The following is a 1,094,688-nucleotide window of genomic DNA, read 5'->3' on the forward strand; positions in this document are numbered from 1 at the left end:
TTTTAATTATCCATAAACATTCGCTTTTGAAATTCAATGAAAAATTTTACTTTGTATCAAACGTTCAAAGTAACACTTTCACAATATCCTTTACCATTCGCGAATTCTTTAAAATTCCCTTTAACGTGCGCGTTATAATTTTTCGTTGTGGAGAATTCCTTTATGAGAAAGAAACGAATCATCTATTTTCCATTACAAGAAAGAAACGAGTTGTTTTAGCATTGTTTCGGGCAAGCTGCAATTTTGTTCTCATTTAACGGTTCTTTGTTTAATTTTAACGAAACGTAACTATGATATATTTTTATAAATTTCGAAGAACGAATTCTGCACCCAAATCATATTATTTTAAATTAGGTTCATCACTATGATGACAATAACTATGGGAAAAAGAGATTGTGTAATATCAGAAATTCAGATAATGTTAAACTATTTAGTTAAAAGATACGCTTTTGTGTAAAAAAAACAATTCTTTCAGGTTTAAAAAATCGTATAAAGCTTTTATAGTACAAAAAATATTATTTTTATAGTATAAGGGTGTGATAACATACATTTCCTAACTTTCTGTTCAAGATGTTTATTTTTGCATATGCAAAAATAAGAAACCATAAAATTTATTTTATTACATAAAAATTAGTTTAACTTGACTTACGGCTTCTCGTAACTCAGGTATATGGTTATGTCGATGGTTTGTAAAATTAATGTTGAAGAATGTCCTAAAATTATTCCCATAATTTTAGGTTCATACTCTAAATTAAATTCTGAGGCTCAATTAATGTCACGTAAGTCGAGAATCCCAATAATCTCAAATTTTAAATTTTTTAACTAAATTGAATATGACACTCATTATTGTTATTGACAATATTTTGATATTTATTCAAAATCTGTAATTGTCCTACTAGTGAACGTAAAATGTGTCCATACAAATACAAGTATCTTAGGAATAATATAAGTAAATTATAAAGTAAAAATAAGAATCATCTCAAGGGGAGTAATTATTTTTATCACCCCCCCCCCCTCTCCTTTAATATTTTTTAATCCCAAAAAACACAAAATTTTCAAATTCAGGTTGCAGCATTTTGTCAAATCTGTATCATGGCATTACAGCTTCTATGAACCAAATTTAGTTACCATTTTGAAAAATAATATTACCACAAAATGTCTTATTAAAATTATTTGATAATAATATGTGAATATTTCCCAATGTAATAATAATGTATTTAAAATTAAAAATTGTATACTAATATACATTTAAAATTGCAAACTTTATACATGGTCACAATTTTGGTCATGAATTCATTTTTTTTATATCGTTACATTTGCCATAAATGTAGCTCGATATTACTAATATAATATTTTATTAAAAGTGCCACTAATAAAAAAATAGTTTATAAATAAATTTACAATTTTTATTCGCATGTTTTAATTTTATATTTACAAAACAACACGCATTGATGTTCAATAATTTTAGGCACAACAACAACGACATGGCAACACTCAGAGCTGTCACTTTGCACATCTGATTCGCCCGACAGAGGCGTTCCTCTGCCGATATTTATGTCAATACCAAATTTAATGTAAGCATTTGGTGTTAAATGTATTTATTTACAATTTAACATTACATATACACAATTTAAACCTATTAACAAAACTCGACATTGATTTTAAAAACCTTCAAAACCATTTGCGTAATATTATTTCTGAATCTAACGATGACAAATCAAATTTACACCTCTACGAAACCATTCGAACGTTTGTGAAAAAATTAACACCAATATTCAGCAATGTCAATCGATTGCATCTCAATTGGCCTTTGGCCAATGCAGTTTGAAAATTAATTAATAATACTCTATGTATAGAATCATAATTTATATAATTGCAGTGACTGATCGAAATGGCTTCCACGATGCAGTTAGAGTTTACACAAGCCATGACCGACTTCAAAACGATGTTTCCAGAGATGGACGACGATGTTATTGAAGCAGTCTTAAGGGCTAATATGGGAGCAGTAGATGCGACAATCGATCAACTATTAGCCATGAGTACCGACAATCAAAATGAAAAGTTGAGGAATGAAATTGAGAAGGGGGAAACTGGCAATGGCGTTGTTAAACGACCTGCGGTTCAAACGATGGCTTCCACTGCAGTCAGTAACTCATCTGTGTCTAGGTATATATCAATAGATTGTTCAAATAGCACATTTTTAACGTATAACAAATTTAATACTTTTGCGATTTATATTTTCAGTGATAATATACCTTTAAAAGTAAAACATGGATGGAAACCTCCAATGATTGGATCTCTACCTGCAAATTTTTTAAAATTACCTTCAACCGCTCTAGATTTATCTGAAAATCCAGATCTTGAAGACGAACGAATCGCACTGTTTTTACAAAACGAAGAATTTATGGCAGAACTGCGGTGGAATCAAGACTTTTTATGCGCTCTCGACAAAGAACAAGGAAAGAATGAATCTAAAAAAGGAAATGAGGATGAAGCTGATTTTAAAGACCGACTTAAAAACATGGGAAAGAGTCAGTCCATTGTATTTTACTATATTATTATAAATTTCATGTTATTAATATTTATCCTAAATTTTAGTGTCAAAAAAGAAGTTTTCGCAATTGACAAGGGTGTTCACCTGGCAGGGTAGCAAGAAAAGTAACACCACTGGAGGACTACTACAAGAAGAACACAGCGATGACGAAGAACGACCGACTCGATCTCAGTCCAGCGGTCAAAAGTAAACCGATCGACAATCGATATTTTTACATATTTACCATTAGAACCTGACGACTCGTGGCAAACTAATGAGTATTCGATAGGCAGTGCTTCAGTTAGTTAAACTAACATACAAATTTAGACGTTGCCATTAATAGGATTAATTTTAGTCAATAAGTAAAAGATACTCTTATTGTGATTTTTTTATATGTCTAGTCAAAAAGAATTGTGAAAAAAATGTTTTTATTTAATTTTCGATTCGGGGGTAATCGTGCAATATAATAATAATACAAAAACAAACCAATGAACAAAAATGCCTTATAATACATACTCGTGTATGTAGGTACAATCGTATAGCGCGCAATTTGCAATAATAGCTCTAATAAATCTCGTTTAGAATCAATCAAAAACAAAAATCTCTTTAGTAATAAACTATAATAGTTATCCTTTTTTATAAAAATATATACATTATTTTATATTAATTTATTATAAATATTTTATTTTGTTATTATTTAAAATATTTAAAGATTAATATTATATATAATTGTATATTTATTAATATATTTTACTATTTATTAAAACCATTAACTTATTATATGTTTAATAGATTATTTTTTTCACTCTCGTGTACCTGTTTTTCATTCCTAAAACATTATTTATTGAATCTCGATGTTTTAAAAAAAAACATATGTTTAATATCTTCTTTCAGAATGTGATCATATTTATTTAATTTATGCTTACCTGTGTATTATACTTTTGTATCTTGAGTTATTAATAAATTTATTACAAAAATTCCAAGCTTTTAATTCGATTAAATACTCATATTTAATTAAATACTAATAAAGATCAGTTATTAAATTAAAGGGTTAACTAAATGTTGACAGTACAATGTTAAAATGTGTTGTTATACACCAGGCATTATTAAATGACAAGGTATTGTCACTAAGGTCAATGGCTGCCTTACTGGCCATTTGTCAAAAAGTAACAGACTATTTATAATTAACTAACCATATACGAAGATGAAGTAAAATCGCCGAGTAACAGCGAATAAATGTCTCATTTCAGGATCATCGTCCAAGATTTTTATATATGCATTTCCACAAAGGGGATACAACAATCAGGGCCGGCAATACAGGTGACCGCCTGGGCCGCTAGTCTTATGGGGCACTGTGATTATCAAACAATATTGTTAAATAATATAATCTGATATTATTTGCCGCACTGACATGCTGACCTAAGCGATTCGCTGTAAAGCAACAAAAACATGCATTTATTATTTTTATTTGATGCAAATTCAAGAGGGTGAAAGCCACGAAGTCGGGCTGTTGAAAAACAGTGTGGAGAGGAGAACACCAACGGCGATCCTATATAGATTAAGTACGTTATTAAACTATTAAACTTCATATATACCGGGCATTGATTGACTAGGTACGCTGTTCCATATTTTTTAACTTCATATAAATCGAGCATCATCAACTGTTCGCCGGTTAGATTAGGTTCGCTATCCCATTTTTTAAACTTCATATAAATCGAACATTCACCGGTTACAATCATATTTTTCTTCCAACTTCCATCCTGGAGTCTTCCAACTCTGATGAAGGCGGAAACACTCTTCTTGGAAGATGTTGTAGAGCTCCTGATTGTTTCGTATACGCCACTCGTTGCTCTCGTATATAGCGCCATATACCCTGCAAAGCACTTTCCTCTCGAATATGTCAAGCAGCCTTTCGGCAGCCCTGGTAAGTGTCCAGCTCTCTAAATCGTATGTCAGAACTGTGGTCTGATCAGCGTTTTGTAGAGCAATATTTTTGTATGACGAGATAGTGTCTGCGATTTGATTTGTTTTATTAGGGTGAAATAGCATTTATTCGCTGACACTACACATCTCTTGATCTCCTTGCTGACATTGTTTGTAGCTGTTAACAGGATTTCGAGGTATGTGAAGTCACACACCCAAAAGTGTACTCGTTCATTTCGAGATTTTCAGGATAGGCATAACCGACAAGTATTTTGCTTCTATTTCATTGATCTTAAACCCCATTTTCAGATTCAATGGCGTTAAAGGCTTCTATTAGTGCCTGTTTTGATCTCGCCACTATATCTATCTCATCAGCGCATATTACTGCCGGTTATATACAGTAAGGCATCTCATACTATCATCCTTAACCCACCCCTCCTTCTGTGGTTGTCACTGCACTGCAATGTTACTGTGGTCTTGCTCTGTTTATTTTAACCACTTGCCTGAGTTAATTTTATAATATTAGCATGTATGTTGGAAATTAGATATTTTTCTAATTCGCTGTGGACTTGATCTGTGAGATAAACCAATCTCTCAAAAAAATACAATAATATTATAAAAGGTTTTGCTACGCATTTTTTACAAAAACGCATATACGTATTAAAAACAAAGTTATTTTGGTATAGTATAATTTTCATAAAATTGACACATATTAAATGGAATTAAATTACTAAACATTCACAAGAGTATGATCACTGTGTAAAGTTAAATTAAGTTTTTTCATATACATACATATAAGTGAAAAAACATTTTTTTTATATAAATTATCCATTCGACCAAAACGCAAAAAAAAACATCGTTAATCACTATAAATAAAGTCGACCGATTGATAGTGCAATAGGAAACACTTGTTTATACAAATGACTCGAGTACAAAGACTGTACCGTGTCATCGATGCGACAAACTACAACATTGACTTTAATTTAATATACGTTAAAAAACATTTTGGACAAATGTTATGCTAAAAAATACATTTCACGACTAGTTTTCCATCTAAAGAAATGCGAGAAAACGAGTCGTTCTTTTCCGAAAAGTAAAAAGAACGTCAGATCTAAACATTTATACACAAATCCATAAATGTATAGTTTGAAAGTTAATTCGTTAACTTTAAAAAATATCAATATAAAAATTAAATTTGATAAATAATTTTTTGTAATAGTTTTTAGTTTTAACCCTGATCTTTGTGCAAACAATAATAATACACTAACATTATAATATATATATATACACAAGCTATAAGAATCCCACTAGACATTAATGTGTATTGTAATTTATGTAATAAGTTAGCTATCTTAATTCTATCAATTTGAACTAAAACACCAACATTGATACTTGTTAATAATTTTAATTACATACAAGGTTCAAAAAACAGTCGAATGATGTTCTTTAACAATAATCAATTTACAATATTGAGAAAGATTTGGAATGTTTCAATAGTGGGACGATTTCGTTGAAATACATGTATATACCAATTAGACTGCTGGAGTATTATTGGCGTTGGCGACTGGCGGGGCCGGAGCGGGTTGCACAACGGGAACGTTAGGTTCCAGCAAATGAGCGGTGGCCATTTGGTAAGAAGGCGGCGGTGCTTGCTTGAGCGCTTCCTCATAATCCGGCAGCGGAGCTAGAGCTGGACCTGGTGTCGGAGAAGAGCCAGAGAGTCGAACACGTTGACTGTCGCTAATCGTAGGCGTATAGGGCAGCAGAGATCGTAGAGCGTGTTGACGCATAGTCAGATATTTGTAACAGCGCCAAACCATGTTGATACAGTAAGCCTGAAAAATATAAATTTGTAGTATCTCATTACATATAAGAGGAATTCTCCATTTAAGAAAATTTCTAGATCAAGGAAATATATTTTAAAAATTTCAAAAAGCTGCCTTGAAAATGTCTATTTTAATTATTGAAAATGGATCTAAGAACAACCAGAAATATGTTTTTAAGACCAAGGATAAGCATAGTGTGGTATAATACATTTAACACATTCAACATCAGACAAAGCACGAACTAGTCAGAGTAATCACCAACTCTCAGATGAAAATGTCGATAATATTGATTTTCATTGTTAGTGTTTAAATCACCTTCGAGTAGTACTTCATTCAAAAATTCGACAACTTTACCGTATGTGTTCAACAATGCAGATGTGACTCTTTACACTAAGCAGATGGCAGCGTGACAGCTAATGATTTAACAAGTTTCATAAAAAACGACTCGCCACGTAATTACGGAAAAATAAAGTAACTACTCCAAAATCATCAACTTTTCTTAATTCTTCATCGGTAACAATTTGTATTATAATCAAGACTTGCATCACAGCAAATATAATTTATTTTACCTTCATCATCATGCAACCGATGAATGCCAACATGACCGTCAATGTCAGTTTATTCGGCGAGAGCTGCAAGAGTTGCGAACGCCACGGAATATGTCTTGATTCAGCAACGAGACGATGAAGCGAACGTAAGTAGCACAGATATCCAGTTGCAGTAAGCCTGTCGATAAAACGATAAAAACAATACCATTTAATATATGCATAAACAAAGGAAAATTTCATGCCGATCGTTATAATTACGTAGTAATGGCGAAATCGAAGAGTTGGAGGCAAAAGAATGGCAAGAGATGGGTCGGCTTTCCTTTGACGGCTCCATAAATAAGCATGACGTTGATCGTCAACGTACAAAAGGTGACAAGGGCACCCATATCGACATCATCTAAAACATTTATAATATAAATAGAGACAGTGTGAAATTTAATCATATAAAGTAAGTGATATTAGAAGCACTAACGATATATGAGCGAGTGCGGGCGGTGATTTGTGTAGGGATGAGCTGGAAGGTCTACATTGCTCAATGGCGTTGGTAATGGCGCCGGGGGCTCTTCACCGAGCGGCGTCAACGTGGTTTCGCCCTGCAGTCTTTTCAGCAGTTCAGGTTCTTGCATAATCATCGCCAATACAACCAAAGCGGCGATGTGTAGCAGCTGTAATGTGTAATAACACAAAAGTTAGATGTGTAGCAGCCTGTAATAGCTTACGTGATATTCTACAGGCTCTTCATAACTGAGGACTAATTTAGTCACACCAGAATAGCAAAGAATAATATTTTTCACTTTTCCTGTTTCTACAACTTTATGTGAAAGAATTTTAGCCATTTATTAGCAAATTAATTAGGAATTATATAGGTTCCATTGTCGGACAAAAACAAAGTACAAAATTTGATAAAATATAATATTAATTAAGATGACGTAATCAATGAATAATATGAAAAGAAAGCCAAAAAAATGAAATATTAATTAATTTTATTTATACTTGTAAATAACCTTGTAATTTCCGCATACACAAAAGCTTTTCTTCGACAATAAATTGTTACATAATAATTTTCTCAAAAAAAATTTAACGCATAAATAAAACCTTGCACACTTGACGCTGTGCTTAAGGAATGCAGGTGTAGAATGACACCACTAATGTCAACATCGGTGTCATTTTACAGCTTCAAGTTGTCTTTATTACCATACTTTATTTTTATACATACTCATAACAATAACGACAAAAGATTCCGAATCTTTAAAAGTACTTGTGGGCCTCAACACATAATTTTTTAGCTTTTCAAATATTGAAAAACTTAAAAAGTAAAAAAATGCAATTTATGATTTTGCGCATATTTTGTCTGCTCAAGTCGGATAGACTATGGCGATGTGATAAATAAAATACTCACCATGTGCCACAATCCGAGGATTATTGTACCATTGCGGACGTGTAGACAGCCACAACAACGCCATTCGCCATGCTCGGAGCCCAATTTGGGGCGTAATCTCAACATTTTCGACGAGTGCGTCCTCTAGGACGATATCTGAAAAAATACAATATATTTATTAATCAATAAGTTGAAAATGCTATATATAAGTGTCGCTAGGCCGAGCGCATGAATTATTTAAACTAGCACATAGCATATTATATGAATCATGTACAGCCCGTCCAAGATATGAACGACCATCGTCATAGTACTGGTGAGAGAATTTAATAGGGTGACCATGTGAAATTACAAGTGCAATTAATTTTTACTTTTTTAATTTTATTTGTTGAGGAAAATGTAAAATAACACTTGCTTACTTATTTTGCTTATTTGTATACATATTTAACTCAAAAACATGACAGCACTCACCAAAATATTATTTAAGACGTATACCAATGGCGGCAACTTTGGCGCAAAATAATAAAGGCGAGCGAAAATGGCCCGATTTTATGACCCGTCATAAAATCACAAACAAACGTCAGGACAAATTTTTACAAAAAATACGGTTAACCATCAGGTGCGGGTATAAGCGCAGAGACATCTAAAACATAATTTATGGGTTGTACGGAACAGAATGTAAATATTTAATAATATATGTAAACAAAGAACAATAACATCGCGAACGTGTTTGAGCGCGAAACATTATAGTTTTTAATGCAATTTCCAACGCATGGTCACCCTACTTTAAAAACATCCCTGATTTAGTATTGGTAACGTTCTCATATCGGTGTAAAAAAATTCGTGGAAAACTGTAGATGTGTGCATGAATGCGTACACGCACCCTTATTTACAATACAACGACGATGGTCGTTAACATCTTGGACAGACTATACATGAGTAAGTCAAATGACTCAATCTCGTAATTTATTAAACAAAAAAGATAAATGTAACAACATATTTTTTTACGTAATCTCCATGGCAATAATTACAAAATTTTAAGGACTAAAAAAGTATACGAATACTCTAGAACAGCGCTGTCCACAGGCGGCCCACAAACCAATTCATATTTTTGAATGAAAAAAATCACCTAAGACATTCGTGTTTTTTATGGATGATGGTAAGAGCTTAAAAAAGGGTCTCCTCAGATTAATAAATTAACGATAGTTTCACTATTCTTTCGGTGTTTGTTAACAGTAGTCGTAACAATGATGCTATTCAGTTTTTAGTTTTGATATTTTCAACCTTAAATCAACAATAGCAGTGGAGAGAAAATAATCTGTTAAACCATATTATGCTTCATGAGTTTTAACTTGGTGATAATAGATATAACAGTAGCAGATAAAATCACCTGTAATGCAATGGGCAGGAATGCCATTAAATTTAAAGTGTCAAATGTGGTTCTAAAAATTTCGTTCTTGGAATTTTGATATTGAATATCTATGTAAATCTATGGTAGTCCTTAAGGGTTATTAGTGAGGATTTAGGGCTGCCATCAAAGCGGATCTGAGATTTAACGGTACATAAGCTAACATAAAAGTTTAATGTGTCGCCTGCATCAGTTCAGACATTTAAGTAATTAGAAAAGATGTCAATGTATCTCATAAATTATCTGAGGAAAAACTAACGCAGCGTATCTCAATTTGCCAATCATTGATGATTCGAGAACAGAAAGATTTATTTCAGTCATATTGTTAGTGGAGATGAAAAGTGGACCTTTTATTTTAACACACAACATAAAAAGCAGTGGTTGTACGCTAATCAACCCCCAATTCCAGCCCCGAGAACAGAATTACACCTCAATAAGATAACGTTATGCATTTGGTGGGATTTGAAGGGCATATAATTAATAATGAAAATTGGATTATGGGCAAACAATGACGACAGATACATAGTGTGCTCAACTAATTCGTTTAAAAGCGACTCTTACTCTTTGATGTAATTCGCCCTCATATATCGAAGAAATTGATAGAAAAAATCAATGGATTTTCTTGGGAACTCATTTCTCACCCACCTTATTCTTCAGACATTGCTCCAAACGACTATCATCTATTTAGATCCCTGCAACAGATTTAGGGATACAAAAACAGATATAAAAAACGACATTAAAGAATTAATTGCTTCCAAAATACATTATTTTTCGAATCAGATATAAAAAAAATTGATTAACATGTGGAGAATAATCATAGAAAAAGATGGAGAACACATAATTCAATAAAATAATTACGGGTTTATTTACTCATTTAACACATTGTTAGCAGAACAGGTAAAATTACCAATTTTTTCACTTTTTGCTGGTGTGTGAGATCCATAAAAATACGTTTTTTGTTGACTGGTGGTGGAAGTCGGGTAATGTATTTATACGGGTTATTTTACGACAATTTCATTGTTCTCCATTAGATCACAGTTCACACTACACAAAGCACTTCCATATTTTTTTGTATATGATTAATTAATTAATAAAAATCAATATAGTCTCAGTGATATTTTTTTGTTCAATTAATGAACTATTCTTTTATTTGACATGGTCAAAACCATGAAACAGATCGTATTTATGCCAGATTTTTAATAGTCTGCTTTTGTACTGCAACTCTTTAAAAACCTTTATTTTGTACGTGGATAGGATGGTTCATTGACATGGGGTTGGTAGAAAGGATTTTTTTACCCCACTTGTCGCATTGTATTAGTTTACTTGACTATAAATAGTTCTTTAATGGATATTTAGAGTTTCAAAACATAGTATATGGTGAGCTTGGAATTTAAAATTTTATAAAATTATATTAGATACGATTTTTGTGCACGCAACACCTCAATTTTTACCAGCGCAATGTGTTAACCTGCACTTTAAAAAAGGCGACTTATAGAATTTTAAGACGATTTAAGATATGTACTTAATGAGAATAATATCGAATTTTGAAGATCGAACTAAGCACTTACTTGACAAAATGTGGAAAATAAGACCACTTAAAAAATTCACGATCAATTAAAATCCATTTATCAATGAATTCACGGTAAAATATTATTAAAAACATTCATACAAAGTTTATATGAGTCCCATTTATCAACGCTAGCGGATACTTAAATCAACTATGATGCACATGTAAGTGTAAACGGAGTGCACTCAATAGGGCAAGCGAATCATCACGAGTCATTTTGTGCCGTATATGTAGCGGATGTTGTAATGATTCAATGTGCAGAAAGTGATTATGCGGATTTAGAGAGTGAAATTTTGATATCAAAGAAGCATCTCGCTCCGGACGAACTGTCACTGTAGACATTGATAAAATCAAGACCATAATTGATAATGACCGTCATTTGATGATACGTGAGATTGTTCGAGCATCAAACATTACTGACGCTTCTGTTTGGAGACATTTACGAAAGCTCAGGATGATCAAGAAGCTCGATACTTGGGTGCCGCATATATTGAGCGATAAAAAAATAGCGGGCCGAATCTCTACTAGTGAACTTTTACTTAAATGCTAAGGGAGTTTTATCTGAAACAATCGAGTGCAACAAACTCTACCAAAAAATACACATTCACTTTAACATTTATACATTGGATGTAAATAAATAAAGATAAGTATGTAAATATATATATATATATATATATATATATATATATATATATATATTACTACATATAGAAAACTTAAAATTATAATTTTACTAGCACCTGCCAGATAGTAAATATTTTAAACGGTAAAAATATATATCTACTAGTGAAAATGTATTTCAATATGATTACTGAAATAACATATTTTAAAAAATATTTTCGGGATAAATTTGAGACTGTTTTTTCTAGATTTTCATTTAGGAACATTCACATGGAACTGAATGTATTATTTATTTTGCTGCATTAAATCCAGTTGTCAAATTATCGATAATACAATATATAAAAACATTATATTTATAAAAATCAGCTGGTGCTGTTGTTGATTTTTCGTAATTTCTTTGCTTCTTCCTTGGGTATTCGATCTGAATTTTAAGATCGAATACTTAAATTTACTGCTACTAATTTACATTCGTTGAATATTTTCTCTCATGTCTAATATTTTTTAAACATTGAAAAAGCAATAGTCAACAATAATTTGCAAACAAATTTTAACACAAACGGAGCCGCGTTAAAAAAGTACAACCTGTCCCTTTGAATAATAACGTTTATTGTTATAGTACTACCTAGAAAGTGGGTGCTTCTGAAGGCAATGTTCCGCTCCTTTTCTTTATTGTATATATAAAAAGGGTTGAAACAACTTATATCTGAAATACATCAGTACACAGATCTCAAAAAAAAGTAGTTTAGTTGAGATTCATTATTTGAGGTCAGTTTTTACTTTTTTTATAAATATATTTCTGCTATGATTTTTACCAGTCAGGCCCCTCAAGGAAAACGTGCAATTGAAAAGGAAAATTTGTCCCCCCTCGGCAGGCCTGAGCATACCTGCCGATTGGATATTTATATTATTATAATATAATATAGAAGCACAAAAGAATGCACTTCACCAAAAGGGACCGATACATATGCCGACAAAGTCTGTGAAAGTGTTTCTGAATTACAGTGCCCAGTGATAGCGTTGCCAAATCTCCAGCTGTTTGAACAATAGTTGAAGTATCACATTGGCCAGACAATCGAGAGTAGGAAAGAGCGAAGTAAGGGCGATTATAGTGTACTCGCAACACTTTCACTTTGCTACTACTTTGTTTCGGGCTTGGGATTCACGAGAGTTCAGCCCAACTTGCAACTCGCACAAAGCCGAGTCAATCCTGATTCACCCAATCTTGGAAATGACTCAGAGACTACTACGAGAGCAACATGTATATATACTAATATAAAACAACTTTGTATTGTATAAAAACAAACGTGCAACTATATTAGTATATACACTCGGTTAGATTGTATGTAACGCCGCTGCCAATTTAGAGAACAATAGAGCAGTGTTTTGAATTTTTATCGCACTTTTATGGTTTTCAGTTGACTGAATCAACTGAAAACGTGTCTTAAGTAGTGAGTTGGTTTGGGGGACGGGTGGGGGATGGGGGGGTCCAACACAATGGCCCTCTAGAAAGCTATAACAATAAAACAACGGAGTGCTCAAAATAGCTACACAAAATAACATAATACATTGTATCGATTTGAAAATGGGTTTTGTTTCAATTGTTTACATCTTTTGTTTTTGTTTAATATTATATGTATAGTGACAGGTGTATATTATTAGTTTCAATAACCTGCAATGCAATTAATAATAATAAATAAAATAGTATTAAATTACACCATATATTTCCAGCTGACGAAAAAGTATGCGCACTTATGACTAATGTGATTTAGATTATGCATTCAGTTTGTCGATTGTTTATTAGAAGAAGCGTCTATGTACGCGAACGCGAGTGACGTTAAAAGATAAGCAAAGCGTAATGATTATCTTTGAAGTATACAGTATACGCAAAAGGCGGAAGGGCGAAGACGCGGGGGCGCGAAAGAAAACGATCACGCCCGGCGACCGATAGCGTCAAAAACAGTATTAAAACGTAAAACGTTACCTTAGCGAACCGCAGAGTACACACACAGTATGTGTCGCAGTGGAGCACGATCTAATGGCACCGTCTCTGGCTCACGCATGCGCACAATCGATCAGCCGCTCAGTGTGACCAGCGTTGCGGTTAAATGCTTACAGTGCAAATTATTATTTTATACTTTTTCATGCCTATATTTTTTAATACTGAATCTAGCTCTATTGCTTTTTCCACATATTTTTCCACTGTATATTTTTTTCTTAAATAAAATATTTTATTTAATTTAAAAAACAGAATCCATAGATAAGACAGTAATAGCATCGTAAAAGCAGTGATGTGCTGCTATAGATTCGCACCGGTTGGATAGAACCAGTTGCTAAAATAATTTTAGTTCTTAGAGCCGGTTCTTAAAACAAGAAACTAGAAACAATAAGTAAAAATAAAATGTGTAACTATGAAAATAAGTATCAGGAGATGTAGTATTTGTTATTATGTCCAGCTAAATGTATAGATTTGTGGCGACTGGCTGAATATATTTGCATTTATTAACAGGCATACATAGCCATTGCTGAAACGAGTGCTCACTAAAACCTGAAATATATAATGGAAGATTTTCCGTCTTTTTTTTCTGATGATCTTTTCTTACTTTTGCGAACCGTCACATTTCCTCCCGCGAACAATGGCTGAATGATGCTTTTTGTATTTGGTGAAAGAAACAATATCTTTACATTGCTATGTTCTAAATGCAGATGACGTGGTGCATTGTTGAAAATGTATACAACTTTAAAATCAAAAGCTTTCTGCTTCATATATATTTCTACCTCTGATAGGAAGCAATTTTTTAACCATAGTTACGTTTTACATATATATCCCGAAAAATATATGTATTTAAAAAAAATTGCATTAAAAAACCGCATAACTTGGAAATTGCACAAAGAAAGGGTGGAATGTAAACGTTTTAATGTATTAAAATATTGTAAGTCTGACTGAACAACTGCTGTATTTATGTAATTTATAAGCACAAATACAGTATTTTAAATATTTTTTATGAAATATAATTATCAGAATCTTCAGCAGTTTCTTTAGTGTCATAGTATTTTGATTACCTACTGGGTGTTTTCCTATCAAAATTATTTGAATAAGGTACATTATTTTTATAAAAACAATTTAAATATTTAAATAGTAATTTGCCGACGAGATGGTGGCAGGTGGCAATTAGATACAGATTGAACCGGTACAGTAGTGTTTTTATTGACGATTAAAGTTGTTTATATAGACAATGCGCGGATCAGCTGGCCGGACCCGCAACCGGCCATTGCGAGTTCCACCAGGCTTGCCACTCGAGAGAAAAAACCTTCAAGCCAGTGCTGCCCAAGTGTCGCTAAGTTTTGGCTATTCTATATGTTAATATAAATAGGCTCCAACAGTAACAATTAGGCAACAAACTCAAAGTTCTAAATCTACAATATTTTTTAAAAGTACCAAAATTGATGAAAATATTTAAAAGTGCCACAGTGGCCGCAGGTAAAATGAAGATAAATGAAAATACTGTACTACGTTTACACTTCCAATATAATTTCTGGAATCAAATACAATATGACGCTTTTAAAAGTAAATATGATTGTTCGTTCGTAAAAGATTAAAAAAAAATTAAATACATTTATTTTGCAAAAAAATATTTCTTTCGATACTTTGACGACGGGATGTGACGGTGGCAATTAGACACAGATTGAGCCGCTGCAATAGTATGATTTTATTGAAGTATATAAGAAGTTACATGTTTGTTTATAAAAATAGCGGAGCGCGGGACCGCAACCATGCAAGAGCGCTGGAGGCTACCAGTCGAGAGAATCTGTCACGCCAGTGCTACCAGAGTGCCGCCAAGTTTTGGCTATAACGACATCTAAATGAAAATATATAAATATAAATAGGCCCCTACAATACTTACAATATTAGAAGACTTCATATTTAAAAAGAGTGGCAAAATTCTAGTACAAAATCATCGGGTAAAAACAAAACCGGTCGCCAGCCCACATTAAGAAAGGAAATTAACGAGCACTTTATATCAAAAGTACATGAAATTGCTGCCAAATTGAAAATGATTCAAAAAGTAATGCTATTGGTAGTGCTAAGTCATCGACAAAATGATCGATATAACGTGCAAAGTATTTAATACGGTGTAAAGTTTGCCGAAAATAAATCGAAAATTTTCTGACATGAAAGATTTCAATTGAATATTTGCAATTTTTTTTAACAGGTTTACAACTATTTTGTAAAATTGTTGAAAAACTTTGTATTATCATCGATGAAGAATTAACCATTTCTAGTAAGTAAGTAATCTGTACTGATGTATTTTTTGTCCAACTGTATTTGTGAATTTGGTGGAGTTGAAAACTCAACATTCGAAACAGAGGCGTAGCTATGGGGGAGGGGGGATATTACTTGCTTGGAGGGCGGCATATTTTATAAATTGTATATTAAATTATTTGTAAAATTAAGTAATTGTGAATTATTTAAATTTATTATTTATTAGATCCTGGTAGAAATCCATCATTTTATTATTAATATAAAAATTATACACATGTATTTTTAATTTCTAGTTTCGTTTATTTAAGTATAAATAACAAATAATTAAGTATATTTTTATTATAATACATAATTTGTTTGCTAATTCAATAATTAATATTTTTGTGTTTTCTACTCTAATTATATATTGATTTTGTCGTGTTTTATACTATTTAATATATGGAATTTTATTGTAATATTTAAAATAATTATAATGATAATTTGACAATTCGTTTTTTTATTACATTTTTATTGTATTATAAAACACCTTGTTTAAATAAAAAAACAAATATTACATAGAAGAATAAATAATATGCGTATATAATAATATGTGAAGGGTATGTAGTGTAATTGGGAAGTAAGGCAAAAAAGGCCATCTGTTTCAGATTTTCTAGGTTACAGATTTTTAGGAAGGTCAGATTTTTTTTTTAAAAATGTATGGGGGCGGCGGCAATTTTAAGGATCGCCTCGGGCAGCACATACCCTTGCAATGCTGCTGATTCGAAAACAATTCACGATGTTTTACTAAATACAATTTTTAAATTTAGACTTTTAAATCTGATTTTTTACTATTGCAAACAAATATTTCGATTATTATTTAGCTTCATTCCTGTATAAAATTTTGCTTTTATAAAAATATAATAATATAATTGTTTATGGTCTAATAAAAATGGTTTTGGGTCGTAAAAGTTTGTGTTATTAAGTTGCCAACAGTGATCCGTATCAACATCGTACTGTTGTCAAATGCACGTCGAGGATGTAACCTTTAGGAAGTTTTATTGATAATCTCTTATTTTTATAAATTAAATTATCCTAAAAATGACAGACCCACTACTCGCAGTAATTTGAATACATTTTAATATATTTCGGTTGTAGCCTGTATGAATTTACATTGCAAATTACAATTCTAGGGCGTTGCCTGCGGCGAGATTCTTGAATCTTTAGAAAATCTAATGGCAGAGTTCTTTTCGCCAGCTACGGGAAACGAGAGAAAGAGGGAGATTGAGGACATGTTAAAGTCATTCGATAAACAACAGAATTCGTGGAAGTACTGTTTGTACTTTATTAAACAATCAGACAATCAATACGTTTCCATGTTCGGATTGAGTACGATAGAAGTGAGTATTGTGCGAAAAACGGTATTACGAACGGTTCATTATCAAATTGTACAATTTTTATTTTACAGAATATCATCAATCGGAGATGGGGTACTTTGTCGCTTTCCGAAAAGGACGAATTGAGGGTTTGCTTGTGGGAATGTTATACGAACAGCTTTCCAAAGTCGCCTTCTTTCATACGTAACAAATTAGCTAAACTAATCGTTGATATAGCCAAATTCGCTTGGCCCGCTACTTACCCGACTTTTTTCAATGAAATACTCGAGGTATATATTTGATTTGAATATTATGCATTAACGATCATATAATGTTCAAATTGATAATTCAGCTATTGAATAACGGCGGTGCGACTCCAATTTTGGGCTTAATATTAATACAAGCGTTCGCCGAAGGGATGAGTAACGAGAGTTCGTTGTCTTTGTTATATCAAGAGAGACGCCAAGAGCTTAATCAATTGTTATCGCAATGTGTTCCCCAATTATTTGTTATTTTAATAGGTATACGTTTCTGTGATGAATAATTGATTTTATATTTATTAAAAATATATTTATACAATAAAATCTATTTGCAGATATACTGAATAAATATGCATTAGACCAATCGTTGGATAAAACCTACCCAAATCCACCGCCGACGCCTGAACGAGGTCCTGGTAGTTCTGTCGGCGTAAATGCAATAGGTTTTCCAGATTTACTAATTTCATCGCAAAACAAAACTAGGTTAATTATTGATATATACATATGTAAGTCGTGCCAAAAGTTTTTAGACATTCAAAACAATGTATTTCGAACATACAAAATAACACCTGCCTCCACTGTGACAATGCACCAGCTCACACCACAGCATGCATTTAACTTTTTGTCTTATCAGTTTTATTATGTAGATCTAGCACCAGAATCATATGATTCTTAAAGATATTGAAATCTTAGCAAAACCAAAACTCTCCTCAACCATAAAGAAATGTAGTATTTTTGTTATGATAATAACCAATATCAATTAACTGTAATACTTATTTTTTAATAATCAACTATATCTAAAGACTTTTGGGATGTCTTATATACATAATCCTATTATACTTACTGTTGCACAAAAAAGTGACTAACAGATTATGTAAATAATTATAATAAATTTATAATTTATTGCACATATCAGGTATGACAATCAGGAGCATCGCGAAGAATGCATCAAAATGAGCATGACTGCATTGCAGAATTTATTTTCCTGCTTACCACAAACTTCAACCTTGCCTTCTACGATATTACCGTCGCTTTTTCACTGGGCCAGCATCGCTTCGCTGACTGATGTCTGTCTAAAATGATAAATCTCTTTTATAATATGTGCTTTTTTTATATTAATTTTGTATATTTTAGTTTAGCGAAGATGTCTGCGTTGTTGCTATGAGCGTGGTGAATGAAATACTCTATCAGAGACGCGCGACTGGCGGAAGCAATGTAATGTCACGATTGGTACAAGAAACTTTTAAATTATTGCATCACATCACTTCGCCGCCTCAGTCACCGATTGTTAAAAATCTATCTCAAGTGTAATTATTATATGTTTATTATTATACTAGTATCATTCATATTCAAAAAATACTAACGAAACGCTTTTAAAAATTTATACTAAAAATTTCACATTTTCTTCATTATAATAAAGCCCAAAACTCAGGTTTAATTTTATTTAATATGTACAGATGTTTCTGTATTACGTGCTTATTCTTAATAATCGTGCAGACTTTTTTAAAAGTCAACGTAGATAAAAAATAAATTTTTGGCATTGAAGATGACGTTACAATGCAATACAATGGCATTGAATCAATTCTAATAATTAAGTTTTAATCGATCATTCAATTGATATCATTGAGCAATGACCCCGGAACCCACTTTGTATTTAATGAAATATAAATACTGTTCATTAGATAAATAATTAATGAATAACATTGAACAGACCCAAATAATAATATTTAGAAATCATTTTCAGATATGTTGATAAAATTTCTGAATATCTACAGTTGTTCATATCTATGTACTTCAAAAAGCTGGACACAGAGTTAGAATTTGATCCGATGGAATTTCTCCTTCTACTTTTCCATTTCACATTCCAGGTGAATTAAGATTTTCAATATTTTTTTACAATTAAGTGACATCATTTATTTTATATTTAAAATCATCAGGTACCAATGTGTTCGAGTTTTATCAATTGCTTAGATATATGGTTGTATCTCATCGATGGCTTTAAACCTCAAGATGCCATGAGGTAAATTTAATTCGATTCTTCATAAAATTCTAACTTTTTAATTCTGTCAAATTATTCCAGATTTTCAGAAGCTTTGCTCGGCTTAGTGAGCAACATTATGAATAAGATACAATTTCAACACAACAGTTCTCAACTCGAACAACTAGATAACGAGTCGACAAACGATGATGTAGAATTTATATATATATATATATTATTTATACTTATACTTCGTAGATTTTTGTGCTATTTTATGGATTTTTATACTTTTCAGGGTGAAACTGAATGGCAAGTTTTTCTTCGAAACTGCATAGAATCCATTGCTAAAGTCGCTGAAATGGCACCTCTGCATATGTTTAAATTAATTGTACGTATTTTTATTGCTTTAAAATTTTGCTTATTTAGTAATGTATTTCTTAAACTATATTTCAGCAAAATATATGGTATGGACTGGCAGAATCTCATGATAATGGTACTGCAACTGAGCGCATTTTATTCGATCTAACGTCGCTAACCCAATTGCTGGGAAGATTGGCTCCTACGTTATTCCAAGGTTAGGACATATTTTAGGGATGTAAAGTGATTTTGATTCAAATCCTTTTAGGACAGTACTAAAAGAGAGTGGATAATGTGCACAATAGTCTGTAATCTACTGTCAGTTTTAGCCTTAATACTAAATTGTTTAGCTATTTCAGTACATTATATAAATACCTCCATTTAATTCATCTACAGTAATAATTGTATAAAAGATTTCTCTAAATATAACAAATTTGAACAGAAAATCTGCTTTAAAAGGCATTAGAAAAACTACCTAATTAATGAGATATTTGTTTATTTCAGACAAAGAAGAAAATAATATCGACCAATGTATCTATCAGGCAAACGTATTTCTAGAACAAATAATGAAGGTGTTGCATCATGCTAATAATGTATATTTGAACAGTGCACAATCACGATCGAAAGCACAAGCCAATGCCTACATACAAGTGTAAGTTTTAAATAATTCGATTGCTTGTTTTATCTATACAGTAAAAAAGAGTGACTAAAGAAACTAAAAGGTATTTTTTTGGTAAAAGCGATTGCCATTCCCATTAAAATGGTAATATAATATAACAATATAAATAGGTTAGAATAGTTTTTTAATTTAAAATCGGTCTCAATGAATTTGGAGAGTTTTGAAATGAGTTTCTTGATTCCAACGTCATATAATCCTTAAGCCCGCTCTATACTACTGCACCCAACGTGCACAGTTTCCCTAAACTATCTTTGAGTAACTATTTCATAAAAAATAGTTTTGGATACTTAATGATTAATTAACGCCTATCAAATCGAATTTTTCTACAAGTTTTGAGTGAGTTCATCAGTGACAATGGATGGTTTTCCATTCCTTTTTTACTTTACTTAATTCACGACACAATTTTTCCTGTCTATAACAACAGAAACTAGTTAGCGATGAAGTGGTAAAAAAAATGCTTCTATTCTTACCTTCCAAATATCCCTTGCTTTTTTCAAAAGTTCTTCATTAAAAGATAAAAAATTCATTACTTTGTTTTTCTTTGCAGATATGCCGGTGTTTTAGCATGCTTGGGAAGCTGGGCACACTATATGCCTCGGTGTCAGATACCAGTATCTACAGTTCCAACACTGCTTCAAATAGGTGCCTCTATTCTCCTTAATAAAAACGAACAGATGGTAAATAATTATTATAATCGATTATTTATTGATTCAATTGATCACAATAATTATGGTTTATAATTTTACAGAATTTTCCCATGCTCAGTCACGCAGCCGCTCATATGATCTTGAGTATCGTAGTATCAATAAGACCATCGAATCCTTTGCAACTTGTAGACGACTTGTATTTACAAGCTCAATGTTCGCTGGCCCATCTGCAATCTAAGGTCGGTGTTAATATATATTTTTTAAATATAAAAAATAAAAAAAAATACTGTGATACAAATCAAATCAGAAACCTTTCAATTTGACGGGTGCCATAAATCTAGTGTTAAATGATCAGCTATTATATAATTAAAAAATAGCTATTATAGAATAAAAAATAGTGTATGAATATTTATTAATATCCTATTTCAATCAATGCAATTTTTTCACTTTGTGTCCTGTTAATATATAAATTAAATAACTTACCTTAAAAAGTTTACCTTTCCTTACCATGTGAGAAATATTCGTATGAACAATCGCCATGTGAGCGATCGATTTGTGACTAATTTTCGCATGACCAGTTGCCATGTGAGCAATAGTCCATTCCCCATTTTTTTTATATCAACTATACCTAATATTGAAATTAAAAAGCATCTACATACATTCCGAGAAAAAAAATAAAACATCACACTCAGATAAAATATTTCATTAAAGCATACTGAAAATTTTCACTTCCTAACGAAATCCACGTGGAATGGGTAATTACAATTAGTGAGGATGAATCCTCATCTCCACTCTGTGATAGTCCCTCAGTCATCAAGAAATCTGCCTTCAAGTAATGAGGATGTTTGCCTGGTAGTAGAGATAGTATGCAAGGCACTTACAAGAGTGAGAAACTATTTGGAACCCGAACGGATAAAAATCAGTCTGTTACAATGTTAATTTTTTACTCATTATCTTTGCAAACTTATCAGATTCCTCATAGAGATGAGCTGCTGTGAACTGTTTACCTTTTAGTATTGGAAAGTACAAAATACAATCGTTTTCTGAATCTTTATTGCTGATAGTTTTTCTATTACCTAGATGAAAATAAACTGGCTAGTGATTTCTAGTTAAAACTTTATAATTACATTTGGAATTAGAAATTCTCTACATTTTAACAATAATAGGCCAAATTCTCTAGAATGCCTCAATAATCCCTCGTTGATTCGCGTTCTATAAACCAATTTTGAAACAGGATCCTTAATTTGTAACCCTTATGAGGCCAAATATTATTTCATGATTGTAAAAATCCGGAAAATATATACTTCTATATGAGGGAGTTTTGTTATTATCATTTTCTGTATCTCAGACCCCTTTTTTAGATTTGGATATCTATAAACTAACTTTGCAACATAAAATAAAATACTTGTTGCAATTAAGTTTTGAGATTTTCTCTAATAATATCTGAATTTGAAGTAATGCATTATTTAAATACTAGATATAATTTAATAAACTAAATGCTTTATTAGGTATTCTTAATATGTTATTTAAAATTTTTCATGACCTTCACAGACAGCAGGTGTTGTGAGACAAGCGCTGTGCATGATGATCTTGGAGTGCCCCATGGATGAAGGAGGCGGTAACGTAGACATCAAAAGACAGGTTGCATGCGCATCGCTGATAGAAGCGTGGTGCTCGCCGCTCTTGTCCGCATCCAATGGACCACCTAGTCGGCGACTGGCGTGCTTGCCTGCTCTGACCCAAGTGCTCAATTATTTCAGCGATCATCCAACACATACAAAAAAGCTCTTGGCAAACGCCATTGAGGTTCGTATCAGATCTAGCATAAAATATGTCTCATCATCCGTGTGAAATTTATTTTTAAATTCCGTTTTAGCGGCCTGTGCAAGCGGCTTTAGAAATATTTCAAAATTGCTATCACGAAATCGATTACAAAGACGTTAACGTGGCTCCGTTGGTGTTAGATTTATTTTTGGCGCTGTTGCACTCGCTGCATCAACAGTTGGGCAACACATTCATAAGAAATTCAACTCATTTATTCCTTGAAGTTGCGAAGAGGTGAATGCGATATTTTACTGTTTAAAAAATATCTTGTTATCGAGTTTGTATCCCTTTCAATAATTGATAATGTATTTTTTAACATAGGAAAGAGCAAGGCGCTCTACAGCAACTGTTGAAAGTTTTAAAAGCTGCTGTTGAAGGGGGAGCGTTATCAAACTCGTTGGCGCTGGAAGAAGTATTGTCGATGACTATAGAACATATTTTGCCAGTCACACAATCCAACACCGTAGATATTGATATTGTATATGCATTGTTTGAATTATTCGGAAGGTTAGTGCTTATAATAATATTCTTTCAAATTATATGTAATATTATAATACTATGAAGATACCAAGATACATTAATTATATCATTAACGGTAAGAATGTGTTATTAGTTAATAATTTATATTTCATTTTTAGTATACTGTTAAATAAATGGCAACATTTTTATTCATCATGTGTGAGACAAGGATGGTCGCCGGTCGCACCTGATGGATCCAGCGACGGCGCAAAAGCGAATCACCTATCGCACTTTCGAGCTATAATGTTTGCCTTCTCGGAAACGATGCTAACGGACAATATCGAAGTAGTCAGACTTAATTTGAGAACAATCGACTGTTTAAATATTAGATATAAATTATATTCTAAGGTATGAAGAAATAGTATAAATATAATATATTATTATTGGTATAAATATAACATTATTTTTTTAATATTGAAACTTCAGATAGTGTTTCGGCAAGAGTTGCTTCCACACATGTTGGGAATTCTGATTAAACTTCTCATATATAGAACAGCAGTAGGAACACTCTTACAAGAGGAAGTTTGCACAACGTGTCAAAATTTGGCTGCTGTTGATTTTCCTGTATATTTTGATTCATTTTTACCGACATTTTTGACAACAATACCGCAGTTATCGCCGATGGAAATTCAACAACTTTTAAATGCACCGAAAGATACGGTACAACATTTGTTTTTAATAGATCTCTCACTGATTAATTAATCTTAATATGTATATATTTTTAGGATTTACCAACATTCACTCAAAATTTGTTGAGGCTAACTAGTAATATACGGTGCTATCAAGCAGCCAAGGAACCGGCATAATATATAATCATGCTTAGTCATAGTTTATTGCATTTATAAGTCAACAAAAAAAACTGGCTTGTAATATTTATACTTATGTATTAATAAAAAAAATTATAAAGACAGAAATTTTTATATCACCAATGAGCTTGATAATCTTCGGCTACTTTAACCACAAAGTTCAAATGAGATGCATACAGTAGCAGGTCTTTGCCGACATCCACCCATTTAGCTTCTGTAGCATCATCTCCCGCTTTTAATTCAAAATTTCCCAGAATTTCGCCAGTAACATCGTGGAAACTAAACACTGATGTTTCCATCCACGCATTATCTGTATTCCTTGGATCGTCGACGATTTCGCTACATACTGCAACTCCTTTTTTAAAGAATTCCATTACTTCCGATACAATTATTCCTTAAACATATAAATTGATGAGTTAAAAACTAAATCATTATTTATATAAGTAAATATTAACTACATTATGAACGTGTGTATTAATTACTTTTAGGATCTGCTAACGAATTGGTCGCTTCTTCCATAAACTCTCTGACAGCAGTTTTAAATGGTTCCTCTCCGGCATCCACCATACCTCCGGGAAGTGCCCATATTTTATTGTCACGTCTTCGAATTACAACCAGCTCCAAAATAGGCCTATTACATATGATATTTATGTATTGAGTTATACTTATCAAAAATCAGTTCTTACAAATATTATTACAAATTTGATGAAGCGTTTTTCATGACGTTGCCTAAACTGTCTCTTTTCCAGCGTGTTACGATTGGATCAGCAGCGTGGTTAGGTCCCCAATGTCCCAATAAACCTCGGCCTTTAATCCCCGTACGACCAAGAGGATACAACGGAAAGCCATCTTTGTTAATCGTATAAGTTCCTGAGAAGCTCATTCGATTGAAAGGGCCGTCTATACTGTTCCATTTAAAATTACCTTCTCCTAAAAAAATAATATTTTAAATAAGCTATCATAATAAGCGACGAGGTGTCAAATGAAAACTTATTCAATACACTAATCTATTGTTCTCTAAATAGACTTCACTGTTACGTATTGTTTTAATATTAGCCGACATGTAGCAGTATGAGTCAGGTATGCGACATGAAAGTGCAGCAGTAGCTTGAAATTACTGCTGCACTTACAACATGCACCAAAGTTTAGCAATGAAGTAGCATTCTTCATTGAATTACAATTTTACAAAGTGTTTACAACAGTTGATTTTTGTAGAATTTTGAAGCAGAAGGCGACTTCTTCCTACTACTAGAAATGAAACCTGATATCGCTACAACCAAGAGAGCTAGCAAAGAACAGTCATACTTCCTCACCAAATCTGATGAAATTCCACACAAATTATTAAGGTGACCAATCGTCCTCCATCAGTCCTTCTTTTATAAGTGCTGTCCTCCCTCGATAAATGTCCTAAATGTCCTCCTATTCAATATTTGAAGACTAATCTGTAAATTTTTGTACTCGATCGATGCCGAGGTTTTATTAATTCATTATCATATTATTGAAGGCGCAACGAGCAGCAAAATTTCAATCTCATTTATCATTCGTAGTCGAGGTGTGAACTGGCACGTTTCAGCCATTTTCGATCTGACTTTTTTGTAATTTTGATAAAATAAAAAATATTCAAAGGCAATCACGTACTATGTACAATATTATTTACAATATTTATTTATTTATTTAGATTAAATTAAGATCTTCGTGACCTAACAGGTTACCCGAATACGTCACGATGGTCGAAAACAATAATTGTATTATTTCAATACACAAAAAAAAATACATGTATACATAATTAAAATAATACACAAAAAATAATAAAATATCAAAATTAAATGATACGAACTGGATCAGGTCCTCGTAGCTAACATTAAATAGGTCAATGTGTAATGCCAGCGTATTAAGGAGCCGGATGGCCACAGCCATAGGCAAGTGCAGACTTCCTATCAAAAGAGGAAGCGATCGTGATTCTCGAAGATGTTCTGGAACCCAAAACTGGAATTCCTCATTGTCAACAGCAGCCTTCAATAATTTGAAGAAATGCTTAGCGACATACAACTTTCTGCGAGAACTCAGCGAATCGTATTCCAACGCTTCTAAAAGAAAGGCGCTGGAATACAAGAACGGATAATAAGCAAATATTTTTTTGTAAAGGTATCTTAAAAACCTTTTTTGAATTTTGCTGAAAGTAATTCAAGACATATATTATCTATGAATAATTATTTCAAACAATTTAGCAGGAGCTGACAACACTGCGACTGGTCTATAGTTATTTATATACAATTTGTCACCCTTTTTATGAGTAGGGGTGACTTTTGTGCCTTTCCATAGATCAGGAAATGTCTTGAAAATTAGATCAAAAATACGTTTTAGATGAACAGCGACACTGACTTCGCAACCCTTCAAAATGAAATCAGACCCAAAAGAACGCACTGTCTTCAATTTATTAAAGCCATATTTAAGATCTGAGCGCTGTTTCTTTGATGGTCAGTACTGAAGACCAAGAACAAGAAAAAAGAAGTGGCTGAGCAGAAGGCGAAAAATATTATTCTAAAACAGAATGAAAATATTGCGCAAAACCGTCATCAATATTTTGTGAACCAACCAATGTTTTATCGTCGAATTTCATCACTTTCGGCATCAACTGAGTAGCGCGTTTAGTGTTAATGAATTTCCAGAATACTTTGGGATCATTATTTGTTTTTGGCAACTTTTGTAATAATTGCGATGACAGGAAATTATCAAACACTTTATGCGCGTTCTTAATGAACAAAATTCCTAGAGAGCAGAAGGATGTCCCGATCTCTTCCATATCTTATGGAAGGCGTGCTTTCTTTTTAGCAATGAAATTATGTCAGGAGAAAACCTTATAGGATATGACACTCGAGGGTGCTTTCAAGTAAAGTGCTAATCGAATGCACTGTAGAGCATCTCATAGAAAGCCATTAGGGAAGATTTGACATCAACGCACTCGCCCACATCCAAACGACCATCCGAATACACTCCGATCGTTCACGCATTCCACTTCATTCGTAATTATGCTATTTTTATTTACATTTAAATTATCATATATTATAATTATCTTCCGTCACCAATGTGAATTCGCTCTTAATTACTGTGCAATTACTTACATTTGTATAAATTAAATCTAATTTGTCACCAAAATTATTGTTGACACAATTTATTTGATTTAAATTAAAAATATTACTTATTAAACTTATGTCAATATTGGTGCCAATGTTCGTAGTCGTTAAAATCGTAAAAAATTAAAAATATAAATAAATTTATAAATAGTGTTTTTTGTTACCCAAATATTGATTTTTATTGTTGTCAAAATTTGTTGCAACATGTATTTTCTCTCCTTTAATGTAGTAAGATACACTAGAAAACATTTTTTTATTTAAAATTTAAAGCTCTATATTTTATTTTTAAGTTTTCATTTAAGGGATTGAAAAATAAAAAAAAAAGGAACACCATTTCAACGATCAATTGAAAAAGGAATTTCCATTCCTCATATTAAAGAAAGATACATTTGCAGATGAGAATTTAGTATTGTAGATGGGGGGCAGAAGAGCTTTAACAAAACACTTGACCATAAGCAATCATTAGATGTATCAGCTTCCAGTTGTAAAGATAACAGTTAGCTGTAATGGAACGAACATTTGCATTTCATACCATAATTCACAATCAAAGTTTTCGTAGTACGGATTGTACAACTAAATTATTGAAAAAGTTACACAAATGCGAGGTTATTATTAAATCAGTATTTAAAAATTACTGTGATAAAATACTTGGAAACTGCAGCATTTGTAACGGGTTTATCTGATGCATCATCTCATAATGAAAGTTAATTGTATCCAATACTAGTAGATAATTGAATGGTACCAAGGGCATTCAATTTGGATTTGGAGCACTATTACCAGCGTGTTTGTCACATCTTTGGACTGTTCAGAGAAGAGGTGTTCTCAAAAGATTTTTTCAAGAGATGTCTACATACTAACTAAATGCTGAAATCATGGTCTTTTCCACCTTTTCCGTTCAACATTTTTTGAGATAAACAATATTTAAGGTTTTCATTTGACACCCTTGTGCATTAAGAATTAGTACCAATCTGTGGATCAGCCCAAAGTTTGCCTTGTAAGCGTTGCGATTCAAAGTACGGAGGATCGTATTCCGGAAAGTCAACACTCCAAGACTTTTTATCTTCAGGCACGATACATCTGCGCACCTTTGACGTTAAATAGATAGATCTCGCCATTATTCCGCCATACATTTCGAGCGATTGCGTAAAAAGTGTACTGCAAAAAACGTTATCTGAGATTATTGACCAAACAAATCGAACCAATAATACATGTATTAATATATATAGGTTGTCTATACCAGGCATGGCGAACCTTTTTGGGTTTGCGTGCCAAAAATCCTCAAATATTATTCCTCGATTGTGTGGCGTTCCCAAGGAGTAAAAAAAATACTAAGATAGAAAAAAGAAATAATTAATTATTTTTTTAAAACGATTGTCGTTTATTTTAATAAACATTTGTTAATTAATAAAATGAATTTAATCAAGATTTTAATTTTTTAAATTTCAAATTAAAAAATATTTTTGAACTTGGAAATCGTTCGCGTGCAATCCAAATTCTCAAACGTGCCACCTCGGGCACGCGTACCCTAGGTTCGCCATGCCTGGTCTATACCATCACAAAAACTTAAGTTTATTACCATTACCACCATTTTTTATTTATTTTCAGTTAATATATTTGTTAATTTAAATTGCATATATGTAATGGTATAAATAAAAATACAATAATTACTTATCAGTGTTGAAGCAATGAATAACACACAACCCCAGAACTAAGCGAAATTTGTGACACATTTTAACAAAATTGAATGCAGTGCTGCCAGCACTAATAAAAATATTGTTCTGATATTAGATGTGAATTTTTAATGAAAATTAAATTCGGATTTCATCACTTCAAACGTAAGACAAAGGTTAGCATACACTTAATCGTATTTTAATTTACGGAATATGTGATTATTGCGAATGAGACACGAGACCACGAGTTGATCGTTACATTGAGGATTACATTTTACAAAGGGGATATATATAAATAGATATATATGTATAAGCCTGGGTGTGGACCACTGCCGGGAAATATGTACTTAATTATAATCACATACTATTTGTTAAATTTCATTCTAAAATATAACTTACGAAAAACTGATTCAAAATAAAGATATAGGTTCTTACGACAAAGTTAAAATCAGACGCGTACGGTGAGATACATTCCATTTCGTTCGCTCGCGTGTTAGGTGAAAAGAGTGAGTGAGCGTGCGGAACGCATGTAACGCGCGCCCTTATCTTTCACTAGCTCTCATTACTAAACACGCAAGCGAGCGAAAGAAAAATGCATCTCTCCAGACGCAGAGAATGCATCAAAGCGGACGCGAGACGACGCGTCCGAATGCCCGTAAGATTGCCAGTGGAGAGAATAACCGTCACGCCAGTGCTACTCAAGTGCCGGCAAGTTTTGGCCATAACAAATCTAGGCTCCCACATATCCATTCTTAAATATAAAATTGCAAATATTATTATATCTAACAAAAATTAAAAAAATCTTTCACTTATCAAGAGAGAAGTTCTTGGTGCGTTTATAAATACAGCTAAAGTCGAATATTATAATCACGGATAATGTTATCAATCGGTTGTTGTTATCATAATTTTACATTTTGCCTTCTACTTAGTCTTGGTCTTCAGCACTGACCATCATGGAAACTAAGAGCTCAAATCTTAAAAATGAATTTGAGAAGTTGAAAACGTGACGTTATTCTAGACCTGATTTGGTTCCCGATTTTTTGTCCTTTGAACGAAAATTTTTAAAAAGACATTTTTTTTGAGCCCCTAATTTTTCCTCCTCAAACAAAATATTTTCGGAGATGATCTTTGGACAACATTTTTGAAATGACCTTTTTTAGCTCCCTTGGCAATTTGTCCTCAAACAAAAATTTCCGTGACCTTTTTTTAGCTCTCGTAGCAATCTGTCCTCCTTAAACCTCTTTAAACAAAAAATCCGAGATAGCTTTTAAACAAACATTGCCCAAATGACATGATTTTAGCTCCCACAGCAATAATGAGTTTTATTTTTAATGTTTTTCTTTGATATTTTTAAAATCTGATCACCTTACGTTCATATATTATATTATCTACAATGTGATGACTAGATAGTAGATACAAGGAAAACAACATAATAAATACACCTCCCAATTATTAAACCGTTTTTCGTCAACTGTTAGTAAGGTTCATCCTCCGAAATATAATATTACGTGTGCTTCTCAGGTCCGATGTGTGGGAAATAATAATATAGACATGCAAAACGGCATCACCTGTATTCGGTGATGCCGTTTTGCATGTTAGCCGCTGCAGAAGATAGATTTATTATATAGTTAGCATTTTACATATAATAGCTTACTAAAAGCTTATAATTACGCGCCGATCGACACATCCTTCCGTCTCCGAAAAGAATAGTGATGCCGGAGACCATCAGTAGCTAAATCGCGACGGTCTATCCGTCCAGGTCATCTCTCGTGGCGACCTAGGAAGGAGGTCTGGCCTGTATGCAGGCGCGAAAGTCAGGCTAGGTAATATTCGATCGCTCATGGGCCGAAACTCCTGAGTCTGATGCGACCGCGGGAGGAGGGCGTGGGCCCAAGGACCTTCCATGTCCTTCCGTTGCGTCGGCAAACGTGCAAATTTCCGCTAAATAAACGTTGAAATAAATTGCCACCCCCACAATTTGAAAATAATTTTTAGCTAATATTTTGATTGTTAGTAAATCAAAATTTTACTAAATAAGTGTATGAAAACTACTAAAAACCGATAGATAGCTAATTGCTATGATTTTGTGTTGCATGTCTAATTCGTACTGGTACTATGTGTATTAAATATTTGTGCCAATTTATATGACAAAAAAGCAGCATTTTGAATCACTTTCATAATTAATATTTATGTGTGAAAATAAATACAAATGTAAATAATAAATCATTTATTTAATAGTATCTCTTCTGAATTACAAATATTTACAGTGAGTTCCAATGTTTCATATTTATTGAATATAGACAAAAATAGTCTTTTATGTACAATTGGAAAATAAAACAATTTGTATTATTACATATAAACAAACTGAAATATCGCATTAATTAACAACTATAATATAAAAGACACAGCTTATGTATGTATCACCATATAAATAAAATATATAAATAAGAATAAAAGAGGGCATACATTTATTTACATTTGATTCAGATTTTGATGGACTCACTGCTTGTTTTTTTAATAAATTACAATTTTAAAGAAATAATTAAACAATATGGCTTTAATAAGACAGTGGCGTTTTGTTATCATTCAGTATAGTTGAATAAAATAACTCAGCCTCTGTCACTTGTAATAACAAACTTAAAATCATGTGTAATAAACGTCAACTCACAAAAATAATGTACACAATTAAAAAATATATTTATACTCTTCCTTACATTTTAATAATAAAAATATTTTTGCCCGGGAACAAAATCAAAGCGTTTAAGTTCAAACAGGCACATGTCACGATATATCTATACATCATTTCGTTATAAAGTACATAATATATGCGTATATAATATTTAGAAATAAACAATAGTAATACTTAATTTAAAAATATATTTATAAATATATATAAATATATATGCAATAATCAAAATTTTAAATTTCTTACATACAAACATATCACTCTTTTCAACTTCGCTTATTTATATTGTCACAATACGTAATCACTTTGCTCTGCCGGCAAACACAGCACAACTTTATCGTCTACGCACAAGTGATTAATCTTCATTTTCCCGAGCCGACGACGGCCTCGTCCATCAGCTCGTCGTCGGTGATACACGGGGAGTTAGAGTGCGGCGAAATTATGACTAAGGGAGACTGAGCCGGAGATTTTACTATGTGTACGGAGAGAGAAGGCGCTGTGGCGTGGGGCGGAGTATGCCTTCTCGGATTTCCGCCGCCCGTTCCCATGTTCAACGCCCTTTCGGGAACCGATGTTAATTTATTCTTCATGTCGTTGCTTTTAGAAGTAGAACACGACGAAAAGTCCAACAACATGTCCGTGTCGTGTGACGATTTGTCAGTCATATTCGATTCGGACGAATGACCCTTTCTCGATGTTTCGTCTGTAGATTTCATCTGGGGCATTGTAAACGTCTTAATGGATCCAATCTCCATATGTTTCACAGTTTGATTTATAGTCTCGGCGCTACACACAGATATGTTCGGGAATGTTTTAGGACTGGTTTCGGATTGTAAAGGATTCAATCTTCCGTCAAGAGCCTTCGCATCTTTCGAACTTTCGGACAGTTTAGATATGTTTCCGAATATAAAACTGGAGGTTTGCATGTCGCTGGAATCGGACGATTTAGAAGACATCAAAAGCGGTAAGGGATTCGTTTGATGTTTAGGACTCGTAGAACTGAGATTAATGGAGGATTTAGAACTAGACGAAATTAAAGAATGCGATTTCTGAATTTGATCAGACATTTTTGCATTGGCAAGATGTTGAAATGGATACTTGGAGCTTGGAACCATATAGTCCAAAAGGTCGTTGGATACGTTCCTATTGGATGCGTCGCTTTGCGAAGCGGAAGAAAGAGAAATGTTTTTATCAGAGTTTAAAGAATTTTTCAGTTTGTTTTCGTCAGAGATCATTCGTGCGGATAATTTTGGTATTTGATATTTACTAGTATCTAAGGATTTAATAAGCCCTTCTACGATAAAATTTTGCTCTTTCCCGTGCTGAGATGACAGCTTGAAGCCTTTATCTCCATCTTCGTCCCTCAAGGGAGCCGGACTTAGTCTTTTCTCGTTACTTTTACTAGATGAAAAAATAGATTTATCACTATTAATACTCGACATTGAACTACTCTTGTTCGAACGCGATTTTTCTCTATCCCTATTTATCTTAGAAGTATCGGACATGGACATTTTTGGCGATCCGCTCGATTTTGAAGAACTTTTCGACACGGTGGTCCCTGATAAAGAACTCGAATTAGATTTAGAAAACGTTATTTTAGAACTTCCACCTAACATATTTGCCGAATTCGATTTATTATTATTGCTACTAGTGCTAGAGCAACTTTGCGATATGCTTCCCATGTTAGAATTAAATAACATACTAGATTTAGACGATTGCAACGCCTGGGTTTTTTTGGACGCCGGTCCGCTGATTACGCCCGGTTTTAAACCTGTGTGCGTTTTAGGCGAACCAGTTCCGCTGACGGAATGAGTACTAGTGGATTGTTTCGTACTGGAGCCCGAACTACTGGATCCTAAATTTGAACCGGCACTAAAACTAGAAGATTTCAAAGGCCCCGAACTAACGCTGGTTTCTTTAGTTCTCGTTTTGTTTATGGTAATTTTCATTCCGTCGGAGCTGGGTTTAACCATATATTCTTGAGTTTTATTTTCGCTTATTTTTAAACTGCTACTCGTGTTGCTAGTTTTGGAATCGGCGATTCTATTGGAACTCGAACTCGTTCGATCTTTACTACTACCGCTACTACTACTACTACCGGATGAAGACGTTTTTCCTCCGATGTCCAACTCTGAACCGCAATGTTGAGCCGATTTCAACTTATCGATTACGGCGCTCAAAGAACCCTTTCTATTTCGCACTTGATTGGAAGTGGTCGTTTTGCCGAGATCTACGATCGGCGACACCATACTTTCGTTCGCACCCAATAGCGGCTGATCCGTCAAAGTAACCGAAAGATCGAGCTGTTTTAATTTTACGCTCGACGATTTCAACTTTGGACTACTACTCCCAGAACTGCTCGAATATGACAAAGTTCCCGATTTACGTTCTTTATCTTTAGAATTACCGCTCGACGTCGAACTGTCTTTGGACGTTTTGGTTAATTTCGACATGTCGTAACTGCTACAGCCGGATTTTCCCGAAGGAGAACCGCTAGCCGCGGACTTGAGCGTGGACATGCTCGGCTTTCCCGAACTAGTGGAAGTTGAATTGTGTTTTGGCGAAGATATTCCGTGGTTTTTTGGACTAGAATACCCCGCGAGTGTGTGTTTAGGACTGCACTGGACCGGGGAATGTCTGGGACTACTGTGGTGACCGGAAGAGCCAGTTGGCTTTCCCATACTCTTCGCACTGCTAGGACTTCCGGAAGTCGTTTTAGTGATTGAAACGGATCTACCGTGCGTCGGACTTGGACTAAACTTTCGCATCAGAGTATTGGGAGACGAAGATCTCATAGAAACGGGAGAATGCGATCTGTCCGTAGGTTTGATACTGACCGAAACCGGTTTAGTTAGCGGATCTTGTTTCGGCGGCAACTTGTCCGGCGGACCCATAGTATCTTCCTTTCGTTTTTTCTTTTTTTTATCTTTACTTCTGTCGCTACTGCTAGTTCGGGACAATTTGCTAGAACTAGATTTCTTTTCGCTTCGGTGCCTATCGTCTCCGGACTTAGACTGAGAAGAAGGAATGGGAATTATGGTGAGAGAGCTGGACAAGGGAGTTTGTTGACTCGAAGTTATGGGAATAATTTCGATTCCTGGCCTTTTATCTAATCCCATGCCGGTCAAGGCCGACGAGAAATTGGGCGACGCACTCGGACTAGAGATTGACGGATTGGAAGTTATAGGCGTGATGCTAACCGACGGTGGCATAAAGCCGGCTCCTTCTAATTCCATTAGCAGCGAAGAGCTGTTTATTTTATTGCTGCGATGCTCTCGACTTTCGCGAGATTTTTGCTTATGTTTTTTAGATTCAAATGTGGATGTGGTGTTAGATGTTCTGAAGAAGAAAAAAGTAATATTTTTAAGTATTTATTAATAACTTGATATAAATATTACTACGTACGTTACTAATTAAACATATGAGATCATATAAAAATGCGAGTTAACATCAATATTCCCACATATAACAATATGTAATAATGAATGCGCACGATTGCAGTGTGCCGATGCTCGATGTGAAAATTAATAGTTAAACATAAAAACCGATTAACCTGTACAAATTCTCAACAAATCAACTTTTCAGAATATAATATACATCGAGACATATGGAAAGTATATTTACAATTCAATAATAGTACAAAAAATATATAATTATTATAACCGATATTTCTAAAATCACATTGATAAGACTACTTTTAGCACTAGTTAGTGACTTTTTAGTATTAAAAATATGAACATTTACAGCATAGCTAAACACGCCTTATATGTTAAACGACCATAAAACGGGCCATACTCGGTAACCAGTAACGATTATTATAAAATTTCCATATATCATTTGGAAGACATATTTTGTGCTAGACTATCTTTTGTGATTGAATACAAGAATTTGTCAGGATGAACACGACGGAAGAACTACATACCAAATATTGAGACGAACAAAATCTCGGGACACATTTTAAACTGCTTCACATTGTTACGATATTGGGTGATATTCGGAGCGATTCAAGTTATACAGTATTTAAAAATATTTTACTTGTTTATTCAAAAAGCAGTTTTAAATGTGTTCTTTCTATATTTTACCACACACACGCGTTTTAATTAATAAAAAAAAGGATTCCAACTCTCCCAAATTATTGGTTAGCTAGTTAATAAAAATGAATATATTTTAGCAACAGACATGCACAATCTAAAATGTACATAAATATACATTAATTTGACAATTTAGAATTTCCAATACAAAAAATACTTTCACATTTAGTTAAAAAAATATTTATATGACTAGAAATAGTCTCTTCGTCGATATTAACCACAAATATAAAGCATTGTGCATGTTTGCTCAAATTAAATAATTAGACAGTATATTTAGATGGCACCAAATATCACATTGTTGTATGAAAATGAGTTATTAAAACGTCGTTAATTATTTGATGTTAATGAAACAAAAAAGTAAAACAAAAACAAACACTCACCGTATTATATCGTCCATTTCCTGAAGATCGTTATTATCACCGTCTCCTGAATTTTCAAACTCTGAACAACTAGTTTTAACATCGTTGGACGAGCCTCCGATCAACTCGGCGGGGTCCAGCCCCGAAAGCTCCAGATCCGAAACGAACCCTGTGTGCGACGAAGGAGAAGGCTGCGCTTCTTCGTCTTCATCGTTGGAACTGTCGGACTGTATTATAGTATCGTCCTCTTCGACTTCGGAGTCGCCGCCGCTGTCCGAGTCGCTTGAAGAGCTCTCTACAAAAACGTTGTACATGACTTGCGGCTTGCTCTTTTTGCTCGCATTCCCCGAACTACTGTATTCCGATTTTCTCTTTTTTGAAACTTTCTTTTCCTCGTAAGGCGCAGGCTGTTGAGAGCTTAGATTCTGACAGTTTTGCATGTTGTTGCCGTTGCCGATAATCGAGGCTAAATTTCCATCTTGGTTGTTGAACAGTTGCAAATTTTGATGAGACTCGTTAATAAAGTTATCTAAAAATTTAAATTATACTGTTTAATATTGTTCTCGGAACGCTGCAGCATAATATGTGACCATTAATTACTTTGATTCGAATGAGGGGTATAATGTGGGCGCGGAGAGGTCGGTGGCCCATCGTTGTCTATCCCCCCCGCGCCCCCACTAAAACCCGGCCTAGAATCCCGTTCCCAACGTGCGAGAAGAGCTCGAATTGTCAACGGCACAGAAAGTGTGCACTGCAACACTCGCGCCAGATACTCCTCGTACACTTCGTTGTTGCCGCTGCCTCCTTGCACCGAAACACGAGGCGAACTTCCTCCCTCGGGCAATTCTATCTCTATCGTTGCCATTCCGCACTCGCCAGGTTGTTCTAACGAAACGGTTATGTGCTGCCAAGACAACGCACTCATTTCGATCATGATTGATGATTCTAAATCTGTAAATTGTGTATGAATTACTATAAATTGGTTACTGGACGAGATTTCTGCCACAAAGATAAGAAAACTCGATTCACATGTATAATTATATGCTGATTTTAGTTGTATAATTTTTTTCAATATGGTAACCATATTTCATGTTGATAGATGAAAAAATAAGGAGAAAAAATTTCATACTAATAGTACCAAGTCTTTTAGACATTTAGAGATACTATAGAAGATAATTGAAATATTCCTGAAAAAGATATCTTCCATTACGATTTGAGAAGGATGTCATTATACTTTTAATAAATTATTATGAAGAATAGACACCCATTACGTCCTAAGACTGAAGGCGTTTCGATATTTTGTTTTGTTGATAAATTTGTGACAATACAATAATTTCTTTATTTATAACACTTTACGGTCGATTACGCGACGATATTCGCACAACCGTTCAACTTTAATACTGTTGGCAGCGAAACATGTTGATACATGGTTTTATGTTTTAATCAGTTTCTTAGGCATAATACCAATAACAATAACCTTCATCAATGACTCCTAACCGGTGGTTTGCGTAGGTCCATGTATTGGCAGTAAACCTCAGATTAGGGATTAATGAATAAGTTCGAAGGCCATAAGTAATAAAAAAGGAACTCGAATTTCATCTAGTCATAAAAGAGATAAAATTGAACGGATGGACGGAAACACAATAGTAATATAAATTATAAACAATAACGAAATTTTCTTGAAAATTTGCCTTTTTATGTACATTGTTGACCAATAAGAGCGAAGTACTTGCAGATCTGTATTAAAAGATTTTTTACCGACTTTGAAATTATAATTATTTTGTTTTGTGATTGTTACAAAATGAATGAAAGAGAAGAAAAATTGTTAGAAGAAACTTCTGTAGATCATCTTTTGCAACCTTATAGAGTTGAAGAAGATGATTAATGATAACAGTGATTCTGAAGAAGATTTTGGACAGAAGTCAACGTAAGTGCAAGACCATACGTTTATTACTTTCAAAGCATCTTCAAAAGAAGATATTCCTGATACAATATTGGACTGGTCAAAATATAATCCTCCAGGAAGTTTAAAATATTTTGAAGGTGTGCCAGTTTATTCGTGATAATTTGTTAGACAATATCAGAGGAGACAAACCGATATTGGGAGAAGTCACCGTAAATACGTAACTTCGGCTCACTCGTGAAAATGGAGAGATTTATAGTCCCGGAATTTAAAAAATGGTTAGTATTACTATTAATTATGGCAATAGTTTGAAAAAATACCAATCCTGGAATAGAATAAGTTTTTACAAGTGCGTATTTTTAATGTAGTTGAATGTGCGTCTTTCATTGTATTTGTTTGTCTGTTATATTGTGCAAATATCAAACAAAATGTCAATGTTGCACGGTTGGGTGCCGTGCGAATATCACCACGTATATTAACCATAAGGTGTTAAAAATTATTTAAATACATTTTTATTTTTTTGGTACACGATTCACAGTTTAATGGTAACTGATTTCATCATTACAAATATTTAATATATGGGATATATTCATAGAAAAAATCTGTCACCACAGCCTTGAAACGAAATTATTTTTTACCTCTGGAATTTTGTTCATTGATTTTTTTTAAACTATAAAATTAATAACATCTTTGGCTAAAGCGCTAAACGAATACTTTACAGTAAATATGCAGTTTAACGTGTGATTTTGTTATATGAATTTGAAATGACGAAATGCACAAATTTGTGCATCTGTTATTTAATGTGTTAATATCATACATGAGCATTTCATTTAAATATGAGGTGGCGAGACAAGTTTTAACAGTGTAATGCTGCCTTGTACGACAACATTCAATGAGCAGAAAATTGTGAAACGGGTTGAAAATGACCAATTTTTAAAAACAAAATCGAAATCTAAGAAAACAATAACTAATATGACAAAAAATAATCATATGGCTTAAGTCTGTGTGTAATTTAATACATATGTGACGACCGTTTGGTACCTACAAGAGAAATAACGACATTTCTTAGAACCAAATTTTAAACTGCTTTCCAATAGTTTATAAAACTGCTTTAAAAAAAATATAAAGCAGAATTCGGATTTTATAAGAAAGAAAAAGCATTAGGCCTGCGCCCCTTTTTGGACTCAACCGTAGATGGCCCAACACCAAGCTTTCGACTTTGACCGATGCCAACATTAAAGGCATTCCCATCTTGATAGTGCCGTCTTTAGAGCTGCAACCACGGAGTGAGACTTTTCTTAGAAGGTAAGTCAGGAATTTGCGCCACCTCATTCTTCTAAGGACGACACCATCATGCACCCTGCTGACAACTCTAGATGGCGAATCGTCGAGGATCTGCGCCCCCAGATAATGTGCTCCGTAAACCATGTCCCAAGTGGCGTTTTTTAATATGTTTAACTAGTGCTTCCCTTTTGTGGGCTTTATATATTATGATAATTTTTCAATTAAATAAATAAATCCATCTGCAACCTAAGATTCCGAAACATCTAATCTTTGTGGCAAAAATCTGCAAACTTGCACAGGACTATTTGAACAAAACTTCTAAATTAAATACCTTGTTTACTATTAAGACGTACACAACTAGCGACTAGCGTGTTAAAGAGAGCTTGTTGTCGAAGACATGCAATTAAAGCTGGCACTTGACGGGGATGCGTAAACGGTATAGACTCCACTATGCAACCGTCTAATCCGTTTGTTTCAGTAAGAAAATAACATTGACACTGGTCCGGTAAATTCTGAAAAAAAAACTTATTAAAACTCTCTATTAACATGTCAATTCAACACTTATGAATCTTTGAATCATCACAATGGTTCTTAAGAGATACTAATTAAAATCAAAGCACACTTACAACAAACAGTCCTTTATTAAAATTAATTTCAGTCATTGCCACATGTTGCACTACGAGCGAGAGCAACGGACGCGTTCCGGTGAGTGGCGCAGTCGGATTCGGCGACATCGCAGGACTCGCTTCCGATTCTCCGGCAGCTGTCATTATCTTTAATAGGGCTCCACAAATGGGCATTGGTTGTGATAATTTTAATATAAACCGAGCCGGTAGCGTAGCGCTATTATTATTTCCTAACTGAGCGTAGACCGGACCGCTAGAACAGTATTAAATAATATATATAAAATTAACCATCAATTCGCCTACCGTATATAAACACTGTTATATAAAGTTTGTAATACTTGTTCGTTTGAAGACGCTGCGGTAATGAGACCAGCGGCGCGAGCTGAAGTCGATGAGCGGGAGCCGTCTCTAGCAACACGAGTGCAGAGAGTCCCACTCCTTTGAACAGAGCCTCGGTCGAGAGCGCTCCTCCGGGAAGTTTGGCAATTTCGTACGGCGATATGAAATAAGTCAATCGCATCGCGTGTCCGCCTCTTCTCTTGTGAACGAGTCCGATCGGACTTTTATGGACTTGCGCCCAAGGGTCTTTGAAGCACGCCTGCAGCTGGGAGAGCGTTCCGAGATCGGTCTCTAGCGCCGTCAGCGCACTGAACGCTTTGCACTTCACATTCTTTTGAGCGTTCAACTGATACACAGCTGTTAAGCCTTCTAATTGGGCAGTGAAATCTGCAAAATCGCCTCGACTGATACAAGACACTAATTCTTCGCAAGATTGCTGCTCGTTCTGCAAAATAATAACATATATTGTAAAATGAAGAACGTCTTCATTTGCAAGCGGATGAAATTACCTTTCCTTCGTGATGTATCTTTACATCTTTCACCGCTCCGCTCGGCTCTAAGATTATTTCTAAATAAAACATATCCGACGATATAAATAAATCTACTCCCGAAGCACCGACCATAAATTTCAGTCTGTAAAATTAAGGATAAAAGTAAATCGACAGCTTTATTTAACAAATATACACTGCCGCACAAAATTTTAATACCAAATAACAATTATTAACGAGTTGTATTAGTCTTAAGCATTTGGGCGGTAGTATTTAATTGAGATAAATTGAAGACTTACCCTAATTGACGAGAAAGGCATTCCAGTCGTTCCACTAAACTTTGTAAAGAGCACACTTTAATACGGTGCTGTAGACTATCGAGACACTTTTGTAAAATGGTTCTGTCCGTACTGTCTAATGCCCACCTTTTATCCTGTAAAAGTCAAGTATAATAATATAGCATTATTTTTAAACACTTTATACAGTGGACCAACGTTGGCACAAAATTCCTTATAACATTCTTCAAAAATTGCCTTTTATTTGTTTTACTTAAAATTACTATATACTGATCCCGTTGTTTTGATGTAATTTTAAGATTTCCAGATTGAGGTTTATCACAATTTAGTCCTGTATTTTTAAATATTTTAATAGCTTCCTGCACTGTGGTCTTAGAAATATTTCATTTTTAGTCAATGTATCGCCGAGTTCTGTTGTCCTGGTGAAGAGTGACAATCGCAGCTCTTTTTATAAATTATTTTTCCGCCCCATTGTAGCAAGAGATTTTAATTTTTAACGTTCGCAAAACTAACAAGTATAAGCAGTTTAACACATTGTTGTCGGGTGATTTCGCGCATTGTCTTAAGCCTGGCGCGGGCCATTTTTTAGCAGCCGCGGAATTAATCGGAAACGAAGAATTTCCGCGTTTTTTTTCGGAAACTCGCCATAACTTTTATACTATACAATATAAAATTATGAAATTTTAAACCCAGACTTACCATAAACAGTACTATCAAATAAAGAAGAAACATGGAGGTTGACACTTTTATATTCACTGGAAACTTGCGTTTATTTTGCACATAAAAGTACTATAAAAATGTATGTAATAAAAAATTGAATTAAACACTAAATAAAACTAAAATATGTCACAATTTGTTTTTATGAATAGTTTTTCAACGTATGATATCTCTAAAAACACGTACCTCTGTGTAGAGGTATGTCAAAAGGTACATATCCACACTTTTGGTCCAATCATCAATAATCAGATAAATTATCCACACAAATTCATCGTCAGATTTCTTTTCATCGGGTGAAAACATTTCGGGGTGTAAAACTATTTTTTAGACAACCGAACGACCGAACATTTACGCGTAACTGTAATGATGTATTTTTTTTATAACAAGTCACAGGTGTCGCAATGACCGTTGCTTGTTATCTACCCTAGGTCAAGTTTCATTGGAATTTGTTTTGTTTTCTCACTCCCGACCATCCCTTCTTTTAAATCAGGTAGAAAGTAATTCCTCGAAGCATCTTGAATAGATTTGTGACATAATGGAAGATATTTGGGATAACAGGAATTTTTTATAGTTCGTTATTTAACTTTTTGTACGGTATAAAAAATCAATATCAAAATTAGTACAATACATTTGGTGGAATTGTAATAAATGCGATGACGAATAAAATAATGTCTTTATTGAATATCAAAGCAGTGATATCTAGCTGCTGACAACAAAAAAAAAATGCAGTTCAAATTACACGGATAAACACGTGAGCCGACTTCTAGCAACAGACTACAAAAAACGGATTTTTACGGGTCCCGCAATCCAGCAGCAGTTCTGCAAAAACGGAAAAATCCGTGTCCCGACAACAATGTGTTAATAGTAACGAGTTCAATAAGATGAAACTAAATGAAAAAAAAGGAACGAAAATTCTCCAGACTGTGATTTGTATAGTTTCAAATGTACAGATTAGTCACGCTTGTCTCTTTTATGACCCTCTGCATAGAATAGAAAGGGCAAGTCTAAAAATATATGCCAAAATATTATTATGGCAAATAAAGAAAATAGTCGATTCTTTGATTAGATAACAAGATTTTTAATAGTTAAAAGAAATAAAGGTGGATTCGTGACTATGAACATCTGGTCTTAAGCTTTTGACCGGTAGTGTATATCTCCAGATACTTCATTCTGTAATAGAATAGTATTCGATTTCACAAAGATAGGTCGAAACTGTGTCACAGTTTGGAACGCACAAACATGTACTGGAGTTCAGAAGGTTTAAGTCGGGAGCTCCATATTAAGGTAAGCCCTCAGTTCGTAGTTGCATAAGGCATATGAGATAATTGGTCAATGTGCAAGTAAAAATGTATCTAGCTGAGTATCAGATTGTGACACAGTGCGCGAACCAATGCTCTGTTTGACTTGTCAACCGTGGTTAGTTGAGACCTAATGCAAAGTTACTAATAGTCTACCGGCATTACTAGTACATAAAATAACAATGCGCAAACTCAACGAGTCATATTGGAAAAATATTGATATTCTTTCTTATCTTAGGAATTTCTTTTATATGCGTTTTTAATTTTAAGGAATTTCAACACAAACCCCAGCATTTTTGATGCCTTATATATTGACCGAGTGAGTTTTAAAATTAAAGATCTTTAGCGAAGAATTCTAGTCTTGCTTTTTAGAATGTTAAATGATTTACTGAAGCCTATCTCCACAATAAATTCGAATCATCTCGTAGAGATGAAGTATCAGCGATTGCTCTAATCAATTGAAATATTTTAAATTGTCAACATATAATAAAAAGTCTAAATGAATAATTGCTGTGTTTACGTAAAAACAGAAATGGACGATACTTAAATCCTTTCAGCACTTCAGAGCATATCGTAAACAACAAATTATTGATGATTATTGGAATAATTAGGAAAAATGTCGTTAGTTCATTGGAAAACATTGATTTTTATGATTGTATAGTATACTTTATCAAAAGCGTCATCTATGATTTTACACGCTTTATAAATGTCATTTTATTTATTCATTTTTTGTAACAGGGTAAGCCCAATCAACACCTAGAAATAAGTGGCGGAAAGCACCAAACTGAAATCAGTCTGTAAGTTAGTGATATTATTACAGTTTAAAATCAATAGATGTCACTATGCAAGACCTAGATCTATTTTATTTTAATTATTCATCCATGAGATTAGAAAAACGTAATCTATGATTATCGATTGGAATTATACTTATATAATAATCACTAATTTTGATCTCCCAGACATGATCTGAAGAATTACGAAACTTATTATGGCTGAGATCTACCGTAAAGCTAGGATGAGCTGGAAAAAAACACGCCAGGGCTCGTTAATTGAAAGAGTTTTATTATTGCTACATTCACTCACCCAAGAAAAAGTTTGTGCATCAGGATGTAAAATCATGTTTTCCAACCTACTACCCCTATTTCAGACAATTACAAAATAAAGAGTTTGGTTGATTTTTCGCTTCTATTTGCAACGTTTTATAAAAACGGTATTTATAAATTAGCATCTTATTGGAAAAAAATAGGAGAGAGTGAAGATGATTATCTTAATAAAATAAAACTTTTTCTGAATGTTTCTGCATTCGTACGTTAAAATCATTGTTCGATTTTTATTCTACGAACATAAGACATATTTTTAGTATTTATTTGGTGAGATTTTATGATTTTAGCTTTTGTGAATTGGTGCAAAAGTGTTTGTGTTTAAATTCGCGTTGCTGATTAACAATGAGAAATTGCTATTGCTCACAGTGATTGGAAATATATCTATAGGTCAGCAGTTATTTAAAATTGTATTATCTTTATTTATTATTGAGTAACTGCTTTATGTATGAAATCTGGGCCATATGATAAACATGGTTTTAATTATCTAGAACCGTAAATTAAAAACGTCATGTATTCAATCTAAGAGTGTCAAGTCAACATCTGCTTTTAAACGAAATGACTCATTAAAAATGCAACGACAATTTTGGAGAATTAGCTGACTCGACTGCTTTTGTCGAAATGAAAGTATATATTATATAAAAAATGTGTATATACGCTATGCGTATGCGAAGAATGAGAATTTACCAGCATCGTCATTCTGACAGCTTTGGACGTCTCCGCCAAGCTCTTGTACTGCGAGTTTTTGGTGCGCAGCTTCTCCATGAGCAGCTCCATCTGGAAGCGGTCCACGGGAGCGGCGGCGGGCGCGGGCGCCGGCGCCGGGGGCGGAGGCGCGGCCGCCGGGAGCGCCGAGGGCGCAGGCAACGCGCACCCGTTCATGGTCAACGCCGCCGCGGCCGCCGCGGCCGACACAACCGACGGATCTAATCGATACTTTTGCGGCCATACACTCAACTTGACATATAGACTACACGCTAACTAAACAGCGCTAAATCGGTTAGCTATTTAACGAGTCTTTAAACGGCGACACCAAAAATATATTATTTAAGCCCACGCTGGAACCGAAAAATTGCCTCGCCTGGGATAATATATAATAAAATAAGAAATCGCACAACTATATATTTACAATGAATCTTAAAATCACATAATGATGATGATTTTAGGATATTTTTTTTCATAAAATGTGCTACTGAGAAGATACGAAATCGAGAATAAAATTTCATTATGTAAATTAACATAATACAGTGAAATCTCTTTGTAACGAATATTGAAATAACGAAATTCCCAGTATAACGAATCTTCAATTTGTCTCTGAAAAACTTTCAAAATGTTTTCATTGTAACGAAGACTGATCTCAGTATAACGAAATATTTTGATCCGAATTTAAAAATGGCGTTACATCTTGACACAATATTTCTCTGAATTCAGTTCGTTCTTGACATGGTGTGTTCACAAGCGACATTTAAAGTGTTTCGCCAACCAATATTTTTTTAATAAATTTGATTGTGCTACTTTCAGTATCCTTAAAAATGGACAAAAACTGTTCTGTCACGAAAGGGGAACCAATATCCATATTGTTCTTATACTTGTTTTAATAATGCTCGTGGACAAAAAAACATTTTAGCAACAATATATTATTAGAAACGGGAGGAAAACATTTAAGATAATTTCAACAAGTTCATAATATTCTGCTTCAACGTGTATTCAAAAAGAGACTAGTAATATCACGGTTTTGAAAAATATTTTCGATCCTTCATCAGCAGTTAAATCCAATAGTTAATTTTCCAACGTGATAATCAAATATTTCAATAAATGGCTTCGAATTCATTCAAATTTAACACGAGCATCGTATTATCTTGAAAATTAAAACTCGAAACGGTTGGTAATTCGATCAAGGGTTCAGTAATGACTTTTCGTATAGATGGGACATTAAGCGCTGCTGTTAAGTTTTGAAACATTTCTTAACAATTTTTAGACACTACTCTTTCATATTTCTAACTTTCATTTACGCTCATCGATCTTATCAACTATTGTTGAGAACAAAGCTTTCAAAAATCATTCCTTGCATGAATGCGTCGAATTCATTTAAGCTGACAAATATACATATGTCCTGACCAGGGCCGTAGAAAGATATTGCCAAAAGAATATTTGCTAAGGGCGAGAAAACCTGAGGGGAGTAAGGAACGTGAAGTAAAACTTTCATACAACGAAAGATACAATATAAACAATACATTTATTAATAGTTTCGTTTAATGCTTAGACTTGAAAGGAACTTTAGTGGATATACATTCACGCAGGTCATTTTTTAAGCTGTGGATTTTAAGTTCAGTAATACAGCATAAATAGGTTTACCATAATTATGAAGCTCTAAGCTGGGACAGCTAAAATAATCACCACAGACATTTTTGTTTGAAATGAATCAATGAATAATATCAAAAGAAGTAGTCGGAATACAGTTCTTGTGTACTGCTAGTTTCACAGGGCATCATACGACATCTATGTCTTCCTTAACCTCGAAATTCACAAATTTTCTGTTATGTAGTTAAACTTGCCAGATCAAGTTATTTCTTGCTTATAGCCTATAAGTGAAATATTGGAATCATATAGGATTTTTTTACTTTGTTTTTACCAGAAGAAAAAAAAAATGATGATATCTTATATCATGACCGTAAATAACATACACAATTATTAATAGTACATATAATATATTTTTTATTACATATATATTTAATAAAAGAATAACATTCATATTAATAACTATCACTAATTATCAAATAATCATAACAATCACATAAAATTTACTTCTTCTTGAAAATATTTTGTAAATTCATCGCTGGCTTAGAATGTTGAAACATTTGAGTGACACGCCTTCCGACAGATTCGGAATTAGCCAGAAGCGCTGGTAGAGAATGTCCATGACCGGTACTGTGGGCACCGGCGCCAATGTGTTGTTCGCTTGAGGACATCTTATGGATGAGAGATTCGATTGCTAATTTGTGCTCGGATAACATATGTTGAGACATATTCTCTAAATTCCTACAAATTCCCAAAAAATTAAATATCAGCAATATTACATGTCTATATAAATGTATGTTTATACCTTAAAGCTGGAAGTAAATTGTTTTCTACGAATTGGTCAGAAAGATTAGCGTGTGTGGCTAATTGTAAACCAGGAATGAGCTCAACCAACAATCCATTTATAGCTGCGATATTATCGGTATTTAAAATCGGAGAATAGCATAACATAATCAAGTTTGGCAGTACTGAAATTAAACATAATATTAAAGTATATTTAAAATAGTCAGTATTTTTTGTATTAAGGACAAACCTTTGTTGCAGTTTTTATTTTCATTTTTAATTATATTGAAGAACGTCTTTGCAAGACATGTAGTGGAGAGAGCACCAAGACTGCCACTTGTTTTCTCCTCAATGACTAAACCCTCAAGAGTGACCCAGCATTTATCTTGTGCACCAGAAGACAGTTTAGGTTTTGATATTATTTCGCCTAGTGACTTTATTGCATTACATTTTACAGCCCTGTATGTTATAAATAAATTTCAAAAATCAAGAGATAATATAGAATAAATAAATAAATGTTTTAAACACGTACACAGAAGAGTCGCTAACCAAAGTGACGATAGCTGGCACAATGCTAGAATTCAGCACATCTTCATCCAAAGTGGAATATTTAACCAAATAATGGAATAAACTCGCTACAAAAGCGCGAACTTGATCACTCGAATGAACAACACCTGAAATTACATATATAATTAAGTTCTCTTTAAAGTATAGGTGTATTTAATGAAAAATTACATTGCCACATAGCTGAGAGAGCGGCGTTCAAAAGATCAGATTTCATGTTTGAGTACCTCACAATCGGAATACCGATAAATTGCGGTGATATGGAACACATTCCGAAGCATATTGACCATCTAATGAAAAATCAATAGCAAATAAGAAATTTAATTACGATTATAATATATTAGCTCAAGAAAGAAACAAAATAAATTAGAAAAGAGCCTTTTGGTGAGCAAGGCAAAAATAATATATTTTTTAAAGTTGAGAAATCACTATATGTGATGTTAATATAAGAAATTTTATATTTTCTTAACAAAAGTAGTCTTTATTGACTCATTTATATATAGATTTTAATACCTATTGATAGCGCTGATAACGGAATCTTGCTCGTTGTTCCGTGTCGTTGACAGTATTCCTAAATATATGCTAATTAAAACTAAATTAAATCTGTTTCTGACGTCCGATTTTATAATCATTTGCTCGATGGTATTTAATTCGTCTTCGATCAAAGTTCTCAATATGTTGTTAGTAAACGTAGCACCGAAAACTTTACAAATTGTCTCAAAAAGATCCATGTAAGCGTAAACTATATTCTCGTCGACCGAATGATCGTTTTTGATCGAATCCATGATTCTTTTTAACCTAAAAGTGTAAACAGATTAATATTATCATAGTAAAATGTAATTAAAATTGCCTTACCAGTTGTTTATAAACCAATCTTTTTCATTCCACGTCATATCTTCATCAGATTCTAATATATTATAAAACGCTTGTATCAATTTAGATGGATTTTGAAACTCTTTCTTAAGAATATACTTGGGATTATGGAAAGGCTTATTAGACAAGTATTCCGATAACCATTTATCACAATCGTCACTGTCAATACTGTCCGATTTGGTGGCTCTGATTATTTCCACATTGGTCACGTATAGTAGAACGAATAAAACGATCGAATTGAGTATTTTCAGAGTGATGATGATATCTTCATTTTTATTTGGGTTAGTAAACAATCTATCGAGTTTGTCTAATAAATGAGGTAAGAGATCACTATGAAAGTTGCCTAAAAGGAATAAAATAATTAATATTAAATTCAATATCATTGAGTGATACGATTGTTTACCATTCAGTAGTGTACTCCTTGCTAGTACGGGGGCTAGAGCTTCTATGCAAATATTTGACAAATTTTTATCACTGTCGTAAGCCAAATTGAAGAATATACTTTCTAGTTGAGAATATTTGGAGACAGAAGCGGTAGGACATATTATTAACATTCCTAAAAGTCCTTGTTTACGAATTGTATTATCGCTAGCATCGCACATTGAAAGTACCATACTGAGTAATAAGGAGTTAACCAGATCCAACTAAAAATAGCAATGCATAAATATAATGATTTTAGTTCGTAGATATTTAAAAAAAATATTTACCGATATATAAGGCGCCAACGCGACTGATGCTTCAGCACCAAGCATACGCTTTTCAACTGATTTACTATTCAACATTTCCCAAAAATAGCCAAGTAAATCACTGTCTAAACCACAATTAGCTTCAGTGTTCCATTGAAGTAACAGAACTAAGCCTGAAATGTTTAAAAAAAATACATAATGTAAATACATAGCTTAAACTAGATTTTTCATTAAAGTGACAGCATACCTGAAATAATCAATGATCGATCCTCTTTCTCCATTTTTTTCTTGAATGTAAGTAATAGTTGTATCAGTTTGTCTCGTTGCGTTTGATCAGGATGTAAGAATATTGTACAAATTAATAATGAGATGACTTCGTCTCGTTTCACCAACAATATGTTTGGAATGATCTATATAAGAAGAACTGTTTAATATCATTAAATAATAAATAAAGAGAGGTTTTTTTACTTTTGGTAGAGCTGATGAAACGACGCCTACAAATTGCTGAAGTGATACAGGTCGATTCATCGAAGGAATATCTTTGAGAAAGACATTTTCTTTAGTGTATTCAACATCACAAAATTTCAAGAGTGCCTCTTTGTAGTCAGCATGAAGATCACTAATAAAAAATATTTAGTTTCATACAGTACACAGACAATATTGTCGTTATATTATAACTAGTATCATACTTGTTGAAAAATCAACGGATAGTACATAAATGTAGTGTAAAATTAAAAAAATATTTATGTTACAGATTAAATTTAAAAATTAATAATGTAAACTTAAAAAATTAGGAACTGCTTGAATATTGTTGTATTTTATAAAATCAGTGTGACATTATTTATACATATATGTATGTAAAGATATCAAAATAACCAATATATTTATTTAAATAAGCTTGAAATTATTTATAAAATATATTTAATAATTGTTACATATAATAATCCAATACCTATTGATCCAAGCTTCACTTTTTCCATCGTTAGATAGCTGATCGACATCAGAAGATTTATGTAGTCTCATACATTTATCTTTTTCCCAATCTAAATCTTGTTGATCGTTGAAACTGATTGTATCGTCTAATGTTGTTATACTCGATTTGCCTTTTGATGATGCATAACGTAAAGATTTAGGTGAGCCTGTTACGTGATCCTCCAACATTACAGGAGGTTCATATGAGCTTAAATTTGAGTCATCTTTGTTAGAACTAAAATTAAAAACATACATTAACAAAAAGCAATATTAAAATTTATATACCAACTAAACAATGGCAAACCTTCCGTTCTTATCATTGTCGATCATTTCAAATTGATCAGGCGTTAAACTATTTGTTGAAACACTACTACTATAATAATTCTGAGTAGCCGTTTGCGGCAAAGGCTGCATTTCTCCTTCCATGTTGTCGTCGCTAGTAAAGTTGAGATTTGGCGATTGAATTATTTCTGTTGATTGATCTTCTCTGTTATAGAGAGTGGTTTCGGAACTCGGCACGTCCGACGTAGGACTCATCAATGAGTTTAAGCTTGCTATCGCAGCATCGTACAACTTTTGATAATTTACTTTATCAGTTTCCAGTGCTAATATCTGTTTTTTTAAGAAAGCTATTTCTTCCTGCTGTGGAAAGTATATATTGTTATTATAATTAAAATAACTAATATGACTTATGTGTCATTATCGCATAAATTTAAATTAGATAATTTTTTTGGCATTTCTTAGATACAATTATTAGCTATAAGATTGTAACATTAATTAAAAAAAATATCAAAAATTTATCGAGATATTTGATAATTAACACATTAAATTTGCATTTGTTAAAATGTGTACTAGATTATCTTGTCGGTGTCCATTTTTTTGTATAGTAATTATCAAATTTGACTAAAGTTAAACAACTTCTGATCATATAATTATGTAAACTGTTTTCTGGAATGAAGATAATTACATTAGTGACAGCTTCAGCGACTAGTATAGTATAATGGTTAGGATTTAGATTATTCTTTTGACATGAATAAAATAAAAAATAAAAGTTAAGATTGCTCTGGTTCTGATATAAAATATTGGGTTTATTGATGTGATTTTTTTTAGAAATAAATTATTAATAGTCCTATAAAACTATATCAATTAAGTCATATTCTGAGCTTTCGAAAAATATATATATATATATACCTCATTTAAATAGACGGTTTCAGTACTTGGTGATATTTTTTCAGTAGACGGAAGTGTATCTTCTACTTCCGAATTATCTGTTTGTATTTCTTTGTGACAGGTGCTCTTTGAAGAACGATCAGTAACTTCTCCTCTGTATATAGAAACGAGTCCAGCAGGTCTTGGTATGTTTAATCCGACGTCATCCCAACACTCAAAATCCTCAAATAGAACATATATTTTTGTCAAAACATATTAAACAAAGATTGCGCAATAATTTATATATATATATATATATATATATCATATATATATATATATCATTTCATAAATAGTATTTTATATATATATATATATATATATATATATATATATATATATATATATATATATATATATATATATATATATATATATATATATATATATATATATATATATATATATATATATATATATATATATATATATATATATATATATATATATATATATATATATATATATATATATATATATATATATATATATATATATATATATATATATATATATATATATATATATATATATATATATATATATATATATATATATATATATATATATATATATATATATATATATATATATATATATATATATATATATATATATATATATATATATATATATATATATATATATATATATATATATATATATATATATATATATATATATATATATATATATATATATATATATATATATATATATATATATATATATATATATATATATATATATATATATATATATATATATATATATATATATATATATATATATATATATATATATATATATATATATATATATATATATATATATATATATATATATATATATATATATATATATATATATATATATATATATATATATATATATAAAATACTATTTATGAAATGATATACTTCTTTTATAAAAAACACCACTCTATAATATTTTAAGTAAAAATTATAATGATGTACAAAAAATGTAATTAAAGTATAAAAATATATAAGTATTTACGAGACTTTATAGGAACAAGTATTTAATCGTTCATACTTGATCAGGTACTTCGTCCGAAAATGTAATCGATGTTAATTTACAATCTTGCTGCAGAAGGTATTCATAAATGAGGAAATTGAGAGCTCGTTTTTCATGCGGTTTGATAGGATCGTCGTTTGTGATCCTGTCAACGGAACTAGTGTCGCATTCTAAAACACCAACAATATATTAAAATTATATCAGAATATAACATTTCTATTAAAACATACCAGTCGCTCGAGTCAAGTTGGCGCGCAGCGAGTTAATAGTCTCCTTAGCCTTTCTGAGTTCGAATTCCAAAACGGCCACATCGTCGGTTCGTTCGCTGTCTTCGGAGAGGCGAGTCAAATCTAACGAGTCGAGGGTGGCCTGACTGGGACAGCGCACTGGAATCGAAGCAGATATCGATTAGCGACAAACTGACGACACGTTAGGCATAAGAGAAAGGCACGGTACCGATCGAAGGAGACGGTCGTTCGAAGTTGGCCGGATTGGAAAAAAACTCTCTGAGCTGAGGCTCCTCCTTGCCCAGCTCGACGAGCTCAGTGTGCAACTCGAGAGCCGTGAGCAGCAGTCGCTCTTGGAGCAGACGAGCCGCCACGGCAGAATACCAGGCGCCAGAATCGGACGAACACATCCTACCTATACATCACAACAACGCCTGACGTTTCGGCAGAATGTTGCCATAGTGAACGTCGTTCGACGACGACATCGATAACATATGGCAAATTTTTCCAATAAAACGTCAAAATATAAAGTTATAAATACAACAATATGAAATTTTACATAAAAATATAACACAAATTAATTTTTTTGGACCTATCCACAAAATCAATATAATATTAAGCAATATTATTGTTCATTTATATGTTTTTAATCAATGTAACTATTTTATCGTTATTAGGAAAGATATGTATCTAAAATTCAATGAAAATATTGTGTTGGAATCTTTAAGAGAGGTCCGGTAGGAGAGGATCAAAGCGTGCAATTGCACGCTCTTATCACAATGCTAGGCAAGAATGTTAGAATTTTAGCAAACATTAAAACTCATTGTACGATTCATCGAGAGGCACTCACGGTTTCACTAGTTACCTAAATGTAGCGCTTTGCGATACTATCAAAATCATGAATATCATTAAGAATCGTGTCCTTAGCAGTCATTTGTTTTTAAACCTTTACAAAGATTTTTAATGAGTACAATTTTGCTAACTAAAATATGTTTTTTAGAGAAATGGTGTTTTACCAATTTAACAATGTATTGCTTACAAAAATTCTAATTTTTTATATGTTGTGAAGTCGTTAAAGAGATTATTTAATTAAAATTTTTTTGGGCTAGCTAATAAATTGATATAATAAAAAAATATTTTATAGAATATAATTAGTTGTAAATTATTTTTTTGCTACATAAATGGCTAAATGCAAATTAATTAGATTAATTGTAGGCGTTTCGTTATTATAATAAAATTATTTTTACTATATGCTTTTATTTCGATGCTAATGTTTATAGCCAAATTGTATAAATAAAAAAGGCATATCGTCGTCGACTATGGTCGTCGTAGGAAGTGTTAGGTCCGCGTCGTGTGAAGTTCGTTGCGGTATGTCCTGTCAGGGGTCCCCGCATTCGGATAACGCCATGGACGATTACGAGCTGGACGATGACGACTACGACGATTTGGACGACTACCGGGAGCACGAAGACTTGCCGCCGGCTGTTACGCCCGACAGCGACGAAGGTGATGCTCTCCGTTGCTTTGCCGCCGTTTTCTTTCGCGTCAACATTTCAAACGTTGCGTCTTTGCGGCGTCGCTTTTTAGATGTTGCTCATCAGAGCGATTACTCAACGTCGCGTTGAGGCGATAGCCGATAGGCAATTTTGCACATGGGCTTAATCTAGTTTTATTTCAAAGTCGGATATTTTAACCCCAAAACAAGTACCGATGGCTTATTGACAAATTTAGATGTTACAAAAATAAAACATATTTTGATCATTTTTGCGTCAAATGGTGATTTTTAATCCCATTTGACGCAATCTTAAATATTTCCTTCAAAATAGCTTTTTATTTTTTTTTTATATTTTTCGGGAAGTTATATGTGTCCATGTGGACCAGTGACCCTGATCGAATGATTTGATTACAATTTAACGGCGCGTACCAATAAACCACTAAATGGTGATTGCTATCTTTCACATTACCATATTTTACTTCTATGATACTAGTTTGTTGAAGTCATTGTATTGCGTATGACTGCATGTACGTGACTAATTCGTTCCGAGTCGAAAAGTCCATTGAATTTTTAATAATAGATTCTACATTATTTTATAATAAAGTTAAAAAGTACTGTAGATATAGAATATCGTGATTTATAATTTTTTCTCATTTTGCACTCTTAACTAAAGTAAAAGATAATTTCAAAGTCCAAATCTTTCCACTCACATATAATATATATTTACAGATACCTTAATTGTTAAAATAATATTAAATACATATAAATTGAAATTGTTGTTATGCAGATCAACAAAGGATTTTTTAAAAGTTAATCGTCTAATGTTATCTAGAATATAACTAGTTTTAATTAAATCTTGATTTTTTAAAAGACCATATGTTATAAAGTAGATATCAGTAACAATTTTGAATAATTAAACTTTTATAGAAATAAAAAAATCACTTATATTCTGTGATGGATGGTTTGTTGCAATAAATAAATTAAGATTTCTACAAGCAATATTAATTGAATTTTTATGATAAAGATGTGATAATAAATAATTTTAAAATATATATTTAGTTAATGCAAATATATATGTACTTAATATTAATAGTATATTATTATATTGATAATACATTTAAATATAAAAATCGCTTGAAAAATACAATAGAATAAAAGTAATTCCAAAAATTAATGGTTAATAACACATAACTGATAGGTCAGATAGTCCCTAACCATTATGTTCGCTGAGGGTTGTCCATGTGACAGGTAGAATCTAACTGTTTGCCCTCTTATGTTTAAAGATGGGTCCTGTAGTATATATCCGCAAAAAATAAGCTTATTGTGCTGCTATCTATGGAACGATTTTGTATTATATGAAAAATATATTACGGCTTTATTTTTTCTCTTGAATAGTTGTCAAAGCATATTTTAATACACACACACACAAGGAGATCATAGAATGACATAAATTTTTTTCAGCGTAACAGACCTAAAAATTATATAATCAATTTAAGTTGCTATTTAGCTGTTATAATCCACCAACCACTGAAGCTTAAGATGCCATTAAACCAATTTTGTACCAATACAAGTCAAAGCTTTTGAGCGTTTTTTTTTTTATTCTCTATTTAGCTCTAAAGCACACGTTACAGATATACGTTCGATATACTCATCATTACTCCTGTTTATATTTTGAGCAAATTTATGAAAATGAAAATCATTACTATATTTTTTATATTTATTAATAAATCAGAGTATATCGAATGTATATATTTATGTATTGTGTGCTTTAGGTATAATAGTAGGGGCGTAAACCCAAACATGCCATCTCAGTTATGAATAATGATAAAATGGATCGAACTGACTGTGTTAACGCAAATAAGGTATAGACCAATTTGACCGTTTGGTCCAAATCCGCCTCACTAATGTACATATCCTCTAATGTAGCATGAATATGTATCTATAAACGAAACCATTGTGGCTGCTTCCCAATGACCACAAACAATCTCAAAAAAGATTTCAAAATTATAAATTATTTCTTGGGCAAAATAAAGCCTATTGAATCGACAAGTTCAATATATTGTTTAGTGATACAAATGGTTTTAGTTACGGTAATTAATGTTAATGGTCTCGAAAGTCTGTCATGATCATTATTTATGTGTTCTAATTTGACAATTTCTATTAAGGTTTTATTCATAAATCACCATTATTCAATTAACGCCTTACAATAGCATCATGTGTTGCTTTTGACACCCGATAATTGTTCAGGATTACGATCTTGAGCTTCAAAACCAGCCAATTCGTTCTCTATTTTCATTATCACCTTATTTATGTTGTTTAGTATTTTATACTTATCTTTTATCCATTGAAACACATTTACTATTGTTTGTCATGATTATAATTGGTTTATAATGGATACAAAGCTTTACAAACATGATAATGATTTCATACAATAGTAGGAATTCGCTTTACTCGAAACTTAGTTATCTAAGTTTCTATATAGGTTTATAAATATATTGATTCATATAGTGGTCACTAACCAATTAGCACAGTCAAAATACTATGATACACCATTGTGTTATATTAAAGTTTATCTTATTTTATTTTATGTAGATACGGAAGAAGCTAGCGAAACCGATATGGGCAACCGTGAAGAACCTCTCGAAATGAAAGAACAGTGGGTATATTTTGATAGTGTATATTTGTAAAGTACATAATGAATAATAAAATATTTTTTCATACCGATTAAAAGAATGTATCAAGACAAATTGGCCAATTTAAGGATGCAACTGCAGCAACTGAGAGAAAATTCACATCCTGAATACATCAGAAGATTACGCAGATTAGAGCAGCAATACAATGAACGGAAGCGACTCAATTTAATTCAGCGAGACTATTTATTCGAATGTATAGAGCAGGATTATATATTAGAAAAAAAGGCAGCAGCTAAAGAGTTCGAAGAAAAAAAGATAGAGCTGAAGGAGAATTTAATAGCTGATTTCGAAGATAAGAAAAAGCATATAGAAAACGAAAAGCACAATATGGAGCTGAACGGCGACTCTATGGAGGTAAATTATCCGGTGTCAAGGGTGTCAATATATTATTAATAATTTGATTTAATCGACTATTTAAATATAATAGGTGAAACCAGCCATGACGAGAAAATTAAGACGGCGTCCGAACGAACCTGCTCCCGTCCCAGATAAGAGAAGAAAACCTCTGTCTACGACTCTTACTTATTTATTAGAAGAACGAGAGATTGATAGTGATTTAAGACAAATAGCCAGAGCGAGACCTCCAACGATCAGTCAGCCCCGTAAACATCACGGATCGCCTAACTCGCCTTTGTCGCAATCAATGGAATCTAGTTTATGTACGTGTTTGTGTTTATCCAATTATCTCAACATTTTTATTAATAACAAGTACAATTTTAGGTAGCAATTCTGAAAACCGAGCGGTATCTCCAACTACAGAAGTGCGCGTAGAAGATGGTAAATTGTTATATGAACGTCGATGGTTTCACCGAGGGCAGAGCATATTCGTCGAAGGTGTAGATTATTCACGTTTTCCGGCTCACATCTCTTCGATTGGAACCGATAGTGTTAGTTTATCTTTTAAATTAATCTACATTTGTATGCATCGTATTAATAATAACATTTTATTTATAGATTTGGGTCAAGAAAGCTGTTGTAGACGGATTCAAAGTAAAAATATACACAGCACAATTAGCTAAAGGTCAAATAACAATCAAGAGAAGAGCGTCGTGAAAGATCTCAGTAAACAATAGAACTGACTGTACCTGTTATGTAATTATTTTTAGTCGCGATTAAATTAAAGAAATATGTAAGCTATTCTCGATATTGTAAACAGAAATGTGAGTTGTATTGAGAGTTTCCTTTGCAAGACTTATGGTAGGTATATAAATTGATATAGAGAGGCACACTTGCCGAATGACACGGTTTTGTAAATGGCTCCTCTATGAGTTATATTCATCGGCAAGTTGGGCTCTTACTACTATTGTATATATATCTTAAACTATTGAGAGCATTCTCAGAAGACTTACGATTAGTAGTCTCATGCGAATATATAGAATTACTTTTATGAAAGGTACTATTTGTTTTAAAGAAAATAGAATCAATCGTTCGAATATCACACAAGTATTACACAACATATTTTATTTTTTCGTCTTTGTTCTCAATTCTCGACGAACAGTAAGTTCGTTTGAGATATACTGTGATTAGTCTAAAAATGACATAATTATAGTATGACTATTTACATTTTTAAGAAATCGATTTGCCATATACATATTAATTTATTATTTAAAATTATTATATAATATGAAAATTTTAGGCTTTCTTTATTCACAATGTGACTTAAACCTTTGTAAATATATGTATTTAAGTTGTATTTCAACAATTTAATAATTTATTTAACATGTTCAGAGTATTCAAAAATAATATTTAATTAAACAGATATTTATACACAGTTGAAATGATATATTAAAATAAAGATGTTTTAGTTTCAATGGTATTTATTTTAAATATTGGTTATTTGAAGTATTAGAAATGCATATGCAGTGGTAAAACTGGGAACAGCTAAATAATTCCATGATCAATGTGCATTTATGTGATATTTGAAAAAATCAATTATAAATTTCTTATTATTTTTTTAAATCACTTTTTTGTATATTTTCGATATAAATAAAGAATATATTTTATTTATAAGTATCAAATTGCTTACGAGTGGTATCTATTTTAAAAATCTAGATAATATATCACTTTTTAATGTTTACCATTAGAAAAATATTGTAAAGTGTATATTGATTGAATAATGTAAATATTGTCTATATTTTTTAAGTTTTATGGTTGTAATAGTGTCATAAAAATAACATCTGGAATGAGAATATTTATTTGAAGTTGCAAAATAAAAATATGCAAATTATTGAGATTTTTTTTCAACACAAACCTGCTTAAAAGTCAATGTATAAATGCAGATAAAAAATGTTTCCAATTAAATTTGTGTGTGATTTTTTCACCATGCAGATTATAACAATGGTAAATAGAAAAATGCGAGTGGATAATTTTGATCTATATTTTTTACACTAGGAAATGTCGAATACCGTTAATACAACCAAAAGATTTAATCGTCATTCTTATTATAGATGACATTTTATATCCTTGAAAAGTTGTTATGAAAGGCATTTTGTGTCCATGATAATTATTAAATAATAATTTAAAATTGTTTTATAACAATATAGCTATTTATAGGTGATAATAATTATCAAAATACATATACTATAAAATGTACTTGAGCCGAGTGAAATATTGAAAGAACATAAATGAACATTTAGCGTAAATGATTGAAATATACCACAAGAATCAGGTAGATTTATGTGTGTGGAAGTTTTTTATTTGTTTAATAGATAGAGTTGGATAAATCACGCTGACTAATCACTTGACCAAGATTTTTGCAAGACATTTATTTTATTAAAATCCACATAAAATAAATTTATTCGCCAGATGATTTTATTTTATTTTTTAAATCTGTTGATTCATGCATATGTAAATCAAAATTTTGTTTTTAATAAGATAAGTTCATTATCCGACTTATTCACTGTCTGGAATTATTTCAAGAATCATACGAGGAAAATTGAGGCTTATAAAATATAATTTATTCATTAAAAATTCGAATCATTTAGTTCAGCTGCGTCATATTTTCTTCTGAATTTTCGTACATAATAGAATGTAATTTTATACTTAAAAATATTGAAAACACAAAAAACATATTGTTTGTAAAACTGTTTTTTAGATTTTTTTTATAATTTGCTTGGCAATATTTTTCCCTCTTTTTCAGCGATTTACTTCATAACGAGGCTTTATCTCTTATCATATTATGTAAATATATTCGTGATTTGGTTTTTGGTTAGTTCTTGAATCTATTTATTGGGATGGTTTTCTTTTTAAACAAATCATCATATTTTTGTATATTGCTGACTGCAGTTAAGCCTTATTTGTATAAAGGTTTTGATAGAAGTAAGTAAGTCATTTTATATATAAAAATAATGATCCATTTATTCAAGGTACTCCCATTTAGACTAAATTTACAGTTAAATACTTTAAACAAAATAAATAAAAATCTATATCTTTAGAAAACTACAAAAAACAAAAATTGTATATTGCAATTGCCCCTTTTCCGAGTTAACATTTTATTCTTAGTACTTATTTTTTTTTCTTTTTAGCGAACAGAAAAAAGTCGCTAAAGCTAGATCTATGTATATAATGAAGGGATATATAACACATCGTATGTAAGCTGGTGCATTGTAATGTGGAAGCAGCGGTATTATTTTGGATATTTTAATTTCAACACAAACCTGCTTAAAAGTCAATGTATAAATGCAGATAAAAAATGTTTCCACACAATGATGATTTTCACTAAAACGCTCGGGTTAATAATTATAGTTAATCCGCCGGTATAATAAAATAATTGTATGTAAAAAAACAGTATCTCTAGAAACATAAATTATATTTCTCTTGGGTTTTAAAAGAAATTGAAAATCAAAGCACGAATGTTTCGACTTAACAACTTCGCGGTTATCAAGCATTAACATAGCATCGAGCGTTCGAAAAACTCATTTCATTGATGAACCATTTTTGTGTGTCAATGTAGCTGAATATTTTGTTATCAAATTTATAAATCCAATTAAAACAAATGTACTTAGGTCTACCAGTAGTGGTGCTGTTATAAATAATAATAAGGCACACTAATTTTAAAATTCTAAGTGTCTTCGATAGATTTTTGCTACTACGCGTTATTAATATTTTAATTATGGCTGTCATTCAGTGTCGAACTATACAAAACGCGATGTTAACATTTATTTATTTAATTAAAATAATATTATATAATATTCAATGAGAAATTCATCTCGTTTACGAAGTATGGACTCCGCCTTTTTATAGTTTTTTTTTTTAAATATTTAACACATTGACACATGTTTTTTTTAAATGTACATTTTTTATTGCTTATGTTTTTTACTCGTTATTCATTTTTCAAAAACAAAAGCGTAATAATATAACACCAGTAAATATGTTAGTAGTAACTAAAACATCGTATTGGTGATTCAATAAATATTATATGTGACGGTGACTTGAGTGTTGTTTCGGGTGGTGGTTTGCGTTCAATTGAGTTCTGAAGACGGTCCTTTTTATCCGAATTGAAATTCTGATTGTGTGATGATATCTATTGTTATTTGCTCTGATAATTTCTGCCTCCTTGACACGGTTTTTTCATGAGTTTCCTTTTCTTGTTGACCCGGTGTTTTTCCTTCGAGCTAATTATAATTTTGTAACAAATTAACTTAAAGAGTTTTTCAGAATACGAGATTTTTTGGTGTATTTTTTAGTCCTCACAAATGTAAGAGCCTTTTTCATGATAAGTCGTCTGGATAAAAATCACCCAAATAAAAAAACAATATCTTTTTGAAACTAGCAAAGTTATTGAAAAACTACCTTTACCTTTTTAAACACCCAAATGGATGAGTCAAACGTCCGTAATTTTAATTTTATGATTTGGTATTCCTATTCTCACCAAGCTTTATAGACGATTGATCTTATAGCTTTGCGACATAATATTGACAATGAGAGATGCACTCAGGCGGTCATTTAATTTATATATTTTTTTATAATCAATGAAATACATCAAATGTTTGATTAATAAAAAATATCCGATGATATCCTTAAATTTTAAGTTGGATCAACCTTTATTACGTACATAATGTTGTTATGCATATAATACTTATTTTATTTTTAAAGTTGCCTTGCATAGAAGTCATATCTAATTGCGTATTCCATCCGCTAGTTTTATCAAACAGTCAGTCAAACAAAAGGGAAAATTTTGAGAGATATTTTAAATACGTGATATAATCATTTTTCCAATTGAAATATAATTATTTAAGCATTTTCGGCATTTACATTTTAGTATATAGACTTCAAAATTGTATCTACACTTGACATATAGACAAAAAACACGCGAGCGGAATTTTAATTTAAGATTACACAAAAAGAAGTCAAAGAGTCTGATATCGGTTTCGGCAGTGGAAAACGTGACCTTTGAAACCGGAGGGATCAGCGAGGGCTGCTGAGCTGTTCTGGAGCTTAGTTGGCTGCCGTCGCCGTCGTGGTGCGTCAGTCCTCGCCAACACCTCGGCCAGGACGAACCGTATCAGCCAGTCGGTGAACATTTTCGTTTATTCGTATTCAACGCGCGGCAAGGACGAAAAAGGACCGACCCACTGACACGCTTGATTTCGTTTTCACGCGCGTGTTTCATGCAGTGAAAGCATTTTCCGGCGAAAAACGACGCAAGGGAAAGCTCAAGGTATGTTTATCAGAACGACATATTATTTTGTCTTTCTTGTGCTATGAAAATATTCTTTATAGTGAGATTTTCAGGAAAATGGAAAGGCAAAAGTTCGAAAACCCTATTTGAAATAAATTGTTATTCCAGACGATTTAAAAAAAATTATAAATAAATTAAATGGTTGCAAAAGCTCGAAAAAATGACATAAAAAAAGAAATCTTCAAAATAAAAATCAAAATGATTTTGTACTTTTTTGCTTAGTAATAACATATACACAATTAATAAATATATTATTGAATAATATTGTACACATTCTGAGTAAAGCAGATATTTTAGTTTCAATCCATCCAAAATGTATTTACATATTATTTAAAACTAATTTTTGCATCTCTTAAAATATTTGGTTTCATGCACATATCAAACTGTAAAATGAAAGACGATCTATTAATTTTATTCGGGGGTTTTTAATCTTTGGAGAATTACAATTTTAGTTTTAATCACTGACGTACTGCATACGGTATTTTAAAGAAAAACAGTATTTTTTCCTTAAAAACTTGAATTTAAAAAAATGTGTGAGGTTAATGTGTGTTATGCATGAATAACTATCTATTTTTCAAAATAATATGATTAAAAATCAAAACACATTATACAATGGCCGAATTAGTTACTACATGACAACCATCAATGAGTTCAAAACGATCACCTAATTGCTCACAAATAGCTTTGTTAGTATCTGTTTTATGATTCTTTCTCTCAAATTGTTATTTACTTTAATTACCGTTCGTGCCTTCCATCTTACACAATACTACTAAAATTAGGGTAAATTATGGCAATTAAGTAATATTTTTAAATATGTTTAATTTCAACAAAATATATGTTACTTAAAGTGTGTTTGTATGTTTGTACACCATTATCTCGAGAACGAGCTGTTTCTTATTTTATGCGTTTATTATATGGTTAGAATAAGTAATGGAAAAAGTTATAGTACATAAAAAATATTGCACTAATATTTGAGATTTTTTTTAGAATTTTTTTTATGGCTACGGTGCCAGTAATGGCCAAATGTATTATCAGTAGAAGTATATGTCTAACTAATATAAAAATTTTAACTTACTTTTGATACTGACATTTTCAAGTAATTTTGCGCATATACGTTTTATCGCAGGTCAATGGCATTCACGATGATTAGTTGTTTTGGCCGAGATTGGATGCTAACTATCCCATTAATGATTCTGAAAAACGTAAACACCTGTGCCGATTACATGACAAAATCTTTAACTGAATACGGCGATAAGAAATTACGTAGAAAACCCTAATAGCTAAAAATAAATAATGCTTTTCGTCTGCTTGTTTTTGAATAACCGGATGGAATTAGTTTTAGAATATTTAAGGTATCTAATAAGTCATTAATATTTTATTTTCTCATTAATATCTCTGTTCCGCCATGTTCACATTCGCCGCAAATTAATAATCACAATCATGCTTTTAAGCGATATTAACACATTTGCAATAAGTGGCAATAAATTAGATAATGTCAGTTGCCCAAAAAAGGACCACAAATTATACTCGTTTTCTTGCATAAATATCAAGCAATTGTTCGACGCGACAAGAATTTATCGAGACGGGAGCGTTATAAACGAGTTTTCATTATATCAAAATATTTGCATGTTTGTATATATAGATATTACTGTATTAAAAGTTTTTCAGTATTTATTTAAGGTGTGTTATCTGGACTATAGATTAGCATATAATATATTATAATCCAGATAAACGTGTGGCACTAATATTTTTGGGCGTGAAATGCCAGTTTTTATTTTAGGGTGAACAGTTTTAATATTAAAAATTAAAAATATTATGAAAATAAATTATTCATAAATATTTTAATAAATTCTATAAAGATCCATAGTTTTGTCAGTAGAAAACTCTTTTTGAAAATATTACTATAGGTTTCGATTTTTCACATTTATTTATTTTTAATCTCATTGAAATAAACAGTTATATTTATATTAACCATGTCCATAAACGGCATCATTCATATAAGATGGATTCACATACAATTTTTACATCATCGTAAAAATTAGATTTATACCCATATAAAAGCTAATTCGATAAAAATTCCAGTATCTAGGCTGGTTTTTATATTGACATTTTATTACAAGTTCATTCATAATTTTTTCATTTGATCTTGAAAAATTCACGTTTTACTCTTATGTACCTGACCTAGATATAGATATTTTATTTTGTTAACTGATTATTGTGCAACAATTTTAAGTCAGTCCATGTACAGTTTGTTTAATTATTGTAATACATAGTATGTCTCCGTAGCCTTGCATGCGCCTGAAGGATCTAGTCATCTCCTAAAATCGGGTTGAACTTTGGATTCCTAACGTAGTAATTGGCCCTAAAGTGATGTGAAGAGAGAAGCGGCTGATATCTAGGTCTTCTCACATGGCTTCGATTTCAGATGAACTCTCACGTGTCCAAGTCATGTTGGAGTTCTTGATGAAGCTTTGTAAGCAAATTTGTAATGCATGTATCGTATAAACTTGGCCAGCATAGAATAAGTGCTCGTGCTCGCTCATTTTACGCTGTGACATTTTCTGTTGTGTGACCGTTAAAGATTAAATAGGCAACCTTGTGACCTGTCATTTTGCATTCCTATGTATCTAGTATCAATACAATATAAAAAAATAGTACCTGCAGCAGTTTCCGGTTGATACGTGTAAGATGCACGATGGCACTTGTCGGACAAGGGTCTAGCAACATGCCGCCGCATCATAAATATAATTTTGTTTATGGCGCTTTTAACGTGTAAGGCAAATTTTATTTGAATAGGCCGTACACCACAAGTTGTTATGTTTGTGTATTTCGCTTGTAACACAAAGTTCTAAGATACTGCATTTACAAACAGCTATTTGAATTAAATAAATCAATTAGAACATCTAGATATTTTTTTAAACGGACTAAAATTAGTGAGTCGTGTTTTTGAAAAGCAAAAAATTACTAACTTTAGCATATTTTCTTAGCTTTTGCAAATATGGGTTAACAGTTTCAAGTTTCGTGGCAAAGTAACCTAATGACTAATCTAGTCCTAGTTCATTAAAAATATATTCATTTATAAATTCACACCGTGATAAATCAGTAACTAAACTGATAATAAAATATCAATAATTAAAGATTGTTTCTCGTTCTGCTTCAATAATCTGGTTCGATCTCGTTAGCTGAAATATAGGAGAAAAATCTTGTTTTATAAGCAGGTGATTGAACTTGGATCGTTAGTGAATTTTTATTTAATCATTCGGCACACCGGTTTGACCGGCTGTGACACGAGCCGATCGAATTTTGGCTTACATTATTCATTGTGTTTAACCGGTCCACCGACAATGTGTTATTTGCAGATATTTCCGAATAAAGTCCGTTAACTCAAAGATATACCGGAAAATTGTGTTAAATTTATAGTAAAAGATGTTTGACACACATACATAATATAAATAAACACAGTAGTTCATAAATATTGATCCTTGGAATATGATAAAGTTCAAAGTTGATAGAGAATATTATAAATGTGTATTCAAAAACACATAATCAACACATTTTAGATTGATTATTTACTGACAAATACGCGCTCATAAACTCAAGTCATTCGCTCTTAAGAGGGCAACAATTATCAGATTTATAAATTTGAGACACGTCAGTTCGCTTTTGAATATATGCAAGACTCAGTTCAAAACTTGATTCGAATCATTTATTTAAAATATCTTTTAAATATCAAGTATATGCCATTAATGAAGTTTTTTGGACTTAAAATATGGTTTTGGGAAGCTCAAATACAACTCGTCACTTAAAATCATATACAGATTCATGGAAATGTATGAAAATCATTCGGTTCGCAAAAAGAGTAACAAATCTTCTATCGAAAACTTTAGAACAGTCGAGTTATCATGCGCTTATAGCGCTCACCTTCGTTTTTCTGAAACAAGTAATGCCCAATGACGCCGCCTGACCACAATACGCACCAAACAATCACTTTTTAGGCATGTTATACTCTCTCGTGAATCATATAATGATTTTTCTTGTACCATATGCAGCAATTTTGATTATTTTACATACCCAGTGAAGTGTAAATGTGCCTAATCAGAGAATAAGATTTTCATTGAAAATCAACATCAACTATCTGGGCTTCAGTTCTTGTGTTATCTGAATTTTATACGGATGTAGGTGCAAGTTCAAATGCAAAATGCGCCATAAAGAGCCACAAGAAAATTCCAAAAGCTGCAAACGTCGATGAATCGACAATTCCGGGTCTTCAGTCACATTTTTACTTACAGCAGCAATATTTTCGGCTGAACGGACGCAACGATAATGTACAAGCCTAACCCTATATCCAACGCTTCTAGTCTCATCAAATTTTTCACTACGTCACGAATTTTTTACTCAGTAGTTCGATGAAATTAACTATAATCTTCCTGTAAATTTCGATACACAGTTCGTATAGTATTGAACGATTTTAAGCGATCTATTTCGTAAATATGTTAATGCATACTAACATTTGCCACTTAGAACACGCGTGATTATTGACAGTTCTCTGATTTACAGTGCTGCCAACATAGGAAACTTGGGTAAACTGTATGATATTTTTTATACTGGGATTTTTTCTTAAGCTCAGATTTTTAGAAACAACTTTATACATATATAGTGTACTTTGAGATAAGTTATCTTATTCTGTACACAATAGTTCAGAATAAAATTCAGAATTATTTCGACACATGTTTTTATTGAGTTCGTCCTTAATATTCTTAATGTCTCATATGATCCAATTAAATTGTTGTTTACGATAACTAGTGAATATATTAGAAATTTTCTTGTTTAAGAAGCTTTTCTAGATATAATTTTCTGCACGTTATTTATATTATTCTTACCCAATCGATTCTTAATCATTAACAATAATTGAAAATTCCAAAAGGATACCGTCAATGTTTTTTGGCCTGTAGACTGTAATTAGCATATTAATGCGTCGAAATTCATATCCGACATTTGATTAAATCGGTTTAAAAAAAGACGATTGTGACAAAAAGTTCAACCACGACCGTCTGTGTTTTTATATGCATATCATTTAATTTATTATGCTTTTAAAATATAACTGCTATTTAAATTGACAATAAAATATCAAATATAAGGATGTGCAAATAAAATATGTGGGCACATAAAAAGATTTACGAAATCAGTGATTGATTGATAGAATCGTTTTTTTATCGTAAAAATGTTATCAATGCGAATGTCAATCGTAAAAGAATGCACATTAGAGAAACATTCAAAACACGCATGGTCATTCTTATTAAATTCAATCTTACATTACTTTTACGTAAAAGGGATGAATTAATGTTTGCTAAGAACTGTGTTTTTCAAGCTGTGGTTCGCAATGGCAAATCAGATTTTCTTTGTCTCATAATTATATGAAACATATTTTATTTTATTAGGATTAATTGTACCTTTATTTAAAATATTTTTGGAACATATATGATGATTGATGACAATATAATAATATAACACTTACATATTAACTACTTTTTATTTTAGAATTAACCAGTGAATCATTTGTAGATTCTTAGAATGATATAATGATCTATTGTCTGAAATTAATAAGGAAAGTCACAGGAAAGCGTTCCATTCTCGCTAATGTAATATTATAATACTTAGTATATCGTTTATATAAATGCGATATGATATGACAATCTCTTCAAGGCAAAAAATACATTAATATGTATTTAACGGTATTCTTTTCGGACATATACAAAAGCATGTTCTATTCTTATTTTCGGAATGCCATTGACATGTATATTTAATTTCTTAAGAAGAACACATAAGGTGGTGCATATGTATTAACAGTATGCTTTAAATGGCATTTTTATCAATGAAGTAAAAATGTTTAAATACATATTGAGTATTTGTTAGTTAATGATATAATGATAACATTTGGTGTACATTGTATGTTGAAAACAGAAAGAATGATTCATTAATTATAAATTAGGCAATGTTTTCCTTTACATAGTGACGATGCAAAGAAAAATGTGTTGTTGTTTTATAGCTTTAATAAAATGCATGAGTGAACATGACTACAGAATTATCTTATCTCTATTGTATGTTATAAATTTTGCAATCACCTCAAATCATTCCATATATTTAGAATTTTGTATTGAAATAACAAAAATGGTATCATGTAAATATATTTGAATACTACTTACTGGTAAACTTTTTACAAGCTAATTAATATTGTTAAGTTATTTTAAGTATTTGGTTAACAGATTATTTGTCAGTATATGGAAGGATGTGATGATCTTGTTTGTGATGTTAAATGTCAAGGAGGAGTCCCTTCTGGTTAATCTTGAACTTCAAAATGAAGCATTGTTGTGAGACCGGATCAACAAGATTGCTCAAAATGATCTCTGGAATTTCCTTAAAGTCGAGCTGATATCTCATTATACCTATTAAACGAATCGATCACGTTACCGTAATAAATTAAATCGCTGTCAATATTTAATAATAGTTGATATAAATGATGTAGGCAAAACTTATTAAAAATCTAAATTGTTTTCACGGACCAGCTTTTTTAAAATCATACGATTTGTAATAAGAATAATCCGGTCAACTTTTTATTTTTTGTGACAGAGAACAGTTCCGAATTATTCGTTTAAATGTCAATGACCATGAAATTGCTGGCAAAATCATCTGCATACGATTTGGTATTTGACATGCGTATGTGACGATTATGCAAGGCGTTTGGTTATTCAATCGAAATGATGAAAATCATGAATTGGCAAAGTTGTCACGTGTCATGGTCACAGTTTATAGGTCGAATCGATATTATTTTAAATTATTAGACAAACATAATATTTTATGATAAATTGTCTTTAACTATATTTTAACTTAAAATAAAATTCGATTTAATTTGTTCTATACAAACGATATAAAATCGATTTTTCTATGAAGAGTCACAATATTTAATTAAATAATTAATAATTTTAGAGAGTTAAATATATTATAAATATAGAATCATAGATGATGTAACAAGATTTATGGTAGCGAAATAAAAAAGTAAAAAGCTCGTCGATTGTTATTTTGAACGAGTTTATCCGTGACAGTGGATAGACATCCATTACTTTCTTAAGTGCAGATGTTACTTCTTCCTGCTTCAAATTCATGACATTTTCAATAATTAATCTATTTGTAACGTAATTAACTTATACTACTCTTACATATAAATTAAGTTAGTTCTCATATATGCACAAAATTTGGTGGCGATTTTCTCACGTTACTGATAATCTAATAAACAAAATTGTCCTGTAACATTGCCATTACTCTCAGCATGATTCTTAAAAATCAATATTTCGTAAATGTCTATAACCCTACTGTTGTTTTTTGTGGGCGTGTAAAAAAATGGTAATAACGATGCCGTTTTCAGAAAATATGATAATGAACCTTGTTCTCTTTGGGCGCATTACAATACTTGACCGTTGGGGCAATGGCCGCTTGATGATATCATCAATAATATTTTAGCGATTTTACAAAATTTTACTCAATTTTACGATGAAAAAATCATCTTATGATTTTTTCACATTGTAGGCATATTAATTCTGAATCTTGTGCTGTAACTAATCAGGTGCAACTTAATATATATAACAATCACCTAAAATCAATAACATGCATAAAGCACGAGATAATGATCATTAAATTTTTCAAAGAATGAGCCAAAATTTTAGCATAGAACATATGATGTGAATTCTACGACTGTTTGGCTAAAAAGGTATATGATTCCATAGAATATTTGCGCTACAAGTAATGACTACTAAAAAAGGCAGTTTGTGCAAATTTCACGACGCCAATGCTCACTGTACAATAGTTTTTGTTGCTTCAGTGCACATATGTTTTGCTTAAATGGAATCTCTTGGGAGTTAAATTATTAACTAGCAGTTAGTCTTCTGCAAAAATATTACTCACGAATACACATAAAGTGAATTGTTTAACGTATTATATTTGCGCTAATTTAAATATGATAAAGAGTACAAGCATTTTAATTCTAGATATGGAAAAACTTTTGATTTTATACACTATACAAATGTATGATCCTTGATGATCTGTTATAATATAAATAATGAACATTCATTACCATGCAAAACCCCAGCTAGTGTTCCTCATGGAAGATTCCAATGCCCGTTTCTCTTCATTATACACGATAGATTATCTATTTACAGTGTCTATAAAACCATATTAACGAGTGTTTTCAGTCATAAACCAATCGCATAATTACCAGTGGAAATTTAAAATTAATCAGAATTAAACAGAATAAATTATATTTATGAAACGCATACAAGATTTGTTACTACCTTTCCAAACAGGGTATCCAAACTTGGTTTTATAAAGCTTGCCGTCATTGGGGCCCATACAAAAATTAATTTTCAAAAAAAAATAATAAACCAGAGGTATTTCTACATATACTCCGCTAACAGGTTCAGATAAACTTTTTTTTTAAAGAAAAACACATAAATTTCAGTATATCTTTGTTTTCTCTTATTAATGGAACATTTGATGAATGTCATTTTTTATAAAAAATAATATCAATTAAATGGTCACCTATGGATCTTTTGCAGCGGCCGATCTTTCCGATGTAATTTTCCATGACTTTTTGAACATTTCGGGCAGTATCTCGGCTATAACTTACCGGTTGTTGGTTTTTAAGTACTCAAATATTTCAGGTTTATCGGCGTAGACACGATTCTTAGCGTAACCCTACAAAAAAATCCAACGGCGTTAAATCGCATCTTGGGGGCCACTTGACGTCAATACATTTCAAGATAGGCACAAGCCAATAATCAACTCTTGGGGAATTATAGCAATCTCAAGGGAGTCACAAAGCTCGTAATCGTATTGATGTTGTGAATAGAGGTGATTTTTGTATGTCGCTGAAAAGATTACAACCAGATATCAGTAAACTTGCTAGTTTGCATGAGATTCAGGAATCATTTTCAACTTTTATTATATTATTTATTATATTCTTAAAATGAATATATTATGTAAATGTAAAAGATAAATATTTTGTAATTCTAAAATAAACTGCTTAACTTTTAATATGTACTCGAGCAACTATTGTAGGGGCAGGGGAGGATAAAAAAAATAGTAAACTCAACCTTTCTGCTTTAAAGCATAGTTTCCTAAACATTTCCAGCTTTTCAAAGACAACTTTCTATGATGATGTAAAACTTTATATATTATATATCTTGATAACTATATCGCAAAGCTCTTTGAAAAAACACGTATGTAGGGAGATTTTAGACATTGGAAAACTAGTACCTTAGATTTGACAATTTTGTTTAAGTTGATAAAAATACAAAATAAGTAATAAATCCAAGTTAACTCAAAATATAATATAATTTTATAGTGTTTTTTTCTTTTTGTTCCAGATGGGACTTTTATACAACACAAACTCATTGTGTTGGATAATTTTAAAATGGTTTTTTATCTCACAGGTAACTTATATACATTTATTTCTTATTACTTAAATTTAAAAAAATATCAGGAAACATGTATATAATAATAATAAAAATATGATATTGGATCATGAAATCATTTCAGATACTATCGAACGAGCATTGCATGCAAGTTGAAGGACATGGCCGACTTATGGATCCTCCTGCAAGGAACGCGATGTGGAGATTCGGTTTCCCAAATCCCGTGAATTATAATGATAACGAACTATTTTGTGGTGGATACGCGGGTATTTGCATATATTTAAATTATAGGTTAAACATCTATAGGTTTATATATTGACTCACCATTTTCATGGCAGTGCAGTGGGAAACGAACAAAGGAAAATGTGGAATATGCGGAGATGCTGTGAATATGCCTGAGCCGAGACCTCACGAAGCTGGTGGACAGTACGCAAAAGGGATTATAGCCAGAAGATACAGTGTTGGACAGGTGCTGTAAATAACTTGTATATTTATTATGAGAACTGATATATCGTTTTTCAGTCACATTTTTAAACAAACGTCTTCATGGTAACTGAATTTCGCTTATGAGCGTGTGATTTAGATTAAAATGATTTAGGGGGATTATAACTAAACCAAATAATATATATGCAGTCAAATTAAGTATTATCTAACGATTTTTTGCGACTATCTTATATTGATTGGAAGCACTGTTGAATATTAGTCAAATATTCAACAGTGCTTCCAATATTTTCTGACCATTGCCCAATATAACATACTAGACATGCAATATTTCCTTGTCGGTTTATTTCCACACAATTCAGAATCAACTCGTGTCCTTTAAAATGATGTACGTATTTTTTACTTTTTATGTTTAAGAGGATTTTTAGTCGCATTCTAAGTATTGCATTACTTGCTCTTTTCGACTTCTGTTTGAATTTTAATAGTAAAAAAATATATGTATGTGATTTCAGGTAATAGATATCGAAGTAGAACTAACGGCGAATCATTGGGGAAGATTCGACATTAAAATATGCCCCAACAACAATCCAACCACCGAGGCCACCCAAGAATGTTTTAATAAGTAGGCTAAAACAAAAAATAAACTAGTTCCTCGTAATTACATATTTCATTTTGACCGATTATTTTAGGAATCCGTTGATCGTATCTGATACTGGCGACCAGAGTTTTTTCATTCCGCTAGACAGCGACAAAAAAGCGATATTCCGCTATAAAGTTCGGCTACCTTCGTACATGACTTGCTCTCAGTGTGTCGTCCAATGGACCTATTACACAGGTGTTAACATGGTAAACTTCACTGGATTGATTCGGAATTGTTTTACATATGATTAAATTGCAGGAAACATGTGGGGCCTTTGCGAAAACGGAACGGAGGCCGTCGGTTGCGGTAAGGCTGAGACTTTCAGAAATTGTGCCGATATCAGTATCGTTACCAACACCGGAGGTCTTCCACCATCTGCTGTAGAATCAGACAATCCGTTCTTGCTGTACTACAGAGATTTCCGCGCACCTCCATCGAATAACATCTTTCCACTTGTTGTCAGGTATTATACAATCACTAGTGTTAGCTCATTATCAACGAAAATCTAATATAATTGATAGTAGAAGTCAATGTAAAATTGCTAATATATTATTAGCGAAATATATTAAAGTACACAAAATCAGATCCAGATTAAGTCTTAGAAAAGAATAGAAAATGTCACTTAATACCGACCGATATCGCTTCTTCCAGTTATTTCTAATTGTAACACGTACTACTCAAAAATGTTGTCCTCCTATTTTCCTTATTTTTTCCTCCTTGAATAAAATGTCAGAAGTGACTTTTTTTAGCTCTCACAGTATCCTTAAGTAAAAAAAAATTTCCGAAATGACCTTTTTCCAGTCCTAGTAGCAATATATCCTCCTCTAACAAAAAAAATCGAGATGACTTTTTTATTTTTAGTTTCCTTCTTTGATATTTTTATAATCTGGTGACCTTATTAATACAAGCATAATAATTTTATAAATATAAGAGTCGATCCGTTATTGATAACGTTCAATTAAGAAGTCATACTATGCCTATATTACCACAAAATAGCTTGCCATGACCTTGGACTCGTAGTTACAATGGAGCGAAAACGTGAAAACTAAACGTAAAGAACAGAACTGTATATAAATTATAAACCTATGATTTACTAACTAGTACTAAAACGTATCTGGACATATTGGACATATTATACCTAGTTATGGGATGTGCGAGGAAAATATATATTGCAGCTTTCTTTTAATTTTTAAACAAAGTGTTACATTGTGTGGGTAAAGCGACATGAGATAAATATATACTATAGAATAGATGAAAGAATTATGTTGGTACTTTTATAAGTTTTAGATGTCTCATGTCCCGGAACTTTATTATTAGATTTTTAAACTATGATGTTTACAATCTTTAAAAAGTTACAAAACTTAACTATACTAAACCATAATTTTCTATGTAAATTAATTTAAATGTATTTAAAAAATGTGAAATAAACAGAAAATTTAGAAGGGAGAGGGGTACTTAAATAGTTCGTTCTCGAGCGCAAGCTATCCTAGTTACGCCTCTGTATGCTTTAGCATAAGAATATTACTATTTACAGTTGCTACATAATATACATATATTTGGGTTATTATTTTTATGTTTTTTTTTATTTAAAGGGATCAAGTATGTGTGCCAACTCCATTCTATCGAGCAATACCTGGAATGGGAGATTGGTGTCAAACGAATTGTCTCAGTTATCCACCGAATTGCCCACAGTATATGTGTCACTGCCCGTAATTATACAAACATATAAACATTGATATATCTGAAAAGTGTGGTAATAATTCACAATGTATGTTAATTTTAGACAAGAATGCGAAGCTATCGGAGAGCTGGAAAACCGCGAGGGAGCAGACGTATATTGCCAAGATGCTTGCATTGTATATCCTACCCGCTGTCCTGCAAACAGATGTCGCTGCTTCTAAATATAACTATTTTGTTACATATTTTGGACACTAAATTTTTTTAGATAATAAGATGTAATGAAATAAAATCAGTTCCTATGAATTTTTCTATATTTTCAAGCAATTTAGTGTATTTTTAAATTATTTACTGCACAACCTATTAATGATTAAAAATATAAAATTAAAAGTATGTTTTATTTCATGGCCGAAAGTTTTGATGTTACGGCCAATAATTTAAGATCGATCGAACGTCATTCAAAGATAGTGGATTGCGCAAGTAAACATGGAGGCCGATAGTCAATTTTCGTATTCTAACAATCAGTTCGGAGATAATTTGCTTTCTAGTGGTGTTAACAGTAACGAGCCTGCCATTTTGACTGGAGCTGATGCAGTTTCTCCTTTACCAGATGGTGAGACTATATATATACATATGTTTATGTGTTAACATTAAATTATAATATTCGGAAAATATTGTCAGTACCTCATAGATATTTCGATAATTTTCCATAGTTTTCAAGCAGCCTAACAACATATTTACTTGTTGCGTAGATGAATAGATTAGGAAGATATTGCCTTATCTTTTACATTTTATTAATATGAATCATTAGCTATACCGGTGAATATTAGTTTCTAGGTTTTGATAGAAATATTGCAGAGGATTTATTGCGCACTTTCGACCATGCAGCAAAAACATGCAGTTTCTTTGACTATCACCAGAAGACCACAAAACCACACAAGTCATTTTTATAAAATATTATGATCACGATAACTGATGTAGTTTTAATTAACTTTTATAAGAATATAATCTTGTAAGTATTTTGGTTCAATTAATTAGTTAGCGTGTTTAAATTGAAACTATTTATATACGGTAATAAAAAATAATTAAATAAAGAGTTAAGAAATCTTCTGTAGCAAATAATAAAAAATAAATATATTTTTAATTTAAAAAGTATTTTTATGCAAACAGATATTTACTTGATTCTTGCGGCCAGTTCTGGGAGGATTTTTTTTATCGATCTAGAATTATTTATAATTTAAATATTTTTGTTTATAAGTGTTTATGTTTAACTATGATTAAAGAAATATAGAAGACGGGCTTTTAGTTCCATCGTTCTTGTATCTCGATCAGTTATTATAATCAGTGGCGTAGCTATGGGGGGGGGGGGGGGCATATTCGCGATGGGATCTTCTAGTGTGGTTCTCAACCCTGAATGCAATAAAATATATATATCCATGAATAGCAAGAGCTTAACAATAACCAATTAATGGGAGGGGGGAGGGGCCAATTTTAAAGATCGCCCCAGGCGGCACATACCATAGTTACACCACTGATTATAATCCTTGTTGAAGAAATTGATTATAATTTGATGGATGAATATACGCATTAGTGCCACCTATTGATGTAGCTTATAATTTTATCAGTTTTGATATTCATGTTATAAATGGCTTTACTGTTCTTGCAAGGGAAATAAATTGTTAACTTATTATATATTATATAAAATCTCCAAAAATATAATTTTAGGGCATCTTAACAAGTGAATATAGACCCCTTATATTTAGCTAGGCTGCCTTGTTAGGGTATATGCGGTAGGTTTAAATTGAGATGTACAATCTTTTTTTGAAAACCTGCGTTGCTTTACATTTCTTTAGTCATCAACTTTAAAACCTTTGAAAATTCGTATGATACGACTATAAATTGTGAATTGATAATCTTTGTGTAACACTAAAATGGCTTATACAACTAATACACGTAATCTACACTATTTTGTTGTTACTAACATTTTCTATTTTATAGATCCTAACAACTCTAACAAACCTGAATCTAATACAGTAGTGCCATTCTTACACACACCGTTCGGATTCCAAAATGCACACGACTATTTTTCTAATAGAAGTGGCATAGTAGAATCCGCAATTCAAGAATGCATTTCAACATTAGTATTTCCCAGCGAAGATGGTTCCGTTGTCGGATCGTGGTTGCTCACAGAGTTTGTTTATTAATAAAATTTGGTTCTTTAATCGAAATTCTGGTTTATGAAATTATCAATTAATTGCAGGATAAGTTTGTGGGACAGCGAAAAGGAACGCATCGTGATATTGACGAAAAAGGCAATTATGATCATCAAGTATGATTTCATTGCCATGAAGAAGATGGAGTTCAAAAGAGTCATTTTACCAGAAGTCGATACAATCGTAATAGGGAACTTGGTTTATCCAAAATCATCGTTGGTTCCGTAAGTATAGAACGATATGAGTTACTTGCGTATTACATAAATTTTGCGAAATATTCACGTTAGACATGCTTAGGCGTATCAACGGAATAACTAATGGAATAACAAGCGTTGTTCGCGAATACGTAGTAGATCGTAATACACGACCCGCTAATTCTTCAGCAAAGACGCATCAAACACAAGAGAACGAATCGAAATTAGGACCTTTTAATATGAAATATTTTGAATCTAGGTATATGATACTATTTTAGATCTATGCACGTGTTGTTTTTAGAACGTTTTGCTTGTGATTTTATTTTAAACTATTTTAATTATGATATTTTCTTTATATTTAGTTTTCACACAATCATTCGATAAATATATAATTCAATTTGGATAGAACATACTAATAGTCCAGTCAAATAAGGGTTTAACCTCGGAATGAAAGATAACAAGCTGAAATTTTGCACACACCTTTGTTTTGACGTTCTAAAGATAGGGTGAAAAGTCTCATATGATATCGTGTCTGCTAATCAAGATATTAAAGGTCAAAGGTCATAAAAATTGTTTTTTTGCAAATATCTCGCCTCCTTTGCGCCGCATGTCATTAGATGTTTCACAAAACTTATAGAAAATAAAATTTTCTACAAGTTTGTCATAAATTATTTCTTCGTATGGTTAATGGTTTTCGAGATATAGCGCGGGGAGTGGGAAGCGCGCATCCGTTTATAGGATAACGCTATGTAAACTACGGAGCCAGAGTTACCTGCACATTCTTCCACAGTTTCATAGGAAACATCGCAAATTGTTATCTGCTGAATGAACCCATCTAAAGCATTATAACTTTCAATCTCCATATCTTCAAAAATCATCATCGATAATGCAAAAAGTAATAGCGTATGGCCTTGGATACTTCTTGCAAAAGCGTGACCATCCAACAATTTGTCGACAGAATTCGAAGCATAAATTGTACTGGGAGCTTCCTTGATTCCGCTTCCATTCATTATATACCCTATGAATCTGAGTTAGCATCTGAAGCTGCTACGATTTCACGTGCTTTTATGTACAACGGCTGATCAAAAGTTATTAAGCATGTTCTTTGTTCATGTTTCTTGGCAGTGTTTATAGCACACTGTAATGTGGTGTAAATTATGTCCATATTACTCGCAGGATGATGAATAAAAGTAAGAAACAGAATCCGAGAAGTTACAAAGTTCTCATTGTTTTTTGTAAGTTGTTCAATAAATCCATTCCACCCTGGCAACGGTGAGATATTTTTCCACTTTCCGTACATCCACAACAAATCAACTACATTAAATATTTGTTCGGTTAGTTCTACATCATTAAACTTTTGAACTTGAATCTCTTGCTCAATCCGGGTACGACATGATTTTCATACACTAGAAGGGGTATATGTGATAGTGCTGCTAACTCCTTTGCACTTGGTTTTGATGTAAATTTCTTTATGCGGTCATCGGATATAACTTCAGATTTTGGAGTTATTATTTTTATCATTCCCATTATATAAACAGTATTATAGCCATCAAGAGTATAAATATTTTTCTGCATTATCCGCTGCATACTGTACTAAGGCACTTGACTCTGATGGTTGATTACGAGGCTGTGGGTGATAAACAGCTGAAATTTAACATTTTACAGTATCACTATATGAAGCGAAAAAACCTAAACTTGACAAAACATCCAAAAGTCTTTTTGGATGTTTGGCCTATCTGTATTTCTTCTATGAAGAAATACAGATAGGCCTATTAATAACTGCGAAGAAAAGGACCGTTTTCGAATGGAAGTCATTATAGCATGACTTATAGCTGTGTACTTCGTTTTAAAATGCCCCGTCTTTCCTTTTCTGTTCTTTATAATAACTTCTTGCAGAAAATGTAATAAAGTTTTCGGAATTTCTTCATTAATATTTTACTCGGGGGCGGATAAGACTTGGTCTCAACAACAGAAGATCGAATATCTTCTCTAATACTCGCCGCAGCAGCTTCCACTATCCGCAAGTGTTCTTCTTCCGAAGTGCCTTTTTTATTTTCATACCAAGCTATGGATAAAATTTAAGCTTGAGCATCGCGAAAAGAAAAAATAGGGAATGATCCAATCTTCGTTGTAATTATAATATCAGTTAAATATTTTTCTTTTTGTTTGGAAATGATTTTCTTATCATCTGGTACATACTCCGTAAGGACATCTCTCAATTCTTTCAATTTTTTCGCACAAATTTCTTGTCGAGCAATATTTTATTCTTAATTCCTAATAATACAATGAAGAAAGTAATAAAATTATGGTTCAAACGACTTGCCGAGACCACTTTTTTCACGATTGTTTACTTTTTCAAAGCTTATACCAAGTTAAGCAGGTAGAAATACTCGCTGGATTCTATAAACGGATGTACGCCTCCCACTCTTCACGCTATATCTCAAAAACGGTTAATGATACAAAACAAATATTGTAACCAAACTTGTAGAAAATTTTATGCTTTACAAGTTTTGCAAAGCATCTAATGACGTGCGACGCATAAAACGCGAGATATTTGCAAAAAAACAAATTTTGTGACCTTTGACCTTTGACCTTTGATATCTTGATTAGCAGACACGATATTTTATGAGACTTTTCACCCTGTCCTTAGAACATCAAAACGAAGGTCTGTGCAAAATTTCAGCTTGTTATTTTTCATTCCGAGGTTTAGCCTTTATTTCGCCTTATTTGACTGGACTATAAGTGTTATATTGCTTCAAGATTAAAATGAAAACAAATATACGTGACTCCTAGAATCAATATCTGACATGTCTCGGTTGTTTACTTTTGAGTATAATGCAAACTTCATTTTTTTTGTTTGGATCTTACATCATTATATATCAAATTTAATGAAATAATTCAATATTTTTTTGAATAAAATCGAGATAACAATCAGTGGCGTCACAGAAACAATGAAATTATATAAACTAATGGGGTTCAAGTGACTTTGTGCATATATAATACAAAAATACAAAATTAACCGCTTCACCCTTCCATCAAGATAAAATAATTATTTTTGCAACATTTTTTTTATTTAAAACAATGTCAAATAGTGACAAAGGACACAAAGCGACTGCTTGAAACAATCGCCAGTAATTTTTTTCTAGATTTTGATAGAAATACTAAATTTTGTCTCAGTGTCTCACACAGTAACTTCTATTTCGTTGAACTTTTTTGTTTATGAATGAGAGACCCCGAAACTTGAAATCACATATAAAATCTACCCGATTATTGCTCATTATTTGCTATGCTAAATATATTTATTGTAAAAAATATAAAGTTTCACAACTAAATTTAGTTAAAAACGCTGTTATATATTATATCACTTTTATGATTGATGTTGTAAATTTTACACTAAAAAATGATAGAATAAAATAAAATTGTAATAACAAAATTTGAACAATTTAATAACGCTTACCTATTATATTTTTCGGTACAGCATGCTGTTATTTTTTTTAGACATTCATAGCTTTTCATAATTATTATTTAGTGCTTGGAAATTTAATGTTATTTGAATGGTATTATTAATTATTATAATTTACTTTATAATGCTTATACGCAAAGTTTAAACATGTGCCTTATGGATAGTCATAAAATAGAAATATGTTAAACAATATTTTTTAATAATATTATATACATGTATATATTATATTCATTACCTTAGTAGATAATTAAAAATATATTTTACAATTAAGGATTTTTTAAGAAATTAATGTTATGAAAAAACATAAATGTAATATTTAAAATTCAATACAATAAACTAACGTATTTTTATTTTTTCTAAAGTAGACCTGCAGTTGTCTAGTTTTAAAAAAAATTAAAAATGAGCCCTGTTTATTTTATTGACATTGTTGCATTAGCTATTAGAGCAAAGGTTCACATATATTATATTTATTTATTTATACTAAACACATTAAAGTTTTTAAAAAATAGATTGTTACAGCAAAAGTAGCACTAGAGTTTAATATTAAACAGTAAAAAGCTGTCTGGAATATGCAGTCAACAATATAGTTATAATGCACAGGCAAAGCATTTCATTGAAATTTAATATAATCCATTGATCATATGTATTAATTTTAGTTATTTTTTATCAAACTATTTATAACTTAATTATCTTTAATCATACTTGAAACATTTTAGAGAGCGTAACATGAACGGCGTAAGAGTTATGTGGAACCGTGGACAACAATTGAACTTTTTGAAGAAATGGAATCCGTTCGATAATGACATACCTTTCAACACGTTTACATTTCATCCCTTATATTTTCACAAAGGTATGCCGATTGATGAAAAGAAGGAATTTAAGTTTATACCTATATATGAAATATATATTAATATTTTCAGAAAGCGAAGATAACACCTCCAAGGATTTGTACGATGTTGAAAACTTTTCGAAGGCTGTTGTCGAGACAGTGGAAGAGGTGCAAAATAACGAAACTCCTTGTGTAATCCATCATGCGCCTATACTTTTACAATGCTATGTAGGTCTCGTTTCGCTCATGCATAACAAGACGTCATTGGGCTTTTTTAAAGTCCGCGGAAAATTCAGCTTTTAAATAACATCTTTATATGACTAAAAATCTATATAGAAACCTTCTTTTATCTTTACTGTGATGTATACTTAATTACATATTATCAATGTTTATAAATATTACATATTTAAATTATTCAAATTATATTTCGCCTCTATATATATATATATTTAAATAAATAATAAAACATTATTATACGTTGATCTGATTTACCACATGTCTAAATCATTTAACCATTCTTTTGGAAATGGAGCTTTCTTATTTTCCCAAAAGTCTTTATTTTCCCAAGGTTGAGTTTGCGTCAAAGCTTTTTGTGGTATTTTACTACATTCGAACAAATCATCTTCTTCAAAGGAATGGAATGTTTCGGTATTTATATGTTTATTGCAATCTTGAGTAATTTGATCGTTGTCTGATTGAGTTGATCTTTTTTTCGCAATTTTATTTTCCTTATTAGCCTGCACAGGGCAAGCTGATTTTGGCTTTTTAGATTTCTTTGAATTATTATTATTAGTATCATTCAAATAAGAGTTAACTGTTTCCTTACAGTTTTGCATTGGTAGCTTTTTCAATTTGGCATTTGATGTTTGTTTATTTTTAGTGCAAGGACGACCTGGTTTTGCTTTCTAAAATTATAATAAAAATAATAAAATGTTAAAATACTATGAGTATATACTGATTGTATTATATCAACCTGTTGATTGTTTTTAGCAATCTTTTTTATCTGGAAGTCGATGTCCTTTAACATGCAGTATTGATATTTACTCCAATTTAGGATGCTTTCACACAATTTTTTACATTCCTCAACCATTTGATGAACATTTTTCACCTGAAACAAGTATTTTTATATGTACTATATTACAGTAAAAACATAATATATTAAATTTAACTTTTAAACTTAGGTCATCATCTTCAATGCTTTGCTTTTTGGATTTTTCGTGTTTTTTTTGAGGCTGAAGTTCATCAATCACTGTGTTTTTATTCATGATTTGAGATATTCTTTTCGATCTTCTTAAATCAGTATTTGATATACATTTTTTAGAACGTTTTCTCGATTTTATACCTTCAATATCTGAAGCAGATTTTTGAGAAAGCATTGCTGATTTTCCTATCTCTTTACTCAGGGTAGACATTTGTGAGAGTTTTGTTGATTTTTTCAGTATTCCTATAAATTAAATAGTATTTTTATTAATATATAAATAACACTGAACTAAGGCAAGCGACTTTTGTGCAATTGAATACGTAATACAAACGTAGGTCAAATAAAAATCTTGTAAAAATAAATTATAAAAGGTACGAAAGAACTTCATTTCTCTACCTAATTTTCATAACTTTTAATAATAGTTTTGCTTTGTAAATTAAAAAAAGATCTTCACTTCTTTGGACCTGAACTGTTTACTTCCACCGTCTATTAAAGCGATCCAAAAATAAGAAACGAGTGTATGAGATTTAAAAAATAAGTAATTACTACCAGTGTAAGTAATTTAGAAAGAAATAGTCGTTGCCATGGTCTTTGCGAATGTAGTCGTTTAGATATATTTTCCAGTTCTGAGTTTCGCAGTCATCTCTAATTTGTTAATTGATATTATTACAAAACAGTTAAAAGGCGACCTAAGTATTAATAGATTAGCTGTTTTACCTGGCTTTTTATTATTTTTCGTTCGAGTTTGCGATTCGAAAATAACATCCTGAGAATTAATTCCTTCGAGGCTTTTGTATACAGTGACGCCAGATAAAAAGTCATGACATTCGACATCTTCTTCGTTTTGCGACGCTTCATTTTTGTCCATATCGTAAGTATTTAACAAAAATACATAAATTACAAACATTAATAAATTTTTTGATTGTCAATCTTCATTTGTAGCATAGTGCAAAAAGTGACAATAAATAATCAAAATATTTTAACATATAGATATTTCGTTTACCTTCAAACAGACTACAAAACGTAGCTTCAGAATCATAGTACAAATGGTCATCGGCCATCGATGTTTCAAATTTAAACACTGAGCCTTTAACTGAAACTATAAGCCTTCATATGGCAGAGTTACCAGACGTAAAAATAAAAAATGATATATCTATTAATATTCTCACTCAAATTTATTGTTCTTATTTATTATTATTAATTATCCTTATTTTTATATTTTAAATTTAAGACAAATAAAAACAACGAAATTTAGATTTGATAATATTTTAAATAAATTGTAGAGAAAAATATTTGGTTAATAATAAAAATATTTTTTGAATACCTGTAGTATATTATTACATATGTTCATTAGTTCAGACCGTCATCAACTGAATAATTTATTCATTTATAATGAAAAAACGCATTACATGGATGCGCATGAACTTGCAGATCAGCTGCAGGGACGTCAATCGAAATATTAAAAAAAACAACCTTTCACTAGCCAATTTTTGCTCCCCCAACCCTCTAGAATGTGCGGAAAATTCTCGGATTATCCATCAAATAAAATCTATAAAAAAAAACATTTTCGAATCCATACCGAATTTTTTTATGATTTTAGTTTTACCAGTGAAAATATATTTTATCTGGCAGGTGTTAGTAAATTATATGAATCCAACTTTTGCATACGTAGTAATATAAACATTTACATATTTATCGTTATTTATTTACATGCAAAGTATAAATGTTACAATGAATGTGTATTTTTCAGTGAAGTCATATTTTCAATAGTGAAGTCCAAATACATTAGTACCAGTAGATATATATATATTATTTCTACTAGAAAAAATATAATTTAACTAATATATGCTGCTATGAAACTTAATTTGACAGTTGCGAAACCTACATTTTTTGTTCAAACCTAGACTTAGCATACACGAATTAACCAAGCCAACTTGACCTAATAAGAGTCCTAAGACTAATTATAGTTTTAAAACTTTCATTGGGTAAAGTCCAAAATACAAACTCAGCCAACTAAACTCTCAGGGGGGAAATAAGCGACAGAAGAAGTACAGATAGGCGTCGCATATCAGATATTGCTCCATAGTTTGTTTACACTTCGATATACCACTATGTTTTAAAAATATGATAGCTGTTCTTATCGATTTTACTAAAATCCTTCGGCAAAAAGAATAAAATCGTGTCGGCGCCGTTGCAATAGGAATGAATTCGTTACTAAGCTTTACCATTAAACTGTTTTATTTTTAACAATATTACCATATTTCAATATTGATGCAACATTATTTATTACGAGTTATTTGAATAGTCTTATAAAATAAATTAAAATAAACTAAATTTAGTTTTAATCCACTTTTTATTTGAATAAAATATTATGTACGAATTAAAAAAAATGCTATATGGTGATTTTGTTTTCTATAATATATGCATATTAACAAGTACCCTTTTATGGTGCTCCATTTTTATGTTTTTATCTTTATATATATTCATAGAAAAAATACTTATTATATTATTTACGCTTAGTTTAGTACATTGGATAAATTACTTATGTCGAATGAATCATAAAATAATAATGCACAATACATACTACAAAGCAGTAATCTGGAAAGCAATCATGAAATTGTCTTCAAGAAACAAGTTCGCAAAGTATGCGCGCAAATAGTGATTCTTTGAGAGATCCACCTAAGAAACCATGAAATATGGATTTTAATGATCCTATTTAATAAAATCATTAAAATAAGCACTGGGCAAAGTGATTAAAATAATTATCAGTTTGTAAAATATAACGTTATGGCCAAATGTCACATTTGACAGTTGTGTCAATACCAACCACGGTGCCTCGTTATGTTTATTAGGATTAGGATGTTATAAATGATTTCGTTTAATTGCACATTTCGCGTTTTAAATTTTGGATCAAAGGATCTGCACAGACTATGCGCGCCATTACTTATTGGTGCGGGTTTGTGGCAGGAGTTGCACTCGCACTTCTGACGATCGACTGGAGATGGGACTGCGGGTCGATCGTTTCGGTAACTCCGGCGATTCCGGCGCCCCGAGATGACGATTACGAGCGATGGTTCCGGTCGCAGGGCCTACATCGGAGGCCTATGTCGGCCGACGAACGGCGTTATGGCGCAGGCGACGGTGCTCGGCGGACGGAAGCGGCGGAGCTGCGACGCCGCGTGACTTTAGCATGCGTCGTGTCGGCTACCAGCGAGGCGAAGAGTCGAGCGCTGGCCGACACGTGGGCCCTGTCGTGCGATCGACTGCTGACGTACGATGGACGTCGCCCACAGATGGGCAGTAACGTTAACAAATCTCTGTCGTCGTTTTCTGCTTTATGTTCGGCCGCGCGTCGCGCTTATGCTGCTTCGCCACCTTCCGCCTGGGTGCTGTTTGTACGCGACGACACCTTTTGCGTACCCGAGAACTTACGTCGACTGGTAGCATCGCTGGATGCGACTCTTCCTTGGTATCTAGGTCATGCCGTCGAACTATGGGGGGTGGACTATAATGCAGCTGGCGCAGGCTTCGTACTCAGTCGGGGAGCACTGAACCTTTTAATGAAAGCTTTTCCCGATGATTCCGCTTGCCAAAAAGGCGGCAAATACTTCAAGCAGGAAGACTATTATTTAGGTATTTGACTAAAGCTTAACCTTAACTGTGAGTAATATTTAAAATTCAATTGTACACTAAAAATAAAACTTTTTCACATTTTTTACTTGTTTACATAAAATAGCATTTAAAGTGTTATCTATTTCTATGTAAATTTTAGATATAAAATACTCAATGTGATCAGATTTTAATTTTATTTTTTCCCCTGCACTTTTCTGAAATTTTACAAAATACCAGTGAAGATTAGAGAAATATATAAATCAACAATAAAAATATGTTTTTCTGAATCCAACTAGATTATTTGGCATTTATCATTCCAAAATTTATGGTTCGGCGATTTTTCTGGATACAAATTTTGCAGACAGGAACTTTCTCGACACTGATTTTTTCGGACAAAAAATATTTAATACTTTATTAAAAAAAATTAAGGTAAACATTTGGATTGTTGAATTTTACTACGAAGTTTAATGTAGCAATTAAATCCAATGAATTTATATTTTTACTTTGGGAAAAAACGTTTTATCAGTTTTTAAAAATATGTTGTTGCTATTTTGATTATTTTTATAACATTTTTAACTAGTTGTCTATAGAAAAACGGACAAAAAAATGTTAAATAAAGAATGATGGGACTTTTTGGCGGTGACCTTTATGAAAATAAATGTCAAATTTCAGATGTGATCTTATAAGACGAGGCTTTGCATTAGCTGTATGAAAAAAATGACAAAAATTTGTTCCAGCACGGAAAGTTTATACCACTCAGGAACCGGTTGTCACTAACAATCATCACGGAGCATGTTGAATTGATTATAAATTATTAAGTCGAAAATTCACCTCGTAATCTGAGACAATGCTTATAATATACTTAGCACATTGTTGACCTCATTGCTATGAGTTTTGTTGCTCATATAATTCAGATGACAAAACACTGTCACATGGAAAAAATAAATTAAAAATTACAAGGTTTTTTAATGTAAAATAATCTTCATCTTATCACATTAATTATTTTTGATGCAATTTACGATCAAATGTTTAAATGCCGATGATCAAACTTGTTTGAGGAAAATGTGGAAAACTGTTATTTTTAACACACTGTATAAGAATTTTAAATATAGTATTAAGTGCAAACACCTGAAACTGAATGTTTCTGTCAGTCTCTAACTAAAATATTGACATTATTAAATAATGCTATTTTGTTTTAGGAAAGCATCTCCAAAAGCTCGGAATACGTCCCATTGACACTAGAGATGAATATGGGGATTCCGTCTTTCTCGGTTTTGATTTAGATAAAATGATGTTTCCTGATGCGGTACGACGCTTTTCTAATTATTACACTCGTGCCGTATATCCCGTAAAATGTTGTAGCTATAGAACCGTCGCATTTCCAGTTAGTTCTTATGTTAATTTTTTTCAAATACAATTTCAACATTATCTAAAATCAATAATCTATTACAGGTTTCGAGTCATACAGAAATGTACAAGTATTATTATATGATATACACTGTGCAAATATTTCTACGAGGATCGCTGGGCAACGGACCTGCGCCGACGCTCGAACCCGAGGAGTTCGTTTGGAAGAATTTTCTCCGCGAAGCTGGTGCGCCTTTGAATTTAACGTCGAAAGAATACGAAAAGACTTGGTATGTTCGATTCGAAAACGCTACTGCATTCCCAGGATTCGAGAGAAGAAATTATAAAGATTCAGACGAGTTCGCCGACATTCCGCTTAGGGACTTCAATTTGACCGATATACCGAATCTGTTGGCCGACATGCTGTTCAATTATTCATCTTATAAATTATAGTGACTAGTCGCCAAGCGAATCAAAAGAACAATTATATTGTCTTCCAATGAACTCTCCGTCCAAAAAATGTGATTTGTACGATGCAAAACACTCGTGAAAAGATCAGTGAAAATCTACTAAAATGGAATATTAAAATGTGTATTACTAAAATATAATTTTGATATGATTATATTTATACTAATGAACACTATTTTGCAAACTTGGTTTGATGATTAACGATAATGTGTATTTACTTAATTTTTTATAGAATTATTAATTTTATAGTATTGTATGCTTGTGATAATTTTAAAGTATATATGTACTATTTTATATGGACTGATTATGCCATAATTTCATAGTATGAAAACGATATTTTATAAACAATATGGGTAACTATTTATATACATTAAAAATATATATATATATATATATATAATATATCAGAGTTAATTATGAGTGTTATACAATCTTTTGCAATAGGTAGTAATCCTGTTGAAGATTTACTTAAAAATATGTACTTATATTTTTTTAGATAATTTATGAGAATATATTTAAGTAGCTAAAAATTAGCTTCTTAAAACAAATGTATATGCCATTAGCTGTTCTATATGAAACTGCAATGCAGGTTAATCTTATGAATGTATATTTGTCACATCTTGAAGAAATCAAATATTTTGTGGCAGCCTAATTATGTTTATAATTTTTTTGTAGTTTTTATTATATATATTTATATATATTATATAAAATATTGTTATTTTTATACTATTTTAATAAAATATTATACCAAAATCATTTTTGAATTGTTTGTTATCACATATACTACAAATGTACATATGCATATATACGCGGTGGTAAAAAACAAACTTTTTCATTTAATTTTAATCTAATTGTTGCTATAAAAGAATATTGAATAGGATGACTTTTTCGACAAATGCAATATTTCTCTAATATTTAAGCGAGGGGCTATAAAAACATTCGAAAATATTCTAATTAAGCTCTTTCTATAGATGTATAGTTCAAATGTAATAGGACCAGTTAAAAAAATACCACGGAAAAATTTATTATACTTTTAAAAAGCTTTGGTTGTAAAAATTGGTAAGGTAAAACATTAAATGAAAGCTTATTTTAAGACAATTTTATTGGTTCTATTTTTCAAATGGCCACCGTGCTCACTACAATGGTGCCATGGTTTAAAAGTCAATAGAAATCGATAGAAACTACTTTAATAATTATTGCTTTTTACAGCAAGAGTTGATGAAATATAACCAGTCAAAAAAATAAACCCATTAAAAAAATTATCGTTTTTTTAGGCACACTGTATGAATAAACATTTATTATTATCACTGCATCCTTGATTCGAATCATGCAGCATTATTGCGCAACTGAAAATATGCGCTTTTAATTGTTCTTTATCAACACCTGATTCCACAGTAAACACCCACACAGTGTGGAACCGCAGTCTTCCTGTTCTCATGATTTTTCAATGGTTAATTGGATGCACAATCCGCTGGACCAAAATGCTTCCTAAAGTTTAAAATATGAATTTAATTAATTAAATTATATATATTCAAGCAGAGAATTTGTGAAATTATGAGCTGCAAAACATTTTATATCTGTGCTTAAGGAAGTGATAAAAAAGCTCCCAGAATCGATGAATTTATTTTCTAATGAACATAAAAACAAAGCACAGGAATTGACTGGACAAGTGTTCTTATGGGATTCGAACGGTGTATTAGTTACCTGGGCAATCATGCTAGTTAAAAATTTGTATAAATAAAGTTGTACCCAAATTTATGAAATGTAATCTGCTTCGTTCAAATGAGGAATAAATAAAAGTCATAAAATGGTTCGTTAGGGTATCAATTTTTAGATCCTAGTATACATTCGAGTTGCGGACATACCAAGAAACATTTTCTATATTCTGCTACATTGGAGTACAAAGTGAACATATTTAATTGTATTAACCATAAAATAAATTTATTGTTTAACACGTACCTATCTGGAATTATCGTCCAAGAATTGGTTTCCCATTCATTTTACCATCATTTATGTATGTCTTTGTAGGAGAATTAATAATACAGTCAGAGTAAATAGAGCATCAAGATTTAGCATTCTTTACCATCATGGGCTGAATGCATTCTAAAAATACATAATACAGTTGAAAATAATTATATATGTACATTTTTACATTACTTTTTAAAACTGATTTTTTCTAATCAATATATACGTCATTAAAAATAAATATTTGTTACAGTTACTTATGTTTTAGTGTTATGCATGTTTTTAATTACTCAATAAATAATTATTATGTTGTATATTATAAATGTAAAAAATATAAATTTAGTTTTGAACGTTTCATCATTTGATGTGAACCTGAAAATTAAATTAACTTGACTAAATTTTTTTCATTTTAAAATCTGTTCCAATCGAGATTGCAACCATTGGCATCATGAAGTTATGACTGATAATGTGATCAAATGATTGTCTCTTATTGTTAAATTTAACTATTCTTAGGATATGTTTGAATTTTAAGTATTTTTATTATTGTTTTAATTCAATAAATCTTTAATTACAAAATTTTCTGAGATATCGATAAAATAGTATTGCTAGAATAATTCAAAAGTTTATTAACAAAGGATAATTTATGTATAGTAATATTAGCACATATAAACTTTTATTGTAAGCGAATTAAAATAATAATAGAAACACTACCATATTAGCTAATTACTTCTTGCAGTAAACTGACTAAATATAATTAACAAAATGGACAAATATTATATTTCTAGTTTGCGGCATAATTAGTTGTTAATAATATAAATAAAAATATTAAAACCTTTGAGAATGTTTCCTGGAGCCGAAACACGGTGGCAATTAGTGAAATATTGATATGTTACGTTATAATAGCAACGATTCGGGCACAAACCGCACATTCAGACCCTGACCACAGATTCCGCAAGGATGGCGTAATTAGGTTGAGAATAATCATGGAAGTCAAGCTATTGAAGAAGTTATTTATTATTTATATTACGTGTTTTCGTAACATAATTGCTGAACCCGAACCGTACAATTATGAACAATATGGAGCGCTTCCAGCGTAATAAACACATTTTTTTAGATAGAGTAAATTTTAACATGTACATGAATATACATAGTTATATTAACAGGCAAACTGATTTTGGTGCGCCGCAATATCAACATCAAGCATGGAATATGTATCCTGTGAACAGTGGCTATACAAAAACCGGAGGGGTAAAATCACCGACAAAGTAGGTTTTATACAACATTTAATTTATATACACTTTGCGATGTTTTTAATATTTTTTCAAAAAAAAATAGGACTGCTAGTAAATATGTCCATACAGATTATGGAAATATGTATGGTAACCATTATTCGCCACCACCTGGACATATGGAAACTGTTGGCGAAGGTTTGTAAATTTTATATTTTATGTTAATGTTAAAGGAGCAATTCTTAAATTTTCAAAAACGATTATTAACTGTTTGTGCTGTTATTTTACTATTTTCTCAAAGCTAATTTCTGAATAACGGGCAAGGACAAATATTGCTACACCATTTTTTATAGTTTGTTTTTAATAAAAAAAAATATTATTAACTTTTAATATTAACTATCTTAATATATAATTTTATATATACTTTTGTTATTTTTAAATTCAATATAGAAATTCCAGTATTGAATTTTTTAATGATGATAATAAATATATAAATAAAAAGTAGAAAAAAAAATATATATAAATATATTAATGAACATGGATTTAAACTAAACATATTGAGATATATTAAATATTTAAAATATACACAGAAAATTTCTAAAAATATCAACAAAAAATATGCAAAACTGACAAATATTTATTTTATATAAAATCTAATCTTAGAAATAGCAAAGTTAAGTTCCCATTTCAATGTACAATGTACATTGGAAAGTTTTCTTCTTACAAAATATTTAGTTAAGGATTTTTTTTATATATAATAAAAAGTTACTCAATAATTTATTAAGACTTCAAGTTAAAAAAGCTAAAAATCATAGATTTAATTTGTAATATGTTAGAAGTTACAAGATTTTATAAAAAATGATATTACAGCCTTATTGTTATTGGTCGCTATTTCATTAGTAAGTTTATAAGTTTTCTTGACACCACTGGTTGTAATATCAATTGTTATTCATCTTTGTTTGGGTAAAATAAGGCGAATTCAGCCACATTTACTTCATTTTAAACAAAATCAAGTAAACATATAGATATTATTTATATTGACAAGAAAGAGACAATCTAAACTTCTAATTTAAAAACTTGAGTCCTGCAAAATTGTAACTTAGTTTTAACTATATAATATATTTTTCAGGATGCGGTAAACCCCCGATAGTGAAAAACGGAAAATCTGTATGCTCGACATACTTAGGCTGTCGTATTTCATGTTTCGATAATTATCAGTTCCCCAATAAGAACACATACATGCTGGTAAAATGCCGTGATGGAGAATGGGAAACGGACTCTTGGCCAACGATACCAGATTGCGAACGTACGAAGCATTGAATTGATTTCACATTTGATTAAATTAGATTTGTAATCATTATATTTCAACTTTCATAGCAATTTGCATGCCAATGTGCCAGAACAACGGAATATGCGTCGCTCCTAGCCAATGTAATTGTCCTGAGAATTTCAGCGGTCCTCAGTGTCAGTATGAGAAAAAACCGTGCCTAAATAATCCTCCGCTGCCGAAAAACAGCCGAAGAGTCTGTTCACCATCGTGAGTAAAACTTAATTTTTATAAATTTACAGTTGTTTAATCATTAAAGTACATTTACATATAAAATATGGACTTTTATCTCATATTAGATCTATCAAGTGGATAATATTAAAATAACAATATTTTAAACCAGTAATTATGATTAGATATAATGATCCTTTTAACTGTATATAACTAAAAATAGTTCATGATATTTTGTATTAACTACATATATGTAAACTTGATCAATCTCAAAGCCCAAACACCCTTTTTTGTTTTAATATAAAACTATTTTTTCTGTCTTGATGGTAGTGTCTGAATTTTGAAGTTTTCACTTAAGTGTTACGAAATTGTTCAAGGATGGGGGAGGTTATGATGGACTGTATTTGTCTTAATGTTCTACAGTGTAACTAAGCAAAATTTAAAATTAATAGAATTTATTATAATACAAATTTATATCAGTTGTGGGAGTTTATAAAGGTGGTTTTATGCTTAAATAATATACACTGTAATAAAAGACGAATAACTTATGAGATGATATAATATTTTAGATTTAGAATGTAAAATATGGAAGTTGAAACTAAAGTATGGGATATTTCTTTAAAATCTGATATATATTTTCAAAACGAAATTTGAATTAATATGTAGGTATTGTTAGTTTGGTTTGAATTATGAATAAAAATATTTTTTTAATAATGCAGGAGCTGCACAATAACCTGCGCTCAGGGATATAAATTCCCAGACAACTCATCAACGGCGAACCTCGTATGTAAAGAAGGAAATTGGATGCCGACTAGGACGGACCTTGTAGTGATTCCAGACTGCCAACCTACATGCGAACCGGGGTGTTTAAATGGCGGGATGTGCATGTCCTTCAACTACTGTCAATGTCCACAAAAATTCAGAGGATCTCAATGCCAATATTGTAAAAAATATTTTATTTTAAAATTACATTTAATTAGCAATGTTACATATAAATATTTGATATTGAACAGCCACGGATGCTTGCGCTGCGAGTAAATTGGGCTTCAACGGAGGTTATAATTGCTCGGGTAATGCCGAAGGACTAAGTTGCAGTCTTTCGTGTCCACCGGGAATCAAGTTATCATCACCACCCTTATCGGCCTATATTTGTTTGTACTCTGAAGGCCAATTCGGTCCGCAGCCAATTCCTCAGTGTGTATATGGTAAGATATTGATTTGATTAGATAGAGAGAATATTGTTTTTGCCTACGTTCAAATGCCCCATTGAGTGGCACTTATGTAAGTGAGTGAATTATTGTTTGGTAGTTGTATGTAAATTTAACCAGATGAATTGTTATATAAATATACTTTTTTTAAATTCATATTATATTTCATTAGGTATGAATACCGTAGTAAATTTGGGTGAGCCTATGCATACAAAATATGATTCAAAAAATTCTTCATGGTCCCCGAATGATGTACACGGTGGACTCGTTCAAGGTCGTCATCCATCCATGGTAAGTTATTAAATAATATTTGAACTAAGAAATAAAAAAAATTATAAATATATGATGATGAATCAAATGAAAACCTTGAATATTTTATTTATCGCAATTTATGGAACAAAAAGGTATAAAAGGATATATTTTTTATCCATAGTCTTCACTGCCCTCAAAAGCTTTAATAGTACATGCAGGGCTTGCCTGAGGGACAGGCTGCACAGGCGTGAAAAATCATTATCTTTCCTACACAATGCAAGAAACCAATTTGTGCTGCTGACCATTGAAGGCGCACTATCCGTTGTAATAGATATGAGTTTTCGTGTAGGTAATTTTTATGATATTATGAAGCGTTTAAAAACGTTATAAATATCTTCATCATTGCCTGTTCCTAATTCGAATTGCCACCCGTTGGTCACTATTTAAATTATATATAATACTGTTACTTTACAGAATTATATAGGTGTTTTAATGATTTTCATTTGACTCACCCTTGTATATACATATGTATTTGTGTATCAAATTATGATTAATTCATACTTTATATTTAAGGATTCAAAATTAATAGAAAATGAAATTGCTCATGGAATTCCTAATGAGTATATGAGAAACAGAAAAACATTTGTCGAAACAGTAAAACCAAAACCTGCAATTTGTTTTACATGGGGTGGAGTCCATTACAAAACTTTTGATGGTAAAGTCTACAGGTAATACTTATATCAATGAAAATATAACTAAAATGAATATAATAAACTTATATTTAATTACTTTAGTTACAATTCCGGATGTCGTCATGTATTAGTACGAGACGGTAGAGACAACACTTTCAGTTTAACTGTTCAAAATATTGGAATCGGTAGACGAGTTACATTATTTTTACAAGATAAAGAGTATACAATTGAACCAGCAAGTAAGTTCTTAAAAATCATACAAAATAAATCGTACATTGGTAATAAAAAGTAATAAATTGGTTTTAAATACAAAAGAGGATGGCGGAGTCATTTTTAAAAGCACAAAAAGATTTCTTCCAATACCAGCACAATTGACAGGATTGAGAGTAGAAATGGCTGGTCATATGATACAGATGACTTTGGAAACATTGGGAGTCAGATTAAAATGGGATAAACTGGTATTTTTTTATGGATGGCATATCTTATATTTTATGGAAATATTTCTAATTATTTTTTAAATAATATTTTAGCAATTCGTTCAAGTGGACGTTGCCGAATCGATGTGGAATAAAACTGAAGGTCTTTGCGGAAGGAACGATGGTAATATTAACAACGATGTGATGACAAAAGATGGAAATGTGCCTAAAACAATGACAACACTCTTTGATAGCTGGCAGATAAATAAAATTGGCGGTTAGATTTGCAAATGGTTGTAAAATAACTTTAGTGATAGAATGTTACTTTATAATACATTTTTTTAGATGACTTTTGTGAAAATAATCCAAGAGAGCAGCATGCGTGCTTGATTCAAGATAAAAACACCGCCAAAAAAGCTGAACATTTTTGTAGTTATCTCTTGAGCAAACCAAGCTTTAAAGATTGTAGCAAGGTATGTAATAATAAATAATATTTTTAAAGAGACCTTAAAATGGGTAATAAAAAATAATATTATAATGTATGGTGACGTCGGTTTGATGAGCCGATATGCTTATCAAACTTGCCTGCAGGATGAAACGGAGTGTTGCTATAGTGCATTGCTCTTATTGAGTTTGCTATATTGATATACTAAGCTAAGTGTTCCATAAGAGCAACGTTTGATATGATCCTCGACATAACTACAACCATAATGAAGATTTACAAATTTCCTTTGACTCTAATCTTTCTATACAACATATAATATTCAATGTATAGTATGCAATATAACTATACATTATAATAAGAGTATGTTATATTTTTTAGATTATGGACATCTCTCTACTATATGAATCTTGCAGATGGGACTATTGTGGGTGTATACAGAAATGTATGTAAGAATGCACTTTATGCACAATTATTATTAAACATATTAATAAAACATTACTATTTAGCACGTGAAACATGTGGATGTGACAGTTTGGCAGTTTATGCTAATCAATGTGTTGCACAAGGAGTTGTTTCTTTAAAAAATTGGCGCGATGAAGATACATGCAGTTAGTAATCTTTATTTATATACTATACTAGCAACGACAATGGTTCAGTTTTGATTAAAATTAAAAATATGTAGCAAAAAAGTGTTTTCTCAGGGGCCTTATAATATAATTCAAGAACTTTATTGTATGTTAAAGACTTTATGGAAGGATTAAAATCTTTTATGAAATCAAAGGGATTAGTACATAGAAAATAATAACTAGAATCGTAAGAATATAAAAGTTTTGTGGTAAAAACAGTTTTAGTAGACACATAAAAATGTATAAATAAAGAAATCGGAAGTTCAGTGATACATAATATTACTAGATGTCTATTTCCTATGAATACTAATAAACTCAAGATAATTTGATCTGTGATATTATTATTACTTTTAAATATAGAAATGGAGTGCAGCGGAGGAATGATGTATCAATGGTGTGGACCTCCTACACAAATAGCTTGCGGGAGTGCTTCTGCAATTCTTGAAGATAACACATTGAGCGGAAAATCTTCTTGTACAGAGGGTTGCTTTTGTTCTACGGGAACTTTGTATCATAACGGCACTTGTGTCACTAAAGACCAGTGCCCCTGTAGACTCAGAGGAAAAGAATTTCCAGCGGGAAGCAGCGTTCCGAAAGAATGCAATACTTGGTAATGCAACTTTTTATTTCTGAGCTCAAACTTTAAATTTAATTGTGTTTTTATGACTAATTAATTACAGCACATGTCAAAATGGAGAGTGGGTTTGCACTCAAGCTGCATGTGGTGCTAGGTGTTCGTCGATAGGAGATCCTCATTATCAAACCTTTGATGGTAAAAGGTTTAACTTTATGGGAAAATGTTCTTATACTCTGGTGAAAGGACCAAACTTTAGTATTGAAGCTGAAAATGTTGCTTGTTCTGGATCAATATCTGAGGTAGATTAAATGTTTAGCTTTTTGTTGTAGTATGATAAATTGTAGGGATATATAAATATCTGTTTTATTAGGCAATGAATCTTCCATCATCTGGAAATACATGGGAAAATCCCTCTTGTACAAAATCTCTAACAATTAAAACCGATTCTATAATTGTATTGAAACAAGGGAGAGTGGTAGTTGCCGATGGAAAAGAAATTGAAAAGTTACCTGTAAAATATTATGGAATCAAGATAAGCATTGTTTCTTCATTGTTTATGAAAGGTATTTATTTATTATTAGTTTTTATTTTATAATTTATATTATTAATTAATTTCTATTATTTAGTTGAATTGCCAAATGGAATTGAAATATGGTGGGATGGCATGACAAGAGCTTATATCGATGCACCGGCTTCTTTCCAAGGAAAAACAATGGTAATTTGTGTTAATACCTTTTTAGACTTAAATAGATAAGTAAGATAAATGTGTTGAATTTCTGTTATATGATCAAGAATATTCATTACAGAGAATAATTTAATTTATTTATTGTATAAATGTTATAAAAATTTTAGGGTCTTTGTGGAACATTTAATTCTAATCAAAAGGACGATTTCTTCACACCGGAAGGTGACATTGAACAATCAGTGATACCTTTTGCAAATAAATGGAAGACCAAAGAGCGTTGTGAAGATCTTTTAGACAAACAAACCAATCATCCTTGCGAAACAAATGTACATAATAAGCTTACAGCTGAAAAGTTATGCCAAAAGCTCAAAAGCCAGCTCTTTGAAGGTTTATTTTTTATTTAATAAATTATTAATAAATATCAAGCACATTATTAAGACTGATATACATTTTAGAGTGCCATTGGCATGTGGACGTAGAACCGTTTTATGAAGATTGTCTCTATGACGTTTGCTCTTGCGAGGGACCAATTGATAAATGCTTGTGTCCGATACTTGGAGCATATGCGACTGAGTGTTCTCGCTCTGATGTTCAAATTCAATGGAGATACAACGTCAAAGAATGCGGTTTATACTATTTTTTAATGCTATCCAAAAAAATATGAATGTTTAGTTAATTTTATAATGATTATAGAGGTACATTGCACTGGAGGGCAAATATATCAAGTATGCGGAGACTCTTGCGCGAGGAGCTGCTATGATATATCTGGCGTGTATGAGGACTTGGCGGCTGTTCAGGATGAGGCCAAGTGTCGACCTAGTTGTGTAGAAGGATGCAATTGCCCTGAAGGTCAAACGCTAGATGAGTCCGGTGAATGTATTCCAATTGCCAGCTGTCCTTGTAAATATGCCGGTTTAGACTTTATGTCGCAGTATAAGGAAGTGAGACCAGGAAGGAAGGAACAAGAGCTATGGTATGATATATTATTTTTATTCATTATGGATTTATTATAATAGATAAAGCCTAGATATAAATTTTAATATTTGTAGTGTGTGTGCTGGAGCGAGATGGGAATGCAAGCCGGCCACTAAAGATGAGATAAAATTGTATCCAAGAGCTACCGATATCAAAGAAAGATGTAATTATATGTATAATGAAGTGTTTACAACATGTGAACCAGAACCTATAACTTGCAAGGTATTTTATGCTTTTGCATATTAATAAAATATGTGTAAATAAACATGTACAGTGGAATCTCGAAAAAAAAAATACTATCATTAATTTATGTAGTATGTATTTATCATTTTAATTGCCAATAATCAATTTAAATCTTTTCCATTGAAATGGATTATTGGTATTTAAATTCATTAATTTGAAAAAAATTGATTTGACATGCAATTAATTTGAAATACGAGCTCCATCACGTAACAAATTAACCTTGTAAGTCAAGGCACCACTGATTATTAAATTATTTTTAATACAGAATATGCACGAGCCAGCTCTTAAAACATCACCAGTAAATTGCCGACCTGGTTGCAAATGCATGAATGGATACGTTTTAGACAGTATAACTAAGAAATGTATTACACCAAAAGAATGTCCTTGTCATCACGGTGGTAGAAGTTATCACGACGGTCAAAAGATGCAAGAGGAATGCAATACTTGGTGATTAAATCAATATTATGATTACACTGTTATATTATAAGATTTCGTCCACTAAATATAAGATCAGCCAAATTATTAATTGGTTTCTTTCTTACAAGATCTCATTTTTTTGATCTTTTATACATAAATCTAAATTTAAAAAGAGAAAAATTGTTGTACAATGTTGTTAATAATATGATGAAGTTCAATTTTTTTATATTAAAATTATATTTCAGTGAATGCAAAGGTGGAACATGGACATGCGAAAAGAGACAATGCGCTGGAGTATGTAGTTCTTGGGGAGACTCACATTTCCGTACGTTTGATGGTAGAAGATATGACTTCCAAGGAGTATGTACATATTTGTTTGCCAAAGGATGCCTCGACAGTCAAAATGATGGCTTCAGTATTGAAATTCAGGTAAGAATAATATCTTCTTATGTATGAAAAATTAGGTATGATCATTTTTGTGATTTCATTATTATATTTGAAACATAAAAAACAAATATGTAAAAGCAATCTTTTAAAACGTATCAATTTTATAATAATTTAATTTTTAAGTTATGAGTTATTTATAAAGATATTAGGCTAAGCCTATTCAGATGAAAAGAGCCAATGAGCCAAACCGTTTGGTCACATAATCGGCCAATAATGAAGTTTGGTTATTTCCATTATGCCACTGGTTTTCATCTTGTTTTTTTATTTTCGTTTATTTTGAAATATGATAACATCTTATAAAGTCCGTTTTATTCTCATACACATACATAGATTATTATAAAATAAAGATATCTTCAAATATGTAACTAATATCTAAGAACAACCAATCAAACACAATAAATTATATGTGGACATTTTTTGTGTAGACTTTTATCATCAAACATATAAAAATATATAAATATTTTCTGACAATGTACAATGTTTTACTTAAATTCAACATAATAAATTACTCAAATAATTATTATAGAATGAAGTGTGCGGTTCTTCTGGTGTAACTTGCTCCAAATCTATAACGCTCAAAGTCGGAGCTGCACCGTCAGTGGAAGTAGTAACTTTCACTAAGAACAAACCTTTGCCTAATGGAAAAGATTTGAAGAGGTAATATACTTCATAAGTATTTTATATTATAGCCCATTATTATAATTAATTTTTTTCAGAATCAAAATAAGAATTGCGGGTTTGTTTGTATTTGCCGAAGTTGAATCTTTGGGAATTGTTTTGCAATGGGATAAAGGCACGAGAGTTTATTTCAAAGCAAACCCAAGTTGGAAAGGAAGGGTGAGATTTTTTATAATTACCTATTAAATTATAGTTGTAACTAAATATATTTTAATAGGTCAAAGGACTTTGCGGTAATTATGACGAAAACGAATCTAACGATTTCCAAACTCCTTCCGGTGGATTAGCGGAGGCTACTCCTCAGCTGTTTGGAGATTCTTGGAAGTTAGAGTCGCATTGCCCCATGACGAGAGAAATTCAGGTTTGTATTAATATAATAATTACAAATCAATCAGTGAGTCTTAATGTCGAATAATTTAGGATACTTGTCACTTACATCCCGAACGAAAAATTTGGGCAGCGTTAAAATGCGGCATATTGAAACAATTCCCGTTCGCGGCTTGTCATTCTGAAATACCTCCTGATGAATTTGTACATCGATGTGAGCGCGATACTTGCGCTTGTAACATGGGAGGAGATTGTGAATGTTTATGTACAGCGTTAGCAGCATACGTACACGAATGTGCCGCTAGAGGTGTTGCTATTAAATGGCGATCCCAAGAACTTTGCCGTGAGTGTTCAAGATATAATATTAATATAAATTAATCGCACAAACTTTAATCATGTAACTTTAATATAGCTATGCAATGCGATGAAACTTGCACCAATTACAGTCCATGCATGTCCACTTGTCCTGTAGAGACTTGTGAAAATACCATCAAGTATTCACAGCTTGTATCGACTTGTTCTCAAGAGACTTGTATAGAAGGTATTTGAACATAAATGTAATTAATTGCGTTGTATATTATTAATAATTAACAATTTAATTATTCAATAGGCTGTGAAAGAAAAAAATCTTGTCAAACTGGTCAGGTGTATAGCAACGATACTTTAGAAGTATGCGTTCTAAGGAAGCATTGTTTACCAACTTGTATGGAAATGCCCGATGGAAGTGTTATTCACGAAGGAGAAGTAATAGAAGAGGACGAATGCCATTCTTGCCACTGTTCTCGCGGTGAAAAAATATGTAACGGTCAACCGTGCAGTACAACTCAAGTAAATAGAGAAGTTGCTTTTTGCGTTATGTGCAGAATAATATTTCCTTAAATCGTTTCAGATGCCTACAACTACCAAAGTAGAACTCATGGAACAGAAAGCTGTATGTAAAACTGGATGGACAGAATGGATCAATAATGTGAAACCATCTAAAAAAGATATACAAGTTACTAAAACAACCAAGCCTTATTCGGTAGAAATTGAAACCATTCCTTCACTTTTTGAACTGGTATGAAACTTTTATATATTTAGTAAGATGACAATTTAAATGATCAATATTAAAGATATTTGTTCCATAAAACGAATTGTTTGTGCATTGCTGTTAGACAGATTAGGTGCGAGCGAGCAGTAGCGAGCAAGCATTGTTCAGAACAGTGAACACTTTATGAATAATTCTCTGCAACGAATCCTTTTCTGAAGAAAAAATCCGAAGATTTTCCTTACATAAATGCACAAACAATTCGTTTTATGTAACAAAGTACTTATTTAAATGCATATATCTCTTAAAATAATTCCCTGTTAAATCGCACCCATTGAGTAATCATAAAAATAGCCTGATTGATATGAAGAAGATTGTAATTCTTCTTTTGTAGCAATAGAAACGTTTCATAATATTCTTGAACAAGATTAGTAGAAGATAGATTGAAATGAAATATTAAAGTTCTGTTATGTACTATTACTAGTGTACTAAATGTCTTTAACTGTTAAAATATCAAATTATCGACATATCTATTATAATATCAAATTAAAAGTTCATGAAGCTCTTATTTCGCTTAGTAAAAAGTCATTTTATTTCGCGATTAAACAAGAAGCTCCAACGTTTACTCTACAGCTTTGTGATTGGTCATTTCACATGCTACTCCTAATTTAGTATGACATAATACGTAATTGAAACATAGAAACTTAATTAGTAAATCAATATGTTATCAAATGATCTCAGCAAAATAATTTATGTAGTTATAAGTCATACATATACGTAAATGATATAAATATGTATAAATGCAATAAGAAAATATTATATTTGTTTGTTTATAGTCAAACAGACCAATAAAACAATTTATTTATTTTCTAGCACAAACTAAATGGTCCTTATTGTAAGCTGGAAAAGATGGTCGATATTGAATGTCGAACTACTATTGGTCATAAAACGGCAAAAAGCACAGGATTAGAAGCTGAATGTAGTCTCGAAAAAGGATTATTCTGCCGTCAACCACAGTCGTCTGCACCATGTCCTGACTTTGAAATTAGAGTTAAATGTCAATGTGGTATGATTTAATATATATTTACTCATAAATGCATAGCTACATATTATAATACAAATTTATTTGTAGAGCTGGAAATTGTAAAGCCAAACTATGATGAATTTGTATGCGACGAATTTACGTCAAGCTTTCCACATCCTACTAATTGTTCTAAATATTTTGAATGCGCACCTGGTATGGGAACTCCTGAACATCCAGACTTGGTGGAAAAGTCTTGTCCGCCATTGACTATGTTCAATCCACATACTACAGAGTGCGATTGGGCTAGAAATATAATCGAAATTAAACCTGAATGTATGGCAGAAAAAACGACGACGGAAATATATGAGTTTGTTACTAAGATTCAAACAGAAAAAATGAAACATTTAGAATCTCTTCATGTTACAACTAAGAAACCGGAACAATTTGATGAATCAAGTGAGATGTGTACTGATCCAACTCGTCCGTTCTATCCACATCCATTCAATTGCTCTTTGTTCTACCATTGTGCTACCGGAATGGGTCCACCGGAACATCGTAATATGGTATTAAAATATTGTGATGGACAGCAAATGTTTAATCCGCACATTATGAACTGTGATTGGCCGGTATCGGTCATAGCAATAAAACCGGAATGTGGAGGTAAGTTTTACATAATCGTCATACAATGATGGATTGCTAATATTTAATTTACTGACAAAGACCATTCTTACAAGTCAATATAAACTTAAATAGTTCATCATCATTACTTATAGATATAATATATGTTTATTTCAGCTGCTGAAAAACTTTTAATAACTACAACTCAGAGCCCGGTCACTAATATAGTAAATAATCTATGTCTTCAAAATATGCGCCCAAATTATCCACACGAAGAGGATTGTAGAAAGTTTTATCAATGTGCGCCTGGAATGGGTCCACCGCAGTATCCAGACGTGGTTTTAAAATCATGCAATTCTCCTGAGTTATATAATCCATTCACTATGGTTTGCGATTGGCCTTCAGCTGTATATGCTATAAGACCTGAGTGTGATAAATGTACAATATATATTTGGTTTTGTGAAGTATTTTTCATGTTATTGTTCTTTAAAGATTTACAAATTAACATATGTTTTCAGTGAAACATCCAACAGTTGGTTCTGCGATTAAATTTGTGGGACCAAATGGTAATATCACATTTATATTTTTATCAGAGACAGTCTTGGGGTAGTAAAAACTTCATAACATATATTCGGTATTGTTAAGTTAATACTTTAATATAAAACTTTTAAACAGTACGATAGATTGGCTTATATCAGTCCCGGCATTTTTCTTCACTGTTACTTACAAATTCTCAATCATCTCCCTTTATGTTGGTTTTATTGTGAAACTAAATTATATAATGTAATCATGATAAGTAGTTGTTGACACAAAAATAGTTTTTGAACTTCTTTAGTTACTGCAGCTCTCCAGCCTGTCTCTGTTTTATATATCTTACTAAAATATTAACAACTTTCTATAATGAAATTTTTACTTTAGTTACAAAACACGAAGATTGTGATATAGGCAAAGTATGGTCAGATTGTGCCGTCGACTGTAATAAAGTTTGTCTTTTCTATGATTCTTACCTCAAGCAAAATGGAAAATGTACCAATGGAGAGGTACACAAAGTTTCTAGTATTATATTATTATCACTACTTTATCAACTATTTTTTTTAAATATAGAGTTGTATACCTGGATGCGTGGACGAAGCGATATATGTAAAAAAATGTGATAAAGAGTATTTTTGGAGAGATGCCAAAACATGCGTTCAATTACACGATTGTACGTGCCGTTCTCATAACGGAAAACCAGTCAAAGTTATTATTATTTAATATGTGTTTATATTATTATAAAAGTATTGAATAATACAAGTGCTAATTATTTTTAGCCTGGAGAAGTTTATAGAGAGTCTGATTGTGAACTTTGTCAATGCATTAATAATCATTACGTCTGCGATAAATCATCGTGTGCCGAAGAGACGATATTCCAATCAACAACAATACCGAGTGAAGATGATAATGAATTAATTGATAGAGGATATGGATCCAGAGTACCTGCAACGGTATCACCGCCACCCGAATGTCATCCTGATAGGTATGAAGTAAATTTAATAATATTTATGAATCAACCAAACCGTTGACTGTGGTGACCGAGTACGTGTGGAGAAGAGTACGATTGAACAGGGAACTATTTTAAGAGAAATGTGCATTTAAATAAATACTTTGCTTCATAAAACGAATTGTTTGTGTAAAAATAAATCTTGTTGCCAATTTATATTATCCTATTTTTAAATATATTCGTTGCATAGAGCTATTCATGGGGTGTTCACTGTTCTTACCAGTACTCGCTCGCACCAAATCTGTCCAAGAGTTAAATGAGAAACTTGTTATAGCTAACTAATTCTTGTCGCATTATGGCCAACGACACCCTATATATTTATTTAATGCTCACTTCTTATCATTGTAATGCACAAAAAATTCGTTTAATGGAACAAGTGTTTTATATATCGCGCATTTAAATTATACTCTCGCGAATACACATGGCATGCGTATATGATGTCAACAATAATTTCTAACACAGTATCATATCAATATTAGAAATTCAATTCAAAAATGTTTTTCAACATTTTGTCAAAGACGATTTTTTTAAATACTGTGTAATTTTATGCATAAATAATTATTGTTTTGTTATTTTATTATATCACATTTAACAATACTAATGAATATTCTCGTATTTACATTAAAGATACACAAACGTATTGTGGGACGATGTTCCCATGGGAGATCAAGCATTCACTGCTAGTAGTTCTCTTAGTTCTGCATACTTGCCTCATTTCTCGAAATTAAATGGCAAAATGTCTGAAGTTTCAGGTATGTTCGCATGTTTATTAATTTATGTTACGTTCGATATTGATATTTTATTAATTTTATTTATAGGCGGAAGTTGGAAGCCTAAAGTAACTGACACCAAGCAATTTATTCAGGTAAAACTGGATAGAAAGGAACCCATATATGGTGTGATAATGCAAGGCAATCCTTTATTCGATCATTTTGTGACCAGCTATAAAGTACTGTACAGCGAGAATGGACACCATTTCGGCGTAGTCACAACGGAAGAGGGCCTGCCACAAGTACGACCATATTATTATCAGTTTAATTAATATTTATATATTGTTTTTTCTCTTCTGACCAGCGCTTGCTTTTTATGAAGGATCTTTGGGTATATACCTCTGATTTTATATTTACTCAAAATTAATATACTTTTTCCAATAAGAAACAAGCCTTTTTAGATCCTCCTATGTGCTCTATTTATATACTTTTTATCTTTCACTTCTTTAAAATATTAAACATGATTTTATAAGGTAATCAGCCGAATTAGAAGGATGTGAAAGTAATTCCTTTCACTTTAACAGTAAGGGGCAACCGTGAACTTTACTAGTCGTATATTAATAAAAATTTATCATATCGGTCCACTAAGCAGATTGGAATAGCACAGAGCCAGCCTTAGCAAGCGCTCTTAGCAGGTATGTGATTTGAGGCGACAGGTGAAGGTATTTGCCCCCCCCCCCCTTGGCTAGAAAAATGCATGTCTTTTAATGAAATACTATGAATATTAATGAAAACGAAATATCAAAATAAACAACCACCGACTAACGAACTTTTGCACCCTGAAAAAGGAAAAATAAAAGTCCCTGATTCTAAATCAGAAATTATTGCGTTATCCCTTAAAGAAAATTAAAAAAAAAACAATCTCGAATCTATTCTGTTTTTTTTTAAATATACCATTTCAGTAAAATCATATCGAAATACATATTGATCGTTATGTATATATATTTACCAGTGAAAATATAATTTATCTGGCAGGTGCTAGTAAAATTATAAAATTTTAACTTTTTCATACATAGTAATACATTTATATATTTATCATTAATTATTTACATGTGATGTATAAATGTTATAGTGAATGTGTATTTTTTAACATTAAATTTAAGTTATATTTTCTAGTACTAGCAAAAACATAATTTAACCGATAAGTGCTAAAATGCTACTCTAAAATGTCTAAAAAACTTAATTTGACAGTTGCGAAACGTCCATTGGCTGTTCAAACCCAAACCTAATGAAAGTTCTAAAACTATATAGCTAAAAACACTTTTGTGGCTTTTTACGGCACCAAAAATAGTTAAAGGATAGAACATAGAGCGCAAAAGTTTGCTTTAATAATTAATTATGTAGCAACTTTGTATCGCACTAAACATTAATTGATGATAATAATAATGCAATTAAAACATCTTTTATTAAAGCATATGTTTTGTAAAAAACGATAAATTTTGTAGAAAATTGTAAAAAAGACTTTAATTACACGTTATAATAAAGTTAAGTTTTTGTGGCAGAAAGACAATATAAAAGAATTGTAAAGACGAAACTAGTAAAAAACATTAATATTTAATGATTTTTACTAGTTTCACTATTGTATTTAGGTTAAAATTAAATAGACGTATCATATCTGTATTATTGTAGGCATCACACTTCATTCTCATTTACTGCATTACCTATTTACTTTTAGTAACAAATTATTTAATTTATATTTTTATCTTACTAGATTTTCCGAGGTCCGGTCAATAATAAAACTCCATTAAAGCAAATGTTTGATGTGCCAATAGAAGCTAATTACATTAAAATCGTTCCTTTAACTTGGCACGATGAAATCGCTATAAGGTACGAGTTGATTGGATGCAGCGAGGTCGAAACTACAACAGTAACTAAGCCGATTAGAAAAAAGACGACTAGACCAAAGCACTTCAAAAAAAAACTTTCCCCTGCTAAGGTTTCATATAATATTTTTACTTGTGCTAAGTATATACTGTTTACATTATTATAATTTTTATTGATTATGTGCTTAGTATGAAGCATCTGAGTGCATGGAGCCAATTGGAATCGATCAAGTGGAGTATCCATTACATTTGGTTTCAGTGAGCTCCCAGAAACCAGGATATACAACCAAAAATATTAAAATGTCTGCAGGAAATGCATGGCAACCTATAATAAATTCTCCTGAGCAATGGATAATGGTATATATAAATATTTTATGTACAGAATATAATCAATGATATTTATTTATTTTTATTTATATTGTTATAGTTTGATTTAACTGGACCACGAATATTGACCGGTATCGTAACTAAGGGTAGCCCTCTAGGTTGGGTGACCGCATATTCAGTTCAATATTCTAAAGATGATATTCACTGGAGTCCAATAATGGACGAAAACATGCAAGAAATAGTCTTTCCGGGAAATTATAATTCTAATGGAAATATCACCAATAATTTTCCGAAACCGGTGCACGGTAGATATATCAAAGTCAAACCAAAAATGTGGCATAACAACATACAAATGAAAATTGAACTACTCGGATGTTATGAACCTTTCGATTACGATGGTAATTTATACGTTTGCTTATTAATGGTATTATGTATGTTTTCTAGGTAATATATTATTATTATTAGTATTATAATGTAGTATGTATATATGTACACATAAGGAGCGGGCGGTGAAATACTTTCATTTTCGATCGCTCGCGTGTTAAGTAACGAGAGTGAATGTGAGAGTGAATTAACATATGTATCATATTAATAACAATTATTTTTTAGTGGTTTCTACGACTGAGTTGGACTTTACTGCTGAAGCTGATGGTGAAGAGTTTGACTGCAATATTTGTAAAGGATTAGATAAACCTATTCACGAATGCGATTGTGATTATCCTATGGCATATAATGGTTTCAAATGTGTATCCAGTGCTGAATGTCCATGTGTAGTCGGACATATGTCGTACGTGTGTAATATATGTTATATAATATGTTATTGATTATAAACGAGTAATTAACATTCTAGTTATCCTGTTGGAGCGATTTATAAAAAAGAAGATTGTCAAGAATGCATTTGTCAATTAGGAGGGGCACCGCTTTGTAATAAACAAAAATGTCCTCCGTGTAAATCGGTAAGTAATATATGGATTACTTTTAATTGTGTTTATAATTCAAATAATGTATTTATTAGGGCTTGGTAATTAATATAACTTCGGATTGTACTTGTGATTGTGTACCATGTCCATATAAACATCGTATCTGTCCTACAACTCAAATTTGCATTCCTGAGTCAGCATGGTGCGACGGACTTGAAGATTGCCCTGACGATGAAATTGACTGTATCGAAAGAGAAACTACTACTGCTTTAGCTGAAGGTATTAGCGAAAACGGAACTTAAGATTTGACTTCATCAACGTTAATATATCATGATTTTTATTAGTTAAAGAAAAGCAGTGTCCTGTTCCATCTTGTCAAATAGGATATAAAGTTGTTCCTAAAAAGAGCACTAATAAATTAGGATCAATGAGGGAAGACGTAGCTTCAGACTCCATTTTTGCTCAGCCTACAATAATGCCGAAAAAAAGTTACATGAAATACTACAGAGGAGGCGTTAAAGGCGGTACAAAAGGAGGTACCAAAGGAGGTATGTAAATCTATATATACTACATCAACCTGTTAAAAAATAAATTAAAGGAAAGATTTCTATAAATTGATTAATATACATAATTAAATTTATAAAGTATAGATTATTAGTAAGAGTGAGTAATGAAAAGTATGTAATATATAAAAACATATTAAATTTTTTGGCGCTCAGGGTCATAATTTGATAGCGGAAGGCGGGGTTCAACAATCATCGTTCGTAGACTCAGGGATAGTGTTTCTGATTTGACAATGTTTTCCATTTCTCGATAAACGACAAGTTTATCTGAATTTGGATATATAAAAAATATATGTAATATACAGTGTCTATTTATGCTATTACTTTTTACTGATTTCTGATTTTTTTGTTGATTTCCTTTACAAAAATTTTGGCATGTAAATTAATTAAAAATTAAGTGAAAAATATTTCTATATTTATTATTTTAATCATATTTTCAGGAGTTAAGTCTACACCTTCTGCAAAAATGGAATTACCAAGAAAAGCTTTGGGTAATACACCGATAGCAGCTAAAGATGCCGTTAAAGAATGTGTTCAATGGCGATGTGTATCGACACGTCCACCCCCTATTTTAAAACCTGGAGAGAAAAAAACAAGTCAGCCTCCGTGTCCTGCTCCAAAATGTCCACCAGAATATGTCATGAAATTGGATAACGTCGAATTAGACGAGTACGACTGTCCAAAGTAAGATTTTAAAGATTTTGTATTTTATTTTATTTATTATTTCTGGCACTACAATTTACAAATCCGCAATTTATGATGTATTAAATATGTATGTTTGAAATATCTTGTATTATATTTTTGTAGGTATGCTTGTGCACCTCCAGCTCGTCGAGACGTAGTTTGTAACGTGACCAGTCGAACATTCAATACATTTGACGGTACGGAATATCAGTATGACATTTGCAATCACATATTAGCAAGAGACGCCGAAAATAACGAATGGGACGTGACCGGTAATAAAATTCACGTTTCAATACTTAATTTATATCTTATTTAGAAAATTAATAACAAATTTTATTTTTAGTGCAAAAAAATTGTACTAAACACGTTTGCGTGCACGAGCTGCTCATATCGCAGAACAACGATCAAGTGAGATTCAGACCCGATTTGACCATCGAATACAACGGATATTATTACACAGTAGACCAAACCAAGAAAATAGGCTTCCAAACCAACACGTTTGCGATATCCAAATTGGGAAATACTCTATTCTTTGTTTCTACAGAGTATGGTTTTTGGGTGATGTACGATAATAAGGGTAACGCTAAAATAGGGGTGAGTTTTTATTTTGGTGTTTCTTAATAAGTATGTCAAATGTGATATTGAGTAAGTTTTTTTAAATGAAGGTGGCTGGAAAATTATATGGTAAAGTTGACGGATTGTGTGGATTTTATAACGGAAAACAAGAAGACGATCGACGTAAACCTGACGGATCACAAGCACTGTCCACTGAGAGTTTCGGAGATAGCTGGAATCACAAAGACAGTACTATAGAATGCGAAGCACATACTTGTCCTATTCGCTTGCAAAATCAAGCTTGGGATATATGTAAAGCTATTAGGTAAATCTTATATAAAAAGTATAGCATTAGTATAAGGAATTCATTTAAATAACATATTGTTTGTATTCTAGTCACAAGATATTCACTCCTTGCATGTCAGTCATGGATTACGAAAAAGTACGAGCGAGGTGCTTAGAAGAAGTTTGCAATTGTTTACAAACAGAGAGTGAAAAGACTAAATTTGACCAAATGACTAAAGATGAAGTTTGCTTATGTAATTCACTACAGACTTTGGTGACAGATTGCTTGGCTGCAGATAAATCTATCGACATACGAGGATGGCGAGCTATACACAGTTGTTGTAAGTTCCATCTGATTAACGGGAGGGATATCCATTTTGTTTATTTATGAATAAACAAACTTCTTACAATATTTAGTTATATACATATATATATTAAAATAAGATTAATAATTTGAAGCAGCGTTTCTCAAACTTTTAATTAGCATGTACCAATTCAACTTGAGTTCCGGTAAAGGTTTGTTAAATATAAAAATGGTGGAAAAATCATATCTAGAAACACTAAATTTTTGTAAGTATCGTAAGTAAGTAGTGTAGAAATTTAAGTCACGTAATAAAAAAGGACCAAAAATATGCATAAGGGCTTTTACTGAAACAAAACTTTTACCCCGTTATCAACACTGTACAATGTTTTGGTCAGTGAAAGGTTTATTTGATTTTTTAATGGTAAAGGTATTTAATGCAATTATTTCTAAAAAAAATTATCTTAGCTAATTATCTTCTGCTAAATCATGCTTTATATATATACATATATTTATTGATTTTTTCTTTCAAACAGCTGCTGACTGTACTGCGCCTTTGGTGCACAACGATTGCTTTAGAAGCCGATGTGAATTGTCTTGTGAAAATTTGAAAGAAGAAGATCCGTGCCCAACAACACCAGGCGTTTGCTTCTCTGGTTGTTTCTGTCCAGAAGGTTACGTTCGAAATGGAGACGAATGCACACCGCCCTTGTACTGCGACGATTGTAAGTCTTTCTAATACTCTTTGTAATTTATTCAAAACTATGATTAAAAATGAATTTTTTATGTTACAGGCATATGTGAGATGTTGGGTAAACCTCAACTGGTTACATTTGATAAGCAGAATTTCACTTTTGACGGAAAATGTGCTTATGCTCTTGTGAGAGATCTTCCCGTTAACAATAAGCGTAAATTTGAAGTTTACGTTGGTTATGATGAATGTCTTTTAGATTCCAAAGATGTTTGCGCTAAATTCGTTCATATAATACACGAGTCTCGTACTATTCATATAAAGAAAAACTTTAAAGAGGTAAGTCATATTAAATATCTTATAAAAATAGTAACTTTCATCTCAAGAAGTACTTTAGAAATTTTTCTCCCAATCTCAGCAAAACCATTCATTAACTGTTATAAAATAATTCGATGATATTTTAAGAACACAACACTGATTCATGTGTAACTCTGTCCTTAAACTTTATTGTCACACATTGAGCTTTATTTAACATTCTGATTCGAATAAACTAAATAATGTTTTATTGACACAACAATTTTAGTTATTACTTGTAAATTATTGAAGGAATGATTTTGATTTAACATATGTATTTAAAAACGTTTATTTTTTAGTTTGAAGTGCTTATCAACGGAATTAAAGTAGAAAATTATCCATTTTTAAATGAATGGATATTAATACAAAAACCAGGAGGCGAAGATCTATATATAGTATTTCCGTTTACTTATTTGGGGGTTTGTATTTATTAATTTTCTTAAGATTAGAATTGAATTTAGGCTAAATTAAATTTATACATTTCAGATAAATATACAATATCGAAACATGGTCATGAGTGTTACGGTACCGTCAAAGCTCTACTCTGGTAAAATTGAAGGACTATGTGGCAATTGCGATGGAAAAGAATCAAACGATTTAGGTCCCACCAAAGATCCAGTTGACTACGCCAAATCATTAAGAGCACCTGCTATAGTAATGAACACTTTAGATATGGATGAGAAAACTTGCATAGAAAAACCCAAAGAAGAATGCTGGCCCTTACCTCCGAATCAAGATCCGTGTATGAAGATTATGGACGAGAACATATTTGGAAAAGTGAGTTTGTAAGTGAAAGATATAAACAATGGATAGTGTATTAACATTTTTGTTATTAGTGTCATCCAGTTGTTGATCCAGAACCTTATTTGTTATCATGCCAGCGAGGGTTATGCTCCAAGGCGAAGCAAAAGGAAGTCTGTTTGAATATTGAAGCGTATACACGTGAATGTAGACGTGCCGGTATGTGCCTTGATTGGAGACAGGAAGATTTCTGCCCATATCATTGGTAAGATTTATAATAAACTTAAAATAAAAGAAAGTTAGACTAATAGTATTAAAATAATTTCAGTGATAAGAATCTAGTGTATAATTCTTGCGGAGCAGATTGTCAGTTAACGTGCGAAACTTACGACAAAATGAAAGAATTGTGTACTTTGAATAGTACAGAGGGTTGCTTCTGTCCAGGAGGAAAGGTAGATATTATAAAAAGTAAAATACAAATTAAAAACAATAATATTTTTTTTTTATTTCATAGATTTTAAATAACGGAGAGTGTATTGATCATAATAAATGTTTGCCATGTGACTCGGAAGGTCATTATGTGGGAGACACTTGGAAAAAAGATGAATGTACTAAATGCTCATGTGCAATGAAAGGCGGTGTTACTTGTGTAACTCAAGCGTGCTCTAAGGGATTGACTTGCAACGAAGGCTATAAATCGCACGAGCTAACAAAGATAGACGGACAGTGCTGCTCTGAATTCATTTGCGGTATAATTTTTTGCATAATATTTTAAAATAAATATAGCTAACTAACAAAACTATTTTAAACACATAGTTCCAGAAGCGCTTAAACCTCCAGCACATTGTGACGAACCGGCCAAGATAAATTGCGGATATGGGCAAACAATGAAATTAGAAACGATGGCCAATAAATGTTCACAATTTATATGCAGTAAATACACATTTTTAATAAGTTAATTATCAATATGTGTATTAATGTTGTCCTTTTATATTTTTAGAATGCATACCAGCTGAAGAATGTGAACCAGTCGATCCTAAGAGTGAATTTGAATTATTGGAACCTGGTTTTGAGAAGAATATCAATAAATCTGGTTGTTGTCCGCTTGTGGATTATATTTGCAAACCTGAAAAATGTCCTGTAAAACCAAAATGTCCCAAATTTTATGTTCCAACGTCGACTAAAATGCCTAAAGATTGCTGTTTCAAATATTCTTGTGGTGAGTATTAATTAAGCTTTTATTTAAGGATGTATACAAAGTAACTAAAATATTATATTTATTTAATAGAACCGCCTAAAGATAAGTGCTTGCATGATATGGAGTATGAAGGAACTATTACTGGAGGTGAATTGAAGAAAGCAAGCGTTGAAACTGTTCTAAAAGACGTAATATATTTATTTTAATAATATGCTAATATTAAGGTTATTCTTAGTTTTGGGCAATACTCGAAAACTTAGCAACTGCTCGATGATTTTGTTGTATTTTACAAAATTGGAGTGAGTAAAATTAACACATTAACATTTTTATCTCGTAATTTATTGATCAAAAAAGGTATCATGTTATTAAATATGAAATGTACGATTTCACAAACAATATTTTACAAAGTTCGAAACAAGAAGCAGTATAAATAATGAAAGTATTCTCGTCAAGAGTTTTGACATCTATTGAGATAATCTAAGCAAACTAGTGTTTAAAGAAGCATGGAGAGCAAATGATGATTAAATCGCAACGAGCGTTATTCGCAGCTTGTTGAGAATTGAATATTTTGCCGTGCAAGAAATGATCCAATGACACGAAGAAATGGTAGTTAGTGTAAAGTCTGTTAAATACGGTGGGTGATAGAGAGCTTTCAAGTCACACTCCTGGAGTTTGACCAGATTTGTTTGTGGAACATGTGGTCAAGCGTTGTTTTGAAAAATAATTATCCTGTCTCTATTGACTGATCTTGGTTGCTCCAATTAGTAGCAGTAAACATTCACCGCAATCAATTTATCATGTTTAATGGAGCAGTAGTGCATAATATACATGTAACTATACGAGGTAGAAATGGTTTGTTTTTTCCATGACAGTAAAGAATTGTTGGAATAGTAACATCAAACAATTTTGCTAGCTCACATGTGGTTTGAAAGCTTATAACTCATCATTGTCCATCTTGGTATTGAATCGCCCATGTAGCCCATGCTCAAGATTTGTTGGACCTGAACCTCTTACCTCCCATACTTCTTTGAACGGTTAAAAAATATTGCATAGCAGTTCAAAACTCTTAAGGAGCAGATTTTGAATTGTCAAAACCATCGAAAGAGCAGTATGGGGTCAAGCATTGTTATGCTGCAACAAAACACATCTTCTTAAAAGTCCACATCGATTTTAATGGATTACAAGTCGAAGACCCTAGTGCTCTAAATTTCGTTCCTCGTTCATTCCAAAAGATAAAGCAGCATAATCTTTTCCATAGATAAAATACAACGATTCTTCCCAGAATACCATTACCTTTTGCTTTAAAGTTTCTGATAGGCATCGATATTTCGTTCTTTCAATTCTAAAATCAACTGGTGTGGTATCTAGCTTGCAGACAGTGTATGCAACTGCAGAACATCATAGACGATGTGGTGTGTTGATCCATGATCCATATTACAAGGTGCTTTTCCTTCGCGAAGCCTTCTACTGCTGCAGTGATCGAAAATAATCTGTTACAGAAATCTTCTCGTACACTTGCTAGAGTGATAGAAGTGTATCACCATACTAAACTATCATTTGTCAATATTACTCAAAAATCTACTACTAATGATAAAGCTTTGCTCCACTTTTTAGTATATACTTAAATTGCAACGCTACTGTCTATCATTTTATTGTTGCAATGTATAATACATATTTGTATATTTAAAGATTGGAGCAATTTGGCAAGATGGACCATGTCGTACGTGTAATTGTAAGAAATCTGGAAGCGGAAATAATACTAAAACGCAAGCAACTTGTTCTGTCATGCAATGTTCTGAAATAACTAAATCGAAAGATTTTGAAATTGAATCAATTGGTGCTCCTTTCACATGTTGTTCGCAGCCTAAATATACTGCTTGTAAACACAAAGGCAAAACGTATAAGGTAATATTAAAATTAAATATATTTATATATGCAATATTTGCTCAATTATCTTTATATGAAAATTGAAAGGTCGGAGACGCTTGGATTGCTGACGAAAACGCTTGTGAATCGTACACATGCTCTAAAAAAGGCGATGGAACTCTTGAAAAATTAAAGACTCTCAAGAAATGCACAACAGATTGCAATAAGGTAATTCAATTTGTGTAGTCTTCAATGTGTAGCCTTTGATTAATTTAAATTTGATGTATTCATAGGGTTGGGAATATATACCGTCAAGTAATGCAAAGCACACTTGCTGTGGTGAGTGTGTCCCTAAAGCATGTGTCATTCATGATGTTGAATATAAAGTTGACGAAGAATGGGTTTCTGATGACTATTGTACAAAATATAAATGCGTTCAAAGTAATAAGACTGTAAGTACATTTAACAAATAATTATATATACATATATATTTTATACTTATTACTATGGATAAATTTTTCTACAGAACTGTTTTTATTTTTTAAAAATTAATATATAACTTGGTGGTGTGTAAATCATTTTATTGCTTTATAAATATTTCAAGGTTCAAATTCAAAGCAAAGAAGTTGCGTGTACACCAATTTCGAAGAGTATGAAAGAAGATTATCAATTAGAAGAAATTATTATTGAAGGATCTTGTTGTAAGAAAATTAGCCCGATTGCGTGCAAAGTAAATGGTGAAATATATAAGGTTGTTATATTTATCTTTGTTTTATTTTAATTAGATTTTAACAATGTTATCTTCATCTTGATTAAAATATATTTATAGGAAGGTTCAACATGGAAATCTACAGATGGAGATCCATGCAAGAATGTAACTTGCATGAAAGATGACGAAGGAAAGCTTATCAAATCTGAAAGTGTAGAATCATGCAATATGGATTGCGCTTTAGGTTGGCAATATGTGCCTTCCAGTGATCCTCATACGTGTTGCGGTCAATGCGTTCAAACCGGATGTGTCGTCGATAATGTTATATACCAACCAAGTAATACTCGTTTCAATTTTTATTTTATTTTATCAGTAAGGAATTGATCTAAATATGTTTTATAGATCAAAAGTGGTATTCGGCTGATAATTGTACATTGTTCAACTGCGACAAGCTGTCTGATCAACTACTGGTTTCTGGAAGTCAAGAATCATGTCCTGATGTATCAGGGTGTAATCCAAATGATATTTATCAGAAAGGCTGTTGTAAACACTGCAATGTCACTTCATTATCTCATAGTAAGCTTGATTTAATAAATTATTAGCTGTCGGTATTTAGATTTATTGACTTTTGTCTATTGCTTTACGTTAATCATTTTTGTTTCAAGGTGTTTGTATATCTGAAGATATGCCGTTGAAGGATACCATTGGAATAATTCAACATACGAGGCAATTACCACTCGGCTTATGCACGAATATAAAACCAATACGAGGATTTAAACGTTGTAAAGGCGCATGCTTGTCAGGCACCTCATATAATAAAGGTACTGCTATTAACTACATATATCATTTAATAATAAAAAATAATATAATAACTTACAAATTCTTGTAGATACTTTGATTCATGACGTTGACTGTAAATGTTGTCAACCGATCAAAAATGATCAGGTTATCGTTGAAACTGTTTGCCAAAACGGTTTTATCATTCCCAAAGCTGTGGGGGTACCCTTGTCTTGTTCATGTACTGCGTGTTCTTCGCAATTAAACGTGAAATCACAGTACACAAAATCAGCTAGAAAAACCGGAATTAAAACATCGGCAAGGTTCGGAGGAGATACGATAAATGACGATGTTGAAGTATTTAACTTGATGACTCCCGAGCCTCTAACATGATTTATGTATATTTGATAACACATATTAATATTAAGTTTATATTATGTAATATGCTTTAACTTTATTTTTTAATAAAATATGTACTATTTGCATTTATTATTTGTATTTTATTTAATCAAAAGTACCTAATAAAACAAGATTAATATTACAAGAAATAATTTATTAATAAAAAAACATTTTAAATATACAATTTATCACATTAAATCATGTTTTTTCTATTTCACTTTCTTGTTCATTCACTGTCTGTTCTGTGCTTTCATCAGATTTTTGTTTTTTCACAAGCTCAACAAGATGTTTGTAACGTAGCATACATTCTTCCTGTAATTAAGTATAATTTACAGTTTTTTTAAGGAATTATATAATATAGTAAGATTACCTTTGTTTTTTCAGGAACACATTTAGCAATCTTATCCCATCTATCTGACGATCCACCTCGGGGATATTTCGCCAATGCCGTTTCTAATGCTTTCTGTTGTAATTGGCTCCAAGCTGAATCGCTTACATTAGAATTTACGGTAGTTTTTCCACCTTTGGTTTTAACCTATTAAAGAATAAATATAGATAAATGATTTTCTATAAACAAATTAACATGATTAGGCAGACACTTAAATCAATAAATTATTGTTGATTTTTTTAAGAATTTAGGAGTGCCACATTTGAAGAATTTTTCGAAGCATTTCATATGTGACATCCATCCTGAAGAAATTGCTTCTTAAAGCAAGAATTTTACTGTACATATTTATAAGGTTTGAAATGAAATAATTGGTTCTAATCCACCAAAAATTATAATATACGAGGCGTTGAAAATAAATAGGTGGCAATTCAACGAGATGTTATATTTTTACTATTTTATAATACTATTCTGAATTTTTTAATATATACAATGAAAAAGTCAAGAGATCCAGTCTTCAATTACACCCTGCTTTGTAGTGTGCGAACGTCGCCGTTTATTTTCATAGGTACAAAGTTTTAAATTATTCGATCGATACTCGGATAGTTCCGATTGGTGCCAGTCTGGCTGAACTTTCGTGTTTAAAATCAGAAGCAAAGTGGTAGAAAAGTCAAGTTCTGACAAGTGGAAGTTTCTGACGGAAGTGAGTTGTGTATGACCTGTTTGTGTGTATATAATCTTTTAGAATTAATATAAGTTTTTTGCCCTTCCTACTTTCAACCGTCTGGATTTGTTTTATCTACAAAAATTGTCTACTAAATATCTAGTTAAAAAATTTGCATAGCGAGTATTATTTAAAATCAGAAAATCTGTCAATGCAACAGGTACTTTTAAGTATGTAAGGTAACATTGCATCGTATTATACAGTGCATTTAAGTTTGCCACCTCTCCGGTTTTGAGCCGGAAACTTCGGGTTTTAGTAAGTTGTGACTGGTTTCCGGGTTTCACAGCTACTTCTCTGAATTACGTAGTAAACTTTCCTCATTTTATTGATATTATCTACTAAATATCTAGTAAAAAAATTGCACATTGAATATTACTCAAAATCAGTCAATTTGGCAATGCAACAGGTACTTTTAAGTATCTAAGTACCTGTTGCACATTCCAAATCAAATTTAATATTGGAAATTCTTTATTCCACAATTGTAAAAAAATCCATTGTAGGAGAAAAAAATCCAAGACAATTGTTGAAAACGTATTGGCACCTGAATCTATTCAATCGGTTTTTGATGAACTTGGGAGTCAATAACAGCAAAAAATCCCTTTTCCATAGCGAATGATGCATTCAACAAAGGCAATTATTTTTTTCTGATCGCAGTTTAATATTTTCGCCTAGAGAAAGGAATTCAGAATAAGAGCATTGACTTTTTAGAGGCAATTGCCACAAATTTATTACTGTCTTGAAAAATGCAAACTCGACATATAAAATGCAAATTCTTATTCTGAAGATAATGCATCTGCTAATTATTGTAAGAAGCAATCTATATATCTTCTTTCTCTGCAATCTGTCTCAAGCGAGGTCAATAAGCAGATTTTATGTTAAACTGAATTGGCTCATGGGGGGAGAAGCTCGCAAGCTATTTCCCGTAATCAACTATCTACCAAAGCTTGTGTGCTATTTTTCAAATCTTGTTGCAATAAAATATAGAAATAATTATGTAAAAATACATCAAATTAACTCACTCCCTAAATTAGTATTAATTAACTCACTACTCAAAGGGTTAAACCCATGAGTTTAGTCTAATCTAATCTTACCATCTACCAAGTGGTTTGAAATGATAAATCAATATTGAATTCTTCCAGAAAATAATGACGCAAAAAACTGTTAAAAAAAAATTTCAACCTTTTTTGATGTTTCCAAACCAGGAATTTCTTCAGATGATTGTTCGGATCCTGGTACTCGATAACAATTATCTTTTAATTTAGCAGCCATATGTGTTACTTCACCAACATTCCTTCCCATTGCTTCAGCTATGATATCCCATCTACCAGATGTACCACCTGGATATTTTTTTACTAATCTGATTAGTTCAGATAGATCATCATCAGTCCATAGTCCACCGCTTACGATCGGCTACAATTAAAGTCCATTTTTAATTTGAAATAAAACTATGTCTAAAATAAATAGTAAAACCTTTTTTTCAACTGGTTTTTCTGGTTCTTCAACAGGTTCTAATAAACAATTGATATCATCTTGTGTTTTCTCAGGAGGAACAAAACCTAATCTTCGGCGTCTTAAACTGCGTGATTCCTTTTCTTTCAATTCTTCTTCTTCCAGCAACTGCTTCTCTTTTTCAAACCTTAACCTTTATTGTTGATAAAAAAATACAATATAATAAAGACTTATTAAAATTTAATTGGTTATTAAATAAATTATAATACCTTTCTTCCTCTTCCCTCAACTTTTGCTTACTTCTCTCAGAATAATAATACAAAATAAACTTTATTGCTGAAGGAAAACCCAGGACGATGGCTATTATTAAGCGCACAATTTGAAACGGAAGCGTATCTTTTACACTCGGCGTCGGGATCTCTGCTAATATATCCATTATTTCGGTATTACCGGAAGTAGTGCCTCTTACAGATTTCTTTTGCATTCTTTTAAGTTTACTACCTAATATTTGTTCCTAAAGTAGTATTAAAATATTAAATCAATTATAAATAAAAACATTTGTATATAGTAGCAATTCTCAACCAGTAGCACTAAATCAAGTATTTAAAAAACAACACTCTTTTTAACTTTCAAATTCACCACTCATTATTTCAAATAGCTATACTTTTTTAATGCTATTTTGTATTAGCAATTATTTTAAATGTTTTTTTCTTTAAAGTTAAATGAGTAAAAATCGTTTTATGGTAATTAATAATAAGTGATATTTTTTTAATTTTAATATTATTTGTTAAATTTCTATTAAAAAACCAAAATCATAAAAGTTACCTATTTTTTGTGCAATATCTATTTTATGCAATATATTCGTTTTGATAGTGCGCAATACTTAAAAGATTAAGAACCACTGACAAATACTCATATATTATAATTATATATACTCACTGTGCAATATCGTTTTTCAGCATATGCTGCCCATCCAACTATGTATTGCCCAATAGATATTATAATAAATAATATGATTGACATCTCTATGAGACCCATTTTACGAACATGTCTATAGTAATAGACAGCTGAACGCCAATTTGGAAGACCGTTTTTCAGTACTTCATTGTATCTAAAGTTATGAATGTTATTGATTAATTTTTAAATGGCATTTATATAAATTATTTTGAATGCCTACTTTTCACGTTTCCCGGGATCTTTTAAGACATTATAAACCGAAACTAAATTACGAAATTGAACGTCAGCATCTGGCGAATCGTTCTTATCGGGATGTAACTTCAGTGTTAAGTTTCTATAAGCCCCGCGAAGCTCAGCTGTAGTAGCGTCCTAACAATTCATATCATGGCTAATTAATTTTATTACTTACGTATTTTAAAACATCCAATTTATACTGACATATGTAACGCCCATAAGAGCATAAAAATTTTGATCAACTTCTTCCACGACATCGAACACTTCGAGATCGTCATTATCCCACGCTCGTGCGGTATTAATAAATATAATTAATATTACTAATAAATAAGTTCTCATATCGAGATACATTTTAAAATTATACTAAATATCCTACACAATTTTGAGGTTATGTTTGTGAAACGTCAGGCAACTGGACGTGTCAATTGTGTTTGGCCATAACAATCTAGTTATGCGAACTAATGTCATTTTTTTTCTACAGCCAACACTTTCACTTTTTGTTTTATTTTATTTATTTCTGTAAGAAATATCGTCGCGGTTGAATAATTTAACGTGAAAAATAAAGTATATTCCACGGTTAATTTATTTGTGTGAGAATCAAAATCAGCATTTAATAAATAAAATTTCCATATCAGTAAAACATTTAGCTTTAATGTACAAATATGTATATATAGAGACTAGTAGTAACAAATAAACATATAAATCATTTACCTTACAATCAGAGACAATGCTGCTAGTGTATGTATGGAAAAATCCATTACTCACTTCACTGTTATGGGACGTGTGGTACATTGTTTTCTATCTGCTTTTTTAAAAACTAGCTCTATACTTTAAACTTTAAAGTATTGCGTATTGCTATATAAAAGGTAGGTGTGTAGCATTTATTTGCCAATACGTAATGTAATAAAAGTTGCAAGTCAAACTTGTTCCAATCTAAAATGCAATTTAGCACTACAAGCCGTATCTTAGAATATTTATTTAAACAAATAATTAGATATTTAAAAAAAATATTGAAAAACACCACCACATAACCTAAAATGTTTTTATGAAGCAACATGCATCAACGCACCGGTGGTGACCAACTAGAGAAAACTCACAAAAACGTCAGTACTTGCTATGCAAATGACATGTGTAATACATAAAAATACAACTGGTAATGATAAGGTATAAACATATTTAAAAAATCATTAAACCATAGTAATATTGATAAGAATAGCTATCATATTTTTAAATATCCAAATGCAGACAATCATAAAGCAATATGAGAGATGCGACGTCTGTCTATTCTTCTTTTTCTTCTGCTTAGATGGCTTGGTTTGTATTTTGGACTTGCCCTAATAAAAGTTCTATAACTATAATTAGTTGTAGAGCTTTCATTAGGTTAGGTTTGGGTTAGAACAATTAATGGACAATGTTAAATTAAGTTTCATATACATTTTAGAGCAGCATCTAATTTCACTAGCTCCTATCAGTTAAACTATATTCTCACTAGTAAAAATATATACCTACTGGTAAAAGTGTATTTGTACTTCACTTTGAAAAATATAACTTTACTGAAAAATACACATCGCATGTAAATAAATAATTATAAGTATGTATATTTTTCCATACATAGCTTTGAAGAAGTTGAAATCTTATTATTTGACTAGCGCCTGCCAGATAAATTATATTTTTTATGGTAAATATATATATCTACCGTTGAAAATGTATTCCAATATGATTTCTATGAAATAACACATTTAAAAAAAGATTTAGATTAAAATATATACGGATAGAGTTAAGACTGTTTATTTAGATTTTCTTTGAAAGATAATCCGAGAATTTCTGGTTTAGAATTAGGAACGTCACTTTAGCTATTTTAGGGGGGGGGGGGTAAAAGTTGGCTAGTCAGTAGTCGTTTTTTTAATTATTTAAAATTCATTAAATGACATGTAATTTTCTGACCAAATTCAAAGAGGTTAAATACCCCCCCCCCCCATGACGTACCTAAACTCTGACATCGACTTTATAGCCCTGAACTGAAGATTACAGCTCATATAAAAATCGATTACATAGGCGAGTCTGGATATGTAAAATATGTGCAGTAATATTAATTTTGAAATATAATTACAGTTTTGAGCATTTCGCTTTGTTATAAGTATCACAAAACATACGCGTGGGCATTGCTAACTAATAATATTTTGAATATGTTGATGACCGGAAAGTGTTTCAGAGCATTAGTAGAAATGTGAATTCGCTTTGTATAGAGAAGGATCAGAAGTCACCGTGTAATTGCTTTACTTTCTGGTGTCGGCTAGTGTTACATCTTTCCGTTTTTTAGATTTTTTTTATTTTGGTAAACGTCTGTGCGTAATTGCTTACTCTTCCGAGTATAAGACATCAAAACAAAATTGATCGGTATATATTATATATATGTCATTTAAATTAGCATTGGGTGGATGTCAACATTAATTTAATGAATTACAATATTATAGTAATGACCAATAGAGAATCCCCCCCCTCCCCACTATTTAAAAATAATACTTAATTCATCCATAAATTAGGTCAGTAAAGTATCACGCAATGAACGCGATAATATATTAATTTTATTCGCAAAAAACAGCAAACGTGCAGTGTTTACATGGCGCAAAAATCAATCCAGATTTTCCGACCAATGCGGAAAATGCATTTGCGGGAAAAGTACTGAACCACCCTCGATGTTGGCCGCGCATGCGCACATAACTCCGCGTAAATGGTGCCTCAAAATAGAAACAATGCTAGATACGACTGATAATACTCTAGCTGTAGATAACTATGAAGAGCTTAATCCATTGGATGTGCGTCGTCGGGTCATCCTTCACGTTTCCCGTTGAGGTGAGCTTTCGTTTTTCACATTTTCGCTTCATTTTTTGCAACGCCATTGACGTAGCGCCGCATTCCTTTCATTGTGTCCGTCTCTATTGTCTCGTCGCTCAATTTCGCGATTGCTCTATTCGATTTCGAACACTTTTTATGTCATGAAAACGATTGTTTCTTTCGCATTTTTCACCAGTAGTTGGTATATGTATAAAAATACTACCCGATTCCAACGTCTTAATATGGATCAGTAGGTTCGCATATTATAGAATATGTTTACGTGCTAAAACAAATTTACTCATATTTAATTATTATAATAATAATCATATAGCTCACAGCAAAGGCAGTGTAAACTCATTTCGATAGTCAAGGTTCAAAAACTGCCATAAAAAATATTAATACATATTATGTATGTATATTTATGGACCAATTAATTGCAATATGTGAGATGAATTGCAACTTAATCATGTAATGACTAAATTTTCTGATTTTCAGTTTATATGTCTCTTTAACGTTATAAATTGAACTCTATTTATCAGGTTACATTCCTAGGTGTTTAAATGGTTACGAATTATAAACATATATAGTATGACATAGATTGATATAAATTATAAGATGCTGGTTTATTACCACTTTAACTAATAAATGTATAAGAGAAAAAATAAACATAAATTTGAATTAGCACCTAACTGGTTGAAATGAAAGTTTTAGCACTGAAACTTTCAGATCGTTGGGCAAGCTTTTCAACCTCGCGGGTCACATTTGACCTTTAGCGAGCCGCATGTATAAATTATAGATTTATAAATCTTAGAGTTTGAAAATCTACGTCTTAGACATTTTTTACATAAATAAGCCGACTCAATTTAGTGTAAAACAGTGAACACATAAATTTCAAGGAATGAGCCAAATAATTATTTAACCCACTAATGTTTATTCAAGACTAGTGCTTGGGCATTTTATTTTTATATTAAAATTTGAGTTTAGTATTATCTTAACCTTTAGATAAGTGTGTTAGTATGTTCTCATGAGATATTTTTGTCGTAATAACAGTGTTGTTAATCGTTGGGGTAAATTATATGTTATGATATTTCTATATATGGATTATTTGTTTGTTTTGTATTAGTTTAGAAAAAATATTACTACTAGTGTTACTGTAAGTTTATAAATTATACTGTATGTATCTCTCTTTATTTGTTCAGTTACATGTTAAGTTATTTCAACAAGTATTTAACGCTCGCTATTGACTATATGGCATTATCCTGTCCATGCATGAGTTAAAATATTACTGCTTGTATTTTATTTTAGTTATTTTGTAATAAATGTTTTGGCAATTTAAAGTATGATGTATATTTATGTGTCACAAAATTTCTTATCAACGTCTCTACTAATTTTTTATATCACACGAATCATTTTATATGTTTTGCCATTGAATTTCAATAGTATCCAATATTGAAAAAAAATAAAGACACTGAGGCAAGAATATGTGAAATCAGCAAATGAAGAACAGGTTAGCGGATTTTTTAGCTTTGTAGATTTGCGCTAGCTTTTAATAAAAAAAATAATTCAAGGGGAGAAAAAAAATTGTAAATGAAAATGTGAAAAAATTAACTTTGAATTAATCATGAACTTATTAGCATCAGAATATTTTTTTTTGGTAATATCAAATATGCTATTTTCAATTTAAGGAATTGTTCAATTGTCCAACCTTTACATACAATAATCTTTAGAATTAACCACTGTTTTCTATTAAAAAATCGACAAAATGTACAATAAAGATAAAAATAACTTATCCATTTTAACGTTTAAATAACCTCTCATCATCATAAAATCTACAAATAAGTCAATTTAGAAATGTATGTACAATATGTATATTGCTTGCAACTACATGTATGTGAATAATATTTATTTATTATTTTATTAATTTATTTAGCTCATATAGCTAATTGTGTATACACCAAATAAATTTAATCAAAACATACATATAAACATAAATAGAATAAAAAAGAAGACATAATGTAACTAATATTATAATTTATTTCTTAATTCACGAAGGTGTTTCTTAACTCCATTGAGGAAACCCACTACATTTTTATTTTCTTAGATTGTTCTAGGAATATTATTATACAAATTCAAACCTCTGTACATTATTCCCCTGGCCGTACTCGTTTTCTTATATCTAACTATCCTTAAATTATATATATTACTAGTATGCAGTTTTTAATTAAAATCGTGGACAAAATCATTACTTAAGATATATGCATCGAAAAATCATTACGTGATTTTATTACTGAAAATTTTTGTTGACAAATATTCTCTTTATAATGTATGCGAAATATCAATATCCATAATTTACTAATTTATTTATACATATATAGTTGAATTTTCATAATTCATTCAAAACTGTAATATGAATGGAAGTATAGTGAGTTTTGACACTCGATGACTCATATCTATCATAACATATAGCCACTAGTAATATAAGGGAGTACAAAGTAAACATTGAATCGTTCATGTCAATAATAACTGTTATTATCGTTCGCTGAAATTATCAAGGTGTTATTTCATTAAAAGTGTCAATTACTACTGCAGTATTAATTCCAAAGGATTGGACGTAAGCATAAACAACCAATAAAGTAAATTTTAAATATTATGTATTTTTTGTCGATTATTGGTATATTTTTTTTATTAATTATTCAACATATTTTAATTTATTATAAAAATAAATTTCCTCTGTTATGCTAATAACTTTAAAAATAAATAGCACTTTCTAAATTTTTATGTTTTTATATAAAATATTTTTTTTATTATTATTTAATATTTTTTTTTATAAATTATATTTAGTCAGTTTAGGATTGTACCGAACGTATGATCTTAATTTCGTATTTACAAAGAAAGCGAGCATATTATGTAACATTCTAAAAGTGAAAGGGCGTAGAATGTTTTAGCATTTGCAACTATCGATCGATGGCATGAGGATGGCCCCTAGTAGATGCCTCTCGATTTTCTCCCCCAGTGGGTTGCCCCGAAACGCACGCGACGTCCAGACGCCTTCTTTTATAGCGCCAGGGGTAGCAAACCGAAGGCGTATCAATTACGCAGTACAACCATTTTTTGCAGCAAATATAAGATGATTCGATAAATTTACACGTTGATATCGGATGTTTATTATTTTTTTTCAATAAAATCATATTTTTGATATTAACATTATTTTTTTGTTGTGATACATCAATATTATGTAATCAAAAGCACAAAAGTTTTTTTTTAAAGTCAACGCATATTACTGATGAGTTCCGCCAATATTAGCCAATGCTCAAATTCAAATTCAAAAGTTTACAGAATTAAAATTATAATAATCTTATCTATATAGATATCTCTAAATGCCCCACAACTAAATAAAATATTCGAGTTTCAAAAAAATAAATGAATTAGTGAAAACAACAAAACAATACAACAACTTTATAAATTTATTGCATTAATCTTCATCACTCGAAACACATCTACTATCCTTTTCAATGTACTCTACTGTATTATTGGCTGATGGAAAATTGACAGGATCTTGAAGGTATTTTGTTAAGCCGTATTTAATTAATGAATAGGTCCATCGTATGCTCGCAAAAAAAATTATTGTAGTGGGAAGCTCAGTATTCTCACCTACATGATTAATATAAGAACTTCCTTTCGCCATTACTATTCTAATTAACTCTCATTTAACATACGTTTTTTTTTATTAGTTATATTAATGGAAGAACTTTCCATTATAAAATGTAAGATGTTCAAAAATCACCAAATCACTCAAATGGCGATCTGCAACTAATGTATTTTTCAAATGCAACTGGTCAGATATTATTTATGTAATAAATTAATGTAATGTAATAAATTAGTATATCCTAATTACCAGAGCAATGTAATAAATTAGTATCTCCTCAATATTTAAGAAAACGAAATATTGTTTATGTAAAAGAAACATGACATGCACTCACAGATTAGAGAATATCTGTTTTGTGTATACACGTGATGCGTTCGCTCTTGTGTTTTGCGGCGTATTTTTAACATAAGCTGCTCAATTTTCCAGTGTAAAAAAGGTTCGTTAAGGGCCGACAGTTTCTAGAATTATACATAAATATATCATCTCACTTTATTTTCTTCTTAATTACACTCCTTTGTCCGTGACCATCTCACATTTAGCAAAAACTAGGAATATAATAATTTTTATATGAAATATTTTATTGATTATTTTAACATTTTTAAATTTCAAGAAAAAATACATAAATAAATTATCATATAAAGTTTTAAATTTATATGTGCATTTTTAGTCAGTTTAATGTAAAGAGCCACCAATGTTCAGGACATTGGTAGTATTTTATACAAAATGTTTGGAGATTGGTTGATATTTTTACCTTTATGTTTTTGTGAAAATGGTGGTTTTACAATTTTTCCTTAATTGATTTAGTAGCGAATGCCCAGCACTATGCATTTTGACAACAAAAGCAAATTTCTAAAAAGAGGACAGTGCCACTTTTTAACTTAAATCACTGGTAGGAAAACTTGTAGGTAACAGCTAAATTTTAAATTTTATAGTAGGCTACCAACCTACTAAATTATTTATGTTTTAACACTCGATTGGTCGTGCTCTTGATACTCTAAAGGTAAAGATAAAAAAGTACACCTTCATGTATTTTTTATAATCTCTCATATAGTAACATTGTTTTTTTCCAAATGCAGTCAAAATAACTTAAAAGTATACTCAAAAATAAAACAAATAATTATACGTAAAAAAATAATTGTACGAACTTTTATAATATTGTCCTTAGACGCAGTTCGGCTGAATTAGTCAAGTCGCACTTGCACGGATCTTGAAGAGCAAATCTTTACAAAGTGAAAAATAGGCCCATAGCTATCATTATTTTTTCGTTAGTTATAAAACTTAATGAGGCCTATGACGATAAAATGCGCAAAATTCCACTTGACTTTGTAACGCTTCTGTTTCAAAGGATTGAAATACCGTAAAGTATTTCATTATTAGTTTTGTATATACATATATAATGTTGCATCCGTGCTCTGTATGTTACTTAATAATTAACAACGTAAAAAATAATTAAATTAAAATAGCGTTACAACGGGGTAAACACAATCAATAACTACTAAGTAAGTACATAGTAAGACATCAGACTAAAATTAGTTTATAAATCAGTGACATCGATTTTATTAATTACAAAGTCACAATCACTAGATATTACAATGCACGACCTAGCTCGATTTTATTTTAATTATACGTGAAATTAAGTAAATCTATTCTGATGGGTCGAGATTATAACTATGTTTTAATACACTATTGCTTAATTTTTTTTATATATATAAGAGGCAAGTAAACGCTTAAATTGTTTCCACTCACTGTACAATAAATAACTACTGAACTGGAAATCAAGTATAAGAAGCACTCGATAAACTCAACATGTTTATTATTCATAATACACAGCATACCATAACTAACCCTGAAATATATTTTAGCTGAAACAATTCGGGACTGCGCAATATTTACTATTAACCCATACATGTTTACTACATCGCCTTGGTTCTACTGGCACAGTTTCCGTTTTCATACTTACATACAAATTACATACACACATTTAGAATATCCTCTTGGGAAAAACACAATTCCAATAATATCCTTTTTCGTTCGCCCCCATTCGCTCTCTGAACTCGAACCCTACCGGATATGTTCAACATCTTCAGCTTTCGCGATAGAAAAACTTGTACATGTTTGAAATTTTCGGCGGAAAGGTAAAATATTAGTTGTTGTAATAAATGCAGATAATTAATTAACATTCTTTTAGGTATCGAGCAAAGTTTGCACCGGCGGGTACCACTGTTCACCGCCGCATGAATGCTGCACCCAGGGCTGTTGCCTCTACGTGCCGTCATCCGGTTACAATCCGCACAATGTCGAGAATCAATACGTGCTCAATCCGACGATCAAATATTATTTATGGTGAGTGTGCGAATTGAGGGTAATCGATGGATAAACATTCATGCGCTTTCTTCACGTTTTAGGCTGGCGTTGCTGATATTCGTGTTGATAGTGGGACTAGTGTGGGTTTGTAAAGCTCGAGGTGGATGGAGAGGCTGGCTGAGGAGCTGCAACTGTCGAGGGGTCTGCTTCGGAGGCCCACCGGCTTCAGAGCCGGATAGCGCCGGCAGCTGCTATTACCCCCCACAATACAGCAGATGCGGCTCCCTATGTCGCCCCGGAGCGCAGCCTCCCCCTCCGCCTTACAATGAGGTAGGTATATATTATAAGCAATGACATATTAACTGCGGGTACTGCAGTTGAATTCGATTAAAATTGCTTATTTTATTTAATAGGTCGCTTCAAAGCCTGATTTATATCCCATGGTTATATACTTGGGAGCAGACAAAAGCGACGGAGATTACATGGTACAATACTTCAAGAATTACATCGTCAGACCGCCAGGTATTTTTTTTGTAATATTGTACAATAACTGTTTAATCAAAACTCGGCTTCATTTTACAACCCTGATGAAAAAGTTGTGTTTCGTATAATAAATTTGAATATAGAAATTAGTCAGGCTTATGTTACACTGTATATTTAGGTAAATATCTCAAAGAAAGATCATGTTAACTGACATTTTTGTTGAAAAGAATTATAATATTTAATAAATATTTCAACATTTTTTTTACTAAAAGTCCTACTGTGGACCAGAGCTGCTACATCGAAGTAAGAATAAATCTTGGGTCCGAAAAGTCAGTTGACTATAACCTAAATTTGCAGCTTTTATGTTGTTTCAACCTGTTAAAAATATAAGATTTTTAATCTTTATTTATTATTGTTCATAAAGGGTATTCTTTCAAAATTTGTTTTGATTGTGGAAAAGTGTATTATAATATTGAGAGTGGGATTCAAGATGTTTCTGTATTTTTTAGTAGTAGTAAAGGCAGCAAACAATAATTTGCCTATTGAGTATTATTATTTAATGATATTTTTCTTTAACGTCAAACTAAAAACCTTTCGGTTTTATATTACTATGGAAAAGATTGAAAACAACAGTTATTCTTATGGCAACTGACATTGAAAGACACAAAAGACACACATATATATTGAAACATTCCCAATTTCAGTAAAGGAATGTTTAATTTTGGATATATGTCCATTATATTTTCAACACCCAACGTCCATATTACAATTTTCGCAATCAAAGGTGTTTTTTTGTAGTGATTATATTAATATTTTTTCCCTAAGGGGAAAGAGAAACATAAGAAATTTAGTAAATATATCTGCAAAATATCAAATTGATTCAAACATTTAACATTTCTGAATCGATTTACAGATAAAACAAATCCATTGTCAATATATTTAACATGTGTTATTTAATTGTTGAAGTAATATCGAGCCAAAAATCAATATAATATTTGCAGCATTAATTGTGTCAAATTGTGGAAAAGTCTTAAAATAAATTTATACTTAATTAATAAAGCTTCTACAATATCATAATTTATATGTGAAACTTAGATATTTTTTAATTTTCTTACAAGATTTCTCATTAAACGTACAATGAACAACTCATGGTTTTATTAATGAATGCGCCTCTTTAATACATATATAATATATCATAAATATAGGTGGTGTTGAAACAGTCCTAACAATATAAATGCCAAACAGCTCAGGCTCAGATTGTCGTGACGTCATGAACGCCAGGCAAGTAAGAAACGTCAATGGAGATGAGTCTAGCAATATATATGTGTGCATAACATTAAATTAAAATTAGGATTTTTTTAATAGTTGTAGTGTATGTTACAATGACTGTGTATTATCAGCAAAGGTATATTTTCAGTAAAATCGTATCCAAATGTATCATCGGTAGATATATATTTATACTAGCAAAAATATAATTTACCTTATGCGCTAGTGAAAGTATATGCTTTTCATTGAATCTCAATTTGACAGTTGCGAAACGTCCATTTGTCGGTAAAATTCGGACTTAACCTAAACTAATTAACCAAACACAATTTGAAACAATGAAAGTTCTATGAAAGAACTGACATTTGCCTGAAAAAATAATCAGTATTAATTAAAAAAACAATAAGATTATTTTTTCGCCATTTCCTTCATGACAGAAAACAACTTCTTTTCCTTACTCTAGTGGTAGATTTTTTTGAGCCGAATATCTTAATATACCATGGAAAGGAATATTAAATTTATTTTATAAATAAAAAAATTTACTTATTGAAGTGGTGAGATTCGATTTATATCTAAAACAATTTTTCTTATAAATTATCAATTGTTGAACTCCAATATTCAACTCTTAAAAAGTGAAATGGCAACTGTTTATTTGTTGACGCTTCAGGCTTCATTGGAAGAGAAAGTCTTTAGACTGAATAATAAGAAGTATATTTGTTACTTGACCTATAACTTTCGTTTTGGACTATGATTAGGTACATCGAATCATTATATGAAAGTTTGATTAAAAACTCGAAAAGTTATTTAAAACAAAAATACGATATCTTCATTTATATGTAAAATTACGCGTACACTAAAAATATGTAACACCAAAAAAACATTTGTTGATGACAAATCATCAAAATTATGTCTTGCGTTTTACAATTAAAATTTTAGTGCATATAAAATATGAGAATTTAAACAAAAAATGCTTATTTATTTTCTTCTATAATATATTCTATTGATAATAAAAACATATTTTTTTGGTTTGGTGTAGCTGATGAGCGATTTTTTTATATCACTGATGATGGTAAGTCAAGTGAAAACGTTTTTTTTCATCATTTTGTGCTCTTTGTGCAATCCAAATATATTCAAATTACTGTTGATGAGTACTAGTGAGTATGGCTGATTTTACTTAGCAGACATCTATACATCTTTCTATACATTTCGAAGTCAACTGGTCCTTGTAGTACTTTGTGGAACCACAGAGTATCATGGATGATGTGATATGATAATCCATGACTCATGTCTAGGAGTGGGGCTATTTCAATTTTACTCCATTTTATAATCGACTGCTATAGAATGGGTAAGAAGTGTCTGCTATAGAACTCGCTCTGTTTTGTAATTCATAGTCCACTCGTACCTTTGCTAAGGGAACAGACATGCATCATCATACGGAACTTGAATTCCTTTACCACTACATGTTACAAATACTGCAGATATTTTATGCTACTGCTTTGCTTTCGTTGTATGTCTGTTTCCTTTTGCCACCTGTCGGCTACTATTTTATTGTATAGTAGTTGATTTATCATGGAGTTCACTGGTTTGTTTTGTAATTTTGTATATTATGGTTATCGTATAATTGTAGCAATGTAAAGAAAAAATATTTGAATTGTAATTAAACATAATAAAATGAATACGTGTTTTTAATTAATATTTATATACAAGTTATGAAAATTCACGTGGAAAAACATGTATTATACATGTCACGTGTGAAAACATTCATAGCAGACAGAATTTTGTAGGGCTTCTTTATATATAATTGGATGAAATATTCAGTATATATATAAAACAAACTTTTCATTCGATTCTTTTTAAGCAATTCTTTTGAGTGAGTGCCAGTGATACTTAATTAGAAAATGGATCCAATAAAAAATGTTGTCAAAAAACACGAGGGTGTTGTGTGTCTTATGAAATTAAATATTACTCAAGTACTTAATTAATGTAATACATATGTGAGAATGCAGGCGATTATCATTCATTTTTTATTTTTTCAGGCTCTCTATCAGCGGCGAGTACTGCCGACTCTCTCAGCTCCAGTTTCTTATGCAACACAGCAAATGAAGTAAGAATAATGCACACACGTATAATATAAATATATTAATTTTGGATAAATATAAACATAATTCACAGGCAAATTCGATCATCCCACCTCCGTACTCGTGCGCGGGAGCTATGGAGTGGTCCTGTGCGCCAGCCTCCTCAGCCCAAAGACAAGCATTGCTACGATCAATTTCATCAGTAACATGCCATGAAGACGATCAACCTGTATCGCGTAGAAACCTCCAACATTCGAATAGTGTTCAAATAAGGACTTCAGATAATGACAATTCAGAATCTATAACACACAACAATTTTCATAATTGTCAAATTGCACAAACATCGGGCAACAGTCATCGCGTCATGCCGACCAGAGTGCATTCTATGTCTTCGGTGTCAAACAATCCGCATGCTGAAAAATCAATAATATACTCTTCTGCGAGGATATATTCCGAAGAAACGAATGGCACGACAAGCAGCTCCAATCGCCAGTATTTGAACATGTGGGATTACAATACGGACAGTCGATCTACAAATTCAAACACGTACAACATCAACGATAACTACTCACCTAAAAGAGTATCTCCTAGGTTACAAAAATATTTAAAGAGTATATCTAGCGAATCGCTCGAGGAAAACAATCAATCAGAGATTTATACGAATTATGCGGATCAAGAGTCTCCACCGCTCTCTCCCAACAAATCTAACCTGAACACAAATAACATCACAACAAATTATCACGGAAATCATAGCAAAGATAAACCGTCGCCTTCCTGCGTCAACGAAGTCAAACGTTGCAACGTTGATAGAAAAGGTAGAGAGTATTCATTTTTGGGTAACACTTGCGAAAGGAACACGTCTATAGGCAACTTGAATAGTTTAGAAGAAAACCAAATCTGTTCATTTTTCTCCCATTCGGTCGCAGAAGCCACAACCAACGATAATATATCGAGCGATTATAGCATTTTTACAAAAAACTTAAACAACTTTGGCTCAAAAGAAGAAATATCCAGAATGTACAGCGTAGGAAATTCGATGACGGGTTCTGAAATCAGTAGTTTGGCTAATTTAGGCACTCCTGATTCGCCCCCTCGCGCAACCAGTCCCACCTCGGAAATAAAAGAGCTACTCGACAAAATACAACAATTGCCTAATCAAGCATCCGACGAAAACGCCGAAGAATCGTTCTTCATATCCGATATAAATAAAACTAAGCGATACTTTAGCAAAGCCAGGAAGAACAGTTTATACATGCCGCTTAATCTAGTGCCAAACTCTAAGACGTTTCATCCTGGAAAGGTATCGCCGACATCGAGCTCATGTTTTATGCGACAGTTTTCGAGGAAAGGATGGTTGTCTAGATCAGCTCCTACAACGCCGAGCGGCAATGGAATGGTTCCGAATATTCTATCGATTCCACAACGAAATTCAACTACTACGACAGGTCGAACTTTAAAGTTGAGCAAAGGCAGTTTACGCAGTCAACCGGATGAGAGCCCTCTTCTGACGGAACAAGATACGTTCGCTGACGAGACGGAAAACTAAACTATTGTATTGTGTAAAAATATAACTAAAGAACTGTAGTGCGAAATGGTAGAGTAGAAACATTCAATCATTGTGCCCATTCTAAATAATCAAATAAGGACCATTGTCGTGAAGCCTTAAAATAAAAATATATGTATACATAAGTGTTATAATTTGTAAGCAGATGTGTTTTTGATTATTATTTTATGTCATATAATAAAATAGAGAAGTATTAAATTTTATAATAACGGTAACTTAATTGTAAAGTTAAAATATATGTTTTTGGTAAATATGATTGATTGTTTTAAAGGTATTTATGATATTAGAGGTTTCGATACGAAACTTATGCATTATTTTTAAATACTGCTTACTACTAAACATTTAAAGATGAAACAATATAAGCTTTTGGTAAATGTAGTTTATTCATAAATAATATAAATGGTTGCTCAATTTAGAGTGAAATTGTATTTTTTCTCAAAGAAAACAGCTTTTAAAAATGATGATTTATATGATAATGGTTCACATAAATTATTTTCACTAAATAATATATGAAATACAGAAACATTTTTAAGAACTATATGTCTATTATTTTTTTCTGCCTTACAAGTTAATTACATTATACAAGATATTTGCCACAAGGTGAGATATTCAAAATTCTCTATTGCTTCAATAAAATATGCTAAAATGTATTTAATTGCATTTACATTATTGATTATGACTATTATTTCTAATTATTTACTATTATTTACTAAAATGTAGGTATTAGTCATTACAAATTTGTACTTAGTAGTTTATTATTATGAAATTATGATTTCTGTTACTGCGGCAAAATAGAGATACCTATGTCGCAATAAGTTTTTCGTGGTGATGTCTATTTTTACATTAGAATCTATTTTAACAGAAAAATATTTAATATCTTTAAAGTTAGGTTTTTGGCTAATGTAATAAAATGTATGTTTAACAATTGCTAAAAATATTTCTTGATTTTCTAGTGTAAAACTGTTTAATATTTTGTACTCTATATCCCATAAAATCTTCAATAGACAATAAAAATCCTAATATTGTAAAAACATAAGCACAATTTTCGGAGTGACTATAACACCATTAATAAATATGAAGTATAAAAATTAATCACATAACTTAATTCAGCATGAAATTTTAGATACAAATTAAGTTATCTCGTCATTGTGGCAGAAATAAAGTCCAAATATGCTGTACAGTGTTTTTAATTCTATTTATTTTTAGAATACTTTCAGGCGGGTAAACTATTATTTAACTGACTCGTCTGCGATTTAGCTATTTCGTCCTTAAACTTAGCGATTGTTTCTTTAGCCAATTTCAGTTTGTCTTTAAGTTCTGTTATTTCATTTTGTACTTTTCCTTTTACTTGTATGATCTTTTGAAGGGTTTGTTCTTTTTTTTCGTCAACTAAAAAACAAATATAATCAGATGAAGATTACACAAACAAAGCAATTAAAACTTACAATTCGTATCATGAGTCCAAGCACCGTGAGTAATAGGTTTGCATGACATTAATAATTGCTGCATCATTTGAGAAGGTTCTTGAAACACTATTTCTTCATAGCTCTCGGAAACCAATCCCTTTTTGCCACCGCTCGCAGCTGAAGTGTTCCCCTCGACGATAGGCGATTGAAATAATTTCAGTATATGGTACATAGTCGTCTTAATTAAACACAAAAATAAAATAGTTGAATCTATTAAATATGTAATTTCAAAAACAAATAATATATATACCGGTCTCTCGTTGGAGTCGTGAAAGTATATTTTTATAACAATTTCAAACTCTCCCCACCCCGTTTCTGTGATTTCATAAGGTGGCTTTGTCACAATTCGATTTGGATTCGCATAGCTTTCGTGCAGTTTAAAGTGAACTTTTTTAACATAGTTTGACATATCTTCATTCTCATATGGCTTCACATATACTGTCCATTGATGCGTGTGTCCGTCTTCTTCTCGCTTTTTTCCGAAATATCGTGCTATGTTACCGTAAACAATCGGTTTTACGATTGTGAGTCCCTAAAAATATTTTATGTTGTAAATAAATGTAAGCAAATATGATGGATTAAATATTTTAAAATACACACTTTAACTCTACCAGTAGAATCTGGCCCGAAATCATTCAATTGACTCATGTTTAATGTAAAATATGTATATAATAAAGAACGCAAACAATTCCAAACACTGACAAACGTCAAACGTCTTGCTAGTTTTTTTATGGTTTGGTCTTAACAACACATTTAACATCAAATAAAAATAATATTTATTTATCTTTATAACGATAATAAAAATACCTTTAAAATAAAATACTATTTTTAATTATATTTAAGTATAAAAACAACATTGGAAATAAAATTAAAACATTTTTTACCTCTTTATCGTGAGTAGGGTAAAACTAAACATTATTTTTTTTATTAATTAAAGCATTATATACCTATGTAGTTTATTATAATATATTATTATACTGAAATTAAATGAAAATCAGCTCTTTCCAAATAGTACTTCACGTAAATCCATAAAATTCAATTAAAACAGACTGGGGCACCAATCTAAGGGTGGCGGTTTGGTGAATATTGTAAATAAAAGATCCTGCATTAATAAATTTAAAATAATAATTTTAATTTTTTGCACTTCATAATAAATTAATTTAAAGTATACATGCTAATTAAAAAATACTTTTTTAGCGACAAGATGGTGACGGGTGGCATTTACACATAAATTGAGCCACTGCAGTAGTAATTTATTGTGATATGAAGTTGTTTACGTGGTTTACAAAATACGGGGCGGGCGGCAAATCTCGAAGATGTGTTACCCAAGTGACGCCATGTTTTGGCCATAACAAAATCTATATGCTGTCTTTTTCCGAAAATAAGACATCCTCCGAAAATAAGCCCTAGCGTGATTTTCAGGAGTTTTTGGAATATAAGCCCTCCCCCGAAAATGTGGCGATTATTGCTAGTGCTACACTATTTATATTTTCTCATTTGTAACACCGATTACAAAAAGTACAAAAAGGGTATTGTGAAGGACTCCTGGGACGTAAATTTTGTAAGAGAAGATGTTGGATCTCCATATGGTTTGAAAATGGCGAGTAGACTACGATAACTTGTGACAATTGATGGCCCAGGGAAATGAGAAGAAACGCAAGGTAGGATCAGGTCGACAATCGTTATTTTCTGAGCTGGAAGAAAGCATCTGGGGGTTCCTCATCAATTCAAAGCAGCGGCTCAATCTGTTTAATTACCGCCCGTCATCTCCCGTCGCACAAAGAAACTACTCATTAAATTGCCCTCATATATAAGGAGTAGCTTCTCATATGTAGAAAGAAATATAAAATAATTCTTTGTGTATTAGTGATTGCGAAACATTGATGGAGGTTGATTTTTAGAATAAAAGTAAAATCAACATATATTTTTTTTGTTTATTTGATTTAATATCAAGCATTAATTATATTGCGAGTAATACATGAATTTTACATTTTGCGAAATATACTTTTTTAATTCATCAAATCTCGGCAATAAAGTTGATGTTCCAGCATTTTTAAAAACACTTTATATTTTTTACTATGATAATCCTTGGTGTTTATATCTGGCTGTACAACTATTGCTTCTCCGCCCATGTTGCGTATTGCACTTTCGACATTTTGATAATATTTAGCTCCACATGCTCCTAATATAGAAGATCCGAGAAGAACTGACTCCTTTTCTTTTGGACACAACACCGGAAGACCAACGACATCAGATTGTATTTGAACATAAAGTTTATTCTGCGACAATCCACCACATATCAATATACATTCGAAACTTTCATAGCCTGCTGTTTTTAAATGCTCGATAATATGCTTAGTACCATACTGTAAAATACAACAAAAAAATGTTAATATTAACATACTGTCACTGTGTAATAAATATGACATAAATGAGATGTTAATGCAATTGGATATAATCTTTTTATCATCTAAAATAGCGCTGTCACACTTTTCTTAATCTGCAGGCCATTTTTTCTTTTGCAAAGATTTTGTCTTTGCTGTTGGAAGCTAAAAAAAGGTCACCTCCAACATTTTTGTTTGTATACCCTATGCCTGTGTTTAATGTCTGAGATCACCTTTTTTTAGCTGATTTTTTTAAATTTAATTTTAAAAACATGGCTGCAAAAAAAGGTCATATGCTGCCAGTTGGACAGTGCTAATCTAAAATATAACCTATTAAAAAAAAGAAACCCAATATTTAGTGGTGTTTTAAAGGCTGAAAAAGAAAACATTCAGAAGGAAATGAGTTGAAAACATTCAGAAGGAAATAAGTTAAAAACAAGCAGGTTAAGTTTCTGTTTTCTGTAAAAATCTGGCCAATTGCATTGTACGGAAGATTACAAACCGGAGAAGAGAAAGAGTAAATACCACAGTCTATGTGACATGATCATATTTAATATAAAGCAACAATTTTATACATACAGATAATCCTTGTAACACAGCCAAATATAGTAACGCAAGATTCTCCTCATCATTTGTTAAAGTTAATCCACTTATCATTCCAAGTAAATTTGGATCTCCTATTGGAGATCTATTTCCATGAAAATCAGGCCATACATGGAGCTTCTTTGTTAAGTAACAATTGTTAGATAAGCCTTTATCATGTGTGTGTTTCGCAATAAATTGATTTAGATATTCTTGCACTAGCCTGTAATTCAATATGTTTGTATTAGGAATCATAAACTAACAAGGGGAATGAAAACCTTTATAATATTATAAACTTACATTCCTTTAGAGCATTTGGATTTAATTGCCGATGCTGCAGGATGGTTATTTATTATGTGCTCGATCAATATTCCTGAAGCACTTTGCCCGGCTTCATTCAACCACAATCCAGGAACCATCGCACTGTAATAGGGTCCCCAAATTCCCGATGCAAATATCTGAGATTTATTAACAGCCATATGGCAAGTTGACGTTCCACATATTAAACTAAGACGAGACTCTATTTCGTTGGAAACGTTCTTTGCTATGCATCCCAACATTCCCAGTCCACCAGCATGTGCATCAATTATCGACGTTCCAACAGCCGTACCTTCCAATAGCCCCAATTCTTCAGCAGCCAGTTTCGATAAGCCTTTACCACAAGGAGCGCCAGGAGGTAAAATTTCATTTCCAATTCTATTATAACGATCATCAACAAGATCATACAAATCGATCTGTTTCAAAAAATCACTGTTCCAATGCATATTTTCTGCATTTTCCGCTTCATAGTTCCATTTGCATACGACCGAACATAAAGATCTACTTTGTGAATCCGTAGCTCTCCACGTTAAATAATCAGGCAAGTCAAACAACAATCCTATCTTTTGCCAAATATCTCCCAAGTTTCTCTTGAGCCATAAAAGTTTAGGCATTTGCATTTCGAGAGAAACTTTCCCACCGACGTACTTTAAAACTGAATGCTCTGTTTTATTTATAAAGTCTGCTTCTGATTTCGCTCTGTGATCCATCCATAATATAATATTCTGATCATCATTTTTAGTAGTGCTAACAGAGAGTGGTTTATATTCTTTTGATAGAACAACTAAAGAACAAGTTGCATCAAAACCGATACCTTTTATAAGGCACGGTGCATATCCATCGATTACATCCTAAAATAATACAAAAATATTAACAATTAAATACAGTATTACAATAAAGATAAGATATTTACTTTCACAGCTGATCTGCACGCATTCCATATATCATCAGATGATTGCTCGTAATGATCGGTGCAGGGAGTCCATGTTTTTATACTTTTAACGGACGTTTTTAGAATCTTTCCTTTGTCAGTTACTAATGCAGCTCTTGCGCTTCCAGTTCCAACATCAATTCCAATAAACAACGATTCAAAAGATTCCATACTTGAATGTTACTATAGTTAACAGGTTAACGGTAAACGATTGACTGTTAAAAACTGTTGTGAGAAATAACACTTGTCATTAATATTTTACTTAAATGTTTACATTCAGTCTCTTATCGGTCAATAAAGTGTTATCAAGAGTACTGTTTACTGTATCCATTACGGTAAACATGACATTTTTTAAGATAACATTCTTTCATTTATAATTAGCTAGTGGACTTACATATTTATGTATATTATAAATAATTTATCATTACCTATTTTAATATTTTTAATTACAACTAAGATAAAAAAGTCGATAAAGATGGAACATAAACTTTTTCGTAATACAAAACGTCAAACAGTGTTGCCAGATTGTTGTACAGCAGGAAAAAGTTTTTCATGATATTTCAAATTTCTGTAAAAGTGCTGCCATTCAATATTTTTAATATGTTTTGTAGCTACCTATATTAAAAAATTTCAATATTAAAAAATTCAAAGTTATTTTTTATTTACTTCACTATATTTTAAAAAATCCATCTTTTTTAATAATAATGTACTATTTTATAACAAAAAAAATATTACGACTGCTACTGCTACCTGTCAGCCATTTATCAAACTACACGTAATACTGCAAAACAAGAACAATAGTGCGATATTTTAATATTCTTTGGTCCAAGCAGCGTAAAGAGAAGTATTAAAATATGTTGTTCTTAAATTTATGGTATAGAAAACACTTTTAAATATGTATGCAGCCCCGGTCGGCAAGATTTTTTCTCTTTCGCTCGCTCGCGTGTTATGTGACAAGAGTGAGTGAGAGCGTGCAACTGCACGCTCTTATCTCTCACTCTTAAAAATTTAAAAGGGAAAATATTTCACCGATCAGGCCTATTTGTATGTATACCGTAAGAATTTCACATGATAAGTAAGGCAATGCCCTTGGGCGAAAATCTAGAAAGGTGGGCATTTTATAGCAGAATATATATATTTTCAAGAAACTACTTTAAGAATGATTGGTAACCAATGAACTGCTATTGCCGTTAGATACACTAAGTTATCATGTATTTTTATTAATTTAGTGTAACAAATAGTGCATCTTAAAGTTCTTATTTAGGTTCTTAGATATTTTTATTATTCATAAAAGACAATATATTTTGCTAATGGCATATAAACAAATTCTAGAGCAATTTTAAAATTTAAGTTGATATAAATATCAACTGATGCTCTTATAATAAATTTAAAACAGCTTGGTTTAAAGCGCAAGAAAATAAAATGATTTATGAAAGTCGTGACTGCCTTCATATTGTGACGAAAACAATTCGACCCATAGTGGTATCTGGCGTGGGCCATTCATAAGTGTGTATTAGTTGAATTTTTACGATTGTGATTCACATATATCTTTTTTGTAGGTCGAATAACCAGAATTATCACTATTATTACTAAATGTTTAGACATTTTTTTCGTTTATCAGTACCAGAAACTTATTGCCATAACACTTTTTGTCACTAAAAAAAATTAAAATATACCTTGGCGCCGCAGTCAAACTTTAATAGGGGGCGCTAGAAATGTTCTAAAGGAATATAGGATCTTATCGTTTATATTCATTTATGCCAGGCACGCCACCCATACTGTCATTAGCAGATATAATACAAAAGAGGTTATAAAAGCAAGACGTGCGTACAATTAATTAAATTTTAATTGACGTCATGTAGACCTAGAGATAAATTAACATGTTATCCCATTAAGCGAACAAAATATTATATACGGAGTTATACTATTATTCTTAAAAATGATTCTCTGTGTATTTTAAAACAAATAAACTTTGAACTAATTGTACAATTAAATAGGCAAACTATAATATATGTATATGTGCAAAAGATATATTCGAAAAGTTACAAAGCCTAAAATATATTTTAATATTAGAATTGACTATGCTATTTTTAAGACACACCTTTCTTTCATTTCAAACAGTCAACATAAACGCGGATCCTAGCGGAAACGGCAGTGTTGTAAACCGTGTAAAAACCACCGTTTTACTGGCTTTATATGTTTACTTTCCAAATATCCTTTGTATATCATGTGTACAAATAATAATATTATATCTCGCTTGGAATCAACAGTGGGCTGATTCAGTTTTGCGAAAATAATTATGGTTTTACCTATATATTATTTAATATTTGTGTACAATATAACATGAATTGGTTTGCAGTATATTATGTTATACCTATGTACCCATGTATCTAATGAAATTACGCTTGATACAGCCCGCCTATATCTATGATATTACGTTCTGTCTATTTCGTTAAAAAGAAAAGCTTTTTTCTCAAAAAACCTTTAAACTAATCTTTTTATCTGCTAAACCAGAATACGAGTACCTATGTAAGATTTATCTATACACATAATTGGTAATACCTATATATTGCACTTTATTAATTTAGATATTAAATTTAATACGAATGTGGAGAATGTTATAAAGCAATACCATTGTTTTGCAGTAAGATGACGTAGAAAACGGAAAGAATTTTTAATATATCTTTTAATATATAAAGAACAAACAATTTTAATATAGAAACGTGCGTTATAAATGCACTGGGAATGCACAATTATCATCGTTCTATATACCACTATATACAATAGATAATATATGTACTGATATTTTATTTACAGTTTTTCTTAATAATCACTATGGTAAAACATTATAAAAAATGATTAACATTTACTTTTGTAAATATTCAAGATAATATTATTAACTTCCAAAAAGATTGAATTATTTCAACACGAATTAGTATTTAATTTCCTTATATAAAATGAGCTTAAGAGCTAAATTTGTGGGATTATTATTTATTAATATAGTTAATAAATCAATAATCGATTGGTCAATGATGCAGACAAGTTGATCTTCCAAAGATATATGAGGATTGAATCGTGGATATTGAAACACTACGTTAAAAATTGTACATTTTATTATATATAAAAAAAATATAATAAATAACAATTTTCATTTGAATCATAATTTTGTAATATGCTCCAATAAATATTTGTGTCTACAACATTGTGAGCCAATCGATTTTAGCAAGGATGAACTAGAATTACTTCGACGAAAATAAAAAAAACACCTGCACCTGAATATGAACGCCATATTGTGATTGAAAGCGTTCATGCATGAAAGTCGCAGTGAAATCGTATTATTAATTACAAAAATAAAAGATATACCTGCAAGATAATCCAAATATATAGTATAATACATATGTAAATACAAAATATTTTCCATTCCTGGAGAAGTGAGTCGGTTGGTCTCGATAAATATGTATCAAGGATTCCTTCCGTTCAATAATAAAGTTCATTATCTGGAAAATGCTGGTTGGACGTAGCAGAAAATGAGGTATTATATAACATATACAGATGCAATATGTACTTGTTGATTCAGTAGACAACTCAATTGGAATCTCTTGCTTATTGGCAGACCACTTATTGGTTCCGGGCACACGCTACGAATGACCCATTATCGCATCGTTTTGCACTTGCAATTAATTAATATCGACATTTAATTTATATTAAAATAGATTTTATTTAACAAAAATATTTTAAGTCTTTTTATTCGCGCAGATAATGTAATACATTACATATTGTAAATTACATTAATTAATAATCATATAATTAGTCAATTTTCTATAAATTCTAGTGACAACAAAAACGGATTATATTTTATGTAATATAAAAAATCCCCTGCAAAAGTTATAATAGAAGGTAAACAGGATTTGGGTTGACTTTTTAACAAAATAATAACGTGACAAAGAAAAGCAATATTGATATTTTGTGCCTACGGTTACATAATATTTATATTTTCTTCTCTTTGAAGAAATGTGATATGATTACATAGTTACCATTATGTAAATAGGAAAATTAAAGGTTATTGAAGCGGGCATAATAATCTGTGTTATACATCTGTAAAGCCTTAGAGAATTATATAAGTGGCGTTTCCAAATTAACTATTATATGATATTTAATTTTTAAGTTAATTTTCTTATTTATATACTAGCAGGAAAATTACACCTAATTTCTGCCTTTATGTAATTTTTCGGAGAACGTTTATTTAATCCTCTTTCTTGATAAATGAAATTAGATTCCATGTATATAATATTTCGTCAGTTATATATAAACAGATATTCCTTTAATAGTAGTTACTGTTCTTCCATCATTAACACTTGATGTCTTGAGGATAATAGTTGAAGTAAATTCCATTCAAACCCAATCTTTATTATTTATTTATTAGGCTCTGATATTTGAGATTTTCACCAGAATTTCGATACTGCTTACGACTTCCAAAGACGATTTTCGTGAAGCATGTGCATGTATTTATGGAAATTTGATGTAGCGTTTCTCTGTGAGCTGTGCAATATATATTTTTATCACATTCAGCTCAAGCTATTTGGTAAACGCATTGTGTTTCGTTTTTTTAGACGGTCTTTTCCATTGGGAAACATCAATCCTTGTTTATTTTTCAGTAAAAAACACATGATAATCAGATCGAAGATAGAGCGACAGTCGATCGTGATCATGGCGTTGATATACCTAACGAAACGTCGTCGGTCAAAAAAGATTTTCATAAAATATTTTTGTTATATTTCTATTTAATATGTTCTTCATGACATACTATAGTTTCTTAAAAATGCCTCGATATCAGGTTTTTGACGATTTGTTACATTTTCATACAATATGTGACTTGATTAACAACCGATGTTTGAGATAAAATATATTTTACGCCTTTTTGGTACAATATTTGCGTTCAACTGTGCGACGTATGGAAACGTTAATCCGTTAATAATTAATAATAATAACCATGCACATAACGAATTGGGATTGTAAATATTATACTAGCATGTAAATTTTCTTCGTTGGATTTATGAACGGCCGGAAATATTAAGCGGAATAAAAAATGCCAGACGCAATTTCCGTTGAAATAAAATCGCTCCTGCTATCGTTTTGCCATTAAAATGCGATGAAAGCGCGAAAGCTCGTGTTTGTGACACGAACTCATTTTGCAATATTTTAAAACGGCTTTAAACGTATCAAAAACGGCAAATTGATAGTTCAAACGTGTGTGTGAATAGTTACACATACTAGTATTTACTTTTGTTATGTTTTTTCAGTCTTATATTATATCTTACATATATTTCCAAAATCATATTTGGTTTATATAATTAGTCATCCATTAGACAAGAAAACAAGATAATGCATTATTAATCACAGTTAATTAATCATATCAGTATAATGCAAAAACATGTACATATATATTGTAATATATCATTTTTTTATATATTTATATAGTATATATATATATATATATATAAATATTTCTTTCAATTTAACGATTGGATTAGGAATGACAAGGGCTTGTTGTGTTAGCCTGAATTTCAAAATCGTATTCTATTATTCCTATTATAATTGAGGAACTAATCACATTACTTATGTAAATATTACTTCAATACGTCAATAATTACGTGAAAACAATAATATTAAAATTAAAATACAAATATCAAATATCAGAAAATTAAATATTTTTTGTAGTGTATCGTGGTTCTAGTTCGTACGGTGCCAATAAGTAAATTTAATTTGAATTTACTGGATTGTTAGTGCCGGTGGACACTTTTTTTAGAAAGCATTTTTGATCTGGTTCCGAAAATGATGTTATCTCATTTGCGTAGTAAAAGGTCGCCACAGAATCATTTATTGCATTATACTTGTAAATTGCTTGATATTTGAACAATATTCAGAATTTTTATATTGAATATACTCTGGCTATAAACTATTTATCTAATTATTAGATAAAAAATAGATTCTAATATAATCACTTACACTATATGAAAATTGATTTATTATAGTTATTGAAAATTAATTTATTAAACAAAAAACTAAAATAGGTAAAAATCAAATTGTTCTTATTTTCGAACATTATTCATATTCTAATTCTTGACAAGTATTCAAATATTAATTGTACATAAATCAAGTTACTCGAACACATATGCAATTTTAAATAGGGTAACATTATTATCGATTAAACACAGTTGTAATGAAAAAATAGTTACCATCTTTGCTTAGATAAAATTTGCATAAGATAGTAAAGAAAACAGGAGGTTAATTGCTTTTACCTTTTGAATCGAAGCTTTCGGATTTGGTGATGTGGCTAAGTGTCACATATATTATATTGGTCCTTCGAAAAACCTGGGATGAATAAAATATGAGACATATTAAAAAACAATCGCATTTGGGTTTAACTCCACCTCTATCACCCTCTTTAGTGAAAGCTTGTTTTAAGATCCCGCGTTGAGCAACTGTTTGATAATTACAAAGGGTAATTCAAAGCCTTCAAAAGTATGCATGGCTATTGTGCAATTCTGAGTGTTATATTATTGGACAAAACTATTGTTTTGACGATTTCTAACTGCCATTTTTATAACCAATTATATTTATGCTATAATTATTGATCTATGAACTGAGTTAGTAATTATTAGAGAGTTTTTATACCTAGTTTGTATTAATTAATTATCAAGTGATTAAATGTTGCTAAATTAGTAAAGGCTAAGAAAACCTAATTTATAATGATCGATCGGAGTAATAATTATATAGTAATCACTAATTCTGATCTCTCAGACAAGATAGAAATTGATAATATATAATATATTACTTGTAGAGCGTCAAAAAAATGGTAGAACATTGTGCGAATTAATAATAAAGACAACATACGGTCATGGGCGCTAACACCCACCAAACGAGCACCGCAGCAGAGAGGGATCAACCTCCAATATACTGTCGCTGCCACACAAATCAGAACTTGAAGGATCTTCCACGGACATCATCCCTGCGCCAGCTTCTCCACCACCTCTCGAAGAATTACGATCTCGTCGATCATCTCGCCCAGTCTGTAACAATATGCAATATAATCTAACAAAATTCTCACTATTTTTCACATGCGTCTTACTGGCTGCGAAGTCACACTCCTCAGGGTAAGAATCTCTAAAGTCCTAAAAACTTATAAGCTTCAAATAAACCTACGCATTATTCTACACGCGGTGGATCAGATATATTAGATATTGCTATCTCATTCGTCTTAGACCACTTTAATCAAATTTAACAATATAGCTCTAAAATACTGTAGAACTATTTTCTTCATTACGTTGATGAATCTCTTCTAGAACTCGACAGGTTAAACAATGAAATATATATATCAACGGTGAAAATAGTTTGGTAACAAATGCTATCAAACAATCTATTGAACGATGCACAATTGAAAATAAAATAATTAAAATAGATCCCATACCAAATGGTCTAATAAAAATTAAATATAAAAAAAAAACGCCTGTGGCAAAATTACCGTAAAAATTAAAATAGCCATTGCTATGCATAATAATCAATATTGGGAAAATAAACTTAACGACTCAAACCTAGAGGACAATTTACTGTGGAAATATTACGTCGCGAACCCTCAAAAATATAAAAAAATCATCACAAAATATTGTTTTCACCGTTGAAGAAAAAGATGAAGCTATTGCAGAGAGTCTACAAAATTTTTCAATAGATTCTTTAAAATACTTCTACCTATTTCCATTGATTACTTTCTAAATATTATAAATTTGTCACTTGCTTGTCTATATTTTCCATCGGCGTGGGAGCAAGCAGAAGTGATGTTATTCGAAAAACGGATACAGACCCTACACTTCCTTCAAGGTATCAACCTATAAGCTTACTGCCCATCGCGAGTAAAATCTACGAAAAAATAATTGAAAATATAGTACAGTTTTTCAGACGTTCTCATTCCGCCACGGATCAAATACATTGAGTTGTGAATTATACCAGAATTGACAGATAAATGTCGACAGGAGCAGTGTTTTTAGACATTGCTTAAGCTTTCGATCATAATTTTTTCCAGCGGTAGTGAATTGTTGAATTTGTTTTGGAAAATTGTATGTGCTCCGTATATTTAGGGGTAGAAGTTCAAATCTAAAACTAAGCAGCTACAAAATCTGAGTCGTTGGATATGAGAAATAGTGAAACCATAACGTTACTAATGTCTAATTAAATATGTATGCAATGTAAAGTGTTTCTAAATTTGTATATTGATTTTGCGAATACCTCTAGTATATGTTAAAAATATATTTTGCTGATGTTAGATAAAGTTAAACGAACCAAAGAACATTCACCATCCTGAAATTCTTCAACTATAACCAATTCTTCTCCACGTATTTTTTATAAAAATAACGACAAAGAAATATCATAATTTTATGAATCATACGTTATAAATGTAAGTATTGTTTTCTTGGTGTGATAAAATAAATTGCACATTACTTATAATATACGTGACCGCACCTTAAGAAAAATACACGAAGCTATTTTAATCTTAATAATTATTAAACACATCTAAGAAAATAAATACAAATGGAGTAGTGCTAGACAAGGTGACACTATACTAAAACTGGTAAGCTTTTATAACTGTCGTTGAAAGCTTAATTAAACAATTAAAACAGTCTTATTGCGAAGTTTTCTTCTCTTTGTTTCTTCAACGGCAAATTTACACATAAATATATGGATTCGGATATTGAAATTTGCATAACAATTTTCTTATGTTTATTAATTTGCGATTTACGTCATATTCGTACAAATGCTCTGATCTGAGTTTTAGGCACCCAATGTAAAATTTCATCAATGAGATTCATTAATATGATATAGTATATATCTGATAAATAATAATTAATAATATGAAGGTTTATCATAAATTGACGTGAATTGCTAATATCGTATTCGAGTGCATCTCGCTTATGGCAGATAATGGATTATCCAGTAGCAGCTAAGGTTTCAGATTGCGTCACATGACACTCTGAATACTCTAAATAAAAGTTTTGATACTATCTATAAATTGTATGTCAACAATAGATAAGTTAATAAGTAAGCTTTTAACCTAAAATAAATATTCGTGTAAACAAATCCAGAATTTATATGACACGTTTATTATTGTATTAATTGGCAATAATTTTTATATTCTAAACGGTCGTTTAACCAATAAAAATAACAAGACCCCCTTCTGAGAATTGTTTAACGGCGAACATTTAGTTTATTGTTATCGTAAAATATATCCAATTTATATGCAATCAATTGATTTTATTTCACCAGAAGATAAACCACTTAACTAATAAAGCATGACTGTTTTAAATGCATATTGAAAATTTAAAACCTATCCGCATACTTAATAGAACAGTAATGAATTAATGATGCAATTTGTAAATTATACCAAAACCAACAAGTTTTTTATGTTCCCTGTGAGTTTTTAAGTTGTTTCATAAAATTATAAAAGTTTAACATTTTACACAAGAGGGTGTATTTAATTATGTATTTCAGATTTGCATGTAAAATACAATATATTTACATCGTACTGCCGTATGTTATGGCTGTGTCAATTCAAATGAGATATCTGGTCGGTTTGATAGGAATTTTCGATTCAAATCTTATTGGAAATTGTTGTCCAGCATTTACGGTTCGCTGGGTGACCTCTCGAGGACCTACGTTGATTGAAAAAAAAAATTAGCAAGGAAAGCCCACGTAACATTTTCCAGCAAATATGTTCGATTGGTCAAAGGGATTTAACCGATAGGTAATGTAATATAAAAAAATAAATAGATTATACCAGAAACTCTTACCTCAAACGAACTATTAATTTTATTGGATTTTTTTATTACAAGACCGTAAAATATATGAAAAGCTACGCCTAATTTATCTAAAATAAACATCCTAAAATTTCCAATAATAACAATTATATAATAAATATCGAAGGTCATCGATTTACGGTTAGTATAGGGAGTAGTAGAAATACTATATTATTTTCAAAATACTACTGTGTTCGAATTCTATACACTATATGTATTTATGCATTAGTATTCACCGCTAATTATATATCTGAAATCAAAATATATAACTTGAAAGGTTAGTCCAAAGATAGAAAATGTATATTGCTTAAATTTTTAACGGATTTATGCAACACGTTACTTATCTTTTTGCGATGTGAGGGCTTGCGTATCGTGCCTTTTCTTTTTCGCATCTCGTTTACCGACGTTTTGACCACCAATGTTGGGGTCATCATCTAGGATGTAATCGTAATCTCAGCCACCCCAGACTTCAGCTGCGTCATTGAATTGATGTTATGTTTGTTTGTTGCTTAGGGAACAACAAGTGCATTTATTTTCGAATTAGTTTGTTTAAATTAATTGTTATTTATTTAGTTTAGCTTGATTTAAGGCTGGTAACCGAGTATGCGGTTTTAAGCCAACATTTATTTTGGATAGGAAATATCCGGTTATTATATACTGTTATTCTTAAATATATTATTTATTTAGTTAATATTTTTTAATTAACAAAAAAGCGGTTTTTCATTGCATAGTTCCATGATAATTTTTTTTATTATATTCGACATGAGAAAAGAAATATTTTATAAAAGATGTGCTTAAAAATATAATAGAAATTCTTCCTAAAATATAATAGTAAAATAATTTTTCTATTGCTTTTTCACACAGAGGATAATTTAACTAGTATTTTGTTTTAATTTTTTTTCAATAAGGTCTAAATCAGTGAACACATTTATTCACACATTCATTTGCGCGTGCTAGAGCCAAGTCACAAGAATAAAGTCGTATAAGTCGCACGAAAATACGATTGTGTATTGTTTTTGTTTCTACCTGCGCTGCAATAACGGTTATTATCAGGAAACAGCAGCGTATCGGCATACTTTGGAGAGCTTAGCAGAGGTCGATAACAATTTTACATCTATGATATATTATTTAATTAAAAACATTTAAAAAATTATTAAAATATTTTTGCTATATAGTGATCCAAATACATACATATATTATATATAAATTTACATACATAGAATACATATTACAAAAAATTTACATTGAAAATATACATATTTTTAAATACAAATAATTACATTTAAAAAATAAAAATTTAAAAAAAAATCATGATTTGGTTGGAATAAAAAAATATTATTTTTTTAGTCATATATTTATGAAAATCCACTAAAACAAACAATTAAAGCGTTCTGGTCTTGGGTAGAAGCTTCGATGTTGATGATTTGTGAAAGACGTTTGTACAGCGAACTGTACACAGTAACCCTTATGAATATCTCCTTCTGGAAGGCGTCAATGCTTGTCCTTGAGCGCGTATCCTGGAGGTGATTGCTCGTACAGGAAGCGAGGCGTAAGTTCGAGTTCGAAGGAATCCGTTCAGCGAAGATGTTCTTGAAGTGAAGAAGTAGTCCGAGATCGAAGGTGACCTCACTTACAGGACTTAGCGGATCTAGACCCAAACACCATCCCCAAAAACAAAACGCCCACAAGCTATCCTAACCTGCCAACTACCAAACACATCTCCACCCATTACCTCAAATCTACTTCAATCACAATTTTAATTTAACAATTATCAATAATCATATAGCCTAAAATACCAGGAACATCAAAAAACATCAGCTCATTTCAAGGTTTTTTGTCTGTGTCACATCCAGATATAAAAATAAATATTTCGTCCCATTTCGCACAAAATAAATAAAGAAATATATACATGTAATAGCACAGTAACTGGTTGTCAATTCATAACAGTATGGGTTTGTTAGTTACAGCGTCCGTTTGTTTTGGATAAAAAGTGGAAGATGTGACGCTCACTGGTCTAAATTTTTTTATGCCAATAATTTGATTTTTGGAAATTTTTGACATACTTTATCGTCTTTTGAAACTTTAGCAATGAAGCAAAATGGTACTATAAAATATATTTTAAACTATTATTTTTATAAACAAATTTGTACATAGTATACATTTATTTTAAAGTAATGTTTTTGATACTTAATACTTCACAATTATAAAAAGCTAATTTTATTTTATTTTTTAAATAGTTTCTTAGAAAACTACGAATTTTGCACCAACAAAAGGTAATAATTTTTAATTTTAACTTAACTTATAAAACAATACCAAAAAAAAAAAATCGTTTAAACCAAGTTTTTAATTTGTAAAAACGGTCTTAATAATATTTTAAAGCATATTCTATACATTCAAACTAGTTTTAAAACACCGTATTCATCTGTTATTAAACATTTATGTTATTATCCATTAACATCATCGAAGCATTTGCTTTATCATAAAATTATCATATCAATTGAACGAATATTCGATTATTTTTATTAATTTACTATGCAAATATTCGTTTATACTATCTCAAATATAATCTGTTTTTTTTTTCAGAATGAAACAATTTGTATACTTCAGCAACACAGGTAGCCGTTTTTTCTCTCATGAGCTTTCATGCTCCTATGTTTTGTTTCAAAAACTTTGTGTTTTTTACTATAATTATTATACTTTTGTTTTTAGTTGACCGACAAACAATCGCAAATCGTATACATATAAAGCAATAAAAGCGATATATAAAAAATATATTTGCAGAAAATTCTATATCCGCTGTAAATTTGCTTTTGACATTCTTGGAAATACGTCCCAGATCAAAAAGTATGTATAATAATAAATTAAGCATTTTCCTTTTGATTTACAAAAATGCACTATTATCAAAAACAGAACACTGCTGCAAAGTTGCATCTATTGGTTATAAATTATATTACACATAATAATTTATAATTAGTTTTATATATGTATGTAACAGAATTCTAGACTTTAAGACTGGTGGTTAATACATACTTATAGGTATTCATTATGTATGATGACTTACCCAGTTGGTACAGATTTACTCCGTTGTAACAACGGAAAAAATATCTTTTGTTTTATATTTAAAATTAATTAATTTTTTTGAGCTAATGGATTTTAATGTTACTAATAGAAAATACTATTAGAAAAAGTATTAATGAGAGCAAGGCATGGAAAAATCAATGAAAATGTTTCATAAACCTAAAGAAATAATACCAAAAAACTTAGTAGCCGACGGGAAGTTATTTTTTAATCAATGAATTACAGTTAAAAAAGGTTAACATATTTTTTATTAGTTAGTTAAAAAAGTTAACATGTATAAACACTACTATGTATATCGTATTACTGTATATATCATTATCGATGATTTTTCATTTTAAATAAAAATTTCGATATTAATAATCAGTTTTATAAAAACCGATGCGGTTTAAATTAGTTTATTAAATATATATATCATATAGTCCCACTTTTGTGGAAAATATGTTGTTGTATAGTGTACTTATAAAATCTCGACAAACTGTTGAAATCGAATAAGATTTGTTACCTAAAAGTAAAGCTTGGATTCGCCTGATTTATACTACACAAATGCATTTTTAAATAAAACTTTAAATTTATTTGCAAACTTGCATTCATATTCAAGGCATCAAGCGATTGGTTTTTACAAAATTAATTTATACAATTCATGCGGGTGAAACGTGTCGACTTTTCCCAACAACTTTATACATAAATGTATAAAAGGGCACAAAAATCCCATGCAGGTATTCGTAGATTTAAAAATATTTTTATTTATTTATACCATAATTTGATAGCAAACTAACCAATCATTATTATATTAATTGGTCGCGATTCAATATCCAGTGCTGCGTAATTAACAATTATTTTGCTTAATCATAGTCAATTAATTCAGTCAATACTCTTTAGATTATAGTTGCTTCTAAATTAACCATGTGATTATTAAACTATTCGTTGACGACTAAGCCACCTTGTAATCACCCTAATCACACCCGTAGTATTAGCCTTTTTGTATACAATACATATGAAAAACTGCGGGCTTAATTAAATTAAAAAAAGACATTATATAAAACACAGTTAAAAATATTGTAGTTAAACGTTGAAGAATTTTAACGAGATAGTAATTAACCGATTATCGAACGTGGAACGCTGCTAAGCGCCGTAATAATGTTTTTAATGGCTCATTTTTCTTTTAATTATGTTTGTCCGTAAACACTAATATTTTTAATGATAAAAGGTATAGTTTCGATAAATATTTACTCTGCAAAATAATGAGTTAAAAATCAACACTGTATTGAATGTATTTTATATTTTTTTTATGAATATTATATGTTATATAATACATTTAATTTTTAGCGACCGTACCTTTAATAATAAAGAATTACTGTAATCAAAGCTTGGATCATTATAATCATCATAAAAACACAACAGTAATGCGTAATTACTCGTTCCTAAAAAATAGACAGTAATCAATCATACAGATGATCTTCGTGCATAATAACGGGCTATATATTAAGTATGCCTTTTCGGGTAGATAAATCTTTAAGGGTTGGCTTGATAGCGTTTTAATTAAATTTGTGACTTCTTTCTTCTTGAACTCAAATGTGGTTTTCATTGTGATTTCAAATTGATTTTGCCTCTTAAAGGCAAACGATTTTAATCGTCCGAGCAATTCCTTTGATTATTTCGTATTTATGTGAAATTGTACATGTCCTTGTTTCTCCTCAATTTATAATACATCTTAAAAGCAATATTTACCTATTTAATTTAATTTTAATTGAAATATCGTCTTAATAGTATTTTTTTCAATATATCTTCTCTCCGATGTCTAACGAACTAATTATCTCAATAAAAAAAGGGTTCACTGGTGAATTATTTATAAAATCTGATTTTAATTGTATAATTTAATTTTAAGTATTATAACATATACCACTTCTAAAAGTAAAAAAATATATTATTTGATATTGATGTAATGAAACAGGTGGTGTAATTCAATGATCTTACTTTAGTAATTGACAATTTTAAACGACTGTTAATATTTTCAACAAATTTTAAGTCAACTAACCTAATCTCCATATTGATATTACGAAATATTAGATTCTGTATTGATAACTAGTATCCCATTTATCATTGTCACACTAAATTTATTCTACGATTTATTTAGTAAAAAAATATATTTCTATTACCACTGAATTTAATTTTGATTTTTAGCACTTCAATAAAATATAATGTCATTAAATTTTCAATATAATGGATTTTCGTTAACTTTTATGTTGTACTATAAATATTTTAATTTTTATTTAGTCTTAAAATATATAATATTAGTAACTATTATAAAGTTACTGAGTTCAAGATAAATATTTACGAGGTATGATGATAATATAATGACACTTTTGCTACTACGGTCTGTGATTAGAGATATTCATCATGTTTCTATTCGAATATATTCGTAAAGTTATGAAGAATTATAAAATAAATTTTAAATAATATATACAGCTTTTTACACACATACTTGTATGTTGTATGTTAAAAGTAGCAAGACTAAATAACTTTAAATAAGTTTGTAGTTTTATTTTAATTGTTCATGCTGCCGAAAAGACTCATTTGTTGCTGTTCATGTGGACTTGCAGCAAATGCAACACAAAAAGTATTTCATATATTTTTTTAAACAGATTTATAAATAAACATTATTCGTATTGATTTCATACTGCATATTATGAACTCAATAATATACGTAGTTTCTAGAATTTCGGCAATTATAAAGTGATTATTTTGCATTCGACTGCTTGTTTAATGGCTTAGGGCTAAAATAAAATAAATAACTTAAAGATCAGAAAATTAATTTTGCTTTGCTAATCTGTGTTTTTTCAGTTAATGCAATATTCATTTAGAATTTTTTTTTAATCTCAACATTTCACAAATAATAAAGTATCGAATAGGTAAAAATGGGCAAATATATTCGATAATGTACTCAAAAATTTGGATTGCTGACTGTAAAATTTGGATTGTAAATTGTTAGTCATATTACGCATAATTTTTGATAGACAATCAAGTATTTATAACGAATTTTGTCACGCTTGGCGATTTCTTAATTTTTAAAATTATGATATAAAGAATTTTCATTTAATTTTGCATATTTATTTTTAAATGTAATACTGTTTTAAGATATGATTTTAATGAGGATGTTTATAAATACTACAAATATTTCCACGACGTTGGAATTGCATATAGGACGGAATAGCGTAGTCCGTAACGTCTCAGACTAGTTATTCTGAGGTTGCGGGTTCGATCCCCGGCAGCGCCACTCGATTTTTTTATCTTTAAAAATGCGCTATTATTAAGAAAAACATCTATTGATTATAATTTATATAGCGCATAATAATTTATAATTAATAATATAGATCTCACCGATTCCCAGACTTTCTGTCTAATGGTTAATACTTGCTTCATTATGCCTGATTATATATAATGCCCGTTGTAACGCATTGGGCTCACGCCTGTTAGATTACAACTGGAAGATTTAACACTTACTTACTTTATAAAATCACATTTATCTATTTTAAAATAATATCAAAATAAAAGAAAACTGTAGCTCAAATATTTGTATCTATATGTATACTCTAATTATACTACTTATGTCATTATTTAAATAATTGCTCGTATACAAAGACACTTCATATTTTATCATCCATTACAATTTTTTTTTAAATATTAACTTTCTAACGAACTAATTACTAGGTGTAAGTCTATTAATAGTTAGATTTAATCACTTGATAAATATCATATTATAAAATAATAAATTTAAATTATGTTTAGAGTAAAATATTTTTTTTGTAAAATGCATAGTCCAGTTACTGTATTTTTGTTAGTCCTGTGTATATCAGTAGTTTTTACACCTTGACGAGTGGGTGGCAGGCACACGGGGTGGATGTAGGCTGTGGGTGGTATGGATTGTGATAGCGGGTATATAAACGGCCCAAGTCTTAACAGAGCTCACTTGCGTGTTCCGTTCTGGTTGCAGCACTTCGAGAGAACACCGATTAAAACAAAAGTGGGTATAAGCTTTCATATATATTATTATATACATGTATGTCCATATTAAAAATATAGGGCAGACTTGTAAATGTGTCGTGTTAAATATCGAAACGTGTCGATAAAACGCAATTTACTTCCTTTATAAGATATATATATAATATATTTATTTTTTGAGTTATATATAAAGTTGAAATACGTAAAAGTTATATCCCATTCGATACTAATCGCGTATGTATTATTAACGCCAAACTTTTACGAGTATATTTTGATTTTGAGATTTTTTGATACTTTTATTTTTATACCTCGCAATTGTTCCCATATTCACAATTTTATTGTGGGAAATATACACAATTTGAGAATACAAATAATTAATAAAAGGTCACAATAAATCCCTCTGAAATTTTGAAAACAAGATTCAACCCTTATCGTTATGGTTCACCGCTTATATGACGAATTTCAGACATTCGCCATAAATTATTCAAATACAATACATGAGGGTTGTTTCTAAATATCAAAAGACGAAAAAATATGCGTAAATTATTTAGTATGTATTCCAGAAGGACTCAAATTGAATATTTCATTATCACCTGATATGTCTCATTTTGTATTTTATTTATTATTATTTAACTTAATTAAAGCAATACTTTTTATATGAAAGAATCATTCGTTTTATATTTTAATTTTCTAGTTTAAATCTTTATTTTTCTTAATTGCTTTTCTCTATAAAATATTAGTAGCGATAGACTATATTTTTTACTTGAAAATAAATTAAAACCACACATATAAAATATCAAATATTTAAGGTACTTTCATCAATGGTATTTTCTCTTATTATAAAAAAATATACGTAAAAATATGTTTTTATGAATTATTCGATAAAATGATATTTGTTTTTGATAATTTTAAAATATTTTTTAATATTTATCTAAGCTTCTGAATCTCGAATAAATAAATATAATCAAGTCAAGAATACTGATTTTAATTATTTTCCGTATTTCAGAAATATAAATATTTTAATTTATTGTTATAAAAAATATTATATTCTGATTTTAAAATACATAAAGTTGTAGAAGAATAAATATATTACTTTCAATAAGTAGAAGTAATATTTTTCCGTTCTATCTATTTTTTTAAGCTTTTAATAGATTTTATAAATGTCGATAGAAATATTAATTAAAACAGAATCACAAAAAAAAAACAATAATTTAAATGTAATATCTTTGATAGTTTCACCTCTTTTCAATATTGCTCTCACACAATAAATAATCGTCAAAATTTGTGTGATAAAAATATAGTTATAAAAATATTTTTGTATAACGACATAACGGCATTTTAATATTTTAACTACATTTACATAATTATATGCAATGTTATCACAGTTTCATAAGCTATGCTATTTATGTTAATTATGCGTCTAATGCAACTTCAGTCCACGTATAAGCTTTATAAAGTTACTAATTATACTTAAAGTTCCCTTTTAACTCTATAATACGAATATCAGTTGTTATACACTACACTTTCTCGTTAACAGAGCAACTATCCAAAATGAGGTCCGCGGCTTTGTTCTACGTAGTCATCTCGGTCGCAGCTTTGATGACCCTAACAGAAGCTATGCCTGCCAGAGTAAGTAAAATATTTTTAATTAATTAAATAAAACAATCTCACTAAAATATCATGTAGTACATAGACTTGTTTTACTCATTTTTAGTAGCTCGCAGTTAAACAACTCGTTTGAACACGTTAAACTTTAAAAGCATTAATAAAATTATACATTTACAGTAGCTTTAACGTAACAAAATATTTTTATTATTAAATATTCACTATACATATAATTAAATTAAATAAAATATTAATCATGATTTATTGACATTAACTACTTACTTATAATCGTATATAAAATTCTAAATAATTGGTAGGATAACTACTAAGCTCTTTTCTATACTAATAACTTAAAGTTAAACTTATTTATATGTATGTATTATATTTCCTTTTTCAGTAAATGTAATACATAAAGGTTTTCATTATAAGTATAATTTATATATGTATATATTTTATTTTATTATATATACGTGAAAAATAAAATAAAATCACCACTTTGCGGTACACTTTGTTTAGTCGTCAAGTCAAGCAATATTTAACTGAATTTTATATAATGTTATAAATATATAAATATCTACTACTTGTATAATAATTTATCTATTCATTAAAATAACAATTTCCTGCCTTTTTGCAAAATAATCTCATTTTCGTATATTATGTATATAATATATATTTTTGAAAACTCTTTTGATACAGTAAAACCGAGTGCTCAGCTAAAATTTGATGAAAAAACAATTTCACACCCGGTTACTGCTATTATTAAAAAAAGCGTTATAATCCAGATAATATCTACTTATAGTATGCGTAAACCACGGTACAACAAGTTGCAATAAGTCTAGAAATCCTCAACCACAACCGCCCCTTACTCGATTTCTGTAGTTTTGCAGATTTAAGCTTTTCTATTATTAGTATGTTTGTAATATTTTCCACTTTGTATATATTAACAGGACCGGACTTTTCCCCCGGCTTTATATCGAAGGGCTGTCAGGTTAATCTCCTTGTTCTCTTTGGATTAATTTTCAATATGTCGCTTAAAATATATTTTCCTAATTTGTAGACGTACGAAAGTTGCACCGATCCACCAGTCGTTTGATATAATTTTTCATTTATATTTTAACTATCACTGCCGGCAAGCGCTAGTATACCAACAACACGGGCTTCGTCCGCGTCGTTCTACTATCACCACTCCCATGCCTTTCAAAAGCGGTGACAAAATACCTCGATTTCAAAATCAAAAACCGACTTTCAAAAGGCATTCCGCAAAGTTTATCATGAGCTACTTCTTAGAAAGTTACGCAACTACGTTTTTTAGAACGCCTTTTGGTTTTTTTATCGCTGCCGTCAATATGTGAACTATGGCAATCATCACTTCAATGAATATTTCGCTCATCGTGGAGTCCTCTGCTCTTTATTACCGACATACATGCGAAAATTAATTAATATATGCTGATGAGCTGAAAGTGTTTCAGAGTATTCGCATAAATTCGGATTCACTCTCTTTACAGAAAGATCTGAATTCGCTGTGGAAGTGGTCGATTGATAAACGACTACCTTTAGCTTACGTTGTCACATTTTCCAGCTTAAGCAAAGGTGTTTTAAGCAGAAATATTTATATTGATGTCTTATGAGTGACGTGCAAAATTTTCTATGCACATCATGATAAGGCGTCAAGGATGCTCGGCTTCGTTATGCGGAGCGCGTGTCGCTAAAATACTTTTTGTTGATCCGCGCTCTGTACGATACGCTAGTTCATAGCGTCATCGAATATGGCTCTATTGTCTGGAGCGAAGTACTTGTTGTTGTTGAAGAGAATTCAAAGAAAATTTCTAATATATCTCTACAAGAGAGAGAGCGAATCGTATCCATATTTATATCCTAGGTTTAGTTAGGAGCGTTTGGAATACAATTTATTGCATTCTCGGTACAACGTCCTTGTAAGAATTTTGTGATAAATAAAAAGGGATAATATTTTCATGTACAGATATTTGAAGAACCTATTTTAAGCATGTTCTATTCAAACTGAGTCGGTTGCAATAATTGGCAACCAGATCAGCGTTGCATGCGCAAGGTTACTGCATATACAAAGCATAAAGTACCATCGAGCTCCTCAATTGGTTAGCATATAGCAGGGAAAATCCTTTTATCTTAAAGACTCTTTGCATATGTTTTGTATTTGATGATTGAATCTATTATCTGCTGGAAATAGGACACCCTAATCGGTTACCACTTCTATGCGTTGAAGCACCTTGTAATCCATTTCATAATATTATGTAGAGTTTTAGTTTTAGAATAGCTTATATATATCTTATTTTTTTATTCTAAACATATCAAAATTAAAGTTTGATGTAATCCTAAATGTAATCAATTTAAATTAATACTTAGCTCATTGGCGAAAAGTGAGAATTTGGAATTGTGTGGAATTAATTTGTTCCTATCATTAATCAACATAAGATTAATTCTTCTCCTTTTTTTGAGGTCATATGTACTAAAATCATGCTTGTAGTAAGTCACTAATTGTTTCTTTCTTGGTTATATCAAACAAGATAATGTTTTGTTATTATCTAAAAATCTCTTACTTTATTTTTATTTTTTTATTATTCGTGTCATCTGCATATCTTTATCCTCTGATCGAAACAGCGCAGAGCTTTTAATTCTTGTTTACCTTACTTTTAATTTGTTCTTACAGATTTAAAATTAAATAGGAATATATATCTGGCGGTCACGTTTTCGCACGAAGAAAGTGATCTGGCTTAATAGATGTAGCATTTGTATTAATATGTTAATTATATTGCGAGAAGCAAATCAAATACTATTTCAGATTATTATATATCAGCCACTATGAATTATGTTAGCAATAAAAATAATGTGTTTTATTTTATTTTTATTCATAATTAATCAATTCCGTTTTCTGGGTTTCCGCTTAATAATGAAAGGACTCGGGTCCTTTGACATTCGAATTTCGGGTCCCTTCGGCGTTGAATAATACTGCAGGCGCCATTAATATTAATACCTTTGTCAATACGCGGTAGGCGTGGTCCAATTCGACTTCGAGTACATCACGTCAAACGTTCATGTTTTATTAACCGGGTGCGAGTATTAAACAATTGGACAAACACTGAACGCTTCGCGTTATTTCGACAAACATCGGCGACAATGTTGATTTTGTCGATTGTTTGAAGGAAAGCTAATTATTAATTTGGACGGGGGATCAACTTAATGCCACCGAGGACATCAAAAGAAATTTCCTCACTTTTTAAATTACTAATAATCGATCACAGTCAAGTCAATTATTTAATTAAAATGTCAAGCGCAGAAACACCTTCTGTCATTTAATGTTAAAAATAATACTGCCTCTAAAAATAAAATAAAATACTTTTGTGAAACAATAGATTTATAGTTATTATGTAAATCAATATTTTTAATATAGCCGTAGATGGATCTGATCTAAGATAAAATATGGGCGTACTGTTCGAAAATCGTGATGAAGTCTTCTTGTTTCTACTCAAATAAGCGATTTCCAAGGCTTACAAAAACTTACATAATGACTAATATAACGCTACGTTTTCAAGTTTCGTATTTAACTTATTTGTTTCTCATTTGCTCGTTTCAATATGATGTTTGCTTGTTTATAATATATCGATAAAACTAACTATTAAACTAATTACTTCAAAATTTTGTTTGTAGATTTTGACATACATGTTAAACCAATTAAAATATATGTTTATAGTAGATATATCATATTAATAAATTAATCTTCAGACAAATTGACAGACGTTTGCGTTACAACAAGGTGAACACAATCAACAACTAAATGGATTTAAATCAAAGTCAAATCAGTGACATATATTTAATTCATTTTAATATTTTATTATAGCTTATAATCAAAAAATGTCACTACGTACAACCTAGCTCGATTTTATTTTAATTATTCATCTCTGAGATTAGTATAATCTATAAAAACTTAATCTCTGATATTCGATCAAAATTATAATTCTATAATAATCACTAATTTCGATCTTGAAATTGAAGTAATATGATATTTGAACCCAAGTCTTTTAGGTATTAGTCGATCTTTATATTTTAAAGTAAATTGTTTATTGTGAGTTAATTAAAGTAAATGTAATACGAATATTTTTATTTATATAATAACAAATATAAATTGTGGTATTTTAAATAAAAATTACAACAATAGTTTATAAATAAATATTTATTGATAAAAAAAAATCTATTTATTAAAAATTGAAGTCAAAGCACTATTTAATTTGACACAGTAGTCTTTTGAAGTAAGGAACAACTTTAAGATCTCAGTTGCCGCTGTCAATATGTGAGCTATGCTAGATGAGTATTTCGCTCTTTCTGGAGTACCACAGGGATCCAATCTGGGTCCTCTGTTTTTAACTCTGAAATTATTAACTCGGAATATTTTATATAAGTGTAAGTGGTTGACCTGAAAATCTTTCAAAGTCTAGAGTCATCCTTTTTACAAAAATATCTGAAGTCACTGTGGAGGTGGTCGAACGACAATCGACTAATTTTCAGCATCACATTGCCACATTTTTCAGATACCCTTGTCCGGCGGGCTCTCTTACAGCTTAGGCATATCTCGGATTCGTTATGCGGAGTGCATGTCACTTTAATAATTTATTGCGTTCTGTACGATGCGCTAGTTTGCAGTGTCCTCGAATATGGCTCATTTGTCTGGAATCCAAGTGAAGCGGAGTACTTTTATGAGATGTCTAAATTTCTGAGATATCTCTATAAGTGGGAGTACGGGTTATTTGTAATCTAATGCCTATTTGCGTTGGAATACAATATTGCACTCTTGGTGTAACGTGTATGTAGAAATATTCAGCACTTTTTAGTGTTGACAACCCTTAATTAATGCTCGGTGACTTTCAGCTCGCGATTGCGTTCCTTATTCTTACATGTTGCAGCCAGAACGTTAGAGCTTAAAAACACTTATTTTTCACGAGCCATCCAGCAATGAAGTTTTCAGCGATAGTTATGAGGAGCTGGTAAAAAATTAATTTATGTGTACAATATAACTGTTTATTTATTATTTAATTTAACTAGTATAGTTTTTGCTATGATCTAAAAACATGTTCTTGCTTATCTATTATGTTAGGTTTTTTACCAAATGCTTTTTAAATCTTAATAAGCTTTTATAAAGCGTATAAAAAAGTTTCAATGAAATTGATAACGTAGAATTTGCGAAAATTTTGTGAAATATAATACGTTCGCTTTTACCCTTTGTTTTAAAATAAAATAATTAAAAATAAATATCTATAATTTATTTGCGATTATGTCGGTATATAAAACTTTTTTTACAAAAATATATTCATTAAACCGCACAGTTAGATTATTTTATAAAGGTGATCGTACCTCAGGAATAATTATTACATTCATAATTTAACATTCATCAAACAAAATTTTAAGTGTAGCTTTAAAACTTTACAACGCAAAACAGAGCCGGTTGAATATTAAGCTTCGAAAAGCTCTCGATTGCCATTTCGATCGTGATTAAAATTAAATATTAAACCGCAAAACGATTCCCTACTCCGACGCAGTTTTAATGGATTTTTACGAGTGCCCGAATGGATAAATAAGATGGACTTTTAATTAACCGTCTCGAAAGCTCGCTTCGAGAGCTTCGGTCAATTTAAGCTCTGTCAGGTGAACTCGGCAAATATCCCCCTTTCGAACCGTCTTTGATGCGGACAGCCAGCATTACGTTTTTCAGTTAAACGATAACGCATTACGTGAGCAAGCTTTTGTAAAACGGCAAAATGGGTTAATTAAAGCTTTATGTCATTCTATGGACGTTTTTAAAAATATTATTTAATATAAAATCCAAACGCGGAACGTAAATCCGAAAGCGCTTAAGTGTTACTCAAATAACCTTGACTAATTACATTTTTCGACATGTAGGATGTGTTTTTATTTTACATCTTGTTTTCAGTTAGACCCATATTTGTAATGTAAATGAATATGGTTGACACGAATGTAAGGAGCAATAAATTTTGCCGTATAAATAATAATGAATGTCATATTTTACATAATATGTTATAATGAAAAATAAATTTTATATATGAGAGAATTGTAAGTCATTCATTACATGTTTTTTTAAATACATATATGTAGATATAATGTTTATCTTTCTTTATCCACAGGAAGAAATCGCTCGACTCCTGAATGAGCTACGGGAATCGCGATATGAAGATTACGGTAAATATTATGAGACATATTTCTTCTTAAGAAAACAACTTAGTAAATGAATTTTCATTCGTCTATTAAAATTATTTTATAATTATGTACATTATAATCATTTTACATATATATATACTGTGTGTGTAAATATTTCATAATCAAATGTTTGTCAAATTTATTGTTTGTACAATATCCCAATTGTGTATCGTCAGTTTTATTAATATCGATTCGTTATACTAACAACTGTATATTTCAATTAGATTAATATGTGTGAATATACTCGTGGGTATTAATCGTTCGCTTTACTTTTATTCGGTTGCATCAGGATTTTCCGGATGAAATGCGTCACTCAAAATAATTAAATTATCATTTTAATCACGGAGTAGAATAAAACCTGTATAACTATATATGCAAAATACTTATTGAAAATCGAAAGCCGTCAGTCTATTATTCGAATTCAGTATTTAAGCTATGGAAATGAATCGAATTTAACAAAAGACACGTACCGTTCCCGGCGAACTGTTTCGCTTTCAAAGATATATATATTTCCAAGAATCTTTCCATAATGTATTTATAATATCAACACAATAAAACCAAACGATTAAGCTCAAGTTTATCTGGCCGTTTGTAATATGGCCAAATCGCCTTTGAAATGTCGCGAATTCGAGTCGAATTTCAATTATTATTTAACTGAAGAGAAACAGTTAATCTTAATACATTATATGAGAAGTGAACTTTAAGAAGTTTTAATGTAAAAATATATATTTTAGTTAAACTCTTTAAAACAATGCAGTGTCGCCAGACGCTCTATAATTCTCAATTCAAGCCTCGTATACAATTTCTCTCGTTTTCCCTTATAATCAAGAAGAATTTCCATTAAAAACTTCATCGGTCCTTAAATTCTTGAGAAGACGTGATTCGCACACGTGCTGAGCGGGTTAAAACAAAATACCTAAACAAAGGTAAAGCCTTTGCAAAAATTGCTAAATCACACTTAATCTGTATTCGGACGGTGGTCAAGATTGGTTTTTTGGGTGTTGGGTATTTTGTAAATGTGTATTCTAGTTATATGTTTCGTGTTTCGAAAAGGTAAGTGTATTTTATTATTGTGTCGTTAATTATATATGTAATCGTATATACGTACTAATCACATAAAATAAGTTAATGTTTATAACTTATCCGATCACAATGATTGCAATAATTTATAAATAAAGGTTTCAGCAAATTTATTTTATGCATATCTAATAATCATATTATTTAATTGTATCAACATTTTATAGCAACAATGGTTCATGTACGAGCAGATTGAATAAGACATGAATAGTTTAATATCACTATTGCTTTTAATTTTGCATTATTGATAGTCGATTTAGAATAAATGGTAACATAGTTTTTTTTTATTAATATCTTATAAGCATATATGATGATTTTTATTACTAACCTTTTAGATTAGTTCATAATATATTATTTAGTATAATCATTGGTGGATGGACGCTTTTTAATTCACAATCATTTCTGGATTAATTAATAATCTAAAACTTTAATATATTTCATCGTAATATTCACTGTATATTTATTTGAGTAAAATTTTTGAAACCCTTCACGTAACATAATATTAAGTTCAAGTTTATCCCGAAAATTTCATTTAAGGTTTCAGCTATATACATTAATTGGTAAATATATTTGATAATTCACTGCTTTATTTATGCATAGAGGATATTTCCTGCACACGACTACTTATCATCATACCTTTCATCACATGAAAGGATCGCAATATGAAAGTGTCACAGCGGGGCTTTCGGTTCACCTTGTCATAGAAATTCATCTAAATGTTTTTTGTACGTTTATGTCACCTGCATTCATATTCTTTGGTGCAGTACGCTTAAACTAGCATGGTTCCGAGTACAACATTAATTATTCTGTCTAAATTGTTATTTCAGGACCGGCTGTAAACCAGAATTATAGGAGTTATCAAAAAGCAAACGGGGCCGCACAGGAGTACATAGTAGATCCGATCGGAGGCGGAAATGTGGTCAGAAACTTGGATCAATTGGGGGGTGGTAATTTGGTCAGAAACTTGGATCATCTAGGAGGAGGAAATTTGGTTCGAAATTTGGATCAGATCGGTGGTGGAAATTTGATCAGGAATTTAGATCAATTGGGAGGTGGTAATCTAGTACGCAACTTGGATCAATTAGGGGGTGGTAATTTAGTTCGGAGCTTGGACCCAATCGGAGGTGGAAATCTGGTCAGAAATTTAGATCAGTTGGGAGGTGGAAATCTAGTCCGGAATTTGGATCAAATAGGAGGTGGTAATCTAGTTCGGAATTTGGATCAATTAGGAGGTGGAAATTTGGTTAGGAATTTGGATGGAATCGGAGGAGGGAATATACCGAAACAGAATTTAGATGGAATCGGAGGTGGAAATATACCAATAAGACACTTGGATACAATCGGAGGTGGAAATATACCTAAAAGGATACATATGTTGCGCGGAGGTAATTTTGCCCGCAATTTAGATCAATTGGGAGGAGGTAATTTGATCAGGAATTTGGATCAATTAGGCGGTGGAAATCTGATTCGCTCGATTGAAAGCGGTAGTTCAAGACTAAAGAGCCACAACATATTCTAAACATCCTTAACGAGAAGAGTGACTCAGACAATAAATTGGCCTATAAATATTATTAAAAAAAAAACATATATATTATACATAAAAGGATCTCATCGTTACTGTAATAATGATATAAATATAAGAAATGTTCATCGATTCATATGAATAAACTATAACATCAATTTCTTTTTTATTCAATTAACATATTTTTCAGCCGAATAATCGTCGTTTACTTTATATTTTATAATGCTTTGTTAAATAAACCAGTTTCAGCTTCACGTGAAAAACAATTAGTGCATTTCGTTGATGAACAGCTAATTAAGTTCATTAAATGCGGATTAAGTTGCGCTGACATAATGATCAATCAACGTGGTAAAAAACGTTTACTTCTGTGTATGTAAAATAAATGTTTTATATAACAATTGTGTATTGGTTATAGAATCAAACTCAAACCTCTTATGTAAAATCCACGCTCTTACAAAAGCGAAAATTTTAAATAACTTAAATGCGAAGGAACCGAAGCTATTTTATTTTTCGCCATTGTTTGATAAGCACAGATCAAAGTAGCTTTAGAAATGAAAAAACATATATATGTAGATACGGACAAAAGTATAAATTGTCTGACGAAACTTATGTCAATATAAAAACGTACACGGAACAATTTATTATGATTATTTGAATTGACTAAGAATTCGTGAAGCTGAACAATGAAAGAATTTTGATCTAAGCTATTTTAAATGTATTATGAAATTTTAAGAATTATTTTACCTTTATAAATTGTTTTTCTTATATTATTAATACTATTAATCAATTGATAAAAGTAATAGTTTATCGCCATTTATAATAATTGCTTAATATTTTTTTGAAAACTAAAAGCAAATAACTATGTTTTAACTACAACTTGACAATTGTATACATAGGTTATTATTATTAATTATGAAAACAATTATCTTACAAATGGATCATTCAAAAAAATATTTATTACAGATTATGTTTTCCATATTTTGATTAACTTAAATCGATATATGTTTAACGATTGACGAACAATAAAAATGTATATTGCTTAATACAATTCGACAATAATTGCTTTGTAAAAAAGACAAATCACAGCTATATCTACCATTTTTATAAATCTTATTTATTGTTTATCATTTATTTAGCAATTAATTTCTTAGAACATTGAATAATTAATAATAAAAATTCTCTGGTCGCACTAGAACTTTTTGGTATATAATATTTTTTTTTAATTATGCAGTAATATAATGTAAATTGTAGAATTCAATAGAACATATAAAAATCCATTCATTTTACATAATTAAATTTAAAAATACTATTTTAATCCTAAATATTTAATAATTGTTATAATATTGTTGTGTTTTATTAAGCCAGACAGTAAAAATAAAATAATCTGTATATATTTAGTCATTTTCATATTAAAAAAATTGATTTATTGAATACATTTTAAGAATACATGCATTGCAAAAAGTTTAAATATCTGCCTAATGTCTTCCATATTTTTATTCTCTTGTGTTTATTGTAATTCTTTCGTTTTAACATGACAGGATTTAGTCAAATGCGATACAACCGAGTAAACACAATCAACAACTACTAACAATATATATCACAGATTGAAATCAGTGATATATATTGTATTAAATATACACTATTATTACAGCTTACATTCAATAAATGCACCACCTCGATTTTATAATATTAATTCAGTCGCGAGATTCTGAATATTTTAAAAACCTAATCTGCGAAGATCGATCGTGATTATAATTATATATTATACTAATCAGATACAATTGAAATCAATTCGTATAAAATCAAATAAAATCATACTAATTTTTTCCAACCATTACTCTGATTTACATTAGCCATATTATATTATAGTAAATCGACTAGCGTAATTTTAGTATGTTACGTTTGTAGATTTATAAAGACAAAAGTATAAAATCCTTTAAATTATATGACATATAATACAATACAACAATATGTTTATTGTGATATTACAGAAACAAAAATATTTTTTTGGGTCGCTTCTACAATATATTTAATAGTAAACTTATTAATATACTCTTTATAACATAACAATAATATTACTATTAGTATTCCACTTAACATTTAAAAGCAATGTATTGATATTTTGATTAGAATATCCAGGGTTAGTTTTCCCGAAAAACATGGAGCAATTCATGTTAGACTCAAATATTTTATATCTTGAGATGTTTCGTAAGTATTGTCAGTAAAAATGACTCAAACAATAAATAAATCAATTAATTAATCATAATTTTAACCATCAAACAGGTCATAACGCCCGCAATCTAGATGCTCTCGGCGGTGGAAATCTTCTCAGGGAAATCAGCCCAATGAATGCAAACTACTTGAGGTAATTAAATTTTCTACATCATATTAAACACAGAATATCATGGTAAATTCATCATCGAAAGGAATCGACAATATGTTTATTATACTTCACTACCCAACCGGAAAAGCTTTTGGGTACTGTATTAAAAGCGACGGCAGAGGACGTTGTTTATGTTGTATAAACGTATTTGGGGGACAGTATTTTTTTATATACACACAACCTGACATTTAAGATAAAACGCGTAATAGAGAAGAACTAGCCCAGTATTAAACACGGTTATTAACTTACCCTTTTTGACCATGCTCTTTTCTTAATAAGATTTTACCCTTATTATATTTTATATTGGGCTAGACTTAATCTACAAATAAATCTAATATTTCATTTTAAATAATATAAATGTTAAATATATCTATGTTCCATTTCTATTAAAGTTTATCTATTTGATCACACATGTTTAATATTATTATTTAGCTTTGGACAATACAACTAGATTGCGGATTTGTAGCGGTAATGAAAAACTGTAGTTGAATAGGTTTTTTGCTGCCGCACACTTTGTAGAATGAAAGCTTGATCAAAAGCATATTGTAGGATTTTATTTTAATTGAAACTTTTCAACGTTTTTTAATCAGCGGCATCCTTTGTTAGTAAAAGTTGATATTTGTAAAATCATATATTATACGACATGAATACATTATGTTGAGGGAAAAGGTCCTCTAATCATCTTTCGCAGCAAGACATCGAAACCTAACTCGTGTTCACTTCAGTTGCAGTGAACTAATCCATTTATATTTAATAGTAAACATATTATATTTTTAATTATTTAATAGTTAACATATGATATTATATTATATATTATATTTAATAGTATCTATACTTTAATAAATGCATTATTGTATGTATTATATTTATAATACGTTCTCTCTAATGCAGTAGTGCTTATAGTATACAGGATTATACTTAAACTAGTTAGCAAGAACATTTAATTTCTCTAATAATACACATATAAAATGATAAAAATAATCGATCGGACAACTTTACTTACTGACATTATACCATATTTATAAAATTTATACAATATTAAATTTATTTCAAAAACACTAAATACAGTGACTCAAAGTACATACCCAAGCGTATTCAATTGCTCTACATGCATACATAACCAGTATTCTTTATTTATTTAATATTTATATTTTACAGAAAATATTGCTAAAAGGTAGTTAACTTATTATTATTACCATGCGAGATAGTTCAAAAGCTCATTTAAAGCATAAGACTATAACACTGATTGTAAAACAGTTTAACTCGCAATTCAATTGGTTTAGCTCGTTTATTTTTTCATCAATTTGATTTTGATTTGAATAGTAGTAAAATATTTATATGATAGGCGAACCTATATGTAACAGTTGTAGAGACAGCATAATAGGGAATGGATTATATAAATATTTTAGGATAATGTTTTAGGGAATATATTATTGTATACATATATTATTTGCTCACATATTTTATTTCTTCTAAGAAACTTAAATCAATGATAGATCAAGAAAAGATCCAACCACATTAAAAATTGGCTCCACTTCCAATTCCAACACTTTGTGAAAGCTTATATTTATTAGGTGACCGTCCAATAACTACAAAGGATAGTTCAAACAATACTTATTAAATTCAATGTTATTAAGGTTAATAGTGTCTGAACCCAAGTTTCAAGTTATTTTTTTTGTATAATGCATAGGTTTTTAGTTATAAAATATTATTACTGTACAACAACTTTCAGTCACGTACAATTTGCGTATCATTATTTATACGTGATGTTCTCGTAGCCTTGTTTGCTTCGTAATCCAGTAATTTTTAAAACTGGTGTCTATGTCGATGTATCTTTAGTCGGGGATTTTTTTGTTTTTACCAGAAACGAATTCTAAATGGACGTAAATTGTACGTGTTATGTTTTTGCTTATATATGCTTGTTCTAACTGGATGAGGTTCCCTGTTGTCCGAATCACGACGGCCAATTACGAAAATTTGGGGGTGTAATTGAATTTCTTTTATTCCGTCTGCTTTCCTATTAGAATATTGACGTCACTGTTACAGTTTAAATATTTAAAGATCTGGCAGCCTCGCACTTGTCATATCGCGTTTAATCTACTACGTTTGTCACTGTAATACAATAGCATTTGTATTTGTAAAGGTCCGAACGACCGTTGAATAATGCTTTTTGCTAGTCTCTTGCACTTGTCGGTGGTGAATTGCGCTTTTAACGCGAATTGCGACAAGTTTTTCTCACAGTCAACGCGTAAATTTCAATAGGTGTATTATACCTAACCGATAGTCACCACGTTACTTTCTAGATGAGTTTCAAAACCTATGAAGAAGAGGGGTTTTATAGATTTTGTGTTAATTTATGGCTTGTCAACTGCAAAATACCCATATTCATCAATTTTAATTAAAAATGTTCTTGCACCCTTATAAAAAATAAATTTGACTATAGTACACAAATTTTTATATAATAGTTACATAAACCGGTCAACAAATCGGTCTGATAAAAATAAAAATAGCTGGTTATTATTTTTTACATATTTTTTATTCTTCAGGAGATTGGCATACGGACATGGCTTGTTCGGCGGCTATTCATCCCCATTGGCCTACTATTCTCAAACATCAGGAGACAAGAACGAAGAGAAGAAAAGTGGGGAAACGATAAACTTCGACGAACTGGACCATTCCAACATGGAGCATTTCGTGAAACGCTTTGCACCATAAACACTTTCAAATAAAACCATCAACATTACATACATTAAATAGATTCAAATAGATACGGCTCTAAAAAAAATGTCTTAAACCTTGTAAATTGCCAATATGCTCCCCTCTATTTATTTATCCAAAATAAAGTGTATTTTTAGAACTAAGTTATAAACTTATTGTGAAATTTTGACATTCCTTGTATGATATTTTATTGTCTAAATGTTAACAAAGTCTTGAATGTATTGATGTTATTGCATGATTTTACTTAAATGTTACAATTATTCTATTCAATAAAATTGCAATCGTACTTGTGGATTTTTTATTTGTTTCCTAAAAACTGTTCAACAGATTTCATAATATAATATAAAGTTATAATAACAATGCTCGGTTTATGCATGAATCATTAATGGAGACCATCCTGTGGGAAATCTTAAACTTTGGGAAACTTTGTTTATGTGTCTGGAGTCAAGAAACATCGTTAAAAAACTAAAAAAGATTTTATCTTGATCACATTAAATAATCAACTGTTATTTTATTTATTTAATTGTCACCATTAAACCTGTTCTGGTAATAATTGGATTTATTTCAAGCCATCCTGTACGACTTTGTGAACTTGCGTTTTGAGAATTTATTTTAACTTTTTTTTTTGTACAATTGTTATGACATTTATTATTATTAATGTTCATATCGCTTACATCACATTTTCGATACGTTTCAAAACAAGTCTTACTTTCAACTTCCGACTTAACGTTATTTTCATCTAAAGGAATGTCTTGCAGATCCAAAATAGAATCGTCTTTTTCACATTCACTGTTTAATATATTCGATAAGTCGAAATCTATCGTCAAGTTACAATCATGACTTAATAATGTACTATCGGTTCCGTCTTCACTCTTTGCAATATCAAATTTGTGTTTCGACTTTATATCCTTTACACGTTTGTACATCTTCGCCTCCAGCTTGATTTTGTTGAAAGCTTCTTGCATGCTAGATTTGTAATTATTCAACATTTCATCATAGGAATATTTATTTTTCTCGTCCGAGAAAAATGTGTTTAAAAATTCGCTTGAAATGTTAAGTCCGTCGTTTAATAATTTACGCCTTGATTTCTGAAATTTCCGTTCATGTTTGGGTGCATTTTTCAATTCTTCAACGCTCATTTTCCTATTAAAATATAATAAATAAATTTTATACACAATAATAAAAATATAAAATAAAAAACTCAAACCTAATTTTAATTAACTCATTGCTTCATTCTTGACATAATATAAATTATTAATATTTTCTGTCAAAAGAAAAATCTTTATTGTTTTGTTTGATTTTTTAAATTATTTTCTAGTTAATATCGTTATTACATAACGTTTTCTTATCGAATTTTAATAAAATAATATCAAGGTAAAAAGTGCAATAAACCATACAAATAATCCTAAGAGCATTATCCGCCGGATAATAAATTCAATAAGCATCTACTGCAGCGGCCAGATCTGTGTATAATTGCCATCCGTCCGGCAAAATATCATACTAATTAAGGTGGCTTCCATAAGTTATTAAGCCAGACTTCTGTTTGGTTCACTGTCACAATTCAGCTAACATCTCCCCCCTAAACCTATGACATAATTTATATAAACCGCCTAATTTTAGAATTAAAGAACCAGTTCACTAGCAGTTACAACCCTAACCCTGTCGACTTTCATTTCAATATTGGCTGTCAAAATCAACGCAAAACTATTTGTGGTACCAGCATCACTAAACAATTTAAGGAAACGAATAAGGGATCACGCTCCACGTACCTGAGAAATATTATCATGGAGTGTGCAACTTGTAGTTCAAAGTACTTTCTTCATAACAATAAAAGAAAATAATTTTACCCCTAAGAGGGGCGAATGTCATGAACCAGATATACTGCATAATTTAATGACTTCATTATAGATTTTTTTACTAATATTCAATCTAGATTCATCAGCATTTGCCAGAAACTAAGTTAATAAGCAAACTCGGAAAAAAATTCGACACAAAATTATCTGCAGGGAAAAATTATGCTGCCTGTTTTAAAACGAAGAGTGGGAAGCACTGTACATACATTAAACCGTACAATAATCTGCGTGTAATCAGATTTAATAAAAATGACTTGTACGATGTAAATTCGAGTGCTTGAACTTACATCGTACTAGCCAAATCTCGCTCCTAGTGATTTTTATATATTTAGGCCGCTCAAAGTGGCGGCGACGGTTGGAAAGAGGTTTAGATCCGATGAATAAATGCAACATATAGCGGCGCTACATGTTGTGCTTTACAGTAGCGCACACAACCAAAAGATATTTTTCCTGTTCAGCCAGCATGTCAACGTGTATCTCTAGAATAATTTTACTTGTCCATAATAAATATATGAAGACCACCTTAGAACAAGAAAAATAGGTTTAGTAATACTTTTGTGAAAAATATGTTACAATCAGAACAATGAAAGTAAGTCGGAACTTTCTGGAACGCCGTTTCGATGAAAAAATATTACGTTTTTTAATTTAAAATGACGGCACTTATACCATTTTTTTATGTCTGCTAAAATGATACGAAATTTTAAATGTAATGGAGCATTTCTGCCTGATTTTTCTGAAAGAGTGCTTTCGAACGATCTGATTTTAAAATAGCCTGAAATTAACTTGAAATTTGATTTTCTTATTTCATAAAATTGTCAATTAATAACTTGTTTTTTTTATATTTATTTATTAAACTTACATTTTAAATGTTAAATAGCTACGATTATATATTTTAATTAGTTTTATTTATTTTTGAATATTTTTTCCCCCATTTAAGTATCATGTTTTTTCGTTACTGGCAACACAGTTAAAAACTGTCATTTCTATCTTGGTTTGGTTATGTTTTTAAAATACTGCTACGAAATCATTGAAAACAATGGTTAGAGTTAAACACAGGTAATTAATGAACAATTATTGCTTTATAAAGAAACTATATTTCAACGTCATGTTGATTTTCATAGGTACATTGTTTTGGAGATCGTCGCTCCAGGAAAATCACAAAACGCCCAATTGAATATAAAATCCTACTTTCTATACGAGAGTATCATAAAAAAATTGCAACAACTCCACGGTGATTATGGCGTGGCGCTCGTTAAAAGCGGATTTATGGCTAAATATTGTAACGAGATCACCAAAATTGCTATTCTAAAATCAAGACACGTCTCGTATAGAATTTTGGCCAGTTGCTTGCCGTTTGTTGATGAGATTGAAGGCAAAGAGGTAGCCTTGAACACATTATATGTAGGCGCGACGTTGAAACATTGTTTTAAATTTGTTAAAAATCATCAAATGAAACGACTGACGGAAACTTATGCGAGGCTGCGATCCGAGGAAGAGAAAACTAAATTCGAAAATGCAGTATTAGATTTCAATTCAGTCTTCGACGATGTTAGCTAATATTTATGTTTCGAAATTCATTTATAATTTATTTTAATAAATTGCTTTAGTGATAAAGCAAATACTATATAACAATTGTTTATCAATAATTTTGTGTACACAAGAAATATATAGTTATTCATATGTATAAACATTTTTTTCGCCTTTTATTTTAGCGTATTCATTGATCACAGCAACATAACTAATATATTTTACCATATTATATTCAATCAAAATTATGAAATGATTCTTGATTCTTGTACAATAATTAATCTTAAAAATATATTAACCAGTTGATTAATATGCTGATTCTAAAAATACTAAAAATATGATAGCGGTTATGCCCACTTCTGTTGAAAAACAGCGACATATTATACAAGTGATAACCACTAGTTTCCAAATATTCGTTATTTTCTATTTGAGTATTGAGTCGTACGAATAAAAATTTAAATATATTCATATGGTTATGAAGAATCAAAAAATACAATGTTATTAATGAATACAAGTTCTACACTATGTTAACAATAAAAGTATAAATACTATTTTAATTTTAACATCATAGAGCAATAAATCCTTTTTTCAAGTTTCATTTTAATTGTTCCTGCTGGGGAAAGACTCGCTCAGATGTTGTTGATGTGGACGTTATTGTCAGCAATGTGTTGTATAGAATGTCTAATCTTCCCTTTAATAAATGCATCTAAATATAGTATATAATATCGTTTTTCCATTATTTAAGTTTTCGAATGTGGGTATAGGCTTCTCTACGATTGATAAAATTAGAGTGAATCTTATGCCTGCACTACACTCTCTGGAAGTTAGCCAAGGACCGAGAATATAGTGGGTTACTTCGGTCGAGTTCGGTTCTGCCCGCTCTAAAAGCTCTCGGAAATTATCCGAGGCTACCGAGAACGGGAGGTAAAGTGCGGGTAATTCAGTCGACTTGGCCAGCTTCGAGCGCTTCCGAACATTGTCAGTAAACGGACCGAAATCAAAGGAACCGAAGTCGGAGCTGCTCTTTCGAGCGCGAGCGGTGAGATACTTCCCCTTTCGCTCTCTCACGTGTTAAGTGATGAGAGTGAGAGATATAACGATATGGTGTTTCGCAAACTGAGGTAGAATGAGTAACTAGGTTCAATTTCAGTATGCGCATAGGCGTCCTATGGTCAACACGCATGTCGAGCACTGCATCGTGGTCACGTGCTCAAGTTATAATACCACATGCTTATCGGGGACTTCAACAGACTCTTACTGACATCTTTGATTATTTTAGGGCACCAAAAGGGATTAATTATGTTTTTGATAGTGTATTCTTTTAACAGATATCGTTATTATATTTTTTTTCATATAAAATTAAATAATTAAAAAATAATTAGTGGTACTTGATTTTGTTAAAAAAAATCGTTTCGAATATCCTTATCTATTTTCCTAGATCGGTTTATATAAATGTCACACCATAACGAATTCTCATTTAGAATCGATTGTGACAAATTCTAGGATAGGATTCTAGGATCACACATGCGGTGTTCGTATTCTGAAGTATCATTTTTATGCCTTATGGTATTTTGCAAAAGCCGACAAAGATTTTGCGTAAATTGAATATTTATGACCGAAAAGTTTTCATTGATATTGTATTGGTGAGTGGCCCACACAAACTTTTATAATTATCAGTAGCGTAATTTTAATAATGACAATTTAAAATTGTGCTTATAAGGCACTTTTTTCGATTGTACGTGACAGAAGCCGCCGTCCGGACGTCATTCACGCCGCGAAGCGCGCGGGCATATGAAATTTGCGATAGTGTGGTCGCCTACTCGAAGTCGTAGATCTCGGCCGACTTCAGTTGTAATTTCGGTGCGGACAACTTCCAGAGAGTGTAGTGCATGCATTAGATAGTGATAAATTTGTAATTTTAGATACAAAATATATAAATTGTTTTTGTTCTAATTACTTAAACTTAAAAAAAGTATTAAATTATTACTTCAGACATACTTAATATAAAAATTATTTGTATCGATTTTGGAATAGCCATTAAGACCGCAGCTGCATAATAGCAACCCAGAAATATGAGTAATTTTTGGAATTTCTTAAATTACATTTTTTTTATTACGTTGTATGCCACCTTTGTTGTTATAAATAACAAGATAAGATTATTAATTTTTTACTTATTCAACAAGAAGTAAAGCTGTTTAAAAATTTGATTGCTTGTAAAAAAATTCAAGCATCCAAAATTTTGTAGAAATTAAATAAATAAGCTTGGAAAAAATAGAGTACTATAATAAAGGCTTTAAAATTGAATAAATAAAACTATAGGAAAAAATCTCTTAAAATATATATTAAGACTTTTGCATCAACTTAAGATAATTGATTGTTTTGAGAATAAAAGCATATAAATTATGATTCATGTTTTATTTGTATATATAAAAAACATCAACAGCAAAAATATTTACAAATATATTTGTATTTAATTGGATGAAAATTAAATTCAATTTCTGAATTAATCAGATATATTATGTATCATTTTTAAGACCCAATAATGATGTTGAATAATATGTAAAAAGTGTTTTGAACTAAATAAATTATTACAGGAAATCAAATTATATAAAAAATATGAAATATTTTTAGGAGTAATTTGTACAATGTTATGCCATGTTGTTAGATTCAAAATATAATCATCACATGACTTTCAAATCTGAATATTTTATTCGGATAATATTTATTTTTACATAAATATTTATAAATGTGATTTTTTGATTACCAAATTTCTCTAAAAAATTCATAAGGATAAATTTTCTATTACATTAATACAATAACCGTGAAAGTTCTTAACTTTGGTTTTATTGTGAAATTTTCACAAACATAATACATGTGCATATACTGATATACATATGTACAGGAATACCCTGTTAATTCAAACACCGAGGGACGGATATTTGTAAAAACATTGTTTTACTAAATGCAAATTCATAGTAGAACATCTAAATTTATTTAATAGCTTCTTTTTTTTGATATTGACTTTTCGCTAACCAACTCAAATTACGAATTTGATACAAAAATTATTATTTGAAACCAAAAATAAATAAATATTTAATTTACTGTGTTTGATTTAACGTGGGTTAACTGTATTAGTATTTTACTTTTATAAATAAAAATCCATAAATATTTGGATTAAAAACAAAAATAAATTTGATAGTTTATAAATTACGACTTAAGTCGTGCAAGCTGCGCTACAATATCATCATCAGCACTTGCTGAAGCGCCGACTTTTCCCTTGACAGTGGAGGGAGCCTCAGCCATCTAGAAGAACAAAAATAATTAGAACAAACTCAAATTAAAATGAAGTAAATATATTTATACCTTTCCACTAATTTCGATTCCAATTTCATCGAGCACTTTCGACATCACATCGTTAGCTTCTGATTCTTCATCAGAGTCTGCCATAATATCGTCCAAAGTGTCAGATACTGAAAAATGATACGATTAATTAAAATTATAAAGACAATAGCGAATATATAAATAAAAGCTTACTCATTTCATCGGTCATTTCCATTTTGGCGTTTTCCATTTGGAATTTCTTCATGTCGCCAGCTAACTTGGCAGGATTGACTAATTTGTTCATATCAGTCATTGTTTTTGTAGTGGTCTTCATGGCACCTGTTATTGCAATATTGGCGCCTATAACTTTGTTTTGCAAGTTTACACTGCTGATCTATAATATATAAAAATCAATACTGTAGAACTCAATTTATATGTTGTATTGCACACTAATTATATTTCTATTACTTTTATTTCAATGAAGTCTTGCATATATATGCATATATATATATATATGTATAATATTTTATTGTATTACATTGTCCATTAAAAAGTGTCAGTTTGAACAAAGGTATGTAAATAAACCCTCGAGAGAAATTGTCAAATTTAGATCACCCAAAAATGATATAAACTTACACAAACGCTCCTCTACTAACGAATGAATTACGTTCCGAACGGCCGTTCATATCATGAAATGTTCGTAAGTCAAACACAAACACAACAAAAATCTAATAATAATAACTACTTTAATGCTGATTTATTAACTTTGAAATTGGTATAAAAGGTTTGAGGTGATGGAGGAGAGGGGAGATTGTGGAGGAGGGTCGTCAACGTTTACGTCAGCAATTTCTTCTTCATCAAGAATTTCTTGTTCTTAACCCTTTAGGTGCGATAGAACGATATATCGTTTTGACACTTTATTCCTCTTAAGTGAGGCGAAATGATATATAGTTATATGAATATATAGTGAGGCGGAATGATATATAAAATACGTCTCATATTACCAATCAGTACAAAACTTGCTCACCACATTGAAAACAAGTGTCCCTGTCTTGGACATTTGAAATATTGACAATTACTTGTTTTTTATGTTTTTTTTTCATCGAAATATCGGCGGGATCCACTAACTAATAATTTTAGCGATTTAAACCATAAAAATATAAACGGACTAGAAGGTTAGCAAGAGCAGATACAATTTCTGCCCTGCACTTTAACTACAAAACAATCAAATCTGTTCTTAAAATCAGTAAAGACGTTAATGAAAAACTGATAACAAAATCCGCCACTGTTGATCATAGGTATTAACTAATAATGAAGCACTGATCCTATTTCTATAAATTGAGAATATGTCAGAGTACCACAAAAATGGAAAGAAAAATTATTGGCCACAGGTGTCCATATGTTACTAAATACATTCTTTCACCATTTTACCTTAAATATAATAAAAAAAAAATTAATGGATATATGTAGGTCTGTATATGTATGAAATAATAAATATCACCACTTTATTTTTTCATGGATTATTAACTTTTCTCACAATGTTTTTTTTAAAAACACATGCTAAACCTTTTTTGGTTAAGGGAGCACATCTCACAGGTATAGCAAGTACAAAAAAATAGGATGTTGCCACTATGATGCTGTGCGGCGTTAATAGCAGCCAAATTCCATACTAAGCGAAATTGGCGTGCAGAACAAAATTGTATCATTGAAGGTTCGTTAGTAGAGGAGTATCTGTAATGACTGCAGCACACTTTCGAAAACCAAAAATATCAATCACTACAACAAGTATTCCTATCTTATAAACATGAGGTAAAACAATACATATTGTCTTAATCAACGAATAGTTATTTGTTTTTCTTTGTCATTGGAAAGCGACCACAATGGTTTCGTTAAGGTCACCCTGGATCATAAAAAATGTACTAACCCTTTCACTGCGGCTGATATTTTTACACGCCATTTCGAAATTTGTTAATATGTGGGGGGGCACCTATTCATGCCATATTTTTTTACATATTATGGTTCAATAAATTCAAGTGATTTACAGCCTTAAAATATACTAAATAACCATATTATACGGCTCAAAGGTTTATGGCACTTTTAGGTGCCCAATGAGTACTGACGATTTTCTTAATGACTTCTTGGAAGCCATCTGCGGTGAAAAGGTTAATAGTGATTCAGATCCGATGATTAGTAATACTAAGATTAAAATTATTCATTTTTAAATTACAAAAAGTTTAATTTACGTTATATTTGTTGTACATTTACTAAAAAATATGTTTTAATCGCAATAATCTTACTTTACTGTTAGCTGCGTATATTCTCGTCTTTTGTTTTCTTAGCTGTACCAATTGCTTAGCGAGCAATTTACATCCTTCCCTGTTACCCTCTTTAGCTAATTTCTTTATTTCCAATTCCTTTTAAGAAAAAAAATTATCAAATTAATGCAAATTTAAAATAATACAATAGCAAATATTACGATTTTCATCTCTTCTTTTTCCAATGTTTGTTTATCCCTTTCCATGTCTCTACCTGCGCGTCTCAATATTTTATCATTTTCTCTTTGTTGCTCTGAAAATGCAATTAATTGAATCGTTCAATATTGTATTATAAATTTAGTAATTAAAAAAGATCTGAATTGAAACGTTCAACAAATAATATTTTAATATTATCACCTCGATTTATATATCAGTTAACAATTGTACATATATGTTTTGGCGTTCGGTTTTTTTCTACACTTACCTTTGACAGTTGGTTTTTTCTTAAAGAAATCCATGACTATAATCGAAATTGAAACCAGTCGATTACTGAGCTGTCAGACAATGAGTCAGATGAGCTGTCAGTGTCATGTTTAAAATTCCACAAAAAATGTTGCCAGTGCTAGAAAAACGTTTCTTATGAAAAAACCCCTTAGAAAATTTTTAGATAGGACTATTAAATCATTTTAATACTAATAATTATAAGGTTTGAATAATATCACTAATAGTTTTATTAAAAATAGTAATTATTGTAAATACAATATTCAATAAGAAACCTCTAAAATATATAATAATACATTTAAATCTTGTTTTAATAGTATATCAGTACCTTCGTGAAAATTAATCATCGCTTAGGGTGCCAGTCTTAAAGCAAGGAATTGACATTTAATTGATTACACGAAAAGCAAGGTGATTCCAAATTTTCCCCTAACAGCTGTCACTGAGATGTATTATGGACTAGCGGACTCTGCAACGCTTCCCTATTGCTAAATTTCTGTATACATATATGTATGTATTCGTTTATTCAATTAAAATCACAGGAATTGAGCTGTGCGAAATAACTCATTTTTTCTATTTCATTGCTGTTTTTCTTCTTCTTCAGCTTTAGCGCCATCTGGACATTTTACGTACACAATAAAATGTACAATATCAATACAATGATAATTTTATTTGAATTTTTTTTTCGTTGTGAGGAGAGGAAATCTTCGAAAGACTTCACCAGCGTCCAGATTGCTGGTGATTGTGCCGGATTCCGCTGCTTGCAGCGACCTACCGGCTAAAGCCTTTCCCCAGCCCTCTCCTGGACGGCCGGTACTATCTTCCGATATGGCACGTCAGCTAATTTTATTTGAATTAAATAAATTGTAATTAATGAATTATTTACTTTCGAGGTCATTGCAATGTTCTGGGATATACAATATTTTTTGGTGATTTCATTTGAGGCATATACAAGCAAATTGCTTCGTTTTCCTACACGGGAGCATGCAGTAAAACCTAATTGTGTGAACTTGGCTGTGAATTGTAATTTGTTCGCTATCCATTACCGTGTCAACGGATTTGGATTTTTAACTTAAACGTTGTGGAACTAATTTGCGAATATACATACACCACATGACTTTTATATACATACATCAATATCAAGATAAAGATATAGACAATAAAGAATAACAAAAATATTTTTAATAAATAATTGTAATTAAAAATATAAGCATATGGATTAGCTAGAAACTAAAATTAGGGGAAATGTAATTAATTTAATGATAGTATTAAATGCTTTACAGTCAGAAATACTTTTAAAATTCCATAAATATACATAAATGTTTCGGTAAATGGAGATAGTGCTAATTTAACCATTGCTTATTATATTTAAGAAACTTAGTATGAATGTGTACGAGTGAACTAGAAAGTTCCGAAACGGTACGTGCTAGGCAGCGGATTCTTTTCAACAATATAAGATACACAGCAAGCAGTGACATCAGAGTTTATTGCAACAGTTTTACGTGGTGAACGGAAATCGATGAATAATAGTTACAGTTAACAAAATATCCTTATTTTTGCATATGAGTTATGGATCAGACACCTGATCGCCCACAAAATGTCACTGCAAAGTGTAACTGCAGAATTATAATAACGATATATTGATGCTTGAGATATATTGTTGCATGCGCTTGAAGCAGATGGTGGTGATTTTCTAGAAATAATTATACATATAAAAGAAACCTGGGTCAACACCCTCACGAGAAAGGAATGTCATATGTGGAAAAGATTATGCTGACTCTTTTGGGCTGCATAAGGTGCAATTACATATTCAGATTACACTGTTACCAGTACGGTATGCGCAGATGTCATCAATAATCATAGTCTACTTGCAATCGTATCAAAACAATATGAATTATAGGTACAGGTTTTTGTTGCAAGACGACAATCCTCAGTCTCATACTGTCTGTTTAACGCTTGCATTTAAAATGTATTCGCCAAACTTCGCCCCCACTGATTTCGCCATATTTAAACCCTTCAAAGAAGCGATGGTTGGAAAGAGGTTAAGGTCTGACGAAGAGATGCAACGAACAGTGCATGAGTGGCTGCGCATTTACCTAAAATATTTTTTCTAAAGATATCTAGTTATGTTCACAGCGCTACGTAAATTAACGACGGAATGGTGACGGGTGACAATTAGACATAAACAATTAGAAGTTGTTTACATAGTAGAATATAATATACAGGGCGCGAGCGGGGCGAGGGTTGCCAGGCGAGAGAAATACCGTCACGCGAGTGTTACTAGAGCGCCGCCAAGTTTTGGCCATAACAAAAATCTATATGAAAATATATATATTATTATTATTTACATTTAAGAACAACATCAGAGTGCTATGTGACTAAATACAGCTGTGTGCCTCTTGAGCCACAGCGGTAGTGGAATGTGACGCCACGTGAGGTTTTACACCGGTTACGATGCAATACCATACAACGTTTACCGCTTATGAATGACTAAAAATACTGGACAAGTATTATGAGAGAAAGGTTAACTAAACACAGAAAACTTTTAATTTTTAATTATATATTCATATACTAAGATCATATTTCATTTAAGCGTAGCAATAAATCACTTATGGTTCTGAAAATTCTATATCATATAGAATTTGCAGAATTTTTATTCGAGCTAAAGAATTTTTTTGAGGACAAAGTCGTTTGATAGTAGGTACTAAACTTAAGCAGAAATATTCATTATCATATTTTTTTTCTAATGTCATATTTATAATTTTCTTTTCTGTATTTTCTTCAGAAATTCTTTTCCGCTTGCGTCTCATTGCCATTGTTATTCTGCGGTGTTTTGCATTTTCTACTGGCTGATCTTGTTGTTTAGCTTGTTCCAATTTCAGTGGATCTGCTTCATCAATCACTGCAAATATTTCACTTTCCACAGAAGTCTCTCCAATTTTTTCAGGACAACTACAACATTGTTCTGGTTGGTCTAGGTCCGATAGGTTTTCCGCAGACTCTTTAAATTCTATATGTGGAATCAAAAAATCTAACTGGCTGTAGAATGGCCAGGATTTTCTTTTTCCTACAGTCGATCTGTTGGGACTGCTTAAAAGTTTATAGTGTTTTATAAACACGTCCCTTAAAGACCTCCAGCGTTTTTTACAGAGATCAACATCTGAAAACAAAAAACAATCATTATTTTAAAATATCACAACTATTATAAAGACGCGAGAAATTCAGAAATTATCACATACTTTGTAGAGCATTAAACAGTTTCCCTGCTGTATTCTCTAATAAATAAAACATGAGGAAGGATAATATAAATTATAGGAGAAGTAGTATATCAACGAGAGAAAGTCTAGCTGTGACATTAAGGTAAGGTTTTGAATTAATATTAATATATATCCATTTTATCTTTATTCGTTACTTGAAGAAATAGGAAGCTAAATTTTTTTAATAATTTATAAAAAAATGAAAAAAAAAACGTAAACCAACACATACTTTTTTATTAACACATATTATATAATCATATATCATTTTCGTTTTCTGAATATATGACGGGTGTGAACATATTATTGGTTGTTAAATAAATACTAGTTCGTACAACTGCTAATTTTTAATCGAGCTAGGATATTTTTTTTGAAAGGCTTTTTAAAGTTGCTACTAAGCTTAATCAAAAAATTTCATTATTGTCAGATTTTTGAGTTTTTGTGGATATTTAAAATCTTTTGCTCAGTATCCTCCACGTTTTTTTTTGCCATTTACGCTTTATAGCATGGTTTGTCTTTCTGCGAGGATCTGCATCTTCTTGGTGTGGTTCTTCTACTGGTTGATCTGATTGCATCGTGTGGTCTATTTGTTTTAATGGTATTGGTTGATTTTCTATTTGGATTTCATGATCACCAGAGTTCAACTTCTATAAACAAATTCATATCATTAAGTAGATCAACCATCGTAGAGCTCTATAAATAATCAGACAACAGTCCATGAGATACTCGATGAAATCTGCAGTGCCATAAAATAAATTGTGCAGCCATATTATCTTCCAATAATCCAGTTGCTGATGATTTTATGCAAAAGTAGCAAATGCCCAATTGTGTGTGGGGGGAGGGGGGGCTCTTGATGGAAAACATATAATCATTTTTACACCCAAAAATTCAGGATCTCTTTATTAAAACTATAAAAAATCTTTAGTTAGTGCTAAATATAACTACATACTTAATGTTTATGCTTATGGAAATAACAGTGATGTAGGAATATTTGCAAACTGCCCATTTGTAAAATTGTGGTTGCAAAATAGTAGTGTTCATACTAATAGATCAGTCACTACAAGCATAGGAAAGTAACTTAAAACTTCCTCTAGTCTCTACTGATTGTAGTAGATTAGGCATTTCCGCTGAAACATAATATTTTACACCATTTTCCTGGTAACAACCTTACGCAATAACAAATATTTAATTCTACTTTTATCGCCTGTCTAGAGCAAAAAGAGTCGTTAAAAATACTCCATATTTATAATAAGTCCATATTTGGCGAATTTGTTAAAAATAATCTTATTAATAATACTATCTTGTTTATTTTCTTGACAGAGATCAGACCTCAACTGAACCTTGATTGCAAAAACAACAACCATTATAGTCCCTTTAAAATATTTGTACAATAAAAAAGTGAAAACATACCTTCATTATTAATGTTTAAATCCATTATGTGTCTGCGCCTTCAACGCGATCAACTGAGAATTAAAATTCATACGTTGCGGTGACCATCCGTCATGGCAACGTATAATATCGCATCGGATTGACGGGACGTATTAAGTATGTAAACAAGAAACAACATACACAGGCAGGGTTGCCGAGAGAAAAATCAAGCCCCAGTGCTTATTGTTGTTGCCCCCCCCCCCCCCGTTAAACTGAATATATTATTTAAAGACTCGCAAATCATAGTTCGCACACTTGGGCGTTTTGGTAATTAACGTCATTGCATCATTTTACAAAGAAACCTAAATTTTGCAAAACATTTTTTATCTGAAATCATTTATTTCAATAATATAAATAATTTTACAAAGATACTATATATAATAAGACAGAACGTTTATAATTTTTTCCTTAAATTATAAACGTCTTATATTATTTTTTTTATTAAATTAAGCTAATAACTAATTGTTAACATGAAAAAGTAACATGTATATTATATATAATTAGTATGTCTGTAAAATTATTTATATTATTGAAATAAACTTTTTTTTTAAAAAAAAGTGATCCCAAGCAAATTTTTGAAAAATAGTAAAAAAAAAATTTTTATTTAAAACCTTAGGCAGTTTTCGCATATACTACATATATGACAAAAACATCTGGCATTAAAAGGATTTTAATATTTATTTTATTCATATAAAAAAATAAAATCTATCGATTGATCGTCTCAGTTTTTTTGGCTTCATAAAAAAATATTCGGGCCTCGGTTATTTACATCGGCTGGTCTTCTCGTCGGGCCCAAGTTAACATGCGATGACGCATCGTACGCTGACGTACTCAGTTTGTTTTACACTTAACCTTAACACGCAGCGTGTGTATTAGTAGCGAGATAAGAATACATTTAGTAGACATGGTCCTTGAAACTCTCACGTTACGACTTAGTTCTAAATCAATGCAAGATAATACTTATTGACCTAATGCGATTTAATACCTTTGCATATTAATCTGAATATGATAATTTTCTTTTACTTACTGCATTCAACAGCAGTGGCCACTTCAGTCCACAACCTATCCCTCTTGTTTGTTTGTTTATAAGAGTTTAGGCTTTTGTCATAAAGAGCAGGCCTCACATGAACCTTGAATGAAAAAAATTATGATGGACCATGTAAAACATTTATACAATAGAAAATTGAGAAACCTACCTCAACTATCAATTTTTTTTCATCTATATCCATCGTATCGTATATGTCTGCGTCGCGATGCGATTGACCGTTTACTGAAGATAGAAACAAGCAGAGTACGTTGTCAAACGACGCGTCATCGTATGCCGACGCACAGTTTCATGTGGGCGGGAGGCATATGGACAGTGGTGTAGTGATAAAAAAATAAGTCCCGGATCGCTACATCCCTTTGAGGTGATCAATAAGATTTCAGTTTATGTGAACCCAAAGAGCATTACCCTGGTTATTTTGTTTGTTACGTTGTACACAGTTTGGTTGTGCAGTGTGTTGTTTATTAAATATGTCGTTGGTGACCAATAAATGAAGCTTAAAAAGCTTTGAACCGATCTTTTAATTAAGGTGACCAGATTTTTAAAATATCGAAGGAGGATATTAGAAATAAAAGGCCATCTCGGAGAAAGACATAGAAGGACAAATTGCTATGGGCAGAGCCGGCGCTTAGAAACACGGGACCTGAGGCAAGAATCAGGTGCACGAACCCCCTCCAAAAAATGTTTGTAAAAATTAGTACATGATGATTTATAAATGTGTTTTTTTATTTAATTTTATAATAAAATAGCGTTTTTCCAATATTATACATTTTGCGCAACCCGGAACTTGAGATTAAAGACAAAAAATGTGAAAATTCATACTTATTTATCTTTGGAACGAGCCGCCCCTATCGATTATATGCGTAGCTCCACTTGGTGGGAAGTTTCGTGTTTCCCAAATCCAAACCGAAGTAAAAGAAAGGTTTGGTTCTAACTTGTGTGGATTCTGATGTATTCGGGATGAATGTGTTTTTAGTACGCTATTTTCAGACTTATGTACACTTTTTGAGATCGTGTATTGTAAGTAGGAGGCAAAGAATTGTGAAGTTCTGTCAAGAGGAAATTCCTGATCGTATAGGTATTTTTCGGTTGAATGTGTTGCGAGTACAATTCATTCACGCTTATACACTATTTTAGTGAAAGGGGAGGTGTTTCGCACTTCTTACTCTCGACTGTATGGCCAATGCGATGCTTCAGAACAGACTGTTATTGTCCGTTACACATCTAAATAATTATTTGCGTTACGACTAATATTTAAAAATATTTTATAATGTTGTAACTTGAGCACTTATAGACGCATTCCATCGCATTATATTGACAGTGCATTGATTTGCTTTGGTTAATTTAAAAAAATCAAATGTGGGTTGTCCTAATCCACCCAAATAAGCAATCAGCACGTGCACGTTTAGTGTAAGAATAGCAAATTATTCAGTTAAGAAATTACATTTATAATGCTTTTAACAAGTAATAGTGACAAATTAAGTCTAACGCTCAAGTGGTGGTCCCGATATAGCGATGTTTCATTCTGCTGCATATAAGTGCGGTGACCATTTTAAGCTACTGATGTGTCTTAATGTTGCATGCATTTAACCTTGCTGCCAATATACATAACAATTGGAAATAACTTTTGGAGTAAAACAGCTATTTAAGCGTAAAATGTTCAAAAATTTCGTTTTACGTGGAAAATGTTACATTATATTTTCGTAAAATGTTTTTGTTTTTATAAATTATTGAACAATGAATTGTTGATCATTGCGCTGATCATCAAGCTAATTACCTTCCTATCCGAAGTTATCGAGTCATACAACACTTTATTAGTAAAATATTGATAATAACTGGACAAAATATACATGTTTTCTTAAATAATAATAATAAGCAATTTATGGTAAGATATCCAAAAATCCCTTTTTCAACATGCGTCCCATTGATTAAAATAAAGGTTGAGTGCGATCCACGAATCTGTAAGGATCATCGACCTCGTTTGTAAAAATATATTAATGATTCGAAACCAATCTAAATCGTTGTGATACTCAAATTCTAACTAATTAGTCCCAAAAGTTTACTGACCATTATATTAAAAACGAAGAACAAGCTATAATTAAAAATATATCATAGTTATATAAAATAAAAATTAGTTGAATAATAATAAAGTCAATGTTTTTTAGAAATGACTTTTCATTATGTAAAAGTATTGAAAGAAAAATAACGAATTCCACGAAGAAAATCATGTTCAAGGGAATTTACAAATTGAAAATAAATTCAAGGTTCCTAGAAACTTGACCTTCGTCATGCGCAAGGCTAATATACTATGTTGACATTGTAACTAATAAAAGAGTTCTGTCACCTTTCTTTTACCCTTTAAATAACGATCGCGTTGTAATTAATGGTTACGCGTTTAAAGTTGCATTATTTATATTTCACCTAGAATCACAAAATTAATCTTTTCATAAACGAAAGCAGTACAGTTTGAAACTTGATACATATCACACACTTGCTCTAGTTGCTGCAAAAAATATTTAGTACTCCAGCAGTCTAGCATAATGAACTTGAACGAAGCGCCATGGAATTGGACAGAAGAAGATTTACCAAACTCTGTCATAGTCGATGATGGAGCATCGGACTTCTTGAAACAAGAGCTGAATTTTATCAAATCTAATGGAAATATTGATACAAAATTAACCAGAGAGGCTGGACGCGTACAAAGATCGCGTCTTTCTTCGGCGGATGGAAGCGCTTGCGAGGTTCATGATCAATTTTATCGAGATCATAAACTGCTGCTGGTGTTGTTTAGAGCTTTAGCTGTAATGCCCATTACTAGATCTTCTCCAGGTAAATATTTTAATTGGATTATACTTTTGGAGCATTCCTCGCATACTAGATATTATGCAGAACGGAAAAATTTAGGGAGTTGCTAAGATACTAACCTGGCTAGCGACACCTTGCAGACCGGCTCAATGCTACTAACCTACCGTATTTAGACAATTATTTCAGTACTGTGTCTATTCTTTACCATTTTCTAATATTTTATGTAGAACAAACAACAATTCTAGACGCCAATGGCTATATTCATTGACTTAAATCAATTATATATTTCAGGCACGATGACGTTCCGTTGGAATTCTTCCGCAACCATCTACGCAATATTATTTTACATAGTGGCAACTGTCGTGGTGATGGTCGTCGGTTATCACCGTCTTATGATTTTAGCGACGACTAAAAAATTTGATGATTACATTTACGCAGTCATATTTATCGTTTTTTTGGTACCTCATTTTTTGGTACCATTCGTGGGATGGGGGGTGGCTCATAAGGTAGCTGTTTATAAAACAGCTTGGGGCAAATTTCAAGTAAATCATATACATATGTATAATTGAATTATTAAATAATAAAAATTCTATTCAATATTGTATTATATATTGTGTTAATTTCAGTTGCGCTACTATCGAGTCACTGGAGAGTCTTTGCAGTTTCCACGTCTAAAAATGCTTATAGTTGTGATAAGTGCCGGTTGTTTGGTCTGTGCCATCATGTTTCTATTGGCGCTTTCTGCTCTCATGGAAGGCTTTTATCTTTGGCACACTATAGCATATTATCACATTATAACAATAATCAACATGAATGCCGCTTTGTGGTTTATAAACTGTCGGGGAATCAGAGTAGCTGCTGATAGTCTTTCAGATTGCTTCAAAAGGGTAATATATTCAATATGTTATAGCATTTTCATAAAATAATACAAACAAACTTACAGGACGTAGAAGTGGAATGTACCGCTTCAATGGTATCACACTACAGGTTTTTATGGTTAAACTTGAGTGAACTTTTGCAGTCACTAGGGCTCGCTTATGCGAGAACATACTCTACTTATTGTCTTTTCATGTAATAAATTAATATACAAAATAATATGTATGTATAGTAACGTATATATTTGAATATGATATTTTTAGGTTGATAAATATAACCGTTTCCGTGTACGGTGCTCTTTCTGAAATAGTCGATCACGGGTTTGAGTTTAGTTTCAAACAATTAGGATTGTTCGTAGATACAGTTTATTGCTCGATACTATTTTACATTTTTTGCGATATATCTCACAAGACAACATTAAGGGTTTGTATCGTATTTTTATTGACCATATTAAACCATAATAAATTTAAAAATCATATTTTTTATTAAAGATCGCACAAGGCGTACAAGATACTTTACTTGCTATTGATATGCTGTCTATTGATCTACCAACTCAAAAAGAGGTAATATTATGGTTTTTTCAAATAATGTGAATAATAAATTTATAAATTTGCAATTTTAGGTTGATCACTTCATTCAAGCTATTGAAATGAATCCAGCTATTGTGAGCTTGAAAGGATATGCTAATGTAAATAGAGAATTATTGACATCGGTAAGATTTATAAGAACAAAATGTAATATAGTTAGCTTACACAATTACTGTTATTCTATTTTAATTTTAGGCAATCACTACAGTGGCGATATATCTTATAGTTTTACTTCAATTCAAGATATCACTGCCAAAAGAAAGTCAGTAATACAGAGGATAATTATCTTCAGAATATAAAGTATTAACAAAGAATGGATTAAAATATTTTATACTGACAACAAAACTTTATCACTTATTACAATGGTTACCGTCAAGTAGATCAGCAATGTTTAATTCTTATAAAGCTTTGTACACTCGAGTTTGCTTGAAATTTGTTTTCTAAATAAATTATTATATTTTTAGAATAGTTGATTTTTTTAAGATTCGTTACCCATATATTTAAAAACTTTTTAATATTAGATTTATTTGAAATTGTTTTTAATAAATATTATATAATTCAATACGAGATGCAACTACTTCTAAATATATATATACACACACACATATTCACTCTTAGAAGAAAACTAAAAATCGATTCGGTCTAATTATACATCAATGATTCTGTAGCGACAGTTCGTCAAACAATACGTATCTTGGAACCAGTTTAAAACAGGGTTTGAGAGGAATATAATAGGAAAGCGTGATAAGACATTTATAAAAAAATATTAATTGTTGGCTTATCACACTGTGGTGTTATGGCCAAGACGGTGTAGGAGCGACGCGCACGTGGACGGGAGTTCAGTTGGTCGGAGACCGCGGGAGTGAGAGGTCCCGTTACAAGCTATTTCGGCAGCCGTGTAATGGCGGGCGAGATAAGATTCGTGGACGTTGTGAAGCCGTTTGACGGCGAGGGCGACGTGAACGCGTGGTTCACGAAGCTGGAGATGGCCGCGAAGCTGCGCGGCGTGCTGGACATCGCGCCGATCGTGCCGCTGTTCCTGGAAGGACGCGCGAGCGTCGTCTACGCCCAAGCGGTCGAAGGTGTGCGAACGGATGCCACGCAACTGAAGGCTACCCTGGTCAAGGCGTTCGGATTGGAACCGCTTGACGCATATAGGAAGGTGCAGGGGATGCGGTGGGACGGGGAACCGCCCGAAGTGTTCATGGAGGAGCTTCGGCGCACGGCCGCGAACGCCGGAATCACGGACGGGGCGTTCCTGATGCGGCATTTTCTGTTCGGGTTGCCCGCCGAGGTAGCGAACGCCATCCGAGTTCGCGACCCCGACTGGAAACTGTCGACGGCGGAGCTGATCAACGCGACGAGACCGTTGCTGAGGAGTACGTCTAGGGATCCTCGTCGCGAGGGGCCGCCTTCGGGTTTCCGCGGCGATATCGTTGAGAGCGCCAACGTGGCGGCGGTGGTAGCGTCGCGAAGCAAGCCGGGACGCGACGTTGCCGGCGGGCAGGCGCGGCGAGCGAGCTTACGGTGTTACCGGTGCGGCGGACCGCACATGGCCCGAGTGTGCGGGGACGCAGATAAGGCGCAGTCGACCGCTGAAGTGATCCGGTGTTGGCGTTGCGGAGAGGAAGGCCACGTCTCGAGAGGTTGCAAGAAGCCGGGAAACGGGCTGCGGGGGGCTGGTGCGTCGGCGGCCTCTTCGGTGCGGGAATAGCGGCGTTGCCGATCGTTGACGCAATTGTCGGTCGACGGCGAGTGCGGGCGCTCATAGACACTGGGTGTTCGCGAAGTGTGATGCGCGCGGGACTCTGTCGGGCGACGACGCAGGGCGATGTGTCAATCATTGCGGTGGACGGTTCCCGGGTTAAGTGCGTTGGGACAGTGCGAACGGATACACAGGTGCTCGGAAGAAGTGTTCGTACGTCGTACCTAATAATCAGCGAATTGTTTGCGGGGGCAGACGTGGTGCTGGGGATGGACGTTATCGCGTCGCTAGGAGGAGTGACCATCGACCGGGACGGCGTACAAGCGCTTGAAGGAAGGGATCGGCGATCGGCGGGGCAGTTCTGGGAGGACCGCCCGAGAGGGAGACAAATATCCGCAGCCGCAGTGACGTCTCAGAGGGCGATAATTCAAGACGGCGATTTCGAAGCGGAGTTTGACGGCGACGCGTGGACCATCAAGTGGGAGTGGAAGGACGGGCCGGCGCTGCTGAGAAACAAGGTGCCGAACTATGGAAGCACTGACCGACCGGAGCTGCGGGAGCAGTTCGACGCTGAGGTGAGGAGATGGATCGACGATGGCCTGCTGCAACCGTGGAGAGGGCAAGAAGGCGGAGTTCTGCCGCTTATGGCCGTGGCGCAGCCTAATAAGGGCAAAGTGCGACCGGTTCTGGACTACCGCGAATTGAACGCCACGGTGAAGTGCAACCCTGGGATGGACGCGCCGGCGTGCGACGAGACGCTCCGGAAATGGAGGCGTATGAAAGGGCCGTTGCAGCTGATCGATCTTCAAGCGGCGTATTTGCAGGTGCGCGTTCACAAAGATCTGTGGAAGCACCAGCTCGTACGATTTAGAGGGCGCACCTACTGCCTAACAAGGCTCGGTTTTGGGCTAAGCAGCGCACCAAAAATTATGTCGAAGATCGTAGAATACGTGCTGGCGCAAGACCCAGATGTGCGTCGGGGAACGGACAGCTACATCGACGACATAATTGTCGACGAGAGCGTCGTGAAGGTCTGCAAAGTTGAGGCGCTTCTTAGTGCGTACGGCCTTAAGGCCAAACCTACCGAGAGCCTGGAAGGAGGGCGAGCGCTGGGACTCCGCATCGAGAGAGACAGAAGCGGACGGCTGCAGTTCAGGCGGGGAAACGCAGTGCCAGATGTAGAGGGAGGACCTTCAATGACCAGACGAGAACTGTTCTCTATATGCGGAAGGCTGGTTGGCCACTACCCAGTAGGCAACTGGCTACGAGTGGCGTGTAGCTACGTTAAAAGAGCGTGCGAAGGGGAGGCCTGGGAAGACGCGATCGGCAAGAGGGCATATCGTATGCTTGGCGAGATTGTGGAGCGCGTGCGTAAGGAGGACCCGGTGCGAGGACCGTGGGGCGTAGTGAACACGGCCTACGCCAAAATTTGGTGTGACGCAAGCTCCATTGCGTTTGGCGTCGCGCTTGAAGTAGGTGGAGAAATCGTCGAAGACGCAGCATGGTTGAGGAAGCCGACTGACGCGAGCCACATTAACGTTGCGGAGTTAGACGCGGTCGTGAGAGGCGTAAATCTCGCCATAAAATGGGAAGTCCAGCGACTGGACATCATGACAGATTCCGCAACCGTTGTGAGTTGGCTGCGGTCGGCCTGCGGAGCGGGATCGAGAGCGAAAGCATCCGGCGCAGCGGAGATGCTGGTGAAGAGACGTTTAGGCGTGCTGCGAGAGCTCTTCGACGAGTACGAATTAAAAGTGACCGTCTACCACGTCGCATCAGAGAAAAACAAAGCGGATGCACTGACGCGCGTGAAGAAGAGCTGGATAGAGAGAGCGAGCGAGACAGTCTGTGCTGCCTCTGTTAAGGATCTGCACGAGCTGCACCACTTCGGCGTAGATCGCAGCCTTCAACTTGCCCGGATGGTGGACCGCACTATAACGCGCCGAGAAGTGGAGAAGTGTGTGCGTGAATGCGCTAGATGCCGCATGATCGATCCTCATCCGGTCACACACGAACCTGGAGCGCTCAACGTGAACGAAAATTGGACGAGGCTGGCAGTCGACGTGACGCACTACGAGGGTCGTCGCTTCTTGACGATCGTGGACTGCGGTCCGTCCAGATTCGGCATTTGGAGAGAACTTCGATCGGAGTGCGCGACGGAGATAGTGCAGCACCTTGAAGAAATATTCTTGGAGAGGGGCCCCCCACGGGAGCTGCTGATGGACAACGGTACGTCGTTCAGATCAGAGAAGATGGCGGTCATGTGCGAGAAGTGGAATGCACGGCGTCTTTTCAGAGCGGCGTACCGACCGCAGGGAAACGGCATCGTAGAGAGGCACCATAGGACGATAAAGAGGACGGCAGCTAGGAGCAAGATATCTCCACTCCAGGCCGTCTTCTGGTACAATATAGCAGCTAGAGATGCGGCGGAGGAGGACTCTACCCCAGCGAGGCTGCTACACAAGTACGAATGGAGACACCCCTTAGCACCAAGGCCCGAGCCATCCCCAGTGCAATCACCTTTCACGGTGGGCGAGAGAGTCCTGATTAAGCCTACGCGCCCGTCGTGCACGGAAGAGTGGACTTCAGGGTACGTGACGGACATCGCATCGCGGAACAATGTAGTTGTCGATGGCGTACCGCGGCACGTATTAGACCTGAGACGGGCTCCACCGGAAGACACTAACACGACCCGAGGATCCTGGCTGCAGTGGAGCGCGCCGTTCCAACCCGAATCCGAGCAACCGGCAATGGAAGATCCAGCAGCGGAGTCCACGGCGCAGTCCGAGAAGACAGAGACCACCGCTCGACCAGCGAGGAGTCGAAGACGCCCACACCGCTTGGAAGACTTCGTGATGTAGACATCAGGAGGGCGTGTGGTGTTATGGCCAAGACGGTGTAGGAGCGACGCGCACGTGGACGGGAGTTCAGTTGGTCGGAGACCGCGGGAGTGAGAGGTCCCGTTACACACACATATCGATTCACCCTACTATTGCCAGGCGCTAGGGATAGCAACAGCTGTAAGTCACGTCGGTCAGTCAATCTTGGGTCGTCTAACATACAGAAATAATAGCGTAGTCCATTATAGTATTGTCCTGACACCAAATTTAAACTCTAGGTTGTTATAAAATCCCAGTTGAAGACTTTGCCTTATTTAAAATATTCTCTGTAACAATAGTATACTACGTCGTCTTCTCAATAACGACGAATAATGTGCTTCACAACTGTCCCTCATCCCAAAGGTTTTATTAGTGTTTTAGTAGTAATTTTATGTATATAATGTAATGTTTTGCGTAGCCTAGTTGTTTATTTATTTATTATAGCCAAAACTAGACGGCGCGCTGGTAACACTGGCGGGAAGGTGGCACAAGGCAGCGCATTCTTTGGCGGTTACTCTTCTATATCATACATTAAACATGTAACTAAATGTAATTATTCAGTAAATAATACTGCAGCGGCTCAATATGTGTGCAATTGCCACCCGTCACCATCCGTTCGCCAAATGTCAATTATTTTCTAATGATTGTGTTGTATTCAATTTTATAATGGCTTGAATAGCGTATGCTTCGGCAAACCTAAGATACTCACAATTTGTCCCCTAAATCTACATATAGCTTTTCAGCGATTACTAAGCACTGTCTATTTTTTTACATGTTTAGAGTCAGCCTTATGTTATTCAATGTCTTATACATTTTTTTTTTATTTTCTATCCCTCATTTTTTAATTAGGGTGCCAGTTTACCACATGCTGGAGGCCCGTCACACAAGTATGGGAGAGTAATACGAAATTTTTACAAGGAGCAGGGACTCTCAGGGGTAGGCAGCAGAGATAGTGTTGACATCCCTAGCGAAGTTGTCAAAGTCCTTCTAGACGCACTGGTGCTCCTGGAGGGTGGTAAATCCGGTACTGGGTATATTTGTCTAGGGTAGATTTGGGTTTGAACATTTTATATAATAAGGTGGTTTTTGAGCGTAGCACCGTGCTAAGTAACAAATACTTTTATTTATATTTATCTGAGATACAAAAACATCATTATATATCTAGTAAGGTACTTCTAAAATAAAAAGATTCATAGTATAACTCCCATTAAAAAAATACCATTTCGGAGTTTTTTGTTCATTTTGGTATGCTGAAAAAGCTAAGTAAAGTCCTTTCGGAAATTTTGCGAAGCCAGGACCGATGTACGTATGGTTGGCCAAATAGTCACGTTATTTAAAAAAAAAAATAATAATTCCGCTATGGTCGACAATTTGTCGTATTTGGACCAGACGAAGGTTATAACTAAAACGTTTGTTCGACGCTTACAATGTTGTCTGTCAAAACTGGTATATTGAATTTTTATCAATGAAACAATAAATATTTCCTTTGAATATTACACTCCATCTTTGCAGAAATTGACATGGGAATCGACAAAGAAACGTTCGCTTCCGTTGACACAATTCATTATAAAGCCGAAGTAATGAAACGTAACATATGTATATATAACACTGTTAAACGTAATCTAAAATAAGTGTCCTTTTTTAAGCTCTCAACTGTAAAATGCGAATACGAAGCTATCGAAGATACATACATAGACAACGTAGATGACATGTTCGAAACAGGTTAAACATACTTAATAATACAGCATAGTGACACATTTTGATATGTATTTGAATTGTTAAGTATTATATGATTTCAGAAATGCACGATGTCAAAGATATACTTAAGACGAATACTACCGAGATGAACGTTTTATCTCAACAAATTGACAATGTCATCAAAGTAATAGTCCAATAATTTCAGAATTCCTGTGTATATATCTATACTTAAATTTAGCTAACTAATAAAAATTTAATTTTAGAAACCAGAAAGAGATAAATGTACCAACGTTAAACGTATGAATTGTGATTTGTTTATAAATGAGTGTAACAAATGTGGAAAGGCATTCAAAACTAAAAGACACCTTACAAAACATATGCAAACTCATCGGGATGTTTGTGATTTTAAATGTGAAAAATGTGAAAAGGCATTTAAAACTAAAAGATATCTTACAATACATTTAAAAACTCATAGCGATGTTCGTGATTTTAAATGTGAAAAATGTGAAAAACCATTCAAAACCAAATATTCGCTTTCAATACATATGATAAATCATAGTGACGACTACGACTATCAATGTAAAAAATGTGGTAAAGCATTCAAAATCAAAAACACACTTTCAAGGCATATGATTACTCATAGTGATGTACGTGAGTTTGAATGTGAAAAATGTGGAAAAGCATTCAAATGTAAATTTGGACTTACTAGTCATATGCTATCCCATAGCGATATACGTGGCTTTAAATGTGAAAAATGTGAAAAAACGTTTAAACATAGAAAAACCCTTTCAGAGCATATGATAACCCATATTGATGTTTGTGATTTTGAATGTGAAAAATGTGGAAAAGCATTTAAATCAAAATCAAATCTTTTATTACATATACGAAGTCATAGCGCTGTTTCTGACTTTAAATGTGAAACATGTGGAAAAGCGTTCGAAAGTAAATACAGACTTTCGATGCATATGGTTATTCACAGCGATATTCGTAATTTTAAATGTAATAAATGTGAAAAAGCATTCAAATTTAAATCCACACTTTCAACCCATATGGCAACTCATCGTGATGTTTGCGATTTTGAATGTAAAAAATGTGGAAGAGCATTCAAAGTCAGAAGTGCACTTTTAAGACATATGATAACTCACAGAGATGTTTGTGACTTTGAATGTGAAAAATGTAGAAAAACATTCAAATCAAAAAGTGTTCTTTCACGACATATGCAAATTCATATTGATGTTTGTGATTTTAAATGTGAAAAATGTGGAAAAACATTTCAATCAAAATCCAATTTTTTATCACATATGATTAATCATAGCGATGTTTGTTACTTTATATGTGAAAAATGTGGAAAAGCGTTATATAGTAAATATAGACTTGCAATGCATATGGTAATTCATAGCGATGTTTATGACTTTAAATGTGATAAATGTGAAAAAGCATTCAAATGGAAATCTACACTTGCAACGCACATGTTAACTCATAGTGATGTTCGCAATTTTAAATGTGATAAATGTGGAAAAGCATTTAAATTGAAATCCACACGTGCAACGCATATGTTAACACATAGCGATGTTTGTGACTTTCAATGTAAAAAATGTGGTAAAGCATTCAAATCAAAATATATTCTTTTAACACATATACAAACTCATATTGATGTTTGTGAATTCAAGTGTGAAAAATGTGGTAAAGCATTTAAAACCCAAATAACATTTTCAATGCATATGATGACTCATAATAATGTTCTTAACTGAATGTAAAAATCCCATTTTTCACGACATGTTTATACAAAATAGGTCTGTGGAGTTGGAAACGCGGTCGCATAGTTATGGCATTTTAGGTGGATCTAAAGTAATAAAAAATTGACTAACTCTGACTCCATATTATTTTCTTACATTTTTATTTAATGTAACTATTTAAATTATGAAAATATTGCTTAATGTGTATAATGTGTATTTTTTATTAAATTGATTTGTTTGAATTCGAATGTACTTAATTGTTTATTAGAACCTGTCATTATAAATAAGTCAATAGACATGATTTATGTAGATATTTTATTATAAAAAAATTGAGAATTTCGCCGGGCAAGGGGATCTGGAAAATGTAACACTTGGCGTTGCTGAAAGAAAGTCGATTGTCACAATAGCTCCAGGTCTTTCTGTAAAGAGAATGAACCTGAATTTGTGCGAATACTCTAAAACACACACACAAGCAATGGTGTTCCTAGAATATTGTGCGCCAGAGGATGTATTACACAAATGCCGCCCTCCCCCTTCTTTTTTATTCAATAAATCTCAAATTCATTAAATTTTAATATGAATTTAAATGAAATTCAAAATAACAACTTAAAAGAATTAGGTTCTGCATAAACATTTTAATTTTATAAAATTGTAATCAGGATATTTTAAATAAAAAAACAATAATTTAAAAAAATATATTAATTAGGTCAGTATTTAAATGCGTAATTCTACAAGGAAGTACACAATACCTAAATAAAATACAGATGGTAAGCGATACAAAAGAGTGCAAATTAGAAAAAAAAAATTACGATTGTAATAATACACGAGGCTTCAGAAAAAAACATTGAAGAGAAGTAAATAGTTATTGACACAAAAAATTATGTAATTGACATATAAATTATAAATTAATACAAAAATCCAACTATATGTCAAGAAAGATCAAGATGAAATATAAAAGAATAACTAATAAAAATTAATATGAATATGTAAAATAACATTTTAATGCACTTTTTAAATAAAAAATTGAATGCCCCAGGTCTATATAATCGGTCATGCCTGGGTTAAATATATTATAGAGGCATTGACTGTAAGACCGCCTAATCCTAATTTATGTACTAGACTGGCGTGCCAGACTTTAGTCATAAAGTCTACATTGGAGGACTCGATAGCAGATCTTCCCCACTACAAAGAGGAAACTTATCGGTCTATAATCAGATGTCATGATATTACCCATATTTGTTTTACAGATTTACACTACTTATACCTCTTTTTATTTCTGTGGAAAATATCTTAAAGTTAATATAGCAATAATAAATTAACTAGGTGTAAAATAAATATAAAGCGTGTCTATTTTATGCTCGATATATTTATCATGCTCGACAATTCGTCGTATTTTGACCAAGGGTTAGTTAAAATCTATAAATTTGCTGCTACAATGACGTCTATCAAAACCGGTATAATTCCTTTTATTATTTTATTTATTTTGATCGCAATTAACGATTTTATTGAGAGATTTTGTTCGACACATTATATCATTTGTTCGTGAAAACCATTTACTTTATTAATATCAGTTATAAATGGAACCTATTGTTCTTCAAACCGTTATTTTTTTCATTTCAATTTTCGTTTCGGTTCAATAAATAAAATTTATCAGTTCGGTTTCGGTAAAATGTTTTTATTTATATTAAATATTTATTTCTACCAAAATTTAAAACATTTTATTCTTTATTTTATAATAAGCATACTACATGTATTGATAAAATAACATAATATAAATAATAATAAAAATACATTGTTCTTTATGTAACAATGTCCGTCACCCTTCCATGTGGCGCTTTTTTCAATTAATTTAATTACCAAATAAAAAAATACTTATTAAATACAAAATTTGTATATTTATGATTATTTTTATAAAAAAAGTCCGTCATTTTTGTTTTGTTATAGCTAGTAATTAATAAATAATTTGCAGTATAATAATTAGAACTAGAAGTATATAATATATGATAATAAATAATTTATTAAACGAAACGGTGAACGGACTATTGTTCACATGACAACTGGTGACACGAACATTGGTCACAAGGCAACTTTTCACAGCGAAAATTGCTCACACGATAATTGGTCACAAATCAATCGTTCACAAGGCATATCATACGGAACATTACTCACACGATTTAAAGAAAGGTGAATGTTATAAGACAAGTTATTAAATTTCAATTTATTCATTACTATTGAATATCTTTTTAAATCTCAATATGCAAGATTAAATTAATTCATAATTATAATAACGATAAATAGGATGGTTATATAGTATTATTTTAATATCTTTTTGAAATATTTTGGATTTTATATGGATATAGATATGTTTTTTATAGATTAGTTTAATATGTATATTATTTTAAATTAATTTAACATATCTTGCCATTCTTTTTTCTTTACGATATTTTAAAATGTTTGCCCCTTCATTTCTTTATTTATTTAGAAATTGATACATTATTATTTAGCCAAGAAATTTTAATTGTAAAACTGGATAAAATGATTAGAAAAATATTGTATGAATATTTATTTATATTAATCAATTGATTTTTTTTATTTTGTGTCCTGTTAATATTGAATTTAAATAACTTCTTTTACAACACTAACCTTAATTATTATATCAAATAATTAGAAATTTCCTTAAATTATTCTTTTATCTTTGCAGAAGTTGACATGGAAATCGACAAAGAAATATTTGCTTCCGTCGAGGTAACAAAACGTAACTTGTAACACTGTTAATGCATGTAAATTTAAATTGTGTTTTCCATATAAGTTACCAACTGTAAAACGCGAATATGATGCCAGTGAAGATACATGCGTAGATGACATGTTCGAAATAGGTTAAATATACTTAATAATACAAAATTGTGGCATATTTTGATATGTATTTGAATTATTAATTATTATATTATTTCAGAAATGTTCGATATCAAAGATATACTTAAGGCGAATACTACCAAGGTGAACGTTTTATCTCAACAAATTGACAATGTCATCAAAGTAATAGTCCAATATTTTTAAAATTCTTATATATATATATATACACTTGGTACTCTTTTTATGCGGTAGATACGTTCCACAGGAAAACGCATAAAAAAAATCGCACAAAAAAAGACTAGGCACACGTATAAAAATAAAGGATACGTTCCATAATTTTTTAAAACCGCATAAAACTAAATCAATGAGTTACAATATACTGAAAATCGCATAAAAAAGGTTTATTGAATTTCAGTAAAATAGTTAGTCTTACCATATTCCTTTTAAAATGTTTATTCACATTTTTATAAAAACGTTAACAATCATAGAAAAGTTTTTTAAATTTTAGAAAAATATCCCTTCTAAATTTAAATATAAAAATTTTACAAAAAAAGTTTTTTTTTTACATTTTTTCTTTAGAATTATCGTCGCTATATGAGTGTTCGGCATAATTTGCGAACTGGTTTGAAATCACTTTTATCGCCAGAAGAGATAGTCAGCGTATCAGATCTATGTCCTTCTTCACAAGTAAAATTAGCCACAACTTCGCATGTTGATTTTTTCCCTTTGACAACATAATCAGTGATTAAACTTTGCGATGGTTTTGCTCATTTTTTGTACAATTAATGCATAAAAGAGTACCGAGTGTATATATATCAATACTTAAATTTAGTTAACAAATATAAATTTAATTTTAGAAATCAGAAAGAGAAAAATGCACCAATGTTAAACGTATGCGATATGAGTTTTCTGTAAATAAATGTGATACTTGTAAAATGGCATTTAAAACTAAAAAATATCTAACAAAACATATGCAAACTCATCTGAATTTTAATGATTTTAAATGTGAAAAATGTGAAAAGGCATTCAAAACTAAAAGATATCTTACAACACATATGAAAACTCACAACGATGCTCGTGTTTTTATATGTAATAAATGTGGAAAAACATTTAAATATAAAAGAAACCTTTCAGAGCATATGAAAACTCATTCTTATGTTTGTGATTTTAAATGTGAAAAATGTGGAACAAAGTTTAGATATAAAAGAAACCTTTCAGAGCATATGAAATCTAATATTAACGTTTGTGACTTTAAATGTGAAAAATGTGGAAAAGCGTTTAAATCAAAATCCATTCTTTTATTTCATATGCAAAAACATGGCGATGTTTCTGACTTCAAATGTGAAAATTGTGGAAAAGCATTCAGAACTAAAACAATACTTTCAAGGCATATGATAACCCATAGTGACGTTCGTAACTTTGAATGTGAAACATGTGGAAAAGCTTTTAAAAGCAAATGTGTGCTCTCAACTCATATGTTAACTCATAGCTATGTACGTGACTTTAAATGTAAAAAATGTGCAAAAGCGTTTAAATCAAAATCTATTCTTTTGTTTCATATGCAAAGTCATAGCGATATTTCTGACTTCAAATGTGAAATATGTGGAAAAGCATTCAAAATGAAAAAAATACTTATAGCACATATGATAACTCATAGTGATGTTCGTGATTTTAAATGTGAAAAATGTGGAAAAGCATTTAAAACAAAATCCATTCTTTTATTACATATGCAAAGTCATAGCGAAGTTTCTGACTTCAAATGTGAGAAATGTGGAAAAGCATTTAAAATGAAAAAAATACTTTCAGCGCATATGTTAACTCATAGTAACATTCGTAACTTTGAATGTGAAAGATGTGGTAAAGCTTTCAAAAGCAAATACAGTCTTTCAACTCATATGATAACTCATAGCCATGTACGTGACTTTAAATGTGAAAAGTGTTCAAAAACGTTTAAATATAAAGGAACTCTTTCAGAGCATATGATAACTCATAGCGATGCTCGTGACTTTAAGTGTGATAAATGTGGAAAAGCATTTAAATCTAAATCTGTTATTTCACTACATATGCAAACTCATAGTAATGATCGTAACTTTGATTGTAAAATATGTAGAAAAGCGTTCAAATCAAAATCCGTTCTTTCATTGCATATGCAAAGTCATAGTAATGTTTCTGTCTTCAAATGTGATAAATGTGGAAAAGCATTTAAAATGAAAAAATTGCTTTCATCGCATATTATAACTCATAGTGACGTTCGTAACTTCGAATGTCAAAAATGTGGAAAAGCTTTCAAAAGAAAATGCGAGCTTTCAACTCATATGATAACTCATAGCTATGTATATAACTTTAAATGTGAAAAATGTGGAAAAGCGTTTAAATTAAAATCCATTCTTTTATTACATATGCGAATACATAACGATGTTTCTGATTTTAAATGTGAAAAATGTGGAAAAGCATTCAAAATGAAAAAATTACTTTCAGCGCATATGACGACTCATCTTTACGTTCGTAAGTTTGAATGTGAAAAATGTGGAAAAGCTTTCAAAACCAAATACAGTCTTTCAGCTCATATGGCAACTCATATGTATGTACGTGACTTTTAAAGTGTAAAATATTGAAATGCATTTCAATCAAAATCCATGTTTTTAATACATATGATTAATTATAGCAATGTTTCTCACTTTATATGTGAAAAAAGTGATAAAGCGTTCGAAAGTAAATATACTTATTCATAGCGATGTTTGCGACTAAGGATTACAATACTGGTAATACCGGTATTGGGGCAAAACTTGACACTCAGTATGTGGGTATTACAAAGTAAAATACTAATAGTATCAATAATATTTTTTAATTTCTTTTTATCGTTCTTTGTAGGATATGGATGAGGTGTCAACATATATTTCAATTATTTACTTAAACTGGTAAAACACCATGTAAACAACTTCATAAATCGTCAATAAAGTACTACTGCAACGGCTCAATCTGTGTCTAATTGCCACCCGTCACCTCCCGTCGCCAAAATGACAATTCCGGTATTATTGTAATCACTATTTGTGACTAGAATCCACACTTGCGACGCACATAGTGACGGTCGCAATTTTAAATGTGGTAAAGCATTCAAATCAAAATATATTCTTTTAACACATACACAAACTCATATCGATGTTTGTGAATTCAAGTGTGAAAAATATAGAAAGGCATTTAAAACACAAATAACATTTTCAATGTATACCGTGACCCAATTATTTTTATTATGAAGATATTGCCTAATTCATATTCATTAACATATATTAATATGTTAATGAATATGAATTAGTTAAATGTTTCAATTTTTATTTTTGAATTATTTAATTAAATTCTTCATTCTTTTAATCTAAAAGCCGGGCAAGAGAAACTGGAAAATGAGGCAATGTGACACTTCGTTGCTGAAATGTATTCGATTGTCGATCTACCACTTCCACGGCGACTTCATGTCTTTCTGCAAAGAGTGAATCCGAATTTGTACGAATACTCGGAAACACTTTCAAGTCATCAACATATAAATATTCCAAGTCATTAATTGCCACATGTATGTCATTAAAAAATGAGCAGAAAATCTAGATAGGATCCCCGTAGTACCCCAAATGAACGAAATACTCATCGGAGCGACCGTAATATATATTCTATAGCAAGGCGACGTAGAAGGATGTCAGGAGAATTATTCATTAATAGAGAACTTTCAGTAGAGAACAGAATCATACGTGTTATGAAAAATTTTATTGACCGATTGCAATCGGCGCCAGTCGACCACACGCTGGAGCTCGCCGTTAACAGCGTGGGAGAGTGAGGGACCTCTTTTAAGCTTGAAAGCCCCCAGGCTCTTAAGAGGAAGCAAACTTTGTGAACACCTAACCGAGGTAGCGTCCTTTGGACTATCAATGATGAGCAAAGCACTGCATTTCAAACCAGCAGGCTAATAAGGGACCAGGAGTCGAAACTGGAACTGAGGAATCACGAAAGTGATGTTCAAGGATGAAGCATAGAAATGCAGGAGCATAATTGCAGGTGATCAGGAGAGCGTTTCCCAAAACACTCGGGAGAAACACTACTGAGACTCTAACAAATAACGTAGTACTACGGGGAGTGGTTCCCGCTCGTCTAGCCCTAAAAAGCTGGATGCCACCCATTGGGTTGGACTCGTAGGTAGGGCTCTATTACTGGTAACGGCAGTGGTTTAAACAATGGATAATGTAGTAACACTCTCTAACCGATTGCAACCTAAAGTATTAATACAATTTTCAAGACTTAGGTGAGCTGCGCATTTGGCAGCTTGGCTGCCACAGCCATAAAAAACAGAAACAGCGCCTAGAAATGTACTGGCTGCCTGAAGTGGGCCACGCACTAGGCAGCTACATCTACTCTGGCTGCCATAACTGTAGCGTCCGCCACTGGCTGCTCTCAACCGGAAAACAACAGACAGCGCAAAAAACGAATTGGGCTCTCTGGGTAAACCGAAGATTGTCAAGCTCGGTCATTTATTTATTTTAAAAATGACAATGAATTATAAATACAACATTTTTGTCCCCAAGCGTATACTACTCTAGCTACGGCACTGTAAGAAAGAGAGAGAGAGAGAGAGAGAGATTAAAATAATATTGCTTTAAAATTAAATATATAATTAAATACAAAACACATTATCTTATAAATTACATAAAATTAAACTATAACGCGAAGTAAAAAGTTAAAATATTAATACTTTGAATCATATTTTGTAATTTACTGTATTTATAAATAAGTAAATACCTTTCTAATTATAGAAAAATTAAATGTTTTCGTTCACTACCCAAATAAAATAATCACGACTGAAAAATAAAATGAATATGCATAAGTAAATAATGTTTTAATACACTTATTAAGTTCCCAGGTCTATATAGCTGGCCTTATCTGGGTTAGATATGCTATAGAGCAGAGGTCCCTAAACTTTTTTGTCTCGTAGACCACTTGCCATGTTTTTCGGTTTTGGGTAGACCCCCTGCTTGCTTGATATTGATTTTTTGCAAATTCATCAACTTCAAATGTGTTTTTGACAGCTGTTATCGTGCTACTCACTTTGAAAGATTTCTACTATTTGTGTATGTGGATTATTCCATTCATTGAAAGCCAAAAATAAAGTCACCCACATTTACATCTCATGGATCCCCAATTTTATTTTTCACTGACATGACCCCTTGCAGGTCGTCGTCGACCCCTAGGGGTCGATATAGACCACTTTGAAAATCACGGTGGTATATGATTATGTGCAGGCTTTTACAAGTTCAAAATGTATTGCGACCACAAAGTCAATGCCTACATCCTACAACTTACACAATTTTATAAACATGTATAATATTTTTTTTACTTCATAGGTACTTTTATAAATAATGTATATGTCTTTATTTTATAAGATTATAATGTAAGTAGATAAGTACTATCAGTGGTTGTTGAGATCCACTTCAGTGGACCCCCAACTTTTTTTTCGCTGACGTAGACCCCTTGCAGGTTATCATAGACCCCTGGGGGTCGATATAGACCACTTTGGGAATCACTGCTATAGAGCATGGTTTCTCAAACTATGTTCCGCGGAACACTAGTGTTCCGCGGATGCAAAATAGGTGTTCCGCGGAGCCTAAATAAATATTTCACATAAATTTGGAGTAAATTAAAAAAATTGTCAGTCGTGCTGATACATGAAAATTGTTCATAAATCTGATAAAAAAGGTTAAAAATATGTGCCAAATATTCAACATTGGTGTGTATATGAAGGGAAAAGTTTCATAAGTCGGTGTTGTTTTTTTTAACTTTAAAATTTGATTGAATTTAAACAATATTTTTTTGTTAATTAATCACACGATATTAGTGCTTGTTATGCGAATTTTATTTATGTGATTTCACTTTTACGCAATTTTTTTAGTGCCACGAATGCCACTTTTTACACGATTAATTCATGCAACTTCACTTGTACGTGATTTTTCAATCTTGGGATCCAATCTGTCAAACTTACAAAAGGTTATGGGAGCCGAATTTAGATGTGTTATGGCCAAAACTGGTCGACGCTAGAGTGGCATTGCGTGGCGTGTTTTCTCTCTACCGGCAGGCTTGTAAGGGTTTGGACGCGTGCCGTCGCGCGTCCGCCCCATTCTAACCATGTTAACACCGTTAACCGTTAAAAAAAATATACTACTGCAGCGGCTCAATCTGTGTCTCATTGCCACCCGTCATCACAGTCCCTAAACTGTTGACGCCGACGTGATCCTGAGCACACATATGGAGTCAGACGCAAAATGGCAGACACAGACGCCGCTCTGCAGTATAAAAAGCCGAGCCGCTGCAAACCCACTTGCTGCCACCCCGCCGGAGCTTTCCTGGATCCGGACTCGAGCTGGCGGACCACTAAGACGATGGGCCTGCGCCTCCGACCATGAGCCGCCATCGTCAGCCGCCGCCCACCGCCGTCACCAACCGTCCCTAAAAGTGATTCCCAAAGTGGTCTATATCGACCCCCAGGGGTCTATGATAACCTGCAAGGGGTCTACCTCAGCGAAAAAAAATTTGGGGGTCCATGAAATAAAAATGGGGGTCCACTGAAGTGGATCTCAACAACCACTGATAGTACCTATCTACTTACATTATATTCTTATAAAATAAAGACATATACATTATTTATAAAAGTACCTATGAAGTAAAAAAAATATTATATATGTTTATAAAATTGTGTAAGTTCTAGGATGTAGGCATTCGCTTTGTGGTCGCAATACATTTTGAACTTGTAAAAACCTGCACATAATGATATACCACCGTGATTCTCAAAGTGGTCTATATCGACCCCTAGGGGTCGACGACGACCTGCAAGAGGTCCATGTCAGTGAAAAATAAAATTGGGGATCCATGAGATGTAAATGTGGGTGACTTTATTTTTGGCTTTCAATGAATGGAATAATCCACATACACACAGGGCCGGCCCTAGGTTATTTGGCGGTCCAGGCAAAAACTAAATTTGCGCCCGCCTCCCCCTCCCCCCTCTATTAATACTTGATGAGCGCAAAAATATAATTCAAATTAAAGTAATACTATATTATATTTGTCACCATGCTTTTTTTGCGATTGTGGATATTTAAAAATTTATAATTTATTTTTTGTTATGATTTTTTACGTGTGAAATAATTTAAAGAGTACACAGTAGTGTATAAAAAACTAATACCAGATTATATTCTTAAACAATATTGTTTGATAATTTTAAGTGAATATTGCGCCTTTATTTGGTATCACGGCGCCCCACAACATTTAGCGCCCCAGGCGATCGCCTGTACTGCCTGTCCCTCGGGCCAGCTCTGCATACACAGATAGTAGAAATCTTTTAAAGTGAGTAGCACGATAACAGCTGTCAAAAACACATTTGAAGTTGATGAATTTGCAAAAAATCAATATCAAGCAAGCAGGGGGTCTACCCAAAACCGAAAAACATGGCAAGTGGTCTACGAGACAAATTATTTAGGGACCTCTGGTTTATATGCTAGGTTGGTTGCTAGAATTCGTAAAAAGCCATTGACATATTGAAAATGATTACACATGTTGAGAGTTTCGACAATAGTCCTCAGTTGTTTTTGTTTACCACTTTTACACTATTTGAGTAAAGCCAGTGATGCACTGCCAGAATGGTGCTTTGCAGATCTCTCCCACTACAAAGAGGAGACTTATCAATCTACAATCGGATGTCAAGGTGCGACCCATATTTGTCTTAAAGATTCGCACTATTTATACCTCCTTTTATTTTTGCGAAAAATATCTTAAATATGGCTATTTAAACCTGAAGCGTTTCTAATTTACCCATTTTTTCGCTATGCACGATGTCATTATATGACCCATATTTGTTTTACAGATTTTCACTACTTATGCCTCTCTTTATTTCTGTGGAAAATGTCTTAAAGTTAATATGGCAATAATAAATTAACTAGGTGTAAAATAAATATAAAGCGTGTCTATTTTATGCTCGATATATTTATCATGCTCGACAATTCGTCGTATTTTGACCAAAAGTTAGTGAAAATCTATAAATTTGCTGTCACAATGACGTCTATCAAAACGGGTATAATTCCTTTTATTATTTTATTTATTTTAATCGCAATTAATGATTTAATTGAGAGATTTTGCTTGAACCATTATATAATTTGTTTGTGAAAACCATTTACGTTAATAATATCAGTTAGAAACGGAACCTATTGTTCGTCAAACTCTTATTTTTTTCATTTCCGTTTCTGTTTCGGTTCAAATAAAAAAAAAATATCAATTCGGTTTCGGTTTTTCGTTCCGGAAAAAATAACGCTTTAAATATTTATTTCTACCATAATTTAGAACATTTTATTCTATATTTTGTAATAAGCGTAGTACATGTATTGATGCAATAATATAATAAAAATACATGGTTCTCTAAGTAACAATGACCATCACTAATGGTTCCAGATAAAAATATTTTGTATTAGTTTGTTTATGTTTATTAATACTTTTAGTATTCGATTGAATGTGTATTATTTTCATTTTGTCGTGTAGATACTTATTTTTAAAACATGTAGGTACTATATTTTTGAGGAAATAATACAATTTGTGATTTTTTTCTTATTTTGATCAATTGATTTTTCATATTGTGTCTTGTTGATTTTAAACTAAAATATCTCAATATTCAATATTAAATTAACTAATAAGATGGTTATATAGTATTATTTTATTATCTTTTTGAGATATTTTGGATTTTGTATATTTATTAATATGTTTTTTATAGATTAATTTAACATGTATATTATTTTAAATTAATTTTATATGTCTTGACGTTCTTTTTTCTTTACAATATCTTGTTTGCCCTTTTATTTCTTTATTTTTTACTTTATGTCCTGTGAATATTGAATTTAAATAACTTCTTTTACAACACTAACCTTAATTATTATATCAAATAATTAGAAATTTCCTTAAATTATTCTTTTATCATTGCAGAAGTTAACATGGAAATCGACAAAGAAATATTTGCTGCCATCGAGGTAACAAAACGTAACTTGTAACACTGTTAATGCATGTAAACTTAAATTGTGTTTTCTTTATAAGTTCCCAACTGTAAAACGCGAATATGATGCCAGTGAAGATATATGCGTAGAAGACATGTTCGAAATAGGTTAAATATACTTAATAATTCAACATTGTGGCATATTTTGATATGTATTTGAATTATTAATTATTATATGATTTCAGAAATGTTCGATATCAAAGATATACTTAAGGCGAATTCTACCGAGGTGAAAGTTTTATCTCAACAAACTTACAATGTCATCAAAGTAATTGTCCAATATTTTCAAAATTCTTATGTATATATCAATACTAAATTTATTTAACTAATAAAAATTTAATTTTAGAAATCAGAAAGAGAAAAATGCACCAGTGTTAAAAGTATGCATTGTGATTTTTCTATAAATGAGTGTAATAAATGTGGAAAGGCATTCAAAACTAAAAGATATCTTACAAAACATATGGAAACTCATCGAGATATTTGTGATTTTGGATGTGAAAAATGTGAAAAGGCATTTAAAACTAAAAGATATCTTACATTACATTTGAAAACTCATTGCGAAACCCGTGATTTTAAATGTGAAATATGTGAAAAAGAATTCAAAATGAAAAAATTACTTTTAGGACATATGATAACTCATAGTAATGTTCGTAACTTTGAATGTGTAAGATGTGGAAAAGCTTTTAAAAGCAAAGGCGTGCTTTCAGATCATATGATAACCCATAGCTATTTACGTGAATTTAAATGTGATAAATGTGGAAAAATGTTTAAATCAAAATCTATTCTTTTATGTCATATGCAAAGTCATAGCGATGTTTCTGATTTCAAATGTGAAAAATGTGGAAAAGCATTCAAAATGAAAAAAATACTTTCAAATCATATGATAACTCATAGTAACGTTCGTAACTTTGAATGTGAAAGATGTGGAAAAGTTTTCAAAACCAAATACTGTCTTTCAACTCACATGATAACTCATAGCAATGTTTGCAACTTTAAATGTGATAAATGTGGAAAAGCATTCAAAATGAAAAGCCTACTTTTAGCACATACGATAACTCATAGTAATGTTTGTAACTTTGAATGTGTAAGATGTGGAAAAGCTTTTAAAAGCAAAGGCGTGCTTTCAAAGCATATGATAACCCATAGGTATTTATGTGACACGTAACTTTAAAAAATATGTAAAAGCGTTAAAATTAAAATCCATTCCTTTATTACATATGTGAATACATACCGATGTCTCTTACTTTAAATGTGAAAATGTTTAAAAACATTCAAAATGAAAAATTACTTTCAGTGCATATGATAACTCATCTTTATGTTCGTAAGTTTGAATGTGAAAAATGTGGAAAAGCTTTCAAAACCAAATACAATCTTTAAGCTTAAATGATAACTCAAATCTATGTACACTTAACCCTTTTTTACACGATTTTTAAATAACACGGTCTAAAACAAAAAATGAATATATATTTTACACGAATTATTTGCTCTAGTACGATTCCCAGAAACAATTATATTTCATATTTTCAATTTCGTGCGTTATTGCGTCCTGATGTTCGAACGGCATCGCATTGCATAATTAAAAATAATGAAGATTTCATGTGAAAATCAGTAATTTCTGGATCAAAAGTTAGTCCCAAAAAATCATTGTATAGTCGAAATGTTATCTTAGAGAAAATGGAAAAACTCTTACTATTGTAATTTTTTCCTTAATTAAAATAGGCACGTATAATATTTTAATAAAAATATTTTTATAATTTATTTATTTGGTTTTTATTATTACATTTTTTACATGATTTTCCTTACTACAATATTGCTATTTTTTAAATAACCCGGTTGACCAAGGCGCTCACGACCGACCCACGCGGAGTTTTTAAAACGTTAAAGGCCTTTCCGAACAGAGAGCGAAGCGAAGGCGTGGCGAGGCGTTTTTATTTTGTTATACACCTAATCCTTCGAGTCTCATCACACAGAAAGCAAACGCGAAGCGTTCCGATGCGTTTTTATTTTGTAATATATCGAGTCCTTCGAGTTTCGTCACACAGAAAGCGAACGCGAAGCATTCCGAGGCATTTTCACTGCGTTTTCGCGGCGAAGCGAAGGCGTGACGATATTTTATTTTTGACTGTTTTATTATTAAAAAATAAGAAAAAGGGTAAAGCATTTGGGTACACGACATAAATAAAACCCGGGAAGACTATGGAGAGTATCATAGGCTGCATAATTGAATCTTATGAATGAGACTCGAAGGACTCGGTGTATTACAAAATAAAAACGCCTCGCCATGCCTTCACTTCGCTCTCTGTTTGGATAGGCCTTAAAGGCCTTTCCAAACAGAGAGCGAAGCGAAGGCGAACCGAATCGTGAGCAATGCGAAGACGTCACACTAAACGCGTGGACATAGAGAAGTGAAGGCGTGGCGAAAGCGAGAGATATTTTATTTTTGACTGTTTTATTATCAAAAAATAAGAAAAATAGCAAAGAATTTGGGTGAGAGTATCATAGGCTACGTAATTGAATCTTATGAAGACCGATTTTACACTTATTTTCGTATGTTTAACGAATAGTTTGTAAAAAAATACAACCGGCACGCTTCGCGTCTCGCGTTCGCTGTGTGTCTGTCGTCTTCCATATAAAGTCATATAATACTACTGAAGCGGTCGTGGGGTTACGCTTCTGTATTGTAGTTATCAGCAGTCCGGTTGACGATCTGTGATAGGACGTTTGTACAGCGAACTGTACAAAGTGGCCCTTATGAAATCGTCCGGTACGTTCTTGACACGTGTTGACTGGGATCCTTCGACAGTCGTCGATATTAAACCTCGAGCGCGTGTCCTGGAGATGGTTGCTCGAACAGGAGGCGAGGTGTAGAATCCGTGTAGTCCAGTGAGTGTTGCAGTGTCAGAAGTCCTGAGTAGAATGTGTAAAGTGAGCCATTTGGTACCTCCTTATAATCCCGGTCGGGTGTGCAACAGTATCCCCACTCCGCGCGTTGCTTGCGGTGTGGTTGTACAACGCCACATAGTTCGGGCGCGCGGCTCAGCGGGACAATCACTTTCACTTTATGCTGCGTCACGGACGGTCGTCTCGGGGTCCCCATACTACTATCGCGCTCACGCTCCGCTTCGCTTTCGCGTTTCGCTTCGTCATGGGTTTGTCGAGGCGTTAAGTTCGCCGCGAAAACGCCTCGGAACGCTTCGCGTTCGCGTTCTGTGTGACGAGACTCGATGGACTCGGTATATTACAAAATAAAAACGCTTCGCTTCGGTCTCTGTTTGGAAAGGCCTTAAAATGTCACAAAACTGTGTCCGACCGGTGTCAAACTTGGAGCTCTGCTTCGCTCATGATTAATTAATTACTAGTAAAAAATAGCGACGAAAAAAACTACAAATTTTTGAATACCCAAAATCGCGAAAAAGTATCGTGTCAAATATAATATTAGATTTATTTAATTTCAATTATATTTTTGCACTCATGTAATGAGTTTTTTAAAGTATTAATAGGAGGGAACGGGGCGCAAATTTAGTTTCTGCCTGTGGCCTCACCAAATAAACTAAACCCGGCCCTGATGCCATAACATATAATAATAGGGCGACGTAGATGGATGCCGGGAGTATTCAATAATAAAGAACTTTCGGTAGAGTAAAAACGTACCTGAACAATTGCAACAAAAAATATTAACACAATTTTCAAGACTTAAGGCTGATTTACACGATGCCACAAGAAGAGACTTATCGGTCTATAATCGGATGTTATGATGCGACGCAAAATTTGTCTTACAGGTTCGCACTATTTGTACCTCCTTCTATTTCTGTTGCAAATATCTTCGAGTTATGGAAAATATCTTAGATATGGCTATATAAATCTGAAGCTTTTCTAATTTACACATTTTTTGCCATGCTCGACAATTCGTCGTACTTTGACCAAATGTTAGTTAAAACCTATAAATTTGATGTCTACAATGACGTCTATCAAAACCGGTACAATCCGTTTCATTGTTTTATTTTTTCTGATCGCAATTAACGATTTAATTGAAAGATTTTGCTTGACAGATAATATAAATTGTTAATGAAAACCATTTACTTTAATAGTATCAGTTAGAAAGGGAACCTACTGTTTTTTCCAGGGCTTCGAACCCTTATTTCATATTATTAAACTTATTTTGTAATAAGCATAGTACATGAATTGATACAATAATATAATATAAATAATACAAATACATTGTTTTCTATGTAACAATGTCCATCACTAACGATGTTAGTAAATATTTGTTGATTTGTCAACAATATCCGTCATTAACGCTACCAGTCCGGTACATCTGGTCACTGTAGCCATACATAACAATTTTGTACTAGACATTTCCTTTAATAATTCCTACATCTTTGCAGAAATTGCCATGGAAACCGATGAAGAAATATTTGCTACTAATGACACGATTTATTGTGATGTCGAGGTAATGAAACGTAACATGTAACACTGTTAATGCATGTAAACTTAGATTTTGTTTTCTTTTAAGTTCCCTCCTGTAAAACACGAATACGATGCCATTGAAGATACATACGTAGATGACATGTTCGAAATAGGTTAAACATACTTAATAATACAGCATAGTGACACATTTTGATATGTATTTGAATTATTAAGTATTATATGATTTCAGAAATGTTCGATGTCAAAGATATACTTAAGACGAATACTATCGAGATGAACGTTTTATCTCAACAAATTGACAATGTCATCAAAGTAATAGTCCAATAATTTCAGAATTCTTGTGAATATATCAATACTTAAATTTAGCTAACTAATAAAAATTTAATTTTAGAAACCGGAAAGAGAAAAATGCACCAGTGTTAAAAGTATGCTTTGTGATTTTTCTATAAATGAGTGTAATAAATGTGGAAAGGCATTCAAAACTAAAAGACATCTTACAAAACATATGCAAACTCATCGAGATAATTGTGATTTTAGATGTGAAAAATGTGAAAAGGCATTTAAAACTAAAAGATATCTTACAATACATTTGAAAACTCATAGCGAAGTCCGTGATTTTAAATGTGTAAAATGTGAAAAACCATTCAAAACCAAAAATTCACTTAAAATACATATGATAAATCATAGCGATGATTATGACTATCGATGTAAAAAATGTGAAAAAGCATTCAATAACAAAAACACGCTTTCAAAGCATATGATAATTCATAGAGATGTTCGTGACTTTGAATGTGAAAAATGTGGAAAGGCATTCAAATGTAAATTTGGACTTTCGAGTCATATGCTATCCCATAGCGATGTACGTGGCTTTAAGTGTGAAAAATGTAAAAAAACGTTCAAACATAGAAAAATCCTTTCAGAGCATATGATAACTCATAGCGATGCTCGTGACTTTGAATGTGAAAAATGTGGAAAAGCATTCAAATCTAAATCTGTTTTTTCACTACATATGCAAACTCATAGCAATGTTCGTAACTTAGAATGTGAAAAATGTGGAAAAGCATTCAAAAATAAAAGAATACTTATAGGGCATATGATAACACATAGCGAGGTTTGCGAATTTGAATGTGAACAATGTGGAAAAGCATTTAAAAGTAAAAAAATACTTTCAGTGCATATGAAAAGTCATAGCAATGTTTGCAACTTTGAATGTGATAAATGTGGAAAAACCTTCAAATCAAAATCTGTTCTCATACAACATATGCAAATTCATATTAATGTTCGTAAATTTAAATGTGAAAAATGTGGAAATACATTCAAAAGTCAAAAATCACTTTCAATGCATATAATAACTCATACTAATGTTCGTGCTTTTAAATGTAAAAAATGTAAAAAAAACTATAAAGTAAATTACCTTCTTTCACGACATATGCGAACTCATCACAGTGATGTACTTTAAACAAAAAAAAGGCAATGTCAATACTCATAGCGATTTTCGTGATGTTGAATATGAAAATGCATTCATATACCATATGTAAGTTTCATATCGTCATCTTTAACAAAATTGCTGACAAACATGAAACTATCTATAGAAGATATGATTTGTTAACCCTTTCCGCTCGTAAGGTGCGTGAGACGCACCAGCGCTTGGCTCTATATTACTCGTAGGGTGAGTCAGGCGCACCATTTCAATTAATGAAATATAACATCGATTTTTGGGTATTTCCTGTGCATGTTTTGAATGGCGTTTTTACAGTGTTGTAGACAAGAGTTTCAAGAAGCATATCTTATCAAAAAAATATAATTTTTACTTGAATCAAGCCGGGAAAAGCTCATTTATCGCGATAACTCGGGGTTTTTTTTATGACTAAATTTAAATGCAGATGTGCCCTAGATTTCTCCCGAAGGCAATGGTTGGCGATCGTCCTTCGGTAGACTTTTATTGCCTATTGTGTTTTCGATAATGTCTCGGGTGTCCATAATTTGTGTCTAAGTAAGACTATAGTGATTAATAATTTTGTTTTAATTACTTATTTTTTCATTTTTTTAAATTTTATTGTGAAATTATTTTTTTAAATTTTATTGTAAAAAAAACAGTGCTATCGCTGGATATAGTGATTGTAGTGATAATATGTTTTGTAATGATAGTGATAGGGAGGATTTTATGTTTGATTTTTCATCTTCCAATGGTGATAGTAAAGAAAGTAACGTCGAAATTAGGCCTGTTGCTTTGAATCGAAGATGGAATACAGGCAATTAAAATAATAGCGAGGAAGAAACGGTACCTCAAACAAATCGCACCACATCAGAAAATTGGAGAATAATAACTAGTAATGACAATGTACCTTATAAATAGCAATATTTCCACCAAGAGATAAATGTCCTGGGCCCCAAGTTCCCACAAACTGTATACAACCTATTGATTATTTTCAATTGTTTTGCACTGATGAGTTGGTATACCAATAGAACTTGGGAATATACGAAAAATTAAAAAATAATATTTTTCCATATTTGTTTCATTAATTTATAATAAATCAACATCCCACATATTATTAAACGTAGTGCCCATTTCGTACATCACTTTGTTTATTTTTATATAAAAATATGCTATTTAAGCATTATTAGCTCGAATATATAAAATCACAAACAAATATGTACCATAAAGCTACTCATTAAGAGTTTTGTCTATTTTTAATTAAGAAATATATAAAATAATATGACATTAACTGCAACGTTTCACTTGACCTTCGATGGGACGTATTTTAGTTTTTAAAAATATACCTAACATCAGTTTATATAAACATAGATATACCTTGTGGATTTTTTAATTGTTGTAAAACGGTACAATTTTGTATTTCTGCAAGCGATGTAAGCTTTCTTCGTTCGCATGTAGATATATCTAAAACTGAGCGGCATGTCTTTGTTATTTATGTATATTTATTTATTTATGGTTAAAACATTTTTTGGTCCCATAAATATTTTAAAACGGGTCGTCGCCCTATTGTGTTAATTTATTGTTATGGATTGTCAACCAATGGTACTTGAGAGAACAAAAAAAAATTAAAGTGTAATTTAGAGAAATGCAAGTATTTGTTCTGATTTTTTCGTTTTTGGTATTAGTTTATTCATATTTATGCTCTACATATATAATTTTAATTTTTAAAAATAATTTAACATTTTTAATTTTCCCGAGCTGGCGACATACCTAGTACGAATACGATTACGAGTGCAAAGGCTAATTATAACCATTAAGGTTGCGCAAACAATACGCCATCGGGCGACAAAAGAAAGCACCGTTAATATTCAACCCTTTGTATTATTTAAATATTTTGATGCATAAAGCATTCTAGTTATATTTGGGGTTTAGTGAAAAACAATAATAAATATTTCCCCCTCCCCTATTCATAACGAGATTTGTAAATCGCGAACATGAGCATCTGACGGAATAATAGTAATGTATATTGAAGGTGTGGCGAGAACACTAATAGGTCCACATACAAAAAGGGCAATTATCTCATTGTTAATGACTGTGACCAAAAACGTTCATTCATTGACAATGAGACGAATAGCATGGCACAAGAGAGATTTCTTTTAACCACACAACACGAGTCGTTAAGAGAATCTCTTTGTGACAAAATGGACCCAATAAATTACCACATTGCAAACCCTTTCCAAAGAATTCGAAATTCTGGACAAGCAAAATGCACATCCGATTTCTCGAGTCCTACGAAGTGACTGCAGCAATTGGCTAGAAGATCGCGATTGGCCAGCAAGCGTGCAACCCCTAAAGGATATAAGCCCAGACTCCGATGAGGAGGGGGCAGACGGTCGGAGACAGCAGAGAGAGAGACTTCTGGAACTCCCGAACTACCAGCCGCTCGAAGAGTCATACCTGACACTCGCCGCACACAGCCACAAGAGCCCGGAGCATCAACTACGGCCATCACCACCTTCACAGCAGTTGGGAGAAACGGCACGCTGTTAATCGTCCATTTGTCACATGTAAATATAACTTAATAAAAAGTCCATCTAGATTCATACAAGTCTCATTGGCTGCGAGGTCAACCACCCCTAGGGCTACGCCCCCTAAAAAGGTTTTAAGAAATGTTGATTTCCAACAATCTGGATGGGAGTGAAAATGACATTTTATAGAAAGAGGAAGATATTGATCGTCAACACATCGAGTAGTAATCATTCAAGCGACACAAATAATTAAAGTATCTGAATAAAAAACTCAATAGTTTATATAACAATTTTTATTTAGTATTTAAAATTTTCCTTTCAAAACAGTTTTGAATATATAGGTGGCGATATATTTAGGCTAATAAGCTATATTTAATTATATCATTAGCGCTGGGTGTTAATTATCTTCCATCACTAATGCGAAGTCTCTTAAATAAAAACATTTTCCACACGATATAATCTGATTCTGTCTGAATCTTTTGGAAAAACGCATCATTGACGTTCTTGGGCTGATTTGGCAGAAAGTAAAACACGCAAAGATGTTCTCTGACAGCATTGGGATGATCCAAGCTTACGAATGGTCACAAGAACACCTTCACCTGCTATGTCGATCTCTCTCAAACGCATTGTATCGAAGTTCAGTTAGCCAAGTTTCCGAAAGACATAATTTATTTAATATTTAGTTATTTCTTTTGTTTCTTAGATGGTTTCGTCCCCTTTGCAGGCTTTTCAACTTGGTCCCATGGCATCCGATGCGAAGACAACTTGTAACGTTTCATAGCAGATTTACGCATCGTTCTAATCTTGGAAACCGATGCTAAGCCCCTTCTTTGAAGAGAAGTAAACTGTTCTGCTAGACCTCCTCCTGAAAATAAAATACAGTGAGTAATCAATTAAATGAGCGATAATATAATAATTAATATAAATTACAACTTACCTTGAGGCTTCAAATTCCTTAAGTTTCCAGAGATATCTTCGACTGGGTACAATTGAGGTTCCGGCTCAGTAAACGGCCTGGATGAGATTTGTGGAAGTTTCACCTCTGTGGCTTTCTTTATTGTACGTTTCAACTTTTTCATGCTCTCCTCCCCCTCTTTGATCACAATTGACTTTTGTAAAAATCTTAATTTGTATATATCGGACAATTTCTTCTTCTCTACTGCTTTCTCTTTGGCTTTACCCAACATCTCTCTGTGTTCTCTTATGTGCCTCTTAGTCTTCAAATCTTTCTTTTTGTTTCGAACCGGCGGGTTGATCGGTACATACTCTCCGTCGTTTTCTTCGATATTTTCTTGCAAGTGTTGCTTGAAATCGGCTTCTTTTTCTTTCTCTAACTGTTCGGGCGTGATCTTCCTAAACATTTTAGACGTAACTCGATTTAAATGTTGTTCTTCTTTCATGACCTTCAATTCGTTCTTGACTACTTCTTCTAATAATCCTTGATGCTCCTACAATATAAAATATATTTAAATGTCACACGTCCTTATGTATTTAATTAAATATAAATAAACACCTTAAATGAAGGATTATAACTGATGCCCGGATGTGGAGTGTTGACAGCCATTGCTTTAGTTTCCTTTTGGGGAGGTCTCTTTGCGTCGACTTTTAATTTATTACAATACAATGACTCATAACTCAACCATTCGCTAGTCGGATTCTTTCGATTAACTTCTAAAAATGATATATTCACATAATACTATTAAATCATATCTATTATATCATGCAAATTTATTACCTGTCGTGTTCCACAAATCTTTAGTAAACTCTGATCTACACTTTTTTCTTTCTTCTTTTTCAGCTCTAGCTCTCGCTCTGTTTTCTTTCACGCTTATGACTTTTTTAGTGACTTTTTTAAAGTTTTTCTTGACCGTTTGTTCGCTGAGTTTGACCGGTTTAACGTGATTTCTTTTCTTTAACGGATCGGATACTTTGGAGGTGTTTACGAGACTTTGAAAGCATCTCGGTCCTTCGCGCAGTAATCTCTCATTTCGTTGCTGTCTCGTCAAATGCCTTATCCGTACGTCTTTCTTGTCTAACTCTTCTTTCGAAAGCGGCTTTGTGTCGAGCGTGAACAGTTCGTGATCAGCCTTCTTCGAAAAGTCGGTGCTGAAATTTAAATTTTGAAAATAACCATAAAACACATCTAATCCATAACGAATAATAAAAATCCGCATACCCGAGACGTTCTTGGAGTCGCTGGTCTTCCAGAAACGAATCTACGTCTCCAACGTCTACCTCTCTCCATGATCGTTTGTCTCGTTTAGATTTGCCCATGACAGCGATGCGCTACGCACGTGGGGAACAATTTAAAGTGTTGCCATAGTTAAGAATACGAATAATATTTTTTAAATTAAATTCAAGCGATAAAAGCAATATGTATTCGAAAAGTATATTCATGCAATCCTTAATGCGAGCGTATTGTAAAAAACAGCAGTTCCAAGAAATTTAAGCAGTTAATTAATTCATAAAATCACCAAAAATCGATTATTTACTGCCACTTATAACAAAAAGCAATCTCCATTTTTTTGAATATAAGTTAACGTGTACATAATATTTTAGTTACGCAAGTGCTCTGCGAGTTTTTATCAAATATTAAATCAATTCTAAAAATACAAAAATTAACACTTTTTTCTTAAAATAACTTAAATAGTATATTCTTAAAACATACATTACAATAATAGTTTTAAAGTGAACAGTATACCACAAAACGTTACACCGGTTACTCCGACCAAGGCGAGAAAGAGAGAGAGACAGGTGATTACATGAAAGCAAAACATTTTGAAAAATTCAAATTTAAAGTTATTTTATTTGACAGTTTATATTTTACATTTGATTATAATAAATTATTTTAGTTACTATTAAAAAATATTACGTCATTATTAGAAATATAGTTTTGGTTAAATCAGTAATAATTCAGTGCCCACAATTCATTCATTTCATGTAATTGTTTAAATTATTATAATTACTTACCAGATAGAAATAGATGAATTAAATCTTAGAAGTAGATATCTCATATACGTTTAATAATATTATTTTTTTAAATGTGTTTGCGAACATCATTTCTCGTTTTATTGTTATTTTTTTGTAATGGCAACACTAGGCTAACGTGGCAGCTGTCGACGCGACGCGACGTCACCTCCCCTCTCCCCGCACGTTACTATACTCGTGCGGTCTGTCGGCTTCAAGTTGCGTTACAGTTTTGTACTGAATTATAACTGGTAAGTACTCTATTTCTTAACATAATATCATCAGAGACGAGCCATATTTCGTTTCTAATTAGTTCTTATTAAAAACCATTCTGTTTTCATAAATAAAAACACCTTTCTAATATTTCACATAAAATTTATATTTTTAGTTCGAAATGAAGTCGTTGTTAGGAATTGTTCTATTCCTTTTCGTGTATTCGTGTCGCGCCGAAGATGAAGTCACAAAGGCCCGTCTATTGGTATCGAAGCAAATATTAAACAAATATCTAGTCGAAGATATGGACGTCGTAGTCAAATACACGCTCTACAATGTTGGAAATACCGCCGCTGTTGACGTTCAGCTCATCGATAACGGCTTCCATCCGGAAGCGTTTGAACTCGTCGGGGGAGAATTGTCAGCTGTCATCGATAGGATCCCGCCTCAGACCAACGTCTCTCACGTCGTTACTCTTCGGCCAAAGAAATACGGATATTACAACTTCTCAGCCGCTGACGTTACATACAAAGCGTCCGAATCAGCACCTGAGGTATTAAATTGCTCATTAATTATATAACGTGGAGAAAGTCTAATAATATATAATGATTTCAGTATCAAATTGCTGTAAGCAGCGAGCCCGGCGAAGGTGCTATTGTCGCCTTCAGAGATTACGATAGGAAGTTCTCATCGCATATTTTAGATTGGGCCGCGTTCGCTCTGATGACGTTGCCCTCTTTAGCTATACCCTTCGGATTGTGGTATTCATCCAAGAGCAAATACGAAAAGTTGGGTAAATCGAAGAAGGCCCAATAAAAACACTTATTTTTATTTATTGTTATTAACAAACTATTGTGAATTCATTCATGCGTACATTCAAATTGTGCAATCGGTTTGAATATATTATTTTTGCCGATTGCATTCGACATCTTTGTTTTCTCATTCTAACAACATCATGTTAGGTTAATAAAATATTTTTTATTTATAAATTTTTGTTTTAATTGCATCTTGACACTTGATTCAAATTTACAAAACATATTGTTTTGTGGTGTGGGGTCAAAATAGTGTACCGACTACAATGACAGACCATCTGCTTAACGAGGGTACATTCTTCAGTGAATTTAATTCTAACCTCAAAAAACTCCTTTTTTATAAATAGAATTTCGTTGCATAGTGGCACTTTGATTGATTTGAAGAGTCAAGCAGTTACCTCAAGATGCAGTAATATTCATAAATAACAAATCAAATACATACATATTTTCTTAAACTTACACCTATTTACATTTGACTGAATTAACTTGTATACAACTCGCATGTAACTTTCCTGCTTCACTATCGCACAATTTAACTAAATCTTATTAATATAGAATTTTCACATATGTATATATTTAAAAATGCGCAAATTGACCAAAATCTTTACATGATATTTTTTTTAGTAATTATATGAAAGTGATTAAAACTATGGCGATAATCAGTATTGTTTTTATCAGACTTTCCTTAAAAAATTCTAATAGATTCACAGCCTGACAATGCAGTCTACATAAATATCGTCTTTCTTTTCTAGTCTACTTACTATTTATTTTTTAAGACACAATTAATTTTCTGTATGTATTCAATAATGTTATTCTCAAAGGATTTGTTGCTGCTGTTGTATGACCTTTTTTATTATAGTGCAAATATGTTTTACATTTCTTATTTATGAAAATGTATTGCAAATTTTTATTGGGTGCTAATTAACAGGTAATTATTTTGAGCATATATAATACTTTTCAGTAAATACTTTGTTCCATATAACGAATTGTTTGTGCATTAATGTAAGAGCATTCTTCAGAAAAGGATTCGTCACTATATCTGTCCAGTAGAAATGCATAAACAATTCGTTTTATGGAACTGTGAGGGGTCTTCTTCGTATACTCGAGCAGTAAATCACCATAACCACAATAATAACAAGAATGAACGCGACAATGGTATAATATAAGCAAAGACACACTGAACGCACCACCACAACGACCCTCGTAATGTCCATAGGAAAAAACAATCCTTTGGATGTGAATGAATAATATTCAATCCTTTGCATTATTTGACCTTGGAAATGTCCATTTAGCAAATTTCATTTTAAAGACGTCGACATATTTCGTTGGTCGAATATACGAATGCAACAATTGGTTGAATGATCTCTATATGATAGTGACTCGCTGGAGACCTCCCCAACCAATTATACAAACAGCCGGTCACCAAGGAACGATAAGACTGCAGAGCGGCACGCTGCGAGACAGGCATCGAGAGACCGCAGAACGACACTCGCAAATGAAAATGATATATTTGAAGCAAACAAATTAAAAACTCATTTGATTGCCTTTTCATTTACTTGTTGACACGACTTTAAATATTCTTGATATTCCAATAACTAAATTTTTCAATGTAGTGGTTGGTATATTAGCCCATTCACTCTAGTCCTTCCCATAAGATTTTTTGGGAATCTAGTGAGTGCTGGTGAATTATCTGACCAAGTTCATCTCATAAAAGCCTAGTTAGATTTAAATCTGGTGATTGGGTTGGCCAAATCATATTTATCAATATTTTTTTATTCGTAGAAATCTTCTGCACAATTTATAAAAGTGTTTGGGATTGTTATCCAGTTGGAAAATAAAACCTGACCTGTTTAAATGTCTTAATTTTTTTATGATAAATAATAGTTTAAAATTATTTTTAAATCATGTCTATTTTCACAAGATTTTCAATTCCCACTGCTGAGAAACAACCCCACACCATAAATCATCCCCCAATTTGCTTTATAGTTGGCACAATTCAGTTAGAACCTTTTTCGCCCCATTGTAGTAAGAGGTTTTTATTTTTAATGCCTGCAAAATCAAAGCGTGTAAACAGTACAATTGTCAGGGGTGGCTTGTCTTTAAGAGCCGCAAGGGTCAGGCCCCCTTCAATAATTAGAAAGAATTATTCAAAATAATTTAGATTAGATATATATTTTTTCTGAATTTATGCGTTGAAAAACTTTAATTAATAAAAACTTATTATGTTTTGTCACCAAATGTATAAAACATACTATGATTAGTTTGCAAAAAATAAAAATATTTTTTTTGACCCTGGTTCCACCTGTTTCTTTTGTCACCAGCTCCACTGTCAATAGTAATATATCCAATAAGATGAAACTAAATAAAATAAGGGAACAAAAATTCTCAAGATTGTGATTTGTATAGTTTTGAATGCACATAGAAAACAATTTTAAGAGTTGACTCTCGCCATCGCATATTTAACTGCTGGACCGGATTAATCACACTTGTGCATTTTACGATGCTCTGCATAGAATAAGAAAGGGTGAGTCTAAAAAAACACATGCCATAGTTTTATTATGGCAAATGAAGAAAAGAGCATTCTTTAAGTGATTAACAATATTTTTAAAAGTTAATAGAAATAAGAGTGGATTTGTGACTATGAGTATTATAGAAGGTTTGTCAAGAAAATCACTTTATTAAAATCTAGAGATCAAATTTTAGTTCTAAATGAATTAACTACATGTATATCCTACAATATATCACAAAAATATAATGAGAAGTATTTTGTCAGAGTCATTATTATAGTATTAGTATTAAAAATGAGTTTTTTATAAACAGTCTATATTAATAAAATACGACACTCGTGTAGTTAATAAAGATTTAAGATTAGATTATTTTCAATGGGCAATAAATATAGAAATTAAATAGGAACTATATAAAATTATCTTTGGAGCAATATTCTCTAGAAATTTACACATAAACAGCAATAAAATAAATAACACAGCATTACAATTTTTACAAATTTATTTTCAGGAATGGTTAATAAAATATAAACATGTCATAAAAATAGAAATGTGTATTATATAGAAAAGCAGTGTCATAATATAACATACAAGTGTTAAATACAATACATTTTCGTTCGTAATATATGCATAAATAAAACAATCCATTTATTAAATAATTACATTGCTATAAATTCTTATATACTTTAAATTAAATAATACGTGCGTTTTTTTAAAATACACAAAAGAGGTAACCCAAATAATGTAACACATTGATAAATAAATTCATATTGCACTAAATTTTGATTGCACATACTCCTCACCATTGAATATTTTAGCTTTCAATTGTATACATACATAAAACTTTGGCGTTTTAAATAATAATACAAATATGTATATATCTCATGTTTTTACCATGTAAAGTAAGAAATTAAAAAATGTTTTGATTTGATAAGTACAAGCAAGCAGCTAAGTGTAAACTAAATAACTATTTGGCTGCTATGCTATGATATGCATATTGCAACAATCGTTTTTATTACCCTTTTATATGAAGATTAGAATTTTATGAAAAGGTATAATATAACAAAAACGATTATAATTGGTTACTTTTGCGTAGCTGTTCATTGATATATTGTGGAGTGGCAGTTGAAGAGTTAAGTTATATTTATCTTGTTTAATTTTGTATTTATGTGTTTTTTAAACTGTAATGACAACAAATATTAAAATATTACAACGAGATTCTGATTTTGTGCTAATTTTAAACTCATTATGTACTATGCTAAAATAATCTCAGTCATTACAAAAGATGTTACAGTATTGTTTCCGCATGACAATCTTAAATTTATAACATTATATTTTTTTGTCTTTTTGATTTATATTATATAAAAAAAATCTAAAATAAACACCAAAAAACTAACAATAATCACTGCATATAACAAGATTTTTGTCACAAATATAAAATAGCTCAATTTATAGTTATTCATTAATATAAATAACATATTGATTTTTTAGAAAAAAACATGAAAAAATTGTACAACTAAAATCATTGCGTAGTTTATTTATTAATTGAGTTACCTTATATTTGTGGCAAAATAGTGTAGAATTATTTCACAGTGTAATTCATACTATTATTTTACATTATAACATTATATTAAGGAACCCAACTATATATCACAGAGAGACAATACAATAATTTATATTTATTATTAAAGTTTTGTAATAATTGTATTTTATGGTATGAATCTATAAGTATTCACATTTTCGCTCCAAATGAACATGGTTTTATATGCAACAAATTTAAGTAAAAAAGCTCCAATAAAAATATTTTTACCACTAAACTTGGGTAAAAGAATCTGTCAGGTACGTGTATTTATCACAATTCGATATTTTTATCATAAGAAGCTTTCGAAATAAATCAAATCAGCGTTCAATTTTTAACCATAATCAAATGAATGATTACATTATACATAATATACACATTTCGTATTTTTCTGTTGTAGATTGAACCATGTAGTTTGAAGACGAATGTGTTAAATATCTCTATATGACAAAAAATCATAATTAGGAGTAAAATTAGAGCTAGTGTTACATTTGTTGTCATAAAAATAATATTAGTTAAATATCTTAATAAATTAAAATAATAAAGTATAGCAAATATACATATTAGAACAGGTATAAGGTTTATTTTAAAACTAATATTACTAATAACTTGGTTAATAACATTGACGAATTCGGAACAAAATATTTTGTATATATTATACAAACATCATTATATAGACATTTTAAAATGAAAATTAATTTGATACATTGTATTGCAATTTAGAAAAAAAATATATCTCCTATTGGATTAAAGTAAAAATAAAGTGATTAAAGCTGTACTATATTATTTACTGCATCAAAAATGATATCACCAGAATTGGCAGTACCGTAATCTGGTACAATTTTTAAGGTCACATTATTTACAGCTTCGTAACTGGGGTCGCCGGAAGTTGCAGCACCGTAATCCGGAACAGTCTTAAGCGCTATATTATTTGCCTGTTTCAAAACAGGCGCGATATATTCTAAACGGAGGGCGGATTCTTGAGTGGGCACTGGCGGCGAACAGCTAGGAAAGGGGCTTAGCATCAAGAGCATTCCGAAAGTGACCAGAGTGAACAGTATCAACACTATTGTCCTCGGGTCCATGCCGCCTCTGAGTCCCGCCAACGCCGCCATGCTGATGTGAAGAAGCAATATCGATACCCTGACCATGCGAACGGCCATCGCGTGTATCTTTCCTCCGTCGACGCCGCTCATATCGCTGACTTTATACGCGAAGTAAAGGTTGTGTTTATCGTTGAAGTGTTTAAGAAGCAAATAGACTAAACCGAACGGCGTTATCAACGGACAGGCTAAACTATAAACGATAGTTATCGTAAAGACTACCAATGTCCAGGCGTAATGCACTCCGAACGGAAACTCAAAAAGGATAACTTTCTTAATGTATGATTTTTCAGCTTCGGATTTAATGCTGAGCATGTAGAAAGCGAACAAGCTCAGTTCGGAAAATCTGATCAATTCTAAAGCGGTACCGATGAAGGCGGACGTGATTATGTAATTTACGAAGAAAGCACCTTTATCGGGAAGGAAGATACATTCCCATCTGTACGTACCGTTGTCTTGTTGGAGCGTCCATTCGAAGAACGCTTGAGCGCTGGTCAATCCCAACGATGGCAAAATTAAAGTCATCAACAGTAAAAAGCAAAACGTTTTGACCATTATAGAATAGGTGAGTTTGGAACGTGTCCAATGTGATAGCAACTGATCGGAATACGATACGATTACGGGCAACATAGCAGCCATTGTCCATAAAATGAGAGTCGGTAAGAATTCTGATATTACAGGACTTATCTTGTTAATTACGTTCCCCTTGTCCATATAGAATGCATCTATCATATTGACGATGATAGCGGGCGTCGTTAAAAAGAACAATATGATAAATAAAACGATGTTGAGGAAGAAGGCTTTGAAATACCAAACTCCCGGCTCGATGGATAAGTTTTCCCAAAATATATCAGTAGGAACAGGCGCATTGTCCATGCCCCACTGTCGGCGGGTTCCGGGTTTAAAATTAGCAATGACGTGTTGAACTTCTTGATTGGAAGAAAGAGTGACGAAAGCTAGAGGTAATGGTTCGCAGAAAGCAATCGTTTTTTGCCTCACTATTCTATCCGAATACTTCTTTTCTTTATCTGTGTAATACTTGAGAGCGTCCACTTTCTCTCCGAAGGGCTTAGCTCTCAATAATACCGGCTTTCCTGTTTTCCTCAAATGTTCTTCGCAATATATTTTAGCGTTGGACGCCATTTGGCGTTTATCATCTAGCTTCATCAATTCTTTTATGTCGTAAGCGAGCTGAGTGTCTTGTTCGTTGATGCTAATTTCAGGAAACTTCTCTTTCAAATAACTATTGATCGTGTCAATGTTTCTGTCCAATTTAGAAATATTCGTGATCAAAAGAGTTCTAGTGGCGTAATCGGGCAGTGGTTTTCTGCCAGTGCTTCGTCTCATCAGCAGTATCGTAAGCGGCAGAAAAGAAAAACCAATAAAGGCGTGCACCCATAACCACGGCGAATTAGCTCTTAGATTAGCGATAGTAGTGTGTCCGAATGTTTTATTGTCTCCTTCCAGATCAGAATGAAAATTGATTGGTAAAATGATGCAGATCGATAGCAACATTACGGTGAACATGAGCGTTATGAGATGGCGTTGAAACGACAGATAATGGACGGCGTCAGGTCCACATCGCGCTTTTATCTGCTCCCTTGATAACTTGAATACGGCAGGAATCCAAGAACAGTTTTGGGAGTCGATGAACGTGAGAGAGTCGGGAGCCTCTTCGGAAGCTGGCGTATTGGGCTCGTCAGTAGCGTTACAGAATAGCTCCGTCCATCTGTTGGTCTTTTGGACCAATGCGAGGCGTCCATAGTTCCAGGCGCTCCTTCTGAGAATGCTGAACAGTAACAGTAAACAAAGCCAAGCGATGACGTTCAGAGCCAAAGTTTCCGGTATACCCTCATAGACGTTGGTGATTAGGACGGTGGTGTTGTGTTTTATCAAGCAATTGTCCACACCCGGCGTTGTGTTGCCGCTTTGAAAGAATACCTTCTCGAGCAACTCCATTGCGCAGCTGCAGCTGTCACAACACGCCGCGTCAGCTGGATAATATTTGGTCTTAACGCAATTTTTACCGAGCTGTCATACAGTATCTCTCTATTACACGTGCTTTTTAAAAATCAACATTAAGGTAGTATTTAAACAAATAAAAAAAATCACCTTATTTTTTTCTTATCCCTAATTTATAATTAACTGTTTATATAGTATTTTTATAATATTGTGCAATATTGTGTAATATTATCGATTTAAAATTTAATTTATTATTTATAATTTTCTATATAGTATATTGTTTACGTAATTATTCTAATTATTATTGTTTTTGTAATATTCTATAAAGTATATTGTTTACGCAATTATTACAATATATAGATGACCGGCGCAAGATGCAGTACTGGCCGTTGCGAGTCCGCCAAAGTTCGCTGAGAAAATCAACGTCACGTCAGTGTTACCAGAGAGCTGCCAAATCTTAGCCACAATAAAACCTTAGTAAATACATATATAAATGCCCCCTCCCCCCACACTTATTTATTTATTAGGTCAGCATTAAAATTCGTAACTATACGTTACTTGTATACAATAATAAAATAAAAAATAACGATCGTAATAATATACAAGGCATCAGAAAAAAAACAAAGCATAAAAGAAAGTAAATAGCCAGTGAAAAAATATATTGTCATCGATACATAAATTACAAATTGATTAATACAAAAATCCAGCTATATGCCAAGATAGATCAAGGTTAAATAACTAAATAAATTCAGATAAAAAAAAACAAAAAGTACATACCAAAAAAACTTTAAAAACTATGTGTGTAAAACACCAGTTAAAAAATATATGAAGGTAAGCATCTGTGACCATAATTGAGAATGTCAGGAATTTAAAAAAAATCACAACAATAAAAGGAAGGCTAAAAATATTATACCAATAACAATAAGAAATAAGACATAAAGATATTATGGATTTATAAATGGGATAAAACAATGAAAAAATATTAAACTAATTAAAAAATATGAAAATTTGACATACTATTAATTTGGAAAGTTTTCAATTATAGTTTAAAAAATCTTATAGATAGAATTTTTGATTTCACCGTAGCAAATTTGCTGAAAGACTGCAATCGCCAAAATAATTTGGAGAGAAGTGCGTAAATTCGAAAGTAAATCATCTTCATATGCAACAATAAAATAACATTGGACAGCCGGGCATAATGTCGTATCTTCCCGAAACGATACAATGTTTACCCGTTTATATATGTTGTCGTGTAGTTTGCTATATTATATAGCTCATTACATATTTCACAAAATCCAGTTTCAATCTTGGTTTAATAAAAGTAAAAAATAAAATATTTTCTTAAACAAACAAATAATACAAGTACTGCTGACATCATTTTATGCAAAAGGGTTTTGGGAGTAGACTTTTCTACCAAAACATAAATATATCGAGGAAAAGTTGTAAGCTACAGGTTATCTGTTGCCGAAATGATAGCGGCAAGTTATTTCATGATAGGAGAGATGTACTAAGAAGATTGTCAGAGCACTTTAGTGAAATACTGAATACTTATGATGATATTACAATAATAATTATGAAGTCGATGACCGCGGAAGTGATCTGCATACTCAGTCTGCACTAGAACGCAAATGACAAGAAACCTTTTCTGATGAACCAGCTATGGCAGAAGATAACGAAGCCATATGAAGTTAAAAAATAACAAGCCAGGTACAAATGAAATACCTGCCGAACCGCTGAAACACGGCGGTAATGAACTGTTCCAATATACACGACAGAATTGTAAAAATATGGAAAAATGAAGTACTACCGGATGAATGGAATATGGGAGTGATTTGTTCAATCCACAGGAAGGGTGATCTTCTTAAATGGGAAAATTACAGAGAAATCATCCTTTTAAATTTGGAATACAAAATACTCTCAAATATACTGTGTAAGAGGATACTCGCATATTCCAACCTCGTAATAGGCTGGAGAGTATCGAACGTATCGAACGACTGACTTAAACTAATATTATACATTTTTAATAACGTATAAAAAAACAGCTGTTGAATGAATCAGCCGCAATGATTTTGATAAGATAAACGGAACACATTTGAATAATCGATAAAAATAATATCAAACTGATTTAAGCTCTAAATGTAGTGTTGAGTTGTAGAATCACTTTGCTTCGTGTAGCGGTAATAAAAATGTCATAATAATGAAAATACGGTAGTATAAATTTAATACCTATGTACAAGTAAACACTAAAACTTATTGCTTACTTTTACATAAAGTAATAATGTCGTGGTAGTCATGTCAAATCAAAAATGATTTTGTATTGCCGTTTCGACTTCTAAATTTGCATAACTGCGTTTGGTATTGATGATTTACTCTCGTTCCAGACTTTTAAACTTGACTTATTTCATATAAATATACATGACATATACATTATCGATATTTAAACATAAAATAATAATAAAAAAATGGTATCGTGCTAAACTGATTTCTCACTCTGCAGCTTGCTTCCAAGCTTTCTACGATAAGGAAAATCACAATAATCATTTTTAAGCTTAATAAATAATAAAGACAATTTAACTCTGTTTATTTTTTAACTACATTATATTCACTTTTTTAATTTTACAGAAAAAAGTTTCAAAAGAAATATAATAATTACTATTACCATATTTCTTCATGTCGCAAAAATAGTACAAAATATTCATTTAAATAGATATCTTAATAATATAAGAATAATTTAAATTCTAAATAAAAATTATATAAAGATACATAAAGATATTTATGTGTAAGGTTAGTTGAAATAGCACTTAAAACTATATTTATTGAGAAATGTGTTTTGTCTCTCTTTAATGAATAATAGTATATTCAAATATTTGTGTAAATAATTGTAAAAATTCAACACAAATAGCAGGTTATGAATATTTTTATAGACTTTTTTTAACTTTTGCTACCTACTTTATTTAAGATTTCTTAAATAATTTAATTATATTCATTTTTAAATCACATTATAACAATCATTAAGAAGTTCATTTAAAACCCTCAATAAACAACTAAAATAAAAGTCTCTTCTTGACGAATTTCTTTCTTTGTATAGGTTTTATTATGATATCATACATTTACATAAATAAATATAAAAAATCTATAATAACTTATTATACATTCTCACAATATTTCGTTTATAAATTTGAAACATTTTTGCTCTTTAGTTTTAACTAATGTATATTACTAGCATTAAATCTTATATAAGATGTAATGACACAACATTCACTATCGCAGTTTTATCTACAGACTGTGGCGTTTTCAGGTATCCAGTTGATTGTCCAGTGATTATGTTTTGCAAGAAAAGAAAGTTGTATAACAAATTTACGAAAATTTATTATTATAATTCTGTAAGGACATATTTCATAATAAATATTGTAATTTGTGCGCAAATAGAATAAGAGACGCGTCATATTCAACAAAACAAATCCTGTTTTTATTGCATTATCATTATCTATCTATTGTAGAAGTTGTAACCTTGCTAGCTGGCAATTTTATGTTGTTGATTTATCTCAATTGAAAATAAGCGATTATTTTTGCAGCTATAACATTTAGTTTGTTTTTACAAGTATATGTTCAAAATACTTAGTTTTTAAACTATTTGCAATATTATATTCTTGACAAGTATTTTCACATTTAAATATATAGCAACAATTCAAAACATTTTGTTCTGATAACAAAGCTACGAAGCTGTAAAATATATTTGGGATTAACTATTTTACTTTTTACCTCAAAATATAATTTATTAGTTATTTCTTAATATTAAAGTAAAATTATATGTTCTTTTTATATATCGATGTAAACATCATATTATATGTGTGACCTATTAATAACTTCATTTTATCAATTATTTGATATCGTTGGTTGCAAAACATGCTAAATAATTAAACATTTTATTTTATGAGTATCATTTCATATCATAATCTATAAATTAACAAGCATATTTTGATTAGTTAATTGCATCGGTGACCGTTTATGAAAAACAAGACAATTAATTTATTTATGTATATAAACATATATGCTAATTTTTAACTCAAATATGTTTATAAAACTAAGAATTATGACCTGACAGGTTATCTCAATGCGTCACGATGGACTATATATTTATTTGTTTATTTGGAACCTGAAATTTACACATATGCTTCATACTCATACGTATCTGTATAAATGTATAATATTCTTACTACATACACAAGAAAATGTTAAATAATACTAAAAAAATGATTTACCCAAAAATATGACTTGTACCTGTTCCTCCTCTTTATTGCTGAAGAAATTCTTGTATCTGGTGTCTCTAAAATTCAGATATTTTAAATTGTTTATTTTTTGGTGCACATTATTTTTATTAAAAACATAATATATAAGTAAACCTATTCAAATTAAACCTTTATTAAAATTATTCAAGAGCTGTTTTATTATTGACTTTGATAATTTTTTTATTGGATTTACATAAAAAATTATATATAGAAAATGGGATTTCTTTTGTATACAATAACAATATAAATTAAAAAAGCAATAACATTACTGATGCAGACTTCAATACAATAAAATATGGACTAAACAAAATAATCTAAGCACTCATTTCATGACACGTATATACATAATTAGCTTGTGAGTTTGAATAATCAAAATATCAGTGGAGAGGAGAATTATCAGTGGTGTAGTGGGTCCAGAACGTCGTTCGTATTTGTAATAAGATATGTTAAAATTTCTTTGAGTTGAATGGAATAATTACAGACAGCATCATTTTAAACATCATACTGCATAGCCCAATTACAACCCAGCTACAACGCAACAAATTTTTTTTACCTACAGTGAATAAACATTACATACATATATAAAAAACTTGTTACATTTTTTATTTAGGTGGGTTTCATAAATTATCTCACAGGTTTTTCGTATATTTTTAACCCACCTCTCTCCATACGTCACAGAACCAAAATTATTTTGATTTACAAAAGCAACAATATTATAGGTAGTACAATATATTTATTTGTCTGGAAACGATGTTACTGAATAATTTATTCAACAAGTTTTATATAATAATTAATTTATTTTTTAATAAAAAAATAATTTAAATTAAATTAGGACCATCGTAACCTAACAGGTTACCCCAATGCATAATGATAGTCGTAAACATTAATTGTATTATTTCAATACACAAGAAAATATATATAATTAAAATACAAAAAAATACATATAAAAAAGCAAACAAAAAAAAATAAAATATCAAAATTAAATGAACAAACCAGACCAGCTCTTTGTAGTTGACATTAAACAGGTCAATGTGTAGTGCCAGAAAGATGATACTACACATTGAGTCGGATGGCACAATCATAGGCGGCGACGGTCCCTGGGTGCTCACACCCGCTTCCTCAGGTCGCGTGTAAGCCGAATTCGACTCATTGGCGACTCTAGCACTTGAGCACATGCTTTCCATCGACAGGGATGATGGTCCGCTTCCAGTTTCAACCTGCGTTGTCCCGATGGAGGACCGCGGTCAGTATCCTGGTCCGAAGCTACTAATAGAGGATAAAGGATGCGAATAATTGACGGATCGTCAAAGTGAAAAGCGTTCCTTATAACAAAGCGGAGCATTTTGGTGTGCATTTGTCACAGACGTCGTGTATGTATAGATAAAACCTCTACTTGCTCCCAAAAGTGATTCTGAGATCTTTAGTGAATGTTTCTCTAGTCAAAATGTTTCCACTGAGATTGTAGAAATAAACTGATAGCGAACGGGATCGAGAAAATGACACAGTATGGCACTTACCGACACTAAAGGGCAGACGGTTAACGGAAGCCCATCTCCATAAAGAGTCTAAGTCACTCTGAAGAAAGAAGTCCGCAACAGATGGAATGCATTTATACAATCTTAAATCATCTGCGTACAGAAGAAAACTTGAATTTGTTATTGCTGAATTTATGTAATGTAACGGGACCTCTCACTCCCGCGGTCTCCGACCAACTGAACTCCCGTCCACGTGCGCGTCGCTCCTACACCGTCTTGGCCATAACACCACACGCCCTCCTGATGTCTACATCACGAAGTCTTCCAAGCGGTGTGGGCGTCTTCGACTCCTCGCTGGTCGAGCGGTGGTCTCTGTCTTCTCGGACTGCGCCGTGGACTCCGCTTCTGGATCTTCCATTGCCGGTTGCTCGGATTCGGGTTGGAACGGCGCGCTCCACTGCAGCCAGGATCCTCGGGTCGTGTTAGTGTCTTCCGGTGGAGCCCGTCTCAGGTCTAATACGTGCCGCGGTACGCCATCGACAACTACATTGTTCCGCGATGCGATGTCCGTCACGTACCCTGAAGTCCACTCTTCCGTGCACGACGGGCGCGTAGGCTTGATCAGGACTCTCTCGCCCACCGTGAAAGGTGATTGCACTGGGGATGGCTCGGGCCTTGGTGCTAAGGGGTGTCTCCATTCGTACTTGTGTAGCAGCCTCGCTGGGGTAGAGTCCTCCTCCGCCGCATCTCTAGCTGCTATATTGTACCAGAAGACGGCCTGGAGTGGAGATATCTTGCTCCTAGCTGCCGTCCTCTTTATCGTCCTATGGTGCCTCTCTACGATGCCGTTTCCCTGCGGTCGGTACGCCGCTCTGAAAAGACGCCGTGCATTCCACTTCTCGCACATGACCGCCGTCTTCTCTGATCTGAACGACGTACCGTTGTCCATCAGCAGCTCCCGTGGGGGGCCCCTCTCCAAGAATATTTCTTCAAGGTGCTGCACTATCTCCGTCGCGCACTCTGATCGGAGTTCTCTCCAAATGCCGAACCTGGACGGACCGCAGTCCACGATCGTCAAGAAGCGACGACCCTCGTAGTGCGTCACGTCGACTGCCAGCCTCGTCCAATTTTCGTTCACGTTGAGCGCTCCAGGTTCGTGTGTGACCGGATGAGGATCGATCATGCGGCATCTAGCGCATTCACGCACACACTTCTCCACTTCTCGGCGCGTTATAGTGCGGTCCACCATCCGGGCAAGTTGAAGGCTGCGATCTACGCCGAAGTGGTGCAGCTCGTGCAGATCCTTAACAGAGGCAGCACAGACCGTCTCGCTCACTCTCTCTATCCAGCTCTTCTTCACGCGCGTCAGCGCATCCGCTTTGTTTTTCTCTGATGCGACGTGGTAGATGGTCACTTTTAATCCGTACTCGTCGAAGAGCTCTCGCAGCACGCCTATTCGTCTCTTCACCAGCATCTCCGCTGCGCCGGATGCTTTCGCTCTCGATCCCGCTCCGCAGGCCGACCGCAGCCAACTCACAACGGTTGCGGAATCTGTCATGATGTCCAGTCGCTGGACTTCCCATTTTATGGCGAGATTTACGCCTCTCACGACCGCGTCTAACTCCGCAACGTTAATGTGGCTCGCGTCAGTCGGCTTCCTCAACCATGATGCGTCTTCGACGATTTCTCCACCTACTTCAAGCGCGACGCCAAACGCAATGGAACTTGCGTCACACCAAATTTTGGCGTAGGCCATGTTCACTACGCCCCACGGTCCTCGCACCGGGTCCTCCTTACGCACGCGCTCCACAATCTCGCCAAGCATACGATATGCCCTCTTGCCGATCGCGTCTTCCCAGGCCTCCCCTTCGCACGCTCTTTTAACGTAGCTACACGCCACTCGTAGCCAGTTACCTACTGGGTAGTGGCCAACCAGCCTTCCGCATATAGAGAACAATTCTCGTCTGGTCATTGAAGGTCCTCCCTCTACATCTGGCACTGCGTTTCCCCGCCTGAACTGCAGCCGTCCGCTTCTGTCTCTCTCGATGCGGAGTCCCAGCGCTCGCCCTCCTTCCAGGCTCTCGGTAGGTTTGGCCTTAAGGCCGTACGCACTAAGAAGCGCCTCAACTTTGCAGACCTTCACGACGCTCTCGTCGACAATTATGTCGTCGATGTAGCTATCCGTTCCCCGACGCACATCTGGGTCTTGCGCCAGCACGTATTCTACGATCTTCGACATAATTTTTGGTGCGCTGCTTAGCCCAAAACCGAGCCTTGTTAGGCAGTAGGTGCGCCCTCTAAATCGTACGAGCTGGTGCTTCCAGAGGTCTTTGTGAACGCGCACCTGCAAATACGCCGCTTGAAGATCGATCAGCTGCAACGGCCCTTTCATACGCCTCCATTTCCGGAGCGTCTCGTCGCACGCCGGCGCGTCCATCCCAGGGTTGCACTTCACCGTGGCGTTCAATTCGCGGTAGTCCAGAACCGGTCGCACTTTGCCCTTATTAGGCTGCGCCACGGCCATAAGCGGCAGAACTCCGCCTTCTTGCCCTCTCCACGGTTGCAGCAGGCCATCGTCGATCCATCTCCTCACCTCAGCGTCGAACTGCTCCCGCAGCTCCGGTCGGTCAGTGCTTCCATAGTTCGGCACCTTGTTTCTCAGCAGTGCCGGCCCGTCCTTCCACTCCCACTTGATGGTCCACGCGTCACCGTCAAACTCCGCTTCGAAATCGCCGTCTTGAATTATCGCCCTCTGAGACGTCACTGCGGCTGCGGATATTTGTCTCCCTCTCGGGCGGTCCTCCCAGAACTGCCCCGCCGATCGCCGATCCCTTCCTTCAAGCACTTGTACGCCGTCCCGGTCGATGGTCACTCCTCCTAGCGACGCGATAACGTCCATCCCCAGCACCACGTCTGCCCCCGCAAACAATTCGCTGATTATTAGGTACGACGTACGAACACTTCTTCCGAGCACCTGTGTATCCGTTCGCACTGTCCCAACGCACTTAACCCGGGAACCGTCCACCGCAATGATTGACACATCGCCCTGCGTCGTCGCCCGACAGAGTCCCGCGCGCATCACACTTCGCGAACACCCAGTGTCTATGAGCGCCCGCACTCGCCGTCGACCGACAATTGCGTCAACGATCGGCAACGCCGCTATTCCCGCACCGAAGAGGCCGCCGACGCACCAGCCCCCCGCAGCCCGTTTCCCGGCTTCTTGCAACCTCTCGAGACGTGGCCTTCCTCTCCGCAACGCCAACACCGGATCACTTCAGCGGTCGACTGCACCTTATCTGCGTCCCCGCACACTCGGGCCATGTGCGGTCCGCCGCACCGGTAACACCGTAAGCTCGCTCGCCGCGCCTGCCCGCCGGCAACGTCGCGTCCCGGCTTGCTTCGCGACGCTACCACCGCCGCCACGTTGGCGCTCTCAACGATATCGCCGCGGAAACCCGAAGGCGGCCCCTCGCGATGAGGATCCCTAGACGTACTCCTCAGCAACGGTCTCGTCGCGTTGATCAGCTCCGCCGTCGACAGTTTCCAGTCGGGGTCGCGAACTCGGATGGCGTTCGCTACCTCGGCGGGCAACCCGAACAGAAAATGCCGCATCAGGAACGCCCCGTCCGTGATTCCGGCGTTCGCGGCCGTGCGCCGAAGCTCCTCCATGAACACTTCGGGCGGTTCCCCGTCCCACCGCATCCCCTGCAACTTCCTATATGCGTCAAGCGGTTCCAATCCGAACGCCTTGACCAGGGTAGCCTTCAGTTGCGTGGCATCCGTTCGCACACCTTCGACCGCTTGGGCGTAGACGACGCTCGCGCGTCCTTCCAGGAACAGCGGCACGATCGGCGCGATGTCCAGCACGCCGCGCAGCTTCGCGGCCATCTCCAGCTTCGTGAACCACGCGTTCACGTCCCCCTCGCCGTCAAACGGCTTCACAACGTCCACGAATCTTATCTCGCCCGCCATGACACGGCTGCCGAAATAGCTTGTAACGGGACCTCTCACTCCCGCGGTCTCCGACCAACTGAACTCCCGTCCACGTGCGCGTCGCTCCTACACCGTCTTGGCCATAACACCACATGTAATTAATAAATAACATTAAGAGCAGAGGGTCCAGAACCTCCGTAGAAGTGGAATATTATTTCAACAATCACAGGTTACAAACTGTATATGATCGCTCAAATAACTCGAAAGTAACCAAACTAAAGCATCCGAGCAAAAACAATAAAATATGTACTCGATATTCATGAGCATATATTGTAAATAAATCCCCCGCTGACACATTGGAGCTTGGTGAATTATACATTATAGTTATGTTTTAAGAAAAGTGTTTTTTAAAAAAAATCAATAAATAAAAATAAATTAGGCTTAAAATTTATAATATCACATTTTTTAAAATATCTCTTTAAGCTTCCTTAAACCAGTGACATAATTTATGGAAGCTGCATTAGGAAAATTAAAGCATATTACATAATATTTACTTTTAATTTTTCTATGGTAAAAAATAATACTTCAAAAAATAGTATTTATTTATTATTATAACGCATGTATGAAATACATTATATTAGATTTAATTATTGAAAAAAATAGATCATGCTCATTTTTTTTGCTGTTAATGCCACGGATCAGCAGGCCGAGTTGCCAAAAGCCTTCAGTCGCCGCCGAACGGTTGCGCATGTTAGTTGCTGTTTGGGCCATGGCGCTCCCTTCTTCAGTGGAGGTGCCTGAGAGCCTTTTCCAGCATGTAAGTTTGTGAAATCTTATTCAATCGCGTTTTACAGCCATTCGTCTGGTTTTTAAAGCCACTTGCCACTGTTTTGCGTTCGAACTAGTACCAAATTTCAAGTTTGAATTATCCGTCCGTTGTAAAAGCGACCATGGACATCAATCCGTAGTTATTTTCCAATAATTTAAATGTGGGTGAGCGCCTATAGGGATTATAGCGTCAACATGGAGGTCTCAGAGTAGTCAATATTTGAATTTTCGAAGCGATATTTCTGATACGGACAACGCGATAAAGCGCCTTTAGTTTTTCGCACTTTCAAGCTGTTGCGACGCACGTACTTCCTTTTGTTTTCCTTTCGTGCTTGTTTCGTTTTATCACTGTTTTATCACTAAATCTCATCTGTGCTCCCAATGATTCATTTCATGCATGTGTTCAATGTAGAAGGGGTTAAGGGGGTTGAATTACACTTATATTAAATCATTTTTTTTAAACAAATAATCAGATGACTCATAAAGAAATGACAGTTTTTGATACATTTTTGAGCTAATGAACTTTGATGATGACTCATGTATGGAATTCTCAAACGATTGCAGCATTAAAATATGTACTCATATTCAATAATAGTATTCATTGTTATACATAATATATAAATATATATAATTTCAACACTGTTACGTGATTTCTTAACGTATGGTGTTCTTTAAACTAAAATTTTTTCTTAAAAATGTCTTTTGTTTTTGTTTGACCATTAAAACTCAAGCTTAGTTATTGTTGACAATTTCTATATCAAGCAACTGGAAATTGTCAACATTTGTTTTGTGTTTGTAAATGTAAGTATAGATAACCATCCCGACCAAAAAGAGCTTTCACGCACAGAGAAAAAGAGAAAAAGCTATAAATAGTATAGTATAGGCGTCCCTCCCTTAACAATTCCCCTTCATGACCCCTTTTCGTGCTTTATTTTCAATTGTTTTTCGCTAATTTCAAAGTTTACCCATCTCCATACATAATGAGAAGAATAACTTATCCATGAACATTAACATGATGTACATTTATTTTGAGATAATGGCTAAATAATATCAAGCGTCCTTTCAAAAATATTTTAGTCTATAAATCAGACAGAAATTGTTCTTTATTAATATTATATAATCCCGTTGGAATATACTGCTCTAAATACTATAGACATTTAGTCGCCGATAGTGAGATTCCTAGTAATTTATTAAAAGAAGGATATGGAACAAAATTAAAATGAAGGAAAAAATTACTAAATTAAATTATAATTAATAAGATATATTAAATGGACCTCGAGTTCTGGTCTTTGACCGTAGATCTCCCCACTTCTTGGTGACTCTATGCAGGGGCGCCGAGAGCGGTCACGGGCTCTGGTAAAACAATGATTCCGAGCCTCATGACAAAAATGGCATTTTATATGTTTTTTAACATCATAATATAATTTCTTGAATATATAATAATAGGTACGAGTTAATACCTTATGCTACAAATAAATATAAAAATTAGCCACCGTTGCGACATATTTTCTGAAATCATATTTTATGCCAAATATTTTAATTAGGCATTAAAAATTATTAAAACATTTACTTATAATAAGTAGTGTTTTCTTTGCTGCTCAGTGTTGCCATATAGTGAATTTCCAGTCCAGGTCAAAAGCAATAAAATCGTGCCATTGCGGTGGAAACGCTCGATTATCAAGCGATTACGAGAATCGAATAAAGCACGTCTAAACCTAATTTTGATCAATATGAGAGCTCAAAAAATTATTATCGTGCCGTCGCAGTGGGAACGCTCGTTACCAAGAGTAAATTCAGTTTGAAAATACTTTGATCAGCCCTCTTATATAAAAAGTCCATAGTAATATCGGTAAGAATAGCTATCATATTTTTAAAACATAGTTTAATATCGAATTGCAGACAAACTATAGAGCAATATGGGAAATGCAATGTCTGTCTGTACTTATTCTTCTGCTTATTTTCCCCTGAGAGATAAGTTGGCTTAGTTTGTGTTTTGGACTTGACCTAATAAAAGCTTAAAACTATAATTAGTTTTACAATTTTCATTAGCTTAGATTTGGGTTTGAACAGCAAATGGACGTTTCACAGCTGTCAAATTATGTTTCAGAGACATTTTAGAGTAGCATATTAGCGCCTATCAGTCAAGTTATATTTTCGATAGTAAAAAAATATATCTACTGGTGAAAATGTATTTGGACTTAACTAGTGAAAATATAACTTTACCAAAAAATACACATTCACTGTAACATTTATACACCAGATGTAAATAAATAATGATAAGTAAGTAATTATACATATTACTAAATATAAAAAGTTGAAATCATATAATTTTACTGGTACATGCTAGATCATGGTTTCCCAAACTATGTTCCCAAACGGATCCAAAATAGGTGTTCCACGGAGCATAAATAGATATTTCACAAAAATTTAGAGTAAATTAAAAAGAATGAACATATTCTACTTCATAATGAAAGGCGAGCGACGGTTAAACTTAATTGAGGTTTATGACGTCAAGAGAAGGCGAAGATGTTAGTACCTAGAAGTTGGGTACAGCAAAATAAGCTAATTGTTCCGCCAAAATTTTCGGATTTGCGAAGTGTTCCGTCGCTGAAAAAGTTTGGGAAGCCCTGTGCTAGATAATTTATATTTTCACTGGTGTAAATGTGTTCCGATATGATTTTACTGAAGGGACATATTTTAAAATATATATTTTCGGTATAGATTCGAGACGGTTTTTTCTAGATTTTCTTTTAACATGAAACTGAATGTATTATTTATTTATTTATTTTGCTGCATTAAATCCAATTGTCAGATTACCGATAGTACAATCTATAAAAACATTAAATTTATATAATTCAGCTGGTGCTGTTGTTGATTTTTCGTTTTTCTTTGCTTTTTCCTTATGTATTCGATCTGAAAATTCAGATCGGATACCTAAATTTATTACTACTAATTTACATTCGTTGAATATTTCCTCTCGTGTCTAATATTTTTTTTAACGTTCAAAAAGCAACAAAGTCAACAATAATTTGCAAAACAAATTTTAACACAAACGGCGCCCCATCAAAAAACTTCAATCTGTCCCTTTGAATAATAATGTATATTGTGAAAATACTACCTAGAAAGTGAGTTCTTTTGAAGGCAATGTTCCGCCCCTCTTATTTCTTGTATGTATAAAAAGGGCTGAAGGAACTTATACCTGTAAACATTAGTACATACATCTCAAACAATTTCAGATTCATTATTCGAGTTCGATTTTTACTTTTTTTATGAATATATTATTGCTATGATTTTTTCTAGAGTCGGGCCCCTCAAGGAGAACGGGCTCTGGAAATTTGTCCCCTCCCCTCTTGGCAAGCGTGGCCCTATGCTCAATCTATCGCCGAGAGAAAAATCGGGCTTATTGTTGCTGCACACCCCTCAATACATATGTGACATTTACATGCACAATTATGCGTTTTCTTGTATAAACTAAAATGAAAACCAAAATATGTAAATGAAAACAGTTTCATATTTTTTCACTGTGATCCATGGAGAATTGTAAAGTCATAAACCAATTTCGAATAAAATTTTCGTAATACTTTCATTAAATGATCCGGGCTCCAAAAGAGCGCATACCTCGGTTGTGGTCCATACGTATACATTTACCACTTTGTATTTCAAAACAGAATGACTAAATTTTCAAATATTTGAAAAGCAAGACGTGTTTGTTTAAGGACTTGAGTGTCGTGTTAAAAGAATTGGCACATTCTATGATTCACCGTTCGTGTTTCACGTGAAGGATCTTTCCCTAAATAGTCGTACCATTTAAATAAAGTCGTTTTTAAGATTTTTATATGAACAATTGGAAATAGTCAATATTTTTATATTCCAGAGAGTTGTAGGTTATAACTTTGTGATAGCTGTGTTGTCAGCCTTTTAGCGTCATCATTCTGAGTGACATATTGATTATGCTTGAAAGACAGATCTTTTGATGTTATATTGCCACTGTAAAGGGATCTATGTAATTTTTGTCTTGTGTTTGTAAATGTAAATAAAAAGATTCAGCTATAAAAGATATATAAAATCTCAAAGGAAAAGTGCTTTCACGCACGGAGAAAAATATTAATAAAGCTCAAAACAGTAGTTGCCATTATGGTTCATAAACAAGACATATCTTAATGTCTAATGAGAAATTTGTTATCAATAGACTGAAATTTCAATATAAAACACGAGTCCCCATATAGTTTAAAATACTTACCCTTGTCGCATATTATTGTCGTAAGATGTGGATGTTTCTTTTTAAACAACTTTTAAAAATTATTACTTTGGTGTTACAGTAGTCTTCTTTGAAGATGATATGTATAGCTAGTTTCATTTAAATTTGACTCAATTAATTAATTACATAACATTTATAGATGAGTAGATAATTGATCTGTAAAATATTTTTCAGGTCGAGCAAAGTCTGAGTAACGGAGTCAGCTGTAACATGCTAATCGAAATAGCGTACAGCAACGATCCCAACATATACTGGATTGGAAAAGTTACAATGGTTTGCGGACACCTGCTGCGCATTTGTTACTTAGGCTCCAGCACAGACTTCTGGATCGACGTTACCAAAACTACAGTCCACAGCTTGGGCTGGTGCGCCCAATCGGGCGAGTTGCTTCATCCTCCGAAAGAGATAGAGAAGTTGACTCAAGACTTGATAAAAACGCTGCAAGAGATGATACAGAAACACACAACAGTGCCGGAAGATATATTGATGTGCAATGCACTGCCAGAGAGTGACAGGATTAAACCGGACATGAAGATGGAAGTACAGAGTGCCACCGATCCGTATAAATTTTGGATTGCGTCGGTAAGTTTTTGTTAGGATTGGATACAATTTCATAAAGCCGAGAACTTAAAAACAATAGGTAATTCGTTTATCTATATATAATCATTGTTGGAATGTTAACATTTTACAATAATAGGATTTAGTGAGAGTTTTAAAAAAGTTAATCTATTCAAAGTGCATTAAAATATCAAAAGCAGAACCAAAAATATGGATTTATTTTGGTTAATATAAATATATTCTATTGGTAATTAATTATTTTAAAACAAAGAATTATATTTTTTCTAGAGTTTTCTTTTTAAATTGCTAACTTATTTGCAAATAATATACTTGAAAACATTGCAGTTTTTACAGACTGCTTATTATTTTGAGAATGACATTACATTGTTAACAAGGCTAATAGGCATCTTATATGTAGTCAATAAAAAGCTTATTTGTAATCCTCAAAAAGTTTAGTGCAAATGATGGATAATTTTTTTACGTTAAATGGAGCTGCATTCAGGTTTGCTAGGTCTTATTTTAAACAATTGTTATAGCTATAATGTATAGGAATCTGTAAGGTGTGAATGAAGTTTTTTTAAATAATCGTTATTTATTTTTCTTCAGGTGATTGAAAATTATGGAGGTCGACTATTATTGAGGTATGCCGGTTCAGAAGATCCTGCAAATGATTTTTGGTTGTTTTATACTAACAATCGCATACATGAAATCGGATATACATATAGCATGGGCCAACCCTATGAAATGGTATATCCGAATAAAGAAAAGAGTTCAAGCGATTTGCTGAATGAGATTAATTTGATTCTTACAAAAAAAGACAATGCTCCTCATTATCCTAAATCTGTAATTCCGGTGAGTATTTAATTGATAATGTAATAAATTACTTGCTAATATTAAATTATTGTTATTTTACAGTACGAGTCCATTCTAATCAACCATAATCTTGAAGTCGGTATGAAATTAGAAGCCGTCAATCCCGCTAATATGTTTGACGTTTGTCCTGCGACGGTCATTAAACTTTATAATAATACTAAGTTCTTAGTCACGATCGATCATATTAATGGGTATGACGAAGATAACAACTCATGGTTGTGCGATTCTTCGCATCCGTACATATTTCAAGTCGGATGGGCGAAGGCCAACAATGTAAAGATGTGCAAACCTTCGAGTTGGACGATTAAAGACGACTTCAGCTGGGATAAATATTTGCCATACCAAAGCATTAATCTTAATAAAGAGACGAGTTTTGTGCAGTTGCCTTCCGCTGATGATTTAGGCTTTAAAATCGGCATGAAGTTAGAAGCGATCGATCCGATGGATCCGTCTAAAATTTGCTCTGGATATATTCGAAGGGTTGCTCAACACTTGTTGTTAGTCAATCTCGAGGTGACCAATACCGTACATTGGTTCAGTTCCAACAGCCCGAACATTTTCCCCGTTGGTTGGTGTGCAAGCAATGACTATAAATTAACAGAACCATATGTTAAAATTGAATCGCCTATTGAAATTGAGCAATGTAAGAAGCAAGTCAATCATTTTACAATGCTTAGCGAAGATTCACCGCGCGTCAGCATCTATTTCAACTATAGATGCTATTCCGGACCGTTTATAAGCAAAAACAAACTTTCTCAGCTTCCTAAGATGGTCGGGCCAGGGCTTGTTGGACTGGTGATGCGCGAAGTTTTGAATAAGATTATATCGGTCGCGTACAAGCCTGGCCGATTATTGGACGATTTGAAATATGAAGGAAAGCCTCAGCCTGGTTTGAAGCTTGAATTGTTTAAGGCAAAGTAAGTCGTCTAGGGTACAGTATTCAAAAATCATAATTTAATTCTGTTCCTGTTTTTTCCAGATTACAAAAGGTGAAGGATGCCCTAATCAGAGTCGTTGAAAATTATGATGAAGTTGCTGACTTTTGCAAGGAGATATGCTCAAAGTTGCAAGCATGTCCGCATCTTTTTGGTCCAACGCAAGTTGTGGATCAGTGCCCTGAACAATGTTCCATGGTTAACAAAGCGAAATTCCGTATGTGATTTATTAGGCTTTATTTATTTATTTTTTTATAATGATTTTTTAATATTACTTTTATTTAGTTGTGATTTTATTTAAATATACTATTATAGTGTAATATTTTAGAAAATTATAGTTATATGCGATTTTTCGTAGTGTGTAAAATTTCGAGAGTAGTTATTAAGAAAAGATTTTTCGAATAACTGAAGTTTAGGTTTTATAGGTCTTGAAACTAAGGCACTTCTTTGTAGAATTGAACATAATTCCACCATTTTATATGCTACTTCTATTAAAGGTTAAAGAGCAGATAATCTTTCTTATCAATCTTAACCTTATAGAGTGATATGTTTTAATTAAAATGCATTAGCTCATGTTTTGGTTTAATTTATAAATTATTACATCACTAGTTATAATTTCACATAAAGAGTACTCCAAATTTACACAAGATAGCTTTTAACTTCTGTTTACTTATATGTAGAGCTCTAGACTCAGAACTTGTCCGATTGCGTGTGTGTGAGTCACAGGGTGTTTGATGAATGTCTTACATTTTGTTATTCATTTATTTTCTAATATTATTTTTTTGTAGCATTTATTTTTAAATATTAAATGAAACAGATTTTCAATGGACTGTTTTTTTGTTGCAATTATGTTCAAAGCATTTTTTATACCTGGATAGGGATGGTTTATTGACATGTGGCTGGCGGAAGGGATTTTTTTTGTCTTACTTGTCGCATTGTGATAGTTTTACTAAGCTAATATCAATGGTTCTTCCATAGATCTTTAGAATTTGTAAACTTGGTATGTATATGGGGAATTTAGAATTTAAAATTTTATTAAATTATATTAAATACTTTAGAAATTATGACGATTTTAAAATGTATTAAATACGTGAATGACAACCTTGAGTTGCATTTCGGCAGACATTACTCCATTCGTTGGCAGTTATGATATTTATTTTTTCTTCCACTAGTTTTTTTACTGAATCTATTGTCATTTTATCAATAATTACCGATTTGCTAGTATCGTCCATCTTTTTAAAATATGTATATACGTTTAAAGCCATTTCTTTAGTTTGTCCCGATAATGCTCTTCCTTGCCCTAATTTGCTGTATTCCGACATCTCAATACTTGATAAACACCGTGTACTCAACAGACGACAGCTTTGCTCTGTGCCAATTGCCTATTGACTCACACCCATTCTACCTAACACCAACAGGCGCGTATGGTGAGATACATTCCCTTTCGCTCGCTCGCGTGTTAAGTGACGAGAGTGTGTGAGCGATAAGGGGATACGGTCCGAATGCCTTATCTCTCACTCACTCTAGTCACTTAACACGCGAGCGAGCGATAGGGAAAGTATTTCGCCGCTACCGCTTGATCCTAAACCATCCCTATGTTATCGCCGTCCACTAAAAAGTCTTTACGTCAAAAATTATTTTACAGGGTCCAATCAGTGCAGATTAGTATACATATTTACTCACACTATTGCAATAGGACAAGTTCCATGTCTAGAGCTATACAGTCCGTCCAACATGTAAACGTTCATCGACACAGTATTGGTGAGAAATATAATAGGGTGACCATGTGAAATTACATGTTCAATTAATTTTTCTTTTTTTTTAATTTAATTTGTTGAGGAAAATGTAAAATATCACTTTCTTACTTATTTTATTTATTTATATACATATTTAACTCAAAAACATGATAGCAGTTTTGGAATACCTCTCCAGGTTGAATATCTGTTTAATATAATATTTAAAAAAATACCAATAGAATATTACAGTAATTATTTTATTGAAAACAAAATTACACAACATGACAATAATTAATAATAAAAATATAACACATTATAATTTTCAATTCAATTTCCATCATATGGTCACCCTACCTTTAAAACAGCCCTGATTTAGTATTGGTAACATTCTCCTATCGGTGTAAACAAATTCGTGAAAAACTGTATATGTATGCATGCATGCGTACACGCATCCTTATTTCCAACACAACGATGATGAGCATTAACATCTTGGATGGACTATATATACATATATATTTTTATTTCTCTTCAATATCAGATGCAACTTGAAAAATTAAAACCTTTACTTAAATAGAGGGCGAGTAAAAAGAAAACCTTAAATATTTTTTATATAGTAAATTATCACCTGAAAAAGTACAAAATGAGATAATTTTTGTGTCAGTGTTTAACACTAGATTTACTGCACCCGTCAAATGGACGTGTTTCTGATTTGATATGTATCAGTATTTTTTCTGTTTTTTTTTTACAGCTTTTTATATTTAAACAATGCAAATATATTAACACTTTTCATTTTCGATAACATCTTATTTTTGAAAATCTGGTTGCTATAAACCTATTTTTAATGACACCCGTCAAATTTATGGGCTTATACCCGTAAACCTAGTGTTAATACAATTCTTGAAAGGCCTGCTACATTACTTCGTCAGACTTTAAAAGTGAGGCTATTAAATTCACAGTTAGTTGATGATTTTTCTTCACAATGCCTTCAATTAATTTACGTACTGCTGTAAAACTCAAACCATTTTGGAACTTTTGAAGCGGCAGACATGTATCACCATACTAAACTTTTATATATCGACGAATTTAAATGAATTTACATTTTAAGTACTCAAAAATCATCAATAATAATCAAATGATTTACTTTGGTGCATATTGCATTCCTGATTCGTACTGCTACACTTCAAACTATCTAATACTAACTGTATGTGCCAATTTACAGAACAACATAACATTGTTTTGAATTTAAATCATACTTTTTAAGGTTGTTTAAATTTTAATATGACTCGCCCTCCTATGTGTATAAAAATATTATTTAATTAGCACTGAAAAGTCATATTATGTAATTATTGTCATGTTGAATCATATTATGTAAGTATAAGTCAAAATCATAATATTTAGATAATTTTGTACTAATCTATTAACCAAAATATGGTATCTTTTAATTACATATCACAAGTCATACGGAGTCATAGTGTTTTGTCTTAGTTTAGTTATCATTTAAAGGCATTAAATATATTAGTTACATCACTAATTTTGTGATTTAAACTGATGTTTTAAAAACTTTTGGGTATTTCTTTTAAGCTTTTTAGGTTCTCATTTCTGTTTTTTCCTTGTATCTTATTTATTTATTTAATTTTTTTAATATGATTTAATTTCTTTTGTTTATGATTTATTACAAAAGTTTATTTTATAATGCATCCTCAGTGTTGAATTTTAATATTAAATAATTTAGTTTACCGTAATGTGATTTGTTGTTTTGTAGAAAATGCATTATCAAAGAAACGTAATAAATTAAAACGAAGAAATGCTAAAGCGAATGTAACCAAATGTTTGAATGCAGGCAAAAAGAAGAAAAAGCGTATGCACTTCATGACGATTCGAGCACAGGAACGTCGCGCAGCAATGGAGACTCCTGATAAAGAAGGTAACGAATCCGGAAATGAGAGCGAGCCGAGTCTACCTTCAACTCCGCTGCATTCAGAAAGTGGAACACGTCCCAATTCGCCCGATAGCAATTCTGATCCTGTCAAGAAGCGAACTAGGAAACGCGTGACTCGCTCAAACATACCGCCGCTAGAAATGAAGACCAGGGGAGCGAAGCTGCCTAATTTTGCATTGCAAATGAAAGAAAACCACTGGGATAAGAAGGACGTTGAAACTATATACAACAAAAGTTATGTCGTACCTCGGAAACAATATTCCGACGATAGTGAATCGGATATCAACAGCGGAAGTTGTAACTCACTAGATACCAAAAATAACGGAGACTTGGATAAGATATTTGACGTTTCTGATAGTGAAGAGCCCGAATTAAAGAAGTTGAGGGTTACTCCTTTGCATGAAGCCCTTCCGATGGAGAATAAGACTTTCAGCTTCAGTGACACATCTACTTCGAATCAGTCATTTAATCGCAGTAGCTCACCATTACCGGCTGATCCCTCAAAATGGAGCCAAAACGAACTGTATAACTATCTCATAAAGTACGAAAACTTTGAAGACGTTGCTCAGAAGCTCTATGATGAAGAAATCGATGGAGCTGCCTTTTTAATGCTAAATATTCAAACAATCAATGAATATTTAAAAATTAAACAAGAACCAGCTCTTCGCCTTTGCAAGTGCTTGAGTCAGCTGAAATGGGCTTATTTTTCGCAAAGATCTGAAATTGACAGTAAATTGTGACTCTAAAATTAACGGGTGTTATATTTTTGCCGGTTTCATGAAATGAAACTTACTTGCTTTGCATTTACCATTAAATATGAATTTTTGTGATATCGTATATAATTATAAAATATGCGTTTATATTTCCATATGAAGTATTTCATAAACCAAAGTTATTATTAATTTTTATTTATTATTAAATTTGGGATGATTTACTAATATGTTATTTCATTTTATGGTTGTTTATTGGTTTGCGTTGTCTACGTCTAAAGGTAATCGAAATTTTTGCCATAAACCTGTGATAGTTTTTAAGAATTAGGTTTACACGGTATTAATTAAATTGATAAATATCTAATGTATACCATTGATAGTTTAATATTGTAAGACTGATGTTTCATGAATTTAATACTTTCTTTCTTGGACGCGATTGAAGTCTAATTCTAATTTAAATCAATGTTATAACACATCTCATACATACTCCCAAGAGTGTTTGTATGTTGAAGATTTTATATGTTTGACGATCAATGTGAAGGATTAATCCTGTCAATATCATTGCACATTTCATCAAATATCAACCATAAAGATATTTAACTGTTTACTATTCATTGTGACAGAATGTGGATATGTCGGTCATACGTATAACCGTAATATTGCAATACTTTTTATTATGTATGTTTATAATGTGATGTTCTTGTTTTTTTTGTTCAGTTCCTTTTTAATGAATTTTTTATTACTTGATGAATTTTGCTCATGTTCAATTATTATTGATCATTCCTTTTGTTACTTATTAATTAACTATGTTTGATTGTCGAAATAGTTTTTGACAAATTAATTATGAATTTTGCACATTAATGTATGTAGTTATTTGTGTTGATGCTTATTAAATGTATTTATTCATATATATTTATATATAATTAAATACATATGTTATTCTAATAAAAGTATGTTTAAGATATTCATTGTTATATTTTTTTAACATTACAATATTAAATTCCAAAAAAATTATACATATAATATTCTTAAAATTATTCAACAGGTGGGGACATTTCCCCCCCCCTTAAATTGGCCAGAAAAATTCATGGAATTTAATTAAATACATGGCATTTAAGTAAATATTTTTTTAAATATGTCATTTTAATGAAATATTATCGGAATATATATTTTTACCAGTGAAAATATAATTTATTTAGCAAGTGCTAGTAAAATTATATGATTTTAAATCATTTAAATACTTATAATTATTTATTTACATGTGATGTAAAAATGTTACAGTGAATGTGTATTTTTCAGTAAAGTTATGTTTTTACTAGTGAAGTCCAAATACATTTTCGCCAGCAGATATATATTTTTACTAGCGAAAACATAATTTAACTGCTAATATGTTACTTTTCGCATATTACACTATGATTTATTTGCACTTGGAAATTACCCTATGTTTTAAAAATATGGTAACTATCCTTCTGATATAAGAATTTTGATCAAAGTATATTCAAACAGAATTTTAGTGAAGTCAGAGCGCAAAAACAACTATCACTTCTCAGCAGTCAAAAATTCACGTCAAAAGCAATAAAATCGGCAACGAGCGTTCCCACTGCGACGGCGTCGGCATGAATTTATTGCTTTTGAATTCTGAGAAGGGATAATTGTTTTTTGCGCTCTCCTATTGGGAAACTTCGGTTTAGATGTGCTTCATTCGATTCGTAATATTGTTATAAAAACCGATCGTTTCCACTGAAATGGCACGATTTTATTGCTTTTGACATGGACTAAACGGGGACCCCTTTGAATTTAACCAGAAAAATGCATGACATTTAATGAAATACTGTGAATTATAATGAAATAGAAATATTAATAAAAACGAACACTGAATGGACAACTTTTGCTTCCCCCTTCTCCCAGAAAAAAAGGACGTCCCTGACATTCGGCGTGAACAGTAATTCGTTTTAACATTTAATTATGAAATAATGAAGAAAACAGTTTTGATAAGGTAGAGAATATATAAAAACAAAGATCATGTTACACCACATCAGCGAAAGTTGCACAATGGCTACACTTAGTTCCAGCTCATGGGTAAGTAACCATATGGACATTCTTAGAAACACTTATGTAAATAACAGTTTTCACCAATGCTCACCTACAAACATGAAGTTTATTCATATTATTTAAGATGCACAAATTTAATAATCAAGTAACTCTAGGTCCTTAACTTAAAAATAGTTATACGTAATCTTGAGTTTATTAATTATTTAAAATAATTAATTGATGTATTTTAAAGAAAAAATATATTCCCTTTATTTATACTATCTATTATTTTATCTTTTTTATTTCTTCTTGTACATGATTTTTAAAATATGTACATTAATGTATTTTTAATTGTGTATTAAACTAAAAATTGTTACTTTTGAAATAAATTTAAAGGTTCTAAAAAAAATTGTAAGTACTAATTGAATTTTTTCTACAATTTTTTATAAAATTGTAGAAAAATATATTTAATTATTGAATTATTATTTTCACATTCTAGGGAAAGAGCCATAAAGTAAATATAGTTGCAAGCTATAAATTGTAGGGAAGTAAAATGATTTGTTACAGTCAGTGTTGCCAGATATTCTAATAAGAGCATCCATTGCATATTACCTGTACCTCAACTGTTTATATAATGGTGTCACTAAATACTAAAATTCTTAGTCTAAGTTATAAAAAAATAAAATAAAGAAAATTGAGATTTATTGATTGAAATTTAATATCAAATAATATTAATTTGTGACAGTTAGAGCTAAGTATGTTATCAAAAAATCGGAAACAAAAAACATATGTATAAAGAACGTCTCTAGAACCAAGAATAAATTGAGTAGAATTAGTGCTTTTAAACGTGAGTTTTTTTGTGGAATAAGAGTAAGAATCAGAGATTAATTAAATCTAAGAGGGAGATGAAGTCATAACTATTTATCGAGTACCAATATTATATTGCAATTGAAATGCTCATTGCCACGCCTGGCTTGTGAAATAACAAAGTAGACTTTGTCAATAGAGACGCGTGAAAGCCAATGAAAGACAATAAGCCATTATGGCCGATTACCTTTAATGATAACCTTTGTTAAGAATAGAATAATAACTAAACGATCGCACAAAATACTAGTTGGCTGCCAGAGGCATACCAAAGACAGTAGACTTCTTCCATGCCGATGATATGTTAAAATAAAATATAATATTAAAATAAATAATTTTTAAACATAAAAAATATAAGTAAAGTTATCATACCCTCCGTTACTTTATCAAGATGTACCTAATATAATTATTTATAATATAAAACTGGTTTTCATCTAATTTAATATATTAATATTCTGACAGATGTCACCATGTGCCACGTGCTACGTGCTACCTTGAGATATATTATTTTGTTCAAAGATATTCTACATAATTTTCTTGGAAAAATGGTTGTACATTATAATAAAATTAATAAATTTAATTGCCACGAGCGTTAATTAATCGCCGAGAAATCTTTTGTGCTGTTATCCTTCATCTCGGCTGGAATTTAAATGACCAAATGATAAAAAGGAGATATACAATACCTGTAATTTTTCTTTTCCTTCAGGAATCGTCTCAAAGGGTTGTTTACTTAGCGTATATTAAACACTCGTGCCCCGTTCAAGTTCAAGGTTCTTTTGATCCCCTCGGTTTAATTAGCTGGCGGGTCAACGAATTCCGTGTACTGGGAAATATGTTTGTTTGTACGAAAATCTTTATGAGGTAAGGCTTGACTTTTTACGAACATGTTTACCATTTACATATTTTTATGTTTAATAATTTTTGCTTGCTTTTCAGTACAAAAATTGTGAAACAGAAGATAAATCTAATTATTATATCATCATATAATTAAAATTTATATTTTTTTTAATGCAACATATCGTAATATAAAATACAAATCTTATTATTAAAGTAAAATAATAATATAAGGGATCAATAATATAATATGTTGACAAGTTAAAGAATATACGCACACAAAAAAGCGTTAGACTAATATATTTTTTAAAGACATATTATCGTCCAAAGCTATTTAAATAACTTATTTTGGAGATGAAGCTGCACAAAAAATAAATTACTTTTATTTAAAATTTGTTTGTTCGGAAATTTAACAGCACCTTCCATAAACTAGAATACCGTTTCTCATAGTCAGTTGTAAAACAGACAAAAATATATTTATTTATAACGTGTGGTATACGGTTTACATACACGACGGTGTATATTACGCGGTACAGAACCGGACTATATACACTCGACTCCACTACACATCGACGCTCGGACTATTAATTCGCTCCAAAAACTTCTTCGATATATGGACCTTTTCACTACGTACTTATGCCTCGCCTCCTGTTTGAGCCATCACCTACAGGTCAGGACTTCTAGAAGGAGTTATCCACTTAATTTTTTTAAATGTTACAGTGTTTAAACGTTATCGTATACATCTGAAAGTATTTATAAAATGTATTAAGTTTATTTCATAAAAAAGTCTTGCTGTAAACCCAAGATTATTTAGCATTTTATGCCAAGAGATGCATAGATATAATCTTTTTCTTTATGACAAAAACAAATCTTTCTTTCCACTTAAGTAATGAAAAATGTATTTTATTTCATATTCGACGATTTTTTAAATAAAGTAAGTGAATTGCTTTTTTCTTTATTTCAATTCCGAATGATGATCAAGTTTCCCCACAAAAGCTTTCTTTATGGTAAAACTCATTGATTCACAAACATTTTTTTTATAAAACGTTAATTTCAATAATATAATTAATTTTATAAACAATACATGTTAGTGCATACATACATTTTATAAACAATACATACAAGATAGTGTATTTCCTGTATTGCCTGAAAATTACAACGTAAAAAATTAGAAAAAAATGTCAATTGTTCAGAATGTCTTTCATAAAATGTAGCATTCTTTAAAACTATTGAAACAAAAAAATAATGGGAAATGAATTAAGTATAATTTTTGACTGCCAAATGATATGGAATTGTTTATAAATCATATTGGAAAGGTCCATAACATTTAAATAAGGTATAATTTTTACTTTTAATGATATTGGTGCTTCTCAATTGTGGAATGAATATTATTATCCTGATACAGTGGCGTAGCTAGGGTATGTGCCACCCAGGGCGATCCCCCGCCTCAGCATTTCATAAAATAATAAATTGGTTATTATTAAGCTTTTGTTATTCGTGGATTATATATGCTTTAGTGCATTCAGGGTTTAGAACCATACTAGACGATCCCATCGCGAATATGCCGCCCCCAAGCAAGTGCCGCCCGGGGCGGCCCGCCCCCTCCGCCCCCCCATAGGTACGCCACTGTCCTGATATCATAAAGCGTTGGGAAGCGTACGTCTGGCAGCTGAGGCCTTGAGATGGTAATTTATTAAAGGATGAAGGCATTTTAGAATTTTTGTCAAATGAACTAAAAAGTTTGAAGAGTGAGATTAATTCCAAATTATTAATTATTATATATATTATGACCTGTTTCAAAAAATTATCTGTAAATATTATATATCATCTAGATTTTGACAATTATTGTGTCGGTGTAGGGACGATTGATCAGAGCATTTCTTTTCAAGGAGCCATGAAGGAATCGATTAATAAGTTTCTTGAGGAACCTTGAGAAAAAACTTCTAATTCGAAAACACTAAAGGCCGAATTTTCCATGTACGAGTCAGCAAACGAAAAACAAAAAATTTGGATTTTGAAAAGTATTCTACCCACTTCGTTACCCAGCGAAAGAGTATTTTCTATTTCAAGAAATTTTGTAATGAAATTTAGAACATCCCTCAGTGATCGATCAGTGGATGTTTCGTATTTTATGAGTCACAGAATATTTCTTGAAGAGGAAAACAAATAAAATTGAAAAAATACGAATTTTAGTTAATTAATTTATATTTATTTATTGGTTTTCAATAAATTTCACATTTGTAGTATAATTTTTATATTAAATATATTGAATTAAAAAAGTCTTGTATTATTCGATATTTTATTTTAATTTTTCGATTTTTTAAAAACCGGGTGCTATGAAATATTGAGATTTGAAAACCGGTTTCTGTATAAGCCCTAACACTCACAACATTTTTTTGAGTTTTTAATATATTTGAATTGAATGCTTACAACATTGAATCCCTGGTTCTCAAGATTATTTTGTTATTGTTTTCTTAAATCCTGACATTCAAGGATTCAGAAATGGGCAATGTAGAAATCGCTGTAATTGAAAATTTGCTTCGAAATTGCAATTCCTGCTCTTCGTTCGTGATTCCGTGTCGCCTCTTTTATTTGTCTATTGTTTCACTCTCGACGATCGCTTTTATTATCGCTATTGTGTCCACAGTGTTTATTCTTCGCCGCCTTGGACATAATTTAATCGTGCCGAATCCCCTTTCCGGCGGTCCCCGACGGTGGTAGAGGCCCCCGCGGCTTTTATCCCCCTTGACCCGCCCGCGGAGCCTCCATAACCTTATAAACTCGCAAGTTATAAATTCGACCGTGTCGCCGAACCGTAAATTTGTTCGATCGGGATTCGAAAGCTCACGCGTTCTACGATCGGGCCTTAATTAAGGGGGTATTAATTTCAGTTTTACGGTGACCCGTTTAATTATGCGCGGCCGTAAAATGAGAAGCGTTTCGTTTATGCGCGCAATTAAATCAGTATCGGATTACTACACGAGTTGTATCTGAAAAGCAGGACGAAATTTGTGAAATAGCTTAAATGTAAAGGATACCGTTTTGTGATTTATCGATCGAGGTTTTTCAAATTCAGCTTTTGATCATGGGAAGTATTTAAAGCGTTCCAAAAAAAATATTGGACATGAAAAAAATACTTCTCATTTGATGAGCATTTTTTACGCGATTTCTCATTATAAATTTTACGTGATTTATCCAAATAAAACCTCCAAAATTCATCCGATAAAAAGCCCGATATGGATCCTACAATTCCGATTAGCTATCCCTCCATTAGTTTATTACCGTCACTTATTGAAATATTTAGAAACAAATTCTTATGTGTAAAAAAATTCTGGGGAATAAAATAATTAACGAATTATTTTAATATTCCGCAAAAATCACTCGACAACACATGGTATGACAGTTTGAATCTTAAACTATACAAATACAAAACACTCGACTATCTTGTATTCTTAAAATGCTCATACCTTAGAAGTAGAAGCTATGTTGTCTCACTATAACCATAATGAACAATTGATACCGTGTGAAATTACAGCTCAAGTTCCTGAAGGAAGTTTGCTCGGGCCATTTCTCTTTGTCTTGTATGTCGATGAACGCCACAGCTTCCACTTTGAACTAACACAATCATCTCTTCGCTCTAAGAGCATCTTTGCTGAACGAAATCTTTCAATCTTGGACTTACGCCTCGCTTCCTGTACGAACAATCACCTCCAGCACACGCACTCAAGGACAAGCACTGACGCCTTCCAGCAGAAGATATTCATAAGGTCACTTTGTACAGTTTGCTGTACAAACGTCCTACACAAATAATCAACCAACACAACCGTAAAATGGAAATCTAAATCAAGAAACGTAGAATGGAAATCTAGCGTTTAATTTCTGGTTTATACAGGTGATAAATCAGACAGCTGTCAAAATCACGCTAGTTCAAAGTATCAAATGTTAGTTTGCAATAACACATTTACGAAATGGATCGCTTAACCACCGCTTAATGCGTTAAAATTGTTCAATTGTACTACAGAAATAACAATTTTGTACGAAATGTGTATCGGAATTTATGGTTAATTTCAATATCCTACTGAGCAAACAATTCGTAATGTAGTATATAAAAATAAAGACAACAGAAGCGTTGAAGATAGGGTAAGGTATGTGCATTATCGTGGCGCTTGTTAAGCCGATAATATTGCTGCTGTAAATGAAAGTGTGCCCGAAGACCTGGAATTGTCGATTCGTCGGTGTTCGCAGCTTTTAGGATTTTTTTATGGCTCCCTTTGGCGCTTTTTGCATCTACACCCGTAGTAGAGAGCATGTACAAACAAAAAAATTAGGTAGATTGGGTGTTAGAGCAGCAGGAAATTTATGCTGATTTTTCAAAGATTATAGTTTTCTCTGATGAGGCACATTTCCACCTATCTGGGTATATTAATAATCAAAATTGACGCATATGGGACGAGGAGAACCCTCATGTAATTTACGAGAGAGCAATACATGCTGTTTGGTGCGCATTGTGGTCAGGCGGCGTCATCGGACCTTACTAAATATAAAGCTCGTGTCTACGTCGACAAATCCGAAACGTTGAGAGCACCTAAAAACAAAGATCCGCAAATTTATAGCTGAGATACCGCCCGAAATGTACGAAAAAGTCTTCAAAAATTACATCAAAATGGTCCAGTGGTAGCCATTTAATTGATATTATTTTTTATATTTAATGAAATACGTCAAATGTTTAAATAATATAAAAATCATAAGATATCAGTATTTTTTTTTAAATTCGGAAATTGAAGTTATATCACCTTTTACATGGATTTCAAGCTTAAATTTAATTAACACGTTTTGGAACTCTGCTCTAAAGGGTTTGCTACCACCGCGGCCCTTTGACCGATATTTGTTAAAGATTGCGCTGACCGCAAAAAATATAATCTTTATGTAGAAACAATAATAGCCTTCAAATACCAACAATCAAAGAACATTTGGATATTCTAAAAAAAAAATCCGCGTATCGGAGACTAAAAACAAGACGGTATTCAATATATTATACATACGTTTAAATCATGTATTTAGAGAGATTGAACATATTATAGACGCACATATATTAAGCTTTATATACATAATATATGAAAATATAGATACTAATTTATAACAAACGTAGCTAGGTAACAATAATATTGGTGATAAATAAAGATTTGTTTTGCTTATTTATTTTTGTTTCAGTTTCAAATTTCAATCAACGTAAATTAAAAATTCCTGACAATTCGATCTTCGGTAAAAGTTTATTACATCTGGTGTTTACCGTTTTATTTATGAGAATATCGTAATTAAGTGGTGCCCAAATTCTACAAATAAGTAGTAGTAATTAAAAAAAAATATTTTTGATATGTATGTATATTATTAAAAAATCATAAGTATGTATATTATTAAAAAAAATCTAAATTTAATTTGATTGATTTCCGTGAAAATTCGAGGCGATAAATTGAAAATTACGGCCTTGTAAAGCAATCCATCGGATGCTGTATTCAAATATTCATAATTCTTTGAAATATTGTCATATGCGTTAGCTTGAAAAACACTGAGAAATTAGGTAGAAATTAACAATGGTAATTTCAACATATTAAAAAACTTTTTGCACAGAAATTTTAATGAATAATATATCACAATAATTTATTAGGTTAGTTTTAGTTTAAGTAGTCTGTGGTGTATTAATTTAATATATACTCACATACAACTTTTAGAATATATTTGTCTGACTTTAGAATATTATAATATAAATGTGTTAGTTTGATCTACGGTTCTGCATATATAATATGTATTTAAGAGTTAAATTTAATAATGTCAGTGATAATGCTACTAAAGATAGTAAATAACTGAAAAATATTATCAAAATCTTTATATGTAAATAACGAATTTAACTCTATTGTAAAATAAATTAATTTTTTTAAGAAATGAAAAATGCAGAGAAATCAGAAACACTAGTCACGGAATCAATCCAATTCGCATCTTGCACATGCAATAGAATTCTTGGAAAAAAGATACTGTAACCTACCTACCCTTGTCAACATATGTTCGCATTAGAGCGTGCATAAATTGTCTTTCCTTGGTTTGATATCATTAATAATTTAATGCGATCAATAATGTAGGCGCTTATGTCAATTACTGAAATTGGCCGTAATTCATATCGTATTATGGTTGCGTCGACATTAGGTCAATTAGGCATATTCATTTTGTCACGAATAAAATAAAAAATAAAAATAATTCAAGAAAACAACCTTCACAATTTAGCGTTCGAGCGGCAAAACTACGCCTGCGAGAAACCCACCTCGGCTGTAATAAACTTTAATGTGTTTTCTTGACTGGTATCCCCTTTTACTCACACCAGCCGTAGGTGCGGCGTCTACCCTGGCTTTTATCTGTACACGCGTATACCTACTTTAATTCCCGTTAATTCCAAATGAGATTGCACTAAAATCGACCAGTATAATACACATTATTCATAATCAATTATAAGTATGTAATATAAACTAAAACGAAGAGAATATACAGTAACAAGGTATATAAAAAAATATGAAAGCATATTGAGTTCAAGAAGGTTAGAAGCACTCGGAATGTGAATAGATATATGAGAATCTCTCAGGTGGATAAAATCTCGACACATAAAGAAATATACAGACACACTGAATATATGGTAAAATAGGGATAATACAACCTAAAAGAATATCAAGTGTTGCAATTCATGGTCTAAGAATCTATCAAGTAAGGTATTATTTTAACATTGTTTGAGTGTGTTATAAAATATATATTTTATGAATAAGCATATTATACATTTATTAAGCAATATATTTACTTATCATATATAGATGTTTATAATCCTGCAGAATCTTTCAATTTTTATATCACATGTATTATGCAATGTTTGGCAACAGCCTTGGCCACTTTAGTATGGTACCGCGATTATAATTCAGACTTTACGAGGGTTGTTCAACTTGCTTATGTACACATGTCTCTTTTGCGTCCTAAAAAATATATTTGACGCATATCCTGAAAATCACACTTGAATAATATAAACTTATTAACATAGTAATAACACTGACCTAAATAATTTCTCCTTGCACTGTTGAAATAACTGACTCAAGTAAATTGTCAGATTTTGAAAAAAATTATGTAAAATTTCACCCTTAAATGTTAAATCTATGATTTCAATTTGTCGCTTAAAACTTCGTTTTCTGATGTACGAAAGTCACCACTATCTACAAAAAGGATGATTAATCGTGTATTGAAAACTCTTGTCGCCGTTCTTTCGGTACAAGCTAAGTTGTTTGATTATTCACAGATATATCCACAGTGTGTCGGCAAGCGCTAGTAGAGCAACAACACGGGTTTCGTCGGTGTCGTTCCACGTCTATTAACCTCTTGTGCCTTACGAAGGCGGTGACAAAAAACCACCAGGCCGATGTAGTCTATACGGAGCTGAAAAAGCATTCTAAAATTTTATTTACCTAATTTACTTTGGTTTTTCGGACGTTCATGCTAAGATTTTTTGAGTTATTTAAGTCGCTACCGTCAGCATGTGAGCTATAGCAATCATCGCTCCAATGAGTATTTCGCTCATCTGGAGTACCCCAGCGATCCAATCAAGGTCCATTGCTCTTTTTGCTCTTTATTAACGACACATACAGCAATGAATACCACGAAATATTTATTATATGCTGATGATCTGAAAATGTTTCAGAGTACTCGCACAAATTTAGATTCACTCTCTATACAGAGAGACCTGGAGTCGCTGTAGAGGGGATCGATCAACAATCGAGTACCTTTAAGTGTCATGTAGTCACATTTTTCAAATCCCCTTGCTCGGTAGGCATTTTTACAGCCTAGGTGAAGGTTTTTTTTTAAGCAGAAATACTTTTGAATATTACTTTAAAGTGAAATTCGGACAGGGATAGAGATTTCCTACATACATCTTTGATGCCTCCTGAACATTCTTTAAGTCTCGTTAACCACTGTCTTGATTTAACCTATTTTATTTACATTGAAGGAGCACTCATAAGATCAACTGTGTCACCAATTTTGAAAATTTTTTTACGGAAGATTTTGAAAACAGAGCATTAAAAATTCTGTATTTAAACCAAAAATTTGGCTCCTCAAAATTTAACTCTTCATAACTTAATTCAAAAGCAGCCTCTTTATTTCATAGAGCATAAATTTAAGGAAATTAAAAATATCAAAGAAGCACTACAATTAAATAGCTTTATTAATATTAGCAATAGAAAGATAAAAATATACCAAAAAGTGTATGTAGATAAAAGGTATTTCACATTTACCATATGTTTGAAGGATTTCAGAAAATATAGGGCGAGTATTTTCCAAAGAAGGACAATTTTTAAATCTAAAAATAAAATAGGAACAAATCTACCGAATACAAAAGACAAAACTAATAACAAATCAAAAGGAGTAATCTGTAGGGATCACACAAAGGCCCTCGTTTGTGAGGATCTTATTCTTGAATCTCGCGTTAAAGTTTTTGACCAAAATAAGGATAAACTAGACAATAGTGCAATCACATAAAGACCCTCGTTATGACTCTCGTTACCACTAGAACTAAAAGGTTCCCACTTAAATACCACGTAAGGATTCTCCGGTGCATTGAATGAATATTTATTTGTTACAAAACGGTCATGAGAAACAATATATCACCGGAAGATAAATAATACCGTAAGACCACAATATTTCCGTTACACAATTCAATTTTGGATATGTCACTTTCTAAAGGCGTATACTAAATTCGTTGTTCTTAGAAGCGAGTGAAACGATTGGCTGAATGATCACTGAATGATTGTGATTGGTCAGCAAGCTTTGCAGGCTGGTCACCAGGGAGGACCTGACAGACACTCGAAGATACTAGCAGACGCCCGCCCGCCCGTGGACAATATTTTTTTTTTTTTTATTTAATTTATTAACGTAATTCCGCATGAGTATAAGATTACTCATTCTACGGTTACATTTTATTACAGTTTTATAAAAATAAAAACTTATACATTAGAAAGTATTTAAGCTCTTATCAAAATAATAAGTACAACAAATTATAAGAATGTACATACACATATACATACATCCATACATATGCATATTTACATATAAATATACAAACATAAACATATACACACATTTTTTTTTTTTTTTTATTTTTTTATTTTTTTTTTTTTTTTTAAAGTTCGATGAATTTTTTTAAAAAGTAATTTTTAATTTCTTTAAAGTTATTTCTGATTGATATAGGTAAATCATTATATGTTTTAAAAGCTATATATTTTAAAGAATTTGTTCCAAACTTTACTGAAAATGGTTGAGGGATGTGTAGATCATATGCAGATCTAATTTCATAATTGTGTTGTTCTTTTCTAATTTTAAATTTAGTATTTATAATTGATTTTCCCTCTAACATTTTTTTTGTTAACATCATTAATTCATATTTTGGAAGGATAGTTATAGGTAAAATTTTTGTTTTTATATATATGTCTTTAGTGTGAGTGTCAAACGGTAAATTCAATAAATTTTTTATGGCACTATTTTGAATCACCTGAAGTGATTTTATTTTAAACTTACTTGTAAACCCCCAGACGCAAGACATATATGTTAGATGACTATGAATGTGTGAAAAATAAATGCTTAATCTAGTTTTATATGATAAAATATTTTGAAACCTGTATAAAATTTTTGACATTGGTAAAATTTTTTTTATTATATAATCAATATGATTATAAAAATTTAAATTTTTATCTAACAGCAGACCTAAGAATCTTATATTATCACTTTTTGTAATTAGAGAGTTATTTACATTAAGAGAAATATTAAAATCATCATTAAATATCATATAATTTGTTTTTTTTTCATTAATTGTTAATTTGTTTAGTCTCATCCATTCATTAATATGGATCAAATCATTCTGCATGTTGTTTTGCATGTCTTTATATGTTTTAGAGTTATATATTAACACTGTATCATCAGCATACAGTTGAATCCTTCCTGTAAGTTTACATATAGTTAAATCATTAATGTACAAATTAAATAGTAATGGACCTAAAATAGAACCCTGTGGAATTCCACACTTGACCACCTCGTATTCACTTTGGATACCATTTATTACTACTACTTGTTGTCTATTATTTAAATAGCTTCTTAATAAATTTAGTGTTGGTCCAACTATTCCAATATGGTTTAATTTCTTTAATAATATGTTATGATCTACTGTATCAAAAGCTTTTTTTAAATCTATAAATATTGCTGAAGTTTTATTTTTATCATTAAGGTGTTGTTGTATTTCATTAATTAAATCAAAAGCAGCGTATTTTGTATTGGATTTGCTTCTAAATCCATATTGTAAATGAGATAAAAAATGTATACTTTTTAAAAATTCATTAATTCTATTAGCTATAATTGATTAAAATATTTTTGATATGATTGGTAGAATAGATATAGGGCGATAATTATTAGTGTTATTTTTATCATCTTCTTTATATATTGGAAATATTTTTGCAATTTTTAGGGACTCAGGGAATCTTTCCTCTTTTAAACATTTATTGAATAATTTTGTTAATATCGGAGCAATAAGACTGTTAATTGATTTAATTGTTTTGACTGTAATACCCTCAATACCAGGTGCTGAGTTATTTTTTAATTTGTTTGTATACATTATGACTTCTTCTAATTTAATTTTGTGAAAATAAATAGATCTGTCAACTTGAGCCATACTTGTGATAGTGTTTATGTCATCATTGTTAATTTTAATTAGATCTGATAAAAATGTTCCAATTAAGATGAAATGTTTATTAAATTCATTGGCTATTCTTTTTTTATCTATAGTTAATTCTCCATCAATTTTTAAGGTAACATTTTTTTCATTCTTTGTTTCTGAAGTATTTTTTATAATTGTTTTAATATTTTTCCATATTTTAAATTGATTATTATTATCATTACTAAATATTTTATTATAATATTCTACTTTTAATTTTCTTCTATAAGCAGTTACAACATTTCTAGCTAGATTTTTTTTTTGGGCTAAGATAATACTTGGTTGTAACTTCCATTTGTGATGACAAATATTTCTATTTTTGATTAGGTTATTTAAATGTTCATTAAACCATGGAACGTTTGCTAATTCTTTGTTATCTGAACTTTTGTTAGCGATTTTGTATTTACTTTTGTTTGTAGCAATTTTAATTTTATCTATAAAATTATTGAAATCTTCATTTACGTTTTCTAATAATTTAAATTTAGAAGATTTTATTATGTTATAAAGTTGTCTATATTTAATTATATAATTCTCTTTAATTGGTACTCTATTATTTGATATATTTTTCATGTTATTTATGCATTCTATAAGTAGTAGATTATGATCACTTATAGAATTATTTATATTATAAATTTTTCCTATTATATGGTTATGGACGCTCACATACTGAGAGAACCGCAGCAGCGAGGGAGCAACCTCTGCTATACTGTCGCTGCCACACCAATCAGAACTCTAAGGATCTTCTATGGACATCATCCCAGCGCCAGTTTCTCCACCACTGCTCGGAGAAAATGATACCTGGGAATCATAATTGCGTTAAAATTTACATTGGTCCGACAAATTGTTGGATTTTCCAAAGAAAAATAGAATATAGAGACACAATAAAATGCCAATTTTGGAAAACCACACCTTTAATGAAAATCAGCATATAAATTTTTATATAAACAACTAAGACTATAGGCAAAATTAAAAACTCAATTGTAAAAAATTATAAGGCAGCAATTAAAATCAAAATTCAAAGAAAAATAGCACTAAATAAAAGAGACGACGCGAATGTTATTTCGTATACTTGGTTACTGGTTACCAAGCTAAATTATATTTTAACAAAATTCATACAAATATAAATTTATTTCAACAAAATAATTCGAAAATCAATAAACTTGTTGTTTCCTTAGTAACAAACAAACAGAAAAATAACAAAGCAGCGGCGGCTGAAATAAAGTCAAAATTGCGCCCAAGATGATGACCCCAACATCGGTGGTTGAAACGTCAGCAAACGAGATGCGAGTAAGAAAAGGCGTGATACGAAACCTCTTACATCTCAAAAAGCTAAGTAACGTTCTGTATAAATTAGGTAAAAACTTGACCAACAAAACAAAACCCCACGTTATGAAATTATTATTAAAGCATTTCACTATACAGTAATAAATACTTTCTCGCTAATATTAATTATTGAAAAATATTACATTTCCTGTCTTATAAATGACTGTATATATACCGGTAACAAATTATATTACAAATATCGATTTATATCGATACTTGACGAGTGTCAAGGCTGAATATGTGAGCGTATAAATAATACACAAATGAGATTGCAAAGAAAAATTGTAATACTATTCAATATCGCAGTTAATTAATATTTGGGAGGCGATTTGTAATTAATGTTATACGATGAGTTACATTAATATGTATTAACTTAATATGTTTTATTAAACAAGTGTTGTTTACTATCTAAATGATAGGTGGTGGCTTAGTAAATTAATAAGGCATCTTAATTTGTGGTAAACGTGTGTATGCAGATGTAATCTGTATATAAGATGTTGTGACGGAGTGTCGAATATTATATCTTAAGCTTGAGCTATAGAAATATGGTCAAATACATATATTTTATAAACATGTATGTAGAATGTATCTTGCGACTAACTTCATGGATTATTTAAGATGCTGGGTGTTTATTATTTTAATATTTTACATATGTACCTTTGTACAATTCTACAACAGCAGCCGTGAATCGGCCCTGCCTGCATATATTGAAAATAGAAGAGGAAATCCGTTGGCGGGTAAACAAATTATTTGCATTCAATATGCAAATTCGAATTGGCCTCTTCGGCTTCCCTTTGAAGTTGCCTTGCATTTTCCATTTGATCCGGGCAATCTCCGTTCCGTTCTATTACATCGAACATTCCAAAGGTACATACGTTGACGTTTGATGCGCAGAGCGAAACGTATCTGTGTTAAAAAAGAGAGTAGTTTTTACTAAACACAATATGAACCGAGTTCCCCAGAGATAAAATTAATTCAAAGAGTGATTTGTGATTTTTGACCTAGTTAAATAAATATAAAAATCTCTAAGCAAGTTTTGCAATGATTTTTAAACGCAGAAAACAGAAAACTAAGGGCTTAAAAAAAATATAACATCTAACACTCTGCAAAGGTCAGTTGTCTCGATGGATTCTGTTGTGCTTTAAGCAAAATAAATAATAGAACATTTTATTGTCATTTCCTTTTGAAATATTAAACTTATTAGAATATTTACCATGAACTCAATTTCACCCACATTTTTGTTGTGTAAGTCCTTAGATGAAGTAATTCAAGACTGGTGAATAAAATATTTTTTATTCACCGGTACTGCCATATTCTTTGTAATTCTGGCCATGGCGTATATTCACAGCCTCTTGTATTACACACATATATTTTTATAAAATATCTATGTATTGTATTTTAAATACTAGTTTATTTTTATTTTCTACTGTATTTATAAGTTGTTTGTTATATTTGAAAATTAGAGATTAGATACAAGTATTCCAGTAAACGGAAATATAGTCAATACTGCGTCCTTTCCAAATTTATAGGGATTACTGTAAATAAGTATGTATAATTAATGCTACAAAATAAAATAATAAAGCACTCACTAAAATTAAGAAAAATAAAAAAAACACTGAAATTAGTTGTATACACAAGCAGGGCCGCAGAAAGCGAACCCGTTTACCCAACTAAGTGTAATATTTTATAAGGTTCAGAAAGCAATAAAATCAACAATAATTTACAAACAAATAAGCCGTATCAAAAAATTACACTCTGTTCTTTTGATTGATAATGCTAATTGTTAAAATACTTCCTAGAAAGTGGGCGATTTTGAAGGCAATGTTCCACTCCTTTTATTAATTTTAGTTTGTATAAAAAAGGCAAAAGAAACTTATACCTGAAATACATCTATCGCAAACAACTAGTTTAGTCCAGTTTCGTTATTGGATGTTATTTTAGTTTTTTTCATAAATATATTCCTGATATGATTTTTTCCAGAGTTGAGAGCCCCAAGAATTTGTCTCATCTCCCTCCCTTCCACTCGGCAGGCCTGTACACAAGTTCCTAAAAAAGGCACTAGGATAAAAATAGGGATGCGAATGGCACATCAGATTTTTTTTTGAATGCTCTCCAATAACAAAGAGTACTTCGCTTCACTTGGATTCCAGAAAATAAAACCATATTCGTTAATATGAACTAGCGCATCTTACATAACGCGAATCGCCAATAAATTATTGAAGCGATACGCGCTCCGCATAACAAAGCCGAGTATCTCCGATGCTGTATGGCAAATTTCGGCGATGTGAAATGTATTTCTTACCTGTATTTGAATTGACATACGAACTGGTAGAAATTATTCAATGTCGTTTTTTGCTGAGGGGTTAATTTAGTAGAACTTTTTATGGGCTAAGTAGTTTTAGGGATAACACTTGATATTTTTTTGCTTCAAAGATTCAATAGTAAAATTTTGCAATGTCAAATGAAATGTTTTTGTAACATATTTTATCTTTGTGACAAACATGTTAAACTCATACATATTAAATGTAATGGGTTTAGTTGCAATCTTATGATAAACTATCACATTTTCACTTTATCGTCATTAAGTAAAACAAAAATAATAAAGTAGTACGTGATATATACGTGTTACGTTGACAATTTTATTCTTTTATCTGATACGAGAGAGGCATATTTCACGTGCTCATTTTACGTGACGATCATTACGGTCGACGGTGGCTCGTAGACGAGTCGTTCGAAGTCTAACCGACATGATAGCAACTAGCTGCCGAGCGAAATATGAAGGCTAATCACGTATACCGTAGACGAGCTACGGTAGCGCGCCCCTCTCCCGCGCTACAAGCTACGACGCCTCGTAGGCTGTGTGTGTCACGTGACGCTCTCGACTGGATTTCGTACCTTCTCAGCATCCGGCCTCGCTAAGCGAAATTCAATAATGGCAATGAATAATATATGGAATTATATGCGCGAGTGTATAATATATAAAGTCGTGCTTATGTAGTAAATCTTAACAAAACTAATAATTATATTTTTACGGAAAAATGTAAATGCAAAATTTGTCTTAGCACAAGTAAACTTAAACAAAATATATAAAATTTATTTATTTTATATTAATGCTCTGAAGGACTCTGAAAAGAGACTTCTTAGTTTCTAATAAGATTTAGGCAAAAACATAAAGTTTGTGTCACATATTTGTAAGTAATACGTAATAAAACGTTTGACTCGTGTGTGCACAAGTTACGCCAGAAAAAAAGGCACGAAACGCTATGTGCAGGTTGGCGCCACTCAGCGGCAAGCATTTGTTTTTAGAATTAGCAACACTTTTTTGACAGCTGACAGCTGATTTGTGCTTAATTTGGTTTGTCATTTCATCTTGAATAGACTTACGCTAGAACAACGCTTAAAAATTGTGAAAATTTATTTCGAAAATCGTAGTTCAGTTCGCGCTACTTCCATTTTACGGTCAACATAAACGTCCATCCGAGCAAGTAATTCGAATAATCGTGAATCATTTTTACACCACGCATACTTTAATTGATAATACGCATCCGCAGAGACGTCGTACAGTGCACACCGAAGAAGAGCTTTCTGCTGTGAAGCGTAGTATTGAGGAGGACCCGAATGAGTCGATTCGTCATTGTGCACAGCAATTGGGGCTGTGTCCGTCTACTTTATTGAATATTTTGCCAAAAAATCTTGGTTTACGAGCTTATAAGATCCAGATCATCCAATAATTGAAGCCGCTTGACAATCGTGTGAATGGCCCGAAAACGATTCTCTTGATCTTCATTTTCACCACAACATTTTGTTTAGCGATGAGGCTCATTTTTGGTTCAATGGTTACGTCATCAAGCAAAATTGACACATTTGAAGTAAAAAAATCCTTATTGAAATGTATATATTAAAATTTAGACATATTTAAAACTAAAATAAAAAATATATAGATGCAATATTTATTTGAAAATAAAAGGTTAAATATGTAATAAGAAAATGCAAGAATAAATATTTTAAGAGATGACGATTAATTGAAGTAAGCGACAAGGAGATACATTATTTACAATGATCTCTATTCACAATAAAACTGAACATATAATATACTCGATAGAAAGAGGCATACTTTAATATACATATAATTGCCAAAAGACGAAGATGATAGTTACAAGATCAAGTTCTATTTAAGATTACAATGATGATGTTATACTTGTTAATTATTCATGGAGCATTGTATCAAATAATTTTAATACACGTGAAATAAAATGATACCATCTCGTAGTGGTATCTTCCGAAAATCGATTTTCGTCGACGGTGCACCAAGGTCAGCGTTTTCATTAAATTGTAAACGTACAATGCCAGGTGAGAATTTTCACACGGAATTCGATCAAGTATTCACGTGGGTCCATATAATCTTTCGTTCGTTCATTATACGCCCTCAAAGGCAATTAAACAAACTCCAAATAACTATAATATTCTCGCTTTCTTAAACGCTAAGACCGTCAATAATAATTCGCTATGTTACTATTGTTATACTAATTGAGGTTAACGTGAAAAATAATTAGGATAAGCCCTATATAATTTATTTTATAATTTTCTTGGCATTTCAATAATTATTCAAGGTTATATATATCGAGTTTACAAATCTATCTGACGTATAATATTCTTTGTGATTTTTAAAGAGCTTCTCAATAACTTTTTATGAATTATGTATTAGGAGTAATGAAATTTCGTCTTTTAGACAGATAAGTTATAGCTTTCTTCAACCGGCTCGCATTTTTTCAAAATTGAGTATCAGGGCGTTCGTTAGATAATTAAACTGTTAAGTTTATTAGATTTCACATCAGATTTGTGAATAGAACATCAGAATATGCATGTCAGGTTAATAATGATTAAATCTTATCTTTTTATATGATGATATAGTACGTTTATGTATCTTCGATTTAGTATATATATAAATATTTAGTATATATATAAATAATTTACAAACATATTACTATATTAATGGTTTATAATCATTTTCATGTTTACAATTTGTTATTTTTTACAAATTGATAAATAATCAGAATATAAAATAAAACGTTGATGGTTATAATTTAAGGAAAAAAGTAAAAAACCTTTTAAAATTTATGCACAAAAAATTATAGCTAAAAAAGTAGCTGATAATTTTAGTACATTTCACCTTAGAACCATTGTTATGTTGTTTTTAGGCTTTAAAGAAATATGTGCTTTGTCATTTTGTGCTTGTTGTTTTTATAGTAGACGTTGATACATGATTCGCGAAATATTTTTTATATAATTTTTCTTCTTTAATTATTGGTATTTGAAGGCATTTTTTCAAAATAAGTATAAAAAGTTTTATTATTTATAATTTTCATAGGTTTTTTCAATGACTTGTAATTTAAAAAAAATATATGTATGTATATATATTAAAATGGGCCTAATTAATTTTTTTATAGAATAGGATTTTATTTTTTAAAATAGATTATTATAAGATTTTTTTTTTAATAAAATAGGATTTTATTTAATATCGGTCTAAGAGCCGCAAAAGTGACAAGTCCTTTAAATCAAAATTGCAAAATATGTTTATTATCACTAGGTAAGCCCAAGTATTAAAGTCTAATAAGTAGACGCTTGTTTTTTAATTTACGTTACTGCCTTATTTATTTTGGAGAAGTAGTGGCAGTGTTTGACTACGTTTTGTAAAATAATTGCTACTGTTTTAATTCGGGTAATTTAAATTTTTAACCTTTTTTACGGGTACATAACTAAACGCGTATTTATTTTATTTGTAGGATATTGTTCGTATATAACATGTATAATACAAGTTAAGAGAAACGGCCTGAGGAATTCCAGCTAGTGTTCATTATTTAGTGAAACAACATAGCTTTTACTTAGGATATTAGACGTAGCAGGTAGTTAATAGTTTAGTTCTTATATTGTTTATAAATCGAACCGCCATGCCATACCGTGTCAAAAGCTTTTTCTATATCTAACATTAAAAGGCCTGTATTTTTTTCATTCTAAAATTAACGCATAAATTCTTCGTCAAACTATTAAGTTGATGTGTTGTTAAGTGATTTTTGCAAAAGCTGAACTGTTCATTAGTAATTTAATTCCCCAAAGATTGTTTTAAACGCATTAAGATTATTGTTTTAAATATTTTATTAAATGACAATGATAAACTAATGTGGCGCTAACTAATCAGAATTGTAAGATCCTTATCGTTTTTTTATCGGATGAATTTTAGCGGTTTCCAAATGGTTAGGAAATACCTAAAAGATAAGCTGCCGTAAAAACTTTTGTTAAGTAATGAATGCAAATTCCTGGATGGTGTTTAATTAGCGTGTTATCCTATCTGTTAATTAAAGGACCTTTCTTATTTTAAGAATTTTGCATGAAATTGTATATTTCCCTCGAGTTAATTTGCCTAATTAAATTCTTATCTACCGCGGATGCTTCTATTTTTCATATCGATTTATTTAAGTTTTAGTGTTTAAAATTTTTAGTAAGTTCGTACGATGCAGAAAAAGCATCAGGAATTTCTGAGTGGTTATTTTTGATTAATTTAGTTACTTTCTACAGTGAATTATCTGTTAATTGCGGAGAGATAGTTTTTTGGCACTGGTTTCTTAATTTTTATTTTTAATTAATTTAATAATCGATGGAGTAAAAGAAATATAATTATGTATATTTTTATGCGTCGGTACTGATGATATTTTAGATTCTTCGATTATGGTTATTAAATAATGAATATCATCGTCGAATGTATTTGTTGTGGTATAGTTCGAACACTCAATCACTAGACGGGGCTCGACAATACTCTTGAAACCCTTCCAATTAGCATTGTTATAGTAAAAGACAATTTTATCAATAACCTCAATCCCAGTGTTAAAATGTAAGGATAGAACCTAGATGCACTGAATATCTGAGATCTGAGCAATACCTTTTGTTTAACCAATATCTAAAATTGTCGGCGTCATGCGGTTGGTGATTTTGGAAAGTTTATAATCGTATTCGGGCGGTTTAATTAGTTGAAAGCGTCGTTCTGGATTAATTACAATGCACGTGTTTAGCTCTAAGATCTTTGGTTTAAATCACCGAATTTCCAAGACTAAAAACTGCATCGAGATCGCGACGGATCAATTCACATACCATGCGAAATTTATGTTTAATTTGAATTGCGACGGTTTCTAGGTAAATTGTGTTAATGTTTATGCGCGCGTGTTTTATTGATTTATTGGTTTTAAGAGACGGTCCCTCTGGAGACAGGTGAAGTTGGGGAGGTGAATGTTAACGTGCGGTTTTAAATATGTTTCGGTGACTACGATTCTATCAATTTTGTACTCATTAATCAGTAGTTCCAATTCTTTAGTTTTGTATTGATTCCCCATTTAAAAGAGGAAGTGCAAGTATTCAATTATCAGCAAGGCGATTCCCATTTTAGTTGTTTAGCTGTATGATTTGTGGACGTTAAAGATTTTGGAAAAAATAGTTTCAGTAATATATAATTAAAAAATAAACTACCAAATGATAACTATACTTAAAGATATACATACATATAGATTTTTTCTCGTATTTGAAAAATATGGTTCTCATAGATTGCTTTAATATAGTATTTAAAAAAGTCATAAATTTCTGCAATTCATAAATAAATATGTTATATTTTTTATTATTTATATTTTAGCTGATATACAATTTGTGTATTGTCATATTAAATTCGTTTTAAAAACGGTATTTTATATAGGATAGTGTTACTTTAATGAATTATACATTTATATTTAATTTACACTTGCTATTCCATTATTGTAACTTCGTGACTGTATTTCAAGACAAAAGAGCTTCTAAAGTTTATGTTGTGGTAATATGAAGGTGTTTTATGTAGTATGTACGACACGAAATTATGCACATATGTATACATACACTTATACCTATGTATGTATGTATTTAGCCCCTTTATCAAAAGCACCCTCAGGGGCTTTGAACGCGCTAAACAAACACAACCCAACCAACGACACTGATAATAAATTAGACGTAATTAGTTCGGGTCGGGAGTATTTCTTTTTGCCACAAAAATTAGCGAACCCCGTGTAAATAGTCGTTTTCAATATCGGTTACTGTTTTCTCCGCGGGCAATTTATCAATTATCCAGCGACAGCCCATCTGCGATTTTTTCAACCAATTCCCGACGGTCACCAAGATCGCATCTATAATCGTTTCTGGAAATGACAATGATCGAGTTTTTTTGTAATAAAATATAATACATTGTATTAATGCATTTTCATAATCTAAAGTGAATAAAAACAATTTATATTTTTTATTTACTCCAAATTGTTATTAAGAAGTATTAGAGAATGCGTCGATATTCACATATTCTCGAGGTAAATAAAATGTTTATGTAATATAAACAAAAATTTTAGGATAATTTCTAAATGAAAATTAGTTCTAACTCATTTTTTTAACAAAATGGACTTGCCCCACTTTCAAAATCAACGGCTCATATTGCATACATTAATTATTATAAAAATCATTAATTTCAGTTACATATCAATTTATTGTATATTTTAATACACACAAAGGATTTACTTATCTTATTATATTAATAAAAATAAGTACATAACGTATTTTAGTAATTTATTAAAATTCTGTTGACAAGCTCATTATATTTTTAACAGCGAAGCTTACAATTTGCTTTAGAGCTGATCTCTGATTAGCGGTAAAAGAAACTAATTACGCGTATGATATGTTTCATATGCATAAAGAGATAAGTAAAAGCAAAAAGACAAATCCAGACAAATATTTATTTTTAATTAATTATTTTTTGTTTAATACATGAGCACGTAAAACACATTTTGTACAATTGAATCATCTCTCTTATAAATTTATTGAATCTTTTGATCGCAAGTGGAGTGTACGTGTTGTTGGCTTACATATGTCAAGTACAGTTTGTAAATGTCAAATTTATTGAGTCGCACAATTTAAAATACTAGCGAATAAAATAATATGAACTAAGCACACATATGTAATAATATTTTATTCGAGTTAGTTTTTAGTTTATTTGCATAAAACTTATTCGCGGTAACTCATTTGAGTGAGCGAATGTAAATTAGGGTTGTTGACTCCTAGTTACAATAGGAAAATTCCACCCAGTTAATTATCCGGTTAAACCTATTCGGTTGCTATCTGAACTTCTCTGGATTGTTCTGTACTTAGTTTTTACTTCCGTATTGATTTGCCGACCGGAAAGAGATAGATACAAGCCTTACTCTCAGAGAACACGTATTACGCTGTGGCGCGTGAATATTATTAAAATATTAGTAAGCAGATAAATTAAATGTTCATCGATAATAAAAGTAATTTAAATTCATTAGGCATTCCTAAAAAAATCAACATATATTTTCCATAAAAAGGATTATGCAGTAATATTGTACATATATTATATCAAATTTTATAGATTTTTTAAGAATATCTTTATGTTTAACATAGACGCAATATTCTCAATGATTTCGGTTGATTCCAACGCCTGCTCTCTTCTTTAACACGCAATGCGTGCATAATTTACGAATCTTCAGAATCTTCCTGTAAACATTTGGTTAGTTACATACTTAACAGAGTTCATCAAAAGTTTGTACGATGTGTATATTCAATGTTTAGAATGAGTTCGTGAGTGATCAGTTGAATGTCGCGTCTTATACTTTTAAGTCACGACAGCATTTTTCTCGTTTATACGTCATTACCATAAAAATAAACAAGGTAGCGATGAATTTCAGCAACACTTTCCACTTTCGTACAAAAGAAATGGATAACTAAACGAATTTTGCACTTGACGGGATTTGGAATTGACACGCAAAACGCAAACTATGTATGTTATATTATATGTATATACATACGTACTATGCTACGTCACGTAAATCTTAACAAAAACTTGCTGTTGCTAACCGAGTAAAAGAAAATCGTTTTTATTTTTTCTAGCCGTGTATTTAAGTTTCCAAATTCCCCTTGTACTTCGAAGGTGATTAGGGAAGTCTTTTAATGAGCATTATTTGAAATTAATGTACACAAGGGTATCGGAATAAATAATGTATATTATAAAAGGAAAATTGTATTAATTAAATTTGAGGTCGGATACGTCTGCGACGGGTTTTCTTACCTGGGTGCTCTATGTAGGCCAAGGTCAGCATTAAAGTCGCATTACTCTAATGATGAAAAGCTTCACCTGTGCGTTTTAAAAAAATATTTTGAAACTGTAGATGATTAAATTTCAAAGAAATACAGGACAATACAAAATCTCTTTTTATATTAAACATATTTCTTAATCGAAGATAATTGTGCAATATATGTGTAAATGTACATACCTATGTAGATACAATACATATTGGTATTGAATTAGCATTCTTGTAATTTAAGTAAAACCAATTAAAATATGTTAATATAATTTAAAGTTCTATTCGATAATTTTACAATTTTTGTGTTACACCTAATACTTAATTTATTAAAATCGTCAATAATAACACACATTTTAAAGTCAGATCATTATTTTTTTCTTCCAAAGAATCGTTATCAAATGTAACCACAGATTAATAATTAATACAAGTATGTATTAATGTAGCAACTACACATTACATTTATCTGCTGATAACAAAAAATTAATGATAATGTTGAAATAATCTTATCATTAAAAAAAAAATAGCGCTCAAATAAAAAGGTTAATATATGCGTATAACAAAAATGACAGATGAGAGCGAAACCTAATTAGTAAACTAGAATCATTACAATTACTCTACTACTTTCGCTTAACATACTTGAAAAGAAATACTTCCAAATTAAGATCGGATAAGTTAACACTACCAGCAAATATTATCGGGTGTGAATCAGGGCAGTGTTATTATATCGATACTGTATTTGTTATATATGATAGATCTTTTTTAGATGAATTCAATAATAATTGGTATATTTGCCGAACACTGACCAATAAATAGCAAGATCATCTATTAAAAGTCCAAGCTTGGCTCTAATGGCAAATCAGAGATAATGCATCTAAATGAATGCATGTTACATTTATGCTAAAAGAAAAAAAAACGTGTCTTAACGGAAAATGCATAACTAATATAATGTAACCAGGGCTTTTTATGAACAAAAAGCTGTTTACTAAGAAAAATAATATTCAAATATCTTTTAAATTTAATTTATAGCAGCTTTTTCTAAGCTATAAAGCACTTAAAAAAATAAACAACATTTATCATATTTTTTCTTGTCAAATCTAAAGTTAATCGAACAAATAGAAAGATACAACTGAAGATCAAATGTAAAATAAAATTGTATTACAGCAGATATTTTAATAAAAGTTTATAGTAAATTCCAAAGTTTTGTCCAATTCTCGTCTGATAAATCGCCTCGATTCCTTTTTTTTTGGTTTAATGAAATTTGAAAGGATAGCAAAATGGCAAAGGTGATCCGATGAGTTTGATGAACAAAAGTGTCAAAAATGTATGTAATTAGATTCATTACTGAAAACCCGCGTTCATGTTCACTTGAAAAAATGGGAATAGAATTCAGAACATTTATCAAACGCAATATTTTTTCAAGATGTCTTTTTGAGAATGTCCTTGCAAAATCTACGAATCATTTCTCTTTCGTTCAGTGGTAGTCTGATTGAAATGTTACTAAATTTTATCTCTCCAAATGTCAACTGAACATCAATATCTCAACATTTTTTCTTTTAACAAACTACCTCTTTCAACGTGAAAAAAATATTTTCGAGTCAATTTTTTGAAAAATTTTCGTGGTGTGAAATCTATAGCAGCTGTACCATATTTATAATAGGGTCCAAAATCAGGGACGTCATTTGACCCCTCTTGAATTTGGTGTTTTTCTACTTCGTAGTAATTTAATAGTATTACTAATAAATATTGCACTAATATAAATTTTATTTTTATGATAAAATTATATACTTCTAATATTTTTTCTATTTAATGCACCATAAAAATATAAACAGTTGCACCTGTATTCATTTTATTTTACGATTCTTTATAACTTTAAAAATACTGTACATTCAATTTTTATAAACTCAGTTCGTTAATTATTATATGTAATTCAGCAAAATATCGTAAAATTACCCTACCTTAAAAAAGGAACAGGATCTGGGCTGCCACATTATTAAGGTTATATAATATTTATATGTATTATTAGACTTTTTATATATGTGAAATATACATATATACTGAGCGGATATTGCAATTTGACGACTCAAAAAATTGGGTCACAGCGGTAAATATATATGTACTATTTAGTATATACTAAATAATTAAACCTTAACTATAAAAGTTTTTAAGTACGAGAGTCTTGATAAATATAAATTGAATATCTTGAACCTTATCTTATTTTCTTTCAAGTTTTATACTAAACAGATAATTAAAATTAATATTACGTGAGTATACGAATTTAATTTAAATTTAAAATTTATAAGATATTTTATATTCCTTTAACTTTTTGTCACAAATTTAAGAATATAATATTTGTTTTTATAAATTATTAAAGAATTTTATATAATTTTAAATATGCAGCATATATATTTTTAATGTATATATTCAGAATATATATTTAAATAAGCATTGTGCAAAACTTGTTCTATTCCTACTTTGATTGTAATATATAATTTTTAATTAATTTGACATATTTAAAAAATATTTTGCTGGTATAGAGACAAAATTGCATAGTAACAATAATTGTAGTTATGGGAGAAAATTATTTTTCTACCTTCGAGGAACTCTCACACGTAGTATCAAATCAAAATCAAACATCTCATACATTTTATCTGTGCGAATCACTTCTTGTTAATGTAGGTTATTAGTGACAGAATATTTCAAATTAATTCGAGCGACTAAATTAAATTTGACGCGTCTCACATCCGAGTATTCTAGATTCCTGGATATCCTCGAAGATGATTGAAAACACCTATCAAAGAGGCAGTTTGTTATCTATGTCTGAGCGCGTTGTCGTCGACCGAAGATATTGAAAAATATATTATTTATTTGAAGGGTGTGAGTTTAGTGCGGGCGTGAGAAAAACTCGTGCGAAAATCGGAAAATTCCCTTGGCAAACCTTTTCAGCAGATCGTTGATGTAGACGGCGTAACGTAAAATATAATAACGGAGATTAGAACTTCATAAAAACGGTAGATGTTTTATTTATAATTATTATGTAGCCTAGTCAAAAAAATATATATATTGCTAGTTGATCGAAACTGAGATGAATTTGCCTAAGTTAGAGTAGCGGTTTCCAATTAAATTTAGTTACGAAAACTTTTTATATTTACAACTTCTTATATATGACAAAATATAAGTTCTTTAAGATTTTACCGTAGTACATATTATATTAAATCTACAATATTATTTTATTTACATAAGTTTGTGCTCAATCTTTTTTTGGATCATAACTAGTTTTATAATTATTATTTGTACACTGAGACTGTTCTGCAATAGCAGCATCTGAATCGACTCTTCTGTCTTTAATCAGTATCCTAGAAAATATATTATTCTCAATTATAGTTATATTCAGCTTCGAGTATTTGAAAATATTGATAGAGTAACATTTCCTTATATATGAATAACTCAAATATTATTAGAGAATATATTATATTATTTAAAGCTACCAGTTACATTTGATATATTATAAGTTTTTTTCAAGAAACATTAGTAACCTTTACAAAATATGAACTTTAAATGCCACAAAAGCAATTGTTTCCTCGATACAAATTTTAACCCTTTGGATGCCGGGCATTTTTGGAAAAATGTTCCAGAACTGCCGGGACTTTTTATTAAATAATTAAAAAGTCAAAATGTGTATTTTAGTTTGTAAACATGCTGTCGCGGCGTGCGACGCTGTCTGCAGTGAACTTGACCTAATTAATGATGAATATGCGATTGTGTGTTATTTTAGTTCTTATTTGCGCTGTAATAAGAGTCATTATCGCATGACGTATTAAAAAATACGAGATCTGAGCGGCCGAACTCCAACCAGGAATCAATAACAATGGTATATAATATGTTATTTATTTTTATAATGTAAATAAACCTTTTCGTAAATTAATAAAATATAATATTTTTAAATAATGGTTTAAGTAATATATATATATATATATATATATATATATATATATATATATATATATATATATATATATATATATATATATATATATATATATATATATATATATACATACATATATATATATATATATATATATATATATACATATATATATATATATATATATATATATATATATATATATATATATATATATATATATATATATATATACATAATATATATATATATATATACATATATATATATATATATACATATATATATATATATATATATATATATATATATATATATATGTATATATATATATATACATATATATATATATATATATATATACATATATATATATATATATATATATATATATATATATATATATATATATATATATGTGTATATGTATAAAAATAATGATTATAATATATTTATAACATATATTTGAAAAAAATGTTATAAACCCCTGAAGCAATTACCCTACAGACGGTTGAAAATGTATTGGATACTACGATTTCGGAGCCGTCGGATCCGGCAGTTCTCGCTAGTGTAGCGAAAGCCGATATATCGGATTTCGGTAGCCAAAGGGTTAATATACTACGAATGAATGAGTTTGTGTTATTATTATATTGTATTTCGTGGATAAATAATTAGCTATAGCTTACTGACAAAAGTCAGGGGCATAAATTTTATAATGTTAATAATGCTTATTATTGTTATTTATTAACTTTTTATTCATTACATAAAAAAGGCTTTACTTGCTCGCATATATATTAAAGTCTTAAAGTTAATGATGTGGCATTAATGCGGCGCAACAATACAAATGTTAATTTTGCATTCATTATTATAATAATTTGTGTAGTAGCCGCAAGATGTCTATCATTACTTATACTTTTATAAAAAATATCATAAAGCCGTATCTATCATAAAACAATACCTTAGGTAACCAATGGGATTGATATCTTATAAACCTGATTCAATTTTCGGGTATAGGGCCAGGAACTTTTGTAGCTAATGGTAAATCCTCGATACTATTTAGGAATTACTCCATTATTAATTAGGCTCATTAAATATGTATTTCTTGTCTGGCTAATAGAAAGCATTTGTGAGTATAATCCTATAGAGGAGTAATAAGTATTCGTAGGAAATATTTATTTATTAATAAATCTTTGAATAAAGGACCGTTATAATTATACATACATTTAATGAAATAAGGAAGGTTCTATAGTACTTTATTGTATTTGTATTGACAGAGCACATTGGATTGTAAAATGACAAGTTGTTAGTTCCGTTACGAGTTAAATTCAATTTCACCAAAACTTCAACTTGAGCCCCTCAAATTTAATATACGAGACTTCATATGAGCTCGAACCAAGTGTAGCTAATTAATAATTTATATTGTAAATAGTACTGTATCTTAAATTAAAAATGGTAATTATAGTAAATATATTAAAATTTAGGTATGAATATTTTATTCGGATACACATAATGAAAAAGGAAAAAAATATGGGCTCTTGATAAAAGTATTGAATTTATAATATGGGTGTCCTTTAGGGTCAATCGTGGTCCACAAAAGACTATGTGATTCGATTGTTGAGAACAAAACCTACTTATTGGTGATTCCCTTGCGATGTCCACCGTCAAGGGTCAAAGTTAGGGTACGACAGGGGCAAATTCGATTTTTTCAAAACCTTAAGTTAATAGACCGCATCATTTTCAAACAGTGGACCGATTTGTATTTTTATTTTATTTATTATTCATTACGTACAGAATAAAAATATTTAAAGCCTTTTCAACAATCTAATTAAATAAATAATTTGTCAAGATGTTGTATTGAAACTTTTCGTAAATCTATTTACAAAGTAGTTGGATTGGATGTTGACGAAGGATACGAGAGAGGAACGAGTAAAACCGTAAACCATTAATTATTCACCAAAACACATTTATGGTTTCAGGATTTTGCGGTAAATTATCACTTGTGTTTAATCAACATTTCAATATAATTATGTTTTTTTTTGAAAAATTGAAGTAGATATAAGCGTTTTGTAAATTATTTTATTGGTGATGATTTGTGTATAGTTCAATGATTCTTAAAACATTAGCACTGTTCATAATATAATATTAAAGCCAAGTAGAATATATTTAGGTATAATCTAAAACATTATTAATATTTCGCAAGATATGTTAGTCATAATAAAAATAATAAATCAACACTATTGGAACGTTGGAATAATTAATGAACATAAAAGTAAATTTATGATTAATAATTATTAATGTGTTGTTAATATATATATGTATATTTTAAAAGTACAGTTCAGTACCTGCATGAACTTATAGTCTAAATTACGATTAAGTTTTTATTTTGATCTAAGCAAATCACTTTTTAATTTTATAAATTATTATTATGCATACTTTAATACCGTTCTAAGTAAAAATCAGTGTATAACTGGCAAACAAGTGTCTGAAGCATTAGACTACATATGAAAAGTATAACAAAACTTAAATGTCTAATATTGAAAACAAAGCCTTAACATATTTTGGACAGGCTGACGTACAATTAATTCGCTTACTAATGTAAGTCTGACCACAAAGCTGTTTATAAAATGTTTTTATAATATTTAAAATAAACATGTAAAATAAAATAACATGCGCAATAAAATAAAACAGCTTCTATCTACAAAAAGACCAATAAAATTTAGTTAATTTTTCACGTTAAAACGTATTTTTCTCAGGTTTCACACTTGTGTTACGCAGCATTTTAAAGGTAGAAAAATTTTCATGATCATGCCTGTATTTTTTTATATCAGGAACAAAGGTTTTACTAAGTGATCCCTTTTTATATTGTCTGCTAAAAAATGTAAAAATATTTTTGCAGAGGTTAACAATGCGGACCTGTTAGGTAATATATTAAATCGTTTAAAACAGTTAAAATATTCGAGCCCTTTACATTTATTATTTGTAACCAAATATATTGATATTTTTATATAAAAAGGGCATAAATACTTTACATTTTTTGTTTATATATAATATATATCAAGAAATAAGGCTATCGGAATTATTTTTTTATACGCTGGGTAGCGATAATAAATTATGTTTAAGAAAGTATTATTCTCAAGGTTCAATATAATATTATTATGATTTTAAAATATTTTGTGTTTGAACTAAAAATATGCGTCTAAATATATTTAATTATATACTTTTTTTAAATAATAAGGCATGAATTTATTTAGTCAGCATCTAATTCTGAATTATAAGTACAGTACAATCTGCAACTGAACCAGTAATGATTTATTTAGATTTATATAAGTTAATGTTAACATCAGCAAAAAATATTTAGCATGTAATAAATAGCACATCCCTAATTTACCGTGTTATTGGGGGTCTACTATATAGTAAATTTTTAATTCATTTTTATATTAGCCAGGGTTTTAATTATTTTTAGTTAGTTTTAATTAATTTTAATTAATTTTGATTAGTTTAATGAGGTTTTCGTTCCGAGTATAGTTGACAGGGGTTTGACAAAAAGCCATTGTCATTATTATTAAACATTTTAATTGTATTCTAGTCATATAAAGTTTAAACATTTGGAGATAAATTTGTTTGCGGCGCTATTTAAGTTTTGATTTATAGTAAAAATAATTGAAATGGTAAAAATGTTTACAGAAATACCTAAGTTCTGAATTTTTTCTAAAATTATTAAAAAATTGCTTAGTAAATCCATTTTTTGATATGTCTATTTTAAAGGTAGTATATTTCGAGGAATTCGAAAGATTTACCGAAAATCGTTGAAATATCTGTGTATGTTATAAATGAAACTTAAAGTTTTTCCTTTGAAATTAGTTGTGACGGTTTCTAGACTTAATAAATTTTATAATAATAATACATATATTATAATTGAAATTATTATTTTGCTTTTTTTTATTAATTTATATTTTAGTGTAATTTTTTTCAGAGGGGGGGGGGGGTGCTTTTTTAAAGTTTAGAAACAGAGAACCGAATGTTAAAATTTTAGCAGCACATCCCTGCATATACCGAATATAAACTATATGCATGGCTTAGAGTTTGAATGTTGTTCTCTGACAATATAATCTCTAGAACACATACATACATTATAACATAGGATAGTCATCGATGATCCTAGAAAAATAAACATGCGGATGTTTTAAAGGTCAATCCTAAAATATAATACTATGGAAATATGTTTTGGACTTTGTGTATATATTTCCGAAGGTTATTCGTAAAATATTAAATCGAAAAACATTATTAGTATGCCATTTAGTTTTTGGCACTTACACTATAATATTCTATGTAGCTTTTTCATTTGAATCGAATTTATTAATATTGTATATATTTGTCCACTCTTACGTATTTAGAAATACGCACTTCTTTGAGAGGTATCTCATGACGTTTTTTTGTGGCAATATCAAATTCGCGATTTAGGCAGTACTCGCCCCTATACATACACATTAGTTCGCAGGCGACCCACGCGAAACGTGTGAAAAATATCTTTACGTAATTTCTTAAAGAAGAGGGTCGCGTTGGATAAATGTCAGAGTGGGTAGAAAGGATATAAAACACACCGCCTAGGGCAGTGTCAAAATTTAGCCTATTCATCTCATCTGCAAGCTGACAGTTCGCCCTTTTGAGACCAGCGGATTGTGGGTGTATTTATGTCCATAGTAACTAAAGTACAAAACTTCCTATTCAATTTTATTATGTAATGTATTCAAATTAAATATCTTATTTTATCACAATTCGACAGGAGCAAGTTTCCTGTCAAATTGTGCAACAATAATCATATTAGAGGACTCATAACGTCCTCGCATTCTAATATTGCAGTCCATCCACTAATTATTGTCCTGATGAGAAAAAACGTAAAATGTTTAATTAACAAATAATTTGTTTATTAATCTAATTTTGTGTTATGATTGTAATAAAATATATATAATCAAAGGCGTCACTGTAGATCTTCGATATATTTATAGTGCACAAGGATAATACTATTAGATTCGTTCTTCCTGTACTGAAACGAGCCAGCGTACGATGTAGCGCGCGTGCAAGTGTGTGTGTAAATACGCGGTCCAAACAGGATGATGTCGTTAGTCCTTGGACCCTCGGTCATGACGGATGTACCAGCTCTTCCATTGTGAGCTCATCACACATCCACTTGTGGCGAGTGTTCACAATATGAACAATCGCCACGAATCAAACTGTGATTCGAATTACCATCGCTCGATGCGTCTCGGTCGTACATCTTTATAGAACTACTATTATTAAGATGAAAAAATGAGCATCTACATCAGTAATGGCGAACCTATACATGCGTGTAAAAGGTACAAGACATTTTGATTGACACGCATTGTTTACGGACGGAAGCGATGATCTCACAATGAGAGAAGAGTTGATAAAGTTAAAATCGGTGCCAATAAATACACCATGGAACGAAATACGAAAGGTTGTTATCAGGGCTGCTGAGAGAGGGGTGGGGGAGGGGAAAAATTCCCGAGGCCCGTTCTGCTTTAGGTGCCGACCTCAAATATTGAATCTGAACTAAACTAAAGTTGTTTGAGATGTACTTATATACTGATGTATTACAGGTATAAGTTCCATTAGCTCTTTATTAAACATATTATACAAGAAATAAAAAAAGCGAAACATTGCCTTCAAAAGCACTCATTTTCAAGGTAGTACTTTAACAATAAATATTATTATTCAAAGGGATAGATTGTAGTGTTTTGACGCGGCTCCGTTTGTGATAAAATTTGTTTGCAAATTATTGTTGACTATTATTTTTTGAACGTTTAAAAAATATTAGACATGAGAGAAAATATTCAATGAATGTAAATTAGTAGCAGTAAATTTAGGTATTTAATCTCAAAATACAGATCGAATACATAACGAAGAAGAAAATAAAATAATATGATTTTATTCGTTAGATTAGGAAAATCGAGAAAAACATAATTTGTGATGATCAATCGGAATTAAACATATATAATAATTACTAATTCGGAGCTCTCAGATAAAAATAAATTAAAAAATACATACTGTAATTTTGAAAGCGATTTTTCAGGTAAAAATCTATTTATTCGAACTGTACCGATGCTGAAGCTGCTGCTAAATATTTGATGTCATCTCTAAATTTGACGAAAATTTTAAGAGAGCTTTTTGATTACTTTTTAATTTACCGATATTCCAAGATATGGAATGCAAAAATATACAATAGTTTTGATTTTTTTTTCAGAGTTTATATTTAACATTGTAATCAAGCCATATACAATTAAAACAGTATTATCGTCAATACTGATAATTGCATTGATGTATACTTTTTTTGTAAAAAATTATGTGTAGGTGTATATTAATAAATCATCATGAAGTGTGCTTTAGTTTACTTCTTTCTTTTTCATTTACTTTATCTAATATTAATATATCTAAAAAGTACAGATTTTTATTAAAATTTATTACTTGATATATGTGTAGATTATAGTTTTTGATTAATCAGTATAATTCATATTTGTTAATAATATAATAAAATATTTATTAATATATCATATACATTACATAAGATGATGTATATTTACTGCAGTTTGTAGTTCGATTACTTATCTGGTAGTAGATGTTTCCGAGAAGGGTTGGGCTCTCTTCTACAACTGAGGTCGAATTTATCGAGCATAGGATGTTTAAAAAGGGCAGTAAAGTATATTTTAAAATTTATTAATACATGTTATATGAGTAGAAATTCTTCTCAGATAGAATTAAGAATTGATAATATTGAAAAATCTGTTTGCTTATCGACTGATTATTATACAAACTATTTATTTTTATAGATTATTTATTGAAGTAGAAATAACATATTTTTACTACAAATTCTTTATATTTATTGCTCATAAAAATATAATTTGCATAAATATGTATATATATATATATATATATATATATATATATATATATATATATATATATATATATATATATATAAATATATATATATATATATATATATATATATATATATATATATATATATATATATATATATATATTGTATATATATATATATATATATATAAATATATATATATATATATATATATATATATATATATATATATATATATATATATATATATATATATATATATATATATATATATATATATATATATATATATTAAGCAAAACATGTAATGAAATATCTTTAAAAATTAGCTAGCTTTAAAAACAATTATAAAATATTTATTATTTACTTGCTACTGACTTAATGCATTATTCAGATGTCATTTCTTAATATATTATTAAGTCTTTAAATTAAGAATTTTTTTCTGAGAATACCCGAGAGATAACACAACAAATTCAGTCTGAGATTTCCGGAAAATATTTAAATTATACATTGAGATTTAAATTTTATGGTAAATTAAAAATAAAAATAAATGTAAATAAACGCTGATACTATTTTTAGAAAAATCCTAGTGATAATTGATTTTAATTGACAAAATATCGGAACAATGATCATATGATTCTAAGAAAAATTGTTCTAATGATAATTTTTTAGAAGTTTTAAATTAGAGGCAATTGGTAAGTAGGACATATTTAGTTAAAGAATAATTATTTTAAATGAAAACAAATTAACCATGTACACCGAATATGGATGACTGCTAGTGAAAATATATTGCATTTCCACTAGCATTTTAGTGAAATCATATCATAATACATTATTCATCGGTAAATATTTTACAACTTAAAATATACAATAACACTTATCGGACAAAGTGCCGTGTCGTAAAAACTAATGAATCAGTTTATGGCGCTTTTAACGCGTGAGAAGTTCGTTCATTTTAATAAAGCCGATTAACGCATATGGGACTCCACACCAATTACTGTTTGTAATACATTTTTTGGTTCATACCTCATTTTAGATCAAAAATGCTGAAACCATAAATTACAAACAGTTGCTCCCTGATGAAATATCTAAAGTAAAATATGTCTCATATGCAATTATGACAATTCCATGTTGAAATAAGTAAGCGATGTTTTGTCGTATGTATCTTTCAGAAGTGAGAAGTATTGTGTCATAAATTATAATGAAATTAGATACAATCAGATCACTTGTTGCATATTAATTTGAAAAAAATAAAACATAAGCAATTTTAGGTTGTTTTTAATTAAAAATCTTAATATTAAAATATTATATACAGAATAATTAACCTGAACCTAAAAATAATTTGAATTAATCAGAATGAGGGTTTTATTTCAAATATTCCAAAATTGGTGCTGATAACCAGAATTCATATTTAATATTGCCGGTAAAAAAATAAGCTATATTATTTTTACATTTTTCGATTACCCGCTCAGGGACTTCATAAACACGCTGTCTATCGATATTCCATAGTGTAGTACTCCTCGGCTCGTATTCGACCTTGGTGAATGGACAGAACAGAACTCAATCAAACATTTACACGGTGGTCGGGTAGTGATTAACTTTTCATGCGCACGCGAAATGATGTTTCCGTTTTTCCCGTGCGGTACGCGAAAATCACACGGAAAAGCGTCGACCTTGACTCTGATTCGGATCGCTGAAAATAATATGTGTTTTTTTTACATACTCGTGTGCCCACGGACAATCAAGGTTCAAACGGGAATGACCCTAGAGGCAACTGAGGTTCTTGGATGACCTTTAATTCGAAAGCCTCCATGGCTCGTTTAAATTACGTAACGGTGCCCCGACTCGGGCGTTTAGCGATTAAGCTCCAATTTAAACAGCAATTAAAACTCTTTCGCCGTTTCTTAATTTAGGTTACGTGTTTTAGGTTGCTTTATCTGTTGTTTTACTTTACCATCCTATGAAATACATACTATTTATTCTTAATTAAAATTAGATATAAATGATAATGAAAATAATTAGTTTTAAATTTATTTGTAAGGTAAAACAGTATTTCACGAATGCGCTCTCAATATACAAAGTCAACTAGATAGTGTTGGGAAAATAATACTAATAAGATGTTTACGTTCTAGGAATTTTGTTTTGCTATTTGCTCAGCATGCGCAGACGGGAACATATACGTGAAAATTCACGTTGATTCTGATATTGCTCATTTAGTTGCCTCTAATCCTTTTCAATGTATATATTTACAGTTTCGATTACTATTGTGATGTATTTATATGGATAAGTATATGTTTATAAACGAATGCACGTGTCTGAATATTGAAGCAATATTTATGAAAAAGTATTTAAAGTAAGCAATAATGGTTATTAAATCCGCTTTAAAGGGAGTAGTCGATATTACTATTTTTAAGCCATAGTAGTTTAAAAACAGCCATCTAAAAGAAAGAGAGTAGCAATCTCCATAAATTATTACTACTGAGTGTAGTAGAATTAGCATGATAGTAAGGCAATGTTTTTAAGACAACTTATTCAGTCTATATTGCAAATTATTAGGCATTTTAATTGATATATTTTATATAAATATTTCGTTGTGAAAAATGAGTGGGTCATGTATTATATATAAAGGAAAAAATTAACAAAATAAATTGTAAAGGCCGTTTGGGATCTCCTGTAGGGCTATAGTAAAAATTAGGTTTCTTCGTTAAGTGGCAGATTTTTAGATCGTAATTGGAACAATACGTTCGCAGTAAGTAGCAATATTTTTCTTGTTTTTTTAGGCTTCTGTGCATTATGCTTGCACTACACTCTCTGAAAGTTGTCCGAACCAAAGTTACAACTGAAGTCGGCCGAGACCTACGACTTAGAGTAAGCGACCACACTGCCACAAATTTCATATGCCGTCCGGACGGCGGCTTCTATCACGTACAACTGACATATTTGCGCGCGATCGAAAAATGTACCCAATAATCGCAATTTTTAAATTGTTATTTTATTAAGTTTGTGTGGGCACTCACTAATACAATATCAGTAAAAACTTTTCGGTCGTAAATATTCAATTTACGCAAAATCTTTGTCGGTTTTTGCAAAATGTCATAAAGCAAAGAAATAATACTTCAGAATACGAACACCACATCTGTGATTATCCTAGAATTTGTCGCCATGGATTCTAAATAAGAATTCGTTATAGTGTGACATTTATATAAACCGATCTAGGAAAATACATAAGGATATTCGAAACGATTTTTATTAACAAAACCAACTACCACTAATTCTTTTTTAATTATTTAATTTTATATGAAAAAAAAAATAGAATAACGATATCTGTTAAAAGAATATATTATCAAAAATATATTTAATTCCTATTGGTGCTTGACTTGACCACGTGACTACAATGCAGCGCTCGACATGCGTGTTGACCATAGGACGCCTACGCGCATACTGAAATTGAACCGAGTTATTCGTTCTATCTCAGTTTGAGAAAAACCATATCATTATCTCTCTCACTGTCGTCATTTAACACGCGAGAGAGCGAAAGGGGAAGTATCTCACCGCTCGCGTTCTAAAGAGCAGCTCCGACTTCAGTTCCTTCGACTTCGGTCCGTTTGCTGACAATGTTCGGAAGCGCTCGAAGTTGACCAAGTCGACTGAATTACCCTCACTTTACCTCCCATTCTCGGTAACCTTGGACTACTTCCGAAAAATTTTAGAGCGGGCAGAACCGAACTCAACTGAAGTAACCCACTATTCTCCGTTCTTGGCCAACCTTGGCTAACTTCCAGAGAGTGTAGTGCAGGCATTAAAGTGGCAACATAATATATCGATATCCTTTTTTATAGTGTAATATATCACATCGAGCACTTTAAATGAAACAACAAATATTAAGAAAATACAGAATTGGGATTCGAAACAAGAGGTTGCAAAGTTACTGCATCGCAACTTCAAAACTTTAACAGTCACGCAACATAAAAATAGTTCTAATAAGAAAACCGACGGATAATAGCGAATCCAATTAAAGCCCTAAATATTCGTAAATGGCTGTCGGAGCGAAAAATAGGCAAACATGAAAAAGTAGATTATGACATACTTTGTCGAATGCTTTTTGATGAGGTATAAAATTATTTTTTGTTAAAGCCTTTGAATGAACTTCAGTATATTTTATAGAACTATAAAATTTATAATAGCGAAATTATTTTTGGAGATATTAGCTTATTGGCCGATTACTGTTTAAAAGGCGATCAATCCATCAGTTGCCACTGGACTTTTGGCTAAACAATTTGGTCAGCCAAAATATAAAATTGTAAAATTCAACTGTATTAAATTTGTAGTATGTATTTGGTTTGACTTTTTTAACTAACATCTTCAACATTTTATTTGATAAGGCTATTATTGCTCCTATTTAAAAACATATATAAGTACATATTAATTCAAATTGCTATTTTATTAATATTATTTAATTTGCTTAATGTCATTTCCCGTAACAATATTAAATTAATCTAGGGTTATGAATTTGCTGGAGATGTAATTCGTCAGCCGCAAGCAAAATTAATTTGCTGATGTAGGCTTCAAGTTTGCGAGAACATAAGACGATGTGCGCTCATTTCACACACTCTGATCATTTAACTGATTAATTAGCAGTTGATGTGCGTATTCATAATTGATGTTTGATTCAAAATCATACAGGTGTATTATAGAAAATGTTTTTGTATCTTGAACTAATGATATGTTTGAAATACGGAGAAGACTTAATTATTTTGTTGATAGAATACATTATTATATAAACAAAGGCACGCCTATACATAGCAACGTAAATATATGTAAAGTTCATACCTTTTAATTTAAATATCAATAATTGTATATATTTATTCTTTAAGCGTGTAGCATAAGTTAGAATAATTAGAATATCAAATTATTCATTAAGAACCAACAGAGAAAAAACCCATTGATACTAGCGTGTTTTTAAGTCTATAATTATCGACTATGTACTACTAAATAAATAATAGGACCATTGTATCTATTTAGTAACACTTGTCCTTGTACTTGTAATATATGCATATATGAAGAAAGAATAGTAAATGACTAACATATTCTGACTACGATAAAAATAAATTATTAAAAGCTTGTAATAAGTCTTTGAGGAATAGTCTTATTATAATTAATAATAATATGTACATGCAGTCATTCCAAGAGACGCATATTATTATGTAAATAGATAAGGTATGCATTGTGCGAGACCAAGTTCCCTTCTTGTTCATATTCATTACGTAAGTAAACTATAGTGTACTTGTTAACTCAATTTAAACGTGACAAAACAAGCCATATATACACGTACAATATAAAGATGGTCTGAAAAATCGAAGCTTTTCCCGAGTTCTCGAGAATTTTAGATGGCTTCATTACCTGTGTAAATTTTCAAGTCGCAGAAAATCATTAGCGTTTTTTTTTGCCTGAAAATTATTGTAAGAAAAACGTGAATTTGATATGATAGAATATGCCTATGTTTGGTTATATATTTGATAACCATTTGATAAATTATATAGAAATAATTTTAAAATACATTTTATTGTATTTAATAATTATGGAAGCATAATAGACAAATTTTTCATTAAAGATATCATAGTGTACGTAAGTAGTTAAAGACAAGACTGATCAGATACATAGTTTGAATAGTTTTTAAGATAGTTTGCTTCTACTCTTACATACTCCTACAAACAAGATACAGCAATGTATTTTTTTTTCAATGAAAATAATTACTGAAATATCATTGATTTTTTATAATAGTAAATAAATGAAGAAATAAATTTATTTAAGCTTGCCTCATAGTCATTGCATTTTATCGTATATTTTCCATGCGATACATCTATTAAAGGAAAATTCTACGCATTACACATACTTACAATATTTAATTCAACATTTGAAGGACATTGTTGAAATAATATGTTGTAAATCGATAATTTTGTATTGCGAACGTGAGCATTACGTAAATCGAAAGATTTGTATCAACCATTTTACTGCCCCAGCTGTGCGGCGGTTAATTTTTCTTTAGTTACACTTACGTGCATGTTACCGGTCCGCGTTTGCCTTAGAAACTTTACAGCTTTTGCGAGTTGAACCAACTCGACTAATGCGATTACTTAAGAACAGAATGGCCATGCGGGACCCCGCAAGATTTGCTCAGACTTGTTGAGTTGGATTTTCAACTTTTGCCAAGTTCAACGGTTAGTGAAAAACCCTACGAATCCGGATGCCAAACTTTTCCTCGGTCTGTTTTAATAACAGTAAATCAACAGTTGTTTTATATAAAATAATAAATTATAAAACACGATTAGGCGTATTGATACGCGCTTCTTATAAATGTATATTATAAAGGTTTTGCAAATTATTATTTTTTTAATTTTTTTTTAGATTAAATTAAGACCATCGTGGCCTAACAGGTTACCCCAATGCGCCACGATGGTCAAAAACAAAATTTAAATTTATAAAACATAAAAAACGTATATATATATACATAAATATAACATACCAAAAAATTATAAAATTTCAAAATTAAATGATACAAACTGGATCAGATCCTCGTAGCTAACATTAAATAAGTCAATATGTAATGCCAGCGAATTAAGGAGCCGGATGGCCACAGCTATAGGCGAGTCGGCAAGTGCGGATGTCCTAGCCCTAACGGCCATAAAAAGAGGTCTCGATCGTGATTCCCGAAAATGTTCCGGAACCCAAAACTAGAATTCCTCGAGAATAGCTGGATTGTCGACAGCACCTTTTAGTAATTTAAAAAAATGCTTAGCGACATACAGCTTTCTGCGAGAACTCAGCGAATCATATCCCAACGCTCCTAAAAGAAAGGCGCTGGGATATAAGTACGGATAATAACCAAATGTCCTTTTATAAAGGTATCTTAAATACCTTTTTTGAATTTTTTCCACTAAAAGGGAATATTTGGCTATTCGGAGATTCCAAATTATAGATCCCGATTCAAGAATGCTACGAGCTAAGGTGTCATAGAGGATGCGAATAACTGACGGATCGTCAAAGTGAAAGGCATTTCTCATAACAAAGCCGAGCATCTTGGAAGATTTATCACAGACGTCGTGTATGTGTAGAGAGAACCTCCATTTGATCTCGAAAGTGATTCCGAGATCTTTAGTGGAAGTTTCTCTAGTCAAAATGTTACCTCCGAGATAGTATAAATAAGCTGATGGCGAACGGGATCGAGAAAATGACACAGTATGGCACTTTCCGACACTAAAGGGCAGACGGTTAACGGAAGCCCATCTCCACAGAGAGTCTTAATCACTTTGTAGAGAGAAGGAGTCCACAACAGATCGAATGCATTTATATAATTTTAAATCATCTGCGTACAGAAGAAAACTTGAATTTTTCATTGCTGTATTTATGTCATTAATAAATAACACAAAAAGCGGAGGTCCCAGATTGGATCATTGAGGAACCCCCGAAATGGTAAAATATTTTTTTGACAATCGGCCACTATAGGTTACAAACTGTCTACGATTGCTTAAATAACTCGAGAATAACCGAGTTAAATTATCTGTGCAACCGAGGTTCGACAATTTTTTTAATAATAAACTATGACAAACTTTGTCAAAGGCTTTCTCAAAATCTATATACACGACGTCTACTTGAATTCCCGCATCGAGAGAAGTTGTCACCGTTTTGGTGAACGACAGAAGGTTAGTAACAGTGGAACGGGCAGGACGAAACCCGTGCTGTTGGTCTAACAAAACTTGCTGAAAGTGATTATTGAGATATTTATGAATAATTATTTCAAATAATTTAGCAGGAGCTAACAACACTGCGACTGGTCTATAATTCTTTATATATAATTTGTCACCCTTTTTATGAATAGGGGTGACTTTTGTGCATTTCCATAGATCAGGAAATAATGATGTTTTGAGAATCAGATCATAAATACATTTTAGAGGAGCAGCGAGACTGACTTCGCAACCCATCAAAATAAAATCGGAAATTAAATCAGGTCTTTAATTTATTAAATCCGTATTTAAGATCTGAGTGCTCAGTTTCTTGACGTTTAAATAATAATGTTGCAGTTGTTAAATATATTTAGGGTTACATTGATTTTATAGATGTTTGCTATTATATACAATAATATTTTTAGAATTTAAGATAACATTAAAAAATATATCCTAATAATAAAACAGAATTATTGGTAACAGGATCATTAAAAGTAATTTACTTACACAAATTATTATGCAATGATATTTTTTTTAAAAAATAATTTTGATTTATTAAAATAGTCAAATTGAATATACCATAATACATATTACATAAAAATATAGCAACAAAGATCGATTTTAATATTGGTAATAATTATGGGTTTTCAAAATAGGAAATATAAATAATTGATAATTTCTTAAAAAAAAGAAAATACATTTATTTAAGCTATTGAAAAGTGAAGTCGAAAATCAAATTATACCCAAGGAATTCCGGTCTTTGAGAATCACGATTGCGTCCTCTTCTGATGCCGTCGAGTCCGGGCGTTTGCAACCACCGATTTGCCTACGGTTATCTCCATCCGGCTCCTTAATACGCTGGTATTGCGTATTGTTCTATTTAATGTCAGCTACAAAAAGCTGGTCCGGTTCCTTTCGTTTAATTTAAATATATTTTTGTTTTTTACCATAGTAACGGATTGGAATAACCTATTCGGTTGCTATTGTCTAACTAATTTAATCTTAATGAATAAACATTCATTTATTTATTTTCAAATTGAACAGTATTATGAGTTAACCTAATGATAAATTATTTACAAAATAAATTGTACGTTGTCTTCCATATATGGATAGAAATATAGAGAGAGTGATTTTTATAATCAAAACATTATATTTTAAAATATATATTGTTGTACTGGAAGTGGTTAATTCACGTACATACGAATGTATTAAGTTTTTCCGCAAAAAACACATTAAGACCTAGAAACACGATATGTATCCGTTATTGAATAAGTTTTATTTCCATTGTTGCTGAAAGGCTCTCGTGTAAATCTCCGAGAGCGACGTTTGAATACTTTGCGTGTCGAATGAAAGAATACAGCAAAAGATTAATCTCTACCCCCATTACGCGAATTATGATACCTCTTTTATGGATCAACCTGTACACGTACATACATAATAAGCATATTGACGAGTTAAACGTTAAGTGGCTTCGTCAGAGTACATCATCATTAAGCAGAGAAGGATACCTACTATACGCTACACACTATGCGGCCATAATTTTCATTAGATTTATGGCGTGCCGGAACGTCGAACGGGCTTCCAGGATTTGATCACATGTTGATGGATGGGCGGATTGGCTATTTTTCAGACCTGTTGCCGAACTTTTCTTATTTTCTTTTGCTATTTAATAGGGAAACTTTTGGTAATACGCTTATTGTGTTCGAGAAAGGTTGATCTGAGAAAAGGGATAAGTTATCAAGGATGCGTAGTTAACGCAGTGAAATTCATGAATACTTTTATAATTAATAAGTAATTTATTCGAAGAAAATCGGATCTAAATTATTATACAAAGCTTTTCGTCTTTATTTACCATCCTTTAATTTTCGCAAATATTAAAGTATGCTCTTCTTTGCTACTTAAATGAACGACCAATTCTCAAAGACCATTATTGAAAAACTTATTAATGCTTTTTGTAAGCAACATAGAACTTTATATATTTTTTACGTATTTCAAGCAAACTTCTGGGTTATAATAGCTCTTATTATATTATTTAAAAATATCGTTAGTAATATATATTTATATATAAAAGGTAGCTAGAAATTTTTTTTTAAATGAAAATGTTATTGTATACTGTATTTTATGGTATGTATTTTATTATTAATTAAATCGGTTTTAATATAAATTTTACTTCAAATTGCGCTATTGAACTAAAAATAAAAAATAAATAAATAAGCAATTTTTTTACGAGTACAAAGTAAGCAGTAAATCACCAAAAACTGCTGGTAATGTAAACGATGCTTTACGTGTGACTAATGTTGAGTAACATACAGAGCAATAGTGATTTTAAAAATTGTGGAATGATGAACAGACTCTTTCAATTATTAACTGAAAGCTTTAGATTAATCATACGCACGTATTATAATTTTTCATTTAATTTTACACAACGCAAAAGTTATGGATTAGTAATCCAAAAAAACAGCTATAGATATAAAAAATGATACAAAAGAAAATTAATAAATCTTGCTGAAATCATTTAAGCTTAAAGGCATCGACAAGAAATTTACTACCAAAATGGTCTTTTAGATTTAGAAATTGTAAGTTGAATTATCGCCAGATAATCGTAAGCTATTTTAAAATATTTTCCGTCTTCCATAGTTTCTAGCCTTTTTAAACTGACTATAGTTTTATTTTTAATTAGAGCCTTATCTATAATAACAACTAAAATTCAATTAATTTAAAATCATTACAATCTGAATTGGTTTAACTTATTTATCCATTGCTGAAAAGCTTTCAAAAAGCTTCAATAAGATTTACTATTATTTTTGTTTTTGAATTTTACTATTTATTTTGTACTAAAAATGACATAATTTTTATCATAAAACATGGGATTATAAAGGATTTGTAAATTATTAAAATAGAGGGATCGTCTCTCGTTTACGTAAGCAATTGATGCTGATATAAGCTCGTTACTCAAATCATGTTATGTTTATTTAATTAAACATAGATTAACGTCTTGATTACACAGTGATTTAAAAGCAACATTTAGTGGCTGTAATAATGCTATTCTATCAGAGATTGATTCATTTTCACATTATGTATAATTTTTGATTAATATTAAAAAAGTGTCAATTTAGTTTTCAGTATAAAAAAAATGAAAGTATAATAATTTTTTTTCTATATTTATAAATATTTTATTTTTCAAGAATTTATATGCTCATGTTAAATAATAAAATATTTATAATTCATAATCTCCAAAGCATACAAACTACAATAATGTTCATTTTATCCGTTTCGAAGTACCGTAGGGATCAAATTAGGTGCGCCGCTCTGACATATTATACATGCGACCACCGAGAACTTAGAATATTTATTATATGTTAATTACATTAAAGTGTTTCAGAGTATTTGCACAAATGCAGATTCGCTATCCTTACAAAAGGACTTGGAGTTGTAATGGAGATGGTCGATAGACAATCGGTTACACTTCAGCATTGCCGATTGTCACATTATTACATTTTCAAGATCTCGTTTCCCGGCGGAATTACCTTATAGTTTAAGCGGAAGTGAAAATGCTTTCGCCGAGGACTTTGTAGTGAGGTTCGAAAATAGATGAGATTTAGAGATTTAGTACTAACACCGTCAAAGTTGATAAGGCGATAAGGATGCTCAGCTTTGCTATGCATGTATTACTTTAATAATTTATAGTCTAATATCTGAATCGTAGTAAGGTGAAATTATTATAGATCTTCACAAGAGAAAGTGCGGAACGTGTCCGTATTTGTATCCTAGTGCCATTTTGTTAGGAGCGCTGAAGTGTAATTTATTATATAATTGAAGTAGGGTAGCACTTTTTAAAGTTGCTGAATGTCCTGTATTCTAGATCGACATGAGCAAGATAATTGAGCCCAAAAGCTACTCTTACACGAGCCATACAGACATGTCTTCGATACGTGCTACTGTAATATTTTTTTAGTCTAGGCAAAAATTTTCTTTGAATTTGTGGTTAAAATAATATAATCATATGTGTGAGAATAAGCGTGATTTATTGGAGAAAGCTGTTATGTGAGCCAGATTTAAAATGAAAAACATATAATATGAAAACCAACGCTTTTAATTGTTTTTATGCATTAGTTGCATACTAGAGTATATTGAAAACTCCGCATCCAAAGAAATAGTTTATTGTTCTAAGAAGAAGTCTCTATACTTGGTCCATTGATGCTGTATTGACATGATTCTGGTCCGATATAATGCTTCACAATGGTTGCACTCCCGGGTGTTTTTTTAGGTTCTAAAATTTATGTTAGAATGTTAGATATGTAAATATACAATCCATTTATAGTCCATTTACAATATAAATAATATTAAAGCAAGAAAAATACATTTTATTATAATAAATAAATAATATTGAAACCAGAAAAAATACAGTTTGTTAAGCGTTCCATATTTCTAAACAATACCAAAAAGTATTTGAAACTATCATTTTTCTAGAAATGAGAAATTAATTTCTATTTTTCGAGAATTCTCGAAAAATCTTTGGACATACATATGAAAAATATATATAATATACAGTATGTATTTTTATTATTACAGTATATATTTTTGTAAGCACATTATGAAGCACATTATTTTACTGATTTTATAAACTATAAATTCATGTATGTAAATTAAATTATAGTGTATAATTAAATTTTATATAAATACGAAGACTAATAAAAATTATAACTAAGCATACAGGTATATAATTTTTAGATTATTAATTTATTTAGAATTCTTATATATTATAATATATAATTCTAGCTTAAATATTTAATGCATGTTTAATCAGCGGTCTCTTTCCTTTAAATGATATTTTGCCCCGTATTTTGCAAAAGATTTATAGCATTTACATAGAAACATTGTCTAATGTCGAAGGAATTCTTTCCAAAGACTTATTAATTTAATCCTTAAGTCATCGATCCTTGCATTCTTAATTTTTTATAGCCCGATAGACGTTTAATAAATAAAAAATGTCTGTTAAAGTCGGTCATTAAACTATTATTGAATGACGTTTTCGAAGTACTAATCGAAAATATCTGTCCCTTTTCGTACTACCTGCTCTAAGTGCAGCTGCTAATTAAGCGGATAAAACCCATTCATTGCATTAAAAAATTAGCATTTAAAAATATCCGTAAAAATTAAAAAAAAAAAAAAACATTTAGTATAATTTTGAAAAAATGGTTAAAATTCTCTAAAACTGGGGAATCGTCACTGCATTTATATCGAGAAAACATACAACGCACAACTAGCGATTGCAATAATATCGGGATTTTCAATACCGGTATTACCGACAGAAAAACGTTCAATATCGGTATTACCGGTATTGATATTATTTTGTATTATTATTAATTAGTAATAAAGAATACAGAAAAAATTAACGTAATTGTCTGCCTATAATCCAGTCACTCATAATGAATTAAACCCTTCATATCCCACTGAATGCATAACAATATCTTATTGGGGTGTGATCCAGTTCTCAGGGTTGGAATTGGAGGGTTAATTGGCATCCAACCACTGCCTTTTACGTCACGTGTTAAATTAAAGGGCCCACTTCTCATCTTTAGTAACGATTGTTATACAATTTATAATCAATAGATACCATTGCAGCTGGGGCCGTTTTTTTTAAATATTAGCGCATAATGAGCCGCTGCCGGGGCTCGAACCCGCAACTTCAGAGTTACTAGTCGAGACGTTACGGATTACGGCATTCCGTTCTTATATAAAATATAGAAAATATACGATCAATTCATTTAAGAAAAGGACCACATTAAAATTATAATAAAAATATTCAAGGCAGGCTTCAGGCGACCAAGTGCTTCGAAGTGTAAATATATTAAATTAAACGAAATACTGCAAATATTAATGCTTTCGTGTAGTGATTTAAGTAAATTGGAATATCTAAGAAGCGTGGAACGGTATATTGAAATTTAAACTGTATGTTTTAATTTTTATTAGATATAAAATATATTATATATAGGAATTCATGTATTCGTTTACTTTTATCTTGCGCGGCTTCGTCGGCGCGTCATTGTCTTGCGCGCTTTTGTCGGGGTGCCTATTTTTTGCATTCTTGGCGTAGCATATAGTCAATGAAGCACTTTTTAAGAACAGTGTTGACAACCCGCCAATGCTCGATGATATTCGACTATGAGCTTTATAGTGCATATAGAGTCACGATCGCGTCCTTTATTCTTGACCGTTGCGGCCAGGACGCCAACGCTCCAGATTTTCAATAAGCTTGTTAAACATAAGAATGTTTTGAGCTAGAAAAACACAATATGGGATGATGCGCATCTTTTTTAGGTGTAGACCTTAACTGTTTTATAAATATTTTGTAATGTTTATTATTGTTTGTATATTGGTCATAAGGCAAACCAATCCAGTCACGATGGTCAGATTTGTAATAAATCGTGTATGACACCTAATATTGCATAATAACCACAAACTTTCTGAAGCCATTTAAAATCGTGAATTATTATAATAAGGCACACACATGAAAATATATACATACACAATGTGACTTAAATGTACATGTATCAAGATGTTTGCGAAAGAAACTCCGTGGTTTGAATGGCCAAAATAGTATATAAAGTTGAATTAGGGGGCCCATCAATTACAATACATTATAGGAATGCTTTATAAACTATTTTTCATTTTTATGTGGGGTTCGATCAGCATCTTTAAGATTCACACTAACATTTACAGAAAGTCAGATGCTTCGCATAAAAAACACTAGTTGTTTGCGTGCACGCGCGGTGCAAAAGTTTTCCGTTGCGTTTTCCGGGGTGTAAGTTTTTCCGCATCGACCTTCAGGGGTTGCATCTTGGTGGTCGCGATCAAGTTCAGCCTGTTGATACGGGCCGCTGGTAGCTGGCTGGTGTGGTGTGCGCCTCGCACATCGATCGGCGTCGTGTCTGTCTGGCGGGGGCCAGGGGCCGAGGCCCCGGACAGCTCAGTCGCAACGCCGACGCCGGCCGGACCGACGCGCGTACGGTTAGGCCCCGTGACGCTCCACTCACCGTACACTCACACACCGTATACGCCGTACGACGTACTACAGAGAGACGCGCGCGCGCATCGACACCCGCCAAAATTCAAACTGACACAACCGAAACTCCTATTATTTTAGTTATTGAGATATGACGTTACAGAGGAAGCATATCATTCGAAAACTAATGCAAGCAAACAGCAATATTAATTATTTATCTGCGATTAAATTATTTTTAAATTTCATATTCTCTTTAATTTTCGTGTACAGTCGTATCTCAATGACTTTGACGATTTAATAAAATATCACGAATATATATATATTTAAAAAGTAGCAACAAGTGTAATTTCATAAAACTTTCTTTTAATGTGAATTTTTATGTAGTGTATATTAGATCACACATACATAGCGTCACTGTCAATTAAATTTGATTTATTTACCACAAAGCAAGAGTAGAAGAGAAATGGTTAGTTCAAGAAAATTAATCAATAAAAATAGGATTAAAATGCTTCCCAAAATTGTTATTAGGTGTGTAAATTACGTATTTTAAATTTTATGTTTATAGTTAAGAAAACAGTAGTTATCAACGCAATAATTTGATAATATAGGAATATATTTTTATTTTTTAAAATAAAACAAATATTAGTTAAATGTGGAAAAATTCAGTATTGAAAGTATAAAAATATGTAATACTTTTTTTTTGTCAAAGTTTATAGTTTGTATAACTATATCAACTAATAAGTTTTATTTTGAGTAAATGTGAGGAGAGTCACTAGCTGCATTTTAGTAAAAAGCTATATAGGCCAAAGATATAAAATATAGTAGAAACAGAATTTTTTCTAGTTAAAATTTATCATTTAAATACATTAATGCTAATTATGCATATTCTTAAAATATTTCAAGATAAAAATAATTAAACAATATTTATTTATTAAGCTACTTAGAAATACTTATTTATATAAATTGGTGCTGTAAGTATGCAGTATCAAAATAAATTAAAAAAGTTAGTTCCCAATAATAAATATTTAAAAATATTCGTTTAAGTTAATTATCTGCAAAAATATCAATAATTATATAACAACCTAACACTATCTATTTTTATTTAAATACTGCTTCACTTTTAATCGCCCCGATAGCAATTAAAACTTTCTTAGTTAGACTTTATATTTAATGACGCACCATTAGTTCAAAAGGTATACTACAGGTTGTTTCTAAAGTATCATATTAACATAATAGATAAAATAATGATTTTTACACTTTTTATCTTGCATATAACGATCTCAATAATTGTACGATAAAAAACAACAATATTGTAAATATATTTAAATTTAATCCAAACGTTAGAAACACACTGTATTACTAGCTGTTCGTAAACCCATAACATAAATTTAAATTCAAGTGAAATCAACAAGTATTCCTAAAAAGAGACGCCGCTTATCTGCGTCTAATATATCGTTGAACTTAAGTGACACTATCACACATACACAAGCGCGTCGCCTCTATAAAATCTCATCTCATAAAAGCATATTTTTAAGAAATGAGATTTACAAAAAATATTTTAAAAGTTGCCGGCGATCGTTCAACTTTTGAGTGCGCGTAAACTACGAGAAACTTTTGCGCACAACAAATTAAACAGTATAAATTTTCTTTCGCAGGTGTGTGAAAAAGTGAGTTAAGCTCGTACAACAACATTATATATAAAAGGCTGTTTTTTGTGTGTTGCGGACATTGTTTCGAATCTCGTTTTCGCAGCGGACACGTGTTATACATTATTTTTTTTTTATGGATCTTTAGCTGTCTTCAACCCGATCGCTTTAAGGACACGGTAAGAAAATCCATAGTATCATAATTGTATTGATGTGTGGTTTATTTGGTACATATTTTTGGGAATGGAGTGTCGCTCTTACGTCTCGGATGAAGCGTTATATACAGCCTCCGCCAATTACGAACAATCTCGCCACCTTAATTGGAAAATTAATATTGTGGGGTTTTCGTTCGCTCTTCTTTGAGACGTTTAGCGATATTTAAAATTTCAACACGCAGCTTAATTGCGAAGCGAATCGGATCGACGCTAAGTAACTAAGTCAATTTATTTTGTTGTTCTGTATCGCTTAGATTTGATGTAGTTAATTATGTAATGCGAGCGTTAAAGTAAATTGACTTTATTGCGTATAGGCATAACCATTTAAAATATTTAAAACGTAAAACGTTAGCATTAAAAGATAAGCATGAGCAATTAAATCAGAGTGAATTTAAAATATAAATTTAATAAAAGCAATTTAATAATGCAAAACCGAGCATGCCTTAAAGTTTCTATTTAGCTAATATGTTATATTGAAAAAAGTTGTATTACAATATTATTTAATTTTAATATAAAAAAAAAAAAAAATAATAAAAAAAAAAATAGAAAAGTCCCTTTTTGATTTTTTTTGTACTTTGTTTTTCAAATTATGTCTTTGGAATAGTGATTTTTAAACTTAGGTTGACCTTTAGCAATCTGTTTTTACTATATTAATTAATAATATCGTACCCGTTAAAATTTAAAAATACCGATTATTAAAAGAAGTTAACCGAACGTATGTAGATTGGAATTAAGATTTTAAATAAAATAAAATAAAACAGATAGTACGTTATTGTATTTTTATTTTTTCTGTTTTCATATGTAATTAAAAATATTTATTATTTCACTTTCGACTAACTTCATGCATTACACATGGATCTAAATGACGATAAATGGGTACGTCGCATGATAAAGGAGAATATCGCATTTATTAATTCTAATCTCAAGCAGTCGGATCAATATTATTTTTTTAATTTTCTTAATATGTTGCTGAATGTTAAAATATAAAATAGTAACATATTGCGTTTATATCGTAATATAGTAAACACTAATATTATTAACTAAAACATACGTGCCATATTAATAATTTGTTTTTTATTACACGCTGCAGTATGGCAGTGTTTTTTTAAATATTATATTAAAAAGATCATCCGTAGATGAGCATAAATCAAATAAAAACTTTTTAATTTATACTTGTTTATTAAATTAAGACCATTAATTACTCAAAAATAATATTGTGTGAAAAAAGTCATAAAATAGTAGAATTGAATGATAAAAATTGGACTAGCTCCTCAAAGTAAACTTTAAATATGCCAGTGTATTACGAAGCTGGATGGCGATAGCCATAGTCGAGTTGACTACTGCAAACATCCTGGCTCTAACGGGCGACAAAAGAGGACGCAATCACGACTCTTGAAAATGTTTCGGAACCCAAACACAGAACTAATTAAAAATATTTAAAAATTACTGCTCTTTAAGTCTGATGCTTATTTTTTTGGCAGATTATTTTTTTTAAAAATAGGTGTTTTATATTTTGTCCTTGCTTATGATTTTATTTTTTTCTTTATTGTTTTAATGAGTATCAGAAAGTTTGAAAAGAAACAACAAAAGCCCTATACATCTTTTTTATGTACAAAACAATTTGCTCTTTACTTTTTTACTCTAAATCTTGAAAAATAAATATTTGTTTTTAACAAAACTTTTAAAAATGCCAAATAAATGTCAAATATCTTAAAATTTCGACTGTTTTCATTAATTAGCTTTCTGACTTGTTCGAGAGGCGTTATTACCCACGTAAGTCTCGGTTATTAACCATTAAAATACTTTGCGTAAATATTAAGATTTAATTATTCGAAACACCGGCAACCTGGTTACGTCACATAGACCTTTTAGAATGACCTTTTAAGCAAAAGGCAACACAATAAGCCTCTCGAGTGAAAACCTCTTTCCACCGAGCAAACTTCAGCGGATGAATTTTGAATCATCATACATTCACACATCATGTTAACAGTAATTTCACTTGTATACCCGTGTACCTGTGCCCTTTGCCCGCTTTGAACAAACACTTTTGCGGCTTGACATTACCACCCCAGTTCTATCTTGCCGTTTCGTACGATGATGGATACGGGATAATAGTATTTACGGATATATTCAAAAAGGCGTTTATGGCATAGCTCAGCACCTTAAAAATAATGGTTTACGGCCTTTACCGGTATCCGGAAAAAATCGCTTGGGTAGTTTTGTAGCCGTAAATACAGACAGACACACAGCAATCAAAATAAGTGATTCTTAACCTTTTGTAAAATCCAACGATCAATACTTAAATATTTTAATTTTAATGTAAATACTGTGTCTAATTTTTTTTCTAGCGTTGATGCAGTATTTACAAAAAATTGAAATCTAATATTTTTTCCATTAATATGTAAAATGGATAGATATATATTTTTAAATACTGACACGATTAGTATAATACAGTAATAAAACGTCGTACCTTCAAAGCACACAAAATTTAAATTCAGAATATCTAAATTAATAATTTGTGTGTGCGTGATTGCTTTCTCTTCTCCCAGTCTAAATGCAATATAAGGTATACATCTTATAAATGCAAAGTATTGCTTAGTATGGTCTTTTATATACCATTTTTTTATTAATTCATTTACAAAACTAAAAAACCAGCTGATAAAAATCATATTAAAAGTCGAATGTACCCAACGAGGTTGCCTTTTTCTGGTATATGCCATAACGTTAGTAGCAAAATAAATTGCTTATTCAAGTGTGTTTCTTTCTCAAATACTCGTACATATATAGGTTAATATTAAAGTAATACATATATATTACAAAAATAAAAATAAAAAGCACCTTAGACGTATAACCTGTTGAACGTAATGAAACATTATTTTATTCAACGCATAAATAATGAAACATAGCTAATGTTGAAGCTAGAGGTCACACTGATAATTTGTATTAAAATTATAGTTTTCTCTTAGAATTATCTTATCGCATGATAAATATTAAGGTAGATAATTTATGTACATCGTTTAGTACATACAAATTTAACATATCGTTGTTATATAACAATAAAACTCTCCAATTACCCAATAATATATTTCATCATTAAATATTGGTTAACCTATATGTTGCCATTTTAAAGTATTTACTAGTTGTACATGTAAGTGACCTACAATATATAGCGAAAAGTGCACATTTAGAATTAAATATATTTTTAATTTTTTATGTGTCAGTGCTTTTTAAACATTATCAAATTATGCCAGAAAAATCTAATGCTTCATTATTTGTTTGGCCACATTTATATTTAAGATAAGAAAGCAATCTTTTTGATTTTAAAGCATTTTTATTCACAGCTGTAGCTTTCAAAAGCAGTCTACAAGCTTTATTAATAAGTTCTTAAGACTTAATAGAAACAAAAACGGGTAGTATAGATTTTTTTTTATAATTTAACATTATATCCCATAAGTTTAATGCCTGCACTGCACTCTCTGGAAGTTGTCCGAACCGAAGTTACAACTGAAGTTGGCCGAGACCTACGACTTCGAGTAAGCGACCACACTGCCACAAATTTCATATGCCGTCCGGACGGCGGCTTCTGTCGCGTACAGCTGGCAAATTTGCGCGCGATCGAAAAATGTACCAATTAATCGCAATTTTTAAATTGTCATTTTATTGAATTTGTGTAGGCACTCACTAATACAATATCAGTGAAAACTTTTCGGTCATAAATATTCAATTCACGCAAAATCTTTGTCGGCTTTTGCAAAATGCCATAAGGCATAAAAATCATACTTCAGAATACGAACACCACATCTGTGACTATCCTAGAGTTTGTCGCCATCGATTCTAAATAAGAATTCGTTATGGTGTGATGACATTTATATTAACCGATCTAGGAAAATAAATAAGGATATTCGAAACGATTTTAAAAAAAAAATCAAGTACCGCTAATTATTTTTTAATTATTTAATTTTATATGAATAAAAATATAATAACGATATCTGTTAGAAGAATATACTATCAAAAATATAATTAATCCCTTTTGCTGCCATAAGACATTCAAATATGTCAGTAAGAGTCTGTTGAAGTCCCCGATAAGCATGTGGTATTATAAATTGACCACGTGACTACGAGGCAGCGCTCGATATGCATGTTGACCATAGGACGCCTACGCGCATACTAAAATTGAACCGAGTTACTCGTTCTATCTCGGTTTGCGAAAAACCGTATTATTATCTCTCTCACTGTCGTCACTTAACACGCGAGAGAGCGAAAGTGGAAGTATCTCACTGCTCGCGCTCGAAAGAGCAGCTCCGACTTCGGTTCCTTTGACTTCGGTCCGTTTGCCGACAATGTTCGGAAGCGCTCGAAGCTGGCCAAGTCGACTAAATTACCCCCACTTTACCTCCCGTTCTCGGTAAGCTCGGACAACTTCCAAAAGATTTTAGAGCGGGTAGAACAGAACTCGACCGAAGTAACCCAATATCTTCTACGTCCTTGGCCAACCTTGGCCTACTTCCAGAGAGTGTAGTGCAGGCATAATACACCTTATTGCTTAAAACCTCTTTTCTGCGAGAAATAATTAGTGGTTGGTAAGTCAAAGGTGACAAGTCCAGTAAAATAGGTATAAAATACTAATTGAGGGCAAAATTATAGATTTTTAGTATTGACAAACAAGTTATAGTGTTGGCGTGGTGAAACAAGTTACATGTAGTTTTATTAAAATTAATATGACCAGTAAGAAACACTGTTAATTGTTTTTTCGTTTTAGAAAGTCTATTAATCGAACTTATTTGAGTATTACAAAAATACTGAAGCTATGTCTTGTAAGCCGATGGACTGATTTTAAATTTATTTTGTGTCAATTTGTCATTGGCCTCTGGTTATTATTAGTAAATCAATAATCATAAATCGACAGAAAAATCTATTGTATATATTATGTTAGATTGTGCTTGCACAAACTTTAAAAAAAATATTTGCAGTCTAAATTTACAGTATCTATCTCTACGAAGCTTTCAAAATGTTTAGCTTTTTAATTAAAATAGGATAAAAACATTTTCTGCAGAGATTAAAACTTCAGACCTGTCTTTCTATCTGTTCTAAATTCAACAGTATATTTTATCGCGACGACGTAGATAGGGGATGAATTAAATATACCCTATACATTTTTTCAAAATATAAATAGCATTCATACCATCCAAACTAAATTCATTTTAAATAGGGATACTGTCATGTTTGGTGTTTAAATTTTAACGAAACGCTAACCAATATGGGTACTATAAAGATGATTTTTATAACATAATTTATATGACACTTTTAGAACTCTTTAAAATTCTCGTATTTAAAGGAGTGTGTTTTGAGTAGCAAAAAATATTTAGAGGGTTTTCTTTAAGGTTTTTGTTTAAAATATTTATTCTGTAATTTTTATTCTTAGTAATAAATGCTTTTCAATATTATGTTGTTAAAAAATTAGCATTGCTACATTGCTAAATTAAATATTTTTGCTTTATCCTTTAGCTATTATTCTTACTTGAATTTTATTATGCAAATGTACTTTTATGCATATAATGCTTTTAGGAGTAAGGCAATGAATGCAATCGAGTAAATCATTTTTAAATATTTCAAAACTGATGTTACAAAAGCTTTGTAACAGGAATAATGACTTTATTGGAAAGTTTAAACCTTATATTATTCATTTTGTTATAAAATCTATCTTAAATATAATAAAACACATTTTATCAAGATGTTCTTCAATTTTAGCGAGAAAGCTACCGTACTTTGGTATGACATGGTAGAAATTTATGCACAGAACCCACAAATTAATAATGTCTTCGGTATTCAGAACTAATTACGGAATTTACTAGACACTTTATAAATATCAGTATAGTAAATATTGAAATACCGCGTATCCAATCTGAGCTCTCTTATGAATTAAATAGTAAAATTTATAAAGAGGGTGAGAAAACGAGAAGGGCAAGTTTATATTTTCTTTGGTACACTGAAGCAACCGCCGTCTGCCCTGTTGTGGATTTGCTAACCATATTTTATTAAAAGTATTTAAGTACGCTGAAAAAAAATATTACAAAAGTACCCATTCGCGGTATATTAAAGTTTGAAAACGAAGCGTTATACAATGTAAATTCTTAAAGGTGTATGCACAAAGGCGTTTATCGGGTAGCATATGAAACTGTGGTGACGATATGCCAGGTATATAGGACCGTGATGAAAATGCACAGTCAGGCGCTTTTCCAACCGCTTTTCGATCTCCCGCAGGAGAGTTTTTTATCGTGAAAAGAGAAGGTCCACGTTTGTTTTGGATGGGGGCCCCGACGAGCACCAGGGGACCGCGAGGGTTTGATTTATTTTTAAATTAAATCCGTCTAATCTGAATACGACGCGAGAGTGTTTTCCGTGAAATTATCTCTGAGCGGAATCGCTCCGGGGCACGGAAAAATCAATCCACTTAGCGCCTCGAGATACTACTCGGAAAATAGGTTGATAGTCTTATTTATTGATTGTTAAATAACGGTGCATTAAATCAGATATATTATTAAATTATTCAATTTATGAAATTCACGTATTATGATTGAAGTCTATGTAAATAATTTATTTCATATTAATAAGTTATGAAAAATAGTTCAATTTAAATCATAATTATTATCTTTTTTGAGATTTATTCTTTACAGCTTATGCTACATACATAATTACTAAAAAAAGCTAAATTAAAAGCCTTTTTAGATGTTAAAAAACAAATAGTAACTATTTAATTAAATTAATAAGACGTACAGTCGTAATCTTATATTGTAAGCTAAATATAAACGTTATACCACAATTTCCCTGAATATACGCCTGACTGCATTCATATAGAAATATAAAGCAAGCCGTACTAAAGGGTATGAATTGAAAATCTAATTAGCATATATATGATATTAACAGCACGTGGCAGTATAGATCTTCTAAAAATAAAAAATCTCCTGCTCGAATTGTGATATTTTTTTGGTGAACGTCGCTTGAATTTTATATATCATTTTAATTACATAAACTTGAATCAGCTTCTTGAATATTATATGGAACGGCAATTGAAGTTTATACAGGATGATCGTGTGATCTAGTATGTAAAAGTTTGAAATTTAAATATTTGCTATTAAATAAGGGATTCGAAAGAATTGCTAAGATAAAACGAAAGGCTTTTTTCGCAAAACATTCTTTTACTTAAGAAAACCTTTTTGTCACTTTATAAACATTGATTTTAGGGTCGTAACGATTGAAAATTAAATATCCGTATCATTTATAAACCATGTTTTATTACTATATGTCTAACTTAATCCCACTCTATATTACTTGGTAGTTGTACTTTGTATCCTATATCCTTCAATGGTATAAAGATTTATAGCGTTATTTTGTTCAGACAAATAGTCTAATAACGATGGTATTATTCTAGTGCGTTTATATATCTTAAATTGTGGAATAGCTTGGTAAATTACAAATAACTTGGCACAATTAATATCAATTTGCTTTTTCATGAAGCATAAAATACATTTTTAATGATTTACTTGTGGGAAGCCGATTTATTTTTTTGGGCAAAACTAGACGACGCTTTGGTAACACTGACGTAATAATGACGTAGAGTTAATTATTAAGACCACTGTAACCTAGCATGGGCATATAATAAACAATATATTACATTACTGCAATTTAATACAATATATATAAAAGTATTACAGAGGACCCAAATAACTGATAGATCGTCAAATTAAAACGCGTTCTTCATAACAAGTTTACGTATAGAGAGAGACTCAAATTTAGATAAAAAGTGATTCTGGGATCTTAAGTGAAAGTTTCTTTAGCCAAATTGTTCTCACCGATATCTAATGGCAAACGAGATCGAGAAAATGACACAATATAGCAATTTCCGACACTAAAGGGTAGACGGTTGACGGAAGCCCATCTCCGTAAAGAATCTAAATCATCCATTAGAGAGTAGTTCGCAACAAATAGAATGCATCTAAATAATTTTAATAATTTTAAGTATTTATGTCTTTAAGAAATAGCGTGAAAAGCAGCGGATCCTTGAGGAACGCTCGAAGGGGTGAAATATTATTACGATAATCAGCCACCGTAGGTTACACACTATCTACTGTCTATAATAACTCGAAAATAACCGAGTCAAATCATCTGAGTAAATGAGGTCCAAAAATGTATTTATGGATAATTATTTCAAACAATTTAGCAGGAGCTGACAACACCGCGACTAGTCTATTTATGTACAATTTATCACCCATTTTATCAGTAGGGGTGGGTGACTTTTAGACATTTTGAAAGATCAGGAAATGATGACGTCTTAAAAATCAGATTAAATATGTAATTTAATAATGTAAGTTTGATCCAGTGCCAGTAAAATTTTATTATTACATTTTATTGTAATAAAAATTTTAAATTAAAGAATGTTACATCATGCATGATCTAGTTCAATTTGTATTTATTTAAGTATGCATAATAAAATTCATACGTAATATTATCAACATCGAGGAAAACCTGATATGTTATGATCAATAGTATATCTGATTATATAATAATCACTATTGCAGTCTCATAGACGCGGTAAAAATAAAAAATGCTAGTGTTTATCCAGGTATTTCGGGTCTATCGTATATGATAGTGTTAGATATGTATTATACACATGGACTTGAAAAACTGAATAATAATTTAAGTAGCGAAATCAGTATTCGAGAAAATTTCCATGTATAATATTTTCTTTCAATATTTTCAACGTACGAAAAATATGAAACCTGTCATAACGTACATTCTATTATGTTCAGTTATACTTTCATATACGCCTAGCTTGGTTGTACATAAAATATAACACTAACATTCATAAATATAAAGCTACAAAAATATGGCAATGTACAAGTTTAATACAATTTAAAAGTATTATTATTTATTTATGAGAAAAATTGCTATATTATGTATTAATTTGTTGATAACGAAATTTTATCATCGTATATTTCATTGGGTTATGTGGTGGGTACCCTAATTTTATTGAATTTTGACCTACATTTTTTTTATTAAAGGGCGCAAAGTGTACGCAAGAAGCTAATAAATAATATTTATCCGGTATAATTTCATCTGTGTTCTTTATGTAAATGCAATTGAAGCCCGCATTTAAGGCTAAATATTTACATATATGAAATATACTTAGGTATATCACACTTAAATATTAAGCCAACATTTGTATTTATATTTTAAAAGTATATTTATATTTTAAAAGTATTACAAGAATTATTCGCAACAAGTTGCAAATAATTTGTGATTATGGCCGGAAAATCACGGCCGAAATATAGAATACAAGTAAGCAAAAATCGCGATGAATCCCGAGATTTCAAAAATAATTAGACTCGCGAAAATCTAAAAATCCATATTATAAACCTCTATGGGGAGGAAATTCAAAAACATTCCAAAAAATAAAAAAATTGTGCAAAACTGACCAAAAACAAATGTGATATAGTGTTCCTGAAAAAGTGTCGTGACAAAAAACTCATACTGAAATTTGCATTTTTAATTGCTATAATATTAATATTATTTGTTTATTAAATAATTTTAATATAGAGAACTAAACCAATAAAAAATATTTACCATAATTTAAAATTTAGATATTTATAATGTAGACTTATAATATAAGCCTAATATTATTAAAAAAATGTTTTTCTTTACATTTTTAGTAATAATACATATGTAAATTATGGTAATATTAACTTCAATATTATTATTTAATAATATATATGTTTTAAATGTATTAGTGTATTTTTTTAAAGTTAACGTTTGCCTATAATGCATTTGATCGATTACGGGTAATAATTATTTTTATATATGTATGTATATGATTTAAGACTTTGCAATACAATCCATATATAATAAATAATAAATGATAAAAATAAAATATTAGTATGTTAATGAGATATATTTATTAAAAATTTCACCCTAAATTAGTGATCGTGGAACTTAAGTTAAGAACCCTAAAATAAATGAAAAATATATTTTTTGGCGTAATGAAAGCAAAATATTTGTGCTATTTTCATCAATTGAGACGAAAGTTTTTCTTATAATTTCTTATTAGGTTTAATATTTAGATAAATTTTATCACACAGAACTAAAAAATGTTCTGAATCGAGTGTGGAACTTTTATAGTTACTTACAAATAAGTAAAACTTCATTGACTAATAAACTGTCATTTTTTGTATGTGGATGCAGTATAAAGATATTTGCAAGATAAAAATGTCGATGTTTAGATTAAAGGAGACATAAATACATGGAAAAAAAGTGACACAAATCACAGTCACAGGTGTGCATTGTCCTATATGAACTCAACTAATTACCCGTATGTGCTCGATAGAATTTCAAGATCTTGATTCACAGTATTGAGAAGTTGGACGACCATTGTCAGATAATAGTTGTCAAATAACAATGAAACGTATCACATTGCTTCACTGGAAAACAGGGACAGATAGCACCCGTATATTTTCAGGTATAAATGACAAAGGAATTTAAGCTGTACTTTTTAGAGCCGCGATTCTTTGCATTGAAATCCAGATATAATAATTGAATCAGCTTATAGTATGCTGCGGACTTAGACATCATAAAGAGTGCGCATTCCTAGAGTAGCGCACATTTTTTAATATAAGACCGAGCATCTTTATCGATCTACTATGAGTCGTTGCAACGTGGAGGCTGAATTTATAGAGCTTTTTAAAAAAAATACCAAGATCCTTAGTAATAAAAGTGCTGTCTAGAATATATCATTAAATGGCATCTTAAAGTCACTGAGCGGTTTTCTGAACATTTTAGATCAGTTAGGTTATATTATACCCTTAAGTGTGAAATGTATCAGTAGAGCCTAAAGGATTAACAGAGGTATTTCTTAACCTTCGTTTCAACAATGTAGCACACATTAAATTTTAAAGCAAAGTACATCTGTCATATTTGTGGATATCAATAGTTTCAAAGGCTTTTTAAGCTGCACGAGAAAGCGATAAAAACTACTGTTTTTCATAGATATAACTTATCTATGCGAAGTATGCGAATAATCTTAAACCCAAAAACAGTATTCAAATCTAAGATTCAATATTTTTGTGTCAAAAATGAACCAATATAATTTATTAAAAGTTTAAAAAGAAACAGTTATTATTATTGTAAACCATATTTTCAATACTAATTTATAATTTATTATTTTGATTTTAATTGTTATTTAATTGCTTCTCTTTTAAATAAAGGGGATAGTATCGGTTTTGGGAAATATATGTTAAAGTTAAAGATAAAAAAATACCCTACCTCTACCCTAAATAGATAAAAACATAAAGAGTAATTTACTGATATACACTTTAAAATAGATTTCGATAGATTGCAACTCGCAAAATGTAGCAATCTTAAAAAAAGTTTTTTTAACTATCACCAAAAGCTAGATTTTTCTGATCGTTGTTTGAATAAGAAATCCATAAAACTTTTTTCATAAATTTATTTTGGCTACGTACTTTAGCAAGCTTGTTACGCCGTATTATTTTGAAATAGCCCTATCAAAAACGTAACTTTGCTTAAAAATCTATGGAAAAAAGTTATAAAATATTTTTTTCCACTTCCACCTGATTATTGCGGGCTTTGCCAGAAAGATTTTTTATTAAATCATATAAATAATTCACTCGCTATTGAAGCAACGTACAGGTGTATATTGTATAAATAAAATATAAGACTCGGAGATACGCGTTTAAAGATTTATTAACCATAATAATATTGCATATACAAGAATGTCTTCTGTTCTTACTGTATCTGTGTATATTTACGGTAAAAATAATCATATATTGTTACATATAACCTTCAAAATACTAGTATAAATATATGTATTAGTATAATTTTCTGGATTGTTTTATGTACCATTGAATATATTTAAAAGAAAATATAAACAATCCAGAAAAAATCAATTATTACAATAAAAAGATTGCCCCTCTCAAATAGGAGATCACTCATTCAGAGTGCACTCTTCATATCCTGCAGAAACAATCAGTGTTGTGTAATTGAATAAACTCACTCTCATGCGCTTTATGAAGAGACACCGCAGAGCTGCATTGGAGAGAAATTTTATTATTCCGCATATAATGCGGCATACATAAAATGTGCAGCACAAAATCCGATGTATAAAGCATAATATTAAATTTACAAAAAGTGGCGCTTTGACGTAGATGCATTATGAATGCGGTTTTATTCAATCTTTATGCGGATAAAAGTTAAAATTTTCATACATATAGTCGAGAACATAATATACATACTTCATAAAAAAGTTTATAAATTTGAGCGTTATTTTATCTCCGGCATAAATATATTTATAAGGTGGATCTCACTATTTTGTATTTATGTATACATAAACGGTTTTATTGCGAAAGCTTTTCTTGCGTCACGCGTCAGTCGAGCTTTAGCAGTAAATCTACTTCTCAGCTGTTTTGTGTCTTTTTTACTTTAGTTAATCACGCAAAGATAGACAACAAAAACCTCTTTCTCATTATTTTATTTCTAAATTTCTCGTGCTAATTTTCAACGTGGCTCGTATCATTTTATCAAATGGCTATTTTCATTTGCCCGCTAAAGCTAGGTTTTTTTTCAAATGTCAAATTTCACGTTTGCTATATTATGTGTCTTTATTTCATATTTATACGTGTAATACATACGGAGCTGAAAAATATATACGTGCCTTCTATTTTCGAGCTTGCCAATATCGAATCTCGCTTTTTCGCGTTATGTAACAAAAATTTCGTGGGATAAATCGTTCCTTATATGCAATTAAATACGAGATGTAATACGATATATGATCGAATCGAAATGATACTTCTAATTTTGTGTTAGGGCTATTTTTCGAAATAGCCATTTAGGTCGAACAGTCAAGGCTGTCTGGAAATGAATGTTAAATTGAGAAATGTATATTAAGAAGGTCAACAGATTTCAACTCATTATCTTATACAGAATTGTTCAGAATTAATAAATAGCACATTTGATATGTAGGGATAGAATTTATTTAATATAGTTATAAATATTATATCTTGGGAAAATTATTTATTCAATAGAATATACTAGTAATGTGTCATATGTTCAACATTACAACTTTTTAAAGTATGTATTGTGAAGACATCTTATTAAAAAATATAATTTTATATAAGCTCATTTCGATATATATTTATATATATATTATATATATATAAATTAAATTAAATCTATGAGCGATTGAATTATTTGTATATTAATTTAGGAAATAAAATAGAAAGGCTGTGAATCTTTAGTTTATATACCGCACATCTACTGATGTTATTTATGTTTTCTTAAGCGAAAAAGCTTAAGAAGCGAATTAGATGTAGTGGTTTATTGTTGCCTCTTACAATGAATTGTTGAATAGAAAGGATTTTTGCTTTTTGTACACAACTAAAATTATTTCATTATATATTTTTATTAAAATACATTTTTTCTTGAGCTATTGTTACGTCTTGAGTTGTTATCAAATGTTCAGTTCCATGGCTTCCGTACTATATATGCACAAAAGTAGAGCAACATTCACCATAAAAATAGCGGATTATCGAACGAGCCTCGCACTTCTTGAGATTAAATATACTGCAAGCATAACGTTGCTGCGACTTAGACTAAGTTATTTCAATCACATCAATCGCACCTTAGCTAAACCACAGAGTTGTCAAAATAATAGAAATCTCTTAATTTTTTATCCAATTTTGAATTTATAGAAATGGCAAATAAACACATTTCTGAAAGTCAAAATTAAATTATGGTTTTAAGGTTTGTGAACCCTAGGGGGTGATGACTTCGTACCCAGTGAGAGTTTTGTTACATTATATTTAAATATGTTGTGACAGACGATAAATAGCGAGATGTTTTCTCCGAACGGTAGTGGAGAAGCTGGCGCAGGGATGAGGTCCACATGGGTCTTGTAGGTGCCTGCAGCGAGAGTGTCTGGGGCGGTTACTCTTGCTGCCATAATCGTGTTTGAGAGTCTCTGGTAGAATTTTCGCGTAGGCAGGGTGAATCTGCTGGTCTCTTTGAGTGTTTGCCTGAGTTCTTGAGTGGCTGCTGGTGACTGCCTAATCCTCACCGAAGTCCAGGCTTAAGTATTCAGAGCTGCAAAGTTTGCTGACCAATTGCAATTATGCAGCGATCATCTAGCCAATTGCTGCAGTCACTTTTTAGAACGGCGAAATAGGTATACGCCTTTAGAAAGCGACACTCGCTTGATGGACATTGTCCAAGGGCATATTGGATTGCAACGGTAATCTTGTGAATCCGGTGATTTATTATATCCGTGAATGTTTCACAGCAAAGAAATATTCTCTGAATGACGGAAAATATTTACAGTAAGAACAAAACTCGGTATTATTTATGGGATTTTTCTGGTCGTAACGAGGGCTGTGTGTGGTCTATCATTTACGATATTATCTTGTTGATAAAGTATCATATTGGCCACAGTAAATCAACATAACATTTGAGACAAAGACTCTTTCAAACGTGGTCTTTTCATATTACTCAATATTACATGTCTTATATTGATTCTAAAATTGTTTTTTTAATAAAAATATAGTTGTCGCTGTCGGACTGTATCACTCCTCTATTTACAATTGAAATGATGCTATTTACTATTGACTCATGACATTCAATAATAAAAAAGCCTATTCTGTTCGCGATAAAGCGTTTTACCCATCCGTCGTTTTAAGAAAAGAAAAAATGTGCATTTAGGTTGGCCCTCGAGTAGCCGATCATAATCTGCTATAGCGATCAACCGCAGTTTTTATCAAAAACTTGCTATTCTTTTGTCATTCCGCCGAAACACAACGAGTAGTAAAATCGCCAATGGAGAGGGGCAAGGATGCAGGCAATCAAGAATCACTTTGTCTATGAACTTTGTCTATGAATTTTAAAATCTCTTTAACTTGGACTACAGCCAAGAAGAGGTCAACTCAACTTCAGACCAGCAAAGATCGCAGAAGCCGCCGCTTCTCTCTTCGCACAGAATGATCCAGCTCTATGTCCAAAACCCAGAGCAAGTCCACATCTGAGATGCCTGCAGCTTACGGACACAGACAAAACATAATTCTTAATTTTTGTACAACGAATTAAATAATAGCATTCGCAACAAATTTTGCCTTATATGTCAAAATCGCTTTCAATTAAATTTAAATATAACTAATGTTTTTTTTAATTTGCAATATATTTTCAACTAAATGTCAGAAAATTTATTTAAGCAAGTTTGTAAGTGATTAATTTTACTAAACATAAAAGAAGGATCATATCGTTCTTATAAGTAAATATTAAAAAGGTTAACATAATGATTTAGAAGATTGCTGAAACGACAGGGGTCTAGGGTTAAGGCACGAGGGCTCTAACTAAATTATTGTCCAGCTACGTATATGTTGAAGGCTTACCTACTATAAGGTTAACCATAATCTCGATTCGAATGTAAAACGTGTTGCTAAAATATTAATCGCCGCAAAAGTAAGGGCAATCAATCTAACGTCGGTCGCACGATTTCCTCGACCCGGGGAAAAACGGTTTCGGTTCTCTAGGCGAAAGACTCAAGGCCGAAGTCGCGAGACCTTGACCTTGGTCTTTATCACGGTATGCCGTTTTGCACACCTGGGAAAATCGACGCCTCCCGATGTGTTCGAAGAGTGATATTAGGTTATATAACGAACTGAAGGGTCACGACCCAAAACACACGTCTGACCCCGTGTCCTCCACCAACTTACTTTTTTGGGGGGGCCCTAACAAATAAACAGACGCCGAGGAAACTTATTGCCGAAGTAAACTTTTACAGGTCGATATTAATTTCGTTTGATTGCCAGGCGCACTTTCCGTAGGCACGTGTATCGAAAAAAAATACAGTATGTACATATGTAGTATATTATGTATCGCAGATATTACTGAAAATCAGTGGCGTACGGTGGGTATTAATATTGGGTGTGCTATAAAAAATAAAAAAAAACGTACATTTTTTCATTTTTTTTAGCCGAGGTTTTGACATGCCTAAACTGCCTTACAGCTTTTTCCCATATATAAATAAATAAATAAACATCAAACCTAATCTAAAATATTATTATATAAAAATATCAAATTTCCAATAAACATAAACTTATAATTATTTATATATAAAATCTAATCTTCTTTCTTTAATCATAAATTTTTCTATCACGCTGTCATAAAAAGTGCTCTTCTTTTTAATATCCATAAGGATCCCTTTTTCTATTAAAATCAAGCTAAGGCCACATAGCCTTTCTTGGCCTTGGGTATTTCGATAACAATTATTAATTCGTTTCATAGCAGAAAATGAACGTTCTGCTGAAGCAGTACTGCTTGGAAGAGTTTATATTAGTTTGCCTAATTTATCTATTTCCTGAAAACCTGACTCAAGATTATTTGTGTTCATAAGTTGTACAAGCTCATGAACAGATTTCTCTGCAAATTTAGGTAAATTATTAAGAACAGCAAGCTCATTTTTTAAACTTACATAATCAAATAATGCTCCATAGAATTGTTGCAGTTTGGTAAGTAATTCATTTGGAAATTTTTCTTTATATTGCTCATATTTTTCTTTCTTCAGAAGGTGAAAATATTCCAATTTGGACATTAAAGAAAAACGGTTTTCAATTTGCTTACATATTGTATTAAATAATTGGCTAAACGCGTGCTTTTCTTCAACAAGCAAATCATTACTCAGTCTTGGATAATTTTCTTCCGTTACATAAGAATCCCATAATGTTTCATAATTATTTTCCTGTTCATGTCTGAGTTGTTGCAAAATTTCGGTAACTTTCTTACAGCAATATAATATGTCAAAAGATTTGGACTATAAAAACTTGTATAGCACATCAGTTTTTCCAAAAGGTTTGAAAATATGTGGAGAAGTTTTCTTGTTTCAAAATCTTCCAAAAAGCTAAGAAAACCTTGTGCTTTTTTTACAGTGTCGGGGTCCCATAGTTCACAATTTTTCACGACGTCTCGAAAAAAGTCCGTAAATTCATTTCTGTATTTTTGCACTGTGTTACTTAACCGTGATGTATAATTCCATCTTGTAGGTGTAACAGAAGGAAGTCTTCTAGCTACAAACTCTTGTAAAGCATTTATTCGTTTGGAAGATTTTGAAAAGAATGCAGACAATCCATTTAAAGTTTGAAAGAATGATTTGCACACTTTTATATTGGAAAGACCTTGTTGTAATGTTAAATTCAACATATGAGCATAGCAGGGTGTAAAAATGGCCAATGGATAAACTTCGAGTACTTTGGCTTGCAAACCATTAATATGCCCACTCATTACACTCGCCCCATCATAAGTCTGTCCAACTAATTTTTCTTGAATTTGAAATTCTTCAATTATATTTACAACGTGGCAAAATAAGCCATCGGCTGTTTTATCAGAGCTAACGTCTGTAAAGCCAATAAACCGCTTGTAAACTTTACCTTCATAAACAAAACGCAAAACTGTTGAGAGCTGTGAGTTCGTCATTATATCTGAAGTTTCGTCAAGAATAATAGCGACAAAATTTGCTGAATTTACTTCTTCCTTAATATGATCTTTAATAACATCACCAATTGCTTCAATTATGTCATTCTGTATGGATGGGGAAGTACCACGAAACACCGTTGCAGTATTTAAATGAGTATCCAAAACAGAATCGTATTCTCGAAGTGCATTTAAAAATTCAAGGTAATTTCCTTTGTTTAGTGAATTACAGGATTCATCGTGGCCTCGAAAAGGTTATTCTTGTTTTCCTAGATATACTACTGCGTCAATCATTCCTTTTAATATTTCTCTATTTTTATGAACTTGTTCATTATGTTGACTTATATTAGCTTTACGTTGAGCGTCAATCATGACTTCAATTCGTTGTTTTCCAAACATTTTGAGAGAAAAAAATGATTGAACGTGTGACTGCGCTCTTTTGTGTTTTTTCAGTGCTGTTATCAGATGACTAAGGTCAGCAAATCCACGTTTACTCCACACGCTTCTTTCTTTGGAAAACAATATACATGGCCAACAGAACAATCTAGATCGAAGTTCGCAGCCTGTTAACCACTCAGTTCGTTCATATGATGAAAATGAAAAATGTCTTGTATATTCACATTTATTGTCTTTATGCTTCATAAATAAATTGGGAAGAGGTGGACGTGGTTTGGCAATTTTGATTATCTTCAATTTAATATTTTTCATAACTTCTTTTTGAAAATGGATTATTCAGAATATCTTCAACAGTATTCTTCATCATTATTGGGGTAAATAAAAAAATATAATCTAGAATAGAAAATTAAATATTGATCATATGTAAATAAGATAATAAACTATTTTACGCCAAAATATAAAAAATGAGTGACCTGTTATTGTGATATAATGTAATAAAAAAGCAGCGACGGACGCAAGAGTTTTTGAAGTACGCGCACCAAATTCGAGACCAATTTTACTACTGAGCGCTGCCAGCCGACAGATCGACTTCAGCCGTTAAATCTCGGAACAATTTACTTTAGTCGGCGGCCGCCCGCAAGGTCGGCGCGTTATATGTGTTGTTCCAAAACGATCGCTCGCGCGAAAACGTTCAGAGCGAATGACAAATACCAATGCATACTATACACTGCATATTAAAATTTTATAATTTTTAATACTACTGTATGCAAAATGATGTCGCTTTACGCCTTAAATTTTCTAAATTTCTAAATTTATATTTTAGATGGTTTTGCGGGTGTGCGCCGCACACCTAGCACACCCTGAATATACGCCCCTGCTGAAAATCCGTTCGAAGTAAATATGGAAAATGTTTACACTAGAATACGTTTTAAAATGAAAGCTGTTCCGTTTTATGCTGATTGAAGTTTAATAACAGTGCTTTAGCGGTGGATTTGTTGATCACTGTAGTAAAAAACATTGTTATTTTTAAATGACTAACATAATATATTCGGTGTTGCCGAGGATTAAAAATTGACGCAAACCATTAGTTCGAAAGAATCAATCTTATTATATTGACATACAAGTAAAAGTAGGCGGTTCTTCCAAAAACGACACAATTACTTGATGTCAAAGATTTTGATCAGGCCGTAAAACAATATTTCGATTAGATTAGTTAGGACGAAATGGGTGGGGTAGGAAAACTATTTACCATAGGGCCATAAAGTGTAATCTTGTTAAATTTAGAACAGATGACATTCAATTTACACACATATCTACTATAGGGAACATTCCAAGAAGTACAGATAATGAAAATATAACTATAATATATTATATATTATACATCAAAGATAAATAGTTCATTGATATATGCTACATCAAAAAGAGTTTAAAAATAAATATGATGTATAAAAATAGCAGCGCAAAAAGGCGACTGGATATAATTTTATCACTAAACAAACTCATATTTAAAGTATTATTAATTTTATTTTTATTTAATTTTCCGCTGTAAGCTGAGAGGTGCAAGCCCAATGCGTTCAACAGGGTAAATCTGTCCCAACTTAGTAAATTAATCAGATATTATGAATACCTACAAGTATTAATCACCAGACTGAAAGTCTATATTAATAATTATCAATAATAAACGCTACCGTTACTAAAAACACACGTATATAAAAATATATTAAAAGCTATTTTTTAAGCATCTCAAAGTAATACTTGAGGGCTAGCAGATTATTCCGTCTTTTTCACAGAGAAAGTTTTATTACATAAGGGGTCATTTTACGACAATTTAAAACAAATGAAAAGACAACATCCCTGCGCCAGCTTCTCCACCACAGTTCGGAGAAAACATCTCGCTATTCATAGTCTGTCGCAATATGTAATATATTCTAATAAAATTCTCACTAGTTTCCACCTGCGTCTTACTGGCTGCGCAGTCACTCTCCCTTAGGGCTACCAAACCATAAAAACATATAGAACTCAGGCACGTGCATGCATGCTGCGTCTGCTTTAGCAAAATAAACTGAGATAGAACTTTTATCAAATGTTGTTGCCAACACGAGACGTTCACTTACGGCTTAACCATATGATCTGGTCCAGTAAGATAATACTGGTTAAGCTTACATATTGATTAGGGTCACAAAAACTTAATTCTTGACATTTTTATGTTACATGTTAGACTTTGTGGTCTCACCGGAAACATTGACACTTCAGTGAGGTTTAAAAAAAAGTAGAGTTGCTATGTGAAAGTGGACACATTTTAATGACACTCTCAAAAAGTAACTATACAATTTGGGTTAAATAAAGCTTGGTTGCAAATAAATAATTACAGCGTCAAAAATATACCTAAAAAACAGACACACTAAAAAACGTAGCTTTATATTGAGTCAGTTCTTCATTGGTTATGATCACGACTTGATTTATTCAGGATTACTCGAAGCACTGACAAAATTTGGTCTGCCCATCTAATAAATATCCTAATTTTATTTTTGTTCACCTCAAGTATTGAAAAAAATATTTATATTCATTAACAAATAATATAAATATTCAGAAAATATTCAGCTAAAAATCATTCACAATAACAACAGTAATAAAATATGGCCTTTGTAAATAAATATAAAATATGACTAAATTTATTTAGGTTAAATACATACATTAAAATACATACAATTACTTATATTCAGTCAATCCTAACGGGGTTTGAAATTTAGTAAAAATTAGTTATTAATAAAATATAAGGCGTCGAGAATATTAAAGACGAACTCACAAAACTTATAAAAACTTATATATTTTTATCACTATCAAAATTTTATTTTTATTCATAAAGTAGAATATTTAAAAATAGTAAACGTATGACTAATCTTATTTATTTAATATTAAAAAATTATTTACAATAAATATTTCTTAAATCTCAAAAAAATGGATTATGGATGTAAATATAATAAAAATCATGTAAAAAAAATAAATTTACTGAATATAGCATATGAAAAGAGGTTAAAAATTCAAGTCAAGAAGTAATATGATTTCGCTATAATAATTTTCAATAATTTTAGCAAAAATCTGACTGTCAGATAGTGAGTTAAGATTCTTGTGTTTAATCGGCCTTTAATATTCTAAAACTTCTAAATAACTTTGTTCTCGATTATCTCGAAACATGCATATGTTAGGTATGCTCTTAATATTCTCAACGTCTCATAGTATAAATTCACTATATGTTTATTTTATACATAAAACTCATTATGTATTGATTTGTTACTAGTTTCGTTTATAATACATTTTTTAAATTGCATTAAAGAAGTATTAACTATGCTTTTTTAATTTATAAATAATTATATTCTATTATATTCATGAATCATATTGTATATAATAAAGCAACGTAGAATATAATTTGCTAAAAATTTTTTTTTTAATATCTAAGATAAATAACATGATTATTAGATGGCATTATGATTGAATTGCTATCAGAGGCATTACACTATTACCTCATTAGACTAGCTAGAATAGCGAAACTATCGCGATTTGTCATTTGGGTTATTTCGGTCGATTTCAGCGGTTTCAAACGTGACGTTGGTTAAACCTCAGTTAAACCAAAGTGACATATTAGTTTGAAACCTAAAAGGTCAAAGCTCGCAGAGCGTAGTGTGCGAATTATTATGAGCTAAATCTCGAGTAAAGTTTCGAGAGCTTTTCACGTGAATACGTTCGATCAAAACGCAAAGATTGTGTTTGATTGATTTTGTTGTATAAAAATAAGGCATGGTTAACGGGTGTGGAAAATCGCGTGCCAAAAAGCTGATAATATTTATAAATGTGTGTAAATATTTTTATGGTACTAAATATGTTTGGGTTTGATTTTATTTAATTTATAGCGGTTTTATGACGATATTTAATTGCCTTAACTATAACAGTAGATAAGATTTAATGTTATATGTATTTATTATGATTTTTTTTTTTATATTTCGTCCTGATTTTTGCATAAAAAGTAAATTAGCCGCTAGGTAGTCGATTCTCGACAAGTTAAACACAATTTCTTGGTTAAATTTGAACTTTTGAAGTCTTAATTGCAACGCTCGTTTTTGAGTTTCGAATTCATTAAGCTCAATTAGTTTCTTCATATTTTTAAAATATTATTCCTATTTTACGGGCGATGTTGAAAATTTTAAATATAAAATCAATGACAAGTGGTTATTTGTCCAGAATAGCAATTTTGACTTTTGAAGCTGCCATGTGATTCAGTTACTCTTAGGCTTAAATATACAATCGCAGTCTAAATTTTTCATAAATAAAACTTTCAGGAATAGAATAAGCATTTATAGCGTCAGATTGTGTTGTAGTGTTATGTAACAATTACAGAATAATTGTTTGTCAGAAATTATATAATATATATGCTTTCTATTTTAATTCTACAATAGTTTATTCATTAAACATATTCTATCTTTGGTTTAAATGATTATTTTTCCTTTCACCAAAATTTAATACACTTGACTCATTACATACAAAACTATTTTGAGTATTGTAAATTGAATTATAAATAAAATATGTATATACAAAAAATCATTTAATTTATACGACTGGGTGTACGATACACAAGCAACTCATTGAAATTGAAGGCTCTATTTTGAAAGCGTCTAACATCACGCCAGTTTTGGTATTACATTAGATTAGGCAAACAACATAATAGGCATTAAATTATTTGTATACACACGTGTAGAGTTTGTTGATGTAACAATAGTAGCAGTTTAGCGGTTCCCCCTCAACAAGCCTTGATTGATGCGTCTAACACCATCATGTGTGTATTGAATAAGCTTGGCTGACATAACAAAACGGAATGTAGATATCCTTGTTCATAATACAAAAAAAAAATAATAGAATTTTAGCGCCTTGATATTTTATTTAAATATACTAAAATATATAAATATCAGAATAGCGTAGTCCATAAGGTCTCAGATTGGAAATTGAGAGGCCGCGGGTACGAGTCACGGCAGTAGACTCGAATTTTATTTCAAAGTGGCATCATTGATTATAAATTATATTACACATAATTATTTATAATTAAAAATATAGCCGTTCCTGATTCCCACAATTGTAGTCTGGTGGTAAATACTTGATACAGATTTACCCCGTTGTAATGCATTGGGCTCACGTATCTCAGATTATTTTTATTAATTAATTAATTTTTTACCTATATTCAATCTATATTAATACGATTTCAACGTACATTTGCATTTAATACTAATCTTAGGTGTAAACTAAAAAGTATTAATTTTAATGGCAACGGTAAATTTATTTTCCTAGAAAGTAGAGGAAAGGATTATGTAGCTGTTAAATATTATATTAAAAAATTTTTGTTGATTCAGCTTACTAATATTAAATAAAATAAACAGCGTTTAAATATACATATTAGATCCGGAAATTCAACATTTAATTTAATATATTTTATGTCTTTTTCATCAGCCAGTGAATAAATTGCCTACAGCATATTTGAGATGAGTTCGGAGAATTTTTTATTAATATTTTTTTTCGTAGCCGAAAAATGTATAGCACCTACACATTCTGTATAAATGATTAAACTGCAATATCTTAAGAATAATTTTAGCGTATTTTCATATGCAAAATTTTGTTCTTCATTTATATAATCTAAGCTTTGCTTACACTAATAATAAATTAACCAGTATTAATATAACGCGTATTTTTTAATTAATTGTTTATGATACAATATTTTAAATTTTATTAGTTAGTTTATAATGTAATTAAATAAGGAAAATACAATGTAATGATAAAAGTTGCATAAAATTCAAGCAATCCTATCTAGAAATAATCGCGGTACTTATTTCATCATTATATAAAGAAAATAGAAGAAGAGATGATAATAAAATGTTAAATTCTAATGCTAATGAAGTAAAAAAATAAAATTATTTTATTTCAAAGACTCGAAAGCAGTACCCTGAACAAACGTAGAGCTTTTTTGCGACGGGCCTTTATATCCATTGAATGGTATGGGGGCGACGAAAACGTGAAAGGTTTAACAGCGGACGAAATCGCGGAATAAAAAGGTAAATTGAAAAAACCCTGAAATATTACTTTGGCGTAGGGTAAATTTTGCCAAGCGCGCAGGGTTAAGTGTATCCGCGAATTATAATAATGCTTTGCGATTTATCATAAATGTGTAATGTAACAAGGTTTCTTTAACACAGGGTGTGAACGCTTAGTTTTTATTGTATTGCGGTTTTATCATAAAGCTTACTCGTAAAAAAAATGTGTGGTGTAACATTCTATTAAAACTTTTATTATTATTTTAATTCCTGGTTGTTGTTTTTATCCCGTTGATAAATATCGTATAGCAACATCATTTTGTCTGAATTCATGGCGATACTTATCTTATTTACATGTTCAATAAATTTAAGTGCGCCATGAATTCAAACAAAATGTTGTTCCTATACGATCTTTATCAACGGGATAAAAACAACAAACAGGAATTAAAATAATAATAAAAATTTTAATTGAATGTTTTAACACACATTTTTTTTACGAATAAGCTTTATGATAAAAGCAAATATCAATAAATAAAAAAATACGTTTTATTAGCCTTTATATGGTTATATCGACATTAACCTAAATCTTCATACGTACTAAGAATATATTACATGTTCACGTTTAAAACGTGCATGGTTCAGTGAAATCTAACGTATATGCGTATTAAATCGAAAGGAATGATAATGTTAATATATTATAAAAGGAAAAACTCACTTTTCGACCTCGGAGCTCATCGACAGGAATTCAAAATTTAAAGATTTCATTGGGAAGATTGTCTATATAGTTTAATCAATGTATTATTATAATCCTTACACACATTATGAATATATTTCATTTTCATCGTTATAACATACCTAGTTATTTTGCAATCCGAATATTTATATTCAGTAAAATCGAACAACGCTTATTGAGAACGCGAACAGAATGATTATTGTCGCGTAGAAACATTTAAATAATGATCCATCTTGTTTTATATTTAAATGCTTATTTTTCATTGGTCGACAACAAAAGAATACATAAGCGGAGGCTCGAAAATCATCGTGCCAACTCTATTTTTACTTTTATTAATTATAATTTAATATAGTTCTTTTGTTTAGTCGAAAATTGAGCATTAAATGTTTCACTTTAAATTATGCGCATCCGAAAGAGGCTTAGAAAATTTATATTATAGATTAAATTTTTGACTGAAAGTCACTAATAATCATAAAAAGCGTATACAAAAATTAATTGCCTACTTCATTGTCACTAAAAACATCTTTGGTACTGTTCTGATCTAGGTGTCAGCAGGTTCATTTATGTATAATGCAGGGGTCGTGTTGTGGGCCGCATGCGACCCGCGAATCAATATTGTTGAAAATGAAATAATAATAAGATATCAAAACTTTTCATTACTTTTTGGTATGGCTTCTACATTATCTCTTAATAAAACTGTTGAAATGAAAAGGCAAAATATACGGCAAAAGAGCGCTTTATGTAAAAGACCAACAACTATTTTTTGTTAGAAAAATAAAGAATAATTAAAAATTAATTGAACTGCAAGAAATGTGCCGTATAAAAAAAATTATATATTTGAAAAAATCTTACGATTTACCAACTACTATTTCAAAAAATTATTTCTCATTCATTTGTAGATTTTTATTTATAAGTAATTTACTTTTGAAAGCTTTTTATTTATAAATAATTGTTAAGCCACAAGAATTTTCGAGTCACGTACAGTTTTGATTACTATAAATACGTGATGTTCTTGTAACTTTGTATGCGTTTGAGGAATTCAGTCACATCAAAAGATCAGGTAAAACTTTGGATTTAAGACGTCATATCTAGACAAGGGTTGCCCTAAATAGGAAAATGGCTGCTTTTGTGGTTTTCTAAGTCTTAGTGGATGCTGGGCGTAACTCTCTATGATGCGATTTCAGATACACTCTCGTTTGTCTCAATTAGGAAGTAATTGGTGAAAGTTCTAAATGAAGGTTACTGTCGGAAATGAATTCCGAATGCAAGTGCATGATATGCGCTATGTATGCGCTTATAAAAAGCTTGGTAGATTTAGAAGACGTATCTTTGTTCGTCCACTTTCAACACGACGTTTTGAATTGTTTTAAATTTGCTTATCTCCGTCGTCTTTTATGTTTATAATATATAATAAATGCGTAAATGATTAATAAGATGGAGCTTTGGCAACCTTAAACTTATCTTTTTCGCATTCCACTTACTGTTAGCATACATTAATACAATAGATATGTAGCAAATCGGTGTTAGGGATGCATAATAAAGACTAATAGTAATTTAGTTTATTGTCTAAAAAAATGGTTCACGCGAACTGGCACTATGCGCATTTTATATTTGTCTGGGTCACAATAGAAAATAATTAGTTACATATAGAAATGCTATTATTACTACATTTTATAAGGTTTAAATTCGATTAAAATTACCAATTATATATTAGGCCATGATAAGTTTAATAAAATTTTTGTATTATTCTAACTTTACTTTTGGATTTTTTTTTTGAAAATTGGAAAAAAAATATTTTTAAAAATTTACTGTTTCCGCAATATCTTCCTATTATATAACTTAAAAGTAAAGTAAAAAAATATCTGTTTTAATTTTTTTTAAATACTAGTTTTCGTAAATTAAAAGAGAATTGCTATGATTAGAATCTTATATGTATGAAAAAATTAGCTTTACTTATCAATAGGCAATATATTGTACTAGTAATAAATATTTTCAATACAAATAACATTTAGCTTAAATATATTTACTATATATTTTTAGTACTAGAATTCATGATACAACTTTAAAAATAGGTACTATTTACATTGTTGTTGAGTTAGTTTTTACAGTATTTCTAAGAATTATATAAGCAATAATATTATATACAATTATATAATCTACACTTATTTATTATGATATATATTATGGGTAATTTTAAAAAAACAAACTCTTGAAGTAAATTATTCGAATATGTTGCATAACAAAATAAAATACTTAAAAAAATATGATATATCACAATTAAGAATGCTGTTTAAAATTTATTTTATTGAAAAATAATAGATTCTAATTTGAAGTAATCGTTTTATATTAGCAGTAGGTACTAGAGAATATTTTGTGTAGGATAGAATGATTTTATAAAATAAAAATAATGTATTTAAAAAAATTAAAATACGATTTGCTAATTTATAAGCATAAATTTATAAATATATCTATATAAATTATTACACACATATTTATATAATCAGTGTTTAAATAATACTTATCTAGATGACATGACCTTCTCATTCATATGACAGCATGAACACAATCTTTTTAAATTACTTATAATATTTCAATACGAATTCAGCATAATTTAATTTATTTATAAATTCCGTTTTTAATTACTAAAGTTTGTCTTAAGACATAAAAAAAATCGAAACAAAAAGTGTATACAACGTAAATGACAAATTCACTTTGAAAAGTGGCACAATGTTGAATTTTTCATTTGAGATAAAATAAAAGAAGAACAATGATTTGACTTTGTCTCATTCCCTTTTATCAAAAATGTATCGTGCCATGAATAGTATAGTGTGTTGACGTATTCGTCATCTGTCCGATTGAGACTTCGTTCAGGAGCTCTCAATATTTTTAACATATTATAATATTTCGCTACATCATAATGTTGTCATCAAAAGGAACGCTTTTACGACAGCCGCGCGTTTTGAAACGTTATTTTGTCGTGATTGTTGTCATGCTTGTCAATGTAAAATTTATATATCTATATAGAAATAATATTCTCGGCTCGGTTTTAACATTGTCATGTTAAAAGGCGTATACAAATGTTTGGATTATGCTAAACGTTGAACGTTACAAGTCAGCGCGCTTTTTATATGAAAGGGGATTTCATTGTCGTGTTTTTGTACCTTTAATTTGATTTTGAAGCATAATACGTCATATATACGAATAAATGCAAATATGGATAAGTAAAGCTTTTATAGACCATATCGATTTATGATATTGGTTTTATTGTATATGGCGAACTAAGAGAAAAAGGTATTTAACCCTTTGCGCTCGTAAGTCGACTATGTGTCGACATCGTATTTCAAGCGTTGTACTCGAACGTCGACAATATGTCGACAAAACTTTGAATGCATTTATTGGCTTTGTGTTCAAGCAAATTTTTAAAATTTAAATTTATTAATAGTAAAAAGACTTCTGTTAAACACATTTCAGTAATATTGAATTTTTAACTTATGCAAATTACTCGATAATCTTAAATTTACAAGTGTCAGTTTATTGTAAAATTTTTCATCGGAACATGGTCAAAGCGCGCGCTGTTAGGACGGCATCGCGCTAGACTTGACAGATATAGGTTGTCAATTATTGCTTTAAATCTGATTTTTTCCTTCTAAGGGCGTCTATATTTTTATGATATGGGATGAAACGGGATCATATGCTCTAATTGTGCATAATTATTACTTTATATTGTGTGTCTGCTATGAAATAAAAATAAAATTTTTAAGACGGAAAAAAGAGCGAGATGCCGTTATGCTAGCAGAGCTCGCTTACTCGCTCGCACTAATAAATGAGCGATTGACAACTATCGACCTGGGTACTCAACTCAAACGATAATATAAGTCGCGACACATTTAATGTATTTTCGAGCTAGTAAATAGCTAAATTATGTAAAACATAATTAGTAATCTGTGTTTTAATTATTTATAAATACATATATTGATTTTCTTTTAAAAATTATCCATATAATTACGAATGACGATATAATATTGAATTTTTAAGGACGTGACGATGAATTCGATATTACTGTGACAGTAATAGTATGCGTTTATGCTAAGACTATTTTTACCAATTTTAAATCTGGTACAAGTATTTCAAGTTTCAAGTTTTAGGATAATCTTTTAATGTAATCATTTTTTATGATCAATCTAATAATATTTTTAAGAACTGTTTTAATAAATTCAAAACTTAAAAATTCAAAAATAAATCCACGAGGCCAAACTACGCTGGTTCGCTCTAGGTGTAAAAACGCCTGCCAATCCAAAACAGATCCCCACAAAAAAACAATGTAATATTTATCATTTCTGCCTCAAATGGGCAAATACATACTTGTAGAATATTTGTCTAAATATAAAATTTGATCATTTTCACAAAATATAATAAAACTTTACCGGCCCCACCTATTTTTTTTATGTACAAAAAAATTGGGTGGGGCCTGGCCCCGATTGCATTTATATTATCACCACAGATGATATTTTTGAGCGCCATTTCGAAATTTGTTAATATGTGGGGGCACCTATTCATGTCATATTTTTAAAAATATTATGGTTCAAATAATTGATTTACAGCCTTAAATTATACTAAAAAGCCATTTTATTAGGCTCAAATGCTTACGGCACCTTTAAATGTCTAATGAGTACTGGCGATTTTCTTGATGACACCTATAGAAGTCATCCGCGGTGAAAGGGTTAAAAGTATTGTAAAACATATTTTTTTCAGTGAGTTTTAGGATTGTATTACACTTATATAAATTTATCCATATTTAACACTCTAAAGGTGGATGACTCAAATATGCGTCATTGAAAAACTATTGTTAAAAGTCGTTTATGCACAACATAATCAACACTTACACTTTAATTGGATAAGATTTAAAACACAGTTTGTAAATTAGTGATATCTATTATATATTGTTAACTATAATTACAGCTTACAATCAATAGATGTCGCTTAGCAGTTAGGGCTTAATTTTAATAATAGCGCATTCTTAATATTAAAATGTTTAGTTTGCTGCGGGACCTGAACCGATAGTCTCTAGGATATCAGTTCAACGCCTTAAGGAATACGACATTCCGGTTATACAAGACAATCTAAATATAAAGTTATAAAATCGCCATGACGCGTTTTGAATGTCTCTCTGTAAAACATATGACTGAAGAATATAGACAAGGTTATTTTGTTCGTGTAACACCATAGACCAGGGGTCAGCAAACCTTTTTTGTGAAGGACTAGATTGTAAATATTTTAAGCTCAGCGAGCCAGGAAGCAAAATTAAAATGAGCTTTATCATTTCTCTCAAATATTCAAATGTATTGCAAAAGGCGTTACGTGGGCACTGAAGATGCTGTCAAATTTAAAGTACATAACGTCACGGTGAAATACAAAGCAATAGGAGCACTTTATATAGTGATACCTAGCTAGCTCCTTAACTCGACGGTTGGCCGCTCTATTATAGCACATACTTTGATTTGTTTATATGTCAAATCTAACAATTACTTGCAGGCCGGATTAAAATAAGCAGAGGGCTGGATTTGGTAGTAATTTTCTGACCTCTGCCATAGACAGTGAATATATTAAAAAATATCTAATTTAATTTGGCCTTTTTTTTCGTATTTTAAATATTCCTATCCTAAGTGCATGTAAACGCAGGACAAATACCCCCTGAATAGATATATCTCCCATCAAAACTCCCCTGGACATTAACCCCCTGTACAAATAATCCCCTGTGCAAATAACCCCCTGACAAATAGCTCCCTGAAAATTAACCCCTCGTGTAAATAGCCCCCCTGACGATTAACCCCCGCCACGTATAGAAATAAGTATTTTATATAAGTTGTTATTATTTATAATAAATGGTCATTATTTTAATAAAATAATGTTTAATACGAATAATCAGTATCAATACTAATTTATTTCATTCAGCAAAATACAGAATTTTTAAAATATCAATAAAACTAACACATTTACGAAGAAAATATACGTATTGTATATTTTGTACCGGTGACCGGTGCGAGCAAAATTGTTATAAAGAGTATTAAAAAAAATTAAAAAATATTATTAGGCTAGATACATATGTATGTATAATACAGCTAAACTTTGGTAATGGCGTCAGTATATGTTTTATTAAGTATAATAGAGCGTCACGAGACGTGTTAAGTAATATCTGTATTATCTTTATACGTGGCGGGGGTTAATTGTCAGGGGGATTATTTGCATGGTGGGTTAGTTGTCAGGGGGTTATTTGCACGGGGGTCTATGTCCAGGGGGGTTTTGACGGGGGGATATTGTCCAAGGGGTATATTTCCAGGCGGTTAGTGTCCTAGAATCATATTTCCTAATCTAGATTCTCCTTTATATATGGACCTTCGCTTTACTTTATTTGGAATCTCATTATCGGCAACTTAGCGTCAAAAGTGTTAAATTTTGCTTTTAAAAATCATTGGTTATATCGTCGAAATGTATCCTTTTGCTTAAAACATATGTGCTGATGTGCATATTGTTTGTGTTTTATTTATTGTAAGGTGCATAACAATTTTTCGTATTAAATGTGTTTTTAAACGTTATTATATGTTGATATATGTTTTATTTAACTAACAGTATATTTTTTTATTTTGTATAATACGTTTATTGTAATCTGATTTTCTATAAAGTCTAAAACTTGTTAATGGGAATATATTAACTATTTACCAAGAAAAAACAACAATTAAAAAAACTAAAAACTAAGGTTTTACTAAGAAAAAAAACAACAAGTAAAAAACTTGTGCTCTTTGTAATTTTAATCTTGATTAAATTTTATTGTAACCATTATTTTTTTGTATGAACGCAAATTGTTGATCGATGTTATGAGCGCTAAACGCTATAGAGCGAGCGCGATGCGTAAGATAATAAGCGCATTGCGCAAGATAATAAACGATAGGTGCAAAAAAAATACAAGCAGTCCAATATTTTAATTATTCAGAATTCATATGACATCTAGTTATTTACAAATTTCTTAATGGTTATAAACCCCTGCCGCTACATCACTCAGCTGTTTTTTTAAATAATTCATTTATTTGTTTTACCGCGCATTTGATTGCGATGGACGAAAAATCATCTAAAAACATCATTACATTTACCTTCCTATACTATGTATACCTAATACTATGTCATTTCCTTTTTGTGAATAGTAAGTGCAATTCTTCGTGAACACATTTTAATAAATTATTCTTTTCTAAGTTTCATGGTTAACGTTTTACAAATTATTTAAAAAAGTACAATAAAAAAAGTTATTTTCCGATTAAAGTATTTAAATTATAATATATTTTAAATATTTAATTAATTTTTTTAAACTAAAATACTGACAAACTATCAATCTTTTGCTGTATTAATTTTAATTTGTAAAAAGATTAATCAAAACATGTTTTATTTCATTTTTACTTCCAAAAATTGAATATAAAAAAAGTCTTGAAATTAAATACGAGCTGGCGCTACCCCAACCAAAAAAAAAATACGAGTGCAAAGGGTTAATCAAATTTAAAAAAATGCATAAAAATATACATTTCTGGATAAATTTTATTATGCATGAAGATATGCATAAAGAAAATGCACAACAATATACATAAATGTTGTATGTTCATAGATTAATGTAAAAGTGCTGATAAAGTTTATAGCAATTAAAATAATTCATATTAAATAAATATTATTTTAATATTTTTTTGTATATATTTACAGAAATTTAAAGCTTTAAGTTAACCTTTTTGTATTAATATATTATACCTGAATTTTATTGATTGAATTTTTTATTTTAAAATTCTTTATTTTAATACTTGATACAATTATCCATTAGTATACTTGAAAGTAATTGAAAATATATACTTTCATTGATTTTATTTAAATTCGCAAAAATGTTTACAAAGAAGGTAATCCTTCCTACATTTTTACACCACTAAATATTTCGCTAAAACTAGTAGATGCTTCAAGTGCAAAATTCAAAATATAAATTTAATTAAAAAAAATAAAATCATTCTGTGTTTTTTTATATGTATATATATATTTAAACAAATTTATAAAACATAATATATAATTTATTGAAAAAATATTAAGGTATTGATTTAATATTATATAGGAGTATAATATAAACATTTATGATCGCATACTACATAATATGAACGGTTCAGTATGGATAAATTACTGCATGTGTGATAATTCTGCATGCTAGTTTTTTAGATGCTAAATAGTAAATACAATATATCAAATACCTAGATCCAGGGTTTTTTTAAATAAAAAAGTGCCGGAATTCACTTCTTGTCAAGCATTTTACCAAAAAAAATTATATTTAAATATCATTTAAATTTAATTTAAAGTAGCTTTTCTTATGCCACGTATAAAATATTATTATTATTTTTTATGAGATGTTGATTTATTTCAAAATTTATTGTTATAAGAGTATTGGCCAAATGTAATTAAACCGAATTTTGGTCAATAGGAGGACGCAAAAACAATTATCACTTCTCAGAAGTCAAAAATTAACGTCAAAAGCAAGAAAATCGTGCTGTCGCCGTCACAGTGGGAACGCTCGTTGTCGAGCGACGGCGCCGACACGATTTTATTGTTTTTGACGTGGATTTTTAAGTTTTGTTAAGAGATTATGGTTTTTTGCGCTCTCCTATTAGTAAAAATTTAGTTTAGATGTTTTTCTTTTAATTATCATTCATTGAAAATAGTCATTTTGTAAAAAAATCGTGAATTAAATTGTAGCTTCTTATTATACCAATATTGCCATATTTATTGTTGTGGTCTTTTTTAGTTGTACCATCGATTGAAAAGTAACATAAATTTTGTTTCATTTTTAAACTTAACTTAAAAATAAATAAAATAAAATTAAAGACGTCATATTTACGTAAAAATAAAGAAATAAAATGTTACGCGGATTGTCAATCATTTTTAAACATCAAAAGTACCGTAAAAAAGATGCCGGAACGCCGTTCCACCGTATTACATGAGAAAAAAAGCCCTGTCTAAATTTAGTATATGTAATGAATTCAGTTATTCGCAGATGAAATAATATATTGTAGCGAATGTAATTCTTGGGGCTACGTAATTAAACGACCTTTTTTTATAGAGCTGGCGAGGACCTGGGGTGTTAGACCGTTGTTATATATTGATTGAAAAAAAGAAAAGAATGTATATTTTAACAAATAAAAATTAATTTAAAAAACACCCGCTTCACGAGTTGAGCGGTGGTGTGGCAACACTGAGAACTGTCAGAACGCCGCCACAATATATTTAAAAAAACATTTTTAATATGGCTAAATTTATTTACATGTGTAATACATATATGTAAATGATTAAATAATTAAATTTTATATATATTTTTATTGAATATTGTTCTAAATAAATTTAATATAATTTTTTCTATTTTTTTAAAAATACAACAATTTTATTTTTAGCCATAATATTCAATTAGTTAAGTTAAACTATTAAGTTTTTTTTAATTTATAAAATACAGTAATATTCGTGTAGATCAGAAATATTAAAATTTATATGAATTCATTTTTTTTTGAATTAATAATACATTTTTTTTATTAAACATTCAGTCGATTTTGATTGTATTTATATTTTTTGTTTATTTTTAAGTAATACTAATAATGTATATGTTACTCGAAGATATACATATGTGAAAAGTGTAACACAGTCTATAGACACAGCAAATATTATCTTTGATTTAAATCTACAATATAATGGTAAGGGTTAAATCAAATTAATTTAATAATTGTTTTAAAGAAATAGCATTAAATATAATTAAAATATGGTTAGATATAAATACAAATAAAATCATTCTACAGTATGAATGAATATTAAATATATATACGATTTAAAAGTTCTAAGTAAATATTTGTAGGGATAGAAATATTTGCTTAGGAAATTTAACAGTGTGTTTGCTTAAAAAATATTAGTTAAAGCATTTTACAAGATTGCTGCGCATGCGTGTATTCTAAGGCAAATTGCGAATTATATAAAAAAATCTATGGTATATAACTGATCCTAAGACAAGCAAACTTAATTATTTCTTTAAATAAAAAACCCTACATTTTTATTGTATTTTTTAAGAGTAATAAATATTGAATTGTAGTGAAGTTTCATATAAATTATACTCTAATAAACTAACCAGTAATGTAATATCATAACTTGAATTATTAAAAAAATATTTTGTAATTTTTCTTTCGGGAGAAACTTTGAAGATCGTAGCTTTCTAGAAAATATTACAATACAACGTTGAATCAATATTTTTTTACTGAAACAACCCACCTTCACGATATAATAACAACGTCTGATTTTACAAAGTAGAGCAATTCTTACGCGTCATAACCGATTTATCAGATAATGAAGTCAATAAAAAATACAACGATATTCGAGCCGTTTATAACTAGATATTTATGATAAGATTAATAATTTTTAAATTAAATAAATTAGGTTTTTACCGGGTGCTAAGTATACTACTTTTATATAATCTGATTTTTTATAAAATTAATATTTATTATAGATTGTTAGGAAGTAAACTTTATAAGGTTTATTTGCTCATGTTTTTTAATGTTTTTTTTTAAACCCACGCCGAGCCAAATAATCACATATCAATATGCAAAATGTAACGTGAATATATGCCAAAGAAAATAAATTATAAACATTCTTTGCAGGTTAGGCATTTTCGCTAAGGGAGGCTGTCTGAATATTTAACGAAATGATATGAACTGTTCCCGTCTACGTACATCCAGTATCCGGCGAGAGCAAAATGAAAGGTCAAAAGCATTCGACTCGTAAAAACCACTCGCCCATTCGGTTGAGACTTTAAACATCCGACTGATGAGGTGTTCACGGCAGTGGAATAATAGAATTCGTCCATAAAAAATTAAAGAAAAAGTAATCGAAAAACCTTCAAAATGTCAAGGTATTCTCAGTACGCGCTTAGTGTTATTATGTGTTTCGGACTGTTAGAATCAGTGTACAGCAGGTCTTGGGCGAACCACCAAGACACGACGACGACGCCTGTGATACACCCGACTACCACCCACGCGCCTAAAGATTTTCACAACGATCCGTTGGTCGTGGAGACGACGACGGGTCTCGTCAGAGGTTACGCGAAAACGGTTTTAGGGAGGGAGGTCCACGTGTTCACGGGCATACCCTTCGCTAAGCCGCCCTTGGGACCTTTGAGATTCAGGAAACCCGTACCTATCGATCCGTGGCACGGGGTGTTAGACGCAACAAATTTACCGAACACTTGTTACCAAGAGAGGTACGAGTATTTCCCGGGATTCGAAGGCGAAGAGATGTGGAATCCAAACACTAACATATCGGAAGATTGTTTGTATTTGAACATTTGGGTGCCGCAGAGGCTGAGAATCAGACACCATCAAGATAAACCTCTGGCCGACTGGCCGAAAGTGCCAGTGTTGGTGTGGATATATGGGGGAGGCTATATGAGTGGTACTACTACGTTGGACATTTACGACGCCGATATAATGGCGGCGACAAGTGACGTTATAGTGGCATCTATGCAATATAGGGTGGGAGCGTTCGGGTTCCTTTATTTAAATAAGTATTTTTCTGAACATAGCGAAGAGGCGCCAGGGAATATGGGGCTGTGGGATCAATCATTGGCAATCAAGTGGATCAAAGCTAACGCCGCCGTTTTCGGGGGCGACCCAGAACTGATTACTTTATTCGGCGAATCTGCCGGAGGCGGCAGCGTGAGTCTGCATTTGATATCGCCGGAAACTAGGGGTCTTGTGAAAAGGGGTATCCTTCAATCGGGCACCCTCAACGCGCCTTGGAGCTTCATGACTGGCGAAAAGGCCGAGGGAGTTGGCCGCGTGCTCATCGACGACTGCGGATGCAACAGCACTATATTAGAAGACAACCCAAGCTCCGTCATGGACTGCATGAGAGGAGTAGACGCAAAAACGATATCAGTACAACAGTGGAATTCGTACACAGGAATATTGGGTTTCCCATCGGCTCCCACAGTAGACGGAGTGTTTCTTCCAAAGCATCCAGATGAACTGCTCAAAGAAGGCGACTTCCAAGACACCGAGATACTGATCGGAAGCAACCAAGACGAAGGTGAGCATATGCATGTACATATATATTTCATCGATTTCTATTTCAGACCTAGAAATAATGGGAGCGCGCTCGAAGAAATCGATACTCCAAGGTTGAAAAGGAGTGACACTTGCGGCCAGTTAAGACAATATACACATATAGATACAAAAATTGAGGTCTCGTATTATATCATTTATACTCGAGTGTCATTCCTTTGAATTGAGTGGGTGTGCGTGTCATAATATAGGGTATTCAGAACATTACTGTAGCTTTGTATGTGAATGAGCTAAAATATGGGCTTTGCGATGTAAACGTTTTTATGGATGAATAACTGGGATTTGAGTTTGATCGGAAATTAACCGCTGGGAAATAATGAGTAAAGTTTGTTTTGCGAGTTTCCTATTTTAATTGCGAATGTTGAATTAATACACAGTAGTCGCAAACACGTGTAACACATAGTATGAGTTTAAAAACGTTTATTTGATATACAGTGTTCTGAAAATATTTTTTAAACGCCATTATTTGTATGAAAAAAAAATATTTGCCTTAATGTGAACATGCTAATATTTTTATAGTCTGCTATTATAATTAATTTTAAAGAATAATAATTCATAAAATAATTATATAAAAGCTATGATAATTACTGTATTGTATATGTTTATACATATATATTATAAAAAGCAAATCTATAAAAAAATTAGACAAGTTAATAGGAAAAATATACATAACGTGCTACAATTCCAGTTTTAACTGAAGATGAATAAAATGTGTTTTTAAATTGGTGTTAGTTAAATTGAAGTACTCGAAAAGTTTTATTTTCTCAGTAGCATTAACAGTTCAAGAGGCATTTTAAATGTTTTTGTGATATATTTTTTAGCATCTGTCATTTTATGGCTATTAAACTATACATCAATCTAAATAGGAATAGACTCCTTATGCATTTAATATTATTATCGTTTCATATTTTTTTATAAAATATTAATATAAAGTAAAATTAAAAGATTAGATTTTGATTTAAAATTAAATTTTTATTAAGAATATTCCAAAGTAGCAAAAAATATTATTATTAATTAATTATTGTCAATAATAGGTTACTATAGTAATACAAAGTGATTATATTACTTGTACTGTGTACATTTGTATTGAGTGCTTATTGTACAGATGACCCTATGAGCGGAACTTGCAGTGTAAACAATCAAAATAAACATTATCTCGTATGTAAACATGAAAGTTAACTCGAGTATGATGTATATATATATCTATGTACATATGTATGTACTATGTTTACACATACGATTTGGATTACTATCTCCATTTTAGTTTTACTACCACCGTTCTGTGTAATTTTGCTATCGAACATAGTTTAAATCCAATTTGCTTGACAGGTTTTAGAAAAAAATATTAATTTTATTGCCTAAAAATTACAACAAAAATATATTTCAATGTGATTTATCATTTTATTACCACAAATAAATTTTTATTGTGCAAAGATTAGAGAGTTTTACCACAAAGAATAAATTTATATATGAAACTTCATATTGAAAAATGTTTATTATTACAAGAATAAAAATTACAATTATTGGAAAATAATAATTAAAATTTAGGACCTTAAAACTCAATGTTTTCAATATGTTTTTTTTTGACAAAGTACACAAAAAGTATATTTAATAGACTTATTATAGACAACAGTTACATATAGGCGTGTTTTACTTCGATATTTTTTTTAAATCTTGGTTAGAGATTAAACTTTTTGAGTTTTTCAGTTTAAGTTACATACAAATAGATCATACATACAAAGCTATTTGCAGAAATTATTCATCTTTAGATTTCATCACTGCCGTTTTTCACCATGACATATAAATTCACTCACTTTCTCTATTTTTTGCTCATTTTCTTTTAGGCGGTCTTTGTGTGTTTTTGATTCTGTGATGGACATATACTTTGTCTTCTACATATTGATCTTTAATCTTATTTGCTCATTAAATTCTTCTAGTGCGACTTATTTTGAGCGTTAAATTATATCAATATCATCCACATAAGCCGATAGCTGAACGGATTTGTTGCATATACTCCCACTGTACAGATTTTTGAGTCGCTAACAGCTTTTTCTAATGTAATATAAAATAATAAACATGCGAGTGAATCGCTCTGCCTGATGCCTGGAAGGTATGGAAGCTATCAGAGAGCTCAAGTATGCGAACATTACACTCGACCTTTCTCATTGTAAGTCTGGTGAGACTAGTTGACAGCGCGTAATAGGCCTAAAAACAGTTTTATAATAGGTTCATAATTTTTCATAAACATAGATTAATTTATTGAATCTTTGTAACGAAAAAATGTTATCAAGTTTTATACTTTATAGAAACATATAACATATTAAGTTGCATTTTTTTAATAAGAACTCATTGCAATTATAATTTAGTATACAGAACTAAGCTTAACACTTGATAGAATTTATGTATTGTATTATATGTTCGATTGCACATAATAATCAATCATTAGTAATTCAAAAGTTTCTATATATGTTATTTATTATTATTATGTCACAGCAAAAATCAAAATATATAAATGATACGTATATAAAAAATATAAAACATTTTTTTATGGAAAAAAATAAAAAATGTGTATAGTGTTATCATATAAATCACGTGTTTGTTTACAACATCAGATGTGATATAAAGTTTCACAAAATATAATAATATCGTATACCTTAACATATTTTATGATAATATTGTTTTCCGACGTTTTAATGAGATGTTTTTACAAATCACGTATGATGCTTGAACGTGAACGGATAGGCAGGTACTTAAGGTGGTATATTATTATTTTTTTAAGCAATAAAACATAATAAAATGTTCCAGACTCTATTATGTGCTCTCATACTGCTTCTTATTTCGCTTCATTTACGTTTGGCGTATTTGATAAAGTTCGCGGAAAACTTTTCACGGCGAGCTTTCACAACGAAAGCTCGCTCACGTACTATATTCAACAGTTATATTCCATATTATTATATTCATCTTTTCACAGAAAAACGGCAAATTTCTTATACGCTTATTATCCCAACTACTTCCGCTAGACCTTTCTGGGACCTTAATAATTTACCGCTCGCAAATAATCTCTGCCTACGCTACTTACGAATTTACGTGATATGTTGACGTAAACGCTTACGTACAGGAGATGTATGATTTTTTTTATTCATATAAAAAATGTATAGAAGTAATCCGTTTTACTCGTTATTTGAAGACAATATATTTTATAACATTGCAATTTATATAAAAAATTCAATAAAAATCGCATTTTAAAAACCTGACATGTTTATAATGAAAAATTTTCAATTATGTGTATACATGCTATATTATAAGATAATATATTTCATGCAGAGACAGATTTATGCGTTTTTTTATAATAAAATGGAGTTTCTATTATTAAATGTTCTTGAAATTGTATTATATTTTGATAACATGGTATAGGGCAACGTTTCCATAACTTCTTAGGTTGCGATACTGTTTTTTTTTGTAATGTTTGTTTCGACCCACTCTAATACATATACAATTATAATAAGGTTTCAGCGCCATAGGCTACATTTAAATTAGTTTTCACTCTCAAGGAATTTATTTTACAAAGTAATATGTAGGAGAAATATCCCTTTGAAAATATTTATCAATTTGTTATACAGGGACATAATTATTTCCACTGTACTATTTAAAAAAAACTGCTGTATTCTTTAAAGAACTTTATCGCGTCGCGAGAAAAGTTATAGTGATATTTAATTAAAAATCTGTGTTTTCTAAGCTATGGTACTAGTGTTCTCTTAAAAATTATTAATAAATAAAAAATGTTTTTTAAAATAATACCTTAAGTAATAAAATACTTTGCTAAAAACAAGTTTTAAAATCTCATGTAATCAAATGATCAAAAATTTATTTTTAAATGATTTGCGTTTTCCGATTAAATACATTTAGTTATTTTGCTTAAAAGCTAAATAAAGCACATATTTTTATCTAGTTGATTCTTAAAATATCTCGCAGTGCAATTTATTTGTCAACTTGATTCAAATAAAGGTTTAGTTATTGTAAAACATTATTATAACTCATAAAATGCGATAATAAATTTCAATTTTTACTATTTAAACGTACTAATAAATAGAAACTAATTTAATTTTTTTTTAAAATTAGCTATTATATATGGTATCACTTTTATATTATGTTGTTATAAGTTTTAAATGGCAATATTATATAAAGATGTATAAAATTTAAGTAGTGGAAAAACAATTATTGTATTATATAACGAAATAATTAAAAGTCGCCAAAAAAAGTAAGCATTAAAATCTGAGTAAATCATACGCATTTCTCAGAATTTGAAGTAAACTAATTAATATATCAAAAGCAATACAACTGACCTTTGTATTTAGCTTGAAGATATACCTTTCAGACGAAAGCCTCGTCCTGAATTTTCAATTATAATTACGATACGCTTTACGTGAAAAGACGCACGAACAACGTAAACTTGGAATAAAAAAATCATACAACCTTTCTAAAACATATTTTTTTGTAGATGAAAGTTTTTTGTGGACCGCCCGAATTTTTTCAATAGTTGACCTTTTCCGAAACTCACTATATTCGCGTTAAATAGTTACTGTTGACATTTTATATAATATATTTATATATATGTTATACCAATTGGAAAAGTATGTGTTGAAAATAAATATTACAAATGAAAAATGGGCGCTTCTAAATAATATAAAAAGAATGTTATGTTGTGATAATAACAGGGTTGAAAACGGTAAGAGGTCGACCGTTTGGCTTTTCTGAATTACTCTCGGAATGATACCCGAGAGGTTGCAATGAGGTACAAAAGCGACCCCAAGCACGCAACAGACTAAAGGAATACAAATGTTTTGTTTTTTTGGGGGTCAAGCGGTTAGTAATGAACTGAAAGAGATTATTTTTAAGTATAATAAATTACTCGTATATAAACTAGATTCATGGGGAAATTTTGGGTAAAGTTATAATTTATTATTTTAAAAATGAAATTTATTAACATTTTTATTAGAATTTATTTCATTATTTAACTTAATAAAAACGTTCAAAAACTACTTGAAATATAATTGAACCAACTGTAATAAATGACGACTAGAACTATTAATAGTCAATTGACAAAAAATTGGTTAAGTGGATAATTTGTGAAATGATTGAATGAATCAATTTTGAACGACTAAATTGATCTTCTTTCACTTTTGAACCGATATAAATCATTATTTTTATCAATTACTTCTTTGATTAAGAATTGATTTTATTATACAGTATCTTATATATAATATAAATATAATACATTTTTTTTCTGATGATTTTTTTGGAATATTATTTCTCTTATACTCTTAAACAGTTCAGGTCCTAAGCATAAAATATATATTCCAAGTTATTATTTTCGCATGTATGTCGTTATTAAAAATCAAAAAAAGCGGAGGATCCAGATTGGATCCCTGTGATACTCCAGAATGAGCGAAATACTAATCGGGGCGATGATTTTAAGTTTTTATCAATGAAATAATATGTCACGTTTCAAAAAAATAAAAAAATAATATCATATACTAAAAAAAATACTTTTTTCTCACTTTAGATAATAATCATTAAACGCCAAACTCAGTCTTAAATTAGAGCAAAATTTACTTTTCATCATAGCTGATTTGAAGCAACCGTAAAATAATTTTGAGATTTGGTAAAATTACAATAAATAATTTGTCGGTTAAATATTTAACTAAATTTTGTGTTCTTTTAATAGTGTTTCATTCACACACATTTATGTACATAAACAGTGTTTAGTGACAAAAAATTTTTATACTTTTTTGTGAGAATTACTTGTTATTTTAGAGATGAGGAATTTAATTATTATTTGTTTTAGAATAGTGAGAGAAAAGTAAAATTAATAACTATTTTTCGCCCATAAGCATATATACATTATATTTTTTTGAGTACGCGTGTTGAAAAATATGTGATCGGTTACTTTTAGGCTTACCTTTATGTGTATTGTAAACGTGCGTAGTATAGCGTGTAATTTATTTGCGTAGAATAATAAAAAAAAGTGCGTACAGGCGTCCTCCAAACGTAAAATTTATTGTTTAAAACACAAAAGTCACCAGTCAGAGCTGCTTGAAAAAACAATAAATAAACGTTGGTTCGTTGGGAACTTCCCGTGGGAGGTTGTTGGTCGGGAAAACTTACGTAGGCGAGTCTGCCGTTGGCATTGTTTTTCTCTCTCCCACTCACAGTGGGTCCATATAGTTGTCCTTGTCGGTTGTTTTTCTCGCAACATTCATCTAACGCCCCATATGTACAAAGTTGCTCCGAAGCTTCTCCAACTTTGCGCGACAAATTCTAACCAAGGATAAGCATTGCTCCGGTGGGGAAAGGCGACGCACTTTCTTTATAAACTTTTTAGATATATGTATATTTTATATACAGATATTTATGTGTATATACAGTGAGCAACTCTATTGAAGTTAACATTTTAAGAACCATTGGTTTTTAAACACACGTGCTCATGACATAACACTACGGCTGCGCGTTTACACAACGTAGCGCTACTACGAACGCCTACGCGCTACGATATCGGGGTTATTGTGCTTAGTATTTTGCTATATTAGTAATATTAAAATTTTTATTTATTATTATGATGATGTATGAAATGTGTAAAATTTATAATAAATTAAATTAAGTGTTAATCAAAAAGCAACTTTTCTTAACAAAGTAAAGTAAAACTAAAACAAAACATATAAGTATATTTTTTTTTGTAAAATTTAATTATTGCTCTGACCAAAAAGTTTCTTCGATAATTTCATTATCGAAATCTGTTTCCATACAAAAATTCAGATACATTCTAAGAAATATTTGTCAAACTTAACTTTTAATTTAATTAAGGTTAATTTGTGAAGGTTAACAAAATTGTATCAACTCTTTAAAGAGCTCCACAAATTTTGTTTTATATAACTTTAGTTTTAATTCAAAATGTTTTTTTTAGTTTATCATATTAATTTTTGTACTTTAAAATTCATCTAAAACAATACAACAAACCCTTATGATAATATACCAGGTAAGAAAAAATTAATACCATACGTTTTTTCACATTTTAAGTAATTTAAAATTATCCATTTAAAGCACTAAATTCTGACATGTTTAATTTATATTTTTTTTCTGAATTATTTATTGTTCTTTTATAAATTGGGCGAAATCTCTAATGTATTTTGCAAATGTATTAAAACAAATAAATAAAATTAATTTTTCTATTATACTTCTAGAATCTGTGCTTAATATTGCATTTATTTTAATGGAAGGCAAAATTATCGATATAATAAATTTGCGTTAATTTTTTAATTACATTCAATTTCTAAAACGTCTTGTAAAATTCAGTCATATTTGTTCAGTCAATCTGATTGCAAAAGCGGCTGCTTCCTTGTTCCTCCATGTCGGTCGATGCTCGTCGTAGCTCCACTGGTGCGAGTTCGGACGAACTTTCGTCCTACCAAACTTTCAATTTGGAAATATCTGATGAAATTTCTGATAGAATGTGTCTGGTGTACATTATGTTGGCGGTTATATACTCTTTTCGAGATAGCTAATGTGCTATGCCTTTTCTACTTTTGATAATTAGGTGATTAAAGCATATGGTACTTGTAATTTTAAAAGCAATTTCCACATATTATTTATTTGCACTTGTAAAAACACCAAACGGTATGTTTAATTGTGTCCAAATCTCCGATCGTCATGTACGTCAGCGTAATTATCACACTTATTAGGTTAGGTTTGGTTTTAATTAAAAATGTTGACCACATAAAAATGTGAATCTACTTGAGTTTCATATGTTCTTATAAATAACAATTTAATTTGTAATCATTATAAATAAATTAGTATATTATATATTATTTTAGATTTATATTTAAGTCAATAGTTCCTTCTGCTTTTAAAGTAAAGTAAACCTAGTTGGTAATTTGTATCTTTTAAGCTATATTTTGATATTTTACAGCTGTTATATAGCTAAAATAGAAATCATTAATGAATGTATGTAGCTGTGAAAAAATATGTTTTATAAAAATGACATTTTAATACTTGATTTAATTTAATATTAAAGTAAAATAATATGAAGGGAAGGTAAAAGCTGTAATTGTGCTCTAATATTTTATTTTTTGTACTACCTTAGTATTAAAACTGGTTGTAATAAATTAACATACCACATAATCAATTCCATGATAACTTAGTTTAAGTTTTTTTATATACACATAATGTATTCTATGCAAAAAAGGTGTGTGTAAAATATAAAACAATATTGAAGCATCATACATTATTTACGAAAAGATACATACTCATTAAATTTATTTATGTGAAAAAATCACATTTGTCTTAAGTAATAAATAAAGAAATAATTTATTTATTAAAATATATTACTTGATTGAAATTAAAATATTTTAACGGTTTTATATATAAAATAGATTAAAATTACATAATTGGATCCCTCTATATGTTTCAAACATAAATATTTTATATCAAGAAACTATAAAGCTAATACAAAAATTTGTTAATACGACTATATGAATGTACATCCGTTGAAATGTTTCTTATAAAGTTTAATATGATTCGCAGGAAACTTGTGTTTTCGCCCAGCTTTTGTTTTTCGCCTGATGGTGATATTAAAACTTTCACGAGGCGATGTTGTAGAAATCCCAGCTAAATTGAGTTGTTTTTTTTATATATATATTTTTTTCACCTTTCCCATTCTTCGTAATTGATAAAGTTTAAAAAATGTTGATTGCGTTTTAAACTCGAAAAGGGAACGATTCGCATAAGCGAAAGCGATACTTTGAACAATATTTCAATCGATATTTTGTTGTATATTTCACAGGCACATACTTCATGCTGTACGACTTCATAGATTATTTCGAAAAAGATGGGCCAAGCTTTTTGCAGCGTGATAAATTCTTGGACATCGTAGACACTATCTTCAAGAATATGTCTAAGCTGCGCAGAGACGCTATCGTATTTCAGGTGATAAAAAATGCTATTTTTTATGTAGAATATTTTATAAGCGACTTCATTTCTTGAAAAGCTTTTTGGTGCCTTTTACTGTGCTTTGGGTATCACTTTATCAGACGTAGCGCAAACGTGATGCATCTGAATGTCGAAATTATTCCACACGACTTCAATATAAACACTTTTATCATACAACAAAAAATATAATATTGAAAAGATTTGCAACAAATTGCAACTTTTCTTATAACGAAACGTTTGCGTTAGTGATCAAAGTTTAAAGTATACTCAACTTTCACGATTTAAATATAATTTTGATATAAACGTTTAACATATATATAATTTTTGTGTTGTATTATGTAGTATACGAACTGGGAAGAAATATCTGATGGGTTCCTGAACCAGAAGATGATAGCCGATGTAGTTGGAGACTACTTCTTTATATGTCCGACGAATCATTTTGCAGAAGTGATGTCAGCGGCTGGATTGCGAGTCTACTACTATTATTTCACACACGTAAGTATTAATTTATATTATACAATTATTAAAAGGTGCTTATATATAATATGTACAGTCATACTGTTCCAATAATTGTTTTCTATTGTTGAACCGGGAAAGCTTACAGCTTAGTTTCAGCACGAGCTCGGTACTATTGCACTTTATTTTTTGTTTAAAAATTATATCACGTAAAGGGAATTAAAATATATTTTTCTCGCGTATATATTTAATGGATTATCTTTCAGATTTAGAATCGTTTGTATTTAAATCAAATTATAAAATAATTCATATTAATTAGATACAATTTATAATTTTATAGTAAACCTATAACGTTTGCAATATAATACATATGAAATGTAGTTCTTACTACATAGTACATACAAGTGATATTTTAAGCTCATAAGCTTTCCATATAGTTAAATGAAGTTTATAGATGTTTATATACAAAGTAGTATTTTGCTAAAAATGAATTCTAAGGTTTGCGTAGAATATATTTACAATTTAGTTGTTTTATTAATATACGGTAGTTTGTTTTTTGACAAGAAAACGTCAAGGAATAAAATGTTGTGGAAGTTTTGACTTATGCGATACACATATATTTGTGGCCGCTTAGTGAAAAATTTTTTTTGAACGATAATTTTATTTTATATTCAAAGACAATTTTAAGGTTTGATTAGTAGAGCAATAACTATATTTTGGATATCATAAAACATTTTCAATTGTTGCAATTATTACTGTAGCTAAAAATTAATGCATAATTAAAAAAACTATGTATTATTCCACTCATTGTACTTTTCTTATACCTAAATGGATGTCAAAATTTACACTGAAGTTGTCATCATTTGTGTTAAAGTGCTTTTCCTAATTACATATTTTTTAAAATAGTAAAGTAATATGACTTTAAAATCAGTTAAAATATTTTTAATATTTATTTTACTACTTTGAATTTATATTTAAAAATTTTCCAAATAGCGTGAAGTGAGAAATTTATATACTTTATATTCCATGTGAGCGTCGATATGGCATTTTTAATATAATATGAGATACTTGTTGCTTAATAATGTATAAATAAAATACTGTTTTTTATTATTATTAGAAAGCCGTTAATTTTAATGTTAGGGATACCGTGTTGCTTTAATCTTTTATTGAAACGATTAAATTCTGAACCTCGCTCGTCTGATGAAAAAGCATTGTGTTTTATTGCGGTCGTTCATGCAACGCGACAATAAATTTTCTTATGGTTAGCTTCGAACCGGGGATCCGCCATTATTTATCGTCCATTACGATTCGAAACATCTTTGAATTTTTGCAAAGTGCGCGAGATGTGTCGAACCTTCATTTTTGCGGATATTCGCAGAAACGCAAAACTCTCCGAGCACACCAATTAAGAAAATTGGAAGCCTCGATAATTGAATTTTATTTAACTGAGACGAGTTCATTTTTCGTTTCAATACGCTCTTTTGTTAATTGTTTTTTTAAATAATAATCGATATTTGGAAAGAAAGAGAAAGAAAAAGCGGCCTTTTGAGAAATATTAAATAACACTCTCCAATGTTGACGCAAAGGTTTCGCCGAAAATTCGTCGTATGCAAACAGCGTCGGGAATTGAGCAAATAAGACGTTAGGCATTTTTTGTAAAGGAAAAGAGCTTTCGTATACGTGGAAACCAACAATAAGCTTATTTTTTTTTGATGTCGAAGAAAAAAAATAAACACACAACGCCTTTGGCCACAAAACTTGCACGTTTTGCGCAAATCGCGGCGAGATTTTCCGTCTGACGCGGACGACGGGGGCTTCCGGGAAAATCCCGTCACGGATCCGAAATATGTTCACATCCGGCGAAAAATAATTTATGATTCGCTATGAAAATTTGTCGCGCATATTCGCGCGGACTAAAGCTTTTGACGATCTTTGCTTTCGCATTAAGAGAGAGCTTTCGCCCGCCGCGTCTAAAGCTCGAGACGCCGTAAATTCGCCTTTTGTTGCGTCGTCAAAATTCAAAGCACGACCCACATTCTGTCTCAGATGAAGGCCGGCTGTGTTCGAAGTCATGTAATACTACATATATGGGGGTAAACCGGTAGCAGACGGCCACAATTTACCCCTTAGTCTTAGTATGTCTAAGTAGATTCTGGCAGTTCAAATATCCTCTAGCATTTGTGTAATGAAAACCCAATGTTTGTATACAAATTTATTTACAAGTTAAAATTATATATACATTTCGTTCATACTAATTTTCACTAAAATATATATTATATGTATGTTAATTAATATTAAAAAATATTTATAATGAAAGAGCATTACGACATTAATTAATACATAATTAATAAAAAAAATACTATACTATTGTACTGCAGTTAAAACTCCGATTGATTTTGTGTTTTGCTACATAATGATCTTAAAGTTAGAGTTTAGGTATGCTAGGGCTCAATTTAAGATTGGACCTCTTTAGTAAGCGTTAAAACAACGAAATAATTTACTAGATGAGCTCCTCTTGGAGCAGGCTTATTAAAAGTTAACCGCTTTGCCAGCCTTACGTTGCCCATGCGAGATAGATGTCCGGCTAACCCAAATTAGTTATTTTTTTTATATATTTGACGGTTTAAGACTATTAATATAACTCATTATTTTTACAAAGTAAACCGAAATTAGTACATGTCTTGTACCAATAAAAAGTTTTGTGAAGACATGTTTTACTGAAGACTATAAAAACCAATCTTTTACAATTAACGTCACTTTTGATTTTAAAATTTATTAACCCTGTTAATGCAGGCATTGTAGATTATGACAATATGTTGACTATTGATTTATTAAAAATTTTGGTTCGCGAAATCCGATATATTACCTTTTTTTACTTTCGGAAAATCCCTACAAATTTAATTGATTTTCTTAAAACGAGATTGTATAATATTTGCTACGGCATCTCATTGCCTTAGTACTCTACATATTACGTTTGAAATAAGATTTGGGTTTGCGTATTATATCATATTCTGACTAGAAGTATATGAATAGGTTTGAATATTTTTTTGGATCTGTTAGAATGTAAAAATTTGATCGTTCATTGATATTCCATTGCGAAAGCGTAATTCCTACAACGTTATTTTTAAATTGTATTTAATTGGAGTGTGTAACTTCCACTATGATAACCGTGATATATTCTACGATAAAAAAACAGTTTATTTTTAACGTAAAGGAACTCGATCAATTCATATCAGATTGAAAGGTAACGATCGCTTTCAACTAGAACATTAACAATAAAATTAATTGCGGGTCAGAAATACTAAGAGGAATACGCATATATTGAAATAACGAAGAATTTATTCAGGTAAATTCAATTTCGTAGTATATTAATTAACTGCAAACAATATATTGAACGGATTTTTGGAAGCAGTTCAATTTAATTAAGATACACAATATTATTATATAAGACTTGTTCTTTATTGAGCTTGAACAATTTCACAAAATAAGTGAGCACACTTCTGTGTTAAATATGATTTTAATATTAATAAAGTTTCATACATTTTTACTTGACGCAGTTAATAAATATAATATGAAATTGATAATCTCATTAGAGGAAATCAGAGCAAATAGTAATGTAAATAGGTATATAACGTTTCGTTTAAGCTTTATTCATTCCGCCTCTGTGGAACTGCTTTTGAGTAAACAATTTCCTCAAAGGAACATTCAACTTGATTCTCTGTTTTACTTGTGAATAAAATGTTTTACTAGTGGCGTTAGCAGCGAGCAAACTGAATTATACAAGAGAGATTTAACTCAAAATATTCTTTGTACAATTGATTAGAAAAAAGTGGGTTATAAATCATGTTTAATGAAATTTAACTATAGTGCGGAAATGCACTTTAGCAGATTAAATACTGTAAATATTGCAATGAGATTATCATGTCAGTGTCATAATAGTACAATTAATCGTGGTTTTTCTAAAATTGGTTTAGTAGATATACAGTTGATAAAGTAATAGGTCGATTAGTTTCAATCTATCTGCTCGAAAAATAGACAATAGAACGCTGCTCCTTTTTGGTGTATATATCTAGTAAGGCGGTAATCTGTTTATTGCTACTAAAACATCACGTGAGTGAAGTGCTGCATGTCACTATTTCAGTCATTAGTATCGTACTATCAATATATTTATTATCCATAAATATTTTTTTACTATTTCATTTATATATCTGATTGTTTACGGGGTGGTTTGTGATCTTCGCTCTAAACAAGAAACACTCTTTCAGCGATGAAAAAGGTTCGTTCTCTTTTCATAAGCTGTGGCGTAATGAATATACAAAGAAGTACAAAAGAGATTTTATAATTTATATTCCAAAATGCAAGCAGAAATGTGATGTACGAGCAGCCTCGGCGTTGAGTGCAAACAAGAGGGAAATGTTTAATTATACGTCGCTTCGTAGCTGCCGACGGAAAATTTATACATATCCCAACTTTTAATTATGAAATGCTCCGTTATGAATTATGACACGTTGTTTTATTATTTATGCGCGGACGTCTTAAGACAACTTAGAAAAAAGTAGCAATTCAAATGTATACAGGTACAAAATCTGAACATTTATCATATGAGTTGTTTGCCCTTTAGTATAAGAAAATAGATTTCTGTCGTTTTTTGAGCAATATATAACTTAATATATAAATATATAAAAAGTTATATATTTTATGAATTTCTGTTAAAACTGTTTCATTACACTTGGAACCAATCTTTTAAATAATCGTTACCTGCAATGTGAAATGTATTCTTTACAATGACCAAACTAGATCATTACAATAGTTAGTTAACATAGAAGCTACGAAACCGAGTTTGAGACACTATATTGGTTTTATGGGGACATTCTTTAATAATCGTTCTTAAATCACTGCTCCTCTAAAATGTATTTATGATCTGATTCTCAAAACATCATCAATTCCTGATCTATGGAAATGCACAAAAGTCACTCCTATTCATAAAAAGGGTGACAAATTATGTATAAAGAATTATAGACCAGTCGCAGTGTTGTCAGCTCCTGCTAAATTATTTGAAATAATTATTCATAAATATCTCTATAATCACTTTCGGCGAGTTTTGTTAGACCAACAGCATGGGTTTCGTCCTGCCCGTTCCACTGTTACTAACCTTCTGTCGTTCACCAAAACGGTGACAACTTCTCTCAATGCGGAAATTCAAGTAGACTTCGTGTATACAGATTTTGCGAAAGCCTTTGACAAAGTTTGTCATAGGTTATTATTAAATAAATTGTCGAACCTCGGTTGCTAAGATAATTTAACTCGGTTATTCTCGAGTTATTTAAGCAATCGTAGACAGTTTGAAACCTATGGTGGCCGATTGTCAAAAAAATATTTCACCCCTTCAGGGGTTCCTCAAGGATCCAATCTGGGCCCTCTGCTTTTTGTGTTATTTATTAATGACATAAATACAGCAATTACAAATTCAAGTTTTCTTCTGTACGCAGATGATTTAAAATTATATAAATGCATTCGATCTGTTGTGGACTCCTTCTCTCTACAAAGCGATTTAGACTCTCTATGGAGATGGGCTTCCGTTAGCCGTCTGCCCTTTAGTGTCGGAAAGTGCCATACTGTGTCGTTTTCTCGATCCCATTCGCCATCAGCTTATTTCTACCATCTCGGTGGTAACATTTTGACTAGAGAAACTTCCACTAAAGATCTCGGAGTCACTTTCGAGAGCAAATGGAGGTTCTCTCTACACATACATGATGTCTGTGATAAATTTTCCGATATGCTCGGCTTTGTTATGAGGAATGGCTTTCACTTTGACGATCCGTCAGTTATTCGCATCCTCTATGACACCTTAGTTTGTAACATTCTTGAATCGGGATCTATAATTTGGAATCCCCGAATAGCCAAATATTCCCTTTTAGTGGAAAAAATTCAAAAAAGGTATTTAAGATACCTTTATAAAAGGACATTTGGTTATTATCCGTACTTATATCCCAGCGCCTTTATTTTAGGAGCGTTGGTATATGATTCGCGGAGTTCTCGCAGAAAGCTGTATGTCGCTAAGCATTTTTTCAAATTACTAAAAGGTGCTGTCGACAATCCAGCTATTCTGGAGGAATTCTAGTTTTGGGTTCCGGAACATTTTCGAGAATCACGATCGAGACCTCTTTTTATGGTAGTTAGGGCTAGGGCATCCGCACTTGCCGACTCGACAAAGCTGTGGCTATCCGGCTCCTTAATACGCTGGCATTACATATTGACTTATTTAATGTTAGCTACGAGGATCTTATCCAGTTTATATCATTTAATTTTATTATTTTATAATTTTTTTGTTATGTTTAAGTATTGTTATATTTATGTATATATACGTTTTTTTATGTTTTATAAATTTAAAATTTGTTTTCGACCATCGTGGCGCATTGAGGTAACCTGTTAGGTCACGATGGTCTTAATTTAATCTAAAAATAAATAATAATAAATAAAATAAACCAAACGAGGCTATTATATTATAATCATATTATTACAAAGTTAAAACTATTCGTGAAATATAAAGCATAAATCACATGATTTTTGAAACCTGACTTAAAGCGATATTGCTCTATAATGATGCCAAATCTTACCGTTGCAAAATTAAAAGAATTTAAATTTTGCTTATTTCCCATCTTTTTTCTTCTAAATTATCACAATTTTAAACATTTAAAAAATTTAATAATCAGGGTGATATTAAAAAAGCTTTTGATGACTATGTCTGTAAATTAAGCATATGTTAATACAAATGTGGCTAAAAATATATAACGTCTTGAATCTCAATTAATATAAAACAACCTAATAGATTAAGCTTAGTGAATTGTTTATAGCTAATATATAAAAAAATGCCTAAAATTTATTTTATGTAATAATTGCATTGTCTACATAAAGTTATGATAAATAATCAACGAATCTTATATATGATTTCATATTAAATAAGCTTTCTTTTTCTCATTCTATTTTATGACCCAGTTATTGCATTGGATATCGTTTATCCTTCTTTTCTGCACTAACACTTTTATACAAAATTATATATTGATATATATTAAATATATAAAATAAATATACACAATTATTAAAAATATATATTCGATTTTTTATAAAAAAAATGTAGCCTAGAATAATGTATCTAGATTCATAATAAAAAAATATATTAAAATAAACATTATTCTATTATTATATTATGACATTTATTCTATAGGCCATAGTTAGTTGATATTCTGAATATTAAAATTAGGAATATCTTTACGTGTTTGCCCATACCCTTTGGTTGTTATATTCTTGTTTATTATATTTCATTTTTATATCAATATTTGGAATATATAAACATAGGTATATCTTTTTTATTAATATAATCACTGTTGTGTTTATTTCAATGTTTCGTTACGACTTTATAATTTTATTCAAATAAAAACAGATTGCCTTTTTGACAGAATTAAGAATTTACAATAAATTCGTTTTTTGTAGCAGCCGGTGCTTAATATTATGTATATACGGGCACAAAAAGTTTACAAAACTTTGGCTTTTCTCTGTTTTATATGGATACGGTATCAAAATGTCACATATCGTTATTAACTCAATTCAAAAACGCCTTTATACATGCATAAATAATAATAGGACCCGTGCGCCTTTTCCGATCTATCGATACAATTCTAAATATTACATAATATTAAAAAAAGCAAATATGAAAAGTTATTTATTTATAACCTTTATTTACAATTCACATTTAAGTATTACAAACATACGTAACAATAACAACGTTTGTTCAATAATACTATTTTATTTGATTATATGTATAAACTAATGGTAATATTTTGATGTATCTATATTGAAGAGATACAAAGAGCAAGGATCACATTTATACGATATTTACTGATTTGTTATTTTATTATTAGATATTAATATATGTACATACATATGCGAAAGTCAACTCAACAACCAAACACTATTTTTAAAATGTTTGATCTAAAATTAGCGTGGCTATATTCAATTTTAATCTAATTCTATAAATGTATGATTTAACAGCCATAGAAATATTGTAGTGGGCACAGCAGCCGTTAAAAAAAACGCTGAGTTTTTAACATATCTCGCAAATTTTTGACGATAAAAGAAAAGTCATTTATAGTACTTAAATACAACATTTTAAAATCATTATATAAAAATTTTCAATTGAAAACTTTTTTGCATTTCTGTAATATATGTAGTAATAAAAAATATTAATACAGTTAAAAATGTTATGCAATAAGAGACTTTCCTTAGTTTGTAACCATCCTGTAACGTCAAAAGGGGTTTTGTGTCTAAACTTCGACAGCGTATCTAACCTCGGCGATGAGACTTGGATGTCAAAGTTGAGCTTTAACACTCTCGCGTTTCGTTAAAGCTTAATTTCATGTTAATTATTCATCGGAAACATCAGCGCAAACAACAAAGTGCACGGCCGCCAAAATTCGACAGCAAAACAAACGTAATGTAATTACGTAACTGTATTAAATTATCGACGCGTTATTAGAGCAATTTTATTGTTATGCTATGAAGCATTTAATCATTTTATCATTATTTTATTACATGCTATACAATTTTTGAATACATGAAAAGTAATATGTTAACACGAATTTTGAGGTTTATATATGTAATTATGAAAAGCTGAAATAATCTATAATCGATTGGAATTGCATTTAAGTATACTTTTATCGAATAAATAAAGCAACTGTACAATTTTATGCAAAGTTTTAAATGTACGTAATTAATTGTGGTGTTACTAATCGTCGATGTCGTAGTCAGAATGTAGCTTAATCGTTCCAATACTTGGTTGTTCTTCTGCTGCTATGATATAAATTTGAAGGTGCCTGAATGACTGAATCGTCTATAAGCTGATTTTAACTATATTTGTTCTAATGTTACTAAATACTAGACTGAATTCTGTGTTTGACGCAAAGCTCATACTCTTTTACTAGCTTAGCTGTTAGGAAAAAATGTAAATTCCAACTACCTTTTTTCTCCATCGTCTTAGGAACCAATTATAAATTATTGGGCGGTAATGGAAAATGCCGTAAGAAAAATAAATATTTACAGCTGGATTGCGTAAATATATAAAAATGCATAGAAGAAGTTTAACCAGTTTTCTATGATTACAGATAGAATGCGGATCTTAGTGTCTGAATCTTGCACTGAAATTTATCCGTTTTTTGTGTTTGCTGCTGGTGCCCTTAAATTTGGTATTAAAATTGAGTGGTGTTTTTTAAATATATTTGTAGCTATTATTTCTTTGCGTTACTTTAATAAATTACTATAATACGAGTAGAAAAAATACATTTAGAATTATCTGGCTTTGTTCATTTCGGAAGCCATTAAAGTGTTGTATATATTATGTTTTTATCGTTACCATTGTGATAAGCTGATTAATTATGTACCTCATTCAGGGGATTTTTATGGAAAATAATTGTTAGTAAACACCATTTCCGCTAGGTACCGCGTAACGTAGAACATTGTGCTTGCAGGTTGTGTTTAAAATTAAGTTAATTAAAATTAGGTGTTGGCAAACTTTTTTTGCAAATAGGCAAATATAAGGCTTGGTGAACTAGGAACCAAAATTAAAATGAGCTTGAAATACGTATTTCATCCACATTTGAGCACTATTTATCTTTGTAGTTTTATGATAAAATTAATAAGAAATCCCATGTTATCTGCAGAAAAAGCTATTTAGTATTCAAAAATAGTTAAGGGCAGGTTTTTGTTGTTGAGAAAATTTTTATTCGCTCCTCTGTGTTCAAAAAATATTATTAAAACTTTGTCATGACTGAGCCATCTAACTGCTGTGTAGTGAAGCAAGTTTCATTTATGATAAAAAAAGAGTCACGGAACTGATGATGGTTAAGTTCACCGCTGACAAAACTGGTTCAATAACACATAATAGATTGAAATACTTCCCACAAAGAATTCGCTGCATTTTATAATGAATTATCAGAAGATTAAAACACCTTGAGTTTTTCTAACTAAGCCTTAAACTATTTCGCATATATTTTTAACATCATCTGATGTTACACATTTTAGTCACTTCATAATTTACCCTGTTAAAATTTTCTCAAAGCAATGACTCTTAAAACAAATCAGGTAGTAACTAACTGTTTGTAAAAGCTTTTTTCACTGTTTTTATTCTTCCTTATATAATATATTCGCTATTTTGCAAAGTGCACTTGTTATAATTTAACATAGGGTGCTTTAGTAAGACATGGACTCAAGAAGCGCGCAAAATCTAAAAAGTTTATACAGCACTGGATGAGGCCAAAAAACTTCATTTGAAATCATTTGCATTGCTCTTTAATTGCTTATTGATGTTACTCACAATGTGCTTAAACTGTTTTTGGCAAAATACTGATATAATAATTTTAATATATTTCTTAAAATATCTATTTATTACCAGTAAATGTTTTTTTTTAATAAATAATAAATGAGTTAGACGTAAACTAATGCGTTTCATGCGTTTTGCGAAAAAAAAAAAATGCTTTCAAACTTTCCAAGTTTTCTGATCGTTATTACTGTGAGCTATGAATATCATATCTAGTACTTAGTCTGGCAATCACTACATATATTTTATTTTTAGTACAGATATGAGGACATCGCATAATAAACATAATGCTTTATCTAGTTCGATAAAAAAATAATCACACTCTATTTGTTTTTAAGACAGAGATATGATGAATAGTTTAAGTAATCTTTTTCTTATCCAACCATCAGAAACTGTATCAATTACTATTTTTTTGCTTCAAACAAATCTGTGAAAAAATAGTCTTTTAGTGAAACTAGAGAAATCGGATTATGTTATATTAAATTCGTTAGAAATTCTTCGAAAGAAGTTGAACAAAATCTGTAACATCAATGCTTTCATCCAAAGCTATGTAATAAGACTCTAATCATTTCTGCTATGCTTTCAAAACATGCATTTTTATTAACAGATTTTCTTTGTATAGAAGTATAATTAAATTTGCTACCACATAACTTGCTTTTACTAATGAATGAGAAGTAATTTTTCCAAATGGATGCGACATCAGATTTTTTCCAGATCTTATTTATTTTTGTATAAGATACAATATAAATAAAATCTAATGTATTTGAAATTTTAATTTAATTGCATAGCAAAAATATGCTTTATTATTTACGACAAAAAATAGTCGTCAGTTTTTTTTATGGAATTGGGGTTTGTCATATATTTTTATTTTTTTATTTTACTAGTTTTATTAGGAAATAATGTAGAAGCCACGCTAAAATATATGCTTAAATATTTTGAAATATTATAATTATTTTAATTTTTAGTCATATATTTTAGGGTAAAACATAATATTATCATTTATAAGCAATTAAGGCATCATTACTATTTAATGCAAATCAATTTAGATTATGTTTAAAATTTGCAATAAACTGATCTAATATTTATGCGTGAAACGAAATAAGTGTTTCAGAGTCGTAAAAAATTCCATTAAAAACGTACTATTTGGTTTATGCAAAAAAACGTGAAAATTCGATAATGTCACTTTAGAGCTTTTTACGCGCGAGTTTATTGCGGTTATGGTTATGTCCGCTTATTTTGTGCAAATCCAAAATTTCACGCACACAAAAATGGCAATATAAATTTATGAGCCCCTCGCGCAAAGCCAACACACACAGAGTTAGCTTTTTTATTATTTCAACAATAAAACCTTTTCATTTTGCGCACCCGTAAATGCTGATCGTTCGTGGTACGTGCGAATGTACTGGGCATCAATCAGGAGGTTTATTACTGGACTCGCTTTACGATTGTCTTCACTTTATTTTGTACTTCGTTAAACTTTAATTTAATTCCTGGGTTAAATAAAATATTACCACATCCACTCGGATCGTGCGAACGATCTCTGCTTTGTAATTAATCGCTACGATTTTTCTTCTTCTTACTTTGCGTCAAAGCGTGGATCATTAATCTGACTAGAGTGACACGTGATAATTATATTATATTAAGGATTTGACACCGTAAATTAGAATCTGTTTAATAATAAACAGAACAAAAATATACAACCACTCACTAACTTACAATAGTTATTAAAATTATGTTAGTAGCATCGTGTGTGAAATAATAATAAAATTTAATTTTTTTAGCCTTGAATATTTCTAGTAAATAATGTATGTATGTAATAGTATCGATATAAAAGTAAAAATTTGATTAACACTGATTTAGCATGTGTTTATGAACAAAAATAGCGACGGGCGCTTGCGATAAAACTATTTTAATGATGTCACTATGTGTTTACGTTTATTCAAATTCGAACAACGATAATATCAGCCGATAGTTGACGATTTTGACGATAAATGTATTAAAATAAAATACATCCTACACGCAAATGCGCAAATATAAATAGTCAAATTAAATATATGAGATTGATTCTAATCAGGGCAGAATTATTTTATTTTTAGCAATAAATAGAACAGTATTAATTATTTAGTTAAAAAATTATTAAAAATAAAAAATATTTTAATTACTAAGTAATATAATTTTTTCTCCTACTACTTTTCATTATATAACATTATAGATAATTGTGTAGAAACTAATATAAATATATTTGCTTGTAACTTTAACAAATATATTTATTACAAAATATTACTGTAACGTAAAAAATATAATAAAACAAATATTGTCGTTGAAAGCAGAAAGGTAATTTTTTAATTGTTGGGTTTTATACTCATGTCTGCAAAACACATACACATTAACTTAATTATGCTGTGTTTTATACAAATCCGTAAATTTAATTAAAATTTTAACGTCGTAATTAAGGTAATAAAATCACTTTGAATATTTAACGGTGTAATTTATATAAAATTTACTTAGTATTTGAGGTCGACTCTAGTGTCATGGATAAATGCTATTATTATTGTTCGATTTTCAGCTCGTTAGTAAAATCATAAAAATCGTACTTTTAAGACTAAAGAGAATTTTTTTAATCCTAATATTCAAACAAGATAAGTTAATAATTTTAGCAATTCTTGCTTATTATATATAAAGTGCTTGATTAAGCAATTAAAATATTAACTTTCTATATTAATAAAACATAGAAAATTAGTAAATTTGATGAAGAAAGTTCCAAAAACACTACACCTATTTTATTAAGAACTTAAACATTTAAGTTACACCCTAATTTATTAAATTACATATATACATACTTATGCATATTCACAGTTTTACTCATAATTTAAGAATAAAAATGTACATTTAATACTTCATTTTGATAACAAATATTTAAAAACGCATCGCAAAAATAAATGTAGGTTATCCCACTGATTTTTCTAAATCATCTTTGTGTCTGACAGGTTCATTTAAAAGCTAGTTGGCTTGAGTAAGGAGAGCATTATTGGCCACAATTGTAGCTCAAAATCGATACAACTCATTAACAAATTAAAAAAGTGTTTCTTTTAATATAATGCAATTAATAGTATCTTAGCAAATAATACTAGAATACAAATATGAATACGATGCGTAATGTGGAAATATTTAGAAAATTTTCTTTAAATTCTCTATAACAAAAGGAACAATTTGCTTTGCTAGGACTCCAGACAATAAGGCTATATTCAAAGACGCTACGAATTAACGTATTGTACAAAATGCAAAAGTGATACGTGCTCTGCATTATGAAGCCGATCTTCTTTCTCGACATCTTTTACAAACTTATGCAATTTGCATTTCAAGTTGAACTATAAGTTTATTTTGCGGGGCAAGGATATATGAAAAATGTGAGAACATGCACTTAAAATGATAAAACCAATTGTAAACACATCACATTCACAGCGAATTTATGTATTTTTTTAAAGTCAATAAATACGCTTTAATGCAAATACTTCAAATCATTTTAAGGTGTATCAGTAGTAAAGACTAGAAAGAGCAGATGCCCCAAATTAGATCCCTGCGGTACTCCAGAACGAACCAAACTGATTCCCATAGCTTAAATAAAAAATAACATTTTATATTTTTTATGACAAATCTGACGATTATGTAATGACAGGTTTATCCAATGATCCAAATTGTTAATGATCTCGGATATTTAATTATTGCTGCTTTTTAAATATTCATACCCTTTTTGCTTCCACTAATTAATATTGTGAGTTTTAACCTAATACAATTATTTTATTACTATCGGGATTGTAATAAAATAACATTTAAAATAAAATTACAATCGGGATTGTAATTAATCCTGTTTTTTATTGTAGATTTTATTTTAATAAATTTTTACAATTATAAATAATATTTAAATATTTATTTTTTTATAGTTATTTTACATGTTAGTTTTACATTTATTATAATAAAATAAAGCAGTTTTTTTCTTGAAGGCATGCTAAAATGATATATTTTATGTCAACATAAATTGGCTACCTGTTATTTCAACTAGGTCGCTCGGTTATTTTTTGCTGATGTTGAAATCCGCGTATCGCAAATTACTATTAGCTATCGTGATTTGTTTTCATTTCGTCGGTTGTGTAAACGTTCCATCGTAACTTATAATATAAATACAGCCAGCGTTTGCTGACCGAGCCGGATTATTTTACGTTCAGAGCAAAAATGAAATAAAGATACAAAAAAGTTTAAACTTTGAAAGGGCAGCCTCATCAAAAAGTTCATCCACGTTTTCAAAGTAATGTTGACTCATTTTCGACTCAACGTAAATTAATGGTAGTCCGTAACAGTGCGGCGGCAGGCCCGCCGGTGAAAAATTGCCGCAATTTTTCCTCGTGCTTCTAATTCGATAATGGATGGCGAAGTCTTATACTGCCTTAACTTAACTAATAAATGCGTCCAAAGATCTGCGCCACTCGAACCTTTCAGTTTCAGAGAAATATTGGGGGGTCGATCTTTACAAGGCCAAAGATGAATTTGCAAATTCCATTACAAAGTTCCGGAGATCATAAAAGTTTCGGCCGCATCTGTGTCGAGTGCGTGTAGGAAAATAGAGCAAGCTATTTCATCAACTTTTCCAGTTTTCAAGTTGTCCAAGGCGCCTAAGGTCAACTGCTATCTTGACACGTTATTCAGTGTCTCGCGTGTGGGAGATGCGAGTAAGGCTTTAAATAAACATGTTTTATTTCAGAATAGCTTTTAGGCAAGGGGATGAAAAAATAATCAAAACTTTGATCAACACCTCAAAGCAATTTTGATAAATTACCTTGTATAAGTATATATTAATATTAATTTAATTCTTATTATTTATTCATTAAATATTATAATACAATTATTTATTCATAAAATAATATAATAAATTCATATCCAGTGAATATTTTTTAAGTATATTATTAATTAATTTATGTATTAAAATAATCAGCATTGAAAGAGCCTCTAAATAAATTAAATAACAAAAACCCCTTTTTAGGAAAATTCACCGACAGCAATTTACCGACCGGTCAATTTTTCAAATGGAAAATTCACCGATCTAAAAATTCATCGAACGAAAAGTTCATTAATTATATAATTATTCCTCGATAATTTATTTATTAACCCTAAAACGTCAGTATTTAACTTCTTAGTTTGTCATTTTATTCGGTCAAAACATAGATTTATTTAATATTTAACGTAACTATTATACTAATTTCAATGAAAATTTAAATGAAGCAATGATATGAGGATTTAAAACGTTTCATTATGTACCTTAATTTTCCTTCTTTCTTCTCTCGTTTTAATTTTTAACGTTTGTAAATTTTTCTTTACTTTATGGAGTCGAAAGTTTATATTTTTAGGGTTAATTCACAACTAATTTATTTAAAAAATACACTTATTTCAATATCGTTTTTTTAATCAGCTATTGTTTATTATTATATATGTATATCGATAATTTCAATGCTAATGTTATCAGTATGTTTAATACACTTACTCACGAGACAAAGTAGTATTTTAAATATATATATATATATATTGTAGCTATAAACCAACTTTATAATATGCATGTAGATAATACATGAAGTGACACCTTCGGGTCTGGGTCATTATCAGAATTATGATTAAAAGCGGTCTTTAAAATTCTTTTTGCATCTTGATAGAGTCGACCAACAAAGGGTATGAGGCGGGGAATTTTAATTAGTAATTAATTTTTTCGACCCCCTAGATCGACTTTTCATTTAGTGGAATAATATACGAAGAGTGGGTGAGAGCGAGAAAGGAGCGAAAGCTCTCGACCTTTTTTATTTGTGCACACAGAAGACCATTGGCACGATGGCCATGCCAGATTAAATCTCAACCGAGCAGCCGTTGACCGGGCGAAGTCTCATTATATTGAGTAGAATTGAAGGCGATTGCTGTTTAACCTGAAAAAGCTGAAAGCTATAAAAAAAAGCTGTTTAAGGCTATGCTGAGAAAATAGATTTATTTTGCGCATCGGCGTGAATTTTTCAATCGGTTTTATATAAACATATCAATAAATGATATAAAAGTAATAAAAAAATAGGTTCGAAAAAATCAGAGCAGTTGCTTGTTAAATAATTTAGTCAAACTATTTAGTTAAATTTGGATGTTAAGCTAACAAAAGTAAACAAAAATATTCTATAAGTAAATTCATTTTTAATAGTTGAGGTTATGTGCTAATTATTATGTGACATTTTTTAAACGCAAAAACATTTTAAGTTCCTTATGAAAGTAAGACTGCTGAAAAAGCAGCATTCAAAAACGGATTTAAAATTTAAGATGCTTTGAATACATTTTGTTATGCTTTATTTTTATATGGAAAAGCATCAAACATTTTTAAGACTCTCATAAAACTAAGCTTTTGTTATTTACCGTATGTTTGATGATAAGATAAATGTAGACAAATTAAATAAAGCTTATTCTTAAATAAAATAGTTTCACGTGAAATTCATGATATTTCGGAAAATATTTAGTAGAAATTTGTTTTAAGGCTTTAGTTGTAACATTAGTATTCTTTACAATTAAATGAAACAACAGTAATGCTGTCAGTTTTTAAGTATTTATATAATAATTTTGGAATAATGTGCTATGTTAAATATATAACACGAAAAAAAAATATAAAGATATATTAAAATCATTAACCTTGTAAAAGCAAGACCAGTGAAAATTGTTTAAATTAGATGACAATCGCATTGTCAGAATGTTTGAATTACAAGAAGAAAGCCATATCCTTGTACATTCAAGATTTTCCATTAGCTGATTGCTTCAGAAATATTAAACAGCAAAGTCAAATTTCCTATTAGGCGGATATATTTACAAAATTAAATAATGTTTCTCTTTACCTGAGTGTAAGAATAATAATATTTTAGTTATCAGAGAAAAAATAAGATTATTAATTCAAAACATAGATTAATGTATTTTAAAAAGAATAATTTTTACAGAAAACTAGCTGTGAAAATAATTATAAGAATATTTATACTGACAAACTTTAACAGTTTATAGCGATAATAGGCTGACAAAAATGTGACAATAAGTTTATTAATCTTGAATATATAAATCTTATAAATTTGACTTAAACCAGGAAAATATAATGAACTTTTATTAAATTAATTTAGAATACTTAATATTTTCTGAAAAAAAATCAAATTTTTGCTCTATATTGGGACGTAAATCTAATATAGAAAGTAGTTGGACATTATCATTATACCAAAATACAATTGTCAACAATTAAACCATATTTTAAAATTATATTATTAAACGATACACATATATTTAATTTTAATAATAATGTAAGATATGTTGTTCCAGTTAAAAATCTGTTTTTTTGGTGTTAGTAATTTATGATTAGTAATAAAATAAAAATGTCATTAAGTTTTTATAAAATTGCTGATATAATTTACCATGTTAAATTCATGCTGAATTTTACAAAAAAAATATATTATCTTATCTTTGTAAAAAAATAATTACACCTTTTAATCTTACTATTAAGTGTTTTCGTACTTATTAAATAATTTCATTATCACTGAACCTTGTCTTGTGCTTCTTGTTGATAAATACATGCACAGGTTATGTACATATATTCCCAGCTTTTTAAGGTGTTATCTTATGTAATCCATATATTATTCTTAAATACTGTATGAACTAAACATGAGACTTTCACATTAAATTAATTTTGCCAGCGATTTTATACACAATCTTCACTATATGTCACAGCTTTTGGTTCAAAGTGTACCAGTGCCGAATTATTATATAATTATGGACCTCGGTTTACGAGCATAATTCGTTTCGAAAACGTGCTCTTAATTCAAAACAGTCGTATATCAAAGCAAATTTACACATAAAAAATCCGGAATAGAATATTCATATAAAATGAATAATATAAAATACAATTTATAAATTATTAAATTTAATTGATGTTACTTTTAACATAAGTTAAAATATATAGTATACAGAGCATTTAAAAAAATAAAAATTGTAGTGATATACTAAAATAAATAATATATGTGTAATAATAAAAATAATAATATATAAATTTATCTCAATCAGATAAATTTATTTTAAAAAAAATATGTCGAATTTTAAGCAAAAAAATTTATCCTCCTTTTTTATAAGGTAATAAATTGACCAAAAATAATTGGTAATAATATAATAATTTTATTTGAATAAATTGGCGAGTGGTGCTAATAGTAATAAAATTTAGGAGCCAAACAGAAGCGGTCGATAAAAGACTTATTGTTTAAAAAGAAGAAAGATTTGCTTATGTGTTGTATAGGACGTGTACAACTTACAGATCTTTAAAGTAAAATGCAAAAATCCTCATAAAAAACCGAGAATATTAAAAGATTTATCGCGGATGTTGTTTACGTGTAGAAAGAAGTGATTCAGAGGTCTTTAGTCGAAGTATTTTTATATAAAATGTTCTTAGACAAAATGTTTTTAGGCAAAAATATTCTGACGGTAAACAGGATCGAGAAAATTACACAGTATTGCACTTTTCGACACTAAAGGGTTTGTCACCGGGTTGATAAAAACCCATCTCCGGAGAGTATCTAAATCACTATGTAGAGAGAAATAGTCCACAACACATCTAATGCATTTAAAAAATTTAAAATCATCTGCATACAAAAGCAACGGAATTAAAATTTTAAACCGAAGAGCAGAGAACCCAGGTCAAACCCTCAAGAAAACCCTGAAGGGGTGGAATACTCTTGGAACAAACTAATAGAATAACCGAGTTATATTATTCGAGAATTTGAAGTTAAATATATTTTTTTAATAATAACCCATGACTAACCTTGTCGAAGGCCTTCGTATGACGTCTACATGAATTCCGGCATTGAGAGATTTTGTCACTGTTTTGGTAAAATGTCAAAAGTTAATGACAATCGAAGGAGGTTTATATTAACAATACATGAACGGAAGTGATACTTTTATATTTTATATTTATTAGAAAAAAGGTTTTTAATTCATGAAAAAAATAATAAATTTTATTTATTTAAAATGATATGTTTTAATGAAACTACCGTGAAAATTTTCAACGAATAATGTTTGCAAAACATAATTTAAAAATAGTTGAAAAAATTGGTGGCGTTCGTTTATTATTCATCAGCGTTCTTTTTACCGTGCTCTCTGTGTTAGCTTGGTTTAATTGGTTCAATTTGCATTTTTCAGCGCACCAGTACCTCTTTGTGGGGCGAGTGGATGGGAGTGATGCACGGGGATGAGATAGAATACGTTTTCGGACATCCACTCAACATGTCTTTACAGTATAACGTCAGGGAGAGAGAACTAAGCACCAAGATCATGCAGTCCTTCTCCAGATTCGCATTAACCGGGTAAGTACAATAATATCAGAACTAAAAAGTATATATTTTGTAACCATCACAATAACAGATGTATGATGACCAATGTAAAATTATATTTTTAAATAACTATCGTCATAAAACAGTTTGATTTTAGTGTACTTGTAAAGATAAGGAAAAACGAATTTTCTATAGACATATTTAAATAATCACATACTATTACAAAATAAGAATTCTTTAAGATCAAATCATGATTCGTTTATATAATTATCTTTAAACAATAATATTAAAAAAGCAATTTATAATTGTTTATCGTTCAGCATTTGAAAATATTATTTCATGATATACTCAATGCTCAGAACAATACTTCTATTTAATTGTAAAATAACTGCTTCATTGAAATGACGTTAAGATTTGTTCCCCATTGTTGTAATTAATTAAACAGTGTGCATCTCTTGTCTAGTTGGCAAATAATGCAACTGAGTATTTATCAGATGCCTTTATATAAGAAAATGCAGATACAAATAATTTCTACAATCCTGCTTTACAAATATCTAGATTATAGTCGTTGTGTATTCCTGATAAAGCATTTACTTAGCTGTTAAAATGAATTTTTATAGCTCAGAGATTCTAAATATTAATTGTTTTAAAAATATTTACACTAGATAGATATTTTGTAGGGCTATCTGAATTTTTGAATCACTATAAAAAAGTACTGATCGATTCTTAACCTAGCATATAGATTGATTGAAATAAATGAAGAAATGATGGATTGTGCTCTTTTAAATATGCATACGTGTAACTATTTTTTCGCTTCCAATTATTACTCGTGTACATTTACTATGTAACTATAAGTCCCTTTCTATCCCATGACAGACGATGACACTAATAAAAAGGATAAGCAATACACGAGCTTAAATAAATAGACGAAAAAGTGTAATTTAGTATTCTGTTACACGAAAACTCAATCGCAACGCGATACAAACAGAATCTAGATAGGGCACGGTTAAATACTACCGCAACCTCTTCATTATTCTTTTGTAACAAGATACACGAAAAATAAGGCCGAATGGTATCTTTTCCGAGAGACAGCCGTCGGCTGCTTTTTTATTTGAGAAAAATAATTCGTCTCCAACCTAACCTTGACACGATGTTGGCGTTTCACGTAAATTGCAATTAATGCTTTGGGATATAAACTAACTTTGCGTGATCTAATCTTTTCTCGTGATAAGCTTTCGCGTTTATAGAAAAAAATAGAGCATTCAAACGTTTATCTATGTATGAAACGTCTGAAACTAAATAATACCTATTTTTAAAAACCTAATTTGAAACACTTGATCTGTTTGGTATTGAGATATGTCTCTGCATTAATTATGCCTGTAAAAAGTGTACATTAGTATTTTAAAAAGAGCTACAACTAGACATTTTTTTTTGTTTTAAAAATTTAATTTGTACAAATAATTTAAAATGTTTTTTAACTACTGCATTTTTTTATTCTGCTGCATAAAAAGCGTGTCCGTGCCAGCTGTTTGAAATAAAAAAAAAACGATTTTTTAACTACTCTAATCAGTCTTATCTTTGCTTTGATAATCTAATAACGATTATTCGTGTTCATTATATCAAATCATTATCCTATGGAAGTTTGTTCTCTTCAAAGATCATCCAGTTCTCTGTTCATCAATGATATTTTTTAAAATACCTAAAAGTAAATACTGCATTATTTTAGTCACACTATATATTATATTAAATTTATCGAGAACTGAAAATTAAAATTTTCAGTTTTTGCAAAATAAAGAACACAAAGAAACAATAATGCGTAGTGACAATTTAACATATATTCAATTAGTTTTTTAATTTTTTTTAATGTATTTATGATTCAAAAAACCGGCAGCACTAAAAGCTTAAAATGATACTTAAAGGAATGATGCTGAGCAATACTAGAACTTATGTTTCATAGTATGACATTTTGGTTCCATATAAATTGCTGAGTGCTTTAACTTTTGCAATAAAAGTAAAGTTTATGAAAAAGGGTAGTTCATAACAATTTAATGTGAAAAAACAATGATTTCTGAGTCAACATAATTTGGAATTTAGGAAAATAATTGAGCTAATATGGTTAAACAATTACTAAAATTTACCACTACTCTTAAAAATAGATATCTAAATTAGCGGCAATGAATATTTTTATTTTGATATTATAAAGCAATGACTATATTTACCAGACCATTATTTTTTAACCATTGAATAATCAGAATATTGAAATTAATTTAATTGTAAAGACAACACTAGCATTATATGTTATACGGAGAATAACTTTTGAAGTTATAATATAATAGTCCTCTTAAAATATTAAAAGAAAAATACACTTAAGTGCTTACTCACAATAGCCACACAATTTTTAATTACTGCAGCACAAAAACTAAACCGTATTTATAACACGAAATACGTTGTTAATAAAATCATTATCTGATGGTCGCCCACAGAATACTGGGTTAAAAATTAAGGTCATTAGTCCTATATTGACCTTCTCTCCCCAATTGTCTAAGATATTATAACTTAATCCGTGACATCAAGACTCAGTTGAGAACAGAGAGATTCACAATATTTAAAACTGCATAGCTTGGAGATCACTATGTTTAAAAGTACTGACTCTCGCGTGATTATTTGCCATTAGGATATTCACTCTTTCATCTAGTCATTAAAAAAAATTCAGGACAGTGTCGCCTGTGTGAAGTTTACTGATTACTAAATTACTGATTTTCGATAGTTATACCGTCCTGCACTTCGAAGATTTCCGCTGCCTTTCGCTCGAGAGGATATTATAATAATTTTGAAAGGGTTTGATTTATGTCATTGCTTTAAGTAACGCGGTTTAGACCTTTCAGCAATTTATAACCACGGTGCTATGTGGAATCTAGATTTATCTATATATACTATATGTTTGTCACAAAGATGCAATAAGTATCTGAATTCTGCCAGTACGTTGGTGGCACTAATCTCATTTTTTATGTAATTATATGATATTCTTTGTGAGATAAAGTAGCTCTTTATATAATATTTTCAACTTCACAGTCGACAATAATACAATTTGATACGCCAGCGAAAACTCTGATTACCAAAATCTGCATTCGTGATCCGACACTATTTTGATACAATTAAAATAAACTGTTTTTAGTTTTTTGCGTTTATTTGGCTGTAACGTCACACCCCTTTGACCTCAAAACTCAAATATCTATGACTTAACTTTTAATGGGTTTCAAATTGGGTTTTTATAAATTTAATGACTTTTATTTAGTCATTAAATTTATAAAAACCCAATTTTATTAGAACTATAATTAATTACTAATTCCAATATCTCGGACACGGTAAAACAAAAAACATCAGTAACCAAAAAAAAAACATAGTTCAGAATATTCGGTGTATAAGACAATGGCAATTGTTAGACGCGTCTCTTTTGGATCATAAATAAATTGTATAAGTATTTTGTGCATTAAAATAGTTTTGTTTACGGGATTTGATGTTTATAGTTTTCAAAAGTCTGCTTAGTCACTCTTGTGTTTTTGTTTGCTGAAGCTCCTTTGTTTACATGCAACTCTCTACTGAGAAATAATGTAATTAATATAGTTGCTTTATCAATCTCGAGTGTTTTGCAGTTCAAGCAGTTCAAATTCATACTCAATATAATGTTGCTATATAAAAGAAAATACTATTATTGGTACTTTTTTATTATATAATATATATGTGAATTTGTGAGAAATTTAATATTTTAAATTAAATATTTTAAAATTTTGTAAACGGTTCATGTTTAAATATATATAACACATATAACTAAAATACAAATTATCTCTTCCCAAATCCGATATAAAAGACAGCGGAAACCTCTTCATTTAATTTGTTTTTCCAGAGAACTAATTTACTTTGCAATTTGATTCACCTTTATTTTACAAGACTAATGTTTATTATTATATATGAATCTATCTTTGCTTTAAACTACAAATATTTTATAAATTTTACTTTATTATTCTTGTGAGAGGTTCTAAAACATATGTATAAATATTTAAGCACGTCTCTAGTATTGTATATTATCAAATGAACAATGATGTAATATGTATGTATTTAAATTTCAGGCGACCTGTACCTGAAGAGGAAAATTGGCCTCTATATTCAAAGGAGAAACCGAACTATTATATATTCAATGCTGACAGTACAGGAATCGGCAAAGGACCTAGGGCGCAATCTTGCGCTTTTTGGAATCAATTCTTACCTAGACTTCACAATAATCCAGGTAGAATATTATATTATAAATTGACATAGAATCAAATTTTTAACTAAAATTATTTATTTATTTTTTACAGATACACCGGCTCAACCATGTGAAGGCGCAGTCACGCAAATCAGCAAAAGTACTGCACCTAGATGCACGAAGACAACTGCTTCGACAATGTTTATATACACGTTATTGTTAGCTGTGGTGTTTATATTATGCTACGTGGAAGTAAAGTAAATCCTAATGATTATAAAAACGTGAATACTTAGAGAGAAACTTGAACAACAAAAAATATAGAAAAAAAATAAAAATATATGGGCGTTTAGATGATGATTGCTTTAGGCGACAGCTACTACATAACACACAATGTAGAGATTGCGCACGCAGGCCTAAAAGTAATACAATGCATTGACTTTTGCAAGTTTCTCTGCGCGTTAGTTGTAGGTAAAAGAAAAATGGAATACACAGCATGGTAGATTTTTGTACAATTCATATTATATTATATAATATACAATTAGAAATATTGATAAAACAGACTGCAAAACAAATAAATTTTCCACTGTATTTATAATTTTCAATATACATATATTGAAAATTATAAATAAAATATATATATATATATATATATATATATATATATATATATATATATATATATATATATATATAAATATAACATACTATATTATTTATACATATATAAGCAAAAAAAGTGTTATATGTCGCTTTTTCATGCATCATGTCAATTATTGTGATCTTTGTTTAGTTATTAATCATTGTGATTAGATAGATTACCCGGTAGTGTGAGGGTCATATTACATACATACAATATATATATATACATATTACTAATTTTCGATGTTCTTATATGTTTCTTACTATGATATACACATATATATACAAATATTCTTGTGAACACTCAGTTTTCAGCGAGTGATAGATTCAGAAATTTGTGGCAGTGTTTGTACGATTTTTTAGACTTGGCTTCCCATGGGTAAGTAAGCACTTATATGTGAAAAGCATGTCATTAAAGTGGGTAAAATAGTTAGTAGTACACGTTCGAAGTAATGTAATAATAATAATGATATAATACTACTAGATCTGGTTTTTTATGTATATCAGAGTGAAATTTCAAAATGTAGAAAGACTTTCGCTTTTACACCAACTTTTTTATAACATAAGGTATTTAATAATTAATTAGGATGATTAAAAGTACTATAATTAAATGAAACCTATCTTATGATGACACTTATCAATAAATTAATATTTACACTTTTTGTATACCAATGACTATTACTAGGCCTTTCAGCTTACTTTCTTTTTACTAAAGCGCTTTAGCTAAAAATGTATGTAGTTATGGCAGGTCCATGACGGTGAAATTTTTGGTATATATTAAATAAATAAATATTTATATTATATATAATATATACATATATACGAGTATATACATATTTATTAGAAACAACTATATTTGTAGACCATCGAGGACACTCGAAATACAATATCTCTTCTTATGAGCTTATGAGACCTAATCTTTACCATATTCGGTTGTATATACATATATAAAAAAATCAAACAATCATCTATATATTCAATTAAAATTGCATTAAGGCAAACAAACGTATGTATTTAATTTATAAATGTCAATGCACATATCAAGAGTACTTTTACAGTACTAAAATTATTGTCCTGACACAATCGTCATACTTCAATGATTGTATTCGTTTAACTATTAGGAAAAAAATATCACCATCAATTAAATTATTATAATAAATTGTCTAAATTTGTAGTTTTAAGTGAAAATGGTGTCAGCTTTATAAAAATTAATGAGTGTTATATATCGCTTTGTCGTTCATATTGAAATATTTGAACACTTTTAGTTACACTTGTATATAAAAATCACACTATTGTAATGATCGAAAAATACATATCAAAAACAATTCTAAATTTTTAGTTTTTAGTATAAGCTATATTTGATGTTTTTTGTATTGATTTGCAATTATAGAACATATAAACACGTATTCAGATATACACAATCAAACGTACTTGTTATATTTTGAAATTATTAAGGATATGTCGTACTAGCCTTGATCCTTTTTTACTTTTGTAGAAAATATTATAATAATGTTAGATGTTAAGAATATATTTATATATGTTTGAATATACATAAAAATCTTAAATTATATGTTATTATATTTATAAATTTAACTCAATTAGTGACGTAACTTAAATCAATGTGTTTTGTCTGCCAATATGTATTTTTTTAAACGTGTTTAAATATTGCTTTAGAAAAAGTATTTATAAAGTATCTTTGAGTGTTTTATCGAGAAATAGTTAAATATACATACAAATACATATCATGTAAAATGTAAATTTGACTTGTTATTGAACATATCAATATTTCTAGACGTGTATGTGAAATTTATTTACAAAAGTATTGATACTTCGTCCAATAAATGCATACGCGCAACTATTTATAAATATATATGTACATTACGTACGAGTATTACAAATGCATATCAATTATTATAAGCAAAGTTGCAACTTTATAAAATTATAAAAAAAACGTACTAATGAACAAGTAGTTGATGAAATCAATAAAAGGTTTATTTTTTAATTTTTGATTTTATAATCCTACCCAATACTTTTATTTATATTTTTTAATTTGCATGTATGAAAAAATACATTTATTAGATAAAAGTGATATTAGTTTAAATGTTGCACACTTTTAATATTTAAAAAGTTAATCTATAACGTTTGAAAGTACTTGTTTTTTTATGTATGTATGTATATTTCGGTGTGTAATAATATTAAATAATTTGTTATATCACTTATTGAAATTAAACATTTATTATATATTGAAGTATTAACATTAGGTTAAATTAAATTCATGTTTAACAAAAAAGGCACGTTTTTTTCATAAACACATATTCGATGAAGTTAGTAATAACTGAAATGTTTAATATGATATATGAAATTGTATACATATACATATATGTTTTGTATGTTGTCGTTAAGCTAAAAGAAATTTATTAAAGTAAATTGCTTATGTGGGACGTGATTAGCAAAGGCGATTTACATATTTTGGTGTAATTATTTTTCAAAATTTGGTATCGAAAATTTTGATGTCGTATTTTTATGTGTTAGCAATAATGAAATTTATTTTTATGAATAGTTAACAAAAAAAATATATCAAAGTATATTAAATGTAATATTCCATCAGTTCGTTAAACATAGGTGATAATTATTCACAATTACTAAATGTCAAATCTTATAACGTGTGCATATATAAAAACTATATATAGTGATGCTTTTCACCTGTATATAGTGATGTATATGTATGAAAATATATTATGTACACTTATATAATATATAGCAATTTCTTCTGACGTTTAATTTTTTATGTAGTTTGAGAGTTTAATAAAATATAGAAAGTATTAATTCTTTATAAAAACATCACATTTGCGTTATGTAAATCACATGCGTATTTATTCAATATAGTAGAAAAAGAAATAAGTTTATTTAAAACTTATCACTTGAAGGAATTCTATATATTATATGATGCATTAAAACAAATGTACAAAAAAATGAAATAGATAATTATTCACTATACTGTTCAGAAAAAAATATATAGTAGAGTTAAATTATGGTTTAATAAATTTTATTTAAAAGTTTTAAAAAGATGTTTTATTAAAGTAACTACTAATATGGTAAAAGTTTATACAATATAAATAAAAATATTCTGTGATCCTCTCATAGATGGCGCTGATACTTATCATCGCTATAAAAACATGATATTCAAATAGAGCAATAAGCTCTTTAAAAATGAGCATTTTTAATAATACTTAGCTATTAATAATAAAAAATAAATATTGAAAATATAAAAAAATAAATAAAATTATCAGTATCAAGATCGGATGGAAGGTATATAGTTAATACATATTAATAAACTGGCTCTATAGATATATAAATATATACATGAAAAGATTAAAAAAAGATAGCCATGCTTTTAATTACAGGTCGTTAATGTAAGGTTAGAATAGCGTAGTCCGAAAGGCCTAGATTAGTAACACAGGTTCGATCCACGGCAGCAGACTCGATTTTAAAAATATTGCATAAAACTTCACTATTATTAAAAAAAATTCGGCCCAGCTTTAAAGTAACATCTATTAATCAAAAATACACAATAATTTGTAATTAATTAAATTGATGTCACCGATTCTCAGAGTGAAAAGTTGGCTAATACTTACTAGCAAATTTTAATTATGTCTGATTGACTTACATAGTTTGTACTGATTCCCCTCGTTGTAACTTGTCAGGTTACCACGGAAAATAACTACACCTTAACATTTTATAGATAAAAATCTATCTGTGGTAGTTTTTTCTGATTCTTAAATGGTACTTAATTAGATATATAAATTTACAGTCGGGTAAAATTTTTGAGAGATTAATCACAATACTAAGCCTGCTTATTTATTTTTTCCATCTCTTCCCGACGTTTCAACTTTCAAAGTTGGGCGTCATCATCTGAGTCAGATATCGATGTTTTTTTCTCTGATGCAGATCATTCGATTTCGTTCTATTTAAAATCAATATTTTAGTATTAAAGAGAATCTAATCAGCTTTACAGTTGACGTTCAACTCATTCAAACGACCATTTTTAATATTATAAAAAGGAAATAGTCAACTCGCCAGACAAAATACCTAACTTCTACAACATACATTAACCACTCGTAAGCACAAGAAAAACTACTCTTTTGTGTGTAAAAGATGCGCGATAGACAATGCGTAAAAAATTATATTGTCATCTAACATTTGCATTCCCGATTTTAGAAAGTTTCACTTCAAGGCATGAACATATATCGTTGGTTGAATAATCAAGCGATGCAATTGGTGCACCAACAGTCGCATCTGTGAATCATCAGAGCCGTCTCGAATCAAAAGTATTAAATATATGACACTTTGTTACATTAGTAGACTAGCAAATGATTCGAGATATGGCGGTTAGAGACAATTCCAGAGAGAAGGTAATCAGAGATGAACTCAGACAGCATATTCCATTTGAGACAAGCTTCTCCATCAGTACACAGTTTACGAAATACCATTCGACATTATTTATATGCTGTGGTAAATTATATATAATAAAAATAAAATGTTTTGCATCGTTTATTTTGGCTGCAAAGTCACGCACAGAAAAAAGCAGCTGCTTCTCTCTATCCGAAACAGCCAAACAATCATCTTTAAGAGTTTTACTAAATATTCGAGACGTCTTGAAGCACCACAAAAACTAGTCCATTTATTGCAGTGTTATAAAATTATGATTATTTGTTATATTGGAAATATTTTTGTTATAGATATGCTAAATACTTTCAAGAATTATAAAAAATATTATTATATCTGTTTGATGATTCATTGTATTATAAATTCCCTGAAAATAATTGAATTCGAAGGTTAAAATAATAATCTTGAAATTTTTAACTCGAGTAGCATTTCTAAGAATTTGATAAGTTTTTGATATTAAATAAGCATATATAAATCTGCGTACAAAAAATATATTTATTTTTCAAAATAATAAATTCGTATAGAATAATTTCCTCTATTAAGCATTTGCTTGATAAGTTTTAGCATGTAATGTTCAATTTAGCGATATATCATTATATCCATAAATCAAACGTTTTATATGTTAGTAAGACAAGCGTTTAGCAAAGTCAAAACTGGCCGATGTCGTACAGGTCGTTAAATCGATTATGGCTAGAATTAATTTACTTACGATATTTTGACCGAAATATTCATTATAAAGTGCCAAGGTCAAATTATGTAAATTGACACTATAAATACTCGTGGGGTTCACTTCGGATTAACATAAATTGCCTCTTGATCGTTTTAATTATCTACCAGATTTTGGTCACCAAACTTGCGCTGAATTTAATTTCAGATTTAATTCTGTTGCCAAGAGATATTTTCATTTTGCTAATTGACGCGTTATGTAAAAAAAATTAAGGCTACACAAATTATCACCTGGATGGGCGTTCGGTCAGCTTACAACACGCCTTGACCAAATGTTTCTAAATCCTAAGGCCAAAAGAGCAACACAAGGCCAAAATTGACAGACAATATGTGTCAATATGATTCGAACATGGTGCTCGTGTCAGAATAAGGCTTCGTTTCGGATAACGTTACAAAGTTTTTTTGAAGAGGCGTCTGACGTTGAAGTCAATCCATCAATTACTGTTGGGTCACGGGTTCAAGTTAAAACATCATGATATCATCATACTTTTATGATAATTATTTATTACAATAAAAAATAAAATAACAATAATTGTGTTTAGCACATGGTTGATAATCAATCAATCATTTTTTTGTAATATAATGTTCTTATGATGTTAAGAGTTTTGTTAGTTTTAATAATCAAAATCAAAGGTGACTGTGAGAAAATTTTAAAACTACATTGCCCATGAACTCGACTTGTTTGGGCAAATTATTAATTATGAGTATCTTTTTAGAGTACTTAGAGAAAATATATGCTTAGATGGTCTATTATTTTAATATATAGTATATATAAAATAGTTAAGAATACTAAGTATATTATAATGTTATACAATCTGAGCTATAGCCATTCGAGTTCGTATGTTTAATTAATTTTATTCCTACTTGTTTTCGCGAAATTTTCAACGATCTCATCACATTAATTTTGTTTTTCTAAAAACATATTTTTAAGATTTCAGTTTATATTTTTTTGGAAAACGATTATTAAAGTCTAACGCCTGTTTGTAACGATAAAACATTTATAATAAATAGTCACATGTAAGAAATATATTTAATCATAACTAGCAAAGGTTTTTTGATAATATCTGCTGAAATTATATAATGAAATGATTTGAAAAACAATTACAGCTACATTATTTTCCCATTAAGACAATATAAAAGCTTCTGAGAATAATTTATTTCCGTCATAATATAAAAAAATACGATTGTAGATCAGTAACAACTTGCATATTAAACAATTTGTAACTGCGTAAAAAATGGCAAGAGTAGTAAAGAAGAAGTCACAGACTTTGGAAACAAGTGGATCAAACACGAATATGAGTTGCTGGCTAAGAAAATTACTAACGACTAATTCTTTATTTACTGAGAATATATATGTATATTGTAAAACAAAGCTATTTATTATATAAACCAGAATCGGGTTTTTCCTAATAAAATATGTTTATAGTTAGTAAAATACACTATAATTAAAAAAAGCAAATAATATAGATTTATATTTGTATTATCAATATACTGTTTATAGTAAATTAAAATTACTTAATAAACTTCTATAATACATTATTTTAATAATTTCAAGGAATATATTTTTAGTTTACTAAAAACTACATTTATTTTTTAACTACAATAAAATATCAAAATCTTCAGAATTTTAAGAAAATATAAAAAAAAATATTTCTATTGATAGGAGCCCAATAGGGACTATATTTATAGGAACTACAATATATAAACATGTTATTGATACGTAAGAGAAGAAATCTTTATATCAGGATAATGTATCCTTATGTATTAGAATAAAAATAAGAAGTTTCTGTATCTAGTTATGCTTTATCATTTTCAATGACCTGCAAATTATAGGAAACTTTTTCTTATACCACAGGTAATCTGTATCCAGTCAAAAATAAAAATTATGAGTTAGTTATCATTTATATAAAATACTCAAATTAAATTATATTATAACTGGCAAAATAGTTGTTTCTGAATGTTAAAACATTTATTAGAAAAATATAATGTTTTAGAGTAAAACAAATGAATATGTTATTTCATATATTTTCATCTTTTAAGTACATTTTTTATTTTTTTAAGGTAAACATGATACTGAATAATTTGGGTGAAAAAAAATAAACGCATTATTTAATTTTAAATTTTATATTTCTGAATTAACTAACGATAATTTTATGAAAAAAAATATTATTATCATATTTTTTTAGTAATACATTTAGAACTTTCACATTCTAAAATAAATTTGGAGATTGAAAAATCCAGCGGAGGTGGAAAAAGCATATAAAGAAAAAGGGTAGAGAGCTAAACATAAAATTCAGAATGATGTACTGGCTTATGGGCAGACACAAGTAAGTCCTTAAGCCGTTGTGGACTTATAGCATCAAGCTGTGGGGCTGTGCCAGTAAAACCAATTGAGAGGTGATTCAAAAATTCTAAGATGTATAGTTGACACGCCCTGGCACATTGAAACCGGGATCTTGATATAGAGACTGTAAGCAAGGCAATACAAAAAACAGCAACAGTCCATCAAGCAAAGCTGCAAGGGCATGTAAACGAAGAGTACTCGTCTTTTCGACGTTGAAAACCGAACTAGAGTGAATCCACATGAACTTGTTCGGTGATAAGTTTTTGTAACCCAAAGAAAAGTTTGACACTGATAAATGTGTTTCACATCATAATAAAAAATACTCATTAGCTTGTAATAAAAATAAAAATATAAAAAACTTTATTTTCTATTTTTTTGTCATTTTTGATGATGAAAAAATATTTCTGAACCTACTGGCATATATCAAAACACACTCATGTTTGACAAAAATATCAGGTAATTTCTGCTTACATACTTTAGAAACATATAAAAAATATAGATGACCAATATTGATTTTAGATGTAAAAATTTATGAATATCGCTTTTGAAGAAAAATTACACCCGAAGTGCTAGATTAAATACTAATTTATTGGAAATCACCATCATCATACATTATTTACTTTAACTATATAAATATAACAAAACTAACATGCGACGTATTAATGCAGTGCTTCTTAATTGTATTTTTATATAAATTAATAAATTTTTCTGTTATTATTAAAAATATTATGATTTTATGGACATATTATATTAAAACTATAAGCAAATATATTATTCTATTATTATTGTTAACCTTTTAAAGCAATAATGTTGAGCCTTATTTGGTATTGGTGAGTAGATTTAATTAGTGTTGAGATTTTTTATTCAATTTTAAATAAAGATGGAAAGGTGAGTATATAAAATTTCAAAACATTAACAAAAAAATTGAGCGATCGTCTTGAAAAAACCTTGTCATGGTTCTTCGAAGTCAGCCGTAACTTCTTGACGCTCTTCAATGGTCAATATTTATTCGTCAGCAAAACTGACCCCACCTATAATACATCAACACTTTTCACATCTTTATATACAAAAAATGTCTATTGCGCGTGTTTATTTTTTTTCTAAAAAATATTTGTCGAGAACCGAGTGAGACGCGCGAGCATTGAACGCAAATATTTGCACGCGAAACTCGCAAACGTCTGTTAATAAGAAAACGGATCTCGACGATAGTTGTTGGAGCTTATTCGTCGAGTGCTTTCAACGGATTCAAGTTGTAAAACCATTACATAATAATTATATTAGAGTAATAATACAAGAGCCGCTCTCGATGAACGAATGAGTTGAAGAACTTGTGAAACCTTGATAAATAACAATAATAAAATCCCACGTTTAACATCGTACATACCATTTGTATTAAAATACAATTATTTTTGTTAATAAATTAGAACATATGGGTGAAATATAATATAACGTGGAGGTGTTGAAGTGAAGGCAACTTGCGGTAAACAAACCATAAACATTAGTTATTGTTACTTTAACTAAGATTTTTAATAACTGAATAATTTATGTGCTTTAAACAATATTACGAAAATCAAATATCGAATTCGAGCCAATTCAGAAATACACAAAATAATTAAATTAACGTAAAAAAAATATTATACGACAGCGAGTCAAGACCTTAATCGTTTTGGCCATTAAGAAAGAATGCTCTTATAATAAACTCGTTTTTACTGAAGTCAATGTTCCTTTAATTATTAAAAAAGTGCTATTATTAGGTAAATATAAATAAAATTTAAGGAATACATTGTTTTATTTTGAGGAAGAGAATTTCAAGGTAACTTAAATTAACAGTATTAAATGAACTTATTGTATGCATGGTATTGGGAAAAAAAATGTGTTAAGATGCATTACATATTACGAATCCATCGCTAAACAAAAAGCTACCACTCTGTCTGCAATAAATATGTATCAATAATACCAGCGTTTTCTAAACTGTTTTGAGGAAATATTAAAAGATTTATTTTATTTTTCAACCCCGAAATTTTGGAATCAGTCTTACTGTTTTAACACGTCCACATAATTACAAGTGCTCACACATATGCGGTCACAGGCGACAAATCACTTTGTCAAATGCAATATCAATCTTTCATTGTTTAATGCATTGTTTAATGTCATTTTCAAGATCTATATTTTATTGTTAAAATCCATTTTTTATTACCGGGATCACTAAATTCATAATTGAGACCCCCCCTCAATTCAATATTGCGATCATTATGTTGTAGCAGAAACGTGACACAAAACACGCCTTCAAAAATATTTTAATTTACATATGTCTAAAAATATGCTTTCTTAACCAAAACGGTTTTATTTTAGATCACTCGTATTAATTAATAAATAAGCAATTTGCATAACTTATATCGATGTCGCGTCAGATTAGCTGTTTTGTGTATTTTTATACTCAAAATTAGACACATAACACGCGATTTTGGTTTAAAAAAATCGTCTCAACAGGGGGGTTGACCACACAACAACTATATCGATTTCATTGATTTCCATAACGAGATTCGTTTGGCTGATGACTACTGATTTGTATGTTATCCGATTGATTTAAAAAGATAACATGTTAAAAAAAATAGTAAAATAAAAAAACTATTCCTGATGACACGACGCATCTACTTGCATCATCTATTTCTTATTTCTTCCAAGTGAAATATATAGAAAAAAACATGGAATAACGAGTTAAAACGTGAAAGAAAAGTTAAGAAAATAGAGATTACGTAATAATTTGCATTTATATATTGAGTTACACAATCGTTGCAAACAAAGCACGCCTCTTTCTTTATGAATAAATTAATTTTAAATAGGTTCGGAAATTCGATACTTTTGAGTTTAATCATTATGGGAAGTTACGGAAACCTGTTGTACTACTGTGTATGTGATGTGAAATTTTAGGTAGTAGAACAACATGTTTTGATAGAATCTATATATACTGATATTTTCATTACAACGTAATTAAAAACTGTCGTCACAGAAAATGTATATTAATGATAATTAATTTGGTAAAAAAACTAAAAATCAATATTTATGAATAAAGTTTAGTTTTGGAACAGAACAGCAAAATAATTATTTCCGGGTAGTTAAAAAATTTACAAAAAAGGCACATTAGATTTTTATCGAAAAAAATATTAAATTTTATTGTAACTCTTAAAATCTTATTTGTTAACATATGTTAACATGTGGATATACTATAATTTTTTTAATTGATAAATACATAAAAAAAAAACACTTTTTACTTTTTTTCCCATTTAAGATTTTTTATTTTTTTATTATTGAAATAGTTGTTTTAAATAAAATGTACCAAACTGAAGGGCAAAATTGTTTATAATATTGTATATTTTTAACTGAAGAGTAATTTAAAATGACTATGCGTTTACATTTTTTATATATTTTCCTTAAATTAACTTAATTTTAGATTAAAATTTTGTCATGTGTATACGGAAAATAAGATATATATGTATATACCAAATACTTGTGGCTATTTCCAGAAGAATTTTTTTTATTATCTATTTAAAGTTGATTTTTTTAATATTAATTGTATTTTAATACATAATAATCTGGCATTAAATGTTATAAATATTCTAAATTTATCTTTTGTTATTTTTTTCATGAGAAAAAAATCATTTTCGTAAACTTGCTCTTTGAAATATTTGCGAACAAAATGCTGTTACCGTATATTTTATGTAATTACATTTAATGGCAATAGGGTTAATTACAGTTTTATGAAATATAAGATTACTTGTTCTGAAAACCTAAAATTTTAATTTCAAACGTTTTAGGGTAAAACAATGTGGCACTATTTCATTAATTTTCTTTCAAGTCGATATCCGTACAGAAGTTAAAAAAAAGTTTTTAAAATGTTCAAGTAGTTACAATAATAAATAATTTTCACTGTGTGGTATAGTTATTCAGATTCAATTTAAAAGTTAACAATACAATGAATTCAAATAAATATGATTAAGTAATAAATTTAAAATTGAGAAAAAGTTTATCATTAAAATTAGAAATAAATCAATTTATTTATTATTACATATTATACAAATTTTAATTTATAACTCATATCAATATCAATGTTGATTCAGATATAGAATATTGTATTACCTTATATATAATATTCTAATTAAAAGAAATATTTTTTGGAAAGAACACATTTAAGCACAATTATTAAAACCATAAAAAAATATTTTTCTCATTTTAAAAATCATTTTGTATAAAACTTTTATGAAATTGAATATTTTTTTAATCATTGTTGTGCTTTAATTGTAGCTCATAAAGAGTATGAAATATGTATGTATATATTCTTTTAATAATTATTATTGTTCTTAAATTTATATTGCAAAATAGAGTTCAAGTTGTTCGAAGCCACATTTTCTATTTTTACACACGTCCGACTAACCGGCATTGACCAGAATTTATTTATATTTTTATTTTGTACCTCCATGTCGATTCTCACGTTTCGTCTGATGCGAGATGTACACAACAAGAAATAAAAAAAGCGTAGAAAAATAAACATAATTACAAGATCGTGCTCAAATATCTATCGAACGCAACGCAATAGTCTGGCGCCGCAGAAACATTTTTTATAATATTATATTATTATAAAATAATAATATGAAATTGTATGCACATAAACATACAAATGAAGGTATAATATAAATAACGTCGAAAAGCTCAGCCTTGATTTTTTTCACGTGCCAAAAATATATATTAAGTTTACACACGCTTAACGACGTTGCTAACGGGTACGGTGAAAAAAAAACTCAAGGGCGGAATTGTATATAAACAGATTTTCTCACAATTATCACGTTAAATCATAGACAATTTTATTAAGACATCCTATAGAAATAATATATTTCCGTCGATGGAGAGAAAGATTTCCTACACGATGCATCTGATATAAGCACTGACCTTTGCTGGTCAGGGTTTAAGCTTAGAATTAATTATTATAACAACATTAACAATTATTGATTTATACGCATTAATACATTTATATATTTATATACATATTTTTTGCATAAATTATTGTGAAATGCGTTAGTTAGAAAGTTGTTGCCTATGCACACACAGTAAAAATGTGTAACATCTGTAAAAAAAGTGATACCAATTATTTACAACAATAACTATTTAAGTTTGATAAGTAATCGATTAATTGAAAAAATATTATAGATAATATAAAAATAGTTGATATCCGGTTAAGTTCAAGTATCTCAACTCAAGAATACATTAGGAGCAATTAATCGTTTTTTTGGATGGCATTAGCGAACGGCTCAATGTGAATTTGCTAAGTGCAAATAAAAGGGTATAATATATCCATATGGGTTTTTCGAGTGGTTTGACGATTGAGAAATTAATTTGTCGTCTTCCACTTTGAATAGGAAGTATTTGCATTCCGCAGACGCCGTTTAGTGTTTTACCTTGTTTGTTAATAGTCTATGTGCAAGAGGATGGATGATGACACAAATAGCTATAGCCTTTAAATCATGGACGCCATGGAAAATTGCATTGAAAAAACATGAGTTAATAACACTAATTATTATCTAATAAGTATGTTATGTAATTAGGTATGAATTTGTACAAGCTTATTAATTAATAATGTTTGATCAAAATATAATATATATATATAACTGGAAATACTCTTTTAATAATTATGGTTGTCATTATTAATAATTTCTACATATATCTTGAGCAATAGTTCTTTTTAGAGAAGTCCGGGAGTATTTTTGATTATAAGAAAAATTCGCGTAGCACCAAAAATTGAAGAATATGAAAAGTAAAACATACAGATATAATTTCTATTACAAATTAATCAGACTATACAATAATTAAAAAAATAAATACATTTTTGTTTAAATATAACTAAAAATACTTGAACTCGACACCAATCTGACAACGAAGAAGAGCAAGAACGAGAACGGTGCAAGCGTGTCACACTCTCGTCCTCAGCGTTTTTTGTATGTTCTTGGCGAGGGTCTAAATTTCAACTTTTATACTATCACGAAGTACTTGGAACAAACTCGTGGAGCACGAGTTTGAAACAACTGGTCTAGTCTAGATTCTAGACGTATATGTATTATATAACTAGAAAAGGCATACGAATACTATCTTAAATAAGAAAAAATAATAGTAACGAAAATCTAAAAATATTAAAGGGCAGGAAGGTCAGTCAAAAAGTTAGTAAAGGGTTGTATCGTCAATCGTAATTTTTCTTCTTTATTTTAGCTTATTTATAACTATTAACAATTTAATCTTCAGATTTTATTACCCAAGCCTCCAAATAAATATTTGTTTTTGATAATTAAATTTTATAACATTATCTTAAATCATATTATATCTCATCAATATATACAACAATTTAAATATAACAATTTAAAAATATTGCAAAAAGCATTCAAATAAACATTAAAAATAAATTGAAAATTTATTTTATATTATCAGCAGAGATAGATGAAATTGAGACGTACCAGGAAATATTTTTACAGCTTTAATTTATATTTTATAAACCAAGATATCAAGTATTTTTTGATAATTAATTTAAAATTATCCGTTATTTAGCAACAAATATAACCTTTATACGATAAACATACATACATTTATCTATAAAAATAATTACAAGGTTTACTTGAGGTTATTCAAGGTTCAGAAAGTATAAAAAAAAATTTATTTTATTTCGTATATAAAAAAATTTGAAGGGCCATTAATTTTTTTTAAATATAATAAAATATAAAACCTTATACTAGATAGCAATATTAAGTTGTAACTAATAAAGACAGATAGAGTCGTAAGAGTACTTAAAACTTCTTAACTTATACATGAAAAATCATAGTTTGATATATAAAACAATTATGATTAGATTAGGAATAATATTAATTTATTGAAAATCGCTGTTTTAGTACAACGATTAATTTTAATTATACTTGCTGCCAAAGATACAAGTATAGTAAGTAAATTATATTTAGCAGGTTTAAATACAACTAAGAAGATTTTAAAAGAATAATAATTCAATATCAATCATTGAGAAAGTCCACAGCCGTACAATATTAATTCGGAAATATAAGCAATTTCTTGAATTTATTTCACAATTTCTACTTGGGCTAAAAACTAATTTCGTTAAAAAGCTTATTTTTAAGTATACATGTGTTAGGTAATTTTTTATTAGTATGATATACGCGGATCTTTGCCTGCAATCAATTAAGCATGTTATGGACATTTGAGTAATAGGGATTCTGAAGTCTCGGATTTTTCACTGAGAAAGAAATCCTGGGACTCAATATAGCGAAAAATCCTAAAAATCCCGGAAATATTTTTTCTGGTTTTATCGACACAAAATCTCTAATGAATATATATTTTTTTAAAACATGGCAATGCTCCGTATCATACTGATTGATCAGCGTAAGCAATTATTCAAGATCTTCAATCCTTTAATGATCATTTTTAGACTTGATTAAGCCGATGAAGTAAAAGTTTATATCCAGAAAATAATGCAGTTAAACTACTATAGAGACCAAATAAAAATATGTTTTGAACCCTTTTAGTTCAATAAATTTCGAGGTGTTATATTAACTTAAAATTCATTGTAAGCATTAAATTTTATAAATATTACAATGATTTTATATTGAATTTTTTTATAATTTGTCAGTTTTACGTAAATTACGCATTCAAACGCCATGTCTTGTCACTATTATTGCATGTTCGCAATTAATCAATTAAAGTTCACTTACATATTTTTTACAATTTAAACACAGACAGAATTATGAAAACAATGAAATATTTATTATTAACATACATCGTTAATTATATATACGTCAGGGTCAAAAACACACGCGTAAGGTCAGATTAATAGGAAGAAATTGCTTAACCTTTCCTTACGTATTAAACTAAAGACCAACAATTAATTACTGATCTACCGATCGATAAATTACACATATAAAAAAACAACGATATATTAACGAATTTAAGAATTCTTATCATAAAATATTTAATACAATATTTATAAATAATTTTTACTACAAAGCGTGAATAACGATTCGATATACTGTCAGTTAATATTTTACGAGTAAATAATACTCGTATTTATTAATTCAGTAGAATATATCAGCGCGTATTGTGTTGTCCTGATTTATGTTAAAATATCTTTATAATATAATTTTAAGCTTTCACTATCGAAAAAAACTAACAAAAAAAGATTGATCTTATGCATAGCATAATATGCCACATTAATCTGATACTTTTCACACTTAATTCCATATGAATTATTAATCAATATTGAGGCTCATGGTAATTTACAATACAAGCACCCATGTTTACTAACAAACTATATAACGGTTGTAAAACTCCAATGGTGTTATGGTAATTGCCTAAGATATTAATCAAACACAGCTGATGTCTCTTAGTGTTCAATGCGCCATAAAAATTATAAAATCAATGATGAACTTGTTTTTTTTTTCACACATGTACATAAGTTTATAAAAATAGCCAAAACCGATGACAGAATCGTGGAAGACTTTTCTCTAACTAATGCAAATTCGTTTATCTCTTATCACTTTTATTATTCCGGTCAAGAGCTTTATACGATTTTTATTAAAATTTTCATATAAATAAGATTTTTACGGGCACATAATAAAATTTTTGCTTGAATATAATATTGGTGATATTAAATTTGCTAAAATCAATGAGTCAGCGAGGAGCTAAGCGTGCTACTTAACTGCATAAGTGATAAAACAAATATACAATACATACGTAACTAAACAAAACGAAAAGAAATTATTATTAAAACTTTAAGTACTTTAGCACGTTTTATTTTTATTTTTTTATACCACTCAAAACGACCGAAGGACGACTCCGAGCTCTTATGTAAATTCACATATGTATATTATATTATGCGGCGAATAATATGAAGTGTATAATGAATAAACGCGAATATATGCGTTTAAGTTTTATAGCGATAAATATTTTTATTGACACTTGAATGCACATCTTTACGCAGTTGTCTTTGTTGGCATTGAGGTGATATTTATGTTTATCTTTTAAAATGATGTATACAATAGTGACTATGTAGCTGTAGTTTTCCTATATTATTATTGTTTTAGTTTAATTATCGCAGAAACGTTGAAATAAATAAGCTACTTTTAATCACCTTTCGTGAGACATTGCAAATCAATTACCAACTATTGTAATGCTTCTTAGAAAAAAATGATGTCGATAGACATGTTATAATTTTATATAAGAGTACATGTTATAATTTATAAAGATACTTGAAACTGGATTAACATGATTTTAAATTTGTACTTAGATTTTTTAAAACTCATGGTTTTCATAAATTTTGCATGGCTACATATATCATATTTGGATTATTAACATATAAGTTAATAATCATTTTTTATATTAAAATCTACGAAAAATTCTAAGAATTTTATGTTTTTACATAAAGATCATTTGTGTTATAGTAGATATAAATTGATAATATATTAGCTTGTCTATAAACTATTAATAAGAACATACGCTTTATTACAACTGAAACAATGCGTAAAGATTTTTGCTTCGTATCTTAATCTACAATATATAATATTACGAAAATTTACTTTGAAATATTTTATCAAAAAATAAATATTTGAAGAACAATGAGTTAATAAAAAAATTACTATAAAGTTGTACATAAAGTATACTCCCAGAAAACATGCTTTCAGTGAGCACTATTTCAGAGAACATCTGCGGTTTATCCCCGATAACACGCTTTCACGCCCCGATAGCACGAACTATGTCATACTTGCTGGCTAAAATGATTTGGTACGCTATGGCCTTGGATCAGTGCATTGGTTTCGCTCGCTTTCACACCACGTGTGTTGGAAGCATTCTGTTTCCTTCGTCTGTATGTTCGTCTCTAGCTGCCGTCTAGTATGGCAGATACGGCAGGGATCATCAACTTTCTGCTAAAATTAGGATCTGGTTTCTATATAAATATTATCAACACAACTATAACCAATGTTTGAAAACGGTAGTAAAAACAAATTAAAAAGAAAAGTTATTTCCTCAAAAGAAATATTTTAGATCGGCTAGAACATGAAAATATATTTTTTTTAAATTTTATCTACAGGAAGCTACGATTTGTAATGGGTGATCCAACTTCAGTTTTCAAACTTTTTTCAATGCCCAATCTGTGTCAATTTTTCGCTTCTATCTACCGTATTATCAAGGAGTCTACTGTAAAGACTTTGAAAGTCAAATGCTTTAGTCATCAAGAATTTTTCATTGTAATAAAGTCATAGCTTCAATTTTTCACACGGCGACCAGGCAAACGAATTAAGGACTTGGGAATATGTGGATCGAATGTATTAACTTTATATACTGATACACTTAAAACTGTGCTCGCATATCCAATTATGAAACAAGAAACCATCACTTAGTAGAAAATATAACATCGAACTACTAAAAATAAAATCTTGATTTAGGGGGGCGTAGCCCTAGGGGTGGTTTACCTCGCGGCCAATGAGACTTTTCGGTGAAACTTATTAGATTGTTTATTAAGTTATAATTTAATGTGAGAAATGGACTCTTACCGGCGTGACGTTTCTTGCGATGAAGGTGAAGGTGGCCGTAGATGATGTTCTGGGCTCTTGTGGCTGCGTGCGACATTCAAATCTGTCGGTGAGGGCGCGTAGCTGGTTCTTCCGGATGGCTGCTGGTAGATATTGGCTCTCTGGTTGTCTACGTCGATGGCTATGCTGTCTGGGCCGTCTCTTGTGGTGCCTCCGATCGTCTATCTCAAGGGTCGTGGACCGTCTGCCTTCTCCTCGTTGAAGTCCGGGCTTATATCCTTTAGGGGGATGCACGTTAGCAGGCCAATCGATGCAGTGGCTTCATAGAATTCGAGAAATCGGATGTGTATTTTTGAAAGCGAGTTTTTTGCTTGGCTCCAGACTTTCGAATTCTTCGAAAAGGGTTTGCATTGATTGCATCCGTACCGTTTTGTCACAAAAGGGATTCTCTTAACGACCAGTGTTGTGTGGTCAAAAGAAATCCCTCTTGTGCCATGATGTTTGTCTCATTGATAATGAATGAACGTTTTTGATCACGGTCATTAACAATGAGACAATCGCCCTTTTAAATGTGCCTATATGTGTGGTCGCCACATTGATAACACAGTGTAAACATAAAAAAAAGTGGGCTTTCATAACTACGATAACAATGCTACACAAGAAGAACATGTAGTGTGTAGGAATTACTGTAAAAATGAAGACAATGTCTTAGTTTAGAGACCAAGAAATAAAAATAAAGAATGGTTTGATATAGAATTCCAAGAACGAACCAAAAATGGCACATAAAAATCATACAGAAGCATATGTTGAAAGATATGAATCAAAATGAACCCAGTGTAAAAAGAAACATGGCAAAAAATATACTACGAGATTGAATTGTTCAGAAAGAGAAAAAAACATAAAATTATCGTAAAGTTAATACCAAGAAACTCCATTTAAAAGGATAAAGAAAGAACTATCATAACTGAAAAAGCAAATATCTTAAATAGATTGACGGGGTACTTTTATGACACGTTGAACGATGGAAAGAGGAACTCAGAACAAGAAAATAACTACTCCGAAGAAACATAAACAAATATCTTAAGTGGTGATGGAGGAAGTAAATAAAACGTTAATGCGTCTTAAAAATAATAACTCACCAGATACAGAAAACCTTTCTGTGGATCAGTGGCGTAGCTATGGTGGGGCGGAGGGGGCGGGCCGCCCCGGGCGGCACTTACTTGGGGGCGGCATATTTGCGATGGGATCGTCTACTGTGGTTCTTAACCCTGAATGCACTAAAACATATATAAATCCACGAATAACAAGATCTTAATAATAACCAATTTATTGTTTTTAGAAATGCTGATTTTATGACGCTGCAAAAAATGTATGGGGGGGGCGGCAATTTTAAGGATCGCCCTGGGCGGCACATACCCTAGCTACGCCACTGCTGTGGATATAGTAAAATCAGATTGGGATACTCTTCATAAAGAAAAAATATGGTATATCATTCACTCTTTTTGACCACAAAAATACATGATTTTCGTTTTTTAATTTATTACATGCTTATGTAGTATATATAATACAAGAATAAAAAAATAATATTTCATTTCACAAATTTATGAAAGCAAGTTTTTTTAGCTAAATGTAAAAAAACTTAAAAATAGTTTTTATTTTTGGAATCTATAAACACACATATGTACGTACTAATGTTTTATATGAAATAATATTTTTCTTTTGACTTTTATGTCTTAAATTTGTGTATTTATTTGTCTATAAATAAATATGTGATGTATATGAATAATAATTTATATTGAAACATCCAACGGAAACTAATTTATTTTTAAATTATTCAATAAAAATCAATATATTAAACAGTGTATGAATGGAATATTATATATCGAATAAAATGAATCGTATATCTCATATGGATTATTTTATTGTTTTTTTCTCTATTTTAAGTGTGGAAAGTGTAGTGTTTTTTTGAGGGCGACTCTCTGTCTGAGATCAGGCGTGACGAAGAACTGGAAATGGCAGACTGTTCGGCAACTAACCAACGAATTGTGGGCAGCGAAACCAGTTTTCTGACCTTCTGCTCCTCGGCGATTCTTCTCAGTACATATTTTTAGTAAATAATAGCCTGTCCTTTGTGGATTGTCACAAATATTGCCGATAAGATGATAAACTAGTAACTTACGAACGATGCTCTCGGTTCAGGTCGACTCTTCCGTTTTGCTTGATTTTGTGATGTGATGAATCGCCGCTAAGGTCATTTTGTATTATAATACCGTGGGAAAGATTTTTAACCTGTAAAGATAAAAAAACTCATTTATTTTTAAAATAATAAAAGTTGAGCACTAGCGATAATATATTTTTTCCTTTCCTTTTTTTAAATATTGATTTAAAGTTATTTTATTAGCAAGAAAATAACATTTGAGAGTGATATATTTTATTATATGCAAATTCCATAAATCGTGGATAAGTATGAAATTGCGTCGTATATACGAATATTTTTATATCAATGGAAAATTTATGAATGGAACACGATAAAAATACTACGCATTATATTGCTATTTTATATAAAATATATTAGCATAAATAATTTGCTATTTTCCATATCAACTAATTAAATTTATATGCAATATTTGTCTATGTTTTAAAAATAGATATCATCGAATAATGATAATTTAATATTTATTTTTATTTTCAAACATTATTGTTGATTTATTAAATTATTTGTATATTTTTCATGCTCATATTGTATCTACATAAATTAGGAATTTTATTTAATTTTTTAGTTTAGAATTAAAACAACCAGAAAGAGCTTATTTCACTTCTTCTGGTAAATTCAATATTTTTTCCAAAAAAAAATGCTTCATAGAATGAAACAAGTGGTACTTTAAAGAGACCAGTGAATATAGTGTCTGCAATAAAACTTGACAACTGAGGTTGCAGATTTTATCAATATAGAAATATTTGTCTATTCATTAGATATGGTCCTATTTTACTTAATGCAACACTAATAAAAGATATATAGTACATTTTAACTCAATATAGTTAAAATTCACTGTACACTTCACATTGTTTCCACTATACACACAGAATAGTATTTCTAAAATCCAATTTAGATTTAGGGGTTGGAATTGTCATGTTTGCGTGAGATAGTCATTGTTTTTCTTAGTCAATTTTGATTAAAGCATTAATAATTTTTATGGGGAACCCGAACACCATCTCTTCAACTATTACCAATATTTTTGAAGGGTTAACGCTATAAATATTGTTCAATAATGACCTTTTAATATTTACGCTGTGTCCACAATATATGTACATAATCGATTTGGAACGTCCATGCATAACATTATTGACAGGCTAATCAAGGTTAAGTAAAAAATCTTACGATCGATCAAAATTGTATAAAATATTTTTTACTTTTGCAAGAAATGTACAAAAAATAATTTATATATATATATATTTATAGAGGAGCATAAATTAATTTAAGAGTGGTCAACGCACTGAAAATAAACTTGATTTAATATTTGCTCTCATATCGTGAATTCATTTAATAGATATAATTATCTCAAGAGTGGTCAATGTACTAGAAGCGAATGGAAAATTTTGGTTCTATACAATTAAAATCATTATATAAAATTTTCCATCATCACAAGTGTTGATAAAACTATACAAAATAAGTTTTAATTATACATGCATCTTATTGATTAATGTCGCCATTTAGATTTGAAATAGTCAAATTAAATAGGAAGTAACATTTTATAATAGAAAATATAAAGTTATTAATATTGATGATTTTTTGATGTAGCGTGTGACGATTAGATCATGGTTATAATTAAATGTTAAACTTATTTTTTTTATAAAATATATGATAAAATAGTTATTCAGAATCAACAGGTATGATAATATTTTTATGGGCAATAAAACCGTTTTCTCCTTTGAACTTGACCGTATATTCTAAGATATTATCTTTTAATAACATAGATTACCTTCGTCAACTTGGAAAAACTTTAATTCAAACCGTTATGTATATCATGTATATTTTTAATTAATATTCTTGGAAAATTTCCGAATATCTAATCAAGTATTAATTTGATTCGTAAGCACTTTAGTGGTTCAGCTTTATATAAAAATTCGATTAATATATGATGATTCAATTTGTAAGTAAGACGTCTAAATTTATCCATCATTTATAATAATACGAATGAGGAAAACACATTAAAGGATACCATAATAGATTATCTGACATCGAATAACATATTTGTTTATCTCATCTATAATGCAATGATTGATTTTAATTATACGCATTCAACGGAATTGCAGATTTAATTCTACAAAGTTGAAACCCTTGAAATTGAAGTAATCCATCACCGGCACAATCAACATATTGTGAAACGAGCCAATAAAAATATATATTATCTTTTATAAGCGATCAATAATTTAACATAATTAATAGTAGATAAAATATTTTTTCATGAATATTATCTAAATGTATTCGAACTCGCAACAGATTAATTAAATTTATTGCCGTATCACGAATAGATTTATGCGATGGTTAATAATAATTAATCTGGTGGTTTAATTTAAAATATAATATACTTAAACATACATAGGTAAAATAATAAAGTATTATATGTTTATACGAATAAGCTGGTTTAATTTGAATAACGTGTATTTTAAATTGTGTTGCATCTTATACAAGTGTTTTTTATGAAATATTTAATTTTTTTCTCATTCGTATTATAAATATATAAGTTAACTGCATCTAAGGGTTTAAAAGTGATATTATTAAGATATTTCTGCAATCGTTGATGTATAATATTGCGATATTTAATTATACATACACAAAACCTTTTTATTACATATTAAATCTAAAACATTATAATGAAAGCTTTAAAGTTATAAATTTGAGTTAAAATAAATTTATTTTGTCTCTTGATTTAATAATCGAAAAAAGTATAAAAGTATGTTTTGTTATGTATGGAATTTAGAAATAATTTTGGTGAAAGTTTTTTGCACATAAAAATTGCATTAGTACATTATTAGTACATTATAAGGATACAAACAAAATCATTGGAGCAGTTTTCTTGGATTTCAAGAGAGCCTTCGAAACAATAGACAGAAAAATAATGTTAAAGAAATTGGAGAGTATAGGTATAAGTGATTTAGTTTTAAGATGGTTTAATAATTACTTATATAAAAGAAAACAAAAAGTTAAAATAAATAATGTATATTCTGAAGAGAAATTAGTGTCTTATGGAGTACCACAAGGGTCTAAATTGGGACCATTGTTATTTGTTTTGTATATTAATGATATAGTTAATAACGTGAAAAAATGTAAAATTCATCTATTTGCGGATGACACATTAATGTATTGCATAGGTGATAACATTAAAGAAATTGTAAATAATTTAAATAATGAATTAAGTATATTAGAAATATGGTTAAAGTATAATGTACTTAAATTAAATGAGAATAAAACTAAATGTATGTTTATTAATTATAAAAATGTGTTAGATAATAGTACCAAAATAGTAATAAATAACTCTAGTATAGAAATAGTGGATAATATAAAATATTTAGAAGTAATTGTTGATACAAAATTAAATTTTAAAGAACATTGTAATTACATATTAAAAAAAATTAGTAGAAAAATAGGTTTATTATCTAGATTAAGAAATATATTAAGTATAAATACAAAAAAAATAATTTACAATAGTATAATATTGCCCCATTTTAATTATTGTGCAACACTGTTAAATATGTTAAATAAATTAGATAAACAAATGTTGCAAAAATTACAAAATAGGGCAATGAGAGTAATCTTAAATAAAAATAGATTAACTAACTGTAAAAGTATGATTGATAGATTAGAATGGTTGAATGTTCAAGAAATATTGAGTATGAATGTTTTAGTATTTATATATAAGTTAGAAAATAATATGTTACCTGAATATTTTAATACGTATTTAATAAGAAATAAAGATGTACATAAATATAATACTAGAAATAGATAAAATTTAAAGATAATTAAGTATAAGAAAACGAGTACGGCTAGGGGAATTATGTACGGAGGTTTTGATTTATATAATAGTCTTCCAAGAGAAATCCGAAACAGCAAAAATATAACAGGTTTCATAAATGGAATAAAAAAACACCTTCGTACATATAGAAATAAATTATAAAATTAAGACTTTATTATTGTATATTTTTATTTTTTCTTTCTGTTATGTATTTTTTATATATTTTTATATATGTTTACTAAATTTGTTAGATGTAAAGATTAGCTATTAAGCTAAATAAATTAATAAAATAAATAAATAAAATCTTTGTGCTGAGTGTGTAGTCACTCGGGAATTATCTGCTGCACCTCTTTGTCGAACCCAAACCAAATTTTTCTGGATATTAGAAAATTACTATGTGCAAGATCTGGCGAGTATGGTAGAAGTTTAAGAATCATTGCAACTGTTTAACGGACAAGAATGGGGTTGGTTGTGATGTTGTGATGTTGCAATAAAACACATGTACTCAGAATTTTTTTAATATAATATATAAAAGAATCTAAAGGAACAACTTCGTATGTCGTATAAATAATGTTATTTCCTTGGAGCATATAGTACTCTAAACTACCTGTTGCTTGTCCCAAAATAAAGTTAGCCTAATGTCTCCAACAGTTATGCGAAATTTCTTCGAATTTAGTAAGGAGGTAAGCCAATTTTCTTGCTTTTTAGCTGATGGTAGTGAACTTAGGTATCCGCTTTAGCAGAAATAGTTCTTTATAAGTCACTTATTTTTTTAAAAGCTCAACAAAAGTACCGTATTGACATTAATACATTGCTCTTTTATTTTAATGTCAGCTGGTTGTTAGCCACCTTTTAGGTTTTTTGTGAAATTGGAATAGTATTAATTTTTCATCTTTAGAAATATAGCTATTTTATTTATAAAATATAGCAATTTTATTTATGAGATATAGCTATTTTATTAATATTGAAATGGACTCTAGAAAATATACCTTACATGGCAAGAAGAGTCACAATAACTAAATACGAGACATAACATTAAACTGAAAATCAATTTAATTGTGCTAGTATATATTTAGTTGTTTTATTAAATACTTATCTGTAGTTAATTTATTGATAAAAATATATCTGTTTATTAAAATTAAATTTGTATAAAAATAAATACGTCTCATTATCATTACTTAAACTATTCATGTTTCCAGTTGTAAAGACGACCTTTTAACAAATTTACAATGCCTAACCAGTCTTTATTTATTATTATTTATTTCATACGTCTACATGATTCATCCAACAAAATAAATCATTAATTATTATTTTTTCTCTTTCAACGGCTTCTTATTGTATTATAAGCGATTCAACAGGTGTTTATTTGAGTGTTCCTTTTTTCCAAAATTTATTATTAAAAACTTAACCCGCAGGTCACCGATTACAACCACGTCTCTCTCCATTCTCTCACAATGATTAACGGCGTTATCGAATTATAACAGGTTTGTCTAAGACACAATCAGATTTAATCAAAACTATAGTGTATAGTGATTCACCCGTTCGCCATTTTCACTTTGTGAATCATCATCGTTAATAAAAGTATTGAATCGGCGTACGCAAATAAAGATTGATTGTGTCATCGCTTTGACTTGGGACTATTAAATCGTTATTAAAATATACTATCGAAAAAATCTTAGATTATTTAAAGTTGATTTAATTGTACCGATCCGGTTTTAATGTTAAAACGTGTTTATTTTTCGTGATATCTGATAACCTACGGGCGTTGAATCGATTACACTTTAAATAATTTCCTATTGTATATTTCACTTTTCATATTGCTCCTAAAAATAAGTATGTTTCCAAATAAAATATAAAGTGTGGCAAATATATTTATATGGAAATTAAAAAAAAAACTATTGATAGATTTATGTACAAATCTGGTATTCTATCTTTGTAGCAAAAACGTGTTGTCTTGTATTACGAGCTAATGGCGTTTAATTGATTTTCAGAGTTCAACGAGTGGTCGTTAATAGTTAACGCTCATGAAAGCAAAAATTTTCCATGGATATCAAATTAAAATGTAAACATTGCATTTTTGCCCTAGAGGCTCTATAGTTGATGCCGTATGTCTTTTCTGACTTGTGTGTAATATTACAAAATCATAAAAATCACATTATATCGCCATGAACTTCTATCACGATGATTAAGTTGATTGATTATTGTCTCGGATGAATCGGCGCCAAGTAATAAAATTATATTAAAATCGTATTTTTTTATAATCACTATTTTACGGTAATTTTATATCTAAATTTAACCAGAAATTTATTTGGCAATTTAAATAAAGTTATAACGATTAATGAAAATTAATGCATAAATTTTGTATAATTATTATAAATTTTTCACATTTTAATAAAAACGAATTATTTTATTGCATGAAGAATATTATATTACTTATCGCGATTATAAATAGCATTTTACACAATACATATAATATTATATTATATAATACAATAGTTAGATAAGAAACATATCCAAAGTATGCTTAAAGTTACTGTTAAAAATGAAATAAAATTTTATTATTACATAGCATTTTTTTTAGGAATATACAAATAGAAGCTTTGTAAAACCAAAGACATTTTTTAATTAATTAATTTTTTTTAATAAAATTAAAAACATCGTGACCTGGTGTCACAGTGGCCAAAAGCATAAAACATAAATTGTCCCATATCTTGGACAAAGCTCGGAAGTGCTCCATTCCTAGCCTTTACAGGGAAGAACAGAGGACGCGACCAAGAACGATGACAACTCTCCAGAGCCCACATTTGGAATTGCGCGAGCTCCGAAAGGTTGTCATCTAGGCCTCTGAGCAATTTCCAGAAGTATTTAATTACGCTAATTCTGCAAGTTGACAATAAAACGAATCCTAGCGCTCCCAAAATGAAAGCATTGAAAAACAGGAATAGATAGTACCCGTATAGTCAAGAATTTACGCTGTACTTTTTTGAGCCACAATTCATTGAATTTACTCATTCAGCCTGAGATACATTAAATAGAGCCAGCTTCTAGTATGCTGTTAACTAGGGCTCCCAAAAAACCGCCAAAAAATAAATAAGCAATTCATTGCCGTCTTTATATCAATAATGAAAAATAGAAACAGCAATGAACCTAAGATCGAATCATTGCGGTACTCCAGTAGAAGTATTACATCGTTCTGATAATTAGATAATTTAAGAATAACTTCATGAGACCTTCAGCAAATCTAAAATCAAACATTTTTTACAAGTAAATTGCGATTGGTTTTATAAAACGCCTTTTAAAAATTTGTTATTATAACATCCACTTGTACATAAGAGTACAATGGTTTAAAAATAAAGTTTGAAGCAAGCATTAAATCAGTGACAGTGATGTTCAAGAAGCATACATATACAATGATCAAACCTATGTTTATGTAAAATAATTAAATATTTTTCGAGATGCTGATAGCAACACTACCGGTTGTTTTTATCAATGCGCGACTTGCCACCCTTTTTATGAATCGGGATGACCTTAGAGAATTTCCACAACCTTGGAAAACAGTATAAAAGTAATACACATAGAATGCAAGGCTATTTACAGAAATTTTGTTTACAAAAAACAAGTTTCTCTTATTCTTACGACTTAATATTTATTTGTCGATAAAATTCTAGAATAAAGAAAAAATACTATTAGATAATAGGGTTTGTTCATTAGGAAGTATGTTTTATGTATAAATAATATGAATCTCCATACTATTAAGAATATCACGTAAGAATATAATAAAAAATATATCATTTTTAGATTACAAACTGACTTTTGGATTGTCCTGTAGTTTAAAATATAACCTTGGTATTGAATCGAAAATATTATTATATTATTATTTTTCATTTGAGCTTTTTTGCGTATGCAATTATATAATATAATGATTATTTGAAGTGCTTGCGAGAGACGTAGTAGGCTGAGTCACGAATTTATTTGATTGGGAATATTTTTTTCTATGTTTGCCATTTGTTATATTTTTAGAACAATCACGCAATATTATACATTTTATAATATTCCCTTAAAAAAATATTACTCCTAAGCGTTTAAATTTTCATGTAAAAAAATTAATTGTTTTCTTCTACATACAGTATATGGAAAAAAAAAGCTTAAACGTACATTTTTAGAGATATTTTTCAACTCCTATTATATATATTTAAAAGATAATATTTTTAACATTAACACGTGAAAAAAGTGGATAGAAAAAATCTATAACAAAAGGACCTTGTAATGAAATTGCTGTTATATTTTAGCAGGTTATTTTATAATTAAATTTTTAGCTTTATTTGTACCATGCAAAATTTATATTAAAATTTTGTTAGTGCAATGAATAAATATTATAATTTAGTAAAAATATGTATCAATAGAGCATGCGACTAAATCATGCAAGAAACATCTTTTGAACAAAATATTCATAAAACGAAAAAAATGCTGGCGCAATAAATATATAGATTAAAGTTTTTAACAAACAGAAAAAAAGATTTTACTAAAAAAATGAACAAATTGAGTAGTAAGATACTCAAAGGATAAATAAAAATACAAATGTACGCTATTTTCTAACTTAGTTTTACCTAATAAATTGGAATAACAAGAGCTATCTGTGACTTATTTTAAATGGGTCAACAGTTTAATACATATGTATACATATATACGAGCAATGCTGAATTATAAATATTCTTTACACACCTCGCTCTTTAGTTAAGCAGAAACTATAGAACTTAGAATTATAGACAATTTAATCAAAACCATAAATTAGGAGTGTGCCAGTAAGTGTTTGGTTATATGAATAATATATTACGGTTATTCTAACAAAATGACTAGTGATATTATAGGATCAAATATTAAAAGACAAACAGCAGTGATTTGGCAATTAAAAGTATACATACCAAAGTTATATTTTACCCACTATATTTTTAATTTTCAGAAGCAATGGTATATAAATAAACAAGAGTGAATCTTCTTATGTTGAAGTCACTATCAGCAAGTATTATATTCTTATAAAGAACATGTGTTTGATGTAACTGAATATATTAAATTTGGCTATTCCAAAAAAAGAGGAATAATGGCACAAAATAAAAATTGATTAAAAACCATGACGTATACATATTTTGCCACATCGGATTTAAAAATATCCCACTTAGATATTTTGGCTATTGATTATTCCAGGTATGCAATTACATATTTATAATCATTGTAAATTGTCGTATATTAGATAACATCCAAGAAACTACACATATGTATATTGCGAGTCGTCGGCGTCGCTTGGAACGGAACGATGAAGGTGAATTTTTTTTCGCTGCAATATTGGTTTTTATTTATATTGCTGTAACCAAACTTCTTCAGCTAAATAACCGACTGCATCACAATCATTGTCACGCGATCGTCGTGAAAGATAATATCCCCAAATATCAATAGATAAAAAAAAACCGTTTTTTTAGCCTTTATATGGATTGATCGACCTTAACCTCAAACTTCATACATACTAAGTATATATTACATGTTCACGTTTAAAATGTACCTGGTTCAGTCAAATCTAACGTATATTTGCATTAAATTGAAAGCAATGATAATGTTTATGTATTAAAAAGTAAAAACTCACTTTTCGGGATCGGAGTCCGTCGACGGGAATTCAAAATTTGAAGATTACTTGATTGTTTATCTAGATTAATCAATGTAATATTATAATCTTTACACACATTATGTATATATTTTATTTTCATAGTTATAACATACCTAGTTAATTCGAAATCCCATTATTTATATTCAGTCAAATGGAACAACGCACATGACTAATTAATGAAAATTATGGTCGCAAACAAAATTTTATTAATAAATTATAATTATTTAAAACGGTTGTCACGTTACTGTCAGCCATCTTGTTTTATATTTGAATGCTTATTTTTCATTGGTCGAAACAACAGAATGCATTATCGGTGTCTCGGAAAGCAATGAAGCATATATAATTTAAATTTTTATTATTATAATTAAATATTTTTTTTTATATAATTACTATAAGTAATTAAATAAAAAATAACCGCTCTGCTCGGCAACCGGCGAATTGCCGAATTGCGAATATTTTGTCGCTAAAGAGCGCGAATGGTCATACTCTGCATAATTTATTTCTAGTGGTTATGTTGCTTTTATTGTTTAGGCAGTAAAAGGAATTAATTTTAGTTCGATATATAGTTTGATTAAACAAACTATTATTTATAACAAAATAGATATATACATAAGGTGTTAGTATCGGGCGGCGGTGTCGATAGCGGAAGAGCTATTGGTCACAAAAGTTGTAGCATGCGGTTAGGTCTAATATAGAGCAGTCATCACATTGAAAAAATAATATTGGTAGTAGTAATAGAGTTCGTGCTGAAGGTGTTTTTTTACCTTGTTAAATTTGTGTTCAAGCACTGCTTTTTTATGAGTTGTATTTGTTTACCCGTAGTAGGTGGTTCAATCTGCGGTTTAAAAATTAAAATTTGCTTTAATATTACAACGGCAATAAAAAACGTTTTGGTTGGATACAGGGCTTGAATTATTGAAGGTGAAGGACATCTAAAACAAATTATTTTCTAAAATTATTTTGATTAAATTCTAAAAATGTTATTTTTATATTAATATTCGTGCCTCACTCTTTACATACAAATTAATGATTTTTCATAGGCGCCATCAAACAGAATTTAAATATCCTCATAATGTAAATCAGTAAAGAATGAATACATTTTATCGTATTAAGTATGTAATATAACATGAATGAATAAAACGTCGTACGTGTCAATGTCACCTGAGCGTATTCTTCTGTCGCTTATGTCATTTTTCGCGAAACCTTTTTTTCTTCTTAATTGAACTCCTGACTGGGGCAATAATTTTTATTAAACGACAACCTGATTACCATATAAACGTGGGTGCTCATCTCTATTTTTGCCAACACTGGTTTGACATCTTGTCACTGTTACTAATCCCTATCTGCGACGTGCCGAATTACTCATCTCACGAAATGGTCCGGAGCCTGTTCGTCTGATCAAACGGTATAAATTAAACATATATTTAGATGTATGTATGTACTTTTTTCCTCGTTTAACCGAAATCCATTACGGTTCGTCTCGGAAACAGGTATTTAACATGGATGATGTGAGTCACAAAATTTACGGTGATACTCTGACCCGCAAAACGAGATTGAGGCATTATAATTTTTACGATTGGGTCAGCGCTTTATTGTAGCGAAATAAACCAGCTTTTGGGTCTATTGGTTCTTGGAAGGATAAGGAATAAAATTTCGATTGATTTCGAACGCTTTATTATGAATTACTCTGCTATAAGACCCTTAACTTTTTATTGTTGCTGTGGCTTGAATAACAACTACGTAATTCATGAAAATAAATCTCCAGTTCTTTTGACATAATTATATTGTGAACGAAAAATTATAACATGGAATAAGTATGCACCGTAAAGTAATTTAAACTCCCCTAAGATTAGAGGTCCAAATTAATAAATAGTAAGTGATTTAAATCTAGTTTTAAAGTGTTTTTTAGGTGGCTGCGTATATAACATAAGTTTTATGACCTTTAAATCATACATCATTTGAATTGAACTTGTTTCAAGTATTTTGATTTTTTACAGCACTTATAGTTCATGATATATGATCATTTAAAAAAATGTTCTCTTTTGAATAACGACACTTATCTGCCTACGTCGTATTTTTGACAACCATTTTTTAAATTATTATATCATACCAAAGAGTGATAAACTGGTTATCTAAAAATAAGTTTTTTTTAAACTTATTTTCTACATTTATGGGTTCGAATTAAAAAATAAAGAGTGGGCGATCAGTTCCATAAATAAGTCATTTAAAAATATACATATACTATTTTAATCAAGAATAACTTTAATACTTAACTCAGTATACAATAAAAATATGATTTGTTTTATAGGATCAAATTTTATAATACTACTTATCGAAGGCTAAAGAAATCGTTTTAAATGTAAGGATTAAGTGAATATAAAATGTCAGAAGGGTTCAAAAGAAAATGATCTTTGTTATGATTGAGTCAATGTCAAGACATTTAGCGAGTAGTTGTATGTGATTATTTTTGACGTGTTAATGTGAAATAAATTTTGTATATTACAACTGTTTACAAGTGATTCAAAAATAAACTAAAAATATTGTAATATATATAAAATCTATTAATTTTAATATATAAAGTATTGCAGAAATACATTATAACTTATATACTTATCTTTTAATTACATAATTAAATATATCATTAACGGTATCATTTATAACCTTGAAAAAATATCTCTTCTCTGATAGTTTATCATATTAACGGTACTTGAAATTGTACTATTGACAAATTAAATACATATTAACGTTAATGTCTGTATAAAGAAACATTAAATACATATTACTTATTTTAATATACTAAACCCTTGATATTGTATATCTTATGTGGCGAATACTAAGAATATTTTTTTATGAACTTAAATTTATAAAAAATATATACGACGAGTGTTAATTATGCGAATCGGCCGAAACGAAAGCCTCATGAATTAATATGAATCCAGTTTTTAGCGAGATAAAACGTCGAATTTGAAGATGATGTCACCTGTCGTCAGTTCGGCTACCGATCCGACGGTTTCTAATAAAAAAGTTTCAAAACCAGCCTTTCCACCTGCGATAAGCAAAAATCGAATAATAAAAATTTGATTTTTAGAATAACCTCAGAAACACCAAATTATTAAATAGAAGAATTTGTTAGGCATTTAACTAAGAAATTACAAAAAAATCACATAGGTGTAATGTTTACTTTGAAGTTAAAGTATTGTATAATTTGCATGTAGAAGACCGTAATAAATCGCGCTGGCAAATCGTTGTACTTGTACAACGTGAGCTTAAATTATTTTTTTTTTGTTTACGATAAATAAGGCTGAAGCAAGCTTAATGGTTTTGTATAATTTAAGTTTATATAGGAAGTTGCAAAAGTAAATATATTTTTTTGTATAAAAATAGTAATGTTTCGAGGTAAGAGAAACAGTTTTATATAAACATATTCGAAAAATATAAAAATATATAATAGTATCGTATAATGCATGTATAGTTGTACATACATTGTTGAGCAAAACAAACAATTTTATAATTTAATTAAATTATTTTCTCATAATCGGTTGATCGTATTTAAAACACACGCATTCTATAAAGTACAACACTATAAAGTAGCTCATAAATATTTAGGAGCAACTAGTGAATCTAACAGAAATAATAAGAAATAATGTAATAAAAAGTTTTGGGTTAATTTATAATACTATATGTAATTTCATTTGCTTTTTCAAAGGATATTTTATATATTAATTAAATAGACATTATACGGTAATTGCTTGAAAAATAAACCAATAAAAAATGTTGATATTTAAAAATAATAAACCCACAGATACATTTATTTAGATTGTATATCAATATATGTATAGATGAATATATAGTTTGTGCAAATCTTACTATGTATTATATAATTTTAAATATATAGTATTCAAGCTAATCAACTTTTAAGTTTTTATTTATTTACTTATTAAATTTATCAGTTATTAACGATACAATACTGGATCTTATCATAATATTATTGTCAAATTGTTAATTATCTTGATTTATAGTACACGTTACAGTTTTGAGGAAGTTGTTTCATCTCAATTTATGCAGCCCTTTTTCCTCAATTATTATAAGTTCAATGTTCTTCTGGAAAGCGTTTAAAAGTTACAAAATATATTATCATTTTTTTAGCAGTTTATTATTATAATATAAAATCGATACTATCGATCTAAAAATATAACAATTTAGTGTTATCTAATAGTAAAAGAAAGGTCATTGAACATTATTCGAGTACAGTATACATGATACTTTTTTTGTAGTTTGTAAAATAAATAATAATCGATGACTACTTCTCAGAATTATATTTTTGCTTCTAAAAATAGTTTTCAATCTACGAATGTCAAACTAGTCGATATTTTGCGCATTTATCCGAAAATGTTAATTATATCTCAACTATGTTAATTTACTATCTTACACGGTCATCGTTCATCGTTCGGCAGGTGTTATGGCAAAGTTAAAATGACATTATTAATATTTATAAGACGAATCGTGACTGCCTGGGAGCCGACAATATACGATTCGCATTATACCAATTTACGATGTCCCCATGTTATATTATAACCGATTCTATTGTGGACGACACCTCGTTTTTGGCAGGAAAAAACGACTATGATAATTTTTACGCGAAGGTGACGTAATGTCTAAAGTGTCCATCAGGTGTTATATAATATTATGTGCTAAGATAATAAAAAAGTAAAAATAAATATTATTTATAAAAGGTATTAATTTCTGGTCCAGGCTAATAAATATGTAAATTTTTCTTTGGGTTTTGTACCCATTGCGTCGTTTAAGGACCTCAGACCCTTTTGAGAGCGCATACTTTCGGTAACATTGATAATATAAAATACAACATGATATATTTTATATGATATAAAATTTTATGATAAGAAGAAGCATTTCGGTTGATGGAAAAAAAGATGACCCTGGTGTAATATAGAAATAATTTTCCTTGAACTTGCTGCAATGAACGGTGGCATATTTTTTAAATGACATCAATGTTGATTTATTGACGAAATGATTTATGTTTTTGGAATAGTTTGCTTTATAATAACTCTATCTTTCTACGAAAATAGTATATTATTTAAATATATATATAATACGTGTGTTGTGTGATCACACATTTTTCCTTGAAATGATGTATTTGTTAACAAAAATATTGAATTTTTACATATGACTTAATTTGTTAATGATGAAGTTATAAATAACAATACACACACATGTAAAAAACTTAAATTGTTTGTGGAAATAGTTATAAATCCTAAAATTATATATTTAAAATATGTTTATTTATTTGACCAGACAGCCGTTATCAATGCTTTATTTTTCACAACGTATACAATACAATATTGGGTTTCGAGGGCAGACGAATCAAAGTCAAGAGCGTCATTTAAACATTTGTAAGTCGGTCGGAAAAGGATAGCACCGATTCCGACCGCGCGCTTGTTGGTCGTTAACCCCTTTTTTGTCACAATTAAGACTTTGTCTTTACAACAACTTTTAATACTCTTAATGCTTAAACTATTAATTAAAAATTGTGTTCATATATTTTTTCCTAAGATGTTAAGTAAATAAATGCAAATTTATAAATAATTATGTTTATTTTTTTACCTTTTATTGCAATACATAATTGCTTTTCATATTAATCGTCCAGAATTTTAAAATATATTTTAACATTTCAAAATTAAAGGTTATGTTATTATTATATAAAAACTTAATGTTATTAACCAAAGTAAATATTATATATAATAAATATCACTAGTTGTCTCAACTATAAAAAATATTATAATTCGACATATATTAAGATGAGGTTTATTACTTTTATACCAACTACATAGAAAATTAAACGTCTTTCATAAACTATAAAAATATACTTATAAAACATAATATTGTCAAGCTTTGTATAAATAATTCAATTAGTTTTTATTGATGTCGGTGTTAAAATTCTCTCTAGTACAATTAAAAAGCGATCAATCAAACTTGTTGGATGATTTATTACATTAACAGATTACCAACGATCTGATGTGGCGGAGCGAAAATAATTTATTGTAGTAAAACCAGTTTTGTGCGAACGTCTACGCCAATTTATTACAAGACGTGGTTCAATTGAACTAATGAGACGCGAAAGAAAACACGGAAGATTTGATTTTTCAATTGGCATATGTACGTTATGCTTAAGAATGATGCAAGGAAAGAAACTAAGTAAATAAAAATGTAATAGTTTTTATTGTATGCTTAATTCAGGAAGAACATATAAAAGAACCGACATTCCTAAAACCTAACTAAATTGTGTATAAACCAAAACACAATTTATTTTAATTATAAAATTATAAATAAATTAAATATTTAATATATGCATTATGTATTAATTATGACATTGGAGGCATATATGTTATTTTTATTTTTCCTTTCGAAAGTGACTAGTTGGGAGAAAGGAAAAAGAAGGAAATATATATATATATGCTACAGTTGATATGTTACATTTTGATAAAGGACACAATGACTAGGCAAAGTATGCACTAACTATGAGTTTTAACTAAAGCTTACAATGCTACATTTTATATATACTTTTCCTAGATAATGTATGCTTTACCTAGTGAGTGTGTGAATTCTCCGAAGTAAACAAGTTACATCGTCGACGAACAAAAATTGACAGACGAGCATATTTGACAACCAACCTAATCGCGAGCGACTAATTGTAGAGCTAATAAAAAAAATAGCGTTGGACAGATTAGGTGCAAGCGAGCGGAAGCGAGCGAGCGTTCGTCAGAACCGTAAACACCCCATGAGTAACGAATCTTCCTAAAACAATGAATTAAAAAAAGCAAGGGTTACCTCACATAAATGGTTTAAAATACCTATTAAATATATGAATTATTTAATTTTGAAAACTTTGATAAGCACCGAAAAGTGAGAGCATAATATTATATTGTGTGTACTGTAACTAAAGTAATTTGACAGTGCATACATTGATTAGTTAATGTATACACAAAGGGTATTATATTTAAAAAAATAGGGTATATTTTCTGTACTGTTTTTATTATCATAATATATGTATGTGATATAATCTCGATATTAAGTTGTTTATTGTTTTACTTTTGCATTATATTTAATAATTGCAAAAAAATATTGTTGCAGTTGTGGAATTTTACATTGTTAGCAACCGGAATTTAATAGCGCAATATATTAAGCAGTCATATAATGACTACTACCTAACTGAAAATAATACTAGCACATAAAAACGCATTAATTTGTTATATTGTAATATATTAAAAAACTTGAATATATTTTAATAAAAATCTAAATAAAAAAGTAGCCTATGTTCTATAAATAAACTTTTTTAAAGTCAACGAACTGGAATATTAAGTTTGATAGAAGTTAAAAATATGTTTGTTAGAGAAAAAGTTCAGTGCACAGAAGTGGAAAATTTTTCATTTAAATTCAACATTACGAAGATTTCTTTTATACAAGAATAAAAAATATTTTTGTTAAACTTTTATCAAGTTGTTGAGATTATTTTTAGATACTTTAAATACTATATTGGAAAAAAATATTTTTATTAATATAAAGATAATATAATGCGATTCTCGTGTATTAAATTATGTTAAATAAAATAGTATTCTTTTTAATTTAAAATTATTTTTCCGTATTGTTTATATATCAATTATATATTTTATTGGTCTAAATGCAATAAAAATTAATTGATATTCAACATATTCTTCGAATTATATTTTTATTTACTAATAATAATATAATTATAAGAATATTATTATTTAAAAATTAAAATAGAAAGTTAAAAATCTAATTTCCAAATTATAAACAAAACAAAATAAATAAATCCATAAAATTGAAAATTAAAAGAAACAATTTTAAAATGACTATATAAATAATATATAATTTTAATTAAAAAAAATATATTTATTATTTATTTTTCACAATATCATATTTATTACATTGTTTACTAATACGTATTATAGAAAAATCATTTACGTATTATATTTACCAATTATAATAAGAGTTCATTATTTAATTTTATAGATTTTTGTAACTTAATTACAGTCAATAATGTACGGAATATATTTTGCTTATATTTTTATATAAATATTAAATATTAAATTTGTATATTTTTTTATCGAATGTCATTTATTTTTTTATCGACTTGAAAATGCGTGTCTTTTCTATTGATATATTGTATGATTTTAAAGTTATAGTTCGCGTTTCTAAATATTCGTTATTTTCAATTATTCAAATATCGAATACTAAGCAATAAAATATTTAAATATTCGAAAATATTCATAAAGTTATAAATAATCCAAAAAATTAGTTTAAATAATAAATACAGATTCATAACACACAAGTATATATTATTAAAAAATAGTTTCAAGACTATTTATTTTAATTGTAATGAGTATAAAATGAATTGAGAACAACTAAAAATATTATTTTGACTAAATTGAGATTTAAAAAAAATAAAAAAAATTCAAAGCTGCACAACATCAAAACGGAAAAATGAGTAATTTCTAGAATTTCGGGCGTTATAAGGTGTTTTTTTTCATGATTATTTTGTTTGTCAGCTATTAGTTGTTATGGCTTTTGTTGTTATATTTAACATTAAGACAGAAAAACTAATATCGTTTAACAAAAAAGGCGTAATTTGGCTTTAAAATTTTGAGAAAAAATGACTAAATTTCAATTTTATTAATTGTCGACAATGCACCGGAACATCCGTATTTAGAACACTCAAATGTGCAGTTAATGTTTTTTTCCACACAATACAGTCATTATTTAGCCATTAGATCATTATCTAATTGCTAATTTAATAATAGTAATAATAATAATAAGAGCACATATTAAGGTATTGTGGATAAACTAGAAAATAAAGCAATAACACGAACTGACCTTTGGAAAACATTTTCTAATTTAGTCTTTTTAAATCATGTTTATAAGGCTACTTTAAATTCTTGTTGGAAATCAGTATGGCCTGGATGTGTTAGTCAGTGAAACTAATTAAGCATCTAAAATATCAATAGATTTATTACTTTGGCAAATGAAATTAGAGAGAGAAGGCATTGATATTTTTAGCTTAAATGATACTGATATTTGCGGATAATGCCTTAAATAACAGGGATACTATTAATATAACTTTAGAAATCCAATCTCCTCACTGCAGATATAATTCTAGGAGGTCTTTAACTTTTAAGTAAATTGGAAAATTATGTTCTTCTTAATAACACTGCTTCTGAATGAGCTTTAAAATTTAAAAAATAATTGTATGTCTGGATATTAAGAAGTACACAAACAAATAATCTTTGAATTAAGAAAAAGTATAACAATGTTTAATCAAATTTGTTAAAGATGAAAAATCAACACATAATGATAATGAAGATGGCCCTTATTCAAATTGTGAAAAACCATTGTCTTTAATATGTATATCTGATGCGCATTTTATATTTATATAAATTTTGGTGACCAATGTTATATAGCAAAGATAATTCTGATGAAGTTATGTAATAAGATGTTTTTTTAGACATTATTGTTTTTTTTATTTATGATAAACATTTTTATGGGATTCTGGGTATATAAAATCACCGTTTTAGAAGGGTGTGACTTTTGAAAAATATAGAACGCATTTCTAATTTTTTAACGTAAGCTATGATTTTTTTTATGGTGTATCTACAGCATAAAAAGAGACCCAGTATATAATATTTTGAAAACTTGGGCAAATATTCGTTATTTGAATATTTGGATTGGAGTCTCTAATCTTAGTGCTATTGTAATGGACACGATAATTTTATTAAAAAAGCAAGAAATTAAAAATGTCGATTATCTGAAAAAATATAATATAAGTCCAACATGAAAAGCATATTAAAGCTCTTTTAATAATTAATAGTTGATATATTTTAATATATTTTTTTACAGCATAAATCAGTGAAAAGTAAATGCGTGATAAGTCAAAAAAATGTGTGTTTCAAGCCTAACTTTTTGATCGTAATTTAATTGGACTTATATTCATTTTATTATTTTTTTACTTTTATATTCTATTAGCTGATTCAATTAAAAAAAAATATGCCATGTTATATATTAAAAATATGTTAGTTCAAGATTATTTCGAAGTCTGGTTATCGATCTGATTCGCATCAATTGTGTACCGGGGTTGTCATGGAAACGCGGAAGACCGGTTCTTCATCGCAAGAGCATATATAAAAACGGAAACTCAGCACGTTTGTCATTAAAGATCTGGCGTTGGTCTTGGGCGGATAGTTGAAGAGCAACTTTTCTTCGGTGTACTCTTTAGTAGTTTGCCAAAGAAGTGGGCTCGTCGCAAAGTATCCCCAAATACCGCCAGTTGTTAATTTGCTCGTGAAATAAAAGTGTAAAAAGGACATTTTCAAAACCGTTGAACTTATTACCATTCAAATCGGTTCAGTCTAGTGAATATTATTATTTACCAAAATCAAGATGAATTCAATCGCTTGTGTTATCATCGTGGTGCTGGCTTCGGTCGCAAACTCTACTGGTTGTTCAGCTGGAAAGCAGATGATACGTGAGTACATTTTTCAAGCATCTAACCTTCGAATTAAGCAGTGACATAATAACACAAATTGTAAATTTATTAGAAAAAAATTTGCAAATTTGACATTTTTTTACATAATATGATAATAATGTTCACGTTGGAGTTACTTAATTTATAAATATTTTTTAACCCATTCATTATAGGTTCAAATGAATTAAGCACGGAAGAAAGACAGGCGATCGTGGATGAGCACAATCGCCTCAGACAGTCTGTAGCATTGGGTCAAGTTTCCAGTCAACCACCGGCAGCTAACATGATGGAAATGGTGAGTTATGATTTTTTTTTAATGGCAGTTGTTAAACACGTGCTCACACAGTCGATGTGTCTAGCCAAATTTAGCTTTCTAAGCGACCGGTTTTGCACAGATTATCATTGATTTCATTCTAAAATTATTCTGACTTGGCGACAACGGTTAAATTACCCTGTCATGCTGGTTTAGTGTATAAATTTTGAAAAGTTTCCACTGTCCTTTTTGATGCATATAAAACGCGATCGATGTAAATTTTAATATATTAAAAAAGCTATACCTGTTTTTAATGTGTTAAATAAATAATAGCGATTAGGCATATATTTTATTATATGAGCTCCACTTATTTTTTTCTTTGATTTTATATATGAATAGTAATTTTTGCAAGCATCATTTATCTAATAGCATATATGTACAACTTAGTTAACTTATACTATAAATTTATTAAACTATCTATTATAAAAACAACATATGGAATATAAAAAAATGTGTATATCATAACAAAAAACATAATATGATTAGCTTTTTACGTGATCATCATTAATACATTTATAGGTAACTATTTGTGATATTGATTTTTTCTCAAACTTTTATTGCTTTTCATTGCTGCATATTCATAGTCACTGATGATTAGATTAGCATATTAGAAATTCACTTTTGAAACACAATGCACTTTTGAGTAAAGAAATACAATCTATAGCAACAATGTATTACTAATAATAGATTTTATTCGCTAATAAATTAAATATAAAATTAGAATGGAAATTTACCAATCGATTCATTAACGATTTTTCATTCATACTAATGTATGTATATTTTTATTTATATGCAGCTCTGGGATGATGAGTTAGCAGCAAGAGCTCAACAATGGGCGGATAATTGTGTCACAGCTCATGACCAAGCCACCCAAAGAGATGTGGGAAGATTCCCAGTTGGACAAAACATTGCTGCTACTTGGACCACAAGAAGACCCACCAGTGCTTTAGACGGAACTCCCGATTTTAAGAAACAAATCCACGCTTGGTTCGATGAAGTTAGAGCTTATGGATACAAACCCACTGGATACAGCCACGGAACTGGACACTACTCTCAGGTAAATTGAAGCTAGCACTCGATACAAAGACTTCAAAGTAGCACATTATAACATGTTTGATTATATTTTATAGCTCGTATGGGGAGAATCATCTCATGTCGGCTGTGGCTTCTCTTTCTACTACGATCCATCGCGGGGTTACACAAAATTGTATGTGTGTAACTACGGCCCCGGTGGAAACGTAATAGGATACAAGCCATACGAAAAGGGACAGCCTAACTGCAGCAATTTTGGACTTTCTGACTCGCGCAAATACAGTGGCCTTTGCGGTTAGTATTGTACTATATCAAAATTAACTCACGTTGATAATATGATTCTAATCGATCGTTTAATTTAACAGAATCTTCAGGAAATACTTTAAGCGAAAGTAGCGAAGAACAACATAACGCAATCCCAGAAAGTGCTCCAGATGCGATCGATACCTCCTCATACGATACCTACAATTATAAAACTTATCAAAGTAATACGTACCAGTGGCAAGGCGTCCAGCCAGCTCAAGAACAAGAAGTTCAACACAAAGTAGTATATACTACAACTCAAAAACCAGCGACTTTCAAACCATTTTCTCATCTCTTTGGCGATCACTCCAGTGCTTTCGGATCAACAGCGGAGAAGATCATAAACAATGCTTTTAAAAACACCAGAAGGGGCTTCCGCTTTGGAACGCTTTATTTTAATTAAATCATTCAATATTAATTACATTTAGCTAGTACAAATTAATTGATTATTTATCGGAGTTGAACAGATTGATATATGTATTTGTATCTTTCACGACTGAATTGGATAGTATAGCATTAGTCGCAAAGACTGATCGGTAATAAATGTCTTGGTTCTACAAGATAGTGTCCTATTGTATATAATAAGAAAATATATGTATTTATATTGTGATTTTTTCATATGACGTATAGATTGTATTCGCGATTTTATATTAAAATCGGCATCACATAGACTTGTATACGTGTGTCGGTTTTTATTTTATAGTAAGTTATATTATATAAATTTGTATTTATTGTGAGATATATATGTATATAAATAAACGTGTATGCATCATGAAAAAAATCTTTATTGATTACCTCTTGCGTGTAGAAAAAAATAGATAGCAACAACGGATACAAAGTTTGTATACACAATTTTCAGATGTCAATAAAAATATGCAAATTAATTGAGCTTGTAAAAAATCAATTAGTCACTCATATTTATAAACACTTCAATAATAAATAAAAGTAAACTGTTCTTAGAGATGCTCTGTTAATACAACAATATTTAATAAATCTACATACATATGTCGTTACGTTGCAAATAGTATAAGACAAGGCATATTAGGGGCCTGGCAAAAAGAAAATTCAAAAGCAATTAACGCAAAAACGGAATGTAAACAAAACAAATAACAAAATATTGTGCGCCTTTTTTAAATAAACCGTTACGAAAAAAAATAACAGGTCGTGCAATTATAATTTTATATTTGTCAAATTTATGTTATCCTGGATAAAAGCATATACTCAACAGCTTAAGAGTCTAATATTACCGACATATATAAAAACAAAAATTTCAAAAATAGGGTCGTTGATACATTCTTATTTTCCGATTGTAGACCGTTATGCCGCCATAGAAAAATCACTTCTACTTTGGTTAGAAATATCTACAGGAGTTCAGCCTAAACCTGAATTAAGTAAAGCTCACGTCCGAGGCCAAGAGGGAAGCAGCCGCTTCATTTTTTTAGTACAGTTAAACAATAAACTTCATTCGAATTACATGTATCTTCAAAACAACTTAAAGCTCTTACAGCTTAGTACAAATTTATTCGCAATAATATTTTTACTGTCTGATTTTAAAATAAATTGGTAATTTTTTGTAATTTTAACTAAAAATAACGGTACCACAAATAATATAATAACAAACTCGTTAAATAATAAAGCAATTCTTAAGCTTCATATTTATTGACGAGTTACCTAAATCATTAATATTTTTTTATTTAAAGAAACCAATAAATTTCATCTTGCTGCACCACACCAAAATTATAGATTGTTCCACTTTTAGATTTTATTTATTTATTAGAACGAATATTTTTAATGAAATTTTTGTAGCCAAATATAAAAAAAATGCATTAAAAAACATATTTTTTAAAAAAGAAAAAACATTATTTTAAGCATAAAATACAAACTATAAAGTTAGCATACCTTAACGGCTTTTGAAACTAGCCATTAGAAAATATGCACTTATTTTTTGAGGATTATAAGATTGTGTAATTACAGCTAATGTGCTGAAAATGGAGAAATTTGTGAGAAAAATGGCTTTTCCATCCATCCGACGCAAATTGACAATATCCTTGGACAAGTGTATGCAAATAAAAACTTGCATATCTATTTATTTACCAGACAAATATCGGAAAGTAAGTAAAAACCAAAATCATTTTTTGCCAATAACATAAGAATTTTATTTTAACGGAGATCCGTTTCCTCAACATTGCCGTTAATAGTTACCTATATATCATACCAAAACTTTAAGCGGTAATGAGAGTATTGTTTGTCATTTAAGAAACACATGTGTTCGTAATAAAAAAAAAACGGAGATTTGTCATTATCTCATTCGATTATTCATAGCGATATAAAAATAACAATTTCGCCTCATATCAGTCACGATTTATTTCCGATTATCAAACACCCTTTCCATTTCAATGGTCAGATTTTTAGTCCAGTCACCTTCAGCCCTCACCTTTAAGCTACTAGGAGCTAGCTTGCATGAAGTTAGCAACGAGTAATGTAATAATAATATAGTAATGGCTATAAAGCGAATAAAAGCTATTAATCAACTATTACAATATTCTCAGATAAGATCAGGTTTACATTTTCTCAAGTGTACAAAAGAAAAACAAAAAAAATCTAAAACACTATAATTAAATTAGGCATTTTTACATTTTAACGCACAACAATTTTTATTAATATTTTTGGTAACAAATTTCGAGAATAAATTGCTAGAATAAATAATTTATTATATTTCTAGCAAAGCTTAAAACCAATTATATTTAGTTTGTAAATTAAATTTAGCACTTTAACATAAATTTACTAGTGACATCTATGGCAATTAATATTATTATTTTCCTAAAATGCTAGAATAAATAATTTATTATATTTCTAGCAAAGTTTAAAACCAATTATATTTAATTTGTAAATTAAATTTGCCACTTTAACATGAATTTACTAGTGACATCTATGGCAATTAATATTATTATTTTCCTAAAATGCTGTTTATTAAATTAATTATAGTAGTTGTCGGTAGATGTCAACATATGTATATACTTATTTAATGTATGTATTTTAGATTTTATGAGTATTTAATATGATTAATATGTATACAAGTTTCCATTTATATCAATAAATTTGTGATTATCTTATATCTAATATATAGGGCTGGCATTCCAAATGTATCATCGAGTAAAACAAACGCAAAATACGGATTTTTGAATCGCGTTTATATAGTAAAGAGAAACAGGTAAATAAGAATACCGTACGCCTCTTTGCCTTCTTTAAATCCTTTTGAAGCGAACACAAAGGGACTGCAAAACCTCTTTGGCAGTCACCGCAAAAATAACGGAAACATAGAAAACCACAAACAATAATCCGCGTCTGTTTTGTTCTCGTCGAAATGAGATTTTCATTGTTGGTACTACACTAGAGGCGAGCTGGCGCGCGGCATTTGGTTGAACTTTGATTTACAACTGGAGATTTGTCTTTTAAAGCTAAAGTAAAAATCAATTAAATTCGGGAAACTGTTTACAACAAAATTCGCCTTTCGGCGTCGTTGTGTATATTTTTATTTTCACGACAGAGCAGTCGAGCTTGAGTCTCTTCAATTATTAACAAAGAAACTGAAAAAGTTTCAACTTCTTTTCTTGCTTCCTTTAATTAAATCCTATATTGAGTCATATTGATAAGCAAGACCCTAAGCTCAAACGTTTTCCAGCTGAACCGCATTTATTTTTAATTAAAACTTCCGCTCCGTACTTTTCCACCACGAGGTTTGTTTGCGGACATCTTTTTTCTTGCAGGAGGAAATAGTTGTTTTTCTACGACCGAAACTGTCTCTTATAAACGTCTCGGAGACGGCCAATAAGCAATGCCATTCACGTATTCCATATTGAATATTATTTCTTTTGCAAATTGCTCGGGAAGGTTGTGAACATTCTGTATACATATTCATACATATGTTTACACTAAACATGCGATTACTTACCTAAAAATACATACGAATATGTTTTTAAATACAGATTAAACTGTTCACTTTAATGACGATCCAATATCTGTTAATAAAAAATATGATTTTTTAATAATATTTTCTAATTATAATAAAAAAATATAATAAATATTTCACAGGATGTAATAAATTATGTCATTGTTTTAAAATGAAATATTATACAATAGATAAGAAAGAAAACGATTAATAACTTAATATTTCCAATTATAGTTTGTGAATCAGCATTGATTAACATGATAATTGACTTGTGTCGCTGAAAAATTATATCGGTGATTAAATTTTATTAAATGCTTCCAAAACATATGGATCATACAAATGGTGCACAACTGCTTACTTATCCGCTACCAAAGAAAGATATTAACAATTCTGAAGTGGGAGATTATACAAATTGATATGTTTCCGGGTAAAATTAACTAAAAACGATGGAGCTTTTGACAAAAAATAAATTGGATCGAAACATAATAATATTATCGATTAAATACAGTGAGACCGTTTATTATAGACAGCGTAGAAACTTATTTTAGTAAAGCACACCGAAGCGTTTCAAAAAATATTTAAGCTTTGATCCTCAAACTATGAGGTAGTTTCAATACTGGATTAACCGAAGACGGAGATTTTCAACCAGTCAGTCGGTAAATGGTCAGTCCCCTCATTGTTTAACCTCTAGAATTAGATGATATTTTACTCTCGACCTAAGATTACGCTGTACAAGAAACAACTGATATTAGCCGCCAATAGTTAACGAGTGGTTTGCCTTCACCGATCAACCCCAAGAATCAAATGATATCCGATTCTCAGCCTGAGACCGTGCGTTGCACACACAGAACAAAGAATATATAGAACTGGCGTTCGCGGTAAAAAACGAACTACGTCCAAGTCGTAACTCTGTTCACTGACATCAGTCGGCCATGTCACGCCGTATGCGACGGATCTCTAATTTTTTTTTTATGTATTAAATATTAAGAGGGGCTGTTCAGTTATAGGGTATAAAAGTCATAGTTGAAAACAATCTTAAAAAGCTTAGATGCCTTTAATAAATAAAAAACTACTGACCTTAACAATTACTAGTTACAATAATAAAATGATAGCAAACAATTTTTCAGGAAATATAAAATTTTTGAAAACAAACCAAATTTTATTTTATACTTTCGTGCAGTTGACGAATAACATTTTCTTACTCTAATCATTTATAATCGGACAACAACTAGCGAGTTGAACGAAAAACTGCATACTGTGTATGCAAAGTTAGATTTTCACAAACGATTAGAGAGTTGGTTTTTTGTTATTTATTTTTTAATTCGTGTGTGAAAATAGAAAGTTGGCGTGTTGCAACACCGCAGTGTTGCCATATGGTACACCGAGTCGTGGAGCAATTGCATGGATCCTGGAATAAACACACTTCGAGTGGCGCAAACACTAAACTTTAACTTTAAAGCTTGAATATCTGTTGGTGATTCGACTCCAGGCAACTTTTAGCTAAATAATTAACAGTGGGAAAATCCTAGGGAATAATCTATCACGTAACTAGGGCCCGAGACGCACGAAACGCCAATTAAAAATGTAAATAGAGATAAAGTAGTTTCAGCGAGAGACGAGACACGCAGATGTTGACTTAAATATTAACTCGATAGTATAAATGTACAAAACTTTCAAAGGCTAGGCTGCTATTTGGCTTATGTCGCAAACTAATGACTATTTAAAGTTAAAAAATATAATATAAAAATAATATTTTATTTTATAAAATAACTATTAAATTATACGTTAATTATAATTATGTCTAAGAAGGCTTATAGTATCTATGTTAGTCATTTAACAAGTTCTTACGCGTTTGTTTTGATCTTATTTAATTAAGTTCAATTAAGTAAATGTTATTACTTTAATATTTCTAATCAAATTCTCAGACGTAAATTGTTATTTATGAACTCGAAATTATTATAAATAGTATTGAAAAGGACAACCGAATTTCTTGTTTATCGATACTATGAAGAAGTTTTACAAGCAGTATCACAGCAAAAGAGCGTAGGACAAAAAAGCGCCGACAAAAAAGCGTGGACAAAAGGGCGCTGCGACAAAATAGCGTAAGATTATAATTAAGCGCAGCGACAAAAAAGCGCAACGCATATGTAACAATTATATAACTTGTAACAAATTTACTTATCCATCCCTTTTAAATCTTGATACAAAGATAAATCGATAAACTTCTATGTTAAAAAAATATTGTTGACTTTGATGAGTGTTTAATTTTTAAACTATTTATTCTATATCTTTAATTTTGTTTTTAATGCTACGTCCATTGATGTATGTAATACGAAGAAACGAATCAATAATAGTGAGCTCAGTTATATTTTTTAACATATTTATTTCTAGATATATTTCTAGAGTTTATATGTTTTTTAAAATATATATTATATATTGGACTTTTACTTTTATATTTGTATAGATTTTTTATTAAATCAATATCAAGTCTAAATTTGATATGATGATCCTAGGTACTTAAAATATTATCTTAGTTTTTTTTTGTATAATTGCCTCGATTTATTGTTTATTTTTTTATTTTGGATTCATTCATAATAAAAAAATAAACAATAAAATAGTTCAATAAACTTTAGCAAGCAATTGCTTACATCGGTGAGTTAAAGCTAAATTAATTTTAATTTATTGCGCTTTTAACGCTTATATGCGACAAGTTTATTTTGACGGTCAATGCGTATTTACATAAAGTGATTTCTATTTAATAAAAAAAAATATTTAAGCAAACTTTATTAAAAAAAATCATTAAAAAATATTTAAGTAAACTTTAGAATGCAATTGCTTTTATCGGTGAGTTAAGGCTAATTTAATTTTAATTTATTGCGCTTTTAACGCTTATATGCGACAAGTTTATTCTAACGGTCAATGCGTATTTACATAAAGTGATTTCTACATGGCTGGGTGGTGTTTACAAATATAATCATATTTATGTGCTGCAGTAGTATTAGGGTACGCAAATGTAACGACATTTTTATTAATAAAACTCAGACAGCATGTTTCAGTATTTTTTTCTCTATACAAAATATAAAAGTAATGATATATTTAAAAAATATTTTATTTCATAATATATACTTTATTTAATTTTTATATGTATTTTCAGCTAAGGTAACAGCGAATTATTATATTTTTGTCTAGTAAAGTATTTTCATCACATAAGGAAAATTGTCAGAAATTTAATGGATTGTTTTTTTTTTAGTGAAAGACAAAGTATTTTTTGCATCGATTGATTACAGAAGTTTTATTAATCATTAACAATACTAAAATGTAGCTAAAAATATAAATAGAATGCCTTGTCTTGAATAATTATTTATTCCGAATAACTATTATTTAACCCACACGAATTCTTCGGGGTTAAAGACAACAATCTCTCATATTGGTCATATTGTTTTAAATTACACACAATACGAATACATACATGGATTCGATTTGGCAAACTTGTAGCCAATAATCACTATGTAAACAACGTGTCCCTTCTTTGAATTCCGCAATCGCGTGGTTCTAAGGGCAGCGTCCCTTTCTGTTTGCGCTTTAGCTACTACTTTGGCTTTCAATACAGTCGAGTGTTTTTCCTCTCGGAAGGAATTTTCCGATCACGGATCGGGCTTAATGGCACGTACTGACAACGTGTATATCTCATTTCGTTTTCATCCCCCTTTCAATGTGTGTGTTTGTGTGAATGTCAGTGTTATTCTCTGTGGCGTTTTGGCATTTTGTACCAAATCAATTTGCGGTACTTTTTTGCTGCGAATCGATTTGAAAACGTTTAGTTCGGATTTCGTTATTTACGGATTGTGGGATTTGAAAAACGCCAGACACTTTTTTTGCTGGTTTGGATTGTGCAGTTGGCTGTTTGTAACAGTTCAGGGTATTTTAATCTATTGATATACATATGTATATTATATACAATGACCAAAAAAGATTACAATCAAATTAGTAGTATCAGAAAATTTCTTTTACGGTGATTAAAAATAAGGTTGATCTTGAAATGTGAAGAATCGATAATTTGTTGCTTAACAGCATGGTTTTCGTATCTTAGGTATAAGCAACAAATATGATTTTTTTAAATTTTGTAAATAAAAACCTCGATATTGTCAAAAAGATCATTTACCCTGATTCTTAAAAGGCCTTTGATAAAGTTTATTATGACTTTTGGTATTGGTTTCATACTTTTTGGAATCATAATCGTCAATAAGTTTATTGTCAGCTACACTAGTCGTCTGAATACATTCACACATTAGGAAATCCTCAAGATTCTAATCTTGGCCCATTAATGTATTTTTTAAGCTGCTGGTATCAAAGATACATCAAAATATTACAGAGGAAATAGTGCATTCAAGAACAGGTGTATTAAAAAATTTTCCAATAAACACAGCATTTTGACTTTTGAACCACTTATCGAATAGTATTGATTTGTATTTTCATCCAGGTACTCGCAGTTGGTAAAAGCATTGTGTCTAGCACTAAATGTTATTATTGTAAAAAATATTGGCGTGAAACTGTTAACGTATTAAAATAAAATAAATAAATACTAAGAATACTTAGATAGAGAATAATTTAAATCCAGAATATATTTCTAAAGCATTTTATTATTTACTGAAAAGTTTGCAACGTTACGTAGTCAAAAGCGACGGAGGATGATATAACTCTCGGTTGAAAATATTTCAATGCCTCTCTCTCTCTCTATCTCTAATACTAAAGTGAACTTTCTGACCCATTTATGTATATGATTCTAGTCATATGTTGCTCTAGATTCATCAAAATATTTCTGCTAATCACTTGCTTCCATATAAATGAAAGCTTTTACGTTCACACGATTTTGATAAATAGATACTCATATTTACTTATGTGAGACTTAACTGAATAGTACGTAACTTGTTGTAATATGAAGGATATTTAAAAATTAAAAATACAAAACATTTTTTTGCGATGGACTAAGAATGTTTTGTTTATTTTTTTTTGGCTTTTAACAAATTTGGTAAGTAAAAGAATGAGTCATACATACAAGCTTTTAATAGCATTTTATCCTTTCGAATATTCTCCGTATTATGATTTAATTAAATTACGCTTAGATATATATTATTTTTAACGATCCTTTTCGTTTAATTTTGAAATAATAAATTAGATGTGTTAATATTAACATTTAATATCCAATATTTGCGAAATTATCTGCGCGTACATAATAATATAATATAGCACACTATATATTCGACAATTTTGAAATATTATCAAGTGTTATCGAAGAAGCAATTTAATTACGAGACGAGCTAGTTTAATGAAATATAAATTATTAGCTTTATTGTGTGTTGTAGATATAATTTACTACGTCGCGTTTAATTACATTTAGCGATAAAACAGAAAGGCCGGCTTGAAAAATCTGTAAAGTTGCTCGCATTTTTTTCCACATCCGGCACACGTTGTTGTAGTAAACGTTTTTATATTTATTTTATGAGGAAGCAAAAAAAAAAGCAAAGCTAAGAGAGAAAATATTATACATATATACACATCTCAGGCAACAGTAGGTGGGGTATCCATTTACTAAGCATTAATTCATTGTTAGGCGTGTAGGCAACATTCGCCTGTGTTTCAATTTATTACCCACCCCGTGAACCCCTGTGCACTCTTACAAAATTATGCGTAAATGGATATTATGAAATTATGTTGTAGCATCTGGTACGACAGTGTTGACTGCCTCACCGTAGTAAACTAATTATTTTTCGTCTAATTATTAATAACGATGACAATAAGCTCACGCTTTGAATAGTCCAGACGCTAACATATAAGAGAGTAAGTTAAAGTTTTGAATTTTTTTAGTTATCATTCAGTTATAAGGCTGGTAATTTTTTACTTGGTAAAATAACTGCGTGACATAACACTGTTTACCATGTCTCAGTTGTAGAAGTTTTTAAATGGTTAAGTGCAAGGTTCGTGGATGATCCGTTTGTTTTGTACTTAATAAGAAAGCGCCCTTTTCTGTCAATTACAAAATATACTGCTTAAGATATATTTTCTACACTTTCTTTACTTTCCGAATATTTTCAAGAATCCATCACTAAAAATGACTGAATTAAAGAAAGGAAGCAATCGAAAATTTTCATTAAAAATATTTTTTTTTAATTTGTAGTTAATTATATAATATAGTTTTGATAAAAAAATATCTGTAATTGTAAACAAGTAAGATGGAGCAGCATCTTTATTTTTTGTTATATTATTTTGACACGAAAATATATTGTATTTTAATATGTGTGTCGGATACACGCATCAGATAGCTGTGGTACCTCATGATAGTGAGGTACCACGAGACACTATTATAATTATTTAAATCAGGGCTGTGGAGCAGTGGCGTAGCTATGGGCCGAATATTCGCGATGCGATCGTCTAGTGAGGTTCTTAACCCTGAATGCACTAAAACATAAATAAATCCACGAATCACAAGAGCTTAATAATAACCAATTTATTATTTTAAGAAATGCTGATTTTATGACCCTGCAAAATATGTATGGGGGGGGGGGGGAATTTTAAAAATCGATCTGCGCGGCACATACCCTAGCTACGTCACTGTTGTGGAGTAGGAGTCGGAGTCGGAGAGTCGTGGCATTTTAGGCGGAGTCGAAGTAGACTAAATAAAAATAATTAAAGTTTTATATAATTTAAATTTGAAAATGCCACAAATTTAATCGTTTATTTACTCTTCTACATTATAATAAATATTACATATTTATTGATTTAAAAATATTTTTAGTACTATTATTTTAGTGAATTTTCATAATTAATTAATTTAATTTATAGTATTATTTAGAAAGAAAGCATAATTCATTTAAAATTTAGTCATTTGATACAGTTTTTATTTATAAAATTATATATGTAGAAACAAGAAATACTGATCGTTTTTAGTAAATGTAGGTTTATTCATATATAAGGCATAATAAAATCTGGAATTTCCATTTGGGAATTTCTCAACCATTTGAAAAACTGCTAAAATTCATCCGATAAAAAAACCTGGCAAGTATTCTATAATTCTGATTAGGTACCGAAACATTAGTTTGTTAACGTCATTCATTAAAATACTAAAAAAATCTTTATGCGTTTAAAAGAATCCTTGAAAAATAAAATCGTCAACTAAATGTTTGGTTTCCACAAAAGTCCGTTCCTCAAATAATTTAGGAAAAATAGTATGGGTCATTTAATTTTAGATATAGAAAAAGCTTTCGACATAGTATCGCATGAAGCCATGATTCATAAATTACACAAAAACAATACTAATACGCTCATACCTGAAAAGTAGAAGCTATGTTGTTTCACTTAATAATGAGCACTCAACACCGCGTAAAATTCCAGCCTGAGTTCTTCAAGGAAGTTTGCTCGGGCCGTTTCTCTTTATCTTGTATACGCACGATATTCTAAAAATAAAAAAATATCTATTTATATTCGCTGACAATACAGCTATTTCTACAAGTATTTACGGTCTTAAATTAGCAGCAAATAAATATAAAAAAATTGAAATCTTAAATAAATATATTGGGAGGTGGAAAATAAAAATGAACCAAATTTAAGCTAAAGCAATTATTTTCACAAAATGTAGACAAACTCTGCCCCTACCTCTTCTAAATGAAGAGAACAGTAACGTAATGGAACACAAACGTTAAATACCAGGGCTTACAATTGGAATCCAAGTTTAAATTTAATTTTGCTTTAAAGCACTTGTAGCCATTGCGGCTCTTAGACCGATTTTTTATAAAAAAGAGCGCGCTAACTATAATTTTTTTAATGATAAAAATATATCATGTAAGGTACAAAATAATAATGTACAAAATTACTATAATATCCATTTATTTATAATATTAAGTTTTGTTATTGCCTGTGAATAACAATATTTAAAAAAAATATATTAAAACAATTCTTAATAAATAAATAATCTCGTACGGAAAAGGTGGCAAGAAATAGGTTATTATCTGTAAATTTATATATTTGTGTATTTTTTAATATTTTAATTTATACTTTGTATGTATGTATGTGTATTTTTTTCTCTAAGATTTTTTACAATAAAGTGATATTTTTTATTTAGCCATTTCAAAAAACCGCTATTTATTATGATTTTTTCAATTTCTAATAAAATACACTTTTACTATAATAATTTTTTATCTAAGATTTAATTTTGATCACTATATGGTAGAAAAGGTTGACTAACGAATTAAATTAAAAACTTTACCTGATTCACTTTAAAATATTTTTTTAATGAAATGATTTAAGCTACGGCAGTTATAGTATTTTTATATTTAATTATATCTTACATAAACGACGAAATATTTTTTTAATTTCGATACTTTTTTCTTTATGATTTTTTTAAGCAAAGTTACGATTTTAATATTGAATGAATAGCCGCGTTTTTAAAACAAGATGGCGGATCAAGGCGAACTTAGCCAAAATAGTTTAATATCTATTTATTAAAACATATCATAATAAAAATAATAACTAAAATAAAGTTATCCATTCACCGATTTTTTTACTTTTTCCACTTAAAATAGTTATACTGTATTTTTTTTAAATATCTATTTTGTACAACATAGCAATATCTACTGTAACAAAATTTTAAAATGCGATTAGATTAATATCAAATTTATTAAAAAATATTTGATCTAAGATAAAAATAAAATATTACAGTATTATTATGGTAGTATTTTTTTTCGATTTTTATTTATTTTAGCATATAAACACATAAAATTGACATAAAAAGTAGCATATCTTATGTGCACGATTCGAAAATGGCTATTTAACACTCGCTTTAACTTGCATCAGCTTACATACATATAAAAGGCTCTCTTCTATTATGTTATATCATAAAAGAGAGAGTTACCAACATTTTACCTTACGATCCTCTGTCAACCTACATCAAATGGTCATTGGTTGCGATATGTAAATTTATATGGTGTAACTACGTCTATAATAAATCATTATAAATACATCATTCTATTCAGTGTTTATCTATACATATATATTGTCAATTCTGTTCTTACTTCCCTATATATATATATAATATTTTTATGAGATATCCAATAAGCCAGTTAATGTATCAAATGCTTACAATCAAACAAATTATATGTACTCTAAATTCAGCAAAAAAATCTTTAAATTTTTGCTGCTGCGATTTGGATTGAATAAAATTTTTCCCGGCGCCCAATCGCGACTTGAATGCTAATTTGGCATTCCCCCATAAGGTCGAGGCCTTATTGGCGCAAACGAACCCGCGAAAGTTTGTCAGTAATTAAACGGTGGTTGCTTAACTGCTCGCAATTAGAATAATGACTCGCGGCCGGAAGAAAATCGCCGTGGCATGATAGGTGCTCCGGGGTTACTTCGCGTGACTTTCGCCGAATGTGTAATACGACGGGCGCCGAGTCGCGACTATTATTTATACAATGCACGGACCGGGGGGTGGGGGTAATTTGAAAAGTATCGACCGCTCTGGTGGGGGGTAATTCGACTTTGAATCGACGGGACCAAGATATGACGTCTACAACGGTGTAAGCTCCGCACTAAAAATATTGACGTTTAGAATATCACAGACTAGCTCAATAATATATATTTATTTCATGTTTAGTAAAAAAGTAAGAAGTTGATTCTAAAATAAATTTTTAAGGACTTTATAATTTTATTACGATTGTACTATGTTGGGTAGATGGAGAAAATTGATCAAAATTCAAAAAGTAAAATAAATGGTAATATTAACACATAATGTGCGATCTCCCACACGCTTGAAGAATGGTGACTACATAGATTGAGAATGGAATAGCGTAGTCCGTAACATTTCAGACTAGTAACTCTGAGGTTGCGGGTTCGAGCCCCGGCAGCAGCATCCGAATTTTTATTTATAAAAAAACGGCCCCAGCTGCAGTGACATCTATTATTTATAAATTATATTACACATTATTATTTATAATTATTAATATAATTGTCACAAATTGTAATCATTATATCTGATTGAATTACTCAGTTAATACATATTTTCCCCGTTGTAATGCATTGGGCTTTATGCCTATAAGGTTACAACTGAATATTTATTAAAAATAAATAAATATGTATATAAGTAAGTGGGCTCTTAATAATCACAAATAACTTTTTAATGAGAGGCGACTTTTGATAAATAAAAAATATAAACTAAGTTAGGTTATAAATACTTAATATTGTTGCCGCTAATATCATATCATTTAACAATTGAAAATAGACGATAATTTAGGTCATTTATTTTGAACTATTAGCACATATTGTATTAAGGTGTCTTAAATTCTTAGCTCATGAGACTGAAAACAAACTATCAATAAGAAAGCATTTATTTTTAAATCAATTTCTGCATCATTTTGAAAAACATTCTTTTACGAAAATTATGATGTAGATATGTGCTTTGTAGATTATGAAAAAGCTTTTGAAAAAGTGTAACAAATACTAAAGGTGGAAGGAATTAATGATATTATCATTCGCATTATTAAAAACCTGTACTTAAATAAAACGGGCAATGTTAAATTAAATTTAGTAAAGATGATTGTATCATGTAATCCGAATCAATATTTTAAGAAGCTCTAGATCAGCATTCTTAAACCTTTTTAGGCCATGCCCCATTAAAGCATCTCTGAAATCCTAATATCCCCCGACGAAAGAACGGACAGTTAAAGTACTGAGAAAGACATCATCAGGAGATTGTTAATTAATAGTTGCCAAATATACGAAAATAAGATAAATGAAGTGCATAAAATAATTTTAGTTGGAATCTTTTATGCAGTTCTGATTTTCTGAATTTCTATTTTTATTTTCATTTTATATGTAAATCCCCACTTCAAAGCTTGAAAAATCCAAGTTTTTCCTATCATTATTTTCCTATGATGACTGCTTCAAATAAAAATACACACATTAAAACTATTTTTAATCTGACTTTTGAGAGTAAATATATATAAAAAATTAAGTACCTAATCTAAGTAATTACCATTATATTAACATGTTAATTTTAATTGTTTATTTGCGTTTATTTATAGAAGAAAATTTAACAAAACCCTCTTTGCGAGTACTTTATATTCATATTTATATTAATAATTTAGATTATATTATATATTTATTTTTACTGAAGCCTCGAAAAACATCAAGGAAAAACAATTTAAAACTAATTAACAATATTTATATACGAAAGAGAAAAAGTTGATTAGCTCCTCCGAGATGGTAAGTAAATGTATGGATATGTATATATTATACAACTCCTAATAAAATAACATCCTTGTGATTTATGTGTGCTGCAAAGAGTTTTTATAAGAAATACTAATTTAGTCAATTTGAATCCTAAACTGTTTGTGATATCAGGACATTTTTTTTTCAAAAACAAATCATTATATGTATGGGCTTAATGAGTATATAACCATTGCTCATACATATTACTAAAAATCATGGTAGATACATATTAGTAAAAATAAAAATAGAGCTACCAATCTCAGCTGTTATTTTTTGCTACGTTAGTATACTTCACCCAAATAACTGATGATGTTTTTCTCCAAGCACTATCATGTCGATAGAGTAAAATAAACGTGCTACAGTAGTATAGTATCTTTCGAATTAAAAAATATTTTTTAAACTATTTTTTAATTGTATTACTGGTTAACCCACTCTGCCATTTTTATGCTGGTAAAAAAGTTAGGTAAAATTGCTTTTTTTATATTTATAATTCTATTGTACTGAACTGATGCAAAGACGATATTTTTATTCATATAATTTTTTTATAATTTTTTTCTAAAAAGCACATAAATATATTAAAATATTTAAAAATGCTCTGCGGTGTCTAAAAAAATAAAAAAACAAATCTAATTTATTTTAAATTTAAAATAAATAATAATACCGTGATATTGTGATCAAATATACCATTCGACGTTACGCATTAATTTGGAAAATTGCAATAGATTTAAGAAGATTAGTCGTTCGTTTGCGATGAGATTGCGTTCGCACATTGTTTATTAATTAGGCAAGCCGTAAACGGCTAAGCGTGCACAGAATACTAATGCAATTGTAATTCCAATCGTTAAATTCTTTTCGATTTCACCAACGAATAATAAAAATATGTTTACGAATATATGTAATCAGCATGGTGCTGTCGATAGCGCAATAGATACATGTTCTCTGGAAAGCTGAAAACACGATATAACTACCCCCTCCTCCATCACCCCGACAGATTCAAAAGACGCGCTTCACCGAAACTTTAGCCCAATGAGCTATCTTAATAGTTAAGTTTCTTATTAGAGTGCCAACTATGAATTTGCGCTACCTTGTTTTCCCAATGACAAACCTCACAACAGCAGTTTCTAGATGGCACGTTGCCGAGGGTCTGCGCCCCCTGGATAAATTTGCTTCGAAACTGTGTTTTGAAAGTATTATCAAAAGTTAATAAAAAATCATATTAAATGAGATAATTGTTGAGTATCATTTCCATCTTAAATGTACTCTATACTTCCATTCAAGGAAAGATGGGCTTGAGTTTTACAATGGTTATAAACGAAAGCTAAAAGCATGGACGATTCAAGTGTCAGGAGATTTTTACGATAAAATTTACAACTGACCAGCAGTCATTATTGATACACGTGAAACGTTTGCTACGTTTGCTATCTAAACGAAAGGACGTCACATAACATTTAGAAGCTTATCGTTGTGAAACTGTGTTTTTTTGTTAATAAGCATTATTAAGATATAATAATAATAAGCATATAAATAATATACGGACCCACCTTTTACTTTTTTATTTAATTTTAATTTTAATATGTTTAGCTTGAATACAAATTGTTTATTAATTAGTAAAGTGGTTTAATTTCGATTTTCTCCAAATGTAGCATATGTAATTAAAATTATTGTTTGTTAGTACTTTTTTAAAAATAAAACTTAATATTTAAACTATATCAGTAAAATATAAGTATCCGATAAAAAGTTACAGCATGAAACAATGTTTACTCTAGATCGAATATCGTACAGTGTTATTCTATACAGTTATATTTTTATTCAATTATCAGGATATTGGGAAGGAAGCACTTAGAGAGAGATTGTGTTCACTTTCCTAGAGTGCGTCATGATAAATTCTAAGTTAATTTGCTCTCGCATACTGTATGTTTTTTATTAGCAAGAGACAATTTTATTAAATAAAATTAGCTTAATCACAGATTATATGATTTTCAAGAATTGTGTTCTTCTTGTAAGTTATTTTTTTATTAAATATTTTTTAAACATTACGGCTTGAGAATTGTCGTTGTGTTTATACAAGCTTTATGGTAAAACCATTTCGGTCATATTTGATAGACCTTGTCTTATTTATAAGAGATTTATGCTTATAAGGCTAAAGTATAATACGTACTTACATACGTTCACATGTTCATTAGTCAGTAAAATAAAAGTGCTTAATAGGAAAGTTTCGCCCTGAAACAAGTAATGTTTACTCCAAATCGAGCGTTCAATTCGGTTTACTTGCAATTTCCGCGATCGGCTTTGATCCGTCGGAACGGGAAATCTGTTTGCGGAACTCTTCCGGCGGAACCCTTCCGTTCACAAACGCCGATATATACCGATCAACTGTTTTATTGAACGTCTTTAATTCGATTCCAAGTTTGTTTGTTGCTCGAGAGTGCCATCTTGCGACGACATACTGTGAATGACACGTGTTGATTGGGAATGAGTGATTGAGTCGCGAAATCATTAATCATGTTTATTTTGAATTAATGAAACATTTGCACAGACACCAAGGAAAATGGATACTGATAGTAGCTAAAAAGGCATTGAAGACTAAGCGTCGAGTAGGCGAAACCTATTCATAGAATTAGGACACTGTATGATCCTAATTATGTGAATAGGTTTAGCCATGCAGATAAATATAATAATACATAATTATTAATATTATTTTTCTCAAGATATTTAAACATGTTTAAAAAATAAGTAGTTTTTAAACTGCATATATTAGTCAGTATTAGCTATTTTATTTATAATGGATATGTTTTTTTAAACCTAGGCCTACCTATATTATGTTATAATGCTGTTAAGAACAACTTTTTTAATTTATATTCAACTTTTAAAACTTGATTAAGCAATTCAAATCGTGTAGAGAATACGACATAGCAAATTAGGATCTGTTAGCCCGCCAGCGAATGACCATGTAGACATAGCGATTATAGCAACAGTATCTGTTTAACTCATAGTCAACCTATAGAGCTTTCTTTGTAATTATTTTTTTAGTCCTTATTATAAAAATTAAAATATTGATTGTGGCTTGAAATTAAAAAAAACAATTTTATTCTGAGATATAAAATATACTGTTCAAGTAAAAAACTTTCAAAAATAAATAGATTACTATTAATTTAAAATACAAGTATAAAAGATAACTCAAGGAATTGGATTAACAAAACATTAATAAAACAGCAATAAATTGTCAAGTGGGTCTTTATAAATCCATATGTAACTTAGTCTGTAAAATATAATCTAAATATCTGAATATTGAATCCAATCCTAGAATTCCAGATGATTTACGATACATATTAATCTTAGGGTTAGTATAGATACATAATTCCCAAAAAATTTTGGATCGATTTTTTATTTAAAACTATCAAGTTGGTCTATGCACATTTTTTAATGCTTGATGCTAGTATAAAATTTCTTAAGAAATACGAGTAAAAATATATAGTTTGAATTGTAACAGTGCGTGCAAGCGTTATGGTATGCATTGAAAGATTTGTCACCCCAGAACACTAATTTTACATCGCCAATGGAATTCATTTCGCAATTAAGAAGGAGAATGATTTATAATAATTCATGGTAAAACTGCTTAAGCAGACAAATAGTGACGGGTGGCAATTAGAAACATATTTTTCTGCTACAGTAGTAGCTTATTAAATGTTCTAAATGATAGTATCAATAATATGAATGATCGGCGGACGAGGCTCCGCCGATAGTGGTCGCCAGAGGAATGAATGTTGCCCTCGCCGTCGTTATAGAGTGCAGTCTAGTTTATGGCCGAATGAATCGGCCCCAACACAAGAGTAAGCACATTCGTATCAATATTTAAAAAATTGCCCACATGATAAGCATCATGTGGACGATTTTCCACAACGTTCATTTACTGTAACATAGATACTAACAACTGTATCATCAATATTGATGATATATGTTTGAAAAACAATATTTCGATATAAAATACACCAGTTTAAGCACACATATTATACATTAATTTAAGTCGCCAAGGTTTGCGATAATCCTTTGAGAATGGTCGAATTCGTTATGCGGAACGCGTGTCATTTCAATAATTTATTAGCAATTCACGTTATGTACGATACGCTAGTTTGTAGCGTCTTTGAATATTGTTTCATTGTATGGAATCCAAGTGAAACAAGATACTTATTGTTGTTGGAGATAATTTAAACAAAATTTTTGAAATATGCTCCTAGTAAAAGTGTATTTTGATAGGAGCGTTGTGATACAATTCATTGCAATCTTGGCATAGCGTCTTTTAAAAATTCCTAAAGGGTGGTGTTAATAACCCGAACAAAAAATGCTCGACGAATTTTGGTTGCAAGATTAGCGAGAGCCATAGAGTCGTGATTGCGTCCCTTATTCTCAACAATCGCAACCGCGACGTCAGCGCTTGAAAACGCTCATCTTGCACGAGCCATCCGATTTCTTAAAAAAACTTGCCACACAAGATTCTTTTTGGCGATAGATATGAAAATTGGAAAAAAATATTTGGGATGGTGCTTATTAATTTAGAGTGTGCACCATAATTGTTTTTTTATTTATATTTAATCGTATAATTATTGTTAAAAAATAAATAAAATAATATAAATAAGTAACTAATATACTATCTACGTAAAATATTTTGTAGAAAGTAGTATTGAAATCATGACTTTTATATTTAAGTCAATAGAAATTTTTAAACAGATTTATTTAGTAAATAATACCATCTTTTTGCACAACTTCATACCGCCGACTAGCAAAATACGCGAACGTGGCATTTTGTAGCAAAATGTAAACTCGAATTTGGTGCCCCACTAGCATGGAAACTGTTCCTGGGAATATTTTATTTGGATGTGCTTTGAAGGCGCAAAGCTTGCGGCGCATCTCTTTGGGGAGTAATGGCGCGTTACGAACTTCGCCGACGCCAAAGGACCGCACTGTCATTCCCATTTGCATCTCCGATTCGCGGCCATTGTGTCGCCATTTTTACCGATACAAAGTGTATGACATGCAAATTCACTCTTTATGGACACTTCGCGCACAAACAAAGACGAAAGCTTTCGATAGGCCCGCGGCGAATGCTTCGCGCAGAGGCAAATTTGAGATTCGCGAGCTTTACGAGATCATAACACAGCATTGAATTCATTTTTAAAGGTCGTGCCGAGGCCCTAAACACGCTCGTATGCTCTGCGTATGTGTGTTTCTTGCTTTTGCCGTTCAATGTCTTCGAACGCTTCCTTCAGTGCGAAGTATTGATGAAACGATAAATAAGGATCGTCACGTAGTATCCTACAAAATTTGTATACAGCGCGATTTTTCTTTATTTAATACTTGATATTATTTTTATTATTGTAATAAAATAATTTATTGTAACACACGGTATTCGACCTGATTAAGTCAAATCTGGACTACGTAGGTCGTTAATACTTTAGGCTCGGCAGGCCAGGAAGCAAACTCGAAAATATTTTTCTTCCGATGTCATGTCTTAATCCAGATGTTGGTGACCACTATTTTGATTAGTCCAAGTATTCCTCCCGGTTCTTGGCTGCACGAAACACTTCTTCGGCTGTCATCACGGTCCATAGGCGTATATTTACTATTTTTTTGAATAAATACATTTTTGGTTTGTGTATATATTGTATGTATTAATTTTTTCTTTGGATCTATAATATTTCTTGTCACTAATACGAGTCTCAGAGTACATGTTAATGTGCTTATCTTTCCTTAAGCTTCTATTATACATACTCCGAAGGTAAGCCATTCGATTTTGGCAGCACATCCCCATACATGCTAGATATGTAAGGTAACTGTGTACTGAAGCTTGATAAATAGCCATATATGTATAACGTGGTTATAATCTGCGTAGTGTTGGAACTATTTTTAAAACTATATTAATAATATGACTATAGAAATCTTTTAATAGATTAATTTTGAGTTTTCCTCACTATTTTTTTTCCAGCCAGATAACACATTATATTGTAGGTCTTGATATAGTATATAAACAGGCCTGAATATATTTATAAAAAAAGGTAAAAATCGACCTCAAATAATGAATATGAACTAAATTACAGCTGTTTGAGGTGTACCTATATACTAATGTATTTCAGGTATAAGTTCCTTTAGCCCTTTTTATACATATTATACAAAAAATAAAATGAGCGGAACATTGCCTTCAAAAGCAACCACTTTTTAGGGAGTACTTTCATAATAAACATTATGATTCAAAGAGATTGTAGTTTGTGTTAAAATTTGTTTGCAAATTATTGTTGACTTTATTGCCTTTTGAACGTTTAAAAAATATAAGACATGAGAGGAAATACTCAACAAATAGAAATTAGTAGCAGTAAATTAAGGAATTCGAACTGAATTTTCAGATCGAATACATAAGGAAGAAGCAAAAAATAACGAAAAATTAACAACAGCACCAATTAAATTATATAAATTTGATGTTTTTATAGATTGAATTATAAGTAATTTGATCCCTAGATTTAATGAAATACATTTTAACTAGTAGATATATATTTTTACTAATGAAAATATAAATTATACGACTGATGCTAGTACAATTATATGATTTCAAATTTAATGTAGTAATAAATATATATTTACATACTTATCATTATTTATTTACATCCGATTTATGAATATTACAGTGAATGTGTATTTTTTGGTAAAGTTATATTTTTTACTAGTGAAGTCTAGATACATTTTTACCGGTAAGATATACAAGCGAAAATTTAATTTAACTGATAAGCGCTAATATGCTGCTCTAAAATGTTTATGAAACTCAATTTGACAATTACGAAATGTCTATTTGCTGTTTAAACCCAAACCTATTTCAATGAAAGTTCTAAAACTAACTATAGTCTTAGAACTTTTATCAGGTCAAGTTCAAAATACAAATTAAGCCAACTCATCACTCAGGGGAAAATAAGCGTAACAATAAGTACAGATAGACATCGCATCTCACATATTGTTCCATAATTTGTCTGAATTTCGATATTACACTATGTTTTAAAAATATGATAGCTATCTTTACCGATATTACTATGGACTTATAATATAAGAGGGCTGATCAAAGTATATTTAAACCGAATTTTGGTCAATAGGAGAGCGTAAAAACAATTATCATTTCTCAGAAGGCAAAAATTCCAGGTAAAAGCAATAAAATCGTGTTTGCGCTGTGGGAGCGTTCCCACTGCGACGGCGAAGGAAGAATTTTATTGCTTTTGACGTGAATTTTTGACTTCTGAGAAGAGATAATTGTTTTTTGTGCTTTCTTATTGGGCAAAAGTTGGTCTAGATGTACTTTATTCGATTCTCACTCGTAATATTGTCATAAAAAGTCTTAATATAAGCGCTTGATAATTGGGCGCTTTCACTGTGATGGCACGATTTTATTGCTTTTGACCTGGACCGGAAATTCACTATATGGCAACACTGAGCAGCAAAGAAAACACGACTAATTATCAAATAAATATTATGGGTAGATATTTTTAATATTTTTTTTGCCTAATTAAAATATTTCGTATAAATATGATTTCAGATAATGTGTCGCAGTGGTAACTGATTTTTATATTAATTTGTAGCATAGAAAGGGTTAACTCGTACCTATTATTATTTATTTAGGAAATTATATCAAGATATAAAATGACATTTTTGTCATGTGCCCCGAAATCATTGCTTTCCCAGGGCCCGGGTTTGCTCTGGGCGGCCCTGTATATAAATGATCATTAAGTTTATTATTATCTATGTAATTTATATAAATTAAACTTTAGGCAATATAAATTTTAATAAATTTAATATATTATTTAATTTTTTTTTAAGTTATTACCCTTGAAGTTACAGTCCTTGCGCTTTTATTTAAAGCTAAGCCTCTCAAATATAACACAAAGTAAATGTTTTCAACAAAAGCTCAAATTATTCTTTATACGTTTTTTATACATATTTAACATTTAACGCTGGCTGGCTATGTTAAAAATAAATAAAATGTTATAAAAAAATGCTATTGATACAGGTAAATATTTTTGAAACGAACGCGAAAAATATTATGTTCAGTAAAATACGCAAGAATCTATTACTATATATTTGGCTTTTCTTGATGTAAGACTTACAACAACAAGGGGTGTGCTTTGCTAAATATGGCTAGCACCTTTGAAATATTTACACGGAAATTATTAAAGCTGTAACGGCGCATTAGGGCCGCAAAGCTATTAAATATTAATCATTCGAACATTACGACCAGGTGGAATGCACAATTAATACTCGAAGAAGGAATTATCCCTAATGGCGACCGTAGCGGGGTAGCGAAATTGCGGTATTACAGATTGCAGAGGTGGGCAGAACGATAGTGCCCCGGGGATGCAATCTTACGGACCTTCAAACTCTCTAAAATTGATGTACCGAAAAATTGACGACAATTTACTTTAGGGGCGTACTTATGGGTATTACGTTTCATTGATGTGTATATATATACATTATATATAATTTAAAACGTTTTCTAATCAAAAATATTTAAAATGGTCGTTCTAACAGTCATTTGCTAATATTTTTGATCTTAAAAAAATTTTTTTTAAGCATATATATTTTTTAACTAATATTCTATATTTCATTTAGTTATTGCTTCTTTGTTCAATCCAGAAAAAATAACCCTTCTATTTAGATTGTTCTTATAATTATTATTAGTATGTGAACATGTAAAAAGATTATACTTTTAATACAAATACAAAAAAAGTATATTATTTTCAATTAGTAAAATTATTTTTAACCCAATCTATTCATAGTCAATTGATATAATTTCATTAAGAAATGTGACATGCGGCTCGTAACAAAATTCTTATGAAAATGCACAGTCCGCAAATTTTACGTCATACCTCATATTTTCAGATAGAGGTTGCTCGAGGGATGAGGGACTTAAAGGGCTTAGTTTAGGAGTTGGTCCTTCAGGTAACCCGACCAGACTGGCTGGTCGGCCTTCTCGTGGCTCATTTGCAAACGTCAAGCGGGCCGCGGTAGGTCCAGACTTGTGATGCTAAGTTTGCAGCAGTTCGCCTTAATCCTATTTGCATACACTTACCGACACGGTCGGCATTAACATTTAACCGGAAAATTGGACATATACATACACAAGGCATGTGCGATATGTGCGCTAAAGTTTTATAACGAAGTATTAATTAACCGCGCACGGAGTACGACTTAAACCCTTGCCAGAATGTATTATGGGTGTTTTGAATATAAAAACCGTTGTTGCCTATTTCTTAGTTATGTGTATAAAAATCTCTTATACCTATAAAATATAATTAAGTATATAGATTTTCTTAAGTATAAATTGGATAAATATAATTATTCGCCTTAAGGTGAAAATTACTTAATAATGTCACATTACATTATTATTAGATTATATTTCTCTAAATATTTTTGATTAAGCGAAAGTACTATTAGTCAATGGTACATTTAATCAGGAATAACTATTTTGGTTTTGGCAAGGGTACTATTAATCAGAGAACTAATACAGATAGACATCGCAAAGAATAAGTACAGTTTGCCTGCATTTCGTTATTACACTACGTTTAAAAAATATGATAGCTATCTCTAACGATATTGTTACGGACTACTGATATGAGAGTATCGGGAAAAATATATTCAAATCGAATTTTGATCAATAGGAGGACGCAAAAACAATTATCACTTCTCAGAAGTAAAAAATTCACGTCATAAGCAATAAAATCGGTAACGAGCGTTCCCATTGCGACGGCGTCGGCATGCTTTTATTGCTTTTAATGTGGATTTTTGACTTCCGAGAAGGGATAATTGTTTTTTGCGTTCTTCGTTTGATCAAAATTTGGTTTAGATATGCTTCATTCGATTCTCACTTATTGTAATTCTTAATATGAACGTTAGACTCTGCAATAAAAAAAGCCCAAAAGAGAAGCTTAACATATAAATGAACGAACAATAATATTATAATATTTGCATTAAAGGATAAAAAAATAACCACGATGTGAACTAAGCGTGTCTTATCAAATCAGTACTATTCCCATATTGTAAATTCTTATATTGTGTAAAATAAACTAATAAAAAAACGTAACTTAAAATCATATCTTCATATTAAAGATTGATTCGAGAAATATTATACAATGGAATATAACCCAACATCAAGTATTTAAATGTATAATTAATTGTAATGTACATATAATATATAAATATATGTAATGTTTAATATCATATATCAAAGTAATAAAAACACCAATAATAAATTCCGTAAGTTTAAAATGATGTGTTAATTACAATAGTGAACAGTTAACTAAATACTATTTACAAGGATAAAGCGAAACATTCTATCTATTGTCATTTAATTATTATTTTTTTTAGGTAGTGGTCCCAACATCAGAAACAGGTACAAGATTTACACTAAATCAACGATATATAAATTATTTAAATAAATTGAACCGCAGTGAATTAAATAAAAAAAAAGTTTTTTTTTGTAAAGGTTCACTTTGGAGCGATATTTCTCTATTATAATACATTTTTTACAACCTCTGAAAATATTTTTTTTGAAAAATATTCATTATTAAATCGTTGAAAAAAGACCATATTTGTAAATGGAGCATATTTTAAATAATAAAACTGTGGTTAACTTACTTTATATGAATTGATTTAATATATAAAAACAACTTTACATCCTTTTCCCATAAATTTATGTCATTTTTATTTGTACTCACAGAATCGGTTGCGAATATTACGATTTAAAAAAACTGTAGTGAATTACATACATTTATAGTATTAAAAGTATAGTGAAATTTAACATATAAATTACTAGTTTATTTTATGAAAAATTTGAGGCGATAGTGACATTTAAGCTACTGGGTGTCTCGAAATGGCTTCTTTTTCATATTTAAGTGTATATAACTATTTTATTTTAAATATTTTAGGTATGTAAATTAAATACATGTCACAAAAATGCATACCCCCTGCATGTATGCATGTTTAAAAAGTATTTAGTATATAAAAAGCATGTCTGTTTTAAACAAAGCGATACGCTTTGAACTTTGTTTCGCTATCTGACACTGATGTTTCATTACACTATGCAAAACGTACGAAAGTTTTCGCCTTTGGTTTTTCACCTGTCGCTGAAGCGGTAAGCTAAATCCGTAATAAGAATACCACTGCTCTACAAATTTGCAATTTTAGAACATATCAATAATACTCGGTTAACTGATGTGCTTGTCGGAACACCGACGCGGTTATTAAGGTGTTCCAAAATTAACGCAAGATTTGAATTTACCGTCATTTGTGCAGAAAATAAATAATGTACTTTATGATTTAATAAAAAAATAACAATCTAAAGACTAAAAAACGCGTTTTATATTTAATTCAAATCTTGCGTTCATTTTTGGACACCCTATATATATGCGACGAGTGTTGCAAATATTATAGATGTGTAGTGGTACGTTAGAATAAAATTAAGATTTAAAAAATCAATATATCAGCAATCCTGGTAGTGGAAAAATAAATATCGAATACTACAGAAAAACTTCAACAAGCCGCTGATAGGATCACTATTTGGAGCAAAGAATGAAAAATAAAGTTGAATGAATTAAGATCGATACGTATTAACTTCACCAATAAAAATATAACTGAGCAATTGCAAATTTTTATAAACGGCAACAAAATCTAATTTGGAAATACAGATAAACACCTAAGCATGACCTCGGACATCAAACTGCGGTGAAAGGAAGATTCATAATGCTTCCTCCACACTCTCTGGAAGTAGGCCATGGTTGGGCAAGGACGGAAATTATAATGTGTTAATTCGGGGCTACTTCGGTCGAGCTCGGGTCTGCCCGCTCTAATGTCTCGGCGACCACGACCATATTCGGTAGACCATTGGTTCGGTAACTTCCAGAGAGTGTAGAGGAAGCATAAAATAAATATAGAAAGCTATATTGGCTTATGGGAAGAAACTCCAACCTATCAATATATGCAACCACATCCTGCAATGCGACACTGTTGCACATTTACAAAACATTAAAAAATGGTTTTATATTTTATATTACTTTTCAGGATTTCGTTTAACTTATTCGTGTGTAATTCTAAACTTCACTAAAAGTAATGAAGGTCGTACGATATTGTAAAAGCTCTAATTGTTTAATTCTGAACCAGTAAAAGCTAAGTTAACCCAAGTCTCTATTTTGTGCTAATTTGATAAAATTAAAAATGCTTATATACACTAAATTGATATTCATCTTTTGTTCAATAATTATTTTGTAGACCTATAACTTAGGTTTTATTTACATTCGCTATTTTTTTTTTTGATTACTAATATTATATTGAGTTTTTGCTGTAAAAACTTACTATTGAACTATAATATTAAATCACAAAAATGGCGATAAAAGTGGGAAGTGCAAGCGAAAATTTTATAGCCGACGCAATATTGTATTCACTAATAAAATTTGATACACGATACTATATTCACTCTTCACGCTTTTGAGCTATAATTAAATTTATTTTGTTGAATGTATATAGAAGTTGGTGTGAGTATTGATTGTATATCAAATTGCTAAACTGTAGTATGCAAAAGACGCCAATAAATTCGTTTGCAAACGCCACATTTGTATTAAATTCACACCTTAATTAATATTCATATTATGCATTCGAAACAGTTTATAATTTATCGATTCTCGCAATTAATATTTTTATATATACGTACATATATGTATGTATATACAAACATATTTCTTAAAAATAATGTATGTTTATCTATATTTTAATCTAATAATGAAATAAACTTCCCTTTGATATACTAAAATAAAATGTTGCATAGTCACTCTGTAGGACCCTGCTTAAAATATAAGCGGCCTAATATATATTTAATATAAATTTGTATTAGGCCTAAATAATTTTTTTCCACCAATCATATCTTACCCATGTAAAAATATTTTTGAAAATATAAATATCAATATTGGCTTTTATAAACTAATCACTGATTTATTTGTGATAAATCTTAATCCCATATATGAACCCCTAGTACCATAATAAATAATGGCTGATCAATAAAAATATAATTACCGCTTATCAAATAATAGTTTAATGAATTATTATTGCCAAAACAACGTCGATTTATATTTTTTTCTAGTATACGTGTGAACCTGAATGGTCGCTCAAGATTTTATGAGACTAAACCGATAAAGGTCAAACAATAATATCGCGTGTTTCTCGGCGGGGTTATAACTTTTAGGGTTCTATATTTTTTCTTGCTATATAGTGTTTATTTCCCTGCGATTGAGTCTCGCTATGTTGGGGCAATTTAAAAAAGAGTCGCACAAAGTAAAACTACGATGAAATTGCATTTTCTAATATAATACATATATGATTTCTTTTTGTAAATATTTTATATTATATTTACTAAACATATGTTATCGTCACCTGTTGTATCATAGTTAAGTACTGTATCAATATTCAAATGGGTCTTTCAACAAGGCGCTACGGTAATTAAGGGTTATTATATTTTTGTAACAAAAGAGCCATAAATCTTACCAATCGTTTCCCTTTTGCCGACGAAAAAATAGCTGTCTCACTCACACTCTCGCCGAATAAAAATGTGTTTTTAATGTACTGAAAGCCGAGCGCAGTTAGTTCAGCTATCATTAGCGCATTAGGAATACTCCAATGTTATTCGAGTGACAAATACCTACTGAGTTTATTATATAAGATTCTGCTACAGTTAATAAATATGTATTAAGTCATTAGTATATTCATAATATAGAAAAATATTCCACCCTTTAGTATTATGAATATTTAACGATGATAACTTCTTTCGTGACCGATTTTACTCGTTACGCATACGTGGTTATTGCTTTATAATAGTAGCTACTTAATTGCGAAACAAGGAAGACTAAATAACGAGGGTTGGTTATATACTTTTTTACCATCAAGATCAAAAAAAAGTTGTTATTTTACGGTAATAAACACACGGCGATAACGTAAGTTGTATTTTTGTGCTATAAACGAGCATAACAATTATTTATACTAGTAAGTAGATTAAGTTTAGAAACACTATTGATTATCATGTATCCAAGAAAATTTTATAGCAGATGTGATTATGTGGTTAGTGTAAGTAATATAACAAATTTCCAAGAAATGACCCAGAGAAATATTCTGTGAATGAGAGTTATCGAAAATGTTTGATGTTGGATTTGTAATATTTATTTATGAAAATTAATATTTTTTTATTTGGGTTGTATCCTTGCACCCACGAGATTTTTTATATAGTTTTGTTGTAAAATATTCTTCCCGAAGAAACGAAATTGCACTGCATCGCTTTGTGGATATGCCGTATCGGAAAGCAAAGATACAAAGGGTTGGCAACAGTAAAATCCGCGTGACGTGGCAACTACTGTACTTGTACATTAATCGTAGGAACATTTTGCTTGTAGTGCGTGTTTGTGATAACCATTTTAATATATGATTTTTTTATTGGACTGGTTTTACCAGTCTTACGTAGATTAATTTTTTAATCTCATTTATAACATTATTATGGAATATAAAACCCATATATTTAATTTGTTTAATATTTCGTTGCAACATGGCAGGCAATAACCTAATGCGTTACAACGGGGTAAACACAGATAAAAGCTTCTAAATATTATAAATAGATAAGTAAATGTATTTTAATAATTATATACTAATAATACAACTCACGTTTATAAGATATTATACACACCAATGAAAAATAGTTGACACATAAAATAATACAACACAAGAACATTTTTTTTAAATAAAAGCTATTAAGCAGAAAAAAAACGTCACTGGTATATTGTGTTGGTAATAAAATGTATGCTTCAATTAATCAACCACTATTCTATTTATTGCAATGCATGAAGATAAATGAAAACTGATAAGACAGTTTGACAGACTGACAAAAATTACAATTTAAAGTAGAAATAGTACTTTCCATTTGTGATATATAAAAAGAGCGTCACCACTCATTATATATGTAATTAGAAAAAAAACGTTGTAATAGGCGTTACAATTTAGATGTGAGCAGAGAAAATATTTACTGAAAAAGTAGACTTCCAGACCTTATGAGAATATTATTGTTATAAAGGTATTGCAATGCATTCTTGCAATATAAGTCAAGAATTTTTTTTAAAAATATTTCTTGTCTTACATATTTAATCACGAGTCTCTTATTGACCAAATCGTGGAAACAGGAAAACTCTTGTGTAATATAGACAGAAGGTTAAAACAATAAAATATGTTTTCAATACATCTAGAGCAACAAATGACTCGAAGCATACAAATAAATGAGTTAGAAAGTTCACTTCAATGTGAGAGAGGCATTAAAACATTTCCAACCGAAAGTTATATCGTCCTTCATCGCTGTTAACTGTGTTACGTGCAAAACTTTTCAGTTAAGCATGAATAATTTTAGTTAGTTTCAGTTATCAAGATGTCGTCTCGGGTCTGCCACTAATTAAAATAGAGTTTTTCAAAATACTGGAATTTCGCAATTCGATTAAGAGGACCTCTCCGCTGCACTCTGCGTCTATCAAATTCAATCGGTGCTTCTCGCATGTTGATTGCTTCGTGCTTTTATTTCCTGGCTTAGAGAGGAGAGGAAATGAAAGCGTTTGGCAAAAATAAATTTTTACCTATATAAAGCAGTCTTTTATTATCGTTTTTTTGCCATTCAATATTGAAAATATGATGGTCATATTCTGTACGTAAAAGAGTAAAATGGAATAAAATCCGCACCCTTTCATACATTTATAGCGTACATATGGACATAGTCAGTTTACATTGTATTATTTTCATACAATCTAATTCTATTGCCATAACTATTGAAACAATTATTATATGTTCCATTATATATTTTAAATAATATATCACACATTACAAATATCATATGTATAGGGTTGGAATTGTAAATGTTTAAGAAGGGTTGAATAATTAAATAAAGGGGTGAGTAATTATTGAAAGGGCTAAAGAAATAATATATCTAGGATACTTTGTTGGCTAAAATAAGCTGCAACTTTTAAAATCATTTAATCTCCTGCCACGTGTACATAGCTTAGATATTTTAATCGTAAGCAAAAAATTTAGTGTTGAATAATTAAAATAAAATCAAGCTATTTTGTGTATAGTCACATGATTGCAACATAGCGTCTGTTATGTTGCTTAAATTTTTAACGGATTTATTTAAAATGTTACTTACATTTTTAAGATGTGAGGACCTGTGAGGACTTCGGTTCAATCTTGTGTTTTGATATTTTTTCGTTTGTTTGTTGCTAAGGCAACAACAAGTGCATTCATTTCGAATTTGTTTGTTTAAATAAATGAATGTTTGTATGAATTTTGATAAAATTTAATTCAGCTTGGTAATAAAGAATTGGAAATTGCTTTTGCGTTATCTCTTCTATTTAGTCGTATTTTTCTTTTAATTTAGATTATATTTTCTATCGACTAAACCGAAAATCTTCTATTGAAGTGCCTACATACGACCTGTACGTTTTAATATATTTATTATAAAAAACTGTTTTGCATAATAGCATATTTTTAATATCCACTGCAATATTACTGCTTTAAAGTACTCGAAGTTAAAAAATATAAATTTAAGGGCTTTCTACTATTGCTGGCAATGCTGAAACTAAATATATATTAATGGGGTAGTATCCATTGTACAATTTTAACGAGCCATAAAACAAACATATATGCTTTATTGTGCTTTTTTAATTAATTCTAATTTTAACAGCATGTATCCTAGTTCCGAGAAAAGTAATCCGTGATCCGACCCTTGCATATAAAACATACTTATGTAGATACGTTGAGGTAAAAACGAAGAGAGATTGTTTTTCCAAAGGGTCAGCTGTTCCCAGTTTTGTTTTTTTAGAAAATAAAAACTTCAAGACGGGAATTACAAATTAAATTAATGCAAATTACTTATGACGATCTATGAAAAATTGCCCCTCTTAAGCGAACGGGATTTGAATAAATTTCTACGACGCCAACGGTGAACAACCGCTGGTTTAGTTCTGAGTTGACTCATTACTATGCGAAATGTATAAATTTAAATTAAAATTTCAACAAAATTATGAATTGCACTCATTCCGAGGAGCCGCCTAATCCTTGAATTTTACGGTTCCTTAAAACGCTTTATATTCCATTATAATACTTAATTCGGACCGAGTGAATTTTTGCATAATTTTAAAATTCGCTTTGCAATATATACGTCTTTATAAATATATCTTAATTGAATATTTGTTAATTTATATAGACTTGTTTATAAATTGCGAAGTGAAGATTAATCCATATAAAATCGCATTAGAGCTACAGCGAATCGTCTACGTGATTTCGTTCCTAAAACGTAGATTAGTGCCAGACTAAAATTTAAGATCCTTTAGAGATCGATTTTCGAGATAATAACGGTATCTGCAAAAGTAACTGATCAGATTATAATCTTATAAGCCTTAAACAATGTTATTAATTTTAATAGGATTGCGAGAAGTCTTTCTTCTAAGAAAATATAATGCTATGGTAATTTATGTTTCGTAGCGAAGATTTGATGTGTTTCTTATGTCATGAATCGGAACATGCAGTTCATACAAATGCGATGGAATAGTCCGTTTGTGAAGACATGCTAGAAAAGTCCTTGTTGATTGTAAAGGCATTTGAGGGATATTGTTCGTTATTTGGGTGTTGGGGGTTTGCCTTAGCGCGAACGTGCTCCGTGGTGTAAGCGGACAATTCCGCAACCTTATTGTACATAATGGTCTAGACGCCAGTGGTTTTCAATGTGTATTAAATGATGACAAAAATATTTATTTTAAAATTTTCAATTCTTGCTAATTTGATATATGCCTCAATTTAAAAATTTTTTGATGTCAAACACATATTAAATTATATTAAAAAAAATATCACAATATATAATATATTCAATATATATTCTGCCATGCGCACATAGCTTTTGTTATCTGGCCCGCTTCTATTTAGGTGTGAATACATTTGGGTAGCGTGCCAAAATGCGATACAATTGCCTCACAAAAATCTTCATCTGCGATTCGGCAGAGCTGTCTCGAATCAGCGTTAAAAATATGTCATGCTTGCTCACAGAAAAAGAGACGCGACGAGAGACGCAGCAGGGATGAGCCAAGAGCCTGCATCGACAGGCATTAGCAGTTCGTCCAAAAAACACAGCACGACATATCTCAGCTGCTTCACAAAATTACAGCAGACAATAATACAACTCGATACGCCACGACCCATTATTCTAATTCCAACGCCCGATTACGCCATCCATATTTTTCTATTCATGTGTTAATTTATATTATGTTTATAAAATAAACTGGTACCGGATTTTTCAGTATCTATTTTGACTGTAAAGTCTACACCCATCGTAGCATTACAGAAAGCAGTCATTTATCAAGCTCGTCTAAGGCTAGCCGTCTCTATAACTTGCTTCGTCTTTCTGAGATCTGCTTAGTGGCTTAGATATGAGTCTGCGCCATCTCGTCCTCCTGATAACGACACATAACGCACCAGACTTGACGGCGCGTCGCCGAGGGTTTGTGCCCTCAGACAAATGTGCTCTAAAACTGTGTCCCAGTGGCGTGTGTAATTAAAGTATTCAGTGCTATTTTTATTGTTTGTTTGATACATTTGTATATATAATGTAAATTTCTCTGAATAAAAGTGTTAAATGTTTAAATAGTTAAAACGGTTTGACAGACGTTTGATAGACCGATATGATCAGTTCATAAATATTCAAGATTATATTTTTTATTTTTTAGCTTATTTATTATTTTTTTATATTAAACTTGTATATACATATATGTACGTGTTATAAAAATATTAGTTCTTTTATTGAAAATAAAACCATATTCTAATCCCATTTTATTTGTAATTATACTTTCAAGGTAAAACGTAATCGTTTATGAGAAATCCTAAATATTCAGAAACGCCGTTGTCGACGAAAAGTTTAATAATTAAAAGAAAAATCTCATTAGAAAGCATTGCTTCGAGTTTGAAACGTCTGCGTCATACAAAACGCTGAGAGCATGTTAACATGGCAAAATTTCATTTTCGAAGATCACTCGGCATCCGACGAGAGCCCAGCTTCTTTTATGTATTAAGCAAGATATGTGGCCATTCCGCGAAATTTTACCCCCACAAAAAAGACACGGCTTCTTCGCCACCCCACCCCCTATTTGGTATACATTACCTGTTAGTTCTAAATTGCATTTGCCGAAGGGAAAAAATTCCAATAAGCGCCGAGTTCGCAGAAACTCTAGTGCACTTCAGGAACCGCGATATGTCGCAAAAACGAAAATTGATATTTATATGCGCTCACCTATGGACATTATATATTCACATTTTTTCGACCTATTGTGACAGGGTATATTTAAATATATGCCTACTACGCTTCACAATGATATATTATTGGTATATAATGGTATATAATGGACAAACGAAAAGAAAGTTTTTTTTTTATTAGTAGTGTCAAGCATACAGAATAAACATAAATACTTATGCACTAAAAGATATATAACTTCAATTTAAACATTATTTTTCACAATATTGTTTCTTATAATCTTGTTTATTAATTGATAAATAAATTAAACAATTCAATATTAGAACCATCTTATCGGAATATCATGTCTTTCAGAATTAGGAATTATACTTCTTCGATGTTTTATATTTTTCGAAAAATTATAATACTTTTTTTTAGTTCACCCGTGCATTTTTTTACTCTGACAATACCCACGCAGAGTTTTTAAATTATTAAAGCTAATACAAGGCCGATTAAAGTAATAAAGATAATCGTAAACAATTTTTGCTATTCAAATACTTTAGACTTCTATTAAAAGCTTCAAAAAATGCAAGCATATTTTTTAACATCTGGCACCCACCCTTTTTTATGCAAGATTGTAAAAAATGCATTGGTTGTAAAATATTTAAAAATCTCCCTAAAAAATATTTTTTAGCAAAATAAGCTCTATGAAAATAAGAATTTTTGATTTTACACTTCACTCGAGAATTTCTCAAAAAATAAATTTTGAGAAGAATCACTAAGAAAAATGATCCAGGTTATTAAAAAAACTTTTATTAGCTTTTTAGCAGTGAAACTGCATTTAATTAATCATTATAGAGATTTAGTTTATAATTTAAAATAATAATTACACCTAAGCAATATAAATATGTAATTTAATCGTTGTTTGAATACTTTTGTCATATCTGTTGAACAGTTGGTAAAAATTATGTAAATTAATCAATAGTTGCTACTGGGTTGTTTTTTTCTAGTTATGTAAGGAATAAATTTTATATTAAAATATATACATATAAGTTTGATTATATATTTGTATAACAAATATATTTATCTGGTTGTTGTCGTTTGTGTATTTATAAAAAAAATAGGCGTAACATTGGCAGACAGAAATTAATTGGATTTTGTATATATTATTTTTTTAGTAAGGCATTTTATATAGACTTTAAGTCATTTAAATACAGCGATACAAATAGTATATATATACTATTTATTACGCACACGTTTGTACAAACCTTAAAAAACTTCACAGTAGATTTATAACACAAATAATTATAGTACATTAAGAAAATATGTTCTGCGAGAATATATTAACACGTTATTCTCTAAACTTTGTGACCATAACAAGATCAAACATAAATTTAACTAGAAGCATGAAATCCCTTAACACATCTTGATTTAAAGGCATAATTTGTTTCAGTATATTTTTGTCCAAATTTAGTAAATAGTTAGTTTGGTTTTAACATATCAACTTCACAATTTAATTTATGTATTTTTATTTATTGTTTTATTAATTCTTCCCTAATTTATCTTACGTTTTTTTCACTCTTTGTATATTTTTTTGTGCTATGTACTTAACAACTATTTAATCATATTATTCCACAAATAATATTCAATTATTATATTGCAAGAAGTCAAATCTATATTTGGTTTTTTTCATGTCCATTTACAATTAAAATATTATACTTATTTTATTATGGTAAAATATTAAAATCCATTGAATATTGTTTAACTTATTATATCTTAATAAAAAAAAATATATTTAAAAACTATGATGTTAACAATTAAATTGAATGAATTTTAATGTACCTTTATATTGTATTAAAAGAAAGGTATTATTAATTAGTATATACTTTAAAATAAGGTATAAAATTATGAAAATTCTTTTTATAAATTTTATATCTTTTTTTGTACTCTTTACTTTAGGGTTTTTAATTGTAATGATTATAAAAAAAAACAGTAACTGACACTTTAAAGCAAGATGCCAGTTAGGTTGAGCAATAAGATTAGTTGAGACATTTATTTACAAAAAAGTATGCTTGTAAATATAATATGCTGTTCATCAAATATAGGTACAAAATCCATAAATACGTTTAAATATTTTTTTTAGGATTTCCGTACTTAATTTTTTAAATTGGCTCATCAGTGACAATGACTAGCTTTTTACTTATTATTTTTTTATATACATTGCTTTTTTTTGATTAACTACACTATTTTGTCAGATTTCATACAATCATTGCCATAAGCAGAAAAAATTGGCTATACACTATAGCAGTTTTTTTCCACACAAAATAAACTAGTTAATGTGACCATTTTAAGCACACATTGAATCAAAATATTGCTGCAACTATCCTTTATACATATATTAAAGGAAATTAGATTTTTTTTCTATGCTATATGTATTTTTATATCTGTGTAGAAAAGGAAAAAATACTATGGATCAAACAACTTTAATAAAACTATAAAATGCCTACGAAAAAGTCAATAAAACAATTTTAAATCTACTAATTTTCATTTCTTCTTGCTAAAAATTTATTTTAGAATCAGCTTAACATAATTACTAAATTAAAAAATAATTTCACATTTAAATAAATTTAATATAACATTTTATTGACAGCTATAATATTTGTTAAAATATAAACATTACCATTTTATATTCATAATTTTAATATAGGAAATTTAATATATGCTTGCTTGAATTTATATGTTCATAACGAACATATTTTTAATATAAAATATTTTTTTATAATAAACAACTTTATCAGTGACGTATATCTTTTTGAAAACACAAGGGAATCAATGTTTACATATTTATAATACTATTACCAAAATTGTTCACGTATTTCTGTCATTCTGTACAAATTAAATATGCAAAAGGCAACATGAAACATTAAAAAAAAAAGTATAACACGCCCGCCAGATGCGTGCTCTCTGACAGAGGTTTATATCCATTTACAAGAAATTTTCAGGTCTATGTCAAAAATTTGACAACGATTATATACTTATGTACTTATAAAAATTCACCCGAAACAACGCGCTCATGTAATATTTAATTTTATTTTATGTTAATTCGCGACTCACGTAACAAATAAAAAACAAGACGCGTTTCTTTTATTTGATTCGCGAGCAAACGTAAAGCGATTTGTGTAAAAGTAATTGTATGTTTATATAAATAAGCAAATTAGCATATAAAGCACCTTATTATGATATGCACCCTATGATCATACGACCAAAGCAATAAAAGTCATGGGATATCGCGTGACTTATAGCGCCGCGGTATATTTAGGTGATAATGGCCCTGGCCTGTACGTTACCCCCAATGGATTTGTGCCCCTAAATATAGTTGATTTTATTTTTGAAACATTTTTATTTTATACCAGGGATCTAAAATCATAATCCTCTTTATTTAATATTAAGATATTATTTCATTGCATTAGCATTTAAAATTGGTATTGAATCACATTGTTAAAACATATGATACAAAAATAAAAATGTATTCTTCAAACGTAATTTGATTTACATTGTAACGATCATATTGATTATTATTTTATCAATATTCAATTAAAAAATGCTTGGATTATTAATGAGCTATTTTAACGAGAAGATATTTATTATATTTGTACTAAGTAAAAAAAGCTGCCTTATAATATAATTTTAAAATTAATGATAACATTACTAGTATTTTTTTTATCGTACATTAAAAAATATTATTTTTTATTTTATACGCAAAGATTTTGTTTGATATATGAATTTAAAGTACCTTTTATTTTTTAGTTCATCCTATGTGTGAGAATATTATTATTATGGTATTATAAATTCCATTACTACAAACAAATATTTTACATGAAGCTAATTTACAATAGAGTTGTAGGTATTTTATTTGTATATGAATAATACAACTGAGATAATCCCGAAGTGTTAAGGCTGTCCTTTTTTGGCATATCTGTGTATTTAAAAAAAATAAAAAAAATATAAAAGACTCGATCACATATTTTTAAATAAAATTGCATATAATATGAATTTATTAAAATAAATACGCAACTACAGACACTAAATATATTTGTGAAGTGGTAGGTGATTCATTGGATATCCGTTAAGGTCAAAGATGGCTTAAAAGAATTCGAACGGGAAATAAAGATATCAATAAAAGTTCTGAATGTGAGAGACCAGAAAAGATAGACGATGATGACCTGACTGCAGAAATCTATGTAATCCAATCTAATCTACTAACATTTATTTCGAATACTTTACGGACGAAAAAAATATAAAATACAGTATATTATAAGCCATTAAAAAAACACATCTGATTTTCTAGTTTCATTTTCTAATATAAAAAAATATTTATTTTGATGTTATAATACACAAAATAAATGATTCACAATATAATTATGAATAAAAAAGTATTGAAATCTGTGTTAAAATGTTACTAATACATTTTAAAAAAGTTGCAAGTTTTCCTTTGAATTTTTCACATAGCGATGTCTTGGAAAAATATCACGTAGTGCGTTAAAAACGAGAGGTCGCGCTATCAAATTTCCACGGGTAAGAAGCCCTTGGTGTTGAATTTTATAAAGGCGATAAAATTTAGTATTTTTTTCCTTTTTATATTAGCCCAGCATGTTTAGAGTTCGACTGACCTTATGCATTTTTTATGATAAAATTTAACCACCTTAAAATTTAAGTTCAACATCCTCCACCCCTCGATTCGACTTAGGATTGAAAGCACGTGATCCGCGTGCCGAATTGCTATATATACAGAAAACACCTAATGCATTATACAAATAAAAACCTAATTTCGAAGGGCTGAACGAATTTGTGAGATTTTTTTGTGTACAAATTCGCACTATGTATTCATATATTGTATACATCAACAGCGACTTGATAAGATTGAAACATACATATTAAATGGAATACACAAAATATCGATATAATTGTTTATAAATACAATTACGAATCTTTATTGATGTTAAATGATTTATCAAATCTGACGTGTGAACATTTCTATTGTGATTTTTCGTCAATAATACTACAGACGTAACAAAGCATTACCGAGCTTAGAACTTATATTTTTTTATTTTGTGTGTGGTGTACACGGAATAAAATAAAAAGTAAGTGGTGATTACGATTGTTCCAGTTATTACGTCTTCCATGAGTTTCCTATGTTTGGAAAGTTTGAATTGCGGAAGCACTCGTACCCGCCTGATATATGTATAGTGGAACACCCTTTAATCTTGAAGGCATTAAGCAAATTGTTTTCGGGGGTTTGATGGCCAAATAACGACGTTTGAAACGTTGGAAAAATTTTAATACTGAATTATAAGTTCATTACGCAAAACACGTTTATTTTCCTAAAAATAAAAGAAAAAATCATGGTGCACGTGATATTTGAATCAAGGGCTAAACAAAACTTTGCAAAAGCTATATGTAAAGCTAAAATGGATCATAACCTGATAATAATGACTAATTGGTCCATCGAGTTAGAAATGAATAAAATCGTTTGAATCTAAAAATAAAAAATTCTTGTAAAATAAAATATATATATTTGTCAGCTTAATTTAATAATTGGATATTAACACACATTTAAGGTAATATTATGTGTATTCAAGTGAGCGTTTAATACAAAAATAAATAGTGCTCACCTACACTTACATTACACGAATTTATCATAGTTATTATATCTGCCAAAGTAGCTAAATTAATCTTTGAATTCTATAATACATATAACTGTTACTGGCATAGCATTTATTGTACCGTAATATTTTTAACTAAGTTTATAATGTTGTATTATAATTTTTTCGAATATAATTTTTAAATGTATTACGGGTAGGCGTAATATTAAAAGCTTTTTAGTTTTTACGCAATGGTTATTGCGCATTCGTATTTTATGGTTCTTTTTCACGCGGGTTTGTTAAAAGTTTTTTTAACAAATTTCTCAGCAGTTAATGTTATTTTTAATAAAAATCAACACAAAGTATTTGTATTTTTATAATTAATATTATTAACAAAGAAAGCTCACGTGAAAATTCACATTTTTTAAAGAATAATTTAATTTTCTTCAAATGCTGCAATTTCTAGTCGTATTTTCACAATTCATAACACGATGTCATAGTGTAACACGATAGTGTCGTTTCACATACGAAAACGCACTAAAGTGCCTTGTTCTATTCTACATGTTTATCGCTCTGCCTTTTGTTCTTACGTGGCCATTAAAACGTATACGGAAACAGTTCTATTTCCTCACACGTGGACAGGAAGCATGCCGCATGTGTATTTAACCCCTGAAATCATATTTCAGTCATATTTTTAACAGGGTCGCTTCCTTTACGCCCAGATTTACTGCTGTACAGATTGTCTTATCGGGTAGAAATTACGACCACTCGTTGACATGTGGGTTCACGCGATGATTGCCTTCCTTTTGCCAATGCAAAGTCAAAATTATAAAAATTCGTTTACAGGTATGACAAATGGTTATGAGAGGATCACCGAGCAGATTGAGGGTCATTGTGTGTGAGCTTTATCTGAGATCAGTTGTTATGAAAGATATATGGCGTGTTAAGGGTTTTTATGTGTTTTACGTGGCAGTTTCGTGAAATGCATTCATTTCGCCCTTTTATGAGCCTCTTTTTACAATTGTAAACCTGGCTATTGTGGCGGCACAATGGACATGTTTTCTGCTCGAATTTGGCCCCGTGTCTGATGAAAATATTTATGCGGCCATTCAAAATTTTAATAGAGCTCGGGGTGAAATACGAGGTAACTTATATGCGATTAAAGCATTTTAATACGTGTAAAATTCATATAAATGCGAGGGTTCATACGAGTGATCACGATACGACATGTTTCGCCCTTGATTTAAAATGCGATTATAGTGATGTACTCACCTCGTAAAAACTTATAAAATAATGTGTTTAAATTAAATATATAAATACATAAATATTATTGCACAAATATTGTTTAATGTATACTAAGTGGTACTTGAATATGAGTATGCATATAATATATTATAAATTAACAAATATCAAATCGTGCCAGAAAAATCACAGAATGGCATATTTTCCTTTGATAATAAATCACATATTCAAATAAGCATAAAAGCCATTAAAATGTCATATAGTAAAAAAATAAATAAGACGTATTTTCGTTTAATTCACGTCGAATCTTAACAGCAGAGTAGAATATTATGGGACAATCATGAGGCACCTTTTGCCTCAAATACAAATTAGTGTTTGTTTTTAGTTATTTTTAATGCGATATTAATGTGTGGTATTGACATTTTTAAAGATATAATTTAGCATGTTATTTTGGCCAAATATAAAGCTCTTAATAATAAAAAAAACTTCAATATCTCAAATACGCGTTAAAAGCGCAATAAACATAAAATTGCTTGATTAAATGACGAATTATAAAAGATATAAGCATACTTCAAAAAATATTGTAAAACATAAAGAAGTAAAGAAAGCATTCTATAAATGAGAAATTCGGATACTGTAGTGCAATAGTAATAGATGATTAGAGTAATATTATTAGATTTCAAGAGAATCTTTGAAAGAGTGGATAAATGTATAATGTTATAAATATATTATAGTTATACATATGTAAAATAGTGTTAATTGAATTTTGAAATAATTTAAATATTAAAATCAAAAGTGAAATTAAACTATGCGTTTATATCCAAACTTTATTTTCACTTTTATTTAATAAAGAGAGTAATATATTATCGTATACCGCAAGGGTAGAAGTTAGGATCAGTTTTATTTATAATATACATAAATTCTACTCCTAATAAGTAATATAAATAAATACAAAAATATTCTGTTTTTGACAATCATTTATTTATTTTGTCCGTGATCTCATAAAATTGTTGATAACCTAATAATTAATGAACTCAATAGAGGGGTGGTAATTTTTTTTTTAGACTATAAACAAATAAAAGTGAACATGTATGTGTATACTTTTATTTGTTTTAAGTTTAGTTATTTATAATCTTAATTGAATAATTAATCATAATTTGTAATATATATAAAATCAAGAAAAAGGCATGTTGTCTATAATAAACATATTGCAGTATTTATCAAAAAATGTCATATTATAAAATAATACATAATTAAAATTTTTGTGTATTTATAATATTGAATATCCTAATTTATTCAGATAAAACTTTAATTTTATAAAAGGTACAAACTAGGACAGTCAAAATAGTATAAAATAAAAAAAATAATGTAAATTATAAATAAAATATTTAAAATTAATGTTCATGTATTTTTTTATGAAGTAGAAAATCACCTAATAAAAAAAATTTTATTAGGTGATTTTCTACTTCTAGAAAATCACCTAATAAAATAATTTTACAAAGAAGCGTTTGTAAAATTAAGTACTATAATAAATTAAGTAAAATCAGGGAAATATTATGCGGATGTCAAATAAGTCTATGCGTATTTTTCTAACATTTGCAAAAATGTGTAACTTTTTATAAATTAACGATAATTTTACAATTTTTTCGGTGCTTATTAATAGTATTCGTATCAATAATGCTATTTAGTGACGGAAATTTCTTCGATATTTTCAACCCTAAATCAATAATGGCAGTGGAGATAAAATAATCATAGTTAAGCTATATAATTCTTTATGAGTTTCAATGCGACAATATCAGTTAAAAATCTGTATTGAAATGAAGTGTATCAAATGTGGTTTTAAGATTTTTTTTCGGAAATTTCGACATTGAATATTTACGTAAGAGCAGGAAGTCCTTAAGGGTTATTAGTGTGCATATTAGGGCTGCTATTAAAGCAGGTCCGAGATTAACGATACAGTTGCTGTCACAAAAGTTTAACATGCCACCTTCAGAGACATTAAAATAGTTAGGAAAGGTATTATTTGCAGAATATGTATATGTCGTAAATTGTCTGAGGAAATATGCCAATAATTATTGATTCTAGAACAGAAAGATTTATTTTTGATTCGAATTCTTACTTAATATGGAAAGAAGAATCTTTAAGTAAACACGTGATGCAAAAGGCAGTGGACGAATGCCAATCAATTCCCATTTCCAACCACAATAACAGGATTACACTCCAATAGTATAATGTTATGGATTTGGTAGGATATGAGGAGTATAATATTCTTTTATTATTCAACCTGATATATAAAAGTACTCCTAGAATAATCTGCAGAAATTAAAATTTATTTAATTTAAAAACAGGTCTTTTGAATAGATTAAAGATTTTTTGTATTTTATAATTTGATATTGGTTAAATATATACGTTTTAATATAAATATACACTTATATTGTATATGATACATACGCACACATGTGGGTTGCAATCTTGCAATACAGTCTATACAACCCCTCATATTGAGTTTGTAGATTATCGCCCCCAGCACGAAATTCAATATCATGGTGGACAATGCGTTTCCTAGATATTATCTCAAAACTTTCGGAAAGCTCATTTTCTGTATTTGCTACTGATTTGTATTCTAATAGTAAGGCTCTTATTAGCTTGACATATTTTACAAATAAAGTTGCATATTTTCCAAGTCTATATAAATTAAGTTTAATATTGCATTCATACAATATACATTTATGCGTGTTTTATCTCATGAAGTATGGCTTGTGATTTATGGTGAATCAGTATTTATTCACTCAATTATATAATGTTACAGCACAAGCAAAAGTTATTTTTAATAAAATTATTTAACGATAAAAAATAAGGTATAACAGCGGAGATTTCATAGAATTAAAACCTATTCAGAGTTTACTTATGATACAAAATCGTTCAATTCCCATTCCATGTATACACGATGATGAATGTCCGTGTTTATCTTGACCAAGCTAATCCTAGTCGTCATTAGCGATGCTGCGCTGGACCAAACGAACTCGTAGCCGGTCCTTTGCTCGTAATTGGCATGTCAGTGGTGCAGCTACGCTTTAGAACACTCAAAGAGTCCCTCTCGCAGAATTCATAACGCGAACCCAGCTCTCTTACATTTTGCTGTTGGTAGTTCAAAATGCAGACTAATTCGGATAACATTGTTTGCCAACGCGAGGCATGGTCAGGTGGCCAGAACGCCTACAAACGACCACCGAACGGGTATTAATGGAGCTTTTGCATGTTGCTTTAGCTCCGATGGCTTCACAGGATTAACGACTGCATATTATTTTTTATAACACACTCGGCTATTTGTCGTAGTTGTTTGAATTAGATTGCTTAACTTTGGAATCAGTGCACCGGTATCAGTTGTGATACGTGATGCAAATGTATACAATGTAAACCGATTTGCCCCTGATTTTTTTTAATTTGCTATTAAAATATATTTGTTTTCTTCGTCTATAGCATCTTAAATAATACATTTTAAATACAGTTTTATTCTTAAGAACATAAATATATTAAATATAAAAAACTAAATATGTATTTTAAAGATAACATAGAACGGGCGTGATAAAATTATTTTAATCAACACATTTATTGGGATGGAAATTTGACTAGCTTGTTAAAACTGTATTTATGCGTCATGGGTTTTAAGTCTGAGTGAATGTGACTTGTCAGTTATGAGATACTATAAGTAATATACCTAATTAATCGATATAATGCAGGTGTCGGTGTCGAATGAATAACAAGAGCCGTAGGAAAATGTATTAGGTCGTCACGTAATCGAATAAGATATGCAATGAAATAATGATGTTTGAAGCGCCGTTTAAAGTCCAGGTGTATATTTTTAAATTTAAAGCAAAGTTTGATGAAGCGGCGCTCCTTGTTCGCGAAAAGCTTCGTTGTATGATTTATGCTCAGCGGCACTGTTTGACGAATTCCTAGCAAGATTATTTTAAGCAAATAAAATACCCGCTTATTTAGTTACAATTGTATATGGTGCGGAACTCGGTATTTTTAGAAGAAGTCAGCCATAATGATTTAGTAGCCATAAATCATCACATTGTCTGTTAGCAAAAAATTCTAATTTATAAAAAAATAAGTTAAGACCATCATCAATAAAATCATAGTTAACAACGCTAATTTTAAATTAGGTATCGTCAATAAACACTGTATTTTTTTTCTTGATTAATCCTATTGCCGATAATATTTTTTTTTTAAGATTTGTCAACATTTGTTGCCAAACATACTAATGAAATATATTTTTTAAAATAATTGTTTTATTATACTATATATTATATAATATATAGAAACACTGAAGTCAGCCGATACATATTCTTAGAACATTTATAAATAAACCATGTTCTTCTGTATTTATATATAATTTATTGATCGTGAAAATTTCAATGGCAAAGCAATGGTATATACATACATAAATGAGTACTTAAATAATTATTTTAATTAAAACAATATAGTATTAATTAAATAAAAGCTTTTTAGAACAAAAGTAATTTACATCATTAAAAAGTTAATCAAATAGTTATCAAAGCACCTAAAACTAGCAATACTTAAGTCACTCAATGTCGATAAAAGCCATTTAACGATTCAAAAGTTGATTCTAGTTGTAGGACGTTTATTTTATTTAATTAAGAAGATTATTAGTAATATATTTTTAATTAATTAAATTATGTGCAAATCTAATTTAAGCTCCATCAGCTCCAATTGGTGCAAAAATCAGAAATCACTTTAAAATAACAAATACATTTAAATCATAATCAAAATAAATTTATATATTTTTTTTGTTAATCAATTTTATAAAATGGTCTTTACTTAGTAATTACTAGTCGTTAAAGGCTATATGGACATGGTTTATCGGTCCATGAAAAATCCCTATTTCTGAGTTTTATGGAACACATTTGGGTTATTTGAACTTAGTTGCTTCAGTGACGTACACAATAAAAATGTTTTTAGTTGCTACGGTTGCGTTATTACCTTAACAAAATTCGTAGAGATAACAATGACGTAAATGCACGTTATCAACAGACATTTAAAAAAATTATATGGGCACTACACTGAATAGAAAATAAAAGGGACGTGTATTTTTTTACCAAAGGTTCTCAAAATGGGCAATATCTCCCACCGGTGGGCGATGGAGGAGTAATGGAGGGCGACGGAGAAGTGGGCAAAAAGTTTATTGTTCAAATAATAATGTTGTGCAAAACTGTTTAACCCTTTGAGTAGTGGGATAATTTATACACATTTGGGTATTTGTTAGTATACACCTGGAAGTAAATTTATTTTATGTCTTTTTCATAATTATCTTAGTTATTATTTATTATTTTACATTTATAGTGAATTATGAAAAAAAATTTAAACGTAGTATTGCTTTGATTTATTTTACATATTTTTTATATATTATTTGGCTTTTGTAGCTTTTTTTTATATCTATTTAGAGGCTCCTAATATTTTTTATCAAATTAATGAAAAATATTTATTATTTAAAATTTATTTTTATATTTAAAAAAAATTAATTCTGGCCATTTCATTATTAATAAATCAGATTTATTGTAAATTCTAAGTTATAAATATATGTATATGTACCATATCATTTTTTCAATTGCATTTTTTTATTAAAAATTGCACGTTTTGATAAATGGTTAAAAAAATATTAATTTTGTTATAGTATATTGTAGTCATATAACATTTTATTTATCGTACTGTGTTATGTTATGTGAGAATTGTGCAATCTGATGAATATCTATTGTTTAAAAAAAATTTTTTTTTCTTCACAATAAATACACATTCTTGGTTTTATAAAATATAGCTTTAAAATTAATTATATAACCTAAATTTAAAAAACACAAAATAGACAATTTTTTAATGTGGCCCGCAGCCAAATTTTCACCCCTAACATTGCCCGACAGCCAAAATATTTGCCTACCTCTGCTGAAATAATAATTTTTGTATCGCAAATTAAGAATATATCATCTTTTTCAAATTTCTACATGTGCTATTTGATAAGAATAATTTTACAAATAATCGTGTATGATCAAGCGTTAAAAGAGGCAATATAACTGAGAACAAAAGGCGGATTGAGTCGAATACAAAAGTTTGTTATTATAATTGCATATTCAAGTTGTAAATCTAAAATATAATTATGAGTTAGAACACGTTTGGGCTTACATGTGTATTTAAACATATCTGGCATTTTAAGTAAAATGTATTATATTGTTACAAAGATTTTAAGCATAAAGCTCTGACGTAAAGCGTCAGCTGCGGGAAGATTAGTTTAACGGGTATCGAGTTCTAATGGCATAACTAATGATCCACTCAAAAATGGAGGAGAGAAAAACAACACAGAGAGAAAACTCTCGCCTGATGCTGGATTCGTTTAATATTAAATAAAGGCTTTTAGGGGTGAAGAAAAAAGAGTTGTACAGTGCAACGGCCATACCAAGACACTCCCGTAATTGCGGCGTCTGCTTACGGACGCACGGAATTAGCGTCGTTTCGAAAGGGTGCTGGAAAATTGCTGTGACAGTGTGTTTTCCACTTTTGGTATAGTATAAAATTACGTAAGCAAAATGTAGAAGAGAATTCGTACAAAATATATTTCATTTTGAAAATTAATTTATTTTCGTAGTAATATATTTGTAAGCAAATCAGATCCGAGCTTAGGATAAAAATATAAACTTTATTAACATAAAAACAAAACAAGATGAAATTAAATTTTTTTGCACGAATTAGAGCTAATGGAGCGTAAATTTAATTTGCACACAATTTCATTGGTAAAAAAACCGTTAAAAAACCTCTTTTTTGATCTTAAAATCTTTTGATCTTGCTGTCACTCAAAGTTTTCAAAAGACAATATTGCGAATGAATGAGTTCGTAGTTGAGCTACCAACGTAATGAAAATAATTCTTTTGACCGCAGATTAGAAATTGTACAATTGCTTGAGATTAAAATCCATGGAAGTTTAAAACATGCATTTTCTTGTCCAGCTGTCTTTTAAACAAATATAATAAAAAATAACGTGAAGTATTAACTGGGTTTGTGTGGGACATTAAGCCGATTTAATTTCTAGATTATTTAACAAGCAATAAACTAGTTTATAAATTATTTATTATCTTTATTAAAAACGTTTTCTAGTTTTCCTATAGACATAATACGTAATCCATGTGTGGTGAATGCCGGTTAGACAAAAGGTACTACTAAAAGCGCGGAGTCTAATTAATAAAGCTCGCAATTTTTCACTCGATCACTCCTAGCGAAGACTAAAGGGAAGCTTTCGAGCTGCAAAACGCTTAATTAAAAAGCGTCGCGAAAATTATTATAGAGTCGTCGTTAATTCAACGGCAAAATGTTACAACGCGGCGGCCGATGTGATTTACGCGATTCGGCCTGAGATTTGGGGGTTCGTTTATAATTGCGCGTCCTTATAATTTAATTTGGCCCTTCGCACATTCGCATAATTAAGTGAGACCCAAAGTTATTTGACAAACCAATGTTTTTACCTTGCAAAGCGCGCGGTGTAATTTATTACGGCGCGAAATTAAAATTGCTAATACTTATAAAACCAGTCTAAGCAGATCGATAGTAGGACCGCGACTACGTTGAGAAAATGGATTCACTATATATCGCTATTCGTGCTTGACTATAGTGAGTTCATAGCTTTTTCATATAATTCAATTTAAAAGTCATGATTTGCTTAAAAAAGTCGCAAAGCTACAACACCTCGAATGTATTTTAAATTATTATAGTAAAAATATATTTTTTTGTTAAATATTTTTAAATACCACATATTTTTAAACCCTTTGTTCATTAAATTAGTTTAACTCACTGCAGGTGTATGAGCTGTGTTTTCATGCGAGTGAATTCTTTTAGATAATACTCATTGTCTTCTAGATAAACATATGTCAAATCTAGATATAAGCAAACTTCCAAATGACATCAACCAGACAATAAAGCAATCTAAAGCCCACACATTTTGCGTGCAGGATATCATAAACAAACGATTCCGTAACCGCACGTCAAAGGATAGCTTTATCCCTTCCGTAAAACATTTTCAAAATTGCTTATTAATTAATTTTAGAACTGTTGTCCATACAACCCAGAGTTTATTAAGTTATTAAAAGACAATGCGACCAACGTAATATGGAAAATTTATGTAGAACAAATAGTATTTATTCCTCTTATAAATTTAATTAGAGTTAATTTTAATATCGACTTAAAATTTATATTATTCTTATTAAACATTGGCTTGTTTTTCATTTGACGTTATTGCCCTTTTTATTAAGAAGAGGTGGTGGTAAAGTTTATCTACGTTTTATGAAAATAATTGCTACTGTTTTAACTCGGTTGATTTCAATTTTCCGCCTCTCAAAATATTTATTTAAGATATCAAAAGATTTTTGTAATTTATTCACGATTGATTAAGACCGTAAGCACTAGTTAAAATAACTGTAAAAATAGATAAACGCGTATTTTTTATTTTTAGGATATTGTATGTATACAATATAAAAAAGGAACGGCCCGAGCTAACTTCCCTGAGGTACTATATATTCTATATCTAACATTAAGAGTCACGTACTCTTTTTCATATTAAAATTAGCGCATATGTGTTGATGTGTTCTTGAGTGATTTTCGCAAAAATTTCGTTAATAATTTTATTCACCAAAGATTCTTTAGAACACATAGGGATTATTTTTTCAAATATTTTACTAAATGATGGAAATACGTTGATAAGGTGATTTAGTTACTATTCATAATGAATAAACTGCTGGTTTTAAAGCATTTTGGCTTTCGAAATCAAAAGATATTATATTTAAATTGTAAGATCTCATTAAAAAACATGAAGATAAAGCTGAAATTGTTAAGTTAGTTGGATTTTTTAGAAACATGAAACAAGCAAGTGTATGTGTGAGTGGTTATTTACTGCAAAATATAATCAGAAATGCTTTTAAAATTATGTATAAACATTTATTATTGTCTGTACAGAACTGTTTTTTATCCTTGCAGAGAAAAAATACGTATATTAAAAGGTTGAAAAGGCTTGATTTTTCTGATACAAGCTGACTTATATGACTGATTTTGTGGCTGTTTAAATGCGTTATACGTCTGCTGGAATCAAATCTCGAGAAGAATCGGGCCGAGTACCCACGCATTAACCACGCTCCGATATATATCCGATGGTACCCACTTAGCAAAACAAGTGTTACGTAAGTAACGATCCTCTGGGGTGCTGTGCCAGAGCCTGGGTAGATCACGACCGGCCCTGGGGGCACAATCTCGCAGGCTCAGGTTCGAAACGGAAAAACGACCCGTGGAAAAATTGACGTAGGCACTTATTTAACGAACCCCCGGAACCTCTATTTCTTCATTTAGTTTTATGACGGTTGGCCGGCACGGTGCCGGGAATGCGCCGCCCCCGGTTTGAGGGATGCCTTGCCTCATCGTCGTGAATTACGTATAAATGATTCAGTGTTGCCATCAAACGAAAACACATGATCCAGCAACGTGCGCGTAAATAAACGTTTAGTACGGACATCGAGTGGATGGCATTTTTAATTATTTATTTCTTTTTTATTTTGTAAATAATTAAAATGGTTTTGTGGGAATATATTCATTGATTCTGAAACATTGATACGTTTTTTTACGTTTAATACGTGGTAAATTTATATAAAACAATTGTTCGATCAAGAATTACAATTAAACATATGAATTAATAATATTGCTTTTTTTATCATGCATTTAAAATGGTAAATGGTACATTTTATTTTGAAAAAACAAATTACGCATTACTTCAAATGTATACGTGTATATGAAGCCAAAATTGAATCGAATATTGTGTTTCAGTTACGGTCGAAACAGAAACTTATATGAGTACGTTTCAAATACAAATCAAACCTAATATATGTACATAATATCTGTAACATGAACCGAGAAACAAGCACGCTATAAATAAAATACAAGTTGCATAGTAAACTTCCAAATAATATTACCTTAAATTTTTTAATAATTTATTTGTATAGATAAGATTAAAAAAATCAGTGATGTTTTACTTATACAATAGAGGGCATTATATAAATTATCAATAAGCATAAATAAAGAAGAATAAAACGTATAATATATTAAGAGCGAATTAAAAAAAAAAGTTTTTTATTCGTCTCCTTTAATTATGTTATTCATATTTATTTACTATGAAACATATTATCGATATATAAAACATATTTTTAACAAAATTAATTATAAAGTTATATGTTGCTAAGCATTTCTTAAAACTACTAAAAAGTTCTGTTGACAATGAAACTATTCTCAGATATTTCCAGTTTTGGATTCCGGAGGTCATTGAGAATTAGGATCTCGTCCTCTTATGATGCCCGTTAAGGCCAGGACGTCCGCATTAGCAGACTCGTCTACGACTGTCACCACCCGGCTCCTTAATATGTTTAATATTAGCCACAAAAAGTGTAATTGAATTTTAATATTTTATGATTTGTAATAATTTCTTTCAAACTATATATTTTTTGTATATTATTTTAATATTTACTATACTTACATTATATACATTAATATTTTTTAGTCAAAATAATTGTTTTTACAATCATGACGCATTAAAGATACCTTTTAGGTCACGATGTTCTTAACTAAATTTTAATAAATAAATAAATATGAAAAATATTTATACTAATTTTATTTAAAACAATTTTTTTTGGGTTTGGAGGCCAAAATGGTGTGACTTTGCAGCCAAATACACGCTGGTAAAGCTAGTAATAGTTTATTTTATAAACATATAAATATAGATTGTAAGTCGTTACAGTTAAAATCACCGTCGTGGAAGTCGTTTCACGATTGCGGCTTATGGCATATCGTGTTCGAGAGATGTGGATGTTTGCGAGCCAATTGCATCACTTTTTGCACACATTAAAAATTATTAATTGTTTTGAACACACTTTGTTGCCCACTTTCAAGACGAATTGATCTCTCTCCTGGTTTAAAAATATTCAATACAAAACCCTCTAAATTATAGCAAATATACGTGGAAAATATATTAAAATAAAATACAAAATAACCGCAATAACAATTATGACATATTTTTAATTTATTAATTGGTTTGAAATTCTCATATGAGATATTATTAAAGTTTTGATTAAAATATTAACCACATGTCATTTGCCTACGTTTTTAAAGAAAAATGCTTTATTCTGTTAACATTAAATCATTGACTCTTCTCTTACCTGGCAAATAAATCATTTCCAATACTTAGTAATCTTATTATTTTTGGGTCATTGATTGCATTATCAATGTTTTGTTGACCAGCAAATGTTTGAGGAAGTCAATATAAAATGTTTGTTTATCGCTATTATTATTAAATTGCCAGATCAGAAATCCATGTCCCTTTTACCTGCTTTGAATGCAGATTCTAATTAAGCAGATTTTTCACTACGTGATTTTAAAAATGCAATATTTATAAATCATTTAATAATATTTGTCTTAAGCACGTTTTACTCAAAAAAAGCATTTTAATAAAATCTTTAAATTTTTTAAGAAACAGGAAATCATAACCCTGCATTTTTTTCGAAAAATTATATATAATAATTCTAAAAAAAAGCACTTAGCATAATATACGCAATATTCTATTACGTTTTTTTTATCTTGTATTATAGTATAGAATCGCTTGTTTAATCAAAGGCTACGTGTCACTTGGATTCATATTGGAATTTACTTATAGCTTTTTTTTTGTTGTAATCGATCTAATATTTATTTAATAGAATATAGCATCAAGTATTGCTTTTTACCTAATTTATACCACAAACGTTACAGTAGTGATTCATTTTAATTAATCAGTACAATAGTCTCGAATTATAAGGTGAATAGCGAAAAAAAGGTCAAAACTAATTGACACATGAATGTATCAGTTGTCACGTACAGAATGCGAGTGGGTTAAAGAAAAATCTTCTTATAAGAGAAAACCTTGCATATTTTGTATGTCTGACTCTCAATCTCAGTTTATTTTGTTTTCTTAATTGATTTTTGTTAAAAGCGAACCAATGCTATTTGTTACTTGTTAAAATTTAGTGTTAAAAGTAAGCTAAATTAAAATTAGTAAACCGAGTTTACAATCCATCGCAATTTAATTAAAATTTCAGATTTTAATTATACATACCAGTTTAGTCTCTAATAAAGATTAGCTGCAAAATAGGGGTGAAGTTTGTTGCACAAATGTTTTGAATACATAGACTTAAGCAATTTAATCTTACTGTTTCCTAATATCACTCTTTAATTCATATATTGCGAAATACTAATATCATACTTTAATTAAGCTTTTAATATTTATTAGAAAGTTAATTTCATCTTATGAATGCCAGTCAATATTATATATTACACTCGCACAAACATCGATTTCGATTCATTGATCCAAAAATCTTAAGATGAAAATCCAGCGCGATTTAAAAATATGGCTTTCGCAATTTATGGTCAATACTCTTGAGTTTTTTTCGCCACAGCACACTGATTCATCATTTCTTTTGTAAGGTCCAGAAAACCCCCGATCGCACGCTCCGTGCCAGGTATCGAGAGGAGGAAATAATATTAAGAGGGTGAATTGACCGTAATAGTGGCGAGGTGAGCTTAAATTGAACCGCTGGGACGAATAAATATTTTGAGATTAGACAGCTGAGCTTGAAATTCCGAATCTTGGGAAGAACCCAGCCAAGAGTCCATTACCGACACAGAACCGCATTGGTGTAATATAAAAATCGATGATCGGCGAATATTTTTCTCCGATGTGAAAAAGAATACGTACTTGGGTAAAAAGTCATATTTTTATTATTATATTATACCTGTTGATAAAATTCATAAATTAAACCAATTAAATTATATACACGTATCCCATATGTATAATTGCATTACGATACTGTCAATAATATTAATAACTTTTGAGTATTTATTTAGATAATAAATATGCACATATATTAAAATATTAAATATTAAAATTATATATATAAAGAATTTAAGAACTAATGCCATATTTTTAATTATTGTGTGAATTTTTATGTGAAAATAATTAAATTTGTATATAAATAATATAAAATATTAAATATATTAATTCATAAAAAATAATAACTATTACAGTTATTAAAAAGATAAATATATATTTAGGTCTTTTAAAATAAAAACAATATTGAAATTTAATTATATTTAATAGCTAGGGACAATGCATTTTATAATTAAAATTTTAACAAACAACATTAAGTCGTTGTAAATTCGACGCTTAAAGAGAATATATAATACACATAAAAGTGCTAATAGTCTAATTTTTAAATAAAAATGTAATAAAAGTACCGTAAAAAGTGTAATAGTATTTTTGAACAAATTTATATGAATTTCGAAATAAAGGGTGATATCAGTGCAACAAGTTCTTTATACACAATGAAACATATGATATTTATAGTCTTATTAGTAATAAAGTTAAGGATTATATATTTTACTTACTAAAGTAGAATCATTACTATTTTATAGTAAGTTGACTTTAACTAAAAAAATAATCGAATACTTTTGTTGCAGCAATTTTGTAGTGATTAAGTTTTTATGTGTAATACAATTTAATTTATGACATATATTATGGTATATGTTGCATATTCAATAAAATAAATAAATTAAGCACATGTCGCAAGCAAGTACTATATTTTAAGTTAGCATTACGAATTTTATATATTTTTATATAAAGTTTAAAGTCCTAAATTATATTTATTGGGTACTCATTTTTTAAATATATTACAAAAAAATAATATTTTTTAGTAAATTGTAAAAAATTTTCACTCCCAATTGTTGTATTGTATTATGAGTGACATATATTATTTATCTACTGTTTTATATATTATATAGGATAATATTTATCTTATATGGGATAATATTTTTATCAATTTATTTTTAAGAAGTTTACTTGAAAAATGCCACATAATAATATACTGGCTATCATAAACTATATAAATATATAAATTGCTATTTTTTGCTTTGAAAGGACGATATAAATTGAAAACTTACGAAGCCGTGTATGTCTGAATTCAGCAGACAAATGACCAGCTCACCTAGAGTAAATTGGCCAAGAGCGCCCAGTGGAATGTGCATTTTTATTTCCTTTTTCCCCTATACTGCCGGTAAGCTTGAATCCAATTTTCCTAAAGCGCTTCTGAATCCTTTTTTATAAGCAATATAAAATATGCAAAAAGTTGCCATGAACTATTTGCGTTGAGAAATCTTAAAAACGTACGAAATTCGTACTGTGAACAATGTTGTGGAACAAAATATCACATGCGCGTTTCTTGAATTTTATTCTTACAATAGAATACATGATATAATTCGTACACAATGTATTTCATATTCAAATATATACATATAAGTAAAATAAAGACATTATTTGAAATCTAAATTTTTTAACGAACTATATCGCTTTCTAATATTATACATATATATGTAAAAGGTAATGCATGGATTATTTGTGTATTTTCTTGCTATCTACATACAAAATCACAAGAACCAATAAGCAATGTTCACTTATTTCCATCTGTTAGTAAACTATTATAAAACTCATTTAAAGATTTTTTCGGTAGTAAGATCATCAAATATACATTAAGTACTAAATTAATAAACTTTTTAATATCGATCATTAGATCGATGTTAAAAAGTTGTTAAAACGTTAATACTAGTTGTTAATACTAGTTTGATAAATATAATTATAAAAAAAATATTATTTAAATATCTCTCAATAAGAACACTCTCTATAATTATAATTTGCAAAATATAAAATAATAATAAATATGAATAACATATATGGTTTAGTCACAAAGCTACATATTAAATTACAAATTTTTTTGTATTTTAAATAAAATAATTTGAGATATATTTTATTAAAAGATATAATACAATTACCCAAAAACTAATTCAGTAATTTAATCTTTAAAGGTAAGCATTCTTTTCAAATATAGGGTCTAAAGATGAAAATGCGTGCAAGAAGAAGAAGAATGATAAGAAAACAAATTGAAATGGACTCATCCAATTGTTGCGGATTTACGCGCTCCGAAACCGTCGGTGTGATACCGCTTATTCGGATATATTTCCTTTATCCAAGCGAATAATAAAAATTGGGAGAAATATATTAAACAATATTATCCGCGGCTTATTTCACTTTCCCGAATGTGTTTTTTCGGCGATTAGATTGGCCGTTTGGAAAGTTTTATTCGCGAATCAATTATGAACTTTTATTTTTAACGACGCCGTTAAGGAAATCTTATCATCTCGGGGGCGCGTTGAATTAAGACCGACTCGATAATCGGCCAGATTTTATATTCTCAAATATAGGTTGAAAAATTCACCACCCACAGAAAAATGTAGGGCAGTAGCATTGAATTCAGAAAAGAGATTTCAACTTCGCAGATTGCCAGCGAGCCCGGTTAACTCGTATACAGATGCCAATTATATAAAATTTTATGTAGCGAAAATTTTCTCTTCAACCTTCGAGTTCAGTTTTACGTATCAAGCTTTATTTATAAAACTGAATTAAAATATTTTATATGCGTAAAAGATAAAACATTTATTATTACAAATGTAATAGTTAAAAATAAAAAAAAATCTAAGAGGACTGGATCCTATGTCGCCCACATCCATAGCCCTTTTTCAATGTATAGAAATCGAGCCTAAACCCGTTCTAAAGCAAACTCAATACATAATATATTGAATCACCAAACATTGACAATAGCTCGAGAAATAAAGGACATACAAAGAAGCTCCTTTCAAATGCTAATGGAAAGAAACGATTGCACTCTTTTCCCTTCTTATCGTATATTTTTTATTCAGCTTACAAAGAAAATCTGGTAGTTCAGTGTCTGAATGCAGCTGGAAAGTATGTACTTTTGAAATTAACAGATAGTAGATTATGACAGAATAAATCTAACATGTGATACACTAACAATAAAAACATATTATTATAGATTTATCATTTAGAATGTGACATGTATTTAAAGCTCGGAACCAAGAGTATTTTATGTTATGGTAAATCATATATATTTCAGGTATTTATATACATAAAATAAAATGATTAAAAATCATTTATATTATAAATGTGATTAAAGATTTTTTTAAATTATTAGTTGAATAAAATTTTATTTTAGTATATATTACAAATTTTGCTCTGTAAAATAAACCTAATTAAATTAACAGTTAGTTTAAGTTAATACTATGTAATAAATTTATACATATGTAAATAAAAAGTTTTATATTTTTCCATAGTTAAGGTGAATAGTTTAAAATTAATAAAATAAATTTCACTAATTTAAAGATTTTGTTTTTACTCGGGTGAAATTAGCAGTCGTTAATTGTGCTTATGCCGTTGAAATGCATTGGGCTCACGACTGTCATGTTTCAACGGAAGATTTACAATAAATAAAACACACGCAATAGGCCAAATGACATTACTTATGAGACTATTAGGGATATTTATGTCAAGTTTGATATGTAGGTAACTTAATAAATGTGCTTATATAAATTATCTTTATTTAATAAAAGTAAATAATAAAAAATATAATACATATTCTCATATATACCCTTTGAGTAGTGAGGTAATTTATACACACATGTTAATTTGTTGGTATACACCTGGGAGTGAGTTAATTCTACGTATTTTTATATGAATATTTTTTTTGTTATTTATTTATCATTATTTTATATTGCATTTATAGTACATAAGTTATAAAAAACATCAAAATCAGTCAATGGATGGTGTTCATCTATTTAGGGTGTAAATCATAACTGTTCTTTAATTAGACACATTAGATAAACTTGTACAGTTATGATTACTAGATTTGTAATAAAAAAAAATTTAAAAGTAAATTTAACTTTATAATTAAAATTAAGTAAATAAAAATATATTTTTAAAAAAAACTTTAGGATGTCATCTATAAATAATGATAATTTAATATATCATTATTGTAACTTAATAATGTAATAATTTATTTATTTTTTGCAAAATAAGATAAAAATTAATATTTTTATTTATTAAAAGTGGTTTATAATACATTTATTTACCTACATATTCATGTAAATAAATTAAAAACATTGTAATACATATTTAATACAACAATTTTATTTTAAAGTACAACAGCTTAATTATTCAACTCTTATTTCACTATTTTGCAAATTATTAGCATTTTCAAGAAGAGCATTAATATTTAAATCACATTTAATGCTGCGTGGGTTTATAAATAACCGATTAGTTTAAAATGCAGCGCTAACTAGCTCTTTAAGCCCGCTTTGCCGTTCCTCTCGATTCTAGTGCGCCAGAGAGGGATGTAAATATTGTGTCAAAACTGTTAGGGGTTTCTAGGGGGGTTGATAAGAAAGTGAAGCTCCATTCCGGGAAAACAATTCAGTTGGCGCGAGACCCTCGTGCCGAATGGTCGTACCGGCGCCGAAAAGCTCGAAGCAAAAGTTCGAAACATTTTCGCGAAAGTTAAAGAAAATAAATAAATTAATCAATACTAAACATAAATTCATAAAACAATATCGATCGAACGCGAATCATGTACATAAATAACATGAGCTAAATTGACATTTAAACACTTAAAAATAGATTTAAAAATAGTAACAATTATTTGTAAATATATATATAAGCTGAGATAAATCAAAATGATTTCGCTATTAAACATATATAAAAAGTTCGTGCTGTTCTTGCTTATAAACGCTTTTGTAGAGAGAGCATGCGAAATAATGCGTGAGTATATTTTTTTAACATTATTTATTCAATAGTTTGTGTATGTTTTTTTTAAACACCCCGTGTTAAATCACGTCATATGTAATAATTGTAACACACAAATGACATCGCTGGCGTGACTATATAACCCTCCGTGTGAATTATTAATCGACGCTTGATGATAATTTAACTTTATATTGTTACAATATAAACACACACACACAGATACACACTGAATATTAATATAAATTAATGAGCAAATAACTGTATATCATTGTTTTTGTAGATATTTATCTGACATATAACTTATTTTTCTAAATAATTTTCTCTCAAGAAATATTTTATTTATTTTAGTAATACTCTTTTGAACTATAACTCTATATATATCATATTGGATTTGATCCCACTAAGAAACCATGAAAATATCAAAGTAAATATACGTTTTCTAACGTTAATAGTGTATAAATAAAAAAAGCTTCTTTCATCGTTTCCTATTTCTATTATATAATATATTTTATAATTTAATAATTGTAAAGTCAACGCGTTATTTTTAATTAAAGATTTTTTAGAAATAGCATTATAATTTTTTTAGCCTAATAATTTTCACCTACTAAAATTACAACCTCAACTCAATCTGAATTATTATAATATTTGATTTTATTAATTATAAAAAGCAGTGCTATATGTTTTTGAATTATAATTTTTAATACATATTTTAAATCATGTTATTTTTAAGGTATTTTAATATATGTACCTTATTACACTAGGCACAAAAAAAATGCAGTTCTGGGGTTGACAAATTCTCTTATTAAAAATGGAGTATATATATATATATATATATATATATATATATACAATATATATACATAAGTAAAACATTTTTGAATAATATTTTTATAATAAATATATTTTTACTATTTTAGTACTCGTGATTTATTCTCACTATTATTTCGATATATCAACGTTATTTTTTCATTAATTGAAGGTCAAAGTTTAAATCCCACATGAAGTATTAGAGATATACTATATATGGTAAATATGAATTGTAATTCAAATAGGTTATCTAACCTTAAGTTTTTATAGTTGTAAACACAATGATTATTTACAGTTTAGCTGAATGTTAACAAAATAATAATATAATAAAAAATAAATAAATATTGTACGTTAAAGCATTTCTATATTAAATTTGGCACAAAATTTAGCAGTTTCACTCTGTGCCTGTGTCACTCTGACACCGTGTCGTCATCGCTGGGTAGAATTTAAACGATGAAGCTTTCGCCTTGTGGATTTTACAGTCATGTTCGTGACTACAGACGGACGTTGTCTTATTTAATATTTCTACAGGAAGGAATCCACGTCCATTAGTGTTGTCCGGCTGTCAATATCACGTTGACAGGAGCACACAATGCCATTAACGAAGGTGTGACTGCACGTACAGTCAAAATTTTGATATATCAACACAAATATTATATTTTTATTATTGTGTAAATAATATAACGAACTAACGATTTGTAAAAAGGCAACTATAATATATAAATAACATATGTATAGAATGATTTATGTTATATAATCAAGTTGTTAATGTATAATTCAAGAAATTTACTTAAAAACATTCGAGCGAATAAACTAATATAATATATAAAATATATTATTATATTATTCTATACAATATTCGTTTTGAAATAGATTGGGTAATAACGTTTTGATCCGATCGTCCAATACCTAATAGCGAGATATATTTCATATATACATATATTTCTTAGTTAATATAAAGTATAAAAAAACATGCACACATTATGCCTACACGGTTATAATAAAAAAATATTATACCAATATTAAATATTTTCATTTTGGGTAAGTAAATAAATATAAATAATATCTCCGGCAGTTCGTCGATAATACAATATACAAAAAAATAAAAAGGTCCAGCTCTTCAAATAAAATATTTATAATATACATTTTATATACATAAGAGAAAATAAGATTCCGACGCACACTTTCACTGAATATTTTATCAGACTGACCGTAGTATTGAATTTTATCTCGGTTTTCATAAGTTATTGAAAAAGCAGTGGAAAACGTTGGAGCGAATTGTTAACATGTTGTTTTCAATTGTTACATATATGTAATGGGAATCTGTTATAAGCTAATAAGAAATGAAAACACTATCTGTTCCCAAAATTAATTATTATTTTATTTTATTTGTAAAATAAATCTCGAGATGGTTAAAAATATAGTTAATTAAATATTTTTAATTAAAAAGTAGTTTGATGTTCTTTATTTTAATTTAAACTAGCAATAAAAAAATAATTAATGTTATAAAATACTATAAGAGTAATTGCAGATTACCATATAGTATTATAATTTATTTATTACCGCATTTTAAGTATTATAGAACCGGTTAATAAAATACACTAAACTGTATCTTTCGTTTGATAAAATGATATTTGAGAACAATTATTTATAAGCGTTTGAGTATTGTTATCTATGCTTGTATAGTATTTTAAAAAATTATAAAGATATGATAATTTAAAACAAGTATATACATATGTATGTATGGTTGAAATTAAAAAATAACTACTATTTTATTTTAAATTTTGGCTTAAATGTATATATTTATATATTATAAGGAAATAATAATATAGCGTAATAACAATGTAGAACGCCGAATATCAACCCTAAAGAACCCATACCCGCAACGACCCCATGAAAGCTAAGAATTTCACTAAAACGTGTCGGTATCGCTTAATCACAGCCTCGCGTACACCACAACTGATCATAATCAAAATAATTCGAGCATAAGACATAAATGTATCCCAGGGGTTCATTGTTTGTTCGCCACCCTCCGCCATTATTTTTCCGATCGCCCCCGCGAGGGACGGAATCTTCCCTATTTTTTGACCGATGCTTGTTCCTCTCCTTACGAACACTACCCCATTCTTACCCTCGAGTGATAACTTATACTTCGACCCGTTTGAAAAATTCCTTCATGACCACTATTACTCCCAATATAATTTATCGAAAATCCCCGTATCGGAAGGAATGGGATACGTCTCTGTTGGGGTTATATGTACGTACGTTCATTGATATCGCACCCCTATTGCCTGGAGAGTTTTTACTCAAGAATTCATATTATACTTTGAGTATACTTGACTATTTATACTGCACAAAAATATTGTTTATATTTAATTTACACATTAATAAAGAACAACATTTATTTAATTGACCTTAACTAAAAATTACATTTTAGCGATCAATATCTCTACTTTTTAATTATCACGCGTTTATATATTTTTTAACTATATTATATATAACCTAAAGTAATAAAAGTAATAACTAGAATGAAACTTAATAGCATATGAATTGGTTAACAATTTCCTAGTAATGTATTTGAGTTGATTTCTACAATTTGTGTTTCCCTTTTTTTGCAATACGCTAAAGGCAATATAACACAGAGTTTTACGATCAGTACTTATGTATGTGTAGTATAAATTTGTACCAATTTATGGCTTTGTTCATAGGAAGTACTACAAAAACATATTTTTTCAACAACGCTGTACGTTCAAAAACAATAAAACGTTTGTAAAAATGCTACAATATATAATTTTATGTAACTAAATTAAAATGTGAAAACTCGAGAATACTTAATTAAATGCTCTTCATTGATAATGTAATTAAATTATTAATTAACATGTTTTAGGTATATATGTATGTATTATATTTGTATAGTAAATACGCGTAGAGTTTAATCGGCCCGCGGGCGGAAATTTAATATGCGCGGTACTCGATCAAAAAACTCTTTTCATGCAAGTACGAAAATGCTTTCAGCGGCTTTTGCTGATAAGAGTGTATCTTTATATACAAACAGTTAATTCTCGCACACAAACAATAGGCACAAATCCAGCTTAGCGTAAGCTATCAGCAGTTAATATGCCTCGTATTGTGTACTGAAGGGGATGAGGCACCGCGATTATATTTCTTCCAAACGTTACGCAACTGATCTTTCTTTGGCGTTTTTATTCACTCTATGAGTCATTTAAAAGCAAAACTATCCATCTACTATTTTAAGTATGTAGTGTTATCCAAAAAATCTTGTCTGTTAGTCTGAATAATTTGTTTCGGAGCGTGAAAATTGGTTATTGAACGTCAATTCTCACATAATGTATAAAATAAATATTAGACATATCCAATTTGTGTATAAGAATGTATGCGAATGTTCGATTGGAATTGTTGTAGCATTTAATTTATTGACTAATGAACTTTTAAAATGGGTCAATGGGTGCCAATGTATACCAGTAGCCCAATACCTTCGTAAAACAATATTTTTTATTGCGAAGTATATTTATTTTAATATTGCAAAGTTTAATATTTTTTCTCAGAACCCTTTTACGTGAACCAAGAATTTTGCAAAACTGAGGTTAAAGACCTTTGGACTGTGTTTAAAAAAATATACTTAAAAGTCAACTAATCAGATGTCAGTATTTGCTTGCGTGATTAGCCGTTATTTGTGGAGTTTGCTTGTTTTCATGACGCCACTAGAGCTCAATTGTTTTTTTTGTTTTATCAAAGTCAGGTAAAATTAGTTTATTTCTCATATTCGTAAGTTAGCAAAATTAATTAAAAGTAAAATTTTTTTATTTTGTATAACATTTAACGTATTATAAGAACAAAAATATTATATGCAGTATTGAATATTACGTCTGATATTAATTCTAGTCGTCAAATATGTAAAATGTGCTTTCATAAATTAAAAAAAAATATTTTGCAGTTTATTTTTACGTGCCAATATGTACCAGTATATGCGTTTTCTACCTCCTTTTCATTTCATATCCCAAGTGGCTCATTAGCAAAACGATTTAAGCTCAAACGTCCGCGAAATTCGCAATCGAGTTCGCGGCGAACTCGAAGCGCAAGCTATGAAAAGATAGAGCCGTATAATCTTATCGATTGGCTCTGTGAATAGATTCGAATGTTGTGGTAGTACCTTTTGAAAAGAAGCAAATATGCATACAATAAGAAGATATGCTTTTTTTGTATAAGCATTGTATTATTTGTATAATATAAATAAAATCGTATATAATTGCATTCATTACTTTTGATGAATAGAAAATGTATAATACATGAAAATTTTAAACTTATAAAATATTGAGAAAATGCGATTTTCATATTTTATATAAAGAGCAATATAAAAATTGAAAAACAGTATGAATTAGCTATTGTGATTCATTGTTGTTCTATAATAACCTCACATAAATGGGTAAATAATATATGTTTGAAATCTATATATATATCAATAATTTAAAATATAGTTTATAACAATATTTATTGTATATTAGATGTTGTATAAACATATGCATAAGTTGATTCTGGTGTATAAATTTGAGAATTATAAACGAGAAAGGGAAAATATTAAAATATTTTTTGCCGACGTTTAACGGCTTAAAAACCTTCAAAATTAATTGAAAATCTTTATCAAATCACTCGTTATAGCCTCACATTTACAATCTGAATTTCACTCTAATTATGTCATTTTCTTCCGTACCGGACAGCTCTTGCAAAGGTCACATCAAACGACATTTCCCAATTTGTCCGGTGTGGTTTTTTGTCGGTTTTTGTAAATAAAAGAAGACGATTTTTGCCACAATCGTGGGTGTGTATGTATGTTTGCACTCCGGTAACCGGCAATAGATCCTGTCCAATTAGCTGTAGTCGGAACCGGTTGACCCAACGGCAAAGCCGTAAGCCAAAGGTTCGCCTTTAATACAGAGCCTCCGGACTTGGTCCGGCGCCAAAATCTCCATTTAATGAAGTCGACTCCATTTTCGTGGGCATTTGCGAATGCGAAAACCTGAGGATTTAAAATATTTACGTTGCCTGCGGCGTTTATTTCACGAGACCGTCCTCAGTTTACACATGTCACAGTTTCACAGGTGTTAAAGATGCATGGATTAAATTCGAGAGGCAAACGTTGCGGACATGTGTATTTTTAATTAAATAATTAATAATGATTATGTTAGGTTATCCTAATGATATGTAAATTTTCACAATTACACAGAAGATATTGTCTGCCTTGTAATTGCAAATATATATTATCATGGCATATGAAAAACATAAGTTTAAATATCAAAATGTAAGTGTAGACGTGCTTTTAGAGTTACATATACATTTAACTGGAGGAACACTCTAAATAACTTTCAACTATTAAATAATAATAAAAGTTTGCTATAAGTAACGGAAAGTAGAAAATAATGTATTTAAAACAGCAAGGGAACTTCAAAGCTACTTGAAGGAAAATATCCATTTGGCCATGTAACGTTAAAATGTTCAGATATATGACTATACATAACCAAACATTTTATTCAATATAATTTTTAAATATTTGTATTAATCATACTCATAAATATAAATGTAATACAGTTGTCAATTAACATGTTCTATGGATCATATAAATCAAGGGTGTCCAAACATTTGCATCTTTTGAGCAGCACTGCTCAACAAAAAATTGTCAAGGACCACATTTAGAATTTCATTTTTTTACAAAGCAATCCATTTATCAATGCATCAATTACAATTTTACTTTTTACAAAAAGTTTTTAACATATTTAACATCAGTAAAACAATATCTAGTTTATTAATATAAATAGCAACGCAAAGAGTGTTTTAAAGATGTTCGTCTAAAATTTTCGTTTCAATTTTGCTTGTATGTTTTGGGCAGAAAAAAATATACTCTCCAAAAGAGACGTCTTAAACAGAGTATTTTTCATTATACAGATATAAACTTATGTTTAATAAAGGTACCCAAATGAATAATTTATACATTATATCTGCAAGTTCGCAGGAAATGTGTCTAAGGCGACTTAAATAGAATAAAAAATATTCTGAAATGCAGTTGCAGTTTTTTACAATTTTAAAATCATGAAATATCCACTAGTTTTGCTAATCCTTCTTTTATCAAATCATCAGTAAATATATCAAACATGTAATGGTTAAATGAAATCTAATGTTGATTTTTCTGCTTCATACAAATTTGTAAAAATAAGTCCTTTAGTGAAACCAAGCATATCAGTTCTATTATAATATTAAATTCTTAGAAAGAAGTTGAACGAAGTTCATAACATCAGTGCTTTCATCCAAAGCTATGATTAAATATAATGTGAAACAACAATTGCAAGATTTACACTCATGACCGGTTAACTTATTCTGAATATCATTGTCAACACGTTGTTTATTGATAATAAATACTGTAAAATAAATGTAGTGAGACAATATTTTTTTTTAAATAATAGAGAAGTTTAACTTAAGCATATTTTTTGTATTAAAATACTAACAAATATTTTATTATATTAAATAATTAGAAAATGTTACATTTAGAAACAAATATATTTAAAGGCAATCTTTGGGAATATAAAAATGTCATAATGTGTATTATTTTAGCATAAAATAATAACAATTAACGCAAAATTATCAAATAAAATATCAGATGGTAAAATGACAAGACGTCTAAAGCAGATATGACAATTGTATTTATTCAGTATTTTTTTAAAAAATATTTTGTAAACGTAAATATCAAAGTACAAGAATAAATTGACATAATGTAAGGGCGTCAATGAAATTGTTTAAATTGTAAATAAGTGATTCAGCATTATATGGTGTAAATCTTATATGCAAATTTATTTTGAAAAGTTTTATATCCAAGGTGGAAAAATATGCGATTTCCCTATTATTTTTTAAACTCTATTTCTAGAATAGTTTTCATTTTTAGGCGTAAATATTCGGACCCGAAACTTTTTATTTTGTATTTAGGTTGTTCTTAATAAGTTTTTCTTATTTACAAATATGTGAAGCAAATATATTTTGAGAATATTTTCTGAAATTTAATTCGTAGCTTGATTTAACTTTATCATTTCTTAGTTAAAACACATATTATGATTTTTAAAGTAATATTTATTATGTTTAGCTGTCCTTTGATTTAAAGGGCATTGACAAAGTTTGTTAATAAACATTAAATATGTTACGCATCAATTGAAAAGTGTTGCGTCTGTAAGTTACAGGCATTCACGGTGCGAATTTTGAATTTTGGACGTCACGTGAAGAGAGAAGCGGCGACTTTGCAATATTCACTGGTTTAAATTTAAGTAAGTCTTCTATTGGTTGTAGTCCAAGTTGGAGAGCTCCCAAATATCTGATGCCTTGCACTTGAAAGTAGAAGAAAAATACTCAGATGTAGATGATAAGAAGAAGAATAGATTCTTGGTTTTATATCCACGGTCCTCTCCATGAGGAATTTTGTTAACCGCTCTTTTCGGTGGGATGACCAACTGCAGAGGGTGGTAACAGATTACGAACGGTCGTTTTGAGGGTAAACCCGAATGTACGCGTTATATTTTTTTCAGAGCGACCGATAATTTAATCATTTCTGATTTATAGCGTGTACTGTGTGACTTAAGCCGATAAAAGGTTTCCCACTGTGGTGTTAAATTTGAACGAAGAACCCCATTTTTTTAAACGTTTAAATCGCTTTATCACGTGCCGAATTGACCTATTTTGTGATTAAGTAGCATAAGTTTCTCCCTCCAATTGTAAATAAAAGAGTGGTTTAATTTATGAATCCTACAATGTCGATGTTCTTCGGAGTAATTAGATAAACTTAATAATTGTTGACTTTATATGTAAGACAAAAAAATATGGATTATAATAAATCATATTGATTTTTTGGGAAAACTATTTTTTTGTTTAACCACATACATTTTATTTTCTGAAAAGTATGCGAAAATATTTTTCAGTGTAGTTCTTAATTCATAGAGACACTGATTATGATTACATTTTATTTTATTGTGAAAATATAATATTTTCTTGACATATGTATGACAATGATGAGTAAAATGAAATGATAAGAGATAATTTACACTTACACGTTGCATTTATATATAATAATATTGTGGATATTTATATATATAATTTAAAGAAAAAGCAACCTAGTTCCGAAGATGTTGTGTAATATTTTTATGGTAGCCGAAGGAAATTTTTCGTTAAATTTCAATAATTTTACGAATGAATAGAAAAACTACTCGAAACTCTTATTTTATCAGGCTATGATTATTTTAAAAATTCGCGTAGATAAGGGCGATTATTTTTTATTTGTTTGAAGCTTGATATAAAGCACTGGTTAAATTATATTTTATTTATAGCGCAGAAATTGTAAGGATCCCACGCGATGAGTCGAAGTGTTTTTTTTTTAAAACCTACGTCGCATATTTGAAGAGTTCCATCGCTGAATCGGTTGAGTTTTCTACTTCACATTTTTTTCACTTGATTTTTCTGAATGTTTTGCAAATATTTGTGCCAATTAGATTAAATTAAAATAAGTACTTTTTAAAAGTGGGTTTTTAAACGTCAAATACTCATTCTGTATATTTTTTTTACCGGTACATTTTTTTAGTTGTTCAAAAATCATGCAATTCCAACAAAAAGTATTTAAAACGTTGTCAATTATTACTGTGTCGAATATATAATGTCATTTGGCACAAAATCTGCCATGGTCCGAAACAAACGAGATGGTGATTTGGCGGCTGGAAAACGGCCCTGGCGGCTAAGTCACGAGCTATGTAATATTAGTAGTGCAGTAAGCCCTGGCGTCCAAATGAGCTTTGATGCAACTTTGCGAAGTTTTAAAATGTCGCCTTTACCTGCATCTCGTTAGCGACGTCTAATATAAAACGAATGGTACGAAAAGGCGACTTTCTCGTCTCTGTGGAATATCCTTAAAATTTCATGTCAAGATTTGAGCACGTTTCTAATTAAATAATTTTTATAAAACACGCCGATATAAGTTCGAATAAACAAAGACGTATTATATATAAGTATATGAATTGAAAAAAATATACAACAATGATGCTATTGTGTAATTTAAAACCATGTATGTATGTAACAAAAGAGTTACTATATTCTCAAGAAAATTGATAACGCTCAACATATAGTGCACCCCCTACATATACAATCATGTTCATATTGTATTGTTGGATGCATTTCAAATCAAATCTGACAATGGTTTTATTATATAATTATAATTGTATATTATTATTAACTAGATATAACGTTTCAATAGAGAAAAATATACATATCTAATAGTTATTAGCAGTACTAATAAAAATATATTATATACACCCATTTATTTTCCTTTTAGGATTTTTTAGTTGTTTCAACAAAGCAAATAGTTTTAATAACTATTTGCTTTGTTTGTGTTTGATAGGATTAAATTCAGTCGAAATTCTACATATTTTATTTATGGTTGTAAATTCCAGATTTCAACACTCACATTTTACAACAATTATTTAATTTAAAATAAATTAAAAATGACACAAATATCTACATTTTATCAATTTCATGATTATTTAATAGAATAAATCCATATATGAGAGTAGTATATAAAGTCTATATTTAAATATAATGAGCTTGACGTATCATAAAAAGTATTACGATACTAGATTATTCATATTTTATATATAATATAACAGAAATTATATTAAAAAAATAATTTTATAAATATTCGTTTTATTTTATTACACATTTGTTAATTTGAAATTATACACCTGAGAGTGAGTTAATTTTACGTATTTTTGCATCATTATGTTGTTGTTTATCACTATTTTATATTGCATTTAATAAATTATAGAAAAAAATGTGTATAATTCTCAACTATTCTCAACTTCAACAAAAATATCAGTCGAATGTTGCTAGTTATTGCGAAGGACTCGATTATTTTTGATTAGTGAAATAGTAGTTATTAATTAAAGATCATCCAAGAATGACAAATGTAAAAAAATAACTGATATTTGAAAATATCATCCTAAATTTGTCTGATTTTAAAATATTGGTTCATTTGAGTTACAGTTATGCATTTATAGTAAAAAAATCACGATGTTGATTTCAAACAAATTACGTACTATTGTATATAAATTCTATCTCGATAGATACGATAAAAAATTAATACGATATTTACTTAAAGCGTCAAAAAGTTTCAATCTAGCAAACTGTCATGTCATCTTTACAACCACCCCTAAAATAATAATCTCAAAACAATGCAGGCGGATTTAGTTACATAGACCGATGGGTAAGTTCTCCCGGCAACTTTACCTTGCGCCAAGTTATCCGTCGATTCTTCCGGGAATAAACCGATATATTATCATTATGGTGAAAATCTATTTGTCTATTTACAGCGGAGCCGAAGTTTAGCGCGCCAATAACGAACGTGACGACCCCCGTTGGGAGGGAGGCTATCTTGGCTTGCGTGGTTCAAGATCTATCAGCCTATAAGGTGAGTTACTTATTCATGTATTGTATATAACACGCTAATTACACACATGAGCATGTATTATATTGTATATGACGCCGCATACAAGAGACCTATATAATTTAATAACAATATCGTCGATAAAATACGTACGCGTATCCATAGCATACGCTATTTGCGTCGCAATTCGTTGTGATAAATCAAATTACGTGTGTATTAACCCTTTATGAGTTTGCAAGTTATGTTGCATATTTATAAAGTATAAGAAAATATATTTTCCTTTTGTTTTATTTTGTAATAATAACAAAATAACAAACCAGTAATATATTTACAAATAATTCAAAGAAGAGATTAGAAATTAAACATTTTCAAATAATTTTATATGGAACCCAATAATTGTAAAAACAAAACTGTTTTAAGCTGCTCAAAAATAATACATGTGATTTAGTATAATAGTTACAGATAATGTGAATATTAAATTCCGAAAATGTTTGTCTAGCAAAATCGTAATTGTATCTTTAAATTACTTATTAAATTGTAGTTTATTATTTTTTGCATAATTTTAATTTCAATATTTTTTTTCTATAAAATTATATGCTACCTAAGTTTAAATAATTTATGATGATTTATTTCTGATTGACCTAAGATATATTTAGGTTTAATTTAAAATATTTTTAAGGTATGAAAACGCATTGAAATCTGTTTAAATGCCTATCCTATAACTTTTAAATTAGTTCATTATTTGCAATGGATATTCTTTTACGTAATTCATCATCATCAATGCCAATTCTTATTACTTTAAGCCCACGACACTATTTAGCTTGCTTAATGCATTAACGTTTTTTTCACACATAATAAACGAATTATTAAATTAAATTTATTCTTCGTGGGATTGGAATTGATTTTCATGGCTATTTATATAACACACACTGCAAATGTAAATTTTCTGTAAATAGCAATTGAAAATAAAATAAAAAATGTGTTTATTTTTTACTAGACTTTTATATTTTTCGCATAGAAAGTAATAATTAGTTGCAAAATTGTATGGCTTAAAAATTATATTTTTAATTTTATTGAAATAATTCATTTTTAAATTAAAGTATATCATTAAAACGTATTTTTTAATGATATACGATATATAAAGGTCTTAATTTTAACCAACGTAATGCAAAGTTTTAAGTGAATTAAATTTAAATGAAAACAAATAACAACGATCGTGGAAAATCAAGTAAAAGCTGTCTTTAAATTCAATGAGCAAATTTTGTATTAAGATATTTTAATAGATACTCAGAGTTTTAAAAAATATTTTTTATGTCTTAAAATATATTTATTTAAATTAAATATCCACTTAATTTAAATTAAGATTGTATTATTATATTACATAAAAAATGATAAAATATGCATAGTAATAATAAAAAAATATGTATGGTATATTATATTTAAATTAAATTATAAAACCGGACCAGCTCCTCTTAGTTGATATTAAATAGATCATTGTGTAATGCCAACTAAGAAGCCGGATGGCGATAGTCATAAGCGAGTCGGCTAGTGCGGACGTCCTGGCTCTAACTGGCATCAGAATAGGAAGCGATTGTTCTAGTACCTAAAACTAGAATTCCTCCAAAATAGCCCGATTGTCAAGAGTTTGAAAAAAAAATGCTTAGCGACATACAAATTTCAGCGAGAACGGAAAGGCGCTGGGATATAAGAATAGATAATAACCAAATATCTTTTTATAAAGGTATCTCAAGAACTTCTCTGCACTTTTTAGATTATATCGAGATTTTAAATTAAAGATCCGATTTCCAAAATGCTGCAAATTAAAGTGTTATAGAGGACATGAATAACTGATGGATCGTCAAAATAAAACGCGTTTCTTATAACACAGACGAGCATATTAATTTTTTTTCCGCAAACGTCGTTTACGTGTAGAGAGAACATTCACCACAGAATTTGAAATCATCTTAATACAAATGAAAACTCGAATTTGCAACTGCTGTATTTATGTCATTAATAAATAATGTAGAGAGCAGAGGAACAGGTTGGACCCTTGAGGAAACCTTGAAGGGGTAATAAATAATTTCTACAATCGGCCGCTATAGGTTACAAACTGTCGAAAACCGTCTCAAAATTTGTATATACGATGTAAACAAAAAATGTTTAAATGAATAATTATTGCACAAAACCTAAATTTTTTTGTACTTTAATAGAAATATAAATTTAGCAATTGTAAAAATATAAATATTGAATTCTATAACTTATTTATTTTTACATATTTTGATAATTTCCTAACGAATTACAATGTATTACAAACAAGTAAAAGTTATGAATTTAACATCATCAACGCGAAGGAAAATTTAATAGTTTGACTCATTCAATCGATCGACATTAAAATGTTATTATTTTTCAAATAATTTAACTTTGTAAAAGCCCTGAATATGATTATCTCTTTAAATCGTTTATACGACTAAAGAAATGTCGAATAGGGTAAGATTTGTATTACTTATTAATAACTGGTATAAATATATTACTTAGTTTTCTTCTTTGTCGCGACTCTACTTTTATGAAAACTGCTTTTTAAATATGAGTAAATATATTATTATGATGATACAAATAATTGCGTTTTTATTAATACAATAAAATAAAATAACACTCACGTGTAGCATACATTAAAAAATAAATAACCTAGATGCAGTGTTTCCCGCAAGGGTTAATATGTTAATTGAACAATTTCCTCTTGTACTTCATCGCCCTCAAATACGGTTACGCGCAATTTGCATCAAAATAAGGGCTCTAATATGATCGTTTCAACATTATAAGCCTGCTAATTGTAATTATTCAAAAGGCGGGCGTGCGCCTTATCGGCCTAGGAAATGCCCCGCGGGGGTGACAAAATGCTAAATTAGCAAACAAAGTAGGGCCTTAAAAAAATCTGCTCGTATTTTACAAAGCATATGTATACTTATTATATCGTAATATATACGAACTAAACTTGACACACGATTTAACTGACAAATGGCTACAAAAAACCTTAGCCATATAGTGAAAGCCCGTTATTTTGAAGGCGTGATTTAATTTGAATTTCTTTACTATAAACCTAAATCAATTATGATTCAGCGGCGTTTTAATATAATACTTTCTTGGAATTTTTAAAAGTTGACGCCCGAGTATTTGCGGCGATAACAATTATTATTGTGAGGGGCGATAAAGTTTCGTTTTTGTTTTAATTTACGCGACGTAAAGGCTTTGAAAGCTATGAAATTCATAACTGTGATATTATGTAAATTATCAATTACTAACGCTAAATACTGTATATAGGGTGTCTAATTTTAAAAATGAATTCCATAAGATTTGTGATTAAGCAGCCTTGCAATTAATTGTTTATTGTACGATTGTGTAAAGTAAATTGACCTAAAAAATATATCATTACGAAATAATATATTTATAACAATATGTATCACTAGTACATCTATTTATTTGCTAATTTCAATGATGTTAGATTTTATTTGCATAAAAAAGCTTCTGAACCACATCTTCAGTTATACTAAATATATTAAATAAATACTATGCTTTATATTTAACAATATTTTCTTTAAAACGTATATCAACATTTGCTTATTCTTAAAATGATAATTAAACAAAATAAGAAAACTTTTTATTTATATTCTCATTCATAAATTTAATGAATATGTTTATTATTATGTTAAGCTTTAAGATCTAGTTTTTTATTTATATTTTTAAGTAAGAACAATAATTATTTTTCATGCCTGAATAACATTATTTTGCTTATTTTTAGATTTTAATATCATTTATAATGTTTCAGCATTGTAATAAAAGATTTTATTAAATAAATTTTATTAAAAAAAAAACAGCTTATATCTACTTATAATTGAGACTACACGTTTTTAAAGTTAAGCCTAAAATATAAGAGAGATATCGCGACTGAATTATGCGTTGTTAATTGAAAAAATTGCACACGTGTTTCGAAAAGATAATTACTAATAAGTACCGGCAAAAAAAGTTGTTTTTTGTTTTTGAAAAAACGCGCTATGTCAGATTAAGAAGAAAAAACTTGCATAGCTTATTAGGTCTGGAATTTCTAGATCAACAATTTTCAATTTCATTTTCCTCATGAGCCATAAAACTTTAATGTAACTGTTAAAGAACAAAGAATATTTTGCATTACATATCTTAAATATTATATCTGATTATAAATTATTTAAAGGTCTTTTTCAAAGCTGTTCAATGTAGTTAGCTTTCGAAAAAGCATTAATTGATAATTACGTATGAAGCATCATAAAAAAATAAAGAGAAATTTTATGTTTTGTGATTACTTTGTCAAAATTGTGTCTAATTTGCATATCAAATGTTAGTCATATTGGACACATAGTTTGTGTTTAACAGCCAATTATAAACGACGCATTTTATCACACTTTTCGATTTCTTTAATTTGAAAACGATGGAACAAAAAATGTGCATTTAATTTATGTTTAAAATATTTTAAGTGCAGTAAAATGGCACAAATGATAAAGTAGATGCGAATGCTATGATTAAAAAAATATTACATAAAATTGCACAAAAGGGCCGCAAAGACTTGAGAAATCTGAAAAAATGTGCTTAAGAATCGCGGAATAAAATAATGCTTTGGAAAATATTTCATATATATATAGTTCATGAAATTTTTTTTTTGCTAAATCAAACATTAATTTTCAAGTAAACAGCAGTGTAAAGAAATTGCTAAGCAATTTTTAAAATGTATAACTGGTCACCAAGAATCCTTTTAACGCGCTATAACAGATTACAAATAATGGACCTATGGTTATGACATTGAAGCAAAAAAAGCATGTCAAGTTCGATCACATGTCAAGGTTATTCATACTATATTTCTCCGAATAGAGCGGTATAATCCACTGCGAATTCTTATAATCAAGCAATACGGTAAGTAATGAGTATTACTTTGCATTTACCATACGGCTTATGGAAAATTATAGAAAACGACTAAAATTGTGGGTAAATAACTCAAAGATTCTTAACAAAGAAAACGCATTGGCTCACACTTAACTACTATTGTAGTTCGTGGTAAAAAAAAAGGCATTGTTGAAATCGCATAGCCACTGTCTTGACTAAATATGCTCCACTGAGACATTTTTTCGTTCTCACAGATATTGAGGACATAAAAAGGATAACTTTTTGCGACTATAAAGGAGATAAAAGCAAAATCGCTGAGCTAGCTAAAGAGCAAGAGGACAATAATAACAATGAAGAATAAATACTTATTGAAAAAGTTTTCATCACACTTCTGATAAATGCTTTGGATTAAGCATTATTTATTTGCTATCATAAATTATGGATATTTGCTGCGTATTTTTAGTTTTATTAAACTAATTTCATAAGTATAGTTTTAATTAACATAATTAGTCAATTCTATAATTAATTTGTATCACTCATTACCATCACATTTAATGTACAATTCATCTTTGCCAAATTAAATTAGATCCCTCTGTTGGCGCATCAGGTAGCATGGCTGAGGGTGGACACGCAGACCATACTGACCATCCACAGCCACGTGATAACGAAGAACCGAAGAATCGGCGTGAGCCACAGCGATCACCGGACGTGGTTTTTGCACATACGTGAGGTCAGACCCTCGGATCGTGGCTGGTACATGTGCCAGATAAACACTGATCCCATGAAGAGTCAACTAGGATACCTTGATGTGGTCGGTGAGTATTAATTCTCTTTGATACGCACACTTCAACTAAATATACAGACGGTACACGTGTATGTATCACATCATATTACACATAAACACTATAGTACGTAGATATAATATGTAATATAATATATGACGAACGTTTTAGGGTAACAATTCCCAATTTTATAATTCTCGCAGGGAAATGCTTTGCAGCGAGCCGATTAGAACCCATATTTGTTTTCGTTGTGGTATGATACAACGTGAACTGGCAATGGGTTTAATTTTGTATGCTTAACATAACCTTTATAATGTATTAATGAGTAATTTCCATATTTTAATAATATACTTAATATGAGTAGTGTACGAGTAGTATATTATTAGAATTAATTGATATTGGTAATTACTTTAAATAAACGAAGAGATCGATATGATTTTTTTGCTATTCAAACATATGTATTATATTGATTGATACGAATTAATTACAATATAACTATAGTCTATGTTTTATTAAATAATTTTAAATATTAAAGTACAAATACGTACTAATATAAATTAATATTTCTTTTTAACAATAATGTTTTAATATTTTTTCCAATAAAAAAAAATTTGCTTTAGTTGTTAATTCAAACATTTATTTGATAATAAATAAGAGTTTTATTAATATGATAAATATACGTTTTATAAAATTATTATAATACGTTTTACTTTCAATTTGATAAATCTAAATCCTTCCCGGAAATTTGAGCTACATTCTCAAGGTATATATATTTTCTTGTATATATTCTTCGAGGGATGCTTACAATTTTCTTAAGTAGATATTACAAGAGAGGTCCTTTTTATTTATTTACGTCTTAAAATGAGATTAGCTTGGATCAATATCGACCTCTTGTATTACAGTATTTCATCTATTGTTAAAATGTAAAAAGTCGTTTACGTTAGAGAGCTTTCAATGTCTACGTTTCAAACGTGAGCTTTGACGTGACTCCCCCGGAGAGTTCCCATTATAAAATAACCTTCTTTTTCTGCCACATATACATACATATCCATGCATAATTCTATACCAAGATAGATATATTCCTTTACGGAATTGCACATCATAACTGACTGTGCCGAATAATCATTATAAATTCAACACTTTAGATAGGGCACTACTCTCTCTCGTTGCTGCAGGCTTTAAGCGTCCCTAATCTACTTTACATAAAGTGATGCCAAGCTAAATAGTGAGCAGATAGACGGTTGTATTATCTTACGGATATAATCGAAACTGTTCATCATTTAAACCATAACTTACTTAAAAATTAATACCGTACTCCTCGTGTTATCGCAAAATAAATTTCGGTTTATTCGGCTGTGTGTGCACTTGAAACGAGGATGCATCGGTTTGTTTCAGTGGTTTCGTTTAATGGCTGCACAAAGTGTTCACCGGTCGTACGTGAGCTTTTAAGAACACAATCGAAACGAAAAACAAACAAAACTTTATTTGTGCACTCGTGTAAAATTCAAGAGATCTGAGCGGTGCGATAAATAGGGATTGCGATGATACAGCTGTTTGTTTGTATGAATTTCTATAGGAAACATGGGTTATTTAGTAAAATTAATAAAATAAAATTAATAACTCCCGCAATTAGCAATTCAATTTTGTGTGAAAGGATACTAAAATTTATTTTTTATTAAATAAAATAATTTTTATACCATTTTTTTAATGCTTCATTATAAACATAATTGAAAAAAATACCCAGATTAGCTAGGCAAACAAATTGTATTTTTTTAACTAAGACTTAACGTAGTTATGTGATATATTTTTGTATTTTTACGGAAATCCAACTAATAGTGTTTTTATCAAAATCTACTCAATTGTTTTAAATAATTTATGAATTACTAATTAATTTTATTGAGCCAAAGTTTAAATAATATCAATAAACAATAATACCAGATAATTTTCAGTGAACTGGAAACTTTTTTTTCCCCAAATTATTTATTTCATTATCGCAATAAGTAATCTATATGAAACAATGACTATGGATTTAATTAAATCAGATGCATTTTGTTAATTTATTACGGGTTTTTCATCACTTTGAGAACTTTTTAGCTAGAGAGATCAATTAAATTGAATCACATCAAAACCAATTAGCTTACACATTTCGTGTATGTATATATTTAAAATACCATTTGAAAAAAAAGTTAGTCAACCTTTAAAGTAATATAATGACAGTTTATTAAATATAACGTTCTACAGTTAAAATTTTTCTTCTTACATGAAATTTTAATGTTTTTCAGAGAAAAATAAATTTAAAATTTGAGCTGAAAATGAAAGTAATTAAGTAAGAATACAAAACAATGTACTGTTTATGTATATATGTTTTGTTTCTTATAGTTGTTTTATATTTATATTAATTTTATTATTAGATAGGTATTCAAATCATGTTTAGTTTTTTAAGGTCCTATACATCGGTTTGTTTTTAAGGGCATGTCAAAATTGTATTACAATTTAGTATCACTTGGATCAAATAGTAAAAGACAAACAGCAGTGATTTCTCAATTAAAAGTATACATACCAAAGTTAATTAAACATATTACAATGGTAGTAATAATAAAAAATCACATATTAGTGTAATCATAAATGTACATTTTACCTACTATATAGTATCGTTTACATTTAATTTTCAGAAGCAATGATAGTTCTAATAACATTTACGTATGGCAAATAATTAAAATATGACAAATTGCGACAATTTTTAAAAAGATGAAGAGCTTCCAATCGACGTGTTTAATCCTCTACAGTAACAGTTGCATAAAATAAACAAAACACGTAGTTGTAGATACTGGACCATATTGTGCAAAATACCGAAATGCAATGGAATTTCACAAACAATGTGTGAATAATACGGTGTGGTCTTATGTTCTAATAAGAAGAAAAATTGCTTTAAGAATTTCCACTTGTAAATATTTTTGTATATTTTTAATTTTAATATATTGTGTTCGCGTTCTGCATGATGTTGCATATTTACAAGCATTTTTTTATAAATGTAATCCACAAATGAGCCTAAATAATTTTTTAATAATTTTTGCCGTCATTTACTGCCTAATTTTAGTAGAAAAATATTTTTATTTTTGAATGGAAAAATCATGCATTTAAGGGTTAAAACGTACCAGATTCAGTCAAATCTAACGTATATGTGCATTAAATTAGAAGCAATGATAATGGTTATGTATTATAAAAGGAAAAACTCACTTTTCGGCCTCGGAGCCCGTCGACGGGAATCCAAATTTGAAGATTTCATTAAGAAGATTGTCTTATGATTGTTTATCTAGTTTAATTAACGTATTATTATAATCCTGACATACATTATTTATATATTTCATTTCAATAGTTATAACATACCTAGTTTATTTGCAATCCGATTATTTATATTCAGTCAAATAGAACAACGCACATGACGATTATTCTCGCGTAGCAAAATTTTTCTGATATTATTTATAACTGTTGTCACGTTACTGTCGGCCATCTTGTTTTATATTTGAATGCTTATTTTTCATTGGTCGACAACAAAAGAATACATTAGCGGAGGCTCGAAAATCATCGTGCCAACAATATTTATATTTTTATTAATTATATTTAAATATATTTCCTTTGTTTACGTGTATTATTATACACCGTTCATACAAAATGATACGATTTACAAAGTAGAAAATTGAGCATATGTTTTATTTTAAGTTATGCGCGTCCGGAAGCGGAAGCGGCTTAGAACAAATATATGTAAGATTATAGACAAGTTGAGTTTTGATATTTCTTTATAAGTAAATATATATGTTGTATTAACCATTGGCAAAATGCAATAAAATATAAATTGTTTATTTGTAATTTTCATGTACTACTTTTGGCACATACATATATATTGTCAATTAAATTTATAAAATAAAACTAAATAAAATATTTATTCGTAAACCATTTATTTTATAAAATTTAGTATACTCTATTTACATCTAATGTACAAAAATATTTAGATAAAAGCTGCTTCGCTTTAATAAACACATTGTAAATTGTGTGTGAGAAATTGATTAAAATCGTTCAGACAAACGTCAATTATTACGTCAACGAAAATGGCGTGAAAAATAGTTATTTTTATATGTTATTCACAAAACGTAAAAAATTAGAAGTTACTACATTATTATTATTTGATGTAAGTAAATCAATAATATTACACATTTTTGTATTATATATAAGTTATTTTTTCTTTAGTAAAAACATTTTATAACTTTTTTTTTCACCAACAATTGATATTGTTCAAATAAAACTTTTTAAAAGTAATAAATTATTATGAGAAAAGTCAGTTAAAAAATAAATATTTTAATTAAATATACACTGATTTTATATTTTTATCATTTTTTGAATATTTAGGACAATAATTATAATATATAATAAATATTTTTTTGTATATTTAAATCAAAAAATTATTATCTTTCACTACTTGTCCAAAATATTTAATGCATGCATAACGGTCGGGTATTTCTCTACTATTTATTACATTAAGATAATTCAATTAATCAAAAAACCCGGGAAGTAAGATCAGTAGAATCTATTTGCCTATTATTTTCGATTAGTAAAATATTTGAAAAAATCTTAAATTCGTAAAATTATAATCGAAATGCTTAACTTTAGCGAAATATATTTAACGATACACCAACTTAACAGGATAACTAATTGAATATTACAAAATAAAAGTTAATGCTCGATATATAAGAAGCAATCGACATTGTGTGGCACCATAATATGCTAATATTTGAAAGGTTAAGCTATGATTACTCTTGATAACACGTAAAATTACAACTAAAGTAGGGTAGTTTGCTCAGGCCGTTTCTCTTTAATTTATATACTAATGATATTATTAATCCCTTTAAAAATGCTGACTTATTTATCTACGCTGATGAAACAGCCGTTTTGACCAGTTCTTACGGTCCTAAACCAATTGTAATTAAATAATAACACCTTTATAAAACCTAATTAATCGTTTTATAAAATAAAAAAATATATATACAAAGAGGAACTGAAGCAATAACTTTACAACTAGTAGATAGCCCTTAACAACTGAGCAAGGAAATTAAATGAAAGGCGAGTGGCAAAAGCTTGTAAGATTGAATTTGTAAACATATCAGGGAAATAATTATTTAAATTATTATTATTAAGAAGATTATCTATTTATATTCATATCATTAGTGTCCTTTTATCAATCTATATTAGAACAATTATTGAATGTATTTTAAAATACTCTATTGTTGGTGTTACTTATAATAAACTCATGTGGTGAAGCAATATCTTGCAATTAATATACATATGTACCTTATTGTGTGTTTACTGAATAGTTGTAACATCTCACTCTAACTTAAATATAACAAGCTAACTAATGGCTTACACAGAGTCTGTATATGTGCCTATTAATTTTAAACCGTTCACGGATTAATTTACCTTAAAGTTAATAAATCAAATTTAAAGCTGGTTATCGACGACGCACACTATACTGTACACAAATGTACACCCGACCTTACGTGTAAAACTAAGCCCAGGATCCCATTTTAACTTTGTGTATTAAGCAAATTAATCCTACATCTGTGGTTATATTACGGGCTCACAAATTTATACACGGGAAAACCCAACTAATCTCAAATTATTGGGAGAACGTAGGAGGTTACGGATTAGCCCCAAATAGCCGACCATCCGATATGTAAAAAATGTGCAAAATTTGCATATAAATTGCGCGCCTAGGAACAGTACGCTAGTTCCATTATGTTTATGCAAATAGCCCAAAGTTTACATATGTTTGATATATTGAACGTAAAAATATATGAATTAATGCTAGTGTGCCGTTTTGATCTGATTTGTTTGCATTTTGAGTTCAATTCGCGATACATCTGTACGATTTATTTACAATAAAAATTAACGCGTCATCGTAAATGTGGAGTTTCACGTTGAAATGGAAACATTTTCAAGTTTTACCGTGCATATTCAAGTCGCGATGATTCCAGTTTTGTTTGCTTACATTCTTACCCTTAAACGTTACCAGTGTTTACACTTCCACGCGGCAAGTTAAATATATTTGTTTAGCTTCAAAGTTAAGCACCGAACCGTTTAAAGATTAAATAATAGCTCAGCATATGAGCTAATAATTACAATCGAGTATGCCAAGAGTTTATTTTGTACAATTATATTTAGGTAGTCAAATATTTTTTTACAATTATATAGAAACACACGTAACCTGAATTCAAGGAAACACAAGTTAGGCGTGTAATATTAACTTTTAAATAATTTATATATAATTATTTTTTTGAAATATAATTGTAAACTACCTTTACTCAATATCGATAACATCGTTGATGGTTTTGAAAATTTAATATTATGTGAAAGACAGTAGAACAACCCGGGGCAAACTGGAATTTAATTTCTAGGAATCCATTTCATTTATAAAATTTACTTACTGATATATTATTGACAACTTAAACAATACCAATGTATATTAAGATTGATTTAATAGAAGACAATCAAGTTTTTAGTTATATTGTTTAACTTATACGCTCCAGATGAACGAAACTAAAATTAATTTAATAAAAATTAGGATATATTATCACATTTGTAAAAGACTTTTAATGTCAAGAATAAAAAAAAACGAATATGATAATATACAAAATAAAAACAAGACCAATGGCCACATGGTTTGGAGGCTTGGAAAGTCACTCAAAGATAATAAAATAAATTATATGTAAGTTTTCTTTCGATATATATTTTACATTATAAAGAAAGAAAAAATAAATGGTTATTGATACTAAAAACTAAATATATAAAAAGGTCGTATCACGCATTGAAGGTTAAAGCTATGTTGTTTCGCCTAATAATGAACTCTCGATCGGGATGGGTCCCGCAGGGTAGTTTGCTTGGACCGTTTCTCTTCATTCTAATTAGTAATGCCATTATTATTTTGAAAAAATACTAATGCTAAAGATACAGCCGGCAGAATGTATTAAACTAATTACAATTAAGTAATAAACATTTTTACAGAACTATTGAACAAGCAAAATAAGAAAACCTACAGCAATTATTTAGACAACATTTGCTTCGATCTCAAAAAAATAAACAGAGAAATTGCATTAATTTCAGGCCGAGCGGAAAATATCTAAATATTCATTTAGACTCGACGATTAAATTAACTAAGAATACTAGGCACAAAGGGCTTGCTGTCATTGCGGCTGTAAAGTTAATATTTAACTAAAAAAGCGTATTATCAAGAAAAAGAAAATTATACTATATAAGCAAATAATTATACCCTAATTAAACACGCTTGTTCAGTATGGAGTAATACAAGTATTTTTTAAACTAATAATTAAACATTATAATAATATATAACATATCTTTTAATACTTTTTTTTTATTTTAATTTTTAATACTAACAATAAAACAACATGGCCATAATAATAACGAGAAATACTACAAAAATATTACGTATATTCATTTAGTAATCTCCAGAATCGGTGACTTAGACAAGACCAGACTTAAAATTAATCTTTTACAAAGAATACTTTGAAATGCATTAATTATTATTTTCAGTGACTCAATGTCCACAATAAAGTAAATATTTATAAATAGTCCTAATCTTGTGAATGGTTTTTGTATTGTTTTCTTGATTTATTTTAGATGAATAGTTCAAAACACGTCTTTGTTTGTTTCATTGTTTCAAGCAACAGTAAATACTATTAGTGAAGGATTTCAAAAATTACAAGAAATAATTTTGTATTGGTATATATTCGATTAAAAAAAAATTGACTGACTTAATTAAAATAAATTCTGATTATTTCACATGGTATTATAATAATAAAACTATTTTGCAGTACATGCTTATTTAAGTTGCTGTTTAAAGCTATTGCATATTGTTTTTTCATATATGATTTAACATTTCCAACATTTTTACAATATTACCCGTTATTTCAAGCTTTCAAATCAAGCCTTATGTTTAAAAAAATATAAAAAAATCATTTGAAGCACAAACGCGTCGAAATTGCCAAATCTAGCCGAGAGCAAAATGGCGAAACTTCTCGCACACACAGTAGGTACAGCAAACACTCGGTAATTTGGTCTCGTGCCTCATGCGTTCGTTCCGTTTCGACAATACAACGTTGTAGCAACAAAAAACAATATAAAATGAGAAGAATACCCCACTTCGCACCCCCTTTGCCCGGTTTAGTGCTACTAAAATTTGTAATCCCCCTTTTAGCGCCATGAGGACGTTGGCGTGCGAGGACGACGGCCATCTCCTCTTTCAGCGTGCAATTTCGTATTCTTTTTCCCTTCATTTTATTACGCGCCATGTGTCTTATTTGTTTCCAGTTACGGCCCAATTCCTCGTCGCCAATGAATCTCGAATGAAGAAAGTAGCCCTTAAAAAATAAGAAGAATAAACGAGCGCCCGCGCACGTATTACTTCCTTCTTTTCTGGGCTTGTCGATTGCGTCGCTAATGAAAGTGGGGAATGTGCGAAAATCTAGCACCGAAGCGAAAATGAAAGTTTTGCCTTGAAATTGCTTCGTTATACACTTGAATATTCGTATATAGAAAGTAAAAGTTTTCTTTTAAATTCTGGTAATTCTTTGGCATAGGTAAATGTATAAAATTTCGTAAATAGAGAGTAGCTGATTCCATATAATTTTTGGCAACGTTCTGTCGCTTATATTCTTATATTTGATCTACTTTATTAATATAGATATAATTAATCAATTGAAAATTTTCATAAACGGCAACACTATCCCATTTGGAAATATAGCTACATACATGGACATGATCTTGGACACCAAACTGGGGTGTAACAAAGAAGAACTTGAAATAAGATATAGAAAGTTATATTGCTTTATGAAAAAAAGCTCCAAGCTAGCAATATATAACACAATCAAGATATACAACCAAATTTTGAAACTAGTTAAAGTTTGTGTCATACAACTCTCGGGGTGTGCCAAACAGTGCCACAAAATTATTAAAAATTAAAATAAAGTGTTACAAAACATTCTGAATGCTCCGTGGTATGTTGGCGATAGATACATACGTCGCCAGTGTTAAAAAACGTTTTGTTGCTAAATAGGAAACAGCACGTCAACATCGAGGCAGCAAGCTCCTCAATGTGGACAACTTGAAAAGACAGCTGAAAAGGGCTGAACTGGTCTAGTTATCATTACTGAAATTCATTTACTATTAGTGATTGTGTAGTGTTGAACAAAAAAATTTTGGACGCCAATGGGTGAACATAGTGCTTAAAACATAAATTAATAAATATAGACTAAAATTAATCATTGGTCATAATAAACAGTTTTAATATTTATTGTTTTTATATAATTGCACTTAACTTGTTATAAAACTTGTTACATATAATTTTTATTAAATAACAAGATTGTACTCTTTCTAATATAGCGGCTGATTATCGTAAGAATATTTTACCTCTCTGGTAGTTTCTAAAGGATCCAAGTTAAGACCTATGTTCATTTCAATATTTATTAATGACATAAATGAGACAGTTACGAATTTGGGTTTTTTTGTATGTCGATTATTTAAAATTGTTTAGATTCATTCTAACTATTCGGACTCCCTATCTTTACAGATAAATTTAGGCTCTCTGTAAAAATGGGGTTCCATCAATCATCTGTCCTTTAGTGTTATTATGTATTTTTTACAAATTCATATTCGATCATTAAGAACGTTATGGCTAGTTTAACTTCTACCTAAAATCTCGAAATCTCTTTTAGAAGCATGTGGAGAATTTTTCTACGTGTAAACTGCGAAAATTTTTGAAAGATTCCCGGGTTTGTTATAGAAACGCATTTAATTTTAACGATCTGTTAGAATATTACTGGCAATTAATCTGTCATGATAGTCTTATTTAAATAAATAAAACTCTGTAAACGTTCACATTTTTACTACTCACAAAGGTCCTGCGTACACAAAACACATTGAAATTCGCATTCTAAAAAGCGAGCTTAAGTCATACCCAAGAGAACTTTCTTTATAATGTTAATGTTATCCTGGCTCTTTCATTTCGGCAATTAATCTATAGTGCCGGTCCCAGTCTTTTTTGTATAGAGCGTATTTTAGGCTTACTTTGATAAAAAAAATAGTTTAAAAATAGCATACCTAGTCGTTAATTTACGTTTAAATTTGCTAGGTGCTACTAATTTATTGAGTATAAATTATAGCATATATTGTTAAACCAAAATTATTAATTTTAGTTTTAACCGCAATAATTTTATTGATTTCAAAGGCAAGCATTATTAATTAAATTTTATTCTCCTGAAAAGTGACGCTCTAGTGTTTTCAGACTATTAAGCTAATTCATTTTATATGAAACAAAATACTGCGTGAAGGAACAGACATATAATGAATTGTTAATTTAAAAGATATCTAGTCCAAGTTTAGAAAATATATTTAGAGCAATTTATTTTTTGTAAACTCTACATTCAGTGAAATTTTCTACACGGACTGAAATTCATTTAGTAACTTAAAAATGTTTTTATTTTTCAACGTCATAGTTTATTAAAAAACGGTTTTAGATACTTCTTAACATTGTTCATAAAAATGATCGACAGTTCAACGTTTATTTAAGAGTTAATCAAAAGTATTAATTCCCTTTTATATAATTAACCTTTTCTGCTTCTAGTTTACGATTTTGCCATTAATTAAAATAAATTGCTTATAAAGCAATTTTTTCCGCATAGAAACTCAAAATTCTTAGTTCAACATCGTTATTTATTTTTTTATAATTTGTACGATGCTTCTGCGAAACCAATTTCGGTATAGTGTATCAATAAAAAAAGCATTTCAACTGGCATATCAATGTACGAAATTTTTTTGTAGTGTACTTTTAACGGCTATTGTAGATTAATAATGTCAATGTGATAATAAATTTATTATTTGACTATGAATAAAAATATATTATTTACTACTTCTTTTACGTTAAAAATCGCATGTTAATTAAAATTGTATAATTTCAGCCTGGGGTATAAATAAAGAGCCTTTTTTGTTTATTATTAAGAGAAAATAATACCCTTTTGATTACAATCATCCAAGACGAAAAATACTAACTGAATCGCATTAATTAAAAGACCTGTTGCTCAAAAGAAAAATAACATTTTTAAACTCTGTATTTAGGATAAATTAGCTTTGTTTAATTAACTCTGATAATCATAATAAACGTTTTTTGCCTTTCATTGTTTTTGAGTATTTTAATTTAACTATATTAAATAGATTTTATTTACTCCTTTAACATATTGGTACTCATTTAGGTAAATCTAGTCGAATTTTAGTCACATTTAGGGATTCCAATCCCGGGATCCCGAATCCCGGGATCCCGGGATCCCGAACGATTTTCAATACCCGATGAGTCCCGGGATTATAAAACATAATCCCGAATTTTTCGGATTGGTTGATTTATCAAGCACAATCGAATTATTATTGACAACATCGTTATATTTCGTGTACAAACTTGTGCGAGTTGCACATGACATCTGTGAATCTTTGAGGCTTTTTTCTGAACGTGCTTTTTCAGCAGCAGGCTACTTAGGAACCAAAATCAGATCAAGGCTAAATGATAAAACACTTGATGCTTGGATGTTACTTCGTGAGTTTTATTCAAAATAATGTTTTCAATTAATTTCATACCTATGTACATACATTGTCAAAAGTTAATTTTTTTCTTCTCAAATAAATATATAAGACCTTCCCTTTTTTATTTTTATTATATTATTTTCTATTTTAAGTCCAAGACTAAAATGATACGTACTTTATACATTGTACGTTATAAAAAACAGATGTAAAAATATATTGTATTATTCATTTTAAATTATTTTTTCGACAAAATAACATGAAAATTATCCCGGGACTGGTCCCGGGATCCCGGGATCGACTAATAGCAATACCGAAATCCCGGGATCAAAATTTTGGCCCGGGATTGGAATCCCTAGTCACATTGAATCTGTATATATGCCAAAAACACTGTTGATCAAAAAATGAAATATATAGAATATAATAAATTTTATACTTCAAGAATTAAAATATATACATTTTTTTTTAAATATAGTAGATAAATAATATATTAAAATAAATATACAACTCTGTAAAAATCGCATAAAATAATATACATTTTTGGAATTGTTACTCAAAGTGCTTATATTTATTACATATTTTTTTTATTTTTTAGGAGTATGATGTATTTATTGTTTTCTAACAATTTTTTAAAGTTCCACCGGATATTTTGGATTCGACTACCAGTACAGATATGGCCGTGCGAGAAGGATCGAACGTTACTTTGAGATGTGCTGCTACAGGAGCTCCTCAGCCTCAGATAGTCTGGAGACGAGAAGGCGGAGAGCCCATACAGCTTCCCACGGGAGAGAAAGGTAAGCAAAACTTTCAGAATAAAACTGAGACAATATTTAGTGAGAACCTTCCTGCCGGTACGACACAACTAGCGACGCGTTCAAACAACGATCTGATTCGTTGTATGTTCACTTGTGTATTGCGTAACACGACAAAAGTATAAAAAGTGTTTGCCAAATACGATTTATAAATGTTAAACACAAGTTTGGACCGTCGAGGTGCAAAAACTTGTGACTGAAACCAGGAAATCGCTTTTGATTCTAAATTTGCGCTAGGGGACAGTCGAGCGTTTGGGTTGAATCGATTTCAATTATTGAGCTCTAGAAACGGTCATTCAATTTCATGAAGGATCTATAAACATTCTAAACACACAAGATTCAATCTTTTAAAATACAATAGTACATACATATGTATATATATACCGAAAAGTAGATGCTTTTAGGATTACTTAAGTAAATACGTCTATTTATAGATACGAGGACGGGTTACAAAATGTCTACCTCAAAAAAAACAATAATCATAGATTCGTGCGATAGTTTTTATTTTTTAATACTGCTCTTCTTTTTACATATTTTTAATCTTAATATTTCTTAAATATGAATCATATTTTTGACAAACGACCATTTTTAATATGATCTCTCCGTCTAAAGTTTTTATTTTATTATAATAACATACGAGAAAATAATACATTTTGAATGTACGGTAAATCAAAAATATCTTTTAAATCACAGGGTTTCGTGGTTTAAGTTATAATTAACTTTTTTAATATTAACACGTTGTAGTAAACCTAAGACATTATATTTTTTTATCAAACGATAGAATAAAGATTGATTTTTCACCACAGATTGATTTTTTTGTATCTTAGGTTGATCTTTACTTTATATTCTATTGCCTTGTTTTTTCGTGATTAAAGGTTCGAATAATTTACCTATGTTTAATCACCACTAACAAATAAGACAATTGTGGTTATTTCTTTGCTTTGGTATAAATTTATTAAATGGGAAAATTCTTAGAACTGATTTTGCACTAATTTAAGGTCCTAGATCATTTCAAATACGGTTGATTTCTATAGCTTATTTTTTTTTTAAAATGCATGGCTTTTAAACACCTTTTACTAAATACATATTTATTTTCCCTACCTTACTGAATTTTTTTTAATCCTAATTCACCAAAAACATTTTTAATTGATTTCTAAAATTTTTTCAACATATTATAATATTTGGGAAGTAACTTAATTATTACGCTATATTTTATCATTGGTGCTCAATCGCAAAAACAGTAATGAATTTTGCACGAATTTGAAATTATGTCTGTTGAAATTAATGGAAATGAAAAAACAAAAAAATCATTCAGTCAAAATTTGCGTTTTTCTTTTTTAGCTGATAGAATTGATTCTTTATTTTTATAAGAATCTTTGCTTTGTTTTTGAAATCAAGAAAAAGCTTTTCAGATGCATTAGTAAATAGTTGTAACCTCTTAGCGATTTTCTGACCAACAATAAAGCTTGTAAATTTAACATTATTGGAAGATTATGTACATCCATACTACTCTGAAGTTCTCCAAATGCTTTCATTCTAGTGTGAATAATTAAGCTCTCGATAACATCATTATATAATAACAAAAAATATTTGTGCTTATGTGATGTACATATTAATGACAAAAATTTAAAGTCGTGAATTTGACAAAAAAAAAGAGCTTGAGATCCGCTGTTTGCTAACCCCTGCGCTAGACAAAATAGAGATTGAAAAACACTTAGGTTCATATGGCATTCGAGCACAGGTCTTTCTGGTATTTGTCACCGACTTATACCAGTGATCGGTTTTCTGAAGTGTTGCGACAAAAGATGTGTCAGTGGCAGCATTGACATGATCGTGCATATATATCTCCCTTCTCTAGCTTTCCTTTGACAAGTTTATCTAAACTTCTCAAGCCTTTTTGTGCCACGTGTGTAAAAAAATTAAAGCTTTTCATACAATATAACTTACTTTCATATAAGTTCAAAATAAGTGGGTTTGTAATGTGATATATCAATATAACATACAATATGTAAATTATTATTCCTTCCAGTATTGACCGCAGAGGGATCCTTATTAAACATCACAAGAGTAAATCGGATACATATGGGAGCATATTTATGCATAGCGTCTAACGGAGTTCCACCGACAGTTAGCAAGAGAATTATGCTCGTAGTACACTGTGAGTATATTTTACGTAATAATAAAGGTCTAATTATAGATCAAAAACATTTAATAACATGAATATAATTATTAAAACCACGCTTATCAACAACAAGCAAGCGCCATGTTTTTGCTATCGATTTCTTGTTTGCGTTCGACCGATTGTTTAAGTTTATAATTAATTTTAGTTCCACCAATGATATGGATTCAAAACCAGTTAGTGGGAGCTATTGAAGGGATGTCTTTGACGTTAGAATGCCATTCTGAAGCTTATCCCAAATCCATAAACTACTGGACGAGAGAAAAAGATATTGTTGTGCAAGGCACGTAATTAAAATTTTAATTTATCTAAAATATAAAATTAAAATTTAATATAAATAAATATTTCAGGTGGTAAATACGAACCGTTCGTATCAGATAATTCTTATAAAATTCATATGAAACTCACGATAAAATCTATGAGCGAATCGGATTTTGGGACGTACAAGTGCGTCTCTAAAAATTCTCTAGGCGACACTGATGGCACGATAAAGGTTTATCGTAAGTGAAATCATTTAACTATGTATGTAAATATATAATAAATATAATATTTTACTCATACATATTTATGTATATAATAGGCATAAATCGTAAAGCTGCTAATATAATTGATGGAAACGACGTAGACAGCAATATTATTGGCACACAAGGTATGCTTTGAAATATTGTAGTACTTGAATATAATTAGGTTATAAGCTTATTATATTTCTCATTGGTAGATTTAAAACTTCGAGGAACCCAACAGCTCAATCAAGACGACTATGAAAATGGTGTTATAAGCAATAAGCCTTATGCACGTTTATTGTTATTGTTTAATTTTTTTTATATTCTTTTTATAAATTGGCGATAAAAATTACCATTAACAGTATTTTTAATAGACAATAAAGAATAGAAATATTTTTATAATATGTTCTTCCTGCAAAGTATTTTTTATTTTATTGTTGGCGATATAAAAACCTTATTATTTATTATTAAAATTATATTCGCCATATCGAGAACATATCTACGAAAAAATATTTTTTTATAATAATGTAAATATCTTTTTATTTATACATAGACTTAGTGTACAAAGTGATATTAATAAATTAGATCAATTTAGTAATTGTGAATAATTGTAATATATTAAATTTTATACGACTGAACATGCATATTAATAATATAATACGTTATATAGATTGTGAACAATTGTGCTATAAATGTATGAAAGACTGCTGAAATTGCTTCGTTTATTTTAGAAACTAAGATGAAGCTTTTAAATAAAAATATAAATTAAATAACTGTGTTTTATTTTTATTTTATAGTCAAGATTAATCATTTTATTTCTGAATGTGTGTTTTAACTTACAATGATAAACATTGAACAAGTCAAGGATATAAATTATTATAAATATGAAATTCATAGCACAATGCGGATTTAAGTAAGTATAATATCAATAATAATATTATCATAGTATTTTAGTATATGATAAAAATCCTCACAATCAAAAAGTGAACGTACAAAGAAATTCTCTTGAGCAGGACTCGAAAATCTTTACACTTATGTGGTCAGATTTATTTATATAATATTTTGTTTTAATATAATAGTCAAATATAATGTGTGCACATGTTACTAAGCCATATAATAATACAAATTGCAACTAGGGTGTATATCGCGTAGGGTAAAAATTGATTTGTTTCCCTCATTTCGTGCGTATACATACGAACCATTAAACATGGATTTGTTTCATCCCCACACATTTCCGACACGTTATAAATTATATACAAATACATATATTATAGAACCAAACACTATTTCTTGACACATATCATTAAATTGCAAGTTGTGTAATGTTACTTAAGTGAAGCATGAAAATATAATGGTATACTCAAAACCAATTAAGATCAAACAGAATTTATGGCCTTAGATATTGTCTATGGCAATTTTATGACTTTACAAACCCAAGAAGTTATTAATATACTATGTATGTTCGATTCGTATGAGCGTGTTGTTTCTAGGGATTAAATCGTAACAGCTGCCTTCAATTTTGGGATTGAATAACATGCAATATGTCAATTTTCGCTTTGCGCCGAGCTTCGTACAACTTCGGTTTGTGCTTACGACCCTCTGAGGTCGTAAAAGTGTTGCGTAGTTTATGACCCTGAAAAAATGTATAAAACCTACTGTATAATACCCGTGCTAAGGAGTAAATGCAAAACAGTACCTGACGTGTAAGGCTTCCAAGAATCGGTTAATTTCAGTAATACTCGGCCGCCGCGATTACCGAACAAAAAACTTTCTTTAAATGACACACACGCAAACTTTTCAAAATTAGACCTCGGTAGTATTGCAATTATCATTCGTGGAATTTCGAACGACCTCAGACATAAATTGCCTTTTGACTAATGCTGTAGTTTGACGTCGATTTTATTACTTTTTGCCACATGATGAAAAATCATACATTTATAAATTCCTTGATATATTTTCTCCCTTTGCCTAGCACTATGATATTATTAAAAATAATTATTTATTATATAAGATTTATAATTTAACCAATTGAATATCCGTCTATAATACAAAAGATATATTAATTGAATCTATATATAATTCTACACTATTTAATAGATCTAACCAAAATTTTGAATAAAAATTTATAGAATCTTGCTTAAAACACCTATTATCAACCACAATACCTGTATTTTAGTTTAAAATGTATTATATACTATTCAATGCCAAATATCTTAAAAATTCGATATTTTCACTCTAAGAATAATATTATCACACCATTCCACGTCTGAACTTCTCACTCTTTCCATTCTAAAACTCGTCTCAAATCTTTTTTTAACTACACACCATTGTTTGAAATTATGTTTAATAAAAATATGTACTTCTTATGATAATAAATTAATAGTATAATATGAATATAACTCGGAAGGTTCTCTAGAACTAACACAGATTTATTTGCGATCTAAAATTACGAACCACTAGTATTTCATATATTATAAATATAAATAAGATCAGATCAGATCCTTGAAAACTTATTGCTGTTAAATATATATAAAATACTTATTTTTAATATATAATTTATCGGTTCTATAAAAAAAGTTTAAGCGATGCGATCTCGAAGCATTGAACGGCGATCACTTACGCATCAAGGAATAAACAGGCTGCCTTATCGCATTTCCTTACGTGTCATTAAGTCCGAGACCAGGGAAATGTGTTGTCGTCATTATCCTTTTTGTTCGCCCCTTGATAAAAATCTGACAAACGACGATGCCTACCAAATTTTGTTAACATCGTAACGCGATATCGTATAGGTAAAAACGCTCGTCCGCTCGCAAATAGGGACGTTGAAAATCCCAAGAGATAATATTGGGTATCCATCTTGAAACTATAAAAGCATGCAAAGTATAAAAATCTATCTATACAAATATATCTCAAGAGTTGAAACTAAAACATTCCACTTCTAACTTTTGTTACATAATAATGATTTATTTTTGCAATATTTTATTAAAAAAATACATATTAACCTTACTGTTGCAATATGGGTTCACAATGTGAATGATGTGAACTTCACATCATTATAGAAATTTAAGAAGAATCTTTAATTTACAACATAAATGCCTTTTTGAATACATATAAAAATATGATGAAAAGCTAGAAGATATAAAAATCCACTAAAAAGTATATAACTTGTTTGTTATTTATGTTAATTTTATCTATTTAATATATTATATATATAAATATATCATATAAATATAATATCCAATTCAACATAATACAATTTTTGAATTGTAAAATAGTAACTTAAATAATATGTCTGTAGTCTTGTTTATAATTTGTGATGTATTATATATTTTTCTTTATATTTTATACACATTTAAGTCTAACTTTAAGAAAAGATTGAATGTTTGCTGTTGTGAAGTTAGGGCAAATATGTGAAAATTTATTTAAATATTGTGTCTTACTATATTCATGCAACATTAATCAACTGCCCTTAGCTATAAATCTTGCTGTTTTCGTCTCTTTATTATTGTTTTACTAATCTATCATTATTTAGAAAGTCATTCTTTTAATAATAACTTTTACATTATAGTCAAATTCGCGTTTAAAAAGATCGATCGATACCCAATTTCAAGTCTCAATCGATTATCAACGTAGCTCTACCTGGTACGCGTTCAGATAAAATCGTAATTAACTAATATAAGTTCTTGTCAAAAATAAATTTCAAATTTAAATGAATGATATGCGCTATGCATAGACTTAAAAACTCTAAATTTAGCTAGATATTTTCTTGCTCGCTCACTTTGACGCGACAGCTAATTATGAAGATTAAAAAGTCAATATAATATATGTTTATTTTTGTCATCCTGATTAATAGAATATTTGCGTTACACTCTGAGTATGGACCAGGCGCACGTGGCAAAGGCGTGAGGCCGCATGCTCTTATCTCTCACTCACTCTTGTCACTTAACACATGAGTAAGCGAAAGGGCAAGAGAAAAATATCACCGCACGCACCTGGTATGAACAGGTAGAGATTTAGGAACCCACAGTTCGTCATTTTTCATTTATTCTGCTAATTTGTCAGTGCAATACAATATTATTTGTATTTCTATAAGCCCCAAATTCCCGTTAAAATCCATTGAACTAATTCTTAAGACCGATAATTCTTCCGTAGAATATTTACTGATGGAATTTTGTTGATTGCGCTTTTAACGCGTTTTTACGGTTAATGCATTTATTTCATTAGGTGCTTTTATACCTGTCTGATGGTTTAGTCGATGATCCATACACATAATGTAACAGTAAAATAAGCATAGAAATAGTAAAACATTGCTCTTTTTTCAAATAAATAAGCAATAGTGTTACATTTACTTTAACAAGTAACTAAAAAGTGTCGGTACGAAGTAATATCCGTAGCATAAAATGACGGCCGCACCTTTTAAATGTAGTGCAGTGCTGTATCATTCTTTTAGGGACAAAATCCATTAAAATTAATCAAGTTATATAAATTCAATAAGATATATGTTTGTAAAAGTAGACCAAACTAAATAAAAATAATACAGGAAGTTATCTAGAAGATTTCTATGGATCAGGATATCAAAGTCAATTATAATCATTCAATGGGATCGTGAAGGAATATCGTCAAATAATCCTTATAATGAAATAACGATGTAAAATTTTTTACTTTACCGCGTGTATAAAAATGAAAAAGGCAAGATCACAATACGTCAATCAACTGAAACTACATTGTTAAGAAATGATCACATACTCATAAAGTTGGATAAAAAGTCTAATACTGTAGTACATATTTTGGAAAATGCTAAAAAACATGACTAAGTTTTTATTTAGTGATTAAGTATTAAATGTATAATTTTCTTAGTATAAAGTTTGAGAATCGATATATCTGATATCGACTCTCATACTTATTATGAAGGTATATAATCCTTTACTGCGCAAACTACTAGAGCTTAACATAGAAACTTTGTCACATACTATATTCAGCAAACCTTGCAATAACTATCACTATTTTTAGTCATTGAACCACTTCTTGCAAAAGTACACTAAATTGTCAACGACCCGTGAGTAAAATTATGTCATATCCTAAGATAGCTTGCAAAAATCATGGAAAAATAAGATAACACAAATACAGAGATGTTTTTAATATATATATGTATAAATAGCTCAATATTAACCAATTTTCAACACTTTAAATGTACGACCTAACTCGATTTTAATTATTCATCACGATATCCATCCCTGAGATTGGGAAAAATCTAGGTAAACCTAATCTGTGATGATCGATTGGAATTATAATTATATAATGATAATTTTGATCTTCCAGACACAATAAAAAAAATAAAAAAATAAGATCTATATCGAATGATAACCCAGGACTTTTAGATCAATCTTCAACGACAGCGAGCTGCAGTATTTAATGACCAGATAAGAGATATAATATGTTTGGAAAAACCGCGTCCTAAAATTATAATATAATGCGTACAGCGCCATCTTGTATGTATTTAAAAAAATAATAATTAAAAATGTAAGTTAGTATTACAATGGTTGAAAAGTATTACAAACACATTGTGCATAAATCTTAGAGTGAGGGCAGAAAACAACTTTTAACTCTGGCACAAGTTTTCCGTTATCGTTTAAACGTTTCAACGTAAAGCGGCAACACAATGCGGTTTCGTATATATTGAAAAGTTGCTGTAGGTAAGTTGACAAGTTTATGCGGATTTTTCGCCAATATATCACTTTTAGCGCACTACAGTCCATCGGCAGACAGCCTCACAAACACACATAGTAGTCGAACTTCCTGTTTCATTTCCTCTCGCTCCGAAATCCAATATATTCCAACATCCCCTACTTGTATTACGGCACCCTCGCTGTTAGTGTAAACGCCTCGATCGAGAATTATCGCTATGAAAACATTTGACGTTTAGTCATCGAACAAGCTTTATTTATCGTCGGGGCTTTGTTAAATTTAATTATAATACCCATATGTGCGCGTACAGGGTGGGAGTGAAATATGAACGCGGTTAAAACAATACGTTTAATATTTTAAGACCGATTTTAATACCCGTGTAATATAAATTTGCATTTGTATTATACAATATATTTTTAAAGTGACTATAATATTTTGAAACTCAACATTTTAAAGGAAAAAATATTACTATTATTATATTTATGCAAATGTCTAAAATAATTTTAAGAAGGTATTGTTCTTGAAGTAATATAAAAACATAAAAAGTCGAGCTTAGTTTTATTATTTTATTTAGTATAAAACAGGGTCCACTGATTAAGTTAAATCCCATTCGAGTTATGTAATTAGATGAGAAATAATATCTAAAGTAGTACATTACATAATTTACTACATTTAAATATAAAAGTAATGAGGCAAGAATAAAGCTACTAACAGTTTAGTTGATAATGACTAATGAGAAATAATTTTAACCAAGTGAGGCTTGATATGATCTATCAAATTCAAATGAAAATAATTATTAATAAATATTGCATTTTTTCTGATTATACAAATACAAGACAATTTAAAATAGTTTTAGAAAAAAATATTTTTAAAGAAAAAAAAATCGTAAAAATAGTATGTTTATAAATATTTTGTATAGCTATGTCATATTTTTATTTTTTATTTTTACAGTGGACAGTATAATGTATTTTTTTACATATTATTATATACAATTCATGTTACTGGCTAACAACAATTTTCATATAAAATTTGAGTTATAAGCTGATGATTACAGTTGGAAAAAAATAACTAAAAAGTTTTAAAATTTAATGGGAAGAAAAAAGTTTAAGTTTAAAGAATTAAAGCTGTACTTTAACTTCAGTATTGCTTAAAGTCTGCAATTAAAGTTAATGTTTCTCATGATATATTCGTATATGCAATGTTTTTATAAAAATTGTAAAACAGTACCACTGACAAATAAATAATTTAAAACATACATAGGTATCTTTGCAAAAGTTAATACAATTATATGCGATAATTATAAACATAATTGTATAAACTTTATTAGTATGATATTTTGTATAAATAAAATAGCTATTAAATATTGTCCAGTAAAATATAATATTGCATCTACATTGTGTTGTTAAAATTTATTTTTATTGCATTTAATAAAATCAATTAATGCACAACACATTGTGTTTATTTTTTTCACAGTTAAAATTAATCTAAAGGCTCACTCGCAACACAGCTGTCAATAGGCATTAACATGTCAATTGAGCCCCTAGCATTGGATCACGCCTTTATTAGCTTTGTGAACCTTGGCGGCTTGTCGAATGTATAAAAGCTACGAAAGCTCGGGGCGTAATAGGAAGCGACTAAATTTTGGAAATTGTCAGACGTTTAACGTTGAATCAACCAGCAGACACCAAACGTAAAAACATTAATAGTTATTCCCTTAATGGTATTATTATTTCTTGTTTATATTCTGAACGAGAGAGAAAGACTGATGCGATATCACAATATTGACAATTTCAGAACAAAATTTTTAATTTTGCTTCTCAGTAAAATATCATAGAATTTCATAGTAAAATAAAAATACTTATTGTTAAAATAAGTATAATATTTTATATTTATGCATATTCATACATGTGTTGATACAAAGAATGGAAAGCACCATTTGTGACGCATCTGTTTTACACTACAGCAAGGATATTCATATGTAATTTCATTGTTTTTCATATAGGTTTCCACGTATATTTACATTTGAATGATATTTTCAATAATAAAATACGTATGAACAAACATAATTTTAACTAAAATTCAGATTGTATTACATCAAAAGATACACATATTTTAGATGTATATATATATATATATATATATATATATATATATATATATATATATATATATATATATATATATATATATATATATATATATATATATATATATATATATATATATATATATATATATATATATATATATATATATATATATATATATATATATATATATATATATATATATATATATATATATATATATATATATATATATATATATATATATATATATATATATATATATATATATATATATATATATATATATATATATATATATATATATATATATATATATATATATATATATATATATATATATATATATATATATATATATATATATATATATATATATATATATATATATATATATATATATATATATATATATATATATATATATATATATATATATATATATATATATATATATATATATATATATATATATATATATATATATATATATATATATATATATATATATATATATATATATATATATATATATATATATATATATATATATATATAATTGTAATCATAGCTCATTTGTAAATGAAATAAAGATTATATATGTACATGTCATCGATCAGAGGCTTCCTTCCACTAGGGTTTAGGTCTTCGTCATGATTTTATGATTAATGTTTCCCTTCCTGTTTCGCTACGTTGACAGATAAATAATGATAATATACTGCATTATCCAAAATGATGAATTAGTGAAATCCATTTATTTACTTATTAATATTAATTTATTTCTTCAATGTTACTGTTATAGTTAACTGATTCAAATACATTCTTTTTTCCAAGCAGTATTTTAATAAAGGTAAGCAAAAATGCATTTGGGAAATGGAAAACCTTTGAATAATTTAAATGGCGTTCAGTTCAAATAACGACATCAAAATTAAATTCTTGCGCTTCGCACAGAATAGTATCAGATTTAAAGTGAAATGAAATATTTTTAGATAAAATCGAACATATTTTAGTTTTAGCAAAGTTAATATATTTGTTTATTATTATATGCATCGTGTTGTTTGACTATACGTCAAAGCGCTTAACACAAATAAAATATCGCATATCTATAAAATGTAAATTAAAATATTTAACTAAGCTATATTAAATAATAATAATAAATTTTAAATCTAGATCCGATTATAAAGCTTATTAACTCAGCTATTAAAATACAAAGTATCTATAGACAATTTATTAAATATATATGCTCTTAAATGTGCTTGCTTTCGTAAAGTTATAAGAAACAGTGTTTGCTGTCGTAACACATGAGCGTGTTTCGGGTAAAAAATAGAGTGTGGCAAAGATAAAAATAAGCCCTTTAGTACATTATTTAAATATTTAATTTTATAAACTTTATTTTGGAAACTCATAACAAACATGATTAGGTATTTAAACATTTGCATTCTTTCAAATACAAATATTACAGAAATTTTCTTTATATATATTTTAACGATATCGAATATTGATAATCGATATTTATTTATTTTAGGGATAAATTAAATAATTAAAGTGCTTTACATTTTACTTAACGATAAACGTTTACCGGAGTTTTATCTTTATAATACCGATCATTTATTCATTTATGAATTTACTTATTTAAATTAAATTTAGACTATCGTGACCAACAGGTTACACGAATTCGTCACGATTGTCAAAAAACAATACGCAGTATTATAACAATATTATAAAATTATTGACTTGATTTAATTCCGAGGATGATGAGGATTGTTTTATATTTGCAATAGTTGATCCAGATTCGTAATCCATTTTTACGAGACAAAAATGTCAGAACTAATAAAATGATAAGTATATCGAACGTATATCCGTATCGTGAGCTTAAGAGCTAATAATAGGGGCATAAACCCAAACTTGTCACCTCTTTCTCAATTATGAATAATGATGAAATTTATTTATTTATTTATTTATTTATTTATTTATTTATTTTAGATTAAATTAAGACCATCGTGGCCTAACAGGTTACCCCAATGCGCCACGATGGTCGAAAACAAATTTTAAATTTATAAAACATAAAAAAAAAGTATATATACATAAATATAAAAATACTTAAACATAACAAAAAAATTATAAAATATTAAAATTAAATGAAATAAACCGGATCAGCTCCTCGTAGCTGACATTAAATAGGTCAATATGTAATGCCAGCGTATTAAGGAGCCGGATGGCCACAGCCATAGGCGAGTCGGCAAGTGCGGATGTCCTAGCCCTAACGGACATCAAAAGAGGTCTCGATCGTGATTCTCGAAAATGTTCAGGAACCCAAAACTGGAATTCCTCGAGAATAGCTGGATTGTCGACAGCACCTTTTAGTAATTTAAAAAAATGCTTAGCGATATACAGCTTTCTGCGAGAACTCAGCGAATCATATCCCAACGCTCCTAAAAGAAAGGCGCTGGGATATAAGTACGGATAATAACCAAATGTCCTTTTGTAAAGGTATCTTAAATACCTTTTTTGAATTTTTTCCACTAAAAGGGAATATTTGGCTATTCGGGGATTCCAAATTATAGATCCCGATTCAAGAATGCTACGAACTAAGGTGTCATAGAGGATGCGAATAACTGACGGATCGTCAAAGTGAAAGGCATTCCTCATAACAAAGCCGAGCATCTTGGAAGATTTATCACAGACGTCGTGTATGTGTAGAGAGAACCTCCATTTGCTCTCGAAAGTGATTCCGAGATCTTTAATGGAAGTTTCTCTAGTCAAAATGTTACCACCGAGATGGTAGAAATAAGCTGATGGCGAACGGGATCGAGAAAATGACACAGTATGGCACTTTCCGACACTAAAGGGCAGACGGTTAACGGAAGCCCATCTCCACAGAGAGTCTAAATCACTTTGTAGAGAGAAGGAGTCCGCAACAGATCGAATGCATTTATATAATTTTAAATCATCTGCGTACAGAAGAAAACTTGAATGTTTAATTGCAGTATTTATGTCATTAATAAATAACACAAAAAGCAGAGGTCCCAGATTGGATCCTTGAGGAACCCCCGAAGGGGTAAAATATTCCTTTGACAATCGGCCACCATACGTTACAAACTGTCTACGATTGCTCAAATAACTTGAAAATAACCGAGTTAAATTATCTAATGGATAGCTCTCGAACGGACTGTGTTAACGCAAATAGAGTATAGACATATTTTCTATTGCATACGTCATTTTCGTGTAAAGATAACCTACACTTGCTTTTAAAAGTGATTCCGAGGTCTTTAAAGCATATTTCTCTAGCCAAAATGTTCTCATAGAGATCGTATGAATAAACTGATGGAGAACAGGATCGAGAAAATTATGCTACTATCCGACATTAAATGGCACGGTTGACGGAAGCCCATTTTCCTAGAGAATCAAGATCGTTCTGTAAAGAAAAGGAGTCCGCAACGGATCAAATACATTATATATTTTTTTAAATCATCAGCATACAGTAAAGATAAATAAATTATTATCATGTATTAAAGAGTCAAAGTGAATATTTTGCTGTGTTAATGTCAGAGAAATCAATAGATAATAGTTTAATTCTTGTGACGCTCCAGAGCATCGTAAGTACAAATTTAAGTATTGAAAATCATAAACTACAAATCTAACTTAAATGGAAAAACCAAAGAGTGTCAAGTTTATGGTGAGGCTCTAGAATTGTTTTGAATTACTAATTAATATTTTTAATTTTGATTTATATCCGTCCTTTTGAGATCAAGTTGAAATAAATAAGGTTTAGCAAAATCCATCACATTTTTGTTTTAGTTTTTAATATTTATGCGCTATGCGCTTTTTAAAGAATAGTTTTTATATACCTAGAAAACCATATATTCAATTTCTGATTTCTAACTGATACACTGTTAGGCCGGTTTCACACGTGCCGGATGGATTCACCCGGCACCGGGCCGGCGCCGTTTACAAAGCTTTCACACGTGGCCGGTCTCTGGCCGGTTTCTGGCCGGTTTCTTCCCAACCCGACCTATACCCCGTCAACTGGTGCCAGTAATTTAGGATTAACGGCTTCACATAAGTCCTTCCACACATTTCGCGCTATTTTTTTATTTTTGTATGTATTCTACTAAGATAATTAAAAGAGATTACATTAATATAATTAAAATTTCGAAGTCTATTTCTTCCGCTATTGCCTAAACACGAGGAATATATATTATATTTTATTACAAGATACCACAATCACTGTCAACGGCCCGGTTCATGTTTGAGTTTTACCCCCACCACACTCAACTCGGTACCCGGCGCCGGACAGTTTAGTGAGCGCGGCCGGCGACAACCCGGCAGTCAGCGTCGGGCCGGCGCCGGGTAGATTTGTCCGGCACGTCTGAAATGATGGGTACTAGCCCATACAACACCATCCCCACTACACGGCGCCGGCCCGGTGCCGGGCAAATCCACCCGGCACGTGTGAAACCGGCCTGAATGTAGTAAATGGACAAACATAGACCATGTAACTTTTATATACATCAAAATTTAGCTGTATATTCGATATTCACTATAATATAATATATACAAAAACTATTAAATTTAATCCTCTGATCATTAACTACTCATTCACCCTCTCAATGTTTTAGACACACTCGGTTGAATGTTCGCGAAACTTTTATTTTATTAGTAAGGACATCATCAAGAACTTTTCACGTGTAGATGAGCTTTGGTAAAGTAGCGTTTCGGACATTTGGGCACACAATGCGGTGCTCGCGCGACAAGCAACAATGGACGGGTGCTGAGGGTGTAATCACGCGAGAAAACGTTTTGTTATTGTGGCAAAAAAGCGAGCGATTGCTTAAACTCGTTATTGTAACGGCCATGAAAAGTATCTGGAAACTTTGTAAGTCGCTCGCTCGTTTTTCGTCAAAGAATATTTTGACTAACAACCGGCTTGCGTGAGCGTTATATGTAGTAGGTACCTACGCATACGCGCTCTCACGATCACGACCTATAGGGTAAAGAGGGGTCAAACGGGCACAATTGATATATATTTTACTTTCAAACATTTCAGTACACCAATTTGTGTATATCTTCGTAGGCAATCTAAAATTAAAAAAATATTGACTTTCTCACACTTTTGCTCACAATTAGTGTATTTGATACATTTTACATTTCTCGATAAAATAAATTTTAAGTTGTACTTTTTTTGAAAATTCTTGAGAAAGCTATTTCTAATCTCAAAATATATTCTACAAATAATAAAAAATAAACATACCGGTCTTAAAAACATACATATCAATACAACTTTATATACTTTTTAGTGATCTCTTTGGAAATAAAAGCATTTAACATTAAGTCGGGCAATCGAGTACGTTTTTTAGTTTAATTATTAGCAACAGATAAATTTAACTCTTTCTGAGTAAACATAGTTACATCGTAGGTATCCTTCGATTACTGTAAATTTAGAATACACTAAACTTATTTTTAGCCCCATATTTATCATAATAAATTATGCGAGATAAATATACATATCTTATTTATATTATAATATTTGTGTTTTCGACATTTTCGACATTCAGAAAGGTTTCTAACTAATTAAAAAAATAAGTTAATTGGTTTATATATAGTATATATATTTATATTTTGCTAACGGTGTGAAAATATTATTTATTTTCCAATAGCTGGGTATACTAAGAGTTTTAATAAATTAGAAAGTGATATATTTAAATTAATCCTACATTTATTTATTATATTGAGAACTTCAATAATAATTAACGCTACCAATAATATTTCAAATTATTCTTTGGACAAAATAAATTAACATTATATAATTATTTTATTGACAAAATAGCTTTATTATTTTGCCACAAAAAACATTTAAAATTTTAACTAAAATAACAATAATTGTATCTTTCCATCCTTATTTTGATCATTAATAATTATTTGTTTCCTTATAAATGTTCCTTCTTGACCAGTTTTTGTATGTAGTATAGTTAAATATTGTATTATTTTATCATTGAAATATTTTCTAATCAAATTAAGCATGTTCATTTTCGTTTTTGAGCAATGGAAAAATAATTGTTATTCCAAGAATTGTTGAAAGACTCATCTTTTTTTTTACATGAATTCTAAGAAAAACATGTTTTGTATAAATATATATTTCATAATAATACAACTTAATTTAAAGTCAAATTTTAATTTTAAACGATATTTACTTCTATAGATGTAAACGTTATTAATATTTAATCCTAAAATTTAGTGATCTTTGTGTAATTCGACGCTGTTCATTAACAATACAAATTGATAACACTTCTAAATTATATAATGCAAAATATTTCAAGTAACGTTGGCACTTTAGCCGTTGTTCTCTTTTACGGTTGAGGCATTTGATTTTGATAATTGCAGTTTATTGGAAACAGTCAAAGAAAGTCTTATTTTATATATATATTCCTTATGACGTAAAATAATAATCGTATCAATACAATATCCATCAATTTAAGCTCTATGTTTTAATTATAATTAATGCTTAATTTTTAATTAAAATAAAGTTTATTGTATAAATCGTCACTGCAAACATAACGTTTCGGTTCATATTCATTTGACAATTTACTACTAAAGGAACCTAAATTATAAAATAAAAAAATGTGAATTCATTTAAAAAAAAGTTTTTTCAGGTAGGTACATATATAATCGTATTTAAATTGAATTAAAATAAAACGAAAGGCAATCTACTGAATTGTAATTTTTCAAAGCGTTTTAATTAAAATGCCATTTAATTTCACTTAAACTATATTCCTAGAAATGAAAATTAATTTATTTTGTTCGTCTAGTACAAATAAGTTATGCTTAATTTTTTTGTTATTATTTTACTATTATTAGTATTAACTTTATTACTATCAAACCAAAAATTGACCATGTTTACCTTTTCCAATGCGTATACGCAGCTATACCTATTGCTCGTGATACTTATCGATAAACGTACGTAGCTACCTGGACGCTGCTGATATAAAAACGCGTAGGGAGTACACGTGTCTCCAAAAACATAAAAGTCATCTCAGGTAACAGGTCAAACTGTTGTCATAAACCTGGTACGTGTGTCCGAGTGACGTGTCGGTTTCTCAATGTACCCGGGTTACCATTTATTGGAAAATGCGTAGGAAAATCTCTATATCCTAACCACCCATCGTGACAAATGGCTGCTTTTAACGAATTCCACACACAAAATCAAAAATGTGTCATACATTTTTATGATCGATAATAAAATAAGCCGCGGAACGACGCGGTGCATTTTAATCTCGTCACGGATGAATGTCGCACCCCTCGCGGTCGTATTTACTTAGCTCTCGGAGGCGGGGGGATGTTTTAGGAAATTAAGATATATTGACATATGTTGGGTATAATCTAAATGCAATCCGAAGGCAATAGCGGTGAGGCGAGGGTCGGCTCACGGAGAAGGGCAATATATATAAAAGTTGGTGAATCACAAACCTTGTCGAGCATAAACCGGGGGGATGTAAATGCGAGGGAGAGCTTTGTGACATGAATATGCACTGTAACTCGGATGGCCAAAAGAAAGGACAAGTATACAAAAGCGTCTTTCGGGATGACATCGCATACAAGAACTAATATGTGTTTCAACTTGGATTGCGCTGTTTTTCCCCCTAATCGTTCCACAAAAGCTAATCTGATACCACAATGCAAATATACAACTTTTGAAGTTTCTGGTATAATACTATTCATCATAAGCGTACCTACCAGCACCGTAGCATAGCGTATGTGAGTTTAAAACACATAAGCTCAAAATAATTTTTTCAACACATCATACACGAAAAATTAAAAAATCTGAGTATGACTACAACTCAAATTATATTAGATTAAATTTTGTGAAATTTCCTTAATATTTAATTTAAAAAATGCTAAGTGCTTGATAGAGTTGTAGTGCCATGTATTGCTTTAAGCAATAAATATATTTTGCCATAATATGTATCTGCAGATATACTAACCAATATTATTAAAACACTGTATATATTTCTTTTTTTTTAAAGTGTCTTAAATTCCAATATACGATAAAAAAAAGTGTTTACTATTTAATTTTAATTTAGTAACGTTACATAAACCAAACTCTTATATTACAGTTTTATAAAAATGTCAATATATGATATAATTAATGATATTAAAAATCACAATAACAAAGTATACCAGTGAAATTCATAAACGCTTGAATGTAAATACATACGACAACATAAACAATATGATCACATTAATAATGCATCATCGATCAAATGTAGCTTTGAGCATCACAGCTGTGTGAGAGATAATAAATAACGGTACGTTGGATGCTCCAGAGCCAACATGCCACAGTGAAGGATTTGCAAATATGCATGGCCAATGCCGGGAATCTAAAATTGCCATTAGTAAATTGAAACAGCAACCAGTTCCGAACGCAAAATGGTAGAAGGCGATTGATTATCCCGCAAACGAATTCCTTCCGATGACAATAAATTATTATTTAATTCTATAATTGCATATTTGATTTGATGTTGAGCCGAAACTTAAATTCATGCTATTGACTCGTCAATACGCAAATAAAATAAGGGGTATAATATAAAGTACAAATAAAAAAACAATAAAAAACGGCTATGGTGTACACATAAAATAAATTAGCAACATTAATTTTTAAAGCTCCTCATAGCTGTCGCCAAAATCATATTTGTGTTTGGTAAGCTTAGTAAAAAGCTGGATGACACGTGCAAGAAAGGCGTTTTTAATCGCTAACATCCTGGTCGGAACAGATAAGAATTAGGGACGCGATCGCGACCCTAAAACTCACAGCCGAACATTTACATGCTGTCGACATCATCTCTTAGCAACTTGAAAAATAGAAGAGCAGAGACAATAAAAGATTTGAGGGTCTGCAAGGAAGTGAACTGTGACTCAACCCAATATCTTATAAGAGGAAAAGTAAAACAAAATTTATTGCAAGTAAAAATAAACAAAGCTCAAAAAGTTTACTTTGATAAGCAGAACTGACAATAAAATCAATGTCAACATAAACAAAATCACATGTTAATTTTCGTTTTAATGAGGGTCATTTTTGCTATATTTACATTTAATAAATGGATTAGATAGCGGTTCTTAGTAAAGAGTAAACAAATATTATCTTACTTAAGTTCTAAGCATCGACAGAAAATAATAAAACAATATTTACGTAATATGTTTCTTCATTGACAAAGATTTTTATTTTTACGTAGGATATAAGAGTAACGATGTATGCAAAATTTGCTCCAGCCATGGGAGGGTGAGGTAGAGGTTGACTTTATTTTATGGGGTGCAACTAAGCAAAATTTGAAACGGATGGCATTTTATATAATACATATTTGAGCAGGTAGGCTGAAAAAGGCAAGGGAACACAGTACAGTTGTTTTAAGCCTAACTAGTAACTAAGCAACATTACATTCAGATTTAGATTTGATCGAAATTTGATTTAGAAAAAAATATAAAGACATACATATGGAAATTTAATTTTGTATTGCCAAAATTCGAATAAAACTACCATCTGAACTCTCGCTTATAAAAAAATATTGCATTATAGAGAAATTGAACCTTAAAGTTTCATTAAATAAAATTACAATTTATGAATAAAATAATAAGAACAAAAAAAAATTAGGCATAACTTTTTTGTACTTGACGGACAAAATAAAGGTTAAAATTAATTTATTTTAATTTCTAGAAACATAGTTCAAGTGAAATTAAATGGCATTTAAAATGAAACACCTAAAAAAATTACGATTCAGTACATTGGCTTACGTTTAATTTTAATTAAATTTAAATACAATTATATATGTAACTGAAAAACTTTTTAAAAATGAATTCATTTTTATATGACCTTTCAATTCTATTGCAAAAAAAAAAAATCTTTCAAGTTTTCTCAATGCGTGTCATTACAACAGTTCACATCGATCATACAAAATAAACAAAAATATTATTTATAAAGAAAGGAGTAAGGGTAATATATAACTATTGACTAATCTATCCTACAACAACATACTATTTCAAATACCTACATGAAAAATACGTCAGGCTTCCTAAAAAGCTTGACTATCATATTTTTTATTGTAGAACAATATATTATATATTTATTGTTAACATCGATTTTAAATATAGTAAATCAAATGTGCATTTTTCTGTTGAATATAATATAAAAATATGTTTATTTCCAATAAAGCTACTTTGCACTTACACGATCTTCATATATAAATGTATTTTTTTAGACTTATATTATATTTATATTTATTCTTTGATTTATATATTTTTTAGTTTCTAACGATGCATATATAATAGATACATAGTTTTTTTCAAGTCCTTGAATTATTGGGATTTGAATAAATTTATAAATGTATGTAAATCGTTATGTATGTTAATTCACAATTCCACAAATATACCATATCTTTATTGAAGTTCTAAATTTATTATATTTACAATTCATGTTATTATTACAAGTTTGAATTATTAACTTATTTATTTATATATGATTTAAATATAAAATTTGTTTTAGCAAAAAATAATTGTATCAATATAGTATAGATAATGATAAGAACTTAAAAACACCGAACGGTTTTTTAAATGCCAACATCTGCTTTACTGATAATAATACAGAAAAAATAATAATATAATGTAGTATATTTATTTATTTTTAATGATTAATGGTAGTAATTGAAAAATCTTCCGAAAAAAATTTTAATTTTATATTCCATATTTTTTTTAAATAATTCATTACTGGTTCACAAAAAAAAACATATTGTATTTAAATAAGAACTTTTTTGGACTATATATCAATGTATTCAATTTTAAATATTATTTTATTTTAAATAGTAATTATATAAATTTTTAATTAAATTTATTTAATTAGGTATAAATATGTAATACACATATAGTATATAATCAAATAATATTTCAAGTAATGTAAACCAAATTACAACGTTGCAATAATATTAGCTCAATAGCTAAAATAGCGAGTCAAATATAAGAAGCGACGATGTTAAATAGTGTTCGTATATACTGAATACATACATACACTCGTATAAACCTTAGCTCAGTACAATTATCCTATTTGCTCAATTGTGTGTTAAAGTTTGAACCCCGTATTAAATTTATGCTTGAAATGACGCACTAATTACTGTGCCTAATGTGCTAAGCTACGTACGCACGATTCGATATCAATACTATGTATTTATTAATGAAAATCTATGTATATTACGGTAATGATAGCCATAAACTTTTGCAATAAAAATGTAAACGATATACAACGAAAATGTGCGGCATTATTCCCAAAAGACACATCGCTCGTGTTCGTTGACACGACATCAAATTAAAGACCCAATAGACTGTAATACAATAAATATTATCTAATATATAATAAGTAGATATTATATATTGCTTCTTCAAGATATAAATTATTTCCGTGAAACCGTTTAATGGAAAATTAATTGTTTGTATTAGTTTGTCATCAGGGTTAACTCAATATAGATTAGAATATAATTTTCATACTACTAAAATATTAGCCAAATAGATGGATGAGTTCTGAGTGAAAACGATTCAGTTAAAAAATCTGTGTCAAATAAGATTGAGACTTTGCATAAGACCAGAAAAATAAAATTTGCCCTTTCTGCTTTCAAGTCTAGGTTATGTAGATATTTCACCGCAAAAAAACAAAAATTTACATTTTAAATACTTAAATACATATACAGTGAATAAATGTATACATAGTTATTGTTGTCCCATTAAAATTATATTTTCTTAAAATACCTTACTTAATCTATAGTTCAAATCATTAAAAAATACAACAACGCCGCTGACAGCTTTCGCTGAAGATTAAGCTGATATATAGAAAGTGGCACGCTCAGTACCAGACGCTAATTGAAATTTTCGCACACACTATAGCCATGTATATCCCAAACGGCGATATTAATTTGCAATAAGACATTTGACGGCTCGTGTTCGTTAGTGATTAATTGTCGCATTTATACCTAATTGGCCGATGTTTGGCTCCGACTTCAATTTAAACACAGGCCTGTCGAGAGGAAGGCGACGTTTAATTAATAAAATCTGACAACCCTTTTCGTTTCGTTACAACCCCACGCCATCTTTTGAACTCACCCCTTTTCGACTTGTAAAACTGAGAGCCTTCCAAGCGGCGTAACTCGAAACGTATCGATGTTTTCGATAAATTTTGATTACACTCGAAACGCATCGTTCATCAATTATATCGAAGGCGCGTGTAGCATTTTACACAAAATTAATTTATTCACAGCCGAGGAAATAACATCGTTTATTACTTATGTAAAATGAATGCCGATATAAGTTTTCAAAGCCGTTTTAATTAATAACCTTTGAATGACAATTAAATAATTAATAATAAACTGCTGGAAGCAAAGAAAAATAGGTTATTATTTAAGGGCATAAATATTAAATCACGTACTATGTAATTCAATACGTTGTATAATCTATTTATTAAAAATTTAACCATTATGACTTGGATGGTTTTCTTGGTTCATGACGGCCTTTATATATAATATAATATTATTTTTACTATGGGGTTTTTTGGCTTTCACTCAGTCGCTTCTTTTTTCCTGTGTCTTTAGTATTTACTATCAAAGAAATCAAGAGCTCAGATCTTACGTGTGGATTTAAGAAGATGAAAAAAGAACGTTCCTCTGGGCCTGGTTTATTTCTAATATCGATACCGGTAATACAGATATTGGAATAAAAATCGACCTTCGGTACTAGTATTAAAAATGAAATGCCGGTAGTACTGAAAATATTTTTATATTTTTTTTAAAAAAAATCGTACAACTTATTTGTTAAAAACAACAACTAAAACGACGATATCCATATTGTTTAAAATCAGAAGCAGAGAATAAAATTATGGTCATTGTAGGGGATTAACCTAGTAGTTTTATCGGGGTGGGATATCAAAGTAGAATAATATTATCTCTTTTAGTTAAAGAGAGCCTAAATATCAGCCCACCCTATCTATGCAAAAAATCCCACCGACCTACATTTCAGCGTAAATTAAAAAAAATGAATTAACTATGTTAGATATTTTTGTACAATATACGTGACGTGTCAACATGTAAGGAATACGTTTGCTTTATCTCAAGCAAGTCCTAGCAGTTCTTATGTTATGTAAGAGAGAAATGACCGCAATGCCGCGGCCTGTCCGACTCTTTTTTTATGATAGGGTTGGCTGGCGAAGTGAAAACAAAAGCAGATATTGCACAATTTCTACTATTTGTAAATTTTTATCTCTATTCAGAAATATAATTATTTTATTAATTTACGGAATACGCTTCACTAAACATATGTGTTTAATATTATTAATAAGTAAGCTTCAATAATGATGTATTTGAGTATTTGCGCGAAATGTATTGTTTCAAAAAAAATCATGCAATGTTATTTTTTAATCTTACTAACTAATGATATGTTGCACTTGACATTATATTTAAAATAAATAATATTTAGGTGTTGAAAGGTGTTTTTTTGTATCAAAATTAATTCATATTTTTTTTAAGTATATGAATATAATTATAATTGCTTTTTATATTAACTTATATAATGAAAAATACTTTTGTTATATCATTTAAACTAATCAGCTGGTATCAAAGGGCTTAACTATACAATTATAGCTATTAAAATTTAATGTAGTTTGTGCATATTTTTTATATAAACAGGCCTTAATTGCGCCATTTTGAGGCAGATCATAATTTACCCAGCAATATGACTATTTAGAGCGAGAAACTATCTAATGTCCACAAACTTGTTAAGAGCATTCTTTTTTCTGATTATAAATAATAATAATTAAATTTATTTTCACTGAAATTATTAGAATCTCTTTATTTGGTATGTTCATAGACAAACTAATAGAGCGGAAAATTCCAGGCATTTATTTTCCCGGAATTTCCCGGAAAATTCTGTTGTGAAATTTTTACGATTTTTAAAATACGAATTCAACCACGCTAGTTATTTATAATATTATATATATATATATTTTCATAGTTTAATATTTTTCATTTCCGAGAGAACAACAGCGTTATTATTATTAGGTTATAAAAATAAGTATTTAAAATAGCAACATACAGTAATACCTAATATATGTTTTAATTAACCATTAAAATAATTATTTCACATCCTAATAAACACTAGCTATAAATTATTATAGTAAACACGTAGTGTATAACTACACCGGTTGTTGCCCATTGATGATAAAATTTTATGAAAAGCCAGCAGATTGGGTGGCAAGATGCTGCATTGTACATGAAGATTTGAGTGTCAGCTGTCCAAACGACATCCCAAACTACCCGCATAATGTCCTTAGTATTAAGGCTTCAACGTCAGTGGTCCATTGGGATCTGTGTTGGGTCCACCCGCGTAATATCCTAGACATTATAAGGTGGAAATGGACTTTGCGCCTAAAAGCCACCCCGGATAGATAAAGAAATATTTTACGCATCACGTAGTTGCGCCCTTATTTGCTTTTCATATATTAATCATATTATGCGTATGAAAAACAAAGCATAATGCGTCAACATGGTGAATATGTTAAACTAACTAATATTGTATGCCTTGAAAAATCCGAGTACATTAAAGCAGTATATGTATTTATATTTTTTTTTTATGTTTAGTATTCATTAAAAATGTAATATTATATAATAATCTATTCTAATATATTAATAATACGGTAAAATTTTATAAAAACATAAAATTAAATTCATTTTATATATGTAGAGTATTTATTATTTTATGCGACTAATTTAATGGGTTTTATACAGATCTTACTAATAATTATATTAATGTTAATATGGTGGATATTTATAAAATGAGAACCAAAATGGACAAATTATATTTTGTATGCATTTTATTTGGTAAAATTACTTATTATACCTTTTTTATTTGTAAATTTAGTCAGCATTCCCTTATCTGCTAGCACGTCTGTAAACAATTTTAAAGCCTAATAAAACTACTCTTTTGTGTGCAAAAGATGCGTGATATACAATGCTTTTTATCCTAGGTGAAAATTGCTATTGTCAAATTTTCACGTTTGAAAGGAACAAAGAAACAAGACGATAGCGCGAAGGATGGACCGCACAGTACGTAAGCCCTCGTTACGACCAGAAAAAATTGCATAAATAACACGAGTTTTGATCTTAGTGTAAATATTCTTTGTCATTGAGACGAGTATTTTTTGGTTTCAACAAAACAGTCACGGATATAAGAAATCACCTGATTCACAAGATTCCCGCTGCAATGCAATACGACCTTGGACAATGCCTATCAAGTGAACGTCGCTTTCTAAAATAGTATACATATTTCGCCGTTTTAAGAAGCGACTTCAGCGATTGGCTAAATAATTGCTGCATAATTACGATTGGTCAGCAAGCTTTGCAGCTCTAAATACTTAAGCCTGGACTCTGATGAGGAGCAGTTAGTACTAAGGCATTGTTTATAAAAAAAAATTTCCCCCTGATATTCAGTTAAGTGGTTTATTTATTGTATTTATAATCAGAAAGAAGTTTTTGAATTACCAATTTTAGCTTTAATTAGTTTCTCCTTTCGCAGAAAAAAACAAATCTCTAAATAAGTCCACCATTGAGGTTAAGTAAACTTTTTAACATCACGTGGATCTTAGCAAAAAGGTTTTGCTAACTGAGTAACAAAAATTTTTACTAGCCTTGTATCTTTACTTTTCAAATTCCCATAAAAAATGTGGTAATAAATTATTTTTTAATACGAAATAAAATAAAATTGCAGTTTAAATAGTTACTAATCAAAAATAAATTAAAACTCTTTGTAAAAACAATGAAATTTAATCTCTAGTAATTACAAGTTGATAACAGTTTGAGAATCCCGTGAATTTATTTTTAGTTACTACTGAAATAATAAGCTCCATCTATATATAATCAGATATGTATTATTCTTTAAGGGAGTAAGAAATCTTTTGATATATATTAAATATAACAATATTGTAAGATTGACAAAAACATTTTAAAAAAACAGATATGTTTATTATGAATAATATGCCCGAAGTAATATTAAGCATCGAGGTTTCGTTATTCAATCTTGATCTAATTTTGGTATCCAAGCAACCTGCTGTGCAAAAAATACGTTTAACCTCCACATATGTTAAAAGCTATTTGTATACCGTACATTTTCACTAATCAGACTGAAATGTTTTTCATTATTTTCAAATTTGTTGTGACTTTCGGCACTAAGGTAAAAAGCACATATTGACCTCGAAAAAAAATTATCGCAATAAGTGTTAAAAGCGTGACAAGCAAAAGTGCCATCAGTCTGTAAGACCCACTGGTAAGTGCTTGTATCCATGCATAGCACATATCGTTTACTTCCATTTATAAATCGCTTCCGTCACCACTTCCATTTATTCTTGTTTTTGCTCATCTCGGATTGATATTGCTATGATTAAGATGCAAAGTTACTAGGTTTGAATCCAATAAAAGGATATATATAAGGTCTCATTTTTTTCGCACTTTATATATTTTATATATTTTACACTTTATATATTTATTAAAGGTTTAAAATGGATTCTTATTTAAAACATATTGATACTTCAGAAAAAGTTTTTTTGGTCTTCCTGTGTTTGGAATTGGGAACAATAGCTTCGGCGAGCGTACACGTTTTAGGAACAGGGTTTAATATAAGTAAAAAATCTCAGTTTTCCCACATTCACAACACAATAATTGATGTCCATAAAGAATATTTTTCATATGGGGGACCACACAGCAACCGAGGCCGCATACGATAGCGTTATGAAAACTTTATTATATCCATATATCATGAACGCGACGCAAGAGTGCCCCTAGAATAAGAGTATAATCGGGTTTTTTTAAAAAAGTGAATAGTGAATTTCTATAGAATGATATTTTTATATAACCCAAATATGGCCAAATATGGTCATTGAGATACGGGTAACGACTTGTCCTGTTGGATAGGAATTTAATTTCAGACTTCGACGGGACTGCAATAATGATAGAATATATTTAGTACGGGGTAGCCACAAAAATATTTAATAATTGTATTTATTTTATTATAAAATGCAATTTAAAAAATATTATCCAGCCAGGCAAATTAGTCTGACTAGTATCTAAGTATTATATGGCAAAGTACCTCTTAAAAGTTAAAAATTACAAGGACCAAACTCTTGTTTTTGCCATTGGTGTATTTCAGCGAATGAAACTCAGTCGTAGTTTTTTAGCTTCCACATACTTTCCCAACACTTGATTGCAAAAAAATGAACGAGATATTCGTTTTAGTGCCACTTTGTAATTAGGATCGGAAAATTAAAAAAATGGTAATTTTTAACTGTCTAGTTATATGGAACACTCGGATAACTTTTATTCAACAAAAATGTCAATATAATAACTACTATAGTATAAGATACCTTATATTCGTTTTTCTACTAGTAAAACAAAAAAAATTATATATGTATACATATAATATTTTATTTATTTATGAACGTTATAAGTTTTTAAATGATACTTTCTAGCTTACTAAAGGGCTCTAAATTAACATTAGAAAACAATAATTTAGTTGTATATAATATAGTCTATAATATAATATAAAGAAACACGTATAAATTTGTACGTATTCAGGAAATACTTATTATAATTCTTAAAGTTTGTCTTTCTGTATGTTAATCTCACAAAAAACACACATATTATATTATATAAGATATTTGCTGTACATTTCTAGACAAAAATATTTTTTAGTACATGCAATGAATGTAAATATAATTAAATCATGAAATATATTCAAGATCAGATGCCAGTTGCAGCATGTATTTTTCTCAATTGACTAAATAATGGTTAAAAACAAAGCTACCAGATATACATTTAAATACTTGAATTCTCTGAATCTATAATATATGCAAACTAACCCCCTCTATGCTGCTTATAAATTAGGATGTGCTAAAACTACAAAATGTAATGCAATTGGCTAAGGAGGTATCGAATATCTATGTTAGTAAGGCTGCGATTTAGATAATTACTTAATAACGCGATTTAAGAAAAATATGGCTTTCATAAATACGTTATAATGGTGCTCACATATGGTTAGATAGTGTATTTTTTATGTTATTTTATCTGCAGCGTAGTGCTTCTATATAATAAAAACATTTCGCCGCCTGATGTAATTTAAAAGCAAATTATAAAATGCAGTTGCAAAATAAAAAACTTTTATCGTTTATAATATGATGTTTTATATTAACGTTATGTAATTTTAATCAGACGGTCAATACTTTTAGAGTTCAGTGGTCAAGTAGTAAGATTTTTGATAACAGTTTATTCTACAAAATCTTTAACTTACTCAAAATGTGTACAGAAAAATATAGTACAGGGTGTTGAAAGTCTTAAGAGTCTATCGAATGATCCTTAAAAGACACTTATTGATAATGAATGTCGTATATTTTATAATAGTCCTATGGTAATAATAGATGAGTCATATTGAGTCATAGAAAATAAGTACGCATTAGCGTCTGATCCTACCTTTAATTTATCACTTCTAGTAAAAACTGGTTTTTAGATCCGATACAAAGAATATAAAATCATTAGTGTGTGATTTAAAAAAAATTGTTGTAATTGTTGGTTTTTTAGCGGCTTTTGAAAAAATGCGTGGCTATTGTGCAATTCTGGATGATATGTTGATTTTTAATGTTCATCAAAATATTGTTGTTTTAAACACCTGATCAAATTCCATTATTAAAACTAACACAGATAAAGTGCATAGCAGGTAGACTTTTCATCAACATGCAATCCGTAAATCACAGTTATGTGTAACAGATATATTATTATGCTAAATAAATCTAATATACACGTAACAAAGCGTCATTATAAATGGAATATTAAACAAAACGTCCCTTACGCCTCCGTTAATTTTATTTAATTAATACAAGCCTGGATGAGCGAAGTAGGATCTTTCTCACTCCTAATAATAGAGATATTTTGTATTTAAATCAGGACCCACGTTAGACGATTAGTACAAGTATCATACAAGATATATAGTATTTTAAAATGTATTTTTTTATTGTAATTTAATATTTCATGCTTTGGGTTTTATTTTATTATGTTACTTATATTTTAAAACATTTTGGCGCATTGGGTCATGATGGTTAAATTTTATTTAATAAAAAAAATAATTATTAATGTATAAAAACACGATTTAATTCGGTGTTATGAAATTCAAACAGAGAATACATCTTGATTTATTTATAAGTAATATATAATTTGAATGTATTTGTTTGATTTTTATTATGATTTTTTACTAATTATGAATACGAAGTATATTTTATTAAGACTTAAAATAAAACTGATTTGATATTCAGCTCAAATTATAAATAAATAATTACATGTTTTTTTTCATTAAAACCTCAATTAGTTTTGCCTTTTTCTTAGCAGAAGACTCACCCAATGTGACATTGGTATATTTAAAATAATGAATGCTTTTCTTGTTGTCAATTCCAAGTCATATTATAAGCCAAGATTTGTTGACAGAAGTAAATAATGAAACAAACAAAAAAAGCATGTTCAAGGATATGATATAATAATTATAATTTGAAAAAAGGGCATCTCGAAAAAATTTTAAACTGGGACAATCCCGGTCTAACCGGGACTTATGCTAAGTTTATTGGGGACGTTTAATCTCACGTTTGTTAAAAAATCTCTCAAATAACCAATCAGCGTTAGTCAGAAATGATTTAGTTGTTTTCTTTGTGAGAATGTGAGAATTTTTTTAAAAAGCATTGATGGCCTTTTTAGAATTTCTCAAATGTTTTGTGTAAATTATCTGTAGTTGATTGATTTTTTTCTTTTTTACTTCAGATTTAGGTGAATAATTCGTATGAAAGTGGTATGCATTATCTGGAAGTGACGTTAAACATTATGTTTTTTGAGCACTGCAATACTACTGACAAATTAACGAAACAATATGATTCCTCCCAATCAGTGTTTTAATTATAGGTGCATTGTCTATACGTGGTCCACACATTTTATAAATAATTAAACTATAATTTCAAATTATGACTACATATCTAAAAATAGATGATGAACTACTTTTAACGCATGTTTGGTCCTCATTGTATGTATATAACAATAACTATCTCTAACACCAACCTTAACGATAGATTTATGCACTTCGCTTTTTACCTGTCAAATTAACTTTCTATGGATGTAGTATGTTAAAAATTAAAAGAAGAAATATCTAATCTCTTAACTCGTGTATTGATACGCTGTCTCCGACAAAGATATGTCTTCCAGACGATACATCAGCTGTTTGAAATGTAATGGAGACAAAAGAGAGCAGACAAATTCTTGTGAAATAAATTGCGGTTCCGATCCGATCGGCACGGCAATCACAATCACAATGGCAAACAAAGAGAAGAGAAGTAAAAAATAAGAAGATAGAGTTAAAATTGATGTCTCGCTCCCCATTCCAGTGCTCTAGCAGTAGCCAGACAACATAAACATGTCGACCTATGCAGACAAATGAGTTTGAATTACATATGTATTAAATAAGTATTTTAGTCCTTGTTAAAATAAATAAACATAGGAAAATTTAAACGAAAAAATTCTGTCACAAGCGCACATAAATCAGGCAGCGGGCGCCATGGCGCCCGTGGGCACGGGGTTGGGAATCCCTGATATAACTGATAACAAGACTAGTATAATACAATATTATGTGATATTATTGTCGTCTCCTAATCATACACCTTTAATATGTATAATAAGGTAGAAAATTAAATTGTTGTACGAAAAACCGATTGATTTACTTGAATTAAAATGAGAATTTAAATTTAATTTAACTATGACATTTAATATTTATTGCTATAAGTTATACTGGTTTTTATTTATTCTTAATGACGTAATAAATATTTTTTTATTTAGTAATAAATAAGTATGTATTTGTATATCACGATCAGGCGCGTACGGTGAGATATATTGCCTTTCGCTCTCTCGCATGTTAACTGGCGAGAGTGAGTGAGAGATACGGGCGTGCGTTACATGCGTTCCGTACGTCCACTTCTTCTCACTCACTCTCGTCACTTAACACGCGAGCGTGCGAAAGGGAATATATCTCACCGTTAGAGTCTCCAATTACTCGAACCATCAACTACTCGAGTATCGAATATTAAAATTTTAAAATACTCGAGTACTCGAGTACTTTCGAGTATTTACCAAACGTACCAAAATAGCTATTATTCAAATTCGTGCACATATAAATAAATAAATAAAATACTTAGTATGGTAATTTTTACAATTATTTTAACTTCACGAACATACTTTTTAAAAACAATAATGCAAAAAGTGTCTCGAATTTAATATTACTGCTAACCTTTGGTGTTAATATTCCCGTTATGGAAAAAACCCTTTCCGTTGCTGTTGATGTTGGTCTTATTGTCATTAACGCGTTGGATAAGGCTTCTAATTTATATCTGTTCGCTTTTTATAGATATAAAATTTTTTGAACTCTTTTTATGTTCTCTTCTTTCATTCCCTTCTCTGCTTTTCTCTTATTTCCTTCGACTATTGACAAAATAGCATTTTGTAATTCTTCTTGAATAGATTTTTTTTCTTAACAATATACAATATTCTACTCCTTCTGATTAATGCGAAGAATTTAAATCTATATCCTTCGAAGATGTATTTGGGTGAATCCCTTTCACTCTAGAGCTAAACGGTTCGCAAAGAACTGACTTTACTTTAAATGCCATTAAAACACACAATTGTTTTGATTTATATTTTAAGCTGAGGGATCAGTATAAACAATTTACAACACTTTACGCTACAACTGCATAGTCATAAAACCTAAAAAAAATTTTTGTTGATATTTCATATTGTTCATTGCCATAAATTAGATAAGTCGGGACTGTCGAACAGAAAACACAAAAGAAATTTCTCCGTCGTACCCACTAACATAGCCGACGACCGGAACTATGCAACTATGGAACTATGAAAAAATTATACCTGATAGTAACCGCTCTAACTCGGGACTTCGGGCATAAACGCCAAATAAAAGCAAGACGGTAACCTTTACCGGACCGAGTTAGTTATTTTTGTTTCTGAAATATTTCAAATTTTTTTAATTTCTAGTATTAATCGAGTAATTTTCAAAATACTCGATTATCGAGTACTTGAAAAATAGACAAAAATACTCGAGTATCGAGTACTCGATTACTCGAATTGGGGACTCTACTCACCGTACGCGTCCGATCACAATATATCCTAGTCAAGACAAAATATATAAGCTTGTTCTATTAGTCCTGGGTTCGAATTCCATATGAAATTTCTTTCGGGTAATTATGATTTTATAAATCAACGATTAGTTTTTTTAGATTTTCATAATCTCATATATACATTTCGTGATCATTAATTTTAATCGAACTATATCGTACATATAAGGAATTTATTTATATAAATTAAATTAAGACCATCATGTTATAACAGGTTACCCCAATAATTCACGTCGAACAAAAAGCATTTTTTTTGTTATTAAATCTTTCTTTGTAACCTTACAGGCGTAAACCCAATGCGCTACAACAGAATACATCTGTACCAACTGAGTAAGTCAATCAGATATAATGCATACCTGCAAGTACGTATTTTACACCGGAATCGGTGACATCTATATTAATTAATAATTATAAATTATTATGTGTAATACAATTTATAACCAATAAATCTCACTGTTTTTTATAATTACGCCAGGGTATTAAGGAGCTAAATAGCGATAGTCATAGGCGAATCGCTTAGAACTGACGTCTTGGCTCTAACAGGCAGCAAAAGAGGACACAATCGTGTTTGTATGTATAGAATATATGTATAAAATAGTAGAAATAATAACAGAAATTAAATTTTTTATTCATCTTACTTTTATTAACTTTGAATTCAGAGCGATATTTAGATATGTAAACTTATAGATTATATAGATGTGCCGATATTAGTCTACACGTTTTTGTTAGTTTGAGAAGGTAATGTTTGACATATTATATTAGCAATACATTTTATCCCACTTAAATTTCAAGCATATTTTGCATATATTCAGGGCAATATAATTATAATATAATAGTTCAAAATAAGTTGCTTTTATTATCATGTATTAAGATATTAGTTAAGAGTTATTTAAAATTTAAATATAAATTATGTTTTAAAACTGTATATATGTTGTATATTTTAATTTTTTTTTAATAAAAGGCACTGAAGTAAAAATGTAAATATTAAAATATGTGTAAGTTATACAAGGTTTTTCGAGTATAAAAAACGTAAAAAAATACTCTTTTATTAAATTTCAAAACAATGCGAAAGCTTAACGTGTCCGCCTCGCATAGGTGTGTATGTATTAACAACACCTGCCCTATAGGAGACCAGCAGAGTAGAAAAGCCTACTTACACGGGTCAGAACCAAGTTAGGGTCTAACAAACACGAAGCCCCCGCTGCGGCGGTGGATCATTTACATGATGCGAGGGATGATCTACTTCACCCACTTAGTGGAACAAGTGTAACGAAAGTAATGACACTCGAGGGCAACTTTGGAAAACAGGCACAGTTTGATGGACTGCGGCCTCTGGAAAAATATGATTTCACTCTGGGAAAGGGAATAAACACGTCAAAAATATTCATCGGGCGTATTGCGATGTTTTATAACTGTGCATGGGATAAAAATGATTTGACAGATGATATAAATAATATTGCTTTTTAAGACATTTTATTACATTCACGTATCATATCTCACCATTAAGATATAACGTAATATAATTTAAATGTCTTGTTTATTGCTTCGAACAATGTACAATAGCTAAACGATATCTACGAGTATACACGATAGTTGATTTGTGTATACTTTTGATAACTATGAACTTAAGAATCATTTAATAGCAAAAAATAATAGCAAATAAATATTCAGAACGGTTGGTTTAAAAAATATTTTACAGTTACGATATTTTTGGTTAAAATATATATTTTTAATTTTATAGATGTAAGTTTGCCTTTGTATAAAAAAATCAATATTTTGTAAATTTACCACGCAACCAAAAAACAATGATAGCGCCTAACTAATTAATGACTTGTGGCACATAACCGGTTTTAGATGACACTCGATGATATTTTCTTCGTAATTATTTATCATTTAAAACATAAACACGGTAAAACAAACAAGTAATTATAAATCCAAACAAGCTTTGTAATATTTTAGTAACCGTAGTGAATAGTACAGCGAAACATGATATTTTTTTTTAAAATAGGTCGTTAATTTTTACATGAAAATCGAGATGTATATATTTATTGTTAAAATATGTTTTTAAAACATTCAGTATTAGTTTCGCTGCTTCTATGAGCTGTGTAATAGTAAAAACATTTGCAGTTTATTTTTATATAAATAAATATATATGAGTGAATTAAAAAAAATAATTAGATACTAAATAGGCAATTGATTATTACAATTTAAAATATATATGTATGAGCTAAAGTTTGTTGTATTACATATATTTATATAAATATTACATAAATATATGGTATTGATTTTTTCACCAAATACAATTCAAAGCATATTATCTGTGAAAAAACGAATATAGCTTTGTTCTGCTTTCGTGGTGTTTTTTTTTATTTCTTATAAAAAAGAAAAGGGATGAGCCGCTAAAAGGATTTTTATAAGCCACAAAGATGGCGTTAAAGCGCGGAAGAGGAAATCCAAAATGTTGGCGCAAAAAAATATATAAATAAATAGTAAAAGAGATACAGAGAGATAAAGATACAAATAAATTATGTCTATTATGTACTATAAAAGTTTGGGACGTATATAATAATATATTTAAATCAAACTGGAGGTTTTTACTAAGGCTGATATTGGATTAACGTTCGCCTCAATAGATTAACTTGTAAAATGTCGATAGTTTCAATTTTCAATTTAAACATGACGTGTTGCTCTATCAACATCGTTATTGCTTTCTATTTTCCTATATTACGCCTTTCGTCGAGGTTTAACGTTTACAAACCATTAACACGAATTTTGGTTCAGATAAGACAAAATGTAAACACACAATAGCTTTGTGTGAGTATAGCGACTTCTGTGCGTTAAATAATATTACGTATAAATAATGTTTATTATGTTATTTACGTGTATACGAAATTTGCCTTTGATCTGAAGAAAAATACAAAAGAAAATTCGATTTGTGTTTGCCTCTTGCATGTCGGTTTTCACCAAATAAGACGGTAATGAAAAAGTAGGTTAATGCTTACAAAATATAAGATTACATAAATTACCATGCTTTTTACGCAATTATAAATTACAGTATATATTTAATATTCGATAATAATACAATGTAGTTCAAAATTACTTCAGAAAATTACACGAGAGTTATATCGTAACATTCTAAGTTTAATTACAAATAAAAAACATGTACAAAGTAGCAATTATTTTTATATTAAATATATTTAAAATCTTTAAATAAATGCTTTACTTTTAATACATAATGATTTATGTCAGGGGTTGAATCGCTGGCCACATTGGGTATTTTTATGTAATATAATATTTACATAAATTATACCATATATATGTTTGAAAAGTTAATCGTCTACTACTCGTCGTGATTGTCATGATAACAGTTGACATTACAGTAAGACGAAAAATAATTATTAAATAAAATATTATATATATATGCTTATGTATAAAAAACTCATTTAAACTTTTGAATCGTGTTATGCACACACTAAAAAGATATCTCAAAGTATTATATATCTCTGTTAATTTGCGATAAGACGGCCAACCCCCGCAAACCGTAATAGAATCCGTTCTGTTAAAATGTTATCTAGTTTTTACCATCACACATTAACAGTGCACTTTTCCGGTGGGGTTGCTGGATTATTTTTTTCGCCACGGTAATAACGCACCCTCCTCTATAGAATAAAAGGTGAAGCGAATTCCGAAATCCCCTCGTCGCAAAATTATATAATACATAGAGAACATGAGAGACATCAGCCGCAAACGACTAGTAATAACAACTTATGTTCGCATTTTAATAAAAAAAAAACGAATAAAGAGTAACGGGCGTGGGCACCGTGAGCGTGAATGTCAGATGATAACATTTTACGGAGTGTAAATTTAATGTCAAAACAAACAACCACTATTACCCTGGTGTGTCTTTAAAATCTCAACACGAGAAGATAAAAATGAGCTCGAGAACTAAATAAGATTTTTGGCATTTTGGCATATTCGTTTTAAATGCCACGAGAACTTAAATGTTAAACGCTAGAAATACATAAAATTTGTAATATATTCTATATTATTAATAAAATGTCAAGCAATTGCTTTTCATATAATTTTATTCGAAATTATTTCAATTTGTATTGTATTATACAAAATTATTTATTCTATGATTTTTTCTCAATTCATAATTAAATACTAGGTTGATGTATAAGTTTGAGACAATGACCCTTTCAAACGTGGCATATGTGTATGTTCACTACACAAGTAACACAATTGGTATTGTTCGTATTTTAAGACATAGTTCGTTTATCAAAGCAAAATGTATTTAAAAATTTCCCGTATTGCGAACTACTCGCAAACAAAAAGTTATTTACAATCCGAAGGTCAACTGTAGATATTTTTAATAGCTAGTTGATAAATGTTTCTTTATTTTCCTCATGATTAAAGATTACATTCCAAAGAGGTTCACTAAATGTATTTTTGTTATTATTAGTATCGATCGATTTGTTTTGTAATATAAATAGAACAAGTGTAGTTATCGCAAATTTAGCTATTAAAACACGCCTTAAGATTCCACATCTAATGTCAAAGTTGAATGTGTTTCAAGGCAAATAGTATCCAAGGCTTCCTTCCGTCGCAAATAAAATGTAGAACGCCATTTCTGTATTTGGTGGCGAGCATATCATACTTAAACCCTAACAACATCACACAAAGATCGCACCCTGCGATTGAATCCGCCACTACACGGAGCTACCGCAATTCTCGAGTAGTTCACACTCGAGCACCGCCGTGTGGGCAAACGAACGGAAGTCGATTTCGTGACCGTCCGTGGCAACATTTTTGTGTCGCGGTATCGTTTTCCCTCTGCTGCATGCAGTGTCTCAATTGTTAGGCGATTGCTCCTCGTCTGCACGTCACAGGTATTCGGTAGAAGGCACGCGTTGGTACCGCGCGATAAAGTGATTTCCTTAAGGCCAATTTTCTTTTTCATCCCCCTTAACGATGCTGAAGAAAAAAGTGGAAAAAAGAAAAAACAACATGCCCAGCCATAATCGAATGCCTGCTCACACATGTGCGAGTATGTGGACGATACGTTTGTGTGATGTAAAAATAAGTTTAATGTCTTCGCCACACGGTATAGGTTTCGTGCGTATTTTTTAAGCTGAAGCTTTTTTTAATTTATGTACTCGTTTAGTCGTAAATTCATCATTAAAAATCGGTTGAATTTTATTAATAAATTTTCACGATAATGGGTCTAGTAAGTTTTTTAGTCCTACTATATACATGTATGTATTTATTTTCGTGAAAGCAAAAGCTTGCTTTGAATACGTTACTGTTATGTTACTATATGTACATCAGCATCTTTCGAGTACATAGTAAGCAAACTATTTAATACCGTTAGCATACTAGTTAAAAAATCAACCGAGAGTACTTAAACTTTTTTTTAAATATTGCATTAAAAAACATACATACTTAAATTTAAAAGTTTTAACCTAATCTCGTATTAATCTAATTTTATATATCTATGAATTCATTAGAAGGACGTTTTATTGCTATTTTATAGGAGGCGTTTAGAATATTAAGTAAACCCGAAATAAATGTCCTTTTTTAAATTTCAGTCTTAATTCAGTCGTGCTTTGGTCATTAATACCAAAATACTTTTTTGTTAAATCTGTGTTGGTGCACATTTTTACTCCATATTCCGATATTTATAAAAAAAATAATTCGGCATCAAAACTTACAATAGCTGAATTTTTACTATTTAAATTTATACGAAATTGCATGTTCTATGAATTTAAAAATAATCAGAACTAAGGCAACTAAAAAATTGGAACGGGAAAATACGATATCTAATCCTATTTGTGGAAGACCGGGAATATTGATGATAATATCCTAGTTATAAAATTGGATGCGAATCATACTCAAACTATCCATCAGCTGATCGAAAAATAAAAATAACCTTATTTATTAATGCAAAAGCTGTGTCGCTTTTTCTTGATCATTTAATAACAGAAGATGAAAAATGAGTATTGTACGACAACGATCGTAGTAGAAGACAGTGGTAATCCAAAGGACAAGTAACAAAATGTACCTTTAAACTCACTGTAAAAATATTATTTTGTGTATAAGGTGGGATTACAAATGTACTGTAGATTAAGAAACTCTTAAACATAGCCTAACAATGACAGAAAATGTATATTGTGATTAGATGGATCGTTTACATGAGAAAGTAAGAAAGGCCTGAACCTTTTTAAAAAAATATAGTTCTACAACACAACAATTTGCTTCCCTATGTGGCGAATTTGGCTGAAAGATTTTATTTCATCCACTCTATTATCAAGTTCGTTAGGACCTAATTCGCATAATGATTAGGTGAACTTTCCAGATACTATTTCGATCAACGCGACACTTCTTAGACGGAAAAAATATTTAGAATGCAGACGATGTAAAAAAGGGCTATTGAAATATTTTTAATCAAATTTAAAAATAACTGAGGGGTAGGAAAATATCGTATATATAAAAATATATAGTTTTAAATCATTAAAACATAAATAAAACATTTAAAAGTTATTTTTTAGTTTTATTAAGAAAAAAACATGCATTACCTTATATGGGTAATTTTAACAATGTGTATTTTTTTTCCTTATAGAATTCCTTAAACCTCTATAAATAATTAAAACTCTTTATGCAATATTATTAATATATAATATTATATGGTGGCTTATAATTAATAATAATAATAAGAGTGAAATAATCAAAACGTCGACTTATACATACCGACTTTAACACAAATCTGGATATCTTATATATAATTGTTCTAATCCGCTTCCGCCGTCGCTTCCGGACGCGCATAACTTTAAACGAAACATTCTCCGTTCAATTATCTACTCTGTAAATCGTATCGCTTTGTATTAACAGTGTGTAACAATACACGTAAACAAAGGAAATATATTTAATTATAATAATAAATAATATTAAAAATTAAAATTGAATTTGTTCTGATTGATTTTCGAGCCGCCGGTAATGCGTTCTGTTGTTTCGACCAATCAAAAATAAGCATTCAAATATTCAAATAGCTTCGACCAATGAAAAATAAGCATTCAAATTCAAATAGACAGTACCGTGACAACACTTTTAAATAATTATTATTTAATAATAAAATTTTGCTACGCGACAATAATTTTCATTAATTCGTCATTTGACTGAATAAAAATGAAATGTATACATAATGTGTTGAGGATTAGAAGAATACATTGATTAAACTAGATAAACAATCATAAAATAATCTGATGTAATGAAATTTTCAAATTTTGAATTCCCGGCGACGGGCTCCGAGGCCTAAAAGTGAGTTTTTGCTTTTATAAATAATCGGATTGCAAATTAACTAGGTGTGTTATAACTATGAAAATTAAATATATACATAATGTGTTTAGGATAAGAAGAATACATTGATTAAATTAGATAAACGATCATAAAACAATCTTTGTAATGAAATCTTCAAATTTTGAAATCCCGTCGCCGGGCTCCGAGGCCGAAAAGTGAGTTTTTATAATAATATAACATAAACATTATCATTGCTTTCCGATTTTATACACATATACGTTAGATTTTAAGAATTTTAAATTAACCAGTTATGTTTTAAACATGAACGTGTAATATATCCTTAGTATGTGAGGATTGAAAGTTAATGTCGATCAAATCGGCGCTGTCGGACAGCTTATAAATGTGTAGTTTCTTGGATGTTATCTAATAAACGACATTTTACAATGATTATAAATATGTGATTGCATACCTGGAATAATCGATAGCCAAAATATCTAAGAGTGGGTTATTTTTAATTCCGATGTGGCAAAATATGTACAATTTTTGTTCTGTGCCATCATTCCTCTTTCTGAATAGCCAAATTTAAGATATTCAGTTACATCAAACTTATGTAGTATGTTCTTTATAAAAAGATAATACTTGCTGACAGTGACTTCAACATGAGAAGATTAACTCTTTGTTTATATATATACCAATTCTACGTTGTAGCCATATAGGTCATCAAATTGTTCCATCATTGCTTCTGAAAAATAATTAAAAAACAATAAGACTCTTATCAAGAGTAAATATTGAACACACTATTACTACTAATGTAATCCATAAATTAAATTTAAACGACAACCGAAGAACAAAATTGATGGATGTACTGTAGAGGATTAAACACGTAGATCTTTTCATCTTCTACAAAATTGTCACAATATGTCATATATTTTTTATTATTACTAGCATGGTAATATGTTTAATTAACTTCGGTATGTATACCTTTAATTGCCAAATCACCGCTGTTTGTATTTTAATATTAGATCCTGGAAAGTCATTAGTAATTTTGTTAGAATAACCGTGGTATAATATTCATTTATAACTAAACACTTACTGTCACACCCACAATTTATAGTTTTGTCTATAATTTCAAATGCTGCATCACTTGAATCATCTTCAATTGTAACTTTATAACAAAAATGCCGCGATTAAACATATTTCGCAGCGGGCAGAGAACGAACTGACAGAAGAACTGTCAGACGTAACCAAATTTGGGAAGTCCCGCGCTTGAGAACGAACTAAAATGATTTTAACGAACGAAATTGATTTTAACGATTTAAATTGTAAAACATTTATTAAAATATGTATAAAAATCATCAAATACTAAAAAAAATGTTTTTTAAAATATTTTTTTAGTTTATAGATTTAAAATATAATATAAATAATGTGGTATATATAATATGTAATATGTGGTATATATAATATGTACCTAAATTTTGGCAAACGTTGGCAATTTAAAGTAATAGTTTTTAGAGAATTTTTAAAACTTTGCTTTAAAAAATATTTTCAACAAAAAGGGACAAAGTTTCAAAATAAGTACTATTCATTACCAACCAACTAATATTACAAAAATCCCTCTTACTGACGCCTTTGAAAGTAAACTACACAAAAATGTATAACACTAATTTAAATATTTTTTAAATTAAAAGTTTCAGAATTAAATTTAAAGATTTATTCAAAATATTTTTTTGAACATTAAAAATATTTTTTATTTTATTATGGATTTTAAATATTAATAATTTATTATAGATTTTAAATATCTTTAGTTTATTATTAATTTTAAATATAGTGAAAACTTTTTACACTCATTAATTATTAAAATATATAATGCTGCGCAGAAAAACATTTACTTTAAAAAAGATGTAAATCAAAATATTTTTTCATCAAAAAAGACAAAGGTTTCAAAATTATTAATATTTTTAACGCGCACTTTTAGTCTAAAGTAACAGATTAGATGCTTGATATTTTTAGTTTATTGTTTCTTTCTAATTAGTAAATGTAATTAAAAACTGACTTTTATATTTACACATAAAACATAGAAATATTTTTTTTAATTATAAAGTAACTTATGGTGTCACCAAAAAACTTTTTTGTTACGAAAATTTAAATTTATGATAAAATTGTGTTATGCAGCGTTAAAACTGACACTCAAACACCTAAAATACGCTAAAACACAATCAATGACTTATAATCACTCACATTGCACTAACTATATATGATCGATTGTGTTGTTGCGTTAGTAAGGTGTAACAAAATATTTTTTCATATCAGTAATATTTTTGAGCGGATGTGTAACTGATGCTATTTATTATTATTATTTATTAAACTGTAAACCTACTTTTAAATAATACAAAATGTTACGTTTTAATATTATTTTTTATGTTGAAAACATTTTGATATTTTTTGTTTTATTAATATTTAGTAAAGTTACAAACCTATTTAAAAAAATAATACAATGATATTTTTTTGTAACGAGTACCGAAATAACGAAATTCCCAGTATAACGAATCTTTAATTTGTCCTCGAAAAACTTTCATACAAAATGTTTTCATTGTAATGAAGACTAATCTCAGTATAACAAAATATTTTGCTCCGAATTTAAGAATGATGTTATAACTTGACAAAATATTTCTAAGAATTCAGTTCATCATTGACTTGGCGTGTGCCAGATGTGTTCAAAAGCGACATTACATGTGTTTCGTTGACCCTCAAACTTTTTTATAAAACATTTTTTTCACAAATTTTATTGTGTTTCATACATTTTCCTTAAACAAGGACAAAAAACGATCTGTCAACCTTATAAGAGGTTATTTTGATGCTGTAGTAATATAGTAATTAAAAATAAAATAAAAATATATCATCTTCCTTACATTCAATATAACGAATTTTCAGTACACCAAAATTTATTCATTGGTTTCGTGAGCTTCGCTGTATTGAAATTTAATAGTACAATTTTTAATTTATTATTATCTAGCCAAGTTTTAATCCTATTCATAAATGATATACAATATTTAGATTTATCATTAAATATCTAAGTTTCAATATAACGGTAAAATCTAACGTTGTAAATCTAATAAATAATATAAAATGTTTTTTTCTGGAAATATTTAGTCAAGTTGTAAACCTATTTTCAAATGAATTGAAAATGTTAATTAGTTTTTTATAGATTGAACTATTTTGTCTATCATTAAAAATCCTAAATAGTAATGTCCAATTTGAACCATTAAATTTTAAAAAATATTTAAAAAAATCAGAACGAAGCAAAAATTATATTTAAAACCCAAAAAGTTGAGGGTCCGGTATTCGCACACTCGCTAGCTATCGGTACCTCACGATAGTGAGGTACCGACAGCTAGTTAATTAAAATAATTATTGAATTAAAAATATGGTAGCAATATATATAATATATTATACGTAGAATACCGTGTTAAGATATGTCACATATGAATCATGATGGGGTTCACGCGCCAAAGACTACGTCTTGAATAAGTATGACGTAGGCATTAAGGTGTTGTACATATTAAATTATATCTCACATCGGTTGACTGTGTGTTCAGATGCAACATTGCTGGGTATAAATTAACGACCCTGCTGAATTAACATGCAATGTCAGTCAGACGAATCTCTTGCGGGAAAATCGACGTTAGTCTGCGTATAATAATTCATTATGCAACATATTACATTCGCTGCAAATGTTGATGCTGTTTGTAATATAATATGATGGGTATCAGTATAATCAATATTTACTTTATTATTTGGAGGAATTCTGATAATCAATTTCGTTAATTACATAGTTAAGTGTAGGTCAATACAGGCGGTATGATCTAAATTACCAAATCTGCACATGTTGTAACTTCGACAATTACGTTAATATCAGAATAAGAAAGATTTGTGAATCTAAAACACGTTTAAAAAACCTAAAAGTTCAACTATAAATAAATAAATTTTTAAATCTGTAAGGATACTAATACTCGTTTGAGGGGATAAAACATCAGCTAGATACCTTTAAAATCATCAATAAGTCCAAAAAACACGTGTTTGTTGATCTAAAACACCTGTTAGAAACCATACAAATCCCAATTAAATTTACTAAATATGAAAATATTCGTCTCTTTATAAATATTAAAGTCGAAAAAACACGTATTTGTGAATCTAAAACACGTTTAAAAGACCTAAAAGTTCAACAATAATTTAATTATTTTTAAATCTGTAAAGAAACAAATACTTGTTTGAGGGGATAAAACACACGCTAAATACCATAAAAATCATCAATAAGTCCAAAAAACACATGTTTGTTAATCTAAAACACCTGTTAGAGACCATACAAATAACCATTAAATTCAATAGATATAAAAATATTCGTATCTTTATGAATATTTAAAGTAAAAAAAACACGTTTAAAAGACCTAAAAGTTCAACTATAATTTGATTTAATTTTTAAATCTGTAAGAATACTAATACTCGTTAAAAAAAAAAAAAACCAGCTAAATACCTTTAAAATTATCAATAAGTCCAAAAAACACGTGTTTGTTAATCTAAAACACCTGTTAGAAACCATACAAATCCCAATTAAATTTACTAAATATGAAAATATTCGTCTCTTTATAAATATTAAAGTCAAAAAAACACGTATTTGTAAATCTAAAACACGTTTAAAAGACCTTAATGTTTAACTATATTTTGATTTAATTTTAAAATCTGTAAGCATACTAATACTTGTTTGAGGGGATAAAACACCAGCTAAATACCTTAAAAATCATTAATAAGTCCAAAAAACACGTCATTTTCAATCTAAAACACCTGTTAGAGATAATAATAAACATCATTAAATTTACTAGATATTAAAATAATCGTCTTTTTATAATTATTGAAGTCGAATAAACACGTATTTGTAAACTAAAACACGTTTAAAAAACCTAAATGTTCAACTATAATTTGATTTAAATTTAAAATATGTAAGCAAACTAATACTTGTTTGAGGGGATAAAACACCAGCTAAATACCTTAAAAATTATCAATAAGATCAAAAAACACGTCATTTTCAATCTAAAACACCTGTTAGAGATAATAATAAACATAATTAAATTTACTAGACATTAAAATAATCGTCTTTTTATAATTATTGAAGTCGAATTAACACGTATTTGTGAATCTAAAACACGTTTAAAAAACCTAAATGTTCAACTATAATTTGATTTAAATTTGAAATCTGTAAGCAAACTGATACTTGTTTGAGGGGATACAACACCAGCTAAATACCTTAAAAATTATTAATTAGTCCAAAATACACGTCATTTTTAATCTAAAACACCTGTTAGAGACCATACAAAATACAATTGAATTTACTAGATATGAAAATATTCGTCTTTTTATAATTATTGAAGTCGAAGAAACACGTATTTGTGAATCTAAAACACGTTTAAAAGACCTAAATGTTTTACTATAATTTGATTAAATTTTTAAATTTGTAAGGATACTAATACTTGTTTGAGGAGATAAAACACTAGCTAAATACCTTAAAAATTATCAATAAGTCCAAAAAACACGTCATTTTCAATCTAAAACACCTGTTAGAGACCATACAAAACACAATTAAATTTACTAGATATAAAAATAATCGTCTTTTTTAGAATATTGAAGTCGAAAAAACACGTATTTGTGAATCTAAAACACGTTTAAAAGACCCAAATGTTTAACAATATTTTGATTTAAATTTAAAATCTGTGAGCATACTAATACTTGTTTGAGGGGATAAAACACCAGCTAAATACCTTAAAAATCATCAATAAGTCTAAAATACAGGTCATTTTCAATCTAAAACACCTATTAGAGACCATACAAATCACCTTTAAATTCACAAGATAAAAAAATATTTTTCTATTTATTAAATTTGAAGGCGAAAAAACACGTTTAAAAGACCTAAAAGTTCAACTATAATTTGATTAAATTTTTAAATCTGTAAGGATACTAATACTTGTTTGACGAGATAAAACACTAGCTAATTACCTTAAAAATTATCAATAAGTCCAAAAAACACGTCATTTTCAATCTAAAACACCTGTTAGAGACCATACAAAACACAATTAACTTTACTAGATATGAAAATAATCGTCTTTTTAAGAATATTAAAGTCGAAAAAACACGTATTTGTGAAACTAAAACATGTTTAAAAGACCTAAATGTTCAACTATATTTTGATTTAAATTTAAAATCTGTAAGCATACTAATACTTGTTTAAGGGGATAAAACACCAGCTATATACCTTAAAAATCATCAATAAGTCTAAAATACAGGTCATTTTCAATCTAAAACACCTGTTAGAGAATATACAAATCACCTTTAAATTCACAAGATAAAAAAATATTATTCTCTTTATTAAATTTGAAGGCGAAAAAACACGTTTAAAAGACCTAAAAGTTCAACTATAATTTGATTAAATTTTTAAATCTGTAAGGATACTAATACTTGTTTGAGAAGATAAAACACCAGCTAAATACCTTAAAAATTATTAATAAGTCTAAAAAACACGTCATTTTCAAACTAAAACACCTGTTAGAGACCATACAAAACACAATTAAATTTATTAGATATGAAAATAATCGTCTTTTTAAGAATATTAAAGTCGAAAAAACACGTATTTGTGAAACTAAAACACGTTTAAAAGACCTAAATGTTCAACTATATTTTGATTTAAATTTAAAATCTGTAAGCTTACTAATATTTGTTTGAGGGGATAAAACACCAGCTAAATACCTTAAAAATCATCAATAAGTCCAAAATACGGGTCATTTTCAATCTAAAACACCTGTTAGAGACCATACAAATCACCTTTAAATTCACAAGATAAAAAAATATTTTTCTATTTATTAAATTTGAAGGCGAAAAAACACGTTTAAAAGACCTAATAGTTCAACTATAATTTGATTAAATTTTTAAGTCTGTAAGAATACTAATACTTGTTTGAGGAGATAAAACACCAGCTAAATACCTTAAAAATTATCAATAAGTCCAAAAAACATGTCATTTTCAATCTAAAACACCTGTTAGAGACCATACAAAACACAATTAAATTTACTAGATATGAAAATAATCGTCTTTTTCAGAATAGAGAAGTCGAAAAAACACGTATTTGTGAATCTAAAACACGTTTAAAAGACCCAAATGTTTAACAATATTTTGATTTAAATTTAAAATCTGTGAGCATACTAATACTTGTTTGAGGGGATAAAACACCAGATAAATACCTTAAAAATCATCAATAAGTCTAAAATACAGGTCATTTTCAATCTAAAACACCTGTTAGAGACCATACATAACACAATTAAATTTACTAGATATGAAAATAATCGTCTTTTTTAGAATATTGAAGTCGAAAAAACACGTGTTTGTAAATCTAAAACACGTTTAAAAGACCCAAATGTTTAACTATATTTTGATTAATATTTAAAATCTGTAAGCATACTTATACTTGTTTGAGGAGATAACACCAGCTAAATACCTTAAAAATCATCAATAAGTCTAAAATACAGGTCATTTTCAATCTAAAACACCTGTTAGAGACCATACAAATCACCTTTAAATTCACAAGATAAAAAAATATTTTTCTATTTATTAAATTTGCGGGCGAAAAAACACGTTTAAAAGACCTAAAAGTTCAACTATAATTTGATTAAATTTTTAAATCTGTAAGGATACTAATACTTGTTTGAGGAGATAAAACACTAGCTAATTACCTTAAAAATTAACAATAAGTCCTAAAAACACGTCATTTTCAATCTAAAACACCTGTTAGAGACCATACAAAACACAAATAAACTTACTAGATATGAAAATAATCGTATTTTTTAGAATATTGAAGTCATAAAAACACGTATTTGTGAATCTAAAACACGTTTAAAAGACCCAAATGTTTAACAATATTTTGATTTAAATTTAAAATCTATGAGCATACTAATACTTGTTTGAGGGGATAAAACACCAGCTAAATACCTTAAAAATCATCAATAAGTCTAAAATACAGGTCATTTTCAATCTAAAACACCTGTTAGAGACCATACAAATCACCATTAAATTTACTAAATTAAAAAATATTTTTCTCTTTATTAAATTTGAAGGCGAAAAAACACGTTTAAAAGACCTAAAAGTTCAACTTTAATTTGATTAAATTTTAAAATCTATAAGGATATAAATACTTGTTTGAGGAGATAAAACACGAGCTGAATACCTTAAAAATTATTAATAAGTCTAAAAAACACGTCATTTTCAATCTAAAACACCTGTTAGAGACCATACAAAACACAATTAAATTTACTAGATATGAAAATAATGGTCTTTTTTAGAATATTAAAGTCGAAAAAACACGTATTTGTGAAGCTAAAACACGTTTAAAAGACCTAAATGTTCAACTATATTTTAATTAAAATTTAAAATCTGTAAGCATACTAATACTTGTTTGAGGGGATAAAACACCAGCTAAATACCTTAAAAATCATCAATAAGTCTAAAATACAGGTAATTTTTAATCGAAAACACCTGTTAGAGACCATACAAATCACCTTTAAATTCACAAGATAAAAAAATATTTTTCTATTTATTAAATTTGAAGGCGAAAAAACACGTTTAAAAGACCTAATAGTTCAACTATAATTTGATTACATTTTTAAATTGTAAGGATAATAATACTTGTTTGAGAAGATAAAACACCAGCTAAATACCTTAAAAATTATCAATAAGTCCAAAAAACACGTCATTTTCAATCTAAAACACCTGTTAGAGACCATACAAAACACAATTAAATTTACTAGATATGAAAATAATCGTCTTTTTTAGAATATTGAAGTCGAAAAAACACGTATTTGTGAATCTAAAACACGTTTAAAAGACCCAAATGTTTAATTATATTTTGATTAAAATTTAAAATCTGTAAGCATACTAATACTTGTTTGAGGGGATAAAACACCAGCTAAATACCGTAAAAATCATCAATAAGTCCAAAAAACACGTCATTTTCAATCTAAAACACCTGTTAGAGACCATACAAAACACAATTAAATTTACTAGATATGAAAATAATGGTCTTTTTTAGAATATTAAAGTCGAAAAAACACGTATTTGTGAAGCTAAAACACGTTTAAAAGACCTAAATGTTCAACTATATTTTAATTAAAATTTAAAATCTGTAAGCATACTAATACTTGTTTGAGGGGATAAAACACCAGCTAAATACCTTAAAAATCATCAATAAGTCTAAAATACAGGTAATTTTTAATCGAAAACACCTGTTAGAGACCATACAAATCACCTTTAAATTCACAAGATAAAAAAATATTTTTCTATTTATTAAATTTGAAGGCGAAAAAACACGTTTAAAAGACCTAATAGTTCAACTATAATTTGATTACATTTTTAAATTGTAAGGATAATAATACTTGTTTGAGAAGATAAAACACCAGCTAAATACCTTAAAAATTATCAATAAGTCCAAAAAACACGTCATTTTCAATCTAAAACACCTGTTAGAGACCATACAAAACACAATTAAATTTACTAGATATGAAAATAATGGTCTTTTTTAGAATATTAAAGTCGAAAAAACACGTATTTGTGAAGCTAAAACACGTTTAAAAGACCTAAATGTTCAACTATATTTTAATTAAAATTTAAAATCTGTAAGCATACTAATACTTGTTTGAGGGGATAAAACACCAGCTAAATACCTTAAAAATCATCAATAAGTCCAAAAAACACGTCATTTTCAATCTAAAACACCTGTTAGAGATGATACAAATCACCTTTAAATTCACAAGATAAAAAAATATTATTCTCTTTATTAAATTTGAAGGCGAAAAAACACATTTAAAAGACCTAAAAGTTCAACTATATATTGATTAAATTTTTAAATCTGTAAGGATACTAATACTTGTTTGAGATGATAAAACACCCGCTAAATACCTTAAAAATTATTAATAAGTCTGAAAAACACGTCATTTTTAATCTAAAACACCTGTTAGAGACCATACAAAACACAATTAAATTTACTAGATATGAAAATAATCGTCTTTTTAAGAATATTAAAGTCGAAAAAACACGTATTTGTGAAACTAAAACACGTTTAAAAGACCTAAATGTTCAACTATATTTTGATTTAAATTTAAAATCTGTAAGCATACTAATACTTGTTTGAGGGGATAAAACACTAGCTAAATACCTTAAAAATCATCAATAAGTCTAAAATACAGGTCATTTTCAATCGAAAACACCTGTTAGAGACCAAACAAATCACCTTTAAATTCACAAGATAAAAAAATATTTTTCTATTTATTGAATTTGAAGGCGAAAAAACACGTTTAAAAGACCTAATAGTTCAACTATAATTTGATTACATTTTTAAATCTGTAAGGATACTAATACTTGTTTGAAGAGATAAAACACCAGCTAAATACCTTAAAAATTATCAATAAGTCCAAAAAACACGTCATTTTCAATCTAAAACACCTGTTAGAGACCATACAAAACACAATTAAATATACTAGATAGGAAAATAATCGTCTTTTTAGGAATATTAAAGTCGAAAAAACACGTATTTGTGAAACTAAAACACGTTTAAAAGACCTAAATGTTCAACTATATTTTGATTTAAATTTAAAATCTGTAAGCATACTAATACTTGTTTGAGGGGATAAAACACCAGCTAAATACCTTAAAAATCATCAATAAGTCTAAAATACAGGTCATTTTCAATCGAAAACACCTGTTAGAGACCATACAAATCACCTTTAAATTCACAAGATAAAAAAATATTTTTCTATTTATTAAATTTGAAGGCGAAAAAACACGTTTAAAAGACCTAATAGTTTAACTATAATTTAATTACATTTTTAAATCTGTAAGGATACTAATACTTGTTTGAGAAGATAAAACACCAGCTAAATACCTTAAAAATTATCAATAAGTCCAAAAAACACGTCATTTTCAATCTAAAACACCTGTTAGAGACCATACAAAACACAATTAAATTTACTAGATATGAAAATAATCGTGTTTTTTAGAATATTGAAGTCGAATAAACACGTATTTGTGAATCTAAAACACGTTTAAAAGACCCAAATGTTCAACAATATTTTGATTTAAATTTAAAATCTGTGAGCATACTAATACTTGTTTGAGGGGATAAAACACCAGCTAAATACCTTAAAAATCATCAATAAGTCTAAAATACAGGTCATTTTTAATCTAAAACACCTGTTAGAGACCATACAAATCACCATTAAATTTACTAAATAAAAAAATATTTTTCTTTTTATTAAATTAGAAGGCGAAAAAACACGTTTAAAAGACCTAAAAGTTCAACTTTAATTTGATTAAATTTTAAAATCTGTAAGGATATAAATACTTGTTTGAGGAGATAAAACACCAGCTGAATACCTTAAAAATTATTAATAAGTCTAAAAAACACGTCATTTTCAATCCAAAACACCTGTTAGAGACCATACAAAACACAATTAAAATTACTAGATATAAAAATAATGGTCTTTTTTAGAATATTAAAGTCGAAAAAACACGTATTTGTGAAGCTAAAACACGTTTAAAAGACCTAAATGTTCAACTATATTTTAATTAAAATTTAAAATCTGTAAGCATACTAATACTTGTTTGAGGGGATAAAACACCAGCTAAATACCTTAAAAATCATCAATAAGTCTAAAATACAGGTCATTTTCAATCGAAAACACCTGTTAGAGACCATACAAATCACCTTTAAATTCACAAGATAAAAAAATATTTTTCTATTTATTAAATTTGAAGGCGAAAAAACACGTTTAAAAGACCTAATAGTTCAACTATAATTTGATTACATTTTTAAATCTGTAAGGATACTAATACTTGTTTGAAGAGATAAAACACCAGCTAAATACCTTAAAAATTATCAATAAGTCCAAAAAACACGTCATTTTCAATCTAAAACACCTGTTAGAGACCATACAAAACACAATTAAATATACTAGATATGAAAATAATCGTCTTTTTAAGAATATTAAAGTCGAAAAAACACGTATTTGTGAAACTAAAACACGTTTAAAAGACCTAAATGTTCAACTATATTTTGATTTAAATTTAAAATCTGTAAGCATACTAATACTTGTTTGAGGGGATAAAACACCAGCTAAATACCTTAAAAATCATCAATAAGTCTAAAATACAGGTCATTTTCAATCGAAAACACCTGTTAGAGACCATACAAATCACCTTTAAATTCACAAGATAAAAAAATATTTTTCTATTTATTAAATTTGAAGGCGAAAAAACACGTTTAAAAGACCTAATAGTTCAACTATAATTTAATTACATTTTTAAATCTGTTAGGATACTAATACTTGTTTGAGAAGATAAAACACCAGCTAAATACCTTAAAAATTATCAATAAGTCCAAAAAACACGTCATTTTCAATCTAAAACACCTGTTAGAGACCATACAAAACACAATTAAATTTACTAGATATGAAAATAATCGTCTTTTTTAGAATATTGAAGTCGAAAAAACACGTATTTGTGAATCTAAAACACGTTTAAAAGACCCAAATGTTTAATTATATTTTGATTAAAATTTAAAATCTGTAAGCATACTAATACTTGTTTGAGGGGATAAAACACTAGCTAAATACCTTAAAAATCATCAACAAGTCTAAAATACAGGTCATTTTCAATCTAAAACACCTGTTAGAGACCATACAAAACACAATTAAATTTACTAGATATGAAAATAATCGTCTTTTTTAGAATATTGAAGTCAAAAAAACACGTATTTGTGAATCTAAAACACGTTCAAAAGACCCAAATGTTTAACTATATTTTGATTAATATTTAAAATCTGTAAGCATACTTATACTTGTTTTAGAAGATAAAACACCAGATAAATACCTTAAAAATTAACAATAAGTCCAAAAAACACGTCATTTTTAATCTAAAACACCTGTTAGAGACCATATAAAACACAATTAAATTTACTAGATATGAAAATAATCGTCTTTTTTAGAATATTGAAGTCGAATAAACACGTATTTGTAAATCTAAAATACGTTTAAAAGACCCAAATGTTTAACAATATTTTGATTTAAATTTAAAATCTGTGAGCATACTAATACTTGTTTGAGGGGATAAAACACCAGCTAAATACCTTAAAAATCAACAATAAGTCTAAAATACAGGTCATTTTCAATCTAAAACACCTGTTAGAGATGATACAAATCACCTTTAAATTCACAAGATAAAAAAATATTATTCTCTTTATTAAATTTGAAGGCGAAAAAACACATTTAAAAGACCTAAAAGTTCAACTATATATTGATTAAATTTTTAAATCTGTAAGGATACTAATACTTGTTTGAGATGATAAAACACCAGCTAAATACCTTAAAAATTATTAATAAGTCTAAAAAACACGTCATTTTTAATCTAAAACACCTGTTAGAGACCATACAAAACACAATTAAATTTACTAGATATGAAAATAATCGTCTTTTTAAGAATATTAAAGTCGAAAAAACACGTATTTGTGAAACTAAAACACGTTTAAAAGACCTAAATGTTCAACTATATTTTGATTTAAATTTAAAATCTGTAAGCATACTAATACTTGTTTGAGGGGATAAAACACTAGCTAAATACCTTAAAAATCATCAATAAGTCTAAAATACAGGTCATTTTCAATCGAAAACACCTGTTAGAGACCAAACAAATCACCTTTAAATTCACAAGATAAAAAAATATTTTTCTATTTATTGAATTTGAAGGCGAAAAAACACGTTTAAAAGACCTAATAGTTCAACTATAATTTGATTACATTTTTAAATCTGTAAGGATACTAATACTTGTTTGAAGAGATAAAACACCAGCTAAATACCTTAAAAATTATCAATAAGTCCAAAAAACACGTCATTTTCAATCTAAAACACCTGTTAGAGACCATACAAAACACAATTAAATATACTAGATATGAAAATAATCGTCTTTTTAAGAATATTAAAGTCGAAAAAACACGTATTTGTGAAACTAAAACACGTTTAAAAGACCTAAATGTTCAACTATATTTTGATTTAAATTTAAAATCTGTAAGCATACTAATACTTGTTTGAGGGGATAAAACACCAGCTAAATACCTTAAAAATCATCAATAAGTCTAAAATACAGGTCATTTTCAATCGAAAACACCTGTTAGAGACCATACAAATCACCTTTAAATTCACAAGATAAAAAAATATTTTTCTATTTATTAAATTTGAAGGCGAAAAAACACGTTTAAAAGACCTAATAGTTCAACTATAATTTAATTACATTTTTAAATCTGTAAGGATACTAATACTTGTTTGAGAAGATAAAACACCAGCTAAATACCTTAAAAATTATCAATAAGTCCAAAAAACACGTCATTTTCAATCTAAAACACCTGTTAGAGACCATACAAAACACAATTAAATTTACTAGATATGAAAATAATCGTCTTTTTTAGAATATTGAAGTCGAAAAAACACGTATTTGTGAATCTAAAACACGTTTAAAAGACCCAAATGTTTAATTATATTTTGATTAAAATTTAAAATCTGTAAGCATACTAATACTTGTTTGAGGGGATAAAACACCAGCTAAATACCGTAAAAATCATCAATAAGTCCAAAAAACACGTCATTTTCAATCTAAAACACCTGTTAGAGACTATACAAAACACAATTATATTTACTAGATATGAAAATAATCGTCTTTTTTAGAATATTTAAGTCGAAAAAACACGTATTTGTGAATCTAAAACACGTTTAAAAGACCCAAATGTTTAACCATATTTTGATTTAAATTTAAAATCTGTAAGCATACTAATATTTGTTTGAGGGGATAAAACACCAGCTAAATACCTTAAAAATCATCAATAAGTCTAAAATACAGGTCATTTTCAATCTAAAACACCTGTTAGAGACCATACAAAACACAAATAAACTTACTAGATATGAAAATAATCGTATTTTTTAGAATATTTAAGTCATAAAAACACGTATTTGTGAATCTAAAACACGTTTAAAAGACTAAAATGTTTAACAATATTTTGATTTAAATTTAAAATCTGTGAGCATACTAATACTTGTTTAAGGGGATAAAACACCAGCTAAATACCTTAAAAATCATCAATAAGTCTAAAATACAGGTCATTTTCAATCTAAAACTCCTGTTAGAGACCATACAAATCACCTTTAAATTCACAAGATAAAAAAAATATTATTCTTTTTATTAAATTTGAAGGCAAAAAAACACGTTTAAAAGACCTAAAAGTTCAACTATAATTTGATTAAATTTTTAAATTTGTAAGGATACTAATACTTGTTTGAGGAGATAAAACACTAGCTAATTACCTTAAAAAATATCAATAAGTCCAAAAAACACGTCATTTTCAATCTAAAACACCTGTTAGAGACCATACAAAACACAATTAAATTTACTAGATATGAAAATAATCGTGTTTTTTAGAATATTGAAGTCGAATAAACACGTATTTGTGAATCTAAAACACGTTTAAAAGACCCAAATGTTCAACAATATTTTGATTTAAATTTAAAATCTGTGAGCATACTAATACTTGTTTAAGGGGATAAAACACCAGCTAAATACCTTAAAAATCATCAATAAGTCTAAAATACAGGTCATTTTCAATCTAAAACTCCTGTTAGAGACCATACAAATCACCTTTAAATTCACAAGATAAAAAAAATATTATTCTTTTTATTAAATTTGAAGGCAAAAAAACACGTTTAAAAGACCTAAAAGTTCAACTATAATTTGATTAAATTTTTAAATTTGTAAGGATACTAATACTTGTTTGAGGAGATAAAACACTAGCTAATTACCTTAAAAAATATCAATAAGTCCAAAAAACACGTCATTTTCAATCTAAAACACCTGTTAGAGACCATACAAAACACAATTAAATTTACTAGATATGAAAATAATCGTGTTTTTTAGAATATTGAAGTCGAATAAACACGTATTTGTGAATCTAAAACACGTTTAAAAGACCCAAATGTTCAACAATATTTTGATTTAAATTTAAAATCTGTGAGCATACTAATACTTGTTTAAGGGGATAAAACACCAGCTAAATACCTTAAAAATCATCAATAAGTCTTAAATACAGGTCATTTTCAATCGAAAACACCTGTTAGAGACCATACAAATCACCTTTAAATTCACAAGATAAAAATTTTTTTTTCTATTTATTAAATTTAAAGGCGAAAAAACACGTTTAAAAGACCTAATAGTTCAACTTTAATTTGATTACATTTTTAAATCTGTAAGGATACTAATACTTGTTTGAAGAGATAAAACACCAGCTAAATACCTTAAAAATTATTAATAAGTCCAAAAAACACGTCATTTTCAATCTAAAACACCTGTTAGAGACCATACAAAACACAATTAAATTTACTAGATATAAAAATAATCGTCTTTTTTAGAATATAGAAGTCGAAAAAAAACGTATTAGTAAATCTAAAACACGTTTAAAAGACCCAAATGTTTAACAATATTTTGATTTAAATTTAAAATCTGTAAGCATACTAATACTTGTTTGAGGGGATAAAACACTAGCTAAATACCTTAAAAATCATCAACAAGTCTAAAATACAGGTCATTTTCAATCTAAAACACCTGTTAGAGACCATACAAAACACAATTAAATTTACTAGATATGAAAATAATCGTCTTTTTTAGAATATTGAAGTCAAAAAAACACGTATTTGTGAATCTAAAACACGTTTAAAAGACCCAAATGTTTAACTATTTTTGATTAATATTTAAAATCTGTAAGCATACTTATACTTGTTTGAGGAGATAAAACACCAGCTAAATACCTTAAAAATCATCAATAAGTCTAAAATACAGGTCATTTTCAATCTAAAACACCTGTTAGAGACCATACAAATCACCTTTAAATTCACAAGATAAAAAAATATTTTTCTATTTATTAAATTTGAAGGCGAAAAAACACGTTTAAAAGACCTAAAAGTTCAACTATAATTTGATTAAATTTTTAAATCTGTAAGGATACTAATACTTGTTTGAGGAGATAAAACACTAGCTAATTACCTTAAAAATTATCAATAAGTCCAAAAAACACGTCATTTTCAATCTAAAACACCTGTTAGAGACCATACAAAACACAAATAAACTTACTAGATATGAAAATAATCGTATTTTTTAGAATATTTAAGTCATAAAAACACGTATTTGTGAATCTAAAACACGTTTAAAAGACCCAAATGTTTAACAATATTTTGATTTAAATTTAAAATCTGTGAGCATACTAATACTTGTGTAAGGGGATAAAACACCAGCTAAATACCTTAAAAATCATCAATAAGTCTAAAATACAGGTTATTTTCAATCTAAAACACCTGTTAGAGACCATACAAATCACCTTTAAATTCACAAGATAATAAAAATATTATTCTTTTTATTAAATTTGAAGGCAAAAAAACACGTTTAAAAGACCTAAAAGTTCAACTATAAATTGATTAAATTTTTAAATCTGTAAGGATACTGATACTTGTTTTAGAAGATAAAACACCAGATAAATACCTTAAAAATTATCAATAAGTCCAAAAAACACGTCATTTTTAATCTAAAACACCTGTTAGAGACCATACAAAACACAATTAAATTTACTAGATATGAAAATAATCGTCTTTTTTAGAATATTGAAGTCGAATAAACACGTATTTGTAAATCTAAAATACGTTTAAAAGACCCAAATGTTTAACAATATTTTGATTTAAATTTAAAATCTGTGAGCATACTAATACTTGTTTGAGGGGATAAAACACCAGCTAAATACCTTAAAAATCATCAATAAGTCTAAAATACAGGTCATTTTCAATCTAAAACACCTGTTAGAGATGATACAAATCACCTTTAAATTCACAAGATAAAAAAATATTATTCTCTTTATTAAATTTGAAGGCGAAAAAACACATTTAAAAGACCTAAAAGTTCAACTATATATTGATTAAATTTTTAAATCTGTAAGGATACTAATACTTGTTTAAGATGATAAAACACCCGCTAAATACCTTAAAAATTATTAATAAGTCTAAAAAACACGTCATTTTTAATCTAAAACTCCTGTTAGAGACCATACAAAACACAATTAAATTTACTAGATATGAAAATAATCGTCTTTTTAAGAATATTAAAGTCGAAAAAACACGTATTTGTGAAACTAAAACACGTTTAAAAGACCTAAATGTTCAACTATATTTTGATTTAAATTTAAAATCTGTAAGCATACTAATACTTGTTTGAGGGGATAAAACACTAGCTAAATACCTTAAAAATCATCTATAAGTCTAAAATACAGGTCATTTTCAATCGAAAACACCTGTTAGAGACCAAACAAATCACCTTTAAATTCACAAGATAAAAAAATATTTTTCTATTTATTGAATTTGAAGGCGAAAAAACACGTTTAAAAGACCTAATAGTTCAACTATAATTTGATTACATTTTTAAATCTGTAAGGATACTAATACTTGTTTGAAGAGATAAAACACCAGCTAAATACCTTAAAAATTATCAATAAGTCCAAAAAACACGTCATTTTCAATCTAAAACACCTGTTAGAGACCATACAAAACACAATTAAATATACTAGATATGAAAATAATCGTCTTTTTAAGAATATTAAAGTCGAAAAAACACGTATTTGTGAAACTAAAACACGTTTAAAAGACCTAAATGTTCAACTATATTTTGATTTAAATTTAAAATCTGTAAGCATACTAATACTTGTTTGAGGGGATAAAACACTAGCTAAATACCTTAAAAATCATCAATAAGTCTAAAATACAGGTCATTTTCAATCGAAAACACCTGTTAGAGACCATACAAATCACCTTTAAATTCACAAGATAAAAAAATATTTTTCTATTTATTAAATTTGAAGGCGAAAAAACACGTTTAAAAGACCTAATAGTTCAACTATAATTTAATTACATTTTTAAATCTGTAAGGATACTAATACTTGTTTGAGAAGATAAAACACCAGCTAAATACCTTAAAAATTATCAATAAGTCCAAAAAACACGTCATTTTCAATCTAAAACACCTGTTAGAGACCATACAAAACACAATTAAATTTACTAGATATGAAAATAATCGTCTTTTTTAGAATATTGAAGTCGAAAAAACACGTATTTGTGAATCTAAAACACGTTTAAAAGACCCAAATGTTTAATTATATTTTGATTAAAATTTAAAATCTGTAAGCATACTAATACTTGTTTGAGGGGATAAAACACCAGCTAAATACCGTAAAAATCATCAATAAGTCCAAAAAACACGTCATTTTCAATCTAAAACACCTGTTAGAGACTATACAAAACACAATTAAATTTACTAGATATGAAAATAATCGTCTTTTTTAGAATATTGAAGTCGAAAAAACACGTATTTGTGAATCTGAAACACGTTTAAAAGACCCAAATGTTTAACCATATTTTGATTTAAATTTAAAATCTGTAAGCATACTAATATTTGTTTGAGGGGATAAAACACCAGCTAAATACCTTAAAAATCATCAATAAGTCTAAAATACAGGTCATTTTCAATCTAAAACACCTGTTAGAGACCATACAAATCACCTTTAAATTCACAAGATAAAAAAATATTATTCTCTTTATTAAATTTGAAGGCGAAAAAACACGTTTAAAAGACCTAAAAGTTCAACTATAATTTGATTAAATTTTTAAATCTGTAAGGATACTAATACTTGTTTGAGATGATAAAACACCAGCTAAATACCTTAAAAATTATTAATAAGTCTAAAAACACGTCATTTTTAATCTAAAACACCTGTTAGAGACCATACAAAACACAATTAAATTTACTAGATATGAAAATAATCGTCTTTTTTAGAATATAGAAGTCGAAAAAACACGTATTTGTGAATCTAAAACACGTTTAAAAGACCCAAATGTTTAACAATATTTTGATTTAAATTTAAAATCTGTAAGCATACTAATACTTGTTTGAGGGGATAAAACACTAGCTAAATACCTTAAAAATCATCAACAAGTCTAAAATACAGGTCATTTTCAATCTAAAACACCTGTTAGAGACCATACAAAACACAATTAAATTTACTAGATATGAAAATAATCGTCTTTTTTAGAATATTCAAGTCAAAAAAACACGTATTTGTGAATCTAAAACACGTTCAAAAGACCCAAATGTTTAACTATATTTTGATTAATATTTAAAATCTGTAAGCATACTAATACTTGTTTGAGGGGATAAAACACCAGCTAAATACCTTAAAAATCATCAATAAGTCTAAAATACAGGTCATTTTCAATCGAAAACACCTGTTAGAGACCATACAAATCACCTTTAAATTCACAAGATAAAATTTTTTTTTTCTATTTATTAAATTTAAAGGCGAAAAAACACGTTTAAAAGACCTAATAGTTCAACTTTAATTTGATTACATTTTTAAATCTGTAAGGATACTAATACTTGTTTGAAGAGATAAAACACCAGCTAAATACCTTAAAAATTATCAATAAGTCCAAAAAACACGTCATTTTCAATCTAAAACACCTGTTAGAGACCATACAAAACACAATTAAATTTACTAGATATAAAAATAATCGTCTTTTTTAGAATATAGAAGTCGAAAAAAAACGTATTAGTGAATCTAAAACACGTTTAAAAGACCCAAATGTTTAACAATATTTTGATTTAAATTTAAAATCTCTAAGCATACTAATACTTGTTTGAGGGGATAAAACACTAGCTAAATACCTTAAAAATCATCAACAAGTCTAAAATACAGGTCATTTTCAATCTAAAACACCTGTTAGAGACCATACAAAACACAATTAAATTTACTAGATATGAAAATAATCGTCTTTTTTAGAATATTGAAGTCAAAAAAACACGTATTTGTGAATCTAAAACACGTTCAAAAGACCCAAATGTTTAACTATATTTTGATTAATATTTAAAATCTGTAAGCATACTTATACTTGTTTGAGGAGATAAAACACCAGCTAAATACCTTAAAAATCATCAATAAGTCTAAAATACAGGTCATTTTTAATCTAAAACACCTGTTAGAGACCATACAAATCACCTTTAAATTCACAAGATAAAAAAATATTATTCTCTTTATTAAATTTGAAGGCGAAAAAACACGTTTAAAAGACCTAAAAGTTCAACTATAATTTGATTAAATTTTTAAATCTGTAAGGATACTAATACTTGTTTGAGATGATAAAACACCAGCTAAATACCTTAAAAATTATTAATAAGTCTAAAAAACACGTCATTTTTAATCTAAAACACCTGTTAGAGACCATACAAAACACAATTAAATTTACTAGATATGAAAATAATCGTCTTTTTTAGAATATAGAAGTCGAAAAAACACGTATTTGTGAATCTAAAACACGTTTAAAAAACCCAAATGTTTAACAATATTTTGATTTAAATTTAAAATCTGTAAGCATACTAATACTTGTTTGAGGGGATAAAACACTAGCTAAATACCTTAAAAATCATCAACAAGTCTAAAATACAGGTCATTTTCAATCTAAAACACCTGTTAGAGACCATACAAAACACAATTAAATTTACTAGATATGAAAATAATTGTCTTTTTTAGAATATTGAAGTCAAAAAAACACGTATTTGTGAATCTAAAACACGTTCAAAAGACCCAAATGTTTAACTATATTTTGATTAATATTTAAAATCTGTAAGCATACTTATACTTGTTTGAGGAGATAAAACACCAGCTAAATACCTTAAAAATCATCAATAAGTCTAAAATACAGGTCATTTTCAATCTAAAACACCTGTTAGAGACCATACAAATCACCTTTAAATTCACAAGATAAAAAAATATTATTCTCTTTATTAAATTTGAAGGCGAAAAAACACGTTTAAAAGACCTAAAAGTTCAACTATAATTTGATTAAATTTTTAAATCTGTAAGGATACTAATACTTGTTTGAGATGATAAAACACCAGCTAAATACCTTAAAAATTATTAATAAGTCTAAAAAACACGTCATTTTTAATCTAAAACACCTGTTAGGGACCATACAAAACACAATTAAATTTACTAGATATGAAAATAATCGTCTTTTTTAGAATATAGAAGTCGAAAAAACACGTATTTGTGAATCTAAAACACGTTTAAAAGACCCAAATGTTTAACAATATTTTGATTTAAATTTAAAATCTGTAAGCATACTAATACTTGTTTGAGGGGATAAAACACTAGCTAAATACCTTAAAAATCATCAACAAGTCTAAAATACAGGTCATTTTCAATCTAAAACACCTGTTAGAGACCATACAAAACACAATTAAATTTACTAGATATGAAAATAATCGTCTTTTTTAGAATATTGAAGTCAAAAAAACACGTATTTGTGAATCTAAAACACGTTCAAAAGACCCAAATGTTTAACTATATTTTGATTAATATTTAAAATCTGTAAGCATACTTATACTTGTTTGAGGAGATAAAACACCAGCTAAATACCTTAAAAATCTTCAATAAGTCTAAAATACAGGTCATTTTCAATCTAAAACACCTGTTAGAGACCATACAAATCACCTTTAAATTCACAAGATAAAAAAATATTTTTCTATTTATTAAATTTGAAGGCGAAAAAACACGTTTAAAAGACCTAAAAGTTCAACTATAATTTGATTAAATTTTTAAATCTGTAAGGATACTAATACTTGTTTGAGGAGATAAAACACTAGCTAATTACCTTAAAAATTATCAATAAGTCCAAAAAACACGTCATTTTCAATCTAAAACACCTGTTAGAGACCATACAAAACACAAATAAACTTACTAGATATGAAAATAATCGTATTTTTTAGAATATTTAAGTCATAAAAACACGTATTTGTGAATCTAAAACACGTTTAAAAGACCCAAATGTTTAACAATATTTTGATTTAAATTTAAAATCTGTGAGCATACTAATACTTGTTTAAGGGGATAAAACACCAGCTAAATACCTTAAAAATCATCAATAAGTCTAAAATACAGGTCATTTTCAATCTAAAACACCTGTTAGAGACCATACAAATCACCTTTAAATTCACAAGATAACAAAAATATTATTCTTTTTATTAAATTTGAAGGCAAAAAAACACGTTTAAAAGACCTAAAAGTTCAACTATAAATTGATTAAATTTTTAAATCTGTAAGGATACTGATACTTGTTTTAGAAGATAAAACACCAGATAAATACCTTAAAAATTATCAATAAGTCCAAAAAACACGTCATTTTTAATCTAAAACACCTGTTAGAGACCATACAAAACACAATTAAATTTACTAGATATGAAAATAATCGTCTTTTTTAGAATATTGAAGTCGAATAAACACGTATTTGTAAATCTAAAATACGTTTAAAAGACCCAAATGTTTAACAATATTTTGATTTAAATTTAAAATCTGTGAGCATACTAATACTTGTTTGAGGGGATAAAACACCAGCTAAATACCTTAAAAATCATCAATAAGTCTAAAATACAGGTCATTTTCAATCTAAAACACCTGTTAGAGATGATACAAATCACCTTTAAATTCACAAGATAAAAAAATATTATTCTCTTTATTAAATTTGAAGGCGAAAAAACACATTTAAAAGACCTAAAAGTTCAACTATATATTGATTAAATTTTTAAATCTGTTAGGAAACTAATACTTGTTTGAGATGATAAAACACCCGCTAAATACCTTAAAAATTATTAATAAGTCTAAAAAACACGTCATTTTTAATCTAAAACACCTGTTAGAGACCATACAAAACACAATTAAATTTACTAGATATGAAAATAATCGTCTTTTTAAGAATATTAAAGTCGAAAATACACGTATTTGTGAAACTAAAACACGTTTAAAAGACCTAAATGTTCAACTATATTTTGATTTAAATTTAAAATCTGTAAGCATACTAATACTTGTTTGAGGGGATAAAACACTAGCTAAATACCTTAAAAATCATCAATAAGTCTAAAATACAGGTCATTTTCAATCGAAAACACCTGTTAGAGACCAAACAAATCACCTTTAAATTCACAAGATAAAAAAATATTTTTCTATTTATTGAATTTGAAGGCGAAAAAACACGTTTAAAAGACCTAATAGTTCAACTATAATTTGATTACATTTTTAAATCTGTAAGGATACTAATACTTGTTTGAAGAGATAAAACACCAGCTAAATACCTTAAAAATTATCAATAAGTCCAAAAAACACGTCATTTTCAATCTAAAACACCTGTTAGAGACCATACAAAACACAATTAAATATACTAGATATGAAAATAATCGTCTTTTTAAGAATATTAAAGTCGAAAAAACACGTATTTGTGAAACTAAAACACGTTTAAAAGACCTAAATGTTCAACTATATTTTGATTTAAATTTAAAATCTGTAAGCATACTAATACTTGTTTGAGGGGATAAAACACCAGCTAAATACCTTAAAAATCATCAATAAGTCTAAAATACAGGTCATTTTCAATCGAAAACACCTGTTAGAGACCATACAAATCACCTTTAAATTCACAAGATAAAAAAATATTTTTCTATTTATTAAATTTGAAGGCGAAAAAACACGTTTAAAAGACCTAATAGTTCAACTATAATTTAATTACATTTTTAAATCTGTAAGGATACTAATACTTGTTTGAGAAGATAAAACACCAGCTAAATACCTTAAAAATTATCAATAAGTCCAAAAAACACGTCATTTTCAATCTAAAACACCTGTTAGAGACCATACAAAACACAATTAAATTTACTAGATATGAAAATAATCGTCTTTTTTAGAATATTGAAGTCGAAAAAACACGTATTTGTGAATCTAAAACACGTTTAAAAGACCCAAATGTTTAATTATATTTTGATTAAAATTTAAAATCTGTAAGCATACTAATACTTGTTTGAGGGGATAAAACACCAGCTAAATACCGTAAAAATCATCAATAAGTCCAAAAAACACGTCATTTTCAATCTAAAACACCTGTTAGAGACTATACAAAACACAATTAAATTTACTAGATATGAAAATAATCGTCTTTTTTAGAATATTGAAGTCGAAAAAACACGTATTTGTGAATCTGAAACACGTTTAAAAGACCCAAATGTTTAACCATATTTTGATTTAAATTTAAAATCTGTAAGCATACTAATATTTGTTTGAGGGGATAAAACACCAGCTAAATACCTTAAAAATCATCAATAAGTCTAAAATACAGGTCATTTTCAATCTAAGACACCTGTTAGAGACCATACAAAACACAAATAAACTTACTAGATATGAAAATAATCGTATTTTTTAGAATATTTAAGTCATAAAAACACGTATTTGTGAATCTAAAACACGTTTAAAAGACTAAAATGTTTAACAATATTTTGATTTAAATTTAAAATCTGTGAGCATACTAATACTTGTTTAAGGGGATAAAACACCAGCTAAATACCTTAAAAATCATCAATAAGTCTAAAATACAGGTCATTTTCAATCTAAAACACCTGTTAGAGACCATACAAATCACCTTTAAATTCACAAGATAAAAAAAATATTATTCTTTTTAATAAATTTGAAGGCAAAAAAACACGTTTAAAAGACCTAAAAGTTCAACTATAATTTGATTAAATTTTTAAATCTGTAAGGATACTAATACTTGTTTGAGGAGATAAAACACTAGCTAATTACCTTAAAAAATATCAATAAGTCCAAAAAACACGTCATTTTCAATCTAAAACACCTGTTAGAGACCATACAAAACACAATTAAATTTACTAGATATGAAAATAATCGTGTTTTTTAGAATATTGAAGTCGAATAAACACGTATTTGTGAATCTAAAACACGTTTAAAAGACCCAAATGTTCAACAATATTTTGATTTAAATTTAAAATCTGTGAGCATACTAATACTTGTTTGAGGGGATAAAACACCAGCTAAATACCTTAAAAATCATCAATAAGTCTAAAATACAGGTCATTTTCAATCTAAAACACCTGTTAGAGACCATACAAATCACCATTAAATTTACTAAATAAAAAAATATTTTTCTTTTTATTAAATTAGAAGGCGAAAAAACACGTTTAAAAGACCTAAAAGTTCAACTTTAATTTGATTAAATTTTAAAATCTGTAAGGATATAAATACTTGTTTGAGGAGATAAAACACCAGCTGAATACCTTAAAAATTATTAATAAGTCTAAAAAACACGTCATTTTCAATCTAAAACACCTGTTAGAGACCATACAAAACACAATTAAAATTACTAGATATAAAAATAATGGTCTTTTTTAGAATATTAAAGTCGAAAAAACACGTATTTGTGAAGCTAAAACACGTTTAAAAGACCTAAATGTTCAACTATATTTTAATTAAAATTTAAAATCTGTAAGCATACTAATACTTGTTTGAGGGGATAAAACACCAGCTAAATACCTTAAAAATCATCAATAAGTCTAAAATACAGGTCATTTTCAATCGAAAACACCTGTTAGAGACCATACAAATCACCTTTAAATTCACAAGATAAAATTTTTTTTTTCTATTTATTAAATTTAAAGGCGAAAAAACACGTTTAAAAGACCTAATAGTTCAACTTTAATTTGATTACATTTTTAAATCTGTAAGGATACTAATACTTGTTTGAAGAGATAAAACACCAGCTAAATACCTTAAAAATTATTAATAAGTCCAAAAAACACGTCATTTTCAATCTAAAACACCTGTTAGAGTCTATACAAAACACAATTAAATTTACTAGATATAAAAATAATCGTCTTTTTTAGAATATAGAAGTCGAAAAAAAACGTATTAGTGAATCTAAAACACGTTTAAAAGACCCAAATGTTTAACAATATTTTGATTTAAATTTAAAATCTGTAAGCATACTAATACTTGTGTAAGGGGATAAAACACCAGCTAAATACCTTAAAAATCATCAATAAGTCTAAAATACAGGTTATTTTCAATCTAAAACACCTGTTAGAGACCATACAAATCACCTTTAAATTCACAAGATAATAAAAATATTATTCTTTTTATTAAATTTGAAGGCAAAAAAACACGTTTAAAAGACCTAAAAGTTCAACTATAAATTGATTAAATTTTTAAATCTGTAAGGATACTGATACTTGTTTTAGAAGATAAAACACCAGATAAATACCTTAAAAATTATCAATAAGTCTAAAAAACACGTCATTTTTAATCTAAAACACCTGTTAGAGACCATACAAAACACAATTAAATTTACTAGATATGAAAATAATCGTCTTTTTTAGAATATTGAAGTCGAATAAACACGTATTTGTAAATCTAAAATACGTTTAAAAGACCCAAATGTTTAACAATATTTTGATTTAAATTTAAAATCTGTGAGCATACTAATACTTGTTTGAGGGGATAAAACACCAGCTAAATACCTTAAAAATCATCAATAAGTCTAAAATACAGGTCATTTTCAATCTAAAACACCTGTTAGAGATGATACAAATCACCTTTAAATTCACAAGATAAAAAAATATTATTCTCTTTATTAAATTTGAAGGCGAAAAAACACATTTAAAAGACCTAAAAGTTCAACTATATATTGATTAAATTTTTAAATCTGTAAGGATACTAATACTTGTTTGAGATGATAAAACACCCGCTAAATACCTTAAAAATTATTAATAAGTCTAAAAAACACGTCATTTTTAATCTAAAACACCTGTTAGAGACCATACAAAACACAATTAAATTTACTAGATATGAAAATAATCGTCTTTTTAAGAATATTAAAGTCGAAAAAACACGTATTTGTGAAACTAAAACACGTTTAAAAGACCTAAATGTTCAACTATATTTTGATTTAAATTTAAAATCTGTAAGCATACTAATACTTGTTTGAAGGGATAAAACACTAGCTAAATACCTTAAAAATCATCAATAAGTCTAAAATACAGGTCATTTTCAATCGAAAACACCTGTTAGAGACCAAACAAATCACCTTTAAATTCACAAGATAAAAAAATATTTTTCTATTTATTGAATTTGAAGGCGAAAAAACACGTTTAAAAGACCTAATAGTTCAACTATAATTTGATTACATTTTTAAATCTGTAAGGATACTAATACTTGTTTGAAGAGATAAAACACCAGCTAAATACCTTAAAAATTATCAATAAGTCCAAAAAACACGTCATTTTCAATCTAAAACACCTGTTAGAGACCATACAAAACACAATTAAATATACTAGATATGAAAATAATCGTCTTTTTAAGAATATTAAAGTCGAAAAAACACGTATTTGTGAATCTAAAATACGTTTAAAAGACCCAAATGTTCAACTATATTTTGATTAATATTTAAAATCTGTAAGCATACTTATACTTGTTTGAGGAGATAAAACACCAGCTAAATACCTTAAAAATCATCTATAAGTCTAAAATACAGGTCATTTTCAATCTAAAACACCTGTTAGAGACTATACAAATCACCTTTAAATTCACAAGATAAAAAAATATTTTTCTATTTATTAAATTTGAAGGCGAAAAAACACGTTTAAAAGACCTAAAAGTTCAACTATAATTTGATTAAATTTTTAAATCTGTAAGGATACTAATACTTGTTTGAGGAGATAAAACACTAGCTAATTACCTTAAAAAATATCAATAAGTCCAAAAAACACGTCATTTTCAATCTAAAACACCTGTTAGAGACCATACAAAACACAAATAAACTTACTAGATATGAAAATAATCGTATTTTTTAGAATATTTAAGTCATAAAAACACGTATTTGTGAATCTAAAACACGTTTAAAAGACCCAAATGTTTAACAATATTTTGATTTAAATTTAAAATCTGTGAGCATACTAATACTTGTGTAAGGGGATAAAACACCAGCTAAATACCTTAAAAATCATCAATAAGTCTAAAATAAAGGTTATTTTCAATCTAAAACACCTGTTAGAGACCATACAAATCACCTTTAAATTCACAAGATAATAAAAATATTATTCTTTTTATTAAATTTGAAGGCAAAAAAACACGTTTAAAAGACCTAAAAGTTCAACTATAAATTGATTAAATTTTTAAATCTGTAAGGATACTGATACTTGTTTTAGAAGATAAAACACCAGATAAATACCTTAAAAATTATCAATAAGTCCAAAAAACACGTCATTTTTAATCTAAAACACCTGTTAGAGACCATACAAAACACAATTAAATTTACTAGATATGAAAATAATCGTCTTTTTTAGAATATTTAAGTCGAATAAACACGTATTTGTAAATCTAAAATACGTTTAAAAGACCCAAATGTTTAACAATATTTTGATTTAAATTTAAAATCTGTGAGCATACTAATACTTGTTTGAGGGGATAAAACACCAGCTAAATACCTTAAAAATCATCAATAAGTCTAAAATACAGGTCATTTTCAATCTAAAACACCTGTTAGAGATGATACAAATCACCTTTAAATTCACAAGATAAAAAAATATTATTCTCTTTATTAAATTTGAAGGCGAAAAAACACATTTAAAAGACCTAAAAGTTCAACTATATATTGATTAAATTTTTAAATCTGTAAGGATACTAATACTTGTTTGAGATGATAAAACACCCGCTAAATACCTTAAAAATTATTAATAAGTCTAAAAAACACGTCATTTTTAATCTAAAACACCTGTTAGAGACCATACAAAACACAATTAAATTTACTAGATATGAAAATAATCGTCTTTTTAAGAATATTAAAGTCGAAAAAACACGTATTTGTGAAACTAAAACACGTTTAAAAGACCTAAATGTTCAACTATATTTTGATTTAAATTTAAAATCTGTAAGCATACTAATACTTGTTTGAGGGGATAAAACACTAGCTAAATACCTTAAAAATCATCAATAAGTCTAAAATACAGGTCATTTTCAATCGAAAACACCTGTTAGAGACCAAACAAATCACCTTTAAATTCACAAGATAAAAAAATATTTTTCTATTTATTGAATTTGAAGGCGAAAAAACACGTTTAAAAGACCTAATAGTTCAACTATAATTTGATTACATTTTTAAATCTGTAAGGATACTAATACTTGTTTGAAGAGATAAAACACCAGCTAAATACCTTAAAAATTATCAATAAGTCCAAAAAACACGTCATTTTCAATTTTACTACCTGTTAGAGACCATACAAATCACCATTAAATTTACTAGATACGAAAATATTCGTCTTTTTATAAATATTGAAGTCGAAAAAACACGTATTTGTGAATTTAAAACACGTTTAAAAGATCTAAGAGTTCAACTATAATTTAATTATTTTTAATCTGTAAGAATACTAATACTTGTTTAAGGAGATAAAACACAAGCTAAATACCTTAAAAATCATCAATAAGTCCAAAAAACACGTGATTTTTAATCTAATACATCTGTTAGGGACCCTACAAATCACCATTAAATTTACTAGATATGAAAATATTCGTCTTTTTATGAATATTGAAGTCGAAAAAACACATATTTGTGAATCTAAAACACGTTTAAAAGATCTAAAAGTTCAACTATAATTTAATTATTTTTAAATCTGTAAGAATACTAATACTTGTTTGAGGAGATAAAACACCAGCTAATTACCTTAAAAGATATCAATAAGTCCAAAAAACACGTCATTTTCAATTTAAAACACCTGTTAGAGACCATACAAATCCCCATTAAATTTACTAGATATGAAAATATTCGTCTTTTTATGAATATTGAAGTCGAAAAAACACGTATTTGTGAATCTAAAACACGTTTAAAAGATCTAAAAGTTCAACTAAGATTTAATTATTTTTAAATCTGTAAGAATACTAATACTTGTTTGAGGAGATAAAACACCAGCTAATTACCTCAAAAGATATTAATAAGTCCAAAAAACACGTCATTTTCAATCTAAAACACCTGTTAGAGACCATACAAATCCCCATTAAATTTACTAGATATGAAAATATTCGTCTTTTTATGAATATTTAAGTTGAAAAAACACGTAATTGTAAATCTAAAACACGTTTAAAAGACCTAAATGTTCAACTATAATTTGATTTAACTTTAAAATCTGTAAGCATACAAATACTTATTTAAGGGGATAAAACACCAGCTAAATACCTTAAAAACTATCAATAAGTCTAAAAAACACGTCATTTATAATCTAAAACACCTGTTAGAGACCATACAAATTACCATTAAATTTACTAGATATGAAAATATTCGTCTTTTTATGAATATTGAAGTCGAAAAAACACGTATTTGTGAATCTAAAACACGTTTAAAAGATCTAAAAGTTCAACTATAATTTGATTAAATTTTTAAATCTGTAAGGATACTAATACTTGTTTGAGTAGATAAAACACCAGCTAATTACCTTAAAAGTTATCAATAAGTCCAAAAAACACGTCATTTTCAATCTAAAACACCTGTTAGAGACCATACAAATCCCCATTAAATTTACTAGATATGAAAATATTCGTCTTTTTATGAATATTTAAGTCGAAAAAACACGTAATTGTAAATCTAAAACACGTTTAAAAGACCTAAATGTTCAACTATAATTTGATTTAAATTTAAAATTTTTAAGCATACTAATACTTGTTTAAGGGGATAAAACACCAGCTTAATACCCTAAAAATCATCAATAATTCCAAAAAACACGTGTTTTTTAATTTAAAACACCTGTTAGAGACCATACAATTTACCATTTAATACACTAGATATGGAAATATTCGTCTCTTTATGAATACAAAAGTCTAAAAACACGTATTTGTGAATCTAGAACACGTTTGAAAGACCTACAAGTTCAACTATAATTTAAATAATTTTTAAATCTGTAAGGATACTAATACGTGTTTGTGGGGGATAAAACACCAGCTAAATACCTTAAAAATCATCAATAATTTAAAAAAACACGTGTTTTTTAATCTGAAACACCGGTTAGAGACCATACAATTCACCATCTAATTCACTAGATATGGAAATATTCGTCTCTTTATGAATATAAAAGTCTAAAAACACGTATTTTTTTATCAGACCCAAAAGTTTAACTATAATTTCTGTTAGTACTAAATTTATTTATAAATATTTAGGCCACAAAGCACGTGTTTGTGGGTCTAACGTAGAAGTTAAAGACCTTGAAAATCAACATTAATTTCACTATCAAAAATATATGTTTTTAATTTAGCTTTATTTAAGATTTCCACATGTATACCTATAATGTTGCAACGATGCTTCGCTGCATTTAGACCGCACCTGTCACGGCGTAATGCAGTTTCGATATTCCTGTCAGATTACGCCCGCCGGATTAGTTATCATAGCCAAAATTTAATGACGCCGGTCGCTTTTGACAAAATTCACACATTCGCAACCAAAGGCCTGACGGTGAATAATTAATCGGCGAGCTGTCGGGAGCGAGAGAGAAAATTCGTCAAACGTATTGCCGCGTACGTAGGCAATATAATAAAGGGCGCGCAGCATTAGCAAGCGTAGCGAGAAATTGTTCCAAATATCGCCAAAGCATTCCTCAAATGCCACCTCCTTTATTACGCCTTTACATTATTAAACTGTATATGTATACAAGGCGACGAAAAAAATATCACCTTGTGTATTACCGGTACACCGTCACGCTGGGGAAAAACTGTAGAACAATTATTCGCGATTTTCCCCCGTCGACATTTTCACGTGCCCATAAAATATGCTGACGTACATCAGTGGTTTTGTAATGCTTTTTTTTAACATATAAGACTTATTTGAAAAATAAACATGTTTATCGTAAATCTGATAATAAAATACATATTAAAAAATTGGGCATATATTTAATCTGACATCACAATCTGATGTGCCTATTACAAAGCTTATTGCTTACGATTGTTATCAAATAAAATTTAATAAAAATCACAATTATTAATAAAAAACATTTTTTTACATATATTTGTTTATTTACTAATTCACTAAGATGATCTTTTTTACTATAAGGCATAGACGACGTTTCTGTAAGGATACTAATTTTTGATGATTTTTAAGCAATATATAAAATAATTGCTCCATAAAACGAATTGTTTGTACAGCACTATTGAACATATTAGATGCGAGTGAGCGGCAGGTAGCGAGCATTGGCCAGAATGTGAACACCCCATGAATAACTCTTAGCAACGAATTATTTTTCAAAGAAAAAATCCGAAAATTTACCTTACATAGATGCATAAACAAGTTTAATGTAACAAAGTATTTATTTTAATGCACTCTTGAAATAATACTCGGTTAAATTGCACATAAGTATGACTTTTCAAACTTCAAGATAATCGCGATTATTTATGTAAACTGACATCACGTTAATATTACTGTATTTTTTTAACTAATTGCGAGTAAATTACCAAACAAATATTTGAAAAGGTGAAAAACTAAAAATTTTCGGAATGAAATAAAGCAAATCTTATTTATTAAACGTAGACAAACTTTGACACCGCTTCCTGAAATAAACAGGGATGTATTATATATTAAAAACCGATTGTTAAATAACAGCATTTTCCACGTGGATTGCTAACAACACGACCGAATTTTAACAGCAAAAAAAAAGTATTGTCCGATAAATTTTAACATTCACTTGTCAATATAGTATAACACTGCAAACTATTTATTTGGAAACTGTACTTTAATTTGCCTTTAAAAAAAAAAATACATAACCCTATAAGAAATTAAATTAGTAACAACATCCAGAGATTTACTTATGGTTCTAATTAACATGCTGATAAGCTGCTATAAATAAAAATGCATGTTTTATGGCTAAAAGTATAATACCTAAAACTGTGTTTTTTTTTAGTTAACGAAAATTCATCTATAACTAACGAGACTTTATATTTATTACTATCATATTTTATGTATATTAAATCATTACCTTTCATAATCTTTTTCATAATGATAATGCATTGTGTATCATAAAAAATACAAAAGCATTATTTTGTATTTTATTACACAAATATTTTACCACATGGTCAAATAAATAACGTACATATTCTTGCTAGGCTTTAATGTCGGTTTTTATATATTCTTATTGTTTATTTAAAATATCCTCCATAGCTGTTATGCTTGTTGTGATTACAGATTTCCGAAACGCTGTGCTTCGACAGACTGAAACTAGAATAATTGGGACATCACACAATGGAACCACTGCGGGATTAGACCTATTCAACTGATTATAGTATTCAAGCCACTATCTGTTCTGCGGACTGTACACAATAACGCACGCCGCCAAAGTGATATTATTATTTAACATAAATACAATTTAAATTTAAAAAAAAATAAAAAATAAATGTTCTTCACTAGCTTTAGGTGGTACAAGAGTAATTATGGAAATGATGGCTTGAATGTTAGTTAGTCGGTGTCCGTGTTTTGGTGATAAAAGTTGCCGAGGCGCTTCTTGAGTTGTCGCGTCCTGGGACGAACAGAACGAAACTTGCTGGGTTCAATTAGCACGTACAACAAGTTAGGGATTGGGCTTATAATATACATATATCCTTTAGGTATGCGCCTACATAAAATAATTTATATATGCATACGTATGAATGTTATACTGATGTAAGGTTAATGTTTTCGGAGTGCAGAAATTTTCCAAGAACAAGTTTTAAAACTTCATATGCATGAGAAATTTTAGATTTTACTCGTTTGTATTTAAATAATTTGTTAGAAAAAAATATCTTTAATATAATAAAATTAAATTTCAACCACTACTTTATTTATTGTAAGTGAGATTATGAAAATAGTTTTTTAATGCTAAATTTTAATTTACATGTTATAAACCAATGGTTAAAAGATAATAATTTTAAATGCAAAAAAATTATTATCAAATAAAATTTAAAAAAAAACATTTTACATACAATAGCATCAGTATTCAAAATCATATAGAACTCAATAAATACCCTTAATCTTTATGCGTCTAACGCACATGAAATGGGCCAATCGACCCAAAAGCTAGACCATTTTGGATTGAGAAAGAATGACATTCTACTATAAAATTAAATTAATAAATACCACGATTTTCATCCATGAGATCAGGAAATTCTAAATTTTTTTTCTAATAATCGATCGAAATTATAATTATTAAATAATTACTAATTTTGGTCTCCCAAAAGACAATAAAAAATTGAAAATACACTAGAGTCCATATTGGATTTGAACCCTGATTTTTCAGGTAATAATCACCGATATAAAGCACTCTTCTGTCGTGCAGACTGGTGATATACAATTAATAATATTTGCTACGTTGCAAATACTTTACTACCAACTAATCAAAATTGCAATGTTTCTAGATTGGAGAAAAAAATATTTGTACACCTAATAAAAATTATGTTGCGGGATAGTTTTTTTTATATTCTACTTATTTCTAAATGATTGTGTATGTGTATATGTATTTTTATGGTGTCGTAAATATTTACAGTTATATTCCTGACAAAAAGTGTTTAAGTTGCCGAAATCTGCTCGCGTGTGAAACAAACGATCGCGTGTCAAATATTATTTAGCTCCGAAAAACTATTAAGCCGGCCCTGGCCAAATGAAATAATTATTTTTGCGTTCGTTAAACATTACTGGCGAAAAAAATAATAATAATTTATTTCCAGATGATTAAAAAACGAAAATAATCCAAAGCGACCGAGGCGGGCAGCTAGTCACGTTCCGGCGCGAGAAGAATTTGCCGCTAAACCCCTATGGGAAATTTATATACTCTTCGTTGTCTCGACGGATTATAATTAATCAATGAAAAATATTCTTATTCCCGATTTCTACCCGGTCTAGCCATGATCTGAAATTAAAAGCTCGCCGAGGGATACTCGGTAATGATTTAAGCATCCCGTAAACTTTAGGAATGTGTACAAACTTTGTTGAAGAAAGTTCATTCAAAGTCTATCTTTATATACATGCACACATAAATACATATTATATACTGTATTTAGAAATATAAAAATATATATTACAATAAATAATATAAAAAATCACACTTATTTAAATCAAGACAAAAATACATAAGCTTTATTAAAGAGAAAAAATATTAAATAGATGATCAAATATCTATAAAATATAACGTAAAAAAATAAATATTAAATTACTTTATTATATTAAAAAAAATGTCATGTGAATATGTTAAATAATGATTAACTATGTAATAGATAGTATTGGAAAGGACTTGAAAAGAGTTGTTTGTATCATTGTTAATGATAAATCTCAATTATCTATATTATGGTGGTTTTTCTTCACCAAAAATTTAGCTGACTTTAAAATCGTATGTTATAATAAAATTAATTATTATATATTTATTTCGTTTAAGTTGAAGTATTTTAATAATAATTTAATAATAATAAAAGAGACTATTTATAAAAAATATATATTGTTTATAGATGTTTACATAAAGATAATTAAAAAATGAACTATATCTTAATTGATAGTATATTTATTTAGTATTAAAACAAACGCTATATTTTATAGAACATATTTATGTTAAAAAACATATTTAAATATATCAGTTTGGGATGTATATATGTATATTCATAATGTTAATTTACAAGAGAACTTTGATATAATTTAACTTTTATATATGATTAGGAAATATTTATATTTTTAATTTTAATTAACAAGAGATTCTAAATGCAAACATATTTACATCAAATTTTGAGATATGTAAAAAGTATTTAAACAGTTAATTTGCGATGTCATATTTATTTACTTTATTAATTTAATAAGAGCTTTTTAATCACGTTATTTCAATAAAATTATACCGAATTATTTTAAAATGTATATACAATTTTAGAAAATGTAAAAAATATAATAATAAAACATGTTTAGCATTTTAATTTGCGATATTAGAAAAATAAAAAATAATAATATTTAGTAAAGGTTTATCTTATATGTATTCGTTTTCCTTATAAAAATTATAATCTTTTCTTTTTCTTTAAACTCTTTTTTTCTTCTTTAAACCTATTTTTTAATACATATAAGATGCTCTATTAGCTCATTATTAGAAAATTTTCAATACAAGATGTATACGATCTAGCTTGATTTGAATTAACCATCACGATATTCAACCGTGAGATTAGAAAAATCTAGATAAACTTAATCTATGATGATCAATCGGAATTAGTGATTATTATATAAAAATCCCTACTTCTGATCTCTCTGACACGATAGAAATTTCAAAATAAAAAAAGGTCCGTATTGGATTCGAACCCAGGTCTTCCAGGTCAATAGTCAGAAACTTATACCACTTGTCTACTGTGTTTAATTCAATAATCATTATTAGAGAATTTTCAATACCTTATATAACCGACCTAGCTTGATTTTAATTGATTATCACGATATTCATCTGTGAGATCAAGTAAATCTAAGAAAACTCAATCTGTAAGAGTCCTTAAGAATAACCACAATGCATCCACTAACCGCCTAAATATCTAAATAAAAACAAATTAATACCATCTAACAAATCGTTAAAAAGTTGTGCAATAATTATGTTTTTAAAGTTGCTGGTGCCATACAAAAACGAAGTTCTTCCAGAACCTCCAGATTATGTATATTCCCTATCACTAGCTTGATGAAGTGTTTTTCAAAGTATACTTGTCGATGCGACTCGAGAGATTCATATACCATGAAGAAATTTCATGGAAAATAATAATAGACAATATTTATATGCATTCAAGTAAAGGTATCTGACAAACTTTTTTGGACCTTTTCTATTAAGATTGATTCATTTACATTATTTGGTGACCACGCACTAAATGACTAATACAGCTCCTCAATTGATTGAATAGATTAAATTTATTGAATTGGTTAAGCAAAACAAATTCCAGCATCTTTGAGGCTATAATCTAAAATATGACATCTATATTGGCTACCACTTCTATGCGATGAAGCACAATGTTATCCATTTTATATTCAAATTTAACGGATGGTTTTGCTTTAAATGGTATCTGTTAGCGGATGACCACGCACATAGATTTTTAACTTTAAATTATAGTTATTTACAATCCGCAATGAAATTTATTTATAGGAATACCAAGTCATTGACGAAAATGTTCTGATAAACAAAACCATTGTGATTGCTAACGTCCCTACAATAATATTATTCCAAAAAAATAATACAATATACTTTTTAATCAATGGACATAAGTATCAATTACTTATGTAAATACACTGAAAATAATTATTTTATCCATGCAACATTATGTATAGCAAAATTGCTTTTAATATGTACATAAATATAACATTTTTAAATTGGGTGCAATTTGAAAAGTAACTAACATACCACACAAGTTTACTATAATTCCACTTATCTAAATCCAGTGTATTATTTCAATACTTACATTGGTAATACCATGTATAAATTATATTTTTTTAACGATAATTTGAGCTTATGTTTTTAATTGGAAAAATATAGCAATTTTAATTATAACCAATATTTGTGGTCAGTATCTATAGTAGGCGGTGATACGTACATCTTATGGGTTTTGTACGGTGGTGGTGGTGTAAATTAATTAAAACAAAAGTGCAGGGGGGTAATAGAGAACGGAAGCTCGAAACTTAGAGCGGGCACGTGACCTCGATTTTCGTCTTGGAGTTTTCGAAAGCTGGTTCGTATCGTACTAAGAGGGCGTGGATAACGATGGGAAATTAAAAGCGAAAAACCGTAGGAGCGTGAATTTGATTTGTGGACTCGTGATTAATTATCACGGCATCGCGATGAATGCTCATCCCTTAATTGGCGAAAGCTTTGCACCGTCTGTTAAAAGGGGGACGATAATTTGCACATCACGTGCCTGACTCGAGCAAATATTGTCTTAACGCGAAACATTAGAATCATTGATTGCTAACGATTCCTTTGACGGATAAGCTCGTTTAAACATCTGGGTGTTTATTTGGATATTACTACTTGTAAATAGTCAGTTCCAAGTACCGAGTATGGTTAATATTGGAATAAGACTGTAGTCGTGACACGCATTAATGATAATGCTAGCTTTTGTAGCTTAAGAAACAATACGTTACTTTATATGTTGTAGTACCAAAATATTTTAAGCTTAATCAATTTTCACGTAATTTTAGAGCCTACATAATAAAATAAAAATAGTTTAATTTTTAAATATAGTTATTTATGATCTTAACTGTTAAAGATAGTTTTATCGTTTTACTATTTTATTTACTACTTTATTCTATAACCTGTCATATGAACTAAATAATTACTGTTTTACTAATAGTTATACTACTTTCCAATATTTTTTTTTATAAACCTGTCAAATACCTAAAATGCTAATTACTACAGGCATAAGCAAGGTCCATACTAACGTAAAAATCCTATTGGTAAACCATGCATGGATTTAGTCACTTAATGAATTCTTTAATAAACCTTTTTTTTTATTTTGTAGATGCAAAAAATAGTTTAATGTTTGGGTAGGTACATTGCTTTTTATTTAAAGCTGGTGGCTAATATGTTGTTAATAAAAAAATTATTGACAATTTTCATTAATTACTATGCTCATATATACTATTAGAAAAACATGTATTATCCTCTGTCTGTATTCAATTAATACTTACATAGTAAATTCAAAACATAATCATTAAATAATACATATATTTGATAATAACCACGCACAAAATCATAAAAAATATTCTAAGATATTCAGATGTATTAACTAGAAAAATCTGTTTCATGACGATTTAATATCCCTAAATAAAAATACATCAAACTATTTATAATATGCTTCAAATATTCGCTATATTTCGTAAACATAAATTTATTGAAATTAAATTAAAACCATAGTGATCTAACAGAAAATCCCAATGCGTCACGATAGTAAAAAATAATACACAGTATTTTTATAATACACAAAAATATATAATACAAGTATGATAAAAAATAATACGTCGTATAAGACGTCGTATATACACCTTTTGAGAAGGCCTTTAACATGGTTTGTCATTGATTATTAAAAAAAAATAAGCAGGTGAAATACTCTTTCGGCAATCGGCCATCATAGCTGGAGAATAACTCAGGCAACTGAAATCAGACCATGTCAAAGGCCTTCTCAAAATCCTATATACGTTAACTTGTATTCCTGCATCAAGAGATTTCATCTGTATTTTAGTAAAAGACATAAGGTTAGAAACAATGGAACGGGCGAGATTAAACCAATGGTGTTGATCGAACTAAACTTGCCGAAAATGATTGACGACGTATTCTTGGATAATTATTTTGAATAATTTAGCAAGTGCTGACAACACTGCGACTGATCTATAGATCTTTATGTAAAATACAAAGTATACGTAAATTTTTATATTATGATGCTTAATAAAAAAATCTAGCTTTTATTAAATATAATTAATTACTCATTTGCATATTTTTACAGCATACTTTTTATACCATATTTTTTACTAGTAAAATCACAAACAGTCTCTTTATACGTTAAATCGAGGTGAATATTAATTTGCCGAAAATACCAGCGTACGCAAGGAACGAATTGTGAGAGCAATTTGCGTTGAACGTTAGTCGCGTATGTATGTATATTTTTTCATAAAGGAATAATGTTTATTGAAGCTAGAATAACCTGATTCAGCATCATTTGCGGTCGAGTCCGGATTTCGTTTTTTCCGCGCTAAAGGTCACTGATGCAAATAATTTTGCACGGGTTGCGTTCGAACTCGACCCCTATTAGTTATTGCGATTTCCTTCGAGCATTTCCACCCCACAAAGGGTTCGCGAAAGTTCAGCGAATTATCCCATTAGGCTTGACCAGCGCGACAAATTACGTTACGCAGCCAGCTTCCTGTGATGCGTAATTTTATATACGAGAGACACGCGTATACGAAATTCATTATGACAATGAAGGAATATATTATCTGGTATTATGTTAAAAAGGTATTATTACATTGTTGTTTCTAGTGGTTTTATATCATTATTTATGTACGGTAAAATTTGGGCTTAATGTAATAGTTAGAATATAAATAAATCTTTTCTATCCTGCTGTCAAGATAATTTTATTAGTTGGATGGAAAAAATAATAACCTTTGATGGGCGTGTCTTTACTGATAAACTTTACCATTTATTAAATTAAGCTCTTTCTCTCAGAGCACTATTTACTAATTAAGACAATCATATCAGTTATTATATATTAAGGTATTGATTACTATTGTTTGGTATTGTATTACTTTATATACTATTATGTATGACAATGAAAACACGTAATCTGTTAGGTTATAAATATTTTACCATAGATTTTTTTTTTAATTTAATTTTTTATTTCTATATAATTATGAAACTAAAAAGTTGCAAATTTATTTAAAATCAGTACAAATTACAAGAACGTGTATATATTAATTTTTAACGAAAAGTTAAAATATCAATATTATCTAATTAAGCAACCTTGGTTTTTCATAATGTTATTTAGTATATAAATATTTATTAGTTAGTATTTAACCCTGGAATAGCTTAAAAACAATACATAATAAATATTAAATATATACTCCTATAATTTTTTTTAGCTAACATTAGCTTAAATATATACCAACAAATCATTTTTAAAGATCACTGTACTTAGTTATATAATTTATAAAATAGTAGAAAAAAAGGTTTGCTGTATACGACTCTAAATATAATATTATATATTAAATGTAAATACAATAAAAATCAATATAATTTAATATTATATATTAAATGTAAATACAATAAAAATCAATAAGGTATTGTCTTACGTTGATAAAATTATGAAAATATTAAATAAAAATATATTTGTTAAATTTAATAGCACGAATATTAATATTTTTGTACTTTAATATATTTAAAAATATTAGTATCGCATTACAAAAATATTTAATATATAATAAATAGGAACATACTATAGATTTATTATTAGATTAAGAGATAATTGAGGGGTTTCTTATACGGAGAAGTAGGTTTATATATTATTATATAACAGTATCCTTAAAATAATTCTTAAGAAGCAAAATTAATCAGGTTTTCTAAGTAAAATAAAGACACACATTCGTGACATATAACCCAAATTTTGTACTATATTTTATATATATGCTATTTTTTGTTGCTGTATTTTACGATTAGCTTGTATAAATAAATACATAATAATACATATTAGTTATAATAAACATAAAATAATACGTGTGTCACACTGTACCATAATTATGTAAAAATATAAATTTATTTTGATTGCATAATAAGCAAGATAAAGTCAGCTTTATATTGTATATACGACAAACAATGTGGCACGTATTACGTTATATTTACTTCGAAAATGTAATTTAGAAGAATTTTTCATTTAAGTCTTGGTCTGGCAAATGTTATACGTCAAACGTTTGACAGTGGAAAAAGTTGAAATTGAACATAACTCATCTTAAAATTTTTACAAAATAGTAAACGTATTTTAAAATTATCTTTCATTTATTAAAATAATAAATATTATTTTTTGCAATCTGTACAGTTATCATTGGAATTGAAAAAGTATATGTTTATTATAACGTTTTTAAAACGTTAAAATGATCTTTAAAATCGTAGTTAATAAATATTCTTATTAAATTTAGCTAGCTCAAATAATTGGACTGACAATTATTTGAGCTGCAAAATAACATGTACTATATTTATTATAACTCATATTTTAAAATATAATTAATTTTAATTAAAATTTAGTAATGTATACAAAACTTAATAAACTAGTATAGTAATAAAAAATGGGTCAAAATACAATCAAGAGTAGATTTTGTAACAAGTTTTGTGAGCTATTTCAGATGAGCAACAGATTTCTGTGAGGGACAAATATTATGGTTTGAAGTGTAAAGCTACAGCTTTTTTTTTGACAAAAATGTGTTTTGCTATTTAGATCTGTAGGCTATTAAAATTGTGACTGAAAGAATAAGGTAAAACTATAATTTTGATGATTTTTGTATCGCATTTTATATATTTTAATAAGCTATAATATTTTTAATTAAATATTTCTTTGCCTATTATTTAAGTACATTATAGAATAATGTAGCTGTAGTTTTAAAAAAAAAATCTAACTTACTTACTATCAAATTTTAAAAATCTGTAAATCTGTATTTATTCTGAACAACTAAATAATTATGGGTATGCAATAAAATCAATGTGGAAGATATAATATTAAAAATATTTTTATTTAATTTATTAAAATTATCTAGGATGAATAATTAGCATAAGGTTATATTATTTTGATTAAAAATCATCTCGAACTAGTAAAAGAAATATAACAAACAAATAAAACGTATCCAATTATAAAAATTAAATTTAAATTTACAAAATTTAAAACCCCTATATTTTTTATAAATTGATCTAGTGTTGACATTATAATATTATACTACTATATAAAAGGAATTTAATAGTATTAAAACATATAAATAAAACTAATCTCTTTGTGTGTACAAACAAATATGCTATGCAAATCTAGCAGAGCCTGTTGCCTTTGCGTCTAATCCACTGATTTGGAAATAGTTTAATATTTGCATATTGATCGGCTTAAAAGACAATTAAGTTTTGAATCGATCGATCTGAATAATACTGAGTATAATGTATGATAATAAAACTCTGATAATTAAAAAAAAAATTTCTACATAAACTTCTATAAATGATACATGGTACAATATATCTGCAAAATATTTTGAATGATTTTTATTGAATAAAAATATTAAATGTATTAATTTAGTTAAGGGAATGTTAATTATTATTATACACAAAACACAAACCTAATATTGTTATGATAATAATTTTACAATACAATATTTAGGTTAGTAATATCCAACGGTGCGCAACGTATCAAGTTCTGAACTATTATAGATATATCGTATAGCATATATTTGTATACACACACAATATAAAATGAACTCGGTGAATTACAGTATGGATTTCATCACATCGAATATCATATGCGTTGATCAATTTGGAATCAGTCACCATTTGCATATCGATAATCCGCAGAACCAACGTTAGTGATGTGGCGATGTTTGGTGAATTAACTAATGTATCACTACGTTGGAAATAACTTCTGCGGTTTGACCACGTGGGCGTATAAAGTCACAGTTGGTCACTTTGTGATGCAAATATTTGTCATGCGGTTTATATGCGCCCGTTTCACGGTTAAATGGCACGCCAAAGGATTTGCTTTGCCATGCAAATCTTCGTCTCTCAGCGTCGTGATACGGTTTTTTATAATATGCTATCGCTAAGCAATTATTAGTTATAAACTTTTACTCTACTTTATAATAACTAGCATAACCTTATCTCTACTTATAAAGCTAATTTAAATTTTGCCATGTAAAGACAAGATCAACTAAACTTATATTATATATAGTACAGATTAATGATGTTTTTCTATATCTAGAATCGTCACGGAACGACATAAACTCGTAAGCTAAGGCACTACTATATACATTGTAAAAATAATTAAAGAAAACAATAAAAGAAGTTAGCTAACAACTGTAATAAATTTGTATTTACCATGCAATTAATTAAATCCAAAAGATTTCTTTAAATAAATTATTAATAAATGAAACTAAACAAAAAAAGAAAATTCTGGCTGCCTGTTGAAAAATCAACGAATAGTGTATATTTTTATTATAAATAAACTATAGACATTTTGATATTTACTACTGAAGAAAAATATTTTTTTTATAATTTATTATGTGAATTTAAATTTGTTAATATGTTTAGATGAATCTACTATGATTACAAATATTGTACTTAATTTTTATTTTCACATGTAGGTATGTTGATAATATCAGTAGATGTATAATATAATATATATTAAAAATAATCTTAAATTATGTACAGTATTAACTAACAAATTTAAACAAATAGTAAAAATATATTACTTCACACACATTAATTTAACAGTTAAGTATCACTGCAAAATATTAAATGATAAAATTATTAATAATAATTTAATCCTATTTATATAACATATATTTAAACTAATTTGTTTTATTTGAACATGCGTTTTCATTTTAATTTATGTGCAATCTGTATATACATATTTTATGTTATCGAGCAAAAGCTTACATGCCAAGAGCTTTATTTGTCAATTTTAATTGGAAATTTCAGCGAAGCTATACACGTTTTAGGCAATATTTCATTACACCCACAACAAGAACAATACAGGTGGTTAATTAAAATCGGACCTGACAAATGGAACTTTGATTACCTTTAAAATGAATTTTATGGACAAATTTTGTTTAAAAAAAATGTATATATTTTATTAAAAAATATATAAACACAGTTATACGTACATATAACGCATTTCTGTAAAGTAAATCTTATTTAAAGTCGCTTAAAGACTTATACACCATGCGAAAATTGATGGCTTAACGCTTAACACAAGTTGTCAAAGTTTTACGGACGTTAATCAGGATTTGTGCGTTATCTAAAACGGGTCCGAAATCAAATTCCCGATAATTTAATCAAGCTTAACGATCGGTTCACAATCTGATAAGTTTTCATATTAAAAGTAAAGCTAGAAATTGTATAATATACGAGTTTATTTAAACTATAGGAAAATTATTGCATTTGTGAATACATATACTATATATATATTTAAAATACATTGAAATACTAAATACAATGGAATATTTTCACGGCTCGTTTAAATGCTTTTATCCCATTACTAAGATTTGATTACATTATTTTTTTCCCATAATCAACTAACCGGATTAAACGATAAGAGTAATATGTAGAACTGGCTACAAAATTCTAAAATGCTAACCAAGATACTAGATATTGTTCGTCGGCTCTAAGCAGTGCACATAATTACGGTTTGCAATACCGGTAGTACAAATACCAGTTATACCGGTATTAGACCAAAAATCGACTTTCGATACTACTGATATTATAAAATAAAATATAGGTAATACCCGAAAAAAACTATTATTTTTCAAATCCTTATATTTTATTTGTTGAAAACGATATCTCTACAGCTTAGAACTATAAAAACGATGATGCCCATATTGCTTGAAAGAAAATATAATTATGCTTATTGAAAGGGATTAACCTGAGTAGTTTTATAACATTATGCAGTATTTAGGTATATTTTGTTTTATAATATTCACATGAACATTTGTAAATAAATTTAAATAACGTTAAACGTGAATTAAAAATAATTAAATATACAAGTCTTTCAAAAATAAATATTATTGGATATCCTAAAATAAATATTAAATATACAATAATTAAAATGAAAATTTATAAATAAATAACATCTTAATTACATAAATATCACAGTCATATAAATATATTTTTAGAAAAAATATGTCGCATTTTGTACAAACAGATTTAGAATTTTCTACGTATTTCTTTCTCGTAAGGTTCTTTCAGATAACCATAAGTGATAAAAAATGATTAGTAATGTACGAATATATTTTAATGGAATAAATTGGCTAGTGGTGCTCTGGCTCCTGCTATTAAAACATAGAAGGCATCCAAAAGCGGTCGATGAAAGACAATATTTTGTCAAAGATGTTTTTTTTTTGACTAATTATTTATTGCCCGAATTTTTAAAAATATTTATTTTCGACAACGTAATGAAAAAATGGACGAAAAGATTTTTGTACACAGTCGTCTAATTGATTTTTATTGGTACTCGTAGATAACACAATTAAGTATTAATTGGTACTCGTGGATAACATAATTACAATATTTTTATTTAATTTTTTAATAGGCTAGGCATTAGATAACCACATTTAATGTTGTATGTTTTATTATAATTTTTATTTTTATGAGACTTTTAGTTCATTAATGAGTAGTCCAGATCTGTTATCCTGCACTTTTCTCATTAGATAAAAAGAAGAGGTTCAAGTGAAAAAAATCACCTTGAGTGAATTTTTTGATTATCTCCAGAGTGCAAAGGGTGTGGCGGCGAGTATACGCTTTCTTTTAAGGTTGCGATAGTAATTTCCATTATTTCGCTCATTTGAAGCACTCAAGGTAAGATTTCTAATAATAGATCTTTAAAAGCAAATACTTTTTTGTTATTAAGGCTCGCGTTTGTGGTTTCTTTTCAAAATTACACCCTACGACTCGGGGCCGAAGGCGTATAAATAAACGAAGGTAATTCAAGCGCGAAATGAAACTCGGTGGCATACATTCTTTAAGGTGAAAAAACATCAAATATAGGTAGGGGGTGAGAGTACACTTTTATTTACCACCATTATTTGGCGCAAGACACCGCGAAAGCTCGCGAGCGACGTTGCTCAAAGCTTTGACAAAACAAATTAGTATGAGAACACAAAATAAAATATTGTATCAAACGCAGGGGGAGGATAATTCAGAAATTAAATTGAACTCTGAACTACCCCCACAGCTTTACGTGGGGCCGATACAATAATAAGGTGATAAAAGTCACGCGATACGTGCATACTTTTATAGGCAGTGGTATCGAGCCACTATTTTTTTATGTAATATTGGGATATTCTAAAAAATATATACCACCAATTTCCCTGAAACGAGATCGACTTTTTGTCGGTTTCAATTGCCGGCTATTGTGAATTGTGTGTATTTATGCTTCATAAAAATATTTAATATCTCACATAGCCTTCGAATTGGACGACTCAAAATAAGTTTTAATTGCAAAGTTAAATAGACTTTTATATTATGAGAGAAAAAACCCTCGCGATCGTTTTTCTGTTTTTATTAAATACTTTTTTCAAGTTTTGCCAGCAAACAAACAATTAGACAGATTATGTTTTTTGCGTCGGTATTATTAATTATGAATATTCATAACTGTTTCAATTACAATATAAATTACCGTATCGCAATTTAAATAAAAAATTATATAAGTTTTTCAGTACAAAACGTCTGCTCGTAATTAATTGCTTTATTATAATTAAAATGCAACGTAATTAAACAGATATAATAAATTTCATATTGCATCAGTACACGTATACCATGTGGTGATCTATTATGGCAAAATTTAGATTCTCGTCAAAAGGTTTTTGATAAAGCTTCTTTTGACTTGAACTTTACATAACAAATCTACTAGACCGGAATGACCACATACGCTGGTTTCCGTCTACAACTCTATGAGTAATTTGAGCAATGCATTTTCCACTAGACATATAATATATGTTCACAACATATAAACGGCTGGTTTCATTGACACACATATTAGATCAAATATAAAACGGCCTAATGCTAATCTGATCGCATTGAAAGCTTTACTCATACAATTTAATTACATTTACAATGTAATTCATTTAAATTATTTAAGATTGAAAAATATCCAGGGAAAAATTAAAATAAATAATTAAATTCACCTTATATTATCTAAATACATTATAAGATATTGCTATTAAGTTGTAATATAATGTATTATAAATTAATTTAATTTGAATATCTCTACGCTAGCATAGCGCAAATATTCATAATATATATATATATATATATATATATATATATATATATATATATATATATATATATATATATATATATATATATATATATATATATATATATATATATATATATATATATATATATATATATATATATATATATATATATATATATATAAATATATATAATATATATATATATATATATATATATATATATATATATATATATATATATATATATATATATATATATATATATATATATATATATATATATATATATATATATATATATATATATATATATATATATATAAATTATATATATATATACATGGTAGGATCATAATGATTATTATGATAAGTTTTAATTGCATTACCGTTGTAAATGAGTGTTGAATGAACAACTATCATTAGCAAGTGTCAGTAATTTCCACATTTTCTTCGTGTATAATATTAAATCGGAATATAATTGGTCTTCCCCCATTGTCCACGACCACTCGGCTGGCACCAGATGGCACTAAGTAATTTTATAATAATATCCGTTTACCTAAAATTTTATTATTAGTCCGAAGACGAAGATTTATTACGGGTTGGTGTGCAAAGATTTGCCCGCTTTACACGTGAGCTAATCACCGGGTGTTCGCGCGCGAACTTCGCTCTCGCAATTAACGGAACAAATTGTTCCAGTGAAATTATTTACGAAGGCGAAAACGTAATCAAGACGTCGGCGCGGCACTCGCTTGTAAAATAGTAATAGAATTGAATAATAAAATTATTTACCAATTACACGAAAGCGTCTTCCCTTAAACATGTATCACTCATTATTAATACAAGGTGTCCCATAAATAAATTCATTTTTAAATCAGCCTTTTTTGGTTATTTTGGCATTCCATTTGAACGAATTTCGTTTAATAAATGGTATAAGATCAAACATTCTAGAAGCACATATGTTGATATTTGCCATATGCTGTTCTTTTAACATACAAATTTTAAATAAAACTGATGTATGCTATCTTTCTTCATTGATTGTAGAATCATTGCTAATATTTCTATTTAAAAAAAATTAAAGCTACAAGACAATAAAAACTGTAGTACCCAAATTAAAACCAGTTACATACATTGTAGTTACATTCAATGGGCGAAACCGGGAATCAAATTGTAATACATACATTATGGTATACAAGTGTATGCTCATCATTGTGAAACTTTCGAAATGTGATTAATACATGATGCCTGACAAATTGTTACCTAATTATTGCTATATGTTGATGACATTACCATCTCAACCACGTTTGCAAGAGGTAACATGGAACTCAAATTATTTATTTTCCCAAATTTGCAAAGATTAAATATTCATATTTCTGTTCCCCTACGGCAGTGGCGTAGCTATGGTGGGGCGGAGGGGGCGGGCCGCCCCGGGCGGCACTTGCTTGGGGGCGGCATATTCGCGATAGGATCGTTTAGTGTGGTTCTTAACACTACACTAAAACATATATAAATCCACGAATAACAACAGCTTAATAATAACTAATTTATTATTTTAAGAAATGCTGATTTTATGACCCTGCAAAAAATGTATGGGGGGGGGGCGGCAATTTTAAGGATCGCCCAGGGCGGCACATACCCTAGCTACGCCACTGCCCTAAGGTAATTTTAATAACTTTTTATTGTGATATATATTTGAATTTCTAAATATAATAAAAACAACTAGAGCAATAACTCGTAAATTGATAAAATCTTTAGCCATTCGAAAATTAAATGTCAAATTCTATATGTAAAAAAAATACGTGACGATGAGAATAAAAAACTGTATTCTGTTGAATGGTAGACAATGGAACTTGAAATTTTTTTAAGCTATAATTATTGTATATAACTAAGAATGTTTAATATTTGAGTAATTTTAAGATTTAAAAAATCTAAATCTATAGAGCCAATTGACAAAACACATTTATAAGTAGAACACGGTATCTACGTAGGTTTTCCTATTTTTTCTGTATATGATTTACTTCTCATTTTCATAAATTTTATATTTGGTTCCTATAAAAACAGCGTAGTCCGAAAGATTTAGACCGCTTCCACGGGTTCTAGACAGTCTCGAATTTTATTTATAAAAATGCGCTATTATTAAAAATCAGCCTTAGCTGCGAAATGTATTCTATTGATTATAAATTTTAATACACATAAAAATTCATAATTACTTACATTATATTATAATTACAGACTAAAAAGTCTGGTGGTTAATACTTATTTGTAAGTATTCATTATGTCTAAGTCATTGGGATTACGCCTGGTAGTAAATCATGGAATATTAAAAAATAAAAATAATTCTTCCAGCCCAATGCCTTCCAAGCCTTCCAATTCAGTTGAGTGTACACATAATAATTTAGAAAAAGGTAGATATATTCAGATACGTTTTATTAAATTTAAAGATGCCATTATTAGACTTAGTAATATTTATTTAGATAATATTTTTAATATTTATTCAAATAATAGACATTCATAATAAAAAAAAAATTAATAATAAAAATAATAATGGTTTTATATTAATTGTTTTCACCGACAATCTTAAGCATATATCATATTAATTCTCATAATTTTAACAGACATTATTTTAATTTTTATTTAAGTGGAAATTTAAAAAAAAATATTTTACAGAAAATAATATGCTTTTAAACAATAGTATGATAAAAAAAAATAGGTTTACATTTTCTTAAATAGTGAAATAGGGTTTTTATGTAAAGTGATAGAAATTATTAATAATATATAATTTAAATAGTGATGATAAATCTAAGTACAATTAAAAATCGTAATAAAATCTATTGCTTTAAGAGTTTTTAAAGACTGAATAAACACTTATTGAATTTATTATATTTTCAACCACCAATATATGTGAACAATGTTTTCAACTGAGATGAAAGTAAAAAATAAAGTAATGAACAATCTTTAATTTAGGGTACAATATACATTAACATATTATAAAACCAATTATATATTTTAATATTTAACTTAGAAAACTTTACCTTTAATTTAATTAACTAATAATAAGAATTTAATACTGCGTTTTAAACCATAAAAATATATTAGTGAAGAAAGAGTTAAAAGTATGCTATTATATGTATTTTATATAAAATTTAGGTATAATTTGTTTTCATATTGCTCTTATATAAACTTATATAAGCTATTGCTTATTATTTTTAAACTTATCACACTTATTAAAAAAATAAATTAAATTAATGTATGACATTGGAGCAAGTGAGCTTTATAGTAAATTTTCATAAGCAAGAATTCTAATCGTATAACTAAAACGACTGTTAGAGATATACATATGGCATAATTATGTGCTACCTCTTAGGTTCTTACTAATTATATATTACTAATTTTTAAGAATTTAGTATGGCTTGGAACGCTCCTTCTAGCATTTATGAGCAACGCATGTTTTTGATAAAGCACAAGAAACAGAAAATCTGCCTATTAAAACAAAACAATATTAAATGACCAAACATACCCTGCATAATTCACCATGAAGCCCTATCTGAGTAGTTTTTACGACAAGTCAATGCCATGTAAATAGTAATAAAAATTACCAGCATTACACGAGAAAAAAAACCAGGGGGAAAAAGCTACAATTCAGATAATTTATCACCGTATTAGTTTATTGTAAAATAATTTAAAAAAAATAATATTACTCCAATTAAAAGAATCTCGGAGGAATAAAATCATGAACGAATAAATATGTATAAAACATGAATAAATTGAAAATGGTTGCAATGATTACAAACCAGTAATTTATAATTTAATAATATGTATGTTTAAATGCTTCTATAGATTTTTTACCAACGATTTTTAAAAAATATCCGTTTATAATATAATATAATTTGCACTCACCAAATTTTTCGGCCTTCCTATTTCTGCTTACAACTGTCACAGACACATTTATTTTCATCATTACACTTATAAACAACACTATACTAATATATATATATATATATATATATATATATATATTCATTTTTTCATCATTACACTTATAAACCACACTATATCACTATATATATATTAATTTTTATTATTTACACTTTTTTATATCTATTTCAATATTTTTTGATACGTATAAAAACATTCGTCAAATGAAGACAAATTTCACAAATTCTGCACATGTATGCTATATCTTTCCTTATTCCTTGTGCAGAACAAACACGACATTTTATTTTCACATATTTCTCAACACTTTTTATTTTTATTAGCTGATGGTTTTTCAGCTTATCCGAAAGCCTTTCTAGTGGATCGGCAGCACGGGCACCGCAAGATGTGGTAGAAATTGCTGAAATGTCTTCAGAATCGATAGATTTCACTGAAGTCTGCATCCATCTTTTAACCTTACTCAAAAAAAATCTTTGAATTTAACTTTGCTGTTACGATTCTAATTTTGATAAAACACTAAACGAATAAAAGAATGCACATTGAAATAAATAAAAATTTCTTCTATTGTTTTTCAAAATATTAATACTTATTATACTGGTTTTTTAAATATATATTTTATAATATAATTGTTCTAAGCCGCTTCCAAACGTGCATAACTTAAAATGAAAAATTCTATACTCTGTAAATCGTATCGCTTTGTATGAAGAAACATATTTAATCATAATTAATCAAAATAAAAATAGAGTTGGCACAATGATTTTCAAGCCTTCGCTAATGAATTCTTTTGTTGTCAACCAATGAAAAATAAGCATTCAAATATAAAACAAGATGGCCGACAGTAACGTGACAACAGTTGTAAATAATTTTGCTACGCGACAATAATTTTCATTATTTCGGTATGTGCGTTGTTCGATTTGACTGAATATAAATAACCGGATTGCAAATTAAATAGGTATGTTATAACTATGAAAATGAAATATATACATGTGTGTAAGGATTATAAGAATACATTGATTAAACTAGATAACAATCTTCGTAATGAAATCTTCAAATTTTGAATTCCCGTCGACGGACTCCGAGGCCGAAAAGTGAGTTTTTCCTTTTACAATACATAAAAATTATCATTGCTTCTGATTTATTGCACATATTCGTTAGATTTGACTGAATATGATTACTCGAATTGCAAATAAATTAGGTACGTTTTAAATGTGCACATGTAATATATACTTAGTATGTATGAGGATTGAAAGTTAGTGTCGAACAAAATAAATGCTAATAAAACGTATCTTTTATCTATTGATGTTTGGGAGACTATCTTACACAATGATCGCGTGACAATGATTGTGATGCAGTCGGTTATTTAGCTGAAGAAGTCTGGTTCCATTTTTGCATAGTCATCTTATTGTGGAGTTCACCGTTAACAGTGTGGGAGAGTGAGGGACCTCTTTTGAGCTTGAATTCCTAAGCTCCTAAGAGGAAGCAAAACTCTGTGAACACCCAACCGAGATAGCGTCCTTTGGACTACCAATGACGGGCAAAGCATTGCATTGCTGGCCAAAAGGGCTCGGCCCTTAGGGACCGAGGGATAAAACTCGAACTGAGGTATCACGTAAAGTGATGTTCAAGGATGATGCACAAAAAATGCAATAGCATGCAAAGCTATGCTATGCAAAAGCAATGCAACAGATTTGCAGGTGGAGAGGAGAGCGTTTCCCAGAAGGCTTGGGAGAAACACAACTGAGACTCTAACAAATAATGTAGTACTACGGAGGGTGGATCCCGCTCATCCAGCCCTTAAAAGCTGGATGCTGCCCATTGGGTTGGACTCGTAGGGCCTTAGTACTGGTAACGGCAGTAGTTCTTGCAATGGATGCCAAAGTAGTCACTCAGTCATCTTATTGCTCGCTATAATTGAACTTTTAAATTAATTTTATATTTGTCCTAAAATGTCAGTCATGGGCTCTCGCCTTTTTGTTTTTACGTTTTTTGTGCCATATAGTGATAATATTTAGGGTAGTGAATGAGTTATTATATACACCAAGGTATAAAAACAAAATAAATTAAAACCATTATTGCAACAAAAAATATTCATTCCGAGCGAAGACCCGCAATATATCAGCCAACGGACAACTCATAAATGTGTAATTTCTTGAATGTTATCTAATAGATGACATTTTAAAATGGTTATAAATATGTGATTGCATACCTGTAATATTTGATAGCCAAAATATCTAAGTGTGGGTTATTTTTAATTCCGATGTGGCAAAATATGTATCTACATCATGGTTTTTTATCAATTTTACTTCTGTGCAATCATTTCTCCTCCGGAACAGCCAAATTCAGAATATTCAGTTACATCAAACTTATGTAGCATGTTCTTTATAAAAAGATAATACTTGCTGCCAGTGACTTCAACTTTTTGTTTATATATACCAATTCTACGTTGTCGTCATATAGGTCATCAAATTGTTTTATCATTGCTTCTGAAAAATAATTTTAAATAATAAGACTTTTATCAAGAGTTAAACTGAATACATTATTACTACTAATATAATCAATAAATTAAATTTAAACGACAACCAAAAAACAAAATTGACGAAGTTACTGAAGAGAATTAGATTGGCATCTCATCATCTTCTTCAAAATGCCATATTTTAATTGTTTGCCATACGTAAATGTTATTAGATCTATCATTGCTTCTAAAAATGATCTGTAAATGATACTATTTAGTGGGTAAAATGTAACTTTTTGTTTACACTAATACAAGATTTTTCATTATTATTAGCATTATAATATGTTTAATTAACTTTGATATGTATACCTTAAATTGCCAAATCACATCTGTTTGTCTTTTAATACTTGATCCTAGAAAGCCAATAGTAATTTTGTTAGAATAACCGTGATATATTATTCATATAACCAAACACCTACTGACACACTCATAATTTATAGTTTATAATTTATAGCTACATAACTTGAAAACATCTGTGATTCAAAAAAGCTGTGATTATATTTCACTGTTTATTTAATTGCACAAACTGAACGCAGCGATCGCTTGCCAGATGACAGTTGAGCTGTCACATGTTAGCAAATTTGAAAGGGAAATACCGGTTTAGGGCGCGCTTGAGAACGAACTACAAAATTGATTTTAACGATTTAAATTGTAAAACACTTATCAAAATATGTATAAAAATGATCAAATTCTAGAACAAATATTTTTTTAAATATGTTTAGTTTATACGGGATTTAAAATATAATATAAATAATGTAGATTTGTATAAGCTTCTCTATACAGAAAAAAAGATGTACTTAAATGTTGGTGAACGTTGGCAATTAAAAGTTACAGTTCTTAGAGAATTTTTAAAATTTCGCTTGAAAAATAATTTCCAACAAAAAGGGCAAAGTTTCAAAATAAGTGCTATTCAATAACAACCAACTACTAAACACATAGTGTTGCAAAAAAATTTTTTACTGACGCCTTCGAAAGGAATCTACACAAAGTTGTATAACACTAATTTAAATATTCTTAACCATTTGTGCTCGTAAGTCGACAATGTGTCGACATCGTATTCCAAGCGTTGCACTCGTAAGTCGACAAAACTTTGAATGCATTTATTGGCTTTGTGTTCAAACAAATTTTGCCAATTTAAATGTATTAATGCTAAAAAACTTCTGTTTTTTTACCATCAATAAATTTTACACGTTTCAATAATATTTAATTTTTAACTTATGCAAATTACTTAATAATCTTAAATATACGAGTGTAAGTTTATTGTAAATTTTTTCTTTGGAACATGGCCAGAAATTGCGGTGTTAGGACTACATAGCGCAATACTTTGACAGTTTTACGTTGTTAATTAGACTCTTAAACTGATTTTTCCTTCAAAGGGTATCTATATTTTTATGATATGGGATGAAATGGGATCGTCTGCTCTAATTGTGCATAATTGTTACTTTATATTGTGTGTCTGTTATGAAATAAAAAGATTATAAAATTTAGTAAGACGAAAAAGAAGAGCTAGATGCCGTTATGGAAGCGGCAACTCAAATAATAATATAAGTCTCTACACATTTGATGTATTTTCGAGCTAGTAAATTACTAAAGTATGTAAAATAGAATTAGTAATCTGTGTTTCAATTATTTATAAATACATATATTGATTTACTTTTAGAAATTATCCATATAATTACGAATGACGATATAATAATGGATGTTTAAGGAAGTGACGATGAATTTGATGTTATTACGTAGGCCTATGTGAGACTTTTGCACCACAACCTTTAAAAATGAAGAGCACGCGAATTGAGCGATAGTGCTGCACCCCGCAAACAGCAACCGACGTGCCCTACTACGGACCTGCGCGAGAGTCACACCGAACCGACGCCCGCGCATGCGCATCTGAATATTTACCCCCAGATTGCAACACTATCCCCCGCTCAATTTGGATCGACCCGATCCTTTATTACACTAAAAATCTTCAAATACACCGAAAACATAAAAATAAAATTGAGCGGGGGAGAGTGTTGCAATCTGGGGGTAAATATTGAGATGCGCATGCGCGGGCTTCGGTTCAGTGTGACTCTTGCGCAGATCGGTAGTAGGGCACGTCGGTTGCCGTTTACCCCTTTAGCGCGCAAAGGCCGAAATCGGTCGATATATCGACCGACGACATTACGGTCTATAATTCAATACCTATCCATTATAAAATCATCCTTAGCATCAAAATATGTCGTCAAGGAAGCTCTTTGGTTGATATATCGATCATATGAAATGAAGTTGTAGCTATCGGCCAAAAAACGATTAAATCAAAAATCAAATTAAAACATTACAACAATCTCAAAGAATTATTTTTTATTATTATTTCTTTATATGTTTATATGTAATATATTTCAAACAATAAATTATATTTTTGTGCCACTATTTGATCATTTATTATAAAATAAATATATTATTAAAATATGAGTGGTCAATGGTCAATATATCAACCGACAGAAATTAAAAAATTTGCAAAATTTTTTTTTTTTTTATCAAAATTACTTTTTATATATAATAAGAGTTTTAAAAAGTAATTTTTCAACCCTTAATTCCAAAAAAATTAATTTGCGCGCTAAAGGGTTACGGGGTACAGCGCTATCGCTCAATTCGCTCTTTATTTCTTAAGGCTCTGGTGCAAAAGCCTTACATAGGCCCACGTCGCAATATCAAATTCACCGTCACTTCCTTAAACATACATTATTATATCGTCATTCGTAATTATATGGATTATTTCTAAAAGTAAATCAATATATGTATTTATAAATTATTAAAACACAGATTACTAATTCTGTTTTAGCAAGAGATAAAAAGTATATATGTATATATTATATAATCGAATTTCTAAATACTCATAGTACATGGAAATATTTTTTTTTTAAATGCACTTAGCAATGCCTTAGGTAGCTTGATTTTATAATACATGTAACTTATACTACAGGAAATGGAAACATTTATATTATAAACTGGACATTTTGATTACGGTATACCAGTTACAAATACATTTTTCATATAATATATTGCCCTTAAACCTTAGATTTAAAGCATAACTGTTTGCTGCCTAAACAAAGCGTGTTAAATAACAAAATTGCAATATTCGCACTTTTCACCCTTGTTTGTGTGAATAATAAATAATAAGGTTCTGCAATGATCAGCATATACACAGCCATGTTAATTCGATCACACAAAATCAATAATATATTGTTAGGTTATTATAAAAAATGTAAATTAAAATTAAGCATACAGTCGCTTATATGTGTATCATCTCATTAATAAGAAAAAATGTAGAAATTATAAAGTATTTGTTTACGAATTAGCAATATACAAATAAGCGTTAAATAACCTATAGAGTACGTTAAATTAGTATACATTAAATTCATTACTGATTAAAAATTCGATTTATATTGAGTGATCAAGACTAAATATATTAATTTGTCATAAGATTAAGCAATAAAAATAAAATTAAAACTTATGTATTTAATCAGATAGCTAAAAAATAAATATTTTATTTTTCTAACTAAGGAACGGATTCAATTCAGTTGTATAAATGTCACAAGCAATTTATAATTGGCAGCTTCAAAGGTTTTTTCTCTCTCCTTTTCAAATTCATATGACGCTATCTGCGACAAACCCACAAATATTCTATAAAACAAACATTTCATATATACGGTCGAAATATATTGAATGTGAGCCACGGGCCGGCTTTTTTGCGGAAGTTTATGCATCCTTTTTTCATCCTTATTTTCGTTTCGGATCCGGCGTCACGGTGAAAAAAGACGTAAAACGCAAAAGTTCACCCTTCTCACAGTTGATAATATTATGCATGACCGGGTTCATCCGCGAATTATCCTAGTGAGTCGAAGACGAAAAGTCTCTCTTTTTCTGTCTTTCTCTTTCTCTAGCTCTTTCGCATCTATCTGTTCGCGTTTTTCTCGAACCGTCATTGCGTTAAAATTGAAAAGCATAAATTGCGAATTTTTCTTTGCCTGTGCGCATATGCGAAAAAATTAACCCGGATTCCGGAAATACGCGACGGATTGCATTTTCCACTAGTATTGAAAATATGGGTGGATGCATTTTGCAATATTTGATATTATATTGTTTATCCATGCAAGTCATTTAGGAATTGTGGTAATATAGATTATTATCGTAAACATTAAAAACTCAACTTAAAGTGCAAAAAAGTTATTTTTTTAAATATTTATTATTAATATTAAACCTCATTTTTACACAAGCAACATAAATATGTATTTTGGTAAAATTAAAAAAAATATTTGGTTTAACCGGCCGGCGTAGTCACACTTAGACGCATATAATGGCGCGGCACTAATCCAAGCGAATGACATCCAGGGTCATGTTTCTACACTTGTTATATTTACATATGACATTTTAGAAATAGTATGTATTTACTAATTATTTTCACACCTAATTCGCTAACACATCATCTGACTCCCATCCTGTCATAAAAATTCAGAACTCGACAACATTTCCAATGTGTATGTTTTTAAGTCCGGAGTCAGAGTCGAGAAAAATTTCCAACAACTTCACAGCCCTAGATTAATAATCTCTAAACCTCTATACCACGATACATATCATTATTATTGTAGTTCAAAGCCCCAGTTTCAGGTATTTCAAATTACATTTATAACGGTTCATCGACATATTTGTGTATATTATTTAAACTGTAAACAACTCTGATTACCACTAGTAGATATCACGAGCTAATTTTGATTAACGGTTCACTTTGATTCATTTTCATACAATATATTTTAATTTAATACCAAATTTATCCATTTATAACATAACTAATTTAATTGTTAATGTTGATTAGAAAAAAACTTAGATAAACATATCAAATCATATTAAGAATCTAAATAAAAGCAAAATAATAATAAATATGCGACAAAACATTTCTTAGTAAAAGAGTTCCAAAAAAACTTTAGGAAATAAACAAAAAATAAAGAATATATTCTTACAGTTTTTTAAGGTCTTTTGTACCTTTAATTACATTTGTGATTTAGTAGTAATATCAATGTACACATATATCACTAATAATCTGAAAGCAAGTTTTGTTGGCACTTCATAACATAGCATTGAATTGTTGGTGAAGAATAGTAGAAAGAATTATTTAAAAAAAATATTCTAGACATTGCTATACAAATCTATATTTGATTCTATCTGAGCATTCTTTACTATTTTGATGCATTGAGCTAATGTTAGTATAAAGTATTAGCAGTAGATTTTCAAAATATTACAATATAATTTGCATCAATCACGCAAGTTGAGAAGCTCGCCATTCCATCGAGCTTTAAGCGCCTTTTGCGTGTATTATTTTTGTAAAAAAAAACACAATGGGCAGGGCGTTCGGCGGCATTAAAATTAAATGGTCCAATTAAGCGTCGAAATAATTCCCCAGTCCGTTTTGAATATTCAAAACGTTTGCGGGCGCTCTTCGAAATAAACAACGGGCGGCCGTTTTCAAAGGAATATTTGAGCATCGATATCTGGTCGAGATAGCAAGGCAAAGCCAGACGCAGAACAAAAGGGAGCCAGAGCCGCTAGACTGATAACGAAACAAATTCGAGTTGACGCCCGAATTAGGGATTCAAAAAGCGAAAGCCAAGACCTGGCAGACCCTAATTCGGCACCGCTTAAAGCTCGGATTGCTTTTTGCGCTTTTCGCGAATCATTGCTGTGCAACCAAGATGACTTTTATCAGGTGAGATGGCAACAACTACTAGTAGAATAAATTTCTTATACGAAGATAAGAGTCACTAGAAGATTAAGCAACAAGATGACTTTTAAATGTTTAAAATAGTCATAACAAATAACAATGCTTAAAAAAGAATACAAGCCTGTCTTACAAATGCTTTACAGAAGAATCGGCTACAATTTTTTAGTAAAGTAACACAAAATAATATAGAATCAAAAATAATTTTATCAAACCCGTGTACTTCATATTATTCTGTTTTGAATAACAATAATTAAAATCCTGGTATCAATACATCTACAAATTATGACAAAAACTGTTAATACTTGCACCAATCAATGCAACAGTCATTGTATTAATTCTCTAAATTAAAAATAATATGCCAATTATAACTCGGTTGACGAGAGTAGGCGAGAGTTCATCCGAACTCTGGCCAAGCAAAGATACGGCAAACATCGACCAACACCAAAAGAGTAGCAGCTTCCCTCTTCACGTCCACACTAATTTAGCAACTATATCCAAAATTCTCAGTTCAATCCAAGCCTTGGAGACGACTGAATTCTATAGATGCAAACAAGAATATAATAACATCACATATTAATAATTCAATGTTTGATAACCCTAGTGGGTAAAACTTTGTAGCCATTGAGACGCAGGTGAATCTAGTTAGAGTTTTATTAGATTGTATTACAATTGCGTCAGATGATGAATGCCGAGATGTTTTCTTTGAGCGGTGGTGGAGAAGCTGGCGCAGGGATGATGTCCATGAAATGTCCTCGAAGATCTTGTAGGTGCCTGTAGCTAGAGTATCTGAAGGCAGTTCCTCTTCCTGCAATGATCGTGTTCGGGAGTCTCAGGTCGTATCTTCGCGTCTGTCGGTGGTGGCGCGTCTGCCAGGCAGGGTAAAACTGCTGGTCTTTTCGAGTGTCTGCCTAAATCTTCAATGGCTATTTGTGACTCGAGTGACTGCCTGTGATTGCCCTCTTTCATCGGAGTAACTTCTGACCGGGAAACCAACCGCGGTCGTTAATCGGGACGACTCAGGTTGAGACTGGAAGCGGATCATCGGCACTGTCCATCGTCCTCATGAGAGTCCAGGCTTAAGTATTCAGGGCTGCAAGGCTTTCTAACCATTCGCAATTATGCAGTGATCATCCAGCCAATCGCTGCAGTCATTTCTTAGCTCTATAAAGCGACGTTCGCTTGATGGGCATTGTCCAAGGTCATATTGCATTGACGTAAATTAACTAACAACTTTATTGAGCTGCTGGGTAATTTGGATTCCCTACTTCGAAGGTTTTTATTTAAGTTAATTGTTCATTTTTTGCTGTATCTTTACAAGTATAAGCCCAATGCAAAACAAGGGGGTAAAGCAATATAAATTGCTGACTGATCATTTGGTGATATCTATATAAATAATTATAAAAAATGTATTTTATAAGATATAATTAATATAAATAAAATATTTGTTTTCATTTGCTTAATCTTTTATTGTAATTTCACAATTTACTCGTAGATTTAATAAACCATTATTTACAATTACATTGGTTAAATGAGATAGTTTATTAGCAATATAACTTTACTTTAAGCAATGAAATGTTTTACAGACATATTTTTTCTAGCGTAATAAATATAAATATTATATTTCAAAGATATTTTTAACAGTTAAAACAGCATAAATTTAAATAAATCGATAGTGTGTGAACGGAAATTTAATATGCCTTTTATAGATTGAAGAAGTCTGTCTGAGATTAAGGTCACATTGGATATATTCACACTATATGTATGTTTATATACATAATTTATTATTTTTTACATGTTTAAAACTATCGTGGATATATGTATCATTAAATTCTTAGCTTTTTTAAAACTTTTTCAATATTTGTTTTTAACATCCAGTAAGACAATTTAATCTTAAAGCTTTTATACAAGTGAAGTTATTTTGATTTATTATATTCGATAGCTAATTTTTTTATGGTAAAAAAGCCTACATTGATTTTATTTGGAATGGTGAGATTCTAAATTCAGATTTTTATTTGTATGTGTATTAACAATATCAAGAGTGTGTTCAAAAAATATATAAAAGTTAATTAATTCAAATTTGTTTGTGTTTGTTATTAAAAAAAAATAAGAAAACATCTAAGTTAATAAAACCATTGAACTATATTTAAACATGTCTTCTTTTTAACGAAAGAAAATTATCGGTATAAATTTTTTTAGTGCTTTAATTTTGATTACTTGGACAATAATGATCAATGGGTGCTCTTTTAATATTTATGTGAAAATATTTTTTTATAAATAAAAAAAACAATTTTGTTTTTACAAGAAGTATACTGCGAAGAAAAACAATAAAATCTGCATTGAATCATTATCATCAAGAACAAAAGGTTATACCAAAATAACATTTACCGCGGAGTTAAAGTTATACAAACCAGAAAAAATAAATATAAATACAAGTAACGATCTTCAACCAAAAAGATGCGTTGAAAACTCCAATCAACAAAGTGCCTGCCATGAACAAATGTGATGATAGCATATTGATATCAAAGTCCTGGTTTTCGCTTCTGACAACGATATGCTTAGGAAAACCGCTATTAAACGCTATCGACCAAATCACAGACACATATCATATGCGGTGCATCTGTTTGTGTAATAATTGACATTACTGATTCCATATCGCTACTGCATCATTATGATACTAAGTCAAGAACAAAAGCGGAAGTTGTGCGGTAGAAAATATAATCGTTATTAAATATATATTTATATATACTAAGGTACATTGCAATTCATTCAAACTATTATTCGGTTCGAATTGAATCAAAACACAATTATTGACTAATACCAAACCGTGAATAATGGCAAATGTGCATGAATAACGACCCCGTTATTGGTCGCTCCAAAGGCGCAACCAATATGCGTAACGTCATGTTCACAATTGCCTACATGTGTAATAATAACAAAATACCTATTTTACACATACCATAAAACTAGCGAAATTGCGTATATTTATTATTCAATATATAACTAGAATATTAAACAATGTGCAGAATTAGCTAATCCCGAAATAATAAAGAAAATTTATAATTTAAATTTCACATTTACTATTATTTAAATTTTTCAGTGCAATATTTTCAATATATCAATAATCAATAATCAATAGTCATGTCAATTGTATGCATATTATACGCATGAGTGTGTAAAATTTGCAATTTTGGTTAGCAATTAAAGGTTTTGTAATTCTAAGGGTGTGACTTCGTAGCCAGTGAGACGTAGGTGAAGACACAGGCTAATTACAGTTTTATTACATTATATAACAATTGCAACAGACGATAAATGGTGAGATGCTTTCTCTGAGCGGTTGTGGAGAAGCTGGCGCGGGGATGTGTCCGTAGAATATCCTCAGAGCTCTTGTAGATGCCTTCAGCGAGTGTGTGGAGGTAGTTCCTCTTGCTGTGATTATCGTATTCGGGAGTCTTAGGTCGTCTGAACTTAGTATTTTCGAGTATCTGCCTGAGTTTTCGTGTGTCTGCTGGTGACTTTCTTCTCCTCATTGGAGTCCAGGCTTAAATATCCAGCACTGCGAAGCTTGCTGATTAATCACAATCATGCAGCGATCATCCAGCTACTAGATGTACTCGTTTCTTACAACAGCGCATTATGTATAAGCCTTTAGAAAGTGACATTTGCTTGAAAGGCATTATCCAAGGTCGTATACTGCAACGAGAATCTTATTAAATATTCTTTTAATGACGGAGAATATTTACAGTAAGAACACTTGCGCGTTATTTTTTCTGGTCGTAGCGAGGGCTTTTGTGTGTTCCATTCTTTACGCTGTTGCCTTGTTTCCTAATTGATGGATGTTCGTTTTGGGCACAGTAAAATAACGCAAGCACAGTAAATTAAGCATCTGCGTTTGGTTTAAATAATAATAATGACGTTATATTTACGTAAAAATAAATAAATAAAATGTTACGCATATTGTCAATTGCTTTTTTAAAAATAAATACTGTAAAAAAGGTGCCGAAATGCCGTTCCACTGCGTTAAATGATAAAAAAGCCCTGCCTTAATACATTATAATGTTGACTTGAAAAATGTTTTTAAAACTTTTTTAAATTATGTATACATATGTATTAAAATAAAAAATACAAATTATCCTTCATTTTTAATATTATTTTACAATTACTACGGCTATCAACATATTCCGCAACACTTTCGTGTCTAAGTAATTGCTAAAATAGTAATTTAACTATAATTATCTTACATTAAAATAACTGGTTAATTTTAAGGAAAAAAGTAATATTAAAATACCACTTCTTTTGAATTATAAAAAATAGATTATTTTTCGTTATTTCGAGAATAAATTTCATTAGTGAAGTCAAACAATTACGCATTGTTTTTTTGGTATCACGATATATTAGCATTTTTATACCTATGTATGTATGTTAATTTCCTATATTTCTTAAGTAATAGCATTTCAAAAGTTTGCAAGACAATTGTAAAAACACTAACATGATAATAATTTATTGGCTTATTAAAATAAAGTTGTACTAAATACCTACATACACAACATATAATAATATATCATCATAAAGCGAATATTTAATATTAGAACAAACACAGCCGGGTGTTAGTTTCAATTTAAACTTTCGCCCCAGTGCAAAAGCATTTCGCCAAATATTTGTTGCACTTTTCCAGCCGACAGTTTGTTACGGTTAACGACAACGTATATGCGCTGGTTTAGAACTGAAATCGCCGAAAACTTTTGCGAATGCGAAAATTTAATTAAAAATTTCCATAATAATACCGCAACAAAAAAAAACTAAAAATAAACACAGCATAACGTGTATAAATCAAATCACACCTTAACCTTAAGGGAGGTAGCAGTTACGGTATCCGCAACCGGTTCATGTGTGAATTCGTTATGGTGAATGGTTATTATGACGCGGTATCGTGTGGATTTCGGTTCAGACTTATTAGGGCTTCCGCAAGAAGGTAACCTTTGACCATCAAGAAGTCGTACAAGGAATAGTAAAATGATTATTACGATTCTTATATAATATTCGAATGCGGCTTGCGTGTTGACCGTAAGGTTTATAATATACTCCTGCATGTCCACATAGAATATATGACATTCTTATCATTTGCTTATTATATATTTGCACAAATATTAAAATATAATATGTACACGAAAGTGGTGCAGAATAAACGTTTGCATATAAAACTAGCAATAACAGCTCACCTTTATTTAACATTATCGTGACCGGTACGTGAATAGTTAAAAATGCACACCACGAACCAGGCGAATTCCGAAGACTAATGGAGTTCTTGAAATTTTCTCCTGCCATTATTTTTAATGTACTGCATACGAATACGGATTAATTATGTGATTGTGTAATTCTCCGTGTGTTTTTATTGTAACGTAAAGATTTAATCGACTTAACTCTTTCCGTTGACTTTTTTTAAAAATAAAAAGCTAACGTGTATGCATGTGCGTTAACTACTTAAATAAATATATGATTATAGTTAAATATAATTAAAAAATTAGTTGGTAAAGACCGACGAATCGCGCGGTTAAAATGCATGGTTTAAGTAGTTCTAGAGTTTCCCGTTGTGGTAGCTAAATTTAGTTTTAATATAAAAAATGCTGTCAATTAAAAGCATTGTCTTGATCAGACATTATATAATAACCCCAATTACACTTTGCGACAATAATTCTGCAAAAAAAATAGCATAACATAAACAACACTGATAAATAAATGCTGCTTTTAATTGGGTATAGCAGAAGTTTCCAGCAGAAATGATCGATCATATGCAACTTTATAATCTAATACATTTAAGAATATTAAGAAGTTGTTTAAATTATAATAATAAAAATGAAATGCATATATTTTTTTCTCGTTATTCATTAAATGAAAGGGGTAAAAAAATATAAATTTTCTACATAGTTAATTACAAAAAACAATTTATTCAAAAACTTCTCAACAAGCTGTTTTTTACGATAGCTATGATATGCTGAAAAAAATGTGGGAAGGTATTCACCTATTTTAGGTTTGTACTATAACTGATTTTTTATTATTTATTCCTCTTTAAATGTTGAAATGTATAATCATTTTTTATATCATATAATGTCCAATATGACGCATCAAGAAAACCTGTCAAGTCATGATGGTTACATTTATGTTAAAAAAATATATTTTAGCTACTATCAGAATAGTACTATTTTTATTTTTATTTTTTTCCAAATTATTAAATTATATTTTACAGTTTTCAAGAGTATGGAAGTCAATTTGACTGAAATACTTTATTGTAAAAAGTAAAGTTCTTAATTGACCTCATTATACATTGTTTTTTACCCAAAATTATTTAAATTTATTTAGATATTATGAGCTCCATAATTTTAATTATCTTCGCCTTAATTTTTTTCATTATTATCTACATTACGATCACTATTATCATTATCATCAAAATTAATATTAGCTAATATATACGATACGAATATTATATTTAATTACTATTTTTTTTAAATTTACGTATTGACCACGAAAAAAGCAATAAGCAAATACAAATATTGTATAACATTGACAAACATAGTAAGTGGCAAGTAAGGACAAGTGCGCGGTTGCCAAATCTTTTAATTCAAAATCTGACTAGAACGTAAATATTATAATAATAAAGAATAAAAAATCCAACGCCAAAGTGGGTGAGCAAATAAGTCTTTCCCAGTCAGTCTAAGAAATTTGACCTGATATCTCAAACTTGGGACAAAAAAAATCATCCGAACTCGCATCAAATAGAGTTACGTCGATCATTAATAGCGTTAAAAATATGGTTATTGTGGTTGCCTTAAATGCGTATTACTAAACACGTTAGCTATTTTAAATTTTATCCAAGCAAAGCAAAAAGACACAACTAGTACATAATTTCGACAATCATAATCAAATTTACCTTGAAAAATAAATTAAAAATACATTATTCTAATAATACGTAAAAAGAAAATTTTATTTGTATTATTTAATCGCTTATACATTTCTCTTGTATAATAATGTTTGATTGTTACAGAAAAAACTTTCTACGAATAACCAAAATTAAGCAACTTTTACCCATATAACTCATACATGAGTCATTATAAATGGATTTAACTAAGTTTGATACGCAAAGTACTTGTTTTTAACTTTAAAAAAATACTAAACATTTCAATAGTAACATTACTTAAATATTTATTGATAATGTAGATATAAAATTTATATATTAGTTTTATATGCATATACATATTACAAAAATAAACTATGCACATATTAAAGGATGAACGGTTAAGTCAGATTCATATTATTGCACCGTGCTTTTGCGGTACAACCTCAGTTAAATTGACGATTTGTTAGAATGTTGGAGAATGCACATGTGGCGCTCTTCTAATTAAATTAAGTTCTATTCTACTACGTATAATAATAAAAATCTAGTACATCTATATCAAACCTACGTGTGATACAACCTACAATTTATAGCCGTATATCCGCGAATACGCTAATGAGCTATTTATTTCTTATGAATAAAAAAAGCAATATGTTCGGGGTCCAAGTGGGGTCATTTGTTACCAAGATAACCGTATGAAATATTAGGCTCACGTTTCGTACAAACTTTGTCATACATATGCGTTGCGGGGAGATTACATTATTTCAGCTGCTTTCGATTTTCAGATTGGTAAACATGCGATATGCCAATTTTCAGTTCCAGCCAAGTCGGCATTACGAAACTACCCTCATAACGTAAGGCGGAGGTCATTAGCTCAAAACGGAGGAGGCTTTCACGTCACGGCAAAAGTATACCGAATGGGGTTTTTCTGTGATTTTTTTATATTTCTCATTCATTCTATTCTCCGTATTAGCAACGGTCATGACTGAATATAATTTTATTGATTTTATTTTATATTAATTCGTCTATACTTGTTTTTCATATTAAAAACATAATAAAAAATAAGTTTAAATTGCAAATCGACTATTTTAAGTGCTTATTATATAATATATACAATTATATATTAATACGACTTAAAATGAGTTTTCATATATTTAGTATAATTTAAGTAGTTAATTTCTGCTCCTAACAAGTTACTTTGAAGAAAGCATTTTAAGTGAGAGAACCATATATAGGATTTAAAATTGTGGATGATATTTTAAGAATTTGCGAGGTAATTTTATTTTATGGATTTGTTTTTAAATGATATTTTTCCTTGATACGCATTTGCCCACGATTTTTGTTGTTCAATATGTTCGAAATATCAGAATCATAATTACCATTAATCGTTTTGCCCTTGGCAAGATAATCAATAAGTATTAACCCCTTTTGTATTCAAGAAAATGGAAGCCATAAACTTTTCTTCGGTCAAAATGGGCTCGACTTTTTTGCTAGTTAAAACTTGTAATACCTTTATTGTTTTAACAAATATTTTAGTTAAATCACTAGTATTAATCTTTAAATATTTTTAAGTAGTTAATGAATTATTATATTGTTAATGTTAACGTTTGAAATCAACGGTTACCATTTAAGCTAATTCTTAAACCTTTTTCAAACGTTATCAATTAAAGTAGACCAAATATAACGAATGAAGTGGAAAGGTTGTGCAGCTGCTTTTTATTTTAGAATAAATTTTTTTATGACTTAATTTATGCTTTTTTTATCAAGCATTTATGAATTATTCAGTAACTAAAATTTTATATTTTTTACATATGTTTGCTTAAGCCCTGTAATGGTCAATGATAAATTTGGTACTTTTGTTTAAGTCGCAACTTACCTTCAGGCGAAACGCTGACACAGATAATGTGTTTATTTTTTTAAAGCTGATCTGATTTTCTAAATCTGATTATATATTTTTATTTTATTTTTTATATTTTATGATGCAACATGACAGGCATAAGCCCAAGTACAACAGTTTAAACATAATCAATTACTACCAAGTAAGTAGTAAGACACCAGTCTGAAATCAATGTCTGTGAATCTGGGATTTAATTTTAATTAACTCTTTGAATTCCATAAGCCTAAAGAAGTGACGCATATTCGTAGAAAACATGAACGGCCTCAATATTTATCATAATTATTCTACGGGCCGGTATTCCGGCCTCCAAATAAAAATCTGAGAGGATACTTTTGGGCCACCAAATACGCAAGAAAACGGTGTACTGGTGTAAATTATGCTAGGTGTCATAATTATCATTTTAAATTTAGTTTAGATCAGAAAACTGTTATGATTTTTATTGTTTTAACCTTTTATATGCAATGAATATTTTTATATGCAATAAATATTTTTGTATGAAATAAATATTTTTTATCACATTTTTAAATTTTTTTTTCAGAGTTGCATAAGGTGTGTACAATTATCAAAAAAAAAAAAAATAGTCGAAATTGCTTTTTTAGTCAAATATTTCTACGAAAATTACTTAGAAGCTCAGGATTCAATGGGTTTAAAGGGCTTAAATTTCAAGAAAACCTAATCTATGAAGATCTATTAAAATTATAATTAAATAATAATTACTAATTTTAATTTACCATATATCAAAAAAATTTAAAAAAAAACATTTCTTATGAAATTATTCACTGTGATGGTAAATAATGAGATATTATTTTGTACGCTTGCTATCTGTCTCAAAAAACGCATTTATTTATTCAATATGAATTGCGGCAAAAAACATACTTTAGCGTCATATTACCGGTAAAGATATTATATTTTAGCGTCAAAGATCTTTAAACTAAGCTCAAATGAACATACGTGGATTAAAAATATTTATCATTTATATGACTTTCTTGACGATTAGTATTTTGTCGCATCTTGTACAATATAATTGTATATTTGTAATGCTCCGAATCTATAGCCATAGCAATCATCTTAAATACCAGATTTGACCCACTTTGAGGTGATGCAAAATGTACCACTGGTAAATCTTTTCAAAGAAGAAAAACACATTAAATATATTCACACTGAAACTGATTTGTTATATATATATATATATATAAAAAGTGACAAAATGTATTTTAAATTACAATATATAATTTTATTTGAAAAAAAAAATTCTAATAATAATTAAACAAATTAACAGCAAGAAAACATAGATTTCGGAAGACTCTGATATTAACTTTATAAACAACTTTACCTGTTAACTATATCATAAATTTGCACATACTTTAAAAAAAGTAAATAAATATCAAATAATATAATTTTAAATTACCTATCGAAGTTCATATTGAAATTATAGTCGTTATTCAGTCTAATTAATTATTTGATATTTACGTATATAATAAATGTTTGTTTAATATAAATTAGCTATTTAAATATATATTATATTTAATGGCAAATACGTAGCTTTTATAAATTAGAGGTATCGTAAATCACTTTTAAAATAATGCTTTCAATCTGCTTGAGTTGGAACTACCCTTTTTCACGTTAATTTAAAGCAAGAAAATTAAGTTCCTTCACTTAGCGCTGGAATATCAAAAATTTCACTTGACCAATCACTTGCACGATCACCATTGCGGCATGAAAGCCGTTATAGGTTGGCCTTACCGCGAAACGCTAAGTTTCACAAAACACAATTTTCAATTTCAGCATCTGAGAGGTTATTCAAATACGAATTAAGCAATCTAAAAGTTGTTCGACCGAAGCAATCTGGAATCCTTGCCCGAAATGGAGCATCGTTTATATCCAGTGCTTGGCACGAGCTTTTTCCTCTTGTGTATACACACGTACCTAAATATTAATGCGTGTATGTGTGTACGTGTATATGCACCCTTTCACAAATACACCCATATGAATCGTCACGCGATCCAGAACAATCAACGTGCGTGAACGGGTCCGAAATCCCGATTTTTGAGTCAGTGTTTATGGTAGCAAAACTTTCCTTATACCAAAGTACACACGCACAAAACGTACTAAATTATCGGGAGTCATTAAGGCGCGTGCACATTAACAATTATTATGTTTCTGATTACGTTCGAATGGTATAATCTAATAAATAGCACTCAAAATGTATTAGTGTATTTTTTACTGTATGATAATATTTTACACACGGATAATAACAAAATACAAACATGATACGGTAGTTCAATTTTCATACTTGGTAATACATAACCTGTTCGCGCATCCACTGTTGTTTGTTTTCAAACTTTCGTTGAAAGCAAATGTTTTCCCATATGTACGAAAAGTTAGAAAAGTGACTACCATACATAAAAACTGAAACAAATTGCTGATTGAGAATTACTGACGGTTTTCGATTTTATATAATATATTCAAGATCATATTCACACGCATACATCAAATCACATTAAAGGATAATTGATTGATAAGCAGCAAGGTTTTTGTGTATTAAAATAAGTGGCAACAAATTTGTCACAAAAGTTTTAATCTAGAAGTGAAAATCGATAATTTTTTAAAATAACATGAATATAAAATTTTGTATAATTGAACAAAAAATATGGTTAACTATTCATAAGTCGCAATGACATGTTTTACTACACTACAAACAATTAACAAAATATGAATTACTATTTATAATATGTTAATATCTGTTTATTAATAAACTAAATTGCTTCTTTAAGTATACAATATTATTACATTTAAAGTAGTAAAATGTTCTGCTTAATTGAAAATCGAGCTTTTGACATAGGGTTTTTCTTTGGAACTTACCATATCAGATTACGATATTAAATTTATTCTAAGGTTAATGCATATTTTATTTATACATATTAGAATAAACCCACAATAAAGTTAATAAAATATAAAGAAATAAATAAGGTTAGCTATCATAGTTTATGAATTATATTAAATACAATATACATAATGTCAAATTAAGCAAATTTATTCAAAAAATATATAGTTATATGTGTTATTCAATTTATATATAAAAACCTTTAATATTATTTTATGGTTGGCGTTCAATATGTTCTCATGCTTTTTAATATCACAAATAATCAGATAAGTGTACAATATTTGTATAGGTCTCTTAGTTATACTGTAAACGTCCCTTATAAATAAACTAGAATAACGAGAAAATAATACCGTTTTCCTGATATAAGTTTAATATAAACTAGTTATTATATTCTAAAGTATTTACTTCTTAATTTTTAAAACGAAATTAAATTCTATAAAAATAAGCTTGCCTTAATATTTTTTTAATATATTAAATACTTTAGTATAATTTTAATTGAAAGATCGATAAAGCAAATCCCACTTGAGTATCAATTTTTATAACAAAGTTTAGCGTGTTTAGTAAGAGATCAGAATTAATTTTAATTAATAATAATTTAATTCTGAACGCTCATCTCAGCTTAACTTTTTTAATATTTTCACCATCTCACAGATGAATATTATAATTTATTTTTAGTTAAGTCGCGTTTGGACGCTATTGTAAAATAAGATATAAGCTACTTTTTTACTGCACAGAAAATAAGCCTTTACATATATTAATAACGGCGATACTGCCTTTTAAAAAATACACAAGATATATACATATATTGTAAAATTTACAATTTTTTTTTTTTTTTAATTTTTGTTTATTACATAATTAAATAATACATTTTTATAAACATATATATTTACATTTCATTGGTTGCTGGTTAATTACCATTATCACAATTTACGATTGATTAGCTAAATTAAGAGAAATTACAAAAATAAGAATAATAAAAGAACATAAAATACGTTAAGTTTAGGTCAAAGTACATAAACACCTTTAACAAAAAAAAAAAAAAAAAAATTTATAAATTATAAATATATATTTTTAATATAAAACTCGTGGACCTGGAGCTGTTAAATTAATAGATAAAATTTATGCGTCAGAGCAAGATGTGCTTTGGCATTTTATGTTTATATTTAAATTTGAGTTTGTTTTTGTCGTAATCACCGATTCTTGAGATTAACGGGTTAGTATGATTTCGCGGTATTTTTTTATAATAATTATTAGTATGGTGGTGAACATGTTCTTTAATAGTTGGAATTAAATATTTATTATGAAGTTTTTTGAGGTTAGTATAAAAAGGTGTATTATAAATTATTTTTATAGCTTTATTTTGAACAACTTGTAGTTTAGAAAAGTTAGTATTACACGTATTACTCCACACTGGGCAGGCGTAAGTCATTGCCGGTCTGATTAATTGCTTATATAATAGAATTTTATTTTTAGTATTTAGCGCACTTTTTCGATTAAAAATTGGTTTTAACGCCGCAATGGCTGCGAGCCCTTTAGATTTAAGTTCGGTTATGTGTTTATTAAATTTAAGCTTGGAGTCCAGGTGAATTCCGAGGTACTTAACGCTCGCCTTCCATTCTATACACTTTCCCTGCTCGCTTATAATAGTCGGGGGCAAAGGTTGTCTTCGAGTTGTAAAAATTATAGCCTCCGTTTTGTCCTGATTTATTTTTATTTTCCACTTTTTGAAATAATTACTTAAGAGAGTTAAGGATTTTTGCAATTTTATTGAAATAGGCTTAAGACCGTAAGAGCTACTCATTATCGCCGTATCATCGGCATACATTGAAAGACAAGTATTTTTTAAAATAGGTATATCATTTGTGTACAAAATGAAAAGGAACGGTCCAAGTAAACTCCCCTGAGGAACACCAGCTGGGATATTACGCGGTATCGATTGTTCATTATTTACTGAAACAACATAACTTCGACGATCAAGGTAGGAGCGTAACAAGTGTAGCAGATAGTTAGGGGTTTTATATTTGTGGAGTTTGTAAATCAACCCATCATGCCACACAGTATCAAACGCTTTTTCCACATCTAACAATAAGAGTCCCGTTGATTTTTTCATGTTAAAATTAGCAGAGATGTGCTCTGTTAACCTATTGAGCTGATGAGTCGTAGAGTGGTTTTCGCGGAAGCCAAATTGTTCATTGATAATTTTATTCCCCAAAGATCCCTTTAAACGTGATAAAATTATTTTTTCAAATAGTTTACTGAATGACGGTAATAAGCTTATTGGACGATAATTAATTGCGATAGTGTTATCCTTTCCTGGCTTTCTAATTGGGTGGATCTTTGCGGTTTTCCAAATAGCGGGAAAGTACCCGAAAGATAAGCAGGCATTAAAAATATTTGTTAGATAATTGATGCTAATTCTTGGAAGTTGTTTTATCGTAACGTTATCTAATTTATCTATACCGGGACTTTTTCTATTCTTTAAATTTTTTATGATGTTATTAACTTCTGTTAAACCAACTTTGTTCACTAAACTAATATCTACGCTAGATGAATTAATATTTCGTATCGCACGGGCGACTTTGTTGTCTATTTTTGAATCTAAGTAGTTTACAGTAAGCGAATAAGATGTTGAGAAAGCGCTGGCTAAATTTTCTGCCTTATCCTTGTTCGTGCATGCGATGGTGTTTCCATTTTTTAATGGGGGTATTTCCGAATGTTTATATTTAAGTGATTTAGTTATTTTCCATAAGGAATTATCTGCCGGGTTTAGATTTTTTAGTTTACGCGTCCACGATTCGTTTTTTATTTGCTGAATTTTATCGCGAATATAACTAGTTACGCGGTTTATTACAGATTTAAGTCGCGGAGATTTATTATTTTGCCACTGTTTTCTTAGTTTATTTTTGATTTTTATTATTTCGATAAGTTGTGGAGTAAGTTGATTTTTATTATTATAATTTTTACGCGTCGGTATTGATGATATTTTGGCTTCTTCGATAACGGATGTTAAATAACTGATATCATCGTCAATTTGTTTAATGTTATGCGGAGTATAATTCTGTCGCTCATCTTGCAAACGAGACTCGACTATATCTTTAAACTTTTTCCAGTCAGCTTTTAAATAGTCAAAAAGCGTTTCAGAGACTACCTCCGCTGAACCCTCCAGCGAGAATAACACTGGAAGATGGTCAGAAGACAATGCCTGAACGCAATACATTTCTGACGTATTTAAGTTACCCTTGACCAAAGCAATATCCAGAATTGACGGCGTCATGTGATTGGAAGGGTAATGCGACGGTGAATTTGGAAAGTTAACAATCGTGTCAGAGTCGCTCAAGTAGTTAAAAAGTGACGCTCCAGATCGATTAGCCCCAGAACAGCCCCAATGCATATGACGGGCATTGAAGTCCCCAGTCAGAATGACCGAGTCTCCTAGAGAAAATATCGAATCTAGATCACTTCGGAGCAGTTCGTCACTAGGCGAATTATACCCCGCAGCAATTATTATTATTTTATTTTTATGAATAATTTGAATCGCGACGGTTTCTAGATTATTAGTGTTAGTGTTTATACGTGCGTGTTTTATCGATTTTTTAACAAATATCGCGACCCCTCCGCCTGGCCTTGAGGGTCGGTCCCTCCGAATGCAGGCAAAGTTAGGTAAATATACGTTAACATGTGGTTTTAGATAAGTTTCGGTGACTACGACAATATCAAGTTTGTACTCACTGATTAACAGCTCCAGCTCTCCGGTTTTGTTACGGATCCCACGGGAATTCCACGTCATGAGTTGAATGTCTTCTTTAGAAGAGGTCATCGAGATACTCGACCATCATCAAAGCAATTTCAATTTTGCTAGCGCACTTTCCGGCCTTAGTTCGGATTTCCTGGAGGATAGTCAGCATCCTGCGAAGCTCATCAGTAGACATGGCTTCTGATGAGGGCTTCTCAGACTGTCGGGCTTGGGGGCGTTGTTGCGTCTTAATTGGGGTGGCTTCCGGGACGATAGTCGGTTTTTTCACTGCTGGTTTCGTTGGCCGAAGGGCAGGAAACTGACTCTGTTCCAGAGCGAACGTTGGCTTGGGTGCGGTCAGTACGGCGGTATGTGGCTTTTGCTGCCTCTTCTTCATCTGCAGGAGATATTCTGTCCTGCGAGGACAGTCCTTGTAGTTGGCCGGGTGACTTCCGCTGCATCCAGTGCAGGTTGCTGGCGTCTCTCGGTCTTTTTTAGTGCATTCAGAAGTGGCGTGGTTTCCTGTGCATTTCACGCATCTGGGGTCTCGTTGGCAGTTCCTCGCAGCGTGGCCATACTGCTGGCATCTGAAACATTGAGTCGCGTGCGACTTATTACGCTTGTATTTTTCAAGCGTGGCCTTAGTGAAGCAAACGTACCGGATGCTTCTTATGGACGTCACCGTCGTCTCAGCGGAAAATTGCGTCAGGTAGAGCCGCGAGGAGGTCTCTGCCTTGGTGTTCATCGCCGTTACTTTGACGACGCTTAATCCTTGCCGCTCCAAATCAGCAGCGATTTCTTCAACGGGAACCTCAGGAAGCCCCCTCAAGACAGATTTAACTGTCTTGTCTTCGTCGGCAGTGAAGGTGTGAAAGGCACGGCGGCCCTTCAAACCATCCATCAGGGTCGCTCGTAGTTCGAGCGTCGCACACTGGATGGAAACATTACCTCTTCCGGTGTAGCGGAGGGTAAAATTACCTGATTTGGTCATCGACTTGATGAGGTCGATGGTCTGGAGATGTGTGCCAACCACCTCCATGATGACAGGTGGCACTCTTGCGTGTTTACTCCCGGCAACTTCGGGGAGTTTGTCATACCTGTTATGACTTGAAGTCGGCAACAGGTTGGCGTCAGTAGAGGGTCGGGCAGTTTTCTTTGGCATCTGCCATTCTTGTTCTGCTGATGGCGATAGGTACGCTTTTAACGTACCCACCGCACGCTTGCGCGTAAGCGTCTTCTTCATCGCGCCGGCAATGTCTCTGGCGTCGTAGTTGTTGCAAATGGTCGCGGGTGGGGGGTCGGAGCTTTGAACGGCAGCGAGAGCAGGCGCGGATGCGTCCGTTCACCGCTGAGGTACAGAGCAGAGTGTAAAATTTACAATAATAAAAAAGTAAACAATAAAACAACAAGTTAAATTTAATAAAATTTAAAGTCAAATGATTTTATTTTTGTATGAGATAATTGAAAAAATATCAAAATAAAATTCCGATCGATAATTACAAATTTTCCTAATCTTACGGATTATTATCGTATTAAATATTAAACCGAGCTAAGTCGTACATATTAAATATAAAAATGTTTTAATCATAACTAGCCATTTCATCAAAGAAAATCTCATATATTTATAAAAAATTGTTTGATTTTATCACATACAATTTTAACCCCATGTTTTAATGCTTATTTTTGTCGAGCTTATCAATTAAATTATTTTTTTTATTCACAATTAAAGAAATACATTACACTAATAAATCATAAAAAGGTAAATTTAATTTATTAAAAGTCGTTTTAAAGGTCTAAAAAATGTGTTACTTCGTTAAAATAAGAGACTTTCGTAGAAAACATATTAACTGCACTAAATCAGAAAGGATTAAAATATTCATAACTCTGAATAAAAAATTCAGGTGTTACTCTCAAAACAGCCGTTCGTAATCTGTTTATCACCCACTAGCAATTTGTTACAAAAAAATGTATCCATCAGTCCCAGCGAAAAGAGGTGGACAATATAAATCGCCATGGATTTAAATATGAGAACGCGGGCAAATAATAATTACACTTTGTAAAATGACTTCTTTTCAGACATTTCTCAGAGACTTTTTTGCTTTATTTACACTTATACATATACATCAAAGTTCAAGGCATCAGATCTTGAAAAAATCTCTATCTTGGACCTCTAAACTCGCCGCTTCTCTCTTCGCGTCCACTGGTGCAGCTCGACATCGGAAATCCAGAGCAAACCCACATTGGATACGCATGCAGCCTTCAAAGGCACCCACAGAACACTTCTCAATTGCAACATATTAAATATTAAATAACAAACTTTGCCTTAACAAAAAAGGCCCTTTGATCCTATGATCCACACATAGTGACAATTTTCGTATATTTTGCTCATTAGGTATAAGCATGGTACTCATTTGTTAAATTAGCTCTTCAGTAATTTTTTTTTAATTTTAGATAAGTCATTGTTTTCTGTTAATATTTGGATCAATTACGTAATGTTATTTTTAACCTTCTGTGCATACGTTAGTTTGTTCTTGGCTAACTTTGTTGTATTTGAATAGGTTAGTTCTATTTGTATTTGTTGATAGTTGTAATTTAATAAGCATTCTATAATAGGTATGTTAATTGCTTCGATCGGAACTTTTTTACATAGCTCTTAACCTATCAATGAATCATCTTTCTAAATGAGACTATTTGACTTCTACTGATGAGACACGCTTTAAAACTTTCTAGTATACTTTTATGCTTGCTGGAATTACCAACATATCTATATCATTTGAAGATGATTTGGAATTTTTACTTCTCAAAAATAACTAATAACTGCGCTGAGCAACTTTAGTATATAATATTAACACTTCTACTGATGTTATGTAAGCAATGTTTTCAATTATTATGACATGTTTAATGTGTTACGTAGCTACAACACATAAATCGTTTGGTTAGTATTTATTTATTTTATTATCCCGGTAATGGAGCATTTTATATAATAAATTTGTAAACATTTTTTTCAGTATTTGATGTTATACTTTTTGTTTAGAACACTCTGTATATGCGTGTACACACGCATAAATAATTATATTAAATTGTGTGTGTGCAAATATAATGTGCGTGTTAGCTACAAAAGTTATAATTAAATCAAATTAATTCGTAGCTCTGATTTTTTTCGTTTGTATACCCACACACGAGTTTCGTTTCAGCGCCGCCGTTATTTTGCATATTGGACTATTTATTTAATTGGCACAAAAATACGGGGTCCACCATAAAACCGAAAATAGCTGGGTCAAATTATTTGTAATAAGTCCGGGGCGCTTGGCAATAAAAATATAATGCTAACAATCAAGCAGGGCCGTAATCCGAGTGGGCCGATATTCTCATATTCAAATCGTATCATTAGGCATTAATGTTTGGTAGGGAAAAAATCAAAGGCTTCCACTTTTACGATTCGCTATAACGCCCTAGCTAACTCGATTGGCCACATTCGGGCATGGCGTGCCGGCAACTGGGTTAAGAACGAAAACTACCAAAGTTGTTTTGGCGCATAGCTTTGATTAGAAACCCGACCGGTGTAAGTACAATTCACTTGCAGCTGATCGATAATCGGTTTTACGCCTAGCTCATAACGTTGATTAGTTTCGCAGTATATACGGCTAAACCTATTACAATAATTATTCAATTCAAACTGTCGTTTAATTCATTTATAGTATATATAACTCATAAATTGGTAACTATGGCGCGAATATATTAAATAATATACAGCTATGCGAATATGACTAGATTTTGAAATATGCAATTTGGGACGCAAAATTTCAAAATGAGTTATTTTGTAGGTCACAAAAATGCGGAAGTTGAAAGCGGATATATTTTATAAAAAAATAATTTGAAAAGTGGTTATGTATACTGCAATTTATAAAACTTCTTCGCAAAACTGACAAAAACATGCCAAAACTATATTCAACTGTTGTCTAAATGCCACTATACATAATCTACTTTTCGTCCAGGTAAAAATTCAATTCGAATTGCGAATCATCAATAAATAAATACTTTTTAATTATTAATCGTATATTAAATTATATATTAAATCATAATTTTTTATATATCACAGCGATTTTGTGAAAAAGAGTCATGAAACAAATTTCTATTTAATTTATAGTAGCTTTGAGTCTTCCTCGAGGCACATTGTCTAGATTTACGTATGTTGTGTAACTTTAAGTATGTCTTAAAATTTGTTTTTAACCAACTTCAAACATAAAAACGTAATTAAAAAAAACCGGGACATTTTTTGTTAACAAATATATGTGGAACACCTTTGTATAATTCAGGATTGTCTCGCGTGATTACAGATATCTCAGATTATTTTTTTATGAATTCTAAAAAAGATTATCAAACCATGCATATGTTTTAACTATATATGGATGTATGCATTTAGCTTTTACATAGGTTTTAATTATATCACTGAAATTAAACTTATTTATTTCAGTCTCATTATTTAAATCAAAGGTCAAACATTTTATTTGTAAGTGGCCAGATTGTAAATATTTTAGTTTCGGCGTACCAGAAAGTAAAATTTTAAAAAACATAATTTCTTACAAATTTTTCAACGCAGTATAAGTTTTATATACGAGCATTGTTTTTCCTTGTAGTCTTAAATCGAATTCGTTAATAAATTTCATGATATATGCAGCAAAGGCTAGTTTCTAAAATCATTTAGTATTTGATAATAAAATTTGCGGGAAGATTTTTCGGTAAAAAAAATTTGAATCTTAAATCTTATATATAATTGTTCTAAGCCGCTTCCGCTTCCGGACGTGCATTACTTTGAATAAAACATAGTCCGTTCAATTCTATACTCTGTAAACCATATCGCTTTGTATGTATGGTGTATAATAATACACGTAAACGTACGAAATATATTTAATTATAATAATAAAAATTGAATTTGCTCCGATTGATTTTCGAGCCGCCGGTAATGCGTTCTGTTGTTTCGACCAATGAAAAATAAGCATTCAAATATAAAACAAAATGGCCGACAGTCCATGACAACAGTTTTAAATAATTATTATTTAATAACAAAAATTTGCTACGCTACAATAATTTTCATTAATTCGACATTTGACCGAATATAAATAATCGGATTACAAATTAACTAGATGTGCTTTAACTATGTAAATTAAATATATACATAATGTGTTGAGGATTAGAAGAATACATAGAATACAATCTTCGTAATGAAATCTTCAAATTTTGAATTCCCGGCGAAGGGCTCCAAGGTCGAAAAGTGAGTTTTTAATTTTATATTATTATACATAAACATTATCATTGCTTCCGATTTAATGCACATTTACGTTAGATTTTACTGAACGTTTAAAACGTACCTAGATACGTTTTAAATGTGTAATATATACTTAGTACGTATGAAGATTGAGATTAATGTCGATCAAACCGTACAAATGCTAATAAAACGTATTTTTGTATCTATTGATATTTGCGGATACTATCTTTTACAACGATTGCGTGACAATAATTGTGATGCAGTCGGTTATTTAGCTAAAGGAGTTTGGTTACAAAAAAAAAATTAAAACCAATATTGCAGAAAATAAAATTCACCTAGATCGCTCCGTCCTCGCAATATACATATGTGTAGTTTCTTGGATGTTATCTAATAGACGACATTTTACAATAATTATAAATATGTGATTGCATATCTGGAATAATTGATAACCAAAATATCTAAGAGTGGCTTATTTTTAATTCCGATGTAGCAAAATATGTATGAATACGTCATGGTTTTTAATCAATTTTTTTTCTGTGTCATAATTCCTCTTTAGAAATTGCCATATTCAAGATATTCAGTTACATAAAACTTATGTAGTATGTTCTTTATAAAAAGATAATACTTGCTGACAGTGACTTCAACATGAGAATATTCACTCTTTGTTTATATGTATACCAATTCTACGTTGTAACCATACAGGTCATCAAATTGTTTCATCATTGCTTCTGAAAAATTATTAAACCTTAGATCCTAGAAAGTCAATATTAATTTTGTTAGAATAGCCGTGATATATTATTCATATAACCAAACACTTTCTGGCACACTAATAATTTAAACTTTTATTTATATTGTTTATAATTCCAAGTGCTACATCATTTTGAATCATCTTTAACTAACACTTTGTAAGAAAAATGCTGTAAATATAACTTATTTCACTGTTTATTTAATCGCACTAAGCTGTATCCCGGTGAGCGCTTAGCAGATGACGAGTGTCATATGTGAGAAAATCTGACTGTGGGGAATCCCGGGTATTGGCGTGCTTGAAAACGCACGACGTGATTGATTTTATCGATTCAAATTGTAAAATACATATCAAAGTATGTATAAAAATTATCACATTCTAAAAAAAATATTTTTTTAAATATGTTTAGATTTAAAATATAATATAAATAATGTGGATTTGTATTAGCTTCTCTATACAGATAAAAGGTAAACTTAAATTTTGGCGAACGTTGACAATTTAAAGTTATAGTTTTTAGAGAATATTTTAAATTTCGCTTGAAAAAACATTTTCAACAAAAAGGGGCAAAGTTTCAAAATAAGTAGTATTCATTACCAACCAGCTACAAAACACATAGTGTTGCAAAAATCCCTTTTACTGACGCTTTTGAAAGGAAACTTTACAAAATTTTATAACACTATTTTTTTTTTTAAATTATTAAGTTTCAGAAAAAAATTCAAGATTTATTCAAAATATTTTTTTCAACCTTAAAAATATTTTTTATTTTATTATGGATTTTAAATATTCTTAATTTATTATAGATTTTAAATATAAATTTTGAATAAAGTGAAAACTTTTTTCACTTATTAATTAATAAATTATATAATGCTGCGCAAAAAACATTTACTTTAAAAAATATGTAAATCAAAATATTTTTTAATTAAAATAGACAAAGTTCTCAAAATTATTAATATTTTTAAAGCGCACTTTTGATCTCAAGTAAAAAATTAGGTGCTTGATATTTTTAGTTTATCGTTTCTTTCTAATTTGTCAATCTAATTAAAAACTGGCTTTTATATTTACACATAAAACATATAAACAACTTTTAAAATTGTGTTATATGTAGCGTTAAAATGGGCCCTCAAATACCTAAAATTCGCTAAAACGCAATCAATGACTACATTGCACCAACTATAGGTGATCAATTATATAGTAGCGTCAGTAAGGTGTAACAAATATTTTTAAATATCAGTAATATTTTTGAGCGGATGTGTAACCGATGCTATTTATTTAGTTACGAATTTACTTTATTTTAATAAGAAGTTATGGCTCTCATCAATATTTTTACATTTACATGTTTCGCTTATATGCAATAAAAAATAATTAGACATCACTTTATTTTTAATATTCCGAAAATAATGGTGACAAGAATGCATACAAATAGGAGGTGAAGTTTTGTTCTAATAAAGCCATTTACGAGTCACAGATGACATCGCAAATGAAGACAAATATCTTCCACTTGTAGCAACAAGTGGAAAAACGAAGCAGAAAATATGGACTAAAAAAAGTTAAAAAAGTGTTAACCATAACATGAAAACAAAATATATTATCTGATATTTTTTGCCTTAAATATATTCGTTACATATTTTTATTAAATTTACTGTTTTTGCTTATATTATTATTTTTACTGATCGTAAAACAACATTTGGACATTCGTATGTACAAATCTGTTTAATGAACATTTATACATTTTTTTTACATTGTTGTATATTTAAAAATGTAATCGAATAAAGTGCCATTCTGATATGATTTATGCTGTTACTCTATGTATAAATATTTATTTAATTGCTGCATTGTTCAAACGTAAAATATTTTTTAATAAATTTATGTGAACTTTGCTTAGTATTTTATACATTTGTGAGATCGCTGTTTCTTTAAATTCATAATTAGATATAGCGTACATAGTTTGTCGATACGATAAAAAAATTAATAATATCTCTATAAATATAGTACGCTGATGATAAAATTATCATACAATATCTAAATCCAATAATTTAAAAAATCATTCATATAACATAGACATCCAAATAGCACATTCAAATATTAATGATAATATTAAAATAATAAAAGAGATACCATTTAAAAATTTAAAGCAGTGGCGGCAAAAGTTAACGTCATATTCGACGAAAAACACGGTCGCCTATAAACAAATGCAATATATAAGATTCGAGTTTTGATACCAAGTTGTGTCTTATACAGCCAATAACACATAAATTTGAAGTATACCGATATACAAATGTAGGTATCAGATGAGAAAAAATCATTAGATGTGCTTGAAGTATTTTTCCTACAGCGTTTATAATCTCAGTAGATGAAAAGATATCGTATGTCCCTATCTACCAATTTTACGCTATGTTTTTTTCGTATGTGCGAAGCAGTGATCAATGAACGCCTTTGCGTGCCGCATATCGTTCGTCATATAATTTATTTCGAAGTAATTTATAACAAAAATACAAATGTGCATAAAATTCGTTTTAATAAAACTAAAGTAATATAATCATGTATTACCTATTTATTCAAAAACAACCTTTCAAAATTAGCACGCTCATGCACGCGTAGTTGTAGTTCTTCTTTCCCCCATATAAACCACTATATGGTCAGGGTGAGATACATAATAGTATTTTGTATGCCGGTGACCTTTTGTGGCAAGAGAGTTTCAAGCGTTTGACCAAAAACGACCTCTTATACGACGTTTGTGTCGTGTCAAACAACACTAAGGGTTACTTTGACATATTTCTCCATTGTTTATTAATAATTTGTTACGAAAAAAAATATTGAAACTATTCTTAACCATCCTATAATGAATTTTAATAATTTACACAAATAAATAATTCTATAATTAGATAAAAATATACCAATATAATAAATAACATTTTTGCATATAGTATATACAATATATGTAAATATACAACAAACGTGCGGTCTTGGGGCTAGTGACTTTTCTTCATATAATCGTAGCTTGATAATCTCAGTAACAATCTCTGGAATGTAACACAGTTTTCAACCTTTGGGTCATTCTCGCCCAGATCAATTTGGTGCGATTAGACACTTTAATTTCGTGTTCACTTATAAATACGTATATATTATATAATACACAAATTTATAACACTTTCAGATTGGGATGAATCGTTACAAATTGTATATAAGAATAAATTCATATATATTATATCAATATAAGTGAAATATTTAGAATTAATTAAAATATTAGCATTTTTCATTTGACTCTCTTCTTTAAACTGTTTTTTATCTGTAAAAGCTGAAAATGCTTCTAAAATTCATCGCTAATTTATTTCTATTAATGGAAAAAAATGAAAATAGTTAAATAAAAATGTTTTGAAATAAAACATGATCTACCGATCAATCATATAGAACTGTCATATAATATATAAGCTATTAAAAGATATTTTTTATTACATATTATTTATAAGCATTGCTAAATACTTTATCTTTAAATGTTTTTTATTAACATATTATTATATTTTAGAAGCTATAAATACAATTATTTTATTTATTACATTTATATATATATAATACATAAATTCACAAACATGACCGTTTGTGTAATATAACAATACAATATATATATATAGGTATGTGTTATATTGAAACATGTACCATGTATGCACCATTGACGCGGAAAACCAAATGCAGCCCGTATACGTTTGACATATTTTCAGCTATTCAATTATTGAAGCATTTCATTTCATTCAATTGTATGAAAATGTAACCATTGGTTAGTAATGTAGAGTATCGCTTATATTGCTTAAAATAGTTCACAGTTTAAAAAAATACTAAACATTTCTAACATTTTAGTGCAGAAAATGAATCATTCAAATTATTTTTTACATTGTATGCGTAAACCTAAAAATATATGATATCTAGTATGACATAAATCTCTGCTTGATTATTTTTCTGCAATCAATTGGTGTTTATTGGTATAATTGCTACACCTTTTTTTGTGATTCACATAAATATAATATTAATATTAAATCTAGATTTTTTGAATATATAATCAGTGAATAATACCCAATAATTTAGTAAGACCATGAAAAAAGTAATTGTCACATACGCGTTAAAAGCACAATAAGCAGAAGATTAAGGATTCCGAGAGAGTAGCATCTCTATCAGCCGTTCAGTATAGAAACAAATGCTATTACATGGTATTAACAAGTACAAATACTATATTATTACTAAATCTTCATATGCTTAAATTTCAGTATTCATTCAACAATTTTTGTATGAAAGAGATCGAAAATTAAGAAATTATTTTTTTCCCAAATCTGTGTAATCGAGTAAATGGTCGTCGCGTCAAGAGTAGGCAAACAGAATAACATATTTTGTCTCGAGCTTTTATATGCGTATAAAAAACGCATATCATTTAATTTTATTAAATATTATATTATATATAGTATAAGTCGCTGACTATTGACCTGAAGGACATATAATATAAATCTTTAAAGAGATATGAGCAAGTGATAATTATTTAATTATAATTCTGATTAATCATCACAAATTAGATTTTCTTAACTTTTCCTAATGATATTCTTTACCTATATTATATTACAAGTTAAAATTATTTAGCATATGTATGAATATTATATTTTAAACGTACATATGTATTTGTATAAAAATACTTATGAAAATGCATTGTAAGTAACATTTTTTATGTCGGGGGTGAATCAGCGAGGGGATGAAACGTATGGGGGTCGATTGCAGACTGGCTTAGCCGGCGTTTGGGTAAACATTTAGTTGGCTATAGAGCCTTGTCGCGATCGGAGGGTTTTGCGGACGATCCGAATAAAATGTGCGGGAAAACTCGGCGTGAAAACTTTCTCGGAAAGCTCGAACGAAGCTCATTGTATCGCTAAGTGATTTTAAAAGGACATGAAAAGCCATCTGGCACATTTAACGCGTCAATATCGCGCAACAGGTTTCCTAAAATATTGAATAGGTTTTATTTGATTCTAATTTTTCTAACGATACTAATGAATTATTTTTATTGATAAAAGTTTCTTTACCATAATATGGATAAAAATAAATATGTTAAAATAAAATTTAAATTATTTATTATGTAAATTAGAGTTTCAGAATAAATAATTGCATGAATTGTTTTTTTAGCTTGTAAAATAATAAATCTGTAATTTAAATTGGATAAATGTGTATTGCAAAATTTTTAATGAATATTTAAAACATAACTTATTTACTACACAAAATAAATATATTATTGTTTATAGTCTACTGAGCTATTTATGTTTATTTTAATTAATTATAGCAAATAGAATCTGTAAACTATGATTCATTTTTTAAATATATATTGTAGAATTATTTTTTAAATAATCATATACATATATTATACATCTATTTATTCCTAATAGTTTTAAACATATATTATAAAAATTCAACTAACCTTTTAAACATAATAAACAGCAAAAGCATGATAGATAACTTTTAAGTAAAGCTTTAAGAATATTATTTTAAACATTTGCAATATGTTTATTTATTATTATGTACTCTTATTGTTTTTTCAAGTACTCGTGCTAAATTTAAATATAAAAAGTTTAGTTAAAGATTAATTTTCACATTTATTGCCTAATATATAATTAATATGTTTTATTCGTTACACATTCTACGAAAAAACTGTTTCAGATCAAAAAAACTAAAATTTAACATAAAAAATACTACAGTTTTTTTCTTAAATAATAATAATTACGTATTATTTATTGGATTGTAGAAAAACCGAAACATTTTACCTGTGCTTGTTGGTGTTTGTCATAAAATGGTAACAAACAGCAAAAGCTAATCGACATGTAATACACATACATCTGTTGAAAATTTTGATAAAACCTATATATTTTTGGAATCTTGGGATTCCTCGCGATTTTTGCTTACTTTTTTTTATATTTCGACTGTGATTCTTCAGCCGTTGTCTCGAATTATCCGTAACTGACCATGGCTAGAGAATCGCAGCCGAAATACAGAAAGAAAGTAAGCGAAAATCGCGAAGAATCCCGAGATTTCAAAAATAATAATACTTGCGAACCTCGAAAATATATATACAATATATACATATATAAAATTCTAATACCATATTTTTTAACCAAAACTCGCAATAAACACAAGGCACTTTTCACACATGTGCAAAATTGAAGCCTGAAAGTCTGGCTCTAAGCTCAGGACCAAACGTCGCCACTTAATGAACTCCTACCACTTTTTTCTCGTGTTTCTTTCCGGGGTCTCTGGACCTTAAATCGAATCGGCCTAATGTATTTTTCGCATGATTGGCCCTAGGGAACAATACGTGCCTGTAAATAATTGGTCCAAGGCCGCTCGCGTATTACACGCTCTCAAAAAATAATACACTGTATATAGCATTTACTTACATACGTGAAAATCGCCCGCGATACAAATTAATTATTATTTATTAATAGTTGGTATTTATTAAAATATAGATTGGTATTTATCCATGTTGATTGTACTCAATTTGTATTTGGGAAAATTAGTTCTCTGGACTCGACTGTTAAATCTCAATAATTATCAACATCTGTCTAAAGTGTCATTTATTTATTTTGTTAACAAGTTTGACTATTGCTGATTGAGTATTATTTATATAGTGTTTTATATTCAAATTTACAATTCAGTAGCTAGCCATAAATTCAGAAACATATTATTTATACAAAATGTTCCATTGCCATTTTATGCATCTCTGTTTTCGTGAGTGTATTTTTAACTTGGAAATGTGTTTATCTTGCGTTAAAATAATAAAGCATAGATTTTGTAAATAAAATTTAATATTCTGTATGCGATTCTTTATAGTAAACTTTTCAATCGAAATATTTTAGTAAACATTTTTATGTTTAAAAAAATATTTATGTTTAATATAATATACAAACAATGTATTTAATTTAGTTGTCAAAGCTAAAAATATTTTCGGATTGGCACATCAAATTGAAATTACTTCAAATTTATGTAAATAAATTATTACATCATATTGAAATAATTAAATATTTAGCTTTTATATTTACGGTGCGCTAAATCAAAACATTTCTTCATGTACGTAATATTTTAATTCATGAATTTTCAGAAAGTAATTTAAAATAAATTGAAAATGTAAAACTTTTTCTTTAATTGTAAAACCAAATAACTGTACAGATAGCTTAATGCTTATTTTGTTAATTTGTTATATTTTTCATTTCATAATCGTATAAAAAAATTATTAGTATATAACTTACATATGTTATCATTAATACTTAAATAGTTAATAACACGGAAAATTACTTAATTATTATTAGTATTTTAATATTTAAAACACGTATCTTATATACGATAAATATTCTGTAAAAAAAGTTACAAAGCGTTGCAAAATTTTAGAATTGACCTAAAATTTATTGAAAAACCCTTTTAATTAATATTCAATATATACAACATAGATTTTTTTAACATAGTCATAAGTTTATTGTTTGTTTTAAGTCTCACGTTTTCTATCTTTTTAGGCTCCCAAAGCACATATTTTTCAATAGCCTAATATTTTGATGACAAAGGCCATCAAAATATACAAAGACAAGGGCTTTGTAAATAAAGTCAAGAAGTATGCTATTATTATTTATAAAAGTATAAATAATAATAGCATACTTCTTGACTTTATTTACAAAGCCCTGCCCTGACCAATATGTATATTTTTATAACAGATTAAATTATTTATAAATGATTATTATTATGCACATACAGTTTACATAGTCTCCAAATCTCTGATTCCAGACTGTGAAGAAGGAAGCGGTTGCTTTTCTTGTCTTCGAAAATTTTATTGACCTTTTTTATATCTCAAGTTATTAATTATTTGCTGACATAAACTACATATGCACTTTTATAGGTTTAGTCTGCCTGGAAAAAGATTTCTAGTATAAAGAATTAATTAATATACAATTTTCTATTGATGTGTGGAAAAATATGCTATCTAAAATATTTAAACAGCTTACAACTCGGCAAAAAAGTTCATTCTTATAAGTATTTTAATTAAAAATACATTTATTATATTTACCTTACGTACGAGAAATATTCGGAAAGTGAAAATACAAAGCCCTGAAAGTATTTTCAAAGCGTTTTATTTTAGTATTAATTTTAAATATATTAAAAAATCTTATTAATAATTATTAAACTTAATTACCATAAACTTTTTCAACGTGTATACAAGTTTCTCGCTTGTCTTAAGTCTCGCGTTTTCTCTCTTTTTCGTGTCCCAAAGCACCCATTTATCAATAGCCTAATATTTATAAAAAAATATCTATAGCTGTTTTATAAAAAAAACAGTCTGCATATTTACTGATATTATTTACAAAGCTCCGCCGTGACCTTTGTGTCAGTGTGTTTATTTTACTAGAGGACAAATTATTTATAAATGAGTATTAAAATTCATATTTAGTTTGGGTAAATATTGTTTATAATATATATTCCTATAGCTTTGCCTGCATCTAAAAAATCCAGCGGTCTCCAAATCTTGGCTTCCAGATATGGTAGCTGGACTAGGATTGACGTGAAGAGAGAAGCAGCTGCTTTTTCGACCTTCTTCGTCTCTGTTGAAGGTCGATAGCTCCACTTAATAAAAGTTTGGAAGAACTTTTTGTATCTCAAGTCAGAGATTATATTATTAATTAAGTTGTGACAGAAGCTTATTCCAAACAGTAGTGGTTGTATATGTGCTACATATGCGAGACGTTGGACAGACGTTATTATTAGTCTTACATCTTTACTTTCTGAATATTTCCCATCCTACGTAGGAATAAATTATATTCATTTTAAATTAATTTGGTATGCATGCGAATTTATAAGTCTGTAGAAGTGTGCAAATTTAAAAGCAATTACTATGAAATGATGACTTTTTGCTGTATGTTTTAAAGTCATTTTCTTAACATAAACTTTGCTGTTGTTTATTTAATAAAGTTTTAAGCTTTTATTTACTAAAGATATCTGTGAGCAAATTTTTGCTTTCAAATCTGTTCGGATAGTTGTACATATAATTTATAAATGCTTTTGGGCTGATATTTTTTAATTAACATGTCCGAAAATTTTGGCAGCCCTGTTTGAAACTGAACTTAGTACGCTACATATGTTATCTAGTAACGCACGTCTTCTATGCATTGTATATTCACAGTTACAATGCGTGCGGGTGTTTTATTTATAAGTTTGTTTGCACCCTCCTTTAGAGAAAAGGGTTGTAAAGCGAAGCGAACAAGCAAGTTATGACTTTATCTTAATTTAGCATATTAACTAAGAAATATGAAAATCATAGATGTATTGTATATGTTTATTTATTAAAACTTTACTTAAAATATATAAATATTCGGTATAAAATAACTTTAGCGAAATAATTTGCAACGTAAATATTTTTGCATTCTTTATTTATTTTTATTTTTAAAATACATACCTATATCAAATATGAATATTAACATTTGTTCTAAAATTGTACTACATTACAAATTTTCAGCTGAAATTATTACAAGCACTAAGAGTTTTTAATAAAAAAATAATTACTATGATTTTATAAACCAAATAAAGTGATTAAATTAAAAGTTTGTGTAAAATAAATGACAATGGCGTCGTATCGAAAAAGGCAATTAATTTACGAATATGCCATTTCCATATACATCTTCATCGCGCTGACGTCAAGGGGATTCTGCGAGATCCAACGTGAGTATAAAAATATATTAATTAATTTTAAATGCCATATAATTGCATGAAAGGTGTGTTTTATAAGCATTTGTCGAATATTTTGCCATCGCATAACCGATCGATCGAGTGCCGGCATCCAATAGGCGCGCAATGTTTAAAAGCGAAACCTTATCTTGTGCCAAAACTAATTTCTGAAAATCTGGCGCTACAAAGGATGCCTAATGAATGTTTAATTTCATCCCCTTCGGTCCTCTTTCGCAGTAAACCTTTATGGTGCAACTCTCGTCTCCCCGCAATCCGTTTATAACGTCTATTATTTTTCTACCCGCTTGCATATTCCCCGCCGATCAATAAACCGATCTTTTCGAGAAAATTGAAATTGCTCATTAAACATTCAGGCTTTTCAAACCGGTTACGGTGTTGTGGAGAGAAGAAACCACCCCTTTTTCAATACCAGTTTCACCCAGTCGACGCGAAAGCGCTCTCTGTGGGAACAATGCAAATTATCCGACGGGAAAAGGAACGTATTTTGATATTTTCTTGTTTGTGAAAAAGTGCTATTTGCTTATTTCTCCATTGCTACGTTCTATAGTTGACTGAATCTACGATAAAAGTGGCATAAGCTGAAACGTTTGATATGGCTGATTTTCGAAAAAAATTTGACAATTCAAGTTGCGCCAGAAAAACAAGAAATAGCTCGATTGATTTCCGAGCCACTGGTAATGCATTATGTTGTTTAGACCAATGAAAAATAAGAATTCAAATATAAAACAAAATGGCTGACAGTAACGTGACAACAGTTGAATGTAATTATTATTTATTAGAAAAATTTTGCTAAGCAACAGTAATTTTCATTAATTCGTCATGTGCATTGTTTGATTTGACTGAATATAAATAATCGGATTGCAAATTAACTAGGTATGTTATAACTATGTAAATTAAATATATATATAATGTGTGATGGGATTATATGAATACATTGATTAAACTAGATAAACAATCATGAAACAATCTTCGTAATGAAATCTTCCAATTTTGAATTTCCGTCAACGGGTTCCGAGACCGAAAAGTGAGTTTTTCCTTTTACAATACATAAAAATTATCATTGCTTCTGATTTAATGCACATATTTGTTAGATTTAACTGAATATAATTACTCAAACTGCAAATAAACCAGGTTCATTTAAAACATGAACATGTAATATATACTTAGCATGTATGAGGATTGAAAGTTAATGTCGATCAAACGATATAAATATTAATAAAACATATTTTTTATGTATTGATATTTGGGAGACTATCTTTTACGATGATCACGTGACAATCATTGTAATGCAGTCAATTATTTAGCTGAAGAATTTTGGTCTATTTTTGCATAGTTATTTGGTTCTATTTTTACATAGGCGGATGTGTAACTGATGCTATGTATTATTATTATTTATTCAAACTGCAAACCTAATTTTAAATAATAACAAAATTTTATTTTTTGTTTTAATAATCATTAGTTAAGTTGAATAGCTATTTTAAAACGCAATGCAATATTTAGTTTTATTTTTATCTATCTAAGTTTTAAACCTAATCTTAAATTATATACAACATTTCACATCGCACTTTGAATAATACATAATATTTTCTTTTGGAAATGTTTAGTCGAGTTGTAAACCTATTTTTAAATAAATTGAAAACCTTAAGTAGTTTTTTATAGATTGAATCATTTTGAAAATTCTAAATATTTATCTATGTAGTTCGAAAATTTACGCAGTAACGCGATGACAGTAAAAAAATGCACTAGGAGCATATCTTTCGGACGCACTCATGCGATCTCATCCCATTTATATTGTAAATCGTACAGCTTCACAATGGTTTTAATGTCTAATTTCAACCATTAAATTTAAAAATAGATTTTAAAAATCAGAACAAAGCAAAAATAATATTTACTACCCAAAAAGTTAAGGGATCGGTATTCACACACTCGCTAGCTAGTCAATAGCAAACATTACAATCTCTCAAAATCTTATAATAAATCATTTATCTCTTATTTATCTTATCTTATTATTTTTCAATTTAAATTATAAATACTAATATTTTATTTAGATTTATATTTTACTGTTTTTAAATATTACAATTTGAAACTTAAAAATGGTTAGATGCCAGTACTATGTTTTTTTTTTAATTTGAATCTATATTCATAAATTTATTAATTAATTGCAAAATAAGTTCACCTCTGTTTAACAACATTAATAATCGTATATACCTATTATCTTAGATCTGAATAACTCATTGACAATATAATTAATCTAGACCGTTAAAACGATAAAGTTCCATTTGTCTAAATTGTATACGCGCCCGTTATCTCAGCCCCGTGAATCATAAGACACAATAAATTCACTTCAGCAGGTGATAAAGCCCGGCAGATAATTACAGCTAGAAACCGAATACAGCTATTTTACTAGATACGGATCTAGGCCTAAGCTTGGCGGTGGGATTCGAGGTTGTCATCCCCACAATCGGGCGACGCCCTTTCGGCTTCATTGTTGCGTGTCCAAAAAGCGTCCCCACGAAAGTGGCAATAGCCGGTATTGTCACTCAGGAGTGTCGCGGCGATTGTCCGCGACAACAGATAACAAGAATACAAAATTCCACGGCACAATTGGCCCGTGACAAGATCTATATTGTTCGTTATTGTGGCCGTCTTGCAAGGGTTCAAGCAGACAGCCGCCGTTCCGGGACGCTATTGTGCAGCGCCGGAATGCGTCCCGGTGGGCGCGCGATATTGCATTTTGGCTCGACCGACATCGGGGTAAACTAGGATTTTTCTTATTAATGTCATTGCTAAGCTCTTATGTGCCACTTATGTATTTTTAATTTAAATAATAAAGTGAAAATATTTAAAAAAAATGATTATTATATTTATAATTAACTATAATACTCAATTAACTATATTTTTCTACGTCACTTATCGTTGAACAGTCCAAAAAATGTATTTCTAAATTTTATTTTGGGATCGACTTATAACAAAATCCGTGAACATAATCCTAAAAAAATCTGTATTGGTTAAAAGCAAGCAAGCTGCTCGTTTTACAAAATTTAAATGTTTGATGCTTGTATATAATTACTAAAAAATGTTTGAAAATCCAATATAAATGAAGGCTTCCAATATAAAAGCATATTTTTAATACCTATAATTTGGTTTTGCACTGTTAAATTAACGTTTAAATATATTTAAACCGCATTTTACATATTAAAATATGTAAAATACAAACATAATAAAATGAATATAAATATAGGATGAATTCCAAAAAAAGTATAAATAAAATAATAAATACTAAAAAAAAGGTCAAAATATTGTAGTCCCCAATAATCCAGAGGCCGCAGGTTCGAGTCCCGCAGCAGACTGAAATACGCTTTAATTTAATTATGCCCCTAGCTGCAGGTGACATTGATTAATTTTAAAATATAGTAATGGTTTATGATTCATAATTTGACTTCCGTCAAATGTCTTTACCCACTTTTATGTTTTGATTAATTTTTCCGCTGTAACTTTTTTGGGCTCACTCCTGTCTTTATGAAACGAAATAATTTAATTAAAATGTCACACATTTATTGAAAACATCAATAATACACTAATTATTTGTTAAGGACCGGGAGGAGGAATCGGCTGACGAACGATTTGTTTAAATGAGTACACTTTTGTATTGGCTCTAACCGTCACTCTCTCTCTCTCGGAGCTCAAGATCAAGTGCTATCTCTTTATTTCATTCCCATATTTATATACATTTAACACGTGACACATTCCATAATGTAACAAGTACACCATCGATTCGTCGCTTCGATCGACCCAGTGATATAACACGTGACGCATTTCCCTGTGACAAAGAGAATAAGTGCAGTACTGTTTTCGGTATCGAGTATACTAATGATTCATGGCTTTGTTCAAACGAATGATACAAAATCGAGACTTTGTTTGCTCTAATTGCTTCACTATAAACAACGTTCATATAACTCGATTTTGAGCGATTAACAAATTACGTCACAGCATAGGAATTGCGTCTCAATCTTATTGAATTATATAATAATAGAAATATATAGATTAAAAATCAGAGTATATAATATATTCATACATTAAATTTCACGAAGGCAAAATATAATTTAAGTATAACTTTGGAATCGCTAGTTTTTTAGAAATTACTATCCTGTTATTGATTTATAATTTTTTTGCTACTTTTCAAAATAATGCAGATCAAATTATCTACGTACTTTGATATTTTTTCCGTACGGGTAAACTATATTTAGCAAATATGTTTATTGAAGTCAAAATTAAAAACTAGATACATTTACCAATCGTTTATTAAATGTAAATATTTTAATAAAATTCTGAAATGTTATACTTGTAGCAAAAAAATTGTAGTAATAATTTTGTACTACTTATTAAGTAGCGTAAAAATTATTAGCGGAATATCATATAGTATATATTGTGGTAAAAACCGAGATTTTAATAATAAAAAATAAACTGATGTACCAGAATATTAGTATGGTACAGAAAATGTATTAATAATATATTGCGCGAAATGATTTTTGTGAAAATTTATGACATTTTACTGTTTTTTTATTAACGTCACTTTTTCTGCTTTAATTAACAGAAACCATTATGTCCATCTTACGATATTACGATAGACAGCAACAAGTTGGCGATGAATTTAATTAGCAAGTTCGTATTCCGTACGGAAGAATCGAATCGCTAAACTAAAACATTGTTTATCTTAATATTCCAAATAAACTAAGAATACGTAACAAATTTTGTCAAATTTAATTAGTGTATTATTTTTACCTAATTCGTTGTAAAAATACAATACCTAGTTATGCATTTAATTATAGTTGTTTAAAAAAATTATGTTGCTCTACATATTGATTATTTTTCATGTGTTTCACTTAATTTGCAGTGTGGTTAAATATAACACACTAATTCCAGTATATGTACCTAATTAGTTCTAACCATTTAAATATTGTCTATTACCAATATTTTTATCAAATTACATTTGCACCATTAAACCAGTAATTAATTTCTTAATATGTAGTTAATTAACAAACGGGATTCATAAAGCAATATCCAAACTTAAATGCTTGGAATATGTGTATTTAATATATATAAAGCAAATGAAAATTTTTAGTTAAAGTTAAAATTTAAAATATTTGTTATAAAATACAATTGTTACTGAAACTCAATTTATTTCAGAGTATCGTGCACCGTTTTACCTCAGACAAGACAATAAAATTCTCTAAAAAAACAACGTAATTTATTCAACAAAAAATAAGTAAGTCAAGCAGTGATGCAATAAACCGAGTTTGAAAACAATATTTTAAAGTCGTCTCCTTTCACATTTCAGCGACTTTAAACTTTTATACTCGACACTTAAACGCCTCTAGCTATAAAATAATATATTAAAGTTTTAACAATTAAAATCTTAAGCGCGTAGTTCAACAGGGCGGTAAATTTTAATACCATTTTTTAAAGCAATTGGCTAGCTGCTAATGGTCACATTATCATTTCGTGCTTTCTTAGCTGTCGTGTGTCAACTAGCTAACCTTTAACCACTACGTTTAACTGTGAATATCACACGAAAGACTTCTTCCGTGTCACGACACCATATCGAGTTATTTTTATACATACACACACACGATACGGTGGCCGAAAAAGGAACGATATTTTTATATATCTGATATCACATGAACCATCAATTAATTAATTTATTGTATGTTTGAGCTGATTAGCTTATTATTACACAAATAACACAACAAAATGTATTAAAACTGATTATGTACAATTATATTTTTAACTGTTTTCTATAAAATCATTTTAAATAAAAACTTGTTATCAAATAAAACAAGTTGCTTAATCGTTTTTTTTTATATTAATTAATGCATTTAAGAAGTAAATATCATATTCACTCTTCCAAAAAAAAAAATTTTTGCGACTTAAAGTATTTATTGCAGAATTATTTTTCATTAAAAAATTCAGCATGTAAAATATTGCTTCATGTACGGTTTTAATGCGTCTAATATTTTATTTAAAATATAAATATTTTCATCGTCCTATAATATCTCTGATTTAATATCGATTCAAGCTATTTTTGTGTGTGTAGGGTTAAAAATAGCTAAATCATTTTTAGAAGTGAATTTCACTTTGTTTTAATGTCTAATAATAAATAGTTCTATTTTAAGCTCTAATTTGACATAATTTTGAAGTACTATATTTTTAGCAGAACCTTTTCTTAATAATATTATAATTTTTCGTGTCTCTTTAAAGACTTTTTCATATTTTGGTCTCATAAACAAATTCTAAAGTTATCATTTCCATAATACAATTCACCAATATCATCGTTATTTACATCATGTTCGTTATCATCATCATTTTTAACTTTTATGAAGAAATTAGCTGATTTATATATTTTATACAATACATTTATGACGGCAATTTGTATTCCATGATTTAAACATAATAGATTTTTTATCAGGCTTTCACGACCAAATTTTACTATTACACTGGCACCATTGGTGCTATTACGAATCCCGGGACTCGATGCATCAAAAACCCCTTGTATTTCAGGGAATCCATTCCCGGGTCATAGATTATATATATTACATTTTTTTATAATAATTTTATTTTATTGCTAAATATTTAAAATAATTAAACATTGATTTATTATAACAGTAAATAAATATCTTATTTATTTTTCTGTTATTGTACATTAAATTACTGAAATTTATTGTAGTAAGTTTTATTTAAACTAGGTGTATTTTTATAAAGGACAATTTTAATGAAATAGTTTCTTAAAAATTAAATATATTTTTTTTATACAAAATTTATATAAAATAGTATCGTAAATATCAATTTAATTAAACTTAATTATTACTTTTAGTATTTTAGATATGTCTATATAAACATAACTGATCATTTAATTACTATTATAATTTATGGTAGATAGAATATACTTTTTAAATTAATATTAATGTATCATAAATAAGTACAATAATATCGTATGTAATATTATTTTCTGCATCTCATGATTTTAGTGGGTATATTAAGCGCGTAATAAAACCATTTATATATAAATATACTTCAAAGAAACCGTAGCGGGCAGCCGCCTAATAAAGCGCGATTGTCCGATAGCGTTTATTATAAATACGGCGATTGGTCAGAATGCAATATTAGTTTAACACACATATAATATTACATAATAAAATAAATATATATATAAAAAAAACCTCTCGGTCGATTGCTAAATTCGATTGGCCAACGAAACGAATGGTAATCTAGTAGTGTTCGGTTTCTCCGATATTTCCCCCACGGCAAAAACAAGTTAAGCGAGCGTTTTCTTTGCGGCCGCCGGTAAGCTGGCTTTTTACCCTTAGCCAAACGTGAAAACATCCACCACAATTGACGTAAATGTTTTGTTAGCTCGAATGGGAATCAAGTTTATTGCCACGAATTTGTTCTGCTCTCGTCTCCAAAGTATTAAAGGTTTAACCGGGAATCAAGGTACGCCGATACAATCTTTGTGCGCAGTACTCTTTTCGAGAATCGCGTTTCAATGCTTCAATTTATAATAAAAAATAAATGCACGACTTTATATTTTTAATTAGGTTTATACATATGTTGTACGAGATTATAGCGTTTAATTATTAGGCTTCTACTAATTGTAGATCTTACTGTATATGAAATCTTAAAGTATATGAAAATAAACATAGGTTCATTGAAATGTTGAGTAGCTTTTAGTGATGAAAAGTTACATAGGCACAGCACTCAATGATTGAGAGGGCTCAAATCAGGAGGCTATATATTATTTATTCGTTAGAATTAAACGAAAATGATTGTAAAAACAGTTTTTTAACCAAAATACAACAATTTTCTCTCCTTGCATTTAGTTCCGTATCATCTGCCATGATTATTAACTCTCGTGTTTGAATTGTTATTTTATTGTAATTTTTTTCTGATTGTTAATATAGCAGATGGATAAAATGGCATGTTTGCATATTATTTTATATTTGTATTAAGCCGTTACATATACATATTTCCACCTTCTTTCTATATGATGTTTTTATAACATGTTTTAAAAATTTTATTTCTGTTTCGAGTATTTCTAATAATATTTTGTGATAAGCTAGCTAGTTGATAAGACGTTTAAATTCAACCTATTGTGTATAAGTTTAAATTAAATTATAGCCATACTAATGAAAATTTACTGAAATTAATTTATGATTATACCTATAAATTTAGTTGGCCTTTAATAGTCTAAAACAATAAAATAACCGTGTAGACTATTAGCCAAGTTATACATACCTTTATTTCCATTTTTATGTCTTTTAAATATTTTAATACATATAATCAACAATTAAAAACAATAAAATAGTTTGTTGTACAAATAGTTTATGTATTGTTTCCATGGTTTTTTTCTATATTGCGATAAAAAATCTCAAATTGCAATAAATAATGCTGCGCTCTATAAGTTCAAAAACCATAATTACTATTTGTCGAGAAATATAAACATATGTACAAAATAAAATAGGCTGCTATATTATCGAATTCTAATACATTTACCTTATAATAAAACCTCATGCCTTTACAAAAATATTTTCCTATATCCTATCAACAAATCCGATATAAAAGGCACAAAAATTCGTTTCACGAAAAAACTCATATATTCGAGTTCGCTGTCAATACATAAAAAAGCAAACAAAAATTACATGATATCAAAAGCTTATAATTTTCAAATAGTACATATTGAAGTTTTAAAACAATTAAATTTGTATTATAACCTGAAAAAATAAATGTACGTGGAATTATTTATCACAAACTCAAAGGTTTTAATTCGACATGATTTTGCACATGACAAAGCGAAACTCTAAACAATTGAGTGTAAAAAACAAATAAAGGAATTTAAAAATATATATACATTTATATATATGTATATATAAATTTAGAGCAGAACCGTAGAGCAGTAATTAAGTTAAATTGAAGAGCTCATATACGGTCCTTTTATTTATTTAACCCAAAGGGTTCTTCATGGATCACCGGTTTAGTTCCGTATAAAACCGATGAGGGTAAACATTAATAAGCTAGCAACCCATCCCTTATATTATTGTATTTATTCAAAGCATCGATATTAATATTAAATGTAATACATAAATTATATATGCAGTATCACAATAGTGATACTGCATATATAATGAATTATAATAAGGTATTCTAAAATAATTGGTTAATTTTACGTCTATGATATCTTACTCTAAAACATTTAAAAATGAGGCATTATTTTATGTTTAATATGCAAAATAATATATTGTTTTATATTAAAAATATAAAAAATGATCTGCTCTATTTCTAAATTGACTGGACTTGCTATATATACATTAGTGTTTAAGCTATGCTGATCAAAAGTATTCGCCCGCCCGTCAACCAAATTTAGTTAAGAATCAAGTCACTTTAAAGGACTCTTCTACTACTAAAAGATTTTTTTTGTATTAAGCACTTTTATGCATTCACCAGAATACTAAAAGTTTTAGTAAGAGATGAAAGTCAAAACGAGTAAGACTACATAGGGCGCAAGTTCCGTTTGAGAAAAACGAGATTTGATACTCTTTACTCAAACCTCTTACATGTGTTTGTCGATAAAAAATAATTACTGATTCTATCCATTCAATAAATCTCAAAGCTTATAAGCGATAATTTGAATTAATGATGCCGTTTCGTTAATAAATGGCCGCGAAGGTTCATTTTTTTCCTTTCCCTTCTTAAACCCTTGTTCTAAGTTAATATATACCGATATATATTTCACGGTAAATCCGATCTAAGTCATCTTGAAAGATGGGTTTCGGGTATCCAACAGTACACGATATCCTGAAACTAGTATAGTAGTAGTAGTGGTTATAGACAAAAGGAAATAGGCGCTAAATTAATAAATAAGAGTGTCGCTCGGAGGCTTATGGAATTCGGCAATATAAAGAATTGGCCTAAAATGAAATGAAAATGTAATGCTCGATGAAAAACACCACTGTATGTATTACAAGCATCGAGTTCACTGCTGTATTTTCCTCTTAAGCCTTTGCAAATGTGCAAACACAATATTAAATCAAGTAAGATCGCGGAGATAAACCCTTTCGAACAGAGCAACAAACGGTTTTATTTGTTTCGAACAAACTTTCGATTCATTGATCTTGTCCGCAGACGTGAACTTCGACGTTAGTAAAGCGTTTATATTTATTTACTAACGTCGGCGACATTTATACACTAAAAAGCCTCTAGAGAACGATACAAATTATAATATTTTGATAATATGTATAAATTGTTAAATTTTAGCTTTTTATATGCTGTGCAAGTGTAAATACTTGAATATAAAATAAACATAATTTTAAGCATTTCTCGGGCATTTAAAAATATTTGCGTATTTATCCTGATATGACTCAATTTGACCAAAATAAAAAATTCTCGTAATTGAAAATGTTAAAAAAACAAAGAGCTTGGAAAAAATTAAAATATTGTATTTTTATAAATTCTATTTTTTATGAAAAATATCAACAAATCGCAAGTCAAATTACTACAGTATTTAAAGTAAATGAGAAGGAGTTAGACTTGGAAATAATTAATCTCTAAAATGAGATACCCGATCCTGTAAAATGCGACACTAAAGTTAATGTCTTGTTTTGGCTCCAAGTATTTGGCTAAATTCGCATTTTATGATATAAACATTATAAAATTTGGTATATGAAATTCTTTAAGTGATGAACATTTAGATAATTTTTTACGATTATCTCTGTCATCATATAATCCTGACTAAAATTATTGCTAAATGATAATATTTCATTTAATGTAGTATTAACTATGCTTCAATTTTTTGTTTTTTTTTTAGGATTTTTACAAGGGAATATATTTGAAATGTTTAATGAATATTTTATATTTGTGAACGTTACGTAGAATATTATTATTTTACCCCTGCATTATGGTAGATCGCGATGATATATTATAGAAAAAAGTAGATCCCCTGATCTATATCATTAGGTTTAATTAGACTAAAGAGGGAATTGCGTTTGTAAATTAATATAGCCTTTTAATTGCAATTTGTGAACGTTAAGTAATATAATATCAATGTATTTATTAAATATTTTTGTTTACGTTGAAGAAGAATAATTTGTAATATACATATGTACATATATTTTAAAAACGTGTTGGTCTTATCTAGTGAATTATTATTAGATTATTTTAAATGACTTAAAAAACGAGTAACATAAAAAATAGTTCGATCAATTTTTTTTTATTTGAGAGAGTGATAAAGAAAACCTTTAGCACGAAAGCTTATGTATATATGTGTAATATACTTATAAAAGGATATTCAACTTAAACACGATAGAGTTACGTATTTATCTCAGTCTTACGAGGTACCGATTCCTGAGACTTTTGGAGTCTCAGTAATTGTGACTTTTAGTTTAACAAGCCCCAAAATAATATATATATAAATCCAAGAATTAAAATTGTTTTATATATTTTCAGTGCATTTATATGTAGTATATATAAATGAAAAACAAACATATTTAGATGCATTTATTAAGAACTAATCAAAACTAATTTGATTGTACTTCAAATAATTTATTTACGAACTAGGAGATATTCTATTAGGCAATGCTATTTATATAACTAAACATACACTATAACAAACTTTGTCCTGCTGGTATTAAAGCTCTGGTATTCAAATATAGCTAGCACTCTTTCTTTGACTACTAAATATTTGCTTTGGTAAACATCGATGACTGAATAATAAGCAAAATAATATTGACCCTATTAGATGCATTAGATGCTTAAAAAATATTTTGTTACAATATTTTGCCAAATATAAGATGAAGCAATTGAGATGATATATTAAATGTCAGATTTGTTTTAGATAGGGATAAATTTGTAATTCAGAAATATTTTAAGATGTTTAAAAAAAACAGTAATCTAGATATTGAGTAAAATAAATATATTCGCATTGCAGTTTAATTAAGCATATTGAAACGAATAACATTTGTATTTATTTTTTATTTTTTATTAAAATTCTCTAAAATAATACTTGACAAATAAAAGCTCAAAGTATTTATCTATGAAAATTCACACTTATTTGTAAAAATATAATTAAATTATGCTGTGCGGTTCAATAATTTCTCTGGTCTTTCTTATTCTACTTAACTCTTACTCCTGATACTTTTTTTGATATGTTAAGCTATTTTAAAAATATATTCGTTAATTTTTATAATATAATTTTAGGAAAAGAGACTTAATTATTTTTTTATAAAAATGTCCGCTGGTCTTTCAAGTCACCCATTATATAAATATATAATATTTTGGTTGATTGTATTTTTTTAATTTACCATTTCTGCGGCAAAACCCCTAAAAAAGTGAATGCATCAAGCAATGTATCTAAGAGCCTTTATTTTTTATATTAAATATTCCATTTGTAGTAAATACATGTTTGTATGCGTTTATTTGCAACGCATATTATTTTTTCTACGTTCTATAATTTTCAATCAAATTTCTTTGATAATTATAAAAAAATGTATACCATTGTAAATTTTTTTAGCTCAGTGCTTTGATAGCAATATTAACTACAGTTAGGATTTCAATATACATATAGTATATATATTTCAAAGTAATCAATATTCCCTTCCAAGAATTTTTAACTTACGTTTATTCTTTTTATTTCAATAGATTTTCTGAGACTCAAAGTTCAAATCTTTCATAATTTTCGAGGAAATCTCGATCAAAAGATCTATAGGTATTTAAACCATTTTTTTGCACACATTTTTATACAAAAATAAGAGTACCTAGTAGTTAATACGTATTTTAAATATACACGAATATACATTTATTTTTGGTTTTCTCTTAACTTGCCGAAATATTAATTACGCCGTAAATTTAAACAAGCATTGTGCCTGTGCGCCGTTTCGTATACGACACGTGAAAGACAGGAACTGGCCCTGACAGTCTGATATCTGTAAACTCGCGAGCAACATTGTAAATAAAACGAAACGAGCCGATATCGACTGAGTCTCGTGCCACGCAAACACCCTTGTATATTTGAGAACCACCCCTCTGACCGGGATTACCCCCGCACGAGGAATAACACCCGGGACTTGAAAATAAACCTGCATCGTAAACTTGGCGGAAAATACTGTCGAAAGTGAAGCAAAAATTATGTATATATGTGTGTGTGTGTGTGTATATATATATTTATTTATAAAATATTATTAGAATCTCGGAATTCATCACAATTTACGCTTACATTTCTATATTTCGACTATGATGCTCCAGCCATGGTTGCGAATTTTCTGTAATTTACTCCACTGGGTATCTTTCAACGTGTTATTTTTTACAACTAAGGGATAGAAAAAAAGTTTATTGTCAATAGACAGATTGTGTAATATAGGAGATACAAAAAAATAATATATTTCAATTTTATACGACAATTTTATTCACTACATATTTGACATAAACCAATCACTGATTTTCTTAATCAAACGAACAAATGGTTTTATTTTTAGATGGCAATGTAAAAAGCGGCATGAGTACTAACTAGCGGTGGAGCCAAAATGATTTATTCCACGAATTGTTTACAAATAACAGACTTACAAAATTAGAATTTAGATCAATAAGTCTCTGAATTGACTATTACCGGTTATGTTGTTAGCTGCGGCTTGGTTCAGGTGTCCATCAACGAGACTGCTAAATATAATATGTCATAGAGGTATTCTGACGTTTTAGGACGGCACTCTTGGTCCTGATGTTGTGACAGAACTCGTCCGTAGGCATTGGCGTATCGGTACATCATCAGTGCGATGATAAACTGTTATAATGGCATGTTGGTTGAGATTCTGCCTCTTAATAAGCCAGAGTCAAGTTATTTAACATATCGGCTAAAATTTGAAATCTTTCAGTGAGAGATTACTCATCTATAAGAGTTAATAAAATATTTTTATAAAATGACTTTTACTTGAATAATGTCCGGTGCGCAATTTATTACTATTAGTTTATATAATTTAACAAGATTTTTTTGTACAAAAAATGTATGGTTCATAAAACTGATTAACATTAAATTTATAATATTAAAGAAATAATTTAGTATTTAATTATTTTCCTCTGATAAATTTAATTTTTCTCAAGCTGTGTCTAGTTTTTGTAATGCCAAGCTCGCCATATCCTTATTTTCTATTTAATGTTCTGAATTGCAATTTTTTAAGGTCAAACATTTAAGAGTTATCAATAAACGTGTATGTTAAAATTGATAGAAATATTTAACTAGCTAGCTTTGAAAAGTTTATCTAATAAATTCAAGACCCTCTTTTTTCTGAGCACACATCGTCCGTTTTCTTCCAGTTTATCGTCTAGACTTGTACACGCAATATTTAATAAGCCGTTTTAACGTATTTTGGACAGTCTAACTTTAAAAATAAATAACTTACTTACGTGTTGAAAAATCTAATTATAAAGATTTAACTCGAGTAATTGCTCCGTGTGAACGAACGATGTCGACACCTTTCTTCGCTCGACATCTCAATTAACGGCCTCAATTATAAATTCGACTGTTTGAAGAAGTGAATCGGTCCAAATGCATAATTGAGTAGTTTTAGGCGGAATTCAATTAGTAAAAGGTACGGTTCGATTTATAACGAGTCGGTCAAGTCGTTGAAGAGAAACGTAGTACGTAACGGAACATGTCTGGCGATGGGTGGAAAACGGCACTGTGGCGCCGCCCCCAGCCAACACGGCACCGTTCTTCCAGGAACTCGCCTGCATCAGGCGAGGCACCATGTCGTCATACACCTTGCTATTTTCTCGTAATTATATACATACGTACCACTGTATGTCGAAGGAAATTTCACCTGACTTTTGTCAAATAGGGCTGTTGTAAAAGCTTCGAAAGTATTGGTAAGGCCTATAATTGCAGTTGATTCAAAACCAATTAACCTATCCCTACATTTGTTATAACTCTTTATAGATCAAAGATTAAATAATAGTTATTTTTTAGATTACTCCAATGCGTCATAATAGCCTATAAACAAAATCAATAGTTTAGGTTACTAAAGCTTCTTAGCTTATTAACTATTAATTTAACGCTAATAGTACACATTCCAGTTCGATACTGCTGCATTAGATATATATAATAATTTGTTAATAACTTGAAATATTTTTATAATAAATAAATTTTGGATAGTAAGCTATTTTTTTTTAAATTATAATTCGTCAGAAAGCTTGATATGGTTCTCAAGGATTTTTTAAAAACTTGTCCCATTTATGATATATGGTTTTCAAATTTATAGAAAATTATACAAATACTCCTAGCATTTCTTTTGCTTTTATAAATTGTGCGTATGTTGTGTGATGTTTACATAATTTGATCCTTATTTGCAGTGTATTATTGCTCAAAGGAATTTCTATCGTTATATCAAACACTAGCTTATGTTGCACATTTCGTATTAATTATTTTATAATAAATCTGGCAGAATTTTTCTTCAATAGTATGCAATTTTCTCGAGTTAGTAATCAGTAACAATATATCGTAAGAAATACACAACCCATCGATATTTAATTTGGATGTTGTTGAAAAGCGTTCTGCCAATGCATTTTTGATGAGCTTAAATATAAAATTAAATATTATTTTTTTATCATAATTAACATTATCAGTTTTTATGCTTCATTGCTCCATTTGATAAAAATTGTTTCAAATCAGACAGATTTGTAGTGTTTTGACATAGTTCAAATATTTAATATTGTATTGTCTACATTTTTTCTTTAGTTTAGTCACGATCTGCTCGCTAGTAATTTTTCGATATTGCGGTTTAATAAAAGTAGATAAAGATGAGGATCTAAAAACTAATTGGCTGATTGAAGTTATTATTAAAAAAATACTGTTTTTGTAAATATAAATGTTAAACTAAATTAAAAATATGGCAAATTTGCTACATTTATAAATAGTTTCTATTAAAATATTCAATAAGTTTTCGAAATTATTTTCTACTTTCTTTTAGCTTACGCCGCCCCCAATTGCATTCGAGCCAAATTCTGTTCCTCTCTTGATCAACCAGTGCCCTCAAGGGGCTATTTTACTGCTTTTAGATCACTGGTTTAGAAGCTGGATTGTTTGTGTCTGAGAGCGAGTAAGCTATCTCACTCAAAAGGTTGAGAGCGAGGATTTCCGTAATCTCTAACCTTGCTGCAACATTATACAAAAAACAGCTCTGATACTTATATGTGTAAAAGCTACACATTACATACAATAGCAGTTTCAATTTACAAAAATATAATTAAATGTGACATATAAAAAATATTTAGTTAAAGTTGATGTTAGAGTTTTAATTGGATTGCGATTACCATAATTGTCGACATTTTTTATGCTGCTGTAAACTCAAATTTACTAAATGCTGTTTAACTTACATGCTATAAATGTAAATTTTATATTGTTTAATTGACTGAAGCGTATAGCAGATCTTTGATTGCGTTGCTAGGTTTTTCTAGAAAACGTTTTTACTTATTCTTGAGCGCGTATCTTTGAGATGATTACTCAGACAGAAAGCAAGTTGTGGTCAAAGAGGTATATGTAGCGAAAAAAGCTTTGGAGCAAAGTAGTAGTCTGAGCGTCGATGTGTAGTGAAGTCGAGTGTGTATAGTTCAGTTTTGTACTGCGTAATATACACCATTGTGCGTGTAATGGTTTTATTGTAGAGGGTAGTAGGAATGCGGCGTTCTTCTCGACAGCTGCTAGGTTCGTGGGCGCAGTTCGTGGGAGTTCAGATGTGCGTTTGGCGTGTCTCTTAAATACACAATACTAAAGTTTTTTGTTTATAACAAAAATATATTATTTCAAATATAAATGTTTAATCCTGTCCTTGTAATGTTTAGTAAAAAAAAATTTAATGCATGTTCATTACATCTGTTTTTTTTTTTATATGCTTTTTTTTATTTGATATTGCTAAATTTGTATGATTATATTGGAATGTGAGTGGTAAGCTTTAAACGCAACGATTCCTAACTAAAACTTTATTCATATCGCTAAAGCTATATTGATCGTAACATAATTTGGTTAATGACTTTTAAATTTTTTTTTAAAAATTAAAAATTTTTGGTTAAAATTTCTGGTTAAAAATTGTGTCTATTTTATGTTATTTGCGTTATTTAAAAAAAAAATTTAATTATTTCACTAAATATATTCACATATAATTTACGAATAGTTGAAAAACTATTTACAAATAGTTTCGTACTCGAGTATTCGAATATTTGGATTGGGGTCGATCATCATATAAAACCAATAAACATAACTTGATTTAAATACGTACAAATTCAATAAGCTTTTCGTGGATTTTGAAGCATAAGAAATAGGTAGTTCAAAAAAATTATATCTTAATTACTGAAATTAATAATTTAATTCACGATTATTGCAAAAAGTAGAGTTTTTAATTGTGAAACGACTACTTAAAAATTAGACAATCGAAAACAAAAAAAAAAGAAGTAGGTACAATATTTTCATAACGTCGATTTAAAAACTTGTTACTAGATCCAAAAAATACATATAGGTCCGTTGAAAATTAAAAAACGGAGTGTTTGTAGAATATTGTTAGTCTATTCCAAAATTAAATTTTTTAGATTTGTTTTAAGAAAATATTTCATATATTAAATAAATAGTAATTTAACTATCTCTCCCGTCTTACGTATTGTTACGTTGTATTAAATTTTTCTACAAATGTATTATATTGATCTAATAGCTTAATGTCAAGGAGCTAAAAAAAATAATTAGTTAAATTTTAAATTTTTATTTTAATATTTTACTCGCCTAATACGGGTCTATATAAACGGCGCACTTGACAGCAAATGCATACTTTGTTGTACCCCCAAACGCGAAGGGGTTCGGTTTCATTTGTAATTTAACCACAATATAAAATTCGAATTTTCCCTCCTATCTAAAGCCATTATTCCGCAGACTAAATTTTTGATGTTTCGCTGTAATTCCAGCAATTAAACTGTTACTTTTGGTCGTTATGTACAATTTCGTCAATCCTGCAAGTATTTTCGACTATCAACCGACATAAAATAATACATTTTAAGCACTGAAACATACAGTGTTGAATCGTTGTAATTTAGCGCACACATAAATAGTTTTGTTTGTATGCGATTTCAGTGTCTGTTGGCCATTTTTCATTTTACTGAGGGAGGAAAAGTTTTCATGGCAAATCGCATAAAATACGGTTGATAAAATGCAATCAATCATTTGGTACAGGTGGAATATAAAACAAACGGAAAAAAATCCTATACATAAAAGCTTCAATCGATACGCGAGCGTTGTGTGTTCATTTCATAAAAATGCATTCGCGAACGAGCTGAAAAAGCACTTAAAAGCGTAATCAGTCATGAAAAATCGTATTACGAATTGCAGTTCGACAAAACGAGAACTGAAATTGTTTAAACGTTGAAGATTTGCGATAAGCATGTGAGCCATATTATCATAAAATAATTTTGTTTAATACGAATGGTAACGTTTGCTTACAATTTCGAGCTTATTAAATGCAGAACATGCTGTATTTCATAATTTTAAGGGAGAGTCTTATTTTGTTAGCTGTATGACTTCCTAATTCTTAAGACATAGCTCTTGAAGCCTGAAACTTAATTATGTGTATATTACTGACTTGAGTCATGCCATCAACACTCAAATAATTTTGAAAGTACATAGAGAATGTTTATTACAATAGTTTGTATGAGATCACATCGTTGGCAAATTATTCATCAGTTTCTCTGATACCTTCCATGCATTAAAAAATATGATTGTCTATTAAGATACTCCGCTGAATAACACTCAGAAATAAGTTCTGTTTTTTAAAAGCTCTTTCAGAGTTTTGGGTGTAATTCAATAATATCCTAGTATTTTTTCGGTTGAAGAGTATTTACATTTAGGGTTTGCAATACCGTTTATAATGGTATTAAAGCAAAAATCAATCTTCGATACTACCGGTATTACAAAATGAAATAACGAAAGTTCTTGAACACTTTTTGAGTTGCATTGCTTGAATGCCATCAAGCAAAACAACATCTTGCTCATTTGAATCTTCGGTGATGCTATGTGGTGCAAACACCCTTCAAGGAATCGTTTTCCCTGAGGCGTGGTATATGTTGTGGCCATTTAAAATATTTTCTTGCTTTCCAAATTCGTCTTGTTCTGTAATTGATAACATTTCAATAGGAGCATTTAATATAAAATGTTTAATAATGATATCTTTAAAAAATTAAATGATCAAAAGAAGATGTAATAATTGTTTTTTATCTGTTAAAATTAAAAGTAAGAATTATATTACAAAAAATATATTATTCTGATATAATAAAACTTTTCAACAAAAACATTTTATTATATGTATCTTAGTTTACCTAATGTATTTCATAGTAAATATATTTCAACCTCTTATATTCAGAACTCCACTAACAATAAGTTTCATATTGTTTAAAATTGGATTTTTTTTTAATTCAAACTTATCTGTTCCCTAACTTTTCTATTTAATAACACTATAATGAAATTGTTTAAGGGTAATTTAATTATTAGTTTATTTTCTTGTTTTATATTTTAATATACAACAAAGGCTTTATAGTCGTTAAATAAATAAATAGACACAAATATATTATTAAAGTGAAAACTAGTATTTTAAAATGATAAAAACAATTCACAATTGTAATTATTTCCATCAAATCAATCCATGAATTTAGGTTAATACCTAGTACATTAAAAATCATATTAAATGAATCTTAAATATTGGTTTTGGCGGAGATCGATAAGGGAATTCGTCGTATGCGAGAAGTACAACCCAGTGAACCGAATGAAAGTCTATAACGGTACACCCCAAGTGAATGAATGGATAAGTAGTGCACGTCAAGTTACGACGGCAATATTATATTTACCCATTTAGTAGTGGCTGTGCTCCAGCAAACTACGTTGATGTTTCTAAAAAGGATCGAGTATGAGAAATGTGCAGCGTGCTGTACAAAGCACCTTTTATATTCGACGTACATTTTTCACAAACCGAATTTCATTTGTATCCAACCTCGTCGCCATCTTCTTTCTTCATTCCCTTCGAGATTAAAATTTTGATTTCTTAGAAACCTTCGCAATGGAAATTTTTAGTAAAGAGCAAGGCAGTTCAACTCCCGTGTGAGAATTAAGTTACCTTGTTAAACAGAACGACAAAAAATACAATTCTAAAAGTTGGAGAAAAGTTTTAGTTTTAATTGTATTTCGAAAATATTATAATTCATTTTTTGAGGTACACTTTTACATGAGTAAGATTAAACTTTTGATTTCCGTCTTTGTAGTATGAAAAAGAGATATTATTAAATTATAAATATCTTGAAATTCGTCAGAAGGCTGACCTAAAAAATTTAGAACAAAAGGAAACATCTGGGACATATACTTCCTTATATGATCAGTAAACAAAATGATAATATATAAATATTATAAAACTGGCGTACTCTTATGGAGTTTAGTTTTTGTGTTGTGACATTTTTATCAATATTCTTAAGAGATTCCATAATAAATGCATTAAGTTGGTCACGTTCCTTGGTTTGTGCCTAGCATTTATATATTAAGTGACTGTAACTTTGTCAGTGTGAAAAAATTAATTAAAAATATAAGTGGCAAAATATAAGTACTGGCAAGTAATCTGCTAAAATATGATGTTATAATCAATAATAGATTTAGCGTGTAAATATGTTAAAACTAATTAATATATTTGATTAGCATAAGCCATACCATAATTACTACTAATTATTCTATAATGAGATAGAAATAAGACTACAATTTTATGTTAATTATTTAAAGAAAACCTCTACTGGGACCTTAGACTTTTTACGTACAATTTTACTTTTTCCTTTCCCAAGTGCCTAGTTACTGAGATAAAAGAGAAAATAGAATATATCTACATATATTATATGAATTGCATATTTTTTTAAATAGACTGATTGCATTTTAGTAATAAAAAATGTCTGATTTAAAACTCCATTTGGTACATCATTATTTTCATGTTCTTAAAATATTTTTATTTTAATAAAAAATATTAGTTCAGCCAAGACAGATTTAGATTTGAGTATAATGGAAAGTAAATTAACCTAGCAACTGTCTGAATGAGTTTGAATCTCCATACATAAATAGCGAATTATTATTTACTTATTTATATAATATGAAATAAATACACCTAAAAATAACAAGTTAACACGATTATTTATATTGCTTTTTTATGTGTGCAAAATAAGGTTTTCATAAACACTTTTCACTTGAAATTCAATAATATACAAGTATTTTATATATTACATGGCAAATAGTGCTGATGCTTGCGAACGAGGATAAACAGACGATTTCGATCATTAATAATTCTGTCGAGGATACACTCGGAAAAAATCCTTTGAATTTTTTATCAGCACGCCCCTCCTGGACGATCGAAGTTCAAAATTGTCTTTTTTACATCATGACAGAGGGAACGCGATATCTCAAGTTTAATTTGCAAATTTCTTTTCTTAAATATTCAAAGAACAATACGCATTCCGCTTTCTTTTGCGTCTCAGATTCCCGGGCCCAAGATGAACAACTTTGAACAATTTCGCGCAACTACATAGCAAATTCTAATCGACCGTTTGTTCTCTCAATTATTGAACTTTTCGACAGGATTAAATTGTTGAAAAACTCGAATCCAATTAATTAGCGAAGAGCTCGGTGTAGTTAGTGAACACAATTAGTTCCAAGTTTTAATATGCGCGAGTGTCTTGTGATGGGTATAAAAAAAATCCTCACCCCTGATGCAAACGCAATTTTCCATAAACCTTATCCCATTTCCATAAAGTGCAACTTTAAAAAAGGGCGTTTTCATTAAAATTCCGTGAGGGACTATAAATTACGCTTAACGGCATAGTTTGGTGTAGCGTAGCCCGCAAAAAAGAATTTCTTCCCCCGCAGTATTATTTTTGTTTAACACCATCTAGAGTTTCGCATGGAAATTCACACGGATGCTAATTAGTAAAATTTATATAATGTGCTTAAATATTACACAGCAACGTTTGATATTGTATAATCCAAAATATGAATTAAAAACGTAACGTACGTTTTAGTTTATTCCGCTTAGTTATTGTTCGTTTAACTCGCTTTTTACCCGCCACGTATTCACGCAAAGCATTATGCATGTGTGTACTAGTATAACGATAATCAAGGGACTACCAAAGCATAGTTGTTGTATTCAAGCACAATATTAACAAAAGTTTGCCGTATTGTTTCCGTTTCAAAGCGTGAATTATGCAAATTTGATTTTGTGTAATTTTAATTATTTATCGACGTTCTAATCGTTAGTTTAAAATGTTCGTATATCGGACACACCACAATAGCAAAAACTAATCACAAACATATCCAACTCTAGTTAACGTCTGTTTGTTGTGTTCGGTTAACAGCTGCTGCGCTGTCGATGTTTGTTAAACGTAACCGTCAGATTTGAATAGTAGTAGCAATGAGTATATAGACAATGGGCATATGCATACATGTCGCATTTCCGGCATAATGTTTATTGTATCTAATATGATTATCGCTAACTTCTACGTTAACTAAGAATATTTAAAAAAGTTCAAAAATATTATGTAGTAACAAATCTTTTTATATAAACATCAGATTCGACTTCATTACGAAGTAGTAAGTCAGACGAACACTTTTCTGATCAACCGTCAAAAGTCGGAGAAATGTTTGAGAATCCTTACTCATAGTTCATTAGATATGTATACAGTCTATACCATTTCTTGAACCTGCTATGACTATATCTTGAATCAAATCGATATCTACTCATGGTATCAGTTGAAGCCATTTTTTGTGAGAATCATCTTCAATGTTTATATTAAACTTCCTACCTTTCTACCATTGCGTATGCCACACAACATATTCCCCAAATACTATGTCTTTGTAAATCACTGCATACTGTTTTATTTTCTCCATTATTAAAAAAAGCAGTGCACATTTTAATTAAGATAATTCTTAAAATGTCCCATATTAATCGATTAATGTTAAACTTTTCAAAGACACTAATAACAGTTCACATAACCTTACAAAAAATAATTGCATAATTTAACAGAAAATGTCTAATCACCAGTTTATTTATTGTCATTTTTATCAGTAATTTCTGACGAAAATGACAGTTAATTTACATTCAATAGGGTCTCTAACTGTAATAAATTTGTACTGTTAATCATTATATTACTAGCACTATGATGATGTTTTATATCGATGACTAATAGCTGAGCTTACATTTACACAATTTTTTTATTAGACTCTTATTAGAAAAAATATTGCAAAGTGTAAATATGGTTAACTTATTTTATATCCACAATTTAGTAAATTGTTATTTTTATTATTATATTTCACGAGATTAGTGCACAGTATCGGCTCAGTTAAAGCTCATTAAAGGTCCGTTTAGCGGGTCTCGCGCCCATGGAGCTTTCGGATAATGTGGTCGGAACGCAACGATTATTAACGCATTATTGATCAAACAACGGGCCCTTAAACTATATGAAGTCGTTAGGGGGCTACAACGGATCGTTACGGTGAACTTACTCGAGTGAAATTGCGACAATAAGCCAACTACAAAACGGCGACGACGTGTAAAGAATACAAATTATTTATGTTTATTATGTAGTATATATCATAGTTACTTCACTTAACTATTTATTATTCAACAACTTATACAACTATAATTTCAATGCTGCTGCAATAATAATTCCTACTTATTTTATTATTGCATATTCTCAGAATGCTCAGATTAATTAAGTACATTTTTTTTGTATATGTATACAAATTTTATTATTAATACCCTAGTGGTGTATTCTGTTTAATATTATATAAAATAAAGTAACGTGCTTATTAGGTATACTATAATTATTTTTATCAGGAAGTTGGCAAAAAATACAATATGATAATACTTTGTATCGTGGTAGACACTCATAAATTATTCTTTGTTCATTATTATTTTTTTCCATGTCGACACATTTAAGTCTTTACGGAAACTTTTCAAAGTCAGAAAGCTATTTTTCATCCGATAAAGCGTCCTGTGGGATACTAAAACCTATTAAATTTTAACTTATGTTCGAGTTAGCCAAACTGTTAAAGTTCGATCCTTATTTTGTCTAAGAATCTATACGAGACTTCGATGAGAACTCGATAAAAGATATTCTAAAAATATTCGTTTAATTTATTGTTAAGCTATTTAAGAAGTAAAGCCGTTTTTAAGCCAGTAATGAAAAATAAATACGTTTGTGCTAGTGCTATAATATTTTTTTAATATTAACTGAGAACAATGAGTCCTTTTGTTTTGAATAACCTAAAGGAGCCATCTTTGCGGAAAAACCCCGACGTTGGATGACACTCGTCAGGTGTAAAAATTATCTTTTCACAGATTCACAAGGGTATTAACGGATTCCCCTTCCCCAGTTTGCGAAAGTTTGCTTCTTTTCTTTGTCATTCGAAAAAGTTTTGCGAGCAACAAAGTTGTGCGGCTATAATTTGAAAAGAAATCAAATCTATCGAGGGATAGAAATTCCGACGCAAAATTAATTATACTCCGTTAAATTTCAATAAACACGAGTTAGCTGTAAACGGACAGAAATTAACTTTATAAATTATTTTGTGGTATATTTTATATACACATACACAAATACTTATAAACAAAGTTTTAAACGTGAAATTATCATGAACAATATTATAAAAAAATGTATATAACTTCATGCAGATTTCATGCATTTTTTATTGATAATTCATCTTATAAACATTTAATAATATGTCTATAAATTAGTCAATAACAATTAAATTCTTCAGTTTGCTATTTTACTTAATATTTATCAAAGAAATTAAAATGGTTTAAAATTTTTTTATCAGAGAGGCATATTAGTAATAATTTAATTATACAGTTTGTTCTGATCTATTTAAACTTAAAACTTTGATATTTATTTTTATAATAATAAATATATTCATTTATTTTAATAAAAAAATTATGAAAATTATTAAATAATAAAATAATAAATTTTAATTTGTTTTCTTCTATTTTTCACTTTTATTTTTTTCTGCTAAGAGTTAAATTGATCATAAATCTATATTATTTGTATTGGTTTTTGTTTTTTTCTTATATTATATATACAATTTTATTTTTGTAGTTATACATTATATATAATATATTTTTAATTATTACTATTGCATGTATATTTTTTGTGTTGAAAAATATCTGTAACCGATAAATAAATAAATAATTTTCAAAAATATTTGAAAATATAATTTTGCCCAATTTATTATAAAACAGCAGTTTTTTAAAAGTTTAGAACTTTATATTTGCTTATACAATATATAAATATATGTAGTTTATTATATGCTAATTTATGTGATATGTATGAGAAAATCTATTTTCTTTATGGTTGAAAAAAAAATATTATATCTAGTAAAAATGTTTTAAAAAATTAAAATAAATAATAATATCCATAAATATAATTTGTAACGCATAATAATTCCAACTCGTTATTTTTCACGTTTCTAGCGTATGACGCACGACGTGAACGTAAACGTAAATTGCCATACTTTTTTCCCCCAATATTAAAGGTGCACGTATCGGCTGCGAACTTCATACTCGCAGTTGGCAAACTTGGTAAATTTCGCCAATTGCTTCTCGAAACTTTACTTCTCGTGTATTTACAGACAGAGTTTAGCACAAATTTTAAGAGTGCCTCCCGAACTTCCCGCGCCTCTTGCACCTCCAATGATTTAAGCGTCGGCCATACGTATAAACATGAATTATGTCGAAATAAAACTCCTGAGCCGGCCCCGAGAGTTTCAATCGTGAATGATACGTGCGCGAAAATAGTATTTACGGCCCACGATCGGAGTAATTGCGAAAACTCGAACGAATGTATACAGCCCAAAAATCGACTGATATTTTAAATTCTTATATACAGCTAACCCTTAAATCTGCAGTACAATTTATCACATAAAAAATAGATATACCTTTTTAAAACTTTTATTAAGAGATATGCTTTGTCCGCAATATATCGAGAACAATTCATTATTGACAATTTTTTGCCAAGAAAAATATTCTTTGATTTTTTTAATAAAGATAATGTGACATTTTAACAAATTATTTTAGACTGGATGAAATACCCAACGTTGCTCAGATTCTGTTTTATTGAAAACTCGCAAGTAAAATACTACGTATTTTTGTTTAAAGTAAAAAATTATAAAGCTCTTCCCCATTTTAAAATGGCTTTGCTCATAAATTAATGAAAAATTATAGCAGTATGCAAAACTTTTTGTTTCTAGTTTAAATGGTTTAAAAGTAGTTAGGGAAAATATATAAATTGTGTTACTTTTATATTTATCAAGATAAACAGTATTCGTTTTTCCTTGATTAGATATAATTCTATATGTAATTACTTAGCAACACAAAATAATGTATCTTAAAATCACTCCAATGTAAATAGTTTTATTTATATAAAATGAAAAAGTAAATATATTAGTAGATATTCATCAACACTTAATCAAAAATGCCTTTCAGTAATAGTTATCTAGGGAAAATATGTTTTATATATTTATTTTAAATTAAAACTATGCTGCCATTATTAATATATTATAAAATAACTAAGATCCTTATAAAATTCAGATTATAAATGAAACACAGCTCAAAACATTAGTTAAATTATACAAGAATTCTCCTTTGTACATATGTTATATGTACTTATGTATATATTAAAGTAGCTGTTTTGCAAATGAATACATTGCTTACTTAAAAACCTTGAATTATAATATATAATATTAAATGCGTGTAAGTACTTTGCTACAAATACATCATTTTATTCTTTGCATCTTTTTTTATGAATGAATATTATTTCTTAAGTAAATCATTAAATACATAAAACAAATATATTAGGTTATCTCGAAATAAATGTCGTTTTCTTAATGAAGCAAAAAACAGATCAGGAGGGTTTATTGCATCGATCGATATAAATGTAAGTCAAGGTAGATGATATAAAACCGTTCAGCCAAATTCTTTGATGTATCGAGAGAAAAATTCCTCATATCGCGTTGTAGAACCATTCGACTTCTGTTGACAAGTTCAGTCCTTTTTAATTCCTCGTGCACAACGATCCAGCTGCTCACAATAAAAGCTTGCTGTTACTGTTTAGCCAGGTTTAAGAGTTTCGTATTGCAGTCCGGCTTTGAGAAGTTTTTTACTACTTGACGTTTGGATAGCTACTGTCTTCCATGACGATCATTATCGTACAACACCTCTCTGGTTATTAAATGGTAGAGACAAGGCAACGAGCTTTAAGATCAATAAGCTTTTGTGATATACGAATGTACACCGACTTGTTTTCTATGCTCAATTTGTGTAGAAGCCGTACACATCTAAACCATACCAATATTCTGTATGTGTCTATGCACTGTTGAATCAGACTGAATTAGTTTCTTTGCCAGTTAATGGATAGTTTAAGTAAGATTTACTTTTATTTCTGCTAAATATTATTTAATATATAGTACCTGTCACGAAAAAATGTTGTATCTATGTCCAAGTGAAAAATTGTTGTTGAAGAATGTTCCTATAACTATAATAGGCACAATATTCATTTGAAAATAATACCACACAAAAGTTAAAATTTTTTGGTGTATCCTAAATTTTTGTCGATATTGTAACATGTTTTATTTGCCCATAAAATGTATTTTTCTTATTGTTGATATTTTTTCTATTACATTTAAACATTTAGTTTGTTTTCTTTGCATCAACATGTAAATCATATAATTACTAGTAACGATTTTTTGATAAGTTATATTACTATGCTTCTCGTCGCACGTGTGTGTAATGTATGAGGAAATTTTTGAAAGAAGATTAAATATTACGTTGTGTTATTGCGTGCTTGAGTTCAAAATTTTGCTAATGGGCTTTAAAGCGGTAATTATTGCTGTTTAAATATATGTATATGTATTCCAAACAAAATGTAATACAAATATAGTCTTAAGTTAAAATAAATTTAAGAAGATAACATATGCGAGTAGTATTTTGGAATAAGATATAAATAATTTAAGCAAAATTATGTCAAATAAATATAGATGAATTTTGACTTATGGTGGGATTAAAAGTTTATCTAAAATTCAAAATAAAAAATACAGGTTTTTTATTAGAAATATATGTCACTTTTAAAAAAACTTGTACTATATCGATGTATTGATAACATTACAAATTTACATATGATTTTTCGAACAACGAAAAGCTTAGGGAATTGTTTTCGAATCATACAAAACCATTTGATTATAAATAGAAATAAGAACTTTTTGAGTTGTCATCGTGACTTTCAAAATCAACCTAATCCTATTTGTAAAAAATACGGCACTTTTATTTACTCAAAAATAACTCAATAACGAATAAATTACCCAAATATACTCACGATTTTACTTATTCATGGTCAATGTAGATTTAATCTTTGAGGTCGATATGCATATTTGCTGGGTAATATATTTCTTTTAAATTATTGCTATAAATTTCAATCAGTGATATTAGAATACATATTTGTTTTAAATACATAGAGTATATATTAAAAAAATTATAATTTATTTTACTTTTTTAATAATCAAATATAATTATATTATATCCAGTGGGAATTTAGGAGCACTATCTTTTAATTAAATGTATAACATTTATTTCCATATGTTTTATCTCTATACAATCGTATACTCATCGACTGGTCAAAATAAATTTCTCAGCTACTGTTCAAAAAATTAACATCTTTCAATATCCTCTAGTCCGACTTTTAAAAATGTATGTTTCAATTTCGCTCAGATTCACTTTAGGACCCTAAGGAAAATATTGTCTTTATCACATCACATCCCAAATATCTTACTTCTTCTCCCTGATAACATATTATTTACGGTGAAATCAATATAGATGTATGTATATTTTTGCTCCAAAATCTTCGTAATTGCACTATAGAGTTTTTAACTCTGCATATATCATTACTCTTTAAGGTATACGAAAACTAAGAATAATTGAGCTACAATATATATATAATACATATTTAATTATAACAAATACGTATTACTTGAATTAGTCATGGGTTTAATTTCTAAATACTAATGTCAGGCAACACTGGGTACAAACAGCGAATGAATTAATAGCAAAATAATTTTAACTGAGCCTTTAGCGTTTAACTTTAATGTACTGATATTTTATCATTCGCGAGTACAATTTATCGTAAATATATATTTTTTGCAAATAAATAAACCGCTTGTATACTTCAGTAAAATACTGAAAATCAAATACCAAACATTTCCCGTCTGCTTTATTTTTAATACCGGCTCAAAAGCTTAACATCTAATTAAATATAAAATAGGCGAATTCAAAGCTTTGCTACCTTTAATATCTAAATTTGTTCACAAACTTATTTTTTATCACACAACACGCAACCAGATAAAAACTTTAAGAATCATTTGTACAGCTGGCAACATTTTTTTAATTTAAATAAAAATGAAATAAGTTATTATAAATTAATAAACATTTCGTACTTATTGTCTTTTAAACTGTCAAAAGTTTTGAACACTTTAATTAATGTTATGCATTTATGGCTTGAAGAATTGTGTTTTAAATTATTGAATCAATGTATTAATATAACAAATGTGTTTATATATTAAATAGTTAAAATCTTTTTAAATTTAGCAAAATATTTCGTAGGGATTTCAACCGCTTGTATATTTTTTTTATAATGTAATGTTTTATCGACCATTCAGACAAAAAAAAGAGAGTAATAACTGTTTCGAAGTTAAGCTACACACAATGTATATATCCTGAAACGGTTCTCAACCATAAGTACTGCTAAATTGCTACTATTTGTTTGGAAAGGACGCGCGCTTGGCAATACATTCTATCCCTGCGCGCATTACTATTATTTTTCAACTCTTTACCGGTAATCGCCTCGCAAACATCTCTATCCGTGATTTATTAGAGCTGTCTCAAACCGGCATTTTATAAGGAGTGTAAGATATAAATAATAAAAAAATATATGTAATGAAAAATATAATTGATAAAGATGATGCACAAATAAAACTTCGTACATCACCTCCATACCATCATTTGATAATATAAAATACAAAACATATTCAAAACCCCTTAAACTTTATCAAATCGCATTAATTTAAAGGATGCTTTATATAAACGGCGCATTGATTGAATTCCGTCATCGATAACATAATCGAGAGTGAAAATGTGCGCGTTAATCTTTCGGAAGCCCCGTCGGAAGGGGTTAACGAAACTCGAATTCGATATCAAAGTTTATACGGCGCGATCCGTAGGAAATCTTTACGAGGTCCTTTAGCTGCGTCTAAATCGGCGATTATTAGGATACGATATCTAAATCGGCATCTTTTCTTCATTAGCATCAATGGAAGCTTATGGGGATGGCCCCGTAAGCCGGTCGGGGGTATTGAACCACCTACCCCTATAACAGCCGACTCGCCAGGGCTTAATTGAAAACAAGCTTAACGTGGTACTAGCTTTGCAGTAGGTGCTCAACAAATACATTATTTAAACCATTAATTATTTAAACGCCCTGCATCGCTGATTTTGCACAGCAGTGCTATAATTTAGCCAATCGCAAATCAAAGTTTAACCACTGTGAGTATTATTAGCACAACGGTATTTATAACACAATAGAACCTAAAGCGTCTTTAATTAGTTTGACGGAAATTCAGTATGTAAAATATGTTTTTATATACTTTTTACTGCATAGGGTTGATCACCACTGAATTGCCAGTAAAGAAATAAAAAAGTCATTTTATTCTAACCTGTCATTTGAATATATTACACGTATATATATATATATATATACATTCAACGCAAATTACAAAAAAATAAAAAATAATAATAAAATAAAATTGTTAAAAAGATTAGACTCAAAAACAATAGAAATATTGAAAATTAAATAAAGTGAAATTTACCTTCAAAATAAAAAGTGCTTTAAAAAATATTTTTTGATTCCAGTATGTATAGAACATATATATACATATATATATATATATATATATATATATATATATATATATATATATATATATATATATATATATATATATATATATATATATATATATATATATATATATATATATATATATATATATAAAATATTTTTTAAAGCACTTTTTATTTTGAAGGTAAATTTCACTTTATTTAATTTTCAATATTTCTATTGTTTTTGAGTCTAATCTTTTTAACAATTTTATTTTATTATTATTTTTTATTTTTTTTGTAATTTGCGTTGAATGTAATGAAATTCGTAGTTATATAACTGATCATCTTCGACGTATCGCAGATGAGAATATTTGCGAGCCAATTGCATCGCTTCTTGAATACTATTGAAATGAGTTCACGCCTTAAAAACGGTATAGAGCTGGTGTCAGTACTTTATTTACTTTCCAATAATATCTAAATCTATAATCATAAAAACATATTTACATGTGTATGTATATAGTTTGTAAGTAAAAAATGCCTAATAGATTTTTTAATTATAATATTATTATCGTAATTAATATTATTAATTACAATTATATTTCATTCGCATTGGTTGCTTTCCAAGAAACGACCCCAGTGTATATTATATCCGCTTATTAAGATTGTTATCTAGTAATGGAGATTGGCATAATCTCGACCGTTGTTCAGGTGAGACATAATAGATGCAATTAACGTCCGGATGCTCGTGCTACCGGTCGCTATTTATCAGGATTCTATTTAACACAACACAAGTTTTGGCCAATTGAAATACTCACAGTTACATTAATCGGACATACTTGTGCATACAATATGAGTCACTTTATGGGCACATTGAATAATAATATCGGCAGCTTATCGCATTCTAATTCCACCGACCCCTTTCATATCAAATGTATAAAGTTTATATTATTTTTAGATAAAATCTAGATTATTCCGCTTCCGGTCGAGCCATAGTAAAGTTTTGGTGTGTCGAAACTTACATTTATTTTATAGAAATAGAAATTGAATACGAGGCACCGTAGGATAAAATCGACTTTTAAGCAAGAAATAACGAATTTATATAGCATTTCATTGATAAATTAGGTATTTAATATATTACCTTTCTCGTTTAAAGTACGATTTAATAGTATTTTTAACACTATCGATTTCCATTCAAATAAATAAAATTAAATAAAAAATAATCATAAGTATTCTACATTAAAGGGTTTCTCAAAATTTTCTTGCAGCGTTGTAATCTGCCCAATACGTTACAACGGGCAAATCTGTTCCAACTGATTAAGCCAATCAGAAATATATTATGAATTTTAAATTATTATGTGCAACACAATTTATAATCAATATTATATAAAATACAAGGTTTTACATATCATGTGTGTGGGTGTATCGTATATGTGCATATGTTGCTTATACATTATATATATACATATGTAATATAATACACCCTTCATATAAAATAAAATATAAGTACATTCAAAATTTATTATAATTATCCTATATTTAGACAAATCAAGGATTGCGTAGTACCTATTAAGTATCGCGTGCATCAAAACGCTTTCTTGCGATGGTTCAGCCATAGCATACAGCCTGTTATGGCTCGAATAAGCGTTTTGCGGCACCATTTTCTTAATAATAACGCAGCTTGTAGGTTGAATTTAATTACGAAACTTTAAGGGACACTCGGTTATTAAGGCCCCAGATTATGTGGATTGCGGTCCGTACACACTCGGCAATGGAGTTATCACTATTGCCCATATGAGTCATAAATATTAGCCAGAAATATGCGGGATAAACGCGTGACGTTTTAATTATGAATGATTATCTAATAGGATACGCGTTTGCTTAAACTGGTGTAGGTATTAAAATATGCATAGCATATTAATTATAATCAACATTAAATTATACATAACTGACGTTCTATATTCAACCTTTAATTATAGTGTACTCCAATTTGCACTTTTATGTTGATATTATTTTGATTAAAAGATAAAATAACTCAAATATATTAAAAATTATAAGCTAATTTTAGACTGTTTTTATAATGTTCTCCTTTGCTCATCAATCAGAATCGCAATTGTATATGTAATTTAATAAGCATAATAATGATTATTGAAAGCATTAGGTAACCAGCTAAAACAGTTAAATATGGCGTGTTAATGTCTGACTTTTAGAATTAAATCACAAACCAACTACAGAATCACTTAGATTATTCAACCCCAAAATAGCAGTTTCTAAAGCTCCATGTTTTGAATCAAACCAAAAGCTTTAGTATCCCTTTCTTTGTCTTTTTAAATTAAAGCTGCGCTGCTTATTGAGTTTTCGAATACGTATTTCAATTTGTACAAGAGCTTTATTCTGAAGTAAACCAATGCGCAGGAGTTTTAGTTAACGTAATTAAATAGTTTCACATCGACCCACTGTGCGCAAACCGATGCTTCACTTGACTTCCTACCTGGGCTGTCGCTAGAGACAATCATAGTTGATGAGTTCCGGTAAAGTTTTTGCAAGTCATAATTTTATTCAAAATTAAGCATTCAGTTACAAGCTTGTGCTACTTGAGATAACCTATTATCCATACATTCAACTTTCTAGCTTCACTTACGTAATATACATTACAGCCTACACAGCTGTCATTTATTTAAATAAGTCAAGTAAATAAATAAATAAAATTATTTTCAGAAAATAGTAACTTGCAAATAAATAACAAATCTGAGGTTGTTATTATGGTTTATCCAAATCGCTCTAATTCTGTAATTCTGTATCACCACCAAAAAAAATATTTTAAAATGTTCGAACTAGCTCGATATTAATTAATCATTATGATACTCATACGTGAGATAAGGAAAATTTAAATTAATCTAATCAGTGATGATTGCTAGAAAATATATTTAAATATTAATCATTAATTCAGATCTCGCAGATATCCTAAGAATAGAAAAATACTGAGGTTCATATCGAATTCGAACCCAGGACTTTAAGGTCAATGGTCAGCGACTTCTACCATTAATCAATCGTACTGATTAAAATTATTTAAGTGATATATTATACATACATATATAATATGTTGGTTTGTGCTTGATTTTTACGTCTACCTGTGATGTATAGCTGTATAAACTAATTTGTTAGAATACACATTTTTGCCACCAATCATGTTTTAATTTTTTTTTTTTTTAAATATGATACTAATATAAATATTTTAAAATATTTAACGTCACCAATAATGGACAGAAGATAGGCGTAGTAACACGTGCTCTCTCTAGTAGCAGGCCCTCTGGGGGTCTAGTCTCCGTAGCACAGCTCTATGTCTGGAGGGCATTTATTGGGGCCCTACGTAGTTGTAATCTTTGTGGTCGCTATATGGCGTAAGCTCTCTCTTAAATGCAGGTTCTTGAATTACGTATAGGCCCCCGATATCCTAACTAACTTAAAGCCACATATTATTATCCATTTGACAAGGGTTTTTGAGACTCATTAGAATTTCCATTTATTTATTTCTTAGCTCTTAGTTCTGCATGTCATTGAAATTCCGTTAATTTTTGCTCTTCTGCATATATTAGCCGCCACGTATTTTTGAGTATCTTATTAAATTAGGAGTGTAAGAAGTATATATTTTACCGATTTTATAAGAAAAATAAATCCATGATATTTAAAAAAAAGCTTTAGACTAGTTGTGACTGTGACTTATTAAGTAATTTTATATGGCTCTTTGGTGGGGCTTGTGATTTTTTTATTGCTTTTCTCTGGGTGCTCTGGGAGATAATGATATGGAAGTATCGTGGAAGTTAACATACGATTTTTTTTGTATAGTGTGTTGTATTTAAAAAGATACATTATATGATCGATTTTTTGTACTGATTGTTGAAGTTAGAATGATCATGGATTTATTGGGATTTTATATTGTATATTAGTTTGGCTTCGATTAAAAGTATGTTCCTATATGTATTATTTATTTATCGAAATATCTTGTAACATATTATTGTATGTTTATTTTGTTTTTGTTTTTGTAAATTTTAGCTTTCGACCTAATTTTGAAACGAAAGTGCATTCACAATTGTCCCAATAATAAAAGTTTTAAAAATGTTAATGCCTGCGGTGCTTAACGCAAAGTCTCGTCAGCATAACATCGGACAAAGTCATCTCTCGCCAGAACAAACTGCCTCCTCGTGCAGATAGCATTGCTGGAAAGCCTCGTTTTTTTAAATTATATAGGGTCCCACTTGGGCCATGGCCAAGCTAGACTTTTTGCGGCCGGCCGCGAGCCCCAAACGCAAAAAATACACACAAACGTTCTTTTCCTTTTTGCCAGCCCAGAAAATAAACTGCGACACGTGCACTATCCTCAAAAAATCATAAAAATCTGGTCTCGTAAATTCAGTGTCAATTTTTTTAAGGTGACATAAAAAAAACCTGACGCGCACTAGTACATATTATTATATTTTGAAAATTAAGCACCACTAACGGGAGCAAAATATTTTACAGTTAGCCGAGTGCGATAATGGCTTAACTTTCGGCATATAAAACTTACGTTAGGAGTCATGCCTCACCATTATGACACAAAAAAAGTTTTACAGCTCCGTCGCTGTATGCTCACTACTTTTTATAGTTCACCGAAACCATCATCCACCAAACGGATACTCATGCCCGGCTCGTGCACTTAAACCGCGCTTCTTAAACTTTTTATAGAATAATTTTATTCTAAAAACAAAACCCTTTTATATTTCTTAGATATTGTGATTCAGTATAAGCAATTATTAGTTCAATTAAATATTTCAATGCAATCAAGTCTTTAAAATTACTACTAAAAAGTTTTTTTGCTACAACGTCATTAAAGAGCATAAAGTTAACGAAAAGTTGAAAATTATTGCAAATGATTAATCTAATCCGAGAGCAAAATGTTTGCTATTATTTTCAGATAAAATTCGGTTTTAAAATGAAGGAAGTTATAAAACATCCGAATAATTATTTTAAATATAAATTTATTAGTTTTTGTCACTATTGTCTCAAACATATGGTGGTATTTTTATTTAATTTTATGACTCGTATCCAAAATCCCTTAATGTTGCTGATTTACAAAAATCACTGACTATTGCGCTATTTAAAATATAGCAAAGGTTTAAATATTTGTGAGATAAAATGTAAAGTTTAATGCTTTAACTTTGAAGCCCGATACTATTACAAAACAATTAAAAGTTTATTCTAAATATATATTTTTTTTGTTCAAGCGGCTTTAATTCTCAATTGACTCAGACGATATTAAATATAATTGCTCAATGTGATTTAAGTGAAAATGTTACTACCATTGATAATTTTATTTCACCTAGAAGAATAATTAAAAAATATAGTTTTAAAATAAGGGATATAACTATAATTAAATTTCATTAGGTATATTATCAAGTATAACTTTATTATAAATAATGCTTTATGTAGCTTTTTAGAGTAAATTTAAATAAAATAAAATTCTAACATACATTTATTTGCACAACAATGCACATGAGAAAGATTGCCATATTTCTATTTGAAATGAAATTCTCCCCCCTGGGATCATATTGAAACATTTCCGTAAAATATTCAATGGTAAGACGTTGAAATAGACAGGAGAATTGTGGCAACCACCAGAAACGTTGAGTTTTTCTTGCAAAAACATGAAGCAAGCTTTAAAAGTGAAACAATGTGTTGAATAAAGCCAAATTCGTGCTTAGTTAACATTTACGAGCAACAGAATCAATAAATCAACGATACTATTAAACGCATAATTAGTATCGCGATAAGCATTGATCTTCTTCAACGTGAATCAAGATAACTTCTAATAGGTACTACATAATTGATTCTCAGAATTGATTATGTCAATGAATATAATTAATAAGCAGTCATAAAATTGGATACCGAAACAGAATGTTTCATGCTTAAAATATAATATAGCTTTATTGTAATATTATTTTTATTTTTCATAGTAACATTTTCAAAGCAAATATTAAATCTTACAATACTAAAACTAATTTTAAATTATTTGAATAATCATCAACTTTTATTCTAACACGAAACAAGCTTATTTGACACAAAGACTCCTAATTAGTTGATTTATTAATTTTTTTTTTATTGTCCTTTTATAGTTTATTAAAAAGTATTAAAATGTAGATTTATAAAACAATTATATATAAATATATACTGTTATTGAATAGTTTTCATGTCATAGTAATAATCAAACATTTTCGATAAGCAATTCTCAATAATTAGTCCAGACTGATTTCTGATATGTCTAATTGAGTACACAATATATAATATTTTACATTAAAAACTAAAATTTGTATAATTTAATTATAAGTTTAAACGTGTAGATAAAATAACATAATCGATGTAGAAAAATATAGTTTATTTAATTACGTATTTTTATTAAATCTAGATTTCTTAATCAACGTAATATTTGCCATATAATGAACATGAATAAAATCAGTTAGTCCATGTTGTTCAATTTAAGTCAAAAACTTAGTTACAGCCTTCCTAGAATTAATATTTATAAGCATTTCACTTCTCAGAACGGGCGTTTTTATTCATGAATAATTTAATTAGTATAGCAAAAACCTGCAATGTTATTATTCTTTGAAAAATCTGCCACATGTGTAATAACATTTAACCCGTTGAAATGTAATTATAATGTATTTTATAATGTTTTAAATAAAATCCCAAAAAAATATAAATATCAACTACAACAAAAAAAAATTATTGCTTAAAAAATCACAATACTACGATTTTCTTATCCGGCAGATAATGTTTTTAACAAAAAAGAGTAACGTACAATTAATATGTCATATATGTAAAAGCAGTTAATTATAATAGTTTCCTATGCCATTCAGAATAAAAACTCAATAGGTAGCATCTGTTTCACGCAATTTATCGACTAATAGATAGATAAACTATCTATCCTTTTTTACCATGCTATTGCTCGTCGTTCGATTAACGATGATGACATTATAGCAAATTTTTCATTCTAATAATGAATTTAAAACAACTAATGCGTGCCACGTATCGTTGTCGTCGTGCGTCAACGTTGAATATAAGTTTGATTAATACCTCTCACCGTATAACAAGTTTAAGTATTGTCTATATGAAAATAGATGAAGATTAATACCAAACAGTATAACAGGCTTAGATATTGTCAATTAGATGCTATTATTATATTAAATCTGCTGTGTTATTAATTACACTTACATATTATTAATGTGCTTTGTTTAAGTAATTGTTATAAAATTGTCGCTCGTAAACAAACGATGTGGTCTTCTTCTTCTGTGGTGCGACAGCGCACAAAAGCGTTTAAAACTTTGCCAGTTAAAAGTTTCGCCGATTATTTTGTTTGATTATAATTTGAAATTTATACTTTGGGGACGAATTATGTCCGTTATTATTATGTATTATGATTATCTTAACGGGGGCGCGTCTCGTTCGCGATTTGGAAATTATTTAAATCTGTCTTTTATGGCGCCAGAAACGGCCGTACATTCCGATTTCCCTTTGAAAATGGATTCCTCGCCAAGGATTTGAATAATGCGCACCTGCCGAGACATTTAAAACAACCGTTCAAGCCGAAAGAAGGAGGCTAAGGAAATTTAATATTCCTGCCGGAACAACATTTTTGTGAACACTTGTCAATAATAGGGGCCGGAGAAGAACAATATTTTTGAGCAAAGAAGATAACATCTACAACCACGCCGAACAATAAAAGCCTCAAAAACGTTAGCTAACCGTAAATAATTATATACTTGCAAATACTAATTACTGTTAATTTATATTCTACGTGTTTACTTACGAGGTAAAATTATTAAGTAAAACTCCTCTTTATATCTTAGCATTTCTCTCATATTTTATCTGCTAGTGTGAAACTATTTTGCTTATGTCGGACTTTCATATCTCGTTAGAAAAGCGCAGCCGCAAAATATGTATTGTAGAAAACTAAATAAAAAATCGATAATATTTAGGAGATGCTTGAGGTAGTTTTTTATCGATTAACTTTACGAGGACGCGTGTGAGCATACCTCTAAATATCAGCAAAAAATACCTTAAAAAATGTAATTAAGTCTTCGTAGAAAAATAGGTTGCCAATTGAATAATTTTAACCATATTTTTTTAAATATGTTTATTTCTGATTTATAAATAATTTTACAGACATACATGTTTCATGTTTACAATTAATTATTAGCTGAATTCAATAAAAAAATAGGAATATAAAAAAAATGCTTGTGGTTATAATTTAAGGAAAAAAATGATGAAACCTTTTACAATTTAAGCAAAAAATAATACAGGAAGCCAATAAAAAACACAATATATTTACTGATTATCTGTATACATATCAGTAGAGAACTGGAATTATTGATATGTTGTCTTTAGCCTCTAAAGCAATATGTGCTTCTGCATTTTGTGCTTGTATTTAAATTTGTTTTTTTATCATAATCACCAATACACGAGATTGTTGGGTTAGAATGGTTTCGCGAAATATTTTTATAATATTTTCTAATATGAAAATGACTGTTCTTTAATTGTTATTTAGCATTTTTTATGATTAGTATAAAAAGGTGTATTTAATATTATTTTTACAGCTTAGTTTTAAATGACTTGTATTTTAGAAAAAATAATAATACTGGTGTGGCATATGCTAAAATGGGTCTAATTAATTGGTTATCGATAAAAAACTTTTTTTCTAATAAATGTTTGTCTAAGTGCCGCAATGGCGGCAAGCCCTTTAGAGCCAAGTTCCAAGATATTTTTATTAAATTTAAGCTTGAAGTACAGGCGAAGGCCTAGATATTTAACGCTTGTTTTCAATTTGACTTTATTTCCCTCTTTATTTAAGAGAAGTGATTTGTCTACAAAGTTTGTCTACGTTTTATAAAAATATTTTTTTCACTCTTAATTTGATTGATTTTAATTTTCCATTTTTCAAAATATTTATTAAAAATTTCAAAATTTTTCAACCAAAGTTGATTGAGAAATTCTGTTCCCTTGATTTTTCGCGTCCATTATACCAAATTATTATCTTATTGAAGTTTATTTGCAACAATCATCTAGTTTTTTGTTTATCAATTACATAAGGATATATACAATAATATACAGCATTATTTTAATTACATATGTATATATTTTTATTTATTAAAAATTTTCAAGAATTCTCGAGAATATCAAAAAATGAGCTCAGCTATGATATAGAGAGATTTTTGCATACATTCTATATATTATAAAATATAAATTCTATTTATGTATACATTCTTCTAATACCAGGAATTATTTAGATGGCTGCTTTGTGTTTAATTTTAATTAAGGTATTAATTACTCTTATTTTGAATATTGCCTAAAACTTCTAAATAAATTATTAATATAATTATGTATTTCATGAAAAACACACGGGTTCTTTTTAATATTTTGTTAGCCCTTTTCACTTTAAAGCAATAAACACAACACTTCAATTGAATTTAAGTAGCTTTACCAATTATTATAAAAGTCAATATGAACTCACTTTTCTAAAAAATCTGTGTAATTATGGATTTTGATTCAACATGTAAGATGTATTTGTATAAATTCTCATAATTTTAGTAAGCCTATTTAAATACTATATTATAAAATATAAATGTGATTTTTACATTGCTTTTGTAATTTTATTTCAAAATCGCTGTTTGAAAGTGATATGATGTATTATATAAATGTAGTGTTTTATGTTATTAAGCTACTAGCGAAAAACCATGTGTTATTAGATGGTCCATGAAATATTTATAATTATTAATGCAATTGTTTAGCAGCGAGATCTCTTTTCTATTGTAACTAAAAATTTACGAGACATTAAAAGCAAGTTTTCTTTCGTTTGTATAAAATGGTCCAATGATCTCTTAATTAAAACAAATGGTGCAGATGGCTAAAACCCCTACAAATATTAATGTATATTCTTACAAATTCTTAATCTGTGCCTTTAATATTTTTTATGAGAATGTATTTTAATATTATTTGCTAACATGGCTAATTTTAAAAACATATAAAATATGATTATTATTAATCTTTGTTTATTATTATTTTTTTATAATACAATATTTTTATTTATTTTTAACAGCCGAGCCGAAATTCAGCGCCCCCATAACCAACGTGACTACGCCAGTGGGAAGAGAGGCGATCCTTGCGTGCGTCGTACAAGACCTGTCAGCTTACAAGGTAACGATATAGTTAATAATAATAACACATTTTATAGAGCACGTGAGAATGTACGCACATTTGCTCGTTATGGGTCAACTTAGCAAAAAAATAAAAATAAAAAACGTTCCAATTTCGTCAACAAAATTCGCTTCTAAACTTTCACAAAACTTTGCCGTCCACATTTTCGCATTTGCTTCGGCTAGCTGCTATTCTCGGCGTTATTGCTTCATCTCACTACACTATTTGAATATGCCAAGAAAAATATCTCGAGTGTATACTCACCTCTCTATTATAAAGAAGTCAGTTATAAGTTTATATCTAGAAAAAATATATATTTGCAATATTAGAGTATCTTCACCTATTTGATTTAATTTGTGAGATCTAAAGATCATTCATTAATTAATAAATGAGAGACAGATGTGTACACAGATTTATTGTTTTTTTTAAAAGAAAAAAGCTATTTAAAAACTAAAAATATGTGAGTGTTCAAAAATACATTGCCGCATTAACAGAAGTAGTAATTTGCTATTTTCATTTTTAATGAATTGGATAAAATTGTTTTTCACGAATCATTTAACATTTGGCGCGATTTAACAGGAAATTATTTTAATACATATAGGCATTTAAATAAATACTTTGTTTCATAAAATGATTTTTTTGTGCATTACAATAATAAGAAATGAGCAATAAATAGATATATTTGTATTTAATAAAAAATATTATATTAAGCAACATTTTATCTGTAGTGTCATAAAACAAATGATTTGTGCAATAAAATAAATAAGCTGTGCATTAGCGTTCCGTTAGTGTCTGGTATGCGTGACCGCTTGGCACACCATGTGTCACCTAGCGGTCACATTTATGTTTGATAAATCTTGTTGCCAATTTATATAATCCTCCTTTTAAATATATTCATTACAGAGAGTTGTTCATGGAGTGTCACTAGTACACAAATGGAACGTTAATACACATCTTATTTATTTTAATGCACAAATCATTCGTTCTAGTGCACACTACAAATAAAATGTTGCTCAATCTAATATTTTTTATTGAACATAGATATATTTATATTTTGATCATTTTTTATTATTGTAATGCACGAACAATTCGTTTAATGGAACAATTATTTATTATATTCCTCGATTTAAATGGTTCTTTTTAACATTTGTCCAGAAAAAAATGCTTTATTATATTTTAATAGGTCAATATTGTATATTTTTTTTTAAATACATAAAATCAAAGTAATTATTCTTTTTGCTAAAATTAAAATGTAACTAGATACAACTTCAAAAATATTTTTTTGCGATATTTCAGCGAAAGTAACATTTTTATTTATTGTACTTTCAAGAATAGTTATATTATAATCTACTAAGAATAGCATTGTTATTTTATTATTGAATTAATGATATCAGTAATTTAATTTGTGTTTGTTGTTTGCTAGATAATTATAATAACGAAATTAGAAATTCACCAGAGCAATACCTTTTCTTGTTAAAGGAGGAAATTTTACTGTAAAAAACAGTCATAGATAATATATATACAACAACATTAAATATGAATTTAATACTTAAAGTCCCAAATAAGCAATTAATGATAGTATTCAGATAATGTGATCTCACATTATTTAAAATACCATAAAAAAAACTACACTCGCTACCAAACACATTACAAAAAAATTGTATATGCGCCGGAAAAAAATATTTAGGCAGATGGCGAAGAGGCAGTAAATTTTTCCGGAGTGAAATTATTGCACATTTATATCGCGGTGTAAACGAAGAAAGCAGCTGGTGTAGGCGCAAAAAAAATGTAATTATTATGCACAACGCCGCCAATATCCGGAATGTAAGACATAAAAGTTTTCCGGACAGGGTTGTTAAGTCACAACTTCGCCGTGGTCCGCGATTCTATAGGTCTGGCAACTATTTGAACCAAATTACATAGCCTGAATGCGAATGAGGTTTTCCCGTTTTAGTTCGAACAGTGAAAACTATACTAATGACAAAAATGTATTCATACTTTTTGTCAATTTTGTGTAATCTAATTAATAATTAATGTATACGTAGCTTATGCAAGTATTTTACAAATACAAATTCGAGTCTATAGCCGTGACTCGAACCCGTAGCTTCTTGGTTATTAGTCGAAGACCTTATGGGCTACGCTATTTCAACGTTTGAATATATAATTAAATTTTCATTTTATTAAAAAACATTCCCGTATATATAGCGCTTGAGAACTTTAAAACATCTGTTCCGCTTACGAAAAGTTGCTTTTTGTACGCTCAGGCTGTTAACTTAAATGATAACGCAAAATTTTGCACATATAAAACATACTATGATATGAATATTTCAATATTTTATTATTACATGCACGAAATTTAACCCTCACAGGCAAGCTTGTTAGAGCATAGCGAGACTGCACTCAAAAGAAATATAAAGAAAATTCTAAGAGCTCAGGTCAAAGTGTCAACAAAAAGAGTTCCGTCATATGTAACCTCTACTCAAGTTGTCAAGATGCAGTGATTATGCACTTAGGTTCATTGTATAACTGGGACCATAACGAGGTGTACGGCTCTCGTGCCTAGAAAAAAGCTACCGACCATCTGAGAGAACCAAAGAGGAGTTTCAGTAAAATAAAAAAAAAACTGTACCATTAAAAATATATTTTTCGCTTTAAAGTGATATATTTTTGTTTCAGGTTGCGTGGCTGAGGGTAGATACGCAAACGATATTGACAATCCACAGTCACGTGATAACAAAAAATCGGCGGATAAGCGTTAGTCATAGTGATCACAGGACTTGGTATTTACACATACGCGAAGTGAGGCCAATGGATCGTGGATGGTATATGTGTCAGCTCAACACGGATCCGATGAAGAGTCAGCACGGGTACCTTGACGTAGTAGGTAAGAGCATACAGTATAAGTACCAATTAACGACCCAGATGCATAAATTTATATGTGCAGTGAAGCTATTTAATTTAACAGTATATCTATTAAATATTTTAATATACGACTGTCGAAATATGATATAAAAATTTATACACATTATGCCATGAATAAATAACAAACAGTTTGCGCAAAACTCTGCGCTCTGTATTTGCATAAAACTTTTATACTTCGCACAGTCACGGTGTTATTCCAGCCCCAAACTTGTGCCAACCGTTTGCAACATCATATATTTCAACATCAAAACTTCGTTGGTAATTTTTGCATAAACACAAGACGCGGCGTTTATAGTATGTGTGAAAGTAGTGTTAAAGCATTCATACCGTTAGACGGTATCTTAGTCTCAGAGGGATTTAATTTAAAATGCATTCCCTGGATTGCATTGATCGTTGATTAAACTTCAACTCGTATGCGAATGTGTGCTAAAATACAAAAACCGCGTCGCAAACATGAAACAGAGTCTCACTGCAGTGAAATCTCTTGAAAGAGCTTAGTTTGCGGTTGTATTAGAGTGCAACTAGTGAGAGAAACACCTGCTCTAGTATATATTGTTATTACATGTATAATAGATGGCTGTTTTGAATTAAATGTCGCATTCTTACAAAAGAAAATTTTCCTTTGTAGAGATAAAACATATTTTTTACTATTGTTTTGGTGTACTTTAAAAATATAATATTTTTAGTTATGTTGTATCGCGTCCTCTTACCAAAAAACGATCTTGAGACTAAACAATTGCATAAACCACCCATTCCGAGACGTTAATCACTCTTAAATAAGTACTGAAAATAAACTACTCTTTATTTGGAAAGGATGCGCAATAGGCAAAGCGTTCTGCCCTGCGCAAAAATATATTTGTGATTTCTACTCTTTTGATCAGGATCGCCAAAAGTCGGTTCTGAAAGTTTTACTTTTAATGCGTGAACACATATCGTAGGTGTGTCTAAAAGAGTGTGCCCGCCAAAGCTGTCTTGAACCAGCAATATAAAATATGTGACACTAGACAAAAACTAGGAGGCAAACGGGCAGACAAACAGACATAGAACGACGCTCTAGAGACTCGATCAGAGACGCCAAGTCACATCACAACACAAATCACAGCCGACAATAATTCAACTCGTCTCTCCAACGAAGTCTTTCCGACTTTCAATACCTTCCATTATGACTCCACCACCTAAAGCGGCATTTGCATTTTCATACATATGCAATAATTCAAAAATGCTTATAAAATAAACTTTTACTGGCTTTTCCGGTGGCTATTTTGGCTGCAAAGTCACACTCTTTCGGACTTTTGGTGGACCCTGGCGAGATTCAAACACCGAAAGTGATGACATTCTGACGTGATATAAAATTTAAAAGTGCTAATTTTCTGATGTAATTTAAACACTAAAAGTATTATACTTTCAGTGTAAACAAAACAAGGAAAATACCAAAGCTGTCGAAGGCAAATTTAAACGTCAAATATTTTAGTAGGATGGTTAGCCTTCTTTATAGAAAATCCTGATTATCTACTGGTATTCACAAACACAGCTATGCCTGATTTGATCTGATATTAATTGAATGTTAGGAACAATTATAATGAAATTTTTTTTTGTCAAAGACATAAACAGGACAAATCACCGATATATAAATGTATTCGATTTTAAGTTATTAAATATTCATGCACCTTGGAATTGTATATTCTAATCAAAATTCTACATTATATTGAGCCTTTGCATAGATACAAATTACATCTAGATTAAAGACTTTTACACGTATACCCAGAGCTGGGTTAGTACGTGCAAAAGCAATTGCACACACAATTGATGCGTCCGCCCAAACTGCAAGCGATTAATCAAGCGGCAACGACTACAAACAAGTTAAATTAGTTAACGGAAATCAGGTGAACATTCCGGAACTGTGTTCTATTTGCCAGACAGTTCGTTCCACTAGAGCGTGATTGTAGTCTGCCAATAGCCCAATACTATGGGGATGTGGGTCGGTCCGTTGCCTTTTCCGATCTTTAAGCCCATCGCTTACTTAAAAATAATCTCTACAAATCATATTGAAATAACGAATCAAAACAATTATTTTAACCCTGGCGAGCATATGGTTAACATGGCTAAAATGTTTGAGAGCTTTGAAATAATCACTCTAATATTTATTATGTAATTTATAATACACGCTTACATTTTACTAATTGGGTTATTTGAACAGTCGGCAATTTAATTATAAACTATTGTTTTAAATTATCAATATCACAATTTATATATATTCAACAATGTTTCAGTGTATTATCCCATTTCATAAGAGCGATTTCTAAAGCTCCTTAAAATAGCCATTTAATGTATAATTAAAATGAATTTTGAAAATAGATATATAACAAGTCAAAACTGATTCATATATAATATGTAGATAAGGCAATTGAAGATTTTGATAGTGAAATGACATTTATATGCAGCTGACAAAAAATAGTATTTATTTTGATAAACCTGATTTTAGTTGATCCTGAAATGAAATGTGTACTTTATTTATGTGATTTCTGGTGTCTTAGTACCTTCGAGGTATTTCTTTTATAATTTATATTTTTTTTATATTTTTAACTATTTACAATATTACATTTTACCTCCATCCAAATAACTTGATTTAAATTTAATAATATTTATATTTTTTAAATACTACTCCATAACAATACATTAGGTGATATACGATATTTACTATTTCTTTTAATTAAGAGAAAATAAGTGCAAAAAATAAATTTATAATAGTAAAGATTCGATCGCGTAACCGTATTTTCAGTTAAAGTAATATCTAAGAAATACATAAAAGCACACTTCACGTATGCAACTATGTAACTTTTATTTATATCTTAAAACGAATCACTGCGCAATAAAATAGCTTGATACTAGTCATGTATGTTTGAACGTTCAACGTCCATTATTTTAATGAAAATATATCATACTATAATTTAACGAATAAATACACTTATGCTAATAATAAAATATTCTAATCTTATTCGCAAGTGGCCTTTAGGATGTATTTAATATAAATACATATTCACTGTTTTGCTATGCAATTAGGCTGTAAATTTCTAATAGATAAAGTTTTAACATTATTATTATTTATTTATTTTCTATATAATATTGTTATTATTTTTTTTTCTAATTTTAATCTTTGACTTGATTTTAAATATTTTATATCACATATATAAATTCTCTTATAGAATTTACAGCACTACAGCCCCATCACCACACATCCCAGTACGCTGATTACTCGTCCCCAGCACGGAATGCTCTCGTCCCGCAACGTAGCAATTGTCTGGCGGGGGTGCTCATCCCTCTGCATCTTGTAACACAATTGCATCCCCTACTGGCATAGTACAAAAGTAATTGTCGTGCCGAGTGTCGCATCATTTGTTTATCCTCCGCCGCAAGCCTCCGTCCACTTTTTGCAGTCGAATACCACACATGGATGTTGCACATGCTACCTACGTATTATGTTTCCCCAACCCAACCGAACCTCTCACCAACAATGCCACAATAGATCATGTGCACGACAACGGCACAAAGAGGCCTCGTTAGCACCATCGACACACAACAAGGTGTCAAAGAAACGCTACGAAATAAAAACTAAAAATAAAAATCATACGGGTGGGTTTACCGGCGAACTAGAAATTAAATCGCTCAATGAGCCCGCTTTCTCTAATTTTTATATATACAAAGAACAGGTACTTGTTGATTAATTTTAGACATTAAATTACGTCTCTTCACTTTCTCCTTCAAAAAAAACACTCTTCCATGTCAAAGTTGAAATAATATATACAAATCTTGTGATTATCCAGCCTAAATTAAATTTGTGAGAAATCACTAAAATCGTTTAATTAAATTTAAAATCAAATTTTTGTTCATCATTTTGACCAACTTTTTGATTTTGAAATTACTTATTTAAATAACAAAAATGTGGGATGTGTGTACGCTAGTCTATAAAAACTAGTTTTCGAATGTCTAATGATTTGCTATAAATAGCGATCTTCTTGACGCTAACGTTTACTAATGTACCAATCCAAAAAGCAATCCAAAAAAATGCAATGTGCTCGACTGCATAGTTCTTAACGTTTTTTTTTATACTGTTCGAATTTTTTAGTGTTGCAGCTACGCTTCGAAATTTATTTAAAATTGCACCACGTCAGGTGAATACCTTTGTTGAGTAATATGGCTATAGTGTAATTTTCGTATAAATTTATTATTATTAGTGTGACCTTTAAATTTTTTTGTGGCATAATTCACTTAATTATTTTTTGTTACCTTATCTGTAATACATAATGCAATTGCAGCGAAAAATTCGCTTAGTAAATGTGGTTTTTAGTACATGTTGTGAACTATTTCGGAATATTTTTACATTTCTGACGTACAAAAAAATATAATTTTTTTAAAGCAATAAACATATATAAATTACCACATATATAGTAAAATTAAGGTGCCGTTATCAGGCAGTGTGGTTAAAATAGCAGGTCTTGGAGTTAGAGAGACATCGCTGGCATGTCGAGTTGTATTATTGCCGGCTGTGATTTTGGTGGAACAGCTGGGATATGTTGTAATGCAGTCTTTTGGGTCGTTGCAGTCTTTTGGATCGTCTCTGCTAGTCTTTTCCTTTTGTGACTTAGTGTAACATGTTTTTTATGCTGGTTCGAGCCAGCTCTGGCGAATTGCAGATGATGATTTTTACAAGTCAATTGCATCGCTTTTCTACACATATTTGTAAGGTGTTCATGGCTTCAAAATAAGCGGTCAATATGACCATACCGACGATCGCTTACTAAGAGTCGAATAACAATAGTAATTTGTGCAAGATTTATTGAATTATATTTAATGAAAATATTTCCATATTAACGCAATTATTGAGATCTCTCATCTATATTGTGTGTGGCCTCGCTTTCAAGACAAGTTGCTCTTTCTTTTTGTTTGTTTAAACGATATATAAAGTGACCTTATATATTTTTGAATATTTTTATATATTTACATACATATTTTTATATATTTTTGCATATTTTTTTAATGTTACTAATGTGGTATAAGAGCACTTAATATAGTATTTGTAATAGTATTTCAGAAAGCATTAAAATGTTTTTTTTAATTTATACTTAGTTACGTCTTAAATTTCAAATGAATCTTATCGTTATATTTAGCATGATTTTCGTAAAAGTTTTTATAACATCTTAAAATCTTAATTTGATCAATTTGTATATTTTAACTTAGCATGATTGGTTTTATTAAATATTTTTAAATAACAATTTTTAGATATTTCGATGAAAAATAGGTTTTTAAATATTATTATAACATTACCGTTTAAAGGTTTCGATAAATTTGCATAACAATCAATAATGGTATATTTAATAGCGTAGGACTTCACTGTAGGAAGATTACAACAACGTATTTGCCTTTTAGCTCGTAAAGGGTCATCATCATACAGCTTTCCACATAATCGTAGCTATTTTTTCTAGTGTATCATTAGAGAGTTGTTGTTCAGACATATTTACACTTTTAAAAACTCAATCTTTATTTTTATATATCGCTATATTGCTTCTAGTGGAACAAATAAACATAAAAATAAACTATTATATGTATATACTTGTATATACATTGTATAGATTATCCTATTTAATATAGTCAAATTTAAAGACAAATATAAGTGTAAGATTTAATCGCTAATTCTCCTGCATCCCTCCGTGTGAGAGTATACGTGATTTTTACACACGCTCTTTATCGGAAATTTTGCATAATTTTATTCAGGGCAAAGTTGGCAGGTTTCCGAAGTGACTTTATGAAGTGTCCCATAAAACGGTCCTCGGTTTAATTCCGGCTCGTTTTTATGCAGGTTCGATGGTCACGTTACAGGCCCGATATAAAACCTTTAAGGGCATCCACACACTTGTACAGACACGGCGGGGCATCGTTTTGATGTGCTCGTAAAGCTTCATTGGGGCCCGGATGAAACTTATCTTCGCGGGGAATTCCCAATTTCGGCAAGGCACTAAAGAATTTTCCGCAAAAAAATTCGCTCCGTTTTTTTTCTACGTAACCGTTAAACGCGTAGTTTAATAGTTAGAATTATTAGAGAACGCGTGAGTTTTACGAGCGGTTTAATTTGTTGTTTGAAAAAAAAGGAAACCATGTAGGGGTTATATTTTTTATTTTTAGATTTATTTTGTAGCATATTTTTTAATTCTACAATAGTCGTGGTAGCTGATATGACGAGTAAAACCTAAATTTCTTAATTCTAATTATTATTATTTAATTATTATTTTAATTATTATTATTAATTAACATTAATTATTATTTTAATTATTATTATTAATTAACAATGAAAATATTCAGTTGTGTGTATAAATGCATACATCCCGCTTAACCAATAGGTTAATAATTATTATAACAATTGTGTTGGCTTAATTGAGAATTGCTAATACATATCGCAACATTCAAAGGTATTTGCAATCAGTGAGCTGCGGGTTAGCAAATCATCGAAGCTAGAATAATATTATGATCATACCTTTTAATTAGTACACCATAATTGTACCATTTGTATGATTTTTTAAATAAATAAACCTGTCAAACATAACTAACAAGATAATTTAATTAGAAAGTTTACATTTAAACTACCGTTACTTTTTTAAAAATATACATAAATTTTAATTGTTTGGATTCTAGTTATATATCTTTTGCTCCAGTGCACATAAAATTTAAAAAAAATGGGATATTGTTTAAAATATATCATGATATCGAGTTCCGCTTTTACTCAACGGTTCTCAACACTAGGTCCGCGAAAAATTTAAGTTAATCATAAAATATTATAATTCGAAATTGTATTTACCAACGAATTATTGGAAAAAATTAGATTAGTCAAATTTTTTTATATCATCCAATTTCGGTGAAATTGAAGCATACTTTTTTTGGAAATTTAATAAAACTCATCAGTGGCTCTTAACTTTAAATAATTTTATTAAAAACTGTGTCACTTTAATTATAAATAAATTTATTATTTAACTTTAATTTGGTGAATATAGACATACTTGAAAGTAAACATGTATTCTAAAAATTTTAAAAGCGAATTATTACATTATTTACTTTAAATTACGTGTATATGATTGTAATTGAATGTTTACGATTATTTAAAAAATTGACACAAATTAAACGGTGATTCTCAAACAATTTTTGTATTATTAAATTCTAAAACCTACTTGAAAAGCGAATCATTTTATTATTTAATTTTAATTAGATATGTATTATTATAATTTAATGTTAGTGATTATTGAAAAACTATGACAAAAATTCAACAGCAATTCTCAAACTATTTTATTTTATTAAATTCTAAAAGGCATTTGAAAAGTGAATTTGATTAAAGTTTCAAAGTCAGTTGATTAGCAATTCATTTTATTATTTGACTAAAACTTGTGTATATGTTTATATATTTAATATTATTTTTAAAATGTCACTCACCAGAAACAAGTTGGTTACTTTTTACAACTAAATATAGTAGCTCATAACGATAAATATATTGTGTGTATAAACACAAAACACTAATTTTTATTATACACTGCTTAATTCTAATACATCTGAAATTTGTTTATATTTAGAGCACAAAATACTAATATTTATTTTTAAAATGATATGCTGAGAAACACTTCCCAATGTGCAAAGGAACTTGACATTCTTTGGTTATCGAAAATATTGGTGTTTCGATTAACGGATTTGTAGACCAATAGAGGTATAATAACCCTTTTCTAACGATTCCCATGATTATAACTAATCCGAACCAAATCTTTAGCTCCGAAATTGATACATTCTTCCATTTTTTGGCTTTTTTCTCGGACTTATTTAAGTGTAAATTTTTAGCGTAGTTTCCTCTGCAATTGTGTGGAATAAATCGTCTTCCAGTCATTTTTTCCGCATATCCTTCCGGTCCCATATTATTGGTGTCAAAATGTATACCCGATAATCCTTCAAACGGTTTGTTTTGTCTGGGCCTCGATATTCTACTGAATTCTTAGAATCATTCTCGAGTGTCATTACACGTGGACGATCCCTCAATTGACCAAATGAGTCTTGGTCACTATCACTTGAATTCCCACACAAAATTAGGCACTATTTTAGTTTAAAATTAATTGAAATGGTTAAATATTTATTATAGTCACTTTATAATACACAATAATTAAAAACATTGAAAGGAATATTATTAAAAAAAAATATTAGCGAAAACACTTATTCGAGAAAAATGTAACGAAAATGTACACCCCCGTTAACGACAGTTGTCGCAAAACTGCTGATTTTTGAAATATTTCTAAATGCATCCAGACAAGTTCAAAGTTATATTTCATGGATTATATAATAAACCGTAAGGATTAAAAATACAAAATGCCATGCATCTCAGATTACAAAAAAAAATTATCCAAGGATGACAATTTGTCTATTTTTAAAATATCTATCTCTTATTCGATTTATTTTAATGAGAGAGTGACCCGAAGGTTACCTTTGTAATAATTTTGACCTTCTAAAAGTATAAGTATATTTATTTTAAGAATATCTATCTCTAAGTCGATTTTCAATCGTATATGGTTTATTACTATTTTTACGTAAGTAAACAAAAAAGTAAGGGGTCAAAAAATAAAGCCTTAAAGAGTGCACATAAAAATCTAGTCACGGCACTAAATAATATTTATAATAGTAATAATATTCGTATTATTTTAACGCTATGCGTTAATTCGACTTTTTAACACGACACCAATTAAAAGGCTTTTCGCCCACTTTTTCAGATACACATAGTCGCAAACCGTAATTGTTGAAACAATCCCAACCCTCCGTTCCGTCGATACAGTTCGAACATCGTTCGCACTCCGGTCACGTTCCGCCAATCCAACTATTAGGAGTCCAGTCGGTGTATTACTAAAATTTTTATCACGGCAAAACTTAATCATAAATAATTTTACACCGCGGGGAGCAAAGGCCACGTGGGGATTCGCTCGAGCCCCATATAAAAAAGATTGCTAACGATTGCCCGGGAGTATTGCTTCGGAAAACGCTTATGGCCAATTTATGTTTTCCATCTTGAATGAGATAAACCGAACCGCTTCTCCCCCTTTCGACTGTTTTATATTTAATGGATGAGATTTGTGGCCCAGTCACTTTTTTCGCCCTTTCCCCTCTTCCCCGTCGGCCGGAGAGAAATATAAAAGTTCCAATGAAGATTTATCACCGGCTATAACTAATCGTAAAACTTTCTCTGCGTGATCAAATACATACATCTAAATTAATTATATATTTATGTTACTTTGTGAAGTTGGATAAAGGTGCGCGTACGAAACAATTTGTTGCTTGAGTACCTACATACAGAGCGACTCGCTCGAATACAGATTACACCGGTAATCAAAATTAACTTTTTTGTTTTTCAAGTATTTATTAATAGTATTATTACACATATAAAAAATAATAAGATAATATCATAAATATCAGCACGGCTTTTAAAAGCATTTTTTATTTAGTTATTACTACTTTTAAAAATATTTTTTTATTAATTGGTTCACATACTATTTCTTAATTCAGCACATGCCTAATAATTAAGTAATTAATTAATAAATTATGAAAACATTTTTTATCAAATTCATTGATTGCTAAACGCCTATTATAACGACGTTTTCCTTCAATAAGTATATCAGTGCCAAATGATGGCTTACCAATACTTTTTGATCATGAAAAGTTTGACTATTCATAAAGTCATTACGAATAGTCAAACTTTTTCGAACCATAGACATTCCCAATTTGACAGTAAAATAATATCAGTGTCTTTATTCAAACATAATCATAACAGATCATTAAGCGAGCCTTAACTTTAAGAAATCAATGCTGCACCTAAAGACTGATAAACTATTTTACGTCTTATTTTTAAATTTTGTTTTTACTTTCGAAACATCTTTGAATCAACAAAAATATTTAAACGCATACGACGATATTTTTAACTCTAATATATAATATTCAAAATATTTCACACAAATAACCAATCAGATTTTAAAGATTGGTTGCGTTTTGCAGTCTATTTGTTTCCATAACGATTAGGAAAACCAATCTCAGCATCTCGAACGATTTAATATACATATGAGTTGGTGTTTCTTAATCCTTTTACATATTTAAAATGCTCGATACTTTTCTAGAATTACTAAAGTAACACCTGGAAAAGTATTGGTTTAGTTAGTGGTACGTGTATATCAAGTGATTATTGGACGATTGGTATCATTTAATTTTTATATTTGATGATTTTTTTGTGTATTATTTATGATCTTACTTTTATTACATTTTTTGTGTATTATAATAATACTACGCATACATTGCTTTTTTTTCATCTGTAATGACACGATGGGCTTAATTTAATTTTAATAAATAAAATAAAAATATCACTATGCACGACCTAGCTCGATTTTATTTTAATTAATTAGAAAAATTATAATCTCTTAAAAACGATAAAAAATTTTAATAATTCAGTTCTTTCAAGTATAAGTCATTGTGTGTATTTTATACTAAAATGCATAAATAACCAGCAAGGATTTTTAAATGATATGTAATACGATTGACGTAATATTTAATATAAAATATAAAAAAGTAATTCTTTATATTATTTGTTTTACTCTGTATAAAAGAGATTCGTGTTTCTTGATTTAACAATTGCATTGCAAAAACAAGATTATCTTATCTTGTTTATTTATATATAAAAATGTTATTAATAATAAGGTTTTTAATATAATTTGCCCGAAATTCTCTTCTCACTATTGACTCTTTGCCAAAAAATACTTTTACTTGTAATGTTAATTTATATTGATAATATATATTTCATTTAAATAAATATTAATTTTGCACTTCACAATTCTGCGGTTAATTAATATTATCATATGAACATGGAGAGAAATTCCATTGCTAGAATTTTAATGCTTCAATATCAGATATAATATATGTAATGCTTTTATTATTAAATTATTGTTTTAAATATGATTAATATTTGACCTCAAAACACAACCATGTGATGATTTTAATATAATTAAATATTTGGTTAGATAGAAAAATTTCAATGTTTTAAATAAAATAAATAACAGGAATAAATAACAAACACGAAAAATTTGTGTTTTTTATTATTAATAAAGACTAATTTTACATTTTTTTAAAACGATTTACAAAATTATCCAAAGACAACTTTTCCGATCTATTACACTTTTATTAAAAAAAAGTTTTTTACACACGATGTTGGCACACATAAATAGAAAAAAAAAACGTTTTGCTATCCTGATTCTGAACTAAAATTAGAAATAAAAAAAATTGTTATTACTTAAAAAGAATAGAATTAACATATAAAAATCTTATTTATTACAATTGATATAAATATATTGTATTATGTCACTTTTAATATCATATCTTATCGCATGTGATTTTAATTTTTCATAAATTGTTTATTTTAATACGATAATTAATTTTACGACCACATTATTATACATAACACATGTTACTGGTTTATAACCATTTTCATGCTAACAACTTTGTTGTTAAGTATATTGTAATAAAATATAAGAGTATAAAGTAAAACGTTGATGGTTGCAGTTAAAGGGAAAAAAACATAAAAAAAACCTTTTACAATTTAAGAAAAAGAAAAAAATTAGAATAAGTACTAATTTAAGTATATTTACCTAAAGCTCTGAAAACATCAAAATGTGTTTTTTTACCCTTTAAAGCAATATGTGTTTTGGCATTTAAATAATATTTAAATTTATTGTTGTTTTTATCGTAGGCTCCGATACATAAAATTAGTGGGTTAATGTGGTTACGCAAAATATTTTTATAGTATTTTTTGGTATGAATATGAGAATTTTAGTGTATACGACTGTAGGTTTTTCAAAAGTATTTTTAAATCAGTATGAGAAGGTGTATTGCATAAATAATATTATATTAGATTTAATTAAAATTTATAAAATCTGCAATTTAGAAAAATGTAGTAATACTGATGGTACTCCACGCCAAGCATGAATATGTATATGTTGAATTAATTGTTAGTTATATTTTATTTTTGCAGTAAGCGCGCTTTTTTTTCAATATGGTTTAAAGGCCACAATGGCGGCAAGCTCTTTAGAATCTCTGTGCAGGCCCAGGTATTTTATGATTTAAGGAGACGCTGGAAAAACTTATCTAATTAAATTAGTGATTTTTATAATCACTGTTAAATATAGAAGTGATTGTTTAAAGCCAAGCTAAGTCGCTATACCATTTATTAAGAAGTAGCATTTAGATTGCATTCAAAATAATAACAATTACCAAGTGAAAAATGATTATCTGCATAGAAGACAATCAAAGACTTAAAAACAAGACCTAAAAATTAAATTTTAACCTGTCTGATTTTATTGATTATTTACTCGAATTAATTATCTTTGTCTAAATATTTTTAGATGGGTACATTTTATTCTACCCTAAAATTTCGTAGCATCTGTTTTATATTAGAAATAAATAAAATATATAAAACATTATTTATAGCCACCTTACTGCTATGAATTAATTTAACCTTCCTTTTGTCCGCAAGGCATGGAAATGCGGACATTAATATTTTCATACCATGGGACGGGCACGGGATGGATATTTCTTATAGTAAAACTGTTGCAAAAGCATTATGCACCACGAAATTGAGTTTTGCCGAACTATTACATCCAAAGGGAAGGTGCACCATCATCGTTTTGTGAAATGGTAATTTTGTATGCCGAAACTGTTATTTATTTTGTACGAAAATTTATGCTTTCCTGCTGGTTGAAAATATTAAAAAAATCTACTTGGTATCACAAAAACCCTTATATAAATAAAAGTATTACGTTTCACTAAAATGTTTGAGCTCAAGTTAAATATTTAGCCTCGTAAGTCACGTATCGTCGTGCTGTGCAGAATTTTGCTTTTGCCACACATTTTCCGTAACAATGTTTTCCGACGCATACACGATGCAAACATGATTTATACGTCTGTTTTATGCTGACACACGTTCGTCTCATATTTTTCCAAGGCGTATTGAAGTGTCAGAAATGAGGGAAATAACAGCTGTAAGAAATTGAAGTGAAATCGTCGGAAACTCAGACGCTCCTCTCGCGTCTTCATCCTTTGTGTTGCCTGCCCCTAACTGGAAACACGAGATGGTTGCACGTCACTACTCGTATAAGAAACGAATATTTATTTCGTCCTTTTTTATAAGGATTACTTGTCTGGGGTCTGATATGAGTATAAAAGTACGCAACATATTTCAATAATAATAAATTGTAATGAAACATATCAATATACTTGATAATATTTTAATTAAAACTTGTATATTATATATTATAAATATTTATATTTACATCGCTGTGAATATAATCTTAAAAGAAATTGATAGCGAGTTTCTGTAAGTGACATTTATGTCTAGACGGATTTAATATATTGTTCAATTTAATTTTCTTAAGAATATACCTCTGTTTTTTTTAATAAAATGAAATTGCGTAATACGTTGTTTATAATCACATATATTTTTATGATTTATTTTTTTAAATGATTGTAAAAATATAAAAAAATTGTGTTTAAATAAATGTGGCCTTTAAATTATTACGCAAAAGTATGTGGATTTTAAGAATCATAATTATTCCAATGCATAAAAAAATGAGCAACTTGCGCATTTTTGCTAACTGGTTTTTGACTGCTGTCTTGAATTCTTTGTCATCATTGAATTGCTGGCCGGGTATTCTTAGCTGGAAGAATAACTGAAAGTCACATGGAATAAGTTCCGGGATGTGTTAGGATGGCCAAAAATTCCTATTTGAATTTAGGAACAACTGTATTGCTTTTTATTATAAAAAACTAGATCTTGAATTTTTGTGAGAACTTCTTAATTTTTTTGCGGTAATAGTGGTTCCTATTGCTTATTTCATAAAAAAAATAGTCCTAATTTTTACTGCGAATTAAATATGTAAAACCTTACTTTCACTTTCAAACGTTTCTATAAACTTTTGAGCGACTGCGATTCGTTTATGATTGTGGTCCTCAAACCTAATATTATCGTGAGTAATGTCATTAGTTGATCACAGTAACGATCGATATTGATAAGCAAATACGAGAGTTTTATCATCTAAATATATTTTTTTTAATTTGCTACTGCTTGTGGCATTAATTTCACTGCACTGCTCATCTTTCACATATATGCGTACTTTTCAAAGAAACATTGGAAACTCGAGTACTTTTTCCGCTTCAAAATCAATTAGCTTTTGTAGTTAAAATTTATTTATTTTAATTATGTATTACAAATCTGGCCATTATGACTTGACAAGTGTCTCCAATGCGTCATGATGGCTATTATACAGACAATAATTATACAATTAAATATTTTAAATAAAACAGTTATGATGCTCACCCAAAATTTATTATCGACATCACACATATTTGTTTCTAGCTCCTCATAGCTATCGCCGAAAATTCCAAGTTCATCAAGAAGCTAGAAAGCTTTTCCAAAAAGCGCGTTATCAATTGCTGACTTTCTGGCCTAAACAGTGAACAATAAGGGACGCGATCGCGACTCTCTAGAGCACTCTAAAACCTGCAGCCCCTGCCACTGCCCCTATACACCTTAAAATTTGCTTCATTAAGTAAATGCCACGCAAAAAATGTAATGAATTGTATTCTAGCATAAAGGCACTATGATTTAAATACGGATATAACTCGTACTCTCTTTTTTTTAATTGTTTCCAACAACATTCAGCAAATGCTACAATAATTTATTGCAATAAAATAAAGTATTTTATAGATATTTTCTCAATCAATTTTATGTTTATTATAATTCTTAAACTAAACGCAAGAGATACATAAATATGATAGATAAAATGGGGAAAATATTCAGAACTCGATGCGAAGCCTGTAGTGCTTGTATAATAAAACCACATAAGTCAAGTTCACGTCATGCTTTGTATGCATACATTTATACGATATATAATCATGTAGTTCAAAATGGCAACCCAGAATAAATTACTAAATTTTCTACGACCTTGCAGGAGATTATTATGAGTCACATATTGATTCGTAGTTTTATATAGGAAAACATGATAAAACAGGAGAAGTACAATACAATATCTCAATAAAGCTACTTTTTGTAAATTGCCCGATGTTTCTTCGATTTACTATTTTCAGCATCTTATGCATATATAAGACCCATAAAATAGCAATTTATTTGTTAATAATAAATTAAATTAAATATTGCAGACTAAATTTTCAGTAAAATAAAAATAATAATGTTATTATTGTGTTTTCTTCTGGTCATCGTTATTACTTTATAATGTTATCAACTATTTAAAAACCTATTTTTTATCTTATAATCAAATTAATAATCAGAATTTTCACTAATATTTTTAAATATCTGCGGGACTGACCAATTTTTTTTATAAAGTTAGTAAGCTAATAATAATGTAATACTTTCAACGTTTGTTTTTTTAAAAAAAAACATTTAAAAATGGTAGCAACTGTTTTTACCTATACTAAACAAGCGCGTACAGTGAGATATATTCCCTTTAGCTCGCTCGCGTGTTAAGTGACGAGATTGAGTGAGAAGAAATGGGCGTGCGGAACGCATGTGGCGCACGCCCTTATCTCTCACCCACCCTCGTCACTTAACACACGAATGAGCGAAAGAGAAGATATCTCACCATACGCGCCTGATTCGCTGGAAACAAATAAGGCTAAGAAGAACGCCCCGTAAAAATACCTTTTCTCTTACATAAATAAAAATAATTACAATTGTTATAAATTATGAATTAAAATTATATAAAATACATAGACGTCGTTTTTCTTAGTTACGAAATATTATGCTATTATTTGTATAAGCGATTTTCAGTATTTTTCTCTTTACATATATACATGTGTATTTAGCTTGTCTATGAATTTAAAATTATGCGGAGTGTAATAAATCACTATTCATACAATGTAAATTAACCACAAAAACATGAAGAACCTATGTAAATATTATAATAATACGTTTTTAATAGCACATTAAACAATATAAATCAAATTTTATCGCAAAGCGGTAAATTTTAAGGAAAGCGATACGACGACCTACGCCTACGCAGTATTTGCGGCCCTTGGGTTTCGATTTTAATTGATACGTTTAAACACGTTGCGATATCTCACATCGGCATATTAATTATGAAATTACGCACGCGTCCGTGTGCAAATTTATTTGCGGCGCTAAGTATTTTATCGGTCGCGAACAAATGATATTGTTAAATTATACAGTGTTCGATTGTGATTTATGCCCTCGGCGGGCATTCGGAAAACGATTATTTCCAAGGGATAAACAAAACAAATTGCAGTGGGGCCAACCCAATTAGCTCTATATCGATGATGGCAAATTATTTGATTTCGTTATCGTTCTTTCAGTGCCACCCGATATTTTGGACTACCCGACGAGCGCTGATATGGTCGTGAGAGAAGGGGCGAACGTTTCCCTGCGATGTGCCGCTACTGGAGCTCCTCATCCGCAAATCACGTGGAGAAGAGAAGGCGGAGAACTCATAACACTACCCACTGGAGAAGAAGGTAAATATTATTAAAATCGATTCATGAATAGTTCATTAATGCATTTTGCATTTTGACCTCAATGCATTTTATGAGTCACTTGATTGAAACGTTATTATTTTATTTATTAATATTATTTCATTGTAAAATCACAATATACGTGCAATAAATATATCTGTCGCCTTGAGAAGAGTTTACCCGCGCATTAGGGTTTATCCTCAAAGCGACCGTTTCTTTCCTGTCTTAGCGGCCAGCGACAATTTTCTTACAATAAAACTCGCCCACCTTCTATAATTCATCACCTTAACATAAAAAAGAGCAAACAAAAAATCTAGTATAAAAAAGCCATTAATATGATCCACTACTAAATATAACGTTATTTTAATTCAATATTTAAAATGATATGAATTATAATTTTTACTAGTATTTTCATTATTTTTTTTTACTATTTCAGTTTCAATATTTTAATAACCACTTACCGTTAACGTGATATATAAAATAATAATGCATACGTAATATATTGAATGCATAACCTATGTTTTCTAAAAGCATAACTGTGCTAGTTACCAGCCAGGTTTGAGTTTTAACAAATATTGACTTTCACTGACTATGTAATCAAATTCTCATATATCATAGTGAGCAATTTAAATTCTAAATTTACATTACAGCAATTGAGCTCTTTTTCCGCGAAAATATATTATTTTTAGTACAAAGTTTTTTTTTCGATATTATCGTTATTATTTTCGAAAAAAAAAAAAAAATATAGTTTTTAAATAAAATATTTCTTATTTCCTTTGTATTATTAATTATAATATGACTTTAATAAAATTTTATTCGTGGTTCTTTTTTTAAGTGTAATAAGTTTTTGTTATTTTTTTTGGAAACACTTTATATTTTTTAATATTGCAAAACTTAAATTATACCATATGTACTATATGTAAAGTTATGCGTTGAAACAAAAAATATGTTTATAGTTATTAGTTTCCTCTTAGCACCTATAGTTTTCTAATAACATTTTTTTTAAATAAAGTACGGTACATTAGCTTCTTAAATGAAAAAAGTATATGTTCTCTAAAAAACTTACAAAAAAACTTAAAAACTTTGTTTTTTAATCAATCCAACAAAAAAAATAGGTTAAAATCACCGAAATGTGTCACGACTAGAGGTTTATATTAACTTTTTATTTTTAATTTAGTCATACATAATAAACATATTAAAATATAATTTTTAATTACAAACTATGATTAAAAATGATTTTATTAACTTAATTTAAAATCGTTGCTTATTAAGTTTTATATAATATAAAAATATTAGTACAATTATGTGGAATTTAAAAATATTGTCACAGCTAGCCGTTAAAACTCTACTAAAAAAAAAAAAATATTTTGTGTAAAGTAATATTATTTTGAGCGAATTAAATGCTATTTTTTTTATTTGAATTATTTAATATGTAATTTTTATTATTATATACAATTAACCTATAAAAGCAAAACAAAATGAAAACTAATTTTTTTTAAATATTTCAAAATAGTAATAAAAAAGCAAAAGCTTTTTTATCTTCTTTGAAAAAGCAATTAGTTTATTATTGTAGTTAGGATTTTTTATATATTTATATTTTATATAATAATATATAACATTTTTAAAATACATAAAAATACGATCTGTGCTTTGAACTCTTTAAAATGAATTTAAAAATCAATTAAAAACTATGACTCTTTGTTTTTCAAACGCCTTACCATATCGATTAAAGTTTGAAAGAATTTCGTTTAAATTTTAGCATTAGGCGCGTACATTTACTCCAACGTTTAAATAAAATTTAACAACGCGTAAAAATTGATTAAAACCTACTGAAAAAAAACTTGAGATTGTATTTCAAACAAACCGCATTTTTCAAAGTAGACAAAAACAGGTCCACAAAAAAAATGGCGTAACTTTCTTGAAAAAACATTGAACTTGTTTGTGTCTCGTAATCCGTCTCGGGCGACCTTCTCAAAGTTAAAAGGCGTCTCCGGAACTTGACAAGGGCGTCTATGTCTGGATGTCTAAAGAATTTTACGCGTCATCCGTGTAAAACCTCAATAAACACATCCCGCGTCACAGAGCCCGAATGTCATGCCCATTATGGCTATATTGCCACGAACCCATCCATCATGGTGACAAACATTTTTGTCCCTTTTTGCCATTGTTGACAGGACCCGCGTCTCCTGCGAGGCGTAGGTATCAATTAACAACGTGATTAATCACTTTTATTAAACACCTATCAACACTCACCGCCGCTAATTAGTCTCACCTATCAATCAAGATTTACAATCACCGACGCTACGACGTAGCGACTGGCAATTTCTCAGAAATACGATACAACGAAAGTCGCTCGCAGTACAACACAATAAATGCTTCGACATGTACGTTACAGGATAGAAAAGTTACATAAATTACGTACTGATATTAGCAAAATTACATACTTTTAAAATGTCTTAAACCTTTTCTTTTGATGTAGAAATTTCTGTTAGTATTTGTTTACTAGAAAAATGATTGTTTTTTGTAATGGTTACTTTTTTCAATGCAAATTCTAGTTGTTTGCATTAATTAATTTTAATATTATTCTAGTCTTATTTATTTTATTTTATTATTTTGCTTCAAAATAGAGCAATTTTTAAAACTGCCGTCAAGTCCCCAAATTTCGGTTAGATTTATTTCTAAGTTATTCCTTATACTTACATATAATTTTTTAATACATAAAAAAAATGTCAAAGCAGAAAATTGAAAAGGCATTTGCGGTATTTTATTTTGTTTTTGTTCGACATGGGATTTAAAGCAAAAGAAGTAAAACAGATTTATGGAGACATATATAAGCTTTAAAAATGCCATAAGTGCCTTAAAAAATGTAATTTTGGTCATGGTAATGTTGAAAGACAACCCTTAATCAGGAAAACCACAAAATTAGATAATCAGGCTCTGATGTTTCATGTCAGATCCTCATAAAAGCATTAAAGAATTATCGGTAAAACTTGGCCGACGGCTATTCTACATAGATTAAGTTCACTATTAAACGACTAAACTTTATATATACCGGTCATTGATTGAATGAGTACAATGTTTCATATTTTTCAACTAAATGTAAGTCGAGCATCGTTAACCGTTTGCCGGTTAGGTTGGGTTCGCTACTCAATTTTTAAACTTCATATAAACCGAACACTCATTAGTTACAATAATATTTTTCTTCCAACTTCCTTCCTGGAGTCTTCCAGCTCTTATAAAGATGAAAACACTCTTCTTGGAAAAGGCTGTAAAGCTCCCGATTGTTTTGTATACACTCGTGCTCATACTTAATTAATATTGAACAAGTGAATATCAAAAAATCTACTATTTCATATATTATACTTTTGAAATCAGAGCTTAGCTTCGCCCAACTAGCTAAATGTTCTGTGTTTTGTTCAATTTATTACACGGTATTTATGAATATTTTACACATGTTTGACCTATGCGACGATAAAAGTGTATGATATCATTATGCCAGGAATTTGGGATACATAGAGCAGCTAAAACTTAATTCATAGGTTGTGTTTTTATTGCTTTACAGCAAATCGCTTAGGTCAGTTCATCAACGTGGACTTTAAAAGTTTTAAAACGTTTAAAACTGCGGTAATGATAGTGTCATAAAATCAAATATCTTGAAAAAATGTGAAATAAACATTTTTTTAATTTTTATTTTGCTTTAATTCTTAATATAAAACATTTTTACTTTCTTTACTTTTTTCTCTAAAATGTTTTTTAACGAAAATACGATTTTTTTTTTTTTTTTAGACACCATTTTTAAACAAAATGATAAATATAGCTGGCTATCATATATTTCTGAGATATTGACAAGGTCTATTTTTTGGCAAAAAAATTATACTGGTATAATGAAAGCAGCGAAAGTTGTCGTCTCCTTAATTTTGAGTAAATTCCATATATAAATTTATTATTTTCAGGCAAAATGTGTTTTTATAAGGAATTGAGTTAGGTTGAGTTAGGCTATGCTACGATTTATCGTAGCATAACCCAACCTAGCCTAACTCAAAAGATTTTTGTTTAAGGGAAAATATTAGTTTATGTATACGTGTTCTTAATTTTATACCTTCAGGTACACACAAAGACGGTCACCAGTTCGGTGCAACGGGTGCAAGGTACCCAGGCTGCATATTAAGAGGGGGTCCAATTTAAAAAAATGAACTTTTTATAAAAATTATTATTTTTAATTGTTTTTCTTTAGCGCTATCTAGATATTTTACAAAAACAATAAAAAAAATTATAGTTTAAGAAATTGAAATTTAAAAAATAATTCAAAATATTAATTTTTAAAAAGGATCGAAAAATTTTTTTTTATTTGGACCCCCTCATAGTATGCAGCCTGAATACCTTGCACTATGCAACTAATTTATAAAATTAATAATATATTAATTGCATAGAAAAAATAAGTAACCAGTGAAATTTTAGTTTTTTTTTTAATTTAATATACATATTAGTTAATGTAAAACATTTTTATTTTAAGTATAAAGATTTTGTCGACTACTCCTAAAAAAAACAATGTAAAGATTATTTTTACAGCGTGTTCATAACAGAGTTTTATGCAATAATTAGATACGAACATTGTAAAAAAAAACGTTCAATCCAATACTAAAGTAAATATTCGCTAAATTATTCGTGCTTCGAAAATCTGCCGACGGAATTGTGGTTCTGGACTAACTCTATTTTGTCCAAGGCCTATATATATAAATCATTCTAAAACTGTAAAATTTGGTCCAGGGATGATCGCCAGTCACCCGTTTATTTGCTTGGATAATGAAACAAGAATAGAGACTTGAATCTCATTAACATAACCGCCGTACGGTAAGCAACTCTCGCCTGGTCTATGCTAACAAAACTAAAATAATTCAAGTTACTTTTCTAGAGTATATAATAAGCTCTAAAATTTCAGTAAACATAAACAACGTTCTAAAAATATTATAAAAAAATTTCCCACGCTTAACGATGCCAAAATATTCGTCAAGCGCACGAAAATGTTAGATTTAATTTTGTAATTATTGCGATGGAGATAAATTTCCTTTTATACTTTTTGCACACAGTGACATCCGTGGAGGGGCCCGTGTTGAATATAAGCAGAGTGAATCGCTCGCACATGGGACCGTACCTTTGTATCGCATCTAATGGCGTCCCGCCGACAGTCAGCAAAAGAATATCGCTCACAATTCACTGTAAGTATTGCCATTAAAATATATTTCAAAGTTATTGCAGATATGTTTATTTTCATACATTTATTTTACAAAATCATTATTGGATTTGTAAATTGGATGTACAAATATTGTACATTTTTAATAATAAAAATAAAAAAGTTTAGTAATTTATTGATAACCATAATAGCCAGTAAATTGGGGGGGAAAAAAAAAATTCTCAATAAATTACTACTGTTACACATCATAAACTAATTAAAAATGACTTCATTGTTACTTAAATATCTGTTGTGAAAGAATTGATATTGCTTGAAAATAGAATCAGATACATTGAAACCTCGGTTCCTAGTTATGATCCCACGAAAATAAAAAGTTTGCAATTAGCTACCGGTGATAGACAGCAGTGATTCCTATAGAAATCACTAAATAATTAATAAATTTACCATTTTATATTTAATTTAAATAATTAAAAATGTGCGTGTCAATGACGTTTATATGAATATTTTAGGTTTTGGAAGGAATTAACTAGTTTTCATTATTTCTTGTGGGAAAAATTGCTTTTATATACGAGTGTTTTGAAAAACGAGCACGTTTCCTAAAAGAAATTATGCTCATAAATCAAAGACACTGTATATATATAAAAATATTATTTCTTAATTTGAATAAATAAGTAAGAGTAAACTTTTTATTTTTCCTGTAGAGATCTTAATCTTATAGTTACTCATGAATTTTATTATTTTAAAAACATTTATACTTGCAAATATCATGTAAAAAAATAAAGATAATAATATAAATAAAATACAAAGTAGTTAATATAATTAAATACTAACTTTATAATATTTTTAAACTATACTTAGTTTCACAGTAAAAAAATCGCTTTTAATGAATAGCTTTAATTATTTTTTTAATGTGGTAAATTTACCCATTTTTAAAATATTGTTTTGAAAATATACAAAGTTCGAAAGCCAACATTTTACCGCGTTACAGCGAAATCGCATAAACCAAAGAATTATTAAATTTTATATATGTGTTCGTTGGTTTCGCAGGAAGTTGAACTCCTAATGGAATTGGTCGTTATTCCACTGCGGTGACCCAATTTGGCTTAAAAATGTTATCGTCCTGTGGTACAACCAGAAAGAGCTATAATTAAATGTCATATTGCATATTGTTTCTAAATTTCAGTAACACTATGAAATAAATTAGAAACACTTAATTGTATTATTTTATATTCATTATAATATAATATAATATATATTATTATTTATGAATAATTTTATAGCCATTTAAAGAAAATAATACAACCTTCGTTAAATCTGCATATTGTGTGTAATATAGGATTATAATATATAAAAAATAAATTATTATCGTTGTATTTTATTATATATATAAATATAATAAAACAGAAATAGACTTTCTACATTGTTATTCTTAAAAATGTTTGGTTTTTGTTCGCTTTCAAAGAGCTTAATGCCTTAAGCTTTTTATTGTTCAGAGTTCGATTGTGCTCCCAGCACTTAATCGGTTTATTTATGCGTTAAAAATTCATAAAAACTCACATTGGCGTGGAAAACAAATAAAAAAGCCCTTTAGTAAAATAAATTATGTGGAAAATTCAAGCGGATTTGCGAGTATGAAGGGTTGTCCAAAATTCAATATATTATATATTATTTTATTATATTGTGAAATTGTTGCAGTTCCTCCAATGATTTGGATTCAGAACCAATTGGTGGGAGCTGTGGAAGGATCTCCGCTAACGCTGGAATGCCATTCGGAGGCATTTCCCAAATCCATAAATTACTGGACCAGAGAGAAAGGAGAAATAGTTCCGCAAGGTATGTAGCAAAATGTCATTTTACTCAGTAATAAATAAATACGATATATTACCTTTCATCGTACGTATACTGAGCGTTAAACTTTTTTAATCAATACATTTCACCGGAAGGCGAAAAATAATAATTCGCTTAAGCGAAAGAATTCCGCCGAATGTTTAAGATAGAATCGATCAAGCAACTTTGCTATTCAGCTAAATTTCCCAAACAACTTAAATCCAAATTAACTGCATAAATCAATGAAAAGCGATTTATTTCCGCGTTATCATCAATTCGCGCCTTCCGTAAGTAGATTTTCGGATCGCGAATAATTTACTTTGGAAACGTTTAAGTGTATGCTAAACCGCAAAGGTTGTTGTTTCTTTGATAAGATTTAAATTATCCTTTTTCCGGCGACCGAATTCGTCTGTAATTTTCTTCCGATCGCCACGAAGTTAATACACTCTAGAAAGCCCGCAATAAAAATGTGAATATTAAAAAAATATGATTTTATTTAATAATTACACACAGCGCTACGGCAACCGAAAGTCACGCGATATTACCCCGCTTTTATTGCTTTCGTACAATAATTTCGGGTTCGCCTATTTATATCACAATTATGCGCAGTTTAGAGCCTTATCCGAATTTGTTTGTCTTTAATGAGCTTTAAATTTTATATCCACACATAAAAAATACATTTCAAATTTAGGAATTTCAACCAATATATTCAAATATATGTACATTTAGTATTTTAATATAATATACTTATGTACACACTTTATTTCTTTAAAAGTATTTTCAAAAAATATGTAATGTACTTAAAAAAATGGGCTAATTCAAATCTACTGTCTACTGTCACGGTTTTTGCGTTACCAAAATGTATTAATAGTAAATATTGCATAAGATACATATATTTAGAAAGTAAGGAAAGAAGTACATAAGACTATTTATTTTTGAAGTGACTTACCTTATTTATTTATTTCAAAACAAACACTATGGATTTAGAGTCAGAGATTTTCTTGTCTGCTCTATATATTTTTTTTTGATAACCAGCAATTACTTCATTTTAAAAAAATATTTTTCAGTGACAACATATAGCTATTCATGTTTAACTAAATTCAAAAATTCATTTATTTCTTATATATAATTCTGTTTATAAGCTCTACCACGTCATGTGGATCCCAGCGGAAAAATCAGTGTTGTCAAACGAATGAAAAACTGCTTTCTTATTTAGAGTCAGATATATTCAATCCTGCGCCTGCTTTGTTTTTTGAAACATGACGAATACTTTATTTAAAAATTAACTAAATCAAGAAAATGACTCTTTTCTTTTCTTAAATTCAATCCCAGCAGAGATAGCAGTGTTGTCAAACGAGATTGAAATATTCGCTCTTATATTATCTAGTTTTATATTTTTTTAAATTTATTATTACAAATCTTACCATCATTATTTGACAAGTTTTCCCAACGCGTCATGATGACTATTGTATAAACAAAAACAAACATTTAAATATAAATAAATAAAAAAGAGTTATAGTGCACATCTAAATTATATGAACACCATCCCACAAAAAATTTCCAGTTCTTCATAGCTATCGCCTAAAACATCCTTGTGTTTTCCAAGTGCATTGAGAAGTTAGATGGCTCGTGCGAGAGAAGCGTTCTCAAACCCTGACATCCTGGCCGCAACGGTCAAGATTAAGGGACGCGATCGCGACTCGCTAGGGTTCTCTAGAGCTCACAGCCGAAAGTCACCAAACACTGATGGGTTGACAACATTAAAAATTAATTAATTAGGTAGACGCTATGCCATTATTGCAACGAATTGTATGCTAACACCCCTAACAAAAAGGCACTTAGAATACAAATACGAATACGGCACGTACTTTCTCTTGTAGTGATATCTCAGAATTTTATTGAATTCTTTCCAACAATAAAGAGTACATCGCTTTACTTGGATATCATATTATAAAGCCATATTCATCTCTTGTGATTTCTTTGAGCTATCTTATTTTACATCAGTTTCAAATAATTAATTGCATGATATTTACTTACATTTAATAAAATATATTAAATTATTTTTTATTATTCTCAATTTATTTTCAAAGAAAATATAATATTAAAATATAACTGGGGATGAAAAATATTAATTGTTAAGAATCAAACAATTTTTTTAAGTTAATAGCATTTTCAACAAAAACATCAGGTTAAAATACATATAAATCAATTTTTTTATCAACCGAGCTTGATGTGTAAATTTATTGCATCAGTTATTTTTTAAGCTCGAAAGAGGTTTATATATTTTTGCGGGTGTGGCCGCATGTACTATATACATATTTCCTTTTACGACTATCACTAAACCGACACAATAATATAATACACGTTTTCGGATCGCCGTTTTATTGCCGAAAATCGTAAAAAATTTAAAGGCTATATTCATTTCCCGACACTAACAGCATAAAACGTAAACGAGTTTCGGTTCATTTTCGCAAGTAATAAATATTTGTATAAAGTGTCGGCGCTAATAAAAGTATGAAGGTCGGTTTAGTTTTATTTTTCGCCCAATTTCTCCGCTGATTGCCCAGCGCGTAAACTTTGTTGTGTTTTTTTTTTCTTTCTCTCCCAGCTGTAAACATTGTAATTGCTTTATTATGGATTTTTTACGTTTCCTCGATAATTTATGAGCGTGCGTGTATTTCTGATCTTAAAAGTTACACGTATGTATAGCAACGTTGAACGTTTCAAAGAAAACTCACAAAAGTCAAAGAACCAGTAAATTTATTATATAATTTAATGAATAAAATATATGCGCATATACATATGTATATATTTTTCAAACGTAGCAAAAATATGATAATTTTTTTTATTAGATGCTAAAAAAAATTTACCCAAGGTTATTTAAAATTTACGCATAGTTTGATTCAGTATCATTTGAGTATGAAATACATTTTGAAAATAATTAATAATTTTATTTTTTATTAACAAAATTGATTGATATTTTACTAACTGCAAAAAAAATATAAATGTCAATGTGCTGTTACTGATATAAACATTTCATATGTGATGAGTCATATGATTCGATATTCAGTAGTTAAAGTGTGTTTACCACTTAAAATTTATTTATTTATTTACCATCAATATTATAATATTTTATTTACAGTAAACATTAATTTATATAAAATATATATATATAAAATATAAATAGACGCTACTCAAGTTTACAAATCGAACATATTATTAAGATAATTAAAAAATTTATGTATAAAATCACAACACACATTCCTATATTTAATTTATTTTGTACGGTTTTTTAAAATAATTTAGCTGAAATACCAAACTGTTTATTTTACATAAAAATACTTAAGCTAATAGAATAATTTTACAAAATTGCTTTTATGTTCAGAAGGAGAATGTCTATATTCCTTTTGATACAAATATTATACATATACAAAGAATTTTCTTTGTTTTCTTCAGTGAAAGCAGATTTTTAATTATTTCTTAATTAAGAAAATCACTCATTTATCTCTTAAGGTGTAAAAACATACATATATCAAAAACGTGTAAATTGCTACTAAAATAAATTTTAGTAGCAATGTCGCACATAAAAAATTATAAACTTCTCATTTGGCGGAATTTAACTCTGCCACGTCACACGGATCCCAGTGGAAACGGTAGTGATGGAAAATTAGTAAAATAATCGATGTAATTATATAAAGCATTATCTTTACTATCATATTATTTATTGTAATACAAATATTATTATAATTTTTGATTCAACAATCCCATTTTACGCCAGCTTTAAGTATTCGTATCGTAAAAGTTTGTATTTTTATAAAGAATAATTCCCAGGATTCAAATTTGACCTTTAAAACATGTTGCGTTTTTTACTTTATATTTTACAACATAGCCTCTGTGTGTGTTATAAAAATGTAAGAGCACCTACATTATAGATAAAAATATTTTAACGGAAGTTAAGCTATATATGAATTAAAAAAAGGTGACAAAATACTGATAAATAGTTACGACGCGACGTGCCATAAAATTAAACTATAAAATATCTTAAAAATCTAGAATAAAAAGAATAAATATTTTTTTATTAACAGTGCATTATTAAGATGCTTTCATTTCTTCAAATACAATGCTTCCAAATTTTTAAGAATATATAAAAACATTGGAATAAATAAGTACACTTTAGTTTTAGGCTAATAAACTACAATATATAACAATTTGATGATAGAGACATCTTAACCCTTTCAGTGCCTTAAGCATGTGCAAAATTAACGCGTTAACGCGCTTCACTTTGTACTTATTTTACTAACTAATATCAAGTGTTTTATTTAACGTAAAATGTTTTAACACATAGTGACACCTCCTAAGATAATAAAAAATACTAACGAGAATAAAACTCACGGATGGCATGTATTTGACGTTATTTTTATATAAACATATCTTTTTGAAAATATCTAAATATTTTTTTATTAACTTTTATTATTATTATTATTAGCTATGTGGCAACCTTATCAATTGATTTTATATATATGTATTAAATAAACCTTTATTTCTTATATATTTTACAATATTTTTAAATTATTTTATTTTTATATTTTGTAATGTGACAACCTTGGCTTGGGAGGGGCAAAAATATTGTGTTTTTTAGGGTAAATTATAGTACTATTGCCACTTTGTATATTAATTTTGTACATCGTCATAATATGCCACGACACATTTTCGAAAAAAAAATATTTAATAGATTTTGTTTTTGCCAAAAAAAACGGTTTGTAATATTTTGCGGCGCTTAAAATGTTAAGGACCTAATAAAGTATAAAATTTTAATTAGAGCAATAATTTTTCTATGTAGTTATAGCACAAGAAAAACCTTATTGTTACATGGATACTCGAAATGAAATATATCATTAAAATAAATCTAAGCGAAAATAAATATTTTTTTAGTATATTTAAGAAAAACGTTAAAACAACAAATATTTAATAAAATATGATTTTTTTAAAGCCTATAAATACATATGTATATAAAAAAAAAAATTAATAATGACATTGTTGCCAAATCGTTAAAACTGGTGTTTAGTATGAGGTTTATGTTATTAGTATACAATAGCGTTTTTTAATGCCGCAATAGCGGCAGGCCATTTAGTTACATGTATAGTTCTGGTCAATCCCCTTATATTTACCACCCACCATTAAAAATTCACTTTGTTGACTTATAAAATGAATTTAAATGTTTATCGTTTATAATAGGTTATTCGTTTATAATTTGTAACCCATTGCTACGTATGGATTTATGTGATTTAATTGCTTTTTAATTGATTTGGGACCGTACAAATTAAAATTAAAATTAGAATCCACATATTTGTACGTTAAAATTTTTTCCTGTTAATAAAATTAATTCAGAACAATTTCTATTTCTGAAATACCTAAAATAAACATTAAATCGAGTATGGTTTTATTTTCTTTTTACTGTGCAAAACCTACTAAAGTATTTGTACTTTCACAACGACAAAACTTCTCGACTTTGGCAGTGTTCGTGCGTGTGTTAAATTGTATGCGGCAGTGCAACAAAATCACGAATGAAAGCCGTTTGTGAGCCAAAATTACGGCAACTTTTATTGTCGGGCTGGAAGCAATATTTGCTCGGCGCCTGTGCTAAGGAACAATTACGCACGCACGTACATACAAACAAGCAATTTAAATAACTATTGCCGCGCCAGGGCCGCACTTTGCCACCACGGACCATTTGATTTTAATTAAAAGTTTTCGGCTCCGTTTTCAGCGTGGCCCCGATTTTTCGCGTCGGATCACCCCGGGCGGGCTAGAAAGCTACTTTTGCATTGAAATGCGAATAGCACGTGAGAGAAATGCGCTTTATGCCCTAAATCACCGGGTGTTTATTGGAGGGGTGAAAAGCCATTAGCGACCCTGTGTTTTTCTACGTAGTCATTTTTAAAAAAAAATCTAAATTGCAAATAATGATTATATTGCACGAATTGATACGCTTTATTTGTAATATTTATTATTTCATGAGCAAAATTTTCACGCATAATTTCAATTAGTTGATTTTTCAATTACTGGTATAATAATGTATGGTAATTTCAATCATGCACCAACTTACTTTATCTCTTCAATATCTTACATTAGTGAAAGATGCAACTGTCATAGGCTAGTTGTCTTAAGTGGCCAAGATGAACTCGATTATACTTTATCATTGATCGAATGTTTAATTAAGAATATCGAATCATAATATATATGGAATACGAGCCTGGTGATTAAACTTTTATAATTTTTTTTACTCAATTGGCTGACAGCACCCCATTTTATACAAACTGCTTTTCTTTAGCAGTACTTTAAAGTTCTTCTCTATAAAATACGAATCTCAGTAAAAGGCGAACGCATTATACGTATTAAGATTTTGCCTCCTATTTGAATGGTACGTGACTTAATATGTAACAATAGCAATGATACGGTAAATTTTCTCTAAGATTAAAAACATTGTAATGATTCTCAATTTCTTTCAATGAGTGTGAAAATCCGTTCTTAGAAACATTATATTTTTTTGCGTTTGAAACAAAGTGGCAAAAAAGTCTGACTTGTATAAGTTCTAGGTAAAAAATATTGATGACAATAAGTGTACTACGCCATGTTTGCACTTATATGTTAGTTTAGAGTAGGGAGAGATCATTTGCTTTTCCTACTCTCGACCGTCTGATAAATGCAATACTTCAGGGTGGAAACAGAATTTTTATTATTGTCTGTTAGCTATCTAATAAAATTATTTTTACATAATGGTTAATATAGCTTCTGGAGATTTAGTAATCTTGTATGTAACCTTATAATAATCTCGGGTTTATGTATTTGTAGCATTCCACTGAATGTTTTGTTTTCTTTCAGCAACAGCAATTATTTTACGTTTCTACATTATATTCACACAAATATTCAATCGAATATTTTAGATTTATTATTTATTAATTCTGATAAACAAAATTTTTTAGCAAGTCGCAGTTAGCTGTAACAATTTTAACCAAGACCTTTATCTGGTTCGATTCTCTAAAAATCGTGAAAAAAAACGTACGTAACGGTTGTTCGTCATAGTGGGAACGATCGGTATGGACTTAAATTAAAAATATGGTACGGAATACGGGCTAAAGAAGCAAAATAATTAAAACATAAGTAAAAATAATAAATAATTAAATAATAAATATTTACAAAAATACCTTTAGCTGTTTAAGAAATACTTTTTTTTAACTTTTAATTCATATTCTATGCAGTTTATATTTTACTTCTGTAATTTGTTTTTAAATTCATTCAGATTGTGGTCAATGGTAGCAGATTTTCTTATGCAATTTTGCTTTACACGTTTTTTTTATTTATTTACAGAATAATAAATTAATATAAAAACAGTAAAAAAAGATTGACTCTTATATTGACAAAACAAACAATGTGTATTTTAAGCGACATATTATTTTTTATTATGAAGCAGTGATTAGAGCAAACATTTTTTATCAAACTATGCTACAGAAAAATAGTATTAAGTTACATAATTTTACTGCTAATATTAATTATTATATTATCCTTAAAATATGTTTCAATAATCGGAAAACTTTTTTTATTAAAACTATAAACTAACTTAACATTTATAAAAATTTGCTGGTATTATTTGCCGAATTAAATCTATTTCATACTGTGTATACGATAGATAAAAAAGATTGCATATTCAATCACTTATTATTAGTTGATATTTCTGTGAAATATACCAACGGAGAATGGTATACTACGAATCGCAAAAGTTTAACAAAGTATTATTGTACTCATCTCAACCAACTTTTTCATATTATAACTTTTATTAATATCATATATCAGATACACACATTCATACACAGGATGTGACAGAAAGGTAGAAAATATAAAAAATATTATTACAATATTTTTTCGGCAATTACAAACCTATATTTAAATTTATTTTTTCAGATAAATTTCCTTAATTTTATAATTTTTATATATTTTTTTAATGTAATAGTCTGATTTGTTCAAAAGCCTGTTGTGATCTGTTACTTACAAAAAATATATGCTGATAACTATTCCTTATTATTTTAATAATAAAATAAAATAGTCAATATTTTTGATATAAATTATTCATAGCATATGATGTATTATATAATATAATGTATTGTCACGATTTGCATTAGAGTTGTTTTTATATCTATATTTACATATATATGTATCATGTTTTAGGTGGTAAATTTGAACCTGTGTTATTAGACAATGCTTACAAAATGCACATGAAGTTAACCATAAAAGCAATGGGACCCTCAGACTTTGGAGCATATAAATGTGTTTCAAAAAACTCTCTAGGGGACACAGATGGCACAATTAAAGTTTATCGTGAGTATTAATTAATCATTTTTCAATATATTTATGTATATTATTTTTTGGCTATGTCGTATTATTTGTTTGTTTGTCTGAACGGAATTAATTCCGTCAAAAGTTGTAACGAAAAGAGATGGAACCGTTGTTTGGAGTCCGCAAATCTGTGCACGCCACAAAACCCGTCCGGAATCCGAAAGCAATGAAAAATATATGTTTAAGTTACCCTTTTATTTTTGCTCAAAGCTTGTCTCTCTTCTCTCTGCCGTTGTACTGTGTATAGCAATTTACTTTTTAATGACGTTTGAAAGGATCGTTTGCTTTGCGATGATGCTAAACCAAAAATACGAACTGTCAAATTCAACAACTGCTATTTGTTAAACGCGCCACATTTAACTTTTTATTTTATTTTTTGCACACGACCGATAAAAAAAGGTTTATTAATAATTTAAAGAGAAATAGAATACAGAAAAACAAAAATATTTCTTTTATTGGTAATTATATTCGAATGACGTCATATGATAAATGGTGCGTATTTGATTAATTTAACTAAGTTATAAATATGTGAGGTATGCACATATTATAGGAGGGATGTAAGTTTCCTCTGGACTATCTGTCAACAACATGTTAAAAGAAATAAAATACAAAAAGGGATATATATCTTAAAATTCGGGTTCATGTATTTTATTAAAAAACATTTTTATACTATATACAAACGTTATGTTGCTCAATGTTAAAAATTTCAACCATAAACTTAGGTTAATCCATACATATGCAATTTTAAAAATGCTTAATTTTGTTAATAAAATATTATATAGAGTCCTCAATAAGATAGCAGAGAATAACAGAGTCAGATATCATACATTCCTCAACTAGAAAACTACCAGGTTTTAAAGTATCTAAAGATAGGATTTAATCACTTTTACTTTAAAGAAATGCGCTATTCATTTACTACAGAAAATAGCCTTTAAAACTGTTTTCAAAACAATGCTACCTATTTATGAAAATCTAATGAAAGCATACTGATTTCATTATCATTTTATACAATAGATAAAAAAATATTGCAAATGTGTTATTTTTAGTTTCTGATGTACCATGTCATATATCCGTTGAAAATGATTCAGGATCTGATATCTTATCTTAATGTCTGACGTTTTGTATTTTGTTATTTTTATTAACAGATTATATTTTTTCAGCTGTAGCTCGAACCACCCAAAAGTCAGCCACAGAAACAAGCTACAAAAAAGGTATTAAAATAACTCGCATATAAAATTAAAATAAATATATACCTTACTATTACAATTCTAGGAAAGACCCGTAAAGTCTCAAATGCTGGCGATTCAAACGATATTGGCGATGGCATTCTTGGATCACAAGGTTATTACTTTATTGCGTGTAAATCTAGTAATAGCATAACAATTTATAATTGATATTTTTTTCAGATTTAAAAATGAGAAACTCTGACATTGACGACGAAGATTATGATGGAAATTCGAGTCAAATCTCAATCGATATCAAATCGTCAATATCGATATTATTTGCTATTATATTAACGCATATATTTAATTGGTTTATTTAAATACAGTGGATGACCAAATAAACTTTTAGGCATGGATAATCATGTACATATCATTTTATGATATATTTAAAGAGTGATTGAAAAACTAGAGTGAAAAATAATATTTTAACGAAAAGAGACAATGAGCATATCAAAATGATTGCGTTTAATAAATTTACGAAACGGCAATCATTCGTGTTGGTTAATAAACGAGTATAGTTATATTTAATGTAGTTAATAAAACCTGATATTTTTTTTGAATATTATTTTTTTAAGTCGTACAAAAATAATAACTTATGTTTGTTGTAAAATCCCAAAGTTCCTTGCTGCAAAGATAATTTAAAATAGGACTGAATATGCATGAGGAATATTATAACTAAGTATTATAGAATAAGTTAATTCAATTGCTTTACATGTTGTCAAAATATCATATGAAAGCGCTTGATAGAAATTATGTGATGTTTATTATAAGAATAATTATTAATAATTAAGTATTAAATATAATAAAACAACAAACATATATTTTTTAAAAAACAAGCATCAGTATCATTTAGCTATTAGAACAATTTAGTAATTATTATTATATATAAAAATCAGTAGTATTTATTAAGTATAAAGCAAACTAATCAAAAAAGCTATTTGTATTATATAATGAATATTATAAGTAATATTGTTTGCTTAAATAAAATGTGTAATATTTTTATATTGTCCTAATAAATGTCACTAAAACACAAATATTTTGTTTATATTATTTACCTTAAATATTTCGCGTGAAAAATAATATCATGTTCTAAAACACTCGTGTGTCTCATTATTCAAATTTACGTCATATTTAATGCGACTATTATGTTGCGCTTAATAGGAAGCAGCTGCAGTTTTAAAAGGGAGCTTAAAGCTTTTAACTTAGATAAATTGCATCTAATCTTCCGTAAGTGTATTAAACATCTTTATATGTCATATAAATATATATTTAATTTATGTATTTTTTTATAAATATAAAAACAAACTAAGGATCAGATATAAACGAGGATCGTTTAATAGCCGATAGTGTAATTATGTATTTTTACCAACACTTTTGGCTGCATTAGCCAACAAATTTATTGGCACGTGGATGTAGGGTCTGGTTGGCTCGCGTGCAATGACCATATAAATTAGCCCAAGTGGCTTGATCATGAAGATACATAGTTTTATATAAAGCTCAACAGACAATTTAGTACGTCCTGTCGCTAATGTTCTCTGGATTTAATAAATTTTACACATTTATAAATAAATTAGTTTCTTTTTTTGCTTATGTAATAGAACATGTACTACATATTTAATCAATCTTGACTGGATAATTGTGGTACTTAGGAAATTCAATCAGTGTGAATAACATTTTTTATTAATTACAATCACCCTAAGCACGATAGAGTATGAATAAATTGAGGACTTATAAAAAAAATATTTTAAAGACATTTAATCGTTATATTTTATGGCATGTGCTATAGTAATAATATTTACTTATTATTATATTTATCTGAATGAATAAAATTTAAAAGGTATGTGCTTGATAAGTTTTCATTTTTAATCAATTATTAATATCATCTACACATAAGGTTGCCAATCATTTTTATATTTAACTTCCCCTTCAAGATTACCTTTTTTGGAAAAAATTTAAATTTTCAAGGTCCGACTAGACGTTACCGTCCGATAATTACAAAGTATATTTTTTTTTAATTATCTGATGACAGCTACCTCATAAGAATTATAAATATAAATAACTTTGATATTTAATTTTATTCACTATATTCTAAATAAGAATTGAATAGAAAAATGGAACATAATAAAAGTTGCTACGGTCAGCAAATGAAACATTATATTGTAATAAACATCATTGATAACTGAAACTGTTGTTTTCATTATGTTTTTAACTCATATCGTATCTGAAAAATATTATTTTATATCCTTTTTATATGTAATATTATGTTACCAGAACTGCGCCTTAAATATATACATATAAGAACGTCTGTATGTCCTTTTGAACTAATTCTTTAAGATAAACGTTAACTTTAATAACATTTTGAATGAGACATTAACTTATGTTTCCTCTTTGCTCCTCGGACCGTCGAAAGGGAGAGAACGATTCGTCCGCCCCTGGCTAAACTTCCATACAAAATGCCCCAGAAAAGTTTATGCAAAGAAAAGAGGACCAACTTTGCTTGTCGTTAGTTGAAAATCTAATTAAAGTTGAAATTTTATAGAGCACACCTATTCATACCTTCTCACCTCGACGAGAGCCACCAAAGCATCACGTCTTCAATTTTTATCCTTTCAAATTTATTTCACATCGCCCTTTCTTCATTTTTTCACGTTGAAAGGAGCAAGTTGGGTCGAGGAAAACTTTCGATGGGGCCCGGTCTCGATCCGTCGGTCTTTAGCTCCCCGCTCGCCCCCTGGGGGGCATGCGGGACTCTAAACAATAAAAAGCTCCCCTCATTGTCCCGTAAACTGGGAACGTTTACGAGGACATACATAAAGTGTAAAAGGTCACGTGGGAACGCGATAGTCGACATTCGCTCTTTTACGAACCCAAATCACTATAAACACCCTTTATGTTGTCAAAACACCGTTGTAAGCGTGAATGCTTAAACCGAATAACCTAATGCACTGTCTTTAATAAAAATTGAACGAGCTCGTTACGACTCGGTTTTTAACAGTTACTTTAGCAGAACATCTAAAGTGTAATGCCTAAATTCATACAATATCAAGCACAAGAGACAATATTGTTCGTTGACATTTTAATTTTATTTTCGGGTTTTTAACTCTCGTAACTGTAGTATAGAATTATCGTACTCGTTGAAGTAAATGTGTCTGTACCTATTTTGGATGCATTATATTTTCACATAAAGTGATACAATAATACAACATAACTATAATGAATCAATAATGCATACCACTAACTCTAAAAATTTTGAAACATACCGCAAATGACCCTTAAGTTGCAAGTAACTTAATCTTATATTCAGCTCATATTTTTTAAAGTTTAAAAAAAATAAATCCACTAGCAATGCTCATAGAAACACTTGTGATATGAACATAGATGACTATGTGACCGAACGAACATGCAAAAACTAGTTTGCCAGATTTCTATTCAGCAATTTTTCGTTTGCGAGTGAAAAGGGTCGAGAGAGGCCTCAAATGCTAGATAACGACGCTCTATTACAGCGATGCTAAATCTTTTCTGACGATTGATCAGAATTAAATTAAAATAAATGAATTATAAGTACTTCAAAAAATAAAAGCAATGTATATAATTAACTCTTTAATTATTATAAAGTAACTACGTAAAACAGACATTATATTTTTAAGTCGCTACAAATGATCAAATTAAAATATTTAGGGTGTTTGAAAACATATCTTAACTAATATAATGTTGCTTACTATAAACGTGATATAAATGTAATTGTTTACATGTATTTTTAATTTGGAATCAAATGTTAAAAAACCGTGCAGTCAAAATCAGAACAATGTTCATAAACTCTTGACCAGTAATGCTCATTATTTTTAAACCTTATGGTTAATATATATAGTGCTACTTAATATAAATATATTTAGATTGAAAATACCTAAAATAGTAACAATAGGAAGATAATTCACAAAATTACAATCAGTGATGCGGAATTTTAATTTATTACTGATAACTTCCATGAATGAGAAATCTTGTTTACAAATATACGAACTTATGCAAACATATCGTTGTGCAAATTCGCTTAAGTGGAAATAACTTTCCAGAAGTTATTAATTTCAATTCCATTTGGCAAAGCAGAGAGTTTAAATAATTTACTCTTCTATGCCATATGAAATTTTAGATCGACGATTTCTATTCATAAGTTTCAAATTCTTGTCTAAAACTTTCGTTAAACGCAAACTAAATAATAAAAATTTATAATAAATAAATAAAACCAGGTTTCAATGAATTTTTCAATGTTTTTCATGAATAGAAGTGCATTGTATATTTTATCAGCACACATTGTTACATGTTAGAAATGTTACATGTTAGAAACGAAGCTTTTGCAGTTGCAAATGTATTTATGTACATGAAATATTCTGGTCTAAATCTTAAAATTAAGTTTTATAAGCCCTTAACGTTATTGTCTATGAAGAGTTCTAAGACTAAAATTTTTTATAAAATTGTGCATCCTAAAATATGTCTCTTAATCGTTCATGGCGTTAAATAGATTAATATATTGGTTTTTACTTATACTGCCCTAATACTTGTTCAGCCAATTGTTAAACTAATTGTTAATAACCGTATACTGAAACATTAGGTAAAAAATAAAACATTTTATTTTTCTAAGATTCCCTGAGCAACTATTTAAGTATCATTGATAAGTTTTTATTATTTTTGCTACATTTTTTATTAATTAGAATTTATATGTTAGTTTTCAATTAGGTCTCGATACACCTGTCTCTCAATTTGTGCGATAGATACGTAAGAAGAAAATAAAAGATTTGTTTTAATAAATAATTACATATAAAATATCTAGATAAGTTTCAAGGAATTGCGTAATCTAACTACAAACTGCGCGCAAATTTTATTTAAGTCTTGTTAAACTTTAACAGAGTATTCAATATTTGGATCGAGATTTAAAACCTTGTTTTCGAAGTTATTTATAAATCGGTAACAATCATTGTTGTTTTGAAGCATCTGTATTTTTAGTGCAAAAGTTAAAAATACTATACATTATTTGAAATGTCATCTAATTAAATATTTATTACCCACATTATATGGTTTTGATCAATATTTTTGTTAATAAAATTTAAATGTTATAACTTACGAGTAATCTTAGTTTGGTTTAATATAAGAATAAAAAATAGAGTTACCCCGAATGTAAACAGTTAATTAGGGACAATAAGTCTTGAATGAGAAAAAATGGGTATGGGAAGAAAGAACGTAGGTACCGTAATTTACATTGAAGCAGCTCTTGAACGTCATCCGACGAACAGGGAGCCACTTGATGATCAACTCTAAACATGTTGCTATAGAACTCGTTTATAACGATGATGGACACTCCAAATAAATAAAGCGCTTGCCGCTTGCATTTTTCCCAGCGCCAGCGGCGAGAGATGCTGCTGGCTGAAGCTTTTCAATATCAAACATTTGTATAGCCGGATATACTTTTTTAAAACCGTCAACATCGACAGTGAAAAGATTTATATTAAATGATGCATTCAAACCAGGATAACATGCTTTTAAAATAAAAATAAAATATATTAATAAATACGAACATTTCAATAAAAGATTTGGAGTATTAAATTTAGATAAAATATTGGTAGATATAAGTAGTATGTATGGATAGATATAAGTACTCTTAACAAGTTTTACTTTTAAAATAAGCATTATTAATCTTTTTCATAGACATTTATATCTTTGACGTAATGCTGGAAAACGTTTTCCACTTGAATTACGCTCTGTTTTTTTTTTGTTAATAATAAATGTTTACACTATACCCACTTTTCTAAATTAAAATTTTATATAATATAAGAAATGCATAACAATACCAATAATAAAATTGTAATTTTTTAAAACATTAAACCAAAGCGTGTTCATCCAAGTGAATATTCCGTATAACACTAAAAGCAACGGGATTGAAAATTTCATCTTTATCCATTGAACGACAGAAATAGTACTTTAAATTGCTGGAAATGATATTCCACAATTTTCCACGTTGCTACACGAAAGCTATGGGATATATTTCGTAGATATTCAAAATTTTGATCCTAAACTTTTGTAAAACAAGAACCGCACATATGAAATGCGATTATGTAACGCGTCAATTTGTATCTTCAATAATCATATCAAGATACTAAAATAATAAAAAAAAAATTAATTTCAATCACAATCTCTTACATTATTTAATAACAAACGTTTAATAAAAGTTATATATAATCATAAAGTGTTGAGCTATATACAAGAAATATCCTAAAAGTATAGGTAGAAGACTAGTGAAAACGGAATGCGAATTATTTTTACTTGAATGGTAACACTACCGTTTTCGCTTGGATGCTAGTGGTGTGATAGACGAATCACTGATGCAACCAATTTTATGTTGTTATTTCATGTGTCGTTAGAGCTTCCAGTGTTGTGAATGTTTCGAGAGTATAATCTTAAATTCGAGTTCTCGGGTACTCGATTCTCGAGTTCTTGTAAATTTTAAATTTTAAAATATTTTCAAAAATTATTATATAATTATCTGCGTCCTGCGTTTGGCATTTACTGGCCGAATAAGAGCGATTACTGTCAGGTAATGATTTTTTGCATAGTTTCGGTTGTCGAATACGCTAATGGAATACGACGTAATAATTTATTTTGTGACTTTGTGTCTTTTTGACTTGCCTTATCAATGGCAACAAACAATATAAAATATCGAAAACAATTTTTTTGGATTTGCGGACTAATGAGTGCAGCTGTGGCGTGAGATGTAAAACCAAAACATCTGTATATTTTACGCTTTCAAAGTAAAAACAGTTTCATGTGAATCGTTGAGAGTAAAAGAGGTGTGTGAAAATTGGTGTACTAGATTTTATAATTATTATTAGGTGAGACAACTAAAAATTAATTTAAAAAATATGTTTTTAATAATATATATTCTAAAAATCAAAGCAATTGAGACTGCTAGTTTTATCATTTATTTTAGACATGCCATATATAGAAAGGAGCACAATTCACCGATTGCCGTATGTAATAAATGTAGTAAAATCATCGGATGTAAAGGATCAACAACTACTAGGTTAATAAATCATTTGAAATCTCATGATATATTTGTATACAAAATCCAATATGACATTCCTATAGAGAATGATGAAAACCTTAATTAGAAAAACAAAGATGTCTTTGGCGAAAATAATATCGAGAGTCGCGGTAATTGATGACATTTTATTTTTTATTAAATCTTTTTTTGTTACCTTACACGATGATTTTCGAGCCTCCACTAATGTATTCTTTTGTTGTCGACCAATGAAAAATAAGCATTCAAATATAAAACAAAATGGACGTTATAAACATGACAACAGTTTTAATAATTTTGTTATGCGACAATAATTTTCGTTTTGTTGCGCGACAATAATTTTCATTATTCTGTCATGTGCCTGTTCGATTTGACTGAATATGAATAGTCGGATTGCAAATTAAGAAGGTATGTTATAACTATGAAAATGAAATATATACATAACGTGTGTAAGGATTATAAGAATACATTAATTAACTAGATGAACAATCGTCGTAATGTAATCTTCAAATTATGAATTCCCGTCGACGAGATCCGAAGGCAAAAAGTGAGTTTTTCCTTTTACAATACATAAACTTTTTGCACTTATTAATTATTAAAATATATAATTCTGCGCAGAAAAAACATTTACTTTAAAAAATATCTAAATCAAAATATTTTTTAATAAAAATAGACAAAGGTCTAAAAATTATTCATATTTTCAAAGCGCATATCGTGCTTACTCTCCACTTTTGGTCTAAACTTTAAAGTAACAGATTAGGTGCTTGATATTTTTAGTTTATTGTTTCTTTCTAATTAGTAAATGTAATAAAAAACTGGCTTTTATATTTGCACATAAAACATATAAACAACTTTTTTAAATTATTAAGTAACTCATGGTGTAACTAAAAAACGTTTTTATCACTTAAATTTAAATTTATAAAAAATTGTGTTATATGCAGCGTTAAAATGGTCCTTTAAATACCTAAAATTTACTTAAACACAATCAATGACTTATAATCGCTTACATTGCATCAACTATAGGTAATCGATTGTGTTGTAGCGTTACTAAGGTGTAACAAAATATTTTTTTAATAGTCATATTTTTGAGCAGATGCTATTTATTATTATTATTTATTTTAACCGAAAACCTACTTTTAAATGATACAAAATGTCATGTTATGTTAGTATTTTTTGTTTTATTAATAATTAGTAAAGTTGCAAACCTATTTTAAAACGTAATACAGTGATAACTCTTTGTCACGAATTTCCCGGTATAACGAATCTTCAATTTGTCTCCGAAAAACTTTCATTCAAAATATATTCGTTGTAACGAAGACTAATCTCAGTTTAACGAAATATTTTGATCCGAATTTAGGAATGACGTTATAACTTGACACAATATTTTTTTAAATTAAGTTCGACCTTGACTTGACGTGTGCCGGGTGTGTTCACAAGCAACATTCAAGGTATTTCGCCGATCCTCAAACTTTTTTTATAAAACACATTTTTAACAAATTTTATTGTGTTAATTACAGTATCCTTAAAAATGGACAAAAAACGATTTGTCAATCGTATAAAATGTTATTTTGATGCTGTTATATGGTAATTGAAAATAAAATATATCATCTTCCTTACATTCAATGTAACGTTTTTTTTTCTTTCGTATCGTGAGCTTCGCTATACTGAGATTTTACTGTTATGATTAGTTTTATTCTTATTTTAAATTATATACAATATTTAGTTTTATCATTAAATATCAAAGTTTCAAATCTAACTTCTTCTGGAAATATTTAGTTGTAAGCTTATATTTAAATGAAGTTTTTTATAAATTGAACCATTTTGACTATCATTAAAAATCCTGAATATTAATTGAAAATTCTAATTTCAACCATTAAATTTAAAAATAGATTTTAAAAAATCAGAACGAAGCAAAAATGATATTTAAAACTCAAAAAGTTGAGGGTCCGGTATTCGTACACTCGCTAGCTTCCTCAGGACAGTGAAGTACCTACAGTTAGTATTTCAAAAATATAAAAACGGTGGATTAGTGGACTGACTATGTGATAACCCGTTTTTTAAATGTGACAGTATACGTTCTAGGGATGGATGAACCATATTTATTTACTTTATCATAAATTAAAGATATTGGAAATGCAGAATGAATTAAAAAAAATAAAACATCGAAAATAATTATTTACTAAAATAGCTTAGTAAATATTGGGTTGTATCTTATACTGTGTATTTTTATATTTTCCTCGTTCTCTCATATAATACCTACATGATGACTTTTTTGCGAGTGGCATTATCCGACACGCATTGCCGTACTGTTTCCTTTATCTTTCGCCTGTTTTTTCCGGCAAATGAGTACCTTTACCTTTTTATTTAACCGTCAAATGTATCCAAGTCACGCCATCTCGAAGTGTTTTGATACATTTTTTGTGTATTTCACCCGATCGTCTGGTAAGGGCGAATGTCGTTAGCATTATAACGAAACCCACCATTAAATTGCCGACAATACGAGTCCACAATATAACGGACACGAGAACATGCGAATTCCTCTCAACGCGCGAAAGCTTTTCACGAGTAGAAAGCGAATTCATTTTTGTATTTATATAATTTATTGTTAAATTGTTTTAAGTTAGTTAATTTATAATGAACAAAAAGGAGTCAGGACAATACCTTTAAAGTCCCGTCCTGTAGAACTACGTGATTTGTTCTTCTCAAAATTGTACCTCACGCCTAAAATGTATTTTTCGTTTATGGCTAAAACGGACAACGAGCTTTGGATTGTCTTCATTGCGATGGGGAGCTGAATATTATTCGTTATAGACGTAATAAAAATACCCCACGAAAGCATCAGAGATATATTTATAGCCATTGAAAGTTTTTTCATCGGGATGTATCACTGTCGGCGTGGATTGTGTTCCAAAACCTTTCGGATTTACTAAAAAGAAAATTTTAACATTATCTTAAGTAGTTTCAGTGGCATAAGATCATTATTTTCTTAGATTGGGCTTCTTGACGCTTTCCAAAATGTGTGAAAAACAATGTCTTCTTGAGTGTCATGAAATAAAACAAAATAGTCATAGATAAAAAATAAACTGAGCTGAGATTCTTAAGCCAAAAGACGAATAAACCTTAATTTTAATATGCTACAAAATATGCCATTATAAAATATTTTAATTGTATGGAGATGCAAAATTTATATAAAATATGGCGTTTTAGGCAAATAAAAAATTGTTTGATAAAGCGCTTTATATTCACTTACGATCTGTAAGCTACTAACAATATTAAGTACGCCAACGATAAACAACGGGTCAGTCGGCGAGTGGTTAATCTTATCGTCGACTGACCTCAAAAATCAGCCGATAGGATATTCGGTCTTGACCATTATTGACCATAGCCTTGCTCACATGAACACTGACTTTTACGTTGGTTGTCGGTAATTATGACTCACTGAGCACAAATAATCACATTGCTTATAATTAATAGGATTCTTTCTCGCACCACTACGAAGTTATGATTTGCGTGAAAATGGGTTTTTTATGGCTCAGTGTTCATTATTTTTTGACTTTTCTATAAAACAGCTTTTTACTTTTAAATATCTATTTGTATATTACTAATAACTATGTATATAGTAGCAATTTATCTGATGTGGTGTTTAAAATGCAGTTCATTGGAATGAACGCTACTTATATAAATATATTATTTTTTTACGAATTGTTGAATAAAACAAGTAGTGCACCTCAAGGATATTATTTTTGTCCTATGCTATTAATTTTATTTATATATAGTATTTTGACTTCTTATAAAAATGTGAAAATTATATTTTTAAATAATAATACAAAATATATGCATTGAAAATTATACGTAGTAACTTTGAAAAAAATATAAAATAGTAATTATTTAAAAATATGTTTACACTCAAGATATTAAATTAATATTTAATGATACCTCGTTTTAAATATAATACTTCTTTAATATTAATATTTATTAAATTAAATTACTTTACCTTAAGTATCCTACTACGAATACCTACTATCTACAATAAATATTCCTTCACATTGCAAATCTTAAATTAGCACTGATTTGATTCTGTTTATAAAATTTTGAGTGATTTAATAGTTTGTCCTCAATTATTTAATTGCATCAATGTTAATACATGTAGATATGATACAAGAAATTAAAATGTATCTAACTGTAATAAATATATTAAATTTTGCATTTTAATTGCTGAGGTATAAAAAAATATTTTATGTAATATTTTAATTTTTTCTGTTCAAGCATTAAGGTTTATGTTTGATTAATATTAACAATCATTATGTAGTAATTAATGAAGAATTGTGCATTGAAAGAAAATTAAAATCATATGAGGTTTTTCATTATTTGATTAGTAAGCATTATTTATTTTATAGCGCTAATTTTTTTTTAACCATGATTTTCAGATCAGTTAATTAATCTCTATTTTTAAATCGAATTTAAAATGTATGTAAAGATGATCAAAGCCTAATTTATTTAATAAATTTTCCAACCACTATAAAGTTTTCATACAAAATAATGATTTTATATGTATGTTATAAAGTGATATGATTGATGAAAAGCTGTCGTTGCTATACAGTAAAAAGTGTGATTTTTTTTATATAGAAAAATTCGATATTTTCAAAACGAAACTCATCAAACAGAATATTCAGTAGGTCGGGGATTTCTAGTAACGTTTTCGAGTGCAGAGCTTCAAGCTCGCAGTTTGTACGTTATGGCAACAATAAAATGTCAGCTGTATGCAACATGGAAGTTTCCACTGCCAAGTCTTACACTATCTGGGGATTTCCTCGGCTTACAAGTTTTTCTCGGTCTGCTAACAAGTTTCAATACATTTTCATCAAGCCGAACGTCTATATGCATAATAAAATACTACGTGAACATTCTGTGGATTCTCGGATGTTGTATTTTTTTGTACGTGTGAGCATGGATGTTTTTTCTTCATTTTTAATGCAATCACTGAACGCGAGCGAATTTCAAGTTGCGGCTGTTTAATGCGACCGCAATAAAAAATAAAGTTGTAAAAATACACTTAAAACGTTGCTCAATTACATCATCCAATATATGCAGACGTATTAAATTATACATAAAAGATTTTAGATGTGTAATATATTTTATGGATCCTGGAATTCGGAGACCAAATACCAACGATCGTCTGTAATGATTTAAGACTAAAGTCTACTTTTAGATTCAGAATTACATAAACAAAAGTAAACATGTTAGTACAATTTTACTAAAGAAGCAACGTATTATTATTATTATTATAGTATATATTAATATTATGTTTGTTCATATTATTAATAGAGCAATACGTTATTTTAGTAATACTCAGACGTCTATAGACACAAGTACACACATATGATAAATAATTCTTCATTGATTTTCCACTAGAGGTTTGCAAAAAATATTTTAACGCAAATTTTAGCTCTCTCTCTTTCTCTCTCTCTTTTGTTTGCACTCCGTCAATCGTCGTTATTAAATGATCGATTATTTACATGCAATTTCAATTTCAAACTTTTCATTTTGAATCGAAAACTCAGCGCGAATAAAAATACAAAGAGTTAAAATAATATATGAAACGAGTCTATGACTGATTTACTTAAATATATATATATATATAAGTGGCTTAATAAATTTACATACAGGGCGCGACAAATTATTTTTCTGAATAATATATTAAAAAAATGTTGATTATATGATTCATAAAGGCGCTTATAATAGTTATTTAAATCGTTTAGTTAATTAGTGTATTATTAGTTGTATTTATTATTTCCGTTTTAAACGTAAACTTCTCGATGCAATAGTTCAACCTCAATATAACTTACCATACAAAATTATGAGCTTTTAAATAAATCGTTTTCCATGATAGATGCTAAATGTCTACGTGGGGTTTTAGCCAGTTAAAAAAAGTAGAAAGCTCGTTTTCATTTAATATTCATGGATGGAAGGGAATTTCCTGCCGCGAGGAGGAAACGGTCATTTGGGATATGTGTGGATAACGGTAACGGAAGAGAGAGTGTGGGGTCCAGAACGGTAGAGGTCCGTGGATGCGATTCCGGAGGAACCTAATGAATACGTTATCATTCATCCGTATGAAAAAGATTAATTCAATATAGTAGTCTATTATTGCAGCGTCAGAGTTTAGCACCGCTCCGCAAACTTTCTGGGAATTTCGGATAAAATATTAATTAGCAGAAATGGTATGAGCATATTCATTATACATAAAATACATTTAAAATATTTTTAATTTACTAATTTTTACTTGCTATTTATAAATTAAATTGATTTAAACACCTATTCTGTGCACTATAATTTATAATGTAGATAATCCAGAAGCTTCTATTCGTCTAAATAAAAACATATTAAAAACATGACACTTTAATATAAATTCTAAAAAACGTTTCACACATTTAAGCGGTAACTATTTTGGTATTTTATATTGTGAGAATTTTTTTAATAGTTAAAATTAGATATAGCAATGAAAATGTCTTCATACACTTATTTCGGGTTTTAAAGCCAATGAAGCCAAAATATACGCCAGAAATGCTTATAACAGTTTATTTTAAAACCGTTTATCAATTACCACACATATATGGAAACGTAAATGCCGCTATCAGGTATCGAAATGGCAAGTCTTGAAAGTGCCGAGTTAAATTATTGTTGACTATGATCTGTCGTAATGATCTTGTGGGGTTGAGTCTCTGTGTAACATATTTTATACTACTGGATCAAGACAACTCTGGCGAATCGTAGATGAGGATGTTAGTGTAGCAATTGCATTGCCTCTTGAACACACCCACAAAATGTTTTTGCGTTTTAAAAGTAAAACTTTGTTATGGGTACTTTCGGCGATCGGTAACAATGTGTAGATAACAACAATCGTATTTTGCGCGGTGTAGAACGCATTGTCCATCATTTATATTTTTCAAAAAAAATGGTTAGTTATTTCGGTACTTATGGTTACGTGTCTCGGGATGAATAAGCTTAAAGGAGTTTCATGAAATACTATCACTTAAAAACGCAATTGTTTAGTCCCAAGATCTCTCTTTCATCGCTAGGCTTTACTTTCAAGATGATTTGCCATTTATTTTTATTTGTTCAAAATGGTCGTTAGAAGGTCCTCATATTATTTTTGTATTTTACAATTCTTCAGCTAAAAAAAATCAGATTGAAACTACTTAAGCCATCTCTACCATTTTTCTAGCGTTTAGTTACAGTAGTTGAGTTTTCTTTCTTAAGAAATTTATGTAGTATTAAATTGCGAATTAATTCTTAACTCAAAATAATAACGAAATTAAAAATGCAGAAATACATTTTTTAAATGTAGAGCACCGATCGTAATGTACTCTTATTATATATAAGGTTTCTAACTCAAAAATATTTTTAATACATTATATACTGTAATTGACTCAAATAAACTTAACAAGTATACTTAGAACACTCCCTTGTTTAATAATCAACATGGATCACAATGCTTAATAAGCCAAAAAACGAGTTTCTTGGTTCCAAAATTATAGTAGTTTCACAATTGCTCTAATTTTTGTACAAATTAGAAAAATAATAATATTGGTCATTAAAACGTTTTTTTCCATTAGTAAAATTAGGTTTTTATTACACAACATATAATAAAAAATTTGTTACTTCAAACTAAAATGCTTGTTATGATATGTATTTGCTGGTAAAACACACAATCGAAGTGACCGATAGCGACAATTTTGTTGGACACGATTGCACACCGTGGCGCAATGCCGAGCAACGGTCAACACCATGGCAGTTCACGTGTTAAATGTTTATCAAAACGATTCTTTTTTTAGATCACCAAATTGCTTTACAATCTTTTTTGTCATGTTTAGCACTCCTTGCCTTAAATTTACTATTTTTCTACAGTAAACTGTTATGAATTAAATTGCAAGGAGTTTTAGCCACAGATTTTTATTTTGCATAAAATTAACTGATTTTAAACAATAGCCTAATCATAGCGTTACTATCTGAAATATCATTCGTATACAATTAAATCTCAGTATAGCGAAGCTTACATGAGCGAAGAAAAAATTTCATTATACTAAAAATTCGTTATATTGAATGTAAGGATGATGACATATTTTTATTTTATTTTTTAATTACCATATTATTACAGCATCAAAATAATTTCTTACAAAATTGACAGATCGTTTTTTATCCATTTTTAAAAATACTGTAATGAACACAATATAATTTGTTAAGAAAATGTTTTATAAAAAAAGTTTAAGGGTCGGCGAAACACCTTGAATGTCGCTTGTGAACACATTCGGCACACAAGGACAAGTCAAGGATGAATAAAATTCGGAGAAATATTGTGTGACGTTATTTTTAAATTCGGATCAAAATATTTCGTTATACTGAGACCAGTCATCGTTACAATAAAAACATTTTGTATGAAAGTTTTTCGGGGAGTTTAGTTATTTCGGTATTCGTTACAAAGAGATTTCAAGTATAAAATACAGCATTATTATTTTTATGCGTCAGAATCTATTAGGGTTTTTTTTTTTAAATAATCAGTTTACATATCAATAAGTTTTAAAATTATGGTTTTTTTAATTAAATTATATTTTTATTGGTTATAAATATAGAAAACCTTTAAGTTAAACTACTTTATATACTCTCCATTGATTTTTCAATGAGTTCAATACTAGTTTATAAGATCGTTGAAGGACAACTTTTTGTACTTTGCTTTTCGGTCTGTTGAACGCATAAAATCGTGCTATGAACTTGTATTTTGGGAAAAATATATTAACACAATTAACAATTTAAACGATTACGCATAACAATAATATATTCATCATGTGAATAAAAATTTTTTTGCGAGCGTAAACGTTAACGACTGTTTGCGAATAAATCTCCCTTTGTTTCTGGAATTATATAATGTACAATAACATCAGCATAATTTGGGCCGCCGCATACGATATTTATATAATATATATATATTTTCTGGAAACGTATGCGAAATAAAAAATGCATTAAAAGTATACGCGTATAATATATTTATACTCGAATATAATATAAGCCAGTTTCGGGGACGGTATTTTTAGAGCACCTTACGCGCGAAATCTTTTTATCGCACGGCCATGATAAAAAAAATTACGCACATTATACGCAAAAAAATCCTCTTCAATGCGATTTTGACCGGTGGACAGGGAAATAAAAAAGGTCATAAAGGCGCACGTGTATAATACAACACAATAAATAACTAGCATAATCTGGGGAAAATTAAATTGAAATACGTAATACGGGGGACTTGAACAATACACACAGGGATACCAAATACCCACCTCGCCACTCGAGTCTTTAATGGACTTTATAGGCGGTTTTTATTTCTACAAAATAACACCCAAACAAAAATTTCACCCTCTTTTTGTTTCGTTTGTTTGCTGCCCTAAATTGGCAACGTGTCATTTATATTGTGATATTTTTCTTTAAATGTTTTCCCTGATTTCCTAACAATTTGATCTATGAATAATATGTTTATTAAACATAGTAATTAGTATAGGTATACTTCATGTAAGTGTACCTATTATATTTACATCCATAAATAGTGTGATTCAAACTCTGATTGATCAGAAAATAACTAGTCTTATTCTACAGTGCATAAAAAGCGTATTTTACGTTATTAATTGCTATTATATTTTATCAATCTTAAGACAAATAATTTATGTTAAATATTATTGTAAATGTTAAAAAAATCTTGATTGAAGTAAATATCGAGAAATAAAATTTTTTTTTGGATTCGAAAGGATTATTAAATGCGTCATACTGTCTTAAATGCGTAAAAATAATTAGTAGTATTTTTATTATATTTATTATAACGATAAAAACTGTTCATCATCTTTTAACTACTATTTTTTGACAGAAATTTATGTCGGTTTTTTAATGAAACAAAAAAAGTAACATTCAAATGTTTTATTTTTATTTTAATGAATATTTTTTTTCTAAAGATAAACTTTCCACCTCTTCGTTAATTTTTTAACTCCATTAGTATATATATATTAGTACCCGCTCTTCACATTGTCTGATTTTTTTACCGTCTAAGAAATATTTCATCAATTGAATTAAATAGTATTCGAAAGGAGCAAGGTCTGGAGAATAAAATGGATGAGATAAAACCTACTAGGCAAGTTCTTTGATTTTTATCAAGAGTAAATTTTGCCACATGGAAATGCGCATTGTAGTTTTGTAGAACTATTTGACTTTTTACTTTTTCGTGTAAACAATCCAGCTGATTACAAAATAAGCTTGCTGTTACCGTTTGGAGTTTAAATTTAAGAGTAATCTACAATTCCTTTACAATCCCACCATATACACAAAATAATTTTCGATCGAGGTTAGTTTTGCTATTTGACCTTTGGATAATCACTGTCTTCTACGACGATTTTTGTCGTGCAACATGCATTCCTCATGTCCGGTTAGCAAATGATCGAGAAGAAGCGACCAGCTTCAAGATTCGAAAGCTCTTGGGATGTGCCAATTTATTTTCTTTGCTGAAATCGCGTGGAACTTTGTCTTCAAACCTTCCCAATCTTCTTAAAGTATTATGCACTGTTAAATCAGACTGGTGTCGTTTCTTAATTTAAGATGATCAATAATTTAAGTAGGATTTGCTTTCACTTCTGCAGCCAGAGCATCATCGTCTATCTTTGCTGAGGATTATTTTTAATATCGTAATTTCCTGTAAGTCATTTTTGAAATGAACTAATATTTAATGAATCGCACCACGGTTGCCAAATTTTATAAAGAAATTCATATAACATGTAATTTTGTATAAATTGTTTCATTGGTTCAAATCTGCTATCATAAATTTTGAGGCCCATTTTTCAGATATGTATCAACGCATTTATAACAAAATACGTACTTATGTATCAACAGGCAAAACTGTTGAAACTTAAATTTAAAATAACTACATACATTTCGAGATTATCTTATATGTTTTATTCGTATAATAAACTAGTTAAGGACTCCCTCATATATTTTAACTACGTATGCTTTATTTTATGATACACTTAATACCTATCCTTGGAAATGAAATACTATTTTAAAGCAAATGCCAAAGATAGTTATAAATACTTTTTCATATCACTCTCTTGAAATTAAATATGAGGTACCAAATTATATATAATTCATTCCTTTGAAGCTGACTTTTTTTGAGATTATTTTTTTATAATACAAATAAAAACTACAAATATATTTATTTCACGTTAATGTGACACATGTCGGCCGCCAGTAATCAAATATACTGAAATAGTAAAAAAAATATACAATATGTTGTATTATTAATTATTAAAACAAATAAAGATTACTGATTACATAGCTGTTTCCATATTTATTTGCACAATCCAGGAATTAAATTGCTACAACATAAATAAAATTTGTATCAAAAATCAGATATCTACGTTTTCGATATTACTTTTTTTTAAAACAGTAACCACCACATTACAGTGATTCGATATATTATTTTACAATGAGAGATGTAGCTTTTAAGTTTGAGTTTTTTGTTGTTTTTTTTCAGCAATATGTGTGCTAAATACATATCGAGTTAATATGAGTAAATCATGCATGCTTCAACTAAACTAATATACAGCTAGCTAGTGAAACAATACATTTTTAAGTCAGTTTAATTAAACTCGCCGTTAAACAAACTATGCTGTAATTTATATTTCAATCGCTACACAATATAGCAACACAATTTTTTTTTTAATATAAAAAAGTAAATATACATTTTGGTAAAAACGCTTTTATTAAGTAATCAAAATTCATATATGAACTTATATACACCCAAAATTATAATAATATTCTTAGAATTCTAAAATGATAAAATCAAATTATATTCCATATTTGAAAAATCATACCTACTTCTTTTAGCCAAAATATTCCTGAGTCGAGTTATTACTCTATAGAAAATCTGACAATTATTTTGCTCCGGTTATGAATTTAATAAGTACATAAATACATATTAAAAATTCAACGAGAAAAAAATGTATGTGTTAATATTAGTTAAAAACTTGCCATTAAAAAATCATGTAAGCCATTTATAATAATTTTATTATAAAAGTACATAGGTAATAAAGAAAAGTTTTATGAATTATTTTAAAACCAATATTACTTAATAAAAAAAATATATATATATTGTATGTCACTACAATAAAATATGAAATATTGTATTTTGATGTACTTTTTACTGTAATTTGCTATCCGGTAAATAGTTTGGACAAAAAACGTTGTAAATTTTAGCAAATATAATAATAACAGGTTAACCTATTGTATGTTTATTTTTATTAAATGATAACGTTAAACTAATATTTTTTAATAATAAGCATATAGTTTTACACCTATTTGTATGTTTTATATCCATATGTATATATGTATGTTTACAGTTTGTTATAGTCAATATATGTAAATGAATAATAGGGACTTTTATATGCGCGAAATCCATTACCAAAAAAAATTATACGAAATTCCTTTATCCTTTTACATACATATACATATGTATAGCCAATATGATACTACAGTTATTATTTTTTATTACACTTTCTAAAACTCTACTAAGTACGAATCTACTTTAATAAATACCGCAAATTTCGATAATTATACATATAGATATTAATCCTAGAATCAAATAGTTTTACGCTATTCATTTTCAGAACAAATTTATTGTACAACTTTTATTATTGCGTATAAACGAAAAATAAATGATTTTCTGGAATTTCATAAGCCCTTTTTTCTGGGAAGTTACAATTTGCCTCAAAATTACATTACGCCTCAATAATATCAAATAAATGAATCTATTTGTAAGAGAATCAGTCCTTCGCCAAATAAAAAAAAACTTTTTTTGTTTTAATTTTTTTGATCTTTTTTTTAACATTTCTTATTATAAAACACAATATTTTGTATACTTTTTTATATAAAATCACTACAGCAATCATTCTAACACTACAATAATTTAAATATATTTTTTAATATTAATAATAACTACCCAAACGACTTGAAAAAGTCATTGGTATCTAAACAGCCGTTTGTAATATGCTTTAGCGACTAACAGCAATCTGTTAAAAAATTATTTAACAGACACTCTTTTTTATTTAGCCGTTCCACCAAAGAGGACGACAAAATAAAATTTTCCTCGTAGGCTTTCTCTAACATTTCTACTGACATTTACGCTTGAACATCTACTTCGGAGTTCAAGGCATCAGACATTTAAGGGCTTTTTTAATTAGACTCACTTAGTTAATACAAAGGCTGACCCAATTACAAACCATCCAATATCGCAGAAGCAGCCGCTTCTCTTTACATATCCCTCGGTCTAGCTCGATTTCCAGAATCCTACGGGCCTACGGAAGCACCCGTGGATAATTTCACGTATAACTAACATGTACAGTCCGTCCAAGATATTAACGTTCAAAGTCAAAGTATTGGTGAGAAAATATAAATTAAAAGTGCAATTAATTTTTTCTTTTTTAATTTAATTTGTTGAGGAAAGTGTAAAATATCATTTTCTTACTTATTTTGTTTATTTATATACATATTTAGCTCAAAAACATGAGAGCAGTTTTGGTATCACTCCCGAGATTGAATATCTGTTTAATATAATATTTCTTAAAATATCAATAGAATATTACAGGAATTGTTTTATTGATTACAAAAAAACCACAACATGACAATAATTTATAATAAAAATATAACACATTATAATTTTTAATTAAATTTCCAACCCAACCTACCCTTAAAACAGCCCTGATTTAGTATCGGTAAAATTCTCATATCGGTGTAAAGAAATTCGCCAAAAACTGTGTATGTATGCATGCATGCGTACACGCACCCTTATTTCCAACACAACGATGATGAGCGTTAACATCTTGGATGGACTATACATATTATACGCGACTATCTTAAGTATTGCACAAAAGTTAAATAACAACAAACGTTGACACACCTGACACAAAAATCTTATCTAATTTTCGGTGAAAAATATTCTAATAAGCCATCATACACTTTTATAATCTGTCGACTATCATGCAGAGCAGTTTTTTTATATACAAAAGATAAGGCCAATTATAGTAGTGGAAAAAATAGTTTAATAATTTTTTTTGTTAAATACTTACGACCTCTATTGAAAATGAAATCGTACATAAGTACGTAAGAACCACATTCGTTGATCCGTTTTAAATCATTTCAGATAACGTTTCATGAACAACTAATTTTCATGCAATAAAAATATATTCACTTTTTTAGCTTCACTTAAATCGCGTTTTTTGACATATTTTTATGCCAAATATAGTTTTGATTTTTTAGTAATTTTTTTTTGGGGAATTGAGATACTTTGTTATAATAAATAAGTCTCTTGTGTTACCAACACCACTGGAGTTATAATACCAGGTCTAATTCGCAATATAGGAAATAAACCGAGTACGTTGCTCGTAAACGTTCTCAATCGCAATTGTGTCGGGCCGCGTAGCCCGAGTCGGTAAACCGAGATGCGACATTGTTATTAATGGCATAACTTAATTAAGCTATCGCTTCCGTGGATGTACGTCATTCGCGGTGGCTTTGCACACCTACACCTATCCAGCAGCGGCAGTAGCTGTGTGTAAAGCGGTAGCCATGGATACTACAATGTGGCCGTTGCAGGTTTCGCTGCCACCCAACTAGACGGGACGCTATCAGAATTCAAATCTGCCAATGGATTAGTTTGTTGCAAACGGCCGTTGTTTGTGAGCCGTTCGCATAGTTTGCTGTCTTACAATTTAAACGACCCCGCCGGCTAAAATTTAATCTCGACCGTAAATCTCAAGTAAACCTGTGTATCGTTCGCACGACAAAAACTCTCACGGTGCTCTTCAAGATTAACGATATTTTAATTGAAAATAAAATAGATGTACATATAGAAACAGTTTTTATTCATGAATTATATCAATAAGTTTATAACGATTTTCTGGTTAGAGCCCTTATGAGCGTTTATGAATATTTCTAGGTTTTCTTTCACGTTATATATGACTTTTTTTATTTTATTTTTCTATGGAATAACTATTTGATTATATATTTTGTTAGAGTCCAGGGTTTCCCAAACTTTTTCAGCGACGGAACACTTGGCGAATCCGAAAATTTTGGCGGAACACTTAGCTTATTTTTTTTGCTTGGTAATTCATAATAAAATAAAACATGTTATTAAAGAAATGTTATTAAATTTATTTAATAAACATAAAAATACAAATAAATAAAACTCCTAATGACTGATGATTTTGGGTTCTTAAATAACAATTTTTTTATATCAGGCACAATTTTGGTTAGATGTATTTTCATATCTGCCGTGGCGTGGAGTCTATTTCTGTATTTTGTTTTTGTTGCAATATACTTAAAAAAATTCCACTTCGCATAAATACGTCGTGGAAAACGCAAGTAAAAAAAACAAAGCTTGTTTTGACACCTTGGGGAACTCTTCAGTCAGACTCGCCCAGAAATCATTTATTGGCTGATATTTTTGTTTCAAATCAGAGTCATTAACTAAATTCTCATAATCCCTTAAGCCCACTGGTTTTACTGTCACGGAAAATGGATTCCGAACCCAGGAATCGTCCTTACTAGTTTTCGGAAAATATTCTGAAAGAGTTATTTTCAAGTAATATAGGTGTTCTAAAAATACTTGTGAAACTTTTTTATCTACTTGAAAATTCAATTCATTTAAACATTCATATCCAAGACAGGAAAACAATCAAAATTATTAGATTCAACCGATAAAATCTGAAATTGTAATTTTTTATCAAAAGATTCAATTTTATCTCTCATATCAAAAATTGTAATACTTTTTTCTTGTAATTATAAGTTAACATCATTTCACTTTGTAAAAATATCCGCCAGATATGCAGATGTATCAACCAGGAAGGATTTGTTAAAAAATTTATAAAATGATGTTGCAAATTATTTTGTGCTTTCAAGAAGACTAATAATTCATTTCGAAATTCATAAAGTCTTAATAGTACTTTTCCTCTGGATAGCCATCTCACTTCAATATGTAATAAAAGTGCTTCATGTTCACCACCCATTTCATCGCACAAAATTTTAAATAATCTGGATTTAAGTGGTCTAGATTTTACATAGCTTATCATTTTCACGGCTACTTCATAACATTTTTTAAATTTGTGGAAATTTTTTAGTCAACAGTGCATGCCTATGCAAAATACAGTGACTGCTAGTAGCATATCTAGTCACATAAATAAAATTCGTATAACAAGCACTAATATCGTGTGATTAATTAACAAAAAAAAATATTGTTTAAATAGGATCAAATTTTAAAGTTAAAAAAAAACAACACCGACTTATGAAACTTTTCCCTCCAGATTTTATACACATCAATGTTGAATATTTAACACATATTTTTAGGCTTTTTTTTTTATCAGATTTATGAACAATTTTTATGTATTAGCAAGACTAACAATTTTTTTTAATCTACTCTAAATTTTTGTGAAATATCTATTTAGGCTTCGCGGAACACCTATTTTGGATCCGCGGAACATAGTTTGGGAAACCATGTGTTAGACGATCAACAGACAATCTCATAACTAAGCCAGCTCATCTGAGCCTTTTCGCTTTATTGTCTCTTCGTATGAAATTTTTCAGTTCAAGAATAAACCAGTATTCGCCCCCCCCCCCCTCGGGACTGAATCTTTCAGTTAACAATGCACTGAAGGTATGTTGTTGCAGGGTGACGTTGAAGAATCCACCCCCACTCCGTAGCAGTATGTTGAATAATTTATTATTTTTTAAAACTTGTACAAACAAACGCTGTCGTTATAAATAATTTTCTACAATTGTAAATATTTAATAATATTTACACTTGTTATATAAAAAAAATCCTGTTTGATATATTAGGGATGAAAATTTATATCTATGGTATGAAGCTAAGTTATGTTATGTTGAGGTTATCTTCGATTATAGGGTCAGTAAATGATAATTAATATATACAATGATCCAAAATGGTATATTTTATTTTTATATACTGCATTCCAACCACCTGGACAATTAATTAAGAGGTTATTCTAACGACCATTTCGAACAAATAAAAAATCATTAATCCGTCTCCAATATAAGGCATATTGCATAATTAAGTGATAATATTTCACGTACCATTTAGCAACTCTGTCACATATAAATTCTAGAAAAAATAATTTGTATATGAAAAATATGTGCGATAGACAAATAACGCGTTGTACCCTGCGCAAAAAAAAATATTATTTTCAACATTTTTAAAGCGTAAACATATTTCGTGGGTGTGTCCAAGAAGCGTTGCAATTGTTCCGTCAATATCATCAGCGATCCACGACAATAATTTAACTCGATATTTAACTCAAAGACTCTCTGATTTGATAACGGAAGCAACATTTCATATATATACTATATATCGTAATTAATATATTCTTAATAAAATAATCCGGTCTTATCGGCTTTTATTTTGGCTGCGCAAAATCACACCCCTTTGGCCTCAAAACCCAAAAACTGTATTTAACATTATAGGTCACAAATATAGGTGATTTTCGTGCTAATAATGTACCTCAGCGTGACAGTTAATCTCCCTCGATATTAATTTGTAAATTTAAGCCTATTTTGTGGTAAAAAAATATACAAACGAAATAAAAGTACTTACTAATCATTATGTTTATTTGTAAAACGTATTTAAATTTGAGCTAGGCATACTATATACTTTTAAAATCGCGTTTTCTGTTATTTTAAAAAAAAATCTTAAAATAAGAAGTTATTAAAATGTAGTGTGAAAAATAAATATTTACATTACTAGAATTAATCCCTTTGCATTCTTGAGTCTGAATATTGAATTCAAATTGAAGAAGCAATATCTATTACAATATAATATTACTTTGAGTGCTATCTTATGAAATTTTAATTATGCATATCAGACACGATAATAAAATATAACTTTTATTTTCACATCATTTTAGATGGAATTTATTTTTAATATAAACTCAATTAATCATATGAGTTTTTTATATTAATTTAATATAAATATATTTATTGACTGTCTGTTTAGTATAACATCAATTTCCTCTCATTTTTGTTTTTAACGAGTTAGTCAGTTTGGCACCTAAGGAGAGGCTCGTATGTAGCTTGTTAGTTTTAGTCCTCATGACAATACCTTATTTACGTTGTTATCTTTATGAAGTTTTAGCAAGTGCAACGTCCCTTGGGAAAAGCCTATCGGCAAGTTTCACGGAGGCTTGCGGCTCAAACTCCTCTCTCCTCCCATTCTCTATAGTTCTCACACTCTTTTCAGCTCAACCTTGTTGAGCGACTTACTATATACAGATTCCGATTCAATATCATAAATTACGACAAGATGCAAAACCGGAGGCATCTTTAATAACTTTGATACAACCGCCCAAACTTGGGTTTTAATTACGAACACCCTGCACAACTTCACTTATTAGATCATCGCACCGAGAAATTCAATTTATCACGCCGTTATACCATAAAACGTATGTATTTTGCGTGGTATGGCTATAAAATACCTGGATATATTTTATTTGAAATTAAATAACTCAAAAATATTTTTTTTTATTTTTTTTTGTTTAGAGTACTATTCTTTAATTTTTAAATAAATTGAAAGTCCTGCAGAAGAGCAAAATTGTATCCATGAAGCAGCTTACTTTTCAGCAGATTAGATATGAAAAGTGCAATTTTTCTGATTTTCATAATATATATATAAACAATAGTACGAATAGACATCTCTTAATAAAATAGAATCCCGTTATATCTAAAAATATTTTGATTCACTCTTTCCTGAAACTTTTCTGCCGAATTTGCGCATAATATTAAACTGATTTTAATACGTCACAAGGTATACATTTTTTTTAACCTCTTGGTGCGATATTTCACGAGGTGACGCATAAATGATATTAAACGAATATAAAGAAATTTTGCCCCGTCAAATATTCATAATTGGACATCAAAGTGTGACTCGGCAGTATCAGACTGGAAAATTACGCCCTCAGCCGCAATCGCAACCAGGAGAGACTTTTACATTGTTATGTATATTTTTTTCCCATTCATTCATTCTTCGCTTCACCACGCAGGGGTGTGAAACAAATCTGCGCAACTTCCCCAGGAATTGTTCTTTCTTCGAATACAACGGGGAAAGGGTAGACGAAAGATGCGACCGACACACAAGAAGAATAATGGCGCGGTAATTGTGCCGTAATGCGTAAAACAAGCTGCCCTTTTGGGTCGCTATATCCTCGCGGCTTTATAACTACGAACGTGTGTTCTTTGTTTTTTTATTAAATAAAATACATTGTATCTGGGTGGAACTGAACACTTGGTTTAATTTTATTTTCCCAGTATACATAAACAACGTTTTATCCGCTTCGAAAGGTTCACTTATGAATAACTCCCTCTAAATATGAGAAAGTAATTTGCAAAAGTAAATGCACACATTTCGTAACTACTGTTTAATTACATTTTAAATGCAAAAAAGCTAGTAATTAATATTTTTCCTCAGCTTCATATAGTTGCAACTTTGCAGCAACCAGCGCTTACTTGTGACCATATGTCAAACAAACATCATATTTTAATTAAATATATTTTCCAAAAAAAACACACTTACATCTAGCAACGCTTATAGAAAACTAATTTATACAACTTATTTACTACACAAATATTTTTTTATTGTGTTACACAAATATATTCTATAGAATATATTGTGTTACACAAATATATTTATATATATTTGTGTAACACAATAAAAAAATATATGTGTAGTAAATAAATATATTCTATAGTTCTATAGAATACTTAAGATTTTTTATCTTAAGTATTCTATAGAACCAAAAAACTTACAAGAACCTTCGTTTTTGGATTTTGTTATTAGCAAGTAATGTTGAATGGAGAATTATTTTTTTTGTAATAGAATTTTTTTAAGTCATTTCTTATGGGACATTAAACAATTTGTTTGTCTGTTTAATGGCAGGTGGGTGAGTCGTCTATCAGCGATTCTCTTCGCAACTGAAGATATCATTTTAGCCTTTACTTTATGCTTCCTTTTCAGACGTTTCTTGTATTGGGTTTTTGTTAAATCCTTCACAAGCTGATTAGGATGGTTTATCAGTCTTTATTTATATTTTATATTTCTCTTCTTTCACTATTACCATATTCAGTGGATGTATAAATTTGGAATAAACCATGGGGCATCCAATATCTTCATGTTTTATTTAAGTATCTTTGGATTATATCTGTATTAGAATTGCTTTCTTAGCCCCGTAGTTTTATCCCGTACATCCATCCATATAGGTTTTATGATGGCCTTTTATACTAGCAGTTAACTATCAACTGACAAGTAAGATTTTCTCCCTAGTAGCTAATAGTATTTTCTAAAGGCAAATCCTAATTGCTTGCGTTTGGTCCATATATGTTTTTAAAATGAGTCTTCTGTCCATAGAATGGAATAGCTTAGTTCGTATCGTTTTAGACTAGTTTAGACTAGACTATCAAAACATCATCATTTCCTGATCTATGGAAATGCACAAAAAAAAAGGGTGACAAATTATATATAAAGAATTATAAACCAGTCGCAATGTTGTTCAGCTCTTGGTAAATTATTTGAAATAATTATTCATAAATATCTCTATAATCACTTTCGGCAAGTTTTGTTAGACCAACAGCACGGGTTTCGTCCTGCCCGTTCCACTGTTACTGACCTTCTGTCGTTCACCAAAACGGTGACAACTTCTCTCGATGCGGGAATTCAAGTAGACGTCGTGTATACAGATTTTGAGAAAGTCTTTGACAAAGTTTGTCATAGATTATTATTAAAAAAATTGTCGAACCTCGGTTGCTCGGATAATTTAACTCGGTTATTCTCGAGTTATTTAAGCAATCGTAGACAGTTTGTAACATATGGTGGCCAATTGTCAAAAGAATATTTTACCCCTTCGGGGGCTCCTCAAGGATCCAATCTGGGACCTCTACTTTTTGTGTTATTTATTAATGACATAAATACAGAAATTAAAAATTCAAGTTCTCTTCTGTACGTAGATGATTTAAAATTATATAAATGCATTCGATCTGTTGTGGACTCCTTCTCTCTACAAAGTGATTTAGACTCTCTGTGGAGATGGGCTTCCATTAACCATCTGCCCTTTAGTGTCGGAAAGTGCCATACTGTGTCATTTTCTCGATCCCGTTCGCCATCAGCTTATTTCTACCATCTCGGTGGTAACATTTTGACTAGAGAAACTTCCACTAAAGATCTCGGAATCACTTTCGAGAGCAAATGGAGGTTCTCTCTACACATACACGACGTCTGTGATAAATCTTCCAAGATGCTCGGCTTTGTTATGAGGAATGCCTTTCACTTTGACGATCCGTCAGTTATTCGCATCCTTTATGACACCTTAGTTCGTAGCATTCTTGAATCGGGATCTATAATTTGGAATCCCCGAATAGCCAAATATTCCCTTTTAGTAAAAAAATTTCAAAAAAGGTATTTAAGATACCTTTACAAAAGGACATTTGGTTATTATCCGTACTTATATCCCAGCGCCTTTCTTTTAGAAGCGTTGGGATATGATTCGCTGAGTTCTCGCAGAAAGCTGTATGTCGCTAAGCATTTTTTCAAATTATTAAAAGGTGCTGTCGACAATCCAGCTATTCTCGAGGAATTCCAGTTTTGGGTTCCGGAACATTTTCGAGAATCACGATCGAGACCTCTTTTGATGGCCGTTAGGGCTAGGACATCCGCACTTGCCGACTCGCCTATAGCTGTGGCCATCCGGCTCCTTAATACGCTGGCATTACATATTGACTTATTTAATGTTAGCTACGAGGATCTGATCCAGTTTGTATCATTTAATTTTATTATTTTATATTTTTTTATGTTTAAGTATTGTTATATTTATGTATATATATACGTTTTTTACATTTTATAAATTTAAAATTTGTTTTCGACCATCGTGGCGCATTGGGGTAACCTGTTAGGCCATGATGGTCTTAATTTAATCTAAAAAATAATAAATAATAAAAATAGTAACTCTGAGGTTGCGGGTACGAGCCCCGGCAGCAACACCCTATTTTTTTTTATAAAAAATGCACCATCATTAAAAAAAAACGGTCTCAGCTGCAGTGACATCTATTAATTATAAATTTTACAGCACATAGATGTCCCCAATTTCCAGAATATCAATCTGATGGCTAATACTTACTTAAGGTATTCATTATGTCTGATTGACTTATTCAGTTGGTACAGAATTGCCCGTTGTAACGCATTGGGCTTACGCCTGTCAGGTTACAACTGAAGATTAAATACAAAATAAATAAATAAATATGCATTTTCAGATATTTGGCATACATCCTCAGATAATATAAATTAACTTGATTATGTATCATTTTTCATGGTAAATGTCACATGGACAGATTATTCAACGTTTGCCTTGCTTCTCCAGAATTGTAGCCATTTTTTAATTTTATTCAGATGTTCTTGCCTTGTTTGGATCTTCGTGTGAAGCTATAATGATCGTATCCTCCGCAAAAAAATCTGTTGTGTATACTAGGTACATTATCGGCCCAAGTACAATGCCGTGAGGAACTCCCGATATTATTTTATATATCAAAGTTCTTTTATCTTCTATAAAATCTTGTGCTAATGCTTTGTCTTAAATATGTGTAAAGCGATAAAATATTGTAGTAAATTTATTACTGTAACCTTAAAAAAAAACAGTATTATTAACAGCTTCTCCTGCGTAAAGCGTTAAAAGTTTCCTAAATGAATAACCCGTTTGTTTGAAAGCAGCATCCAAAGTGTGTTCTCAGCCGGACAAAAGCTCCGTATTATTTATGCCGCGGCTACCTAAGGTAGTAAGGTTCCGTAACGGCAAATCGCCACCCACTGGGAGGCCCCAGGTCCGGGAAAGACGAAGCCTTCTTTTTAAATTAACGCGCGGCGTAGAGGGGGCACCGTGCGTTAACCGTAGACGGTTAACAAATTGTTTAACCATTTCGACAATTATTCGTTTTCCGCCACGGCCGTTTGTCTCAGGTCCACTCCTCTACCGGTTGGTCATTATACTCATGTATATACATATTTATGCGGCTGTTTTTCTCTTTGTCCGTGATGTCTCTACGGGTGAGTCATCATTTATATTTCACTGAGGGCTAAGCGAAACACTTACACAAAAGCTCTGGTGTCTCGCCCCCCTTTGTGGGCAAAATTTTCTTTCGCTCTATTAGACCCTAAAGCGCATCCCTGAACCGACACCTTTAGGGGAGTGTTGTAAGGTGTAAATGCATTTAAGCGTATGCCACCGCATCCAAACGGTTCCTAATGTGCTAAGCTCCGAATATAATGCGTTTTTAGTAGCGTTTTATTTTTTTTTTTAAATCCTGATAATATTATTTTGTCAATAACGTAGATGAGTGATTGTGTATATAAAAATTAGTGTTATATTACAAATTAAATTTTAACATTGAAAACCAGTAAGTAATGTGATGTTATAAAAAATGATTAGTATTGGCTAATGTCATTAAGAATTTTTTAGGCAAAAAATATTTTTTTTATATTTGTGTTTTGAAAATTAAATTTTCGATTTTGAGAATTTAAAATATTAATAAAGATTCAAAATCAGGTTTATTTTGTAAGAATTAAGTCATAATATAAATTGTTAGTCTTTTTCCAACTTCAACTATCTTAAATTATTTTCGTCAGAACGGTGCATTAGTAATTTTACTTCATAAAATTAATTTATATTTTATAAAATGAATATACAGTATTATAGATAAATTAATAAGAGCAATCGTATAACAATACATATTTTTATCTATTTAACAATCTGTATATATAATCTTCATTATATTATGTGTAATCAAATATGCGAATGTCTTTGTGGATATATAGTATATATATATAATAAAAAAAACTCTGTGGATCTTATATTAAATATATAAACGTACCTGGACAAAAATGCTACATAAATAAAATACGAGGCAAAAATTCTTGAGCACACGTTCATTACAATGCTATATCGTCTCTGGAGGTTTCCGTATATGAAGACAGGAACATCGCGAAATTTCAGTTAACGTACGAGTAAATCCTCGTAGACTCATACGTCAAGCCACGTCTATATGAAGAATACTTCGTATTTATGAAATATTAATAAGCATCGCGTTCGGTCGGTAAATGTTTATATATTGGCGGTTGGAATTACCGTAAATTCATCTAATACAATTACGTTTAACTACTTATGTATAAATACTATTTTTATCCAATTTCTCTCTTTCGCTCACTCCGTTTGTTTATACCGTATTATGTCGAGTATAAAAACTACAGTTTTCAGTTGTGAAATTGCTGTTTCAGTCCCTAGAGTGAATGCGAATGACCCATTGCAGCGATGCAATTAAAATTCGTTAATAGATTTAGAATTCATTTACGCGATTGTGCAGAGGGTATTTTTCTCTGTGTTTTATAAGTTAAAATAATAATTTACGTAGAATAATATATAATTAGTAACACGTAAAATGTTAGGCAAAATATAATTAAATGTTGAAAATTCTGTTTTTTTAGTAGATTCGTTATATTACTAAACTGTTTATATATTTTAATAAACTCTCTTTTTGATCACGAGTCTTTAATTAATTTTGTTTTGATTGTAATGTATTGTACAAAATTTAAACGAATGTGAATATTAATGATTTATTTATTACATTATGCCAAAACAATAATTAAAATATAGATTGATTGTGTAGTTTGATTTTTTAATAAAAATTCAGTCTCATTTATTATAAATTATAATTTTATGTTATTTAAATAACGTCCAAAAAATTTTTTATTTCTGCAGCACTAACCAGTCTACGGAATATAACTTGACACTATATATCTTTACTGCAGTAAAATGAACAAAATAAAAATAAACTGTTACTAATAAACTATTTTAAATGCAAAATTACACCCCTTCAGCCTTAAAACCTGATAACACTAAATCTTATCCGTTAAAATATCTATTAAAATAATTAGGCTGTAAAAGTTTTTTTATTTCTAAATCAATGTCCCTGTTTATTTATTAGTCGAGCAACAAAAAATGACGACAGTGTTTTAATATTATTGAGGTATATAATTCTCCTCTGATTTTATAGCTGATCAACTATGTGACACTTAGCTATGTTAACCCTTTGAGTAGTGAGTTAATTTATACACATTTATTAATTTGTTAATATACACCTAGAAGTGAGTTGATTTTACGTATTTTTCGATAATTATTTCTGTTATTTTTATTTATTCTTATTTAATATTGCACTTATTGTAAACTATAAAAAAAATCAATGTTTTATTGCTCTTATTTTTTTTAATTAGTATGTTAAAAAAAAATTTAAACTATTATTAAATTTCGATAATTTATTTTCGATATTTTTATATAATATTCGGATTTTGTGTATTTTTTTATCATTTTGGAGGCTCTCAATATTTCTTATAAAATATTTTTGCTATGCTTATTTATTTTATGATAATATTTTCTATAAAAATCATTTACCCTAAGTCAAATTAAAAAATAATACTTTATAAATATATTAGTTATATATGCAAATATCGATCGCCGCACAGTAGAGTATTTACCCAATCTGGGCGGCCAAAATTATTTCTCCACTTTAGTTGATTCCATAAGTGCTCTTAGTCAAATATATAATATTATAAGTGTTAACAAATACATTATAGAAAAAAAAAATTAAAAAAATATTTAAAAAAAAAAATGATTTTTCATGAAATAATTCATGAAACTTTATTTTAATAAGTATTTAAAGTATTTCTTAAATTGTAGGCCCGAGGAAGAGGAATTCCGTGTTGAACGGTCGTGCGAATTTCGCCGCGTCAAGTGTAAAAAAATAAAAAAATAAATTGTATATGTCACAAAGTTTGATATTTGCTGTTTTTTAACAAGAAAAAGTATTTGACTAGTATTTTATCATACTCGGTATCGTTTTAATTTTTAAATATGTGTATATTTAGTGATTCTAAACAAATTATTATTTTATTTTATTAGTACGCGATCCACAATTCGAGGTTTACTGATTTTATTATGGTGATCATATTATTAAAAAATAACAATCATTACGAAACTGTATTTTAAATTTGACGTTAACACGTCACCAAATTTTAAGAATAAAACGTTTAGGTCCTAACTTTAGCGACTAAGCCCCGTCCCATTTTTAAGAATAATGGTATGCAATGTGTTAAAAACCGCAAAAATCCGCAGCCAATTTTACATATATCATAAAGAGAAAGACCTAAGCTTTATATTGTATATAAAATCTACATTAAAAAGTGGTGGGAAATATAACGAATGAACTCAAAATTAGAAAACAAAAATTGAAAAAAGTACTAAAAAATGGTACTTATTCAAAACAATATTGTGTGTTTAATATGACAGCAACTGCAACAAAGAGCTATAAAACGTAGAAACACTTACCTGTTTTATCACAATCGATGGTTTGGATTTTTAACTGTACTCAAATAAAATAATAATGTACGAGTATGCAATCTACGCCGAGAAAAGAAGGGATGACTGACTTCCGACCGATCGTGAGGGAATGGGGAAATTGTTGATTATTATGCGCAAAATTATCAGCTTTACAGAGCAACTTTTCTTTTTTACTTGAGCTTAAATTTTCATAATCGACTTTTGGCCGCCCAGATCGAGCAACTACCCCACCGTGCGCCGTACATGTACGGCGATACCGCTCAAAAAAGTCGGTTGTCAACTTACCATCTCCACAGTAGGGTTTTCAATCGAATATTCTAATATTCGAATTATTCACCTGATTTTTATTCTATGTAAATTTAAAAAAAAGTAAATCATAAAATTATCTAAGAAAATTTTAACATTCAATTAAAACATATTGATTTTACAGAAAAAAAAATTAGTCTGCAACGAAATTTTTTTAAATGTTGCAATGAGGAGGGGTTGTGATTTTATATATAAATTTATAAACTGGCAAAGTGTTGCTCTACCATTGAAAAAGCTGAAATGACATTCCTGATCAAAAAGTATGTAAAATAATAAATTAAGCGGTGTACTGGAAGTACACTGCTACATCAGTTGATTCACTAAGTTATGTTAAAAACAATCGAAATGCTGTTAACTTTGTTAAGTTACAATGTCATATCATAGTTTTTTTCAAGAAATAACTGTTTGAATTATCTAATACCGGTGATAATTTCCTCTTAAATTATTGAAATTCTCCCCTGGGAATTAATTTTCCCCGATCGGGAGTCGCTAATCTAGGCGGACGAAGAATTGAACGATTCTTATGCGGAAGTAAAATATTTGTGTTTTGTAAGCGCCTATTCACATTTATCATCAAGGCAAAATAAAAAATGTTTATCATACTAAAATCACATTAACGATATAACGCACACTTGGCACAAATCGATATTGATCATCATTGTTTATTTTGTATTTATTATTAATACCTAAGTGTCATTAGCTGTCCATTGTGGCGGCTTGCAACGACCATTCTCTCCGATGATTGGCAACGAAGGAGACCCTTTATGCCAAAGTAATTCAATATCACTGAAAATTGTTTTCTCGCACAAAAACCAATTTCGATTCCCATTGTCGTATCACTTCCATTATGTATGGTGTTTTTTTCCTCCTCTAGAACTGCGAACGCGGACATCGCTCGCAGGAACGAACCCATTTATCACCGCAAATATTAATTTCAATACTGAATATTTCACGCTGTCACGTTATTAGCCCATTTCCATTGTAACATATTACGTTGATAAATTACGTTTCGCGCCGAAGAAGCTTAAAAATTCTTTGTTCCAAGTCCACGTGAAAAAAATAACATCAAACTCGATAGGAATGTAATAGCCGTCTGCAATAATTCAATACGCATTGTCATTATTCAATTTCACGCTTTCGTCCTTACCATATCTCTTTATAGATTAATTCACAAACAATTCTATTTAAATGCAGCAATATTTTACTGTAAATTTGAAGGTTTTTATGCAACGTAAAAGTGGTTTAATTCGATTTTCTATTATTGTTTTTATGTTAAACTCGTAAAAAAACGTACTACTATGCATTAAACGTAATGTAGAGCCGGTTATTTCGTAGCAAAATTGCTATTTTTTACTGTTTTTAGAGCACGTATACTTTCAGTATTATTATGTTCTTCGTCCTTTTGTAATGATATGATTTAAATCTTTGGTCTTAAGGGTTGGATAAACTCATTTTGAAGCAGCTATATCTATTGCATCTAAGTTTACTAGATAGATGAACTTTTTCTTACTAATTTATTTATTAAAAGTAAATATGTCGCTATCAATTAAATTGTATGCTAAAATACAAAAATCATTAAGTAGATATCTTAACCCTTTGATTACTAAAATTCAATATAGAATCAGTTATATAGAATTTTCTTCACGAAAACATAAGATTTTTTCAGAACATATGTATATAGTTTTTATGCTGGATCCCATATGACTTAGCAATTACAAAATTATTAGGAATATGTTTATTTTCACATAGTTTAACTATTTATTTATATTGAAATTTAATCGTTTAAATGATAATTCATTATTATAAGCCTAACTATTTCATTATATAATAATTACAAAAATAAACGAGGGTATTACCCCTAAGGGAGAAAATTATATTTAAAAAGAAAATCCAACTTTTAAAAAGTAAGATATTTGCTGAATCGTTTACTCTACATATAAATAGACTGAGAGTTTTAATGAACCATGAGAAAATTAAAAACTTATGACAAGTTAAAAGCAGCGTTTGTCAGAAACAGCACAGTTTTACCTACAAGCATTTTAGCTAAGTTAAATTTGGGGGATTTTAATCACCTGCATAATTTGTTATAATTTATAGGTTATTCTAACGACAATTTCAAATAAACAAATAGAAAAATCCTTAAATTCAGGACACACACAGTATATTCACGACAATGAATCCTGCGATTAAACAATGGCGTTTATAATTAAAAATATTTTACGAATCACCTAATATCCCATCCGTCCCGAAACGTTTAATTAGTACCGCTGATAAAACAACCATTTGTTTAAAAAAGACGAGCCTTAGGTTATGGCGAAAATACGATAATCCCATTCGCTCTAGGGAAATTACAGCTGACAATAATACAACTCGATACGCCAGCGAAGACTCTCCGACTTCATTTTATCTTTAACGTCTGATAGCGTATGGTAGTGGTTATTCATATACGTTTATAAAACAAATTGATATCTAATTTTTCCGGTGTCTATATGGCTACAAAGTGCATTTGCCCTTAAAACTCAAAACCAGTCTCAGATGATAAGAAAAGCTGCATTCTTTTTAATAATTATAAGAGTTTGTTATCATAACGTTGATTATTTTTTTAAATATGATACTAACAGTGACGACCAATAGGTATGTTTTTTAAAGAAAAAAATTAATAAAATAAATTGTCATGAACAATAAGCTACTTTCTAACAAAATATCAGTCAACCTTTAACTACGGCCATGATCCCATCAAACCAAATACCAAAACCTAATACCTACATTTTTTTTAAATAAAAATAATAATGTATTCACAGGACTTTTAAATTATACTACATAGTGTCATGCAATACATATTACTTATATATGTTTAGTTTAAAAATTTAAAGTACATAATATGTATATATGTTTAGTTAAAATTTGTCTGTTGTTAATATTAGCTATTAAGCTAAATAAATTAATAAAATAATAATAATATTATATGTTTAATACCAACCACATATAATAAACTGCCCATTGAATATAAAAAACAGACCCTTTAATAATTAATGTTCGTTCAACTAATGATAACGACCATTTATAGAAACCATTGATTGTTTAATTAAATCACTGTCCAAAATCTAATGAAATTACTTATTTAACAAAAACAGGTTTGCCAAGCAATTTTCATTAATTAATTTACTTTTTTTAGTAAAGGTATTTAACAACAGTACCATAAACAATATGTAGTAATACACAATAAGAATAAAAAAGTTTTGTCGATATTATGCAGTTTATTTGCAAAATTAAGATTATGTAATTTATATTTGTTAGATATTTAAAGCGACAAATTTAATTAAGGTAACAGTAAATGACATATTTCGAATATATGTATGTACATGCTACATATGTTTTATTGCTAATTATCTGATTTTTTTATAGACTATTTAAAACTGATCCATTTTAACCTAGCCAGGACCAAGCGGGGTACTCGAAGTCCCCTAAGTCGCTATTTTTAGCTGTAACTTTTTAATTACTAATGTTAATAAGTTCATATTATATGTAATCCTGTATTAAATCATTACACATATGTTCTGATAATTTTTAGTAAATTTCATACATAAATAAGGATTAAAAACAAACATTTGTGATGAAATACATTGTTTTGATATTTTTGCGTGCATTCGTAACATAACAAGAAGATCAGTTGGGATAACATATTTTGTTTCGCTCACACTTACGGTTATAAATGCATAAAAATGTGTATTTCATCCATTAGGTGCGAGCGAGATATACATATATCGCTCTGGAATGCCCACGATTTCCGGTGTCGCACGAAGAAACGGATGACGAAACTGCGCTTCTCAATTCGCGTGGTATTTAGTTGACGGCAAATTTACTTTTTTCATCGTGTTTTTGTAATTTCATCGTTTTATATATTTACATAATTACATAATATTTAGATATGTAAGAAGTTTTATTGTCTTATCGTTATTTTTATTACATAGTGTTTTTTAGTGTAACCTGTAAAAACAATAATAATAATAATGACTCAAAGACAATATAAAAATTTAGAAAGTTTGTTGGAAGATGATCAGGATAATTCTGATTACGAAGATTATGATAGTGACATCGAGTTTGAGGTACTGAAGTCCAATAATTATAATAAGGTAGAAAACATAGAACGGATGTCGGGAAGTGAAAGTTTGAATGAAGAGAATATTGAAGATGCAAATGCAACGTTTTCTTTTAGATCTGGACAGAAAGTAAAATATCCGCTGTAATATCATTCATAGAATACAATCTAAAAAATATACTGTCCTGATTTCAATATGGAAAATAGTGCTGATGACCGACGTATATGGATATGTGTGTATATACGAGGTTGATCAAACAGTAACGATAATTTTAGTTTTTCCCATGTTTTTTTTTATTTATTCAGCAATAATAATTTTGGCTTCTTCAAAGTAATTCCCTTCAGATATAATGCACTTCTGCCAGCGCTTTTTAGAATCTTCGAAACACTTCAGGAATTCATTTTTCGGTATGGCGTTCAGTTCCTCCAGCGATTCTGTCTTTATCTGTTGAATATTGACAAAATGTCGTCCATTTATGATTCTCTTTAGCTTCGAGAATAGAAAGAAGTTACAGGGGGCCATGTCCAGCAAATACGATGGCTGCGGCATCATAATGGTGTTGTTTTTGACCAAAAATTTACGAACTTGTTTGTAAATTTTTGGTCAAAAACAACAAAATTTTGCCCGCTCATACCTCACTGCTAGCAGTGAGCCTACTCATAGTAGACTCGCCAAAAGCAATAGTCAACATTTCAGAGTGCTGCACCTTATTCCATTTTTAAAGCAAAATTTAATGCAAATTCTGTACTCCATGTTTTCCGCAAGTACAAAAATCACCAAGCATAACCAAACACGTGTTACCTTCTTGACTGTCAACAATAAATTAAACATCCAAAATGGCTACAAATATTAATATATGCCATAAACAAATGCACCAACATAAAAAATATACCAATCGCACTTATTCAGCCCACTATATTTAAAAATTCTCGTTACTTTTCAATCAAACCTCGTATGTACACACATCAATAAAACAATGTGCTGCTTACGTTTGTTTTTTTATATTTATTTTCATTATAGATTTAGACTACCTACCACTAGAGTTGTGTTTGACTTATTTAATTATTATAATATTTGATTATAATATTATCTTTTCATGATTGAAATTTAATTATATTTTAATAATTTTAATTTTATATATTTATAGTATTTTTGCTCTTATTTTGTACACATGTATGTATATGTGTTTAGGTTACTATTTTTTATATAGAATATTTTATTGTATTATATGCAGGTATGTAAGTTGCTGCACATAAATTTATGAATGAATAAATAAATATATTATTTATTATATAAATATTTGAGAAACAGCCGCACTAGTTGCAACATCAGAGAGTGGTGGGGATTGTGCACGCCGCTCCGCGTGCACTCAGTCTAGAGCATGGTTTCCCAAACTATGTTCCGCGGAACACTGGTGTTCCGCGGGTCCAAAATAGGTGTTCCGCGGAGCCTAAATAGATATTTCACAAAAATTTGGAGTATATAAAAAAATTTGTTAGTCTTGCTAATACATAAAAATTGTTCATAAATCTGATAAAAAAGCTTGAAACTATTGTAATTTATTGGGTTTATACTTTTGGAAATATAAATGATTTAAATAAAATTTGCATAAAAATGAATCGATTTTCTTGTACATTAATTTAGTCTGGTTGCTTACAATACAGATTTTTTTCCATTTTGACAAAAAAATATATTACAGAATTTACATATTCAAAAACTACCCATGGATCTTTGGTTGAAAACAGGAAATTTGACGAAAGAAAGGCCAAATATTTCTACTGATACATCTATCATCGAAGAAGAAAATAATCCAAAAACTGAGAATACAACTGATCAATATTATGCCTGATATAAAAAAAATTGTAATTTAAGAACCCAAAATCATCAGTCATTAGGAGTTTTATTTATTTGAATTTTTATGTTTATTAAATAAATGATATTTCTTTTTTAACATTTTTTGTTTTTATTTATACTATTATGAATTACCCAACCTAAAAAATAAGCTAAATGTTCCGCGAAAGTTTTCGGATTTGCCAAGTGTTCCGTCGCTGAAAAAGTTTGGGAAACCCTGGTCTAGAGAATGATATGCGTGAATGATGATGCCTCTTTGTGTAATTTTATTTTACGTAAAAAAACAATAAAATAATATAAAATGTAAGAATTCCTTGACAATAATATATGTAATGATTGTTCAAATGCACATACTTGATTTTGTGCTATTTATTTTGGTCGAAAAGATCTAAAAATTGGAATAAAGCTCGGGGGTCTTTCCGTACCCACGTTGGGAGCGTACGTTTTTTTCGTACACTCGGTTCGGTAAAGGTTAATAGATACGTGGTTTTTAATATGTATTTAATTTTAGCCTAATTATAAAATATTTGTTCAAAGAGCCTTTGAACAAGTTTAAAATATTTGTGAAGAAATTTAATTGATCTTTGCTTATTTTATGGGCTTTCTAAGGCCATGACAATTAAAAAATAAAGTTACGTATAAAAACATGTAATGTGGTCTTGTGATCTAAAATAGATACTACAATATGCTAATTACATTTTGGGTTATAGATGGATTAAAAAATATAGAACAGACAAAACTTGTTTATACCACTGATTTTTTCATATAAATTTTGCCTTTAGTTTATTTTTTTATGCATATGTTATAAATCAACAATTTTTATACATTTTATTGGCTGAAAAATTATGAACCGGATTTAACTAAACCACGTTAAAACCCATCGAAATATAATTAAATTCATTGAACAGGAGTCATCCAATCAATCAATCAATCAAAAAGTGGAAAATACAGTGTTTTAAAGTAATGCAAACATAATCGAAAATACACTATGTATTATAAATAAAGTTTTAACGAATCATCATTTTTCTATATCTATACAAAAGTGAAACTACAAAACTGTATATTACAACCAAAAATTCAAACTATTGCTAATACAAATCAGTAATGACATAAAAATGTTAAGCCTTATCAGATAATTGTAAACCCAATGCAGCATTTTAACATAAAAAGATTCTCTTGTAATAACACTTATCTCTTGGTATAAGCGATATTACGATAAAATAATATCAATCAGCGAAATCCTAATAAATTACACAGAGGTAATTGAACTGTATAACTAAAAGCTAATTCACAATGATTGTTCCTTAATCTGACAAATTTACGATCTTCACTAAAATAATTGAGCTAAATAAAATTCAATAGCAAAAAAACCCCTCGATGTTTTTATTATTAATCTCGAAAGCTCTTTATGGATGGATCGCTTTATATATAAGTCTTCGAGATCGAACCGAGCTAGTGACCCAGGTGGATATTGGGATATTGGGATACATTAGGAGACTAATAGAGTGCGAAACCCAAATCAACAGCGCTCAGTGCACAAGTCGGTCTTTAGAGATTAATTTATAACTTATAATATCGGGCGGAGGTGTTGCCACCTCCCATAGCGCCTTCTAATCAGTCAACATCTTGTTTATGGCGTCGACGTGAAACCCGAGCCGGATATGCGGTAATATACTACAATTGCCAGAATGGCTCCTCCGCAACGAATACGTCTTCGTTGATTAAGTACGTTTCGTTGTCGATGCTAATGTCGTCTCTTGTTGGTGTCCTACGTATTCAAACTGTATGTCACACAGCGAATCGAAGATTTTATCATAATTCGAAGGGAAATCTCGATAAATGGAGGCTTTCGTGTGTTAATAATAATAATAGAGGCCTGTGACTTGATCTATGTGATGAGGAATAAATTCTTCATGTTAAGCAAATATACTAAAAATTTCGTTGCTGAATATACAAAATGGAACGGAACACATTTTTTTAAATCATGACCCAAAATAAAACACTCAACTTTTTGTTAAAAAATGTTTTGCTTTTAAGTAATGTGTATTTTATTATAAAGCAAAGGATAAAGTTTATCACTTTTAGATTTTTATAAGATCAAACTTAAAAAATAAATATGTTTAAAGTGCTCATTCCAATGGTGATATACCTTCGTTAATATTATATATAAAAAAACACTATTTGAGTTTAATTGATTAAAAAAGTGAAATATGCATGAAAAAAATTACCCAAGAGTACTAAAGTAAAACATCTTTTCAGTGCTAAAAATTGTTTAATGTTGTTTTGGGGGCGTAGCCCTAGGGGTGGTTGACCTCACGGCCAATGAGACTCTTGTGTGAATCTAGATGGACTTTTTATTAAGTTATATTTACATTCGACTATGAACGATTACGGCGTGACGTTTCTTCCAACTGCGGTGAAGGTGGCGCAGGTAGTGATGTCTCAGGGCTCTTATGGCTGCGTGCGGCTAGTGATTCGGGAGTTTCAGGAGTGATCTTCTGGTCTGTCAGTGAGGGTGCGTGGCTGGTTCCTCCGGATGGTTGCTAGTAGATCTTCTCTCTCTGGTTGGGTGGATCGTTTGAGTCTCTCTGCTGTCTCCGGCCGTCTCTTGTCTTGTGCCTCAGACCTTCTGCCCTCTCCTCATCGGAATCCGGGCTTATATCCTTTAGATGTTGCACGCTTGCTGGCCAATCGCGATTGTGCATCGATCTCCTAGCCAATCGCTGCAGTCGCTTCGTAGAACTCGAGAAATTGGACGTGCATTTTCGAAAGCGAGTTTTTTGCTTCTCCAGACTTTCAAATTTTGCGATGTGATGATTTATTGGGTCCGTTTTGTCACAAAGAGATTCTCTTAACGACTCGTGCTGTGTGGTCAAAAGTTATCCCTCTTGTGCCATGATATTTGTCTCATTGTTAATGCATGAAAGTTTTTGGTCACGGTCATTAACAATGAGCCCTTTTAAATATGGACCTATTTGTGTGGTCGCCACAATTGTACAGAAAAAATGATGATTTAAACCACCTGCACAATTTTTAATAATTAAGAGGTCACTCTTACGACCTTTTAAACAAACAAAAAAAATATCAATCTGTCTTGAAAGTAAGCCACCACACACAGTATTTTTACAACAGGTCAAGTTTTTATAATTGGTACGTGGAACAAATTTTCCCTTTACGTTTTATTGAATCTATAATTGGTAAAAATCAGTCTGGAATAAAGAAGGGAGAATTATTTCCCTTCTCGATAATAAACATAGTTCAGTAATCAGATCTTTAGACAAACACTCTCCTTGACATCTGTCGAGCGATATCTATGTGGTCAAATCGATATAGTAGAAGTCAATGCAATGTCAACTCAATTATACGGACTTAATTCACTATATCTAAACTGAAAAAGGACTTGAAAAATAATTAATCTGAATGAAAAAAATTAACTATTATGTACTATGTAACTTGTGTATAAAAAAATATACGAAATTCTGGTGACAGCACCGGGTACACATATATTTTTAATTAACTCATCAGAAAGAGTGTATCAATAATTTCCGCCAATACAATTTGTGTTTGTTTGCAATGTGACTTGTCGACCTTCTTTCGCATGACACCACCGTTTTCGGTTAAGGCCCTCAGTTTGGTAGCAGGTTCGGTTTACGACTGCCGTTACACAAGTAAATTAGTATTGCTCCGTGTACCTTTCGAAACCGTTCATTTCGCAACCCTTAGCTTCGTTAAAATTGTAAACGTAGAATACCATACGCCCCCGTTTACGTCCCATTTTTATTACACCTAACAGTGTTTTCCTTGGGGGAAGATGCGGCTTCGAATGCTTCATCTTGAATGATCGCGTACAACCACCACCACACCCTGCTCCCAGAATACCGTATTTATTGCCGAAGGTATACTACGTGTGTACTTAAATGAGAACTGGACCATAATTGGGGCAATAACTTTAAATACTTAATTTTGTATTCATTTAAAAGTGTAAACAAAAGCTCGATATTTACCAACGGGGTTAAATTAATTATAAAATCGAGCCCCTAATGGCAGTGCTTTTTAATTTATTTGTATAAATAAACGTAAATGCTTAACTCATTTGCTCTTCGCCAGAATCTTATTTTGCTTAATGATGGTCCACTCATTAGACGAGTCTTTTGTGTACTGTATTATAATAAAGGGAAACACCTTATTATCAATTACTTTCTCAAAAGGCAGTATTATCTTGACGAACTCCAAATTAAATAAATTAAAGTATTTTTAAATATAATTACGAAAGATATTTAGAAAGTAAAGATACAATGTTAGTTTAAATTAGTTTATTACGTCATATTTTTAAGCGTAGTAAAACTAGTTGTATTCTAGTCTCTTTTTGCTAGAAGCATTAAGATACACTTCCAATTTGCTGATTTTTTTGTTAAAAATTTCATTTGTACCATTATTTTTAATGCTTTACAACCGCTATATTTTTTAAACCACGGCATAAAAGGAACGGGTCCGTTCCAGAAGTTCAAAGATATGGATATTTTTTAGAAGCTTTTAATAGAGATCGGAAGTGTTTGAATGGCAATTGTTTTACTATTTTCATAACCACTTTAATTGGACTCACCTTTAGTAATCTAAGAACTAAATTAATATTCAGATAAGAAGAAATCGCTCTACGTGGAGATCAGCAGATTGCAAAAATGTACGTGGGCTTTCCACAGAGTTATGCCATAAAAATTGCCTGTAAGCAAACTTAAATCTTGATTTTTCAATAATCTAAAGTTTATTATCTTTATCTTGCCCCTAATAAATAAAAATATAATATAGCAATTTTTTTTACGATTCAGGTATACATACGATAGCCCAAAATTCCTTCGTAAATCGACGCTCTGTAAATCAATCGAAGTAGATCGATCCATTCTGGTCCTTCGGTTATTCGCATCCATTATAATTTATAGCAAATCATTATCTTATTAAAGTTTAATATATTATACGATCATCTAGTTCAGTGTTTCTTAACCTTTTAAGTGAGCCGCACCCCCTTGAATCTGAAAATTGGTCTCCGCACCCCTTTGAAAAATGTGCTTCGATTTTTTAATTTAGAAAAATACATTTTTTGCGAAATTTATTGTTTATTTTAAAAAAATTGAATTTTATATATCAAATACAAAACAATATTATTTTTATCAATAGATAGGCCGCTGTTGCTTGTTTATTAAAATATTTGTGAAGCGAGTCTGTTTTTTAAAGAGACACGCGTAAATCATCACTTGCATGTAAGCGATTTCTCGCTTTAGTTTTTATATGCAAAAGCGATGAAAATCCACAGATAGTGGTGGCAAATGGTAGAAGTGACTGCAATGCTTCTTTCGCCAACTGTGGATAACATTCTAACTGTGTACACCAGAATTGTTGTAATTCTAATTGTTCAAATTCCATTTGAATATGTCCATTGTCTCGCATTTAAAAAGATCGTCTTTTTTAAATCACTATCATCCATCGAATTTAGGTTATATAGAAATGGATCCAGTATCCATCTCTGAGTTTTGATAATATTTCTAGTAGAAAAATATCCATTGAATGATTCGCTCAATCGTTTCAAATGTATTGCAATGTCAGGTATAATTGTATTTTTTTCATTTTCCACAACAATTGAATCAAGCAAGGGAAAGTTTGCAAAATTCCCGTTTTCAACTCGACGTATCCAAATTTCTAGTTTTCCAATAAATAAAGATAATTTTTCACTAGCTATTATCATATTCTTTTTATCAAATCCTTGGATTGATATGTTCAATTCATTAAATTAACTAAATATATATGTTAAGTAGACTCAGAATTTTATCCTTACTCTCAAAATCTTTTACTAAATCACAGTTTTGACTAGTCATGAACTGAATAATTTCTTCACGCAATTCAAAAACTCTGTTAAGCATGCGGCCTGTAGAGAGCCATCGTATTTCGGTGTGATATAGAAGCACGGTATGAGCAGCACCGATTTCTTCACAAAAGGCATGAAAATTGTGATGATTTAGCGGTCGTTCACGGATATATTTTACTATATTATTTGCAGTAATTAGGTGTTGATTTAAACTTTCTGGCAAAGCTTTTGACGCAAGTGCATGATGATGCAACATGCAATACGTTATTGTAACTTGCGGTAATTCTCTTTTTATGTGTGAAAAAAATCCGGAATTTTTGCCTAACATTGCTGGGGCCCCATCAGTGCATATTGAGACAATAATATTCATTGGTAATTGATATTTTAGAAAAAATCTTTAATATAATTGAAAACATCAATTCTTCTCGAAGTCAACTCCAGTGGCTCACAAAATAGAAATTCTTATATCATTTCTTTTACATATCGCACAAATACCAAAAGCTGGCTGCAATTATCAACATCAGTTGACTTATCAAGTTGTATGCTTACTTTTATGTCTTATTATTTGCAGTAAAATATCTTCACTGAGATCTTGAATTCGCGATCGAATTATATCAGAATCTAATACAATTTTAGCTATTATTAATGCACAGGGTTTTATTAATTCCTCAGCGATCGAGTGAGGCTTTCTTTTCTTTGCACACAGATATGCCACTTGATAGGACGCTTCTAACAAGGGCTTTTGAATTTATGGCTCGCATAATTTTAAGATAGTACCACTGGTATCAAATCGAGCCTTTTTTGACTTCAAACTGTTCATGCTATGCCCACCTTCACCACCATGCAGATGGTTGAAATGCTCTAATAACTTTGATGGTTTGAGATTGCAGTTTGAAAATATTATGGAACATAAGATGCATTAAGGTTGCGTACCATCTTTTTCTGTTTTACAAGTGAATCCATAAGCAGCATACTTGTCGTTCTATTGGCATTTTTTTTACATAGTAGGGTTCACTATAATCAATTAAATTATTTAGAAATAACGTTAAAAAAAAATTAACAAAATATTATTTCAAATTAGTGAGAAAAATTCTTACGTTTATATTATCAATGTATCCTATTCGGCTTGAGTCACTGACTAATTAATAATGTATTAAATAGGTAGTAATGTTCATAATCGGATGTTTAAATGCGTAAACGTGTTTGTTTCAAGAGGTTTCTCAACAAACTGCCGATGACACAGAAACAATAGTAGACTTAGGTAGAGAGTAAGAAAGGAGGACGACAGTCCCCGGGTGCTCTCACCCGCTTCCTCAGGTCGTGTGTAAGCCAAATTCGGCTCATTAGCGACCCTAGCACTTGAGCACATGTTTCCCATCGACAGGGCCGATGGTCCGCTTCCAGTATCAACCTGGGTCGCCCCGATGGACGACTGCGGTTGGTTTCCCGGTCTAGGGCTACTGATGGTCCCCTAGCATCACTATCTTTTGTTGGTGAGATCAACCTAACTCCTTCGCACCCTTTATGTCCTCGTGTGTGCTAGTGATCGGCACATTTTGCCAATACGCGCCCGATGTAACAATGATCAACGACTGCCTATATATCTGTCGGTGATCGCATGCATAGCAACAAAATATTTCATTCACGTATTTTTTTTAACCCCATAACCCCAGTTTTTGTACGAGCTTCAATACCCCAATCCCGACTTTAGCGTTATAGTAGTAAGTACTGTAGTTTTCAAATATTTTATTATCAAAAAATGAATAAATGATATTTAATAATTTATATTGTTACGGGCTTCTCCCGCACCTCCAATATACCTTCCCGCACCCCCAGGGGTGCGGGCACCCCCGGTTAAGAACCACTGATCTAGTTCTTTGTTTATCAATAATAAAATACACGTTTGTAAGTAGCCATACTTAATAAGTGAGTGAATATGCACTAATATTTTTTAATAAATGGTAAATATTTTACTATTCTTCAAGTTTATTTATATTTTAATTACTATGAATAATTTAATTTTTATAAAAAAATATTGCAAATATTAAAACAGACAAGATATTTTACATATAAAAATATATATATAGTATTATTATAATCATATACAATAAAACATCTTTTCAAGTTACTAAGGGGTGGTGTCGACAATCCGTGGATGCTCGATGACGTATGAATATGAGCATATATTTTAGTTGATGTATTGTATATGTAAGTATGTAAAGATTTAAGTAAGACTGTTTTGTTCAACGGTCATTATGATGCATTGGGGAAATGATTATGATGGTCAAATTTGTAAAAAAAAAAGTCGCAAGCATGAATTAATAACAATAATATTATGAGCAAATAATTAATAATAATAATATTTTAAGACCGCTAGTGTATCGTTCTATTATCTAATAATATTTATAAATATATTCTTTCGAAATAAATAAATATTTTCTTTATGGCAATATGTATTTATAGTATTCAATTATTCTTTAGTTAATTCATAAAAAATCAAACTACCCATTTATTACATTCGAAGTAAAACATTGCTTAATTGCTCGTAAAAATAATTGTTTTCCTTGTTCCATTCGGTTACCTTATTTTATGATGTATAGTACTTGCTGTAATTGCTAACTAATATAACTTCATTATGATATTATAATACAGTATATCAATTAAAATTAATCTAAATTAATATAAATGTATTTTTTAAGTAAAAATATATATATGTATATTTTTCATCATTACAAATAATATTTCTAGGAAGAAAAAATTCAATTACATTAAATAAAAAAAAATATATAGAATATCCCGTTGCTTTCGCAGGAATTGCGAGTTACGTCGATGATATTTTGAAATGATACTTTCGATTTTACAAGAATAATTCACCCAACTCAAATTCATTCACTAAAAAGGTTCTTTTCTTGACCCGACATAATGAAACTCTGGGTTTATTAATTTTGAGATGTGGATTCACAATGTAATACATATTTTTTACATGAAATATTCCGTATAATAAAAAAATCTCGAAAAACTTGATATAAATAGATAAAAATGTACATATCGATTATATATATATACACATAAATATAATGCACTACAAATACGTATACAAATATCAGTTATAATTCGATCGAGTCACGGGCAAGTGGCCAGAAAATAAAAGCATTAGTCATGTCCCAGAGGTCTAGATAGGAAAGTCAGTTTGGTTTTGCTAATTCGAAGTTAACTATGTTTGTTTCCAGTAAATGGTACATATGTATATATTTATACAAATTAAAAATACCACTAACATATTAAAATAAAATATAATGTTTCTTTATTAAAATATCGCAATATTCATTAATTAAACGTTTTACTGAAAATATTAATGATACATAATAAACCATTGTTACAGAAGTGGCACAAACCAAAATTCATCAGCTTCAGGTAATAATAATATATTGAAACTGCTTCACATTAAATGATACATTATAGATTATATCATGCAGTACGTATAAAAGTTTTATTTTTGAAGTTATTATAGTAATTATTTAGGAATTTTATATAAGCCAACAAGTGTTCTTTATCATTGATGATTTAAATAATATGTTATTCTTGAAAAAATTGAATGGCTATATATGTTGTTGATTCAAAGATGTGTGCACTCACTAATCTAAATTTATATCGAAAAATATTAAAAGGTTGATATTAATAAATTCTGGGGATTTAACCATCTGCACAATTTTTTTTTTTTTTTTTTAGAATAAATTAAGACCATCGTGGGCTAACAGGTTACCCCAATGCGCCACGATGGTCGAAAACAAATTTTAAATTTATAAAACATAAAAAAACGTATATATACATAAATATAAAAATACTTAAACATAACAAAAAATTATAAAATATCAAAATTAAATGATACAAACTGTAGCTAACATTAAATAAGTCAATATGTAATGCCAGCGTATTAAGGAGGCGGATGGCCACAGCTATAGGCGAGTCGGCAAGTGCGGATGTCCTAGCCCTAACGGCCATCAAAAGAGGTCTCGATCGTGATTCTCGAAAATGTTCCGGAACCCAAAACTGGAATTCCTCGAGAATAGCTGGATTGTCAACAGCACCTTTTAGTAATTTGAAAAAATGGTTAGCGACATACAGCTTTCTACGAGAACTCAGCGAATCATATCCCAACGCTCCTAAAAGAAAGGCGCTGGGATATAAGTACGGATAATAACCAAATGTCCTTTTGTAAAGGTATCTTAAATATCTTTTTTGAATTTTTTCCACTAAAAGGGAATATTTGGCTATTCGGGGATTCCAAATTATAGATCCCGATTCAAGAATGCTACGAACTAAGGTGTCATAAAGGATGCGAATAACTGACGGATCGTCAAAGTGAAAGGCATTCCTCATAACAAAGCCGAGCATCTTGGAAGATTTATCACAGACGTCGTGTATGTGTAGAGAGAACCTCCATTTGCTCTCGAAAGTGATTCCGAGATCTTTAGTGGAAGTTTCTCTAGTCAAAATATTACCACCGAGATGGTAGAAATAAGCTGATGGCGAACGGATTCGAGAAAATGACACAGTATGGCACTTTCCGACACTAAAGGGCAGACGGTTATTGGAAGCCTATCTCCACAGAGAGTCTAAATCACTTTGTAGAGAGAAAGAGTCCACAACAGATCGAATGCATTAATATAATTTTAAATCATCTACGTACAGAAGAGAACTTGAATTTTTAATTTCTGTATTTATGTCATTAATAAATAACACAAAAAGTAGAGGTCCCAGATTGGATCCTTGAAGAGCCCCCGAAGGGGTAAAATATTCTTTTGACAATTGGCCACCATATGTTACAAACTGTCTACGATTGCTTAAATAACTCGAGAATAACCGAGTTAAATTATCCGAGCAACCGAGGTTCGACAATTTTTTTAATAATAACCTATGACAAACTTTGTCAAAGGCTTTCTCAAAATCTGTATACACGACGTCTACTTGAATTCCCGCATCGAGAGAAGTTGTCAATTTGAAGGTCTCGAATGTACGGCCAAACATTTTAAAGTTGCTAAAGAGCGATGACGACAATCCATAAATGCTCGGTAACTTTCGGCTGAGAGCTTTAGTAGAGAGTCGCGATCGCGTTCTTTATTCTTTCCCTTTGCGACTAGGTCTTCAGCGCTCAAGAACGCTCCTTTTGCACAAGCCATCCAGCTTCTTAACAAGCTTGTCAAACACACGGATGTTTTCAACGATAGCTATGAGGAGCTGTAAAATTGAATATGGGATGATCATCTATTTTATTTCTACATTTTTTTTAAATTATTTGTATTAAATGTTTATTATTGCTTATTAAATGGCAATTATGACGCATTGGGGAAATCTATTAAATCATGATGATCGGATTTGAATTAAAAAATTTAATTAAAATAAATATGTTTTTAATGTAATATAATGAGCCTCAAAACCCGAAAAAATTAACAAATGTTGCTTTGTATTACTTCTAAAATAAAAACACAATATTACGTATTGTCTTTAAATAAGTTAATTTTTAGATGGATGTGAATATAAACGATTGTACAGATTTATTTATGTCTGGCGTATCTGGCTAATCTAATAAAACGTACATCTAGATTTCCCTTCCTGTTTGTAACGTAAGCGACTAATTATTTTAAGGCCAAGCAAGAAATCTGAGGGTCCAATCTGACCGATCTTATAAAATTAATTGCACATACAAATAATATATGCGCGGACACGTAAAAGAGAAGGGTTGTTTATCGGTTAATTACATTTGAGAGCGATTGTATCGTGGTCAATTTTAAAAAAGGGTTAACTTTATATGTGGAAAATTTTTTAAAATTTGATGAAGTTCCTCGATAAAACTCAATACTTTAAGGTCGATTGTAAGAAACCATATCGTAATGCAATTCAAAGCGCAATAATCTGAGTGCAGTTCGCGTGCAACTAATCAAGATATAAATTGCATAGAGGAAAATCCATAGTCGTGTTTATGAAATGCTTTTAATGCATATTTTTAACGGTGAAATTCTTTAAATTTTGCTTCGCGTGTACTTGCAACTCCACGGTTTTTGCGTTTAATGTGCGAACAATACATATGTAAATTTTAATTTACTATTATATTTTAACACAGAAAATTAGGCAATTTAATTTGAGATATGTATCAAATATAGAACAACTAAAGTCACAGTGAATTTGTTATAGCAGAATTTTAAAGAACGAATCATTTATATTTCGGATATTATATATGCTGAATGAAAGCCTTTAAAGTTTAACAAACGTACTGTAAGTTTAATATAATTAATTGTAGCCATGATGGGATGGCGTATCGATAAAGCTCGGATGACGCAGCATCCGTTGCTGCGGTCACTGGAGAGGGCGCTCTAGTGATGTCGATCCTTTGATGGGTGCAGTCTAGTATCCGTAAGGAAGCAAATATGAAATATTAGTAGAAGCTCTTTTGTAGAGTTGGCAGCTTTTGAAAGGGTGGCCAAAAATAAAACTTATAATTGTAGCTTCTGCAAGGACAAATAACGTCTAGTGGGTGGAGACCTTTCTCGCAAAGAAAACCCTTTCTAATTGTGCTCTTTATCACATATCAAATCTTTCTGTCACTCAAATTGCAGTTTCTGGCTTGCTCCTATTTTTGGGAGCGTTTTAGGATCAAAATAAATCATTAAATTTTTAATGAATAAATCATCTTGTATATCTCCAGTTTGCCGCGCTATTATTTTGATTTTTTTTATCTGTGTGACACATATTGAAAGTGTTTAATAGCAATTACTCGTGCTAACACAACTTTTTTCATGAAAATTTGTAGTTCAGTTAACATTCAATACAAACGGTGTCGTATTTTTGTCCTACAATGAAATTAAATTATATAACCGCAATTTATGTAATAAAGGTAGCTACAAATAAATAATTTAAGACATACAGCTTTAATTAAAACTTTACTTTATATTATATTATTTATGTAAATATATGAAAAAAATATATTGAAAATAATATAAAAATCTGCAAAATATTTTTTTTATTGTATTTTAATAAATTTTGTAGAATGATTAGATTAAATGTTAATTATCGTGTATGCATTATGTATAGGCGTATGACACGTGTATCTAAATACATCTAGAACAAATTTTAAGATGCGGGCAGACATAAAGATCTACGAAATATAAACGAGTGATGAACTCAAAAGTTTAACGATAATTAAACAAAGCACTCAGTTTCCCGCATCAAAATGAAAATCGCAATTCAGTTAACTTTATATATTTAAGAATACTTTTAATAAATACATGGTATACCTACATATGTATGTATATATAAATTTATAGCATTCTAAGTTTGTCGTTAGTATTGATAGTGTGAAAATCCAACGTTTCCTAAAGTTTATTTTTCTCGGCCCGGTTATTTTTATACTTTTCTTTCGTGACCCACTAAAATTTGTATCGCCTATTTTGCACTATAGCTTAAATAAAACAAATTTTAATGTTCGGATTCATATGAAAAGTTCATAGGAAATACCATTAACCTAAATAAATTTGTAAAGATTTCTGAGGATTTATATTTAAATCATATACAAAAAGCCGTAAACTTTTTTAAATATAAGGTCTTTGAAAGGTTTTTGATCCCAAAAACTCAAATAAAATACTGTTAATTCGTGGGATAAAAATTTAACTTTATATAAGTTTTAATCTTTTAAATTAAATTTATGGAATAAATATTTTGGTGTTTCACAGGTGTTTTGACCTTAAAAACTAAATTGAAACGCTGTAAATTTGTAGACGTAAAAAATCTGAAAAAAATTAAAATTGTTTTATCTTTTAAAACTCAAATAAAATGCAATAAATCAGTGGAATAAAAAAAATAAGTGAAGATTGCTGTGGTCATTGAAAAAACGATTGTCTTTACGAGTGTTCTAACTTTTTAAAGTCATATAAAAGAATGAAAATTTGTAATAATACCCGTAAAATATCTCAAAATTACTTAGCTTTAAGATTAGGAAATCTTAAAAAAAGCTGTAGCCATTTATCGAAATTATTATTATATAATATATATATAAATGCATAATGTTTCATGTTTTTTTATTTCTTGAGAAATGAAATTTCTCATTTTACCTTTTTCATTTTTTGCTAAATTTTAAAAATATATGTAATAAATAGTATGTGATTATGTACAGTGTATCATTGTGGATATATAAATATTAAAATTGGACGGAAAACAGAATGATAGTTGAAGAGAATAAACCTTAACAGGATGATGATTTGATCATTGGAGCAAAACGAATCGATTTTGGATTCTAATATTTATACCCAAACCGTAGAGAAAATAGTCAATATAGAATGTTGCTACTTCACATTTTTTTATATTTTGCTCAAGATAAAGGTAAAAAAACTCTTTGGATTATTAATAAACAAGACTTAAGTTTTTCTATGGCGTAAGTCTGTGGAAAGCCCTCATACATTTTTGCAATCTGCCGATTATTAGATTATTAGATTACCAAAGCAAGAATAAGGTTAATTATATTTGTTTTTTCCATTAAAAAACTTCCTAATTTTATTAGAATTTTCAAGAGAGCATGAATATTTGTGACACGTGACATGTTCCCACTTTTCTTATGCAATGATTTAAAAAAAATAAAGCTGGTTCAAAACATTTTAAAATATTCGTATAAATACATTTTTAACAAAGAATGGCTGTACTAATTTTCTCTCGAGAAATTCTAGAGAATAAACACTAATTACATATCTATAGTTCTGGTATTCAATTAACTAATACAAATAATTTGCTATTTGTTTCACAAATTATTTACTTATTTGTTTCAAAGAAAAAAATGCATATGTATAAGGTACAGTGTATCATCTAATTGCGGACAAACCATGAACGCAATTCTTTATTGAATATTTTGCTTCAAGTTAATTATGGATCCCTAAACCAAGGAAGCGTATAAAATTGCAGATCTCATTATAGATTTATAAATAAGTAATTTACTTTTTTCTTATTTTTATGCAAAAAATGAGAAGCTCTAGTAGCCCCAAATATATTTTATACACAAGTATTTTGACAATCCAGATGTTTTTTATTAATTTTAACATTACTAAGATGATTTTGGTGAGATTTACAGTGACTAGCTATTTTTTGTCGCATTTTTTAATAAATAAAATTTTATTTTGCTGTCTATTGCCCAATTATAATTTTTACAGGAGCATTAAGTCGCTATGCCATCAGCAAATAGTCCGTTATAACCTGACATACATAAACCCAATACGTTACAACTGGGTATATATGTACCAAATGGATAAGTCAGTCGGACATAATAAATACCTACAAGTAAATAATATCTACCAGACTGAAAAGCTGAAAATCGATAACACCTATAATATTAATTAGTATGTGTAATTTAATTTATAACCAATATTTGTCACCTTACAGCTGAGCCGGTTTTTATTAATAGCGCCTTTTTATGAATAAAAAGTGCCACAGCCGTGGCTTGAACCCGCAACCTCAGGTTTACTAGTCTGAGACGTTATGGACTGCGCTATTCCATTCTTACATATTTTCTTTGCTCAAGAAATTTCATAAATTCCCTTGTAAATATTGCAAATGACAAAGATCCTAAAACTGTACCTTAAGAAACAAAGATAATAATTTAAAGTTTGACAAATAATTTTTTTACAACTTAAAAACGAGTTAATCGAAAGTTAGACTATAACTAGAACTATTAAACGAAACTATAACTAGAACAATTAAACGAAATCTACTATAAATTACTAAATAGTCCTATCCTTCCTTATTATTGTTGAGCTTTTATCTTGAGCGGTTCTATTTAAGTATTATACATAGTTATGCTTTTAATTTCATTTTCTCTATGTTTATGTAAAGACATTGCTCATTTCGGAGCAGGCTTCGCTTAATTTATATGCACCAAATTGTTTTTACATCATCATCCATTTTATTTATTTACTTATTCTGTAACAACCACCCACAAACAACTGCCGTGCGCTTTTGCTGTTAAAGATTAGGCTGCGGTTGTTTATTTTTCATCAAATTCGATTAATTTTATAACAGCAATTAAAAGCTCCTAAATACACATAAAAACAATTTTAATACGTTCGCGTGCATAAGTACACGTTTACAAAATTTGTATTTATAATTTAACTAATAACTCTGTACATCCTTTTTTGCCATAAAATAACTCGATTGATTTTATTTTTGATATTTGATACATAATCCATTCTAAAGAAATGTAATTTCAGTACAATTATAGATACAAAAAAAGTTAATTATATTATTAGCTATATTCAGCTAAATAAATAATAATATTTTATTTAAACATTTACAGTGTAAAATCGGACTTGATTCTCGTGCCAATTTTTCATGAATCCCGGGACCTGAAAATTACTGGCACAAATGCCAGGAATTTTCAGGTTGTATTGGCATAAAATCTCTATCAGTACAAATTCCGTTATAAAGAAATTCTGAGAAAAGGTGCCCTCAAAGCTTCCACCAATGAAGCCAGAAGAAAAGAAGACTGGGAAACGACTCCCGAAACAAATGGTTTCGTCAATAAATTATAATATATTTGTGAATAATTAATATCGACTCAATATATCGACATGACAATCATAACATGTTCTTTAATATAACTTCATCGAAAAGGCTCAATTTCATCTCATTAAAGCAGACTAGCAATAACCCAGCGTCAACTTAATATACTCCATCTACAATATATTAAGTTTGGGTGGAGCGTGAATACTGGTTATTATTACAATAATTTCATTCAAATCGCTTCAACTCAAGACGTATTATAAATTGCTGTTCTACACAAAAAACTAAGAGACAGTAACACAAAAGTCACTTTTCCTACATTAAAACTGCGACCACTTTGACTTGACAATTTACGAACTAAATGTTTTCTCTCTATTATGTTATAACTGAATGATATTACTAAAAATCATAAAGTGCCGCAAAAGTCGACCTTTTCTCATCCCACGTTTTTAACGGCGCTTTGAATCAGATACGCATTCGAGTATTTTGCTAAATATGTAGGTCAGTGCATCATAAATCAGGCGAATGATGTAATACAGGGTGGGATGTATCTCTCTCCCAGGCCGATGGAAGTTAAGGCCAATCCCGTAAGATCTCTCGGATACAAACTTGAACATGAGTTATCACTTACGTGAAATTGGGGTTGTCCATTTATTTCAATGGAGCTTTCATAACTTTATCCAATACGTTTGATTTATGAACGTACCCATACACCTGCATCAATCATAAGCTACACGCACCCGCGAAGCTTTTTTATATACTATTTCCGTAGCATAAATGTCGAATGATTTACTATGACGTTGTTTCACAAATGACTTAAATATCATATTACGTGAAAATCATACACAATAAATGCATTACATTCCATGCTTTTTAAAATACTTCCACCATTAAGGGCTACAAAATATATTATATGCGTCCTTTGTTACAAGAAATCGATATCCAGTCAAGTAAAAGTTTTCCGGCACTTATTAAGAATGTAATAACAAATCTTCTTATATATTATATGATATGATAAGGCACTTAATTAATCCATTAGATATTATTTCAATCATAATGGCCTATACAGCATTATCACCATTTTTTCAAAAAACAGTCTTTAAATATGTCTAAATAGTTATAAAATACTAAAAAAGTACTTTAAACAATAATTGTAAAGCAAAAATTCGTCGGCTCGTAATTCAATAATCAAAGCTAGAAACAGACCATAGACAAGATACTCAAATACAGTTGACAAAGCTTTTAATTACAGAACACACTAAATAATGTACAACAATATACCCATACACGTGTTTAAAGATTGCGCCACGCTGTTTAACAAGTGCACATTCCTTAAAAAATGAATTTTAATAACGCTGACAAAATAAAAGACTGGGTGAAAATTACCACACTGATATTATATAATTCATTAACCGTTTGAATGCTTAAGGGTATACGTTAAAATATTTTCATATACATACATATAAGATTTTTTCTGTAAGCTCAAGTATATATTTATAATGTGGGGGTTTCAACTACATGCACAACTAATTTAGAGATCTTTCTAACGACCATTTCGAACAATTAAACATAAGAGAGATTTCGGGACTAAAAAATTGTGTAAAAACCACATATATAAAATTTTAAAACGGTAATTGCAATTTAGTACCGAAAAAAATACACTTTTGTATGGAAAAATAATATTACTTTTTATTCTAAGATTGTTTTTTATACCTTTAACTAATATTGGTTTTTATTCCTTTAACGATCGACGAATGTGGCCATCCGTAAGATTCACTTTTAAAGCATAAACACATTTCGTGAATATATCTAGGAGGCGACGCAATTCGTCCGTCAACATTCACATCTGCGATTCGCCGAGCTGCTTCCATGCAACTATATAAAAAATGTGACACTTGGTCACAACTAAGGATTGCAATAATAGCAGGATTTTCAATACCAATAATACCGAGAAAAACAGTCAATACTGGTATTATTGGTATTGATTTATTATTATTTTTTATTATTTGGTAATAAAAAAATAATGTCCATAATTCAAAGTCAAACTGAATACTTCACTGCTAAGTTTTTGCATTTACTAATGTAGTAACATTATCGTTTTTTTTTAAGTATATTAAACAAGCATGCCAAATTTCGTTGCCAGTCACTGGATGCTAGCGACTAGCATCGTGTAAACGCTTAACGCCAGTCACTAAAGAAGCTAATGCGCCATTGGCACACCAGCAGAACAAATATTTTTGTTTTACTGGCACGCCAGCTCCTCCTTCCACTACACTACCGTACTGGCGCAAGGTGAGTGGCGCCTTTTAATAATTCTTTCAGTTGCTAGCACTATGTAAGCGGTAAGGCGCCAGTGGATCATGCCAGTCGCCGCGTGCCAGTAACCCGCCAGTCAACTTACATCCAGGTACTTTTAAAAATACTGATCCTTTATTATGTCGTCTACGAGTACTAATAAAAATCAATGATACAACTGTGTACAAAAACCTTTTTTCCCATTTATTTTTTCACTTTCATTAATTTACTAAATTGTCGAAAAAAATATTTTTGAAGATACGAGCCCTAATTATTTTTTCGGTACTACACATCCCTAGTCACAACGGAAAGGCAGACGGTTAAATGGAGGGAGACGCTTTAGAGACGCCAATGACAGTGAGGAGACCACCAGCAGTCACTCAGTCATCAGCAGCTACCCGAAGGGACCAGCAGACGTACCCTCACCGTCAGACCTGAAGATCACTCCTGGAACTCCCGAACCACCAGCCGCACGAAAAATTACCTCCTGACACACGCCGAACGCAGCCACAAGAGCCCTGAGGATCATCCACGGGCATCACCACCTGCGTGAACTTCACTGCCACTTGGAGAAACGTCTCGCTGATAATCGTCCGTCGCATGTAACTATACACTAATAAAGTCACACCAGTCTCATTGGCCGCGAAGTCAACCACCCTAAGGTCAATCCACATAAAAACCTTAAAGGTAAATAATTAATTAATTTAAATTTATTTAATTAAAATAAAATTAATATCGAATTATTATTTTACATTTTATTGTTTTCGTAAAATATCCAGATGGTGATAAAGGTGAAGAAGAAAAAATAATATTAAAAACAAAAATGCAACGAAACAAAAGAAAAAATTAATATTTCACATAATTCAATTCATGACATTTTAATTAAATAAATTAATTGATATCGAGCTTCAATTGTATTTATTTAATTCATATACATACATATATGTATAGACAAATTTAACAATAGCGTGTCCGCTAGTTAATTATAAAAAAGGCTTTTCGCGAGCACATTAGCTACTTTGATTCGCACAATTATTTGGACACCACACTCCAATTTATTACATTAGCTTTTACTTTCGACATTTAGCAATCACTATCTGACTAGATTTCAGACCACACTTGACAACCTCCTACATCTCGATATGCCTCATTCGGACATGTTTACTACTCAATCAACACCGATACATGCATTCTATCGAATTATTTGGTAAACATTAATTACTCGTGTAATAATTAACATATACATGACAGATTCACGAAGCAGGATTTAAATGACTAGTCACACTCACTCAAAACTCAAAACGTTCATAACTGTTCTTAAATTAAAATTCCAACTTAAAAATTATTGTTCAATCGCATCTTTGTCAGGTTTTGAGAAAAATGCTGCTATTCCCGAGAGATTTAGAAGTAAAAATCAGGATGGATTTCATTAAAATGAATAAAGTAAACATTTGAAAAATTTGTTTATTTTATACTGAACGCCCCATTTAAACCTGTACAATAACTTTAGTACTTCACAAATCAGTTACTAACTGTAAAACTGACGCGAAGATCAACCGGTGGAGACGTAGTTTAAAGAAAGATTACGATCAGCTGGTGTGCAAAGTAATTTTCCGCTTGCCGATATGTCCACCTGCTGATCTGCCCACCTGAACGACTCTCTTCTCATCGTCAATGCCGTCAATCGTTGGTATCCACACCACTATTACCAACACAATAATAGCATTTTTTCGAGATTTCCCGTAAAGTTCCGAGACTGAATCCCTACTAATTACGACTCGAAATGAAAGCACGAAAATTAGTCTCGCACATTGCGCGTCGAGTGGCCGCACAAAAAGACTGACGGTGAATCCAATTTTTTTCTCATTAAAATTACGACAATGGCCAGCGGAAAACCACTCGCGAAGTTTGACTCTCGACGAGGAGTGTGCAAGTGGGCCCTCGACGGCGGCGTATCGCAGATTAAATACGTAATTGACGGTCGGATATAAGGACCACCCTCTATCCTCTCGAGCTTGGAAGGAACGCACATTTCAAAGCCGTGCGTTTTTCATCTTCTTTCTTTTAATTTATAAATCCTAAATCGTTCGCTCGTTTCGCTTCCGACCAAACAAATTCAAGAAAAAATTCCCCTCTATACATATATACATAAATCATAAACACATAACTCGTAACGTAAGGCTGTCCACTTGTGCATTTGGCGCTCGCTGTGAGGCAATTAAATCATGTGAAAAACACGAGTAGCACTCCAAAAAAGTGAACGTTTTTTACGTACCTGTAATAAAACGCTCGTAGCATTGATTACGCTCGTTTGATTTTTGAGTTTCCGTTTTGCGTTCGACTCACTTTTGACTTCGGTATGTAATATATAATGAATTACTCAAATTGTATATTTATGATGTACAACGTTGAGAGAGGCAATTAAATTTGATCATTCGCATATACAAATATAACTAATTAAAATTGCACAGTTATTTGCTTAATGTATCATTTATAACTGTATCGTGCTTTTCTAAAGCACTAAGTGCAAAATTATAAAATAGAGAGCGTTATATTCGCGCTAAGCTATTTCTGGGTTTGTGATCCAGTTCGAAAGATCATGATTACATGTAGTAACAGCGTAGTTTTGATTATGAAAATGCACGTCGACTAACCAAAATCAAATTACTATTGCAAACGCAAAAAAACTGAGGCAAAATTACAGCGGTTTCAAACGTATTTATTTCGCAAAACCTTATTCAATGTGCTAGAAAAATTGAGACTATATTATTATAACATAACTAAAACTTATAAATGAATTGGCATTTGTCCTGATTATCGTGCGGGGGTCTTTATTTTAATTTTAAATCTATTTAGACCTACTGTACCATATACGGTACAGTACGTTGAACGTTTTTCTTATGTATCTACTCAAGATTTATTGCAATGATTTAGTTTCGCGTCAAGTGTCAAAAAAATAAATAAACAAAACTATAAAAAAATGCAATGATCTAAAATTTATCTGAAAGTGAATACAAGCACAACTAAAACAGCGGTTCATTGTTATTTTTCTATGATGTCACCAGAAATGTAAAAAAATATTATCTATTACATTTTGGAATTAACTTATAAATAATACTTCTGGTCATAATGCTAGTTCAATATTTTCATTGTTTTTTTAAATAGTTGTGTACTTTTTTCACTTTGAAATATGGTGTACCCTATTTGGTACAGCAGGACAATGTACAATACAAAATTCGTGGAAAACCCACCAGTTTCTAAAAATAATTCAATGCATAATAGTATCTTATTGTGGTATAATCCTGTTCTCAGGAAAGGATCCACTTCTCATCTTTAGTAACAATTCGGCTCAAAAATAAATCTTTCTGTTCTAGAATCATTAATTATTGGCATATTGAGACTCGCTATGCGAGATTTTCCTCATACAATTTATGAGATATCCTATTCCGCAAATTAACACCTCTCCTAAATGCCTGTGAACTGATGTAGGCGACACGTTGAACTTTTGTGCTAGCTTCTATATCGTTAATCTCAGACCTGCTTTGATGGCAGCCCTAATATCCACACTAACAACCCATAAGGACTACCTGACCTTACGTAGATATTCAATATCAAAGTTATTGAGAACCATATTTGATACATTCTAAATTTAATAGCATCCCTGTCCATTGCATTACAGATGTTTTTAACTGTTATTGTTGCATTATGACTGAGTTGAAACTCATAAACCATAATACAGCTTAACTGAGATTATTTTATCTTTACAGCCATTGTTGATTTAGAGTTGAAAATATCGAAACAAAAAATATCCCGTACCTAAATATAATAACATCATTGATACGACTACTGTCAAAAAACACCGTGGGTATATTATTTGATTTGAACCATACCAGGGTGCAAGTAAAATTCTGAATGGCAAATACTCATGGTCATGGTGCCAATGTTGTTCTAACCCAGTGGTCGGCAAACTTATTAGCAAAAAAGGCCAAATATGTACATTACAACAATAAAAAATTGAAAGCCAAATCTATTTATTAATTTAGCAAAACCTTTATTATAATTTTCCAAATCAACACAAAGACGTTCAAATTTAGAGCTCCATATTTCCTTGTTTTTTAAATCCGGCGCATCTTGCTCGAATGCCCGTGGATATTTGTGCCAGAGCCGCACTTAAGGGGCCAAAGAGCCGCACTTTGCCAACCTCTGTTCTAACCTATACTGCCAAACTTTTCATATTAAAAATAAAACACTATTTCTCCAAAAAACCTGAAGCGAAAAATGTGTACAATGAAATTCATTACTTCCATAATAATAAACTCTTACTATTTCGACAACCAGCACTGAGTCTAATCTATCGTATACCATTTATTCAGCATAGTCCGTTATGTGGACACGTGGGCACAGCAGAATCGAATTTTCATTTATCGTCACAGCTGCATGCTGCTACATAATAATTGAAAGCTATAGGTGTAGTACAAGTTTACAATCGATAAAATATAAGTTACCGATTTCCAGTTTCAATTTTGTTGTTATTACAATGTTTACTCATAGGTGTATTTATTTGCAGTGTCCAAGATATAAATTCATATTTTTGTAATCATCTTTATTTTCCTCCATATTTTAAGCATCTTCAACTGGAAAATGGCACTCTTTGTGATATTTTGCACAATGTGGATGCTGCAAATGCATTAATAAATGTATTATGTTTAACTTTTTATTAACAGTTTGAGTCTTCTTGACATTGTTCATAAATATCATCAATCGTTGAATTTCAGCAGCATTTCTACTCTCAGACTGAATGCATTTGGCAGGATTATGAATTTACAAAACACTTGAAGCACAATATTACTGTAACAGATCTGATAAATTGCGCCAGATACATAATTACAATTTCCCGTACAAAACTCAGATTTAGATGATTCAGTTATGTATTATATGTATATCATTATACATTATATGCAATTAAAAATGTTTTTTGAGTATTCTATTAAGGCATATGTTATTTAACGATATTAACATACATATCTATACAGAAAAAAGTGCAAAATTGTTTGTGTTAATAAAACCAATAATAAGCCAAGTACTAATAGGTCTTTTAAGGGAAAACAATACAAAATTTTACAATGAAAATTTATATATACCACTTTATTCTTTAAATTAAGGCAACTTTTTTTTACAAAAGAATTTTGTAATAACATTTTTTAATAAAAAAATAAAGTAAGTTCAAAAGTCTACTCTAGAAAACAATTAAAAAAATAACTATAATACAGCAAAAAAATACAATTGTTGTTCTTATATCAAATTTATAGTATTCTACATAATCACACAATAAATCGATGTAACAAAAAGTGAAAGCAGGGTTTACTTGATTCGTAACAAATAGATTTAAAATCACTACTTAACAAAATGATCACAATATAACATTATTACCAAATACCATAAGTATGTACCTAATACCGCAATAGCACCCTGCATTTAAAAACAATAACATATTTATATATGTAATAATCAATTTTTAATCATATTTACATATAGTAAAAAAAAATATTTAATCAAAATCAGACTAACATTAACTATTCGAGTATTTAAAAAAAATCAAATTTTGATTAATAATTATCCACAGTTAGTTACGCATATTAAATATGCTTTTTTTGGAATATATGCAATGATATAAATAATTGTTTAATATTACACTGTAAAAGCAATTGTGCGAAAAATTATTTTTTGTGAGCTATCACAACTGGTCCGACATTATCTCCCGTTTCCCTGTTGTGAGGTCCATGTTTACCATCGCAATACGGCCACTGAAAAATATACAATATTAACAATAACATATCAATTTTTAAATTTAATAATTGCATTAAGTATTACATTTTCACTTCTCCAACATCTGCACAAGACTACTTTTTCGTTAATATCTTCAATGTCGATGGTATCCACAACCTTGGCGACGTCTTTTTTGATACCAGGATTGATGCGCCTAATAGCTGACCTCGCCTTCGGACAGAACGCTCTGTAAGCCGTATAATACAAACCGGCAGTAAGAGCTGCTGGAGGAATCAAAGATAACCAATCGCGAACTGAAAGTAACAAAAAAATATTAGAGCATTCAGTTACTTTATGCTGAAAAAAGTGAAAGTCTTGTTCAAAGTAATACAATGTATAACACATTTTAGTGAAAGTGAATTTATATAATATATATTTAAAGTATGGCCTAAAAACCTGATTTTAAAAAAAAACAATTGTTTAAATTACAAAATGAGGCTTTTTCGTTGATAAACGAAACGCATAATTGAAATTTATTTATGTCTTTAAAAATGTCCATCCCATATATTCTATTAATAGATATGGTGTAGAAAACAATGGGATACAAATGTTTAATCTAGTGTTAAAGAATATCATATCCTTTAACATTTAATCAGAGATTATGTTTTCTGTAATTACTTCACCTTACAGCACATATAGGAGTTTTAGAATCTTCGCTTGTGCTCATTCATTTCACAAGTAAAATTTCTGTCCATTGAGCGAATGTCCTTTTTACTAATTTATTGTCGTAGATGCATGTGGTTACAAATCAATTATATCTAACATCTAAATACCCAATAAATAAATATATATATATATCCAATAACTATATAATATGCTATAGAAAGCAGTTGATTGCCTTCACAATCAACTGCTTTCTATAACACATCTTTTATGGATTCAAATTCTTTAGGAGCATAATAACAGCTTTGGTAATTATTAGTTATTTTTTTTCATTGAGTAAAGATAATAATGTTACAACTGACATTTACATTGATTAATGCAAGTATTGTTAATTTTAAAAGACATGAAAGCAGGAACGTCTTAACTTACATTTTAATCGAAATTTAATTAAAATATTCACTAGGCAGTTTCTTATGCTATTTCATACAGACACATTCGCATTGCTAGAAGTTTTTGTTGTGTTAACTTTGTAGTAAGAGTCCAAAATTTAGGTGCCCAATATAGTTGAAATGGTCAAGGTAGTCTTGACTTTTAAAGGAACATAGTTCACAAAATATTTTGACGAGAGCTAATGAAAATGAGTCTCACAATTCACAAGCACACAATACGGATATACGTTCGATATACTTATCATTACTCCCGTTTATATTTTGAACAAATTTATAGCTATTATAATATTTTTTATATTTATCAATCAATCGGAGTAATGATAAGTATATCGAACGTAGGGGCGTAAACCTGAACTTTCCATCTCTTTCTCAATTATGAATAATGATGAAATGGATAGCTCTCAAACTGACTGTATTAACGCAAATAGAGAATGCCCCCCCCCCCCTGAGTTACGAAGAATTTGCTTATATTATAAATATATAAAATTTATTGGGAAATTTGAGTTTTCAAGATTTGATTAACTACGATAATGAGAAATTATTTGATGAAGAATAATTTAATGAAGACAAATAATTAAGGCAATAAATTAAATGATCAGAATTTAAATAAACTTTGGGTCAGAATAAAAGTCAAATCTAGGTCAGAATTTTATTAACATTCCCAGTCATAATTATATTATTCTAGGTTAGAATAAATATCAAATGGTTAGAGTAAAAATACATTCGGTCAGAATAAATATTAAACGGTTAGACTAAAAAGCGCATATGGTCAAAATAAAAATATTGGATGATTATGTGTTTTAAAAAATATTATAAAATTTATAAATATAAATGGGCAATGAATTATTTATTTTAGAAATATCTCATAAAATATCTCACTCGCACCGAAACTGTTGGACAGGTTAAGAACGAGTGAGAGTTAGCCTGAATAATGAACACCCCAAGAATAACTCTCAACGAATCTATTTAATTGTAAGTAGGACGTGAAGGTATTCAGAACGACAAACGAAGCGGGAATAACGACAGAGCGGCGGCGGAGAGCATGTTTGGCTTGTGTTGCCACTTGTGCGACAATGTTGCGAGCCCGACCAAACAAGTTGGCCTTAAAACACCTTGATAATGACCTTGTATTATTTACTGACCATCTGTCAATATAAAACTGACCTTAATGTTAAAATAAAGATCATATAATATAATTACTGGCTATTCTTTATAAATACTGTCAACAACTGTATTAAAATTGTGACCCAAATTAACACCCAGCGGGTTAGGTTAGTTTTTACCCATTACGTTCGCTGGTGGTTACAACAGGACAGGTAGAATCTACCTTTTGTACAACATAACAGGCGTTATCCCAATATGTTACAATGAGGTAAACATAATCAATAACTATTAAGTAAGTAGTGAGACACCAGACTAAAATCAAAGTTTGTAAATCAGTGATATTTTATTAATTATATCAGAATTATAATAATACAATAATCACTAGTTGTGATCTCGTAGACATGATAGAAATTGAAAAACACAAGGGTCCATATGGGATTCGAACCCAGGTTAGTAAACTAGTATTTGTTATTTAAAAATATAAAATAAAAACATAAATTATCGACTCTCATAATTTATGAACTATAGTATAAATTTGATAGCAGATGCTTTTTGATGCCAACGTGGAAATATAACGATGTTGAAAATATAGGCCTTTTTTAATCATTATATTTTACAGTAGCTTAGCGAGCATAATTCGGCCAGAACCTTACTTGTAAAGCGAAACAATCAATGTAAAATACGATAATACCTAGTTTTACAGCTAAATTTCCCTCTATTTTTTTACAATTTGTAACTGTATTATGTTACGTATACAATATTTACGCACACTTAGATTAGATATTTTTAGCGGGTTTGTTTATACAACGTTAACTTAATCTCTTCGTATATAAAATAAATCAAACAGAAGTAAAGCAATACGTTTTATATCACACAGATAATATACTTTCCTATCGAACAACCATGACCTAAATTAACCCATGCAATAGCAATTGGTGAAATGATTTTTTTTTCAATGAACTTGTACAATTATTTCTTATGTGGTAAACTTTGTTGCGGTCTGGTAGGTAGTGCAGACATGCTGTGACGTAACAGTGACTTATGATAAAATACCTAATTAACGTAAACTTACACGAAAGACGAAACCATCCCGTGAAAGAGTCGGGAATGGGAAGTCCTGCCAAATAGTCCGGCAACGTTACTTTCACCAAATGGGCGATCGGCTGCATCGTGAGGAACTGAATCTGACACTGAGACCGACGACCGACACGAAACGGCTATAAACTTATAGTGCTGCCATATCAAAAAAATTATCCTTACCTCGTCGTTTATATAGGTATTTACAAAAACGAATTGACTCATTTTTCAAATGGAACTAGGTTTAATAAAACAATTTTAATTAATATACAATTTCTCTAAACATCCCAAATACTTTTTCAAACAATCTTTTCAAAAACGAAAAATTACAATTATGTAATAATAAAAAACCAGGAAAAAGAAAACAATTTATAGACGTTGTATCAAAGTAATGTTTGAGACAGTGTGTCGACTGCCAAGCCATGCATAATCAATCACTGATGTGCATTTAGTTGAACAACACTTAATGTTTAAATAATTAAATAATTTAGAAATTTTAAAAATAAAATTTCCTTGATTACATTGTCTTAAAATTAATGTTAGTAACAATTCAATTTAAAAATGAATGTTAATTAATTAAGAATAAATAAAAAATCTTGAATTAATTAATATGTTGTAGGAAGCCTATTTATATATATATTTATATTTAGATTTTAATATGGCTAAAACTTTCCGGCCCTCTGGTAGCACTGGTGTGACGGACTTATTCTCTTGGAAAACTTTGGCGGGCTCGCAAAGGCCGGTTGCGAGCCCGACTTGCTACCCCGTTCACGGTTTAAAAATAATAAATAACATGTAACATCAAATTGGCAATAAAATACTAGTGTAGCGGCTCAATCTGTATCTAATTGCCACCCGTCACTTCCCGTCGCCAAAATGTATTTGTCGACATTGTTTAGAGCTCATAGATCTGAATGTACAGCAATATAAATATAAGGAGAGATAACCGATTACATAGCACACTACAAAAATGAAAACTCAGTTCTAGCTTGGAGGACCACAACTGTGCTGGAGATATTGTGGAACTGAATCAATGAAAAGACTAAAGAAAATGACAAAAACTTATGGCTAACCAATCTTAAGTAACTATTATGTTTGTTCTGATTTATTTATAACATTGCTGGTAAAACGAACGTTTGGCGCTCGTTCTTATACTATTAGCGGCCGTGCAAATTGGATGCGAACGAACTAATTACAAAATATGTCATCCAAACAAAACAGTCATCCAAATGTTCGTTCCCTTAGTAAAACAGCCTTTCTGAAGTGATTAAATTAAATTATAATAAAACACCAAAATTCATTGAGCTGAACTTTTGTTTGTCACACACTGCAAATTACCTTTTTCACATGATAAAGATTTTTAATGTACAATAAAAAATAATTATAAAATAAGCAATATTTTCGCAACCATTTTTTTATTATGGCAACATCAAACCTAACCTCTTCGTCTTTGTCAGTTTGAAACTATTGGTGTTTTGACGTTTGCTTCAAGTTTCAAAGGACAACTTAATTTGTAAGTTTTTCATTGGGCAATATTTTAAATTAAGTTAATAAATTTAATGTACAGCAATAAAAAAATTCTAGCTTTTAACAATGGACGAAATAAAATACAAATTAAACTCCAAAAACGTCATGGTCATTACGGACGCAATAAATTTGACCATAAAATCTATAATAAAGTTCATAAACGAAGACCAAAATTCGGGAACCATGGAGCAATACATTAACATTCTAAAGGAAGCATGCACTTCGGAAAATCCCATGATCAGCTCTACTGGATTCCAGGGTTTGACGAAATTGATCGAAGGCCATTATTTAAAAACATCCAAAACCATGAACATCTCGATGTCTATCATGATCACAGTGAAGTATGCATTTAACCAAAATTAATTTAGATTTCAATGCAAGAACGTTTTGATTAAAATGATAATGTGCTCTTAATTTAAGATAACCAGGCGTCCTCCTCAATTTTATTTTTCTTTGTCCTTGAACAAAAATGTCCATGGTGCTGTTTTCTTTGGACGAATGGCATATTTAAACCAATGGCTGTATTGTTAAACTCCTACCTATTAATGTACAACTCCTCTAATGAAGCAAGAGTGTCTCCTGTGCGACCATGGTGGTCGTTTACCAATGATGATAAAGTATACTTTTAACAATATCAAAGATCACAAATAAATTGTATTTAGTGCATTTAAGTAGTTTTGGTCACAATAGTTAACTGATAGTTTTCGAAAGTCTTTATGGCCATTATAAGTTTAGTCGCTCTTCAAAATCTTCGGTGTTACGAATATGCCTTTGTTCGATTCTCGTTTCATACTGGGCAATTAAGCAATAACCATTTATAATTAAATAGTGCCTTTTCAATTTAAGGATTCAAATGCATTACTTATCACGGAATAAAACTCAGTATAATTCAAGTGTAGTTTTGGAATTAATTTAGTTAATATATTCTTGCCTTGTGTTTTGAAATATAGTATTAAATTATATAAATATTACATTTTTTTTTTCTTTTCAGACACTATTCTGGTATTTGTTCAGTCATATCCAAAATATTGATAATGGAAGTGCTCGAAGAGCTACAAGATAAAAAATCGTTTACGTCTAAATGGCATTTGAGCCCGCCTATACATCCTTTTATAGTAATATTACGACACCATCCTGATTCAATAGCTGATATTTATAACGAGATTACAGCTTTATGCTCACCTGATTCAAGCATTTACGATCATTGTATTGAAGCATTGAGACCTATAATTATGTGGATATTATGCAATAAATTAGAACCTGTTCCACTATATTATCAATGCAAAGTATTAAATTTATTGTTTGAAATAAAACAAATACCGAATCAAAATCAATTCCTATTGGAATGTCTAGGATGGCAAGAGGTATTAATAATATGTGTATTTATTTCTTAATATTTGTCTATACTTCAATTATGATTGTATTATAGATATCGCAAAATAGGTGCATTATTGTTTATGAGCTATATACTATTGCCGCAGAAAGAGCGATCTCAAACAATGATATTGAATTCTTATTGTGTTTACTTCCGGTTATGTCTTTAATATTACATGAATTAATATCTAGCAGCAATAATCCGATAATGTGCATAAATACAATAATCAAAATTCTTGATTACATTGAATGCAACGATGAAAGTAATAGAAGGCAAACTTACACTGATATTACTTTGGGATTGCTCGCTAATACTATTTTGAGTTGCTCAGTTACGTATATGCCTAATATGATCAATATATGTGAGTATTTCTATTTCTAATAAGGGTTGTAATATAAATAATAATAATATTACACAATAAGAATTTGTCACAAAAATTACTTTATATGTAAAATAAAACGCTTATTTCCACTGTATCAATTGTATTTTTTCAATCAGAATGTTTCGGCTATGCTTTTGGAATTAACTGGTTTTTGTTTCATAAAACTTGAAAATAATATATATATTAAAAATATAATATAAATCTATTTTGTAACATTTTCATTTTCCATAATCATAATTTTGTCGAAAATTTTCTAAATAAAATATAGAGCCTAATATATACTAATGGTACACTTGAAATTGGCGTGTAAATTGTTTTTTTGTCTTTGCGATAAGAATCTTGTTCTACAATGTTTATTAATAATATTCATATTTTAGGTAAAAAAATATGCCATAAAAGTGAATCTTCACTTTCAATTTACATGGTTATTGCTGCATTTTTACAATGGGAGTATAACAAGAATATTTTAACATCTGACTTTAATAAAAACCTTAGAGATTTGATAATGACGTCAAAAAATAAAAAAAGGACTGCCAATCACCAATCGTCCAATTCTGATACATTCGTTTACTTCAAATCGGTGAATAAACGAATATACACAATGTATACGTTTTATACAAACTTTGAAAACATAATATCTAATAAAGAAATCTATGATAGATGGTTGTTAAACATTAGACTATGTAGAAACTCAGATCTAATATGCGACCATATATTATTTCTGCAAGCTCTATTGTTGATGGATTACGATTCTGAAAAAAATTGCATCAATAAAGCCGACATATACAAAGTCACAATGAATGTATTGAAATTAAACACTGATCACTTAATCGGTCATTTGCCTTTGACTTTGCATTGTTTACAAATGTCGACGGACTGTGAGGAGACGGTAGCTTTATTGCAAGGTCTTCCAGAATTCGCTAAAGCAAAAGAAAACGTTCCGACAGTCGTCGACATATTAAAGAAATTGGAAGACAGCAAATTGATTCCGACGACCATACTGATCAATTTGTATACTAAGCTGTTCGAAAAGCAACAGAGATGCTATCCATATTTGCAAACTGTACTTGTGAGGGCCTCCGAAATAAATTCTGAGAGCCAATGGGAGTTGTTGATTGCAAAGTCGAAAGCTATTAAACACATATGTGATACAAGGTAAGTGTTTTTATCCATAATACATTATAGATATCTTATTTTTTGTAAATCCCTCCTACCTAAAAGTCGAAAACTTTCTGAACAGTTAGTATTATTCTATATCATAAAATTATGATGGTTTTAGTGCACTACGCCACGGAACTGAAGTCATCCCGATTTTATCTAATATTTTAACGCAAGCTACCACTGAAGAAACATCACTAGCATGTTGCCTTTGTTTAAAAGCTATAGAATCACTGTGGATGCATGAAGTAATTGATCCGATAAGCACATGGCAAGTCTTGACGCCGAAACTGGGTAAAGAAAAACGCGACGATGTAAATATAAGGTTAGATTTGATTAAAATTATATTATATATTTTAATAATACACATATTTATAATGCATTTTATGTTTATTTGCAGTATTTGCAATCTTTTATCATTAATACCTAAGTTATATCATGAATCAAACGAATATGATGCTTTAATTGACACGTCGATTTTTAAATTATGGAAATTCATTGTGGACTCGCCGAGTTTGTGCGTAAATTTAGCTGCATTCAAAGCTTTATCTAATTATAGTTTAAAATTTATGAGCATGAGACAAATTCCTGATGTATATAAAGAAGGCGTGAAGTTACCACCGAATGTTTTTAAACTACAAACCGAAGTTACAATGACAATCGACGACATGACTTATATTCCAAGTAAGTGTATTGATTGACTATAATATATAGCATCTAAAATGAATACAAGATATGTCACTTAAATGTGAGGATGTAATTGATACATATGGTCATGCGCAGAACGAAATATTTTAATCCCAAGCGATTCATTCTTAGATTAACCATAGTGTAGATATTTTACTTGGATAACAGTTTCAAGATCATGATTTTATACTTGTGACAATAAGTTAAAGAATGAACCACGTTACGTGCTCCTGTGGGAATGTTTAGGCTAATTTATTTTAATTTCCTCGTTCATTAGAGTTAATATCCCCCAACTTATTATTGCGTATATATTAATAAATACTTGTTATATGAAAATGATCTGCACTCAAGAGTCAAGATATTTTAAATCTACTTGTTACTTATTTATAACAAACTGGCATTATATTAAAAAATATTACATTATTTATACCTTTAATTGTGTCGATCAATGATACATTGCATTAATCAGTGAATGAAAAAATACCCACATACATTTACATCTAGACAAATATAGACATTATATTTTCTTATTAGTCATCTTGATCGTACTTTCTCGACATTGTGGATCATAAGCAGCTTCTCGAATATTTCCACAATACGTAAATATTATTTTTCGTCACATTCATCTTGAGTTCACTGTATTCTGTTCTTTGACGCAAGATACTATGATGATCCAATGTTTCTCAGAAAATAACTTAGGAATATTAAGAGTCCTTGGAAATGTTTTTACATCTTATTTTAGATTTTAAAGGTTTTTAATGGACCACAATGACATATATTTTTAGGTAATGTTTGGGGAAATATGTTTAAACACACTAAACTATCATCTCTACCTGGCGTCGTAGAACTATGTTCATCTCTAATGAGTTTCGAAATAGCTAATTATCACACCGGTCTGTATAACGTTTCCGTAGAACCTGATAATGTAAAATATTTACCAATCGCCAGCGTTGTAAGAGGTCTGATGGAATACATGAGAAAAGAAGTAAGTTCTAATATATGTATACCCTAATACAGTGAAATCTCAGTATAGCGAAACTCACGAGACCGAAGAAAAAATTCGTTATATTGAATGTAAGGAAGGTTTTATTTTATTTTTAATTACTATATTACTACAGCATCAAAATAACCTCTTACAAGATTGACAGATCGTTTTTTGTCCATTTTTAGGACTATAATGAGCACAATAAAATTTGTTAAAAAAATGTTTTATAAAAAAGTTTTGAATGTCAAGTTGTAACGTCATTCTTAAATTTGGATCAAAATATTTCGTTATACTGAGATCAGTCTACGTTACAATGAAAACAATTGGTATGAAAGTTTTTCGGGGACAAATTGAAGATTTGTTATACTGGGAGTTTCGTTATTTCGGTATTCGTTACAAAGAGATTTCTCTGTATGACTATTAGTAATTATTTATTATAATGCGTATTTTTTAACAGATTTATAACTTTTCTGCGGAATCATCCGATAACATTTTCCAATGCATGAAATGCTTGTCAATGCCGTTTAAAAATCCTTTACCGCCAATCAATTGGAATTTCTTTTCAAACTTGCTACATCAGCAAGAAGTAATGTTGAAACCCTCAAATAAAACGATCTCACTACAATTATTAGCAAAACAAGGGGTATCGTCGCATTCTGCGATGAAAATTCTAATTGATCATTTAGAATTTGCAAGGAACGATATGAATAAGGTATTATTTAAACAGTTTATATAGAATGTTAGCCATTTATATATTTTATGCAATATGTTTTAGATATCTGAAATCAAAGACTTCTACACCATTCTCTACGACATTTGTAAATATGTAAAGCTGACCTTATTTTTACCGATTGTCGAAGAAACCACAGAGTTGTCATATTCATTGCTTAAATCAAACGAATGTATTGAAGAAGCACAACTGTTCAGTCTGATATTGAAATCAATATCTGAATGTTTGGCCGATGAAGCAATCAACAAAAATATTAAGGATAATTTAGCAGTTATTTTGATAAAATATTGGAATATCGTCGAATTGAATACTGAAGCTTGGAACGTGTATTCTGATATTTGCTGTAATCTCTCGGATGATCTGATTTACAAAATTACTCATGAAATCAACGTGAAATCGTGCTATATAAGATGCAAATTGGCCATTGAGAGTGACACAGAAGATGCTCTAGATTGGTTGAATGATATAATTGATGCAGGAGTAAATTCCCAATGGTAAATATAATTTAGTAACTTCTTTCACTCACCTATGATTTACCAAAGCTGGAAAAATGCCTCCATTAAAGATGCTGCTTCGTTAGTGAGAATAAAATAGAGAAGCCATATCTTCAATAATAACCTGATGATCTCATCAATTTTGCTCTTGAAAATAGTATTATCAATAATTGATACTTTACCTCGTCTGATTAGTTTTACTCTTACCACTATCTTTTTTCATTATATTGAATAACGTCTCAGCCGTAGTGTCACTCAACAGGAAACAACGTTCTCTGGTATCACTCGTTTTCACTTCACAAAAAAAGCTTTAAAAAATTAATACAATCTTTTTTTATGCTTAAATGTTAGTGTAAAGCCATTTCTTGTCTTGGTGAATAATTATTCAACCTAAAAATTGAATCAAAATTATGTTTGCATTTTCATAGTATAGTGCCATAAACTTCACAAATATCAGATACTACATTAAGAACAATTTATAACCTTTTAAAAGCAAAATATACCTCAGATGGAATCTTCCCAGTTTCATTTAAGCTGTTCATAAAATTGTAATGACTACTAATCTATTATGTATTTTATGATAGTAATATGACAAATTAATATTATTTTAGTGAACATTCTTTTATAATCGCCGAATTAAATAAAGTTTTAACAAAAGTAAAAAATGAATCCACAATCAGAAATTGGATTTTGAAATTTGTCGCTCATGTGAATCGTCATTTGCAGTATGTATATGAATATCAAACATAATAATGATGGTCAACCTTGTATAATATAAAAATCGTTTTTAGAGAACCAAAACCAGCTGAAGTGATTGAATTCATCTGTGAAATTCTGGTGACTTGCGTAATTGCATTATCTGAACAATATTTGTTCTGTTATAAACCTTCGGAATTTGACTTGATTGAAACATTTCCTCAAGCGTTAAATAACTTCTTCAGCAAATCTTCGAGCGATATCTGGAAAAATATAGGGTGTCAGGTAATGGAAGTTCTTTATTTAATACAATATATTTGTTATTATATTATTTTAATAACATATTTTCAGATATTAGAATGTTTGTATCGCAATAGAAATAATCAATCAATACCGAGCAAGTTTGCAAAGAGCTTCAACATCACCATCATGGCGAGTCGTCACAGCTCTAATTTTGACAATTTGGAAATATGGTCCAAATATATTGACACTAAAATGACATGCATGTAATTTTATTTTATTATTTTATAAATGACAATTAATAAATAAAACAATACAAATCGAGTGTTCATAGAGTTATAATCTATCAAAAATGTAAATTATTAACATTCATTATTACTATAAAATAAATAACAAATGGTATTTTACAATATCATATAATACTTTTATGTATATTATATACATTATTACGTAAAAACAAATTAAGAAAAAATACGTTTAGTCTTTTGTCGCTATTCACCATCTTATCAATATAAAATGTAAGATTTTTTGTTATTTAAGCGTCAATCTTAATGTTCTTTTCTTAAACCAGTCTTCACTAACGAAATCAAACAAAAACATTATACGCACACAAGCTTTGATTAACACAACGAACGAAAGTCGTACACTCAATAGTCGAAGGCGAAACTAATCAACAAATCACTCATACAATATAACTATTTATGAAATACAAGATGAAAAACTAATAGGCCACATTTTATGTGATCAGTCTTAATAAACATATGAAATTTTAATGAAACATTCACTGCAGACAAACTTTTTATGATTGTACATATATTATTGTGCTTTCTTTGCTAAAGAATTGCGTTTAAAACTAATATGTAACTACAACAATATTTGATAAAATATTTGACACACTTCAAAAAACTGACTAGCAATTAAATATTTTAATCGAAAAATAAAAGCTTTTAATAGGAGTCAAAATCATCAACGTTACAGTTATCTAGTCTTTATTATAATATAAGGTATCTTTCAATGGTCTGTGCAGACTATTACAGTCGAATAAATCTAATTCTAAAGTCCGTATCGTCCGCAACTGCGCAACTATTGGTAAGAGGTTATAATTATTGCTTATCTTATTTATATATATTTTTATATAAACAGTACAAAAAGGAAATGTTATTTAGACATAATTTATCAAATATACTGTAAGGCAATTAACACTTACGTGGCGATATAAAAACTGTAAAATGTACTTTAAAAAATACCACAACGTAAAGAGTACCAGTTCTAGATCATCACTAAAATAAAAAGTACGACTAGCATTATCTAAATTGACATGCTACAAATATTTTTTTAATATATCCTTCCATAGTAAAACCTTGCAATATTACTAAAATAAATATATACGTTCTGATGATAATTTACATTTCTAAATATTGTGATATTTTGAATTTTTATGATATAAAATTTGGTCTTTCTAAGGTTTTACCGTATCTCATATTCAATCGTGCCATGAAAATCTACAAAATTTCCAAAGTCTACGTACAGCATAAATCTTTCTTTTTACAACTAAGACCTAGCAAGCTATTCTCTCGTTTTGATATATAATAAATATAAACATTTTCAAAATTTAACAGTTTTTACATATATTAGTAAATATATGTAGCACAATGAAATTAAAATAAAACAAAAACATAAAGCGCGAAATTAACGCGACAATCAGCTAGATTTGGTAACATTATCCAAGAAAACATTCAAACGGGAATGTACTCTCAAAAACAGGAAATAGGAAAACAAAACTGCCGCTAAAGTCACTATGAGACCGACGCCTTCAAAGATCAACTTCGGCGCAAACACCTTCCACACCATCAAATGTCGACAGTGAACAGTGGCAGCGAGCATACAGATAAACATCTAAAACAAAGAAACATAAAAATTAAAAATAAGTTATTATCTTAACAATATAAATCAAACTGAAGCAATAAATCAAAAGTACAAATTATTTTTTTTCAATTTAAAGATTTTTCCATGTGAAGCATGAGAATCAGTAATTAATGTTGTATTTCTTATTGGTAAATTTAGATTAGATTCCTTGGCCTTACTTAACATTTAATGTGCCGCACTTTCGCGCGAAAAACACATACAGTCATATTACTAAAACTACGCTTCTGATAATTATAAAAATTAGGCATAAAATGAGACTTCAGAATTTGAACACAATATGTGCAACTATTCTAGAATTTGAGAATGAATTCTAAATGAGAATTCATTATGGTGTGATATTTATATAAACATATTTAGTGAAATATATAAGAATATTCAAAAAGATTTTTTTTAACAAAATCTCAAACCACTAATTATTTTTTAATTATTTAATTTTGTATGGAAAGAATTATAATCTGTCAAAAGAATATACTATCTAAAATATATTTAATCCATTTTGGTGCCCTATAATATTAAAAAGACAGTAAATATGTTAAAGATCAAGTATCATAAAAGTTTGTTAATCGGAATCCAGCGCGTTAAGTTGTTAGGCTCACAGATGATTAACTAAAGTCGAGCTAGGTTGCATTATAACCCTGGCTTTGAACTGGAACTGAACCGAAAAAGTGATATTTTTGTAAGAACGAAAAGCAGAGTGCGGATATGCTCACAGATTCACTAACACTAACACGTTTCACTTTCTTGGCTGTCTACAACTATAACTATCATATTTTTTAATTATAAATAAAAATACCCAAGAATCCCGTGTACTTCAACCGTGAATATACAAAATTGTTTCGTTTAATAAATTATATTATTATCATATATTATATAATTCTAGTTCTAATTATTATATCTTTAATTAATTATTAATTTTATATTATTTTATCATTTTATGTAGTATGCTTATTACAAAAAAAGGAATAAAATGTTTTAAATTAGGTTGGAAAATATATTTTTAATACAAAATAAAATTAATCACTCTTGATATGGACCAAAAACGTTATTTTTTCCGGAATGAAAACCAGAACTGAAGTGATATATTTTTTTAATTGAACTGGAACAAAAACCGAAATAAAAAAAGAACAGTTTGAAGCCCTGATTTATAACTGCTTTAATATTAATTTGTAAATCAAAAAATAATTAAACATACACAAGATTGACTATATTTAGACAATATTTATTTGAATTGGTAATTGCTTCGAGGATGACTCGTTTATTCTACTTTTAATTATTTCGCTATGTATATGAATTAGGGCCGGAAAACTCGTATCTAATAATAGTATTTTGTGGCAAGTAATTCAAGTTAACACATTCAAAACGGGTTCACTAAGTGGGTTTGATTTATAAGAGAAATAAATACTCACTCTAACAGAATGAAACAATATATATTTAGCAGATGCGTTGAACATTGCTGCAGTTAACAACGAATCTCGCTCATAGAGCATAAGTTCGCCTCTGCTGATGTCCACTTTAGAAGAGTTTCGGTAAGGAGGGCCCCACATCACGAACAGTGGAAAAGGCGCCAACACCAACAGCGGCAAGCACAGACCGACCAGAATTTGCGATCCTGAAAAATACAAATCCAACAGATTTATTTGAATAAAACTAACAATGCCCACAGTTTCAGAGAAATGAAAAAGTACCAAATGTATTTATTAAAACTAGGATTGTAGGTACGACGTTATGCACAAAATGTCCGCCGGTTCCCACAAAGGCAGCGTTCCATTGAATCGATGATAACGAGGCTTGGTGACCGGTCGCGTAAAAGAAATAGATGGATAGCAAAACCCAACATTGTACACTGCAAGAGTCGACGGTTAGCAATTGAGCTGAAAATATATAAAAAAATATTTAGCATGTTTTTATATTGATTATTAAATGTTACGTTATGATTAAACATACCTAATGATGTTGAATTATGATAGCGACACACAGATAGCAGCGCCAAAATGAACGCACCAGCCGCAGCGAGCAATATGACAGATGGTGCAAATTTCGCACCCAATAACAACGCTATCAGAACGGTGATGAAAATGGCCAAAGTCACAAAAGTGGCACTGTACACGGTGGCAAGTCCGAACACGACTGGTATTTCATCCGGTTTGCTGTATTCGGCTGCTTTCTTGTTCATCGCTGTCGTCGGTTTGTTGAACATTCCTTTCATCTGGTTGAACAGCTGCGGAACGATATTATCGTTTTGGTTGACTTGTATGTTTTCGGTTTGTTTGGGCACGAGGTAAACGCTCAACGGTCTAATTATCAACATCGCGACCGAAACGGTGACAATTCCATATACCACTTTAGCCAGACTGTCTGCTCTCCAAGACGCCTTGTGAGGTCCCCAAGTGGCCACCCAATGACCGGCGGTGCAAACGGCAGCCACGGTAGGCGCGTATCTCCACAGCATTGTGTCGGGTGCAACCAAATTTCCGCAAGAACGCAACCAACATCGAGTGAGACTGACGAAGAAAGCCAATGCGACCAATCCGACCACTAAATGCGTTGACGTAGTTTGATTAATTTCCGAAATTTTAAAATAACACTCTCCTTGTTCTTCTCTACAAGTCTTGTAGAATCTAGATAATGCGACGGAAACGCCAGCGCCCAAGAACAAAGGCAACGATAATCTCGGCAAGCCGCAATTGTAACAAACCGCTAACAATAGCGATAACAGCAAGAACGCCAAAACGGATCCTTCTTCCACGATGTAACTGTTGGAAAATAACGCACATGCCGATAGCGCCAATGTAGCTTTTGCCGCACTATCCAACCAATTATGTTTTTTCGTGTTTTCGTACCAATGTTGAGCGATTAACTCCCAATTCTGTATGATCAACATAGCGAACATAAACACCGATATCATGCCAGTCGAAAACAGAACGGTCAACTCCAAATTATCGATTAGAAAGAACGAATAACAAGTAAAACTCATCAGAGCTGCGAGCACCATCGCTCCGTACGAACACCAAAGAAAAGAACTTTGGAAAATTTCAGGTAATCTTTCAGCCGGTATTCCGTCGACGATCATATACGAAAAAAATATAGTCAAAAAGATCAACAGCAGACCGCGAGACATCGAAAACGAATCGAACTGGACCCATACTTCTTGACACATGGATCTAACGTCGATCAAAAATTCTCTGAAATGAAGAACAAAAAATAGTCAATAAACGAATATAATAACAATAAATGTAACAATACAATAGAACCTCGATTATCCAGACTAATTGGGAATAAAGTTAGTCCAGATAATGAAATATCAGGATAAATGAAAAATAAGTGATATTTACAACTTCAAAACATCGATATTAGGTAAATAATTAATATATAACATTAAAATTAAAAAAAAAATTTTTTTGGAACATTTACCTGGAAAAACACGTTATTTTAGAGGACAATTTAAATGAGCAATATATAAAATAATTGTTTCATAAAATGAACTGTTTGTGCATTACTGTTGGACAAATTAGGTGCGAGCGAGCATTAGTCAGAACAGTGAATACCCCATGAATAAATTTCTGCAATGAATCCTTTCCTGAAGATTTACCTTACATAAATGCACAAAGAATTTGTTTTATGAAACAAAGTATATATATATTAAAATACTATATCTCTTAAAATAATTCCTTGTTAAATTGCACCTGTTTTTTATAATATAATATAAATTTGAACAATAGAAATATTGATTCATAATACATAATTCCATTTAAATTTTAAGAAATAAACAAAATATGCACATTGTTTGCAGGTATAATTGCATGCCATACCCCTCCTAGCGCAGGTGAAAATTGAGGTCTCGTGCGGAATTATTCGCGCACACAAAAATCGCTGTAACTTCTAAAGCATCTAATATAAATAAATAAAAATTTAAACTTCAAACTCATCATATATTACGTTTTCAATCTAAAGATTAATTGAAGAACTATTTACCAAGTTGGGGTAGTAATTTTGAAAAAACGATAAATTGAACATTTTTTCGAATAAAATTTTTTTTACATCTATAGCTTGAATCCATTTTTTATAGTAATCAAGGTATTTGAACGAAACTATTGTTCTTATAAGTAGATGATAAAACAGTGCGGTGCACGTCATACGTCCCTGTAGGTGGTTTTTGATCCGCGTGCGGTGCACGTCATACGTGCCTGAAGGGTTAAGCGTGAGTCATTTTTTATTGATACTTATATGTATTTGAATATTCTTCTTTATACTGATAGTTATTTTTAGCCCTTCGCAATCAGATGCTGCCGCTATGGTAGCATCGACATTTTTCTGTTGCGCATGGAAACCGCTACTGCGGTGACATTTCATATGCATTACTTCAGAACATTTTTAACTTTATTTATTATTTTGAATAATTTAATTTCTTTTATATTTTATAAAAAATATATATTATTCGTATTAATCAATAATAAAAAGTTAATAATAACTGTGGTAATGGATGTGGTAATGGATTTATCGATGCAAATTTTTTGAGTAATAAATATGACTTATTACTGTAGTTCGATTTTCGGTTTGCTTATTTTTATTTTGAATTAGAACACGTGTGTGTTCTGCTTTCAATAAAAAAAAACTATAATCTTGAGATTATGCACTGCACTGTTCAAAGCTGTCATCCGTGTGATAAACATGGGAAGTTATGTGACAGGGTGTCTCAATATTCTTGCTCTCTAGGACTTTTTTCGGCAATTATAATTTCGCGTCAGTTTGAAGTATTGATGGATCGAGTCCACACTAAGGATCGAAATCTCCGTTTCGTATCGATTAAGTAACGATAATGATCGATAATGAACGATAATTTTCGATAACGACAACAATAATTTTTCATTATCGATTATCGTTAATGAACGATATTGAATTTTTCGATTATCGATCTCTAACGATAATGATCGACAATGAACGATATTATCCTTTGTTTAAGCGATATTTGGCAGGAAAGTACAAAATAAAATAATGTTAACCAATGGCGCGCGAAATTATGCGCCCTTTGGCTTCACATTTATGGCCGAACTAGTCCTGGTATTAGAAAAAATTAAAGATGTGAGTGAGGGACTTTCTGCTGATGATTCACTGACCGCTCGAAAAATATTCCTATTTCTCTTATCTTGGAAAAGTGCTCGCTGCTGACACAACAACTCTCGAAAGAATTCATCACTGAATTTCAGAGACAAGTGGAACGAATTTTGCCGAAGCCTAGTACTGAAAAGCACCATGTACGTATGGCAAATCAACTTTACCCGTATTATAGGGGATTACCTCTTACTTAGTTCAACAAGAAAGAGTCCACTCTAAGAAGATTTCTTGACTCACATCCATCGTCTTAAGAGATTGAACAGGAAACTCTAACAAGGCAGCATATCGGACTGGCATCAACTCTTGCCCTCGATGACATGGATTTCATGGATCAGTTGGTGGCTGAAAAAGCTCAGCATGCGACTCTAAATCGGACAAAATCGGCAGTGGAAAAATAGTGGGACTCCTTCAAGATTTATCCCGGACCTTCATCTTATAAAATTTATGTATTGACCTGGTGGAAAGACTGCAACGGGATGTTGGCGGCTGAAGCCAGAAAATGGCCAGAAAAGTGAACGGGTTTTTTCTGCTAGAGGAAACCTCGTAACACTCATCAAATTTTGAAAAGATCCTCTACATACAACTGAATCACAGTAGAGTCCGTATCACTAAATACAACATTGGAATTCCTATTGTTGAAGAACTACCTGTTGGAGAGAGGGATGATGAGGAGAGCGAACCATCATTTTTAACTCCAGGTAGTCGTGCTAGTTCTGCATCCAGTACAGCAAGTAAGGATTCCCGCAACACTGAATGTGACTTCAAGAAAAGCTCAAGACAGTTACCGAAAACTTGAAAAAAAAAGTTACAAAGAATTGTGTATGTTCCAGATTCAAACTCAAAATATGATGTTGTCAGCATTGGTCCTTCAGAGACTATCAGTGCAAGTTACGCAGAATCAGGGGCAGATACAGAAACTGATTAAAGACTTATCTTGCTGTGAATGCATCAATGCATCTTAAAAAGTGATTAAAATAAGGTGAATCTTTTATGTGTGATTTTTTGGCTTTAAAGATAGAGTAATATTTTTATTATTTAATGTTCTGATCATTTTAATTTATAACTGGTAATTTCAGATAATTTTGTAATATTAATAATTTAATAAAAAAAAAAATTTTTATTACAAAATAAAGTTACAAAATTTATCGTTAGTTTTTGAGGTTGTTCAAAGTTAAACAATATTTTTATTAATATTAAACGATATTATTTGTATTAAACGATATTAATCGATAACAAACGTTATCGATTAATATCGTTCATTATCGATTACACGAACGGTAATATCGATCAAACGATAAATTTCATTTATCTTTATCGACCATGATCGATAATATATTTTTTTTATCGTTTCGTTCATTATCGATTGTTCATTTCGCTCCTTAGTTCACACATGTTCGTGTTATAAGACGCATAAGTCAAAAACAAAAAATACAATAAAACCATTTATATTTTCTATCTTATGTTTTCCATTTATCTATGATCTTCTTTGAAAATAAAAAAGATATTTTTAAACCTAGTGGAATCTTCAAATTGCGCAAAATTGCTTCCGACTGGTTTGCAGACTATGGCGAAATTTAAATTTATATTTTTTTATATTTAGCGTTTTTATTTATTTTTAATAAACTTTTTATAGCAAGCATTTTTTAATGATGAAAATCCGGATAATCAATGTCTACCGTAAATAGTATAATAATCATTTATCACCTGGCGTCGGTAGCGAACGAATGGAACGCTCTCTCATTATAGACCGTCTGAACTCTATGACTCAATATCAAAAATTTCTTCTCGATAGATTCGATCCTCTCGTTGGGAAATTGATCCGATACTTGAGCATATTGCTGGATATAAATGGTAACCTGCAAAACGAATTATATTTCACCAATTGTATTGTATTGATAAATAAAAATAAATACGAGTGCGCATACTTGTTTTACGTTAGCCCACAAGTTAATCAGAGCAAACTGCCAATCCCTAAACGGTATATCAGGATCGCCGTTGAAGGGTAAAGCGTTCAAGATCAGCGCCCCCAAATTGGAATGCGGAGGCGGAAGTCCCAATATGGCAGATAGGGTAGGAACGAAATCGACTTGTCGGACAACCTTGGGACTGAGTAACTCGGGCGGCGATAACAGTTTATAAGGCGAATACATAAACATTGCAGCTCTGACTTCGGCGTCTGTCTCTCCACCGTGATCTCCTATAATATTGTTACATACAATATTAACACGAAACTTGGACGAAATGTTTAACCTCGTAAATAATAGTAAATATTATCACCGGAAGAAGTCATGCCGTGATCGCCGATCACAAAAAGAACCGTGTCCGCGTCTAAGGCTTGGACCGTCTCCGCAATGACTTTGTCCATCTCGTCCAGCTTTCTCACCATCTCTGGATGAAACGGTCCATATCGATGACCGCAATGATCGACGCCCAAAAAATGAGCGACTAACAAAGACCAATCGTTCTTTTTCAATTCGTCCGGTAGCTTGGCTTTGATCGCTATAAATAATAATAAATAAAAATAATTGAATAAGATCATCGACAGTCCAGAATCGTTACCGTTGTCTACGGTGTCCAAGTCCCAAGTGTTGAACGAAGGAAGAACCGTCGATCGGACCCATCTCTTAGGGTAAAGACTCGCCCACGTGTCGTCACCGAGGAGTACTGCTTTATCACCGCGAGACACCAACTGCAATGAAAGCTTTCCTAAGTTATCTTAAAAATTACTAATATATTATAATAATAATAATAATAATAGTGACCTGATCGACGAAATTGTCTTCGTCGATCTCGGGGGTGGCAAAGTTGGAACCGGCGTCTACGAAGGTAGGCAGCGAGCCGGTGGTGAGACCCTTGAGGCGCTGCAGAGTGGTGGTGGGCGGATCGGCGAGGAACTCGTATAGGCGAGTCCTGTCGGGATGGGCCCTCAGCAGACGGGCGACGCTCTTGAGGCGGTTGCGGTACGGGGGGGCGCCGGGATCGGCGCTTTCCGCCGCGAAGTCGTAGCCGAGGGCATCGATCACGAGCAGAACCACTCGGGCCCGGCGGGGCGGACACGCGCGCGACGAGGCGTTCACGTCGTGCAGCAGCGAGGCGAGCCGGTCGGCGGACGAACACAGACGGTCGGAGCTATCGGGGCGGTCCGCACCGACGCCCCCTCCGCCCGCCTCTCTCGGCCCGCAAGGTATCTGGGCGTAGGGCTGGCAACGCGCGCGCTCCGCGTCGGCGTCGCGGCTCAGCAGGAAGCCGCGCGCGAACATGAGCGCCGCGGCCGCCACCAGGTACGCCGCCCACACCAGGAACGCCGCGTGCCCGGCCCTCATCTCACACCATCGCCTTCGCCGCTCTCGACAGCCGATCGCCGACCGAACGACCGAACGCCTGACCGACCGAGTAGTCTAAACAACCGCCGCTGCGACCTTCGGCCGAAAGCGACGGGGTAACACCGAACGTCACAAATAATATATTTTAAATCGAGCGTAGAACGAGACTACGCTATGCCTTTTTGTCATTGTTTATGCACGCACACAAACGCACTTCCTACTAAAACCCGACTCATATATATTTTTGATAAATATTGGCTACGGATGCCATCGCGATCTTACTTGTATGTGAGCGTCTGTCGTTTCGAAGAGTCTGTCACTCTTCATCCTCGGGTGTATATCTCTAAAGTGGTTCCGAAATCTCTAGTGGAAGATATATATACTTCTCAAAAGTGATTCCGAGATCTTTTTTCCGAGAAGTTTCCCTGTTCCCACCGAGATCGTACAAATAAACTGATGGCAAACGGGATCGAGAAAATGACACCGTATGACACTTTCCGACACAGGCAGGCGGTTAACGGAATCCCATCTTCATAGAGTCTAAATCACTCTATAACGGTGGTCATCACGCTATCCACATTTCATCCAAAAACACACATACGATTTACTCACACAATCATATTGTGGGAGTTAACAACCAGTTACTGTGATATTATATATATAACAAGCGAGACAGCGAATATTCTTACGCGCATGTATCGCTTCTCTCTCGCATACGTCTGTATACGTAGACGACGCATTTACAAAATTATTGCAGTACGAATTTTTAACATATCTGTTACCAGCAAACTGTTTTTGGATTCGGTACTCACAATTTTTCAGTGACTTTTTAAAAATTGAAAATGCACAATCAATCTTCTTCTTCATCATTAGAAAGTGATAGTATTGTTGGAACGAAACAAAAGAAAACTGACTTCCAACTTAAAGGCCCACTGTCCACGGAGGCGTCGCTGCATAGACGCGTATTCGTCATTGTACGCTTGTACGCCTGCTTGCTGGGTACATATAAACTAACGAAATATTATTTGACTACTTACCTCACTTCAAGCTTTCTCAATCGACAGTGTTTCGTTAGTTTATATTATAAACTAACTTTATATTATAAACTAACGAAACACTGTCGACCGAGCTGCAACGTCACGCTCACGTCGCTGCATGCAAGCTTCATGACGACAGGCGTCAAGCATGTCAGACGCCCGGGCGTATCGAACTGCGTGAACGTGTAGAAAACAATCGCAATTTCAGCTGCTAATTTTTTCAGATCGTCGAAAAGTACCAGTGTCTTTATAATAGTAATCTTGCAAATTATGCAAGAAAAGATATTACTGAGAAAGCTTGGAGTGAGGTGGGAAGTCAAATAATGTTTCGTTAGTTTATATGTACGCAGCAAGCAGGCGTACAACAAGCGTACAATGACGAATACGCGTCTATGCAGCGACGTCCCGTGGACAGCTCGCTCGGGCGTCTGGCATGCTTGACGACTGTCGTCATGAAGCTTGCATGCAGCTTCGTGTGCGTGACGTTGCAGCTCCATCGACAGTGTTTCGTTAGTTTATATGTACGCAGCAAGCAGGCGTACAACAAGCGTACAATGACGAATACGCGTCTATGCAGCGACGCTTCCGTGGACAGTGGGCCTTAATCGTGATTTTATTTTAAATTTTTATTTTTTAAAAGCAATTAATTATATTTTAAAATGCGTATATTTTCTATGTAAATTTTCTATAAATATATTTACTATGTATGTAAATGTATATATATTATATATATATATATATATATATATATATATATATATATACATATATATATATATATATACATATATATATATATATACATATATATATATATATACATATATACATATATATATATATATATATATATACATATATATATATATACATATATATATATATATACATATATATATATATATATATATATATATATATATATATATATATATATATATACATATAAATATATATATATATATATATATATATAGGTTATTATCGGGAAATTGCAGAGTATCGGCATAGTTTGGAGAGTTTAAAAGAGATTGTAAACTTTTACACGTATATATTATTTAAAAAATGCAATTAAAAACATTTAAAAAATGAATAAAATATTTTTGGTATATAAAAGCAAAGTCTATTATCTGAAAACTTCTGACAAGAAAGTAAGAGTATGCCAAAGTATGTTTTGGGAACTCTTGGGACAGTCAGATATTGGTTGGATCATAGAAGACATACGAGAATCCAGGAACGTTCTATAGAATCAACAATAAATACCGTCTTTTTCCGAAAATAAGACACTGTCTTACTTTCTTTTTTGGTCCAAAATACGCGCTAGGGCTTATTTTCGGGGGAGGGCAAAAATAAAAGTATATTTATATATTTTTATTTAATATTTATTTATTTTACACAGAATACAGAAATTTAAATTTATTCAATTACAGTCATGTCATCTTCTTCTGGAACATCGTCATAAATGATCAAATTCTGAAGTCTGTTCTGATTTTCTTCCAAATTCATTTCCTGTTGAATCATTGGTCCGAATCTCTCATGTCTTGCAATATAGCTATCGTTAAATGAATACTTCTTGTCTAAGTAGCCTGTTCGTAGTGCATTGGAAACACAAACAATTTTGTCCCATGAATTTTTTACCCAATTCACAACTTCTTGTAAGCCTGGTTTTACAAAATTACCTCGATGATTTCTCACCATTCTGTTTTCAATATATTCATTGATTTCCATCCGCAAATGATCCTTGAATGGCTTGTTTATTGCAATGTCAAGTGTCTGGAGGTAAGCAGTCATTCCTGCCGGAATCATTATTTGATCGATCTTCCTCTCAGCAAGAAAGTTTTTCATGTCTTTAGCGCGGTGTGTACTGGCTGAATCCCAAACTAGTAAACCTCTATTTTGACCCCTCAACAGTGGTGGCAGCATAAAATCAACCCACTTTCTTATAACTGCTTGGGTGCACCAGGCTTTTTCACTTTCAATGACATAAATTCCTGAAATGCGTTTAATCTGGTCTTTTTTACCTTTAGTGATTAAAAATGGCGATACTTTCTTGCCATCTAGACGAATCGCCAAAATACAGGTAACACGTGCACTATCGTAACCGGTAGAAGGAACGTAAATTGACGAGGAAGCCTTGTGGTGAACCGTCGTTTGAACTCCTTGGCCTAGGAATACCGCGGTCTCATCCATAGCAAGCATGTTGGAGAGTTGGTATTTCGAAAAATCGATGCCATCAACAAAAAGCTTAAACGCAAGTGCACGTTTAACAACTTCATTGTCTTCCAGCTTAAACATTGTTGTTGATCTCCTTAGAGACAGTTCATGTCGTTGAAGGAAGTTGTCCATCCAGTGTGACGATGCTTTAAATTCTTCTGTGGATATATCAAATTCAATTGCTGTTTCAAGAGCAAACTTTTGAATATCAGCCCTGCGCACAACCAAAGCCATTGCTCTCCTGTCGGCAATCCATTCCCAGATGCATTCTTCCAACTCAGAAAATAACGGCTGCCGACCTGATCCAACTCTGCGTTTTTTCTCATTTCCTTGGCCCACCAGTTGACACAGGTTATCGTAGTCTGCACGCCATTTGCGAACCATACGGAGATCCAGCATCTTCTCTTTACAGAAGGTTACAAGATTTACACCCCTGGAGTCTTCCACGATTCCCTTTTTGTACTCGACGGAATAGCTCTTTCGTTTTGTACTCATTTTAACTTAGGATAAAAATGATAGAAATGAACAAGTGTTATACCTGCACTGTCGCACAATGCATACTGCTGCCTTAGTTGTATTTTTAAGATAAATTCATAGAATTAATTTTGACACGGGCTGGTGCATTGCTTGAAATGAACTGTAGAGGTAAACAATGAATTTCTCGGAATATTTTGTTTCAAACATTTCTCTGAAATACGAGTAGGTATTAGGGCAGCTAAACATACTTAATAAATCAACAGCATTTTTTAACGAATTTTTTTTTTCACATTATTTTAACTAGGGCTTATTTTCGGGGGAGGGCTTATATTCCAAAAACTCATGAAAATCACGCTAGGGCTTATTTTCGGAGGATGTCTTATTTTCGGAAAAAGACGGTAATAGCTCTGAACAAAATTCGAGAAGAAGCTCGGTATTAAATTTTCTCCATGCATTACCAAAACTACCTACACACTTTTGTAGTCAAAAACTGTACTTAGAACTTGTTATTCAAAATCTGAAGATGTAATACCGATTGTATGTAGAGCAAGCGAATTCTGTCTCTGCTCCTGTTGCTTGTAGAAAACTTTTTGAATATTTACTTTTACAAGAAACTTTGCACCTTTCCAACCAAAAGAAAATGAGTGTGATTCCTGCTGGTTCTATAAAGTTGGTAATACATCAGAGGCTATTTATCAAAGACACGTTGCCCTGAAAGAAGCTGCTCAACTGGAAAAGAAAAAAGAGCCAACCATCAAAGATAAAATACACGCTCTGGCAGCTGACTTTCAAGCTGTAATTCTATGTCCTTATTTAAATTCTAGTGTACTATATTTTAAAACGAAACTTTGCATTCATAATTTCACAATTTTTAATTTAAGCTATCATCAAGTAACGTGTTACGGGTTTGACGAAACTATTACCGCCTTGAAAACCACTACTTACCCTACATTTTTCATAGATTATTTGACGAAACTTGTTGACAAATACCACAAAGACATTATTATATACACGGATGGATGCACAGCTTAATATAGAAACAATATAGTTTCGAACACGCTTCGGAAGCCGACTTAGTTCATTCAGTTGTGGAAAGGAAACTTAAAAATCGTGAAATGTTTCTTCCCAACCAATATGCAACTGTAGCAAAGGAAGCTAGATCTAGACACTTTCCTTATGATATAAGTTTTACAAGATTTTAACTTTTTCAAGGATTACAGCAATAGATTACCACGTTTACGACTCTATACGCCTTAAAAGAGTTTCTGGCGACAAATGTGTTACTGATATAAGAGTCCTTAAGTATAACATTGATGACACTATATATTACAAACTTGTTTTCTGATGAGTTTTTCCTATTACCCAGGCCCCCTAAACAAATCGAATCTCTTTTGTCAGATGTTCCGCAGCTTCATCAAGCGCCACAAAAAATATCCAAGACTGAGTACAATCGTTTGAAGGAATTGAAATATGTTATACCAAATGATTGTCATGATTTTTATGAAAAGGTTAATTAGCATGAATGATTTCTCATTATTCATCATGAAAATTATAATGTCTGTTTTGATTTCGAGAGATTGTCAAGTTCAGTTTTTTCTTGGTGCCATAATTAATATTTTAGATGTAAGCAGTTGTTTTCGATTGTAATTTTTTTAGATTATTCTTAATAATACTGACGTTAATTGATTATAAATATTGTTAAAACTGATTTTTTTATAACAATATGAGATTGTCGCTTAAACTTACAAAACAGATTAATGTTCATGTTTGTTGATAAATATGTTTTTTTCTATTATTATATTGTGCCAGTGTATTGGCTTCGTTAATATTATGCTCTTGTAGTTAAATTGTTTTAATGATGTAGTTATTTAAATTTGTTTTTAAATAATAAAATATTTGAAACTAAAAGAAAGTTTTAATTCTGCTTATCTACTTTAAATACGTGGCATATTTAACTAATTCGATACGACAAAAACTCGTAAGTGATATAACATTCTTAGATTAACGAAAATTTAATTTTTTGGCGATGGGTAATAACCCGATAGACATCTACAGCTTTCAATATGTAATACTTATGAAGTTTTTTTTTCCCTCCTGTAAAGATCAGTCATTTGTAGTTCCGCGGTATTGCAAACAGTAGTTCAGTGATTATGCAGCACTGACGATATCTAATATTCATATAAAAGAGATCCTAGTACAAAGAAATATATATTTTTAGGAGCTTATAAACATATAAATACATTACAAAACTAATAAAAAATAATCATTTAAAAATTTGGATGTTTTAAAAGGATTAAGAATGAACTATATATTCAATATAAAAAGTATATATTTAGTGAAAATACAATTGATATATGTATGTGATATCAATACAAACATTATAATTACATCAAATAGTAATTTATAATCAATATATATATATATATAAAAATTGTTCATGTTTAATAAAATAAAGTAACATTTATACTTAAGAATTATAAGTTATAAATTTGTTCAAATTAGGTAAGTCACAGCCCATATAACAATGTTTATCAACGATCCTCAGTATGATCTTCCGCCATAACGGATCACGCACCAGTAAATGTGGATCACCGAATATTATCATAAAAAGTTTTGCCCTTGACAGTGCGACGTTGATACGTTTCGGTGATTTGACAAAACCCATCTGATACGATGTACCATCTCCCGTATGCGATCTGACAGTAGACATTAGTATTATCTTACACTCTTGCCCTTGAAAAATTTCAACGGATCCAATCTTTGGTAGCGGTTTATTGCTGTCTTTTATGATGGAAGTTAAATATTCAACCTGAAATGAACTAACGTTTATTATATGCATAAAATATCTATGTTTAAAACAAGTGCACCATAGAAAATGAATAATCTGATTTATTGAGTGGTTATAGCGCGGTGACATCGTGCGTTACTTGTGTAGTTATTAAATATTAAAACTAATTTATATCATATAAGTTTTAAGTGAAACATATTATGATACATATGTCCAATTTTATTTATAGAACTCCTAATATACTGGCTCAATTTTTTTAGCATTATTTATTGGCAAATTCAAGTTTACATTATTTGAAGGCATACTTTATTTAAAATGTAAAAATTGATACACTGACCTGTTTTTTGTATGGAGTAACGATTCCAATATCTTCTGGGCTAATATTTTTAGTATATAAACCAAGCAATACATCTAATAGCGCTTTTGCTTCTTGAGGGTTATACCACGATGGAAAGTCAAAACCCTTATAGCTCTCTCCACTGATGCCATAAAACATAACACCAGGATTTTCAGCTAAATTTAATAAGCTTTGAATTCTTTTAAAAAAGTTTCTAATCCATAATGTATCTGTGTTTAATTGCGATATTAAACTTCCATTATAAAACATGTCGCTGAATAGACTAACAATTTTTGGAATCGATCTATAGTTATAAATCAGTTTTGTCACGAGCTCCGGATTATACCCGTCGTTTTCCGTTCCGTTGCTTACAATATCTCTTTTGTACGGAATACAATTCAGCAATCTTTCTAAGTACGATGTGTCCAATCCATAACTGGAAGCTAAGGCGGATGTTATTACGGGTCCTAATTGTAAAGGATCACCTGACATTATAATTTGGCCTTTAGATTTATTGATGAAAGATAGTGCTACCATACTCTCCGGTTCCGTGCATTGCCCAGCTTCGTCTATCAGAACGTGTGTGAAGTAATCATCTTTAAAGCCTATTCTGTGTAACGTTCCCACGCCGATGCACGTTCCGATTACGATTTTGTGTTTCTTGATATATTCCTTGTTGCAATTGTAATAAAAGCCGCTCTTGTCGATACCCGAAGCAAAACCTTCCATTGTTTTAATAGTTGCGCTGCACTTTCTCAACGAAACAGGAATTTTGTTATTGTTCACTCGATTAATTGACACTACACGCAATATATAACCAGTAGTGAGCTTGCAGGTATCGATTAAAAGCTGCGTTATTAGATCAGCAGCAGTGTTTGAAGGTGCAACAATTAATAATTTGGAACTCGGTATGAGAGACGCTATTTGCTGGATAGTTTCAACCAATGTCATCGTTTTACCAGTTCCCGGGGGACCGTATATCACATAGGGCATAGGTCTTAACGTTCCTTTTAGAATATTTATTACTGCTTGCTTTTGTATAACATTTAAGTTATTGTAGCGCCAATTTACCTCATATTTCTTGGATTCAATCAGCTGATGGTTATTGTTAACTATACCTTGCGTTAATACGTCTTGATTTCCAATTTTAATTTGTGGCTTTTTGGCTTTCGTTATGCATTCAGGGAATAATAGTTCTGGGCCCAATTGTGAAAAAACTCTATCAATCGAAAAATGACATTTCCGATATACAGCTCTGGAAGCAAAAAATTCAACGTTAAGACTTTCGCCATCATATTGATCAAGAAATCTTGTGTTAAATCGGAGGTAAACACAATCTGGCCCTATTTTATTAATGTAACCTGTGAATCGTGACGGATTTTGCATCCATGGATTATTCACTTCTACAAAGTCTCCGAGTTGCAACGTCGGAGTCTTTTCGGCCAGATCCTTAATCTCCATCACGAGATATATGTCGGCTCTGTCCATGTAAACATTTAGCTCATTGTAATTTTTGTATCCAAGATTTTGCCCAATTTCTTCAAGATATACTAACATGTGAAATCTTTCTTTATAGTTTTTTATACTCAAAGGTTGCAATAATATGGATGGTACAGTCATTTCAGATAGACTGCATTCCTCAACCTCGTTGTAATATGTCTGCCATAAGTAGTCGGGAATGCCTGAGTGGGTTTTTATTGTGAGTTTTGTTAACTCATTTGGGGTACAATTCTGAAAGTTCAACGTCGATGTTCTTTCACTTACCTTTGGCTCAGTGACAATATTGTAATTCAACTGTCGTGATAATGTGCCAATGCTGTCTCGAATTCCACTCGATTGAATGGGAAGTGACTGTTTAAGTGAAAACAAAAAGTCTTTGTGGTTTTTCAAGGTGATTTCCGGTGGCTCTATTGGGGAATGGTCCTGACCGTTCAACATCGATATTCTTTCACTTACATTTTGATCAGTGACGATGTTGTAATCTGTCCACCCAGATAATGTATCAATGCTATCTTTAGTTTCACTCGCATAACTGGAGAGGTTCTGTTTGATATCTTCCGCACAAGGTGTGAGCAGAGAGTTTGTATAGTCTTTCGAGGAGCTTACCGGGAGCTCTTTTGTATAACATTTCTCAATGTTTGGAGCTGACGCTCTTATTTTGGTTCCGTCAATAACAATATTGCAATTTGTCTGTCTATTTGGTATACTGCTTCGAACCACGCTTAAGTAACCAAAGTCTAACACTGATCTTTTAGTTGACTCCAAAGTGATAGCAGCATTAAATTTAATATTGCGAATTATATTAAATCCTTCGAAACTGAATATTACTCCTTCATTAGTATAGCGTAATATTTTACAGTGGCAGTCAATCATTAACGTAATACTCTGTTCTGGACCAATCTCCACAAACGTCATTTCACGCGACATATTTATTAATTGCGTAAATTCGCTATAATTATGTTCAAATATAAGCTTCTTAAAAATTTGCAATTTTGATGAAACATTTTTTATCTGAATAACAACTGATTTGTGCGTATTTAATAACAATTCTCCTACATCGAAATTGCCTGATATTTCAATTGGTTCCTTTACGTCGCTTTGATAACATACCAAAATCAAAGTTTTTAAAAAGTTGCAGATTGTTGACAGCATTTTTGGGCCGTATTAAAGCAAACTAATGTTCTTAACCTGAACTTCCAAATTAACGGTTCATCGAAGGCTTCATTGTGGCACCGCTCTCACTAAGCACACTAAATTAGGTTTCGCAGCTAATGCCAAAGCTTAATGTATTTACATTTGTGGCAAACAACAACGGGTGTAACGCGCATGCGCGAGCATCATCTCGTAATCGGATAAGGTTCGTAAATACACCAAGATTTATACAAATACAAATATATTAGCGTACCGTTTGAAAAAATATTATTATATTAAAATATTAGATATAGTTTTCCATAGTTAATTCGGGTACTTTGCAATTTTATCGGAACCACGCTCAGAAAAGATTGTTATGACGTTAATTCTGCTTTTTTATGCTTTTGGCCCCAACGTCTACGAAAGTGGCCAGCACCCTTTTGCTATTTTTTTTACTTTTTAAGATTTATTATTTATATTTAACCACTTTACACGCGGTCCCGTACCGGTGTGGGAATTCAGAAATATCCATTACACGCGGTGTCGAGCCCGTGAGGGAATATGAAAATCGGACTTAAACGCGGTCCCACATATAATCGTGATTGTATTTGTCATTATATGTACTCTGCTTTCGAGTATATGCGAAAATCCCGGTATTTCGTTAAAAGTATTAAAAGCTAACTTTTTTAGCCTTAAAAGTCATAAATTAGACAAATACAAGACGGTGTGTTATTCACATTTTTTCCCCTTGAAGTATTTCTCAATTGCAGTAGATGGGATGGAGACAATAAAATAAACTGAATGAATAGGTATGTAGCAAAGCCAGCAGAACATTTCGAATAAGCATCCTTGACTAACGAGGGTTGCTTTATTTTTATAATAATTTGACACACTTTTATTACTATTATGGGAGCCGAATTTAGATGTGTTATGGCCAAAACTGGTCGGCGCTGGAGTGGCATTGCGTTGCGGATTTTCTCTCTCGCGTGCCGTCGCGCGTCCGCCCCATTTTGTAATGTAAACTCCGTCAATCTTAAATAAATATTACTGCAGCGGCTTAATCTGTGTCTCATTGCCACCCGTCACCAACAGCCCCCAAACTATATTACCCCATATTTCTTTGAATTTATAAAACGCAATGTGCTTTCGTCTGAATGTGTCTTTAAAATAAAGATATCTTTATTCCATTACGTCCATTGTTTATTATTGGGTTTATTCCACTTTTTTATTATTGCTTGCGATTTTTTAGAAATGGTACAAATATAATTCAAATTAAAGTAATTTAATATTACATATATTTGATACCATACTCTTTTTTGCGATTGTGGGTATTTAAAAATTTGTAGTTTTATTTTCGTCGCGATTTTTTACGCGTGAAATAATCTAAAGAGTACACAGTAGTGTACACAAAAAAATATCAGATTATATTATTTAACAATATTGTTTGATAATTTTAAGTGAATATTGCGCCTCTATTTGGTATCACGGCGCCCCACAATATCTAGCGCCCCAGGCGATCACCTGTACTGCCTGCCTCTCGGGCCGGCCCTGACCTTTATTGAGCTCCGATTGCTTCGTAACGACGATCGGAGCCGATTGCAGTCAAATTCGGGGGCGTTCCCGAACGCTGTATGACGGCGTTCGCGAACGCATACAAAAGACGAAACGGGCGTCAATACATATATTATTTATATTTAATGCAAATTACGTGGTCATATATATAGAATACAATACCAACCATTCATCTACAGACTCGATACATCAAATGTGTGAAATGTTCAATATTTTATGTATTTTTAAAATATATTAAAAATATATAAGAAACGTGCGTTAAAAAATAAGCAAATTGAGTCGATGGTTTGTTATCAGCACCGTTGGTCTTTGACACGTGTTTGTTTTCAAAGAAATAATATGATTTATTTTCTTTCATAGAACATCAACCTTTGATATATCTGAGTTAACTATTTTTGCATCGGGGTTGGTAATTATATCTAAGATCTAAAAAATGTTTTTAATCTGTGTACAGAAAGAGAGTCAGAAAATAAAATCTTGGCCTTATTATGTGAAATTTAACCTGTTTATACTGTCATGGTTTTATTGTATATGTACATATATTTAGTTTATTTTTAATTATTTTATACTAGGCATAATATTAAACTAGGCATAACCGACATGTATTTTGTTTTTGTTCCATTGATCTTCAACCCCATTTTCCTGGCTGACGATTCAATGGCGTTAAAGGCTTCTATTAGTGCCTGTTTTGATCTCGCCACTATGTTTACGTCATCAGTGCAGGCGAAGAATTGTGTCGATTTATTATACACACTGCCGGTTATATCCAGTTTGGCATCTCAGATCACTTTTTTTAGGGCAATGTTGAACAGATTGCACACTAGAGCATCGTCCTGTCGTAGGCTGTTGGCTTTGATAGATCATTTTGTATTTTCACTTGGCATTTGACATTTCTCATTATGAGTTGCACAAAGGAGATTAGTTTTTTTACACCCTACAGTGTACTCTTTAGATTATATCACGCGTAAAAAATCGCGTATAGTAAGTAGTAATAAGTTACGTTCATCGGACAATATATAATTTTTTCATATTTCTACAATTATGTCCTGTATATATTGGAACAGTTCATTACCGCTGTGTTTCACCAATTCGGCAGGAATTCATCTATACCTTTGGTGACTTGTTATATTTTAGCTTCATAATGGCTTCGCTAACTTCCATAGTTGATTCATCGGAATCTGTATCCCCCGGACTGATCTCACGACGACCTAGAGTCTAGGTCGTCGAGATAAGTCCAGCTTTCTTTATTATATACTGTTTTGTAACGATAGTTTTGTTTATGTTTATTGACCCTACTTCCAACCACCTGATTATCGGACCATTCCGTCCTTCTCTGTTAGCCAAAGGAATTGAATACCCAATACAGTTACCCTGGTTTAGAGATAGTACTTGAGCAGGCAAAGGCTATGTAATGCTATCTGGATACAGCATCATGTGTTGTGCATACCCTGTCCCTTTAGATCCATAAATGCAAATAAATGATCCATGATTCGAAGAGTCGCTGAATCTTAATTTAAAGAATTGAATAATTTTAATTTCATTTTTTCAATTGTTTTTTTGTGGATATGATATATTATTTCGGTTTAATTATATCAACAAGGAATTATAAAAGATCTCACTCGATCTAGCAAATGCCATCAACAGCATCGAACAAACCTGTAAATGGTTGAAGTCTTACAGACAAAGCGGTTTTGAAACAACAGTAGAAATCGCTACGGATTTTGAAATAGATCCAGTTTTCCAAGAGATAAGGATGCACAAAATAAGATAACATTTTTATTATGAAGGTGATAATGAAGCAATTGTAAATTCACAAAAAAAAAAATTGATTATTTTTACCAGATAATTGATATGGCAATCATGTCGATAGCCGCTTCAAATAGATCATGACTTATTTGCTTTTATCTATAAATTTCACGAATTGTGAGAAACAGATATATTAAATTGCAGTATGAGTCTGAAAAAAAATCTTACAGCTGGGGAAACTAAATACATATATTGATGACTCTAAGAAGTTAAAATCATTGGGGCTAAAAATTCCCGCAGTCATTAAAATACTCCTGTAGAGATTTTTCAATTTCTTAGTATAAACAATCGAAAGAATGTCTTTCCTTATGTTAATATTACACTTTTAACAATTTCTGTTACTGTAGTTTCTGAAGACAAACTTTTCAAAGCTAAAACTCATAAACAATTATATGCGATCAACAATGGCTGAAGATCGACTCACCGCCTTAGCTATATTGTCAATTGGAAATGAAATAGCCAATGAATTTGACTATAGTGAGCTTATTGCCAATTTTGCAACCACAAAATGTCGGAAAATTTGTTTATTATAATAATTATATTATTTCTGCCGTAGTGTTTTGATGCAAATCGAGCAATGATGAATATATTATTTATACATATTTATTGATATAGTAGTCATAAGGTTATCTTTGTTTTTTCTTTCCGTGGAATTAATTTCAACATAAAATATATACTGTTTTCAGAAATTCTATTACATTTTCAAATTTTCTAACAATTTAAGACTGTTCCTTTATGTTTTAGGCACATATGATTATAATATTTAATAAAATAAAAATTAATGATACATGCAAGTGTGTTTGTTATTTACTTACTTAACTGAAATGCCTCTTTTTGTAGATTGCTGTAATTAAATAATACATAATTACATATTTAATAATTGAATAATTTCTTTTATTAAATAAACATACTTAAACACTAGCATATATTTTTGCGTTTCGGTTTTTCATATATTATTTTCGAAAAAATAAAACTGTCCATTTTATAATACGAAATAGTTGTGCCTCGACTCATTAGTATGAATTTTTAACCATGCTCCGTTGTGTTGTTAAGATTGGATGTAAATTTGTTAACGATTTCAGTTGATCATTATCAACTAAAGATCGTCCTTGACTTTTTTATTTTTTCGAATCATCGTTGCACTATACCTTATTTAACAGTAACCAACACAAAAGGATGGTTTAGTTTGCGAGCAGTAACAGATACAAGAAATTGTACGGATTATATGGTGACCAACAAAGAACATACAATTTTGAGCTTGTACAAAAAATGCCCTCATTTGCTTCTTTTCTATCTTTATTTGATAAAAATTTAGAGAGATTAAATTGAGAAAAATGAAAGTTAAAATTTAAAATTAAAAACTACTCCGGCCGAAATAATATTAAAACTATGCCTTAACACTCCCTGATTGTATGATATTGTTTGTTTTCGACGGGATTCTTAGATAATTAAATTTTGCTCTCAAACATATATTTTCTTTTAATTAACTATTTCAAAAAAATAAATACACTATCTCCAATATAAAATGGTTATATTTATTTAAAATACAATATATTTGTCACATTTGCTTAAATTATAATACCATAATTACAATAAAAATAAATAAAAATTTATCACAATACAATATCAAAAATTGGTGCTTTTGAATAAGATTAAATAATATAAATGCTTAGAAATTATTAATTAGTCTACAGCCCGTATAACAATGTTTATCAATGATCCTTAGTAGGATATTTTTCCATAACGGATCGTGCATCAGTAAATGAGGATCACCAAATATGATCATAATAATTTCCGCTCTTGAAATTGCGACGTTGATGCGTTTCGGTGATTTTACAAAACCCATCTGATTTGATGTGCCATCTCCCATTTGTGATCTGACAGTTGACATTAATATTATCTTGCGTTCTTGCCCTTGAAAAATTTCTACAGATCCAATCTTTGGTAGTTTTTTATTTGTATCTTTTATTATCTTAGTCAAATATTCTACCTAAAATAAACATCAATTTTTAATATATGTATTTAAGCATTCCATAACAAAATTCCAAAATAAACTGTGCAACATACAAATAAAATATCCTGTCTATTAAGTTAATTATCTGCCATAATCTAATATTTTCAAGTTGATATTTTAATTTTTTTTTAATAGTAGCTAAAAAAGTGCCAAACCAAATTTACAACACGTTTATATCTGATTTCAAATATAAGTTTTGAAATCAAACGATGAAGTGTTACCAATTTTTTTTATATGATTACTGGTTCAAGAAACTTTTTTATAAATGTACACTATATCATAAGGATAAGATATAATTTAGTAATAATGTAAAAATAAATTTACTGACCTGTTTGGTATACGGAGTAACAATTCCAATATCATCCGGTTTAATATTTTTAGAATATAAGCCAAGCAATACATCCAAGAGTGCTGTTGCTTCTTTAGGGTTATACCAAGATGGAACGTCAATACCCTTATGGCTCGTTCCCTTGATCCCGTAAAATACAACACCAGGATTTTCTGTTAATTTTAATACGCTTTGAATTCTTTTAAAATAATTTCCTATCTCAGGAGTATCTGTATTAATTTTCGATATTAAACTTCCATCATAAAACATGTCGCTAAATAGACTGACAATTTTTGGAATCGATCTAAAATTATAAATCAGCCTTGTCACGAGCTGCGGATCATATCCGCCGTTTTCGGTGCCGTTGCTTATAGTGTCTTTTTTGTACGGAATACAATTTAGCAACCTTTCTAAATACGATTCGCTCAATCCATGTTCTGAAGCTAAGTCAGATGTTACTACAGGTCCTAACTGTAAAGGGTCTCCTGATATTACTATTTGGCCTTTAGATATATCGATGAAGGAAAGTGGTACCATAATCTCAGGTTCCGTACATTGCCCGGCTTCGTCTATCAGAACGTGTGTGAAGTAGCCGTTTTTGAAGCCCATTCTGCCTAACGTTCCTACACCAATGCATGTTCCGATTACGATTTGGTGTTGCTTGATGTATTCGCTGTCGCAATTGTGATGAAAGCCGCTCTTGTCGATTTCGGAAATTAAGTTTATCGAAGTTTTCATAGTTGCACTGTACTTTTTCAACGAAATTGGAATTTTGTCATTGTTCACTTGATTGCTTGACACTAACCGTATGATAGATTTATCAGTATCGGTGGTTTCAAGTAAACGCTGCGTTATTAAATCAGCGGCCGTGTTTGACGGCGTAGCAATTAATAATTTGGAATTCGGTATTAGATACACTATTTGTTTTATAGTTTCTATTAATGTCATCGTTTTACCAGTTCCCGGTGGACCATATATTACATAAGGTGAAGGTCTTAACGTTCCGTTTAAAATATTTGTAACCGCTTTTTTTTGTATACAATTTAAGTTTTTGTTAAACCAATTTATGTTATCTGTTTGCGATCTGTTCCAGTAATTTTTATTGTCAATAACCATGCCTTGCATTAAAAAGACCAGTGTGGAGATTTGCGATTTCTTTGGTTTTACAGTGCCATCAGGAAATAATATTTGTGGGCCTAATTCTGAAAAAGCTTTGTCAATCGCAGAGTGACACTTCCGATACGTAGCTCCAGAGGTAAAAAACTCAACGTTAAGAAGTTCATCGCCATATTTTTTAAAAAACATTTTTCTAAATCTAAAGTGAACAGAATCTTTCTCAATTTTATTAACGTAACCTTCGATTTCAAGCGGGTATTGATTCCACGGATTGTCCACTATTATAAAGTCTCCGAGTTGCAAGGTTGGACTCTTTTTGGCCAAATTCTTGATCTTCATAATGAGTAGTTGATTTTTTTCGTCTTTCTCCATGGAAACATTTTGTTCATTATAATTTTTATATCCGAGGTTTTGCTGGATTTCTTCTAGATATAGCAACATGTGAAACTTTTTTGTATAGTTATTTAAACGTAACGGTTGTGACAATATAGGCGGTGCAGGTTTTTTGATTTGATTGGTTTTGTCGGCATCAATGTAATACGACTGCCACAAGTAGTCAGGAATTCCTTTGTGGTTTCTTGTGCGTCTTACATTTTGTTCAGTGAGCACTTCGTTATTCACCCGCCTAGATAATGTGCTAGTGCCTTTTTGAATCACACTCGATTTTTGATTGGAAAGTGTCGGTATGATCGTTTTTTTGAGATCTCTCGAAGCGCTCGCCTGCAGCGTTGTCGAAAGATAATTCTGACAGTTGTAATTCGTATCGATGCGGTTTTGAGTGGCAATCGAGGTATTGAAGCCTAACGATGATCTCGGAGTTGGAGTTGGAGTTGGAGTCAGAGTCGGCATCGGCATCGGATCGAGGATGCCATGGAATTGAAATTTCCGAATTATATTAAATCCCTCAAAGCTGAATATTACCGTTTCCTCAGAACTGCCCAATATTATACAACGATACTCGAGCCAAAAGTGTACTCTCTGCCCGGGGCTAATCTCTTTAAAAGTAAGCACACTGGTCAGATTTATTAATTGAGGACGTTGTTTAATAGGTAATATAAGCTCTTTAAAAGTCTGCAATTTCGGTGAGACATTTTCAATGTAAACAGAAATGCATTTGCGCGAGTTTAATGGTAATGTTGGTAAAGCGAAATTGTCAGATGTTTTAATCAAATCGTCTGGAGTATTTTTTAAAAACAAATATTGAAATAACTTGTAAACTGTCGACAGCATTTTACTTTATTGCACTTTGCATTACTGTCACTAGATTGCATCAGCTATGCACTGATCGCGTTAAACTGTCACTATGATAATACATCTCGGTGTTGCCATGAGTTATAAACCTTATAGACCATATACCCGAATAGCCAAATATTCCCTTTTAGTGGAAAAAATTCAAAAAAGGTATTTAAGGTACCTTTACCAAAGGACATTTGGTTATTATCCGTACATATATCCCAGCGCCTTTCTTTTAGTTAGAAAATTGTATGTCGCTAAGCATTTTTTCAAATTACTAAAAGGTGCTGTCACGCTCAGAAACCATACTGTCGTGTACAGAGTAAATTAAAATTAGTATTATAGTATTTTGATAATTATGTACTATTTAATTTCAATAATTTACAAAAAGTGGTATTTTAGTTTAAGTAATAACATAATTGAATTAATCATTATTTTGTATTTTATTACATATTATAATTTTATGTACTTAAAACGTAGAAAAATTTGAAAATGTAATTAAATTTCTGAAAATAGTTTATATTTTAAGTTGAAATTAATTTTAATAAATATTTATGAATATAATATATTTATCATTGCTCGATTTGCATCAAAACACATTAAAAATTTGTAAATATCTCAAAAATTACGCTAAAAATAATAAAATTATTATAATCACATTTCTCACAAACAAATTTTCCGACATTTTGTAATAAAAGTGGCAAGTATTCTTGTCGACTCGAGTTTGCAAAATTTGCCGATCGAAGAGAAAAGTTTGTTTTCTCTATTATTAGACCCTTTTTATGAGTTCATTCACGTTTTGACTCATGTAAAAGTAATAAAAACGTCATAATTGTAAAAAACAGTGTCACGATTTTAGTGACCTACCCATAGGACAGTGGGCATATCTGGGTTAATATTGTTTTCTAATTGCCACCCATAACCATCCGTTTACCGAAAATAAATACTGCGGAAGGAATAAAAATCATTTTAACAGGCTAATTAAAAATTTCAAAATATATTATTAAATAAATAAAATAAACTGATATTATAAAATCCATTTTTGGTCTTTTTTTTTTAAAAAAGTTAACCAGGTTGATAAGTCAAAGAACTTAATAATAAATAAATACTAGACGTACAAATATTTTTAGTAGGAACACAACTGCACGTGTTTTTTGTGTAAGACGACCTTGGTTTTGCAAAATAGCAATAAATACAAATGGATCAGGAATATGATATAATAGGGTGACTTCCTATTGTATCCAGACGGTGTGCGTTTCGTAGCGAGAAAGTAGCTTAACACGTTTTATCTTTCAACATTGTTTTTCATCGCCGTGCGCGTATTTATTCCCCAGGCGATCAAAAAATATAATCAACAACATTGGTTTCTGAGATAAATTTTTTTATTCTAAATACTTGAATTATTAAATAGTAAATATGTCGATTATTAAAAACGGTAACATAAATTAAATTATTTTTAGTGATTAATATTTATCACAGAATTGATCATTCATAATCATCAGTGATCGTCGACAAGAGAATAGAAAATCCGTCACTCCAGTGCTAATATTCCGAGTGAAAATTATTTATATAAATTGAAAATTGAGTTATAGTAAAATATAATTAAATTGTTGAGGTTAAGCGAAAGTCCGACGTGAAGTTATCTGCGCAGTTACGTCAAGGTGACAGCCGACGGTGCGGTTTACGAATCGCGGAATCGCCAAGTCGCCAAGTCGCCAAGTCGCCAAGTCGCCAAGTCGCCAAGTCGCCCTAGCTGCTAGTATGATCTCCGACCCGATCCGAGTTCCGTTTCGCCCCCCGAGTCTAGCGGCCGCAGACTTTGCTCTCTCGTCGAAGACCATTTAGCGATTCGTCTTCGCGACATGTCTTTCGGCGACAACAAGGAGACCTTCAATTTGCTCGACGTCTCCACGGACGCCGATTCGGACGAGTTTCAAATAGAGATCGCCCCGCGCAAGCGAAGGATCAGGTGTGACTTACATTTTTCAGTTTCAATTTCACAGTACATTTCAGTTCATCTAATATTCATCAAATTACTCAAATGATTGAAAAATATTACTCAACTCACTTTTTTCAGTCAAAATATCTTCCATCGATGTATCGAAGCTTATAATAGTGTGAACATTCTGAACAAAGTTACAGATTTCATTCAACAATATTTGCTTCGTTATCTTCAGTATCGAGTCCAGTAGTATCATCAGCGGAAAATAATCCTAGAAAGTGTTCTTTAATTTCATTTAACGTTATTTTCGAGACATATCATTGACTCGTTGTTTGCGGGATCAGCCAAGACATTAGTGACCATCCTGTATAATGTATTTTTTAACGCTCAATCAAAACACTAATATCATGTAGATCTTTTGTCATGGATGTATAGGTACAACTCCTAGCAACTTTAAATCAAACAAATTTTCTAATGCGTATTTACAAATTATATTTGTTCTGTGCGTTTTAAAGTAAATTTAATAACATTGTCATTTTATTAACCTTTGTGCTTTGCAAACAAATCTACAATAATATGTGATTTCATATTTATATTCTATTTTATTTTTAGAAAACGTGGAAGAAAAATTTCTCAATGTTCGAAACCTAGAACGGACACGTGGGGTCCCAAACTCATACTGATAGGAATTACCACTGCCTTATTAGCTTGGCTTGCAACACTGTCGTGGGCTGCTGCGTCTTTATCCGCTGATACGCATAGATTGGATGTTGCTCTTAAAGAAGGTTAGTAAACTAAATAAAAAAATATGTGTAATAAGTGGGTAAATATTAAATAATTTGTCAGAAAATTATTAAAAATATTTATTTTTAATTGTATCTCTAATAAGTAAATAAGTAAAGTTTTTAACAATATTAATACATCCTTCAATTAATGCAGTTTTCAAAATTTATTGCTATTATACTTCAAGAAAATGTCCAATTCACTTATATAACTTATAATCTTTGATTAATAAATTTAATTTCAATTTTTATAATACTCGAACTATAAAATTTATACAAATTTGATAAATTTAACTGTATTTTTGAATTAGTAATTGGTTATTATAAAATTTACTTTTCACGTTTTTATTGATCGTAACAATTAGATTTCTGCGTATGAAAAAGGATGTTTTATTTAAATATTTATTTTGAAATATGTCATTTAACAATTTTGACCCTTTTACTTTTATGTATAGAACTAATTTTAAGACTTTTTATAACAAATGTTTAAGTTGCCGCAATTTTGTAACAAGGTAGCGGTACAGGCTAGATGTTAAACTTTGTCGATATATTTCAAAGACAATTATAAAAAAATGATTGCCATCTGATTATTTGCCACATACATTTCATTTATAATATATAGCTAATTTTTAACTCAGGTTGCTTTGTGGTCTCTGGATGTAAGAATACTATAATATTAGTTTTAGGTTATTTTGGTAAAACTACTGATGAACTTATTTAATTAAATCTTTCGTTGTAACATGACAAGTGTGAGCCCAATGAGTAACAATAGGGTAATAAACGATTCAAGATAATATTTAATCTTTGATTCAAAATAATTCCAAGAATGTGTTTACTTGATCGCAACCAAGACACTGATGTCAAAACAACACATTTAAAAATCTTATCTTCTTTTCAATTTACCTAATATCAGGGCATTTTTTAAACAAAAAAGGTACCGGAACTTATTTCTTGTCAAGCATTTTATTATAGAAAATTATGTTCATTCAAATTAAATTTAAAGCAGCTTTTCCTATACTACGAAGCGCATAAAAAATAAAGAAAATTCATCATAATTTTTTCTTTACTTTAGACATGTCAAATCCAAAGTTAAACAAACAAATATAATTATACAACTAAAGATTAAATTTAAAATAAATTTGAATAAAAGTTTATAGTGATTTCCAATTGTCCAATTCTCGTCTGTTAAATCGTCTCGATTCATTTTTTTAGTGTTGGTGTCTATGGCCAAATGAAATCTGAGAAACCGCAGATCAACGTATTTTGAAGGATCGAAAAGTGGCAAAGGTGGTCCGACGAGTTTAATGAAGAAAAGTGCTGAAACTGTATTGGTCTTCATCGAAGCTCTTATTGGGGTAATAATTAGATTCGTTTGCGAAAACCCGGGTTCATGTTCGCTTGAAAAAATGGGAATAGAATTCGGAGCATATATCAAATGCAATATTTTTTTAGTATGTCTTTTCGAGAATGTATTTGCAAAATCCACTAATCGTTTCTGTTTCGTTTAGTGGTATTCTGATTGATATGTTCGTAAATTCCATCACCAAATGTCAACTGAACATCAATATCTTCAAGCCAATATTTTTAGTCAAGTACGCGAACCCAAAGTATAAACTTAACATTTTTTGCTATCTAGCAACCTTTTTTAAGTTGACTCTTTCAACGTGGAATAAAATGTTTTCAAGTCAATAGGAGGATCACTTTTTGAAAAATGTTCGTGGTGTGAAATGTACTGATAGACAGCTTATCCATGGAATTAAAAACAAATGCATTTATAAACGTACATATACATAAGTATAGTCTATTGTTATGTTTCTGTGAATTATGTTTTTTTCATTTGCTCAAGAAAGAAAATTTAAAAATTTGCTTGAATTATTTTAAAGACCAAGATTTATTTTTTTAAATATGGATCGTAATAACATAAAGTTTGAAAACTACTTTGAAGTAATTTTGACTGCTGTTTTGGGTATGAAAAAAATAGTTATCAATTTTTTTCATAAACCGTTCGTAAATTAATGATAATTTTTAATATTAATTCGCCAACGACATCGAATAACGGTCTAGTACTCTGCATTATTCCCACTAGGTCGTATGCCAGCTTTAGGCCGTACAAATGATGCAAACTGTAGGGGTTCCAACCACCTGCATAATTAACTTGTTAGTCATTCTAACGACTATTTCGAACAAATAAAAATATACACTAACTCATCTCGAAAGTACCGTCTATCAATAGAATAAAGAGCTCGGAACGAAACAATTGAATAATCAATTCTTAAGATTTTATTAGAACAACTGTCTCGATTAGGGATTGCAATACCGGTATTGGGGCAAAAATTGACATTCAATACTACCAATAATATTTTTATATATTTTTTTGAAATTCATTCATCTTATTTGCTGAAAATGATATCTCCATGGCCTAGAACAGTGATTCTCAACGGGGGCGCCAGCGCCCCCTTGTGGGCGTTTCAGAGGTCTGACGGGGCGTTTATAAATTTTTAGCATTTAGGGGGCGGTGCAGGGATTTTAGGGGGCGCTGCAGGGTTTTGAGTGGGCGTTGTGTGACAGTACGGCGTTTGACAGCGCCACGTCATATGAAAGAGGCCACGAAGCCATCGCGGGTAAATGAACATTTTTTAAAGAAACATTCCGACAAGAACAATAAAGACATATTATACTTTCAAGAACTTAAGAAAACATTTGAAAGTCGTAATACTCTCAGCGATGTTTTTAAGAAAAAATCAAGTCAGAATGAAAAAGGACTAATGGTATCTTATGAAATAGCACAAATTATTGCAAAATGTGGTGCACCACATATCTACGGAGAAAAATTAATATTACCAGCTATACGGGCATTCATTAATAATATGATCGGGCAAAACCAGCAAAAGATTCTTTCTTCGATCCCATTGACCAATGATACAGTTTCAAGAAGAATTGATGAGATGGTAAGCGATATCGAAATGCAAGTATGTTATGAACTACAGTCCAACGAATTTTCATTACAATTGGATGAGAGTACTCTGCATGATAATAAATCTCTATTACTTGCTTATGCACGATTTGTGAAGAATGAAAAAATTATCGAAGAGATGCTATTTGCAAAATTACTTACTACTAACACGACTGGTGCATCAGTGTTTGAAACTCTTGAAAACTTTTTCGTCGAAAAAAATATTCCCTTCACTAATGTGATTGCTTGTGCTACTGATGGAGCACCGGCTATGGTTGGTCGATATCGTGGTTTTGTATCAAGATTGAAAAATGTGGCACCAAATGTTCTAACAATTCACTGCATCATTCACCGTCATCACTTAGTCGCAAAACATCTTAGTGGAAGACTTCACAAATCGATGAATATTGTTATAAATGTCATAAATAAAATAAAGTCACGTCCCTTGAATGATAGGTTATTCCGTCAACTGTGCATAGAAAATGATGAAGAATTTATAAGACTTATCTTACATACAGAAGTAAGATGGCTGTCTAAAGGAAATGTTTAAAAAGGTTTTATGCACTATTCAATACGATTGTGGAGTTTTTGGACAATAAAAACATATGCAATGAATTGAAATTATTACGAAACGATGTGGCCTATCTTTCGGATATATTTGAGAAGATAAACGAAAACCTCCTGAAACTTCAAGGAGGCAATATCAGCCTTATTAAAGCCAAAGGTATTGTACTGAGCTTTATAAATAAGCTCAAATTATATAAAAATAATCTTTGTCGACGAGAATACCATCAGTTTCCTTATTTACAACAATTAAAGGAAGATATGCTCAAGGATTCGGATTTGGAAACCTACTGTAGCCATATTGACGCCCTTATCGAAGAGATGACAATTCGTTTCAAGAAGACTTGACGGAACTTGTAATACCAACTTGGATAATTAATCCATTTTTATCAGACGTAGAAAGTGTCAGTCAAAATTTAAATGAGCAGTTTATTGAGCTACAAAATGACTTGAGGCCAAAATAATATTCAATCAATGTGATTATGATGCTTTTTGGGTTCGTCTTCGCCATCGATACCCTCTTCTGTAGAAAGAAGTAAAATTACCGATCATGGGATTTCCTTCATCGTATTTAGTGGAAAAGGGTTTTAGCGCAGTAATACATATTTTAAGAAAATCACGAAATCGATTACAAATAAGCCAAAAAGGAGATTTAAGATTGTATTTAACTAAACTTGAGCCTAATATTACAAAATTGGTGCAATCGCGCGAGGCTCAAGGATCTCATTAAATTTATTTTTATTTTTATTTATTTATTTTATTAATTTATTTAGCTTAATAGCTAATCTTTAAAATATTAATAATCTAATATTTTTATGTAAATATTTCGCATTTCATATTGAATTATTTGCTTTTTTATTAAAATAATATTATAATGTTGTATGTAGTGTTAATATGACATAAAATGCAATAAAATAATAAATACATTATGTTTATAAAAATAATCACGTGCTTTATTTGTATTTCTCATATTTTTTTTATTTGTAGTAGGAAATCCATTGTAAAATACATACATGAAGAAAAGCGTAAATTTTAAATTTCATTTTTGTGTGTGGGAGGGGGGGGGGGCACTGGATAATTTTACTGTGGTAAAGGGGGCGTTTCTTTCAATACGGTTGAGAAACACTGGCCTAAAACTACGAAAACGACGATGCCCATATTGCTTGAAAGCAAAACCGTAGAAAAAAATGATGCTTATTGTAGGAGATTAACTTTAGTAGTTTTATCGGGTTAGGATATCAAAGTAGAATAGTAATATACCGAAATATCGGCCCACCCAAATATGTGAAAAATCCCACCGGCCGATTTAATTTAATTTAACATATGCAATATTTTGTGTCAACATAAAAGGAATACATATGCTTTAATCTCAGACAAATCTAACGGTACCTAGTATTTCCCAGTAATTATGTTATGCGACCGCGCTTTTTTTTATGATAGGGATGGCTGGCGAAGTGAAAACAAGCAGGTATTGCATACACAAAATTCTTTCTACTATTTGCGTATTTTTATCTCAATTCAAACATATTTTTACCCAAATAGTCCATAGAATATGCTTTACTAAATATTGGTGCTAAATATTAGTAATAATTATATTTAAATAAAAAACATATTTGAAACAATTGCGCGAAATGTATGTTTTTAAAAGAAAATTATTATTAAAAACTTAATTACATCACACCATTGAGTGTACACAAAAAAAGAAACATTTTAAAACACCTTTTTTTCAATTTTTTTTGCAAAATGTCTGGCACTAAAACAGTATTTACGTATTTCTTATTCTATAACATTTATAACCCAAATTTAATTCATGTTATTTTTAACATGAATAGAAATAAATAAGTATACGAGAGATAAATCTTTTAAAAATAAATTTTATTGCGATATTCTAAAATTAATATTAAATGTGCAATAATTAGACTAAAATAATATAAATAGATCACATCTTAATTACAAAAATAACACGATCATCAATCATATAAATATGTCGTATTTTGAACAAACAGATTTTTTACACACTCCTTTCTCATAAGGTTCTTTCGAATAATCGTAACTGACAAAAAATGATCAGTAATATATTTTATTGGAATAAATTGGCGAGTAATGCTCTGGCCCCTGATATAAAATTTAGGAGGCATTCAGAAGCGGTCGATCAATGACGATGTTGTCCTAGATTTATTGCTGCAAAAAAAGATTTGGCACCGAATTATCGAAAATATTTTTTTTTATTATGAAAGTGTTTTAATTAAAATAATTTGTAATTAAAATACTAAATATATCGAACAATAGTTGCCGGAGAATTCCAACGCTTTGGTTTTGCTAATCAAAAAACTGTATTCGAAATATTTTTTTAGTCAATTAATTAAAATAATAAATAATAATGTCAATATTGGTAATACCGGTATTAACGGTATTAGACTTTTTTCTCTTGGTGATTACTTTTTCGTACATTTCGGGCTGTATTTCGGTTATAATTTGGTAGATGTTGGCTTAGGTTTTCCAATTATCTTGGCATAACTCCACAAAAAAATCCTACGGCGTCAAATTGTATGATCTTGTCGGCCAGTTGACTTCACGTAAAACATCCAACGTTGCATATATTGTGTGGCAAGCGTCGCCGTCTTGATGGAACCACATGTCTTTCACGTCAATATCTTTGATTGACAAAAAAAATCGGCTATTATGCGCCTATAGCGTTCACCGTTAACCTTCATCGATTTCAAAAAAGTAAGGCCCAATGACGCCGCCTGACCGCAATGCGCACTAAACAGTCACTTTTTGCGTATGTAATTGTATCTCATGAATCATATGAGGAATTATTAACATACCCAGAGTGGTGAAAATGTGCTTTGTCAGAGAAAAAGATTTTCTTTTAAAAATCAGAATCAACTTCTTGCTGCTCTAACACGCTATCTGCGTAAATTCTTCGCTGTCCAGGATCGTTGAGCTTTGTTCTCTAGTGCTATCTAAATTGTATACGGGTGTAGGTGCAAGTCCAGATGCAAAATGCGCCAATGGGAATCATAAGAAAAGCCCAAAAAACGTGAACGCCGACGAATCGAAAATCCGGGTCTTCGGACACCCTTTTTACTTACAGCAGCAATATTTTTGGCTGAACGAGCGCCGTGATGATGCACAGGCCTTCAAGTTTCTTCAATTTTTTTTAACTAAGTTGTGAATTATTTGTTCAGTAGAACGATAAAGTTGATCATAATATTCCTGTTGAACAATTGAACAATATAACGCGCTGAGCGGGTGGTTAAGCGTTTCATTTCTTAAATGTGTTGTTGCAAACTAACATTTAACACGCGTGATAATTGACAGGTGTCTGATTTACAGTGTTACCAACGTAGGTATTTTGAATGAAATACATCTGTATTTATAGTATTATTATATACTTTATTAAATAAAGATTGAGCTGCATTTTATAAATGTTTTGCGAATTGGAAGAAATGCTAGCATATTATCTGTTGGGGAAGAGATTAAAGAGTAAGAACATCAATATTGAAGAATAATGATAAAAATACAGATATTTTTATCTATCACATCTCGTACAAAGAAAAATAAATATCAAAATCAAAGCAACAAGCTTTTACAATTGTCGATTTTGATGTGTTTTTGTTATGGTCAAAAATAAATTATGTTAGAAATCGCTTTTTTCGGAATTGAAATGAGCGCCAGCACAGTTTCCCGTTGCGCGGGCTAATGGTGTCCGCGCACCGGGAAAACTGCGCGCCGCGTAGGGAAAAGCTCGTCGAGGGTGGGGGTCGGTTGTTTTCGCTCGCAACACCGGTCGACGCAGCCGCCGAGCGTTAGTGCGGGCGCCGCTATCGATTGCGGACGCCGCTCCGCGGAAAATTCGACGCCTCCTCCGCCTGTCGATCGATTTTACCGACGTGTATTATTGTAACGTTTCAGCTCGTGTTTGTGAATGAAACTTTATCTATATAGCAAAATACACATTTCAATAATCGTACATATCCACAATCGTGCGTCTGTTCGGATAAACACATTGGCGATCAATATACTTCAAGTTCTGTAATTCATTTTGTTAAACTGTTAGTTATCACCCGTTGAATAACCGACAAGGAAAACCATTTCAGTGTGTCCCATGTACCTCATTTAAATGCTTCACTATCTGGTCCCGATTGAAAATATACGGATTATTCAAAAGGCAGGTGAACAGCCAGATAAGAGATTGGAAACATCGAGCACACCTCATGTCTAATCATGTTATCACTTCATCAAACTTTTGTTTTAATTATGAATAAACTCTCAACTATGAGTTTTTTTGATGGAAGCAAATTATTTACAATATCTGTCTATTTCGAGTTCGACATGAAGGTTATTAAAAGGTCGGGGTGTTCAAATTTGGAAGCAATAATTGTCATAGGATCATACTTATTTTCTTTCATATTACTATGAGTTTTTGGAACAACTGAAACTTACCCATCCCTTGCAGTATTAATTTGACACGATTGGCTTTATTTTCCTATACAAACATTGTTGATTAATTATTATGGCGTCACAGTATTTCGTTATATCAATGTTTCAATTGACAATCATATTTCTTTAAATAATATTTTCAAAATATACGATATGAGGGTTTAAATGAGCAATATATAAAATATTTGTTTCATAAAACGAATTATTTGTGCATTTTCCGAAGAAAAAATCCGAAGCTTTACCTTAAATAAATGAACAAGCAATTCGATTTATTGAACAAAGTATTTATTTAAATGCACATATCTCTTAAAATAATTCCCTGATAAATAGCTTTTATTAGATTAATTATAATTAGTATGTTATTCAAATAGTTTCATTTTACAGATTTTTCTTCACAACCTATATATCTATCTCTGTTATAGGCGCACTGTTTATAATAATAATGTAATGTTTTTATTTACGTTTTAATTATTATATTACGTTCAATGTGTATTTTAGTTTAAGAAACATAAAAATACAGTATACATTTTTAATTTTTAAGTTCAATATGCTTTTATTGTATCAGTGAATCCTGAGTAAATAATAAAGGGTCGATATTACATTGTTAGGGACCGATGGATAAGGGTTAATATATATTTTTTAAATTGTTACTAAAAGATTATCATTACATACGTTAACTATAAAGTCTTATATACAAATAAGTAACCAACCATACTCGTCACATAAACACTGACAGTCAATTCCTTAACCTTAATTGTTCTCGTGTATGAAATATTATTGTAACAAATTTCCCCACGGACGAATTAATTCGTTCTTGTTTAAGTAAAATTAACAATAATTGTTAATTTTATCAAAAAGTCGCTATTAATGATTTAAAAAGTCTTATTGTAATGCATTTAATTAAATGTAAATATGTAATATTAAACACAGTAATAAAATAATCTAAATTTTAGATGTTCCTCAGCCACATATGCGGGTTTTTGCGGTCGAGTTAACTATTTTTTTCTAATCTTATTTAATCCTACGTATATAAAAAAACACCTTTAATAAATGTAGTATATATGAATTTATTATATCGGTTAGAGCTTCCGATCCGAGTACCCGATTACCCGCGCATTTTAAAAATAACTGAATACCCTGTTATTTTTGACGGGTATCCGGTTATTTTAATTTCAATATAATACTTAATTTCTCCATATGAAATTTATATATCTCACACAATTTTCATGATGTGAAATTCTCCGGCTGTTCTTCTATTTTGCAAAACTCATTTAGAAATTAAGTGGGTAGTGAGAGCGGTGTATCGAAAAGGGACAGATAGTATTGTTTCACAATGTAAGTTTTATTACATTTCGTTTCGGCATCCTCAAACATTTGCCGTTTAATCATATTATCTTAAAATACACAAGGCATACTCGGAGGACGGTCGTACACAAAAAACGCCATATAAGTATATTATTATTATTTTTATATAGCTCTCTAGCAATGGATTTGAACAGGCTTGTTTTAATACTCAAATGTAATTTTGATATCAATTACACAAAAAAAAAAATTCATTAGGTAATTAATAATTAAACAAAAAATAATTAATCTTTACTTTTGTAAATATATAAAGAGCAAATTCTGCTTGTACAAAGAGGTGATTCATAAATAGAAGATTATAATATTTTCATTGATCCTTTGACTCATAGTAACAACACATTTTTGCTCTCAACAGTATATTGGGACGGGTGAGCCCTTTCACGTGTTTTTACGATAAGCAAATTTATGTATTAAAATTATTCCACGCTCACAGACAAAAATTGACAAGAGTGGTTCTGAATATTTCTTTTTCATTTTTCATCACAAAATTGAATCTTGTCACTGGACTTTAAAATTGATATATTATGACTAAACTTAACCCTTTCTTAGATGCAACTTTATAAAAAATATATTAGTGCAATATAAGTTATCAATTTGTTTATCCGTTATTCTATGACATTTTAAAACTGATAAATTTATTAACCATAACAGTATTGTAACAAATAATATTTTTAGCCGCCGTTGTAATTAATTTTAATCAAAATTTAAATTTGACGGTTGAAGGTTAGGATCCCCCATCTTCTTTCCTATATATTTCATTGAACCTCCGTATTTTGTTTACCAGGTGCAATTCTAAATTTATATGTATTCTGTAAATAAAATTCATTTAAATCAAGAATTAAGAAATAATGTTATATAATTATACATATTTTTTTATATTATATTTATTTTTGATATCAACATTCAAATAAAATTATAGTAAACAATTCCTTCTGATTTCTATTATAGTAAATTTTAAAGTTTTGTTTAAATAATTATACATCCATGCTAGAGTCTCCAATTACTCGAACCATCAACTACTCGAGTATCGAATATTGAAATTTTAAAATACTCGAGTACTCGAGTACTTTCGAGTATTTACCAAATGTACCAAAACAGCTATTATTCAAATTTGTGCACATATAAATAAATAAATAAAATACTTAGTATGTTAATTTTTACAATTATTTTAACTTCACGAACATACTTTTTAAAAACAATAATGCAAAAAGTGTCTCGAATTTAATATTACTGCTAACCTTTGGTTTTATTATTCCCGTTATGGAAAAAACCCTTTCCGTTGCTGTTGATGTTGGTCTTATTGTCATTTACGCATTGGATAAGGCTTCTAATTTATATCTGTTCGCTTTTTATAGATATAAAATTTTTTGAACTCTCTTTTTATGTTCTCTTCTTACATTCCCTTCTCTGCTTTTCTCTTATTTCCTTCGACTATTGACAAAATAGCATTTTGTAATTCTTCTTGAATAGATTTTTTTTCTTAACAATATACAATCTTCTACTCCTTCTGATTAATGCGAAGAATTTAAATCTATATCCTTCGAAGATGTATTTGGGTGAATCCCTTTCACTCTAGAGCTAAACGGTTCGCAAAGAACTGACTTTACTTTAAATGCCTTTAAAACACACAATTGTTTTGATTTATATTTTAAGCTGAGGGATCAGTATAAACAATTTACAACACTTTACGCTACAACTGCATGGTCATAAAACCTAAAAAAAAATTTTGTTGATATTTCATATTGTTCATTGCCATAAATTAGATAAGTCGGGACTGTCGAACAGAAAACACAAAAGAAATTTCTCCGTCGTACCCACTAACATAGCCGACGACCGGAACTATGCAACTATGGAACTATGAAAAAATTATACCTGATAGTAACCGCTCTAACTCGGGACTTCGGGCATAAACGCCAAATAAAAGCAAGACGTTAACCTTTACCGGACCGAGTTAAAGTTATTTTTGTTTCTGAAATATTTAAAAAAAAATTAATTTCGAGTATTAATCGAGTAATTTTCAAAATACTCGATTATCAAGTACTTGAAAAATAGACAAAAATACTCGAGTATCGAGTACTCGATTACTCGAATTGGAGACTCTAATCCATGCATCTTTAAAACCTCAAAAATGGTAAAGAAACCTCGCTACAAAGCGGCCCTAATCAAATTTGAGTATTAATAAAGGAAGGGTTAATATGTTATTATTTTGCTTTCGAGCTTAATTCATTGGGATATCTGTTTAGATCACAGTAAACATTAGCTAGATATTGTTAATTGAAAAAATATTTTTTTTATATATATTATATCGCTAATTCAATATAGTTTACATACATATCCCACAAGTGTCATCTATTTTTTATCCACTACAATCAGTACTATTTAAAAAAGGTTAATCTAATTTTAGATTATTAGTCTAATTTATATTATAATAAATTTTAAAAATTTAGATGTATTAAAATACTATAGAAGCTGAAAGATATCGGGTTTTATATGGTATTTGATTCCACAGATTTTCAATCGATTCGCATTGACATGAGTGTTAGTATAACTTGTAAGATATGCTTGAACATTGTTTTATATGACTTTTGGCGAAATTGTTGGGTTTTTACTGTCGAGGTCACCAAGTTGCCGGTTGAGATAATTGACCTTCGGAAAATTCAAGTTTATCATCGCACACTTGTCGCTTTTTATATAATTCCTTAATAATGTTTTTATGTGATTCTTATTGAAGCTTATCTTCTTGCATCAATAAAATTTGCGTAATAGGGTCAATGAAATCAAATCTCACTCACACAAAACAATAAGAGTAATTTCACATTTCAAATGATTTTATAACACCTTAACGTTTTTAACGATGTTGCTGTTTATTCGATAAAGCAACTAATTCACACACAGTTGTGTACTTAGAAATTATCACACGCATAATTTAGCGCTTCTTATCTATGGCTCTTTCAATCAGCAAACATAGCAATGACAAACGCTGATATGATTATCACTGTCTAAAACAAACACTAGTCCAGATATTTTATTATATGATACATTTTTCTTTCAATACTTTATACAAACAATAAATAACATCTGCTACCTGTGGCGCTAAGTACATACACTATATGTTATGTATCATTGTGTGACCTACATGATAACAGTTGGTCGCATGCAAGTTTGCCTCGAATTGTGCATTATTGAGAAAACAAGGCTAACGCGCGTCTTGTCAATAAAAGCGATTGCAATTATTATTAGCTAAAAGTATCGATTTCTGTGCAAAATCGTTTGGAATCATGCGACCGGTGTCGAAGTTGAGTTATCAAAAATACGACCTTGGCTTAGTAATGTGTAAGGGAAACGCCCGAAAAACATTTTTGTCGCAAATCGATGGTTGGTGATATCGAAGGGAGCGGCTTGATGAACTATAAATCACTATATAATGGATTAAACCACCTTTATAATACATTGCAAAAAAACAGTTAATTTGATTAGACTTTAAATAGTTTATTATGGAATTTATACTGAAAGCTAAAGCAAGGATACGATAAACTAGGGATAATGGTTAACATTCTTTATTTTTTGAGAGATTATTTATAAATTTTATATTGGCAAATTTTTAAAATTCAATGCGTACTTCATTGTTGGATAAGTTTTTAGGGGGTGTAGCCCTAGGGCTGGTTGACCTCGCGGCCAATGAGACTTGTGTGAATCTAGATGGATTGTTTTATTAAGTGATATTTACATGTGACAAATGGACGATTACGGCGTGAGTTTTCTTGCGATGAAGGTGAAGGTGGCGCAGGTGGTGATGCCGGTAGATGATTCTCAGGGTTCTTGTGGCTGCGTGCGGCGAGCGTCAAATGTGATCTTCAGGTCTGTCGGCGAGGGCGCGTAGCTGGTTCCTTCGGATGGCTGGGTCGCTGGCTCTCTGCTGTCTCCGGCCGTCTCTGTCTGGTGCTTCAGCCGTATCGTATCTCGGACCGTCTCGTATAGTGCCTCCGATCGTCTGCCCTCTCATCGGAGTCGGGGCTTATATCCTTTAGGGGTTGCACGCTTGCTGGCCAATCGCGATTGTGCATCGATCTCCTAGCCAATCGCTGCAGTCGCTTCGTAGAACTCGAGAAATTAGATGTTGCATTTTCGAAAGCGAGTTTTTTGCTTGTCCATACTTTCAAATTCTACGGAAAGGGTTTGCGATGTGGTGATTGATTGCGTCCGTACCGTTTTTTCACAAAAAGGATTCTCTTAACGACTCGTGTTGTGTAGTCAAAAGAAATCCCTCTTGTCTCATTGTTAATGAATGAACGTTTTTGGTCAAGGTCATCAACAATGAGACAATTGCCCTTTTAAATCTGGACCTATTTGTGTGGTCGCCACAAGTTCAAAAAATGCCGCTGGAAATTCTTCAGGCTCAGTATTATCGGTTCGAAAACATATAACTGATAATTATCATCATTTATTAAATGGTAAACTGCTATGCAGTTTTATTTATATGCTTATTGTGCCGTCACTAGCACAGAGATTGTCATCTTATTTGTTTTAATTTATTAGTAGATCATTAGTATACTCTTCTTGTTTGAAACCTTTAATAACTTTTTTTAATTTTGATCCAGATCAAAACCATATGAAATACGTGGGTGATACGTTGTTTGGTTTGATTATCTTTAAAAAAATATATTAACCTCCTCTTTAAAATCCTTCCTAGGGAAAAAAATAAAAAGGGCAAAAATGTTTATTCATAGATATTGAAAATATTTTATTTTATTTTAATTTCAATTTTTTTATCCTATCGACATATTTTTTTAAATAGTCCTTGTAAAAATATCGGCTAAGTTCGTTAGCCAGCTTAATTCAAAATGGCGGCTATTAAAAAAATAAAAATTCGTAACACTTCATTAAAAAATCGCTAGGTAAAAAACACTATAAAATAAAAATTGAAAATAAAATAGATTATTTTTACATTTCAGTGGATTTTTGAGTTTGAATCATATTAACGTAAAATTACTTTCAACAATAGATCTTGTTAATATCTCAACTAATTTTGTTAATATTTGTTTAATATTTTGTTCATAAACTGCTATTTTATTAAAAAAATATTGTATATTTTTTTAATAAAAGTACGCGATTTAAAAAATATATTATCAACTACCAAAAAATAATAATAAATATTTTATAGTAACATATTATATTATAAAAAATGCGATTCACAATGACCGGCTATGGAAAATTCAATGTCATAAATATTTTTCAAAGGTGATTTTTATTAAAAACTGCTATTTTTTAAGAAAATTTTATGATTTGTACCGCGCATCGAAATTTTTAGTTTATTTTTATCCGAACCTGCTATTTTACTAAAATACACATAGAGGTAATACGGACGCACAATGATTTTTTTCATAATTTATTTAATTAATCTAAAAAGACAGACGCTGACAATCACTCAATAGTCATTTCTACCGATAAAAAATGCCAACATAAAATATTTACTTTACTGTATCTATTCATATAAAATAAAAACAAAACCATGTATCACAACTCTATACAAGCAATGACTAAATAATTTAAATTATTTATCTAATTTATAAAATGTGGGTCTTCGCTTTCTCCAAGAATGCTCTCCATGCTCTCAATTTCCTCCGGTCCTGTGCCAGGTTACTCCAATTTTTGACTCCAGTCATTCGTCGACCTCGGTAATTGTTCAACTCTCCGAACCATATGTCAGCATATATCTAATCAATGTTTTGTACATGAATATTTTCGTGCGAAGATATAGTGTCCGTGATTTGATCTGATTTATTAGAGCGAAGTAACATTTATTTTCTGACACTATTCGTTTTTTGATCTCAACGTTTTTGGATGATACCAGATTTCCTAGGTATATAAAACTGCTGACAAACAGATTGGGTTCATTACTTACATTAAAATAATATTTGCTTGTGTCTCTTCGGGGTAGTAATGTTATTGTTCTGTGTCCCTTTCTTCGTCGTTTAACAGATTATCGAAGTGCTCCACCTATCTATCTAAGATCTTTGATTTTTCAGTTATGACGACTCCTTTTTTATTTTTAAACATGGAGTTCCGCGGTTTAAACTCTCTCCGAATTTGGTTAACTTACGGTAAAATAATCTACTGAGCTGTTCAATGTTTTTGCTGTCGTTTTTTCTCCCTGTGGATTTTTTCCCTCTGCGCAGTAATTTGTAGTTACAACAGATCAGATGCTATTGTATGATTTCCTTGCTGCATTATTTTATATGCCAGGTTGTTCTCTTTGGTTGCTTCTTGGTATTATGTATCAAACTATTCCTTGTTTCGATTTCTTGGTGCCTGCTCAAAGACATTTTCTGCCGCTGACGTAACATGTTTACAGTAATTCCAATATACCCTTTGTTCTTCATTGCTTTCGTAATTATGATAGTTCTATGTTATATTTTTTACTAAGATATAAATGTATTATTCGTACACATTCGGGCACAACAACGGTACACATGTATAAAACAGATTACGTCTTAAAGTCAGCGCGTTTGCAACTCTTTCTTAAAATTTGTGTATAGAATTTATTACTTTAAATGTCATATTATAGTACTATTTTAATTGATATAGTAAAATCGAATAAGTATACAATCTTATGAATCATTTATCAACCTTCGTGTAGAATCCTCGTTTCAGATACATAAACGGCTCTTATCCTCGGCGTCCTTTATTACATTATTAATTAATTAATTAATAAGATCGATTGCGAAAATTGTGTGACGTTTTGAATAATTCATCGTGGGCATATACGTGATAGATTCAAACTAAGGAGACCTTGTTTGGTCGATGCCAATGCCGTAGCATTGACTTAGACCACTTATTGCAGATTAACGAAGACACACAATGGGTTTAACGTGGTCGTTTATATTTTATTGCCGTTAGTAATATTTAATTTGACGAGAGTGGTGTACAGGTATCAAAATTGTATCGATTAAAGCTCGACTCGCACGCGAAGTATATAAAATATTTAATTATTGATAATATGTTAATGGTATGCGAGTGCGGAAGTTACTATTTTCATTTTGCTGGCTAAAGTTGTTTGTTTACTGAACGCGAGCTGTTCGATCGGGTTCCTTTCTCTGTTATTTACCAGAAGATGTTTGCTTGAAACACACAGCAATCTAAAGTAGACATGTCCGTTTGACAAACACGATTTTGCAAATATTGTGAATTTGTGTGATCGGATTGTTCGATACGGACGATTGCGCGAATTCAACAAGCGTGTATAAATACGCGATTCGCATTTTAACCATGGATAATGCATTACACTTGAAATAACAATCGAATGACATTTTGTCGAGAACAATGTGCAATGCACTGTTGAATGCTTTGAAATAAATCTCGATGGCTTATTGAGTTAAATATTGTTTTTAGTAGTGATTAATACAACATAGTCATGGATAAAATAATTCATTAAGTACTAAACCCGCGACGATAAGTCGTAAATACTTATTAAACTTAGTTAAAATAGCATAATACTGTTTTGTTAGACCAACAGCACGGGTTTCGTCCTGCCCGTTCCACTGTTACTAACCTTCTGTCGTTCACCAAAACGGTGACAACTTCTTTCGATGCGGGAATTCAAGTAGACGTCGTGTATACAGATTGTGAGAAAGCATTTGACAAAGTTTGTCATAGGTTATTATTAAAAAAAATTGTCGAACTTCGGTTGCTCGGATAATTTAACTCGGTTATTCTCGAGTTATTTAAGCAATCGTAGACTGTTTGTAACCTATGGTGGACGATTGTCAAAAGAATATTTCACCCCTTCGGGGGTTCCTCAAGGATCCAATCTGGGACCTCTGCTTTTTGTGTTATTTATTAATGACATAAATACAGCAATTAAAAATTCAAGTTTTCTTCTGTACGCAGATGATTTAAAATTATATAAATACATTCGATCTGTTGTGGACTCCTTCTCTCTACAAAGTGAATTAGACTCTCTGTGGAGATGGACTTCCGTTAACCGTCTGCCCTTTAGTGTCGGAAAGTGCCATACTGTGTCATTTTCTCGATCCCGTTCGCCATCAGCTTATTTCTACCATCTCGGTGGTAACATTTTGACTAGAGAAACTTCCACTAAAGATCTCGGAATCACTTTCGAGAGCAAATGGAGGTTCTCTCTACACATACACAACGTCTGTGATAAATCTTCCAAGATGATCGGCTTTGTTATGAGGAATGCCTTTCACTTTGACGATCCGTCAGTTATTCGCATCCTCTATGACACCTTAGTTCGTAGCATTCTTGAATCGGGATCTATAATTTGGAATCCCCAAATAGCCAAATATTCCCTTTTAGTGGAAAAAATTCAAAGAAGGTATTTAAGATACCTTTACAAAAGGATATTTGGTTATTATCCGTACTTATTTCCCAGCGCCTTTCTTTTAGGAACGTTGGGATATGATTAGTTCTCGCAGAAAGCTGTATGTAGCTAAGCATTTTTTAAATTACTAAAAGGTGCTGTCGACAATCCAGCTATTCTCGAGGAATTCCAGTTTTGGGTTCCGGAACATTTTCGAGAATCACGATCGAGGCCTCTTTTGATGGCCGCACTTGCCGACTCGCCTATAGCTGTGGCCATCCGGCTCCTTAATACGCTGGCATTATATTGATTTATTTAATGTTAGCTACGAGGATCTGATCCAGTTTGTATTATTTAATTTTAATATTTTATAATTTTTTTGTTATGTTTAAGTATTGTTATATTTATGTATATATACGTTTTTTATGTTTTATAAATTTAAAATTTGTTTTCGACCATCGTGGCGCATTGGGGTAACCTGTTAGGCCACGATGGTCTTAATTTAATCTAAAAAATAAAAATAAAAAAAACATGTTATCAGCCAGGCGCGTATGGGCGTGCGGAACCATGTAACGCAAGCCCTTATCTCTCACTCACTCTCGTCATTTAACACGCGATCGAGCGAAAGGGAATGTATCTCATCGTACGCGCTTGATATCAGCGTATAGGAATTTAATTTAATCACGAAACCCTATATTTTATACAATTGTGGCGAACTTCGCCAAACATGATAACACGTTTTACTCAAAATTACACTAAAACGACCATTTCGTTAATCAAACATTCATCTCAAAACCTCATAATGGTGATCGCTCGACGTGATCCTAACACGCGTGTCATGGAGCTACTTTTTAAATTAGATACTGTGCTCATAAATAGCCTTGTCAAAATGTATTTGCCTGCACATCAAAAATTAAATAAATATAGATGCGGACGCACAATATATCTAGTGTATTTATTTTTAACAGTCAGTGCACAATAATATTGTCAAATGAGTGATTACCACGGGCTCTTGAATGTTTGCTCTGTGATTTATATAACGCCCTGAAAGATGTACTATTATGTGTAGGTATTGGTTTGTTGCTCTCGGGTTTGGTTGTTGGGATTATTATCATATCGTCTATTTCACTATTGTTGTAGTTGCTTTATTTATTATAATTCTTTCCTTGCTCTACATCTTTTTTTTATTTTAATAATTTTAAAATCTATTACTGTTTTATTTATCGTGTTTTAAGGCCGAAGGGGTGTGACTATACAGCCAAATTGTCTTCGAAAAATCTGTAGTTGCCTTTATCAGATGATAAAGTCAAAATAGCTGGTCTTGAAAGTCGTAGTCTTCTCTGGAGTGTCGGCGAAATATTGTCGGCTGTGATCTTTGTGATAATGCTGGACCATCCTCGTGCTGAGACTCGGGAGTGTCTTCCTCCGTTTGCCACTGTGTGAACAAGTGTCGCATATTTTTTATTACTGGTTCGAGTCAACTCTGGTGAATCGCAGATGAAGATGTTGGTGGGCAAATTGCATTGCCTCTTAGACACACACGAAATCTGTTTACGCCTTAAAAATGAAACTGTCAAATGGCCAGTTTCGGCGATCGTTATTATCATTGCGCGTTGGCGCAGGGTAGAACGCATTGTCTATCGCACATCCTTTCCAAATAAATAATATTTTTCTGGATGCTTACGAGTGATTAACGCTTCGGAACGGATGTGCTAATAGATGATCCTTAAAATCTTAACTACTATTAACGAGATTGCTTAGCCCCAAGCTCTCTCTTCCATTTTAAGTTCTTACTTTCGAGACCAGTTGGTATTTATTTTCAGTTGGAACCCCCACATATTTATTTAAAAAATGTGTTCCTTGTTCTAATTCAGCTCGTGAATACTGTTTGCATTTGTTTTTATCGACTGACTTTGAGAATAATTAAAGTGTTGTATTGATTTTGGCCTGTCTAGTATATGTTGGATGTGAAGTAGTTTTCATTCTTAAGTCGCGTAATGTTGGTCAATTGTGTGTTGAGACTGTCTATTTTTTCATTATTTTGTTGCTATATGTAAATCCCGGAAAACTTTAGAAGTGATATATTGCGATTTGATTGTGGATTAGCTTCAAACAAAGTCTCTCAATTGTTATTCATTAACAACAAATTGAGGTCTTCCTCGAGGTTCATTTTCAAGGCTAGTATTAGCCGTACGAAATTTATTGAACCAACTCTCTGGTTAGCAGCATACTTCGACACCCTAAATATGATTTAAAAACAAAACACCTCGTAATTTATAATTATAATAAATATCTTGGTGTGTAATATATTGTATATTCATATTATTGGTTAGGTCAACTGATAAGTTGTATTACTTTTACATACATTGTCTATTGTTGTTATAATTTATGTTTATTTAAAATTTGACAATCATGACCCCAATACGTCATGGTGACTAGAACTATGTATAATATTAATACATTATTACTTGACTGTCAAAAGGTAGTCAAACAATTATAATATCTACTTTCAAATAATGATTAAATATATACATAAATTGTTTTAGAATATAGCGGCTACCGTATCTATTGCAATAATGCTTTGACTAGCATATCGATATCAGTGGCTCTAATGTATTTCTTTTTCGAGTAATTGGCATTAAATGTATATTACATTATTTTGGACTAGCCTGTGGACTCTATGCATATTAATTATGATACCGTCTCATCAACACAAACTGCGTATTTTCGCTGTCCTGATTTCAATCTTTAATTATGAGTCCACATTGTGTACTTAGTCTAAAAGTGTATTGCCAATTTGGTGTGACCTTTGACATTGATATACTCCGAGAACCCTTGTCAACTGCGTTGGCGGTGCTTTTATATAGATCTTTGCCTTCGCGTCATCGTGTAAAGCTTCGATTTTTATGTTTCGTTCTAGTTGATATTTGAAATACATTGAATGTGAGGTTAAATTTAAAAATAGCTTTGTTTATGTATCTAATTAGTAAATAATTATATATGATTTAAATCGATGATTATGGACAATTTGCAGACCTCGAATGACTCGTTTTATTATCTGGTGATTACGACTTATAATATATAAGCTTGTTCATCAATAATAGTTATAAATATATGAAAGATAATCGATCTTGTTTAATGAAATTGTGACTAAACACGACTAAAAGTTTACCTAACCGACAATATAATAATATATTGTGTTGACAATATAATAATAATATTGTGTTAAATATTACGACGACTCGGCGATAGTTGATGTTATCCCACATATATATTATTTTTATGTACACTATTATAATGAAAAATAAATAATTATCCAATTTTGTACCTTTGTAAGTCTTCAATTAAGCGTAATAGGAGATGTTAATCCCTAAACCAGATCGTGTGTCTTATAATATATATCAATAAGGGTGTTGTATGTCGTGTGTTCTTTTTGATATATTATACTTTCGTTTTACTTATCACATGCTCACAAATGAAATTCAATACATCGTTAACGGAATCGAAGGGTTAAATGGAAATTAATGAATATAAAATATCATGATGCATTAGAATGATCGACGGTTGTAAAATACGTATTTTTGAATATTATTTGATTACTATTTTTTTTATTAATAACCTAAAAAATATTTTTTTTATAATGCATAAAAAAATAGTAATCTATTTTAAGGGGAGAATCATCACAGATTAGTTTGAAATATTTTTTTTAAAACCCAACAATTTCATTATCAAAAATTCTGTCTGGCGAAGGCCGCAAGAATTAAGTAGATTTCTGTATATAAAAGTGTGAAGTAGGTTTATTTTTTTAATATCTATTGTAGAAAATTTCTGACCTTTTTACTTTTTTTCGATATTTTAACAGAGTGATTAATTTTTAAATGTTTTCAAGAGCCGCCATTTTGAAACAAGTTGGCGGATTCGACTGACTAATGAACATGGCTGAGAGTTCTATTTTTTGAGCAAGTTTTATGTCGTTATGATTAAAATGAATGATTTTTCATCTCCTCAAAATCCCTCATAAATGACAAAGAATGTTAAAAAAAAAACATTTTTTATTTTAATTTCTATTTGTTTCTTCAAAATTTTTTAACGGAGTTGTGATTTTTTGATTTTGTAATAAGATGACTGACTAACGAACTTAATCGAAATTTTGACGATATATAGAATAAGTTAATTGTATGATCTAAATATTACTAAAATAATCTACCTAAAAATATCAAATGATAATCAGCAATCTGTAACATTTTCATTATTTTCAATTCGATTTGAAGTTTCTTGTGGTATTTTTTTTCATCTCACAAAACAACTAGTAAGGCTTCAGTTATGTTAAAAAAAGTTTAAGCACTAGCTTCAAAAACACATTGTATTTGTGAATTTTGTTGAAGGTTTTTATTCTAAAGCAGTTATGTATTTAAGTTAATCCAGATCCAATCATTTGCTCATTTTCCACACAAATACCCGATTGCTTTCGAGAGGATAAGTAACTACGCGGATTTTTGAGTCCATAGATGAGCTCAAATTATTTTTTTCTGCTTAGGTTAAATTATATTTATTATACCATTTGAATGCTAGTAAGTGCGACTTATTCAGATGACATTTTCAAATATTTAGATGCAAAGAAAAAAAAACAATTATAACATTGTTTTGGCTGATTATTGTTATATTATATTCTACTATTTCAACCATATATGTAATGTAGCACACTAGCTCAGCTTTAATTAATTAACCTTGTTACATATCCATGAGATTATGAAAATCTATTCTAAAGTTATTCAGAATAATTATTATGATCATACTATTATTATTACTAATTTCAATGTCTCAGATGTGATAGAATTTGATAAACTTTTAATATAAAATTTTAATTAAATACCTTATTTAAAGAATAACCATTGCCACAAAAATCATTTTTTACAAGAGAGAGTAAAAACTAATTTTCTCCTTTGATTTCAAGGAAATAGTTTATTTAATACGTTTTAAATTTAAACATTAAATATTAAAACATAATACATTTATATTATAAATAAAATAACATACACAATAAAGATAAAAAATAAGAAGCAACTTGGACATTTTGTATTTTGTTAAGCATATTTTTGAGTTTTTAAAGGGGTCCATCATATTATCGAAAAATGTTTATTGTAGTGAGAAAATCAATATTTTTAGAAATTTTAAATCGATCCCAAGGCCTAGAAATATTGTATCGATATATATTAAATTGTACCTCCCCTTTTATTAAATGATCAAATGTATACATCCGAATTTGCCTAAGTTGGAAATGTTTACCCATAGAAGCTTTAACATATGGTTTTATAGTTTTTTTTAGAATAAAAATGCTCAATATCTTTGTTGGTGTTTTTCTCGCCTTCAAAAGAATTTTGTCCCATTTTTTGCTATAATGTTTTTGTTCCTTTTAGGCAAGTAATGATTTAAAATCAATTGATAATAAATTATTGTGTAAAATACCCTTATTACGAAAGTAATGCTAAAATTGTTTAAACTTTTCAGATAATACTGCAACATTAACAATAGTTTAACCTAAAAAAACATTTAATATTATTAGATTTTTCACTGTTTAAATATAAATATTACATAAATACTTGCAATCACTTTTTTTTGGCTTATTAGTTGTATTAATCGAAGAACTTTTCATTATAAAATGTAAGGTGTTAAAAAATCACAACCGAATCACTCAAGTGACGATCTGCAACTGTACATTTTTTGTACATGTTTCATATATATTGTCCTTTTTTTGGGTAATGTAATAAATTAGTATCCTCTCGAGATTTAATAAAACGAAATTTTGTTCATGTAAAAGAAACACGATATGAAAATATCTGTTTTGCATATGCACGTGATATGTTTGCTCTTGTGTTTTTGCGGCGTTTTTATAATATAAGCTGCTCAATCCTCCTGTGTAAAAAAGGTCGCTAAGGGTCTCAGTTTCTAGAGCTATACACACATATATTATCACATTTTATTTTATTTTTAATGCCACTCTTGTGTATGTGAAATATGAAATAAAATATTTAATTTATTGTTTTAACCTTTTTAAATTTTAAGGAAGTAGACATACATAATTTATTATTCAAAGTTTAAAATTTATACACGCATTGTTTATTCAGTTTAATGTTAACCCTTTGCACTCGTATTTTTTTTTTGGTTGGGGTAGCGCCAGCTCGTATTTAATTTCGAGACTTTTTTTATGTTCAATTTTTGGAAGTAAAAATGAAATAAAACATGTTTTGATTAATCTTTTTACAAATTAAAATTAATACAGCGAAAGATTGATAGTTTGTCAGTATTTTAGTTAAAAAAAAATTAATTAAATATTTAAAATATATTATAATTTAAATACTTTAATCGGAAAATAACTTTTTTTATTGTACTTTTTTAAATAATTTGTAAAACGTTAACCATGAAACTTAGAAAAGAATAATTTATTAAAATGTGTTCACGAAGAATTGTACTTACTATTCACAAAAAATAAATGACATAGTATTAGGCATACATAGTATAGGAAGGTAAATGTAATGATGTTTTTAGATGATTTTTCGTCCATCGCAATCAAATGCGCGGTAAAACAAATAAATGAATTATTTAAAAAAACAGCTGAGTGATGTAGCGGCAGGGGTTTATAACCATTAAGAAATTTGTAAATAGCTAGATGTCATATGAATTCTAAATAATTAAAATATTGGACTGTTTGTATTTTTTTTGCACCCATCGTTTATTATCTTGCGCAATGCGCTTATTATCTTGCGCATCGCGCTCGTTCTATAGCGTTTAGCGCTCATAACATCGATCAACAATTTGCGTTCATACAAAAAAATAATGGTTACAATAAAATTTAATCAAGATTAAAATTACAAAGAGCACAAGTTTTTTACTTGTAGTTTTTTTTTCTTAGTAAAACCTTAGTTTTTAGTTTTTTTAATTGTTGTTTTTTCTTGGTAAATAGTTAATATATTCCCATTATCAAGTTTTAGACTTTTTAGAAAATCAGATTACAATAAACGTATTATAAAAAATAAAAAAATATACTGTTAGTTAAATAAAACATATATCAACATATAATAACGTTTAAAAACACATTTAATACGAAAAATTGTTATGCACCTTACAATAAATAAAACACAAACAATATGCACATCAGCACATATGTTTTTAGCAAAAGGATACATTTTGACGATATAACCAATGATTTTTAAAAGCAAAATTTAACACTTTTGACGCTAAGTTGCTGATAATGAGATTCCAAATAAAGTGAAGCGAAGGTCCATATATAAAGGAGAATCTAGATTAGGAAATATGGTTCTAGGACACTAACCGCCTGGAAATATACCCCTTGGACAATAACCCCCGTCAAAACCCCCCTGGACATTGACCCCCCGTGCAAATAACCCCTGACAATTAACCCACCATGCAAATAATCCCCCTGACAATTAACCCCCGCCACGTATAAAGATAATACAGATATTACTTAACACGTCTCGTGACGCTCTATTATACTTAATAAAACATATACTGACGCCATTACCAAAGTTTAGCTGTATTATACATACATATGTATCTAGCCTAATAATATTTTTTATTTTTTTTTAATACTCTTTATAACAATTTTGCTCGCACCGGTCACCGGTACAAAATATACAATACGTATATTTTCTTCGTAAATGTGTTAGTTTTATTGATATTTTAAAAATTCTGTATTTTGCTGAATGAAATAAATTAGTATTGATACTGATTATTCGTATTAAACATTATTTTATTAAAATAATGACCATTTATTATAAATAATAACAACTTATATAAAATACTTATCTCTATACGTGGCGGGGGTTAATCGTCAGGGGGGTTAATTTTCAGGGGGCTATTTGTCAGGGGGTTATTTGCACAGGGGATTATTTGTACAGGGGGTTAATGTCCAGGGGAGTTTTGATGGGAGATATATCTATCCAGGGGGTATTTGTCCTGCGTTTACATGCACTTAGGATAGGAATATTTAAAATACGAAAAAGAAGGCCAAATTAAATTAGATATTTTTTAATATATTCACTGTCTATGGCAGAGGTCAGAAAATTACGGCCAAATCCAGCCCTCTGCTTATTTTAATCCGGGCTGCAAGTAATTGTTAGATTTGACATATAAAAAAATCAAAGTATGTGCTATAATAGAGCGGCCAACCGTCGAGTTAAGGAGCTAGCTAGGTATCACCTTATAAGGTGCTCCTATTGCTTTGTATTTCACCGTGCATAGCATCTTCAGTGCCCACGTAACGCCTTTTGCAATACATTTGAATATTTGAGAGAAATGATAAAGCTCATTTTAATTTTGCTTCCTGGCCCGCTGAGCTTAAAATATTTACAATCTGGTCCTTCACAAAAAAGGTTTGCCGACCCCTGGTCTATGGTGTTACACGAGCAAAATAACCTTGTCTATATTCTTCAGTCATATGTTTTACAGAGAGACATTCAAAACGCGTCATGGCGATTTTACAACTTTATATTTAGATTGTCTTGTATAACCGGAATGTCGTAGTCCTTAAGGCGTTGAAATGATATCCTAGAGACTATCGGTTCAGGTCCCGCAGCAAACTAAACATTTTAATATTAAGAATGCGCTATTATTAAAATTAAGCCCTAACTGCTAAGCGACATCTATTGATTGTAAGCTGTAATTATAGCTAACAATATATAATAGATATCACTAATTTACAAACTGTGTTTTAAATCTTATCCAATTAAACGTGTAAGTGTTGATTATGTTGTGCATAAACGACTTTTACCAATAGTTTTTCAATGACGCATATTTGAGTCATCCACCTTTAGAGTGTTAAATATGGATAAATTTATATAAGTGTAATACAATCCTAAAACTCACTGAAAAAAATATGTTTTACAAGACTTTTAACCCTTTCACCGCGGATGACTTCTATAGGTGTCATCAAGAAAATCGCCAGTACTCATTAGACATTTAAAGGTGCCGTAAGCATTTGAGCCTAATAAAATGACTTTTTAGTATAATTTAAGGCTGTAAATCAATTATTTGAACCATAATATTTTTAAAAATATGGCATGAATAGGTGCTCCCACATATTAACAAATTTCGAAATGGCGCTCAAAAATATCAGCTGTGGTGATAATATAAATGCAATTGGGGCCAGGCCTCACCCAATTTTTTCGTACATAAAAAAAAATAGGTGGGGCTGGTAAAGTTTTATTATATTTTGTGAAAATGATCAAATTTTATATTTAGACAAATATTCTACAAGTTTTTCGTATGTATTTGCCCATTTGAGGCAGAAATGATAAATATTACATTGTTTTTTTGTGGGGATCTGTTTTGGATTGGCAGGCGTTTTTACACCTAGAGCGAACCAGCGTAGTTTGGCCTCATGGCTTTATTTTTGAATTTTTAAGTTTTGAATTTATTAAAACAGTTCTTAAAAATATAAATAAATTGATCATAAAAAATTATTACATTAAAAGATTATCCTAAAACTTGAAACTTTAAATACTTGTACCAGATTTAAAATTGGTAAAAATAGTCTTAGCATAAACGCATACTATTACTGTCACAGTAATAATATCACGGTTAATATCGAATTCATCGTCACGTCCTTAAAAATTCAATATTATATCGTCATTCGTAATTATATGGATAATTTTTAAAAGAAAATCAATATATGTATTTATAAATAATTAAAACACAGATTACTAATTCTGTTTTACATAATTTAGCTATTTACTAGCTCGAAAATATATTAAATGTGTCGAGACTAATATTATCGTTTGAGTTGAGTACCCAGGTCGATAGTTGTCAATCGCTCATTTTACTAGTGCGAGCGAGTAAGCGAGCTCTGCTAGCATAACGGCATCTCGCTCTTTTTTCCGTCTTAAAAATTTTATTTTTATTTCATAACAGACACACAATATAAAGTAGTAATTATGCACAATTAGAGCATATGATCCCGTTTCATCCCATATCATAAAAATATAGATGCCCTTAAAAGGAAAAAATCAGTTTTAAAGCATTAATTGACAACCTAAATCTGTCAAGTCTAGCGCGATGCCGTCCTAACAGCGCGCGCTTTGACCATGTTCCGATGAGAAATTTTACAATAAACTTACACTTGTAAATTTAAGATTATTGAGTTATTTGCATAAGTTAAAAATTCAATATTACTGAAATGTGTTTAACAGAAGTCTTTTTACTATTAATAAATTTAAATTTTCAAAATTTGCTTGAACACAAAGCCAATAAATGCATTCAAAGTTTTGTCGACATATTGTCGACGTTCGAGTACAACGCTTGAAATACGATGTCGACACATAGTCGACTTACGAGCGCAAAGGGTTAAGAACCACTAAGGTTCATGACATTGGTAGTTCTTCATACAAAATGTTTGGACATTGTTTATTTTTTCAAAAAAAGTGATACTTTTGTCTTCGTTTTTTTGTTTGTGAGAATGGTGATAACGATTTTTTTAAACTTTCGCGACCATAAAACAAATTTGATATTAGCGTTTTTTCATATAAGTTCTTCAATTAATAACTTTTAATTTGTAAGAATATTCCCATGATGTGATTTATTAATATTCTTTCTATAAAGTTTATAGTTTCAGTATATAAGTAATGCATAAACATTTTAGGCATTACATGATTGATAAATTCTTTCAAGAAAATGATAGTTCAATGTAAAATACCGAAAAATAGTATTACATAAAAATTATTTATAATAGCAAGTATATATTTACTATTCAATTTCAGGACATAAAATATATATTTTGAGTGAGTAGTGTAAAATTGAGTGCAACACGTTATAACAAAAAGCAACCACGGAGAGCAAAGATTGAGCAATAGCGATGTTAGGGTGATCGGAGGTTGGGAGAGAGGAGATGCAGACGCCGGGCCAGGTGTCGGTGCCGATGCGCGCCGGGAAGAAGATGCGCAAGCGGCGCGAGCTGGACGCGCTCGCGCCTGGCGGCCGACGACTCCTGGCCGGCTCGAGCGACGAGCGCGAGGACTCATGGCCATGGACGGGAGGCTCTGGCGGACCGCCAAGAAGAGTGCGTCCTCGTAGAGCATGTGCCCCGGCAGCACGCGCGTGCGCTGCCCTTCTGCTGTGTGCGTGTGCAACCGCCACAGCTACTGTCGTCTGGCTCTTCATCGACGTACGCGAGCAGATATCTTCGCTCAGAACAGAGATGGAACTAGGTGATCTTTACTTTCGCGGCGTAACTATTTATTAAAATGTTCAAAGATCTATTTATACTCTCCAACCAACGCAGTCACGGTTCTCCTGAAATATTCTTAACCTTTGCCTTTTTAAAAATTAGTTCCTTTCCAGAATTTGTTCAAAAGTTGTGTTTTGTTATATTGGGCGCATCCTGCTCTCGATACAGTTCATATAACTTGTTATATCGGCACCACCAAATATATTTGCAAGTTAATCTTATATTTAGCCATATATCCGCTACTGCGAATATAAAAACTGGAATAGGGTTTTGCCCTATACTATGAATAGTAGTAAATCAAAAAGTATTTTCTTCTAGTAGAAACCGTACAGTTTATTAGATGTTCACATGGATTATATAATATTTGGAAAGATTTTTAACAAAGTTTATTTTTAATTTAAACATCTAGTTTCAGGTGTAATATTCAAGCTAACCTCGCACATGAACATGATTCCTACCCCAATTACTGATGAGTTTTTTTCTCAGCTTTTTGCCACATATACAGCTAACGTAATTAAAAACGATGTTAAGAATTAACGTTTTTCTACATGATACACTACATTTTTAATATTTAAAAATATTTAATTACTTAAAACTTATCTTGAGTGTCCAGTTCCGGTTTTGTCAAGCCTATTTCAACCTCATGAAAGCCAAGTCTTATGTAGAAATATAAGAATTTCAAATTAGCGAGTCCCGCGTTTTATAACAGCTCAAAGTTTCTGATGAAATGAATGGTTACCTGTTCTCCGACATTTAACTATCGTTTCTTCCAGTTCCTGGTATGAGATTTGTATGTAAAATTTCCAATGAGCTATTTAAACAATTAATTTGTTTTTGATTTAGTTATATTTTGGCATTTATGTAATGTTTATATATTATTCAAAATAAATAAAGGTAAATAAAAACTGAAAAAAAGTCGCTTTCTCAGAACTGAGCAATACGAAATTCCTGACATAAAATTATATTAAATATACAAACATTTTGGAGAGTACGGAAGCAGTTAATTATTTTATATTTTTATTTAAAATAAATAGCTTTTCATTATTGAGTTTTTAAATGTGTAATATTAATAAATCACTGTTATCTCTTATTTTTCATTTATGTATCAAAATATTTTTTAATCATATTATATTTATTTCTCTGCAGTTTCGATTGGCAGCCAGGGAGTCGGCGATGCTCTGCAAAGATGCCATTCCACCACCAGAGAACTTCAATACAATCACACGGAGATGGCTGCTAGACTGGACAAACTTATACTACGTACAGATAATCTCACTTCCCAGGTATAATCAAATCGATCAATTCGAAAAACTTGTAATCGACGATTTATTCAATTTTAAATTTACATCAACAGGTAGCAGCGTTACAATTGGGTCTCGCGAATGTCAAACAGCAAGTGGCAAGCGCCCCCGAACTCATAAACGTTCCCGAGCAATTATCAACCCTCGGAACGAACGTGGCTAGATTCGGATCGCAAATCAAAGACTTTGACTCCACCGTGGCAGCTCTTAGGCTACAAACTTCTACGCTTACCGACGGCCAGACTTTACTTTCTAAGAACTTAACTGAATTGAAAGTAAGACGCATATTTTAATCATTATATAAACAGCATGTAGCAATTGTTATACTATTTTATTTCTTTATTATAGAATCAGATTGATCAAATGTGGAATAGAAGCTACAGTTCGAACGATGATGATAAAACTAAATTAGTTCCCCTTCTAAAACAACAATCTGATCTGCAAGCTACTCTGACGCAACTCTCGACGAACGTTACATTAATCAATGAAACTTTAGCTACTAAAATAGACTGGGCTACGCAAGACTTTAAGAGTGATCATGTAGGTTTTGTTTTATAAATAAAACAATTTATATATTTTAATCTGTTTGTGATAAATATATTTTTATATTATTTATAGCGGAAAGTGGTGGAACTTATGGAATCAGTTCAAAACAATTCTGTTACTCTTAGCAGTTTAGAAACTGCATGGAAACAAAGCAACGATATCCTTTCTCGTAATATTACGAGTCTCAATCAAAAGGTAATTTGTAGCGTGTGGTGTTTTAATGATTTTATATAACAATATATTCTTGTATATTTAGGTTGCTGATAAAGCAGCAGAAGTTCAGAGACAATTTATTGAATTAAAAAATCTCATTAATCAGCTGGAAAAGAATGAAGAAAAGCAAATCAGTGATATAACGATAGCTAGGGATTCAAATTCTAAGTCAATGCCAGCGGATGTGGCAGCCGGTATTGAAGATATGACATCTGACATGTTACCGAAACAGATTTCGCCTTATAAAAATCCAGAGCTACCTAAGGTAATGTATACAATGCTGTAAACATTTTTAGCCGGTATACGGAAATTATACAACTGTTCAATTATTTGATTTACAGTTACCTTCAACAACAACTCTACTGCCACTTCCATTGATCAAAGGTATTATAACAAAACATATAAGTGTACACATAAGTTATATACTTTTTTCCAAATTGACGTGGTTTTGAAGTGTTGATATAAAGTATTTAAAATATCATATGACTTGACTGAAATTAGTAGTGAACAGGAAACTTTATATTTGAGTGGCCACGATCTAGTTTACTACAACAAATATAAGTCAGTGAATTTAACTTGCAGATAGACACACAAAACCGTTTCCATTTGTAGAAAAATACTAAAACACTTTTTGTACAACTGCATCAACCGATTTTTTTATGAAGATACTATTTAATATTTATTTTATTTGTAGCCACACCTCCTACAGTGGCAGTGACAGGAAAACCCAGTATTTTATCTTCTGGAAGCGCTTAATCTTCAGGTTTCATTCAATGACTTGATTTAAAATGACTAATTTGGCCTACATGTTACATATTAACATGCTGTGAATGATTTGTGATTTGTTGTCGTCAAAATTATATTGCTAAGCTTAATTGTTCACATGACTAGTTTTTTTATTACACAATCGCCAACTATGAAAGTTACACCAAAGATATATTTTTTAAATACTTGTCATTGTATTTTTAATTCATAAATATATTTTAGCTGCTTTTATCATTACATGTGTATTAAACTTCTTATATTGTAAAACTCCTGTGATAGGATCGTTAAAGCAATTATTAGCAATTTATTTTGTATCTATTTATGCGTATTTATATTATAACATAAAAACGATAATATCAATGCGAATGTGTGTGTAAATAATATATATATATACTAAAGTTGTTTTTTGGTGAATTTGTGTTCAAAATATGTTCGCATACAAAACAACGTTCCATCCATGTAATTTTAATAAATTAGTTCATCTTGTATGATATAATTGCATAGATAAATAATTTTGTGTCATTATTCATTTACTATTGGTTTATAGCTAAATAATTAAAATTATTTATTCAGATTGTATATATTTTGATATTGGATTTATTATGATTATTATTATATCATATATATTATAGGTGTACACATTGAAGATTCACACCCAAGAGTGATAAATCGTGGAAAAATTGTTATTGACTATTGTAAATTTTGTATTAAAATTGTAGACGATTTAAAATACTTAGTTTTTGATCTTATGTAATGGTAGATACAAGTTGTAAACAGACATGTAATGTCTGGGTTTTAATATTTTTTTCATTAATTAACACTCATAAATTAGATCATATGTTGACAAAGAGCTTTGTGACTTGCACAATATTTAGGGTGTGTTTATATAATAAATGTGGGGATACATTCAATTGTGACATCCTTGCAAATGATTGAATTTATTAAATATTTCAAAAATATACTTACAAGCATAAGTGTTATATTCGTATTAATAAAAGTGCTGATTTATGTTTGTCTTTTGCACATGGTTTAATATTGTTGTTGATGAAACCTAATTTATATATATCTATACTTCATGTTTACGAATTGATACATTTTAGCTGTTTCAAAAATTATCATCATCAGTATTTAAGTATATATTATTTTGAATAGTGGTTTTATTGTACATAAAATTAATGTATAAAGTTGTATTAAATTCTTCTGCAAGAGCTAAAGTACAAAATAAATTCGAGATCCTAGCATATTTTGACCAATTACATAATAATTGTATGTTTAATTTTGATCTTTATGTTCTTGCAATTTTAACTAATATAACATTTATATTTAAACAATCAGTAGTTTGTAGTAAAAATAGTGGATTTTTTTGTAACCATAAATCAGTATTGTAAATATGTAATTATATTTTAGGGTATTGCCAAAAATAGTGTGATAATGGTAGATTTTTAAAAATTATGATAACGTTTGTCAGAATAATCAATAATTTATTGATTTTATGATTTTTACATATATTTGTTATGTTCAATATTTATATTTTATACCTTGATTGTATTATACGATATAATAACGATAAAATTGCATTTTTTTATTATATTAATAATTGCTATGTTATAAAACTCAGAATATAATATAACATCAATCTTTATTAATGATCTTATAATCAAATAAATATTTCTGCAAACTTTGGCTTTTTTTAATGATTTTTAAATCATATTATTTTTAATTCTTTTCCAATCTTTGTAAAAGCATTCACGGCGGTATCAATTTGTTCGTAATCATGAGCAGCACTTATTTGCACCCTAACTCTTGCAGCTCCTTGTGGAACGACTGGGTAACTAAATCCAATTACGTAAATTCCCTCATCTAAAAATCATTTTAATAGTATACACATTGTTTTGCCGTATCATATAAAAATAAATGATTCTTACTCAGCATTTTATTAGCCAATGTATTGGCCAATTTTGCATCACCGATCATTACTGGCGAAATGGCGTGATCGTTCCCACTGATTTTGAATCCAGCCGCAGTCATCTTGCTTCTAAAACGACTTGTATTATTTGCCAATTTTTCGCATAATACAGACGAATTTTGCAATATTTCGAACACCTAAAAGTAAACCACAATTATTGAGTCTATTAGTATAATATAAATAAATAGTTGTAGTACTTTGATTGCACTGCCGACGACTGCAGGTGGTAATGAATTGGAAAATAGGTAAGGCCTGGATATCTGCCTAAGAAGATCTATTAATTGTTTCGATCCTGTCGTGTATCCTCCCATTGCTCCTCCTAGAGCTTTTCCTAAAGTAGAATTTAATATATCGACTTTTCCCATGACGTTCGCATATTCTTCACTTCCTCTAAAATTCATATACAAACATTTAAATGTTGATATAAATAATATACAAAGGACATAAGTTATTTCACCACTTAAAAATTTAATTACTTAATACTTTTTACTATGCAAAACTGGAAAAGCAATTTATTGATGCAACAGTACTTATTTATAGTACTTATTATAAGTAAAAGAGACTTTCTGAGTCAGAGCGTAAGATTTTAGTTGTACCTCAACTGTTATCATGGAAACATCGTACCTTATGTTATAGTGTCATTTAATATTGCACTTTTTAGCTTAAAAAATAATCAATGTGAACTTTACTTTGCATTCGTAAATATATATAAGTAAGATTCAGCTGAAGGTAAAATATAATATGTATTAAAGAAAGGGATCTTTCATAGACATGATACAGAATATAATTTAAAAATGTTACAGTTTATAGTTTGTTGCGGGGTTAGAGATAATAAAATAAACCTCTCCTCCAGCTCTGTATTAGTAAATGGCAACAGCTCTTGATGTCTACCTAAAAGTTAATCTAATTCCTATACCTCTTAAGGATGTATAGTATAGTATATTGAAAACGAGGTCCTCCTTTACAATATTCACAATAAAACGTTTTAGCCTAATGTGAACTGTAAGAGAAATAATCGGTAAGAATTTATTATTAACACTTCAAAAAAATACAAAATTTTCTAATAAAAAAAATGTTTTTCTGTCTATTAAATTTGTCTATTTTAAATTTTAATTACCAACCTTCCAGTTTTTCCAAAAAAGCCAGTTGCATGACAATCATCCACAAATGTCAAAGCTTCATATTTCTTAGCCAAATCTACAATTTTTGATAACGGAGCCACCGTACCATCCATTGAGAAAACACCATCTGTTACTATAAGCTTTAATCTTGCATCGTTACTTTGAAGCAATGATTCCAGTTCTGCAATCAATTAATTTACTAATAATATACACATAAACATTACAATAAAATCATTATATTTCATATGACATACCGTCCATATCTCTATGTTTATATCTAAACTTCTTAGCTTTACACAATCTGATACCATCAATGATCGAAGCGTGATTCAGAGTGTCGGAAAATATTGCATCTTCAGGAGTCACCAGTGCTTCAAATATACCAGCGTTTGCATCAAAACAAGAGGCATATAAAATAGCATCGTCTCTTTTATGATACTCGCTTATATTTTCTTCCAATTGCTGTAAAGAAGTAAAAATACAATAGATAGAACTATATAGCTATATTCTATAATATATGATAATTACTTTGTGTATTTCTTGAGTTCCACATATAAATCTAACGGAGCTCAAACCGCCGCCGTATTTGTCCATTGCTGCTTTACCAGCAGAAATAACTTCTTTATTATTCTAAACGTAGACATGCCTTATAATCTTTTAAGGAATATTAATTATATGTTTTTATATAATACTTACGGCTAACCCTAAATAATTATTTGCGCAAAAGTTTAATACTTTTCTATCAGAATTTTTAACAAAAATTTCAATAGACTGCGGTGATGTAATGATCCGTTCTTGTTTCCATGTTCCGGCCGTTTTAATTCCTTCTAATCTTGTATTTAAAACTTCCGTTAGCTTAGCTTGAGCTGTAGTTGATTGTCTGCGAATTACTGTTACGTCAAAAACAATATGTTTATTGTTAGTGTCTGTGAATCATTAGATCAAATGTGAAATTGAGCTCTTCCTGCTTGTATAATTCAACATTAAGTATCTCATTAAATTATTATTAAATATGTTTTATTATTTCTAGAGTGTAAGGAATTAAACAACATTAATTTGAAAAAGATTATTATTAAAAATGAAAATATTTTTCTTCATTTATTAGTAAAAAATTATAATTTTTAATAATCTTAATATTAAGCTCATTATACTAATTAACTCTTTGGTTATCGAATTCTAAAATATATCAGCTGTTACCAGTCAGAATTGCAGGATCCGACATCATCATAAAGAATCTAATTTTTATTTGATTGTAGGACATCTTCTTCAGGGGTAAATAACAAATATTTTTTTTATTTACTACATTGATATTTAGATAGAAATCCGAAAAAAACTCAATAACCAGATGGTGCAAATATGAGCATTTTTAAAATGCTATAAAAATTCGAAACATCGATATATTTTTTTTTGTAAATTTGTAGCAGACAGAAAAAAAAGATCTCACCGACCGGGCCTGAGTGTGTTAGGCCGGTTTCACACGTGCCAGATGGATTCACCCGGCACCGGGCCGGCGCCGTGTAGTGGGGATGGTGTTGTATGGGCTAGTACCTACCATTTCAGACGTGCCGGACGAATCCATGCGGCGCCGGCCCGACGCTGCCCATACAACACCACCCCCACTACAAGGCGCCGGCCCGGTGCCGGGCACATCCATCCGGTACGTGTGAAATTTAGTGGAAATATATTCAGCATATTAATTTTTTCTAGATACATATATGCCTTTTCTAAGTACCGGAAAACTTGTATGAACGCTATGTAGACTATGTCAATGAAAATATCATTATGCCCTAATAAATTATCAGGTGTACAATTTCTTCACACTCGTACAATAAAGTAAGATTGGGGTCCCTTCATACAAACACAATGCCGTAGCACTCTGCTTCATTATATTTTACTGTTAATGCACAGTCTAATTAACGTAAAATAATAAAACCTACATACCGCACCAGCCTGGTGTTTTCAATGTCTTAATTCAAGAGCATAGGCATAAAATCAATATCATTGTATCATTGTAATGTGTAAAGCAGCACTTTGAGCGAATCAATCTTCACACTGAATTTGTGTATCTGTAGATTGTAATAAATTCTAAAAATTTTCAATGAGGAAATTATTAGAATTTGGTATCCATCAAACTTTAGTATGAATACCAGCGGTAAGAAGATTAGATCATCTTGCTAGAATGATATTTGGTGGTTTCTATTTAAAAATGAGCTATAAGAGTTATATCAAGAGCCTAACATAAACAACAATACCCACGTGAGTCTGGATGTCTATCACAAATCTATGACTCGAAGTCTGCAAAGTGGTTAACTTTCAATAAGTTTGAGAGTAAGAAAGTTTAAGTAGACTGCGACTTCATTGCTGCTGGGTCAGAGTACAAAAAAAAACATCAAGAACTTGTGCTGCGTAGTCCAGAACCTAGACGCCAAGACTACAATGGTAGCAGCTCTTTGAAAAAATGTGAAAACACTTCTGAGATAGCTAGAAATCAGATAGAAAGGAAAAACTACTTTTTAATACAGGTTTTAGCTGAATGTAATCAGGTGTTCATCACTACGCAGTCTGCTAAGAGTAAATAATACTTTTTGTAATTTGATTTTCTTAGTTATTTCATGTAGTTCATGACCATTTAATCATAGTTTATTTTCTTGAATGACTTTTATTTTTTCTAGCTTACCGTCATTATTGGTAAGCTAAAAAATATACTAAAAAAACGACCATTAGATCACAATAAAATAAATAATTATCACTTGGACCAGATAATACCACAACATTTCTTTAGATGCCATTTTTAAACTCCCAAGTCGGACTAGTCAAACTTTGTATAGCTCCATGTGCTTTATGACCTAAATTAAAATTACAGTGATGACCATAGCAAAAATGAAACAAATTTAAAATAAGCATTCATATATTGTTTTTTTATCTTGGGCATTTACAAAATACTCAAATATTTTTGTCAAACAGTTTCTGCTGCTTATTATAAAAAAATCTGCTATGACCTTGAAAATATATGTGCATCAAGAGAATGTGCTTAAGTTGAGCTTTCTAATAAAATGTTCTACTTTTTCTATAGCATTAGCAGTTTAAGAGATAAATGTATTTAAAAATACATTCTTTTTGCTACCCTAAATGAACTAAACTATATTGTTTTGCTTATTGGCAAACATTAAATAAATATATTTAATTAGCCCAGTTAATAACGGGAAACGTGGATCTCTTAATAAAACATAATAGCATACCTTGATAGTTGAATTTCAACATTTTTTAAACTTGATGGTGTGTGCTCTAAAACAGTGTACTCTCTATGGTACTTGATTGAATAATGACTGTAGAAACCTGTTTGCCAGTTACAATTACAGTGATTGTAAACATTTTGATGCTGGCACCTTTTTTGAGCAATAAATAAATACAAAATTAAAATTAATAGCTTATACAGTTATGCCATAAAGATAAGATTTATATGTAGAATTACAAGATGGGTTAAGCTGTAAATTTTATGGTTTACAAAAACCTTCTTTAAAATAATACCAGAAAATGAATTTTTATTATTATTAAATGTAAAATCTATGATACATAATACATATTGTACATATTTAAAGCAGTTTCTATATTATGAAAAGGAAATTTGGTATAAAATTGCAGTAAAAAATTTTTTTTTCTGCCAATGATAATATATGTAGTTACTGCTAGCATATATTTTACTATTTTTTTTTTTGCTCACTATAACTTAACATAAATGCATTATTTTAACGGGTTTTAGGGATTACACATAAAGTGTAAAAATATTTTTTAGTATTTGTCGAAGCAAAAGTGTAAGGATGAATTTTATTTATTTTTATTATTAAATCTTCCATTATAACCTGACAGGCGTAAGCCCAGTGCGTTACAAGAGGGTAAATCTGTGCCAACTGAGTAAGTCAATCAGATATAATAAATACCTACAAGTAAGTGTTAACCACCAAATTGAAAGTCTGTAATATAATATAATTTAAGTAAAGTAATATAATTTATAAACAATAGATGTCACTGCAACTGGGGCTGGTTCTTTAATAAAAAATACATATGCCATTATATTATTATGGCAGATAAATAAAATTGTATTTTATTTAATTGGGTATGAGATTCTTAATAGCTGAAAGAAATAGGAGTGGAATCGTGACTATGTGTTCCTTGCAGGTTTGGATCTTAAACTAATATGTAACATATATCTATATAAATACTAATATATTCAGCAGTAGTAATCACTTTGTATAATAAATTAGTTGTAAAATCATTTTGCTTACACACAAAATACTAATAAAACCATTTCTGGGAATATTTCATGAATTTTCGCCAAAATTTGTGTCAAAATTACAACGATTCCAAATACCTTCACATAATGACATTGGAAAAATAATACCAAATTAAATAATATTTAACTATTTATTTTTCCCAAAATAATATGTAACATTACAATTTACATAATTGTATATGAACACTAATATCAATCACATATGTACCAGTAAAAACAAAAAAACCCTTTGCAATAAACATTCATTATAAACCAATAAAAAATATTTCCCTAAATAATATATATATTCAATAATTAATGATTTATTGTTTGAGAATGTCTGATGCGTTTTAAATACAGCTGTATATACAAAACGAATATAAAATATGACATTTCCATTTATTTTTATCCTCGTCTCAACTTCATTTAAAATATGTATTACAATGATGCAAACACAGTGTTATATAGCCTATTTAAAAAAATTGTAAGAAAAGATATATTTAGTCAATATGTATTCCATTTACATATTAGATAAAATCTACTTTCATTATAATCGAAAATGTAAATATTACCTTTACAAAAATTGAGTGCTTTGAATATGAAAACTTGGATTAAAACAAGAAAATTTGATGCAAATTCTTTAAAAATATATGTATGTATGTATGCAATTCCGAGTTATCGAAATTAAGTACTATATTATATTAATTTTGCACAAATGCATTACAGTAGCGCCTTAATGGATGATAATCAAATGGACTTAAATTTATATTGCATTTATTATTTCCATCTGCCGTTCAAGTAATTGTTATTCTTTTCAGTCGCAATTGAGCTGTGCACACAGCTTGAATTAATTACATCAAGATACATTTTCATTAAAGAAGCAGCTATAATGCGACCAAAGCTACGGCTGAAACTATTTACTATTTGGGAACGTATGGTTTAATCAAGTTTACAGAGAAGTCCTCAACTTGATCCACACCCCTCACTTCTCTCTCCAACAACGGAAGCTTTGTAACGTGAAAATCTTCATACAAATCGGCTATTTGATCTAAATATTTTTCTTGAACCTGTAATAATTTATTTATTATAGTTAAATAGTGGTCTATATTGTATTAAATTTTAGTTTACCTTGTGTCTTGCAGCGCATAGACTGCAAGGAGCGTCACTGGGTTTTTTCATCAAGAGTTGATTTACGACGATATTATGCGTATCGATCCCGCATCTGGTCAACTCTTGAACAAGACGTTCAGTTTCATATAGAGATAAAAATTCAGCAATACAAACGCATACAAACGTAGCTTGATCCTATGAAAAAATCGATGTTTATTGAAATGAGTATTTTCACACTAAATCCATTTAATAATTACCGGATCTCTAAACTGTGCATTTAGTTGCTTTATGACGGAGAGCATCTCTTCAATTTTCGATGTAAAAGTGTCAGCATTGAAATCGCTCATTCCAAATAAAGTAGCAACTTGATTGAAAAATGGAGCCACCTATAAAAAATAATGTATTATTTACTTAAAATTAATCCATTATTTATGTTTTATAATAAATTTAATTTAATTACTTACCTTCATTTTTAACTTCAGTAATTTTCCAAGACCTTTCTCAATAACTTGAGGGAAGGATAATAATCGTAGAGTGTGGCCAGTAGGAGCAGTATCAAAAACGACTACACTAAAGTTCATTCCTTTCACTAATCTATAAAATAATACAAAATGTTAAATATAATTATTACATAGATCTAGTAATGAGGAAAAACATACTTCATAACTTCTGTATAGCTCATAGCTTCGTCTATTCCAGGAAAAGGGCCAAGAAACTCTTGAAGCGCATCTTTTCCGAGTTTCATCGCTTCGTTGTCGGTATCAAAGTACTCTTCGGGCAATTCATTGAGACCAGCACTTGGATCGATCTCCATAGCAAACAGATTTTCGAAGCCGTTCACTTTTGTCGGTACCTAAAAATATGAATGAAATTAATACAATATAATATACATATCATCGGTTTGGAAGATTGTCACAATTCAAAAAATAGTCATTGTGATCTTTATGTGAAACAACAAGATATGCTCAATATTTTTATATTGAAAAGAGTTGCAAGTTATAAATCGCTATATATAATTTATGATAATTTTTGTGTTTCCAGGACATGTTAGCTATGACCCAACTATTGTCTGGAATTGTTGCTCCTATGTGTTTTATTTAATATTGCATTTTTAGTGCAATAAATGATCAATGCGATCATTATCTTGCATGTGATTGATCTGCAGGAGTAATATAGAAATAAAAAGCTTTCATACAAGAAGAAAGAGAAGAACAGAATAAATGCTATTTATAATTTCTAAGCACTGTTGTGTATTTTCCTAAGAAAACCAACGTCTTAATCCGTAAGACGTTGGTTTTCTTACACTATTCTCTGTAAGGCTGAAAGAAATTTCTTCCTTTAATTGTTGTGCCAAGAAACTTTGTGATACACTGACGCCAACAGATGAGTCCTGCATACCAAAGCAATAGCCTCAAAATAGTAGTACAATATAAACCAATTTTAAACATAAACTTTGTTAACTTTTACATAAAAAATTTGATAACATCAAATCTAAAGATGGCATGTGTTTTTTAAAGGGTTATTTTAAGAATTGTTTGTCGCATTTGCTTCTGGTACATTGACACTAATTTATCCCAATGCAAACGTAATACCTATATTTTCCTACAAACAAAAAAAGTTGTACCACAATAATATTATGCTTTCTATCAATTATTGTTTTGTCTAAAATATTATTTTTATTCTATTTCATCATATTTTTCTTTACATACTTTTATTAAAATATTTAAAAAAAATGGATAACTCAATATAGCTTGAATTATTTATATCATTTATTCCGATCAAGACAAGATTTATTACTCAGCAAATTTTAAAATGCTTCCCTTGAAAATATATTCATTATGTGTGGTGACCAAGCGCATACGGTGAGATACATTCCCTTTAACTCGCTCCCGTGTTAAGTGACGTGAGCGAGTGAGAGATAAGGGCGTGTGGAACGCATGTAATGCACACCATTATCTCTCACTCACACGAGCGAGCGAAAAGAAATATATCTCACCATACAGTGAGTCTTATTCTAAGTCGATAATAAATAATAAAAATTACCTTTGAAAACTTTTGATCGAAAGCATCGGATATATTGTGAGCTGGATCCGTCGATATTATGAGAACTGATTCTCTAACTTTCGAAAGTTGTACAGCGAGACTGCAGCTATATACAAATACAATAACATATTATTAAACACACAATAACGAATAGTAAGATATAACAATTGTTCTTTTCGAAGAATTACTAAATAAATAAACTAAGTGCATCTATGCTATTTATTTTTCATATAATTTCGGTAGTTCCAAAATTGTATGAAAAATGGCATTTTATAGTAACATGGGTAAATATAATGCAATAAATAATAAATACTTATGTTAATGAGCAATATTGCATAAAAAGCTGATCAGATTTCAAAATACTGACGTGGCATTTTGTATTTGTACACTTTTATTTATTTATCAATGGTAGCCATAGCCTTTGGTTGAATGTGTCAAATGGCAATTATGTACGTAAATTTGATTTGATTTGGTTATAACCTGCAAGTAGTTTTGCCGACGCCTCCTTTTCCGCCCACGAATATCCATTTTAGTGAAGTTTGCGATACAACGTTCTGCAGAGAAGGCTCTAGAGGCTCCAAATTTGCGTCAGCCGGCTCCATGCTTGCTGTCACTTTAGTGTTACCATTGTTCATTTTTATTTTCCCAAAATATAACAACGGACAATGGCCAATATTTATATAAAACTAAAATATTTTTTAATTTTATTTAAAAACAGGTGTTTACATTTCGAATAATATATTAAAATATATATAAAAAAATATAATAAATAGTATATATTATTTAATATTACTTAAATTGATAAAATATGTCACAGGTTAAGGTAAAAAATTCACGAAAAACATGTGATATAATTTATAGAAGCCGCTCGGAACCATTTTTAATTGGTTTAAAACTAATGAAAAAAGAACTTGTTTATTCAGTAAATAATTTAAAAAAAATCTGTAATGGAAGAACTGTTATGCGACACATATAAGTAGGGAGTTGAAAAAATATCTGATCCATAAGCATAAACAAAATATGCCAAATTTTGTTTTCGCGTTACTGCATGACATACATGAGAAAGGAGGGGTAAAATTGTTAATTTTTAATGTAAAATAATATTGGACAAGTTATCGATTTGTTTAAACGCTAAGGTCTGCGCCCTGCGACCCAACATGACAATTATAATTATAAAAACAACCAAATATACATGAGAATTAATAACTATCGCTGACATACAATATTTGACGAGTTGTTATTTAATCTAATGTTCTTACAAGATTTAAAAAAAATCATTTTATAACAAATATGAAAAGCATTCAAATGCTGTCAAAAAGTTACTAGTTTTATCACTATCAAACAAGTTTTGGATGACATTTTTAATAACATAGATCAAAAAGTAGTGTCGTAATCAGGCGTAAATTTTTTACAGCAAAACACATCTTGAAAATAACTCCAAATATCGTTAGTGCTTACTTAGTGATTTCGCACAGTTCGCCGAACTACTTAAAACAGTGTGGCTGATGTTATTGACAACAAAAACCAGGAGACTTATAATGGAAAATTCATTTTTGTCGTGTTTTTAAAGTGTGGAAATATTTTTATGCATTTATGATTACCAATTGCAGCGGAGAACGTTCTTTTTCGACATTAAAATGTGTAAAAAATAAGTAAAGGAACATTATGGAACAGATCGCTTAAATAGCCCCAACTTAACGAATTTTGAACGTAATTTACTTAGAGAAATTTATTTGACTAGTGTTATTTTCAAATTTGCGCACATTAATTCGAGAAAAGTTTGTTTATAAAAGTTTTGTTTTATTTTTTATCTTAAATTAATCTAAAGGCCTTAATACAGCACTGGTGCTTACCCAGTCCCAAAACTTGCTCTGAACCAGTTGCAATTTCGAGTTGAATTTTAAACTTCATTACATTACATTTTACATAAACGTAATTTATTTATTTGCGCTGGCAGCATTCAATGTGAAAACGTCAGTTTACGCGCACAATATCAATAATGATCGCTGTTTATATTATCGAACATAATTTGTGAAACATGAATGAAAATGTTACAAACCTCCAATAATCTATCAAAACACAAATGATTCATTCAAAAATATTTCAAAATGCGTTTGCGCGTCTCTAAATGTCGTTGTCGATATGCTGTTTTGATAACGTTCATAAACGTATTTTTATTATGTCTATTATGGAAACTATTTTACCTCCAACGGGAGCCATCGACGGCGTCAGTCACGACAGTGCCAGCTCCGGTGCCGTCCAAAGCCCCCAACAGGCACATCACCAAAATGATAACTATAGTTCTGAGACAGTTCGAAAACTTCGAAAATGACGTCGCCCCAACCTTGCAATCGATATTGACCCTATTACCTAACATTCAGATCGTAGTGGTCTCGGACAACCCCCCGTATCCTCCGTTCGAGTTCACAGTATCGAATACGACGTTGAAGAACGTAAAAGTCGTCAATTTAGAAGTCAATCTTTTATCAAATCCCAGAGACTCTGATCCGTTGAACTTTGTTAAAACGAAATACGTGCTGTTCATACCGGATTCTGTGCGAATATCGTCGCGACAGAACATACAACACATGTTAACGTTTATCACAAAAAATCCCAACGAGAGTGTCGTCGCGCCGTTCTCTAGCACCAAATTTTTAAATTGCCAAAAACTGGATTTAAACTTGAAAGAGTGGTCTTTGAGATATGAACAAACTAAAACGCAATCAGTTTGCGACGCCGTATCTGGTAAACATGCCATTTTAATGGCTACAGAGACATTAAGAATTCTTCCTCGTCCATTTATGCTACCATTTCCAGAAGCCTTATATCTTCAAATGGTTGCAAAAAATATGAAAGTTTGTGTTGTTATTATTAATTAATTCATGTTGGTTCAATATATAATATAATAATAAATATATTTTGTTTATTTATATTGCAGATTCATGTATTATCGGAAATATCATTTTCTGACGGAAAAGGCCTTTTCCGTTCGCAGCCTTCTAAGCAACATTTACGGGTACTAGAAAGCAATAGAAGAATATTGATGTATCAAGCTACAGGAGTTAAGAGAATCATAAGAGAAAGTGGAAGTATCGAATGGCACGGATGCACCAGAGATTCGGAGGTATTTTAAAGCAACGATTGTCAACAATAAGCAATATATCTTAGCAGCTTTGTACATGTTTTGTTTTTGTTTTATTTTAGATTATTTTCAACTGTCAACAAATTAAAAATAAATATTTATAATGTTTCCTTTTGTGTATTTCAGAGATGTTTTCCACCTGTGGTAGGAATTCCTTCTTATCTAACAGTCGGTAGGTGGACACCGCCGTGCTGTTTAGCACATCTCCGTAGAACGTTGCGACATACGCTAACAGTCTTACAACAAGCTGGAGCCCGGTGTTGGCTCGAAGGAGCAACTTTATTAGGAGCCGTTAGAAAGTATGCCTATTTTGAGTAATTCAATTTTTTTTATCTGATATGTAATTTATTTTTTTAGAAGTGATATTTTGCCGTGGGCGTCACATCTCGAGGTCGGTATAAACGAAGCTGACGTAGTCAGAGTACAGTGGTTGATGAGAGCGTCGAATCGTGGTGGCGCTCAAGATCCGCAAGGCTTCGTCTGGGAAAAAGCTACGCAGGGCGATTATTACAGAGTACTTTTCAGCAAACACAACCGTTTGCACGTCAATATATTACCGTTCCGACAAAAGAACGGAACGATGGCCAAAGACACGTGGTTCGTCGAACATCAGTCAGATTTTCCTGATCACTTCCTTCATCCAATGTCGAGTATCGAATTGGGTGGTAAACAGATGCCTTGCCCGAACAATGTTAGAGATTTTTTAGAGCATAAATTTGGAAAAGGTGTAATTGAGCAAACAAAGCGACCGGGCTCCAATTTACCTTATCCTATTTAATTTAGATTTGTAGATTAAAAATTCATTATATACTCGTCGAGTTTAAATTTTGACTTTTAAAATTGCTAAACAATCCTGAAATCAATGCATGAATGAATTTATTAACATATAGTGTGACAATTTAATTCCCGGATTGACACTGCAGCAATGATGTCATGTGAAATTAGACCAGGCAATAAATAAACTAGTTCATATAAGACCTCAAAAAATTTTTTCAACCGATATTAAAATATTAAACATTTGCAATTTTTTTTTTAAATTTATAACAAAAATACAATTGTAGTTAATTCTATATCTACAGCTGAATTATTCTTTAATTTCGTCTCATTAATGACGTTGATAAGCATTTGAACTATTTCTTAAATCGAAAATATCATATATTGCATAAGAAATAGCTAACAATATTTTTATGAAGGGATTGCACGACGTAACCTCAAATATTTTTATATTTTTTTTTGTAAAATAGAATTTAATATTAATAGTCTCACTTAATTCTTTCACATATTCATAAAACAAAACAAGATTTTTTTCTTTAAAAATACATGGAGAGCGGGGCAAAGATTATAATAAATAAAACATATATAACTATAACAATAGTAAAAGAGGCGATAATATAATAATCTCAACAACTGTACCTCAAGAACAAAAAACAATACTGTTCGGTGTACGTACACATACCATTACCGCCCCTCAGAACGACCGACCAATCGCATGATCACATGCCGAACAATAATTTTTTGCATTGACTGGTTTTTATTGTAATCAATTTTTGACAATAATGTCAGTTACTATGTTCTTACATTAGTCTTCATGTTGTATATTATAGATTGTGATCAAATTTCGGAATTAAATTGTCAACCTCATACATGAACGAACATTTTTGATTATTAATAATAGATTATTATATAAAATCAAATGAAAAGTCTTCTTTTTCTATCAGTATCATTATATCTATAATCAAAATCATGCATTGTTATAACATATTTATTGATAGAGGGTGCGGTAGAGGAACTAAATGAATTTTAAAAGGATATAAATAACACAATGAAATATGTTGTATTTTTAAGTAGATATATTTATTAATTTATAAAAATATATTATATGCCATATTGTGGTCTTGAGATTTAAAATCTGTTGAATTGAATGATACACGACAGTTCTGCAGTCTGATTACTATTCACTCTTAAAGTTTTGTTATCTTGATTTATTTCTTAATCAAGATATTGTATCTCCTTTAAAGTTTACAATTTTTGTTTGTTAATAATGTCACTAAATACTAAAATGTTATCAAATAAATAGCCAAATGAGTGAATTTTATGTTTCTTCGGCTAACTGAGATAAAACTGTTCCAAAAAGTTTGCTTCCTTTACCGTATCTTGTATATATGAGTGATGTTTACAAAGTTCTAGAAATTTGCTTGCAATTTTACAATATTGTCTCCATCAAGGGCTATGCACTTGATAATCCGATTCCTGACAATAAACAATCGTTTTTAGACGCTTTAATAACTATCTACCTTATAATCGTTCATATGTATCAATAGTTTTCCCACACAATCAATGTTTTCTTCGTTGACTGCAATATGAGGTCGAACGGTGCGCTTATCATTTTTCAGGCTTATTCTAAATTGATACTTTTTGATTCAGTAAATTCACCATAACCAGCTGAATAATTTATGAGGTCTTAATACACTACTTCCATAAGAAGAACTTGGTTGCTCTTTACAATTTTACTGAATCTTCTATGGCTACAAAATTATTATTATTTTGCAGAAGTGTATCTAGCAAATGACAAGCAAAAAAAAGATTTTTTGATTAATAGTATAACAAAATTCCTAAAGCTTTGTAAACATTCTTCGTACTAAGTTGTGTATTCAGACTCTTTTTATAATACTCTATTTATATCTTATAAAATATCTATTACCTAATCTTCACTCATATGATGCAGTATTAACATTTTATGTGATTTACAGTAACAGTATTATTTTAATTTTAATCATTTCCTATTTATTGTTATTGTTATTATGTAAATTTTAAGTTTTATGTGTTAAGTACATAAAGTGTATAAGGCATTTACAGTCTCATATATTATACACTATTTTAAGAAAGGCAAGCGTTTTGCATATCATGCCATGCACTTTCTGTTTTTCAGTATTATATTAGAAAAAAACTGCTCGAAGTTTCAAATAGATTTTATTAAAAAATATAGTGAAATTATATTTTAATTGTAATGTATAGATAGAACTTCCATAATATTATTTGTTATATAATAAATATAATATAAATGGTAAGTACATACAAATGTACATAGTTATTTGTACTTTATTGTACAATCAAAATGTAATGAACTATTATAGGAAGAATGTTTTTAAATAATAATACTTTAATCTTCTGCGTTGGTGATTTATTTATCGCGATGATTTATTGAAGTAGAAGTTTTGTGATAAATGATACCTTTGTGATATATTGTTGCATTTCTGTTTGTGATATTATTTTATATAATGTTATAACTCTGTTAGTAGTTTTTAATAAAATGATTGTTAAGTTGATTCACGCTGTGTTATAATTTAATCCTCTTCCACTTTATCGTCGACGACTTCGGGAGTTGTCGGTGGATCTCTCACTAAGCTTAACAACTTGGTCAATTTCATTTCTTGCAAAGTTTTCTGGTCCAAAGACATCTGCTTTTTGGGTGGTTTACACATGATCCTTAAATTAGGCGAAAGCTTCAAAAGATGCACAGTTCCTCTAATAATAAAAATATTAATTATAAAACAAATTTTATTATAATAACTATTCAAGATATAATTACTTTGAGTCGCCACAGATAATAATGGGTCGATTGTAATTAAAGTCTATTCTTGTTAACTTTTTATTTTTCTTAGGAACCACATTTTGAATACAAATCGGTTTGTATTTGTTAACATTTAAGTCAAATACGTATACCTAAAATGTAAATAGTTTATTAAGAATATAAAGTTTGATTAAAAAATATTTGACATTCTGTTTCAAATAGTATGGAGGCCAGGACTATCACATAATCAACCTTAGGCATTTTAAAGTGTTTGTTGTGTAAAAAGATGCATAGGAGTTTTGGAAATGAAATGGCAATTGTATAATATCATTGAATGTTTTGCCAGACCCCGAATTAGCAGAAATCTCGAAACAATCTAGATATTCTAGATAGAAAGTGAATAGCTATCGGTGTTTGATCTTAAAATAACAATTCGAAATGATGAGTGAGGTGGAAGTTTTGTTGAATTTCTTAAGATGCTACTCAAAGAGATGAGATTTTATGGCAATAAAGAAATAAAGATAAATACAATGAAGCGCTTGATTTAGATATGCCTAAGATCAGATACTGTGATCGATATATGTGTTGTAAAAAATATTTTAAGCTATACTTTTCCATCTGTCGTTGCAGCAGCAAAAACGGTACTAGAATAGGGAGCCCATTTCACATCTCCGACGCTTGATCCCAAATCAAACATAAAGAGTGGCTCACTATATAAATACAAATTTATAATCACAAATTGTTTATTATATAAAAGCACATTTAATAATTGAATTAATAAATACCTTCTACCGTCTTCCCATATTTTGACTCTCCAATCTGCACTGCACGTAATGAACACACAACAGTTATATTTATTATAATCTATTTTATAGATTGGCATATGATGAGCTTGAAATGTGCTTAGATAGTTCCTCGAGTATGCTTTACTACATTTATGAACGAGTCCTTCTTCTGTACCGATCAAGAATATATCTTCTCTTTTTGGATGGAATGTTATACAAGTCCCACAACCTTCATTGATATATAATATATTATTATGTTATGCTTGTTGTTATAAGAAATAGGTAAAATGTATACCTTTTAATGGAATTGAAGAACCGGTTGGACCTGGTGCTTGTATTTGAGGTAATATTAATGAAATAGCTGTCGCTCCTAATAATTCTCCAGGCAGCACCGTCCAAGACGATACTTTACCATCGCCGGATACGGAATAAAAGCAACATTCACCATCAGTTAAATCAGGACCCCATTTGACCTACAATTATAATTTTAATGTGTTATTTATTTCACAATAAAAATATAATTTATACAATTTATACCTCCCAAATTAAACTTCCATGTTTAGATGTCACCGAATCACTTTTATACTGACAATTCTTCTCCAGTGATAATTGAGTATTGTACACACAGACATTTCCATTATAAAGTCCTTTAAATTAATAAATAAATCAAGTATTATAATATTTACTTAATACGTTACACTATATTTTGTGTATTTCACTTACCAACAACAACCAAGTATGGATACTTTCTGTGAATATCCAAACTTATCACTGGTGATTCTGTCGTTACAATGTATTCCGGAAAAGATGGATTTTTGATGGAAAACAAACAGAAACAACCGTCTTTCTGTTCGCTCATGAAGTCGACTAAAAAAAATTTAAATTAAAAATAATATTTCTTACTTGATATAAGTTTTGTACACTCACAAGTTCCATAAGCCACTGCGAATAAATCATGATAAAATGGATTCCACATTACAGCAGCAACGGATTTGTTCTTCATGCGTTCATATGTAAATTTCCAAAGTGGCAAAAGAGAGCCTTCGCCATCCCTAAATTCATCTGAAGGATCTTCCCAGTATCTGTAATCATTAGCTAATTTTTTAAGACATTATAAAAAATATTAATCAAATCTTCAGTTTTGATAGAGATAATAAAATAATACTACCGATATCGTCGAAAATATTTTGATTAACCAATCTTTCCACGATGATACAAGATTCTCTCAAACGGTTTTGCATTTGTTCTTCTTGTATTTCTTTTTCAGTTTTGTCTTTCAAGCTTGGAATCTTCTTTTTAGGCTGAAGATAAAATATGTATTTTTTTATTGGTTGAATAAGTGAAATGCAAAAGAATAGTTTACTTTTTTAGTTTTATCCATATCTTTTTCATCTTCTTTTTCTTGATCTTCCATGTAAAAGTCGTATATAATTGATTGTATAGCTGTTGCAGAAAATGTGGCTCTTGGTGGTGGTATAGTTTGTGTATCTACAGACTAAAATATCATATATAGGTATTATTTACAAACTCATACATGGTTTGAAGCCCTTACATAAAGAAGAAGGACGCGGGACGGAACGTCGCATAATATCCAAAAAAAATTTTGTTGTAATAATAAAAAAAATCTTACTTTTTTCATGCAATGCAAAAAGTTCATTTTATTCAGCTCAAAAGACCAGTTGAACACCAAATATTAGTTATTTTGCTCAACTGCAATATGTTCTATTTAATTGCATATACATATAATATTTTGTATTAAAATTTTAGCCACTAAGATAGTTTTTAGGATTAAGTTGTATACTTACAACTTATTAAACAACTTATTAAAGCCGTTAAACTTCCTCGTCATACTTGACGAGGAAGTTTAACGGCCAGCAAATGCACGGTCGGAATCGGCACAATCCTTTTTCGACTGCTTAACAAATATTTAAACGGCGCTTTTGACTTTGATTTCACTGCCCTTGAAAGCTGACTTGCAAAATACTACAAATATTTACCACAATTTACGGTATTTGTGCTCCACAACTATAATGTAAATACGCACAATCGTAAATTTAAAGGTCGGTAAAGGTAAATTTAAAATTAAAAATATAAAAAAAGTTAGTCCTAACGCATTATCGTTAAATATTTATTTTATATATGTGTATTTATTAAATAAAATCTTTATTTATTAATAATTAATAATTATAATTAAAGCAGTATAATTATTGATATTTTTACGTAGGGATTTGAGCTCACAAATTAATAAATATGAATCGCGAAGATTAGAACGATACTATCAGTGTGAAGTGTAAAATTTTGAGTGCAAAACGCGAAATAAGTAGCGCATAATAGTCGTTGGTAAATCTAGAACGAACGACAGCGATTACTTGTTTAAAATATAATTTCAAATAATACTCGAATATTTAACTAATTAGGTTAATCTAAAGACCATTTATTATAATATAAATATTAAAAATATGGAATTAAAGGACATTGCGTTCATACAAGTCGTTGCCGTTTCCCGCAATGCTCTGTCTGAGCGTTAACATGGTAAATTGGGGACATGCTATTTGGGTGCGTGTAGTTAGGGGACTGGAAAATACTCATATATTATTTGCAATACGTACGTACAAATCAGGCGCGTGTAATGAAATCTCGCTGACACATAAAGTAACATGTATCCAAATAGCACGTCTCCAATTTGTCGTGTTATTGGGGGGTCTACTGTATTTATATACACTTACTCTGCTAGGATAGTTCACAGTAAGAGCCGCTCTTTCGCAAAAGTTGAATTGGTTCGCTAGTTTCACCGTCTTCGGCAAAATCACAACCGGATCTTCCTTTTCCATAATTTCATCATCATCCTCTATCCCATCTTCTGGATCATCATCTGCTTCACTGCTACTATCTTTATTCTCCTCAGTGCCATCACCGATTTTATCCTCTTGAAGCTGCTCATCGCCGACATCTATAATATATCATCTAATTGTTATTTATGGATTGTATTTCATTACAATACGACATATTGTTTACCGTCTTGTTGATCATCATCCCCAGCATCTTCGTCGTCTTCTTCCTCTTCCTCAATAGTTTTCTTAACTTTGATTTTTTTAGGACCAGAATCATCCAAGCTTATTGACCCTTAAAAATAAATTAAAAATCATTCAAAATACAAAAAACAGACAATCATTAAATCGCTATACCATATCCTGCTGCTATCTGAGCTTTTGCTTCTTCTCCGTCTTTTCTAATGGCCGTTCCTTGAAGGTGGTAAAGGACGTAACTTCTTTTTGAGCCTTCCAGTGGCTTTGGAACGAACTCACCTTGAGAAAAACTGTACATAACTTCATCAGTTATGCAATAAGGATTATTCGTAGTGAGAGTTTTGGTGATTTCTTCTTTCAATTCCTACAAATGTGAATTTATCTTGAAACATACATACTCCCACTATTCTAAACTATATGCCTTAAAAATCTCACATCCTTAAATAGCAAGTAATCATGAAAAGATAATCAAAAAACATCGATAACTACAGGAAACATTACAAACTATCTAAAAATAATTTTAGCGTAAAAAATAAATTTATTGATAAAAAATTGCATTTGAGAGAACAAGATAAGTTTTAATGAATTCAACTGAAACACCATCTTAAAAATTCCTGTAAAGTTGTCAATTGTCACATACCGCGTCTGTGAGCTTTTCCTGAATATCCGGTTTCGGTAATAATTTTTGCTTTAAAAGTTCCGCGTCTTCGAGTTCGCCTAGTACAGTTTGCTTGCTGCCACTCTTTTTTAACTTTGTGTCCTGAAAGCAAACGATGAAAGCTTCTGAAGTAAAATAATTATCAAGAAAGTAAATAATAGGACGCACGCTTTATATGGAGCCAATAACACGAAACTTGTTTGAAAAATTACTATATGGCATGATGTTGTGTGTTTAGGTGAGCTGAGGCGCATTTTAATAAAATATATGAGAAACTTTCTTTTATATTATATACAATACAATGCTAAAACTCCTACGCATAAAATTGTTAGAACGATCATATGCGATATTTTTGTATAATATAATAATATAAATATATTTTATATGCATATACCCCGAACGTAAATATACGTGGTTTGCGATTTGTGTTTGTGAAAATAGATTAGAAAAATTGAATTTAACGGAAGAAAATTGATGGCATTGTGGCGGACAGAAACTTTTTTCTTATCTATAACCGAATCGTTAGAGTAAAGTCACGAAAGCAATATGCCATAATACAACGGTTTTGAACGTTTATAAAATATATATATGTATATATATATATATTTAACTGTAGGAGTTTAAAAGTAAACAGAACGTATTTTATACATATTTTAATCCTAAATTTAGATTCTACAATTTTATTTATTCAGACATGATTAGCACAACACCCATTATACGTAATATTTATTTACTTTTGAATGTAAATAATATGTATGCATACTTCATATTCAACCTTATACCATTCATCATAAAATCACAATAAAAACAAATTTTCACTTCCCATGAAAATGCCATCCATTATAATTTTTTAAATTGCTCTTTAGGACCTGTCTAAAATATTATATAATTTGCAAACATTGAGGGGGAATCACAAGAGCATGTTTTTATATTAGTCTCGTATTAAGAGCTTGCTTTTAACCACTTAAACGCCAGAAATTCATCGGTGCGTCATTTGTTGATTATTTTTTTTACAATTTTTTTTAATTATTAAATATTATTGTACTAGATCTATTTATCAGTAAATCAAGTATTTTATATTTATTTTTATAAGGAGATAATGACCCGTGAAGTCTACTAAAGAAACTAAAAAGATGCTTGCATTTAAAGGGTTGAGAGATCGTTTCAAAGCTTCGAATATTTAGATCACTTGAACATTGAATAATATAATATTTGTGTACTCTTTATGAAGAACTGTTATATATGTTAATATAATGTGGTTGGCTATCTCAAACTAATCTAGGTTTGTGTTGAATTTTTATTACTACGTGTTGGCTAATAAATATAAAACCAATGTTTGTGGTCACTCTGGATCGCTATATAATTTTGCTCAAAAATATCACTGTAATATCATAATAAATTATAAACCTTGCTAATTCATTTTTATCATATATTAATTATTTATATTCCTGAAAAATGTATTTTTTTAATATTATAAATCTGACCATTATGACTTGCCAAGTTACTCCAATGGCCATTATACAAATAAAAAAATAGTTATGATTTAAATATAAAATATACGAGCACTATCCCACATATTTTTTTAGCTCCTCATAGCTATCGCCGAAAACATCCTTGTATTTGGCAATCTCGTTGAGACGCTGTATGCCTCGTACAAGAGGAGCATTCTCAAGCGCTGACGCCCTGGCCGAAATGCTCAGGAATAAAGAACACGATCGAGACTCTTTTAGGCAAAAAGCTTGCGGCAGGAAGTCACTGAGCATTGACAGGTTATCGCACCGCCTCTTAGCAACTTATTGAGAAAATACTACGCCGAGAATACAATAAATTATATCCCGATGATCATAGCAAAATGGCATAGTAGGAACCGTACTACTTCTTCTAGAAATTGGATTCTCCCAAAAACATGGAGTACTTCGCTTCTCTTGGATTCCAGACAATGGAGCAATATTCGAATACGCTACACACTAGCGTATCGTACACAACGCAAATCGCATGTAAATTAGTAAGTGACACGCGCTCCGCATAACGAAGCCGAGCATCCTCGACGCCTTATTGCAAACTTTGGTGCAGTGCATATAACATCTCCATCACTGCTCTAATGTTATTTCTAAGTATTTAGCTTAAACTGTAAAAGAATTCCGCTGGAAAATGTGACAACGTGGCAATTGGAAATGCTGAAAGGTAGCGTTCGAAAGCGACTTTTTGTAGAGAGAATCAATCCGAATTTATGAGAATACTCTGAAAAACTTCCAGGTCATCAGCATTAAATAAATATTGAGTTGTCAATTGCCGCATGTAAGTCGTTAATAAAGAGCAAAAAGAACAGAGGACCCAGATTGGATTCCTGTGGTACTTCAGAATGAGCGAAATACTTATCGATGCGACATTATAAGTAACTTAAGACGGTGACCTAAGTAAGTTAATAAATTAATAAAAGCTAGCAAGACCGTAGTTGCTTTATTTCGAATAAATAGCTTATGACAAACTTTGCGGAAAGCTTTTTGAAAGTCGGTATAGCCTAGATCGATCTGGATTTTAGAATCGAGCGACTTTGTCACCGCCTTCGAAATGCGCAAGAGATTAGTGACCGTGGAATGACCTGGACGAAACCCGTGTTGTTCTACTAGCGCTTGCCGACAGTGATTGTGAAGAATTATATCCAACAACTTAGCAGGTGCCGAAGAAACAGCGACCAGTCTGATGTTCTTGATTCATGAGACCATTTTTGTAGATTGGTGTGACTTTAATACATTTCCACAATCATAAAACGATGAAATTTAAAGCGATAAATTACAAATTAATCAAAGGGGAGCGAGGAAATTAACTTGACAGCATAAGGTGTCGAATGAAATGCGGTCCCGTGGGGTCATGTCTCAAATGTCAATTTTGTTTACGAACAGCTAGATCGTGAGGTTAGATTGTTTCCATTATGATCGGAAGCTGAATTTAAACGTTAAAGAATATAATTAGTTATAGCATCAGCGATATTTTTATAGCCATCGAAAGTTTTCAATCGCGATGCGTCACTGTCACTGACGAATCTCCAGAACCTTCTGGGATTCAGACTGATAAGAAAATTTTCACATTCTCTAAAGTAATTTCGGTGGAATGAGATCATAATTTTCTTAGCTTGGACCCGCAAAGTTCTAAATTCTGTAAAGGGGATCGGGCTTCTTTCCTAAGTTTATGAAAGACATGCATTTTGAGTATTGCAATGAAATAAGTTGGGATATGGTCAACATAAATTACCATTCGAGAAGCTTAATGGAAAATACAAAATGTGTTTTTTTCTGTTTATGTTTAACAAGTATGTATAAATACAATAAACTGTGCAAAATTAAATGATTAAACTAATGATGCGTTTATTTTCACTAATTATTTAATAAAAAAAGTGAAAGACAGTTTGATCTATAAATATAGATAATTTTATTTATCTACGCAATCTGAATGTTATATTAAAATCTTAGTTATATTAAAAATATTCGGTATATGATAAAAGTTAAAGTAAATTAACAAGTAATAATAATAAATACCGATACCCTGTAAAACTTAATTTGAAAATGCCTAATATTAAAATAATTGCCATTTAAGGCTGAATCTTTTAAAATACGATGTTGTGGGAAAATAGAGTCTGGTAACATCTGTTATTAAAGCCGTTAGTTAAAAGTAGATATAAAATCTATTTCAAATTAATATAATTTGTAAATTTATTATTGTAACGTACCCCATTTTTCCCTTAAACGAATTTAATGAAAATATAATTATTGTTTTTATTATATATATAAACCTTTTAGTTGTTAAGTTATGCTTTGGTTTATGCGAAGAGTATTAGTGTGCACTTTCATGCACAACCTTACAGAGAAACTTTTAGAATATACTATATACATTATAGCTTAGGGTATATTAATTCTAAATTTACAAATAAATATAGCTTAAACATGTATTAATTAAATATTAAAATTAAGATTTTTGTAGATCTTCGAGTTAATAAATATGAATTACGTATCATATTAGCGTATTTAATGATAAATAAAAATTATTTAAATTAGAAATATATTTTTATTTACGTTTTCTGACTCTTCCTCTGAAGCCATATTTCACGTAGATTTTTAATACATATAAACGATGCAAATGAAAGTATTCAAACACAAAAAGACTGCAACTATTCGAACAACGTCCGAATAGGTCGAATCGCTGTTGTGAACTGTTCGCTTGACAAACGCTTTTGCGGCATGCAAATACTGAATTTCCATGCAAGAACTTTTGTCGTTAAGCTTTGCGTCCAAGAATTGCCATAAAGCGGTATTGTCTCTTCCTTGAACGACATACATACATAGCCGTTTCATGATCATCGTATACATTATCAAAAATAGAACCACATTACCGAAACGAAAAAAAATATATAATAATAAAGCTCACTTTCTAAAAATGTATGTAAATAAATTTATTTTTAAAATAAATAAATATTGCTCGGGATCAAAAATAGCACGACAAGCAACCTTAATCATAATTAGAACAGATGATTTTTACAGGTTCTACAGACCTCAGTCGATGCCATGCATTCGCAATAGTCAGACTTGAGCGGAAATAATCTAACGTATCTAGTTTTAAAAAACTGATTTTTAAATGCTCTGTAAATTAAACCATGGTATTGTCGTCTTAAAAATAGTTAAGCGTCAGTTATAACTGACAGGCACTAAAACAATTAAGAAACGCGGCTGTGAAGGTTGCAAAAAATATAATAATAATTAGTTATTAAAATTAAAGTGAAAATTTAGTTTGGTTCAGTGCAATTCCTTTTGATTTTTGCTTGTTTTGCATAGTGGCAAAAATAAATTAAGCACCAGAATAATTCATGTCCATTAAAACAGTTTTGCAGTTTTTACACAATGCTTTTGTGACTTTCTTCATTAGATTAAAGGTGGCTTTTAAGAATTTATGGGTTAAATAAAAATAAGGTCTCAGAGGCCGCGGGTTCTCTTGATATAATAATGAGCCTGTATGTTCTTTAAATGATTATAATGAAATGGTTTCTAAATGAAACATTGATTGTCAAGTTAATTATTTTAAGTAAAATATTTTGTTAATAACAATTTTAACATGTCATTAATGTTTTATTATTATTAATAATGAATAAATTTTGTGGATAGATTAAATATAAATCGACTGGAACATTATCGTTTACTGTTCTAGTACACGGCGTTGAGCCCATTTGAAGTAGTTTACATTGTAAACTCCGTTTGCGTTTCTCGAAACGTCTGTTAAAACGTTTATAAACGAGACCAAGTTCTACTATAGCTTTTCGCTTTAGAAACACAGCAAAACAAAGAGCTTTATCTTATGTAAAACGTACAAAACTACTACGGAATCGACGCAGAAGAGCTGCCTCTTGACTGGATGTTGACAAATAAAACAAATCGACTGTCAGTTCAGCACTAGTTACGGCATGCGATGCACACAAAGGATATGATTTACTATGCGGCGAGGTATATTTGTATATTATTAGATGTAAAACGGTATAAAAACGAATAATAATATGTTGTAGCGAGTCGAAATTAATGCGAGACATGCAACGTGTTTTAAAAATTGCTCACATTGGGCCATTATAGAGATGGAGAAGAAAATAAATTTTGTATGCACCACCATAATAGCTACAAGTGACACTCTTATGTAGATGTATTTTTATGTTTTGTATTTTTTTTTAAAATACACTGAAACATTGTTTCAACAGATTAAATATGTAAATAGTAATTTACCATTGATAATATTAATAATTTACCATTAATAACTGATGTTACTAAGCAAAAGAGCCTTAAGAACAACGAATAAAAATATCTAAGATGTTACTGAATCATATTGTTTAAATAAGAAGAATAAGAAGACACATACATTTTAATAATTAAAGCCCAATTGATTTATTGTTTTTTTTTAAATCACTGCTCGGCTAACATGTCCGATAAATAATTAAAATCTCTGTTTTCTCAAGATTTTTCATAAAGCCTTTTTTGTTAAAAAATAAGTATTTTTAAATGTTTCAAAACAGTTGTATTTTTTATTCCGCTGCATAAAAAGGGTCGGTTCGTGGAAGAATAAGAGCAGACAGACATCACATCTCACATTCTGCTCCACAGTTTGTCTGCATTTGGATATTACACTATGTTTTAAAAATATGATAGCTATCCTTACTGATAGTACTAAGGACTTCTAATGTAAGAGGGCTGATCAATGAATATTCAAACCGAATTTTGCTCAATAGGAGAGCGCAAAAAATAATTATCACTTCTCAGAAGGCAAAAATTCACGTCAAAAGCAATAAAATTGTGTTGGCGCCGTCGCGGTGGGAACGCTCGGTAACGAGCGTTCCCACTGCGACGGCGACGGCACAATTTTATTGCTTTTGACGTGAATTTTTGCCTTCTGAGAAGTGATAATTCTTTTTTGCGCTCTCCTATTGATCAAAATTCGGTTTAGATGTGCTTTATTCTAGTGCTTCTCAAATTAGGGGCCGCGAAAATATTCAGTGGAAAATGAAAATATTCATTTATGAATATTTTTCCACGTTACATATTTAGGGAATGTATATATTTAAGTCTGTTAAATAATAACACATTATATAAAACATATTTACATACACAGAGAAGATGATGAAAGCGCATGCGCAGGAATATTTAATATTATAAATATGTGTATTATAATTGTAATAATTACAGCCAAATAAACCCTTTAACTAGAAAAAAAAATTGTAGGGGCCGGGAATTATTAATTTTAGATTTAAAGGGCCGTGACACGAAAGTAATTGGACAGCACTGCTTTATTCTTTCTCACTAGTAATATTGTTATAAAAAGTTGATAATCGAGCGTTTTCACCGCGATGGCACGATTTTGCTGCTTTTGATCTGTACTGGAAATTCACAATATGACAACACTGAGCAGACTAATTGGCATATACAGACATTTTTAATAATTTTTAATACTTCGCATAAAATATGATTTCAGAAAATATGTCGCAACGGTGGCTAATTTTTATATTTATTTGTAGCATAGAAAAGGTAAACTCGTACCTATTATTATTTATTAAAAAAATTATATTACGAAGTTATAAAATATATAAAATGTAATTTTTGTCATGAGGCCCGGAATCGTTGTTTTTCCAGGGCCCAGGTTCGCTCTCGGCGGCCCTGTCCGTGCCAGATGTTTGAAAAGATGACTTTAAATAGAGGACAAAAATATTTAAATGGAAAAATTTAATAATTATTCAGATAAAAAAAACCGCTCCGCGTGTGAACTGGCAGATTTAAAAAATGTATGGTGCTTTCCACATAGTTACGCCAATAATTTGCCTGTCAGAGATCTTAAATATTGTATTTTCAATAATTCAATGCGGTTTTTTAATCTTTATTTTATTCTAAATATGAAAAATGTAAAGTAGCAATAGATATTGTATTTTCTTTACGATTCGGGTGTAAATATAATAGCCTGAAATGCCTTCGTAGTTGGACGCAATGAAATCTAGTCGTTCTGATAAAAAAAAACAAATCATCGTTCTGTGTTTCACGATGATCCAATTCTCTGTTCATAAACAATATAGAAATATCAATAATAATATACTGTAATATAAATATTTTTTATTGCTAAAATTTCTCAAGAATTCTTGAGAAAATTATGAAGTGAGAATGAGAATTATAATTTTTTGAGAAATTAAAAACATCGAGAAACCAGAATGACTACTATGAATGACGCTGAAAATTGACTAAAGAAATATGAAATTATACACACACTTAATCCAATAGTATAAATGAAAATAATATTGTAAAATAATTTGTGATAAAATACAGTGTTTTTGTATTGAAATAGTAATTTGCATAAACTCAATATGTGCCAGTAATCATATTTATTTATATATGTGATCAATTACTATCAATATATTAAATTCGAAATTATTAAATAAATAAAATTAAAAAATGTTTTCATACCAAATTTCTTAAGTTCGCTGTGATGGTAGACGAAACGGATCGTATGGAAAATAACTGAAAAAAAAACATAATAGATTATTAAAAATGTATATAAGCTTTTTGTTTCACAAAAGCTATTTTTGACCGCATTTTAAAGTTATATAACAATTTAAAAGGCATTTGCAAACGAGCGGTTATGCCATTATAAATTAACTAACAAACTTTCTTGGTTAAAAGTTACGCAAACATAAAAACTTTGATTAATTTTAAAAACATCACAATTTCGCGTGTGGTTAATAATTCAACTATGATATTTTACGTTCAAGTTTCTATTATATATTAGTTACTGTAATCAGAAAAATTCAATTGAAAAAAAAATATACGATAGTGCTAATCACTGAAAGTCGTGTCGTGAAATTATGGAATGCACTAAGCGGCAGTGGTTCTGATTTTATAAAGTTATGTTTAGTTTTACGAGTTTTGTGCAAAGCATATTCTGTTTAATTGGTTGACTATGCTAATTCGACTATTACAATGCGGCAGAACCAGCAAAAGGTTTGCACGCAACATATGAAAAGTGGCATGACAGCTTTTTAGAAAATTTTGCTTTTTCGCATAAAAGGGATACAATAACAACACACGCCACTGAATCAAAGTCACAATTTTTAAATCATTATATCAATAACCTATACAGATATATAGGCATCTTTACTGTTTACTACTTGATTGCGACGTGCGTGTTGTAGGTTTAAAAATATCATATATAAATGTATAAAAATCATAAATAAATATCTCATGTAAACATATAAATATCATATATAAATAAATAGGTGTTGTATGTACAAAAAATATCATATATAAATACATTATACATAAAACAGTTATGGTGTACACCTTAAATAGATGAGCACCATTCTATATATATTTTTTAGTTTCGCATGGTTATCGCCGAAAACATCCTTGTGTTTGGCGGGCTATTTGAGAAGCTGAATGGCACATGCAGAAGAGCATTCTCGAGCGTTGACGTCCTGGCCGCCAAACCAGAAATAAGGGACGCGATCGCGATTCTCTAAGGCAATATAAAGCTCGCAGTATAAAGTCATCCAGTATTGACGAGTTGTCGACACCGTCACAAAGCAATTTCAAAAAATGCTTTATTGAGTAGACGCTTCGCCGAGAATTGTATCATGTGGTACTCCAGAAAATAATCACTGGAGCGACGATTGCCATAGCTAACATACTAAAGCTAACAAGACAAAGTTGCCAAAATTTCGAAAAAATAGCTCATAACAAACTTTCTTGAATGCTTTTTAGAAAGAGATTTTAGATTCTAGAGATTTTATCACCTACTTAAAAAGGCACAATAGGTTAATGCCTGTGGAACGACGTGGATGAAACCCGTGTTGTTAGTCTACTAACGCTTACCGACAGTGATTATGAACATATCTCTTAAAACTTGACCGATGCTTAAGGAACGGCGACCAGTCTGAAGTTTTCGATACACGATTTATCACCCCTTTAAAAAGTTATTTGATATTTTTTTTACAAACTCATTTGCTATTTAGAATTTTAATTTTAATGAAACAATCAGAATATATTCCATCCGTATAGCGCTTTGTTGTTATCGTGATATGAAAATTTTATATTCATCTATCACTAATGGAATGATAACAAAACTTTATCATACATATGAATGAATGTCGTATAAATGTAATTTATTTGCGTGTATCGGTTACATATACAAATTCGTGTATACAATATCATGCAAATGTTGTATACGATTATTTATGCAGCGTTTTTTTTTTGTTTGATTATTGATTAAAATTAGTTAAAGCAAATATTTGCTTCCGGTAGCAATTTTTTTTTAAGATGCACTACAAACCTAATGCTAATAGTTTATATTACACAAATTCAAAACCTACAATGATTTTAATATTTCATAAAAATCTCACATTGTCCTATATACAGTACTAGAATTTTTAGGTCATCATCCCTTGTAAAAAAAATATGAAATAGGTTTTTAGATAATTATATTTATGTACTACAAATTGCTTACGTAATTTTTAATATTATTATTATTTTATTTGGAATATAATTTTAATAACAACCATAGAACATATTACTAATGGGTTCAAAAACTAGTGAAACAGTTTTTTTTTTAGATAATTTCAGTTGCAGCACAATTTTTTACTGAATTTATAAGATAATGTTGCAGGAATAATTTTAATACATGAACTTTTTCTGATAATTTTTTACAAGCGGTTCATCCTAAGCAACAACATACAATTAAATTAGAATATCAACTATGATCTTGTGTTGATGGATGCAATTTTAAATTTAATATTATCTACACTAACAAAATTTTAGCATCCATTGATAACAAAAGTTCTTAAACGAATTGATTTTAATTTTGAGAATTATGTCAAAACTTATCTAGAACTGTATATAAAATGTACGTTCATTTGAGTTATCATATTATATTATGTCATGCATTGAATTGATAATTTGTATCTAATCTATGGTAAATCAATAAATATTTTTATAAATATTCTGTAATATTAACTTTTATGAATTATTGGATTGAATCTAAATGTTTATCGACTTCATTCACTAATTGCTCAACTGTTTCTAAACGTACATTTTTGAACAAATAAGGCTACTACTCGTTTCATGACATTTTTTTTTATAAGCCTTACGATATATAATTTTCTGTTCCGGCGCTTTTTAATTAAAAAATGTAAAACATGACAAAATGCGTAGTCAATACTATGCTATCAAACACAAACTACGCGTCTAATTTGACAAAAATTACATGCGCAGTAAAACTGACACCAAAGCAACGCAAGAAAAAAATGAGTTCGACAAATCAAAAAATGTGGGCAAATATATTATTTGTCACACCTCGTACATTCATCTCTAATAGTTTCCTAATATTTGTGATTCTGAATTATTCTAATATCAATAAATTGAAAAAATCAAAAAATATTGCTAAAATAATAAATACCGGTTTTATATACATATTTCTGTTTATATTAAACAGAGAATTTTATGCAATAACTTCAGCTGATTTAAAAAAATTTGCTGTTAAAAAACTCATTTAGTTGCTGGTAATGTGAACTTTGTTGTCAACAATATGTTGCAGCAATTACTCAGTAATTGAAAAAAATACTTTTAATATTAATATTAATTTTAAAGAAAAAAATTAGCTCCACCATTCAAAATAATCCACAGCTGCATGATATTTAGGCGAAATTAAGGCGAAACTATGAGTAATATCTAAAATTTCGGCAGATACAAAGATTCTATTATTATTTTGTACGCTGCTGCTTTTTTGTTGGCTTTTAGCTGTTATGTGCATGGGTAACTAGTAGCAATATAATTTATATTGACAAAATTTAGTAAAAAATGAATAATTTTAAAATATTAGACTAAATTTATTTTAATTTTACAAATCTAACCATCATGACTTAACAAATAAAAAACAGTTATGATGCACACCTAAAATAGAAGAGCATCTTCCCACAATAACTTTTCCAGCTCCTCATAACTGTCGCAGAAAACATCATTGAGAAGCTGGATGACTCGTGCAAGAAATGTGTTCTTTAGCTCTGACGTCTTAGATGCAACATGCAAGAATAATGGATGCGATTGCAACTCTCTAGGGCACTCTAAAGCTTACTGCCAAAAGTCACCGAGCATTAACAGCTTGTCGATACCGCCCCATTGCGACTTTAAAAAGTGCTTCATTAAGAAGACGCTACGCCGAGAATGCAATGAATTGTATTTCCAAGCTCCTGGAAAAAGACACTAGGATACAAATACCGATACGACCCGTACTCTTTCTTGTGAAGATATCTTAGATTTTTTTTAACAAAAAGGAGTACTTTGCATTGCTTGGATTTCCGACATTGAAGTCATATTTAAGAACGCTATGAACTTGCGTATTGTACAGAACGCAAATCATCAATAAATTATTGAAGTAACACGCGCTCCGCATAACGAAGCCGAGCAACCGCGACTCTTTATCTCAAACTTTGTCAATGTGCATAGAAAATTTTCATCCCTGCTTATACGCCACTCCTATGTCATCAACGGAAGTAGTTCTGCTTAAAAAATCTTGGCCTAACTGTGAAAGAATTTCACCGCGTAAGGGGATCTGGGCAATGTGACAACGTGACACTTAAAGTAGTGGATTATTGATCAATCTACTTTACAGTGACTCCAGGTCTTTCTGCTAAGAGAGTGAAAACGAATTTGTGCGAATACTCTGAAATCACTTTCAGGTCATCAGCATATAATACATATTTTAATAAAGAGCAAGAAGATCAGAAGACCCAGATTGGGTTTCTGTATATATGTATATTTAAATATATATTTTAATACACTGTCAATAATAATATACGAAAAAGCGAATTTATAACATAATATATTAAAGAAACTAATATTTTTCAATGAATTCAAAAAAATTAAGTTTTATATCTTTTGTTGGATTAATAAAAAACGTTTTTTGTGCTTAACCTACACATTATACCAGTGTTTGATCAATAGTGTTCGTATTCATTATGTTATCTACTCAGATTATTCTTATCGATACATGTTATATTTATGATTTCTTCAAATTAAAACCATTAAACAATCATAAATTAACATAATTACTAAGCTGTGTGCTAGTATGAGCTACATATTTTTTTCAATTTATAAAAATGTACTACAAAAGTTCTTAGGGTGTTCTTACTGACTTTGGAATTTTTTAACGACTTCGCCATTTTCGTTGGGCGCAATTTGCGCTAATGTGCCTCAATTTTGTGAAATTGTTTGCCGGTTTGTTGTTTGCGGCGTCTTGCTATCGGACAATCGGAGGTGTTGCCAGGCAACGCGCTTAGTCGTGGAAAACTCCGCGCGGCGGCGCCACTTATCGTTACAAAATGGCTGTCGCCCTGTGCGCGATCGGCTGACGGGCATAAGGAAAATCAATATTTTCGATTAGTATAAATCAAAATAACAGACATTGGAGTGTGACACGCGTCGCTTGGACTTTGCACTAATTAAATATGTGAGTAAAGTAAAAGAAAAGCTTAGATTATCGATTATAATGACGTTTGAGAAACAGCTGTTTTAAGCGCGTCTGAAATTTTTTTACTTTTTCGAGCTTATGGTTAATCGTAGTATTTAGGTACATAAATCGCCTAATAGTTGATTTGTATTGTTGTGTATTACAACTATAGCGTTCCCACAATGACGTAAATTTTATTGCTTTTGACGCTTGCTATTGAATTTCATTTTTTGCGCTTTTGCGTTGAACAAAAGCTTTTTATATGTCTCCAATAGGAGAGCTTTAAATATTTTTGTGTATAGTGCACGAATAGCATAGTTGATTACTTATAATTAATAATTTGCCAACATTTTTCAATACCGTGCCTGCAACTATGTCGAATGTTAGTTGTAAGTTAAAAAATTATAGTCTCTCAAAAACTAATTCCAATCTAATTCTCAGTATCACATAAAACAACTACTGGAACTAAGCTCAAATTAAAATCTTCTGCATTATGGTGTTCGTTAATATTTAAATACCACTCGTATAATGTTATAGAGAATCGTTTTCCATCCTTTTTAATGTGATCCAATTTATTTACAGTTTCCCGTTTGGCGATGTCATAAAGTGTATAAATGAGCTTCATTACCCGAGAGCTGTTTTTTGGTAATGAATATCTTCGTTGTCGTATAGATTCTCATATAAAGGAGCTCGATTTTATCGCGTTAATGGAAATTCCATCTAATGCAACAAGTTTTACTACAATTTATTCTTAGCTGTTTTTTTTAATGAATAATTGTTTTAATAGATGTTTTTTGCTTGGCAGTCGTTTCAGTATTCTTGTCAGTTATTATTTTATGAACTGAATCGAGATGATAATGGAGATTGCTCGTAGACGAACCTTTGCAGCATAACATTTTATTGCAATGATTTGAACGTGACTTATTTTTTCCAACCTTATTGAAATTATTACAAACTCACGAATTATTTGCAGTATTCACTAATGTCTGAAAAATGAAAGAAATACTTTTAATAATGCCATTTAAAAATTAATAAATAAAATAAAATTTGCTCTGCCTGAAATAAATTGATGAAAAATATTGTTACATAAGCAATAAAATTATTAAAGGCTACAATTACTAATAAGCAAGCGCTTATTTTAAATTAATGGTAATTCATCATTTAGTAATAGCTAAAAAAATACCTTTTTGTATTAAGTTGTATAGCTGTTTTTATTTAAATGCCTTTTCTCTCTCAGGATCATAGTTAAATTAGTGTCAGTTCTTCAGTCATTAGTCTCACAACCTTTAAGATGCAATTTTTTTTATTTTTAGCATATTTATTGGTCTTATTTCTTAAAAAATATTGTAACGTTAATTTTATATTTTATTTTTAAATATGATACATATGTGATACTCTTAATGACATGTTTTTGACTCATTAAATATTACAATATTCACCTGTGAGATTAAGAACATCTAGAAAAAAAAATCAAATCTATCATGATCTATTAGAACTATAATTATATACCAACTTTGATTTTTCAGCACAATATAAATTTTAAAACACAATTTTGTTTTCTGTTCGTTAATTTTTAACCCTGTTTTCTTGACTGATGACTCAAGACCGTATATACTCGTATAAATAAAAAAACTTAAATGTCTAATATTTTGTTGTGCTAGTAATAAAAACTAGAGCAATATCAAATTTAAATACAACCAAATCAACTCTTAAATATAAATTTTATATAAAAAAACTTGTTATATTATTTTATGATTTTTATAAATATTTTTAACAGATTTTATGAACACTCGATTACTCAATGTATTTTGAGACCATAATGACGGTTTTCTTAACTAGCATTTGCTAATGCAAAGAAAACGTTTTTAAAACTCATATATTATGTTAATTAAATATTACTTTTTCATTCTAGTATGAACAAATCGTCGTAAATAAATAACTAAAAAATGGAGGACAGTGGAATAGATAGCGGCGATGCTAAACCAATATGTGAAGCTCCTTCTCCGGTTAATACTAATTTCTTATATTTATTGTAGTAGTAAAAATAATAGCTATTTAATATTTCAGGTTACGTCAATCGACAGTCCTCCTGGTGCACCGCCACCACGATTATTACACCGAAGACTTCCAAAGAATCGAAATCAAGTATAAATAATTTTATATACTATATATAATCTATTTTTTGATGAAATTTTAAATATAAATATTTTAGGAATATAAAAAACCATCTGGGAGTTTGTTACCATTGCAGAGACTGCCTATTCCAGGCAATAGAGAGCAGCAGCCTTTAGTCGCTTGGGAGACTGACGAAAGGTATGTGCAATATAAGAATATAAACTATAAGAGTAATAATGATTCATTATTTTTTTTAGCGAGGAAGAATTAGTAAGCTTTTTTGGCAATTCATCCAAACAAAGTACAGCAAATCAAGAATTGGCTGATTTTTCGGTTGAAGAAATATCACCAACGGATGAAGATGACGATGGAGATGATCTTGAATTAGTAGTACCATCTGGTCCTGGAGGAAATAGCGGCTCTCTTATACCATGCTGTGGAAATAAATATGCAACTTGTTGCTTGCTATAAGTTTTGTTATGAAATGAATTTACAATTAAAGTTAAATAATCTGGGTGATTCATGCAATACCGAGAAGAAAATTTGTATTTATTGACAACGATATTGAAGAGATCATTAAAATATGGCCTAAATGTGAGTTTTAAATTGATAATATATTATAGGCCCCATAAATGTATGATTTATCTAATTTTTCTGATATATCGTGTAATAAATGCACGTATTCGATCAATTTTAATTTTAAATTTATAAAAATACATACATATATAATATAATAAATATTTTTGGAGGTATTCCGTGTATTGTATGTATGTTTTCATTTAAACATATATTACATATCAATTAAAAATATTTTTAACAAATTTATATCTATATATATGTATATACGACTGAAAGGTATTGGAGTGTAAGCATGATTAATGCATTTATTTCGTTTTCTATTGTGAATATCAGTATTACTTCATAATCTTCTAAATGTTAGAGATAAGAAAATATTTGAAGCGTTACATAAATTATATGTATGTTTAAATGTGCTATAGATTAATTATTTTTGTCTAGATTATAATATAATAAATTATATAATGTTTAGAAAAATTATTAACATGAAAAAATAAATGTGTTGATATATTAAACTGTTTATTTTTTATTCAGTTGCTAAATTTTTAAGTGAATCGTATCAAATTAGAATATATATCAAATAAGTAAATCTCAGTATCGAAGTACGCCCTTAAATTGAAAAGCCTATAACCGTTAAAAGACTTTAGTGAATCATAAATTAAATTTTGCCAAAGGTTCATTGCCCATTTGGGATTCTACTGTATTTTTTATGATATAATAAATTTTTATTGATATGAACTCGGTCACTGTAAAATACTTGACTATTCAATGTAAAAGCTTTGAATTAAATTAAAATATTTTAACTTAAAAACATAAAAAACAATAAATAGTTAATATTCTAATTATTATAAATAATTTTAGCGACATCTACATTTGCATTATAAAACTATTTTAAAATTATGTAGTGTCATTTTTGAAAATAAATATAAAATAATAAATATATATACATTTTTTATGTAAATATTTGAAAATAAATTAATATAGTAAAATAATTTCTTAAACTATTTCTAGTTTAACTTATTTTTAGCAAAGTTTCAAACCCGGTAAATATAAATATTTTATTTACGACCACAATGTATAGATATCTATATTATAGAATTTAGACCATTAATTTGAAAAAATCATACTTGCCTAAAAAATTTATTCTACTATATTTAATAATAATACATAAACAAATTTTGGTTTTATACATTTACGTTTGTCGTCATTTACTCAGTCCATTTAAGGGTTTTATTTACCAAGCTTCTTTCCTAGAATTTCCACCAAACTTTTAGACGTTATCGCGCGAACCGAGTAAGAAGTTTCTACTGCCCTTATTTCTTTTAGTACGGTGGCCGCTAAATTTGGATTAATGTCAGTAAAAACAAATTAATGGGCGTAGGGTAGGGCGGATCGGATACTCCCAGAGCTTAAATACTAAGAAAGACGATACAAGAGCTTTCAAATATCCGCCCTAATTTTAAGTGACGATTTTTGCTACTAAAATATAAGATAATTAGATTTAAACTAAGCGAGGACAGTACTGTCGTTAATAAGATTTGAAAATAATTTTGTTAAAAATTTCGACTTTTTAGATTTAACCCTAAACAAGTATTTTCTTCTTTCATAATGATTTTTTTAAGATCAATATAATCCTACTATCATTATCAAACATGTTGCTCAAAAATTTAGATCCACCAAAACTGTGCACTGGAGCAAGGTTGGTTATAAAGGCACTAAATAACGATGTGTATATTTTCAGAATAGCGATTTACCTTTTCGCTTCAAGCGACTTTAATTCCCAATTTGCTTTGCCTTTGTCATGACAAGGACAGTCGTTCAATGTGATACGAATTTAATGATGTATGAATGCTTATCTCGTTGTCAATTTTATGTCGCAATGTCATGGGAGATCTATAAGTTATGGTAAAAATAAGATGAAAAAAACGCACCATCTTTATTATCAAACAATAGTTATTATATGCAATTTTGAGGCTGGTTTTGGGAAAAAATATTTGAAAGATGAATCAAGTGGCAATAATGAAGGAAGTTTGGTTAAGAGACAAATGAAAGCCAAATTATAGCAGATACTCGGAATACCACGATTATACTAATATAGTTCAAACAGCTATGGAATCGTAGACGGTTAGGTAAAGGTTAATTAAAACATTTAAAACAAAAACAGAAGAGTATATGGAAAAAAATATGCGAAAGTAAAATTGTGTTGTGGTGTTTGAACACAGTGGTTGTCAATCAATGGTTTCCGTAAATACATAGTTTATCTAGATTTGTTTAGAATATTTTTTAATTTTTTTACAAGTTTTGAGTAATATAAAAAAATATGTTTGGATAGCGCAGTAGTCGGCTAGCCGGGGTAAATTACCCCAAATAGGGTAAAAATTTTATTTTGGGGTTAATGAGCAATACTTTATTTAAAATTATATATTTTCTGAAATATTTTTTTCTAAGACTTCAAAATCAACAAAAAACATTGCCATTATTTTTTGTAATATCTAAAAAATTAATTGTTCCTTATTTCTGTCGAACCAATGAATATACCGACGTTTTTAAAGAGCCTTTTTTCATTAGGAATATGCAATTTCCGGAGTAATTACACTTTTTCTTTAGCGGCATCCTAAATCACAAATGGCTGTCCCTATTGTTCATATTTTTGCGTAATTTTTTTCACCCTTGTTTCGGTCCATTCATGAAACGATAGGTATGTTCTTCCTGCTAATATCATAGTGAAAATAACTCTTGATTTGTTTTTTTGCAACATACAATTCAATCCCAAATTGCATTGTCTCTAAGCGTACGGGATCTATTTAAACTACGCGAAATTTCAAAATAGCCGTCCTGGACCAATCTCGAGGATTGTCAAAAATCATTTCATTTTGTCAACGTCTCCAAAAACCCTATATAAATCCAAATCCTGGAAGTAATCGCCAGTACACTTCAAAATAAATTATTAATATACTTAATTTACGTTAACAGAGTCAGTTCGAGAGCTATTCATTTTATCATTATTCGATTTAGATGTGCTTTATTCGATTTTCACCGCGAGGGCACGATTTTGTTGCTTTTGACCTGGACTAGAAATTCATTATATGGCAGCACTGAGCAGCAAAGAAAATACGACTTAATCAGGTAAATATTATGAGTAGATGTTTTTATCAATTTTTAATGACTAATTAAAATATTCCGCATAAAATATAATTTCAGAAAATATGTCGCAACGGTGGCTAATCTTAATGTTTATTTGGAAAGGGTTAACTCGTACCTACTATTATTTATTCAAGAAATTATATTACGATGTTAAAAAATATAAAATGCCATTTTTGTCATGAGGCCCAAAATTATTGTTTTCCCATAATTCGCTTAATGCAGCCCTGGTAATGGGTAAAAATTAATAGAGCAAATTTTCTAATTTTTCTAGTAAGTTTTCTAACCCTTAGGTGTGTGACTTCGTAGCCAGAAAGACCCTGTTGGAAACTGGTAATAATTAATTGTATAATAATACATAGTTGACATGGGCGAGTATTGTTTTTTTCGAGCAGTAGTGGAGAAGCTGGTGGAAAGATGATGTTCAGTGGATGCCCTCTGAGGTTTTGTAGTTGTTGCAGCGCTGGTGTGGTCGATGTCAGTTCCTTTCTACGGTGATTTTCTTTGCAAGTCCCTCCCTGGCAGCATCTGTCTCTCGTATCGTCTCTCACTTATTGGAGACCAGCTTTTAGTATCAAGGGTTGCAAAGCTTACTGACGAATCACAACCATTTAATCAATAGTTGCACTCATTTCTTTTACCAAAGAAATATGTCCACGCCTCTAGAAAGGGATATTTGCTTAATGGACATTTTTCAGAGGTCGAATGGTGCAACGGGAATATTGTGACTTTACGGGGTGCTTTTTGTCGTCCGGTGATATTTTGTCTCCGTGCCCGTTACGCAACAAATAAATTTTCTTTCTATGCATCGGAGAGTAATTACGTGTTATTTATGTGAAACCTTTTTTTATTGGACGTAACGAGGGCTTTTATAATGGTACTTCCTTTACACTCTTTTGTCACGTTTTTCCTTATTATTTTCGTGGATACAGAAACAGAGGTAGCGCAGCACTGAGTTAAGTTATACATTGATGTGCCAATATCTACCAATGAGATCTTACGTTGCCTTTTTGTATAAATTTTTTGATATGAACCTCGTATGTATGACAGGTATTCTGAAAGTAAGTTTACCAGACATCATAGTCAACTTGTTTCTGTTTATAGCAATTGCGTTATAAATAGATAAAACGTGTAAAAATAGTTTTGTGAATTTAAAGTAGGAATAAGTGACGTTCACAATAAAAAACAGGTGGAAGGCAACTCATTCAAAATTTTAAGAAAAAATAATGTTTTTATAAGCGTCTTAGGATCGATGGACCTGAAATTAAATATGTAAAGTAGTATTCTTTATAAAACGTTTACTGAATGCGCGCGTTGGGTGCCGTAAATCACTGCAGCTGTATAATAAAGGTGTTATAGTCACTTTCAGAATAAATTGCTTTTTGATATACTTTTTTATGTGTTTATATAGGGATCTAATCTTGTGAGAAGTCGTCACTTTTCATCCGGAGGGAAGATATAAATGTCAGATTTGGTCCAGCGGCAGCCTCCGAGTGGGTGAATGGATACACGTCTAGGGAGAGAGAGATGTAGCAATGTCCGTAGAGAAGGTATCGCCGCCGGAGCATGTAAGGTGAGAGTGGCACGTGGTGCCTGGTAGGGGCTGTGGGGGGCGTCGAGAGGCGCGCGCCGCCGCCGCCCCAGTGTACCCCAGTGGTCCGTCTGCCCCCGTCGGGGTCGCTACACTGCACGTAGCCCGGCAAGTCTCCGCGAGCTCATCGTTACCGCTGAAGCTATATAACCCGCACGTTCGTATCTTATATAATCCGCACGCCCGGCGACACTAGCGCCACCGCGGGCGTTTTGAATCACGGCCGCGCATAGAAAAAATTCGTGATTTTATATTTTTGATGAATGAGTTTTGATTTAATTTATTATTAAATAAAAAATATAATTGTGATAAATATTTTTTTACTTTCATTGAGATAAATTGAATAATTAGGATCATAAAAATATATTTTATAGGAAAGCGTCTCGAAGAAGCTTGTGTGTGATTTTTAAGTAAAAATAAAAAAAACTCCTTGCTTGGCGTAATAAATGTATCACACAGAAAAGTAACTAAATTAGTGCATATACCCTTTTTAATTTAATATTTCATTTCAGGCATATTGAGCCTAAAAGTAGTGCATCCGAATCAGTTAATATTGAAATACTTGTTTTTATAATATTTTGCAGGTGTAGACAGTAAAGTTTTACTTTGAAATTATTAGAATTATTACTTAAATAAATGGTTTAGATAAGGAAAAGTTTCTAAAAGAGATTTGTAATCAAAACTGGTATAAAATGACGAGAAAGACATAACGCGCGACACGTGTGTTTCACAATAGTTATTAGACTTAAATAGGGCGTCGGCAATCTGAAGATTTTGCGAAGCATGACTTTCTTAAAAATAAAACTAAGCTTAGCCATTAAATAAAACAATAAAAATACTACTAATTGATAAATAATAAATAAATAAGTATTGAAAAGTGATTTATGTTAAACATAATTTACAATTATAACGTAAAAATCTTAAAACATTTAAATAATTGTAGTACGAATTATTCGCTATCATTCTTAAATAAATTTATCTTCTTTTAAATAAAAATTAAAACAACTAGTAAAACTAACAGAGCTACATCAATTCTAAGAACGGAAGAGTAATATCTAAATTAGATTAATTATACCCTAGAATATTTACTTCACAAAAATATATTTTAAGCATAATAAATTTTTATTAAAAAATATTGCATTTTAATAAAAAAATAATTGATTTTAGATACATTTAATGACAAATATATTAGCATAAAAATGTGCTAAAATATTTTTTTTGACAAATTATTTATGACTGGATAAATCTTATTTTTTGAAATACTTGTATATTACAAACAAAAGAAAATATGTTTTAAAATTTTTTTTTTACAATTTATTTATTATTTTATAAATTCATTTTTACGTAGTTTTCCTTATAAAAATCGATTAACTCATTACAAATTTTAATAATACTTTTTTTAATAATTTATTTTATTAAGTGAATACAAATAATATAAGAGTTATACATATTTTATTTATTATACATATATGTAAAAATAAATATATTACATTATTTAGTTATTCTTACGAAAATGTTATGAAATATATCAGCAAAGTGCGCATGTGCCTGTTATATAATAATGTGTTATAAAACTTATGATTTTGTATACACACATTCAGTGTCCAGACATTTCATATCACGAGCTTATCGTTTATATCGCATTTAAATCATTGTAAGCGGTTATAATTTATTTTTTATTTTTTTTCTCTGTTGAGCGTCATATAAATTGTCATTTCGCCTGTGCGATTTTTTCCATAAAAATAAAATAAACGTAAATCTCAGTGAAGCGCCCTGTAGCCATTTTCGAGTGGTTATGTAAACACAGTGAGTGGTGTTAACAGTGACGATAAATCATGGGGAAAAAGTTATATGTGTACGGTTTTGTGCTAACTAAGGATTTCGACGAGTTTTTACGACTTTCGCCACGGCGAAATAATTTTCCGCGTTTTTTTGGCGTCTAACACCGCACCAGACAGCTCGGTCGAATTTCAATGTCGCTTTCGACTTACACATGACTTTCAACAATGAAACGTTCAACGAACTCAGAATAGGTTATAATCAATAATTTTGTTCGAACAATCACGTGCTGTAAGGGTTGATCTTTAAATAGAACTAGAATCGATCGCGATTAAACGATGAAAAAATAAATAAATATTTTCAAGGTAATATACACATAGGTTTTGAAAAACGTGAAAGAAAGTTCTTTACCTTGGTAAAAAAACTTTCTTAACGTGTTTTTGAAAACATAATAAAAATAATTTTTAAGTAAATTTTATTCATAGTACATTTATTTTTAATAAAAAAATATGTTAATATAGTTTTACAAAATAGTTTGAATAAAATGAATCGGTTTAAATACCAGTATCTTTCTTATAAACGACCAGTGATGCTCCATTTTTTATAAGTATGCTTTAAGTACCATTCGAAGGTTTGTTTATGTGATTTTTGTATAAAAATATTTATTATTTTTTAACTTAACCTTTTCATTGCATGCTTAACATGTTTAAATAATGTTAAAATAATAACATTACCTTAACGTTTAACAAACCATTTAATTGAAAATCGTATCATAGTATAATTTAAAAAACACTTACTTACTATATTAAAACTACTAACCGAAATCGAACACAATAATTGACCCAATAAATTCCGAGAAAAATAAGCATACATAATATTAAAATAAAACCAAGAAATTTTTTGTCGAAATTAAATTATTCATCTACACAGTATATTTCTACATAAAAATTATTTATGAAAATGGTTATAATTTGTTAAAATGATAACATTCCGTAAAGTATAACTAATCAGTTAATTGAAAAACTTACGAATGTTTATTATAAAAAGACTCTTACTGATTACTTATTAAAACTACTGATTAAAATCTAACACAAAGCTGACCAATAAATTAATAAAATAAAAACAATAAGATTTTTGCGAAAAATATAAAATTATATATTTCAATTTCTCTTTACCATTCAAATTATTTATTTAAAAAAAAAAAATTCTCTCTACCGTTCAATTTTTTTTAAAAAATAATATGTATTTTTTAAATGGTTATAGATAGACTACATATTTAAATATAAATTTAAATTAAACAAGTTTAAAATATAAAAAATGAAATTTTAGACGTTTTGAAAAATATGTTTAAAGTAGTACTCATCTTTAAGTGAAAAACTTTAGCAAACTAAGGATGAAGAATATGTAACTTAATTTTAAACCGATATATAAAATTATTAATTGCGATTTTTTTATCATAATTTTTTTTTATTGATTTTATATTATAATTATCTAATATTTTTGCCAATATATTGCTTATAAATGTTATTACGCTGAAACAATAAAAAAACTTCGCATAATACATAACAATAAAAAATGATAAAATTCACTACACAAAAAAAACTACATGAAGCAATTATCTTTGTTAGCATTAAGTGGTTATATGTTTTCTAGGATTGACGCTAAAAGAGTTGATTATTATATAAAATACATAATTTACTGAAAATGTGCACAGTAAAAATTAGATATTCGTATCGGGCGGCGGAATCTTGAGAGTCCGTCGAGTGGTCGTTGGTTCGAGAGTCTTGGTTGTGGTCGTCAATGATTCAATTGGTGATAAGAGATTGCCAACAGTTGAATGCATGGTGGGTAATTCGTGTCTTTTTAGTGATTACCAGTGATTAATAATGAGACGTACGGTTACATATTTTATAATGAAAGCTTGGACGATTGAGAGCCGATCATATTTGTTTTAGCTCTACCACCAATTATCTTTTTTAGTGAAAATATCGCCCAATATTACAAAAAAGCAAACAAGATCTAATAATTTTATAATAAAATGGCAAAAAATGTATATTCGATGCGAGGCCATTAGGTTTTTTTATAGCAAATGATGCATATAAGTGTTTTTTTGTGACAATTGATGAAAATATGTGTGGCTATTGTGCAATTATAGTGGTTCTGCTGATTTATTATATAATGTTCGGTTTAAAATTAAACTATTTTTATTGCCATTGTTAAATACAAATTTAAATATAATTATTTTATTAATTGTCTTAGCAAAATATATACATAAGAAAATTTTCAATTATATCTAGAAATAGACTATTGGAAAAGTAACAGATTTAAAATTACTATATAATTTTATATTCAATTGAGTTATTTAATATATTTGTGACAAAAATACTAAATTGTAACATAAATGTAAATTTATATAAGCTAATCTTATATTTTTTTTAATAGTTTTTTCTGAGGGAAAAATAAAAGACATGGCAGATTAAATTGGGGCTTTTGCCTCACAAAGCCACTAGTTACACGATAATAGTGATGAATGTGTGCGTTATTAGATTATCTCAATCATTAATCACGTACTAAAAAAATATAATATTTTCTATATAATTTAAGCGTCCGGGGCACAATAGAGATCTCGATATTTATATTCTGAAAAAAGCTTCTCTTTCGAACTGTTCAGACTCGTTTCGCGCTTCTCGTCTTATTCTCGCGGCACTTTTCTTCGTATCTCGAGGTATAAATTGCTCGCCGTGTAAACATTTATTGCGAATCCACTCGAAGTTCCATAAATTTGCGAACCCTTTCATAATTCCATTGTCGTATGCCAAACGGTGCGAAAAAACGTTAGCGCCGGCCATAAAGCCAGCGTTATTTCACGTGAAAATATACATTCGGAATCGATGTCGTAACGCCATATTTCACAAAGCGGGTCGTCAAATTTCAATCACGTACAAACGCTATTAACTACGAAGAACGACTACGATAAGTATCCGAAAATTGTCGTCTTTACTCTGTATAAACATTGATTGATAATATCCATCCATATATACAATGCGAAAATATTACGCACGTAGAAGAAAATATCACAAGAAAATGATTCTATAACGTATTTTATTGATATATGTATATAACAGATATTATTCTTTATTGGTAATTGCATTATCACTTTTTTGTTCTCAATTCTAGGCATTCATCAATGAGCCACTTTTCCACAATAATCTGAAGCTATTAATATTTGTCCTCTGATGACAGATTTTTCTGTCTCATATTTTTTAATGGTCCATGTCTTGTAATACCATTAAAACCGGTATTAGGGCAAAAAATGCCGTTCGATACTACCAATATTACAAAATAAAATACCGGTAGTACCGAAAAATTTTTTTTTTTTTAAATCCGTACATTTTATTATAAGCTGATATTTGCTCTGCATGTTTATTATTTAAAAAATACAAAACACAAAGACGACAATAGTAAATACACCTTCATTTAATGTTTTAAAAGTTTGTTTTGCTAATCAAGAAACATAAGGCGGTTATCGGATTATTTTTTCGTTTTTTTATTATCAATTAATTAAAATCATAATGTCAATATCGGTAATACCGGTATTGACTGTTTTCTCTCTCGGTAATACAGGTATTGAAAATAGATATTATTGTCTTGCTATGAAAAAGTCAAAGACCATCGTGGATATAGTAAATTTTTAATCTCTCAATATCCTTGTTATTTTATTAGTTCTAATTTATAGATATCACTGTAGAAAAAATATTATTCTTCACTAAAGATACAACTCAAAAATATTTTTTGCTTCATATAATTATTTATATAGATATCTTTTTGTACCCTCCAGAATTAATAGCTCGAATGAAATATTATACACCAAGCCGTGAAATCGTATACTCATGCATTAGTAATTGTATTGTATATTACTAAATAACACGTTAAAAGTTATTTGTAAGCGTTTACATTTTAAACTGTCCAGGCTGAACGTATAATAAATGTTATATAATAAATTCAGTCGGCTCACAAAATACAGTTTTTATCAAAAATAAATATTAAAACATAAATAAAGGAGTGCTTCTAGTTTAATTAAGAAATAAATTATTAAAACAATGCTGAATTATTATCTTATACAAATAAGCACTCCAAAGAGCAATGATTTTTAAATTATTAATTTTATAAAATTCAATTAAATAATGCAGACGAGCAAGTTAGGAAGTTAATTTCGACAGTCAGATAAAATTTTCTTTATCAACTTTTCCTCGCGTTAATGAATAAAAATATAAAATACTTATCGAAAGTTATGTACATGGGTTTAATTTTAGCTATTGAGAAGATTTGTATTATGAGCACCACTGCAATGTCAGCGTTATTTGGAGCAAACGAGATAGTAATAAAGACTCAATATCCTGTTTTATGGCGCAAAAGTAATAAGTTTGCGAAAGATAATAGTTTTAAACTCTAGGTTGCGACACAGTGATAATATCAAAAATGTATTTGCAGTTAATTCGAACTTCAAAAGTTACTCTTTTATCATTTAAACAGTGTGATTATCATATGATTTTATTTTTAGTTTTTTATTGTATCTCGTGTTGTTACGATATAAAAAAACCGCTTAGGTCTGTAAGTGTTCGCGTGATAGACTGTGGGACAAACCGGAAAAAGCTAGACAGGGCAAGGGCCTAGATCGGACCTCAATGATAAAAATCAAAAGGTCATTTAACTATTTTTGCTCACCCTAGCCTTGAAGCGTCAAAATAATTTACTGCGATCGAATTACAAGGCACGTAAGTAAAGGTTAAGAATGCTTAATTGGTATATAAAATAAATAACACATACTAATACTTATTAATATTATTACTGCTTTAAAGGCAAAATATGTTGTATAAATATTTTATCGCATAAAGCCATTAAAACACTTTTAGACTTTAATCAATACGTTTATAATTTATTCTTATTCAAAAAACATCTTCTATTTTTAACTCACGCAGCCGTCTCTTATTACAACGACTAATCAATCTTGTTGCTTCAGTAGTTTTGTATTGGAACAGACGATTTTCATGCTTGATTGCATGCCTCTTATATTTTTCAGATCGTGATCTGTAGTAATGTAGTGTTTGCTCTTTATAAAACAATTTATTCCGAAACGATTTGAATTTTCAGATTAATTTATATATTTTGTAGATTGTTTCCTAAAACAAATATGGTTGCTAATAAAATTATATATAAATTTACTCCTTGCAATGAAAAAAAATTAAGCCTCGAATACACATTTCTTTTTCCAGAAAAGCCACAGTATAAACACACTTTTGAACGGCCTTCGTGTTCTTTGATAATAATGGTTTATCTCTGTATTCAAAACTGTTAATTCCATTATTACATAATAGCAAATTTAAAAAAGGTTTATTTTGTTAGGAATAAGGGCTTTTTAATTAGAAAAGTTTCGTAACAATCGCTACTACAGTACATTTTTTAGAAAACTTTTTTTTATTATAATTGCGTTAGCATTATTATTCGTAATTTATATTTTGCAAGTGCTAATAAATACGTGACTCATTTAAAATGACTTTTTTTATACATAATCTCCCTGAACTTCAACAAACTTTATCCAGCGATGTTTCAGCTTTTATTTTGCCCCGAAAGTGCAATTCCTTTTGCCTTTTACAATATACGTTAAACGTCGTTCTAACTTATATTTCGAAAAAACGAGTGTCACTAAGTATTATTGCGGTTTTGTAACATATATAGTTAATTAATAAGTGTTCCCGATTTCAATTTGAATGGTTGCGAAGTCAGTCTTGCCGCTTCTCTAAAACGTATTTTTGCTCTGATCTTTGACAAGTTTACTAAAACAATGCATAAAAAATTTAGATCAACCAAGGTATAATTTATAAACGGTAGAAGAAAGTTCTGATGGGGAAAAATATATTATTTAAAATATATTAATCATTATTTTGTTTTATGAAAAAATAAATAAATATTAGTATTCCCTGTTCGTGTTGAGAAAACATAATCTTTGACATCTGAGTCACAGATGAGATTCACTAGAGTTTTATTCGTACACGCCTCTAAATAATATCGATTCCTCGCTCGTGTCAACATCAAAGCTTTTTTATACGAAAAAAAAGCTATTATGCAAATGAGCAGACAATCGATACACATTCTGAACTCCAAATATAAATCTTATCAACAACAAAAATAAATTGCTTCAGATTAATTATCGTGAAAAAATAATGGTTATTCGCGACACAGTTACGCGAATATATATTTTTTCTTCATTGAAGCGAAACGCCCTTTACTCGTAATTTCTGTGCGTGTATTTTCTTACGAAGAAAAATTGAGAGCGCGCTCAAAAGTGTCCCGAAATTCACGTCGCAAAAGTGTAGAGGGGAAAAAACGTGAAAAGCAGAAGCAACGCAATCTACATTGTAAAGTTGTATGTGGAAATTCTCGACGAGCCACTTTATTCGGATCTTTTTATTTACACGCCAGAAATACGCCAAAATGAATATTTCAGTGCAATATGTGTCGATTAATTACCGTGACACACAATGCAAAAGTTAAATTAATTTATTAGTAAATGGTTTACTTTAGTAAAATTAATTTTCCAGAGAGTCGTAACGCGAGTCTCAAAATAGATTATTATTTCTAGGAAGCGAGGCGACAACATTTGAGTCGCCTAAAAACGATGACAAAGTGCTTATCGCTGTTGTTTTTGGGTGCAAAGTTATGTTGTAATTCCTTAAGATCGAACTGTTAAATTATGGCACAGTTAGTTATATCGACGTGTATGAAATGTAATCAATTTTGTCGATTAATGGCAGTTGGTTCATAACGTGCCGCTTCATGCATTGTTTATGAACAAATGTCGAATGCGGAAGGTCAATTCACGATAAGATATTGAATTTTTAATTTTGAAACCGAGGCATAAATTGAAAGACAGGCAATCGTTATTTGCCAGAGTAGCACTTTCTGGCAAATCATTATTATCCTAAATAAATTTGCTTATAAAGGTCATTTTAGTCAGCCGAAATGTCACGAGTTTAAATTCAAACTATTTTTTTTTGAATTAGTTACTCTATAAAACACTTTATATGAAAATATACATGTATATTATATATAAAATCTTATTTTATAAGTTAATATGAGTGTACATTAGTTTTTTTCTAAGCATGTATAAAATTTGTTGTTTGTAATATTTTTTTATATGCTTGCTTATAAGTGAACCGCCGTAAAAAAACCATACCGGCATAGACGTGCGTGAAAAATAGCGCACCAAGAAAAAAGTACATAACAAAAGCGCGCAAAAAATAAAAAAAAACGAAAATGTTATGTCAAAAAAAACTTATTTCAGCGCTTATTGCAATCTTAAAAAAAAATTATCGCAAATAATATCCGTCTCTAAAATACGATACAAAATAAAATTATAAAATTTTTTTAAGAAGGCTTTTTAAAGTAGTAATACATTTTTTTAAAGTGGATCAAAATTTTGCAAAATATTTTAATAACACAAAATGAAGAACCGATATAAATATATTAGATAAAATAATTTTTTTTTTATAAAAAATACATTTTTTTTTTAAATTTAATACATTTATTTTTATTTTTCTAATACATCGATATTTAAACAGAAAATAAAAAAAAACGTTAAAGTTTTAAAATGATTGTCTACGAATTTATAACGGAATTTAAATTTGATGCAAAATTGTAAGTTGTACACTTTTTAAGTTCTAGAAATTTTTCATAATAAAATTAAAATAGTTAAAGTGAAGCATAATTTTTAAATATGCTTTGTGTTTAAAGCAACAGTGATTGATATTTATTTTAAATGAACAAGAATTTTATGCCAATAAATAGCAAAAGTATTTATTAGTGTACTTATTTTATTATAAAAAAGATTTTATGTCTTGACTACTAGTATTTTTATGATATACCTACTGATTAAAAGTCTACTTTTTTAAATTTTGCCACAATATTTGAATAATAATTATAATAAATATTTTATATTGCTAAATTATTTTATGATTATAAAAACGAATTTTATATTATTAAAAATGTTTAAATACATATTTTAGTTAGGTTGAGTTAAGCTTTGGTATATGTATTATACCTTAAATTTTCCGATGAAATATTTTCAATAATAAATATGTAAAAAAAAGATCTTTTATAAAGTTATTTATTTGTTAATAAATTTTCATAATTTGTATATTCATGTATAATATTAAATACCTAGCCTAAGTTATTACCTTATTCTACAACATTATTAATTTCTTAAAATTATTATTATTTCTTAAAATTATTAGGCTAATTATTTATACAGGAAAAGTTGACACTAACCTCTTTGCGGATCGGTTATTTTTAATTTTTTTTTTTTTTAGAAATAGATAACAATTTTCACGCCAATTTCAGCGAGTCACCGAAAAATATTTTAAATATAATTTCAACTTCAACTACAGTTTTTAAAATTATACTAATGGATGTATATGTAGAAAAATATATATTTTAGGTAGAAAAGTACCTAATTGTATATATTTAGGTACACAAAGAGCCGGTTTAGAAGGTGGCGTAGCTTTTGCAAGACACAGATTCTGACACGTAAGAGATCTTAAAAATTGCAAGAAAAATAATAATTTAAAAAATGAATTTTGCTAAAATTCACAAATTAATATTTGGACAACATGATTTGTATAGAACAAACTATTTTATTTATTTACTTATGTATTAATTAAGTGTTAAATGGTAATGTAACTGAAATAAACTTATTTTTGTAGTTTATGGTTTCGAATTCTTTTTATTAAATTTTTTAATTGACTTGATATTGAAAAATAGCAAATCTGTGCAAGATTGACGGCGCGAATTACCATATTAATACGAATATTATACCATTTTTTTAATAATTTTATTTAGTAAGAACATATTTTTAATTATAGAAAATTTATAATTAATATTAAGTAAAGCATAAGTTTTTTTAATACGTTTTATTTTATTTAGATTCTTTGTTTAAGTAATTAGAGATAAAATGCATATTATTTATTGTAGTTTTTTATTTTGCTTTTAAAACAAATATGTACAGTTTTCTGTTTACTTTAAATTTCATTATAAATCAATAGCACGTACATTATTTTGTTATTGTATTTAATACCCCACCAAAATATTGAAATAATATGCAAATAAAAAATGTACATGCTAAGGAACGCCTAATGATATTTTAAATCAGCGCTTAGTGTTGAGTTTAAATCAGTTTATCGTATCTACATAAATAGCAAAAATATTGTTGGTTAGGGTATTATTATTGAAATCGTTTATTAAGCATATTTGAGACAAATTAGGTACATGTGTTTTTAAATAGTTACCTTATATATTGAATTAGTTGGTAGTATAGCAGAGTTTTGATTTTTAAGTGAATGATTTATATAATTTTTTTTTTAATTTTTAAGAATTATCAAATATTAAACTATAGTTGTAAACAAGTTGCAAAAACAATATATTTTATATTTATACACTACACTCACAAAAAAGTTTTCTTTTAGCTTGCTTCAGTCAGATGCAATGTATCTATTTATATTACTTTTTTAGATTGATAGTAAACATGCAATGTTAAAAATACTAATTGATTATATCGATTAAATTCAATTGGAAGATGAAAGCAAGCGATGGTTGAAAACAACAACGCGTTTAAAATTTAACCTTTAATTAGACGAAAGGTATTCGGCGAACTGTGTAACTCTGTACATAGTACGAATTCGGGTCGAATACGTAACAAAATTCTGCTTGGTATCACGCCAAAAGTTACGTAATGAACGAGAGGAAAAAATTCAACCGACAGAAGGCGTACACGGCCGAAACGGACCGCAACTTCAATATCGGGTCGATACTCTTTCTTGCTTACGAATCCCTCTTGTTGCGAACGCGACGATCTTCAACTTTTATATTAACTTTTGAAATTCTACGGCGCATATTGAGCAAATATTTAATTGAAAGGGTCGAAACTCAAGGCTGCTAGGGCCAGTTGGGGGTAGGAAAGGGTTATCGGTGGTCAGCGCCTAAACAGGGTCAAGATTTTCACATTAGATTATACCCACGTATAAAATATATAAACAGACGGTGTTTTTACTCAACGTTTTGATTTTTCGACGAAAAATATAAGCATACGAGGGTTGTGCAAAAAGTTTCCGAACTTTGTATTTCTTAGTATGAATTACTTATTTGTAAATCATTTAAAGTACTCGTATATTCTCTTGTTCTCTTTTAAAAATGAAGCATTTTATTGGTTTTGTTTGAAATATATAGTTTTTATACATTTGTTTATAAACAAAATACAAATTACAATAAATAGATATTACGTGATCAGCATCCATTTCTGCTAATAGTTCAAAGCGATCACATGTTCCACGACACACAACCGTTTACGAATAACTATGTAAGTTGAGTCTGTTTTATGATACTTTCTCTCAAACTTTGCATATTACTATAACCCATTTGAAGACATTTATCGTCACTAAAGTTAACAGTAAAATTAATATAGATACATATATATTTTCATAGTATAAAAAATTACTATCCAATTTAAGAAAATGTTTTGAACCTACAATTAGTACGGAGATTCGTTTTGTGTTGTCTCATTTCTCAAGAGATGTGAGATTAATTGATAAATTTACACATGAAAAAATATAAAATATGTAATGTAAAGTATATATCTTTGAACATGAAATTTTTTTTACAGTAATTTAGGGCAATATTTTTGGTTGTAAATTACATTATTGTTAATAATTGATATATTAAAAATTACGAGTACAATATAATAATTATTAATTTATTGAAAATTCGTTATTATTAAAATTTTGACTACAATATTTATTACATTTTATTTTAATTTAAAAAAAAAATTCATTTTGCGGTTTTCTAGAAATTCTCAAAAATAAATAATAACTATGTATAATTGTCTAAATATCTAAATCCATTAAAATCATTATTTATAAATTTTTGCATACATAAATTTAATTAATTGTAATTAGGAATTGTATATTTTTTTGCTGCTAATAGAGTACTTTATTATATTGCAGTTTTTATTGGAGCAAGAATTTCAAGTGAATTTTTAAGATAGATGGTTTATTTAGAAACAGAATCTAAAATTATCTCACAGCTTTTAGAATTGAGCTTTTTTTATATCTATTTTATTGCAAGAGTTAGTGATTATTAATTATTTTATTATTCATTTTATTTTTAAATATTTTTTCAGAAAGCTCGGTAAAATTGTGTGGCTTAAAATATTAAACGTCTGTCCTAAAACTTGGCTTAAAATATCGAACGTCTGTCCTCAAATATTTTTAAATTAAGGTAATTAAAAAAATAACAATCTTTTATTTTTATTTTTTTTTTTATTTTTCTTCGTCCTAATTTTTATCGCTATCATCATTATTATTACAAATACTTTCAATATCTGAGTGCATTCATTTTTATAAAAGCAAAATAGTCTTTCATTTTAATTTCATTAAATTCTTTGATAAACGGACAGTGAAGCGATTATGATTTTTAATTCGTAAAAGCAGTAGTAATAAAATAAATTTATTAGTACTTTTTAATACATACTTACTTAAAAGGAATATATGTAATTTTGTTTAATATATTGTCGATTACAAATTAAATTAAAATTTAATATATAAAAAAAAACATAAAAGTCATCTCATTCAATAATTACTAATCATTAAATTTAATTATAGTATGATACTATACATTAATTTCAACATCTAAATGTTTAATTCAATATTAAAATTTTGATTTGGTTATATAGAAGTTATCTAAATAGTTGCGATCAGTATGTAAGGTATGCTAGCTAATTGTCAAATATGTTTTTTATTTCATCTGGAATTTTCATATTATTTATAAACGATATAGATACGACGAATAAAAATGGGAATTATTGACTTCACTTCTCAATTTTTGAGAATTTTTAATGAAAGAAAAAAATGTATGTAATAAAGTAAAGTATTCCAGATACAGTATTACATATTATTTTTAAAACTCTTTAAAAAAAAACATGCCATCTAAAGTAGAAGCAAAATCTGCGTTATTTTTTTCTTAAAAAAATTTCGTCTATAGAAAAATTTATCTCGTTTTATGTTGATGTTGGGCTAATCAACAACAAGGCTTCAAATAGGCTCTGTTAATTATTTATTCTCTTGCTCGTTGATTTAAATATTTTTAATTCTTTCTCTACTAATCCGTAAGATGCTGTTTTTTTACAATACTCTCTGTAAGGCTAAAATAAATTTCTTTCTCTAATTGTTACGCCAATGATAAACTTTCGATTTTTTCAATGGATTCTAATGATTCTAACGATTTAATAGATTGCGAGAGTCCTTAGAATTAGTCTAGCCATTAAATAATTAGTGAATAAATTATTTCTCTATTTTATATATTTCTGCTTTTGAAGAATAAGAATAAGTCATTATTTTTTTTACTGGTGAAAGATTCTGGATTTTGTAAATATTTAATTAATGACATCATCGTCTGGTTTATTAGATTATATAATTTCTCTTTAATTGGCTGTTGAAATTTTGAGCTTTGCTCAGAATTGATATTTTTCAACTGTTTTAACATAAAATTTAAGGCCACTTCGGCTGTCAATATTAATCGTGAGATATGTCACTAACAGCTGTTGCTACTTTAAAAAAACAATATAAAAAAACATTTTTGGTTTATCGAAAAAAGTTAGCTCTAAATCATTTTGTATTCAGCGTAATTTATATTTATCGGAGCGGGTTCTTAGATCATCAAATGAAAGATAAAGCCGCCGGCCGGTTAGAGTAATAGAAAATGGCAAAAAATGTTGGTTATTCAAATACTTTCGATCTTCTAAGAAATTATGCATATTTTCAAACATATGTTACCTTTGGTTTGGAGTGTATTTTTGCATTACTTAAGCAAAAATATGGCGAGTTCGAGTGTTAAAAATTGTAAACAATATTTTGTCATGTCCAAATCCCTATTAAATCCTTCCAAGAAGTATGCATATTAGGCATGGACCAGACTTTAATTATGCAGCGTTATAACAAAAGCAGTGGTTGTACACCTTCGTACATATTTAATTTTATGTTTTATAAAAATTTTCTAGAAATGAGAATTCTAAAAATTTCGTGAAATAATTTTGTAGAAGAAAAAGTATTCAAAAATGTTCATACAATTTTTGACTCGTCTTTATGGACCAATCTTGATTCATTATGAAAATGGGCTGCTGATAATCGTTTACCTATCAGAATTGCAATTTAGGTATTTTTATTGCCAAGGTGAAAATATACTGTATCAAGAGATTTTCGCCAGAGATGTCGGAATTACATTCGTGGGAAAGTGGAAAAGCTCTTAACATATTAATAATATTAGTGGTTAGTCTTTTGAGATGCTCAGCTTTATAATATAATAACGCGTTTCACTTTGATAATATATCAGTGATTCGCGTCTTTTATATTAAGTTTTAAACAGGATCCTTAATTCGAAACTCATGGGAGACTAAATATTTTTTCATGATTGAGAAAATCTAGAATAACATTTTATGAAAGCAATATATGAAGAAGTTTGGTTACTATCCTTTTATCTTTACTATTTGGGTTCTCGTAAAAGGTTGAATATTAACAAACATTTTTTTAATTTTTAAAGGGAGTTGTGTACAATCCTTCTATTCAGCAAAATTTCTTGCTTTGCGTATTGGAAAATTCTCGTTCAACGTTTTTAATGCTTTGGAGCCATTAAGGACATCCGCATTTGCCAACTTTACTATGACATTAGCCATCCAGTTTCTTAATACGCTGACAATGGACGTTTTAATTTTAAACAGTGTCGGCTGAGAATCTGTTCCGATATATTTCATGTTATTTTAGTATTTAATATTTTTAATTTAATTTATTAATTAATTTAATTAGACTACCTTTGTTTTAGATCATTGTTACGCATTGAGTGTAACCTGTAAGGTCATGATGATCGTATTTTAATTAATAAATTACTTTTTACCATTTAACACAAATGACGTAACATTTAACAAACCTTTATTGTTTGTAGAATATTTTCTCAATCAAAGGTAAGTAAATGTTACATATGTATAGGGTATTGATTCAAGACTGCAAACATATATAATATATTTTATTTTTGTGTGATTTTATTATATATTTCTTGCAGTACAATGAGGCAGTTAACGTGTTTCCATATTCACATTATTTATATCATAAGAAGCTTGTGTAAAAATATAGAAATTAAATATATCTAAACACGTTCGACATACTAAGTATGTCATCCTTATAAACAGTATATTTTTTAACCTGCTGTAAAACGTAACGTGCCCATTTTTAAAACACATGTTTACAACGCGTCGTAAAATCGCACATGCATTGGAAACGACCCACTGTAAAACTATGAAATTCCACACAAGAGCTCTCATATAAACCGCCATTTCTAATTCTTCTCTTTATCGCACCTTTACACACGCCCTTTAAAACCACCGTATTGATTATATACCAGGTACAGAATCGAATACATTTTTAACGGGTCCCACGCACTTTCCAGAAGTAAGCGCGGTCAACCTAACGAGTCAGCCACACTTACCGGCTCGTAATCGTTTTGTGTAAATTGAATCGGGTGGGTCAGATATGACCCTAGTCGCGTTCATTTTTATTGCCGAATCATCGTGGACCCTAGAGAGATCCGACGACGCGGCGCGTATGTGCTTCGAATTTTATACTGATGTGTATATCGCAGAAAAGCGGGCGAATGTGTCATTATTTTTATGAGAACGCAGGCCCTCGGACGAGTGCCACAAAATTGCCACGTAATGCAATAATCCAATTTGAATGCCATTAGAAGCCGAAATGAGCGACGCGAAATGAAATACAGAGAGACGAGTTCTCTTTTTAAATTTTTTATCATTTTTCATATATTTGTTTTCTAATTTCGTGCGTAGATATAATTACTTACCGTTTAATTGTATCATAAAATTAATTTATTAAATGTTACATCATGAGTACTAAATCCAATCCAATGATTCTAGTCGATTTACGATAGCTATGCTTAGGTATCATGGCTTCGAAAATAACGGGATTGATTTTCTGACAATTATTTAAATTTATTAATATTCACATTAGTCATTGAGATACATATCAAAAAACGCAGCTCACGTCTTACAGATTCTTAACCTAAATGGTACTTTTACAATCTATCTTAAAAGTTGGTAATGTCGCCTCTGCACTTTGAGTTTTAAATTTGCTCAATTATTTTAACTTCGCTACTGACCTAGATTGATATTTAACACTGAAATTCTGCTTAAAGCCTTACTTAAGAGACGTATGATTTTTATTTTCTTTTATTCAAAATCATTGTTAGAATGACTTATAAATTATAAAAAATTGTGCAGGTGATTGAAACCCTCAAACCGTATAATTCCAATGAGGAATAGGAATTACACTATTTTTTGCCACCATTGAAAACAAATATTGCTTTTGATATGTGGCGCTTTCGTCACAATAATTAAAAATAATCTGTGTGACTTAACATTTTTAACAAATTTTCCAGGAAAACTAAGTTTGTTGAATTTAGATTTAAAAGGTTAAAATAGCACTATTTGATTAGCATTTTTCGTTTAAAAGGCAAACTTGAATATTTTGGTTGTAATTGTTAATTTAAAAAATTAAGATAATTTAGCAAAAACTGTATAGTAATTAACTTATAGCTTTAAACCTTCAAGAAAAAAATAAAAAATATATTTATTTAACTTGTGACTATTTAGTAAAAAAATAGACCTACGATTACTGATAACAATATGAAGCAAAATGAAGATGATATTTTATAGAAAAGGAAATCTTTATCTAAATGTTTCATTTGCTTAATATTCAAAAAACAATATTGTACAAAGTCTCATTAAACTACCTAATAATATTCTATAATATATGTTACATTACGGTTTTTTTATATTTTGATTTTATTTTATATGAATAAAGTAAGCAAAATATATTTAACAGTAAAATACAATAGGTTGTTCCCTAAGTCTTTTATAAATTAAGAATAATTTCAATAACAACGGTATATTTTAGTTACGATATTTTTAATACATTACGGAAATAAAATAATATCAGTTAAGCTAAATTATGCTTTATAAGATTCAATTAGGACAATAGCAGTTAAAATTTAATTTAGTAAGTGTCAAATGTTGTCCAAAAAATTTCGTTTCGAGAATTTTGACATTGAAGATCTACAGGTAGTTCTTAGAGGTTGTTCGTGAGGATATTAGGGCTGTCGTCAAATCCATGATTAATGGTTCGGAAGATAGCACAAAAGCTTAACGTGTCGCCTACATTAGTTCACAGACATTTAAAAAAATAAGAAAGGTGTCAATTTTTGAAATATGGATATCTCATAAATTGTTTGAGGTAAACCTTGCGCAGCGTATCTTAATATGTCAATCATGAATGATTCTGGAACATCAAATAATACGATAGAAAAAATCAATGGATTTACTTAGGAAAATATTTTTCACCCATCAAGCGACCATCATCTATTTATACTCTATTTGCGTTAACACAGTCAGTTCAAGAGCTATCCATTTCTTCATTTTTCATAATTGAGAAAGACATGGAAAGATTGGGTTTACGCCCCGGAGCACACGTTCAATATACTTATCATTACTCCTGTTTATATTTTGAACAAATTTATAGAAATTAAAATCATTACTTTATTTTTTATATTTATCAATCAATCAGAGTAATGATAAATAAATCGAACGTATATCCATATAGTGTGCTTTAAAGCTAATATTAGGGGCGTAAACCAAAAATTTCCATTTTTTTCCATTATGAATAATGATGAAATGGATAGCTCTTGAACTGACTGTGTTAACGCAAATAAATCCTTGCAACAGTTGTATCCTAAAAACGGATATAATAAATGACATTAAAGAATTAATTACTTAAAAAAATGCATTATTTTTTGAATCAGGTATAAAAAACTTGATTAACACGTGGAGATTATAAAATAAAATAAAAGTATTACACGTTTTAGTTAAAGTATATTTGTTAACATGGTTTTACGTTTAAACGGCATAGAAAAGTTTTAATATTATTTTTTACGTTAAAACTTGTTTATACCTTGTTAAGTTTCCATATAACATAAACCGCAACATTTTACCTCATCTATGATTTGTGTTTGCCAACAAATTTTGTTGTTTTGTGGTTATTGGTTTGTTTACCAAAATGAGTTTAGTCGGACTCCTGAGCATTACAACAATTAATTACAATTATATTTTATATTATTAAATCTACTTTATAAGCATAACTAATATATTAAAATTGTACATATAATAATATATATTTCGTGTGCTGTACATGATTAATAAGTGCGTTGATAAGGTTTTAATTACACTTTATGAATTGTGTATTAAGTTATAATGGTTATACCCGAGACTTAGCAAACATTCACATTTACATTAAAAATGCATTAGATTACTTAGCTGTATACATTATATTTTAATTTAATTAAATAACTTGCAAAGGATCATTTTAGAAATATGTTTGTTAACATTCTCAGATGAGACAACTCAGTTTGTTAGATTACATTTTAAGGGCGTTCACATCACATTTAGCTCCCGTAAAAAAGGAGGCTAGCCGCTAAACCTTCACGCAAGGGTTCATATTATATTTAGTCCATGGTTTCCTATGTGGACATGTATACGGGCTAAAGGACGAACTTTATATAGCTCAGCTTGAAATTCAGCCTACCTGCCCTGTTCTGATAAATTTTACCATTGTTTCCTATGCTACACAAAACGTATAAAATATTGTTATGGATATACTCGTACACAAATACATACATACAATGTAAATTTATTTATAAAGTATTTTACATACGCATCATAAAGAAAAAACTTTTTACTTCCGTCAGTTTTGCTGTAATCAAAAGTTTTCCTTTTTTACTTTGTCCGAATTCCTCCTTTCTTGTATATACGTATACATAAAAAAATACGTTATGTACAAAAATAAATTTCATTGTGGCAGAAATGTGCATTAATATTTAATTAAAATCATACAGGAAAGAAAAAAGTCTCTCTGCGTTATTTGCTCGCTGTATTTTCATAGCATGGTTGTCTTACATTTTGGAGTAATTTGAAACTAAACTTCGTTCGAAGCGAAAGTATCATGGTAAAGGAACGATTAAAGCTTTCATCCGAGGAACTTAATAAAACGTCTTGTAGACAAAGCCTCAGGAGATTTGGTTTATTTAAAGTGTCTACCAACCAATAATAAAGTAATTACATCTATTCAATAATAATTTTTTAATTATACATAAGATGACTGAAAGAAAATGTTTTATTTTATTTTTGTTTATTTCATGTTACGAACAATAATTGTAGATTATTTTCTTAAAAAAATCTACGTTAATTAAAGAACGTATAAACAAATAAATCAGAGTGTAATTTCACAAATAAATCTAATAGTCGTATTTTTGCGACCAAAGTTTTTGAGAAAAAAACACATTAAAATAGCAGATTGGAGACAAAATTTTTTTATTTATTTTATTTTATTTATTTAAAAATTTGTTTTCTAAAATAAAAATACATCAAACTGTAAAAAAAAAAATATAATTTAAAATACTGAGAGGTAAATGCAAATTAAATATTCAGTGATTAATCGGTTATTTTTTGAGTAGACAATCTTGATCCCTAATTAATCTTATTAAATGAAACAGTAATTTTTTTTAAACAATATTAGGCTTTTTCATTAGTTTAACTCGGCTATTAGTTAAGTTTATATTCAAGAAGTTGAATTTTTAGATACATATTGTTAAATAAATTAGTAAGCTAAATGACATATTTTTTTTCTTTTGAATTTTCTGAAATAATGATATTATTATTAATATATTATCTAACTTCTTAATGATTTTTATGCAAAATAATAATATTTAAATGCGTATAGCAAAACACACGTATTTTACTATATATTTAGTGTCACATTATCTAAAATGCATATCTGTAATCTACAAAGAGGTTGATTTGAATATTCGGTATATGATATATATGATATTTTGAATTGTAGTAAATTGCAAATTTAAAATTGGCAAAACTGATAATAAATATAGAAAATTTTATCAACCCATGTATACATATATAATATTAAAATCGTGGGTTACCTGGGGCATTATTTTTTTTATTTTACTTTTACAGTCGCATTATTATGGACCGTTGATAATAAACAAACCTCGTTTTTGTCCTTCCATTTCATTACACATGTATTTTTACGTTAGAATAAAGTTATATTATATGGTACTGAAAATTTTATTTTATTTAAAGCGTGAGGTTTATTTTTTTTTCCTAAATTAAAAAAAAATAACTAAAAATCTGATGTGAGAGATCATTTATATTTATATATTGCAACTGGATTATTCGAAAAATTAAATTTTTATTCAATTATTAGTTAATTATTGCCAATAATTATTGTAAATAAAATGTAAACTATAGTAATAATGTTTCAAAACATTTTTGTAATATAGTATATAGATATACTTTTATATGAACGTCTTTGAAAGTGTTTTCTCTTTGCTCGTGTTTTAAAAACATGAAAATTTCCTTTTATTCATACTTTATCGCTTTTTTACACAAAGTAACTGCACTTTATCATTCAAAGTTTTCATTTAAAACACACACAGAACAATGGAGACTTTGTGTCTGATTCTCTTTATATATACGCTGGCTTGCTGAAATAGTTCACCTGTTGAAACATTTTCTTTATTATAAAAAATAAATAAATATGAGAGACCTACTACATATACATTTTAATACTTTTTATAATCTTCAAAGCTAGAATATGCCCTTGTAATCAATATTTTATTCGAACCTTTCAAATACATATGTATATAAAATACTTTTTCATTTCAGAGTGAAAATATTAAAAAAAAAACACATTTTTGATTCTTAGCATTGGTATCGGTTATGTAATATACATATAAGGAGGTCTATTGAAATTTTAAAAAGGCGGAGTTTTAATAACGTTTTTCATCTTATTTAATTTAGGGATATTTTCGGTTTATGTATACGAAATTACATGGCACCATCAGCATTTTGAAATCGAAAATTTATGTATATATGCATATGTACAGTCAGGCATTAGCCCTTTCCGTTTCCGTCGAGAGAAACGTCCAAATTCCAGGTGATTCGAGATACGTGTTTATATATTACCTGGGATAAAGGACGGTGCGTGAACGAACGCGTTAACGTGTACCGGTTTTGTTTCATCTGTAATGAAATGTGTTGAATATTTTATTTTCATTTAATATTAATATGTTTTTCTTTTCATTTTCAGATCCAACTCGGAGGACTGCCACGTTGCCATCTAATTTAACGAAATAACGTTGAATAAATATTATTAAGAGTTGTATAAAGCAGTGCCCTTTGTCCTTGTAGTGAGAAAACCAATCTCTACAAAGCTCACTCTATATTTATAATAACGAGATAAATTATTATAATTAAAATAAAACTCAAAGGCAATAATATTTATTATTAAATTAATAATATATAATATATACGTATAATAAAAGCCGATTTTATACACTGTGAGGTAAAAAGTCAATTTTTAAGACGTAAGACGTGTGTATATTGTGATATAATACTGACGATTAAAACAAATTAATAGTGACATTGAACAAATTGAACAGCTAATAAATTTTCCGTGTACGTGTATTTTTAGACGAACATAGCGCGTTTCTAGTCGACTTGTAATCTTCCATGATCTGTGACATAATCAAGAAAGAGATGATTATCTAGTTTTGTAGCGAATTTTCCGTATATGCAATATTGAAAGGCGTATTTTTTTAGATATGAGATTTATTAGACGCGTAGAGCTAGTGGTACTTAACGAGCCTGTTTGAAGTATTTTGTGATAGACTCGGAGGCGATTGTCGTGCAGTGGTGATCGCGGTTCGACGGGGGTACGGAGTCACCCAGTCCCGAAAGGGGGTGGTGTTGTTGGATCAGAATCACGCCAGAAGGGCGGTCAGGTTTCGTCGGTATCGAGTAAGACTCACCTCAGTGAGGTGAGCTTCATTGTCGAGAAGCTATTCGGGAAGAAGTGAAGATAATCATGTCGCAGCTGGCGAAGGCGATGTTGGGCCCTCAACGGAGTCAGTCGTGCAACGAGGAGGGCGCCTTCTTCGGAGGGCGCACGCTCCGGAGGGCGGCCAGCAGAAAAGGCCCGCCGGGCTGCTAGGGGTACGCCATGTCGCTGCGCTGTCTGCACAGGAGGTTATCGTCATCCGGACATCCGCCACACCATGACAGAACGTGAGTAAACCACATTTTTTTAATATTTATATCTGTTAATCAAAAAAGTTCGTACGGTTTTATATATTTAATGCAATCTTATTATATAAGATTGCTTCAAAACTTCACAAAATATCATTTTTGTTAAGCGTTAATAATCTTGTGTCAAAAAAGGTGATGGTCAGATAAAAAAATATTATAAAATATAGTGTGTCTTGCCATATATTGCAAGAATTAAACTTTCTTATAATTAACTGAAACTCACAGTTTCTAAAGCAACGTACAGTTTCAATACATTTCCATAAAGTAAACATCGACTGTAATTGTCTGATTTCTGCCAAAAAGCTCGTATTGGAAAATTTTGTAATACAAGATATCCATTTTTTTATATTGTCTTGCATTGGATTGTTTGTTAAGAATGATTACTTTAGAGATTTGAAATAAACAGTTTACGACTCATTTTTTTTATTATTCATTATCAATAAATCAATAAACAAGGGCAGGACTTTTTTTGGGATGTATCGCGATGGAACGGCGTTCCGGCACCTTTTTTTACAGTATTTTTAAAGTTTAAAAAACATTGACAACCTGCGTAACATTTCATTTCTTTCAATTTTAACCCAAAGTTTAAAAATGAAAAAAAAAATCGGCTTCTCAAACGCTGATCCCACTAAAAATATGAAAATATTAGTGTGAAGCTATGTAAAGTATGGAAACAAAATATGGAAAGCTACAATTAAATTTATCATTTAAATGAGTAAAAATAAAATGAAGAACATCTAAACCGAATTTCGACCAATAGGAGAGCGCAAGAAACAATTATCACTTCTCAGAAGTAAAAAAATCACGTCAAATGCAATAAAATCGTGCCTGTTGCCTGAACGCTCGTTGCCGAGCGTTCCCACTGCAACGGCGCCGACACGATTTTATTGCTTTTGACGTGAATTTTTTACTTCTGAGAAGTGATAATTGTTTTTGCACCCTCCTATTAACCAAAATTCGGTTTGAATACACTTTGATCAATACTCTCATATCAATAAATTTTGAAATAAATAAATCTCTCATATCATTTTTACGCTTCGCGGCATAGGAAAAGCTGCTTTAAATTTAATATAAATGATTATTGAATATAATTTTTTTAGTAAAACGCTTGACAAGAAGTGAGTTCCGGCACCTTTTTTGTTTGCACCAAAAAAAAGCCCTGAGCAAGGTTATGCTTCTTCAAGTGACTATACTTTATTTTACTAATATTCCCTTAATATTACGTATATCTTACGATATACTATGCAGCCTTTGATCCAAAATTGAATTCATAAAGTAAACACTCGATATGATCAATATTTTAAATGAATGAAAAACCAGATCTTAAGACAATGACACGGTACGACCCATTTGATATATTAAATATAGACACACGCGCTTAATAAGTTTAAACAACTTGAGAAAAGCCTTTGCCACGTTCTTAAGAAAACCGCAAGAACTTTTTTGGGAAGCTAATACATTTTTAATTGCTCTACTTTAGACGTATTTATTTCAAATCTAGGAACATATATCGTTGCATATATTTAACAAACATATATGTGTAGTATATATTTTTAGAAATAATTAAATAAAATTATTGGGTTAACTTAACCGGGTTGCCTGTTAGGTTACATTTTTTGACGCAAAAATTGCATATAAAATAACGATAAAAATTGGACCAACTTCTCACAGTTGATATTAAAAAGATCAATGAACAATGCCAGCATATTGTGCAAGGGCGGATGTCATTGTCAAAACCATTACTTAAAACATTACTTAAAAATGTCCTATTGTAGAAATTATCGAAAATAAAAGGACTGTTTTATAGCACCATAACAATGATTGATAAATTAAAACTATCCACAATAACACAGCGATTCATAGTTTAAAGTTTTTAATTAAAAAGGCATTATTTATCGATTTTATACACTTTCTGAATTTAATTCTCTTTGTTTAAACAGTAATTTGGGCTAGTGTTATAAAGGATGCAAATCACTCAAATTTATTTATGTATTGTAAATCTTCCAGTCACGATAGAAATTTAAAAAAATATTATCGTCCATTTGTAATTTCAACTCAGGTTTTTTATGTATAGTTACTGACATATAACACTGGTTTATCATGCTAATCAATGAAATGTTTAGTCAAACGTAATTTCGAACGAGAAACAAGCTTTTTTAGAACCTCTTCGAAAAACTTTTTTGAAGTATAGTTTATACCAGTGAAGGCCAACATATTATTTCTTCTCTCACAATGAGAGAAGAGTTGATAAAGTTAGAATCAGTGCCAATAAGTATATGAGTGAATGAAATATGTAAGGTTGTTATAAAACATTCAATGACCCAAGCATTGATATGTCTAAAGTTGTGTCATTGACGACAGATGAAGCACCCAATATTGTGGGAAAAAATGAATGATTTGTGAATTTTTTTATGGAAGCTATTGGACGTCCACTTGTTTCTTTTCTTTGCTTTATCCATGAGAAGGTGGTGTAAGCTAAGGTAGGATTCACATAATTAAATGATTTAATGTCAGTTGTCAATAAAACATCTGTGCTCAAGAGTTTTTCGACTTGTGGTCCAAGTAGAGATTTAAAGTGTCGGGTTTTTCCAATTCCCTGAAATCGAGATTTAAATTTTCAAAGTTCTGGGGATTCTCGGGACTTTCATTTGAATTATAGAAAAAATGATGTATTTCTATTTTGAATCGGATGGTATATTTCTTATTTTTGTGGCGTAGAAAATATTCGTTCGCTTTCTGTTGAAGTAGGCTTTATTCAAAACAATGATTTATATAACAGACTTGAATTCAGAGTTTGAGTTTTAGCTGATTCTGAGATCTGAAATTCCCTTTCTTGTTGTATCTATTACTGTTTACCGTTGAAATATTTTGGTGATGATAACACAATTAGTGCTTTCTTCTTTATCGATTATTTAAATAATTAAACATCTTACATTGGAAAAAAGTCGTCTCAATAATTTTTAATCATATTAAATACATACATTTTTGGGACAACTTAAAAATATTTTTTATTGATAACATAGTTAAGCTTTTGTAACAAATAATACGCATGTTATCTATAGAGCTCAAAACATTCAGGTTGGGTTATTTGGGTGTTTTGTTCTAGTGTCAATTTTAAATTTATATTTTTGAAATTTCCGGAATTCGAGACAGCGAAAAGTCCAAACTTAAAAATCTAGAAAAAAAATGTAAAAAAATGAATAGTGCCACTACGAACAATAAAATTGGAATTGCTTTTGCTAGAGTTTGGATTAACATCTGGAGAGGGGGTTACGAACATACCAAAAAAAAAAAAACCAAAGTTTCAGTGAAAGATTTCGTTCTGAGTATGGTGTTTTTATGCACTTGTATGTTTTATGAAGTTCACACAAAAAAAATCTGGAACCACAGCAACCAAAAACACTTGGGCCGTCTTATTGGCTCGTCAATTAAAAAAATGGTGTAAACGATTTAAATCTGGAAATTTTTGTTTGGAAGACAAGCCTAAAATAGGACACCAAAAACCATCGATAATAAATTAATATCTGCAGAAATTGAAGCCAATTGAGAGATGTCGATTCAGGAGAACAGATAAGACAGGATATATTCATACTCTTAAAGAAGTTCAAAAAATATTGGAAAGGCGCGTGGGTTTCACACGCACTAAGCGACGAGAACAAAGCGACGCGTCTGCCTCATATTGCAAGAATCACGCGAGAAAAAATTAATGCTTTCGGATGGAAAACCGTTGTTTAACCTCCATATTTTCACGATATAGCACCATCAGATTACCATTTATTTGAGTCTTTACAACATCATTTAAATGGTAAAAAAATTAATAGTGTTAGTGAAGTTAAAACATTTCTTTCTGAATATTTGAATTCACAGCCAGTCAGTTTTTACAAATGGGGTATAAAAAACTTTCTTGATCGACGGAAGACAGATACAAATCTGTCGATGAAAATTAATTTTGTAGAATAAATTTGTTATTGAAAAAATAATTTTCATTAAAAAAAATTTACTTTTTTCTGGGTTTTATTCACAAATTGGATTCAATTGACTGACTGGCTGACAGTAGAAGTCAGTAGCGCTTGTTTGGAGTTGAAGTGCACGAAGTACCAACCTTTAATTGAAGATTTAGTGCAAATGCAATTCAGCGACAAAAAAGTCACTTATATAAATTATTTGTTTTTGAAATTTATAAAAAATAAATATATAAAAATATATTTATTTTCAATTAAGGATACAAATATTACAAAATTTTTTTTCAAAATTTTGACACAGTGAGCTCAAAAGGTTTGCCATTACTCATAATAAATTAAACATGTTTTTCAACTAAAATTCCATTGAATGATTATTTGTGAGTATTAAAAGCCTTGATAAATTGTTTTTAAAAATATTATTAAAGCAAAAATAGAACTTTAATAGAGACAAGATTATACATACCACTTAATTCGCCAGAAGATATAATAAAAAAAAAATAAGCTCAAATTTTGTGATTATTGTGAAAAAATAAAATGACTAGAAAAACTGGATAAATATTTCAACAGAACCACTCAATATATTATGTAGAAATTAATAATATATTCATAAAAAATCATAAATAGTATACAAAAAAGAATTTTAATATTAAGTGTAATTAAGCTGTAGTAGTGTAAGACAATGAAATGTCGAGTACAACTACACCTATACTATGAAGAATGCAATACGAAATGACATAAACTGATTCAATTTAGGATCAGGTCAGGTTCTTAAAAAAATTGATAATATTATTTAAAATAAAAGCATCTAAATAATAGTATAATTTCACACATAATTCACAATAAATTTGGACACTGATTTTCAATAAATCATGTGAGGCAAAATACCACAAAGTATTACGTATTAGAGAAGTCAGCAGCAAATGACTTCTTCAATAATATCAAAAGCGCAGAGAAACACTGCTCGATCTGGTAGATAGTAAAATACATACTATACTAGTAAGCAAAGAAAGACAAGATCTATTGAATTGTGCTATAAATAAACATAATATTAAGCTATTTGATCGATTTTAAATCCTGAGCGCGTATAGCAATACAGGACGCGAAACAGTTTAATCAGGCTGGAAGTATTTGAGTACTGGTGTTACGCATATAAAAACAAAAATGTCTTGAAACTAGTATACAAGTATAAGAAATATTGTAGACACATAATCTGTGGTGCAATACACTACCTTCTACAAATTATAACGTAGAGGGCGAACGTTTAATGGTCTCGAAATGGATAAGCTGTTCCACTTTGCTAAGGGCAAACAGCAGTTTGCGAGAGCATAGGAAGCTTTTTGATATTGAAATCGAGAAATTCGTACTAGGTTCACCAAATACAATGAGGTCAATAATGTATGATTAGATTTGTATATGTGTATGTATTATAAAATATACAGCTAACAAAAACATATACATCTCATAGAATATAAGAAAATGGTTTCAAAGTATTAAACGATAAAAACCCAGATGTACAGATTGACAGGCAGAAGGACGACGGACAAAGGGGTTATGGAGTGGTTTATTTAGAGAGCTTGGACTCTTTCGTGTATGTGGGATTAGAAAATGGAATCTCATACTACAATAACAATGTTGTATAACGAAGTATTTTTTTAATATAACCCATATTGTATATTTATTTTTATTTCCATGTCTGAAAACAGCGAGTTCCTCAAAAGGTAAGAACGCTAACATTTAACACAATTAAACATCCGTGCTTCGCATATTTCAACATTGTTGTTTTGTAGGCAGCGTAAGTATGCAATACACATAACCGCCATTGTTTTTACCACGGTAACAATTAACCTGTGACCCAGTTGTCGAGTAATAAGCGCCGAGTTCTTCTTTTCACCCTCTGGCGGCAGGGGTGGGATTTTAGTAGGCGTTCGGAATTGGCCGTTCGCTTTTGAGCCCTGTTCGAATGGCTGATTACGAGACTGTTGCGAGTGTAAGTAATAAAGCAAAGGGGTGTTTCGAACGCCCCTGTTCAGAGAGGGTCCATATGAGATTATAATTGAATGTCGCTCCGTTAAATGGACTTGTGTTTTCAATTTATTACGGTCCATTGTGGGCCAATAATGTCGACTTATGGACGTTACCATTGGCACAACGTTATTTTACAATCTGTAACGGTTTTTAGTTTTATTGTTTAAATATATTATACAATTTTATACCATATATATTGGCCTCAAGTGTGAAGTGAATAACTCAATCTCATAATGGAACATAAAAATAATTATTCTGATCCATAAAATATAACAAATCAAATGACCCTGATGGACTAAAATATCAGCATATCTAGCTAAATATAAAAGTTACCATAGAGGTTATAATCTACCTGTAGAGTTTTAGAGAATGAATAATATTATAGTATTGATATAGCGATAAAGTTAATATGTTTGTAAAATTAACAACTGAGCAAAATATTTATAGTAATTTGTCTTGACTGATTTATTTTATTTCATTCCTAAAACTAAGATAAAAGCAATGCAAATTGTAATATTACAATGAATTATTTTTCACGCATCGTAAGTAAATAAATATATTAAAAACAATGAAAAATCTAATAATATATCGCTTTTTTAATTTTAGTTAAAAATTTGTTTTATAGTGCGATATATTATATTTATGTGTATTATTATTAAAGAGATATATTTTTGTATTAGACATGGCTATAAGTTAAATGGAATCCACCAAACATACATAATACATGCGCCATAAAAAATACATTTATCGTGCACAGACAGGACGCGTATATTTTTCTCTCGCAGAGGAAAACCCATCTGATAAAAAATAGCAGGCATGAGATATTGCAGCTAGCACCTTTCCGGCAAACGAATCAAGAAGCCGGTTTTTTCCAGTCAATTTAACAAATAAGGGCCACCCCTTTCGGTAGCTTTCCAATAATATTCCAGATGAAAATACGACAGGGGGGTCGCGTTTGCCGCCCGTCAAATAAAGTACGGCAGACACTTTGTCATACTCTGGGGGCTTTAGCCAGAATCCGATATAACCTATTAAGCATTTTGTGTCTTCACAGCGGGATATCGCACCACGCTGTTTATGAAGGAAAACACTGGGGCCACTGATCCGTACACGGCCAATTTTCTAGGGATAAAATGTGTTGATAATACAAATTAGCGTAGGATATTTTATAATTTTGCTAATTATAAGGATAAGTACGCAAATGATCTTCTTTGTTGTAATCATACCATACATTTGCAAATCTGATTTAATCAAAAATTAATCTCATATAAAACATCCGCTTCAGGATCTTTTCGTTGAGTTGATTTTATTATGGTACTCTTCAATTATTAATAGCATATTTTTTTTTCTATGCATGATTTTTTAAACTTGTTACTGAAATGAAATGAAATCTACAGATATCAAGCAATAACACGAGCAAATCTTAATACGAATTATCTCTCTTTAATAAATACGGTCAGGGTACGATGAAGATAGGATTGCTGTAGGTACAGTTTTTGTATGTCAGTTTCTCGGGTTTAAATTTCGTAATTTGAGTATTTCTTGGAAGGATCGCGTTCATAGGGCGTAATTCATTATGAGGTGAAACGAGTGGAAAGCTATGGCCTTGATGGTTAGTTTGAAAGACGAAGCTTTTGATCTCATTTTGTTTGTTACAAAGTTGTATAGCCATAATTGTAAGCAAATTTTGTACGTTTTATTGTCATTTTGCGCGAATTTGTTCAAACAACATACACAATAAAAAGAAACCTTTTTGTGCGTAAAAATATTATAATTCATACATCAGTGCTCCGCGTAACTCGCCATGCGCGTTTTCATATTTTTATTAGGCATATTTACTTATCGAGATGGCGAATTTTGTTAGCTTATGCCTCATATAATATGATAATGTGCATATATCGAATATCGCAAATCGATCGAATCACGTAGCGCACTTTGCGAGAGCGAAAAGGTCATGTTATTATACAAATCTGGCGGTTTACTTTAGCTGCGTGAATACACGTGAAAAAAAATCTATTTGTCCGTGTTACATAATATCATATTTATTATAAACCTTATTAAAATATTTAGATAATCCATAAAAATATTTTAGAAATCATGCTTATTCTTTTATATTCAGGCCCAGGAATAATGCTTTTTTTACTTATTTTGAGTGTTGCTTTTATGGACAATATATTTGTCAATTAAAAATGATGAAATTTATTTATTAAAAAGCATATCTTGTTATTACTATTGATCCTATTTTATTTTATTAAAAATAGTTATAAACCAGAAACTTGCCGTATATTATTAATTAAGTACTTCTCTGTATTCTTGGTTTTCCAAGAAAAAAATTTGTGTAAAATAAAAATAACGGATTTTTAATTAAATACTGGTGCTAAATATTTGGTTCTTAATTAGATTGAAAAAAATTCTACACACGTTTTGGTTTTAAAAATACATGTGTTCTTATAAGTTCAAACTTTTTTGCGACTCTCCTGATAATATAGCAAAAAATTGACACTAATCGTTTACGATAGAAATATATTGATAAGTTACAAATAGAGAAATAAAAATATATAGTTTAAATTAAGATAATAATTATAACATAATTAAACTAATTTTGTTAAAAGGATGATTTAGTTGCATTAGTTTTTTTGCAAATCCGATTAATAATAGTGCTTAAGTTAGTGATTATAGATAATATATTTTATTGAGCTTTAAGGTTCTCTAATACAAAATATAAATAAGTATTTTCCAATTAAAAAATGCTACAAGAATTGCATAATATTATTTTTATATAAAATTGTAGTAAATTATCTTGTAACATATATTTTTTATTTTTTTACTACATGTGCTAATTTTAGTTAATTTTTTCTAGCAAATAACCATAATAAATTAAATAATATTACATATTTACAAATGGTAAAATCTTTAGTAATAAAAATTTATATTAAAAAGTGATGATTTGTGAAAATTATAAATTACGATAAAAATTACTATTTTAACAAAAATGATGCTATGGTGAAAAAACAGTAAGCATTTTTTTGTAAGGATTTTTGTGAAAAAATATAATAATATCGTATTTTATATTTTAAATTTAGCTTATATTTAATTAAATTACATTGTGTAATACGGATTTGTTTTTTTAAAAGTATCGAGAATTCCTAAAAATTCAGACTTTTTTGTTGTTATATTTATTTACTATTTAAACAAATTCTTAAAAAACATAGTTTCAATAATATTTACAAAACAGATATTGTAAAATAATGTGTGAAATATAGGAATACATATTTAATTTTTCTTTCTCAAAATAAGTTTTTAGAAAGACCAAGGCATTTAGGGACGAATGAGATAAACTATTTGTAATTTTTGTAGTCAATATTTCTGCCATTAAGAATACACGCTGGCTTTCCGTTGATGTTGACTTAACTGTGAGCATAGATTTATTTAAAAGATGTTTGTTTTTCGGTTGGCGGCAGAACCATTTTTCACCGGAAAAATATTCTAGTGTTTTTTTAGTTGCTTTTTCAATTCTTTTTTGATTGACAGTCAAATTAAAAAAATATCAATAGTATTATCTTTATTAATTATTTCAAAATATGATTTATAATTATATAATTCAGAAAAAAATCGTTTTAATACATCTTTTCTAATAATATATTTTTTGAGAACAACTTCTAAAATATTGTTTTTTGCAACATAAATCAAGCTTTGGTAAAAATGTATCCAACTATGTCATTTTTATTAATTATTTCAATTTATGATTTCTAACTATTTAATTTAGAAAAAATCATTCTAATAAATCTTTTTTGAGAGAAACTTTAAAAATAGCTTTTTTGTCTACATAAATTATGCTTTTTTATGAAATGTATATATTTCATTATTAAGCTGTTTATTTTTATTTGTAGTTCTGCAATCAATTTTAGTAATAAATTTGTTAAAAAAGTTATATAATATAACTTGATTTTTTTAAAGTCCCAGGATATGGAACGGCCCAAAATTCAGAAATTCATGTGAATAAATTCCTTGGTTGTCTCACAACAAAATCCCTAATAAAAATGTACAATATACTCTCGATTATCCAGGCTAATGCTAGGAAAAAAGGGCACAAATAATTAAAAAAACGGTTAATATAAATTATAATTTGTATTTGGTTTAAAAATTGTATAATATATTTACATGATTCTCGTTTAATTTTAAGAATCTCTCAATAATGTTAAAATATTAGTATGAATTTTATATTTTTATTTTCGAATCTCTTTTGGTCGATGTAGACGAATTAGTTTTTAAGTATCTTTCGTTTAAGTAACTATATAAATGATAGCCGCATCATTCAGACATTAAAATTCTGGATCATTTCCATCGCGATCAAACCGCTTCTCGATGTCTTCCCGATTGATATATTAAGTTTCCGTTAATCTCATTATTTAGATAATTACTTGTCGCGGTCTATTTTGAATCCAATACACCTATTTTTAAGTCAGAAAGAACCTTTCTTTAAATTATTTTATCGAACAACTGTTAAAGGCTTTACCGAGATTGTTCTATTTGATGTATAGCATCCAATATCGTCACTTTTTTAAAGGAATCAATCAAAACAACATCTTCTTCAGTAAAAGTTTTGAAAAGATCATTACGGTAGAGCTGTTTCATTGATGATATAACACAGCGAACGTCACATTATCCAATTTTTACATACATATACATTAGCGCATGCTAGAGCCCAGTCACAAGAATAAAGTCGTATACGTCGCACGAAAATACGATTGTGTGTGTTTTTGTTACTACCTGCGCTGCAATAACGATTATTATCGGGAAACTGCAGCGTATCGGCATAGTTTGGAGAGTTTAAAAGAGATCGTAAACGTTTACACGTATGATATATTATTTAAAAAATGAAATTAAAAACATTTAAAAAATTCATAAAATATTTGGAAAATATACATTTTTTAAAATACAATTAATTACATTTAAAAAATAAAAATTCAAAATAAAATCACGGGTAAGTTAGAAGTCAGTTTTTTTTTCTTTCGTTCCAACAATACTATAACTTTCTAATGATGTAGAAGAAGATTAGTAGTTCATTTTCAATTTTTAAAAAATCACTATTAAAAATTGTGAGTACCGAATTCAAAAACAGTGTACTGTTAATTGATACGTCAAAAATTCGTACTGCAATATTTTTTTGAATGCGTTGTCTACGTATACAGATGTATGCGAGAGAGAAGCGATATATGCGCGTAAGAATATTCGTTGTCTCGCTTGTGCTTGTTAAAGCGGCAATGCTCATTTCAAGGATTTTCATCTTTGTCACATCCGGCTATAAAAATAAATATTTTGGTCTATTTAGCACAAAATATATATGTAATATCACAGTAACTGGTAGTTCACGTCTACAATACAATTGTGTGAGAAAAGCGTATGTGTGTTTTGGATAAATGTGGATAGCGTAATGATCACTGCTTTAGTGCATGGGTTGAATTAAACTTTTACATTAGGCAGTAAAAATTTTGCAACCATAAGACCGTCGTTTGTTTTTAATGTGCTTTTATTCGGATGAGCAAAAGCAATATCTATTAACAACACTGCTTTTGTGGCAACTTTATTTTTTTTAATTTCTCACCTGAATCGATCTTCTTATATATTATATCACACCAAAACATCACACTGTTTTATATGCCACAACAGACGCGCAATTCAAAAAATAAATAAAATTCATTTATTTCAAACACTGATAATTCACACCCGGATAAACAAAAGAAAACTGTATTTTGTTATATTCAAATCAATAACACTTAAAAAAGTCTGGTTATTTTATAAATAAATCGCGCTATTTTATTTTAGTGTATAAAATAAGAAAAATTGTTTTCTAGTGATTATCGCAATACATATTTTTTGTATCACTTTGTAAAAGTATCGTCGAAGCCTATTCTAATTTACTAATTTCACATTTTTCCAAAGTTCATACTTTTAATCTGAATTAATAAATTTGCATTTATTACGATTTTACATTAAAATATAGAATACATAGGCGTAAACGTGTGTGAACAATATAGAAAATCGAAATTCTAGCATCTTGGTCGAACGGTCACCTCATTTTTCACAGCGTCGAAGTAAATTTGACACCCATTCACGTTCCATTCGGCAAATAGCCACGTCGGATGAGGCGCGATAAAAATGTAAAGCGAGCCAATCGAAACTCCATTTCGCCACGACGCGTCTGAATTTCAATTTTTTTTTTGAGTAACGTAAATATTGCACTAGAAAAACCTTTCTTTAAGCTTAAACACTTTCATTGATTAAATTATATTTTGATTAAGTCATGTTTTATATTTCTTATCTAGCATTATCTAAGACACAATAAACTATGGTGTTGTTGATATATTATATATTTTTTTAATATTTTAATTTGTTCAATAGCAGAAATGGTCAATACCTTAAACTCATATCTATCGTAGAACTTTGAAAGCCAGAAAAAATCACACATGAAAATGAATTTAAAATTCAAGGAAAAAATAAGGACTTATTTAAAGATTTCAGCACTTTGAACGAATTCAACTTTGAATCAGATATTTTACCTGCAGATAGTCCCCACAAATCACAATACAAATCTCCAGGTAGTGATGAAGTTCCAGCGAAAATGATTAAAAAACTCAGAGATTATTGCGATTGTCATATGGCCTCAAGATTGGATGAATTTCAGTGCATAAAAAGGATCAAGGAAAAAGCGCACAAATTATACAGCAATTGCATTTATATTCCACATCAGTAAAATACATAGATTGCATAGTAAATACTAAAAAAACAAGCTTGATTAGTTAAAGGATAAGGAACTAGAGAGCAAATATTCTATACTTGCCAAATTATTTAAAAAGGGTAAATTTTATCACTGACCTATTTATAAACGAATTTTAGATAATAAGACGGGCACTTGATGGATAGAATAGCATATCAATTAGAGGAGAAAAACAGTCGATCTCGAGATAGCTGATGACACCAAATTAATAACAAGAACTACCGACGAAATTAATAAATCGTATCGAAGGAGAGAACAGCATCTTATGCTTTTTAATTAATAGATTTAAGATCAAAGGCATAATTATCAATAGAAATAGTGTTCTAATTGACACGTGATTAGGGGTTTCGATCAATTCAGTGACAATATCAATATGAATTTATATTCCATAGGTACATTTTAAATATTCAGAAAAATCACTGGCTTCTTATTTAATTTCACATTAATAAATAAAATAAAATGCTCTGTTTTTGAGCCGTATGTACCCTTCATTATTTAATAATACGTTAATTTAGTTATCATACGTTGTATTGCATTATTTATGCCACATATAGGCACGTATATCTGCCCACCCAATAAATCAACACATCCTCATCGATGGGCCGTGTTAGCAAACGCATAATTCGCTAATAATTTTTCACGGGACGTGATTTATTACAGGGTCGTATTTTAAAATTTTCAGTATTTCGACAGGGTGGCAATTAATTTACAGCGCGGTCCTTATTGAACTTTGCCAATCGAATATTTGTCGATGATTTATGTTGTCCATCGTTGACATTTCGCTTATTGTTTAGCGGTCAATATTTAATGACCATTGCCGGGTATCTAGAAAGTAGTAGATAGTAGTTTAGAACGAGTGGGTGGCGAGGTGAGCCGCGGTATGGCACGGCATAAGGGAGGGCGCTCGCCCGGGGGCGATGGATTTATCGATCGGTCCTCGTTTCCGTTTTTCATTATTTGGCAGTTCTATGGGCAATGCGAAAAATGGTCCAGCATTCAGTTTACATAATCGGGAGATGCCAAGGACGAAAGGATGCGGAGCCAGGAAGGAATAAAAAGTGATAAGTCGTCGAGGATATATCTCTCTTTCAAACTTTGCACGCCTACCAACTATGGCACGCGCAAATATTCGCACACATCTCGACGGTAATCCCTCAGCTAATATAATGTTTATCTCGACGTGATAGAAATTTGTTTGTTCATGTTTGAATTTGGTTTTAATCTTTCACTTTTTACATGGCTACTTTTCATCAGACGTAAAAAAATATTTACTCGCTCAAAGTGTGGCTTAAAATTTTTGTGTAAATAAAAACTCACTCAAGTTTTAATAATTTGTAAGATCAGTTCATCAGATTTTTAAATTTGATTTAAGTATTTTAATATATGTTTATTTTAAAACTAGGATACAATCATTTGACTGTAACGAACTATAAAAAATATTCAGGATTTCTTTCAAAGCAAAGCATTTTGATACCACAGAAATTGACAAATAATAATTTATCTGACATTATTATAAACCATAGAGTATTTTTAAGTTATTTATGATGTTATTAATAAGAAAAAATCATATTTTAAACCTAGAATTGCCGTTGAAACTGCTACGAAAAGAAATGCTCTGTTTTGGTGGGAAATAGATCATTGTTTTACGAGCCACCTTAACAGGGACATGTCTAAATCCAAACTATAAAATTAATACGAATGATAAAAAATAATGATGTCATTGACGAACTCAACCTATATCACAGTGTTAATTCAAAAGAGTTTGTGGATAAAGTTTGAAGTCATCCACCATATTATTCTCACGTTATACTATTAGATTGCTCTCTGAAATATTTAAATCATTTTAAAATTACCTTGCTCAAAAAAATATTCTGAATTAAATGAAATAAGACAGTTACTCACTATTTTCACTGTAATGATAAGTAATTTTACGCTAGAAAGAACTAGGTACAAACTACCTGAAAGACTTTATACAAATTATAGGAATAATATAATTTATTGATATATTAGTCAAAGCTATTTAAAAAAATACTTTTCTGACTATTTATAGTTATACAGTTAGTTGTGTGAAACATTTTTAGAATATATTTTCCACAGAACGTTCTTATGCAAATTTCTATAGAAATGTAAACATTTTAAAATAAATTTATGTAGTGGATAATATAATAGATATTTTAATTACAATATTATATTATAAGTTAATTAACATAATTATTTTAAATTTAAATGTAAATAAAGTAAAGTAAAGCTACATAAATTATATAAAGCCAGTTTTATACTATATTATTTTATTATTTTATATATACGCAGCTTAAAGCAAATAGTTGCAAAAGTAAAAAAATATTAGGTTTCAACACGTTTATTGTACTTTATTAAAAATACAATGTACAATCATTAAGTTTTTTATTTCCCTGAGTATGAACTCACCTTAAAAGTAGATTACCCCTATTATACTTTAAAGCATTTTATGTCTTTTAAAAAGTTCAATAATTTTAAATATCGCATTTGAATATCAAAATATATTCATTTTTAGAATCCTATTAATTATAATTATATGTACTCTATTCGCAATTGGGCTTCCAAATTCACATTGCTCATTATAAGAGAATTTGTCTTCGATTTGAATTATTCACTAATATATTCAACCATGAGGTTAGAAAAATCTAAGAAAACCTAATCTTTGATGATTGATTGAAATTACAATTGTATAAAAATCACTATCTGATATCACAGATACAATAAAAATAATGAAATACATGAGATTCGAACCTAGATTTTTCGGATATGAAACATCGATTTTACCACTTGTCTATCAAGCTTGTTAAAGCTGCAGTAATTTACAAGGGCAATCTGTCAATGTTATGGAAGTTGCCTTTAAGAATAAATGCTTATGTATTTTATATTAAATGTTAAAGAATATTATATAACTCATACCAGTATTACAAATATTAATATTATATAAATTCATTTTTACTATATGATACATTGTTATTATTATCTTTGCATCCGGATTATAAATACTATACGATGATAAAAATACAAAGAGTTAATTATGACACGACATGACCATTATGTGCACGAAAAGCAAAATATTGACTACAACTTGTAGCCAATTAGCATCACTAATACTAGTTTTGTATTTGTTTAACTTTTGCTTACTATATTAAATATAAATATGTTAATATACTGAACTAATTGCATTTCTACTACTTATCTGTATTATATTTGAATATAAATTTTTAATCCATTTAACTAATCTAAAGCTCGAGACTCACTTTTAAATAAAAGGATCATATATCAAAAGTGCATTTTTTTTTCAAAGCATAAGTTGATTAATAAATTTCGCAGATGTTTAAAATAATTTATCAAAATTATGGACTTTAAGGAAAAATGTAACATTGTAGATTTAAAAAAACATATGCTTTCATACTTAAAGCTTCGTGGCAACATTGTTCTTTAACATCTTGATGTCTAATTTTTTAATTTTGTTACTTACTTTGTTACCAAGTATCATATTTTTAGGAGATGTTTTTAAATAAAAAATTATATACAGATAATCAGATTATAATTAAAAAATAATTTGTGCCATGATATATAATATTTTGTTAAAATTGAACCGTTACATTTACACGAGACTCATGTCACATATTAATACATGTAATATTGCGTTCGAGCCTCGAGCGAAACAAGAACGTACGGTAATTAAATGAAAATAATAATGAAGTGTATCCCTCGAGCATCTGAAATTTAATCCTCATCCATAATATTATCGGTTGTGAAAGTATTTGATATACTTATGTGTGTTTTTATGCGTGAAAATCCGCACAGATATAGCCATTGGAAAGAAGACACTAACTTATATCGGACACCTATCTCAGAAGCAGAAAGGTTAGTTTGATATATTGATCGATCGATTTGGGCGATGAAGGAAATGACAAAGATTTTCCGTTATCCTTCCGTTTGTATGGCACATATCCTGCACATCCACACTATTACGTATTAATTACATTCTCGCGGGGATATAATTAAAAGGCAGATAAATCATCCCCGCGAACGTTGCTACAATATTAATTAGATTACCTTCCAATGTTTGGATCGGATGTATTGTGTTAAATTCGCTTTGCCTTAACATTAATTTATATATACATATATAAGCTACAACGCATGATAATTTACTGGTACGTTACTAATTTAGATTTACTCTACATTAAATGTATCATTATCATAGTCTTTGCTAATACGCGTTTTAATTATGTTTACTAAATAAAACTCTGATCTATGCATTGTTTTTTTAATTGAAAATATATTATATTATTATCAGTGTTGTTATTAAAATAAATAATGTTAGTTGTGGCATATTTATTTTAATAAATTAACAAGATAATGCGATAAAAAGAAGCTACTAGTAATCTAGTTATATAATTTCAATAATCTCAGTGAATTACCAGAGAACAAATTAATTCTTGTGCTGTTGTTCATTTTTTATTAGAACCACATAATTGAGGCTATTGTTCTTCTTATTTAATTATGTTCAGCTTTTAAATGATTGATCAAACAACGCCAAATATGTTTTCGAATGACTGATATATGATATTTTGCTATTAATATAATTTATTATTTTAATTTAAATTGAAAATGATTTTAATATATACACGTGTATATATATGTAGAAATAAAAGGTTGAATATAATACTTTTGCGCGTAAAAGAACGCAAAATTCATATGCGGTTTTATGACCGTAAAGGGTAATGGGTAATGATTATGCCTTCTGTATATGTATTAAACATACATATGTACGAGTTAAAATATGTATATATACATCTATAAATATTACATTTCAGTAAGAGCTTAAATAATTAACGTTTTTGAAAGTAATACAAAATTGTAATCTTTAAAAAATCTTATTACAAATATGATTCTCAATAAAATACAAAATAATTAGGTTTAATTTCTCTCTGCTATTAATTATCTGATTTACATGTTTTGTGTATTTTTTTAAGAAGATTCATACATGTAGCTACAGTTAAAAACTTTGTCAATTATGAAAAAAAATTCGTCATCAATACTATTTTTAGTATGTGTGTTTTTAAAAGCCTAAGTATTAAAATTAAGGTTAAATGGTATATAATTAAATTTATGTATTTTATATTATTATTCAATTACTTTACATGTTAAGCTAAACTGAATCTAAACATGTAATCGCAATAAAAAGTATTTTTTAAGATAGCTATAATCTTATGTGTTTTAACAAGTATTTTATATTAGAGAACATTTTTAATGTTGTAGATAATTACATTAAAATATTATATATTCAGAATAACATAAACAAAAGACACTGCCATTACGATTATAAGGCACAGTATCGGGGGGCGCAGATCCTCGGCAGCGCGCCTTCTAAACTGACTGACCTAGTAAGAGTCTAGAAACAAAGACAATACCTCCGCTTTAGGCCCAAGTAATTGTAATTGCTTTGATTTATTTTACTACCTTTTTTAAATTAGTGTTTTTTAAATAATTTATTTTAACACATTGTTATTATTAAATTTTGCTAATTTATTTTACATATATTTTTATATATTTTTTGGCTTTATTGGATTTTTTATATCAATTTTTCATATTAAAATTCATATGATTTTTTCCTTATGTTTATTTACGTACTCTTTAATTTATGTGAATTATTTAAAAAATAAATAAATATAATGTTTTTCTTTTATTATTTCTTCAGTTATATGTATATGTAAATATATAACTATCTGGGGTACCTCGAAACAGTGAAAGATCGACCACCGTACATGTACGGCCATACCGCTCAAAGGATTAATAAAAAAATTGTAACAAAAATAAACAATATTCAGTATTTAAAATGCAAATATTATGCTTTAATCTGACTATTACTGAAATTTTATCTAATTCTGATTCTTAACACTTGATGAAATAAAATTAAATACGGTATACTATACATAAATCTTGACTTAACTTTTATATTAAATTTTGAGTTTATATATTGTGCAAATCAGTTTGATATACTATATGTAAAGGCTTAAATTTAATTCTGGTCAAGAGTTAATAATTTTTTATATAAATTTCTGTTAGCACCGTATTTATTTTGTATGTACACAAAATTACGAGTCTCATATCATCGCATGATACAAAACAAAAACACACTTGAGCGTGTTTTTGTTTTATATTTTTTTTCCGGATTGCGGTTTGGCGTTTAGCCTTTGGCTATAAAAACGCGTCTGAGTCACGGAATCGCGTTATCGTAGTGTCTCTTTTCGCACGGAATTTCCGATTTGCTCAAATCACTCGCCAAATTTTCTTCGACGAGGATTTTTCCAGAAGCCAGCGTTTCAGGAACAGCAGAAATTGATTTTGCCAAATGCAAGAGCTGTACACGACGTGTGCATTGACTCGTGAATGTCTTTTGGATGATTTTTTCCCCAAAAATCGAATTCTCAAGCTATTCAACTCCATAAATTTAGATTCAAATACTCAACCAACCGTTGCACAACAAACATATTCTATAGCGACTATTATTCGTAAAAAATGTATATACTATAAAACGTGTAATTAATCATCTCTCTATAACAGTTCCCACGCATATTTTTAAATAAGTTAGTTCGTGTTTTAAACAATAATTAATTATGTTACAAAATAATGCTTTTCAAAATTGATGTATTTTAATAAAAAAATATTATAAAAATGTTGCAAGTCACGGCAGGGTTCGGGCTTGGCTTTGGACATGATAAATTTAGATATTCTTGCTTCTCTGACTCCATTCACACGTAACCTTAATATTGTAATATAGGGCGTGGAAAATGTTAAATTATAAAATCACGAGTGCTCATTATAATTTATGTACATTTAATAGAAAGAACTCTCTGAAATTGTTTTATGTCGCGTGACTTGAATAATAAGTGACGCTATAAATTTTGTACGGATGGCCTAAAAATATTATAAACGTGGATTTTTTTTATTTAAAACATATGTATAAATATGTGGATGAATCGTTTATAGATTTTTAAAGTCTGGATTGAATCGATTGAATCGTTATCAAGGTCTGGGCTCAGACTAGTCAGTATAATGTAGTCCAAAAATAAAAGGGCTGACAGAAATGGCTTCCCTATAGCGGTATTCCAAAATTTGGGTGATTATACTGCAGGGAGGAGATTAAACATTTCCGCTTATAATTTTCCACATTATTTTACTTATAGAATATGTATTTTTTCATAATAAAAACTATGAACAATGTACCGGTCACATTTTCTCCGAAGTTATATACCTGGAAGCGCCGGAAAAATAATCACTAGCGGATTTAGCCAATTTTAAAAGCTAGTTATAAAAAACTGTAGTGGCTGTAAACCACTTAAATATATTTGTATAAATATTAATTTTAACAAAAAAAGATTTAAGATAATTTTTCGAAAATATCGCTAATTTCTTGAGAAATAAGAAATTATTATTATGCATTTTTTACGGCCAATTATCAGGAAATAATTCTTGAAACTAAACATTACTTACAATGCATATAACTATTAAGTCACTCTTTGATTATGAAACATTTTTTTTTATAGAATTCCTTGTAAATTCAAATAATGTAGTAAAATAGTTTTAAAGCTTAATTTTGCATAATTAATGGATTCGCAAAAAATAAATAAAAGCATTGTTGGTTAAACATAATTTCTAGCCATAATTGAAAATATGATTTTTTAATGTTTTCTGGAATTGTTTCTTCGTTTGGGTGTCTAATGTGAGATTTACCTTTAATTGTATCTTACATTTTTTAAATATGAAATATTTGACTATACAACCAAGAAGGAAAGCACGTTAAACGTAAATTTGTCATCATTTTTTTCGAGTAATCATGAATTTTTTTTTCTCTTGGAATCAAATATTTACATGACTTGCTGTTAAATCGATAGATTCTACTAATTGCCTAATAGTCATGTTAATAATGCTGAAGCATAAATTTTTGGAAAAGTGAATTTTTAAGATGGATAAAAATTTGCTAGCTTTTTTACATTAAGATATTTAAAATCAGAGCTGAGATTTCGCACGATATAAAATGTTCATTATTAAGAGAAACAACGTCTTATATTTGCATAATTTGTAAATTAAAATTCATAAGTAACATTGCATCAAAGTTTTTTCTACATTAGTATTAAAACAACCATAATTTTATACCATATTAAAATTAGGGCAAAAATGCTTGGTCGATGCTGAACTATTTAAATATATATTTTAAGTTGGATTCTGCTGGAGTAAATGGGCAAAATTTACCTGCTGAGGAATACTTTTATTCATGTCATAAATTTATATTATTCCTTAGCAATTTAAGAACTTGGCCTAAATGTCTTAATTTTATAATACGTAATTATTCTTGCGACGTCGATCGCAGACGATAAAAATAATTGAGCTTGACATATGCACACGTTAATAGCCCAACATCATTAGTGTTAAATGAACCGTGTTATGCTTTGGATATGGGTTTTTCGGGAATGGGGGTCGGTCGGAGTGAAAGAAGTAAAAGAAACCGAGCGAAACAAAGGGACGTCGGGGGTGGCGGCACACGGGCGCTGTGAAAAATCCGCAGGACCCGGGACGCCCTTTGATGTTGCTTTCCTTTTGCGACAAAGAAGGCGAGCGAGTGTATTTCGGACTTTCAAAATTATAAAACTTGTGTTATGCCGACGGCGATGGGGCCTGGTACGCACATGGTGTATCGATCAGACCCCTAGTCCCGCCGGTGATGGAACGGGGGCCCTGGAAAACTGTCTGCAACCAGTGTCGCCTGATACATTGTCACTGCTGCCCCTCGGTACGTAATCTCTTTAAAGATCAACGCGGCTCTAGAGAGACTTTATTAAATCGAAAATGAGAACCGAAAAAAAGGATAAGTTGGGTCGTTAGGAAGGACGCGTGGAGCGGGTTTCATTATTTCTCCTGAAGCGTTAAAGCTGTTTTATATGAACAAAATAGTTTGAAAGAGACAATTACTTATAAATCTTCTCTTTTAAATTTTATAATTCTTTCTACAGAGTGATTTACATTCTCAATCGAGATGGGCTTCCGTCAACCGTTTGCCCTTTTGTATTAGAATGTCCCATACTGTGCCATATATCATTTTATCGATCCTGCTCGTCATAAGATTATTCCTATGTTAGTGGAAACGTTGTGGCTAGAAAAACTTTTACTAAAGATCTCAGAATCACTTTCAAGAACAGGTGGTGGTTGTCTCTTCAAGTAAGCGACGTCTGCGATAAATCTTCTCGGGTTTGTTATGAGAAACGCATTTCACTTTGAGACTTCGTCAGTTATTCTTGTTCTCTATGACACATCAATAATTATTAATAACCAAATACTTCCTCTTATTTGAAATAGTTCAGAAAATGTTTTTGAGATATGAGGATATTTGGTTATTATCCGTTTTTTTGTATCTCAGTGTCTTTCTTCTGGGTGCGTTGGGATACGATTCGCTGAGTTATCGCAGAAATGTGTATGTCGCTAGGCATTTTTTAAACCCTTTTCTATGCAGCAGTTGAAAATATGCAGCGGTTATAAAACATTTAAAAATATATATACGAATTTATTTATTAACAAAAAAAGATTCTGAAATATTAGCATTTTCTTTGACATGAGAATTCTTGAATTGCTATTTTTCTCGAGAATTTTTTGAAAATTAAGTCTCAAGAAGAAATACTAATTGTACTGCTAAGTTGTCTTTAAGTATTCAGACTAATTATTTGAGCTCTCAGCGGCTGCAAAATTTCGAGTGAAAAATCCTGAGAAATATGAATTTTTTTTTTTTTAATTTAATAACATATCTAAAGGCATATAAAATTTATTGAAAACAACTACATTTTATTAAAATGAAAAATAAATTGTCTAAATAAAATAAAATATTTTTCGGTGTAATGTTGATCAGCATCAGTTAAAAGTGATGCTTAGTTATTATCTGGAGAATACTTGATTAAATGAAAATATTATTCAGTTTTTAAAATGTAGGTATTTTTTACAAGTATGTTTTATTCTATTCATGGTGTAAGTACAAAAAAATCATACTATACATGTACGGCTGTGTTGATTTATTACCATTGTATGTATATGGATATGATTTAGTATTAAGTGTTTAGCAAAATATCCTTCTCGTATTTTTAGTTGCCATTAAAAGTGAGTCAAAATAAATTCACAAGACAAAATACAAACGAGACCTTTATTTGTCGGCCGAAAATATATGTATGCATCTGTGGCGTTCGCAGAATAGCTGAGGCGGTTTTTCTCAGAATTTCCGCTGCAGGAATGGAGCAAGTGGTGTTTCACGTGGGCGTCGATGCGGGGGTTGACTAAAGATTTTCAACCCACAAACAGGGGTGGCAAAGCAACGTGGGCGAGGTCGTTTTACTCTTTTTTCAACATCGTTTTGCTTAACAATTTTCAGAAAGAGGTCTGCGACCGAAAAGCTAAATTTTGACATTTTCCATGAGCCGTAAACCGTTTTCTTAAGCACTTAAAAACATATTTGTGGAAATATACGAAAAAACTTAAACGAGGCAGTAAATCTGATAAAGTCGCTAAAGTGATTATGTAATCTGAGTCTCTTCCATTTTATACTATATAAGAAAACATATGCAAAAATGTTCTACCACAATAAAATACTACACAATTATTATTTAAAAAAAGTTTTTTTATATTCTAATTACTAATAATAATATAATTTATATGATTAAATAATAGTAAAAGACTATTTTAAAATACAAAACAGTAAAGTTATTTTACACATATAAGATATAACATATATTTTTTTATTTATTAAAATCGAAAAAATATGAAGTGAAAAGAAATAATTTTCATTTTTCTAAAATTAAAAACATTAAAACCAAAATGTCTAAGCGCGTGTGAGATAAATATTAAAAAAGCGATTATCTTGCAGTATTAAATTGTATTATCAAAGAAGGTAATACGCCGCAAACCATAAAAGAAAGGGTGCAAATTGTTAACGGTAAATTTGCTCCTTTGTGTAAGATAATCAAACATTGATCAATGTAGAGTTGAAAGTCAATTAATGATCACACTGACCATTCAAACAAAGTAATATTTAAAAAAAATCAAAATAAATCTTTTGAATTGCTTTTGCTAAAGAAACTTTTCGAGCGCGCAAAAATAATTATCACTTCTCAGAAGGCAAACATTCACGTCAAAAGCAATAAAATTGCCATCGCAGTGGGAACAGCACGATTTTAGATGTGCTCTATTTGATTCTAGCTCGTAATATTATTTTAAAAAATCTGAATATAAATGCTTAATAGTCGAGACAATTTAATTGCTTTTGACCTGGACTGGAAATTCACTATATGGCAACACTGAGCAGCAAAAAAAATCAGGTAAATGTTATTAGTATTAGATATATATTTATCATTATTTATTGACTAATTAAAATATTTCGCATAAAATATGATTTCAAAAAATATGTCGCAACGGTGGCTATTTTTTATATTAATTTGTTGCATAGAAAGGGTTGACTCTTACTTATTATTATTTATTCCAGAAATTATATTACGATGTTTAAAAATATATAAAATGCTATTTTTGTCAAGAGGCCCGGAATCATTGTTTTCCTAGGGCCCGGGTTCGCTCTCGGCGGCCTTGCTTACATAAAAAATAAATGGAAAACTATTTCTCTGAAATTTGTTTAATAGAACTTATATTTCTTTTAAGGTATTCAAATACAATATTATTACGTAGAATATACAAGGCTCACGTAAATATTATAAGCAAATTACACTACCGTTACGTCGTAAAATTTAACAGGCTTTAGTCGCAGCAACGTTATCTTTATAGTGTGTTTAAAATTGCGTGTGAGGTTTGTTTAGTGATAAGTTTATTTTGCGCGTAACAAGTATTTACTTTCTACTTGATTCTGTTTTTTATTGTAATGACTATGTACGAAAAACATATAGCGAATTGGCTCCTTGTAATTGAAAAATATAATTCTCCCAAGATAAAGATGTGGAAAGTTTACAACTGTCTCTACGGAACTCATTAAAAAAAATTATTAATCAATAATAATATCAATTTATGAATAATGTTATGATGCATACAGCACTGTTTGTTTGCGGAAAAGTTTGTCAATACATTATGGCTATGGTATTGGAAACAAGTAATTCGTTCAAAAGGTCGTCAAAGCAATGGTGATTCTTTCTGAAAATAAATAAAGATATACCTATATTTTTTTAGATTTTCACGTTTAGAATATCTATATATATTTCTAACTTTTTTATTATTATTTTAACATAACAAATGACCATTTTTGTAATATTATTGTATTTTTAAATTAAAATATTTCATAGCTTTTGTTATATTTTTTTCATATGTTTTTGTTATTTTTTATTCGACAACAGTCACTCTTTACCAGCATGAAGAAGTAACTCCCAAGAGTCGTTAAATTATTTATATAAAAATATAGTGGTCATCCCAGAGGCCGTTCCAGTCGTAAAAGCAAGTAGAGAAGAAGAAAAATGCTCGTCCACCTCTCGGGTGCGTTTCACCTTTATTTATAATCCATTTTCGATTTTTGTCGTGGTTGTTTTGTTCTTTGTAAAATTATGACTTTTTCAACGATTCGTTGTTGTTCGACGATTGAGATTCACCCTGTGTTTTTGTCAGATGGATTTATGATATCGCGTAAGATCGTCGGATGATTTCTTGGAAATACGATCGCCCACCCTATCCCAACCTACAACCCTTAGCTCCTCGCGGGGGTTTCCCGGTTAAACCCATTCACGGAACGATTACCGACCCAAACAAAGGTTTTGTTGTGTGCCCGGGCGTCTTTTCTTTGGTAAAGCCGTACGATTCTAGGTATCACAGACGAGAGGGAGACAATGAAATGAGTAATGAACTCCGGTTTCTTGCTTTTATTGCACAATTAAGCATGCCACGGGGACTGTTTAAATCGCGGTTACTAATTACTCATTCTTTTGATCTCCGAGCCAATTTCGGAGAAAAAGTCAAAAAGAGTCTGAAGGGAAATTAACAAAAAAAGTCACACCACTAGAATCGCGCTAATGAACGGTCCTGATTGGAGATCCTAGCTGAAGGCTATATCGTCACGCTCCATCCCGATTTTTCCGGGAAGTATCACGTCAGCGATTTTAAATTCAGCTAAAACGTTTAGTTCTGTCCGCGTTAATTATTTTTTCAACGGCAAAAAATAATTTGATTCGTGTCATCAAATGACACGCGATAAAACAACTAATGAAAGCAAAACAAAATTAAACCCAGGAATTTATTTATGATCCAAACTTAATACTCAAAGGACACCTAAAGTGTATGTGACACATGTTGAACTTTTGAACTACTATTGGCTTCGTTAAATTTGTCGCGAATTTGTATGTGTATTTATAATTCATTACAATAGTTTTCTATTGAAATTGAATTGATTTTATCAATTATTTGAATAGTAAATAATTACAAGTCATAAAAAATATCAACTTTAGAAAATAACATAAAATGCTAAATACTTACAAATTTAAATGGATTGGATTTTAGGTTAGGTTCAATATTATTAAGACAGTAAAACTAAATTTTTGCAATTATTATTAAAATGCACAATTTCATAATATCTTTTGATAAATTATTAGTTCATTTCCGTAAAATGTTTCTTTTTTATTTAAAAAAAATCATTACACGGATTTAAAATTTTTTTGAGAAAATACCCTACAGTATTATTAATTATATTAAAAATTCAGATTATATAATAAATCAATAAATATCACAAAATAAATATTTTTCAGACATACTTACAATAAGGGCTTTTCAGTAATTAATACTGCTGAAATCAAATTAAAAACATTAAAGGGAGTAAAAACAATTACGAGTATTGCTAATACAGATCAACCCTGATATCATTTTTTTTCTATAAACAAATCTTAACATATGTCTAGTTTAAGCGCAGAATACTTAGAAAAATTCACATTTTTTCGATGCAAACATAATAATTATTTTTAAGTACTGAGAAATTCTTCACTTTTAATGAGATTAGGGATATTTGTAAAATGTTAGAAACAGTGACAAATTTCGTGGAAAAGCACCGCCCGAGTAAAGCTGTAAAAATGCGATCCATAAATTTATTCAATAACTTTATAAGGAAGCAGAAGCAAGCTTGGTTTAGTTCCTAGTTACAGTTCCACAAAAATAATAGAAAGATTTTATTTTATAGACAGCGATTATTCTCGTATTGCATTAAGAGCAGGTAGTTTAAAAAGGGACAAGGATTTATGATTGAAAATGGACAGTTTGAAAAAAATATTTTCCAACATAAGTTTAATGACCGCCACTAGGATTAGCAACTTTATCGTTTTTATTTCTTTAAAAATTTGGTCATCAGCAAGGATTGATGACTCGAGAATTTTTCTCAGTTGTAAAGTGGTCGGTGATTAATTAGGCACCCGTTTATGTCACAAATGGTTCATAAAACTTGAACAGGAAATTAGGATGTAGGAGACTAGATAAAATAAGCAATGATGTACTAGCTACAGAAATGTAAGCAAATCAGCTGGCTAAGAAGCTGTACTAGTCCGATTCAATAGTGCATAGACACATTCAAAGATTTGGAAGGCTTGGAAACAAGGTGTATGGGTTCCACACGAATGAAGCGAAGAAAATAAGTCAGTTTAATGGGAAGAAAACTAGTCATAAAACAGTAAAATTACAACTTATATAGCATATTTAAAAAAAAATGAAATCAATAGTATTTAAGAAGAAGGGTGATTTTTGTTCACGGGCTCAAACTTTTATAGTAACGCTACTGAAATTATGCAGTGAACGGTTCGTTACATGGAAATATTTAGACTAGTAAATATTTTTTTTATAATATTTGTTTGTATTGTTCTTATAACATATTTGATAAATATAAAAACGTCACCCCGTTGCGACGAATATTTTCTTCTGTCTTAATGTGTGTTTTCTCCATTGCCGCGTCGCATTCCGCACCAGTTGGCTCTTATATATCGCATTAAAAATATTACATATAATGTTTTATTAAATCAAAAAGGCCTAGCTAATATATTAATTCATGGCAATGTATCAATAAATATCGTGTATAAAGATTTTTACCACTTTTGGCTGTCATCTATTGACTGCTGTGCGCAATTTTGCCAATTTGTGTTGCCATTCGTTTAATCTGTCACACAAATCACGAATTTCAGCAATTACGCCGTTTCTGTCTCATTTTCACGCGTCACTATAATTTCGGCACGGTTTGATACGACCCAAATAATAAGAAATAATCACTGCGGCTGAATTTATTGGCCATTAAAAAATAACCCGATGAGGCGATATTAACCGTGGGCGGTTGAGGCGTGAGGTCGCACAAATCTATTATTATACTAGGCATTTTGTATTTATAACGAATTATAAAAATGTTTAGAAGTTAATATCTAATTTTAAATTGAGCTATTCGTGCGTAATAAATAGGTATTCTGTGAATTGTTATTTTGACTTCTCGATTTTCTCGAGAAATTTGAATAAATAAAAAAATATTTGTACTATCATATATACTATATGATTATATGATATTAACACAGTATATTATTGTAGTTATTTTTATATTATTGATTAACAGAAAAGTTTAGCAAACACTGAATTATCAAATAAGTAAATAGTTAAAATGAAACGAATCGTCAGTAAATATTATATATTTGAATAGTAAATAATTTAGCTTTTGCTCAGTAAAATAAAATAAATGCTACGTAAATATGACTAAATGATCAGAAAATGGTCAGTATCCATTAATCACTTATTGTTTAATCCTCTGCTCCATTAGCGAATTATGTTTAAAAAAATATTTGTAGGGCAACACATCAAATATTCAGGCCAAAATGTTCCGAACGTAGATGTTGTTTAGGTTAGGTTTGGGCTTAAACAGAAAATTAACGTTTCGCAACTGAAAATAATTTAAAATCCAAGTATTTATTGTAATTATCGATCATCATTTATTAAATACTGATCATTTTGCTTTAATTACTAAACATTTTATTATAATACTAATTATTTGCTTTATTAACTGGTCACTTTTCAATTTTAACTGATCATTTATGGAATTATTAATGTAGCAAATAATTATTTCCTAATATAAAATTATTTATAAATCTATTTTTGAACTTGTTTTAATTGTCATGGTTTTTGTCACAGTTCTGATTCGATATTTATTCATTAAACCGTTATAATAGATCATTACAGAGCGTTCAGTTACGAAGGAAATTCTGGCTTCCATATTCATACCCGAATCATAGAGAAAATTAAAAAAATATTGCTATTTTACTTATCAAACAAGATAAAGATAAAAAAACTCGTTGGTTATTAAATTAAATTATATGGCGAAAATCTGTAAAAAGCTCACATATATTTTTTAAATCTGCCGATACTCACATGGAGTGGTTTTTCTTTTCTTATTAACTTCTTATATTACCAAAGCAAATATAAGGCCGTTTAGATTAGTCGTTAACCATTTTTTTTATTCAAGTACTTTCGATCTCTAGTAAAAACATTCAAGAAAGCATGCATATTTTTAAGCATTTGTCACAAACCCACCCTTTCTTATGCAGCGTTATAAAAAGTGCAGAGAATATAAAACAGTTTAAAATAGTTATACAAATTTAATTTTTAACAAAAAAGGCTGTATAAAATTTCTCGTGAAATCAGCAAATATTTCGATGAATGAGAATTCATTATTTATCATTTTTGACGAGAATTTTTTAAGATATATTCGCAAGAAAAAACATTATTGACGAGTAAAGATTCAAAGTTCGACGAACCAAATATTTATGAGGGGTATTAATATAATATTAAAGGTTACCTCAAATATGTAACCAAACTGTGTAAATATTAAAGCAACATTACGATCAATTCGGTATTTTATCTAGATTGTTATATTTATTCGTACCTTTGTTGTATTTAAACCGATGGATTGTTACGAAACGTTACTCCTTATATAAACTTAGTGTTCTAGTAAATATTGTATAAATGATTAATTAACCGTTATTAGAGGTCTAGTTAAAAGTTGCTCAAGCGTTTCAATTAGACCGATATACTACAAACGAAATAAAATATGCAAGGATTAAACAAAGCAACCGAAGGACTATCGATTGCAGCCGAACGTGTATTGAAACAAGGAGGGAAGTGTTGTAATTACACAAGGAAGACACGTTGCTCGGACTAGAATATTGGATTCAATATTAGGTATTTCATTAAAGCTGTGCAATATACGATGTTGGATGTACAACGAACCGTAACTGTCTTAACAGATGTTTTATTAATTGATTACATGCAATATATAATAATCACACTTACAGCTTGATACATAGCTTCTATATAATGCGCTGATTATAAATTTATTCAACGCATATTTTTTTATTCTTAGACAAAATATCAGTACAACTTTTTCGTTTATTTCTTTCAATCTTCTACTTGTGCTCTTTCTGATTAAAAATATAATAATGACTCAAAAGCACCCGGAAGTGCTCGATATTGTTAATCCCCGCTTTTTAACCACAAAAAGGGCGTTCTTTCTCCATAAATATAAATTTTAGATTTTACGGACTGCATTTACAATATCTTATTTAATTAATTTAACTATTCGTTATAAGACCAGGCCTGGCACTGTTTATTTTTCAGTAAAGTTATATTTGCAATAGTAAAGTCCAAATAGATTATCATCAGCATTACTAGCGAAAATATAATTTAGCTGATATGCTTCTATGACACTCAATTTGTCAGTTGCGAAACGTCCATTTGCTGTTCAAATACAAACCTAACATAATGAAAGTTTTTAAAATAATTATAGGTTTAGAATTTTCATTAGTTCAAGTCCAAAATACAAACTAAGTCAACTTATCTATGGAAAATATGTGGAAGAATAAGTACAGACACCACACATATTACTCCATAGTAGCTTGCATTTCGATATAACACTATGTTTTAAAAATATGATAGCTACCTTTACCGATATTACAATGGAGTTTTAATATAAGAGGGCTGATCAAAGTATATTTAAATCGAGTTTTGGTTAATAGGTGAGCGTAAAAACAATTATCACTTCTCAGAAGGCAAAAATTCACGTCAAAAGCAATAAAATCGTGTCGTCGCCGCCGCAGTGGGAACGCTCGGTAACGAGCGTTCCCACTGCGACGGCGACGGCACGATTTTATTGCTTTTGACGTGGATTTTTGACTTCTGAGAAGGGATAATTGTTTTTTGCGCCCTCCTATTGGACAAATTCGGTTTAGATGTACATTATTCGATTCTCATAAAAATTATCAATATGCACGCTAGATGACCAAGCGTTTCCACTGCATGATTTTATTGGTTTTAACATGGATTTTATACAGGGAATTTGGCCAAAACAATGTATTTTAATAAAATACTATGAAACTTGATGAAATGGGAATATTAAAAATCGACGACACATCCTTTCAAATAAGTCCCTGCTAACTTGTACTTATTATTATTCATTAAAAAAATTTTAATACGACGGTAAAAAATACATAAAATGATTTTTTTGTCATGGGGCCCAGAATCATTATTTTTCCAGGGTCCGGGTTCGCTTTCGGCGGCCCTGTATTATGATACTACAACTTTCTACTAATTGATCATATACTCTATCATAGTTCATACGCTTTGTTAATTTTTTTATTTTTTTTCAAACTTTAATGACGTAAACTTTGGTACCTGTTGCAAAACATCTTTTTAAATCTCACTAGCAAATCCAAATTATACGAATTCGCACTTACGTATTCGCTGATAAAACTGGCAAGAAATTAATGTTAGTATTATATATCTCTGTCATACTCCTCTTTGAATGATAATAGTATTTTTATCTACTTTACCTACTATGACTGTAAAGGCGTTGATTTAAAAGTATACATATATTTTTTATTAAAAAATATTATTCTAGTTAAATTCATTATTCAACAAATATATATGTATCATCGATCTTTGCATCGTGGCCATTACGAATTTAGGTTATAGTGCGGGCTGACAGCTGTACAACTAATAAAGGTCCAGCAGGACAAATTGACGCTGTTGGCGCAAACAAAGGGAAGACCTAACAGCCTCGCCACGCAATATTCGCAACTCAAATGGCGATATCAAAACCCGGAAATCCCACATATTGCCCACTTTGATTTAGCTTACCCGTCCATTAGCCTGACGCTATTCGTATATAAGCGAACCGAAAATAAAGGGCATTTTTATTGTTTAGATTTGGGGGTAAAAATTAGGCACTTCGTTATGCGGACGGACTAATAAATAATTCAGGACGATGCAGGATATACGCGTAATACTTTTGGGATATGCGAATTCAGCTCCATATGACCCTAGGTGTATGTTTACCGTTGAGACCACGTTTTGGCCTACCGTATTCCAAATGCATAGAATTTTATAATATTATTATTCTATACATATATGTATACACAACGAATGCTTTTGGGCTAAAAACAATGTATTATACAATATGCTGAAAACAGTAGCTATTATGTGTGTTTTTCATTCATTTTTATTATGCACGGTGAATAATGCAACGTGACAACATATTGTTATGAGCTTTTAATGGGGTTCTAAGATTAAGTTTTACCGCTAGTGGTAATCTGAAACGCTAACTGCTGTTAATAGAGACTTTGTATTGTAAACTACTATACGCTTATGTGTAGTATTAAAAAAAATAATTAATATTATTTATTAGGTTTAAAAAAAATTATGTATTACGCGGGGGTAGTTAAGCGTTTAGCTCAATGGTGAAATTTATAGATTTTGAAAATATTAATTTTATTAATTAAATATATTTTCTGGTTTATTTTACTCATAAAATTTTTTATGTATTAAAATCTTTAAAGTTTAATTGATTATGCAATAGCGATATTTTAAAATTATTTTTACAAAATAACAGTAATGTAAATATCTTTACTTTAACGCAAGATCTCTATTGTTACTTGTTTTTGCAGAGAAATGCATTATAGAACTTAACTTTGATGGATGAAAGTGCTCGCTTATCGTGCTTTTTTTGCATCTAAAAAGTGGTGAAGAATAAAAAAACAATGACGAGTGCCTTAAAAAAATTCAGTTGAAAGTTGGATAAATCACATATACAAGTTTTATGTTTAACTATGTGTATGTTTGCCATTTGTTAAAAATATTTTTAACATCTTTTTTTTTGTTTAAATCAAATATTTAATATATTATATTTAATTATTTAATACGAAATTTATGTTTTTTGCTAAATGAGTTTACAAAGTATTTAATTCAGTGAAATAATTATTTAAAAATTTATATAATTTTTTAAATTAGGCTACAATATAACTATATTAATGGTAGTTACCTAACTATGATAATATTAAAATATACCTTTTAAGTAGCAAGTAGTAATAATAAAGCTTCATAAAAAAATCATTAAGCAACATTGTCAAATATAAAAAAGAACTTTATGTATTGTTTGTAGATAGAAAAAGAATAAAAAAACTAGCTAGCATTATAATGCCACTTTCTACAGATTCTGATGGTAATTACTTTTCAAATTAGCAAGTAGTAATAATATAGCGTTTTCAATTTTTTTTTATAAATTTATTGTCACTTTAAGCAATACTGTCAAATAATAAAAATAAATCTATGTATCATTGGATGTCATTTACGATAATTAAGAGGGAAATAAATTTTATTGTATTTGCAATGAAAAAATCAGTAAATACCAAACTGTGAAATCGCGTGGCAATAAAATAAAAAATATATTTGTGTTTGAAAAAAGGTTGGGAGCAATTGATTTACTATTAGGCCCAAATATTAGCGGCAAAACTTTAGAAGATCTTTAAGATAAGTAAGGGATTTATGAATGTGCGCAGGAAGACCGATTTTTAGTGATTGGATGAACTCAAAATTATGTTTATTACATTGATATGATAAAAATTGCTTTATCTTTGTTATTACTTTGTACATTACAGTTTTAAGTTACTTGAGAATTATCATATACACATACATAAATTGCTATTTTGATAAAAAAATTACAGAAAAGACTGAGAAAGAATCAATTATCTTCTCAGTTGTTCGTCGAATATTTTTATCGTAAATATTTGTGGCTTCCTACTTTTTTCCCATTTGAACGATCATTAGATAAATATTTAATAGTTTTGGCAACATCAGTAATAAATGTTTCCCGCTACAAGTTATTTAATGGTATTTTACCATAAGATATTAATAATTACGGCCATAAACATCGAGCATTATTATGCAAAGTAAAAAGTCGATGTTATGAATAGTTGCCCAACGTTACTCGGTATAAAATACTACACGCCCAAGTTACATCTTTTTTTTACGTTCAATGTTTTTACATACGAACATTATTATAATGCGGTGGTTTAGCGACCGCCGTTCGGAAGACCCGGTAAAAGTGAAAGGGTAAAACCTTAAGGTCCGAACCAAAGCATACCGTCAGGTATTTTAGGGGGTGATTTAAGACGCCTCCAACCTTTAGCTCTATAAATAGTAGCGCTCAATCCACAAGGGCTGTTTTGGCTCTATAGGACACGCACACACAGAGAAACGCTCTAAAGCAACAATAACGCGGACACAAACCGGAGAGTGGCACTCGTGAATGTCAAGGGGAATCAGTAATAATGAAAACAGTCTGAATGTGACGACCTCAAAGTGTTAATTTTTTTATTCGCGAATTTACAACGCGGGCGCTCGAGTAACCTTTTGTGTGTGAGTGTGTATACGTGGGCGTGGGAAAACACTGAAAATAATTATTTCAGTGGAATAGCACGAGCTTTTGGCGAGGTGGTTATAACGACGCTTTCATTTACGAAAGCGGTGACGTGTTTTTTTTACGAAAAAATAAATAAAGCTAATTATTTAACCATAAAAAGATAATATAATATTCTAATGTATTTCTGCCGTAATAACTTATTCTGTACACAAAAAATGATATCTCGGTTTGGAATATTTACAATAAAAATTCTATGCGAAATTAGCAACGTATAATATTAAATAAATTGTTGCAATTATTTAAAATTATGAAGAAAAAATGTGGATTAGCTAATACTAGGATAATAGTCTTAATCTTTTTCAAATATACAAATACAATAGCTTTTATATTTGGCTTTGTTCTACTTTTGTTTTCAGTTGTACCGAATACTTTAACACTTGACCATAGACGATGTTTTTCGTTGAATTATTTACATCTTACAACATATATATGGGTTTGGGATGCTTCATTCGTGACATTGTGACAAAAATATTACCATCGGAGAAACATTCATCTCTTAAGTCGATTCCTGTCACATTGAGTGACTGTTCTTGTGTCTTACTTACTACCATGATGTGTTAAAAATGAATGCAGCTTAAAATAAAATGGTAAAACACATTCTTAAGTTGTTATTAAGATTTTTGTCTCAATAACTTGTCTTCAATGCTTTATTAGTCAATTGAATTTCATTTAACCGATATTCTAAGTTTGGTTAAGTGTGTGTTATGGCAATTGACTTGAATTTATTGTGTTTAAAAACACAAATAAATAACCGGTAGCTTGTTTCTTTCATTATCTTGGCGATTGAGTTAAATATAAAATAAATGTTTAGCAACTAGCAGTCAAATAACTGCAGGATTGATCGTTTTTAATGCCATTATTAAAAACTTATTTAAATTATACTTTAAAGTTAAATTAAAGTATGTTGGAAAAGCCTGGTAATAAATGTCTACATTGTTCTTATTACAATTATTATTAAAGTGCTACTATATAGGTAATATTGCTAAGACTGCACATCTGAACGCTCTATAAAAATAAAATTATATTGAATTTGTCGGGATTACCCATAATAGTTGCAGAAGACAAACATCACAAAACTTATTAATTTGTATCTTTCGGGTTTTTGTTATGTCGGTGTAAACAAACAAACAAACATAGAGATTATTATTACTATTTACAAAAAATACACTAAAACAACGTGAGATTTTTTAACAACAAAAATGCCCAGTATCAAATATAATTACTGAACAGGTACTAAATACAGCATTCTCAGATAGCGCATATCAAATGTGACGATTTTGACTCGAAAGAAATCTGAACTCTGGATTTCAGACGTTGACTTGGACCAGTAGATATGAAAAGAGAGCGTCGGCTTCTGCGATCTTTGCTGGTCTGAAGTTTAGTCGGCATTATTTTGAAGTCCAAGCTAGATAGATCTTAAAGATCAGATGCATTGAACTTCGGAGAAAAAGTCTGTATTTATATTCATGGCCCCCTATATGGGAGACTATCGTGTCCGCTCCATTTCGGTAAGACGACCACTTTCAGAAAAGTGGCGAGTATTCTTGAAACAAATTACTGTTTGTCGCTAGAGCAGATAAAATATGGTCAGTTCGAGGGTAAACCCAAATGTGTGCTATGTGTTTTCTCTATTTATGTTTTACTAAAGATATTTTTTATTTCTTCTGATTTATGGCGCGTACTTTTCAACTTAGGCTGTTAAAATGTTTCTCACGGTGGTGTCCTATTTTAACGAAAAACTCATTTTTTTAGAGGGTTTTATGTTTTTTATGTAACGTTATTAGTTAATTTTTCCAATTGTAAATATAAGAGTGGTTAAATTGATCAATTAGAAAAACAAAAAGTCTTGTTTGTCGAATGTTTTACCGTCGAATTTTCGTCGCCGTCGATTTAGAATTAAAAAAAAATAAGTTATTTTTCCATAGAGTTCTCAAAGGTATGAAAGTCGAAACGCTGACATATGCAATCACTTCCTTTACAAGGTGCATTTTAGAATAACATCAGTTCAGCGCAACTTGCACAAAGCAAAAGTAATCTGAATTGACCGAAATTCTTAGAAACCCTAGAAAAGCAGCATCTTTATATTTCTACCGTCTGATCTGATGTAGCTAAGCAATCACGTGAATGTTGATATGACATGGATATTATAAATACAGACATGTATATATTGTATATATTTTTATTAATTCACAAATTATTTTAATTTAATGTCTTATTTTAAAAATATCATTTTAATTAAATAATAAAAAATAGTGTTAGTGTGCTTCATTCACGAGTTTTTAGTGAGATGGTGAAACTTTGAGAATTATAGTATATATATAACGTTACATAAGAGGAGATTCTCTGTTTCTGATTAGTAGTTAGAAAGTTTGTCCTTGTGGTGTCACCCAGGACAAGACCCAGACCTTGTTCCACATTGATTGGATCTACAATAGATATCACACCGCAACCTAATTTCATGGCAATCGTTTATAGCACGCAAAGATTAGTAAAAAAGTATATTTCTCATATAGTCGCGATACATCGCGAACTCATGTCTTTTAAATAATTAATATTATGAGCAATTTCCATTATTAAAAATTATACAATTAGAGCTAAATATAATGAATAATAATTTGAGAAAAATATGCGAAAATAAAATCAACTTTATATTTTCATTCGTTATGACTTGCGAGTCATATTACGTCACGTGGAAAACTATTTACACATTTATACGACATGAAAAATCTTCTTAGTAATAAATCAAACTTTCTATGTGGCACACGCTGTACATCAGCAACTTTGACTTATTCCGCGAAAGCGGTGACCTCGACGTGCCGAAAAAAGCATCACCGTTGGGGATCAAAACACGCTTCCTTGTTTTTGTCGACAGGAAGTCTCGGGGTGTGGAGTGGGGGTGGTTGGAAAGACCTCGGAGGGAAGAAATAAAGAATAAAGGGAGGAAAGGGGACGGCGATATGGCAGACAAATTAATTTATACGAATGGTTCCGAAGAGGGTCCAATTAAGAAGTGTTTCCCCGGCACCTTGAACCACGCGTTAAATCTAACACTTAACAAGTATTTATTGCTCTGTTTGCATCGATCCCGCGCCCTTGTATCATTCAGATGTTAATTTACCTGTATCACTTGTAATCTAATATGCTTTACATATTGCGTTGTTTGTGCGGCGTTTCGTGCATCTGGTTCAATATGTTTGTTTGAGAGTTATATTGCATTGTGTTCGTGTACGAGCATGGGTAATAAATATTACTGGACGGAAAATTTGCTAAAACTAATTAAATCATGGAATAATACTTCCACAATACATTCAATTAAAAATGGTTATAACGTGCATATGTGTCGTTTATCATTTGCTTTTACAAATAAAATAAAATAAAAATTGTTTTTTTACCTTAATTATGGTTTCAGATTTGATTCGTAAAATAAATCTGTAATTGCTTTAATTTTTTAAGCATGCTCATACATTTATATATTATTTTAAGGGTGCTTGAACTGAATAAGTCTCCGGGAGTCCCTCTCTGGTCCTGACCATCTATGACCGTATGCCGTCACTCGTCTCGGGTCGTCTCTCCATCTGCCACCGTCTTACATCGTCTATTATAGACAGGTCTTAAGTATCATGAGTTGCAAAGCTAAGCTGACGAATCACAACCATGCAGCGACCATCCAGCCATTATGTTCACGCCTCTACAAATTTCCTTGATGGACATCTTTTGAAGGTTGAATGGTACAACGGGAATATTGTGACTTTACAGTGATTTTTGTCGTCCGGTGATATATTGTTTCCGTGTCCGTTACGCAACAAAGAAATATTCTTTCAACGCATCGGAGAGTGATTACGTGTTATTTATGTGAAACCTTTTTTTCTGGATGTAACGAAGGCTTTTGTGTGGTCTCTTCCTTTACACTCTTTTGTCACGTTCATCATTATTTTGTTGTGGTTACAGTAATTAAGTGCGCGAGTTTCAAGAATAAGAATCCATACAGTATTGATCTTTTTATGAGTCTAGAAAAAATTATCGCCTGCAATTCACCCCCAGCAAATAATCGCTAGCAGTTTACCACTGCGTCAATTCATAGCCTACAAATGATCGTTAGCATATTTATCTGTCTAGAAGCAATGATATGTGCTTATACTTGTTTATTCATTGGTTGATTGACGGTGTAGCAAGTCTATTTTTTTAAAATCAAGATATATTTTTAGAGATTAAAATTATACGCTGTTTTGAAATGTCTATGAAATTCAAATTGACAGTTGCAAAACGTCTATTTGTTGTTCAAACCTTAATCTAACAAAAACGAATTATTCAAATGAAAATCAATTTCAAAACTGTTAGTGTGAGATTATTTTTCAATAGTATGAATATAATTTTACTAATAAGGTCAGTTGAGATGTATCAAACAACTGATTTATAATTCCACTAGGCAATATCAGTAAAACTGTATTTATCCACTGTGCGGATAGTAAAATAATACCTATAGAAAAACCTTCTTTTCAATTTAAAATTACCAATATATTTATATAAATTATATATATTGCCTAGCGATAAAATATGCTAGTGATCATATATTATTTATGCGAAGCATTAAACTATTTGCAATTAATTGCTGGCGGTGAATTGCGAGTGATCAATTTTTTTCACTTTTGGCATGATTTGTTTTTTTTTAATCTCGAATAAAATATATCATATTTAAAAAAAGCAAACTTATAACGATTTCATAAGCAATTTCATATAGCATCGAACTAGCCGTTAGCAACTTATGTATTTTATTATAGAGGGGATGCAGCATCAGATTATAGAGCCGGAAAAAGGCAATTTTACCTTCGTGTATGTGTGTCCAATGTCTCTACGTACACAAACACATAATGTCGTACAGCGCACGATAAAATTTATGAAGCGTTATAAAGTAAAATCTACCATTATATTTCATAAGCGATCGGGCGTAACCGTCGAAAATTGGCGATGATAAAAAAAGTGCGTAATAAAACACAGCGTCTTGGGAGAAGCGCGCAAAGTACATAAATATAAAAATGAAGCTCGTTACGCGGGTGTTTTTTTTTCACTTTTTTCCGTCGCGTATGAAAAATTGAAAACAAACATGTGAAAGTACCGGTTTTCGTTGGGAAAGCGCGTTTTTATTCACGCGGAAGAATGGCCCAAGTGCCGTGACCTGACCTCTGCTTCTATTGTCTCGAACGTTTCCATCGGGACGTGGCCTATTTGATTTTTGATAAGGTTTGCAATGCAAGAATAACGCAGGTCGTACCGGCTTTTAAATATTTAGAAGGTAATTTAATCGTGAATTATGTGCGTACGAGGCAATCAAACTATTCAGTGAACATGGGATTAGTTGTGCTTACAGAAAAACAAAAATTAGCCACCTATATATTTATAAAAAAAGTCCATAACAAAAAAACTCGATCTAAATTCAATTATTGTACAGAACAATCAAGAAAAAAGTGTTCAACCCACATAACATTTCTTGTATATATGGCTTAGCATTTGCTGTGCTTCCAACTATAGCTTTCAACTCATTATCTAGTGGCTTATTTGTAAAATCGCCATAACGAAACATCAAGTCCGCGTCGTTGCACGGTCATCAACCTCTTATGCTTTTTGAAGGCGGTGACAAAATCCAGGTCGATGTAGTCGATACTAATTTTCAAAAAGCAGTCGGCAAAGTTTATCATGAGCTATTGTACTTTTAAAAAGTTGAGTAACTTTTTTTGAACGGTCTTGCTATATTTTTTCGTCGCCGTTTTTTATTATAAATAAAAAAATAAAGTTTAATTGTTTGCGCTGTAAAAATATTTATTTTTAATTATTGCTGTTGTGCTGTACAACAATTTTACATTTAACTACTGTACAATAACTAGTAGCAAAATATTATATTACGATAATTTTTTTTTTTAACTTTCGATTTTAATATTAAAAATATGTATACTCAACATTAAATAATGTTTTAAGTCTAAGTTTTCATACTACATAATACATAATAATTTATATTTTCTGTCCTTCGGTATACGGCATTAATAAACGCGCTAATAGTTAAACAGTGTTCTTAACGTATTAGATAAGTTCAATTTAGAGTAACTTTTCAGACAATCAATTAAATAACTATAATTATGTACAAGTCAAACCCAATAGAACAACCATAAATTTAATTTTCAAAGTGGCAGTTTCATTACTAAGCCAAAGTTACGGATCTGACACAAGTTTAAGTATTTTTAGAAAGCACGACGATTAAAATGTTGTTTCAACGTTAAATCGTCTAAATGCTTTGTCGCATTCTAAAATTCTAAATGAATTATAACTTTTATATATTTGCTAAAGTAAACATATGTTTTATTATTTAGCCGATGAACGAAAACGCAACTGCGGTCAATCTCAACCGACAATAATTGACACAAGGCTAATTGAAAATTTCCCATAATACGCTTTAGTAGGCATCGTAGCGGTTAAATGATGTATTGGATAATTAGCGCAGCGATTTCCATTAACGGAGATTTGCTACTTAGTTTAGTAATATAAGTTTTAAATTAGTTAATATCGACGTTTAAATTCAACTGAAATTTATTTGTGTGTTCTGGCGTTCTCTGTTCAACTTTCTTATAGCTCAAACGTGAAAAAACGATCTCCTCGGGCGTTAAGGGTATATATGACGTTCAAGAAAAAAGGAACGAACGAAAGGGGAAATAGAGGAGGCAATTACGGAAGTAGAGGTTTTGCGGAAGCTGGAGCGTTCCGGGATTAAGGCAATGAGGCAATTGCAGCCAGGAACGGTGACCACAAATGGTTCACAGGGGCAAAATATGAAAAATGTTCATAATAAAAGATTCGATCCACTTGATCAATTGCATGCATTAAATTGAATTGCTTTACGTCATTAATTATACTAAGTAAAATATATGTCTAAAAATGTTTATACGTAACATATGTAATACTATGTTTATATACATATCTAATCTAATATTTTAGATCACCCAAATAAGTAGGTAATATTATCTTGAAAATTCCAATAAAATATTTTTAATATTAAGTGGGCTTTTTTCTACAGTTGAATTTTATTTATAACACAAATGCCTTATTGTTTTTAACATATGTCTTAAATGCTTAATTGGATTTTGCTTTGTTGTAAAGCAAAGAGCGCCACCTCGTTGCAATTAAGTTTTCCAAAAGGAATCTAATATATTTTTTGGCCAATTTTACTCACACGTGAACATACATTCTATTTCTGCTACTGCCATGAAGCCTTATAACGTAAAGCTTTCAAGTAAGACTCAATTATAGTAACTAGATTAAATAATAGCCAAAAAGTATTTGTTGAGACTTATTAACTCATGATGATAAATTTGATTTTTAATTAAACAAAATATATCATTTTATATTAATCCGACCAAATAAACCATACTTCAAGTATTTATTCTGTGTATTGTTGAGACCATTCTTTTCGGAGATTTATTGACGACTCTCTGCCGCACCTTTTTTGTATAAGACTTGCGGTGGGTTATTTTTTATTTTTACTTTTTTGATATCGACTTATATGTATAATGTTCACAAAGTCTATTTAACTTATTTTAGATGAATTAATTTGTATATAATATTGTTTTGATTCTATCTTTATCAACTTGATTAGGTCGCAGTTTTTCGGTACATATCACTTGTAACAAGAGTCGTATACATTTATTTAAATTATTATTTATTTGTTAATGTTTTTAATGCACTCTTATAGAAAAACGCTTGGATATGACGAGATCAAATTTCGCTTAAGTTTTAGATTATAAAAAGCAAAAAATGGATATTACTTACAAATCTCTTTTTAACCGAAGTATGCTTCATGCCGCCACTATTGGTATTTCTCACATACAATCTAGTCCTCGAATCGACGATCTATGTATACCTTGCCTCTCATATTCTTGACAGAGACTCAATTCAGCTATCTCTATAGCTTTCTGGATCAGCCTGAATGTATTCACGATCAAAATGATGTTTACGCCTTACTGACATTGCAGTTCTATCTTATTCATTGCATTAGCTTGTAAATTATTTTAGATAGTGAATTATTTCAGATTTTGCTTTACAGAAATTTATTTATTTATTGTAAAAAGTCATCTTTTCAAGACTTATTTTTTGAGAATATCTCGAGAAAAATGCCAAATCGAGAATTCACATTTCTTAAAAAATTTGTAGATTTTTTTTTGTTAAAAATTAAATTTGTATTTTTTATACGGCTGCATAAAAAACTGTGATCCCATTCCAGATGTTTGAAAATATTAATGCTTTCTCAGAAAATTTGATTGGCAAATAATTGTTTACGATTTTATAAGTTATACTAATCAGCCTTATCCTTGCTTTGGTAATCTGGGAACTACATTAATAATCATATAAGAAAAAAACAATCGGCAGATTGAAAAAATATATGGGGCTTTCCACAAAGTTACGCCATCAAATTTGCCTGTCGGCGAACTCAAGTCTTGTTGTTTCAATAATCCAAAGAGGTTTTTTATCTTTATCTTGTTTAAAATATAAAAAATATAGAGTCATAACAGCTGTTGTTAATTATTTTTTCTACGATTCAGGTATAAATATTGAAGCTGAAATTCGTTTGTAACTCGAAGTAAATCCATTTGTTCTTGTCTTTTGATTATTCTGGTCCATTATAACAAGTTTTCATAATACTAAAGTTTATTCTCTTAATCGATCATCAATAATATAAAAAATATTTAAAATAATATACTGTAATGTAATAATCACATTAAAAATATAAAACACCGAAAAATTAGAATGCCTAATTATAAGAAATCTCAATGTGTTATAATGTGGTAAAAACAATCAACAAGTAGTAAGCAAGTAGTGAAATATCAGTCTGATCGATCGGTAACGAGCGTTCCCACTACGGTTTTATTGCTTTTGACGTGAATTGTTGCCTTCTGAGAAGTATTAATTGTTTGTACGCTCTCCTATTGACCAAAATTCGATTTGAATATACTTTGATCAGCTATTTTTTAAATATATTTGTCCATAGAAATATTGGTAAGGACAGCTTAAACTATTCGAACTATTTATTATACCATGCAATTTTAATATTTATAACCATTTTATGTTATCTATAAATCTAGACCCACTTTATTAATGCTTCATATAAACAGCTAAATCTTTAATATTTACAATGTATTATTTTTAGAAAATACTTGGAAACTCTTCTTTATTGATTAAAAAATTATAATATATTTATTTGCAATTTCAACTTTATTGAATATATTTGCTAAAATGTGTTTAGCGGCACGCAATATAAAAAGTCAATTGCTGCGCAATACTTTTTAGAATTTGAAATATTTTTTGTTATAAAATATTTATTTTTTAGACACATTAGGCTTCTTATGTTTAATACTACATTGTAAACTTATTTTAAAAGCTATAAATTAATTTTCAACAAATTATTAGTTAGTAAAGTGTGCGTGCAAACGATGTCTTTGAAAGATCTTTAGAAGACAACGTGATTTAAAAAAAAAAAGTTTTGTAAATATTTACCCTAAGAATCATTTAAATTGAGAATAAAGAAGCAGTAAAAAATATTATATATTATTGAACGTGCTTAATTAAACAAAAATTAAAGTTTAATATCATATTTTATTTCAATTGCATATAAAAAATCAAATAATATACTTTTTAAGGCTAGTATAGGTTTGTTTTTTTTCATGTAGAAAAGGGTTAGCTTGGCCTTAAAAATATTATTTTTTAAAGAATTTTCGCTCAAAGCTACAATGTAATACTTGTTGTGGTGCATGTTTGGTACTTACCTGGAAATACGTGACGTACGTTTGATTGTAATACATACAAATACAAAGTATTCAAGCGTAAGAACGCGCGTATTGAAAATAAAGTGATAGGTTTTATTTTCATTTAAGCAATTCATGCGAAATGAAATGTAAACATTGGTAACATAAACACGTATAAAGCACATATGTATGATACCGATCTAGGAAGTGTAAAATATATCTATTCATGGAAAAAAGTACGCCTTCACTGTAATATAGTATCAGTATATCTTTTCTCTTGAAAGTTGATTTTATATTTAGAGCACGTTTGCATTATGACTTTTACAATATTGTAACTTTCAATTCATTCTAGTATACAAGATTCTTTAAACGCTAACCCAAAATTTGGAGCGCAGTACAAAGCGGCTATTCATATTAAGTAATAGCAATCGATAGCGCCATTCCGTGTGTACAATGGCACGCATTAAATGTGAAATACGGCGGGTAAGTGTCCGTTGCCGTCTACGGATTTTCCTATTTGCCTCCAGTCGGTTTTTCCAATAAGCGAAAAAGCTTTACACGTGGAAAAACTCACTCTCATCCGACGCTCCTTGATATGGAAATTGCATTTTGCAAAAGTGCGCGCGCGCTTTCTTCGCAAAATTGTATGCAAATAACACGGCGGTGAAATCGTGCAGTGTGCGGTCTAGTGGCATGACAATCGTTGGAATTTCCATACACCAACATTTATGCCGACAAACAAACAGACAAATGGTAGTTAAGCGCGAAAAACACGCTGGAAACGTACGCCACTTGAACCGTGGCGACGTGTGCTATTTGTGAATTTTCGGCTGGGGAATACATATAGGCGGCGGTGATATACTGATTATTATTGGGGCAAACTTGTTAGGAGCTGTACTAATTAACGCTAATAACTTGTGTTTGAGCTTGCGGAAAGGCAGTCATACGAATATTTGCAATAAAGGCGCGGTTTGATTTACGAAAGGCAACTAGGCGATGATTGATATTATATTAAACTAATTTACATATCGAGTTTTTCTGTAAAAGTCATATTAAGATACTGACAGTCTTGTAAAAAATTGAAACGCAGTACTTTTCCATCAGTTCAAAACACATTTGAACCAAAACACATTTAAATATATAATTAAGTTTTCTTTTATATGAGATTCAATTTGGAATTGGTTAATAAAACGTATTGAAAAACTTAAAGTTATTTTATACATCACCGATTAAATAATCGAGTTATAAGATAAGTCTTGAATTGTTGATTGAGATAAGATCGGTGCGTCTTTTGATCAATAAAGTCGAAGGTTGTGTTTCTTATTTCACTACCTGTTTCTTTCTTCGAGTGTAAAGTCTAATTACATATATTCGTAAAACAATAAAAATGATAATTTAAAATATATTCAGACAGAGGGCGGCGGTTCCTGGCTTCTGAATCAAGGGGCTCCAAAATTTTATTATAAAATTTGAAATTTAAATATAAGTTTTAAATATAATAATACCCACCATACTAAACATAGATGATTTCATTTTCCTTAAAGCGAGAAAGATAGATTTTAATATAAAATAGAGTTTTGCCATAGGCGGTTGTCAAAATAATACAAATTATTATTAATCCTCGAGTAAAAATAAGGGAGAACAATTTTGTAGAAAAGGGTGGTTTTTCGGCTCATGGTAATAAAGATGCTGTATTAAAATTTTCTTAAAGTCCTAACAAAAGGGCCTTTACAATAGGTAAAATATAGAAATCTATTTTTTATTATTTAATTGCAAAAAATTGTGTCATATTTTTATACAAGGTCCAACATTTAAATCGGCATTTTCGTCAAAACCTTGATATTAAAATTCAGTTTTGACAATTTAATTTTATCCACACAACAACCAATGAAAAATAGAATTTTAAATGTAAATGGTATTTTTTTATACATATAACGAAACATTGTTGGGAGGGGGGGGGGAATAAATTAAGATTTTGCTTCGGGCGTAGATTTTTTTTGCATTGCTACATATTTTGTACAAAATTACATATTAATTTACTTTAAGGTAATTTTAACGTTGTGTTTTAATTGATTTAAGTGAAAGGATGATTAATCATAGATAAGTTTAATATTCGTTATTTTTAACTATTCGAATATCGATCAGTAAACAATTACAAAAAATACAGTTAAAATAATGATACAGGTTTATTTATACACATTTCTTAGTACTTACTACAAACTAAATATAGTCTAAAGACAATTTTTTTAAATTTATAAATAATGGAGCATTTCATAATTCAAAGATTAAATAATTACAAAGTTTAATATTAATTATTTTTGCTACGGAAAATGCTAGTTGATAATTGCAACTATAACTCGGTATGCTTGAATTTATGATAAATGGAACACAAAGCGAATATGAAGTGGTAAAATGTGGAATTTCACAGGGATCTATTTTAGGGCCTTTGTGATTCAATGTATACATAAATGATTTTACCTTATATTTATTTACAAGAAAAATGCGGTTGTTAATGTATTGTTCTAAAATGTATGAAGGCATACAAAGAAGCATGCAAAACGACTTATTCCATAATAATGATTATATGAGGTTAAACGAACTAATAATTAACAAAAAAATCGAATCACTATATCATATATAATGATAATTTTGATATCAAAAATACTGTAAACGATTTTTTAATTACAAAAAGTTATAACAATATACACTTAAATCTAATTTTAGATGAAAATTTAAATTTCTTTAATCATATTGATTATATAATTATTTTCTTTAACAATATAAAAAAAATCATATAGGTTTTAAAATCTATTATTTTATTAGACATATCAATTATTATGCATATATTGATAGTCATTAAACATACATGTCTTGCATAAATTAAGGATAAGGTAAAAATAGTATCAGTAAATACCCATTTTAAAGAGTCAGTTAGTTGCTTAGAGTCAGTCTTATGTTTATGTCAGAATTAGCTTTCATATAATATTTTTAATGAAGTTGAATAAACGTAAATTAAGTACGTTTTGAAATAAATTTGACTAACATGTATAATATCCAATGTTGATGTAAAAATACGCGTAACATGTTGGAAAAAAATATGACGCTTGTGAAAATATGTTCTAAGCCTCTGATTATTGCTTGTATTATTCCCAGCAGGTAATTTGTAAGAAACATCTTAATCTATTTTGTGTTATTAAGCCAATTGGGTCAGCGGTAAATTTTATATTCTATCTTGAACTTAACCGTCGTCAGTTTTGTGCTTTTTCTTATCAGAAATGAAAGCCATTTATTCATATAGCAGTTCGATTTATTAAGATTTTTTGAACTGAGAGAAGCAATAGAATTTTTTCTCAACAAAAAAACTTGCTTTCAGCTATTATTAAGGTGTAATTTAGTATATAAAATAATCTTCTTAAAATAATCATAAATATCTTTGCTGCTTTTAATAAGTCTGTTCGACATTTATTTTGCTATTGTATACATTTTTTGCAGCAATTTAAAATGAATATCTTTAATCACGACCTTAAAAGTAAGCGAAACAATGTCATTATTTTTTCTTTGGCTTGGTTATTTAATTTATACTCTATTACAATAAGTTTCAAAATAATTTTATTACTGATATTATTAAATTATTTAAATCGTTAAAGTCGTTTGAAATTAGCCTTTTTTTCTTATTTACACAAAATAATTAGATGTAATAAAGAACATTAACAAATGGCCAGAACTCGCGTATACGCTGTAGGTTAGCATGTTTTGATTTTCTCTGTAAAAACGCACAGGAAGCACTTTAATATTTGTCAAACTTTCATTAAAAAGAGTCTCGTTTCAATTTGAAGAGGGTATACAAAATTTTATATCAGCCGTCGAGCAGAAGGGGAGCCCAAAATTAATTCAAGCGCTTTTAGATGCTATCTCTTCCAACAATCGAAATTGAACTTCCTTAATTCAAAATCCACCCGCACATCTTCATGTACCACAAAAGCATCGAACCATCTAACATAAAATAAACATAAATACATTGCACGATTTGTACTCGCATATGCTACACGGCTATGCCGTTTTTGTTGGAATAATAATACATATTTTGTGCGTTTAAAATGCTTTCAGTTTTAAGAATTGAGCTCGCAAAATGCATTTTGTAAACGATCATGGAGATTTTAGGTTGAAAATGATGACCTAGTAAAACACTTTTTTTGTGAAGGAAAATCTCGGTGCGATAAGAATGTGGGTTTTAAAGCATTTAAGAGGATTCACAGCGTGTTTCTTGGTATAGGGTTTTTTGTTCAACAATGCGATGTAGATATAAAAGTTTTACCAATAAGCTTCAAACCTAGAATAGCGTGCATGTTGAACCAATTTATTTTTATGCGGTAACATTATGGATACTCAAGAAAGAACGCTTTTTATATGTTTTTGTGTTTTCATATCAATAGGGTTTGGCTATATATAGGTGTATCTTAACATTGCAATAGATCAATAGAATTTAATTAAATTTTCAAGATTACCTTCAAAGAAATTTTAATGTTCTTAATTAATGATGGATCAAAGCTTAAAATATTTTATACAAATCGGTATAGATTAGATTAAATATTTTTTTTTTTCTTAATGTAAAACTATAACAACTAGACGACTGATTTGTTTATGAAATTTCTTATTCTTTATTTACCAAAAGTTTTTTGAAATAATTATAAGTTTAATTGCAACTTTTTTATGTTAATATTTTATATTAATACGATTTCAAATGTATGAGTAAAATAGCTTTTAAAAGTGTTCATTGTTTTCATTTAAGAATGTTAATATTAAATAAAAAAGCAAATAAAATCTCGCCCTTAATTCAACTTTACAATGACTTTACAAAATTCAAGATATAAAAAAAACAATTAAATCGATGCGACGAGTGTTAATTAAATTTAAAGAGCTTGACTTGATTTTTAACTGTAAAAACTAAAATAAAAAATATTTGAAACGGCAAAATCAATTAATTCTGTCATGATGAAAAGGTTTACCATATGTAATATACTGAAAATTTACTAAATGAGCATAATTCGTTTTACTCGTAACATAAAACATTTATTAAGCCAAACATTTTTTTCCATATAAATCAATGTACATATAATACATTTATATGGTATAGTTTGACAGTTTGTTAACCCATTACAGGTAAATATTTTATACTCACAGGAGTTATTACAGAACTGTTTAGGCACAATCAGGGACTTCCCGGTATTTGTTATTCGTTATGCGAAACAACGCTCGTTAAACTAGTCACTTTTTTTAAATTGATTTGACTCGTTATTCAAATTTCTCATTACGGGAGGTGCTCGTTAAGTGAGGTTCCACAGTACAATATTATCTGTGATAACCTATTTTTAATTTATTAAAACGTTTATTACAATATTTAAAATACAGGAAAATACATACATGCTTGTTCGTTTGCGACTTAAAGCTACTAAAAAATTAATACTTTTAAAGCAATATGTATTTATGAATTTTATATTTATACATAAATTTAAGTTTGATTTTGTCGTAGTCACCAATTTTGAAGTTAAGTGGGTTAATATGGTCTTGCATAATATTTTTCGGTATGGTGGTACTATTTTTGAATTGTTAGTATTAAAAAGTGTGTTAAATATAAGATAGGCCAGATTTTTACATTTCCAACTGGTACACAACAATGTAACAGGATTTTTTCCTGGGATTGAAAGAATTTAAAGCATTTAATAGCAAGACTGGCTGTCGTAAATGAAATGTTTGCAGAAAACTTATTTCGCGTCGAGGTGTTATTCCATGGGTTCCCAGGAGTCCTGACTTGACTCCTTCTGAATTTTTTCTCTGGGGATACTCAACGAGTCAGGTTTACAGCAATAAACCAGTTATGACAGTCTGATTGAACAAATGGCTTCTATTCCACGCGAATGTGCCAGCGAGTTGTTACAAATTTGAGATCCAGATTTGAACAATATTTGCAACGCGATGGTGCATACCTAAATGATGTTATTTTAAAGATATGATTTTCCTGAATGTTGACTTTATTATAAATAAAAAAATAAACCGATAAGATTTATAGTTTTTTTTAAATAATTTATTTTAAACCGCTCATAATTATGGCCAACCCTGTATTTTTAGTTTTCTTTATTTTGAGTGATATGAAAGTTATATTAATTTCACTTTTATTTTTGTATTACAAATAAGACCATAATGACTTGATGATGGCTATCATATTAACTTCATATAAAATCAAATATAAAAAAAACAGTAATGGTGCATACATAAAATATATGAGCATCATTTCACATATTTTTTCCAGCTTCTCATAGCTATCGTCAAAAACATCTTTGTGTTTGACAAGCTCGTCGAAAGCTTAATGGCTTGTGAAAAAAGGGCGTTTTCAAGCATCCTGGCCAAAAAATCGAGTATTGACGAGTTGCTGACACCGTCCCTTAGCAACTTTAAAAGTGCTTCATTATGTGACCTCTACGCCGAGAATCGTGTATCTAAATTGTATTTTAATTCTCTCCAACAGCAGAGAGTACTTCTCTTCACTCTGGTTCCAGACAATGGAGCCATATTCAAGGACTCTATAAACTAGCGTATCGTTAGAACGCGAATCGTCAATAAATTATAAAAGTGACATGCGCTCCGCATAACGAAACTGAGCATCTTCGACGTCTTTTCGCAAATTTTGGCGACGCGCAACATTATCCTTGATCAAACGTTACTCCCAAAAAATTGTTTTATTTAATTGAAAAAGCTCTTTTTCCTTATATCTTAATCAAAATGTAAACATTATTAGCAGGTGTGGAGAGCTTTAAAAAAAATTTGTGAGATAAAAGATTTTTTACAAATATTAAAATGCATTCTTGCATATTTTTAATGCAGAGCATATACATATATTTTGAAGTACACGAAAATGTACATAACTTGAAAACTGTCTGCCGTTCCGTTATCAAACGACTCGACGAAAGTTCTCAGCACACACGGATCGAGCTTTTCCCAAGTCGACTCCTTCGAACATATTGATCTTATCTGAGCATCGGGATGCTGCGTTTGCCCCTTTGGACCCGCCCGTGTTTATCTTTGTCGATTTTCACGGATCGACCCGCGACGACGTGTCTACCATTAAATTATGGTTTAATTCAGTCGTTTATCGACCGCCCCCATAAAGTCGTTATCATTCGACACAAAGGCAACAGCTGACGTAGCGATAAAGCTCATGTGACGTCACCGCATCTTTTTCGTTGTAAAACCATGTGAAATATGCCTCTTTGCGACACTGCCTATAAACATGTGTGCATATTATATCTCGCTGTATGTGTGTATGTTTGTGAGATGATACCAGAACGTAATAAAATGTGTAACCAAACAAATATATTGAAGGGGCCACAAAGGCCTGGCCTGCCTTTTGCAGGTCCCGTTGTGGGGTCAAACGACATATATAAAATATATACGAACTCCGCCCATCAGTCAACATATTCAAATATCATTTCGTATAGCTGTGTATTAAAATCGTACGTTTTGAGCTCATTGAGCGTTATGCGAACGCGTTCATATTATTTTAGTATTCGAAACATAACAATTTAATTGGATACACGGCTTGTCCGTTATTTTTATGGCCAAATATCTTCTGATACCTATATTATATTATATATGTACATTGAGCTTTCAATACCCATATTCCAATATATCAGCAGATTTTCGAGACCAAAATACCGGTATAATTTAATCAAAATAACTCTTTGAATTTAACATGAAAATGTAAATAAAAAAATGACAAGATATATCAATACTGTTTTTTTTTATTTATTTACTTGATTAATAAATGTGATATAAAGTAATAATAACATCGATTATATGTTTATTTTTGGAGATAAGGTAACTCGTAATACTAAATTACAAGTTTATACATTTTGTGGGACATAAATTGGATGGTTTATTGTTTCAGTGAAAAAATTTAAAAAAATTAAAATATTTAATATTTTCCTTTCATAAGAATTTTAAATAAATTTTAAAGTTAATATGAGAAATTTTATTGTTATTTTAATTTTACGCTTTTTAATTATTATATACTATTTTTTGAGGTGATTCATAATTATGGTTATTAATAAGTAATTTACTTAATACTTAAATTATAAATTTTTAATAAGTGTTATTCGTTATTTTTAGAACTAAATCGCGTATTTATTGTGTAGGATTATTATCGTTATTAAAATATTATCCGGTATAATAAAACTAAGATATACATACGTGATACTTTAAAAAGTTAAGAAATGTAATTTGAGTTATAGTTATTTTATAAATATATTGTGTATCATACTATTTCATTTTCTCCATAAAAGCTTGTATTTAAATTTAATCGCAGTGAAATAAAATGATTGAAAATAGCCTTCAACAAAAATAAATAAATACAAATTTTATCAAAAACTGAATACAGTAGTATGATTTATGTAAAACCATGTTGTAAAAAGTAATAAAAATATATGTTTAGCTATAAAAATCTTTTTAAAATAATACTTATGTATTATTTAATTAATCATAATAAGTAAAACGCGTAACAAAAAATTCCTTTTAAAATATTTGTTAGCATTGATATATTTGAGTTACGTACACGTGTATTTGTATAATTATTGTTATGTATACATGAAGTTCTCGTAATCTTGTTTGCATCTGAATGATTCAGTGGTCTCTGAACCACTTTGAAATCTAGATTCCGGATGCAGTAGCTGGACCAGTGTTGACGTAAAGAGTGAAACGGCTAATTTGTGTTGGTTCACTTAGCTTCTAATTCGGATAAACTCTCATGTATCGCATTATGTAAAAGATCTTGGTAATGTTTTCGGAAGCGAGTTCCGTATGGAAGTATATTTTTAGGCGCTGTGTATCTGGTTTTATATACATATGGTCAGCCTGACATAGGTTTTATGCTCGATTTATTAGAAAAATCTGTTTATTTATTTGAACATATTTTTTGTTATGCGACCGTTATAATGTAAGCAACTTACGCATCAATGTAAATATAGACAATAGCACTTGTATTTATAAAGGTATCCCTAATCTATTGTCAATGCTTTAAGCTAATCCATTGAAATTAATGATCGATATGCGTAACAAAGGTCTCGCAATTTGCCTGCCGTGTTACTAATAGATTGTTTTATGCCGCTTTTAACACGTGAGAAGTTTTTATACAGTAAATTTATATATTATTTTTGAATCTGTCGTTTTAACCTAATGCTTTACAATGAAGGTAAATATGTACCAACCGGGAAAATTAATCGGACATAATAAATACATATAAGTACGAATTTACCACCAGACTGAAAGTCTGGAAATCGGTGACATTTATATCAATAATTATTATTGAATATGTCTAATATAATTTATAATTAATAGATGTCACTGAACCGTTTTTAATAATAATACTTTTTATAAATAAAAATTCGATTTTGCTGCCGCTGAGGCTCGAACCTGCAATACTAGTCTGAGGCGTTACATACTGCGCTATTCCGACCTTAATTACATAAATTACTAACCAAAATCATAAAAATGGTAATAAATCATGTATCGAAAACTTCAGACCGATTGCTGTTTCTTTACCATCTGCTAGGTTGTTTGACATCTGCTAGACTTTTTAACTATCTGTCGAATAGTTCAAATTTATTATAATCCATTTAATTGCGGTTGGTGGACGCCATTATTTTTATAAGTATTTATTTTCTGCTCGGGATGATTGGTTTAAAGCTGTTATGCCCTGCACATTATGCAAGGAATACAACTTCCTCGATTATTTTATTGGCGATTTTTATTGCTTATTGCACAAATAACATGCTGGTACTTTAAGGCTTATTACCCATATTAAAATGCTGTTGAGATTACGTTGAAGATAAAAGCAAATTCAGTAACTTTTTAGAAAATTAAAAAAAATTGTGTTTATTATGCTTTAACATAATTTACTCAACTTTCAATTATATATTATATACTTTTTATTAAATTATTAATGTAAACTTGCTCTTATAATCACACTTAGCTATCGTTTGTCGGATATACGATAAACTATTTATATTTAGCTTTGTTGTTAGTAGAAGGAATTTATATATGGGAGTATAGATTGAATGATAATAAAAATATAAGTAGTATTTTATATTTTTTCCAAAAGCTTATTAGGCCTTAGTTGCAGCATTGTTGTATTGGCAATGTTTGTAATTTTCTTATCCAGAAAAATACGAACTTTTTTTTTTCAAAATGAAAATATTAATCTGCAAAAAATCGCTTGATTCTGTTTATTGAAATGGCGTTATGAAAATCTTTAATGTTCAATAATTGCTTCTAAATGTAAAGCACGAATATGTAAAAATAAGAAAAAGGCCACCATTGTTACTAATGCACTTATGAACTTTATTAATAAATGTTTCAAATTCAACAATTACAAAAAAATATAAGGCTATCGAAAATTATGCGCGCTTTGTGTTATGAAAAAGAGCAGATGCTAAACGTATATTAAATTGAAATTAAGTAGATATAAATAATTAATATGCACTTAATAAATATAGTTCTAATAACTCTTGCATATTCTAATAGCAATTATTGTATAACAAAAAATAAAAAAACTACTATGGCTATGTCAATACATAAAAAAACTCATATGCTTAAACACCAGAGTCACCATTCTCAGTACACAAGGGAAGAATCAATATTTACTATTTGAAATTGATCATTATGGTTCAGTAAAGCTAGATTAACTCAACCATATGAACTATCGATTATCTATTAGCGCTGTTTTCTTCCCTCCCACTTCTTGCGAAACTAACCTGGCCATACAAATAATTAAGTACTGTATTAGCTAATGATATTGCAAAATATATTCAGATATATTTTACGTTACAACTCTTAACAAATGACCCAAATTAACATAAATAACAATAAATTGCTCTTTTCATCACACACGCAATATTTTTCGACACACAAATAAAATATTATAGTTAATTGTGCAAAGCCGATCGTACCGCGATAGAGCTGGTTCGACGCACTTTTACCTGAAAGCCTCATTTCCTTTTCGCATGAGACCGACATTGTGTTTTCGTTAGTGGGTGTGAGTTGACTAAGGATGATTCGGGTTTGTGCTCAAGTAAAGTTATCGATTTACGAATCAGTTACATCATCGTTCGTGGCAACCGTTGCGTTGTCGTGTTAAATCGCCGAAACTGGCCTAATTCCGAACATACCCGGCAAAAGTTAAACACGGTTTATATATGCAAATTTACACGGGAAAACAACACGCTTTTGTGTGTGTGTGTCGGTACGAAACAATATCAAAAGATATTTAATTATACATGTGGGTATATATGCTTATGAATCTGTACGGGTGTATTTCTATTGTATCGTAATGTATAGCGTTTGCGCAATCATGCAGTTAAAACTCCATTAAATATCATTGTATGGAGACATCATCGGTTAATTAGTCATTGTATATTATATAACGTTACAAAATTTATTTAATTAATTTATCACTATTTTATTAAAAAAAAAATATAAGACTCAGCTACTTATTTAACGTCGGCGAGAAAATTTTTCTTCGATGTTTTAAATCTGTTTTTTTTTTTTGCTTCGATAAAAGATTCAGGTTATATGATAATAAACTTACACAGTTTAAGTCGAAACTTTATGATTTATAAGCCTCGAAAACGCATTTACCTTCTCGTAGAACGCTCATAATGAATTAGGCATTTTTATGCGAGTTTTTTTGCGATTAATACGCGAATATTTGACTACGAGGCGCGCAGGAAAATTCTCGGAACAGTGAATAAAATATGAATTGTTTTTCCTGTATATTCATAGCAATATAATTATGTATGTTCTACTTTTGTATTATTTAAGTAATTTGAACAATTTTATAAGCCCGAAAGATCAGTTGTATGTCTTATTAGTTACTGTGGAAGATAGCAGGGTATATTACAATATAATAATATACTTAAAAATTCGACTACTTAACCCAAATTATATTTTTTTAGATTTTATTATTTTTGCAAACTACAAAATCAAATTAGTTAACATTTGTTGTAAGGATCGCACAATCAAGATGGCATAAGATTCAATGATATTTTTAGTGCATGGAATTAAAATTATCATAAAAAATATTATTCTTTAAAACAGAATTTTAAAATAAATTTTGGACTAACGAATATTAATTTAATACTATTATATTGTAATGCATATTTTAGTTCAATATACAATAGTCAAGTTAGCAATAAATATGAACAAATATCCTGCAGTCTAGATTTTAATAAATAGCATGTAATGCCAGTTATTAAAAATTGTCGGAAACAGAAAATTTAAAGACAGATATTTAATTAGACCCTTATTAATTTATACTTGAAGCAAGTAAATGACTATAAAAAATATTACATAGGCTAGCAATAACAAAATTTTAATTTTGCAAAAAATCGATTAAGTATATATATATACCATTGCCAAAGCACGATTGACTTAAAATTGAAAAAAACACTCATTTTGAGACTCTAATATTTAAATAAAAAATAATTTTAATAATAATGATAAATACAAATTAAATTAGTCGAGTACTAAATATAACAATGAAAGATAAATATTCAGTTTGGTGATTTATTAATTCCAATAGCAGTTAGCTTAAATACATAGTTTTTATTAACTTTTACTCAATTTTGTTAAATTAAATATATGCATGTATATATGTAGTAATTTATATCATGATTTTTCGCAACATTTATTTATGAAAGTATACTAAACAAAGTGTGAGAAGAAGACAAGTATTGATGGGGTATATATACTCCCTTTGACATCTAGGATTGATTGCTATTCATCTCTCTTAATTGGTCCAGGTATGAACATTTGTCTGGGGGAAAGTCGAAGCTTCTTAATCGGAAATCGATTAATGGTTATCTTTTGCGGTCGATTTCACTCATTTATTATGAGAATCTGCTGAGAGCGTGTGTCTTAGCTTTCACGATACCGTCACTTTGAAGCTGAGTCTTTAATAATTCAGGTCAGATTATGTTTGTCTGACATTTAATAATATCCCATCCATACACATATTACGTAATGTTTTGCACATAATTCGCTCGAGCATTTCATATCGATCGCTCCGCACAAGAGTATTTTGGAAACTTTGGGTGCCTTGGTAAAATTCTATGAGATTGAAAGGTAACGCCCATGACCCAATTCGTTGAACTACTTTGGGTGTCGCCTTTTGCCACTCGACTTAAAAACCTGAGAGAGAAATCACCTGAGCCACTCAAAGTAGTAATAATTTAATGATCGATCGCCGATTGCCGATTGAACGAGACAAATTTAATTAATTTACTAAATTGCAACGTATATTTCTGCTGTTCGGCTTAACTCGAAACAATAGCTTTCCGAAGGATATCGCTTAAGAGATTGCTTTATCAATTAAGCTTCCCGCAGACGTTTCCGTTTGAACAATCTCGCATTCAAATTTTGCAGATCGCGAAGAGTTGATCTTGTTGATAAGCAGGTATTGGGGTTGAGTTGAACGCAGTAAGCAAACACAATATTGATTACTTAGTAAAATAAATAAAATATATATTTAATTCCAATAACTTTATTAGTGATATACGAATAGGGGTATGTACACAATACTTTGAGAAAGATTCTTTCAACGAAAATTCCCCTGATAATTATAGAGCTAAACAAAATATAAGTAGTTAAACAACTTTTCCAGCGTCAACGAAGATCTTATCATTAATCACTTAATTCAGTTTTTGTGTTCATATTATAATAAAAAAATATATTTATACTGTGATTGTATGTGTGTATTTATATAAAACTGAACTGGTCATGTAGTCAAGAAAGTCTTGACTCTTATATGGGTCACCTTTGAGTTGTTTTAATGGCTCGTCTTACTTTATATTCGTTCCAATTCCAAATGTTTCCGCTAGCTTTATTATATAGAATTTGACTTATGGTCTTACATGGATATTTGAATATTGTAGCAATATGAATAATGACTATGTGTCATACTTATGTATATTTAGAACCGGAATTTGCATGGTTTATACTGATTTTATTTCTTTTAAAATACGTTATACAAAAATTATTTTTAAATATATAAAAGTAACAAATATAAGCTTTTAATTGTTGCATTAAATATATAATGGTATATAAGGTTAGACTGATTTGGTGGTTATACTTATATGACTGGCAAAAGCGTGTTATATATGTACATACATATGTAGTACGGGAGATCTATGTTTAATTTCCGGTTCGGTATTGAAACCGAATTCTATAATTATTTGCCAAATTAAATGTTCGCTATCAATTAAAAATATTAAATTTCAATTAAGGTTTTCAAAATAATAACCCTGCTAAAAAAATGTATATATTTTTAACAAAAAAAAAACGATGATGTTTGATTGTACTTTAAATGTCATGTGTTTTTTAAAGGGTTATTTTAAGAGTAATATGTAACAATGCATCTGCAATACTTCATTGTGTTACTTAAATTTTTTCATTCATCAAAATTTCTCTGGAATTTTTGAGAAATGTAAAAAATGAGGTTGACAACCTAAACTGTGTAATGGAAAAACGGTTGCTATTAATGAAATTGATTTTGTTTTATGATTAAAGTAATGATCCTGACAGGTATATTTAAAGACGACAATGTATTTGTTCGCAGAAATCCATTAATTATTTCGATTTGCCTTTTCATTTAAAGCGGCATTAATTTTCGATTTGCGTTAAGTTCAAAAGAAGAATAAATGGGTTACTAGGAAAGTAACTTATCTGGACAGGAATTCATTAAAGTAATAATTTTCTTGTATTTATGTACAAGCTGCCTATGAGAAATATAAATCAAGGATACGATATAACAATCGTAATTCCCAGCCTCATAAAAAACCCATGACATATCAGTTAGTAAGATATAATATTACACGGGAGTTTCATGGTGTTTTTAGTGCTTAAAAGCAGAGGCACATTTAGTTCGAAATGTTTTCGATAAAGTATTGCGGTCATGTGTTTTTAAAGTGTCCAAGAATCGTTCCTCGCCCCACCAACGCCCAAATTTCCTTCAGTTACAGAACGGAACGGACGAACGCGTAAAGTTGGAAAGCTCCCAAATGTGTCCGGTGATCTCTAGGACATTACCTTCATTAACCCGGTCCGCCATTACGGTCGATACATCTTGCTGATCACACTCTGAAGATTAATCGGCGTCTAATAGTGGCAGTCCAACTTTGAACTTTTGCGCCCTATAAAATAGGTCCATAGCACACCCAGTTCTCCGCTAATATTCCAAGCTTTTTCAACCGGGAGGGCCAGGGCTGGCCCATAAAAGCAATTCGACAATACGCCGCCCCTTCGGCCCCTCATGGCCCATTGCTCAACAAAGGTTCGCGTAATGCGTATCACGCTTTCAAAAGCGATTGTTGTGACTTTTTTTCAATTTTACACCCCCAATATAAAAAATAATACATATTGCCGAATATGTATTATTAAAGCTCAACAACATAACAATTCACAGGAAGATGCATTTGTATAGTAGTATAATAAAATAAATAAAAAACCTAACGCATTAAACATTAGCGAATGTAATTTCAAAGATAAATGAGTCGCAAGGGATGAACTTCCTTAGCAATTATTTATTTCCAGGATATGCTGTGGCACTATCTATATTGTACAACATGAATACTGATGTTGATCATTAAGGTCAAGGAAGCGAAGGATATCTAGACGTCACATCTACCTTTAATTTAGATGGTATACTGCTGTTTAAATTCATTAGGAAGTATAATGCTCGTATATGTTCAGTTTATTTTATTGCGTACATTTGCTAATGAGCTTATTTCTTAAAGTGAAATAATATCACTTAATGTTGTTATTTAGCATTCGTACGATCGACGTCTCGGCACTGTCGAAATTTACGAGCGAAAATATACATAAATTTTCACCTTACTGATTAAAGTCCAAATTTTGGAGAAAATAACTAAATCAAGCTAATGCAATAAGGTTTTCCGTCATATTTTCCAGGTGAAAATTCGCATTACTGAAATGGCGACGCAAACTTTGAGGCAATTCAACGTTTTCCGACTTGAAATCTATTCGTAATTAAATTACACGTGTATAAATTTTTGGACACGTCACAAAGCTCAGCATTTAACGGAAAAATATTTCAACGCGTACGCATCGAAATGGTAATCAAGTACGGTAAAAGTATTAATTAAAAAATTGCCACATGCACGTTGCACTAGTATTAAAAAAATCTCATATACGTGTTCTAGTATTTCTAAATGAAATTCATTCACGAACAATAGCTGGATGCATAAATTTATTCCAACATATGCCATTGAAGTTTTTCATTAAAATAAATCAATTTTACTTTAATAATTGCAAATATAAATTTGTATTTGGTATAATTGTGGATATTTATATACATATATATTTTCTTCTGATACATAACCTTAAATTAAATTGCTTTTGGGAACGTTATTAAACCAACTGCACCGCAACTTGTGTGCAATATTATTGGGGATGTTCAAAATATTACGACGATCCTACCCACAAATTTAATATATAGGGTTGCACCAACCACAAGTAAATAATTTTCTCTTCCTTAGTAGAAATTGAATATAAAATATATATTGCTTATTATTTTTTTTACGAAACTCGTAATTTAAAAAATAAAAATGTAAAGGCAAATTAAATTGACGTAAATTCACCCCTTATAATTCACAAAAAATTTTATTGACTGAATAAATTTTTTATTAACTGAGACAATAGAAACAAATAAGAACATAAGAAAAATATTTAATAATATATATTCTATAAATAAAACTTATTTATATTTATTATAAATATCATTACATAATATATTTGTGTTGAATATTATATTATTCATTTATAAAATTAATAAAAATATACGACAAAGGCATATTTAAATTATTTTACTTATTATTTTGTAACTAAGTGGATATTTTTTTCATAATTTATTCTTTTGGGTTTCTGCCAAATAAGGCTCACTGCTTTTAAAGGGAAAAGTAACAGTGTTTAATGAATTACTTTATTTTACCGCTCTTCTTTTTTAATTGTTTTAAACAATGTTCTATTATAGATTATAATTAAGAAGATGTATCTTTCTCTAATAGTTTTCTTCGCATTAGCTTAATAATTCAATATGATAATTGCGCCGATTTCTTCCATTTCTATTATGAGGAAATAAAAGAAAAAACATATTTAAAATACTTTAAGATATTTATTGATTTTATGGAAATTTTTAGGTTTAGTTGCTTGCGCAGTAGCAACTTTTACCTTGTACTAAGTATCTATTATGAGTCTTGAAGTTTGAAGTAATAATTCATATTTAAATTACTAAAAAAAATAAACTTATATTTCAATTTTTTCCTGATAAATTTAGTTTCCAAATTAATTGAACATTGCTTCAGTATTTTTCAGTATTCTTTTGTACTTATTAAAAGTTACTTGAAATTTAAATTAATAAACCATTTTTATACGATTCATAAATTAAAATAATGACAGTAATGTTTAAATTATTTCAGTTTATTCTGGCGCTATAGCGGAATTTTATAAGTTTTCTTCGCTAACCTCAAATATTATTAAAATATTCTACTCTAACTTCATCTTAATCTTCATGGCTTATTTTTTTCTATATATACATATATTTCTAATGATTCATTTCTGTTTTGTAATCTCTTATTATAAATACAGAAAATATATTAAAAAGCTTGTCGTTTTCTTTTGAAGAATATAACAGTTCAGATTTTGAAGTCGAAGGGGTGTGACTTGGCAACCAAAATAAATGCCGGAAAAGCTGGTAAAAGTTTATTCTTATCATGTACAATTAACCATTGCAGTCTTTTAAATTTATGATTCGAGACGTCTCTGGCGATTCATAGATGCAGGTGTTGCTTGGCTAATTGCATTGCTTGATGACTCAAGCAACAAAATATATTTACGCATTAAAGTAAAACTGCAAAGTAAAACTTTGGAAGATCGAGATGAATGATAATAGCGGTTTTTACGCAGATTAGACGCATTGTCTATCGTGCCTAATTTTTTTCGGTACTAACTAGCTAACTAGAAAAATGCACTAGCCCGAAATGGCCGTGAAATCTTTCAATTATTACACAGTTGTGATTTATCTTCTATTGTTAAGCATTTTGTATGGTGAGTTAATATTTCCTTTCCATAAAAATATTTACTCAGCATAAAAAAATAAATAAATAGTCGTTTGAATGCCCTTAGAATTAACGTTGCAGCTGTTTAAACTTCCACATACATGCTGATAGACAAAACTAAAAATAAAATTATTTATTAATCAATAATTTCAATATTCTACATATGATACAATTTAAAAAAATACTATGATTCGTGTGGGATTTGAGCCCAGGTCCTTTATGTATTAGTCATCAACTATAATACTGACTAAATTACAAATAAATCATTAATCGTAAGTTATAAAGTTTTCAAAGATGCTATTTTAATAAATCTGGGATAAAATCTCAAATGAACCCGCCCGTCATTTGGTCGACGGAGGATTCTAGCGCGCATAGTCGCCTCTTATCCCGACACGGATAACACACTGAAGGAGTTGCGAAACAATGGCCGATACACAGTTGACATTTGAAGAGTCATCCATAGCAGGTGGAGAGGTCGGGGTGGGCCGCAGACAAAGGGCTGTTCGCCCCCTGCCGGATATTGTGTGTCGCGGGGCGCACGCCCAATGGGGCTCCACGGGGGCCGGCGCGGCGCACTCGGCATTAGCACACAATCGGCCGATAAGGCGTTTGCTCAGCTAGCGAAAGAAAAAATGAAGATTGTGCAGAAAAAAGCAAACGACGTGCTGCCACACAGATATGGGGTGCGAAACAGGTGATTATCGACGTCGTCTTATCGACAAAGGGTAGTAGGCATTGTTAAACACAACGTAATAAACCGACCTCTTCATAATCTGTCGATGCTGCTGAATTCGACGTCTAATTAGCTTACGTCTATATAAAGACACTAAGTAATAATTGACTATGACATGAATGGAAATAAGTTTTAAAAATATATAAAATTATAGACAATACGAATTATCATTGTCAATAGTCTATTGTGTTGTTATATCTTTGAGTGGTCTCTTTGTTATAATCCGTTCATTGTTGATATCATCGTTAGGCTTTAGATTTTACCTGCATGTGAGTCAGTTTTTAACAGTGTGCTATTTTTTTTAGATAGTGAAACTCTAGTTTTTGTTCGAAATATTAATAATTGTCGATAAATATCGCTCTATTTAATTATTTAAACGTGTTTTTTTAGATACGCGCAATTAGGAATTACAATAATATCGAAGTTTTCAATATCGGTACTACTGAGAAAAAACAGTCAATACCGGTATTGACATTATAATTATTTTTTTAATTATTTGACCGAAAAAATTATCCGAGTAATAATCTCGCATTATTTACCATGTTTATTGCTTAACAAAACCAGAGCATTCAAATACCCCAGTAACTATCGTTACGATATAATAAATATTTTAAATAATTATATAAAAACACTTTTATTAATTATTAAAAAAAAAAAAATACAGGTGCAAAATCTTTCTTCTTTTGCAACAATAAATCTAGGACAATATCGTCTTTGATCGATCGCTTCTTGTTGCCTCCAAAATTTTTATACCGGAGGCCAGAGCATAACTTGCCAATTTATTTCAGTTATGATTATCCGAAAGTACCTTATGAGATAGAAATAGAAAATTATTAATCTGTTTGCTCAAAATATGTTTTTACAAAACAGATTTATATGATCATGATATGATGTGATTAAGTGTGATTTATTTATATTATTTTATTTTAATAATTGCACATTAAATGTTTATTTAAGTGTAACTCAATAATATTTGTTTTAAAAAGATTTATCTCTAGCATACTTATTTATTACTACTCATATTAAATGTGACATTTTTAAAATTTGAGTTTTAAATTTGTATGTAAATAAAATAGAATAAAAATACGTAAATATTGCATAACCCTTTTAGTCCCACACAATTTGGCCTAACATATGCAATTTTTTTTTTTTTTTTTTGAAAAATCACTGACTTGTATTTTTTTTATTAAATTGAATTAACAATGATGCAGGGTAAAAAAGCAATAATATTTAATTAGTACAACAATAAAAAAAGAATTTATTTTAAAGTTATTTACTTAAAAAAATAATTAATGTAAAAAATACACCTGTCAATACAGACCTGGTAACAGTTTATTTTACAAACATATATAAATTATTACATATATGAAGAAAAATATAAAAGCCGCTATCAGGCAATGGAGTTAAAGTGCCAGGTTTTGGAAGTATTATTGTCAGCTGAGATCTTAGTAGAGCGGCTGGCATTGTTGTGATGCGTTCTGGGTAAGATATCTGGATCTTGCAAAGCAATTACATTTATTTTTGGACACATTCTCTAAAAAGAACGCTACTTAGGGAATTGCTAATCAAGGGTTGGTGTGCGAGGAAATATGGTATTATCTAGCTAGTGCGTGTCCTTTCCGAATAAAGATTAATTTTTCATGATTAATGTCTTGAACGGATGTGAACCATGAGCTATATATATATTTAATTATTCCTTTCATTGTTGTAAAAAAGAATGTGTATGACGAGTTTTCGTTTATTCTATTTTTTAATATTTCGTTTATATACGAAATGGTTGTGAGAATGTCTCCTAATTATATCAATTTATGCAGGTGGTTAAAGCTTCCACAGTTTTATTTTAGTTATAAGGCAAAATATATGATAGTAAATTTAGTGGGAAACGAATGAAAAGTATATAAATAACCAAGTTCTGGAAAGAAAAGTTTCTGTTTGATCACTTTTTTATGATTAAATCTCCTCGTCAATCACAATCGCGTTCGTTATTTAAGCCTAGGACACAATTATTCTAGCATATTCTACTCTGTCTCATACCATCTAGTTTCTTAACTGGCTTATTTAGCACAACTATAAGTATAGCGACAACTATAATAAACTGGTACAGTTTATGTGGGAGAAAATAATAGATAATAATTTAAAATTAGGTAAACATCCAATTTCAACATGATATCAATGTCTTAGATTGGCCCAATCAGATACTCAGCCTAAATTCAATAAAGTATTTGTAGTATATTTAAAAGCATACGGTAACCCAGCATAACTGCAAAACCCAAGTTAAGCAGCGGAAAAAATTGTCTCCACTCATCTGTAAGGGATTGTATGATAATATGTTAAAAAGGGTTGAAGCGGTAAATATATCGAAAGAGGACCTACTAAATACTAAAAATATGTTTATGTTTAGATTTACCTTGAATTATTAAGATGTTACTGAGTATGAAAATTTAGAGCCATACATTTTTACATATTATTCACAAATATATCTAATAATAATAGTAATAAAAATGATATATAACATATATATGAAAATATTATAAATTAATATGACATACTATATATTATTGTTCTTTAAATAACTGTAAAAATTGCACACAATATGTACATATTTATGTGTGTAGATTTTCTCGAGCAATATTTTTAAGCTGCATTTGCGATTATGCAATAATGGTTATAAATTCCGTTTATTGGTTTGCTCGTGCAGCAGTTTGCGATACATAAGAGTAAAAAATAATCGCTGGAAAGAACGTTAAAAAGTCGGCTCGACCCGAATGAGTCACAGGGTGTACTTTTCCATTTTATTTTTATTTTATGCACACCATAAAAAATAATCATATTGCATATGCATAAAAAAAATGATCCTAAGTGTAATTTATTTTAAATATACATATCACTATTAGAAGAAATTGTATTGCTTTTTTATGTTAATAATCTCACATTGAGTATTATTTATAAATATGTATTAGCATCTAGTTCGTTTGCTCATGTTTAAATTAAACAAAAAAAAATATATCATCTTATTAAATGTTTGTTAAAATCAGAAAAAAATGGTCATATTTTTTTGACAACATTAGCACTGTTTATGCAAACTAAATAATACATATGAATACTATTCTTAGTATATAATTTTATATTTTGATGGTTTAACGGTACTAGAAGTCAGAACTGTTATAAAAGATATCTTTACCATTCCGAATATAAATCTCATTCAAGATGTCAATCGAGATTTTACGAGCTGCGATGCAGATAAATAGTCAGCTTAATTCGCTTAACCCTTAAAATATACCAAAACAGCGGCAGCAATCCAAGCTAACTGGTGAACGATTATTTTTATTGCATCTTTTATAGCGCGTTGATCTATATTTGCATCGCTGTGAGAAAATGCAAAGTGATAAATATTTATATTGAAACACTTCCATTGCTGCTGCAGTGTCTGACCTACTAAATGTATGCACAGTGAATAACAGAGGCATTATTGTGAGAAACGTATTTCATATTTTGATGCTCGCTTCTCAACATTTTAATGTTAGTGAATAAAATAAAAATATTAAAATTTGCTAAGAAACAGATCTTAAAGTCCTTATACCAAAATACCTTATAACAAATAGCAATTTATTACAATCACTCATTTCTGTACTATTTTATTAGACTTTGATTTAGTATAGATTTAAATTAACTTGGAAAAAATCACTAGCTAGTCTAAGAAGTATGTTAAAAAACGCTGCGTTGCTTTAATCAATAAAAAAATATTATATATTAATTATTCGTATAAGAATCATAAATGTAAAAAAATCATTACAAGCAGCAATAAAAAAATATTTATAAAAAATATTCTAAAAAATATTATTTTATAAAAATTTTTTTTTACACTAAATGTTTTTAACTTTGGATTTGGTGAGCTTGAAAATATGTTTCTTGATAGCTTAATATTTTATACCGAACAGTTTTTGTCATTTATTTACATTGATGATCGAGTACTTTGATTGCTAAACACTTATTCAGATGATTTTTAGTGGTCTTCCACTATTTTATTAATCAATAACTTTTTTAAGCATTTTGCCTGTTTATAAAGCATTAAACATGAAATTTTTTTTTATAAATTTCAGCAAAAGTTTTTGTTTTCATACAAAACAAAATATATTTTAAATTCTTAACAAACAATTTTAGCACAATATTATGGCTATCGCGTCTCGCAGACCCTAGAAAAATGACAGTGTTACCAATGGAGTAAATAATGACCTATATTATTATTATCTTTTGATCTTTACTTTTCAATTATCTCTCGTATTTAAGCAACACATTTTATATCAATAAATGCAAATAATTCAAGTTTAATCCAACTTTATTATACTATGTATAATATTTATTATTTGGTTGCGAGTTTAGTTTGAAACTAAATGAATAAAATATATACTTCCGTACAAACAAAGTTATCCTAAAAGTTAAGTATTATATTTCGCCTTTATAATTAATTTATTAGAACGCGAACGGGACGAGTCGTAATTGCGCTCTCAAATAATAACAATACATCCAAGTGTCTTTGTTGCCTAAACGATAACTCCAAGCCGCGTTTCAGCGTTTGATTTCAATAAAAGGTTTGGAAATAATTTGCGAAATATTGAATGAAATTTGAGAAACTGGAGTAAAAATCACTCGGCAGGACCTAGTTGGAACGGCACCAGAGCCGGAAGACGAAAATTCGACATAGTTTTGTTGGCATGCATTATCGCCCCTAGTTATTGTGCAAACGCGACATCGAAACACAATTCGCCGATTCGATAATTCAATTCACAACTTCGTCGTATATACTACGGCAGTATCCACATACTCCATTACGAGATTAACCGTAGAACAGTGTCGAATTCAATCGTTGCATTCAGATAACACGGTTAGAGTGAACATGTAATCGAATCAGTCAGATAGACCGAATACCTTCAGCTAAGTGGTTAAAGCCTAAGCTTGTAATCTAGATTGACATGTTACGTGCTGTTTTTCTCGGTTTTGTGATGTCATTAAAAACTACATACACGCTGTTTATTAAGAAAACACTTTTAAAGTGTTTAATAGATAATAATAATTAAAATAAATCGATTAGATAAGCATCTTGATTTTGCGCAAAAAATGGCCGTTAAGAGTATATGGAGCAAAAGAGAAAAACAGTTAATTTACTAAATGACAGCCGTAAAGCAATTAATTGTAATTGTAAAAAATAGAGAATTGAAGAAGTTTAGCTGTATATAAAAAATGTAGCAATTTAATTTCCGCGTTGGTCCAATTAAAATTATCAAATCTTATGTACCAAAAAAATATGTATTAAACGTAAAATATATTTGTTTTAATACACTAAAATCACGCTTTAGATTTTCAAAACAATTACTTTCTATACGGAATAAAGAATCAATTTAGAAAAATATAGATAGGTAATAGATTTTAGCAAAATGTTTCATGGGAAATAATCTACACTTTCTTTGTAAACTTTCTACTTAAAAAAACTTACTACGTATTTTTACACCGTATTCATATAAATTTTCAACTCATTTTTTTCATAATTTTAAAGGATTTTTAGATTAAAAAAAAAACGTTTGCACTAATATGAATTTGCTCTTGTAAAGCTGCTATATTTATTTATTTTATTAATTTATTTAGCTAATTGCTTAGATAAATATTTATAATATAATATGTATATATGTACAATATTTTTCTACATAAAAAATCAAACAAGAACATATATTTTTATCCATTAAAATAATTCATGAATTTTAAAAGTTTGTACATTAGGATTCAAAATATTATTTTACTCTTCATATTATCCCAACATGTTCCCAATTGACTTATTCTTTTGGCGTTGAATAATTATATAAAAAATATGCTATTTTAAAGAGGATATTAAATAAAAATTAATTTAAATGACTATTTCCTTCACATGACACAAATTGATTAAAATCGTTGTCATTAGAAACAAAAAATCTATTAATCTCTGCCTAAATATCTTTTTGAAAGTATATTTTTTCATATGATTATTCAACGTCAAAACTAGGTAATACTTGGTTGGAGAAATGTCGGAAGAATATGGAGAGTGAGATAAGATTTTCCATCCTAATGCATAAACTTTTCCTTGGTGTGCATTGCAATATGAGGTTCTGCATTATCTTGCAAACATAAAACTTTCTTCTAATTAACTAGCTTTCGCTGTTTCTAAAGTAACACATCCTTCACATATGAATCTCAGATTTGCTTGCTTGGCTTTGTCAAGAAACTTGTAGCGGACAATATATAGTGCAGTCCCTCAATACCAAATAAGGGTTTTGGGGATGAATCGTCTGAGATATTGAACCATTTAATGATAACCAATGATTGGTTTGCTTGTTATTACAGTATATAGTCCATTTCTATCGCTAGTAAGCAAGCGATAAAAAATGCTGTCTTTTTATGACATAAAAATTGGGTGTTTTTATGACAATGAATGCGGTACTAAGTTTCTTTTTTTCATCAACGTCCATATTATCAATAACTGACGGTTTTTATGAATGTATTAATTTTTTTTAATAATATTTTTAAGCAGTTCATTATTTTGGCATATATTTTCCTTATGCTACGCATATCTTAAACACCCTTTGATTTAAGTTTAAACTCATAAATATGCTTGAATTATGAGAGACATTGCCATGACAAAGTTCTCAAATTAACTAAGGTATATGTATATATGATTTATATAATCACAAGATTAATGATAAGTAATTTCAGTATAAATAGAGTCTAGGAGTTATTTTTTTTAATAATTTTAAAGTGTGTGCTTAAAGTACAATTCAAATAATATATCATTAGAAAAATACAAGAATAGTTGTACCATTTGAATAAAATTTAAAATTTAATTTAGCTAAGTAAAATCTAAATAGATAGTCAATAAAGTACATATAAGTACAAGGCTACGAAATTAAGAAAAAAATGACCTCATAATAATGTGGAAAATTCTTAATTAATTTGAAGAACATAAAGTAGGTAATAATCACAAATAATAATTTTTAGCTAAATAATATAAAAAAAAACTAACCTAATATAGGCTTTTGACTTAGAGTTTTAAATAAGGACCTATATTCTTTTTTTACTATAAATAAAAGTGTTTTATTTATACTTCTTTTACTATGCATTTATTTGCAAACTTGTGAATAAAAAATATGTACTGAGTATAATCTGAAATTAGTTTAAGTTATTAATAAATTAAGGAAAAACGTTCAGAAGAAAATAAATGGTAATAATATTAAATTATGTAAGTAATAGGAAAATAGTTTTAAATAATAGTATACTTATCTATCGTAAAAATAATAAGGTTTTAAGTAAAATATGAAAAATAATGTATACTATAATAGTGCTGTTTTATTTAAGAAAATGTGCAACCTATATTTAATTTATACAAAATTATTTAATTGCAAAAAGATTCTGAAAGTTGTATGAATACAAAAGAAATTATATTTGTATCATAAAAGAGATTTTGGGGGAAATAGTTTTTTAAATATATGTTTATGCAGTATTTATTAGGTCAGCTTCCAAGAACAGCAAATACAAAGTTAAAAGCGTCGTTTAAACATTTAAACGTTAGGCGGTCGAAAAAAAAGGGACGATCCCGACCGCGCGCTCGTTTGGCGTTACTCTTTAAAGTGCATAAAGCAGATTTTATGCACTCTTTAAAGTGCATAAAATCTGATTTATGCACTTTGAAGAGTGCTAACGCCAGAACGATTGACATTTAAACTAATTTTTCTTGATAATAAAGAGATCCTACGTTTTTACAAAAAAAAATTGATAAATAAAATAATATATGCAATATACAGTATTTTATTGTAATAATACAGTATATTATTGTAAATATATTCGAATGTGTAAAAATATTATTTTTGCAAATATTTAAGCATATTTTAGAACTTAAAGAATGATAAAACACTTATTATTTAATAAGACATTGATATGTACATAATCAAACAATATTCATTAAATTATTTTTTTTACTGATTTTTATTGTAATTTTTGGATCATTAAAGCAATGATAAGGCCGACTAGATTACTTGAAAAAATCGTAAGCAATTTTTTGCCATTCGGACACTTCCGATCTTTATTAAGGGCTTCCAAGAAAACATACATATTTTTAAGCATCTGGCACGGACCTATCCTTTCTTATGCAGTAGTAAAAATATATGCAGCGGTTGTAAAACATTTTAAAATATTTGTGCAAATTTAATTTTTAACAAAAACAGGCTTTATCAAAATTTTAGAAAGATCATCAAATTTCTTGAAAAATGTAAGTTCCGGATTGAACACTTGTTTCAATAAATTCTTAAAAAATAATTCTAGAAAAACACACTACTGTTTTACAAATATTTATTTAAAATTAGTAGCTAATTTATATATTTAATATTTTGAATGGGAATTTCTTAGTAGAGCATTCTCTATTTTTTTTTGTATTAAGCATATAGTAGTATAAAACAACCAGCGAAACAATAACGGCATCGTTAGCAGCGAGATTTTAATCCGTCTCGCACAGGCGAACGGCGCTATTTATTTCCTATATATTTTTCCGATCGTCGTCGGCCGGATTCACGATTCTGTTGTGTGTGTGGTTATTGGAAAAATGTGTAGGTGAAAAATGGAGAATGTGAAAAAGGAGCGTGCAAAGCCGCGGGGCTGCGCCTAGTGAATGCTCCATTTCACACGAGGAGCATTACAGCACGGAGCCTAGCCTAGCCTAGCTCGATAATAATAAAAACAAGGCTATTTTCGTCTCACAATGCGGCCCTGGTGGGCGCTGAGGAGCGGCCCGCGATAAGATGTTCCCTAGCTGCATTCCGTTCACATACATAAAATCAACGAACGACATGGCGAAATTTGCACGTAAAATCTTGATGCATCTCCGCATTTGCCAGATTTCGGCGCGTGTGTTGGTATTTGATTCGATGCCTCCCACGTAAGAAAATTATACGAGGATATATGTAGAGATACAGCCGGAAGATACGGTTGAAGAAATTTAGTGTATAGTGGCTAAATAAAACTGTTTAATGAATCTCAATACAACACGTTGAGTTCTTATACCTGTAGTAATTGGTAATTATAAATGGCTTTTATAAGTGTATGGCTATTGTGCAATACCGGGTGTCCTGCACAACTTCTACATCCACTGTCGAAGACATATTTAAACCATTAATAAAACTATATTCTTTTCACTCAATATAATGAATTTATTATAAGAACTCGTTATGACACTATAACATCAAATCCTAACTAATTTATAATAAAGTTGAGTAAAAATATTTATCTAACATGAAAGCATGCAAGTAAATAAAAATAAATTGCCAATTTAAAATGTTTATAGCATATTTTATATATTGATTGTAACTTATCTGTTTTGATATATTTATTGAAATATAATTTTGAACGTCAAACAGCAAGCATTGTATTTTAATCATAACGACACTTATTGCAACTTTGTATAAAAGAGTATAATATAAAATTGTATGTAGTTAAACTTTTCTCAAGTCAACTCGTAAAAAGTATCGAATGTAGAAATGTTATGTGGTACATCGTACTTTGTTACAAAGCATCAAAATGCATATTTTTATTACATTTTTGATAGATGAATATTCACATAAACTACAGATTGTATATCGTTATTTTATTTAGCATACTAACGTTTTTTAACGTAAATTTTGCTACCAAATAAACATTATTTATCTGTTTTATTATTCACATACTGAATTGAAATAAACTTTACTTGTACTACGTCTTACTATATACTAACTGTATTATGTGTTCAATGGTAAGCAGTAAGTCACTTAATCATAATTATTTTCATAAAACCCATATGCATGTACGCCGAATAAAACACCAACTAAGCAAAGCACATACCCCTATGTTGTTGAATTTAGACACGTACTTAAGCGCTCAGAACACACGTGACCCACTTTATTAGTCGCTCTATGTAAACGTTTGTAAGATGTAATATTATGCAAATATACACACAAAAATGCCCATTAGGTAGCAGTAATATTAGATATTTGTGTAATAATATAATTTTCTATCGATTTAAAAGACAGTATTTAAAGCCTCAAGCCATGGCGTATAAGCACGGAAATATTAACATAATCACTCAATAGATAATTGAATAACACTTTATTTTTCTGATTAAGCAATATCGTTAGTAAAAAGGGTGCCGACATTATCCCGATAGTCCGGTCATTTCGGGTTCAAATAAATTACTGGTTTTCATAGCACGTCCAAAGATCTCGGTTAATACCCACTAAATTTCAACGACCGAAAAACCTTTTGTATCTCGCGCATATTTATGATCTTCGGTTAGCGAAGCATGGAAAGTTCATTTTCCTATATATAAATTTTCGTCAAGGGCCATCGATTCTATCTGTCTCATTCGCATTCTGAATTGGTCTCTGAAGTTTTTTTTTTCGAATTGACATTGTACTACTGTATATCAATGCGACGTATGAAATATTCATACTGCGGCAATATAATTCATAATAATTCTAGAATTGACTTATATGCACAATACCATACTCACGATTTATTCATTAAGAAGCATTAGACGTTTATTTATTTAAGTATTATTCTTTAAAGTAAAACTTTGATAAATAAAAATATTTCCGAAAATATTAAACATTATTCAATGACTCAACGATCTTATGTTTTAAAAAACAACACTATTATATTTTTTTGCAAAATAGAATTTAGTACATTTAATTTTTTCCCTATGTTGTAACTGTTATTGTTGCCAACTAAGTTGCCCTTTAAATTAATAATAGGTCGTTAATCTGTTACTTTGATACATTTACAAAAATATTAATAATGCACCAACATATAAACATCAAAATTGTTAGTGAGAAATATAGCAAAGTATCAAACAAATAAGCTGCGCGGCTAAAAAGCGGCATTGTACTTTTTAAAAAAAATATTATTTATGAAAAAATACATTAAAAATCTTGCTGTTTTCTTTGAAGCATATAACAGTTCATATTTTGATGTTAAATGGGTGTGACTTTGCAATCAAAATAGACGCCAAAAAAGCTAGTAACAGTTTATTTTTATTATGTACAAATTACCACAGAGAAACAGTGTCAAGTTGTATTCTGTAGAGTCTACAGTGTAGACTGAATATTGGTGGAGAAGCTGGGATTATCGTCGTGATCTGATGTCTCATGTGTGTATGGGAGTCTCTTTCGGTTTGCCTCGGATGCCGTTTGCTGTTTTTTATTGACTCTTGGCATCGAATCATCTTTGATCATTGTCTCGAATCAATTAATCGTTTGTGTATGTGACAAAATTTTACATATTTTATACTTTTGATTCGAAACAGCCGTGGTGAATAACAGATGCGGATGTAAGTGGGTTAACTACATCGCAGATTAGATTATTCAATCAACGAAATACGCCTTGAAATGAATTAAAAAATTACAATAGTGGTTTTTACGTAGTTAGACGCATTGTCTATTGCATATTTTACGCACAAAATGATAGATTTTCTAATGATTACCAGAGGTTAACGGGGCGGATGTGCTAGCAGGTAGTTGGTCTGTAAAATCTCCAATTATCACGCAATTGTGGTATTGAGTATTATCTTTCATTGTTAGGCCTTTTGTCGGACTAGTTGTTTATCATTAGCTGAGACATAATATATTAGTGAGAAAAATTAGAGTTTCGATATGCAATTACACTTTGACATAATTCTAAATATTGATGGCCATATTGGATACATAGCGAATTATAAAGTATAAAACTGTGTAGTCATTGTAGGAATTAAATTGCTGCAACGTGAATGTTAGATTTGTTTTTTAATATGTCGATGATAATATCTATGTGGCAGAAGAAAGAAAATTTGGTTTCAGTGTTATTATGTTCTAATTGTTATTGTTTATTATTTCAATTACAAATTGAACATCATTAAAACATCCCACGGTAGTATCGCGTTTCACCGTAATTAAATTGCAAAAACGTAGACCGAGACGCCACCGCCGAGATAGGGTGCGTACGTGGCTATGTCGGGGTACGCGATTAATTAGAGGCAAGTGGCAATTTCTGGGTAAGAAAACGCACACGCACATACATACCTATGTACATATATTTGACACAGGTATCTTGCCAGACAAATTTGTCACGGGCGGTACAAATCTGTGCGCCGAGTTAATGAGCGCCGACGTATGCGCGGGGGCATAGCCCCACGGGGCGCTTCTAGATAGCTGGGGAGGGACTAGGTCGAGGGATTGTCAAAACAACAATAAGGCTACAATTTAACATAGTAATCGGCAATTAGTCGCCCCCGGAGTGAAGGAGGGAAAGCTCCGTCCCTTGCGGCTCATTGTCGAATGCCACGTTTCCTTTTGTCGGGGTTTTCAACACAATATCTTTAGCTGAGACACCAAATTAACCACATATATTAAAATGCAAAACTGTAGAAGTCAGATACTAAAATTGTAGTTGAATATATTTCAGTATATAAATTACTTATTATCTGCATGAATTATTTTTTCATAATAAAAAGGAATAAAAAAATATTACAATAATATTTAACAATACTTTTCCTCGTCATGGAAAGTAACAGACGTAATAGTGATACCAAAACCAGGAACACAGCTTAAAGAAACAACGTCATAAAGATGAATAAACCTGTTATCTGAATAATAATTTAATAAAACTTTTAATTCAGAAATCGCCACAGGCATATAATTAAATAAAAAATCAGCAATGATTTTCAAGACAAAAATACTGTACTGCTGCATTCAGGCACGATGGACTGCTCTATAAAATTTAAGTAAACCTGTCGAATAAAATATTAAAAGTATTAGAATCTTACATTAGAGGTAGATATTTTCGATTGGGAGTCAACGTGGAGCTCACGGAGCTCCATAGGGAGGTTTATTGAGACCCGTAGTGTACCTAATATTATATATACAGCTGATCTCCCAAATATAAGTTTAACGTCACTAGCGATATTTGAGAACGGTACAGTTGTAATGGCTTCCATCAGAACACATTAAAAGCGTCAGATAGCCTCGAGAAAAACATTAAATAAATACACTCATGTAAAGTTCACATTAAATAAAAAGACTTGCTCAAATATGTCACTAATTAGACAAATACTACCCCAAAAAGAAGAAGGCAAATACCTCGAATATATTTGAATAAACGATTTACATGAAGGAAACCAGTATGGACATACGAGATTAAACTTTGGGGTAGTTCCTGTGCTTCTACCATCGCTATCATTCAGATTCCAAAACAAGGTTCTGAAAATAAAAGTCGATACTCTCTGGTATGTTCCTAATGAGGTTATATATAATAGAACGATCTTAAAATAAAGTCCATATAAGATGAAATAACAAACAAACATATGACAAGCTAAAAATCCACGGAAACAAATAGCAACCGAACTACTTCACTGTATATCTGACGACGCCATGTAACTTAAACGATTTTGACCATCTAATATACCTGACAGAAATGAAAATTAATCAATTAAAAATATATAATTAGTAAAAATTAATAAATAAGTTTTATATTAAATATATCATTTTTTTTAAAATTAGTATGGATAGGCAATGAATGCAATTTTTTCTTTACATGATAAAATCGTAAACATACTAATAACTTATTGATACATATATAAATATACTGTAAATAAATAAATAAAATAAAATCTACCTAATTTCAAATCATGAGCAGAAAATGTAAATTAATAATCATTTTTTAAAAAATATAACGTTTGTGTTATAAACATAAACATAAACTAAACTTGTCAATACTTTTAAATATACAAACTTTATAAAATTACATAAATGAAATAATATTTATAGAACAAATACAAAACAAAAAAGTATATAGTTTCCCTACAGGAATACAATTCAGTCGCGAGAATAATGTGCATAATTTGCGCCGGTAAATAATAATAGAGTACACGAGAGATTTCTCCTCTCGTATCAATTTTCAATATTGAGTCGAGCTCCCTGAACAATGTTACCGTTTCCCCCATTTATTATAGCTAATATAAAAATTTGTCACTTTTTACTGTGTACTCCCACGTTGAAAACTTTGCAGCGATACGCTGTCAAATAATTTAATAATCCGCCATATAAAACTTTATTCAATATGCGTGCATTTTTAACAATTCTGTCGCTTAGCGAGATAAATAATGCACGTATCGAGAAGTGTTTTTTCGAAGAATATCCATAAATTATTAATGGCACGCCCGTGTATGAATTCAGCGGCGTGGGATGATAAAAAATGCATAATTCAACCGTGGCACCCTTGACCGCCATTTATATAAACGTTGCGTGATAGGGTGTCGTTATAAGGGCGGCGGAAAAATAACACCATTCCACAGATTCATAACTGATATGTGTGAATACCGCACATTTGCATTCAAGGTGGAGAGTGAATTGGATGTGAAAAAAATTGGAAACGCTTTCATAGTAAATATACACATTACGTGTGCGTTTGATGTACAACTCCAAATGAAGCTATGCATTGGAAAACATATTTGTAGCGTGACTTCATATCAATAAAAAACGCAATATATGACCTCCATATTTTTTAAATATTTTTTTATGAAGTGTATTTTGATCCAAAATATAGTATGGGTTGGTAAACATGAGACGCATATTGGAAATTAGAAAGAGCAAAAGTATATATGAATAACACCCGCGAGAGAAATAATACATATTTAGATTTAGTTAATATTTTAATATTTGTATTTATAAATATTTACATATTATTGGTTTTAAGTGTAAATTAGTTACATAATACATAATTGTACTATTTTATTTTTACCATACTACAATAATATAATACATATTCAAAATTATGTCAAAGATCTTAAACCGAAAAAACACTGCAATAAATGTTATAAAAAAGTTCGTAGGAGAACTGATGTAAAACCAGCAATTTATTTAATAAAAATGTAATTTTATTTGATACTATATAAGGCGTTGAGAATATTAACAGCGAACTCGACAAAGGTATGTTTCGAGATAATTATTTTCAAAGTTCTTTAATCTTTTAAGAACATACAAGCTAAATTTACATTAACCCTTAACTATCTAGAAACTTAAAAAACATAAATAATGTTTAACTTGCTCAAATCCGTTTAAGACAAGAGACTAGTAGCAATTGGAAGATAATGCGTTGCATTTTCAGTTCGCCTGTAATATTATGAAAGTTGTGGTAAATATTCGATTTTCATCCAAAAAAAGTTTTGTTCTTATTTTATACCCCTACAGGGATTTATTCCTAAATTGACATATAACTATATTATTTTTCGAGTTTTAAAACATATTATGCAATAATTAATATAAAATAAATATTGAGTTCTTTCTTAACGCATTATTCAATAAATATAATATATACAGCCTGTTTTTTATAAAGAGTAGTTCATTTATAAAAATATATTAAGGATTAGCTTATGTCTATAATTTAATTCTGCATTATGAATAAACGTTAAAAGCCATCCATAAATTTATACTATTCCATGAACTTTTAACTTCCACAATACTAGTATAAGCATAACGCAAAATATATGTGATAATTGAGTAGAAGTTAAATAACAAAAAATTATAAAAATAATGTTTTTAATCAATATACAATATTTATATTGTACAGATATCAATATTTTCCAAAAAAATCTATTACATATAAATATAGAAAAAATACATACACATACTAAAGAAATTGTCGACAAACGCGCTTTTTGCGCTAGTGTAAGTTCTATTCTAGTTTCGTAAGCCCTCAAATTGTATTTTATGGTCAAAATATATTTCGGCCTTAGGGCTCGCAGCTCGCTTACAAAAAAGGCAAACGGTCGATAAGAACCCGCTAAATGTACAAATATGTCCACCGTTTATGGCAATATTGTTATTATGGCAAAATTATATACTGCTATGTTTTTTTCCTCATCGGAATGAATCGAAAGAAATTAAATTTGCATTTCATGAAATAATAGAGGGAAAAAGCGCGCAATGCATACCCCATAACCGTACGGCGCCTCATTATTTTTTAACGAGATATCCTACATGTGCGTTGTTAAAGTGCCACCTTAACGAGAACTTATGGGCGTTGGGTGTATTTTTAATTATTTCATAAGGGATTTAATTCGTTTATTGTTTATTTTTCATTGTTTTCAGTGCGACATTTATTTGACGTTATGTAGAATGATTAATTTAGTTTAAATGAAAAAGTGGCTCTCATTAATGCCGACGAGTGAAGTAGAGACCGCGAAGGCCTTTTGTCGACTTGGGGTCTCAAGACAATGCTTGGGCCGAAGCCGTGTGCGGGCCGGCAAAAAAGGGACGAGAATTTTCCGCTCTCAGTGTCCCAAAAAAAAAGAACGTTCCATTATACCATCTTGCCCTTCGTCAAGGATGACAAACTTATTTTTATATTTATACTCTTTGACCGAATTACGACAAAATTGTTTTACGTTGTTTGGATTTATTTATTCGGGACGAGGGTATTCACGTCCGAATTCCGACGACAAAAGTAAGGGAACTAGAAGAAGACACACGTCAACGGAGGATTTTCAACATACGCCCCCATACGTGACAGCGTAATTTCATCGAATTGATTTATTAAAATATTATAGATAGTGTTTTTTCTTCTTCTAAAATTATCTCTCAGCCCTGGTGCGTATTTTGCGACCTCTAAATAATATATTAAGATTTTTATTGCCCTCTCTGTGTGATGAATCACCCCATTATTCAGCCCGTGCGTTTGGCTCTGAAGCGAATTTATGTGCACTCAAACGTTTCAAAGACTTTTTCAAGGGTCATCAGTTTCAGCATCATGCCGGAATGATGGTCCAGCGCGCTGAAATATCATCAACTACCCATCACGCATAATTAGATATAATTAATCAAGTTTATGTAATTAAATTTTGTCGGAGAACTGCTATAAATAAGTTGTTATATTAAAATTATACGTAAACTAACTGTTGGTCTACCTCACTATCGTGAGGTACCGAAGCTAGCGAGTGTGCGATTGCCAGACCCTCAGCTTTTTGGGTTTTAAATATAATATTATTTATGCTTCGTTCTGATTTAAAAAAAATATATTTTTAAATTGAAAGGTTTAAATTAGACATTATTATTTAGGATTTTCAATGATGGTCAAAATGGTTCAATCTATAAAAAACTACTTACCATTTTCAATTCATTTGAAAATAGGTTTACAACTTGACTAAATATTTCCAGAAGAAAACATTTTATATTATTTAACGTTACATTTAAAATTTAGATATTTAATGATAAATCTAAATATTGTATATCATTTATAAATAGGTTTAAAACTTAGCTAGATAATAATAAATTAAGCATTGTACAGTGAAATCTCAATAAAGCAAAGTTCACGGAATTAATGAATATATTTCGGTATACTGAATATTCGTTATATTGAATGTTGGGAAGATAATATATTTATATGCTATTTTTAATTATCTTATAAGGTTGACAGATCGTTTTTTGTTTATTTTTATGAATACTGTATGAAACACAATAAAATTTGTGAATATAATATTTTATAAAAAAAGTTTAAGGTTCAGCGAAACAACTGTAATGTCGCTTTTGAACACATCTGGCACATGCCAAGTCAAGGACGAACTGAATTTAGAGAAATATTGTGTCAAGTTGTAACGTCATTATTTAATTTGGATCGATATATTATATTTTGTTATACTGAGATCAGTCTTCGTTAAAATGAAAACATTTTTTATGAAAGTTTTTCAGGGACATATTGTTTATTTGTTAGACTGAAAATTTCGTTATTTCGGTATTTGTTACAAAGAGATTTCGCTGCATATAACACAATTTTATGATAAATTTAAATTTTAGTAATAAGAACGTTTTTAAGTTACACCATAAAGTTACTTCATAATTTTAAAAGTTGTTTATATGTTTTTGTGTAAATATAAAAGGCAGTTTTTAATTAAATTTACTAATTAGAAATAAACAATAAACTGAAAATATCAAGCACCTAATCTGTTACTTTAGACCAAAAGTGCGCTTTTAAAATTTGAATAATTTTGGAACCTTGGTCTATTTTTATTAAAAAATATTTGTTTTTCGGCGCAGCATTATATATTTTAATAATTAATAAGTGCAAAAAGTTTTCACTTTTTGCACTTATTAATTATTTAATTTTAAATGTGCAAAAAGTTTTCACTTTTTGCACATTTAAAATTAATAATAAACTAAACATATTTAAATTCTATAATAAATTGAGAATATTTAAAATCCATAATAAAATAAAAAATATTTTTAATGTCGAAAAAAATATTTTGAATAAATCTTGAAGTTTTATTGTGATACCTTATTATTTAAAAAATATTTAAATTACTGTTATACAATTTTGTGTAGTTTTCTTTCAAAGGCGTCAGTAAGAGGGATTTTTGCATCACTATATGTTTAGTAGTTGGTTGGTAATAAATAGTACTTATTTTGAAACTTTTCCACTTATTGTTGAAAATGTTTTTTCAACCGAAATTTTAACTTTAAATTGCCAACGTTCGCCAAAATTTAAGTTTATTTTTTTCTGTATCCCGTATAAACTAAAAATATTTTAAAAAATATTTTTTTTTGAATTTGATGATTTATATACATATTTTGATAAGTGTTTTACAATTTAAATCGGTAAAATCAATTTTGTTGTTTGTTCTCAAGCGCGCCCAAAATCAGGGATTTCCCTTTAAATTTTGTTTACATGTGACAGTTCTTGTCATTTGGCAAGCACACGCTGCGCCCATTTCTGTTCAATTAAATAAACAGTAAAATATGTTATAACCACGGCGTTTTTCTTACAAAGTGTCAATTGAAGAAGATTCAAAGTGATGTAGCATTGGAATTATAGAAAATATAATTAAAACTATAAATTATAAGTGTGCTAGTAAGTGTTTGGTTATATGAATAATTTATCGTGGTTATTCTAACAAAATTGCCATTGACTTTCCAGGATCTAATATTAAAAGACAGACAGCAGTGATTGGACAATGAAAGATATTAATACCAAAGTTAAACAAACATATTACAATGCTAGTAATGATGAAAAATCTCGTATTAGTGTAAACAAAAAGTTACATTTTACCCACTATATAGTATCGTTTACAGTTAATTTTCAAAAGCAATGATAGATCTAATAACATTTACGTATGGCAAACAATTAATATATGACATATTGCGACAATTTTAAAGAAGATAAAGAGATGCCAATCTACATGTTTAATCCTCTACAGTAACTTCCGGCTATTTATAAAGAACATACTACATAAGTTTGATGTAACTGAATATCTTGAATTTGGCTATTCCGAAAGAGGAATGATTGACACAGAACAAAACTTGAATAAAAACCATGATGTATACATATTTTGCCACATCAAAATTAAAAATAACCCACTCTTAGATATTTTGGCTATCAATTATTCCAGGTATGCAATCACAAATTTATAATCATTGTAAAATCTCGTTTATTAGATAACATCCAAGAAACTACACATTTATAAGCTGTTCGTTGGCTGATATATATTATATATAGCGTTCCCACTTCGACAGCGCCGATTTGATCGACATTAACTTTCAATCCTTATACATACTGAGGATATATTACATGTTCACGTTTTAAACATAACTGGTTTATTTGCAATTCTTAAAATCTAACGTTATTGTGCATTAAATTGTAAGTAATATAAAAAGAAAAACTCACTTTTCGGCCTTGGAGCCCGTCGCCGGGAATTCAAAATTTGAAGATTTCATTACGAAGATTGTTTTATGATTGTTTATCTTCTATGTATTCTTCTAATCCTTAACACATTATGTATACATTTAATTTTCATTGTTATAACACACCTGGTTCATTTGCAATCCAATTATTTATATTCAGACAAATGACGAATTAATGAAAATTATTGTTGCGTAGCAAAATTTTGTTATTAAATAATAATTATTTAAAACTGTTGTCACGGTACTGTCAGCCATCTTGTTTAATAGTTGAATGCTTATTTTTCATTGGTCAAAACAACAGAATGTATAACCTTTGCATAAATTAAAACAGAAACCATTATTTTTAAGCAATTAAATATATAAAAACGTTATAAAAGTTTAACACATGATTTGAAATATTATATAATATAAAGTAATAACCATTCTTAAAAAAAACTATAATATTATTTAATTTATTAAAATTAATTTTCTTAATCGATAATTTGCATTCTATTTTTTTACACATTTTCTTGCACGCAAGGACAATTGCACTCAGGGACTATTTCTCTAACGGACTATTGCTCAAAATAAACTGAATTCTGTTTTTTAAGATTGTCATCAGATTATTATAAAAAAAATGTTTTTTGCGTACATAAACATAGATATAAAATATAATACATAATAGTACATTTGAATCCACCACTATATGTTATAATCCAATGTTAACAATTATGAGTCTCATCCACATTAAATTGCATAATTTATACAGATTATGTACCGTATTATAATTGAGTTTTCCTTTATGCACTGACCGTTAAATTCAGCCAAAGGGCACATCAATTTGCAATCGGCAGCTCCGTTCAATTTTCCGCTGATGATTCGCTTAACGGTTAATTTTATCCATTAATTATTATAAAATATTACATCACACTTTAAAGTGCTGAAACACGTTTTTAAAGTGATACTAGCACACCACAGCATATTTTTTCATCTCGACCCGAGGCAATGTGGATAAAAAGGGAAACTTTTCGCGCGGCTACGTGTTTGTTCTGCGGCCTTTACAATTAAGAGGCGGCTCCCTGTCCAGAGGAGGTCTTCAGATCTTTTGAAGTGGTATTACGCTAACTGGCACTAGGAGTAACCGAGTAAGCAACCCTTTCTCGTACACTTCTTTTTGTCACAGTGTATGATGAGACACAATTTGGTTACGCGACTATTTTTATTCAATATCTTATTTTTATAAACATTTGTAGTATGTTTTATCTAATGTATCATGTCACTAACAATGTTTTTGTTTGTTACAGGTGAGTGTTCTTAATCTTAATCAGTAATACTTAATCAGACAGTTAAGGTAAATACTATTTATTTTGAGAATAATATTGTTCTGTATAACGTTTTGCTAAATTTCACTTTTAATTATATATATTTTATTTGTACAATTATATTTATAAGATAATATAATAATTTTGGAAAATTCATTATATAAATATATTTAGAAGTAATATTATAATAATTTTTATTCTTGATTGCTGTGTAAATAATCAAAGTTCGCAGCAAATTTGTTAAACCATCAACACAAAATGTTTATCTAAGACATACATATGTAACCTTTGCAAATTAAATAGCGTTCATCCTACGTAAACTGTATAATGTCACCGTCGTATCGTCTGAGTGAACAACGTTTACCGTAGTTATTATATTAATATAATAAATGACTAACCCCTTGAAATGTATTTTATATCTTGAGCGCTACAACTAGAAAAAGCGGGTGTTTTATAAGCGTTTCTCAATTTCACGGAAGTAAGTCGGGGTTAAAATGATGGCATCCTCCCGACAGTCATCAATCATCTGGAGAAGCATCAAATAGTAGAATATTAATGGGAAGACTCTTGATCCCGTGGGATTTTCCTCCGAACACCCTTAAACTAACTTACCTTATTTTGGACGGTGTTCTGACGCGTCACCCTCAAAATATAAAGACGCTAAAAATCTATTATATTATAATTTATTAAATTAAAGAAAATCATGTGAAATATGTTTATAATAACTGTTGATAATATAAAATAATATATATTATTTAATGTGTTGTTGTTTTTTTCAAAAATATATCAAACGGCAAACAAATTTATCTTTAGATTTCACATTTTTTTGACAAAATAGTAACTGAACTTTTTGTGAACAGTGAAATCTCAGTACAGCGAAGTTCATGAGACCGAAGAAAAATTTCGTTATACTGAAAATTCGTTATATTGAAACTTTTTATTTTATTTTTAATAACCATATTACTATAGCATCAAAATAATACTTTACAAGTTTTTTTGTCCATTTTTAATGATACTCTAATGAACACAAAAAAATAGTTAAGAAAATGTTTTATAAAAAAGTTTGAGTGTCGGCGAAACACCTTGAATGTTGCTTGTAAACACATCTGGCACATGCCAAGTCAAGGACGAACTGAATTTGTAGAAGTATTGTGTCAAGTTGTAACGTCATTCTTAAATTCAGATCAAAATATTTCGTTATACTGAGATGAGTCTTTGTTACAATTAAACCATTTTGTATTAAAGTTTTTCGATTTTCATATTGAAGATTCGCTATACTGGGAATTTCGTTATTTTGGTATTCGTTAGATTTAACTTTTTTGGTTTATTTGGCTGAATCCGAATTTTGATATAAATATTATAAAGTCGGATATACGAAATTCTGCAAGTAATGAACATCTGGACCAATATTTAGGATAATTTTTATCGTATAATCTCAGCTTTAAAAATATTGCTAAGTCTGAGCAGTGTCAACGATCTCATCAACAATATTTTATCCTATGTAGTATTTACTATGTTCTCTTTATATTCTCTTTATTATTTGTTTATATGATTATATTTTAAATTGTGATTTTTGAACTGAAATGATTATTAAGCATTTCATATTTGTAAACCCTATATACAAGTTTATTATTTACCCCTTACAAATTGGTAAATCACGATGATATTTTATAGAAATAAGTAGATCGCAACTACAAATAGGTTAGGCTGCTCTTATCCAAAATATAATGAAAGATACTTTTTTTGCCTTATATTTAATATGAAAATCATATTTTTATTGTCTTGTATATTTTTATTTTGCTATATTTTTAGTAAGTATGTATAGTCAATTGTATTACTCAATTAATTTATCTCATATTAGAGTTTTTTATCGATGTTATCAATAGTTATTTAATAGTAAAATTCTTACCAATTCCTCAAATCATAATGAATCAATTTTATTATTTACATTTTCTAAATTAAATAAAACAGAGGCTAACATTTTATATAAATCAGATTAATAAAAACTAATTACAGTGTTAGATCTTAAACATCTTCAAAAAACTACAAAAAAATCAGATTTATTGTATAGAACCCAAAATTTATTTCAAAAATAAATTAAATGTGTTGTTCGTATTATATCATTTTATTAATGACTATAAAAATGCAATTAAAATTTTTTTTTTAAAAGCTAAAGGTTATGAATGCCTAAAGCGGAAAACTAATGAGTTTAATTTCAGACTGTAATTTTACATGTAGGTACATATAATATATCGAATTATTATTTTTTTCAAAAAATAGTGTAAATATAAAATTGTTTATTAAACTATAGTATTTTTAGTACTTATATATGCAACAAATATACTATAACATAATTTGCAAGTTCATGCAATTTAACAACCACTTAAACTTGACACTGCATGAAATGATCTCTCTATTATGTCATATTGCTATAGCCGCAATTCACATTATATAACGAAGCAATTTATAATCAAATATATATTAAATATACTATTATATTTACAAGTTGAACGCTAATTTTCTAAGCAACTCAATATTATATAATTATTTTATACAAAACTAGTTAGTTCGTTGGTTGTTCTTAAAGGAATTCGAAATCCTGAACGTCTCGCTTGAACCTATTACTTCCAAATTTATTCAATTTCGATTTGTGCGGTCCAAAAGGCATCAGAGCGTGAAACAAAGTTAATAAACATGAACTCAATAATCAAATATGGCGCTATTGAAAGTAGTCCGTTAAATAAATATAATTAAAATAGGAAATAAAAACCTTTGCTGAATACTATGTGTAAATCACATGTCTTTGTTAATGAAACATTTTGCACTAAAAAAAAAGAAAATATAAATAAGATATTGCAATGATTTCACCTTCTGAATAACTTTGTTTTATTAAGAAAAATTATCATTCAATCTTACGTTATTCTTCGCAATCGATTTCGTTTTTCCACCGCCTAGCTTTTCCGACCGAATTGACCCGCCTTCTAATCAAATTATTTGGGCCGTATTAAATACGGCGCATAATCAACTCGTCATGCCGTCTCAAAAAGTATCGTTTTATTTTATTAATGTATTTTTTAGCTACTTATAATAATAAAAGAAAATAATGCCTCGAAAGAATTTGTAAAATCTGAATCGCGGTGACACTAATCCATTATAATGAGAAAATATGCCAAAAATTTCTGCGCAATAGATTAAAGAACGGACAAGACCAGAAGGGTGGGACCTAATCGTATCGCTTCAAGTGGAAGGGATGCTGTAGATTTTGTTTTTGGAAGTAGCCAGAAAAAGGTACACGGGATCCGAGTCAACCGATCCCTTCGTGTGAATACATTATTTTTCTAGTACCTTAAAACCCGCGTGTCTCTTGTCATTTTAACATATATGCTAATGTATATATTTATAAATATACAGAACGGGTTAAAGAAAATTATTACCTTTTTAACATCTTATAATGTAAAATACAGTTATAAAAAAAATATAATTTTTAATGGAGAGACATATCTTCCATATGGCTATGATGGTTGAATGAATAACAAATTGTTTGACAATAATGTAATAAAGATTATAGTTAAATCGTGTAAGTGATTTATGATCTGTTAAATTATTACAATAATGCTACCATTTCATCTTGATTTATGAAATTATAGTAGCGTCAAGAACGTCTATATTAAAATTTCGCGATTCAAAAATACCGTAAAATGAGAATCGAGAAAGTTGAGAGACATGTATTTTTCAATGTGAATTTAAATGGTTCTATTTGACTTAAATGTAATATTCCAGTTCATCTTATAACTGCGTAGTTTTTATTTTGAATACGGTAAAAGGAAACAGACAGAAAAGTTGGATAAAATATTATAAATTATCTTATATACTTTAAAACATTATCCGCAACATTTAGAACAAAATTTCAATATTAGTACCACTGAAATTCACTAACCTTGATTATCGTGCTTGAGAGAATATTATTTTAGCTAAGATCGATCATGTATAATAATTAGATTTTCCTAGATTTCCCTAATTTCTAAGATAGATAATTTATTAAAATCATGCTGCGAAGGCTTTGTGATATAATATCCAAATAACGCAGCTTTTGATTAAGTAGTTAGTTTATTAGAATATAATAATTTTACAATTTTCATATTTAATTTAATTAATTATATTTAATCTACCATTCTGACCTGTGTGTCCATGTGATTGTTTTTATAGTTAATTCGTCAAAAAAAATGTTGTCAAATCCTCGCCTGCGTCCGAAGGATAGAGTCGATTTTGATAATCGGTATAATTTCTAGATTTTAGTAAAGTTTACGTAAAGAGGGAAGCGGCTGCTTTCTCAGCCATCTTTGTTACTGATTGCTTACGTTTTTAATTTTGCATGAACTCACGTATGTCCAAGTTGGAGGAGTTGAGTTCGAAGTTTTTGTTGTGTTGTCAAAAGCGAGTTCTAAATAGAAGTATATATTTAAGTGCAGTGTATCTGTTCTTATACACTTGGTCAGCCTGGAGGAGGTTTCATACTTATTTTCGCTGCAACGGCCAATTGCAAATATTTGGGAGTGTTGTTATTCGTATATTTGTATTGCGCGTCCTTAAAAATTTGAACAGATCTGACGACCGTGCGACTTGCCCTTATAAATTTTAATCTGTTGTCAATACAATATAATAAGATAGCACTTGCATTTAGAAAAAAACATATAACGACATTTGCTTTCTTATAAAAAGTAATTGGTTTGTGGCGCTTTTAACGCGGATCGCGTGCCACCAGTAACCGATGGACCCCAATATATACAATTGAACTTGTTAAATATCAACTAGAAGTAATAAAAAACATCGAAAGTTTACGAATATTTAGTAATTTTGAATAATATATTATATATTTCTGATATATAAAGCCGCAATATCTTGATATTGATAATTTATAAATAATATTTAACAATACAACTGCAGCTTTAATATATACTTTTTTGTTAGAGAGGACTCAAATAATATTTCTGAAATATTTATATATGAGATATTTGTATTTCAGTACCTTTTTGATAAGAGTATTTTGATAAAATTTATTGCATTCTCGGCGTAGCGTCAACGCAAAAAAGAACTTTTTATAATTTCTGGGGAGCGGTGTTGACAACGAATCAATGTTCTGTGACTTTCGGCTGCGAGTTTTAGACTGCCTTAGAGAGTCGCGATCGCGCCCCTTAACCTTACCCGTCGCGGCCAGGACGTCAGCGCTCGAGAACGCTCCATTTGCATAAACCATCCAGTATAAAAAAATGCTCAAAATCAAAAACATATTGCAGGATCTCATAAAAGTAGTAATAAATTAAATATTGAAGAATAACTGTTTTTTACAAGCCGTATAAAACGTAACCATAATTGTTTTTCAAGAAACGATTGATAAATTAGGCTTAGTAAGTACTTTAAGAATTTTTCTTATGATTTTAAAAATCCTTTCCAATAACAAATTTAGTATTAAAGGTAACTGAACTAGCGCTAACTTTATTTTAGTCCAATGTAAATTAAACCATTACGGCGTGATTCATGTACGTCTTATAATACAGTTGTTTGTGAACAAAGACATTATACATCTCATTTATATGTACATAGGTACGCATCATATACATATAATACAATAAAACACGTATAATATAATTAAGATTGAGCGTACAAAGTTGAGTCTTAATTTCCGCACGATTTCCTCTTTGGTGAGTAAATTTGCGAAAGCGCTGGAATCGACATTCGAACATAATTGATTGACGGATAGCTTATGTGTGAACAATGGATCTTTGTTTAGGTAAAAAACGGAAGAGTTTAATACCGATTCAGTTTATTTGAGTCCTTTGAAACGACGTAGATGCTTCAAAGACATCTTGAATATTGATTGAATATCGATATTTTGCACGAGAATCGTTCAATTTCCCATGCACGTCTAATTTTGCGTCCAACTGACCGGAAGTCCGTTTCCATCCCGTCGGAAAATGAAAAGCGGCGGGGGATGACGAAGCAGGAAATTCGAATGAATAAGGGGTGCCATTCAAGTGCTCTAATTATTTACAAATTGTGTCAAATTATTTCGTTTTCTCGCTTCACTCGTTAATTGTTATGATTGTTTGGGGAAATGCTATTTTTGGATACTACAATATAAATTAAATTACATTTAAAGGCTAACTTGTACTTTCACCTCTTAAACTTATTTTGTTAAATATATTTTTATATTTGACCAATAGTCTATACTCGAAGTTATTAACATTTCAAACGCAAAAAATCAAATAAACTTGTAGGGTCATTATTATCATATTTACATGCATTTATAAATAAAAAAGTAATCTTCTAGAAAGTAAACTGAAATATAACATTACCATATGCAAAGCATAAATGTCAAATAAGAAAATAATAAACGATGTTTAAAAAATATGGTCAGGTAACTATTTTTCTAGGAGCTCTAAAATACAATTGCAAAAAATATAGAACAGATGGCATTCAACATAATTTAGTTTTCTTTTTCGCATCTCTTTTTTTCATTCGTGAAAGGACTTAAATAATTGTAATTCTATACACAAAGAAAAGCATACATCTATATATCTACATAAAAAAGGTCTTTACTTTTTGAAGCAATTCTAGATTTAAGGTTCACGCCTATACGTATAAGAGAATAGAAAAAATATGACTATGTATAACGAACTATGATTATTTATAGCTAATCCTTGGGAAATAGAGGTCTTAATATGAGAAATTTATTTGTTACCGTTTCTATTTGATTTTAGTACTACTTCTTGAGATGAGTACTACTTCTCAACTGTGTGAAGCTTACTATTGGCTCATTTAAGATGATTACGTGTGGTGCAAGAAGTGTTTTTTTGTTGTTGCAGTTATTAATTAAGTTCTACCAATGTTCATATTCAGACCATGCTTTTTCACATTGTGTTTGAATGTCGCTAGTACTATATGCAGGTATTACTGTATCATTTGCAAATCTAATGTTATTTATTGGCTTACCTAAAATATTAATTCGGTGTAAATATTAAACAGAAAAGGTGATAAGATGCATCTTTGCCGTACACCGCAACTAATTTACTGCATTTATTTTTAACTTTGTCAATAATTTTTCATTCTAGTACAGGTTTTTAAATAATGCGGAATTCATTATTATAATTTTTTTATTTGTTAGTATTCGTATAAGTTTTGGATGTTAAACGTTTTTATATTTTACAAATAACAACATATCTACAATAACATCTGGACATATTTTGATAGGACATTTACATTAAACAGAGCTTTCCTTGTGTTCAAACAATTTTTTTTGTAACCAGACAGTGTCGCTCATGCCTTCCTCATGTTGTATTCTATTGTAAATGATTTTAAGAAATATTTAAAACATGCTACGTTTCAATCTTATTGTTTTAATTTGGCATCGAATCTGTTAATACAAATATCTTATAGCTGTGAAAAATTAATATGGATAAAATAATGATACGAAATACTAAATTTAAAATTTCTGTCTGACTTTAAAGCTCTCCAATTTCCTGTATAAAATATGACTATATTTACGGATACGTCATTTAGTAATTAAAATGCTTTTACTTAAAGTGACTTGATTTCGAAAAAATAGGTCAAAAAATTGCGCAACTTTACAATGGGCTTACTCCGGAGAAAGAAACTAAATAGAAATACAATTTGCAATGTCTCAATAACATTATAGTAATGCGTGATGTTTAGTACATTGCAATAATTACGAATTATTATAAATTAAGATTTTTAAGATACATTTTCCATAATATTTAAAAAAAAAATCGATCCTTTTTATATTATGATTTGATAGATTTGGGCTGGAGTTAAACACTATCGCGATTGTTTCTCAGTTTTACTTGTATCCCAATTGTCCAAGCTCACAAACATAAATTAATTTCAGTAATTGAGTTTAATAAATATAAATGCAATCTACATATGGGCTACTAAAACGTAATGAAATATATCTTTGTTACGCTATTTTAAAGTTACAACTTGGATATAGAAATAGAAAAATATAAAAAACCTATTTTTGTAGAGATGTATTGATCATAAAAAATATCGATAGCCATTTTTATTATCGAAAATAAAAACAGAAAAATTATATCTTGTTGTTAATTAATAACTTAATAAAATATTCCCTGTTATGTTTTAACTAGTAGCTTTGTTATTTTAAAGATGCTAATTTCATAATACAAACTAAAGTGATGTTTTAGGATAATTAGAATTCCGTTATTTGGCACAGGTAATTTCGAAACAGTAAAGGTAAAAGGTAGTGTATTTATATTATATTCAACATGAGAAATAATGGATGTTGGAAAAATTTTAAGTGTTATTTAGAGCCTGTACTGGACTAATAATTTATACTTGTGGCTTTGACCCCCACAGCAAGAAAGATCATTTTAGCGCGTTAGCCTATCATATTCTGGCTCCATTAAAAATATATGTTCCAATATATCTAGCAAACGCTAGTAGACCAACAACGCTGGTTTTGTCTGTGCCGTTTCACTTTGACACATACAAAAAATATGGAGAAGGTGCTTATCTATATTATAGGTCTGTTTTTATAATTATTTTTTTAATGTGGCCATCATGACGTGCCAGTCATGATGGTCAGATTTGTGATAAAAAATATATAAAAAAAAAATATATGCAGCTAAGAGTGTAATTTGGACAAGTAGAACATTCATAGATTGATGTATATGTCCTTATGCTGCTAATGCGAATATCGTTTATGTCGTTTAGTAATGAATTATGTTTTTTGCGGTGTTAATATTAGCATCGCAAAACCCTGTTAATATTTTGCCCGTGGGCGACAAGGAATAATCACGAGCTCGCAGCGTGCACAAGTCCGCTGTTCATCTCGTTTTGATGTTAACCAATCTTGACTTAATTACGCGATTATAAACCAAGGGGGTTGAAATAGAGACAGAGAGAGGCGACGCCATCGATTTTCGTTCACAGTCTGGAACAACTTGAAAATTGCCATCGAGAATCGTTTAAAAGCAAACTTTCGACTTTCGACACGACCCCTTTAGGGTACAACGTTCGCAGAACGAACACACAATAAATTTCGCTGCAGGCATATTATTTTTTTTCTCGGGCCGATGAATCAAAGTTTCCCGCAAGCAACGACCCGTGAAAATGGCATTGTAGAGCAATCCGATAACGGCCGTATTTCTCGAAACACCTTTCACTATCAACGAACATTTCCATCCGATGATAATTCATTGATAAAATGTTTTCCCATCTTGGCGGGTTTTCCGCCTGTCGCAAAACAACTTTAGGGCTAAATTAGTAAAAACGCCAAAAAATATTATATCACCTCTCGAGAGAAACGAGGGGACAGATGAAACAATTACATTATCTTTTTCCATTAAGAGTTGCAAACCTTGGTCAGATGGACGCTTAGCGAGAAGCCGTCAAAAATAAATTAACTGAAAGGAAAAAGAGAAGTGAAGAATTATTTTTTGCACAGAAAGCGTCCGTTATTATCAACGACAGCTTTTATTCGACGACGGGCGTTTTTATACATTATTAAATTTTGTTAACTTAATAAAATATTTAATTGTGTAATTAAAAGTAAATAATAATTTATTCACTAATGATTTGCGAGACATTCGTCTTACGATAAAGCTTCATATAGCATATTAATAAAATTGTCAGTTTATGCAAAGTAAATATGTATATTGTCTTCTTGTCATATTTGTAAACGTAAATATAAAATATACTGTAAATTTAAAAGCAGTTTTAATGGACGCCTTTTTTCTAAATTTACAAAAACATCATATTTCATATGAAACTAAAAACATATTATAGATAAAATAAATTTAAAAAATAACAAAGAATTTAAAAAATCATATTTTAGGATCACGGGATTATAAACTTGTAATCCCGAATTTTTCCTCCGGGTTTGGATTCCCTAGCCGCGATAGCTAGTAACAGTTTATTTTATGAGCATAAATAAATTATCACATATACAATAATAAATACTATATATTAATTAATTATAATACAAATTGTCCTATAAGTAGTATATTTTTTAACAGATTGTGTAAGACTAGTGATTGTAAAATTATATAAAATATTTGTTTGAGAAGGATATGCTTTTTTGTTGTACCACCGAATTTAATTTATTGAGCTGCTAAAACATTACAACATCGCGTTTTCTCTAAAGGCGTTTTCACCCGACCGCTGGTGTTCGACCTCTTTAGACATATTAAATTGCCAAAGTTCTTCGTTCAAGTTTTCGCAGGTCTTTCTTTGTATAAATATGTATCGATCCGATAAAGAAAATAAGCGATTCGATAAATTGAAAAGTTTAGACAATGGTTACGCCTTTATCGGACGAAAGCAGTGATTAAATGTGCTTTATCTATTTTACACCGAATTATCTAATTAAAATTTCGTCATTATTTAGTCTTATAATATATAAGTATACAAACGGATGCTAGAGAAGTTGAAAGCCTTTTGGGATATCTCTCCACGGTAAACAAGTAGGTTGCTTATCTGGAACAAACTTGCAACGGACAGTTTGGATATGTTCCTATATTAAGCCTGTAGACATAATATAAAGGCACGCTTGTATAGTTTTATTTTATTATTATATAGCATTGGACGTGTTTATTATAAAAATAACAGTAGCTAGTATATTTTGAAAAGCTGTAGAGTGTTTGCGGAGCGGTTTTGTCGGGGAGAAAGTGCTCTCATTGTTTGCATAAATTTGCATTAGGCTCTATGGCAACTACTGTGTAAATCAAGCTTTATACTCTTCCATTGTCTTGTCAAAACAACGAAGCACAAAACAATTTACGTCATAACATTCATGTCACATGTCAGATCCAAAAATATACGTATTTGCATATTCTCCCGGCGCAGATTATACGTTTTAGACCACCCGTTCGAAAACTCGATTTCGGGATGCAGCGAGTCGCCACTTGATTATTTCAATATAACCGAATGAAAATGTTTTTATTTTTTTAGGTTTCTCTATATAATAGGATTTGGCGCTGTGGATTCAGTGGTCAATACCCCGGGGATGAGTGGATAATTGAATAGAACGAGAGGGTGTAATTGAACATGGGATACTTTAAAAGCTTTGCAAATAAGTCCGAAAAATGTGAAAAAAAGTTGAAACGTACAAACGTAGAGTTTTTTAAACGATTAAGTAAATACAACTAATATTTTTGTAAACACTTTTGTTCCAAACAAATTGGAATTTGAAACCATGGGATTAGTGGCATAATCCGTTTTAGCGGGTTAGATTATTTTATAAACACATCCGTGGGTCATTTTATTAAAATAACTTTTATTTTTAATATAACCTTTTTCTAAACATCAGCACATTACTTAAATAAATTTGCTTTCTAATAAATATTATTCTTCAATTTAAAATATAAAGTTTTTTCTGAATTAGCAAATTATTTTTGATGTTTTTTTGAGTAAATCGATTCACATTTTTAAGGTTATCAATAAGCAACATTTCCTTTGCATTTATAAAAAATGGAAGTTATAATCTTTTAAGCAGACAAAATCGATTTAACCATATTTGATGGTAAATAATTGATATGTATATATTTTGTTATTGTGTGTAACACTAGATTCAGATTTAGTGAGCAGTTAAAAATCGATGAACAGTGACAGGTATTAAATGTTTTTTTTTATTATATTAATAAATTAATTGTTTAAGGTTGTTATAATAATTATATATCAACAATTTAACTGTAAATTATGAGTTCAAATGTCTCAATGAGTTTATCGTTCGCTACATTGATCTGTCTCCCAGGTTTTCGCCTCCCTCGCAATCTCATCCCATCGACACTACCACCAAATCAACCCTTTTTCTCTTTTGTGAGGAATCAGCACACAAAAATATTTAATATATTCGATTCTGTTCGCCTAGACACCGTCAGTTACCGTCAATCTTATACATTATATTATATGCGTAAGGATCATTTAAGTTTAGATTATGTAACATTCCTCGGCAACCTGAGTTTCTAAATATACCGATTCGCCACAGGGCTGATCGTACGATTTAACAGTCCTAACTTATTGTGATAGTTTTCGCTATCGGTTATTATTTATGTCAGTGGCTTGTGAATAATAAACGTGTGCCATTTTATACGACGATTAGAGAAAAAATCTTACATTTAATCTCGTCAAGGATAATTGCCGTGATGAATTTTAATTGAATGCTTAATATTTCGTGTTTGAGAGGGAGCGGCGAGAAATAAGGAAACGGATCGAGAAACATTAAGGATGTAATGGATGAAAAATCTCGGTCGTTATTATTCAACTCTGAGGGGTTGGTTGCTGGGGTGGGAAAATATTTCAAGGCGTTTCATTGATGTCGAAATGTTTATGCTATGTCAGGGGAGTGATAAAGCGCCACGTTTATGATTATGCTAAATTTGTCAATAAGATTCGCAATAAAATGTTTATATTTTATTTGTATCGTGGGAACGAAATAAATATAAGTTTTATGCGCATGGGATGTTTATTATCAATCGCTTATTGCTAATATTATGGTTAAATATGATCTAAATTTATTGCTTATTTTTAATAGCTATGTTTATTTTAGGGTTATATATAAAAATATATTTTTATAAATTTACTGCAGAAAAAAACGTTCACGATGAAATGCTATGTGTATCACAAACTTATAAAATACGCGAAACTAATATGACTTAAAATTACTTCTCATAAAAATATATTTTGAGCCATTAAAATAAAAATAAGCATTAAATAATTACACAATCAAAAGCGCTTTTTTTTTAAATACAGATGCAATATAAATTAAAAAACACAAAGGTTTATATGGGATTCAAACACAGGACCTTTGTCACTGTCTATCGTGCTGGTTCTTAAAAAATCGATTAAGAAAGTTAAACGAAATAAAAATGATTTTAAAGCTTGTTTAAACAACTTTTTTAAAGAAAATTATATTGTACTTTTATTACCAATATTTACACATAATATATAAAATAAATAAATTTACTAATGTTCAAAAACATTATTAGATCATAATGTATTTTTTTAACAAATAAATATTTCTAATTGTTTTTATTCCTTTCTCTTTCGAGCTAAATTTCAATGACATCATTATTCGCATTTTTATATCATACAGAATGTAACGATAAAAATCAAATTAAACCGAGCGTGCTACGATAAATTTTTCTCCTGACAATTATACACTTTCGTCCTTGTACAAAATCGCATTGTTCCGAGATGTCATCGTTACACAAAAAGAGTTTTCGATGACATTTTTCACTTTATTTTTGTATTTAACAAAAAAAAACGAATAAATCATCATATATCTTCCCAAAATAAACAATTGAAGTGACTGATAAGTTTCACTTCAGTGACCGTATAACAACGTCGAAATTAATTACCTCACATGAATATTGAATCTGACAATAAATGTTTATTTATGAGAGGAAAAAAGAGTTATCCAGCCACAAATTGAACGTAAGCGAACCATAAATTTTCGTTTCTACACGTGAGGAAAGTACCATCAGGCTATTATCTTGGGTCGCGGAAAAAATTGTTTTTAGAGGCTTGGAACATGTTTTTATTTTCACGCAAACAAATTTCACCTCTTATCAAAGCGTTTTTTTTAATTAAATTCAGATTAATAAAAAACGATCGAAATCAAGTATAATGAATGGTTTTAATAGAATGGAGCCTTTACTAAAAAAATAGTAGTGATGTTATAGATCTTTCCGTAATCGCTATATAAAATACAATTATGAATAATTATTTACATCTTTCATAAAGTGAATCGATCGTTACTGTAATTTAAAGAACATATTTACAGTAATGTAAATAATCGAGACGATTTTTTTAAACAAATTTCTTCATCATGTAACGTCACTTTTCTTGCTTTGAATTTACGACAGCATCAGCGTGTTTATAATGCCATTGTCATAAACAGAAAAAAAGGCTTGGAATAAATTTCAGCAGCAGATTTTTTTTTTCATACAAGTAACGAAGCATTTGTGATTATAAATTGACACGACAATTTTAAATACAAATTACAATCATAAAGTTGAACTCAACTTTGTCACGTAGATTCTAAAAAACGACTGTAGCTAACCAAGCAATAAGTAACTATGACTTTTACTATAAATAAATTAATAATAAAAAAAATACTGAATTATAAATTGCTCTTTATGTAGTGAGATAAGTGGTAAGGCAGACTTGTGCTTTCTTCTCATCTAAGAAGATAGCTTACAAGTCAAGAATTTGTGGCATCTATTCAGTAGAACAGTAAGTCTATTCCTTACCTTAATAAAGTTTTACCAGTCGACGTCATAAACGTTAAAGTTTAGAACTTAAAAAATAGACAATCGGAATTATTTGAGAGCTTTGAAGTCACCCAAAAGTAAATATTTAGTATGTATAGTTAGTAAGATAACCCGGTTACGAGACAAACGATCCAGACAATCAAAGAAGCACAACAACATAATAAATATTGCATAAAACCTATACAGCTAATATCAAAATTATATTAATTTAAATTGGTTTAAACACAAGATTAGTAAATTGTCAGACAGTATAGAACGCTTCATTAAATTACAAAGGCATGTAGGCTTTATTTCTGTGATGTACACATAAGGAGTCCCAAAAATGTTAGAATGGCAACTTAAGCTTAAAAGAGCACGATGAAAAACTTTGAAAAAGTGAGGTAATATATAGGAAAGGATAGCGTCATGTAGTAGAGCATGCAAATACCTACAGCGAGCACACATAAATTTTTATATAAAATCCATCCCGCTCGATTTACGTCCTTTTAAAAGTATATTTTTTTACTTTTTTGTCCCCGTACTTGACACGTTTCGGTCTAATCCCGATGTTGTCATTTTTCGACCTCTCTCACGAGCTTCGTGAATACGGTCTCAAAGCAATAACGCTCGAACGTTACACGACCATGTGTCGGAAATCTTGGCAAAGTCGTCGATCGATATGTGTGTACTAAACTACATAAGCTCCTTGCTCTCCACTTCCGCTTTCTACTTCCTACGTCCTCGACAACTCACCTGCTCACAGGATAATTAACGCGGAACAGCGCGTACAGCCACAAACGTGTTTTCACAACAACCATAAAGGATTCAAACCTCAATTTCAACTTAGGTTTACACGAGTTTAAAATCTATTAGCAGTTTTATCGCAGTCGGGCTATTTTGAGCCTAATTTTGTTCGCGTGTATCGTCAATTAAGGCTATAAAATCTATAATACCTTGAAACTTTATACGTTTAACTGTATTTATTTATCAATATTTAAATATTTATTTATTATTCTAGCTTAAACTGACCACTAATTAATTTAACTATTTTTTTTAGTAAATTACTGATTTGCAAATATATAAATTCGTTTTCAATTAATTATTTACATACAATAACTACATAAATAATGCTAAGCTATTTATTTGGTGTTCAGTAAATCCTAAAATAATAAAACATACATTTATATAAAAATATTAATAATATATGTGCCATAGATCATAAGATTGTTTTTTTTTTATTTCACTCAGAAAACCTGCTAAATTTTTACTTCTACGGATTATTCTATGTATAAAAATATATAAACCTACATCTCCGTAATATAGTCCCTTAGCTGTACTTATTATTTTTACTATATTTCTCTTATTTAACCTATGTACATCTCTATTTAATACCATTCTGAAATTTACAGAACTTAAGCTTTATAATACTCACAATATATTCATTAAAATATCAATTATATATTATAATGCTAAAATACTATTTTATTTACTTATATGAATAACTATACATATGCTTTAACATATTTATTAATAATACATTCATTTATATTTGCATATATTTAAAGTACATGTTCCTGAATCCACTATTTCGTTGTTATCAATTTATTGTTTAATTATAAGCCACTACTCAAGAGCTATTGCCGACATAATAAATCAAAGTATGATATAATCTGCGAACTTATGTATTTTACATTACTCTACATATCTTATATTGCTTATACAAATATTGTAAATGATAATAGTCTCTGCCTTAATTATTGTGGTACACCGTTAAATTAAATATAAGCACATATTTTAAAAAATATGTATGCTAAACAATATATAAATTTAGTATGTATATCGCCAAATATTCAAAGTAAAACACTAAAAAATAATTTATTGTGAAATTCAGCTGTGAGACATAGTAATTTTTGCATAAAAGTGTCAACAAAGTCTTTGGTGATATTTTTTTTTAATAAAAAGCTATTCTTTCGCAAATTTTCAATGATGCTGATTTATTTATAAAAATAATGTTAACATTAAAATCACGTGTAACGTGTATATGTACATATTTAAAATATGTGATATTCTTATTTTATTTATTTTATTTTAATTAAAAATAGAAATGATTTACATTACAAAAATTAATAATAAAAAATCAGCTGAACACCCAGCACTGCACAATAGCCACACAAACTTTTAAAAGCAAGCAATTACCTTTCGGATTTCTGTATTCGTAAAATTATTTTATTATTAATAAAATATTTATTTTTGGTATGGACGCATATTGACATAAGCAAAATTTTCAGTTAAAAAGTATTTTCACATATTATTTACCTTTTACGATTTTTTGTACTGTACGGATATATCAAAAACTTATGGAATTAGTATATGGTTAACTTAAAGTCATTTAAACACTATTTCAAATTTAATACAACCTGTTTCAATATAAACAGCTAACGAAATGTTTATGCATGACATTTCCTAAAATATTTTTATTTTTAATTTATGGACTAGAACTATATAAGCAGATTTATGTAACAGGCTAACATTATTTCATAAGAAAATAAAAATTTAACATATTTTTCAGTACAATATGTACAAATATTTAGGTTTTAAACGATTGACAACCACTGTATTTAAATATCATAATATAATACTCTTTATACGAGCGGATATAACATTTTTTTAATGGCAACTAGACTTTTCGTCTCCGTACGTCCCTATTAAATGATGGCCAAAAGAAGTGTGCTTGAAAATTATTTTTTCCTAGATATAATTAAATAAAACTAATCTGAACCAAAATTCTCATATCAAAAAGGCAAATGAGATGTATCTAATCTGGATCTAAAAAAAATTCGCTTAAATCTTATTGATATTGTAATTATTTTTATTAAATATACGTTATTAAAGTAAATCTGTTATATCTTTTAATATAGCTTAATATATGTCTCATAAATGTATCATTTATTTTTTCATTATATTTTGCAATAATATACAGATATAACTTATAGTAATCGTAATAAAAATATAGTCTTCATGAGTTGCGAAAGCGCTTGCAAAAGAAGATGTGATAGCTAACACACATTGCAAGGGCAATTTCTTACTTTCTTTATAGCTAATTTAACGATCGTGTTATTTGGGCAAAATTTCATCAAAACTTTGTGATAAGCTCGTATTCTTTTTTTGTATATAATATACATGTATAAAATTTACAATATTGTATAAAATATTCACACATGAACTAATTATATTAATTTAGTTTCAGGATTATATAGTGAGGCAAATGAGCGTAATCGCCGCACAGTGGTTTATTATTGTTGGACTTATTTAATTTATATGTTAATATAGACAAGAGGAAAATCGTGATTTAAGCTCGGCGTAAGCGTTTTAGCAGTGGCTTAAATAATATAGTTGTGTGATTTATTAAGAGCGCTCTCCGTTGCATAACAGCTTAGATTCACGTGTTTGCGCACAGATAAAGGCGAATTAAAACGAAAACCGGATGAAAAAAGCATTGTTAGACATTATGCTGAGTAATCCTTAGCGTTCCGGTCAAGGTGGGTACGTTTCAGCAATTTAATAAGCCTTATAATAATGCTGTGTATTTGCTCAAAGAAAGTATTGTGTGCTTAGGCATGGTTAGCAAATTTCGGGTGGACGAAGCAGGAATCCTTCCATTGTGCTTAGTAAGATTCGTGCCGACCAAGAATAATGTTTAACGGATGGAGAGTGAAATTTTCGGTGGGTAACTTATTATTCAATGTGCGTGTGTGTTGGAGAGTGAGTAATATTTTATTGGTGTTAGGTTTATATGACTTAAGCATTTATTGGCTTGTATTGCGGTCAAGTCTTAATCACCTCTCAATTATAATACATTGAAATAAAAACGTGAGTCAGAATTAAAAAAAACTTTGGACATTTCAATGCCAAAAATGGGTTATTGACAACCTTATTTTTAATAACCTAAATAATAAGCGAGAAGCTCAATAAAACCAAAAAATGATTTATCTATTATATAAGTTGTATAAAACTCTTTTTGATCACTAATTCAGATCATTCTCGCAAATGGCGGTATATAATTTTCTTAATGGTTTTGTGTATTAACATAAAGAAATTTTACACAAAAAAAGAAAATGCTGTTTATGTTCATAACTAAATTAGTTTTGTTAATGACAATGGAGTTATAGACAAAGGTAAATAAATTATATGACAAACTCGAAAATAATACAGAAAATGCATTTGTCAAGTGTCAAAGTGTCCATAACTAATCTTTATTAATTTATGTATTTCAATTAGGACCATCTTGGTTAGTCAAATGTGTTACTATGGTAAAAAAATACATAGTATTAGCACGATACACAAAAAATAGAAAACAAGTACTATAAAAATAATACACATAAATATAATATATTGTAAGAAAGAAAAAATCATAAAATATTAAAATGACCAGCTCCTCATAGCTACCGTTAAAAATATCATTGTGCAATGAGATAGGTTAAGGAATAAGGAATAAGGTTAATAAATTTATGGGATAGGTTAAGGAATAAAATATACCATTTAGTTAAAAATAATATTAATCTCATCCAAAAAAACTCATAAAAAAATATGCTATTATTTATTTATAATGCATACATACAATATATGTTTTTAGTAGTTATGGAAAAAAATTCTACATATGTTTATAAAAAATATATATTATAAAACCCAATAAAATAAATAAACTATTATATTGTATATTCGAAATTTTTGGTGCTGTTTTCTACAGCACCTATTTTTTTCTTTTTCGCAATTGCTTTTTATAATACTTTTTTCCTTTCTGTAAACTATCAAAAAATTTTTTTTTTCGTGTATAAAGAAATACATTGTCTTTTGATTCTATATCAACATTTTAATAATGTAGGATGAGATGGTGATATCTAGAAAATGGCATAATTGATGCTCAAATTCACCATGAAACTAAAAAAATCCACTACAGATCAAATGCATCTGAACTATTTTAAATCATCGGCATAAAAAAAATGTAAAAGTGCAACCGCCGTACGTATGTCATTAATGAATTACAAGAAGGCCTAGGATTGATTCTTGAAGAACTCCCAAAGGGGTAAAATAATATTTGCTACCATATTTATGAACTGTTTACAATCGTTCGAATAACTCAAAAATAGTCGAATTGGTTCATCCGAACAACCAAGGTCCGACAAATTTCTATTTGTCGGACCTTCTTATTTATGACAAACTTTGCCGAAGGCTTTTTTAAAATCAGTATATTCAATGCATCAAGAGATTTGGTCACTGTGTTAATGATCGTAAAATAAGCAAAATAAAAACCGTGCTGTTATGTTAGTTCAACAACAATAATTTTCGAATAATTTAGTAGGAGCTGACAACACTAGATTCATAGTTTTATTGCACAATTAGTCATTCTTTTTATGAACATTTTGACTATTGTTTTGAGCACCGGTGACCGCAAGCTTACTTAAATTATTGTAAAGATATTCTGTTTTTATTATTTATTCTTCAATAATCGGAATATTTGACAAATATATTTTTATTCTCTGGATAAAATGTCCTGTGAAATTTAATATTATAAGCTAAACGTAGTGATGCAAAATCTTCATCAAGTATGAAGGAGGACGACACCGGGATACTTTTCCAACACTCGGTGAATATATTATTTCACCCTTATCAATAACAGCGATGTTTGCGCACCTGGACTACAGCGCCAAATATTAAAGTGGAAAATACACCCGAATACTACAATGGCAGACAGATGTTACGATGACTGAACATCAACTAGATTAGTATTGTTTTATTTTTAACATAAAAAAATGTTCAACGCTTTTGGGCCGATGCTCATTTTGAAAGCACTATTAGGCAAAGATCTACCCTCAATTAAAAAGTAAATCCCCTTGCCGCTTTTATGGCAGTAAAGAATATACGGCAATTAGTATAGAACATCAGCTGTCCGAAACTACCTTCTCTTTACTGGAGTGCTCTGAAAATTGCGATACTTAATTACTATCATCACCGTTCTAAATTTACGCGTGACAACGATAATTAATCATTTAGATTTTATTAAAAATATATAATATATTATTTTTATATTCCAACCAATAATTGAACTTTTCTTTTATTGATTTTGATTTTAATTAATTTATTCCAGTGGCAATTCTTTATCTAATATTAATAAGAAAACAGAGATATGAACATATTATATGTATATGTACATCTACCCTCACACTGAACCTTTTTAATTATTCAAGTATGTTGATGGTTTACACCTATTGTCTTTTTGAAATTACACCTCATAGCTTTGTTTAGTGAAAATTGTATTTTTTTAATTATATATTCTATTTTTTTAATTATATATAATATATAAGCTCTATTACTCTAAAGAAACAATGATATTTTTATATATTGCAACAAATTTTATTTACATTTAAAACACTAGCTAGAATTGAAAAAATAGTTATCTACCTATGTATAAAATATTATAGTAGTAATTACTGTTTATATGTATATATTTTCATGTTGTTTTCATCGTTGGATTTTTAATCACTATCTTCCCGATATTTACCCTAGGGCATATATTGGAATTTTTACAAGAGACTATTTTACTGAACGGATTGCAATCATGAGGAATATCGACTTTGATAATAAACGAAAAAAAACTCTTCTAGAATTAAAGTTTTGATCTACACACCGCAGTTATATGTTGTATGTATTTTTTTATTATTCACCAACGACCTGTTAGTATATTACAAGCAAATGACCATAATAACGGATGCATTGAGACATTTTTATTTTGTCATTACATTCTCACTTGGCTTGCGTTAGAGTTGGTCAATTTATCGCTTCCTATTTTCGAGAGTAAACCACCCATCCGCCCACTGACTGACTGCCTCCGGCCCAAATGTAGGCATTGTTTTTTAGAGTGTCTTTTGAGTGGACCGCAACTGTTTCAGAGACCACAACTCCCAATTGCACACCCCACTTTCGACGGCCATCAGAACCGGTGGTGTTGGTAGGGGGTGCGGTTATGCCGGAATTCCTCTTGTTGTGGCCGAATCTGAATACACCGGAACTCACCGGTGCGCTGAAGCCTTTCGAAACAGATGAAACGCTTTTTGGGAGCAATGTACAGACATTATTATACACACATGTGTCATGGGTTAACATATGCAAAAGTTATCTATACACTCTATTTTACAAATATAGAAGAAAATACTGCTAATAATTTCATCGTACATCTAAATTGCCTTAACCATCCATTTCGAAATACTGTATAGTATCATTGGTTTTAAGTGTGAAGTTTTGATTTTCACTTTCGAATAAAAACAGCTTTATTTTACCACTAAATAAATAATTATAAAAATCTCTAAAAGCATCACTGTAAAATGTTTGAAAATAAATAGATCAAATTATGAACATCAAGCCATTAAAATAATCAGAAAAAATTCTAAGAACTGTTATTTGATTAAATAAATTAAAATCAACCATCACCAGTAAAGTAAACCATCGATAAACGGATTAGTATTACGATTTAAAATAACTAAATTTCTATATTCTTACGACTATATTGCGCAAAATCTAAGAATATATCCTATTTTATAAAAGCCAGCATGTGAAATGCGACAAGTTGATACGTAACTAGTCTGTGGAGTGAACTATAATATCGTTTCTACGAATCAAATTAGTTTTATTGACGCCAATGTCTCGACTTAAAGAAACGAATAGCAGTTAAGGTTTGTTATTGAAAAATAAATGACCGGGTAAAGAATACATATTAGGTTGTATTATTACTTAATATTTGCCAATTTAAAATATAAATTAGGTTTTTTTAATATATTATACGTATCTATATGTAGATGGGTGCTTAAAGAGTAGTATAGTCGTTTTAGAAATAACCGAAAGGTTAATTTATGTCCGAAAGATGGTTAGATTAAGTTGTGTAACAATAATAAAATTAATATTAATCGATTCATCAATTCGGTTTAAAAATTTAACGGTTGAATATTGTGACAACTTCAACAAACGATCGAACGTTTTTTTTCAATATGTTCCTATCCGTGGAGCAGATAGGGCAATAGTGTTCAATCTTACTAGTGTTTTTGACATAAAAACCAACTGAAAGTGCGAATTAAAAAACTCTATCTGTGCGAATAAAAAAAAGTGAATATAAAAAATCAAAATCTCCTGATGATGCCAAAAATATTTTGGCGAAATATAGAGATTTAAAATCCAAAGCAAAACGCGATCTAAACTACGTGTGTAATTATAATAAAACTTCAGACAAGTGAAGATCGTAAAAGCCGCCGCGCCGCTTCTCTCTTCACGTCAAGCTAGACCAGGAGGTCTAACTTGACGTCCTGAATCCAGAGTAAACCCGCTTCAAAAACATCTAGAAACTACCGATGTACCCACAAAAAAATCTTTAATGGTTGCATAACGAATTAAATAATAATAATAACAACAAACTTTTTCTTACAAAAATAAAATAAAATCCCCTACTTAAAAGTTCGAAGAGTAGAATAAATTTAATCAGTTTGTTTGTATCTACTCTATCTAAGCCTGGTTTGAAGTAAATCATACTTATGTCCTATTTACAACAACTATTGTATCGTGCGTTTTGTGTTTGATATACTGAAACAGAACACGCGATGAGTTTTAAAAACAGTTTAATTGAATTATAATACTATGAAAAAAATCACGCTGCAGTTATTGTCCAAGATGGGACAATAAATATTGATCTTAAACGATGTCAGTTAATTGAAAATTTTAGTCAGCTGATACATAACATCACTTGAATAAAAAATCAAGAAAATAGACTATTGATATACATATGTTACAAAACTAACAGCATAAAAAAGGAACGAATTATGAAACTCAATCATTACTCGACAGTTCTTGATACTTCTTGTAGTTCAATGATGAGTTCAAGTTAAATATATTATGGGTTTTTTTACTACTGGCAAATAAAACAAACTCATACTAATTAATAAAGTAAAAGTTAAAATTATGAGCAACGAATGATCTTTCAGCAGCCATTTTGATTGTCTCGCCTGCACCGCGTCCGCGATTCTTCAGATTGTCACCCAAGACAGTGGCGCCGCTCAAAAAAGAGATTAATATATAAAATATTCACCGGGTTCCTCGGTATAAAATGGTGTCATAAAACCGGAGGAGCGTGGAGCTACGGCACGCTCTGTTGTACCGAAACATGCTCCATCGGGAAGAATAGCTTCTGAATAATACAACATCCGTTTTGGTACAACAACAAAAAATTATATATATGTACACAAATACTATAATATATATAGCATCCTCGGCTGGCGAAAATTAAAATTATTTCAAACGTTTTATTACGACGAGCGTAATTGCGAAACTTTGTATCGTGCGTAAGCATTTCGTGTGCGGGTAAAAGTAATTTTTCTTTTTGCTCGTTATGCGTTAATATTTTATGTAAGTGCGTCCATCTCTCCAAAAAAAAGAACAACAAAATTTAACTTGTGTAATTTTGTTTCAGAATTTCATTAACATTATAAATAAATGAATATAAACAATTTTGCTTCATCTCTAAAGTGACTCAAAGAAATATAACGACATTTGAAATGCTAATATCTCACTTTATCTTTAATCTCTTCATATTAATTTATGGTCATAGCACTATTATAATAGACCCAGTAGACAAGGCTCATCGCGTTAAAATTGGCGCCTCGGGGTAGACATTAAATTGGCGTCCCAACCCTTGTTAAATATTCGAGACGCAAATATTTATATCATAATATATAACAAACTTAGATGTGCAATAGTATATAAGATAGTTAACTACAGAATAATCGTTATAATATTTTTTCGAGTCACTGTGACTTATTTTCTATTTGGTTTTGGAGGATGGCAGATTAGCGTCATGTTGGTTTGACTACTTTCTGAGTCTGTGTAAGGCGCGCCGTCCCTTACACATACGTGTTTATTAACATTATTATAATAATTTTTATTTCGCCTTTTTGTATATCACACTGAATTGTATATTTCGTACGTAATCGCTTCGATGGTAGATCTTTAGTTGCGTAGAAATCCAACCGAAGTCGGAGATGCCTGCATACTACGGACGCACCAAGGAGCAACAGTAATCTTTATAATAACCAACTAAACCCTTGTAACTAGCGTTTCCTTACAAAATTTTCATATAGCCTTTTTTATTATTAATTAAATTTTTTAAATTATTTTTGAATGTTTTACAACCGCTGCATAAAAAATTAATCAGTGCTAAGCTTTAAATAATATGCTTTCATGATAGCATTTAATAGATTTTAGAAGTATTTTTATAGTAAAAAATTGTTTACGATTTTCTTAAATATTTTAATGCGCCTTATTTTTTCCTACATACACTGAAATCGGCAGATTTCAAAAATATACGGGGGCTTTCCACGGATAAACTCTATAAAATTTTCCGGCGAACTTGACCGTTTTTCATCTTTATTATTTATGTGTATAGTAGCGACAGCTGTAATTAATAAGTTTTAATGCAATTCGGATATAAATACGGAAGCCTAAAATTCCTTTGTAGCTCGACGCTAATCAACTGTAATCAATCAAAGTAGATCGATCTATTCTAGTCCTTCAATTATTTGCATCCTATTGTTTTTATCTAACGATTATCCAATTCTCTATTAATTAATAATATAAAAAAATCAACAATATAATTTTATAATATTTTGATCACATACCTACTATATATATATATACAATTTTTTAATTATTTATTTAAATATCCCGAGAAATAATAAACGTTAAAAAGCCAGAATGTCTACTCGTAGGTAACCCTAAAAAATGTTTGATTACTATTTGCCTTATTAAATTTTATTTTTTAGAACACAGATTATTAAAACATATATAGTTCTACAAGTAAAATTAGCTCAATGCCAAATATTGATATAAATTGAGCATTCAGAATCAGCAATAATAAAATCTATCCCAATTTTAAGCATACAATTTTCAAAACTGCTTCAATTTTTTTTACTACCACCACATCTACTTTTTTGTAGATTCTGATAATACACCTAAGAGATAACTTATTACAGATTCCCGCAAAAATTTTGTTTTAAATTAAATTAGATAATGGAATACGTTTTCTCCAAATTCTGCCGTCAAATTGCATTTTAAGAACATCATTAAGAACATATGTTTACATGATCTATACTTTTGAAATATTACGATTTCCAGCAAAAAATTCATAAAATATTTATGAGTCATAATTATTAATCACAACAGTAGGAGATATGCACAACATAATCAACTATCTTTTAGAGTAAAGAAAAATACGAAAGATGCCTCTTTTCATTATTTGCTGTTCTTTTAATAAAATCAATCACTTTATTACGTCTTTAGGACTCTGGTTACAAGAAAAAAAATAATTGTCTTTTTCTCAAAAAACGGAAATTATCAATAAGATAATTTCATAGTCCTTCGAACATACACTGTAGAGAATAAATGATTATAATGAATAGTGAATTGTAATGGAATGAAGTAAAAGAAGAATATACTTTCTAATGTTGTATTGGAAGAATTAAAGAATAGCAATAAAAATATCCTGAGAAATCGTGATTCTATTTGAGTTCCGATTCTCAATAATGAGAGAGCATGGTAATCTATAATATTAGAAATTTAATATCAGCATTTAAAATATAGTTATATGGTTTCTCTTGAACTACCTTGTTGTACATATTCCTCGAAACTTCAACAACGCTTCATATAATAATAGAATTGTATTATAATAAATAATAAACTTTTTTATGATATGATTTGAGCATATAGAAGTCGATGAGATTTACTTTTATGCTTATATTTTTCGCTTTTAACCAACTTTCACAAGATTCACGATAATTTTATTCGTTGTGCTTTGCGTATTTCACCTCTGAATGCCGTTTTCTTTGCGAGAGCTCAGAAAAAAAACTTGTCTACGTGATACGCCAAGCTTGGACTGTTTGTTGAGCTTAATGATCGTATAACACACAGCTCAACGATAATATAAATGGAGCTTTGCGAAAAAGCATTATTCTTCATTAGACGTTTTATTCTATCGTGCAAATTTTTTTTAAACATAAACTCGATTGATATAAAATTTATTATGATTTTTTAACATGAAATAATATTACTCACTAATTGTAAATGAAGCTCTAAAATTATATTTTTATAATTTTGTTGCATTCCATGGTTATGAATATCGTCATTAACTAAATTCAATATTCGAATCATAATAACAAATCTTAATAAAATAATTTATATATTTTTATGAAGAACGCGAGAAATATTGATAAAAGTTACTTGTTATTTTCCAGTTTTTGGAGAATTGAATATAATATTACCCAGCCCGGATTATGCATATTGTGTACAAAATGAATTCGACTCGACCTAAAACCGCTGAATTTGAATTAGCCAGATAATCCCTTAAATAAGCCAGATGTGATCACAGTAATAACACCGAATCTCACTTATCAACTTTAAGAGGAAAGAGAATGAATAGCATTTTTTTATCGCAAAGTCCAGATTAAAAAAAACACGAAGTTTAATAGGACTAAATATACATGAGGATTCCAGATCACAAAAATTCACAAACTTAAGATTAGCTCGACTATGTATTGCCCCAGGAGTCTAACGTGTTATAAAGAAAACTGTACGACAATAGTCACTCGACTCTTAATTGTTCTCAAGTAATTAAGATATATTGTAATACAAATGTTTACTTGTGTAAAAAAATGATTTTACGTTCATTACATCAAACAGTAAGGAACTTTAGGTGTTTTTAATAACGAGTGCTAATTTTAGCGAAGAAAATATACGTACAACTATGTATGGTTAATTATATAGAATAATAATTGCTCGGTAAGTGTTAATTAGTAGGTACTGTTCCCGAGGATTTTATCAATCCTTTGAGTCGGGATTGAAAATTCGTACAAATATTTTTATTAAAAAAACATTTAATCTGGCTCTGTCGTTTGTACTGGCTGCCTACTCAAACATTTTGTCGAACTGTGTTGATTTGCATATTCGTAATTTTTTGGAAAAATGTTACATTTCTAATAATATATATATGAGATCCATTCCGTATCATCAAACATACCCTTGTTATATATAAATTGCTTATATTGTATTTTTTTAAGATATAAAAAATGTTTTCAATTTCTGTAATTCTACAGAGGATGTGGACATACAATAAAACAGCAATAAAACGACTCAAGTTCCTCGCGGTACAAAATGTATATGGCCTGCGGGTCGTAAAGTTAGTGTTGAAGTAAATAATGGAACATTGTATCCTTAATTTACATTTATGATAAAAAAATCTATAAGATTTAAATTTATGCTTTCATATTAGTACATTTCGTATACGTCCGCGGGCTATATAGTTAGACAGCGCTGATGTAGAAGATTAAATTTTGGTAAAACAAATAAGATTTAAAAGAAAGAACTTGAGATTTACAACGGAATAATATCATTAATATATAAGTAATCGATTGAGCCGCTGCAGTAGTGTTTTATTGTATATAAAAAGTTATATGGTGTTTATACAAAAAATGGGGCACGGGCCCGCAACCGGGTGCGAGCGCCGAAGGTTGCCAATCGAGAGAATAAGTCAGGCCAGTGTTACCCAAGTGCCGCCAAGTTTTGGCCATAACAAAAATCTAAATAAATACATATTTAAAGTAACTTTTTACATATGTTTAAATACTGATATTTTCTCGTCCAGATTTTTGGAACATGAATCCCGGGAGTCAGAATATGACTCACTACTTGCCATTGATTTATTCAATTTCTGTGATTATTATTGTAACGATTAATTAATAATTGTATTTAAAATGTAAATTTAAAAGCATCTTTTAAAAGCTACAAATTACTACAGAGAGGAGAAAAGAAGCCACATCGCGAAAAACAGCTCAGGAAGAAAAATAACAGTAGATTATTTGACTGTAAAGTAAACCAACCAATTTCACGTATAAGTATATAGAATAAACCATCATAACTGAAAAACTGAAGACCTTAGATAGATGGGTGGAGCACGACGAAGACCTATTAAACGAAGGAGAGAGGAATTTACAATAAGAAAATTACTACTCCAAAAAGACAAACAAATATATTAAATAATTATGAACCCTCTTTTAAGAAAATAAACAAATCGTTAATGCGTTTAATGCAGATATAGTAAAAAAGTAAATTACTGCAGATATGGTAAAAAAGTAACATATACACGAAATTATAGTAATTAGTAATTAAGGAATTAAATGACCAGTGCATAAGAAGAGTAACCCATTAATGCGTTACCCATTAACTACACAGATATATCATTATTGAATATAGCATATCAAATATTGTTTAATATTACAGCAAATCGTATGAAGAAAATTCTAATGTGAATTTAGAACAGGAAAATTAACAATATATTATATTTTAAAGACCAAGTAATTGAACAGCGAGACGCACTACCTATTCATTAATAATAAAGCTGTTTTTGACACGATACACAGAGGTAAATTACAAGCAGCTGTTGAGGAATTGTGAGTTCCGGAAAAGCTCATTTTCATAGTCAAACTTTCAATAAAAAGTGTGCTTAATGGTCTGCGACAAAGTTATGCACTGGTATGCACCCTGTTTACCATTGCACTGAAAAAAGTGAACATAACAAGCAGTATATATGATTAATCTATACAATTCTTCGCCTATGCAGATGACAAATATATTGCAGCAATGTCAAAACAGGCACTAATAGAAGTCTTTAACACTCTTGATTCATCATCCAAGAAAATAGGCTTAACAATAAACGAGCAGAAAACAACAACGGGGGCAGCATCCTGAAAATACACAAATAAATGAGTGTTCTTTCGAGTTTGTCAACATTTTAAATACCTAGGAAGTCTGATAACAGTCAATCTCGACATAAGCGGGGAGATCAAAGAACGAATAGTAACAGAAAATTAATTATTTGAAATTATTAATATTTTTAATTTTGACATACTATCGACAATTATAATAATGTAAATATTATATCGCCATTTTATAAATATTTTAATACCGTATTATAAGTAAATATTGATAATTTTGATGTTGTTTACTTTTGTATTGAAATGAGCAGAAAACACGCAATGATTAACTACTTTAACCTGAATCGCAATAAATAAAACAACGTAAACACCGTTTGCTAAAATTCGTGCCGATGTAACAGTATAGTAAACAGAGGTTTCACTCAATTGCATTTAAATGTCTATATATGCAAATTGAAACGAATGGATTAAACTAAAAGGCGAATTAAAAGCAGATAATTAATAAATTACTAATACTATAAAAAGTAGTAACTATAAAGCTTATTTAAGATGTGAGCTTTTTTTTGTATCATAATGAACCTAATTTTTAATTCTATAAAATCAATGACTCACAAAGTATCGTAAAATTTATTTTTCATTTTTAATGAGCAATCATCTATAACATTAACACTACATTATTTTATTATTTATTAAGAGTTAATATATTATTTTCGAGTGTTTTTTAGAAGATATCAGTATATAAAAAATTGCAATTTTTAAAATGTGAAATAAATAATTATTATGTAAAAAGAAACATAAATGTCAAATGAAAAATAAAATAACTTAGTTTATTTACGTATACGTAGATGTACATTTTCATCTCCCAACTGAAAGCCTTCACATTACTTATAAAGAGCTTTTACCGATGTGAAAGTTTAATACGCAGTCGAAAGAAAAAACTCACTTAGATACACTATTTATTCGGTTTTAATCGTTAACTCGCAATAAAGATCAATGTCCATTGTTTTATTTATTCAAATGGAAACTCGAAAATCCACTCATTTTTTGGAGATTATTCTAATTCGACCCATATCCCGATAATATCATTTGGTTAATTTATTCAGGCCAATGTGCAATTCAAATCAGAGTGGGATCCAATAATCAACGATGCAAACTCGAACCCGAATTCCACTTACGATATGTATATAAATTCCCAAATATAAAAACTGTTTTTATAAATACAAAAGCGTTTTATAAAGAATATATCAATCAAGAACCGACAAAACACTAGATTTTTGGTACTTTGTTATAATAAGCATGTTCTAGTTATTCGAAATCCTATTCATTAAATCGATCTTATTTGCAAGTCTGTTTCCATGAATACTTAAACTGAAACTGCACTTACTAATTAACGGTGAAATAATTGAAACCGATATTCCTGCAAATGTAAATATTCATTGGGATGACCCATTTGCATGTTTTGAATTTAAATTGCGACCTAGTTTGGTATTCATAAAGAGTCACTCATATAATATAAAACAAATAAAATCTTCACATTTTTATGATAATATTAACGCTTAATTAATAAATTATATGCGCAATTTAATAAATTTACCGAATCGCAAAGCTAATATTAAACCGAAAGGTGCAATTTACCATTTCACAGACGGTTAACGACTTTAACTACGCATAAAGATGCGTAGCTTTAACTGGGCTTTGTTCTAAGAATAAATCTTTTCAATATATTATTCAATGATTTAAAACATTTTAAATATAATTACAACTTATATGACAATATATAAAGTAAATCATAAATTATGTGTCATCATGTAATAAAAAAAGGTAATATAAAATCCTTGGAATTATAATACTTGATAAATGTTTATTATTTGAGTCGCAATAATTGAGCTTGTCACAAAAGCAAACATAGCTTTAAAAAAATTATAAAATATTAGTTAATTATCGTTGTTTGTATTTTTGCTACATAAACGATTATTTTTCTCTTTTACATTTCTCAAAATTAACGACAATGAACAATATAGATATACTCATCTAATACTTTTTAATATTTAGCACAATAATAATACCTCTCATTTGCATATGAGAATATCATTAATATGCTTGTAAACATAATTGAATATGCGACGCGAATAACGTTGTAAGTCTGAATTGAATAACGTTATATAAGTGATTCTGTAATTTCAACACACTTCTTTAAAATATAAAAAAACAAGAGTTTGCAAAATATCTTCCGGCAAATTAAAATTAATTTAATATAAAAAAAATGTAACGTATTTAATATCTAATTCGTTGTTTTCTAAAAAAAATATTATTTTTAAATATTTTTTGTCAATTTTTTTAAAAGATCACTATTATATATAATTTTAAAATTGTGTATTAGTAGACAAGTTTTCAACAAACGGTAAAAATGATCCATATGTATTTGCAGTCATACAATGGAACAAGGTTACATCATAACTTACATTATTCCACAATTGAAAATGTTCATTCTTGACAAAATCCAATATCGTGTTATATACATACTACTTTCTAATGAATAAATTGCGAAATATAATATTATAAAACCCAAAAATTAATTTTTGACCTCCTGTAAGGTTGACTATTTACAACGTTATTCGCGTCGCATATTCAATTGATCAAGTTATTTGGAAATGTGGCGCTAAAAATAAAATAAAATCTGATTATATATATACTATAAATAGCAGTACAAACGGAAGTGAGGGTGAAAGTGGTAGTGAAAGTGATCCAAATTCCATTATGGCATGATGATTTTTATCGAAATCTGTAATAAGATTGACGTCAAAGTAAATTATCATAAATAGATATTTTTATGCACCTCTCCCCTTTGGCATTATCTTTATTTTGAGCTCGATAATAAATACAGCATATACATATATCATTTTTTATGATATTTTCTCTTATGGGTTGATGAAAACATACACATGCTTTTTTGAGAAAACGAAATGGTGTATAGGTTTCCTTTGGAATTTTACCATAATTTTGGTATGATTTACATGGCATATATTATATATAATACTTTTGAGATTTGTCTCAATGACAAAAGAGACGACTGACCTGATGATATTATAATAGCTAAAAGCGTTTTATTATTTTTATATATCACTCGCAGAATATTATAGTGATTCTGATTTATAATATTTAGATTCTCATTCTCGGATTCTCAACGTTTGAAAACCGGCGATTTATTGTATGTAAAGTATGCCTGCTATCTTTGTTTTGAGACATGTCATGTTTATCCTATCGCTAACGCACGTTTGTATATTGCTAGTGGTTCAATTGATGATCCGACAGTTATTCTGATTTTACCAGGTAAAAAAATACAGCCAAAAGTTTCTTACGCGTTGGTTAAAACTTACAGATTGAACCGGTAGTCAAAACAAAAGTTCTTTCTATCGAATTAGACATTTATACATAAGCGAACTATCTGTTAAATAACGTTTAATTAATACGGGACCTTGTATTTTTAGAATATTTTACCATTGCATACATACATATCTTCTATCACTGATTTCACTGTTATAAGCTGTGTGACACATATCCTTTATCTAGAAACACGTCATGCTATTATAGTTTAACAAAATATTGAGCAGATACATGCTTATTAAAATGTTAAGAAACCAGCATTTTTATTAAATCCTTATTCAATACCTGTATTATTAATGATGGGGAAGTTACTACTAAGGCAGAAAAAAACAGTAAAATATATGTTTTTATAAGGCAATATTAGATAAATCTGGTGATTAGGAATATTTTTATGTGTTTTTTAAATTATGATTTTTGATGCGAAAAATAAACTTTTGAAAGAAAGGATTTATTACATAAAGTATGTAATTACATCAGTAAATAAAAAAATACAAGTCATGTTAAATAAGAAAAACCAAATATATATTAGTGCGATTTTTTACTTTGATATAAATATATCAATTATAGTAGTAGAAATGCCGCTCCTGAGATCATTCAAATTTATCTATATAAATATAATTTTGTATATGCAACAGAATACATTAATTTCAATTTTAGCCATATTATTCGGTTATGCAGTTTCAGACTATAAAAAAATATTTTGCTACTGAAGGCAATCAATCAGAGGAATGGTTTTACAATAACAAGAGTTTTTATACTCTCTGCTATTTCTGGTTAATTTATATATTATATATATAAACATAGAATATATGTAAGTCTATATGCCAAAAAATAAATTCATAAATTGTGGCAAAATCCACCCTCTCTTCCTTCGTAAGTACATAAGAATGATTGAAATGACAAATATGTATACAGGGGTTGGCGGTCGCAAAAAGTAGCGGGATTCAAGCCGTTTGAAAAATGCCGTTTCACCGAAAGTTCGACGCGTTAAACTGGAAGCGAGGAAGCAAAATTGCTTTCCACGGTCTTAACAAAACGGCCCCCGGGCAGGATTTACCCTTTTTCTCAAGAGGAAGTCTTCCACGGAAAAAGTTCAAACCGAAGCGGGGAGGATGTGAGTGGGATGACACGTCAACCGCGCGAGTAAGCCAAATGTGAATTTAAACTAAATAAAATCTAAGCTACTCTTTGCGGGCTTTATTCAGTTCCTATAATATGTGTTTTTAATTAAAGTTTTGGTATAGCATGTGCGCCTATTGTCTTCCTTTGACAATATGAAAAGCTGAAACAATAAGCACGCACACTAATGCCACTTGCATCCCTTTTTATATTTTCAATTAAAATTTTACAGCAAACAAAGTTTCAAACGGTTAGACTTTGCCTTTAAGGCTTCGTTCGTGCGCGACTTTTATTTTATTCGTATTTATTCTCACATTTTAAAAGGAGCACGTGTATTATTTTTTATAATATATAAGATACAAAGGAGCTTTGAACAATATACGTAAAGTTTCCGTAATTGTAAAACATTAGCCGTATGTTCGTTCCGTACAATATACATATGTATGTCAGTAAATAAATACGCCTAGATTTAAATACAACACAGATTTACATAATAATATACTGAAATATATGTGCGATTATATTATATTTAAATAGACATGAACAGCGAAACCTCTAATTGCATGTTAGTTATTTGGTTTACTAATTTTCAACTATGTTTCCTTGATAAACGAGCAAGGTTTTGCAATACGAGCGGTACGTATTACGTCACTTTCTTTTCAACTAAGTCAATAAAAATAAGTTGAAACTTTTCTGTTTGTCATGGATAATGCTCCTGTTTATACTTCAGGCCTTAAGGACGACTTATAAGAAAAAACTAAGTTTATCAAGAGCAAATTTCTTTCTTCCAACACCATACCATTAATTCAGCCCTTGCTTTAGCAGATTATTATGAACTTTCAAAAGCTTTACACTAAATAATTATTTAAGCGATGCTTTTAAATGACTGAATAATTTTTTACCTTTGAGATTTTGAAAAAAAATAAAATATTGGAGAAAACAGTGATACAATTGCGTTGACGGGTTTGCTCATGAACGGAAGTCCACAATTGTCGATAAAATTGTATCCTTGGGGAAAAACTATGAGTTAATGGGGACAATATTTAAGATTGGTGAAGGAACATAGTCAGAAGCTAACAACCGAAGCAGCATCACTAGTCCAAAGAATAAATATACTCTGAGTAAAAGATAAAAGAGGTTGAAAAACACTTCACTTTAATCTTTTAAGCGCCAGCAACATTTTAGTGAGTCACTTTTTATTTCTCTTCACGGGTCAGTATATCTTTCTAAAAATAAATATGATAAACAAAGCTAGTACAATAATCTTTAATAATTAAAAGATTAAAATTTGTAAGTAATTCGTTAACTTGTTTTAAAAAAATATTTTGTAAAAAAATAATATTCAACAAATGACGCACCGGTGAGTCTCTGGCGTTTAAGCGGTTAAATGAAATAAGAGATATTTATGAAATATGAGAAACAGTGCAAATAAAGTGCGTGAATAAAGCTGTAGCTGTGAAAGCGATCAATTTATTTATAAAGAATGCAATGTCCCAGTTTTGTCAAATTCTCAAAAGTCATTGAATAAGAGGAATAGAAAAATTAGAGAAAGTTATAAATAACAATGAAAATTATACTACAGATTGAAATTGTATAGTTATTTTTGCATTTACCGCTTTACTATTATGGCACATTAGGCACCAATCATTCGTTTTTATATTTTTATGTGTTCCACCAAATAAGGTCACACATATTTAGATATTTACTCACAGCCATACAATAATAATATTTTCGTCGCAAAAAAATTGCATGGACGACAATGACAATTCTAGAAACACGCTAAAATTTTTAAAAAACCTTCTAGCTTAGAATTGTAACCATGATAATTCATCCATAAACTTTTCGAGGGAGTTATGTTGAAAAAGTGTGAATAAATTATTTATATCGAATTTTATAGACGCACATAAAAAAATATTTTAATTATTTTATCTTTCCATGTTAATTTAATTCACCTTATGCGTTTTTGACAAGCGCTGAAAATTATTTCATTATGTAATTCACGCTGTTGTCGGTGAAACGCTTCTTCCCATTTTACGACCCGGTCTCGTCTCGGTTGAAATGAACGATACTAAAAGCTGAGCGACGTTTTTTATCCACGGGGTCCAGCCGACCCCCGTCGCTCATTACAATACAAAAGGGCACTTTTGTATTGAAAGCTCGCGGGGATGTGTTTACACTCTTAGTAATTAAGCTACACTTTCCGACCGTCGAAGAGTAATCACTCGCTTTTCGTATCCGTTAAATTTAAACGTTGGGATTTTCTCGATACAATGAATATTTTTCCCCGTGTTTCCAGCACGTTAATTATGTACAATGTACCGAATTCGTACATAGGCTTATCTTCTGAACGGAAATCGCTTCGAGCGCTTTCCTCTGATGAAATTAACATAGCTCATCTTATCTTGATTATTGTTATTTATTTATTTTCTGCTTTTTCGGTGAATTAGCGTTTAGGTAGATTTAAAATCATACGTCTGATAATGTTTATCTCTTGTATAATCTATATATGTATATGTAAATAATTCCGAACCATGCAAAAAATCTAGAATGGGATTGATCGTAATGCCTTAAGAGATAATTTAGGACAAAATATGGATTGATTTAACATATAATAAATATATCTTAGACCATTGAATTTTTGCTAATTAAAATTATATCATATCATAGACTTAATTCTTCACAGTAAACACAATCCTTCGTTGTTTACAGTTGATAAATAAAATTTAAATTGAAGGTTTTTTCTAACAAAATCAATAACTAATATTTTTTTATTTTTCCTTATATATTTAAATACATATGATAATATTCTCAATGCGTTGAAAATACCTCATTATTAGAGAATTTTCAATACTATATATGTACATAAAAGCATATGTTTTAAATGGCTATTGTGCCAATTGCATCAGTGCGATTATTATTATTTTTTATAGCACTAAGAATACACAAGATATGTTATGGTAGAAAATTATAAAGAATATCTTATGGTCGACCAATACGTGTCACGTCCAAAGGACATAAAACGGAACGGCGCTAATTGGGACGGAACGGGTGGCTTTCGAAAGCTGGGGGAGGACATGTTCATTGTAATTTCGAACGGGTGTCCGTGGCGAAAAGTGGCCCTTGTTCATTACACGACGAGACTCGAACATCATAATACGTGCCCTGTGACAATACACAAAGCCCTTTCAGCCGATACAGCCTCGCACACGTAGCTCGTTAAGCTTTAGTTATCATTTTACAATTTATTGGAAAAAAATCGGTGTGTTTTAAAAATAACTTTAAACTATGATTATTTGGATAAATGTTTCAAACTTAAATTCGTTTAAATAAGATAATCGGGAGGTAATACAAACGTCAATTTTGAACTTATAAATAGGAAACAGTAACAAAAGGACTACCACAATACCAAAATACTACAAGGGTGATAAAATATAATGTAATTATCGGAAATTTTACCTCCCGGCTAGTACCCGCTCGTTAACTGTTCGTTAAGCACCATAAAAACAACACTTTTGTGCATAAAGTATGCAATAAACAATGCGTCTATACAGCGTAAAAACCGCTATTGTTATCTATTACTTGCATTAACGATTTATAATGTTCAAAACAACATTAAGAGATCTCAGCGGATCATCCAGAAAATATCACTTCTCCACCAGTGCTTAGTCTACAAAATATTTACAACTCGACACTATTTCGCTTTGATGAATTGTACAACTTAATTGAATAAACTGTTACCAGGTTTCCAGCTTCTATTTTGGCTGCAAATCCATGTCCAATATAAAATTATTAGAATCAATAATTTATATTTGTCTAAACCTTTGTTTTTATTTAACCACGTTTTTATGTACTTTTAAAACCTATCGAATTTTACATTAATTTACTATTATTTTTCTTTGTATACTTTTTTAGCTTCCTCGTCAAATTAGCCATAAGGCTAAAAGTCGAGTTAATTTAATTTTTTTTACATGATAAAACATTTATTAACTGCAAGTTGAACCCATTTTCCATGATTCAAATCTCCGAATATAATATTTTTTTAGTAATATATGTACATATATTTATTTTATGTCAGATATATAATAGCTATACACTTTTTGGTATTTTTTAATGTAGAGAACAAGCTTATATAACTTATTACTTTTGTATTATTCAACCTTTAACTATTTTATTTTTTAAAACAATGACAACTTTATATCAAAACATTAAAAGCAATTATACGCAACTCCTTTCAAGTGCAGACAATTTTTCATAACAAAAAAATATGTTTTTTTGCCTCACATTAAATTTAAAAACGAAAAAGTTAATATGTATGTATGTGAAACATGTATAATATTTTTAAAAACCCTACCTACAAATGGAAAGCAATATTAATTTTAATACATTTTCCAAAAATTTAAATAAATAATAAATGAGCAATTATAATTACAGGGAATGAAACGAAACGCAATAAAATATATAAAGGGCAATTTAACTGAACTTATCGACTTGTGTAATTTAATAGAAATAAAAGTGCACTTTTAAGTGCACAAGAAAATAAATCAAAGCTTCTATCAAAAAAAATTTAATTCAAGGATCAATATCATAAATATAAAACGATTTAAAGATAATAAATATAATATATTATCATATGAGCAAGTAATAAAGCTATTAATACCAATTAATTCTAAATTTTGGAACGCGTTTATACTATCGCAAGAACGCGGAATAATATTAATCACGGCATTGTTAATCATCCTGTAACTGTCGAACGATTGGATATATTGCGGGCAATATATCATGCAAAAAGCATCGCATAAATGTATAAACTAAACGTACGATTAATCATCAACGTTTCCTAACATTTCATTTTACGAACCAGTGTTTTTATTTCATATTTTTTTGGCCCACCTTAAAAAATACATATTTTGGTAAACAATTAATAATCATAATTATCCTCTGTTTACGAGTTGGGTCGTCCTATAGTTAATTTATTTAATAGAATTATTTGTTCTACTATTTTTTGTCGTCCTTTAATGGGTTGCGAACAATAATACTGTTTTTGCAGGGTAATCATTAGATTTTTATCAATATACATTAATTTTTTATATTATATAAAGGTAAAAAAAATATGTTTGAATTAATTATTTTTACCAAATTAAGATTAGAATTACAAAAATGTAACTAGAATTACAATAACGTAGATTTTATTATGATATGGTACAATATTTGTAAGAATTTTGTAGATAGTTTATTAAAAAGTCAACATAATTTTAAAACAGAATATTGAAACAACCCAAAACCGTGGTTTGTTGATGATGTTAAAAATGCTTTACGAGAAGAACATATAGACTAAAATAAATATACAAAACAAACCAACGAAATTGATATATTTCAGTAAAAGCATTAGGAATAGCTAAAAAATGGTATGAAAAGTCGATTGGTGAAATAAAAAATGAAAAACAATAAAAAAAATTATTACTACCCAGAGAAATTACATAGATTGATAAAAATATATACAAAGATCTTCATATAATAGCAAAAAAATGATTAAAACAAAATATTTAGCAGTAATTATAGATGAAAAAAAAATTTTAAAGAACATTGTAATTATGTACATATTAAAAATAAAATAGGTGTATTATCCAAAATGAAAAATATGTTTAGTATATTCACAAAATATTACAATAGAGTATTGCTCCATTTTAATTAATTTGCAATAATATTAGATATGTTTAATAAATTAGATAAAATTATGTTGCAAAAATTACAAAATAGGCCAATGAGAGTAGTTTTAAATACAAATAGAAGTATAATTGATAGTTTTCAATGGTATTTAACCATTGAAAATAATTATATTTCCGATCGATTATTACAATTTAGGTTTACCAAATTTTCCCAATCTCACGGATAAATATTGTGATGAATAATTAAAATCAAGTTGTTATTATGTATTAAAATTTTTTTAATAATGAGCTACTTTAGTTTAAGTGTATTCAAACAAAATTTAATTAAAGCTTACAATGACAAATAAAAAAATATAAATATATGATAAAACCAAATAATAAATTTATTCAGAATTAGAAATCATTTTGTCAGAATCTGATTCCATATATTATATATGTATAGTTGTACTAAAGTCTACTTTATTAAATACTATTAAAAACGATGCAAATTTTATGTAAATAAATATCATTTTGCATGTTAAGAATTCTAATATTTTCTCGCCTTATCCTAAGATTCACGTCTCATTTCTCCACTTAAATAGAAACTGAAGTTTAATTGCAACGAAATGATATGAAAACCACTCAGAGAATATTTTCATAAATATTATATTTAAGAGCACCTTTTATTTATACAAGTTTAAATGATTTACTATATATATATGTTTTTTTTTATATTTTTCATGTGAGTTTCAATTGCTTGTTAACCTACATGTTAAAGTGGCAGTTAAGGTAAAATTTCAGTATATTTTAATGACCAGCGTAAAAAATCATATACAGATTTTGCATTTTTGCCAGTAGTGAAATTAGCATTCGAATAAGTAACAACCGCAGCAATGACAGTATCATTTTCCCGTCTGTCCGGATATCCGGTAACGCGGGAAACGTCGGAAACTGAACCGGCGTAGGGCATAAGGGTGTGAGTGGGGGGCGTTTAAAGTCTGAGTGGCTACTCCCGCGAGGATGACACTTATTAAGCAGTAATAAGTGTGTAAACCATAATGGGAAAATATATTAAAAGTGGCCGAATTTAAACTAAAGGGCACCGGCACGCCAATAAACTTTAAGTAAGGTTTGTTAATAGGTACAATTTAACAATAATAAACAATTAACATTGTGAGTTTATGCATTAAAATATATTATTATAAATACATAATGTTGTTTCTTAGTAGATAATATCAATGAGTTGAAATTTGTTTCGTAAGTAAAATTAATTTGTATTTTAAATTGTGTCTAATGTCTCAATTTCATGGACACGAGTTAAATTTTGAGTCATCTAAACTTATTGACAGTAGAAGATGAGAAGTATTGCGTTAGGTGCAAATTCAATTACAATCTGATTTAATATAAACATATTACGATATAGTCCATAAAGGTTATTCCTTTGAGAGAAAATGCCAAATGTTATTGTTGATGGATTATGCTTCGACGACCTTTGTTTCCAAAATATCGCCATAGTTCAAACGCACGGGGACTAGTGTCGGTATTTTCTTGCAAGACAAAAAAGTAAAGGAATTTGAGACGGGGTGGCATACAAAAGAAATCCCTCTGAAATCGCGGGATCGCACCGACATGACGGTAGCCTCTTTTACGGTCTTAGGTATTGATGACACCTGGATTACTCGCTTTGCGGGCAACTTTCTTCGCAATTCTCCCTCCCGTTACAATTTTCATCCCGACCTTCGATTTTAGGGCTTGTAGCCAAGTCGAGCTTTAAAAAAATAAAAAAAAAGTAAAGCAACGAATCTTTCCTATTTTTTCCGTACGCGCAAGGAAATAAATGACCGGTAAGTAATTCGTGAATTTCGGCTCAAAAATAATGATTGTACATTTTCCACGTTTGCGTTTACATCAGATACATACGTTGCTTGTGTTAGTTAAATGTTCCCAAACTTTTTTATTAAAAAAAAGCATTTCTATTAGTATGATGTGTTGAGAATATTGAATAAGATTTTTCGCAAGCAATTCTTCGCCACATTACATATACAGCGCAAAATGTCCATGAAAATGTCTGAAGCCAAGTAGTAAAATAAATGTCTGTATATCAAACATAAATTTATAAAGGTCACACTCAAAAATATATTAATTTTATATTTATATTTATATACTTCAAACCTCGCAAAGTAAATTGAAATCGCAAAAAAATTAAAAAATTTAAATCTTTTTGCAGTGTTATTATCGAATATTTTTAGTAAAAGTATGATATGATACAATATTTTTTTAATTCTGAGAAAAGTTAGGTGCGAACCGCAGGTTGAAAAGCGCCCGAGTAGGGGATGTTTTCTCGGTTCGGTTTTTTTGCTCATTCTCTACACGTGAAGCGCTCCGTTTCGAGCCCCAGCTCCATTGTCATGATTGATGAGTTGTGTCAAATTCGACTGGTCTGTTGTTGCCATTTTCCGTCTCTTTTGTAGGTGTCTCCATTAATGGAATTAAATTCGTGACGCGGCCAGGGGTGTCCGCAATTCGGCCACTATTGTCGTTTTGTTTTTCCAAAGCTCTTATTCAGATGTGGCGCTGTCACGATATGAAATATCGACTTTGGTGGATTTTTATTTTTTGCCTTGCGGCGAAATGACGTATTTATGATTTTTTAGCTTAAAATATAACATAGTGTGTATCGCAAATGACAATTCGGTTTGCGACGTCCGCGATTTGGTTAGACGGATCGCATTGCGATAGTTGCCCAGTTTTGGATACGTGCCAAGTGAATATTCGCAAAAGAGGGTTTATGTTGGATTATTTGATATAATGAATATGTATCTTTTTATTCATAATTTTATTATATTTAGTAGAACAAACTTTTTATGATAAATTGCGTACAAGAGACGAAATACGTCATACGTTGTTAGCTTTTGAATAGATCAGTTTACTGACTAAAAAATATTGCTAAAAAATTAAATTATATGTATAGATTTGATTAAAAACAAAGTAGTTTATAATTATATGTTATGTAGTACCCTTTAAAACCCAATAATACTGTAATACCATGATACTATATTTTGTTCCAAAAATATTTCTTTACGGTTACAACTTATTTAATATAAAAAAATCATTCCCCTGGTTTATATTTTTTGCTTTTATTGAATAGGAGAGATGAGGTTTCAATGACGGAGCACCACGTCTTTTGTTATCATTCCGGATAGCTTTATTATAATGTATTTACAAAAATTATGCTACACATTAAAGTAGTATTATCCCCAAAAAAAATCTAACAGCAATCTTCCTCAAAAAACAGAAGCATCACTTTTTTAGCAATAAACTCACGTCCCATCGATAGTAACAAATCAAGATCTGCTTCATAAAAGAGCAGCAAATCAGACATTTATATTTTACAAGTCAGAAAAGCATCTTACATTTTTCATATACTTATGCGTTTTTTAGTGGTAGAAGTTGCAGATTTTTCACTACAATTAAACATTCACTTTCAAAAGTGTATTCCTGAATTATTTTTGATGTTAAGCTATTTTTTATTAATGCACATTGTTCTATTTTATTTTTAAATTAATTACACTTAACTTCAGAAAATTCCACAGACGCCACAAATTATTTAATTATCGTAAAACTTTTCAGAGACACTAATGTCAGTTTACATTATTTTATGAATGTAGTGAGGAAGTCGGAAATTATTTAAAAAAAAAAACTATTACTCTGAACCATCCTTTAATTCACAATTAGACCACTCAATAAAGGGATTAAATCAGAAAATCGAAAAAAAGGCATAAAGCTTTTAGCTAAATTTACAGGCGTGAGAATCTAAATATTAGACAGTTTTGACGTGTGATATCCAAAGGCAGGGTTTAATCATCTGAGACAAAAAAAAAGGCAAATCACCGTCGATAAAACCTTTTTCATACTAAGTTATAAAATACCCGCTATAGATCAAAAATATACATTTGCAACAAGTGCCTTGAAAGGCAAATACTCTTAAAAGTAAAGTCATTGATATAAATACGGAAACGCGGAAAACCAGAAATTAATTCCTCGGAGATTTTCTCTGGTCCTTCAACTGACACTCACACTCGGACATCTACTTTGAAGAAAATAGCAGAAGCCACCGCTTCTCTCTTCGCATCCCCTTATTCAGAGTTGAATTCGATTCGGAGACGCACCCACAGAAACTATACCCTATTTGCATTAACACAGAAATGGATAGCTCTCAAACTGAAATTTTTCGATCAAAGTGATTGTTTATCGTCTCTGCTTTGTTTATATGTTTATTAAAGTATTAAAATTCTTTGTTCAAATATATACACCAAATTGTACACAGTTTTAAAAGCTTTTACAGCTGTTCACATCCAAAAAGATGATAGATCTGCTTTGTTCTCAAATTCAATGCATGCTATGTTGTTATAACAAAGTGTGTCAATCTAAATAGTACCTTTATATATCGATGGGGCTTTTCTGGCACATCAACATTTTCATATTTTAATGGATCTACAACCCAACTGATCTATCGTATAATGTGGATAGTTTAAGAATCAAGATATTTACTCATTTATTTATTTTCTGTTTAAATTAACCCAAAAAAATATTTTTTACACATTTTAGGGTAATTTTCACTTTAATATAAATTCCCATTTTTGCCTTTTGACTTTGCTAAATATAAAATATATATAACATAAAGTTTGTTTATATTATATTGTTGTATAATATATATATATATACATTCATATTATTGATGAACAAAGAACTAAAAGAACAAACTATTGTAGATGATAATTTGTTATAATGAACGCGAATAATCTAAGAATTGATCTACTTCGATTGGTTACAAATTGTCGGCAAAAAACACTTTTTTGGTTTGTTAAAAAATCAAGATTCAACCACGCCGACAGGGAAATTTTATAAAGTAAATTTGTGGAAAACTCCCATAAATTTCTACAATTTGCCAATTTTCACCCGGATCGTTTTTTCCTTGCCGATTTAATATAATAGTTTTTAAATTACTAAAGTAAAGATTAAGCCAATTAGAGTAATAGAGAAAATCGTAAACATTTTTTTGGCATCCAAATACTTGACAGCAAATAGTAAAGAAAATTTATCTAAAGAAAGTGCATTTGCTATTTATTTTACAAAATTTACGATTTAATTTGTATTGTTTTTTTTACGGTTAGATCATTTACTTTATGAACTTACTTAAAACTACATAAAATAACAGACCTAACAAGAGTGTTAATTGGCTAAAAATATGATTTTTGGAGGCTGATAAAAACAGGTTTTTAAGAAAACATAGAGCAAAAATAGATATTTTTAATGAATCGAAATCAATCAAAAATAATAATGCTTTGTGTTTTGTGGGATAAAAAAAGTTCCTGAACTTATTATAGCTTTTAGAACTTTAGAACTGAATATTGTTTAACGATTAACGTTATTGTGAACCAAATTAGACAATGCACAAATTTTAAAATCCTTATTTAGGAACCGAAAAGGCATCGACTCTAACCAAAACTTTACTTAAATTTTATACAATTTAGTATAAAATTATTTAATCAGAATTTTAAGTACCCGCCCTGTTCTACAAACCCTGATTTCACTGACTCACTTATTCAGGTCATTAGCTCTTTTTTTTAAATAAAAATACTTTTCAACTAAGTTTTGAACTAAGTCAGTTTATCTTAATCATATTTTATCATTTTCAAATAATTACATTAAGTTTTTTCAGTTTATTAAATATACTAAATTATTCAATGTTTCACGAAAAATTATGATATACATACTTAATATTAAAATAACGTTAAATGTCTATTACTCATGATGAATAAAACGTATTTTATGTAGGTACAATTTTCATCGACACAACAGCTTAATCCAATTTCCGCTCGAGAATCGTATTTCAAAAATTGCTAATTCGACTCTTCGACCTGCATAAGGAGTATAAATCTGGTTATCGCCACCCGGAAACTCGTTTGCAGCGAACCGAGAATAAATCTACCCTTATAGTAGATTAGCAGGCGCGGAGACCGGAAAGGATCGCGATAGGAGATGAAGGAAAAAGCAGAAAAGGCTACGGACTCCTCTCAAGCGGCGTCTTTCGTATGGAAAAGCTTTAGCGTGGACCGATTTAGTTATAGCAATAAATTAAACATAGATAATATTATAATATTAAACTGGGTCCACCGAGTCTTGGAAAATATATATTAATATCCATAATAAAAAAAAATATTATATACGTGAAGAATTTAGAGCTAGACTTTCACGCATGTTACGCTCTATGTCTTGTTCTACTCCATGCATAATATAATTACAGATGTATGGAATAACGAAGTACTACCAGAGGACCAGAATAAAAAGTCATATGCCCTATACATAAAAAGCAACCGTCTTCTATGTGAGAACCAGCAAGGGATTACATTCCTAAATATTACATATTAAATATTCTCATACGTAACCTGCAATGGATTGCTTCAAGCACAGATTAAATTATTAGTAAATAAAGTATTGCCCAATTAACCAAATACATTCTCTGCGACATTGATACATAGAATCGTTCCATATATTTGATAGTCAGTATACCAAACAAATCATAAGTCTTGTCAAAATGACAATAAACAAATACCATTTCGCATACTAATATAAATAAAGTGATTTTTATATCTGAAGTCTCTTGCTTGCCATATTTTCAAAATGCTTATCAATGTAAATATTATCTGAGACTAGTAATAACTAACTATAACCATTTACTCGGTTATAATAAAGTTTTAAGTACCAGTTATAATAAAGTTTTTTAAAAATTGGCGTGATACGTAAACACTAAGAATTCTATGTGGCTGTAGACTTCAATAAAGTATTCTAGAGTTTTTCCAGACCAATTTGTCAAGATGATATTTGCTGATTTCGCCAAAATAGCGATGCATTATATGAGTCGTTGAGTCGGTAGCCTGACGCTGTCATATTCTGCATAGGCGGATCGAAGTCTGCAAAGCAGTTAACAACAATATACACCAAGATAGAATGAGCACATGTATGTAAATCACAACTGCGCTGATTAAACAAATACCATAGACATTTTCAGACTCATAATTTTGTCTCCGAACTCTAAAGAAAAAAATTATAAGTATGTCAGACTAGCAACAAAGTATTAATTATTTCTTAGCTACCGAATTATGAACAAGCCGATATTTATCTAAATTTTTCACCAACTTTTTTTGCTAACATTATAATTGATGGCTATACAATTGATGCTACAAAGTGTTCAACTAACTTATATATTCTATATTAAAAAATATTTATAATATATATTTATATATTTTTATAAATTAAAAATTCATAGTAGCCTTATGCTTTATCAGCTTTATCACTAACAGAAGGAATATATAAGAAGGAGAGAGTTAAGGTATTGAAAAAGTTAATAAAGCAGCAAGTTTTAATCTTAATTCCGATTTAATTAAATTACGAGCGTTCAAATGTGTGCGCAATAACTGCGAAAGGGTTTTGCTTTTGTTGCCGCAGCCTCTGCGTTAATCAAATTTAGAATTCGTATCAATGGAAAAAGACCTTTCGCGAGCTTTTCGAGGCGATGTTGTATTAATAACATTGTGCGTATGAATATAAAAGGTTACGTCTTTTCTTTATTAATGCGAATTACGCCCGTGCTCACATCACATCCACGTCTTGAGCAGAAGAAATTCATAGCTGCGAGATGAACGTTAATTAATTAACTTTGTTATTTTATATATGTTTTTAAATTATTCGATAACGAAATTTAGATGATACGCTTTTAAAACTTTTGTGCTAAACGTGACATAATGAGCTTATTTTGACTCAAAGTTAGCGTCCGTCTTTTTCTGTATTATTTAACATGACATAATAATTCAATTAATTTGTATACGCTTATATCATTCTGCGTATTTTACATACGAATTTTTTATTTTAAGTAAAATAATAAAAATCAGTTAAATGCATTCATAAATCGCTAAGAAAAGTACAAGAAAATAAGGCGCATTGTCAAAGGCGATTGAAGTTTTTTTTATTTATGCATCACACTAATACTAATTATCAAAATATTAATCTGTAGAATAAGCAAAACTTAATTTAATTTCTATAAATTACAAATATAATACAGTAGGTTCTCGAGTTACGCGGTATCTACTTACGCGGATTCGTAGTTACGCGGTTAAAAATTTCGAAAATTTAAAATTTGTTATAATATTGATGTTGATATAGATTTGCGCGTAAATTTTTGTTCCTGGTCGATATTGCACCGGGACATCCACCGTGTGATCACGAACATATAAAAATAGCATTTTTGCCCCCAAATACGACCTCTATAATACAACCTATGGATCAAGGTCTAATACAAAGCTTTAAAAAATATTACTTAAAGACAACTTTTATAAATGCCATAAAGGTAACTGAAGGGCAAAACAGTATATCACTCACACAGTTTTTGAAAAAACACAATATTTATGAAGCTGTTAAAAATATTGGCGTTGCCTGGAATGAAATTGCAAAGTCTACCATGAAAAACGTTTGGAAGAAGCTTACTCCTCAATTTTTTTAAGTTGTTGAAGACCCCATGCAGGAAGATAACATAATTAATGATCTTGTTGAAATGACAAACCAATTAAATTTAAATCTAAATGAAAATGATTTCATTGAATTGTTAGAAAGTCATAGAGTGGAATTAAACAATGAAGATTTAATAGAACTTGAAGAATATAGAAACAACGGCGGAGATTCGGAGGAGGAAGTCAAAGAAACAAAAGAATTTGAGTACAAAAAATGAAAGAATGCCTCAATTTGATAGACCAAGGAATGGCTGGTTTAAAAGCACAAGATCCCGACATTGATCGGTTTGAGAAAGCCAATAAAGCAGTTCAGGACGCTATTTCCTGTTATAAAAATATCTATTATGAGAAAAAAAGATCTAGTGTACCTTCACTGGATAAGTACGGTTTCTTATTAGATAAAAGAAATCCAACACCTAAAGATATTGAAATAGAATAGTATAGACATTATGACATGATATTTTAATGAATATGTATGTATAAATATTATTTTTATGTTTCTCATTTTATTTTGTAAAAAAAGTTAAGATTATAATGTATGTAGACATTTTACACATAGAATAAATTTTTATAATGCTTTTATTTTCATTTTAACCTAATGTATACATACAAGAAGACGGCATTTAGTTCTTTTAAGTATCGTTCGGATGATTGGGGGAATGTATTAATATTTAATACATATCGGATGAGTATTCCTCTACTTACGCGATTTTCGACTTACGCGAATTTTTCTGGAACGAATTAACCGCGTAAGTCGAGAACTTACTGTAGTTCCTAATTTCGATTAAATTCTGAGTTAAAATATGTCATAAAAAATTAAAAAAGCAATATGTCAACCGGACGTAATACCTGCAGAGTTTTTGAAAAATCTGAGCATATTTATGAATTTTCTGAAGAAATTAAACTTTTCTAAAATAATACCCCACGACTGGTTGCGATTTACATTTATTTTCTTAAAATAAAAGACAAGCTGCACTTGTTAAAAATTATATAAAAAATAATTTCTACACTTGCGAAGAAGCTATTAGCAGCTAAAAATTAATGCATGCTTTTTTTGCATGCAGAAACTATTTCATAAACTTGTTTATATTTGCTTCATAGATTTTGAGAAAGCATTCGATCGCGTAAAACAGTGTCATTTTATAAAAGAAGGCTAAAGTTTTATTGGGCTTAATGTTATAGATGTAAGGCGGCAAAAATCTGTATTGGAATTAATCAGCGGTATTGAAGGAGATAAAACTGAAAATATTTTAATATAGAGAGGTGTCAGACAGGAGTGTCATTATTCTTAAAGAATATTCAAAGAAGCACTCCAAAGATAAAAATAAAAATTGTCAGGGAAATAATTAACGATACTCGTTATGCCGATGACACGACAATATTTTCTGAGGCCATTGACGACCTTCAAAGAAACCTGGACAGTGTTAATAAATAATGTATAAAATAGGGCCTACAAATAAACATAACAAAACAATAAAACAAAATTTACGAATACGAATAAGTTCTCCGTGTGCTTGCTGAGCTTAAACTTTGACGGAAATAAAATTTTAAAAATGAAGCATTTCAAATACCTGGGTAGTCAAGTAAATGACTAAATGGACCCCAACGTAGAGATTAAAGGGCGCATCGAAATTTTTAGCTGCCAGTTTTGAAATTTAAAGCTGCTCTCACAAATGTTATTAAACCAGAATTAAATTCGTTAAGTGCTATTATACGGATGCGAGACCTGAACCTTCAAAATTAATACAATCAATAGACTAAAAGCTTTATATGTGTATGCTAAAAGTTTGACTAATACTAAGAGTCTCCAATGACCAAATTCTCCTAATGATAAGACACAATCGAGAACTTTTTTCTACCATCAAATAGAGTAAGATAAAATACCTTTAACACATGATTCAAAGTTTAAAATATGAGCTTTTTCATACCTTAATATTAAAAAAAAATTAAGGTAAAAAATGGATTGGAAGTGTTTGGTGCAGCCAAAGCTTGAAAATAATCAGTGAAGTGGATGCCAATATCTGAAATCGGACATGACACCAAGAGAAGAAGAATTTTGATCGTTAAGGAAAGCTAGAAACATAAAAATGTAATGGATTCATTTATTATTGGATCCCACGACCTTCAACTGATGACTTACACCATATGTATGTCGTGTTGGTTTGAAACAAAACTTATTTGTACAAATCGCGTGCAATTTCAAGGACTCGTGAAAATGAATAAAAAATATAATGGTGCGTGACCTAAAGTTTCACTTTGTGTTTAACGAAAGTTATTGAGTGTTAAAATAGAAAAAATCACTTTTTTATTTTTTTATGAAAAAGTTTAAACTGTTACCGTTTTTACCTTTAAAATATACATTTCGTATTATTGCGGCTAGGCATGCTGTTTTTTGGATGTTTTATTATATATTGAGAAATGGAAATGCCCATTTTTTTCTTCTCGATTATCTCGAGAATTATGGAGAAATTTTAACAAATTAAAAATGTATGTATGATTATAGTTCAGTATATTATTGTTAATATCTTTATATTATCGATGAACAGAGAGCTGGATGATTATTGAAGAGAACACACGATAATTTGTTATAATTTACACGAACAATCGAAGCAAAAGAACAAAAGCAAAAGTATATTAAATATCTTTCGGAAATCGAAATCGAATCTTAAAGCAATCTTAATGCGAGAAGATTATTATAAATAATACTGTAAGATTTACAATATTTGACAAAATATCCTTTTTATTTATAACTAGCTTTGAATATCGCCCCAGTATTTCTAAGCATTATAATTTTGATGATAAAAATAGACATAAAATCTTGTGGTTTTGCACTAAATTAATTAAATCACTAAAATCGAATAATAAAATGTTTTGCAATCGAATAATTACACTTACATAACAGCTAAACAAGCACTAGAACATTTTGAAACATTGCTCAATGAAAAGATCAAATCTCTTAAAAAGACTTACCAAACTCCAATTGACAATTATACATTAATTTCAGTGGAATACAAAAAATGTAATTTCTTATTACAAAACCCGATACCTTGGAAATATGAAAATACTGTTATTCCTTAAAGATATTTGAAATTAAAACCATATTTGGACATACAAAAATATTAAGGAATTTATTAAAACAGTTTTTAAAAAATAATTAAATTGATCATTAAAAATGATTACATTAAAAGATTATTCTAAAACTTGAAACTTGTACAAGATTTAAAATTGGTAGAAATAGTCTTAGCATGAACGTGTCTAAAGCTGATGTTGAACGTTCCTTCAGGTTGATGAATCGCATTAAATGCATATGAGAAATTTGATTTCCTATGATGCACTAAATGCCCTTGCTGCACTATCAATCCAGAAAGTGTATAAAATAAATCAAATTAAAAATTAAAATTGTATTAAAAAGTTGTAGAATTTACAATTTTAAAAGGGAACCATATATAAACTTGTTTTAGAAACAATATTTTTATTAGCTTACAAATAATAATAATAAACTATTATGCTAATCTCTCTTAGTAAATTGATTAGTGTTTTTATAAATCGATATACTATTCTATAGTTTCGGGTCTCTAAATGGATCTTTTGATGCAGAGGTATTATATTAGGTTAACAATATATATATTTTATTTTTAAGTGGTTAGATATCCTTCCTAGTACTACTACTGTCACAGTAATAATAACACGGTTAATATCAAATTCATCGTCACTTCCTTAAACAACCATTATTATATCGTCATTCGTAATTATACGGATAATTTTTAAAAATAAATCAATATATGTATTTATAAATAATTCTGTTTTACAAAACTTAGTAATGAACTAGCTCTAAAATACATCAAATGTGTAGAGACTAATATTATTCTTTTAATTGCCGCTAAAAATGTCGATACCCAGGTCGATAGTTGTCAATCGCTGATTTGAATACTGCGAACTCTGCTTGCATCTCGCTCTTTTTTCCGTCTTACTAAATTTTATAATCTATTTATATCATAACAGACACACAATATTAAGTAACAATTATGTACAATTAGAGCATATGATCCTGTTTCATCCCATATCATAAAAATATAGATACCCATTGAAGGAAAAAATCAGTTAAAAAGGAATAATAGACGACGTAAAACTGTCAAGTAAGCGTTTTGCGGTCTTAAGACCGCTCGGTCCGGGCATGTTCAGATGAAAAATTTTACAATAAACTTACACTCGTAAATTGAAGATTATTGAGTTATTTGCATTAGTTAAAAATTGAATATTACTAAAATGTGCTTACCACGAGTTTTTTTACCATTAATAAATTGAAATTGGCAAAATTAGCTACAACACAAAGCCAATAAATGCATTTCAAGTTTTGTCGACGTAAGAGTGCAACGCTTGGAATACACTCGTATAACGAATATACATTGTCTAACTATGTTAACTTTATTCGAAAGACACAGAAAATTACAAAGACATTACCTTGTCCACGCGTGAGGACGGCGTAAGGACGCCAGCGCCGCGCCGCGCCGGTGCAACGACCTTGCATGTCACATAGGCCCACTATACACACTATTATTAACACTAATTTGAATTATACACTGCTTAATTCTAGCACATACACTAAATTACACTATCACTTTATAATTAAAAACATCGAAAGGGATATTATTATAAACGAAAACACTTATTCTACAAAAATGTAACGAAACAGTTTACGCACCCGATGACGCGAAGCTACTGAATTTTTTTTTAAATATTTCGAGATGCATAAACAAGTTCAAATGAATTCAAGGTTATGCTTCGTGTTATGATCATAAAAACCATAACGATTAAAATGTCGTGCATCTCAGATTACAAAAAAAAATATTTTTTATCAAAGGTTGACAATTTGTCTATTTTTAAAATATTTATCTCTAATTCGAATTATTTTAATGCAATTTGTTTGCTTATTTTTAAAATATCTATCTCTCGTTCGATTTATTTTAATGCGAGAGTGACACGAGGTCACTTTTGTTGTTGTTGCTGTTGACCTTCTAAAAGTATAATGTCGATGATTTGAAGTTTTGTATTATTTAAATCTAATTTATATGTGCCAAATTTACGACATTTTCAAATGACGTTTTTCCGTTGAAAATAGTGAAAAAAAATATATTTTTAACAAAATAGCGTATGTCAAATGCGCAGATAGTCATATGAGCGCTTGAAAAAAAAGGGCACGTCATAAGAGAATGCACGTAATGAATATTTTAGGAATTAGGTATACAAAATATAAGTAAATTGTGAGAAATTTACAAAGGCAGTAAAATTAGTATTTAATGTGCCAGAGCATAATGACGATTAAAATGATTAGCCAATGCAAACATTATTTAAATATTTACTAAAATATTCATTACTTGATTTTCTCCAAGTATTTTTGCGCTTTTTTGACAAGCGCTCTTATGACTGTCTGCGCATTTGACGTACGCTATTTTGTTACAGCGCTACTTTGGTAAACGCTCTTATAACGCAGCGCCCTTTTGACGCACGCTTATTTATCCGCGCTCATTTGTGACGTTGCCAGAAAACTGTTAACAGCCGTTGCTACTTTATATTTTTTTATATTTTAAACAAGAAAATAATATAAGAAAAACCTTCCAAACCGAAATGAAAATTCATACATTTTTAAATGCTTCGTTTTTAACTAATTAATAGTGTAGTTCTTAGATTTCGAAAGCAAAGTTATGTTGATTAGAGTAATTAAGAAAACCGTAAGCAATTTTTGACATTTAGATACTTCCGGCCTTCATTGAAAGCTTCTAAAAACTCATGCATATTTTCAAACTTTTTCATGCAACAGTTGTAAAACATATTAAGATATTTGCACAAATTTATTTTTTAACAAAAAAATGCCTTGAAGATTTGGCATTTTTCTCAAGAAATTTTCTGGCCATTACTTGTCACCAGGCCTGCCGATAAATTGGGGAGAGAGGGGATAAATTCCCGGGGCCCGACTCTTGAAAATGAATGACACAAGAACATATGTACAAAAAAAGTAAAAACCAAACTCAAATAATGAATATTATATAAACTACAGTTGTTTGAGATGTATGTACTGATGTATTTCAGGTATACGTTCCTTCAGCCTTTTTTATACATTCAAGAAATAAAAGGAGCGGAACATTGCCTACAAAAGCACTGACTTTCTAGGTAGTATTTTCACAATAAACATTATTATTCAAAGGGACAGATTGTAGTTTTTTGACGGGGCTCCGTTTGTGTTAAAATTTCTTTCCAAATTATCGTTACGACTTTCCCACCGCGACGGCGACGGCAAGATTTTACTTCTGAGAAGGGATTTTTGGGAACTGTTTTTTGGGCTCTCCTATTGATCAAAATTTGGTTTATATGTGCTTTATTCGATTCTCACTCGCAATATTGTTATAAAAAGTCTTAATAGATACGCTTTATAATCGAGCATTTTTGGTATATATAATACGCTTTATAATTCACCAATAATTGTGCTAGTTTAAATATATCGCGCTAGATTAAATACGCTGCAACACAAACAGCGTAAGAGTTACGTTGTAATTTTTTTTCGCCTCATTGTAACGTAAATTCATTGTCGCGATTTTTGCCCGTAACAATAGAAACTCTCGCAAGTGCCTTTTACGCCACCGACCGGCTCAATTGGAACAACGCAAATTCGCAACGACGTTAAATTAAGTTATTGGCATGTAAAACGCTCCCGCCTGTACACTTTTGAAAGGCCGTAACCGTATTCGGCTCACGATAACGCAGTAGAAGTAATTGAACGTGTTGCGAAAGCAAGAATAGCATATTATATCGCGCGTTTCGACGTGCTACACGAGACAAAGGTGTCAAAATCTTATTGAAATAAAACAATAATTTAGATTTAGATCAAATTATTAAATTTTGACAAGTTACTTAAATTCATTTGGATTCTGATATTTTTTAAGTCTTATAATATTTTGTATTTTAAATATATTAAAAAACAAATTGTATTTATAAGCAAGCTAAGTATTTAAATAAATATTGTAATATAGAAAATTAAAGTACTAGTACTAGTCAATAACTAAGACACACGCGCGTCTTAAATCCTGCGAGCGGTGCTTACGAACCTAGCAGCCGTAGAGAAGCACGATAAGCAAGAATTCTTTCGATCCGTACGAAGTGAATATACGGTTAACATTAAATGAAAAATCAAGAAAAAAATATTTGATCTATGAAGGAAATTCACAAAAATAGAGTAATTTATTAATGTAAATACCAAATATAAATAGAGATTTTCCAATAATGCACTAACAATCATCGATGCTTTTCTTTAAGTCGTTATATTTTCTAAGTCTTGTTGAAAGACAAGACAAAAATAATTTACAACCTTCACGATCAAATATCTATTTCAAATTTTCGGAAAAATCTTTCTAAAACATTCTCACGCAAATCTTTGAAATATTTAAATTAACCAAACACGCTAGTTCTACATATTATTTTATCACTATACACAGTTTACCCTGCAGTTTTTTTCTAATCGACAGTAAAAAAATCTCTATTATATCTTACAGAAACACTGTGCTTATTATGAAGAATAGATAAAACTGTGATATATTTTATAGTTTATATTTAGTCTAATTTTGCGTCTATCTATGAATTAAAATATTTTACATTATACATACGTATGTAATAGTGATAATAACAAAAAATTAGCGGTCCTGATTTTTATATGAAAAGATACAAGCAAACAATTAAACCCTCTGTGTATATTGTTTCGCTAAACAATGAATTCTCGATACCAGAACCAAAATCTGAAATTCCTCTAGAATAGTTTGATTATTGAAAGCTCCTAAAAGGAAGGCTCTGGGATACAAGAACGGATTATAACAAAATATGCTTTTATAAAGCTATCTCGAAAACTTTTTCTATTAAGAGTATTTAATTATTCGGGAATTCTAAAATATTAATCCTGATTCAAGAACGCTGCGAACTAAAGTGTCATAAAGGATCGTCAAAGTGAAACTCAGTTCTCATAACAAATCCGAGTATCTTGTGAGATTTTTTACATACGTCGTTTACATGTATAGAGAATAGTGATCTAATGATCTTTGGTGGAAGTTTGTATAGCCGAAACATTTGACATTAATAGACGGAGTCCGATCTCAATAGAAAATGTAATCAATTTGTAAAGAAAAAGAGTCCACAATAGATCGAATACATCTAAACAATTTTAAATCATCTGCATATATAAAATAAATTGTAACTGCCATATTTGTTATTAATAAGTAATACGAAGAGCAGAGGGTAGAAGTTGGACCTTCGAGAAACTCCTGAAGGGGTGAAATATTCTTTCGACAATCGATAGCCTTAGGTTACGAACTGTCTACGATCGCTTAAATAAAATCATCCGAGCAACCGAGGTTTGAACATTTTTTTTACTAATAACCCATGTCAAACCTTATCAAACACCTTCTCAAAATCCGTATATATAACGTATAATTAAATTTCTACATCGAGAGATTTTGCCACTGTTTTGTTAAAAGAATTGCCACTGTTTTGTTAATAGTTAGTTACAATAGAACGGGCAGGTCAAAATCCATACTATTGGTTCAACAAAGCTTGTTAAAAGTGATTAAGACGTATCGATGGATAATTATTATAAACAATTTAGCAGCAGCTGATGACACTGCGGCTTGTCTTTATTATTCGAAATGCACAATTTATCACTCTTTTTAAGAATATGAGTGATTTTTGTGCAATTTTAAAGATCAAAAATTTATGTTTTAAGAATTAGATCAAGAAATTGTTTTAAGAGAAGCAACGAGACTGACTTCGCAATCCTTCAAAATAAATCGGGAACCTTTAACTACTCGAGGCCATGATGATCAATACCGAATACAAAATACAAAAAGAAGCAAGCGATTGAGTTTAAAACATTAAAGTTTCCTCAAAAACAGATCAGAAATATTGAAATATTTTATGAACCATGTAAATCAATTTGTATTAATTTTATAGGGGATAAGTAATTAAATTTACATACTTGAATCAGGTGTCAGTATCAGTCGGTGGTGTTGAATGCGAAAAGTTTGAGTATGCAGTAGTCTAAAAAATAATAGATATAATAAGGTTTTTTATAATAATAAAAATATTGTAACACTTTTATGTTACTTTAGTACCGTCCTTATACATAAAAAATATTACATTTTTTCTTACCTTTAGCTTCATTTCACATAATATGAATAGCAAAATATATCGCTTTGTTTTTTTATTACCACTAAGTTAAAGTTTCATTTTTTTTATAATACTAAGAAAAAAACAGTGCTGTTATTTAGAAAAACAAATTTTCAAGCTATGCTTTGTTATGAAAATAATTGTAGTTTAATAGGGTTTTTTTGCCAAACTTTGTTTGGTGGCGGGCGATTTCGCAGAATATTAGCAAACAATTATCTTTTTAATAAATTCCCTATAGCTTGTAAACCAATTAGGATATTTTATTTAAATTTAAAATGTAGCTCCCTTATGATTTTTTGTATAAATATATTGAGATTTACCTTTTAAAAATTTATCTATTAGAGTATATGACGCACGGCGAATTACATATTTCCACACAGATAAAAAAATGCACTTTATAATCGAAGGAATGCAGTATATTAAGTCTCTCCTGAACTATCGATCGAAACGTACCGCGAAAATTGCTTTGAGCTTTTGTAACTGTGATTTTAATTTTAAAAAAATATTTTCAATCACCCCAAATGAACGAAAGGGATGAAACCTTTTTGAAAAATTTTGAAAACGCGTTGTCCAACGCCCCCAGTGGTTGTGAACATAGTGATTTTAATTCAAGTGTACGTAAAAATAGATAGTGTGTGATGAATTTTAATTTATCTGTGATAGTGGTATTATCTCAGAAGTCTGGAGTAAATTTAATCCCCTACAGATGAAACATGGCAGAAAAGGTAAAACGCTTATCCAAATTTGGAAAGCAAGTAAAAGAAGAGATTTCAGAATGATACCTACTTTTCATAACAGCCAGATGATTGACACGGAAAAACAGGACGACCGGCCTTACAATATACATATATAAGCCTCAATGTATAACGGACTAATAAATATTTGAAAGATGTTGATAGCGACGAGCATTACCTAGTTACATAATATTTTGAAAAACAATGGAATAAACGGAAAATTTTGTTTTTTTTATTTCAATGTGCATTGTTTTATTCGTTCAGTGTCTATCAACATTTTAATCGTTACGGCAAAATTGAATTCAAAGATTTTCTTTTGAGTAAGGTTAAAGGATGGTTACAGAATCCAGTGAAATCTATCGATTCTGATATCTACCACATCTTGCGGTGCTATTGATCCGCCAGAAACGCTTTCAGATTAGCCGAAAAATAAAAATAAAAACTGGGGAGAAATATGTGAGAATAAAATGTCGTGATAGTTCTGCACGTGGAATAAGGAAAGAGAAAGCATACATGTGCGGAAGTTGTGAAATTTTTGTTTTTATACGTGTTAAAATATAGTGAAATAGATAAAAAAAAAGTGTTAATAATAAAAATAAATATAAATAAGGATATAGTGTGGTTTATAAGTGTAATTATAAAAATAAATGTGTCTGTGACAGTTGTACGCAGAAAATCAGCGCTGAAAAATTTGGTGAGTGCAAATTATATTATATTATAAATAGATATTTTTAAAAATCGTTAATACAAAAATTTATAGAAGCATTTATAGATACATATTATTAATTTACAAACAACTAGTTTGTAACATTGAAAAAAACATATTTATTCGTTATTGATTTTAAGCGCAATAATATTTTTTTTTCAAATATTCAACTTATTGGCGACAATAAATTAATACGGTGATAATTTATCCGAAATGTAGTTTTTTCTCCTAGTTTTTTAATCAGTCAATCATTGCGATTTTCCAAATGGTGAGGAAATATCAAAATAACAAACACCCGTAAAAATATTCCAGTTGGAGTTGAACAGATGCTATTTTTGGAAGTTCTTCGATACTATGTTATCTTATTTATCTACATATACCGTAACGTTTTTAATTTTTAATTTTGCAATTAAATACAGAATCTTAGATTGTTAATCGCAGATGTTTCGATTTCTTTTAATTGGATTGATTTTATGTTTACCTAGCTAAACAGTTTTGCCCCTGAAATTTATTTCCGTTCAAGGAGTGTAACATAAAATAATATTTTTAATAATTTTATTTCAATATTTCATAAAAGTGCCCTAAAAAGGCGACAACTTATTGCATTGCGACGCAATAGGATAAGTCGATTTTTTTACAAAAATATAATTTATTTTTAATTTGATATTATGAAGGAATAGTATACTACCATCTCTCATTATCATATAGAGGCAAATTTAATGGTATCTCAGTTTTTTTAATGAAAGAAAATGTATTACGCAGGACTCACGTTCACAATGTTTTTTCAATACTTGAGGCGTTGAATTGTTAAGAACATTCAACCCTTACTATCTTATATTAATCGCAAGCAATCGCGTTACACAAAACTAGATTCGAAATATAATATTTATTTCGTTCTAGAGTGCCAACCTCGACAAAGACTTTCGATTTGATCATTAGTTAAAAATAGGCACAAAACACGCCCCGATGACGTTTGCGACCCACCGGCGAAAGGTCACGACTAAAAATGATTTTCACACCATCGCGTGAGGATTTTTAATTTAAGGGTTGAGCGATAACGAGACCTACCCACGCGCCTGGCATAAATCACGATAATTAACTTATGTTATATTATACGTGAACAACTATAATTTATATTAAATACGTGTAGTAGTAGTATCTTCGCTGCAAAACGGCAACGCAATTAATTACGGGATAATATGACCATGCAGACGAAAAAGCTTCGCGTTTTGTGTCTCCCTTAAAACTACATAATTGAGCTTTATATTATTAAACGTAAACCAATTATATTAATTTGCAAACATTAAAATTCAGGAAATTTCAGTTATATTGTTACAAAAAATCTTAATATAAACGCTTGATAATCGAGTGTTTTATCGCTTTTGACTTAGACTAGAAATTCGCTATTTGGCAACACTTAGCAGCAAAGAAAACACGACTAATTACCAAATTGATATTAAGAGTAGATATTTTTAATACATAATTAAAATATTTCGCATAAAATACGATTTCAGAAAATATGTCGCGACGGTGGCTAATTATTACGATGTTAAAAAATAACAAAAATGCTATTTTTGCCATGAGGCCCGGAATCATAGTTTTTCCAGAGCCCGATCTGCTCTCGGCGGCCCTGTTTATTTCACGTCAACCAGAAAGAGCAAAGAGAAAAAAATCATGCATACATTACTTGCTTGCAAAATAAAATTTAGATCATGACATATTTTTCTTAATGCTTTAAAATGCTTCTGAGTAAAATTTTAAATAGATGGTGAACGAATGGCATTCAATTTAATTTAAATTTATATCAAAAGGGTGATGAAATATTTTTTTCATGGTCCTCAAGTGTAACTAAGCAAATTTTTTAACGAATGGTGATATATAGGTGAAAGAGTAGGAGAGTACCTGTGCTGTGAATGGGTCCTGAAGAGTACCTATAAAACGTTAATTTTGATCGGGTTAATTATGATGATGTAGGATTGTATAGATCCAGCAAATGACCACGAATGTTAGCGTGATGACTGTATATTATATTACCACGCTAGCTATTACTTTTTTATTAGTTAAATACGTATACAACTTTTACACTGTCGGATATACAATAGGCTGTATTTGGAATTATTTGATACATAATACTTTTATAATCAAGATGTTGGTTTGTTCTCTTTCATTTTTAAAAGACGCTCAGAGGCTTTAGCAACACATTTGCAATGACCTTACGCATTAATCGTAATATCTACAAAAGCAAACACTAATTTGGTTTCAGCTCTTTTTTAACTAATTTTTACTTAAAAAACTATTGCTTGCACATGCCATCTATTAACGTACATTATACCTAGAACAATATTTAAATTTTAGTTTAGACATTTGTTAACCCTTCGCGCGCCGCTCATGTCTCCGTAGTTGCCGGTGATTCACTGATCACGGCAATCACTTAATAGCATATATACCTACCCTTAAAGCTAGTTATGAATAATACTAAGGCGCACTTTGCTTATTCTAGTTTTAATTTTGTTTCTCAATCTCGGCGTCGGTAAAGCAGAGCGCCATTTAACAGCTACATAATCGAGCTTTTGTGCCCTTGCATTATAATTACATAATAATGTCGAACAACGCTAAAAGGTGGGCGTGTTTGAAGCTCGGCGAGAAACGTCGTTTTAAGCGCGGATAAGCACGCTATTGGCCTTTTTCAATGAAGGCGTTCACTGTGCGCGGCCTTTGTGTGCTTGTGCGTACATATATTACATTTTTTTATTATTTTAATTTGAGATGGTTATTATTTTTAAGGCCATTACCGCAATTGCAGTAATTAGAAGGTATAATCAAATTAAACGATATTTTTAAATATGCAGTATACACGGACATAAAAAGTAATTACGAATCCAAGACCTTTTAATGATATAATCAATGATTATTACAGTTTTTATTTCATATACAGTGATTCGCTGTTGAAATTACATGAATCGTTTATAAATTTATAAAACGCATTACAAAAAAATATTTCCTTTAATTTTAAAATTCTGAAATACCGATATTTTGATATTTAAATTTAACCTACTTTCTATGTGATACAGAAATATTACAAGATTTTTTTACCAAACTGTTTAAATTGTACGGTCATTAAGTACGATACAATCTCGGGTAATTATGGTATTTTCGACCTTTTTGCTTACCTGAAAATGAAAATGTATTCATTTGCAATTTTACTTCGATGCACGCATATATTCGAAAATATATTTTGTCGGCACGCCAAACATTCAAAAAGTAAACAGCTGCGCGAAACTTATACGATGATTAAACTTTAGCGTTCATTAACAAATGATAAGCACTTTGTATTTTTCGGTTTTTGAAAATAAATACCAATCGCATTTGTTCAAAAATTAATAAAATCCTGAAAGAAAAACTACGCATTATATTTACTAATAATTCAATTTTTTAAGCTATAACATCGCCACTTTGTCATTAACTATGTACTCTAATTGCGATGTATTAAATTTTTATAATATATTTTAGATTAGTTATATCTAAACATATCAAATTAAAAGTAATATGTGAATGTAAATTTTACGTTTCATACAAGATCATCATATCAAATTAATTGTTTTATTTTTCTGGAACTAAATTCTTAATAAGAGATTTTGCAGTATCTTTATGATATCTTCCAAAGACACAAATAATATTTAAAATAAGTTTTTTAGTTAGGTCCAAACTAACAAATAATATTTAAGCTATGCCACTATTTTTAAATGAAAAAATTTTTTTTTTTTATTTTAATAAAAAAATATACTATCTCCTTAATTTGTGCTTGTAAGCCGAGGTGATTCCTGCTCGTGTTGCTGGCATTATCATAGCTTTGACAATGACAGTCTTTCATATCAATGTCATTCTCCTTTATAAAATCAAGTAAACTTAAGGTGAGTTATTCAGCAGTGTATCCAATAACTTCACAAATCTTTCCACTGGTCCAGATCCCAAGACATGGCGCACTATCAAAATGAGTTGCCCCTCATGCGAAATATCTGGAGTAGAGTCCAATGATATTGAATATACTCTATTTGCGTTAACGTAGTCAGTTGATTGATTGACAAATAAAAAAATATATTAATTATTTTAATTTATATAAATTTGTTTAAAATATAAACAGAAGTATTAACTCAAACATGCTATTTCTTTCTCAGTTATGAATAATGATAAAATTAATACCTCGAACTGACTGTGTTTACGCAAATAGAGTATAGTACACTTTATGAATGTAAGAAAAATCTATTGATTAAAATCTGTAATAATAATATTTTCGTGTTTTAAAACCGAATGAGTGTGCCTTTGCAGTCAAAATAGACACCGGAAAAAAAATAGTAAAATTATTGTTATTATGTACAATTATTATATTAGTATGTATATTAGTTAAAAATAATTAGTGTCGAGCCCTTTGGATGATCCGCTGAGGTCTCTTGTTATTGTTGTTGTTTGCTCTCGGTCTCGGTCTGGTTGCTTGCCGTCTCGAATTAGTTGATCATTTCTTGCCTCAAACTGCTTGCTCGTCTCTCGTCTCGTGTCGCTTGATCGTCTTTATTGAATCACTGGATCGTTTGCCGATGTGACAAAGTGTCAGATCTTTCATATTTTTGAATCAAGACGTCTCTATTCAATCATAAATACAGATGTTGGTGGGCTAATTGCATTGCTTAAGGAGATTCTTCCAAAAAATCTCCAATAATTGAACGATTGAATATTGTTTTATTGTTAGTTAGACCTTTTGTCAAAACGAGTTTTTATTTCCTTTACATAAGTTTAAAATGGTCGTTTGAATGACCTCAGATTTAATAGTGTATCTAGGTAGAGCAATTTATTTTGTACTTTCTATCGCACAGCGCTTTCTAGTTCTTAAGTTCTGAAAATCTAAAAGTCTTACTACAAATATTTTTAATATACTGTTGAGATATATAGTTCTCTTGATATAAAAAACATTAATGTTATGAAGCTGTTTACAATCAAAAGTGCTGGAATGACAATTTTTAATTATGTACAGTAAATTGTTGACCATATAAATATTATATAAACAACAATGAAATTTATGAATACATACATTAGGAATATAATTAAACAATTCCATTTTTTTTTATTAAAAAGCTTCTCTTAATTTTGCATTATAAGATTAGGGTTAATTAGTTAAATTAAACTCGTTGCATTTGCGAAGCAATATTGTTTGAAACATAATTTATAAATCAAAACATTTAATTCGTTCAAAAGTAATATTAAAACCAGTCTTAACTTTTCTCCACGGCGATAAATTTAGCTTTTAAAACTTTTGCGGGCGCGAATTTAGTACCATTTCTCAACGATGATGAAACGAGACAGTCTATTTCCGATTCAGAGACAATCTTGTCCCACACAGTCCAGTAAGATAAGAGAAGGGTGACTAAGTCTTCGGGCCGAGCGACTGAAACGGTTACATAACATTCTTTCCACGATCAATGCTGCTACTGCTTGTTCCGACTTGAATCTGGTTATAACGAAATTTGGAAAACGAACACACGCTCACGGCACAACACTCGTGCCTTGCCATCTAACGACGGATATGGACACTATTTTTATATGAATGAAACTCAGCGGTGTCTCGAACCTTATCCCGATGTGAAAATCCTCCCATCGAGCTGAAAGGGTATGCTAAATATATTTCCTGAAGATGATTAATATGCGAAATATTAGAAATCAAAAACATTTTTATATTAGATAACTAATGTATGCCAATAGATAATAATACTAACAAGTCTAACGACATTTTAAACTAGTGAGCTTCTAAAATTAAATTAAATTATTGGTAAATAAATAATATTCGTCGATATTTATAATCGATCATTTAATAGGCAGCTATTTAATACAGACGGGTCTTATAACCGCCCCCTTAACGAGGTGTTTAATATTTATTATAACTCTCAATATAGAACTGACCCCTTGTGACGTGTTTATAGCTAAATCGATTATTTACTGGTAATTACGCGGTCCATGTCGATATCAGTAAAATATTTATTGAACAAATCATTAGTGGCTTATTTTGGTATTACATTTTTTTTATTTAAATCAACAACTATATTTCTACTTGTGAGTATTAAAGAAACCGTTTTTAATATTTGTATTTATTTTGTTGATCTTAGAATGCAACCAAATTACTCTTAAAGTTCAAAAGCATCAAATCTGCGTTCTAAATAAAATCTATATTTAACATGTTACATGTAAAACAAAGTAGCTATTAAAGTGCCAATAACTATATTACTTAGTTAAGCAATATACAGCTAATTGCAGTGTTCACGGCCATTTGGGTATAATCCGTCCGGTGACCAAAAAATGTACAAAAATAAGGGTATTCATCAGGCGCGTACGGTGAAATATTTTCCCTTTTCTCGCTCGCATGTTGAGGAGAGTGAGTAAGAAAAAAGGGCGTGCGGCCGCACGCCCTTATCTCTCGCTCACTCTCGTCACTTAACACGCGAGCGAGCGAAAGAGAAAGTGTCTTACCGCACGCGCCTGGAATTCATACTACTATTGCGTATACTAATACGTCGTTGAATGCTATTGGGGCATCTAAATACCCGGCCAAATTCATACACTGCAGATAAAACTAATATATTTTTTTAAAGATTTAATTTTAGCCATAAAATATCATTTTTTGAGTCCACTGTCAAGATTAAATTTTGTCATGAAACCAAAGTAAGATAGAAAAAATAGCAAAGAAATATTTCAGAGCCATTCTTGTTGCGTAGGACAATTTTAAAATATACATTTGCTTATCGTAAAAACACGTGAAATGGCTTACCCGTTCTAGTATATTGTTAACAGCATTAATGTGTTTCTATTATAAGTCAAAAGATTAACAGAAATATTAAGTGTCAAACATTGTCAACTCTCGCGGATTATTAACTGGAAAGCATAATAAAATTTTGAATGAAAATTTTACAAATTTCTATTTATTGATCAGCTAATTGTTTGATCTCTTCATATTTGTAAAAATGACGAGTAAATATTTTTTGTTACTTCTTAAATGATAATAAATATTATTTATATAATCAAATAAATTGTTCTGTGTAGTTGGTATCAAAATTGTATTGGATTAGCTTTTTAAAAATCTGTTCACTTCACGCGCTAGCGGTGCTAACCATCAACCGATGGATAACGTTCATAAATCACTGACCGTAATAATAACAATAAACTTAATAGTCGTTTTGCTTATGTACGATCGTCTCCCAAGTATGCTGTGTGTATTTTTTGCAAATACTCGCATTTTTATTTTTTTGTTAAACGGCAAATCTTTGAAGATGCCGAAACTAAATGTATCATAAAACTTACATTGTGAAACAATACTTTAGGACTGTTAAATAGGGATTTTCTATCCATTTTTGATACACCGCTCTCACTACTCACTTAATTTCTAAGTGGGTTTTGCGAAAGAGAATTTTGCATCTTGAAAATTTTGTGAGATATATGTATGTATGTCTCATATGAAAAAATCAAATATTATATAAAAATTATAATGACTGAGTAACCGTTAAAAATAGCAGGGTATTCGGTTCTTTTTAAAACGTACGGGTACCCGGTTTGGAAACCCTAGATTTAATCAACCATAATTAAATACCAAATCGTCCTTTATTTTTCATAGAAAATGCACAGCGTCTCTGAAACAGTAACAAAAGACTTTATGCTCAAGAACTCGTAAATTGCACAAAATTTAAATATACAACTAATTATATTTAAATAATATTTCTGTAAAAATATTAACATATATCATAAATGGTAAAATACGCTATAAATTTGCTCCTAGATTTTTACATATAAAAATATTTTTTTATAGCAATAAAATCTAACAGGCTTTATATTATATAATATATTATATAATGCGAGTCATTGACCTTGCTCTAGTGTAATGGTCAAGAGTAGGACTTTTAAGATTATTTAAATTATATATCTTTACGGTCAAAGTAATCAAATTTACCATGATGGACGTAAGTTTTACTTTTCACCCAAAATCAGATGGAATTTAACAAATAGTACATTATAGGAGATTAATAAAACCTTTTCTAATTTGTATATCATACTAAAACGCGAGCGACTACAAATAGCTATGCGGTCGACTGGTCGATCGCAATCGACGCCCTGGTCACCCCTAGTATATTTGAAGAGCTCACTCTTTCATATGTTTATCTCTATAAGACATATCAGCTGTTGTCCTCTTCTAAATCAACAACATTCATGGTAGTTTTTGTAAATTTATGCTTAATACTATTTATTTAATTATATTGATAAAAATAATAGCATATATCGATTTGTGTATTGTAAAAACATTTGGTTGGTTTTATTACAATTTTTCTTTATTTTATTTTTAATTTACGAACTGTAATTTTGTTATAAACTGCCAAGAAAAACGTAGTAACTTGGTTTTTTATTGATCTGTCAAATCCTATTTATTTTATTTAAATTTTATTTATTTTTCATTATATACATAAACGAATTAACCATATCTAGCTCAACCTAATAAAAGTTCGTTTAGGTGAGGTTTGGGTTTGAACAGTAAATAAACGTTTCGCAACTGTCGAATTGAGTTTCAACGACAGTAAAGCAGCATATCGCGTGTTAATGCTTAAATGTTGTAACAATATAGTTTCTAGTGAAACTATAAATGAATTGTTTAATACATTTTCACTAACCTTGTTATTGAAATTATATTTCTACTAGTGAAAATATAATTTCACTAAAAAATATATATTTACTATAACATATAATATATAATAATTACTATACAAATATACACATAAGTTGCGTTTCAAATGTTTTAGACTATATTTTTTACATAATTATTGATAGTAATTGACCGCACAGAGCATACAATCTAATATTTTATTCAATAGAGATTCTAAATATATTATTTTATCTCAAAGTAGAAGTTCATTAGTTGCACAGCTTAATTTTTTGGCATATTCTACTTAATAATTTAAATTTTATTCAGTGTACATAATATCAAATGAAAACCTTAAATATTTTATATCGCGTATTTCATTGAAGGGAAAGTACCTTTTATTTGTACCCAGTATACATAGCGTTAATACAAGATTTCTAGTGGTGCTGGGAAAGGGTATACATACCTTTAATAATATGTTTTTACTAAAAGCCCATCCACTTGTGCCCTGCCTGCTACAACTCTTCATCTGACCTACACCTCTTTTCTCTCATCGCTTTTTTACGCATTCCTAAAATGTTTCAATCATTAAGGGCTATTTCAGGGGCAGATGTTAAAGGCGTGTTTTATCTAGATATTGAAGTGTTAAACGATAAATAATGACTTGCCACAAAACGCCTGTATTTAGCAAAGTTTATGTAGTTTTTATTTGATTGTAAGTCAAATTTTATTTTTTTAATTATAATATATGCATATGCAGCATTGGCATTCAATTCTTTAAAATATTCCTCGTTCATTATTAAAAAGGTTGTCTGCGAAATGTATAAGGTTTTAGTAAGGAGATAAGCGTAATTTTATTTTTTAAAAATCTACATTATTATTTAGATATATGTAAAATACTGAACCCGTGTCTTTCAGGTTTTAGTTATTGATTACACTACTGATCTTTTATATTGCTTATATAATAATACAGATGTGGTGTTTCTGTTACTCTTGATCAACAATAATATTTTACATAGCTCTAAAGAAAAGTATGCTACAGAACTTGCGCCACTCTTATATTTGCTGAAGTGATAAATATGTACATATTTTGAACTTTAATTCGTTTTCAGTGAATTTCACCATAATTTATAAGATAATAGAGCAGTATTTATTTGTTTTATGGCACTCATAAGGTTATCATTACTCACCTTCGTGAATATTTAATCCAGTAAACGCCCCGTAAACTACTACATTGTTTTTGTTTACATATTTATTTATTCAAGTGAAATATTGTAGACCCTATGCGTATTCTGTCTAATAGATTTGTTTATGATAGCTATACATTGATTTTCCAACCGGTATAATAAGCGTATTATATATTTATTAAAATACGTCTATTGATTTTAGCGATACTATCGGTTTTTTAGTTTATTTACGATTGAAGTATATTTTTAGTACTCTTATTCATTTCAAACATAAATATAGATTCATTCAAATAGCTTTTTTACGAATCCTCTACGCCAGGGTGCGAATCTTGGCACTGCCTCAAAACACATTTGATGCACGAGGGTTAGGTCGTTCCGAAACTGTACTGGGTAAGGTCAAGCAACTGAGGAGTTTAAAAATCGATCGGGGGTGTTGCTGAAAAAATAAATTAGGTGAACGTCTGGATCGAAATCGAGCGTCTCGCGGGAAGCTGTCTCCGGCGCCCCCGGGGGCACTTTCACCTGGGGGCGCCGACTCAAATGGGGGTCGGAGGGTGCCGAGGGGCGAACAGTTTGAAAATTTCGATCGGCTGCGAACGGAACGGGGTCGGGGCTGTTCGCCGCTCAGTCCTGGGCAGGTCGCCTTCCCGCGCGCAGGCCTCAGCCTCGACCTTGCAAAAATAAAAAAAAACACCACCCCACCACCCACCGTCCTTGGCGAAAAATTACACACGCGCAATCTAATTATATACTTTGATAAAAAATATTTTTTTATAAATAATGTTGAAAATCGAACGGATTTAGAGTCGTTTTGCGCGCGCGCGTGGGACAGCTCCGTTTGATACGGCGATGCATCGTCGATAGCTTCGCGAATTTGTATATGAAAAATAATAATAAATATATTTTGCAACGCCATTTATACACGTTTTATATAAATTTACACTAGCTTTTTATATATATTTATATAAATAATATAAATAATCTAATGAATATTGATAAAAAGGCTGTGCTGTTATTGATTTGAAGCTATGCACACAATCGCTTTTGTGTCATCCGCCGCCGTCCAAATAAATAATTTGCTAATAATATTTAATAATAATTGAAGTGATCTTCGGTTGTGATCGCTTAATATCACGATTTACTATTTTTTAATAATTTATATAATTTATACACGACTTGTTGCTTTATAGACATGTGTATGTAACATGATAAAGCTTACGTAACGCTAGCTCCCTGACAACCTTTGACCTTATATAGGTGAGAATCGTTACGTAACGCGCGCGTTCTTAAAATAAATATATTTGTTTATTAAATTAAAATATAATATTAAATATTAGACCGATTCTAAATTTATGCGAATTAAAAAATTGTCCCATATCGTATCCCGTTTCCCTCCCGCGACCCCGTCCCCCTGCTCAGATCAGTCTCGTAACGCGTCCCAGTCCCGCTGGCCAGGGGCTCTCAATGTAAGGTTCGCGGGGTGTTGGTCCAGTGGTGTAGTTGTGGCTCGTCACGGGTTTGCGCGGCTGGTGGCCGCGCGCCATGCCATCTGGCGTTTGCGCAGAGCCGGATCCACCCCCAGCCCTGGAGATCATCAAGATCAAGATGCCAATGGGGGGGCACTGTACGTCTTCACTTCTATCTCTGTCTGTGTTCTTTCATTTTGTTTCTTTTTTCTGTGTCTGTTTTTGGTTGAATCTATCTTAGCACTTCACTACACAAAACATCATCAAATTCATCAGCATTTTAAATTAATTATTATCACTCTCATACAAATACATCAAAGCCATATTTCAATAGATAAATCGATTCGGTAATTTGACTGACCGCCAAAATTTATAGGGTTAATTGTTTGCGAAAAATTTAATGGTTCGATGTAAAGTATATAAAAATGGCACATTTGGCTCAGAGTCATACTGTTGCACAATGAGAGCACGTGAGAGCAGCGCCGTATTTAAGTTCTTAATCTATCTATAATATTCAATATTTAAATATTACTTTAGAATCAAAATCCACTACAAAATGCAATAAAATTGATCATAAACAAGCATGACATTGCTTGGGCTTACATAATATATATATGTCGGAAAACTGGTCGTATCTTTTTATATTTGTACGATATATAAACTAATATTATTTACTAATTAACCCTTTGGACGCGTTAATCAAAAATAAATATAAAATTGATTTTTTTTAAAAATGCAAATTTACCTTGATACTATGTTTAAATGTTCTGATTTTTTAATTTTTATTTATTTAAAATGATATTTTATGTTTATTCACAAAAAAAAGTTTTTTCTTAAAAACATTTTTTTTACTGACTTTTGCGTAAAGAGATAAAAAAATCAATTGAGCGACTGTTTAAATAGCGTACTTTGTGAAGTCTAGATTGATCATCAGATACTACTGATTCGATTCTTCACAGTAGACTCGATTTTTTAAATAAAAACCAGCCATAATATTTTATATTTAAGAGATTCGCGAGTATTAACATTATTGAAATCTTGAGGTTCATCGCGATAAGAACTTACTGTTCATTATTTCGGCTGTGATGCTCCAGTCGTGCTCACGAATATTTAGGAACGAGAATAAAAGATAATCACGAATTATCAGTTCCTGAAAATTCGTGATTATATTTATCCATTTCGGGCGGTATCTCGGCTATAAATAAGCAAATGCTGGTTTTTAGGTGCTCCAACGTATCGGGTTTGTTGGTGTAGACATGTCTTTTACCTGACAAAATTAATCTTGATCTCTACCACGTATCTTGTACGTCAATATCTTCGATTTGGTGTTAAAAATAATCGGTGATCATTCGCCAATAGCGCTCACCATTGACTGTTACAGTCCGACCTACATTGTTTCCAAATAAGTAAAGCTCAATGATGTCGCCTGACCACAATGCGCACCAAACAGTCACTTTTTGCGCATTTATTGGTATCTCGCGAATCATCTGAGTGTTTTTCTCGTACCATATGTTGTGAATTGTTTGCTAAGTAGGACTATGAATTTGACAATAATCTTTCCGTAAATTTCGATATACAGTTCATACAGAATTATAATTTCTCTAGAACAATTATACAACTTAAACGGTGCTTTCAATCATAAATGCAATGTTGCAAACTAGCATTTGATACTTTAAACATCCGCGATTATTGACAGCTGCCTGATTTACAGCTCTACCAACATGGTAAACTTAAACTGGATCAACTTGTATATGTCATCAATTTGCATATTTTTAGTCTAGTGGTTGATACTCACTCGTATTGTTTGTATCCAATTGACTTAAGCCATTGGTATTAATTTTTCTTGTCGTAGCGCATTAGGCTTACGTCTAGCTCAAATACAATTAACGTCTTTAGATAAGTAGTGAGATACTAGAATAAAATCAGTATTTTTAAATCAGGAATATTTGTTTTATTATGTATTTACTATCATTACTGTTATAATCAATAGATTATTTAACACAATATTAATCCGTGAGATACGAATTATCTTCTTGACAAAATAAATTTAAAAACACTAGGAATTTAAACCCAGTACTTTTAGTTATTAGTCATTGACTTTTACCACTGGTCCATTTTTCTTTTAAACATTGAAAGAGTGAAATCCATTATAACTCATCTATAAATAAATGTTCAGTACGGTGATAAATATCTGTACATTCCAGCAAGTGTATAATATTATTACAAATTTTAATCAATCAATTATTCATCACGATTTCCATCTGTGAGATAAGGATTATCGAGACACGATAAAAATTTTAAATACTAGGGTTTGTATGGAGTTTGCACCCAGTACTTGATATTTTTGTGTCTGATTCATTTACCCAGTTGGTATTGATAATTCCTGCGTTATATTGCATTGGACTTACACTTGCGGGAACCGCTCAGCCGGCCGTCACAAGCTGGGTGCCCACCCATAGCGTTGGACTCGTAGGGTCTTATTACCGGTAACGGCAGTAGAGCACGCAATGGATAACACGTAGTTAAACTTCTGACCCCAAAATCGGTGGTTGGAACGTTTTAAATAAATGGTGCTATAAGCAAGGTCATTGGAAAAGTAAATAGTGAGTTAAACATTCCCATGTTTAACTCACGAGGTTGTTCTAGAGTGCCTCTTACATATTCGTAAAAAAACTACGTATTATGATGCCTTTAAAACTTTTAAGCACTAAAAATGAATATACTTTTAAGTAAATTAAAAAGCAAGTAAAAGTTTATTGTTTTATATGTATATTTAGAATAATTATAGTATTCTAGAATAATTGATTTTGGCCTTTAGATATTCCAATTGAACAAGAAGTATTATAATATCTACAATTTGTATTTGCATCGAGGTCAAGTTTCATTTAAGGCAAATTATACTTCACGTTATTTTTTTAAGCCCTTTCATAGCTTTACGTAAACGAAGCTATGTCAAAATTTTTATTAAAAAAAATATAAATTAAATAAATTACAGTATCATTTAAGTATAGCATTTAACTAAAAATTAATTACGCAATAAAACATGCAATTTCATTCACGTTCCGTCATTGTTTTTATTACAATTTGTCACGTAGTTCACGGTTAATATTTCACTTACACATTACTCCATTCACGCAATCACAATCACATTTAATATACACTAACTGTATTTTTCTATTGCGCTTTAAATGTCTTCTTACTTTGAGCATCTTGATTCTTCTCGTTATATGTTTTCTATTCTATTTTTCCTTTCTAAAAGTGAGGATTTACGTGTCCCGTTTATTGATTTACTGAAATCGTGTTTTCTTAAAGCTGTTTACGTAAACACAAAAACGTATCAAATTATTATTTTTATAAATTAGTTAATGAAAAGTATATATTAAATTTGAAGCGTTTTTGATTAATATTAATAAAAAATCGATGTTTAGATGATTTATACCAAAAATGGATTTATTTCTTGAAATATTAATGTATATTATTCGTGCGTTTTTAACCACTATATATAGATAAAAAAATAAAAAATAATACGGAAAAAATACTTCAAAATCAATTATTCATAAATGAACTAATCTTAATTTTAGTGGTTAAATACGCGCAAAGTAGTTTATATTTAATATATATTTAATCAGTATCGAGTTTAGTGTTTTTTAAACATTTTCATTGTTATTTGTTAATTGTTTAATGAAATAATACTTGCAAAAAACTATAAATTTGTTGTTAGTTGCATTATGTTGAATTGTTGCTTAATTATTTTATAATAAAAATAAAAATAGTGATGATATTTTTATATCCCTTGTTTGTCGACATTTTCGTAAAAATGTACATTGCACTGAAAGTTTTAGTTGGTCGTTTCATAAACATGTTGTTCTCCAAATAAATTTTTGCTTGTTTGTGCTTTTTGGTGTTGTTTTTCATTACCCACATACCCTTTTATATCCGCTCACCATGTAATTTTAACGAAGCTTAAGCCCCACGACGAACGTAAAAGAATTCTTTCGCGTTGCTCATAAAACAGCAGACGTAAAAACAAAAACATTACGGATAATGAAATTGACGTAAAAATATTAACAAACAATTAAAAAAATACGATCATTAATTTAAAAAGCTACAATATTTAGAAATTATTTCTTATATAAAGAAATGTAAAAAATATGCAAATGAATTAAACTAAAATATATACTATCTTTATAAAAAAAATGAGTGAATCTAATTAAAATATACTATTTATCAGAACATCTTATGCTTTGATCTTGCATTTTAATATACATATTCTAATAATATTATATAATGTACAATTTCGAACACTTATATATTTCATCTCAATTACAATACGTGTATGTGTGAAACTAATTAATTATATTAATATTTAAAAAGTTAAAGGTAGTCTCTCTTAAATTTATGTGTATTTTTACATTTTTTTTAAATAATCAATAGAGCTTTGTGAAACAGAAATTAAGTTATTAGCATTCAAATACTTTCATATACTTTTTTAAAGTATATAAAATAACCACGGAGTCAAAATATTCAATAATTAGTATAATGTAGTATTTTCACGCTTTTATTTTTAAAGAAAGCAAAGATATTTATTTAAAAATTACTGAAAAATGTAAAATCGTTTTTGAATTACTTCAAATATTTCATGTTCTCGTAGTCTTGTCTGCGTTTATAGCTGGACCAGGGTTGACGTGAAGAGGGAAGCGGCTGCTTTCTTGGTCTTGTAAGTCTCGATCGATGATTCAGTGTTACTCGTGTGTCTCAAAGTGGAAGTAACATAAAGCTTCCCGTTGGAAGTAAATTTTTAATAGAAGTGAATGATTTACGCTATATATATGCGCTAATTTTGCTTGACCCTCTCTCGACGTGTGCAATAATTTGACGATTTTGGGATTGAATTAGATCGAATATTATTTTAAGATTTTTTTTTGTGTAACCGTTAAAAGTTTGAACGAGTTATTTGTCGAAAAGTCATCAAAACTAATAATAAACCATTTACGTTTTATTGCGCTTTTAACGCGTATTTGCGAAGAGTCTATTTCTCACTTTCAATATGTATTAAATAAAATTAAACTACACTTGCGATCACTAAGTCTAAAAAATGTCTGGATCTAATCCTTTATCTTTAAAAAATCAGTAAATGTATATTTTATGATGTTACTTAAAATAAATATTATAAAGACAAATATTTTTCCAATAATATTTAACAATATTTGTTATTGAGAAATGTATGTTTGACATATTTTGGGTTTTACTTTTTAGCTAGGGATACTAGATTATAATATGAAAAATCCAATCTTTCTGAAAAAATCTGTAAATTTGCTTAGGAGCTAAAAAAGGTCATCTGAGGAAAAATTTGCTCTTTAACTTCATTAGGGAAATATAAAAGGTTATTTTAATCAAATTTTAATATAACACGGCTGGTTTAAAAAGTAGTATGAAATACGGAAAAGAGGTTAATTATTTATTAAATCATCCCAATTAGAACTTTGTGTTTTTCAATTAAAATTTTATCTGTAAAATTGGAATAAGTTTTTTTTTGTTATCACAGATTAGGTTTAGATTTCACTGATGAATAATCAAAATAAAATTGCGTTTGGTCGTGCATATCGATATCTATCGATTGTAAGCTGACAGATGTCACTGATTTATAGGCTCTGAGTTTCGTCTTGTGTGTCATTACTTAATTATTAGTGCTACTTGTGTTTACCCCGTTGTAATACATTGGGCTAATTTATTTCATGGAATAAAATATTTACAATAAACACATATAAAAATATTATAAAAATCCAGGTACTTTGCAATCTCACCTATAAATCCTAGTGCTTAACTTTTTCTCTCGAAGAGAAGTCAGTGAATTTTCTTTTTTCTTTATGCGACATTAACATGCGAGAAATAACTGCCTTTTTGTGCTTTAAGTAGCAATAAAATACTAATGATAGTTTATTTGTTGTATTTAACTTTCACGTATCAGTATACATGGGGTCGACACCACGTCCGAGTAGTACGGAAGCCAGAAGTACATAAAAATGACCGGGTGGGTTTTTCCCGCTTAACTTTGGCCAAAACAATATTTGTAGCAGGCATGACCCAAATAAATCAAAACAACTAAGTATACTGATAGTGAATCATCGCTTCTTATCTATTTATCCTTCTTTAACGTAGCAATTAAAGATTATTTGCATATGCTTTTTTTTACCATTTATTTTTAATAAGTAATGTTTGTTTAAAAAAGAAACAAAAACAGCATAGGTCTAGTGTTTGAAAAATTTTAAAGTTCTTTAAAATTTAGCAAAATATTAATAATACAATAATTATATTATAATTTGTAACAAAATTCTTAGGAAACAAATATTTTGAGAAATTATTATTAAATATATATCTAGTTTTGAAATAAAAAAAACTTAATACTGATTGCAAATAATAGTTTGGTTTGGGTAGCAAACTGTAGAAGTAATAGTATTATTTAATACAGCTGAGTTTTAAAATTTAAAAGTTTATAGACATATTTAGAATTATCTTCAATATAAAAACATTGTTTATTTATGTATTTTCTCAGCATAACTAGAGAGTGAAAATAATGTTCAAAAAGTAATTTATTATAACGGTCTTTTATCAAAAATAATTTTATCTTATCTTGTCTATCTTACCAAAAGTTTTCAATTTTTTTTTATTAGAAATAGTAAAAAAATGTCGTTAAAAAGTCATAACGGCAATTATTTATTATTAAAAAGGCAAGCGTTAAAGGTAAAATAATGCAAGGTTAACTATTTCTACCGATTTGTGTGTATAATTCGCCAACATTTAAGCAAATTGGAAGGTTTGGAATCTCTAATATGGAAGATAATTAAATAAAAATTTACTAATTAATATTTTTCCTCATATTAATCTTAGTGTATTTTAAATAACCATTTAACTAAAATAGTATATTTTTCTTTAATAAAAATAATAAACTGTAAGAGGGGGTAATTCAATTACAGTTGAATGTGTTTGTCCCGTTCTTTTATCGTTCTAAAAATAAACTTGCAAAGGTACGTTTGCAACTTTGTATATTGATAAGAATCTCGTTCGAATTCGAACATAAGAACCTCCATTGAACGACCGACGTGGCAGAAGGGATCATTACGTCGCCGGACGCACGCGCACTAGCAACACTGTTACGCGCCGCCAGGTTGGCAAGGCTGCGTTCGATTTTTAAATTTGGTCGACGAAAGCGCGTCGTCGGCCATTTATCGATTTGCGATTAATTAACTTTGCGCGATGTTCGCAGCAAAAACTTTGAAGGATATTACCGTTGCGTTATTTGATTAAAAAAGTTGCGAGTTAATACACATGTTGGATAAATATAATACAACTTTTATAATTTACTATTAGTTTTTCTTTTGTGATATTATCACTATACAAATAAACTAAATTAGTATGAAAGTTTATTCAACAATAGATTATTGTGTATGTAACAATAATAATATAAACGCCTAGATTGTTACATAAGTAGGTATTATTCCTATACATGCGCTAAGTCATCGCATTCTAAAGTCGAAACGTGGTGTTTCCGAATATTAATTACTTTATAAAAAATACTAATTGCTTAACCTGATTTATTTTTATTATCTCGTTACAATGAAGTACTTAAACACACAGAATCCTTGTTTTACAGCAAATCTAACAAATTTAGGAATATTTTAACTTTTTTCCATTATATTTTATCATGGAATACCGCCACATAAAAACACGCCATGAATAGTGAAAATTAATGAGGAAATTTCACGACCGTGTCCATTATGGGCAAAAGGTCGTTTATTTCTGTGTGCCACCCCGAAAACAAACGAAACGGAATGTCGTCAGAGCTTTGTCCCTTTGCGGCCAGCATAAAAGAGCAATTGGATTTTTGTATTATGGAAAACGCACACGCGTGTGTAGAATGTGCCAAAATAACTCACCGACATCAAAGTCTCACAGGACATTTCTCATTTTATGCTAATTTCACTCCAAGCGTACTATTTTACTAGACTCTGAGAATCAGACACAAAAAGAATATTATTCCTAATATTACTAGTAAATTTAACTTTGAAAAATCAACGGATAATATAAACGCATTAATTTTTCTCTACCAAATTTCTGGCCTATATTACTTGTTAAACATATTTTACTGTAAACAGTAATATATGTAGCTTGTTTGCGTCCATCATCCATAAAATAAATCTAGTTATATCTTATATAGCACATAGAGTTGATTAAATGCAACTTTACCAATATTTTAATACATTGCAATAAATTATACAAGCCCAGAAAATATTACATATATAATAATCTGTTTATTTATTATCTAACGCTTTAGACTACAAAATATTTTCTAATCTTTAAAACGAGTTTCCTAAATTTGAAGTATCGCCTATTCTTTTCGGCATACTAAAATATCTAAAGGTAAACGTTTTTTAAATAAAACAGTTCTGCACACTTCTTTACATTATTTATTAGTTAATCAATCATTAAATGCCTTTGAAAACTATATTAATAAGTTCATTGTTAATAATAGATTGTCTAACTGCTTTATATGCACAACTGCGTTGTGCCATTAGTATTATATTATTTAATATTATAGAAACAAGTTAGTGATAAATTTCAGTTTCAAAAGTTTCTCCTTTACCAAATGCATTAAATCATTGAGCAAAATTCCCATAAATTCAGGAACTTATATAGTGTTTTAAGCACAATGCAAAAACAACAGTACCACGACCAAAGTTGTTATTGCATTACGGCATGCTTTATTTTACGTCAGACTAAGATAATCACTATTTACTTTCATCGTATCTTTACTACCCAAATATCTCTCTATTTAATCATTTCTTGTCTACAATATACAAGCAAATACATAAAATACCAATAGTATAAGTCAATGAAGAATTTGAAGAGCTTAGGTTTCAATACATTTTGTTTTTTAATTATGTATGGGAGATCGATTATAATAGGATGAGTGTTCTTAGATTTTCAAAATCGTATTGATTAATATCATGCTGCATAGTGACATATATTTATTGTAAGCTGTAATGATAGTTCATAATTAAATAAATATATTATTTACGACTCTGATTTCAGTGTGGTTTCTTACTACTTACTAAGTAGTGGCTGATTGTGTTTACTTCGTTATAACACATTTTAACATGATTACAAAAAATATATATATTGTGAATTAATTATTTGTTTCCTTCTCTAATGATATGATATATGTATGTACATATATCATTTTCATTTCTAAATACATTATAAAAGTTCTTCTACTTGATTTGGCCATTCAACTTTATTATATTATATAAACTTAAAATAATAAAATATACATTAAATTAATGTTTAAAGGTCGCAAGCAGGAGACGTTTAATTATTTAAGATTAGTATAGCAGCGTTCTTAATTTATAAATTCTATATAAAGCTTCACAATTATTACTATACCTTAAGATAAAACAAATCTCGACATTTTCTTTGAACTTCAAAGCTTCTGTTTGTTATGCGAGCTCCGTGCGTTTTATGCTGTCATAATAAACTTGAAAGGTTTAATTTGTTCTTGTTGTTGACATTTTGGAATATTTCTAGTGGATTCGGCGAAAGGGTTGAAGTGAAATTTTCCTGCGGTAAAATATTGTAAGCTTTTAATGCGCCTTTTTGTATTCATACCGACGAAAGGGAAAATGTGGACATGATTAATAAAACCGGTCTGAATTTAAATTTAGCACCCATGAAAGAAGACATTTCCGTACTGAAAGTTCTTTTGCAAAATTTCATAAAACGAGCTTAAAAATAAGCACGGGAAATTAAAATTAATTTAATACATTAAATATAATATAAAAAGTCTTGCTCATAAACACAATTACGAAGCTTTTTTGCCTTATTTTATTTGTATACGTTTAGAGCTAGAATAAAAAGCTTTGGAAATTGCAACTAGTAAAAACAATCAAACTCCACAATTTTTTTTTTTTTTATAAAACTTCTTTTAGATCATAATAATTAAAGACCAGTCGCAGTTTTGTCAGCTCCTTCTAAATTGTTCGAAATAATTATCCATAGATACGTCTTTAATTACTTTCGACAAGTTTTGTTGGGTTTCGTTTCCTCCGTTCCACTGCTACTAACCTGCTGATAACATTGACAAAATCTCTCGATGTGGGAATTCCAGTAGACGTCGTATATACGGATTTTTGAAAGGCCTTCGAAAAGATATCATGGATTATTGTTAAAAAAATTGTGGGACCTCAGTTGCTCAAATGCTCTAACTCGGTTATTCTCGAGTTATTTGAACGATCGTAGACAGTTTGTAACCTATGGCGGCCGTTTGTCAAAAAAGTCGTTCACCCTTTCGGGGGTTCTTCAATGGTCCAGACTGAGCCCTCTGCTCTTCTCGTTTTTTAAAATAATTTTTTTTTAAATGAGAAGAAATGGGTCACCTTAGATATTTTTGTTTGCTTATCAAACAATGTCTAGGATGACATTTTTTTAGCTCCCAACAACAAAAGACATTGAAATGTATGCATAAGAAAAAATAGCCCGCAAACTAGTTCCGTTATGTTTCTATTAAATTTAAGCTTGGAATCTAGTTATAAATCTAGGTATTTAACGCTATATTTTCATTGTACATTACTGCTGGGGTTCTCAATCGAATATTCGAATTATTCGCCCGATTTTTGACTATGTGAATATTCATATAATTGATCGAAAACTTGTGAAATAATAATTTAAGTTTTTAAAGATTTCTGTATCTGACCAAAAGCACCAGTTAAAATAGTTATAATGCGTATTTTTTAATTTTTAAATATTTTTAAATACAATACAAAGAGAAACGAAGCAAAATTCTTTAGAGAACTCCAGCTGGAATTTTTCGCGGTATTGAGTGTTCATTATTAAAGAAACATCATAGCTTTTACTTCTTAGGTATGAGCTTAGCAGATAGAGTTTTGTGTTATTATGGTTTGTGAATCAAGTATTTTTATTAAAATGTTAAATGTATTTGATAGAATAGTGCTTTTTTGCTCTACATTTTTTGAGAATATAGTTATAGGACTAGTGCTGAGTTATGTGACTTTCTTAATCAGTTAGACGCCGGAAAATCAGATACCAATTAATTTTAAAAATATAATTTATTAAATATGTTCAAAGAAATGTATATGTCAGTATTACGCGACAGAATTGAACTGCAAGTCTTAAAAGTCGATGGATTTTGGTGTGCTCGTTGATGATCTGTGATTGCTAATTGTCGTGTGCTTAGCGTCTACTGCTTGCCACTGATATGATCGAATGTCACATATTTTATACTGCTCCTTCGAGAAAGCTTAATCGAATAGAATACGAGTCCAATTGAGAACCAATCGCATCAAAATCTGATCACCTCTCTAAAATGTATTTAAAGTGGCTCATCGTTTAGGTGACCGTTCGATAATTACAAAGGATACCTATGCTATTCAATGCAAGAGTATTGTTACTAGGCACATTATAAAGATTAGGTTTTCATGCTGTTAAAGCCGATGACTTTGAAAATTTTAGTGTTCTGCAAATCATTGTCGTTTGCATTATTATCCAAATATGATTTTTGAAACCCCTAGAGTTGAGAAAATATCAATAATGTATGATATTGATTAAAATCTCTCTCACATGATTAAAATCTATTTAAATTTTTTTTTAAAAGGTTCAAAGTTTTATGAATTAAATTTTGCTACTCATAACGTATAAAAACCATACTTTAATTATTTAACATAGCATGTTAAATATCAAATAAAAATTGGAAGTCATATATGGTTCAAATAAATTTAAAAAAAATATAATATACTAAATATTTATTTTTTAATATGTTTGTATAACACTCGGACGTTGAAGTATTTTTTAAGAAACCTAAAAAACACGGTTTTTTACAAATATAAATACAATATTCCGTTAACTTATGTTCATTATTTTGCTTATTCAGAGTTACATTAATTCATAATTTAATTTATAACATTAATTATATTATACTATACTACGCAGTAGATTATCGCAATATTAATATATGTAACGGCTAAGCGAAATGTAAATATCAAATTCGAAAATAGATTATAGGCTATTGAGCGAATGACAGTGGAAAAGAGTAATGCTTTTAAATCTTAAATGTTTCAAAAATGATAGGTTTACGTGCCATTATTTATAGACTGCGAACATCACGCGATATTATTAAAGCGTCAAGGGCGAAAGCGTTCAATAATGTCCTTAACCTACATAATTTTAATGATTTTTAGCATTAGATAATTATAATATGTTGAGATAATATATGCTAATAACATTTAATATTATAGTTACGATTTCTATCAACAGAGGTAAAACTATGGAAAAATAAATTCATAAAGCTTAGCCAAGACTCAAACCATTTTTAGCTAAATTAAATCAAAATCTTGAGCACAAAATAAATTTTGGGTTCAACAGAGAGCGCTGTTATTATAATATTTCAAAACAATAAATTAAAATACGTAATTATATAAATGCTGATAAGCAGAAAAAGTACCATTAATGTTTTCCATTAAACAATAACATAATCTCTGATATAAAATTGATTAAAAATATACACATATTTCTAAAACAGCAAACTGTTTTTTACATAAATATTATGCATTGTACAATTAGTTAAAACATGAACTGCCAATTCACGCAACATTATAGATTCAATACAAAATAACTATTAAATAAACATTGCGTCAAAACTTGATTATTAGTGGTATTAAAAGTAAATAAACCAACCGTTTATTAAACGAGCATATTATAGTAAATAGTAAACATTTTACACTACTTTGTGCCATTTTCCTATATACTCATTTACGTCACGAATATTATAAATTAACCACGTTCATTGATTATTCTTCTTCAAACATCATACTCCTGGGGGATTGGATGCTTGTCTACGTTATGTCATATTACGGTGTTACGAGGTGGTATTGTTGTCACGATGAAATATGCAAAATATGAAAGCGCTTCTCAAACGTCGCTCTTCCAAACCGCTTTCAGTTGAGCTAACGCAGATTTAAAGTTTGACTGCTCCTGGTCTGGTAATTAAAAATTCAGTAGCGCAACTAGCTAAAAGAACTTTGATGTTTATTTAGATTTAATCTTAGCACATATTAAATTAGACTTGAACTGTGAAATTTTCAGTTTATGTTCGAATGTGGAATCGCATAGACATTTTCGGTTCATAATGGACTCTGACGTAGATAGCAAAAATGATATTTACACTATATGTGATATAGTTTCACAGACGTAAGTTTTGTCACTTATTTTAATTAATTAATGCCTCGAAACACATTTCCGTACCTTATTAATTCTTTATTTTGCGTAAACGTCTGTATATTACACATTTATTACATTCCATATAAAATATGTTAATGCGAAAAGGGTCCAGTGGCCATTTCATAATCCCAATACTAATTATGTTAAACTTTTTGGCATTTATGATTTACATACATACGAAATTTTCATGTTTTTCTCGTCCCGTGTGTCGGTACTTTAATTACATACCTTTTCAACGATTGTGGTTTTCTTTTCGGAGTGGCATTTGAGGATTGTCGGTTTTCATGCATACATACAAATTGAACTTTATATGGTTTACATACAAACAATGGCATTCAAAGTAATTATAATTTATAGCTTGAAAAAACTGAGTTATTTGGATATCTAAAATACTTATTTACACGCACACTGTGTCTATTATTAAATTTTGTTATGAAGAACGCAGTTGGTTCCCTTCTAAACAAATTATGTCTTGTGTATAAAACGCTTTAATCATCTTTCATACAAAAAATAGCGTATAAACAATTCTTAGTTTGAGCTTCAATTTATTTTTTCTAATGCAAAAAAACTGCTTAAAATATATTTTTATTACACAAATATACTCACATTTCATACATACATAATATGTATTCAATGCAATATTCATTTCCATACAATGAATGACAATAATCGATTTTAATGGGCAACATCTGGATTCGCTAATCCAAAATTATGCAATATGATCCCCAAAGGCTTTTACCTCTCTCTGTTCCGTAAATTTTACGATTAAAACAAGATACAGGGTTTTTATAAACTATTTTATATACAAATACAAAATCATATTAATGTTTTATTATTATTTTTATAAAATATAGCATCAAGACATGAAGGTACGCTAGCATTACAAAAACGAGTAAATAATTGCTATTTCATTACATTTTGATTACCTTTTTGAAGTAAATTATATCTGTATTTGTATTAATTAAACAATCAAATATTTTATTTTTACTCACAGCGTTTTTTGTTACATTTTTATTGTCACAGTTTAACCACGATGCTTTTTTCAGTTATAATAAATGGACAAAGTTGAACCTACCATTATTTTTATTTTGTCAATTTACCCTTTTCTGTCAGGAAGTGGCTTGCTTTTAAAACGGCGTAAAACCTCTAATGGTCGTGACGGACGTGTAAACAAAAAAACTTTCAGTTTAATGACTTTAAACTAGAAAAACATTAAAATATTAACTACTGCATATAACACATTAATTACTTCTACGACCTCGAATACAATATATTACACTTGCTTTGTAGATATTCTAGTTAAATTTCAGTCACCAAATTAATTCACACCACAAATATGACTCATTACCGTTTTGCTAAATTGTCACTAATCGTTTAACTAATTAAATCGAAAATGGTTCATAGAAGCCGTAATGCAATTGACATTATTGCAAATGTAGCAATAATCATATTGAAATAATTTCTATAATACAATTCTTGATATTGCTGTTACCTGTTAGTGATATTTGATCTAATTTTAAGATTTCAATTAATAATTTAAAAAAAATACAGTTCGTGCAAAAAAAATGAAAAATTTCACTGTACGCCTAGAAGAGCTATATAGTTTATTTTAAGACTTTTAAATATATTTATGGAAATTAACTTTCATATTTAGTCCTTCTTTACTCTCGTGATAAAAATCAAAAGTGGTGAAAATCAACAACAAATAAAAAATGTAATGCTAAATATCTCACTGCAAAGCTAAACATATTTTTTTTTAATATGATTAAAAATAAGAAATGTATATATTAGTATATTATAATTATACGATCCACCTATTCAATAAACCTAACGTATTAAAAATGTAAATATCAGTTGATTTTACCTAATCAGTAATATAGTTTTAGAGATAGTTTGAGAAACAGGCGAATGCGCTGTGTTTGCCTCAATTTGGAATCGAGCGTACTTCTATACATTTTTTAAATATGTCTAATGCATTTATCAGGGCTTTTATTTTTTTAAATTAAATCGTGATTGACGAAATAGTCATGCCTGATGTAATATATGTATATAATATATTACATGTATACATATACGTATACCATTTTTAATAAAAAGTGATTTTTAAACATATGATTTTTAAACATATTTTTAAACATACGTCTTCACAAAATAAATAACGAAAATCCTAAACAACTTCAAATTTTGTTTTCAAATATGACGAAACACCAATGCTTTTTGCTTATCTGTGCAATACATATCTATGTTGTCACAAAAATAATTTGAATTGCCATTGCAACTTCTGCGATTGACAAATATTCTAATTGCTGACTTATTTAATCAAATTCTATTAAAAATATGATCATATTTTAATTGTATTATCCATGATTGTTAATATTTGGGGGATTCGGAAATTATTATTTTTTTATATAAAGTCGAAAATAATATTTTATTGATAGTAGTGAATAAGTATTCAAGCAACAAAATATTCGTACCTATATAAAATTTCTTTTTCTTGTATCTTTTGACAACGAAAAATATAGAAAGCTAGAAAAATCTGTTTAGTTTATAACAAAACCTATCCATTTTTTATTACCAAAGTATTTTTTGACAAGAAGTTTATACACTACCTTTGCAAGTTTTCGCTTATACACAGATAAAATTCATGCATAATTCTAATATATTTTCTTAAATAAAAGTTTAAATATTTATTACTTTACAGCATGATTTTTTTTTATAAAAATACGTAAATAATAAATATTGGTTTATTTAAAAAAAATTGACTAAATAATATTCTGTTTTCTGGCAAGACCTTTACAACCTTCAGGGAGTCGCACCCGCTAGTTTTAGAATTATGGTGTTAAATAATTCGGGTTAGGAAAGTTAAGAAACACTACTAAATAAATATATATTCATATCGTATATTAATCGTGTTATACACCTATATTTATTTAATTTACGATTAATTTCGTTTCGTCTAAAAATGTATAATTGAGCTTCACAGACATTTTAGAGCAGCATATTAGCGCGAATCAGTTAAATTATATTTTCGCCAGTAGAAATTATATCTACTTGTGAAAATGTATTTCGGACTTCACTAGTGAAAATATAACTTCACCGAAAAATACACATTCACTGCAATATTTATATTTTAATAAATAATGATAGGAACGTAAATGTATATATTACTACGTATGATTAGGTGAAAATCATATAATTTTACTAATTTTCATTAGTAAGAATATATAGCTATCGATCAAAATGTATTTACAGAAATGACATTTTTAAAAATATTTATGAGATAATTTATTCTAGACTACATTTTAGGGATAACCCGAGAATATTTGGTTTCAAATTTCAGTTTTTCCCGATTGGGTGGAGGCAAAAGTTGGCTAGTCAAGTGTCATCTTTTTAATATTTCGATTTTATTAGAATTCATAGTATTTCATTTAATGCATTTTTTAGCCAAATTCAAGAAAGGCTTATTCCTACTTTCTCTACAAATCTCGTTTTTGGTGGATTTAAGTGTATTAGTCTTAAAAATTATTTTTCTTAAAAACACGTAAACGCCAGACTCTCCGGTGAGTCATCTGTTCATTATTTTTTTTAAACAAATTATTTGCTTAATCAATATAAATCAATTATTTACATTTTTTTATTCTAAAACAATATTGTAAAGTAAACCTAGTATTTTATATTTATTCTCAAACGCATGAAGGAAAATAACAGGTGACTCATTTATTAGTCGCTGGCGTTTAAAAGGTTAATTGGCAAAATATGGAAAAACATTTTAAATATGTTTTTGATATCAATTTGTCTCTAAAATTCCAAAATGTCTGTCTTACTACATATTTCCATGCCAACGAGTTATCGCAACACCCACAAGAAATATATCTTTTGCTCGAATAACACATAATAGACGTAATTGCCGATTTCCAAAACTGATTTTACTTCAAAATACCTGAATACAGCATTTATACCACGAGACACCCAGACAGAACTGCACAGCAATAATAATTAAAATCAATATTGAACAATACGAAAAAAAATCGAGAAGAATATATAAACCCTTTAAGTGCTGAACTAATTTTTATAAAAAATCACCTAATTATTTAATTATACAGTAAAAATAAATTTAAAATAAAAGATTTAATTACGGTGTTCTATATGCTTATATTTATTATATGCTGCACCTTCAAGATAAAATCTTAAATTTTATTTTTTACTGTATAATTGACTAATTAAAGTCAAGTGCTGAATTATTTTTTATAAAAAGTCAATTATACAGTAAAAAATAAATTAAAAAATTTAATTACGATTTTTTATATGTTTATATTCATTCGATTCACTTAAAAAATCGATTATTTTTTATCTAAATTTCGCACTTTAGAGCTGTACACAGTGATTCGGACTTATCCGCACCTAGCACATAAAGGGTTAAGGCGACTAGCGGTTTTTTCCAGGGGGGGGCAAAAGTTTTGCCAGTCAGTGATTTTTTTTTTATTATTTCGATTTCATTAAAATCTATAGTATTTCATTAATTGACATGCATTTTTATGGCCAAACTCAAGGGGAGTAAATCCTGCCCCCCCTCCCTCCTTCCAAATAACGTCCCTGTATATCATAGAATCATTACTTTTTTTCATATTCTTACCTACATATAATAATATTGTATTATTCACAAATAGACAAACACAATTCATTTATAACACAAACAATAATGGACCAACTTTGATCCTTACGTATCTTTATGAAATTTTATTATTTTATTTTATTTTTTTAATAATTCAATAGTTTTTTTAAATTATTGGCATGGTCGAAAATGTTTGTTTTAAACATGTTTGGGCAAAGGAATTCGCAAAAAAA

The 1,094,688-nt window shown here is 29.9% G+C and overlaps 45 protein-coding genes and 1 pseudogene across 108 annotated transcripts; 26 read left to right on the forward strand and 20 right to left on the reverse strand.

The window, feature by feature from the left end:
* The first annotated feature begins 1,462 nt into the window (after positions 1-1,462).
* Positions 1,463-2,941, forward strand: LOC148226255 (CUE domain-containing protein 1). Of its 2 annotated transcripts, XM_088203958.1 has the most exons (4): positions 1,463-1,574; positions 1,880-2,166; positions 2,245-2,531; positions 2,599-2,941. In XM_088203958.1, the coding sequence occupies exons 2-4, from the start codon at positions 1,892-1,894 to the stop codon at positions 2,742-2,744; spliced, it is 708 nt and encodes a 235-aa protein (XP_088060084.1). In that variant the 5' UTR covers positions 1,463-1,574; positions 1,880-1,891; the 3' UTR covers positions 2,745-2,941. The 2 variants fall into 2 exon arrangements, with proteins under 2 accessions (XP_088060084.1, XP_088060083.1); XM_088203957.1 differs by having other exon boundaries at positions 1,880-2,531.
* Positions 2,942-5,128: 2,187 nt separating this feature from the next.
* On the reverse strand, positions 5,129-13,841 carry LOC148226256 (lysosomal-associated transmembrane protein 4A). 40 transcript variants are annotated; one of them, XM_088204442.1, is made up of 10 exons: positions 12,764-13,222; positions 12,579-12,685; positions 12,424-12,504; positions 10,521-10,669; positions 10,175-10,305; positions 8,230-8,364; positions 7,303-7,495; positions 7,089-7,227; positions 6,852-7,008; positions 5,129-6,291 (listed from the first exon to the last, which is right to left on the reverse strand). In XM_088204442.1, exons 6-10 carry the CDS (start codon positions 8,332-8,334, stop codon positions 5,989-5,991), a joined length of 897 nt encoding a protein of 298 aa, XP_088060568.1. In that variant the 5' UTR covers positions 8,335-8,364; positions 10,175-10,305; positions 10,521-10,669; positions 12,424-12,504; positions 12,579-12,685; positions 12,764-13,222; the 3' UTR covers positions 5,129-5,988. The 40 variants fall into 40 exon arrangements, with proteins under 40 accessions (XP_088060568.1, XP_088060579.1, XP_088060587.1 ...); XM_088204453.1 differs by lacking the exon at positions 12,579-12,685 and having other exon boundaries at positions 10,259-10,305; positions 13,128-13,222; XM_088204461.1 differs by lacking the exon at positions 10,175-10,305 and having other exon boundaries at positions 13,128-13,222.
* Positions 13,842-17,040: 3,199 nt separating this feature from the next.
* Positions 17,041-24,542, forward strand: ebo (exportin ellipsoid body open). The gene is made up of 21 exons (XM_088204856.1): positions 17,041-17,160; positions 17,232-17,438; positions 17,507-17,704; positions 17,767-17,935; positions 18,010-18,157; positions 18,591-18,741; positions 18,809-18,981; positions 19,419-19,542; positions 19,612-19,694; positions 19,755-19,863; positions 19,948-20,040; positions 20,106-20,226; positions 20,514-20,661; positions 21,236-21,365; positions 21,437-21,574; positions 22,887-23,141; positions 23,212-23,393; positions 23,481-23,666; positions 23,798-24,026; positions 24,105-24,338; positions 24,404-24,542. The coding sequence occupies exons 1-21, from the start codon at positions 17,140-17,142 to the stop codon at positions 24,482-24,484; spliced, it is 3,180 nt and encodes a 1,059-aa protein (XP_088060982.1). The 5' UTR covers positions 17,041-17,139; the 3' UTR covers positions 24,485-24,542.
* A 5-nt stretch (positions 24,543-24,547) lies between these two features.
* Positions 24,548-29,984, reverse strand: LOC148226258 (ADP-ribose pyrophosphatase). Of its 5 annotated transcripts, XM_088204858.1 has the most exons (6): positions 29,287-29,398; positions 28,856-28,946; positions 28,583-28,773; positions 25,183-25,414; positions 24,967-25,115; positions 24,548-24,878 (listed from the first exon to the last, which is right to left on the reverse strand). In XM_088204858.1, exons 3-6 carry the CDS (start codon positions 28,746-28,748, stop codon positions 24,601-24,603), a joined length of 825 nt encoding a protein of 274 aa, XP_088060984.1. In that variant the 5' UTR covers positions 28,749-28,773; positions 28,856-28,946; positions 29,287-29,398; the 3' UTR covers positions 24,548-24,600. The 5 variants fall into 5 exon arrangements, with proteins under 5 accessions (XP_088060984.1, XP_088060985.1, XP_088060983.1 ...); XM_088204859.1 differs by lacking the exons at positions 28,856-28,946; positions 29,287-29,398 and adding an exon at positions 29,724-29,984; XM_088204857.1 differs by lacking the exon at positions 28,856-28,946 and having other exon boundaries at positions 29,287-29,392.
* A 2,203-nt stretch (positions 29,985-32,187) lies between these two features.
* MED1 (Mediator complex subunit 1) lies at positions 32,188-45,403 on the reverse strand. Its single transcript, XM_088204855.1, has 9 exons — positions 45,163-45,403; positions 41,364-41,497; positions 41,086-41,209; positions 40,576-41,021; positions 40,238-40,490; positions 39,943-40,123; positions 37,025-37,375; positions 36,446-36,953; positions 32,188-35,313 (listed from the first exon to the last, which is right to left on the reverse strand). The coding sequence occupies exons 1-9, from the start codon at positions 45,355-45,357 to the stop codon at positions 32,337-32,339; spliced, it is 5,169 nt and encodes a 1,722-aa protein (XP_088060981.1). The 5' UTR covers positions 45,358-45,403; the 3' UTR covers positions 32,188-32,336.
* Positions 45,404-47,169: 1,766 nt separating this feature from the next.
* LOC148226260 (RAB11-binding protein RELCH homolog) lies at positions 47,170-53,582 on the reverse strand. The gene is made up of 17 exons (XM_088203965.1): positions 53,352-53,582; positions 53,126-53,281; positions 52,914-53,065; positions 51,843-52,043; positions 50,956-51,293; positions 50,632-50,886; positions 50,148-50,298; positions 49,927-50,089; positions 49,701-49,852; positions 49,397-49,637; positions 48,976-49,336; positions 48,634-48,918; positions 48,292-48,410; positions 48,089-48,230; positions 47,807-48,015; positions 47,579-47,741; positions 47,170-47,514 (listed from the first exon to the last, which is right to left on the reverse strand). Exons 1-17 carry the CDS (start codon positions 53,530-53,532, stop codon positions 47,277-47,279), a joined length of 3,507 nt encoding a protein of 1,168 aa, XP_088060091.1. The 5' UTR covers positions 53,533-53,582; the 3' UTR covers positions 47,170-47,276.
* An 850-nt stretch (positions 53,583-54,432) lies between these two features.
* Positions 54,433-59,537, forward strand: LOC148226261 (sin3 histone deacetylase corepressor complex component SDS3). The gene is made up of 6 exons (XM_088203527.1): positions 54,433-54,628; positions 57,210-57,273; positions 57,349-57,664; positions 57,738-57,969; positions 58,031-58,197; positions 58,265-59,537. Exons 1-6 carry the CDS (start codon positions 54,442-54,444, stop codon positions 58,361-58,363), a joined length of 1,065 nt encoding a protein of 354 aa, XP_088059653.1. The 5' UTR covers positions 54,433-54,441; the 3' UTR covers positions 58,364-59,537.
* Positions 59,538-62,749: 3,212 nt separating this feature from the next.
* On the forward strand, positions 62,750-75,602 carry LOC148226262 (uncharacterized). Its single transcript, XM_088203385.1, has 9 exons — positions 62,750-62,969; positions 72,407-72,472; positions 72,579-72,720; positions 72,793-72,923; positions 73,408-73,517; positions 73,585-73,730; positions 73,794-73,998; positions 75,128-75,244; positions 75,319-75,602. Exons 2-9 carry the CDS (start codon positions 72,407-72,409, stop codon positions 75,434-75,436), a joined length of 1,035 nt encoding a protein of 344 aa, XP_088059511.1. The 5' UTR covers positions 62,750-62,969; the 3' UTR covers positions 75,437-75,602.
* Positions 75,603-75,634: 32 nt separating this feature from the next.
* On the forward strand, positions 75,635-82,382 carry LOC148226263 (tumor protein p63-regulated gene 1-like protein). Of its 2 annotated transcripts, XM_088204473.1 has the most exons (6): positions 75,635-75,825; positions 77,211-77,403; positions 77,473-77,649; positions 77,723-77,878; positions 81,799-81,932; positions 82,003-82,382. In XM_088204473.1, the coding sequence occupies exons 1-6, from the start codon at positions 75,699-75,701 to the stop codon at positions 82,212-82,214; spliced, it is 999 nt and encodes a 332-aa protein (XP_088060599.1). In that variant the 5' UTR covers positions 75,635-75,698; the 3' UTR covers positions 82,215-82,382. The 2 variants fall into 2 exon arrangements, with proteins under 2 accessions (XP_088060599.1, XP_088060600.1); XM_088204474.1 differs by lacking the exon at positions 77,723-77,878 and having other exon boundaries at positions 75,638-75,825.
* LOC148226264 (uncharacterized) lies at positions 82,261-84,232 on the reverse strand. The gene is made up of 5 exons (XM_088204472.1): positions 84,116-84,232; positions 83,830-83,964; positions 83,081-83,355; positions 82,885-83,019; positions 82,261-82,816 (listed from the first exon to the last, which is right to left on the reverse strand). The coding sequence occupies exons 1-5, from the start codon at positions 84,171-84,173 to the stop codon at positions 82,400-82,402; spliced, it is 1,020 nt and encodes a 339-aa protein (XP_088060598.1). The 5' UTR covers positions 84,174-84,232; the 3' UTR covers positions 82,261-82,399.
* Positions 84,233-85,883: 1,651 nt separating this feature from the next.
* LOC148226265 (C1GALT1-specific chaperone 1-like) lies at positions 85,884-89,295 on the forward strand. Its single transcript, XM_088203583.1, has 3 exons — positions 85,884-86,745; positions 87,924-88,108; positions 88,177-89,295. Exons 1-3 carry the CDS (start codon positions 86,043-86,045, stop codon positions 88,522-88,524), a joined length of 1,236 nt encoding a protein of 411 aa, XP_088059709.1. The 5' UTR covers positions 85,884-86,042; the 3' UTR covers positions 88,525-89,295.
* Positions 89,296-91,429: 2,134 nt separating this feature from the next.
* On the forward strand, positions 91,430-118,481 carry Hml (hemolectin). 2 transcript variants are annotated; one of them, XM_088204801.1, is made up of 71 exons: positions 91,430-91,597; positions 91,668-91,769; positions 91,840-91,931; positions 92,863-93,039; positions 93,111-93,270; positions 93,951-94,174; positions 94,245-94,436; positions 94,612-94,730; positions 95,265-95,419; positions 95,486-95,622; positions 95,699-95,841; positions 95,914-96,076; positions 96,145-96,272; positions 96,623-96,686; positions 96,751-96,852; positions 97,231-97,480; positions 97,551-97,746; positions 97,818-98,010; positions 98,074-98,162; positions 98,300-98,519; positions 98,588-98,758; positions 98,826-99,105; positions 99,182-99,329; positions 99,616-99,797; positions 100,013-100,196; positions 100,741-100,871; positions 100,931-101,051; positions 101,110-101,253; positions 101,313-101,562; positions 101,632-101,760; positions 101,830-102,047; positions 102,109-102,276; positions 103,120-103,312; positions 103,379-103,930; positions 104,066-104,326; positions 104,407-104,454; positions 104,807-104,928; positions 104,993-105,127; positions 105,199-105,404; positions 106,056-106,180; positions 106,247-106,440; positions 107,910-108,134; positions 108,211-108,378; positions 108,449-108,746; positions 108,958-109,135; positions 109,199-109,304; positions 109,364-109,547; positions 109,613-109,816; positions 110,272-110,515; positions 110,639-110,787; positions 110,859-111,109; positions 111,181-111,395; positions 111,467-111,696; positions 112,193-112,381; positions 112,451-112,686; positions 113,001-113,120; positions 113,188-113,478; positions 113,538-113,707; positions 113,771-113,894; positions 113,957-114,191; positions 114,259-114,375; positions 114,443-114,661; positions 114,731-114,828; positions 116,330-116,545; positions 116,615-116,734; positions 116,800-116,958; positions 117,111-117,257; positions 117,336-117,552; positions 117,618-117,791; positions 117,881-118,036; positions 118,105-118,481. In XM_088204801.1, exons 1-71 carry the CDS (start codon positions 91,488-91,490, stop codon positions 118,383-118,385), a joined length of 12,699 nt encoding a protein of 4,232 aa, XP_088060927.1. In that variant the 5' UTR covers positions 91,430-91,487; the 3' UTR covers positions 118,386-118,481. The 2 variants fall into 2 exon arrangements, with proteins under 2 accessions (XP_088060927.1, XP_088060928.1); XM_088204802.1 differs by having other exon boundaries at positions 109,619-109,816.
* A 46-nt stretch (positions 118,482-118,527) lies between these two features.
* Positions 118,528-122,577, reverse strand: LOC148226267 (dnaJ homolog subfamily C member 1). Its single transcript, XM_088204803.1, has 8 exons — positions 122,345-122,577; positions 122,127-122,275; positions 121,889-122,060; positions 121,219-121,463; positions 120,971-121,142; positions 120,680-120,910; positions 118,762-118,926; positions 118,528-118,703 (listed from the first exon to the last, which is right to left on the reverse strand). The coding sequence occupies exons 1-8, from the start codon at positions 122,489-122,491 to the stop codon at positions 118,590-118,592; spliced, it is 1,395 nt and encodes a 464-aa protein (XP_088060929.1). The 5' UTR covers positions 122,492-122,577; the 3' UTR covers positions 118,528-118,589.
* Positions 122,578-124,792: 2,215 nt separating this feature from the next.
* Positions 124,793-136,849, forward strand: LOC148226268 (uncharacterized). 3 transcript variants are annotated; one of them, XM_088204029.1, is made up of 6 exons: positions 124,793-124,993; positions 130,810-130,964; positions 131,027-131,255; positions 131,339-131,447; positions 134,708-134,775; positions 134,844-136,849. In XM_088204029.1, the coding sequence occupies exons 1-6, from the start codon at positions 124,934-124,936 to the stop codon at positions 136,293-136,295; spliced, it is 2,073 nt and encodes a 690-aa protein (XP_088060155.1). In that variant the 5' UTR covers positions 124,793-124,933; the 3' UTR covers positions 136,296-136,849. The 3 variants fall into 3 exon arrangements, with proteins under 3 accessions (XP_088060155.1, XP_088060156.1, XP_088060157.1); XM_088204030.1 differs by lacking the exon at positions 124,793-124,993 and adding an exon at positions 130,675-130,756; XM_088204031.1 differs by lacking the exons at positions 124,793-124,993; positions 130,810-130,964; positions 131,027-131,255; positions 131,339-131,447 and adding an exon at positions 134,548-134,641.
* On the reverse strand, positions 136,678-138,540 carry Gas41 (YEATS domain-containing protein 4 Gas41). The gene is made up of 4 exons (XM_088204032.1): positions 138,380-138,540; positions 138,030-138,311; positions 137,759-137,957; positions 136,678-137,702 (listed from the first exon to the last, which is right to left on the reverse strand). The coding sequence occupies exons 1-4, from the start codon at positions 138,425-138,427 to the stop codon at positions 137,527-137,529; spliced, it is 705 nt and encodes a 234-aa protein (XP_088060158.1). The 5' UTR covers positions 138,428-138,540; the 3' UTR covers positions 136,678-137,526.
* A 1,163-nt stretch (positions 138,541-139,703) lies between these two features.
* LOC148226270 (FGGY carbohydrate kinase domain-containing protein) lies at positions 139,704-142,221 on the reverse strand. The gene is made up of 4 exons (XM_088204058.1): positions 141,977-142,221; positions 141,046-141,914; positions 140,743-140,968; positions 139,704-140,145 (listed from the first exon to the last, which is right to left on the reverse strand). Exons 1-4 carry the CDS (start codon positions 142,163-142,165, stop codon positions 139,789-139,791), a joined length of 1,641 nt encoding a protein of 546 aa, XP_088060184.1. The 5' UTR covers positions 142,166-142,221; the 3' UTR covers positions 139,704-139,788.
* Positions 142,222-158,880: 16,659 nt separating this feature from the next.
* LOC148226271 (uncharacterized) lies at positions 158,881-174,750 on the forward strand. Of its 2 annotated transcripts, XM_088203798.1 has the most exons (5): positions 158,881-158,938; positions 160,454-160,545; positions 166,692-166,746; positions 171,647-171,728; positions 174,293-174,750. In XM_088203798.1, the coding sequence occupies exons 2-5, from the start codon at positions 160,468-160,470 to the stop codon at positions 174,459-174,461; spliced, it is 384 nt and encodes a 127-aa protein (XP_088059924.1). In that variant the 5' UTR covers positions 158,881-158,938; positions 160,454-160,467; the 3' UTR covers positions 174,462-174,750. The 2 variants fall into 2 exon arrangements, with proteins under 2 accessions (XP_088059924.1, XP_088059923.1); XM_088203797.1 differs by lacking the exons at positions 171,647-171,728; positions 174,293-174,750 and adding an exon at positions 168,669-169,424 and having other exon boundaries at positions 158,883-158,938.
* Positions 174,751-177,273: 2,523 nt separating this feature from the next.
* Positions 177,274-178,009, forward strand: Pop5 (POP5 ribonuclease P/MRP subunit). Its single transcript, XM_088204028.1, has 2 exons — positions 177,274-177,373; positions 177,439-178,009. Exons 1-2 carry the CDS (start codon positions 177,354-177,356, stop codon positions 177,872-177,874), a joined length of 456 nt encoding a protein of 151 aa, XP_088060154.1. The 5' UTR covers positions 177,274-177,353; the 3' UTR covers positions 177,875-178,009.
* Positions 178,010-180,244: 2,235 nt separating this feature from the next.
* On the reverse strand, positions 180,245-184,025 carry CHMP2B (Charged multivesicular body protein 2b). Its single transcript, XM_088204027.1, has 6 exons — positions 183,905-184,025; positions 183,642-183,733; positions 183,463-183,579; positions 181,379-181,559; positions 181,208-181,314; positions 180,245-181,147 (listed from the first exon to the last, which is right to left on the reverse strand). The coding sequence occupies exons 1-6, from the start codon at positions 183,936-183,938 to the stop codon at positions 181,052-181,054; spliced, it is 627 nt and encodes a 208-aa protein (XP_088060153.1). The 5' UTR covers positions 183,939-184,025; the 3' UTR covers positions 180,245-181,051.
* Positions 184,026-186,461: 2,436 nt separating this feature from the next.
* LOC148226274 (uncharacterized) lies at positions 186,462-189,920 on the reverse strand. Its single transcript, XM_088204292.1, has 3 exons — positions 189,797-189,920; positions 189,628-189,730; positions 186,462-187,078 (listed from the first exon to the last, which is right to left on the reverse strand). The coding sequence occupies exons 1-3, from the start codon at positions 189,827-189,829 to the stop codon at positions 186,528-186,530; spliced, it is 687 nt and encodes a 228-aa protein (XP_088060418.1). The 5' UTR covers positions 189,830-189,920; the 3' UTR covers positions 186,462-186,527.
* A 1,913-nt stretch (positions 189,921-191,833) lies between these two features.
* Positions 191,834-194,379, forward strand: LOC148226275 (gustatory and odorant receptor 22-like). The gene is made up of 8 exons (XM_088204291.1): positions 191,834-192,474; positions 192,742-192,992; positions 193,077-193,337; positions 193,394-193,521; positions 193,590-193,749; positions 193,818-193,889; positions 193,949-194,038; positions 194,109-194,379. Exons 1-8 carry the CDS (start codon positions 192,186-192,188, stop codon positions 194,181-194,183), a joined length of 1,326 nt encoding a protein of 441 aa, XP_088060417.1. The 5' UTR covers positions 191,834-192,185; the 3' UTR covers positions 194,184-194,379.
* A 321-nt stretch (positions 194,380-194,700) lies between these two features.
* Positions 194,701-795,244, forward strand: LOC148226276 (focadhesin). Of its 3 annotated transcripts, XM_088203645.1 has the most exons (13): positions 788,088-788,154; positions 788,226-788,509; positions 789,160-789,532; positions 789,598-789,904; positions 790,303-791,080; positions 791,205-791,408; positions 791,484-791,767; positions 792,556-792,755; positions 793,213-793,467; positions 793,531-793,979; positions 794,591-794,704; positions 794,771-794,960; positions 795,027-795,244. In XM_088203645.1, exons 2-13 carry the CDS (start codon positions 788,235-788,237, stop codon positions 795,183-795,185), a joined length of 3,588 nt encoding a protein of 1,195 aa, XP_088059771.1. In that variant the 5' UTR covers positions 788,088-788,154; positions 788,226-788,234; the 3' UTR covers positions 795,186-795,244. The 3 variants fall into 3 exon arrangements, with proteins under 3 accessions (XP_088059773.1, XP_088059771.1, XP_088059772.1); XM_088203647.1 differs by lacking the exons at positions 788,088-788,154; positions 788,226-788,509 and adding an exon at positions 194,701-198,580 and having other exon boundaries at positions 788,831-789,532; XM_088203646.1 differs by lacking the exons at positions 788,088-788,154; positions 788,226-788,509 and adding an exon at positions 788,618-788,785.
* LOC148226277 (uncharacterized) lies at positions 199,876-202,173 on the forward strand. The gene is made up of 5 exons (XM_088204209.1): positions 199,876-199,943; positions 200,010-200,074; positions 200,144-200,219; positions 200,297-200,379; positions 200,459-202,173. The coding sequence occupies exons 1-5, from the start codon at positions 199,925-199,927 to the stop codon at positions 201,944-201,946; spliced, it is 1,731 nt and encodes a 576-aa protein (XP_088060335.1). The 5' UTR covers positions 199,876-199,924; the 3' UTR covers positions 201,947-202,173.
* LOC148226278 (uncharacterized) lies at positions 203,020-207,762 on the forward strand. Of its 4 annotated transcripts, XR_015812311.1 has the most exons (7): positions 203,029-203,385; positions 204,633-204,676; positions 204,741-204,807; positions 204,885-204,967; positions 205,642-207,365; positions 207,450-207,584; positions 207,656-207,762. XR_015812311.1 is itself a non-coding variant. In XM_088204223.1 (5 exons), the coding sequence occupies exons 1-5, from the start codon at positions 203,286-203,288 to the stop codon at positions 207,269-207,271; spliced, it is 303 nt and encodes a 100-aa protein (XP_088060349.1). In that variant the 5' UTR covers positions 203,020-203,285; the 3' UTR covers positions 207,272-207,341. The 4 variants fall into 4 exon arrangements, 3 of the variants coding, with proteins under 3 accessions (XP_088060349.1, XP_088060348.1, XP_088060347.1); XM_088204223.1 differs by lacking the exons at positions 207,450-207,584; positions 207,656-207,762 and having other exon boundaries at positions 203,020-203,385; positions 207,263-207,341; XM_088204221.1 differs by lacking the exon at positions 207,656-207,762 and having other exon boundaries at positions 203,031-203,385; positions 205,642-207,583.
* LOC148226279 (uncharacterized) lies at positions 212,818-215,606 on the forward strand. Its single transcript, XM_088204224.1, has 5 exons — positions 212,818-212,882; positions 213,782-213,825; positions 213,890-213,956; positions 214,034-214,116; positions 214,195-215,606. Exons 1-5 carry the CDS (start codon positions 212,864-212,866, stop codon positions 215,011-215,013), a joined length of 1,032 nt encoding a protein of 343 aa, XP_088060350.1. The 5' UTR covers positions 212,818-212,863; the 3' UTR covers positions 215,014-215,606.
* LOC148226280 (uncharacterized) lies at positions 217,810-222,310 on the forward strand. The gene is made up of 5 exons (XM_088204964.1): positions 217,810-217,825; positions 218,234-218,298; positions 218,362-218,428; positions 218,506-218,588; positions 218,668-222,310. Exons 2-5 carry the CDS (start codon positions 218,242-218,244, stop codon positions 219,733-219,735), a joined length of 1,275 nt encoding a protein of 424 aa, XP_088061090.1. The 5' UTR covers positions 217,810-217,825; positions 218,234-218,241; the 3' UTR covers positions 219,736-222,310.
* On the reverse strand, positions 222,515-224,552 carry LOC148226281 (ribosome biogenesis factor Nop53). The gene is made up of 5 exons (XM_088204963.1): positions 224,416-224,552; positions 223,975-224,345; positions 223,753-223,910; positions 223,177-223,687; positions 222,515-223,104 (listed from the first exon to the last, which is right to left on the reverse strand). The coding sequence occupies exons 1-5, from the start codon at positions 224,511-224,513 to the stop codon at positions 222,923-222,925; spliced, it is 1,320 nt and encodes a 439-aa protein (XP_088061089.1). The 5' UTR covers positions 224,514-224,552; the 3' UTR covers positions 222,515-222,922.
* On the forward strand, positions 225,338-226,408 carry SsRbeta (signal sequence receptor beta). Its single transcript, XM_088204965.1, has 3 exons — positions 225,338-225,457; positions 225,595-225,972; positions 226,035-226,408. The coding sequence occupies exons 2-3, from the start codon at positions 225,601-225,603 to the stop codon at positions 226,233-226,235; spliced, it is 573 nt and encodes a 190-aa protein (XP_088061091.1). The 5' UTR covers positions 225,338-225,457; positions 225,595-225,600; the 3' UTR covers positions 226,236-226,408.
* Tmem63 (transmembrane protein 63) lies at positions 229,220-233,429 on the reverse strand. The gene has a single exon (XM_088204962.1). The coding sequence runs from the start codon at positions 233,374-233,376 to the stop codon at positions 231,082-231,084; it is 2,295 nt and encodes a 764-aa protein (XP_088061088.1). The 5' UTR covers positions 233,377-233,429; the 3' UTR covers positions 229,220-231,081.
* Positions 243,785-255,877, forward strand: LOC148226284 (scm-like with four MBT domains protein 1). The gene is made up of 6 exons (XM_088204349.1): positions 243,785-243,893; positions 248,337-248,744; positions 249,327-249,572; positions 249,636-250,510; positions 250,573-250,745; positions 254,105-255,877. Exons 1-6 carry the CDS (start codon positions 243,825-243,827, stop codon positions 254,941-254,943), a joined length of 2,610 nt encoding a protein of 869 aa, XP_088060475.1. The 5' UTR covers positions 243,785-243,824; the 3' UTR covers positions 254,944-255,877.
* Positions 306,416-378,944, forward strand: LOC148226285 (acetylcholinesterase-like). 3 transcript variants are annotated; one of them, XM_088203403.1, is made up of 8 exons: positions 306,416-306,481; positions 308,105-308,274; positions 343,737-345,162; positions 354,034-354,176; positions 354,522-354,674; positions 374,236-374,399; positions 378,494-378,651; positions 378,722-378,944. In XM_088203403.1, the coding sequence occupies exons 3-8, from the start codon at positions 343,980-343,982 to the stop codon at positions 378,868-378,870; spliced, it is 1,950 nt and encodes a 649-aa protein (XP_088059529.1). In that variant the 5' UTR covers positions 306,416-306,481; positions 308,105-308,274; positions 343,737-343,979; the 3' UTR covers positions 378,871-378,944. The 3 variants fall into 3 exon arrangements, with proteins under 3 accessions (XP_088059529.1, XP_088059528.1, XP_088059530.1); XM_088203402.1 differs by having other exon boundaries at positions 306,416-306,454; XM_088203404.1 differs by having other exon boundaries at positions 306,416-306,449.
* LOC148226286 (salivary antigen-5-like) lies at positions 419,242-421,986 on the forward strand. Its single transcript, XM_088204410.1, has 5 exons — positions 419,242-419,557; positions 419,731-419,852; positions 420,667-420,927; positions 421,001-421,196; positions 421,268-421,986. The coding sequence occupies exons 1-5, from the start codon at positions 419,473-419,475 to the stop codon at positions 421,606-421,608; spliced, it is 1,005 nt and encodes a 334-aa protein (XP_088060536.1). The 5' UTR covers positions 419,242-419,472; the 3' UTR covers positions 421,609-421,986.
* LOC148226287 (limbic system-associated membrane protein-like) lies at positions 480,188-513,245 on the forward strand. Its single transcript, XM_088203793.1, has 9 exons — positions 480,188-480,391; positions 491,587-491,684; positions 497,176-497,383; positions 509,617-509,775; positions 511,823-511,951; positions 512,121-512,255; positions 512,323-512,472; positions 512,553-512,621; positions 512,691-513,245. The coding sequence occupies exons 1-9, from the start codon at positions 480,307-480,309 to the stop codon at positions 512,819-512,821; spliced, it is 1,164 nt and encodes a 387-aa protein (XP_088059919.1). The 5' UTR covers positions 480,188-480,306; the 3' UTR covers positions 512,822-513,245.
* Positions 623,232-627,312, reverse strand: LOC148226288 (uncharacterized). Its single transcript, XM_088203770.1, has 2 exons — positions 626,594-627,312; positions 623,232-626,521 (listed from the first exon to the last, which is right to left on the reverse strand). Exons 1-2 carry the CDS (start codon positions 627,175-627,177, stop codon positions 626,005-626,007), a joined length of 1,101 nt encoding a protein of 366 aa, XP_088059896.1. The 5' UTR covers positions 627,178-627,312; the 3' UTR covers positions 623,232-626,004.
* On the forward strand, positions 636,753-719,731 carry LOC148226289 (neurotrimin-like). Its single transcript, XM_088203576.1, has 11 exons — positions 636,753-636,914; positions 641,463-641,665; positions 682,820-682,917; positions 685,594-685,801; positions 702,271-702,429; positions 707,514-707,642; positions 709,313-709,450; positions 717,668-717,817; positions 718,996-719,046; positions 719,108-719,176; positions 719,242-719,731. The coding sequence occupies exons 2-11, from the start codon at positions 641,563-641,565 to the stop codon at positions 719,376-719,378; spliced, it is 1,242 nt and encodes a 413-aa protein (XP_088059702.1). The 5' UTR covers positions 636,753-636,914; positions 641,463-641,562; the 3' UTR covers positions 719,379-719,731.
* On the reverse strand, positions 782,699-786,802 carry Cisd2 (CDGSH iron sulfur domain 2). Its single transcript, XM_088204077.1, has 3 exons — positions 786,637-786,802; positions 783,454-783,662; positions 782,699-783,386 (listed from the first exon to the last, which is right to left on the reverse strand). Exons 1-3 carry the CDS (start codon positions 786,731-786,733, stop codon positions 783,300-783,302), a joined length of 393 nt encoding a protein of 130 aa, XP_088060203.1. The 5' UTR covers positions 786,734-786,802; the 3' UTR covers positions 782,699-783,299.
* Positions 795,236-805,371, reverse strand: PIG-O (phosphatidylinositol glycan anchor biosynthesis class O). The gene is made up of 9 exons (XM_088203648.1): positions 804,716-805,371; positions 804,513-804,642; positions 804,231-804,452; positions 803,879-804,150; positions 803,658-803,809; positions 798,786-800,023; positions 798,527-798,712; positions 798,248-798,450; positions 795,236-796,811 (listed from the first exon to the last, which is right to left on the reverse strand). Exons 1-9 carry the CDS (start codon positions 805,274-805,276, stop codon positions 796,617-796,619), a joined length of 3,159 nt encoding a protein of 1,052 aa, XP_088059774.1. The 5' UTR covers positions 805,277-805,371; the 3' UTR covers positions 795,236-796,616.
* Positions 805,372-811,318: 5,947 nt separating this feature from the next.
* On the reverse strand, positions 811,319-815,154 carry LOC148226292 (5'-3' RNA helicase armi-like). The gene is made up of 2 exons (XM_088204629.1): positions 812,130-815,154; positions 811,319-811,813 (listed from the first exon to the last, which is right to left on the reverse strand). The coding sequence occupies exons 1-2, from the start codon at positions 814,779-814,781 to the stop codon at positions 811,472-811,474; spliced, it is 2,994 nt and encodes a 997-aa protein (XP_088060755.1). The 5' UTR covers positions 814,782-815,154; the 3' UTR covers positions 811,319-811,471.
* Positions 815,155-819,652: 4,498 nt separating this feature from the next.
* LOC148226293 (5'-3' RNA helicase armi-like) lies at positions 819,653-822,904 on the reverse strand. The gene is made up of 2 exons (XM_088204281.1): positions 820,481-822,904; positions 819,653-820,128 (listed from the first exon to the last, which is right to left on the reverse strand). The coding sequence occupies exons 1-2, from the start codon at positions 822,824-822,826 to the stop codon at positions 819,808-819,810; spliced, it is 2,667 nt and encodes an 888-aa protein (XP_088060407.1). The 5' UTR covers positions 822,827-822,904; the 3' UTR covers positions 819,653-819,807.
* Positions 822,905-824,464: 1,560 nt separating this feature from the next.
* On the forward strand, positions 824,465-858,940 carry LOC148226294 (uncharacterized). 8 transcript variants are annotated; one of them, XM_088203360.1, is made up of 10 exons: positions 824,471-824,798; positions 825,384-825,556; positions 853,971-854,417; positions 855,584-855,720; positions 855,792-856,013; positions 856,087-856,278; positions 856,357-856,479; positions 856,541-856,762; positions 856,839-856,881; positions 857,192-858,940. In XM_088203360.1, exons 3-10 carry the CDS (start codon positions 854,099-854,101, stop codon positions 857,251-857,253), a joined length of 1,320 nt encoding a protein of 439 aa, XP_088059486.1. In that variant the 5' UTR covers positions 824,471-824,798; positions 825,384-825,556; positions 853,971-854,098; the 3' UTR covers positions 857,254-858,940. The 8 variants fall into 8 exon arrangements, with proteins under 8 accessions (XP_088059492.1, XP_088059486.1, XP_088059489.1 ...); XM_088203366.1 differs by lacking the exon at positions 853,971-854,417 and having other exon boundaries at positions 824,465-824,798; XM_088203363.1 differs by lacking the exons at positions 824,471-824,798; positions 825,384-825,556 and adding an exon at positions 832,870-832,976.
* LOC148226295 (protein ZBED8L-like) lies at positions 828,470-829,800 on the forward strand (annotated as a pseudogene).
* Positions 858,718-863,673, reverse strand: Gcat (Glycine C-acetyltransferase). The gene is made up of 8 exons (XM_088203367.1): positions 863,589-863,673; positions 861,046-861,239; positions 860,878-860,979; positions 860,604-860,811; positions 860,350-860,530; positions 859,426-859,618; positions 859,188-859,365; positions 858,718-859,122 (listed from the first exon to the last, which is right to left on the reverse strand). The coding sequence occupies exons 1-8, from the start codon at positions 863,608-863,610 to the stop codon at positions 858,968-858,970; spliced, it is 1,233 nt and encodes a 410-aa protein (XP_088059493.1). The 5' UTR covers positions 863,611-863,673; the 3' UTR covers positions 858,718-858,967.
* A 1,084-nt stretch (positions 863,674-864,757) lies between these two features.
* Positions 864,758-868,407, reverse strand: LOC148226297 (ATPase ASNA1 homolog). Its single transcript, XM_088204006.1, has 7 exons — positions 868,253-868,407; positions 867,773-867,878; positions 866,389-866,582; positions 866,194-866,323; positions 865,987-866,115; positions 865,748-865,924; positions 864,758-865,686 (listed from the first exon to the last, which is right to left on the reverse strand). The coding sequence occupies exons 1-7, from the start codon at positions 868,405-868,407 to the stop codon at positions 865,540-865,542; spliced, it is 1,038 nt and encodes a 345-aa protein (XP_088060132.1). The 3' UTR covers positions 864,758-865,539.
* A 1,344-nt stretch (positions 868,408-869,751) lies between these two features.
* LOC148226298 (ribitol 5-phosphate transferase FKRP) lies at positions 869,752-871,835 on the forward strand. The gene is made up of 4 exons (XM_088203296.1): positions 869,752-870,627; positions 870,711-870,896; positions 871,041-871,213; positions 871,272-871,835. The coding sequence occupies exons 1-4, from the start codon at positions 869,881-869,883 to the stop codon at positions 871,690-871,692; spliced, it is 1,527 nt and encodes a 508-aa protein (XP_088059422.1). The 5' UTR covers positions 869,752-869,880; the 3' UTR covers positions 871,693-871,835.
* A 2,243-nt stretch (positions 871,836-874,078) lies between these two features.
* On the reverse strand, positions 874,079-882,686 carry LOC148226299 (dynein intermediate chain 2, ciliary). The gene is made up of 15 exons (XM_088204603.1): positions 882,682-882,686; positions 878,937-879,123; positions 878,456-878,660; positions 878,286-878,393; positions 877,997-878,220; positions 876,634-876,765; positions 876,439-876,571; positions 876,198-876,365; positions 875,994-876,137; positions 875,808-875,917; positions 875,566-875,743; positions 875,271-875,499; positions 875,096-875,195; positions 874,504-874,637; positions 874,079-874,439 (listed from the first exon to the last, which is right to left on the reverse strand). The coding sequence occupies exons 1-15, from the start codon at positions 882,684-882,686 to the stop codon at positions 874,259-874,261; spliced, it is 2,238 nt and encodes a 745-aa protein (XP_088060729.1). The 3' UTR covers positions 874,079-874,258.
* Positions 882,687-891,826: 9,140 nt separating this feature from the next.
* Positions 891,827-895,063, forward strand: LOC148226300 (uncharacterized). The gene is made up of 5 exons (XM_088204249.1): positions 891,827-891,962; positions 893,875-893,968; positions 894,030-894,107; positions 894,175-894,275; positions 894,335-895,063. Exons 2-5 carry the CDS (start codon positions 893,909-893,911, stop codon positions 894,546-894,548), a joined length of 453 nt encoding a protein of 150 aa, XP_088060375.1. The 5' UTR covers positions 891,827-891,962; positions 893,875-893,908; the 3' UTR covers positions 894,549-895,063.
* The last annotated feature ends 199,625 nt before the right edge of the window (positions 895,064-1,094,688 follow it).

This window comes from Plectrocnemia conspersa, unplaced genomic scaffold (genome assembly GCF_051122295.1).
Source record: "Plectrocnemia conspersa isolate PC_06_02 unplaced genomic scaffold, ASM5112229v1 ptg000014l, whole genome shotgun sequence".
Taxonomy (NCBI): domain Eukaryota; kingdom Metazoa; phylum Arthropoda; class Insecta; order Trichoptera; family Polycentropodidae; genus Plectrocnemia; species Plectrocnemia conspersa.

Excerpts from the sequence above, each read along its gene's own strand:
- LOC148226258 (XM_088204857.1), bottom strand. The coding sequence starts at position 29,348 with ATGTGTCACAAATTTCGCTTAGTTCTGGGGTTGTGTGTTATTCATTGC. Across the intron at positions 28,774-29,286 it reads CATTGCTTCAACACTGATAA|TACACTTTTTACGCAATCGC; the intron begins GTAATTATTGTA and ends CGTTTTTTGCAG. Across the intron at positions 25,415-28,582 it reads TTGGGCTGATCCACAGATTG|GAGAAGGTAATTTTAAATGG; the intron begins GTACTAATTCTT and ends TTATTTTTTTAG.
- LOC148226299 (XM_088204603.1), bottom strand. Across the intron at positions 875,196-875,270 it reads ATATGGGAAGACGGTAGAAG|TGAGCCACTCTTTATGTTTG; the intron begins GTATTTATTAAT and ends GTATTTATATAG. Across the intron at positions 874,638-875,095 it reads CTGCAACGACAGATGGAAAA|GTATACGTATTTGACTTAAA; the intron begins GTATAGCTTAAA and ends TTTACATTTTAG.
- LOC148226300 (XM_088204249.1), top strand. The coding sequence starts at position 893,909 with ATGGAGGACAGTGGAATAGATAGCGGCGATGCTAAACCAATATGTGAA. Across the intron at positions 894,108-894,174 it reads TTCCAAAGAATCGAAATCAA|GAATATAAAAAACCATCTGG; the intron begins GTATAAATAATT and ends TAAATATTTTAG. Across the intron at positions 894,276-894,334 it reads GCTTGGGAGACTGACGAAAG|CGAGGAAGAATTAGTAAGCT; the intron begins GTATGTGCAATA and ends TATTTTTTTTAG.
- Gcat (XM_088203367.1), bottom strand. The coding sequence starts at position 863,610 with ATGTTGAAATTCAACTATCAAG. Across the intron at positions 860,812-860,877 it reads GAACTCAAGAAATACACAAA|CAATTGGAAGAAAATATAAG; the intron begins GTAATTATCATA and ends ACTTCTTTACAG. Across the intron at positions 860,531-860,603 it reads TAAACATAGAGATATGGACG|AACTGGAATCATTGCTTCAA; the intron begins GTATGTCATATG and ends AATTGATTGCAG.
- LOC148226274 (XM_088204292.1), bottom strand. The coding sequence starts at position 189,829 with ATGGATATAGATGAAAAAAAATTGATAGTTGAG. Across the intron at positions 189,731-189,796 it reads AAAAAAAATTGATAGTTGAG|GTTCATGTGAGGCCTGCTCT; the intron begins GTAGGTTTCTCA and ends TTTTCATTCAAG. Across the intron at positions 187,079-189,627 it reads GGCCACTGCTGTTGAATGCA|ATGTTGATCTCTGTAAAAAA; the intron begins GTAAGTAAAAGA and ends TTTTGTTTTCAG.
- LOC148226294 (XM_088203360.1), top strand. The coding sequence starts at position 854,099 with ATGCAGACGCCGGGCCAGGTGTCGGTGCCGATGCGCGCCGGGAAGAAG. Across the intron at positions 856,014-856,086 it reads AGAACTTAACTGAATTGAAA|AATCAGATTGATCAAATGTG; the intron begins GTAAGACGCATA and ends TCTTTATTATAG. Across the intron at positions 856,279-856,356 it reads AAGACTTTAAGAGTGATCAT|CGGAAAGTGGTGGAACTTAT; the intron begins GTAGGTTTTGTT and ends TATTATTTATAG.
- LOC148226263 (XM_088204473.1), top strand. The coding sequence starts at position 75,699 with ATGGAGGCCGATAGTCAATTTTCGTATTCTAACAATCAGTTCGGAGAT. Across the intron at positions 77,404-77,472 it reads GGATCGTGGTTGCTCACAGA|GATAAGTTTGTGGGACAGCG; the intron begins GTTTGTTTATTA and ends AATTAATTGCAG. Across the intron at positions 77,879-81,798 it reads ATGAAATATTTTGAATCTAG|AGAGCGTAACATGAACGGCG; the intron begins GTATATGATACT and ends GAAACATTTTAG.
- LOC148226285 (XM_088203403.1), top strand. The coding sequence starts at position 343,980 with ATGTCAAGGTATTCTCAGTACGCGCTTAGTGTTATTATGTGTTTCGGA. Across the intron at positions 354,675-374,235 it reads ACTACTATTATTTCACACAC|CGCACCAGTACCTCTTTGTG; the intron begins GTAAGTATTAAT and ends TGCATTTTTCAG. Across the intron at positions 378,652-378,721 it reads TAGACTTCACAATAATCCAG|ATACACCGGCTCAACCATGT; the intron begins GTAGAATATTAT and ends TATTTTTTACAG.
- LOC148226288 (XM_088203770.1), bottom strand. The coding sequence starts at position 627,177 with ATGAAGAAGACGCTTACGCGCAAGCGTGCGGTGGGTACGTTAAAAGCG. Across the intron at positions 626,522-626,593 it reads ACGTCCATAAGAAGCATCCG|ATGCCAGCAGTATGGCCACG; the intron begins GTACGTTTGCTT and ends TCAATGTTTCAG.
- LOC148226271 (XM_088203797.1), top strand. The coding sequence starts at position 160,468 with ATGAGGTCCGCGGCTTTGTTCTACGTAGTCATCTCGGTCGCAGCTTTG. Across the intron at positions 160,546-166,691 it reads CAGAAGCTATGCCTGCCAGA|GAAGAAATCGCTCGACTCCT; the intron begins GTAAGTAAAATA and ends CTTTATCCACAG. Across the intron at positions 166,747-168,668 it reads ATCGCGATATGAAGATTACG|GACCGGCTGTAAACCAGAAT; the intron begins GTAAATATTATG and ends TTGTTATTTCAG.
- LOC148226260 (XM_088203965.1), bottom strand. The coding sequence starts at position 53,532 with ATGTGTTCGTCCGATTCTGGCGCCTGGTATTCTGCCGTGGCGGCTCGT. Across the intron at positions 52,044-52,913 it reads CGGACGAAGTACCTGATCAA|GATTTTGAGTGTTGGGATGA; the intron begins GTATGAACGATT and ends GTTCTATTTGAG. Across the intron at positions 48,231-48,291 it reads TCTCTCAGCTATGTGGCAAT|GTGTTGTTCATTCGAGTGAT; the intron begins GTAATTTTTCAT and ends ATGTAATTTCAG.
- LOC148226281 (XM_088204963.1), bottom strand. The coding sequence starts at position 224,513 with ATGGGCAAATCTAAACGAGACAAACGATCATGGAGAGAGGTAGACGTT. Across the intron at positions 223,911-223,974 it reads AGATTTGTGGAACACGACAG|AAGTTAATCGAAAGAATCCG; the intron begins GTAATAAATTTG and ends TATCATTTTTAG. Across the intron at positions 223,688-223,752 it reads GTTATAATCCTTCATTTAAG|GAGCATCAAGGATTATTAGA; the intron begins GTGTTTATTTAT and ends TTTATATTGTAG.
- LOC148226280 (XM_088204964.1), top strand. The coding sequence starts at position 218,242 with ATGGAAACCGATGAAGAAATATTTGCTACTAATGACACGATTTATTGT. Across the intron at positions 218,299-218,361 it reads CGATTTATTGTGATGTCGAG|TTCCCTCCTGTAAAACACGA; the intron begins GTAATGAAACGT and ends TTTTCTTTTAAG. Across the intron at positions 218,589-218,667 it reads AAATTGACAATGTCATCAAA|AAACCGGAAAGAGAAAAATG; the intron begins GTAATAGTCCAA and ends ATTTAATTTTAG.
- LOC148226265 (XM_088203583.1), top strand. The coding sequence starts at position 86,043 with ATGCGCGCCATTACTTATTGGTGCGGGTTTGTGGCAGGAGTTGCACTC. Across the intron at positions 86,746-87,923 it reads GCAGGAAGACTATTATTTAG|GAAAGCATCTCCAAAAGCTC; the intron begins GTATTTGACTAA and ends ATTTTGTTTTAG. Across the intron at positions 88,109-88,176 it reads ATAGAACCGTCGCATTTCCA|GTTTCGAGTCATACAGAAAT; the intron begins GTTAGTTCTTAT and ends AATCTATTACAG.
- LOC148226255 (XM_088203957.1), top strand. The coding sequence starts at position 1,892 with ATGGCTTCCACGATGCAGTTAGAGTTTACACAAGCCATGACCGACTTC. Across the intron at positions 2,532-2,598 it reads ACTTAAAAACATGGGAAAGA|TGTCAAAAAAGAAGTTTTCG; the intron begins GTCAGTCCATTG and ends CCTAAATTTTAG.
- LOC148226278 (XM_088204221.1), top strand. The coding sequence starts at position 203,286 with ATGCTCGATATATTTATCATGCTCGACAATTCGTCGTATTTTGACCAA. Across the intron at positions 204,677-204,740 it reads AAATATTTGCTTCCGTCGAG|TTACCAACTGTAAAACGCGA; the intron begins GTAACAAAACGT and ends TTTCCATATAAG. Across the intron at positions 204,968-205,641 it reads AAATTGACAATGTCATCAAA|AAATCAGAAAGAGAAAAATG; the intron begins GTAATAGTCCAA and ends ATTTAATTTTAG.
- MED1 (XM_088204855.1), bottom strand. The coding sequence starts at position 45,357 with ATGAACGGGTGCGCGTTGCCTGCGCCCTCGGCGCTCCCGGCGGCCGCG. Across the intron at positions 41,498-45,162 it reads CTGTCAGAATGACGATGCTG|GATAAAAGGTGGGCATTAGA; the intron begins GTAAATTCTCAT and ends TGACTTTTACAG. Across the intron at positions 40,491-40,575 it reads CAGCGTCTTCAAACGAACAA|CGGTCCGGTCTACGCTCAGT; the intron begins GTATTACAAACT and ends ATACTGTTCTAG.
- LOC148226275 (XM_088204291.1), top strand. The coding sequence starts at position 192,186 with ATGAACTTGAACGAAGCGCCATGGAATTGGACAGAAGAAGATTTACCA. Across the intron at positions 192,475-192,741 it reads CATTACTAGATCTTCTCCAG|GCACGATGACGTTCCGTTGG; the intron begins GTAAATATTTTA and ends TATATATTTCAG. Across the intron at positions 194,039-194,108 it reads ATAGAGAATTATTGACATCG|GCAATCACTACAGTGGCGAT; the intron begins GTAAGATTTATA and ends TTTTAATTTTAG.
- LOC148226293 (XM_088204281.1), bottom strand. The coding sequence starts at position 822,826 with ATGCTGTCGACAGTTTACAAGTTATTTCAATATTTGTTTTTAAAAAAT. Across the intron at positions 820,129-820,480 it reads TTACTCCGTATACCAAACAG|GTAGAATATTTGACTAAGAT; the intron begins GTCAGTAAATTT and ends TGTTTATTTTAG.
- LOC148226264 (XM_088204472.1), bottom strand. The coding sequence starts at position 84,173 with ATGGCCGATGACCATTTGTACTATGATTCTGAAGCTACGTTTTGTAGT. Across the intron at positions 83,965-84,115 it reads GTTTTGTAGTCTGTTTGAAG|CGTCGCAAAACGAAGAAGAT; the intron begins GTAAACGAAATA and ends ACAAAAATGAAG. Across the intron at positions 83,356-83,829 it reads GAAAAATAATAAAAAGCCAG|GAATACTGAAAAAATCAACA; the intron begins GTAAAACAGCTA and ends TTTAATTTATAG.
- Hml (XM_088204801.1), top strand. The coding sequence starts at position 91,488 with ATGGAAGTCAAGCTATTGAAGAAGTTATTTATTATTTATATTACGTGT. Across the intron at positions 98,520-98,587 it reads CAAAAGCCAGCTCTTTGAAG|AGTGCCATTGGCATGTGGAC; the intron begins GTTTATTTTTTA and ends TATACATTTTAG. Across the intron at positions 102,277-103,119 it reads TTCCTTCACTTTTTGAACTG|CACAAACTAAATGGTCCTTA; the intron begins GTATGAAACTTT and ends TTTATTTTCTAG.
- LOC148226276 (XM_088203645.1), top strand. The coding sequence starts at position 788,235 with ATGGACGAAATAAAATACAAATTAAACTCCAAAAACGTCATGGTCATT. Across the intron at positions 789,533-789,597 it reads AATGTCTAGGATGGCAAGAG|ATATCGCAAAATAGGTGCAT; the intron begins GTATTAATAATA and ends ATTGTATTATAG. Across the intron at positions 794,705-794,770 it reads CATGTGAATCGTCATTTGCA|AGAACCAAAACCAGCTGAAG; the intron begins GTATGTATATGA and ends AATCGTTTTTAG.
- LOC148226261 (XM_088203527.1), top strand. The coding sequence starts at position 54,442 with ATGGTCGTCGTAGGAAGTGTTAGGTCCGCGTCGTGTGAAGTTCGTTGC. Across the intron at positions 54,629-57,209 it reads TACGCCCGACAGCGACGAAG|ATACGGAAGAAGCTAGCGAA; the intron begins GTGATGCTCTCC and ends TATTTTATGTAG. Across the intron at positions 57,665-57,737 it reads TGAACGGCGACTCTATGGAG|GTGAAACCAGCCATGACGAG; the intron begins GTAAATTATCCG and ends TAAATATAATAG.
- Tmem63 (XM_088204962.1), bottom strand. The coding sequence starts at position 233,376 with ATGGAGTTGCTCGAGAAGGTATTCTTTCAAAGCGGCAACACAACGCCG.
- LOC148226279 (XM_088204224.1), top strand. Across the intron at positions 213,826-213,889 it reads AAATATTTGCTGCCATCGAG|TTCCCAACTGTAAAACGCGA; the intron begins GTAACAAAACGT and ends TTTCTTTATAAG. Across the intron at positions 213,957-214,033 it reads AGAAGACATGTTCGAAATAG|AAATGTTCGATATCAAAGAT; the intron begins GTTAAATATACT and ends ATATGATTTCAG.
- SsRbeta (XM_088204965.1), top strand. The coding sequence starts at position 225,601 with ATGAAGTCGTTGTTAGGAATTGTTCTATTCCTTTTCGTGTATTCGTGT. Across the intron at positions 225,973-226,034 it reads CGTCCGAATCAGCACCTGAG|TATCAAATTGCTGTAAGCAG; the intron begins GTATTAAATTGC and ends TAATGATTTCAG.
- LOC148226298 (XM_088203296.1), top strand. The coding sequence starts at position 869,881 with ATGCGTTTGCGCGTCTCTAAATGTCGTTGTCGATATGCTGTTTTGATA. Across the intron at positions 870,628-870,710 it reads TGGTTGCAAAAAATATGAAA|ATTCATGTATTATCGGAAAT; the intron begins GTTTGTGTTGTT and ends TTTATATTGCAG. Across the intron at positions 870,897-871,040 it reads GATGCACCAGAGATTCGGAG|AGATGTTTTCCACCTGTGGT; the intron begins GTATTTTAAAGC and ends TGTGTATTTCAG.
- LOC148226270 (XM_088204058.1), bottom strand. The coding sequence starts at position 142,165 with ATGGAATCTTTTGAATCGTTGTTTATTGGAATTGATGTTGGAACTGGA. Across the intron at positions 141,915-141,976 it reads CGTGCAGATCAGCTGTGAAA|GATGTAATCGATGGATATGC; the intron begins GTAAATATCTTA and ends GTATTATTTTAG. Across the intron at positions 140,146-140,742 it reads CTGTGTTACAAGGATTATCT|TATGGTACTAAGCATATTAT; the intron begins GTATGTATAAAA and ends TGTATTTTACAG.
- LOC148226268 (XM_088204029.1), top strand. The coding sequence starts at position 124,934 with ATGAAGAGCTTAATCCATTGGATGTGCGTCGTCGGGTCATCCTTCACG. Across the intron at positions 130,965-131,026 it reads ACGATCAAATATTATTTATG|GCTGGCGTTGCTGATATTCG; the intron begins GTGAGTGTGCGA and ends TTCACGTTTTAG. Across the intron at positions 131,448-134,707 it reads TTACATCGTCAGACCGCCAG|GCTCTCTATCAGCGGCGAGT; the intron begins GTATTTTTTTTG and ends TTATTTTTTCAG.
- ebo (XM_088204856.1), top strand. The coding sequence starts at position 17,140 with ATGACAGACCCACTACTCGCA. Across the intron at positions 17,161-17,231 it reads TGACAGACCCACTACTCGCA|GGCGTTGCCTGCGGCGAGAT; the intron begins GTAATTTGAATA and ends TTACAATTCTAG. Across the intron at positions 18,982-19,418 it reads GTTAAAAATCTATCTCAAGT|ATATGTTGATAAAATTTCTG; the intron begins GTAATTATTATA and ends AATCATTTTCAG.
- CHMP2B (XM_088204027.1), bottom strand. The coding sequence starts at position 183,938 with ATGGATTTCTTTAAGAAAAAACCAACTGTCAAAG. Across the intron at positions 183,734-183,904 it reads GAAAAAACCAACTGTCAAAG|AGCAACAAAGAGAAAATGAT; the intron begins GTAAGTGTAGAA and ends TTGCATTTTCAG. Across the intron at positions 183,580-183,641 it reads AAAAAGAAGAGATGAAAATC|GAATTGGAAATAAAGAAATT; the intron begins GTAATATTTGCT and ends TTTTCTTAAAAG.
- LOC148226256 (XM_088204429.1), bottom strand. The coding sequence starts at position 8,334 with ATGTTGAGATTACGCCCCAAATTGGGCTCCGAGCATGGCGAATGGCGT. Across the intron at positions 7,228-7,302 it reads CCCGCACTCGCTCATATATC|ATGATGTCGATATGGGTGCC; the intron begins GTTAGTGCTTCT and ends TAAATGTTTTAG. Across the intron at positions 6,292-6,851 it reads TCGGTTGCATGATGATGAAG|GCTTACTGTATCAACATGGT; the intron begins GTAAAATAAATT and ends TATATTTTTCAG.
- LOC148226284 (XM_088204349.1), top strand. The coding sequence starts at position 243,825 with ATGTTAGTTGCTGTTTGGGCCATGGCGCTCCCTTCTTCAGTGGAGGTG. Across the intron at positions 243,894-248,336 it reads CTGAGAGCCTTTTCCAGCAT|GTCGAGCAAAGTCTGAGTAA; the intron begins GTAAGTTTGTGA and ends AATATTTTTCAG. Across the intron at positions 250,746-254,104 it reads GGTTAACAAAGCGAAATTCC|GCAAAAAGAAGAAAAAGCGT; the intron begins GTATGTGATTTA and ends GTTTGAATGCAG.
- LOC148226286 (XM_088204410.1), top strand. The coding sequence starts at position 419,473 with ATGAATTCAATCGCTTGTGTTATCATCGTGGTGCTGGCTTCGGTCGCA. Across the intron at positions 420,928-421,000 it reads GAACTGGACACTACTCTCAG|CTCGTATGGGGAGAATCATC; the intron begins GTAAATTGAAGC and ends TATATTTTATAG. Across the intron at positions 421,197-421,267 it reads CAAATACAGTGGCCTTTGCG|AATCTTCAGGAAATACTTTA; the intron begins GTTAGTATTGTA and ends TTAATTTAACAG.
- PIG-O (XM_088203648.1), bottom strand. The coding sequence starts at position 805,276 with ATGAGGGCCGGGCACGCGGCGTTCCTGGTGTGGGCGGCGTACCTGGTG. Across the intron at positions 804,151-804,230 it reads TCACGGCATGACTTCTTCCG|GAGATCACGGTGGAGAGACA; the intron begins GTGATAATATTT and ends ACAATATTATAG. Across the intron at positions 803,810-803,878 it reads TGTGGGCTAACGTAAAACAA|GTTACCATTTATATCCAGCA; the intron begins GTATGCGCACTC and ends TTCGTTTTGCAG.
- LOC148226297 (XM_088204006.1), bottom strand. The coding sequence starts at position 868,407 with ATGAACAATGGTAACACTAAAGTGACAGCAAGCATGGAGCCGGCTGAC. Across the intron at positions 866,324-866,388 it reads AGCTATACAGAAGTTATGAA|ATTAGTGAAAGGAATGAACT; the intron begins GTATGTTTTTCC and ends ATTATTTTATAG. Across the intron at positions 866,116-866,193 it reads TACTGAAGTTAAAAATGAAG|GTGGCTCCATTTTTCAATCA; the intron begins GTAAGTAATTAA and ends TATTTTTTATAG.
- LOC148226292 (XM_088204629.1), bottom strand. The coding sequence starts at position 814,781 with ATGCTGTCAACAATCTGCAACTTTTTAAAAACTTTGATTTTGGTATGT. Across the intron at positions 811,814-812,129 it reads TTACTCCATACAAAAAACAG|GTTGAATATTTAACTTCCAT; the intron begins GTCAGTGTATCA and ends AGTTCATTTCAG.
- Cisd2 (XM_088204077.1), bottom strand. The coding sequence starts at position 786,733 with ATGCAGCCGATCGCCCATTTGGTGAAAGTAACGTTGCCGGACTATTTG. Across the intron at positions 783,663-786,636 it reads GGGATGGTTTCGTCTTTCGT|TTCGCGATTGGTTATCTTTG; the intron begins GTAAGTTTACGT and ends TGTTACTTTCAG. Across the intron at positions 783,387-783,453 it reads GATGTTGGAGAAGTGAAAAT|TGGCCGTATTGCGATGGTAA; the intron begins GTAATACTTAAT and ends TATATTTTTCAG.
- Gas41 (XM_088204032.1), bottom strand. The coding sequence starts at position 138,427 with ATGAGTCAATTGAATGATTTCGGGCCAGATTCTACTGGTAGAGTTAAA. Across the intron at positions 138,312-138,379 it reads ATTCTACTGGTAGAGTTAAA|GGACTCACAATCGTAAAACC; the intron begins GTGTGTATTTTA and ends AAATATTTTTAG. Across the intron at positions 137,703-137,758 it reads TTGGACTCATGATACGAATT|TTGACGAAAAAAAAGAACAA; the intron begins GTAAGTTTTAAT and ends TTTGTTTTTTAG.
- LOC148226287 (XM_088203793.1), top strand. The coding sequence starts at position 480,307 with ATGATTTCGCTATTAAACATATATAAAAAGTTCGTGCTGTTCTTGCTT. Across the intron at positions 480,392-491,586 it reads GAGAGCATGCGAAATAATGC|CGGAGCCGAAGTTTAGCGCG; the intron begins GTGAGTATATTT and ends GTCTATTTACAG. Across the intron at positions 511,952-512,120 it reads AATTATGCTCGTAGTACACT|TTCCACCAATGATATGGATT; the intron begins GTGAGTATATTT and ends AATTAATTTTAG.
- Pop5 (XM_088204028.1), top strand. The coding sequence starts at position 177,354 with ATGGTTAGAGTTAAACACAG. Across the intron at positions 177,374-177,438 it reads ATGGTTAGAGTTAAACACAG|GTACATTGTTTTGGAGATCG; the intron begins GTAATTAATGAA and ends TGATTTTCATAG.
- LOC148226289 (XM_088203576.1), top strand. The coding sequence starts at position 641,563 with ATGACAATGGCGTCGTATCGAAAAAGGCAATTAATTTACGAATATGCC. Across the intron at positions 641,666-682,819 it reads GGGATTCTGCGAGATCCAAC|CCGAGCCGAAATTCAGCGCC; the intron begins GTGAGTATAAAA and ends TATTTTTAACAG. Across the intron at positions 682,918-685,593 it reads AAGACCTGTCAGCTTACAAG|GTTGCGTGGCTGAGGGTAGA; the intron begins GTAACGATATAG and ends TTTTTGTTTCAG.
- LOC148226262 (XM_088203385.1), top strand. The coding sequence starts at position 72,407 with ATGGGACTTTTATACAACACAAACTCATTGTGTTGGATAATTTTAAAA. Across the intron at positions 73,518-73,584 it reads ACCCAAGAATGTTTTAATAA|GAATCCGTTGATCGTATCTG; the intron begins GTAGGCTAAAAC and ends CGATTATTTTAG. Across the intron at positions 75,245-75,318 it reads CAGTATATGTGTCACTGCCC|ACAAGAATGCGAAGCTATCG; the intron begins GTAATTATACAA and ends TGTTAATTTTAG.
- LOC148226267 (XM_088204803.1), bottom strand. The coding sequence starts at position 122,491 with ATGTATCTCGATATGAGAACTTATTTATTAGTAATATTAATTATATTT. Across the intron at positions 122,276-122,344 it reads CTCTTATGGGCGTTACATAT|GACGCTACTACAGCTGAGCT; the intron begins GTCAGTATAAAT and ends ATGAATTGTTAG. Across the intron at positions 121,143-121,218 it reads TTGAGGGAAGAGGAAGAAAG|GTTAAGGTTTGAAAAAGAGA; the intron begins GTATTATAATTT and ends TCAACAATAAAG.
- LOC148226277 (XM_088204209.1), top strand. Across the intron at positions 200,075-200,143 it reads CAATTCATTATAAAGCCGAA|CTCTCAACTGTAAAATGCGA; the intron begins GTAATGAAACGT and ends TCCTTTTTTAAG. Across the intron at positions 200,380-200,458 it reads AAATTGACAATGTCATCAAA|AAACCAGAAAGAGATAAATG; the intron begins GTAATAGTCCAA and ends ATTTAATTTTAG.